Raw genomic sequence first — 1,153,433 nt, forward strand, 5'->3', positions numbered from 1 at the left:
GCTCCCGATCACCTATTGAGTGCGTTGGGTCAATGACAGGTCAGCTATTCGGACAAGTCGGACAATCTAACTAGCTAAGCCTACCCTAGTTATACTATTTTTCAGGTCAGTGTACCACCCCCAAATGTTGCAAATGTGTGAATCCCACAATTCTATTGGACTAAGAACGAGGAGTAGCCATCACACCATTTTCTTCTGAGGCAACTTGTCAATCATGTATTCAAATTATTCCCTCTCATAACGTTATCTACCCATGTACTTTTATTCCGCCCGGAAGTGGAATGTAACAATAAAAATAATCAACATTTTGTTCAATTCAGCTTCAGCTTCCTCTAGCAAGGCAAGGAGTTCACTCTTCTCTGCCCTTCATGTCTGATTGGCTTAAGTTCAAGGCTAAAGCTTCAGTGGCTTCAAGACCTTTGTCGCACAGGCACAGTTTCTCCAAAGATGGAGTTTAGCAAAGTATTTAGGCCCATAATTCGTTACATGTAAAAATAGAAAAGAAACAGTTTTAGAGACACAGAATAAAATGAATGCACTGTATACTACTCCTTTCTACTCTATTCCCATTATATTATTTAAACTATTGCATTAAATATTAAGCAAAAACTAACAGCTTAGCAAAGCAGTGATGCAAGCACATAATAGCCATCTTAGTTCTATTGCGCAGAAGCAAACGTTTTCCCACCAAGCATGTCACGTGAGCATGACAGACGCATGCGCATTAGAAAATCCGACGTAGCAGCAGCCATTTTAGTGCAAGCGGATTATCGTTAGTAAAAGCACATTGTCAAGCTTCCCCTAGATGCCTAATATGTCGTGTAATGCAATATTAATAAGACAATACATATTAGTTAGTACAATATTATTTTCGAGAGGGTTGAGTACAAGCAAGTCACTTTGCATGTGATACCTTGCTCCATTGATAGTATCACAAAATATGTGTCATTATACCATGTGACTTGCCTTTTCTTGCTGCATAATATAGTTAACCTTACCTAACAATGTGGTTCTTCCCTGCTGCATAATTCCAGTGACCATGACCATGGTCAGTGATTGTTGCAGTAGATGCTTGTGTAGTGAATGGCTGTTGATGATTTGTGCTTAGAGTAGTGGTGGGTCACTGCCATTTTAGTGGGTGTGGGTCAGTAATATGTGACAGAGCATGAAGGGACATGAGGGGGACTGGTTCTAGTAACACTTATGGAAGGAGGATGTGTTTGTGTGTATGTAACTGAGTGAATAGCTTTGGGTAAACCCCAGGAGCAGTGGTGAGTCAAAGCAGTTTGAGTTGGTGTGAGGATAGTATTCAATGTCTGAATGTAAGTTTAGCTTTGGATGACTGATGGTGTTGGTGCTGCCTGTCTCTTGGTCTGGTAAGTAGCAGTAGATGAGGATGGTGGTTTAGTGGAAATGTGAGTGGAAGTAATTGAGCAGAGTTAAGCATAACATAAGTATTTGAAAGTGCACGTTTCCCTCAAGGGTATATTGCCACTGAACAACCAATGCCTCTTGTTACTCAACTCAATGGTACCCATTTAATCGACCTCAGAAGAATAAAAGGCTGAGTGAACCCACCGGGGTCTGAACCTGTGACCATGAGGTTGAACACAGGAACCTATAGTGGACACGTTAGTCCATTAGGTCAACTGACCCGGCTGGTTGTAATCTAAAGTGTGAATTGTAGTTTGTTGTACGTGATAGGGGAGCTGTTGTTAAATGACTGAGTGCTCAGCTATTGGTGAGTGCTTTTAAGAAGAATGGATGTCAAGACTGAGTATAAGGACCAGAGAGTGTCACTCTGGGGAAAACCGGTCCTGGGTTGCTTGTGTTCTAGGTCAGGTGTTAGAATGAAAATGTCTTAGCTGTGTTGCTTATATATTGTTTTGCACAAGTTAGGATTTGCAGCACCATTTTATGTTTGGCCGCCATTTTAAGCCATGATCGAAACTAATGTCTTTCTGTCTCTGCTTGAAGCAGCTTTGATAGTTTTTGTTTCTCCAAGGTTAGGCCCTGCTGTACTAATAAATGCACTGTTCTTTTTAGCGCATACCTTTCCCACTAGATAGAGGCCTGCTCCCATTAGTCCAGCGGTGGGCACAGGCAGCATGACCTTGGTATAGAGATAGTGTGTGCCCGGACTCAGGATCGAAACGTGTCCTTCTGTACCTCCTTTGTGTAGCTGCCTCCACCTGGAAATTTCGTGTTTGGGCGTGCCTTCATTGGTTCTGAATCGTACATAATGTATGACCATGTTTGCTGATGTCAATCCCTTTGCAGGAATGCACAGAGACTGGGCCGACTGAGCTCCGCTCGAGTGTATCTGAATAAACATACTTGGTTTTATTTTCTACTGTCCGACCAACCCTTCATTTGTATGAAAGGCTGAGAGGTGGTCGCGAGTGACCCGGGTGGCCCTAATCGGGTTACTTCCTTTAGTTGGTGCCAGAATAGTGACTTCATCGGGTGAGTGGCCCATCCCCCCCTGAGGACGGGTGAGGAGGATGAGGCCCCCATCAGGTTGGATGGACGGACCAGGGATCCCTGCACGAGAGAGTTCCTGAACCCTTAGATCTGACTGTTTGGTCTGAAGGGTCGCAGTAGAAAATACATTTGTTAGACCTGTGTGCACCACGTGAGTTTGTTTTGGCTCTTTGTGAATATGGTACCATTTTGGTTTGTGTTTGGCACCGTCTGAGGACCGATTTTGTTACAAAGCATTTGCGAACACTTTGCCAGGCAACATAACGAATTTGTCTCACTTTTGAAAATGCCTGGAATCAGCCAATTCTTGGTTTCCTGTTGTTGTTGTTGCTCTGCAGATGCTTGATTGGAAGAAAGTCAGCCAGCATCTCCAGAAGGCACTCCGAACTTTGATATGTATGTGAAGCATGGCCTTGGCCCTATTATGTTTAGTACGCTATGGCACAAATATACGACAAACAAGGCAGGGTTGCAGTGGAACATTGACAGGCACTTTTGATGAACAAAAAATTGGATTTTTACAGGAGAAGTTGTTTACAAGAAGAAGTAGGCAGTCTATGTTTGATTCTCTTCGATCGTGGCAAAAGGAGGCTAAAAGGATGGGAATGAAAGAAGAGAAAGCGGCCCAGAAGGGGAGAATGCAAACATTTACTCAGAAAGCTGTAGCACATGATAGAGAGAAACAAAAGATAGGGATTGAACATGAAGATAGGAGTTTCTGATTGAATATTGATAAATATTATGTGACCCAAGAAGAAAATGATACGTTTGTGGAACAATTGTAGGATACTCGACCCCCACCCCCATATGCCCCGCAGAGGATATATCCCGCTCTTCCCTTACAGGCCCAGCTACCTGGTTCTTCTGTTTCAGCTGTTTCTGCTTCTGTTACTGGCCACAGCACCTCCTGTCCTTTCTTTGTCCTCGCCCTCTGTGGCAACCATGACTGTTAGTACTCCTGCCACACCCATTGCTTTGGCGTCTCTTTTGCCAGCTCGTATACCTGTGACACAGCCAACAGTGATGTTAGTGCCTGCTACTCTGTTGGTACTCCCACTGTGTTCTTCCATCCCCGACATTACAGAGTAGTGGGACACCAGTACGTGGATTTAAGGATAGAAACTGGATAAAGTTTAAAGAGCAAATTGGTGCGTATGTGCGATCGCTGATGGGAGATGCAGAGAAAAAGGTAGTGGCAAATCAAGCTGCTCACTGGGCCCAAAATCCCATTTATGGTGTGGAAGATGTGTGGAGTGTGATGAAAGATTGTGACCCTTTTTTACAACAACATGTCCTTAAGCAGATGCCCGCTACTTTGATCGGTCTTTCAGTGATGCAGAACAGCAGATTCTATATGATATTAAGGATCATATATGTGTTACTGATATGGCTCCTGGTCAAGTTTTTGGTAATGTTGTAACGTTTGTTGCTTATTGGGGTAGACTGCTTGAGAAGAGCCCCACCCCATATCTCAGTTTCCAATGCAGGAGGTTCATCTTATCTATCAATCTGAAATACCAGAGATAAGGGATCAGCAAAATGCTGTTACTAGACCAGGGGCAGCAGCCTGTTTCCAAGAACAATGGGTTTTTACTGCATGGAAAAGGAGTGAAGTCTTGTCTCTTAAGACTCAGTTCTTTGATCCTAGGAAGAATCCAACTGCTTATTTTAAAGAATTGAATCTTTCAACAGTGATGCACACACATGATCATGCTGCGGACTTGGGTGGTACCTGGGATCAAATTATGGTATGGGATCAGGAATGGAAGCCAGGTGATAAGCCTAGACTAGAGATACTTGCTTTGCCCTGCCGTATCATTACATTTATGCATTCTCTTATCCCTCCGATGAAAGTTGATTGGTACAAGTTAAAGGCTTGTCGTCAGAAGAAAGAGGAGAGTGTATCTGATTTTTTCACTCGGTTTGAAGATGTGTTTCTAAATTATAGTGGACAGGATTTGTCGATCGAAGATGGTGTTCGATTGTTTGATAATGGATGTGTTTCCAATTTTCTTCCTGAGATTGCAACCCGATTGCAGGCTTCTGGGAGCACCTCGTCCACATCTTCTCCTTCTGTTATTTTGAATATGGTGCAGTATTATGAACACAGGGAACACAGGGAAAATGAGGATAAGAAGAGGATGGAGAAGAAGCACAATGATTTGAAGACAAAAGTGTTGTCACAGCAGGCTTCTAGGGTGAATGGTAGACGAGGTGGTGGTTTGACCCAACAGCTTTCCACATACTAGAAGGCCACAGAATACCACGCCTTTAGGGCCAAATCAGTGTGCGTATTGTAAAGAGGAGGGACACTGACGTAGTGAGTGTCCTGTGCTTTTGGAGAATATGGCGGTCCTGAGAGGATGAAGTTCTTGTGGACGGGGTCGTGGAGCTGTTGGTCAGGACAGAGCTCAGAATGCTTCCCACTTTACTTCCCTACAAAGCACACAGCCTACCCAAAAACACAAAATAGTATAAAAAATCTAAGATTTTATGATATATAAAATACACACAAACATTACACTAAACATAATTAACAAAAAATATATGTGTATGTGTAAAATATATGTAATTTAATGCATTGCAAAATACACAAAAATTGTATAGAAAAATAAATATTTATAAAATAGAATCTATTTAACCTTGAAATGTAAGAATTATAATGCCAATTTATAAAATATGATAAGAACATTACCCAAACTATCACTCTATAAGTCCAACAAACGACCAACAAATACAAAAATTAATTATTCAATCAAAAAAATATAATTCTTTAAATATATTATAACCCAAAATATAAATGTTCCTAAAAATATAATTAAAAATAAATAACATAAAAATTGAGAACTACTCAAATATTACAAATAAATAGGTATTATATACAACCGTAGTCAATAAAATATATTAAATATAAAAAATATGTTGATATTCATACCTGCAATAATATGTTCATAATATATTACTGTCATCACAATATTTTTTTTAACAATATTAGTGTACCTGCCTGCCTTTTTCCTCTTTTTGATTCAAAGCTTCTTAGGAGCACTCTGTTAACTTCAACTCTCACCAATGGCTTTGTGTTCAGTACTTGTACGGATTAAAAAAAAAAAGGTTGGCTGCCTCCCTCCTGGAGGACCCTTTGTGCTGGCCTCCCCGGGCCCAGCTATGCCCCCTAAACCTTAGAGGACCTTTTGCGGCTTCTAGCACCTTGTGAGCGCTTTATTCAGATTCTTCCCAGAAGAGGAATTCATGGGTTTGGCAGCGCTGTCCCCAGCGGTTGCCCACCCCGCAATTGCGTGTCTCTGAGCGGGAGCCCACCCCACTTTATGTTTTCTTAAAATGGCGGGTGGCCACCCTGCCATAATCTGAAGCGCAATCCCACCCCGGGTTTTGTTGTAGGGAATCACCGCTGCATCCCGGGGGCACCAAAAGAGGACGTCAGGCACATCTGCCTATCCTGGGGCAGGGCCTGAATCCGGAATGGAAGCAACGGCCGGAAGACCCAGGCGGGAGCCCACCCCATGCTGGGACGTGCACAGAGGAAGTCCCGGGTGAGAAGGGTATTGCGGCGTCCGCTCAAGCAGGACTACTGAGTGCCGGTGGGAGCCCTGCATGTGCCTAGAGAAGTCTCAGGTCCCAAGAGGGGGCCCGGGTGAAGGGAGGAGAAGGAGCAAGAGAGGCATCCCTGGAGGTTGGCGCAGGCCTGCGCGGGGCTCCCGTGAGTGAGGGAGAGCCCTGCAGGCGCCAGCAAGGAAGAAGAGCCTGGAGAGCCCTGCCTTCGCCCCAGCAGGAGAGCGGGTGAAGTAGGCAGAAGTGCTGGTGCCGCACCAGTCCCTGCCAAGAGCCTGTGAGTTGAGACGGCTAGGGGGGAGGTGAAATTGAGGCACAGCAGGTGCCGATCTGCTGAGAGGCCGCGCATGACATTGAGCCACTCCAACGCTTGGGGGTATTTTGGTTTAGTTAGTTCAGGGGAGAGGGGCTAGGTCCGATATTGTTGGTTCCTGTCAGGGCACATTTCCGGTGCCCAGAGCCTGCAGGAGTCACCCACAGAGAGCCCAATAAGTGGGGCTCAATTGTGCACAGGTCGGGGGTGTGTCAGGGCACATTGCCGGTGCCAGCCCCCGGTGGTAGTGCGTAGGGCACTGTGAGTGCCCAAGCTGATTTCCCAGCTGCACTGCCTGTCTGCGTCAGTTTTTCTTTTGTTGTTTTATTCTCTGCGCATTTATTGCACAAGTTATTCAATTTATTTTACTGCTGGTTCAAGATTTGCCAAAAACTGAACTATCTAAATATTTTTTTGAATATAACTCATTAGAAATGATACTTTTTAAATAAAATCCCTTGTTGGCACACTTTACCTGATAATGTTGGAATCGCCCAAGCCTCCAAGGGTATATTGAGTTGTCCCACTCTACCATTTCTGCCTGTCAGTCAGCAGTTGCAACAGTGGGCATGTTTTGTTTGAGAGAGTGCCAGTGGAGGACTCAGGGCACAGGAGTCCCCATGCCTACAGTTTTCCACAGCTGCCCCGCAATTAGTGGGCAGCTGCAATGTTTAGGCCAGTGCCTGCGCTTTTCTTATGCTGCATTGACAGCCGGCCCTGACATTGGGACATAAGGCATTCAAGCCCTTTGAGAAGGCCAGTTGGCCTGGTGGCAGTTTGGTGACATTGGTAGAGCGGCAGGCTCTACCGAACTGCGTAATGTGTCTATTACTAGGAATGTTGCCAAAAGAATGATTATGTCCCATTGTGATTTATGCACCCTGTGTTTATGCCCAGCTTTCAGGCCTACTATGTTTGCCTAATAGGTTCAGGCAAGATGAATGTTACCAGTCATGACTGGTTGTTTTACTGGAATGTGTTGTGACATATGTCCAGTGTTTACGCATAATGTGGTGTTGCATAATGTAGCTATGGTGATGTCTATGACATAATGCGTTTTAGTTCTAGGATGTTTATGCATTTTGTGTGTATGCTGGTAAGGCCTATTGTGTAATGTGTTTATGCTAATAAGGTTTGGGCCTAATGCGCTTTATGCTTGATGTAATAATGCTGAGGTCATTATGGTACCAGTAGTTACTGGTGGTGTTTCATGTTTGAATTTACTTACCTGTTCTGATGGTTCTGACCGTGGCCCGATTGGCCTGGTCCTGTATATATAATCCCCTATGAATATTGCCCATGCCAGTTGGCACAGTGTACATGTGTGATTGTGTTTCTAATGTGTTTATGACAATACAAAGGCTATTCTTTTGTACAACCTTGTGTGGAGTTTCTTTTGTGGTGTGCCTAGTTTGTTGCTGCTGTGTGTGTGTTGCGCAAATGCTTTACACAATGCCTCTGGGATAAGCCTGACTGCTCATGCCAAGCTACCAAGGGGGTGAGCGAGCAGGGGCTATCTTCAGCATGTAACTCCCTTTCCCTGACTAGAGTGGTGGTTTCTGCTTGGCTTTGGTGCAAGCCTTGGCCAACCAGAAATCCCATTTCTAACAGTTTCCCTTCACATTTCAAAAATGTATTGGTTGATATGATCTGCAGTTTTGTAAGATTTCTCTTCTTTATCAAAGATGTTGTGGCTAGTCTGAGATACTCTACCATTTCCCCCTTTTGCCCTAACTTCATTGTACATAATGAGCAAATGGCCTGTTAGTTTGCTTGCTAATCTCTTGCACACTTCAGTCTATAGGCCATGTGCCTTGTAACTTAACATGCACAATACAGTTTCTACTATTTCTTCCTTCATCATCTTTTTTTTCGAAGGTGTCCTTTTCTTCTAGATGTATTAGTGGGACTTCTCATAAAGATAGGTCTTCCCCTTCTTGTGGAATTCAAGAAGTGAGGAAGATGCTCTTATGAAAGTGTCATACAGTGCCTTGAAAGTGCGGGTAAGGAGTTTGAATTGTGCAAGTTTATGTATAGGGAGCTAGAGGAGCTCCTCCAGGTAACGTGACGTTGGTGCAGGGTAGGGGGTTGAGAGTGATTCTGTCCACCATGGTCTGAATGGTCTTCAGCCTTCTGGAGAGCTTTTGTTGATTCCAGGATTGAGTGTGTTCCTGTAGTCCAGCTTGATTGTGGTGAGGACATTATGAAGGTTGACCTGGTACTGACTGGGAGATATTTGAAAACTATTCTTTAAAATCCTTAGGGTACAGAAGCAAGAAGTGGTGATGGTGTTGACTTCGTGGTCATGCCGAGTTTGCTGTTGATGACCATCCCAAGGGTCTTTTTATGGATGGGTGTCGGTCCTAACTCTGTTGGACAGAAGGGGGAGTCCCACCGTGAAGTGCTCTTCCCAAAGATCATGATTTCGGTCTTGTCGGTGTTCGGCCTCGGGCAGTTAGTCTTCATCCAGTTGGAGATTTCAGCTGTGCAAGCATTGAACTTTGATCCAGGTACAGGTAGTCTCGTTAGAGAGAGAGAGAGAGAGAGAGAGAGAGAGAGAGAGAGAGAGAGAGAGAGAGAAGGAGTTGTATGTGGAAGCAGGATGTGCGTATAGTGTTGACTTGTGCAGTTATGTCCAGTTAACTGCTGATGAAGATGAGGTTCCTGGTGTGGGTTTGAGTCCAGGTTCAGCTGACTATCAGTTGGAGTCCCATGGTGAGGTGTTGCTGCTGAAGATCACTACTTCTGTCTTGTCGGGGTTGAGCTTGAGGCATTTGGCTTTCATACAGTTAGCAACTTTGGTCATGCAGGCTGTGAACTTGGTTCTTGTGTTGGGAGTCTTGTCTGACAGAGATTATGAGTTGCGTGTTGTCGGAGTAGGAGAGGATGTGTGCATGGCTGACATTGGCCAGAGGGATCATATAAGCATTGAAGAGGGTCGGGCTGAGCAATGAACCTTAAGTCACCCTACAGATGTGTTTGTGGCCTTCTGAGGAGTAAGATGCCAGGCTCATAGCTTGAATTCTTTCCATTAAGAAGAAACAAACCCATCAGAATGAGTGTTGTTGGATTCAAATGTCACTTGGGCATTAGATGAGGATGTGGTGGGAGATTGTGTCATATGCTTTAGGTAGGTCCAGGAGGATGAAGGTTGCTGTGTCATCTCGATGTGTAGTCATGCAGATTGTCTGGTCCAATGCAAGTTAAGGTGCAGTAAATGGCTGGGATTTTATTGCTGAAGAATTGAGATTGTTAGAGAGGTCCTGTAACGGGTGTGATCAAATAGTAGGCATCCACTGGTGAGGTGAAATCCTTTACAATGGTGAGTATTTCTTTACTTCTGTTTGCACTAGCATCAATGCAGTCTTCCACAGCGGCACACATGGTGCCCGGAATCATTTGGTGGTACGGTTTCATGGCAGATTTGAACTGCTCCTGTCTGCATTATCCTGGCTCATTCTGCCTTTGTACTCCAGTTGTTTCCAGTGGCATTTCTCAGTTTTGAGATCTTCAGTGCACCAAATGGCCTGGGATATGAAACCTTGTTGCATTGGTGTGTTTGAGTGGGGCCAGGGAGTCGGTGCTAGAGTTGACCCAATTGCTCTTGATGGCTTTAGGGAGGCTGTTGCTGTGCTCAGATGAGTGACTGTTGAGAGTTGTGTTCTAGTCCTTGTCAGTGATGATGATCCAGTTTCATCAAGCTGATCTGTCTGTGGTGCATTAGTGTTCAACCCGGACAAAGATACTGAACTCGATGAGGGTATGATGTAGTCTGTCCGGGATAAAGGCATGGCCTCATCAATGTGGATGTTGTTGAAGGTGGTGAAAATAGGCTCAATGAGATGTCTGGAGATATGGGCTGGTCTATTTATTCATTAGTTGAGGCTTAGGCTTCCAAGGTCTTGGATGGGTGCTTTTGAGTTGGGGTTAGTGTGGGCTTTCAAGTAGAAGTTCAGTTCTCTGTGTAGGATGCAATTTCTATCATCGAAGGTGAGTGGTGTGTCAAATTCTGTCATGATGTCTGTGAAGCTGGTGGGCAGTCCCTGTGGTCTGCAGTAGAGAGTGCTGTTTAGAATGACGTTGGTTGTGGGGTGGAGCTTGAACAACAGCTGTTGGAGGATGATCTGTCCATGAAGGTGGTGCATCTGATGATGTTCTTGTGGATGATGGCGAATCAGCCTCTGAGCCCAGTACCCAAATCAAGTTCAATGCCTGCATGACTGAAAACGTCCACTGGATATAGGCCAACTATTTTAAGTTTGTATTGCCTGTTGATTTTGTTGCCGGGGTATGGGTGTGGCTGGAATGATGTCATGTGCTGATGAGCTGTTCAGCTCGGTTTCAATGAAGAAAAGTAAGTTGAGGAGCAGCCATGCACCAGGTCCCAGAACTCTGTGGCATGTTTGGTGAGTGAATTTTTGTTGAGGAGTATGCATGTGTATGTGGTCGTAGGATTATGTGAGTGTGAGAGTGTGGTGTTCAGTGCTGTCGGTGCCGGTGTGGTGAGTGTTGGGTGTGGGTAAGTGCATGAAAACTTGCAGGAAGTGCAAGAGAACACCCCCTCAGTGTTGTGTGGTACAGCAGGGCAGCAGTTTAGGGTGAGGCTGCTTTGGTTGAAGGTAGAGAGGGTCACAGCGGGGTAATGCAAGAGGAGGTGGCCCAAGGTTCCTTGTGCTGGGCACAGTCCAGGCACAGAAGGGCTGGCGCACCTTCTGTTCATCCATGCTACAGCCACAATTAGGTAGGCCAGAGGAGAAGGGACGAAAGATGTGACTACCTGTGAAGATGGGTGTTGGAAATTAGTCTTCTTGCTTGGCTTCTTCTTTTAAAGACAGTAATGGTAGGAAAGCAGAGTTTGATGGGAAAATCCAATTATGTAACTTTATTTGCAGATAAATGCTAGAAAATCCAGTGATGTTACTCCCTGTGTATATGGATGATAGAAAAAAATTAAAAACTCAGTTAATTTTTTTTAAAGAGTTTTTATTGAGCAGGTATAATCTGAATCTTATAATATAAAATAAGTAACATTCATACCATAAGTTGGAATGAATATACATTTAACATGCTTAAATCACGAAAAGTGCTTGTGCTTTGTGCTCGCACAATACAAATAGCTAACTATGGTGCATCAACCTTGTACCATAGAACAATAATAAAAAAGTGCTAGTGCATGAGTTTCCTTAACCTGGGCCGAACAATGTATACAACTCTGATCATAAATCAATTCTGCTACCTCAATCAGAGTGGGAAATGAAGTACTTAAACGAGTTCAGAGTGTAAATAAACAAAAAACAATAACACCTTTTTTCACTGATTTATGGAAGCCAAGGAGAAAGTGCTGATGCTTTTGTGCTTGTTATGGTCTTCTGTACCCTCTTGAAAAAGTCAGAAGTTTTAAGCCTATTTATAAACAAGGAGGTCTAAAATTCTGAACTGAAAAAAATGAACTTTCTGGGCATGCATAGAAAATTTGAGGCCAATATCCCCTGTCTTCCTTACTGAGAGAAACATTTTATGAAAAGCTTCGGGCGTGTAATATACCATCCAACAAGACATAAATGACATCATTTTATAGTTTGCTGCCCTTCGAGATGTATGCCCCAGCTCAACGATTAGCCACCAGTCTCCCTCCTACAGCCTGCACTGCATCCTATCAAAAACGTTTTCCCTGAAATCAGCAGTCCATTCCTGAGACGGATGATTACAAAACAACCTAAACCAATTACCAATGCCTTATGTCTTTAGGCTTACTCCTGGCAAAAGCACGCCAGGCCAAAATGTCCTCTAGAATTGCTTGCTGTGTGTAAGTAGTAAAGACATGAATAATCTACACCTAGTTCAAAAAATCGGACTACACTGCTCCTCACACCGCAATAACATCTAATTCCATGTAATATAATTACCCTTCACTACAAAATTATTCAGCTCCTTAAATCCTTTAGAGTTCCATAATCCTATCACTGCACAGAGTCAATTTAACGCAAAAAAATTACACTCCCACAGTTTAAGATAACTTTAACCAGCTGCCACGTGGCATGCTTTAACAAGCATTGGCATAGCCAATAGGTCTCGCATTTGGGAACTTGTAAGTGTTTAGCCAGCGATATGGATTTACCTATGTCTTTAAGCTGTGCTGTACAGAAGTCTGCAGCATGCTGAAAAGTTATAGTAAAGAAGTGTCAGAAGCATTTTTCTTACCTTAGATATGACAAAAAAACATTATGTACAACTGAACAACCATATTAAAAAAGTAATAAAGCTAATGTCGTGAGTGTCTCTCGTCCTTTCAAAGCTGGTAATTTGTATCTGCGTGTCCCAATGATTGCTTGTGGTTTTTTTGTTTGTTATGGGGGATGTAAATAACAGGAGGGTGAAGGTCAGTCAGTCAGTCAGTTAGTGAGAGTGAGTCAGTCAGTGAGAGTGAGAGAGTCAGTCAGTCAGTGAGAGTAAGAGAGTCAGTCAGTGAGAGTGAATGAGAGTGAGAGAGTGAGTCAGTTAGTCAGTGAGTGAAAGAGAGTAAGTCAGTGAGATAGTCAGTCAGTGGGAGGGAGTGAGTCAGTCAGTCAGTCAGTCAGTCAGTGAGAGTGAAAGAGTCTGTCAGTGTGAATCTGTCAGTAAAAGTCTGTCAGTGATGGTGAGTCTGTCAGTCAGTGAGAGAGAGTGAGAGAGAGTGGGAGAGTCTGTGAGGGAGAGTCTGTCAGTGAGAGAATGAGAGTGAGTCTGTCAGTGAGAGTGAGAGAGTGAGCCTGTCAGTCAGTGAGTGAGAGTGAGTCTGTCAGTGAGAGCGAGTGAGTGAGTCAGTCAATCAGTGAGAGTGAGAGAGTCAGTCAGTCAGTGAGAGTAAGAGAGTTAGTCAGTGAGAGTCAGTCAGTGAGAGTGAATGGGAGTGAGAGAGTGAGTCAGTTAGTCAGTGAGTGAAAGAGAGTAATTCAGTGAGATAGTCAGTCAGTGAGAGTGAGTGAGTGAGTCAGTCAGTGAGAGTGAGTCAGTCAGTCAGGGACAGAGAATCTGTCAGTCAGTGAGAGAGAGTTACAGAGAGTGGGAGCATCTGCCAGGGAGAGTCTGACAGTGAGAGAGTCTGTCAGTGAGAGAATGAGAGTGAGTCTGTCAGTGAGAGAGAAAGAGTGAGTCTGTCAGTCAGTGAGTGAGAGTGAGTCTGTCATTCAGTGAAAGTGAGTCAGTCAGTCAGTGAGAGTGAGTAAGCCAGTGAGAGTGAGTTATTCAGTCAGTGAGATAGAGTGAGCCAGTCAGTTAGTGAGAGTGAGTCTGTTAGTCAGTGAATGAGGGTGAGTCTGTCAGTCAGTGATAGCGAGTCTGTCAGCCAGTGAGAGTGATTGAGTTAGTCAGTGAGAGTGAGTCAGTCAGTCACTGAGAGTGAGTGAGTCAGTCAGTGAGAGTGAGCCTGTCATTCAGTCAGTGAGAGAGAGTGGGAGAGTCTGTCAGTGAGAGTCTGTCAGTCAGTGAGAGTGAGCGAGTCAGTGAGAGTGAGTCAGTCAGTGGGAGTGAGTCAGTCAGTCAGTGAGAATGAGTCAGTCAGTCAGTGAGAGTGAGTCAGTCAGTCATTGAGAGTGAGTCAGTCAGTGAGAGTGAGTGAGTCAGTCAGTAAGAGTGAGTGAGTCTGTCAGTATGTGAGAGAGAATGGGAAAGTCCGTGAGTGAGAAAGAGTAGGAGAGTCAGTCAGTCAGTGAGAGAGAGTGAGTCAGTCAGTCAATGAGAGTGAAAGAGTCTGTCAGTGTGAATCTGTCAGTAAAAGTCTGTCAGTGAGAGTCAGTCAGTCAGTCAGTGAGAGAGAGTGGGAGAGTCAGTCAGTGAGTGAGAGTGGGGAGTCAGTCAGTCAGACAGTGAGAGCGAGAGAGTCTGTCAATGAGAGTGAGTCAGTCAGTGTGAGAGAGTGGGTGCGTCAGTCAGTGAGAGAGAGTGGAAGAGTTAGTCAGTCGGTGAGAGAGAGTGGGAGAGTCAGTCAGTAAGTGAGGGACAGTGAGTCTGTCAGTGAAAGTCTGTCAGTGAGAGTGAGTGAGTCAGTCAGTGAGAGAGAGTGGGAGAGTCAGTCAGTCAGACAGTGTGGGAGAGTCATTCAGTGAGAGAGAGTGGAAGAGTTAGTCAGTCAGTGAGAGAGGGTGGGAGAGTCTGTCAATGAGAGTCTGCCAATGAGAGTGAGTCAGTCAGTGAGAGAGAGTGGGTGCGTCAGTCAGTGAGAGAGAGTGGAAGAGTTAGACAGTCAGTGGGAGAGAGTGAGGCTGTCAGTGAAAGTCTGTCAGTGAGAGTGAGTCAGTCAGTCAGTCAGTGAGAGAGAGTGGGAGAGTCAGTCAGTGAGAGAGAGTGGGAGAGTCAGTCAGTGAGAGAGAGTGGAAGAGTTAGTCAGTCAGTGAGAGAGAGTGGGAGAGTCTGTCAGTGAGAGTCTGTCAGTAAGAGTCTGTCAGTGAGAGTGAGTCAGTGTGAGTGAGTCAGTGAGAGTGAGTTTCAGAGAGAGTCAGAGAGAGTGAGTCAGAGAGAGTCTGCAGGTGAGAGTGAGTCAGTGAGAGTCTTCAGTGAGAGTCTGTCTGTGAGAGTAAGTCAGTCAGTGAGAGAGACTGTCAGTAAGGCAGTCAGTGAGAGAGTCTGTCAATGAGAGTCTGGCAGTGAGAGCGAGTCAGTTAGTCAGTGAGAGAGAGTGGGAGAGTGAGTCAGTGAGAGGCAGTGAGAGTCTGTCAGTGAGAGAGAGTCAGTGAGAGCCTGTCATTGAAAGAAAGTGAGGCAGCCAGTCAGTGAGAGAGTGAGTCAGTGAGAGTGAGTGGGAGAGTCAGTCAGTGAGAGAGTGAAAGAGTATGTGAGTGAGAATCTGTCAGTGAGAGTCTGTCAGTGAGAGTCTGTCAGTTAGAGAGACTCAGTGAGAGAGAGTCAGTGAGAGAGAGTCAGTGAGGGAGAGTCAGTAGTGAGAGAGAGTCAGAGGTAAGAGAGAGTCAGTGGTGGGAGAGAGTCAGTAGTGAAAGAGAGATAGTAGTGAGAGTGAGTCAGTGAGAGTGAGTCAGTGAGAGTGAGCCAGCGAGAGTGAGTGAGTGAGAGTGAGTCAGTGAGAGTCTGTCAGTGAGAGTCTGTCATTGAGAGTCTGTCAGTGAGAGTGAGTTAGTCAGTGAGAGAGACTGGCAGTAAAAGCCAGGCAGTGAGAGAGTGAGTCTGTCAGTGAGAGTCTGTCAGTGAAGTGAGTGAGAGAGTCTGTCAGTGAGAATTTGTCAGTGAGAGTGAGTGAGTGAGTCCGTCATTGAGAGAGAGTGGGAGAGTGAGTCAGTGAGAGTGAGTCATTGAGGGAGTCAGTAAGAATCTGTCAGTGAGAGAGAGTCAGTGAGAGCCTGTCATTGAGAGAGAGTGAGTCAGTCAGTCAGTGAGAGAGTGAGTCAATGAGAGTGAGTCAGTGAGAGTGAGTAGGAGAGTCAGTCAGTGAGAGAGTGGGTGAGTTTGTCAGTGAGAGTCTGTCAGTTGTGGTAAATAAAGTATTACCCTGTCATAATTTCTATAAATAAACAAAGGGTCATGCATTAAATGAGAGGCAGAGTCCGTGGTGTCCGATTCAAAAGGGCTTTATTTCAATAACTCGAGTTAGGGGAGAATCGGTTCCATCACTACTAAAGTTCAGGAAGGGTCTTCTAAACTTTATTCACAGAGTACAATATTTATACATTCAATCTCGTACATAGGGAGGAGCGCTCCAGGCAGAGCAAGAGAAAGAGAGATAAGAGCATGTAGGCGTGCATGAGGGCGTTCACTTGAGGAGTCATAGGTGAGTCATAGGTGGGTGGATACATGGAGGGGGGTTGCATGGCCAGCTGGAACTTTGCCCTACTTGTGTGCGCAACTTGATCATGACGTGTAATTGATGTGTAATTGACGTGTAACTGGGGGGAGCTGACTTTCGGTCTGGTAGGGAGGCCTTCAGTGTCAGGGCGACCAGTACGTCTGGTATTATCTGATATCTTAAGTCCGGGGATGTATTATCTGAAGCAAAGGTCGCTCATCACCAAGAGCCAGTGTGGGCATATATTTCTTCGTTCATTGCGTGGGGGCCGTGGGCTTTCTACGGATGCGAGCTCTGCAAATCACTTAAACGGAGACAGATAAGCTAGGCCCTATCTCTGCAGACGGGTTCTGTTTACCTTCTTCACCAGGCAGGAATGTGATTCTGTAGAGCAAGCAGATAACTGTTGTGCAAAATACTGTCTTGGCACCCCGTGCTGGGCCTCTCTCGGCTGAGCCAAAAGTATGCGAGGTCAGGGATACGTAGCTGCAGCTCTCAGAGTGTCTGGAGCCATGAAACCCTAATTCGGAGACTGGCTCAGGCTGAGCCACAAAATGGGTTCATCTTGATTTTAAAAGTGCACAATGCAAACACATGGGCAACATGGGCCTCAGTGCAGAATTAACGTTTCTTTCATAAAAGACTTGGTGACTGACATAAATGCAGAGGCCTCATTATTCAGGCCACAAAGGGAAAATGCATGGGTGACATGCACATACACATTTATGTTGGGGTACACGCAGGGGACACATTGGCCATGTAAAATTTCTTTTTCCTCATTCCCTCCTTGTCCCCTACTGTACCCTTCAGGTCACATCTATTCTCATGAGACCGTATATTTGTTCATACAGCATCATTTGTTCATCTTTGATCCTTTGTATACGTGGATGTGGAACACAGGCAGTCGCACACAGGCCGCAAATGGCCGGGCCTCACTGCAGACAGAGACAGCAGCCGAATATCATAAGCAGTATCATTCCTATGAACGACAACACTTTCCATCCACATGCCGATATTACACCCCAGAGCCAACTGGACCAAGTCCATGTGCCTGGGTCTTGATGTATATCGTGAGCAATCTTGTGGAGCCTTGTTATTGCTGCGTACACAGATGGCGCGTTATTTGGAATGAAAACGCAGCAACTGGAGCCGATCACTCTACAAGCCCCGCCCCTATCTGCCAGGATGACGTCAAGAACAAGGCGGTTCTGAAGAACAACCAGTCGCATGGCAGACTGCTCCTGGGTCAAGTTCGCCAGGGCAGATGAAGTCTCATTCACAACTGCTTCCAGAGTCCTTGTTAACCTACGTATGAGTTTACTGTTTTGGACGGGACCTATAAAAAAAAAAGAATCCTTTGTTGAAATCTGTATATTGCTCCCAGGCTGTCTCAGTGTGATCAATCTCGGAGGAATCGGTCTCTCTCCTGTGTCTAACATGCTCTAGTCGTGAATCTCGATGATAATGGGATGGGGCCAGAAAGACGGGTGGCAGCAGGAACGCTATATAGCATGTTCCACCCCAGTCTAAGGGCAGATGTACATAGGCTGTCTGACCGCAAATGAAATAGGTATGGCGAGATGTTTTGAAAGAAGACTTTCCTTTATCAATAAACTCGATGACAGCATTACATTCGCTGTGTCCCATATGTACTGATCCTTTCTTTCTAACGCACAAATCACCCTTCACTGGTAGGACTGAAATAGTCGTTGGACCCATATTTTGCATGGGCTGAACATTCAGCATTATAAAGCTGAGGGAAGCATTTCCTTGCTCGTACTCTTCATTTTCTAGATCGGTCCCCTTCCTTTGGGGGAGTCCGTCTTCATCTGGAAAACATGCCTCATTCATTACTTTATTCAAGTTTCCCCATATCCAGTCACCCTGGTAAACTGTGAACTTTCTGTCTAGTGATGACATTAAGGCAAACCATGCTCCGCACGAACCATTGTGGGAGAACGGAAAAGGGACGAGGGGCAGAACTCCCTTCGTCTTTTGATAAGGTGGCAGTCGGCCACATACCCAGCAATCTGTTGCATTGCTGGTCTGATGAGAACGGTGCAACATCCGAATAAAACTATTGTTGCGCAGGGCTAGTCGATATGACAGTTCATGGGGTGGCAGATCACTAAATGTATGCTCTACGGTGTCATTAATGGAAGAATGATAATGTGAGGCAATAGGAGGAAAGAAAACATGTAGTAATAAGCTGGTACATATTATAGTGATGCACAGAAGAGACAGAAAAATCAGAGTTACTATACATCTACTACGTAATATCTTGCAGCATTTCTCTTTCATTTTGCTCTTTTTACTATTATGGTCCGCGATCCTATACATGTCAGAAATCTTGTTTAACCGATTCACCACCTAGTGGACTTAAACAATTAAACGTTGTCTGGCTTTCTAGATCGTAATTTGGACCTGTACTCTTGCTGTGGAGTCTTTTCTAGCAAAGGGGGCTCAAAATCTGTAATGTCTTTAGTCTTTACCAAAGCTCCAGAGTCTCCAAAGTACTTTTTGCAGTGATGGGCATGGAGCCATCCTTTTCTCCCTTCGACCTTGATGGCTGTCCTCGTGGTCAGTAACACTAATTTCAGCGTCTTCCAACGCGGCTCAAGGGGGCTTGATCGATCAAAGTTCCTGACGAGAACAAAATCGCCTGGTGCTATGGCGTGCTCCTTGACCTGGGTGTTGTCAGGGAAGGCGGCGGCAACCTGTGAACAACAAGAGAGTAGTGCAGACATCAAGGAAGCCAGGTAATCTGTCAGCATGTTACTGTCAACATCAGTTATTTTCTTAGGCATAGGCGTACCCCACATATTCAGCGGTCTACCGAAAACCACTTCATATGGTGATAGGCCTGTTCTGGAATGGGCTACCATACGCATGTAAAAGAGGGCGACCGGTAAGGCTACCATCCAATCCACGCCTTTTTCTGCACAGATCTTTGCTAGTTTCGTCTTTATTGTCTGATTATGTCTTTCTACAAGGCCTGCTGCTTCAGGGTGTCGCACACAATGGAACTTCCAGTTATATCCTAACAGAAGTGACACTTGTTTCATTAATTCAGAAGAAAAAGGCTGACCATTGTCTGAGTAAACGACACGGGCAGTCCGTATCTAGGGAAGAATTTGCGCACCAATTGCCTGGCGGTTGTCACAGCAGTATAATCTGGGACTGGATACGCTTCTGTCCATCTAGTCAGTGCACACACAACTACCAAGACATACTTGTAACCTCTACATCTGTCCATCTGGATATAATCCATCTGGAGGACCTCAAAAGGGTGGTCAGGAGGATGAAATCCGCCTTGTTCCACCGGGATGCCTTTACCTGGATTGAACTGGCAACAGATCATACATGTTCGTACTTTCTGTTTCGCTGCTGCACGCAGGTGCTTGTTAAACCAGATATTCTGTAAGCTGTCTAACATTGCCTTCTCTCCCAAGTGTGCTGGACTATGTGCTGTGTTTATGATCACTTGTACCATGGAATCTGGAAGAAACCATGTTGCTTTGCCCTTAGTCATCCAACCTTGGTCAGTCTGGACCCCTCCTTGTTCAGTCCATTTCTTTATTTCATCTGAAGTGGCATGTGTCTGTATGTCTAGTACATCTCGAGAAGGATCCCTGACTGTCATACTTTTTGTCAGTAATGGTACCTCTGTCTTTGTCGTATCTGTTGGTGTTTGGGCTGTAAGTTTAGCAGTTCGGTCTGCCAGGTCATTACCCTGGGAAATGGTGTCTGTAGCTTTAGTGTGTGCTTTGCATTTCAGGATAGCTATAGCTGCAGGTAAATGTATTGTTTCTAACAGGGCCTGAATAAGCGGGCCGTGCTGAATCTTGGCCCCATGAGAGGTCAAGAAACCTCTCTCCCTCCATAATACTCCAAAATCATGAACTACGCCAAAAGCATATTGTGAATCTGTATAAATGTTTACTTTCAAGTGTTTAGCTCTTATGCAGGCTTGTGTCAGAGCGATGAGCTCTGCTGCTTGTGCTGACAGTGTGTCTATTCTTTGTGTCTCTATGACTTCAGTAGCAGTGGTCACGGCATATGCTGCCACTAATTCTCCTGCACTCGTTCTCATGCATGATCCATCTACATAGAGTGTTAGGTCAGGATCTGGAAGTGCTACATCTGTCAGGTCTTGTCTTGGTTTCGTCACTATATTCATTATTTCCACACAGTCATGTGGTGCGGTGTCTACTGTACTTGAGGGCAAAAGTGTAGCAGGGTTAAGTATATTACATCGTCTGATCTCTATGTGTGGTTGAAATAATGTCAGTTCATATCCTGTCAGTCTCGCTACAGTCAAGTGTTGTGTCTGTGTCCTGTTCAAGAGAACTTCCACTGCATGCGGTACCTGCACTGTCAGGGGGTGTCCCAGCACTATCGAGTCACTTTGTCTTATGGCTAGGGCTGTTGCTGCAACTGATTTCAGGCACGCAGGCAGAGCCTGGGCCACTGGGTCTAGTGTACTAGAAAAATAAGCACAAGGCTTGTGCTTTCCTGCTTGATCTTGTGTGAGGACAGATAATGCTGTCCCATCCTGTTCAGTTACGAAAAGCATAAAGGGTTTGCTGTAACTAGGAGTCGCTAAGACTGGCGCTTGACATAATGCTCTTTTTAATTCTTCAAATGCCAAGGTGTGTTCCTGTGTCCAAGGGAGGAGAGTCGAAGACGCTGCCTCCTGTGTTATCAACTGTATGAGCGGTTTGGCTAGATAGGCATACTGGGGAATCCACTGCCTGCAGTATGAAGTGAGGCCAATGAAGGCCCGCACTTCCTTTTGTGTCTTGGGCTGTGAAAGGTTCGAAATTAACTGAATATGTTCCTGTGTCAGCTGTCTACCCCTCTTGGACAGCAAGTGTCCAAGGTACACCACTTGCTGTGCACAGAATTGTAACTTTGAAGGAGACACTTTGTGCCCCTTGTCTGCCAGAAAGTGTAAAACTGTAAGTGATGCCTCTTCACATTCTGTTTCTGAACGTGCTGTAATTAGGATGTCATCTACGTACTGGAGCAGTGCAGTGTCGGTAGGCATATTAATACTGTCCAGCTGTCTTTTTAACGCTTGACTGTAAATGCTAGGACTCTCTGTAAAACCTTGGGGTGCTCTCGTGAATTTAAAGCTGCGTCCATTTAAACTGAATCCGAAGAGATATTGGCTATCTGGATGGATTGGAACGCTAAAGAAGGCATTCTTCAAGTCGATGACTGTAAAGAACGTTGCCTCAGAATCAATAGCAGTCAGTAATGAAGAAATGTCTGGGACCACTGGGTATTGTGGGACTACGCATTTATTCAATTCTCGAAGGTCAACAACTAGTCTGTAAACTGGTGGTGCATTAGGGTCTGATCGTTTAAGGATAGGAATGACAGGTGAGTTACATACATTCGAGTCAGTCTCCACCACCACCCCTTGTGCAATGAGTTTGTCAATAATTTTCAATAAGGCCTCTTCGGCTTCAGGTGGTAACTTGTACTGTCGTATACGTGGTAGTACTACTCCTGCTTTGAGAGTGACATGGTGTGGTGTTATGTTCATGTAACCTACGTCAGTCGGACCTTGTGCCCATAGGTGCTGTGGTACATTCTGGAGTCTGTGGTCAAAATCTGTTAACACATAATGTCCCTTAAAATCACGTAAGAACAATCGCACTCCCTCTGGAGAACAACAGATAACTGCTCCTAGTTCTTTTAATGTCTTTATACCAAGTAAGTTTTCTGGACATGATTTAGTAAGTAGCAAGTCTGTGGTACGTGACAGTGGACCAACCCCGAGGGAGACTGGTTTCGATACTTCATTAACAATAGGCTTTCTTGAAAATCCCAGGGAAACATTCTGTGAGCCCGAAAGAGGTGCCCCTGGAAACTCGTCATGGCTGATGGTAGTTCTGCTCGCCCCTGTGTCAATCAGAAACTTTCTGTCTTGTCCCAGTACATGACTATGTACATACAGACCCTCTTGATCTACAGGAATCTCAATAGGGGCAAGCCAACTTCCCTCTCAAGGCTGTTTCATGAGAATGATTGATATTCTGGATAATCTGACTGCGTGTATTGATACATTTGTGGTGTGGCATGAACAGGCGGTGGTGGGGGTGGAAATGTCGCTATTGTCTGTTGTGTGCTCTGTTGGGTGCTATTTTGCCTAGGAGTGTGTGGTCGTTCTTTTGTCTTGCCTGTAGCTATATTGTGTTTCAGGACAGCACATTCCTTTACATAGTGACCTGGTTGTTTGCAATAATTACAGTTCCCCTTGACAGGTATCGTGCCATTTTTGTTCGTATTTGCCGGTACCGTTTGTGCAACCAACACCTTCATTTTTGTCCCTTTCATGCGTCTCTTTTCCTGATCCTGCTCTTCTCTAATCCTGTTCTGGTGATATTGTAGCATTTGTAACATTTGTGAAGGGCTGTTTGCTTGCCAAGTACTCTCAACCTTCAGCACTCTATTCTTGATCTGGGGTAGGGAATTTTCTACTAATTTGCTCACGAAAAGATGTGGATATGATTCGCTACTGGGCTTAAGGCCAATATTAATAGTAAAGCATTTCTCGAATCTAGAATAGAAATTGCTTGTGTCCTCTTCTTGTTTTTGTTTACAGGCTGAAATAGCATCCCAGTCTTCCTTTTTAGTAATCAATAGTCTCGGCAAAACCTGTATTAGGAGTTCAGGTAGTTCTTTAGCTTTGTCCTCAAGACCAACCCCCGGGAGCCTGGCTTTATCCTCTGTTTCCAACTCTGCCCAACTTAACTTTTTCTCTCCCACCTCCCAGTCTTTTTCCTTAAGCTTTTCATAAATACCTGCAGGCAACAGTACTTTCAATAGTTTCAGAATGTCAGCGTACGTGTAATCTCCGATGCGGAGAATGTCTTTTAATTCTCGGTGAAACCCCCCCCCGGGTCTTTATCATGGCAGGGCAACATCTTTTTCATTTCCAGTATTTCTAATTTCGTCAAGGGGGTGTAAACATACACTCGTTGAAGCTCACCGTTTGCATTTTTGACGGGATGTACCTCTCGTAGGGGGTTCTGTCTGTCTACGTATAGGTGCTTTCTGTCGTGGTGTGGGGCGGGAAGCATTCATGTGGTCAGAAAATTTAAGTACTTATGTCGTTGATCCAGGATGACATTAATTAAATCAGTACCCAGGCCTGTCCATCTGTCTAGAAGTATGTCGTCCAGTAATTTATACAATGGACTGGGATCGGAATATTGATTCTCATACAACGTTATCAAATGTTGGACCATGTAAATACCGGCCAAACGCTGTTCGTTCGGCGACAGGCTCAAGAAAGTCTGGGCCACTATATCATTGTTATATATATTGGAATTGGACACCCACTGGGTGGCTGACCGGGCCAACTCCATTTCGCGTGGGGTGTGAGATCGCTCGCTCTCTATCCGTCGTTTCAGTGCTTTTTCAGTAGCTTGGAATAGATTTTCAAGAAAAGATCTTTCTTTTATAGCCGGCCCCTGTTTACGGTAGTCGAGGCACTTGGGCCTGTCAAACCGTCGTGCATTGCCTACATAATTTATCTTGTCCTTCGCCTCATCTACCTCTTCCGTTGATGACTCACCCTTCTCATCAGACTCTACTTTGTGTGTTGCTAATATTTCCTTTCGTATTTTCTTCATCATGCTATCTGTCTGTCCCTGTTTATCATGCCGACCGGCATCTATGTTGTCACTCCATTCTATCAAACCAGGCTTTACATCCCCGTCTCCTTCGTCTTGTTCCCTGATCAGGCAGTTAATAATAAAACGGAGAATGTGATTTTTGACCCCCACCTTTCTGTGTTCCATGGCTTGTTCTATACTCTCGGGTCCCTCCCCCGTCCTAATGAAATGGTATATTTTATCTAGGTGGTCTTTCATGTCTGTTAGTGTGTCCAAATAGTCGACGGCCTGTCTTAGTCTTAGTGAAATCACGAGCATTGAGCCCTTTCCTGGTTCTGGATCATATATACAGTGAGGGATTGCTACATCTACAGTAGGCCTTGGCCCCCCTCCCCCTACGGCCCCTGGCCCTACGTCGTCTTTCACGAGCTGCTGGAGCTGATCCGCTGGTGGGGGCGGAGGGAAATCTGCGTTTGCGTAGTCCGGTGGGGACCCTTCTAGATAGGAGGAAATAAACGCCTCAGATGCTGTTGGCTTTATTCTACGTACTCTATATGGTACAGGTGGTGGCGTTCGCGACCTACGGGGTGTTTCGGAGGGGTTCACTCTAGCTAGTTCTTCTGAGAGGACGGAATAAATACCAGCAACGACGGCATTTCTTTCTCTATCAGTCTGTTCTGCTTTAACCCGTTCCCCCTCCTCCCGCAGTTCTTTTTCTTTGGCTTTTTCCACTGCTTGTTTACTTCTCTCTGATTGGTGGAATTCTTTCTCTGTTCTCCTATGTGCTTCTTTGCGCCATAACTCAATGGCATCTTTCTGAGAGGGTCTTGATTTCTTTTTCCATAGCGCTTCTTCTACTCTCATAAAGCATTCAGAATCCCATGTTCCTGAGGCAGGCCATCTGTACTTCTCCTCTAAATCCTTTGTGTAATCTACCCATAAGTCTAAAAACAATATGGCATCTAGCCCGTGCTTATTATACATATAATGACCAGGTGTGTCTCTAGGCGGGATGTTAACTGACTCTTCTAGTATTCCTTTCCTGGTCCCTATCTGACGTAATTTCGAAAACAGTGGCATGTTGAAACCAACACAATGAAAACACAAAAAGCAGGGGGAAAGCAGGAAAACACAATACACACAAAAATAGTCTGACTGAAACAATCATTAACACTAAAACACTAAAACACTAAAACAGATACAGTTTAACTCTATGTACTTGAAAACAGTTAACTTTATGCACTGGAATACAGCACAACCATACCGGTCTCGTAAAGAGACACGTCTTTACCGTGCCCACCGAAATGGACCCGTCTTTACCGTGTTCGTGTGAACGGACACGTCTTTACCGAGTTCAAATAAAGGAACCCGTCTTGAACTTTATGCGTTCCCAATAGTGGTACTCACCGGGAAGCAGAACTTGAAGGCCTCGGAACCTTGATACTGCGCATGCGCCGCGGAACAGGTGGACCTTCGGAAACCTCGGACCTTGGTCTCTCACGGGTTGGGCTCTGGTTGGGATGATCCGTGATCCTCACCGCCTCGTGTGGATGCCTGGTCGCAGTCCGTCTCCTCCGTGGGCCTGAGGGAGTAAGCGGGAAGTCCCGCTGGCATGCACTTTGAAGTCCGTCACGGCTGTAGAAGGGGGCAAGGGCTGGACCTACATCTCCGGCGCGTGGGGAAGGGGATTTGTACCTATTCGGGCGCCAGATTTATGTGGTAAATAAAGTATTACCCTGTCATAATTTCTATAAATAAACAAAGGGTCATGCATTAAATGAGAGGCAGAGTCCGTGGTGTCCGATTCAAAAGGGCTTTATTTCAATAACTCGAGTTAGGGGAGAATCGGTTCCATCACCACTAAGGTTCAGGAAGGGTCTTCTAAACTTTATTCACAGAGTACAATATTTATACATTCAATCTCGTACATAGGGAGGAGCGCTCAGGCAGAGCAAGAGAAAGAGAGATAAGAGCATGTAGGCGTGCATGAGGGCGTTCACTTGAGGAGTCATAGGTGAGTCATAGGTGGGTGGATACATGGAGGGGGGTTGCATGGCCAGCTGGAACTTTGCCCTACTTGTGTGCGCAACTTGATCATGACGTGTAATTGACGTGTAACTGGGGGGAGCTGACTTTCGGTCTGGTAGGGAGGCCTTCAGTGTCAGGGCGACCAGTACGTCTGGTATTATCTGATATCTTAAGTCCGGGGATGTTTTATCTGAAGCAAAGGTCGCTCATCACCAAGAGCCAGTGTGGGCATATATTTTTTCGTTCATTGCGTGGGGGCCGTGGGCTTTCTATGGATGCGAGCTCTGCAAATCACTTAAACGGAGACAGAAAAGCTAGGCCCTATCTCTGCAGACGGGTTCTGTTTCCCTTCTTCACCAGGCAGGAATGTGATTCTGTAGAGCAAGCAGATAACTGTTGTGCAAAATACTGTCTTGGCACCCCGTGCTGGGCCTCTCTCGGCTGAGCCAAAAGTATGCGAGGTCAGGGATACGTAGCTGCAGCTCTCAGAGTGTCTGGAGCCATGAAACCCTAATTCGGAGACTGGCTCAGGCTGAGCCACAAAATGGGTTTATCTCGATTTTAAAAGTGCACAATGCAAACACATGGGCAACATGGGCCTCAGTGCAGAATTAACGTTTCTTTCATTAAAGACTTGGTGACGGACATAAATGCAGAGGCCTCATTATTCAGGCCACAAAGGGAAAATGCATGGGTGACATGCACATACACATTTATGTTGGGGTACACGCAGGGGACACATTGGCCATGTAAAATTTCTTTTTCCTCACAGTGAGAGTCTGTTAGTGAGAGAGAGTCAGTGAGAGAGAGTCAGTGAGAGAGAGTAGCGAGAGAGAGTCAGTAGTGAGAGAGTCACTGGTGAGAGAGAGTCAGTTTTGAGAGAGAGTCAGTAGTGAAAGAGATTTAGTAGTGAGAGTGAGTCAGTGAGAGTGAGTCAGCAAGAGTTAGTCAGCAAGAGTGAGTCAGTGAGAGTGAGTCAGTGAGAGTGAGTCAGTGAGAGTGTCAGTGAAAGCGAGTCAGTGAGATTCTGTCAATGTAAGAGTCAATGAGAGTCTGTCAGTGAGAGAGTCAGTGAGAGTCTGTCAGTGGGAGAGGGTGAGTCAGTCAGTCAGTGAGAGAGTGAGTCAGTGAGAGTAAGTCAGTGAGAGTGAGCAAGTGATAGTCTATCAGTGAGAATGAGTCAGTGACAGTCTGTCAGTGCGAATGAGTAAGTCAGTCAGTGAGAGAGAGAGAGCGGGAGAATCTGTCAGTGAGAGTCAGTCTGTTAGTGAGAGTCAGTTAGACTCTGTCAGTGAGAATGAGTCAGTCAGTCTTTCAGTGAGAGTGAGTCAGTCAATCAGTGAGAGAGATTGGGAGAGTCTGTCAGTGAGAGAGTAAGAGAGCCTGTCAGTGAGTAAGTCTGTCAGTTAGCGTCTGTCAGTGACAGTCTGTTTGTCAGTGAGAGTCTGCCAGTGAGAGTCTGTCAGTGAGAGTGAGTCAGTCACTGAGAGAGAGTCTGTCAGTGAGAGATTCTGTCAGTGAGAGTCTGTCAGCGAGAGTCTGTCAGTGAGAGTGAGTCTGTCAGTCAGAGTCTGTCAGTGAGAGATTGAGAGTGAGTCTGTCAGTGAGAGTGAGAGAGTGAGTCTGTCAGTCAGTGAAAGTGAGTCTGTCAGTTAGTGAGAGTGAGTCTGTCTTTCAGTGAGAGTGAGTGAGTCTGCCATTCAGTGAGAGTGAGTCTGTCAGTCAGGTTTTCAGGTTTTTAACGTCTTTATTTCGATGATAAAATCATAAAAGACAAAGTTTAAAACATTTTAGGGCATTTTAACCACTAGACAATTGATTGGGAAAACAATAACCATATTGTCCTATTGCATTTCAATTACACTGGAATCACAGCTAAAAATAATTATTAAACATCCAAGAATTGCAAAGACAAAGATAAACCTGGCCTTAGAAAAGCTAAAATGTACAAATTACAATTTAGAGAATTAATAAGGTCATACACAATACAGCTGATGTGAGTTCCTTCTGGCCCTTATTGCCCACGCCCAGCCTAAACATTTAGCCAAGCATACCACAAATACTTCTGAGGTATTAGTTTTTAGGACCCAGATCGCCTCAGAAGACCTTCTATATGAGAGGCGCTGAAACAGGGGTTTTATCCATTTAGTGCGAGGCTCTGAATATAGTGGGCAGGCAAACAGGAGATGACCCTCGGTTTCCTTTTGGCCTGGGTACCAACAACAGGAGCTTGTTGTTCCTTTGACCCAAGATGATGTAAAGGAATTCAGCGGCAGGGCACCTACTCGAAACTGATGATAAAGCTTCTTGTCCAGTGGTCTGGTGATGGTATCCCAATAAGTCTCGCAGGAGGGGTCCAGCTTGAAGCTTAGGAATCTTCCCGTAAGACTACCAGAACTGGAAGCAGTTACCAAGGACTGGCGAACCGAGGCCCAATATAATTCCTTGAATTCCTTTTTTGATGGAAAGGTCTTAGTACCAGGAGAAGCCCACAGGTGTTCTAATCCCATATCTTGTAATCTCTTTTTTACAGAGTGAAGATAAGGGATTCTTCCAGAGCCCCCCATCGACCTCACTTCTGCTAACTCCTTTGCAAAAAGAGTAAGATCCGGGGAAGTCCACAAATGCCTCCAGAGAGCCACTACTCTAAATCTTGCCATATCGTTAATTGGAAAGCAACCCAGATCTTGGCAAAGAGGTATCGATGGAGAGGATTGAGGTAACCCTACCAAGTTCCGAAGGAATTTACACTGGGTTTTGTAGAGACTCGAGAGATCCATGAATCCCCAAAGGTCAGCGCCGTAGAGTATGGCAGCATTTATTTTAGTATCATAAATTTTCAAAGCAGGGATAACCCGTTTTGTTATGGATCTCTTCTGCTCTCGCAAAAGACAGCCGGTGAGTTGGGCAAATTTTAGCTGTTGAGCAGCGATTTGCTCTTTCCATAGCAAGCGGCGGTCCAAAGTGACCCCTAAGTAGGTCATGGTTTCAACTTGTTCCAGGTTGACCCCACTCATAGTTACATTGCTACGGACAAAGTTATTCCTAGTTAAAACCATGAACTTGGTTTTCCCCACGTTTACCTGGAGTCTGTCAGTCAGTGAGAGTGAGTGAGTCTGTCAGTCAGTGAGAGTGAGCCTGTCAGTCAGTGAGAGTGAGTTAGTCAGTCAGTCAGTGAGAGTGAGCCTATCAGTCAGTGAGAGTGAGCCTGTCATTCAGTCAGTGAGAGAGAGTGGGAGAGTCTGTCAATGAGAGTCGGTCCATCAGTGAGAGTGAGTCTGTGAGTCAGTAAGAGTGAGTGAGTGAGTCAGTCAGTGAGAGTGAGTCAGTCAGTCGGTGAGAGAGAGTGAGTGAGTCAGTGAGAGTGAGTGAGTCTGTCAGTCAGTCAGTGAGAGAGAGAGTGAGAGTCTGTCATCAGTGAGAGTAAGTCAGTCAGTGAGAGTGAGTGAGTCAGTCAGTGAGTGTGATTCAGTAAGTGAGAGTGAGTGAGTCTGGTAGTGAGTGAGAGAGAGTGAGTGAGTCAGTCAGTCAGTGAGAGTGATTCTGTCAGTCAGTGAGTGAGTGAGAGAGTGAGAGTCTGTCAGTCAGTGAGAGTGAGTGAGTGAGTCAATCAGTGAGAGTGAGTCAGTCAGTAAGAGTGAGTCAGTCAGTCAGTGGGAGAGGGTGAGTCAGTCAATGAGAGAGAGTGATTCAGTCAGTGAGAGAGTGGAAAAGTCTGTCAGTGAAAGTCTGTCAGTGAGAGTGAGTCTGTCAGTCAGAGAGAGAGAGTGAGAGAGTGTGGGAGAGTCTGTCATTAAGAGTCTGTCAGTGAGAGTCTGTCAGTGAGAGAAAGTCTGTCAGTCAGTGAGAGAGAGTGGGAGAGTCTTATAGGGAGAGTCTGTCAGTGAGAGAGTCTGTCAGTGAGAGTGAGTCTGCCAGTGAGAGTGAAAGAGTGAGTCTGTCAGTCAGTGAGAGTGAGTGAGTCTGTAATTCAGTGAGAGTAAGTCAGTCAGTCAGTCAGGGTGAGTCAGTCAGTCAGTGAGAGTGAGTTAGTCAGTCAGTGAGAGAGAGTGAGCCATTCAGTCAGTGAGAGTGAGTCTGTCAGTCAGTGAGAGTGAGTCTGTCAGCCAGTCAGTGAGAGAGTGGGAGAGTCTATCAGTGAGCATTTGACAGTCAGTAAATGAAGGTGAGTCTGTCAGTCAGTGAGAGTGAGTGAGTCTGTTAGTGAGATAGTCTGTCAGTGAGAGAGTGTGAGTGAGTCTGTCAGTGAGAGTGAGTCTGTCAATGAGGGCGAGAGAGTCTGTCAGTCAGTGAGAGTGAGTCTGTCAGTCAGTGAGAGTGATTGAGTCAGTCAGTGAGAGTGAGTGAGTCAGTCAGTGAGAGTTAGTGAGTCAGTCATTGAGATGAGCCTGTCAGTCAGTCAGTGGGAGAGTGGGAGAGTCTCTCAGTGAGAGTATGTCAGTCTTTGAGAGTGGGCGAGTCAGTGAGAGTAAGTGAGTCAGTGAGAGTGAGTGAGTCAGTCAGAGATAGTGAGTCAGTCAGTAAGGAGAGTGAGTCAGTCAGTCAGTGAGAGAGAGTGAGTCAGTCAGTGAGAGTGAGTGAGTCAGTCAGTGAGAGAGTGAGTCAGTCAGTGAGAGAGTGGGAGAGTCTGTCAGTGAGAGTGAGTCTGTCAGTGAGAGTCGGCTAGTCAGTGAGAGTGAGTCAGTGAGAGTGAGTGAGTTAGTGAGAGAGAGTGAGTCAGTCAGTCAGTGAGAGTGAGTTTCTCAGTCAGTCAGTGAGTGAGAGAGTGAGAGTCTGTCAGTCAGTGAGACTGGGAGAGTCAGTGAGAGTGAGTGAGTCAATGAGAGTGAGTGAATCAGTGAGAGAGAGTGAGTCAGTCAGTCAGTGAGAGTGAATTTGTCAGTCAGTCAGTGAGTGAGAGAGTGAGAGTGCGTCAGAGAGAGTATGTCAGTGAGAGTCTGTCAGTGACAGTGTCTATCAGTTAGAGTCTGTCAGTCAGTGAGAGTGGGTGAGTCAGTGAGAGTGAGTGAGTCAGTGAGAGTGAGTGAGTCAGTGAGAGAGATTGAGTCAGTCAGTCAGTGAGAGTGAGTGAGTCAGTCAGTCAGTGAGAGAGAGAGTGGGAGAGTCAGTCAGTTAGTGTGTGAGCCTGTCAGTGAGAGAGAGTGGGAGAGTCAGTCAGTGAGAGAGTCATTCAGTCAGTGAGAGTGATTCAGAGAGAGTATTTCAGTGAGAGTCTGTCAGTGACAGTGAGTGAGTTTGTCAGTCAGTGAGGAAGAGTGGGAGTGTCAGTCAGTGAGGAAGAGTGGGAGAGTCAGTCAGTGAGACAGAGTGGGAGAGTCAGTCAGTGACAGAGTGTGGGGAGTGAGTGAGTCAGTCAGTGAGAGTGATAGAGTCTGTCAGTGAGAGCCTGTCAATGAGAGTGAGTCAGTCAGTGAGAGAGAGTGGGTGCATCAGTCAGTGAGAGAGTGAGTAAGTCTGTCAGTTAGAGTCTGTCAGTGAGAGTCTGTCAGTGAGAGTGAGTCAGTCAGTGAGATAGTGTCTGTCAGTGAGAGATTCTGTCAGTGAGAGTCTGTCAGTGAGAGTCTGTCAGTGAGAGTGTGTCTGTCAGTCAGAGTCTGTCAGTGAGAGAGTCTGTCAGTGAGAGAGTCTTTCAGTGAGAGAATGAGAGTGAGTCTGTCAGTGAGAGTGAGAGAGTGAGTCTGTCAGTCAGTGAAAGTGAGTCTGTCAGTTAGTGAAAGTGAGTCTGTCAGTCAGTGAGAGTGATTGAGTCAGTCAGTGAGAGTGAGTGAGTCAGTCAGTGAGAGTGAACCAGTCAGTGAGAGTGAGTCAGTCAGTCAGTCAGTGAGACAGAGTCTGTCAGTTAGAGTCTGTCAGTCAGTGAGAGTGGGCAAGTCAGTGAGAGTTAGTGAGTCAGTGAAAGTGAGTCAGTGAGAGAGAGTGAGTCAGTCAGTCAGTAAGTGAGAGTGAGTCTGTCAGTTGGCAGTGACTGAGAGAGAGAGAGAGTCTGTCAGTCAGTGAGAGTGAGTCAGTCAGTGAGAGTGAGCGAGTCAATCAGTGAGAGTGAGAGAGAGAGAGAGAGAGAGAGAGAGAGAGAGAGAGAGAGAGAGAGAGAGAGAGAGAGTCTGTCAGTGAGAGAGAGTGATTCAGTCAGTGAGAGAGTTGAAGTCTGTCAGTGAGAGAGAGTGGGAGAGTATGTCAGTGAGAGAGAGTCTGTCAGTCAGTGAGGGAGAGTGAGTGAGTCAGTGAGAGAGAGTGGGAGAGTCAGTCAGTGAGAGTCTGTCAGTGACAGTGAGTGAGTGAGTAAGTCAATGAGAGAGTAGGAGAGTCAGTCAGTGAAAGAGTCTGTCAGTGAGAGTGAGTCAGTCAGTGAGAATCTGTCAGTGAGAGTGTGAGTGAGTCAGTCAGTCAGTCAGTGAGAGAGACAGTCAGTGAGAGGCTGTCAGTGGGAGTCTGTCAGTGAGAGTGAGTCAGTGAGAGTGAGTCAGCGAGAGTGAGTCAGTCAGTGAGACTGAGTGAGTGAGTCAGTCAGTGAGAGTGAGTCAGTCAGTCGGTCAGTGAGAGTGAGTGGGAGAGTCTTTCAGTGAGTGAGAGAGAGTGGGAGAGTCTGTCAGTGAGAGTAAGCGAGTCAGTGAGAGAGACAGTGGGAGAGTCAGTCAGTAAGAGAGCGGGTGTAGTGTAGTTCCTATTTCCCTTATAGGCTCTGCGATTGGAATAATATACACTATAGTTTTGGCATAGGACTGAGGTAAGTATGCCTCTATTGAGTACATTAATCTTAATTACTTTGTGTGCCAGCTAACTCAGAGGTCACTAGAAACTTCTCGAATGAACAAGAAGGGATTAGTTTCTGACAACCTCATAAACATGACAACTTTGATTCCCTAAGAATCAGAACAGTCTTAGAATAGTGCAAACAATAGATAACAGTTTCACTCAGTCAATCGTGCATGCTTCATTTCTACAGAGTTACACAGAAATAACAGACGGGCATTTCAATAAAAGGATTTATTGAACAGTCTTATTTCTTGTGCAAGAGATATGAGCTGTTACGATCATAAGACAGTATGCCAGATATAAAATGTACAGTGTGAGCAGTAAGAAGAAATAATACTGTAATAGGATTGTCTTTTAGCTATTCATATACATACACATAAATAACACAGGCTAAACAGTGAATACTCATCTGCTGCTTCTAAATAGTTCTACCCCAGTGTACCTAACCTAAGTGTAGTACAAGGTAAGAAGTAGGTGCTGTTTTCTATAGTATGGTAAGCTATAGTTTGTATGCCAAGACTCCCTCTAGGGTCTAGTCTGCTCCATACCTTAGAATGAGAGAGGTTGGAATCTCTTTCCGGATCTCAAACTCCAACACCCCACTAAGGAAGTCAGAAACACTGGAAGCTGGATTCACTGCATCTGATCAGTGCGTCAGGTGGGGGCTTGAATTCCTTACGAACTTGCTGTAGCGAGCCATGTAGCTGAGCCGTGCAAGTATGCTGTGTGTCGAGCCATGCAAGTATGCCGCCGTGACTTGCCATGGCAAGTGAAGGTATATTTATACCTGGATGGTACTAAGGAATGCTAGCATTGATGTAACGTTGGGCAGAGGAAGACAACCTTAGAGTATAGCGGTTCATGCATAATAAATGAGTTCTTGGAGGAATCAATAATCCAAGCAGGGAATGTCCCAATGGCTTAAGGGTCTAGTTTCTAAGAACTGGTTGTGACATGGATGGATGGATGTAGGTGACCATGCCGGTATTTGGATTGCATGGGCAATGCCTAAATGAGGACTGGGATTCTATGCCTAAATAAGGGCAATGCAAATTGTGCCTATACAAGGACATGATTTAGGAAACCTATGTACGGGTATCTACATCGACACACAACAGGGGAGAGTCACTGAGAGTCTGTCAGTGAGAGTGAGTCACCTAGTCAGTGAAAGTGAGGCAGTCAGTGAGTCGGAGTGAGTGAGTCAGTCAGTGAGCGAGAGTGAGTCAGTCAGTCAGACAGTGAGAGAGAGTGGGAGAGTAAGTTAGTGAGAGATTAGGAGAGTCCGTCAGTGAGAGTCTGTCAGTGAGAGTGAGTCAGTGAGAGTCTGTCAGTGAGAGTGAGTGAGTGAGTCAGTCTGTCAGTGAGAGTCTGTCAGTGAGAGTGAGTGAGTCAGTCAGTCAGTGACAGAGAGTGGGAGAGTCAGTTTGATAGAGTGGGAGAGTCAGTCAGTGAGAGTCTATCAGTGAGAGTGAGTGAGTGAGTCAGTCAGTCAGCTAGAGAGAGAGTGGGAGAGTCAGTTAGTGAGAGAGTGGGAGAGTCAGTCAGTGAGTGTCTGTCAGTGAGAGTGAGTCAGTGAGAGTCTGTCAGTGAGAGTGAGTGAGTCAATCTGTCAGTGAGAGTCTGTCAGTGAGAGAGAGTGCGTGAGAGTGGGAGAGTCTGTCAGTGAGAGTAAAAGAGTCAATGTGAGTGAGAGATTCAGTGAGTCAGTGAGAGTGAGTGAGTCAGTGTGAGTGAGAGTCAGTGTGAGTGAGAGTGTCAGTGTGAGTGAGAGTGTCAGTGTCAGTGAGAGCGTGAGAGAGTGAGAGTCTGTGAGAGTGTCAGTGAGAGTGTGAGAGAGTGAGAGTCTGTGAGAGTGTCAGTGAAAGTGTTATAGTTAGTGAGAGTGAGTCAGCCATTAATGCAAGGCTTTTGCAGTTGGGGTGAGTACTCTACAGCTCAACTTTTATTGTGACAATGGTTTGAATATAAAACCTGTATATGTTTGCAGAGTTTAACAATTTGTAGCTATTCGTAATGCTCTGAGTATACTACATTATTATATGCAAATAAATACATGGAGAACAAATAAAAGAAACAATTATAGTGAAGACTTGAATACACGTATTCTGAAAACCTGTGTTTTCCCATCTTTCAAAAGAGCACAAGCAGCAGCTGATTTAAGGCACTTGTGCTTGTGCTGGCATCCGCCTTGCGTGAGCCGCAATGTGGATGCCAGCCCAAGCATGAGTGGGTGATTCAAACAAAGCAGAGCGAAGGCTGAAGGACCTTCTATGCTACGCATGCGCGCTGCGTAGGCGAGACCTAAAAAGGACATTAATTTTGCAACACTTCTCCTGAATAAACTTGTAACGAGTTTTCTTGGTCATTTTGCAATTTTAATGAAAGCGGAGAGATTTTTTTGCAGATTCTTGGACCATCTTTTTCAACAAGAAAACCCCATTTACCTCTTTGCCATCAATCACACCATAATATCTAGCAATGCTGCCTGGTAATATGTTTGAAAATTAGGGAGTGCTAGACCCCTTGGGTCTTATCAAGTTGCAGAATTGAATACTTCACTCTAGGGGACTTCTTCCATACAGTGCTTCTCACAAGAGCGTCCAATTCCCAAAAATAAGAAGTACTCATTTTTTACAGGCACCTTATTGAAAAGAAAAGGAAACAGGGTAAAATGGACATCTTGATAAGAGAACCCCTCCCTATCAGAGTTAATGGCAGAACCAACCATCTTTCAAATAGTGATTGAGCTTTTATTAACATAGTCATATAGCTTATTTGAAATAGCTGATCATAGCTTTTTGCCACAAATATTCCCAGATACCGAATAGGTCGCTGTGAGCTAGCCTGTTGCTGCAGAGACAAGGGAGATCCCCCACTGAAACGCTAAATCGAAGCAGCTCTGTTTTGCTTTCCTTAATCTTATACCCCCCAATATTTGTAAATGCTTGTAATCCAATTGAATACCGCTTGTATATTTACATTTTCCGATTTTAAATTTAGAATAATATCAACTGCAAATAGCTTCATTTTGGGCAAGCCTGCAATGTGCGGATGAATTCCCTTAATATTGTGAATCTTTAAAGTTAGTGGCTTGAGGAAAAGAGCACATAAAATAGAAGAAGATGGAGCAACCCTCTCTTAATTATGAGCGAGCCTCTGATTTTGGAATTGATTACTATTTTGGCCTGAGCCCATTGATATAATTTCCTAATCCATGTTATAAATTGAATGGGGAGCCCAAACCAACTCACACTATAGAACAATGGATACAAAATTATCTAAATCAAATGCCTTCTCGCCATCCATCATTAATATTGCTGCTGCGATTCAATTGTGCGAAAAATAGTTGACTGCCTTGATTACAAAATGTGTATTTGATGCCATTAGTCTGTTTTCAACAAATCCGCATATCTATTAACAATTGAGCAGCAGGGTTAATCTGAGCAGCCCAGACCTTAGTCAGCAGTTTATAATCTGCACTAAGCAACCATATTGGGCAGTTTAAGCTGGCATTCGTTGGGCATTTTTTTCTTCAAAAGACAAACTATTGTAGAGTATTTAAAAGTGGAAGGGGTCTCCTCTCCCTACATTATACCATGAAATATATCTACTAATAAGGACACTAATTCCTTTGCAAATCCTCATTAAATTCTGAGTGAAAGCCATCGTTCCCACCTGCCTTTGCATTTGGCATATTCTGAAGTGCTTCTTCAACCTCAGAGACTGTTATCTTTGCCAAAATTGCAATCTGAGTGGTTCTGGACAACTGGGGTAGATAAATAGAGCTATAATTTTGTTCAATATCAGAAACTGCAACTGGATAATTTCGCATATATTCTACTTTAGTGCTGCAAAAAATACCTGGGCAATTTTAGAGGCTCAGTTATGTTGGAATAGAACTAGTTTGAGAAGGGTGATGAGTGTGAGTGCTAATTTAGTTACGCAAACTTAGTGATGTATAATTTGAGGGTGGTATCTTGTAATGCCAATGGAATTTTAAATTGTTGTAAATATGGGGGTACTAAAATGGCTGATTATGTGGTGTGATTGATTCACTCACGCAGTTACATAATATTGCTATGGGAACATTTGGATATATTATTGATGGGGGGTGTTTAACTATATCCAGAACCTCTCCCTACACACGTCCAATCAAGTGAAAAAACAACTTAAACTTAAAACAAAGAAAATCTTCATTTACCACCGTGGTTCGTGAAAATAGAAGAAGGGCTATCAATATGCTGAAAAGGTGAAATGTGATTATATCGGCCGTCCTTTGTCTATTCCCATGCCCGCTAGAAATAACAGCAGGACGAATCTGCTGGTTTCTCTTCTCAGAGGGAGGCCAGGACAGGGCAGAAAGTGCAAAGAGCAGTAAGTCCCTGTGATGCATACCTGAACAAATACATCACTGGCCTTCTTTTTTATAAGTAATTCAGACTATCAGTTCTTTAAACCCCCACTCATGCCCTATAGACATTTTGCTGGAGTCTTTTTAATCAGTCCACGCTACCCTATCTTGTTGTTCAGCCACAGTTCTCCAATTTTACTTGCTTAAATATGCGCATAAATGTATATAAGTGAAGTCTGATCGAAAGCAAATCTTCTATCTTTCATCAGTAACACAAACTGCCTTATTTTCACCAGTCCACCAATGGCGATGGAGCTTAACTCATTGAATTTGGCTGGTGCTCAGCCAGAGCACCCTTATCTAACTGGTTTCTGAGAGCTCGCTGTTAGGAAAACAACCATATCAGTAGTCCTCGGTTCATTAAATAGAAAATATTATATTTTCGAAAGTTTAAGGAGGAGGAAAGTTAATTTACAGCTTAGATAAATGTTGAATGTGGGGTAAAGTATTTCAATTTGGGATGACTTTCTGTACTCTCGAACAAGGTCGACTACTGCAGGCTTTTCATGTCCAGATAAATAGTTTTACAATTACCTCAGTGTGTAATTTATTAAGGCTTCGACATCATGAAGGCTGTGCATTTATTTCTCAATTCTAACACTCAAACGTAAATGTATTCATGTGAACGCACAGGCATTTTACCCCGAGTGAGGTGGTCCTATTCAATCATTTCTGTCATGGACCAAACAGTCCCTAAAGCACGCACGCACAGCTACATAATGTACCATTTGACACAAACCAGTTTTCTACAGAAAGGCAGCGAGTGTTGTGCTTTTTTTGATTCATATGATGAAATAGTTTATGCGTCGTACTTATTTATTTTTATTGTTCTCATCATAATCCTATCACTGCACGGGGAAAATTGAACCCCAAAAAATAACACTCCTACAGTTTAAGATAACTATATCCAGCGGCCACGTGGCATCCATTCTGCAACACTTCTCCTGAATAAATTTGTAACGAGTTTTCTTGGTCAATTTTGCAATTTTAATGAAAGCTGAGATATTTTTTGCCCATCCTTGGACCATCTTTTTCAACCAGAAAACCTCAAACACATCTTTGCCATTAATCAATCAATCATGCTATAATATCCAATAATGCTCCCTGGTAATATGTTTGAAAATTGGGTAGTGCTGACCCCCTTGGTTCTTATCAAGTTGCAGAATTGAATACTTTACTCTAGGGGACTTCTTCCATACAGTGCTTCTCACAAGAGAGTCCAATTCCTGAAAATAAGAAGTACTCATTTTTTATAGGCACCTTATTGAAAAGAAAAAGAAATAGGGTAAAATGGACATCTTGATAAGAGAAACTCTACCTATCAGAGTTTATGGAAGAACCAACCATCTTTCAAATAGTGATTGAGGTTTTCTTAACATAGTCATATAGTTTAATTGAAATGGCTGATCATAGCTTTTTGCCACAAATATTCCAGATACCGAATAAATCGCTGTGACCTAGCCTGTTACTGGACAGACAAGGGAGATCCCCCACTGAAACGCAAAATAGAAGCAGCTAGTAAGAGAAAACAAACAGACAAACTTAACCAACAAGTCTCCTTTAGAAAATACTAATTCGTTGGTGTGAATTGATTTTAATGATAAGTTCAAAACAAAAAAGGGAGAAGCGGTAATAGTAGCCATTAAAAAAGGATATATTTAGTTATCACCAGTTTAGGGTATGTGGGGAGAAACTGTAAAAAACCAAGTGAATAAATCAAGTAAAACAAGAATTGGCAAATCCAATACTTCTGGCTGTTTATTAGAGAAAAAATGGTTTAGTAATAATTGGGCTTTGTGTGTGTTGCCCACAGATCCCCAAGAAAGAAAATCCCATAATTAAGCAACATATGGATTCCAATAATATGTGGGTTTGGATAGAGTCTCTTTAATGAACAGTCTGCATTGGCCCTAAAAAGGAGTGTTGTGGAAAGAAATTACAAGTTTAAGTGAGGGTATACACAGAATAATATTGCATGATAGATGCTTTTAGCAAAAGGCTGCATTTCATTAGTCCAGCCAAGCACTGGCAAAACAAGGAAAACATATGAAAGCCATTCACCCAAGGGGATGAACCAAAGCCCCCTCTCACTCCATACTGATTATTGTACTTTTGTGAAAAAGAAGATACATAACATGAGATATCAGACAACTAAAGCTTCCAGTACCAGACATAGAAAGTATTACAAGCAATCCAGTGCAAATAGGCTTTTTTATGGAAGTGCGTTAGTTCCAGGTTACACTTTTGTTTTTTAAACTACATCCTCTTCTCAGAGCAGTGTCACAAACTCAGCAGTTAATATTGAATAATTTCCATGTTTTCAGAAGATATTAAAAAGTGAAATTGGACCAATATTGTTGAAATTGTATCTCTATAGCTGTAGTTTCCCCAAAAAAGCCCTACACTTCAACTTTAAAAGAAAGATACATTTCCTTGGATTTATTTTGTGTACTAGGTTTTTGTAAAGTGCACTGCACACCCAGTGAGTATCTAGTGCTAAAACAATGCAGAACCATTAAACAATTTACAAAAGGGGGTGGTGATGAACAGAGTGTCTGAATTGAGCAGACCACTCTTACCCAGTCCAAAGATCAGGGCTTGATCCATCACCGTTATTTATCTCACTGCCCCATCCCAGCTCAGAACCTGGCTATATGCAAATCAGTCTGTCCCTGGCCCAGTGCATCATGGGAACAGGGCAGACTAAACTACCAAGCCAATTCTTTACCAGAAAGGAGACAAGCTACCGGGGACCGGTTTCTGGCATTTCAGCCTCTTCGGCCCGGCTTGCTTGAATCCTGATGGAGCAGTGAGAAAGGGACTCATGTCTGAGTATACCCTGCCACACCTATAGTGGCCAAAATCGATTTACAAAAGGGGGTGGTGATGAACAGAGTGTCTGAATTGAGCAGACCACTCTTACCCAGTCCAAAGATCAGGGCTTGATCCATCACCGTTATTTATCTCACTGCCCCATCCCAGCTCAGAACCTGGCTATATGCAAATCAGTCTGTCCCTGGCCCAGTGCATCATGGGAACAGGGCAGACTAAACTACCAAGCCAATTCTTTACCAGAAAGGAGACAAGCTACCGGGGACCGGTTTCTGGCATTTCAGCCTCTTCGGCCCGGCTTGCTTGAATCCTGATGGAGCAGTGAGAAAGGGACTCATGTCTGAGTATACCCTGCCACACCTATAGTGGCCAACATCGATTTACAAAAGGGGGTGGTGATGAACAGAGTGTCTGAATTGAGCAGACCACTCTTACCCAGTCCAAAGATCAGGGCTTGATCCATCACCGTTATTTATCTCACTGCCCCATCCCAGCTCAGAACCTGGCTATATGCAAATCAGTCTGTCCCTGGCCCAGTGCATCATGGGAACAGGGCAGACTAAACTACCAAGCCAATTCTTTACCAGAAAGGAGACAAGCTACCGGGGACCGGTTTCTGGCATTTCAGCCTCTTCGGCCCGGCTTGCTTGAATCCTGATGGAGCAGTGAGAAAGGGACTCATGTCTGAGTATACCCTGCCACACCTATAGTGGCCAAAATCGATTTACAAAAGGGGGTGGTGATGAACAGAGTGTCTGAATTGAGCAGACCACTCTTACCCAGTCCAAAGATCAGGGCTTGATCCATCACCGTTATTTATCTCACTGCCCCATCCCAGCTCAGAACCTGGCTATATGCAAATCAGTCTGTCCCTGGCCCAGTGCATCATGGGAACAGGGCAGACTAAACTACCAAGCCAATTCTTTACCAGAAAGGAGACAAGCTACCGGGGACCGGTTTCTGGCATTTCAGCCTCTTCGGCCCGGCTTGCTTGAATCCTGATGGAGCAGTGAGAAAGGGACTCATGTCTGAGTATACCCTGCCACACCTATAGTGGCCAAAATCGATTTACAAAAGGGGGTGGTGATGAACAGAGTGTCTGAATTGAGCAGACCACTCTTACCCAGTCCAAAGATCAGGGCTTGATCCATCACCGTTATTTATCTCACTGCCCCATCCCAGCTCAGAACCTGGCTATATGCAAATCAGTCTGTCCCTGGCCCAGTGCATCATGGGAACCATTAAACATGCACTGACAAAACCAATAAATGTCACCTATGCAAGAGCTATTGGCTTTGCCAATGTATTCTAGCTTAGTTGTACAAAAGCATGGCTAAAAGTTAGGGAAAAAAGCACTATGAAGAGGCCAATGCTGTGCAGGAGGAGCAGTGATCTATTGTGGGAGGGGTGCATAAAAAAAACAACAATGCAGGGGGGAGATGGGATAGTGGAGCAAGCAACAATGTGGAAGGGGGATGGAGAAAGGGGATGCAAGTAAAAGGAAAAAAGTACCTTTGAAAGCAGCAAGCAGTGGAAGAGCACTGGGCAAGGGAAGCTGTACTGAGCCAAGCTCCAGTAGAGGGCCAAATACGCAAAGAGGGAGCAAATCTGGCACTCGCTGACAAAGAGAAGCCAAGAAATGAGAGTGATGATTAAGCAAACCATAGGCAAGGAGCTGGTTGACTCTAAGCCCCCACATACAAAAAAAAGGTCTTGCAAGCAACAGCTGTCCCAGGTGAGACCTAAAGAATAGGCCGTGGGGTGGCAGGAAGGGAGCAAAGTGGCAAAGATGAGAAAGTGCCCACCAAACATACCGAAGGGTATAAAACCAACCAACAGTGCCCCAAAAACATTTAGGAGTATCAAGGTGAAGACAGGGGAGTGCTTAAAGAGGTGGTGCGAATGTGTCCTGCCTGAGGGGAAACAGCCTTTACCATGCAGGATTTACCACACAGGGTCTTTCCCACCCAGTTTTTACCATGCAGGTATGTACCATTGAGGTAAGTATGTGTAACTTTACCATTTGTACCTGTACCTTTATCACCCAGTACTATACCTCACAGGTGAGTATTTTTTTTTTAATAACATTCTTTTTAGGGTTTAGGACTTGGTAGAGGTACAGGGAGGTAAGAGTGATTTTAGGTTTCAGGAATGGCTAGCAGTAAGTGGAGGTAAGAGTGAATTTTGAGGTTATGGCTTGTAAAGGAAGGGTGTAAGGGTGACAAGAGTTAGGGGTATTTAGAAGTAACACGAGGTAAGGGTAATTTTACTAGTCTAGGGTGGGGAAAGGTAATGGGTGATTTTAAATTGTAGTGTTTGGTGGAAGTAAATGGAGTTAAGGGTGATTTTAGGATTGTGAGATGGGTAGAGATTAAAAGAGCTCAGGGAGATGTGTGCGATTCAGGGACAGGAAGTAGTAAAGGGAGGTCAGGTTGAGTTTTGAGTTCAGGGGTGGGTAGAGGTAAAGGGAGGTAAGCTTGATTTTTGGGTTCAGGCGTGGGTAGAGGAAAACAGAGGTGATTTCGATTTTATGATTTGGGATGGGTATGGGTAAAGGAAGGTAAGGGTGATAAAAATGTCAGGGTGTTTATTGGTAATTGGAGGTAAGGGTGATTTTAGGGTCCTGAAAGGAAGAGGTAACAGGAGGTGAAGGTGATAATGGTAACAATAGAGTTTCGGTAAGTAGAGATAGAGGGAGATAAGGGTGCTTTTAGGGTTTGGATGGCTAGGAGTATAGGGAGGTAAGGGTGATTAGGATTCTGGGGTAGGTAGAGCTAATGGGAGGGAAGAGTGATTTTATGGTTTGGGTGGGTGGAGGTAAAGGGAGGTAAGGTTGAATTTAAAGTTTGGGGTGGGTAAAAGTAAAGTAAGGCAAGGGCAATTTTAGAATTTGTGTAGGTAGAGTCAAATGGAAGTAACAGTAAATTTAGGGTTCAGTGAATAGTTGAAGTATAGGCAGTTAAGAGGTATTTTAAGGTTGAGGAGTGGCTAGAGGTAAATGTAAATGTTAATGTACAGGAATTTATATAGCGCAAATCACCGAGCGGTTTCTAAGCGCTTGCTTAGGGAACCCGTCCTGGTATTCCCCTGTGAGATAACCCCGGCAGGGTATCCGCAAGGTGAAAGCCAGGCATCCCGCCGCGAGGGGCTGTTGTGGAGATTAAGCAAGCTATTGCCCAGAGTCGCAGAGTGTGAACCTGTGAATCGAGTAGGCACCGGAGCGAGAATTGTTGAGTCCATGGACATTTTAGGACTCAAGACCCCGCCGAGCCGGGAATTGAACCCTAGTCCCGGGCTGACCTCTGCTTTCAGGTCTGCCTCCTCTAACCAGTGAGCCGCACTTCTCCACAAGTAAAAGGAGACGAGGTTGGTTTTAGGATTCAAGGCTAGTCAGATGTAAAGGGGGTAAGGGTGATTATATGTTTTGATGGTGGGTAGAGTTAAAAGGGGGTAAGCCCTGATTTAAAGTTCAGGGTAAGTAGGAGTAAAGAGAGGTAAGGTTGATTTTAGGTTTCAGAGGTGGGAGAGTTAAAGGAAGGCAAGGGGGAATTTAAATTTCATGGGTGGGTAGGGGTAAAAGGAGGGAAGAGTGAATTTAGGGTTCAGCGGTGGGTAGACGTAAAGAGAGGTAAGAGTGATTGTAGAATTCAGGCATGGATAGATGTAGCAGGAGGTAAGGGTGACTTAAGGGTTTTGCGGTATGTGAAGGTAAAGGGAGGTAAGGGATATTTTAAGGTTATGGGATGGGGAGGTAATGGGAGGGAAGGGGAATTGTAGGGTTTAGGATGGGTAGAGGTAACGGGAAGTAAGAGTTATTTTAGAGTTTGGGAGTTGGTAGAGGTAAAGAGAGGGAAGGTTGATTTAAGGATTCATGGGTCGTCAGAAGTAATGGGAGATAACTTTGTTTTTAGGGATCCAGAGTGGGTGGATGGGAAGGGAAGTAAAGGTGATTTTAAGGTGAGGGAGTTGGTAAAAGTAAAGGGAGGTAAGGGTGAATTGAGTGTTTGAGTGGGTAGAGGTAAAGGGAGGTTAGAGTGATTGTAAGGCTCTGGGATTGGTAAAGATAAAGCAAGGGAAGGGCGAATTTTGGTTTTGGAATGGGTAGGGCTAATGGAAGGTAAGATTGATTTTAGAGTTCAGGGGTGTGTAGGGGTAAATTAAAGGGAGGTTAGGGTAATCTTAGGGTTTAGTGGTAAGTGGAAGTAAAGGGAGGTAAGGGTGATTTTAGTGTTCATGGGTGAGCAGGGGGTAAAGGGAGGTAAGGGTGAATTTAGAGTTTAGTGTTGAGTGGAAGTAATGGGAGGTACAGGTGATTTTAGGGATCAGCCAAGGTTAGCGGTATAGGGAGGTGAGGATGATTTTAGGGATTATGTAGTGGGCAGATTTAAAGGGCGTAACAGTGATAATAAGGCTCAGGGGTATGTAGAGATAAAGAGAGGTAATGGTAAAGTTTTGTGTTTAGTGGTTGGTAGAGATAAAAGGAGGTAAGGGTGATTTACGGTTCATGATAGGTAAAGTTAAAGGGAGTTATTTAAAGGATCAGAGGTGAGTAGATAATGGTGAGAGGGGGACCTAATGGCGATTGTGGTGTTCAGGTGTGAGTACAAGTAAAGGTAGGTAAGTGTGATTTTAGGGTATGGTGTGAATAGAGGTAATGGAAGCTAAGAGTGATATTAGATGCCTGGATTGATAGAGGTAAAGGGAGCTAAGGGTAATTTGTGTGTTTAGGGATGGATTGAGGTAAAGAGAGGTAAGGGTGAAACATAAAACTTTTGAATACACTTTGGGCATGATTACGATGTTGGGTGGACTCATGTCTGCCAACACCGTTGTGGCCTCAGGACTGACCAACCTCCGGGCAGCAGTCCCGACACACCAAGTACAACGCGACCGCACATGATGTTGTCGCATACTGGCATTTCTCTATGCGACTTGTGCTGTAGTTGTAAACCGGTCGTAGCACAAACTCCCATAGAGAAATAGGGGCCTTTGTAAATCGGTGCCTGCCACACAGTGCTGGTATTTACTGGGGGCAACATAGGTGACCCCAAGCCCCCAACCAGAGGGCCAGGGGAAAGGGGGCCCTGCTAAGGGCCCCCAAAGGCACTTTCCAACAGCATATTCATGTCCAAAAGACTGAAGTAGATTTGCTCTCCAAAAGTGGCATCATAATCCTGAAGGCGGAAACAGCTTCCTCACAGCATTATGCGGCCTTTCCGACTGGCCGAAGTGCTCCTCAAGCCAATCAGAGGCCTGTAGTTGCCTTGGCCTGTGCACCTCAGATCAGTGGCGTGATCTTCCTGAGTCCGATGTGCCAATTCCCTGCTCAAGCCTAGGGCGCCAACAGGCCTGGAGGGCACCCCACCACTGCTGATGGCCTCAGTCTATCGCATGGCTCATCAATGCTGCCAGATTGCGGGCCAGTCACTCCTGAGCCTGACAGGCTCACATCTGCCATTTTGTGGTGCGTGGCCACGCCACTCTTGTCCATGCTTATTGTGTCAGATTTATATGAGGCAGAAAACACTATAGATCATAAATGTATTTTTGGTGTTTTACCAGTCACCTGTGTTTCACCTTCGGCCATTGAGTGGGTTTCATAGGTTAGGACTGAGATCCATTACTTTTGCCCAAGTTCACGTCATGTCACGAGTATTGCAGTGTGTAGATCTTCAGACCAGAATTTGTTGTCAAGCTAGCCACTGATGCAAAACTAGAGGTGAATGGTGATTTTGTGTAAGCAATGATGCATTTAAAAGCATGCTGGAAAAGTATTAGTGGTGAAGCTGGGTAACGTTTAAATACAATATTAGAGGAGTACTGGAAATCCTTGGTCTTTGAGTATTTATCTATGTAGGATCTACTTTTGAATATATGTTTGCCCAACACATCCCATGGATCTGTGAGCTTTCTGGCCATTTCATTCTTGCAGGTAGAGCTTCATTCCTGCTTTCTCCCTTTGTGACTGCTTTTGCATCGTTCTCTCCCTCCTCCTTTTCCTTCTCAGGGGTTTGTCTCTCTATTGCTCTGGGACAAAGTCTGACGAGGAAAACTAAGTGCTGGTTCCCAAAAATGAGTGTTGTGGGCCCCACCTGCAAACACTGGCTCAGATTAAGCAGTGCCTAGGTTAACCTGGGTTTCTTTCTGCCTGTTGTGTGAGGAGGTGCTTGTGGTGACAAGAGTCGACATAGAAGGCTATATCGTGTGCAACACAATCCTTGTTGAAACAATTGAGCGAGCACTTACCATTACACTTTAAGTAATTCCAAGGACATTTAAATTATAGATCAGGTAGAAGAGTTCAGAAAACATGAATTGCTTTATGTTGGAAGAAAGAGGTGCATTTTCACAGAAACTTTGAAATAACCTGGAGGCAACCTCTGTCTTGACGTTATTTCACTGAAAAAAGCCAGCTGTCTGCTTAGCAAAGGTTGTTGGCAAGTGTGGTACACAAGAGCATCAATGTGACCTGAACGGTTGTTTTTCTGCTTGAACTATCTGGCAGGCATTGCAGTCCAAAAATATAACATGAACATGAAAGTATAACACCAGTCCACAGCAATTATTCTGCAGTTCCTGCTTTCAATCGGTTAATAAAAAAATAAAAAATAAACATCCTTCAAATGCTTTGGCCATTATTCTGTTTTCAAAAGAAAAATATTTTCAGAGCTGTACACATAACCCGAAATGGTACTGGGAAGTTACTTAGGCAATTTCAAGTTAAACCAGCCTTCAACCTAATAATGAAGAATTCATTCCTAAATGCTGCTGCAGCGTTCATTTCCTGAAAGATGACACTTATCGCAGCATCACTGTAGTGTTGGTGTTTGAGCCTATCAGTGTCTTATGCTTTTGTGGTAGTGACTGCGATGGTGGTGGCACTAAAGATTTTTCAGAACCCACCATTCAGGAATGGAAGTTAATTCAGATCCACTAAGGCCTGAATTATAAGTGTAGCTTCAATTGAGTGCACCTGATAAATAATGATACCCAGGGTACGTTATTTATTTGGTGTGATGAATAGCACCTATTACAAGTTTGTGGGAGATAAAATGCACATTTCTGTGTTTCAGGCACCATAATCTGCATTGGGTAAATAGTGTAGACAATTCTCCTGTTACATTTTGGCGCATTTAACGAAGCCTGAGGTATTTAATGCATCCGATGATTATGGGATGTGTTAAATTCCTTTTAACTTGAAATTCCAATCCGTGAGTAAACATGGATCTACGCACGGATGGAATTAAAAGATCCACTCGTAATCAGGACCTAAGAGTCACTTTTTGGTATGGTTGGTTTGAATGGTCAAGAGAACCCAAGATTGGTGGAACCTGCTGTGACACAATGATGTATCTAATAGTTGGAAGCCAACTTTTATCTGAGCCATAACACCTTCTTACTGTTTAACTGTACACAGTAGGGTTCACGTTTATTCATTTTCCAAACATTACAGCATCCAAATCAAATTTTCTGCACTGCAGTGCACACGCGGGAATACACAGTGCACTGCAAATACCTGATAAGACTGGCTTGCACTGACGCTCATACAAGACTGCCTTGCAAAGCTGAGATTGAGCCAGCGGTGTAGCTAGACCTACTGCCACCCGAGGTTGACCCAACGTTTGCCGCCCGGTGCAGGTAAGAATGGGAGGGCAGGGGCCCCCCGGATGACTTGTTCCGGGAAGGGGGCTGACGGATGACTTGTTCTGGGGGGGCGGGGGGGATGGTGGTAGTCGATAGACACAACTTGCTCACTTCAAGTGCCCTTAAAAACAGTGCCCCCCGGTGAGGACCACCTCGACCCCATACCTACACCACTGATGTGAGCTGTCTAGTATAAGATTTGTATAAAAAATGTCGAGTTACAGAACAAATTCCGATAAATAGGCAAACTCAGATGTTTTCCACACACTGAAATGTGTGCTGGTCACAGTTGCATGCATGCAATGCATCATTTATTTGGATTAATAACGAAAATTTCCCTTGTTGGCTTCAGATTCCAGTAGGCAGTCTCATTTGACTCAAAGCACATTCTAGCTGTCTTAGGAGATGGGGCTTTCTCATCAAAACATATTTCTGTTTGTGCTCGTCTGCCCCAGTAGCTCCCCTTTGATCCCCAGGACGTAAAGCGATGTCAACAGTGGAAAGCTGCATTTGAGCTGAGAAAAGGGTACTCTTCCAACACAAAGTCCCTTTTGCGCTGGATGAGTGCTCTAAACAGCTTTGCAACATGGCATATATTGCTTGGCGATTCGTCATGTTGCTTACTGATAGCTAGCATGTGGTAAATCGCATTACTGTGCATCATCTTAAGGCTGTTTGCGCCTGCGTAAAGCCTTAGTCAATAGGATCTTAAATCTACCAACCAAGCTTAAGTCCAAATTCTTTTTTAATTCCTAAGTTAATTATTTCCAATACTCTATTACCTCAACCTTTATAGAGAATCATTGTATGCTTACAAATTTAAAGTAATTTCAGGTGCTCTTTTGACATTGATATGATTGACTGGAAAAAATAACGATTGTTAACTTAAGAATCATGAAATGGAAACTATTCTTATGTTCCACATTGCTGTCTCTTCAATGTGTCACAAATATTGCATTTCATTTTATTTGAGATTCAAAGTGAATTCAATTATTTTTAGATATTATGGATGAACGCATCAGAGAGGATACTAATCTCCGATTACCTGCATTTGGATTTCACTGAATGGCGGGTGGGTATTTTTTGAGATGTCACACGTACAAGCTCAATTAAAACAGGGAAAAGTCATGCAAAGGCACACTGAAAATTGGGATTAGCCTGGACTGTTGCTCCCAAGGGTTCTCTTCATAGATTTTGCTACCCCTGAGCCCTATCTATTGACAGTTGGCAGAAAATAATAATCATTATCTCATTCACTCTCATTCTCAATGTCTTCGCTCTGACAGGATTATTCGAGTTTCTTGGAGAACGTGCTGTCAACGCCGGTGCTGCATGACGTACTGCTATGCTACCGTGGCCTCCTAGACACGCAGGATTACATTCAGTGCTCTATGAGCACCTTGAGGTTTGCAATGCTCACTTAAAACCAACCAGAGAGGATGCTTGTTCTGGGTTCCTATCCCCCATTGGTCATGTCAGCTGCCTGTATCGCAAGCAGGGGGAATGAAAACGGTCCACCAAAGCAAGATGGGCTAATTACCTGTGCAAAAACTCGAGAAATTTGAGACTCTTGCTATGCTGCAACAAAACAGCGGATAGGAGGTCATGAAACATACTCAGGCCAGGCTGTGCTCCAAACTCTGTTATCTGCTCTGAGAAATTGGTTTATTGTTTGAGGGGGTGTTAACCCTTCCCAAGACGTAACTACAATCCTTTTCAGGGTGAACCAAAAAAGTCACTAAATTAAGCTGTGCTTTACCCTCTGGTAGCTTGGCACAAAAGCACTCAGGCTTACCTTAGAGGCAATACGTAAAGTATATATGTAGCACTCATACAGTAATAAAGTGAAAACACCACACCAGAAAAATTCCACCTCAATTTTGAAAAGTAAAGTAAATCCTAATAAGGAAATTGATAACAGAGCGACTAAAATCCAATCAGTAGAACTTGCGATACGTGATTACAAATTGTTGGGAAAACATAGCACCAAAATTTGTCCCTCTAGGCAATGCACCTGGTTGTACTTGGACTGAGATGAAAGGTCCTAGTCGCACACCATCACGTTGCTTCGGTTCCGATGGGGTTGCTGATCAGGAGCTGCGAGGTGCTGCGTCTAGTTGTGTCATGCTGTGTTGTTCCTGATGAGGCTACCTATCAGGAACTGTGAGGTGCTGCAATGCGAGGTCCTGTGCTTAGATGCTTCGCCCGCATCTGTTCCGGTGAGGCCATCTATCAGGAGCTGAGAGGTGCTGCAATGTGAGGTCCTGCATCTTGCTGTGTCGAGTTGTGTTGCGCTGTGTTGTTCTGAGACAACCCACAGTTGGGCCAAAAAGAGTACTCTGATGCCAGCCAAGGGTCTAGGACCTGGAGGTCACCTTTTGAGGATTAATTCTCACTCCAGCAGAGGCCACTGCCCGGACACAGACAGGTTCATTTGAGTCTGTGCATCTGGACATATGTAGAGCAGGAGTCTGGCATTTGGTTTGTTCCAGTAGCACAGAACAGGAGGCCAGTCAGCTGGCCCTTGGACTCATTCACTCTAGTGGTTTTGGGTTCAAGGAGATGGTCCAGTCTTCCTTCTGCAGGCAGCAGGCCAGCAGAGGAGCCCTTCTTCTGAGTCTTCGACAGGTCCGAAAGTGATCTGAAGAGTTGGTCTGAGGGTTGAACATTTATACCTGGTGGCAGCTTTGAATTGGGAGAAATTTCGAGACTTCACCTAACATCCGGTTCAGAAATGTCCATGCTTCCTCTGCCCTGGATTCAAAGGGTTGAGGTTCTTCGATTTTGGATTTTGTCCCGTATCTAGCCGCCATTTTGTGTCCTGTCGCCATATTGTGTTGCACAACAACAACAAGTGAGGAGGGTCTGAGGGCAAGTTTACCGACCAGCCAGATATACGCCCCTAACACAATCTATCACAACAATAAATATCTGGGGGTCAAAAATAGAGAAGAAAGTTTGACAGTAAGAACCACTATACCAGACAGTAACAGTGAGAGATAATAGTTGCAGAGTGGTCGAGTCGAGACTCAAGGGTACCAGGAGGGAAATATTGTTCCCATCAGAAGCCACACTGTACCGCCCTTATTATCATCATATGGGATCTCCTTACCCAGGAGGCAAGACGGCCGGTAAACATTACCGTGACCGAGATGTAATATGAGGTATGAGAGCAGAACAGAGAAGTGTGGTAGTGGCTAATGGAAAAAGCAGTGTATAGTGATTTGGAGTGAAAAAAGTGAAGGGTACTAAAATTAGGTGAATGGGTGGTAAAAAGAATTTTAATAATAACCCCCAAACCCTAAGGTTAAAAGGCAGGTGTGGGTGCAGGTTTTAAATAATAACCGCACTTGTTAGTGGTCGACATGTTTCAGCATATTGTAAGATGTTCTTAATGCATTCCTCAGGACCTATATATAGTACACTACTGCTTTCGAAAAAATGAATTAAAAGGTGTCACCTGAAAATCCAGGCGTGCTCAACCGTATACTGTCAATGAAATGGTAAGGGATCCAACATGTAAAACAAAACAACAAACAGACAAACAAATAACACAAAGCACGTTATTATTTGTATTCATAGTGACATTGCAATATGTTCAATCATACCTGATCGTTATTTCGGGTATGCACTCACCCTTACGTGTAGGCTGAGGAGCTTCACCCCACCTGGCTGCAGCGCAGGTAAAAGGAGCACCGCTCTGTGAGAAATCACATAACGTTTAATCGAGCGGTTAGTGATAAGACACTAACCCATTTGAGTAGCAAAATATACTTTGAGATGGCAGGTTATCTGAGCCATTTATAACCAGGCTGGGCGTAGGCGCCGTATTCTGTCATAACTCAGGAGCAATGACCACACAGAGGGGATAGGTAGAGCAAAAGGGCCGTTCCACGTCAGTTAAAGTCGGGAGACACTGACGGAAATCGCTTCATATTTAAGTCGCGGAATAGCATCTAACAGCGTGTCAGTTACAGAAAACGCACACAGGAAAAACCGCTACGTATTGTAAAGCAGCGTACAGAGTGGAGAAAAGCGCTGCATATGCTCGATGTCAGGCTGGCCTCTGGCGGCAAATACGAGCAGGGCGAGGCAGCCGAATGTTACGCATAATGCGTTGCATCATGCATTCACTCACCTAACCGTCGGCGTCTCCAGGCAGTCTTCAGTACTGCTCGGGGGGGCGCCGACCGCCGAGTGAGCTAGTGTTTTGTGTGTTTCACGGACCCAGCGCGTTGACGAACAGTCACGTGACAGTGAGACTGCTGGGAGTTGTAGTCCACTCCGAGTAATGACTCTATAAGATGAAATATTATGGTTCTGCCACAGTCTAATGTAGGTCCTATGTGATGTACCAAGATGCGCAGTGGTTTGTAAATGATTGTTAGTAGTACATTACTTGAATAAGGCCAAAACGACATAAATCTTGTGAAGTGTGCACATATGCGCAGTAGATTGTAAATGGATGTTAAATTACAGACGACAGTTAATACTGATGATAATATGAATGCGCTCTGCCAGGGGATTATGATGCGCTATTAGTACTGGCATTTCTTGAAGGGAAGCAACCTGGTTTGATAAGTGCCCTGATGTGCGATGAATTACCAGTAACTGTTAGTGAAGTGTGCACATGTGCGCAGTGGATGTTAAATTACAGACAACTGTTAATGCTGATGTTAATGTTAATGCGCTCTTCAAAGGGATTATGATGCGCTATTAATACTGGCATATCTTAAAGGGAAGTAACCTGCTGTTAGTAGGCAGTGGAGACAGATTTCTAATGGGTATATGTTTTCTTATACAGTGCAAAGGTATCAATAGGAGGAAACATGATGATTACGACCAGTCAGAGGGACATCCAGGGTATGGGTTCGTTAAGGCCCTCCTTGTCACTGTTGATGCGGTATACCCATTTCTGTTCTATCTTGAACAAGAACCTGCTTATATCTGAGCATGAGTCTGGAATGTGCGGTTGTTCAAGGACTGTCCAGTAAAAATCTTCGGGACCGTGGCCCTTCTCCAGGAAATGTGCGGTCAGTCTGGTTGCTTGCTTGCGGCAACGCACAGTGCTTTTGTGTTCCTGGATACGTGTGCGTACCTTTCTAGTAGTCATACCGACATACCGTAATTCACAAGGACATTTGATCAGATATATCAGGTTACTGCTGTTGCAATTAGTAAACTTGTTCTGTGTCCATGGGCGATTAGTGCCGATGTCAACTTCTGTGGATTTATTAGTCTGAGGGCAGACAGAACAATTGCCACATGGGTGGTGACCAACCACAGCTGGTAAATCCCACAGGGTGCCCACTTGTCTCTCTTCTTTACTGCGTGGGCGTGTGTGAACCAGTTGATCCTTCAAGTTGGGTCCTCTTTTGTATGCAAACATGGGCTGGGGAATATTGTCACCTCCAGTTTTTAGGATGGACCAGTGTTTCTTTATAATTTTCTGCAACTGGTTGGATCGGCTGTTGAAGGTATTTACAAAGGCAATCCGATCTGATTTTTCTTTCGGAGGGTTGATTGCAAGAAGGGCATCCCTATGGTTGTTAGAGGCCCTCTTTTTAGATCTGCGAATGATTTTCTTAGGGTATCGTTTCTCCTTTAGTTGTTCCTCCACAACTAAAGGAGAAACGATACCCTAAGAAAACCAGTTGCACGCCCACGCAGTAAAGAAGAGAGACAAGTGGGCACCCTGTGGGATTTACCAGCTGTGGTTGGTCACCACCCATGTGGCAATTGTTCTGTCTGCCCTCAGACTAATAAATCCACAGAAGTTGACATCGGCACTAATCGCCCATGGACACAGAACAAGTTTACTAATTGCAACAGCAGTAACCTGATATATCTGATCAAATGTCCTTGTGAATTACGGTATGTCGGTATGACTACTAGAAAGGTACGCACACGTATCCAGGAACACAAAAGCACTGTGCGTTGCCGCAAGCAAGCAACCAGACTGACCGCACATTTCCTGGAGAAGGGCCACGGTCCCGAAGATTTTTACTGGACAGTCCTTGAACAACCGCACATTCCAGACTCATGCGCAGATATAAGCAGGTTCTTGTTCAAGATAGAACAGAAATGGGTATACCGCATCAACAGTGACAAGGAGGGCCTTAACGAACCCATACCCTGGATGTCCCTCTGACTGGTCGTAATCATCATGTTTCCTCCTATTGATACCTTTGCACTGTATAAGAAAACATATACCCATTAGAAATCTGTCTCCACTGCCTACTAACAGCAGGTTACTTCCCTTTAAGATATGCCAGTATTAATAGCGCATCATAATCCCTTTGAAGAGCGCATTAACATTAACATCAGCATTAACAGTTGTCTGTAATTTAACATCCACTGCGCACATGTGCACACTTCACTAACAGTTACTGGTAATTCATCGCACATCAGGGCACTTATCAAACCAGGTTGCTTCCCTTCAAGAAATGCCAGTACTAATAGCGCATCATAATCCCCTGGCAGAGCGCATTCATATTATCATCAGTATTAACTGTCGTCTGTAATTTAACATCCATTTACAATCTACTGCGCATATGTGCACACTTCACAAGATTTATGTCGTTTTGGCCTTATTCAAGTAATGTACTACTAACAATCATTTACAAACCACTGCGCATCTTGGTACATCACATAGGACCTACATTAGACTGTGGCAGAACCATAATATTTCATCTTATAGAGTCATTACTCGGAGTGGACTACAACTCCCAGCAGTCTCACTGTCACGTGACTGTTCGTCAACGCGCTGGGTCCGTGAAACACACAAAACACTAGCTCACTCGGCGGTCGGCGCCCCCCCGAGCAGTACTGAAGACTGCCTGGAGACGCCGACGGTTAGGTGAGTGAATGCATGATGCAACGCATTATGCGTAACATTCGGCTGCCTCGCCCTGCTCGTATTTGCCGCCAGAGGCCAGCCTGACATCGAGCATATGCAGCGCTTTTCTCCACTCTGTACGCTGCTTTACAATACGTAGCGGTTTTTCCTGTGTGCGTTTTCTGTAACTGACACGCTGTTAGATGCTATTCCGCGACTTAAATATGAAGCGATTTCCGTCAGTGTCTCCCGACTTTAACTGACGTGGAACGGCCCTTTTGCTCTACCTATCCCCTCTGTGTGGTCATTGCTCCTGAGTTATGACAGAATACGGCGCCTACGCCCAGCCTGGTTATAAATGGCTCAGATAACCTGCCATCTCAAAGTATATTTTGCTACTCAAATGGGTTAGTGTCTTATCACTAACCGCTCGATTAAACGTTATGTGATTTCTCACAGAGCGGTGCTCCTTTTACCTGCGCTGCAGCCAGGTGGGGTGAAGCTCCTCAGCCTACACGTAAGGGTGAGTGCATACCCGAAATAACGATCAGGTATGATTGAACATATTGCAATGTCACTATGAATACAAATAATAACGTGCTTTGTGTTATTTGTTTGTCTGTTTGTTGTTTTGTTTTACATGTTGGATCCCTTACCATTTCATTGACAGTATACGGTTGAGCACGCCTGGATTTTCAGGTGACACCTTTTAATTCATTTTTTCGAAAGCAGTAGTGTACTATATATAGGTCCTGAGGAATGCATTAAGAACATCTTACAATATGCTGAAACATGTCGACCACTAACAAGTGCGGTTATTATTTAAAACCTGCACCCACACCTGCCTTTTAACCTTAGGGTTTGGGGGTTATTATTAAAATTCTTTTTACCACCCATTCACCTAATTTTAGTACCCTTCACTTTTTTCACTCCAAATCACTATACACTGCTTTTTTCATTAGCCACTACCACACTTCTCTGTTCTGCTCTCATACCTCATATTACATCTCGGTCACGGTAATGTTTACCGGCCGTCTTGCCTCCTGGGTAAGGAGATCCCATATGATGATAATAAGGGCGGTACAGTGTGGCTTCTGATGGGAACAATATTTCCCTCCTGGTACCCTTGAGTCTCGACTCGACCACTCTGCAACTATTATCTCTCACTGTTACTGTCTGGTATAGTGGTTCTTACTGTCAAACTTTCTTCTCTATTTTTGACCCCCAGATATTTATTGTTGTGATAGAGTGCCATATTGTGTTGCCCTTACTCAGGCAGCACGGCGAACAATGTGCTTTTGCTTTACCAGCTGCTACGTGTCCTTTCAGTTAAAAAGTAACTTCATTGCCCTTGTCTATTAAACCTGATGTCAGGGTCTGGCTGAGTTCGTTAATCCATGTCCGGCTGAATTGATCCCAGTCTCGGCCGACTATTTGCCCTCTCCTATTCTTTCCTTATACTATCTTATCCGACTGGCCTTCGCTATTCTCTCCTTGTATACTCCTATTACACAACCATCCTTTGAGGCACACAATTGCGTCCTGCCACCTTCAAGAGGGGATTGTGGACGCCATCACTGATTAATTTGTTGGGAGGGGTAGCACACGGGGTCTGAGAGAGGGGCGTATTTGAGACACCTGATAGCTTGTTTTTCAACTTTTCCTATTGGTCTGTTTTGTATGTGTAAAGAGTGAGATACTGTAAATATGTTCCTATAAAAGACTGTGCACCACGGATTGAAGTGGCAGTCTCCTTAGAATCCACCTCGACGGCTGCTGATGACTGCTGCCCTGACTATCGCCCTGCCTTGGACCCTCTGGTGATGATTGGTATCGCGAGACGTTAGACGGACCTCTGTTGGCATGAGAACACCATTTAGTTAAGTATTCGTGGGTAGCGCCCACTTCTTGTTTTTGATTTTTGTTATTCGTCTATTGCAATAGCCGAAGTCGAGGTGTGAGTACCTTTGTACTGTGTTCTTTGCTTTCAGTCCTTGAAGTTAGTAAACGGGTCAGTGTGCTTAAAATGCCTTGTCTGAGCGGATTTAGGAAATGTTGTTGTTTTTGTTGTACTAAGGATTCCCGGCTTGAGGATTCATGTCCGATTCCTCCGGTTGGAACTCCTACTTATGAGCTCTATTCCAAACATGGTGTTGGTCCCATTGCCTTAAAGAGGCATGGATCCGATACACGAAGAAAGATGGTGTTTTGCGGTGGCCACAAAATGGTAGCTTTGAGCCTGACATATTAGATCATTTGGAAGCAATTCTGTTCAAAAGAAAAGCCGGGCCGGCAATGTTTGACTCTTTCCGCCTTTGGCGTAAGGAAGCCAAACAGAGAGAAATTAAACAAGCAAAAAGAGATCGGAAAATGAAAGCTATGACGGTTATACAGGCTGCCCAGCAATTTAAAGACGATGAGACTGATTGTGCGATTGAGGTCTCAGATAGACAGCATCGGATGGTAATTGATAGGTACTATCCTGTGTTACTCCCACAGCGCAAAGATCTTGATGAAGATCCTTTAATGTCCCATTTGTTGAAAGAACCTCCGCCTTATGCGCCAGGTGCTAATGCACCTGTATTATTACCACCTGTGCAGCAACCTGTTGTTCAGCCAGGAGCTCCGGCTTCCACGCAATTGCCTCTTCCCGTATTGCCGCCTGCACCTCCTTTGCCACCAACTTCTGTACCTCAGTCTCCTTCGCCGTCTGTTTCTCTTGTAACGACTAGTCCTTCTCTTACTTTGCTTAATACTGCATCTCCAGTTTTACTCCCTACTTCTTCTCCGCTTCGTAATCGGTTAGTTGATACTGTCTCTGGTCTTTTCTCCCCCCTCTTTGGGCCATTTAATAGGACTTCTGCTTTTTCCGAAGGCAATCCCGTAGCCAAATTCCAGATTCTGAGGAACGAGTTGTATTTGACTCTCTCGCTCATAAATGGATGATGAATGGTCCACTGTATAGTGTACCCAATATATTGAGTACCTTTCTTCAGTGGAATGCGCCTACGCAGAGATACGTTTTTAATGTCATGTGTGACACACTTGTTAAAGGATGGGAGGATATGGAGTTGGATCTAACTCCTCAGGGTCTATTGGATATACAGGACAAATTTGATAAAGGACTCATTGTGGGTCCTGACGTTGAGGGTGCTATAAAGACACTTGTTACTTTTAGGTCCTTATATTCTTCCCAGACTATTCCTGAACCTGATCCTGCAGTTAGACAGAGGACGAAGAATTATCCTATGAGAGAAGTTCCTCCAGTATGGAGGGAAGCAGTTCCGCAAGCGGGCGCTGTTCTAGGTGTCCCTGCTCATTTTCAGCGTATATGGGTACATGTCCCTTGGAAACGAGCTGAAGTTTTAGCACTTAAGCAGTCTTTGCCGGACCCTCGTAAAAATCCTGCTGGTTACTATAAAGAGCTGTCCCAGACTGTTGATGCATGTATTATGAATTTGGCTGATATTGATATGCTGATGGGTAATGTAGTTCCACAAGCATTATGGGCTCGGATTCGTAGAGAGGATCATGACCAAGCTTTAGGTGGTAGTTGGGCAGATATATCTGCCGCAGATGCAGCACAAGTAGGTGGTGGTAAGCCAGATGATTTGATTACACGGTTGCCTGGTAGGATCATTACTTTAATGAAGACGATGATGCCTGCCTTACGTGTTAACTGGGATAAGTTAGATGCGTGTAAGCAGAAGAAAGATGAGAGTGTCTCTTATTTCTTTACTCGGTTTGAGGAGACATTTATCAATCATAGTGGTCAGGATTTAAGTACTCAAGGCGGACAGCGATTATTTGTGGATACATTTGTATTTAATCTGCTTCCTGAACTGTCCCATAAGTTGAAAGATTCGGAAAGCTCTTGGGCTGTTTCTTCGTCTGCCCAAATATTGCCACTGCTCAGTATTATGAGAATAGGGACAAAGAAGAAAAAGATAAGGCTGAGAAGAAGACTAAGGATTTAAAGACAAAGGTTCTTCTTCAGCAGGCTTATCCTCCTCGTTTTGGACAGCGTCAGTTTCAGCAACCTACTCAGCCTCAGAGGTTGCTACAGAAACCTGAGCCTTTTGTTCCGCGACCTTTGCTTGGTCCTAATCAGTGTGCCTATTGTAAAGAAGAAGCCCATTTTAAGAATAGCTGTCTGGTTTTATTTCAGCGTAATGGTGGATTTCAAGGGCCGCGAGGCCGTGGTGGTTTTCAATTGGCACCTAGGGGTAGAGGGCGAGGTGCGTTGCCTCAAGGACAGCGTTCCTTTCCCCTCAGAACTCTTTGAATTATTTTGATCAGCAGAATATTCAGTCTGCACAATATTACAATGATGATTATTGTGTTGAAGGTGAGGTTCAGGATTTTCATTCTAGTTAGGACAGCCATGGACAAAGTAAGGGAGTCGTATCAGTTCAAGTGGATCAGAATGGGCCTTATGTTGAGGTAGTTGCCTTGGGTGTTGCAGAGCCATTTCTTTTGGATACTGGTGCAATGAGAAGTTCTATGATTCATTCAAAACTCCCTGGGGCACCTTTGTCTGTCTTAACGAACGTTTCTGTAGGATTTTCTGACGCCCCAGTTGCTAACCTAGTTTCTTGTCCTTTGCCTCTTTCGATTGGTCCTTACGATTTGGAAGCTCCACTTATTTTAACGACTGGTTGCGGAGAGAATTTGTTGGGTTTGGATCTGTTGAAACGTCATCATGCATCGTTGTATTGTTCCCCCTCTGGTGCGCGTCTTACCTTGGGTGAGAAATTGGTTTCTCCTATATATCTATCGAAAGATAGCTTTCCGCCTGAGTTGCAATCTCTTCCTGCTTCACTTTGGGCTACAGGTCTGAACGATTTTAGTTTGTTGCAGATTCCTCCTTATGTGGTTACTATTAAGCCTGATGTTAAATTGCCACGTATTCCACAGTATAAGATTTCTAATGATGGTGAACGAGCTTTGATGGCTATTATCTATGACTTGGTTCAGAAGGGTGTGGTCGAAGAAACGAGAGGCAATGTTTGTAACAGTCCTGTTCTCCCCGTTCTTAAACGCAGCGATCCTTCTCAACCTCCTGTGTATCGCTTTGTGATTGAACTTCGGGAGGTCAGCAAGATTGTTGTTCCCCAGTTTCCTGTTGTCCCAGATATCACTGCTTTGCTTACTATGATACCCGCCTCAGCGGCATGGTTTTCTGTTATCGATGTAAAACTGCTTTCTTTAGTATTCCTATTGCTGAGGAAAGTAGAAATATTTTTGGCTTCTCTCTCGGAGGCTGAAGTTTTTGGTTCAAGCGTGCTCCTCAAGGTTATTGTGGAAGTCCCTCCATTTACAGTCAGGCTTTGAAATCTGAGCTGGATGCTTTCATTCTGCCTCCAGGTGCCACTTTGATTCAATTTTTTGACAATTTACTGATTGCTCCTGATTCAGAGGATATTTGTAAGGATGTGACGGTGTCTTTGCTGCGTTATTTGTCTGACCTTATAAAGTTTCCCCTTCTAAGTTGCAATATTGCCGCCAAGAGGTTACCTACTTAGGTCATCTCTTGTCGAAGGAGGGAAGACGCTTGACCCCAGAACTAATTCAAGCGATTGCACAAATGTCTGAGCCAACCACACAGAGAGAGGTACGTGCCTTTCTGGGAATTACCTCATATTGTAGACAATGGATTCCGAATTTCTCTTTGTTAGCTAAACCTTTGCTGATGCTTACGTTGAAAGATACGCCACAACCTCTCCCTTGGACTGACGAATGCCAAAAGAGTTTTTCTGATTTACGTACTGCTTTGTGTTCTGCACCTGTGTTAGGTACTCTAGATTACAGTAAGCCTTTCACACTCCACGTTCATGAAAGAGAAGGTTGTGTGTTGTCAGTTTTAACGCAACAATTTGGAGACAAACAACGGCCATGTGCCTATTTTTCGGCTACGTTGGATCCAGTAGCCAAGGCATTGCCTAGTTGTCTCAGAGCTACAGCAGCGGCAGCGATTTCTATTCGTTAATCTGCTGGATTGGTATTGGACAACACCCTTGTTGTTATGGTACCACATGCAGTAGATACTCTTTTGAATAGGACAAAAACACAACATATCACGAGTGCTCGTTTGTCTGGATATGAGCTGACGCTCTTGGCTAGCCATATACACATCAAGCGGTGTAATACTTTGAATCCAGCAACGTTGTTGCCCATTCCGGATGAGAAAGGCATTCAAGAACAGCATGATTGTTTTCTCCGAACAGAGGAGGAAATGAAAGGCAGAATAGATCTAAAGACACACCACTTGTGGATCCAGATGGGATCCTATAGGTATATGGATCTTGCTTCAAGCTTCCAAAACCCGAGACGACTGCAGCTTACGCTGTTACTTCTTTACATACAGTAGTAGAGACAGCGCACATTGCACAGAATTCAGCCCAAGCAGCTGAATTAATTGCTTTGACGAGAGCATGTGTGTTGGCAAAAGGAAAGAGAGTGAACCTCTACACTGATAGCCAATATGCTTTTGGTGTGGCTCATAGTTTCGGTCGCTTGTGGAAGGAAAGAGGATTCTTTACTTCCCATGGGACTAAAATACAGCATGGTCAGTTGGTGACTGACCTTCTCGAATCACTTACTTTGCCAACACAAATAGCAATAATCAAGTGTAGTGCTCATAAAAAGATTACTGATGATGAGGGTCGTGGGAATGCTTTTGCATATGAAGTAGCAAAGGAGACAGCAAGAGATGTTACAAGTCGTATGTATGTTGCGGGCCTTGCAAGATGGGTCAGAGAAGGAGGAATGTGTGAGGACACAATAGAAAGTGTGAGAATGATTCAAGAAGAGGCTACTGAGAAAGAACTGAGTAAGTGGAGAGAAAGTACGGGAATGTTGGACGCGACTGGGTGTTGGATGGAATTGTCAGAACATCAATGATGACTGTTACCAGACGCCTGTGTACTACCTGTAGTTACTATGGCGCATGGTTCAGCCCACATTAGTGCAAAAGGCATATGCAAGGTTCTGGCTCCAGTATGGCAGAATGAAGGAATTCCTAAATGTGCAGAAAACATGGTGAAGCATTGCATTGTTTGTTTAATGCATAATCCAGGAAAGGGAACCCCAACTCAAGCAGGGCATTTTGCTCCCCCTACGTATCCTTTCGAGGTATTACACATCGATTATATTCATATGGATCGTTATAATAACCTCAAGTATGTTCTGGTGGTGGTCTGTGCCTTTTCCAGATGGATAGAGGCCTACCCCTAAAGGACAATACTGCTTTGTCTACTGCTAAAGTTCTTTTGAAGGATTTTTTCCCGAGGTTTGGTTTGCCGCGCATTGTCTGGCCTGACAATGGGAGTGAATTTGTAGGACAAATTATGCAGAAAGTGTGTATAGGTCTCGGTATTAAACAGAAATTCCATGCGGCAAACCACCCTCAGTCAGCAGGATTGGTAGAGTGTTATAATGGCACTCTCAAGCTTAAATTGGCAAAAATTCAGGCTAGCACAGGTTTCGCTTGGCCAGATGCCTTGCCATTAGCACTTCTGTCTACGAGAACTCCTGTGCATTCTCGTTTAGGTCTGAGTCCCTATGAGGTCATTTTTTGACGCCCAGCAAATGTCTGGGGAGTCCCTCGACCTAAAAAGTATTCTGATATTCCATACCCAATGCTGATTGACTGTTTGTATGACCTCACCACTAAATTACGTGTTCTTCATCAACAGGTTCAAAACGCTTTGCCAGAGGCCTCCGCAGACCCAGGTCATTCCATCCAACCTGGCGACTGGGTCTGCGTGAAAAACTTTCAGCGGAAAAAGAATTTGGAACCTCGTTGGGGCCCACCGCGACAAGTGCTGTTGACGACACGTACGGCAGTGAAAGTTGTTGGAAAAAAGAACTGGCTCCATGGTGTGCACTGTAAGAGGGTACGTTTGCCTTTAGCTTTTGACCAATGGATTCGTGAGGGCATAGGTGATAACAAAAGTGAAAAAGTACCTAGATTTGTACCGTTTAGTAGTGCACGCCTGGAACAAACGAACTCTGAGAAAGAAGACGACGACGTGTTACAGGAGGCCATCCCAACACACCTGCGTTTGAACACAGCGAATCCAGAAGCCTTGTTTAAGGACCAGACGATCCCTAATAAGATTCGATATAATTTACGACCAAGAATGATCAAAGACAATTGAACTTTTCTTTTTTTCTCGATTTTTCTGATTATACTTTTTTGAAAGACATTAATGTTTTTTTTCCACTATCCATCAAGTTGCAGGGTCACGGTAGGAGTCTTAAGCTGTGACCTGAGTAGTGACATAGGTCTGCAGGACTTGCAGTGTCATAGGACGGCTAACAACCACAGCTAAGTGATCTAGGAAGATTATCGTGAGCAACGCTTCAGAGTAATGGATATTAAAGTGGAAATTAATGATCAGACTGTAAACATGAAAAGTAGATTTAAGAAATTGATGGTTAGTCCATGTGGAATAACCTTATGTATTTTAATATGTTTATGTATTTCATTAGGCTGTGTAAGTTGGGTTGTTTATATTAGACACCAAGCACCTGTTCCAACATCTGCCTCTTTATCTTTTCCTACTACTGACTCCCCACACCGGTTTTATACACTTTCAGAACATGAACAGATTAGGCGAACCGAATATTTCAACAATTCGTTTATTCAGTTATTGCATCAACATCAACTGTTGATGAATACTACTTATTGTTGGGTTTGTGGGCTCATGCCTCATAATTCAGAGAGAGGTATGCCGTATTTAGTCTTTCCATTCTCCTATGAAGGTTCTGCCTGGGCTTATTTGGCTATGTTCTCTAACATTTATCAGAATCAGCTACGGTATCCTCCTGGTAGTCCATATGGTGGTGGAGCAGACTTCAGTCACAGTTCCTTGATTAAGGGAATAGTGACTATGGCTAAAATTGCTCAGATTAACAAGATTCCCATAGATGAGAAAGGAGCATATGATGGATGGAATATAACACGATATGTTACTAGCCTCACAGAGAAGGCTAAACAAAGAAGCTCTCCGCCAATTTGGACTGTACCTCATCAAGGTAATTTCTGTTTACAAATTAATGGCCAGAATGTTAAAAATCAACAGGACAAGAGTGTCTGTTCTCATACTTATGTTTATACACCGCAGATTCCCTCACAGCTAGTGCCATCACAAGGCACATATTTTATCTGTCTCCACAGAGCCTATACATGGCTTCCTACTTATTTCTCAGGAACTTGTTATGTGGCTTTTCTTCTTCCCCCAACGTATACTGCTCCTTCAGGTCATTTCAGGAAAAGACATGGCAGGGGAGTTATTGATCAGAAAGATACAGCAGGACAGGCGGGAGGTGACTTCATTAAAGGGTTGCTTCCTGTCTGGGGCAACCAATGGCCAATAGCAGAGACATCAGACAATTGGTTTGTGTTGTTGAGGCTACCATAAATGAAACTTCTGGAGCCTTGAGTAATCTGACAGCCGAACTTCAGGCAGATCGTCTTATGACGTTGCAAAATCGGATGGTTTTAGACATTATCCTTGCAGATCGTGGAGGAGTCTGTAAATTGATCGAGTCTAGTTGCTGTGTTTACATTCCTGATAATACCCCTACAGTATACCAAGCTATCTCCAAGCTCCATATCATCCTTGAGTCTATAAACCAGGACTCGGGAGATTGGTCTGTGATGGGATGGTTTTGGGGACTACTGTCCACATGGGGATGGAAGATACTAACTTTCCTTGGAATGATCTTGGCCATCATTTTCTCTTGTTGTCTTTGTGTACAGTGCAGACCTGCAATATGTGGTCTTTGTGCCACTATGTGTGTCCCGAAGCCCGCGTCACAGAAAACAGAGGATATTAGAATGATGCTACAGCAACAGCTCGATGACCTCATGGCCATTGACATTGACTCAGATTGACTTGAGTCCCTGGTGTTTTTTGCCTGAGTAATGGCAAAAGGAGGGTCTGATGTTCTTCGATTTTGGATTTCGTCCTGTATCTAGCCGCCATTTTGGGTCTTGTCGCCATTTTGTGTTGCCCTCACTCAGGCAGCACGGCGAACAATGTGCTTTTGCTTTTCCAGCTCCTACGTGTCCTTTCAGTTAAAAAGTAACTTCATTGCCCTTGTCTATGAAACCGATGTCAGGGTCTGGCTGAGTTTGTTAATCCAATGTCTGGCTCAATTGATCCATATCTCGGCCGACTATTTGCCCTCTCCTATTCTTTCCTTATACTATCTTATCCGACTGGCCTTCGCTATTCTCTCCTTGTATACTCCTATTACACAACCATCCTTTGAGGCACACAATTGCGTCCTGCCACCTGCAAGAGGGGATTGTGGACGCCATCACTGATTAATTTGTTGGGAGGGGTAGCTCACAGGATCTGAGAGAGGGGCGTATTTGAGACACCTGATAGCTTGTTTTTCAACTTTTCCTATTGTTTTTCAACTTTTCCTCTTGGTCTGTTTTGTATGTGTAAAGAGTGAGATGCTGTAAATATGTTCCTATAAAAGACTGTGGGCCACGGATTGAAGTGGCAGTCTCCTTAGAATCCACCTTGAGTGTAACTTCTAGGACAACCGTGCTTAGCTGCAGCTAATAAACCTGGCTTCCACGCTCAACGGAGTGTCTTGTGTCTCTGTTTTTTACAAGGCAGGTAAACTGGGGGATTTAAGGCGTGCCCTGCGCCGCCCGGCCCATAAGGCCCGATTCTCCAGGTTCTGCGGTGACAATAGACTAGTGTAAAGTCCTTTGAGATTGTCCTGAGAAAGCGCCTTTGAAGTGCAAGTGTGGTAGGTAACAGCCCCACCCCCACCATCAGATCAGGATGGCTAATCTTGCCAACAGCCAGTTTCCCTATTGTACCGCTGTCTGGGAGTAATGTACAAAGACCAACTGCCAACTACACCTAGTCATTTGACCCAGGATACAGGCTGCAAGCCCCAAACGGTAATTAGGACCCGAAAATTTTTGCTTTCTAAAGGGACGCTTTCAGAATTGTGATTCAAAATTCGACTTCACCAACAAAGAGGGTTTTAAATACAACTAATTTGAAACCAAACTTGATATTCCTACCAGCTACCAACTAAAAGTTGTCAGTCATTAAATGTAATAATGTAACCAAATGTTATCCTGTGGGAAGACGTAGTCCTGCAGTAGAGGGAAATTAATTTAAGAGTTTTTAACTATCAGGACATGTAAGACTTAAATTCACCTCTCCTACAATTCACCATTCCCTAGGAGACTTAAGGGCCTACCTTTGGGTGGCCCATATGTATTAAAAAGGAAGGTTTAGGCCTAGCAAATGGGTTATTTTGTCATGGCGAAATGACAGTTCAAAACTGCACTATAGGCTTTGGTAGCATATTTGAGACATGTTTTAAAAGGTTACTGTAGTGGGTGGGACAATGAGTGCTTCAGGCTCAATAGCAGCATTTAATTTACAGGCCAGGGGGTACATGGAGACACACCTTACTAGGGACTTACTGGTAAACTAAATTTGCTGATAAGTTGTAACTCAGTTGTAACATGTTTTACGGAGAGAGCACAAGCACTTTAGCACTGGTTAGAATTGGTAAGGTGAACATTCAGCAAAACAGGAGGGGTGAAGACAAAACATTTGGGGGACTACTACCCTATGGTGTCAGGTGCAACATGTGCTATAGGTCATGGCTCTCCCTTCTGAGATCTACATTGTTTTTCTTTTTAATTCTTTTTTATTAAACCTTTGTTATTTACCATACAATATATCCATTAAACAGAAGTGTTCTAAAATCCCAGGGTAATATACCAGTTTAATATAGATTCCTCCATTATATCCCAATATGCAGTTTCATACAACAGCATTTACCAATTTGTATCACTATCTACAACTATTATCATACTCTTCTTGTCCCTTCATCCCAGACCCGCCTCCTGCCTGTCCAAATCCTCTGTATTCCATCCAATTACTCCATATTTTCTCCCACTTCCAGGGGTAGCCTTTGCTCTCACAAAGCTCTTTTTATAGCTGTGCTGCACCTGTCCAGGCTGGACTTCCATTGCCCTATCTTTGGTGGGAGGTCTGCACTAGGCCTGGCCGGTAAATTCCGTTCCACTTGCGGAATTTGTGGAATTTGGGTCATTTTGCTTTCCGCGGAGAACGCAGAATTGCCCAAAATTCTGTGTTCCACGGCTTGGCGAAATTTTTCGCTTGTTCGCGTTTTCAAAATGTGTGTTCACGAGGTATTTCTCCCCGAGCACGCAAACACCGATCAGGAACAGGAAAAAAGCATTGCGAACAAGCAATTCCGCGTGTTCGCGGAATTTCTGCGTGTTCGCAGAGATTTTTTACAGTTTCACGGAACTTTGCATAGCGCGACTACACAAATTCCACCCACCCCTAGTCTGCACCCCATGCCCTGGCTATGTTCCTTTTTACCACTATTGACACCATCGATAACCATATATGTTGATACTTTTGCCAATTTTGCTCTCCTGGTATGCATAGGATATGCCATTTGGGCTCTAGAGGTATAGTTTGTCATAATACTTCCAACATGAATCGTGTCACCCCTACCAATATTTCTGTATGAGCGGGCAACCTCAAATAATATGAAGAAGGTGCCACTGTCTTTGCAACCTCTCAAACACTGATCGGAAGGGCTATATTCTTTCTTATGCATGACTGTTCTGGAGTAATAGAATCTGCAAGATTCTAAGCTGGACATGCCGAAATTTGGCTCTAATCTCTACCTCTCAGGGGATTTACATTGCTTCTATCCAATCATCATCCTCTAACAACCTAATATCCCCCTCCCATGCTGCCCTTAGGGCTCAGGCAAGTTATTTATTATATTCCTGTATATTACAGAGGTGGCCTTATCATTAATTGGGTCCTGTAGTAGCCGACCCTCCAATGAGGAATACTCTTGCAGTTAGTCCCCCTCTCGAATATATCAAATTTCAATTTCAAAGAATCCTTATTTCGGTAAAATTTTTACCATAAAAGGCGTTTAAAACATACAATTTAAAAACAATTGTTATATCAAAAAATATACAATATAAAATCAGACGCTAGCACAGTCCCATATTACACTGCCGTGTCTTTGATACAATAGGGTCAGCTGCCTTCCCTAAGACATTTCCTTCTAACACTCCAGATGGCACCCAGGTATTTGGCCACTGCAAACACAATATAATCAGTCACATTGGTTTTCAGGACTCTCAGAGCAATCAGGCACTCCACAAATCCCAAATTTTTGCATAGAGGGACTATCCATTGTTTGCGAATCTCTCGGTAAGTGGGACAGAAAAAGAAAATGTGAAGTTCAGATTCGTTGGAGGTTCTACATGCTGGGCAGGTACTGGTTGCATCTTTGCTCCATTTACTTGTAAGCGATCGAATAGGGAGCGACCCATGTCTCCACTGCAGGTATAGTTTCGTGAGCAAGGGAGGATGCACTTTGTCTAGGGTTGGTTCAAAGTAATAAGTGTCCTTGAAAGATGTAAAGGAATCTGTCAGTGAACCAGGTTTTGATTGGTTGAAAAGTGCCAGTAATTTCCTGTTGTGGTATGCCTTGGCTAGTTCCTTTTTTAGGGATAAGTTGGCAGGTAGCCAAAGGATCAGACCACATCTTAGAAAGTCCCAAACCCTCCAGTTCTAGTTTAATGTGTTTGAGCCATTTGATTTTTCCAGCATCCGGCATGGCAAGCACCTCCTGTAGTCCCTGTCTGTAGCTAGCCAGTTCTGGGGTTGCCCACAGTCTACGCCAGAAAGCCAGCGGGCGGAAGGCCAATTCTTCGTCTAGCGGACGCAGCCCCAGGTCCAACCTGAGGGGGACTAAGGGTGTACTAGGGGGGAGTCCTACTAGCCTTCGGATGAATTTATTCTCCTCTTTCAGGAGGTCTGATGTGCCTACATGACCCCAGAGTTCAGATCCATACATGGCAGCCCCCCTTGCCTGTGTTTTGTAAATCTGCATCGGTGGACCAATGGGCCTAACTGAAGATTTATTGTTCGCCAGAAGGTTCATGATACCCCCCGAGTATTGGGTCAGTTTGAGGAGAGCTTTCTCCTGGTGCGTCTTCCAGGATAGTTTGTCGTTCAGCATGACACCCAGATATTCAAAGGTTTTCACCCTCTCAATCATGTTTTGTCCTATTCCGGGGCAGGAGTGGAATTTCGGTGGGGGATTGAAGACCATGAACTTAGTTTTTAGAGTGTTAATTTCTAAACCATGGCCCTCACAGAAGTCCGCAAAGCCATCAAGGACACGTTAAATTCCCGTTGCGGACTTTGATAGCAGCAGGGTGTCATCGGCGAACATAATGGCTGGCACCCTTTCAGCAGCCAATTTGGGAGCGTCAGAGTTGGTGACCCCATCCAGATGAGAGATTACCCCGTTGACATAGAGGCAAAACAGGGTTGGTGCAAGCACACAACCCTGTCTTACCCCCCGGCCAACGGGGAACCTCTTAGACAATACCCCGATCCTGCCACATCTCACCTGAGCAAAATTAGCGCTGTGAAGGTGCACTATCATTTTCAACAGACCCCCAGGGACGCCCAATTTTGCTAGCACCTCCCACAGCTTGTTCCGGGGGACCAGGTCAAACGCCGCCCTCAGGTCCACGAATACAGTATAGAGGCTGCCACCCTCCAGCTGCACCGTTTTCCAATAGATGAGGACAAGTCGGAAGACCTGGTCTATGGTTGAAACCTTCTCCCTGAACCCTGCTTGAAAGGGACTCAGGATATTACAATCCCTTGTCCACTCGAGCAGGTGGTTCAGCAGCAGCTTGGCAAAAAGTTTTTGTGACAATCAGGCTTATTGGCCTGTAGTTAGCCGGTAGCAGAGGTGATCCCTTTTTGAAGATAGGGACTATCTCTGCCCCCGGCCATGTCGAGAGGATTGGCATGCCATTCAGGATTGAGTTGAACAGCACCCTGAGATATGGAGCCCAGATCTTGGGTTCATGTTTATAGAGGTCGCCTGGCAACCTATCAAGGCCCGGCGCCTTTCCAGCAGCCAAGGCCGTGATAGCCATGGTGACCTCCTCCACACTGAAATCGTCCATGGGTGCTGCGCTTTCAGTGGGTAAGTGCAACGCATCTTCGGGGTGGATCATTGAAGGGTCACTAGTATGTGTTTTGTATACATTTTTAAAATGTTCCCCCCAGACAAAGGGTGCTATGTTTGCCTCTACTGCTGCAACTGGTTCAGCTGAGCCATGCTTAACGATTTGCCAAAAAGTCCGGGCATCTCGAGATGCAAGTGCAGCTGACATTTTGGTCCAGTTTCCCTCATCCCAATCTACTTTGGCAGCACGGAGGACTGATTTGTAAGCTAATCGTTTTACCTTGATTTCACTTGGAGTATCTCGTGCTTTGAGTGAATCCAATAATGCGGCTTTCGCTCTCCTACAGGAGGCGTTGAACCAGGTGACTCTTTTCTGCTTGGGCTTCTTTAGCCTGGCCACCGGATTCAATACTTCTGCGAGGTTGGTACATAGCTCCAAGTGAATTATACCTAGCTCATTCAGTTGTGCATTCTTACTGGGGGAGGGATTAATTGCCTCGAGGTTTCCTGAGGAAGGGGATTTTAAATCATTGGCTGGTTGATGCGTACAGCGCACAACCTTTTCTAGGGCGGGAACAACTAGCGCGTACAGTCTTTCAATGTTAGCTGGATTTTCCAGCAATTTCGCCCATTTGATTCTGCGTCTATTGCTGGATAGTGCTAGGTCCACTTGATGTGCAGGATTTTCATCTACTGCGGCTGTATGTGACCCCTGAACCTCAAATCTTAGTGAGAGTAGATTATGGTCACTGTCGGATCTGGAGATTACTCCAAAATCCTTCACTTTGTCCCAGTCCCTGACTGAGACCATGATATAGTCAATACGTGACTCATGACCGGGTCTATTAAAAGTATATTTTGGCGGGATGTCCCCTTTTATTCGACCGTTGCAAGCCCTCAGCGAGTGACTGAGCGTGAGGGACATTATTTGAGTGGCGAGTGGAGTCCAGGCCTTTACAAATGGGCCGGTCAGGGTGGGGAGGTTCCAGAGTTCATCCTCTTCGCTAGTTATGCCTGCCAGGTGGTCCAGGAGAGGTTCGAATTGGTGGTTGAAATCACCACCTATGATAATTGGGGAACAGAGGGTGATTGAGTCAAGGAACATAGCTAGATCCTCGACTGTTCCTGAGGTGGCTGCTACCCCCACAGGTCTTGAGTATATATTAATCAGTGTTACTTTACCTCCATGTGGCCATTCCAGAGATACACACTGGAAGTCCAAAGAATTGGTTTCCAAGTGTGTAGCCCTGCAGCCCAGGTGTGCACCAACCCAGATTAGAAGGCCCCCTGATGGTCGGCCCTTTCCGCCCCATTTTGCCTGAATCTCAAAAGTGGCGTAACCCGGACGGGGATGTTTTTCCCTGGCCCATGTCTCTTGAAATAGGCATATATCGTACCCTTCAATGAGTTCCCCCCATTCGAGTGAATCTACTTTATTAGCTAACCCGGCGACATTCCAGGAGAGTATGGAAATTACTCCTGGAGCCTCCGATGTGTCAGTGGAAGCTGATGGCAGAAAACACTCATGTGGGGTAACTTCGTCTTGTTGGGTAGGGAGGGATATGTCTGATTGGACTAGATTTAATTTTGGGCAAGCCTCAATAGAAGGGCTGTCCCGGTCACTACACTCTGATTTGTAGGTTTCAATTTTAAAGGACTTAGGTGCTGCGATGGAGTGCCTACCTACCCCTTCAATGTGGTTATAATCCTCCAACTGATTTTGAGGTGAGGGAGAGACTGGTCGGCCCGTATGTAATTTTAGTGTGATGGGAGCTGGTCGTCCCATAGGATGGATTGGGCGACTTATTGAGACGGGTGCTGAGGCTGGGATGGTAGGCGTATGTGGGCGTCAGTCCACATCCTCAAGGCACCCGTATCTATTAAAAGTCGGTGCCCCGTTCCAATCACCATGCGTGCCAGACCAGTGGTTGGGTAGCCCTCCCCAGCCACCCTTCCTCTCCGGGATCCGTCTCCAGTTCCCTCCCAGGTTCGAATAAGAGGGGGGTGGGTAAAAATAGGTGAGGGGTCTGGATGCTATTGGTGAATATGTACTGTTGTAGTTCCAAGAGTGTATGACCTGTGCAGTGTTGGGGTCCTCAAAAGAGACGATCACACAGTCGCCGCTAATGGACTTGTGTGTGGTGCCTACCCTTGGAACCCTGCGCACCATGAGGATTTTACTCCTTAGATGGTTGGGTATTGGCCTATTGACATTGAACCAGTGGATTACTTTGTTCTTTAATGAAGCAAAGTCTTCCTGCTGGTTGAAAGTCAACTCTGTGACCCCTGTCAATACTACTACATAGGGTCTTACCTCTGGTGGGAGGTCAACATAGCCCCTGTGGCGAGTATTGTTGGTATTAACTCTCTGGGTTGAAGGATAGTTATGATTATGACCAGTGTGCCTCGGGTTAGACTGATCTATCACAGGTGGTGCAAGTTGGCCTACCGGAACTGATGGAGTTAGTGGTGGGTTATCAACCACCGATTGATTGGTGACCATCATCGCCCTGTTAGTAGAGATGTGTGTGTTGGCCTTGTGCCGAGGTTTTGGGATCGGTTTGGCCTTTGGGATAGCAGTGGTGGTGGCCGCTGCGGGTGTTATAACAGCAGGAAGTGAGATAGCATTACTAGTTCCCGGGGGCTTGACCTTTGGAGCAGCCAGCGGCATAGCAGCAGCTGGAGTTATAGCATCGTGTAGTACTGTAGTGGTAGCTGTTCCTTGCGGACAAGTTGTTTTTTTGTTCTGCATACTGATGGTTGCTAAATTCAGGATGCTTTTTTCTGTTTCCAGGAGCTGGGTTTCAATGTGTGAAAGTCTCACTTCAAGGGGGGTAAGCAGCTTTTTGAGTGTTTCCCAGGCAATTGTTAAAAACTCAACATCCTTCCCTTTTATAGTGCAAAGTGGAACGCCAGTAGTTTCACTTTCTATTATAAGATTATCATTTTCGTGTGTAACTACCGGTTGTAAAGAGATAGGTTCTGGTCTTGATTCAGGGGAGTGTGTAGTGGTCGCTGAGAGGGGATTTAGGGTTGCCTGGAATGGTGCCTTGGTGTATAGCTGGGCCTTCGCTATCTTGGCTTTTTTCCTTGTATATGCCGAGGTGTTTTTACGCTTCCTTTTGTTATGTGGTCCTTTTTGTGGGGTAGCAGAATTCCCTCTCCTTGATGGCGTAGATTTGCGAGTTAGCGCCGTTACCAACGGACCCTCCTCAGCCTCCTTCTCCTGCACAGGGGGATCACTCAGCGAGGATTTTGGGGAGTTGAAGGGTATTGATATAGACTCCCCCTGGGATGTAGGTGTGATGGCTGTTTGTGACTGATGAACATCTACATGCGTAACAATCAGGGTAGGTCCTGGTGGGCGATCAGGTGTTTTAGCCCAAGCAATGGGCCCAAGGGAGGATTTTTTGGCTGCAGCTAGCTCCTGAGACAGTCTCCTTGCTGCGTCTAGTTCAATAGACACTCTATGCTGCATTTTGGCGATCTCCGTGTCAATGGCTGTGTGGGTCCTGGTGATAAAATCGTCTAAAGTGCTGTTTTTCAGTTTGGTCTTAGCCGCTTTGTCTCTGTACTCATGGGTTGACATGATGCTTAGTCAGAATGAGTAGAAAAAAGGGGACCGATGTTAGAGAGCGGTAGGACCAAAAGATGTGGCCCAGTCCAGTCTCTACCAGCCTCTAACGGCCTCAAACGGCCAGGTCTTTGCCCGGTCTTCGCCCCGAGCTGCGTCCCGCGCTGCGGGAAGTTGTGGCTATGATATAGGGGGTGTGGTGGGCGGGGGGCGGGCCAGCAGGGAGAGCGGACCGGAAGCTGTCCGTCGGTCTTGCAGGGACTGCTGGATGTTGGAGTCCCCGCACGCTCGCAGCCCCGCTGGTGCCTCTCACCCGATGCCGCCTTGGTCTTTACTCCGTCGGTGGTGGTGCCCAGAGATCCACAGAACGATGCGGCACCCGCGGAGCGGGTGCGGCGAGGTGTGGGCGGGATTGCAAGAGGGAATGCTGCTGTGCCTCTGCGTTTGCCGGTAGGACCTCCGAGAAATAAACAAACAGGTAGCCCACTAGCAGAAGGGGAGGAACGGTTTAAAAGTCCTTCGTTGGGCGGGCCAGCAGGGAGAGCGGACCGGAAGCTGTCCGTCGGTCTTGCAGGGACTCCTGGATGTTGGAGTCCCCGCACGCTCGCAGCCCCGCTGGTGCCTCTCACCCGATGCCGCCTTGGTCTTTACTCCGTCGGTGGTGGTGCCCAGAGATCCACAGAACGATGCGGCACCCGCGGAGCGGGTGCGGCGAGGTGTGAGCGGGATTGCAAGAGGGAATGCTGCTGTGCCTCTGCGTTTGCTGGTAGGACCTCCGAGAAAGAGACAAACAGGTAGCCCACTAGCAGAAGGGGAGGAACGGTTTAAAAGTCCTTCGTTGGGCGGGGGCGGGCCAGCAGGGAGAGCGGACCGGAAGCTGTCCGTCGGTCTTGCAGGGACTCCTGGATGTTGTAGTCCCCGCACGCTCGCAGCCCCGCTGGTGCCTCTCACCCGATGCCGCCTTGGTCTTTACTCTGTCGGTGGTGGTGCCCAGAGATCCACAGAACGATGCGGCACCCGCGGAGCGGGTGCGGCGAGGTGTGGGCGGGATTGCAAGAGGGAATGCTGCTGTGCCTCTGCGTTTGCCGGTAGGACCTCTCCCGGCACAGTATTTTCCTTTTTCTCGTTGGCTTCTGACGAACTTCTTTTCTTAGTAGCCGGGCCAAAGAAAGAATGAATAGTTTTCTGACCAATCATTATCCCTATTGTTCTTTTAATATCTATCTACACAGTGCATGCTCTAGTTGCGTGTATCTCTATAGTTCTGAGTCTGCTAATTGATATTCTCTCTGCATGCCTTCAAGTGTGATTATTTGCAGACCCCTCCATACGTCTACCAAGTGAGTGATGTCCAACAGTCTCCATTTACTAAACCTGTGCAGCTCGCCTACCTCTTGTAGCATATCACTGTCCCATAGGGGGGTATAGTGTGTTAATTTATTATGCCAGCCTAGGTAACTAGTGGCCTCTCACCATACGTGTATCACAACCTGTGTATCTATGGACATTCGTGTTCAGGTATGGTTCCGGTATATTGCTCTCTGTCCCATTGCTAGGTTATCTACTTTATATGCTGTTTCATTTTTATCTGCATACAACCAGTCATTGATTATTACCAACTACAAGGCTCAATAATAATTTTTAATATCTGGAATTGCCAGGCCTCCTTCATACACACTTCTTTGGAGTTTTACTAACGCAATTCTAGAGCCCCCTTGTTAGAATTTGGCAATGTATGTACTTACATGGACTGATTTTTACGTTATGTTATGTTATGTTATGTTAGCATTTAGAAGGCTATGATTAGTAAAAACCTCTAGGCCTAAAATGTACCCCATTGAGCCACCTTTATAATACAAGCTTAGGTTAGCATTCGCTGCTCCATATTGTATTTTGTGGGCCATGTAAGGTGGTGACTTATTTGAGCTCCTCCATATGTATTTCTTGCCTACGCAAAAGACTGTTCAGCAATTTTTTCCCTCTTGTATTCAAGGTTGAATTTAATATCACTAATGAATAGGTCATTCTGCCTCTGCATACCTATCGTTCTTCGTAGCTCTGTTTCATGTTAGGAGGAGCCAGGATCCGCAAGGCAGCCTTGAGATAGTGATATCGTGTACCCACTGTGCAGGTGGTAACCCATCCTTCTGAGTCTTTTTTGTCCATGTACTGCTCAAGTCGGTAATTTTCCATTGGGGGCGTGGTTGGGGGTTGTCAGAAGAATGAATATGAGTTACCTAGTGTTGGGGAACCAGTCCCCTCAACAGTCATCTCCGGGTGCTGATCAGATTGGGCTCTGCTGCAGTCTTTTATTATTAAAAGATTGTTTGTATTCTATGCTGTCTGACTGACTCATCACTTGTTTGGAAGGGTAAGAGGTGGTCGTAAGTGACCCGGGACGCCCTAATAGGGTCCCTTCCTTCAGTTGGTGCCTGAACAGGGACTCCCCCATCGGGTGGCCTATCCTCACCCGTAATCGGGTGTAAGGAGGATGGGGTTCCATCCGGTCGGATGGGCGGATCAGGTACCCTGCACGATGGAGTTTTGACCTCGCAGCTGCCTGCCTGTCTGATCGTGCGGCTCCTCGTCTAGCCGTCCCCCGGGCTGGGGTCCTGAGAAGGCAAAACCCTTGGATTTGACCATTAGGTTCGAAGAGTCAGCAGAGAAGAATAACTTTGCTTGACCTGTGTGCACCAGGTGAGTTTATTTAGTCTTGTGATAAGCATGGCACCATTTTGAATTCTTAGATTCTAGTTTCTTTGAACGTGGGGGGTTTGCGGACCCTTGAGGTACAGAGTGTTTGCAAATGCTCTGCCAGGCCACTTGGAAATTCGGTCTACTCTTGAAAAAGGCCTGGGGCGAAGCCTGTCTTCTTGTCTTGGTATAGTCTTTGAACTGTTTGGTGCAGTCTGCAGACTGCCTGGTGCGGTTTTCGGACCATCTTGGTTTGTGTTGTTCAGTATGATATCTGTTCAGTGTGAAAGGTGAACATGTCTTATATTAAGATGACTTGTTTGAGTTAATTGGGGTGCATTGGATGTCGGTGTTGTTCTACCAAGGCTCGATTAGAGAAAAGGGAGCCAGTGTCTCCAGAAGGTACCCCAAATTTCGACGTATATGTCAAGTATGGTATTGGCCCTATTATGTGTAAAGGGGTTCTTCTGTCAAAGAAGCACACTTAAAGAGAGGGTGCTGGAATCTTCTTTATTCAATACAGCAAATAGCACAGTCCCGACACATTAGCCAGCTTCAGAGTTCTCAGTATAACTGCCGGACCCCGAACCATCAGTTGGAACTCCCAGTGCATTCCACCCTCACATTCCAGCAACCATTCCGGTAGTCATAGGAATGACAGCTCAACACATCTTCCCCCTTAAAGCAACAAATCAAATGATACATGACCTCTGCTACTACCAAACCTAAATCAACGATAAAATAGGTGAGAATACAAAATAAGGAAAACTTAGCGAAAACAAAAGAGAAAAATAAAGAAACTTATTGTAAAATATAGTCTTTTAAGTAATAAGGAGCACATATTCTTCACCTGCTTTCCCTTGGCACAATAGCTACACCACAAGGAGTTGAACCGCCTGGAGCAGCAGCTGCACCATCACAGACTCTTCCTTCCCTTTCCAACAAGCAAGGGTCAGTTTGTGCATGCTCAGATAAGGAATAATTATAATTTTGACTGTCTTGAAAAATCATAGCATCACCACTACCAGTATTGTGAGCTAACATTTCATGTGATTGACTGGCAAGAGGAAAATCAGGTAAAAGACAAACTAAAAGAACCATGTTTCTCAAAAGAGGCTTGAAGATCAGAACCTACATGCAAGTTGTTCTTCACCAACACCACATTCCTTTTGCTCCACCACTTACCATTCTCCACCAAAACTGCATATTTAGAAATTCTAACAATGTGTTTCATGGGAAAAATGTAGAATTATGGCTTTGGATTCTGGCTGGTCTTTTCACCTTGACAAAATCTCTGAAATTGGACATCTTTCACTTTCTTGTTTGTGTCATAGTTTTGCTTCATTTGTACTTGGGCCTTTTCCACAGTATTGCGCACTTGATTAAACCAGGATTCTTGTTAGAACACTTAGTTTGTTCCAAAACCCAGTAGGGACTAAGTTTGGAAGAACCATAACATCCTTTTAATAGCACAAAACGAGGAATGCCAGTCACGCAGTGTGGAGTACTGTGGTAACTCCACAATCTCTGCAAGACAGCTTCGTTAACAGAACCCCCCTGAATAGAAGCCTACTGAATTGTCTCCTTTAACATCCTGTTCACCCTCTCCACCATGCCATTGTCTTGGGAACTATAAAGGGCCTCAGTTAAATGTTTGACTCACATGGTTCTTAGGAAATTTTGCATAGAATGGGACTTAAATTGAACCCCATTGTCTGAGACAAAAACTTTGGGGACCCCTTCTCGTCGAAGCAAATCACTGAACATTTGAACCACAGCTGTGGTAGAAGGATCAGACAAAAATCTACCCTCCACCCATTTAGAAAAATATTCAACTGTTCCTAAAGCATATTTCATGTTGGCTCTGAGATTGTACATGGGACCAATAAAATCTATCCACAGTTTTTTGCAAGGGCTATTGGGAAAAGTGACTGATAAAGAGTAGTGTTACGTACTTTCATGGATTTGTCAGCCATGGAGCAGCTAGAGCAATGTCCCACAAAACTTTCCACTTCAACATCGATCCCTGGCCTCCAATAGTAGAGTCGCAGACGTTTTTTAGTGCCAGTCATGCCAAGGTGGCCGTGGTGGGCAAAATTAATCAATCTTAACGTGAGCACCCCTGGAGGAATCAATAAACTCCCTCTCATGAGAAAATTAATTATTTTAAATAGTAAGATCATCTTTTACCTTATGAAAAAGGCGTAAACCTTCATTTAAATTTCTCCCATCAGGCCACACTTTGGAGATGAAGCCCTTAATCAATTCTTGTGATTCATCACTTTTTGAGCAATCCATCCATTCTGAATTACTTATGGCTCCTTCCAGACAACCAAGCCATCAACCAAACCAACAACACATTTAAGGTTACCATCAATGGATGAGTTGGAGTATACTTTGTGTAGAGGACACCTTTATAGAAAGTCAGCACAAACATTTTTCCCTCCAGGAATCAACTTAATGATAAATTTAAATTCGAACATCCTGGAGAGAAGTCTTACCAGTCTAGGACTGACCTTGTCGTGATCATTTTTTGACAACTGGAGAACAAGAGGCTTATGATCGGTGTTAGATCTGGGGGTCTCTAGTTGGCAATGGTCATCACCTTTGTCCAAATAGGGACCCTTACTTCTAACTCAGGATAAGGGTATTACACTCCTTAATAACCCCTCCTCTCCCCCTCAGTAGCTTGGCACGAGCATACAGGTTTATCTCAGAGGCAATGTGTTAAGCATTTGTGAATAAACACAGTGATACAGTGAAAAAACTACAGGTGGACACAACACAGGTTTTATAAAAATGAGTATTCTTTATATAGACTTAAACACAAGTACCACAAATGACAAAAATCCACAATACTACACTTAAGATTACTTAAAAGATGATTAAAGTCTCTTAGTTGAAGTTGTTGGTAAATGCAACAAAGTTCTCAACAAAGTATCTGGATGCGTAATGCAAAGTGAACAAAAGGCTGGCTAAAGGGGAGATGCGTCGGTTCAAAGCCTGGGGGAACGGTTGCGTCCTGCCTCAATGCTTGCGCAGAGTAGGGGACTTGTTGTGAGCCTTACCGGTGGGGAGGTGATGCGTAGATTCTCGGCATGCTGGCCCGTTGCGGTGCGCAAGATGGCGCCTTGATGCAATGTGACGATCCGTTTGCAATGCGAGAAGATGGCGCCCTTGATGCGGCGATGCGATGACGCCCTGGCAGCCTTGCGATGACTCTGTACTTTGGAGCCGCGACAGGACCTGTGACACGCTACTCCGGTGATGCGGTGGCGACTCTCTCTATGGTGTCACGCTTCTCCAGTGATGCGACAGCTGGCAGCTTCGATGAACACATGCTTGCAGGGAGATGTAACAAAGGCTCGCTTCTCCGGCGATGATTTCAGATGTGGCGATGATTTCAGCTGCGGCGGCGACATGCTTCTTCTCGATAAGTCGCGCTTCCAGCTCCCAGCGGCACGCAAGTGACTGGAGTCAGAATTCCCAGCAAGGAAATTCAGGAGGGAGCTGGAGGTGGAGTCTATTGTCCCTGAGACTTCAGCAGGAGGCAAACACAGTTCAAGCCCTTGGAGAATATTCTGTAGATAAAAGTCCTTACAAATTCCTTCTCCTTTGCCTTGGCAATGAAGCATCCTCTGCAGGTCAGCCAAGCAAAGAGCACACTGGCAGAGGGGCAGTCCAAACTCCTGCAGCTTCCTTGGTTCTTCTCCTTGGCAGAAAAGTTTCTTGTTCCAGAAGTGATCTAATTTCTTGGGATCAGGGTTCCAATATTTATACCCCAAAATCCTTTGTTCTCTGAAGGCAGAGAGGCCTCTGCCTAGTTCTAACCAGTTCCTGAGCACTTTGTTGGCATGACTCTTCTTCCTTTCACTGTGCAGGGCAGGGACATCAACCACCCCACAGGAGGTGGAGCCAGCACAGGGGAGGGAAGATACAGTTCTGGAGCACTTTGTGGACATGATTCCTCCTCTCCTTTCACAGTGCAGGGCAGAGACATCAGACAAGCCACAGGAGGTGGAGCCAGCATTGTAGAGGGAGGGCCCAGCGCTATTCAGGTCCCAGGTGTAACTCCTTCCTCCCATCTAGATGCAGATCTCTCTATTCACCACTGCGCTGCCCCAGCTTGTCTCCTGGAATTCCCCAGCCCTGTCACACACATGCCCAGACAAGGAATACACAACCCAGCAGAGGCAGGCTCAAATGGTTAGGCAAGCAAATACCTGCTTTCTAAAAAGTGGTATTTGTAAAAACAGAATATTAAAATAAACTTAACTAAAACATGTACTTCATCATTCTGAGTTCAGGCACACTAAATTCAAATTTCTACCTGGTTCCCTGAGTCAGTTAGGATCATAAGAATGTAATAATCTAATTGCCCATTCTAGCCTATGAGAACAGATAGCCTTCAATAGTGAACAACAAAAATGGCGGTAATTCACTATTAAAACATGCTACACACATCAGAGTGTAACCTTATACTTACAATGCACCCTGCCCTTGGGCCTACCATAGGGGTGTCTAATATGAAGCAAAGGGAACGTTTAGGGACTGGCAAGTGGGTGCACTTGGCCAAGTCGACATGGCATTGCTAGACTGCACACAGGCCTTGCAATGGCAGGCCTGAGACACACTTTACAAGCTGCTTCTGTGGGTGGCACAACCAGTGCAGCAAGCCCACCAGCAGCATTTGATTTACAAGCCCTGGACACACATGGTGTACTGTACTAGGGGCTTCCTGAAGGGGGTGGATCTGCACACCTGTATACAATTAAATAGGTTGTCTTTTTAACACCTTTGGAAGTTTTAGCTTATTTTTTATGTCTTTTTTCACCTCTACACCATGTGACTTACAGGGTGAACAGAGGTCTTTCTTTGTTGCATCCATAACATAAAGTCCGTTTTTTGTTTCACTGTTTCTCCTTTACAAACCAGCGAGTTCCTCACCACGTGACCAGATGGGCGGACTCGCGTCTTGTGCTGGAATCAGGGTGTCGGCGTTGGCGGCTACAGGTCGGTGAACGGACTTTCGTCCGACATGTATAACGTAGTTAGAGATGGTTGTACTTCGTGGCTCTCATCTAATATACTTGTGGTACCTACATCGTTGCAGATCTGTTCTTATTTAGCTTTTCACAGCGGCCTGACATTTTGGCAGTGTAGGCGGTAAGCACACATGATATTGCAGTTCACGGTGGGTTTCTTTAAATCCCACACTTTAGGTTAACCGATTCTTGCCCGTTTACTTTTAGGGTACTGGACTGGTATGAAAACTAGTGCTAGAAGCCAATTTGGAAAATACGACTTGGGCGCACTTCAGTTACAGTATGAGCACTTTTTAATCGAGCATGCAGCTTTTTAATCAGAATTTTGTCTTTGCCTTTTTGGTTTAAGTCTCTATCCACATCACTTGCTCTATTCCATTTGGGACACTTTTAAATTTGCATGATACTCACAGAACTTTGCTTGGTCTCTCACTATCTTGATAGTGAATTACACATTTTTCCTCACATGGATGTATTATTACTCACAACAAGTGGCAGGTTTCTTTACTTAAGGGGCTCTTTCTCAGTGGCACTCCCTAGTTTTTTCCTTGAATATTGTAATACCCATGTGAGAGTTGGATACAGTCTCTCTTTGTTGCTGTTTTATAGATCCCGTAGAATCTGCACTACAGGGCGTCGACATTTCAAGGATTTTGTACCTTCACCTTCATATCATTAATCCCCTGACGAAGGGTTCACCTTGAAACCCGAAATGCTTTGGGATTCTGGACATTAATTTTGTTTAATTATACATATGAGATTCTTTTTATTAGTGCGTACAGTATGCGATTTGAGAATATGACTATTTAATATTTTCAGCCATTCGCGTATACACAATATACATATGCAAAGTAATGTACCTTCATGTTACATGTTTTTGATGAATATGCTAACTATTGTAAATAAATGTGATTTGTTTATGCAGACGAACTAGAGACTTAACGTATGCTTTGAACTTTTAAAGGCCCAGGGCCCAGCAGTTGTGCCTCTAGCAGTCCAGGGTTTTCCTTGGGCTCATATTTACATATCTGTACTAGGGGCTGACAGATAAATCAAATAACCCAATCATGGAATCCAATCAGTATATCAATTTAACATGGGTAGCACTTGCACTGGGGCACTGATTAGCAGTGGCACATTGCCCAAAGCATAAATCCAGAAAAAGCATATCAAAACAGAGGAGGCAATCCGTTAAAAATGGAAGGGAGACTCACGCCAATGATGTCAGGTCTAACAATCGGTGACTAGAACAAACTTTCCGCCCCATAGGAATGTTTCAAAGTGTTGTTGGCCCAAACACAGGCCAAAGCCTCTCTTTCAATGGTGCTGTAGTGGTGTTCCATCTAATAATAATAATAATAATAATACTGGATTTTATATAGCGCGAACAGCTACCTCACAAGGAGGTGTCCCGGCGCTGATAGAACACAAATGAACCTGGGAAAGATATCTGGAGGCGAACCCCACTGGACGTTCTGAACCCTCAATTAACTGTGTGAGGACAGCACCTAACCCAACACCACTGGCAACTACTGTGACAATGGATTGGATATCATCTCTGAAGGGGTGTAGGGCAGGAGATTCCACAATGAGATTTTTTAGATTGCTGAAAGCTGAAGATTCAGCCTCTTCCCAAGCAAACTATTCACCCTACCTAAGGAGTTTCCTTAGTTTGGAGGGCAAAACTGTCAATAAACTGTGAATAGTATTCGCATAATTTGAGAAAAGACTGAAGCTGATCTTTATTCTCAGGAGGAGGGCTGTCAATAATTGCCTTGACAAGGTCAGACTTAGGCTTAATGCCACATTCAGAAATGTGGTGACCTAAGTAGTCGATATTTCTAACCAAGAATTTGCACTTTTCTTTTTTTACAGTAAAACCATTTGATTCTAGAATTTGTAGCGCACCAATTTTTTGAAAATATAAGAATTTTGTCCTGATAGGCAAGAAAATGTTTACATTCTCCAAATAACTTAAACATTAATTTCTGAAAGACAGAAGTGGTTAATGCCAGGCCGAACGGCATTCTTAAAAATCTGAAAGCACCAAAAGGGGAGTTAAACGCAGTAAGGAAGTGTAAATCTTCAGCAAGCTCCACCTGATGGTAGGCAGATCTTAAATCAAGACAGGACAAGACTTTAGCATCTCCCAGATGAGCTAGCATTTCTAGGATTTTCAGTAAAGGGAAACAATCAACTAAAATGTTCTTATTCAGAGATCTCAAGTCAATGCAAAGCCTAATATCATTTGTGCCCTTCTTCTTCGCAACGACGATCAGAGAAATCCACTGCGATGAATCAATTGGTTCTATAACCTTATCAGTGCATAAATTGTCCAAATGCGGCTTCAACTGGTCTCTGATACACAGTGGGACATTCATAACTCTATGGATAATAGGTACAGCATCACTTTTTTAAATGATTTTATGCTCAAAACCATGCACTAGAACTATTTGTCATTGTATAAGGCATTGTAGCGCCTGGTCTCAACACCATCCCAAATTTCTCTTGATCTTTCCACCCTAGGGTGTTGAAGCCTTTGTTCCCCGCTTACAGTTTGGTAAAGATTACTCTGCCTTTAAATTTGATATTGTTAGAGAAAAAATGCAACCTGTCAATCTTGTGACCACCAAAGGCAATGGTGCGAATATCCAGTGGAGATAATTGGAGAGAGTTCCAATGTTTCTAGAATAACTCATCAGTAACAAAGGTAACAGGGGAGCAGAGTCACCTGAATATCCACATCACCAATAGTGACATTGCACAGAGGTCCACAATCATTTGCATCAGAGTCAATGGAAAGCACAATCCTGGTAAAACTTTTGATGGCACAAATGTCAGGATTAGGGGAATCTTCCACATTTTCGATGGTGGCAATCTTGTGAGGATTTTTGCACATGCGAGAAAAATAACTGATCTTCTTGCATGGACAGGGTTTGCCTAGGGCTGGGCAATTTTTAGCATTTGCTAAATGTGTGACGGAGCCACATCTGTAACAAACACTTTGCTTTACATGCACTTGTGTTTTATTATTAGTAGCTTTGGGCTTGGTGCCAATAGCGTTGACAGTTTGGCTACAGAATCAGCTTTAACCTTGTTCAATTCTTTTTGTGCTACAACTGATCTCTTGATGCCTCTAGCTATTTCAAGAGTTTCTTTAAAGAAGGATTTCTACAGCAGAGCAACCTTTCTTGAAGTTTTTTGTTAAAACAGTTAATATTTAGCTGGTCTCTTAAGTAGGAATCAATGTTGCCATCAAATTCATAAGTGGCAATTAAAACTCTCAATCCAGCTAGAAATGTGTAAATAGGTTTAAAATCGTATTAGCATCTGGTGTAGAACATGTATCTCTCAACTACCACACTGGTGTCATCCTTAAAATGGTTAGAAAGTCTGCTTACCGCTTCCTTATAGACATCCCAATCGGTTTCATCAGGTTGATTATCTACTGGCGAGTGGACAAAAATGCGGTGACCTTCTCATCCCAAATTATTGTAAAAAAGAGCCAATTTTCTGACCGGCTCAAATTTTGAACCATCCAAGGCTATTATGTACCTGGCAAAGCCTTTAAACCATTGCTTCCATTTTGTCTTGAGTACTCTGGGTTCTGGTAAGAAATGTGGATGACAGGCTACATTTTTCATAGTAAATTAATAAAACAGGCAAAATGGACACTTTAAATTCAGCAAGTTCTTCAAAACGGGTATGTAGTTAGCAAAGTGGTGTACACATCACTGTGTAAATGATGAGACAGTAATGACTCGTAAGCTTGAATTATTAAAGAGTGCACGTAAGAAGGCAAAGAGGTGTGCGCGTCACAGAGTACAATAAAATTGGTGCACGGTCAGCTGGAGACTTGAAATATGTAGCAGTAGATTAATGTAGACAAAAACAATTCCCAACTGGTATCATGTAGAGACAGTTTCAATTGTCCACACAGCCTGAATCATATGACGCATCCCGCGCTTAAAGCTCCCACAAGGAATAATTGTTCTTCCAAGTGACTGTAACTTGTGTTGTGGAGTTTTACCTGATGTATATACTTTGTTTAATGCGTCGTCTATGCTGTTTTTAAAGCACTTGCACACTCACCTCACTAAACTGTATATAGCACCTTGCACCAAGTGCCACCGGGTTGTTATAAGATCTGATCTTTACAGTGCTGTTCCTAACTGTAATTTCATATGAAAGAAAAATTTGTTTTCTTGGTGAATAATACCACTTTTTCCTGAATCATTTGACTCCTTGTTTCTGTTCTTTGTAATGCCCATGGCATACACAATTGAAACTGTCTCTACATGATACCAGTTGGGAATTGTTTTTGTCTACATGATACACCCATCCCAACGTGGTATATGGGTTTTCTCCTGTCATTCCTATAACAAGCAGTAGATTAATGACACTTGTAAACTTGAATTATTAAAGGGCGCACGTAATAAAGGCAAACAGGTGTGTGCATCATCGGGTAGAAAGAAAATGAGTGTGCTCGCAGCTGGGGACTTGAAAAACTGACTTCAAAGGGTGTGCAGGTCACGGCGCTGCAAATACGAGTAGCGTTGGTGACTGACAAGATGGGCGTACGAAAGTTCACATTGCGTGACCCTGACATGGATGTACAGGATGACGTGAGAGAAAGCTACTGCCAGGCAAGAATGAAGCAGTGAGGAGATTCTTGTGAAGATTCTAAGCTCTAGAGTACGTGCCAGGTAGGGCTATGCGCTTGCGACATGACGGTTGAAGATTAATAGTAAATAGAGCCCAGATAAGGTCGATTAAAAAAATAAATAGTTTGGCATACAACCTGCTGCAAGGTGTGCACTGGCTTGAAAAGGTGGGCGCTTCACTCAAGTCAGAGTACATTCTTCTGTAGTCACGCAGGAAGTGACCGGGACGTGCTGTGAACGGTGCTGCAGGAATCCTGATCGTCGCCAAATGTAGAGGGGTTCTTCTGTCAAAGAAGCACACTTAAAGAGAGGATGCCAGAGTCTACTCTATTCAATACAGAAACCAGCACAGTCCTGACACTTCAGCCAGCTTCAAAGGTCTCTGCATAACTGCAGGACCCCGAACCATCAGTTGGAACTTCCAGTGCATTCCACCCACACATTCCAGCAACCATTCCGGTAGTCATAGGAATGACAACACAACATTATGTTTAGCACGCTGTCATAAATATACAAGGGACAATGCTGACTTTCAGTGACCAATTACGGGTACATTTGATGAACAAAAATTGAATTTCCTGCTGACAAATTATTTGCTAAAAGAGGTAGACAGTCGATGTTTGACAATCTCCAGGTGTGCTGAAGGAAGCAAAACAGTGACGTATGAGGTCAGAGAAGGAGGCAGATGGTGACGCAGAAAGCCATGGCTTATGATAGAGAGAAAATAGAGAAGGTTATAGAATGTGCAGATAGGAACTTCCGTTTACAGAGTGATAAATGTGATGTTGCTCGAGACGAAGGTGATGTCTTTGTGGAAGAACTATTAAATATCCGACCCCGCCTCCTTATGCCCGTCAGAGGGTGCATATCAGCCTCCAGACCCTGCACTTGCTACTGCTGGTCTTCCTGTTTCTGGTTCGACTGCTCCGGCTCCGGCCCGCCTTCTTCCTCTTTGTCTGTGTCAACTGCCAGTACGGAAACCACAAGCTCTCCTGTTCGTTCTGATGCTCCTACACCTGTTGTCTCCCCTTCTCTCACGCCTTCTTCACAATCATTGTTAACGCTGCCACCCGCTTCTTCATCTGTTCTATCTCCTTCAAGTGTGTCGACTCCGGTGCTGTTGAGTGTTGGGACGCCTGTGCATGGAGAGTTTGAGGGAAATTGGGCACAGAGCGAAAACGGATGGTAAGAGCATTGATGAGATCCAATATTGGGAAAGAGGAGAAAAAAATGGTGGCTGACCAGGCTGCGCCGTTGGCCCGGAATCCGATTTACAGTGTGGAAGATGGGTGGAGTGTGATTATTATTATTATTATTATTTAAGAAGCTTTTAAAGCGCGCAGCTACCCCCGACGGGGGTGTCCTGGCGCTGAGAGTACAAGTTATTCACGGGAAAGGGGCTGCCAGGTTCATGTCCATCCTAACCTGAAGCTACAGAGGGCCACAGGCTCGCTTAATCAGAGATTGGTGAACAGCCAGGTTTTAAGTTTACGTCGGAAGACTTTCTCTGACTCAATGAACCTAAGGTCCAGAGGAAGGCTGTTCCAGTACTTGGCCGCAGTCACTCCGAACGTTCTGCCGCCACTCCTGGCGAGTGTAAATCTGGGTGCCACCAATAGACGAAGGCTGTTAGATCTCAGATGTCTGGCTGATGCAGATAATTGGAGTCTTTTACTCAGGTAAGCCGGACCAATTCCATGTAAAGCCCGAAAGGCAAGGATCAAGATTTTGAATTGAATGCGACGGGCGATGGGGAGCCAGTGTAGGTCGTTCCGGTATGCTGTGACCGAGTTGCGGGTAGGGATGTTTCCAATAAGTCTAGCTGCTGCATTCTGAACAATTTGCAATCGGTCAATGAGATAGAGGGGGCACCGGCGTACAGGCTGTTGGCATAGTCCAAGTGTGCCGTAATGAGAGCATGGACAATCGTTTTGCGGGACGTCTGGGGGAGATAGGGAAAGATCTTCCTGATCATGCGCAGCTTTCCAAAGCAGGCCGCGGTAACTTTGTTGACCTGAGCTTTGCAGGACATGGCGTTGTCGAAAAGGAAGCCGAGATTGCGGGCCAACTGTACAGGACTGGGAGGGGGGTTCAAAACAGTAGGCCACCACAAGGTGGCGGGGGGGCTGATTTCTGGCTAAAAAAAAGCACCTCCGTTTTGTCCGTATTCAGGGCCAGATGATTAGAAGCCATCCATGCGCAGATGTTGCCAAGGCAGTTGCGAAAGTTGGAAAAATGGGAGTCAGAGGGGTCTCTAAAGGAAAAGACAAGCTGAGTATCATCAGCATAAGAGACCACCCTGACCCCCCAGGACTCAACTACCCTGGCAAGCGGGCCTAGGTACACGTTAAACAAAAGAGGGCTCAAGGCCGAGCCCTGAGGCACACCGCACAGAAGGGGTTTATCCTCTGATTCAAAGGGACGAAGAAGTACCCTTTGGGATCTCCCTGAGAGGAAAGATTTAATCCATGCCAGGGCCGTGCCACCAATCCCCAACTGCTGTAGGCGAGTCACAAGTATGTCGTGTGACACTGTATCGAATGCAGCGGACAGGTCGAGGAGGACCAGCATGGCATCCTCGCCCCTGTCCACTGACTCCCGGATTGTCTCAGATACCTCCAGCAGCGCAGTCTCAGTGCTGTATCCGGTTCTAAATCCGGACTGGGAATCGTGCAACAACTGGTTAGATTCTAGGTATAGGGCCAATTGTTTCTGGACCACTTTCTCTAGGATCTTGGCAGGTTTAGGCAGAAGAGATATAGGGCAATAATTACTGAGTTGGGAGGGATCCGCATCTGATTTCTTTAAAATGGGGAGCAGCCTAGCTTGTTTCCAAACTGAAGGGAACTGACCAAGGGCCAAGGAAGAGTTCCAAATGGAAAGGAGAGGGTTAATTAAAACCGGGGCAAGATTACCCATCACTTTGGCAGGGACAGGGTCTAATGGAGATCCTGACTTAACCTGGTTTAGTTGTTTCATGGCTGTATCTGGCGTGAGCTCATCAAAAAAATTAAATGAGCATTGCTGGGGGTGTGATTCTTCTAACCAGAGACTAGAAGGTGCGGAATCAAAGGAGGAAGATAGCTTAATAATTTTCCTGAAAGAAATCAGAAAGTCCATTACAAAGGGCTTGAGTAGGGCAGTTCTGGGACTTCAAGGCAGGTGGATTCACAAAATCCTTCACAATTGTGAAGAGAGTTTTGGAAGAGTTCTCTGCCAGTTTAATGAGTTGTGAGAAGTAAGCTCTCATCGTGGAACGTTTAAGTTTTTGATATTTATTCAAGGCCATCTTATAGGCTGATTTGGTAGTAGGGTCATAGGACTGGCGCCATTTACGTTCCAGCTGTTTGCACCTACTCTTTTCTTCTCGCAGCATGGGGGAAAACCAAGGAGCAGACGGACGAGATCTAGAGGAAGTGATAGGAGCTAGTGGAGAAATGGTAGCTAGTGCAGAGGTAAGGGCAGAGTTATATCTCACAACTTCCTCATTAAGATCTTCCGTTGAATTAAACTGATAGAGGAAACAAGGGTCAATGGTATCACAGGTAACTTTGGACCATTTACGACCATTTTCTCTGTTGATAGAGGAGGGAAGGGGAAGGGAGGGGATAGTGATTTCAAAAGGGAGAAGAAAGTGGTCTGACCATGTGAGGGGTAGGGAAGGAAGGGAGGTTATGCCGGGGTGATTCGTGAAAATAAGATCAAGGGTATGTCCTGCTTTGTGGGTAGGGCCCTTAATTAATTGGGACAGAGTTAATCCTTGTAAGGTTTCGAGAAGAAAGGATGCTTGTGCACAGGAGGGGTTATCGACATGTAAGTTGAAATCTCCCAGCGCCGTAAAATAAGAGTGTTTGAGAGAGAGATCAGCAATAGAGTGCTGTAGAGTGTTAAGAGATGAAGTAGTGGCTGTGGGGGGGTTGTAGACCAGGATGCCGGCAAATATAGTAGTGGCTGAATCCGTAATCGTGAAATGCATGGCTTCAATAAGCCCAAGGTTAGGTATTTTTTTAATACTCAGGTTGAGATGAGATTTCAAGATAACAGCAAGGCCCCCTCCAGATTTAGAATTGACTCGATTGATACCCAGCAATCGATAGCCAGGGGGAGTGGCCAAGTGTATGTCCGGTTTGGAAGAGTCTTTAAGCCAAGTTTCCATAAGGAATAATATATCCCACTTTTGAGTATCCAACGATAGCCAAATATCAGAGGTATGCGCAGGCAAAGATCGACAATTAATTAAGGCGGCCTTTAATTTAGAGGGGGACTGTGGTTTAATGACTTTCTGAATGGGAGGGTCCCGATTTCGCTTGACGGAAATGGCGAGTTTGCACAGAGAACAAGTGTAAGTAGACTTCTCAAGGCCTAGGGGGTTGCAACAGGCAACGGGGGTACAGACGCCTTGTCTTAATAGATTAAGCTGACTGCTGGTCCAGATGAATATTGGGGGACGAGAGGCAAGGGGACCGGCTCTAGGCGCGGGCCCGGCCGGACGGGCGCAGACGGGCTTGCCTTAGGCGCTCCATCGGCACGCCCGCTGCGCGGGCCCGCTGCGCGGGCGGGATGTCTCCTTATTTTACCATTTCCGGAGGAGGGTGGGAGGCGTCCAGGAGCTGGAGCGCTACCCCTGCCTCCCCCCAAGATGGCGGTTTCAAGTTCTCCCAGCTGGCGTGAGCTCTGTGCTCGGCTGCGCCGGGGGAGAGAGAGCAGTGTCAAGGACCCCTAGGACGAAGAAATCTCGTCGGGTCTGGCAATTAGGCAAGTTCCGATTTTAAAAGCGTATTGGTTAAAATATATACAAGTATTAAAATTCACTCGTATTCAAGTCTGCAAACAAGTTTTAAATCACATTGCATACAGATTTATAAAAGCACACGCAATAATGCCTCCAAATACTAGTAGTAAGGGAAAGAAGGAGATGCCCCCGGCTTCCGCCTCAGGGGTGAAAACAAGTAATCTGGCACAAGTAGTAACACCACTTCTTAAGTAGTGAGGGAGGGCGGGAGGCGTCCAGGAGCTGGAGCGCTACCCTGCCTCCCCCACAGATGGCGGTTTCGCGTTCTCCCAGCCGGCGTGAGCACTGTGCTCGGCTGCGCCGGGGGAGAGAGAGCAGTGTCAAGGACCCCTAGGACGAAGAAATCTCGTCGGGTCTGGCAATTAGGCAAGTTCCGATTTTAAAAGCGTATCGGTGAAAATATATACAAGTATTAAAATTCACTCGTATTCAAGTCTGCAAACAAGTTTTAAATCACATTGCATACAGATTTATAAAAGCACACGCAATAATGCCTCCAAATACTAGTAGTAAGGGAAAGAAGGAGATGCCCCCGGCTTCCGCCTCAGGGGTGAAAACAAGTAGTGTGATGAAAGATTATAAGCCATTTGCGCAGCAGCATTCTCTTAAACATATGTCGGCAATGCTAATAGGATTGTAGGAACAGTGTTTCAATGGTGTAGCACCACAGATCATATATGATATTCTGGATTGGGTGTACGTTTCTGATTTGACCCCCAATGACTTCTTTAGTAATGTTGCAACCTTAATTGGTTATCATAGTGGGTTGCATCAGAAGACCCCAACTTTGGGTGCGCAGTTCCCTTTGAGGGAGGTGCATCCCATTTATCCTCCCAGAACAGCGTAATGCAGTGAACGTTGTGATTCAGCAAAGGGTGGAAGCTTATTTCCAGGAAAAGTGGGTATACACTCCTTGGAAGAGGAGTGAGGTGCTATCCCTAAAGAGCCAGTCGCCACATCCTAGGAGGAATCTAACTGCGTATCATAAGGAATTGACGGAGGCGGCTTCCTCTACGGTAATGATATTAGCTGATCTTGAGTTGTTTTCGGATTATTGGTATCAGTGGATATCTGGAGACAGGTGCCTAAGCAGGATCATGCTGTGGAGTTAGGATGGACATGGAACGAGATAAGGGCGTGGGATAAGGACCTCAAGCCAGGCGAGAAGCCGAGGGGAGAAATATTAGCTTTACCAGGTTGTATCATTACTTATATGCATTCCCTTATCCCATCTAGACCAGTAGATTGGGATAAGTAAATGGCATGTCATCAAAAGAAGGATGAAAGTGTGTCTGATTTTGTTTACCAGGTTTGAAGGCATATTCTTGGACTTTAGTGGCCAAGATTTGTCAGTGGAGGGTGGTTTCCAGTTGTTTGTTAATAGATTTGTCACAAACCTGCTTCACAAGATCGCGACTTGGTTACAAGCTTCAGAGCACATGAACAATTTCCTCTCCATCTGCAATATTGAGTACGCACAATATTATGAGCACAGAGATAATAAGGAGAAGGAGAAGGTGGAGAAAAAAACTTAGGACCTAAAAACGAAAGTGTTGCTGCAGCAAGCGAGAAGGAGCAATGGCAGGGGGAGAGGAGGTTTGAATCGGTCCAGCAGTTGCTTCGGTCAAATAGGAACAGCACTGCGGGTACACCTGTTGGACCGAACCAATGTGCGTATTGTAAAAAGGAGGGTATTGGCGAAGTGAGTGTCCGGAATTGTTGCACAAGGTTGCCGCCCCACGAGGTTGGGGTTAGAGAGGACGTGGTTGTGATGGAAGCAGCTGTGATGAAACGCAGAGGGTGGATTTGTCATTGGGTCATCAGAATAAGAATCATTTTGATGATGTTCAAGGAGGACAATATTACCATGATGATTATGAGATGGATGAGGTGACAGGAATGTCCTATAGCTAGGATTGCCAAGGACAGGGTGAGGGACCAGTTTCAGTGCCTGTGGATCATATGTCACCTTGGACATATATAGCACGGACAAGACATTCCTAATTGATTCGGTGCTGTGAATAGCTCTGTTTCTCATTCGCTGGTCCCAGGGGGAAGCTATGTCTGGCCAACATAATGTTTTGGTCGGTTTCTCAGGGGTACCGGTTGTGAGCCCCATTTCCAAGCCCCTTGCCTTAACTATTGGCCCTTTTATGGTTAACTCCCGATTCTTACTGGCAACACATTGTGGGGAGAATCTGATGGGATTAGATTTGTTGAAGAATCTATATGTGACAATATTCTGTTTGCCAGATGGTGTTTATATGACGATTGACCCGGAGGTGGTTGGTACAAAACAGTGTTTTACTAAAGATACCCTCCTTCCTGCCGAGTTCAAAGAGGTTGTGGAACAGTGAAGGTTTTGGATCCTACATCTGCCCAGCCCGGATCTCAACAACATGGAAAACAGAAGAGGTTGGCTGGACAGGAAAATTAACAAGAAAGTTCTACAGACACGCAGTCAATATGTACCACGTGACCACTGGATTTATATTCCAAACAAATTTATTTTCTTTTTTACTGAGATTATCAAAGTTTCAACAACACGGGCACAAACAAAAAACCATCACAACAGTGAGTTCATGTATACAGTATCTACAAATATACAAATTTACAAATGTACAGTACTTACAACAACGAGTCAAACGAAGCAAATAATAGCACACCAAAGAACAGTAAAACATACAGTGATCCAAATAAATTGCAGTTATATACAGTGCAAAATTAGTGCATGAAACAGAAGGGAGAACCAGTCCTTAGAACTATGAAACCAAGGTACAGGCGGGATAGATGGAACGGAGTGCCTGCCTGTCTACCAAAACCTGTGGTCAAATATTTATGTGGGGTTGCACTGCTAGGGTCCAAAATAATAAGGTGAATTATATCCTAGCGGCACCCTTTGAGATAGCCACAGGGTGGGAGTGTCGACGCGTTTCGAACCTAGATGTTGTAGGTTCTCTTCAGGACAGGGACTGGGGACGGTAAATCTGTAAAGATATACGGAGTTGGTGTCAGAATTGTATATCATAGTACTATAACGGTCTACTCTGACTCCAAAAGAAAGAAAAATGATTACCTGCGCCGGGGCACAGAAGTTGCCGTAGTGTGGGTAAATCTCAATGAGCAGTCAATTCTGAAAGAACATACAAAGAAGTACTCAGCACGATGACAAACTGGGGTGTCTGGGATGTTTAGAGCCACAATAGAATAGCGCAAGGCCTTAGAGAATGTGAATCATACCTGTAATTCACACAGTGATGGACTGAAGACGTGATGCCCGCCAAGCGGTGCACACTCGGGGTGGTGAACGGCTCACATTTTGCAGCTCAGGTGTTGTTGGCTGAGTGAGTAACCACAAGAGAAGGATTCCCTAAGTTAGCAAAAATACCGAGTGTTAGGACCAAGTTTGACCAACCAGTCATAGGCATGGAGCAAGGGAAAAAAAATTCCTACCTGAATTCAAAATAGCGATAAAGGGGGCGCCTGGTCACTGAACCAAATTCAAACCGGCAGGCGGTATCGATTTAACCGGAGCCCGCTACAAAAGGAATGGAAACGATTAAGTATAGATCTCGTGGTCTGATAGCCGGCAAAGCTAACAGCACAGAAGAAGGCAAACAGTTTGCGCGAGACACTTACTCGTGTGGAAGGAATCAATCAGTCGTTTCCAAAAGAAGTTCAGTCAAAGGATAAGGCGCGGCGCCTTAAAGGAGTATTTAAAACAACCGGGTCATGAGGCTGGTGGGTGTGTCCAATGGGGGACTACTATGGAATGCTGGTAGATGTAGTTTGAATATACCACGCTCACAGTGAAACAAGGTAACACAATTCCACAATTGCCACAGTCTGAAAACATCTAACATTTTCCATAAGGGTCAGAATTCATCATGATCAGCGCAACAAACCACCAGTAAGAAAATACGGTCTCATTTATAGTCACACAATCTCGACAATAACATTGCTGCTTGTATAGATGATTCATCACAATAGCACATCGTGAGCGTATTTACAACACCAGTCTAAAGCCTAGAAATGGCACATATTCACAGGTTATAAACAAGACTCTATAATCCCATGGCCAGTTTGATCATTGTGTCGGAAAATGACTGTTAGAAACCAAACAGCAGTTTGGAATTAGTGAAAAAAGAAGAAACAAAACAGTAAAGGAGTGCAGCACAGCCAAGCTCAACAGCATATATCGAGAAAAGTTCATAAACTGGCAGTTTCGGACATTTTGATTCAGACCGGAGTTGGATGTGTCGAATTTTAGTATGAGGTACGCCTCTTTTTGGGAGAGGCGAAGATCAGGGTCACCACTGCCACCCCTGATAACAGCTAGAACAGTCCATCTTATGTCATGACAGGAGTGTTTTTGTTGCAGGAAATGAGAGACCAGGGGTGCTGTCATATTTTTGTTGTTAATTCTTGAGCGATGTTGGATAATTCTTTGGCGGACCTCCTGCGTGGTTTTGCAGATGTACAGCTTCTTGCACGGGCATTGTATGGCATACACATTATACTTTGTCTTGCAGTTCGTGTGTTCATTGTGACGCCAAAACTTGTTACCATCCGTGAATAGTGAGCCTTCTATTGTGAGGTCGCAGACGGAACATGTCCCGCATTTGCGGTGCCCTTTGACTGGATTTGCTCCGAAAATTGTACATTGAGAGTCCCTTTTTGGAGGTGGTCTGGTAGATGTAATCATTTCACCAATACTCCTGTTCTTTTTGAGAGCAAAGAGAGGGGCACCTATGTCTGGAAGGATTTCCTGCACCAAATGCCAACTTCTTCTGATGATTTTTTGGAGTTGGTTGGTGTGGGGGCCAAAGGTGGATACACATACCATCCTCTCAGTCGCTGGTCTGGGTCTCTTCTCAAGGAGATGTTCCCTGGGTGTCCATCTCGCTCTCTTCATAGAGTGCTTCAAGAGTTTTTGAGGGTAACCTCTTTCTTGTAGCTTGGAGGTCAGTCCTTGTCCGTGCAACTCAAACTGCTGGATGGTAGAGCAGTTTCGTCTCACCCGGAGGTATTGACCATAAGGGAGGTTATCCCTTAAACTCCGCGGGTGGTAGCTCTTATAATGCAGGGCATTATTCTTGTTCGTTTTTTTCTGATATAGTGAACATGACAGCATATCGTCTCTGACTGATATTTCGACGTCCAGGAATGGAAGAGATCTTTCATGATAGCTCAAGCTGAACTTTATGTCCGGGCTCCTATCATTCAACCATACATGGAATTCTTCCAGTTGTGTCGACGTTCCGTTCCACACACACCACACGTCATCTATATATCGGAGCCATTGTCCAATATAGCCTCTGTAGGGGTTGTTATTCAGAACATATTTCTCCTCAAATTGGCCCATATACAAGATGGCCATTTCGGGGGCAAATGGACAGCCCATTGCAGAGCCTTTGATTTGTAAGAACATCTCGTCCTCAAAGGTGAAAAAGTTCTTCTTTAGAGCCACAGTTGCAAAGGAGATTATAAGTTCGGTGGGAACCCTGTGTGGACGTGGTTGATTGTCCAAGTAAAGTTCCATGACATCCAGGCCATCTTGCTGGGGAATCTGTGTGTATAAAGATGACACATCCATAGAAGCTAGCAGTTGACAGGAAGCATCGAACGGCAGACCTTCGACCTTGTTTATAAAATCCATGGTGTCCCTCAGGTAGGATGGCACCTGAACCACAAGGGGTTTCAAAAATACGTCCACGAATTTAGAAATAGGTTCAAAAACAGAGTCGTAACCGGACACGATTGGACGTCCTGGAGGTATTTTGGGGTCTTTATGTACTTTAGGGAGGAAGTACAGATGCGGGGTCCGTGGGTGTTGCTTGACGAGATATTCCGATTCTTTTGGTCCAAGTATCCCTGCCTCCTTGGCAGCGTTGACAAGTCTTCTTACTTCATCCTGAATCTGGGCAGTTGGATCATGGGTGATACGGCGGTACCACTCCTGATTGTACACATGATTCTGCCCCTCAGTGCGATATAAGTCTTTGGACCAGAGGACTACCGCGCCCCCTTTGTCAGCTTGCCTGATGACAGCTTCCTGTTGAGTCTTAAGTTCTTGAATGGCTTCTCTGTGTTTTTTCGTGATGTTTCTGGGAACGAAGGGACGTTTCTTCTCCAACATATTCAAAGATGACATTACTGAGCGTTCAAAGGCTAAGATATTTTTGGAGACGTTGTGGTTAGGGGGACAGAAGGAGGATTTATTCCTCAAGCCTGAGGCCTCGGTAGAAACTTGTTCGGTCGCGTCCTTGAAAAACCATCTCAAACGAACCTTTCGGAAGAATTCCATGACTTCCAGTTTGATTTTAGTGAAATCCATGGCGACCCCAGGTACAAAAGAAAGGCCCATTTCCAGAACTTCTTGCTCAGCTCTTGACAAGATCTTTTCAGAGATGTTAATAATGGCAGATGGTTTCACGAGTTGTAGTGTTTCTTGCGTGTGGTCATCTCCCATTGGGGTTTGAATCTCGTCCGCTTCTGCTGTTGGCCCTGGCCTAAAAAAGGCCTCTTGGGAGTGTTTCTGTTCTGCTGGTTTCTGTTCGAGGTGCCCTCTCCTGCATCGGAGTCCTCCATTGATTCAGAAGAGGATGTCTCCGAGAATGTAGTGAATCTTCTCTTTGATCTCCCCTGGTTGGAATTCAGGTACCTAATGGAATCAGATCTACTGTAGAATTCATCTTTCAAGTAGGGATACACAGTCTCGATGTTAAAGTTTTTCTGATCTTTCTCAAACTTTGAGGTCTTGAAATTAATGGTGTTGTCTCTAAATGTGACCAGTTCCTTTTCGATCTTTTCTAAAAGGGCCTTTGCCTTAGTTTCAGTGTGGTTGTCTCTGATGGCTTGGAGTTGTTCTTCAATTTCCTCCTCCTCTTTTTTAAGAATTCGCTGGGAAGTTTCCACTGTGTGTACCATCAAATCCCTACTGCATTTGGTACTGATGAAGCTGAACCCTTTACGGTAGACTGGGTCGTCGGTGAAAATGACAGGGACGTTCTTGATCTGGAGGCCCCAAGGGATTGTTCCAGCTCTAAGGTTGGCAAGTAAGAAATGGCCATGGAGCTCCGTTCGGACATGTTTTTTCCGAAGTCTGGTCAGTTTTTCTGCGTAATTGAGCTGTTTGGCTGTGCTGCTAAGTTTAACAGAAGAAAAAAGAGTAGAGTCAGAGAGGAGTTTTTTAATATGATCCTCACTGAACGACAGCGTATCCTGTTCGGCCATGTTAAATTTGCAGGAAGGCGAACCCTCCTGTAATCAATTAATGTACTGGATCGACCACAAAATTTTATGTCGAAATGGAAGAAGAACCTTGCGAGCGAACGCCCGCTCTACCAGACTGTGGAACAGTGAAGGTTTTGGATCCTACATCTGCCCAGCCCGGATCTCAACAACATGGAAAACAGAACAGGTTGGCTGGACAGGAAAATTAACAAGAAAGTTCTACAGACACGCAGTCAATATGTACCACGTGACCACTGGATTTATATTCCAAACAAATGTATTTTCTTTTTTACTGAGATTATCAAAGTTTCAAAAACACGGGCACAAACAAAAAACCATCACAACAGTGAGTTCATGTATACAGTATCTACAAATATACAAATTTACAAATGTACAGTACTTACAACAACGAGTCAAACAAAGCAAATAATAGCACACCAAAGAACAGTAAAACATACAGTGATCCAAATAAATTGCAGTTATATACAGTGCAAAATTAGTGCATGAAACAGAAGGGAGAACCAGTCCTTAGAACTATGAAACCAAGGTACAGGCGGGATAGATAGAAAGGAGTGCCTGCCTGTCTACCAAAACCTGTGGTCAAATATTTACGTGGGGTTGCACTGCTAGGGTCCAAAATAATAAGGTGAATTATATCCTAGCGGCACCCTTTGAGATAGCCACAGGGTGAGAGTGTTGACGCGTTTCGAACCTAGATGTTGTAGGTTCTCTTCAGGACAGGGACTGGGGACGGTAAATCTGTAAAGATATACGGAGTTGGTGTCAGAATTGTATATCATAGTACTATAACGGTCTACTCTGACTCCAAAAGAAAGAAAAATGATTACCTGCACAGGGGCACAGAAGTTGCCGTAGTGTGGGTAAATCTCAATGAGCAGTCAATACAAACATACAAAGAAGTACTCAGCACGATGACAAACCGGGGTGTCTGGGATGTTTAGAGCCACAATAGAATAGCGCAAGGCCTTAGAGAATGTGAATCATACCTGTAATTCACACAGTGATGGACTGAAGACGTGATGCCCGCCAAGCGGTGCACACTCGGGGTGGTGAACGGCTCACATTTTGCAGCGCAGGTGTTGTTGGCTGAGTGAGTAACCACAAGAGAAGGATTCCCAAAGTTAGCAAAAATACCGAGTGTTAGGACCAAGTTTGACCAACCAGTCTTCGCCTCTCCCAAAACGACTCGTTGTTGTAAGTACTGTACATTTGTAAATTTGTATATTTGTAGATACTGTATACATGAACTCACTGTTGTGAGAGTTCAAAGAGGTGCCATGTACTTTATGGGTAGCCTTTCCTGTTTTCAGTTTCTATTTTTGTTAAATTCTGGTGGGGTTTTTTCAAGTGATTTCAATACCTTTAAAAAACGGTGGTTATCAGTGGTTACACATTTTGGCGCCATTAAAAGCAACAGAAACAGTGTTTTTTTTAGGGTTATGGAACCTTTTCTATTATTATTGCTTGCATTCTACACTGAAAGGCTTTCAATGCTTTTGCATTTGACTCGTGAGGGACATCTAGTAACGACCAGTGGAACTGCAGCTTGATGTAAGAATAATTTCAATGACTTTGCATTTGACTCGTGAGGGACATCTAGTAACAACTAGTTGAACTGCAACTCTTTGTAGAATTATTTTGATATTAGATACTATAATATTCACTGTCCACTACTAATCTCATCCCATAATGTTTTGCATGGCCTTTGGTTGCGATTGTTTTATTGCCAATACCTGTGCTTGGGGTGGTCCTAAGAGGATGGGACCACCACCCAAGTTCAACACAGTGTGCTTTTTGTTTTCAAGGCATCTGCTTGGTTCTCCCCCTAGGTTAGGGAGGATCCCAAAATCATCACCTCTCTCACTGCTTACTAATATTTCAGTTTCACTTTTTGTGAAAGTACTGTATGCTTTTTAGCATATAAAGATAAAGATAAAGATAGGGATACCTATTGTATCATAACTGGCACTGTGCAAGATGCCATTTGCAGTTAATGCACAGTGCAGACAAGTACACAGTGCCATCAGCTACGCACTACGCAACTTTGGGTACTACGTGTAGTTCAAAGTATATTACGTACAGCTACGTGTAGTGCTACTACGCAAACTACACCCAGGGTTAGAGAATATATCATTGGTGACAGCGAAGGCACTCCTGAAGGAGTTCTTCCCGCAGTTTGGTTTGCCACACTTGATCTCGAGTGACAACAGAAGTCACTTCAATTCAAAGGTCATCCATCTGGTGTGTGATGGCCTACACATTAAATAAAAATTCCATGCAGCAAATCACCCCCAGTCAGCAGGTTTGGTTGAGAAGTACAATAGAACTTTCAAACTGAAATTAGCAAAAATAAAGGAAAGCACAGGTTTGCAGTGGCCAGATGTTCTACCCTTAGCTTTGTTAAGAATACTACACCAGTGCACATCCAAAATAGTCACTTTTATCCCTTGTGCAATTTAGCACTTTTTTGTCCATCAATATTCTTTATCGGAATCGACTTCCAGTTGCCATATGATGTTGGTAATTCAAATTTTATTTCTTAAGTAACAATGATCCACAGCCAACGCGCGTTTGGCCCGATTCGGGCTTCCTCAAGGCTTTTGGTTGGCGTATTACACACAATTCGTTTTGTAAATGCCGCTTGTTTTATCAGATCCAATGTTTCCCAAAATAATGTTCCGCTACTATGCAGTTCCAATTGTATCACAAGTATGAGACGTCTGTATGTTGATCTTCCACCATACAATGATTTAGGAAGCCATGATAAGTTCCATCGATCCATAAAGTTTTCAGAGGTCCGTTCTGCGTGCCATCACTGTACTCCCTCGGAAATAAAATTTGAATTACCAACATCATATGGTTCCTGGAAGTCGATTCCGATAAAGAATATTGATGGAAAAAAAAGTGCTAAATTGTACAAGGGATAAAAGTGACTAATTTGGATGTGCACTGGTGTAGTATTCTTTGTATCATGACTTACTGCCTCAATTCGGTTTGGGCAGGAGGTCTTTGTGGATGCCCCAGGTGGATGCGCATCAAACACCAAGTTGCATTCTACATTGAATGTGTTGACCTTGAAATTGGGACTGAAGCTAATTTGACTAAGAGAACATATATTGATGTGCAGGTCATCATAGAAAATCCACCATTCCTTGTATTTTGTACCCTTAGCTTTGTTATCCACCAGAGCAACGGCACATTCTAAGACAGGGTTGTCCCCCTACGAGGTGGTTTTTGGTGGCCCCACAAATGTATGGGGCGTTCCATCCTCCAACGTTTCTCCAAGATAGAATATCCCGTGCTTGTGGTTTACCTTTATGAGTTAACTAAAGACTTATGTTCTATCCATCAACAGGTCCAGGAGACACTACGGCCAGTACCAGGGGGGCCTGGGCATCAGCTGCAGCCTGGTGTTTATGTCCTAGTACATAACTTACATAGGAAGAGTTGTCTGGAGCCTCTCTGTGAAGGACTTTTTCAGGTCCTTCTCACCACCCATATGACATTGAAAGTCGAAGGAAGGAAGCACTGGATTCATGCCTTGCACACCTGCAGGATCCCCCTCCCGCTACCCTACGACTGTTGGGTGCACAAAGGCATAGGAGACAATTAAACTGAACACGTGCCCCATTTTGCTCCCTTCTCTGATTCCCAAGGGAGTTGGGCTCAGACGGAACAGGATAGCAACACCATTTTTCAGGAAGCTATACCTTCAGAGATCACAGCTTCCCAAGAGCAACCGTTGATCAGCTCTCCAACAGCTGGGTCTCAGTTTCCTTCTGCCCCTGAGTTTCAGATTATTTTCCGCGACAATACTGTGCCTGGAATAGCTCAATACAATTTGTGTTCCCGACGGAAAGACAGTGCACCGAAGGGAAAGTCAGAAGAATAGGCATGGACTTCATGGATGAAGAACAAGGTGCAGGTGACCTGTCTAGGGTATCGGTGATAGCAATAGGGTCAGAAGAAGATTGGTGCACTGCCCTAGACACTGGACAGGATTAGTTGAGGGTGCTCTCCCTGGAGGGAGGGTGCCCTATCCTGAAAGAAGAGGACACATTTTTCAGCAAGGGCTGTGATCGTGCAGCTCCACCGACTAGTGCGCATCATAGATGAACAATAGGAGTCTACCAGTGAGTCTCTGATGGACACTGGGTGACTTGTGCTATATTATTGTTGGCTCCAGTATACGGATTTTCTCTGGCAGTTGCAAATTATTGAAAATGTATCACTTTGGTGGTCCCGTTATAGAAGAACAGCCCTTAGCAGTCCTCTGGTAGAGTCGAGCAGTCCTGGTTGGTCTAGTTAGTCCACTAAGAGTAGGATAGTAGCAGTAGTATTCGTTTTTGTAGTTTTAATAACAGTATTTGGGGTGGTGTGGTACTTGGAAGAAAGGCATCCTGTCACACTCTGCTGGGAACAACTCCCGTCCCTCCTGAACATATCTTTGTTACTTTGGCTCCTCACAAAGAGAGGCACAGACAGACGTATGTGGATAAAGTTTTCCTTCAGGTGCTCCATCATGCACATCAGACGTCCAATGTTACCGATTGCTGGGTGTGTGGGTTACTCCCTTCTGTTATGCATAAAAATGATTTATTGGTGTCCTTACCCATGTCATATTTATGTAGCTGTGAGTCATGGTTCCAGTTTCTTTTGATAGTGTAAATCCATTACCATATCGATGCTATGAATATTACCCAATCTGACTATGAGACAGTGTTGGAATATATAGTAGAATACCAAGAATTTACCCCGGGAGAAGGAGGGGAACAGGGTACTTTACATCCTGATGCCTGCGTGGATAATCATGAACGTAAGAAAAATGCCTCTTAGCTCCAGAACGAGACGTTAGATTTTCAGGAATTCAATGTCACTGAGTACTTTAAGTCTTTCCATTCACATAATATTACCAAAGACAGAGCAATGCCAGGGCCGGTAGTAAATACTACAGCCAATTTCTGTGTTTAGGGTTTTGGAAACGTCCCAGTATGGAAAAGCAATTGCAATTATCCATACCATTTGAATACAACTAGTAGTCCACCCTTACTCCTGCCCCATAATGTATACTTTGTCTGTGGGTCCCAAGCATATATATGGCTTGCAAGGGGCTGGTCTGGTATATCTTATGTGTCTTTGCTGTTGCCACCAGTATATATTGTACCATCCAATTATCACAAAGACCATAGGCTACGGCGGAGGGATGTACACTTACCCCAGGTGAACAGAGTCATCCATACTGAAGATATAGCTCAAACAGATACTACCTTCCAATAATTCACTGATGCAATGAAGGGTATTCTGCAATTTCGGGGTCCCATGTACAACAGTTGTTGTATCTGCTGCCTCACTAGAGTAGTGGAAGGGGTTATTAACACCACTGCAGGAATTCTGACCAACATTACAGCCGAGCTTCAGGCTACCAGGCTTATTGCTCTTCAAAACCGGATGGTGCTAGATGTCATACTTGCCGATAGGGGTGGGGCCTGCCACGTCATTAGCAGTAGTTGTTGTGTGTACATACCAGACCACGTCCTGAATGTTTACGCAGCCATACAGAAATGACACAGGCTGGCTTCTAATATTCACCAAGAAAATGGGACCTGGTCTTTATCAGGGTGGTTCTGGGATTTGATTTCACTCCTACACCCAAAATAGGGGAACATAATGCTAAAGTCACGAATATGATGATGCAGGGTGTCCACAATTTAATGAATATCGAAGAAGGCATTTTTGAATTTTGAATATGTTTCGCAGTTACATGATTACTTAGTTCTATTAGTGAATGAGCAAATGCAAATTATCATAATGCTTTCCTGCTTAGAATTGTAAAGACCCTTATCTGATATAACTAATAAAGTTAACCTTCTAATGCTAAAAGGAGGGTCTGTTAGAATTTGGCAATTTATGTACTTACATGGACATATTTACGTATGTTATGTTAGCATTTAGAAGGCTATGATTAGCAATAACCGCTAGGCTTAAAATGTACCCCAACGAGCCAACCTTTATAATACAAGCTTAGGTTAGCATTTGCGGCTACATATTGTATTTTGTAGGCCATGTGAGGTGATGACTTATTCAAGCTTCTCCATTTGTATTTCTTGCCTCAGTAAAAGACTGTGTTCAGCTATTTTTCCCTCTTGTATTCAAGCCCGAATTTCGACTCACTAATAAATAGCCATTCTGCCTCTGCATGCCTATCCTTCTTCGTAACTCTGTTCCCACATTAGGAGGAGCCAGGCTCCGCAAGGTAACCTTGAGATAGCGATAGTGTGTACCCACGGCGCAGGTGGTAGCCCATCCTTCTGTGTCTTCTTTGTTCATGTACGGCTCAAGCCAGTAACTTTCCATTGGGGCATGGTAGGGGGTTGTCAGAAGAATTAATATGCATTACCATGTGTTGGGGAACCAGTTCCCTGGAAAGTCATCTCCAGATGCTGATCAGATTGAGATCCGCTACAGTGTATTTTATCAACAAATGATTGTTTGTATTCTCTGCTGTCTGACCGACTCTTCACTTGTTTGAAAAGCTAGGAGGCGGTTGTAAGTGACCTGGGTGGTCTTAATCGGGTCACTTCCTTCACCCTCCATCCCATAGGAGCTTCCGAATTTCACTGTCTACGTCCTTAAAGAATCTGTCTGATATCTTATATGGGGTATTTTGTAGGACATACAACATTCGTAGTAGTGTCATCGTGAAGAGCACCGCTCTTCCCATCAGAGAGATTGGTAGGCTCCTCCAAAGTGCCAAATCCCTTTTTAGACGTTGTAGTTGCGTTGTCAAGTTGCTCTCAAGGAACTCTGTCTCTGTCCACGTAAAGGTTATTCTGAGGTATTTACATTTATCTTTGGTTTGGAGCTTTATTTCCCGAAGCGGAGGAGGTTGCACTCCCTCTGTCTATCCAAAGAGGAGAGATTTGTCTCAATTAATGTGATACCCGGAATAGTTGCTGAATAGCTGGAATATCTGCAGCAGCCTGCTCATTGTAGATTGGGGTTTGTGGCATACAGTAGGACATCGTCTGCATATAATGATATGCGTTCCTCCAAGTTCCCATCACCCTCTATACCTGTCACCACAGGATCCCCCCGTACCCAAGCCACAAATGGCTCCAGTGCCAGAGCAAACAGCATAGGGGACAGAGGACATCCCTGTCTTGTACCCTTATGCAGAGCAAAGGAGCGGGAGGTCGAGCCATTCGCTCGCAGTGAGTTCATATAGAGTAGCTTGACCCATGCTTGATATTAGGGACACAATCTGAACCTCTCGAGTACCACCAGCAAGTATTGCCATTCTATATAGTCGAATTCCATCTGTGCATCTAATGATTGCAGTGTTGTCTCCTCTCCTGCATGTGAGCCCGTCAAGTGCATTACCCCATATAGATGACTTAGATTCAGTCTGGTGCTACTGTATGGTATGCATCTCGTTTGATCTGGATGAACTAGGGATGTCACTACTACCCCAAGGCGGTTCACCAGAACCTTGGCCAAGATTTTTGCCTCCAGGTTCTATAGAGAGGTCGGCCTATAGGAGCTACATTCCTCCTGTGGTTTACTCGCCTTGGTAATTACTACAATACTGGCCATTCTTTGATCCTCCAGTAGATATGCCTGTTCCCTTGCTGGCCTATACATATTCAACAGATGCGGCGCTATCATGCCAACAGTTCCCTTGTGGAGTTCAATCAGGAGGCCATTCGATCCCGGGGCCTTCCCTGCTTGTAGATCCTTTATGGCCCACATAATTCTTTCAACTGTAAGGTTCTTCTCTAGTTCATCCCTTTTCTTGTTTGTCAGTACTGGGAGTTGTATTTCCGATAGCAGTTCATTGTAACCTTCTCAGTCCTGCTGGGGTTGGAAGTATTTATTTCTTCATAGTAATCTACAAAAGCCTTCACTATCCCCTCCCCCGTTACCTGCTGTATCCCCCTAGAATCCCATGCTTCAACTACCCAATTTCTCTATCTCTTTTTTTCAGCCATACTATCATTTTATTGGACGTCACCCACATTATACAAGCGTCTCTGTGACATGAGTGATAAGGATCTGGCGGAGTTGTCGGCCAGATCCTTCATCTTCTGCTGCTTAATTGCGATGCAATGTGCAATTGGAGGATCTAACTCCAGTGCCTGCTCTTCGAGTTGCATTATTTCCTTCTCTAAGGTATCCCATTGGATCATTTGTTTCTTTTTGCCTGAAACCAGGGCCTGTATATATTGATGAATCACTGTTTTAAACGCTTCTCAGAAGGTGCATGGAGAGTCCACCGTTCCTTCATTTTCTTGGAAGTAGTGATCTGTTGCCTCCCTAATTTGGTTGAATAGCATTTTATCTTTACAAACCCATGTACCAATCTGGGAGGCAGCACTGTCATTTTCAGTGGACCCCTCAATATCACATTCATTGGTGAAAGTCCTGATATGCCCCTTGCTTTTAGTGCTGTAAAGCGGTAAAACTCATTACTTTCTACATGTGTCAGAATGTGGTCCAGCTGGGAATAGCAACCATGCACCACTGAGTAAAAATAATATTTTCTTACTTTGGGGTTATGTAAATGCCATAGATTGATCAGATCCATGGCCTCAACAAATGCCTTCAGTAGCTCAATCACCCTGTCCCTTTTTTACCCTGTCCACTCCTGGATCCATAGTTGAGTTCAAGTCCCCCCTAACACTAGGATCCCCAATGAGAGGCCCACCAGTAGAGCCCTAAATACAGGTAATGTAGCTGCCTGGAGGGTTGGTGATACATAAGTCGAGACTATGTTCAGGACTCTTCCCTCCTACTTCCCAGAGATTGCAACATATCTCCCCAAAGGGTATTGACACGATTTCACGGGTAGAGCATTCCTTGTTAGTACCCCTACCCTTCTCGAGCCTATAAGTTTGTAGCCATGTCTATCCGGTGCTTTATATCTATTGCCTTTCAGGGGTGTTTCTTGTAGTAACACAATGTCAGGTTTGTGTCTCTGTAGGTACTGTAGCACCACTGTATGCTTGATACAATTCCCCAAACCATTCACGTTCCAGGATAAAACTTTCAGACCAACACTTCCTTTCTAAACCCCTGACTCTGTGTATTTAAATTAGTAACTTCTGATTGAGGAACAACCATACTCTGATTAGCCCATTGTTCGCCTTTGTCCTTAGCTCCCACCTAGTCATCTGAGTAATCGCTGCTCTAGCACTTGCATTGTCTTGTACTGGATATATTGATTGTTCTGCAACCTGACATTTCTTTACCAAACCATTAACAATTCCCATATAGTGGGAGAAACATTGAAATTCCCAACCTAGAAAAATCCCATTCCCTGCTACCCTGCTAGGAAGGTTGAAAACCAGCCACCTTCCCAAAATGCAGAGCTACTGTTGCCCCTGTAACTTTGTTAACTAATTACGTATAGGCAAGTGCTGGTTAATACAGTGTACCATCATCGCTCACCTCTTCACCTAGTGCATTAAATCTTTTACTAATCCTGTCGACCACATGCAGGACATTTGGTTCCTAATTCCCACCTCCCCTTGTTAGTGTCAAAAGGATATAACCTGAGTGTCCAAAAGGAGCCAGCAATCTCACTGTCCACTCATGCTGTCTTTCACTGTTCACAGCTTATAGTTTCAGTCTTCCAGGTCAACAAGCCACCCTTCATTTGGTGGTGTGCCCCTCTCTTGCCCCTTGCATTTTGTTGTTCCTTTGATGTCCCCTGTCATTTGTCTTTTGAGGTGCTTCGACCCACTGTACTCCAGCCTTCTAGCCATTCCCAGGCCTCTTCCTGTGTATTGAAGTGCTAGGTTTTCCCCTCTGCCATAACTCTTCTACGGGTATAACATCATATGTTTGATCTTCTTGTGACGTAGTTCTCTCCTGACCACTTCGAAAGTTCATCGCTGTCTTTGTACTTGCAGCGTGAAGTCTGGAAAGAACCTGATGACTGTGTTCTCATAATGAAGGTATCCATGGGATTGTGCTGCTTGTAGTATTGCGTCTCTGTCACAGTAATTTAAGATACAAGCTATAATTGTTCTCAGGGGGCTTTGGGTTTTGGTCTGGGGATCGGGGCTCTGGGTGCACGTTCTATTGTGAACTAGTTTCAGAGCCACTTCGGTTTGAGTATTAGGACCTCTAGGAAAAAGTTCACACTCAGCCCTTTTACCCCTTCCGGGCTCCCAAACACTCTTTCGTCATTCCTATAAGCTCTTCTTTCTTGGTCCTCCAGTCTTGTAGCCAAAGATTCTTGATGTTTCGTGCGAGTTTGCACTTACTCTTCTAGCCTTTTCATGATTGCTTGCAACTGTTTTCAGTGCAACCTCATTTTCAGTTGCAGCTACCTTTTCCGATATTTTTTGGAAGTCTGTTAATAGCTTATTTATGTTCTGAGTCACTGCATCAATTTTAGGTTTGAGTGTTCCTTTTAGATTAATAATTGCTGCCAATATGGCACTGACATGGGTTTTGCGGGTTCTGCTGTCTGTTGTTCTTGGGTCCCCATTGCCTGTCTGGAGACATTTTATTAGATTGCGCTCCAGATTGCCCTTTAGGCCTCATCCATGAGCCTTGTGCCCTTTGTATTAAACTACGTCTATTTTGCAGGCGTAGTTCACAGCGGAGAATGCACAGGGTCTCCCTCGCCTCTTCTGACTTTGACTTGAACAACTACCTTGAACATTTGCTGTCGCCGGTGCACCCCCAGGACTTTTGCGCGTTAGGCGGGAAAAGCCCCTACTTAGACTGGCGACTATGCTCTCAGGTCTTGCCTCTTGGAGTGTGCCCTATATAGGATTTCAGTCCCATTCTTTCAACCTAGCGCTACTCCTCTTTTTCTGGACTTGTTATTCTATTCGCTGATCAGAGTGGGCACCGAGGCGAGAGAATTATCGAGTCCGTTGACCCTGGTCCAGAAACCTGCCGCGCCGGGAATTGAACCCTGGTCCCGGGCCGTCCTCTGCTCTCGGGTCTGCCGCCTCTAACCAGTGAGCCACACTAGTATCAGTGGATATATGGAGGCAGGTGCATACGCAGTACCATGTGGTGGATTTTGGGGGGCACTTGGAATGAGATTAGGGCATGGGATCAGGAACGGAAACCTAGTGAGAAGCCTAAGGCTGAAGTACTGGTTTTTAGAGTCATATCATTACTTACATGCATTCTCTAATTCTGCCCAGACAAGTAGATTGGGATAAGTTAACGGCATGTCGTCAGAAGAAAGATTAAAGTGTGTCAGATGTTTTCACTCGGTTTGAAGGGGTGTTTCTGGATTACAGAGGACAGGCTTTTGTCGGTGGAAGGCGGTGTCCGGTTGTTTGTTAACAGATTTGTTACAAACCTGCTTCCTGAGATCGCAAATCGGTTTCAGGCTTTTGAGAGCACCTGGACTACCTCCTCCCCTTCCGTGATATTGAGTATGGCTTAGTATTATGAGCATAGGGAAAATGAGGAGAAGGAGATTGTAAAGGAGAAGAATAAGGAGTTTTTAATGCAACATGCAGCAAGGGGGTCCAGAGGACGTGGCACTGGTCCGGCTTAATGGTCGCTTGGCACAGGCAGAGGTGGTGGTTCGATGGGGCCAAAGCAGTGTGCGTATTGTAGGAAGAAGGGGCACTGGCAGAGTGAGTGTCTGGACTTGTTGCAGAAGGTCGCAGCCCCGAGAGGTCAGGGTGCAGGTGGAAGTGGTCGTGGTGAGAGTGGTCGTGATGAGGTTCAGGGTGGGGCATCCTCGGGGGGGTCACTTTGAAAAGAACTATTTTGATGACCCCCGGGAAAGGCAGTACTATCACGACGATTATGATCTGGACGAGGCGTCAGGGATGTCCTATAACTAGGATAGCCAAGGACAGGGTGAGGGACCTGTTCAAATACCTTTAGATCAGTGTGGTCCTTATGCCACAGTGGATTTTGCACGGTTCGGCCAAGAGGTTTCTGGTAAATACAGGTGCAATGAATAGCTCTGTTTCATGTTCACTTGTCCTGGGCAACGGGAGATACGGACGTGGTGTTGTTGCGGATACCACCAGTCTATATTATGATTAAAGATAATGCTGTGTTACCTCGTATTCCACAGTACAGAATACCACAGGAAGGGGAACAGGCATTGTTGCAGATTATACAGGATTTGGTCAAATCAGGTGTAGTTGAGGAGAGAGTTGCGAATGTCTGTAATAGCCCTATTCTCCCTGTCCTTAAAAAGACAGCATTGGATTCTCCCAATGCTCAACATGATGTCTATCGATTTGTGATTGATTTATGGGAGGTTAACAAAATAGTGGTCCCTCAGTTTCCGGTGGTGCCTGACATTACTGTCCTTTTAACAATGATTCCTTCTACAGCCATATTCTTTTCTGTGTTTGACCTGAAAAATGTTTTCTTTAGCATCCCCATCCACCTGGATAGCCGGCATCTTATTGGTTTTAAATTGGCCGGCAGGGAGATTCCAATTCTGTTGAGCTCCTCAGGGGTATACTGAGAGTCCTAGTCAAGCCCTGAAAGGTCAGTTGGATTTCCTCTCTCTTCCCTCAGGTAACATAGTATTACAATATGTGTATGACCTTTTGGTAGCCTCCAATACTGAAGAGGATTGCAAAGACGCCACAGTCAAATTGTTGCTACATTTAGCACAGCCATAAAGTGTCCCTTTTAATGCTCCAAAATTGTCGACAGGAGGTCACCTATTTAGGTCACCTGCTGTTGAAGGAGGGAAGGAGGCTAACACCAGAACGAGTTGATGCCATTGTTAAGATGCCCGTCCCCAAGACTCAGAGGGATGTGCGTGCCTTCATAGGCATCACCTGGTATTGTCGGCATTGCATACCTGGTTATTCTCTACTAACAAAGCCGCTGTTGCAGCTAACCACTAAAGACATGAATGAAGCTTTCAGTCCCTAACAGGTTGGGTACGCCGACTTTGCAAAGCGTGCCCCAAACCGCTTGCTATCGCCTACAAGCTGTCGGTAACTGCTGTTAGCGACAGCTTGCTAATAGGGCAATAACATTATCGCTACTTAGCAAGCGGCGATAATCACATATAGCCCGCCTTGGTAATATGCCACTTAGTCTGTCGAGCTATGGGAAGAAGCTTTCCACTGGTGGAGACAATGGGGCTCCAGACCAGACCAGAACAGAAAGCTTACATTAAGCAAATCTCTAAATGAGGCAGGCTTTACCGAGAGTTTGGCGTATAGGGTTAGAACAACATAACCATTATGGGCTTTCAAATAATTATTTTTTATCTGAGCCAAAAACAAAATTAAATAGAGCAGTTATAAGAAAGAAAAAAATCGCCATGTTTATTATACCTTGAGTAGGCAAAGAGGTGCGGCACAAAAGACAGTATGGAAACGCTGAAATGCAGAGGAGTTGCTCGTGTGGTGTAATTTTTAAGGCATCCTTTTTTTGGAGTGCTCTTAAACCCTGAGGATAAAAGGTCCTATGCTGCTGACTTCTTTAAGCAACAGTTGTTTATGGTGGGGAATTAACATGATATCAAGCGGCTAGAGGCTCCCTGCTGGAGTAAGGAAACATAGTTAACTCAAAGGATGCAGCCAAATGTACGTCATTTAGAAGGAACATATAACTTATATTATGAGACATTTAAGAATCTTCATGTTCTTGTCAGCGAGGCTATTATCAGCTACACAATTCTTTTTCAATCTGAAGACATATTTCTGATCTTGTCTGGTAGGTTTTTGGCAATTTTGTATTCCTTGACAAACAACAGGTTGGAGGCTGTTACTTTGCTGTTACACGAAATGTCCATGGAGTTAAAATCTGATTGTCCAAATGCCCAGCTGCCAGCACACGATTACACAATGTCTTTTTTCCCAGGCTGAGGAAAGAACACGTTTTCCATGCAGTAAAGTAGCAAGTTTTCGCAAAGCAAATATGTTTGTATTTGCTTAAATCGTACTATTCGTAAGTATTCCACAGTCTAAACGTTGTGGCTATTGGCTTGCAACAACGTAAAAATAAACCCTAGAATTGCAAAGGGGCCTCCGATGAATGCTATCACAATACATCTCAAAACCCAAGGTGAAATCGCCAGACAAAGCAACATTATAGAATGCCTGTTGTGAATTTAGCAATGGGGAACTGGGTAAGTAAAACTGTATATTCTCCACACTGGATGACCCCTTCAATAGAACATTATGGGGGAAAGTGGGGGCAGGCGGAAAGACCACCACTAAGCAGCCGTCCATATGCAATCCTGTGCAGCAGTCTGCTGGCTCGATATATTGGCCGGAGGGGCAGCTTGCTATCCCTGCTTGGAGGGCCCTGGTCTGTTCGACGCCATTTGAGCTGACGGAGGAGAAGCTGTGCAACTGTGGTCCGTGGATGGACACTGTATTGTGATGACTGGGTCTCGGAGGAGCTCCTGAGGGAGAGATGTGAAGCCCTACGGTATTGTCGCTCCATCTAGTCCTTCTGCCTTCCATGCATGCTTCAGACGAAGGTATGTGTAGCATCCAGCTACTAAATAATTACAGACGCTGCTTAGTATTTTACTGGAACTTTATTCCATACATCTAGTGTCGACCCTGTCCCTACTCTAACTGCCCTCATCCTGTCCCGTCTCCTCCTCTTCCCCTCAGCCCACCTAGCTCCGCCCACCCCAGCTACTAGACCGTCAACTGTATTACATCTCCCCCTTTCTTAATAAAACAAAACAGACAACCAATGCTTCAGTCCATCTCTACAATGAGTCTCTTTGGTGGCTGAATATCACGACGTGGTCGCAAAGACATGGTCCCAGTAGACACACTTGGTGAGGGCCCATCCTGCTGACCTTTGTTTTCCATGTGACCATGATCAGGTTCTTCAAGTGCAGGATTGCTGATCGGGTTCGTCACCGGCCCGTTCATGTCTTGAGGACACCTCTTGAAGTGAGAAACATTTCTGGTAATTCGACGGTGTTCAGATTCCGCAGTCAGCATGGTGCCCTTCTGTTGAGTCACCAGCAGTGGCTCATCATGAAATCGACAATCAGTCTTTTTCTGCTGCTCCTGCTTGACGAGGACATGATCTCCTTCATGCAGGATGGCGATCTTGCTCTCCTTTTGGCATCGGCGTATGCCTTCATTTTGTCTTTGTTGTGTCTGTCAGTCACGGCCATCTCCTGGTGATTGTGACTTGGCAGTACCTCTTGCAGGGCTCCTTCCCATGTCGGGATGCGATTTCTCATTGTTTGCCCTAGCATGAGGGTCGCAGGGCATTGCCCGGTAGTTGAGTGAGGAGTCGTCCTGTAAGCCCTGAGAACTTCATTCAGAGCGGCCTGCAGCTCCCTCTTCTCAGCCGTCGCTTGCTGGAAGGTCCTTTTGATCGTAGCCATAAACCTTTCAACGGTGCCATTGGCTTGTGGCCAGAGTGGTGTGACTTTTCTGTGCTTGAAGTCCATGTGCTTTGCAAATGCACAAAATTCGTGTCCATTAAATGGGGGCCCATTGTCCGTTTTAACCTCTCTGGGAACACCCCAGGTTGTGAATACCTTGTCGAGCACCTTGAGTGTGCAGGAGGCACTGGTGGACGATATTATTTGTGCGATAGGAAATCTGGAGTATTCGTCGATTATAGCAACCACATACTTCCCAGACTGTAGCGGTCCATAAAAGTCCATGGCAAGTTCTTGCCACACTCCGCTGGGCAGGGTGGTCATTTGTAGTGGTGACGGAGGATTACTTTTGCTGGTCAACTGACAGAGATGACAGTCTTTCAATGTATCTTCTACCATTTGGTCAAGAGAAGGGAACCAGACACGTTCTCTTAACGCTCGCTTGGTGGATACTACTCCTCTGTGGCCTTCATGGGCCAGATTGACAACTCCTTGCCGTAGCTGACTAGGAATGGCGAGTCGATGATCTCTTAGAATGACTCCATCAGTGGTGACCGACAGTTCATCGCAGATGTGCCGGAATGCTTGTATCTCTTTCCGGATTGTGGGGTCTGTGTCCACTTCCTGCGGGTTATATCTCCATCTGTTAGTTTGGATCCGGTGGAGTACCATTTGCAGGATGGTGTCTTGGGCGGTGACCTCCCGGATGACATCCATGGGAATGGCAGGTGGCAAAGCCTGGTCAGCCACGAAGTGGATATACTCCTCAGCGATCGATGGTTTGGATTCTGAAGACGGCTGAGGGTGGCGGGACATGTAGTCAGCTGGGTTCCCCGCCTTCCCCGGTTTGTGAACAATCATGAATGTGTACTCCTGAAGCCTGAGACCCCACCTCTCAATTCTCGGAGGCATCTTGGATTTCGGGATGCCATAGATGGTGACTAGCGCTTGATGATCCGTGATCAGGGTAAAATGTTTGCCATATATGAAGACATGAAAGCGTTCGCATGCCCACACCACAGCAAGACTCTCCTTCTCTGGCTGCGAGTACTTCTTCTCAGGATTAGACAGGCTGCGGCTGGCATAGGCAACAATCTGCCTTTGGTCAGAGTCATTATCATATTGAGCCAAGACAGCCCCTAATCCAACGGGGCTGGCGTCGACTGTGATCTCAGTCTTCCGTTGAGGGTTGAAGTATGAGAGGCTGTCAGCCAACTCTACAGAACGCTTGATGTCTTTGAACGCCCGCTCACACTCAGGGGTCCAGTCGAATGGTTGGCCAAGCTTAGTAAGAATCCAAAGGGGGTGACTGATGGTCGCATAGTCACAGATGTAGCGGGCGCAGTAGCTGGCCATCCCTAGGAAGGACCTCAAGTCATTGTCATCCTTGCGGGCTCTTGGTGTTATTCAGAGTCGCAATCTTGTCCGGGTCAGGCTTCATGCCCTCATCTGAGAAAATATGGCCAAAGAATTTCAAAGTGGCCTGGTGAAACTCACATTTTTCTTTGTTCAGCATCAAATTCGCATCCAACAGGGCATGGCAAACGCGATCCAGAGCGATGTCATGCTCACGATCATCAGATCTGTAGACTAGGATGTCGTCGCTGTAGTTTAAGGTGTTGGGGATGTGCTGAATGATTTGACGGATTGCCTCCTGAAAGATCTCTGCGGTGGAGGAGACACCAAAGCTCAGTCGTTTGTACCTAAAGAGTCCTAGGTGAGTAGCAAACGTGGTGATGTAGCGAGATTTGGTGTCTAATTATAGCTGGTGATAACCTTTGTTCAGGTCCAGCTTTGAGAAGACCCTAGCGCCATTCAGTGCAGCGATCATATCGCTCAGGTGCGGTCCAGGGTGTCGCTCCCTTTCAATTGCGGTGTTGGGTAGGTGCATGTCAACGCACAGTCTCACCTTGTTGGGAGTCCCTTTTTTAGGCACGATGACCACCGGCGATACCCAAGGGGTCGGGCCATCCGTGCGCTCAATGATGTCTGCAGCTAGGAGTTCCTGAAGTTCGTCCTCGACGGCACTTTGAAGATGGAACGGAACCCGTCGTGGGTGCTGCGCAACGGGTTTGATCTGTTCATTAATGTGTAGCCGAATTTGACACCCCTTCAGCTTGCCTAGGCCTTGAAATAATTTGGGAACCTTGCTGACACAGTCCTGATTGTCGTTGACTTTGAATAGGATTTCCACCAGACAAAGACTTTCTGCGGTGGGGAGGCTGAGTAGGCAGTCGGCTTCAGGTCCTTTGATAACATGTATGACCGCCTGTATGGTGATGTCGTCATGGGTAAGCGTTGTGTGGAATTTACCCAGACAAGGGAGTGGCTTCTTGGACATCCATGTAAAGACGCGGACTGGTGCAAAAGTCAGTGGTGGTTTCGGGACCATTTTCTCGTGTTCTGTAACTGGAATATAGTTCAGCGAGGCCCCGCTGTCCATTACAAATTTGGTGTTGTGATTCCCCACTCTGATGTCAAGACATGGATACTTTTTTAGCTGATCAGGATCCGCAATCATGTTCAAGGATTCCACAGTGTAAGTCGAGTCTTTGGAGGATGATGATCTCGAGCCCCGAGATGGGGATCTGCGTTCCCATCGTGACCTGCGTGACTCTCGGCTGGAATGGGATGAGCTTGGCGAACGCATGGACTCTCCTTGAACGGCTCGAATGTGATGTTTTTTTTGTGTCAGAGCGGGACGATCTCGTCGTTTCACTGCGCCGTTCCTTGTGATAGTCCCCACACATTGCTTCGAAGTGGTTCGATTGCCCACATTTCCTGCATCGCTGGCCCATAGCTGGACAGGAGTCTATATGAGGATAGTCATATCCACACCGATAACATCGATTGGTCCTTTCCGGCTTTCGGTCCCTTCGCCCTGGTTCTCTTCTCCGGTACTCCGGGCGTCGTTGGTGCGATGACGGTCTGGGTCTCCATTGCTTCTCCTGCGAATACTTCCTTCTGCTGCGAGGCTGTTCTTGAACACGGTGTGCTTTCTCGTGACTGACGCTGTGTCCTGTTTCAATGGTGGCGGCGTGTTCCTCCGCTTGGTCGTATATACGAGTCATTTCTTCAATCTCCTCCAATTCGTGGGGTTTCCTCAGCAATCGCCTCCTGAGTGTCTCTGAGTGGCAGCCGGCTATGATTTGCGATTAGATGGCAGCGTCAGGCGAGTAATTTTCAAATTCACAATGTCTCGACAGCCGTCGCAACCGGGTGATGAATGCACTTATTGCTTCCTCTTTTGGTTGACGCACTTGATGAAACGCATGGCGCTCATAATCCACGTTTCTCTTGTGGAGGAATTTCTTATTTAGTGCCTCGCGCACTTTGTCATAGGTTCCAGTATCTGCAGGCGAGAGGTCCTTCATGATTTTGCTTACTTCCCGGCCTGCTAGGTTGCGGAGGGCAATTAGCTTTTCTTTATCTTCAGTCACTTTGGATCCCTCAATATAATCTTTGAAGTCTTCTAACCATTCTTTCCACTTGGGGCCCATGCTCCCTCCCGTGGTCACGGTCAGAGGTTCCGCAGCTCGCAGGTGTGATCCTCCTGTGACAGAGGGTTTCCGCTGTGGTGAGTTGTCGGGGTCACCATTGTGTCGTTGTTTCCCTTTTACCCTTTTGTTTGCTCTTGTTTCTTTATTTGTTCTTACCAATGCTTGTTTATTTACTCTTGACAATGCTTGTTTATTTCTGCTCACCAATGCTTGTTTATTTCTTCTTGCCAATGCTTGTTTATGTACTCTAGACAATGCTTGTTTATTTCTATTCGCCAGTGCTTGTTTATTTGCTTTAACCAATGCTTGTTGATCTCTTCTTGCCAATGCTTGTTTGCTTGCTCTAGTCAATGCTTGTTTCTCTATGCCTGACTTCAAGATGGCCGCTCTATGACAATCAAGGGTTCTGTCCTGAAAAGCGCCTGACTTCAAGATGGCTGCCGTCACTGCAGGCACACAAGGCTTTCCCTCCTGGCTCACTCGGTCCTCTTTCACTCTGGACTCACCGGCTGGCAGCTCCAGAGGGCAGCACACGTCAGGAGGACCTGCTTCTCCCCAACTGCGGCTACTATCAGGTGAGGTTGGGGTGAGCTCCCGCCTTATCTTGCTGATTCCCGCGCTTCCTTTTGCGACAGCGTGCCAAAGCTCACGCATCAGGCGTGAGGTCTTCCAACATCGACGGGCAATCAAGCCCGGACTTCCAGGCGCTTGGCGGCGCTTGTCAGCGGATCCTCGGGGACGACGTCCTCCACGCTGGGGTCACTTCTCCCTCGCTCTGGGGTGCACGGCAGGGTCGGAGTGGGCTCCCGACTTCTGCGTCTTCAGCACTCACCCCGGGCACACGCTTCTGGTGCGGGTCGCTCTTCAGCACGATCGGCTTCTTTTCTTGCGAGCGATTTAGCGCTCGTTCTGGCAGCCCCTTCCCAGCTCCCTCACGGTCCCTAGATCGACAGGGTCACCTGCTGCTGGCCTCTTCTCATCAGGCAGCAGCTCAGCTTCACTCGGCAGCGTTCGTCCCAACGTTGCCTGGGACAGGGTGTTGTGCAAGCAGTGGGTTTGGTGATCCCACCCTCGTCGCCAGTTGTAGCATCCAGCTACTAAATAATTACAGACACTGCTTAGTATTTTACTGGAACTTTATTCCATACATCTAGTGTCGACCCTATCCCTACTCTAACTGCCCTCATCCTGTCCCGTCTCCTCCTCTTCCCCTCAGCCCACCTAGCTCCGCCCACCCCAGCTACTAGACCGTCAACTGTATTACAGTATGCGTAAGCTTGGGTGTCCTGGAGCTGATATCTGACCTGAAGCGAGCGAAAAGAGGCCAACACCCCCTTTTCTAAGACATCCCCCACTCTAGAAATATCAATTAAGTCCCATTGCTTTAACCCCGCAGCTTCTAATTCTCCGACAATCTATTCAGACCCTCCAGGATATCTCGATTTCGCGGTTTGCCGCGAAATCGGCACTTTTTTAAAAATGCTGCGATTTTTACAAAAGTGCCCGCGAAATCGGCACTTTTGTAGAAATCGCGTGGCATTTTTACAAAAGCCGCTATATGGGTGGTCTGATTAGAGCTTCACACGTGCGTGAAATAAGTTGTGAAAGGAAAAGCAGCAGCCGTGGGGGACTCCAATCTGAGAGTCGAGTCTGCCGTGAGTACTCCTGGTGCGCATAAATTAAAGCATTGGGCCCGGGAGGCGGCAGGAGCCTGAAAGGCATCGGAAAACAGTGACTGACACTCACTCTCAGCAGCTCTGATAGCCGTGCTGCAGTTGTGCGGCCTCGGGACCCATGCTGCTCATCACCGCCGGACCGGGGACGCTCTCGTAGATAGGGAGACACCTGCGCAGTCACTGAAAAGTAAGTACATTGGCCCCACACTGACACCAGGCAGCCTGCGGCCACTGCTTAATTTTAAATGTACACTGTAAACTTCAGTCACATAGCGCCTGCACCACGGAGCGCACCACCATTGCAGATCTGCATCGATAATTTCAGACACCCTAACTAGTTAAAATCTGCATGTATGTCTGCCCTGTCCGCTTATTATTGAGGTATCGGCAAGTTCTGATTCATCATGATTTCAAATACATAAATCTGCACTGTCAGCAAGCCGCAGCGGGGCTCCTCTGCCTCGGCCGCGTGACCCTTGCTTTTTCTCACAGTTAGGGAGAGTAGCGAGGCCTTCCGGAATATATTTAACACAGTCCTTAAATTCAGAGTAAATGGCAATGGGGGGCCTTGCTGCACCTGTCACGTGCCGAAATATCTGTACAGGAGTAAGGACAGACATTGGTAATCCTGAGGCTTGACTGGTGATGCAGCCACGCTCCGAGTCAGTGAGTATGTCAGCTGTCCTGACTAGTACTATTATCGTAATTTATTAACAGACTGAGGCAGCTGAGATCCATACTGGGGCCTCTCAGGACAGGAAAGAAATATTCCTTCCTAGTTGTAGATTTGCTGTGAAACTGCAGCAGCTCATAATTGTGAAGCAAACGCTCGAGGGAAACAAAGTGTCTACATTGTAAATAAACTAAATATACATAGCTTCATGTTGTTAAATAAGTAAAAAAACTAAGATATCTGTGTTTGTTGTAGGAAAAATGACCACATAAAATGCCGCAAAATTGCCGCTAAATTTCCATATTTGTGCCGCTAAATTTCCATTTTTGTGCCGCTAAATTTACTAATCCATGCCGCTATATCCTGGGGGGTCTGTCTATTACCCTCCCATAGGGGTGTCTCTCTCGTTGTTTTTTGGTTTCATTGCATCTTTCGTTCAGCACCTTTCCACGCCTCTATCATTCTCTGGGCTGCTTGCAACAAGTGGCTATCTTTCTTGCCCCATAGAGATAATGCAAGTGCGTGTGCTCCCTAAATTGCAATCTCTCCAGCCTGTATGTCGGATGGTCCCCAGGTGCATGAGTCCATTCATTAATTACAATAAGATGGGATGCTGTATAGTATGCCCTAATGTTTGGTAGGGCCAAACCCCTGGTGTATGAGTTCCTCTGGAGTGTTTGTAGTGCAATGCGTGGATGGGCCCCATCCCACAAAAGTAAACGCAGTTCGTTGTCTACGTTTTTAAACATCGTTTCGGGTATTTTGCTGTAGGTGTTTTGCAGCATGTAAAGCAACTGGGGAAGTGTGAACATTTTATACATGGCTGCCCTACCTATAATTGTCATTGGAAGCCTTTTCCACCGCTTGATATCCTCCTGAAAGTTGGAGAAAACCTGCTGGAAGTTGCGAGCAAGGCCCGCTGCCATATCTGTGGTTATATATAGATCCAGATATGTAGAGCTTTCCGTTGACCATCTCAAGCAGCTGGGTTAGGCCTGTGGCTCCACCACTCCCCCACTGGATACAGGGTGGATTTACACCAGTTGATCCTATACCCAGCCTGGCGCACATATTACTCAAAAATCTGTAGCATCTGGGGGAGTGTCTCTTTCGGGTTTGTCACGTACAGTAGAATATCATCTGCATACAGTGATAAGCGTTCTTCGTCCAGTAGACGGGCTTCATCAACAAACCCTCCCAGTCTCAGGACAGCTCTGATGACACAGGCCAGGGGATCAAGTATAAGGGCAAATAGTAAGGGGGAAAGGGGGCATCCCTGCCTAGTCCCTTTCTGGATCTGCCAGGTGCTCGAGAAGGCGCCATTTACCCGAACTCTGGCTTCTGGATCCAGGTACAATTGGGACACCCTGTCCCTAAACCCCGGGTCAATGGACAGTGTCAAACGCCTTTTCACCATCCAGTGGCAGGAGCAGGTGGGCCTCTTCTTGATCTCAGACAATGTCCATCCATTTAGCCACTCTTCTTAGGTTATATCATGTGGCTTGTTTCGGCATAAAGCTGGTTTGGCCACCATGCATCAGGGAGGGGATGACCGTCAGGAGACGTGCCGCAAGGATAGTAGCCAAAATTTTGGTTTCTATATTTAACAATGATATGGGACAGTAGGACCCACACTCTGCTGGGGGCTTCCTCACCCTGGATATCACCACCACCGTTGCCATTCTGAGATCCGGTGAGAGCATTCCACTATCTTTCGAAGCCTGAAACATTTTGAGTAAGTGTGGAGTGAGTAGGGCACTGTCCGCCTTGAAAAATCCCCCCCGGGAGTCCATTCGGGCCTATGGTTTTCCCATTTTTGTAAGGTGGCCAATGGCCTCAACAACCTCGGCCAGGGTATTATTTTCCTCTGATCTATCCCTGTCGGTTTGCGTAAGACCCGGGAGTTCAATCCCTTCAAGGTATTGGGTTATATGGGCTTCACTTGTGGTGCGTAGAGTGCTGAGTAATACCGGGCAAAAGTCCCTGCAATGTCTTGGGGTGTGGTATGAGTCTGGCCGTGTTCCCTAATGGATATAACCCATCTTGACTCCTGTTCCATCCTGCCCAGCCAGGCCACCAGTTTACATGCTCTATGTCCCGTCTCATATAATCTATGCTGAACTGCGAGTTGGTGTGCCTGTGCCTCCCCAGTGAGCAGCGGTTGGTATTCCCTTCTGGAAACGTCAAATTGGCGGAGGGTATGCTCAGTCGGTGTGGACGGGCTACTATTTTCAAGGACCACTAGCCTGCGCTCCAGCTCCAGAATCTCTTGGGTTTCCCGCCTTCTCTTGTGGGCAATATTATTATGGGCCTGATCCCACAACACTGCCTTAAAGGCCTCCCACAGAGTAACAGCTGACTGTACCCAGCCGATGTTTCCTTTAAAATAAAGCTCAGTTTCCACCTCCAGATCTTTGGCCATCGCTTCATCTTTCAGTGTCCAGGCATTTAATCTCCACGAAATACCCTGACCTCCCCTGCGGGTTCCCACCCGCATGTGTAATGGTGAGTGGTCCGAAATGCCCCATGTCCGATATTCCACCTTTTCTATTTGTTCAACCTCTCCAGCTGGGGCGAAGAGGTAGTCCAACCGTGAAAACACCCTATGGGGCCCAAACACATATTAGTATGGGCGTACTGAGGGATGATGGTGCCTCCAAAGGTCCATTATCCCAATGGCCGCCTGAAACTGTGCCAGGGCAGTAACCTCGTGTGACCCGGCTTGGGTCACTGTGTGATCCACAGAGGAGTCACTTACATCATTAAAGTCACCCCCAATAATGTGTGTAGCCGGGCCAGACTGCAATAGGAGTTCCGCCAATTTATCAAACGTACATTGTTGAAGACGTCGGGAGCATAGACACTAATGAGTACCCAGGTGTTGTGATTCCAGGAGCCCGAGACTGCTACATATGTACTATCCGGGTCCTCCCATCGTCGGGTAACATGGAAGGGGGGTGACTTCCTGACCAGAATCCCCGCTCCCCGCGAACCTCGGGTAAGGCCCACATGTGCCAGGGTTGTATAGATCCCTCTAGATACAAATGAACAGTGGGGGCCCACAAGGTGTGTCTCCTGCACAAATATTACATCTGGTTTGAGCCTTTTAAGGTAATTGGAGACCAACCCCCATTTAATCTTCTTTCCCAGCCCATTGACGTTCCACGTCAAGATAGTGTAACCACAAACTGCCACTGTGAAAGGAGAATCAAAATGTCCCAGTTTTTCCCCGGGTTCCCCACAACACTAAAATAGTGCCTTTTCATTACAGTGTCAATATCCCCACCAGCACATTGCCAAGTCACGTCAATGTCAGCATTCATGCAAAAATTCAAAACAGAACTAACCTCCCCCACCCCTACGAACACGTATTTCAAAACAATTAACAGATTCCATTGTATCCCCCTCCCCACACTCTGCAAGTACCCCCACCACTCCCAATTTCGTCAACTTGACAACAATGGTGCAGGTAAACCACTCCCCCTTCCCTGCCCGCGCGACTACTGCACACTACAAGAATGACACTTTACTGTTTACTTCCCTCTCTCACAGTAAAGGCAAACTCACTACAGTAACTACAACCCACTGTATACTTTCCTTTATCGTGGCTAGAATCCCAAAAGTTCACCAAGCCTCAGGAGTCCCCGACCGGTCACCTTCAGCCATTGAATCTGTTCCAAAAGGGGATATTCACTGTCTATGTTCATGGAGTCTTGCCTCTTTGACTGGTCCGAGTCTACATTTACCGTCACTTTCTGGGACGCGCGGGACCCAGAGTCTAGAGCAGTGTCCTCGTCTGTGTCCGACACCGTGATTATCTGCTCCCTCAGCCTCAGGGACTGTGCCGACGTAGCCCCAAAGGGGATCCAATGTTTCAACACTCTTCGACGCCGCCTTTCCGTAGTTCTTTCCCAACTAGGGCTTGGTTGCTTGTCCACAGACAGGGCCGCCGCAGGCGGCGACTCACGGCGCAATCTGGGCATTTCTACAGCACAGGACCATGCCTCCTCCGGCGTCTGGAAGAACTGCCTGATCCTTTGAAAGATTACTTTAAATTTGGCTGGGAATAACAGCATATATTGGATGACAAGGGCACGAAGTTTCAATTTTACTGGGTCAAAGGTGCATCGCAGCTTCTGAACATTCTGTGAATAGTCCGGAAATACCATCACCCTGGTGTTTTTGTATTTAATCTCGCCCTTCCTCAGCAGCTTCCTGAACATGAGATCCCTGTCCTGAAAGTTCAAGAACCGGGCTATCTGCGGTCTTGGGGGACCCCCCAGCTGCAGCCGCGTTCCCGGCATTCTATGAGCTCTTTCTATAACAAAGCATGAGGAAAATTGCGTCTCTGGGAGGGCATCCTTAAGAAATGTTAGAAGCAAGTGGCCAGGGTCTGAGAGCTTCGCATTTTCCGGAAAACCTATCAAACACAGGTTGTTTCTTCCGGCCCAATTTTCAGCATCATTCACATGCCTAGCCACTTCCATTACAGTTGCCGTAAGTCCCGCTACATCCTTACTTGTGGATCGCGAGGTGTTCTCCAGGCCTGCTACGCACTGCTCCACCTCGGTGACCCATTCAGAAAACTTTCACAGATCTTGGCACAAAAAGGAAACCTCTGTCCGGACCTCCACAATTTTATCTTCCAGGCTTTCATGGGATGCATGGATCACCTGTACTAATGCATCGGTGTCTGGGCGGGTGGCCATGCCACCCTCCGCCCCAGCGGGGGTCAACAGTATCTTAGCAAATCGGTCCAGTTTTCCTTGCTTGGAAGCCTTGGGATCTTTATCTTTCGCCATCTTACCCCCACATTCATCTCAGTACTCACTACCACTACCGGGCACTCAGATCACGACGATCCCCAGGGCTGGGGCACCTACAGCCTTGACAGGGTACACTTGTCGTCATGGGAGACCAGCCAATAGGAAACAGAGCATGCATCTCCGCACGAGTGGCACCATTTCTGTTTTACCAGCTAGCTATCTTGTCTTGACCACACTCTTGGTCGGAGGGTTCTTGCACACACTGCATCCCCTTCAACTCCACACAGGGTCCGTCTTAGATCACCTCTCTGCCATTAAGGTGCTTTTACAGGGTTCCAGTAGGTCTCTGTCTCTGCTCCTGGGTGTCTCCCACATCTCTCTCTACAAGTCCACCTTCTTCCCAGGGCCACAAATACAAGCAAATATTCTGTGGACCCTAGCATGTGGCCAATGACCGGGCGTGCAATTGTCACCAGCTCTGTGTTGTCTCACACCTCGCAACCATACAGCTTAGCAAATCGGCACTCTTGTGTCCCCACAGCAAAGGCAGCTTCTTGGTGGCATATGGTGATGGAGGGACAGCAGCGAGAGCCCCCTTGTGCAGCACTTTGCCAGAGCATAGAAAAGAAGGGGAGCAAATTCCATACCCTGGGCGCACCTCCAACCCAATTGGGCAGTGTAGGCTCCGTAATTCCACCTTGAGCGGGCAAGCCAAACGTCCAGGGCCGCTCCGCATCACCCCGTCTGCTTCAGCCTTCCCTGGTCGCACTCCAACACAGGAGATGGAGCCAGTACCACCTCTGCTGACTCACCCACCTCGCCATCTCACTCAGGCTGTGCAGGATCTCCCCTCCCACAGATGTACTCTTTAAAGCAGTCTTAGGGGACCATCCGGCCCTTCCATTTCTTGGAAATCAGGGTCTGCTGCACCACCAAAACACAGGCACTCCCTCGGGCCTACACAAATCCCAGATTCTATGTCGGAACGGGGCAAGTCTAGGAAGAGGCCGTGGCGCCTCAATCCTCTCCCGTCCCAGTGCACAGCAGCCCCCTCAGGGAGAGCACAGCCACTCGGGTGCTCCGCTTCACTCCCTGCGCCCTTGCCACCATTTTTTAGTGACTACTCGTCGGCCCACACGCCAATAAAGTCTCATCTACCAGCCACCGGTCCATATCAGCCTTAAACTTGGCACTCCAGCGCACATCCACGTCTTCCGCTCCCCAATGGTGTGTTTCTGTATGCGAAGAGGAACAGGATAATTACAGGATTTCGTCCAGGGCCAGCAGAGCTCGCTCTGAACGCAGCTACCCGGCCATGTTGCTGGTCACGCCCCCTGCCTGCTGTACTTTCATCCCAAGGAATGACATGGGCAAGGGAAAATTGACATTTGGCATCCAAGCACTGTATAATCTACAGTGAGGCATGCATGAAGAAGGAGGTGGCCCAAAGCAGGAGTAGTTTTCAAATTGGTTCTTCTGGATCCCACGATGGATCTCAGATTTTGCAAATCACTGTTGACAGTTGTTATTGTGTTCCTGCTGGTTTACAGGGGTGTGCAGTTGGGGATCACCTGCTGTAAAAACACAGTCCTCAAGTTAGGTAGAATGCAAATAACTAGAAAGGTTGCCGTAGTCAAATGCGAGTAATTTGTTCAGCAGGAGCCTAATAAAGCAGGTTGCATGCAATCACTAGGTACATAGTTTTTTACCACACAGTTCGGACAGTGGACCACTCCTATTGTCTCAAAGCACCAACCCACATATCACCAACAAATATATGTAAGATTTTCAGTCAGATAGTGTGCAGTTCTCAAATGCTCCCTGTCCTGAAAGCATATCCCAAAACTTTGGAAAGAAAGTCAATGTTTATTAAAATTGAAAAAGCACCGCTTCGGAAATAAGTCTCCACCATACATGGAAAATAAATCGTTGAACTGTCCAGTTATAGAGACGCTGAACCGTAATTGCAAAAGTTCAAAGTTCTTTTTAATAATCCATTTTTAGAAACCATCCAACGCGTTTCGTTCTGTCAAGCAGAACTTCTTCAGGGCTGTAAGTCATAAAAGGAAAACATACAAAGACGATATAAGTGCGACAAAAACACAACATGTTCACATACATTAATAAATGAATAAGAAGAATCAAACCAAAAAAGTGCCCACATTAAACATACTTATATCTAAAAGTGCAGCATTTACAGATACATAAAAGCATGATTTAACATTTTGTTCCTAGTTTGAATGCTGCATATTCAATTTTTTATATTTCATTTATGTACCCTAATTGTCAACCAATCATTATGACAATGTTATTATGAAGAGTACATTTGAGCTAATCTAATTTTTGCTGACAGTATTCTATTGACGATAGTTAAATTTCATTTCGCAATCACATGAATCAGCGTCATTTTGTATTACAAACATCCAAAATACCATCTGTAGGAAACATCCTGCGCATAATATATTTACAAAGAGGCCCAAAGTAACCTCAGATAGTATAATATCAAAAGACAATTGATCAACCATAGAGATTGTTGATATTAGGGTGATAAAAAGAGGAGATCCTATTCAAGCAATTATCAATGTTTGCAATGTAGCCACATTAAACAAATGATTTGTAAGTTGTCACTGTGGCACAATATTCAGAACACTCTCCAATTGTAAATTTGCATATCCCATGGAATAGACCCTACTCCTGGCTGTTTAATCCCTCAGTTGTCACATCTGGTTCGACTTGCAGTAACCTGACATTTCATTCCCCTACTATATATTTTACAACATAATCACTCCTGTATCATTATATCTCTACCATTTAGAATATTTGAGGATCAACATACGATTTCATGATATATAGACCAACTGTATTGTTAATATATCGCTTATAAGGTAAAATAATTATATAAATATATCTGGTTCCTACCAAAAACAATGTCCCCAAGCGTTTATATTTTCAAAGCCAGATCGTCATTTCAAATTGTGTCCATTTCCTCTAATCGAATGGTCCTGCTAGGGTGAGCTCAGGCTCTTGTGTATTTCCAGTTGTACAAGTGAGACTCTCACTTATTTATTAAGTATACAACACCATATTTGCCTAAGATAGTGGAGGGAATAGAATATGAGGGAGATTTTAGTCCTCAAATATGAATGCCCGGGAACATGCACGTATTAGAGTGTAGTTATCAAATATACACCCACTTACAGGGTGCCTCTATTTGCATGTTGCATCAACATAGGTTTTACCTACCTTATTAATGTGGCGTATACACGTGGTACAGTCCAGTGGTCCCACCTCTTATTCTTTTATCAAGACCCAATGCGAAGTCACCTTAAGGTAGTTACCTAGGAAGATATATTTAAATTTAAACGTGTACAATAACCATAAAGTATATGTTCCTTGTTGGTACATATAACTATCAATACGTGGAAATTTAAATGTCCGCCGCTATTATTGAAAAGAGTATGTACGAACTAATCTCGAGAGACCCACCCATACTTTTTAGCCCCGTCGGGTAACCCATGTGTATGAATAAGGGTCAAGGTGGAGACAATATTAGCAAAAGCACAATCGGAAAGACAACTAATAAAGTCTCCGTTCCTGCTGATAATTAATCTCTTGAGCCCGTGCTTGTCGGGGTCGGTCCCGTCATCCCCGAATAAAATGTATGCAAAATAGACGCAAACGACCCACCCGTGCTTGTTAAACCCGTCCGGTAATCCATGTATGCATATCACGGTCAAGGTGGAGATATTATTAACAGAACACAGTCGGAACAATAGTGTCTCAGGTCCTACCGATAGTGAATCTCTTATGCCCGTACCTGTCGGGGTCGATCCTGTAATCCCCAAATAGCGTCTCCGAGTCCAAACGCGGTATCCTTTCGGAAGGTTGAAGGAGGGGTCAACCCGCCAAAGAGTTTAAATGTGGCCACTCGTGGGTCACATGGAGCGGAAATTATTCCGCAAGTTGTTTACCCCTACTAGCGGGTTGAACATGGCCGCCATCTTAGCCTAGTCAGTCAAGGCAACAACTGAATATACCAAACGATAGGGTACGGTATATTAAGAATATTTGTGTGGGGATCATACATAGTATTGAGAGCGATCTTGTTAACCGAAATAAGAGATCCAAAGAGACTGTATATGGCTATAATTGTTGGTTTCATCAAAAACAAGTGTTTAGTTTAGGGAGCATTAGCTATAATTACACATAATGTAAACAAACACAACCCAGATCCTATTTCGATTCCTTGTTCAATTGCGTAAAAGATACAGCATATATACAAAAAATAACTCAAACCCTATGAGTATATATGTCATATAAAGGTATAAAATTGAAGTACTTACTCCATTTTATCATTGGGTGGACTCAGTGGGATGTATTTGTATATTTTGTATATTTTCAGAGGGAAACATGCTCAATGTGTTGGCATTATTGGTGGAAGTTCCGCTAGGCATTAGAAAAACTTGATTGTTATATTTGTATTATATCGAACCAGAAATTGTGACAACTGAATTGTAACAATCAAAACAGTCAGATAGCATGATGGTTATTTAGGGCAAGATCAGACAACAACAAAACATTCAATATGGATGATCCTAATCATTATGTCATCCCAAAGAAAACAGCAACATCCTGCATGTACACTCGAGAAGGCACCGTGTATCCACTGATCATATAAGTAAGTCACAAAAATGAGTTATATAGAGGGGGGTTTTTACAGGGGGGGGAAAAGTTACAAAAACCCACTGAGTATGTGCATATAACTTCAGACCAGGAGTAACTGTGTATAACATTCACAGTATATCACCCCAAAATGAAACACTGGTTCATTGTAAATAGTAGTGCATTTCATCTTCAGTGTTATGTCCTCTTTCCACACACCTCAAGCGACATATCCAAGCTGCCTCCCTTTTTCTTAAAGTGAGTTCGCGATCTCCACCCCTCGGATGTAGGGTTACGTGATCAATGCCCTGGAACCATATTGTCTTATTATCTTTGTGGTGTTCTTGCATGTGGTATGTCATTGGATATTTTAAATCATAGTTTTTCATAGCACGTACATGTTCTTGGATTCTTAATTTTAATGGTCGCACAGTGCTACCAACATATATCTTATCACATCCACAACCGATCACATAGATTGCGTAGCTAGTATTGCAGTTTATATAGTGCCTTATCTCGTATTCATGGTCAGTATTGTATTTACATTTCTTGGATTTGTTCTTACCCAAAGGGCAAATATTGTATCCCCCACACGTGTAAAAACCTTTGGGTTTTGTGGGTATCCATGTTACTGTCCTCTTGGTTGTGGGATAACTCGGACACAGAACATTGCGTAAAGTTTTGCCTCTCCTAAACGTAATTTTAGGAGTGTCACTGATTTCCTCTTTCAGATTTGGTACCTCCCTCAATAGCTTCCAATGTCTCCTCAGCACCTTGAAAACCTCAGTGCTGTTTTGTGTGTATTGAGGATAATCTGTTTGTTGTTCTTAGCTTTCTTGATCAAAGTATTTTTACGGGTGACAGCCAATATTCTTTTTTCAGCCTTGTTCAAGACTTTTGCATTGTAACCCCTATTGGTAAATCTGGTTTTAGTATCCTGTAAAGTTTCTTTGAAATTGTTTTCAGTACTACAGTTCCATCTGATGCGCACCATCTCTCCGTAGGGTATATTGTTGATGGTGGAACTGGGGTGCGCACTCGATGCGTGCAGTATACTATTGCACGATGTACTTTTACGGTATAGGTTACTCTGTATTGTGTTGTTCTCGACATAAAAGAGTATATCCAAAAACTCGATCTGAGTATTGCTTGATTTTATTGTCAATTATACATTATAGGGGTTGTCGTTCAGGTAGGTGAAGTAATCCATCAATTGTGCACTGCTTCCTTTCCACAGCATGATGATATCGTCAATATACCTCCCCCAGAAAATGATCATATCTATCCGGGGGGAGGCATATCTACCCCAAGCGTGTTCTCTTTCCCACCACCCCATAAAGAGCCCCGCGTATGAAGGAGCAAATTTGCTCCCCATCGCGGTACCCCTTATTTGGTGGTACCAGGTGTCCTTGTGTAGGAAGAAATTTCTCGATAGTATCAATTCGGTATTTCAATGAGCATCTCATTTTGATCCACGTGGTCTGCTGTTCTTAGTGACAAAAACGATGAAAGTGCTCTAATACCAAAATGTTGTGGTATGCAGGTATATAAACCCGTCACATCCAGTGTGACAAACATGAGATCAGCAGACCATTGTAGACCGTCAAATTTGTTAAATATGTCTCCTGAGTCTTGGATATAAGAAGGTAAGTTAACCACCAAGGGTTGTAAAAACCCATCCACATATTGGGAAAGTCGTTCAGTCGGTTAATCCCCGATATGATGGGGCGTCCAGGTGGGAAGGAGCCCCCCTTGTGTATTTTGGGGAGCAGATAGATGCATGGTGCCATGGGATGTGCTACCTTAAGATATCGATATTCTTCTTCAGAAAGAAGACCAACTTCACCCCAATCTTGTATTCGATTATTGATATGGGTGACAAGGGAGGGAATGGGGTTGTCATCCAATTTTTTATAGCAAGTTGTGTCACCTAGTTGTCTTTTGATCTCGTTGTCATAATCAACAGTATTCATGACAACCACATTCCCTCCCTTGTCAGCTTCTGTTATTGTAATGCTGTTGTCTTTAGCCAATCCGTCAAGAGCCAGTCTTTCTTTCTTGGTCATATTCTGTTGTTTACGTATGTATCTATTAGGGGAGTCAATTATTCTACAGAAATTCTGTGATACTCTTTCGTTAAACAAATCAATGTTTTTGTGTGTGTTTACAGGAATATATTTGGAACGAGATTTGAGACCGCTACTAATTGTTATATCTTCCTCAATATTGAGGTCAGAGCGTATTTCCTGTAATGAAGGATTGTCACCGGTTTCAATAGACAACAGTAATTGTGCATTCTGTAAGTCAGAAATAGTAGTAGCACAAGAGGGTACAGTAGGTAAATTATCAATATGAGACCTAGGATTGTCTTGGAAGTGATCTTTTATTTTCAGAAGTCGTACAAATTTAAATAAATCTATCATCAATAAAGTTGGATCCCCAACTTGTGATGGGCAAAAACTTAAACCTTTTTTTAAGATGTTAGTTTCCACATCGGTAAGTTTGCGGTCTGATATGTTTACAATCGTCAGGGCGTTATCAACTGAGGTAGTGGGGTCATTGTTGGCACTTATGATTTCTAAAGGTGCCATACTGTCTAAGTTTTCTTGGATCTGGTGTCCATTTGGTGTACTGTTTCCCCTCTTGGTTGTACTGTTTTTCCACCCCTTGCCCCCGCTCCTGGTTTTGGGTCTAGGTTGGTATTTGGTATCTTTTTCCCTTGTCGAATGCGTTCCATCTCCAATACAAAATTACGTTTTGGAGAGATTGCCTGGCATGCCCAACCATCCTTAGAGGATGAACTATCCAGGGAGGAGATTGAGCTGCTACTGGCACTAATAGATTCCTCTCTGGCTCGTTTACGATCTCCCCCTGGTTTGAGATTGTCGAATTTATGAGCAAAGGTATAGATGCGCCCTGTCTTGTAATCATTATCGTCGCGCTTAATCTTACGTAATTTTTTGTCACGTAAATAGATTTGGTAACGACCTATCACCTCGTCAAAGATTTCATAATTCTTTTTAATACTGTCTTTCAAGCTAGATTCGTCTATTTCACGTTCCAAATCCACAATTTCCTGTTTCAAAGTTGCAACTTTTTTCTCAGAATGGCGGATCAATATCTTCATCATGGTATGGGAAGCCTGTTTCAGATTCTCTTCCCAATCTCTGAGGGCATCGTCATCTAAATCCTCAAAGGTTGGGAAGATTAAAATCCGCAAACCCCAAGGAATCTTTTGATACATAGGTACATAGTTATCTTTACTACCTGATTTACTCCCCTCTTCCACTTTAATCCAACAGAATTCCCTTGGGGTCGAAATCTATTTGTAGTGAAAAGATGCAATACAAAGAAAGAGATAATCCAGGCTCTACTCATTCTTGTGCAAATCAAAAGTGTATTGCAACTTACCTACCCTTAAAGTCCAAAATGAAAAATAAAAATATAGCTCCCAAAATAATGTTCTTGCTACATATGATACTACTACTACTACTAATAATAATAATATTAATACAATCTTTATTCGGCAAAACATACCGCCATAAAAGATAAAATACATTAAAAACGATTTACAGCGTCATGATAAAAGGACTAATTTATTTTGTCATCACTATGAGGGTAACAACACATTATACACTCCCTTGCTGGGTCTCTAAATTATGCCTTAGTCTCAATGCTTACTGGTATTACCCAGTATCTAATTAAAACATTTAACACTTTGCAGAGCACTCCCCTCTAGCTTAATCGTTCAGAGATTTCCTGGATCTCACCATTGCTCCTAAAAAATGTGTTACCACAAATAAAGTGTGTTCAGTCTGCAAAAGTTGCATGTGCAAATGTATAATTCGAGCCTGTCTAAAACCCATGGCTTTTAAATATGGATAGAGATACAATTGCAAGGGATGTGTAAAATATTTACATAAAAATACAAACTGTAAAATATGGAAACCTATTGTTCCAGCCACAGGGTCCTCTTTCATTAGTTCACGCTACAAATCCGATAGCGACAGCCACTAAATGATTGAACATATTAAATCTAAAACGTGTGATTAAAAAACGATCATAAGCAGTAGTTAAAATGGGTAAATAATGTTTAATTCCTTGCACTGATTTCACTGAAGCATGCGCTCTCACTATCGGTTTTAACAATTCCTTGTCTTTTCGCTCCATACTGGCCTTGTTAAAAAAACAGATCATTGATTAATTTGTTGTCACCTCTCTTCACTGAACTACAATTTGTAAACAGGTCCGATCTTCCAAGGTTACACATTGTGTCTTTGATATATCTCAGCCATGGTATTCTAAGCGCATGCCCCAATGAGAGGCAATCCCAAATGTTCAGCCAACAGTGAAGGGGTTTAACGGCTACTAGATCCTCCACATGCCTAACCCCAGGTTCTGCATGGACTAAATAGGCGGGGGTACTTGGGGAACGTTTAATAAATGACTCAGATATTTTTTATGTGTCGTCTGAAGGTCCCACATACCCTTATAGACCTCTTTAGAAACACAAATTGAACTGTAGAATTTTAAAATCACCTTGGGTGACCATGTGCCTATTCTTTGTGCAAAGCTAACAATAACTTCATTTGTTACTCCCTAGCACACGTATGGTATTTTAAACAGTTAAATACAGGTGTTTTCACATTTCACTTCATACAGCAATCAAAATAAATTTCTAGATCCTTTTGTTCAGGGTTTTGTCGTTGTTTAATGAAGGAGACGTCACAGCCAACACGTGTTTCGTCGTACTGGGGAATGTAACCCCCGACTTTTTCAAGGCTGTTTAAAGAAAATGGTAATGTTGTAGCACATTACTACTGAATACAACATTTGTTCAGATTTCAAAAACAAAATTACATATCTGTTAAGATAAAGCGGTGGTGCATTAATCCAATTGCATCTTTATACGCGTATTAATATTCAGTCTTGTTCATTACCGCATTTTGTGCCTTCTTAGTGGTATTGTTAAGGATTCGTGAACAGTATGGTGTTTCTTAACATCATCTAAAGAAAGTATGAGCCCATTAGGAGGTATGGAGAGACCGGTGAGGGTGTAATTATCATTATCTAGGGGGTGACATGCAAACTCTTATCATTGTGATTCTTTATGTGTAAATTATAGTGGGTTCATGCTTATATAAGAACCATGCCTTTTAATACCTATTCTTCGTTGCTGTAGTTCATTCTGTGAGGGGGAATATTGAAGCAGTGTATAAACGTGAAATCGTCCTGCTTGGAACAGTTTAATTTACAAAGGCAATATTTTTATTATTGGACTCGTAATTCTACTTACGTTGATTGAGGTGATACTTCCAACCCTCAATGGGGTTCTGGTATGGCTATCGTTGTTTTTTTTTTTTTTGTTTTGTTTTTTTTATTGTTCCAGCTTCTTTGATGTGAATACCATATAGTGGTTCACTCTCTGCAAGCTGTAAATAATGTCAAACTTTAGTTGTTTGCATTTGGACATTTCTGTATTCTTGAAAATACAGGTTATAAATTAAGATGTGTTGCCTTCCATGCGTTTTTATTGCATACTTTTGCAGGCGCTATCAGCTCTGCTAAATATACGGATATATACTGTATATCAAGTCTCTTGGTTACCCTTATGTCATGCTCTTGTTGGAGCTCTCACGTTTATGGCAAGATGAAAGGCAACGCTTCTCTCGAAAAGTGCTCCCCGTTGTTTGCCCCAAATGTGCTTGTTTAAAAATGGCATTGATTCGCCTGATTATTTCAAAGTGCTCCCCTCGCATCTAACCCCGTGTTTTCGCTTGTTTATTGTTAAATGACCTGCTAGGGTCAGCCTCCTTTTACTTCCGTAAATATAACCGCGTTCGTAACTGCCCCCTCCGTTTCACACTTAAACGTGTGCTCGCCCTCTAAGTTTCCGGGTCTTAGCTTTTCGTCAGGTTCCTCGCGGGGATTATAATACGTCCCTTCTGCTTCGCGTAAGAGGCAGTGTTGAATGCTACGGACTGGCGCCATATATTTGAAGAGGAAGTGCTGCCCTGTAAGTGGCAGACGTCATTTCCAGAATGGCCCCGCCCCCTAGCCCAATCCCGGTTTACTGATTTAGAGTGTAAACCCGGCCGCCATTTTAGAGTGTCTGTTACACGGTATATAGAGACACTTGTTAGTGAATAGATCCAGTATTAACCTAGTAATGATATATTTCTTATTGCGTTATTAACTATAATTACGTTTATGGTTATTTAGATGCTTACTTCCGGTAATACATGTATCATATATGTATTCCAACTGAATCTTCGTGCCTCTCTTTCAGTAATTTAAATATATATTGTCCTCATTGGGAAGTTGTTTATTCCCATGTACGTTGTGCTTACAGTCCTTATTATTTTATTTCCTAGTCGCTTCAGTTCATATTATATTCATTTGTGAAACCCCGTGATATACATGTGAGGACTTCCAATTGGTGGCGGTTATGACCTATCCTTCTGTGTTTCCCATCGTGGTTGTGAGCTATGTGGTTGCCACAGTTAATTTCTAAATTTTGTATTGGCCAGTCACTAGTAATATCGAATTCTCCATCTCAAATGGGCTCAGAACAGTTGTTTATGCCATTAAGTGGCCCTCTAGACGCTCAGTGATACAGATAAATCATCAACTTATATTTTCTTAATTAAACCACAAAGTTTTCATTACAGGAATACAATGTTTGTCATTAGTACTGATTCATCCACATTAAATATTCCTCATTCCATGCAACTCTTTTTCTCAGTAATTCTTTTGTTTTCGCTAATATGCATTATATCTAGTCATGTTTATGTGCCTAAAAAATAATGTAGCTCCTGGTCAATGTTAAGACCCAGTTCTACACTTTTCAGAGTCATTATCCAGATAGCCTCTCTTCTCCGCAGGGCTAGTTCCCTATTACCCCCTCTCGGATGAATGGGTACATGTTCTATCCCAAAGTACAGGAATGAGTGACTCGATGTTTGTGCCGGGCATATTGAAATATGTGCTGCCACTGGGTAGCGCATATCACCTTGTTTAACCGCCCTAACATGTTCGTTTATTCTGTCTTTTAGCATCCTTTTAGTGCTACCTACATATCTTTTGCCGCATTTGCAATCTAGGGCATAAACCACAAATTTGCTGCAACAATTGATAGTCGTCAGTATTTGGTATTCTTCATTGTGTGGTCCCTTGAATCCCTTCCTCTTTTTGTAGGCCCATTTACATGCTGCGCACATACCACAGCCTTTTGACTTCTTCATGTACGCCACCTTCTCTTCTTTAAGGGTGTTCCAATTTATTTTGGCATCAAATAAAACCCTGAGGTATTTAAATTCTGGGATTTTAGCTATGCTATGGGTGCCTGCCTTGTAAAAAGTATTACTCTTCCCACGACATCCCATTTCCATCACAAACGACTTTGCATAATTAGGAGACTAATCCAGACTCTTTATGAAGGAGACAAAACCATCAATTTAAATTTGCAATGCTTTAGGGGTTTGTGCTATAAGGAATGGTATTGATCTTGTGCCTATTCTCGGTGTATCAGCGTGCAGGGATATCATGGCACATTACAACCCATTAATATATAACACAAATAAAAAAGGGGCAAGAATACAGCATTTACGCACCCCTCTTGAACATTTAAAACTGTTCGTAAGGTCGCCCTCTTGGGTGAAACGTACCGCGGCTGTGGTGTGGGCATATAAGGATATCTGGGCATTTATAATTGGACGTTCAATTCCTAAATCATCTAACAGAGCCCATAGTTTGCTTCCGTTCACCCTGACAAAAGCTGCAGTGAGATCCATAAAACCTAAGTAAATTGATCCCGCTTTAGCAATTGTGCATTTAGCTGTCACCAGGCAAATGTTCAGACACTGGTCCACTGTGGATCTGCCTGCTCGGAAACCATATTGGGCCTCCAAAATTACTTTTTTTCTGTCTACCCATTTCACTAACCTGTTGGTATGACACACCCCATGACTTTAACTGTTGAGTCAATCAATGAAATGGGTCTATAACAATTAGGATTGTCTCTGTCCCCCTTCTTGTAAATAGGGATGATAATGGCTGCTGACCAAGATTTTGGGATTGTCGATGACACTGCAGCATTCAAGACCCTTGTTAAAATAGGGGTCCACCCCTCGATATTACTTCTGTGCAGGTTAGGGGGGATCCCACCTGGACCCGGCGCCCTGCTATTAGATAGTCCCTCTATGCCTACAATTACCTCATTTAACTGAAATTCGATACACGAATCACATGGGAGGACCACCCATGCATTATTAAAGTGAGATTCCTCCGGTTCAGCGAAGCAAATTCTGTTAATAACACTACGGGATTTCTCTTTCAGTGCTGCATTAAGGTACCTCAGAGCATATGAGCATGCCCTGTCAGACCACCTTGGGCTATCTGAAAGGGAAAGGACTGCAGGGATGGTTAAAAGAATCCTCACTGACTTTGCTATGATATCAAAAGATCTTAATTCATTCCTCGTCTAATGGGGCAATGTCTAGGCACTTTAGTATCTCCAGTTGGCTCTCTGCAAACACAGATAAATAAAAAACATTACTGTCAACCAGTGACCATCGCAGGCACCTCCCTTGCTCAGTTGAGTCCACAAACCCATAACCAAAGGGTTATGATCACTAAAAGGGCTTGCTATAGTCCTACAAGACGTAATACTATGTGTCAGTGCTGTAGACACAAAAATGAAATCAATGATGGATGCACAGCCTCTCACTTTATAGGTAGGTGGATCAAGATTAGAAAGAGGTATTACGGCCACTGGGAGTGTAAACATTAGATCGTAATTATTTGAGAGAGTGCTTAATACCTGACACTCTCCTGAGTGTTCCATAAGCCATTCATCTTCTTTCCTACATGACAAAATAACCCCACTATTTTGCCCAATCTTTGGACTTAAACAACAATTAAAATCCCCCAGTCCTAGTGATAGGTCGTCTTCCTGCAGTTGATATAGGAGCCCCGCTAGCTCCTTCACGCTTGAAGCACTCGAGTTCTTATTTTTAGCATTATAAAAATGAATTATTGTAAGTCTTTTCATTCTGCCTACTACAAGTTTAATTCCTAGCTGTACTATCGAATTCCAGGTTAGTTGAGGCACTGACCCGCACAGCTCAAAGGCAATAAATATAATTAGTCCACCCTTCACTCGCATCTGTCTCGAGCCTTCCCCTGGGAGGAAGAATGACTTATATCCCTCCCAAAAATATATATTTCCACCTCCTTAAACAAATGATCTTATACTCACATATTGTTTGCATCCATTTTTCGTCCTCAAATGTTGCACCCAGCCCTGCCACATTCCAGGTGATCAGATTAATCTTGTTCCCTCCCTGGGAACTGGATAGCCCAACCGATATTATCTTATCGCCTATGAGTCCTCTTTGATCATTCTGATAGTAATGACTTGAGGGGAGGTCTTCACTCTCTCTTTGCCTTTCCCCTTCTCTCTTTGCTGTTCCCATTCTCTCTTTACTCTTCCCCTTGATACATATAGTCAATAGCTGATAATGCATATTCAGAAGAAGTAATTAAAAAAAGCAAAAATGATGCAGGCTAATATAATGTTTCCTTAATTTTGCAGGAAACCATTCACAGACTACTATACTCAGGTGCAAGCCCTTAACAAACAACAAAACGAATGCAGTTGCCCATTAGAAAAATGCCAAGGAAACTTCGGTCAGATAAGTTTTAGTTTTTTTGTTTTGCCTGAATATTAAATCCTTCAGAGATATATTTCAGCATAGGCGCGTTACCACCATCAGAAGAGTCTTTGATTCTTTTGCAATTCTCCATTCTTTTTCCACAGAACGAACAGATATGGGGATGATCAGGAGCGAGGCATTAACAAGCAGCCCTAGAGGAGGGCCCCCATGCAATTCCAGGAGAGCTCCAGGAGGCGAGAAGAGCCACACCTGATGACCGCTGCTGGAAATTCATGAAGGTATGAGGAAGGTCTGCAAGGAAGACATGCCCAACATGAAGATGTAAGTTGAACCTAGAAGTGAAGGAGACACTTGTGAAACTAAAACCCCAAGCACTTCTTCCTTGTTCTCGGGTTGCTTTATGCCTGCGTTGCTCCACCCCCACTGCAGTTCGCTTTGGCTGCGGACCATTCTCGACACTTACCCATGAGTTAAATAGTGTAGTTGAAGAATCAACTAGAGGGGGGAATGTTAATATGGATGTTGATTCATTGTTGACAAAAATGAACTATCATCCTTATTAATAAAATACCCCATCCCGAACTGCACATCTACTTCGACACACAAGTATGTTGTCAGGCAGGCCCTGCTACCTAGGCCCAGGACCACTGATTGATGGGCCACAGGTAGGAGGGTGCATAGCTTGCAGGCAAGCACAAGGGCAGGACACTCTTGACCAATCCCACAGATAGGCGCTGTGCCATATCACAATGGTCAGGAGAATTGCCCCCAGTAAAACAAATATATCCTGAGGGGGTATGCGTTCTTCGGAAAAAAAAAACTAAAGTAAGATGCCACATGGTTTAGGAACACAAAGCCAATCAGGACCTATTTCTCGTAGTGATCACTTGCTCCACACGCTTAACATCTGGACACATTTACCATTGGCCACACTGTGTCCACCCAAAGTTGAGACCCACCTGTAGTAATGTTGGCCCATTACTCTATCACTTTAAGGCAGCAACCAACATTCCTCACCATAAATGAGATTCTGGCTGCATTTATGGCTTCATGTAAAAATTATATAAAAGACTCACGTGAACCCAATGTAAATTGAGACAGTCCTCAGACCTTGTGCCTGTAACTGTTCTCCCGGATGAATTGTTTAATTAAACAAAACTGTTCTTTTTTTCCCCAAACTCCTCGTCTTCTGCTTTAACTAAGGAATTGGGACACTAGCAACAACTTGAAAGGTGGAGACTGCCAATGTAACCTGAAAGGGAGGACCTTGAGGTGGAAGAATTTTCAGGGAACATCAAATGCAGTTTAGTGACTCTTAATGGCAAGTAACATTATTTGCTAGCACCCCTTCATCAAATAGAGCACACTGCTGTTGTGGTATGTGTGATTTGTTCTAACAGTTCATCTGCACAAGTTGTAGAGCATACATTAAAGACAGAGATGCTGCAGACTTATGACAAGTTGATGTAAAGCCTGAGGAATAATCTCGCTTTTCGGGAAATGACCATGAGTGAACATAATTCGCTCTGGGAGGGTTCCGTGACATTCACCTGTAACATTTTACATTGTGCTGCACTGCTTCAAGTAATCTACACTGACATAAACATACTTTGCCATTTGGGTGGGTCCCTATTCAAAGTTAAAAAAGGACAATCATCCCTGGTTTGTCCAAGCAGCTACTTCATAAATGGCATAGAGGGACTAAATGGTGTTTTTCAATGTTTTGTAGAGAGTGTTTTTTCCAACAGTGCCCTGCTATTTGCGGGGTTTCACTGTGCAAAAATCTCTTTCATTTTTTTCTGTGAGCTTATTAAGTAAGTGGGAAAAGATGTACTACTTCCTTTCATATGTATTTTTGCATTACTTGAAAGTTGTCAACCACTTGTTTTCATACTCTATTTAGATGCTGCAGCAAACTCCTAGATTGAATTTCTATTGAAGATTTAATGTGGTCACCTTATGTATGTTTGTCTGGTGATCTGAAGTCTATGTAGCTTTTAGTAATACGTAATAGATGGTGCTAGATTGTTTCTGAATATGGGCTAGGATTTCCAAATAGATGTTGGACAGTTGGTGAGAATATTAATTCTTGAGGGACTTCCTGTTGAAGAATTAATGTGGTTGAGAAGAAGTTATTCATTTTAATGTTTTGCCTTTGTTTATCTTGGAAAAATGACACCCATTTGAGGATAAATCATGTATTCCTAACTTGTACCTCAGAGTTCTCAGGACTGTGTTATCGTTCACAGTGCCGGGGCAGTGGTGTGCTGTAATTTTCACCGCTGAAGCCTCGCCACGCCAACTCTTTCCCTCCCTTGCCTGAGGTGGGCCCCTGCACACGAAGACAAGCTGCACACACCCACCTTATCTTCCCTCATCCCCCTCTGTTGACGAGGTCACAAAGACGAGCTGCATGCACCCACCTTATCTTCCCTCATCCCTCTCTGTTGACTAGAACAACATGTGCGGAGAATCGATCTGTGGCTCCATGTGCGTCATAAGAAATGACCTCCAGCTGATTGCATTATCTGGACATTGCAGAGGCTCCCGAGTACTCTGCCTTACAGCCTTGCGAGACCATCCCAGGTTGATTGCATTATCTGGAAAATGTCAGAAGCCCCTAAGTCATCTGCCTTGCAGCCTTGGCCCACCACAGCCCAAGACAGAGTGGCGCCTCAAACCTGATAAGGAGAACTCCACATCCTATAAAGACTGCTGCATGCTCTGGAGAAACAGACAGCGTCCGTAGACTCACCTAGGTGACTCTGGGACTCTGTCCAATAACTCGAGTTATACTCTGTATATTAAAATATCTTGTTTCTCTCCTCACTCTAGAGTCTGCCTCCCTTCTTTGGTAAGAGAAACTCCTGTGGACCCGTAGATTTTAGGTGAAGCCCTCCACCGCTGAGGTCCCTTTGAAACCCAGTTCTACAGCAGCTGATAAGTCCCATAGTGTGAGAAGACAGAGATTTCCTTCATCAAAGAAGTGCATGGCATATTCTGCTATGTTTAGGGCTGTTGTCTTAATGTGGCTTTTTTTTCTGAAACCAGATTGAAAGTCATCTAGTAGCTTGTTCTCATCTCGGATAAGATTTATTCACATTTTTATAGGACTTTGGCAAGGAATGGTAGATTATGCACCAGACAAAAGTTATTGGGATTTTCGGTGTCTGTTCCTTGACGCTTTTAGGAGTGAACTGACTTGAACTACTGTCAAATAGTCCTGACCTACACCCTGGGCTAGAGAGGTGTTTATGAGGTTTAACTAGGATGGGTTAACATCCTGGCTGATGTTGTTTTGGATGGCAGGAGGGATAGGATCAATGTCATGGAAGGACGGCTTGGTCCTGGTGATCATTTTAGTAAGTTTAACACATAATATTTCTCCAATGGTAGACCAACCTGATCTATATTTCTGGCTTAGAGTTTGATGTGTTTTATAACTTGGCTTGATTTATGAACCATTTGATGTTTTTTTCTTTTGTCTTTAAAGAAGTTGGATGCCTTCTCCGATTGTTAATATACTTCAGTAAATTTTATACGTGTAGGTTGTGTGTATTTGTTTTTAACAATGTTGCACAGTTTCCTTGTATGGTTTCTCCCCTTGTTAGTTTCCGTTCTGAGGAAAGAGTTTTGCGCACATTGTTCTTCTTGTATCAGTTTCTTTCACTGTGAAGCATCGTGCTCTTAGGTGGGTAATTATATCTTCACTTTTTTCCAAGGTTTGTAGGAGTTTTGTTTCTTCATGCAGGTTTCTTGCACCTTATAGCTGAGTTCTCTGTTTTTGTCAATACGTTTTGTGGTGCTTTCTAATGGAGCATCGCAGATATCATTTTTGCATTGTCTTTTTTTTTACATCATTGACTTCATGAAAAATAGAGATTTGTTTGTGAGTACCCAGTTTCTTGTAGAAATTGTTTTTATGTCACCGCATCCTAGGTTTTCCATGTAATGTTTTGGGTATAAGTGGCTGAATATGTTTGGAGCATTTTGTGTCATACAGAGCACAGAATACTAGGGAGTTGACTAGGGGCTGACCAGTCAACTGGTCTTATCTTGTCAATCACTATATTTTCTTTGTTTATGATAAGGAAATATAGAATGCACCCTTTATAGTGGATGGGGCTTGTACAATATTGCTCACGTTTGTTTTCCAAAACACTTTCTGTTTTAAGTTCAATTACCTGACCCATGAAGTTATTGTTGTTTCCTGGGGAGTGGTAGGTGAGATGAAAGTTCAGAGTTTCTTTGTTCTGTTATCTCTACTTCAATATTAAGATATTTGAAGTTAGTAGACTGATAGGCTAATGTGCATCTGTGTTTAATGTGATTTCATTGCAATGCCACCTGCAGTTTTGCAAGTTCTGTTTAAGAGGGTGATGTCATATCTTTGAGAGAGTAGCTTTTCAAAGGATGTTTGAAATGCTTTTGCCAGTTATTTCCTGTCACAAAGATCATGTCAGAATTGTGTTATTATTATGTCTGATATCCAGGTTATATTTTGCAGTAGATCTGCAGTTGTGCAGAAGGCATGTTAAGGAGTAGTTCTGTGTGGCTTGCTCTTTGCATTTACTTTCTTTCTATTTCTCATAGATTATCTTTGATGTATGCATTTTATGTAAGGTTCTATTTCGATCTTTATCTAGATATTATAACCAGGATGTGGGAGCTTTTTTAGTTGGATTTATTAGAAGTCACTGGCTCATAATCATACAGTAGGACCTACCGCACTTTTCCTGATATTGAGGAAGTAGGATCTCCTCATGCATGGTATTAAGCATAATGGTTCTAATAGTCAAAAAAGTTGAAAGGTTATTGTGCTAGTGTATAATGTTGAGATTATGATATCTAGTGTCATTAAGAATTTGGACAAGTATTACCAGATGTCTGAGATCAGCGAGGATAATATTTTAGTTAGGGTATATATTTTGGCTTTTATGAGGTTGCTATCCCATTTGAAACTTGACTAATAAAGAACAATGGCGGGTGTGAAATGAAGCTGTATAGATAATTGCTGGTCCCTTGGGATCTTGTGCTGGTCAGGGATTGTCAGAGCTGTGAATGCGATGCACCTGAGATTCTGCCTCAGATGGCTTTGTGAGTGTGTGTCTATCTATCTATCTATCTAACTATCTCTCTCTCTCTCTATCTCTCTCTCTCGCTCTCTCTCTATATATATATATATTCATTGAAAAAAACATAGGTTTCAGGGGTGTTATAGTTAGCTGGACATTTCACTCATACAAAACCATTGAAATTTCTCTGTTATAGTTAGTTATACTAACTGTAACTATCGCGCCTGCAATCCACTGGTGATGATGTCACATATTACATCATTCATGACATGGTCAGTCTAATCACTGATGACATCACTGATGGAATCTCAAATGACATCACTGATGACATCACTGAAGACATCATCCACGTGACACGTCACGCCACGTGGCTGCCGCCATGACCACGTGCCTCCTCGATACAGGCCAACTCAGTGCCACAGCACAGCCTGAATGTAAAAATGTAAAATGTAAATTGATACTTGTCTAGCGCACTACTCACCCGCAAGGGTCTCAAGGCGCTTGTATGAATACCGCTGTGGAACCCATACTGGCTTTCCCTGTGAGGCGTCCACTCCTGGGCACCCCCAAGGTGGAGGCCAGGCATCCTTAGCATTGTGGGGGCCGTTGTGGAGATTAAGCAAGCTTTTGCCCAGAGTTGCAGAGTGGGACTCCATGATTGGAATAGGCACCGAGGCGAGAATTATCAGGTCCGTGGAATTTTGAGCCCAAGACCCGCCGAGGCGGGGAATTGAACCCTGGTCCCGGGCTAGACCTCTGCATCAGGATCTGCCGCTCTAACCATTGAGCCACACTTCTCCACTACCTCCGATCTACACTGCGGACAGCAGGGTTCACAACTTGAATTCAGCTTTGGATCTACACTGTGCACAGCATTGAAGTTATCCTTGATTTATGTAAGGCAGAGACAATTCTACTCCATGTCCTCAGACTTTCTTAAAATAAGTGATAACAATTCTTCATCGATGTCTGTGCTGACTACTGCCTTTGATCTACAGTGCGGTCAATAGAGTTTACAACTTGATACCAGTGGCGCATCAGCACTGCAGACAACATTGAATTCAGTCTGGATTTATTTAAGGCAGAGACAATTGTACTGTGTCTTCAGATTTTGTAAAAGGATGTGACAAAAAGCATTAGTCTATAACTGTGCTGACTACTGCCTTCGATCTACACTGCGAACAGCAGGGTTCACAACTTGAATTCAGCTTTGCATCTACACTACGGACAGCATTGAAGTTAGCCTTGATTTATGTAAGGCAGAAACAATTTTGTTAAATGATGTGACAAAAAACATTCCTCAATGTCTGTACTGAGTACTGCCTTCAAATGTACACTGCGATCAACAGAGTTCACCACTTTATACCAGTTCATGCAGTCCCGTATGCAACAGTCAATGTATGGAGTACATTATAGATAATGCAGTGCAGCCTAAGATCTACACTGCGGACAGCAGGGTTCACAACTTGAATTTAGCTTTGCATCTACACTATGGACAGTAGGAAATTCAGCCTTAATTCATTTAAGGCAGGGACAATTGTACTGTTTGTGTTCTGATTGACCACATACGTATATATATATTATCTGTCCTTCATGTGCCAAAAACTGCAATTTAAACCTTTCACAGCCCTGTATTAATACAGCTACAACACTCCACTAAATGTACAACAAACATTCATATTCGCAGAAATGCGTCATGCCCGCCTTCTTTTATGTGTGCATCTATGGTTGAATATAGGGTCAGTGATACCCCATACCTTCCATGTTAGCCATATTGTCGGACTTTACCGACATAATGACACATTTGAGTTTGAGTTTTAGTTGGGATTTATAAAGCGTGTAGCTACCCTAGGGCATCCCCGTGCTGGCTTGACCTCAGTTCCAGAGGGGAGGGTAGAGAGTTACAGGCTTATGGGAATAGCCAAGTTTTTACTTGTCTCCGAAAGGCCAGGTGGTTGTGTTCTCTCCGCATGGCGAGTGGGAGGGCGTTCCATAGTTTTGGGTCATTGTAAGAGAACAAGTGTCCCCCGGATCGGGATTTTTTTATGCTCGGAACGCTGGTGAGGGAGAGGGAGTCTGATCTTAGATGTTTATTGGAATGGTGGGGTTTGAAGAGGGGTCTCAGAATCGGGGGTCCCCTGCCTTGCATTATTTTGTGCGAGATGCATAAGGTCTTAAAGGTAATCCTTTCTTTTACCGGGAGCCAGTGTAGACTTTTAAGCGCTGATTTAGCCGAGCATCTCGATTTAGTTTCGGTTAGGAGTCTGGCAGCCGCGTTCTGGGCGCATTGTAGTCTGTGAGTGACTGATGCTGGTGCCCCCAGGTACAGGACGTTACCGTAGTCCTGATGGCAGCACTACAACACGGACACCCAAATCAGTAGATTTTTCATATATCTCACGACGAAAACATGCCCATAGATTGGGTGTCATTGTTCACAGCCTTGTGCAGTACTGGCATACGTCAGTCCAGCCCACTCCGCTTCCGCTTCCAGGAAAACATAACAACGGTACGTACATGGTCCAGATTTTCCATTGTAGTGATTTCTTACTTCCAGGTCTAGTTGTCAGAACGGCACACACACACTCCCTCATGGCTGGTATTAACCCATACCACACCCACCCAGCACATACATCACTACACACGTGACCCTACCAATAAAAAAGATGGGGCACATGTGCTCTATGCCATTTTAGAGTTGCTCCCATCGCAAGCGCTGTGATGGCCCGTCCTCGTAGTTCGGACGCCTCATGTAGGCCCGAACCATTGAGCAGGGGGTCCCACCACTACGTGCGTGGTCTCTTTGGTCACTGAGTCAGTGGTACCGCAAGGATTGACCGGGTGAACAACCTGCGATGAAGATAGGTGCACAAGTATGTTCTTTCCATAGTGATATCAAGACTCAGCACCAAATCTGAGACATTATGGTGGCCCAGCAGGACTGCATGATGTAGAACTAAACCCTGTCCACGAAAAGGTGAGCAGTGAGGCCTGGGTGTGCAGCGGAGGGAGTGGATGGGGTGTAGCAGACTGGATACAAAAAGGCGACGCAGAGATTTAGGCGTACGCAGTCGTATATACCGTATCTTATTGCATATGTAGCAGGAACGTTTTTATAATTGGTCAAATGTCCGTTGCTTGTCATGATCGAAACCACGGGTATCACTGCGCACCAATTGCTTTCACAACCAGATAAAAAACATTACTACTATAGTAATTGTACACAAATCGAGGCCTATTAAAAAAGTTGGAACTGTACAAATAGTTGTTTTTTAAATGCGGGAGGGAAGGTGTGTGAAAGGGCGATGTAATTCTACTCCACATTAAGATAGTAACAATTACCAATCATAACATCTTTCTTTTACTATCTTTCAGATGTAAAGCTTCAGGGTGCATTATGTCCCGGCACGTGGTGAAAGACACACCAGTGACAGAAAGGTGAGCTGAGAATATTCTTTTAAGTAACTCTTTAACTTCCTCTCTCCTTTGACGGAGAAATGACGCACAATGTTTAATTCCTTTTTATCTTACAGGTTGTGTTTCACAAATTGGCGTCCCCCCAACACCTCCAAAGCTCAACGTTCGAGGATTCTGCGATGATGCGTGGCCATCGTAACAACATCTGAGAAGGCTGCTTCGACATGTGTTGCACCCTCTTTGAATCATGCCAATGGCACAAGGTGAGCAAAGAAGCTTTTTTCCGAAGCAACCAGAAGTCACCTGTGGGTGGAGAGAGTGGGTAGTGTGCAGCAGCTTGACTATGTAGGAATGTACAATTACCTCCGGGCAGTGAGAATAGATAGGTTGCAACAGTCTGAGGGGCAGATTTACAAGCCCCTTGTGTCACTTTTGCATCACTTTTAAAATGGGGAAAGTGATGTAAAAGTGGCGCAAGGAGCTTGTAAATCTGCCCCCGAGTGCGCAAGAAAAGGCACTCACCTCCGGACTCTGGGAGTCAATGGGGTGCAACAGTCTGGGTATGCAGTAATGAGAACTCACCACTATGCAGTGGGAGTGAATGGGGTATAGTACTTTGGGAGAAAAAGAGCGCACAGACACCTTGCAGTGGAAGTTGAGGAAATACAGTATCCTGAGTGTGCAAAGACATAAAGCAGAAATATACTTGTGCAGTTGTATGTACTCTGCTATTACTATTTCTATACTATCTTTCAGATCACTAAACTTGAGGGTGCACTATGAACCGACACATGATTGGACACACAACAGAGGCAAAAAGGTGAGCTACGAAGATTTTCTCCAGTATTACCTCTACCTCTCCTGCCCCATCTATTACTTTCTCGCTCTCACACTTTTAATTCGTTTTTTCTCTCTTTCTCTCTCTCTCACTCCCTCTCACATTGTTTCTCTTTCTCTTTTAAAGTGATGGACGCTGCTGCCCACTCTGCCAATAAAAACATCAAGGCTGAATTTAATACAGCCTGCAGTGTAAACCAAAGCAGAGTTCAAGTTGTGAACTCTGTTCGCCACAGTGTTCACACAAGGTAAGCAGAGCGGCCTAGGTACACAATGCATCCGATTAAATGCGTTCGAAATAAACAATTTTGTCCTGCATAATGACATGATCTCTCACCTAATTCTGTCTCATCTCTGAATCATTTTAAAGACCTGTTGGTCCATACTGTAAACTGACGCAGTAGGCACTAAGACAGAACACTGTGTAGCAGATTTACAAGCCCCTTGTGCCACTTTTGCGTCACTTTTCCCATGATAAAAGTGATGCAATAGGGACGCATGGTACTAGAAATCGGCCCCTATGTGCATTACGAGCAAAAGAAGTACACAACTTTTTGAATTCTGATCGATCACAATTACACAGTGTTGCTTCACGATTCACAATGCACTTCACTAAATACTTCGTGGCTATTTAAATGGGAGACGGGATTGTCGACATTACAAAACTTAGGGGCACATTTACAAGAACGGCATTAAATTTGTTGCCCCTTTAACGGCTGCAAAGTACAACTAAAACGGCGATAATGGACTTCAAAATCCTTTGTCATCTAACTGGAAGATTTTTTCAACATTGCTGCTATGCAAGAGTGAGAGCCGAGGCTCTCGCCCTGCCATCGCAAACTTGGGGGCATATTATCAAGGACAGCATTAACATGCTCTGGTGTAAACCTGGGCTTCTATTGGAATACTCACGAATTCTCAAAAGACTAATATTAAGCCATTATGGCCGCTTTAACGGCACTTTAATAACGCTAAAGTGACGATAAGTTTAACGCTGTCCTTGTAAATATGCCCCCAATATCGCGAGAAATACAGCAATAATTTATGTTTGCAAGTGAAAAGCTTATTAATATAAGACTGTGGACTCAACATATCAATCCACCTCGCATATTAAACATGCTTAAGTCTACTTCAGAACAAATGAATCCCACATAAATCGCAAATAGCGAGAGTTTTCCTATTGGTCCTCAAATCCAGGGCCGCCCTGTAAATACAGCTCTATTGTCATACCTCCCTTTTCCTTTTTATATTCTCATAGAAACACCTACCCTGACCCTGAGAACACCTACATTGCAACTCATTGGAGATTCGAGGCGAGCCCTTAGCAAACCGGCTGCTAAAATGCCTTAATGCATCTTAGCGTCACCTAGTAAATAGGGTGATATATTTTTCACTGCATTTTGGGCTTTTTTTTAAAAATTGCGGCGAAATGGCACTTGTTAATATGCCCTCAAGCTTGCTATGACACAGCGGGAACCTCGACTCCTGCCCTGCCATAGCAAGCGCGGTACAAAAGGGGGTGGTGATGGACGGGCATTTGAATCAATCAAACACTCACACCCAGTCAAAAGATCTGGGTTTGATCCATCACCATTCTTTAGCCAACTTTGCCACCCCAGTTCAGACATGGCTATATGCAAATCAGTCTGACCCTGTGCCTCATGGGAACAGTCCAACCTGAACTGCCAAGCCATGTCTTCCCTGGACCGGAAACAAGCTTCCGAGGACCGGTTTCTGGCATTCCAGCCGTCTTCAGCCCGGCTTGCTTGAATCCAGTGGCAAAGTGAGCAAGGGACTCACGTCTGAGTATACCCTGCCACACTTATGGCGGCCAAAACCGGTACAAAAGGGGGTGGTGATGGACGGAGCATTTGAATCAATCAAACACTCACACCCAGTCAAAAGATCTGGGTTTGATCCATCACCATTCTTTAGCCCACTCTGCCACCCCAGTTCAGACATGGCTATATGCAAATCAGTCTGACCCTGTGCCTCATGGGAACAGTCCAGCCCGAACTGCCAAGCCATGTCTTCCCTGGACCGGAAACAAGCTTCCGAGGACCGGTTCCTTTTGACTACCGACATCGAGAAAGGCTGTGTGCCGAAACGCGAGGGCGTCTGTCTTTTGTCTGATTAATAAAGCGAACCTTGGAGATTGGAATTCCTGTGAGTGTGGGTGATTCTTTGCGACGTGGAGAATTCGAGCAGAATATATATATATATATATATATATATATATATATATATATATATATATATATATATATATATATATATATATATATATATCTAACACACTTTTTCTGATTTGTGATCACTAAAATAATAAATGTATGAAACAATTCTTTTCCACTTTCATTATTACTAAAGCTGTACATCAAGTATCGTTTTTATTATGGATGTTTTAGCATTTAACAATTTGATTTCAATTACGACTTCTGAGAGGCCTAAAACCATCCCGATCCAGCTAGCCTTTAAAAGGCTTCAGCAACCCTCCCTGCACACCACCATTTTTTTCTTCGGGATGGCCACCAAGGTGTTATCCTTGCCTGAAGGCATGGATTTCACCTGAGCAATTTTGAAGTGCTGTGCAGCATGGAGTGGGAGTGGGAAGGTGTGTACAGCAGGAAGAAAGGGATGGTTAGTGCAGGTGATGCTTTTCCATTGTAAAGGAATTCCTGCTGGCATCATATTACAGGGTTTTCTGTCTTTGCACTTGTATCAAATACAAGTTGAATCCAGGATATATTTGACCCTCAGCTACGCATCAAGACCTTCCGGAGGGGCTGGATGCCAGGATAACAGAGCTGCTGATCAGACTGACTCCAGAGGACAATCAAAAGGCAGGCAGCAAGTTTCAAAAAGCCTGTGTTTCTGCTCTGCAAGGGCACCTTTTTCAGGGATGGTTATGGGACCAGCTGAAAAGGTGAGGATTATATCTTTGCGGCAGGGGCATAAATACCAAGTTTGGTCTTTTTTGCAGAATGCATAGCCTGCCATTTGGCCTCTGTCTTTTAAAGGACAGCAAATGTAACATTATATCACCAAATTGTAAGTGCATTATTATTACTGATGCAGCCTCTGAATTCCACCATGGTTATTTTGGGGGTGCTGTTATGCTATTTAGCTGCTATTTAGCTGACTGTTTTGTCAGGAGTCTACTACTCCATGAGACCGTGTTAACGTAGGGGCCTCTCGCGCTTCCTTGCTGCGAGTCTAAGAGGAGAATCCCTCTTCGCTGCCCCTTACGCCGGCTCCGTTGGTTGACTCCTGACAAAACAGTCAGCTAAATAGCGGTTATCCAGTAGGTACATTGTATTACCTGCACTATTAATTTTCACTTTTTAGTATAGAACATTCTAAAAAAGTAGAGAAACGTGAGTAAGGTGGGGATTTGTGTACCCCAGTCCGGAAGAAGGTGTTTTTACACCGAAACATGTTGACACACACATAGGAGGTGGCGTACATAGGTCACGCCTATAACTCCTCTCTCACCCCTTTTATTAGTACCAGCCCGGGGGCCAAATAAAGTTTTTTGTTACCCCACGAGCCAGGCACTTTTTAAACTCCACTCACTATCAAACCCCACCACAGCACTCACATAATATTCCCTCACTCACACCACACATAGCCACCATAAGTGCTCCCACGCAACCGTCGGTCGCAGCACGCCGCATCCCGTAGAGGGGTGCGAGGACCCCAATGATGAAGCATGACACCAAGGGGCCTGTTGGTGTGGGAGGGGTACCAAAAACAACCAGTGAGATCCCAACCATCGTAGGGACACTCCCCTTCCCCTTCCTAATGGATTATCTTTGTTTATAAAACTCATATTGATATTCATATCCCCTCATAAAATCAGAGGAAGTTCGACCTTCAGCCAATCAAAGAGTGCAGGGTCATCCAGCACTGAGCCATATACTGAGCATAGGGTAAACATTTTGTTTTCAAAGCCACACTGTAGAATTACCCATCTTCCCATTCTATCTACGGATGACCGCATAAATCTACCTAGTCCTTTCCGAGCCAGTATAGCCACCCCTTTTGTCTGAGTTTCTTGTGTTGTGCTGGCAATAAGTGGATAGCCATCAATCTCTAAAACCCCTTTCGTACACCCTTCAATATGTGTCTCTTGAAGACATAAAATGTCTGCCTTCAATTATTGAACGTCATAGCTAACTCTCTGAGGAGCATTCAGACCACATATGTTAATGGATGCAATCCTAAGTTTCCTTATTACACAATGGGTTATAGTTCCAACACATATACCAATAACAGTGCAGTGCAAAAGGTACCAAACTAGAACACCGGGTATTTGTCACCGTGTGAGAATTCCTCCCTACCTCCCTATGGTTTATAGCATCCCCCCACCCCCCTCATGACCCCCTACATAAAGGCAAGAAAGGACCCAGGAACCTTGTGATGCCTCCTGCATGTGTTGTGGCCCCTAGCCGCTCCCTGCCAAAAAGCGACATCCCGAACGTAGAGAGAGAAAAAAAAAGAGAATATCAAAGAAAATGTTTCAATTGCATTTGCTATCCTGCTGCTATAGCATTTTTCCTAGAAAGTTCAGTTAAAAACTCCTGAGCTTGTATCTCCGACGTAAATATTCTTGTTGTGCCATTACAATCAACCTTAAGTCTAGTGGGATTCTGCAAAAAAACTTCACAGCCCCGTTTCTGGAATGGAGTGATAAGCAGGCGAAGTCTCTATCTCCTCTTCACCATTGCATGACAGAAGTCAGGTCAGACAAAGAAGGAATGACCCTCCCCCACCCTCTGTGAATTGGGTCTGGCTTTCTCAAAGATGTATTGAGGGTAAAGGAAATTGCCAAAGAATATTAAAATGGCCCTTGGTTTCTCATCTTGCCCAGTCCTGTTTTTAAGCATCAAAGGGAAATGGTGCACCCTTTGCACCTCAGTCTCCCAGTTCCAGTGAACCAATTTGGGGAAGTCTTCCTTAAGTAATCTCAGCACAAACCCATGAATATCATCCCCTTCCACCTTTTCTGCAATCCCAAGTAGTCAGAGGTTGTTAGGGCGCTATCTGTTTTCGAAGTCCTTCAGCTTCCAGAGAACATCCGTCATCCTGCTTTCATTGATCGCTGCATATTGTCCAGAAGTCTCTGCGCCAGACTCAAGCTGCACAATTCTTTCTTCCAAAGCAGTAGTACGTTCAGATATTTCCGTGCATGCTCTGTTAACTTTCTGCACTGCTCCTAGACGTTTTTTGGTTGCCAAGTGTGCCCTCTTATGATCATGGCATGCCTCAGTTTGCATCTGCTTAAGAATTGAGCATATTAACTCCATAGATGGAGGTGATGATTGAGTTTCAGCGCTGTCTCTGACTTTTGCTGAACGCTCTGAGGTTTCCACTTGACCTCTAATCTCATCCTCGAATTCCTTCTCAATTTGGGTGGCAGAGTAGTCCCACTTGATCTGGCTTGATTGGCTAAAGTCCGAAGTGAAGCCCTTGTCTTTATCTGACCCTTTTAAAATCTTTTTCTTGGTACGAACAGGTGCACACTTTTGAGTGTCGAATTTCGTAGGAGAGCTGCCACTGTCCCCTCCAGTCCAGTTGCCTCCTGTTCCATCCTTCCCACTATCAGAGAACTCGGATTACTCTGTCAAAGAATAATATTTATCACGATCTGGAGTAGCTAAGAGTTTGTCATCACCTTGCACGGCAGCCAGGCGATCCCCCCTAGTGGTCTGTACAAGCGTGGGTTCTCCTGTAGTTTGTATGATATTATCATTGCCTGTAGCTTCTTGTTGTGCAGTTCCCCCCCTTCTTGGCAACCCCTCATCTAAGGCTGATATCGTGTTTCTAAGAGTTTGTGAGGGTGACAAGGCAGATCTAATGGTCGATTTATCCAGTTCTGCACCCTCTGGTGCACCCTCTCCTGTATAATGGCGACTAACATTGGGCTGCCCTCCTTTAGGGGACACCTTACTAGAGTTGTTTAAATTTAATTTTAGCTGAAAGGGGATCTTTACCTTTCTAGTTTTTTTTTCTCCCCCAGAGCATTTGCAGAGCCTCGACCAGCAAACATTCCGGGAACAGTCTGCTGCTTTGGTCTGGTTCCTGTTTCATTATGCCGCTGAGTCCCATCGGGTCCCTCGTTCCTGGCGCCATCCTTGCTCTGTTCCCCGGGTTGCAGATCGCCCTTATTTAGGTACATGATCAGGCCTTTCTCCTATGAAGTCATGCGCCGAGTTGGGGATACTCCTCCGGCCCCAGCGAGAGTGGCGATGCCTTTCTGCCCTGGTTTCCCTTTCGCCGGCATGCTGCGCAGATCGCTTAGGTCGCTGCTTCACCTAGATTCCATGGCTACAATGTAGCACATTGCTTTCGCCTCTTCAATCCTAGGGAGTCCTCCCATAGTTACAAAGTATTGGCAAGCACCCTTCATCTGCCAAAGCAGACTTCCACTGACGCCAACCCCGCCGAGAGAAGCGCCTTCAAAGCAGAAGCCGCCAGGGCACCGATCAGCTGTAGCCTCATCAGTTATTCATCCACCAGTAGACTATAAATCCAAATTTTAAGTAGATTAGATAGATTAGATAGCATATAAATAGCATTCTAGTGTGTTAGATAGATGCCCTTTCTCCTCATTTCATTGAGTTCTGGTCAGCTCATCAGGGAGCGGCTTTCCACAATGCTCACACAGCAGCCCTCTTGCCCCGCATTGTATGTCTGCCCCCTCAACCGTATATTGTATCCCTAAACAACCATTGTTCTGCTCATCTCTAAATTAGATGAGCAGCGCCACCATGTGGTAGGCTGTTCTAAGTATGGTGTTGACAAATAGGTGTGGGTGCGAGCACCGCAAACCAATTAAGTGCCGTGCTGAGCATCTGGAAGTTCCGGCTCAAATTAAGCACTGCCGAAATCCCAAGTCAGGTCCTCCCTGGACTGGAAACAAGCATTGTAGGACTGGTTTCGGGGTTTCAACCCTCATCAGCCAGTATAGCTTGACTCCAGTGACATGGAAAGCAGGGGACCCACATCCAATGTTCCCTCTAATTATTTTCCACTGTGTGCGGCAGAGTAAGGTCTCTGTGCGCTGCAGCAAAGGCTATGTGCGCCAAAAACCTGACCGTGCGTGTAGACTAGGGCTTTGAGTGGGATAAAAAAACTACGGGGTCTCTCAAAGGGGCATAACCAATGCAACTAAGGGCATGGCTTAAAAGCAGTTAGGCTAAAAATATGTGCATTGCATAGTGTACCACCCGACTGATATTATGCCGGGTCTGTCCGTATCACTGCATTCAAATGGACAGCACGACATGCCTTAGTAAACTTTGCTTGCGAGATCCCCCTGTGTATTGTATGCCAGTCAGTCAGGATATCTTTATTCGATTTATTACAAGTCATACCAAGAAACATAAACAATAAACAGTAAAACATAACATAGGATACATATGCCCATACATACATAGCCCAGCATTTTCATAAAAGTCATTAAAACTACAGATAAAAGTTAAATACTATACAAATGTTAAGACTATACAAGTTCATTCATAAAAGGTACTAAGGCGAGTTTAGACCGACAGCTTTTGCCCTAGCTGCGGCAACTAAGAAATTCGCGATGCAAAAGGTAGTGCGGGGATTTGACAAAAGCTGTAAATAAAGCAAGGCTGGACGAACCTGAGTGAAGCCCGCTTCTTTCAGGACAGGGAGTAGGTATTTTTTCCTCTGCTCCTGAAAAAAGCTACAAAACATGACGAAATGCAGTGTGTCCTGCACCGAGAAGTCGTCACATCTACAGGGTGGGGCTTCATCTGGCTTCTGCCATCCCTTATATGAACCAAGATGATAGTGTATCAGGTTAAACCTGAACTTGGTTAGCAGAAACCTATGGTAGGGAACGGTTACAAAAATAAGATAAGGTGCAATTGAAGGGGCGCTAACCAAAAGGTTATGAGACCTAACTGATGGCTTCAATAATTCTGCATCCTCACGATGCGCTTCCTTCCTGTACATAAATGCCTTTTTTATGTGACCTATATCTTCCACCCTGATTTTATCTGGGCATAGAAAGAGCTCAAGGCGGCCCAGGTCGGTAAAAGATTTAATTAGGTATGCCATCCATGGGATACTACTATGTTTATCTAACGATAAAACATCCTTCAGGATTGTATGGTTTAGTGGGAGGTCTTCGTTTAGCCATAATTTCCACCATAGAATCAGGGGTGCTAAACTCAGTAGGTCTGACAGATATGGTAGGCCCACCTCTTGATGGATTGAGTAGGTTGGGGTAGACTGAGGGACAGATAAAAGGGATCTAATAAATCTGTTTTCCGCTGTCTGGATAGGGTCAAGGTTAGCGTAGCCCCACAAAGGCGAACCGTAAAGTGCAATAGCCACTGGCTTGCTCTTATAGATCTTTAAAAGAGCTTCCATGGGCCGGGCTCCCAGCTTGCCAGCAAAACCAAGGATCGCTGAGGAGGATCTAACTACCGCCAACTTTTTGGCTCTTAACTGTGGTCCCCATGTTCCCTTTTGATCAAATAAAACACCCAAATAAGGGAATGTCGTTACCATTGAGACGGGGACCCCACTACAAAAGAAAGATTTGTGCCTTTTTTTGGTGCACTCGCGCCCCATTACCATAGTGTGTGATTTTGATACATTCACCTTCAAGTCCAAATTATTCATAAAGATGCCAAAAGCGTCCAAAAGAGTCTGGAGGCCAACACCAGTTCGAGCAATCAGCACGGCGTCGTCAGCGTACAGGAGTGCCGGAATTTGCACATCCCCTGCACGTGGGACGTCCGCGTTCAGGCCGCGCAAATGTGCCCCCAAGCCGTTAATATAGATGGTAAAAAGCGTGGGGGCTAGGATGCAGCCTTGGGGTACCCCCTTTAAGGATTTAAATAATGGGGTGCATCTGCCATTGTTTGACACTCGGACTGCTGCGAAGAGCTCCTGATGCATAGTGGCCATGAACGAGACCAAAGCTTCTTCGATGCCCAGCTCCAGCAGGATCACCCACAATTTTGATCTATTAACGAGATCGAACGCCGATGAAAGGTCCATAAAGGCGAGAAACACAGACCCCTCCTTGGCAACAGTATACTTGGAAATAAGGAGATGCAAGTTAGTACATTGTTCAATGGTACCCTTTCTCTCTCTAAAACCGTATTGCAAGTCAGATAGGCCTCCACGGTCCTCGATGTTCTCCCTCAATCTGGCTAACAGAACTCTACCCAATATTTTTATAGTCGAATCCAGTAGGGATATGGGCCTGTAGAAAGCGGGGTCGTCCCTGCGCCCTTTGTTTTTGAAGATGGGGACGATCGTGGATATGGCCCATGTGGCAGGCGCCGGGTTGCCGTTCACTGCGTTAAACAAATTTGCCATAACCTCGGCCCATAGCTTGGGAGAGAACATGAAGAAGTCGGCCGGGACCCCATCCGGACCAGGTGCCTTGTGTTTGGTGGTTGCCAGGAGTGTTTTTTCAACTTCTTGCGAGTTGAAGATGATGGGGTGTACGTTTTTACTAGTCATCTGAACCCTTTTACTGCCTTCGTCATCATCTCCCCCATATACATTTTTGAAAAAGGACAGCCATGTTTCATCAGTGATCACACAGTCCATGGGTGCGTTGTTATCTTCCGCAAATAGCGGTTGCCTTAAGATCTCCCAAAATCTCCTACTGTCCTTTAGTACAGCCGCGGAAAGGAGATTATCCCAGGTTTCGCGTTTGATTGCGTCTTTGCGGTTTTTTGTGGCCGCTTTATAGATCTTCCTTTTTCTAGAGATTTCAACTCTATCCCTGGGTACAAATTTTAGTGCCGCTAGCAGTTCTCTGTGTGCTTTCGAGCATTCATGATCAAACCAGCGCTTGTGACCTTGTACTCCCGGGGTGGTTTTAACCAGGAGATCCTTAGAGACTTGGGCACAGATTGCCTCATATGCTGCGACTATGGTGTGCCCTTGTGTATCCGGGTTTCTACAAAGCTCAACTTGAACTTTAATTTTGGGGAAGCATTTATTATAGAAATTGTCCGGTATCACTTTAGCCCACTTCACTCGTCTGTTTTGATCAGCGGTCCTCAAAGGATGTGCCACTTTCTCCGTTGCTGGGGGTGCCCCCATGTAGGCACCCCAGGCCACTTCAAGAAGGACTGGGTTGTGATCGCTGAAGTGAGTGGGTACGGTGCAATAGGCCATAGTCCAGCTTAGAATTCCCCGAGTTACGAAAATATAATCGATCACTGTACCATGTAGGGTGCCGGTGAAAGTTGGAGTTCTCAGGGCACAGTCGGGTTCAATTAAATCAAAGTTGGCCAGGAGTTCCTCAAGCTCCTGCCCCTCTGCAGAATGTTCGAAATGAGGGCCCTGTATGGCTGCGTCCTCCGCATCCTTTGCATCACTACCCTTGCAGGCTAATTCACACAGATGAATATTAAAATCGCCTAATAAAATTAACTCATAAGCAAAATTTTTATCCTGAAGTACTGTATTTAAAATGGTATCTAGGCTTGCGATATTACGACCATTATAATCGCTATTCCTAGAATTATAAAAGTTTACATATAGTGACTTACAGTCTTTGCTGGTCACCCTCTCGATCATTAAAATGTTATCTGAATCAGAGCTGATCTGCCTATAGCTGCCTTTTAGAGTCAGTGAGAACAAGATCGCCAAGCCCCCCTTGGCTCTGCCCGCTCTACTAGGGACTGCGGGTTTAGTAAAACTAATGTACCCATCCCACCAAAGGTTATACGCCGTATCCCAGGTTTCTTGCAAGGCGATAATATGATACTTAGAAATAAAACTTAGCCATGCATGATCCTGGCGTTTGGCGTTTAAACCCGCCACATTCCAACTCATTATCTTACAGTGGTCAGTGGATGGTCTTGAGTCTACTATCGCATTCTCATCTGCGCTTTCAGCTATTGGATGTTGCAATACCTGACCGCCACCTGTAACTGATGAGTCGAACGCCTCCTCCCGTTCTTGGGCTGCTTCTGGTTCGAGTCAGTCGCAGGAATTTAAGTCTGACAAGGGAGCGAATCTGTTGCCAGTGCCAAAACCCCACTCAAAAGGGGTGGCTGCCTGGGCCTGTCCAAATGGAGCTAGGTTCCACAGAGGTTGTGGGGTTATTGGATGTACCGGAAACTGATCGTTTCCCAACCATTGTGTAGGCCTAAAACCCCTGGTGTTGTAGTCAAAGCCCCTTATACTAGAGCCCCAAACATTCCCTCTTGGCTCTTGTCCCAGAGGTGGCCTGATGTTTAGGTCATTTGGGCGATAGGTAGGCATGGGCGGAAAATCCGTTCCGCTCGCGGATTTTGCGGATTTTCGGGAAATCCGCAATCCGCGAGATTTGCGAATTTCCTGAAAAATCCGCAAATCCGCGAGCAGCGGATTTTGCTCGCACTGCTCGCACTGTTCGCGTGAGTTCGCGCCCCGCGAATAAGTGCGAAATTGCAGAAATACGATCTAAGCAAAACTGAAAGTAACTACTTACCAGGTTCAAAAGTTCAGGCACATCATTAGTAGCCATTTCCTGTAGTGCTTCCTGAGGGGCCCCTCCAGAGTTCAGTTGCCAGTTGCAACTATTATGTGACCCTGCTCTGAACCTCAGAATAGTTACACATATGCCACAAAGGTCCTGAATTACAGCTAAGGGAGACAAGCAGGAGCCAGGCTGGAAGTTAAAATCCATTAATCAGCCCCTAATTCATTATTGTCAGTTGGGGCAGGGCAGGTGTTGTAACTAATTTTGCAACAATGAAAGCACTTAGCAAGTGCAAAAGATCACTAATCAGGGCGCACTAAGGAAGCAGGTGCCAGCTAAAAAAATATTCTGTGACACATTAATCAGCCCCAAATTAATTCAGGTCACTTGAGGCAGGGAAGGTGTGCTTTGCTTTGCCAAAAATAATGTACACTGGACAACCAGAGGGTGTGGTGATGAAACAGAGGGTGGCATGGGTGGGCCAGAGGGTGGCATGAGTAGTCAGAGAGTGGCAGTGGTGACAGAGAGTGGCAGTGATGAAGAAGAGTGTCCCAAACAGGTTGGACACGTAGAAACAACAAGTTCGCAAAACTTGCGACCCGACAGGTAAGTTCGCAAATTGCAAAATTGTAAAAACCCTCGCGAACTGGCAGAAACACGGGCGAACACAAAAAAAAAAAAAATCCGCAAATTCGCGGGAATTCGCGGATTTTGCGGATTGCGAGTTTGCAAATCCGCAAATTCGCGGATTGCCAATCCGCAAAATCCGCTCATGCTTAGCGATAGGGTCTACCTGGCTCCCTATAAGCTATTGGTTGAGACCAATCATTATGGTGACGAAGTCTAGGGCCCCCATCCCATCTGTCAGCATTGGTAGATCTTTTGTAGGTAGGAAGTTTAGGTAAGGTGGTAAACCTATTTTTGTCAAAAAAGAACTTGAGGGTGAGAGGAATTATGGAGCCACTTCGTCGTTGGGGCGGGAAAATGTTGTTTAAAATGTCTGGGAGGACCTCGGCATTGGCAAAGTTTAAGATGACACAATCCCCTTGAAACTTTTTGGGCTTGCTACCGATCCATGGGACCCTCCTTGACATAACAATATACCCTGCCAGCTTATCAAAGCCCTGTTCTGTCATAAACATGTTATTGGTTAGCCAATGTAACGCTTTGTCTTTTAGGTCCTGGTTGGACTCTGCTTTGCCTTGCGTTAAGACTGGGACGTTGGCCAACACCAGGACAACCGGCGAGGCTTCCAAGATAAATTGGGCAGAAATGTCCACTTGGTGTGCTTCCGCTATAGCGGCAGATGTACTAATGCTAGGGACTACAGTATCTGCAACCTGGCCCCCTGCGGGTAATGGTGGTAGTGAGGGTGATGGGGGCGGGAGTGACGGCCCTTGCTGTATGGGTTGCGAGCTACTCTCATTAGGGGTGGCTTCTACGTTTGTGGGTATTAAGTTTGTGACGAGGGAAGATAAATTTTCAACCTCGTCTGCCAGCTTACTATGTACCGCACCCAACTTTTTTACCTCAGATGTTAATTTGTCCAATTTCCCTATCATGGGTTTAATTATGGTCCTGATTTTAATATCAATCATATCTTGGATTCTGTTAAAGAGGTCCTCGTCGATTGTACTTCTTGGCTCAATGTCAGTGACAGGATCGAGCTGTTTCCTTGCTCGAGTCGGGGGTGGTGTAGCGGCCTTCTTCCTGCTAAGATGTTTGCCCCCGCGTTTCGCTGTAGATTTCCGACAAGCTCTGACAGCCCTTGTGGCAATTTGCGGAGAGTGAAGAACTACTTCCGTGGCATCTGTCTGCTGATTTAGATCATTGGTGGTGTTATCTGATAAGTCGATCAGATCTTGTCTATCTGATTGGAGGTCAGAGTCAGCTTTATCCTCGGAATCCGGATCTTGAGAAATCAGAATTTCTGGAGTCCCTGGGGGATTATCTGGCAGTAGTTCAGATGACTCAGAACTTAGGGCGCTTATCGATGGACTTACTGACGGCAAAATGGGTGATTGACTCAACCCAAGAGATTGCCTGCGCTTATTATTGATATCGTTAACTACTTGCACAAGATATGAGTCTAAGGTGTTCACAGACTCAGCTGGGGCAGGGACCCGTTTTTTCCCCATACTTAGGATAATATCAGAGGAAGAAGCAGAAACCCTGACGTCAAGACGAGCCGAGTAGGTTGTACTGCTGGAAATGATGGAGCGATAACGATAATGTGGCAGTAATGCAATGTAAAAACCAGAAAGTCACAAAGGGTACAGTACCTTAGTTTGCAGCAAATAAGTGTAATGGGGATGGCCTAGCCTGGCCTTTTCGTGCCTCTGAGGGCCACAGAGGGCCCGCCCTTTGCCCGGGCTTCGCCCCGGGCGTCCCGCTCGCGTCCCGCGACGCTGAGGGCTTCCACCTATGTAGCGCCCCTCCCGGCGCTTTTGCGGCGTCGGGGAACGCGCCGCCGCTATGCCCGATGGGAAGTGTAGTCCCTAGGCGGCGGCGCGACTGGTGGCAGGATTCCGGTGACTGTGGCTGGCTGAACGAACCGCTGCTCCACTTCTGTGGAGCTCTCCGAGCGCTTTCCTCACTCTGCGCTACCAGGTAGGGCTCTGCTCCTTTTGGCAACTGTAATTGCGCCTCACACTTAGGGTTAGTTAAATAAAAAAAAAAAACATCATTTTGAATATTTTACGAGAGTGAGAGTGAGGCAGGTGTGGGATAATGGCTTGCTGTGTGTTGAACTCAATCACGGTCCGAGCCCTGATCTTGCCACTGTAAACAGGACTGCACTGTGTATTGTTTTATTTCCCAGCATTGTTAGCTTCCCTGGTGCCTCTGGCTTCAGGGTTTCAAAGCATCCCCCCTGCCTTGCAACAATCTAATTTGGGTCTGGTAGTGACAAGGCATGGTTTCAACAGTCTCATTGTATGGGAGGAAAACAAAAAAGAGCACGTTTCTTTTGCTGTGTTCGTGCCACCTAACACTGACGGTGAGGAGTAGAGCTTTTTTTTTAAGAGAAATGATACAAAAATATCTTCGATAGAAATTATGTGTCCTTGGGCATTCTTATCTCTTGTTCGATGATGCCACGTGTTCTCTCTGAAAAAAAGGTGGTCGCCTTCTCGCTGTTAAATAGTAACCACGTCGACTTGTTTTTCAGGAAGTGGGGGACACACCTTCAATTTTTACTGGAGGAATTCTTTTCCCATTCAGCGTAAACCCTGTTCGATACACTTTCACACCATTGAGGATTGCCAGTAGCGCCATGAAGCTGCAGACATGTTTGAAATTTCGGTGCTGATAATAAATTATGGGGTCATGGTGGCGAGAGCTGCTGATTGAAAATCTATGTGGATGATTGATCTACTCAGTAGCTATTACGAACTTCAAACACCTACACAACGTTACACAACACATCTGTTCCTAATCTTTTTCTCTCTTCACGCTGTTTGAGCAGCAGTTCTGGTGACAAACTCTAGTCCGGCTGGTGATGTACCTTATAGAAACATGGGCAGAAATAGTTTTGGCTCAAGTAGTTAATTTGTTGCTTTTATGGAGGTGAGATAAGAAGGCAAGTGGATGGACGTAGCCTGTCAAGCTGTATACAGTTTGCAACAGGTTGTCCTCACTGTGTGAGAAACAAAAAGGAGTCTGCTTCTTTTGTTAGGTTTTGACTGAAACTGCCTCTGATTATTATAAATAGACACCTGTTTCTAACATCTAGGAATATATTTCGTACTTCTATCACGGAGCAAATTAAAGCTTTTACCTTGATGCTGTCTTTTGTTCGAGCGCGGCTGGGGGCTGATTGTGACTCGCCCATCCCATTTGCATAGATTAAAAACATGCCAACATGAATGGCCAAAACCGTACTCCGTCCGATCAAGGCAAGGCTCCAGTCCACCATAAAAAGAGCGCCCAATTGAGCAAGCAGTGCTTATTTTGTACAAAAAAAGTGCCAGGGCCCTCATCGGGAGGCAACTGAATGCTTATGACACCTAAAGCCCCCGCCAGCCCTGCCCATGACAGTTTGACTGTCTTTTGTTAGAGCGCAGATGGGGGCTGATTGTGACTGAATGGCCAGGGTGAAAATATTTATGTTAATTGCAGCGCATGACGGTGCTGCAATTAACACATATTTCCACAAAGGCCCATAAACAGACTGCAGCCGCTTCCCATTAAGGAACAAATGTAGCAAGAGCCACTTGTTATGGAACTCGGCCCCGAAATCAGGAAATTAGCATTTTTCGCGCCACTCGCCTTTTAAAAGCGGTGGTGCGAACACTCTCCCGTGATGTGTGCACGCTTCAATAGGGACACTGCGCGCTGGGGGTCACTAAGGTGGGGAACACTGCCGACATCTGAGCAAATGCAAAAAGAAGCGTTGATGGACAGAATGCAGAGCAATGTCATGAATTCACCTCAGTACAGAGATCTGTGCCGAAATCCATTGTGTTTTTTGCTTACTTGGCTGTCATTCCAGTTTGAACCCAGCCATATGCAAATCAGTCTTGAACCTGTGCCTCATGGGAACCGTCCAGCCCAAACTGCCAAGCCAGGTCCTGGACTGGAAACAAACGCCAAGGACTGGTTTCGGGGTTTCACCTTTCATCAGACAGGATAGCTTTCCTCCAGTGGCATGGAGAGCACAGGACCCACGTCTGGGTATACCCACCTCACTCAGGGTGACAAATGCAAAAAGAACCCAGATATCTTTACCAGGGGTGAATGTTTTGATTTGTTCTGCATTCCGCCCATCAATTGTCTGTCTGTTGCTCCCTCACCCTAAGTGCGCCGGGTATGCCCAGTCGTGGGTCCCGTGCTCACTGTGGCACTGGATTCAAGCTACCCAGGATGATTAGGGGTGAAAGGTCCTAGGATTCTTGTGTCTGGTCCAGGGTGGACCTCGCTTGGCAGTTCAGTCTGGACTGTTCCCATGAGGCACAGGGTCAACACTGATTTGCATATGGCTAGGTCTAAACTGGGGAGTTGTGGTGAGCAAAATAATTATGGAGTTACCCCAGACCTCTTGACTAGGGGTAAATGTTTTTATTTTTGCTGCATTCCCCATCAATTCTGTGTCTTTTGCTTACTCTCTCTAAGTGCACCTGGTATGCCCAGACATGGGTCCCGGGCCTACCGTGCCACTGGATTCCAGCTGTCCTGGCTGATGAGGGGTGAAACCCTGAAACCAGTCCTAGGATGCTTGTTTGTGGTCCAGGGAGGACCTGGCTTGGCAGTTCGGGCCTGACTGTTCCCTTGAGGTACAGGGTCAAGACTGATTTGCATATGGCCAGTTCTAAACTGGGGTGGCATGGTGAGCAAAAGAAAGATGGATTGGATGGATGAACTCAGATCTCTTGACTGGGGGTGAATTCTTTTATTTGTTCTGCATTCGGCCCATCAATTGTGTGTATTTTTCTCAGAATGTTTAGGGCATTTTCTATTCATGCACTAGTACCTTTCTTTGCACTTTGTAGGCATTATTGGATCCGTTTAACTCATATACAGACACAATTGCAGTAAAAAGGGTCATGGTTTCCATGGTGCAACAGGTGCAGTGACACCAGGGCCCAAATCTCTAGGAACCCCTCGAAACATCAAATCTTGCAATAATTAACTACTAAACAGACTGTCACAAGTGCAGCTACCTTACAGGCATCAGGGTCATGATTGAATGGTACAGTAGGTGCAGTAGTAGCTGGGTCCGAAGTTGTCATAAATCCTCTAACACATAAAATGGCTATATTTTACTATCTAACAGGCAGTCACAATTGCAGTTTGTTTTCTTGTAGGCACTAGGAGTATTATTTGAATGGTACAGCAGGTGCAGTGGCTCTGAGCCCAAAATGCCTGACACTCTCAAAGCCATTTGTCTTGCAGGGCTTGCTGACTGCAATGTTGAATTTCCTCCTGTAGTTATCCTCCACCCCATTTGACATGGCCCCATGCCATGCTTTCCTGGGGATGATTTCCGACCACATGATGGTGGTGCCAAAGGACCTTGGCATCTCCGTCAGCCTTAGCTGGATGTCATGGAGGAGTTCCTTCCTCCCAAGCTGTGTGCAGTTGTTGCCCCCCAGGTGTATCATCAGGACATCTGGGTACCTGATGGCTGTTGTCTGCCGTTTGGCCAAGTTTGATGATACCTTCTCCCATCTCATCCCTGGGGAGCCGCACCATCTAATGTTTGTGGCTTCTGGCAGCCCCACCTGTGTGCTGGCAACATGAGTCCACCATGCCTGCATTGCGTTTGATTTATAATTTATAGAGCACATGAAAGCCATTGGGAATCTTGGCGCTAACATTTACAAATGTCCTGAATTGAAACCGCAGGTGCATGAATAAGTGCCCGATCACCCAAACTATTCTAGGCTGGCCCTTGCAAAGGCAACAAGAGCAATTGACAATTAGCTTGTGGTGTGACCCCTGTTGGTCACAATAGTTGAGGCGTCACATATGTTTTGTACGCATTGAAGCACAAGCTGTCCACTGCTTTGATGTCAGCCTCTGGCATCCTGTGTTGTGCAGCTGTTGTTGCTGCCCCTATGTTTAATGTGTTGGACCCAAATGAAGCAGATGGTAGGCCTGCCCACCCTACGGATTTGGAAGTGACCAGCAAGAATAGAAATTTTCTCAACAGGTCCCCCCTGCTCTCATGCCTGAAGAGTGGGCCTTGCAGCAGGTCCTGCTACCATGTAGTTGTACAAGTTTAACTGGGCAGTATTTGCAATGCAGCTGTACCTGTGATCCCTTGCCTTGCTGATCTGTTTACAATTTTCTTAGTAGCAGCTCCATCTTTGACGTTCCTGGCTTGACATCCAATGCATGCAGGCATACTTTGCCTGCATCCTTTCTTGATGGGGCCACATGCTCACTCACTATGAATGGTTAAAAAAGGCTGCAGTGAATTCTGTTTTAAACATGGTAATCTTGAGAGAGTGTACTGATACCCCCTCAAGTGAGTGCATTAGCTGGATCAGCTTCATGAAATATAAGGGTTGTTTTGTATCCTGTCTCTTCCCTTCAAGGCACTTCCAGCCTTCCATTGCTGCTCTGATATAATGTAGGGCCATTTGGCTCCTCTCCTGTGCTTAGTTTTAAGATTTGGGCCACTGCTGCAAAGTGGGCCTATGCCCAAGATTTTGATTTCTTCTGTATGTTTGCCCACTCAATGAAACATTCCATGGCTCTAGCCATGGCTCTGGGGTCCCCAACCTCTGGAGCCCTGTCACCTGCCTCATTCTCGTAGACGTTATCATCCAGTAATCTGGATATTACCCCACAGAGTCCAACTGCATCTTGAGGAACACCAGCTTTGTGGTCTGTCCTCCACTATTGTATCCTTTACAGAGCATGCCTCTGGGCTGATCCCACAGTTTACAGAAGCTCCCTATGGAAAAGACAGGTACTGCATGAGTCTTTTGTGGTCCACCTCTTTTTTGGGTACCAGTATCAGGGGGCGAAATGACCAACCCCTTGGGGTATGGAGGGGACAGTGAGTCCTCTATTCACCCCAGGTCCTTCTCCTTTCTTTATCATTTGCTGGACTATTTCTGGGTGCTTCAGCATGGATTTTAGATTCCTCACTATGTCTGTGGAGATGGACCCCTCAAATGGAATTTTAAAACCCTCCTTAAAACCTTTCACCGGTAGGGCGGCATCCTTTCGATTGTTGTACCAATTGGCTACTCTCTAGAGCTGGTGTGGGTTAATGGTGGACCTGGCTATCTGGAAATGTCCACATAACATACGGTCCCCCCACTGTTCTTGCCCATGCTAGTACTTCACTTTCTTTCTTGGCACTGTGTCCTTCATTGGTCTATTCTCTCCCTCTTATCTCGCTCCTGTCCTCCCTCTCCCTCTCCTCTTCTCCTTCTCTCAACGTCCTCCCTTTCCCTCTACACTCCCCCTCTCCCTCCCTCTCTCCCCCTCTCTCTCCTCTTCCTCTCTCTTTCCCCTCTCCCTTTAGATCCCTCTCCTCTCACCTTCTCCTCTTTCTCTCTCTCCTCTCCCCTCTCTCCCCCTTTCCCCGTTGGTTCCGTATTTGTCCGAATTATAATTGCTAACCAAATAACAGCTTAGATTTTCAGCGACTCATTGATCCAATCCGTAGATGGAGCTCAAATTAACAATGTCCGAAAAGCTGTGCTGCTGAGAACACCAACCAGCCAACGACAGAGCAAAACACTATGACGTTGACTTTTTATTCCTCGCAGCTTTCAGTCATTTAAACTTTCATCACTATTTTGTAACAACTTTTCTGACCAATCTTGTTTGCCTAAATATTCTTCTTTTCTTTAAAGAAATGTTGATTCTGCAATTACTCAAAATTCTAAAACTGCGAAAATTCACACCAATTAATGCAGCTTTACCATTAATCAATCATCAACTTTTGTCCCTATAGTTAATGCTGGAAGTGATGGTACTTCACTCTCCACATCAACTGACCTTTTTGCAAACCAAGATGACTATCCTGGGATCTGTCAACTTTTATGATCCTGAAATCAACTTCTTCGCAACATCAATTTCTTAAAAACTCTCTCGTATTATTCAATGTATCTGCAAAGCGAGCATACTCACACTACTCTCACAACCACAACATGTTTCCCCTATTGATATTAATTAACAAAAAAGGGGGGGAGAAGGAGGGATAGAAGACTAGGTCGCCCTCTACTTTTGGGGTGAATCCCCAAACCCGGTCCTAGGATGCTTGATTCTGGTCCTGGGAGGACCTGGCTTTGCAGTTCGGGCTGGACTGTTCCCATGAGGCACAGGGTCAAGACTGATTTGCATATGGGCAGGTCTAAACTGAGGTGACATGGTGAGTAAAAGAATGTTGGATTTAACTCAGATCTCTTGACTGGGGGTGAATGCTTTGATTTGTCTGCATTCCGTCCATCAATTGTGTGTCTTCTGCTTTGTCGATTTACGATCAGCATTCGACTTAGTGACCAATGCTACACTTTGGCAGTCACTTATTGACATGAAATTGCCACAACATTTTTGTCTCTGGTCGTTCACCTTGATGTAGGGGATTTCACCCGAATAAGGTCAGGGAACCAGGCTGAGATGACAGAAAAGATCAACGTGGACAAAGGTGCCCACCAGGGGTGTGTGCTGGACCCTACCTTATGTTTGCTTTATATCAATGACATTGTGCCCTTTTAAACCCAAATGGATTCCGATGCACCCATGTTGGCTCATTTAAAAAACGTCAATTCATTTGTTTGCTGTTGATCTCCAAGACCCCCAGCGGTCTCCAAAAGCTTTTCTTATACTTTGAAGAGCTCTGTGCTGCTAGGGGATTGGAGTACAACACAGATAAGACAAAGCTAATGACGTTTAACGCTAATAATTCTTACAGAAGTTGTTTATCTCTCGGGTGGGATTTATTAGAAACTGTTCAAAGATTCACCTATATGGGTATCACTTTTAGCTGTAACATGGCATGGAAGACGCATCTCATCAAAGCAGCTTAGAAACTTCAGCAAATAACGGAGCAATTCAAAAAGAATATAAATACTCTCATTCTATACCTATTCGGCCTGCATTCCAAATATTTGAAGCCAGGGCTCTAGGGTCAGCCTTACATGGGGCCGAATTATTGGGCCATTCCAATTTTGCACCATTAACTACTGCCGAAAACATGTTCTTATGGAATTTGGCTTATTTTCCTCCTAGTACACCCCTGCTCCCTCTCTTTAGGGACCTGCACCTATGAAATCTCTTAGACAAGGCCAGACTCCGTCCATTATTATATTGGAGGGGGCTATGGTCTACTTCAGAACTTCTGTACTATACCACAGCCCTTGAGGATGTCATTATTCCCTGGCTTAAACACATCAAACTGTCATTAGTATTCATTGGGGACCCAAACTTTGGACCAAAAACCCACAATTTCTTTTCCTTCCAAAACTATCCTAAAAAAGTCATACTGGTCAGCATTCAAGCAAAATTAGCAGCAAGAACAGACCTCTTAGCTCTTCCCTTGAGCACTCCAACAGTTCCAGTGCTCTTGGACTTGGGCTGCAAAAGCATCAAAGACCAGGCCCTTTACTTCAAGTTCAGAGTTGGCACTTTTCCGCTAAGAGCAACTGTATCAAAGTGGAAGTCCTATGCTCATTTATCCCCCTTTTGCGCTTGTTGTCCAACCAGGCCTGAGACGGTGGCACATGTACTCTTTGAGTGCCCAGACTATATCCATCCAAGGAGATACTGGTTGAAACCCCTCTTCAAACGCCTGGGAACACGCATGCGTTCGGTGGCTCTCCGAATTTTATTGACTGATACCTCTCCACTTATAGTTTGTGGTGTTTCCAAATTTTTAAAACGTTCTTGGTTGATTCGTTGCAATAGATTGACTATATCGATTTAATTCTTTTTTAGCTAATTTATCTCAGGGGGTTCCCTAAAATTTTACCTTTTTAAAATGTATGACATACCTGTACTTTTTCTAAATGTTGTTTTTTAACGTATGTTATGCTTGTAAGATATCTTTGCATATCGAATAAAGCTTTCAACCAACCAACAAATTAGCAGCAAGAACAGATCTGCCCTCCCTAACACAATCATTTGTAGGCATCAAACCCCAGAATAGCTATGAGTCTTCTTGGGATCTTGTGATTGTGTCCTGCGACAGGAAATCATATTTCCAATTTAGAGTGGGTACTTTGCCTTTAAGAGCTTTCACAAAGAACTGGTGGGATGAAGTAACTGATATTTGTCCTGCTTCTCAGTCGCAGGTTGAGAGTGTCACATAGGTCCTCTTCATTTGTCCTGCTTATGCCCGTATGCCAAGCTCTGGCTGGCTCCCATCTGCACAAGAAAAAGTCACCGAAACCATTCATTGGCCCTTCGTATTTTCAGGTCTGACTGCTCCCCACCATACACTACACCTCTTGCTAAATTTGTAGATGCCATGTGGATTTTGGGTTGGAAATTCTTATTTTCTGTTTAGCAATTATTAACTTATTTTAAAGATGCAATTGTGCTTTTATTCTTATTTATTGACAATTGGATGCTTTTTAACTGGGAAGTTTTATGTAAAGACACATGTACCGACTTTTAGCATTGTATTTTATCTATATTATCATGATGCTTGTACTGTTTTTTTATGGCCCTGTTGGCCGAAATAAAGTTATTCAAGGATATCCAGAGGGTAGTGTTTGTGTGAAAACTATGGGAATGCGGTACATCGCCTCACCGAGGCAGTAGATCACTGGATTCACCTGCCCCTCTCCCTCTGCGGCGGCATAGCCATCATGGAGATGGTGGTCCTGCCTCGATTTCTGTTTTTGTTTGCGAATGTTCCAAAACTGGTGCGATCTGTTGGACTTTGCCTCCTTGCTGGTGCTCGTGGCGCGGGCTGGTAGACAGGCTCGTGTGCCATGGCATATGCTAGCTCTCCTCTATGTAATAGGCGGGCTTAATGCCCCAGATCTCAAAGCTTATTACAGGGCGGCACAATGTATGCTCGCCTATTACTGGCTTAAGGCACTGCCGGATTTACCACATCTTTGGCTGGAACATAACGCGGCATCCCCTCTGTTGCTTCCCCGCTGTTTGGTTAATAGACCGGCGCTCCGTTTCCATAGACCTCTAGGCACTATACAAAAACTCTGGAAGAGATTGGCGGAAATACAAGGTAGGACTCTGCTTTACTACCCACGACTCCCTCTAGAAGTGTGGGAGTGTTTTCCGCAGAGACAGGAAAGGGTGGAGTAGCAGTACTACAAAGGCTCGGAATACAGTATATGGGCAATGTTTTGGAAAATAGGGTACTTCGGGACTGGGTTCAGATTAGTGCACAGTGAAACACACCAAGAAGTACTTGCACAATAATTTTTTTTCCGGGCGCGTCATAAGATGCAGATCTTTAATGGATAATACACTGGCGGAATCATCGGAGCTGCTCTGTAGTTCGTACTATTTATTTGAATGGTCGCTATGGCTTAAGTCAGAGTTATTCAATCTGTGGGGCGCGCCCCCCTGGGGGGGGCGTGACCTCATCCCAGGGGGGGCGCGCACCTCTCTGTAAAATCCTACCTTTGTTTAACTTGTACTGCGCTACGATCGCAAGAGGTCACCCAGTTCAAATGGGGCTTTTTGATAGGAGACCTCCGGAGCAGCAGCAGCTAATCAGCCGGTAGGAACGTCACCACTGACGTTCCACCAATGATGGGACAGCAGCAGACTGCAGAGATTGCAGGAACTGCCGCGAAATTCGCCTGCTTAAAGTTCCTGCATTCCACTGCTTGCTGCCTTTTCTTCTTTGTTCCTGAGTTTTTCCGTCGCCTGGCTATGAAGGGCTTTGCTGAAATAAAATGTACATCCGATAAGAAGGCTTTTTAGAAGGTGGTGGGGGCGGGTTGGGGAGGAATTGGCTGCGGGTTCGTCTGTAATGGAGGGTTGAATAGAGGGTTTGAGGGAGAGTGAGGGAGGGGTAATTGATGGGGCAGGACGTACTCATTCTTTTTTAATTCCACGAGCTAACCGTTTTAAAGCAGTCTGATCTTCTTCCAGGTCCTATTACTTAGACTAGCAAAGTAACACAGTAAAACTTCAGAACATGGGAGCACAACCAAAGCAATCACGGCACTGAATGTACACCCATAAGTAATTTCAAACACCATATATGTGTAACTGATACACAGCTGCCAGGGTTTCAGATTGCCATGTGTGACATTTGAATAATTTCAGTGTTATTATGAGTGACATTTCAATGAGTGAGAGCGACACTTTCTAGCGAGCAAAATGAGGCAATGAAGACAAGGGAAACACATAAACATCAGAAATTACAACTATTTGCGCAACACAAATCTCTACTACAACTTAATGCAGACAGGGTAGAAAGGCACAGGGAACCCACACCAAAGCGTAGGGGCACATACATGGGGCATAAAGGTATGGATTAATTGCCACTGACAATTATAAACACAGGGCAGAAAGATAGAAACTGGAATTCAGAGAAACCAAAAACGGTGTGAAATGCTTAAAAAATGAATTTGACCTTGTGTAATGTAACTTGTGTTTATATCACATGCACAAAGACTCAATGCAAATGCACTGCTATAATTAAAGGCAGTGTTTACCTTCAAAGACCTACGGCATTTCAGTAGCGGCTTCGACTTCAGCTCTCACTCATGTGCTCACTTCAAGCTCGGCATGCAAGACACCGTTTAGTGTAGTGTTCACACAACATATTTCCTTCTCATTTGTCCCGTGTTCAGCGACGCATACAACGTCAAGGCGCAACAACAAAGAGCGTAAAACTGGAGGCTTTCAGATACACAGGATATATGAGCATCAAGTGCTCTGGATTACCAGGACTTTTTAACGGCGCGTACAGTGTGTTCTACTTATGCAGGCAATACATAACTCCAAAATCTGTGTAACTATTTTAAAGATATTGAAATACGCCTTTCTCGGCGCAAACACTATCTGGTGTGCATATTTTTCTGAATTTAGCTGTAGACCTTATCTTTTGCCCAAGTTGAATAATTATTTGAATGACCTCTGACTTTTCATGCAATATGCCAGTGTGTGTTGTCTACAGTCTGAAGTGAAGTCTGTGTGGCTGCGAGGGAGTACGGGTGTCGGGGGTTGTGATGTATGCATGGAATTTGAAGGAAGCCAGGCAAGGCAAGCCATAGCACATTTTGAACTTTATGTCCGATCATTTTAATTTATGCCCATGACTTCAAGGCTAGGCACAAACTTACTTGCTTGAATTTACTTGGTGATGGCCCGCCTGAGGCCGGCAACAGCAGCTGCAGTTCCTCATACGCGCTGGCCAGATGCCTGGTTTGTTCTCTCTGTGCCGGCCGCCCACATCATGCTCGCTCGGGCCGGCTCTGCTGCAGTCAGGGGTCATGGTGCTCGCTCTGAGGCCTCGAAGGACCTACCAGAGTCACTCAGGTCGATGCTCTGCCCGTCCCGCCGGTCCAACGCCGCCGGGTTAATTATAATAAATTATTGCTTCGCCCCCCTGCGCAGGCAGCCGGCAGCAGCGCATGCCATTCAGACTCAGATGCCTTGCGGTCTGACCGACACACAACACAACTCCAGTCGAGTCCGACCCAGGCCCTGGTGCTTCTCCCACCTCACTTCCTGTTACAGGACCACATCCGACCGCCCCCACGGCACCACAGTGGCACCTGCTGTGGGCAGGCCCCACCCGGTTCTCTAGGCAGCACCTTGGCAGATTGTAACATTGTAGCACGCACTAGTGAGCGCATGATCTTTAACTGTTTAGTGCTACTTAGCCTGGCAAGTGCATGGTACACAGGTGTCAGAGGCGTTGTTTCAGCGCTGTCAGCAGAGTGCCAGTCTGTGGCAAAAATGCGTGACAATGCATTTCAGTGCGGTGATGTGGAAACACCACACTGAAATGTGTTAACATCACGCCGGATGCGTGATACTTGGCAGGACTGCTGATATACATTCCGGTATATTGCCTTTGCATAGTAACCTGCAATGAGACACAAGCTCTTATTGGGTTGAACATTATTTGCCGGATATGGCCCGGGATATGCGGGTGGCGGTCGAATATGTAGTGTTCCAGAGTCCAATAATTTCTGTCGGTGGTGGGGGGGCCCGACATCTAAAAAAAATTGCTGGGAGGGCTCAACCTACAAAAGTTTGAAGACCTCTGGCTTAAGTGATGATTCTAGGTGCCCGTGCTGCTGGCTTGGCGCACATAAATAACATGGTACTGCCCGGACGTGCAGCTTTTCTGCCTCTCAATATGCAAGGTTCTGGTGGAGATCATAGGGGAGACAGTGACTTGCACACAACTGGTGGACTTTCGGGGTTAAAACTGAGAAGTAAGCATGGGCGGAAAATCCGTTCCGCTCGCGGATTTTGCGGATTTTCGGGAAATTCGCAATCCGCGAGATTCGCGAATCTCCCGCAAAATCCGCAAATCCGCGAGCAGCGGATTTTGCTCGCACTGCTCGCACTGTTCGCGTGAGTTCGCGCCCCGCGAATAAGTGCAAAATTGCAGAAATACGATTTTAGCAAAACTGAAAGTAACTACTTACCAGGTTCAAAAGTTCAGGCTCATCATTAGTAGCCATTTCCTGTAGTGCTTCCTGAGGGGCCCCTCCAGAGTTCAGTTGCCAGTTGAAACTATTATGTGACCCTGCTCTGAACCTCAGAATAGTTACACATATGCCACAAAGGTCCTGAATTACAGCTAAGGGAGACAAGCAGGAGCCAGGCTGGAAGTTAAAATCCATTAATCAGCCCCTAATTCATTATTGTCAGTTGGGGCAGGGCAGGTGTTGTAACTAATTTTGCAACAATGAAAGCACTTAGCAAGTGCAAAAGATCACTAATCAGGGCGCACTAAGGAAGCAGGTGCCAGCTAAAAAAATATTCTGTGACACATTAATCAGCCCCAAATTAATTCAGGTCACTTGAGGCAGGGAAGGTGTGCTTTGCTTTGCCGAAAATAATGTACACTGGACAACCAGAGGGTGTGGTGATGAAACAGAGGGTGGCATGGGTGGGCCAGAGGGTGGCATGAGTAGTCAGAGAGTGGCAGTGGTGACAGAGAGTGGCAGTGATGAAGAAGAGTGTCCCAAACAGGCTGGACACGTAGAAACAACAAGTTCGCAAAACTTGCGACCCGACAGGTAAGTTCGCAAATTGCGAAATTGTAAAAACCCTCGCGAACTGGCAGAAACACGGGCGAACACAAAAAAAAAAAAATCCGCAAATTTGCGGGAATTCGCGGATTTTGCGGATTGCGAATCCGCAAATCCGCAAAATTCGCGGATTGCCAATCCGCAAAATCCGCTCATGCTTACTGAGAAGTCCCAAAGACTTGCCAGGGATTTATGGCGTTGGGTCTCTTATTTCCACTGCATAGAATTGCAAAGCAATGATGAAGGGCCCCCTTCCCACAATGAAGGAATGGCATACCAATGTGGCATATTGTAATTCCCAGTCAGATGCTTATCATGACCTCATGCCACCCTGTAGCCACCCGAGAGATATTCTGGGCCCATACCAGACATACCTAGCACTTGTGAGGAATTATGCTGATGGGGAAGGGGGGTTTAGAGGCGTTGTATAAGTGGTCCAACACTGCAGCATCACTTCCTTGATTGTCGGATGCTGGTTGTCCTGGCTACTGTGTCCAAAGGGTGGTACCTTGATGGACGTGGATCCTTCTTTCATATGATGAGTGTCAATATATGCAATAACTCCCAGTGGTGACTGCGGAGACAGTATGCTTATCTGTGATGGCAATTTGCTGTTACATGCACACCACTATCCCGCATATTTGATCTGTATCTAAGCCTTGCTTGCCATGTACCTGTAACAATGCTATATTTGTTTCATGCAATCTGTCTGTGCCAGCAGTATCATACTTTGTTGCCAAAATGTTAACTTTAACAAAATGAAAATAAAGATAAGAAAATTAAAACAACTATATTATTAAAATTACTGATGTCCCGTTGTAAATGACATGATATGCAAAAATAAGGTTGCTAAACCACTGATTGTTACTCATTGACCTCACTGTAATTTTGTAGCTCAGTAAGGCTGGAGTACCATCACTTGTTGTTAGGTGTCCATGGTGCATCTCTCTAGAGAGGACAAAGTCTATCGGACCATTGACATGACCATTAATACACGTCGATGATATGCTAATGTAATAAAGTTATTACACGTAGAAAAACTGTTGCACAGCTAAAATATTATCTTCATAATTAATATCATATTTACCAATGGTAGGGTTGTTGTGGTATAAGTTCATATTATTTAACGTAAGACTTCAAATCCTAGGAACCAAAAGGAATTTATACTTTATTAATAACTTGTAGAGATCTTGCCACTCAAAGCATTTGACAGCACATACTAGCAATATGGAAGCACCATCTAGGCATTTAATCCACGCTCGGACAATAAGGCAGCATTTACCTACACATGATGCCATATAGACCTCTTAATTCGCTAATCGTCTACAAGGCCATGCAGCAAATGTCTTTGTATTGTATTATAATTGCATTTATATAGCGCTTACTACCCCTGACGAGGCATCAATGCGCTTTTTCGGTGATTAAGTATGCTACTCCGGGACCAATAGAGGATTAGTTTTGAATTAGTATAGTGAAACATGCAAGTGCTTTTAAGTGGTGGATAGGTTAGTCAGTTATTTGGATTTGGAAGGATAGCAGAAGGATAGAAGAGGAAAAAAGATATCTTTTTATATAGTGCTTGTTACACCTGATGGGGTGTTGAAGCACGCTACTCAGGAAACCCATAAGGGATTAGTGGTGAATTAGTATGGTGAAATATGAAAGTAATTTGAGTGGTGGATATTAGTCAGTTATTTGGAGTGAGGATAGCGGGGGATAGAAGGAAAGAAAGGTTTGCATTCATATAGCACCTCTTACCCCTGAAGGGTGTTGAAGTGCTTTTCTGGAGAGTAGCACACTACTCCGGAACCCATACAGGATTAGTGTTGAAAATTATCATAGTGAAATATGAAGTCATTTTAGTGGTGGATATGTTATTCAGTTATTTGGATAGAGAAGTGTAGGTGGCGGGATAGAAGAGGGAAAGAGGTTTGTATTTATATAGCGCTTCCTAACCTGAATGGGTTTTGAAGTGCTTTTTTGGAGAGTAGCATGCTAGTCTGGAACCCATAAGGATTAGGGTGAATTAGAAACCAATACCTAGTTCAAGGCCAGCATTCACCCCGCAGCCCTGCCGGTCTCCAGACTACAGCTCTGTACCAGGGTTCGAGTCAGCTGCCCGTCCCTGTGCCACTGCTCAACCCCCTGCAGCTCGTCCGTTTTCTGCAGTTTCTGTCACTCGTGTGCCACTCGTGTGCTCCTCGGTTTGTCTTTGTTTTTCGCTTGCTTTATTTTCACGCACTATTCTCATTCACTGTTGTTGTGCCTTACTGCCTTGTTTTCCCACTGCTGTTGCCCCTGCGGCCTCACCCCCGATCCTGCCCGCTCCCGCCCCCTACCCCTGCTCCTGCCTCACTCCCCTTCATTTGGCACCACTGGTGCACCTATGGCAAGCCTGTCTGCGCCCGTCCGTGCCATTCCACGGACGCCCGCGCCTGTACCACGCCCAGCGCCAGACCCCCTGGACCTCACAAGCGAAACATCACCCGGCGCTGCTACGACGCTAACACCCTCCACGCACTCAATGCCGGCTGACCCTCCACCTGCTTCCAGGCCAACCCGAAGCTCACCCACAGACCCTTCACCTGCCCTAACTGCAGCTACACCAGCCAGTGCACACTGGCATGTCCTGCCGGTACCACCAGGGCAGGCCACAACAATCTCAGATGCATACTACTCAACACCCACTCAGTCCACAAGCACGCCGTCGAACTCTGGGACCTTCTCGATTCATACTCCCCGGATGTCGCCTTCCTGATGGAGACCTGGATGAACGCTTCCTCATCACCAGACATAGCCATAGCCATCCGGACAGCTACAAGAGCACCCACAGGGACCGAAACAGAAAACCAGGATGAGGAATCACCATCGTCCACAGGAACACCATCAGAATTTCGACCAACATCGAAGCCTCCATCAGCATGGCCGAATACCTACACTTTCAGATCCACGTAGATCACACCACCCTCAGACGAACTCTTCTCTACAGACCCCAGGGACCCCAACCACAGTTCAGCAACTCCATCGCCAACCTTATCAGCGTGCACGCCCTCCCCTCTACAGACTACATCCTCCTCGGAGACCTGAATTTTCATCCTTGTGAACTCTAACAACAGCACCTCCACAACCCACAACTCTGATCGACAACCTCAGACTCAAACAGCTCATCTTAAAAGCCACCCACTCCGCCAGACACACGCTTGACCCCATCATCTCTGCCAGCAAACACGTCACCTTCAGCCACACAACCGAACTCCACTGGACCGACCACCACTGCATCCACTTCTCCTTCAAGAAACACACAGCGCACAACCAATTACAAAAAATCCCACACCGCAGCTGGAACAAATTTCTTGAAGTCTAGCTCCTCACCACCTTCGCCTGAGACCCTCCACCGAGCCCTATGACACCAACGCAGAGGCCCACAACCTCAGACAATGGATCGACGACTGCACCAACACCCTCGCACAAAACCTGACACCAGACGCCAGACACCAAAACCAGACAACTATGCAGCCCTCAAGAATGCCAGACGCAAGCACCACCAACTCATCAGATCTACAGAAAGGACCTCCTTTAAGGAACGCATCAACAACAATGCACACAACAGCAAAGAGCTCTTCAGTATCGTGAAAGAACTCTCCATCCCAAGCTCTGGATCCAGCGACATCCCGCCCTCACAAGAACTCTGCGACTCTCTGGCCACCTTCTTCCACCGCAAGATCCCAGACATCCACAACAGCTTTGACACTCAGACACCGACGACAGACGCCAACACCCCTGACCCAACGCCCACCAAACACATTGACCTCCTGATCTCCTGGAACCATGTCAATGATGAAGACACAGTCAAAATCATAAACACGATCCACTCCGCCTCACCTTCCGATCCCTGCCCCACCACATCTTCAACAAAGTGAGCTCCATCATCGCACCTCAACTCCGAAAGATCATCAACAGCTCCTTCGAGACTGCCACCTTCCCGGAGAGCTGGAAACACGCGAGAGCAACACCCTACTCAAGAAACCCAAGGCAGACACAAAGGACCTCAAGAACTTTGGACCCATTTCCCTGCTCTCATTCCTGGCGAAAGTCATTAAGAAGACCGCCAACAGACAACTGTTCCAATTCCTGGAGGAGAACAACACCCTGGACTCATTCCAATCTGGCTTCCGAAGCAATCACAGCACCGAAACCAGCCTCATTGCCGCCACCGATGACATCAGAACCCTGCTGGACAGTGGCAAAACCATGGCCATCATCCTTCTGGACCTCTCGGCCGCCTTCAACACCATCTGCCACCAAACCCTGAAAACACACCTCCACGAAGCAGGGTTCCGAGGCAAAACCCTGGACTGGATCACCTCCTTCCTCACCGGCAGAACACAGAGAGTCCCCCTCCCCCATTTCGATCCGAAGCCACCACGATCACCTGCGGAGTACCCCAAGGATCATCCCTCAGCCCGACACTTTTCAACATCTACATGCCACCGCTCACTGACATTGTCCGAGCACACCACCTCAACATCCTCTCGTATGCCGACAACACCCAGCTTATCCTTTCCCTCACCAAATACCTGGCCACCTCCAAATCCAACCTCCGCGAAGGTATGAAGGCCGTCGCTGATTGGATGAAGACCAGCCCTCTGAAACTGAACTGTGACAAAACAGAAGTCCTCATACATGGCTCCACCCCCTCTGCATGAGATGACCCCTGGTTCGGAAGCCCCCCAACACCCACTGACCACGCACGCAACCTGGGGTTCATCCTGGACTCAACGGTCTCCATAACCCAGCAAGTCAATGCCGTCTCCTCCTACTTCAACACCCTCCGCATGCTCCGCAAGATCTACAAATGGATCCCCACTGAAACCAAAAGAATGGTCACCCAAACCCTCGTCAGCAGCAGGCTGGACTACAGCAATGACCTCTACGCGGGGACCATGGCCAAACTCCAGAAACGACTTGAACGCATATAAAACACCGCCACGGCCACATCACCGCCCACCTGAGTGACCTGCACTGGCTCCCGGTCAAGAAGAGGATCACCTTCAAGCTCCTCATAGACACTCACAAAGCACTCCACAACGCCAGACCAGTATACCTTAAAGATCGAATCACCTTCTACACCCCAAGCCGCCAGCTCCACTCTCCTGACCTCGGCACCGTCCCACGCTTCCACCGAATGACCACCAGTGGCAGATCATTCTCCCACCTCGCCACCAAGACATGGAACACTCTCCCCATCCAACTGCGTCAGACCCAGTACCTGCAGACCTTCAGAAGACTTCTCAAGACCTGGCTTTTCGATCAGTAGCTGCCACATCCCCTCCCCCTAGTGCCTTGAGACCCTCACGAGTGAGTAGCGCCCTTTACAAATGGATTGATTGATTGATTGAGTATGTTGAAACATGAAAGTAATTTGAGTACTGGATATGTTAGTCAGTTATTTGGATTGAGAAGGGTTTGTGAGGGTTCGAAATGGGAAAAAGGTTTGCATTTATATAGCGCGTGTAACCCTGATGGGGTGTTGAAACGCTTTATTGGCGAGTAGCATGCTACCCTGGAACCCATAAAGGATTAGTGGTGAATTACTATAGTGGAATATGGAATTTGAGAAGTGAACATGTTAGTCTGTTATTTTAATTGAAAGATAATGCAGGGCTAGAAGAGTGAAGGATTTGGATTTTTATTTTCTGAGGGTATAGCACTAGGGGGGGGGCTTTTGGATGAGTAAAAAGGGGTTTTGGTGGGGAAAGAGTCAGAGGGAAGTGTTTAGAAAGGTTTGATTTGGGGGCTCAGTATAGAAAAAGACGTGTCAGATGATGCAAGGAGGGGTAGAGTAGGAGAGCGTCTAGAAAGGGTTATTTTGGGGATCATAATAGTGGTATGTGGTATGGGATAAATGAGGAAGTGGATGTAGAGGATATATTGATAGATGTATGGGGTGAGAGATAGGGTAGTGCATTAGAAAGAGTAGTAGTAAGAAGATTGAGATGAGTCAAAAAGTTGGGCTAGAAGACATATTGAGAGAAATATAGGCTGAGAATTAGGGTAGTACATTGAAATGTAAAATTAGAAGAAAGTGATAAATATATAGATCCATAAGTTTATTGAAAGGATGTAGATGCATAAAGGAGGTAGGTATATGTAGATTAAAGATATTGATAGAGGTACAGGATGAGACTCCACGCAAGGGGACACAAATACTTGCTTGCCAAAGTTTGCGGGAAAAACCTTTTCCATGCGAGGGTTGGTGGAGTTTTGCTAGAACTCCACGTCCCAAGTGGAACATGGAGTGGGAAAAACCAGCTGAGTGGAATTTTCACTCACCCCTAGTCTCCACCTTATACTCCTCCTGGCTTTCCCTCACATACAGGCAGATGTTCTATGTGGCTTTCCCATATCCTGTATACTGCTGCACGAAAACTGTCAACTGACCATATGACACTTTAATGCATAAATTGCAGCAGGCTTTAGGCATTCACCCTGTTGAAGAACATTCCCATCCTATTTTGTAATTTTTTTTAGAGTTTTACATAGCGCGAACTAGACCCGAAGATATCGGGTATCAGCACCAGTTTCATTGCACAAGAACATATTCATTGTTGTTAGGCACGGGGAGATTACGTGATTTGATCAGAATCACAGGATGTTGAGCGTTGTTGCCGGGACTCAAACCCAGTTCCCCAGCTTCGAAGTTGACCGCTCTAGCCATAAGGCTGCATCTTATGTCATTGAGGAATGGTCTAACTCGAGCAGACACCATCTTGGTGGGGCAGTGCATACTTCTTGTTTCAAGTAAAGTCACACACCTTAACAGCCCCATCGGCTAGGAGAGCAAGCAGGCGGACAGTGAGATCCTACGAGAAGGACCACGGAAATAGGCTCACCTGAAACACATTTCTCGAGTCTATTGACCATGAGTAATATTCCGTTATTTGAATATGAGGTATTGAATTAACCAAAAATCCAATTTTAATCCATTGACTTTTATATCAGATTGATGAAAATTATTTGAACATATGGATAGTTTTTATCATTTTTATTGAAAATGTTTTACCTGCTTTTTGTATGATTTTAAGTAATCAAACAAATAAAATGTAATAACATTAAAGAATATGAGGTATTGTAAGAAATGTTCGTATTTTGGCCATTTACGCTTTCTATTGCTACAAACAGGTTAAGGCTGACAGTGACTATTGATCAGTGCATACCCATTAACAATAAGTGCATTTTCACATGGTTATTAATTACTGCATTTACTCCCATGTGCTTAGTTGAATTTGACTCCTTTGGGGATCAAAGGTGATTATGGAAGGTCATCAAAAGGTATTTTCACCAGCTAGCCCACACCACCTCCCTTGAGTAGGTCTTAGACTGCTCTGCTCCGATAACTTGAGAGAGTCAAGCTCTGCAATGGAGTGTTTAGTTCAGAGTAGAAGGCAAAATGTGGACCCATTACTTGAGCAGGCCACACAACTAATGGCCAATTCACTTATATAATTCAAGGAGAAAACTCTGAGGAATTCTCATCACCACCCTGTTCTTCTCGAAAACTGAGGTTCTCGCACAAAGCCTGACTTTCACTCACTATGGAAGTGGACTTATGTCTTCTAAGAGAGCAGTTTTCCAAGATAAATGCTGTAGTGTAGTTGTGACTATTTGCTCCAAGGTTGGACGCAGTAATCCAGAAGGAACAATTTTCATTTCCCATAGTGGGGAAAGCGATCTAGGAGAAGGGAATTGATGTTAATGACCTCTAAAACTTCTCAATATCTTAAAGAGGATTTGGAAGATTTCCTATACAGAGTGATTAAAGCAAGGTGTCCCTTTATGGACGTAAATCATACTCCATAACTTGCTAGATGAAGAATAGAAGAACGCACCAATTCTTGGCATCTGAAGGTAACTGTTTGAACATACCAGATGCAGAATCTCTTCCACTTGAAATCCTATGATGGAAGTACGTTTTGCCTCATGTCAAAATTAAGGGGCATATCAACAAGGGCCGGCGATAATTATCGCTAAGCGCACTTAGCGCTAGGATAATTATCGCCGGCCAACTCTGAATTTTATCACGGAGATTGTGTGGTATCAGCAATGCTTATCTCCAAAGCGATAAAATGCAGAGTGCAAGCTGCCAACTGTGCGATTATAGCTGGAAATCCAGCGATAATCGCACAACTTTTGGCGATAGCTTGCTGATAGGACTACACATACTTAGCCATGATATCCATCTTCCTTAGGATATCATGACTAAGACAGTTTCAAAGCAGGCGTAAGGAAAGTAGCGATAACAGAGGTCATCGCTACTTTTCTTGTCGCTATGCTTCTTTGCGTGAGGCTTGATCATAGGAGAAATGTCGCTTAGCGACATTTCTCCTATTATCCTGCGGAGGAACGCCCACTTTGCATCTCATTAGAGATGAAAAGCTGGGCGTTAAGAGAAAGGGTGAAGAAGCATGGATTCACGGATATGCATGTCCTTGCTAATAGGGCGTTAAAATTATCGCCGCTTTTCATCCGAAAACGGACACTAAAGTGGCGATAATTTTAACTCCGGCCCTTGCTGATATGCCCCTTAGTCTTGTGGCAGGTTTACGTATCCAGATTGTAAGAAGTCAGTAGCCAGACTGTTAAACTCAGTGAAGGAAGACAAGGGTGCAGGATATGGAGCCAGTCTGTAGGGCAGTTACCATAGTGAACTCTTGTAAAGATGCAGGAAATCTGTGTATGCAAGTCTCGCTTGTACATCTAACACAATCGTCTCCCTTTTAGTAATGTTTACATTTCGTCCCCTTGTGCCGCTCTCTTTTTCTATAACAGATAACACTCTCAAAGGGTAACATCGCAGTGGGGATAATTCATGGAAGACCGATACATCTTACAAGTTGACTGGAGAGGGGTAGAGTTATTCAACTGTTGGCTTTCTCGGTTCGGACTTTCATCATTCTTTATTCAATAAAATGTGTACTACTTATAGGCGTAAATTTAAAATTACGTGTTTTCATGGCTGACAGATACCTGTGAATGGCCTGTAGTAGCGTGAAATAGTCAGCCACGCCTGGATTACTATTTGAATAGTCAACAGACTATTCGTGTAATGGTGACTGCTATAGGAATGGTAATTAGTTGACCTTTCACCCTTTGTCCATCAAATATTAAATAGTCCAGCGGATGAATACACCTGCTTTGAAGATCTTTGTGAATACCACATGTCACACGTTTACATCTGTGCTAGAAAAAGGCATCCTTTACGTTTTCTGAGGCGGGTAAAGTGTACTACATATTTAGGTGATATTAAAAGATTGTGAACTTGGAAACCAGTCTCCAATTAATTATGTATACTTCACAAGCCATGAACTTGAATTTAATGATGTCTTTTACGCATATAGAAGCCATCAGAGACCTGTTTCACTTTCCAACTCGTTTTATAGTGAAATCCTCAGGCACAAACAATCGAGTGCACTTGTCAAACTGAACGTCTGGTCATTTACGTGTACCTCTAAACTGGTTATCTCCCCAAACCATGGTGGTTCTCATTTCATCAGTAACAGTACGGATGGACCTTTAGACCATCATCCATATAGCTCTACGGATCCTAGAAAGTGTAGAAAATGGCTGGTCCTTCTTTTTAACCTTCAAGATAGCTTTGAGCAAGAGATCCAAATGGCAATGTTTTGTTCGGCAATGTACATGAAGTAGACCAGGTTTCTGTCATGGTTCTCCTGAGGGCTGTAATGTTGTTGTCAGCTAGTAGTGGAAAGGCCAGCCTGGTATAGGGCCAAAAGATCATGTGTAAATTTCGACTGACAAAAGTATTGTGTCCTAAATATCATTTACAAATCATTGCCTATTTGGTGTTAAAAATAGAAAATCTACACCCATGAGAGTCACATTTTTGTGTACAATATTAATGTCAGTTATTATTTTTCTTAATGATCTTTTGACATACAATTGCACGCCTGCTGCCATTTTAGGTATTTTTATTGTTCCCCTATACCTATCAACCTTTGTTGTTGTGTATTTGAAGCAACCTTCTGCCATCAACACCTATTTCAGTCTTACACTTCAGCAAATACGCTGAGAACACCCATTTATAGTCTCAGGGACTGGTATCTCTTGGTCTTCTTCCCAGTTGGTTTGGAGTGTATCTAGAGGCAGAAGCACCCCGACCCCTCCCATATTGTTTTGGATAAGGCTCCCACTGCTCCGTAGGTCCTTGAGGCTGTCGCAAAATAATGGCTTGCCTTGTGGGATTGTGGTTCTTCCACGCCCATTTTCCAGTGCCTGCAAAATGGTGTTGTCACTGCTCCATGCAGTAGGAAGTGGCCCTGTGGTAGGTCAAACTCAGTTCTAAATTCCTCAAAGGGGAGCAACTCCCCTTCACGGAAGAGATTGCCTACTTTTTTTGTCCCAGCAGTTCCTCACTGTGTCAGTCTTCCTTAGTTTCCACTGTGTGGTAGCATGTTAAACATTGTTATGAGGAGGTCAGGCAAATAAAGGAGTGTCCGCCTTGTGTTTTGGAGGTAGTCGGTCCACCACCTGCACATTATCTTACATTCCCTTGTGTCTTCTTCTGCATGTTGCTGCCCTGTTTGCAACAGTACTTCCAGCAACCTGCCCATTCTGGGGATGAATGGTCCTAATGCTCTCTCCTGGTTCTGTCTAACTGCCACCCACTGCGTAAGCCACTGCAGTTGTGCAGCCAGATAATAAGCTTGAGTTTCCGATACTGCCAGTCCCCCATCAGTGACCGGTCGCTGTAGTGTGGTGAGCGTCACCCATCTGCTTCCAGCCCCCCATATAAACTTAGTGGTCAGGGAATCTAGTTCCCGAAATATCACTCTGACTATCCACGGGGGCAGCACTGTAAAATAGTACAACAGGCATGGGAGCACCGCCATCGTAAGCAGCCAAACCTGCCAGCCATGGAGACTGGAAGTGCTTTCCAGACCTCCATATTCGTTCTCAATGCTGTGATAGACAGACTCACGTTCCCCTCTAGGAGGTCAGCCTGATCGTGAAAAATTCAGACACCCTAATACTGAAAGCAGTGAAGTTCCCAGTGCAATTTGGTGTAGGTCTCTTGGGGGGAGGGGTGGGGTTGGGTGGTGGTGTGGGGGGGTCATGGCTTGCTTCTGTTGGGAAGAGGTTGGATTTTTGCTGATTGACCTCGAATCCAGACAGAGCTCCAAACTCTGCTAGCACATGCCTGGCCCAACTCAGGTCTTCCACCGTGCCCCTTAAGAAGAGCAGTACATCATCTGCATAGAGGGCTATGCAGTGATGACAGTTGCCAACCCTGATCCCCTGTTACCAATGGCCCTCCTTGGCTGTACAGACAACTAGTCCATCACTAGTGCAAACAGTAAAGGAAAAAGGGGCCACCCGTGTCTTGTTCCTCATCCAATAGCGTAACTTTCAGAGACGGTCTGCCCTGTACGAACTCTTCCTGTGTGGTCTGTGTATAATAATCTGGTCCACTACAATAACTCCTGTCCCAGTTACAACAGCTCCATCACTCCATATAAATATGGCCACTGTAAACTGTCAAATTTCTTTTCTATGTCAACACTGAATATCGTCACTTGGTTGCGGTCATATGTACCGACTGCCAAGATTGTCAGTAAATGGCATATGTTCAAAGCTGTGTTGCATCCCAGGATAAATCACGCTTGGTCATGGTGCACTAATTTAGGCATATACTACAGAAGCCTGTTTGATAAAATTATACCTAGGAGCTTGTCGTTGGTATGAAGGATTGACAGCTGCCTAAAGGCCCTGCAGTCATTTGCCGGTTTACCTACATTTCACAAAGGGATCATGAGTGTTTCCTTCATGGATGTGGGGAGACTCTCAAGTCACCTTATATAGCTCCTCCAGTTTTGAGGCTAGTACGGCCTGATATTTGTCATAGAATTCCAATTGGAGTCCTTCAGACCCAGGAGGCAAGATGGTGCCTGAGCGGCAGTAGCCCGGCAGAGCTCCACCGGTCTGGCCCTAACTACTCATAACTAAACGGCTTCAAACTGCACTGCGTCACAGTAACTGCCCCGAGGGAGTCGGGGACAAACAATACCTGCTAGATGATTTCTTCCATAACTGTATGACTGCCATTCTGACTTCGGGATCGGCATGGCTCGCAAAAGACATCACATTCGACGGCTGTGTCACTGACAGCTGCATCCCGAGTGGAGAATCCGGCGGTTCTAGCATCCTCGCTTCCCGCAGTCCTGCGGCTGCTCTCTACAACATGCTACACTACGCTATCGACGATCTGGAGACTCCTGATGACAGCACTGGGCACAGTACAACGAGGAAACCACCACTTCAAGACTCAACGGTGGATATTTTGTTTCCTGGTATTCAGCAAACAGGAGCAAGTAAGGATGTCGGGGCGAGGGGGGAAAATATTGAAAGCGAAAAGTAATCAAACATTGGCCCCTGTAAATAAACCCACACAGCTTAACAGACCGGAAAGTCTACAGAGACGCCCTGAAACACAGGGGCTGAAAAATAAAGAGCAAAATGAGCAGACGACAGTGGAAGATAAGGAAAAGCAAAGTAAAAAGTTACAATCTAACCCCAAAAAACCTTTGGACAGAGCACTCAATTCACAACCGCTAATTTCCAACATGTTCAGCCCGGTACAGATGGGGAGACATGGTAACAGATCTGTAGAAGGGGCGGCAATTGGAGACCAGTCAGAAGTGTCGGTTCCAATGCCACTCTTAACAGATGGAGGGGTAACTCAAAACTCTACTACTTCTTCACCAGTGATCCTTATCACATCAGCAGTACACGCCATCCTACCTTCTACAATCGCAGACACGGGCAGTAAGCTAGCAAATAAGGCCGGAACTATATAGCTGAAAGATGCTCCCTTGGCTGCTCTGCCTCCCCCGGACTCAGGAGCTTCAGGGTCGGAACCGAATGCAACAAATAATCAGCTAGAAAATGCCGAAACCACAGAACCCCCCGACATCCTGCAAAGACCTTACCCAATCACAGATTAATCTGAAATGTATGAAACTGGTATATCAACATCAAGTGATGGGGAAGATAATGGAAGAAAGCATGAATGGGGTGACAACACTGACTCCGAGACCCTATGGTAAATGGCTGCACAAAAAAAGAAGCTAGAAAAGAAAAGGAAAAAGAGACATAATGGTCATAAAACTGGGGAACCCATGGATCAAGGTAGCAACCCCAAGCTCAGATCGGATTACTTATCCTCCCAATTCATGACACCATCAGACTGCACTGTACGGTCAGGTCACAACCTCTCTGCGACTACAAACCCGAGCGGGAGCTCCAGAAACATGGAAGAATCTACCCTTGTGGAAGTTTTACAGTCGATCAAGAGCTTCCAAGAAGAAGTCAAGCAGGACAATCGGAAAAGCCGACAGGCTACACAAAAATTGCAAGGCGCTATCAGAAAAGTGGGCCGAACATGCACCCAAATTGCAGACAGAATGTCATCTGTAGAAGTTCGAACTGAGAACCTAGAGAAAGATGTCTCCTCATTGAAAGTACAGGGAGATGCGCATGATGCGATAGTTAATGACTTTATGGGGAAGATCGAGGAACAGGAGAACAGAATGCAACGCAACAACTTACGCATTCTCTGGATCCCCGAGGGTCTGGAAGGGAATCACCCCAAGGCGTACATAGTATCAATCTTTAAAGACGCATTTCCTGAGAAGCAATCCTGGGACTGGGATAAGGAAGTACAACGTGCCCACCAATTTCCTTTGTCACTTTCTAAATGACCCACTTCTCAAGACCAATACCCTGTGCAATTTTTGTGTATTTTGGAAACTTTCTTTTACGGCAACGCTCTTTGACATAGCCAGACTGTTAGATTTGGGGGTCTCTAGTTGGCACAGTTAGGTACTTGTGACAAATAAGGACCCTTGCCTTTAGTCAGGATAAAGGGATTACACTCCTAAAATAACCCCTGCTCACCCCCTTGGTAGCTTGGCACGAGAAGACAGGCTTTATCTCAGAGGTGTTGTGTTAAGCATTTGTGACCAGATACAGTTACCCAGTGACAACACTACAAATGGACACCACACAGGTTTTATATAAAAAATAAGTATACTTTATAAAGAGTTACCACAAGACTATAAACGACAAAAATACACAATACTTGTTACTTTAAGATTTGAATTTGAATTTAAAAATATTTATATAGCGCTCTTTTACCACGCGGTTTCTTGGCGCTTTTGGACTGCGAGGAGTGACAGGAGCAGAGAGGGATCAGGCCTTGTAGGCTTGGGAAAAGAGCAGAGTTTTGAGACCCTTCCGAAACTTAGTGTAGGAGGATGTCATCCGGAGTTCCGTCGAAAGGGAATTCCAGAATGCAGGAGCGAGAACTGCAAATTTAGTTCCTCCGGCCTTTTTCTTTCGGAAACGGGGGGTAGTTAGCAGGGCCTGGTTGGTAGATCGAAGCTCTCTGCCAGGTATATAAGGTTTGATGGCGGAGCAGATAAACTCCGGGGCGGTGCCCATTTTGGCCTGGAAGGTGGTACAGCCAAGTTTAAACAAGGCTCGCTCTTTTACCGGCAGCCAGTGCAATGCCTGCATTAAGGGGGTAACCCGATGGAATTTGGGCAGACCGTGGATCAGGCGGGCTGCCTGATTCTGCACTAGCTGCAAACGGTGAATGGCGTAGGCTGGAGCGCCATTGTAAATGATGTTGCCGTAATCAAGGCGCGAGAGCACCATGGCCATCACTATGATTTTTAACGCAGGCAGAGAGAAGAAGCGAGAAATCTTCCTGATAGTTCTCAGGGAAAAAAAACAAAAAGAAACAACTGAGGTGATCTGTGGGTGAACAGAAAGTGAAGAATGGAGAAATATACCAAGGGCTTTGACCTTGGGAACTGGGAGCGGGGGGGCACCGAGTGAAGAGGGCCAGTAGGAGGGGGACCAGGGACTGCAACCACCTCCAGTCAAGACTAACTCAGTCTTGTCTGGATTGAGTTTGAGGTGGTTGCAGTTCATCCAGTCCTGGATGAACAACATGACGGACTGGACATTCTGGGAGGAGGAAGAGGAGTGGGAAAGATTAAAAATTAGCTGGAGGTCATCGGCGTAATTAAACACCGTGACCTCGAGCTGCTGTAACATAAAAATGAGAGGGTAAATGTATAAATTAAAAAGAAGAGGGGAAAGTGAGGAACCTTGGGGGACTCCGCATACAACCTTGCGAGGGGCAGCGGTGAAGCCAGCTAGGTGAACCGCCTGAGCCCTGTCGCTCAGGAAGGACTCAAGCCAGGCGAGGGCCAGGCCCTCGGTGCCCGCCGCGTTGACACGGGTGAGAAGGATGGAATGGTCCACCGTGTCGAAAGCGGCGGACAGATCTAAAAGGATGAGGGCCTGCGGACAATTGGTGTCAATGCCCTCGCGTAGGCTGTCCATCACTGAGGTCACCACCCTCTCAGTGGAGTGGAGCGGGCGAAAGCCGGCCTGCCTGGAGGAAAGGCAGTGGTTGGTCTCCACATAGGTGCTCAGGGTACTGGTCACGTGGGTTTCAGAAGGGAGATGGGACGGTAATTGGAAGGGGAAGAAGGGTCAGCACCGGGTTTTTTTAGAATGGGAATGATAGCCGCGAATTTGTGGGCAGTAGGGACCGCTCCGTTGCTGAGCGAGTCATTCAAAAGTGTGAGGGAAGGGGTGGGGCAGTTTAGGAAGATTTCTCTTAGGATGTGAGCGGGGGCAAAGTCAAGGGGAGAGCCTGACTTTACCTTTTGAAGCAGAGGGAAGAGCGTGGCCTTGGTTAAGGGAGGAATGGAAGTGAGTTTGGACGTGACAACGGGCGGGGAAGGGTTGGTAAATGTGGAGGAAGGGAGAGGGATATTGGCTTTGATCTTTGCGACCTTGTCAATGAAGAAGTCATTGAGTGAGTCGCAAAGCGGTTGGGAGGGGGGAATTGAAGCCGGTATATTAAGATGGTATATTAAGCTTAGTTCAGTTCAGGTCTTAGATGCAACACTTTGCGTCAATGTAACTTAGGTTGCGTTGCGCTTCCACGACAAGCAATGTCGCAGCGAGGGAAATGCGGCTAAGTTCAGGTGCAAAGAAATAAAGATGTGAAGATCTTCCAGATGCAGCAAGCATCTCGGGGGTGCGAGAAGTTCTCGGTTCAATGCGTGTACTGCAGCGGCGAAACCCAGATGATGCGACAGCAGCAGCTCGAGCGGCGACACTCTACTCCCACGATACGTAAAGCTACCGCTCGATGCGCCAACTACAGCGGCGACATCCACGATGCTATGGCAGCAACCCAGGCGGCAGCGCGCTTCTCAGGGATGCGAGATGCTCTTCTTTGATGCGGTGCAGTGTGACAATTCCAGCGGCGACACCCTCCTTTGGAGTTGCGACAACAGGCACAGCGACACGCTCCAACCTTGTTGCGAGATTCTTCTCTTGATGCTGTGCAATACGACAGCTACAGCGGTGACACCCTCCCCTGGAGTTGCGACGGCAGCAGCAGTGATGGCGACACGCTTCCTCTTCGTTGCAGTACGCTTCTTTCCGATGTGGTGCAGTGCGACAGTCCAGCGGCGACACCCTTCTTCGGAGTTGCGACGGCAGGCACAGCGACGGCGACACACATCTTCTTGTTGAGTCGTGCTTCCAGCTCCTTGTGACACGCAGTTCCTCAGAAGGCCCAAAACAGCAGCAGGCACTTCCACAAGTACTCTGGGGAGCTGGGGGAGAAGTCTGTTGTCCCTGAGACTTCAGCAGGAGGCAAGCTCTTTTCCAAGCCCTTGGAGATCCTTCACAAGTTGAAAGTAAAGTACACAAAATTCCTTTCTCCTTCCTTTGGCAGTAAGGCAATCGCTGCAGGCCAATCCCCCAAGCAGCACTTCAGCTTGGGAATAGTCTCTCCTCAGTTTCTTCAGGTTCCTCTCCTCAGGAAAGGTTTCTTCTTGTAGTCCAAAAGTGATCTAATTTCATGAGATCAGGGTCCCAATATTTATACCCCCAAATCCTTTGTACTCTGAGGGGAGAGGGACCTTTGCCCATTCTAAACCAGTTCTGAAGCACTCTGTTTACCAGACTTCGCCTTCCCTTTCACAGTGCAGGGCAGGCACATCAGACGTCCCACAGGAGGTGGAGCCAGCATTGTGGAAAGCAATTACAGTCCTGGAGAACTTTGTTTACAGGACTCCTTCTCTTCTTTCAGTGTGCAGGGCAGAGACATCAGCCACTCCCCAGGAGGTGGAGCCAGCATTGTGGAAGGCAGGCACAGCCCTATTCAAGGTTCTGGTGCAACTCCTCCCTCCCATCTAGATGCAGATCTCTCTATTCACCACTGGGCTGACTCATCCTGTCTCTTGGAATTCCCAAGCCCTGTCACTCACAAAATCAGACAAAGGAATACACAACCTAGCAGAGGCAGGCTTGAAAGGTTAGACAAGCAAATACCTACTTTCTAAAAGTGGTATTTGCAAACACAGATTGTTAAAATCAACTTCATTAAAATATGTATTTTATCATTCTGAGTTCAGGCATACTGAACTCGGATTTCTACCATGTTCTCTGAGACAGTTAGGATTATAAAATGTAATAACTCTAACAGCCCATTCTGGCCTATAGAGAATAGTTAGCCTTGCAATAGCGAAAAACTAAAATGGCTGTAATTCACTATTAGGATATGTCACGCACACCAGGGCTTGTACTACCTTATACTTACAATGCACCCTGCCCTTGGGCCTACTATAGGGGTGACTGATATGAAGAAAAGAGAAGGTTTAGGGACCGGCAAGTGGGTGCACTTGCCCAGTCAGCATGACAGTACCATACTGCACACAGGCTCTGCAATGGCAGACTGTAGACATATTTTACAAGGCTGCTTCTGTGGGTGGCACAACCAGTGCTGCAAGCCCACCAGCAGCATTTAGATTTACATGCCCTGGGCACACTCAGTACACTAGACTAGGGTCTGACAAGCAAACCAAATAACCATACATGGAAACACTGATTAATACATCAATTTACAACAGGGAGCACGTGCACTGTGGCACTGAATAGCAGTGCACAGTGCCCAATGCATCTAATACCAGCAAAAATACATGAGGCAATAGCAAAAATGGAAGAGAGACCTATACCAATGGTGCCAGGTCTAACACAGACCTACAAGCAAAAAGGAATATTATTGCATCACCTTTTTCACCAGGCCAGACTTCGCCCATGCCACAGTTGAGGGTCGGTAGAGGTTGAGACAATTATTTACACCATTTCAGCAAATCGGAGCTACTGAATACCTACAGAATCCGGCACGTTTAAAAATCATCTTTAATGGGGTTACTCGCAGCTTCACTTCTGAAATTCAAGCTCAAGCATATTTGCTGGAAATTACAGGTACAAGCAGAGACAGATCCAAAGTTTGAACTGCTATGGACTCAATACTTAATGTTTAGTTTCTATGAAGTTTCAAACTGGGGATAGCACAGTATGAGTAGATATAGATAAAGTGTGCAGTTTAGGGCACGGGCTGGACCGGAGAGGAGATTCGGGACTCCGCCTTCTCAGGTGTCCACATCCTGGTTCATGCTGAACCAGGCAGGCCTCAGTGATAGGTGGCGGGGGGGTCTCAGGGGGGAGGGGGAAGGGGGAAGGGGGAAAGGGTTGACTCCAAGAGCATCTGCTCCAGTTGTGGGTTTGTCTTTAATTTCCCTTTTTCTTTATGTTGTTATGTGGTCAGGAGACACTATTATGTCTTGTCCTGGGTCTTATCAAATGGGTTAAACTTTAGGTAATGAAATGAGTAAATTACGCATAGCTACATGAAATATATGTGGCTTGAATGATCCGAAGAAGCGTTGAAATACCGCTGTAGCCCTTAGATTACTTAAAGCTGATATCCTATGCCTACAGGAGACACAGATAGACAGGACACAGACTCCCCTTTTAGGCACACTTGGATTTACAGTAATAGGAGCTATATCACAGAGTGTCAGGACATGGGGGCTGCAATATTATCTGCCAAAGGCTCACTTTAATTCCCACGTACATCAGTAGATCAGAACGAGAGGTGGGTTATTACCAAATGTCGTAGAGAGAATGGTGACATAATTATGATATGCAAGGTGTATGGCAGTATTGTTGACAATCCTGCAATCTTTGATTATTTAAACAACAAATTGGCCGAGTGGTCTTTACCTATCATCATCTGCGGTGATTTTAGTATAAATATACCAGCTAGTTAAAGTATATCCTCAAACAACTATAGGAATTATACAGGTAGGAAAGCCATGGTCTTTAATGCCTTGAGGACCTTAATTCAGGAACAGGAAATATTGGATGTCTGTTTTTGAAAATCTCACAATTTGCACCGGGCTATGTGCATGTTTTTAGACCTCATAAAGATGCATATTTTTATCTAATTTAATTGAACTGACACTTTAGCTTCTGATTCAACTTTCTTTTTATTAAATTCTTTTTTTCTTTTTCATTTATATTATTTTTTTTTCATTAAATGTGGAATCACTTCCTTCTTTTTATAACATATATATACAATGAAATAATTTATATACAAATGTTTAAATTACTTATACAAGTTCCACCAATTTATTAAGGAAAATCTTGGCAGTACCAAGATAGAAGTGGTCTGGGATGCACTCAAAGCCGCAATAAGGGGAGAAACAATGAGCTTTATGCTAACTCTTGATAGGGAAAATTGCCAATTATTGGATTTCTTACAGACGCAATTGGCAGCTGCAGAAGAAAGCTTAATGACTGTATACAGAGATGGTGAGGATCCTACAGAAGCACTGGCTAAAATAATTTCAGCTAAATCATCAGTTATGGAAATAATAGCCAAAAAGGCAGCAGATAGATTGGAGACTTGGAGAAAAGCTGCGTGCGAGTGTAGTGAACAAGTCGGACACCATCACAAAAAGCCACAAAAATACTATTACAGCAGTGAAAGATACCACCCAGGCCATAATCATAGACCCAGAAGGTATACGTAATGTGTTTTTAACTTATTAGCAAAATCTATATCAAGAAACAATCAAATCTCACTCAAACACTATTATGACTTATCTCAACCGATTTCAAACAGAACAACTATCTTCAGACGATCAGGCCCAACTTGAGGAGCCCACTTAATGGGTTGATGCTCTGCTGTGTATTAACAGTTTCCCTAATGGCAAAGCAACTGGCTTAGATAGTATAGAATTCTATGAAAAAAAATTGTACAGAAATAAGAGAAGCCATTTTTCCCTTGTTTGTACATGTTTTCAAGGGGGGAAGACCACCTGAAACATGGTCGAATGGAAAAATTATTGTATTTCTGAAAAAACATAAATCAGCACTAGACCCCGCTTCTTATCGTCCAATTACATTAATAAATGAGAATAGTAAAATCTGCTCCAAAATATTAGCGACCAGATTAGTAGGGGTAATTCATAAAATGATATCCCCTGGGGAACATGGGTTCATCCCTGGACGTGGTACCATGGATCCCATAAAAATAACCATCTCACTTTTTGATGCAGCACAAATCTCCGGAGATCCAATGGCACTCATTTTACTTGATGCTGTGAAAGCCTTCGACAGTGTTTCCTGGCCGTTTCTTTGGGAGTCTCTGTCGAGGGCTGGGATAGACCAACATTTCATACAGGCATTTAAGATGCTGTATTTTCAACGAACCGCGAAATTATTTATAAATGGTACACTTACTAACACTTTTAAAATAACTTGAGGCACACGACAGGGATGCCCTAGCTCACATCTAGAATTTGCCATAAATATCGACCCCTTTTTATGCGCTTTGGAGCGCAATCAAAGGATCAGGCCGATAACCACTCAACCCTGGGAAACAAAAGTATTTGCATGTGCCGACGATATAGCTCTTGTAACATCCAACCCGATAGAGTCTATGTTAGAGGTAGAGCGAGAGGCGATGAGATTCGGCCTTTTGCCATGATATTCCCTAAATAGAACCAAAACCCAGATTATTTGCAATAATGTCAACATGGGTGACGACATGAGACAGGTCGGAAACACCGCATATTTGGGGGTAGACTTCACCGCCAATATTGAAAAGCTAGTCGATGCAAATATCGACCCCATGACTGATAAAATAAAAACAGAATTGAGGCGATTGCATAATCTGCATCTTCCAATCATCGGGAGATGTAATATATTCAAAATGCTTTTTTTCCCTAAGATCCTCTATCCTATAAGAGCTATTCCACTAGAATTTAACTCCAAATGTTTAAAAAAATATCGAAGATATATTTTCCCGGTTCATTTGGTCTTATGGGAAACCTAGAAGTGCATCCCTATCCTTTCCATACCAAAGGATAGGGGTGGTTTGGCTCTTCCAAACATTAAACTTTACTATTGGGCAACTACTCTTTTACACAATCACATCCTTTTTTCCGATAAACCACTAGACGACTCCCCTAGTTACACTTCCACACCTATAGAACTAATAATGGGTAATCAGGCCTGGGGATGGGTCTGGAGAATCTTGAATGATTTTCATTACAAAAAAGTACGATATAAGACGCTGGCCGCATGATATAAAACCTTGCAAGCAGTCCGGAAGATGCTAGGATTGGGCAGTCTGAACATTTATACCCCGATCAATAATAACTTTAATCTGCCCGGAATCTTTAAAGACCCTACAATTAGGAGATGGATAGACAAAGGCCTATCCAAGGTTGGAGATTGTTATTCTCTCTCTGATATAATCTCCTTTGAAAACCTTAAGACACAATATGAATTAGATTGGAAAGATTTTTTTTAAGTATTTACAAATACATGATTTTTTTAAGCAAGAAATGTGGAGGGCCAATAGGATTCATAAATAACTCTTGACAGAATAATCAATCAATTGGAATGGTATATAATTCGCTTAACTCCTTGATGACTAATGACATGGAACAGCGGCCTAGCAAATTGAAAGCGGAAATCGATATTTCAGAGGGATTATTTCAACATTCCACTGCATTAGCACGGAAACTTGTAATAGCAGCACAACTTCAGGTGTAGTATTAAAACTGGTTTGAAAAAATGTGCATGAGATTATAGTACAGAAATGTACAGATTTAAGTTAACGCCTTTTTCCTCCTTTATTTTCCGCTATAAGCTCATTAGCTTTAAAGACATGTAACGTTACGAATATTGAATCTGTAACTATATAATTTATTCATTTCCCTTAATTGAACATGCTAATTCATAATGTTGTTTTGTAAACATTGAAATTCATGCACCAATAAAAAAAATATTTTTTTAAATGGAGTCCGTCGGACCCTAAAGCCTAGCTTTTAGCTAAACCCTTTACTGCAGCACTGATTTCCTCCACTCTGACGTCTGCACCCAGGTCCTGGGCCACCTCTCTTGTTAGGGTAGTAAATAGTAGGTGCACCAAGTAATCCCCCAACAACCTGTTGTTGTGGTCTATAGTTCTTGTATATAATTGATTGTAAAATCTAAGGAAGTGTTGGTTGATCTCAGTTTGTCCGTATAGCGTGGTCACCTCACCCACCTGGATTTCTACTACCACTGAGCATCTTTTCAATGGATTAGCGAACCACGCCAACAGTGTGCCTGTGTGGTCCCTCCTTGTGTGAGCCTTGACCATGTAGTTTCTATAGTGGAAACACCGGTGGAGCTCTATTTTGGCTCACCACTTGTTCCTTCCACTTCAGTCACTGCTGGTGGAGCTCTCTGACCTGGTCTGCATGTCTCCACCTCCCTCATGGTCAGTTCAGTAGCCTGGGTTTCCTGCAACAGGGTGCTTCTGATGCCCATCGACTCAACCAAACAATTACCCCTTATCCCTAGTTTGAAAACGCCCCCACTCCAATAATGGAGAGAAGGCTGTACCTGGTAATGGGGATTGTCTAGTGATTCAGGTTTAAGTTTTCATTTAAGTATACCGGATTTTGGGTGTTCCCACTTCTTAGGTCGGATGAAGAAGCACATGTTTGTGATTGGATATGGTGCAGGAGAGGTATTCTACCTCATGGGTTAGTGTGTGGACATCTGGAGTGCATAGGAAGGTGTCTAATCATATATGCAGTTCATGCAGGCTCTAAAAGAAGGAATAGTCATGTCTGTGGGTCAGTCCGGTGCCAAGTGTCTATCGGTCCCCATCTAGCTTGCCTTTGCCAAAAAAACAGAGCCGTGCAGGTTATTGGGGACTCTAGCAAAGGTGAATATGAACGGTCTCCCAGTCTTTGCATTCACCTCCCATTATTGTTGAGTGGAGAAGGAACAGAGCTAAGGGCCCTAATAAGTTAGTCAGAAAAGTTCCCTGGTCAGTATTTGGTGTGTATATGTTGACAATGGTGATAGCGTATTTCTCTAGTTTGCCAGTCCCCACCATATACCAGCCTTCTGAGTCTTCCAAATCCCTGTGTAGTGGAAAGGCACTCTGGCCTGAATCCAGATGAGAGTACCGTGCACAAAGCCCAAAAAAGTGGTCAAATAAGCTTGGCACCTCCAACGCTTCTATAATACTGCCCCCTCTTCAGTTGTTAAATGTATCTGTCTCGGAGTGCTATATGAATGCATCGTCGGTTTAGGAATGAGAAGGCCTTATATCCATTTGTCATTGTGTGCATCCCCCTAAGATTCCAGGAGAGGAATATGTACATCATGGGGGGCCACCATTGTTGCATTCTACAAATTCATGCAAACCTCAACCTCTCTGGGGTAACCCTCATAGCCATCCACAGTACCCTCAACAACTCAGCTCATTTGAAAGCATTCCAACAGGCGCAACTCAGTGTCTAGCATACATTCAACTCCCAACAAACACCCCAACTTCCACACCACAGGACGAACAGGCAATGACCCCCCCCCCATTCAAGCTCTCAAACTTCACTCAACCAGCTGCAGGAGCACCTGCGTGTAACACTAATGGGGGTGCCACAGCCAAGTTCACCCATCTGACCAGTTCTACAGAGCATAGTGGCCATGGTTCATGGAAGAAATATACATGTCCTCATTTCCGTCAGCAAGTCTCAGCTCTCAGGACCTCCCCCATCGCCATGGTATAGTATTGTCTGTCATGCATCTTAAATAATTTCATCTGATGTTCCTGGTGTGACTACTGGCAGGCGGGCATTGAAGTCCACCGACGACAGGGAGCTATGGTCATAGTTTGATTCTCAAGTCTCTAAGCCCTCTTCAGTAAATAATGGCCATGTTCTTTTGCCACTCAGAGTGGCCACTGCCATCTCTCTTTCCCACACCCCCAGACCTCCTTCGTTGTGACGACTACTGTGTTGTGGCACCTAGGACTTCACCGTGATCGAGACCTGCGAGGTTGGCCATCTGGGCTTGTTGACTAGGGTCTTGGTAAGGGTGTTGTTCTAACCAGTTCCACACCTCTCAGTGGGATTTGAGAAAAACGTGAGCCCTCTTCAGTTGACACTCAAAGTTTGGCTGGGAAAAGCATTGCTTATTGTATGCCCTGCTGCTGGAGCACTTTCTTTGCCTCTAGAAAGGATGATTTTATTTTATTCACGTCTCTTGAACAGTCTGGAAAATATCCTGACCAAACTATTTTCAGCCACAGTAGTCTCTTTGATTCTTGCTGGTTGTGACATATTGTCTCTGTCTTTATAGAAGACTAGGTGAGCTATCAAAGGTCGAGGCAGACTAGACCCTGGGACCATAGGACGTGCTCGGACTCTGTACTCATTCCAGAGCAAAGACAGAGCAGGGGCCCTCCTGGGCTATCTCTTCACTGAGTCATTTTTCCAAGTATGTTATCATACAGACACTCTAGGAGCCCTATGATTAGAATATTGTGTGGCATGAGCAATTTTCAGCGTCCTCCACTCGCAGTTCCAGCGTTCTAACCTTGACCTCTAGTGCAGGAACCCCCTCAGTTGCAGTGACCCGTTCTGCTAGGAGTGATGGTCATCCCTTAGAATCCCCAATTCCATCACTAGGTGATCAAGTTTGGACTCCAGGGCTTCTCAAGAGGCCATTATGGCATGCATGATGTCCTGCAGAGTGGGTCCTGATGGCGGTCTCAGGTGATTACTTTTATCCCCATCTTCTCGCCTAGTACTTGAAGTGCCATCCATCTCCAGGGTGTCAGTGTCCAGCTCTTTCTTTCGGACCAATTTTCACATCGTCAGTGAGAGGGGTAGGTAGCCCTCTTTGAGTTCTGGAAGGGGCAGATGAGCTCTGCAAGGCATCACCACTCCCTCAGGGTGGCGTGAGTAGGCAGCAGGAGCTATCAGTCTTAGTATGGTGCTCAAGCGTGCCTCAGTAGTAGGTCTGAAGGGGTACAGCTGTCTTGGGGTCTCTCTAGTGGCCCCATCAACCCACTGCTCCGCTGTCATCCATGTTTGGTTGTGGAAAAAGTTTAGTGAGAAAACATTTAAATCTCTGGCCCAAACTACACTGATGACTTGAATTCTGAGAGTTGGAACAGCAACACAATGAATTTACACTCTGGTGTTACCTTGAGCAAAGGTCCTAAACCCCCTTTCTGAAGAGGAAGGAGTAATAGGAAGGCATTAACTACAATACCCGTCCCATGTAATGCCTTCCTGAATTCAAGTTTCTTACAATAAGAAGATGTCATACATGTTGGTAAATGTTATGCATCTCTCAACAAACCCCAGTTTTGAGGGTTGGCCAGCTATGTTGCAGCAGTAGATTAACTGTGGAATGTTCAATAGTGTGGGTACGTTTCATTGACCCTACCTTAATAGGATCATTGCCATGGGCCAAATGTGTACTGCAAAGGATTGAGCTGTGTTAGGGTGTGTTCAGTGAAATACTCGGCTAGTCATCCTCCCACACTTGTCAGTCCAGATTATTCAAATTGGATGATGGAGTAAAATGGTTACAGATGGCAAGGGGACTGGGTAAAATATAAATGTCTTGGAACCTTTTTACCTGTAACTGGGGCAGAGATGGAAACTTGAAGGTGGCTTTGGAAAATGCTACAGAAAAATCCAAGCTGCAGTACATAAACTTTACCTCCCATTAGGTTAAAAGAACCGTCATGAGAGAGGATTTCCCATGCCAGCCTAGGGGATTTAAAGTTGATCAATGTACAGTCTCCCTTTTATTTTTAATAAGAGGTCCAAACCATGCCACTCTCCTAGCAAATAAGATATATCAAAGTCTACAATATTAATATTGGAGTTTCTTATGAGCCAGTGGCGCACTTTATTCTTAAGATGAAATATTGATTCAACTTTATCCGGGGACAGGATGGGTGCATTTGTAAGTCTCACCACATTGGGATAGGCATCTGGTAGAAATGCAAATGGGACAAGGGGCAAGGCAGATCATGAGATCCTATGCCACTCAGTGCACCCCCAGGCCGATCTCCCATGTGGGCAATGTGGGCCTTCCTTGGGTGCAGGTATGTGTGGGTAGGTGTCAGAGGGCTTCACCGTTTCATGAAATAAAGTCGGGGCAGCTGATGGCTGAGACAGAGACCAACAAGGGAGGAGCCAATCGATAAAGGACATGGGTCTGCCAACACCCAGTCAGTTGGATAGACAGCTGAGAAAAGAACAGAGGGAACAATATGCAGACATAAAGCCCCAGCCCCCTGAGGGTCTGTGTTACTACATGGTGGGACATCACCTACATTTTGAATTAGCACCTCAATATGGCCTAAGCATTCAATTAAAGGATTTATAAAAGACTCATAAACGCATTTTAGTTTCACAAATATAGAGTCATGTTCCCCTCCCATACCCGTAGTCATCACAGGCAAGTCCCTGCTAATGACTTCAGTGCAATTACTGGATTTTAACATTATGATTGTTGAGTGGAGCAGAAGAACTCAGTGTCCTCAACCCTCTTTTCTTGTGTTCCAACTAGGGACCAATGTCACTCCTGGATGGTGAATCCAGCTCTGTAGTCATATACACACTGTTTGGTTAAGTATACAAACTCAATGACACCTCGCCCTGTGAGGCTTGCTCCAGCTTCCCCTGATGTGGTTGGTAGCTATGTGCTGCTATTCAAGGACAAGTGTCTCTCTGTGAGGTTTGTTTCTTAGAATATTACTCCCACTGATATAGTCAAGAATGTATCCACAGTGGAGCCTCTAGCTTCTGTAGTTGATTGGGATTGAGTAGACCAATTTTCACCTTTCCCTAGCCTGCTTTGCTGCTTTGTCAAGTAGCACTAAAAGATGCATCACATAAGTCTTCAAGGGTCCTGCCCAGTTCTTCTGGTGTTGCAGATAAGCTCACAATGAACAAAAAAAGGATCACTTACCGCCTCCCTCAACCTCCGATACTGAAACTGCTGCAACCACCACTGAATTGAATGGGACATCTAAACATAATGGAGCTATGCAATCAAGTTCTAGATAAGTGTACTCCGCTACCAGAGTTCTGCACTCAGGTTAAGCTGATTCAGGTGACTGAACTGTCAAAGAGCAAGGTTCTAAGCAGGAAAAGGTGAAAACACTGAGGACAAAACCAATCCAGCACAGTCTAATGCAGGCCAATCTCCACTGTTGATAAATGACACAGACCATTTTACCTTGTTTAATAGCCTGATGCTTGAGACAGGTGAACAAATGAACAGAGTATCCCAGGTGAGCAGGTATACAAGGGTCTCACTGTCTCATGGCAAGTATGCAGATGGCAGCGTGTGGCTGAACACAGGCTGTGGTGCGGCTCAGGTAAGCGGGGAGCGGGGAAGAGCCATCAGAAAAGCAATAAGTAACTCCGGATGAACTGGAGGAAGGATCAGGCTGCACAAGACCATGCAATGTGAGGGAGGAGTCCAGCCAGTCAATAGTAAAAGGGTAAAAATGCTGCATTTTAGCAACATAACCTCTATCATAGAAGTACTGATGGAGAGACAATTACATGGCAACAATTATTAGATGTGGGGTCTATGACCTGCCATTTTATTGTTTGAGTCCTCAAGTGTTTGTTGGCAGTTCATGGTAATAACGACATCCACATTTGTCTGATGTGTGCAATGTGAAAAAAGAAATTGAACTCCTTCAGGACTACTCCACAGAACCTGCGAAGCTTCTCCAAGCCGCGGATTAATGAGCCATGAAGAAATCCAGTTGGATTAAGGGACATGCATTGCTCTGATCCATAGCGGTATGCACATCTTCTCAAGTGAGGATGGTTCCCATTCCACACCTTGGACTAAAGCCATAAAGTAAATCGGGGTTTAGATTGAAATCATAGAGTTATCACTGCTATCCCAAATATCTTTGTTGACTGAAATGGCCTGAGATCGGCTGATAGACTGCCCTATTTCCAAGGTCAGCATTGGACTCTTTCCATAATGGCTTATTGAATTTAGATTGAGATATTGAGAGGCTTGTGAGATGCATTAGAAAGCTTTGTTAAGACAGGGGTGAGAATGTTCAGCCCATCTTGATGGTGTTTGGATTTCCATTCTCGGGTGGTGCTGAAGAAGGTTTTGGCTGCTTGAATGTTGTAGCAATTACATCTTCAAGGTGGCTGCAAACTCATTGATTCATAAGGGTGTTGCAGTCTTTCAGAAACATCGAAATTATAGAGAAATCTGTCAGAGAAATGTTATTTTGAAAAGTGGCAAAAGCACCCGTGTCATCTTGGTTATCACACAGAGGGCACTGTTTTAACACACCATTACCCCTGTTGCCCTCCCTTTATTATCTCACCCCTGCTGACACACGCCAACAAACCATCATCAGTGTGAGGCAGCTAAAATGGCGGGGATTTAGGTGGGCCAGGGGAGGTCTGGAGATATTTGTATTCAGGGGCCAGTCGCTGCTCTGCCAGGGCATGACCTGTGAATGGGGACCCTGCTGCCTCATTTAATTTGCTAGCATCAGCAAGGGCATCACATCTCTCTCTACCCAGAGCACTATCTTAACAAAGGCTAGCTCTGCCTACAGGAAATATGAGTAGAAAACGGGGAAAGGAAAGAGAGTACCCAGGAGTGCTTGTTGATTTTTCTGTGTTGCCAGGAGTATCTGGCATGAACCGGTATCTGGTAGATGTCATGATCTCTGGTGGTAGATGGAGGACGTTCTATAAAAGTGACATATAAATCAACAGGCACATCTATATGATTGCTAAGTAAGAGCTGGTGAGAAGGAGAAAGATACACGTCCAGGTTGAGTAGCTTAATCTGATTCAGTGTGGTGTTGGCTGTTATGAGACGAGATATCGACCAGGATGCTGGCTGTGGTCCCAAGATGCCAAGGAGCTGACACCTCCAGTACAGCAGATGATAAGCAGAGAAATGAAGAACATATAGACATGTTGGGTAGCAGCTCCAAAGGAGGGGATGAGGTAACCGAAGGGAACTGCTAAATATTAAGGCCAATGCCAATCATATATATATATATATATATTTTTTTATAATTGCTACATTGTTGTGCTGATTCAATCTTTTGACTGGCAACTGAGAAAACATTTTAGGTTTGTATTTCAGATTCTGCTACAACATGCTCTTTTAGATTCGTTGTTGGCCAGTTACAAGATGGTTTGTTTTAACCCAGGAGCAAAAACTAATTAAATCACATACTTGTGTATAATGATGGTTCAAGAATGGTTTACTTTTGTGAGTGAAACAATTGATGCATGCCTAAACCTTTTCCAATTAACCTTATATTTACCATTCGAAAATATCTTAAAATCATTATCTACATATGTTTTTATAGTGAACAGGAAATGTTCATTAATTTACACATCTTGTCGTCCTGACCTCTGTCCATCAGGTACCTGTATCCTCATGTGTTTCTGAGATATTCTGTTTATCTTATGCACTGTGGTGACTAGTTTCACTTTACAAATACACGCAACAAAATATATAAGAAGCACGGTTTAAGATACTCTCTGAAATCTGAATTATATATGTATATATTACCTTATGGGTAGGTATTTATATTTAGGCCCTAGTTTCTAAAGGAAAAGCATTTTTATGTTTTGCTAATAACTTTGGCGCCGTTTGACGAATCATCACAAAATGTTCAAAACTAGGTTGCCACTCACTTCACCTGCTCCACGGAAAGTGATGCGGTGATTCGTCAAGTAGAGGCCAAGAAAAAGAGGGGTCACAACACACGTTTTCCCCATAAGTATTTTAGACACGACTACAGCCCGAACCGCTAAACGGAATTACACCAAATTTGTCAGAAAACTAGATCTTGGCTCCAGAAAGATCTCTTTTTGTTATTTGATGTGAATCCATTCAGTAGTTGTGGAGTTAATAAAGAAAAAAGATTTATGAATATCTGAAGACATGGAGGTTCTGCGGATGTGACAGATCTCACGGTGAGATCTGATTTGCGGCCAACACTTCAAACATGGAGTGTTGACAGTCTTCTTGGGGTACAGGACTTAGTCAGAGTTCAAGAAAAAGATAAAAAATCCCACAAGGGGGCAGGATTACCTTGGTCCCCCCTAGGCCTGGTGGCAGGTGCCCATTTTTTTATTTTTTTTATTTGCTGTGTATGTGCAGAGAACCGCTGATCTGCAGCAAATTTGAAAAATAAGCAAATGCGGTTACCTGAGCTGTTTTTTATGGCTCCCCAGGTGGACCAGGTCCTGAGGGTTTTTTAAATAATATTATTGGAAAGGGGGCGCAAAAGGCTCCTGATTTCAGCTCTGAGGACCCCATCCCCAGGGTTTGGCCAATATTGATAAGGGGAGGCGGCATGCGTCCCCACTCCTGGTACAATTATAGCCAGGGTAATTCCCCAGGGCCCTGCCAATGATAAAAAGGGGCGGCGCACAGCCCCCCTCCCAGGGTCAACTTTGGCCCCAGGGACCCCAACCCTGCGGCCATTAAAATCAATTCGGAGTGGGCATGTATCCCCCCTCTAAGACCAATTTCATCCCCAAGGGCCCGGACAAAGTAGAAAAATAGAAAGGGGTGCCAAGCGGCCTCCGTCCCCAGGTTTATTTTGCTTCAGGGACCCAAACCTCCATGGCCCGGCCAAAATTTGAAAAGGGAGGGAGCACCGCGGCCCTTCTTCCAGAGGCATTAATGGCCTTGGGGACCCCAACCATCAGGGCTGGCTCCTGCTATGTCCCAAGGTGCCCATCACCAGGACATAGCAGTTTCCCTTCCCACACTGGCCCTGCCAGTTAAACCGGTTGGAAAATTGCCCCCGCCCACATGGAGCTGCAATTTTAGCTACTCTCCGCAGGCAGGAGCAATGCCGTCTTCTGAATGCGAGAAGCAGGCTGGTGCTGCAGGGCCTTGGGCCACCCACCCTTTATTGGATGGAGTTCCTAGGGGAGATGGGGTCTCCATGGCTTAAATCGGTCAGGGGGGGGGGGCTGCATGCCCTCTCCCCCTTTAAAATTGTCCTGGCCCGGGTGATGGAGTCCCCGGGTCTAAATTGGCCCATGAAGGGGGCTACATACCCACTCCCCCTTCACAATTTGCCTGGCCCCAGGAGAAGGAGACCAAGGTATGTATGTATGTATGTATGTATGTATATATATATATATATATATATATATATATATATATATATATATATATATATATATATATATATATATATATGATTTACTTTTTTAGCGACAAAGAATGCAAAACGTCTTTATTAGTAACTCCACTTTCTAAATAAAACTGTTGTTCCACTCGGAAGCCTATCCCCGGAGACGGAAATAATGCACAGCAACGTCAGTGAAGGCATGTTGTAGGCTTCGCTTCAGTATGATTCGGCATTGCATAAAAACATGTTCAGCCTAATCAACCGTTATGAAAACAGTAACCATTTAACGATAAACATCTCGTTCCAACCACCGCTCCTGAGCATGGATTGATTGCCCTATTTCCCAACAGCGTTTAGGGATTAAATATGCAAATTTTCACATCCTGAATCCGAGTTGAACAACTTGCTAGAGGTAATGACGGTTCCACTCAATGCTACACATTTAAGCATTTTACTAGGTGGACATATGTTTCCAATATTCACATAAAACAAATCATACTGCGCTGCCTAAATATTAAGCTGTTTTAACTCGCACAACATACACAGAACTGATTTTGTGTCTCCTGTTCTGCGGTTTGGAACTTGAAAAACAAATCTTGCATTTTAAGAAAAGGTTTGAAAATAAATTTGTCTTGTGAAGCAATGTATTGAATCAATTCATTTACACTGAGTTCAAAGACTGCAACAACTTCATTACCTACCTAACCACAGGCCTAACTGATGGAGTACCTCTGTGGTTCACAGACAGAATTGACCTCTTCAGAAAAAAACATTAAAACTACCAAAATGGCTCTACGAAGTGATCATCCATGACGAAATATAGGCAGAGCCCAAACACATAATTTCCTGTAATAATATCAAGGCAAAATACATGAATGTATCAATTTCCCTCTTGCCCTCAACCAGGGAGGGATTGTAGGGAAGGGTGAAGTGTGGCAAGGGAAACTATGACTCAAAGTATTCAAGATTACCTGTAAGTAACCAAGTTATCAACCCAAACACTGTAAAACCAGCACACCCATGGACAATAACGTTTTGGCAACCAAGAATGGATGTGTTTTGTATCGGATTGATGCCTCTGCATAAAAAAATGGAAATAGTGCGGGCAAAGGCTTCTTGCCTGCCTTAAAACTTCAAGCATGTGAAGTGCAAAAGGCTTGTTACTAGGTGGTGTACTTGTGCCATTGAACTAATCCAGCACAAACTCACATTTATCTGCAGTTTGCCAGTACTACATTTTCAGCCAGTGCTGTTCTAATGTCACCCGAATTGGAGTGGTGCACATTAAGAATAATGCCTCTGCTGTCCTAGACACTCCCAGCCACCTCTGTCTCCATGAAGTCCCCTCAGTTGGTTCATTTCTGCTTCTTTCACCTTTCAGCCACTGATTCGATCTTGCTAGGCATTTTCCACCAGGGAATCCAAAATATTGAAAAGTCAAATATCAGTTGTAAATACTGAGACATATGATCTTTCTCTTGTCTATTCAATGTTTTAAAAGTTACACTCCTGGCCAAACCCTTCAGTTAAGAAAAGAAACATCAATAGTGTACATGTTCTCACTAAGCAAGTTTAGCATATTTACTTTCTGGTGCCATCAATGGACAGCAGGGGTGCAATGCCGGATGCTGTCACTAGGCGGCATTTTGCGTGATTCAAAGGGTGCACTACAAAAGGCAGCTACTGCCTGGAATTCTGCTGTCAATGAATCACAAAGATGCTATAACAGAGGCCCCTAACAGATTGAGTTCTGGCTGGCTAATTGACTGAGGGGCGGACACATTATCAAGAAAGGCGATAAAATCATCGTCGCTTTATCGGCAGAAAACTGCCACTAAAACAGCGATAATGGGCTTGATAATATGCTCTATGGAATTCCAATTGAAGCCCATGTTAGATGTGAAGGACATCTAACATGAGCTTCAATTGGAATACCATAGAGCATATTATCAAGCCCATTGTCGCCGTTTTAGCTGCAGTTTTCTGCCGCTAAAGCGGCAATAATTTTATCATCTGTCTTGATAATATGCCGCTGAATTTTAAAGGTGCAGTGCCATATGACATTTCTAGGTGACATTTTGCAGCCTGGAATCATGGGGCAATTGCAGAGGTGGCAACCACGTTTGCTACTAGTTGACGTGCTGCAGCCCGCCACCATTTCTCGGTTATTATATAACAGAACAATGCTTAACTGGTATGATTTAACATGACATTATTGCAGAAGCTTGGCAGTTTGCAGTATTTTGTTTCCTGTATATATTGTGCACAGCTCTTCTTGGTCCTGGCAGTGCCTTGTAAATTTCTGGGCTTTTGGGTAGCATATGTGGTCACATAGGTGAGCATTTAGTAGAGTTTTTTGCATACCATTTTTCACCTAACAAGATTTTCTATTTTGGTGGCTATCACTTAAGGCCCAATGTACAATTTTCTTTTGTCGCCCCAAAGCCTGTGATTTGCAAAATCACAAAAAATAGTGGTTTGTACAAATATTTCTCTATGAGTTGGGTAAGTCTTTCCTAATTGGAAAGTAAATTTTTTGAAAACTTCAGAAATGCAAATAGGAAGAAGGTGTCAAAGAGGCATTCTCCTCCCACTTGCGAGTTACAGAGGGAGGTATAAAAACTCTGGGGCATATTATCAAGAAATGGTGTTTAAATTATCGCTCCTTTAGCGGCAGGAAACTGCTGCTAAAGTGGTGATAATGGGCTTGATAATATGCCCTTATGAATTCCCATAGAAACCCATGTTCTGGTGTGAACATGGGCTTCTATTGGAATTCTCAAGAGCATATTATCAAGCCCATTATTGCCGCTTTAGTGGCAGTTTCCTGCTGCTAAAGCGGTACCAATTTTAACGCTGGTCTTGATAATATGGCCCTTTGTGACTGAAATTGTGGTCGGGAGCCATTTATCAGTTACTGAGCCCCAACTTGGTGTGTAAACTGGCAAAGAGAAAGCTACTTCTGTGGGACAGCTTTACCTTTGGAAATTATGTTGGGTGGCTTTGGATGAAGCAGAGAGTAGTTCAGAGGACCACTGCAGCTCCCCACAATATCTTCCTTGGATGTCAACATTTTGTTAAAAGCAACTCTGGTCCCTTCAAGCCATGTGGGCTGCTTTTTTTTTAAAAAAAATGTTGACATTCTGGGAATGAGAATGCAGGTTATGGCGTCATTTGTAGTCAATCACAGAGGGACACAAAATGTGACCTGCTCCATTAACAATAATGAGGCAGGCGGTTTAGCGACGCACTACGAATATACATTTTGTGATTCGACTGATTTGTAGATCATTCACATGCCAACATGAAGTGCAATTTACAAAACTGTTGCTGTGCAATTTGCTAGTTTGTGAATTGCCCTTAGTACATCAGGGCCAGCATCGTTCTATAAACTCATGTTTCATTTTTGACATATTGAGTATCGAAGGCTGTTTCATCTTCAATGAGAACAATATTGGATTGCTTGCAGATCTGTATTACTCGGCTATCTAGGTCTAAATTTGCTCATTAGACTTAACAGAGTAAAAAAAAAAAAAACAATGCCGACCCAACTTGAGAATCCCTGTTAGAGAACATAGCTTTAACATTAAAGAGGAAAAAGAGTTAAGGAGACATGTGTAAAGGAGGGCAAGGTATGGAAGGGTCTAGGAGGAGAAATGCGGGTCCATAATGGAGCTTAAAGAAAAAAGTTATAATTGAGAAGGATGAAGAATGGCAAATAAACTAATTTCAAAAATAGATGAAGGTGGGGAGTTGGTCAGTGTCCTTCCAACAAACAAGGACTTTTGGAAGAAGGAGAAAGAATAAATGGAACGGGAAGAAAATGGAAAATGCCATCCATATTGAACATTTTGAATGGGTAATTGGTTACTGAGAGCTAACATTCTGTACAATATTTTTTCTATAAAATCACATATAACCATAAACTAAACTTCACACTCACCCACTTATCCTACCATACAATCGAACTTGTCAATCAACCAAGAAACACTTTTACTTAGAAAATACCAAATCTTATTGGCTTTGCCAATTTTTGTTACACAGTATGTCAGGTGAGTGGTGCCTTCTGCGATGTGGTGTGGTGGTTTGGGACAGAAAACTTGCCAGTTGCAACCCATTCCCTTGCGTTTTAACCAGCCTTGAACCCACCATGGTCATAGTAACTATCACAGAAGCAGGATTTATTTACTGAAACAAATTAAAAATTGGTTAGCTATGCCATAAAAGAGTTTGATAAGAGAGAGGTATATCCTAGCTCTAAACCAGGAGAATAGGGTGTCGCTTATTGCATTTTTTCTCCTTCTTTTTGATTGTTTTCCTTGCAGGTTTGTAGCATGGACCCTATTTCCACTTGCCTGACTCCAAGGACTCTCAACTCATTTTCGGATTAGTGCTACCCCAATAGTCCATCTTGTGGTTATATGATATGGGACTTGTTGTTTTACTTGCAGGTGTCTTGCTTATCAACCTGTTGTGCAGTGGCGGCCGCCACAAAGGTGGTGGGGTGAGTAGAAGGATCACAAGAGGGGTCACGTGGCAGATAAGGGTTACTAATAAAATATTAATTTAAAAAAATAACTTACCTGAAGTCGATGGCCACCTCGCCTTCCACTTCGCACTTCTTGTTCTCTTCCAGGCAGCCTCTGTATCAGACTTCCATCCAATCCCTGCGCTGCTCTCCCAGGAGACCAGAGCAGGGATTGGTCTGAGCGGACTAAAAAGACGCTCCGCTCAGGTCAGGGAGTCTGTGGAGTTTCTCCATACCGGCTGCATTGGGCAGCTGAGCTGGAGAAACCTAAGTGGGCATGTGTGCTTTGGTTGGCCTGAGAAGGCTGGCCAAAATACATATGCACACATAGCACTCCTCCAGGCAAAGGTTGCGAGGCTAAAGGCCTCTTCCCTGTTTAAGCCCCAGTACTTTCCCTAGCATTCGCTCCCTAAATCTCTGCCGCTTGCTCTCCTTCCCTTATCTATAATCTGAAAGAATGAATGACACTGGTCAGTTGCACTGCTATCCTTTGTTTAACATCGTAGCACCTCTGCTGAAGCGTCTGTGCATATATGTAGCTTGCACCACCAATGCTACTGACTAAATCCAATGAACCCCATACTGATGTGGTTGTGGTTCAGGCCAACGTATTGATTTGTCTGTGAGTTGGTTTTCCACCCATCATTGGTGGTGCATCTTCTGAGGTATCTTAAATACCTTTTTTCTTGTATTTTCATTGACTGCACCTCCACTTCTTCTGGGAGGCACATCGTAGATTGGTTGGTACTCCATAAACCCCCTACTAAAGTGGTTGTGGTTGCACCTCAAAGCTTCTGAGTGGTACATCTTTGACACACCGATGAGGTGTCTGTAAATACCCTCGGACTGTACAAGAACATGATGAGATTCTGAAAGAGATTCTGACTAAATTGAGTAATCCAGGTATTGTAGCCAAGAGAAAGAAATGTGTTTTTTTCTAACGATTCTGAGTACTTTGGACATGTTATACCTCAGGTGGGGGTAGAATGACAACCACGTTTAGTTGATACCATTGTTTAAGCACCCACTTCCACAGACAGGGATAAAGTAGCATCGGATGTATGACGGTACCACGCGTACTTTTACAACGCGTACCGTTACCACGCTACTTTTACCACGCAAGTCGTTACAACGACTTGCGTGGAGGGGCGCTGGATAGTAAGTTATTTAATTTACTATTCCAACTCCAGTCCCTGTGGACTCTAGGGAAAGGAGTTGGATAGTAAATTAAAGTATTTACTATCCTGGAGCGCCCCCAGCGCATTTCGTTGTAACGACCTGCGTGGTAAAAGTAGCGTGGTAACGGTACCGCGTTGTAAAAAATGCGTGGTAACCGTTGTATACCGGTGTATTTGCTGTTGATGTAGTGTTCACTTCTTTGTACTGAAGGCAATGTAGAATGGGTATGCCACTATGTCTCTCCTTGTTGAATGTTTGACTAACCCCATTTATCGAGGAGAGCCGTTCATGGAATCTTCTGAGGTTACCATAGACTCATCTACCAGCTCGACCCAGGAGCAAGGTTTAGTTTGAGTCAGGTCACTACATTTGTGCTTCCCTTGACCTCGCTGTTCTGATGGTGCGAGTCCTTCACAGCATATGCCTCTTTCTTTCATTCTCAGATGAATGAGTTCCTTTTTTCATAGATTTTATTTGCTGGTTAGGTACTCCTGGTCAGGTATTTCTACGAAGTTGCCAATCCTACACAACATAGACCTGGTATTTATGACCAAGGAGGAGATTGCGCCCTTTGCCATTACATCCCTCCTTACTTTGGCCTGTGCCGTTTTTTTAATTTCTCTATTGCAATAATAAGTAAACTTCTGATGTACAGTCTGTTAAAATTCTTAAAAATTAGAGAAACCTTAATTATGGTGTCCATGTATGCCTCCTTGATCTTCCATCGTCTGTTGCCAAACTTGACTATGACTTGAATAGCAAGAGTCCTGCATGCTGCTGTCCTGGTTAAAGAGAAACTGAAGGATAAATTACATTTGTCAAGTTCCATAGCTTTGCTCCGATTTGGCATTGCTCAAAATGTTATGTTATCCAGATTTGTAGAGCGTACTACTACCTGGTAAGGTATGCCTGTACTGAGCAGGTGTGAGACTAGACGCACAGAGGGCCTAGTGGTACTACTCAAAATGCCAGGTCTTCAGATTCTACTGGAATTCAAGAAGTAAGGAGGAGGCTCTTAGGTATAGTGGTAGGCCGACCCAAGCTTTAAGAGCGATGTAAGAGAAGGTTCGACCTTCGGATCTGGTTTTCCGTATCTGTGGGATTTTTACAAATGGCGGTCAGGGTGAGCGGAGTTGTGTAGAAGGTTTGTGAAAGCAGATGCAATTGTTATGGTATTCTGGGACAGTGTTATGTAGTGATTTGAATGTGTGGGCGAGGAGTTTGAATTGTGCTCATCTGCAAGTGGAAAGTCAGTGGTGCTCCTTCAGGTGTGGTGTGGGAGGTTGAGAGCGATTCTGGCCACTGAGTTTTGAATGGTCTGCATCCTTCTGGTGAGTTGTTTGTTGAACCCAGCATAGAAGGTGTTCTCAAAGACCAGCTTGCTTGTGACCAGGGAGTGCATGACGGTTTTCCGTGTACTGATTGGAAGCCACTTGAAAATTTTCCTCAGCATCTTCAGTGTATGGAAGCATGAGGCGTTGACAACATTGTCTTGGGTGGTCAAGTTAAGTTTGCTGTCAATGATGATCCCGAGATTTTTGGTGTGCGTGTGGGGTGTGTATCAGTCCTAGCTCTGTTGGGTACCAGGTGGAGTCCCACAAATATGTACACTTCCCGAAGATCATGATTGCAGTCCTGTTGGTGTTTAACATTAGACAGTCGGTCTTCATCCAATCGACAATTTCAGTCATGCAAGCATTAGGCTTGAACCAGGTACTGTACGTCTAGCTCCTGAGGGAGAGAATTAGTTGCATGTCATTGTTGTTGGAGAGGATGCTGTTATCATGAGAGCGGATGATGCTAGCTAGAGGGATCAAGTATGCATTGAAGAGGGTTGAGCTCAGGTAGGATCCTTTTGGAACTCCTCAGATGAGGTCATGGGCGTGCGAAGTGTATGGTGCCAGGCTGACTGACTGGGTCCTTCCAGTCAGGAAGGAGCAGATCCATAAGGGTGCAGGTCCTTGTATTTGTGTACATGCACACGTTGGATGAAGATGGGGTGCAAGACTGTGTCAAATGCTGCAAAGAGGGCCAGGAGTCATGCGGATCTCATTCATGGCAGTGATGATGGCAATTTCCGTGCTGTGGTTGAGTCTGAAACCAGACTGAATGGTGTTGAGGAGTTGGTGGTTATAGAGGTAATTGGTGACGTGTGTGTTGATTATTTCTAAGGCTTTAGCCAGGAATGGTATCAAAGAGATCCGTCTGTAGTTTGTGAGCATTGAAGGGCTTGGGGTTTCTTCAGCAATGGGAGGACATACATGTTTACAAGCATCTGAGAAAATCGTGTAAGAGGTGGAGGCATTCAGAATCAGTGTGAGCATGGCGCTGCTTGGTTGCAGCCCTATGAATTAGGAGTGGGGGGCAGGGGTCCAAAGGGGCCGGTGAGTGGGTAGACTTCATGGTATTGGTGGTTTCTTTGGGGGTATTGATAGCCCATATGGTTAGCATTAGTCCTTTCAATAATATTAGTAGGGTTTGGCAAGGTAGGTTGGGTCTGGTTACTGTTTGAAGTTGCTTTAAAGGGAGTGAATTTTGTTACTGAAGAATTGAGAGAAATTGTTGCAGAGGTCCTGCAAGGGGTGAATGGATTGGGGGCTGCCAATTGTGAGGTACAATCTTTCACAATGGAAAATATGTCATTACTTCTGCTGCTGTTGGCATTGATGCAGTCCTCCAGAGCAGAACGTCTGGTAGTTCAGGTCATTTGACAGCTGCTTCTTAGTGCAAATTTGAACATGCTCCTGTCTGCATTTTCCTGACTCATTCTCCATTTGGCCTGCAGTTGTTTGTAGTTGTGTTTCATCAGTTACAGTTCCTCCATGTACCAGCTGGCCTGAGGTTTGGATCTTGTTGTATTGCTGTGTTTGAGGGGGGTCAGGGTGCAGGAGGTGATACAATTGTTGAAATTCTTGATGGCTTTGGGGAGGCTGCTGATGTGTTTGGGTCAGTGTATGTTGAAAGATGTGTTGCAGTCCTTGTCATTGATGCTGTTCAAGTGTTGGTGGTCTGGCATGGTGGTGGTATGTGTGCGTGGGACCAGCACAAGGATGCGGAACTTGATGAAAGTGTGGTCTATCCAGTGATCTGGTGAGGGCAGGTCGACTTTGGTGAAAATATGGTCCTGGAGGTGTTGCTTGGTATTGGTTGGTCCCTTTACATGTTGGGTGAGGCCCAAGATTCCAAAGTCTTTAATGATGTCAGGTGCAGATGCATGGCTCAGCCAGGTTTCAGTGAGGAAATGTAGGTCAGAGGCATTGCTTTGTAGCTGGCCCCGGATCTCTGTGGCATGTTTGGTGAGTGAGTGGGTGTTGAGGAGCATGCATGCTACGCTGAAGTGCTGTGTAAGTTGTTGAAGGACTGTGATTGCGAGAGAGTGGGGTATTGGGGACTGTAAGTGTGGTGAGTATTGGATGTGGGTAAGTATGCATCAATGATGTGGTAGCTGTTACGTGGGTCTTGGGATGGTCGAGGAGTGATGTCACTTCTGGTGCAGATAGATGATGGGAAATCCAGTGATGTCACTACCTGTGCTGATGGATGATGAGAACCCCACTGATGTCACTTCATGTACAGATGGATGTTAAGATATCTAATGATGTCACTTCCTCTGCAGATAAATGACGGACATGACTCCTCTTGCTAAGCTTCTTCTATGAAAGGCAGTTTTGGTTAGAACCCAGTGATGCCACTTGGAACTGAAGTCATCGGATGCAGCCAGAGATTGTTTCATGATCTTGATGCCTGTTACATTTTGTAAACCAAATGTAGAGGGTATTTAGAGTGAATTCCTTATTTACTAACCATCATTCTGGCACTTTTTGCAGACAAGAATTAAAAAGATATATTTTCAATCGTCTAGGTTTCTGAAGTTTCCAAGTGACCTGGTATGGAACTGTCAGATTTTTTACACAATATGGTGCCATGCATTATACAGCAGATGGCTTGCTCCTGTTTGCAACTGTTTTCTTTAATTATGGACCTGATTTTAAGTTGAGCACTTCACTTGGCCCATGATCTATATGGTTTCTGAAATCCACTGTAAGTCTTGTGTGCTCTACCTTGGTCTTTTAGTGAACATCTCATTCACTTTTGGAGTAGCTCACATTGCCTTGAAGAATCAACAACTGCCTCACAATGTGTAAACAAGTTCTCCTTGAATTCTAAAAATATTTCCCATCACAATGCTGCCTTCAACAGTTAAACAGATGGATAGCATTGTTATCTCTCAATTTCATGACCAGTTTGAGCGCTTACATTTCCTGAGCAATTTTTGAACTTGCTCCTATCCCCACTGTGCCACAGAATCAGGTAACATTTCTGTGCTGTGTGAACTCATGTTGGTGGATGACAGCAGTGAGTACTCCATCCTACCTTTTATGATGACTTTTAAGATCATTTACTATAAGTTCTGTGTAGGACACCTATAGAAAATTGGAGTTTTCTTTTCAGTGCCGGCCTGATTCCACTTAATTTTGAAAGCTTGCGAATAACCTATTTCACTTCAATTCATCACCTCTTTGTTTTTATACTATTGATAATGAAGTCCTCCAGAGGCCAGCCAGTCAAAAAAGTTTTATTCAATTTAGAATAAATCATAAAAGCACATGCTAGAAATATTCTTCATAAAACATATTAAAAATACTTATAAAAAAAAGTGACAGAATACATCACAGAAAATATTAAAAAATAAATAACTGCACCCCCATTGGTTCAATACAACTTTAGGTATCTATTGTAAATCAGCAATATTTAAAAAATGTTAAACGGGCCATACAAAATACACCTACCCTCCCTAATCCATATTTCTTTCTTAGTGCAATTGATCCTCTGATAACATTTAAAACTGCACAACAAATTTCCATTGAGTCCAAAGAAGAAAGAAGCCTATAAATTTCTGTAAAAGTACAGGGCCCAAGAGTCTTCAGTATTGGGAGTAAACATCTGTCTCTTACTGACTTAAATAAAGGCCAAAAGAGAGTAAAGTGCAAAGTGTTGTATTTTGTCAAGTTATCACATGGACAAACATTATTAGACCAACTACATTGCTGTCGAAAAGCCACCAAAAAGTGCACCAGACACGATTAAAATCTAGATTAAGAATTCATCAGATAAGCAAGATAAAAATGATGTGGATTAGTCAAAACTGTTATATCTAAATCACTCAAAGGTTTCTGCCAATTCAATACCTGTGAGTGAAATAGATTAGCCCTATTTACAAAAGCAGTTCTAATGACAGTTTTTGCTTTATGGGGCATATTTGTGGGATTATTAAAACATTCCATTAAACCTAGTTTCTGGAATGTACTCTTAAGATAATTAAACCATGGAATGGCTGAAACATTGGTGAGAGAAAGACAATCCAGTAGGGCAGATCTAGTGAATTCCAGGTCAGATTTATTCCAGATCTTAGCCCTTAACAATAGGGGAGCAAGACCAACTCAGTTCTCCAATAACTCAATATCCAGTTCAAAGTGACAGAAAAGAGTTGATACACTTTTAGGCACCATCAGAAGTGCTCCGGTAAGTTTTGCTCAATCATCTGGAGCTTAGAACAATGCTGTGTACCCAGACTCCTGACCCATTGGAGGCGATCGAAAGACACTTCGCTCTTCATAAAGAGTCAGCCACTCTTTCACCTACTTCTGACCCAATTGAGCTGCAAATCTAAAAGTGAATCCAGTATTCTCGAGGTTTGCAGAGCTCTTAGGGTAAGTAAGGAGTCACAAGAAAGCTGAGAGTTAAACACAATTCTCAGATAGGAAAAGCTATCAACTTTCTTAGTCTAATTCCCCTAGACCACAAACATTTTTGACTTTGTTCTTTTGGGGCTACAGACGATAACATGCAATTTTTTATAATTTACTTTAAGATCAAGGGATCAATCTTGAGAAATTTGAGATTTTTCCCCAAGTATGCCTTCTACCCATTAATATATATAAAAAAGGGGCCAGGATATATACCTGGCAGACTCCTTCCATCGAGAAAATATGCCTGGACTTCTTCCCATTTCTACTATGGCGAATCTTAACTATAGTATTGGAATGGAGCCTACGTAATAAAATGACCAGAAGTGCCTCTACTTCCATGTCTCCCATAATGGTCCGCCATCTGTCACAATCGAGACAATCAAACGATCTCTCCCAGTGATGACAGGCTCTGTGACGACACTCGCAGCAATGTTAGTCTTCCCGCACCGGTCTGGTGCATCCCGCAAACGAAGGATGTGACGGCTCTGACAGCGGCAACAGGCGCTGCGATGATCTCGGCCTTCGTAGCGGCGGGAATTTCCTCGCACTGTCGGGGATGCTGTCCGCAGGAAGCGATGCGATAACTTTTCTGTAGCAAAGTCTTTAAATCTTGGTTTCCAGCTTCCCAGCACAGATACAACTTCTAGATGCACCACACATGGGCCACGCACTCTAGGAAGGGCAGAACTCTCTCGGTAGAGCTCAGGGGAAGCTGGGGGTGAAGTCCTTTTGTTCCTGGGACTTCAAAACAGGGAGCCAGCTCTTATCAGGCCCCTGGAGATTCCTTAAAGCAAGGGGACACAGCACAAAGCAAAGTCCTTCCCCTCTCCTTGGCAGCAAAGTAACAGCAGGGCAATCCAGCAGAGCCACAGCTGGACAATCTTCCTTCTTCAGTTTCAGCTTTCTCCTTGGCAGAGGTTCCTTCTTGATTCCAGAATGATCTAATTTTCTGTTGTCAGGGGTCCTGTACTTATACCCCTAAAAGTCTTTGTTCTCTTTGTGCAAGTGGGCCATGAGCCCGGTCTGAACCAGTTCTGGGTGTTTCTTGAGCACTTTATTTTCCTGGCTTCTCCTTTCCTTTCAGAGTGAGGGGCAGGGTCATCAGCCGCCCAGCAGGAGGTGGAGCCAATTGTGGAAGGCAGGCACAGCCCTATTCAGGCCCAGGTGCTATCTCCTCCCACCACTTAAGTTGCAAATGCAGTCATTCAGCCTAGGGCTGTCTCAGCCAGCCTCCTGGGGAATCCCCAGCCCCTGCCACTCTCAAACCAGACAGTCAATACACAAACACGCCAAGGCACACAGAAAGGTCAGACAAGAGAACAGCAACTTTCTAAAAGTGCTATTCTGAAACATAGGATTTAAAAACAACCTTTCCTAAAGGATGTGTTATGAAATTCTGAGTTCAGGGATACCAGACTTTTATGTCCTATCTTGTTCGTATGGGAAGGTATGCTGGTAGCCACTGTAGCCAGCATCCCCCATGTTAGCCTATGGAGCAAGATAGCCTTACAACAATGAAAAACGAAAATGGCTGTAATTCACTACCAGAGCATGTCACACCTGCACAAGTACAGGCTCTACCTTTCACATACACTGCACCCTGCCCAAGGGGGTACCTTGGGCCTTCCATAGGGGTGACCAATGTGCACAAAAAGGGAAGAGTTAGGCCTGGTCAGTGGGGACACTGACAAGAAGGACATGGCAGTTCACAGACTGCACACAGGCACTGCGGTGGCAGGCCTGAGACACCATTTTGGGGCTACTCATGTGGGTGGCACAATCACTAGTAGCATTTGTCATCACCAGCCCTGGCACACCCAGTGCACTTTACTAGGGACTTCTTGGTGATACAAATGTGCCAATCATGTATATCCAATCACAATAACAATTTACACAGAGAGCATATGCACTTTAGCACTGATCAGCAGTGGTAAAGTGTGCAGAGTCCTATTGCCAACAGCCACGGATCAGGAAAAATAAGGGAGGAAGAAGTAAAAAGTTTGGGGATGACCCTGTAAGAAGGGCCAGTTCCAACAGTCCACTTACCCGATTATAAAGATGTCTTGGATGTATCTATTATACAAGATGAGCTTCTGTGTCCAGCTGGTTTCAGATAGAATGTGTTCAGTTTCAAACTTTGACATGAAAAGGTTTGCGTAACTAGGGGCCCCCAAAAGGGCCATGGAGGTACCATTGGCTTGTAGATAAAATCTCTGCTTCCACTGAAAGTAACTGTGATTTAGACGGAAATTTAGCAATTTAAGTAAAAATACCCTGTTTGCTTGAATCTCATCCTCTCTAAGGAGTGACCATTCAATAGCTTCTATTCCTTCAGCATGTGGGATGGAAGTGTAAAGGGCTACTACATCCATAGTGCATAGCCATACTTGTTGAGAAGTCATGAGATGGATTTTGGAAAGAAGTTTCAACAGATGGTTGGTATCCTAAAGGTACGATGGACTTGCCTGCACCAATGGTTGTAGGAAAAAATCCAAATACTGTCCAAGAGAATCATGTGTAAACCCGCAACCTGAGGCAATCAGTCTGAACAGAGGATCCACTAGACTTTTATGGTTTTTAGGTAACATGTACAATGTTGGATGCCTGGAGTATTCTCTGTATACTTATTTTTTGTATTCCATGTAAGCTTGTGGCTTATCTAAATGTCTCGGGTTACATTTGCTCTAATATGTTGTATTGATTTTTTATCACCTAGCAGTTGTTGTTTATGTGTTTTTCATTTCTGGTATACATAGATGCCAGGTGTTCATTAGCTACAGTACTGGTGCTTCTTTTGCCACTCCGCATTTGTTTGTCTACCTATGTTTAGATATTAGTCTTGTTCTACCGTCCAACACTGAGCATATCAATAATTTCACTCTCATCTGAATCGGGCACTCGCCATCACATCACTTCTAGTTTGGACCGCAATCGTTTTAGCTGTTATATTATGTATTTTCACAGTTACACACTTTGCGGATTGCATGTATTGGGTGTTTTTCTTGCTATGAGTCACAGTTGGAGTGTGGATTCCGAGTTAGTAGCTGCCATTTGCACAATGTGGAATTTTGACTCTAGTGGACTGGATCTAGTTTTTAAATCCTTTTTTACGCATGTTCTCACTTTGTATCTAACTTTATTCTTTATTCACTGTGGCAAATGCAGGACAGCTGCAGGGAGAGCCCGTTGGCTGCTCCTTTTCTCACAAGTCCTTTCTCGCTTCCCACACCTCTTATGTTTTTTTAGCCGCCATCAAAACTTGATGCACCCTTTCAGTGTTTGTTTGTCACGCCATGTGGTAGATGCCTCATCCACGGTGAGTGTGTACGATTTTATAGAGTTTGCTGCTAGACTCGTAACGCACCGCGAGTGGCTTTTTTCTTATGTATGTCACATTTTTGGTTCCAGTTACACCATATCGCACTTATTCACCCAGTACTTTTGCTAGGGATTGAATAGTTAGTAAGGACTATCTTTACTTTGGGATCCTTACTCCTTTGGTGACAAAGTATTCTTCGTTATTTAAATGCACTCATTTTGTCCCTAGTCGAGAGACCTTTTTTTAGATGGACGGCAATATCCATGGGGTCTGGAGAACCTGGAACTCTGCTTAGGTAATCAGTTTACATAGCTCATGTGAATCATTTACTTTATACAAGCATGTTTAGTACTCACCTGTTCATATAGGTTTTGGGGCACCGGGAGAACTTATATATGGGCATCCTCATGTGGACTTATCCTGTCTATTCACTACTGATGGTTGGTCAAAAGTCTTTTATGGCTCTTTTTTTCATTCTTCAGTGGTGGTCAGGAGGAAGCATAAGGGTCTGCTTATTAGCTTGTGATTCTTCCTATTTATACACACATGTGGATGGACCGGTATGTCAAAGGTGTTTCGGACATTTTGGTGCAACCATAAAGATGTATGGGGAATTTACACATATGCATTATGTCTTGAGCTTCATATTTAAGGTCTTCACCTAAAGTCAGATAACACTCGTTAAAAAATTTAGACACCCGATAGTTTTTCATTTATAGATGCCCCAGACGAAGGGCTTCTGTGATAGCCTGAAAGGCATTGGTATGTACCTTTCAGCCAGTCTTAAGGACTTCAAGACCGGCTTTCAAGTGTTAACTACTTTATCTTGAATCATGTTTTTGAATTAAATTTACTTGACTCGCATTGTGGCTTTGAGTAGTGGATTACACATGCCATTTCTTTCTGTATTGTCATGTTTGTTTAATGGTTTGATTACTTGTTAAAGTTTATCTGTCATTGTTAAGATTTGTTTATCCCTCGCGAGGGCCACAGTAGTGCACACTGTGTCTGGAGCATTAGATCAAGATATTTCCTTAATTTTCACACGGGGGATAGGGTGGTTCCCTCTTACAGACTGCACACTAAGCTTGACAAATTAGTAGATGCTAGTTGAAGCTCTTTTACATTTAGTTTACACAGGGGGTACAACACAATGACTTGTTCATTCTACTTTTAGATAGTTGGCCATTTTTTTCCCTTAGCCATTTGGTGCCTGCAGCCGGTTGCTGTTCACATGGCTGGGTGTAGTTGGAAGTTTGGCTTTGTGTATTTCTCCAAAATAGCTGCCCACAATGGGAGCTTAGGTGTGATTGAGTGGGCCATCAAGGACAGGATGGGAAAGAAGAGCACGGCCCTGCCTTGCTTACGTCTAAAAAGGCCATGTTCTGCCCCCCAAAAAAGGGCTGCATACCCCCTGTGGTTAGTCTGGAGCCATGGCAGTGAAGGCAAGGCATCTGGGCACTTAAAAGCATCTCCTCACCTCAAACGTAGAACTGTGTATAAAACTAGGACCTCGGACACCACTATTTGAATAATCTTCTGGACCTGCAGACACCTAGGAAGAAGGACTGCTGTGCTGTGGAAGGACTGTCACTCCGCTGGCCTGGACTCTGCTGGACTCCTGTTTTGCTGATCTGCTGCCTTCTGCCCTCCTGCCTGAGTGAAAAGGATTGGACCCGCATCCCTTGAACCCAGAAACCAGAGAGACTCCAAGGGCTAGCTGGCTGGCCCCCTAATCTGCAGCCTCAGAGAATTAACAGGCTTTCAACCACCTGCACATGGACTCTGCGATCTGTGAGTCTATCCTCCCAAATGGTTTTACCCTAGTCCTGGAGCCTTGGAAGTAGGCTTAAGGTGCTTACCAGTGGAACCAATGCACCCTCTCTGCTGAGCGATGCATCCCCAAGCAGAATCGACACATCTATAAGCAGAACTGACACATCTCCTCAGCTGAGTGGTGTATCTCTGAGCGTCACCCATGCATAAGCATGGGCGAATTGTGCGAATCTCGCGTTCGCAAATTTTGCGGATTTGCGAACTCGCAATCCGCAAAATCCGCGAATTCTCGCGAATTTGTGGATTTTTTTTTGTGTTCGCGCGGGTTTCTGCCAGTTCGCGAGGGTTTTGTACAATTTCGCAAACGCGAACTTACCTGTCGGGTCGCAAGTTTTGCGAACTTGTTGTTTCTACGTGTCCAGCCTGTTTGGGACACTCTTCTTCATCACTGCCACTCTCTGTCACCACTGCCACTCTCTGACTACTCGTGCCACCCTCTGGCCCACCCATGCCACCCTCTGTTTCATCACAGCACCCTCTGGTTGTCCAGTGTACATTATTGTGGCAAAGCAAAGCACACCTTCCCTGCCTCAAGTGACCTGAATTAATTTGGGGCTGATTAATGTGTCACAGAATATTTTTTTAGCTGGCACCTGCTTCCTTAGTGCTTCCTGATTAGTGATCTTTTGCACTTGCTAAGTGCTTTCATTGTTGCAAAATTAGTTACAACACCTGCCCTGCCCCAACTGACAATAATGAATTAGGGGCTGATTAATGTGTCACTGGATTTGAACTTCCAGCCTGGCTCCTGCTTGTCTGCCTTAGCTGTAATTCAGGACCTTTGTGTAACTATTCTGAGGGTCAGAGCAGGGTCACATAATAGTTGCAAGTAGGCAACTGAACTCTGGAGGGGCCCCTCAGGAAGCACTACAGGAAATGGCTACTAATGATGAGCTTGAACTTTTTAACCTGGTAAGTAGTTTCAGTTTTGCTAAGATCGTATTTCTGCAATTTAGCGCTTATTCGCGGGGCGCGAAGTTGAACTGGGAAGCTGCGAACTCACGCGAACAGTGCGAGCAAGCCATAAAATCCGCTGCTCGCGGATTTGCGGATTTTGCGGGAAATTCGCGAATCTCGCGGATTGCGAATTTACCGAAAATCCGCAAAATCCGCGAGCGTAACGGATTTTCCGCCCATGCTTACCCATGCATAGCTGCTGCTGCGCGGATTGGACCCATCATGAAAGACTACCATTGCTGCTGCAACCCACATCTTGGGACTGCTGCATCGCCTTCGGAACAGCACTGCAAAGTGCTTTTCCCAGCGCGGATCCTTGTATCTCTAGTTGACTGCAACATCAATGACGACACAAAACTCTGCATCACAGCTTCACCGCACATCAGAACCAACTCTTCACCTCGACTGCACATTACATCCCGACACTGGACTTCGCATCGCAAGCCCCTTCGCTGGAATCCTCAACTGAACACGACCTCACACTGCAGCCTCGCTGAATCGCAGAACCAACACATTGCCTCGGCTGTGCATCACATTTACATGGATCCACGCAATGCTCCACAAAAAGGATTTCAGGTACTCTGTTCAGCAGGCATAACTGGGTCCCTGTACTCCATTGCAGTTATTCTGAACTTGTAACTTTGTCCCAGTATGGCTCAACTGGTTACCCCTAATAGTGCCTTGTGCTTTTTGGCGCTATTTTCCACCATAAACTTTCAAATTCAATATCTCCGGTTCTACTATTTGGAAATTTGTTGTTTGTTCTTCTTTGATTGGTTACATTCAGATCTATTTCTTGAACCTGGTGTGGGATCTTTTTGTGTAGTGTTTTCACTGTTTTACTGTTTGAAGTGTTGTACAAATACTTTACCCATTGCCTCCAAGTTAAGCCCCACTGCTCTGTGCCAAGGTTCAAGGGAGTGAGCACAGGGTGATTTGGGTTTGTGTGTGCCTTACCCTGACTAGGATTGTGGCTGCTGCTTCACCAGGGCTCACACCCCAGTCAACCAACAGCCACATTTCTAAGAAAGCCAATCTCATTTCTGGTGTAGATTAGACATAGTGATAATTCTTGACTTCATGACTGGTCTGTCTCTTTTTCTTGGACTTAGCACCTTGATATCTTGCAGTACCGTATCTTCTGAGATATAGAGGACATAGCGGGAATGTATGTTTTCAGTAGGTTTGGTGGGCATATGTATAATACAAATAGAGATGCACCTCAACACTTAGTTTAAGACGAAAGACTTTCCATTCCAGTTCCAAGATTTTTCCAATTGTTCACTTTATTTCTTTTAAAAGCTGCACATCACACAGTTACAGCAAGGGTGTGATGTTCAGCTTTTAAAAGAAATAAGGTGAATAATTGGAAAACCTTTGAACTTGAGTGAAAGGAACTTTTTTCATCTAACCTAAGTGTTGTGGTGCATCTCTACTTGTATTATACTGTTTTTTTTACCAAAAGGTTGCATCTGGCAGCAGGTGTATATAGTGAATGCACGCTGATCAAAACAATTCAGTGATTCGTATTGACTTTTCTGGGACAGGGCATAGGTGCGGTTACCAATGATCCACTGCCACCCTTTGAGTTGTAAGGTTTGGTGGGCATGCAGGCCCCCCAAATGTTCTAAGCTAGAACCCAATAGCCAACCTGTTGCTTCAAGGAGTCCCAGAGTTTATCATGGAATACCACCACTCAGGATGATGCTCCCGTCTCTTTCTTTGGACGTGGCAGCTGACGTGAAGATTTCTTCACACCTTATGGCTTTCTAAATCTGGTATAGAGAGGTCCAGAATACGTTATAAGACCTGGAGAGGAGCACAGAGCATGGCCTAATAATGAGAACAGAGCTTCTGTTTATGCATTGGGTCTATCATATACAGCGGGGATGGCAGCATACTGTGTTATGGAAAGATAAGCCTACTGGGTTCTCTCATGTAAAGGTTTGCTGTTGTGCTAAACTCAGAACCCTGCTCTGGCATTCTGTGTGCATATCAAGTGGATGAGTGCAGTGAGTGTGTAGAACCTGTATGGTGGTAGGGCTCTGTGTCTTGAATGAGTTTGAGCATTGGGGCCATTGGGATTACATTTTTGTGCCCTGATTTAGCATGGCACAAGATGGAGGTTCAGGACAGTTTTCCCAGACAGTGTATTCCTGTGGCTGGTTGCTGGTGACCCAAACACTGAATTAGGCAGTGATGGAGACAGTTCTCTCTTTACAAATTCTTTGAGGGTTTTGTTAGCAAAGGATGCTAATTAGATTTTTCTGAGCACTATTATTTGGTAGATTATAGAGGTCTGGGATGGAATTGCAGTTTTTGTTTTTCAATTTTAAGAAGTTTTATGTGAAGGCCTGCCCTTTTAGCTATCTCCTACTGTTGTTTCTAGAAGGCTGATGATGGCAAAGTACAGCTCGCTATACTCCTGTTTTGGATATTGCTGCTCACAGTCAACCCCATTTCAAAGGCTGGGTGTGAGGAGCAACCTGAAATAAGTGAAAGAAAATCAACCACAAGTTGGCTCTGAAGCCTTAGAGAATGGATCTACATCTTCTGTCTGAAAAATGTACAAACAATTGGGATCTAAACCACCCCACATTGTTCCAGTCCTAAGTTTTTCTCGATCAAGGAATGGAGTGGTCTATAGAGCAGATCTGATGTCTACCTGACTTCCAATCTCAAAGAAGTGAGGAGACAGTACCTGAGGCCTTCTATTTTTCCTGGAGGAGCTAAAGGTCTGTCTGAAGTTCCCAGAAGCTTGCTTGCTTTCTGAGAAAGAGAAGGAGTGTGCCTGGTTTTGCAAGAGGGCAGACTGTTCAAGAGGAGAATCCATCCATGTTCCCAGCATGTGTAGCTCCCAGAGAAGGAGGACTATTTCAGAAAGAAAAGCCAGGAGGAGCCTTTGCTGTGAAGTAGCCCCCCTGATCTCTTTGCCTTGTTCATGTGGTGCTGCTGCCAATGTGAGAGTGTAGCCATGTTCCTGCCAAAGTGATCAAAGCCTTGATCTGCATCAGCAACTGCTGAATGTCCACCACAAGGACTACTCAGCCTGGAGGCTGCAACTGATGATTAAGAACCCCTATTTGCAACCAGACAGGAATGTTGGAGCTGCAGAGAATGAGGGCTGCAAATCAAATCTGTCACTCCAATTTCATCGCACACACACTCTATTGAGATGAGGCTGCCACTGAAGTCCCCGCAAGACAGGAGCTGCCGCTGTGAAGGTGAGAGTGCAGGCAGCATTCATCACATTGGTTCAACTGAAACGATATGTGGGACTTAGCCTGCTCCTAAGACAAGAGACTAGCACCCACAGACATATCAGCTTGAGACTTTTACCAGAGGGTAAACGACATTTGAAATGAGTAGCACATTTGACCTTTGAGAGTATTTGATGCAATCTGCACCTATGCTTGGGTGATGCCTAAGATGTAGTGTATTGAGGACTGTTGTCATAGTATTCAGAACCTAGTAGCGAGACAGAGCACCAGAAGAGGAGGGTGTAGCCACTTTCTGATAAATATTTTACTACAACCCATTATTACATAAACTTCACACTGTGATGTATTTAGTTCTGTTTTGAGATTAAAAGGTTTTCTTTAACATGAAAGCTAATCAATGGGCTTGACAATAACTTATTGTTCCTGTTGGTTAACTTTTGAGTTCTGAGTACTTATCTCCAAACTGCGTCCCTGAGAAGCCTTTCACTGCTCTTTATCTCTACCTTGAAAGTTAAGTGCAGAAAGAGCTGTACTTAGCCCAGTGTTCAGAGCAATAGTTTGATGAACCAAGGACATGATTATCAAATGACCTAAACTAACACAGTTGGGAGCCAGTAGCGACAGTACTCTAATTCCTCGGCGTTAGAGGAGGGCCACAATGTTTCTTTTGGCTCTGAATGTTTTGCTGAGTTAGTCTTCAGACTCTGAGCTTGCTTCTGGTAACAGAGTGATGTGTCAGGCCCCATCCTTGTTGCCTAAAAGGAATGGCAGTTTGGAACCCTGCTGTAAAGCCAACAGCTGCAAAGGCGTCATGACTCCATAGAAGAGCTGGCAAGGTTTGGATTCTCTGAGAAGACGAATATAGGGGATAGGCAGAAAGCGAATGCTATGATCGCAGAGACTGTGGAAGTCTGTTTCTGGGAGGGAGGGGCTACAATGTAGGAGTCGATCTTCTAGCTCAGACAGAGATGTACAGCCAATCAGAGTTACAGTAGGACTGTATCCTAGGTATTTTAAGCAACCCAGTGGCAGTTGCAAGTTGGCTAGCTACTTAGTTGAATGGGTCCTAATTACTTAATTTGATCACCGTTTTTACATTGCTCAGCAACTTTGATTTGACCTAACCATTTCCCCCTTAGTGTGACTTTTTATGCCTTTACAGACCAACCATACGATTTATACCTTTTTTAAGATGCTTGATTCAGTCACCACTGCCAGTGCCTCTTGGTGCTCCTGAGCTCACTGACGGTTGCTGGTTATTTCCTGCAACGCCTTCAGAGCAACTGGATTGCTATGCAACTGGTATGCTGGCAACACTGTTATAAAGGCTGTACCAGTGGTGTGCATAAGTTCTTTAAAACTTCCAATGGAGAGAGTACAAATCTGCGCTGTAAAACAAATGTTTGTGAGACGCAACATCTTCTCCCTATTTCCATATTCCCAATTAAAAATAAGTAGTATGGGGATTTCTGTTTCTTCTGGTAATGCTCTTACTAGGTGGAGAGGGGTAGACAAGCATTGGAACTCCCTCCTCCCATATGTTTCCAAACAGGGTGTGACAACAGGCTGTTGAGTGGTAGCATTGGAGTAGGATGGTGACATGCTCATACCTAGGCATCACTTAATTCCTGTGGTGCTCATTTTCTCTATCCCAACAATGCAGGTTATCAGAGTCTCCTACTGCGGATGCGCCTAGTAGATCTTCCTTGTACAGGGTGCAAGCATAGGTACCTCAGCTTAGCATTTCCTCTCTCCTACATTGCACGTGGAATTGTGCTGAACAACTGACTTGGTGCCTGCACAATCATCTAATACTGCAGATATGGGAGATCTCACTCTTGCAATGGGAGAATGTCTTCTCCATGTTAATACAATCTCTGGTCTTTCTGCAGTCTGTGCACAGTGTGATAGCATGGAATCTGCAACCAGTATCCACAAAGAGATGCATTTGGTTAACTGGGGCAGCACTGTGTTAGGTTTAGGGTTCTACCACACCTTTAAAAAGTTATATCCATGAACCTATACGTTGCAGTGAGAAGGCGGATGGTTATGTGGTCAGCATCAATGAGAGAGATACAGCACAAGGGCCTAGATTGACATAGAACACTTTTGTGTCTAAGGAAGGAGAAAGGAAAATACAGAAACCACCATATTTAGGCAAGACAAGGAGCCATGCAAGCATACCAACAGGTTTAGTTGTGCAACAGTTCACTCACATCCTCCACCTTTATGATGATGTAGATGATTGTTATCTGGATAGAATTAGCTAGAGGGCTGCAGACAATTTTTACTCCTGGACAATCTCACTTTGTATTGTTTTCCTATGACCGTGGCATCATCAGCTAGGCCTTTCTCTTATTAAGCAGTACTTGTAGGCTCTAGTTCTTTCTTGGGCTGGTCACCAGCTTTTTCTTCCAGGTAAAACATAAAAGAGGGCTTCTCCAATGTTACAGGCTAAGGTTCAGCCGTGTAGACAACAGCAGCCTTCAAAGTTCCAATCCTACTAAAAAGCTCCTCCAGGCTAGTGTTACAGATTTTCTTCTGAAGGCCAAACAAATGCATAGCTTTGGAGTTCCTATTTTTATCCTCTTCAAGAGGCACTTGTGAGAACACATGGCTAATTAGAAGGTGTGATGTTGATCCAACGTTAATTTCTACCCAACCAGTGTATGGTGCATCTTAGGTATAGGAAGGAAAAAAGGTTTCATTAAATGGTCAAAGAGCATATAGTTTGAAGAGACAAAGTGTTGATTTCACAAGTGGGGTGGCTCTTTTTCCACATCTTTCCATTCTCGTTCCATCTTGTGGTGTCATAATTGTGTCCTTGCAGAGGATGTTCACTTTACAGACTGTAAACAATATAGGGCCTAATTCACAAAGGTAACCATACACTTGTGTGTAAGTTTATGTTTGTTTTCGTAGTCACAATTTTTATGTGTGAAGTTCTCCGTTCCCTGTAGAATCTCTGCAGTTATAAACTTACTATTAACTCTGTGTTTGTGAATACCAAAACAAATGTAAACTTACACAAAAGTGTAATTTCACCTTTGTGAATGTGGCCCATGATGATCACATAGAGCATACATGCCTTGTTAAGCAGGAATTTTTCATAAGAGGGCCAATAGGTCCACTCCTAGCAGGCAAGTGAGAAGGCCTTGCCCTTGCACTATTGATTCATCTGTCATCAATGATGACTCTCCTATAGCCTTGTGAGAGATAATAGTCACTCTACACTAAGAGTGAGAGTATAATCTGGCTCTATGCTTGAAGAGCAAAACAAAATAATGTAGCACTTGCAGTGAAAGTAAGCTGTTCATTATACTTTGTGAACAGCCACAGGGTAGGCCAGAAAAGCAATTTTGACTTGGGAGAGTCAATTTTCAGTGCAGTTAGATTACTTTAGGCCCTCAAGCAAGCATACCCCTCCCAGATCAGACTTTCAGGAGATACTCAGTTCCAAGAGATTCTGTTTTAGATGATTGGAAAACCTTCCCAAATGTCCATTAAGATTGGGATTTCTAGCCTATTAACTGATGCGCTTTAGTGGAGTGATTTAGGATACAAGCCACAAAATATTCAGACTTCAGCTCAACCAAATGGAGTGTTACCTTCTTGTGCTTGTACAAGAGAGACAGAAAGAACATTGCCCACTCACCCTGAGTAGTGTGTTTGAGAAACTTAAGTATACATATATTGCTTTTATTTCCATGACAATGGTTGGGTAGGGCCTAACACTTTCCTTAGCAACACTGTTCCAGAAGATGGAAAGCCGTGGTTTTGGTTTCTAGGACCACACTCAGTTCGCGAAGGTCCTTTATGTCCCCACTTGACTATGTTGTCTTATGTCGCTCCTTGATGGAGCTGATCTATCCATCAGTGTTGAAGAGAGAGGAGGGAATACCTCCATAACCTCTGTCTACCTGTCCAGAAATTCAGGAAAGTATTCACAGAAACCCCAAAAGGCCATGATCCTATAGCTGCATTTTACCTCTTACCAGCTGCCCTTAACAAAGAGCACAACTAGAAAAATACCTTGAGAATAATGGTCTCTCCACCAAAACACTTTGACTATGGAGGCTCACTTCAAAGTTGTACCTGGTTGGTATGCTTCCAACCTATTCAGTCAATTAGCACTCATCAGGATATCTTCTTCACAAAGGCTCATCATTGAGGAACTGCTTGTCCTGTACATTCAGAGGTCCAGTGACAGTTTCTCTTTCCAGTAGTCAGGTGGACCAACTAGACAACTTAGATATTCCATAGTGCAAGGGTTTGAGAACTTATCATACTATTCCAACCTCTTTCCAAATTCTGGGTAGTAGCATTCTCTCTAAGGAGAAACGTCAGGTTTCGCTAAGACTGTCTGGCGAGGTGCCGCGACGAAGATACTCGGTAGGCTTATCATGGCCCTGACGGAACCTATATTTGATGTGATGTCCCTGACTGATTAGATTGAAATCTCTAAGGTGCTTACTTTTCATGGAGGGAGAAACCTCAAATATTTTTTGTGACCCCTGTTTTACTATTAACGATATCACTTATCGACATTACCGGACCCCACTGCCCACCCATACCACAGACATACTCTTCGGGGTGATTCAATATAACTTGGCGTGGGCTCTGGCTATCATATTGAGTATTGGTTACAGAGTGACTATTGACAGACATATACTGTTGACAAATAAAGGGTCACCATTTTTCTGCACCTTCCGTTTTGGTTGCTTCCGTTGATCCGCACACAGGGAACTGTATTTGACTTTTTTGTTCCGGTGAATTTTCCGTGTGTGATTCTTGTACATCAACGGATTTCCCAATATTAACTTGACTAAAAAAGAACATTCCAAGATTATCTCTGCCTTGAGGAAGTCTCGTTTGAGACGAGATACGTGTCGGCAAGTTGGGCAAGTTGTGCTGGAAAGTCCTTTTAAGAATTCAATAAAGACTTCGAAGATTTCTCTGTTTCTTGGATCCTTCTTGTCATCATATGATATAACGTCCATGGACAATTTTCTTACTGTGCTAAGGGGTGATATTTAGACACTCATACATATGTATACACTAAAGACTTACATTTTTTTTGCTACAGGAGTGCTGGCCGAGCCCTTATTTCTCTGTTTCATACTATTCCAACCTGTTAGAACTGGGGCTCTCTAGTTGGCTGAGACAGTTACCTTGGTCCCAATGGGGACCCTTGCTTCTAGTCAGGGAAAGGAGGGACACCCTTTTTGATAACCCCTGCTCACCCCCTGGTAGCTTGGAAAGAGAAGCCAGGCTTACCTTCAAAGCAATGTGTAAAGTATTTGCAACCACACTCCCAGTGGTACAGTGTTAACACCACAAATGGACACCACACTGAAAATAGCAGTATCATTATCAAGAAGAAAAATACGGTAAGAGCAAACGATAAATATCCATCATATGCGTATTCTTAATATTTCATTTTGGCGGTTATTAGGCCAACAAACACTTGTAGGTTATTGCGGTATTAATGAGCAGTTCATGATGTTAAAATGCAGTCCTAATGCAATGCTATGCAGTTCGTAATGCAGTTCGTAATGTAAGAATAATGCAATCCTCAATGCAAGTAATCAGTCAGTTCATAATGCAAGAATAATTTAATCCTCAATGCACGATATCAGGCAGTTCGTAATGCAAGAATAATGCAATCCTTCGATGCACATAATCAGGCAGTTCGTAATGCAAGAAAAATGCAATCCTCAATGCACATAATCTGGCATTTCGTCATGCAGGAATAAGAAAATCCCTAATGCAAGTAATAAGGCAGTTCGTAATGCAGGAGTAATACCAGGCCAATTTGCACGATTAACGCAGGCACCACTAGGCCCCAACCACAGACAACAGTCCTGAAGTTCCGAGGGTGGCCCCGGTCCTGCTGGGCAGGTCCAGGCCGCTCAAGGACCCTGCTCATCTAAAGCGATGCAGCAGGAGAGAGACAGGAGCACTCTTGTACTACTCCTGCACGCCTACCCAGGCCACACACGCTTGCGGTTCTTGACCGGAGTCTACCTGGGGGATGCGCTGCCTCGCTTACTCTCTCTCCCAGCTCGTCGGGGTCCTGCTGGGTGCTCCCGATGACAACGCAGCTCAGATGCAAGGCGACGCTGTAACCGGACAGGTTACAGCGCTGCCTTCTACGTTGCTGACGATCTTGGGCAGATTCCTCTTGTGAACAACGATCACGATTACCGTACAACTTCCTTAGCTTTACGAAATCCTTCTACATGTTGCGGGTGGGGCCGGCGGCGGCGATCTTGATCCGCAGTCTCCGTTACGATGATGCTCAGGCCACAAACAGCTACACAGCAGCGCAGACGATGATTCACGCTGCAGGGGTACTGCACTCATTGGGCATTTTCCAACCAGCACCACAGACCCCACAGCAGTCTCACGCTGCACACGCACAAAGCGTTGCTGAGACTCGGTTGGGTTTCGGGCCACACAGTCCTGGGGCAATGCTTACGAATGCCTCAGGCTGCAAAAAGCACATGCACACATCGTAGGTAAGACACACTTGGAAACTTTGATGTTCCTGAGTTTCCACAACAGGGAGCCAGCTCTCCTCGGGCCCTTGGAGACAAGTTACTTCGGGACACAGCATGTAGCAAGGTCCTTTCAAGCAGGGGGACACAGCACACAGCAAAGTCCCTTAGCCTCTCCTTAGTTAAATCAGCAAACTGTAGGCCACCCCAGAACACACAGCAAGGGTCAGTCCTTCTCTTCAGTCTCTTCAGCTGTTCTTCCTAGGAAGAGGTTCATCTTGACCACAAAGTTGTTTCAATCCTTTTCAGTCTTGATCAGTCCAATGTTCAGGGGTTTCTGCTCTCATAGCTATAGCCCTAAATGTCTTTGAAGTCTTTGTGTTCAGGGGGCACTGACCCCTGTCCAAACCAGTTCTGGGTGTCTCTCTGCCAGTGACACCTTCTTCCTTTGATAGTGGGGGTCTGGTTCCTCGATCACTCAGCAGGAGGTGGAGCCATTCTTTTATGGCAGTAGCCAGGACTCTTCACATCCAGGGGGCTACTCCTCCCCCTACACTCCAGGTGCAGGTCAGACTGTGGCTGTCTCACCTACTCCTCCCCTGGGTCAAGTCATTTCCCAGATCCTATCATATTCACATCCAGTCAATCCACAACCAGGCAGAGACACACAGAATTGTTAGAACAAAAAACCAGCCAGTTTTAAAAGTGTGGTTTCTAAACACACAATTCAAAAACCACCTTCACAAAAATATGTGTTTTTAAATTGTGAGTTCAGGCACAAGTCAAGTCAAGTCAAGTCAATAAATTTATATAGTTCGCTACATACCCAGAGGGTCTCAAGGCGCTGGAAGAAGGGTGGGGAATTACTTGTCAAATATCCACGTTTTAAGTTGTTTTCTGAATGCTAGGTGGTTCTGAGTAAGGCGAAGGTGAGTGGGAAGTGAGTTCCAGGTTTTAGCTGCCAGGTAGGAGAAGGATCTACCTCCCATGGTGGTTTTGTTGATGCGAGGTACAGTGGCAAGGGCTTGGTTGGAGGATCGTAACTGGCGGGAGGGGGTGTAGAAGGACGGATGTACCATGTTACAACGCATACCATTACAACTACCTACTGTTACAACGCGACCATTACAACGCATACCATTACAACGCATAGCGCTTTGAGGTGCTGGATAGTGGTAAGTATAATTTACTATTCTAACTCCAGTCCCCGTGGACCCTAGGGAAGGTGTTGGATAGTAAATTATACTTATTCCCTATCCTAGAGCACCCCCCAGCGCAATGCGTTGTAATGGTATGCGTTGTAAAAGTCGCGTTGTAACAGTATTGCGTTGTAACAAATGCGTTGTAACAGGTGTATACCGTAGAAGGACAGTCGTGTGTTGAGGCATTCGGGTCCGATTTCGTAGAGTGCTTTGTGTGCGTGGGTTAGGAGCCGGAAAGTGATCCTCTTATTGATGGGGAGCCAGTGGAGGTTTTTCAGGTGACCAGAGATGTGTTCTTTACGCGGGATGTCTAATATGAGCCTGGCTGAAGCGTTCTGGATGCGTTGGAGTTTTTTCTGGAGTTTTGCGGTGGTACCGGCGTAGAGGGTGTTTCCGTAGTCCAGTCGGCTCGTGACCAGAGCATGGGTGACTGTTTTTCTAGTTTCAGTGGGGATCCAGCGAAATGTTTTTTTGAGCATGCGAAGAATGTTGAAGCAAGATGAAGCAACGGCGTTGACTTGTCTGTTCATCGAGAGTGAGAAATCCAGGATGACGCCAAGGTTCCTTGCGTGGTCCGTCGGGATGGGCGCTTTTCCAAGGGCCTCTGGCCACCAAGAGTCATCCCAGGCGGAGGGGGAGGTGCCTAGGATGAGGACTTCTGTTTTGTCTGAGTTCAGTTTCAGACGGCTGTGCTTCATCCATTCGGCTACTTCTTTCATTCCTTCATGCAGGTTGGTTTTGGCAGTGTTAGGGTCTCTGGTGAGTGATAGGATCAGTTGAGTGTCGTCGGCGTAGGAGATGATGTTGAGGTTGTGTTGGCGTGCGATGACCGCGAGGGGGCTCATGTATACGTTGAAGAGGGTGGGGCTGAGTGAAGATCCTTGTGGTACGCCGCAGATGACTTCAGTGGCCTCTGACTTGAATGGTGGAAGGCGGACTCTCTAGGTTCTTCCGGTGAGGAACGAGGTGATCCATTCCAGTGCTTTTCCTTGGATTCCGACGTTTCTGAGGCGTTGTAAAAGGGTGCTATGACAGACCGTGTCGAAGGCTGCGGAGAGGTCGAGGAGGATGAGGGCGACTGTGTCTCCATTGTCCAGTAGAGTTCGAATGTCGTCTGTTGCTGCGATGAGGGCAGTTTCAGTGCTGTGCTTGGCTCGGAAGCCGGCTTGTGAGGAGTCGAGGGATTTGTTGGTTTCGAGGAATGCGGCGAGCTGGTTGTTGACCGCTTTCTCAATGACTTTGGCCGGGAATGGAAGGAGTGAGATAATGCGGTAGTTTTTGAGTTCGGTGGGGTCAGCTGTGGGTTTCTTCAGGAGGGCGCTGAGTTCGGCATTTTTCCAGCTTTCCGGGAAGGTTGCGGAGTTGAGGGAGCAGTTGATGACGTCTCGGAGGTGTGGTGCTATAATGGAGTCTGCTTTGTTAAAGATAAGGTGAGGGCATGGGTCTGTGGGGGATCCTGAGTGGATAGAGTTCATCAGACGGATGTTGTCCTCAGTGGAGATTGGCTTCCAGTCGTTGAGGAGGTTCAGGGGGGGTGGGGGTCCTGCAAGGGGTTGGGTGGGTTGGTCTTCGGGTCGGTTGTCGAAGCTGTTGTGGATGTCTGCAATCTTGTTGTGGAAGAATGAGGCTAGGGAGTCGCAGAGGGCTTGAGAGGGGGTGATGTCGTTGGAGTTGGCTGAGGGGTTGGTAAATTCCTTGACGATGTTGAATAATTCCTTGCTGTTGTGGGCGTTGTTATCTAGTCGGTCCTTGAAAGCGGCTTTCTTGGCATTCCGGATCAGTTGGTGGTGTATGCGGGTGGCGTTTTTGAAGGCGTCCTTGGTGCTGGTGGTTGGGTCTTTTTTCCAGGCCTTCTCAAGGGAGCGACAGAGTTTCTTGGATTTCTTAAGATCATCGTTGAACCAGGAGGCCTTCTTGCTGCCTAGTTTGATTTGTCGTTTTTTCAGTGGTGCTAGGATGTCGGCGCTGTTGGATAACCATAGTGTGAGGTTGGTGGTGGCTTGGTCGGGGTTTGAGGAGTGGGCTGGGGGTTTTGAAGAAGCGATGAGGAGATCTGGTCGATGGTGATTTTGTTCCAGTTTCTTTGCAGAGTGGGTTGGGGGTGGTTGAAGGATGTGGGCTTGTTGTAGGTAAAGTGAACGCAGCTGTGGTCAGTCCAAAGGAGAGCTGTGGTGTGGTTGAAGGAGAAAAGTTTGCTGGAGGTGAAGATAGGGTCGAGTGTGTGACCTGCGATGTGGGTGGGGGTAGTGACAAGTTGTTTAAGCCCGAGGTTGGCGAGGTTGTCCAAAAGGGTGGTGGTGTTGCGGTCGTTGTTCTTTTCAAGGTGAAAGTTGAGGTCTCCCAAAAGGAAGTAATCCTCGGAGGGGAGGGCGTGTGGAGTGATGAAGTCCGTGATGTCTTCACTAAATTGTGCGCCGGTACGGTCCTTGCGAATGATCTTATAGCCTTCCGGGATGGCAATGGTGATGTCTGGGGCTGATGTGGCGTTCATCCATGTTTCTGTTAGGAAGGCGACGTCCGGAGAGATGGTGTCTAGTAGATTCCAAAGGTCGATGGCGTGCCTGTGGACCGAGCGGGTGTTGAGCAGGATGCATTGCAACACTCTGGCACTCCCCATCTCGATCCCGCAACACTCACCTGTTTAAAGGCTAACAACATCTATCCTCGCCACCTAAGGCAGGAGAACTTCTATACTACATCTCAAAGCTCTAACTCCACGAACTCTACCCCAAGCCCAAAGGCCTTGACCCTTCACTGTCTATACCTTAACACCAGATCTTTGGTAAAACACCAACTAGACATCTTTTTATTACTTACATCAGATAGACTAGATCTGCTATTTATCTCAGAAACCTGGCTCCCGGCGGACTCCTTACCGGATATTCTTACTGCTCTACCGGCAGCAACAAATAGAGAACCAGGAAAACCTGGGGGAGGCGTCGCTGCCATCATTCATAAAGACCATAAGTTTTCCACTCTACCCTCCTTGGACCTCCCTGACACAGAAAATCTTGTAATTAAATCCGACACGGACAAAGGGACCATGGTGCTGGTATTGATTTATCGCCCACCCAAAACGATACCTTCATTTCCAGTCTAGCTGTCAACTATGACAAAGTCATGCTGATTGGTGATCTAAATTATTGGTACAATGACTTGGAAGCAGGTCCCCAGGCCACAGAACTCTTTGAGCTTCTCTCCCAAATGAACTTCTCTCAATCAGTCCTGACCCCCACCCACGAAAAGGGACCCATTTTGGACCATATCTGGTCTCGCAATGTCCCACTATCTTCCCCATGGACAATGCCTTGCATATGGTCGGATCACCACCTACTGCACTTCTCCATCACTTTTCACGGCCATTCTAAGACTCCTGTTTCTGCCGGGGGGCTAGTAAGGAAATGGAGCTCACTAAATAAACAAGATTTCCTGTCTACTCTGGCCAACTCTCTCCCAGCATCTTCCCCAGATATTAACCTCATGGACAAAGATCTCAGTGAATGGCTCCTGGCTGCCAGCAACGTTCCTTTAACCAAGTTTTCACTTGCTCGCCGCATGGATGCCCATAGATGGTTTACCGCAGACCTAAAAAATCTAAAATTAGAACTGGGTCAATTGGAGAGAAAATGGAGACACAGGTACTCTGTTGAAGACAGATTATCTTATACATCTGCCTGCAGGAAGTATAAAAACTCCATTCTATCGGCTAAGGCAGCCTTCTTCTCCGAAAAAATCTCAAACGCCCAAAACAAATCCAGAGAAATCTTTAGGGTCGTAAACGACCTATGTAATGATGTCAGAACCTCCCCTTCTCAAGTTCCCACTCAAATGATGTGCAATCAGCTTAATGACTTCTTTAAGGATAAGATTGCCATTATAAAAGACAGTATTCAGTCCAGCTCGATCAATGAGGAAATAATGGACATCTGCAGAAATCCCTACGAACTTGAGGCTATCCCTCCTATAGACCAATCGAGGCTAGCAGAGTTGATGAACCGCGTAAAGTCCGGGTCTCCCAACGACCCCTGTCCCCCGCACATACTAAAGGAAGTTTATTCAACACTCCCCGAGGAATACTTTCCCTCCTGAACGAGTCTTTATCACAGGGAATAGTCCCCAGTTCGTTCAAAAACGCCACGCTGGTCCCACTAATCAAAAAACCTGGTGCCGACCCTTCCAACCTTTCGAACTACCGACCCATATCCCTTCTCTCTTTCGGTGCGAAGATTCTTGAAGCGCATGTGGCTAGCTGTATCTCTAGTTTGATAGAGGCATCTGACTACCTGGAGCCCAACCAAGCTGGCTTTTGCCAGGCGCACTCTACCGAGACGGTGATTCTAGCGGTCCTGGACACAATGAGGTCTAATGCCGATAAGGGCTTACATCAGGCCTTGGTGCTCCTGGACTTATCGGCAGCGTTCGACACGGTGGATCACACTATCTTATTACACCGTGTCGAACAGGCCGGCCTGCAAGGCGCGGCCCTCGGATGGGTCAAGTCCTTTCTGAACGACCGATCCCAAGCAGTTAAGCTTGAGAATTTCACGACTCCCGAACTCTCCACCACCTGCGGCGTCCCACAGGGATCGTCATTGTCCCCCCTCCTGTTCAATCTTTACCTCAAACCGCTGATGCACTCTCTAAAAAACAGGAAGGTCACAATATACAACTATGCGGACGACCTGCAGCTCATATTCCCTCTAAACTCGACAGACTCCGTTGAGGAATTTCAGGCCACCATGTTGCACATTCAAGGGTGGATGGAGTTGAACCATCTAAAACTCAACCCTGGGAAGACCGAGCTGATACTCCCGGGGAAAAGTGCAACCAGCTGGGGCCCTCATTTTTGGCCGCCATCAATGGGATCTCCCCTGTCTCCCTCTCCATCGGTAAAAAGTCTTGGGATCACCCTCCACACCGATCTCTCACTGAAAAGTCAGGTGGGAACTGTGATCTCTTCATGCTTCTTCCAGCTTCGGAAGTGAAGAAAATTGCTCATCTGCTCTCGCACTCGGCCCTCATTCAGGTGGTAATCTCCTTGGTCCTCTCCCGTTTGGATTTTTCCAATTCCATTTATCTAGGCCTTCCCTTGGCTCTTTCTAATCGCCTGCAGATTGTGCAAAATCAGGCGGCCAGACTAATATTTAAACGCAACGGCAGGAGTTCGGCGAAACCACTGCTAGCCACTCTTCATTGGCTACCTATAGCCCAACGGGTAACCTTCAAGGTAGGCTGTCTGGCCTTTAAGGCTCTTCATGGGAAAAGCCCCAAGTTCATTAACCATCTCATAAACAAATATGAACCAACTCGTAATCTCCGCTCTGTCAACCTGTCCCTCCTTACCTTGCCACTCATCAAAAAGAAACGTCTCGGCGGATGTCGATTTGCCTACCTGGCCCCAAAGATCTGGAACTCGCTTCCCTTGTCACTTCGGAGTTGCACTAATCTAATGGAATTCAGGGGCGCACTGAAGACCTGGTTGTTCAAGCAAGAGCACGATTAGGACACTGTATACCATCTTTTCTTTCCTCTAGCGCCATGAGACCTCTGGATGCCCGTGCGCTTTACAAATCCCGAATAACATAACATAACATAACTGCACCCTGCCCAGGGGGGTACCTTGGGCCTACTCTAGGGGTGTCTGATGTGCATGAAAAAGAGAAGGGTAAGGCCTGGCAAGAGGGTGCACTTGTCAGGACAACCTGGCAGTTAGCAAACTGCAAACAGGCACTGCAGTGGCAGGCCTGAGTTCTCTCTTTAGGGCTACTTGAGTGTGTGGCACAATTAGTGCTGCAGGCTCATGAGTAGCATTTGCATTACCAGCCCTGGCACACATAGTGCACTTTACTAGGGACTTTACTAGAAAGGCAAACATACCAATTACGCACAACCAATTACCATAACACTTTATACAGGGAGCACTTGCACTTTGACACTGATCAGCAGTGGCAAAGTGCCCAAAGCATCTAAGCCAGTTAAACCCAATCCATCACAGCATCAAAAATAGAGGCGGGAGAGGCAAAAGCAGGGGAAACCACACCAAGAAATGCCAGGTCTAACTCAACCCTCCTGCAAAGTTGGCAGCTTGAAGACACTTTGATGGCTGTACATCTCATAGGGGTTTCTACATGTATGTATGTAAATGTAAATGTATTGGCATTTATATACGCACTACTTACCCGTAGGGTCCCAAGGCGCTTCGACCGCTGCGAAACCCTTCCTGGCTTCCCTGAGAGATGGTCCCTTAATGGGTATCTCCAGGGTGAGACCAGGCATCCCCGGCGGTCTGGTGGGGCCGTTAGTGAAGATGAGGCAAGCTAATGCCCAAAGTTGCCGAGTGTGATCGCTGATCAGAGTGGGCACCTCTCTGAACTCTATGTTCTAGACACCCAACCCCCTATCCATCTTATCCCTCTCTGTGTGATTCCTGTGAGGCAGTACTACAGACTAAGCCTGTATTCTGTTTTAATACTTCTGTTGAGCAACTGCCATACAAGGTTCATGAGAAAGGCACACCATGCTCCTTGTGGGACATCTAGATAGTGTCTAGCAAGCTCAAATCCATAGGCTCCTTTCAGAGGAGAAAGTCTGTTTTAAGATCTCCCTACACACCCACCTGGATCACCTCTTCATTGCCCTTATTCTTACTGTACTAGGGCTGGTAAATCCACCTCCAGAATCCCTGAGTACAATCTGACAGTAATTATCCTCTCAGACTTCCTTCAAAATGGAGTTCTTATCACCATCAGGATACAGCTCAAGGCCCAGCTTCCTAATATCCAGCATTGTCAATTTCTTAATTGGGGCCCTGGTGGATCAGTTTCCTATGTGGAAATTGTTACGGGAGTCATGGAATCCAACTTAGAAGTATTTCTTCCTGTGGCCCTTCTGATTAGCACAAACACATATTTGTGTACTCTACATTCATGGTCCTGTTCAAAGGACCAATTACTCTATGGCAGTTCTAGTTATTGACAAACTTGATGACTTGGATTTTTCCCATTCTTCTGAAACTTCTTCTCCAGGCCTAGTGTAATCTGTGGTGATCCCTTCTCCTCATGACCTACTCTGTTTGACACACATCTCATTGAAGGTGTTACTAACTGCTTGACTACAGTGATCTGTGAGTCTAAAACATGCTACTACACCCTTCTTTGCAGTTTTTCAAAGGTTCCTTCAATAGAAAAGCTCAAACATTCTGAGATACGTATCACACATCATTGCCTGTGTATTTTCTGCAAAATGTTTCCGAACAGCATGCATTTCTCTTTACCATGATACACAACTAAATTATTCAGCAGTTTTTAATATTTCAGATATTAGGTAGAGTAAATCTGATCCTGTTGATGTACCAGATTACCACACAGGCCCACTCTTTCCCTCAAACAACATTACGAAATCCTGTGGTCTATAGTAGTAGTTAAATAGTGTGGAAAACCACTACTGACTGGTTTACATAATAAAACGGTGAAATGTGAAACAGAACCAGTAACTAAGCCCAACAGAACTAACTGGGGGCATTTCCCTTTTTAGGACGAAATTCCTCACTCACCATAGGTGACATGCTTCATTATTTGGGATTCTCCTCCCAGTGGAAAAACCTAGTTCTTCTGGGGGCTACAACTTCCTCCCTGGGAGGGAGGAGCTCAGGGATTTTTTGTATGTTTTGATAGGATATCCTATATCCACAAATGAAGAGCTAAAAGTCTGAGTGAGGGCGCAGTGCAAAAGAAACCAAAACTGTGAGGAAGGTGAAATTAAAACTAGCTCAAGGGCGCCAAACAAGACCTTTATTAGGAGACACTCTTCGCTAGGGTTAAAAATACAGTGCACCAGCGGTATGGATTTGAATCGCGATGGTGAAGTGAGACAAATCGGTCAACATGTTTCATCCATGTAGTCTATAGGTAGACTAGGCTTTCATCAGGACCTATGATGCTACTGCTAAAGTGATGTGCGTGATACAACTCAAAACGATACAGGGACAAGAATTTCCTTAGTGTGCCTGTTTCATACCAAACATTAACTACAATCAAACAAAGAGACCAAAATCAGTTCAATGATCGTTAGCATGTCAAAGAATACTGGATCTGTGTCACATAAAAAGCAAATAGATAACTCACCGTTACTACTAGGTAAGTCACCTCACCTCTACCTGGTGACAGCTCAGGAAGGGAGCACGGCTCTGAAAAAACGGGTTCAGACAATTAGAAGAGACAACATGTCTTATCCAACTCAGAGAGGAGTATGACAAACATGTCAATAACCCTGATAAGCATGTGTACAAGGAGCTAATCTAGAAAGGGGGAGACTAAGGAGGGATAATACACAGAATTAACCAGGTACTAAACCCAATGCTGACTGGTCAGATTATTCAATTGAAAAAAGACCAGAAGAATGAGTTATAGCCCTTAACAACATCATGTATTAAAAACTAGGAATAACACATAATATATCCTGTGAAGGTGAATAAGACCGATCATAAACATAACATGAGTCGCTGTGTAGTGAAAAGTGACTCACATAATCTTTCAAATATTTTAGCCTTAAGGGCGCATGTAAATAATGTTAGTACCACACATAGTTGAAAGCATGGTACTCCATACACGACCCTGATGTTATGAAAGTCTTGGGGCACAACCAACATCATAGAAGAAGCTGGCATCAACCTAGCCATGAAAAGCTAAAAGCGGAGGCCACTCTTTCCCTCACCATCACTCACTTTCATTGGGGCTTCACAGCCATTGTTTTTTCCTCCTCTGTCAACCTCCTCAAGTCACCTTAAAGTTCAAACACACTCAGAATTGCACGATCATCCAAAGTGGGCTCTTTAATTAGGATCTATAGTTGGATCACTACACATTCTAATTTAGTGGACTGCAATCATGGATCTTTGGGCAGCCGATAGACTCACTATTTCCCTATAATGTCTGAAAGAAGCAGTTGTGTGTTACTTTATTCTGCACCATTAAACATAGACATCTACATTGTTATAGGTCATAGAGAGATGATTCAAAGAGTTCTCGAATCAAGGCTATGAATGGCAGACAACTGCTTAAACTCAAAGGCCTAAAGTGAAAGTGAAAACTAGTTCATCTCTTTGGGCTACAGGAAAGATAGTAAGGGCTCCAATAAAATGAGGCAGTTCATAGGACAGTGTAGCTCTCCAACAAGCACTGTCCATCAAGAGACAAAACATATCTTAGACTATAATGTATTTCAGATTATCTCAAGTCAGTCACAGCCAGATGATGACAGAACCTCATGCATCCTTGATAGAAACTCCCCCTCATTTCCTTAGCCATGCCTAGGTCTTGTGTTTGGGTTAAGGTATATTATTCCCTCTATTGTGTGGCAAAACATCACGTCCTCAAGACATCCTACAGCAACAGTTATTCTTCGGTGTACTTGATTTAGCTTCAGCCTAGAGGATAATAGCAACCTCTAAAGCTCTTGTTCTATTCAAATCGCTCTCCCATTTACTGATGCAGATTCCCTTCCAAAGCCAAAGTCTGGAAGAATACAAGGAAGTGGATGTGCATCGATCTTACCCTCCCAGATTAGCTGAAGGGATTTCAGGGGAGAAGCTATACACGGGCCTGGTTACAAATGCATTTTAGTGTGCATGAAGTATAACTCCCTTGTGACTCTTGTACACATTCTTATGTGTCTTTGTGAAAAGTCCCCCAAGAAATCTAAAATGGGAATGATATGGTAATATTCAGGGAATATTCATATATAATAACTACAAATATAAAGGTATTTGCCCTCTTTACACTTTTACCAATAGGGAGCTGGGGATATCAGTTCCAATTAACAAATGCATTCAAGAGTAGGTAAAACTGAAATCCTCTAGTCTCTTCAATGTTTTTGTAAATTGGCCCCATAGAGTTTGCGCACACACAAAGGGCAACTTGAAGGGAAACTCCATCTTGTGCTGAAATCATCTTTTTCCTCAAAATGTAACACACAAAAGAAGCAAATGTCATATGTCACATGCCACATCTCAAATCATACATGTAGTAGCAAGTGAAGGGGCCCATGTAATGTTTCCTAAGAGTATAGGTCAAAGGTACTGTCCAACTGCATTAATGATTTGCATCCACCAACCATCATTCTTAGCATGGCTACGAAATAGTAGCCACCACCCACTGTGAATGGGGGTACATGTTGTGTGTTCATGCATTACAGCTCTACTTTACTGGAGGAATCAAGTCATGGAGCTCTATCAGTAGATATGAAGAAATTGAGTTCAATGGGAAAAAATGCCAGAGCAACCTGAAAAGAAAATGCCAGTGCAGTGTGACAACCGTTGTCAGTAAAACACATCCCAAGTAATAGCTGTGCTGTCCAGGATACTTTTTTGCTCAAATCTTATCTGCCAAAGGAGTGCCACCCAGCGGTGGATGCCACATAGAAAAAGTAGTGAGGCACGGGTACAGGGGAGAGCGTGGGAGGGGGAGCACGGGGGAGTGAGTTTAAGAATAATAATAAAAAATCTTTCAAGTTAAACGTCCCTGCTGCCGGCTGCCTCGTGCCTCTATGTTAGTTCTTCCTTGTCCCAGCAGACACGGGGACTACGTCAGACTCCCTGTCCAATCCCCATGCTGCTTGAGAGCAGTGCAGGGATTGGCCTGAATGGGCTAAAAAGATGTGCAATACAGCCAGGTTAGAGAAACCTAAGTAAGCATGTGTGTTTGGCCGTCCTGAGACGGGCACTTAGCACTCCTCCTCCCCCCTCCCATGCCCCAGGCCCCGCCCCTCCCTGCACACACTGGCTGAGCCAGCTCCATAAAAATAAAACAATAATGAAATATAGGTTTCTTTTTTAGCTGCTGACTCTGAGCCACTAGTGCGATGCTCCTCCGCCATATTGGGGAGCCGCCCCTGGTGACGCCTTAGTCCAAATCAAGCAGGTAACCCCTGAATTAAGATGACAGCATTGTGAGTCTCAATCTCGTGTCCTGTGATTTACTTTTGACAAAGACTACACCTCTCGCTGATAACTGCAGGAGAACTCACTTGAGAGTGGTTTGTTGGCTGGTGATTTGGATCACTAGCTGCAAAGGATTGTATGCAGCCAGTCTTTCAACTAGGACTGTCTTTTGACTAATTGCCTGGTTACGAGCTTAGGAGACGGTTTACTCCATCACACATGATGAATATGCCATCCACTTTATTATAAGAGAGCATTACAAGTGCATAATATCCTACGGTACTTGTAATTAGGCCAACGAGAATTCTGTCATGTTGTTTTGGAGTAACCCTTCTGCCAAACTTTAAATCAGACCCTAGGTAGGGGCAGCTGAAATCCCCTAACCCAGCAAGAGGTTTGGAGTCCTTGTGTCATGGCTCATGCATGCCACTCACTTACCTGCCCCCCCCAATCTTATAAATTACTTCACATGTGGCGCATCAGGCCATTCTGCTCGTACTCAAGTAAAGAGGGCTCAACCATGCCCAGTGGAACTGTTTGCAAAAAGTTCACTCTGGATTTTTCAACTTGTCCTGTCCTTCATGGATCCTGTCACATGCAATCCCCTCATTTTCCTGTCCAATCACATTAATAATTCATGCATACTGGAAGTCCCACCGAATTCCTTTTGTTTAGCGCGTTCACAGTTAAGTAGGCCTGGGTGAAATTTCTGTCATGCCTTGTGTATTTTGGTATTTTATGGTATCCTTGTTTCACAAAATTCCAAAATTAAGGCATTCATGTCATGTTACATAATTACATGAAGTTTGCATCAAATGTTTAGCATGAGCGCACAAGAACAAAGTAAACAACCAGAATATGAGGGGTTGCTATTTGCAAAGCTTGTGGTTTTCCAGCTATTTTTTGGCACAAAATACGTTCTTGTGCAGAAAATGGACTCAAAGGCACATTTGGGATAAATTATAGCTCCAACTGTTAGTTTTGCGTAAACATGTGTAATTTTGCACAATGTTTTCAAAATTTCGCACAATTATGCAAAAGCAATTTACACAAATTTTGCACACATCTGGAATTAACCTGATGAAGCAAGGATTCGCACATTTAGCGACTTGCTTGTATTCATGAATTTGAATTTAAAATTTCTTATAGAGCGCTCATATACCTGCGGTTTCTTGGCGCTATTACTGACCGGATCCTAGTTAAAAAGCTAGGGGAACAGGAGAGTTGTTATTCGAAAGATTTCGTGAATAGATAGGTCTTAAGTTGTTTACGGAATTGTGGGTAAAGAGTGATGGTGCGGAGTTCAAGGGGAAGAGAGTTCCAGAGGGTAGGGGCGAGGGTGGCAAATTTCGAGCCTCCCCACTTCTTTCTCCGATAGCGTGGGATGGTGAGGAGGGACTGGGAGGACGAACGAAGTTCCCTGGTGGGGACATAGGAAACAATCTCGGAGGAGATGAATTCAGGTGCGAGTCCGTGTCGGGCCCGGAAGGTGATGGAAGCAAGCTTGAATTCAATTCTGGCTCGCACAGGGAGCCAGTGAAGTGATTTCAGGAGCGGGGTAGAGTGGTGAAATTTGGGGAGTTTAAAAACCAGGCGGGCCGCCTGGTTTTGGATCTGTTGCAGGCGACGCAGACTGTAGGCGGGGATGCCGGCATACAGGGCGTTGCCGTAGTCCAGGCGGGATACCACCATGGCCAGGATGATGAGCTTTAGAGCAGAGAAAGTGAAGAAACGGGACACCCTACGAATAGTGCGCAGTGAAAGAAAGGAAGAAGATACCACAGAGCTAACCTGGGAGTGAAGGGTGAGTTGAGAATTAAGTTTTATGCCAAGTGTTTTAACTGAGGAAGCGGGAGTAGGAGGAGGGCCAAGAGAGGGGGGCCAGAAAAGAGGGGACCAGGGGCTGGATGTACCACCTGTCAACACCAACTCGGTTTTGTCAGGGTTGAGTTTAAGGTGGTTGTGGTTCATCCAGTCCCTGATGTGAAGCATAACAGATTGAAAGTTTAGAATAGAGGAAGGAGAGGACAGATTGAAGACAAGCTGGAGGTCGTCCGCATAGTTAAATACGCCGACCTCCATCTGTTGAAGAGAGAAGATTAGGGGAGCAATGTACAGGTTAAACAGGAGAGGAGAAAGGGAGGAACCTTGGGGAACCCCGCACTGAACTTTCCGGACGTCCGCCGTGAAGTCACCCAGTCGAACAGCCTGGGTGCGGTCGCTCAGGAAGGAGGACAACCAGACCAGGGCGGTCCCCCCGATCCCCGCCGCTCCGATACGGGAGAGAAGGATGGTATGATCCACCGTATCGAAGGCGGCTGAGAGATCGAGGAGCACAAGGGCCTGGTGCTGATTGGTGTCCATGCCCTCCCTGAGGGTGTCCAGGACCGACAGGACAACGGACTCCGTAGAGTGTGCGGGGCGGAAACCGGCTTGACGGGGGGCAAGAGCACCATGATTCTCCACAAAGGAGCTCAGAGCGCAGGTGACATGGCGCTCGAGCACCTTGGCCAAGAATGGTAGGAGGGAGATAGGACGGAAATTGGCGGGGACAGAAGGATCTGCCCCGGGTTTTTTTAAAATGGGCACAATTACCGCGGATTTCAAGGGTTTAGGGACGATGCCTTGGGCGAGAGAGCTGTTAAGAAGATGAAGGGGAGGGTCAGGACAGGAAACAAAAATATGGCGGAGAATGTGAGCGGGACAAGGGTCAAGAGGAGAGCCGGATTTGACCAGGGGAACCAAGGTGATCAGGCTCTCCCGAGTGATAGGGGGAAGTGAGGAAAGCTCGCCCTTAGGGGGGGGGCATTGGGGGTCGACAAAAGAGGAGGAGGGTGGCGGGATGTTAGCCTTGATGGTGATGATTTTGTCAATGAAATAGTTATTGAGGGAAGAACAGAGTGCTTCGGAGGGGGCCGGCTTAAGAGTAGTTCTGTCCGAGAACGCTAGGTTGTGGATGATGGTGAATATCTCCTTGGACTGATTTTCCGCGGCTAAGATTTTGGAGGAGAAGTAAGATGTTTTTGCCTCCAAGATGTCTTTTTTATACTGGCCCAGGATGTTAGTGTAGACCAGTTTCAGGGTGGGGCAGTAATTCCTTCGAATAACCTCGAATAACTTTAACTATGTAATCAATCTGTTTTGTGTTACTAATATTGCACATTTTACACTACACGGGGTGTCCCAGAGACGCTTGCATATGTGTTTATTAATCATAATACGCTTGCCATCTAAAATGGTCGCTGCTACGCTGCTCTGCGAATGCGTCGGTCATACCCATGTGATGTGACGCACTCGCAGTTCTGGTGGGAATTTGTTGCTCATGCGTAATACAGCTAAAGATGGCTGCTTTATGTTCTCACATGTTCTGAGCTTGCATTGCCGCTTTTGCAAAGCCGTTTGGTCTGCACTTACCCTAATGCAATAGTTATTATAAAGTAAGGAATATAGTATAGCAATTTCATGGTATAGAGTGTAATCTTTTATTCTGTGTTTCTAAATTGTTTTCGCTTGCTTTTCATGTATCGTATTCTTTGGGCCTGGAAGGTGCTTATAACTCCATCTTTGAAGCTCGTATGGTACAGGTCATGTGATGGTGGAAAAGAAAGCCATGCAGCAGTGGAACCCAGCCGGCTGGCAGCCTCGCCCAAGAAGCTCCTGGGAACCGGCCTGTAACCCAGCAGGACGAAGCTGAACTGTACCTAAAATTGCTACATTTGTAATAAACTGCTGTGTACTCTATTGTTCTCTGTAAAACATATGCCTTGGGAAACTAGAATGTAAGGGGAGGGTACGAAAATTGAATATTAAGCCTGAGAAAGTCTAAAATTTAGGTGGTGTGATGACTTAACCTCCTCCTTTGTCCAATCAGAATTTGGGGATCCTTACACTTGCAACATTGGGGGGGTGGTACACTGACCCAAAAAACAGTATAACTAGCCTAGGTTTAGCTAGAGAAATTGTCCGACTTGTCCGAATAGCTGACCTGTCACTGACCCAACGCACTCTATAGGTGACTGATACAGAGAGCTGTGGAGCACTCTGTCCGTATTTTCCACAGACCCAGTCGGGGTTTTGGGGAACCTTAAATGCTGGCGAAGCACTTTGTTGGGAGATTTGAGAACCCAATCAGGGTTAATGACAGATTCCTTGCAGAGAGGGAGTAGCGCAGGCGTTGCAACTGAAGCTGCGGGTGTTGGTCGTACCCTTTGGTGAACCCAGTCCTGATCCGAAACCTGGGGTTATCCTGTCCTGACTGTCCATGAGCTGTACCTGCTCGCCTACTGGCAACCTAAGTCCTTGAGGGTCTTTTCCTGTCTTTCCATACTAACCCGTGGCCAGGGTTGGTCTTCATTCTATCCTAGGTAAATATAAGACTGTGTGGGTGTTTGTTTATCTAAACTTTCTTTCCTCTCATCTCGAATAAAGCATAATTGCATACGTTCCTTTTTATCCTTCTTCTTTATAAATGAGATTTTCATGTATCATTTGTCTATTAGCATGTCACACTTTTTCCTACCTTCAGTCAAATACTAAATTGTTTTGCATCTATCGTTTGTTCCAACTTACCCTCCCTATAGAGAATAAGCACATCTGGATATATTAAATTGCATAAGTTTCATTTCCTTTGAACCTTTAGTGAATTTCGGAAGTCTACTTTGATTAGCTTGTTCCCTTTCTTTACCCACCTTTAGTGAAGTTTTGAAAGTCTGTTGATCCAAAATAGCATGTTCCTTATTTTCTCATTCCAGTAATTTCCAATTTCTAAATGATTCTTACCCTCATTCATAGTTATACGATATTTCTAATTCTAGTTATAGACAGTTTTGTCTGTGTTAACCTTTGGCTCATGGCATATGATGAAATGATGATTAGATAACGGTTTTCAAAACTTCCTGAGTTTGTGGTTATTATAAAGAGTACAAACATATTTGAAATTGTATATTGTATTGTGTTGTCTACTTACTCCACAGCTAGCTCCTTGATCCATTGTGATCTTAGGTACCTGTGACAAGGATTGGTAAGTCAGGTACACGGGAATAAACAGAACGGAACTGATTTGCTGGTAGTAGTGTGTGGGTTACCTGATTAAAGGGTAAATGAAAATATTATTTTTCATGGGCCCAAGTGTGCATATTTGGTAACCAAGTTAGTCGGGTCACCTGCGCGCTCTATCAGTAATGTTCTGGTAGCAGTAGAATGGTTAAGAACTAGTTAAGATAGGTAGATAGGTTACTTGCTGATAGCTGTGTAAATTATAATTGCTGCTAAAAAAATTTTTTTGCTGCTAAATATATCGATCGATCGAATGAAAAATTGCTTTGAAATGTTATGAAATGTTTTGAAATAATTTTTGATGAAATGCTGCTATAATTGATTCACGTATTAACACAACTCGTTAATGATTGTTATATGTTTGTCTGGAGTCCCCGGGGGCAGAATAGAGGGTGGTGAGGAGAATCCACCTCGAAGAGAGGTCACTTACGACGAGGAAAATTAGTGCATGGTTAGGCAGAACTGGAAGCGCTAATTAGGGTTTTCTGTATGAATAGTTGAGTAAATGATAGCAACGAGTTCGCTAATGAAACTTCAATTGTGATATAAATTAGTAAGGGTCACATGGAAGGAGTAGTAAGTTCGTCGGAGCTTGAGTGATAGCAAAAGAGTTCACGAGTGAAACTTTAGACTTAGTACATATCCCGAAAAAAGTGGATGAGTCAAAGAAGTAGCAGGTTCTCTAATGCTTGTGTGAAGGGTAGGCAGAAGGGATCTATCCGCAGTATATGAAAAGTAGACAGAAGAGGTTTACTTGCAGTGAAACAAATCTTTCCTTTCTAGACACTCGAGTACAGTGGCGAATGTTATACATTGTAAATTAAATAAAGCACTTGCACTATAAGAAAGATAGAGAGTGTCCGTTACCTTGTGAAGGAGGGAGTCAGTCGCAGAGCTGCGCTGATGTCACTCTGTGCCGAGCTGGTATTGGTTGTAACAGCGGGTGTGTAACAGAGCTGGTATTGTAAAGGAGGGGTGAGCGCAGGAGCCTGAGAACGGATCTCATGGAAAGGCCGCGCTCCCATTGGTTGAAACTATTTACATTCACAGTGTTGATTGGTTGTCGAAAATTGATGAAAGACGCGCTAGCATTGGAAGAATATAGTAAACAGAAGTACGTATTTTTACACAATTTAAGGCTTTGTGAAATATATGTGGTATGCAACTCATCCTGATACTCGACCTGATCCTAGATACCTAGGGTTTGCGAAAGATCAGTGGAAAGGTCGTAGACTAGACGGAATGTACGGAGGCAAGAGAAAAATGACTCTGGTAGACAAAGTCAAGAATTATTTTAAGAGAGATAAGCCAATCAGAACTAGAGAAGGAGTTATTATTCCACCACCAAACACTCCAGCATCATTTATGATGTTTGATAGAGGGTATCATTCTTGTGTATGGTTGGAAAATTGGGTGGAATACACTAAAGATGACGGAATTTTAGCATTTCTCTTAAAGGTACTTTAATGGTAGGATTTTGTTTAATTTGAGGACTCGAATGAATGATTTGCATCCCAGACCCAGACTAACGCAATATGAGGCCCTAGAAGAATGGGAAATAGAGGCTTTTGAGCGAGACAGACCCAGAATGGACAAAGGATTAGCAACATTTTACCCAAAGGCACAGAGGGAGACTCAAGAGAAAAGAATGAAACAGTGGAGACAGAATATGATGGCAGAAGGACTGTTTCCAGTATTAACTGTAGACGAACCCGTGAGAGGTAAAAGGACAGAGAAAACTAGACACGTGTGCCCACATGCATCAAACTCCCGTTTTGCGTTTCCAAATTTGCGATTTTTACCGAATCGCAAATAAGGAATCACAAAACGGGATGCATTATTGAATTCGCATAATATTTGCGATTCGGTAAAAATCGCAATTTTTACAGAATCGCAAATATTATGAGAATTCAAATTTGCGATTTCGCAATTCCCATTGATTCCTATGGGCCAAAAGGCCCATAGGAATCAATGTTAATTGCGAATTCGCAAATTGGAATTCGCAAATGTTGATGCATTCCATGGGAGCAGGGGGGGTCCAAAGGACCCCCCCCCCCTGCACCCCTGAAATGTATTTCAAAATGGATGTTTCACACACACGTGTGTCTGTAACATGACAGTGTTTAAAATGCAAATTAGAGCATTTTAAACATTTTTCGCAAATTACCACGAGGTTCTACCTCGTGGTAATTTGCACTTGCAATCTTCAAGATCGCAATTTTGAAAAAAATGATGCATTGCATTTAAGGAATCGCAAAATTGTGATTCCTTAAATGCAATCGCATTTTAGAAAATCGCAAAATTAGCGATTTTCAACTAAAACCAATGATGCATCTCAAAAAGCATTTTTGGAATCGCAAACGGCCGATTTTAAGGAATCGCACCGTTTGCGACTCCAAAAATGCTTGATGCATGTGGGCATTATTGAATACTGGTGATTCTGAGGATGAATACCTGGAGGATTTATTAATGAAAAATCCACCACTATATAATGAGGAACCTAGGTCCCTGAGTACGAAAAATCCATTCTTTAGGCCTCCCTGTAATGAGGGATCAAGCACGTCCGAAATGACTGATCCATATTATAGGCCTTCTTGTAATGAGGGACCAAGTATGGCAAATCCAAGTGCACCAAATCTTTACCCTCCTTTGATCCCACAGATTGTGCATGAAACTACCATGGAAAAGGTATTACAGGAACGAGAAAAAGAGGCTTTGATTAAACAGAGAACTGAACTTATCCAGAAAATTTCCCAGTTAAATACAAGTCCTGAGGCTTTGACAATTCCAGTAACTATTGGCCCAGTTGTTCCTCTTTACGGAGATAAACAGGCTAGTCCAAAGAACCCAGTTATTACTCCAGCTGTAGTGCAGCCAAGAAAAGAGCCCTTAATAGTTGATGATCAGGCAAGTGAATGCAAATCTGTAATTTCCCTGATGGATTTACCCATAAGGGAACCAGAAGGCAATTCACAGAGAAAGAACACTTATGTTAGTGCAAGAGAAGTCCAGATTGAGTCCTCGTCTGGTACTAGAAGTGCCACAGTAGTGACTCCTGAAGAAATAGATCGATGGACCCGAGAATTAGAGAAAATAAATCCTCAGCCAAAACCCTTAGATATTTAAAAACTAAGAATAGAATTGGAAGAACTGATGGCTGGGAATGAGGGACTGGACAGGCTGAACACCTTTAGTGAGGAAGAATTACTGTTCATTTGCAGGAGTATTAACCGAAACACCAGAGTGTTCCATGAGAAAATAATGGACACAGCAGCTAGCATGAGAATAGACGTTAGCAGATCCAAAGTATTGCAAAAACCCTACTGAGCAGAATTTTCTGACAAAGATTTAGAAAACATGAAGGTGTCAGGGAAAAAGGTGGAAATAAGAGAATTGCTGAACCTGTTACAGAAATGGGGAGACTTTGCAAAATGGAAAGCCAGGTGGGCAAAGAAAAAGGAAGACAGTAGATCTAGACAAGTGACTTCTGAATATGTCCTAAAAGAAGCTGACAAAGCAGAAACATTTGATCCTATGAGAGAAGTGGCAGGTGGAGGATATCTACATGTTCCATGGTCCAGACAGGATATTGTGTCATTTACAAATGATTTCCCAAAATTATGAGAGAAACCTGTAGAATGGTACAGACAAGTTGAGAGATTTGTTAAAGTTCAAAAATGCCTTCTAAAAGATCTAGATGGGTTCTTTGACATTGTAGTTCGCGTAGATTTGTGGACAGAATGTAAAATTGCTGTTGATTGGCCAAGTGAAGAATATGCCAGAGACCAAAAGACAGGAGCTCCTTCAGGGGAAGTGATGAGGAAGTATGACCAGGTAATATTGTACCTGAAAGGAAAGGTGCCTGCAAAGGAGACAGATTGGACTCGAATAGATAGAACTACCCAGAATCTAGATGAAACTGTGCATTCATATTTTGAACGACTGTTACAAGTGTTCAAAACGTACAGGTGGCTAGATAGCATTGAGATGAAGGACATGACTCATTTCAGTTATCGATTTGTTTTGGGATTAAGACCTGAAATCTCACAATGGATTAAAGATAATAAAATCTGCTCGAAGCAAAACCAATTGATGAGGTCCTGAAATATGCCAAATACTGCGAAGATGAGCTAGAAAATAAGAAAAAGGAATTAAAAGAAAAAGTCATGTGGGCACAAGTAAAATTAGCAGAGCACCAAGAACAGCAGTTAAAAAAATTAATAAATACTAAGAATCAGAACCCTGGGGGTGGAGGAAAACCAAGAGTAAAAATGAGTCGAGAAGAGGCCAGGAAGAAATTCCCATGCCATGGGTGCGGAAAGATGGGGCACTGGAGGGACGAGTGTAAAGCTGTGCAGAACGATAACGTGCAAATTAATGATTTAAATTCGCAGGCGCAGAATGAGGGACCACGGAAGACACAGCAACAGGTAAAACAGAATCAGTTACCTCGTGCACCTAGGCCGAACTATAGGAGCAAAGCACAACAGAGGGAGGAAGCAGAGGTTTGGGAAGGAAAGGAGGATAGAAATGCAGCAACTTCGCAATTTTTGTTGAATGATACATTCCTCTGTGACGAACCTTTCTGACGGTGCCTGAGGGGGGAGGACGAGGAGTGCGTGCTTGGCGCCTCCTTGCCGGTAGGCCAGTCAGGGCCATACATTGAAGGAAAGGTTGAAGGAAATAACGTCACCTTTTTGTTGGACACGGGTGCTACCCGTTCTACTGTGAGAACAGCAGACGTTCCAAACCTACCCCTCTCGGGAGAAGCGATCCAAGTAGTGGGCGTTTCTAATCAATTAATTAGTACCCCAGTGACAGAGCCCATGGAAATTAAAATAGGGAATTTCAAAGAAATGCATAGATTTGTTGTTTGTGATTCAAGTCCTGTGAACTATTAGGATGAGATTTGCTGTGCAAAATGAACTGCACCATCTTTTGCACAACAAAAGGCGTTGAAATTCAGACTAAATCAGTATAAAATCAGTGCCGAAGTGAAAGCAGGAGTTTCTATTGAAATAAAAAGGTTGTTGGAAGCAGGTATCATACAAGAGGTAATGAGCAGTCCTTGTAATTCGCCCATAATTGGAATCAAGAAACCAAGTGGTAAGTACAGGGTAGTGCAGGACCTGCACAAGGTAAATAAATTTGTTGTTCCTTGCTGTCCTATTGTGCCAAACCCTGCAGTGATCTTGTACCAAATACCATGGAATGCTGGATGGTTCACTGTCATCGATCTGTGCCATGCATTCTTTTCAATTCCATTGCACCCAAACAGCAAATTTCTTTTCTCACATGAATTCGACAGTCATGTTTACGTCTGGAATCGTGTCCCTCAGGGTTACACGGAAAGTCCTTCGATTTTCAATCAAATTCTGAAAAAATGCCTTGAATCCTTGGTATTGCCTAGAGAATCAGTCCTGGTGCAATACATAGACGACCTCTTGGTGGCGTCAAAAAGCAGGAAAGACTGTGTTGTTGATACCATTGCCTTCATGAACCATTTAGGTGAAGGGGGACATAAAGTGTCACCAGACAAACTACAGTTCTGTACCTCTTCAGTGAAACATCTGGAGCACCAGATAGAGAAGGGTATCAGGAAAGTTACTACAGAAAGAATTAGGACAATTCGAAACATGCATCTACCAAATACCCAGAAAGAAATCAGAATGTTTCTTGGAGTTGTAGGATACTGTAGGCACTGGATTGTGGGATTTGCAGTCTTAGCAAGACCATTGATAAAAATGACAAAGAATAGAGCAAAAGACTCAGTTGAGTGGGATGATGAAAGCATGACAGCTTTTGTAAAATTGCGAGATTGTCTGTGTACAGCTCCTGCATTGGGAATGCCTGATTACATAAAAGAGATTGCATTGTTCTGTGACACACGAGACAATTGTGCACTTTCAATCTTGACTCAAAGTCATGGTTTAACCAGACGACCTGTAGCGTATTTTTTAGCTACTTTGGATCCAGTGGCTGCTGGATTACCTGGATGTCTGAAAGCAGTAGCTGCAACTTGCATGAGTCTTGAACAAAGTGAGTCTATCATTATGGCACATCCTGTAACTGTGTATGTTCCACATGCAGTTGTAATTTTGTTGACCAGAACGAAAACTCAGTACCTCACAACTAGTCGGCTGACAAAGTATGAAAGAATTCTTGTAGGTGCAATGTAACCATTACTCGATGTAATATCTTGAATCCAGCCACTCTCCTACCAAGCTCAATCACAGCAGGAGTGAAGGGAGAAGTTGAGCATGACTGCCTTGACCTGACTGAGTTCAGCACAAAACCACGCCCTGACATAAGAACAGTACCCTTGAATGATGAAGACTATGAGCTGTTTGTAGATGGCTCAGGCATGAGACATGAGATTGGAGGCTTTAAGCGCTGCCTATGCGGTGTGCACTTTAGGAGGTCCAGTAGTAGCATCCTATTTGTATGGAGTAAAGTCTGCACAAGTAGCCAAATTGGTTGCATTGGCAAAAGCCTGTAAATTTGGGAAAAACATGAAAATACCCATATACACTGATAGCCAGTATGGTTATGGGGTTGTACGTGACTTCGGCCAATTGTGGCTGCAAAGAGAGTTCCTGACTTCTTTAGGTACTCCTATCAGAAATGGAAATTTTGTGCAAGGATTACTGGAAGCAATCCAGTTACCAAAAGCATTGGCAGTGGTCAAGTGTGCTGCTCACAAATCTGGCGATGACAAAGTGACAGCAGGTAATCGATATGCTGACCAACTGGCCCAACATTGTGTGAAATACAAAATATCAATAAATACTATTTGGGGGTAAGCGGAAACAGCTGCCAACTTATGGTGTTTGAAGACATAAAAACATGGGAGGAACTGAGAGATTTACAGGATGCAGCAGAACCAAAAGAAAAAGAAAGGTGGAGAAAATTTGCTTGCCGCAGGAAGAATGAGGATGGTGTTATTGTTTACCTTGATGATACGCCTGTGTTGTCAGACTGCATGCTTGCTCCTATGGCTAGATTGATACATGGAGATACCCATATAGGAAGAGATGCAATGATCCGTGTTTTTAAACAGACATGGTTCAATTTAAAATTCAGAAACATAGCAGAGGCACTCAGCCAAAGGTGTTTGATATGTCAACAATTTAATCCCGGAAAGAAAACAGTACTTTTACCAGGTACAATTGGAAAAACAGAAGGCCTTTTCATAAGCTTGCAAATTGATTTTATTCAGTTACCACCCTGTCGAGGAATGAAGTACGTCCTCCTCATTGTCTGCCTATTTTCAAAATGGGTAGAAGCTTATCCTGCACGCAGAAACGACAGCATCACTGTAGCCAAATTGTTACTGAGGGAAGTGATACCTAGGTACTGTTTTCCAGTCACAATTGAATCAGACAGAGGTGGGCATTTTCAGAACGAGATAATAGGACAAATCTGTGAAGCATTCAAAATCACGCAAAAACTGCACTGTGCATATCGCCCAGAGGCTTCTGGAGTGGTAGAACAACTGAATGGCACAATCAAATCAAAATTGGGAAAAATGTGTGAGTCAACTAGAATGGAAAGGGGCGACCAATCGGTCCCCCCGAACGTATGGTGGAGTACCACGATCCCCCCGGGAAGCCATCTTGGGCGGGAGGCGGGTCTCGGCTGGTATGCCCGAAGCGGCGTAGCCGGGGCGCGCCTTTTTCCCGCCCTAGAGTGGGCTGGCCTAGACACCAACGCGGCCGGCCACGCCCTCGGAGGCAGGCGGGGGCGGGTTCACGCCCACCCTGAAGACGGATAAAAGGAGCGGAAGCCAAGAAAGCATCCTCTTGTTCCTGTGCTCTGAAGCTGCACCTCCCCGCTGCACGTGAGCTCGAGACGGAACGAAGAGCAATTTTGAGCGTTGTAATCTCTCTTTTTGTCTTATAGATATCCCGTCTGAGAATGCCCAAGAAGGTCGGAAAGCGGGTCGGTACCGAGGAGATGCTCCGCATACTCATGAAGGAGATAGCCGATCTGAAGAGAAAGGTGGAGGCTAAGGACGGGGAGGGAGGACCGAAACGGCCTTTACAAGGAACAATCCCCGGTGGAAAGAGCAAGAGGCCCAGAAGGGGAGCACTTGGGGGGGAGACCCCGGTTCCCGAAGCGCCACGAGAGGAGCCAACCCCGGCGCCAAAGGAGGGGAATCCAATCCCTGTGGTAGTCACCCCTGCGAACAGGGAGGATATGCCCCCCGAATTAGCGGCGCAATTGGCAGCGTGGTTGGGAAACGATAGCGAGGGCGCCACGGCTGACGACGCCCGGGCAGTGATGAGGCAACTGCGGGAATCTAGGGAGGCTGCGAAGACTCCATCTCCTGTTCCCCCGCAGGTCCCGGCGGTGGGGAGTACAGCGGGCCCAAGTTCGGCGACAAGCGGGGGGTCTACTTCAGGTAAGCGGCCATTGCCGATTGCGGGGGGGACTCTGCACCTTCTCGAAAGGAGAAGATTGCCCAGCACGTCCCACTAGAAGTCAAGGAATTGATTTGGGCGGATAAATATGTTAACATGTTTTCATTGCTTACCGACCATTACGAGATCGAGCATATAAGGCGTTTGGCGCGCAAAAATGGCCGCCTTTAAGGTGGACGAGACCATTGGTACTTGGGGCAGAGCATGGGGAATTTTTACTTCCATCATGGGGGAGCGCAGACCTGAGTTGTTGACCGAGTTACCCATTTATCAGTCACGTATTATGGAGTATTCTGTGGCATATGGGGGCAATCAGTGGTTCTGCTATGATAATCTGTTTAGAAAAGCCAAAGAACACAACCCGTTGTTGTCTTGGGATTGTTACGACTCTGTGTCTTGGCAAAAAATGGAGAGTACAGGGATGTTGAAGGTACCATTAGGGGGGAGTAACGGGGGGGAGTCCTCCCGCCAAAACTCTGGGACGCCCTTTCGGACGGGTACAGGTAACGAGTTCCACACGAAGCCGAATGGCAACACAGGTAAAAGGGGGATCTGTTGGAATTTTAACAGGGGCAAATGTACCAGGCCCCAGGGGTCATGCAAATTTAGACATGAGTGTGGGGGGTGCGGGCAGCCATCCCATCCTGAGTCCATGTGCAGAGCCAAAACGGGTGATAACGGTGGTAAGGGAGGCGCCAAACAGGTCTAATATAGTCCGAGGGGCGCCTTTACCGACTCCGATTGATACCATGGCGATGATTCCTTGGCTCAGCGAATACCCAGATCATGCCTCCGCTGGGGTGTTACGGAACGGGTTTTCATATGGTTTCCGCATCCCAGTGGGGGATTTTCAGGGGGTACCGGACTGTAAGAATCAATTGTCGGTCTTACAGCACACGGCAGTGGTGCAGGTGAAGATTGGGAAAGAGGTGGCTCGAGGTCGTGTCGCCGGTCCATTCGATTTGCCACCAGTTGCTAATTTTGTGTGTTCTCCTCTAGGGGTGGTTCCCAAGAAGGACCCGGGTGAGTTTCGGCTGATACATAATTTGTCAGCCCCACATGGTCTTTCCGTGAATGACGCGATAGACCCGGAAGTATGTTCGGTGCGGTACGCATCTTACGATGAGGCCGTAGCCATGTTGAATCGCCTGGGGCCCGGGACGCTGATGGCCAAATCGGACATCGAGTCAGCGTTCCGGTTGCTCCCGGTACACCCAGACGATCAGCGTCTCCTTGGTTTTCAGTTTCAGGGTCGCTATTACATGGATAAATGTATGCCAATGGGATGCTCGATTTCATGTGCTTATTTTGAGAAATTCAGTTGTTTTCTGCAGTGGGTTTTCACAAGAAAGACAGGTTTTCAACATGTTATGCACTATCTCGATGACTTTTTGTTTCTGGGGGCAGCCAGGGATTCTGAGTGTGGACAGGCCTTACATGAATTTTGTGTCCTAATGAATCAATTCGGTGTGCCATTGGCGCCAGGTAAGACGGTGGGTCCCTCGACCTTGATTGAGTTTCTGGGGATCGAGCTCGACTCGGTGGAGGGTTGTTTTCGTTTACCTAAAGAAAAAGTGTTAAAATTCAGGTTATCCCTTGAGACATGTATTCGTGCAACGAAAGTGAACTTGCATCAATTGCAACAGGTGGTTGGTCAGTTGAATTTTGCCCTAAGAGTAATGCCGATGGCACGCCCCTTTTCCCGCTCGATTGCACAGTCCATGGTCGGCTTGAGGGAAGGACATCACCGTACGAGACTCTCGGCAGAGGTTCGCCAGGACATGCGCATTTGGATTGCATTCCTGGTGGATTTCAATGGTCGAATTGTCTGGAATAAACCGGCAGTGTCTTCCGAGGAGCTGGGGCTGTGGACAGACTCGGCGGGGAGTGTGGGTTTTGGCGCCATATTGGGTACACAATGGTCGGCTCAAAGATGGCCGTCATGGTGGCATGAGTGCGGGTTGACGAGTAACATTGCTTTTCTCGAACTATTCCCTATTCTGGTAGCCTTGAAAACATGGCCAGAAGGGTTTAGGGATCACTCTGTGGTGTTCTGGTCGGATAACATGACCGTGGTTGAGTGTATCAATAGTCAGGCAGCACGTTGCAAATTGATTCTGAGGCTGCTCAAAGAAATTGTGTTGCTGTGCATGCAACTGAATGTACTGTTTAGGGCGCGACACGTGCCGGGGGTAATGAACCAAGCGGCTGATGCGCTCTCTCGTTTCCGTATGCAGGCCTTCTGGGGTTTTCTGCCCACAGCGGACCCGGTGGCGGCACCCTTTCCCGAAGCTCTCTGGTCTCTCGGTGCCCCGAACTACAAGACCTCGTGGGAGAGAGTTTAGCACCCCGGACGAGGAAGGCATATGAAGGGGCGTTCCGTTCCTATTGGGCCTTTTTGGGTAGTGCCGGGAGGGAGCTTTGGGGTCTGGAAGAATGTGTAGTGAGATTCCTGCTCTCTTTACGTCACGCAGGCAAGTCAGTAGCTACGGCCCAGAGGCATCGGGCCGCCATTTCCTTCATGGCAAGGGCTCATGGGATCCAGGACCCGACAGCGTCTTTCGTTGTGCAAAAAGCGCTACGTGGGTGGCAACGCCTTGAGGGTCGCAGAGTAGACGATAGGCACCCGATAGGTCTGGATAGGTTGGCCCTGTTATTATCCGTGCTACCGGTAACATGTTCATCCCAGTACGAAGCAGTGTTGTTCCGAGCCGCATTTGCATTAGCATTCCATGGGGCTATGCGGGTAAGCGAATTAGCGGCAAGGAACAAGCAGGATACGATGGGGGGACTGTGCCGGGAACACATTCAGGTCAGGGAGGAGACAATGACGGTCTCGTTTGTCAGGTCCAAATCCGATCAGGATGCGATCGGGGACTGCGTAATCATCCAGAGGATCCCCGGGTCTGCCATGTGCCCTGTGGGGTGCGTAGAGGAATATTTAGCACAGAGGGTGGCAGCATGGGGGGGGACCTTGTTAAGACACGCTGACGCCACCCCACTGACGAGGTTTCAGTTTCAGCGGGTGCTTGCGATGTCGATTTCTGCCGCGGGCTTGAACCCCGGCGACTTTGGGACCCATTCCTTTCGGATAGGGGCTGCCACAGAAGCTACAGCCAGGGGTCTGAACGTTGAACAAGTAAAACGTGTGGGGCGTTGGTCCTCGAACTGTTATAAGAGGTATGTGCGGTTGCACATGTTGTGAAGCTGTTATGATGTACTCACGCTTCTTGTTTTTGTTTGGTTTTCAGTTGCGCAAGCCTACGAGGCGGGGCGGACTGTCCAGTCGACCCGACACCAGGGGGCCAGCGGTCAGACATTGCCGGCTGTGAAAAAGGAGGTGTGGGTCGTGGGCCACTCATACGTGAGGCGTGCCGCGGACGTATTCAAAGCAGGTGACATGATTCACGTGGCTGGGGAATACGGGTACAGTGTGTCCTTCTACGGAAGGGGCGGGCTCTGTATTGACCAGTTTCGCTCATTTTTCGAGGGTTTGTTAGGGCGGACAAGGTCACCGCCGTCTGTAGTCATAGTACATCTTGGGGGCAATGATTTGGTGACCACTGGTAGACGACTTCTTCTTGAGGCGATGCTTTCCACGGTAAGTTGGTTGGCGAGAAGAGTTCCAGGGTGCACAATTGCATGGTCCCATATGATCCCACGGAAAGTGTGGCGGGGGGCTATTTCTGTTTCTGCGCTGAATCATTCAGTAAGGAAAATTAATAATAAAATGAGTAGATTGTTTCGTTCAAGTACACTGCATTCTGTTTCGCATGGTTGTATTAAAGGGGACAGTATGTATCTGGGGGACGGGGTTCATTTGTCCCGGGTGGGGAACAAATTACTCATAGGAGACTTCATAGCATGGTTAAGGAGTTTACAGCATGACCTTTAGGTAGGAGTGTTGTGGGGGGTCCGGATAGCCGGTCAACTATCCGGCCTGTGGCGGTAAGGTCATGATCGGTGAGCAGTAATTGGAAGATCCCTATGAGGGGGCGTCACCCATTACGGATGGGAGCGCGCGGGGGAGGTGGCCAATTGGCCCCTCAACGGGGAGGCGGTCCTGTCTAAGGAGAGGCCGCCGGAAGGAAAGGAAAGGTGGTCAAGGCCCCTTCCTGGATAGGAGGGGCTACGGCCCCTCCTGGGTAATTTCCCGGGGCCAGGACATCTGCGACGGCAGATGGGTAAGTTGTGTGGGGTGCGGGAGGGGGTTTACGCTACCTTTTAGACACCTCACACGAGCCCTCGAACGACCGTTAAATGGCGTCGAGTTTATTGGGGCCCCCGTCAAGTACAAAGGGAAATTGGTAGATGCACTTGAGGTACGTCCCGGTGCGGTCGCCCCTCTCACAAGTGAGGGGGGTATTTCTGGTTTAGGGATCTGACACCGGTTACGACCTTGCCGTTGGCCCTTAACGTTAGGATGTACAATTTCAAGTCAAATGTTTGTAGGATGTTAGATCGGCTAGGAGAAACTTTGTATTAGAGATCTGTTAAGGTTAGCCAACATCGTAATGTGGAAATGAAATTGTACATTATATGAAACTGTTATTTTAATGTTTTCTTTTGTTTCATATTTTAATAAATACGGCCGGGAAGGGTGACTCCCTTACCGCCTTCCAAAAGTTCAAGAACTGTTTCCGGTTTCCCAATTCTTGGGGATTGTGTTGAGAGGGGGTGGCGGGTATCTCGGCCATATGGAAAGGGGCGACCAATCGGTCCCCCCGAACGTATGGTGGAGTACCACGATCCCCCCGGGAAGCCATCTTGGGCGGGAGGCGGGTCTCGGCTGGTATGCCCGAAGCGGCGTAGCCGGGGCGCGCCTTTTTCCCGCCCTAGAGTGGGCTGGCCTAGACACCAACGCGGCCGGCCACGCCCTCGGAGGCAGGCGGGGGCGGGTTCACGCCCACCCTGAAGACGGATAAAAGGAGCGGAAGCCAAGAAAGCATCCTCTTGTTCCTGTGCTCTGAAGCTGCACCTCCCCGCTGCACGTGAGCTCGAGACGGAACGAAGAGCAATTTTGACCCACCCACCAGCCCCTGAGGACAGCAATTCGTGGGAAATACAGTTGATATAGTATCTTTGGTTTTATCTGTTTTCTTACAGGTTGTGATGATCGTCGTGAAATTTCTTAACGATGCAATAAAGATTGGTTATTTTCAGTATGTTTTGCAAATAAAGTAATTTTGAACAAGGATTGATCAGCATTTTCGCCTAATAATAAATGTTGTTTTGCTTTGTAAATCTTAGTAACTTAGGTAGAACTGTCGTATTTATTTTGGTCGGGCGGTAAGGTCATGATCGGTGAGCAGTAATTGGAAGATCCCTATGAGGGGGCGTCACCCATTACGGATGGGAGCGCGCGGGGGAGGTGGCCAATTGGCCCCTCAACGGGGAGGCGGTCCTTTCTAAGGAGAGGCCGCCGGAAGGAAAGGAAAGGTGGTCAAGGCCCCTTCCTGGATAGGAGGGGCTACGGCCCCTCCTGGGTAATTTACCGGGGCCAGGACATCTGCGACGGCAGATGGGTAAGTTGTGTGGGGTGCGGGAGGGGGTTTACGCTACCTTTTAGACACCTCACACGAGCCCTCGAACTACCGTTAAATGGCGTCGAGTTTATTGGGGCCCCCGTCAAGTACAAAGGGAAATTGGTAGATGCACTTGAGGTACGTCCTGGTGCGGTCGCCCCTCTCACAAGTGAGGGGGGTATTTCTGGTTTAGGGATCTGACACCGGTTACGACCTTGCCGTTGGCCCTTAACGTTAGGATGTACAATTTCAAGTCAAATGTTTGTAGGATGTTAGATCGGCTAGGAGAACCTTTGTATTAGAGATCTGTTAAGGTTAGCCAACATCGTAATGTGGAAATGAAATTGTACATTATATGAAACTGTTATTTTAATGTTTTCTTTTGTTTCATATTTTAATAAATACGGCCGGGAAGGGTGACTCCCTTCCCGCCTTCCAAAAGTTCAAGAACTGTTTCCGGTTTCCCAATTCTTGGGGATTGTGTTGAGAGGGGGTGGCGGGTATCTCGGCCATATGGAGTGGATAGATGCCTTGCCCCTTGTCTTGATGGGACTTAGAAGTATTCCAGACCGGAAGACAGGTTTGAGTCCTCACGAGATACTGATGGGAAGAACAATGCAGCAAGCATGGGTGCCAGGACACAAACTGATAAACATATCTGATGATTTGGTGCTAGAGTACTGCAAGCAACTGGGTGACCAAGTGCGTTCTATCTCTCACCAGATTGGAGAAGACGCCGTTGCCAGACCAGCAACTCCAGCCCATGACTTGAACCCTGCTGATTGGGTTGTAATTAAGAAACATACTCGGAAGAGCTGCCTTACACCGAAGAGGGGAAAACGAAGACAGGTGATTCTCGTTACCACAACAGCGGTGAAGTGTGCAGGTGTGCCCAGGTGGATCCATGCCAGCCATACAAAGAAAGTGACAGAAGACGAAGAAAAAACTGAGGCTGAAGGTTGTGCAACTGAGGGGGTCTCCTGAAGATGGTCCTGAAGTAGCTGAAGAAGAACAACCGAGCTCCAGTCAAGATGATTGGGTCCCAGTAATCGACCTGACACTTGACCCAATAAGAACCAGAAGACAAACCTACTTAGATAGAGAGTTGGATAGTGAGGACAAGACAGGAATAGAAGGAGATAATCAGATCATCAAAATCCATATCAAATCTGATGACGAGGAAGGTCATGTAGGGACAGAACAAGTTATCGACATACCTCCAAAAACTCCTGAGCCTGGAAAGGGACAGATAGAAATTAGAGCAGAAGTTCAAGCAGAAGAAAGTCAAAGGTTTGAAGTGCTTGAACAGGATCAGATAGAAATAGATAAATGTGTTCAGGAAGAAGAAATTGAAACAAAACAAAGCCAATTCCAGAATATATCTGAACAAGGCCAGCTTAGTGACCAGGCAGAAGAAACTGATATAAGACCTGGAACTAGTCAGACAGAAAGGGAAGAAGAAGACACTGAAACAGATGTGCCACAACTGAACGAAAATAAAAGAACATTTGGAGAAAGCCAAATTACAGTGCCAGTTAAAAGATTCAAGAAAAAGGACAGAGAACCAAGATTTGTCAAAAGACTGAGACTGAGACTAAAAACTTTAGACGAAAAACTTGAGCAGGTAAATCAAGACTCCAGTGAAACTGACCAGTCTGGAGCCAAGCCTAAGAGAAGAAGTGCCCGAATAAAAAGACTAAACAACAAGTATCAGAGTCCTGAATGGACTTATCTGGTGCTCGAAGAAATTGGAAATCTTGAAACAAGTGACAAGAGTGATGAAGAATTGATTGCTGAGCAGACTGATGAAGAAGTGCAACCAACCTGAAAATTGCCCTGTGTAAGCAACCTGTGTAAAGTTACAAAGAGGGGTTGAAGCTTCTTTTAAGCCAAAATGTCTGATTCCACTGTGAATGGAAGGCCGAGGCGAAATTGTTGTAAAACATGCTGCAAAGTATGTTTATGTAGCATAGCATTAGTACTGATATTATGGATAGGACTAACCATAACTATTCCTTACATGATGAGTAAAGATACCAATTTGTACCCTACTAAACCAGTGACTGAGGACACAGAAAAGCCGCAAACGAAAGACACACCACAAAGAGTAGATACACTAGAGAGAGCAGTTAGCCTTAGACAAACTAGAATGGACTTAGATGCATCAGATGAGGAAGGACTACATTATCACAGAATAAAGAACATAACTCATTTAAATGTATTCGCAAACGTGTTAGTACATTACGTAGAAGCAATGGTATTAGAAGACAGTTACGTCTGTATGAAGCTACCTACTTCAGTAGCTGAAGGTGTGACCTATCATCATTTACCACAAACATATGGAATTTCCTGTAGTATTTTAGCTAGTTTATTCTATAAAAGAGGACCGTTACAGTACTATTATTCTAACTCAGATGTGATATTTTCTGAACTTCCTATACGTGGAAACCTGAATCCTATACATACTAAGAGTGATGTAACACGTTATATGGGAGAATACTTTCTAACAATAGGTACAATAGATTTAGGTGAAGCACATTGAGATAAGTTAACATGTTCGTTACAAGAACAAGAGAAAATGTTTCTAAATAGGCAGAGAAAAGAAGAGAAAGTTTCCAAAGAAAAGCAAATGTTAAAAGACAGAAAACTCCTAAGTGGGTTGAAAACATAGGGAGCACCTCAAATGGTGGAGCTAATCCTGCGTTGTTGTTGGATTTTGAAAAGAAAGGGAAACTTTGTCTTCACAGAGAAAAGACTAGTTGTTATAATAACATATTCATTGGTTCCAGTGAATGCGAACACAATTACAAGGTAATTGGAGGTTAGGGTTTCAAAAATGGGTCAGAACCTGTGTTTCCCGGAATTTATTATATATGTGGAAACAAGGCCTGTTTCAAATTGCCAGATCACTGGTAAGGAAGCTGCTATTTTGGAATTGTCTTCCCAAAAATATACCAGGTGAATGAAGTCACTGGAAGCAATGAAAACACTAATGGAATAGTGCGTAGTAAAAGAGAAAGTGTAGGAGAAATATTAGGTTATATATTTAGTGCATTGATACCTGCAGTGGGAGTAACTCTGAATACACACAGAATTTGCAAATTGTCTACAGTGGTAGATGGGTTATCAACTGACACTGCTGCAGGTTTCCTGCTGGTCAATACCGAAATGGTTGCGATCAGATCTATGGTTTTACAAAATCGACTTGCTCTTGACACTTTATTGGCAAAAGAGGGCGGAGTCTGTAGAATGTTGAAAGCACAACATTGTTGCACTTACATTCCTGACAAAAGTGTTGAAATTAAGAAATATGTGAGAAACATAACTAATTTGGAAAAAGAGCTCAAACCACTGGAGGTTGATAGTGCCTGGAAGAGACTAACTGATGGTCTCTCCTTGGTAGGTAATTGGTTTTCTAACTTAGGTAAAAGTCTTTTGAGTAAAATACTGATGCCAATAGCGGGAATAGGCTTATTCGTGCTCATCATAATAATTTGCTGCAAATGTCGAAATCACAAAAAGAAGTATGCTGTGAATAAGAGAGGAATGAAACGAAATGGTGATGAACTTGAATTAGAAGAGCTGAATAATCAGATATATAAAAGGGTGAAAAACTCTCACCCTAATAAAGATGCAGAGAAAAGGCTGAATTAAAAGTTTGAAGAAATTGAATTGGGTGAAATGTGAAAAGTTGGCATCTGGTTCCACTAATAGTGATGATAGTAAATATCATCAAAGAGGGGATTGATGGAGCAAGGATTCGCACATTTAGCGACTTGCTTGTATTCATGAACCTCGAATAACTTTAACTATGTAATCAATCTGTTTTGTGTTACTAATAATGCACATTTTAAACTACACTGGGTGTCCCAGAGACGCTTGCATATGTGTTTATCTATACTACTATTATAAAGGAAGAGCTTTGAACCTTTGAGACGGGTAAACTCGGGAACCACAGCGCCAATCCACACACCCGATACATCGTTGTAATCGTCAGGGTGTGCAGATGGACATAGGCTATATAAAGTAAAAAAATATACGTTATTTAAAAAATTTAGCGGGAAAAAAAAAGTAGTCCCGTGGTAGAAGCGCCGGCCGCGACCTGCGTGCTGACGTGAGGAGCGGAGTCCAGGAGCGCGAGGAGGAGCAGCAGACATGGCGCGGGGAGGAGCAGCGGACAAGCGGGGAGGAGCGGTGAGGAGCGACGGACAGGCGGTGAGGTGCAGCGGACAGGCGGGGAGGAGCGGTGGAGGAGCGGCGGCTGAGGTAAGGCTCCGGGGGACCCACAGACAATGTCGGGGCAGGCGGGGGCCGGGGCGGGTGGGGGCCCTGAACACTCATGGCAGGGGGCGGGCGGGTGCCGGGGCGGGCGGGGGCCCTGAATACTCATTTCGGGACGGGCTGCTATGTCGGGGCGGGTGGGGGTCAGGGAAGCCTGATTGCTCCCGGACAAGGCCGGGGCGGGCTGCTAGTTAATCTTAAAACGCTTGCCATCTAAAATGGTTGCTGCTCCGCGGGAATTTAGTCTGCGCACGCGTCGGTCATACCCATGTGATGTGACGCACTCACAGTTCTGGTGGGAATTTGTTGCTCATGCCCAATACAGCTAAAGATGGCTGCTTTATGTTCTCACATGCTCTGAGCTTGCATTGCCGCTTTTGCAAAGCCGTTTCTTCTGCACTTACCCTAATTCAATAGTTATAATAAAGTAAGGGGTATAGTATAGCCATTTCATGGTATACAGTGTAATCTTTTATTCTGTGTTTCTAAATTGTTTTTGCTTGCTTTTCATGTATCATATTCTTTGGGCCTGGGAGGTGCTTACTGCTCCATCTTTGAAGCTCGTATGGTACAAGTCACGTGATGGGGGAAAAGAAAGCAATGCAGCAGTGGAACCCAGCCAGCTGGCAGCCTCGCCCAAGAAGCTCCGGGGAACCGACCTGTAACCCAGCAGGACAAAGCTGAACTGTCCCTAAAATGTCTACATTTGTAATAAACTGCTGTGTACTCTATTGTTCTCTATAAAACATATGCCATGGGAAACTAGAATGTAAGGGGAGGGTACGAAAATTGAATATTAAGCCTGAGAAAGTCTAAAATCTAGGTGGTGTGATGACTTAACCTCCTCCTTTGTCCAATCAGAATTTGGGGATCCTTACACTTACAACATTGGGGGGTGGTACACTGACCCAAAAAACAGTATAACTAGCCTAGGTTTAGCTAGAGAAATTGTCCGACTTGTCCGAATAGCTGACCTGTCACTGACCCAACACACTCTATAGGTGACTGATACAGAGAGCTGCGGAGCACTCTGTCCGTATTTTCCACAGACCCAGTCGGGGTTTTGGGGAACTTTAAGTGCTGGCGAAGCACTTTGTTGGGAGATTCGAGAACCCAATCGGGGTTAATGACAGATTCCTTGCAGAGAGGGAGTAGCGCAGGAGTTGCAACCGAAGCTGCGGGTGTTGGTCGTACCCTTTGGAGAACCCAGTCCTGATCCGAATCCTGGGGTTATCCTGTCCTGACTGTCCATGAGCTGTACCTGGTCGCCTACTGGCAACCTAAGTCCTTGAGGGTCTTTTCCTGTCTTTCCAAACTGACCCGTGGCCAGGGTTGGTCTGCATTGTATTCTGGGTAAATATAAGTATGTGTGGGTGTTTGTTTATCTAAACTTTCTTTCCTCTCATCTCGAATAAAGCATAATTGCATACGTTCCTTTTTCCTTCTTCTTTATAAATTAGATTTTCATGTAGTGCAGATGACACGCAACTTTTGTTTACGTGGCCGGATGCGAATACTAATACTGAGGTCGTTCGTTCGTGTCTTTCTGCTGTGTTTAACTGGTTGGCAGCAGCACAGCTGAAGTGCAACGAAGATAAAACTGAAATCTTGATGTATGGTCAGTTTCCATCTAATTTCAGAGAAACTCTGTGGCCTTCTGATTTTCCCCAGCCAAACTCCGTTAATATTCCTGCTAAGAACTTGGGAGTCTGGTTTGGAGAAGATCTGCGATTTGAAGCACACATAAAGAGACTTGCTGGGATGTGCTTCGGATCCTTAAAAGCCATGAGAAAGATCTTTCCTTATTTACCATCTTCAGCAAGAGAGTCAGTTGCGAGGGCCCTTATTCTATCTCGGCTCGATTATGCCAACTCTCTGCTGTGTGGAGCTCCGGCTTTTTTAATTGCAAGGCTTCAGATTATCCAGAATGCGACTGCTCGCTTGCTGTGCAATGTGCCGTGTAGAGAAAGTGTTCGGATTCACATGAAGGAACTACACTGGCTGCCAGTAGCACAGAGGATAACTTTTAAAATTCTTACCATAGCTTTTAAAGCAGTTCATGATCTTGGCCCTTCCTACCTGAGGAAAAGATTTAACCGTTATGTCCCTACTCGGGCATTACGCTCAGCTGACTGCAACTTCTTGAGAGTGCCCCGATTTCAGCGGGTACGTTTGGGAGGCCAGTCGCTTGCTGTCACCGCGGCTAGGACTTGGAATACTCTCCCCCACTCCCTGAGATTAATTGAAAATTTTGTATCATTTAAGAAGGCACTTAAAACATATCTCTTCAGAACTGCTTATTAGCTTATATAAAAAACTGGAAATAAAAAAAGAAACATGAACTTCAACCTTTTTTCTTTTGGTCACCTGCTTGTTTTTCTCTTCACGCGCCAGGACACTCTGGTAGTAACTGAGCGCGCTATAAAACAGCTAAATAAATGTATCATTTGTCTATTAGCATGTTCCACTTTTTCCTACCTTTAGTCAAATACTAAATTTTTTGCATCTATAGTTTGTTCCATTCTTACCCTCCCTATAGAGAATAAGCGCATCTGGATAAATCAAATTGCATAAGATTCATTTCCTTTGAACCGTTAGTGAATTTCGAAAGTCTACTGTGATTAGCTTGTTCCCTTTCTTTACCCGCCTTTAGTGAAGTTGTGAAAGTCTGTTGATCCAAAATAGCATGTTCCTTATTTTCTCATTCCAGTAATTTCCGATTTCTAAATGATTCTTACCCTCATTCATAGTTATACAATATTTCTAATTCTAGTTATAGACAGTTTGGTCTGTGTTAAACTTTGGCTCATGGCATATGATGATAATGATGATAAGATAAAGGTTTTCGAAACTTCCTGAGTTTGTGGTTATTATAAAGAGTACAAACATATTTGAAATTGTATATTGTATTGTGTTGTCTACTCACTCCACAGCTAGCTCCTTGATCCAATGTGATCTTAGGTATCTGTGACAAGGATTGGTAAGTCAGGTACACTGGAATAAACAGAACGGAACTGAATTGCTGGTAGTAGTGTGTGGGTTACCTGATTAAAGTGTAAATGAAAATATTATTTTTCATGGGCCCAAGTGTGCAATTTTGGTAACCAAGTTAGTCGGGTGACCTGCGCGCTCTTATCAAACCCGCCTTCACTACATTGTGTACGTACTCCTTTATGCCACTTATAGGGCAGCCAGAAGTCTCTTTATTGTTATTCAAAATCGATTTATTACCATTGAACATTGGTGGATCAATTTAGCTGACCAGCAGAAGAAGTGGCCGTGCCTGTAACTCCTTCACAAACTCCCCTCCACCCCTAAACCCCCCTGCAAGGCAACATCATAAAGGCCATGAATTTCAGAGCTCTCATAAATCTTAAAAACTATTTTGAGCAACACGGCACACTTGTATCTAGTGGTAAACATTTGTATGATGTTTTATTGTTTGCATAATTTAAAGATACATCTTTAAAATAATTACATTATACATATAGCATTACGTTATTGTTTGATTTTCATTTTTTAACTAAACATACAGTAAGAAGCAGTGCTAAGTAACCTAGACTTTATATACAAATTGCCCCCCAACTGAGTTAAACACTGGAACATATTATAGTGCATGTTAATGGAAGCTTGTTAGTTAATTGGGATCTGGCAGTGTGTTTGTATTCCTTGGCAGATCTGTAATATGTCTGGAATGATGTATGGCTATTGATGGGTGACTTCAAAAATAATTACATCTTAAGAAAGAGCAATAGCAGGTAATACAAAATGATTGTTATTTTTAAGGGCAATGTGGAATATGATGCAGCCTGCCCTTTGGTATAGATAGTTCAATAGAAAACACACATTCGTTATGTAGGACAATGATAACGTATATTTCACAATAGTATACAATAAATATTGTTTGAAGTAACTTTCTATACATACAAAGAAGCCAGTGGCTATTTTCTCAAACTACTTTAAAAGATAATATCAACATCAAATATTACTTGTCAAAGTTTTTTTATTACATTGAAACAAAATAGAAAAAACACTTTAATAAATTATGCTGAGCTCTATGCAAGGAAACGGATGGTGTAAAATGTTTTAGCAGAAGGATGCATGAAATAGCCATGTTTTCTTGTTCATTTTATGGTGCGTTTCTGTAGTCCTCTGCTGACTACAAGTTGGCCTCACTGTGCTGTTGGTTTCAGGTACCATCCAGCTCCAGGTGCCACGGTTTATGTGCCACATTGAAATCTTGTTTTTTCTTTTGAGTAGGATGATCAGTAGTGTGGGTGCGGTTAATTCAAATGGCCTATAGTAATCAATATCAGATCAAGGTGACAAATATGGCTTTTCAAATAGTATGAATTGCTTTCATAAAAGTGGCCATCCAACTTAAAGGAGTCGTGGCATGGGATGGGTCTCCAATCGCCGTGTTCTCACCTCTCTCACCTCAGTGGGTCTGCCTCGTTCCATATGATACTGAAGAGAATCCTACTACCACCAAGGTAACGCCCTGTAGGATATTCTGTACTGGTAAATTATGTAAAATTGGTACCAAGAGGATATAAGGAAGCGTCACTTTGGCTGTGGTGTTGAGTACGGGATGTGCGGATTCTATAAAGGTTGCATTTTCATAGCTAGATCCACAAAACGATTCTACAATGAGCAAATATATTACATCAGAGAAAGCCCCGAAAATCTAAAAAAATATATATTAAATCATTTGCTTCAAATGCTTCACTTGTTTTAGAAATGTATTTAATCTGTTCTGGGATGTACATAAAATGCTTTTACATGGTATGAAGGCTAAGAACACTTCACTCTGTCCAACTATTACTTAAAAATAGTGATGACTTGTTTTGGTCATTGTAATGCAGAAAAGAGTCAAAATGTAGGATCCTCTAAAAACTGATTCCTATGAATTTGGAGAAATGGATGTTTTAAAAAAAAAAGATTCATTCATCCCTCATATGTAAGAATCGAATTAGACTATACAGCCAAACCAACATCAAAATAGCAACTGGGCATGTCCAGCTTTTAGGACCTGATTTACCTTTTAAAGGGATATCAACGCAAATGCTAATGAAGTTACATTTTAACAACTGGATCAAGGTAAGGTTTGAAGTTGGGGATTTTCTGAAATTACTTTTGGAAGGTAAGTAATTTACGGGGTTGACTGATCAGAGTTATAGATTAGAATTGTTCGGTGTGTCATTATACCTGCTCGTTGTACCATTTGATGCCCTTTGCAAAATATCTGGGTTTGGAGTATAAGACAAAACCTAAAATTCTGAGCATCTAAACCTGCCTCACTTAAATGCCAGTGCGCGGCTGTCCTTTTCCACTGGCTGGGATAAATACAGACAGACGTCGAAAATTGGAGAAAGTACAAAGTAAAAAAACGTGTTACAAGAATCCTGGTGACAGCACAAATGACAGTTTAAGACAATTATAAACTACATCTAAAGATGATTCATGGGTTTACTGTTTACAATTGGAAGACACTGGCCCAACTGTAGCTTTACTAAGCCTCAGAGGTTTATGAGTTGTGTTGTTATTTGCAATTTATATAGACTCTATTCGTGGGTGTGGATAAACATAGTAGGATCCTTGTTGATATTTGTGGTCCCAGAGTGCACTGGGTTTGCCTGATCTCATCCGGTAATACCGCCATTTGCTGGTTGCCAGGATCCAGTAATAACAATAGGGGAAGTGTGAGGTAGCTGCGACCCGGAGTTGGTACCAAAGGGGAATTCTATGGAACGTTTACATTGGAAATCACCAATGTTCTTTCAGTCATGTAACACTCTGAAAGTCTGTGGTGCACCCATCTTTATGACATGGTGTACTTTTCAATGTAACCACTGTATGCTGAATGACCAGGTCATTAGACAGTGGTGACTATCATACAAGCAGTGTTTCTTGATCCGCGCAAAGGGCAGAACACTGATTACAGGAACAGCGTCGTAAAAAGAAGGGTACATATTTTTTGACATATCAGGAGATTTATAATGTAACATCAGCCCTCGCCATGTTTGCGCATGGTCTAAGCGTTGGTTTTAGTTTAGTTTAGTGGGTTGAACTGATGGGTTGAGGGTGCAAAGAGTTCTGATCAGATCTCAATTGGCTGAAATGCTTTTCTGATTTCTGCGAAATATTTTATGAACATTATTAGTAGAGTTAATTTGAAATAAGGCTGTGTTCATTGACACCACAATAATAAAAATTCCAGTCAAGGTTTCAGGATATCCACATTGAATATGTATAGGGAAAATTTACATATAATAACATGTTATTGATTTATTTTATTTATGGTTAGTCATTCTGAAAACCCTGATGTTTTTTTTATATTTGGATGCTAAGTAAGTCCAGTTCCATTTCAAAATGTGGCTATACCTATCAACAACTATCACAAACGTAATGCAATTCATATTTAAATGCAGGAGTTTAAAGGTTATATTTCACCCATAAATATCACACAGGACAGTGCTTGCTCATCATGCAGACAGATTTAGCATTATTGTAGAATTCTTGAGAGAGTTTCCTTTCTACAAAAGTAGTACTATTTGGTAAATTTATGTATAGAGAGTATGCATGCAACGTTCTCTATGTACCCCTCCATATCCAATATTACCCTTAAGGGGAAATGCTATACAGTCTGATAAAACTATAAATAAATTAGGGATGCGTGTGTTTCTTCTGTGAATGTTATATGAATAGGAATCCACTTGCTTTCAATGAATATAAATCCACCAATTCTATTATTCTGAGCAAGGCAAAACTCATTGCAACCTTTTGACAGATAGTGCATTAATAATAATAATAATAATAGTAGCATTTCTAGAGCGCATGGTTACACTGGGCCAGTGTGTCCCCGCGCTAAGGTACCAGCTTAACTCAGCAACAACAGGGGACGACCTACAGCTAAAATGATACAACAGGGAACAAATGGGTCTTCAGTCCTTTCCGAAAAATAAACTCGGAGCACTCCAACCGGAGACTCTGAGGAAGTGTGTTCCACAGCTGTGCGGCTAGATAGCGAAAGGAGCGCCCACCCATCCTTGCTCTCTTGATGATGGGAACGCACACCTTTCCCACCCCACTAGATCTTAAATATCTGGTCGGTGCATAGGGAATTAAAAAATCATGCAAGTACGAGGACCCCTTCCTTTGTATAATTCTGTGGCTAACACACAGGGCCTTAAACTGTAGTCTCTCCCTAATCGGGAGCCAGTGTAGGGAGGCCAGAGCCCTTTTTGCCGAGGCTCCCTTTGGAACCATAAGAACCAGTCTTGCTGCTGCATTCTGGATGCGCTGCAGTCTCTACATGCATTTGGCAGTTGCACCCAGATACAGAAGGTTGCCATAATCCAGGCGAGAGGTTACTAGAGCAGGCACCATAGTCTTCCTCGATGCTGTGGGAAAAGCGTCCAAGGTTTTCCGTAGACCCCGTAGAATTCCAAAACAGGCGCCTGCCACCCGTCTGGAATGGTAGTCAAAAGAAAGCTTGTTTTCCGCCTATACCCTAAGGTCCTAGCTTGTTCACAAGGCGTGGGGGTAGGACCCAGGGTCTGGGGCCACCATGCCGGCGACCACACTGATGGGGCCTTCCCTATCACCAGCAACTCAGTCTTGCTGCCATTCAATTTCAGGCAGTTATTTGCCATCCACACAGTCAGTTCTTGAAGGCAGGACACAAAATTGAAGGCAGCCCCAACCTGTGCTTGGGTGAGGGAGACCACCAGTTGGGTGTCAGCGGCATAGGACAGGTCTTTAATCCCAAATTTATCCGAGATTTTGGCCAAGAGGGCGACATAAAGATTAAACGACGTCGGGCTCAGGGTAGAGCCCTGAGGCACCGCCTGTGTCAGCTTGATGTCTCTGGAGTAAGGAACTCCCTGCGCGACTTGAAAACTGCGCTCAGACAGAAAGGATTCCATCCACTTCAGGGCACTGCCTGCAACACCTGCTCTCTTGAGGTCTTGCAGCAGGGTATGATAGGCCTCAGTGTCGAAAGCGGCACTTAAGTCTAAAAGAATTAAGGCCGACGTCTGCCCTTCGTCCACATATTTGCAAATGGTCTCAATCTAAAACAATAGGGCGGATTCGATGGAATGGAGGGCCCGGAAGCCTTACTGAGTTGGCTGGAGAAGCTTATTTTTACAAGTATGTGCCGTAAGTTGTAAATTAGCTACCTTCCTTGCAACATTAGCAAAATAGGGAAGCAAGGAGATAGGTCGCAAATGGTCAAGCTGATCCATAATATTGTGAGATTTCTTTTGGAGTGGGAGAACAACTACCTGCTTCCATTTTTTTGGGACCACTCCTGAGCTAAAAGAACGCTCTAAAAGGTGTCTCATAAATGGGTCGAGTATCTCAATACTCCCTCTAAGCACCTTAGGGGTAGGGGTAACAGGATCCCTAGGTGAGCCCGATTTAATACTGGTGGCAATCTGTTTAAAAGTGTCCGGAGGGGGGTCAGAAAATTCATAAAGACACTGTATTTCCAGAACATCAGCAGATTACACCTCAACCCTGTCACCATCATGATTTAAAGAAATGCTCCTCCAACAACTAGAGCTCTGACCGTACCGGCCAGAAGTACCTGGCTCTGTCTTCCCCGCCCTCTGTGCAACGGTAGTAACACCGCATCGGACCGAGGCGGGAAGACCAGCAATCAAGCACAGGTCTCCGCAATAGGTAAGAAGAAATTTAAAGTAGCCCAGTGTCACAATATTAAAAAGGTTGCTGCCTTATCTTATTGGGGACCCTGCCATTGTCCTTCTGTCCGCTGAGGACCTAATGTATTTAACTCACTTTTGGGTACATACATGCTTGGACAATGGTAGCTTTAAATATGCATTTACTGTCTGGTGTGCATAACAACAAGCATAATGCTCAATGAAAGCATTGCTTCAGAGAGTTCCATTATCAACCAATATGGGCTGGTGTGATGGTTGGGTTTGGCTCAACAAAATTATACTTCAGATTCTGCACATCAGTGGACCTCATCACCAAGGGACAGGATGTACGGGGCAGAAAATGAGTCACTGGAAATAAGCTAGTCCTCTTTGGCGAAGCTTTTAATTGATGGGGATTACTGATCGGACTTTTCAAAAAGGTGATATTCATTGGTTGACTGTTGGAGATTTCCCGGAACAATACCTATTGCCTTCAGCATGTTCCTGTGAGACTGTAAGGATGAAAAGTGCTTTCCTCCCAGAACATTCACTAAACCAATGATGCCATTTACATCTGAGGCTGGTTCTATTTCGCTTTTTCTGACAAAGAATCAGATATTTATATGCCATTCCTTCTCTCATACAGCAGTTCAAATGCATCGTATTCAGCATAATAACTTCAGGGACATATGTGTTCTATTGTTTACCTTATCGAATGTGGAACCTGCATACTGGGCCTTATTCTGATTGTTTGCACTTGTGCAAAAACAGTGCTTTTTTACCTTTTTTGCTGGGTCTGTAACATTGAATGGGAAAAAAAAAGATTTTGCTCCCGTACATATCATAGGGCAATTGTTTGCACTAAAACTGCAACGAAAGAAGTGGATTTCAAAACTATAGGGAGCAGACATATTATAATTTATTTTAAATGAGGAATAGAACTTTTGCCCAATACATCATGATATTTCATATTTAAAACAATTATTGGCAAAGTCAGTTGTAATGACGGCGGCTGCTAGACTAATGGCTTGCTAATATATATACATATATATATATATATATACGCTCCCACAGTCCTTCCGAAATGCGGTAAGCACATTATTATTATTTCTTGCGTTCCGCGAAATAATAATGAGCCCATCCAGGGCTATATAATATATGAATTATCATTAATTCTATGCATCCTTTGAGTATAGTGATGTAATTAAAAGAACATGATTGAATACATTCACTCGATTACGGTTTTGAATGTTCACTGCATTGACATGTTCTAAGATGGGGGACTTTGTTGATTATTATGTCCCTTCTTTGTGTTCATGACACTTATGACGTAGACAGCTTTAACAATATATAAAAATGGCCGCTGTGCGTTATGTGGTGCAATAGAGAAAGGCTAAGTGCCGAAACGCGTCTTGCTGGTGCCTGCAGGTTTCAATAAAATACTGGAAACCTCCCCCTTGTGAGTGCTTTCTTCTTTCTTGGCGGTTGTGCTTACCGCATTTCGGAAGGACTTTGGGAGCGTATATTGGATAGCGGGTACACCCCTGCCTTGACAGCACCCGCTCGTGAGTGCAACCGGCTGGTGGGTCTTGGAGCGGTGGATATATATATATATATATATATATATATATATATATATATATATATATATATATATATATATATATAGAGAGAGAGAGAGAGAGAGAAAGAGAGAGGGCTACGGCTGAAACTAGTAGGCCATTTTCACGTTGGTGCTATGAAATAAGATAAATTAATAAAATTCATGACTTGAGGAATTACCTTTTTGGTGGTGCCGTGTCCTTCTGTGTGCAAGTGGAGGCTGTGTGGTAGTGCCCCGACTGCAGCGGAAAGGATTTATTTGAAGTATATTTATATATATATGAATATTACCTACTGGCGGTCGCCAGTAGGTAGTTATAGTTAGGATTTTTTTCAATGCAAAATCTCAAAATTCTATTGTGAATAACTTTGGCGTCAGTTCCTGAAAATTTCCTCAAATTTGCCTCGCGGAGCTCCGGTCCTTCCCTGAAAGTTTGGGGGGGATTCGTCAAGCAGGGGCCGAGATAAAAGGGGGGTCCCAAAATGTGTTTTCCCCATGTTAATTTCCATAGGGCGGTCAAACTCACTTTTAGCCCGAACGTCTGAATGGATTTGCACCAAACTTGGCAAAATTGTAGGGACTGGTAGCCCGATGTGCCTTTGCTATGTCTCAAGATATGTGCTCCAGTGGTTTTTACGAAAATTAACTTTGAAAAATATATATTGGGCTATATATATATATATATATATATATATATATATATATATATATATATATATATATATATATATATTCACTGAAAAAACCATAGGTTTCCCACCAGTTATAGTTAGGAATTAGCATTTAAAAAACCTATTAAATTCACTGAAAAAGCCATATGTTTCCATCGGTGTATTTAATAGGTCAGTGATGTCATTTGAGATGTCATCAGTGATGTCATGAGTGATGTCACTGACCATGTCATGAGTGATGTAATATGTGACGTCATCAGCAGTGCATTGCACGCGCAAGTTATAGTGAGTCCAACTAACTATAACGTAGGAATTTTAATGGTTTTATGCGAGTAAAATTTCCACCTAACTATAACTGGTGTGAAACCTATGGTTTTTTCAGTGAATATATATATAAACATATTTATATATATGAATATATATATATATATATATATATATATATATATATATATATATATATATATATATATATATATATATATATATGTGTGTGTATATATATGTATATATTAGTTTTCAAATAAATATTTGAAAAGCAATGTAAACACATACTGGAAAAGCCAACAGGTCTCACCTTTTTGGACGTATTGGTTTTGAGAATGCTGTTTGCTGATGCTTTGCAGCATTGTACAAAAAGGAAAGGAGAAAATTAGGACCAATGACGTGGCTGGTGCTTCCGCAATTGCTGCATCAATTTGTAGGTGTGTGCATGCATGATGGTGTATGCATAGGCATGCATTGTCAATCAAGTGCAAACATTGTCACTATGCATGCACATGCCTTTGGAAAGTATTGTGGTGGAGTGAGCTAAAGAATGATGATGGATTAAAGCCAGATCAGTTGACTGGGGGCGAGTGCATACAATGGTCAACACTCCGTTCATCATCCCCCTTGGTTTTTGCTTTGTTCGCCATAAGTTGGCTGGGTATGCCCAGACGCCGGTCCCTTGCTCACTTTGCCACTGGATTAAAGATAGACTGGCTGATGAGGGCTGTGAGCCCAAAACCAGTCCCAGGATGCTTGTTTCCAGTCCAGGGAAAAGATGGCTTGGCAGTTCGGCCTGGACTGTTCCATGAGGCACAGGGTCAGACAGATTTGCATATGGCTATGTCTGAACTGGGGTGGCGGAGTGAGCTAAAGAATGATGATGGATTAAACCCTGATCAGTTGACTCGGGTGAGTTCTTGCAATGTTCAACACTACGTCCATCATCCTTTTGGTATGCTTAGGAAAGTATTGTGGCCCATTTAAAAAAAAAAAATTAACTAATTCAAAAGAGCTTTTTAAGGAGAAGAGTGGACAGTAGAAATGTTCTTCCAGGCACCCCAAAAGAAATTAAATATACGTAAAAAAACAGGACTGTCGGGTGGGTGGGTAAAGGAGGATTTGATGGGGGTGCAAGTTGGAAGAAGCAATGAGGAGCGTGCGGGCAGGCAGGTGATAAAAAATAAATAAAGCTTAGTGGAATGAGACTGGCAAAAGCAGCAGAAGAGAGACAGAGCAACCCAGAGCACTGGGCAGATATCTAACAGGTGAGAAGCACATGAGGGAGAGAGGTGGAGGCACTCTCATGGCACGCTAAGCCATAAAGAAAAGAGTAAGTCTCGAAGAGTGAACGGCGGAAGGAAACAAGTTAGCAAATCAAAAGTATGGTAAAGAGGCTATGTTTTGAGAGCGAGACAAGCACAAGAAGAGGATAGCGAGCCACTGAATTAGAATCAAGCAAATGAAGCTGCCAATAAAGTTAACCAATGAAAAGCAATGGACGGGCTGTAAACCTACTTAATGTAAGTTCTTGGTAAGCCCATGATATGTGTTTGGCAACCAGTCAACTTATGCTTTCTAGTAGGTGAAATCTAAAAATTGGCTGTCCATAAATGCAAATGTATGTGTATGCAAAGTAGCAGTCCATGAATATGTTTCTCGGAAATTCTATACAGAGACAGTAAAAAATGGCTTACCGTATATCTACATATGAGTGTACGCAGAGACAGACATCTTTGAATAATGTTTCACAAAAACATTAAAATATGGTCACACTGTTGTGCTTTCCTGCACGTGCCCAGGTAGGGTTTTAAATGGATTGGAGGACTGTTCACAAAATTGAAGATGCAAGCAGCGTGGTGGTCGGAAGCGGTGCATTACAAAAGGAGTCAAGGGCTTGGTATCAGTGTATTGAAAGCTGCATGGCTCTAGAAAAGTTGTAAAATAAGATTGCAAAAATATAAAATAACAAAACTTTGTTGTAAAAAGCACACAGAAGCCTGCAACTCCACTACACTGAAGGATATTAATGTATAGATGATTATGTTATTTTTCTGCAGGATGCAATTGCTCAGACAGAAAGGAACCAATGGATGAAGTAGGTTGACCCACTGCCCTATGCAGGGGTGGGTGGCAGCAAAATGTGAATGACACTATATTGGACGAATGGCTAAAGAGGTCTGTATGAAAGCCCTAATAATAAAGTATATTAAATACAGTTTAGTAAAATCAAAAAGTCTAGGCTTTCGTCAGACCTAAATATGAGGAAAAACTATTTTACAATATTTGTATTGCTTGGTAAATAAAAAACAGTGAAATAAATTGTGGCTGAAACATAGCGCCCATCTTAAATGGTTGAAAACTAAAGAAAACATCTTTTTATGTACACACAGCAAAAATAGTGTGAAATCACATTGCCATGTTTGCCTATGTACAACTTCACCACACTTCATATTACACAAGCAGTAATAATGGACAACATTTATTGGCCCTTTTTTTTTTTGGGACCAGTGCAAACTTTCTGTAAATCGGCCCTTTCAGACTTTTACTGCCTGCCTCCTTTACAACATTCTAAGATAACCAGCACAGCAACTATTCTGCCTAATTCCTCATCTGTCATAATTCACTGCATTAGTGCTATTCCACAAAGACCAAATCATCAGCCTGCCTCTTCCTATCACAGCTTTCCAGAATTGAGAAAAATATTGTAAGATGAAAATGTATAGGAAGAGTAGCCTTATCTAATACACATAGACTTCCTACATGAGGTTATCTTTTTCAACTCTCTACTTATCAGTTAGCTGTAACAGTAAATATATTTGCAAGCCTGTGCTCAAATCAGATCATGATAATGTCAAATGCCATTTATGCAACCAAGAAGAAGGAATACTTTTGTGGCCAATTACATTTATCTCTCTTCTGCAGCAGTGCTTAGTTTGTAAAAACATAAGTGCCTGAGCTCTAGTCTGCAGACCACTTCCACTTGCACTGTCCATTACCGCTGTCAATTACAGTGACAGCATAACTAATAAGTCACATTCCTACAAGTATGACCATTCTGACAATTTCAGGACCCCGAATTTAAAAGAGTGGCATTGGCAGCAGGTATTAGTCATTTTTAATGTACATTGAGTTATTGAACAATAGTTGTTGTGCTCATCTCTGAATTCGAAAAACAGCACCATCATGTGGGAGGCTGTCATAGGTACTGGTGCTGACAATTAAGTGCCAGTGCTGAGCACCAGAAAACCCCAGCTCAAATTAAGCACCGCTCTGCAGCGTTTTGCTAGGCAAGTGCACTCTGTCCTGTGCTGCACTTATTTGCATTTGTGCATCACACTGTCTCGGAGCAGCAGAATATGGGCTGGCTACCAAGACATTGCAGGTGGGCAACCCATTGAACGCTTCATGGGGGTGATGCTCTACCTGAGGTAGCGTCCACGGAATGCAGCCCTTATGCCCCCCTATGTAGGTTGTAGACTGTGCTACAGCACAGGCAATAGTCTAACAGTGATTTACACCCATATGAAAAGATGGCATCGGCACCCACTTTCATACAACTAACAATTAAAGACAAATTGTGCTCTTGTGTTTATTTGGACGCTAACTTCTGTTTTCACCTTTTAACAGGGGCTTAACTTTTGGGACCATGAGCCCCTTCTGTCTCCTCAACCCTCACCTCTTCTTTTTCCAGGGACTGCAATTTCTATACCAACTCGGAATGATCTACATTTTGTGCTCGGAAGGGGAGGTGAAGATTTTTCATTTACATTATGGTGGACACACTGCAGACGTTGCCTTTTTTTACATAGGATACCTTAATATTCAAGTTGGAGCATTCTTTCTCACCACACATACTGCCAACCCATGAGTGATGACACCCACCTTTACAGAAGAGGCATAGACTTGGTCAGCCTCGAAAACATGAGTAGTGCTGACTGCAGAGCCTTTTATTTAGCACATCTATGTCCAATCCTAAACCCATTGAAGGTCAAAGTTTTTGACATTCTAAAAAAAATGCAATGGTCAATTAACTAATGTCAAGAAGATTGGCCAGTCACCTTCCAATTCTACTGCCTCCCTGTGTGAAATGCATTTCCAACTACGACTAGCTTCCCTCTAGGTGGACTTCCTCTGAGCATCTCCGCACCCTCAGATTCCACCAATATGAACCGAGAGTACTTCTCAACTGATACACTCAGTCATCAAGTTGTGAGTGAATCAGCACAAACAGTCAATAATATGTTTCAGAGTGAGTGGGGTAAAAGTAGAGTATATACCTCAAACTCAAAGGGGCAGATTTACGAGCCCCTTGCGCCTCTTTTACGCCACCATTGCCTCACTTTTGTGATGCAGCGGCGGCGCAAATGATGCACCATGGTGCGGGGTATTTACAAGTGACTCATCTGGGAGATGCCTCATGTTGTTAAACCCTGCGCCATAAGGAGGCGTTCCGGCCCAGGGGGGGGGCGTTCCTGCGCAGGAACGCCTCCTAAAAGTGGCTGAGTGAAATCTACAAGATTTCACTCAGTCACTTTTAGGCCAATGCTGCGTCAAAACCCTGTGCCTGCTTGAAGCAAGCGTAAGGCTTGATGCAGCATTGGACAGATAGGGCACCCCGAGCCTTGCTGGAGCTGCGTCGTGCTTGCGACGCAACTCCAGCACTGCGTTTGCCCCATTGTGCGCCGCATTGTAAATGAGGTGCACCATGGGTGGCGGAGCTGCGGCTCACAATAACTGGCGCATCCCTGGGGATGCGCCAGTTATTGTAAATCTGCCCCATAGTGTCGAGTTAGATGAGGTTCATTTTAGTAAAATATTTAGGGCTGTTTTACTACCAAATCAAAGCATGAGCATAGGGAACCCATTCCCTGGCCCAGCAGTTCCATGGAAGGGAAAATTACTCTATAATTTAAGAAGTAATTGGATATATTTGTCTCACTGTAATACCTAAGGGGAATGGTATTCCACAGGCATTGCTTTTCTTTATTTACGTTTTGTGCATTTTTTGAATCTCTGTTGGATGAAAAGTATGCCTTTGTGGTTAACAATCGACTTTGTTTAGGCAAATATATTCTTTCAACAGACTGTTTCACTTAAATACCACTTCCCAGTTGCATTGTACGCCTTTCCTGAAAAGGTTTTCATTATTTAACGTGTGTTTCATGGCTCATTTTTTCTCCCCAGTGGGATTCATCTGTATTTTCGTTCAGTGCGAGGAATGTTAATCTTTTCACACATGCATTGCTGGCTTCCTTTTTACCTGCAATGTCCTGTGGGTTCCCATCATTGGAAGTATTGTGTTTCCAAACATAACAAACTTTTTTGCGAGTGATACTGATTGCATAGAAAAATACACCTTTAGAATAATTAATTGCAATTCCCAGTTGTTATCCATTTCCCATTATTTTGACCTATACTTTCTCAAACTGCACTTTTCACATCACTGATAGAGTGAGTTAGTTTTGAAATTGCTAGTGCACCAAATTCATAACATGACAAGAATATAAAAATTTTCCTGTGGTGCCAACCTCTATTCTCACCAAGTGTGGCCCTGCACGGCTTGATAAATCTAGAGTAGCGCAAGGCAGCGCAAGTCGCAGCCTTGCGCTACTCTGCGGCAGGAAGACATTCCATGGGTGGAGCCTGGGTATTCACATACACCCACACATGGATTTTGGCGCATTCCCAGATTAACAATTAGTGGTAGACCCTTGAAGGCATTAAAATGCTGCACCTCCCCAGGTGAGGCGTAATGAGGAGACATATCTTTATTTCTCCCTGTGCAGCAAACGTAGAAAGAGGAAAATGTCTCTCAAGATTTCTTTTTTTCAAGATGGTGTCCCTATCTGCATCAAAAGAATCCTGCCTACAACGCAGGCAGCCTTGCAATTTGATGAACGGGTTCCTGTGTGGGGCTAGGCAGCCAAAGGTATGCCATTATCAGGAAAGGAGTGGAATGTGCTGTATATTAGTAAACATGGAGCATTTCTACCCTTTCACAATGTGTAGCGCAGCAGGTAGCGTGCTGAGTAGAGCTGTACAAAAGAATTACATATCTGACACCGAGTGGGGTTTTGCAACTTGTTTATATATTGGGGAAGTTTACGAGAAGCTATGTGCACAAACAACACAATTTTGGTCTTTTTATTCTCCCGGCTTTTGCAAGTGAAAAGCTGGTGGTGTCAGCAAGCTCAAAATACAAACCAGTACAAATTGCGCTAAACTTTTCTTGTCAGTAGTGGAAAAAAAGGGGCTTAAATACTCCCTGTGAGCATTTTTACACTGTCATCAGGGCATATATGACAGTTTCATGTCACAACTACAGTCTTTTTATACTCGTGAATAAATTATAAATTTCAGAAGCACACTTTAGGGATTGTTTATCTCACCCTACATATACTTAGCCTTCATCTCATGTGGTACTTCACAGACAACTGAATTAATTAGTAAATCATATTTATCATACGTTAAGGTGAATCAAGTAACATGAAAGGCTTACTTTGCAGATCTTCAACCTCATTATCCAGTATTTGAATGTCAAACTTTCGGTCCCCATATACCAAAAGACTGGTCCAAAAAAGTAGATGCAAACCCCACACTGACATTTTGAGACCTGTCTCTTATTTTTCTATGCAGCTTTAGTACTAATAGGTTGCATTACAGACTCTCTAGTGTCAGAGGGTTGCAGAATGACACGCCAAATGAACATCAGTTTGACACTTCGCTAATTGTGATCTCCAGTGATTTGCTTCAAACACAGGGATGGTGGTATGCATGGAAAAGCAGACCACACTCCCTGTGTTTATATACCCAAATTGGCAAATTGTTTCTTTAAGTTGAGCCTGGTCAGCACATGAGCTGCTCTGCGAGGCATGCTTTATTGAGTTATGGCATAGAAGCCACGCCCATTTCCCGTCCATCGTTTCAATTGGCTACTGTTACTGTCCTTGCCAAATCGTTGCTTTAAAATTTGTGAATAGGCTTACAAGTCCCTCCCTGGTACCGCCTTGTCTGCATTTGTAACCTCCCATAACAACTGGACTTTTTACTTGTGTTTGTTTGTTTGTGAGTTTTGTAGAGCGCATAGCTGCCCTGGGGCATCCCAGCGCTACGCAGCAGAAGTGAGCATGATCCGGAGATTCAGCCTGGGAATAGTCAAATCCTTATCTTTTTTTCTCAAGGCCATCTCATATGAAGGGATTATTAGCTCTGTGGGCATGGAGTTCCGAGGTTTTGGTACTAAATGCGTGAACGATCTTCCTCCCCATCTGGATCGCCTATTCCTAGTGGCCTAGAGGTTTTGGCCAGGTGATCTGAAGAGGATCTAAGGGCTCTTTCTCGTGTATATGGTGTAATCAGGGCCCTTAGTAAAGTTGGCCCTTTTTCATTTAGGGCCCTGTATGTGATGCACAGTAATTTAAACTTGATCCAGGCCTGCACTGGCAGCCAGTGGAGTGTTTTCAGAGCCTTTTCCGCTGATTCATGTCTTGGTGTGTTTCTGAGTAGTCTGACTGTCGCATTGTGTACCACCTGTAATCTATTTAGCACGTATTTGGGTGCCCCCAAGAAGAGAGAGTTTATGTAGTCCAGGTGCAAGACCACCAAAGCCTGTATCACAGGATTCCCTTCAATGTTTCTGTGACAAGCAGTAAGGCAGACTCGGTGCTGTGTGTTGGTCTGAAGCCCATTTGGATCTGGTGTAGTATCTCATTCTCCTCTAAGAACTGGGACAGCGTGTGATTAACATATTTTTCAGCCATCTTTCCTAAGATGGATAAGAGTGACATGGGGCAAAAATTCTCCAAGTCTTTTGAGTCTGAGTGTGGCTTTTTGAGGAGAGGACGGACTATGGCATGTTTCCAGGATTTCGGCACTTTCCCTTGTCTGAGGGATAGAGTGAGTAACTTTGTGACGGTTGTCAGGATGGTGTCTCCTCCCTGTAACAGAATGTGGGTGGTGGAAGGGCTCTAAAGGGGACCCTGAGTTGATGCCTTGTAAGATGTTGGTCGTGGTGTCTGTATTTATTGCTGGAAAGACCTTTAGCATGGGTCTCGCTGTAAAATCCGTAACTGCCTTATTGCCTTGAGGGTCTGGGCTACACTCATTCTCAGTAATAACAAAAGGGTAGCACGGAGTCAGAAAGAAACTAAGTAAAACCCTAATGGTGCCTCAGAGGAACAACAAACATAAACTACTAATATTTAGAAAGAAAACAACAATGGGACCACTCAGCTCTTTAGGAGAAAATTCCCATCAGTCACTATTCGATACCGCCCTTCATCATCTGGGAGTTATCACCATCAGAGACCAAAGGTACTCTCAGTGGACTGGTCAGATGTTAAGACCTAATCTCACCTGTGTAAAACTATGATGAGGGGGGAAAAAACTCAAAGAAAAGTAGTGTGGTGACTGAAAGCAGTGCCAGAACTAGTGAGGTGCAGTGTGCAGGGGTGAAAATGTGAAATGTAAAATTAGGTAGGGAAGTGAAAAAAGATTATTTATTAGAGAATCACTTCGCTCCTAAAAATAAAAACACAAGTGCGTGGGTGGTCTAAACAAATAACAACAGATGGAAAAAAGAGGTCGACATGTTTCTGCAGACTAACAAGATCAATGTAGTATCCAGCTGCTTCTTCAGGACCAAGAACGCTACTGCTTAAAAGACATACAAAAAAACATACATCATAGGAAGACAACAGATATCACCTGCGATCCAGTGATTCTATCTTTCTCCTTGCTTGGATGTTAATTGCCATGACAGGTTGACCAAGAGGCACACAACAAGGGAAAAACAAAGTGCAGAAAACAAATTATTATGGATAGAGTGCTGTGTTGAAAACCGTATATAACGTCATGACGCGCGCCCAGACGCGCGGCTCCATGGGAGTTGAAGTTTGGTATAGCGCGAGAGGAAAATTAATGCACGATGTCTTTAAAAATGCTCATGGACCGTTATTCATGTTCATGGACCGAAATTAATGCCAGAACATACAAGTCCAGAGTCACTTAGATCACAAGAAAGGCAGCAGGGATAAAAAAGAGAGAGATAATGTGCACACTGTCCAATGTATTGTTCAGAGACCTCTATTGTGCCAAGCCCATCTCTGAATGCTCGAATTGCTTACAGGCTCAAATGGAGCTTACAGGCTCATGGAGCCGCACGTCTGGGCGCGCGTCATGACGTCACACGTCCGCGCCCCGCGACGGAAGGAGGAAGCGGAGACTTAAGGAAGGGTCGGACGCCTCGTCGGTACCTCCCACGACAGCCCAGAGGGACGCCCGGGGTACCGACGGAGAGGTAGGCGTAACCGATCCTTCCTATGGGCCGTTTTGACTTGCCGCTTGCTACCGCCACAAACAGGGTAGCCGTCCCAATACTTAACCGTTCCTTTCTATGGGCCGCTTTCACTTGCCGCTTGCTACCGCCATGAACAGGGTAGGCGTCCCAATACCAATTGCCATAATTGCCTTCTTACATGCTGCCTGTTGCTCACTGTTACTTAATTCCTTGCATTGCAGACAAGGAAGATTAGGTCAGCGCTTTATTTGTGGCACGATGATACTAATCAAGGCCTGTTAAGCTGCCCTCTATAGTTCACAGTATGTTGTGTGATCTTGAGTTAGTGTTGGAACATCGAGACACTTCGTTTTTACTGAGCTCTCTTTCTCATATATGTTTTCTCGCTACTTTTCAGAGCGGTGCCCCGTTTTACCTGCGCTGTATGCCAGGTGAGGTGGGATTTTCTCTCCTGCCTAATTGGTGAGTGAGCTATCATGAGTATATAACCATGTGTTGTCAGGTCATGTTGGTACACTTTGGGTCCTTTCCTGACATATGACAGTGAATTGTGTTAGTTATGTACGGTTTTCAACACAGCACTCTGTCCATAATAATTTGTTTACTGCACTTTGTTTTTCCCTTGTTGTGTGCCTCTTGGTCAACCTGTCATGGCAATTAGCATCCAAGCCAGGAGAAAGATAGAATCACTGGATCACAGGTGATATCTGTTGTCTTCCTATGATGTATGTTTTTTTGTATGTCTTTTAAGCAGTAGCGTTCTTGGTCCTGAAGAAGCAGCTGGATACTACATTGATCTTGTTAGTCTGCAGAAACATGTCGACCTCTTTTTTCCATCTGTGGTTATTTGTTTAGACCACCCACGCACTCGTGTTTTTATTTTTAGGAGCGAAGTGATTCTCTAATAAATAATCCTTTTTCACTTCCCTACCTAATTTTACATTTCACATTTTCACCCCTGCACACTGCACCTCACTAGTTCTAGCACTGCTTTCAGTCACCACACTACTTTTCTTTGATTTTTTCCCCCCCTCATCATAGTTTTACACAGGTGAGATTAGGTCTTAACATCTGACCAGTCCACTGAGAGTACCTTTGGTCTCTGATGGTGATAACTCCCAGATGATGAAGGGCGGTATCGAATAGTGACTGATGGGAATTTTCTCCTAAAGAGCTGAGTGGTCCCATTGTTGTTTTCTTTCTAAATATTAGTAGTTTATGTTTGTTGTTCCTCTGAGGCACCATTAGGGTTTTACTTAGTTTCTTTCTGACTCCGTGCTACCCTTTTGTTATTACTGTTCTAAGGGACAGTAGCATTTTGGGGTCATTAAACTGTCCCTGAAGACCCTCCCCCCGTGTTTCTCTTTGTTACACTCATTCTCAGTCATGGAGTTTTAGATGTTTTCAACCATATTTTTAAATAAGGCTTCCAGTTCGTTGCAGCTCTCCTTATAGGTGGATTGTGGAGAAGCATCAGGTTCTATTGATGTGAGGGATTTCACCACCTTAAAGTTCACTGGAAGAGTTAGTGGCTGTCTTCATTTTTTCCTGAACATATCTTGCTTGGGCTGTCTTGATCTCATTATGGTAGTGTTTGATCTCTTTCTTGTATTGTCCTTTTAAGGTAATATCATATGATTTCTGCCAGGTTCTTTAGTTTTTTTCAGGCTCTTTTTAAAGAAGCCAAATCGTTGTTAAACCAATTTGGTTTCCTTTGTGACTGGTTTGTTTCTGTCCTGTCTTTTTTGCCACAGTGCTCTGCCGCTTTCATGAGCCATTCGTCCCAGATTGAGTCTGCAACCTCTACCTCCCCAGTCATTTCCAAGGTAGGTCTCTTTAGGGATTCTTTCAATTTTTTGGGGATGATTCTCGTCCATTTCCTACCCAATTTGGGTGCAATGTGTCCTGTTTTCTGAGGGTGCGTGTTGGTCAGCGATAGGAGATTTAGAAATGGTCTGACCATGGCACTGGTGTAGGGGAGGTTGTTTTTAATTTAGGGTCGTTGGTGAATATTGCGTCTAAAATATGCCCTTTTTCATCTGTTGCTGTCTGCACCTTCTGGCTCAGCTGCATGGCTTCCATGTTTTGGATAAATCTATGGGTGGTAGGGTCATTGTTTTTATCTAGGTGGAGGTTAAAATCACCTAGAATGGTTGTTGCATTTTTGGAAATGATACTCTCTGCTATGAGGTCTGGAAGGTTTTCAAGGAAGGTTTTGCAGGGCTCTGGTGGACCATAAATGAGTATCCCTGAGAAGGTTTGGGTGGGTGATAGCCTAATGCTGAACAACATAGTCTCACAGTTTAGGGGGGGTTCCGTGTAACAGTACAGCTGTGTGTGTCTTTATATATGATAGCTATTTCTCATCTGCTTTTTCCCACTCTGTCCTATCTGTTTATATTGTATCCTGATGGAAGGGCCATTAGAAGGTCGGGCGTAGATCATTCTTTGAGCCATGTCTCAGTTATGAATAAGGCGTCCAATTGTTCTACCTCAATTAAATATCTAATCTTAATTTTATGTGCTGCGATGGACTAGTAGTTTATTAGTCCTGTTTTCCATTTTGCTTTTTCCTTTGTGTCCATCAGGAGCCCCTCTGAGTAGTCACTTTCCTCCCTCACTGACCATTTGCATGGGTGCATATGATTTTAATGCCTATCAGGTTTTGCGGTGTAATTGAGTGCCTACATAGTGGGCTGGGAGCTGGTCTCAACTCCTTCAAGTCTTGCGTGTCATATCTTATTGCTCCCTGGGTATCTGGCTTGTGACAGGCAGGGTTTGTGGCCCCTGGCCCCAGCCGGAAGCGGATGGGCGCAGAAGGGCTTGCCTTAGGCGCCACAACGGCACTCCTGCTGCACATGTCCGCTGTGCATCCGCACCTGCATCAGATTAAGTAGGCAGCCTGTCCATACAGCTCAAGTGCTACCTGTTCCCCGTCCTTCGCCGGAAGTGCCAGACTGGAAGTGGGAACATGAGATGTGCTCTCTGCCCTCAGCGCAAACAGCACAGCAGCAACGGCAGACTGGAGCATGGAGCACGAGAATCCTGTATAATGAAGTAGGTATTCACAAGTTTACAGATGTCAGGTTTGAAAATGTCAGTTTAAGAATGCTAAATATGGTTGCTAAAATTAGTTAAAATTCACCTTTGCAGAGGGCTATTGTGCTGAGACACCGGCAGACTCTGCTACTGTCCACTGCGCGTCCGCACCTGCATCAGATTAAGTAGGCAGCCTGTCGACACAGCTAGAACGCTACCTGCTCTCCGTCACCGCTGAAAGTGCCAGACCGGAAGTGGGAACGTGGGAACTTACTTTCTGCCCTCGACGCAAACAGCACAACTGCTGCGGCAGACCGGAGTAGGGAGCATGAGAATCCTGTATAATGAAGTAGGTATTCACAAGTTTACAGATGTCAGGTTTGAAAATGTCAGTTTAAGAATGCTAAAATTGGTGTAGGCACATGGACTGAGTTATGTAGTCAGTAAGCACTATTTTCTTTAATGATCTAACCCCTATTCCACCCTGTGGTGTCCGGAGACACGGGGGCAAGGGATGCCTAGGCCGCAGAGTGGGGCCTAACTATAACCATTAAAGAAACACGCACACACTGTCTGATAGTTAGGGCCACAGACCACAAGCGGTCTTCCGGCCGTTTATTTATACCCAGGGGCTACCCCGCCCCTGAGGCGTATGCGTGCGTGTGTGCGTACGTGTGCGGGCCGGGTGGCTCCGTTACTACATCCCTCCAAACTTACAGATCAATAGTCCCGGCCATGAATTGCCTTTAATCAGTTCATAGTCCATGCATAGTCTTTTAGCCTTTGGCTGGGAGTTGGATTAGGCCGCAGGTGGTATCTTTGGCTTCGACGACTTTCCAGACCTTCCAACTCCGCTGGTCGCTCAGGACGATGTTGAGTGTCACTCGAGGTGTTTTCGGGACTGATGGTGTGGCCCGGCTCGAGTCTTGGTGGAGTCGGTCCTTCCTCTTCTCGTGGGGCCGTGGGTGACTCCTCCTGCACCGGCTCCTGGTCCCCGTCCTCAGCACCCTCAGATGCAGAGTCGGCATTTCCACTTTCACGAGAGACACGCTTGAACCACGACACGTTCCTGGTCACGGCTCGCGTGCCTCTGGATGCGGATACCATGGTGCCGTGTACATTCACGATCTCCCACACTTCCGGTTCAAATGCTGGGTCGTATTTTGAATGTCTGTGTCTGTTCTTGAGGACCACTTTGTCGCCAACTACCAATGACCTGGTCTGGGCCCTTCTGGCCCGGCTGGCTTTGTCGTTCGTGCGCTTCCGTCGTTCTTGAGTGGCTTCCTGGTTCATCTCTGGAGGACACCATGCAGGTGTAGCTGGCACGCAGTCTCTTGGTACCTTCTTGAACACCAGATGTGCCGGGCGCAGTGTGTGGTCGAGTGGGGCGTTTGTCGGTATGCGCTGAGGAACTGTGACAGGCACTCTTCTGCGTCCTCCTTTCTTTCCACTCCAATTTGCAGCGCGCGGTTTAGGGTCCTCATAAACCTCTCGACTTCCCCGTTTGCCTGGGGCCACTGCGGAGTGATCTTTCTGTGGTGGATGCCCCTGGCGGCTAGGTATGCCTGGAAATCCCTTCCCTGAAAGGGAGGGCCATTGTCTGATCTCATCTCTACTGGCAGGCCCACCATGGCGAACACTTTCTCCAGGGCTTTCTTCACGTGAGTGAACGCTGTGGAGGGTACGACTTCCACGATGGGAAAACGGGAGTAGGAGTCAATTAAGACGAGGGTATGCCGCCCATCCGGGAAAGATCCGAAGTCCACACTAACTTTTGACCATGGCTCCCGACAGGGGTCCTCGGTGATCACAGGGTGGGGAGCTGGTTCTCGGCCTGTGATGGTGCACGAGTGACAGTTGCCAACTTCTTTCTCTACCGCTGCGTCCATGCCGGGGAACCATACTTTGCTGCGCAGGCGTCCTTTGGTCTTTGACACGCCTTGGTGCCCTTGGTGGGTGAGACGCACGACCTCCTACTGTAGCCTTGCAGGTATCACGATCGCCGTCCCTCGGAGGATCACTCCATGGGGTCCGACACTCAGTTCACTTTGAGCCCTCCAAAGTTGTTGTCTTGCCAGCTGTTCCTGAGGTGTAAGGGCGCTGACTCCATCCAGGAAGTGCTTCCAGCTCCTATTGGACAGTGTGGCTTTCACTTTGAGGAGACACTCGTCCTCATCTGTGGCTTTTCCAATATCTTCCAGTGTCAGGGCTGCCGGGCAGGCTTCTCGAGAGATCATCTGCACGTACTCCTCGACGTCTTCCACGTCGCCCGTTGCTTGAGCCGCATCGGCGGTGCCGGGGTGCCTTGATAGGAAATCCGCGGGATTGTCGGCTCCAGGCCGGTAGAGGACTTAGAAACGGTATGTTTGGAGTTGGCTGGCCCATCTATCGATCCTGGGTGGAGCAAGCCTGGCTGTTCCAGCAAATAGAGGCACGAGGGGTTTGTGATCGGATACTACTTTGAACTCGTGTCCATATAGGTAGAGGTGAAAGGGCTGGCAGGCCCATTTGATGGCCAGCGCTTCACGTTCGATTTGGGCATACCGCATTTCCGTCGCAGTCAGCGCTCTGCTAGCGTATGCTGTCGGTACCCACTCGTGTGCTTCAGTCTCTTGCATAAGGACAGCCCCCAGACCAACGGAGCTTGCGTCCACGACTACTTCCGTGCGCCGGTGTGGTCTGAAGTAGGCCATGACCTTGTCGTCGATTAGAACAGCCTTGATTGCCAAGAAGGCTTCGTCTTCCTTGGCGGTCCACGCCCACGGTTGGCCCGACTTGGTGAGGGCACGTAGTGGCTCAGAGAGGGACGCCAATCCAGGGATGAACCGGCCACAATAAGTGGCCATCCCCAGGAAGCTTCTGACCTCAGTGGCTGACGTGGGTTTGGGAGCGGTTCGGATGGCTTCCGCTTTCTTCGGATCGACCTGAAGTCCCTCCCTGGAAAAGATGTAGCCGAAGAAATCCACGGATTCCTTGTAGAAGGAGCACTTGTCCTTGTGGAGGGTGAGGCCGTGATCGGCGAGGCGTTGTAATGTGGCTCGGAGGTGGACGTGGTGTTCTTCCAAGGTTTTGGAGAAGACAAGGATGTCATCGCTCAGGTTTATGACTCCTGATAAACCTGAGAGTGTCTCCCTGGTGGCGTTTTGGAAGACTTCGGCAGCCGACGACACCCCGAAGCTCAGCCGTTTATATCTCCGGAGCCCGACATGGGTGGAGAACGTCGTGATGTTGCGACTGTCCGGGTGAAGCTCAAGCTGGTGATATCCGGCGTTGAGGTCTAGTTTAGAGAACCAGCGAGCGCCGTTGAGGTCCGCTACGATGTCGTCCATAGTTGGCGTCAGGTACCTTTCTCTTTTCACTGCTTTGTTTGGAAGACGCATGTCCACACACAGGCGTATAGCGCCTGGCTGTTTCGGCTTTGGGGCGATTACCAGCGGCGACACCCAAGGTGTTGGGCCCGACACCTTTTCGATTACCCCCAACTCCTCGAGTTTGCGCAGTTCTTCCTCCACTTGCGGCCGCAGGTGGAACGGTACTCGTCGGTGTCTGAGGGCAGTGGGTCGGATCGTTGGGTCCACATGTAGCTTGAACGTTTTTCCTTTTAGGCAGCCGAGTCCTTTGAACAGGGTCGGGAAGTCCCGCAGCATTGCTTCCGCGTGCAGGTCATGCACTTGTCGCGCGAAGAATACTAATTGCAAATCTTCAGCCGTGTGGCAGCTCAGAAGCGTGCCACGCCTGCCTCCGGTAACATGGAACTTGGTCTTGACTTGTTGATCATTACAAGCGGCTGTCACCTCGATCACTCCTCTCAGGGGAAGTGGGTCGTCGCTATCGTAGGTGTAGATTCTGGCGTTTGAAGGTGACAGTGGTGGGCGGGGTGACAGTAGTTCGTATTGTGTGCTGTCCATCACATTCACCGACGCCCCGGTGTCAATGAGTGCCTGCACGGGAGAGCCGGCAATGGAGATTTCGCACATCGGGGGTGGTCTTCTTCTGGAGCCTTCTCTCCCTACGAAGGAGACGAAGAAGACGTCATCGTCATTGTCATCAATGCGGAATGCCGATCTGGAGGCATCGCTGCACGGGCCCGGATCATCCAGAGAGAGTTGCCGCACAGCCTGTGCAGGGCTTTTCCCGCTCGAACTGAGGCGACGGTTGCCGCTACTGCGGCACACTTTCGCGAAGTGGTTCATTTTTCCGCAGTTGGAGCAGACTTTCCCTCTCGCAAAGCATTTTCCTCCAGCAGGATGTTCCATACCGCAGTTCCCACAGGAATTCCGGGAAGAAGCTTGTGAGGTCCCCCTCTGGGGTTGCGGCCGGCGCCTAATGGCGTCCACGTGTTCTTCCTTGATATGAGGGATCTTTATGGGCTCGCCGGGTCGGTCGAGAGCAGCCTGCATCTCATCAGCTCTGGCATTAGAGAGCTCATGCGAGCGCGCAAGGACGAGGATTTCATCCAGGGAGATCCGTGGCTGCCGAAGGATGAGGCGTCTGAGTTGCACTGACCGGCACCCTTGGATTTGTTGCGCTCGAATCTCTAGGCGCTGGTCCGGGAGTTCGCAGGCCAGAGCTAGCTTCCGTAGTCGGGCATAGAAAGAGTCAATGGGTTCCGTCTCGCCCTGCCGGGCCTGGCGCAGCTTAAACCACTCGTAGTCAGGGTTCACCCTGGGGTCGAAGTATAGGTTCAATGCTCGTACCGCGGCGTCGTAGTCCTGGTCGCCACCCCGATCCGGTAGCGTCTCGAAGAGTTCATATAGTTCATCACCACCATAGCACATGAGTAAGGAGCGTTTGACCTTGTTATCAGTCTCACGGACGCCGACAAAGTAGTGCTCCAACCTCCCGATCCACAGGCGCCATCTTGCCGCGGCCGTGGGGGGATCCGCAAGTTCGCTAAACGGAGGAAGCGGTGCCGCGAGGCCATGCCCAGGGGGGGTCGGCGCAGCGGCCGCTGCAGCGCCAGGAGCGGGACCCGCACCTGGGGGCGGCACCGGGGCCGGAGGACCAGTTGGAGCAGGTGGCTGGTTCTGTGCAGGAGTTGCAGCCGTGGCACCGCCATCAGCCTGCAGCAGGCTCATGGTTGCAGAGGCGGGAGCACGTGGAAGAGCACGTAGAGCAAGGCCAGGACAGGCCTGGATGAGCAGGCGCGGTGAGGAGCAGGTCCCACGTGACAGAAAGGGCAGCGCCGGGTATCCAGTCCGTGTGAAATAGATAGGTGCAGGCCCCAAAGGATCAGGATAGCCAGGGGGCGTGGTTCCGGTGACTGAGGCAGCAAACGTGGCCTTAGGTGCGCAGGGATCGCAGTTAGAATGAGGGCCGAACACACCCCCCGAGTGAAGAATGCCGTCCGCCCGATGCGTGAGGAAACGCAGGGCTCTTCACACCGGTCGGCAGCCTGATGCGTGAGCTGAGTCAGGGCTTACGGGAACCGGTGCAGTGTGCGCATGCGCGAGCCTGGAGCTACCAGCGCAGCCGCTGAGGACTGGGCGCGAGGGCCGAAGATTACCCCCCGAAGCGCCGGCGGCAGACGGAGGAGCGCACACCGGGGCAGCAGGTGACTGCACGCCGTGCAGGAGTGTGGGCGCAGGCGTGAGCGCTGGCGGGCCGCTGGAGAGCGGGCAGAGCAGCGGGCCGTAGGCCGCGGCCTCGGAGAGGCGCGAGCTCACCTGGTGCACCACGGCCTGGTGCAGTTCACACGTGGCGGCACCAACGCCGGGGCTCGTCTGAGCAGGGCCCGGGCGTACACGTGGGCACAGGATGACCGGCACCGCTGCGTGGCGAGGCGCGGGTGACAGAGACCGCCTCGTCGCCAGTGTGGTGTCCGGAGACACGGGGGCAAGGGATGCCTAGGCCGCAGAGTGGGGCCTAACTATAACCATTAAAGAAACACGCACACACTGTCTGATAGTTAGGGCCAAAGACCACGAGCGGTCTTCCGGCCGTTTATTTATACCCAGGGGCTACCCCGCCCCTGAGGCGTATGCGTGCATGTGTGCGTACGTGTGCGGGCCGGGTGGCTCCGTTACTACACACCCAAGACATAAGAGCATGTTGCACGCTTTTAATATTATGAGAAATGTCATATTTTTAAATGCAGGGCATGCCATAGTGGTGGCCGTGCCTTTAGTTTATTTGTTAATTCACTTATTGGTTCTTGTTTTCAAGCACCCGATGCTGCGCTTTCACGTTAATGGAGACCACAGCCCTTTCTTTAGATGAGCCGTGTCTAAAGAAAGGTCAGCAGCAACTATTAAAGGGAAACCGCTGCATGGGGCGCTTTTACAAAAAAAAAAGCATTTGTTTCTCAACCTGACAAACGGATTTTTGGGTAAAAGCGCCCCATACTTCGCTTTCCCTTTAATAGTGGCTGCAGAACTTTCTATAAACACGGCTCGGCTAAAGAAAGTAGCGTGGCCTCTATTAATGCGAAAACATGGCATGGGACGTTTGTAAACAACAAGCATTTGCAATGCAATAGGTCTAGCCTTTCCGAAACTTTGACCTTTTGGTATAGTATATGACAATGCCTTTTATCATTGCAGGTTTATTAAATGCATAAATTAACTGCATTGTAATTTCCAATGCCAATAGCTAAAAAATCTGACAATTGCGAGACCTATTGCATTGCAAATGCTTACTTTTTAAGCAGCTGCTTAAACAAACATTCTTGCTGAGTCCATCAGGAGCAGCCATTGATCCCATGTGTCACTGCCTGATACCTCTAATGTCACCCACAGGAGTCACAAAGTTGAAGGTCTCTCAAGGAGATACGTTTCCATTTGCGAATCAGTTAACATCTCATTTGGGGGTGTAAGTAAATGTTTAATGGTTTGCGACCCGAATTGCAGTCACAAACAAGTGATACATACCACAGTGGCTAGCAATTAATAGACGACTTCCCTTTCACGCCTCCAACTATTTGTGAATTGGAATAGATCACAAACCCATTTTGCTAGTCAGAAAGGTCTTCCCAAATTTCAAAAATTATTATTAAAGGGAAGAAAAGTACCTTTTTCCTGTTCCAAACCCTTTGGTTTTGTGAATCGCTAGGTTTGGAATGTAAACATGGCTATGTACATTTGAACCCTTTCCTGTTATGTGATTCTATTTCAGGGGGCAAATATCAAAAGGCTGTCATCACTGTTTTGCAACCATCATTCCTAAGGGCACAACTCAGGATCCTCCTTGGTGTCCAGTTTCTTTCCTTTACAGTTTAAAAAAGTCTCTTTCACGAGCTTAGTTCAGAGCAGAGCTCTGTTTCGCTCCTCGAACTAGATTATAGAAACAGCCTGAATGGTCGTAGTTTTGCATTATCTGGTAATTTCTTGTGAGGTGGTATTCAGGTTCGGGGAATCGAAGTGTGTGCTATTGTGTTTAATTTCCTTTTGCAGCATCAAAATCAATGTTTGTGGTTGGTCTATTGCTCACCCAGACAATATTTTGGAGGTTTGCTAAATAGTTAAGTAGGACCCTACAGTTGAGACAATCTGGTCTTCTGAGTCCTGAGTCATTTTGATGGAAAAAATAGCTACCTCTGAGTTGCTCGCCTGTGTGCAGCCCAGTTTATTAATTTAGAAAGTTTTTGCCTGGTTGAATTACTATACATATAAAACAATTGAAATTATACAACACTAATCATATTAGTAGCTGTCAATGTGTTTCATTGAACATAAGTATCTCTAAGTACAGACAAGTTGGGAGACCCCTGCATTAGCCTCTTTCTGTGTAACAAGATCATGCAGTAGTGCACTACAACGAATGTACAGTGTCGTATTGTATAGCAGGCCCTCTACTCAATTTACTTAGGTAATCCACACAACTGTTCCCTGTAGAGTAGCTTAAGGGTATCTGGAATTTTCCCTTTTCCCTAAATATATTGCCTTCCCATCCTACTTAATACAGGTAGGATTCTGTCAGGATTTGGTGGGTGTAGACCTAAAAAAACTGTTGGGGCCTCATTCATGGGTGGTCCTTGTCTTAAGCTATAAAGCAAAGTTATGGATAATGTCATTTTTAGGTAACAGCTGCCCTGTACCTATAATCTGTTTTTCTTGTTTGGAAGATTGTGACAAGAGTGCGGGAGTGGGTGTGTGCATATGCATGCGTGTGGGTGTGTGTGTGTGTGTGTACAAGCCGATTTTAAATCTTAGTATCCAGTCTGAGTGGATCCTATTGTTCCACCTCCACACGGCAGTGTCTGTGCTTTTTTTACTAGGCTTTGGCGTTTGGTTCTGAGAGAGAGTAGAAGGGAAGATGTGGGGCAAACAAGAAGTACTTACATGTCAGTTCTCCTGAAGAGACTTTACCTTCAGAGAAATAACCCAGGTTAGTTCCTTCTTTGAAGAACATACTGGGGCCTCCCTCATGGGTAACATGAGAGTGATCTACGGCAGTGTACAGTAACTGGTTGTACTGTTTTCCCTACAATAAAAACTTTACACGGCATAGCCCTTTGCCTTATAAAAAAGGGCTCAGGAAGCCTAAATTGAGCCAAGGGATTAGAAGTATTAAGTATGTGAAGTTTATTAATATGACCTTAAGAGGCATCATCAAAACCTGTTCGCTCTTGTGGCAACCTTGTGATGAGGGAGCTGGTTCAGGGTTCTGGGTGTTTTAGTGACAAGTTGGCATGTTATTACAGGCCCGTTGTGGTAAAATATTATCAGAGCCAAAGTCTATGACTATGGAGGCATGGGATAATGCAAACTATTATAGCAGTTTCATAATGCACTGAGATCTATATACACCTTATGAAATGAGTGAGTTGCCCTGGCATTCGGAGTTGCAATCACACGAAAAGCAATTATGCCATTGAGTCTAAATTTATATAACAAGTTGTAACCCTACTCTACCATTACCATTACCAGCTACAGTTATATGTTTGTATGCCTAGTGCATAGAAAGGGGTTGGTTAGTGCTTAGACAAACAGCATACACTCACTAAATCACAAAGGTAGGATATTTTTGTTCCCACCAGTGCACACTAATTGTGAACGGTTGGCAGTGTCAAGGAGATCTAGAAAATGGATAGGGCAACAAATGATGCAAGAGTACAAGCACACAGTACACCCAAATATTTTAGTTTACTATCTCAAATTTGGTTTTAGTCAGTACCGTACACATTTCTAGGCATGGAGGAGTAGAGGACAAACTGATCTCACTGAGACGGTATTTTAATTATGCATCCCTTGATGATGTCAATTAATTTGACATTTATAGTTCACAGAGTTCACAGCAGAAACCTCTCCCAGTCTGCCAATAGGTTGTGATATTAGATTGACTGCCAAAGATTGATAAAGTATTTGAATAAAAAGTGTATTTCATGCTCTAGATTAAATCCGAATATACTCTTCCACTCCGGTCCTACTCTCAGATGTAGGGTCCTAAACTATTTACCACTTGTCCAGTTGGCAATTCGAAAATGCAATGCTGGTTCCCATATTTAAATGTTAATGTACAGCTGGTGGAGCACTAACAATTTCTTTATTTGTTTATTTATTTATTTATAGTTTTGTAAAGCGCACAGCTACCCCTAAGGGTTTCCCGACGCTTAGCATGATGGATGAAACAGAAGAACTATCTACTTGGAACAGCCATCAAATCAAGGAGAGGGGTACTGCCTTGGGGGGTTTGGGAAGCGGATTCCACAATTTCGAACCAAGCACTGAATAGGTTAATGGTCATTTTCTGACTGAAAAGTGTTGCTATGAAGGTGCACAGAAACAGAGCGGACTACCTCGACGGTAATCGTTTTACCATACTGTTATTATCCATCTTTTCAGGCAAACTGTCAGGCACCTTGCAGCAATAATCACCCTTGGTATTACCACCATATTTATGAGCAATTTCTCTATAAAGACATATTTTGGTGAACTAGATTGCAGTGGGGTTGTCAGTGTCCTTTATCATCATGATTGTTCATCCAAAATTGTGAGTCACAATAAAGTTTTGCATCCATTTTTCAGTTTATAAGACATTAACAATTTCCCTTGAAAACCATAAATTTTACTTCCTTCAGGTAGATTTAATATTTTTTCTCTCATGAATGGAATCATAAAAAGCATGGTCACATAGCAAGAGAAGGAATGATTTGACAAATATATACATTGAGAGACAGAATTCAGAGGCTGACAAGGTACGGTCTTATTAAGCAAGCCCTGGCGTAAAGTCATATCTAAAAACTACATCATGCGTGTTCACTAAATACTCTCTTCATTGCACATGAAACATTGCTGCAAACCATATGTTTATGATCTCTATGCTTTTGTGTTGTATCACAAACATATTGTACCACCCAAGGGAGACCTTCATATTCATATTTAGTCTTCGGCTAGAAAAGAATTGGCTCAGGTCGATGGTCTCCTCAAGGCCACCAGAAAACATGTTGTGCTGAGCAGTAGTTGTCCTGTCCAAATGTGTCTTCATTGTCCTAGATCATAAGAAGTGGACCTCCATATTGAAGTTGCACGTTTTTTGGCACCATTTCTCTGTGTGTCATTGCCTCCAGTGACATAAATTGGAAAAGGAGGACTTTAGGGGACGGAATCCTGCATACTGAATCCAACAAATTGTAAATTATTACATCAAAAGAGGCAACTTGATTGGCTGATAATTTTCTCCCACACAGTGGAAACTTGAGCAGTGGTTCCAACAGCCTATCAATTTGCCCACATATTGTCCAAAGTCTTCCAATTTCTGCTACTTCTATTATTCCAGGCTCATATTCAATTCTATGATTTTTTTAACAGCAGTACAGGGCATGATTGCTTTGAGGCAGAGGTGCACCCGGCCATGAGGCCTAAAAAGAATAAAATAACATGTGTGGCATAGGTCCACAAGGTCAAGTTTCAATTTTAGCCAGCTGGGTGGGAAAACATTTGCATCTGCCTTTAGCAATCATTACATTTTTTGTGACCACATACTGGTTATCAAGAGCAAATAATACTTTCAGGTAAATGTGTCCTACCCCTTTATATTAAAACACTTTGCAATGGCTTGAATCACAAAGATGCCTCAAGATGTCAAAGGCTGGTGAAGGCCAGATGGTTGGCACAACATGATGGAAGGATAGGCATTAGATGGGAAACAGTAAACACATTCATTTATCAATTTTCAGAGCTGTTGATTGTTCTACAAATCCATTAATTTTCCTCACAGTTTGTCTGAGTGACTGAGGTTGACGGACATGCATCTGCACTGCTTGACTTTCTGGATTTTTTTAAGACGGAAGGGCGGTTCCAGCCCAGGGCACTCCAGCTCCACGGTCAATGAGGTGAATTTCTGTGGCTTACAGAAAGCACAGGACTGGAAGGATTCCTCGTCCCTCTTCACGTGCCGGGGGATGTAGAAGGAATTGCACTGGCCGTAGCAGAAGCGATTGATGATGGTGCGGCTCAGACAGCCTTCTTCACTAACGGTCTGCCTCAGGGGCTGAGTTTTGCACCAGTCGCTCTTCAGGTACTTTCTCTCGGTGACCACAAGGGCCTCTTGACTGGAGGCCAGCACCTCTTTGATCTGGTGCTGCTGATGCAGCCTCCGCTCAGAGTTGTTGGTGCTGTCTTTATAAGGTGAAGGAATGGCTCCAGGCGGTCGATTTTTCCTAGCTTCGGCTATTTTTATTACTAGCGCTAGCAAATGTAGTGATAGCAGAAATTTCCAGTACATTCTGTAAAAATTAAGAACAGAATAGATTAATGCAATTTAGGGGCATACATATATCAGTTTCTGTGCATTCATAATGACGTTATTTATTGATATATAGAGCAAAATGTATTGGTTAACGAAATATATAATTTCCTCCCCTGAATTCTGTAGCACACATAGATAGATGAAAAAGCCAGGGTAGGTTCCTTATTTAGGGCAGAGGGGCGTTGCCCCACCTTCCCTTTTCAGCGATATATGCATTACCATAAAACAACATTGATTTACCACAACATTGTGCTGTTTTCAAGTCAGGCATCGTGGCAGGGCATGGCCAATCCGGCTAATTTGCAGACAGTAGGTATTATGTCAAGGGCACACGTCAGGTTGGACAGGTCTCTTTCTCAGACCAGCCTCAAATGCACACTTTTTGCTTCTTGAACCCACCCTGAAAAAGAGCCAGGGAAACACAGACCAGCTCCCCCAGTCTCCTTGGGAGGCTGGGTTCCTCTGCTCACATTGGTCCTCGCATTGCCCTCATGCCTTTTGGAACCAAAAACAGCACTAAAGAAATGTACTGATTTGTTCTGTTTATGACAGTTTAGGCTTGCCTCTTTCCTCTAACCCGTGGTCCAAATGCAGCGTGGGGTGGGAGTACTACTGGCCAATCACAACCTTACAGTGATTGGACATGTTTCTGTACTTGTGTAGTCATGTGCACAGCGTGCACGGATGGAGCTTTAGAAGAGGGCAATAGTTTTTGTGATGTCCTCTCCAGCACAGTATGTGTGCCCTTCCAGGCCCTGGTGAGTGGTGTTACGTTTCAAAGTAGAAATGTTTTGAGAATTTAGCATCAGACAGATATATGATTCGAGTACAAGTCTGTATCGATTGGAAATCACCATGTTTTCAAATTCGATAGAATCCCATTAGTAAAACATTAACTTCATTTTATGGGTTAAGCTCATTTTATTGTTACTTCCACTTTGATAACTTCCCTGAGACTTGTCATACCTATTGCGTACAGTTTCTCGTGTTAGCAGTAGTGGACTTCCCTAACACTCACTACTCACCGCCCTCCTCAATATTTAAAAGGACCTAGGGACCCCATCCCTTGGTGCCAAATCCAATAAAAAAGGAGGCTGGCCATGCTGTCCCCTCCCTGAGTCTCTTGAGTCCTGGAGACCGCACCTCAGGGATACAATCTAAGGGTTTAGAGGTGTGCAGCCCCTGTACCTAATCCCTGCTAGGCCCCAGGGATCCCATCTATGGGAGCAAATACAACAAAAAATGGAGGGGGGGCAACCTGCCCCCTCCCTGAGCCCTAATAGGCCTATGTGACCCCCATCCCCTAGTTACATATATTATATAAAAGAGGGGGTGGCCACACAGACCCCCTTCCCAAGTTTTGTTAATCCCCAGGAATTTCGACCCTGCCCCCTTTTCTTTTCTTTGGCAAGGCCGTTTGTGGCAAGGCATTGACAATATAATGGGGCATTGGCCGCAGGGCCTGGCTGCAGGCTAAGCGGAGCCTGGCTGCAGACTAGGCTCTGCAACAAACTCCACCAAACATTGGCTGAAGTCTATACATGGCACATGGTTGGGTGTCTATAGAGGGTGGGCTGTAGTCAGGCCCTGTGTCTAATCCCTGCTGCGCACAGCCGATGATTGTGCGTGGGGCGGGGTTAGGTACATATAGGGAGTAGGCCTGCAGCCAACCCCTGCTGTGCATCACCAAAGTCGATTTACAAAAGGGGGTGGTGATGAACAGAGTGTCTGAATTGAGCAGACCACTCTTACCCAGTCCAAAGATCAGGGCTTGATCCATCACCGTTATTTATCTCACTGCCCCATCCCAGCTCAGAACCTGGCTATATGCAAATCAGTCTGTCCCTGGCCCAGTGCATCATGGGAACAGGGCAGACTAAACTACCAAGCCAATTCTTTACCAGAAAGGAGACAAGCTACCGGGGACCGGTTTCTGGCATTTCAGCCTCTTCGGCCCGGCTTGCTTGAATCCTGATGGAGCAGTGAGAAAGGGACTCATGTCTGAGTATACCCTGCCACACCTATAGTGGCCAAAATCGATTTACAAAAGGGGGTGGTGATGAACAGAGTGTCTGAATTGAGCAGACCACTCTTACCCAGTCCAAAGATCAGGGCTTGATCCATCACCGTTATTTATCTCACTGCCCCATCCCAGCTCAGAACCTGGCTATATGCAAATCAGTCTGTCCCTGGCCCAGTGCATCATGGGAACAGGGCAGACTAAACTACCAAGCCAATTCTTTACCAGAAAGGAGACAAGCTACCGGGGACCGGTTTCTGGCATTTCAGCCTCTTCGGCCCGGCTTGCTTGAATCCTGATGGAGCAGTGAGAAAGGGACTCATGTCTGAGTATACCCTGCCACACCTATAGTGGCCAAAATCGATTTACAAAAGGGGGTGGTGATGAACAGAGTGTCTGAATTGAGCAGACCACTCTTACCCAGTCCAAAGATCAGGGCTTGATCCATCACCGTTATTTATCTCACTGCCCCATCCCAGCTCAGAACCTGGCTATATGCAAATCAGTCTGTCCCTGGCCCAGTGCATCATGGGAACAGGGCAGACTAAACTACCAAGCCAATTCTTTACCAGAAAGGAGACAAGCTACCGGGGACCGGTTTCTGGCATTTCAGCCTCTTCGGCCCGGCTTGCTTGAATCCTGATGGAGCAGTGAGAAAGGGACTCATGTCTGAGTATACCCTGCCACACCTATAGTGGCCAAAATCGATTTACAAAAGGGGGTGGTGATGAACAGAGTGTCTGAATTGAGCAGACCACTCTTACCCAGTCCAAAGATCAGGGCTTGATCCATCACCGTTATTTATCTCACTGCCCCATCCCAGCTCAGAACCTGGCTATATGCAAATCAGTCTGTCCCTGGCCCAGTGCATCATGGGAACAGGGCAGACTAAACTACCAAGCCAATTCTTTACCAGAAAGGAGACAAGCTACCGGGGACCGGTTTCTGGCATTTCAGCCTCTTCGGCCCGGCTTGCTTGAATCCTGATGGAGCAGTGAGAAAGGGACTCATGTCTGAGTATACCCTGCCACACCTATAGTGGCCAAAATCGATTTACAAAAGGGGGTGGTGATGAACAGAGTGTCTGAATTGAGCAGACCACTCTTACCCAGTCCAAAGATCAGGGCTTGATCCATCACCGTTATTTATCTCACTGCCCCATCCCAGCTCAGAACCTGGCTATATGCAAATCAGTCTGTCCCTGGCCCAGTGCATCATGGGAACAGGGCAGACTAAACTACCAAGCCAATTCTTTACCAGAAAGGAGACAAGCTACCGGGGACCGGTTTCTGGCATTTCAGCCTCTTCGGCCCGGCTTGCTTGAATCCTGATGGAGCAGTGAGAAAGGGACTGAAATGCCAGAAACCGGTCCCCGGTAGCTTGTTTCCTTCCCAGTGTAAGAATTGGCTTTTGTAGTTTGGTTTGCCCTGTTCCCATCATGCACTGGGACAGGAACAGACTAATTTGCATACAGCCAGGTTCTGAAACTGGGATGGTGCAGTGAGCTAAAAAACGGTGTTGGATCTAGCCCTGATCTCTTGACTGGGTGAGAGTATTCTGTTTAATTCAGAGACTCTGTCCCTCACCACCCCTTGTTGTAAATATTTTTGTCCACCCTAAGCGTGGAAGGGTATGCTCAGATGTGAGTCCCTTGCTCATTGCACCATCAGGATTCAAGCAAGCCGGGCCGAAGAGGCTGAAATGCCAGAAACCGGTCCCCGGTAGCTTGTTTCCTTCCCAGTGTAAGAATTGGCTTTTGTAGTTTGGTTTGCCCTGTTCCCATCATGCACTGGGACAGGAACAGACTAATTTGCATACAGCCAGGTTCTGAAACTGGGATGGTGCAGTGAGCTAAAAAACGGTGTTGGATCTAGCCCTGATCTCTTGACTGGGTGAGAGTATTCTGTTTAATTCAGAGACTCTGTCCCTCACCACCCCTTGTTGTAAATATGTGCATCACCAAAGGCCATTCGTGGTATGGGGTTCACTACTTATAAGGGGTAAGCAGACCCTGCGACTCACCCCCAAGCATATGGCCAAATGCTGTTCGTGGGCGGGGCTCTGTGATTAAAGGGAGCAGGCCGAAGGGCCTGGCGACCATGTGTGACGGCGGTTGGATTAATGTAAAGTAATTAGAATTACTTAACATTTAGAAAAACTATAGAAATTCACACAAAAAACAAAGGTTACAGGTATGTTATAGTTTGGCAATAGTATTTTGAAAAAATAGAAGTACACTTAAAAAACAAAAGTTACATGGACGCTGTAGTTAAGTTCTGAATTTACTCACAGACAACCATAGAAATTCAACAGTACAGTTATGGTTCGCTGCAGTTAACTATAACTCATGCCACCTCACCGGGTGCTGACTTTGGGGGGCGGGGGTGCAGTGCTTTTAAGTACAATTTGGTTTTAAAGCACCTGCTACCACGTTCATTGCCTCCAGCAATTTTCAGGCAACCGTAAAAAGGTCAAGATAATAGATTGAGGGACCTGCTGCAGAGAGATTGGAGTTTTGTCAGTGGTCATTTTGACTCATCATAAAGTAGCGCAGGAGGTTAAAATGCCTGATGCGAAGCACCTGTACCATGCAGATCACAAAGTTTCTACCATGTAAATAGGTAAGTATGGTACTTCTTCTATCAGAGAGCCCCCTTTGAACATGCAGTTTATAAGTTTAAATTGTAATATAGAACAGTGAGCTATTAACTATTATCAAGGAGCTGCATGCAAATTGCAAGGAATATAAAAGAGCATTATGATTTTTCCCCAAGTCTTTCATTATACTAATGTTGCAAAAAGCATTCACTTTGGCAATTATCATTAGTAAAACTAACTCCCAACCATGGTGGTAGGTTTTAAATTCTGCGTTTGAGCTTCTCCAGACCAAGCAATCTATCAGTAGGGATTACTTGTGACTCCTACACTACACCTTATAGTGCTCGTAGAGATATATATATATATATACATATATACATATATACATATATATATATATATATATATATATATATATATATATATATATATATATATATATATATATATATATATATATATATATATGTATCCAAGCTCAACTCCTTTTCAACTTCAACAAAAAGAAAGGCAGCACTCCCGGGATTTCAGCACAGATGAGTTTTTATTTTCTAGACAGACGTGTTTCGGGAAAACTCCCTTCCTCGGTGTCAAACATTCACGCTCTGCGTGGCGCCATTTTTAAACAAGTATCTGGACCAAAAAGTCAAACACAAACGAGGGACAACCATACATCATTTCATGCTGGAAGCGCCATTTGTAAGTGTAGAATGTTTACAGTTTACACATTTACTGACAACAACAAGTTACCTAGTTGTCTATCACTGTATCATGTCATATAGCCGTGGATCGGCAATCGCGACCCAGCCGGGTCGCAAACTTACTCCTGTGCAATATTTACAAAATAGAAAACAGCCAACAGTGCTTTGGGGACAAATTGCGCTAAACATTGATTTAGCGCCATGCGAAATATTTTTAAGGGTTACTAACATTCTCCCAGAATGAGATGTTTCATTGTACATAATAACAATTGAAAGACTCATTAGTACTAGAAATCAAGCCGTGGATCGGCTATTGCAACCCAGCAGGGGTTGCTAAGTCCCCTACGTTGCAACTGTGATCCTCACTACGATGATTATAAATCGAAATTAAAATGTGCACAGGAATGCTTTCAAAGATTGGTCCAGAACCTGAGTGAACATTTGTAAATGAAATGAACCGCATCCCAAAGGTGGAGATATGAGAACACTCAAACTGTACTCGACCATAAAACGGACATAAATGCTTATCTCATAGCATATCTTTACAGATTATTCAAATACAAACCATCAAAATATAAAATGCACAACGATGATTATTGCATAAATGGTATAGCTATACACACTCAAATTTCTTAAGATACATTTACTGCCTAACTCAAAATGTGTTCATTTAACCCAGATGTATCGACATTTCCTCACTGCTATTGAGGCCTTCAGGGGCCTTCGACTGTAGGTCTACTATGTATCGGGATTCCAGTCTCCTAAGCTTCAGTAATTTGTCACCTCCCCTGGTACTTTCAGGGACATGATCCAGACAAAAATACTGGAGCTGATTCCTGTCGCTTTTATGTTTGATTGCAAAATGACGAGCGACTGGATAAGAGAAATCCTTGCTCGCAATCGCTCTCATATGCTCGAGGATTCTCAACTTTACTGGATTGATCGTGCTCCCTATGTAACTAAGTTTACATGGACAGCGTAAGCAGTATACAGCATAGCTGGTATGGCAGGACATAAACTTATTAATTCTTCTGCCACCCTTGCAACCCTTCACTTCGTAGGACAATACCCGTTTGCTGTATGCACAGGCTTTGCATCTTCCACAAGGGAAGAACCCTTTAGCTTCCTTAATTGACCCAGTTTTCTTAGCTATAGGATCAAGATGACTATTTACTAGTTGGTCACGAAGGGATCTGGCTTTTTTGAAGGTATTCTGGGGTGACTGGGGAATATCCTTGCCAATAATGTTGTCTGTCTTAAGGACATGCCAGTGTTTCTTCATTAGGAGTCTTAGTTTGTATGAATCACATGAGTATGTAGTTATGAGGCGAAACCTCCCTTCCTCCAAGTTTGTTTTTACTTTATTTTCGTTCCGTTTATTTCTTTGTAGATAGGAATCGTGGTCCCACTCTTCCCAAGTTCAGTGGCGGCGGTGCACTCGCATAAATTTATCACTGCTCCGAACCACACCAACAGCGAGTCACTCTTCAAAAGCGGGTGCTGCAGCGCGGTGGTGTACAGCGTAACACATCCAAGCTCAACTCCTTTTCAACTTCAACGAAAAGAAAGGCAGCACTCCCGGGATTTCAGCACAGATGAGTTTTTATTTTCTAGACAGACGCGTTTTGGGAAAACTCCCTTCCTCGGTGTCAAACATTCACGCTCTGCGTGGCGCCATTTTTAAACAAGTATCTGGACCAAAAAGTCAAACACAAACGAGGGACAACCATACATCATTTCATGCTGGAAGCTTCATTTGTAAGTGTAGAATGTTTACAGTTTACACATTTACTGACAACAACAAGTTACCTAGTTGTCTATCACTGTATCATGTCATATAGCCGTGGATCGGCAATCGCGACCCAGCCGGGTCGCAAACTTACTCCTGTGCAATATTTACAAAATAGAAAACAGCCAACAGTGCTTTGGGGACAAATTGCGCTAAACATTGATTTAGCGCCATGCGAAATATTTTTAAGTGTTACTAACATTCTCCCAGAATGAGATGTTTCATTGTACATAATAACAATTGAAAGACTCATTAGTACTCACTGGCCAAATAAGCTCTGTGTCAGCTAATTACCTTGACTTAAAAGTGGAGGTATATGAGGGAAAGGTCAAAACAGCACTCTACAGGAAACCCACCGCGGGTAACAGCACGCTACATGCGTCAAGTAGTCATCCCCATAGTTTAGTCAGAAGTATCCCCTATGGGGAATTTTTGAGACTCAGACGCAATTGTTCATTCGACTCTGATTTCAAGGAAGCTATCATGGAAAGTACTGACAGATTTTTAGCGAGAGGCTATAAGAAGAGCCTTTTGGACAATGCACTCCGACGTGTTCAACAACTACCGAGGAAGTCCTTGTTCAACAAAAATAAAGTAAAAACAAACTTGGAGGAAGGGAGGTTTCGCCTCATAACTACATACTCATGTGATTCATACAAACTAAGACTCCTAATGAAGAAACACTGGCATGTCCTTAAGACAGACAACATTATTGGCAAGGATATTCCCCAGTCACCCCAGATTACCTTCGAAAAAGCCAGATCCCTTCGTGACCAACTAGTAAATAGTCATCTTGATCTTATAGCTAAGAAAACTGTGTCAATTAAGGAAGCTAAAGGGTTCTTCCCTTGTGGAAGATGCAAAGCCTGTGCATACAGCAAACGGGTATTGTCCTACGAAGTGAAGGGTTGCAAGGGTGGCAGAAGAATTAATAAGTTTATGTCCTGCCATACCAGCTATGCTGTATACTGCTTACGCTGTCCATGTAAACTTAGTTACATAGGGAGCACGATCAATCCAGTAAAGTTGAGAATCCTCGTGCATATGAGAGCGATTGCGAGCAAGGATTTCTCTTATCCAGTCGCTCGTCATTTTGCAATCAAACATAAAAGCGACAGGAATCAGCTCCAGAATTTTTGTCTTGATCATGTCCCTGAAAGTACCAGGGGAGGTGACAAATTACTGAAGCTTAGGAGACTGGAATCCCGATACATAGTAGACCTACAGTCGAAGGCCCCTGAAGGCCTCAATAGCAGTGAGGAAATGTCGATACATCTGGGTTAAATGAACACATTTTGAGTTAGGCAGTAAATGTATCTTAAGAAATTTGAGTGTGTATAGCTATACCATTTATGCAATGATCATTGTTGTGCATTTTATATTTTGATGGTTTGTATTTGAATAATCTGTAAAGATATGCTATGAGATAAGCATTTATGTCCGTTTTATGGTCGAGTACAGTTTGAGTGTTCTCATATCTCCACCTTTGGGATGCGGTTCATTTCATTTACAAATTTTCACTCAGGTTCTGGACCAATCTTTGAAAGCATTCCTGTGCACATTTTAATTGTGATTTACAATCATCGTAGTGAGGATCACAGTTGCAACGTAGGGGACTTAGCAACCCCTGCTGGGTTGCAATAGCCAATCCACGGCTTGATTTCTAGTACTAATGAGTCTTTCAATTGTTATTATGTACAATGAAACATCTCATTCCGGGAGAATGTTAGTAACCCTTAAAAATATTTTGCATGGCTCTAAATCAATGTTTAGCGCAATTTGTCCCCAAAGCACTTTTGGCTGTTTTCTATTTTGTAAATATTGCACAGGAGTAAGTTTGCGACCCGGCTGGGTCGCGATTGCCGATCCACGGCTATATGACATGATACAGTGATAGACAACTAGGTAACTTGTTGTTGTCAGTAAATGTGTAAACTGTAAACATTCTACACTTACAAATGGCGCTTCCAGCATGAAATGATGTATGGTTGTCCCTCGTTTGTGTTTGACTTTTTGGTCCAGATACTTGTTTAAAAATGGCGCCACGCAGAGATTGAATGTTTGACACCGAGGAAGGGAGTTTTCCCGAAACGAGTCTGTCTAGAAAATAAAAACTCATCTGTGCTGAAATCCCGGGAGTGCTGCCTTTCTTTTCGTTGAAGTTGAAAAGGAGTTCAGCTTGGATGTGTTACGCGGTACACCACCGCGCTGCAGCACCCGCTTTGGAAGAGTGACTCACTGTTGGTGTGGTTCGGAGCAGTGATATATATATATATATATATATATATATATATATATATATATATATACATATATATATATATATATATATATATATATATATATATATATATATATATATATATATATATATATATATATATATATATATATATATATATATATATATATATATATCAAAGTACTTCCTCAAGCTCTTAAAGTTCTCTTCACTATCATTATCATAGGTTACCTCCTTCATTAGATCTATCAAATAGCGGTCTCCTAAGGACCCATGCCCCCTGTTGATTACAATTCAAGTTGCTGAAACAGTGGCAGAGTGCCTAACACTTCCAACTCCATGCTAGAAACAGGAGTTTTTCCCTCAATATGGAAAGAAGCTTCCATACTGCCCTTGTTAAAAAGGTCTAATCTGAATCCTAGTGAGCCTAATAATTATTGACCAATCTCCTGCTTTTCTTTTCCAGCTAAGGTAATACAAAACCATTAATTATAATGGGTTGTCCCTGTGACCCTCAGAACCTGGGTTCCAAGTGTATATTTGCAACAATGGTTCTGTTGGGAAGAGAAATTGCTTTGATTGTCCTTATGACAGGAGATATTTGCAGTATTGCTTCAAAATTACAAATATCCAATTAAAAACTAAGCGAACTTAATCACATGTAAGCCAATTGTTTGTTTTTGTCTTAGGAAGCTTTTTGTTTAGGACAACCTTCTAAGTGTATGTATATCAGTGTCATCTGTACAACTAATGATTTATAAAATAATGAAATATATAGGATTAAATCCAAAATATGGTGTGTTCGCTTAGTTTTTAATTGGATATTAGTAATTTTGAAGCAACACTGCAAATATCTCCTGTCATAAGGACAATCAAACCAAGAAGGTAATAGAAAAGGCCATTATTCTAAAGATAATCCAATTCCTGTCAGACCATCAGCTGCTTGACTCCACCCAATTGGGATTTAGAAGCCGTAATAGTACTGAAACCGTCTTAATCAGAATAGCTGAGGAGATCAGGTCTATAGTTGATAGAGGCCGGAACACGGAGCTAATACTCCTCGATTTGTGGGCAGCCTTTGACACAGTCGACACAAGGTCTTGGTCAAGCATCTCTGGGCTGTTGGGATCCAGGACTTGGCACTTAAACTTCAAGAAATTGTTTTTTTTTGGGACATCTCAAATGGTAGCCCTGGACCCATTTGTGTCCTTTTACCCTTCCATGCGGGGGCCCTACGTTATTTAACATTTACGTTAAGCCATTGCCTGACTTATTAGAACATTTGAACTTAATCTTACATATTATGCAGACAACACCCAAATTGTGGTGAATCTGTCTGCTTCAAACCCCCAAGCTGTCTCCATCTTCCATGACTGCATATCTGTATGAAATTGGATGACCTTGAACTGCTTAAAACTAAACTCTGTAAAAACCAAGGTCATCATGTTTGCAAACTCCCCTCTACTTTACTTTACTTTCATTACATTTATATAGCGCGCAGCTACCCGGAGGTTTCCCGGCGCTAGAGAACACGGTAGGTCAGGATGAAAGGTAAAGCCCAAAAGGAGTAGAAGGACTACTGATTAAAAAGCCAGGTTTTTAAGTCTTTGCGAAATTTAAGATAGTGTTGTTCAGTACATAAGTGAGTTGGAAGGGAGTTCCAGAGAGAAGGGGCCAAATAGGCAAAGGAGCGTCCTCCCATTCTGGTTGGAATTTGTGTTGATTTGAGGATCGAAGAAGGAGTGGGGGACGATAGTGGTGCACCAAGGCCTTTAGATAGTGGGGAGCTATGCCGGAGTTGATTTTATGCATCTAGCATAAGGCTTTAAATTTGGCTCGACTGTCAATTCGCAGCCAGTGGAGGTCACGTAGTGAGGCTGAGATGGGAGTCCTATTGGGTAAATTGCAGACCAATCTGGCAGCAGAGTTCTGTACTACCTGCAGTCTGTGCAGTACCTCCTTGCTTGCCCCTAAATAAAGTACATTACTGTAATCCAATCTGGATGCTACAAGGGCTTGGATGACAGTTTTTTGGGTAGAATAAAGGAAACATCCAGAGAATTTTCCTAAGCTATTTAAGAATTGCAAAGCAGGTGGAGGCCACTCTGACCACTTGTTGCTTCATCGTCAAATGGTCATCAATAATGACGTCTATATTGCGGGCTGATTGGGATGGGAGAGGAGGAGAACCCATTTGTGAAGGCCAGTGGTGGGGTCCCCAGAGGGTTTTATTATTACCGAAAAGAAGGAGTTCGGATTTTTCACCATTAAGTTTTAATTTTTGGGCATGCATCCAGTCAGCAATGTTTATTAGTCCAGGACTGAGTGCTGATGTATTAGAAGTGTCTTTAGAGGAAAGTGAAAAGATAAGCTGAGTGTCATCTGCATACGAGTATATAGTTAGCCCTGCTTGGTCAGCTATTGTAGCTAGAGGGCTGACGTATATACTAAAGAGCAATGGGCTCAGTATGGAGCCCTGAGGGACATCATACTGGGAAGTATGAGTTTTGGAATGAGTGGTAGAGGAGAAGACTGGAAAGGTCCTGTTGGATAGGAAGCTGGATAGACACTTGAGTGCTAGGCCAGTGATACCACAGGATTGGAGAGTATTTAGGAGAGCAGCATCAGAAACAGTGTCGAACGCGGCACTTAGATCCAACAAAATAAGTGCCACGGTTTCTCCTTTGTCGACCTGTTGACAAATGTTTTCGGTGACACCCAACAGTGTTGATTCCGTAGAGAAGCCTCCCATGAAACCAGATTGGGACGCATGAAGGATATTATGTGTCTCCGCGAAACTAGTAAGTTGGAGGTTGATATGTTTGTCCAGAATTTTGGAAAAAAGTAAAAGAAGGGAGATGGGTCGAAAGTTACATAGGACCTCAGGATCAGAGTTAGCTTTTTTCAGCAGAGGCACGATCATGGCATGCTTCCAAGCTGCAGGGACCAGTGCTTCACATAAAGAGGTATTACGTTGTTCCATGATTAAATTAAGTATGGGGTGGTCGAGTTTTTGAAGGACCGAGGGAGGAAGAGTATCCTTGGGGGACCCAAATTTGATACTGGTAAGAATATCACGGAAGGAGGAGATGTCAAGTGGAGTCCATTTGTCTAAACAGGTGTAGCTGTTAGCTTGAATGAGTTCCTGAGAGAGACTTTGTTTTGAGAAATTATCAGATTGTGAATTTATTAAAGTAGATGTCTGGTTATCAAAATCAGCGTAGATGTTATCAATTTTATCAACAAAGAATTCTGCTAAAACATTGCATTGCTTAGAATCCAGGCATGGGGATTTAGGTTGACAGGTGGCACCCGAAAATTCCTTGACAACTTTAAAAAGTGCTTTCGGGCAGTTTTGTGCACGTAAAACCGTTAGATTGGCATGCTCTGCCCGAGCAGTATTACACATTGAATGATATTTGCTTAGGGCTGATTTATATAGTAATTTTGTTCTTGAATCGTAGTTTTTGTGCCAGCGTCTTTTTAAGTTTTTTCTAGTTTGTGTTTTTCAGAAACCAGGGGGCTGGGGGTGGTGGTGGTTATATTGCTTGTTGGTTGGGGGTAGACATGTGTCAATAGATGAGGTAAGCCATTGATGAAGGACCGTGTCATGATCTAAATTATTAATGGAGTCAACCGCCATATTGTTTTCTAGAAAAAGGTTACATTTGTTTATATCTAGATCTTTCCAGTTTCTGCCCTTCTTAAACCTAGAGGGGAGGAAGGGGTTCTTGGAATTTTGCTCATGTTTAATTTGGAATTCAACTAAGAAATGATCGGACCAGAGGATTGGGATGGCAGGTTAAGGTTTACATGAGATAATGGTAAGGATGGAGAAGATAGGGTCAAGTAAGTTTCCTGCTTTATGAGTGGTCCTGAGTAATGTTCCCTTCCCTATGGATGCCATTCTGATAGCCAAAATAATTGGGCTACCTTCCCTCGCTGGTGTGTAAAGCCAAAAATCTTAGAGCGATTGAGGATAATATGTTGACTTTTGGATTACATGTCAATGTGGTCACATCCTCAAAGTTTCATTATTTGAGGATGCTTAAAAAGGTATTTCCTTTTATTCTAGACAACACCCATAAAACTTTTCCCACAGCTCTCATAATTTCCAAACTTGACAACTGCAATACATTACATCTTAACATGCAGCAGCAACACCTCAATACGCTCCAGGTTCTGCAGAATGCAGCAGCAAGATTGCTTACCGGAGTCCCTAAACATCAACTTGTCACACAAGCTATTAAAAATCTCCATTGGCCGTCTGTTAGACAGTACACCAAATGTAAAGCTCTCTGCCTCTCCATGGAGTTATCGCCAAGGTCCTCAAACAAGATTTTAAATTATATACTCCAGGAGGAAGCTGGAGGTACATGGGTACTGGGAAAGTAGTTGTCATTAGATTCAAACTATCAAATTGGGGAGGAAGAGGCTTTGTAAACTTCACTACTAAAGAATGGAGCATTATCCCCTTTTTTATCAAGTCACTTACGGATTTCTTTCTGTTCAGAAAGAACCTAAATACACAGTCCTTCTTTCTTCACGGCAACTCAAATCCTGACCGATTAGGTCAATTTAAATCCTGCTTTAGTTCAGAAAGAACCTAAAAACTTGTCTCTTCCCTATCATAGTGCTTTTTGTCCTGCTGCCACTGTGCAGTGCCTTGACACCTTTGGGTAATTGTATGCGCTTGATAAATTATTATAATATATATGTATATATAAAATGACTGTGTTGAATAATGCAAGATTGCTGCTATCCCACCAGAGTCCTGGTGTAACTTCCCTGGCTCAAGAGGAACTTTGTGTGCATATATATTTGGATACATGTGTTTGTGTAATTTTACTGATGAAGGCCACAACACTAGACCTAAAAAACCAAAGATAATTAACACAGCCTTATAAGTTATTTAACACAATTAGGAACTACACAGATACTTTTTGATATCAGCTCCAGGTAGTCTCCAGTAATACAGTGAAAGTTTGAAGACGACCTCTTATGCCAAATATATAGATGAAACAGCAATTCCTCAAATTGTCTTCCTCACATACCTTTTTTACATTGTTTCACATTTAACAATGTGCTCTAAAGAAGTGGCAAGGCATTTGCAATAAGAAAACAATAAAATACAATGATAATACTGTCACATTATATATAAACCGTCTAAATGAATTATAATACATAGTTTTTGTGTTGCTTTTCATACCTTTTTGACTTCTGTGGACCCCCAGTGAATCATTATTGGAATTTGAGGACCTAACCGAGCCATTATTGGAAGCTGAGAACTCCCAGTCTAACCATTTTCTATGATTTGAACTTCAAAACAATACATAAAAAGAAATATACACCATACAAATGGTCAAATATTTATATAGTTTACTTTATTCACAATTGAATATAGAAAAAAGAATCACATTTAAAAAAAATCTTTTTAATTTTAACTATCATAAGTACTCCAAAGTCCACAAAATGTTTGCTGTGCATTATATATTCTCTTTAGTTCGCCCATTTTCTGTAACAGTCAAGTGTGACAAGGGAGCAGAAGCCATATCATTGAAAGGCCCTGCTATACTCCTGGTGATTTTAGGAGAAGCTGAGGCCTGCATTGGTCAGAATTTCATAGATCGCATGGAGAAGACAGTGTTCTATTTCTCAGTTATACATGCCAAGATTAGAAATGACTGATAAACTGATATGACCGAAGATAGGACAGTAGGCATACTGACTTGGAATGTTAATGTTCTTAGGGTTGTTAGCAATAACTTATGATTGGAGAGGTGTGGGGCACTTTTGCCCAGTGGTAGTGAAAGAATCTTAGGAGACGGTCATGGGTGTGGTGGTGCCACAAATAATTGTCATACCGGGCGCCAACGGATGCCAACAGTCCTGCCTCCACTGATGCCTAATCATGGGCCTAAATCTCTGCCTGTTTGCAATTCCTTAACTATAAATAAGGAAATATAAGGGTGGATGCAGCGCTTGCACAATTACACATCTGTCAAACATCGCAAATGAAATCACATAAATAGAGCCTAAACTTGGGACTCACCCTCTACTCCTTGAGCTGTAAGACAACGTGACGTCAGACACCAGCTACAGCCACTAGGGTCAAGACCACTCTACACAAGAGAAGTGGACCTTCACTGAGAAAAACTGAAATTGTGGTGATCAATGCAGTGGAGCACTTAAAGGAACTGGATGGTCTGGCTTCCACTCTCTGAGGCCAATATAGAATGTGGATATCCGCATATATTCCACACATGAACTTGAAACACAGCCTGCCCCCATCATGTACCATTTCAGCAATGTCCATGTCCGGTGTACAGCTGCGGCCTCTGCAGTTAGGACCGATAGAGTGGTGGGCCGGCTGGGAATATTTCCATAGACGATGATGAGGGAAATTTAAATAAATAATTGATTTTGCCTTGTCATCATCTGTCAAAATCCTCCCCCACCCGGCCCCGCCTCACCACAACTCTTACCTGCACAGGCTATGGCTGCTGTTGTATTGCTACAAGTAGGCAACTGCTGCAAGCACCAACCCCTACCCGTTGCAGGATCCCACTCCGGGCCAGTACCACAATCCACTCCTGTCAGGCATGCTTTACTTCTACAGATCTCACAACAATAGAAGTTGGGCAATGTCCAGCTTACATTGTCACAAATCACATCTGTCAAAAATGAACCTAGTTTGCATATACCAAGACAACATCCTCACCACATAAGGAAAGTTTGAGTGCATTGACCTAATGTGTGTAAATTCTTAGAATGTAATTGTCACCTTTGCAAGTCCTGCATTTTAGCCCTCTGCATTCTGTCACCACTCACTGTATTTTAACATGGACTAGCTTACGACACTAGACTAACAACAGAGCCTGGTAAATCAACAATTTTCTTAATCTATAATAGTCTATGCATTTCACTCTCTGTTCATGTTTGAGGGCAATACATCATTTTGGTGGCATATCCTCCTACATTGCAGAGGATCGGGAAGGTACTGGTACTATCCAGGATGACAATCACTGGCTACTTTATAGCCAATCAGAAGATTCCCTCACTGGGCAAGTACCCAGGGACAAGAAAATGCACCTTGAATGCTAGTGTCTGCTAAACAGACTTACCCCTGCTCATCTGGTTCAAGAGTTAGCCTATTCAGTTTTTTAAAATCAGACATAAAATAGTAAACCAGTTGTGAAAGGTTTTGCACATAATAGTAAATAGTGATGTTTAGAAGTCTCAGACTGCTGGACTTGTTGTCCACATATAATTTAGGTATGGCCAAGCGGGTTTGCTCTGTAGCCATATGTAAAACTTGAACAGGCTATCTATGCGGTGGAGGATAGCAAGCAAGATCTTGATCAGCAGCATGGCCAGTACATAATTGCAGCGTGGCCCACCACCATTTTAATTGCTTGAACCCAGCCACACAGCGATAGATGCAATGCACTCCAATTCTCAGACTCCTTCTGTATTTGCTCAAGTAGTGGCAACATATTGGCCTGAACCATGGCATGAACAGAGGCGCAGATCCAAATGGCCAGGTACATTTGAGTGGGTTTCAAGCTAAAGCTTAGGAAGGATAAGGAAGTCTCTCTTTTACCCAGAAAAAAGTTGAGAATTCATCCAGGACCAATATTGAACCTTGTGCCAAAGGCTCAGGGGAAGAATAAGCAGAATATCATCTACGTAAAGCATTATTTTAAGTTGGCCAGTTGCTGTGGGGATGCCTCGTATATGATCAGATTGATGAATTGTGATGGGCAAAGCCGAACGCCACCAGAAAGAGTAAATAGAAAAGAGGCAGCCCTGTCTCATTTCATGGTGAATGAGTATGTTGAGGGAAGGAGTAAGCACATGGGTAACCAGCTTCCTACTTGCCTGTGGCCTCCAGTTCCTGCTTGTTCCAGCCTGATCCAGTGACACTGCGGCTACCTGGGTTTCCCGCTCACCGTTCTTCCCACCAACAGAAGTCCCACCCACCCCTGGACCTACTTAATACAGGCTGCAGCGTAGCCACATAGCTGAGGTGCACAGAGGATGCGCTTAAGGCAAGCCTGTCTATTACCATCAGAACCTAGACCGCTCCCAGCTCCATGACCCCTAACCCACTCAGATACACCATTGATGAGTTCTACACCCTGGACACTGCAACAAACATGGCTAAAATGCTGACTTATGCTCCATGGTAAGGCCTCCCTCCCGCAACCACTGCCACTTCACAGCACACCCACCAGCCCAGTGATCAGTCCAACCTTGAACACACCACAGACACCACCAAAACATAAACACCAACTTGAATGCACCCTTCTCAACACATTCTCACTGTGAAAACACACCCCGAGATTTGGGGCTTCATTTCTACTGTCACATCCATCGTCCTCTTCCTCACTGAGACCAGACTCAATCCCACTTTCCACACCTGACAGTGCTGCCGCAATACCCGAAGGATACAAGATCACCGAGAGTGACTGCATCATCAGGCCTGATGGAGGGGATCCTCATCATACACAAAGAATCCATAGTCTGCACCACTACAAATGACATCAACCCTGCCATAGAACATCTTAACGTTCGACTCCAAACATATAGCAAAACCAACATACGAAGCACCTTCGACAACCTTCCTCTAGGACCATGTCTAGCCTTCTGAAACTTCATTGCCAACTTCATCACCCTCCTCGCCAGAGTCTCCAACAACTAGATTTTCCTTGGCGACCTCAACTTCCATCTCGATGACCACAATGACATCAACACTACCAGCCTCCTTGACAGCATGAACAAAAGTGGACTTACCCAACTAGTCTATGACCCCACGCACACCGCAGGCGGCCATATGCTTGACCCCATCTTCACCTTCAGAGACTGCATCAAGTACAGCCACAGCATGGAGCTCACCTGGAATGGCCACTCCATCTTCCACTTCAACATCACCAGCTCACAGACCTCTGTCCCCAGTCTCACCAATGCCCCCACCGCAGATGGAGCAAAGTCTTAAAAGACACATGGATCAATGTCCGCAACACCATTACCCCAGCCCCCCCCCCACCACCCCCTCCCAACAAACTAGCCCAGAACGTCAGAAACTTTGGTACAATAGCTGGTGCACTGAAGACCTCGGAAACACTAAACACTGTAAATGATGGCACACCAGCACGGATATGACCGACATGGCTGTCCTCAAGATATCCCTCAAACTCTACCACAGACAGTTGAGAGAATCCAATAAAAAGGCCTTAGCCTCAAGCATCAAATCAACCTCTAATAACAGCAAAGAACTCTTCAATATTGTCAAAGAATTCTTCTGCCAAGACAAGATCTCCAACATCTACAGAAACGTCAAACCCCAGTCCTAGGTCACCAACCTCTTCAAACAACACAACAACCCCGCTACCACCACAGACATCTGACTAACAGAATAGACCCAACTCACCCCACAGGACACCACCTCCGTCATTCGCTTGGTTCATCCTGGGACCCCAACTGACCCATGGCCTCACCAGATCTTCAATCTAGGTAAAGCTAGAACCGGCCACATACTCACCACCTTGTTCAACATCTCGATTGCCATGGCGGCCTTCCCCGAGGACTGGAAACAAGCAGAAGTTAATGCCCTACTAATGAAACCGCAGACGGACCCCCGTGAACTCAACAGCTATCAACCGATCTCTCTGCTCCCGTTCCTAGCCAAAGTATTAGAAAAAAACACCAACCAACAACTCTACTCACATCTGCAACAGAACCTCTTACTTGACTCCTCCCAATCCGAATACCGCAGCAACCACAGCACAGATACAGCCCTCATCCTGGCCACCAACGATATTCAAGTCCTACTCGACTGAGGAGGGACTGCAGCTCCGATCCTAAAAGACCTCTCTGCAGCCTTCAATACTGTCTCCCACCACATACCCATCACAAGGCTGAACAACATAGGCATCCAAGGAGCCGCTCTTAGATGGATAGCCTCTTTCTTCACCAGGAGAATGTCAAAAGGACTCCTGGCCCCCTTCACGTCTGAACCCAAGGAAGTCATCTATAGAGTACACCAAAGATCTTCCTCAGCCCTGCCCTCTTCAACACTTATATAACACCTCTGACCAGCATAAAAAAATCCCACAGCTTCAACATCTAACAACACACAACCCATCTACCTCTCCGAAGATAACACCAAGACCAACTTCCACATCTGCATGACAGACGTTGCCAACAGGGTGATGGACAACTGCCTGAAGCTCATCTTGGACAAGAAAGGGGTACTGATTTTTGGAAAGAAACGCTCCCCATGGGATGCATCCTGGTGGCCCTCAGAACTCAGACCTACCCCTACTCCCACTGACCATGCTAGGATCCTAGGCATCATTCTGGACAACAAGCCCTCATCTCCAGCTAACTGGACTACGGATAGCTCTCTATGCAGGGATCGAAGCTCACCTCCTCCGACGACTACAGACCATACACAAGGTCACAACCAGACTGGTCTTGGATCTCCCTAGATGAACCCACATCAGCCCCTGGCTTCCTGTACAAATAAGATGTCAGTTCAAACTCCTGACCATTTCCTCCAAGGCCCTACATAACTCCAGGCCTGCCTACTTGAACCACTGCCTGAACTTCCATCAGCCCACCAGACACGTCAGCTTTGCATCCCTTTCTCTAACCCTCCCCCCTGCATCCGACATAGCAGATGCGGAGGTCGCTCCTTCTCCTACCTGGCAGAAAAGACATGGAACGAGCTACCCTTTCATCTACGGGCCTCCCCATCACTTTCAGAGTTTCAAAAGTGCCTAAAGACCTGGCTTTTTGGCTATGCAACTGGACTCATCTAGTGCCTGGATACCCACACCAGTGACAAGATGCACTCTACAAATCTACTGATTGATTGGATGCATAAATGAACCCCATTGCTGACCAGAGTGGTCGACGAAGAAACATAAACTCAGAAGACCATTGTGAGGAAAGTCTGCCCAATCTCCATGCAGATCATGGTACGAAAGATGTGGCCCCACTCCACATATCTCATGTTTTTTCTGCATTGAGTGAGAGAGTCACCCTCTTGTCGGTCATGGATCTGGAGAGCCAAATTAGGTCAAGCAGTGTGAGCAAGTGGTTCTGAGATGATCGACCGAGAACAAAGCCCACCTGTGATTTATGTACCAAATAGGGAAGTGCCCCTATTAGCCTGTTGTTCATCACTTTCAAAAAGATGTTCACATCAGAATTGATCAATGAGATTGGGCGGTAGTTTGTACATTGCAGGTGATCTTTGCCAGGTTTCTGCAGCAATGTATATAAGTATGCAGAAATTCTAGGTTAAGGGCACCCTTGTTCTGCACTTCCTGGAACAGTTTCCCAAGCAAAGGAATTGAGTGTTCCGCTGGGATTTTTTGAGGCCATGCCTTTGATTGCATCTGAAATGTCAGTGTTTTTAATAGTGCTACTGAGCCATTCACGAAGGGCAGCTGGAAGGACCAGTAAGGGTAGACAGTCTATAAACAGATCTTCTGCCTCTGAAGTAGAGGGGCCATCGAGGTATAGAAGTGAATATTGTGCCAATGGAATTCTTCAATTATATCTCTAGGATGAATTAATACATTACCAGAGCCTCTTACTATGTGGGTATAGTAGTTTGGCCTGCCACTGTTGAGGTTGCCTGGCTAAGAGCTGTCCAGCCTTTTCGCCATATTCATAATGTCAGTGTTGAAGTTGGCAAAGTGCCTTTGCCGCTGCTTGTGATTAAAGGACTTTAAAGATGTACTTATTCAAAGTCAGTACCTGAAAATGGGCAGAAGTCAGAAGTTGTGTATAATGAATGTCTGCCTCTTGAACCTCCCTCTCCAGCTGCCATTGCAAAGTTGCTGTCTTGCACTGAGTCTCTGCCTGCATCTTCATCAGGACCCTCCGGATATAAGCTTTGCCTATGGTCTAGAAAGTTTGCTGGGAGGTAACCAAATATTAGCTCATTGCGCTGTGCTACTGAAGGAGTGCCCACAGTTCCCTTATTCGTCCAGTGGTACATAATACTAGATGTTCATCCACCAGAAGCGATAGAGCAAAGAATATAGTTGTAAATCCACTGACTGTGAAATTGCAGCATGGTGGGAGTTCATGCTCTCACCAATCGTGCAGTCCAGGTTCTGGGGCAACAGCTGGTCATTCTCTAGGAAGTAGTCGATATGTGATTCTGAGCCATGGGGGCAAGAAAGATTTGTATAGTCTTTGAAGATGAAGATGCCAGGGATTGAGTTTCGTATGGTCCGACATGAGATCAATGAGGGGGCATCTATCAAAAATGTGCCAAGATCCGGAGCATAGGATTGGTCCTAGACAGGATCAAGGGTCATGTTCATGTCACCCCCCAGAATCACTGGTGCGGAGCTGGCATTTAGCAGCCCTCTGTAGAGCCGGGCATAGAAGGACATTTTCGCTGTGGTAGGGGCATAGATTGAGCTCACTCTACTAAGATGATGATGATGACTGGAAAATGTGGCAAGGAAAAAGAAATCATGTGGGTCTTCTCAGGAATGGACAACTTGGACAGGCATTTTTTTATGAATCAAAATAGCAACGCCAGATTTCCTTTAGGAGGCTGTTGGGGCAGCCGAGGCATTTGTTTCTGGGGTGGTTATAGACACTGAGAGGACTTGCCCCACCCAGTCTCTTTGCAATTTAGAGGATTCTGTAGGACACAAATTAGTCTCTTGTAGAAGTACAATATCTGATTTTAAATTTCAAAAGGGGGTGGGGTCGCACCCACTCACTCACCAGCCGGATCGCCCCTAAGGACTATGGTCAGTGTAGTTTAGTATTCCGCGATGTATCCTTCTTCGCCATCCCTGGACACGTGTTTCGGGGTATTTACCCCTCATCAGCAGGGAATAGGCCATCTTCTTATCTTCTGGGGTTGCCGGTGGCTGTCAAATATTGCCAGGTCTAGTACCACACAGGCGCGCAGGTGCGGGGTCCCAGGCTCGTCAGCCCAACAGCTCGAGGGAGCTTTAAACATTTCAAAAGGGGGTGGGGTCGCACACCACTCACTCACCAGCGGGATCGCCCCTAAGGACTATGGTCAGTGTAGTTTAGTATTCCGCGATGTATCCTTCTTCGCCATCCCTGGACACGTGTTTCGGGGTATTTACCCCTCATCAGCAGGGAATAGGCCATCTTCTTATCTTCTGGGGTTGCCGGTGGCTGCCAAATATTGCCAGGTCAAGTACCACACAGGCGCGCAGGTGCGGGGTCCCAGGCTCGTCAGCCCAACAGCTCGAGGGAGCTTTAAACATTTCAAAAGGGGGTGGGGTCGCACACCACTCACTCACCAGCGGGATCGCCCCTAAGGACTATGGTCAGTGTAGTTTAGTATTCCGCGTCAGCCCAACAGCTCCGCCGGTGTGTGAGTAGTGTGCGACCCCACCCCCTTTCTGATTTTAAATTGTTCGTCTAAAGGTGAGGCACGAGACGAGGAAGAAAGGGCTCCAGAAAGTAGCTTAAATTATCCATGTCCTCCTATTTTGGAACACTACAAATCCATTTATTGTTCTGTTTGCTTCTGTCTTCAAGAGCTGTTAACCATTGCTGCAGGAGTAGAAAGTCCAAGTCCTAGTCTGGGTCTGCCAACTGCCATGGTGTTAGGTTGGTGAAAGAAGTTCAGTGTTACCTTAGAGGATATTGAGGGTAGATACCTCAGAGTGCAGGTATTTATTCTCCACCATCACTTTCTAGGATGATCACTCGAGCAACCATAGATTAGACTTAACATCTCAAAGCTCCTTCATTGGAGCCTCAAAGGAGGCTGACTCCTTGTTTAACCAGGAGTGTTCAAGGTTAAATAGACAATGTAGAGCGGTGTTTAGCTTTCTGAAGTAACTTGGCGACCGGCATATACATTTCTCAATAGCTAGCTAGCTAAGTGGAGAAGTGTGGCTCAATGGTTAGAACGGCAGACCTTGATGCAGAGCGCTGGCCAGGGACCAGGGTTCGATTCCTGCCTCGGTGGGATCGGGCTTAAATTCCTCTGACCGGATATTCTCGCCTCAGTGCCGAATCTAAGCATGGGCCCCACGCTGCAACTCTGGGCAAGAGCTTGCTTAGTCTCCACAACGGCCCCCGATACACAAGGGATGCCTGATTTCACCATGGGAGGCCCAGGAGTGGACACCTCACAAGGAAAAGCCAGGAGGGGTTCCCTTGTGGTAGGAGTACAAGCGCCGGGATGCTTATGGGTTACTGTTCGCGCTATACAAATACAAGAGATTTACATTTACTTATGGGCTTGCATGAGGAAAAGGAAATGTACTTCTTAGTCATTTTTAAGTACAAAAGAGATGGGCTTGTGAGCAAAGGGACATTGTAGAGTGGTATTTTATTGCATGGTAGGGGTAGGTTTGGGTAAGAGGTTCTAGGTATCTGATTTGAAAGGCATTGTTGTGATGAGAGCAAGGGGCAGCCTGACACTTTCGAGAAGGACACCTGCTCTAGTAAGAATGTGCTCTAATGCATTTTCTTTTCTTTTTTAAAATCCCTACGCAGGTTAAGGGCTGACCTTACATTCGTGATGCGCATCAGCGTCATATTTTTAAGCAGTCCTGGGCATCTAGGCCAGAAGCCCTGAGTTCCTGGAACTGCCTCTCAACAACTTTCGGAGTCTGCAAGCAGCCCCCTTTCCCAACTCTTCGCCTGTGACACGTTACAAAAGGGTGTTGCTTGCAGCCTGTGAAGGATTGAGGGTATGTGATTCAAGGTCTCAGAACCATGAGACTGAGAGCTCGAGTCACATCCATGCTGTAAACAGATACACTGCGCATGCCTTAGCGGGCGTAGAGTGTCTGTTCCAAGCACGTATTTGCATCAGAGGCCCCCTTGGCACTCGCATGCTTCCTCTCCTGTACGGGAACCGCTGCAGCACACCCTGTTGCAGGACGTCGTGCGTGTTCCAGCGCAGGATTTGCCAGGTAAGTGGTACTAGGAGACAGAGGATTTCCATGATGCCTGTCGGCTTGTGGGTTGTTTTTATTGTTTTTAAAACAATAAAAGTAAACCAAATAACAGCAGAGCACTCATCCTGAAGTCACGTTTATAAAAGTGCTAGCTTTGTATGCTTTGTATGCTCTTAACATGCAAGAGCGTTTCTCTTTAGTGCATCAGTTTATATCACTATATCGAGAGGCATTATTTCAACTGTGAATAAATGCCTCTCAATATAGTGATGTCACTGGAAAAGCTAGGTCTTCACACAGCTAGTGTCACTCTGCAGAAGGGGTTTGCCTGCAAGTATTTAGACAGAATCAGAGGTTGAAGGCCTGGCCCTGATTGCTAAACTCAGTGAACACAAATGTAGGTTGCGCATCTTGGTAGTTGACCTCCATGCATATATGTATATATATATATATATATGTGAAAAATAAAATATGTTAGAAAAACAGGAATTAATTGAAAAAAAACAAAAGTTAGAGTAAATTTACAGCCCGGTGACAAAGTTACACAAGCACTTACATCTCAAGAATAATGCGTAATCATGAAATTACTCCGGTTAATCTGGCATAATTTAAATTTAGCCGATGCCTAGTTACAACTCAAGAGTGAGATAAACTACCAGTTAGTGATTCATTTTACATTTTACATTATCCAATAATCTACATTTGTACACACACAAAGGACATGCTGTAAAGGAGCATATTATTGTCAGTTTCTTTTGGCCCGAATTGATGGATCAGTTTATTGCTTTCCATGAATGCGTGCAGCTAACTCCTGCTGCACTCAGACTGATTGTATGCACTCCACCTGCATTGTTTTCTGCCTTTCATTTTTTTTTCAAGTACCACTGTACTCTTTTTTTTCTTCTTTTTTTTCTTTTTATTTTGTCCTCATTAGCCACTTAGTCGTTCCAGGGATACTCTAGCTGCAGGAAGACAATCGCTTCTGTGCCATCACGAAACCGGAAATTGGTTTCATGACCTCCCACAGTGGAACTGATGTCTTAGTGAGGAAGAGCCCCGCACGAGCTATATCCATTCGAGCCCATTGTCGGCCGATAGTCTAGTAGCGTTATGGCGTGGGGTGCCTCCCATTGGACATGGAAACTTAGGCTTAATCACTGTACTCTTGCAGTCTACATACTTCAAGCTTCTGTTCCAGAGCACCACAGTGCAGTGCAACCTTCTTTGGGGAAGGTTGCATGGTATGGCCGTACGATGAGGTGGAAGTTTGTACAGAGGGAGTACCGCACTGCTACATGGAAGGGCCCTCTTGGTTTAGGGGGATCCCACCAGGTCCTTCCCACAAATACCTGAGTGTCAGGAAGTTTCTACCCCGGCCCCTTATGCGCTATTTGAAAAGCTTTTTCAGGACACGGGGAAAAGTCTTTAAGTCTTGTAATGGCCTTTGCAATCTTCTCTTCAGCTGCTGTGGTTAGTCAATCAGACTACAAGGCACCATGGTACGGTTTAGGGTACTGAAGTACTCTTTTGGCTGATGGGAGAATTTTTTTTACTTTTCGGTACTCGGGGCTCTCGCTGTACATATCCGTCCAAATAGGAGTAACTTTTCCAGGAGATAAATACCTTCATGACCAAAACTGTCTGCCAGATTTTCTGTAATTCTCTTCAACCATTTTGTCTGTAATGGACTGCAAAGCTTCCTTTAAGAACTAACCTGGAAAATCAAGTTTTAGGACCCCTTTTTGGCATACACTTGATGGACCAGCATGAAACCTTCCACGAAGGAGCGCATGAGAGTGAATGTTTTTTGCGAAGAATTGTGCACATTCATGAAAACATATCAAGGTTATTAAAGAAAGAAAAAATGCCTTTCCTGTGGAAAGAAAAACCTAACGATAACTACACCAGAGCTAGAGTCAGCAATGTATTATTATATGAGCAGTATATTGTGATTGTAACATGTGCTAATGCAACTAATTGATGGATTAAGTCAATGACCTGGCTTTTGTTTTTATATGCTTCCTTTACATTGAAGCTCTTTTGCAAATTTTGAATAACTTCTCTGAGTGATTACATGAATGAGCAACAAGAAGCTGAGTGTCAAACAAAAATCAAGAATGCCCAAAGCCAAGGCTGGACTGGCTGTACCGTGCATCTGACATTTACCCGGGAGGCTGGAAGGGTAGGGACCAATTTTATAGCAGTGCAGCAGCTTTAAGAGCACTGCAGAGTTCCTTGTATATTCAAAAGTTTTCAGGCAACAATAAAAATTGCAAGATACCTCTGGTGATTAATGCACCTTCTGGAGAGAGATTGGACTTTTGTCTAGTGCCAATTTTGACTTCTCTAAGTGCTGCTCACCGCGGGATATTGGACCTTTGCTGCTCCTTTGTCCGGGACCAACGGAGCTTGCTGTGGGTGAGGAAGTGCGTGGGCAGGGCTGCGAGCTGCGGGACTACCTCTCCCAGGAGGCCTCGCCAGACCCAATCACCATCAGCTGGGCCGCTCTCCCTGCCTGCCTGACATGCCCCCCACCACCTGGATTTAATTCTTGGCGTCCTTACTGCTCCTTGGGATGCTGTTCTGACCTGTGTGTTGGAGGAGACTTGAGACGCTGCCCTTTTCGCTGCTCCAGCGCAGCACCTCGCGGAACCCGCTTCGCGGGTCCCGCTTCGAGTGCTGTTCACCGCGGGATATTGGACCTTTGCTGCTACTTTGTCCGGGACCAATGGAGCTTGCTGTGGGTGAGGAAGTGCGTGGGCAGGGCTGCGAGCTGCGGGACTACCTCTCCCAGGAGGCCTCGCCAGACCCAATCACCATCAGCTGGGCCGCTCTCCCTGCCTGCCTGACACGCCCCCTACTAACGGGAGTAACTATAAAAATACCTCGCGTCCCCCGCTGCGCGGGAGCGCGCGGGAGAGCGCTGGGAGAAGCCCGGGACAAGGGCGGGGCCGTCTGTGGCTGTCAGGGGCTGAAGGAGGCCGGGCTGGGCCGACTCTCTTTCGCCTGCACTTCTTTTTTTGTTCGTGGACCTTGATATAGGTATTGGACATGCCATCACCGGCTATGGAGGGAACACCAGCGAAGTTGGGAGGAGTTAGAAATGGGACTCTGTATGACTATTTTACACGGGCACAGGGTGATGGGGATAAAGAAACCTCCTTGGCGGAGCGCAGGGCGGAGCGCCGCCGCTCTATTGAGAATATGAAAAATAGGCCTCTTAGTGATATCATTCCTTATCCTATCTCTCAAGAGGGAGGCTCCTTTAACATTATCCAGGATCTATTATCCCAAGAAGGGGTCCCTCTCCTATTGCGGGACGGTATTCCTAACCTTTCCTTATCCACTGAGCAGACTTCTGATGTCATCCCCCCCCCAGTCTCAGCAGTATGGCTGTTGACTTAGTCACTCAAACGCCCCCAGTAGCTAAAATAAGGAAAACTAAGCCGAAGCAAATAGTTGTGGCAGAGGTGCATGGCCCGCCACCAAACAAGCGTAGAAGGAAGTTGAGGGGAGGGCAGGGCAAGGCCAAAATCCCCCATTCCGACTTCGGAAAAGCACCTAAGCTCCCTTCCATTTCTGATGGGTTAATACTGGATGTGCATAATGCTGCTCCTGTTAAAGGTACTAATATCATTGATCCTGTTAGCGTCCCAGGGGATAATCCACGTAATATATCACCCCCCGTTACCTCTATGGGGAATATAGAATTTTTGCTTAGATCACTGCTTCTGCCCATCAGTGAGAGCTTGAAGAAAGTGGAGATCAGACTCACTATCTTGGAGGCAACTATAAGTACAGACCCCTTGAGTCTAATCCCCCTCCTAAATGTCCCCCTAACACTCAAAACCTTTCAGTTAATGCGGGACCTCCCTTGGTTATTGCTGCTGCCCCCCCTTCCGCAACCACTCATGGCCAACTTAGCTCCAACACCACTTAGCCAACCTAATATTCCATCTCTACAACCAGTAGGCCCAGTTCCCCCTGTGACTACCTTTGGGGCTATACCAAATGATAGCATTGCTCCCCTACTCCCTGAGAAGCCTGCCCCCAGACTGCGGAGACCCGACTTGCCGCCTGAGGCTAATAGCTTTACGGTGGTTATGGCGGGTGCTCCTCCTCTTGAAGTGGGCGAAGGTGAGAACTTCCACTCACTTAAAAGAAAAATTATCAAATGGTTGAACTGGAACAGACCCCTTCCGGCCCATCTCATCAATGAAATTATCATGGTGAGAAGGGTACCTTGGCTGGGGAAAAATAGAAAATCAATAATAGGGGACTGTATCATGGTGAGTTTTCGAGATCCTAGGACAGTTTCACACATATGTGCTGGGTCAAACAGATCTCCTGACTCTACCATACAGACTTTGCCAGTGTCCTTTTTCTTCCCCCCTACCCGTATGCATCATGATTTATCACAAGGCAATTGGACAAGGGTTGAACGGAGATCTAGATACCGGGGGTATGCTGCACGTCCGGTTTACCGACCTCCGGAGACACCTTTTTATGACTACAACCGATTTAATTGTCTCAATGGACTGGACGGGGTTGATTGACTACCCTCAGCCCTTGATTCAAACCCGGTCACTTTTGACAATGGACTTGGTGTATCATCTGATTCAAACCTAGTCACTTCTGACAATGGTATTGGTGTAACATCTGGCATCAGTTCTCCTCTTATTCCCACTCTTGTAATCCCCCCCACTGCTGCCCCGGCATATCCATCCTCCCAGGGAATGGGAACCATTATTATTAATAACCCAGTTGTAGATATGGGCCAATGCTTAGCAGTGAATTCACTAAACAGGGAAACTGTTAGCATAATGTTCTGGAATGTGGCAGGGCTCAAGTCCAAATCATCGAATCCCATCTGGTTAAAAACAATAGAAGAGATTGGGATTCTCTGTCTACAGGAAACTTGGACCTTAGAACCCCTCCATCTTCCAGGCTATGAAACACTGTTTACATCTGCAGTAGAGGTTCACCACGGTAGGGCTAAAGGGGGACTAACGATGTTTGTATCTAACACCTTAAATTGCAAGAAGATCCACTTTTCTGCCTACAACCCATATTACCAGCTAGTGCGGATTGATGCAAGCAAGGAACTGTGTCTTTTAATTATACATTTTTATATTAATATCCCTCCTGCTGACCTGGAACCGACTCTTAAGATGCTAGGTAATGATCTAGGTAAAGAAACAGATAAAAATGCTAGGGATGTTTGGGGGGTGATTTTAACTGTACCATATGTAAAAGAAGCCAGAAAGGAGTATGTGGGCTTATGTTGGACCCAGATACTGACTTAACACACTTTAAACATTCCATCTGTGGAGACCTATTAAATGAGATTCTTCACTCTGAAGATCTAGGGTACGCAAATGAAATTGGCCAAACAGAGCTCCCCTTTGTCCCTACGTTTAATGGCAGGGGTGTTTTGTCTATAATAGATTTTGTAATAACTTCCGTTACGCACAGACATATGGTCAAAAGGTGTTGGACCCTTGATGCCCCTCTTAGCGATCACTACCCGATAATTATGGAGATTATAAATCCCTTTCAGGCAGTGGCTATAGAGGGGAGATCCGTGCAGAACATCTCCGATATTAGTATGGCAAAACAAAATGGATACGCATTAAAGTGGGACAGGGTGGTCCCAAGTGATTTTCTGCGCAACCTGGTAACCGAATGTTTGCCTAGCTTCTTGACCATTCTGGATGAAAATGTGACTAGTCAGGAGATCCTTAAACAGTTTGAGGTTATTGCTTCTCAGATTAAGGGTAACCTCTGGGTGGTTTCTAAATCAAGTAAGGAAAAGACGAGAAAATGGTTTAACCACACGTGTACAAAGGCCCACTCTGAGCTTAAGAGAGCTTTACATGCTGTCCCCCGTAATCCTTTAATGGTTAGGGTGGCGCGGAATTCTTATCAGAATGCATTGAAAAGAAGGAAGTTGGCAATTAAAACTGAAGCCTGGGAGAAGCTCTGTGAGGCCTCATTGAGTAAGGATGTCTGTGCTTTTTGGAAAGCAGTAAATGCCCCCTTCTTTGATTCAGGAAAAGCACGTATTGAAATTGCCATTACTGAGGACTCTTGGGTGGGCCATTATTCCAGCCTGTATAGTACCTCCACCGATGAGCAGATTCCTCCGGTGCAATTACCAATACTTGATCAGGGGGAAATGAGAACGAATGTTTTGGAATTAAAATGTACCCTAGAAGAAATAACTGAGAGCCTCAAGGCAACACGGGGCGGCAAAGCCCCAGGTCCAGATGGCATACCTCCAGACCTGTTTAAAAATAATATTGACCTGTGGGGCCCACTCTTAGTGCAACTTTTTAATGCATCCTTAAAGATGAGCCTACTCCCATCATGGTTTATGTCTGTTATTGTTCCAATTTTTAAAAAAGGGGACAGGCAAAACCCTATGTGCTGTCGCCCCATCTCCTTATTGGACAGCACTGTAAAGATATTAGGAAGAGTAATACTAGGTAGGCTACAAAAATGGTCGGAAGACAACTCTATAATCAGTGACCTTCAATACGGGTTTCAAAAGGGGCAGGGGACAGTAGATCAGGGCCTAAACGTATTTATCCTCCAGCAGAAATATACCAAGGCACGAAGTGAGCCCATTTACTTCACCTTCGTTGACTTGACGTCAGCGTTTGACTGTGTCTCACACAGCAAATTATGGGACATTATGGAATCTCTTGGTGTAGAAGGAAATATAATTGCCTTTCTTAAGGACTTGTATTCAGGTGCCATCGCAACAGTGCGTTATGGCAAAAAAGGTGAATGCACTAGATCTTTTGATATTGGACGTGGGGTACGCCAGGGTTGCGTTTTAGCACCTTTCCTATTTCTGGTATATATAAATGGAATAGAGAACGCTCTAGTGGAAACAGCTTGTGATATGCCTAGGGTAGCTAAAAGACCAATTCCTGCGTTACTATATGCAGATGATGCGGTCTTAATGGCTCGTACCCCGGTGGCTCTGCAATGTCTTGTAACATCTTTTAATGCATTCATGACTAATCTGGATTTGAAAATCAACTGCTCCAAGACATTCTCTATGAACTGTGGCCCTGGAGCTAGCAGAAGAAGGAGGCGGATGTTTATTAATGCAACCCCCATAGACTATACTGCCACCTTTTCTTACCTTGGTATTCTATTTCACGAAGCAGGGAACTGGACAGAAGCGATAAAAGTAAGGAAAGCCCTGTTCTGCAAATCTATCACTGCCCTTAAGAATTTCGCAAAAAAGATGGGGAAAAAACCAACTGTAGAACTTTTAAAAATTTACAATGCCACCTGTGTCTCTATCGCGGTCTATGGTGCTGGATTGTGGGGGTATGAAAATGCCAAATCTATACAAGTGGCCGAAAACAAATTTCTGAGACACATCTTAGCTGTACCTGAGAGTGCCTCTAGTTACATTTGTCATACAGAATTGGGCCAATGTTATATTGAAGACATTATCAGAATCCAACCAATACTGCTGTGGCATAGGGCCTGGACTAGTGATGGATGTGTATTGAACCGTGCTATCCTAACTGATGGACTAAGTTTGGATTATGCTGGGAGGATAAGGTGGTTCATATACATTAGGGACTTCCTTGGAGGTATTGGCTGTATGGGCTATTATGACAATCCCTTGTCCATGTGTAACATCACGCGAAAGGCACTAAAAAGAAAGTGTATGAAACACCTGGAAGAACGTAGGATGACAGTGGAACATGAGAAGAAAACTGTCTTAGCCCATCTATCTGTATCAACACAAGGAAAAATCCAACCATACTTAACCCTTTCCTTGACAGAAATTTTGCGGTTCATTTTGACCCGATTTAGGTTAGGCATCCTCTTTAGGGCCCTAAGCTTCCCCGCAATGAATTGTTGGTCCTGCGATCTCACCAAATGCCCATGTGATGACCAATCGGAACAGTCTGACATCCATTTAACTTTTTTCTGTAAATATTATACGTTACCCAGGAAAAGATTGTTTATTCCAATTCTAAGGGAAATGGGCATGAGACGTTGTAGGGTTGCCTTCCTGGAACTCCAGAAATTAAATGTTATTTTTAATGTTGCCTGTATCTCGGAATTTTTTAGCAATGTTTTTAGATTACGTAAATCAATTTGCACTTAAATTTAATTCATGTTTAACTTGTATATTTCTACCTGTTTGTATGATGTATTGAGTATGACACTGTATTATTATGAACAGTTTTTTTTATGTACTTTTATGGTTATTATTCTTTTAACCGAATAAAGTCAAATTGAATTGAATTGAATTGACTCCTCTAAGGTAGCGCAGAGGGTTAATGTGCCTGCTGCAAAGGGTGTGTACTATACAGATCACAGAACAGTATTTTATGTACATAGCTCAATGGTTTCATTATCCTAACTTTGCTAAAAAAGGTTTAGGTAGAAATAAATTATTATTTGTATAGTCACCCCTAAGCACTGTGTTACGTACTGAATCCTGAGTTTGTGCTTCTTCAAACCAAGGACTCTTGAAAAATGCCTACCAGTATGGATTACCTGTGAATCCACCTTGCAGTCCCCTTAATCTTATGTAACTTTTTCTATTCACTAATTTATATACCCTACAATGGTATGAGAGGTGCTATAAAACAAATCAAATACATGTAAAAGAAGAGTTACGGAGAGATGAGAGGCACTGTTGGAGGGTTATAGTGATGGAATAATTGAATGCTGTATCCTGGTGTACTATAATTTAAAACTAAGACAATTGAATACATAATGAAAAATGTATTATTGAATGTACCATTTTCCCCACATGTAGTGGCCAGGTTTTCTCGCTGTGCTTGCTCATTATGCATTGTATGGGGGCTTGTTAGAAATGGGATCTCTGGTTGGCTAAGGCTTGCGCCAAAGCCAGGCAGAGACCACCACTCTAGTCAGGGCTGGGGAGTTACACGCCAAAGATAACCCCTGCTCACCCCCTTGGTAGCTTGGCACGAGAAGTCAGACTTATCCCGGAGGCCATGTGTAAAGCATTTGCGCACGCACACAGCAACAACATCCCAGGACCACTACAAAAGGAACTCCACACAAGGTTATATCAAAAATAGCCTTTGTATTCTCAAAACACTTTAGAATAGTAAACATATAACATACACTGTGCCAACTGGTACGGGCAATATTCACAAGGGATTATATACACATGACAGGACCACATGGACCACTGTCAGGACCATCACAAAGCGAACTTGGTAAAAGTAAAACAGATCATAATCGTACAGCTAGTAAACACTGGTAATCCCTATACTTAGCATCAGCGTGTAACATACACTACATTATGCACAGTCTAACATCAGGCAGGAATTACATTCTGCGCCAACCTCACCAGCATAAACACATTATGCAATCATCTCTCAAGTCTAAAACCATCAGACCCTAACTTCCTAAGCATAACTCACATTAAGGGCGTACATCACACAGTGAAACATAATCTCACTAGCATAAACCATGAGTTGCAAAACAACCTGCTAATCATAAACCGTTTTTAGAGGTATCAAACAGGGTGCGTAAAGCATACTAAATGCATTACATTTCCTAGCACCACAACACATTAGCACATTAATCACATTAGGGCCTGGTGCCCTATGAATCTAACCGTCCCCCTGGCCAACTGGCCATCCAAAAAGGGGGCTCAAATGACTTCTGTCCACAAAGTCAGGGCTGCTTCCTATGCAGCAAAAGTCAAGGGTGCGCCACTGAGCAAACCTAAATGTGCCAGCTGCCCACTACTTGCTGACAGGTACATATACAGTAGGGGTCATGCCCAAATTACCCTCCTACACCTGAGCAAAAACCATCAACGATGTGGAGTCAAAAGAAAAACGGTATAAAGGGATCAATCAACAGCATTTATTTTCTACCAGAGTACAGTTAATTGCCCTGCTTGTACCAATTCTTATTTGTGGCAACTTAATTTCCACTATTACAACTTGTGACCATGTCAGGTGACGGGGCAAAAACACAATATGATCACAACAACCTGATACATATATCAATTTCATATATACACAATATACACTTCATTACAAAAACATTTAAATCACACTCATATCTATACTACTATTATAAAGGAGGAACTTTGAACCTTTGAGGCGGGTAAACTCGGGAACCACAGTGCCAATCCACACGCCCGATACATCGTTTTAATCGTCGGGGTGTGCAGATGGACATGGGCTATATAAATGTAATAAATATACGTTATTTAAAAAATTTACAGAAAAAAAAGTAGTCCCTTGGAAGAAGCGCCGCCCGCGAGGTGCGTGCCCGACGTGTGGAGCGCGGGGAGTACCGGCGTCCAGGAGCGCGAGGAGGACCAGCGGACATGGCGCGGGGAGGAGCGGTGAGGAGCGGCGGACAGGCGGTGAGGAGCGGCGGACAGGTGGGGAGGAGCAGTGAGTGGCGGATGAGGTAGGTTATTTATTTATTTATTTAGGAGCAGTGAGCGGCGGAAAAATGGAGCAAAAATGAAAATTGTGAGCAAGAGGGAGCAAACGGAGCATTACAAAAGTGAGCCAAACGGTGCATTACAGGAGGAAAAAGTTACGTGTGCAGGTTACAAATGCGTACATCGTGAGCAAGAGGAAGCAAACGGAGCATTACAAAAGTGAGCCAAACGGTAGATTACAGGAGGAAAAAGTTACGTGTGCAGGTTACAAAAGCGTACATCGTGAGCAAGAGGAAGCAAATGGAGCATTACAAAAGTGAGCCAAACGGTACATTACAGGAGGAAAAAGTTACGTGTGCAGGTTACAAAAGCATAGAAAGTAAACATAGAGTTATAGGAGGAAAAAGTGAAGTGTGCAGGTAGCAAGAGGAAGCAAACGGAGCATTAAAAAAGTAAGCCAAACAGTGCATTACAGGAGGAAAAAGTTACGTGTGCAGGATACAAAAGCGTACAAAGTAAACATAGAGGTATAATACTGCAATATATGGAGGAAGGCTCCGTGGGACCCACGGACAAAGTCGGGGCGGGCGGGGGCCCTGAAGCCTAATTGCTCCCAGACACGTCGGGACGGGCTGCTAGTATATAATACACTACATATATACAACATATATAAAAAAACATACAAATATCATGAACAAAAAAATCAATAAGTGGTTCCCCTTGTGAGAGCAAAACAATCAGAGTGTACACTCTTAATTCAGCGTAGTACACTGTAAGGTGGTCCCTATTGCGCCTGAGGAATAACACCTCAAAACTGTTAAAATGGTGCTTTCCTTCATTCACACGACACCAAATGATGGGACTCCTTTGCAAATGTCGACACAGGCGTGGTCGCGTTTCAGCCAGAAATTCCTATTGGCTTCCTCAGGACAGGGGGATCAATATCTCTGAATAGAAAAAGATCTCTCTTATACAAAACGGCTGGCAGGGACCAATCCCACTGCCACCTTGCTCAAATGGCCAATAGGCCCCTAAGGAGCTGTATTCCACCCGTGCAGTGCAACGTCAATAATCCACTTAGAATAATCTTGCAAAAATATATATCCAGAAACTCAATTCCTGAAAAAACGGGGTCCCCGTCACGGACACCAGGTCTCGATACGATCTAACTTCTACTTTCCGAACAGCAAGTCAGTACTTGCTGGGCAGCTGAGAACCATAAAATGAGGGCCTAAACGATGCAGCTGGCACTAATTGCTGCACAGCTGTAAATATTGGTGAAGGCCTGGCACCTCTGTGCCACTTCTGTCCCTCTCAGGGACTCTCTCAAATAACTGTGCACAAGTGTTGCAGCTGCCTGCGCTCTCGCAGGGCAGCTGGGATCAGTTAAAATGCAGGCACCACTTTGCCTCTGCACTCAATGTGCACAGGGAAAAGACTGGGCCCCTCTGGACCCCCTATTAGCAATGATTTCAGCAACATTGGAGCGGCCCGCTCACCTGGCGGACCGCTCAGATTCTGGGCCCAGCACAGGAAAAAGCCTGTGTCCCTCTGGGCCCTCTATAAAATAATGGGGCCATCAATGGAGCCACCAGGGCTCTGAAAACAATTTGTGCCCCCCTAAGCGCTGCAGCGGCCCGCAACTTCGGCGCCGCTGTGAAGGTCACCTCCACACTGGGGCACTAAAAAAGGGGTCATGGGCCCCTCTGGCACTAAACAATAGAAGCATGGGCCCCTCTGGGCCCTCTACACCCCGCCCCCCTCGAGCCCTCACTCACAGACTATGGGGGCAGGGTTGCTCTCTTGCTGGCACAGGGAATCTGCGGGGCATATGCAGGCTCTCGGCGCGCCTCCCTGCTCCTCTGCACAGTCCAGCACGGGGTGAGCTCTCGCCTGGATTCTCTTTTGCATGCTGCCTCCTCTCTTCACCCGGGCCCCCTCCTGGGACCTGGGGCTCTTTGGGCCATTTGCGGCACTCTCCCACACAGGAGCCCCGCGTAACGTCACCGGACTTCCTCTTCGGTGTGCGACGGCTCCGCCCCCGTCCCAGGGAAGGCTTGTCTGACTTCCGGGTCATGCTGGGCATGGCCCGGGGGTGGAACTTCTTTATCGGCTCGTGCCGCATTGGTGAAACGCAGGGTGGGCCCCTGCCTCCGTCATAGAATTTAAAAACACCATGAGGGGTAGGCCTCCTCTGAATTGGAATACCAAGCAGGGTGGGCTCCTGCCATTAAAATATCTAAAATAGGTGACCATGCGGGGTGGGGTCCCGCCTCTCTCCCCTCCAGCAGAGGGAGTCCCTAAGTCAGGATTCCCTCAGGAAAGCTTGCAGCGCCGCGCTGCAGAGCCCTTGTGCTCCTCTTTTCCAGGGGGGAAATCAGATTAAGCATTGCTCTCCCAGAGCGCCAAAGGATGCAGCAGTCCTCGCCCAGGGGAGAACGGGTCCTGGAGCATCAAGGGGGCCAGCACCCAGGAGGCAGCCCCCATGGTGGTCCCTCCTGGGCTCCACCAGCAGCAAGCCTCCCTCTGTCAGGATTCAAAAGCAGAACATTTTCATGGGGTCACAGCCCCTTCTTTTTATACAGTATTTTCCTTTGTCTAAAAGGTGCAGGGTCTGGGTGAACCAGATACAACTGGTTCAGGGGAGCTCCTGAGCACTTTGTTTTGCTCAGCTCATCTCTTCTATTCACAGGACAGGCTAGGGACATCAGACGCACAACAGAAGGTGGAGCCATCATTGTGGAGGGAAGGCACAGCTCTATTCAGGTCCCAGGTGCAACTCCTCCCTCCCATCTACATGCAGATCTCCCTATTCACCACCGAGCAGACCCATCCTGGCTCCTGGAGCCATCCACACCAGCCAGCCCCTGTCAATCACAAGCCAGACATGCAATTCACATCCGGCAGGCAGACACACTGCACACAGAAATACCACTTCTAAAAGTGGCACTTCTCCACTAGTCACAAAAAATCTGCGCACACCATTGCACAGCATTTATTCTCAAGAGTTCGCACATACAAAACTCGCCCCTGCATCCTCTCATACCAGGAACTTCCAGGGACACACATCTCCCCCATGCATTCATATGGGAGGGCAGGCAGTCTCACCACACATACACTGAGAGCGCACGCACTTTACACTGGGCCACAGTGTTAAAGTGCGCAGAGGCCTAAAATCACCAACACCAGGTTACAGAAAAAGACTATGAGAACACAAAATGTTTTTGGTGAACCTGCCCAAAGGGCCGAGTCCAACAGGGCTGGTCTGACAAAATTTGTCAGGATTGCTTTGGATACCTAGCCCTGCATTGGCCAAGCATGGTGATACACTTCGTGGCTCACTCTTCACAGCTTGAGTAGATATACTCTGCTGCCTCTCTCTGCAGGAGTGCTCCATGTGGACCTCGAAGCTTGGTTCCTCTGGGAAAAGATTTATTGAGATCTGATGATCCTTTATTTGAAATGCTATCAGATGGATGAACCAAGTTACTTTTCTGTGATTGTTCTTGGCAGAGTCATGAGTGGAGGTGACCTAACTAGCCCACCTTTGACCCTGCTGTCTGGTTCAGCTGGGCAGAGGCCTGCTCCATGGTTTATTGGGATGGGGGAGGGTTGCTCCAGTTTCCTGACAAGTACTGATGAAGGGAGTACTATGCCCTCACTTACTAAGCATACAAGGAATGTGTATTATCTTATGTTTTTTATATTTTGGGGATTACCTATTTTGTTATGTGCTAATCTTATTTACGGGTCAAGTCTATAACCTGTCTCCGAACTTGCAGCAGACAGGGAACAATGCCCTAACAACGAAATAACCCCTGGAGAAGTCTTTAAAGCCATCAAGAATTTAAAAAAGGGGAATGCCCCAGGCCCTGATGGCATCCCATCGAGATTTATAAAGCTCTAGCGGAGGAAATAGCTCCAGAGTTGAACTTGCTGTTGAATCATATCTATATAAACAATAACACTATTCCTGACACATGGAATGATGCCAAAATCACCGTAATCCTAAAACCAAATAACAACCCCAAAGCATGTGAATCTTTTAGGCCAATCTCATTACTTAACAATGATTACAAGTTATTCACAAATATCCTGGCAAAAAGACTGGGTGGAGTTATAGGCAAGCAAATCAGCACTTCTCAAATAGGGTTCATGACAGGGAGACTCTTACACAAGCTGGTTCACGACCTGGTCTGTGCGACTGATTTAGCCACTGCTCAACAACATCCATTAGCCATAGTAATGGTCAATGCCGCTAAGGCATTTGATCGGGTAATCTGGCCCTTCTTATATGAAGTTCTTAAGCTCAATGGGGTGGGCAAAAATTTCTTACAAACAATTACAAATACATACAGATCTTCAAAAGCAAGAATTCTGGTTAACGGCACACTAACACCTGTGATGGAGATAGGCAGAGGCACCCGTCAAAGCTGCCTCCTTTCACCACTACTGTTCAATCTATACATTGAATCATTGGCAATAAAAATTAGAAGGGAACAGCACATCTCACTGTTTCAATATCAAGGTGGGCTAAGAAAGAGGTTCTGTATGCTGATGACCTAATGATAATTACACAAGATCTCGTAGGCGCTTATCCCATCATTATGGACATTTTAGCAGACTTTGGGAAAGTGTCTGGTTATTTAATAAATAAAGGGAAAACCGAGATAATGGCATGGAACACCTAGTTAGATCCAACACTGAAAAAGCTAGAGAAGCATGAGATTAGGTACCTATGGCACAGATCAATTGGGCAAAAATCACTAAAGAAACCAGCAAGCTCCTAAAACTTTGGCCACACCTTCCCCTTTTGATCATAGACAGAACCAACTTAATTAAAATAAATCTACTCCCCAAATGTACTTTTCTGTTTAATGCGCTTCCTCTTCATTTTGAGGCCAAATGGATGAGAAAGGTACAGAGTGAGCTAAGTAGTTTTATTTTGAACAATAAAGCTATTACAATTTCTTGGATGAAGCTGCGGAAAAAGAAAATTGATGGTGGAGTGAACTTGCCAGACCTCCAGATATACTGCTGGGTCTTCCAAGTAAAACATTTTAAAGTTTTATTATCGGATAACTATCAACTGGAGACGTCCTGTTACGGAGCCCTAACGGAAGGCGTGGCAGACCGCGGATCTGGGTTTCTTTTCAAATTTGGGCATCCCAAATATTTTAAAAAGGTGCGACTCAGGGTCTTGATTACAGCATGCAGAGAATGGATACAGGTCAGAAGACTTCTTGGAATATCCTACTATTGCCATTTGGCTCCATTCTGGAAATCCTTGGGAAATCCAGCATGCTTAGTGGACTCACTGGCAACACCACTTATTCAGGCCGGGATAGTGAAATGGGGTCAACTGCTTGGGGACAAGAACATTATTTCTTGGGATCAACTCGCTCAGGAAACAAACAATACGCTCTCAAGGTTTAAAATATTTACAACTGACAAGCTGAGCTCGTGAACAACCAGATGCCGGCAAGGTTGGGTAAAATAAATCTGTGACATTAATGTACAAAAAAAAGGATCTCAACCTGGTACTGGATGCTGATACAAGCAGAAGATGGCCCCAACACTCTACCAGAAGAAAGATGGAAGAGAAATCTCCCTGCAGCTGATATACCATCCTTGTCGCAAGTATGTATGGCTACTCTATGGTCCTTTGTCGGATTTGCCCCATTAAGAAATAACCTTTTGTTTACCTCTTATAGGGTATATTGGTCTCTCTTGAAGTTGTCTAAAATTGGAGAAGAGAATAAGCATTGCCCGAAGTGCGACAAATGCGGACTGAAGTATATAAAGAATTAGTATATTCACAATATAGCAAAGAAATTTACACATATCTGACAGAACCAATTGTTCCTATTAAATTTGATACCCAGGTTCTGAGGGTCACTGGGATATCACATTATCTTTAATGGCAAAGTGCGACAACGACAAAGCAGATGACATTCACATGTTCTGGCAAAGCTCGGAAATTCAACCCTTTTGGCAAGAAGTGGATAAGATACTGACCCTCTTATTGAAAGGAAGAATCGAGGTAAGCGTATTACTTATTGTCTTTGGGGTTATAGAAGACAATGATCTTGTGGGGAGAGCTAGGAAATTCCAAGAACAACTTTTACTCACTTTGATAACTATTGCGCGCAGGAAATTTGTATTAAGTGGGTTTCACGATTACTTCCAACCTGCGCTGAATGCTTAACAACAGCTGATCGTATTGGTAAACTTGATTGTTTAAGTGAATCACTAAATCGAATTAAAAATTGGGAGCAACTAGTTGCATACATATTGGAATTTGCACACATATAGTTTTTGGCAAAAATCGGTCCAATGACTTATCTTCTACATTTCTTGGAGATACATTGAGAACTGGCTAAAGGAGACTTGGGGATAAATGTACGAAACATTTATTATTTGCGAAACATTTTTGCGTTCACAAACTGCCCAAAACTGTAGATCTGGCCATTTGCAGCTGCAAAAATGCTTTTTGTGATGCGCAAAGCCCCATTTATGATTTGATAACTTGTTACTGAATCGCAATTTGGGGTTTGTGATTCAGTATTTGTAAGGGACGTGTTGAGGGTGAGATATTACATGAAATATCCATATCTATTAGAAATAGTAAATCGGATAAGGACTAAAAATCATTTGTGCAAAGTTGAACTGAATCAATAGTATTGCAATCCTAGAGGTACTGCTAAGTAGGAAGGTTTATTCTGCAAATATTTTAAAAAATAATTTTGCTGCAGCATGAATTCCCTCTATAAGTTAAAGAAGGATTTTAACCCCAGATCATCAAGCAGATCGGCTAAGTACCTGATCCCGGCCTGGTGCCAGGTGGCGAAGTACAAAGCTGTAACGCATTCAGGTAGTTGAGGGTTGTCCATTAATAAAGTGTGCATGTACATTGCCAGGATTTTTAAGAACTTTCTAATATCTGCCCAGACCTTAGGTAAAGCTTTAATAGTTTTTAATCTAACTTTCTTGAAACATTTCTCGTTGTTGAACTCGCCGCTGATGGTGCAAGGATTATTATTCATTCAACTTAACGCAATTAGCAATACTTGCCCAGTTGTACAGTCGCCATTAGGGAGGCGTCCAGCCACCTCTCATTATGGAGAGTTTTAGAAATGTGACTGCCCTTTGTTTTTTAGGTCTCGCTTAAGGCATTGCTTTAGCAATGCTTGTTGGCGAGATCTTATGTAGGGGCTTTAAAAAATGCTCCCAACGTGTTTTCTAGGCGGATTGCCTACAGTGCAGAGTGCGAGCGCGTGCACATAGCACACCATTGGTCAGCTTGTGAGCCTCTGCAGCAGACTTCAAAGGAATCCGCTCCCCTGCCCACGCCACGCAATGCAGTGCGCTTGTTTTATTTCCTTGCCCGGGCCCGTCACTTATTTGTATGTGGCTATAAATGAACAGCTCAGCTGGCGCTGGTCATGTTTTATTTTTTTTAGCTGACAGCATGGGTGAATCTCCTAATGAGGCCCACCTTCTCTTTAAGCAGACCCTAACATCCATACTAGAGCTTACAGTGAATCGATTACCACTGCAACTGCCATTCCGTCATCCATATACTTGAGTAATTTCTTTGCAAACGTCTCCATCCTTCTGCTTTGTGGCCATCCGTTTTAATTGATGGACACTAAACCACGCTGCAAACAACTGGAGCTTGAATGGCACTGCCCTATGCAACTTAGTGCAAATCCTTTTATCATCAAGCCCTATATGAATACAAGAAAGTGCTTGATATCTCTTTTATTAACATTTATAGCACCCATATTCAAATTTCCCCCAACAAAGCCAAAGTTTTTACTATTGTATGCCGCTACCCTCGCTTACATTGGTATACAATCTTCGCCCAGTTTACAAGAGATATGTAATAATCTTTTTTAAATATTTTTTATGACAACGTTTGAGAAATCCTCCATTTTATCGAAGTTTCCACTTGTTGATACTAGTTCTATATCTCACCCATCTTATTCTATGCTCACTAAATCCACCTTCCTTAATGTCAGTTCACTTTAATTGAAGGCCATTTTTAATAAAATTCTTTCTTTTTTTTCTCACACAACCCCCCACACACAGACACACCCCACACCCAACCCCACACACACACCCCACACCCCACACACACACACACCCACACTATCTAGCTATCTATCTATCTATTTATTTTATTTTATTTTTGACATTTATAAAGCGCGAACAAATACCCGCAGGCGTCTCGGCGCTAAACAATTCACATACTTCAAGTAAGTGTTAAAAAACTGGTAAAGGAATTGATGAATGTTATTGGTCAAACAGCCATGTCTTTAGCTGTTTGCGGAACTGAAGAAGTGAAGGGCTCAGCCTGATGTTTTGAGGCAGAGTGTTCCATAATTTGGGTGCTGCCACTAAAAAGCTGATTCAGAAAAGGGGGTGGTGATGAACAGAGTGTCTGAATTAAGCAGACCACTCTTACCCAGTCCAAAGATCAGGGCTTGATCCATCACCGTTTTTTAGCTCACTGCACCATCCCAGCTCAGAACTTGGCTATATGCAAATTAGTCTGACCCTGGCCCAGTGCATCATGGGATCAGGGCAGACCAAACTACCAAGCCAATTCTTATACTGGGAAGGAAACAAGCTACCGGGGACCGGTTTCTGGCATTTCAGCCGTCTTCGGCCCGGCTTGCTTGAATGCTGATGGTGCAATGAGCTAGGGACTCACATCTGAGTATACCCTTCCACGCTTATGGTGGACAAAAATGATTCAGAAAAGGGGGTGGTGATGAACAGAGTGTCTGAATTAAGCAGACCACTCTTACCCAGTCCAAAGATCAGGGCTTGATCCATCACCGTTTTTTAGCTCACTGCACCATCCCAGCTCAGAACTTGGCTATATGCAAATTAGTCTGACCCTGGCCCAGTGCATCATGGGATCAGGGCAGACCAAACTACCAAGCCAATTCTTATACTGGGAAGGAAACAAGCTACCGGGGACCGGTTTCTGGCATTTCTGCCGTCTTCGGCCCGGCTTGCTTGAATCCTGATGGTGCAATGAACTAGGGACTCACATCTGAGTATACCCTTCCACGCTTATGGTGGACAAAAATGATTCAGAAAAGGGGGTGGTGATGAACAGAGTGTCTGAATTAAGCAGACACTAAAAAGCGGCGGTCACCCCAAGACACTGTTTTGGATCGTGGGATCACTAACTGGTTTAGGGTGGTAGAACGAAGCTGTCTACAAGGTGTGTAGGGTTTCAGTTGGTCCTTCAGAAAGTGAGGTCCTTGATTGTTGAGTGCCTTATACACTATACAAAGTGATTTAAACTTAATTCTGTTCCGAATCGTCAGCCAGTGGTATTCCTTAATAGTTTCAGATATGGCCTCGAATTTGGGCTTTCCAGAGAGCAGGCGTGCTGCGGCGTTCTGGATTGACAGTAACTTCATCGTGACCCTGACCTGGGCATTAAGGAATAGGCCGTTACAATAATCGAGGGACGATAGAACTAAGGAGCTGACCAAAGTTTTGGTCGCTGCCTCTGGGAGGAAGAACTGATTTTCTAATCATTCTAAGCTTGTAGTGGGCTGTGGTTGCTACTTTATTTGCGTGATCCATAAAATTGAGACCATCGCCAAAAGTAACTCCCAAATTCCTAACCTTAGCTGTCGGCGTGGGAGGTGTTCCGAAGGCTGGTGGCCACCAGCATGATGACCAAGCTGGTGAGAGGAGTCCAAAAATAACTACCTCCATTTTTTCTGAGTGCAGCTTGAGGCAATTTGTTGCCATCCAATCTCCGATTTCCAGCATTCCATTTTGGAGGCCTTGTGCCACCTTTCCTCTGTCACCTTTGATGGCCAGTACCAATTGCGTGTCGTCCGCATAGGAGGTTAGGCTCAGCCCATGTGCTTTGATAACATTAGCAAGGTCCGACACATAGATGTTAAATAGTGTCGGCCTGAGGGATGAGCCTTGGGGAACCCCACATGGCAGCAAGAGTTGTGCAGATTGGTAAGGTCCCAAGGTGACGGCTTGTGTTCTGTCAGCCAAAAAGGATGCAAGCAGGTCTCTGGCAGAGTGACAGATGCCCAGCTTTCCGACACGGTCGACCAAGATCTTATGGTCGACTGTGTCGAAAGCTGCAGATAGATCAAGCAGTACTAGAATTGCTGTCCCGCCTTGGTCCCGAATTGCTCTGACGTCGTCTGCGGCTTTAATCAGGGCTGTTTCTGTCCCGTAATATTTCCGGAAGCAAAATTGTGTGTCGTCCAGCAATCGGTGTTTCTCAATGTATTCCGATAGTTGAGAATTCATGGCCTTTTCGGCCACTTTAGCTAAAAAAGGGAGACTAGCAATAGGCCTGTAGTTTTTTAATTTGTTTTTGTCAAGGCTTGGTTTCTTTAGTAGGGGTTTCAATAAGGTATTTTTTAGTGAGTTAGGATATGTCCCGGATAGCAGTATGGAATTACAGACTTGTGTAAGCACTGGAATGATGGAGTCCATCACTGGTGGGTGGACTGAAAAAGGACAGGGATCAAGAGCGGATCCTGTTTTAATTGTTGAGACAACAGTCCTTATGTAATCACTTGTAAGTGCTTGAAAGCCGGTGAAAACAGTTGTCGGAGGTATATTGGGGGAGGTAGCGTTTACCGTGAATGGTTTGGAGGTAAAGGCTTGGTATATGTCATCCACCTTAGTAAAAAAGAATTTAGCCAAGGCGTCGCACATTGCTTGTGATGGGGGAGGAGTAAGATCGGGGGCTTTGCCTGACAGTGTCTTAGTGATCTCATATAATTGCTTGCTTGAGTTTTTGGCTTTGTAGATTTGTTCAAAATAAAATAGTTTTTTCGCCTTTACGATCATTGCTTTATAAAGCGCAAATGATTCTTTATAGCATGTCTTACTTGCCATATCATAAGTTTTCCTCCAGAGCCTTTCCTTATTCCTGTTACTTTGTTTTTGGAATTTTAATTCATCGGTGTACCATGGCACGGTCGGTTTGGATCGGTTCCTGGATAGGGATTTGATGGGGACTGAAAGATTGGTGGCATGGCCAAGCCAATTCTGGAATTGTTGTGTTGCCACGCTAGGGTCGGTGGACACCAGTGGACGGGTACAGTCCAACTGTGTTTCCAAATCGGAGTGATTTATGTTCTTCCAGTCTTTGAATGAACCTAGGTCGGTTGAGGTTGCTTTCATACTTGAAAGGGTAGGGTATTAATTGTAAGTTTACTAAGTATAGCATGATGATCAGTCCACGGCATCGGTAAAATATAGCATATGTGCAGACCTTCAACATTAGAGAATATAGCATATAAGGTGTGCCCCGCCGAGTGAGTAGCAGAGGCAACTAGTTGTCTTAGCCCCAATGTTTCCATGTCTGCAATAAGGGTGGAGGTGTCACTGTGATTAACTTGTTGTAAGTGAAAATTCAAGTCGCCTAGGACTGTGAATGACTTTTCTGTGGCTAGTGATTCCATTATGGTACTTATGTTGGCAAGGAAACCAGTCCTCGTTCCGGGGGGACGGTATAACAGTATCCCCTTGAAGTTAAAAAGAGCGGTGAGCTTAATTCCAAACTGCAATGCTTCACATGAGGTGGATGGGATAGGTGCAGTTCTAACTGTGAACCGTTCTCTGGCTATAATAGCCAAGCCACCTCCTCTCTTTCGTACTCTATCCTGATGGTAGGCTTTGTATCCATTTGGTACTGCGATTGCTAGATCTGGCTCCAAAGAGTCGTCAATCCACGTTTCAGTGACAAAAAGAATGTCTACTTTGTAATCAGTGATAAAATCCGCTATTTCCTGACTTTGCTTGGATAGTGAACGCGCATTAATAAGAGCCATAACAATAGTGTCGTCTTTGGAATTAATGTGTTGGTTGGTATAAGCAGAGAAAGTATTTATGGGTATAGAGCTGTTACAGTGTGGGCAGAACGTGGTGAGTTCCTGTGATGCAAGTTTGAGACAGCTAGGGGCAAGCGATGGTCGAAGGTCCATTAAGGACGTATGTGAGTAAACCAAGTTATGGTCAGCCTGCGGCTGGCCAGGGGTTGGGGCCCTAGGTCCGGTGCGGACGGGCGCACACGGGCTTGCCTTTGGCGCGCCGCCGGCGCGCCCGCTACACCCGCCCGCTGCGCGGACGGGTTGGTCTGGTGTTCTTTTACATATGCGAGTGGAAAAGGAGGAGGGTGGGAGGGGTCCAACCACTACAACCGCAACCCTTACCTCCTCAAGATGGCGGCTGAGGTGGGTCGAGTGAAGTGTCAGCGCCTGGGTAACGGCAGCGCTGTGTGCAGGAAGAGCCTGTGATCAGCCTCGGAGCGAGGCTAGTCTCGCGCCGAGGTAAGGGTTTATTTTAAAAGAGAGCACTTTAAAATATGTACAGTTTTCTAAAATACACTATTTGCATTCAATAACGTCCAATCAATTGCACAAAGAGTAGAGCAGAGATCCCCCGGCTTCTGCCTCAGGGGAGAAGTTTGGAATTATTTCGAAGAGTGGCTCCACACCCTTAAGTAATCTGGGAGGGCGGGAGGGGTCCAACCACTACAACCGCAACCCTTACCTCCTCAAGATGGCGGCTGAGGTGGGTGGAGTCAAGTGTCAGCGCCTGGGTGACGGCAGCGCTGTGTGCAGGAAGAGCCTGTGATCAGCCTCGGAGCGACGCTAGTCTCGCGCTAAGGTAAGGGTTTATTTTAAAAGAGAACACTTTAAAATATGTACAGTTTTCTAAAATACGCTATTTGCATTCAATAACGTCCAATCAATTGCACAAAGAGTAGAGCAGAGATCCTCCGGCTTCCGCCTCAGGGGAGAAGTCTATCTATCTATCTATCTATCTATCTATCTATCTATCTATCTATCTATCTATCTATCTATCTATCTATCTATCTATCTATCTATCTATCTATCGCCCTCACTCTATCTATCTATCGCCCTCACTCTATCTATCTATCGCCCTCACTCTATCTATCTATCGCATCATCACTGCATCACTCAGCACCACCACAGCATCACTGAACGCCAAAGCATCACTCATCGCCACCACATCACTCAGCACCACCACAGCATCAATCTGTGCAACCATTCAACAACAACTGGTTCAAATATGTTCTCTCAATGTTTCAAGCTTTATTACAAATGTCACAAAAAGATGTTAATATTTCACTTCTGTTCTGGGATTTTCATCACAATAAAATACACTGAACATTATCTTCACAAAAGTTATTTACAAAAGTTCAAGCTATTGCCATTATAAATTACAATAACTTTTATTTAAGTATTAATTATTTAAAAAAATTAAAAGCCATTGTTATTTGTAATAGCAATACATCTAAGTCACGTGAATTCAACACATATTGCATTACAAATGCTATAGGTGTCACATTTGCGAAAGTTATATATTGGCATTGAAAATGACAAAGCTATTAATTTAGCTATTTTCAAAACCAACACATAAATAAAAACTGTGTCATGTACAATACCAATAGCTCAAACTTCCTAATGCGAGACCTATTGCATTGCAAATGCTTGTTTCCCATTCTAGATGAATGTAGCTACCATAGAGTCTAGCTGTTTGAAATGTGTACTGGGGATGTAGAGATGTGGTGCATGGAAAAAATAAAACCTTATCAATACGATATTTAGTTTAACTAAATGTATACACTTAATTTAGGCAATGAATAGCTAATGAAATCCAGAAGAGTTTCATACATTAGGAATAGTGATTTCTAGAGTGCTGGGGCAAGATGGATGCTGACTGATTGCAGCGAGTAGTCGCAGTTCTTTCTCCCTCCTCCCAAGTTGAAATTATCCCACAGGAGTGCTGGAATGCTCGAGGTCCCCTACCTGATCAACGTTTGGATTACGGCCTGGATCCGGGAGTTTGCCTCATTCCGGTGGTTGTCACGGATTAAGGCAGTTTCTTCAACGGTGGCAGCGGCAGCGGTTTGAAAGCAGCAATAGAATGGCACCTAGGGAGCCTAAACAGCCAAAGGATCTCGAGGGTCAGCAAAAGCTGCACACAAATGCTAGTAGCAAGGAAGCAGCAAGTAGGCAGCATCAGCCCCAAACCTGCGCACCTCAATGCAGCCACGGAGAGGTATTGCGCAAAAAACGGATGAACCGCGAGGCAATGGGGGCGGTGGACCCGGTCTGGGCACCGCTGGGAAGGATGCGAATGGAGCCATCAGAAAGTCAGCATCCGTAAGGGGCGGCTCGGAGGCGAGTAAAGCTAAAGACCCCAAGGATCTCGTATTGCGGCGACCTACCCTGAAAGAATCTTTCTCCGGGAGGGCGCCGGAGGGACCAGCGGCTGACAAGGAAGCTGGTCAGTCAGAGGACGTTGGAAGTGCAGTTGCTGGGCGGAAGCAGGGCCGCAGACAATCCCCGGTGAGATGCAAGACGCCGCAGCTGTCTCGGAGGAGGCTACAGAGGATATCCAGGATGTTCAGGACACACAATGGATTGGGAAAGGCAAGTCTCCCGCAGTTTTGATTGAAAACAGCGCGAATCATAATAGTAATGCTTCGCTCGAGCAGGTCCCAGGAGTGGCTGTTGGGGGCGCAGAAAACTTGCCATGCCGTACCCAGATAAGGGCTGGGAAAAATCCCCCTGGGGATGCAGTGATGGTTGGAAAGGAAGAGGCCATAGGACAGGCTCATGGGCTAGCACAAGACAGGGGGATTACCGGCACCCCTTCACTTAATGATGATTCAGATTCCTTCTTATCGAGCAAGGGAAGCTTGGCTAGCAGCTCAGACTGATTCTGTAGTGAGTTCATCAGTTCAAAAAGCACCGGAGACTCACAACGGTTTTCAGCAGAAAAAAAGATCAAAGTCAAAGCCCCCCTGCAGTCCTTCAGATGATGCCCCAAACAGGAAACTATGCTGGGATTATTCGGCGACCTCACATCTATATCAGGAGGGTATGGAAGATGATTCTCAGCCGGTTCACGACAATGTAGGCAGCCCGCCTCAAGCCACCTCACTGGATCTGCTATATACTACCTTGAAGCATATGCAGGGCGAAGCCAGATTAAAGAGTCGAAGAGCCAAATTAGCGGGGAAAAAAAATTCTGAGTTCCATGAGAAAGATGAACAAACTGTATGAAGAGATGGCAGACAGGGTTGCTCAGGTTGAGGAGCAAACAGGGAAGCTAGAAGATGATGTCATTTAAGGAGAAGATGGCGGAGGACGTTCAATGGAAATTGGAGATCTTCGAAAACCCCCAAAGACGAAATAACATAAGACTTTTGGAGGTGGCGGAAGGAGTTGAAGGGCAGGATGTCAGGTAATTTGTAATCAACTTGTTTAAGGGGGCATTCCCTTACTTGATATCCTTGGGGTGGGAGAGCGAAGTTCAGAGAGCACACCGCTTCCCACTTACTCAAAAAAGGACATATGGACATATGGGGCATCTCAGGCTGTCAAACCTCGGGCAATTCTTGTCTATGTTGGCAACTTTCTTTTAAGACAGGAGATTGTGGAGAAGGCAAAGCCAGAGGCTAGGGGCAAGTTTGAGGGGGTCACTTTCTTTGCCCGCCCAGATTTCTGCCATGCTACGGTAGAAAGAAGGTGGAGGCTTAGGCAACTGATTGCGCCCCTCCAGAACCTAGGACACAAGGCGTATCTGCTGTACCCATCAAGGCTTAAGATCATTGTTAAAGGGCATGTTAGAATCTTCTCCTCAGAGATTAAGGCTTAACAGTATCTCACAGAATTAAAAGAGCAGAAGGGAGGGTAGGGGAGGGGGTCCCTTTATTTCTAGTGTTTTGCTTTTTTTTGGGAGGAACTGTGTGTGATTTGGGTTTCAAAGGGAGGTAGGTGTGAGAGGAGGGAGAGTTGTGGCATCTGCAATCTAAGCTGTCACACATAGGTCACGAGTGACCTATTTGCCTGTAGGGGGTGTGGGGGGCTGGGGGTAGTTTTAATGGTGGACAGAGGGGGGTGGGGGTGGGACGGGGGTCTGCATGGTATAGCATAGAACTAAGTTCAAGATGGTTGAACAGTCACAGGAGGTGGATGAGTAAAAGAAGGAAATGTTCAGTATACAAGATAAGGAAGCTACGAAGTGATATGCTGGTTACTTGGATGGCACAGATATATGACGTATTTAATAACGTTTGCGGGTTGAATGACCACAAGAAAAGACAACGTGTGGCGGCTGCCTTGAGATTAATGCGCGTGGATTTAGTTTGTCTCAAGAGACATATGTGAAGGGGACAAGGAGATATTTAATGGAACAGATGGGATTTACTCTACTTGCATATTCAAAACAGGGGACTACGACCAATGGGGAAGATGGGTGTTGTTGGAATGTAGAATAAATAACCAAGTAGTTACTATAGGTTCGGTTTAAGTATTAACCTAGGACGACCCGGAAGTTTTTAAATTTTTAGATTATGAATTGGCTTCTTGACCAGAGCTGATTATTTTGGGCAGTGATTTCAATATAAATGGGGTAGGGGTCTGGGTATAGAGCCAGGGCAGTGTTATGGTGGCCGTAAAAAAAAACATGCCAAGCGATACTTAATCTAGCACACCATAAATCCTTACAAGAGACATGGGCATGGCTGAACCCATTAGATACTGGAATCACATATTATTCTGCTCCCCACAAGGTTTGTGTGAGATTGGATTACTTTTTATTTCAAACTCGTTAGTATCAAAAAGTCAGATAGTGAAGTATCCTCACATGGTCTCTGATCATAATCCTCTGGTTTTAACATTAAAATTGTTAGGTGGGGATAGGAGGGCTCAAACATGGACTTTTGAAAAAAAGCTGCTCTTGGACAATGGATACCTTAAACATATGAATAATTGGATACCAGGTTTTTGGGAGATAAGTTGTGGGAGTACTTCTTCAGGAGTTAGTTGGGTTGCTTTTAAAGTGGCTATTCGAGGCGAAGCATTAAGTTTTAGTTGGCACAGACAAAAACAGGAGGAAATAAGAGTTAACAGGTTGGTCAAAGCAGTGTCGGAGGCAGAGGAGGAGTTGACTACAGCAATTCAAACTGATGTTTCGCCTGAGCGGGCACTGTTAAAAATTCTGGGTACTAAAGCGGAGCTAAATGAGGGTTTTGCTATTAAGGCAGCTTCCACTTATTTAGCAAAAAAGGAGCAGTGTTATGAACTGTGTGAGAGAGTCGGACATATCCTCGCTGTTCGTACAAGACACATATCGACTTTGGGTGAGATTAAAGAAATATCTGACAGTAATGGTGGTACAGTTGTCGATGCTGAGGGGATTAAGGAGATATTTAGTCGGTTCTATGCTAAACTCTGTAGCGAGGGCCAGCCCGGGGACCCCACAGATGCTCAACGGTATCTCGGGGATATCTCCGCTTCTCAGCTCTCTGATGGGGACAGGGAGGGGCTGGATGCACCTCTTAACCTAGAGGAATTCACTGTGGCACTTAATAGTCTCCCTTCGGGCAAAGCTGTGGGGCCGGACCAGATCCCTATAGAATGTTATAAAACATTCCAAGCTGTAATACGCCGGGATCTGGTTGAGACAATTCTGCAGGCCCAGCTAGGGAATTTGATGCCAAAGTCCTGGGCAGGTGCTCATATTGTGGTGATCCCTAAAAAAGGGAAGTCACCTTTGGAACCGGGGTCATATAGACCAATTACCCTGATGAATTCAGATGTTAAGATTTTCTCTAAGGCAATGGCTGGCAGGTTGGGTAAGGCTATAGGACAACTGGTTAGCCCTACCCAGCATGGTTTCATCCCTGGGAGGAGTACTACACATCACGTACAAAAGTTTATTACCCTGTTTGATACCATGGAAGTCTCAGGAGACCCCATGGCAGTAATGTTGCTGGATGCTGAAGATGCATTTCTATGGACAGCCCTAACGTGGGATGGCAATGGGAAAGGTTTTATTAGGGCAATACAGGCGCTTTACCAATCCCCTACAGCTTGCCTTAGAATTAACGGAGGGTATACTTCGGCAGCGCAGATTAGAAGGGGCACTCGAAAAGGGTGCCCATGCTCACTGTTGTATGTCACCTGTGTGCTTCCCAGCACACAGGTTTCTTAGAATTTAGAATGCTTTACCTAGCTTCCCTGTTGGAAGTTCCATGTTGGTCAGTTGATGCTGGGCTGCGCTTGTTGCCAGTCCTTGTGGATGTCAAGCTGTTCCTCTAAGAAGATTAAACCTCAACTTGAACCTACAAATCTTTGTCTACCTCGTCTCTTCACAACACATTGGCGACGTTGGGAGCATTGTTCCATGAAACTGGATCTATAGAGGATACAGCGCTCACTTCGTATCTTTTCAAAAGTAAGGTACTTTATATTTACTTTACTTGTGCCTTGATAGCACCAGCGGCTGTTTTTCCTTTATTACCGTGCCTTGATTGCCCCGGCGGCTGGTCTCTAATTTCCTTATTTCACTTGCGTATGAATTTTAGCGCTTTAACGCTACAGTGGCTGTTAATTTAAAACTGTGCTTCTGATTGCACCTGCGGCAGATCGTTAGATCGTTAAGCTATCCTAGCGTGATATATTTTTTTTTAATTAACTTCCATCGTTACCCACGATTAATTGTACCTAAGCATTTCTCTGCATCAACGGTCAGTTTCTCTTACCGTGTGCCCTCGAGAATCTGCTCGTGACTTGCTCCTTATTTCGAACGCGGCATTGCAGCAACACTCTCTTCATTATCGAAGTGCATTCTGGGTACGCTGAGGATTCTGGGTCTGACATCATCGCGTTTCCTTACGTTACGGCCATTTTGGATTGGGAAATCATCACGAATTCCCGATTTTTTTTTTTTCTGTTCTCAACGATCTTTGAAGTACAATTCATTTACAGGATCTTCACAGCATTTCACAGCGATGCACACGCTTTGTGTGTATTCTTGATAATAACATTTTATAAAATTTTCTTTTCTTTTATTTTTTTTTCATTTCATTGATTTTTTCAAATTATTTTACAATGTCAAATATTATGGTACCACCTCATTTCTTACCTATTGCTGGTGATCCTAAAATGGATTGGGATTTGTGGTATCCCATGTTTCTTGCTTACGTAAGTGTTCTCGAAGAAGATGGTTGTTCTTCCAAAAGGAAATTAGATCTTTTACGTTTATCTTTAGGTGGTCAAGGCATCAAAGAGTTGTCGGATCTTCCTCCATTGGAAGATTCTGATACTGCATCTGAAGTGTTTGAGACTGCTATTAAACAACTCACCATTAGATTTGGAAAGAAGGTTAATACTGTCATGGAGCGTTTTAAGTTCTATTCTAGAGCTCAAAAAGATAACGAATCTATTGAAAATTATATTTCTGCCTTACGTGCTCTAGCTGGATCGTGTGCTTTTGACACTATTAACTATGAACAGGTTCTTCGTGATCAAATAATGATGAAGACCAAAAGCAAGAAAATCCAAGAAAGATTATGGTTAGGTACTGAGACTTCACTTAAGGCTGTTGTAAATATAGCAAAAGGTATTGAGCAATCTGAAAAGTTCGTTACTGAAATAGGAGGTCAAAGTCAAAGTTTTTCTGTTTAAAATACAAGAATCTATACCTGAGGTTTCACTTGTGAAAACTCAACCAGTTCAGAAGAAAATGTTTCCTTCTACTTTCAAAAAAGATGCTTCTATAAAAGAAAATAAGTTTAACAATAGACGTACATTTATAATATGCTATAGATGTGGTAGTTTTGAACATGTGGGGAATTTTAAGAGTTGTCCTGCTCTCAACAAACTCTATGTTAAATGTAAAAAATCAGGACACTTTGGGAAAATGTGTCGTTCGTCTCAAAAAGTAAACTGTATTTCTTTTGATGATGAAGAATTTGTTGAAGAATTCAGCGAGTTCAACTGCATTTCATGTATTTCTTCTGATGATTGTAAAAGTTTTCCTTCTAGCATTTTTAACATTGATGGCAATGAGATTTCCATGTTAGTAGACTCTTGTGCATGGTATTCTATTATTAGCTTGGATCTGTTTGAAGATTTATGGCCTAATAGAGAGTTTTTTAACCCTGATATCAGACCTGGCAGTTATACTGGACACAAAATAGAATTAATGGGTTTCTTTTTGGCCAAGGTATCTTTCAAAGACAGGTCCACAAATGCTAAAATCTACATTGCTCGTAAAGGTGAATCCATCTTGGGTTGGCCCCACCAAAAAGAGATGGGAATCAAACTGGATCCTAATGCTTCACCCCCAGTTTATATTGATCCTAATTTTTCACCGCCAGTGTTAGCTGTAATTTCCAGTAATAATGAATTTGTTGACAATATTAAGAATATTTTCCCTAATGTGTTTGAAGAAAAATTGGGTCAGTATACCCATTTCAAACACAAAATTATTCCTAAAGACAATGCAGTACCTGTTAGGCATAAGGTTAGAAATGTTCCCTTAGCCTATCGCGATAAATTGAAAGATATTCTCAACGATTTAGTTAAAACTAATATCATTGAACCCATTGAGTCTTCTCCTTGGGTTTCCCCCATTGTTCTTTCCCTTAAATCCAATGGCGAACTCCGCTTATGTGTGGACCTTCGCAGCTTAAATAAGGAAATTTGGACTGACATGCACCCCTTACCTAAAATTAATGAACTTATTTCCACCCTTTCTGGCGCATGTGTGTTTTCCACTTTAGATCTTGCTAGCGCATATCATCAGGTTGTATTACATGAGGAATCCAAGAACTTGACTGCCTTTGTTACACCTGAGGGTATGTTTCGCTATTTACGCATGCCTTTCGGTCTTGCGAGTGCTGCATCTGTCTTTCAACGTCTGATGAAAGAAATGTTGGAAGGTTGTAAGGGTGCTATCGCATTTCAAGACGACATCCTTGTATTCGGCAATGATGAACTACAACACGATGAGAACCTGAAAGCTGTTTTAGGAAATATTCAATCGAAAGGGTTAACACTCAAATTCTCAAAGTGTAAGTTTAGGCAACCGAAAGTTCAATATTTAGGTCATGAAATCTCCAAAGAAGGCATTAAACCTAAGTTTGATCATATTGCCAGTATTTCCAAAGCTCCTGCTCCTATCAATAAGGACCAATTGTTTTCCTTTCTTGGTTTAACTGAATATTTTAGCAAATTTGTTAAGAACTATGCTTCTAAAGTGTCTTCTCTTCGTATTTTATTGAAAAAAAATGCAAAATTTTCCTGGGGTAATGAGCAACAATTGCAATTTGATGACTTAAAGAAGGAAATTTGTTCTGCTCCTTTTCTTAAACCATTCATTGTGGGTAAGGAATGCATTGTTGCTGTTGACGCAAGCAACACTGGTTTAGGAGCTGTTCTTCTCCAGAGAGATGTTGGTGAAGAGTGTATTGTTTCGTACGCTTCTAGAACATTGAAGGGTGCTGAGTATAATTACACAACTATTGAAAAAGAATTGTTGGCATGTACTTGGGCTGCTCAGCATTTTAGGAAGTTCTTATGGGGTACCAAATTTGTTCTCAGAACTGACCACAAACCCCTTGTTAATATGCTAGCTGCGGGTGGTGGTAGGATTTTAACAGCTCACTTGGCCAGATTAGCTGCCAAGCTACAAGAGTATCAATGTACTGTCGAGTATATTCCTGGCAGACTTAATGTGCATGCTGACTGCATGTCTAGGTTGGCTTTGCCTCATCTGGATAATGAACCCTCTGAAGAATGTGATGTAGCTTACACCATGAAAGATATCAATATGAATGATTTGAGTGCTATTTCAGAGGATGTTTGGGTAAAAGCCATGTTGGAAGATGACACTCTCTGTCTCGTGGATACTTATCTTAAGTGTGGATAGCCTGAGGAAAGGAAACTTTCGGGTGATTTCAGTTCTTTCTTTAAGGTCAGTGACGAACTTATGTGTTTTCACAATATTGTCTCCAGAGGTGACAAGAATATTCCTCCTTTTTCGGTCAGGGAAAATTTGATTAGCATTGCTCATGAAGGCCACATGGGTATGTGTACAACTAAGAGGCGTTTGCGCGAGTACTATTGGTGGCCCTCAATCGACTTGTTGTTGACAGATGGGTTAGGAACTGTCCCTGTTGTTCTAATAGTGATAAGTCTGTTAAACCTCTTTCCACTTGTGTCACTCCTATTGAGTATTCTGAGGGTCCTTGGAGTAGATTAGGGATTGACATTATTGGCCCTTTGAATTTGCATGGCTGTAGGGAAGTTTATGGTTTGGTCTTAATTGACTATTTCTCGAAATGGCCAGAGGTAAAAATTGTTGATAAGATTACTTCTAGTCAAGTCATTGATTTTCTGAGTAACATCTTTAGTCGTGAGGATCTTCCTTCTGAGATTATTTCTGACAATGGCACACAGTTTACAAGCAGGGAGATTGAAGTGTTTTTTAGAGAACATGGGATTACTCATAAGAGGGTCTCGAATTATAATCCCCAGGCCAATGGTCAAACTGAGCGTTTTAACAGAGTGGTCAAGGAGTCAATTCAGTTAGCTATCAAGAACAATTTGGATTGGAGGAAAGCTCTACGTGCTACCTTACTTACCTATCGGATTTCTCCTAATTCTGTAACTGGTTGTTCTCCTTTTGAATTATTGAGGGGTCGCAAAGCCGGTTCGAAATTGTTGCCCTGTTGGTTGAAACCTAATAAGTCTGTTGTTTCTGGTCCTGATCTTACGAAGGTGAGAGAACGTGTGAAGACTTATCAGGAAAAAATGGGCAGATGTTCGAACAAGAAGGTCTCTAGCTTCAAGGTTAGAATTGGTGATTTGGTTTGTGTGAAACTTGGAAATTCTTTCTCTAAAGGCTGGGCTAAGTGGTCGGATCCTGTCAAAGTAACCAAAGTTTTCAGTAAAGCTGTACGTGTTGAAGGGGGTAAGATCTGGAATTTTAGACGGGTATCTATTGTTAGATCTGACAAATCATTCCTTAACTCTAGGAGAATTCCTTCCCATTTGTGTGATGTTGATGATGATCAGAACTTTTGGATAATTTTTCTTCTTTGCAAGATTCTCAAAATGTTTTGCCTAATGATTCTCTTTATTCTAATGAACCTTTAACCACCACTCTTGATTCACCGAATTTTGACAATTCTGATGGTGTTTCAGAAGTCTTAGGTCATCGTGGTGATGTTGGTGACAATTCCGTTGTTCAAGATAACTCTGTCCAGGGTTCTTCTGATTGTGTAATTAGGAGAAGTTCACGTGTTTCTCATCCACCTGTAAGAATGAAAGATTATGCTTGTTCTTAGTTTTTTTTGTGTTTGTTTTTTTATTCAATGGGGGGAGGTGTGTTGTATGCCACCTGTGTGCTTCCCAGTACACAGGTTTCCTAGAATTTAGAATGCTTTACCTATCTTCCCTGTTGGAAGTTCCATGTTGGTCAGTTGGTGCTGTGCTGCGCTTGTTGCCAGTCCTTGTGGATGTCAAGCTGTTCCTCTAAGATTAAACCTCAACTTGAACCTACAAACCTTTGTCTACCTCGTCTCTTCACAACACTCACCCTTACTTTTTGCGGTATATATTGACCCATTGATTCGTAAGCTGGAAGAAAACGACAATCTCATTGATTTTTGAAGGCAAATGGTTTGTGGCAATTGAGCATCTTATTAATAGATTTATTTGGTCACAATGCAAGACCTGGAGAGCCCTTCGGTTTATGTCTCTTCCCAGGGACAGGGGAGGATGGGCGGTCCCTGACTTTAAGTTGTACTATTGGGCAGCAGCCTTCGAATATATGTCTGGGTTGATGGGGGGGTGATACCTTAGACCCGCAGGCTGAAATAGGCCCAACAAACATGTATACAATTCTTATTGGTGAGAATGCAGAAAACTGTTTTTTGAAATATTCTGACCCCAGTTATTTTAAAAGAACTAGGTTTAAGACACTTATGGCAGAGTATAAAATCTGGATTGCATTCTGTAAAAAACTGGGTTTGGGTAGGTTTAATGCCTATACCAGGTTAGATAAGAACCCTTACCTCCTGGCAGAGATATTTGCAGATTCTGTTATGATTGAATGGGGGCGACGGGGGATACGTAAAGTGGGTGAATGTAATGGGTGCCGACGGAGTTCTTCAGTCTGCGGATATTCAGGAGAGGTATGACGTGTGTAGTAAAGTTTTTACAAGTCACAAGCTACTTAATAAATAGCAGGGATGCTCTGCCGGAATTGGGAGAAATAGGATTTTGGATATAATAGAGGGGGGTGCATAGTGCTCCATTAGAAGGTTCTATTTAGAGCTATCTAGTCTTAAAAGTGATGATTTGGAAAAATATGGAAGAAAATGGGCAGACAATCTCCAGGTGTATCAGAACTGTTTTCAGGATTCATTAGATATGGGGCAAACTATACTCTGTTCGGCATCATTACAGGCTCAGCACTACAAAACAATCTACTCTCTATACCATACACCTGTCAGGATAGCTCAGTGGGGGGGGGGGTCACAGGAACTAACTGTTGTCGGTGTAATAGTAATGAAGCAGATATTATACACGTTGCTACATACCCTCACTTACAATCACTGCACAGAGCAATCAAATCCTTTTTGGGTAAAACTTTAGGAAAAAATGTTGCCCTTACGCCAGCATGGAGTATTCTTTGGGTAGAAGGCGACAGCGAGCAAGGTAGACTGCATTACTTCCTCTTCATGGCTATGGCAGTTTTAAGAATGTGTGTGGCATCTGCATGGCTGGATAAAGCTGCCCCAACTTTCCATCAATGGTTAGCTAGATTGTGTAATTGTAATTGTAGTCACACTTATTGAGCGCAGCTGTCACCCAAAGGGTATCCTTGAATCTTGGTCTATAATCTGGAGAAAGGGATTTATGATAGGAAAGGAAGGAAAGGTAGAAAGCTTGAGAAGCGCATATGGGAACTTATTACGAGGTGGAGGGAGAATGTTTGAAAATGAAAATGAATTTTCTTAGAAATATTATTTTACTTTATGCATTTTTGGGGGTTTTTTGTTGTCGTATATCATGACTTATGATTGTTTTTTGAGTTTGTACACCTTGAATAAGTGACTGTGCTATATGTAAAACCATCTGATTTATTGTTTGGAAACAGGTAAAAACGTAATCAAAATATTTTTTAAAAAAAAGAAAAGGAATAGTGATTTCCTAATTGTGATTTTCAAAAAATGGCAATTAGGCTAACACTATTCATATTTTCATACACCTGGCCCATAGTCTTACGTGGGGACTGGAGCTGGGCTCATCCGTCCTTCTTGTGTGACTCGGTCATACGTGAGGAAATAGGGCAACATACAGAGGAGTATTTTATCCTTAATGAAGGGGGAGTTCTCAACTAGCTGAGACACCCTTGAGGCAGATTTACAGCTGTAGTGGCTGAGCACCTCCATAAAATGGAGATACAGAAACTAGAACAAAAGATCTAGGTCTTGGAGCTGAAAAGGAATAGTGAACCATCTTTCCACCTGGCACATACACTAGCTGCAGGGGTCAACTTAGACAGAATTACTCTAATAAAGCTAAGCTGGTAATCCTTCATCTTAAAAAGCGGGCCTACGGAGAGTGATATATGGTAGGCACACATTTAGTGAGAATGCTGTGTGGTAAACTGGAGAGGAAATACATTAAAGCCCTTCATAATGCACGGGGAAGGAGTAGTGACAGATGACAAAGAGAAGGTGAGGGAATTCTGATATTTTTACTTGGGCCTATATTCGGAGGAATCCCTTCCCCTCACAAAACAAGTGAGCTTGATAGTTAAAGTATAGCTTCCCAAATTAACAAGGAAGCGGAAGGAGGAACTAGAACAACCTACTCAGATGGAATAAGTCTTGAAGGCTATTGAGTAACTTAAGCTAAACAAGGATCCAGACCCGATGGCTATACTGCACATTTTTATAGAATGTTTGTGCCAAGCTGGCCCCCAAGCTCACTTCCCGGTTTAATTTCTGTGGGAGTCATGGAGCCATAACAGTATCAAGGGGGGAAGCAATTATCATGGTCATGCCAAATGCAGTGAAGGACCTATTACTTAGTACTCCATATTTCCCAATATGTTTGCGGAACATTGACGCTAAGCTACACACAAAAATGTAGGCCATTAGTTCAAATGTAGTTCTCCCCCTCTTTGGTTTATCAGTATCAGAGTGGATTGGTGCATTGATGTCAGGCTCATGACATCAGGTCTGCCATTCAAAAGGTCGAAAAGGCTTTATTAAAAAAGACCAGCTGTATTGTTGTCTCTGACCATGAAAAAAGCATTTGACAGGGTCGATAGGTCTTACCAGTGTCTTGTCCTTCAAAGAATGGGATTGGGCCAACAGTTCTTAGAAATGGTCTTCTCCAACTATGCTCACCCAACAGCCAAGGTGGCATTGAGTGGTCTTACTTCACAGGAGTTCATGTTGAGCAGAGATATCTAGCAGGCGAGTGCGATTTTGCCCCTTGTTTTTGCCCTTTTTATTGAACCACTTGCATTCCTAATCAGGCCGTTGAATTCAGTGACTGGGATTACTTTCAGAGTGCATGAGTACAAGATCTATTTGCACCCTAATTATGTACTACTTACTTTAGGGGCACCGCAATCCTTCCTTCCAGCTGTTATGACCCATCTCCAGACCTTTCAGTCAAGGCCAAGTTATAAAAATAACTCTGACAAATCAGAGGCTCTGAGCTCGACTGTCAGAAAGGAAGATGAGAATGAACTAAGCTGCATGTTCCCATATAGTTGGGTCCCAAAATCTGGGGATTCGCATTACTAAAACTGTCAGGTAGCTGTTCAACGTTAATCACCTAAGATGAAGAAACAATTAGGCTTAGAGATGTGGAAAAACGTTTTTATCTCCAGGACAATTAAATTGTACATTCTTCTGGGCCTCCTATATGTGTTTCAGGCCCTCTATGTGTGGTTGGAGGCGTGATATTAAAACCAAGTAAAGCAATGCCTGTGCAGTCCATAATGGGGAAGACATGGCTTGGCAGTTCGCGCTGGACTGTTCCCATGAGGCACAGGGTCAGGACTGATTTGCATATGGCCATGTCTGAACTGGGGTTGCTTGGTGAGCAAAATAATGATGGATTAAACCCAGATCTGTGACTGGGGGTGAATGATTTGCCATTGTGCAAAATTCCGTCCATCACCTTGTGTGTTTTGCTGTTCACCCTATGTAGGAACAGTATGCCAAGACGTAGGTCCCTTGCTCACTAAGCCACTGGAGTCAAGCTATCCTGGCTGAAGACAGTTGATAGCCAGAAACCGGCCCTAGGATACTTGATTCCAGTCCAGGGAAGACATGGCTTGGCAGTTCGGGCTGGACTGTTCCCATGAGGCACAGTGCCAAGACTGATTTGCATATGGCCATGTCTGAACTGGGGTGGCTTGGTGAGCAAAATAACGATGGATTAAACCAAAATCTGTGACTGGGGGTGAATGCTTTGCAATTGTACAACATTCCGTCCATCACCTTGCGTGTTTTTCTGTTCACCCTATGTGGGAAAGGTATGCCTAGACGTGGGTCCCTTGCTCACTAAGCCACTGGAGTCAAGCTATCCTGGCTGAAGACGGCTGATAGCCAGAAACCGGTCCTAGGATGCTTGATTCCGGTCCAAGGAAGTCATGGCTTGGCAGTTCGGGCTGGACTGTTCCCATGAGGCACAGTGTCAAGATTGACTTGCATATGGCCATGTCTGAACTGGGGTGACTTGATGAGCAAAATAACGATGGATTAAACCCAGATCTGTGACTGGGGGTGAATGATTTGCCATTGTGCAACATTCCGTCCATCACCTTGTGTGTTTTGCTGTTCACCCTATGTAGGAACAGTATGCCAAGACGTAGGTCCCTTGCTCACTAAGCCACTGGAGTCAAGCTATCCTGGCTGAAGACAGTTGATAGCCAGAAACCGGCCCTAGGATACTTGATTCCAGTCCAGGGAAGACATGGCTTGGCAGTTCGGGCTGGACTGTTCCCATGAGGCACAGTGCCAAGACTGATTTGCATATGGCCATGTCTGAACTGGGGTGGCTTTGTGAGCAAAATAACGATGGATTAAACCAAAATCTGTGACTGGGGGTGAATGCTTTGCAATTGTACAACATTCCGTCCATCACCTTGCGTGTTTTTCTGTTCACCCTATGTGGGAAAGGTATGCCTAGACGTGGGTCCCTTGCTCACTAAGCCACTGGAGTCAAGCTATCCTGGCTGAAGACGGCTGATAGCCAGAAACCGGTCCTAGGATGCTTGATTCCGGTCCAAGGAAGTCATGGCTTGGCAGTTCGGGCTGGACTGTTCCCATGAGGCACAGTGTCAAGATTGACTTGCATATGGCCATGTCTGAACTGGGGTGACTTGATGAGCAAAATAACGATGGATTAAACCCAGATCTGTGACTGGGGGTGAATGATTTGCCATTGTGCAACATTCCGTCCATCACCTTGTGTGTTTTGCTGTTCACCCTATGTAGGAACAGTATGCCAAGACGTAGGTCCCTTGCTCACTAAGCCACTGGAGTCAAGCTATCCTGGCTGAAGACAGTTGATAGCCAGAAACCGGCCCTAGGATACTTGATTCCAGTCCAGGGAAGACATGGCTTGGCAGTTCGGGCTGGACTGTTCCCATGAGGCACAGGGTCAAGACTGATTTGCATACGGCCATGTCTGAACTGGGGTGGCTTGGTGAGCAAAATAACGATGGATTAAACTCAGATCTGTGACTGGGGGTGAATGCTTTGCCATTGTGCAACATTCCGTCCATCACCTTGCGTTTTTTGCTGTTCACACTATGTGGGAAGGGTATGCCCAGACGTGGGTCCCTTGCTCACTAAGCCACTGGAGTCAAGCTATCCTGGCTGAAGACAGCTGATAGCCAGAAACCGGTCCTAGGATGCTTGATTTCGGTCCAGGGAAGACATGGCTTGGCAATTCGGGCTGGACTGTTCCCATGAGGCACAGTGTCAAGACTGATTTGCTTATGGCCATGTCTGAACTGGGGTGGCTTGGTGAGCAAAATAACGATGGATTAAACCCAGATCTGTGACTGGGGGTGAATGCTTTGCTATTGTGCAACATTCCGTCCATCACCTTGTGTGTTTTGCCATAATGGTGAATTAAGCACGTTTGGTACCAGGGAACTTATTTGTTTAGGTCAATTGGGAGGATTGGAAAAAAGTTAGTAGTAATGCACACAGATTAAACTAAATATATTGCTCAAAGTTTATAAATTCTTAGAAGTCTTAACGAACTTCATGCGCATACAGTGAGCATGGCTCCACCCTAGCCTCACATGTAAATACTACAAAAAACTAGAACGAATGTTCTAGACGCTGTGTGTGCGCCTATGCCCAAAGGATGCAATGTTTATTAATGTGAACTGGTTTAATACCAATGTATATAAGACTTCGATGAATACAAAATATTATTTCATAGAAACTTCTCAAATGAATAAAGAACAAACAGGATTTTCGTTTTGAGTTCTGTATTTCGGTAATTCTGGATGTTTTTCACAAATGTTGTGGTGCCACGTACATGACGTCCAGTAACAAATTAACAAACTGAAACTTTCATGTTTTCTTTAGAGAGCAGACGTCTTTCTTACAGGAGTTTTATGTTGAGGGTTAAGCATAATTCTTCGATACACACATGTGTATTCTTACATACACATCCAAAGCAGCATTTAGTAATCAGCCATTATCAGTATATCCAACAGGGACCCACTACAAGCTAAGTCCTTATCCCACAATACTGAACCATTAACTGGTGATCGAGTAGCCCTATAAGCATCCAATATGTACCTTTTTAGTTAATTATGTTTTGTAATTTTGCTATTTTCCATTTTTGTATTCATCCGGTTGTGAAACGTTGTAACAGAGTGGTGATATTTGCTTCATTGTTGGTTTTCTTCCACAATTGCCATCTTTATTGTGATTAATTCTGGGCTCATGTTATATCATTGTCACACATGTTATCTTCCTTTGTTAGGATTCACAACGAATGAAATACGTTTTAAGCATGTCCTGAGAGGTATTTTGTCCCCTATATTGCATCAAAAAGCATAGTAATGGACGTATTGTTATTGGGTTATTTTGCCAGTGAGTTATTTTACTGATAGCAGAAGACCTCACAGATTGATGAGGTTAATTGATTCCAAACAAAAACTGTGTTGTATGAGTTCACCAACAGATAATTATTATATCACATATCACACCTGTTAGTTAATAAACCATATCCTTAAATTTCCTATGCCATACTTAGCTCCTAAACAGGCTTATACCAATGTCATATTGTCCGTATTGTTTATATGCACCCACAGATTACTGTCCATGATAGAATCATTAGGAGAACAACTTTTCATTGTTCCATTCTCAACAGTCTTTTTTCACTACCTATTGCATGAGCACATGTGTCTGCGTATAAGGGGAGCTTTTTCTTACTAACAATCACAGATGCTCGTTTGATTTTACCAGTATGAACTGGTCATGAAGGGAGGATTTTGCTACCTAGACGGCAAGCGTCACTATAGAATCTCTTTGAATGCATCTCTGAAAGCGTTTTTCATGACATCTGAGGTGGCGAACAGTGTGTATATTTATCACATACGCACTCTTCTCTTTAGGAACAACTCGGACCATCCCACTGTAAACCCGTAGGGAAGATTTACAAGCCCCTTGCACCTCTTTTACACCGCTGTTGAATCACTTTTGTGACGCAGCAGCGGCGCAAAAGAGGCGCCATGCTGCAGGGTATTTACAACGTGACGCATCTGGGAGATGCGTCACGTTGTAAAACCCTGTACCAGAAGTAGGCGTTCAGGCGCAGGGGGGGGCGTTCCGGCGCAGGAACACCTCCTAAAAGTGGCTGAGTGAAATCTACAAGATTTCACTCAGTCACTTTCAAGCCCTTGCTGCATCAAAACCCTTCGCCTGCTTGAAGCAGGCATAAGGATTGATGCAGCATTTAAAAGATAGGGCACCCTGGAGCCTTGCTGGAGCTGCTTCGCGCTTGAGACACAACTCCAGCAATGCGCCACCTTTACGGCACAGATGCCTCACTCATCTGTCCGTTTTTGCCCCATGGTGCGCCGCATTATAAATGAGGTGCATCCATGGTGGCTGAGCCCTGGCACACAATAACTTGTGCAACCCTGCTGATATGCATGGATGTTCCAGTTACTGTAAATATGCCCCATAGTGCGCTGGTGATTTTTTCTACCAGGTGTCTTCGGTAAGCGTTGCAGCACAGGGACTTTCACATTCACCTCCTAATTCTCATTTGGTTATGGTTACCGATATACAATGAGTGTCTCTATATATAATTTCAAACTTTGGTCTTTTTTTAAACGGACATACACATACTACTTTGATCATAGTCCAATGTCTTTGATTCAGAGGTTAGAGCTTGTTGTAGTTGTGCACAGTCATATATTATTATTTTTATATATAGCACATGCACTTTTGCCACCATGTGAAATCTCAAACACAGAGGGCATATTACCAAGCAATAGCCATAATTATCGCTATTGCTTGGTTAGAGACAAAAATTTACCGCAAAGCTGTGGCGATTTTTATCGCAGAAAAACCTTGGTATTACCAAGGTTTATCGCAAATGCGATAAAAATCTGCCGCAATGCATGAATATCGCTGAAAAACCTTAGGAGCAGTGCTGGAGATAGATCAGAGAGGACCCTTTGTAGAAGCTGATGTAGCCGGACACCCCACTACCTTTCTGGTAGATACGGGCGCTACTCGTTCTACTGTACGATCTGCAGTGGTTCCTAACTTGCCCCTTTCCGGGCAAACTATCCAGGTTGTAGGGGTCGCAAATAGAAGAATGACAAACCCACTGACTGAGCCAGTCCCAGTGAAGATAGGAAATTTTTGGGACAATCACCAGTTCGTGGTGGGCGACTCAAGTCCTGTGTGTTTACTGGGAAGGGATTTGTTGTGTAAGCTAAATTGCACCATCTATTGTACACCTAAGGGAGTGGAGCTGGAAACGAATGATGATGATGCTGCCTTTAAGGTTGCAAACACACGTGTGTGTATAGAACTGTATCCTGCACTAAGAGAGACAGACAGTCAGACAGGAAGTTTGGGACTTTACAGGAGAAGAGATTTGATTGGTCAAAGGTGTGGAGCCAGTTAAGATACAAGTAAGACCTAATGCAGAATTTCCAAGAACACCCCAGTACAAGCTGACTCCAGAAACAATTGCAGGAATAAAACCTGTGATTGAGTCAATGATTAGACAGGGAATTCTGAAGGAAATAATAGGCAGTCCATGTAACTCTCCGATTATGGGTGTGCAGAAGCCTAGCGGAAAGTTCAGGATTGTGCAGGAATTACGAAAGATAAACGACATAGTTGTTCCATGTTGTCCAGTGGTACCAAATCCATCAGTGATAATGTTTCAGATTCCAGCCCAGGCTGAGTGGTTCACAGTGATTGACTTGTGCCAGGCTTTCTTCTCAATACCACTACATGAGGAGAGCCAATTTCTTTTCGCTTTTAGGCTGGAAAACCGCATGCTAACGTGGTGTCGTATCCCTCAGGGGTATACAGAGAGTCCATTGATCTTTAATCAATTATTGAAAAGAAATCTTGAAAGCCTAGTACTGCCCCAGAACTCGGTTCTTGTACAGTACATAGACGACCTCCTTGTTGCGGCAGAAACCGAAGATGCCTGTAGAATAGACACCATTGCTTTGCGGAACATCTGGCAGAAAATGGTCACAAGGTATCTCCCAGCAAGCTACAATACTGTCTCCCAGAAGTACAGTATTTGGGACACAGAAAAGAGAAGGGAATAAGGAAGGTGTCTCCTGACAGAATAGAGGCAATAATGAAAATGATGGTGCCCTCAACGCAGAGAGAGGTCAGGATGTTCTTGGGGATGGTTGGTTACTGTCGCCAGTGGATTGCTAATTTCTCCCTGAAGGCGAAGCCCTTGCAGAAACTGACGCTCAAGGACGTGAGTGATCCGGTACCATGGGACACAGACTGCATGATGGCTTTCCTTGAGTTGAGAGAGGACTTATGTCGTGCTCCGGCTCTGGGAATGCCTGATTACACCAAATTGTTTTCATTGTTCTGCTGCGAGCGAGAAGGTTGCGCGTTAGCAGTTTTGACCCAAGATCACGGAGGTGTCCGTAGACCAGTTGCTTATTTCTTGGCTACTTTAGACCCAGTAGCCGCAGCGTTGCCCGGATGTCTCAAATCCGTTGCCGCAACAGGTGTCAGCATTGAGAGGTGTGAGAGTATTGTGATGGGACATCCTTTGGTGGTACACGTTCCACATTCAGTAGAACTGTTAATGACCAGGACCAAAACACAGCACCTGACTAACAACAGGCTCACACGCTACGAGCAGGTTATACTTGCTGCGGAGAATGTGACCCTAAAGAGGTGCTCGGTTTTGAACCCTGCCACGTTGATGCCCTTGCCAAATGTTTTAGATGATGATTGTGAAGACCATGACTGCCTTGAAGTGACTGAACTGTGCACCAAACCTAGACCAGACATTGTTGATGAGCCATTAGAAGACCCTGATGAAATTTTCTTTGTAGACGGCTCATGTATAAGAGACAGTGCTGGACAGTTAAGAGCGGCCTTTGCCGTTTGCACGATACATGGGATAATTGAGGCTGCCTGCTTAGAAGGAGTACACTCCGCTCAGGTGGCTGAGATAGTCGCGCTGACGCGTGCCTATTTGGCAGCCAACAAAATTCGAGTCACCATATACACCGACAGCCGATACGGGTTTGGTGTGGTTCATGACTTCGGTCAGTTGTGGTCTCGAAGGGGTTACACGACATCATCAGGTTCCCCTATCAGGAATGGAGAATTTGTCAGGTTACTGCTGGAAGCTCTGCAGGGACCAGCAGAAATTGCTGTGGTGAAATGTACAGCACATAGCAAGGGTGCTGATTTTGTGTCCCTGGGAAATCGCTATGCCGATGAAGTTGCACGTTACTGTGCCGAACAAGCTTACTCGTTCACTGATCAAGTTATTGAGGGAATCCATAGAGGGACCGAGCTAAACATGATACTTGAAGTGGCAGATACTTGGGATGAATTGAGGAAGATGCAGGAGCAAGCGTCTGACTTTGAGAAAAGAGTATGGGTGACCTCTGGATGTACTAAAGGGGATCTGGACTTGTGGATTTCAGCTGATGGGAGAGCTGTGTTGCCAAATGAGTTAGTGAGCCCGATGGCTCAACAGATACATGGGCCGGTGCATTTGGGAAGAGATGCAATGATACGAGTGTTTAGGCAGACCTGGTATAATCCCAAGTTCAGAACGGCTGCGGAAGTGGTGTGTCAGAGGTGTGTTACGTGTCAGCAAATGAATGTTGGGAAAAGGACACCAGTCAAGTTAAGTCATGTGGGGAGGTCTGGAGGGCCTTTCAACAGAATGCAACTGGATTTTATTGAGATGCCGAAGTGTAATAGCCTCAGGTATGTCTTGGTGATTGTGTGTGTGTTTTCCAGATGGGTTGAGGCATACCCAACTCGTAGGTGCGCTATCCTCACTGTAGCCAAATTATTGTTGAGGGAATTAGTGCCTAGATTCGGGGTCCCGACCTCTTTGGAATCAGACAGAGGGACTCATTTTAACAGTGAAGTTGTGAAAATGCTCTGCTCTGCACTGAACATTGACCAGAGACTTCATTGTAGCTATCGGCCAGAGGCTTCTGGCATAGTGGAACAAATAAATGGAACCCTCAAAGCTCGAATGGCGAAAGTATGCTCATCCACGTCCCTGAAATGGCCAGATGCTTTACCATTGGTGTTAATGAGCATGTGTAGTACACCCAACAGGAGGACAGGACTCTCACCTCATGAGGTGTTGATGGGAAGAGCTATGAGATTGCCGTCCGTCCCTTCAACAGCCTTGCTAAATATCACAGATGATCTGATTCTTGACTACTGCAAGGGACTATCTGACGTCATCCATTCTGTGTCCCTTCAGGTGCAGACTGCTGAAATCCCGACTTCTAGAGACCTTTGTGACGACCTATGTCCCGGAGATTGGGTTCTAGTACGGAAGCACGTGAGGAAGAGCTGCTTGGACGTCCGCTGGCGAGGGCCGTTCCAAGTCATCCTGGTGACGAACACTGCTGTGAAGTGCGGTGGACTACCGAACTGGATACATGCCTCTCACACCCGAAGAGTCCCAGCGCCCCTGGAAGAAACAGCTCCTCTCGTTGAAGGAAATCCAGCTGTGGGGGAAGATTCACTAGAGGGGACAAGTCAAGCTGTGGGGGCGCCTGAAGAGACTGGTAACTCATCTGACCGAGCTGAGGGAGATCACAACGGCAGTGACACAGAATCCGCCTCAGAAGAGGAAGGCTGCTGTGAAGGTGATCTCGATCCTGGAAGAGCTGAAGGCAGTGATGAGCAAGTTGTGCCGACGAGAAGCAGAGGAGTGAACAGCACAGAGGCAAGTTCGCCTGAAAGACGGAAAAGGCTGAATGTGAGGCTTACCTCTGAAAGAGATCTTGCACCTGTATATGAAGAATCAGACCTGGAAAGGGAAAACAGAGAGTCAGAGGAAAAAGCTCCGCGGAGATCAAGCAGGGTGAGAGTACCTTGTCGAAGATACGCCACTCCGGAGTGGACCTACCCTTTGACAAATGCCAGGTTTACTGAGATCCGGGAGGGTGAGATCAGTGCTTGTGACCGATACGACTCCTAATGTTAAGTTGGAAGTGATACTGTTGGTACCTGGACTGGAAATCGAAGATCTACTGACAATCACTGTTCCTAATCCCCCTCTCCTAAGCAAGATAAATGTCTTGATCCTAAATAGACTAGTTTTTCCTACATTTGGCCCTGAAATACCTGCCTATGAATCAATAGTCCTTCACATGGAACTCTTGGATTACGTACTCTGTGCACTTGGAGAAAATCTTATCATTGATGCGCAGTAAAGACTTTTTAAATAGCTGCTAAAGTTACTTAGAGCCGAGTGGAAGAAGAAGAAATTTAGGGACATCCCTTAGAGGATGGAGAAGGGTTCGGGTAACCTAAATACAAAATGGAAGATGAAGATCTGAAAGGGAATCTCTGCTTCTAGGTGTGGTTCGAGAAATTCATAAAGCCAAGCAAGAGACTTTGTGTTGCTGAGACTTTGTGTTGCTGCTAGAATCGAATCATACTGTCTGAGACCATGGAGGCTGGGAACCCGACTCGTAGGGCAAAATGTATTATAGGTACACTTATAGGGGTAGTGATTTTCTTTATATTTTTAGTAGTTTTAGTTTCTTATTTAGCACCACAAGGGCAGGAAGCGGGGGTCGAGGGAACACCTACACCTACCACTCCTAGCCAGAAAGAGGTAAACATAGGAGCCGAGAAAGCTTTGCTAGCAGAAGAAAGCCGTAGATTACATGCTGATTTGTCCAAAGGAAACTTTGGGAAGAATGCGTATGCTAAGTTGTTGTATGAGTACATTGATGCGATGGATGCGAAAGATTGTTATGTGTGTATGCAATTGCCAGCTTCAGTAGACGAGGGTATTAGATACCATCATCTGCCATTGGCGTATGGAATTTCATGTAGTTTGCTGCTTAGCATATTTTATGGGCGGACTCATTTTGAATATTTCTTTTCAAATTATGATGCTGTGTTACCAGAAGTCCCAAATTACAAGCATCTGAACAAATGGGATTATTATAAATCGGAGGATAGACTTAGGTACTTTTTCATTCCAACACGAGCAATAGACACCTCATACGCACACCAACACAACTTGACCTGCTCATTGACAGAGGTAGAGAAGAAGTTCGTGGAGCAGGTTGAAGATAGATATCAAAAACAAAAGCAGTTACAGACGTCAGGTCAGGGCAAAGTAGATTGGACGGATGAGGAGCTTGGACATAAGTCAAAGGGAAGCTATGGTCTGATAGCATTGGATGTGGTGCAGAAGGGGAAGTTGTGTTTGCATAGGCCAAAGACGTACTACGAAAATGTGTATGCGGGCGAGACAACTTGTGAACACACTTTCACGTTAGAATATTACACCAAGGATTTCCTGAAGAGCGTGGTGCAAGTGATCCCTACGGTGTACTTTGTCTGTGGGAAAAATGCATACGTGAGGTTGCCGGATAAGTGGTATGGGACATGTTACCTGGCGATTATTTTGCCTAAGATATATCACACTGAGGATTTTGCTCCGGTGGAGGGGGGAAAATTAACAAGGGTAAAGAGAGGAGAAAGTGCTGGTGCAATAGTGGGAGATGTGTTTGGAGCTGCGATACCAATGTTGGGAGTGATTTTAAACGATGTAGAGATACGGAGATTAGCAACAGTGGTGGATGAGCTATCAATGAGTACGGCAAAGTCACTGGTGTTGATCCATGGCGAGATGTTGTCGATAAGGGAGATGGTTCTACAGAACCGTCTTGCCTTAGACGTTCTTTTAGCGAAAGAGGGCGGAGTCTGTAAACTTTTAAATGTTCAGGAATGTTGCACGTATATTCCAGACAATTCCAAGGATCTGAAGAAATATATACGCAACATTACTGCAATTCACTATGAAATTAGCGATTTGACGCAAGAGAATACATGGGAAAAGGTTGGCAAGGGATTTGGAAGTGTTGGAAATTGGTTTGCAATCCTGGGAAGGAGTTTTCTTGGATACGTACTGGAACCCCTTATCATCATAGTGTCAAGCGTGATTGGATTGTGGGGTTTGCTGAGAGTGTACAAATGGTATAGGTCAAATAGACTGGCAAGATCGATGAGGGTACAAGAGCAGAGAATGGAGAATTTGCAGGACAATCAATATCGAAGTCTAAGGGCATTAGAAATGCTCAGGCGAGGGAACGTTGCAACAAGTGCTGTGTAGCTCAGTCCCTACCCTAAGGAATGTGGGGTGGAAGTGATGACACAGGTCATCAAAGGGGGGACTGAGAGAGCGCAAAACTGTGTTAGAAATTTTAGGGGTGCACCATATTCACGAGTAATCAGCACCCGCATATATAGAGGATTATAATCATGTTGAATATGACACAGAACTATGAACCCATGTACCAGAATTTACAGAGCTGTAACAGAGCTGTAACGTAAAGTGCTTTGAAAATAATAATGTCATGTTAACTTAGAAATGTGTTTGTAGTGTAATACTAAATCAGTTAAAGGATGCTCGAATTGGTAGCTTGTCTCCTTTCTGGTAAAGAATTGGCTTGGTAGTTTAGTCTGCCCTGTTCCCATGATGCACTGGGCCAGGGACAGACTGATTTGCATATAGCCAGGTTCTGAGCTGGGATGGGGCAGTGAGATAAATAACGGTGATGGATCAAGCCCTGATCTTTGGACTGGGTAAGAGTGGTCTGCTCAATTCAGACACTCTGTTCATCACCACCCCCTTTTGTAAATCGAATAGGCATTGAGACATTTAAATGAATGTTTAGAAATTCATTATTGTATCCATGTAAACGACATAGAAGTGTTTAGTTAGAGAATGTGTTCTTTTTGCTATAATGATGTAGGCCTAATGAACGAAAATGTTAGGGGGTGATATCCTGAAACGTGCAGAGGCCCCGGTGGGGAGAGAGGATTGTGTAGGCCGAACTAGGAATGTTTCTGTTAACATTAAATCATGGAAATGTCTTTCCTAGAGGGTTGCTTTAGAAAATTAATTGCAAGTAGCATGGATCTGTGAACCGATTTATGTGTGTTCCTTTGCAGGTGCAAGGTTAACTAGAGATAGTAGAGAAGGGCCCATTGTGTATGAGCGTTAGGATGGTAGTCCCAGACATGGAGGAGTGGCTGCGGAATTTAGGGAAGCAACTTCAAGAGGAGAAGACTCTGGGACCCAAGGACGTTTTTCAACGAACAAAGATGAAGATGTCGTAATGAATTTTTGTTTGAAAGTTAATACCTCAGAGAGGGGCGTACCTCAGGGCGTGTCGCCCATATTGTGGGGTTTGTATTAGGGACAGCACCCCGGTAGGAGAGCAGAGCAGATGCGCACAAGGGCGAAGAAAGATGCTGAGTAGGCAGAGAGCTTTTCCATGCGAGATGGGTTCCTAAGCTAAGTCCGAACAGAGTGAGTGTGCTTCTTTGGAAGACACCACTGCTGACACCTTGGTTAGGAGGGAACTTGCTAAGTAGGGATGTCACTTAGTATAGAGTAGGGACAGATTAATCTGGATGTATTTCTTCTTTTCTTCGATGCCTACCAAGACCCAGATTATAGCGATTCTGGCTAGTCTAGTGGTCTTGGAAATTATACTTGCGTTGTTTCTTAGTCGACTGAGACTTTTCCGTAGGATCACGTTTGTATTAGTGCCTGTGTATCTTCTGAATCTCTTACTGAGGTGTTTATATACACAATTGCTTTTGGCTTTATAATAAATCTTTAAACTTGACTTTTTGTCATTGGTTCTTCGGGGAGAATAATGGCAACAGTTTGAATTGATACTACGATGTTGAAAAGATTGCCTTCTACACTTTACGACAGGTAAAAAGGTCTAGTCGACCTGTGGCGGGATTCTAGAAATACCATTCTGATTCTAGAGTAAAAATACCACCATTCCAGTACCTTTTCTCGGGGGAAAACAAAGGCTGTCTTTCGGTGAGATGTACTACAACTTGCTCCGTAGAAGTAGGCAGGCCCATGTTCCCCAGCAACTGTCCTCGTAGGAGTAGTGATGCAGGTGAGTCAAGACGATGCATGCCAACAGGCCGCGAGTCGCGTTTGGAGTGTCTGGCAGGGGCGATGCGGCGTCTCATGTAGACTGGCACAGCATGGAACGCTCGATCTTGCGGTCGCACTGAAAGTGTGTCCCTTGTCACTGCGGCATCAGTGGTAAAAGCAGGGTGCCCATTTTGTTGACAAGATAGGTTGAAGAGTCGATCATGTGCTGATCATTGTCACACGTACAGCGGCCAGACTCATGAGCTTTAGAGTCCTATGGCTGTGGTAAACTGATGAAATCTTTGATGGCCCTGACATTTTGAAAAAGGGGGGACAGTCAGCAAGCCCTTGGAGTGCACTTAGAGCTTCAGCAAAGCAAAAAGGAGCAAGCAGAGCCAGACTGGGAACCGAAATGGGCCCTGGCAAACTGCTCAGCCGGCCCCCCCGGGTGGAGGTGGGGGGTGCTTATGGAAAGCACCACTCCTATCTCACTGCTGCAACTTCTGGTATGGGGGGCCAATATTGCAGCTAGCTGCAAAACCAGCTCCTGGTAACAAAAACAGCCCCCCAGGGGTCGAAACTGGCCTCCACCCTGGCAGCCCACCAGGAAAACGCCAGTGCCTGCTGTGGCTGGACTAGCCATGTCAGTAGGCCTGAACACCAAAATGGGTTGCAGTGTGGCAGTTTATCCTGCAGCACAACAAACAGCAAGCAGCAGGCCAGCACAGCAAAGCAGTTAGCAAAGTGCCAGTCCCTCCTGGCAGAAAAGCGGTTCTTCTTGGCAGAAATCAGTCCTTCTGGCAATGTGCAGATATAAAGCCAGCGATGTCTAGTTACAGGTCCTAAAAGTGTCTGACTAAATGGGGCCAGAGACCCAGTACTTATACCCAAAAGTATCTCTGATGTGTGTGTGTTTGTGTGTGGGGGGGTGACTTCAAAGGAACTCTTTGAAGTGCACTAGTCCCCTTTTAGCCCAGTCCTGTCTGCTATCCTAGCTATTAGGGTAGGGAGGAATCAGCCCTTTTTTCACTTGAAGAGTTACCTCCTTCCCTTTCTTCTGCCCAGGATGGCCCATCAATATGCAGATGAAACCAGATGCAGCCAGGTGTCCTGTGCTGTGGCTGTCTAGTGGGAATGCACAAAGCTGTCACCCAGCCCAGTCCATACATGTATTGGAGATAGGCTGTCAGGCACACAAAGCAGTAAGTGCAGAGAATATCCACTTTATAAAAGTGGCTTTTCTAAAATAGTAAAGTTAAATCCAACCTCACCAGTAAATAGGATTTATCAATACAATTACAAACATTTAAAACATCAAAAAGCTACTCCTCTCGGATCAGGGATTACAGCTTAGAAGATCATTAAGGAATTCCCAATGCTACCCTATGAGAGGGGTAGACCTCACAGTAGTGAAAAATTAAATAGGTTGTTTGTCACTATCAGGACATGCAAACCATACAAGTAAACATCCCACCTTTTACTTTTATAGCACCTTGCCCTTTCAGCTACCTAGGCCCTACTTTAGGCTTGATTGATATGTAATAAAAGGGGAGTTTGGGACTTGGCAAGCAGTTTAAAATGCCAAGTTGCAGTGGCAGAAAACTGTGCACACAATTCCCACAATGACCGGCCAGAGACCGGTTTGAAAGACTCTGGGTGGCACAATCAGTACTGCAGCCCGCGAGTAGCATTTAGTTTTCAGGCCCTGGGTATATGGTATAGCTATTTATAAGGAACTCCCTCCCGTCCCCTTTTACACCAACTTCACTGGCTGCCAGTAAAGCAGCGTGTTAAATTTAAAATATGCTGTATGATACATGGATGCCTGTTCGGTACTGGCCCCAAATATCTAAAGGAAAAATTTGTTCCATACACCCCCGGACGCACTCTGCGCTCCAGCAACCATCAACTGTTACAGGTCCCAAAAGTCAGAAGAGCCAGACAGGGTGGTCGAGCTCTATCATACAAAGGACCTGTCCTTTGGAACTCCCTGCCCCCTGTGCTGAAACAGATCAACAGCCTTGAATCTTTCAGAAAAAATCTAAAAACATATCTCTTCACACTGCCTTAGACTAACTCTCCTTACTTACAGCCAAAAGTTAATAGTGACCATACAATGGAAGCACAAGCACAGAGATATCCCTTCGGGAATTGAATCAGGCGCTCTACAAGCACATAAATAAATAAGGAACTCACCAGTAAATTAAATATGTCAATCAGGTGTACACCAATCATGACTATGTTTAGGGGAGAAACATATGCTCTTTAGCACTGGTTAGCAGTGGTAAAGTGCTCGGACTCCTATGGCCAACTAAAAGAGAATCAGCAAAACAGGAGGTAAAAGGCATAAAATCTGTGGAAACACCACTCTAAGGATGCGAAGTCTAACAATCAATGAATATAAGTTACAGAAAAAACAGAAATGCAAAGAAACTTCTCGTATTAATCCACTTCTTGCTCAGCTAAATGTGTTCACCATTTTGCTACGGAGGCCTTTTCAGTTCTTGCTTTTCTGCTCACATTCTTAGTAATCTATTCATTTAGGGTGGTATTGTATTATTCCAGCTTTGAGAAGAGCCTGGATTGCTCCATTGATTAAAACATAATTCTGTGATTCTAAAACATTTAGTAGCTATTCATTGAATGGTAATAATCCACCCCAATTTAGGAACATGGAAAAGGTTACAACATTCCAGCTGAAAAGTTCTTGAAGTAACACTCGATCCTGGATAATCAACGTCTAGCATCAGGACAAATAGATGACTTGATCCAGGTGTAGAGCTGCCAGGTAAAGTTATATCTGTGGAAGCACTGAATCTGACTATCCAGCGGTCTGAGACTGTTCTACAGGATGCACAAAATGCCCTATGCGTTGGACAATGGTCAGGATGTTTTGCTGATCGCTTTGTCCCTTTAGAGTGATCGGGGAATATATCAGAAATGCCTGGGTCTGCTTAAGAGTGGTTTACATCTTTACAAGGCTACTTGAGTTGATTTACCTTATAGGGGTTTATATCGGATTGTTCTTTTGTGACTTGAAGTTTAAAGGCATGGTAGTGGTTAAGTCTATCACCATAGAAGTTGAGTACATATTTGCAGTGCCCCGTCAGCTGATTTTATTTGGCAGTGTGACTTTTCATACATTACTGGATAGCACTCAGTTCATCTTCAAGCTCCCAGGTGACCTGCCTGTTAACATGCTCTATTTACATTGCCTGGTCCAAGATTTCCACATCTAAGTCAAGGGTATGTGGCTCACCAAATTGGTGCATATGAAAGCTCTTGCTCTGTGCCATTCATCAGAAAGAGATCACATCTTAAGATCAGTATCATCCATCTCTTTTTAGCCATTAGTTTGATATATCTAATTTAACCCCTTTGCTGCGGCCGCGATTTTACCGCTGTGCAATAAACAAAAGAACAGGGCGGGGCTGTGACGAACCCCAGCCGTCATCAGCACACGCCCACCGCGGGGCGTGACGACTGGGGTTCGTCACCAGCATGGGAGGGGTTAAGCAAAGTAAAACAAAGCTCTCGGTGTCCACTTGGATTCTTCACTAGAGAATCCTCGTCAGTTCTATGGAATTTGTGTGAAGATGTTTCAAAGGATTCAGCCTTTGCCCTAGGAAATTATTTTTTATTTTTGGTCGGGCAAGCATTGGCGCAAAACTGCTCGTTCAACACTCTGCGTGTGTGGTCATCACGTCTTCTGCATTGATTACAGATGATACTGATTAAGAGGAGATGTAGTCTACCGGAATTGAAGTGTCTTTGGGGGATGTTTCTTGGGATAGAGATATTCAATTTAAGCCCTGGTAGTTGGATAGAATCTGGGAAATCGGGCCTGTGGGTTGTTGGTGAAGTTTCACATATGTTCTACACCTAGGCAATTCACAGTTCATAAAACTGTTCACCCACTTTCATCCACCATTTCCTGATCCAGTTTGCCCTGAGGTGAGACACCCTGAAGCCAGACATGCCAGATGGACATGCTGAACCCTCCCAAGAGGGTTGCCAGCAGGGAGAGTAGCATATGTGACATTCTGGGAAGATGTGGCCATGAAGAATGCATCTTGCATGTAGGCTAACCATCCAGAAACACTTTGTGAGGGTAAGCAAACAGAAGGAAAACGGCTGACTGGAAATCTTTGTGATGAGGCTCTTAGAAGAGGCAGATTCCTTAGCCCCTGAGTCCTACGAACTTACTGCCCAGAGCGGCCCCTCACGGTAGCAGTAACAATTTCCAGCTGCCTTACATTTTGTTTTGAAACTACTACTATCTATGCTTTTTACATGGCCAGTTGTAGTTCAAAAAAATGGTGAGTTGTGAATTGTTGCACACCCCAAGATAAGACCAGTTCAGGGCTGGTCGGTTTTCGATGATAAATGCTACCATTGGTATAATTATTTATTGTAAATGGAGTTTGTAAGTAATTAATTTACCACTGGTGGTATTTTTAACACTGATGGTGATTGAAGGGTGCTGCAGTGCTGGTTCAGCCAAGTGATCTTTGTGGGCACATGGTATGTTCATCCTTTAGAATTGGAGCCATTCAACAACAAATGGTAGATTTCTCATTTATCGCCTATAGTAAGTACCATGGCCATTCTTTACTGGAATTAGGCAGACACGTCTATAAAATGGTGATTTTATCACCTTTTTCGCCATTTCATTTATACTGCTTATGTCAGGATTCTTTGAAGCCATTGTACTAAAATTGCTTTCATACATTTGACTGACTAATTTAATTAGATGCAGGAGGGACCAATATACTCGCCAGAGAAAAAAAAGTTAAAAAAAAAAAAATGTTGTTTAAAACAAGACACATATTTCAACCAGGCAAAAGGTGCGTTTGGCAGGGGCACATTTAAGCACACCAAAGGTTGTATAACAATTCACTAGATTCCAGTACATCATAAAGTAAAATGCAACATAACAGGTATGCTTAATCAATGCGTTTATGAGACACCCTCCGTCCAAGTAAGATTACTTAGCGTATGTTCGCTCATCATTTAGGCTTGTCCAACATGTTTCAGGATCTCTCTGCTCAATTCGTAGACCCTGATGAACCTAAAAACTGGGGAATTCTGCGTTATATCCTTGGTTGTAAATCTTAAAAAACTTCTAATTTATTTAAAAATAAAAGTTAACCACCACTGGTTCAGGGTGTCGATTAAAAGTTTCCTCTTTTAGGAGTAATCAGATATTTTTCCTTACTTCGTTTGGAAATGACAGATGTTGACTTAAAATATTCACTACTTTAATGTATATTTAAGAGGCTAATTACATTGCATTAAGTTCATATATCAGCACAGAATACACCTTTTTCTGGACGCTGGTGAATTAAACTTGTGCAAATCTTCAAAGTCAGCCCAAAAATTCCTAATATTCCTGTATCCAGCCTTTTGAGCTATTGTACAAAGAGCCGACCACAGTCTGGAGTTTCCATCAGCCAAGCCTTTGCAATGTACTAAGAAGTGTTCAGGCTGTGCTAGAAAACACTTTCCATTTGGGCTTCAGGTTGGCTTCATTGCCTGTAATGAAATGATCTTATTCAATGTTCAGTGATCACTCCTTGAACGGAAGCATACTTCCTACAATTATGAATAGATTTTATTGATAAAATTTATCCTCCACCCTATGCTTCTGTCGCCGATTTCTTTGAACAATGATATGTGCCTCAAACATTGTGGGCATTGGTTATGATGTATCCAAGCCTTTGTGGTAGCTCGCTAAACAGGCTTGAGGCAACCTTCCAGTTGCCCAACCAGTTGTTGAAATACGCGGAAGTAGACATAATAAAACAGCTGTGTAATGTGACCTCTCATTTTCTAAAAAGAACTTCTAGATGGGCCCAGTGATTTCACATTATAGAGGATCAGTATCTTCTAAATGTGGATTGCGCCATTGTTCAAAATGTGTTTGTATCGAGGTTTAGATGCTTGCTCTGTGTTCGTCACTAACAGATTCAATTCCAACATACGGACATATGCTTCTCTGTGGTCGAGTGGTACATTCACATTCTGCTTGTTGGCTGAATGGCCATTGTGGCAACCAAAAAATGTCTGGCTCCTCCATAACAGTAACCCTGGGCGTAGTTGGTGTAGTAGCGTTACGCGTAGCTACGCGAAGTGCACTTCGCACTACGCAAGCTACGCGAACTGCGTAGTGAACTGTGCAAAATGCTGTTCGCACTGATTGCACAGTGAAAGATGCTTGTCCTCACTGTGCAATCATTGCAAACCGCATCTTGCACAGTGCTGGGAGGTTTCTTTTCCACGCTCGCAATTGGCAACTTGATGTTGCTGAATACGAACGAGGAAAAAGTCTCAACAGGATGTTATTTTGCTCGCTTGCGCGGTCGCCAACTTGACATTGAGGGCCGCGAACAAGCAAAAAATGCCCACCACGCGCTTTTTCACTGTGCTACTTGCAATTTGCGTAGCGCGTAGTTGCGCAAACTTCGCACACGCAGTGTAGTCCTACGCCCAGGGTTACTTAATTGGTGATTCAACTGTAGCCTCATCTTTTGACGTCAGTGATAGTTATTGCTTCATTAGTTGACCCAATATTCTTTATTTCCTAAAGGCAGCAAATTGTTACAAAAATGGATGACTCCCACATGCAGCAAAATAGGACAGCACTGTAATGTGAAATGTATTTGTGGGAGTGGCAGCAGTACTTGCATTATTGTTGAATGCCGGATTGGCTGCTCATAATTCTATCTTGCTTTGGGAGTTTGTTGCTGCACAGCAAAATGCTAATGATTCTGAAGGATAAATAGAGAGCTTGGCAGGGTGGAAGTTTGTCAATTTATGTCAAGTCTCCTGCTCCGCCAAACTTTGAAAAATATGGGCGAAACAATAACTTATGTGTTAGGTGTGTGTAAGCCTGAAAAACCTTTGAGGTGATAGACCCACATAATTTCAAATGGAGAGTTTATTCTGTTGAACTAATCATTACTCCAGGTAATGGTTGAAAATATTAGGGGTGGGTGGAAACTGGCTGAGTTTCATCCATGGAATTCCATGGAGTTACATAGAAACTCTATGAGATTATGCACAGTTCTGCAAGCGGGACCGGAAATGGATATATCATAAAGATTTTTAGCGCCGGGAGCTTGTTCTCTGCTTCAAAATCAGTGTGACAGGCACCACACGGCATGCCAGAGGGGGCCTCTTTCTTTAATGTCGCTTAACCACATGGCTGCTAGGCGTTTTCCCGTCCTGCGCTGAAAAAACAAAATCACAATAATTCATGACGAGCTGGCCTTGTCATCCGCGCACGGCAGGTAAGCGCCATGACGAGCCCAGCTCGTCATTAGCTTCGAAGGGGTTAAGTAGATTTTCTACTGATGTGGCAGCTTTCTCACCGCAAATGGTCACGATCACATGTATTTAGAAAATCTCACCGGATGCCTGTCTAGCACCCAGAAATCATGCTAGGGGGTGCCAATTCTTGCTTGCTCTCACACTCTCCAACGTAACATTGGCGAGCCTCGTGTGAGAAGAAACTCCGCAATGTGCCTCTGTCAGACTTTTGCCAGAACTCCGCTATTACAAGCATAATAAGGAGTGGACAAAACTCAGAGAACTCTACCGGCAGAGCGGAATTTATCGCTTACCCCAAGGAAATATTTGAATATTTTGTCAAAGGCATATAAACTGCTTATAATGCCAACAATATTGCAGAAGCCGTTAGGACTAGATGTTCATATGCTTGGCCTGCGAGGAATCGGTGTGCAGCATGAAATAATCATGACAACATGGGGTTTAACTGACTGTTGAGCAGGGGCAAAGATTCATACATAACAAATGTTCTCTGGTGTGGTGTAACGTTGTTACAAGAAAATGGTGTAGCAATTTACTAATGAAATAAAAGGAAGAATATGACCCAAAGAGACCTGAATCAGAAAGCCAAACGTGAGATATCATATAATGATTTGCATAGCCAATGATGGAGGCAGAAGTGTGAGGTAAGATAGCCATAAAAAGGGAGATAGATAATAAAAGCCTGTGATAAAAAGATGGAGCATTGTGAAAAATCCATGAAGATAGAAGATGCAAAAAATGGTTAGATGCCATAAAAAGAGTTACTGGTTTGATGGTGGTGATTTAAGCTGGGACATAAAACGTTGCAGACTGACTTTTTCTATAGTTCATTAGAAATTTCCGGCCCCCAGCTCTGTTCACTGAAGCCTCTAGCATATGTCTGCGAACCCTATCTTTATTCAAGGTTTTCTGGTGTATGTCTGTAAAACCTAACTCTATGAGTTTGGAGCATATCCAGAATGTAATCCTGCTTTGGAGAAAGATTTCACCTTTTTATTTTTGTTTCTTCTTCACATGGAAAGTAACTTGGGAGATGAGTTGGCCTAATAGCTAGGGTGGTCAATCTCGAATCCGGGGAACCGGGTTCAAGTCTCGGCAATGATGCTAATCATCCTGTGATTCTGGGCAAATCACTCAATCTCCCCATGCCTATCAAAAATTAATGTGTCCTCATGTAACGCAACTGGTGCTATGTAAAGCGTTCTGATACCCCATACCGGGTCAAGATCACGCTATAAAAAACTCAGTGAAAATAAAAGGCATGTCTTCTCCAGACACTATTTAAAAAAGGGGTGTCCTTCACTTTTCTGTACCACCAGGCGTAATTTCAGAAGAACTAAAAAAGTACAATTGATGGACAGAATTCAGAACAATGTCGTATATTCACACCAGTTCAGAGATCTTGGACAAAATCCATCTTTTTTTGCTCCCCATGCCATTCCAGTTTGAACCCAGCCATATGCAAATCAGTCTTGACCCGGCACCTAATGGGAGCAGTCCGGTCCAAACTGCCAAGCTAGGTCCTCCCTGGACTGGAAACAAGTATCTTAGGACTGGTTTGGGGTTTCTTCCCTCATCAGCCAGGATAGCTTGACTCCAGTGGTATGGAGAGAACGGGACCCACGTCTGGGCGTACCCGTCCCACTCAGGGTGACAAATGCAAAAACCACAATTGATGGACAGAATGCAGAACAATGTCATACATTCACCCCGTACAGAAACCTGGGCCTAAATCCATTGTTTTTTTTGCTCACCATACCCTTCCAGTTTGAACCCAGCCATATACAAATCAGTCTTGATCCTGCACCCAATGGGAACAGTCCACCCAGAAGTGCCAAGCCTGGTCTTCCTTGGACTGGACACAAGCATCCTAGGACCGGTTTTGGGGTTTCACCCCTCATCAGCCAGGATAGCTTGACTCCAGTGGCATGGAGAGCCCGGGACCCACGTCTGGGGATACCCGTCCCACTCGGGGTGACAAATGCAAAAAGAACAATTAATGGGCAGAATGCAGAACAATGCCATACATTCACTCCAGTACAGAGACCTGGGCCTAAATCCATCGTTTTTTTACTCACCATGCTATTCCGGTTTGAACCCAGCCATATTGAAATCAGTCTTTACCCTGCACCCAATGGGATCAGTCCAGACCGAACTACCAATCCAGGTCCCCTCTGGACTGGAAACAAGCATCCTAGGACCGGGTTTGGGGTTTCAACCCTCATCAGCCAGGATAGCTTGACTCCAGTGGCATGGAGAGCAAGGGACCCACGTCTGGGCATATCCGTCCCACTCGGGGTGACAAATGCAAAAAGAACAAATGTTTCTTTTGCATACATTGCCCTAAGTGGTGTGGGTATGCCCAGACGTGGGTCCCGTGCTCACTACACCACTCGGGTCAAGCTAGCCTGGCTGATGAAGGGTGATGCCCTGAAACCAGTCCCAGGAAGCTTGTTTACGGTCCCAGGAGGGCCTGGTTTTGCAGTTCGGTGTGGTCTGTTCCTATAAGGAACAGGGTCAATACTGATTGCATATGGCTGGGCCCAAACTGGGGTGGTGTGGTGAGCAAATGAATGATGGATTAAACCCAGATCCTTGTGTCTGGGGGTGAATGTTTGCATTGTCCAGCATTCCGTCCATTAATTGTTTGTTTTGCTTATGTCGCCCTAAGTGGGTCCCATGCTCACTACACCACTGGATTCAAGCTAGCCTGGCTGATGTTATGTCATGTGATCGGAACTTGTATAGCGCATGGCTACCACAGCAACGGGGCATCCCAGCGCTAGCGAATAGACAGCAATGGTGGAAGGTGGAAGGCTAGGTGGAAGGACAGCCCGAAAATGCCTATAGAGTAGTGCGCCACGGGGCAGAAACGCACCACGCAGGCGTCCCGGCTAGATGAAGGAAAAGATCACCATTCCTAAGTCAGGGCAAGGGAGTTACACACCAAGATAACCCCTGCTCACCCTCTAGGTAACGTGACGCGAGCAGCAAGGCTAATCTCGGAGGCGATGTGTAAAGCGTTTGCACGCGCACCCAGCAACAACATCCAAGGCCTACTACAAAGGAAACTCCACACAAGGTTATATAAAAATAGCCTTTGTATTATAGTAAAACACATTAGATAAAAACACACACTTTACAATGTGCCAACAGGCACAGGCAGAATTTACAGGGGATTATGTACAGGACAGGGCCACATGGACCACTGTCAGGGATATGCACTTTTAGAACTAGCACTTGTTGTAATTAGCACTTTGTAGGTATAATAATACTTGTAGGTATAACACTAGCACATAGAACATATAATGACTGTAGCACCAAAATAGTACATGTAGCACACAACCAGTATTTACTGGTAAAGGTAAGTACCTCCTACGCCACCCTAACCAACATAGGAAAATCACGCAGGGACCTAGGACCTTACTAGCAGGACCTATAGAAGGAAAAACAATCCCCTAAGCATATAACACATAGCAAAGGGAAAGAAGCAAAACACATGATGCATAAAAACATTCAGAGGTGCAGGTAGAACAATTGCGCAGAAATCACATTGGCAAGTAAATCACAAATTGCGCAAGGTGCACATAGGCACAACACTAGAACTGTCCCTAGGCCAACTGGCCTCTCAAGGGCTCAAATGCACTTAGTCCAAAGTGTAAGGCAGGCTGCGCAGGCAGCCAAGAACAAACCTAAACGTGGCAACTGCCCACTACGTGCTGGGCAGCTGAAGACACTGATGGGGCCAACGTTGGAACCTCGTGGGCGAAAGAACAACACTTGGGCCAAAGCACTTGTGTCCCCCAAGAGCCTCGTGGCTCTAAACAAACAGAAGGCCCTCAAGAGTCTCAGGCTCTAAAACAACTGTGGGGGGCGAGTGGGTGCGGCCCGCTGACTGCTGGGGCCACTCTACCACACAAGGAGCATGCACAATGCCCCCACGAGCCTTGCAGGCTCTAAATCAGCAATGCCCCTGATTATGGAGAAGTCCCTCTCGGGGGACTCAGAAATAAATGCAAATGCCCACGGAGCCCTCTCAGGGCTCTACACAAGAATGCCCCACTCGTTGGAGCCTCTCTTAGGCTCGAATTACAAATGCACGCTTGAGCAGCCCGCTGCCTCTCGGGGCCGCTCTATCGCCACAGGAATGCCCCCGGGAGCCTCTTGAGAGCCTCGCAGGCTCGCAACTAGAACACTGCCCCACTGCAACTCGAGCTCCACTCACCGGGACTCCTGCGGTGGTGTCTCTGCGGGCCGGCCAGTCGTGGGGCTCTCCCTGACTCCGGACGTTGCTTCCTCGATTGCGGCTCCTTCGCGGATGGGACACAAGCCCTGGACCAATCCGTGCGCGGCTCTAGACGAGCCCCTCCTGACGCAGCAGCTCTTGGCCAAACGGAGCGCGGGTCACCGGGATGAGCCCGCCGCATCCAACCAATGCCGGCGCGGCTTTTCCGGAAAGCTTCTCTCGCCGGTTCTTTGTCCCGGGCAGGCGGCGGTAGTTCGCGGAACGGGTGATTTCAACACGGGATGGGCTCCCGTGAGATAACTACAACACCAAAACGGCAATAAAGGAAATAGTGGCACGGCCCCTGGCGGGGTGGGCACCTGCCAGGGGCTTAACTTGGCAATTTAAGTGGGGAAAATGCCAGGTGGCACCGGTTACGAACAGAAAGCGCTCCCAAGGCGCTAGGTGGAGAATCACAGCGCTCCCAAGCGCCAGTGGTAAAATAAAGCACTCCCAATCGCTATAAGTGACATTAGGCGCTTCCAGGCGCTATCAGAAAGGTAGAGCTCCAGCAAAGTTCTGGAGGCAGGCAGGGGGGCAAGGCTGGGCCCAGAGCCAGCTCACTGGGCCTCCAGGCAGGGTGGCAGTCCAAGTGGTGGTCCTCCTGGCGCCCAGCAGCAGCAGCAGCCCCCCTCTGATAGGATACTGGAAGAGAACAACTTGTAAGGGGACACAACCCCTTCTTAGACTGTAAAGTCCTTTGTCTTTGCTCAGGGTGAGGGGAAAAACCAGTTGCAGCTGGTTTGTGAGCACTCTTGATGTGCTCAGCCCCTCACTCTAGTCACTGGCAGGGCTAAGGTCATTAAACGCACCACAGGGGGTGGAGCCAGCATTGTGTGGGGAAAGCCCATCCCTATTCAGGACCCAGGTGCACCCCTCCCTCACATCACTCATGCTAATCTCTCCACTCACCACCGGGCAGACCCATCCAGACTCCTGGAGCCAGGCTCATAGCCAGCTCCAGCCAATCACACGCCAGCACACTCACTGCACACACACACCAAATTCTAGAAGCGTCACTTCCACACTAGACACATACACGCAGCATACATCATTGCGCAGCATTCAATCTCACGAGTTCGCACATACCAAACTCGAGCCTGCACTCCCCACACATCAGGGATTAACATGGACATACACATTCCCCATGCATTCCTATGGGTGGCCACTCACTACACGCACGCACTCTACTCTGGGACACAGGGAAAAAGTGCGCAGAGACCAAAAATCACTAACACAGATCACATACTAAAAGCAAAACGTTTAGGGGTGAACCTGCCAGAAGGGCTATGTCCAACATGAATGAAGTAGTATAATACAGCACCAAAGAGCTCCAAAACGAAAGAATCCTGCCTTTGTGACAATTACCATTCAACAAGTGCAATAAGTATGTAAATGAGATGACAATGGGGGTGAGAGGAGATATGAAACTGCAAACCTTTAGGCCAATGGTATTGTATTTCGCGAGATCCTTTGAAACTGGAATATAATTTCTGTGCTACCGTCAATGCACCAAGAAAGAAAACTATCTACTGCCGCTTCATTTTTGATCCAGTGGTCTTGTACTTGGTTGGAGGAGCTGACATCTTATTGTTGCAGGAGTTATCACACGCTTCTTGACACTTTCAGGTCCCATAGGGACACTATTTGCACCCACTGTGGAATATGGCATGAGTAAGTGTAAGTATGCAGTACGCATAGATTTGCAGCCACAATGCAAGTTGCCCATTATTTGCTGCGGAATACCGTGGGCATGTGTCTCTGATTCCAGACACTATCGCTGCACCAAATTATTGGTATTCCAAATTGTTTCATTCGGGAATGAAGACCAACACACAAGGGCCCAGATGCATGAAGCTGAAAACCGCTCGCAAAGGGGCAGATTCTCAGAATCTGCCCCTTTGCGATCTGTATTTTTGCATTTGGGATGCATCATCCCAAATGCAAAAATCGCAAATTGAGAATTCGCTAAATTGCAATTACTTGCATTTAAGGAATGTCAAATTGAGATTTCTTAAATGCAATGCATTAAAGTTTAAAAAATAGCGATTTCGCTAATAGGGCTCGCAAATTACCATGAAGTACAACTGCATGGTAATTTGCAAAAACTTTGAAAAATGCACTAAAGTGCATTTTTCAAAGTTTCATGTTGCGCACACACATGCCCCAAGGGCATGTGTGTGCGTAACATATGTGCACAGATCAATTTCAGGGGTGCAACAGGGTGTCCTTTGGACACCCCTGCACCCTTGAAATCGCATTCTCATTTTGCGATTCGCTAATTGCGATTCGCAAATTGAGAATGTCTTCCCTTGATTCCTATGGGCCTCTAGGCCCATAGGAATGAATGGGGAGGTATTCCTTAATTGCAACTCGCAATTTGCGAATCGCAATTAAGGAATTTTAAGAAATCGCTATTTTTAAAGTGATTTCTTCAGCCATAACATTTTGCTATTCCTTATTAGCGATTCCTTATTTTTCGCTAATAAGGAATCGCAAAATGGATGCTTGATGCATCTGGGGGCATGTCTTTTTCTGCATGAAATATCCCCTTCCAGGTTGAATATTACACAATTTTTCAGTGCCATTTACCGCCTACTTTGAGCAGGTGATAAATGCTGAAGGGGTTGCTTTGGGTTAAGTACCAAGTAGTGATGGCTGGGGTTTAGTTTAGGAGCTAACATTGGGCAGAGCCCTACTGAGGGGAGCATTGTCTTTCCTTCCATAGTGCTGCAGGATCCAGGCAAGGGCCAGGCTGTGCCTAAGCCCTATCTGCATTTTTAGTAGATACTAATCCTCCTTCCGTGATACCTGGCTTGGTGTTTATGAATACAGGATGGCCAGATCTGATATGTGAGGATTTATTAATCCCAAATCTAGAAACACTGATCCACAAAGATTTGCTTGAAGTGGTATCCTCCGGACACTGATCTGGTGGACTCCTAATGAGGCCCACAGCACACTGTTCATTTTGCTGCATTTGGAAATACAAGTTGTGGCAGTGTATGAAATTGGATTATTATTTGGGGTGGGTTACTACTGACCTCAAGGAACAATCAAAACCTTTGTCAAAGTGAGCCCTCAAAGTCACTAAATTAATCTAAGCTCAACACCATGGTAACTATGACACAGAGCAGACAGACGTAACATAGGTCAATGTGTAAATTATTTATGCAGTACCAAAACAGTAATAAATTTGAAAGACAAAACAATAAAAATCCCAAACCAATTTAGAAAAATAGAGTAAAATGTAATTTAAAAAGATGATGGTGGAACCGGAGATATGAATTTTTTACAGTTTTAAATAAGAATAGTGCTGTTAGACCTGGCATCCTTGGCCTGGTTTTCCCCTGTATTTTTGCCTCTGCCTCCTGTGTCTTTGCTGTGTGTTGGACTCTGTTTTTGCTGGTCTGGATGCTTTGGGCACTTAGCCCCTGCTAATTAGTGCCAAAATGCAAGTGCCCCTTCTGTAAATTGTGACTATGGATTAGTATTTCCATGATTGGCTTGTTTGACTTACTACTAAGTCCCTAGTACAGTGTACTGTGTGTGCCTGGGGCCTCTACGTCAAATGCTGCTAGTGGGCCTGCAGCACTGATTGTGCCACCCACACAAACAGCTTTGCAAAAGATTCTCAGGCCGCCATTGCAGTGTATGTGCGTGGTCTGGTACTTCCATGTCGACCGGGCAAGTGCCCTAACCTTCCCTTTTCTTACATGGGTGTCACCCCTAATGTAGCCACAAGGTACCCCTGTGGGCAGGGTTCAGTGTATGCAAAAGGTAGGACATGTTCTGATATGCGTAACATGTCCTGATAGTGAACTACAGTAAATTTCGTTTTTCGCTATTGAAAAGCTATCTGTCCCATAAGATAGAATGGGAGTTTATTCATAATATCTTAAAAATAGAACTTCCCATTGGGACAAGATAGGAAGTTAACGTTTACTAAGCCTGAACTCAGAATATAAAGATACATCTTTTACGGCCAGATTCATCAAGCTTAATTGCGCTTGCAAAGGGCCAGATTCTGAGAATCTGGCCCTTTGCGAGTGTAATTTTTGCATTTGGGATTCATCATCCCAAATGCAAAATTCGCTATTAAAGAATTCGCACATTTGCGAGGAATGCATTTAAGGAATCTCTATTTGAGATTCCTTAAATGCAATTCATGAACCATTTTAAAATTGCGAAATCGCAATTTTGGGCCGCTATTTACCGCGAGGTCAAACTTCATAGTAAATAGCGAAAACTTAGAAAAATGCATTTAAATGCATTTTTCTAAATTGCATATTACACACACACAAGTCCTTTGGACATGTGTGTGTGCAACACCAATGTAGATTACATATCCTTTGGACACCCCTGGCACCCTTGAAATCGCTTCCTTATTTGCGATTAGCTAATTGCTAGTCACAAATAAGGAATGACTCCCCATTCATTCCTATGGGCCTTTAAGCCCATAGGAATGAATGGGGAGTTATTCCTTATTTGCGATTAGCAATTAGCTCATCGCAAATAAGGAATCAGTGGGAATCGCAATTTCTATTGCGATTCCTACATGAATCCCGTTTTGCGAGTCTGTAATAGTGATTCCTTAATAATCGCTATTACTGACTCGCCAAAACGGGACTTTGATGAATCTCGCTGATAGTAAGGATGATTTTTACATTCTGTGTTTGAAAATACCACTTTTAGAAAGTAGGTATGTTCTTGCTTAGCTATCCTGTGTGCCTCTGCTGGTTTGTGTATTGATTGTCTGGCTTTGGAGTGACAGGGGCTGGGGATGTGCATTCACTGAAGAGAGCCACTGGGGGGTTTGAGGTGTGTCCTACCTTTCTTGGATGATTCAGGGCTAGGCTGAATAGACCTGGGCTGCATTTAGAGTAGGGGGAGGAGATTTCCTTCCACCTGAATAGGCCTGGTCTGCCTTACACAATGCTGTCACCACCTCCTGCCGGGATGCTTCACCAGTAAGAAACCAAAGCACCACCTCCCCTTCAGTAAGGAACCCTTGCATCATCTCCCCTGGAGTAAGTAACGGAAGCATTACCTTCCCTGCACATAAGAAACGAAGGCATCAACTTCCCTGCTGCTGTTTTTGTTTATGACTTTGAAGCATTCAAGGTACAGTGCGTTGAAAGTGTTGCATCTATAGTTTGCTATGGACAGAACTGTTTTCACCTTCTAAGAAGTACATTTTAATTACTGTATTGTGGATTTTTTTCATTTTGCTCTTTTTTGTTTCAAAGATTACATATTTTTCTAAACTGGTGTGGTTTTCATTTGTAGTGTTTTCACTGTATTACTGAATGTGTGCACAAATGCTTCACAGACTGCCTCGGGGATAAGCCTGTCTGCTCTTGCCAAGCTACCAAGGGGGTGAGCAGGTATTATTTTAGAGTTGTATCCCCCTTACTGACTAGGAAGCAGGGTCCCTACTTGAACAAAGGTGCAAACCATTGCCAACTAGAGACCCCCATTTCTAACAAGCGTCAAGAAGCATATAGTGCCAATGGGAGTCAATGGTCATGGTAGACCGAAACCAAGGCGCAATTTGGTGCTGACTGCAATGGATTGGTTACACCAACCTAGTTCGTCTGGTCAAAGTTTTTACCTTCTGAGTTTAGTCCTTTAAGTCCCATTGCACCACAGAAGTACAGTTCTAATTCCCCCAGGATTTCAGGGGAAGCCCGCAGAGACTCATTGTGTGTCACGCGAGGCCAAACAGCAGGGTCCAGTAGTGGGAGGAACAGTTATAGGAAAAGACCTCTTGTATATTGTTGTTAATAGGAGGTCAGCCTTATGACCCTTGAAGTCCACTTCTTTTTACAGGGTCTATCAGGGCTCTTCTTAGGCAGCAGATAGAAAGGTCATTTCTCTTCTGATATTCTTCAGGGCCGAGAGTTTTCTGGAGTGGGTGCCTGGAGGTGTCACGTAATGCCTAGCATGAGATAGTGGGTGGTAAAGACTCCTGGGCACACCCTAACCAATGCAGTAAAAGTTCTTAGGGCAAACCTACCTACTTTGGGGCTTTTCACAATGGAAAAAATCTTCGGCCACAGTAAACATGGCCTCTAAGGGCAGGTTGTGCGTGGAGAGGTTAATGTGGTAACCCTGGCAGAAACATGATGGTCCACCTGACTCTAAATAGAGTGGGTAGACCGTCAGTTTGTCAGACGGGATACTCTGTCACATTTTAGACTGCATTGAAGCCCAAAGTTCCTGAGGTAGCAATGATTTACAAATGAAGCATGGCTATTATAACTCAATAAAAAATCATCACACAGTATAAAATGGTAGAGAGGTGTGCATACCCAAAATACAGCTTTGCAGTGTTTGAGTTGAGTTGGTGATTGTAGATGATGTCTATCGGAACTCTGTTTTGATGACAAGTACTTATGTTTGCTCAACACCCTTTGATCCAGAGGAAAAGAGAGAAAAAAGCACTACGAAGAAGAAGTGGGAATAAATAGATGGAAAAAGCGTGACAAAGGGAGAAGGCAGGTTTAAAGAAAACCTTCAAGGGGCAGATAAAAAGGCACAGGGGTGTCGGTGGTAGATTAAAGAGGCATGAAATGGGATGAAGACTGCACAGTCTTTGCATTTAGTACACCAACATTCAATGGCGCTAGCCACGGGTTCTAAGCACAAGTTTGGGCCTTGGCACTTATTATTTCACAATTTAAACACCTACCATGTACAAGTAGGTTTTATTATCATATCAGGGTTCAGATCAATTTAACTTGGTGCACATTTTATTGAACAGGAACCCTATTCACCAAGATACTACTGGTACTTCCAATGAAACTATACAAGAATCTTGTTGGCTTGCTGTGTAACCTTTAGTTCTATATTTGGGCCAAGAGCGTCACATCACACACAGCCCACAACTGGTGGTGTGAGAGCTGGTGATCTGGATATGGAATTTGCTTTGGCATTCAATATATACAGTTATTAAGTTGAAACTGACCTATGTCCTTAACCTTTACCCTAAACAAAGACTGAAAAGTGGTTTCGTGACAAACAGTAGTATTAAACGTTTCATCCTGGCCACTCCTATGCCCAAATTCCTGTTCTGTAAGCAAAAAGCCTGTTCCTCCCGTTTTATAGGCAGTGCACTTTGTAGCATCTCCTGTCACGTTGTAACAGATTGCTTCAATTTGCTCTCTGTGATTGGAAAACCTTTCCAGTTTCTTAAAAAATATTTTATAGTATAAATAGCAATTCCACTCAGTGATTGGAACGTGAGGCCGAGTGCCAGTGGTTGCTGAGGTGCCGCCATGCGATGGCTGGACATGTTTATTCTGTGCGGTTACTATGCCTTGTAATCCGTGCTGGCAGCGGTCCCTCCCCCCCTCCCCTCCCACTGAACCCAAAAGCATAAATATACATCTGAAGGCCAGTATCGTGTTGACTTTTTTTCAACAATGAAAAGGGAAACCAGAAATATCCTTTTGTACACGTCCCAAACCACAGGAGCCTGGCTAATGATGTACTCTCCCACACAGCAAATTTATAATCTTCTGTTAATTAGCATACTCTGTTGGGACTGGGCAAGGGAACGCAATACATTGCAAGCTATCTCTTTCCTAGGATCACAGATTTAAAAGCCACCTGGCCATCGTGTGTGCGGGGGAGAGGGGGCGCCCAAGGGTGGCTGGGACTGTCCTCTTTCAAAGCAATAAAAGAAATGGTGATAGTTTTATTATTTTTTCGGTCTTCCTCAAACAAATTTTCAGTTGTTTTGACTGCTTCAGCAGCAGCCAGCAACTCCATGAGGGCTCGTGCCTGAGCCAGACCACAAAACATCCCACATACGGCGCTGGAAATGTTTGCAGACGGCTTGCGTGTGAGCCGAGAGGATCTCTCTGCGGTTACATGGCTACCATTTTAAGAGTCTGCGATGATCACAACTGAAACAGCAATATCACTTTCGCATGGCAGTTGGGTGCTGCTCATGGGCCAGCGAATTCTTCTTTCCGAACTTCCTGCTTATGACAAAGCAGAATTCAGGCTCTCGCTTTGCCATTTTCTCTTCCCACGGTGTTTGTATGGATATAAAAATAGGTAAATATATCAAAAAGCAGTCAAATAATGCGATAGTTGCCACAGCTTTCTCAAAAGGCTTGGATTCTTCAAATGTTTTCCTCTGGGTACTTTTTTCATTTGGAGCAGGCATACAGAATTAGCACTCAAACTCACCCGAATCCCCCAAATACCAGTGGGATTTTCTGCATTCAGAACAACCCAAGATCAAACCTTACTGTTCATGTCCAGCCGCCCAGGTAGGGGAGAACCATCACTGATCTGCCGAACCTGTAGTCACAAGGCTATAGGCCCCTGGACTCTCTCTACAGTGTAGACAACCTCTTGCTAGTGACAGCATTTCAGAGCTTGGAGTTGCAGTAGCTGCACACATGGGAAAGTCCTTCTGACTTCCCAGTATAAATTAAATGCCAACGTTTGTGGCAGGCAGGGGTCCACCTGTGGTCTTTTTTGTGTTTTTAAATGTGTGCTTGAAAATGATATTTACGTGATTTTTGCAATATTCATCAAAATCACAAGCACATGTGCATGTTAAATGCTTTGTGAATGATGGTGGTAAATGTCAATAGGGTAATCTCAGTTACCCACACAACATGTTTTTTTTGGCATGGCAAAGGAAAGTAGAACGGTGGATGCTGCTCACAGATGGCAACTGATTTCTTTGCTATTCCGTTGATTCTAGAACGTTCTATGCAAAGCATAAGAGCAAGCCCCTGTATGCTGCACCTGCCCATCTTCAAAAAGGGGAAGGGTATTTCATTGCATTCCGAAAAAGTGATTTTACCAGAAAAAACTGATGAGAAAAACCTGCTCCAACCTTGCTCTTTGGACTTTCAGGCTTTAATGGTGTGCCTTCTTTTGATGGCATTCCAAGGAGATAATGAGAAAGGCAGAGCAAAGTCATGGGCAGGACAAATAATTTGATAAACTAAGGCCTCAAAAGTGTAACTGTTCTCTATATGTTTAACAAGAGCAGCCCCTAGACCCATGAGAACCTAGGCAATTAATCATTCTAGAGGAAACAATTGTTCCCACTGGTATAGGGTAAGGACTGTTAGACCTGGCTTCTATAGTGAGTTTTTCCCTGTCTTTTTTCTTCTGACCTCCTGTTTTTTTCACTGTGTGCTGCATTTCATTTTTGATGGTTTTAGAAGTCTGCACAATTTACCTATGCTCATCAGTGCTAAAGTGCCGGTGCTCCCTGTGTAAATCGTGACTATTATTGGTTATCATTGGAGCTGCATTGTAACATCTTACAAGTGTAACTTTCAATCGGAAGAGCTAGAGATTTGGAGTTTGGGCTCCCTGAGATCCGAATTTAATAACACATATTTTAGTAAAGGTGGTTTGTAAATTGTGGTTTTCAAAATGCTACTTTAAGAAAGTGGGCATTTTCTTGCTTTACCATTCTGTGCCTCTGCCTACCAGTGGAATCAATGTCAGGTTTACTGACAACATGAAACAATGGGGTGACCCAGTTATGTGCAGAACCCGGGGATTAGTACATTAAGTAAACAGTGGTTCTGCCACCAAAAATGCTTAGAAAGCAAAAGTAATTTTTGGTATCCCTCTATTAAGATGAAGATTTCAATTAATGATAGACATAGGAGCAAGTCCAAACTAAAGTAACTCTACCAATAACTACTCATACGATTCTGAATATGTTTAGGATTTTTATGAAAGAATCATAAAAATTAAACAAAGAAACAGGGCATTGATATACACACAGATTATAGTGTACAGCTACACTTATTAACGAATAAGAGATGTGAAGTGAAAACAAAAATGTGTTTACATATATATATATCACAACACAATTCGAACATAACCACTAAGCACATATCACAAAAATACATTTAAACACAGAGTGAGATACATGAAAATTGTTATTCAACACAACCAGGAATTAATCCTCTCATTCTCTATTGGTCTAGTTGATCAATGACACTTGTAAGTATGATTTGACGTTTCAACCCGCGGGGATTAGTGTGATTGTGAGACCATCAGCTCAGGGTCTTCCTCAGGACTAAATAAAATGTCTTTGTGTTGCTTTTAGATAGGGTTCCAACTGGATACCAAAGTAATAAATAATATATACAGCATGGCAGCTTGTATATAGGAGGAGGGCATTCACCTTGATTCAAAAAGATTTCCTCTTGTCAGGTGTTGGAGGTTTTGGAGTGAGTGGCACAGCATGCTTTCATAAATCTCTGGCGTCATGCGCTCGGGATCATCAGTTATTTCCAAAAGATAACTTGTAAGCAATGTCTGTAGGGGCAGTCTGCCTCCATAAAGCTTTTCCATGAAGGTAACAATACTTAATGATGCCTGAAGGCCTGCAGCATTCAATGCTGTCAAATATACTTGGGAAAGCTGCCTCTCACTTTAGACAGTCACACAAAGGGAATTGAGGTGTGCCCTGCATATCCTGATTGCCCATCACCAGACTGATGGGCCTTCTTGAACTGGAGTGGTGGGAGGAGCTGTCACCTGAACCTGAATAGAGCTGTGCCTCACCCCTCAATGCCTTGTCCACCCCACTGGAGTGTGTCTGGAGCCAAGGTCAGGCAGGTCAGTGCCGGTCGCTCCTCACGCCCCATCGCTGCCGCTGCCCTCCGGAGATAAGTTCTGAGGCTGCATTCATTTGGTATTGTTGCTGCATTGATTTGATTTTATCGTCCTCCGTGCCCATACTGTACTGTTGTGTTGTGAGGCTGCATTCGTTTGGTATTGCTGCTGCACTTATTTTATTTCATCGTCCTCCGTGCCCCTGCTGATACTGTTGTGCCTGCTTTATTATTGTGCTCAATTTAGTTTTGTGTACATCCTCACGCCCCATCGCTGCCGCTGCCCTCCGGAGATAAGTTCTGAGGCTGCATTCATTTTGTATTGTTGCTGCATTGATTTTATTTTATCGTCCTCCGTGCCCCTGCTGTACTGTTGTGTTGTGAGGCTGCATTCATTTGGTATTGCTGCTGCACTGATTTTATTTCATCGTCCTCCATGCCCCTGCTGATACTGTTGTGCCTGCTTTATTATTGTGCTTAATTTAGTTTTGTGTACATCGCGATCCCCGCCACTGCTCCCCGCGGCCCCACCCCCGCTCCCTCCAGCATCACCGATCCCCTCCCCACTTGCCACCCCGCACCCGCTTCCAGGCTGCTCCTCCCTCGCTCCGCCCCCCCACTTTCCACTTATGACAAATGAACTTACGTGCAGCGTTCACGCGCAGCGGACGCGCCCCATGCGCGCCGATGGCGCGCCAAAGGTAAGCCCGTCTACTCCCGTCCGCGCCTGGACCGCGTCCAGCGCCAGACCCCCTGGCCCACCCAGAGACCATCACACCCGCCGAACTTACGACGCCGCAACCCTCACTGCACTCAACACCGGACTTCTTATCGACTGTCACCGAGCCGCCCCAGGAAGTACCCATGGACCCTTCACTTGCCATTCCTGCAAGTTCTGCTGCATCAGGACCCACGCTGCAATCACAAACACCAAACTGAACTCCAACAACAACCACCTGAAGTGCATCCTGCTCAACACCCGCTCGGTCCACAGACACACCATTGAACTATGGAACCTACTCGACACCACAGCGCCGGACGGCGCCTTTCTCACGGAAACCTGCATGAACGCCTCATCAGCACCCGACATCGCCATAGCCATCCCGGACGGATACAAGATCATTCGAAGAGACCGCATCAACAAAACAGGAGGAGGCATCGCCATTATCCACAAGAACACCATCCGCATCTCGACCAAATCTGACGACACCCCCATAGCCACCGAACACCTCCATTTCAAATCCAAACCGACTCCAAGACCACACTCCGAGGCACCCTCATATACAGACCCCCAGGACCCCGCACACAATTCAGCGAAGACTTCGCTGACTTTGTCAGCCCACTCGCCCTCCCCTCTGAGGACTACATTCTCCTTGGGGACCTCAACTTCCACCAGGAAAACAACAACACCACCACCCTGCTGGACAACCTCGCCAATCTTGGACTCAGACAACTGGTGAACACCCCCACCCACTACGCCGGTCACACGCTTGACCCAATCTTCTCCTCCAGCAAGCACATCACCTTTAATTACGTCGCAGGACTCCACTGGACAGACCACAGCTGCGTCCACTTTAGCTTCAGAAAGACCACGACCCACCACCACCCGCAAGGAATTCCCCGCCGAAACTGGAACAAAACTACCACCGACCAGCTCACCACATCTCTGAACCAAAAACCCCTTGCCACATCAACGGACCCAAATCAAGCAGCCATCAATCTCGCAAAGTGGATCACCCACTGCGCTGATGAACTAGCACTCTTGAAAAACCATCCCAACAAGACAGGAAGCAAAAAAGCCTCCTGGTTCAACGACGACCTCAAAAACTCCAAAAAGAACTGCCGCACCCTTGAGAAATCCTGGCGAAGAAACCCCACCGCAGACAACATGACTGCCCTCAAGAACGCCACCCGCAAACACCACCAGCTAATCCGCACCACCAAGAAATCAGCGTTCAAGGATCGACTAGACATAAACGCTCATAACAGCAAGGAAATCTTTAGCATTGTCAAAGAGCTCACCAATCCCAACGCCGGCAACAACAACATCACTCCCTCTCAAGAACTCAGCAACTCTCTAGCCTCGTTCTTCCACAGCAAGATAGCAGACATACACAACAGCTTCGGAGACCAGTCCACTCTCCCCACCACCGAACCGAAGCCCCCCATCAACACCCTCCACGCCTGGACCCCGATCAGCACTGAAGACACCATCCGCATGATGAACTCTATCCACTCCGGATCTCCAACCGACCCATGTCCCCATTACATCTTCAACAAGGCCGACTCCGTCATCGCACCCCAACTTCCGGACATCATCAACTGCTCATTTGACACCGCTACCTTCCCGGAAAGCGGGAAACATGCCGAACTCAGCGCCCTCCTGAAGAAACCTACAGCAGACCCCACCGAACTTAAAACCTACCGCCCCATCTCACTAACAGTCAGCTCGCCGCCTTCCTTGAATCAAACAATTCCCTCGACCCCTCACAATCCGGCTTCCCAGCCAACCACAGCACCGAGACCGCCCGCATCGCAGCCACAGATGACATCCGGACCCTGCTCGACAACGGAGAAACAGCGGCCCTCATCCTCCTGGACCTCTCCGCAGCGTTCGACACGGTCTGCCACCGCATCCTTGTACAACGCCTCAGGGACGTCGGGATACAGAATAAGGCATTAGCTTGGATCATCTTGTTCCTCACCAGAAGAACACAGCGAGTCCGCCTCCCCCCTTTCAGATCAGAGGCCACCGAAGTCATATGCGGCGTTCCACAAGGATCATCGCTCAGCCCCACCCTCTTTAACATCTACATGTGCCCCCTCGCATCCATCGCACTCCAACACAACCTCAACATCATCTCCTACGCAGACGACACCCAGCTGATCCTCTCCCTCTCCAAAGACCCAACCACCGCCAAAACCAACCTACACGAAGGGATGAAAGACGTAGCCGAATGGATGAAGAATAGCCGCCTAAAACTGAACTCTGACAAGACGGAAGTCCTCATCCTAGGCACTAAGCATGGGCGGAAAATCCGTTCCGCTCGCGGATTTTGCGGATTTTCAGTAAATTCGCAATCCGCAAATTCGCACGCAGCGGATATTTTTTTCTTGGTGATACAATTTTGCGGCGTGCGGTGTAAGTTCGCAATTGCAAACATGTAGGTGCGGCGGGCAGCAACAATCTTGCACTCGCGAAATTACAAAAATTGCAATTCTGCACAAGAAATCTACTAGCAAGCAGCATAGACCTTCTGAAAATGATGATTTTTATCAGAATAACTCCTCAGGTTGACATTTGCCTGCACTTTTTTGGATTTGAGGCCTTTTGATTTTCTTTGGATAACTTTTGGATTAGAAATCAACTTTCTCATATAAGCTTGTTTGGGGCATTACAGTTGCCGTAATGCTGTTCCGCAGAAAAACGAGTTTTGCAAAAGTGAAAGCATTCAGCAGGTTCAAAAGTTCAAACTCATTATTAGTTACCATTCCCTGTAGTGCTTCCTGTCAAGGGCCCCTCCAGAGTTCAGTTGCTAGTTGCAACAATTGTATGACCCTGCTCTGACCCTCACAGCATGCTCATAGAATAGCTACAAGTAGGCCACAAAGGTCCTGGAAAAAAAAATTGCACTGCAACAGAAAGCAAATTACAGATAAGGAAGCAGGTGCCAGACTGGAATTTTAAAACAGTGACACATTAATAAATCAACCCCAAATTAATTCATGTCAGTTGAAGCAGGCAGGTGTGCTTGCTTTTCCCCCCCATAATCTACAGTGATGATGAACCAGAGGGTGGCATTGATGTACCCGAGGGTGGCATGGGTGAAACAGAGGGTGGCAGGGGTGAAACAGAGGGTGCTGGGAACCTGTGATGATGAACCAGACGTAGAAACAACATAATCGCGACCGTTACGAGCCGACATGTAAGTTCGCAATTGCGAACTGGTACAAAACCCTCGCAAACTGGCAGAAATCCTTGCGAACTGGCAGAAATCCTTGCGAACACAAAAAAAAATCCGCAAATTCGCGAGAATTCTCGGATTTTGCGGATTGCGAGTTCGCAAATTCCCAAAATTCGCGAACGCCAGATTCGCAAAATTCGCCCATGCATACTAGGCACATCTCCCTCTGCCTGGGACGACTCATGGTGGCCCCCGGCACTAGGCAACGCACCAAAACCAACGGACCATGCTCGCAACTTGGGATTCATCCTAGACTCCTCCCTCTCGATGACCAGACAAATCAACGCCGTCTCCTCATCATGCTTCAACATCCTACGCATGCTCCGAAAGATCTTCCGATGGATCCCCACCGAAACAAGGAAGACAGTCAACCAAGCACTCGTCACCAGCCGTTTGGACTACGGAAATACCCTTTTATGCCGGAACCACAACCAAATTGCAGAAAAGACTTCAACGTATTCAGAACGCCTCCGCTAGACTCATCCTAGACGTACCCCGCCACAACCATATATCCGGTCACCTGAGAGACCTGCACTGGCTCCCCGTCAACAAAAGAATCACGTTCCGTTTCCTCACCCACGCACACAAGGGACTCCACGACCTAGGTCCCAGATACCTCAACACTCGCCTGACCTTCTACACCCCCACCCGCCATCTTCGATCGTCCAACTAAGCCCTCGCCACGATTCCAGGCATCCGGATAGCCACCATGGGAGGAAGATCCTTCTCCTACCTGGCGGCCAAGACCTGGAACTCCCTCCCCACCTACCTCCGTCTCACACAGAACCACCTCTCCTTCAGAAAGCAACTCAAAACCTGGCTGTTCGATCAGTAGTGATCTCATCCCCCTTAAGCGCCTTGAGACCCTCCGGGTGAGTAGCGCGCTATACAAATGTTTGACTTGACTTGACTTGACAATGACAATCCTTTGAAGAAGGTCTACTTCAAAGGCCAAAAGGGGTAAAAGTATTGGACCTAAAACCCCAGACATTTGAACACTTCTGGACCAAGAGGATCCTCTGCAAAGGAGAAGAGCGGAAGAGCTGTGAGGAGGAGTACTGCCACTTTGCTGTGTGTTGCTCTGCTGGATTGTCCTACATATGCTACTTCTGCTTTGGAGAAGAAAAGGACTGAACATTGATGTGTATCCTGCCTGTGAAGTTTCTCCAAGTGCTTGTGTGTGCTTTCCTTCTCTTAAAAAATCTCACGATCATCAAAGACTTCATCTGCAGCTTTCCTGAACTCCACTGCTGGGAGTCTGACCTGCCAAGTGGTGCCAATGCCAGTTCTGGCCCCTGGAGGTGTTTTCTTCTACAAAAAGCTGCAGAATCCTGCAAATTCAGCGTTTCTCCCTTCCAGGACCTGTTTTTCCGACCCAGCACTGCCGTGCAGGAGAAGTTTCCAAGCACTGTCGCCGGGCAGCCGAAGAAATCGACGGAGTGCCTGCCAGTGGCCTGATGATCCACCACAGCATGAGTTTAGCACAATTCTCGCCAAAGTCGGAGGCCACTGCACTGACTCTAATGCAGGCCCTGCTGTGCGACTGAGGATATCAATATATCGTGGACCGAGGCTGAAGAGATCGATGCAGGTCCTTTTTGCCATCGCTGCATCGACCTCCAGAGTGTCTGGATTTCCATGCATCACACCTGTGCACCAGGTGTAAATCGACACTGTGCTTCAGTAAGTCACTGAGGCCACTTGTCAATGGAATCAACGCATTATCTACCCATGCAGTAAGAAAACGATGCATCACCTCCCCTGCGTAGCAGTAAGGAACCAACACATCACCTCCCCTGGGGCAAGGAACTGACACATCACCTTCTCTGGGTGTAAGGAACTGATGCATCGATTTGCTTTCTGGTGCTTCACCTCCCCGCCCCTGTTTTTGGATTGTAATGTTGATAGATTGCAGATAATTTGCACAAAAAGTGACCCATCCATAATTTTATATCGACTGAATTGTTTTTAACCTTTTTAAAGTGATATCTTGATATATGTATGTTGGATTTTTGTCATTTTGGTCTTATTTTGATTAGATATATTTTGTCTATTTTTCTAATGTCCATGTTCTGGTGTTTTCATTGTGTTACTGTGTGTTTATGTTCAAATACTTTAAACATTGGCTCTGAGATCATCCTGACTGCTTATACCAAGCTACCAAGGGGGTGAGCAAGGGTTATCTTAGCTGTGTACTCCACCCTCCCTGACTAGAAGGAAGAGTCCCTACTTGGACTTGGTGAAACTACTCCCAACTAGAGACCCCCATTTCTAGCGACTATTAATTGTAAATGGACAGTGAAATCACTCTCTACATTCAATGCATATACAGAAAATGTAAAAAAATGAGACATACAGGCAAGACATATGCTAAGAAGAAATCTTTTTTATATTTAACAAAATGTATCAAATAAAAGCTGTTCTTCAAAAACGTCAAAGAACGCCATGGGTCCCCAGTGCAAAATAACCACAAGCCAATAGTGAAAATCAAAATTGCCAAAATCGTGAATTTTTGTGTTTTTTCTCAAAAAAGCAACTTTAACCCCTTAAGCGCTGCAGTCGGCCAACGGTCGTCGCGAGCACTACCTTGCCAGTGCTGCGCACGACCGTTGGCCGACGGGCCAGCGCTCATTATTCGAACGTTCAGCACTGGTTGCTGAGCGTTCGACGCAGCTAAGAGGTTATACAGTATGTACAGGTGTTTGTTTGTTGTTTTGTAGTCAACAACATTTTGACCCTCAACTGGGTAAAGGTGTCTCATCAGGGCAATTATGATATGTCATGGATAATAAATATATTAGATATTTGTAGTGCAATGGTCATATGTTGCAACAAGTATTCTAATGGGAAGGAAATTACCAAAGTGGAAAAACATCTATAAAAAGTGGTATGTCGGTTCTGAAAGTGTGTACGTGAAGAATAAAGCCCAATATGGCACTATAATGGCACTACTCACTTAGGGTTTACACCTATGAGGATGTAATAGTAACGACAATGGTTTAAAATTGGTCAGAGAGGTATTTAATGCAAGGTAAAATCATAAACAATGTATACTTGCCAAATGTGCTCACCCTGAGAGGAAGACAGATGTAGAACTGGATGGGTATTACAAAAGCCGGGCAGGGCAGAATATATTCAAGCAGTTTGTTTTATCACCTCACAATGAATAATGACATTGATGCTAATGTGCTTAGGTTTGAAATATACACATAAAACATGGACATATATAATTCAAAATGGGTTGTTGGACTTGGTCCTCTTTGTTTTTGTTGGCATTATGACTCTGTGCACTTTACCACTGCTAACCAGTGCTAAACTGTCTGTGCTTGCTCCCTAAAATATAGTATAATTGTCTTACACCTGACCAGCATATTTAATTTATCTATAGTTCCCTAGTATATGGCACTATATGTACTCCCTTGTAAATAAAATGCTGTTAGTGGGCTGCAGCACTCATTGTGCTATTCTCTTAAGTAGCACTTGAAAACATGTCACAAGCCTGTCCAGTGGCGGATGGCAGGGAACGGTAACAGGGGTAAAAATATTTAAGAAAGCAAATAAAACACTTACCACTTTGCACTGTGGTTGCCTATGTCTCTTCTCTGTTGTTGCGAAGAGTCCAAAAGCACACAGGCTCCTCCAAGCCAATCACAACGCTGCAATGCAGTGTTGTGTTTGGTATGAGTGTCGTGGTTCGGTGCTCAGACTAGGACAGAAGCCTGTGCATGTTCCCCACCCAGGCTGTATTGCAGCTTGGGTGAGGAACATGCACAGTGCGCATAATAATTTGGCCGGCCCCAGACGGTCGGCAAAGCAGTCATGCACACTTAGTGTGCACAGTCCACTCCTCCTCTCTGAGCCACTAGCCCCACACTGCCCCAACCCAGCCCCATGGAATCAAAAAATAAAATGATAACCATGTTATTATTATTTTATTTTTCCCTTTTCCACTACTCTATGAGCAGTGGGGCGACGTTTTTCTACCTTTGCAGAGGAGTCGCCCCTGGGCCAGTCATTTCAGCATGTATTGCAGTTTTTAAAACTGCCATTTCAACCTGGCAGAGTAACCTTTTGTCAAGCCTAAACCTTCTTTTTTAATACATATGAGTCGCCCCTCTAGAATGCCCTTAAAGCTCATTGGGAATGGTGCATTGTATATGAAAAGTAGGACATGTGTATATAGGTTTTGCATGTTCTGATACTGCAAAACTGTAGTAAATAACTCCAGTCAAGTTGAGGTATTCCAAGAAGTATTTATTGAGATGTTAAGATGTTAAGTAATCAGGAATAAGTCCAGAACAAGACCCACCAGGAGCAGCCAGCAGGCAGCTCAGGCCCATCATAAATGTGTTTCTTTCAACCTCCACCCAACATTCCATGATGAATCACAGTGCAGAGGCATTCCAGAGGCATTCCACTAGAAAGCATGAAGTGGATAAAGGCATGCATAGAAATATGCCATAAGTAGAATATAACATACCTCCTTTTCTTCGATAACAAAACAGAGAACATAGGAACATAGAACATGAAAGAAAGAAAAAGCGAACCGATCATTACGAGCTGACACACCCACTGGCCAGACAGATCTGAAAGGAAGGAATGAACAGCAAGCAGCATAGAAACTACAGAGAAGAAATGAACGAAAATAGATCAGACACATTCCCACTCTGTAAACACAAGACAAAGCAAAATGCGAAAGAACATGAGATTAGAGGAGTGAGAGAGAAAAGCAGAAGGACAAAAATAGGAACTATTCTGCCCTTTGTTCCCAACGAATACATAAACGTGGAACAGACAGGTAGCAAGACTGGAACACAAGAAAAATAAGAACCTTCATTCTCCTCTACAGAAAATAACGAGAAAGAGAATAAAAAAGAACAACCCAACAATCACTCCAGACACACCCACAGCTAAAGAGAGTATGAAAAGGTGAAACATTGAGTATATGATGGAAATACCAAACAGAAGCAGAGGAAAGAACAAATAAGGATCTTTCATACCACCCTGTTAAACAACATTAATAAACAAGTTGAATAGATATTGAAAGATTTGGAAAAGAACCTCATATAAACAACCTGTAGAAATTATTAATTAATAATGTTAAAACATTGAAAGGCAGCAATAGAAATCACAACCTCAAAACATTGAGATGGAGAATCCTCCATGTCGACAACTTCTGAAGGTCAAACATTGAAATATTGAGAGGCAGCAATAGAAATTGAAAACCTTAAAAGTCACACATTGAAAACATTAGAAAATCCCTTGAACGTGACTATTTGAAAAACGTGAGTACGTCAAAAAGTACCACAATGTAATCACAATGATGGGAACACAACTGGACTGGATGCAGATTTGATGCACATTTGAAAAAAACACATGTTCGTATGCACAAACACAGATAAAAGTGAACTTGAAACCATGCACACATCTCTCTAAAAGTAAACCTTGCAATCCTTGTAGGCAATCAGCATACATTGAAATAGAATAATGTTGCACCAATTGAAAATATTTTAAAAAAAACAGCACAATATAAACTTTTGAAAATGTGCACCCTCGAAAATGCGACCCCTGATGGATTGCAACATTTGGGTAATAGAACACTCAGAAGAAAGTACTAAAGTACAGTATAAATCCTGTTGATGTACATTGAAGCAACAAAGTGTACAAAACAGAAAACCTGGATTATACAAGTACATCGATGAATTGAAAAATCTTCGAGCATTACTGCTCAAATTACCCTAAAAGAAACATTAAACCAGTACTTCTACCTCGATATCGTTGGTAGGTGAACCACAAGTACCCCAAAAAAAATAAAAAATAACCACTACATATACGAAAGAACTGTCACATCCAAATGCGATCTATAAAAAACGAGTCACTGAATGTTTTAACGCTCACCGGAGCTCCTCCAAGGCATCCGATGCAGTATTGCACATGAATCAATTGTTGTTATTCCAAAACAATCTTCACATATACCCATTACAAAAAAAAACTTGTATCACCAAAACAAACATGAAGAAATGCAGATAATCATGAGAGGATGGCACCAACATGCGAGTGACGTGGACAATCTGCGAGAGACCCTTTTTTGAACATGACCCATGGTTGGCAGGAAAACAAACGACGGTGGTGCCTGGACGCACGCACAATAACGCAGTGCCGGATGGCTAATGGCATCGCTGTGCTGTAAAATCACTGACGAAAAGAGTTAACAATGTCATAATGTCCAGAGAGAAGACCGAGAAACAGCGCGTGAGCACCACTTGAAAACGGTAAGGCTTGCGCTGTTGTAAGGGAAAACTGAGGAAATGACGGTTTACATTTTCGATATGGCGCAGATAGAATATGTCACAAAGTTCCCCTAAACAAAAAACCAAAACACTCTCGTTGGCAGTTTTTACCAGTTTCAGTCACGAAACACAAAAAGACCAAAATAGATGTACCTTTTGAACATCAGCTCTGCTGCTTGAATGAGTCGTAGCTTGGGAGACTCCCCGACAGGAGGGAAATAATCCAGGCAGTGGTTTGAATAAATAGTGAAACTCTCCCAGTCTGAAAGCATAACACAAAGTACTGACACCTCCCAGGGCACAAAAGGAAGCATGGAGAGCGTCAGGCTTACCTTCATGAAAGTAGAGCAATTGAAAACGCTCTTTCACCAGGCAGTTTGTAAAAGTAATGCCAGACTCACAGCAGAAAACGCAGACACTTGCAGGCAGGTTTGAGTTGCAGGCATAGGCAATGTAGGTAGGCTCACCCTGTTTTTTGTAGATTCAGTAGGTAAACATCATGGTTGAGGAGTGGCTTCTTACCCTCATAGTAACCATCGCTGAAGACAGGGGTTGTGGAGTGTCTTGAACCAAGTGTGCTGTAGTTTCCTTATGGAGATGGACGAAATGTTCACCAGATACCACTCTGATAGTCCATAAGCGTTTGTTGAGGCAGGAACCTTGCTAGTAGAGACTTTGTGAACATAGTGGTTTGACTCTTGAATGATGCATGAAAGTTAAGATGACTTGGTTGTTAAGACAGCATACAAAACTAGTGTAGATCAGAGCACACTTCTTTACCAGACAGTGCAAAGGCATAGCGTCAGAAAGGAAACAGCCAGTTACCTTAATTGATGAAGTGTTGTTGTTGTGAAATCCAATTTTGAGACTTGAGAAGAGGAATCTGGCACTAAGAAGTTGGGGGCGACTGGTGAAATGGTCACCGGTGGGTCTCGGTGCCAGAATTAGTATTTGAAGTTTGATGGAGTATTTGAAGTTTGATGGAGCATTCCACTAGAAAGCATGAAGTGGATAAAGGCATGCATAGAAATATGCAATAAGTAGAATATAACAAAAACTCATAAATTTGTTTTCATTGCATTGGATTATCTTATTACATTAATAGGTTCCAACATTTGATTTGGAGCAGATAATTGCAATTTAAAATCATCTTTCATGGTAAAGTTGGATTTTAAGTCACAATTCTGGCAATGCCATTTTAAAAAGTTGTCATGTTCTTGCCCTAAGCATTTGGTTCCTGCTTTAGTGTCCTGGGTCATATGACTATGAATCTGTTGGGCTTTGGGTATTCCTCCCGGACAGGGAAAACAAGCATTGGCATAGCAAATAGGTCTCGCCTTTGGGACCTTATAAGTGTTTAGCCATGCAACAGTTGATGTTGTTGCACCAAGGATATTGTGCTGGATAACTAAACCCTTATAAGGTCCCAAAGGCGAGACCTATTGGCTATGCCAATGCTTGTTTTTATGGGCGGCAGTAACCTGGGGGTATTGAATGGTTTGTTACAAGGGCATCTGGTAACGGAATTGTTTGTTCTGGGGTACCAAAATAAAAGTGTGTTATATGTGTAGGGGGGGATACCCAGCGATGTAGGTATGCTTGATGGGGCATGGCGATGGAAGTATGTTGTATGGTTGCCACTCCACGATGAAAGCGCTATGGGGCACTCAGATACAGAAGTGTGTTATGGGTGGCACATTTTGGGGCACTGACTTATGGGTGTGCAATTATTATGGGTCATTGCGTTATGGATACTTAGCAAAGAGGGTATATTTTATGGAGCAGCGTTGATGAAAGAGTGTTCTGATGGACATTCCGCCTTTGAATAGTATGCCACTGTTACACTCAACAGAACAAGTCGGTATTAAGGTACTTAACAAAGCTGGTATGAATGATGGGATGTTGAGTAAAGGAAAAGTTTTATGGGTGTAACTTTGGAACTCTTATGTTATGAGACACTCAGTTATGGAAGAGTGGCTGGTGCAGACAGGGACTAAAGTATGGATGTTAGAGCATGCAGTGGCAGAATTGTGTAGACATCACAGATGGAAGCGTGGATTGAGTTCACTATGATAAAATTGTGCATTGAGGAAACCTCGTACATGGAGTGGTGGACTGTGATAGAAGTGTGCATGTGTAAAACAATTTGGGGTCTGTCCCTCATTGGTGCATCTGTCTAGGGTTCATCCTCAGCAATAAAAGGTTCATTCATAGTGACCAGTGTTTTGGAAAGCGTGTGAGATATTACAATACACTGGTGTGGTGCTCTGGCCTCCTGCCCAGGTAAAGAAGTCAAATGTGTACATCTGAACCAGGAAGTCGTGTTGCACGGAACATGTATGTTGGCAGGCTAACACAGCTCCTTAGCTTTTCGTATTGTGGAGTGGTGCAAAAATGTTGGCGAATGAAGTGGGAGAAAGGGTAACGCGATAGAACCCAGTGGAAGGTAGGGCTAGGAAAAAGACAATGCTTGCAGCGCTACTCAGCGTGAACACAAACAGCCTATGTGCAATATAAACGCACCATATGAAATGCGGCCTCAGTTACAAACATCTCGTCTGACTGCCTACAAATAGCCTAAGGCGAGGTAGGAGTGGGAGGGGTGTCTGCGGTGAAACTAAGAAAAGTCTGCCCTGGAGCCATCCCACAACCTTATCTGTTGTCTGTTGTTATAACAAGTCTGAAATCTGCAGACTAGGGACATGTGTTCACCAGTAAAAAGGAGGAGGGCGGTAAACAAGCAACGAAAGCTGTCCAGTATCCTGTTACTAATGACTTTACAGCTTTCGTTGCTTGTTTTCCGCCCCCCTCCTTTGGGATGTCTTTACAGCCACATTTCTGCTGGTGATAAGGTTCCAGGAAGTAATGCCGATGTAGAGCAAGACAGATGAAGAGACGTGTGGGCGCAGTTTTGTTACTTTATACCGCGATGAAACTACCCGTATAATTAGTAAAGTTTTCTTAAACTGACTTGTTGCTGCATTTGTAAAGTTATCGAATGCGCTAAATACCTTCAAACATTTACGCATGAGTCAGAATACATCGACAAAATTGTACTCAGGCCCTTAGACTATTAGATGACTGTATACAAACGTGTCCAAACGTACTATAGTCCATATATAACTAAGGTGGCTCATTGAATTAAATCATCGCTGATGACATTTGCCCTGACTTGCATGTGGCATGTATGAATAACGGAAGGGCTAGCCACGCCCGCTGTGGGCCACCCACCCTAGATGGCCCACAGCAAGAAACCCTTGCTGTGCCAGCACCCACCCTGGATGGCCTGCAGCGAGACACACCCGCTGTGGGAGCACCGACCCCAAATAGCCTGCAGCGAGATACTCCCGCTGCGCGTGCACTCACCCGGATCGCCTGCAGCGAGACACTTCCACTGCACGTGCACCCACCCCGGATGGCCTGCAGTGAGACAACCCTATGGTGCAACTGCCCACCCTGGATGGCCTGCAGCGAGTCACCCCTGCTGTGCGAGCACCCACCGCGGATGGCCTGCAGTGAGACACCCCCGCAGCACTAGCACCCACCCCCGGATGGCCCGCAGCGAGGCACCCCCGCTGTGCAAGCACCCACCCCAGATGGCCTGAGGAGAGGAGAGGAGAGGAGAGGAGAGCACAAGGAGACAGCATGGAAAGAAGACAGGGTTGGGGAGATGGAAAGGGGTGGATAATGAGCACAGTAGAGGTGGAGAGTAGCATAGAGAGGAAGTGGATGGAAAGTAAATACATTATGACAGGAATAGAAATAGGCACCTGGAAGAGGGGTATCAGAGAGATGCTGGGGTGCGAGAGAGGAGACATGGGAAGCAGGAGAGAGGCTGTGGAGAGTGAGGTAGGATGGTATCCCGCCATCTAAGCGCAGCATGACTATACTCCCTCCACCAATCGGTAAATACATGCAAAGTAACACCTTGAAGCCCACCCAGGCTTCCATCCTGAGCTCCCGGGCACATGGCACAAAGCATGCGGGGGCCTCGGCCGTTGCATCATAGCAGAGAGGACACAGGGCTCCGGCAGTGGCATCCTAGCAGAGGGCCCGGGCATATGCAAAGGCATCCTAGCAGAGGGCCCCGGCACGTGGCAGTGCATCCTAGCAGAGGGCACCGGCCTCCAAACAAGGGAAATCGGGGTGAAAGATGTAGCTTATCATTCTAGTGAGCAGAGTAATAACAACAGAGACAGTGGCCATTACTGTAAACAAACAACTGAATTTTTATTTCCTACACTTAATAGTCACAGAAAGAAAGAACATTTATTTTTGTCCCTCGGAAATCGTTTTACTCTCCGCTGTAAGCCTTATTAAAAGGTTGGAGAGTAATAGAGAGGGGAGAGGAGAGCAAAGGTAGCGAAGGAGGGGAAGGCAAAAAAGGAGTTAGATAAGGCGTAACGGCCAGAGCTGCTGACTGAGTCCTTGTGTAATGCAATTGGTCCTCGTGTAAAGCCCTCCAATGCCTCCCGGTAGAGTTTGTGCTACATAAAACTGCAAGAAAAGATGGAGAGGGGTGAGAGTGACGTGGGAGATCGGGGAAGAGGGGTTAGGATGGTATTGGGTGGAGAGAAGAGGAGAAAGGCGAGAAGTGTGACAGGAACATGGGTGGGGAGAGAAAAAAGAAAGAGAAGATATGAAAGAAGGCGATGGAGAGAGGAAAGTGGCTACCACTGAGATGGAAAAGAGGGAAAGGAGTGAGGGTGGTGAGGCTGAGGGAGAAGAGAGATGGCGTGGAGAGGCCACAGGCGGGAGGTTAGGGAGGAGAGGGAGAGAAGGAGAGAAGTGGTACAGAGAGGCTGCAGGTGGTCAATATGTGCACAAGTTAATTGAAACACTCTTTATTTAGGGCTTCATAGTGATGTAAATCGCGCTTTTTGGAAACAATCTATCCTCTAAATAAAATCAGTAAACTCCCTTGCCTCAGTGTGTTATGCCATGATTCACAGAGGCGGTCAGAGAAAGTGACTCACTGAGCAGACAGAGCTGCGGCTGAAGAGACATAGGGAGGTCTATGAACAGCGTTTACCTTGAGGGAGCGAGCAGCGCCAGGCGAGATAATTGCAAACAGATGGCTCCTGCAAGGTAAACGCTATACATGCACATTTACTGATTGAGTGCTGTACATGCATGAGTTTCCAAAAAAGTATGGAGCGATTGCAAGAGGTCACTCCAAAGCAGCGCCTACGTGCTGGTATGGCGAGACCTAAAAATAGGGACAAGTTGTTGACAGGATGGTCCATCCTACCAGGATGGTTGAGGGTGGAGCTGTTCCCTGTCTCGCTTCCATTTCAAAGGGCTTGCTTACAACAAACACAAAGGAATCCAACACCAGTCATTTGTTAGCCTAGACATCTTGGAGCTTCAGAAGGAGATGGGAAAAACTTTCCAGAACCAGTTGTGGGGTTGCCAGGATGTCCCCCCACTTCAAAGGCTGACACCAGATACAAATATTGGGCCCTAAGAGCAATTCTTCAGTACACTCCTGGACTTGTCAAATACTTCAGAAGGACTGCCTTGGACCCCCAGAAGACTGCCCTGCTGCTTGATGTCTGCCTTGTACCTCAGAGGACTGCCCTGCAGCAGCAACTACTGTTTGGAGGGACATAGGAGCAATGGTATCCAGCTTCTTGGAGCCCTCTTTGGCTACAGCCTGCAGCTTTCTACTGCTAAAGTTTTTGACTTCCAAAAAGTTGTCTAAGTCCAAAGGTATAAATTGTCACAAGGCTTGACGGCAACAGCCGCCCAGACGATGACTACCTACTTGGCTTGGAAATGCAGCTTCTTTCACTCAGAGCATTTTTACACCATAGCCGACAGCTTCACCGAGACCTAATCCAGTGCTCGTCAGAGATGACAAATCCTCTTCGAAAACAGCCTGCTGCCTTACCCCACTGAACTCTATCTTCTCCTGGACTTTTCTTCAAAACTTCTTCTAAGTTTGAAGGTAAGCCAAGAGCAGGCCCAACCTACCTCATGTATCTGACCCACACTCCATTACAGTCAGCCTTCACTTCTGACCCTGCTGCAGTCACGTGTGACCAGATACCCTTGGTTGGTGCTTTGATGTTTTTAGCACTAGATTTCAATAAAAACTTTAAAAATTCATAACTCGGGTTCTGCTAATTGCATTTTATTCAGTCTGGTGTCATTTTATTCATAACTTTTTTCTCAGTGTCTCTAAATTGGTGTGAAGTTGTTCTTGTGCTGTGTTTTCAGTTTATTACTGCTTGTGTCCTGCTTAAATTCTTCATGCATTGCCTCTAAATTAAGACTAACTGCTTTTGTGCCACGCTCCCAGTGGGTTTATTTATTTTATTTATTTTTACACTTATAGAGCGCACTGATACCGGTCGGCGTCCTGGCGCTAAAGTGATAGTTCCAGAGAAGCGAAAGTCTAGGTACTTATTGGGAGAAAAGCCATGTTTTTAGATCCTTCCTGAATGCCAGGAGATTTGTATTAAGTTTGAGGGAGAGAGGGAGGGAGTTCCACGCCTTCGCAGCTCCCCTGACAAAGCTCCTTCCACCCCAGCGAGCCCTCTTGATTCGGGTGGTTTTAACCAGCCCCAGACTGGCCGACCTCAGTTGTCTACCTGGTCTATACCACTGAAAAAGATCTTGAAGGAACACTGGGCCAAGGCCATGCAGTGCCTTAAAGACAATACAAAGGGCCTTGAACCTAATTCGTTTCCGTACCGGAAGCCAGTGCAGTTTATCCAACTCCTTAGCGACTGAGGAAAACTTGGGCAAACCCCCAATCAAGCGTGCAGCCGCATTTTGTAAAACTTGAAGCTTGTTGAGCACTCCCTGTTGTGCCTCGAGAAACAGACTATTACAATAGTCAATGCGTGATAGAACGAGGGCAGTCACCACCGTCTTTCTACAGCCTTCAGGAAGGTACGGTAGAACCTTTCTGATAATTCTCAGAATGTAATGTACTGAGGAACTCAGCGCATTGACTTGGGGTTTGAAGGTGAGAAGGTTATCAATAACGACCCCCAAATTCTTCACCTTTGTAACAGGGATGGGAGGGCCCCCCATATCAGTGGGCCACCAGTTAGGGCTCCAAAGATTAGTACTTGGGCCAAAAATGATCACCTCAGTCTTAGATGAGTTCAGTTTTAAACAGCTTTTTGCCATCCAAGAGCTGACTGCCGACATGCAATCCTGAAACCTGCCTGCCACCTCCCTCTCAGTCCCCGGGAGCACCGAGACCACAATCTGGGTGTCATCGGTGTATGATGTTAACTCAAACCCGAAGGATCTGATTACAGGGGCAAGAGCGGCTACGTAGATGTTGAATAAAGTGGGGCTTAGGGAGGATCCCTGCGGGACCCCCCCCGGGAGCTCGAAAGGTCTTGATTCATATTCCCCCATGGCCACCACTTGTACCCGCTCAGTTAAAAAGGCCTCCAGGAGCTTGAGTGCTTGGCCGCGAACCCCGCAGCCCTCCAACCGATCAAGTAACAATGCATGGTGGACGGTATCGAAGGCTGCTGACAGGTCTAAAAGAATCAGCACTGCCTGGCCCCCTTCGTCAAGCACCTTCCGGATCTCCTCTGTGGACTTAATCAGAGCCGTCTCAGTGCTGTGACCCTCTCTAAAACCATGTTGTGCTGAGTCTAGACCTTTAGAATTGCCCAGGAAAGAACAGAGTTGGGAGTTCATAATTTTCTCAACCAATTTCGCAGGCAGTGGCAACCTGGATATTGGCCTATAGCTGTTGGGGTCCGCAATATCAAGGGAGGGTTTTTTGAGGAGCGGGCTGATTGAGGCCCGTTTCCAGATCGTAGGGAAATTGCCTTTTTCAAACATTAAGTTGAAAATCCCTGCCAGTTGGTTCGCAATAGGGCAAACCGCCAGTTTAGCAATAGAAGTGGGGCAAGGATCGTAAGGTGAACCAGATTTGGTGGCTAGCAACAGTTTTGCTACTTCCTCTGCCTCCACGGTTAAGCAAAGGTTAATGTAGTGGCTTTTATGGTTCATTTTGACAAGAATTGTGGTTGTTGCCTGAGTAGGGCTTCCAGTCCCTCAACCAATAACCCAATTATTTACAGGGGGATACCCGGAATACTAAATAAATGAAGTTTATAACACCTCTTCAAACGTTTGTTGACTGTATCTTTCGATTTGTCTTAATACATCACTCAGCTGCTCTTTGGGTATGTTTGTGCTACACAAATACCACAAACATACCTACAGACAGACATAGATAGTTTACATTATGGGTATTAAGTACATTTGTCTAAACCATCATCACAAATCATTATTTAGGATTTCAGAACTACCCAAAATTGGTGAAGTTCAAATCAATGATTGGTTAAAAAGTCCACAATTGCTGCAAAGAAAAAACATTTGCACAGTGTACATCTAGCAGGAGAAATCTTGCTATATCCAAAAATGTCTTTGCTAGGCAATTCTCCTGCAAATATGTTTTTGGTGGTATTTCACCTGCCACTTTATTTGTAAAATGTTCACATACTTTGTAAGTCCACAATATACGAATGTTGCACACCTCTATCAGTGGAATTGAAATTTTGCACAGTCCTAAAATAAATAAGCCTTGAGGAAAAGTTTGTTATCCGACATAACTCATCGATTTCAGGAATATAAGGCTAGTGAAGGTAAAATGCTAAAAGATTCTGAAAAGTGCATCAAATGGCATGTGTTGGACCCGGCCCTTTTGGCAGGTTCACCCCGAGACATTTAGCTTTTTCCTAGCCTGTTTCTGTGACCTGGTGTTAGTGATTTTAGGCCTCTGTGCACTTTTTCCCTGTGGTACAGTGTAAAGTGTGTGAGCTCTCTGTGTATGTGTGGTAAGTGACCTGCCCTTCCATAGGAATGAATGGGGAATATGTATGCCCATGGTAGTTCCTGATGTGTGGGGAGTGCAGGGTCGAGTTTGGTATGTGCGAACTCGTGAGATTGAATGCTGCGTCATGGTATATGCGGCATGATTGTGTCTAGTGTAGAAGTGCCACTTTTAGAAGTTGGCATATTTGTGTAATTTGTGTCTGGCGTGTGATTGGCTGAGGCTGGCTGGTGAGCCTGGCTCCAAGAGTCTGGGAGGGTCTGCCCCGGTGGTGAATGGAGTGTTTAGCATGCTGATGTGAGGGGAGGAGTGAGCCTGGGCCTGCTTGTGGATTGACCGTCTGGTTTGAGGGTCCTGAATGAGGCTGGGTTTTCCCCACACAATGCTGGCTCCACCCCCTGGGGTGCGTCTGATGTCCCTAGCCAGGTCAGTGAAAGGAATTCCCTATAACCAGTTCTAGCTGCTTCTCACACTGCCTGCACCCTTTAGACAAAGGATTTTGGGTATAAAAAGGGTGCTGTGACACTCTAAAAATGTTCTTGTTTCTGACTTGAATCCTACCAGGGGCGTGCTGCTGCTTGGTTATTCCCAGGGGAATCCCTGGGCCCTGCCCAGCCCCTGGAAATCTGATGGACTTGTCCTGGACCCCTGAAGGACTGTTGGGGCACTAGTGCATGAGGGGCGCTTTACTTGTACTTGTACTGGACTGGTGACCTTTGGTTGCCTATAGCGCTGGGAGTGCTTTATTTTCCCCTATTAGCGCTTGGGAGCGCTTTTGTTTTACTTCTAGCGCTTGAGGGCGCTTTTCCTGGACCTTCAGCGCTGGGGAGCGCTGTGAATTGCCTTCAGCGCTTGGGAGCGCTTTATTTGCCTGATTACGCTTTTCTCTGCTGCTGCCCGGGGCCTACAATCATCAGAGCCCTTGGCCGGGGATCGCGGAGAGAGACTGAAGCATCTGCGCTCCCATTGGCGGAGAGCGATGAGCCCCCTCAGTGACGCCGCGCTGGGATTGGCCCCAGCCCCGCCCAGTCATCGGCAGAGCCGCGCAGCGATTGGCTGAGGCGTCAGCGTCGTCGGAGGCTCGTCCCGGGAGCCGCACTGCCATTGGCTGGCTCCAGGGGGTCTGTAGAGGCCGCCATGAGGGAGCCCGGCCGAAGAATGAGCCTGGAGCCACAAGGGCTCCGCCTTCCGAAGTCCCGGTCCCGAGATGGGGGACCGGGTGAAGCATGGTGCAACCCCCGCCTCGGAGAAGCAGCTGGTGAGTGACACTGCCGGGGGGAAGGCGGGGGAGGAGAGAGCACCAAGAGGAGCCCAGGGAGAGTCCCGGTGGGTGCGAGGAGCGCGCCCGCATTAGTTCTTGAGAGGCCCCCGCCTGATAGGGGGCCGCTCGCCAAAGGTGCCACATTTGGATCTTGGGAGCCTGCGAGGCTCCGGGGGCATTTGCAATTTAGAGCCCAGAGAGGCTCCTGAGCATGTTTGGCATTTTGAGTCCCCAGCGAGGGACTCCAGCAGCTAAGGAGCATTCCTTTTGAGCCCACGAGAAGCTCCAGTGATGGGGGCCATTTCTAGTTAGAGGTGGCGCCGGGGCACATTGCCGGTGCCCGCCCCCTCCTGCCTGCGAGGGATTTGTTCAGAGCCTGTGTGGCTCCAACGTTGGGCATGTGTTATGCCAGAGCCTGTGTGGCTCCAACGTGTGCAGAGTGTTTTCAGAGCCTGTGTGGCTACAGCAGTGGGCGCAGTTCGCGCCTAAGGGTCAGTGAGGACCCTGTCGCAGTTTTGACTCACAGCTGCCCAGCAATTAGTGGGCAGCTGCACCGTTTAGGTCTTGTGGTGTTCCCAGGTGCCCAGCAAGTAGTGGGCACCTGCAACGTTTAGGTTTTGCGCCAGTGGCGCACCCCTGACTGGCGCTGCATGGCAGCGCGCCCTGACATTCTGGACACAGGGCTCTTTTAGTCCCTTTTATTAGATGGGGCTGGTATGTGATTTTATTTAGGCGCAATGTAATTATCTATGTGATGGTAATTGCCTAATGAGTTTTTGCGCTATTGAGTTAGGTTCTGGCACCTCTGAATGTTTTAATGCATCATGTGTCTTCCTTGATTTTACACCTCTGAATGTGTTGGTTTATGCATCATGTGTTTTTCCTTCCTTACACCTCTGAATGTTTTAGGCATCATGTGTTTTTCTCTGGTACCTCTGAATGTGATTGATGCATCATGTGCCATGTTATTACACCGCTGAATGTATGTTTTATGCATCATGTGTTTTTCCTTCCCTACACCTCTGAATGTTGGTTTTGCATCATGTGTAATGTGTTCTTACCTATACCCCTAAATGTATTTTATTATTAGGTGGTGGTGTTTTGCCGAGTATAGTTATACTAGAGAGGTTATGTGTCCATGAGTGATCTAGGCCTATGGTTATTAGTATTGCGTAGTGTGCATCTACCTTTACCAGTAATTACTGGTTGTGATTTATAACTGTTATTTTGTGCTATACTTATTCTAATTTCTACTAAGTGCTGATTCTGACAGTGGCCCATGTGGCCCTGTCCTGTAAATAATCCCTTGTGAATATTGCCCGTGCCAGTTGGCACAATGTACATGAATGATACTATCTGATGTGTGTTTACAATACAGAAGTTATTTTTGTAATAACCTTGTGTGGAGTTCCTTTTGTGGTGTGCCTAGTATGTTGTTGCTGTTGTGTGCTGGCGCAAATGCTTTACACATTGCCTCCGAGTTTAGCCTTACTGCTCGTGCCAAGCTACCAGGGGGTGAGCAGGGGTTATCTTGGCGTGTGACTCCCTTGCCCTGACTAGAATGGTGGTTTCTGCCTAGCTTTGGCGTCAGCCTTAGCCAACCAGAAATAGCCAGTTCTAACAGTATGTGAGCACCAAAAATGAAACATCTTATACCATCCAACCAAGGATTTCTTTAAGAGATAGAGTGATGGATAATGATGACAAATATGTGATGTCAAAGCAAACACAAGGAGATATCGCCATCTGTTTCCTTTATGAGTCTAGAGTAATTCTAGCTGGGTATTTTGTGTGTCAAAATATTCTGGGCTTTAATATCATCCAATAGTAATAAAAATATATCCCAAATTATAAACAAAGTATGTTTATGTGGGTGAGTATAGATTTACTATTCTTAACTTCATATTCACACACATTCATAATATATATGGTGTCAAGGAATATTTATATGGTGTTTAGAATAATACATTTTAGCTTACCTATATAAACTTATCTTGACAATATTTTGGCTATCATATTTTTGCAGGAGTATATTAAATCCACGATATTCTGGCACCATATTCCCGAGTATCATCAGTATACATTAAGAGGCCAATTATGATGAGTGTCGGAAAGTCTTCAACCTCAGTTCGGAGGCTTCTGAACACTCAACATCAGTTTAACTTCCGACCGCCTAATTACAATTTAGACAGTCGGAATTGAAACTGACTGGCCATTCCATCTGGCTTCCGATGGGCTCAAGGAGCCAGTCGGAGGCCTGCCCGTAAACCCAATGGATGGCGTTTCCACCATTGAGATTAGGATGCTCGGTTTCCCACAGGCTTTTATGCTGGGCTTTCCAACATGGAAAGCCTGTTAGTAAGCGAGTTCTGGGGCCCCTGGCCGGGCCCCATTCTCCTTGTGGTCTCCGGTTGGGAGCCGAGAGGGCACCGATGCTGGCCCCCTTTTGATCCCTGCAGCATAAGCAGGGACCTTGAGCTGCCTGCCACGAGGTGAAGGATGAGCACAGTGTATCATTTCTCAATGGCAGATTGTGCTATGGCCGGTTTACGGCCGTAGCCCAAGCTCCCATTGAGAAATGGGAGTATGTGACTTTACCGTGTGTGGTCGCATTCCAATTCAGCGGTTAGCACCGCAACCGGATGTCAGTGAGACCCATATCCGCGATGGTGTTGGGCGGACGAAAGTACACACGACATCTTAATAAGGCCCTTTGGGTCACATGCATCAAAGTTTCATTTTGCGATTACCAAATAGCGATTTTGTTTTAGAAATCGCTTTTTGGTAATCGCAAAATGCAGTGCAGCTAAACAGAGAGCAAATAGTGATTCTCTATTGAGATTCCTTAAGAATCGCAAACGCAATTAGGGAATCGCTATTTGCAATTGCGACTCTATTTTTTCCTATGAGGCTCAAGGCCCATAGGTGAGAATGGTCTTGCATTGCATAAATTGTGATTACCTTATTGGTAATCATCAATTAGGTAATGCAAAGGCAAAGGCAAGGGTGCCCGGGAGGCCTAAGGCCCCCCTGAGGTGCCCCTAACAAAAAAAGATGAACATGTTATGCACACACATGCCCTAATGGCATGTATGTGCCACATGGCACTTTGAAAAATGCAGATTTGTGCATTTTTCAAAGTATGCACATGGTAACATCAACTTGAAGTTAAAATTAATTAGCATTTCATGAACGCACAGTTCGCATTTAGGAAAGGCTTCTTGCATGTGCATTAGGGAATCGTAAATTGCGATTCCCTATTTGCATTTGCAATTTAGGGAATCTCCAAACATTGTGATTACCTAAATTGCGCATAAACAATCTTTTAGCATTAGGAAAGGCCATTTTGTGATCTCAAACGGACGATTTTTGCGAACCGCACTGTTTGCGATCGCAAAATAGCTTGCATATGCCCCTTTGTGTGCAAACTGAAAGCTCTTAATAATTTCAGCCAGGATGCACAAGAACACATTAATGAAAGAAGGAGCTAGAACGGAAACAAAGAAATTCCACTATTCATAGTTTGGCTTTGCAAAAAGAATAGGACATCTTCACTTTTTGTGATCAATGTTTAAGGAAGGGCTTATCCATGATGCCGCCAGGTCTGAGATTTAGACCCAGTCACTTGACATGTTCAGGAGAATGTTGTGATGAACTGTGGCACTAATAAAAATAGGGAAGTCTACCAGACAGGTTGTGAAAAGACGACTTGTGGGCATTCTGAAAACTTCCCTGGGAATGCATTCTGCTCATTGCCTACAATTAGCTCTGCGGGTTATAACTCGCTCTTTCTGGCTTTCTATTTGCTGGCTTTTTTGTTTTAGGCTGTCCAGCATATCTTAGTCACTCCAATGGAATAAAACTTATTCATCACGGCTCCTGGTGTTCTTCCACAAGTCCTCGATGTCTGTAAATAAGCCTTTAAACTTTGTTCTTGTCTTGTAACATGTGCTGTGCATTCAAAGACAGAGGTAAAATGTCAGGCTCTGCCTTCCAAGGAAGCTTGGTGTTTACTTTTGTTTCTCCTACTTCAAATTTAGAGGATGTATCTGACAATCTTATCAGGTACTGGGAAAGAAAAGTCTGCAAATAAACTGTGCAAAGAGTTCCGAATATATCGGAAATACGGACGCACAAATGAATCACTTTTTTTGTAATTCGAAAGTGTGGTGGAAACAAATATTTGAATATGATCATTTCCACACATTATCGTTTGTGCTCTGTATAGTTTTGTTTGTAAAATTGTATGTGCAAATGCAATCGTCATTTCATTTGAAAATATTTTGTCTAAAATTGCAGTGCGCTATTACACCATGCATACTCCACACTATTCCACTACCCTCAACATCACTCCACTCTACAATACTTTACTCCACTCTATGCCCATCCACTCCAAGCCACTCAACTCCACTTTACAACTCTCCACTCTATAACACTCTACTATATGACACTCCACTCCACAACCCCCCACGTCAGTCAACTCTACAACACTCTGCTCCATGACATTCCATGCTGATTGACTCCACTCTATGTCACTCTACTCCATTCTGACACTTTACTCCACTCTATGCTACACCACTCCCCTCTATGGCACTTTACTTCACTCTGTGCTACACCATTCCACTCTATGACACTTTTCTCCTCTCTGTGCCCCTCGCCTCTGACACTCTATTTTACTCCACTCTATTTTACCCTATACTCCTCCACTCTATGCCATTCTATGCCCCTTGATGCCACTCCACCTTATGATGCTCTACTCCACTCTGCAACACCCTACTACATAATACTCGACTTTATTCCACTGTGCACTCCTTCACTCTACGCCCACCACTGTACTTCACGTCATTCCACTCAACGACACTCCTCTCTACAACACTCTACTCTATTCTTCGCTACTCCATCCTGCCTCATTCCCCTCTATTCCACTCCACTCTAGGGAACTCTTCTCTATGCCAATGACTTTTAGACATCCAAAACAGCAGCCATGCTGGAGTAGCAGTGGCTTTGTCGTTGCTTGTTTCTCTTTATCTTTCATACAAGGCAGCAGTCCTTCTTATTTTAAATTGTGTTATTTCCATCTTTTCCTGTTCCGTGTTCCTTCTTGAGACCAACTGAAATAATCTTAGACTGCTTTATGATAACTTTCATTCTTCCTCTTGCATATCTTCTTTGTAGGTTTGATGCTTTCACTCCAAATTGATAAAGTCATTTTACATTTTGTTTTAGTTTAATTACTGATATTATATCTATACTCAAAAAGCATGGCCACTCTTATTTTTAAAAGACAACAAGTACCTAGAAGGAAGTGATATCAATATGACAATGCAAAATACCAAGTTAATTTCCTTCATTCGGTTTCCTTACACTGTTTTTACCTTTCGGTCTAAGACTATCGTTTCCAGTGTATAATATTCAGACTAAGGTGAGTTTATGAAGTTGTGCTGTGAGAAGAAGACATAATGTAAGAAAGAACATTTCTCAATCACTCGGTAGACAGAGTTGAAAAATGCATGAAGGCTTTTGAGTTTGGCTTCACTCACGTTTTAAAACTACCAAAAATATTATTTTCTTTTAACTGCTACCACCAGCAATATGAAGATCAAATACGCTGGAGCTCATTCCTGTGTCCACATATGCCAAGACTAAATGTAAGAAATACATGTTAGTGACCTGACAGTTAATGCAAATGGAACTCAATTACAGTGTAGGTGCTTATTGTGAAACTATGGACTGTATCTGGTCTTCCTAGATTTATACTGTGCATTCCTTATATAAGAAGAATAGGCTCATCTACAAGTCATCATCATCGGCTTCTCCAAGTTTTCTTCAATTTGAATCTTATTAGAAAAATGCCAATGCAACGCAACTGTGATTTTGAAATGCTTTTCAAAGGGTCCTGAATCAGATTAATTTGTATAGATGTTGTTGCTCCGAAACAATCACTGGCTAAAACTTAAAGGGCAGAATTTTTTCTCACATTAATATAAAAAATTGAATGTTTTTTAAGAACACATTTGCACCAGTTCCATTAGCAATGCTTTATCTATGCTATGGATCAGTCGACCTGGCTCTGGCCTCTATCCCACGCATCTACAAGACCAGAACGAGAGGAAAATCCTTCTCCTACCTCGCAGCCAAGGACTGAAGCGACCTCACCCATCACCTACGGAAGTCCCCACACTGCCCCAGTTCAGGAAGGACGTTAAGACCTGTCTCTTCAGGTGACCACAGCACCCAAAGGAGTCACCACCCAGCGCCTTGAGACGCTATGGGGAGCATAGTTGTGCTTCACCAACCCTGATTGATTGATGCTTCTAATATTGGTGTTAATCAATTGACCACTTCCTGTTTTCTTGGGTATTGTTGCAGGGACAAGAATTTAAGGCAATTTGACAAATGGTACTGTACGGTACTATAGAGAAACGGTGATGAGCGATCAATGTTGTAGTGATGAGAATAATGCTAACTATGATGCCTCCAATTACTGCTGCAGTTGTCAGATCAAGTTGTGAGCAAACTTAGAAATAAGAACATCAATCCAAACAAAATTATTATAAATGGCTTGCTAATGCAACTCAAACTTAACCTATACACCACATTTATAGAGAAAAACACATAATTCTAAAAAAGAGATGTCTGGTGTTGATCCTTCAGTCTCGGATTCGCAGATTTTCGGAATAACCATTAATGATTGGATTTGTTGTATGTGTCTTTATCTCATTTCGATAACCTGCAAATTAGGCCTGGGCAGTGAACTCCACTCCGTTTGCTGAGTTTTCCGCACTCCATTGAGCTCGCGGAGTGCAGAAAACTCTTTGCGTAGTGCAGCGCAGTTTTTTCCCTGCTCGCGATCGCAAACTGTGAATTAGAATTTCTACCCGAGCGGCAGGAAGACCAGCACGAACGGCAGTTTGCACTGTAACCCGCCACTATTGGAACTCCAATGAGGTTTTTTTGTAACTTCGCAGAGTTCCACGTAGCAAAACTCTGCAAACTACACCCAAGCCTGCTAAAAATCTGGAATTGATCCTGTCTTTATGGACCAGATTTAAACACCCAAGCTTCAGTATCTGCTATTGGAAACATTTAAAATGTATACTTTAGTGTTATAAGGGTAGAGTATCTTTCTGTCACAGGTATCAACTAGCGGGGTGACAGGTGATAATTCTCATCTGAACTACTAAACCTTTGGTAAACTTGTCAAAATAACACCAGAATCATTCAAGATGAATGCATAGTTCCTGTTATTTACCGTTAACACATTTGAATAGACGTTAATTACTTTCAGGCAATTTACAACACACTGGTGTACCCTGTGTGACTGATAGCAGTAGGGAGCAGCTCTACGACTCTGTGCACAGGTAACTAAAGCAGTTCTTAGTTTTAAAGATGAATCGTGCACTAGAAAATTATATTTCATGACATTATCTTCATCAGTCTCCAGCTTTTAGTTAAAAACAATTAACCCCATACTAAGCCACAAACAAAAAGTACTTGTGAAGTAATAGATTAAGTTATTACATGACTCAAATTTAAATCCAAGAATACTGAGGCTTTGTCCCCTCAAACGATATGCGAAAAGCAAACATCTCTCAAATGTGTTCAACAATCACGGACAACTTTAGCCCAGTTGTTGGTTTGATGTAGCAGAAGTGCTTTGAGAGGAGTAAAGGCAGTGTGGTGGCTATTTGTACACAATAGTGTCACCATAATTTGTAAATCTGGGGACAAACACCTGCCGCGGCGTGTAGCAGAAAAGAAACATTCCACCACACAGGCACTCAAGATAACCATTTATTGAGTGTTCAGGTATTTAGTCCTACTTCAAAGACACAATAAAAAGTGAACCTAGCAAGAATGTAATGAACCTCTGTTCAAGGAGTGTAAACCTAAAGATACAATTCACAATCTTTTTAAGGAGGCTGATATTTTGGGGAGAAATATGTGAAGTTTTTCTTATTTTACTGGGAGGCATTACTTCCTAAAATGAAAGAGTGGGGGGCAGTTCTGGTGTCACTGGGTATGTTGCTTCTGAATCTGGATCCATAGACCGAGAAGGCCTGTGTTCTGCTTTTTCATTTTTTTGAACTCATTTGTTTTCATTCGATCATATCCAGCATTCTGCAAACCATTATCTGTCCAAGGTGAATAATATTCCAGCCTGATAAGAAGGTGTGCTCTTTATTATGGTCTTGTTTGTGATACTGGAGGTCTTAAAGATTAGGTGGGTGTGGAGCAAGAGCCAATGTTGCCCCTTCAAAGTTGTTGTTGATTTTCGTCTGCCATTTGATGACTCGTCATGTACTATGACTTTCAGGCGTACCAATCTGGTGTCAAGGAGTTAAAACAAGGCCTTAAAAGTCCTTCTGCAGTTGTTTCATGAAAAATATATACGTTTTAACATTTATCGAGTTTCAAAGTCAAAACGAAAATGGCTTTACATTTCTTAAAAGTTACCTCATTGAAAGTGGCACACCAATTTTCAGTTCCTTTTTCAGCGTCAACCAGCAAGCACAAGGAATTAGTACCAGTTTTAGCCCTCATTCCGAGTGGTCCGACTGGAAACGCAATTATTACTTTACTTTTTAGAAGCCGATACCACAGAAATTGGCATTTTAAAACTGTGAGGATTATTGCCGTTCCACGTTGTTCCCATTAAAATGCAGATAACTTGCGGATTTTGGTCCTTTGCGCACTAAAATATACATCTAACCTTATTTACCATTGGTTTCCCTCCCATTAAATTTGGCCTATTTCAACTGCCGAAATTTACCTGAGGAAAATTAAGAGGCATGTGATAACTACTACAAAATGTGTAATTCTGACTCCTGGGAGAATAGTAGTTTGGAATGGGAACGGAAAAGTATGAGGCACTCGTAATGAGGGCCTTCGTGTGGAAAAACGGCACCAGGGAGTAGACACAGGAAACGAGAGAAACTTAGAGGACTATGGGCAGGTCCATAAATGGGATATGCACAATACTTCACAAATGTATAAAGAGCGCTGGACACACCTTTTGCAAGCGAAGTTATTGCACAGAAGCTGAATTACAAAATGAAGGCGGACTAGAAAACAGCAATGAAATTAATCTGCTACATTTTACTTGACTTTTCAAAAAAATAAGTAAATGGCATCGATAAAAGCTAAACGATATGGGTGATTTACATTTAATGTAGGCGTGAAGTGTGTTGACAGTGAGTGCATAGCGATGAAAAAAAACATGATTATATGCTTAGGTTGTGTGGGCATACTAGCATTTCTGGATTTAATTAACGTTAAACCGAAATTAGGATTGTTTTTGAAAACCTGACAGAAAGAATCTGTGGAAATCAATTAGGAAATACTTGTCAGCAATAAAGGAGTACTTGCCTCTCCTTTGTGACCTGGCTGCACCAGCCAGTGCCCTCTCTGCCAGCTTCTGGCATCAACGTGCAAGTTGAACTCCTGTGTGTCGTCCCGGATGAACCCTTTCATCTAGTTCGCGGGTTCTGTGACGCAGCACTTTTCTCAGCCTCTTATCGCACCTCACAACACATTCCCAAACCTCCTTTGGCACCACGCTCCTCGTTAGCAACACCTGTGCACATCGCGCGCAGTTCTGCTCTGCCTTTCCCTCCGGGAAATTATCTGTCGCTGGCCCGTTTAAAACGGACCCTCGTACGTAATGGAAACGCATCTAGCGGCTAAACTACCGCCACTTGTTATTTTCTTATACCTCATATTCTAAATGTGTTTTATTTAACACACATTCTTTAGCATATGTAGCATATGTAAAAACAGAAATTTGCCGTTTAGAACAGATCGACCAAAAAATTCGGATTTGGATGTAGACGGTTCCAAGTCTTGGTTTATTGTAACACGGTCGATGTATATAATTCAGTCTCAACTGAGAGCACACGTCACACGCCTCTATGTACGGTCCATCTCGATGAGTGTTTCTGCTGTAATAATAACCTTCTTTGTAAACACTAAAGCCTGTGGCTGTGGGCTATGTGGGGTCCCTGTCCAGATGAAACAGAGTTACTGAAATACAAAATTGATGCATTATAATTGTCCAATTAGCGGGTGGAGATGTGTAACACAGAGTTAAGGGAAACAGTCTATTTTGCACAATTTTTGTGGCCTGCATAAAAAAATAATCAAATGAATTTTGCTGAAAAGCAGTCTTACAGCAATATTTTTTTCTGAGCAAAAGTGGTGTACATTTATGTTAAAGCTCATACATTCCTACAAGAGCAGATTAACCAACACCCATACTCAGACTAACTTAAGGTCAAACTCAGACTAACATGCACTCAAAACTCAGACTAACATACACTCACACTCTGACTAAAATGCACTCAAACTCAGACTACCATGCAATCATACTCTGACTAGCAGGCACTCAAATTCAGACTAACATGCACTCAAACTCAACTAACATGCACTTAAACTCAACTAACATGCATTCAAACTCAGAATAACATGCCCTCAAACTCAGATTAACATGCACTCAAACTCACACTAACATAAACCCAAAATCAGACTAGAAGGCACTCAAACTCAGATTAACATACACTCAAACTCAGACTAACATACACTCAAAATCAGACTAGCAGAAACTCAAATTCAGACCAATATGTACTCAAACTCAGGGGAGAGGAGTTGGCCTAATGGCTAGGGCGGTCAACCTCGAATCTGGGGAACTGGGTTTGAGTCTCGGCAATGACGCTGAACATCCTGGGATTCTGGGCAAATCCTTAATCTCTCCGTGCCTAACAAAAATGAATATGTCCTCATGTAATGCAACTGGTGCTATGCAAAGCGTTCTGATACCCGATTCGGGTCGAGTTTGGGCATAATAAAACTCTAATTTTTAAAAAAAAAAGACTATAACATACACTCATACTCAGAGTAACATGCACTCAACTCAGACTAACATACACTCAAACATAACAAAGTCTCCTGGCTCCAAACCTTCTTTGGCATATCTCAGCAGAGGCCGACTTGGGAAACAAAAGCAGCCCGGTCAAAAATGGTCCAAATAGCAAAGCTCCCCTGGTTTCCTCACACCATATCTCTCTTTTCATCCATATATTCTCACTATTTCTCTTCTCTGTCTGCTTCCTCTCTAATATCTTTATCGCTACCTTCCACATCTCTCCCAGTCTTTCTCTCAGAGCCTGCCCCTGCTAGTAACCTTGGGAAGTTGGCCAAGTGACAGAGGCACTAGAGGCACTCTGAACTTTTACAACCAGCGTTCAAGAGCTCCGCCTGGGAAATGCCCCACGGAAATAATGGCTGTCTGGCCCTGCACACCAGACCCATCTGAATGTTTACACTTTAAGAAAAATGCTTGATCAATATTAACCTTGGAGTTGATATTTGAAGGTACTGTTTTAGGGAGGATTGAAACATATACTTACACAAAAAGCAATGCAATGAAATAGCCAAGAGTGTCACATGTACATTATCAGAATGAGCTGCATTGATACTGTTATATTGATAAAAAGATAAGAGTGTATCTGGTCAAATAATTGGAATGACTGTTCAAGAATTATTGATGCTTTCCATTCTTAACATCCAAGGGCCTTTAGCAAATAGCAAATAGGACCATAGTTCAATGCAAAAAAAGACAACATATTGATACTGAACTCACTGACTCTTCAGCAGACCCCTCATCAATCAATAATCTCTATCATCAGTCGAGACATTCCCGCCATTAAGGGTGAAACCTATGGCAATGGTGCTGGCAAGCAGTATCACCACTGACCCACTGAGTAATTCCTTCCCATGATGCCCATCTCTAACTAGAATATTAGCATCAGCAAACATATGAAGCCAAGCACTGCCTTTTAACAAACCTATATGATCTACCACCCTATGTTAAACAGTGGCAGATGATTTTACGTCAGTTCAGCCCCCTTGGTCTCACAGGCTATTTATTCACTGTCTTTTACTAAACACAGAAACCCAAGAAAGTCACTTGGGAATTAAGTTGCCAGTTTCATGTTCAGAACTTCAATTTACAGTTAGTCCTTCACAGAAGGACACTCTTATTTCACAACAATTTCGAGTAGTTCATCACAATTATGCCGATTTTAACATATTTTAAAATGGTCATGTTCATTTCCACTGCATGATATAACATATTACAAAATGCCCCTTTAGTACCACACTACAGCCACCAGCCCTTCCTCGGCAGAGAGTGGCATCAAAGACGAAAAGTGGAGCACTCGTGGAAGGTACTGAATGACGTTCCTATACAAAGGGCATATGTGTTTTTCAAAACAAATCCCTTTCAAAGCACTTTCAGCCATATCCACTAGTATGTAAAGAAGTTGAAATGTTATTTAAAAAGTTTCTTTTGTGCTGAGCCACCTTTTTGGACAAAGACCTTTTGGCCACTGCCGTCCATGCCTTACAAAGGAACCCAAACATCTTTGGCATTCACATTCATCTGTCCAAAAAATCTAGAGCTGGCCATTTCATACAGCAAGTACCATTTTTTCCTTATTCCGCATAGCAAGTATACTACCTCCAAGGACTCAATGTCAATCCCCAGGATTATAACAATTTAAGTAACTTTGAGGTAAATAGATTGATTTTATTATTCTGCAGCTCCAAACATTCTCTTACAGTTCTGCTTAGTAAACTGTACCCGGCCATCAAAATTAGAAATCATTTGGCTGCATCCATTTTACATATAACCCACTGTACAATTTTCTAAACAATAAGGTTGGCAGAATTATTTCCTCATACATCATTTACAGGCTGAAATATTTCCTGAAAGCAAAAAAAATATCCATTGCAAGTAACTAGGCCATTATACAGTTTTATTATGTGTGCTTTTCAAGAGAGGTTTTTAGAGGACGCCACACTTAATTTAAACTGATATAATTAATTTGTTTTCATAAGCCTAAATAAAATGAACCTCTTTCTACTTTGATTTTAATATAATGACCTTCTTTTTAAGATGTAATTTGAGAAAACGTGGAAGGCAGTGGAAATGCTTGTAACATTTGCAGGTCATTCTGTAATGGATTCAGTACCTTTAGACTATTGTAATAGCGTAACATTGTGTTATTCTGAATTTAATATTATTGGCCCAGTCTCCTATACAGGAGAAATATCAAGGGCGTATCCAGGGATCTTTGCTTGAGTCTTTACTGGTCCAGATTTTTCTTATGACTCCGCCTCTCACTCATTGTTGAATATGAACTCACTCCTTCAAACACTGTTTTATTACAATGTACACACCCACCTCTCCTGCTTGAACCAAAACATTGTCTATGCTACTTGATCATTGTACAGACAATATCAATGAAGGATATGCATAACACAGTCCTCTTCAATATATACTGATTTTGCATTGATCCATACAATCATAAACAATTACCATAAAGTTGATTGTTGTGCTTGGAATGCAGATTGCTCCACTGGAAGAATTTCATTCACATTTATTTAATCCTGAAGGCAGTCCAAATTGGCCTTCTGTAAATATTGTTAGCCAGATCAAAAATAAAAGAAGACTACTCCACGTTCTATATAAAAGCAGGTAGAATGATGATTCCTTCTTAGGATCAGGGACATTATGTGTAATCTAAATATGCTAAGAATACAGGAAAGAAGATATCAGCTCTGTAGTTCAGCTTACTTAGCAGTATTACAACTGGGTGCCCCACACAGTCTTAGTTAGGCATCTGACTGCTCTGTAATGGTGTGCATAATAACGTGATTACTGGAAGGTATTGACATGTGTTGACTCTCTATATCCCTGCTGCCCTCTTTCTCATTCCCCACCGCATCCAAGTGTACCTCAGTACAATGTCACTGGTGGACAGCTTTGTATAGAGGTATATTGCGTTGTATAACTTGTAGTCTAACATGTTCTAAGATGGCGCCAGTAGGTATTTATAGTTAGGACCTAGTTACCATAGGAAAATGGCAACATTCTATTCCCAATATCTTTGGCGCCTATTGACGAATCTTCGCGAAATTTTCAAAAAAAATTCTTTGTTGATATCAGCTCCTATGTTGAAAGTTTGGGAGTTGTTTGTCAAAGGGGGCCGAGAAAAAAGGGGGGTCCCAAAACATGTTTTCTCCAGGTTAATTTCCATAGGAAAATTTAGACAAGGCTACAGGTCGAACGGGTGAACGGAATTATCACAAATTTGGCAGGGAGAAGGGTCTTGGTCTAGAAAGCATGCTTTTGTTTATTTGGTGTAAATCAGTTTAGTAGTTTTTGAGAAATATCAAATATTTACAGATATCGATATTTGGGAATTCTGTCATCTGATTTTCTAAGGCGTTACAAGCAGGAGCTTGCTGCTTATTGTCAGTCAGTCAGTCAATTTTCTTTATTCGATTATTTAAAATCATAAAAGAGCAAGCATTTTACATAACATGGTTACAATACATTTCATTGAAGCACAAAACAGTTTAACAAATCTAAAACATTCAATCAATATTATAAAAACAGATAGGCTGCAATGCAACATACATAAATATCTAAAAAAGCTAAAAAAGAAGGGTTTATTGAGCACAATTCATTTAGGAAATGAGGAAGAGAGGAAATTCATTTGTCAAGGATAAAGTGCCTGTGCCTTGTGCGGTGCTTATTTTGACGTGCACCTGCAACCAGAAAACTAGCCACTGAGAAAGCTACATGTACATTGGGGAGGAGCTGCAAGAACAACAGGGCTGGTTTAACCTGGATGAAGCCCTGATGGCGTAAAATAGGGAGCAGATAACTTTTCCTAAACTCAGTGTAATGTCCGCAGAACATAATAAAGTGCATCGTGTCCTGTGTCGAGAAGTGATCACAGTCGCAGGGATCGGCATCCTCGGGTCGCGACCAAGATTTGAAGTTACCCAGTACAAAATGAATTAGATCAAAGCGGAATCTCGTTAAGAGAAAGCGATGATAGGAATTTGTAGTAAAAAGGAGATAAGGTTCCATTCCTGGAGCTAAGGAGAGCGTGCAATGTTTCCTCACCATAATCTTTTTTAGCTCTACTTCTTCCCTTTCCATGGCGTATAAATTTGTCAGGGTGTTTTTGACTGATTTTATATCGCCATAAGTTATCCCCTCTGGAGAAGAGAAGAGCTCCGGACGACCTGCCAGGGTAAGCTGCATTTTAACGTATCTCAACCAGGGAATGTAGAGGGCTCTATCCAGGGCTAAACAATCTTTTAAGATGGTATGATTTAAAGTGAGCTCCTGATTGAGCCATGTTTTTATCCAGCCAATCACTGGGGCTAGTTTTAATAAGTCTGAGATATAGCCCACACCTAGCTCTGTATGTATTGCAAAGGTCGAAGTTGATTGGGGGACAGAGAGCAAGGATCTCAAAAATTTATTCTCTACAATCTGTATTTTAGCTGGGCTGGTATATCCCCAGATTACCGAGCCATACTGGGCAACTGACAAACACTTGGAGTTATAAACTTTATTGATGCTTTCCATGGGGCGGGCACCCAGCTTTTTGGCAAAACCCAGCAGCCCTGCGGCCGCTCTAGCGACAGCGCTGCTTTTGACCAAAAGCTGAGGGCCCCAAGTACCCCTATCGTCGAAAGTGACTCCTAGGTATGGGAAGGAGGAAACTCTCTTAACCTCCTTTCCTGCGCAGGAAAAAGTTAGTAACTTTCTTTTCCTTCCTGCGGGTCCAGCGATCATTACGTGTGATTTGTCTGTGTTAATTTTCATGTCCAAAGATGACATAAAAGTCCCGAAGGATGCAAGAAGTTTATTTAGCGCAACTCCGGAGCGTGCCAGAAGAACAGCGTCATCCGCGTACAGGAGTACAGGAATCTTAGTCTCCCCTGCACGCGGAATATCGCTGTGGGCTGTTATCATTACTGCCTCTAGGTCATTGATATATAAAGTGAAGAGGAGGGGAGCAAGTATGCACCCTTGCCTAACCCCCCTCTCCGACTTAAAGTGACAAGTGCATCTACCTTCCCGAGTAACTCTGACTGAAGTCAAAAGGTCCTTGTGTAGCTCGGCCAGGTATTCGACCAGGGGGGGGTCGAGACCCATGGCCAAAAGGATCCGCCACAGCTTTGCCCTGTTGACCAGGTCAAAAGCCGATGACAGATCCATAAAGGCCATGTATAGAGATCCCTCCCTGCCGACTACATACTTATTTAAAATTAATTCTAAATTTAGGCACTGATCTAACGTTCCTCTCTTGGATCTAAAACCATATTGTGCATTAGATAAGATACCCCTACTTTCTAAAATAAGGGTCAGTCTTGATAATAGGACTCTGCCCATAATTTTTACACTCGAGTCAATAAGAGAAATTGGCCTATAGCAAGCCGGGTCTGTCCTCTGACCCTTCTTAAAAATTGGCACTATAGTTGAGTTTGCCCAGCTAGAGGGGAAAATAAATTCCCGTGTTGCATTAAAAACATTGGTTAAAATTTTCGAACTAAAATCAGGGGCACTCTTGAAAAAGTCTGCCGGAACCCCATCTGGACCTGGTGCCTTTTTACAGAGTGTATCGTTGATAGCTTTTTTCACCTCTTCCTGAGTAAAAGGAGAGATGGGATTTGGCGTTAGGGAAAGAGGAAATACCCGTTCTATGCTCGTGTCATTGTGACGATAAATATTACTAAAATGTGTCACCCATTGCTCGTCTGGGATGGTACAATCCGCTCTTTGATGATCTAACCCTACAAAGTACGGGTGATTTATTACTGCCCAAAATTTAGCACTATCTTTCTGTGTCTCAGGCAGTAACAGGTTATTCCAAGCTTCATCTTTTATCTCGGATTTCCTCTTTCTAATAGCCAAATTATATTTTTTCCTTAGAGATGCTACCAATACTCTGTTTCTAGGTTTGTTTTTTAAGGCTTTAAGTAGAATTGAATGAGCCTTAGAACAGTTTGGATCGAACCATTTGGGGCCCATTGTCTTATTGCATTTAACCTTCACAGTCAGATCTAGATTGACTTGTTGACAAATAGTGCTAAAGGCCTCAACCAGAATAGTGCTAGAATTTTTGTTGTCTAGACATATGGCAACTTCACCTTCTACCTTGGCCAGTGTATCTTGTAAGAAGGTTATAGGGGTAACTTTGTCCCATTTAAGCCTTCGATTTTGGTCTCTCAGCGCAAGGTCTGTTGCACAAAAATTATCAGACGTTCTATTACCCAAAGCTCCCTGTGCTAAAACCTCTAAAATCACAGGATTGTGATCGCTAAAAACAGAGATTAAAACTTTGCAAACAAATACATCAGATAAAAGTCTAAGAGATACAAAAATATAATCAATGATTGTGCCTCGGTCCTTGCCCTCATAAGTCGGTAACCGTGAGTCATTTGAGCAAGTATAAAATTCATAGAGGTTGAAGGTAGCCAAAAACAGTTCCAGAGCCTCGCCACTAGGCGTGTGTTCAAAATGCGGCGTGGAAGAATATAAAAAAGATTCCTCTGTTTCTCTTTGGCAACCCGCCTGGCAAGGATGAATATTAAAATCTCCCATGAGGATCACCTCGTACCCATAAGAACTATTTGTATCGTAAGTCGATAGGAGGTCCTCTAGGGATGCTAAATGCTCGGTAGGAAATTGACTGGCTGGGGAATTATAAAAATTGATGAGTAAAATAGGATGGGAGTTTGATGAGCTCAATTCCACCATTAAACAATTTTTAGTGTTAGACTTAATATGCCTCGCTTTTCCTTTTACATCAAGTGAAATATATAAAGCCAACCCACCCCTTGCTCTTCCTGCTTTACTGGGGTCTGCAGGTACATAAAAAAGTGAATAACCATCTATAGGCAGACACACTGATGTTTCCCAAGTTTCCTGGAATGCAAGGATATCATAGTTTCTAATTAGGTCCAGCCAGTTCTTATCTTTAAATTTAGCTCTAAGCCCAGCGATGTTCCAGCTCATAATTCTTCGAACCTCAGCACTTACTGAAGAATGAGCCAAAGGGCCAGGAGCTGGCTGTAAACCTTCTGAGTTATTTTCTTCTCCGGCTGGCAAAAGTCAATCATTTTGGTCCATGAATGAAAGAGGCGCAAAACGATTAAAAAGTTCAAGTGGCTGAATGACAGGGTTAAACGTTGGAGGTTGATGACGGTGAACTGAGGCGTTGTTCCTTAGGTCTTGCCCCCATCTAAAGTGAGACTCCCAGTTGGTATCCCACCCTGGGGCGGGAGTCCTTGGAAAAGAGACATTCTGCTGCTCTCCATAAAAAAATTTCAAAGTAAGTGGAACCACAGTGCCTCTTCTTCGTTGGGGAGGAAAAATATTTGTAAGAATATTGGGAAGAACGTCTGGGTTAGAGAAGCTCACTGCCACACAATCCCCTTTAAATTTTTTTGGCCGGTTTCCCAGCCAAGGAACCCTGGTTGCAGATTTAATCACACTTGCAAGATGGTGTTTCCCACCTGGTGCTAGTCGCATATTGGTAGTTAACCAGTGTAGGGCTTTGCTGCAGAGTGAAGTTGAAGTTTCAGCTATGCCCCCTTCTAAAGGGGGTACGTTTGCGAGGACCAAAACCACGGGTGTGGCCTCAACAATAAATTGCAAGGGGTCCGTGGGATGAGTTTGAGGTTGCACTTGTATTTGCGCGGGAGGAATGTTAAGCGAAGGAGTTGGGTCTGATGTGGAGCATGCTGGTATGGAGCCCTCAAATGCTACTGATAGTGTTTGTTGCGTTGGATTTGGCCCAAGCAGTTCCATTTCATCTCCAACATCCGTATTACTTACAGCTTCAGCTCCTCTAGGATTATTATCCAGATTAGTAATTAGCGTAGTACATTTCTCAATACCACTTGCAACTGTATTTTGAAGTGCGCCCAACTTCTTGACCTCTGCTTGCAGTTTATCGATCTTGGATATGAGAGGTTTGACAATAATATTGATTTTCATCTCAATGAGATCAGCGATTTTATCAAGGAGGGCTTCCTCGGAGGAACAAAAAGGGTGTTCCTCAACAAGAGTCATTTGTTTATGCTTTGGAGTGGTAGCCCTCTTCCGCTTAGTCCCTGAGCGTAAACCCCCCCGCTTGGAAGGATTCTTTGTGCATTGACGTTTAGGTCTACCAGCGTGTCCTATAAGGGATTGATCTAGGACGGAGACCTGTGATTGTGTATCCTGCTCTGGGTCTTGATCAATGTCAGTGTCTATGATAACATCGGTAGGCAAACCTTCAAGAGCCGGAATTGCATTCTCCGGTGATCCCGGTATAACTTGGGGTGTAAAATCAGCTGTAGAGTCTACAGTATGAATGTCCTGAGTTAATGTACCATCGAGCAGGATTGAAGCGGATGTAGGTGGTGATGGGCATAGCAAGTCAGGTGATAGGCTCAGCCCCAATGACTCCCTCCTTTGCATGTTTATTTTCTGTACAGTCTGGACCATGTAGTTGTTTATCTTATTTTGTTGCACTGCTACAGGTTTTTTAGACATTGCTCAGACTGTATAATATATGTACGTGACTTACTTGAGGGACAAACGATGTCTTCACACTTGCAGAGTTTCTGGCCCTGCCCCTGCCTCCTCCTGCCGATGAGGGCCGTAGAGGGCCCGCCCTTTGCCCGGGCTTAGCCCCGGGCGCTCCCGCGCGCGACTCGCGGGGGCGAGGGGCGTTCCGTTCTTTCAAGCGCCTCCGGGCGCTCGTGCGGCGTCACTTCCGCCGCCGGGGCACCTGGGTGTTGTGGTCTGGATGGTCGGTGGAGCGCTATGGATGTCAGCGCTGCTATCGCTGGCCGTTTCCCTCACGGCGTCCTTCAGGTGCTGGAGCGCTGGTAAGGCAAGCTGTGTGCTGTCCTAGCTGGCCGTTCACCTCACGGCTTTTGGAAGTGTCCCACAGGAGCTCCGGGCGCTCCGTTCTTTCAAGCGCCTCCGGGCGCTCGTGCGGCGTCACTTCCGCCGCCGGGGCACCTGGGTGTTGTGGTCTGGATGGTCGGTGGAGCGCTATGGATGTCAGCGCTGCTATCGCTGGCCGTTTCCCTCACGGCGTCCTTCAGGTGCTGGAGCGCTGGTAAGGCGAGCTGTGTGCTGACCTAGCTGGCCGTTCACCTCACGGCTTATTGTCTGTGATGGTGTTGCAGCTAGGAAGTGTTAGCTGCCTTTTTGTGAATCGGTTGAAGCGAGTAAGGGGAAGAAAAGGGCAAAACAAGTAGGAAAGAAGGGTAGGAGCACTGTAAGCTTTGTGGGGGAATGCGAAGCGAAGTAGTCACTGTTACCGGACTGAAAGTGCAGTGTTGCTCAGAGTGCCATCGTGCTCATATGATATGGTGCTACACTCGGGTATGAAAACGAGAGTCTAAACCGTGAGGTTATTGCAGTAAAGTAATGTGGTCTGGTGTTTGTAGCATACATGTGCAAGTAGTGTTAGTAGGCGTTTTTACGTACAGGGAGTGGGAAAAGAACTACTGACTGCTACTGTGTGTTAATAGTATACCGGAAGCGGGAAGCAAAGTATCTACGCCTACCGGTGTGAAGACTTGGGGATGAAACTGAGGTGATTGCTGTAAAAGGAATGGCTCTGGGTGCTGTAGTATACATGTGCAAGTAGTGTTAGAAGGCGTTTATACCATACAGGGAGTGGGAAGCGAATTACTGTCCGGTACCGTACGTTTATACTATACCGGAAGTGGAAAGCGAAGTACTCACGCCTAGCAGTGTGAAGACTCGGGGATCAAACCGAGCTGATTGCTGTAAAGTGATGGGCTCTGGGCACTGTAGGATACTAGCCGCTGTAGTATAAGTGTGTAAGTAGTGTTAGTATGAGTTTATAGTATATAGGTAGTGGGAAGCGAACTACTCACCCCTACTGGTGTGAAGACTCAGGGATTAAAAAGTGAACCCAAATTGTGAGCTCATTGCTGTAAAATAATGTGCTCTGGGAGCTGTAGTATACCTGTGTAAGTAGTGTTAGTTCGCGTCTATACACTATAGGAAGTGGGAAGCGAAATACTTACCCCTACCGGTCTCAAGACTCATGGATGAAACCATGAGCTCATTGCTGTAAAGTCATGTGCTCTGTGAAGTATTCCAATGTAAGTCATAGTAGAATGTTAGCATGTAATTCTACTAGAATCTAAGTATGTGATGTTAGAATGTAGGGCTGCCATGAGGGGAACCTAGCGGAGTTTGTATACGTTGCTGGAGAAGAGGGTTGCTTTGCTGTCTGCTCTTGTTGGTGGCTGTTTCAGGTGTCTTGTTTTTCTGTAATAAATCTACTTATTGGATCCACTGTTGTCTGCCTCTTCACTACATAAATTTGGCAACGAGCAGGAGAAGGTTAAAAGAAAGCACCCCTCACAAATATTTCAAAATTGCGTGCATTGTGCTGAAGACCCGTTTTCTTTATGTAGCTGTTTCTAGTCAGGCCAGGGTCGTCGGCTCATTGAACTATGTCATCCGACTTCTGGTAGGATTTATATTTTTAGATTTTGTGCTTCCTCTGCTTCTTCACTACATTCTGGTCGCTGTACTACATATGTGTAAGCAGTGTTAGTATGCGTTTATACTAACAATGCATCATGATCCTCGGGAGGGCCACCTGTCAGGTGGAGCTCATACAATGTAACGGGGTGTGCATTCACGGGACATTTGTGTTTGCTATTAGAAGGCTGGTGCATGGCTTCCACCCTGTGATAGCAAATCCTTCTTTGACTACTTGAAGCAAGAGGTGGAAAACCTTGTATTGCTTTAATAAAGGGGATGTGGGTGGTAAAAATGAGAGAAAAAAGAAACAAAAACCAAAGAAAAGCAGGGTTTCACCCGTTCATTTAAATGAGGCCCCTGGTGGGTAATGTTCAGTGGCCAATCCAATTATTACATTGCGGGGTCTCTGTAGGACTGGGAATCCTAATGTCACATGTAAATTAGGCGCAAAGTGGCACAGAGGCGTTTTGCAGCCTAGGGGACCGCCATCTTCCTCGGTATTGTTTACTAATTGTTCAGGGGGTATGAGGCCAACTGAAGTCCGGGGATCGCCAAATTCTGGGACTTTATTCAAATATGCAGGGTGGGCCTCAGCAGTCCCTGAAGCCTCGGTGGTCCTACTTATGGTGTTATAAAGTGATACACTCGTAGAACTCTTGCAGTTGTAGAATTACCCAGGATTAATTTGACTAATAGTCAGTTAGATTATTTTTGGTAGGTGCCCTGTAATATTAGAAAGGTTTTGCCCTTAAAATCTCCTATAAACAGATGATTTTCACGAAAAATAATAGACAAGTGTTGTCAGAAAAAGAAGACCTATACAATCAGTTATTTATTTGAAAAAAAGTAACCTTTATTAAAACACAAATAAATAGAAACGTAAATTTAATAGAACAAACAGTATAATATAAAAAACGTGGGTTGGACTCCAGACAAAAATGAAACATAGGTATGTGTGCTATGTGGAAGAGGTAAAGAAAGGTAGTCCGAATGAAACGATGATAGTGAGAATGGAAGGGAGGGGGAGTGGGTGGAAGGGAGAAGGGGAGGGAGAGTCAAAAGAAGAGGAGGAGGAGACAGAGCATAGGCCTACTGCACCCAGCCCTTAGTGTTTACCCTCCCGTCACCTGTTTGTCTAGGACGCTGGGGTCCGCGAGAAACACATGAGGCCAGATACTAGGGGCTATATTATCAATGAACGGCGATAACATAATCGCTGCTTTAGCGGCAGGAAACTGCCGCTAAAGTGGCGATAATGGGTTGATAATATGCCCTTGCGAATTACCATAAAAGCCCAGGTTCTGGTGTGATCCTGGGCTTCTATAGGAATTCACAAGAGCATATTATCAAGCCCATTACCGCCGCTTTAGCGGCAGTTTCCTGCTGCTAAAGCAGCGATAATGTTATTGCCGTTCTTTGGTAATATAGTCCTACATTATTAGCTACGGGAACATCGCTTACATGCACCTGTGCACCCAGAGTGCTGCACCCCAGCCCCTTCCCCCGCACTGTGCTCAATTGTTGGTCTTGCACACCAAGGCTTCACTGTTCACCTACCACCAACAGTGTGTAGCATGACGTGTTGGTGCAAGCTCAGAGTACAGGGTAGGTTTGTACTGTAGGAGACCAGGTCTCCGGTCGGGGCGGTGTCTTGATACCACGATGGAAGGTGTCAGAATGCTCAGGGCATCATTGCGGGGTCAGCTCCTGCTCCGCCCATCTTGAGCCAATCCGTTGAATGTCTGAAAAGGGAGAAATAATGTAATGGTGGAAACGTCTGAAGGTAAATGAAGGTTTATTTCAAGCTTGATAGAAAACAGGAGTTGAATGCATCCTTTGTTTTTGAAGTAAGATCTACCAACTGTTAGTGGTAATCGTGGTTCAAAGAGGAGATGGAGTGCTCGAGAGTTTACAAGGTTAAATAATAATACGTTATATGAAGGTTCAGATAGAAAGGAACAGAGCGCATGCTAGAAGCATAATGTGCACGTGTAATTCAGTGGCAGAAGGCTGTGTGCATGTACACTTAGCAACGAGCTCACTACAGTGCCCTAAAAGCCAATGCCACATGTCTGTAGGGCAGCGCTGGCTGCTGGCTTAGGCCTACAGTATAGCACAGCAGGTCCTTAAAATGAGACAGAGATGTTACTGAATGAGGTCAGAGATCACATCATTACGCAGGGCAACATCGCTTATTCGCACGTGCACACTCAGGCTGATGCACCCACCCCTCCCGCAGCAAAGCGCTCAACAGGTGTATGTAGGGGAGTGCTACCCGCTGGCTCAGGCCTACAGTTTGGTCCAGCAGATCTTTAAAATGAGACAGAGATGAGACTGAATCAGGTCAGAGATCACATCATTACGCACAGCAACATCGTTTGTTCGCACCTGCGACGCCAGGGTGATGCACCCCACCCATCCTGCAACACCGTGCTTAATTGGAGGCCCTGTGCACCCAAGCCGCTCGGCTTACCTGCTGTCATTGTTGTGTGAGCAAACACTACGGGCAGCAGTGCTCACAATTCAGCTGGAGTGATGATTGAAGGATGGTGTACACCTCATGGATCCCTTTCGTAGACGACGGGCAGTATGGCTCACAATTTAGAGCCCGTGTTGGTTGCCCGGATGGTGTAAACCTCATGGATCCCTTTTTTAAAATTTGTATTGCAATATGCATGGGGGATGCGGCCATATCACCCGAGACAGTGTGGAAGAAACGGGAAGTGCGTCATCATGGTTATCCTATTCATACGTACCCAAAGTGGGCTGGACTGGCCAGGCCAACGTAGGGGTGTGAATAATTATTCTGGGGACCTGTGTGTCGTTCAGTTCCTGTCTGGCCAGCAAATGTACTTATGTGTGTTTCTTTTGCAGTTTTGACCACGCAGAGTGTGCAATTGACATTAGTGTAGCATGTGTCAGGAGGGCGGAAACTATAGTTAATGAGATGGTGTTTGAAAAGATTGAATGGTGAACATTACATGTCGTGAAGGTTGTGGATATGCGCAGACACGCATGTCAATGGTGTGCGGTATTACTGAAAGTGTTGCTATCGCCAAGCGTACACATGTGAATGTGGTTGAATGGAGGGAGGATAATCAGTGAGGCTACGTCATACACACTGATAACACTCATTAGAGTCAAGGAGTACATGTCAAATGTGAATCTGAAAGTCTCACATATAACACATTAGTATATTGGCAAAGCCTGTCAACAGAGCGTACAGCAAAAGAAATCTACACATTGCTGTTTACTGTTTGTCACATATGATCTAGGATGTGCACTCTGCCCGTGGCTCCTGATACTTCTTAGAGCCACGAATACCCAGGCCGAAAGGGAGCACAATAATGTGCACACACACACAACAGGGGCATCGTGTAACACATATTTGTTTTTTAATATAAAGTTTGAATATATTTATCATAATATAAGTTTATTACAGTTAGAAATATATAAATGTTTGAAATATTTTAGATTATTGCTTGCTTTCATATACTGTTTAAAGTTATTTAGATATACTTTTGAGACAAAAACAATGAGGGAATGGCATACCTGGCGTGACACCGTACATCTGTGATGTACCACAGGGCATGGTAGCGTGTACTTGCCGCATACGCAATGCGCAGCGGGCACAAACCTATACGTACATAATGTAACGCGGGGCTTGGTATTGTGTACCCGTTGGATACCAAAGTAGCAGCTGGGTTGACTTCATGTGTATATGATGTTACACGGGATGCAATGCCACGAAGTCATCGGATATGAAATGCGCATCATTTACGAACTTAGCATTATGGCGGATAGGATTTGCTTGGTGATGGAACTTAGTACACTACCGGTATGGGAGTGCAGTTTTCTCCGAAAAAAAAAGATATACATACTTTTAGGGGGAAGATATAAAACATTACAAAAATTTCTAAGTTAAAAAAAATGAAGTATAATTGAGTTGCAAAATATTAAAAAAATATTTGAAACAATATAGGTTTTAGAAACATTAAAATATGAAATTAACATTTAAAAAACCTAAGAAATTCATTGAAAAAACCATAGGTTTTAGGCACGTTATAGTTAGGAATTAACATTTAAAAAACCTTAGAAATTCCCAAAAAAGCATAGGTTTCAGGGACGTTATAGTTAGTTGAACATTTGACTCATATAAAACCAGAGAATTTCGTCTGTTATAGTTAGTTGAGCTAACTATAACATGCGCGCCTGGAATGCACTGCTGATGATGTCACATATTACATCACTCATGACATGGTCAGTGACATCACTCATGACATCACTGATAATATCTCAAATTACATCACTGATGACATCACTCATGATATCATGCACGTGACAATCTGATGCACATACTTATGCTCTAATGTAAACTTTGATACACCCATTCTAAAGTGCTGACTACTATTTTTGAAACCATACTCAGAAGAATGCCATGTACTACATAGCACTCACTATTTCCTAGGTCTACACACATCCAGTCACTTATACTTGTAGTTACTCATCAATACAGGACTATAATATGCACTCATACATCTATACATACAGTCACACTACGCTACTCATCCATAGAGTTACTCACACACCTCGTCAGTCATGCAAAAAATCAATCACATACCCATTTATTCATGTATACAGTTACACACACCATCTTCATTATTTTTAGACATACCACATCACTTATTTATACATATACTAACACATATTTACTGTCTTATACAATCACTGATACAAGCAGACACTTATTTATACACCCACTCTTAAAATAACTTACTCTCATGTATAGTCATAATATACTCCAACACTCACATCTACTGCCTTAAAACAGGTGTAGTTACTCACAGATATACCACTGAGACATTTATTCACTCACCAACACACCCATAGGCACACTAACTCACCCATACAGTCCTTTAAAGATGCACTTTTTAATCCATAAAACCATTGAATCACCCACTCAGTCATCTTTGCACAGACTCATACACTCCCCCCCCACGCACCCACTCAAACAGACACTCAGGGACCCATTGAGATACTCAGACTACAAATCAATAACCGAGATAGACACTCATGTAGCTATTCAGTAATCCATGGAGTTGCTTACACACCAACAGAGAGACTAATACAGACTTTTACACAGTTTAGTCACTAACCCATGCATTCAGTAAGACCCGTTCATTCACTCACTTAAACAGTCAGTCACACATACAAAATAATTCCTTTAGGCACTTGTAAATGCATTCATTCTTCGATACACCTTGGCATATATATTTAAAACATATTTTACCTTTACAGAAACACACATTCACTGGATGATGTCATGCGTGATGTCATTTTAGATGTCATCAGTGATGTCACTGACCATGTCATGAGTGATGTAATATGTGACGTCATCAGCAGTGCATTGCGGGAGCAGGAGTTATAGTTAGCTGAACTAACTATAAGGGGGGAATTTCAATGTTTTTGTATGAGTGAAATGTCCAGCTAACTATAACATGTGTGAAACCTATGGTTTTTTTTCAGTGAACTTGCAAGGATTTTTAAATGCGAATTCCTAACTATAACGTGTGTGAAACCTATGGTTTTTTCAGTGAATTTCTAAGGTTTTTTAAATGCTAATTCCTAACTATAACTTGGCTGAAACCTATGTTTTTTTCAGTGAATTTCTAAGGTTTTTTAAATGATAATTCCTAACTATAACGTGGCTGAAACCTATGTTTTTTTCAGTGAATTTCTAAGGTTTTTTAAATGCTAATTCCTAACTATAATGTGGCTGAAACCTATGGTTTTTTCAGTGAATTTCAAAGGTTTTATTTTTTAAATGTATTAATTGTTATATTTTTTATACTGATTTACTACATTATTTCAAATTATTTATTTTTAGATATTTTATTTTTTAAATTACTTTACATATTTTGTATATAGATTAAAAAATAAATGTTTTTAAAAATATTGAAATTGTAATTTTTTAAAAATATTTTCTTAATTCATATATATTTCATATCGCAGGCAATGATATTCTATGGAAGGAAATTCAAGTTACTGTAAGTACGAATAGAATTACTTTTCAGGATCAGTAGTGGGCTGAAAGATGCAGCAATAAGGTCTCTCCTGATAACAGGTAAGTAAATCAGAATTCGTAGTTCAGCTGACTTTTGAGGAATTTTTTAAACTTCCAAGTGAAACCAGTCAATGTTAGCCTATAGAAGGAAATTCAAGTTACAGTAACTACAATTAAAATTACTTTTCAGGATCAGTAGTGGGCTGAAAAATGCAGCATTGAGATCTCTCCTGATAACAGGTGAGTACATTTGAATTCCTAGTTCAGCTGATTTTTGAGGAAATTTTAAAGTTCCAAAACTCCACACTTAGAAAAATTTCCAAGTGAAACCAGTCAATGTTAGCCTATGGAAGGAAATTCTAGTAACAATTACTACGATTAGAATTACTTTTCAGGATCAGTAGTGGGGTGAAATATGCAGCACTGAGGTCCCTCCTGATAACAGGTGAGTAAATCAGAATTCATAGTTCGGCAGATTTTTGAGGAACTTTTTAAACTTAAAAAAATCCACACTTAGAATTTTTTTTAAGTGAAACTAATCAATGTTAGCCTATGGAAGGAAATTCAAGTTACTGTAACTACGATTAGAATTACTTTTCAGAGTTCAGTAGTGGGCTGAAAGATGCAGCACTGAGGTCTCTCCTGATAATAGGTGAGTAAATCAGAATTCGTAGTTCGGTTGATTTTTGAGGAACTTTTTAAACTTCAAAAACTCCACACTTAAAATTTCCAAGAGAAACCAGTCAATGGTAGCCTAAGGAAGGAAATTCAAGTTACTGTAACTACGATTAGAATTACTTTTCAGGTTCAGTAGTGGGCTTAAAGATGCAGCACTGAGGTCTCTCCAGATAACAGGTGAACAAATCAGAATTCGAAGTTCAGCTGATTTTTGAGGAATTTTTTAAAGTTCCAAAACTCCACACTTAGAAAAATTTCCAAGTGAAACATGTCAATGTTAGCCTATGGAAGGAAATTCAAGTTACTGTAACTACGATTAAAATTACTTTTCAGGATCAGTAGTGGGCTGAAAGATGCAGCACTGAGGTCTCTCTTGATAACAGGTGAGTAAATCGGAATTCGTATTTTTGAGAAATGTTTTAAAGTTCCAAAACTCCACACTTAGAAAAATGTCCAAGTGAAACCAGTCAATGTTAGCCTATGGAAGGAAATTCAAGTTACTGTAACTACGATTAGAATCTGTTTTCAGGATCAGTAGTGGGCTGAAAGATGCAGCACTGAGGTCTCTCCTCATAACAGGTGAGTAAATTGCAATTTCTTAGTTTGACTGATTTTAGAGGAATTTTTTAAACTTCCAAAACTCCACACTAGAAGAATTTCCAAGTGAAACCAGTCAATGTTAGCCTACGGAAGGAAATTCAAGTTACTCTAACTACGATTAAAATTACTTTTCAGGATCACTAGTGGGCTGAAAGATGCAGCACTGAGGTCTCTCTTGATAACAGGTGAGTAAATCGGAATTCGTATTTTTGAGAAATGTTTTAAAGTTCCAAAACTACACACTTAGAAAAATGTCCAAGTGAAACCAGTCAATGTTAGCCTATGGAAGGAAATTCAAGTTACTGTAACTACGATTAGAATCTGTTTTCAGGATCAGTAGTGGGCTGAAAGATGCAGCACTGAGGTCTCTCCTGATAACAGGTGAGTAAATTGCAATTTCTTAGTTTGACTGATTTTAGAGGAATTTTTTAAACTTCCAAAACTCCACACTAGAAGAATTTCCAAGTGAAACCAGTCAATGTTAGCCTATGGAAGGAAATTCAAGTTACTGTAACTACGATTAGAATTACTTTTCAGGATCAGTAGTGAGCTTAAAGATGCAAAACTGAGGTCTCTCTTGATAACAGGTGAGTAAATCAGAATTCATAGTTTGGCTGATTTTCGAAAAATGTTTTAAAGTTCCAAAACTCCACATTTAGAAAAATTTCCGAGTGAAACCAGTCAATGTTAGCCTATGGAAGGAAATTCAAGTTACTGTAACTAAGATTAGAATCTTTTTTCAGGATCAGTAGTGGGCTGAAAGATGCAGCACTGAGGTCGCTCCTGATAACAGGTGAGTAATTCGCAATTCGTAGTTTGGCTGATCTTACAGAAATTTTTTAAACTTCCAAAATTCCACACTTAAAAAAATTTCCATGTGAAACCAGTCAATGTTTGTCTATGGAACGAAATTCAAGTTACTGTAAGTATAGTTACATTTACTTTTCAGGGTCAGTCCTGGGCTCAAAGATGCCGCACTGACGTCTCTCGTGATAACAGGTGAGTAAATCGGAATTCGTACTTCGGCTGATTTTAGAGGAATATTTCGCACAATATTGAAGGAAGGAGGCAGGGCCTGAGGAGACATGTGTGCAAACACGCTCTGTGGGGCGTTTTAGGTTGGGGAACATACTCCTCTTCAATCATGAGGTCACCTGTGAGCCAACTAGCCCATCAGGTAACTCCAGTTTGCGCCAGGGAGCTGCGTTGCAGAGAGGTGTTCAGAGGACACGCCCCCTTTTTACAACACTCTGCAAAGCAGCTCCGTGGCACTTACTAGAGGTACCCGTCGGACTAGTTGGCCCCTAGGGGACCTCTGGATTGAGGAGGAATATTTTCCCCAACCTAAAACGCGCCACAGGGCGTGTTTGCACACATGTCACCTCAAGCCCCGCCCCCTACCCTCACCACTGTGCAAACATGCGCCGTAACATGTTTGAAGTATGGGGATTAAGTCTCCTTGCATACTGGGTGTCCCTGGGGGCCAACTAAAGCACCAGGAACCTCCAATATGGGCCAGGGGGCTGCATTGCAGAGAGGTGTAAAAAGGGGCATGGCCTCATTACACCTCTCTGCAATGCAGCCCCCTGGTGCGTTTGCAGAGGGGGAACTAATTCTCCTTGCATGCTGGAGGTCGCTGGGGGCCAACTAGCCCACCAGGAACCTCCAGTATGCGCCAGGGGGCTGCGTTGCAGAGAGGTGTAATGAGGCCACGTCCCTTTTTACACCTCTCTGCAACACAGCCCCCTGGCGCGTTTGCAGAGGGGGAACTAATTCCCCTTGCATACTAGGGGTCGCTGGGGGCCAACTAGCCCACCAGGAACCTCCAGTGTGCGCCAAGGGGCTGCGTTGCAGAGAGGTGTAAAGAGGCCACGTCCCTTTTTACACCTCTCTGCAACGCAGCCCCCTGGCGCATTTTCAGAGTGGGAACTAATTCCCCTAGCATACTGGGGGTCCCTGGGGGCCAACTAGCCCACCAGGAACCTCCAGTATGCGCCAGGGGGCTGCATTGCAGAGTGGTGTAAAAAGGGGCATGGCCTCAATACACCTCTCTGCAAGGGAGCCCCCTGGCCCATACTGGAGGATCATGGTGGGCAAGTTGGCCCCCAGGGACCCCCAGTATGCAAGTGGAAGTACTTCCACCTCTGCAAACGCGCCAGGGGGTGCGTTTGCAGAGAGGTACAGGGAGGGGTGTGGCCTCCTCCCGATCCCGTTAAAAAAAAAATACTTTAAGAAGGGGGGCTGTGTAGCCCCCCCTTCTTTTTCTTTTTTTTTGGCCCTGGGTACCCCATCCCTCAGGGCCTGCCCCAAATTCTTTTTTTTTTAACAGGGAAGGGGGCCGCATGGCCCCCCTCCTACGGCCAATTCCGGCCACGGGGACCTCATCCCCGGGGGCATGGCCAACTTTTCTTTTTTTTTTACGTGGAGGGGCCCCCCTCCTATGCCCCCTTAAGTCCCCGGGATCTTTCTTTCTTTTTTTTTAATGTAATTTTTTTTGGGAGGGGGGCCGCGTGGCCCCCCCCCCCCCTGGGCCACTTCTGGCCCTGGGGACCCCATCCCCTAGGGCCTGTCCCTCTTCGTTAGGGGCCGTGGGGGGGTCCCTAAGCCCCCCACAGTCCCTGCCAGCTCCCCGCATCCTGCGGGAGCTGGCATTGCTTTTCTGAATGGGGAGCAGCTAACAAGCTTCTCCCCATGCAGAAAAGCAATCTGCTTTGATTTTTAAAAGCAAGAGCAGGTTTCCTGCTCTCTCTTTCAAAAATCAAAGCAGTTTGCTGTGGTAGGGTGGGAGCCGCAAGGCTCCGCCCTACCACAGCAAACAGCAGTGTCCCGGGGATAGGCACCCCAAGACACTGCAGGAGCCGGCCCTGCGGTGTGGCGGTCCCCAGGGCCATCAAGGGCTTCAGGATGGGGGCGGCGCGGCCTCCCCCCAACATCTACAAAGCCATGGGGGGTCATGGTCCCCGGGGCTGGGGGGTCCCCCCTATTTTACATATTAGTACCCCGGGAAGGTGGCGGTCCCCGGGGCGTGTGGGTGGCTTGAGCCCCCCCATCACTAATATCAAAGCCCGGGGGGTGGCGGTCCCTGGGACTGCGGGGGGGGCTGTATGCCCCCGCTATCATAATAATTTACAGCGGGGGTGGCGGTCCCCGGGGCAGTGTGGGGGGGATTGGGAGCCCCCCACACTTTTTTTCTCTTTTTGCCCCCGGGGGCTAATTTTAAAAAAAGCAGACCTGTTTTTTTTTGTGGAGTTTGCGTACGTACGCAGACCCCTCAATTTTGAGAAAAAATTAAACATTTTTTGGGGCCTTGGGGGTCCTTGAGCAGGCCTAGGGGGTCAGGGTGTTTCTACCCTGCCCCCTTTTTGCATTTTCCACGTTTGTTTCTCTGCTTTCTTGTGTCTCAGTTCTACCGAGGCACAAGATGGCTGACAACACTTCCTGGCTTGGAGAGTTGACAGCCAATTAGCATTCAGCTCGTGCTCGGGAAGGTACAGAGTACAGTAAGCTTACGGTAAGCTCCTATGGATATACTTATGATTTTACTTATGATTTTCTCAAGAACTACTGAACGAATTTACACCATCTAACAAAAAGCGTGATCTGCGAACTGAACTCTACCTTTTTGCCAAATTTTGAGTAATTCCGTTCACCCGTTCGGGCTGTAGCCCTGGCTAAAGGTCCTATGGAAAATTGCATGGGAAAAACATGTTTTGGGACCCCCCCTTTTTCTTGGCCCCCGCTTCACAAATCACCCCCAAACTTTCAGGGAAGGAGCGGAGCGGAGCAGGCCATTTTCTTAGAGAAAATCGCGAAGATTTGTCCACTGGCGCCAAAGTTATTCTAAATAGAATGTTGCGGCTTCCCTATGGAAAGTAGGTCCAAACTATAACTACCTACTGGCGACCGCCGGTAGGTACTATATATATATATATATATATATATATATATATATATATATATATATGCCACAAACTTCGCAAAGCAGCTTCTTCACCGCAAAAGATGAGCATAGACCCAGATCCCAGGCTTTGGTGCAAATTTATTTATTTAAGCCCACCACCAGCTGCCATGACCCGTTTCGGCAGATCCGTGCCTTGATCACATGACAACATTGTTATGTTTAGCCTCCTTGTGACAGTGCACACATTAAATCTTCAACATGGAAAAAATACTTTTGCAATACATGCCTAAATGCATAAATGCTTTCATGTACCTGGCTTAAATATCTTCATAAACACACCATAATGCTATGTATAAATACATTTACAATCATAAAATGGTAGTTTAAACAATTGTAGTCTCAATGATTTTCTTGTCACTACCATCCAGGTACCTAGTGTTTGATGATTTTAACAATTTCTGGCTCAAATGCACCGTTCATTTAAAATACAAAAGTTATTCTGACCATGCCTTAAAAAAAGAAAATTGAAGGTAACACTTGTGGAACTCTATGTAAAACATATTAAAAAAAAAGTTTTTCAAGTGCAAAAATTGCCCATTGCATAGCTCCCAAGCTATGCTTATCAGTGTGTTGATTATAACAAAATGGGAAGTGCTATAAACTCTACTAGAATGCATCATTCCCACCCTGGCTTAAAAAAATATAGTCCAGTCCAAACTATGGGGCTCATTAGGATTGCGGTTAATCCGCATCCTCCGGGCCGACGGAAGCCACCGCCGGCCCGAAGGATGCGGATTAACCGCTGCAGACAGAAAAAAGACCCCCCGCCAGATTAGGATGGCTAGGGGATCTTTTTTCCGTCCGCCGCGGTCGCCTTACAACCGCGGCGGAAAAGCTCTAACATGGCTGGCGGTGTCTATCAGACACTGCCAGCCTTATTAGGACGGAGGCGGTCCTATGCCTTTCCAAGGCAGCATTTCCGCAGTGGAAAGGCATGCAGACTTTTCTTTGGGGGCCCTTTGTGGGCCCCCAGGTGTGAAGGGGGGTGGGGGGTGCACATGAGGGGTACGTATGGTACCCCGCTGGCTTTGCGTGCACGAAGCTGCAGGCACAGCAAGGAAAACATGGTTTATTTAACATTGCGGCATGTGCTGCTTCAAGCAGCACCCGCCGCAATGTTAAATATACAGGATGTGACCGCCAGGGTGGCCGTCACATCCTAATCTGCACAGAGGGACCGCCGCTGCCACTGCGGACGGTCCCTTCTACTCTGGGGTGGCGGACGGACGCAGGCCCATCCGCCATCCTAATAGGCCCCTTAGTTTTTATTTATTGTAACTTTTCTGGCCTGGGATATGTGCAAAAGACAGCATGTGCAAAATAGAAAACATTTCATGTATTTTTAAGTCAATGAAGGTTTCATTAGAATAGAAATATGACAAATGGTTCCCACAATTATAAATATATTTTCTCTTAAATATGTAAATACTGAATTAAAAAATACATGTAAAAACATTTTATAAATATAATCCATTTTGTCCTTAAACCTTTATAAAACCTAAAAATTAATAGAAAAAAAGTATTTACATTGTTACTCATTCCTTATTTCATGATTATTGAAGTGCAAGACAAGGGATATAAAGTGCTATTATATCATACATGTTCTCACTAGAGATACATTTTTCTCAGTAGAATAATTGATCTTCTTCAGTTGCCAGATACAAATGGAAAGGTACTATTATTCAAGATATGTGTATAGGTCTTCACTCATATTGAGCCCATTTGGTTGCTTTGTATACAGCTGCAAGATGCAGGGAGTTTCCAAACGTTTTAGTTTCCCTTCCCTATCTCCTCCTCTTCTTTGTATAGGAACAGTATCAATTACATAATACTTTAGATGTTTCAAATTCCCATCATGGTGTTCTTTGAAGTGGCGTGCTACTGGATAATTCGGGTCGTTGTTGGTTATTGCCCTAACGTGTTGTAACACCCCTTTGTGTGCTACCAATTTTGTGCTTCCAACGTACGCTAAATTACAGCTACATTCCTACACATATACCACCAATTCACTTCTACAACTAAGATGGTATTTGATTGTTTGTGGCTTGTCAATGAAGGCAGTCAAGTATGTTGGTCTATTGCTCCCATACGTGCAGGGCTTACAACTGGAACATTTGTAAAACCCCTTTCTTGCGATAAGCCACCCTGCTTCCTTCTTATATTCTGGACTGCTTTTAACCAAAATGTTAGCCGTTATTACCGATTTCCTATAGGTTATCAATGGAAATCTGGGGAGAGAGCTGCCTATTATGGGGTCGTCCTTGACTATGTGCCAATTGCGCAGAATAATTTTACGTAATTCCTTTTGTTGTCAGGATGAGTCTAGCTGGTTCCAATGGAGCAGATGAGTCTGTATTTTTATTATTTGCTGACTGATCCTTATCTCGTAACAGTTCCTCCCTGGCAACTGCCCTGGAATTCCAAATGGCTGTATCTACAGTTTTGGCACTATATCCTCGCTCTAAGAAATTTGACTTACTGTCAGATTATTGTTTTTCAGATCAGCATTGCTACTGCAAATCCTCCGGAGTCTAAGCATCTCCCCATAGGGGATGCTATGGATTAAGTGAGGAGGATGCGCACTTGTTGCATGTAGCAAAGTATTGTCAGCTGAATCTTTTTGAAATAGAGAGGTGGTAATGTTGTTGTTACTTATTGTGACCCTGACATCTAAAAATGAGACACTGTGGTTACTTATACAGGACGTAAAGTTCAGATTGACATTTTTTACATTGATACAATCAATAAATTCCTCTGCTTCCCTTACTGTTCAATTCCAAACGATAATCAGGTCATCAATATATCTTAACCATGACGCAACCTTATCCTTATAGACACAATTATATTGCTTTCTGAGAACCAGCTCCTCCCAACTGCCCATAAACATACAGGCATAACTGGGGGAGAAGCTGGCCCCCATCGTAACTCCCTGTACCAGCTGAAATATTTGATTTTTAAACAGAAAGTAATTGTTTTCTAGACAGAAAGCCAACATGCACATTAACATTCTATTGTGTTGAGTGAATTCTATGGGTCTCCTAGATAAAAAGTGTTCCAGTGCCTTTAAACCGTCACAGTGTCTTATACACGTGTACAAAGAAGATACATCCATGGTGATTAGATGGTAACCCGCTTACCATTCTACATTTCTAATTTTGCGTGTGAAGTCACCAGTGTCTTGGATGAATGACTCCAACCCTTTCCTGTAAGAAAAAGTCTATGTATTTAGACAAATTTTCTAATGGCCCATCACAGGCTGATATGATTGGCCTGCCTGGTGACCTTTCCATGTTCTTGTGTATCTTTGGTATGAAGTAAATGACGGGGTTTTCGGATAATCTTTTTAAAAAAATTTAATTCCTCCAAACTTAGAAGACCCAGACGTTTCCATGCCAACAATTTCATATGCAGTTGGTCCTGCATGATTTTGTACTTGAGGGGAGAGCTTTTGTGATAACATTCAATGTTATTCAACTTGCTGTAAGCTTCTGTCATATAATCACAGAGCGGCCATAGTACAATGTTCCCCCCTTTGTCTGAGTTTTTGATCACTACATTACTTTCCTTCGTGGGTTTATCCATTAGTTGTCCATGGTTTCTTTCATGATTAGTACATTTCCTTTTTTCCTGATTGGTTGTTACGTTGAGCTTCTTTACCTGTGCCACTACCAACTCATTGAAAACATCTTTTGAATCTTTTTCCGTGATTGGCGTAAATCTTTTACTTGTTCCTGAAGGGGGGTATCTGGTTTCTTACATCTCATTGCTGATAGCTCTTGGGTGGATATTCTAGGAAAGCCTTCCCTCTGAGTTCCCTGGTCATCCAGAATATTCGAGTATTGCGATAGCTGTGTCAAATTGATCAAAGATTGTAAATCTGATAGTAGCCCATAGTCTCCCGCTGTCAGATTTGGAGTACCCATCCTGTCTGATGTTTGCCCCAATTCACCATGCGTTTGTGACTGACTTTATGAAAAGTCTGGAGTTTTAGCTTTTCAATAAATTGAAAGACATCTGCCCTAATCTGAGTGTAATCAAAGTTTGATTGTGGGCAGTATGTGAGTCCTAGAGAGAGAAGTTGTTCTTCTGCCGCGGTCAGGTCTATTTTTGTCAAATTGATGATTGTGTGGGCATTATGTTGGCTAGATGGGGGTATTGCTGCTACTTTATTTGTTTGCTTCTCCATGTCCCCCGACCCCAACCTCCACGCTTGCTCCCTGTGTTTTTTTGCTGCTCTCCTTCTGTTTTTTGCCGGTTGGCTTCTAGGACCTAGTGTTTCTCCCCTGCTTCTTCCTATATATTCAAGCTCTTCATATATATATATATATATATACATGGATCACAGTACTCCTAACTATTTGTAATGAGAGTATTGCTAATCACCAAGGAGTTCTATGGCCATAAAACTCCGAGGTGACTTGCAATATCCCCAGTGATTACTTCTGGAGGTATTTAATTCTTCATTTCATTTCATTTCAATCTTTATTCGGTTTAAAAAACCTTGTAAGATACAGTACATTTGATAATACATTATTTCACAATAAAAAAGAAATTTTGTTTGAGTACATAAAAAATAGCAGGAAATAAAACTATCGACACACTTCCTTTGCATATAATACATAGAATTCAATTCATTTCCCAGAATGTCCACTTGGGGGTAACTTGGTCCTAGTCGGCCCCTCTAATGTACAAGAACACTGAATAAATATACAGAATAAAACAATAAATTAAACATCTATTTTTGTTAAAAATATACACCAGAACAGTAAAGCAAGCAGCACTTTAGCAGCTAACAGTTGACACAGTAACATGGTAAACTAGCCTATTTCCTTAAGTTTTTTGGTCTTTCATCTTCCTAATCAGAGCTACGCATAAGAGGAAACGGCTCAGGCTAAACACAATCGGTTGGGCAGTGTCTCCCTTAAAAATTCTGAGCCCAACCTGAATTTGTCGGAGGCCTAGCTTTTTACAGATTGGCTTTATCCATTTTTTCCTGGCTTTAAGGTATGCTGGGCATATAAATAAAACATGGGACACATCCTCTTTCAACCCCATCTCGCAAAACTCACATATAACGGAGCCAGCGGCCCCAGCCAGCCCCTTATTACAGTTCCAGCTAGTTGTCCTTTCTTTTAATTGCAAAATACCATACCGGAACTTTAAGTATAGGCTTTTGGCCAATGGAGGGTAAATTTCGTCCATAAGGGGCTCTAATTGCATGGTCACTTTTAATTCAAAGAATTTCGAGGTTAGGGTCCCTGTTCTGGGGTTTGATAACACTGAGTCTCTAATATAATCCCAGTACCTTTGTTTCAAGATCCTTTTTGAGCTATTTGTAAGAGAATCAGGGTCAAACCAAAAATCACTTAACCCTAATTTTTCAAACCATTTTTTGACGTACTCTAACCATGGCAGATGCGTGGTATTCCTTATAGCCAGTATCTCTTTCAATGCTTCTCTATAATCAGTCAGCTCCTCAGTGGACCATAAACGGACCCAATAGAGCAGCGGACGAAGAGAAGCATATTCATCTGTACGTCGAAAGTTAAGGTCCCATAATACGGGTGTCAGTGGTGTTGACCCAGGTATCCCTAGAAGTTGCCTAATAACGGAATTCTCCCTCACTCGGAAAGTATCCTTTAGAGCATAAGACCAAAGATCCGCGCCATAAAGTGAAGATGATTGCACTTTGTACTTAAATAGTTCAATGGCCGGTGAAACTGCTTTAAAATGGCTATTCTTATGCCTCTTTAAAATCGGACACTGATTTTGAGTTAGCCTTAATTTTGAGTTCTCCAATTGTGTTTTCCATGTGACGTTGCTGTCTAAAATGATACCCAGGTATTTAAAATTGGGGACTTCTTCAATGGGTTCGTTATTCATCTTAAAAACTTTACTAAAACCTTTATGAGGGTTGATTGTCATAACTTTTGTTTTTGAGGAATTAATTTCTAGTTCCGTGTCATGACAATACAAACTAAATTTATTTAAAAGGTTTTGAAGCCCCCTGGGTGTCTGAGAGATTAAAATGGTGTCGTCTGCAAACAACAATGCCGGAACGGCTTGCCCACTCAATTTGGGAGAGTCATGCTCGCAGCCCAAAAGAGTGTCGGGGATGTCATTGACGTATAAAGAGAATAAGGTAGGTGCCATCACACACCCTTGCCTTACCCCTTTCGCTATTTTTATCTTCTCACTGACTTCTCCGTTTGGTCCCCATCTAACTTGTGCATAATTATTCTCATGAAGTCTAATTAAAATTTGAAGGATGTTTCCGGGAACGCCCATCTTGTTTAATGTCTTCCATAGGGCTACCCTTGGAACCATATCAAAAGCTGCCTTCAAATCAACAAAAGCCACGTATATATGGGAGCTTCTTATAATCGTATATTTCCAGACTAAACATAAAAATCTAAAAACCTGGTCTACAGTGCTTATCTTTGATCTAAAACCTGCCTGGTATTTTGTATAGATAGAGTGCTCTTCAATCCAAGTGGAAAGCCGGCTAAGGACTTGACGGGCAAAAGTTTTTTGCAACACGTCAATTAAGCTGATAGGCCGATAATGCGAGGGATTTGACCTATCACCCTTCTTGAACAGAGTTACAATCTCCGCCCCCTTCCAGGTTTCTGGGACAGGAGCTCCTCTAGCAATATCATTAGATAGTAAATTGATATAAGGAGCCCAAATATAGTTTTCGTGCTTCCAAAGATCGCCTGGTATTCTGTCAGGACCTGGTGCTTTCCCTGGCTTCACTGCCGTGATTGCTAGAATTGTTTCTGTCAAGGAGAAGACAAGAGGTGTATTATTCGTAGCCAAAGGAGGCTGCAAGCTGTCCCAACCTTCAATCTCGCCAGAACTTTCACAAGCATATAACAAGGTGAAATGCTTGACCCAAATTTCCTCCTCTAGGAATTTATCTTTGCATTCAGTCACCCCCCTAGTGCCTCTAGCGATGAGGCTCCAAAAGGAGGTCTGGTCTTTACACTTACATGCGTCCAGCAAAACTGACCAAACCCTTTCGTCCCACTCTTTTTTGGCCATTAATAGGGTTCTTTTGTACTGAGCTCTCTTAATTCTCACAATGTCCGCTGAATCCCCCCTGACCGCTGTAATTAGGTCTGCTTTCGCTCTCCGGCATTCCTGGTTATACCAGGTGATCTCTGTATGTTTACTCTTTAGCGCGTTGTGTGATCTTTTTACCGCCCTGGTTAGGATCTCGCCAAGCTGGTCAATTAAATGATCATGAGATTCTATCAGACAAGAATTTTGGGTGACAGTACTATTTCCTAAGAGAGGGGACATGTGCCTCACAAATACATTATAGATTTGACTAATGATTGCTGTGTTACCTAAAACCACTGGCCACTTCAGGGATCTACGGTTGTTTGCCACTAGAGGGTCCTGTGGCAAGGAAACAGTACTTTTAGCACTTTTCTCAAGGGTTTTAAAGATCTGAGTCTGGACAGATAAAATCAATGGATAGTGGTCACTTTCCGTACGGTCATCCACCATTAGGTCAATGATCATGGGCCATGAATTCAGAGAAACTAAAAAATAATCTAAATGACTGGGATTCGCCCCTCTGGTAAATGTTGGTTTACTGGGGCAGTCTGAGGGCAACCGCCCATTACAAGCACGCAGACCTAACTCGAGAGTCAAGTTCAATAGTTGTAGGGCACTCACTGTACAAGGTGCTTTATAATTTGTGTCAACCAAGGGGATATTGTTGACGCTGTCCTCGTCCTTGTGAATGTCTCCTAGGCCTATTATAGGTTCAAAACCTCTGTTGAAGTCACCACCTATAATCATTGTTGCATTTTGATCAAACCCCGCCACAATATTACTGAAGTGGGTTACAACTGGCGATTCTTTACACGATCGGTGTGGTCTGCTGTAGATATTGATCACGTAAGTGCTACAACCCTTAGTGTTTTTTAACTCAAGTAATAGAAGGTCGGGATTATTTGTATCAATTTGCTTAAAAGACAGGCCGCCTGTGATTTTCACCCATATTGTTAGGCCACCAGAAGGTCTTCCCCTATTTGTGTTAACTGCGGGGATAAAAAAGGATCTATAGTCAACCTTGAAATAATTCTCGAGCCCCCAGGTTTCCTGGAACATGATTAAATCCCCACTAGCCAGATAATCATGCCAGGCCGGATCTGAGAGGTTTTTTTCAAACCTGCAATGTTCCAACAGATTATTTTTGCTGTTTCTAAAACACCTGGTTTCCCTGTTACCTGCTGATGTATAATAGACCCATTTACATCTAAATGTGGTGTTTGTGCCATTGTGTCAACATAGTGCAGTGGCTGTTGGAAATTTTTAACAGGTGCGATCTGCTTTGGTACAACTTCAGGATGCAAACCAGGATGTGTGTATTCTGTACCACATGACATTGCCAAAGCCCCTCCATCGAGTCAATCGCAATCAGCTAGACCAGCTAGGGCTCCGAACCTATTTGAGGTGCTAACTCCCCAATTATAAGATGGGGCCCCAAGACCCCAACCATTTGCTGGTACATTCCATCTAGGTGCAGGGGTGATAGGATATGCTGGATTCTCATGAGCAGCTGGCCATCCTCCGTTATGGTTACCATTGCCTATGGGTGCAGGGGTAATGGGATATAGTAAATTCTGCTGCACACCTGGCCATCCTCCGTTGTAGTTGCCATTACCTAAGGCCCCATAATTGTTAGCAGATGTACTCAGCCCTCGTCTGCCCATTAAATTCCAATTTTGCCCTGGAGTAGTGAAACAGGGAATGTTATGTTGGTTAACTTGCCATGGGCCAGCCCTATTTTTAGAGGCATAGTTCGTGTCAAACATTGCAGGTCCCCCACCCCATCCATTGTTTCTCGCTAACCAAGCTGGCTTCAAGGACTTATGATTGTTGGCTTTTTGTGACTCATTGTAAAAAAATTCTAATGTGAGGGGAATTATAGAGCTACTTCTTCTTTGTGGTGGAAGGATATTGGATAGAATATCGGGAAGAGTAGCTGGATTCGAAAAATGTAATACCACACAGTTGCCCTTCCATTTTTTTTTCTTATTTCCTATCCAACCAACCCTCCTTGCCATTTTAATTTCGTCAGCCAACTGCTGTTTACCCCCCTGTGCTATCCGCATATTATTTGACAGCCAGTATAGTGCCTTACTTGTTAATGACGATTTTGACTCGGTTTGACCCGGTGATAGGGTTGGTGTATTAGCTAGAACTAACACCAATGGCGATGCTTCAACTACAAATAGTGTTGAGTCTTCTTCAGAGCTAGGGGGCACTGTAACATGTGGTGGATCAGTTAATTGAGCAATTGGGGCTTCTAGTGGCAAATCATTGATATTTGGGCCAGTTTGCGGGCATTCCGGAAGAGTTGGCCCTAGTGGGGTAACATCTGATGTTGACCAGATTCGTTATCTTCCTTTGGACAATCGTGGCCCTTGTTAACATTACTTAAAACATTTCCTATCACACCTGCTAATACATTTTGTGTACCTCCCAATTTCTTTATGTCCGCAGAAAGTTTATCGATCTTGCTAATAAGTGGTTTGATAAATGTCTGAATTTTTATTTCCAACAGCTCTGCTATTCTAGACATTAGTTCCTCATTCAATATTCCACTTGAATTATCCTCCTCATGATTCTGGCGAGTGTTTTTTGCCTTTGGTGGTGACGTAACCTTATTTTTTCCAGAGCGTGGCCCCCCACGTTTGGTTTGTAATCTACGACAGGCTCTAACTGCCCTTGTGGCCTGCTTTCCAGATGGTTTGTTCTCCACTTCTTCTTTTTCTTCGACCACAATGACAGCATGTGCATCTAAATCATTGTCCACATGTGGCTCAGTATCCGCCACATTTGCTGCACTGGTATTGATACTGACATTTACTGGGGAGTTTGTTTCATGAGCATCATTATTAAAGTCTAATAGCAGAGACTCATTCGTTTGTGAGGAAGCGGGTGGGCTCATGGAAGGGAAAGTAGGTGACTGACTCAGTCCCAACAACTGTCTGCGCTCACTGTTTATCTTGTTGACTACTTGAACAAGGTAGTTATCCATGGTGTTATTTGGTGTTTCAGATGCTATGTGATTATTTCTTTTAGGCATAATTATATAAAAGGGTGTGATAGTCTTGTACCCAAAACTCAATAAAATGACAAAGTATAACTCTCAAGGTTAAAAACAAAGTCTTACTTCAGCGCCTTATACAGGTGTCCAGCGAACGTATTTCTTGCTTCGTAGTGGTGTTGTATCTATTATAAACTTCTCACTAAAGGCCCACTCCTCTTTCCAAGCTCCTGGGCGATTCGGTGGCAGCTATACAGACTACTTACCGACCCCCGTCTGGTAACTAGGACTTAGGAGGCGGTCAGCCAAAAACAACAACAATCCCACTGTCAGTGAGCTGGCTGGAACTGATTTCTGAAGCTCAATAATGACGTTTTAGAGGGGTGGCCTAGCCTGGCCTACTCGTGCCGATGAGGGCCGTAGAGGGCCCGCCCTTTGCCCGGGCTTCGCCCGGCTGCGTCCGCGAGGTGGAGGGAGTGCCGGTAATTTATGCGCCTCCGGGCACGGTGGTGATGGTCAGTGGGCGGGACTGGCCCGCAAGGACTCCTGGTGCGTGTAGTCCCCCCTGCTCTGCAGCCGCTCGTAGATGAGATACGCGGCGGTGGGGGGGGACTATCAGCTGACAGACAAAGGTGTCCCGGGTCTACAGGCAGCACAAATATGGTCCCAAATCCAAGGAAAGGCCGTTACTTTCAAAGTGTCTCAAAGCGTCTCGCACTTTGCTCCGGGAGCGCCGGTAATTTATGCGCCTCCGGGCGCAGTGGTGATGGTCAGTGGGAGGGACTGGCCCGCAAGGACTCCTGGTGCATGTAGTCCCCCCTGCTCTGCAGCCGCTCGTAGATGAGATGCGCGGCGGTGGGGGGGACTATCAGCTGACGGACAAAGGTGTCCCGGGTCTACAGGCAGCACAAATATGGTCCCAAATCCAAGGAAAGGCCGTTACTTTCAAAGTGTCTCGAAGCGTCTCCCAAGTAATTGTTTTCTAGACAGAAAGCCAACATGCACATTAACATTCTATTGTGTTGAGTGAACTCTATGGGTCTCCTAGATAAAAAGTGTTCCAGTGCCTTTAAACCGTCACAGTTTCTTATACACGTGTACAAAGAAGATACATCCATGGTGATTAGATGGTAACCCGCTTACCATTCTACATTTCTAATTTTGCGTGTGAAGTCACCAGTGTCTTGGATGAATGACTCCAACCCTTTCCTGTAAGAAAAAGTCTATGTATTTAGACACATTTTCTAATGGCCCATCACAGGCTGATATGATTGGCCTGCCTGGTGACCTTTCCATGTTCTTGTGTATCTTCGGTATGAAGTAAATGACGGGGTTTTCGGATAATCTTTTTAAAAAAATTTAATTCCTCCAAACTTAGAAGACCCAGACGTTTCCATGCCAACAATTTCATATGCAGTTGGTCCTGCATGATTTTGTACTTGAGGGGAGAGCTTTTGTGATAACATTCAATGTTATTCAACTTGCTGTAAGCTTCTGTCATATAATCACAGAGCGGCCATAGTACAATGTTCCCCCCTTTGTCTGAGTTTTTGATCACTACATTACTTTCCTTCGTGGGTTTATCCATTAGTTGTCCATGGTTTCTTTCATGATTAGTACATTTCCTTTTTTCCTGATTGGTTGTCACGTTGAGCTTCTTTACCTGTGCCACTACCAACTCATTGAAAACATCTTTTGAATCTTTTTCCGTGATTGGCGTAAATCTTTTACTTGTTCCTGAAGGGGGGTATCTGGTTTCTTACATCTCATTGCTGATAGCTCTTGGGTGGATATTCTAGGAAAGCCTTCCCTCTGAGTTCCCTGGTCATCCAGATTATTCGAGTATTGCGATAGCTGTGTCAAATTGATCAAAGATTGTAAATCTGATAGTAGGGAACAAAAGAGGTCGCTGTACTGTTCCTATGGGAAGTGTGGGAAGTGTTTAGCTGGCATGACCACAGATGTTAGAGTAACATCCTGGGGCATCCATTTTGTTGGATATAATGGCCTCACACACCCCGAAGGATGTCATGCTTCATCATCGGCAGTTGCTCCTCGTCGGGGAGGCGGTGCAATCCTCGACGGGCTCACCTCAAAGAGGGGCTCTTTGGCGGAGATCTTTTTCCAACTGCCTTATGGTGAGGTGGGGGTGTGTGGACCGAGCTAGGTGTGGTGGTGTGCGGGGTATTAAAATGTAGCAAGGGGTACCGGAATTCAATTTATTCTGGGGGTCCCCTGGCTGCAGTTAAAAAGAGGGGTTAGGCTCACTAAGAGTCAACAGGTTAGGTCAGGTGACCCTAGATGAGGCTAAAGGTGATGAGGGTCGACATGTTTCACGCTGTGGGTCTAGTCACCCGCGATTCATCAGGACCGTATAAATGTGCAGTGTCAAACATGCTAGTGTCATGTATGTCTTATGTTACCTCTGTGGGTACTCCTATGCCTGGACATAAGGGAGAGAAAACAGGAAAAACATTAAATGCTGCTGTGCATGTCAGTAATTCCAGTCAATGCCAGAGTGTTTAAATAGTAAAGCATGCTTTTAGAGTTGAGGAAGCATGCCTTGCAACAAAGTCTGTGTACAGAGTGCCCAGTGAGAAGCACACAAAACTGTTGAGCCTGTGAGGAGGTTGGTGGTGAAATGTGGGCTAAAAGCAACAAGTTGAAACCAGTTTTTTAGAAGAGACTTAAAAAATTAATTAATTAACCGCAGTTTCTGAGGATTTGGCTACTCCTGTTTTATAAAAAACGAGCAAGTATGTTATTCGCAACACCATATGTAAATACATGCATCTAAACCAAAACAAACACACACTGTGTCCCAAAAGTGTAAATAAATGGGAAAACACGTATGTCCCACTCACCTAAAGGTTGAGGACTACATGCCACATGAGGGGTCGGCGGGACACTGCGGTTAATTAATTAATTAATTTTTTAAGTCTCTTCTAAAAAACTGGTTTCAACTTGTTGCTTTTAGCCCACATTTCACCACCAACCTCCTCACAGGCTCAACAGTTTTGTGTGCTTCTCACTGGGCACTCTGTACACAGACCTTGTTGCAAGGCATGCTTCCTCAACTCTAAAAGCATGCTTTACTATTTAAACACTCTGGCATTGACTGGAATTACTGACATGCACAGCAGCATTTAATGTTTTTCCTGTTTTCTCTCCCTTATGTCCAGGCATAGGAGTACCCACAGAGGTAACATAAGACATACATGACACTAGCATGTTTGACACTGCACATTTATACGGTCCTGATGAATCGCGGGTGACTAGACCCACAGCGTGAAACATGTCGACCCTCATCACCTTTAGCCTCATCTAGGGTCACCTGACCTAACCTGTTGACTCTTAGTGAGCCTAACCCCTCTTTTTAACTGCAGCCAGGGGACCCCCAGAATAAATTGAATTCCGGTACCCCTTGCTACATTTTAATACCCCGCACACCACCACACCTAGCTCGGTCCACACACCCCCACCTCACCATAAGGCAGTTGGAAAAAGATCTCCGCCAAAGAGCCCCTCTTTGAGGTGAGCCCGTCGAGGATTGCACCGCCTCCCCGACGAGGAGCAACTGCCGATGATGAAGCATGACATCCTTCGGGGTGTGTGAGGCCATTATATCCAACAAAATGGATGCCCCAGGATGTTACTCTAACATCTGTGGTCATGCCAGCTAAACACTTCCCACACTTCCCATAGGAACAGTACAGCGACCTCTTTTGTTTCCTTAGTGCAAAACACGGACACAAGCTGCAACTGGACCTTCCACCCACCCCCATGGGTGGTTAACCGTGTCCGTTGATCGATTGATCACCTTCTCTAAACTCCCTTCCTTTGATACAGATCTGAGCACGGTTTCGACCGTGGGAGCACTTTCTTGGCGGGTAAACTTGCTGTTATCCCCCATTTTCCGACTGCATCCGATTGATGTGAGTCATACAGGTTTCATAGCCAACTATTGGCCTTGGAATTGAACCATCCCCTTTGGGAATTCTCCTACAACTCTTCTTTTTTCTTCTTAGCACTACCCACCCTTAGTGGAGAACTCCAACCCACCGAGACCGGTCCCCCTTGACCTTACCACTATGGAGGGTCAAGGACTGAGTTTTGGCGAGGAGGAGGCCGCAGCAATTATGAGGACACCATCTCTCTTTGGCATTGATAATGAACCTGCAACAGGGAGCAACACCACTGAGTGGCAGTCCCTGTCGGACTTAAAAAGGGAATGGATAAGGATAACGATCCATGGTACTATGATGGCCCAGTACTTCAAGGCCAAAATAGCACCGAATGGGTTGATCGTCAAGAACTTCCCCAGAATCTTCTGGGAGGATGGCCAATTTAAAGTGGAGTGGTCACAAATCTCATGGAAGTGTACCCATGATCTTTTGATTCTCATTGTAAATACGGCGAAAAGACTAGCAGATGCTCTTCTGGTTAAGATCCAGGCAGCTGAGGCCGCCCTTAAAAGCGCGGTACAAAATCCAGGCTTTAAAACCAAATTGGCCGAAATCAATAAGGAGATGGCTGAGCACAAAGAATACCTCCTGAACCAGAAGATAGCCAAGCTGCAAAAGGATATTAAAAAATTCTCCAAAGAGAAAGTCTATCCATACCTCAAGGAAGACTATGTCCCTATGGGCACCAACTATAATTCTGATTCCAGCACGAATTCTTCCAGAAGGGGTTCTAACAGTGGCTCCGACAGCAGTGGGGATAATACTCCCGCTCAGATGCCCCCGAGGGCAAAAAGAGGAAGAGGACGTGGACAAAACACTTTTAACGGTTACCCTAATCAGGGACAACCGGTCGGTGCCCCATTCTGGCAGTACCCCCAATTTCCCCCCTTTCAGCCACCGTATGGTCCACAATATCCTCCATTCTACCCTCCATCAAACCCTACACACCCGCCTTTTTTAGGCAGAGGCTGGGGCAGAGGGCGCGGGCGAAAGAGAGGGAACGCACCGGAAAAAAGAGTGCAATGGGAGGACACACGCCCACAAGGGATGGACACACGGAGTACGAGCCGGTCAGGACCGCAGTAAGTCTTGTGGTTAATCTTTCTGACCGTCTCCTCACACATAGCGAGGAAAATGTCCTACAAAAAGGTCTGGGATTTGTTCCCACACCGAGGATTGACTCATTCGAACAGACTAGAGAATTGAAATCCTTTTTCAGAAAAATCAGATTGAAAACCTTCTTTGAAGGAAGGCCGTACGAGCCCAATATTGACTCTGGGCTACGTAACCCGTCTACTTTTACACCACATAATGGCTTGGTGCCAAATGAGGTACTTACTTTTGAACAAGCTGTTCTCAAGGATATCTCAAAACTGAACTCGAAAAACGGGTACTGCAACATATCAAGAAATGAGATGGCAACACTGAAATCGCTGGCGGAGGACCCGCTCATAACCATCAAACAGGCAGACAAAGGCGGTGCCACAGTGTTGATGAATACCAAAGATTACGAATTGGAATGCACCAGGCAACTGAGTGACAATAGGTACTACACCCCTATTGCCAGTGACCCCACCACGCGCTTACAAACTATGATCACCAGCTTGGTCACGAGCGCAGAGTGTGAAGAATGGATCACCAAGCAGGAGGCTGAATTCCTGGTTAAAAAAGACCCAAGGGTACCATACTTTTATATCTTACCAAAGATACATAAAGCCACCAGACCAGTACCAGGAAGACCCATTGTGTCAGGGATTGACTCAGTCTTGGAGCCCCTGTCGCAATTTTGCGATCATTTTCTCCAACCACTTGTTAAAAGCATTCCCTCCTACGTCCAGGACACCACAGACGTACTACGCATACTGGCGAATATTGAGAACACGGGGGAGATTGATCTCCTTATCACCCTAGATGTGGAGGCCCTCTACACTAACATTCCACAGAGGGCCACCCTAGAGGTGATTGAGGAAAGACTTGGTCTTGAAGTGTGGAACTCCAATACGCCACAGACCTTTATAATGGAGTGTGCCACCCTAGCTCTTACTGAGAATTACTTTGAGTTCAGAGGCAAATACTACCATCAGACCCAGGGGACATCTATGGGCAGCACCTTTGCCCCTTCGGTGGCCTGTCTGTACATGGCGAAATTCGAATGGCAACATATACACCATGAGACCAATCCTTTCAAGGATAACATCAAGTTGTGGAAGCGCTTCATTGATGACATTTTGATCCTGTGGAAAGGCCCACCTATGTCACATGAAGCCTTCCTGCTTTGGGTCAACTCTCTAAATCCCCATCTACACTTCACAATGAGCTCCTCACCTAAGGAGATCGCCTTTCTAGATCTAACTGTAAGACTAGAAGATGGGAACATCAGCACCACCATGTACCGCAAGCCCACTGACCGTAACAGTCTCCTACATTTTAAGAGTCACCACCCAAGGGCCTTGCGTACCAATCTGCCCTTTGGGCAATTCCTAAGAATCAGACGCAACTGCAGTAAGATATCTGACTACAAAAAGGAATCCGAAATCCTATCAAGGAATCTACTGGACAGGGGCTACCCCAGATGTGATGTACTAAAAGCCAGAAAGCGTGCTAGAAACAACAACAGGGAAGCACTTCTAGAGAGACGAGAAAGACCCCCGACTGAGAGTCAACCTATCACATGTGTAACAACATACACCCCCCTGTCCACTGAAATCAGGGGTACCATCAGGCGCCACTGGGGGATCCTCAACACAGGAGAGTTGACAATAGAAGAACCAAGGTTCGCCTTCAAGAGGTCCAAAAACTTGAAGGATATCCTTATCAGTACTAGACCTAGGAACACCAAGAAGGATACCCAACAAACACTTTGGCACCTACCCCCAGTCACGGGCCACTTTCCTTGCGGAATGTGTGGCGTTTGTAAATACACCATGACACTAAAAACGATCCAACTCTCGGATAACTTTAAATGGGAGATCAGACACCACACAAATTGCAATACATCTCATTGCATCTATATGCTCAAGTGCCCTTGCGATTTACTCTACATTGGGATGACATCCCGTCCAGTGAAAACAAGAATTATTGAACACCGGAGCAACTTTCGTTGCAAAAAAACTCATACCAAAATGTGCAAACATTTTGTGGACCAAAACCATGATGAAGACTCCATGAAATGGGTGGTACTTGAAGCCAGCCCGAACTGCCCAAGTGATGCCCTGTTCCGAAAGGAGCAACGATGGATCCATCGCTTGTCCACAGATAAACAAGGCCTCAACGAGGATATCCCATGGCATTCGCTGTAGGACACCAGGGTCCTTGTCCGTTCCCTCCTACACACCACTCGCCCTACACACAGGCGATATTATTGTGAATCTTCCAGCCGTGTCATTTCAACATTAGTCCCTGTTGCCAATAATCCACTAGAGGCAATGCAACGCCATACACCAAATAACATGCCCCACGTGCTATGTTCAGCACCCTATGTGTGCATACTCACCACTACGTAGAATTCCACAATGGACTTACAACCACACTGTTTTATACATGCCCGAGGCGCACTCTACTCCCAAGATACAAGATGGCCTACGCAATACACTTCCCAACTAGGCTACTTAACAGTACAATAGTAGTTTTTTTGCAAAAACCATAAGCACACATGTGACTAAGGTTACGTGATTTGGTAAAATATATGGGGGATGTTTTATCCCTTAAGTATGTACTCTATAGGCACGACCTAAATCCATCATGCCACCAACATTACGGGATACGTAATTAAGTACCGCTCCAATATGGCCGCCACATTATACCCCTTAACCACGTGACCTACTAAGGAGGCGGAGACACGTCGGAACACGCCGACCTGTCATACGCGCTTTAAATTACCCCCGGCCGCCGAGCTCACTCATCTACTCGAGCTCGGCGGAGAAGGGTAGGTCGATCTGCGCGGATACAGGATGATTGAGGTGAGTCTCAATAGACAGGGGTTCTGCCAAGGGTAACACTTAGGAAGTCCTGCGCTCCTTGGAGACACATTTTCTAAGCCTAAACCAATCCTCAATCCCTGGCGCCATGTTACTTTATTTCCTCAGCATAAACCTTGGGCTCTCCCTGATGTCTAAATCCCGCCGACCCCTCATGTGGCATGTAGTCCTCAACCTTTAGGAGTAGCCAAATCCTCAGAAACTGCGGTTAATTAATTAATTTTTTAAGTCTCTTCTAAAAAACTGGTTTCAACTTGTTGCTTTTAGCCCACATTTCACCACCAACCTCCTCACAGGCTCAACAGTTTTGTGTGCTTCTCACTGGGCACTCTGTACACAGACTTTGTTGCAAGGCATGCTTCCTCAACTCTAAAAGCATGCTTTACTATTTAAACACTCTGGCATTGACTGGAATTACTGACATGCACAGCAGCATTTAATGTTTTTCCTGTTTTCTCTCCCTTATGTCCAGGCATAGGAGTACCCACAGAGGTAACATAAGACATACATGACACTAGCATGTTTGACACTGCACATTTATACGGTCCTGATGAATCGCGGGTGACTAGACCCACAGCGTGAAACATGTCGACCCTCATCACCTTTAGCCTCATCTAGGGTCACCTGACCTAACCTGTTGACTCTTAGTGAGCCTAACCCCTCTTTTTAACTGCAGCCAGGGGACCCCCAGAATAAATTGAATTCCGGTACCCCTTGCTACATTTTAATACCCCGCACACCACCACACCTAGCTCGGTCCACACACCCCCACCTCACCATAAGGCAGTTGGAAAAAGATCTCCGCCAAAGAGCCCCTCTTTGAGGTGAGCCCGTCGAGGATTGCACCGCCTCCCCGACGAGGAGCAACTGCCGATGATGAAGCATGACATCCTTCGGGGTGTGTGAGGCCATTATATCCAACAAAATGGATGCCCCAGGATGTTACTCTAACATCTGTGGTCATGCCAGCTAAACACTTCCCACACTTCCCATAGGAACAGTACAGCGACCTCTTTTGTTCCCTACTATCAGATTTACAATCTTTGATCAATTTGACACAGCTATCGCAATACTCGAATAATCTGGATGACCAGGGAACTCAGAGGGAAGGCTTTCCTAGAATATCCACCCAAGAGCTATCAGCAATGAGATGTAAGAAACCAGATACCCCCCTTCAGGAACAAGTAAAAGATTTACGCCAATCACGGAAAAAGATTCAAAAGATGTTTTCAATGAGTTGGTAGTGGCACAGGTAAAGAAGCTCAACGTGACAACCAATCAGGAAAAAAGGAAATGTACTAATCATGAAAGAAACCATGGACAACTAATGGATAAACCCACGAAGGAAAGTAATGTAGTGATCAAAAACTCAGACAAAGGGGGGAACATTGTACTATGGCCGCTCTGTGATTATATGACAGAAGCTTACAGCAAGTTGAATAACATTGAATGTTATCACAAAAGCTCTCCCCTCAAGTACAAAATCATGCAGGACCAACTGCATATGAAATTGTTGGCATGGAAACGTCTGGGTCTTCTAAGTTTGGAGGAATTAAATTTTTTTAAAAAGATTATCCGAAAACCCCGTCATTTACTTCATACCGAAGATACACAAGAACATGGAAAGGTCACCAGGCAGGCCAATCATATCAGCCTGTGATGGGCCATTAGAAAATGTGTCTAAATACATAGACTTTTTCTTACAGGAAAGGGTTGGAGTCATTCATCCAAGACACTGGTGACTTCACACGCAAAATTAGAAATGTAGAATGGTAAGCGGGTTACCATCTAATCACCATGGATGTATCTTCTTTGTACACGTGTATAAGAAACTGTGACGGTTTAAAGGCACTGGAACACTTTTTATCTAGGAGACCCATAGAGTTCACTCAACACAATAGAATGTTAATGTGCATGTTGGCTTTCTGTCTAGAAAACAATTACTTGGGGAGACGCTTCGAGACACTTTGAAAGTAACGGCCTTTCCTTGGATTTGGGACCATATTTGTGCTGCCTGTAGACCCGGGACACCTTTGTCCGTCAGCTGATAGTCCCCCCCACCGCCGCGCATCTCATCTACGAGCGGCTGCAGAGCAGGGGGGACTACATGCACCAGGAGTCCTTGCGGGCCAGTCCCTCCCACTGACCATCACCACTGCGCCCGGAGGCGCATAAATTACCGGCGCTCCCGGAGCAAAGTGCGAGACGCTTTGAGACACTTTGAAAGTAACGGCCTTTCCTTGGATTTGGGACCATATTTGTGCTGCCTGTAGACCCGGGACACCTTTGTCTGTCAGCTGATAGTCCCCCCCCACCGCCGCGTATCTCATCTACGAGCGGCTGCAGAGCAGGGGGGACTACACGCACCAGGAGTCCTTGCGGGCCAGTCCCGCCCACTGACCATCACCACCGTGCCCGGAGGCGCATAAATTACCGGCACTCCCTCCACCTCGCGGACGCAGCCGGGCGAAGCCCGGGCAAAGGGCGGGCCCTCTACGGCCCTCATCGGCACGAGTAGGCCAGGCTAGGCCACCCCTCTAAAACGTCATTATTGAGCTTCAGAAATCAGTTCCAGCCAGCTCACTGACAGTGGGATTGTTGTTGTTTTTGGCTGACCGCCTCCTAAGTCCTAGTTACCAGACGGGGGTCGGTAAGTAGTCTGTATAGCTGCCACCGAATCGCCCAGGAGCTTGGAAAGAGGAGTGGGCCTTTAGTGAGAAGTTTATAATAGATACAACACCACTACGAAGCAAGAAATACGTTCGCTGGACACCTGTATAAGGCGCTGAAGTAAGACTTTGTTTTTAACCTTGAGAGTTATACTTTGTCATTTTATTGAGTTTTGGGTACAAGACTATCACACCCTTTTATATAATTATGCCTAAAAGAAATAATCACATAGCATCTGAAACACCAAATAACACCATGGATAACTACCTTGTTCAAGTAGTCAACAAGATAAACAGTGAGCGCAGACAGTTGTTGGGACTGAGTCAGTCACCTACTTTCCCTTCCATGAGCCCACCCGCTTCCTCACAAACGAATGAGTCTCTGCTATTAGACTTTAATAATGATGCTCATGAAACAAACTCCCCAGTAAATGTCAGTATCAATACCAGTGCAGCAAATGTGGCGGATACTGAGCCACATGTGGACAATGATTTAGATGCACATGCTGTCATTGTGGTCGAAGAAAAAGAAGAAGTGGAGAACAAACCATCTGGAAAGCAGGCCACAAGGGCAGTTAGAGCCTGTCGTAGATTACAAACCAAACGTGGGGGGCCACGCTCTGGAAAAAATAAGGTTACGTCACCACCAAAGGCAAAAAACACTCGCCAGAATCATGAGGAGGATAATTCAAGTGGAATATTGAATGAGGAACTAATGTCTAGAATAGCAGAGCTGTTGGAAATAAAAATTCAGACATTTATCAAACCACTTATTAGCAAGATCGATAAACTTTCTGCGGACATAAAGAAATTGGGAGGTACACAAAATGTATTAGCAGGTGTGATAGGAAATGTTTTAAGTAATGTTAACAAGGGCCACGATTGTCCAAAGGAAGATAACGAATCTGGTCAACATCAGATGTTACCCCACTAGGGCCAACTCTTCCGGAATGCCCGCAAACTGGCCCAAATATCAATGATTTGCCACTAGAAGCCCCAATTGCTCAATTAACTGATCCACCACATGTTACAGTGCCCCCTAGCTCTGAAGAAGACTCAACACTATTTGTAGTTGAAGCATCGCCATTGGTGTTAGTTCTAGCTAATACACCAACCCTATCACCGGGTCAAACCGAGTCAAAATCGTCATTAACAAGTAAGGCACTATACTGGCTGTCAAATAATATGCGGATAGCACAGGGGGGTAATTAATTAACCGCAGTTTCTGAGGATTTGGCTACTCCTGTTTTATAAAAAACGAGCAAGTATGTTATTCGCAACACCATATGTAAATACATGCATCTAAACCAAAACAAACACACACTGTGTCCCAAAAGTGTAAATAAATGGGAAAACACGTATGTCCCACTCACCTAAAGGTTGAGGACTACATGCCACATGAGGGGTCGGCGGGACACTGCGGTTAATTAATTAATTAATTTTTTAAGTCTCTTCTAAAAAACTGGTTTCAACTTGTTGCTTTTAGCCCACATTTCACCACCAACCTCCTCACAGGCTCAACAGTTTTGTGTGCTTCTCACTGGGCACTCTGTACACAGACCTTGTTGCAAGGCATGCTTCCTCAACTCTAAAAGCATGCTTTACTATTTAAACACTCTGGCATTGACTGGAATTACTGACATGCACAGCAGCATTTAATGTTTTTCCTGTTTTCTCTCCCTTATGTCCAGGCATAGGAGTACCCACAGAGGTAACATAAGACATACATGACACTAGCATGTTTGACACTGCACATTTATACGGTCCTGATGAATCGCGGGTGACTAGACCCACAGCGTGAAACATGTCGACCCTCATCACCTTTAGCCTCATCTAGGGTCACCTGACCTAACCTGTTGACTCTTAGTGAGCCTAACCCCTCTTTTTAACTGCAGCCAGGGGACCCCCAGAATAAATTGAATTCCGGTACCCCTTGCTACATTTTAATACCCCGCACACCACCACACCTAGCTCGGTCCACACACCCCCACCTCACCATAAGGCAGTTGGAAAAAGATCTCCGCCAAAGAGCCCCTCTTTGAGGTGAGCCCGTCGAGGATTGCACCGCCTCCCCGACGAGGAGCAACTGCCGATGATGAAGCATGACATCCTTCGGGGTGTGTGAGGCCATTATATCCAACAAAATGGATGCCCCAGGATGTTACTCTAACATCTGTGGTCATGCCAGCTAAACACTTCCCACACTTCCCATAGGAACAGTACAGCGACCTCTTTTGTTTCCTTAGTGCAAAACACGGACACAAGCTGCAACTGGACCTTCCACCCACCCCCATGGGTGGTTAACCGTGTCCGTTGATCGATTGATCACCTTCTCTAAACTCCCTTCCTTTGATACAAATCTGATAGTAGCCCATAGTCTCCCGCTGTCAGATTTGGAGTACCCATCCTGTCTGATGTTTGCCCCAATTCACCATGCGTTTGTGACTGACTTTATGAAACGTCTGGAGTTTTAGCTTTTCAATAAATTGAAAGACATCTGCCCTAATCTGAGTGTAATCAAAGTTTGATTGTGGGCAGTATGTGAGTCCTAGAGAGAGAAGTTGTTCTTCTGCCGCGGCCAGGTCTATTTTTGTCAAATTGATGATTGTGTGGGCATTATGTTGGCTAGATGGGGGTATTGCCGCTACTTTATTTGTTTGCTTCTCCATGTCCCCCGACCCAAACCTCCACGCTTGCTCCCTGTGTTTTTTTGCTGCTCTCCTTCTGTTTTTTGCCGGTTGGCTTCTAGGACCTAGGGTTTCTCCCCTGCTTCTTCCTATATATTCAAGCTCTTCATATATATATATATATATATATATACATGGATCACAGTACTCCTAACTATTTGTAATGAGAGTATTGCTAATCACCAAGGAGTTCTATGGCCATAAAACTCCGAGGTGACTTGCAATATCCCCACTGATTACTTCTGGAGGTATTTAATTCTTCATAATTCATTATCCTTACTATGATATGGCTTAATGAGAACTTTTCAAAATCAAATATTCCAATTTCCACATTCACACCTATGAGATACAATAATACTATTATGTTCTCAGAACATCATTTAAAATATGAACTGTATTTTCCAACAAAATGTTACAGTGGAATCACAGGTAATGAGGATTCTGGCTGTAGGTTTCTGCAGAACTTCTAAAGAGATTAGAAAGCAAGCAATCTTTTGGTGGTGGAAAGTGTTTAACACCTTGGCTGCTAGAGCAATTCCCGCTGGGTGCTGAAATATTCAGATCCTCCTTCTTCATGACGAGCTCAGCTCGTCGTCTTCAGCACATGACCAGTGTACTGCATGACGAGCTGAGCTCGTCATGAGCATCGAAGGGGTTAAGCAAAACTGTCTCTAATAACTTGTAAATCAATGTTCATGTGGAAAAAACAGTCAAGCGACAAATGGAGGGCAGTTTACTAATATGGCCATGCAATTGGGCAACAGAGGTTTGCTCACACGCAACTATGCAATTTATTAAGTCGGATACATTTCAGGGTATTATTTTTTCCAACAAGCATCCACATGGAAGACTTCTTTTGTGAGCCTGAAGTGGATTCACAGAGGATAATTTGCAATATGTTTAGTAGGATCAATTTCAAAAATATGTCTGGCTCACATTTTTCAAACAGGGTATGTGCTATTCCCAGCAGGTACAGGGCTAGGTGCAAAGGGAACTGGGCAGGGTTTGAGACTTGATTTGTGCCCACTGTCTGTTGGGAACATCCACAACTAATGACAAGTCTGGGCACAGATCATGGCTGAAAGCTAAGCTATGTGTAAAATACTCACTCAATATAAGTACAAGTTGTAGTCAGTGAGGACTTGAAGAACTATATCACCACACAAACATCTACATTCAAGAGATGTAATGGTTAACTAGTGACATCACAATCTATGCTATTCTATTCTATTCATCAGTTTTAGCAAAGCACAGACACCAGGCTTCCCATCGCTGTAAGTTCAGAGTTTAGGTACAAGATATGTGAAGGAGAGACCCCCACTTCTAGTTTTCTTAACTCTGGGGACAACCAAAAGACCAAGACTGTTGAACCTGAGAGCTCTAACGGTCCTATGGGAGGTGATCAGCTGATGGAGGACATTGGGTCATCTCTGTCTTGCTCGATGTGTCATACATAGTGCCTTGAATTTGTTCTACAGCTTATGGGCAGCCAATGGAGAGTTTTGAGTGCTGCACATGCTGACTGAGTTTTTGGGAATAATTTGATGGGCTGGCATGGTGCAGTTAATTGCCATTGTTAAGGTGGGGAAGTATCACTCCTTGAATTGTGATATTTCTTGACTACAACAGGAGCCATTTCAAAGTTTTTCTTGAGGCTCTTAGGAGGCTGAAACAGCTGCCTGCCACCTTCTTTACTTGGGATGCCAGGGGTAGATACTTATCCAGGGTAATCTCCAGGCTCTTCGCTTCCACCCTGGGGGATGGACGTTCTCATAGGGAGAGAGGCTAGTTAATTTGGTCTCAGAATGTTGTGTTATTCCCAACTACCATAACCTCTGTTTTCTCCCCATTTAATTTTAAGCAGCCAGCTGCCATCCATTTGGACACCTATTCTAGGCAGTTATTCAGTCTCATAGATATGTTGTCCATATCAGCAGATGGCAAGGCAATTATCTGTGTATTGTACGTATACGATGCCATCGAAAAAACAAATGAGATGATTTTTGATAAGGGGCGGACATACACATTAAAAATGTGTGAGGCTATTCTATGTTCTAAACACAAATTAAAAAAGCCCTCAAAAAGTTGAAGAGATGTTATGGTTCGAAGTAACAAAGCCCCAGTGAGAATCTCAACGTATAATTAAGTATGCAACACTCACACCTCTCCTAAAAACTCTTCATGAACTGAAACATGGCATTATTAATGATATGGGATCACAAATTGCATTACTGTAGCTAAAAAGATACACTACCACTGACAGCTAGCATACCGGTTTATGGATATAGTATAGAAAATAGTTTGGAATACAATGAAAGTCACCCAAAACAAAATGTAGATTCATCAACTGCTAATGACCTCCTACATTCTGATATCTATTTAACACCCATGCAAATTAGTATAAGTGTGCTTTAAATCATAAAAACAAATAAATTTGGTAACTCGCACATACGTTTCTTAGTTATAGGCGGAGAGGGGGGTGGAAGAAGGAATATGTTGAGAGACACAGAAACTGTAATTGCAAATTTTAGTTTATCAGAAAAAAATTGAAGGACATAGACAGGAGAAAGAGGGCAAGATAATGAGCTATTGCCTAAACTTTGAAGGTAATTTTATTAATGATAGTCTGATGTGCATGAACAGTTCGTTTAGATACAGCACAGCTTGTAATACACCCATTTTCAGTTGTCTTTTAAAGATCAACAGAGCGTTATGGATCCTCAGTTTAATAAGGAAAGAATTCCAGAAATAGTTTGCTTTGCCAGAACAGAACTGTCGGAAAGTTTGGAATGTTCTGAATTATGGTATTATTAGAAGTATTGATTCATTACTTTTGGAGAATCAGATGACTCCGGATATGGGCAGTACATGGTCAGTTCTAGTCAAGCTTGGTGAGTCAGAATTGTACGCTTTGGAAATATCTTTCATTACAATTGTGCATCCTCCACAACCTAATACATTGTGACTCCAGTCTGTGCTAAATAAATACTCACTGGTTCCAAGTAAAAAGTGAGTATGTTGGAAGAAAGAATTGAGTCAATGAGATATCCTCACAACACAGAAGAATGGTTTAGGTTATGGGTGCTAATGTTCACAATTTGTTTGCGCTGTTTCCAGAATGTGTAAAATCAACTAAAGACTTGTTTTCTGCTGCCAGTTCCCACTGAGTTAAGGGCCTTTTGATGTTCAACTGTGGTGAATGCTGCCAACAGATCAAGTAAGATTAAAAGACATTCTTCACATTCATCCAAAACCTGGAGGAAAACATCAATACTTTTTTTTAAATGTTCTTTTATATGCTTTAACCACTAAGGAAGTCAAATGTACTGAGAAAGGTCACTAGAATATAAGGAAGTTGATAACTGAAAATAAATATGTCTGGAGTGTCTTGTTTAACTATATTGAAGACCAAGCATTACTTGGTTAGATTATTTGGGTACAAATTCGCTTCCTGTAAGATTGGAGAGATTTTTCCAGTTTTCATGTTGTTTGGGAACCTTCCTTGACTCAGGGATCCATTAATCAGTCAATTCTAGGATATAACTTTAATGAAACTGTCTGGAGGTGTGTATGTGTAACAGTAAGTTGGACAGAAGTGTTTCAAAATTTGGTTGAGTTCTTGTGAAGTTTAGATGTAGAGAGTATAAGAGATTAATATTTGGAATTATTTTATTTTTAATGGTTTCTACGAAGAATGTAAGGAATTTATTGCATGTTTCTTGTAAATGAGTGAAGGGACCACCTCTGACTGTTGTAATGTTCTTAATAATACATTTAAGTAGGGATCTCATAGGGTTTATTGAAGTAGAACTTTGATATTGAATATAGTTAGCATTAGAGCACTGAATTGCCTCATTATACTTCCTTCTATCTGCTTTTAGTTTAGATTTATTTACAGAGTGATTTAGTGGTTTCCATTTCCTTTATAGATTTCATTCAATTCCTCTTAGTTTGGGTAGTGTGTCATTAAACCGGGGTTTCCAGGTTTTATTATGGGTCACTTTTGTCTGAGATGGGATGTTATGTTAACAAGATCATCAATAGCATACTGGTAATCTGTCTATAAGTCGTTCACATTCACAATAAGTCTCAGGTTTGTTAGTTTCTGATGATTATCTATTATGGTCTCTGTGATGCTTGTGAAAGGAAAGGTCCAATTCGTTTCTTTACTCTTTTGGATAAGGTATTTTTAATTAGTTGTGGTGATGTAAAATGGGATACCAAATGTACTGATCGGCCTATTGAGCCTCTGCTAGAGGCATACATTTGATAGTTTAAATAATATCACAGTTAAGTCCAGGATGCAGCCTTCATTGTGTGCTGGGGTTGCAGAGACTTGTGCCAGATTATGAATATGCCTGGGTGTAATTTAAATTACGCCAATATAATTCACGTTGTCTGGGGACTTTTACATTACACTTGTTACAGAAATGTCCCCAAATTGTTCCATTATCCACATCTCATAAATACACCGCTATTCATGGACAACGAAAACTACCAGAATGTGATGAAAAGCTGCAGTACCTATGTCAGTCAACAGACATTCCCTAGAAAAATGGTGCCAACAGTTATGCTCATAAACAACTGATTTCCCCAAGGATATTAAATGCAATTGTAAGGTTGTAGTTCCACTGACACATTATGTAAAAATTATGAAGTTCAACTGACATCCAACAAATGTACTTAGAAATGTTTATTAGAGAAGAAAGGTGTCTTCTATGGTCATACTCTATTGATGGCACCAAAATAAGTTCATAGCAATTGGCATTTTTGCTCTGATGTGAAACAGATGACATCAGAGTAAGTGCCTAGATGCTAAAAGCTACAGCACTGTAGTCACCACAGTCAGCTCAGAAATGTTATCACAAATATTGTACAGGGAATTGCACATTTTCACATAACAGATGTACCCATCTTGGTTACATGAGGAAGAAAGCTTGAAGAAACACTGTTATCATGTAAAAGTCAAGAAATAGATTACAGAGGAAAGGTCTCTGGTACCGTAAATGTTCTCACATATACTAAATGTTGATATAATGGCGCAGTATCACAGTTGACAACTCTATGCCCTTGCAGAGATTCAACAGAGAAGAAAGACTACTATGTACATACATTTACTGAAAAACCTTAATTGAAAAATATTGTTAGGGGACCTTAAGGTTGATTTTTAAGATTAGTTAATCAGTATCAGAGAAAGAAAAATATAGTTGAAATGCACAAAACACACACAGAAACAATGCTCCAAGATAAAGAAGAAGGGGTTTCTCAAGCCACAGTCATCCATTTTACAGGTTGGCAAAACATTGCAAGGTGCGAAGCTAATAGTGTGAAAAAAGACTACTGTAATACCTCTTCCTTTCAATGTGAAATGATTGGTGCTTTTGGTAAGGGGCACAGGATGTACAGAGGCTGCTAGGCATTCACCTCCTGAGTTTCACTATACCATCCACCTCACAAGGCAATTTCCCACCTCCTGAGCCCGCTTGCCTACAACTCATATTCCACTTGCTTAACTGAAACGTTTCATCCCCCACACTACTGCCTTTGAAGAGCACCTAGGACCTGAATATGTAAAGGCTCTGCTTAACTAGTTTGTACGTACAAATTATTCACACAAGGAAATACATTTTTCCCTTGAAAAATCCCCTTTCCCTACAAACTATCAATGATTTTGGATTCCTTCAGTTTACCACCTTGTCTAACGATTTACTCTTGCTTTAAAGAGGAATAGAATTCCTATTATATCAATGGTGAAAGGGGGCATGCAAAAGTCATTGTGTACTGATATGCTTGAAATCTTTGGCAGGTATTCCCCAAAACCTTTTCTCTTCATACCTGTTTTGCTGAATTTGTTTTTGTTGGCTTTAGGACTCTGCATATTTTATCACTGCTTACCAGTGGTAAAGTGTATGTGCTTGTTTCTTCAAACATGATAACATTGGCTTACACCTAATTGGCACATTTAATTTACTTGTAAGACCCCAGCAAATGGCACTACATGTGCCCAAGGCCTGTACATTAAATTCTACTAGTGGACCTGCAGCACTCATTTTCCCACCCACTGAAGTATCCTAATAACACATCTCAGGCCTGTTACTGGAGCCTGTTGGGTTAGAAACCTGACAAAATACATGTTTTGCCAGACCGGAGCCTCCCGGTCTAATACATGTAAGTCACCCTTAAGGTAGGCCCAAAATTCTTATGGGACAGGGTGTATTTAAAAATGTGCACATGTAGGTTTATGATCTACATGTCCTGGTAGTGAAAACATGCTAAAGTCATTTTTCACTACTGTAAGGCCTATCTCTCCTATTGACTAAGATGGGGGATACTATGCATCTAAAAATATAACCTTTTGACTGGGAGCAGATAGAGATACGCTCTCTAGACTCAAATCAATTTCAATTTGAAATCCTCTTTAATGGTGAAGTCAGACTTTAAGTTACAATTCTAAAATGACACTTTTGGAATCTAGGCATTTTTTTGTCCTAACCACTCTTGCCTTCTGCCAGTATCCTTGGTCACATGACTGTGAATGGTTCTGCTGTTGTGATTAGCGTATTCCTTCCAGACAGTGACATAAAAGGGAATTTGTGTGAACAGGTTGGTCCATCCTTCCAGTATGGATGGGTGCAGAGCTGTACATTTCAAAGGGCTTTGCCTCCTGCACACACAAAGGAAACTGACACCAGTCTTTTGTCACCTCAAACTTCATGGAGCCTTTGCATGGGAAGGGAAGAACTCTCCCGAACGAGATGTAAGGGTAGTATAGGGGATTGCTTACTTCAAACCTGGCTCCAGGCTTACATATTGGACTTTGGGAGCCACTCTTCAGCTCCCTGCTTGACATGGGGACATTACAAAAGAAGGACTGCCTCGTTTCCCAGAGACCTGCCCTGCTGCTTGAAGCCTGACTTGTTTCCCAGAGGACTGCCCTGCTGCTTGAGGCTGCCTTGACCCCCAGAGGACTGCCCTGCTACTTGTAGCACGCCCTGCTCTCTGAGAAGGAATACTGGGCCCGCTCTTTTCATCTCAGTCTACCTGAGTGACTTCAAGGGTCTGTTGGCAGACTTCATGTCTTTGCTATGAGAACACAACAAGCTCCAAACGCCACCTTGCAACTTTCCAGCTGGCCTGTTGCAACTAGATGTGCGTGACCTGCAAATGGACTGGCTTAGGCCCTACTGGCCTTTACTAGAATGAGTCCTTGGTCCCGAAGAGGTGCCACCCCATGTCTCGGACCCTTGGATGGCATCTGAAAACACTCCATAACCGCAAACAACCCATTCACTCACAGGCTCTGCCACCGCTGACGGCCACCAATGCAAAGCTCTGGTGAACCCAACTCTTTTAACTACAGCGACCAGTACAGCAACAACAGCCCACTGTGACCGTCAAGATGAAGCTTCAGCAACAACCGTCTGCAACGGCTGACCAGATCTTCGTACCACAACGATGATCATCTATAACACCAAGCCTGCTCTTCATGCTACAGCGACAACCCTCTGCAATGCTTTTCCTGCTTCTCACGGCCTCCACCACTGTCAATGGAATTCTTATTCCCAGAATTTGAGAAGGTAACGTTTTCATTGTAACTAACCTGGTCCCTGTATCTGGCGCGTGCTTCACCTCGGTTGGTCTGAACTTGTGACATTCCCCTCGTATAACATGACCAGACGACCATGAGTGTCACTTTGTGTTTTTGCAAAGAAAACAACACATGGACAGAATGCAGAACGATGATATACATTCACCCCAGTTTAGAGATCTGGGTTTAAAGCCATTGTTGTTTTCTCCCCATCCCATTCCAGTTTGAACCCAGCCATATGCAAAGCAGTCTTGACTCTGCACCCAATGGGAACAGTCCAGCCCAAACAGCCAGGCCAGGGCCTCCCTGGACTGGACACAAGCATCCTAGGACTGGTTTCGAGGTTTCACCCCTCATCAGCCAGGATGGCTTGTCTCCAGTGGCATTGAGAGCACAGGACCCATGTCTGGGCTTACCAGTCCCACTAGGGGTGACAAATGCAGAAAGAACAACTGATGGTCAGAATGCATAACAATGTCATACATCCACCCCAGTACAGAGATCTGGGCCTGAATCCATATTTTTTTGCTCCGCATGCCATTCCAGTTTAAACTGAGCCATGCGCAAATCAATCTTGACCCTGCGCTCAATGGAAACAGTCCATCCCGACCTGCCAGGCCAGGTCCTCCCTGGACTGGAAACAAGCATCCTAGGATTGGTTTTAGGATTTCAGCCCTTATATGCCAGGGTAGCTTGACTCCAGAGGCATGGAGAGCACGAGACCCACATTTGGGCATATCCGTCCCAGTCGGGGTAACAAATGCAAAAAGAAAAACTGACGCACAGAATGCAGAACAATGTCATACATTCACCCCAGGACAGAGATCTGGGCCTAAAGCCATCTTTTTTTTGCGTCCCATGCCATTCCAGTTTAAACCCAGCCATAGGCAAATCAGTCTTGACCCTTCGCCAAATGGGAACAGTCCGCCTGAACTGCCAAGCCAGGTCCTCCCTGAACTAGGAACAAGCATCCTAGGATTGGCTTGGGGATTTCACTCCTTATCAGCCAGGATAGCTTGACTCCAGTGGCATGGAGAGCACAGGACCCACATTTGGGCATATCCGTCCCACTCAAGGTGACAAATGCAAAAAGAACAACTGACGCACAGAATGCAGAACAATGTCATACATTCACCCCAATACAGAGATCTGGGTCTAAATCCTTCGTTGTTTTGCTACCCATGCCATTCCAGTTTGAACCCAGCCATATGAAAATCAGTCTTGACTCTGCACCCAATGGTAACAGTTCAGCCCGAGCTGCCTGGCCAGGTCCTTCCTGGACTGGAAACAAGCATCCTAGGACAGGGTTCGGGGTTTCACCCCTCATCAGCCCGGATAGCTTGACATATATGAGAAAATTAACTTGTGAGTGCACATTAACATTTTGTAAAATCACACGTTTATTTCTCATTTGCAAATCAGGACATAAGTGCATATTTGGCACTGAAATTCTTCTCTAAAAGTTAAGTATCAGGTAGAGCTTTTTAAAATGTTGGAGCAGAGTAATCTTGGCTCCACCCTTTCATGTTTGACCAGACTACATATAATCACATTGCAAAGACATTATGCGTACTCTGGAAAAACCTTTATAAATGTGATATTTCAAAGTGGTGGGAGATCCAGTCTCTCTAACGATATCTGGATGTAAGCCGCGTACAGAGGGGATTACGAATACTCATAGCTCCCACATATGAGAATCCTTACCTGGAAATGTTAGAAGAGTGGGCGGCTAAAAGGGCTGATTCATCCAAGAGAATGTAAGCAATATTAATTAAGTATGCCATCATTGATCAATAAGCTCTCCTCAAGGAAATAGAGAACTTAAAGGAGCAACTGAGTACAATGAGTGACAGGAAGGCAATCAAAGAATTTGAGGAAGAGATGCAAGGGTGACTGCAGAAGTATGAACAGACCATAAAAGAAAGGAAAGCAACACAATTTAGGAGAGATACATTGGATTATTAAAGACGGCAAATCTTCGATTTCTCCGGTAGATTTGACAATATATGACATAAAAAAAATGTAACAAGCAAGTAAGCCAACAAGAGACATGAACTCAGGAGATGTGTCCAGTTCAGACCTGAGTTCCGAAGTGGAAATGATAATGAGGAGGTGAGACACGCAGCTCTAGTACCATTAGTGGAGGATGAATTGCGTTTTTTGCGTTGGGATCGGAATATAAACCTCGCACCCCTAACGGATCATGGCAGGAATCCTTGAGGGGGACGAAGGGGAAGAGGAAAAATAGAAGATTAGGCAGAAAAGGAAAAAACTGTTAATGGGGCCGAAGAAGAAGTAATGATAGAAGACAGCATCGTGAACATTATCAATTTAACAGACATGGAGTTGAACAAGGAAGAAGCCAGAATTCTATCTTTGGGACTTTCGTTTTGTATTCCAACGGAGTTTGATTATGTACAGATAAGAATAAAGTGTTTTTAATTTATTAGAAAACGGCAATTAAAAAACTTTTTTGATAATAGAAATATTGAATAATAAAGTGGTTTACAAGGCCAAGAGGAAAGTGGTAATTTAGATATTGCAAACTTAAATGTACTGTGGGACATAAATATTTTATCAAGAGGGGACTAGCTAGAGCCCTGAGATGACTGGCTTATGCTGGGACAGACCCTATGTGTATTTGGAAGGCAAAATACTCCATTTAGGCCTAAATACATTTTTCTCCATGTAAGGCACAGGGATTCGATAGATATGTTTTCTGAAGCAGTGGTTCAAAGTCTTAATAAATTGCAATCTAGGAGTCAGACCACCAAGAAGCTGTATGAGAAGAACACACAGATACAAAACAAACAGCGTATGCAAAAATACACCAAAGAAAAGATATTGTGGTGAGACAAGCAGATAAGGGTGACATTATTGTGCTGTGGCCTCTTGCCACAACTGGATGCTATTGACTGTCATGAGAGGATAGCCAGGAGTAAAACTTTGAGGATTAAGACTGAATATCATAATGAACTGTCTAGATGGATGTAATTGGGCCTTTTAACTCAGAATTAATTCATTTATTTCAAATAAACAAGCCTGTGCTTCCTGTTTTGTACTTGATAACTAGGGTGCACAAAAATCTAACCAAACCTCCAGGACGATGTATAATTTCAGCAATCTGCAGCCTTTTTAAGAATACATCTAAGTTTGTTGAATTTTTTCTTCAGGAGTCAGTTAAGAGCTTGCCATCATATAATAAGGACACAGGGAACCTTTTATTTAAAATGAATTATATCAATTGGGAGAATGATTATATTTTAATGACTTTGGATGTGCATCACTATACACAAGCATCACCCATGAGAATGGTATGAGAGTAGTGAAACATTTTTTAAAGCTCCAGGCCCCTTGCCCTATACAGGCTTACGGAAATTATTTTAGGAATGATTCACTAGTGCTTCAACAATAAAATATTTTTATTTGGCGCCGATCTTTTCTGCTAATTGAGAGGAACTGCAATGGGCACCTCCTTCACCTTTGCATATGGGCTGGTGGGATGAGCTACTACATGTTCAGAAGAACTACTAGAGAATATTGTGTTGTGGTCATGATTTATTGATCACTTGTTCATTATCTAGTAAGGATAATTGAGTTTGACTGTGGAATTTGTGAAGAAAATTAACAACAGTGCACTCAATTTGCACTTTACCTCACACATAAGCCAGGGATCAGTAGAGTTTTTGGATCTTACTATTTACACCGAGCAACGTTTTTAGGAAGAGCACAGCAGGAAATACAATTTTACATGCCCGGAGTTTTGACCCTAACAATCTCCCATATGCTGAGTACTTACGTATGCAAAGAAATTGTAGTGAAAGAACACAGAGAATGCAAGATTCTCAACATGGAATTACAATATGAAATACAATATGAAAGTGCTAAGAGAAGCCAGAATTAAACCAAATTGGAAAGAGAGGGACACGTTGCTTTGTACAGATAATGTGAGGGGTGATACCAAACTAGAACTGATTCTTCACTAGATTTAATACTCAATAAGGTGAAGTGAGGCAAATATTCCAGCGAAATTGCAACTGCCATGCAGTGACCCAGTCATTGGGCAAAAGATAAGCAAGAAACCCTTAAAGAAATTTCGGAGGGCAAGGTTGATGAAGGATGGCCTTGTAGTAAGCAGATCGGAGATTAGGGTGGGTGGAACTAGGCTAATGGGCAGAGGAGGTTTCACTAAATGCCACAGATGTAAAGCTTGTAACTATGCAATTAATATCAAACATACCATTGACAGATCAGACATGGACAATCCAACAATCCTTGAATTGCAAGAGTGATCATGTTGTATATGTTTTTAGATGCAGCTGTCAGAAACTGTATATAGGCAACACTATCCTGAGTGTTCATCTAAGACTACTGCAACACATTAGCGCAATTGTGAACTAGGACCCCACCTTTCCAGTGGCAAGACAGTTTGGGCTGATACATAGTAGCAACTTGGATAATTTGTAATATTTTGTCATAGATCAGGTTCCCATTCGTATCAGATGGGGAAACAGGGAGCGCTATTTGAGACAGTTAGAGTCAAAGCATATTTTAAGGATAAATACAAAGGTTCCTGTGAGTCTCAATATTGAAGAGGGCCTTCATGTTCACCTATAATTTAGTTTTTCCAGGTATTGAACTCAGTCTAATCTGTAAAATATTTTGAAGGGAGAAATAAAAGGATTGGTTTCAACTTTGAGCACAGGACTCTTCTTTTTCTAAAAAAATTTTTTAATAACAATTAGCAGACAAAAAACACCAGGTGACAGCGAACAGTTACATAGTTGTCAGATATATAAGTCCATACATCAAACAATACATACAGGATGATGATCAATGGATCACAGGGATTCCTGCGCCTCCTCTTCTGCCAAATTGGTCAGGGGCGTACAAATGTTTCCACGGTGGTGATTCCAGTCTGCCCAAATCTTACCCCACTTTTGGGGACAACCTCTAGAGGCCTAGACTGATCTCTCCCTAAACATACACCAATCCATGTCTTCCGACCATTTCCCGACCCAGGGTGGCTGTCCCGCTCCACACAGCTGGGCAATGTTGCGCTTGGCGACCATACATGCCAACGTTACCCACTGCCACCTGTACGCACACAGATCTGTGGGTTCCCAAACATTTCAAATACATCTACAAGCCTCTGACCGTATCTCCACCCCCAGGAGCTCTCGCAGTTTATCATGGATCTCTACCCAATAAACCTGTACCTCCCTACAGTGCCACAAAATATGCATAAATGGGCCAGGTTCTCCACATCCCCTGTGACACTCCCCATTCTCTTACCTACCCATTAAGACCAGACGGGGCCCGTGACATATGATCTGTGAAGAATCTTTAGCTGCACTAATCTGAGCCTCATCTGTATTGCCACTACTCGTGGAGAGGAGACCTCCTCCTGCCAATCCTCGTCGTCTTACTCAATTCCATCTGCACTCCACTGAGTCCTAAGTAGTACTAGCGGGTCTTCCGTATTGGTAAGGAGTGTTTTATATATTAGGGAGATGGTCTTCTCCGGGAGAAGACCATCCAACACTCGGTCTTCAAGGGGAGAAGCATACGGGAGTAGCGTACCACTGGGGATATGTGTGAGTAATGCGGGTCTGACCTGAAGATAGCGGAAGTATTCCCTATCGTGAAGGTGATATTGCTGCTTAAGGGAATCAAACGTTTGAATTGTATCTTTCCCCCAGACGTCTTTAATCTGTCTAATCCCGATAATTTCCCACTTGTCGAACCCCTTAGATTTCCAAAGGCTTCCTAATTGCTCCAAACTCAATATTGGGGTGACGAGTGATAATCTCCCCTCCCACTTAAGGTGTTTATTGGCTGCCTGTCACACATGCACAGCGTGTGCCATAGGACCCACAAGGGGAAACCGTCCCAATCTAGCATACAATGCACTGGTAACGTCGCCCCCTGGCACTTGTCCATTGCATAGGGTCTGAGAAGGGGGTTTTAGTCAGGTTCGAGAAAAGGGCGCACAGCTAAGTATTAGAGCAATACTTTATGGCGATTCTTAGTAAGCTATGAGGTGCAAGAAGGTTGAGGGGATAAGCCCTATAACCCCTCCATGTAGTGTCAGCCTAGGCTAACACTGTGTACAGTAACTAACACAAAACCTATGCACACTCTGATAAGTAAACAATGATGTCAGTGTAGACATATGAGACAAATGGAGACAAAGCATTTCATTTACAAACAAATTAATTGTTTTCTTGGAATCGGTTGTTAGAAAAGGTGTCTTTAATGTTCAAGAGAACCAGCCGACACGTGTTTCGTCGTGTGTGAGACAGTCTTCTCGCGACTCCTCAGGGCTAAAGATACTTGAAGTGTCGTTGGGAGAGTCGCTCCGTCGTTTATACTTCCGACCCGACAGGGCCCTGAACTGTTGGCCTATTTTGGCGGCGGTTGGAGAATTTTAACAATTTCGAATGTATGCTTCCATGGAGTATGGGCGATGTAGTCAATTCAGAGAGTGTTCAAAATGAGCTGCCTTTGGACTTCAGACGGGTGCATCTGAGTACCAGCGCTCCGTTCCGTGTGCCGAGTGTGGTCACCACGGCACACGGAATGGAGCGCTGGTACTCCGATGCACCCGCCTCCGTGGAGGCATTAATTCAAATTTTTTTAAATTCTCCAACAGCCGCCATAATAGGCAAACAGTCCAGGGACATGATTTACTGCCGCCAAGTGGGAGGCCCAGTAATATTTCCGCAGGTCCGGTAACCCTATTCCCCCATCATACCAGGGGAGGGTGAGCTTGGAAAAGGCTATGCAGGGCCTACCATCCCAAAGAAGCTGTCTCTGGAAAGCTTCTATTTCCTTGAAGTAAGCAACAGGCACGGGCTCCATAGCATTCTGGAGCGTGTATAAAAATCGGGGAAGGTCCATCATCTTGAAAAGGACTGCTCTACCCAAAAGAGACAGCGGAAGTGCCCGACAACGCATCACGCCTATTTTAAGTCGGGCCATAGGGGGACCCAGATTGTTATCGTATCGTAAGTTTGGGTCAAGTGTGACGTAGATACCAAGATATCGAAACCCCAACGGTTCGACTTATATCGGGCAGTTTCCCGTGACCACCGGCGGGTCACCTCCAAGGACAAAGAGCACCGACTTACACCAGTTAATTGCAAATCCCGAGTACCTCCCAAATATGGCAAGCACATCCAGGAAACATATCAGGCAGCCCCTAGGATTTGTGAGATAGAGTAGGATATCGTCAGCGTACAACAAAATGTTGTCCTCCCAGTCTAAAGTCCATCGTAATCCTCGGATCGACCTGTCCTATTGAACCCACGCCTCGAGCGGCTCCAGGGCTAAAGCAAACAAGAGCGGAGATAAGGGACATCCCTGCCTCGTGCCTCTGCCGAGGAGAAAGTCAGCGGACTTACGGTTATTTACCACTACTCTGTCTAGGGGGTCAGTATACAATAGACGCACCCAACTAACGAACTCTGGTCCAAAGCCCATTTTACCCAAGACTGCAAACAGGTAGGGCCACTCAACCCTGTCAAATGCCATAGTGGCATCAAGTGACACCAGCACCGCTGGCTCCTGGATAGTCGACCCTACCCAGAACCCTGTGTAACCTACGTAGGTTAAGAGAAGTATTTATGTGCGGCATAAAGACGGACTGGTCCGGATGTACCAGGGTAGTGATTACCTTGACAAGTCTTGACGCCAGCAATTTCGCTAGGACTTTAGGCTCAGCATTTAGCAACGAGATGGGCCGATAGGATGAACAAAGTGTCCTGGGCTTACCCGCCTTGTCGATAACCACTATATTTGCCACCCGCTGGTCATAGGGGAGCTGACCCTTCTCCTTACTCTCCATAAACAGGGACCGCACAAAGGGGGCCAGTTTGTTAGCACTCAATTTATAAAGTTCTATGGGAATTCTGTTCAGGCCAGTGGCTTTCCCGGAGTGAACCCCTCTAATGACCTGTGTCACTTCGTCATTGGTGAATGGTGAGTCCAAGTATTCCCGATTGTCATTCGATAGAGTGGGCATCTGGATGTCTTTGATCATTTCGACATTTTCTGCCGCTGAATACTTCCCAGCGGTAGTGTATACCCCTCTATAATATTCTTAGAACTCGTCTGTCACTGCTTGCAAGTCCCTTATCATACTGGAGTTTCCCCCCTGTAGCTCCTGCACTAGCCGTGGCGCCAACTCCCCTTTCTCAAGCCATGCTATCAATTTACCGGCCTTGTCTCTGTGTTCATAAATCCGGCTCTGCGTCTCATGGTTTTTTGCTCTGGCCTTGTCCCGAGCAAGTCTCCTATATTCATTCTGGCACAGCTTTAATCGGTGCACATCCTCTGGGGCTGCTGTCCGAGACACCTCCTTCTCCAGCCTCATCACCTCCTCCTCTACCCTATCCAATTCAGCCCACCGCTTCTTCTTGTGCCCAGCGACCAGAGTTTTGAAAGCTTCCCACAGAGACTGTGCCGAGTCCACTGTGCCATTATTTTCTAGGAAGTACCTGTCCGTACTTTTAGTGATTTCTCTCATTGTGGCCGGGTCTTTCAGGACCCACGGGTTGATCGGGGCGACTCTACCAACATCTGTTTGACCAGCCTCCACCCGGAGCCAGATCGGGGAGTGATTGGAGATTCCTCTCCCCAGGTGTTGCACCTCACACATCGCAGTGGCATGGGCCGCTGGTAACAGCATGTAATCTATTCTGGACAGGCTGTGATGTGCGACCGACACATGGGTGTAATGTACATCGTTTGGATTCCCTATCCTCCACCCGTCGACAAGCCCCGTCATTTCTAAGAAGTCAAGGAGCCATCTATGTGCACGTCTCAATGTTCGCGCCGGGTGTCTATCTAGTTCCCCATCTACCACTGCATTGAAGTCCCCCCCCCATCACCAGGAAACCCAGCGGCAAAGAGAGAAAAATAGTGCTTAGATCACGGAAAGTGTCCGTCTGAAGACCAGGAGAAACATAGACAGACATGAAAGTAACCAATTTTCCCTCCCATTGCCCCGAAATCCCGAGGTAGCGGCCTCACCGGTCCGACCATGTGGCTTGAATGCAGAGGGGGAAGGAGTTTCTGACTAAAATGCCAACTCCCCTAGATTCCGAGGTGAACCCAGAATGTGCAACCAGTTTTTAACCTCCTCTGTGCAGGGCCATACATTAATTTCCAATAAGATGGGTCTCCTGAAGTAATACTACATCTGGGGAGTGTCTTCTAATTAATTGATTCACCATACCCCTCTTAAGTTTGTCCCTGAGGCCGTTCACATTCCAGCTGAGCACAGCCATCCCCTATCCCTGTCTAACACATGGCATTGAAACGGTATGGATAAAATACAAGCATAGTTCTGTCACCTGATGCGAAACAAAAAAGGAAAAATAAAAGAAACAAATTCAAGCAAGTCAAAAAGCCCCCAGACTCACAAGGCTTTCAGCCCCTACCCCCGCCCTGCTCACGGCTTCCGCACATCCCCAACTAGAAGTGTGCCTGTCGCCCCAAACCAACTAACAGCTAACTAAACTAGAAAATAGGAGGAGATCTGGGCCCCTACCCCACAAGAGCACAGGACACTTTAGATATTTAAATGTGAACTAAGAGAGCAGTTAAAGGGTATGGACAGAAGGCACATTGCACTATTATATGAAGTTTGCACTTGGCTCCTTTTTGAAGATAGGACATTGATATATTCATTTCAGTTGAGATATATTTATTTACAGTTGACAACTGATAAATATAACAATGTTTTTCTGCAGATTGCACTTTATTGCACAATAATTTGATATTTGCATTTTATTTGGGTGTATATGTTTACATTTTGTACAGGCACTTTATTTGTGTGTTTATGTAAGCTTTCAAAATTAGGCAGAAAAACTGCAGTTCTGTGAACAAAAGGTGTAATACCTGTATGTGCAATAGAACTTCATGAGGGGTGTTGCCTTTTATCCAATTGGTGAAAAAAGCTGTTGTTTTTAAACACTTTGAATTTTATGAAGAAAGAGCACTGGCTCATTATGAGAAGAAGCCTGTATTTATTTCCTATGAGCATGGGTTTAATGCTTGAAGGTTTTTATTGGTACTGTGCACTGTGTGGTAAAATTAAATTACCTATACTTAATTTATGCGGTAAAGTTCAATAAGAATAACTCATAAAAATAAGAGGCAAAATCCGTGATAATTGAGGTTTTCAAAAGGGGTTTTATTCCTTAAAAAGGAATTGGGTATTTGGCTCGAGCCAAGGTGGCATACCATTCCGTCACCACGTAGGTTCGGGAAGGGACTGACAGACAATACTTCATTAACAATCATTCATATATATAGTCAATGCATTACAGTAATGTCATATTGCAGAAGGCGTAACAGCTGAGAGGAGAGATAAGAATACACATACGTAATAAAAAAAGGCGTTACAATAGGTGTGCATGAAGGCGTGAACTAGAAATGTCATTAGAAACGTCATTAACATGATGTCACAAGTAGGTGGATCCATCTGAGAATCCTGCAGTGTCAGCAGAAATACATGGCAGAGATGCGCGCGCAGCAGCATGACGTGTGATTTACGTGTAACTGGAGGGTGAAGGGGGACTTGACATTTAGCCCTACATGTGGAGACAGAAGTCTGGGATGTCAGATCAACCTAATCCCAAACTGTATCTAATATCTTATGTTTAAGGAACTGTATTATCTGGAAGGAAAGGTCTCTCGGGCAGAGGCTATTCTATACTAACTGGGAGTGCGTGTATAAGCGTCTATGTGTCTGCATGAGATGCGAGGGGGGCATGGGCCTACCATGGTAACAGGAGCTATGAATTACTTGCACGGAGACAGTGAGGCCGGGCCCTTCGCTCTGCAGCTGGAAGGATGTTTACTTGAACTACGAGACAGGAATGTATTTTCGAGGAGCGGAGCAGATAATTCGAAGGCTGAATACAGTCTTGGCAGGCAACAGGCTGAGCCAAGCGCTGTTAGCCGCACAGGGAGTAAGGCAGAGGTCACGGGTACAGATGCAGGCCCAGGCCGAGGCATTCAGAGTCAGAAGGCAGGAAAAGGCTTGATGGCAGAATTCAGGGCCTACTTTGCCAGGGCTGAAAAACGTGTAAAGTATACCACACAAAGACGTTGGCAAGGCATACTTAGGAACGGAATATTCGACCCATTCATGGTGGGTCTGAAAGAGGACATGTTAACGTTGGACGCAAATGTATTTGCGTCTTCATAGCTGGAAGTGGAGGGAACATACATGTACTTGTAGCGCGTACACGGAGTCGTTGGGGTCTAAGATAGGGGACACAATTGATCATAGAATTTATATTTCCTCATTCCCTCCTTGTCCCCTACGGACCCTTCATGATATATCGATCCTCATAAATCGATCGATCTGTTCACGTAACATCATTTGCTCTTCTTTCTTCTTATGGCGTTTTGAATGAGAATTTGAATGAGGAATACATTATGTGGCGCACAAGCCGCAAATAGCTGGTCCACATTGTAAACACAGACAGCAACTGAATACTATGAGAAGGGCAATGCCTAGGAAGGATAGAATCTTCCATCCCCAAGCGGTCAACGTAGTCCAGAACCACCCAGACCAAGTCCAGGTGCCTGGATTTTGATGTATTAAACTTGCAATCTTATGAAGACGTGTTATAGCTTTATATACTGTTGGCGCGTTTTCTGAGATGAAAACACAGCAACTCGACCCGATGACCTTACAGGCTCCGCCCCTATCTGCTAGGATGACGTCAATGACAAGACGATTTTGAAGAACAACAACCCGCATAGCAGACTGTTCCTCTGTTAAGTTGCCTAGAGCAGAAGTAGTTTCATTCACTACTGCTTCGAGTGTTCTAGTTAATTTGCGTATCAGTTTACTATTAAAGACAGCACCTAAGTAGGGGAAGAAACCTTTATTGAAGTCTGTGTATTGCTCCCATGCCGTTTCAGTGTAATCGACAATCGGGAGATCTCTTCGAAGTCTATTGTTCACTAGATTGGTATTTCTGTGATAATCAGGAGGAGCTAGGAAAACAGGTGGCAGAAGGAATGCGATGTAACAGGTACCATCCCAATCTAAAGGTAAGCGTATGTATGCTATATGACCACACACAAAGTAGGAGTGTCGCGTAGCTCTGAATGTAGACTTGCCTTGATCATTGAATTCGACTATGGTAGTACATTTACTATGACCTAGGTGTACAGAACCATTCTTTCTGATACATAATTCACCTTTGACTGGTAATACTGACATAGCAGGTAATACTGGTGCAGCTTCGGATTCAACAGTTAGAATCAGGAGGTTAATTGTATAGTTACCTAATCCATATACTTCGTTTTCTAGATCAGTTCCTGTCCTAGTGGGAAGTCCCTTCTTGTCAGGGTAACAGGCTTTAAGCAGAACTAAGTTCAGGTTTACCCAAACCCAATTCCCGTCATAGACCACAGTATCAGAATCTAAGGAATTAATCATTCTAAACCACGCACCACATGAGCCGTTGTGAGTGAACGGGTACGAAAAGAGGGGCAGAACTCCTTTGTATTTCTGGTAGGGAGGGAGTCGGCCACATATCCAACAGTTTGTAGCGTTATTAGTCTGATGGGAGTGATGTAACATACTAATGAATGTGTTGTTGCGCAGCGCAAGTCTGTAGGACAATTCGTGTGGAGGTAATTCGCTAAAAGAATGTTCAGCAGTGACATTGTAAGCAGATTGTGCACGCTTGAAAATAGGGTAATATATATGTAGTAATATACTGGCAGCAATAATCAGAAGGCTTAGAAAAAACATGATCAATAATGTCACTAAACAGTGACTACGAAGTGATTTACAATATGCACGTTTCTTGAGTTGTCTCTGTCTATCTCTCTCTCTATCTCGGTCTAGGGGATACATGTCAGAAACTAATTTAACCGATTCACCTAGGGGAGGACTTAAACAATTAAACTGTCTGACTTGCTAGACCGTAATTTGAGTCTATATTCTTCGGAGGCGGTTTTCTCAACCAGGGGGAGTTTTGAATCAGTCTGTGGAGGAGGGCAGGGCTTAGAGTCCAAGTCCGAAGGGAGTCCGTGAAACTTTTTAATGTGGCTCGAGTGCAGCCACCCTTTTCTGCCCTCCACTTTAACGGCGGTCCTCGTCGTCAGAAGAACCAACTTCGGGGTTTGCCAGCGGGGCTCCAACGGACTTCTCCGGTCGAAGTTACGAACGAAGACAAAGTCGCCAGGGACCACTTCATGGGGCTTCACCTCAGTGTTGACGGGAAAGGCTGCAGCTACCTGTGAACGACAAGATTGTAGTGCAGACATCAAGGAGGCAAGGTAATCTGTCAGCATAATACAGTCAACATCTGTGATTTTACGAGGTATAGGCGTCCCCCACATATTTGGTGGCCTACCAAAGACCACTTCATACGGGGCAACTGGCAAAGCGACTATCCAGTCAACGCCTTTCTCTCTGCATATTTTTGAAAGTCGGATTTTCAGAGTCTGATTATGGCGCTCCACGAGACCTGCTGCCTCGGGATGCCGGACACAGTGGAACTTCCACTGATAGCCTAACAAGAGTGTAATATGTTTCACAAGCTCGGATGAGAATGGCTGACCGTTATCTGAGTATACGATACGGGGCAAACCATACCGTGGGAAGAATTCGCGAACCAGCTGCTTGGCAGTGGTCGGAGCAGTGTAATCTGGGACTGGATATGCTTCTGTCCATCGGGAAAGTGCACATACGACTACGAGGACATACTTGAATCCTCGACAGCGTTCCATCTGGATATAATCCATCTGGAGGACTTCAAAAGGGTGATCGGGAGGCTGAAATCCACCTTGCTCTACGGGAATGCTTTTACCTGGATTGAACTGACAACAAATCATGCAAGTACGCACTTTTTGTTTGGCTGCTGCTCGTAAGTTTTTATTGAACCATATGTGTTGAATACTGTCTAGCATGGCCTTTTCTCCTAGGTGTGCTGGACTATGTACTGTGTTAATGATGACTTGAACCATGGAGTCGGGAAGAAACCATGTAGATTTTCCCTTCGTCATCCATCCTTGATCTGTTTGGATCCCTCCTAGTTCAGTCCACTTCTTTATTTCGTCTGGTGTGGTATGTGTCTGTATGTCAATTACATCATGTGCGGGATCCCTGACTGTCATGCAGTGTGTCGATGTCGGAACTATTGTCTTTGTCAAGTCAGTTACATGAATTCGATTCTGAGCAGTTTGCTTAGCTGTTCGGTCTGCCAGGTCGTTACCCTGGGAGATAATATCGGTGACCTTTGTATGTGCCTTACACTTCATAATAGATATCGCAGTAGGTAGATGTATTGCATCTAACAGGGCTTGAATGAGGGGACCGTGTTGGATGTTGGCACTGTGAGAAGTTAAGTAACCTCTCTCTCGCCAAAGGACTCCAAAGTCGTGAACGACTCCGAATGCATAACGTGAATCAGTGTATATGTTAACTCTCTTATTCTTGGCTTGAATACAGGCTTGTGTCAGAGCGATGAGCTCTGCTGCTTGAGCTGACAGGGTGTCGATACAATTGGTTTCTATAACTTCGGTGTCTGTCGTGACTGCGTAGGCGGCCACTAATTCACCTGTACCGGTTCTCATGCATGAACCATCCACGTAAAGTGTCAGATCTGGATTTGGTAATGGAACATCTGTCAAGTCTTGTCTGGGTTTCGTCGTAATAGTAATAACTTCAATACAATCATGTTTCAATGGATCTACACCACTTAATGGCAAAAGTGTGGCAGGATTTAATGTGCTACAGCGTCTGATTTCTATGTGTGGTTGAAACAATGTCAATTCATAACCTGTCAGTCTTGCTATGGTCAAGTGTTGGGTCTGTGTACGATTTAAAAGAACTTCCACGGAATGTGGAACTTGTACTGTCAGTTGATGTCCTAATACTATGGAATCGCTTTGTCTGATTGCTAAAGCTGTCGCTGCAACTGATTTCAAGCACGCAGGCAGAGCCTGGGCTACTGGGTCTAATGTGCTAGAAAAGTAAGCACACGGTTTGTGTGAACCTGCTTGTTCCTGAGTGAGGACTGACAAGGCAGTACCTTCACGTTCCGTAACAAAAAGTGTAAAAGGCTTACTGTAACATGGTGTTGCTAAAACAGGTGCTTGACATAAGGCTTTCTTTAAGTCTTAAAAAGCTTGTGTATGTTCCTGAGTCCAAAGGAGGACAGTCGATGTCGCTGCCTCCTGCGTTGTCAACTGAATGAGTGGTTTTGCTAGAAATGCATATTGGGGAATCCATTGTCTGCAGTACGAAGTGAGGCCTATAAAAGCCCGCACCTCCTTTTGTGTCTTTGGCGGTGACATGTTTACAATTAACTGGATGCGGTCAGGAGTGAGCTGTCTCCCCACTTTGGACAGCAAGTGACCCAGGTACACAACTTGCTGAACACAGAATTGCAGCTTCGAAGGGGATACCTTGTGCCCCTTGTCAGCCAGAAAATTTAAAACCGTCAGTGATGCTTTTTCACATTCGGGTTCGCTTCGGGCGGTGATCAGCAGATCATCGACATACTGAAGCAGAGCGGTGTTAACAGGCATGTGGATACTGTCAAGTTGTCTTTTCAGTGCTTGGCTATAGATGCTGGGGCTTTCTGTGAATCCTTGAGGTGCGCGTGCAAATTTGAAACTTCGTCCATTTAAACTGAATCCGAACAAGTATTGGCTTTCCGGATCGATTGGGACGCTAAAGAAGGCGTTCTTGAGTTCAATTACAGTAAAGAACGTCGCTTCTGAATCAATGGCTGTCAGTAATGAAGAGATATCTGGAACCACAGGATACTGTGGTACAATACATTTATTCAATTCGCGCAGATCAATAACTAATCGATAAACAGGTGGTGCTTTTGGATCGGTACGTTTAAGAACTGGAATGATAGGAGAATTACATACATTGGAGTCGGTTTCCACAACCACTCCCTGTGCAATGAGCTCGTCAATGATTTTCAGTAAAGCCACTACAGCATCTGGGGGTAACTTGTATTGTCGAATTCGTGGTAATACCACTCCTGCTTTGAGTGTGACTCGATATGGTGTAATGTGCATACAACCTACATCAGTGGGGCCTTGCGCCCACAAATGTGCAGGGACATTCTGTAACCGGTGATCCATGTCTCTTAATACATAGTGACCTTTAAAATCTCGTAAGAATAATCGTACTCCTTCCGGAGAACAGCAAATTATAGCTCCTAGAGCTTTCAGTGTCTTTATACCTAGCAAGTTTTCTGGGCATGATTTTGTAAGCAATAAATCGGTAGTCCGTGTCAAAGGACCAACTGCAAGAGGAAGAGGTTGTGATACTTCATTAATAATAGGCTTTCCTGAAAATCCAAGGGAAACATTCTGTGAGCCTGAGAGGGGTGCCCCTGGAACCTCATCGTGACTTATCGTGGTCCTGCTTGCCCCTGTATCAATGAGAAACTTTCTGTCTTTCCCTAATACTTGACTGTGTACATAAGGACCTTCTTGATCTACAGGAACCTCAATAAGAGGCAAGCCAACCTCCCTCTCTAGGCTGTTTCATGTGTATCGCTGATAATCGGGGTAGTCATTTTGTGCATACTGGTACATCTGTTGTGTCGTGTTCTGTGTTGCGGTAATGGGCTGTTGCTGCGGCACTGCTACGGTCTGTTGTGAAGCTGGCATAGGCGGAATATGTTGTATATTCTGGGGTACTTGTTGTTGGGCCTGATCTTGTCTGGGTGGACGCGGTCTCTCCTTGGTCTTACCCGTGGAGATGTTGTGTTTCAGAACTGCACAATCGTTTATATAATGACCTGGCTGTTTCCAATAGTTACATGTCCCTTTAACAGGAGCCGTCGAATTACTGGGCTGGGTCGCACCCTTTTTGTGACCGTCTGCAGGAACCGACTGGGCAACTAACATTTTCATTTTCGTGTCTTTCATACGTCTTTGTTCGTGTTCTTGTTCTTCTCTGATTCTATTCTGGTGATACTGTAACATTTGTAACATTTGTGAAGGGGTGTTAGCTTGCCAAGTACTTTCGACTTTCAGTACTCTGTTCTTTACCTGGGGCAGGGAATTCTCGACCAATTTTGTTACAAAAAGATGTGGATATGACTCGCTACTTGCTTTCAGGCCGCTGTTAATACCAAAACATTTTTCAAATCGGGTATAAAAATCACTAGTGTCTTCCTCGGGTTTCTGTTTGCAGGCTGAGATTGCACCCCAGTCTTCCTTTTTCGTACTTAATAAACGTGGCAACACTTGTACTAACAATCCCGGTAACGCTTTAACTTTGTCCCCAAGCCCTAGGCCTGGGACTCGAGTATTTTCCTCGTTTTCTAATGCAGCCCACTCAATTTTTGCATTTCCTACTTCCCATTCTTTTTCTTTGAGTTTCTCGTAAATGCCGGCAGGCAGTAGTACTTTCAATATTTTCATAAGGTCAGGATAAGTGTAATCACCCATGAGTAACATGTCATTTATTTAATGGTGAAAACCTGCGGGATCTTTGTCATGGCTAGGTACTAGTTTTTTCATTTCCAATAATTCTATTTTAGTTATGGGTGTGTACACAAACACACATCTAAGCGTATTATCAGCATTCTGAACCGGGTGTACTTCTCGTAACGGATTCTGTCTGTCTATGTAATACATTTTTCTTTCCATGGAGTGGGCTGAATCAGATTGTGGACCCAGGAAGGCACTATATCTGTGTCGATGTTCTAGAATCACTTTAATTAGATCGGTACCTAGACCTCTCCACTTATTCATGAGCAGTTCTGCTAATATATCAGGCAGGGGACCTGGATCAGAGCGTTGGCTTCTATACAATAAGAGCAGGTGTTGTATCATGTATGTACCAGCTAAACGCTGTTCACTTGGTGTCATATTCAAAAATGTGCTAACGCATCATCACTATATTTCTCAGGATTGTCAGCCCATTGTGCTGCTGACCTAGCTAATTCTTGTTCATCCATAGAATCGAGCACATGGTACCCCATTCGTTCTCGGAGTCTGTTGTCAGTGGCTTGGAATAAGTGTTCAGGAGTTCTCGGATTACACATGGCTTCTTGAAAAATTATTTTACTTTCTGGACGTACTGGACGCATTGAATTATTAAAAGGTCTTCCTTTACCTACATACGCTATCATTTCTCTAACTGGTAATTGTGCTTGTCCTGTCGCCGTTTCTGGTTGGTCCTCCTCCCCTGAGGATTCAAACTTGTCTGATTCTATTTCTGGTTCTGACTGTCTTTTTTCATGTATTTTTATTACTACGCCTCTGATTCTTTGATACATGTTTTTTATACAATTCTGTTTATCGTGGTTCCCGTCTGCTATATTCTGACCCCATCTATGAAGTGCTTTCATTTCCTCCGGGTCTACGCCTGGCCTATCTTGTTCTCTTATTAGGCAGTTTATAAAAAACCGTAATATCTTAGCTTGAGTGTCAACTTTCTGGTGCGCCATGGCCTGGCCAATACTTTCAGGGCCTTCCCCTGTTTGAACAAAGTGATATATTCTGTCTAGATGATCAATCATTCCGGGTAGTGTCAATAAAAAGTTGGTGACCCGTCTTAGTCGCACTGATGCGAGTATTAATCTTTCATCATTTCTACCGGGTACTGGATCATATCTACAATCCCCGAGGCGTTCTTTTATTATATCAAAATCGGCTGCTTGAGGTGTACGTTGCAATGCTAAATCCCTATAAGTCCACCTATGTGTTTGTGGCGGTGTCTGGAAACCTGTCTGGAAACCTGTCGCCCCTCCGGACGCGCCTCCTGAGGCGCCGGCTCCGAAGGGATTTGTTGGGTGCAGAGTAGGAAGATTAGTTACAGGAAGAGGTGGAAGAACGGCTGGAAGACCAGGGGGAACATTCGGGACGGGAGGAACGGGAGGAGGAGTAGCTTGTCGCGGAAGTGGGGGCAGATTATCTCGGGGTGGAGCGCCGCCAGGAGGAGGTGTGCGTGGCGGTGCGGTATTGACATATTCGGGGGCTACATCGTCTAGATAGGAAGAAAGGAAAATGTCCTTTGCGGTCTTGTGATGCACTTTAGTCGGGAGCATTGGAGGTGGTAGATCTTTTGGTACTTCCGGGGTGGCCTTAGGTAAACCTTCAGTTAAAAGAGGATACATACCATTCATAAGCGTGTTTCGTTGTCTATCTACTTGTTCTATTTTTACTCGGATACCTTCCTCAACTAATACATTTTCTCGGGCCTTGTCTGAATCCTCTTTCCTTTTCTCTTCTTTTCTGTATGCTTTTTCTGTGCGCCTATGCGATTCTTTACGCCATAATTCAATGGCATCTTTCTGTGACTGTCTGGCTTTCTTTTTCCATAATGCTTCTTCTACTCTCATGATGCAATCTGCATCCCATGTCCCAGCCGCGGGCCATCTCTGATTCTCTGCTAGATCCTTGGTGTAGTCCACCCATAAATCGAGATATAAAACGGCATCTAGGCCATGTTTGTGGTACATAAAGTACCCTGGAGTGTCCCTAGGTGGAATGGGAACGGCTTCCTCGAGTATCCCTTTTCTAGTTTTTATTTGTCTTAATTTAGAGAATAACGGCATCTTAAAATCAGGCTACTTGATCCTTACTCAGATACGAACACACTGAACACAATAATCACAATAATGAAGATCGAACAATCACTCATACCACGACATTTTAAAACACATTAAAACATTTTAAAACGAACAACAATGATTAGAATAAAACTAGCTAACTGCATGATACTAGATGTACTGCTAAACAGTACAGATACACTGCTAAACAGTGCAGACAGGATATACTGCTAAACAGTACAGATACACTGCTAAACAGTGCAGACCAGGTCTGTGTACCCAAACCCGTCTTGACCGGCACAAACTAATGCGCACGTCTAGATGCGTCCCCAGCAACGGTACTCACCGGGAAGCACAGAAACGGAAGGCCTCGGAAACTCTGGACTGGACTAGACCGGACTGGATTCGGACTGGACTCGTGACGCAGATACTTCGGAACTTCGGAACCTGGTGGGCCTCCGTATACCTCGGATCTTGCTCTCTCAGCTAGGCTCTGGTCGGGATCCTCCGCACTCCTTACCGCCTCGTCTGGGTGTTGATCGCAGCCTCAGTCACCTCCGTTGGCCTGAGGGAGATACAGGAAATCCTGCGGGTACGCGTAGTTGTCCGTCCGGCTGTGGCAGGGGGCCAGGCCTGCAACGCACCTCCGGCGCGTAAGGTGGGGGAGGGATCCCTGTTCGGGCGCCAATTATGTGGTAAAATTAAATTACCTATACTTAATTTATGCGGTAAAGTTCAATAAGAATAACTCATAAAAATAAGAGGCAAAATCCGTGATAATTGAGGTTTTCAAAAGGGGTTTTATTCCTTAAAAAGGAATTGGGTATTTGGCTCGAGCCAAGGTGGCATACCATTCCGTCACCACGTAGGTTCGGGAAGGGACTGACAGACAATACTTTATTAACAATCATTCATATATATAGTCAATGCATTACAGTAATGTCATATTGCAGAAGGCGTAACAGCTGAGAGGAGAGATAAGAATACACATACGTAATAAAACAAGGCGTTACAATAGGTGTGCATGAAGGCGTGAACTAGAAACGTCATTAGAAACGTCATTAACATGATGTCACAAGTAGGTGGATCCATCTGAGAATCCTGCAGTGTCAGCAGAAATACATGGCAGAGATGCGCGCGCAGCAGCATGACGTGTGATTTACGTGTAACTGGAGGGTGAAGGGGGACTTGACATTTAGCCCTACATGTGGAGACAGAAGTCTGGGATGTCAGATCAACCTAATCCCAAACTGTATCTAATATCTTATGTTTAAGGAACTGTATTATCTGGAAGGAAAGGTCTCTCGGGCAGAGGCTATTCTATACTAACTGGGAGTGCGTGTATAAGCGTCTATGTGTCTGCATGAGATGCGAGGGGGGCATGGGCCTACCATTGTAACAGGAGCTATGAATTACTTGCACGGAGACAGTGAGGCCGGGCCCTTCGCTCTGCAGCTGGAAGGATGTTTACTTGAACTACGAGACAGGAATGTATTTTCGAGGAGCGGAGCAGATAATTCGAAGGCTGAATACAGTCTGGGCAGGCAACAGGCTGAGCCAAGCGCCGTTAGCCGCACAGGGAGTAAGGCAGAGGTCACGGGTACAGATGCAGGCCCAGGCCGAGGCATTCAGAGTCAGAAGGCAGGAAAAGGCTCGATGGCAGAATTCAGGGCCTACTTTGCCAGGGCTGAAAAACGTGTAAAGTATACCACACAAAGACATTGGCAAGGCATACTTAGGAACGGAATATTCGACCCATTCATGGTGGGTCTGAAAGAGGACATGTTAACGATGGACGCAAATGTATTTGCGTCTTCATAGCTGGAAGTGGAGGGAACATACATGTACTTGTAGCGCGTACACGGAGTCGTTGGGGTCTAAGATAGGGGACACAATTGATCATAGAATTTATATTTCCTCAACTGTCAAAATTATGATCTAACGAAAGGTACCAGCACTTAGATTAATCTTGGGAGTACATGTATACATTCTAACCTTTTTATAACAATAGGTTACTGCAATATTTGTGCAAATTCATTGCTTAGTGTTTTCCAATTTCAATGTTCCTTTGCTACTCACCAATGTCAAAAGTTCACAATAGGTATGTTTGGTTTAAGCACGTATTTGGTAGTTACAAATTTTACTTTGAAACGAAGTCAGTAGACATAACATTATTGTCATTATAAGTTCAGATTTAGTGAGTAATTAAGCTCATAGTTTTGATGACAGTGCAATTTCACCGTGTGTATTTTATGATGAACATCATTGCTGACGATGTTCAGTAAACATTGAAAAACTTTATTGTTTGTAAGAATGTAAACAATATTGTGCAGTCACTTTAAGAGTTGCAATAGTATTTAATGCACAAAATAGTGTCGGACATTGTTGTGAGAAAGACCGAGGAGACAGTCGAAATGCGTCACCCCAAGCCACAATAAATTGAAGGAGAGAACCTGAGTGTGTTGGAACCGGTTTATTTACTTGGGAACGGGTTTGCTGTGTCATGTATAAATATGTATATATAAATATATATATATATATTTTTCTTTTTACACATGGCCTCATCTTCTCGTGTGATGTAATGTTTTTAATGTGCTGTGGTGCACTAACAGAACAGAAAGTGCATTCACTGTGTAATCTTGCCATTTATATTAATGTTTTCCTTGCAATAACATCGAATTGCAGTTCTCATATATACATCTGCATTTGTGTGGTTTGAATAATGTTGTTAACTCATATAGAAACAGGTATTCATTTGAATAGTACTCCACATCTATATTAGAACCACATATTTAGATTTAGATTTCTTCATGTTTACCCTTTCATATGGACGCTTGCATTGTAAGCAATGTTTTTCTATCCTCTGCAGGTGCAGTTGGGTGATCTTATGAATACAAAAAGGCAAATTATGCAACTTAGACAGTGAGGCTCGAAAAGAGTATCTTATGGCAAGGATGAGAAGCCTTAATGTCAGGGAGGACTACTTTTTGTATGAAGTTGTGAGACAGGTGCAATCCAAGGACTTTCTGATGCTCAGGCCAAGGGAAAGGAGTTTCAAGTGAAGTTGTCAAGTTTTACAGAGTGAAGATGGAAAATAATGAGACATGTGATAGGAGGTTCTCAAACGTTCTTCTGGGGGGTTTCATTTGAGATAACACTTTAGCTAGATTCAGATTCCCCTTAGACTTTGAGAAGTACAGACCTATTTGCAACATCTCTGTTGTATGGCTTCATGGTATACAATATTTCTTTCCTTTAATGAAACACTACATAGGTCCTGCTATGCTGACACCTTTCTCCTTTAATGTATCTAATTAAGGTTTCCTCATCTAGTATTATTTAGAGTAGATTTAGATTTGGAGAGTTAGATCTTCCTCATGTATATCAGGCAAGAGGACTGCAAACTGTGTGCTGATCTTTTTTAAATGTTCTGCATTGTAATCACAACATTTGTTGTATGTTTTATGTTGCTAAGGTTTAACTTCATTCTTCATTTTAGCCTGCCTGCAGTAATCCTGTATTGTTACAGTAAAATCTTGAGTCTTGTGCATATCAGTTTGGCTTTGAATTTGTAATAAACCCACACTTAATCCCATTTTCTGACTCCAAGTTTAACTATGTGGCCAAATGGGTTACACTGTAATTGTTAAATTGTAGTTGATCCTAACTCCTTTTTATTTTCTCATGCACCTAGTAAAGGTCCACTGCAGGCAGCAAGTAAAGGGACCCAAATACTATGCATTAGCAATGTCATACAAAACACAAAGAACATTGTTTCTTCAAGGTTTTCAACAAACCCATTAACAGTGAGGTCTATCATGCAGCAGTGGCTTTCTTCAGCACAAAAATGTATATCAGTAAAGGTTCAGACAATCCCTATATACAACCATAGTTTAATCACCTTGATACTAGATCACCCCAGAGAAATTCCATTACCACTTCTTCCCACTCCACCACTATTCTATTAGTACCTCTGCCCGCTCTGTAATATCCTTCCCAACAGTCCCCCAATAACCATCCACTGTAAGCTATTGCTCGTGATGCAGTGTCTCCATTCTCCCACTCTCCACTCCCGCACTATTGACTGCAAATCCTCCAGTTGGCTTTGTAACTAGGTTTGGTCTGCCTATTTTGTATTGTCTGCATTTATTTATATAGCTCCTTAAACTTCATCACTTGGGCACTGGAGCTCTTTACTAAACAGGGTGGGTCAAAGGGGTGATCGCCAGTCTTTGTAATTCAAGGAAGTTCAGAATAGAGGAATTTCCATCCTGGCCGTACACCCAGAAAAGTTGGGTTTATCATGAGTTCTTCCAGAAGGGGAATTCAGATTTTGAGCACTTAGCATGAAAAGGCCTGATAGAAAGTCTTTGTCTTTTTAGTTTGTCAGATTTCTAGTCACATACACAGATCCTTACTAATAAAAATGTACTCATATTTGCCAAAATAGATTAAAAATCTGAATTCCCATATACATGTTTAGGAATATATCACAACATAATCCTAGTTGTGCAAAATAAGCACATAATAATTTGTTTTAAAGTAGGAGTATGCACTCTTTGCCTTCTGACTCTCATTCCATACCACGAGGGTCTCAATCTCTACCTCAGTACATTCATCCATTGTATCTTGTCATTCCCTGAATTACCTATTAGCTCATGTAGCTTATGGGTCTCATCTCACTGTCCTAACAATTACCACCTGTCTGAGAGAATGAGCACATGTCATGTTGCAGCCATCATGTATGTAATAGCATTCACATTGGGGCCTACAGCACTAACCATGCAGCATCGGCAGTTGATTGTGTCTTCTTGTTCTTACCTCTTTAATGTCACTCACTCCATGCTGCATTTTATTCGACACCCATCATTAGCACTTTCCCCATTTCTAAAAGCAGTCATCACACATCTCTCTACACTTACTGAGCCCTCTTACAAAAAAAACTGTATCTGCTGGCATTCTCCTCATGCTGAATTATGCATTATGCTTGTTTTAGGGTACTTTCTTTAGGAATAATGTCACTTAGTCCATGCATCATGCCAATCAACACACATTTCAAACCGCACAGGTCATTACGGAGACTTTAAGGAGTCCTGAAACTTTCATCTAGAAATCATTGAATTCTAGTGTGTTATTCACAGAAATGTCTCCACATTTGAAGGCATTAGAGCTAAGCGGCATGGCAGACATTTTAAGCAATATGGCACTCAAGAAACCTGGGACATGTTAAATGATAAGCCCATATATTATGTTCAGTAATATGCACCCTCAACAAAAGTTTATACTGAAATATGAAGAATAATCAACAGAACTGTTGACTCCACAAATATCCATTTGGGATCTTTAATCCTGGCCAAATCCACCACAATCAATTTTACGACAAAAGCCTCATGAAGTCTCTTTGAGTCTGAGGAAGAATCATTTTGTTTAACTGAGTCATCAGTAATTATGTACTTACAATTTCAAGGCAACAAAACTTATCTTAGTTTTGGGATGATTAAATAATGACAATAATAATAACTTCTTTTCATATAGAACTCAGGCCATACCTAAACACTGTAAATAACAGATGCTACAATTACCCAATTCATGGTACTGAATTTGCTGACCCCAGAAAGATGGGAGACTCAGTGGCTTTGCCTGGATTCAGATGCATTACCTGCAGAACACAACACTTACCAAGAGCAAGCATTTAACTCATGGAGCAACCCATTTAGAGATACACACGGAACACAGAAAATAGTATTGACATTTAGTTAGTAGCTACTAGAGTCAGATGAGTGAACTTTCAAACGCAGACACTAAGAAAGCATAATTTGTTCCCTGTTCTGACAGTGTGCAGGGTTCTATCCTCATAAAGCAGAACTGTTCACAGATAGCACCAGGCCTGGCACTTCATCATCCTGGCTTGCTGATGGAGAGTGGAAATCATCCAAGATGTCTCCCATAAAATCTAAAAATGGGAACATTCTTACAGCCCGACAGGAAATTAATTATGCAGCTGCCAACTTTTATGTAGTCTTCTAATCATAGACCAGCACTGCATCCCCAGAGCCAAATTATGAAATTCTTGGTGGTTGCCGGGTCTGGTGGCTCAGTGGACTAATGCGTCTACTCCAGGGGCCTGTGTTCGACCTCATGGTCACAGGTTCAAATCCCGGCGGGTCCACTCAGCCTTTCATCCAACTGAGGTCGATAAAATGAGTACCATTGAGTTGGGTAACAACAAACATCTGCTATTCAGCGCCAAGATACCCGTAGTGGTGAACGTGCGCTTTACAAATACACATGTTATGTTATGTTATGTTGCCATTCTATCATGATATCCTCAGGCGGACAAAGGCTTCCAACAAATAGAACAGCCATACGACAAATGAATGAGTTGCCCTTAATTCTCTTGATAGAGGTACTCCAGGAGTAAGTAGAATAACTACTGAGTTAGTAAACATAATTGTATACATTTTTTAACAGGTGTACAGAAATTTTACAGCAAAGCCTTTCTTTACTCCTTGTTTCCACAGCCTACGAGTCTCAGACATCTGGATCCAGATCACAAAACATTTTTAGTGGCACTATCACATGTACTTGGTGCTAAGTTAAGGCAGGACTTGGTGTAGACACCTTTTATCACATTATTATGAAAGCAGATTCGCCGAGGTGTTAATGTGTGAAAAGAATATATGTGCATAATTGTGATGCATTTTGTTTTGGTGGGTTGAGTGTTGTTTTTGGTGCTTGGTGCTGCATAATTCATTTGTTTTGTTGTACTGTAACAGTTGTGTTCTGGTTTGACTGTTTTGCTATTCACTACGGTGTTGGTTTTTTTTGCGCTATGTTATGTTGTTGTGTAAAGGTCTGTTGTGCTCTGTAGTTACTTTACATATATTAACAAATGCTGCTACATTTCCAGCCCAAAGCAACACATTTCTTTAAAGTTGCAGTGACACATTAACCACTGCCTAATACGGTAAAATACTCCTGCTGCTTTTCTTCAACTATTTAACACCCTAGTCATGCCAAAGCTATGGCAGACCTGGAGCAGGACCACACACATTTTTGACTGGTGCTATTTTATGTTCTCATTGGTAAGTAAGGTAGTGTTTAGTGCAAACACCTTTTGCACCAGAAACTGAAAGCAAATTAGTGAGGTGGTAATGTGTGACATATGTGTGCATATTTGTTGTGCTACATTTTGCTATGGTGATGATGCGTTTTGTGTTGATGCTGCTGTACATTTGTGATACATTATTGCACTGTACTGATTTTACATTCCACTATGATTGTTGTTTGCATTCTTTTTTGATTGTTTTGTTGTATTTTACTCTCCTGTTTTAGTTGTGTTCTTATTTTGCTTTGTATTGTGCTTTGTTTTGTTTACTATGAAGAGGTCAAGAACTGCTGAAACATTTTCTTCAAAAAACATCACATTTCTTTGAAGTTCCAATGACAAGCAACAAGTTACCTTTGTTGAATGTGATAGAATCCAGCTGTTCTAGCTCTTTAACCATTTCAGAAACCAATCAGCCCAACACTGTGGGAGTATCAGTGTCTTAAGTTTGCTCTTTTCAAGTGGTCACTTCGCTACAGCTCTTGTTCTCTCAAAGCGCAACAAGAACAGTTGGTAGTGTGTGTAATTACTGGGTACGATCTCATCAGAGCATTAATGATTCCAAGATTGTTCACAAATATCCCTGCTTATTTGGGAAAGACAAAGACTTTGGGCCAGATGTATCAAAGGATTTTGCCCATTCAGTGTCTATGGGGAAATGTGTTGATACATATGGCCCTTTGAATCTTACCCGGGAGAAAGTGCATTAAATTCAGTGGAAAAATATAAGGACAACTAGCAGTGTTTGTAGTAACCTTATCTACCAGTATTTTAAAGGTATTGTTCTTGTGCGTAAGGATTTTGAATATCTGATAAACATAGTATAAAAAAACAATACTGTTTACTGACTTAGCTATTCAGTTTACTATAAATATATGTAATTCAAATAAAATTGTATTGGTAAAACAGGACTACACAAGGGTCTTTGTTGTCGTCGTTTCTTTTCCCCATTATTTTAGAAATTATGGGGCCCACTGCAAAATGTTGTAAAAGGCCCCTGAGTGTCTTTCATATTTCACAGCTACTTATAGATCTTGGACAGAAAAGTGGCCCACTGAACAGTGGGGGTTTGGGGGGGTGCGGGGCACTGTGCTGCTGGGACTACAGGGGCATGCGTTCCAGTCCTAGGCTGTGCTTGATTTGTAAATAAGATATTTCTTTGGAGTCTGCCACCACTTTGCCGAACACCACAACTCCTTCGGTTTTATTCCATCTAATGCTCCTTTCTGCTACCACCCTATATTTCCTGTCTTTTTTCTCCCTCTTGCGGGTTCTTTTCCATCCATGCTTTCTTTCTCCTTTTCTCATTGGTTTCTTATCTTTCTATTCCTCCTTCTTTCTGGCATTTTTGCATTTCTCTCTCTAGTTCTGGGTCAAAGCCTGACAATGAAACACAAGTGTTGCCTTGCTGCTGTACAACAACTCAACAGTTCTGACAATATTGATTCATAACATCAAAGAAAGGGTAATTATCGTAGACACTTGGTGCAATTTATCCCAACTTTGGTGACCGATGATTAGTTCTGTCTCCAGTGTAAGTAAAATGGTAACTCATCCCCTTATGCAATCAAGTATACTAGCACCATGACTGAAATTACGAGGCTGGCTCAGCCAATCATAATGTTTACATTGCTGGTATTTACTACTTTGATTGCCTGTATTTTAAGTTCAGTGAGAGGTGTGAAACAATGACATAGCGCAGTCATTGTTGGCCTCTTAATGTCACTGTGCAAGATGAGATAATTCGGAAGGGTGCTACATGTAATTGGCTATATTTCTTTTCTTTTTTTCCCCCCAGGTGTTTTATATAGCGTGAACTTGATGCTAATGTATCACAGCACTTTACATGAGCACCAGTTGTGTTACACATGGACACATTCATTTTTGTTAGGCACAGGAGATTAAGTGATTTGCCCAGAATCACAAAATGTTGAGCGTCATTACAGGGACTCAAACCCGGTTCCCCAGATTTGAGAACGACCGCCCTAGCAGTTAGACTACTACTCCTCCCCTAATAATAATAGCTGCTAATGGCTCTTGTCGTGAATATGCACTCTTAATTTTTCTCACGCCCATAATTGCAGGTCATGCAATTAACATTACTGGGTGGTAAGTTAACTTCTATTACTACCTTGAGATGTGGACAATAAAGGTTAATAAATAGTACACTTATCACATCATTTTATATTCTCTTTCTTTTGGTCTCAGGTAAACTTTGCATTATTGTGCCTTTTTCTTGCACCAGTCCATTTATTTTTTTTGTACTCACACTGCCTTAATTTCATAAAGCCTTTTTGGGTCCGAAATTAGCATTGTACAATCGCAAGTTTGATGTTGGCAATGATAATGAGGAATTTGGCTATTAGTCACAGGACAACCTGTAGACAATATTTGGTAGATTCTTGCATTCAAAGTTACAGCACAGTCTATTGCGTGAGACTGTTTTTCTGGACACTCAAGATGAGCTGTTAGACATTGGGATGATGGCCTAACACTTGACTATGTTTCCTTAGATGGCTAAGTAACAAAGGTGGACCACCATGTTCTCCTGAAATGACTGTGCTTTCTAATTGCTCTGTTGGAATCCAGTCTCCAGAAGATCTTCTCCCTTCATCAAAGAAGGAAACTAAAATTGAAATTAGGGATTTTCTTATCCAGGTTTGTTCCTTCTGTATTTGAGCTCATTGTACATCCGCTTTATCTGCTGCATCAAGAAATTTCTTACTTGGGCCCACTGGACCTTTTATCTGCAACCAGGACGTTGTGTTCCACTCCTATACCAACTGCACTCAATGACCCTCCATAAGGCGATTTTTTATCACATTTTTCACATTTACTGGCACTGAGAAGGCCTGATTCACAAAGATTTTGTTTTGACTTACACCTCTAATACGTCTGAATTCCAGAAGTAAACTATTAGTAAATCAAGGACTACAAGAGTGAATTTGACATTCTCATAGCAAAATGTTTGTAATTTAGGTCCAATGTCTTAACAGAATTCAGGCTTCTGTGGTTAAAAGCATATGAAAGAAATGTTGGTGGTTATCTCCTTGATTAAAAAAGGCTACTCTGTTGCAATTTGTTTTATGGTGGTTACTTCTATTGGTAATCTCAGGAATCTTTGATGCATCCCTTGAAATAATTAAAAGACCATGGGAAGTCATGCCAGCTGCAGTAACATATATCTATTTGGGTGTCCATTTCCTTCCTAGACTAGGTGAGGTGTCTTTGTTCTGGCCTGTTGGTAACCATTCAACACTTGGCCACAATATGAACTGTTTCAAACAATTTCTATATTTCCTTGTGAGTCACAATAATGGGCTACACCCTCCTAACATTGCTTTTTTTAAGCTGCCATAATGTAATTTTGTCAACATCAATAAACATTGGAAGCCACAATACTTCTTTAGCAAATTGTGAATGGCCAGCCACTCTGCACTTTATAGGCTATATGCCAGGAACCTTAACCTGCAGATCATTTGAAATTTCTAATTTCATTCTACTCATTTTACAAAAATAATCTCTTCTGTGCTCTCAGCCAACTCCATAGTGTTATCTTGTACTTTAGCACACTTTCATGCAGACATAATTATCTGAGCTGCTGTGTTATCTTAACCTGGTCCCATAAAGTCTAGGGTTAGGATGAGAAATAGATGTTTGTGAAAACGTTCTAATCTCTAATTACTCAAGCGAAACTGACTGGGGCATGGCTTATGTGTGTAGGCACACTATGCAGTTAAAGGAGGTTCTACATAACAACGCTGAAGCAAAGAATACCATGCTGGCGGATTAAACAATATGAAATAAGTAAGAATGAAAGTTTCTGACTACCTTGCATCTGTCACTCCTGTGGCATTGTTTCTTTTGTCCCTGAGGTTCCCCTGCATTTTACCATTTTTCGTCAACGTGAGGGTTGCCTAGTCCCAAGTGTAAGCCCAAACTGCAAATCTATTACTGCCATAGGTTATGAGAAATCCTAAACTAGTTTCTTCAACTTATAGTCTCAAGGGCGTACTCCTTAGTGAGCTCTTGGTTTCTGGAAATATTTCTGTAGTCCTGAGGGTGACGTAGCTGCACATAGTAATGATGCCTGATGGCCTGCCCATTCACAATGGGCTTTGGTAAAACGGGCAACTTTTTTTTTCTAAATCAATGGCAATGTTTGGAAACATTATCTAGAGTGCCTTTTCAGTAGTGATGTTAAGCATTGAAACAAGCACTTACAGAACACTGATCAAGATCACCTTCTGTGCTCCGACTGCTAGGGTTACCTTTTGATGAATCTGAAGGTCTTTTTTTACATCTCACCTCCTAGACACTGTACTACCCTGTTGTGATATGCATTGTTAGTTTCCAGTAGGCTTAGTACTCACCTGCTGCTTGCCATTGGTTGGCTTTATTGTCACTCGCATTCACGTACTTCTTATTCATTAGCTTGTGTGAGCTTCCTGTCTTTATCCATCCCCTGAAGCATGACCACATTACTTGTCTCCTCCAACTGCTCATTCTTCAGGTGCTACTTATTTCCTTTTGTTTAAGCATTCATAAGAGTTTATGCATTTGTTAGCTGTCTTCCTTGTGCGTTTCCCCCCACTGTTGGACTCTGTGATGTTCTATCTCGCCCAAGTGATTATCCCCACTCCCCTCTCTGAAGCACTCACCGTTGTGTGCTGCTCCTCTGCATTGCTTTCTCACCTGTGCTCCTCTCCCAAAGCTTCATATTTCTCTCTCACCCATTTTCTTTTCCTCTCCATTCTCCATGTTGTTCATTCTCTCTTGTCATTAGTTTGCTTCCTTCTGCACACCCTTTTGTGTCTCTTTCACCACTCCTGCCCCCTATTGCTTACCCCCGCCCGCTGGTTTGTTATTTTGACCCCTACTCTCCTGGGGTAGCCCCCATTCTGTCCTCCATGATTCCGTACACCACCCTCTATATTGGTTCTGTCCACTCAAGCTCCTCATTGCTGCCTCTCGCATGTCTTTTCTCCCTCATTTTGCTTGTGCCCACCTTGCTTCATTCTCACAACTAATAGCAAGCAACTCTTAGCCCAGGGGCTGCATACTCACGGATTGATAAAGAAGAACACATTCCTTTCAAGTTCTTTGAAATTGATTCACTTTAAGGATGCCCTTTGAGAGGAGGAACCTAGAGCAGTGTGAACCATGGCAGCAGAGCACGTACAACGCCCTGAGTTCCATCTCCAGCTTTGCACTAATTTTTATCTACCATCCCTGTCACTTGACTACCAGACAAGCTGAGAATATTTGGTTCTGCTTTGCCAGGGAGCAAATGACCTGCACAATTTTGGATCAACTTTACCAGGGATAAAATAATGCAGGTCTACATCCAAAGGTACACATTGCTACCAAGAGCCCTGGGTGCTACAGTCATGTTATGGGAATGTCACAATGGAGGAGGTCAAGCCTCTGCTTTATTTCACACAAGTGCACACCTACCCCCTCTGACACATAACACCAGCAGTCCTCTACAGCCCACCAGAGACACAGCAGATTGTGTGCTGCAGAGAAGCAAAGCAGTCACTCTTTTTTTCTGCTCCAGAAGTTTTAGATTGGACTCCTAGGGCGCCACCATTTTACAAAATCACAGTTGGTAGAATAAGCATTGGAAAACCACATAGCTCCGCCTTTTATAGCCGAGATCGCTAGGCTTTGCCTAAACATAGTATGGCCATTTGCAATACAAAATTGCACTAAAGCAAAGAGAGTTTAAATATGCGAACAAATTCAAAGTCTTTACTTACAAAAAATATGCAATGTATATATAGTAATATATTGCTAAAACCATTGGCAGAGCCAATAGGTTCCAAAGGCAAAACCAATCTGTTTACCAATGCTTTTTCTGAATAGTGAGTTAAAATGGAGAAAGGCTGCTACCCACTATGAAACAAAAGTGTCAGCCATCCGTTCCTTTTCCTCATCCTCACTCCTTTGTATCTAGAGCTGGTTCGAAAGAAACCAAAAAGGGGTTCCACCAACTTGGAGAATGTACCTCCATTGTGTTATATAGGGAGGGACATTGCATCCTGAGAGAATTTGCTGGGCCAGATCTAATAAGCATTCCCTCTGAGGAAGACAAATCTCTCCCAAACCTGATGGCTTTGACTTCTGACCTCAGATAATGCAGATGTACTGATTGGTAGTGAGCTATTTCTCAACAATGAAGGAAAAAGTGTATACTCTGAAGTGCCCTCCTGCAATAGTTCATCATATCATAATACTTTGTTCGATATGTTCATATCATAAAAGTACAAACATTTAGACATTTCCAGACAAATAAGTGTTGCTTAAAAATATTCTAACTTATTCTTTCCATATAAACCTTTCCAGACAAAAATTGTTGCTTTATAATATTAAGGCAAGATCTAGTTTTTAATTCCATTTAGCAGCCTTGAGCGTATAAACCAATCACTGGCAAGAAACCTTGTGACCCCAAATACCATATACAGAGATGAAGTGTCTGTTAAGAGGATACATAGGGCAATCCTAAAATCTCTAACGCCCAGCTCCCTGCATACTGGTTTTAGCCACCTTGATCTTGGCCTCTTGTATGCCTTGCAAGCAAACAGGAAGTGGGGTAGGGATTCCTTTACATATGGACATCCTGGGCAGGTGAAGCACTGGTCCCTCAATCTTTTCCACCCCTCTATAAAATTGTTGAGAGGAAGTGTACCTTATCTCATTTGCAGATAGAGGGATCGATCTCTCGGGACTTGAATAAAGTCTAAGAAGGTCCCTAGCTTTCTAGTGGGTTTGTGTTCTAGAAATTTGATGGTAAGTACCCCTGCTTAGTATTCTTTAGATCCTCAGACTGTACCCATTCCCAATAGATTTTTTTGACAATTTGCTTGTGGGGGTGGAGGGGGTGGGGGACTGGAAATCCCAATATTCGCCCATCACCAGGCTCATAATCAGCTGCCTTAGTTTATTAAGCCACTGTATCCTGTTTGAATTATTCAAGGCAATTAGTTCATCCAAGACCTTGGCATCATTTTCCAGTTCTGGTGTTCTTCTCAGGCGCACCCAGAATAGCAAGGGGCGAAGGTGAATTATGTCAGCAATTGGGCGTTTACCTGTATCATTAAAAAGGGGTTTCAAGGGTGTTGAATGAGGGAGGGAAACTAAGTCCCTAACAAACTTATTCTCTGTTCTTGTCAGGTCCTTGATGCATTCACAGCCCCATAATTCAGAACCATACACCGCTGAGGCCAGCGCCTTGCCTTCATAGACAGCTAAAGCCGGAGCTATAGGCCTACTAACTGTCATACGCTGATTCCTCAAAATTGCTCCAGAGGTTCTTTTGAGGTTTAGTAGCATCTTGGCCACGTGGGAGTCCCATTTCATTCTGTTATTAGTCCTTACTCCCAAGTAGTCAAATTCCTCCACCACCTCTAACGGGGACTCATTAAGGGTTATATATACTCTCGTCGCTTTATTTTGGAAAGATAACACAATTACCTTGGTTTTGGTGGTGTTTACAGTTAGCCCCAGCTCATCACAAAACAGGCTAAATCTATCCAGCAGTTTCTGGAGACCCGTGCAATAGAATATTTCGAGCAACAGAGATAAGAGGCAATCCTCCTTTAAGGATTCCTAGTGTGAAGCTACATCATATCCATTTCTCCAAGATAAGGACTAAGTATGGAGCTGAGGCTCTGCTGCCTTGGCCTGCTACTAACCCTACCTGCCTTCAACTACCAGTTGCATAAGGAGTAAAGAGGCCCAGAGAACGAGCACCAAGAAGCCCTCTCTACTCCTCACCTAAGACGGAAGGAGGGTTCCTAAGCTTTAAACTGCAAGAACAGGCTATTGCTAGAAAGAATCTGACTGGCCAAAACACTCCCTCTCTAAGTAATTGTTTGCTTGTTTTGTTAACACTTGTTAGGTTGCCACTTGCCCTTTCTCAGTACCTTTTATTCATCATATGGAAAAGAGTGAGCACAGCTCCATCACACACTCACAGGACTGGGTAGCTGTAGAAGTGTCTTTTCGCCACCCTGGGAATGCTATAAAACTGCCTTGCCGAGCAAAGGACCATCACGCACCTGGCATATACACTCAGATGGCATGTACACTTGCCTTTTCTAAATGTTTGAGGACGGCCCTTGAGTGTTTCCTTTATGCCTACAGCCTACATCCCAATTACCTCTGGTGATCTCCTTCAGAATCAAGATCTATACCTTGAAAATGTGGACCATAGACCCACCCTCACTTGCACCTATGAGTCATGAGCTATTGAGTTTTCAAGGAATTGAAAACCCCAACCCTAAATGGGGAGACATAGTGATCCTTCCCAGGCCCCATAACTTTTAAATCTTAACCTTGGGAGACTTGAATTTACCACTCTAAATTTCTGTTTTCTTTCCCTATAGGCTGCATTATTTTATGTTTGCTATATTTTCCTAGTGATCTCAGTCTGCTAGTGATTGGAAGCACCACATTTGTATGTTCTGTTTTGGCAAGGTAATTGCATTCGCTTGTGTTTTAAAAAGTTATGTTTCACAAAAAGTAGATAATGTGTGTAACTTGCGTGCCCAGTGTCGCAAACATCTGTATTGACGCATCTGATTTGTATTGTGTGGGTCCCACTTTTACGGTGCATATATTGATCTATTATTAAAATGTTTTTTTTCCAAACATAACAGTTCTGGCTAGACAATCTATCTTTATTGCAGCTGCGACAATTGTGTTATATTCCATCTAATCTCAATCTTCACACCACCTCCTTCAAGCTAGAATTTACCTACTTAAGCAGGCTACCACAGATCATAATGGAGGCTTGTGCTAGCCATCTTTCCTCTGCAGCGAGAGTACTTTGTGTACTAATTAGTGTTAAACACCTGATATCTCACCTTTGATATTGTTAGATTGCCCCTGCGACTGCAGGAATTGTAGCAAAAGCATGACAACAGGTCTCTCTGGCTTTTTTAACATCAACTTAAATAATGCGCATAAAATGTTACATGAACTTCCTTTGATGACTCGGTTCAACAACTCATTATAAAGCACTTTTCTGCATTGTGCAGCACTGCATTGCTTAAAGCAATGTATTTAAAGACAGTACATCCATCAGGAGTATCAATCAATAAATCAATCAAAGCACGCCACTCACCTGTGAGAGTCTCAAGGCGCTAGGGGGTGGAGTATAAAGCGGTTAACATAGGTGAAGCGTCAATAACACAACACAAGCATAAATCTGGTCCTCACGCGTGACATCAAAATGGTCTGCACACAGGACATGACAATCACATTATTCTATCCATGACACTCCCACTAAGTAGCAAACTACCCCTCCGCCAAACTCTTCAGCTCCTGATCAGGTTGATAAGTACTATATATGTTCAATTATTATATAATTGTGTTTTTGTTGTTACATTTTGACTTAAAGAACTTGGTGTCTCTCTTTTTTCGTCATTGGAAACTTCATTTGCACTTTATGAGGTATTAGGGTATATTGTGACTACTGTAGGACAAGCTAGATGCTGAGCTCCAGTGCGAAGATTGGAGAGATCAATGTGATGCCACACTCTTCCTTCCTTATAGCACAGCATGCTGACAAGAAGCATCAGCTATGTATCAGAGCATGAAGTGTTCAGCTCGAATCTCCAACGAGCCAAATGGTCTGTAGTCAGAGGCCAAAAAAGCTGCCACCTTGGAAGTCAATCAGAGCTGGTTAGGTGTTAATGACAATGCAGCCAGTTTCTCTACTGCTCGCTTATCTCTCCCATCCTCTTCCCCGCCATTTGAGGATCATTACACTTTGACTAGGCTGCAAACTCTTCTTCTCATTCTTTAAAGGCCTTCACAGATACATTCTTCAAATCAACACATTTGAAGACCTTCGTTTTGGAGACCAGACCTATCCTCACCACATTTGCTGAAATCCCTTGTCATGGAGAACCACATCTTCCAACACTTCCAGCTCCTCTTTTTCTTCATGTAACAGCAGGATAACCCTCAACTGACATCTTCACCACGTTGGTCTCCTCTGACGTCTGAGGGTTGGTTATTGGATGGACACCAGGAAGATGGTCAAGGCTTTATCACTATACTGGATGGGAGCAGAGGTCCTTGTACTAATGGAACCTTGGTAGAGGGAGGGATTTTCAGTCTAAGAATCAGCCTAAGAATGTCCATTTTTAACACCTTTGCTGCTAATGGAATTCCCCTCCTGTGCTGCACATCATTGAAATGGGTGTGGTCGTGACGGAACCATTCCGTCATCAGCATAGCCCAACCGTGACTGATGACGGAATCGTTCTGTCACAAGCATCGAAGGGGTTAATGGTGTCTTATCATCCTCAGCACCAGTGATTGATGTCCGCTCATTATGCAAAGACATTACATGGTATGTTAGGAGCAATGGTGATGATAAATCAAAATCAAATTGCTCAGGTAAATATATTAGAGAGAATAGCCCCACAGTTGATAAAACAATTGTATCGCCGACTCCGAGACTACAAGTGAAAAATCCACCCAAAGGGGTTGGAAAAGGGTCAAAGGTTCTAAATATGGTAAAAGAACTGTACCATTGCTTATGGACGAAATTAAAAATAGTCTTTCTTCACTGATTAAAAATGTGTGAGTTGCAGTTTGTATTTCATAAAAACATTCTAGGTGCTAAATGACAGAGAAAAGGCCCTTGTTAAGTAGCTATTGCTAGCTTTAGAATTAATCTTAAACAACATTTCGTTCACCTCAGCATAATCTTGTGTAATTTCCAGCATTTCATGTTACGATTGTTACATACATCCCCAAGATTATATATTATGCCATGTCGTATAATAGAGATACAAATCCTTTTGTAGCAATATAGGGACACGACAAACAGAACGTTTGTTTTTCACAAGAAATGCGACTTGGCATCCAATATGGACGCTAGGGCACATTTCATGTTAAATATTAGCACAAAATGCCAGACAGCATTTCACCTAATGTGATGTAATGTTTTGGGCATTTCAAGTGACTCCTGGAAAGGAAACGCCATGATTTTTGTTCCAGTCTAAAAAACAAAGATCACTGAGGCAGACAGATTGGTAGGCCAATTCAGTAATATTTTTAAGGAGCAGAGCTTTTTCAAGAGGCGAGTAAGGGGCAAAAGTTAAAAAGTATATAGAAAGTTTAAACGCTCTTGTAATTTAAGCAGTGAAGCACTGGACAATGTGATACATATTATTGGACTTCATGACAAAAATTGTATGGTCGATTTTGGGGGTTGCAGACTCATTCTTCAGATGGCTCTATTACACTGGGGCATTTTACCAAATCAACTACTATGCATCTTTTATTGATAGGTATGACCAGGACCACTGGAATTAGGCGATTGTGCGGGAGTGGCGTTTTTCGCATAATTATAGATTTGCCATGTAATAGTTCTTCTGCTGCATAATCAGAAGATTTTAACATAAAAATTGTTTCTAGCTCAAACGATCCAAAGGTTACTAAAAACCCAGCTCACATGTTGCTACGCAGTGAAAGGCCCTTTGGAAAAGTTGACTGGTTACCTTTCTGTTGTTTTTTTGCTATATTTGGGTGTTACACTGGTACTAATGAGATGCAACCAATGCCCAGACAGTGTTCCCAAGAGTAAACAAAAATGTAAAGATAATGAAGTAATATTATCACAAAATGTGGCGCATTACACCATATAATTAGTTTTTCCTTGCCGCATAATTTACTCAACCCTACCACAAAAAATGTAACGGTCCCCACCGTATAATTCCAGGCGCCCCAGTGGCCAACATTTAGAGTATCAATTTACTTCCCATTGTACATGCTTGTTTGTACAGTTCTACATCGTATTAAATGTGGGCCATTGCTTTAATGTGGGTATGCAGTTTGTTTACCTATGCATGTGGAATGTGGAGAGGCAGTTTGTTTACCGTATGCATGTGAAACGGGTGTCCCACACGCAGCTTTTTTCCACAAAACATAAAGTCAACCCAAACGGTGATATGAGCAGAAATCCAATTTCTACGCATAATCACATCTTGTTCTCAGCTTTAAATGATGCCAGTACACATGTATAGCGGAAACCTCGGGTCGCATGATTGTAGTGTAAATAACTTTTCTGCATTCTGCATAGAAAACGTGACAGGAGACTGACTTCCCCTCTGACAAATTAGTCGAACACCAAATTTCAATGCAAAAAGTAAATTCAATAGGATAATGTCAAGATATTGATGGTTTAATTTTTGTAAAGAATGCAAATGTACACTTTTATGTTTCCCATTAACTTTAACTGTAGGTTCCATTACATGTTCTTGTTTTTTAGGTCTCGCTAAAGCTGGCGCATGCGCTGGTCGGGCGAGACATTTAGTGAGTGGCTTTTAATAGTGCCACCAGAGGCTTTTGCCCGCCACCAGCTTGCGGGCGTGAGTGGGCGCGCAGCCGTCCGCTTTCAGCGCCTGATCACAATCAGTTTCACTTTTGTGTGCACACAGCTCCCGCTCCTTCCCCTCCCCCACCACAGATTGCCTCTTGTTGCCCCTCGCACGCTCGCGGCCAATGCTTGTTTATCACAGTACTTTGCAAACTGATACTAGCAGGCCAATGGTATACAGAAATCAAAAGCCACAAATAGTTGTGGCTAAAAAGCTGGCAGCATTTAACAGGGTCGTTGAACCTGATGTTGTTAAGTCATTTGACGTGACAGTTACTTAGGCACACTGGGTCACACCGAGCTCGCAGGTGTCCCGTTCTTATGTGTAAGGAGTTAATTTCTGTGCATTCTGCGATCTCTGGTCCTGTTCACAACTAAAACATCAGAACTAGTCTCAAAAAGGTAAAGAAAAAATCAGATCTGGCTAAGCTACTCACAGATGAATCTAAGAACATTAAGAGGTCTGGACACACACAAGCCTTTCCATCTCAAAACAAACCCTCAACCTTACCGCCCTCCCGACATCAACTATTACAAATCCCCTCCCGCTGAAAGAAACCAACAGATTAGCAAGTCCCTAGATCTGAGGACTACTTTGGTCAACCCGATCGCACCTAACATCGAACCAGCACCCATCATAACAGCTCCATCTCACCAAGTCACCCCCGCCCATAGCTCCGGTCTTAGCTCGCCGCTGGTGTTTCTCCAGTAGTCCAAATATATTTCGGATACTGTGCAATCACAGTGCGCCTAGCCTTCAATGAACATGAAGGAGGCACCAACAGGTCCAGCTAAAGCCGAAAAGGCTGAGAAAAGAAGCCAAATGTATGAAACGACAGCAGGTTCGTGCCAGTTTAACTTTTACAGCAGTAAGGTAATGAGTTTGGAGCTTTATATTTATGTTTAAAGTGATCCTGAGAGTCATGATTGCATGCCTCATACATGAAACGTTATCGCAAGCAGTTGATCATAAAACACATGCCAAGGTCTCCAATCTTGTATAGTCTATACTTTGAACTGAGTCGCCTCCAGGGCCCTATTACACATAGGGCACATTTACCCTTTTAGTGCCCCAGCACATTTTAAACAAGCTTTGGCATAGCCAATAGGTCTCACTTTTTAGACCCTACAACAATTTAGGTATGCAGCAGAATATCCTTGGGTGCAACAACACCAACTGTTACATGGCTAAACACTTATAAGGTCCCAAATGCGAGACCTATTTGCTATGCCAATGCTTGTTTCTGATATCTTGTAGCTACGGATAACAAAATTCTGCATTAAGTTACATTGAGTTTTGAACTATTTTCAAAATTAAAAGAAATTGCAACGTGAACAAACATTGGAAAGTTTGGCTTTGTTTTTTTTTAACTATATTTGATTGAAATGTTGTAATATTACACTGTGCTAAGGGTGGTGAGGACACGTGTGAGTGCCTGTACTAGACTGATCGGGACCAGGGCCAGAAATGCTGCCCAATTTCATACACCCACACACCAACAATACACCACTCACATCGACAACCAGAGTGAAACACTCACAGCACATGTACTATACTCATTTACTACGAACTAACCCTATACTAAATTCTATGTCCCAGCACCCTCGACAAAACCACACAAACCACACCTACACACCCTTCTATCCATGCTACCATACATTTCCACCACCACCTACAAACAGTATTCATCTCTATCCAATACCACTTGCCAATCCACTCATGACTAACACAACCCAAGTACACACCAGCATGAACTATATCCCAATCAGACACACATTCCCTGCTCTAATTACTCCTAACAGACCCCTTTTTGTCACTAACAAACCTATACTCAGCCTTCCATCATTTCTCCAACCAACACCCTCCTCTTCTTTCGACCACAATTAGACAACCACACAACATTTACACTCCAAGGCACCACACATATTACCTCCTAGCAAATAAGTCTAAGACAAACACTCACAAATCTACTTCAACCCCTCTTACAACCAACATACACTCTACTCACAAACACATCACCAACCCCTCTACTTTACAACTTTAATTCACAAACAATACTATACTGACAAATCCATCTATAAAACAAATAACTCAGCATCTCCTTTCACTCCTCCTTAAAAACAAAAAATATCACACACACCAGCACAATAAAATCCCTCAAGCACAACTCATAATACCTACAATCACAAACTACAAACATTCACCCACGTTTGAATTTACACAAATGAACAAACCCCAATACGAAGCTTTCGCTCTTCCAACACACCCAACACAGATGCAGCATCACAGAAACTCTCTTTCAACTGCCTCTCATCCATTGGACAATTTAGACCCTTACTATATGATCCACATGCTACACCGCCACCCCTAACTCATACACCTTCTCCCCTAAACAGACGCAAACAAAATAAGCAACATGCCACACCTCATAACTTCACTACTCCATGTCTACTGAACAACAAGGTTACACCCAAAAACAACACAGCACACCAACTCAGGCTCAAACACCATCTCCTACACATGCAGACCCTGCTGAATGCCTTCCTAACCTGCTGGACAAAGTACACAACACAGAAAAGCTACACAATTGTTATCCTCATATCCTAAAATTAACACTAAGATGCAAGCACACAAATCACTGCTCACGCCTCAACAAAACAAATTCACACTATCTTCAAAGCGCATTCTCTAAACTGTTGACTAATAAATGCTTGATCACTCTCTAAGAACAAACATCACATTAATGACCTCAAAGACGCAAAGCCAGACATACTGTTCGTAACTGAATCATGGTTGGAAGATGATATGGCTCCAGTCCTGCATGACACCATTCCTCTAGGCTATCAAACGATCACCCAAAATCGTAGAGACAAAAAAGAAGGTGGTCTAACTGTTGTGTTCAGGCAAACATTATATATCACCAAGGTGGACAACATCTCCATAAAAGATTGTGAGGCCCTTATCACCAGATGCAATCCTACACCGTCTTCCGCCTGTAACTTCCTGCTACTTTACAGGCCTCCACCTAGCAAGTAAAAATTCCCAGATGCACTTCTAGACACGGTTTCAAACCTGATAACTCTACCATCCAACCTATGCCTTCTGGGTGAACTCAATATTTGGTTTGACAAACCAAATATGCCCTATCCAAAAGCAATCATAGCTAGCCTAGAAGCAAATGCAAAAATCCACATACATCACTGGACACATCCTAGATGTCATTTTTACTAATACAGAACTAGTTACCTTTCAAATGATGACTCATGACACATGGTCAGACCACAATTTGCTTGCCTTCCAACATAAAACAACACTAAGCGACTGAAATGGGGCTCTCTAGTTAGCAGAGGTAGTACCTTTGTCCAAATAGCGACCTTGCTTCTAGTCAGGGTAAGGGGGATACACTCGTTAGATAACCTCTGCTCACCCCCTCTGTAGCATGGCAAGAGCATAAAAACATTATCCCAAAGGCAATATGTAAAGTATTTGTACCAACACTCACAGTAACACAGTGAAAACACCACAAATGGACACCAAACCAGATTAGAAAAAATAAAGTATCTTTATCTAAACTAAACGAGACCAAAATGACAAAAATCCAACATACACAGTTAAAAATATGACTTTCAAAAGGTTTCAAGAACTTGTACCATGGAAAACTATGGATGGGTGACTTTTCACCAAAGTACGTGTATATGTGTCAATGTTTCAAAGCCAAACAGCTGCGGCGGCGGAAAACAAAGAGATGAGACACTCCTGAGACCTTGGGGGGGGGGGGTGATGCGAGAATACCACTGTATGAAGAGGAAATTTTGCGTCAAATCTGCTTTGAAAGGAAAGCGCTGCGTTGATTCTTCATGACGGTTCTGGTCCATGGGTGATGCGTCGGAAGAACTTGCCACACAGGTCGTTGCGTGGAAATCTAGGGATGTGTTGGAGACCATTGAGGCAGAGTCGAGCGGCTCTGCTTTGGTCCTCTTCAGCTGTGATCCCTCGATACATCAATTCTTGGAGCAGCGAGAGGCGCTGCAACGGTTTTCGCAGCGACACAGCGATGTGTGGAAATTTTTCCCACGCCATGGAGATGCATCAAGAAAACAGCCGCAAGAAGAGAGATGCGTTGATTTCTGTATCTCGATTGCTAGTTGTATTCGTCCCTAGCCGTGCTTCCATAGGGAAAGTATCATAAATGTTAGTCACTTTATCTGTGAAGAATTCTGCCACTTTGTTGCAGCTCTCAATGGAGGCTACTGCATCATGGTTTGTGTTTTTGCGTGCTTTAAGAGACTTCAGAATGGAGAATATTTCTTTCGAGGAATTACTGGTCCTTTACATTTTTTTCTGTGCAGAAATCACACCGTGTTTTCTTAATTAGTGCATGATATTTTTTTAATTCCTTTTTATATTTCTCTTTGGCCTTACTACCATAGTCTTTGCGCCATGCTTTTTTGTGCTGCTTGCATTCTTTTTTTTGCTTTCAACAGTATCTCATTAAACTATGGTGCCGATGCTTTATGTCTCTTTGATATCTGTGTGTTCCATGGTGCTATCTCATCTAAAGCCTTCTTTATCCATGTTTCAAGTTGGCTATTGGCTAAGTTTACATCATTGTCAAGTGTAATATTGTTTTTCATTAGTGCCTGGGTAAATGTATTGGGATTCCATTTATTCCATTTCCTGTTTGTGACTTTCTGTGTCGTTTTCTCCATTCTCTGTCAATTAGAGGGCACAGGAAAAGAGACTAGGAAGCGGTCTGACCACGGAATTGGTCATGGCGTTTCCCCCTCCGTCTCCATAAAATTAGAGACGATTGAATCTATGATATGTCCTCCTTGGTGTGTTGATGTTTCTACTTTTAGCTCTAAGTTCAACTACTGCCCCATCTCCCTTCTCCCAGGGATTGCCAAAATTGCGAAAAAATATGTCAACCACAGTCTCTCAAACTTTCTGGAATCCCTTAGCTTGCTTCACCCCTCCGAGACAGGATTCCGCCCAGGACAAAGCAAGGAAACTGTCCTGCTATCAGTGGTAGAAGAAAGCAGAAAAATCCTGGACTTAGGAGGGTCGGCAGCCATCATACTCCTTGACCTGAGTGCAGCATTCCATACGGTGAATCATCACGTCCTGATTCACTGTCTCAGAAACATAGGAGTTGCAGCAACTGCACTGCAGTGGCTGCGCTTCTTTCTGGAAGGACGTTCCTTCCAGAATTATGAAGGAAACATGAGCTCCAAACCCCTGCCTTTGTTGTGTGGTGTCCCACAGGGCTCATCGCTGAGCCCAACCCTTTTTATTGTATATATGACCCCTCTGGCAACAATCATAGCGCCTTTCCAGGATTCATATGGTGACCTACGCAGACGACACTCAATTGGTCGCAGCACTGAACCAAGCTACACAACATCCTGAGGCCCTGAATACATGCCTAACTGAAGTCTCTAAGTGGATGGGCGTGTCCCATCTGAAGCTCAATGGTGAAAAGACTGAGATCATGATCATGATCATGATCGTGGACACCCCCCTAAATGAGACACTAGGGACCATGTGGCCAGCATGCATGTGCCCAGCCCCGGCCCCCAAGACCAAAATAAAGAGTCTAGGCATCTGTTTAGACCAGAACCTGACATTCAAGGTGGAAGCTAGGAAGACGGTTGCGACATGCTTTGGCCTGCTTAGAATGGGCAGAAAAGTGCTTCCTCTTCTCCCCCAAGTCAAGAAACTCCTAGTCCAATCACTGATACTCTCAAGGATAGACAACGGAAATGCACTTTACCTAGGGGCCCCGATTGCAGTAATCACTAAACTGCAAACCGTCCAAAACTGCGCAGCAAGACTACTGTTGCGAATGTCAAAGTGCCTTTCAGCTAAACCAGCTTTTCGCTCCCTTCGCTGGCTGTCAGTGAAATAAAGAGTTAGCTTTAAAGCCCTCTGCATCGTCCATAAGTCCTTGCAGAGGAAGGGGCCACCATTAATTTCGGCCATTATCCGCCCTTATAAAGCATTTAGGAAACTCCGCTCGGACGAACTTCACTTAGTTGAAAGACCAAGAAATAAGAGGGCCAGAAGCAGTGGCCGACGTTTTTCCCTTAACACAGCAAAACTCTGGAACGTACTGCCGCTCCATCCCCGCCGGGAACCCTGCCTCCTTGTTTTCCGAAACCAACTGAAAACATTTGTGTTTCCCAAATCTCTCAGTCTCTGATTACCATTCATGCCTAGTGCTGGGAGGCCTATGGGTAAACATGCGTCCCTTTCATTTCATTCATTTAATTAGGTCCTTGAATATGGATTCTGCTTCCCGGTTCTGCTCATCGTCAAAATGCATGTTCAAATCGCCTAGGATAAGGAACTTTTTGTGCCTAAGTGCTGGGTGAACTACTTTTTCCTCCAGACTTGCCATGAATTGAGCTACTGGTCCTGGTGGGCGGTATATTAGGAAGCCCTCTACGGTATTATCTTCTGTCGCTGACAGTGTAAATAAGAATGCCTCACAATTTTCTAAATTTGCCTCCTTAATGTTGCACTTCATTGTGGATTTATAGATTATTGCAATTCCGCCGCCTACTTGACCCTCTTGATCCTGCCTTACTATCATATAGTCATTTGGGAGCGCATCTAGGACATCTGGGGTAGCTCTCTCTCTAAGCCAGGTCTTCAGTCAAAAATAGAGCGTCAAGTGATTTTTTCCTCAATAGGTCATGGATAATAATAATAATCCACATTTGTAAAGCGCAAACCATCACCCGTTACGGTCTCTAGGCGCTGGGGGCCATCGGGAAGATTAAGCAAGCTATTGCCCAGAGTCACATGGTGCTGGGCTAATCTGCTGCCGGCCCCGGGGATCGAACCGTGATCCCCAGATTCCGGAGTCAGTCACCAGGGCCGCAGCACTACACCTGTCCCTCTCATATTTGTGTTTAGTCAATGACCTACAGTTTATTAAAGCCATTCACAATTTGCCCCCATCATTCTAGACTGTTGTTGTGAGTGTTAAAGTCTTATCACAATGACCGCATTTTGGTATCTTGTGCTTTAAGTTAATCCTATGTTTACAAGGTTCCGCGATACGCTGTGATAGTTTAAATAGCTCCTCTGCTGTGTAAGTAAACCTATTTTGGGACTTCAAACTGACAGGGTTCTGGACCCTGGGCTCCATCTGGCGCGGAAGTGTGCAGACGGGCTTGCATTTGGCGCACTGGCTGCACGCCCACTGCGCACGTCCACTGCACGTCCGTGACAGGGCTCTCATTATGTAGCGTCCCTCCTCCTGACAACTAGCCCGCCAACCTCCCTAAAATTAGGGTCGTGTGGCATCTGACCATGCAAAAGCCTCACCTACACCCTGCAACACTCAGTGGCATAGCCAGTAATATGTATTACTTTTACTGATTTATTACTTTTCTTCTCATTCAGCATATTCAATGTAGTATCCTATTTTTCACTCTATATTGCTCTCAATATATACTCTTCCTCAACTCTCTGACTCATCTTAAACCTCTTTCTACTACTCTTTCCAATGCACTACCCCATTTCTCAATCTATACCTCTATCAATATATCCATTGCCCCACTATCTCATTCTTGCCACACTCCATACTATTAGTGAAGTAGTGTGGCTCACTGGTTAGAGGCGGCAGACCCGAGAGCAGAGGACGGCCCGGGACCAGGGATCGATTCCCGGCGCGGCAGGTTTCTGGACCAGGGTCAGCGGACTCGATAATTCTCTCGCCTCGGGCATTAGCTTGCCTCATCTTCACTAACGGCCCCACCAGACCGCCGGGGATGCCTGGTCTCACCCTGGAGATACCCATTAAGGGACCATCTCGCAGGGAAGCCAGGAAGGGTTTCGCAGCAGTCGAAGCGCCTTGGGACCCTCCGGATAAGTAGTGCGCTATATAAATGCCTATACATTACATTACTATGATCCCCCAAATAAACCTTTCGAGACTCTTCCCTACTCCGCCCCTCCTTGCATCATCTCATACCTCTTTTTACTATCCTGATCTCCCAAACCAAACCTTTCTAATCCCTGCCTCTGCCTCTTCCACCTCCCTTTTACTCATCCCCCCTCCAGCTTCCTCTTACTGCTATGAGCTCCACAAAAACACCCCCAAAAATGTAATCCTTCCCTACTATCCCTCCACTATCCTTTTCAATCCAAATAACAGACTAACATGTCCACCACTCAAATACATTTCTTTTTTCACTAAATGCTCATTCACCACTAATCCTATATGGGTTCCAGAGTAGCATGCTAATCACCGAAAAAGCACTTCAACACTTCCTCAGGGTTAGCAAGCGCTATATAAATGTAAACCTTTTGACCTCTTCTGCCCCTTCACTATCATTCTCAATCCAAATAACTGACTACCACATCCACCACTCAAATTACTTTCATATTTTCACAATACTAATTCTCCACTAATCCTTAATGGTTTCCGGAGTAGCGTGCTACTCACCGAAAAAGCGCTTTGACACCTCGTTAGGAGTAGTAAGCACTATATAAGTGCAATTACAATACAATACAATACTTGTACCGGGTTTAAGGTTAGGCAAATAGTGGACTGATACGTTTAGCCGTGCAATCAGCAAATAGGATGCAAGCCTGTTGAGGCATCAAGTAGTGAGTCTCCTCGGTTAGTCCACCATGGCAGCCCTAGTACAGCAGTGCTAAGTGAGTATCACATGGCATAGGTGAAAAACATAAACTATCAATTCAAAAAAAGTGAACACAGTGTACAGGTGTGCATGACTGATTTGCTAGACCGAGTCTAAGTAAACTGTTTAAAGTTAATAGTGTTAACACACGAATGTGCATGTACAACCCAGGGTCTACAGTTACAGTCAGAGAATGAACTCCCAGTGCTCTAGGGAAGGGGCAGATCTGGCCTAGCATACAGTTTAATTTGCATGTAGGCAGAGTAAATATCAAAGGTGGGAGAAGGGGAGATTGAGGCTCTCAGAAATAACGTGTGGTGTGGTAAAAGGGCTCCAGGTAGTTAAATAGCGCTGTGCATACAAAATATAATAAATGCTCCATAAAAGTGGATGAAAACAGTATTGGGCCCTGGGACAATGATAAGAAAAACACAAGAGGAGCAACAGGAGCAGTATGCTACAGCCAATAGAAATGGAGGAAAAATAAGTGACAAGCACGCAAACCAATAAAAAGGTTGGGCAGGATGTAAGACCCTTTAAAGATTTCTATTAAGAGCAAAACATTAGGCGAAACCTAAAAAAAAATACATTTATTTTAAAATTGAAAAAGGTTACATAAAATATTTACAATAACCTAATAATTATTTTGAATTTATATATTGTTTTAACACTTAATTATATTTATATATGTGTAAGAAATTTAAATAAATTAGTTAATTTTAGAATTATTTGTTGTGGGTGGTCATGAAAGTGCCACCCTCCATTATTTTCTGTGAGAGGTGTTGTATTTCCAGTGGTTGGTATTGTGTGGTTCTGGATTTATTCTAGTTTTGAGCTGGAGTACATTTACTGTTTTGGATCTTTTGGGGATATAATAACTTTAGAAGTGCAGTTTGTGAATAGCAATGGCCTTACTCTTTTATGGCCGTCTGCAAGTAGCAGCTTCCTAAACTCTCATTTGTGCTCTTTTAACCCCTTCGCTGTAGGGGTTAATCGCCCGCTGTGCTGGGGGAGGGGGCGAACACAGCGCCCCCATGCTCATGACGAGCTGAGCTCGTCATGAGCTCCGGCGCTCCTGTGCTCATGACGAGCTCAGCTGAGCTCGTCACAGGTGTATTGCCTCCCGTGGAACAATTACATGTGCTTTCTATTTATATTTGCGAAGTAGGCACTGAAAATAGAGCTTTACTTGACTGTTTCTTTTTGTACCGTCTGCGACATCAAACTAATGAGCTGGCACTCCTAATCATAAGACTGGAAGTTTGTTGCAGATCAGTACATGATTTATTTTAATCACCCTTGATCCGTGATTAATGCCACAATAGCAATAGATTAATTTATATCTGAAACCCTACGCCCCGTCAATAACATGCTGATTTATTTCAAGTGTCTGGGAAGGCACCCTGCATTCAGACAACTCACTCCTCATTCTCACCCTTCACGCACACCTTGCACTCACAGTGCATAGTTATCGATTTCCCGCATTTGCCACATAATCCATTATCTACTGCATAATTTGTAGATTAAAAAAAACTTGTTTCTAGTTCAAACTAAAAATACAGCAACATGTGTTATCTTGCAGTAAAAGGCCCTTTCTAAATGTTGACTGGTCACCTTTCTGTTGCTTATTGCTATATGTGGGTGTTAATGTGGTACTAATGAGGGGTAATAAAAGCCAGGACAGTGCTAACAAGTGTTAACAAGTGTAAATATAGCAAAATAATGCAGTAATGCTATCACAAAATATGCAGCTTTATGAATGATAATTCGCCTTTGCTTGCTGCAGAATTTAGTCAACCTTGCTGCATAATTTAGCCTTTTCCTGCCGCACAATTCCAATGGCCCTGTTTATAGTGCTATGTGGTCCCAGCCTGTGGCAGAAAGCACTGTGAATATGTAAGTCATTATTTTAAAACAGTATCTACTTGTTCTAAGTCGGGCTGCTGCAAAATTATACAGTGAATGAGATAAAACAAGTTCTTACAAAATATACTTTTTAGTAATAAGTAATCAAACTCTATCTAATGCAGACATTTTTGTAAGTGTCTACACAATTCCAAATCTCAGCTGATAACACCCTTACATTACATCTCAAAAAGAATAGATTGTTGCCACCTTGAAGCTTTATTCAGAGCCACTGGAATTATTCAGCAGAAGAGGACAAGATTATGCGTCAGGTTTGACTAAACTATGCAGCAAGAAAGGTAAATTATTCAGCACATTTTGTGTTTAGCTTTCGTTCATTATTTTGTCACTTTAACTCAAGGTAACGCTGTCAATGGAAATATTTCACCTCATTAGTAACAGTTTAACACCCAAATACAGCAGTAAGAAACTACAAGATTACCAGTCAATCTTCGCGAAGGGCCATCCACTGCTCCAGAACACCAGCCGCAACGAATTCTGTTGCGCGCACTGCATCAAATTTGGTGATGCAGTGCACGCAACAATTTTTTTTACTTATTTATATGTTTACTTACCTGTTAATCTCTGTGATCTATACATTACTACCCCCCACTCTGCCCCTCCCAGGAACTCCTACTACCGACCGCGGCTGCAGAACACTTTGTCACGCTTTAAGGAGCTTTTGTTCTGTTTGAGCTACAATCAAGTTTTTGTTGTTGAAATCTTCATGTTATATAGCAAATGCAGTAAACGGATAATTATGTGGAAAACGCTGATGCTGCAGAAGCTCATATTTCCAGTGGCCCTGGCTTTAAGTGACACAATAAATTAATGGCTGGTAAGAAGGCTGTTTTTTCTTGTTAACTTTCTGCACTACCACCACACCCTTCTATTTCAGGCAGAGGCATCTCAAATTCAGGGGCATTATGAAAGCTGGTAGAAGGCCAGCAGGGTTGCATTCAGATACAGAGCCCTAATCCTCTCGATCCCTGGGGCCTCACAGCAATGGTCTAGAAGACGGAGGAAAGAAGCGAGATCTATAGATATTGTCATAGAAAAGGCCCAGACTAGGGAGCACTGTATGGGGACTGATTTTTGTGTTTACAAATGGCCACAGATAGCTTCTTCAAAGAGATACCCCAAAGAAAGGGACACTATAAGTGTTTTTTTTAAAAAGGGACATTCACTTGTGAAGCTGGTACTGCTGCCAAGTGTGTAAGTGGTCACTGCTGGTTATCATTAAGGAAGCAGATACAGCAGGACTAGGGCCCAAGTATTAGGACTGAGGTGATGATCCTTCATGGTGGGGAACATGTGAAAGATGCAGAGGAGATAGCCTGCTACTCAGGACTGCAGTTATCCTTAGTGCAGCAGGTATAGGTGCATTGGGGTCAAAGAGTGGGAGGGCCTCACAACACCCCAATTATGGGGAGCAGTTTGTTTGTGATAATATCTGTTTTTGTTTGATGCATTTGCTGTTCTAAAAGTCTCATATTTAGTGCAGTTCATAAGCTACAAAAAATGTATTCCTGAAATCATCTCATAAGCCCCGCTCCCTGCATGCAGCCATGTACCTCCCACTCCCCCACTCCTTGCCATAATGTTTTAGAGGGGGGCCCGAACTCAAAACATTTTGCTTAGTGGGGCTCAGCATGAAAAAGTGTGGAGACCTCTGCCCTATGCTGACTGTGCGATTTCCATTGACTCCTATAGTGGAAATGTCTATTTAAACTATACCTTTTAAGGTGAGGCAGTCTTCTAACTCCCTGACTTTGGAGAGTAAACCTTTGTTGGTTTGTCTCATGCTTTGGTATCAAAATGATTTGCCTTGACTTCATATAATTTCCATTGCTGCTTTTGATCGAGAGAGAGCCTTATGCTATTTCCGATGCAAACTGATTACCTATTACTTTTCTGTTCTGCAATGCTCTTGAAATTTTCTTAATAAACCTTCATGTTTTACATTTGTTCTTCAATCCAGATAGTTTATTTATGAAATGTTATTTGATCTTTTGTATTGGGGTGCAATTTAGGGACATATTGCCTCATCTGGTTTTGAGGATTAGCACCATCCCCGATCCTGAGCTTGCACTTGATCTCTCTATCCCGTCTATTATCTGAGATTGTGTCAACATCATCTTGGCCATTAATTGAGTGTTTGAATCTGTTACATACATATAAAGCAGGGTAATAAACTCCGTTTTTCAATAATACCACAGCGATAATTGTCCACCCTAAAACCATTGGGATTTGTATTCCTGAGGTGAAAATATACCCTATCAACGAATGCCCTTTGGAGTTGGGAATCACAGGGAAAACTAGTTTTATAGCAACAATTTCCAGAGATAATTCCCAATGACCATGCTGTTTTCAGGGCTCTTTCACTAGGATATATCTGGAAAATATATCCTTCTAGTATCCAGAGTGTGTGGTAATGTCACAAGTCTATTTACAGAACTGCTCAGACTTTTGATTCAGCTGGTTATTTCCAATACCGGTAAAATTGGGAATTGTTCCTTACTTAGAATGAGGATGGGAATTTGCATAAAATGGGCCTTTGTCTACAGTGCCACAGTGGGCAAAAAATGATGGGTTGGAATGCTACCCCGAGCGACTTCCAGTGGTTACATTATTTGCACGTTTTTCTCCCATCTGTTGCATGTACTATGTAATTCCTTAAGGGGTCAGGGGTATGCCCAGATGTATATATCTTGCGCTCTGCACCACAGGATCCAAAATATACATCACTGACGAGGCTAATAAGGCAGAAACCGATTGGGTTTGCTTGTGGTCCCTTAAACAGGGGGCTTTGTCTGGCAGGTTAGGATAGGCTGGACCCATGAAGAGCAAAATCAGTACTGATTTGCATACGACGGGTCTTCCCTAGTCATTTTTGTGTGTATAAGGTCCCCAGATGCCTCATACTACATATTTTTCCATAAACTATAAATTTGACTCATGAAATGACTCATGAAATGCCATACAGCAACAGGCAGAAGGACCTGAAATACCTAACACTGTTGAAAAGGCAGCCCTGCATTAAAATTGCAAATGCCTGGAACATAAATGTGTCAAGAACATTGCATTTATTAAATGTGACATTCATTTACGATTTTAAATTAGGATGTCTCCAATGTAATCATTTCCATTTTGGACCTACAGATTATGTTTACATATTTTAATCATTTGCCGTTCCTCCTGTGAAATCCACTACCTATTAGGTTTGTCCAGCAAATTCTTTTAGAGTGGCACCCTGGGAGGAAGGTGATTATTTCCTGTGCACAACCTTCAACTCATACAAATAGGAAAGATGTCATAATTTGCCACTCACAAATTTTTTTTAAAGATCTCTTTGTGAGGCATACACAACACAGATTTACGCAGGTAAGCGGAGGAAGAACGGAAAGTGTATTGGATTTAAGTAACAAGCAATGGCAAAGCCAGTAGCTCTGTGGCAACATATATAAACACTAGCTGACAACACCTTTATGACTACCATTTACAAATGTTGTTTATCACATTAAAGGCATGAACTATTGGCCAATAGCCTGTTTTGAGAGGGTAATCCTGCTGGTGGTGCCATAGTCCATTCCATGTGTGTTTTAAAGAATTGTTAACAACATGCTTTACAGACAGATGTATTGTCAAGCCAGATCTCAACATTTGATCTTCACAGCTGTTATGAATATTTACACCAGCAATCCCAAGTATAATTAATGAATGCATTCTTTTACAATCAAATGTTTTTAACTACAGGTTTTATAGATGTTTTAAGGTTTCTTGGTGTTTACTATTGAGAAAAGGCTGAAAAGAAGATTTAAATTCTTACCTTCTTTCAATAAACTGCTTCTAACCTGCAGAACAGATACTGTCAATATAGAGTAGGGCCCCGATTCCAAGTGAGACACAAAATTGGAGTCCCGGGGCAAACTCCTCTTCTCGCTGGGATTGGAATCATAAGTTGTGTGGTAACGATAGCACGCCCTCAAGTTTCCCCTTTATGACTTTCTTCAGGTCAAACCTGTCAAAATTTACAAGTTGAAAAGATGTGTTCAGAATTTGGTGCTGAAAGTGCCACATTTTATACATTATTACCCGTGTTCACGAAGTAAATTCGAAATTGGAGCTATTTAGTACACCAAGTACATGCTGCACCACATAGTTTCCTGGGTGCAATAAATATCTCAACCTCATCCGGTTCTCTCACAATCAGGGCTTGTATAGAAACAGTACATTTAAGCTGCAGAGAAGCTATTTGGGAAGAGGGCAGCATGTTATAGCAGTGCTTTACACATGATGGTCTCAATTGTCAAAAACATTTACACATATTTGTTCAAGTTGCCTAAGCAAATGGATCGACTTACAAGTGCAAATTCAGTTACACAATTTACAATATGGTGAATTTGAATTTGGAAACAAATTTAGTCAAACATATTATTATCTCAGTATTATGTGATATCATTAAAAGATTTCTTTTGCTTTCATGGGTGGAAAGTGAATGTTACAAAATGAGGATGCCCTAGAAAGTCGGTTCACACCAATAAACATTTTCTCGCTCTAGTCCAACCCTGGAAACAGTCAAAGATTTGCTTCTGACATGGCCAGAACGAAATCAATTTCCTGTGTGGGAATGGGAAGAAACCCCTCTCACATCAGTTTGGAAAAGGGGCATGGAAGTACTTTCTCCACACTCAAATCATTTCCCTATGGACTAAAACTAGAAAGGAAAGATAGCAAGTACGTTTGCACTCACTCATAACTTAGTGCACAAGAAAATATACACAACCATACTTGTTCCTGAGGAAACAAAATTCATAAACGTATTACAGTGGCGACCAAGGAAATACTAGGACTGTAACAGCTTCCCATGAGTAGTCCTGAAAAACTTTGAAAATTCCAGATATTCATAAATCTTTTGCCAAAATTAGGTGCAAATTTAGGAGTGTTCCTTTTCCAATGTCTTTGGTATTTGGGTTAACTGTTCACAGAGGTTTTGCTGTCACAAACTCTTATAGCATACATGCTTAAAAACTTACGGGAATATTACCAATGTTTAGCGATAATTATCGCTAATGATGCTTATCAACAAATTTTTTAACGCTAATCATCGCCGGAAATTATCGCAGAGATAACTTGCTATTAGCAAGGTTTATCTCAGAAGTGATAAAAATCCTCACGCTAACTGCCAATTGAGAGATTATCGCTGGAAAACCAACAATAATCTCTCGAAGTTTGGCGTTAGCTTGATGATAGGGGGGGTCACAAACTTAGTCATGATATCCACCTTCCAAAGGATATCATGGCTAAGTCAGGAAAATACCAGGTGTAAAAAAAGCAGTGCTAACCGCGGTTAGCGCTCCTTTTTTAATCACTAACAGGGTTAGCGAAATCCTTGATAATAGGAGAAATGTCGTTTAACAACATTTTTCCTATTATTTTTCTCTGGAACGCCCCCTTTGCATCTCATTAGAGATGCAAGGGGAAGCGTGGAGAAAAAGGGTGCTAACATGCAAATTTGCGTGTTAGCACCCTGTTGCTGATAGGGAGATAATTTTATCTCTGCTTTCTTGGCTTTTAAAGCCAAAAAAGTGGAGCTAAATCCCTTGATAATATATACCCCTTAATTCCAAGAGTATGCCATCAAGGCCGGACTGGCCGTAGCGAGCACCAGGAGTTTCTCAGGTGGTACATCTGGATGGGGGCTGGTTTTGGATGGGGGGAGGAATTTTTGTTACCGGGGCAGTTTTACAACATAGCTGGAATATCGGGCCCGGTAACAGCAGCAGTGGTGAGAGAGGAGTGATGCCTCCAACTAGCACCCTCCAGTTCCCAACCCCCGGGGCCGGCCGAGTTGTTTGCCAGGGCTGGTTTTGGTTCCCAGTCCGGCCGTGTATGCCATGCGTACTTTAACAATAAGCCGCATTGCCTGACGATGAAATCTTTGTGAATCTGGCCCTAAGAGTGTATTTGTTTATTCCTGGTGGGAGAACTGCATATGATTATGCGTTCATGAGGAATGTTCTATTCAAATCAGAGGCTGAAACTGAGTACTATGGGACCTAATGCAGTAACAAAATCTTAACTATGCTCGGTCAGAAATTTCGATTATGACTGAGTAATCAGAGTAATTTCAGAAACTCTGCATTAGTCTTTGATGCACAATTACTGATATTTACGGAATTGCTACTACTCCCTTAGATATGAGTAATTTGAGGAGAAAAATCCTACAGCGTGAGCACGTTTATTGAGTGCCTCTCAATCTCACTATGCATGTTCTATTCCATTTAGCGCTATTTGTTAGTACAAAATGAAGCCTCACCTTAATTTTGGGCACAAGAGTGCTTTATTTCACTAAGAAATAGCACTAAATGCAGGATTACTCTTCTCGCATAATTCAAGCATGATTTTGTGGAATTCTTAGGTAATTTTGTGTGTTTACGCTCACAGAATTAAACAAGTTGTACCCCCTGTTACCCTTAATCCCTAGTGATGTAGTAAAAACAGTTATAATCTGCCCCCTCCCACGCCCCAGGTGCCACTGCACCTGCTGCATCATTGATAGCTATGCCCTAGAGTGCAATGTAGAGTAGTATGACGTACTGTGGAGGCACTGTGTTCTTTTTTGAAAAATTTGCAACAGCCTCAGTATTATGTATCCTGCTACTCCTGGGAATGTAGCTGTAAAGCAATGTGAACTTCAGAAGTGAAGAAGAGAGAAATGGAGCACTGGATGAGGCATTCAAGTACCTTTAGGAGAAATGTGCAACTTCAATGCAATGATGCTCTTACAACTGGAATTTAAAGTTGTATGAAATGATTTGTCGGTAGTGTCTACATAATTATTTTCCAAACATTTTTCAAAACGATGTTCAACCAGATTACTTATAGTAAACAACTCCCAAAATGCCACTACAATCCAGAGACCAATAGTACACAAAGAATTAACCAAATAAACTGTCAGTGGAACCGCCCACAACAAATAGAGCATTTATCAAAAACATATATCAATAACTCCAACACAATAGCACCCAAATAACCAAAACAAGTTCAGAAAACAATGTCCTAAAAGGCAAATTTAAGTCGAATTCAGACAATATCAGTGCTTAAAATATTGGGGCCTCATTACGATGTCGGTTGGAGTTGTTTCCGATCGGCATCACCACTGATGCCGAACCGACCAAACTACGGTTGGCAGTCCTGGTACTGCTATTAGGATGCAACTGCACATGGTGCGGATGTAGTCTTCCATTATACAATGGAAGCTTGTAAGGTGGTCTGAAACTGCCCGCAGCACAGGCTTCCATTGTACAATGGGAGTTTTCGCACATTCGTGTACCGTGTGCCAAGCAACCACACAGTGCAGGAATGTGAAGCCCAGGGGCTTAACCGGAGGGCCAGGGGGAAAGGGGCCCTGCTATTGGCCCCCAAAGTCATTCTCCAACAGGCTTTCCATGTCGGAAAAGCCATCATGGAAAGGCTATCGGAAACAAACATCATATTCCTTATGGCGAAACACCATCCTTAACAGATTATGAGCCTTTTCTATCTAGCCGACCAGTTCCTAGTGTCCATCGGAGGCCAGTCGGTTTCCCCTGCCGGTTTACACTCCACCCACTGACATTGCAAATCGTCTGTCAGAATGTAAACCTTCCATGTTGGTAGGTAAACCTACAACCAGTGGTTGGAGGCTTTCTGACCGACATTGAAATAAGGCCCTTGTTATTATGTAACCAAAAGTAATAGAAAGGGGGGAACTCAAATGTGAATGTATCCGTATCCCCCTCGTCTCTCAAAATCACACAATGTAATAGAAAGGGGGAGCTCAAATGTGAATGTATCCGTATCCCCCTCGTCTCTCAAAATCACACAAACCTTCTTGTCTGTACTACTAGTATCTATGGCACTGCCAAAGTATTTGCTGAATGGTTCGGGCATCTATTAGGCATGTGCTTAGATCATTCATGGGCGAAGCTATAATTAGCACTTTACACAGATGGTGTTGCCTTCCAACAGATCAGTTTAGGACCATTTATATGCCTGATACTCTCTGTTGCCCGCCTGGTTCTATGTTACTAAATCGAAAACCAACACATCAGTGGGCACTAAACTCAGTGCCGTCTTAACGCATGGGTACGCTGGGATGTTGCACTGGGGCCCCATGAGCATAGGAGCCCCAAGTAGGCCAGAATGTAACACAAATTTTCCGTTAAACATTTTAATTCATGTGAGTGATTGTGTAGGCAGGGCCCAGTGCAGTGCTTAGACCCGGAGTCTATAATGCTGTTGACAGCCCTAATACACTGCAATTATTACAACAGGGGTTCTTACATCATCTTAGGGGATAAGGGGTGAGTAGCATGATTCTCCCCTCTCTTTTATTTACTGACTCAAGTTATGCTCATCCTTTTTTAAGTTAATCAACTCTTCCTGTTAAGTGGCCTAAAATTACATTTTTTTTTTTTTTTTAATATTTTATTAGAGCATGTTCGAGAAATACAAGGTCAAACAAATGTTGAATTTCATATATTAGTAAGCAAAAGAAACAGAAAAGAAAAAAAAATGACCTCTAAGATTTTCATAATATAGAATTAGCATAAGATACACGTAAAATGTGGCAGTCGTATAATCAAATAAAATTTTTCCATTCTCAGAGTTTTTATAATCATGCTTCCCATGGTAAGTTTGCGAAAATAACTGATAATTTTAGTCCCTCTGTCGCTCATACCACCTAGCGACTGATGACCAAACCAACTCCCCATATATTCTAGATTTTTTCCCTCTAGCTTTGTAGATGGCCGTTTCCTGTTTATATATAGCTAGTAGCCTATTAAGCCATTCCTGAAATACTGGGGCCCCAGAATCCTTCCAATGAGTTGCTAAAATAATTCTATATATGACAGTGCCTATATAAGTTGTATAGATTTCTGGGTTATTGAGTTCTAAAGAACTATCATAGCCAAGTAGGAACAGAGTTGATGAAGTTTTGATTTCGTGACCGAATATCTCTGTCCAAAATTTTATGATGCTTTCCTTAATTGGATCTAACTTAGGGCACTCACAAAACATATGTAACAGGTTTGCAGGGCTAAGTGCACATCTCGGGCATTTATCATGTTCAATCTTACCCCAGGAAAATAATTTAGATGGTGTGTGATATAAATTGTAAACTGTTTTATAGATCTGAGCTTTAAGATTGCTGGCTAGTATAGCTTTGGCAGAGAGCTGCAGAATCATGTCAATGTCAACATTTGGATTATTGAGTTTATTCGCCCAGCTGGTTTCTATTTTTTCTATGTCATCTGGGTGATTATTCAAAAGGATCTCATATATGTTGCTAATTCTGGTTGACTTTTTTTGCATCAAGTCTATGAATGGTATCGTTTTTAGTTCTATGTTTGTAAGATATTGTTTTAGTGATGTATATATTTGAATGAATTTCAAATATTCAGAAGGGTATACTTGATATTTAACGATCAATTCATCAAATGTTATTCTTCCATCTTGGTTTAAAAAGTCCCCAATGGTTACTATACCTAGATTCTCCCATCGTTTGGTTATATTATCATTGAGGTATTACTGAGCTGTGCCATAGGGGTGTATATTTCGAATATTTGGGAATTTGAAGCATTTTAATACTGCAGATCCAAGTTTTAAAAGCATCAGTTATAATTTTAAATGTTATCTTTTTGAAATATGACGGCTCAATTTGTTTTAGTAATAATCCTCTAGCAGTGCTTCCTAGTGTTATTTCATATATAGAGGGTATATCATGTGGTGGTCTGTTTTGATCATTACATCTGGTTGTTGTTAGAAAAGTCATTTGTTGTAGTATAGCTGCCCACATATAGTAAGTTATATTTGGTATCGCTAGACCTCCTCTCAAATTTGATAATGTTAATTTAGGTAATGCTCTTCTTATCTTCCCATAGCTCCAAATAAATGATGATATAATTTGATTTATATTTTTGATGGTAGCGTTATCACATAAAATAGGGATTGCCCGAAAGAGGTAAAGTATCTTTGGGAAGATTGTCATTTTGATGTAATTGCTCCTACCAATTATAGAAAGATGTAAATTATTTACTCTGAGTAAATCAGCTTTTATTTTTGTGATTAGAGGATCATAGTTTAAAATGTTAATATCGTGAGTATTAGACGAGATGTTAACTCCTAGATATTTGGCACTTCTAACTCTAAATTGGCTTATGTATACTGTATTATCAGTGCATACTACCATTGTTTTGTCTTGGTTTAGTGAGTACCCTGAGTAGAGGCCGAATGTTTTAGTAATTGCTTCTATTTCGGCTAAGGCCTCCGTGGGATTGGTTGTTAAGACCGCAACATCATCGGCGTATGCAAGAACTTTAGTATTATAGATGCCGGTTTTTATGGGTGTTATCGCTGGCGAAGTTAGTAGTTTAATAATTAATGGGTTAATGTACAGTGCGAATAGAAGTGGGGAGCACGGACACCCTTGTCGCGTACCTCTCTGGATTTTAATATTTTCAGATTCGCAGCCCCCTGTCAGAATTCTTGCCCTTGGATCTACATAAAGGGCTTTAATTGATTTTATGAATCCCGGGCCGATGTTATTGAAGGCTAGTATTTCCCAGAGAAATTGCCATGAGACCCGATCAAAAGCCTTTTCGGCGTCCAGAAGGACTAGCGACATCTGACCTTTCTCTACTTTCATTATATCAAACAAGGCTATAACTCTACGTGTATGGTCGGTAGTACTTTTGCCTGGTATAAACCCATGTTGCCAGGGAGATACCAGTTTTTCAATAATTTTACCCAAGCGATTGGCGAATATTTTGGCGTATGTTTTAGAGTCTGAGTTAATCAGTGAGATCGGTCTATATGAGGTTGTTAATTCCGGGGGTTTATCCTTCTTCTTGAAAACAGCAATATTTGTTTGTTTCCAAGATTCCGGGGGGATTCCATGCCATTGAACACCCAAAAACAAATCGTGGAGAAATGGGATTATTACTTTGCCTAGTATTTTATATAAGTCTAGGGGTATCTTGTTGGGCCCTGCTGCTTTACCTGCAGCTAATTCCGATATTGCCAGCTCTACTTCTATACGTGTAATTTCTTTGTCTAGTTCTTTCTTTGTGTCATTATCAATAATCTTTGGAGCAAAGATGGCGGCGTCAGGCTAGACGCTGTTAGCAGCCACCTACCAGAGCTGCGGGGTATGCTGCTACACTAACCTGGAAATGGAACATGAGAACGCCGAGGTACTTTTCTTCAGAAGGGAATTAAAACGTATTCACACGGAATAATAAAAAGATGCTGTGCCTGGATTCTGCCTCACGGATGACAACGGAGGGAGACTGCTCGAGGAACGTACCCGCAGAACGCCCGATCCCAGCGAAGGCGACGCTCTCCCTCTTCACCTCGGTAATCGGCTACTCGGTTCTGCGGCTGCTAGCCGGCAGCCGCCCTGCAGCAGAAGATCACTGGGCTTCACGGCGGCGGAACTCCGCGGACTCCGCCGGACCTTCACGCTTGACTTCAGAAGCTGAGAGTCATTCTACGAAGCACTCCGCTAATTCCGCCGATTTCACCAACACACTGTGTTCACACTGCCTACAGGGGACAATGGCCCCGAAAAACGCAGCGGCCGTTGCCTCTGCAGCTGCCAAGACAAGGGCAGCACGGCATGCAATACGAGACCAAGAAGCTGGGGTTAGACGAGGTACTACTCGGGGTGAGCAGCATGAATGCACTGAAACAGTATTTGATAGAACACCCACTCGAAGAACCGTCTCAAGCAAAACTCTGGCTGTCCCTTTATCTACAAAGCCTGCAACAGTGATTACTATGTTGCAACGTGCAGCCGGCCAGAAACAAGTGCCAAAATCACTCCAACTGCAACAAAACAATCAAGCTCAGCTCTCCCCCGTATCCACTGAAGATGGGATTAGCTTAGTAGCTGAAAAGGCTGTGGAAGGCAATGGCAAGAAGAACCCGGAAAATACAGCTGGAAGCAGCCTCGAGGAGACAGACGAGGCGAACTTAACAAAGATAAGCAATGAGCAACAAGCATCAGACCCGGCTGGGCTGCTTGAACAAACTGAAGGGCTTACAACTGACTTATTAACTAACGGATCTGTACCTGTATTAATGAAGGTAAGCCAGACACTTCATATTATACCTGCTTCTCTTGATGTACCAGCTCTAAATAATCAGGGGGCTGGCAACACTGCTAGTGAATTGGTAGAGATTACTAACCCCCTGGTGAGTCGAATAAGCACGCCTGTTCCAACTCCCGTCATTGTGGTTGATACTGTGGATGATGGGGATGATCAAAATCATATCAATAACTCCGAGACTGCTGGGCTATCCAAAGATTCCACTTTACCTGACAACGATAATAATATCAATAACAAAGAAATCACTAATGACCCTCAGCAGAATGTAGAAGGGGCTGTTCACAGGGTGAGAGAGCCTGTAGAGGAAGCTGCAGAGGCCATAGAGTCGGTAGAGGCTGCAAAACGTCTAGCAACCCAAGAAATAACATTAAATGACGATGTGATGGAAAATGTTGATCACCCAGCAGACTCTAATGCGGTATTGGAAGCTGATAGAGATATAACTGATTTTTTCTCCTTCTCAGAAGACATTAGTTGGTCCGAGGATACTGATGAACTTGAGGAATTAGATGAAGGTGAAAATGATATAGACACTAACATAAGCTCAGAATCAGACCATAACCCTCCAAAAGAACGACGCGAAAGAAGAAGAACTATACTTAAAAAGAAGAAAGCTGCACATCACGGAGCTAATGAGCTGTCCTGGGACTACACTCCAACTGCTCTGACCCTTAATCACCCTCAGATCCCGGCCACAAAAGCACTATTTCCAGCTGCAGAACAGACAGAGTCTTCAGAAGCTACTCTGACACAAGTGATGGAAACAGTTTTACAGGCCATAGCTTCGCATCGGGAGGAGACATCCAAAGACAGTCGTAAAGCTCGAGCTGGTCTACAGAAGGTCCAGACCGTGATTCGCAAGCTCTCAAAGACAATGGGTGCTTTTACTGAAAGACTAAATGACATCGAAGATCGGATTGTCATAAATGAAACAGAAGCGGCTGCTGCAAATGAACGTATTGAAGCAAATGAAACACAGCTTCAGGATATCCGGTGGAAGCTTGAAGATTACGAAAATCGTCTCCGTAGAAACAACTTACGCGTTCTGGGGATACCGGAGAAAATGGAGGGTGAAGACTGTCGCTCTTTCATCATTCAACTATTTCGTGATACCCTTCCTGAACTTAGCACATGGGATTGGAGCTATGAAGTGCAGCGAGCTCATAGGATTCCTATATCCATAAAAGCGACAACCACCACAAGCAAATATCCACGAGCAATTCTCGTATATTTTGGGAACTTCTTGTTGCGACAAGCCATATCAGAGAAGGCTACACCTGATAAGCACCGGATCAAAGATGGCATATCCTATTTTGTACGCCCTGATTTCTGTCAATGGACAGTTGAAAGAAGATGGCGTCTCAGACAACTTATTAAGCCCTTCCAGGAGAAAAATGCTGTGGTATATTTGAACAATGCAGCGAAACTAAAAATAATTTACAAGGGTCAAACTAACTTTTTTACATCCGAGATCAAGGCCAAAGAGTATCTTGAGAGCCTATGAAAGATCATAGAAAGCATAACTGGACAATGATATGGGGATATTATTCGAGTCATGTGATTTTTTCCTTGACTCAGTTGGCTCTATTATTTGCTTAAGATATTTGTTTAAGATATATCTATACTAATTTCTACGGAGCTATATTTACTCATCTATACCACATTTTCACTATTTCTTTCTCTATTTCTCTTATTCTTATATCGCTTTAGAATAAGTCACTGATTGCATGCCTCGTTAGCTCTGGTGGGAATATGCTAATCCATCATCACAGACTCTTATGGAGTCTTTTTGCTCTTTTTGGGAGGTCAGGGGAGGGGGAGGGGGGAAAGGACAGTGGGGGGACAGGGTGGGAACCAGGAGGTGCTGGGTGAGAGGGGGGGGGAGGGGAGGGAGGGGGAAAACACAAAATGAGCAAGGTCGTAAATACTAAAGGAACTAAGTCAGATAAGCACCACGTAAAGCATAAAATAAACAAATGGGAAAGCTGAACATTGGCAGCTGGAATGTGGCAGGACTCAACGACAGAGGAAAGAGAGCTCAATTATCGCAATTAGCCTCCCACAGTTCCTGGGATATTATTTGTTTACAAGAAACTCACATTCCAATAGGAGAGATTAGTCAGCTAAAAATACCAGGCTATAACTTATTAGCTACAACAAAACAAACCACAAAAACTAGAGGGGTTTCAATATTAGCAAAAACAAGATTAGGTCCCCCAATACGGAAAAAAGCCGATAATCATGGAAGATGGGTCATTGTTCAGTTAGCTCTGGGCATAACCATCTGCTCTGTCTATGGGCCAAATATTGACGACCCTACACTATACATAGAACTTGAATCAGAACTAGCATTGTGGCCAAGAACTTTAATTCTTTGTGGAGATTTTAATTTAACATTTAGTCAATCTCAGTCTTATCAGGGTCATTATAAGTACTCTGGCCGGAAGCCAAAGATATACAGAGCAGTGGTAAACTTAATTCAGAGTCACAATCTTCTGGATATATGGACTATAAAAAATAGTAGAGACCCAGGATACACTTATTTCTCGTACCCTCACAAAAAGTATGTACGTATTGATTATATCTTTGCAACTGCTGATGTTGCTCAGAATTCTCTCGCCTTTAAAGAACCCAAGACAATATATGATCACAACGCTATTTATGCTTTAGTAGAAATACCGGGATTCAATAGAGAATACCCACAATGGACATTTGACCGTAAGTTATTGGCTAATCAGGTATATATAGAACATATAACACAATGGACAAAAGAATTCTTTGAATTAAATCAATATAGTGCATCACGGAATAGTTTATGGGACAGCTTTAAGGCGGCATTAAGGGGAGAGACTGCCACTTATGTCGCTAGCCAGAAAAAAGAACGACAAAAAACTCACGCACAAATTCTTAATAGACTAACACAATTAGAACTTACCCATGCCAATCAACTACGTTACGGAGAACAGGCTGAGGACACGTTAAGAAGGATGTTAATACTCAAGGCAGAGATAAACAATGAATTAACCCAAAAAGCAGCAGAAATTTATCAAACCAATCGAAATAAAATTTACGAAACGGGGGAGAAAATAGGAAAACACCTTGCCTTAAAGACTCGACAAACTCAATCTCGTAACACCATTCAAAGTATTGAGTTTAATGGACATAAATATACCACTCAAAAAGAGATAGCCAATTGCTTTCAAGAATATTATCAAACATTATATCAAAACGAAGATAAACACTCGACTGATGAAACTAGAGGGTTTTTAACCAACTGGCTCAGTGATACTAACATGGCACAGATTATTGATAATGACTAAAATTACATTTTGAATGTGCGGATCCTTTATTGAATTTAACTCAGACTTCATATGACTGAATATGATTGAATTGCCAGGAATTGGTATTTTTCTAATCATTTCAAACAATTTCCCATCAATCACAGCAAAACATTCAGAAGAGAATTTCAGATCTTGTAGCCATGGCTTTGTTCTTACCATGATCCAATCTGTCTGTCACTCTCTTTCACATTCTTGCAGTTTTAGAGGCTATCTCCTGCAAGACAATTTTGTAGGCGAATTAGTCAAGCCCACAAAAATATTTTGTGGTCCAGTTAGGGGATAAGAAGTGAAATCAGATTATTAACTTGAACCTTGCCCAATGCGTGTCTTATAGAACTAATTATCCTCTTTAGTCTTCTCCATCTTTGGATTGCATCGATCCTGCATGCTGTAGATCTTTCTCCCTCCTTTAGCTACTACAATTATTGAGGCAGTTGTATGCATGTCAATTTGGAAGATGGCAACTGCAATGACAGTCATCATTTGGGCTTTAGGATGCCCAGGGGTACTAACTTTAACCTGCTTCTAGGGCTGGAAAGCCTGCAACTGTCTGTCAGATGTGTTTGTCATCATCAACCACTCCCTTTTGTTTTACTATCTCTAATGGATCACTGTGGACAAGCTCATTCTTTTGGTGTTTTTGATACTTCATTGTCATCCTACTTTCTCCTGCATGCCATGAATGTTGAGTTTAGTGGCGGCTCTTTATAAATCCTGTGTATTCCCTAACCACTGTTACAGCTATGTTGAGCCTTTGTCTTCGCATCAAGTAGCATGCACTTAGGTTCGAAATGTATGCTTACAACACTTAAATCCTGACCAAGATTTGAGGGCTCTAGGTGCATCAGCCTCTTAGATATCTCCAACTGTTTTGGCAGCTATTTGTTTAAACTCCATTCTAAAAGCCTTGAGTGATACTAGTGGGACTGATAGGGGATTTCCTGAGCTCTACCTCATTGATCCACTGAAAGAGTTATTTTCCCCCTTCCAGTAAAGTCTTTACACAGTTTTAAATCTGAGTGTTGCTTTACCTTACAGAGATGTCTTACAATTACCCCTTTTGTTTCTTCCAGCTCAATTCACCTAGGAATATTCTCCTCTGCCGATCATCTGACAACATGATGTGTCCTTCGTACCAATCATCAATATCCTCGCAGAATTTATACTGTACTGTAGCAATGGCCTTATCAAAAGGTGTCTATAGGGTCTGCAATCATGTTTACAGATTATTCAAAAGTAGGTGCTGTCTGATCCCATTTGGCGGGCCACAGGTAGACATGGCTATTAGACCACAACCATGATGGGGAGGGCCATTTCCCTCTGGTGTATTGGGATCAGTCCTACCATGGATCTGCAAATTGTGCTAAGTACACCCTCTGTACTCTTGACTCCATGGGTAAAGAGGAAAATATATCAAAGGCTTCTCAGGGAGGTAGTATGGGGCAGAGACTAAGAACTCAAACATTCAAACAACAGGCACAATATTTAACTTTCTAATCCACTGCTTGTCTTATTTAAACGGTAGGGCTTTAATGTTGCAGAAAACCACAATACTACACACATTAATGGTGTTTCAGCTGCAGAGTTGAGCATTCAAGCTCCCTACCATCTACAGCTTACCTATTCCAACTCTGCAGGTGCCCCAGTTTCTTCAGTGATGTAGTATAAATAAATAGCCATAGGTGCGACGTTACTAAACAAGTACCATGTAGGGTAACTTGTAGGTTACATCATTCAATTCTTGAGCAAAAGTAGTTTCCGCTGGCAAGTGTTAACTTCAAACTAGCAGGCTTATCTTTGTGTAATCAAGACACAGTCTTTCAGTCTTTCAATGCCAGGGCCCATACTACCTGTTTCAGTAGTAAAGTGGCTTGGTGCAGAGCAGGATTGAATATATGTTTAGGCTACATCATCAGCGTCTTCATCTGTGGTGCAGAGAGTGGATTGTGGCTTCACTCCTTGTTTGGCCACTGGAAAAAGCATTGCAAGACTGGTTTGCTGATCCCGTTGTCCCCACCGCTTTATGCCTTAGTGGCTGAGCATCTTGCATGCGCCCTAAGAAAATACCACTGCCACAGGGGGATTAGATTGCCTAAATATATCCTTTTTGTGTCAGCATATGCGGGTGAAATGTTTTTGTATGTCAGAGATACGGGGACTAAGTTGTCCTCGATCCTAGATGAGGTGGAATGATACAGGGAATTGTCTGGACTCAAATCAATTGGGCTAAATCAACAATTTATCCTCTATCCCTAGCGATGGTACCCATCGTCTAGACTACCCCCATCGGTGAACCTCAGACCCGATCCGTTATCTAGGAATACTGGTACACACGGACTCGGAGCTGGTTCTTAGTGAAAACTATGGCAAAGCAATTAGGAGCCTATAGGAAACCGTAGATGGGTGGATCGCCGTCCCTTGTCCTTATTGGGACGCATATCCCTTATGAAGATGGTGGTGCTCCCTAGATTTATTTTTTTTAAATATCCCAATCTTGCTCCTTGGGCACATGTTTAAGATAATTCGCTCTCTGTTAGTGAGACTGGCTCGGGCAGGAAAACAGCCACATGTCAAATGGGACATTCTCACACAACCATACTCTATGGGAGGACTGGGGGCTCCAGATTTAGAGCTATATTACAGAGTGGCACAGGGTTCCCATGCTTTTCACTGGATTCACAATGAAATGCGCCCTCCACAAATGGTGATCGAAAAGGTGGCGGCACACCCAATCCGCTTCTGCTATTGCTCTTTCATGCTCCCTTCAGGATGACTTACATTCTTGACTCTGTCAACTCTGTAGTGCATGCCTGGCAGAATCTATTGAAGAGACAGGAGGGCACGGTCCTGTACTCCCCCTGACTCAGATTGAGTGGTGTCACTGGCTGCTATGTGGTGAAAGTGGATATATGATGTTACAACGCGCACTTTTAGCACGCATACCATTACAACGGATTTATTACAACGCAAGTCATTTTACAACGCATACCTTTACAACGCAAAACACTACAACGCAGATACTATTACAATGCATACCATTACAACGTAAGTATAGGTAAGTATATAATAATAATAAATAATTTTAAAATATAATGTAAATATGTATTAATGTATTATTTAATTTAAATATTTGTTATATATTTAATAATTAAAATTATTAATTAAATTAATTTTAATTTTATTATTTGTAAAAATAGGTTAAAAATACCCCTGTACCCCAAAACCCAAACCCAGCCCTAAAACCTAAAAATACCCCTGTACCCCAAAACCCAAACCCAGCCCTAAAACCTAAAAATACCCCTGTACCCCAAAACCTAAACCCAGCCCTAAAACCTAAAAATACCCCTGTACCCCAAAACCCAAACCCAGCCCTAAAACCTAAAAATACCCCTGTACCCCAAAACCCAAACCCAGCCCTAAAACCTAAAAATACCCCTGTACCCCAAAACCCAAACCCAACCCTAAAACCTAAAAATACCCCTGTACCCCAAAACCCAAACCCAGCCCTAAAACCTAAAAATACCCCTGTACCCCAAAACCCAAACCCAACCCTAAAACCAAAAAATACCCCTGTACCCCAAAACCCAAACCCAACCCTAAAACCTAAAAACACCCCTGTACCCCAAAACCCAAACCCAGCCCTAAAACCTAAAAATACCCCTGTACCCCAAAACCCAAACCCAACCCTAAAACCTAAAAATACCCCTGTACCCCAAAACCCAATGTTTATAAAAAAAGATAAACTTACCAATAATTAAACTTACGATGTAATGGTATGCGTTGTAATAGTATGTGCGTTGTAGTGTAATGCGATGTAATGGTATGCGTTGTAAAATGACATGCGTTGTAATAGTATCCGTTGTAATGGTATGCGTTGTAAAAAATCCGTGGTAACAGTTACATACCGGTGAAAGTGGATGGGGCAGGCCCTTGCGACACTTGATATTACCAAGATAGGGGAACTGTTTTCTGAGGGCCAAGCCCTCGGATGGGCTGAGGTCGATATTGAGAGGCACAAATATACGCCACTAGCGCGTTTCCACTTTCACAGGTAGAGGCATGCTCTGCTTGGGTTGCTGGGTGAGGACATGTTGGAAGCGCTCTCTCACCTTTTGCGTTCCACTTTCTATTGTCTACGATATAACGCAGGACTATAGAAAAAATCCACTACACTAAAGCTAGATTGGAATGGCAGACTGATTTGGAGGTGGCACTTGATGACACTTGTTGTTGCGAGGTCACACAGCAAGTATCCCTGAATGGTAGGCATCGCCTGATCCATTTAAATTCCTCAAAAGAGTTTATTGTACACCGGAGAGGTTGTTTTGATATGGCCTTCGTGATTCTGCAGATTGTGAGTGTTGTGGACCTGAATCAGTTATGTTTTTACATATTGCCTGAATATGCCAAATGATAGTGAAGTATTAGGAATAGATCTTTCAAATACTGAATTAAATCACTGGTCTTTCAATTCCATTGGACCCACTACAGGCATTACTATGGTACACTGGGAAGTTGCAGAAAGAGATGCGAAAACGAATAGATATGGGGCTGTTGCTTGCCAAACGCAGGATTGCAATGCGCTGGGCAAGTGGACCGGTGCAGTAAGTTACTGATTGGTACAAAGATATGAGGTAACACACAATCTGAATTGTATAATGACTTGTTGCCTCCCCAAAGCCACCCCAAGAGCTTTTGGGGTCTCTACCAGCAGTACTTAGCTGGCAAAGAAACAGGAGAGGCTGAATATCAAGGCCTGGCTTAAGTTTGACAAATTGTAGGCTGGCTTGCAAGATATCAGGGGGCATTTTCTACCTGATGAATCCATGTGTGATGTAATGCTAATGATGGTTAATGCTATGCGGGGGGGTGGGCAGGGAGTTGTGGGCCTTTGGCTGGTAATACTGATGTACCCCAGAGGAATTGCTATATACTTGTGTCATATGAGGCGAGATTGCTTTGTAATAATTCACCATGAATGTACACTGTGCATTGTAATTGAGCCACTGTAATTATATGCTTTTTTTCTTTTCAATAAAAAACGTTAATACGTTTTTTAAAAAGCTGATGCTCGTCTTCTGCAGTTGCAGCCTATGGTAGGGGGAGGGAAGGGCATCCACTACAACAGTGAGATTCATATGGCAGTGGTGTGCCATATGTCTAGGCAGCAGCAGCATGGTTCTCTTTGGATCATTGAGTAGGGGTGCTGGATGGCAGGCTGTTGTTCTGGCTTGCTGTTACTTCACACAGTTCCGTGGTTGACCCTTCACAATCAGTTGAGAATCAGTTGCACTGCCAATGTCAGCCAGTTCTTCTAAGTGCTCTTTATGCTGAGAAAATCGCTGGGCATCTCCTCCTAAACAGTTTCTTCTCTTGCAGTGCATATCACTCTCCTTCCTCTCTGAGCAGGGCGACAGACTTGTAGACTCCAGGCAAAATCATACCTTCTCAAAGTAGCTCGATGGAAGATACCCCACCTAAATATACATATCATGGAGTGAAGGCACGATTAAGACTTGATTGTATGGTACTTTCTCTACCCTTGATACCATTTCTCCCACAATTCTCCATTGAATACACCACTAGGAGTGACCATTCTTATCAACACACTTACTTCAACCTAAACCGACCTAAAAATCAGGTCAATCCAGCAATGTAAGGAAATATCTACTCAATTGGTCTAAAGCGCCTTAAATGGACAAATAAAACTTTACAGGAGCTAAAAAACACAATAAAATAATAAATAACAGCAAGCAGGAATGAGAATCCAAATAAAATACAAGCATGGACAAACCTCACTTCAAAATAGACATTAATAATGTTGGGAAAACCAAAACAAGTAACAAGAAATAAAAACTGAAAGGAACTAACGAAAGAAGTTCAAATCCTGAAACCTGAAGTAAAGAAAGCCATTAGGAAATTAAAAGCAGCGGATCCTGATCTAACAGCATGGGAATCTGCACGTCCGCTGAGGAAAGAATACAAAGAAAAGTTAAGGGAACTTAAAAGAAAAGGAAATGAGAGATAATGGTCAAAATTACTGTTTAGTGCTAGACAAACTAACTCTAGCGCCTTCTGGGAAATAATAAATAACCTGAATAGACCAGTGAATGCCTTCACCTCAAATGTACAAGAGCAAGATTGGGCCAATTTTCTAACAAGAAGATTCACGAAGATTACAACTTCCTAACAACTGTTTCTGAAGCATCGGGATGGTTCTGAACAACAAGATCAAGTGATGGCAACAAGAAATCCAACAAAAAATCCAGAGAATTCCAGCTTCCAAAAGAAGGTATTTATAGTTTAACAGAAAAAATTGATTTGTTATCTTATTCAGCTGAGGAAATAATTAACATGATACGGAAAGGCAGAAGAGATGGTGCACAAGGGCCCAATGGTAATCCTCAAGCAATTTTCAAACATGACCCAACTTTCTGGAGCAAAGATCTTGCCACACTACATAAAGACATTGAGCAATTAAATCATGTTCCACCCAGTCGGCAAGGCACAATTCTCACACCAATCTTTAAAGTTGGAGATAGAACAATCCAGTCAAATTACAGGTTAATCACTGTATTAGATGTAGAAGCAAAGTACTATGCCTCTCTGATATTGGCAGACCTGATCGACTGTTCAGACAAGTTTAGCTTGATTCCGATCAATCAGGAGGGTTTTAGAAAAGTATCCGAACAATCAATAATATTCTAACCCTTTCACTAATAGCAGACAAATGCAAGCGGAAGAAACAACAACGGTATCTTTGCTTTATAGACCTGAAGGTAGCATTCGATAGTGTGGAATGTCACCACCTGTGAAAAAAACTGCAAATTTGGAACATCCCTGATAGAATATTAAGAGGTGTACTACTATTTTACTCACAAACATGGATAAGAATAAAGTTGAGCGATGGCACTAGATTATCACAAAAGCTGAATACAAACAAAGGCTTAAAGCAAGGATGCATGTTGGCGCTGCACCATTTCAACTAATTTATATCTGACTTGACAAAACTGCTGGATAGGATCAACTCTTATCCACTGCAATTGGGGAAGTTATTGTTATCACATCTTTCATATGCAGACACTGTGGTGTTAATGAGCCTAAATAAGGTTGGTCTCCGAAGGTCAATAACGGAATTGTTGGAATATATATCAACTAGCAAACTAGAAATCAATCTACTAAAAAGGAAAAACAATGCTTCTTAGTAATCGTCCAAGTACTAAGCAGAATGTCTTGCTTGATGGCAAACCACTAGTGGAAGTAACCAGTTAAAAATACTTGGGGTTTTACATGGATAACAGACTAAACCATCAAGAGGAGAAGAATTATATATCATAGAGAACTAGTGCATTAGTATTTGCCTTAAGGACCCTGGCAAAATATCTGAAGGGCCCATCCTATGAACCATTGCTGTCTGTGATAGCAGCAAAAATGCTGCCAACAATAAAGTATGGCAGCATTGCCTTACACAGTAAAGATTCTGCCCTTCTGAACAATCTGTTGGTTACAACCTATAAAAAGGTCTTTCAGATCTACCGATCAGCATCACCATCCCAAGTGTGACTTGAATTTGGGCTTATAAATGAAACATTATGTAGAATGTACACCACAATAAAGCTTTGGTATTGGCAGAAACAGAATACAGTGTGTTCCTTACTCAATAAGGTCTTATGTACAGAACTTGAAAACGATAAAAAATCAGCACATAATATCTCCAAAAAGCATTAACAACTACATTGCTATGGAACAATAGCCTCCCTTTTTCAACCGTTGAGCAAGTCATACACAAAACAGCAAAACTCCATTCCTTGGTACTGGATAAAAATACCATCGGCCATAGATCGTATGCCTGGATGGTGATAAAAAATTATAAGACCCTTGCACCAGCACCTTATTTAAGCATTACTTTTTCTGTACATCTAAAAAGACAGTTGATGGGCCTATGCTTTGGAGTATTACCGTCAATTTTGGACCAGCCAAGCTGGGTTCATAAAAGACCAACAATATACCGACTTTGCAGCAACAAAAAAGAGGACCTTATTCATTTAATCTATATATGCCCCAAACTTTACACAGCATGAGTCACTTTATTAAGAAAAGCCTTATTCACCAGAGGAATAAGGTCCTGAAGAGCGGCTATAACGCAAGGGTTAGATCTGTCAGATCCTCAAATGAACTGCAAACTGATAAAAAATTCTCAACCGTCATGATCAGGCATGGAAAAAACAAAATTCAACAGGAGCATCAACCATATCCTTTAAAATGATTTGGTGTTACATTATGGGTTTTAATGTACGGATAAACATAAAATAAATATGCAATTAAATACGGCATTTCATTTTGTAGGCCAGAGGTTTCATGTTTTATAGAGAATAAATGATCATTTAATTTATTCAATCGTTATGAAATCCTATTCTACCATGAATTTTGGCATAAAGTAAAAATGGTGCTATTGAACTCGGAAACCAAATCCTGTCGAACAAGTTATTTAGATTATTATGAACCAAGACTGAAGCTTTACTTGACCTCTGTTTAAGATGATATTAGATTTTACTATCTATGATTAGGGCCATTACTGGATGCCTCTCTAACATGAGGATCAGGGGGGTATTTTGAAGAACATGAAAACGTTCTGAATTATTAAGAGATTTTATTTTACAGGTAAGGAACTCTATTGGATGTACAAGAATATTAATAATTGTAACTACTGAGGGTGTATACCCAGAAACGTGTAATTTTGTTTTAAAAGCATGAAGATATTTTATTGTACTTGTTTTTAACTATGCGAAAAAAGTTAAGGTTTTTTTAATTAACTAAACAATAAACTTTCATTAATTAACATTTATTTTACCAACCTCTGAAGATTGAAAGGTTGAGTGAACTCACCAGTATTGGAACCTGTGGCCATAAAGTTTCTTGAGTAGATGCATTAGTTCACTGAATCACCAGCCTCAGCAAAGATTAGGCTTCCCTTCTTTTGGCGACCCTTTAATATTGACATATTCCATGCATGGCTTATATCTAGGTGCTCTGACTGGTGCGCAAATATGTCCATAGGAAAAACCCTGCAAATAGTCCATGACAAACATGTTTCCTATAAGCTCTCTTGTGTTTGAAGGTCACCCTTGCTCTGTATACTCCATGTCCTCATGCACCACACACATTGTAAAGGAGGCTTTGCAGGGTCTTCATTTAATTTCATGTGCTTTTTCAAAAAACAATGACAACATCGCTGTGCTTATCACATTAGGAAGCTCAATACAATATCGCTGATCTTTATAGCGATCTGTTCTTTGCTATCTTTCTCTAGTTCAGAAGCACAATTTTAGCCATTTTGGAGTAATGACAAATCAACAAAGAGGTACTCAACAAATAATAAATGTATAAACACATTCTTCTGGGTAACCAAAAAATCTAAAATCAAAGTCAATCCAGCACTTTGTTGTGCCATATTCATAAAAACAATAATGTGGCTCAAATCCTCGATTACAAGGTTCATTCTTAACTGTCACCCCCTTGCAAACCCCTGTTTTCAATGGTGTCACAAAAATAAATCAGTCCGAATCTCAGCCGCCTCCTTCATGATCAAAGAAAAATGGTGGGCAGAGTTCGTGCTGTTGAGACCGCCATAGCAGACCTGTCCCCTGCCACAAAATGAACATTCAGCCATGATCCATGATATGTTTGATCAGATCCGTACCTTGGAGCCAGAGTCGAAAATCAGAAGGGCAGTGCATGCTATAATAATATTTGAGTTGTTAGCCTTCCCAAACACATTGAGGGGCATTTGAGGATCTCTTTTATTGAGGACTGGTTACAGAATGTGGTAGCTCCAGAGGGTTTATCCATATTTTAAACACTGGAGCTGGCTCACAGGGTGCAGGCTTGGCCTCCTGCACTGGGCATGCCACCCAGCCATGTGGTGGCCCAGCTCCTTTATTTTTGAGGCTGAGACTGAGACTATGTCAAGTGGAAATGACCAGAGTCTTTATTTTCAAAGATTTCACAGCAGGTGTCCAAAAGCTTAGAGCTTCTTTTCTTATTGACAAGAAAGATTGTGAGAACTTGCTATCCCCAATGCAATACTATTCCCGGCCAAACTTGTAGGTCAGCAAAATTGCAAATCATTATTTTTCAACACTCCGCAGGCTCGATGCCTAAAAAAATGCTCGGGTCGGCTGATCCACAAGATGACCTTCCTGCACCACAATGATGCAAACATTACTCAAGGAGGCAGTGAACAATAAGGCCATGTCAACAGCAGGCCCGAGCGGGCAGGGACTGGGCTCTAGCTGAGGTGGCTCTGATGGGGTGCTCCAGAGGGGACTGTAAAAGTGTGGCCACCTCTGGTTACAATGAAAGAATTTCTCCTTGTTATTCCACTCCTACGCCTCAACAGGGGAAGCATACAATTCTGATTCATTACCAAGTTTACAATTCCTCGTAAATATGGGAATGCTTTAGATTCCATGGGTATTGAGTGGGAACGCTCAGTGTTCTGATGAAAGGGGCACATATTTTTAAGGCAATTAAAAGCAATGTAAACTGGCTTTGCATAGCCTTGTAAATATGATGTGGCACATTGCGCCACTGAAGCATCAAGAAAGTGCTGATGGCGCAAAAGTGCCACTAGGGCCTCATAAATGAGGCCCGAAATGTTTGAAGAAAAGGATTTTCTAAATACTGGAACATGCGTATTTTCGTTTGTAAAGCACTGAAATCTGAATATTGTTCCCCATTGCAATGACTCATAATAGGTGGGATTAATGACACCAGTTTCAAACCCCAATATATAAGCATTTAACAGGTGCTATAAACAGCACCTGTTCCTAGGGGTGGTCTCGGTCCCTGTTCGGTGAGACCTTGTGACTAATGCTACCAGCCACAAACACTACACAGAAACGTACGCATACACAGTGAGTAATTGCTCAACCCGGTACGTGGGTGAATGAGGCACACCCCCAGCATCAATTTATGAAATGTCCCATTTTCTCCTCTCCAACCTTTCCGTCCTTCTAATCTCCCTCAGGCTTATAGCTTCAAATGCAGTAGAGACTGCTGACAGTGCTGCTAAAACATATTGCATATAGGTGTTAATACTCACAGGACAAAAACATATGTGATTATGATAGGAAATTAAAGAAAACCAAGATCAAAAAACAATGATACCACTCTTTAGCGTTCAAAACTATCTTGTTACACTTTCTAACCCAGTAAACAAATATAGAAGAACAAAGGAATGTAGGTTAAAGTTTGCTGATGAAATATGGAAGCTTTTTTGCAGCTGTAGGTAAAATGTGCCGTTCTGTCATGGCAATACGTTTTACAGTAATTGAACACTGAAAGAGGTAATTACAAATTACCCAACGGAGCCTTTCTATCATTCATTGGTTTTCCAAACGGATTCTAATGTATTCATTATGTTACTATATTTATTGTAATACATAAGCTCAAAACATGAAGGCAGGATAGTAAAAGTGGAGAAGAAAAGACCATTAACAAACTCAACATCCAACCGATCAACAAAAGAGCCTCTTGAAGTGCTTTCTGAAAGGCAGAGAGATGACTCCGGTCTGATCACTATAGAGAGGTGATTCCATAATTTACAGCCCAATACATAAAAAATCCTATTAACCCGAGATTTGCCCTTCACCTGAGGCACAATTCCAGTCAGGTTGATTGATACAAATTAAGGGGCCGATTAGGATGGCGGTGAATCCGCATCCTCCGGGCCGGCGGAAGCCACCGCCTGCCTGGAGGATGCAGATTCACCGCCGCGGACATTTGAAACACCCACCGCCACATTAGGATGGCGGTGGGATCAGCGGCGGACGGTAATTCCGTCCGCCGCTGATCCGCAGTGTATGCAGGCAAATATGGTGGCGGTGTCTGCAAGACACCGCCAGCCATATTAGGATGCAGGCTGAAACATGCTTTTCCATGGCGGCTTTTCCGCCGTGGAAAAGCATGTGGTCTTTTGTATTTGGGGGCCCATTGATGGCACCCAGGGTGTTGGGGGTGCACTTGGGGGTACCTTTGGTACCCCCCTGCATTTACATGCACAAAGCGGCAGCCTGCCGCTTTGTGCATGTAAATGCATAGCATGCATTTTTAACCTTGCGGCGGGTGCTGCTTCAAGCAGCACCCGCCGCAAGGTTAAAGATACAGGGTGTGACCGCCAGGGTGGCAGTCACATCCTAATTGGTATGGAGGGACCGCCGCTGCCCCTGCGAATGGTCCCTCCACCTCGGGGGTGGCAGACGGACGCAGGTCCGTCCGCCATCCTAATAGGCCTCTAAGTGTGTAAGCCAGATAAGGAGGCCCTAAAATAGAAAGGCATTTGAAAACCCAAAACCCAAGTAAAACTTGAAAAATAGATATAGGAATGCTAAAGACAGTACTGCAATATGTGCTTTAGAGGTTTTTGAGGATTAAGTGTAGTCTAGCAGCAAAATTGCATAATTCAGGACCAGAAGACCTTGGTTTCAATTCCAGCTTCACCACCTCATCATATTATGTGATTCTGGGCAAAACTCTGTATGTTCCTGATTCCCATTGTGCTTGTCTGACAAGTATTGGGAGCGTTTAAAAACGGTCAATGTGCAGGGCTCACTATATATGCTGGTAATAAGTTGACTCAACCACCACTGTGAAATAACAAACTCAGAGTTACATCTCAGGTTGTGCCCAAGAGGCCCTCTTATGACAAAGTAATCTGCACTTCATTCATTACGTTAAGAGCAGCATAAACTGTTCCTTCCTATCGGCGCCCGTATTTAAATTCGGATAATTCGATTTTTATCTGTTGCTCTTGTGTTTTAAGCACTTTTTTCTTTCACGTGTTTCATGTATTTTAATTCTCGAATTGTAATCATTTTTTTTATCCAAATAAGTCAAAAGACTATGTTGATATGCACTTTAATAGACCTAAAGGTCTAAATAAAAGAAATATATTATTATTATATAAGAAAATGTATTAATTGCTATTGACCAAATACGATTTTAAAAAAAGAATTCGGTGTCTCAGAGGTGCCTGGAAGACATTTGCACTGAACCACTGCAGATGTAAGGGTTATCACATTTGACCTGCACTGAATGCATAGGTTTCCTTTTGTTATTCTTGAAGGGAATACCTGTTTGGTGCAACTTTTCTTTTTGCCTTTGCACACAGCAAACGCACTTTGCCCGATACAAATGAGGTACAATTGTACTGTGGTGGCTGTACCTCAGCAGAGGCTAGTCACGGTCTGAATCTCACTTCATCCAGTCTCCCTAATTACCAATTTTGTATGCCCCTCCCCCAGCTTGTCCACATTGTTTCCTTCCCTCACCTTGAGGAATCAATGCCTGTGTTGTAGGTCTGCATATATGTCCCAACTCTGAGCCATGGGTCACGTGAGGTCAGTGACGCAGTTGCATTCTATACAATTATTGTGGCTCCCCAGGCAAACTATGGAGGGCCCCTGAGTCTCCCACATCTCACAGACATTCATTGGCCTTGGGTTTAATGGGGGCTCTTGAAAGGGTGGAGCCACTCTGAAAGGATGAGGGCCCCCCTTGTGCTACAAGGGCATCAGCAGTCTGTGCTAACCTCCTGCAAGGACCCTAAAATTCATGATAAACATCAAGCCCACTGTGGATCCTGCGTAAGGTTCAGCGATCATGCATCTTTAGCAGTGATACCTTTGCCAGTTTCCGCAGAAGGCCAGACCTTGTTGGACAGCACTTTGTCGCATCACTTTAGCATTCTCTTTGTCTTCCTCTAAATGACAGTTGCATGATACGCGTAAAGTGGTTCCAGATATCTCAAAGCGTTCATACTGCCAATGCGACCATGCGAGATGGTGTTGCTTACACTGGCCATTAAAGGCGCACTTACAGCCCCTCAAGCCATGGCAGTTACTGATTGTTTTGTGATGTGTTTTTCCATAAATCATTAATGGATGGAGGTTGCCAAAGGGAGCACTTATCTTTCCGTGGAGTTACTACTGTTTTATATCAGACATGTTATGTGATATGTTCTACATAGCAAAGCCAAAATACATAGGGCCCTATTACAAGTGCCCTGTTCATCTAGGTGCAAGTACAAAAGTCGTCTTACTTTCATTCCAGGAGACAGATCCCAAAACATTTTTGGCTTGTTTACATGTACTTGGTGCAGTGGTAAGTAATACAGTGCTTGGAGTGTACAATTTTAAAAAGTACTATGAAAGCAGATTTTGTGGATATGGTGATATGTGACAAGAATATTGGTACTGAAATAAAAAGCACAACAACATCTCATAATATTACACCTCATGAGGGACACTATACCACAAGAAACACAACACCAATTAAACAAAAGCGTAAAAGTAAATGTGCAATGCAATACATTGTGAAAAGAAAACAACAGAATACCAGCACAAAACACACCTCAACAATGCATAATACATCAGTGCAGTACAGCATAACAACACAGAACACCAACACAATAAAAAAACACAAGAATACACCAACACAAAGCAACACAACAGCACATATTTACTATTGTGCCGTTTTCTGTTTTGTTGTATTTTGCTATCTGTTGTTGTAGTGCGTTTTCTGTTCTGGTGTTTTGTGGCACATTAATATGATGGGTTTTGGGGTACAAGAGTATTTGGTAGAATGGGCCATCCAAGTCAGAATTAGGGGGGGTAGAGATGTATACAGCACTACTTGAACTTCAAAGTCACTGCCTCTGCGCACACACATAGAACTTCACACTAGCCTAAGGGGGTGAGAACACATATCAAACAATAATTACAACCCTTGTCATGGTGAACCACAAAAGTGACGAAATAAATCAGTGTTTAACCCTCTGGTAGTTTGGTACATCAAAGCCAGGTTTAACTTAAAAGCAATGCGTAAAATATGTATGCAGTACTCGTACAGTAATAAAGTGAAAACCCAACAGAGGAAAAATTCCAAACTTATTTGGAAACATAGAGTACATTTTAATAAATAAATGTACACCTACATCCAGAAGTCCCAATAAGTAGGATTGGAGATGTTTTGTCACACTATGCTGTGTCAAAGTCAAAACTGAAGGTTGACCACAATAGATCATGGGTTGAAAACAGAGACCACATTTGTCCCATGGAAATTTTACCTTCCTTAAAAAATTTTGGGGAGAAAAAGTGGTTGTCGATGAGTCATTGATGGTCAAGGTGCAAGCTGAATATGAAGCAGGGCAGATTTAGAAACTTTTTTGTAAGAAAAGTGGACGTCAATGAGTTGTTGGCGGGGCAAGGTGTAAGCTGAATCCAAAGCAGGACTCGATGTCCGGAGGGGGTGCTGAAAGCGTGGTCTCAGTGCGGTCATTGACAAAGGCGGGAAAGCCCAGAGTGGGCAAAGTCTGAAGTCTATGCCCAGGAAGGCCTCGACAGGTTGCTGCTCGGCATAGGACCCAATTAAGCCTTCTATGTTTAGACTTAAAAACATTTCTGGAAGTCAGATCTCCTTAAGTGGGGCAGAAGCTTCAATGGCGATCCCAGTCTCCATTGGTCATCCAGTTAGAAAGTTGGCAAAACGTTTTTAAGTGGCAGTGTTTGCAGTGTGGACAGGAGGACCACACTAAAACCATTTAGGGTACTCTACCTATGGATTAGCACTTGGGGTTAGGAATCACACCAAGTGATTCCATCAGTAGAGCCCAAGGCAGGTCTTGTTGGTACTAGTCCACTAAGCAGTTGTAGGGAGCAATTCCTCTCAAAGCTATTTGTTTCCCTGTAGCTTAAATAGGAGTTCAGCCAACTAACCCTTGGAGTCTCTGCTTGGGTCCTGGGTTCAAGGCAAGCAGGCCCAGTCTACCTTCAGGTTCTTCAGACAGAAGAACAGTCCTTCTTCTATTTCCCCACAGCTCCAGGAGAGTTCTGAGAAGAGGTCTGTGAGGTTACTTTTATGACCAGTGCCAGACTGTACATGGCTGGCAAGTCTTTGTCCGCCCCTAAACCAGTTCTGGTCAGTTCCTCTACCCCCATGGGGTTTGGCGCCAACCTGACTAAAGAAAAAAAAGGTGGGACAAGCCTAGATGTGAGCTACATCTTCCAGTGACAAGGTAGGCATCATTCACAGCTCAGGAAGAGGCTGGGCACTGCTCCCCATTAATCCTGTCAAGGACTGAGGCCGCTCTCCACTCAATCAAACAAAACAAAAAAAAATAACTTTATTTGGTTTAAAGGATAGAAAACCATAAAAGATTACATATCTCATAAAAAGAAACAGGACGTATCTAAATGCTAGACATTCTAAGCGACAATCCCATTGTATACATATTAAAATATTTAACTGCTGTATATAAAAATTATTGAAAGACACAGTGTTAATATTACAATGTGGATGGACCATCCAATTAATAAAAGAAGATACCAGCATTACAGATGAATTAATTAACTGGTTAAAAAGACCATATGGCCACAGCACTGTATTACACAGAAAGAAAAAACAGGTGGCATTCAAAAGTTAATTTTCCATACATTTTCTATATTTCAATGAGCATTTCAAAAAACCAACCACAAAAAGGATGCATTCAGGTTTTAACATTTGTGAAAAATAAAGGGCGGGCGCCCTTTGGTAAAATTTCGTTTTTTTAAAAGTGATTTTGAAAAGAACCTCCGGGGAGCATCATAAAAGCTACAAAAGAACATAAAGTGCAGCAAGTCCTGTGGAGACTCCCCGTCGCAGCCACAGGAAGCTAGCACTTGTCCTCTGTGGCGCCCCATAGAAATAGCAAGTAAAAAATGGAAATAATCCATTTTTAACCTGGTCAATAAGAACCGCTCATAGTTCGACAGAGGCATTAAGAGATAAGGCTCAGTGCCCGGAATAGTTTTTAGCATCACGAATTTCGGCACGCTAGTTTTTGAAAATTCTAACCCATCTCTGTTTGCTTTTTTGAGCATGATAAAAGATTCCTTTACAAATACCACGTCTTTTGCAGTTATAAAGGCAGGTCTTAAAAACAAGTCTGGGCGCCCCAGGTCACTAAAACAACCCTTTTATGTATTTAAGCCATGGGATATCAAGCATATGGTCCAGACTCATTACTTCCTTTAATATCTCATGATTAAGGCTTAAGTCTTTATTTAGCCAACAATTGAGCCAAAAGATCAATGGTCGTATAGCCAGAGTATCAGAAATAAATGCAGTCCCAGTCTCTTTGTGTATTATTAAATTAGAAGTACCTTTGGAAACCCCCAGCAGTTGTTTTAGGAAAATATTCTCAGCCACCTGATTTCCCTCCGAGGCTACGTATCCCCATAGTTTGCTTCCATAGGCGGCAGTTGGTACACTTTTTGCTTGATACATTTTCAGTAATGCCGCAATTGGGCGCTTGACCATCTTTGTGGCAAAATTGAGAAGAGATGCCTTTACTCTTTTCACTTCCCCCTTCCTTCTCCTAACCAGGGCGCTTCAGTCCAAACGATCATCCATTAGGACGCCCAAGTAAGAGAAGGTTGGGGTTAAGGGCACCTTCTCTGCATTCACTATTCACCTAAAGAGATATTGCTTCTTAGGGCATGTCCCAACTTGCATTACAAATGATTTTGAGTTATTCATGGCCAAATCTCGGTCTGCCATGAAGCTGCAAAAGGTATCCAACAAGGTTTGCAGGCTTCTAGGGGTACGGGCTAGGAAAACCGCGTCGTCTGCATAGAGCACAACGGGCAGACCCCTTGGCCTAACATACGGAAAATCAGCACCTGTTTCTGACAAAATCCTATCCAAGTCGTTGATATAAAGGTTAAAAAGAAACGGGGCAAGGATGCACCCCTGCCTTACACTCCTTTCAATGCTGAAATCCCTGGAAACCCCAAGGTCCTGAGCAAACATAATATTTTTCCTTGTATCACAATTCAGATCCCTCAGGAAGTCCACCAGATTGTCTTCCACCCCCATGGCCCTCATGGATTGACACATTCTCCCCCGATTGACACAGTCAAAATCAGAGGAGAGATCCATGAAGGCCATGTAGATTGTCCCTTTTCGGACAACCGTGTACTTCCCGAGGATCAGGTAAAGGTTGAGACATTGGGCTATAGTAGAGTGTCCTGGTCGTAACCCATATTGAATGTCAGAGATGATCTTATTATCTTCCGCCCAGGTAGCCAGTCTATTCAATAGAACCCCTCCCACAACCTTAACTACGGAGTTAATAAGGGAAATCGGCCTATAGTTTAGTGTACTATTGCGATCACCTTTTTTAAACACTGGTACAATAGTGGATAAGCCCCAAGGCTTTAAGCAGCCGGCCTTAGCGCCGCATTAGCCACACCCTGCATTACCGGGGCCCAAAGTGATGGATTTGATTTAAATAGGTCCGGCGGGATACCGTCCGGACCTGGCGCCTTGTTGCATGTCAAACCAGCAATGCCTTTCTCCACTTTACTCTGGGAGAATACAACCAGGGCATTATTTTCAGTGCTGGCTTGTGGTCGAACTAGAGGTGAATCGCTCTTAAAAATACGGCTAAAATGCAAGACCCAATCCTCTTCCAGTATATTAGTACCAAGACCTTCATCCATAACCCTTTCAAAAAGAAGTCTAGTGATAATGCACCAAAATGTAGCACTACTATATAAAGTGCTTGGGTCTACCAATTCAAACCAGGTTGCTTTTTTCAGTTCAGCCTTACGGCTTGCTAGTGTCTTTTTATAGTTACGTCGAAGGGCAAGAACCCGGGGTAAATTCCTCGGGTTAGCTTTCAGTGCATCCTTCAATACTCTGCTTTAGAGCATGCAGAATTAAACCTTTTAGGATCGCTCGATGTTGTTTTTCGTGCTGGGACAGAAAGCAAAGGACGTCTGCTGCTGAAGAGCTAAGAGACACACAGAATCCAAATTCTGCAGTGCAAGACTCATGGGCCTTTTCGTAGAAGAGGTTTGGCATCACCTGGGACCATTTAAGGTGACGCCTACCATCTTTCAGTTTAAACAGACCCAGCACTACCTCCAGGGCCCTCCTGTTCAATATACCACCCCCCAACTGCACACTCACTGGGTTGTGGTCACTGAATTAACTCTCCATAATTTTAAAACCCTGAAGGATAGTCTGTAGACTGACAGACATCAGAATATGATCAATAAAAAATCCTCCACTACGCCCTTTAAAGGACGGCACAAGCTGTTTACTAGATGGAGCGGCAAAAGACATAGAAGAGAACAGATCATATTCATTAAGCAGGTCATTGAGTACATTTCCTTGCACTGAGTGCTCAAAGTGGAGACCTCGTGTCCTGGCACATCCCATATCACCCATCCTAGTTGTTTCGGGATCACCACACGGTGGACATTAAAGTCTCCCACTATCATAAGGCTATGAGAGGCATAAGCACAATGCTGCTTAAGAAGCCCATTCAGCAATGTTAACTGACAGACCCCTGTCTGTTCAATGCATTATAAAAGTTGATTAAACACACACTAGCGTTTCCATGCTTTAATAGGATAGCTTGGAAGTCACTTTGAGCGAATGGGAGGACCTTAATCCTGCATTTCAATGCTAGAGATGTAAAGATAACTAGGCCACCCCTTGCCTGGACTCACGGATGTATGACATAATATTGAAAGACAAAATATAGAAATACAAAAATATCGAAGAAAAATATCGACAGCAAAAATATCGAAGTCGTATCTACATAAAGGTAAGTACAAAAATATTGGAAAAAAATATTGTAGTACAAAAATATCGAAGTAAAAATATCTTTATGGATTACAAAATTGACACTACTAAGCCGAACGCTCATCAAAGGATGCACAAAACTAGATCGTCCATACTAGATATATGTCGGACACATAATATTAAAGATGCTTGGAGATACTTGCACCCATCAGTGCCTGGCTTTACATACTATTCTGCACCCCACAAGACGTGCACTAGAATAGATCTGGCTTTAATCAGTGATAAATTATTACAGGCCGGCTCTATGATTCTTACTCCTCGGATAACATCTGATCACAATGCACTTATAATAACATTTGATACACGAAGCATGTGGACACCACCCAGGCCTTTTTCTTTTCCAAGACACTTACTTTCAGACTCTAACTTTCTGACGCAACTCAAAACTCATCTCACTGAATTTATAACCATTAATAGAAACTCAGCTGGGTGCTGCATGGTATGGGACTCTTGTAAGGCAAGTATCAGAGGGTTCACTCAAGCCTATGTTTTTAGGCAAAACGCAGAACAGAAGCAACATAAGCTCACATTACTAGATAGTATAACCAAACTGGAAGACTCACTCGTCAAAGCACTTCAGCATAATCCCGCAGCAGCTATGGAAATCAACCTAAAACTTAACACATTGAAAACGAATATCAAAACCAACTTTATTAGGAAAAACAGTGCTAGGATCCACAAATTTAAAATAGCTCAATATGAGGGTGGAGACAAAATCGGTAAAGTCCTAGCCTATAAAGTAGCAGAAGACAGAGCAGATACTATAATTTCTAAAATCCGAGGACAAGGGAACAAAATATGTAATCAGCCACAAGACATACTTAATCAATTCGCTGAATATTACCAAAACTTATACACCCCAGAAAATCCCGCCGATACAGAATCAATCGAGAAATATGTTGAAGAACATCCAATGAATACAGGGAACCTTTTAGGCTTGGGTGTACTCTCTAATGCCATATCACTGAATGAACTACAACAGGCAATCAACTCGTTACCAACAGGGAAAGCGGCAGGAGAGGACACATTACCTCTAGAACTATATAAAATTTGTGGCCTAGAATTAGAACAGTTATTATTGGAAGTAATACAATCGATCGGACCAAACGGTGTGGCTCCTAAATCCTGGAACAGGACAACAATAATCTTTTTTTTAAAGAAAGGGAAACCTAAGGAAGAGAGAGGGTCATATCGACCCATCTCTCTGATAAATACTGACGCAAAAATATTCGCTAAAATCATGGCAAATAGATTAGCTCCATTTATGCCCAAAATCGTCAACCCACAACAGCACGGCTTTATTTCTGGGCGAGATACAACAGCGCACGTTAACATGGCAATCACAGCGTTTGACATCACGGAGGTTAAATCCATTCCACTCGGCATGATATTACTAGACGCCGAAAAGGCTTTTGACCGAGTGGGGTGGACTTATCTCTGGTGTTCACTTTCCAAAATGGGACTCGGGGGAAACTTTTTGAAGGGTATAAAGGCACTTTATGACAAACCCACTGCTTGCATCAGCTACGGGGGCTTGACCTCATCAGAATTCCCTATTGTGCGTGGAACCCGGCAAGGTTGTCCTCTCTCTCCTCTTTTATTTGCCCTCTCACTTGAACCTTTCTTACTTACCCTCCACTTTCAAAATTTGATTATCCCATTTAGTTTCAGCTCACAGGAGTTGAAAATGACAGCTTACGCTGACGACATTGCCGTATATACTACGGACATTCCCAAAGCACTAAAAGGAATTTACCTCGAGGCTGAGAAATTCGGGAAGGTGTCAGGCTACAAACTTAACACTCAGAAGACGCAAGTCTTGTCGAATTATTCCCTAATTGTCCCTATACCCGAGATTTGCACAGAGGCCACATATCTAGGGGTTAAATTAACAGGTGGACTACAAAACATTAATAATATAAACTATAATGACTTGACTAAAAAAAACAGCCTTATTTTGAAAAAATGGAACAAACTGCCTTTAAATATGATTAGTAGAATCAACCTTATTAAAATGAAAGTCTTACCAAAATTTGTATACTTATTTCGCTCCATTCCGCTGGCACTAAATAATAAATTTTTCCAACATCTAGATGGGCTACTGAGCAGCTTTATATGGGGCTACCAAAGGGCCAGAAGGCCATTAAAAATAATGAAAAACAACTTAAACAAAGGAGGACTGAATGTCCCAGATTTCAAACTATATTTTTGGTCCTCATTCTTTATTCGCATACGCTCACTACTACATGGAGACAGAACTCTTTTTTTTCACTCTTTTATGCTGAAACAAGATTCCCTGCTTTTCCTGTTCAGAATCAATGATCCGAACTACTACAAAAGGGTAAAATTCAAGACCGCAAGAGATATCGTTAGGATCTGGAATAATATACTAAAATTCTGCAAAACAAATTTCTATCATCCAAAACTTCCTCTGTGGGGTAACCCAGGTCTTCCCTCTATCTTTACAGATCCTATCACTAACAGCTGGTCATCTTTTGGGATTAAGACTTTGGAGGATCTATACGGCTCGCAGGGGTTTTTAGAATTTAATACACTTAAGCAGTTATATGACCTACCGGAAACCTCAAGGTTTAAATACATGCAGATTCATGACTATTTGATCAATAATAAAAAGATACAAAATATTTCTGACTGCGATATCTGGACATGCCTATATTCAAAGAAGAATAAATCAGTTATTAGCGAATCTTATAAAATACTCAGTCTCTTTAGAACTGACGATAGTGATAAACTGGCGGCAAAATGGAGTACCCAGTTAAACCTAAATATTACTCCTAACCAGATAGAGCATTCTCTTACCAATATAAATAATCTTGTACGATCATCTAGCCTCCGGCTACAACAATACAGAACGACATGCATGTTATATTATACACCGGAAAGAATCACCAAATGGTCCTCTAACCCCTCTTTTAGTAGTCACACTAAATGCCCCAAGTGCTCGCTGGAAGCAGCTAATTTAGCTCATATTTTGTACTCCTGCCCCAAACTTAAGAACTTTTGGGGCGATATACTGAGCGTATTGAGATTAAAAAATATTTTGTATCCCAACATTACGGCTGCTTCGGTCCTACTAGACCTTAACACCTCTTTATTCTCACATTCATCTCTAATTACCATACTTCTTTCATGCGCTAAACTTAGGGGCCGATCAGGATTGCGGTTTTTCCGCATCCTCGGGACCGGCGGAGGCCACCGCCGGCCCCGAGGATGCGGAAAAACCGCAGCGGACTGACCAAGGACCCACCGCCACATTAGGATGGCTGGTGGGTCCTGGTTTCCGTCCGCAGCTTTTCCGCCGCGGTTGGCTTACAACCGCGGCGGAAAAGCTCTAATATGGTGAAGGTGTCTCTCAGACACCGTCCACCATATTAGGATGGGCAGTGAATTATGCTTTTCCGCGGCGCGTTTCCCGCCGTGGAAAAGCATACGGAACTTCACTGCGGGGGCCCGTTGCGGGCCCCCTAGGTGAAGGGGGGGGTGGGGGGTGCACATGGGGGGTACCTATGGTACCCCCCTGCATTTGCATGCAGAAAGCGGCAGGCACCGCACGGTGCCTGCCTCTTTCTGCATGCAAAAGCAATGCGTGCTTTTTTAACATTGCCGTGGGTGCAGCTTGAAGCTGCACCCGCCGCAATGTTAAAAATAGAGGATGTGACCGCCAGGGTGGCGGTCACATCCTAATTGCACAGGAGGGAACTCCGCATGCCATGCGGAGGTTCCCTCCTGCTCTGGGGTCGCGGACGGACGCAAGTCCGTCCGCGATCCTGATCGGCCCCTTACTCTGGCTAGGGCTTGGATAGACCCAGAACCACCGACGGTTTGGAAGTGGTGGAGTTTAGTAACAGAAATATACACCATGGAGCTAGCGTTAGCAAATTTCAGGGGAACACGTTCATTGATTAAGTTTAATAGAATTTGGGGTACTTTTCTAGATTAAAAACTTTACATTGTTATAATTTTGTATGATTCTTAAGCCTCCTTTGTTTAATTTTACAAAGGGAATTTATTTACTGTGTTTAATTTCATAATTACTTTGTCTCTTGTAATAATAATTTACTGGCTTTTAATATGTACTTTTTTTCTTTTTGTTTTATGTACTTGTCTATGAACTTTTGTTGTCTTTCGCTTTATTTTTGTCTTCCTGCACATTAAAGAATAAAAAAATTAAAAAAAAAAAGTAAAACTATCTTTTTTTTAAATGTATTAATAATAATGTAAAAATAATTAAAAAATACATATAATTAAAAAAATTATACATATAAACATTAAAACATATTTGAAAAATAATAACTAATACATATACATTTAAAATAAATTAAAAACTCTACATATAAATTAATATATATACCTACTCCACATATTGCATCAGTAGGGAAAGCGTTAGATAGCGTAGGGGAAACAATTACTATTCCCACTCCAGTGAGTGCAACAGTAGGGAAAGCGTTGGATAGCGTAGGGGTAGAAATTACTATTCCCACTCCAGAGGGTGCAATAGTAGGGAAAGCGCAGGATAGCGTAGGGGTTATATTAACATACTTATCATTTACATATTTTTTTATACAAAATAAAAGATGTAATATTTTATTTACAAAAATATATTACTAAATACCAAATATTTATAATTAATATTTACTTAAATAACAAAAAATTACTTACCACACTACTCCCCCTTTAACACACAACACACTACACATACAAAAAAAACCAATTACTCTAAATATCAATTAATCAATTAATAACAATTATTATTAATACATTAATGTAATTATAAATGAACTAATTGACAAATATTAATGACTCATTAATAATTATTGATCAATTAATAATTAATTAACAAGAAATTCCTTTACAATAAGAATAAACAATATTTATTAATACATTTTTCATAATTATTGTTATAAAATTATTTTAAAAAACGAATTACCAATTAATTAATTAACAATTAATTAATAATAAATACCAATAAATAAATACAATCTCTTTAATTATTTTAATTGAAATATTTCACACCCTTTTCCCCTATAAACGCACAACCCACTACACATAAATAAATCACATACTAATTTTAATTATCATTTAATCACTTAAAAATAATTAATTACCAAATAATTATTAACGAACAATAACAAAAAATAAAAAATATTAATACATTAACTCTTATTAATTTACGTAACTACATATGAATAATTAATGACCAATTACTTATTAATTAACAATTAATTATTAATCATTACTATTAACAAAATCATAATAATTAATTAATTATAATTAAATTACTTCCCACCCTATTCCCCTATAAACCCACTCTGATACTAAAATGCAAAATGTAAACAAAATTACTAATTTCGAAACATGCATTAAAAAACATGTTTAACAAAATATAAAATACATAATAAAATACATAACAATCAACAAAATTTTGATATTAGTAACATCGATATATTTGATATCGATATTACTAACTTCGATACTAAAACCATCAATATTACTTACCTTAAAGTCGATATTCTGTCCATCTATATTATTGCACATCGATATTCTGTACCATCGAAATTAAAACATCGATATTACTGTATGTCAATATTTTAATTTCGATATTTTGGCTACTCACCGGACTGACTATATGTCTCCGCCCTGCCATTGACTAATTCTGGCACTCCTGTCAACAAAGCAACATAGGGTACAGACTCAGGAGGTAGATAAATATGTGGCAACAAAGTCTTTTGATGATCAGTAAAGCATTGTGGGCCCATCCGGCCTGCCTGCTGCTTTTTCGCAATCACCCCTTTCGCCATTTGTTGATTGTCACTCTTTCCTTGGGGGCTGTGTTTGTTTCCATGTATTTTGACTCCAGCCATAGTACCGGGCCCGACTACTATGTTCCTGTCCAAGTTGCCTGGGATTGGGTCCAAGGCAATCACATGGGATGATGGAATAATGCTCGGACTGTGCCCCAGACCATTCCTCGGGATGACTTTAGCCTTGAGGCACTTTGGAGAAATGTTCTTGATATAAGAGGAGTTTGTTTTAGATAGCTGTTCTAGTTTCTTCAGGCTATCCTCAATAGACAGCAGTTTTCATATACAGGCTTTATAGAGGCTGATATGAGCTCGCCTAATGTCCTCCAAAATCCGGCTTCAGTCGAGGGCAAAGAATCATCTTGTAAAACCACAGGAAGGGTATTTGGAAGCGAGTCATTCATACCTGGTTGCCCTAGGCTTAAAAGAACCACTTCCGCATTTACCGCAAATACCGGGTTAGCCGTGTTGTTGGAGTCCGGCTTCTTGGATTTTTTTCCCTTCTGCTCTACCCCCCTTCCTTCTTTTTAGAGGGTGCTCCCGATGGGGTTTTTGCTGTGATTGGGCGCACTTTTGAAAAGGCCCCTGAAGAAGCACGGGTAGCTACTCAACAATTCACATTATACTGGTCTTGCAACAAAACCTGGGGAGGTCGAACACAAATTTGGCCAGAGGCCATGGAGTAAACAGCTACAGGGTTGTGCGGCACCGGGCTACAAGCCAGCACCAGGTCCCCAGGGAGGAACGTTTAGCAAATGCCGGGTCCTAGGAAAGTCGCGCTCAGTGATTGCTATTTCCTTTTCCAGAACTGAAGTAGCCCTGGTAATGAACTGATCTAAGGTCCCGGCTATATATCCTTATCCTTCCGTTGCTGCTTTTCTTGTCTTCCCTTCCCGGCCAGCCATTTTGCCCACTGGTAACTCTTAAGGAAACAGAGGGATTGTACCTAGTTTTACGTTTAAAATGAGATCAGAAACCAGGAGAATTACCTTTGTGATCAAGATGTTAGGGGGGGCCCGGCCCGTCCTCTTCAGTCCTCTAACGGACCACGAAGCAGGAGTGGCGAGCAGCTTTATCTCCCCCTGGTGAATGCAGGCACAGGAGAGGGCCGTTAGACATGCTGGCTCCTGGTACTGCAAGTCCACAAAGAAATCCTTGGCAGGGTTTAGCTGCCACGCTGCGGCAGGAGCAGGAGTTAGTATTGCGATTGGATGGATTATGCAAATAGTGGTTTGGTGGGGGTAGGAAGAGGGTGGAATAAAAGGGTGTGCTTTCCTTTCCTTTCCTTTTTTCTTGCCCACAGTTATTTTCCAGCGGTCCTCTGCCAACTATAATTAGCAGCTGCGGTCAAAAAGAGAAATGTTTTGCGGCTCCACGCCGCACCGAGAAATGTTTGGCGGCTGCAGCCGTGGTCAAGACCGTTTGAAGGCTGCAGACGGAAGGAAAATTCCCAGCGGCTCCGGCCGCATAGAGAAATGTTTGGCCGCTCCTCGCCGCGCCGAGAAGTGCCTGGCGGCTCCGGCCATGCCCAGAACCGCTCCAGTGGCTCCGGCCACAAAGAGAACTGCCCAGCGGCTCCCAGCCACGCCAAGAATCGTTTGGCGACTCTGACCATGGTCAAAGCTGTCCAGCAGCTCCGGACGCGAGGAAAACGCCCAGCAGCTCTGGCTGTAAAGAGAAAGGTATGGCAGCTCTGGCCGCCCCCAAAGCTACTTGGCGGGTCCGGAGAGTAGCAATGAGTCCTCGATCTGTGTTTGGTGGTGTCAGTCCCCTCGCAATCCCCCTGTTGTTTCTGCACTCCAACTTGGCAGTCACTCTTCTCAACGCAGATCCCACTGCACCAATCAAGCCCAGCCCACTCTTAAGGCCCTTTGTCCACTAACTGGAAGCAATACACATCTCACCACAGGGGAGCCATCTGAGCACAAGTGACACCAGACTCAGGTAGAAAGGTCCCTTTTTTGCTTAGGCAGGCCATTCAGTTGGACTTTAACTCACTATTAAAATGTGCCTTGAACCATGTTACTTGCTGCTAACAAACTTAAATGAATGGCTGTACTTTGTTGCAGTGTTACTCAGTGTTTATCTACGGAACAGTCAGCCTTGTCACAGTGAAATACTACTTTGCAGGTTTTTTACTGCCTGGACAGGTAAAACATTAAACACATATGTCCTGCTTTTACAATATTATGCAGCTTGCCCTGTGGAAATTTCGTGCCTGCCTTAAGGGTATTAAAAGGGAAGTTTTGAGCCTGGCAAAAGGTTTAAGCCTGGAAAAACGTTTATTTTGTCAGGGCAACATAATGATTTAAAACTGCCCATCTAGGCTGCAGGGGCAGGCATTGAGGCATGTCTTATAATGCCTCTTTAGTCGGTGGCGCAATGCATGCTGCAGCTCACTAGTAGCATTTAATTTACAGGCCCTGGGTACATGCAGTATGATGTACTAGGGACATATACGTTCATTAAATGTGCCAATTAGCAATATGCCAAATTTACAGTGTTTAAAAGGGAAGCACAAACACTTGTAAAGTGCACAGAGTTCGATGTACTGCAAAAAATGGGTTCAGCAAAAGAAGGCAAAAATCCTAGATGACCCTGCAGAAGGGCTAATTTCAAACAGACTATTTTTCCCAAAAAATATATAACGACCTGCAAGATTGTGCACTGCTTTTCTTGTAGTATTTATTTTATGCAGATTTTCAAGCTGGCTTTTTTGTATTGGTGAAGCTTGCAATGTTTTAAAGAAATATATTATAAAGGTGGTGGGAGCAAAGACCCACCGCTGTTTTTATTACCCAAGAAAAGATGGGCAAAAGCATATGGGTCATGCTATTTTTTTATTCCTAAAGTGTATAGGTTAACCTTAATGCATACCCGTTTGATGTAAAGTGACAATTAAGGGGTGGTAGTAGAATTCAAAATAAGTGAAGTCAGCATGTTTACATTTTATTTTTATGATTATGTCTATAACATTTAAATTAAAGTTTGGCATTCAAGCATTCTACTCTTACCTAATACCATAAAAAGATTACCTGTTCCTTTTTTAATTCCAATTATTGCTAAAAGTCAAACAAATCCCAGTATGAAAGCAATGTATCAATACTGCCTGATTTTCAGCAGCAGCACAAAGACTTCAATAATAGTTTAATGTGCGAGAAAGGAAGTAACTGCTTCTGAAAGCTAACACTTAGGACCGGTTTAAGATATTGGCCTGATCGGTCCCACCGCTGCTTTTTCCCTAGTCATCCTATCTGCCTACTTGGCAGTCCGCTTGCCCTATTTGGATGTTAGTAGATCCAAAGACAAAAGCCCACGCGGTCCCGCCGTCAACTCAAGGAAATCTCGACCGTGTCAACGCCGGAATAAGCTAAAGGGGCTGTCAGAGAGAGGACCGCCTGTTTCCGTCAAGGAGCCAATCACCATTGACTACCCGCCAACGCAACTGTGGCAGGGAATCCTTCACACCTGAGTTAATATAATACAATGCATATAAAGCAGAAACTCACCTTCCCACTTCCTGTACTGCCATGAACCCGATCCTACATGTCCTGGGATGCTGGCTGACCACGATGTAAATCAATACCATTTTGCCAGAACCAAAGGTAACCTCACTCGTTACTTGTTACCCTTTCACTTGGCTGTCCACATTTTTTTAGGACTTGTGCATTTTTAAAGTACTCATACAAGCAAAAGGCAATCAAAGTGAAATGCACATGTCTCTAATGTTAACATTTATAAAATATAAAGTAACACACCTGTATAATCACATTGTGTCAATACATTTTGTGCTTGCTGCCTTCTAAAGAAAGGACACTCGCACAATTAAGCTTATCAATCAAAAGTAAAAAAATAATCATACAGGTGTGTGTAAAGGCAATAAGAACATTGTCCTAATAAAAGCACATGCATTGCACTTCATTGACAGAGTAGTATTCGCCAGTGGTGTCATGTAGTTCCTAGGAATGCCCAGGAACTGCACTATTTGGATGACCTAAACTGAGGGCTTGGTGTCCCAACCACTTCCGGACACCCCCACAGGATATGTCAGCCATTAGACCAGCTAACCGTACAGTGCCACTACCCCCCCCCCCCTCACCGCCGTATCTTAAAAGTGGTGTAGGTAGTTTTTTGCAACCATTGAACATGACAACCCAGATACCTCAGGGATCGTGGAAAACAGTACAGTACTTTTCGCTCAGTCACTCGTGCTCACTTATTCTCAGTAAATGCACCCAGGATGCCGATGAGGACATTTCAATAAGTATGTATCGGTCCAGCTTAAAACATATTTGCTGCTACAATCAGGAGACAGAAGCATATGTAAGAGATTCCTAGTACCAATATAGTAAATAGTAGATACATTTCTACCATGGTGCTAATAAGATAAACATAAGCATTTCAGATAAAAACAGTAGCACTTGCATATTCTTAAAATGCGCGCCCTAAGTATTTTGATAAATGTACCTAGCCTAGATCTGTAGTTGTAGCATGTATATGCATATATGTATGAATGTAGCCGAGACACCCCTAGGGATAAGCCTTTCCCCTCACCTGATGGTTGAGAATGAAGGACCCTGCCTCTGTTTCAAGGATGACACTCCGCAAGGAATGTCTGACCACTGCGTGTTGAAGATTCAGCATGCAGGACCCTGTGTCAGCTTGGAAGGAATTCTCCTCTAATTTGCAGGGGGAAATTAGGGTCTTATATACTACAGTGGTCATTCCAGGGTTTCTTCTGGAATCGGTATATTTTGAAAACAATCATAAATGTATTGAAAACAATCATAAATGTTTTCCTAAACAAATGCAATCATGCACAGCGGGAGGTTGGCCGAGGATGAAAAAAAGTGTAACCCTTAAACAGAACAATTATGCCATGCCTGAGGACAGGTTTATGTACGTCAGGTACAGGGATTACAATAGGATACTAAGAGCCGGGTGTCGAAGAAACAGGAGCGAGCTACGTGGAAAAAGGTCACCTGTTCAGGATCATTAATGTTGTGTGGATGGGACAATGTCTGTAAAATGGGAGATACATGACAGGACTATCCTAAAGGACATGACAGCAGTGGTGTACCATGACCGCAGTGGGAAACACTCTGTCGACACGGACGGCGAGTCAGCCTGCATGCATCTAAATATGGCAGCTGAAAGACCGTCCACCCAGCGGAGTACTCGGCACTGCCACCACAGATAGACAGTGGTATACCACCAACATTTAAATCTGGCCCTTAGACAGAGGTAGTGCATAATTAGGAACAGAACAGCAAGAAGGATTGGAAAAACTAAAGAGACCCTCCTTTTGAGTTGCCCAGAGTGCAATTTATGCCTTTTCAACTTGCTAGATGTTTTAATATTTGGAATTACAGTGTTTGCAAATATTAGACAATGCAATTCCAAACCCAGTGATCTAAGGTCTGAAGTCATCAGACCCAGAAGCGTGTGCTGTGTTGTACTGTGAATAGTTGCTGTGCTGGCCTCACATGCCCTTCTCCTGACAAGCAGAAAACTATGCATCTCCTACCATCATTTAATCCTGCCCAACTTCATGTGCTGTGCTGCAGTGGGAATTGGTCCGAGCGGGCTGGAAACATGCTTCACTCAGACCAGGGGGTCTGTGGGGTTTCTCCAACATGGCTCTTCAATCCAGCCAGATGCAGCCAGGCTGGAGAAACCTAAGTGAGCAGGTGTGTCTTGGGCGGCCTGAGAAGGGCGGCCAAACACATACCTGCACTTAGGGAGTTAACGCAGCACTTCTTTTCCCCCTCCTATGCTTTGGCCCCACCTCCCACTACAGTACTGGCTCAGAGCCAGTAAATGCAAAGTAAAATGATGCTAGAACGTAGTTTTATGTTTCATTTGCTGGCTCTAAGTCAGTTAGTGGGGTGACGCTCCTCCGCCAGTGTGGAGGAACCGCTGCTGCAGGGCTATAAAGGAAATGCATTTCATCATAGCATTACAAGTACCCCAACAATAACCGAAGAGGAAAAGTACAGATGAAACGTCAACAGAAGCCGGTACATGGCTAATAACTCAAAGGAGTAGAGCATATTACTAATTTAGGCTGTTGAGTTTCTCATTCAGTGCTTCTAAGCCTACTGTATGCTTTTCAATAGAGACACCAGTGCATGCCAGATCACAGTTTGCTGCAGTAAATAAATGTACCACGATAATTGCTTCCAAATCCCCAAACAAATGCTGCAGGTCATGCTGAGATGTGTGAGCCTGTGGTATAGAATTGTTTCTTGTATGACTGCTACACAACATTGAAAATGATATATGTACCACCTATGCACATGTTACTTATAGAGGCACAATGCAGTAATAGAGATGATGCATTGCAAGAAAGTATGCTATTGTAACATCAGTAACATAGTGCCTCACACAAACAATAACACACAAATAGCATATTATGCAAAACAGATACAGTCCCCATATTTGCAGCAACACAATTATGACTTACCCTTAACTATGACTTCCTTGAACATCGGGTAAGTAAAGCAACATACAGGTTGAACGCTGATAAATATAAACCCAGGTAATTTAGTTTTAAACCACTGATGTAATCATGAAAATTGCAAGAGCTATTGATATGTGAGACAAATGTTCAACTTTCATTAAAATGACGCAAACAAGTGGCCTCTAGATAACCAAATTATTAGTTAGGATTTTGTCAGTTTGCCTTGCATGTGTACATCTCTACCTTTCTATACCTGTTTCAAATCTAAGATGGAGCATTTGTCTGTGGAATGACCTCAATGGTAGTAATAGGGCAACTGGCCAAGCCTAATGGGCAAAGAATATTACCATGTAGTGAACAAGGGAAGACTGCTTTTATCTCCTCCCTCATCACAAACCTCATGGTCATGGGATGCAATACTATCTCAACTACTTAGCAAGGTATTTGAAGGGCGGTACACAAAGAAATCCAGGAATGTTGGAGCCCCATAAGTACATTATAGAGTGCCACTCAGTCAGGTTGAGTACAGGTAGGTTGAAGGTAGGTTGAACAACACAGGCCTCTAGAAATTTGTGGTGGAAAAAGTTGCAGATGGTGAGGAGCATATGCGGCTTTAGTGTATGTCCATATGTTTTGAACATCTTTATACTGCACAGTGCAGCTCCGAATGAGGACCGATGTTTTGCATGAGTGTTTGGAGTGCCTCTGTCTAACCATACCTGTGTGTTGTTCCTGTTTATGACTCCGCTAAATCCATCAATGACTTGGCTTTCAATTACCAGAACAAACACAAGATGTTTGTCAGTAGCTTTGCTTGTGTATGTGACACTTACATGAACTTCCGCAACATCAGGTGAATGGCAGTGTTTCCATAGCAGTTTTATATATCTGATATCGTATTACAGAACTGATTGCACATTATCAATGTGGTGAGTGATCATACACAAGCAAATTTCTTTTTTACAAGGATAATCTTTTCAAGGGTTTTGTTGGTGCTACTGAACTGGTTGTAAACACGTGATAACTATGTACTGCAATCTTGACTGGCTGGAACAAAAGCGTGTCTGTGGGAATACCATCATTATGATGATTTCCAAAATGAATAATGTCTACCTGTAAGCCTATTGAAATCAGGTGGATGAAACATTATTTTTGAGAAAAGTCAAAGCAGCGTAAAACTTTCTCTACAAAAAATATTAATATTGCAATACCTTAATACTAACTCAAGGGTCAAGGTAGTCTTTCGTCTATGTCTATTATGGCCCTTTAGTTGCAAAACAACAAGCAGGAATAAAGAAGAAGACACAAATGTAAGAAGGGAAAAGGGAGAGGGTGTAGAGGTTAGGGGGAAATGAAGGTGAGGTGGATGGAATGGTTAGAAGATAAGAAAAAAGAAAGGGGAAAACAGGGTAGAACCAAGGGAAATTAAGGAGAGAAATGAGGAAAACAAAGGGGGAGAAGGGAGACTGACCCACTGAAAGAAACAGAGGGTTGAGCATGGAAAGACACAAAAGAAACTACAATTCTGCATGATTGAATTTCAGCTGTTTGGTTTCATCAACCTGATGAAAGCAATTCTAAAAGAAAATGGTTTGATTGAATACATTTGCTAGAACGAGTTTCTTCATGTTTGATTATCATCAAATCTAAGTACAACCGTCATTGGTATGATCAAAAAAGCATTGTTTGCTTCAATCAAAGTAGCTAAAAGTTTGTCACAATATTTTCTTTCTTCGATCCCAAGACATGATATGGCGAATGGTACTGGATCTTTGGTGCTGTCATGCATGTAAACAGTGAGAACAATGCTCCATGAGTATGCAAGCCCTTGTGCATAATGTGCGTGAGATACCCAATAGCATTTTGTGCATGTTATGACATTGCCCTTTCTTTGTGAAGCCATGACGTATGATTTCAGAGTGTGGTACTAAACTATTTAGCGCATTGATAACCATGAAAAAAGTACGTCTTTCTGGCATCTTTGCATTTTGTAATCATAATATGCAATATGCAATAGTGCAATTCTGGACATCACTCATTCTACTGTGAGGAAAAAACACATCAATCTTTGAGATCCTAAAGTTTTAAAAGAAGTGTAGAGCTTATCCCCCTACCATTATGAGTGGCATCATATAAAATCCCTAACTTCTATATGGTGGCTTGTTGCCCACCGCCTGTTGCCCACTTAGAACCAAACATCCATGCTGTGTTTGATGAACCATATGTGGGTAGATATGGATCTAATCAAGACTTTCCAACAATGTGATACCAGAAATGCCACAATTGTTCAGGTATAGCATGCATGGATTAAGTGTTGGCAAAGACGTCTCTGGCAATACAACATAAAGAACCCTGATTTGTGTTTCAAGATATGAGATGAATCCATGCCACTATGGCCACTGTTTTCAGGCAACTTTGTCTTTCGACAAATCATTGCAATCTAGAACTGTAACCTCGTTGGTTTAAATAAGGCAAAACAATACCACAACTGCATTGGGTAAGTAGACAGAAGAATAAGACCCTTATTTATAAATCTTAGGTTGCAAGTGTGGATCTCCATATGTGTAGGTGCAAATCTTCTAAGCGATAGAATTTACTGTTTACCTGTGTAGGTTTACTACCAGATGTAAAATTTATAAGCCTTCACACCTTCAAATGAGGGAGTGGAGATTTCCATTATTGAATTTACAACTGAAAACGTACTATTAGTAACATTACAGGGGCATAGGTTGACCTATAAAAAATTTACGGAATATTATAGAAAATTAATTTTAAATTGAAAAATGTAAAGATTATTTATGTATTAAATAAAAATATTAAAATAAATTTCCCTAACTCCTGTTCACCTACACTACTATAGTAATAAGGGACGGCACATTAGTACTAAAATGTAACAAATTATTCCAGATATTATTTAAATTAAACATTTTATTTTTATTTAAATTATTGTTTATGAAATTAAATTAAATATGAATTTTCCCACCCTTAACCCTTACAGGATCATTTGTTCTGAATGTGTCACAATCTTGAATGTAAGTCATGTGTTATTTCATTAGTTATTAATTTGAATAAAAATAATAAATTGCAATATACTTCTTTAGAATATTATGTATATTAAAAATTAACATTTCAAGGTTTTATTTGTTTTAGAATATTTGATTTGTAACTTGCAATAATTTAAATAAAGTTTTATTTAAAATGGTATTTAATTTCATTTCATATATATTGTTTTCCCCAATGTGTTAGTATTATGGCTCGCCTCCATTGTTTGCTAAGGAGTGTTTTGTAATGCAAGTGGATGGCTATGTTTTTTTTGCTTGATTTACTCGAAGGCTTGGTTGGAATGCATTTGAACCTGTTTTGTCAACATTACTTGTGGTACATTTCAATATGTATTTTGCAAATTGCTTTGTACTAGCATGTCCTCCCCAAATCCTACCTTGCATTTCCAAAATAAAACCCATTTTGTAGTAATTATTCCTCATTTTTAAAACACTTCCCCTTGACCCTTCCACATTTACTAATAAATCCTATACCTTTGTGTGTGAAAATCTATGCCAAAGGGGTGGAGCTCGCTGTACACAAAACATAGAAGAGTCAGTGACTAAGATCTCTGGCTTGAGGATTGTGAATTGCCTTTTGTTGTATGTAAAGGAAAAAAACTTTTTGAAAGGGACTGGAAGAGTGGGATATGGTAAGCCTTCACACAGTTGTATGTAACGTAACTTTAGTGAAAAGACAGTGCTAAATTCACACTTTTTTTTTACATTTGTGGAGAGTCCTCTCAGAGACACATACATCGGAGGAAATTGATGGGTGAAATTTGTATCACCAAGAACGATATAATCTGTCCCTGACAATTTGTTAAGGATATCTATTGAGATTGTATCTCTCTTGTGTATGAGCGTGAGTATGAATGGGATAGCTTGATGAGTGAGTAAACTGTAGATGTTGAATATAGGGTTATCTGTGTATTCTTTGTAGTATTTCTAGTGTATTTTGATTTTTGGAGTTGAAACGCTGACCATTTTGCCTCCAACACAGCCACAGATGAAGACTTTGATATGACTTGAAACACTGTGAATTTAACACTCTGTCCAAGTATTTATATATTGTTCAAGTGTTGACATTCAGGGGTCGATTAGGATGGCGGACGAGTAGGAGGGACCGTCCGCATGGGCAGCGGCGGTCCCTCCATGGCAATTAGGATGTGACCGCCACCCTGGCGGTCACATCCTGTATGTTTTACATTGCGGCGGGTGCTGCTTGAAGCAGCACCCGCCGCAATGTAAAAAATGAAAGCAGTGCATTTGCATGCACAAAGCGGGAGGCACCGCGCGGTGCGTGCCACTTCGTGCACGCAAAGGCAGGGGGTACCATAGGTACCCCCCATGTGCACCCCCCACGCAACCTTCACCCAGGGGGCCCACAACGGGCCCCCAAAGTGAATGTCCATATGCTTTTCCACGGCGGAAAAGCAGCCGCGGAAAAGCATTACTTTCCCTACATCCTAATATGGCTGGCGGTGTCTGATAGACACCGCCAGCCATGTTAGTGCTTTTCCGCCGTGGTCGCCTTCCGACCGCGGCGGAAAAGTGGAGGACAGATTGTGAGACCCACCAGCCATCCTAATTTGGCGGTGGGTCTTTCAGGCCTCCTCGGCGGATTCCCTGCATACTCCGGGCCGGCGGTGGCTTCCGCCGGCCCGGAGTATGCGGGGAATCCGCCATCATAATGACCCCCTAAATGCCTTTAGTAATGCAGCAGTGTTGTATACCAATATGTTGGAGGCATTTTGGAACATGTCAGTCTATTTGTTAGTCCATTTGTTTAATTGTCATATATATGTAAGGTAATAATGAACTCTTCAGATCGACAATTAAGAGTTATAATACAAAAAAGTATAAAATATATTTTTTTACAAAAAGAATTCATAATAAAAAATGTATTTTTGAACTTATGTCATTGCATGTTATTGTCACCGGGTTGGTTGCTAAGAATGAGCCCTAAGAGGCCATAGTGTAAAGCAATATAGGTCAGTTCAGAGGTTTCTCTCTCTATTATTGTTGTTTCCCCCTCTTCTTGGACCTAAAAGTAACTAGGGGGTACCTCTCTTCCTTATTGACTGCTTACCCCAGCAGTCCACCATCCCTGTGAAGGCAGGAATCCTAGTGGGTCACAATTTGTGACCTACCTCATTAAAATATTGATGAGGTCAGTTGAATTGTTATTCTGTATTTTGTGAGCTGACCTACTATTACACAGGTTGTTTTACCTTTTTTTTATTTATTGCAAGAAGAGCATCATCATTTTACATACATATAGAAAAACATCAAGAAATACATTTTCACTTTGGAGTTAAAACAGAGAAACACAGTACATCGTTTCTGGATATTTAAATCATACCACAGATACCGATACAAATACAAATTAAGCTGGTCACCTCAAGTAGTTTCGAACACATCAAACAAATACTCCCCATATTTTTTCTCTTCCTTTCAGTGCCTTGGGACCTCTTAAATTTGCTAGTGCTAGCTCCATTGTATATATTTCATTAATGAGATCCACCACTCCATAATACGGGGTGATTCATTAGATATCCAAGACCTAGCTATGACTAGTCTGGCACAAGCAAATACTATAGTTATCAAATCATTATTACTGCTGGTGGTGTCCTGGATATCCAGCAATACTAAATGAGCTGAAAGTGGTGGAGATATTATTTGTTTACTATTTAAAACATCCATTATTCCCTTCCAGAACAGGGTAAGTTTCGGGCACTGATAGAGCATATGCTTGATGCCTGCAGCTTCCAAATTACATTTCGGACATTTAGTTCGCTCACTAGAAACATTTCCTAATAGCCATCGGGAAATTCTTTGAGGTGTGTAGTAAATTTGACTGACAGTTCTATAAAATTGCAATCTTAGGTTAGAGGATTGAACTACGTGATTAATTTGTCGAAGTGATGTTGAGATCTGATTCGGGCTGATATTGATTCCTAATCTGTTAGACCATTTATCCGCCATTTTCCCACAGTCACCTATCCTACCTAAGCTTAAACACCCCTAACTGTCACTTATGAGTGATTTAGTTCGTCCAGTATAGAGGCATTTTAAAGTGTCTGAATGATCAACTCTCAAAATTTTCATTTTATTGACTAAAAAGTCCCTAATATGGATGTATTTAAAATACATGCCTTTATTCAGTTTATATAAAAGCTTTAATGTGGGGAAGCTTAGGAAACCGTCTGAACCATATAAGTACCCTAAGGTATTTATGCCATATCCTGTCCACAAAAGCCCTACTCCGTCGGAGAATATACCTGGCATTCCTGGGTTTCCCCAAAGTTGAAGCTCAGCATTAAAAAAAGAAATCTTATCTAAGATCATAATTTGGTCCCAAATTTTTTTGATGTGTCTAGCGTTCTTAAATGTGACTCTTTTCAAATAATTTGAATCATGCACACAAAACAAAAATTGGTTGCTATCTGATCCTAACATAAATTGATGGAAGAATAGGGGATTTTCATTTTTCAGACGACTACGTACACAACGATTTTTTTTTGCAAAAAAGTATAATTTAAAATCCGGAAAGTTTAAACCACCTTTTTCAATTGGTAACTTCAAGAGCGCAATAGATCAACTGGATTTTCTATATCCCCATATGAAGCTACTACAGATGCCCTCTAATTTGAAAAAAAAAGATTATTAAGTTGCAGTGGGATAGATCTAAATAGATACAAAAATTTAGGTACAATCTTCATTTTTATTAAATTTATGCGCCCTACCAAACTGAGTGGTATCTTATGCCAATTTTTTAGAGATGTGGTTATATCCTTAAGCAGTGGCTCATAATTCAATGGTATTATTTTATCTACCTCAGCCGCTAACCTTATTCCTAAATAAATAGCGCTTAGACAAAGTCCTGGTATCGGTTGAGCGAGTTTGTAATTAACGATAACTTGAGTTTTGCTCACGTTTAGTTTGTATCCGGACACTTCTCCAAATGTTATTGCTTCTTCAAATATCTCCAGAATAGCCTTAACTAAATCTGTGGTAAATACAGCTATGTAATCCACAAAAGCGGTTATTTTTAGACTCTTTCCACCATGTTGAACAGGGATAATGTTATCCTGAGCCACCAGCACATTTAAAAACGGCTCCAGGGATAGGGCAAATAGCAGGGGAGACAGCGGGCAGCCCTGCCTAGTTCCCCTCTTAATTGGAAAGTTCGCCGAGTTGATTCCCGCATAACTTACTATCGCCATTGGGTGTTCATATAGGGAACGGACCCATCCCAGATATTGGCCCTGTATACCAAAAGCGCTCAGTACCGCCCACAAGTATTCCCACCCCACTCGGTCAAATGCTTTTTCTGCATAACCATTCAGAGTGGGGTGAGAGTAGTTGAAGCTACGTCGAATGCGGTGATGGCAGTATTAATGTGGGTAGTGGTGTCTCTCCCTATCACAAACCCATGTTGCTGGCTATTAACTAGTTCGGGCATAATAGGGACTAAACGATTTGCCAACAATTTTGCAAAGACTTTTGCGTCCGTATTAATCAGTGAAATGGGCCTGTATGACCCGTGTTATTCTGGAGGTTTGCCTTTTTTTCGAAAAACACTATTTTTGCGGTTTTCCAGGATAGGGGAGCGCTTCCTGTTTCCCCAATAAAGTCTATTACTAGTTGTAGGAACGGGAGAAGTTCCTTATGACATATCTTATAGAGCTCTATGGGTAAACAATCTTCACCCGCAGGCTTGCCTGAGGGTAATGCTTGTATAGCAATTTTTATTTCCGTAGCTGTAATTTTAGAACTAAGATGTTTAATAGCTTTGTTATCTTGTTGTGTAGGCATATAGTTCTCAAAGTAATGTATAATATTTTCTAAAGGGGGTGTGTTTTCTGGGGTATATAAATTACAATCATATTTCGCAAACTGGTCTAGGATCTGATCTGGTTTATTATATTTAATTGAATCTGAGCCTTTTATTAATTTAATTGTTGTTTTCGCTTTCTTGTCTGCTACTTTATAAGCGAGCACCTTACCAATTCTATCCCCTCCTTCATATTGTGTCAGGTTGTATTTATGAATTTTGGCACTATATTTCTTCCTGAGTATCTTTTTCAATGCTGACTGTAAAGTTACTAGTTCAATTCTTAATTCTTCAGCATTTTACTTCCCCTGTATGAGGGCCTCTGCCAGCTCTTGCTCAGCTAGTAAAATGCTAGCGGTGGTTGATTTAATTTCCCTCCGATTTTCTGCATTCTTTCTTAAAATATATTGTTGGGCGAAATCCCTTATGCTACATTTACAAGCATCCCATACAAAGTTGACCATTGAAGAATTAATGTTGAATGCTATGAATTCTCTTATATGTTCTTTTATATTCGATATAAACATAGCATCTATGAATAAATATCTAGGGAAAGTAAACTGTCGGGGTATTTGTTTCTTATCAAGGATATTAAATTCTAGCAATATAGGATTGTGATCTGATGAGACTCTTGGGCAAAGTTCTATATTACAATTCTCCAGAATATTATCTGTTGCCCACACCATATCTATTCTGGAGCATACTTTATGGGGTGCCGAATAATACGTAAACCCTGCTATGGTAGGATGTTTGGTACGTCAAACATCTTTCAAGGTATGCAACCTACTCAGTTCCACAATTGCTGCCCTAACTTTACACATCCTTGTTGTAGTCCCTTTTCCTGTAGAATCAATCTTGTTTTCATAACACAATTAAAATCCCCCATTATCAACAGTTCGCCCTCCCATTCCAATAACTCTATGTTTAACTATTCATACAGCTTAGGTTCATCGATATTAGGCCCATAGACCAAACAAAATACATAACACTTATGTTCTAGTTGCACCTGGGCAATTGCCCACCTCCCCCTTGTATCAGCTGCAGACATAGGTTGCTTTGCAAAATACTTTTCGGCTCACTAAAAGATGGTGCGCAAAGTGTGACCACTTTTAGCCAATCCAATGCACGTATATCTGGCCTGTAGTGCAGTAAAGATTAAGAGCGATTACACAAATCAACACTTCCTATCTAGATTCAGGACAAAACATTCTGGGTTAGAGAGGGGAAATAACTTAACTATCCTTAGTTTCCATACTGCAGCAGCTGCAATATTTTTGCATGGTCTAAACCAGGGGTCTCCAAACCGGTCCTGGAGGGCCGGATCCTTGCCAGATTTTTAAAATAACTACATGCATCTCAATGGGGATATCCCAAAAATCTGGCATGGATCCGGCCCTCCAGGAATGGTTTGGAGACCCCTGGTCTAAACCATGAGTCTCCAATGTTGGTCTGTGAGGGCAGGGCACATGCCTTATGTTCCGGACAAATACTGATCATACACAAGATTTTCCTTACGCTTCATTTAAGTTCAATGAAGTGCTTAATTTGTGCAAGTGGTTATAGGGGATGGACACCTGTACTATTTTTTGGTGTCAAGGGTCGGTACTACATATGGCACACTTTTAACAGGGTATGCCAGGTTCAGACCAAGGCAGTGCACCTTATTACAATAGATGTGTTGTTTCCAGTGCAGACATGAATTTGCACCTGTGCTGGGAAGAGCTCATTAAAGAAAGGTGGACAAGCTGTTTGGACCTGCTGGTTTTCTTGTCACTGTGCAGGTGTGAGCCTGGTCTGAGTTGTAAAGGGAGGCAGAGGTCCCCTTACAGGTGGGTACAGTGAGTGACTGCAACCATCCTCAAAGGGCAGCAGTGGTAGACGGTACTTCTAGGAGGGAGGGGGCCGGCTGGGACACACACATACACATACACACTCATTCACACCCATGCATTCACACACAGGCGCACACACACAACCATTTACAACACTCATTACCAAATATTCAACCATACACACACGCACCAAACATTAATTTAAAAAAAATCACACTTAACAGCAGCTCGGCCTCAGAGGTGTGAGGAGGTTGGGACTGCACCTTCCCTTCCCTCATTGGTTGACCTTAGGACAGCTATTGAGGGTTGGCACATTCCCAAGCCTTGGAGGTCCCAGGAGGGTTGGGACCGGTCAGCCAATGAGTGAAGGCAGTAGTCCCAACCTCGTCTCAGAGTGGGATGGGGTTGGTGAGACAGCTGGCCCCACCCCACTCTGTGATGAAGTGTCCCTTTTAGATTTGGGGGTCTCTAGTTGGCACAGTAGGTACTTGTGACAAATAGGGATCCTTGCCTCTAGTCAGGATATGGGGATTACACTCCTAAATAACCCCTGCTCACCCCCTTGGTAGGTTGGCACGAGCAGACAGGCTTATCTCAGAGGTAGTGTGTAAAGCATTGTAACCCAGTGACAACACTACAGATGGACACCCCACAAGGTTTATATAAAAAATAAGTGTACTTTATATAGATTTACCACAAGACCATAAACAACAAAAATACACAATACTGTTACTTTAAGATGATAGTTTTAACTTAGTTCAGTTCAGTTCTTAAGATGCGACACTTTGCGTCAATGTACCTTACGATACGTTGCGCTTCCACGACAAGCAATGTCGCAGCGAGAGAAATGCGGCAACGTTCTGGTGCAAAGAAATAAAGACGTCAAGATCTTCCAGATGCGACAAGCTTCTCCGTGGATGCGAGGAGTTTTCGGTTCGATGCATGGACTGCAGCGGTGACACCCTTATTCAGCGATGCGACGGCAACAGCTTCAGCGGCGACACTTTTCTCCCAAGTTTGCGTGAAGCTTCTGCACGATGCAACAACTACAGCGGCAACATCCTTGTTCAGAAATGCGACTAGAGCAGCTCCGACGGCGGCACACTTCTCGGGGGATGTGAGGCGCTTTCCTTGATGCAGTGCAGTGCAACAGTTCCAGAGGCGACACCCTTGTTCAGAAGTGCGACGGCAGCAACAGCGTCAGCGACACGCTTCTTCCTTGTTGCGAGACTCTTCTCACAATGCGGTGGAAAATGATTCTCTCAATGCGGTGCAGTGCGACAACTCCAGCGGCGACACCCTTGTTCAGAAGTGCGACGGCAGCAGCAGCAACACGCTTCATCTTCGTTGCATTGAGCTTCCAGCTCCTTGCGACACGCAGTCCCACAGAAGGCCCAAAACAGCAGCAGGCACTTCCAAAGAACTCTGGGGAGCTGGGGGTTGAGGTCTGTTGTCCCTGGAACTTCAGCAGGAGGCAAGCTATTTTCCAAGCCATCGGAGATCATTCAAAAGTTGAAAGCAAAGTACACAAAGTTCCTTTCTCCTCTGTTTGGCAGTAAGGCGACCACTGCAGGCCAATCTCCTAAGCAGCACTTCAGCTTAGGAATAGTCTCGCCTCAGTTTCTTCAGGTTCCTCTCCTCAGCAGAGGTTTCTTCTTGTTTGTCAAAAAGTGATCTAATTTCACGGGATCAGGGCCCTAATATTTATACCCCAAAATCCTTTGTTCTCTGAGGGGAGAGGGGCCTTTGCCCAGCCAAACCAGTTCTGAAGCACTCTGTTTACCAGACTTCTCCTTTCCTTTCACAGTGCAGGGCAGAAGCATCAGACGACCCACAGGAGGTGGAGCCAGAATTCTGGAAGGCAAGCACAGTCCTGGAGAACTTTGTTGACAGGGTTCCTTCTCTTCTTTCAGTGTGCAGGGCAGAGACATCAGCCGCACCTCAGGAGGTGGAGCCAGCATTGTGGATGGCAGGCACAGCCCTATTCAAGGTTCAGGTGCAACTCCTCCCTCCGATATAGATGCAAATCTCTCTATTCACCACTGGGCTGACTCATCCTGTCTCTTGGAATCCCCCAGCCCTGTCATTCACAAACTCCAGACATGGAATACACAACCTAGCAGAGGCAGGCTTGAAAGGTTAGGCAAGAAAATACATACTTTCTAAAAGTGGTATTTTCAAACACAGAATGTTAAAACCAACTTTACTAAAATATGTATTTTATAATTCTGAGTTCAGGCATACTAAACTCGAATTTCTACCATGTTCTCTGAATCAGTTAGGATTATAAGAATGCAATAATCTAACTGTCTATTCTGGCCTATGGAGAACAGGAAGCCTTGCAATAGTGAAAAATGAAAATGGCTGTAAGTCCCTATGAGGACATGCCACACATACCAGGGCATGTCCTACCTTTTACTTACAATGCACCCTGCCCTTGGGCCTACTATAGGGGTAACTGATATGAAGATAAGGGAATGTTTAGGGACTGGCAAGTGGGTGCACTTGCCCAGTCAGCATGGCAGTACCAGACTGCACACAGGCTCTGCAATGGCAGACCTTAGACACATTTTACAAGGCTGCTTCTGTGAGTGGCACAACCAGTGCTGCAAGCCCACCAGCAGCATTTGGATTTACATGCCCTGGGCACACTCAGTGTACTGTACTAGGGTCTGACAAGCAAACAAAATAGCAAAACATGGAACCACTGATTAATACATCAATTTACAATAGGGAGCACTTGCACTGTGGCACTGGACAGCAGTGGCACAGTGCCTAAAACATCTAACACCAGCAAAAATACATGAAGCAACAGCAAACATGGAAGGGAGACCCACTCCTATGGTGCCAGGTCTAACAGTCACTGATTGACAAATGACCCTGGGCGCTTCAGGGCTTAAAACAGTAGCACCCACGTGCGAGGCAATGAGTGATGCTACTCCTCGTCACCAAGGTGGAGGGCATCAAGTACCTTTGCTGAGCTGAGGCGGTCACGATAACAGGAGCTGTAAGATCCTGAGTCCAGCAGTTCAGCTCAGGCAGACAGAAGCCTGTGCACTTAGGGCTTTTCTAGCTCCTGGCTGCCTGACCTGAAAATGAAGAGTATCTGTCAGGCCGACCTTTGCTTGGTCTGATAGACACTGTTCTTGAGCGGCAAACGGTGGGGGAGCATGGCCCCTCAGCCCCAATGGACTGGCCGCGGCTAGGGAGAATAATGAGAGCGGGCCTCTGGGACCACTTTTCTCCACTTTCATCAGATGCCCTGGGGGAGACTGTGCATCATCTTTATGTAACACACAGCCATACAGCTCCTGTGTCTTTGCATTGCAACTTAAATATGGGATTAGCACATAGGAAATGAATGCCCTCATTTTTATGGCCCCACCCTCATACAAACAAGGGCGTGCCCCTCTGAGATAGAGCCAGAGCACACTTAGTGCTAGCATAATGCATATCACAGAAGGGGCGACACAAGTGGCTGAAATCCTTTCTGTAATACCAACATTGTCTAGAGGTGCAAATGTGGGTACACAAGTCCGCTGTCCCACCAGAGCACTTTCTAGAAAATAGCCCAAGCATTTACTTTTCACCATTAGACTTTGAATGTGGCCATCCCTAAAATGTGGCATGGATCTGCTCCCATGAGCCAACATTGGACATCCTAATCTAAGCGGTAAAATAAAATACTGTAGTAGCAGAAACTACTCTTCCAATACTACATCAGTAGTAAATAAAGATTAGAATAAAATCTAGAAACAGGCATATAATCAATTTCAGGTTTCAGTCATTGAGGGATGAGCAACATAGCTATTTATGTGGTGGAAAATGTAAGGGTTTGCTTGATCAGTATTGTTAGAATAGGAGTCTCCCTGGTAAGAAGTTACTTGGTGTTATTCAACACTTTTCTGTCCATTCACATATTAAAACTAATGTTACATATTCAATTTGAATCCCGAAGGTATTGTTTCAAGATTTTAACCAAATATCTGTTTTATGATGTGCAAATCTGTTTCTGTGAGACATCAGTGCATTAATGCACGCATATTGCATAACATGTTGTCATAAATATTGAAAAGCAGGAAATAGTGATGGCTCGCTAACTAACTCCAAATGTGAACCTTGTCGTCGGGCAGACTTGTCCTCACGTCATGGGGATTGGAATAACATATGTTCCTGGAAAATGGGTTCAGCCCTGATCGGACTCCTATGTTTATTCCTACTCTCCATCTGCAGCCATTTCTGATGCTCAGGACAGTCAATGGCCGCTGATTGGCCCAAAATCAACCTCTTCACTGATTACAGAATGTCTTTCTAAATATGTCTAGATTTGTCAATGCAGAAGTGGGAGTTAACTTTACATACTTTGTCCCGCAATGAATTTGGACCTCAATGGAGACGGACTTCTGGGTGGTTTTTAAAAATAGTACTTTCAATTGCGAGATCACTTTCAAGGTAAACCTCTTGTCTCCCATTTCCTTGGAATATATAGAATTTTGAGTTAGGGCCTGATTCCGAGATGGTCATTAATGTGTGCAGTATGTAGCACATGCAGTAAATGCCTCCTGTTAGAAGCTTTTAGCTTTAAATTAACGCATAACAAAGGCCAGCTTTAGTACTGGTGGCCCGCAGTGCGAAAAAATTTGTTGGCACTCCCCCTTACCCCATGACCACCTCGCCACTGATTCCATCACTACCACTATTTTACTGTGTCCCCTAAGTCTCTAAAACAACTGTCTATTAGATTAATTTAGTTTTATAGCACAATTCTTACCAGTCAGTGTAAGGTGTTACAGTACTTTACATCACGCATACATTGCACGGAGGCAACCATAGGTGTGTAAAGCAGTGTATAGGAAATGTTACATAAGACAGAGGGCCACAAGGTGTAGGAGTCACATCATCCATACTGGTAGGCAGTATAGTCAAAGAGTCCTTGGTCTGGAAAAGCACACATTCAGAATTTTAAATGTAACACCATTGTTAGGTGTTTTCTTTAATAATAAGAATTGATTTCTACCCAAATTAACCCTTTTTACAATATTAGGATAAGCAAAGACTGGTCAAAAAACATGTAGCTGGAACATATACCTTGCAGTTTGCATGCAGCTCTTTAAGGACAGTTAACATCTCACTGCTCTATATTAGGATTTTAACTTTTAAACTGCAAGTAACAAAAGGATCTCTGACCATTGACCTACTTATAGTATATGCACTGTGTGATCTGAATGGGACATGCTCCTTGCAGCAGGCATATTAACCCTCTGCGCTATGATGAGTCAAAACTTCCCCTAGCAGACAAGCTACCATCTCTCTACAGGAAGAACATTCATCTCTGGATGTATCTTGACATGTCTTTTCATGCTCGACAATTGCTGGTACAAGAAGTGTGGCAGCAGGTGCTTTTGAAACATTAAACATGGTGCCTCCACCCCAAGTCAGCACCGGTGCGGTTGCACCGATCACACCGCCGTAGAGCCGGCCCTGAGCATAACATATAGAATTAGTATATAATGCACAGAGTTCTGCATGCATTCTTACCTATTTTCAGGCCTTTATCCCTTATAAATCTGTCCAAAATTTGAAAGGGTGCTATCTCACAACTTGGAACTCCAATACTTGATCATATATCTCTTTGCACAAATATTGATTATAGCATCCGGCTCAAAATTGGGACTTCAACTGCCAACTTCAGCACTGTGGAAGAGCTTAGGGCAGAGTTTCTTAACCTCTGGTTCGAAGACCCTGGCGGTCCGTGGGGCCTACTCAGGGGTTCTACGACTATGTTACTATATGTTATAATATTCTAACAAATACATGAAAATGAATAAAGTATAGTCAAATAAAGAAGCAAAATTGAAAATGTGAAAACTTTTTTAATATATAAGCGTTTGCTTGGTGCATGCTTGTTTTTGTATTTTTATGTACTGTTTTGAAGTTCAGATCATAGGAATTGCTTAGGCTGGGGATCCCAATCTCCAATAATGATTCAGTGGGGGTCCCTGGATTCCAGTAATTATTCAGTGAATGTCCTTGGGTGTCATAAGGTTAAGAACAAATAGTTTCTTACCTGTCGGTGTATTTTTTCAGCTTGAAGATCTTTCTGTATTCACTATGCTGTGCATATTCCGCAATCTGGTGGCAGGGTCCGGAATCATAGTCTTTTTTTTTTTGTAGCCCAGGTGGGCGTCGACGTCCCTCCATTTGGTGTACCTTCCGTGATGTCGGCATGATTCCTGCGGAAGCTCCCACCCTTGGGCGCCATCTTCGGATTCTTTTTTCTCTTTTGTGTTCTCGTAGCGAATCCATGGCTATGTTTGTTAATCCTTTTTCCAACGTAATTCTTTTCACGTATCTTGTAAGCTTCAACTTGCTTTCTATTCCATGTGTTTCCACCTTCTTCTCCAGCCTCATCTTTCTGGCAGAGGCGGGTGAGTTTGCTAGTGAATCCAGAACGATCTTCAAGCTGCAAAACTACACCAACAGGTAAGAAATTGTTCGTTTTGCAGCGTGAATCTTTCTGGATTCACTATGCTGTGCATAGATTTTGTAGCGGTTTTGTTACTTTTGTGGCGGCTGGGTGGAAGATGAGCTTTGGTTATTGAATATATGTTGAAGCACTCTTTGTCCTACTTGTGCTTCCTTGTTCATCTGTACATCCACGCAATAGTGCTTAGTGAACGTGTGCACTGAAGCCCATGTTGCCGCCAGGCATATGTCCTGAATTGGTGTGTTGGCCAGAAAGGCAATTGTTGCTCCTTTCTTCCTGGTCGAGTGGGCCTGTGCACCTCCTGTTATCTTATCTTATCTTAAGTGCAATTTATAGAGCGCGCTGACACCAAAGGCTTCCTGGCGCTTTAAGACAGAGTGAGTGAAGGAGAAAGCGTGAGTGGCATCGTTTTAACCAAGGGGAGGGAAGAGGTGAGTTTTTAGTGATTTCCTGAAATTCAGGAGAGAAGGGGTGGATTTGATGGAGAGAGGGAGCAGATTCCAAAGCCCGGGAGCAAGGTGGGAGAAGCGGCGACCACCGAATTTCTTGGTTTTAGCTTTGGGGGTGACTAGTAGATGACGGTGAGCTGATCGGAGGTTGCGCGTTGGACGATGAGGAGTAATTAAGGATTTGAGAAACGCGGGACCGGAACAGTGGAGGGCATTGAATGTGAGGCAGGCCACCTTGAAAGCTGCCCTTTGGCCTATTGGTAGCCAGTGCAGTCTGTGAAGTAAAGGTTTGGCCGATTGCCATCTGGGGGTTTTGTGAATGAGTCGGGCCGTTTGGTTCTGAACTACCTGAAGGCGGTGTAGCAGAGATTGTGGGAGACCGTAGTAAAGGGAGTTGGAGAAGTCCAAACGGGAAAGCACAAGTGAGATGACAACTTGGGTAAGTGCGGTGAGCGGAAGTAGGTGGCGAACTTTGCGAATCTTCCAGAGCTGGTACATACAAGATGAGATTACCGCACCCACTTGGGCTTTGAGGGACAGTTCGGTTTCGATAATCACTCCCAGACTCTTCACTGATTTGACCGGGATTGGGGGGGGCGAGCTCCGAGGGCCAGAACTGCGGGCCCCAATGAGCATGGCTGAGTCCAGGAAGAAGGAGCTCGGTTTTCCCGGGGTTTAGCTTCAGTTGGTTCTGGTTCATCCAATGTTGGATGTGGATCATAACTGCGTGAAATGTTTTGATGGCATGGGGTGAGTTGAGCGGGAGGACAATCTGTAAATCGTTGGCGTAGTTGTAGACAATGATGTCCCATTTCTGGAGAGAGTGAATCAAGGGCCGGAGGTATAGGTTGAACAGGAGCGGTGAGAGGGAGGAGCCCTGGGGGACTCCGCAGGTCGTGGGGTTTTTTTTTGCAGTGTAGGGGCCCAGGCGGACCGCCTGTGTTCTACCAGTCAGGAAGGACTCGACCCACTTAAGAGCAGAACCCTGGATGCCTGCCTGTCCGACATGGTGGAGAAGGATGTTGTGGTCCACCGTGTCGAAAGCGGCCGACAGGTCCAGGAGTACGAGGGCTTGGGGAGACCCCGCATCCGCATTGCTCCTGAGTGTGTCCAGGACTGCCAAGATGACGGCCTCAGTAGAGTGGGCAGGCCTGAAGCCGGCTTGATTGGGCTCAAGGTGACAAGAGGATTATATAAAATTTGACAGACATCGGGTGACGTGGGCCTCCATTAATTTTGAAAAGTAGGGAAGGAGGGAGAAGGGGCGATAATTCGACGGTTCTGCGGGGTCGGCGCCAGGTTTCTTGAGGAGGGGCACAAGGATGGACTCCTTGAGAGAGCTAGGGACGATGCCACTGCTGAGTGAGCCATTCAGCAGGGGTAGAATACAATCGGGTAGATTGAGGCAGATACTCCGCAAGACAATGGCGGACAGCTGTCGTTAGGAGAGCCAGATTTCACGCGAGTGGCGAGTTCCGCTAATGAGATAGGGTTCAGTGCGGGGAAAGTAGAGAGGGTAGAGGGATTGTCAGAAGAAGTGTCCGATGGGTATGGCTGGGGTAGGGGAGGTACAGAGTTTTTGATTTTTGCAATCTTTTCCACAAAAAAGAGGTTGAGGCTGTCACATGCCTCTTGAGTAGGGGTCTGGGCTGGGAGTGTTCTGTCGTCAGTGGTAAGTTCATTCATGACTTTGAACACCTCCTTTGATTTGTTGACTGCTGACGAGATCCTGTTGGAGAAGTGTTCCGTTTTGGCTAGGGTAATGGCAGTTTTGTATTCTCTGCGCGCAGTCATGTAAGACTGCCTGGCTGAGTTGGAATAATTGCGTCTCCAGATACGTTCCAGCTGGCGCGTTTTTAATTTGTGTTGCTTAAGGTCATCAGAGAACCACCTGTGGGAGTTGTGATGCCTAGTGGGGGGGGATTTGATCAAGGGGGCAAAGAGGTCGCTGGCCGACTTCAGCCAGGATCCGATGTAGTGTTCTATTCCTTCGATGTTACCAGAGGGGTTGAAGACTGGACGGGTGTCGGCCAGGGTTGTGAGAAAGCCCTGGGAGTCAAATGTACTCCATTTTCGTGAGGAGCCGCCAGCCATCAGAGGAGCAGGAGTCCGGCCGACGACAGTGATGGTAGTGTCTACTAAGTAGTGGTCTGACCAGACACAGGGAGATATAGCTGGCTGGGACAGAGCCAGATTGCAGGTCCAGATCTGGTCCAGGATGTGGCCCTTAGTGTGGGTGGGTTGGGTGACCTGTTGGTTGAGGTTCAGACTGCTAAGAGTCTCAAAGAGCTCTATAGCATGGGGACCGGCGTTAGTGTCATTGAACCAATAGTTTAGGTCGCCGAAGAGGGCGAAACTGGAGTGCTGCGTTAGTAGATTAGACAGTTGTTCGCTCAAGATGGTAGAAAAGGATGGCATAGGATGTGGAGGCCGGTATAAAAGAAGGAAGGTGAGGGCACCGGTGCCAGTTTCCATGATAATAAGTAGATTATCCACTTCAGGAAGTGGGAGGGAAAGAGAGGAGATAGAGTTCAGGTGCTTGGATATGATGGCTGCCACCCCACCTCCAGGCCGGTCACCGGGGCGATCGGCATGGAGAATGTAGTAGTCAGGGGGGAGGGCCGCCAAAATATCTGGGAGGGACTCTGACGTTAACCATGTTTCCGTGAGCAGGAGTATGTCGGGCTGTTGTCAGTCAACAGAATGAAAATATCTTCATAGTGCTTTACTAGAGAGCGGGTGTTCAAATATGACGCCCTGGACGGGTTGACTGGAGGTGTGTGTCCGCATGGAGGATGTAGAGCGGGGCGCGTAAGGCCGGCTGTGTGTATACGGCGGTTGGTATTAGGAGACAGCGGGGGGCAAGATGCTGTAGCTCTTTGAGAGATTGAGACGAGTATGAGATGAGATAGCCAGCGTGGCGTGCCCTAGTGCCCGGCCTGGCGCGGACGGGGGCAGACGGGCTTACCTTTGGCGCGCCTTCGGTGTGCAGACGGCACGCCCGCTGCGCTTGTCCGCTGCGCGTCCGAAAGATGCACATTATTTATAGGTGTGGAGGGGCGGCGTCGGGGGCATGCCCTCAGAAAGGGGCGTGGCCTCCGTCCTAGCCGAGATGCCCCGCTTGCTTGTGGCAGAATTGTATCGTTTGTGCGATCCATCGAGCGATGGTGTTTGTAGTCACTGGTCTAACCAGGGAACTGTTTGCGAAGGACACGAAGAACTGTTTTGTCTTCCTGTGTTCCTTCGTCCTTTCAATGTAATGCATTACTGCCCTTCTTGCGTCTAGAGTTTGGGGCGCCCTCTCAGCGCTTGTCGTGGGCTTCTGGAAGTAGCTAGGAATTTGAATACTCTGATTCATGTGGAACCTTGACACCACCGTTTGGCATGAAGTGCGGGTCTGTTCTCATCACGACCCTGTCACTGTGTATCTGGATGTAGGGTTCTTGCAGTGTCAGTGCCTGCAGCTCGCTCACCCTGCGTAGCGAGGTGATCGCTACCAGAAAGGCCGCCTTCATTGTCAGCATTTGCAGTGATGCCTTGTGGATGGGTTCGAAAGGTGCTTTCATGAGCTCTGTCAGCACCACATTCAGGTTCCATACCGGCTGCGACATCCTTTTTGGTGGCGCTATTCTCTTTGCCCCTTCCAGGAATCTTTTTACTACCTGCGATGTGAAGAAGCTTCTCCCAGTCTCTCCCCTTGTGTATGCCACAGTTGCTGCCAGGTTTACCCTCAGCGAGGATGAGCTTAGTTTGGCTTTCAGTAGGTGCGTGAGGTATCTTAGCACCGTTGATTCCTTAGTCAGCTTCCTCTGCAGCTTTTTCTTGCTGCACCATTGAGTGAATCTTTTCCATTTTGCCCCATAGCATTTGCATGTGCTGGGCCTCCTTGCCTCTTGTAACACCCACTCTCTGGGAGCTTTAGGTGTGCGAACTCTAAGTCCTTAGGAGCCAAGCCGCTAGGCTGAGGCCCTCTGGCTCTGGGTGTAGAATTTCTCCGTTCTGCATGGAGAGTAGGTCCTTTCTTTTTGCGAACTTGTGGGGTGGACCCTGCGTCATCTCCATAATCTGTGAATACCAGGTCTACCTGGCCCATTGAGGTGTCACCAGGATCAGTGTCATGTTGCTTATCCTGCACTTGTTGAGCACCCTGTGGATCAATGGTATCGGGGGGAAAAGTGTAGGCAAATGTTTTTGACCAGCTGTTCCATAGGGCATTCCCCTGGGATTGTTCCTCTGGTTGTCTGGATGCAAAGTACTGGTATTTTGCATTCTGGCGTGTTGCAAACAGGTCTATTGTTGGGGTGCCCCATCTCCTGAATTGTCTCTCTGTTTCCTGATTGTTGAGTTTCCACTTGTGGGATGCTGAAGTCTGCCTGCTGAGCCAATCTGCCTCCACATTGTTCTTCCCTGGCAGGTGTATGGCCAGCAGGCCTATTTTGAGTGGTATTGCCCATCTCCATATTTCTTGCGCTAGGCTGGACAGAGGGAATGACTGAGTCCCTCCCTGCTTGTTGATGTAGAACATTGTTGTCGTGTTGTCCGTTTGTATCAACACCTTCTGTTTGTACAGCTGTTTCTGGAAGGCCTTCAGGGCGAGTAACACTGTCTTCAGTTCCAGGTAATTGATGTGTCTGACCGCATCCGCTGGTGCACACAGACCCCTCACTCTGAACCTGTTCCTGTGTGCGCCCCATCCCTTCTGGGATGCGTCTGTGATGATGGTCACTGTTGGGTTTGGTGGAGTTAGAGGCTTCCCTATTGTAATGTTCTCCTTGGTCCCCCACCTCATCTCTTCCTGCACTTTGTGCGTTACAACCACTAGATCCTCCCAACTTCCTGTAGCTTGTGACCATTGTTGTTGCAGTCATTCTTGGAGTGGCCTCATGTGTAGGCGTACATTGGAGACCAGGTGTATGCATGAACCATCATCCCCATGATCTTGCCCGCTGTCCTCACTGTCAGAGCTTGCCCCTTCTGGTAGTGGCGTGTCTCCCTTAGTAGGCTGAGTGTCCTCTTTTCGCTGGGTAACCCCCTGCACTGAATTGTGTTGATCTGAGCCCCCAGGAAGATCTTCACCTGCTCCATTGATGATTTTCGTCAGTGTATGGAGAATCCCAGGTCCAGCAGCATTTTTGTGACTCGCTGTGCATGTTCCTCGCATGTTTTGCGAGAGTTCGCCTTTATCAGCCAATCGTCGAGGTAGGGGTACATGTGGATCCCCTCTCTTCGCAGATGTGCGGCCACTGCTGCGAGGCATTTTGTGAACACCCTTGGAGCGGACTTTAGACCGAATGCCAGCGTTGTGAATTGGTAGTGATCCTGGTTTACTGTGAATCTTAGCATGTGCTTGTGCTGCCTGTTCACTGGTATGTGCAGGTATGCATCTTTGAGGTCCACGGTGGACATGAAATCCCCGTCTCTTATTTGTGGGATGACCTCCTGTAGGGACGTCATCTTGAATTTTTGAGTCTTTATATGTTTGTTTAGGATGCGTAGGTCCAGGATGGGTCTTAGGCTTTCGTCCACTTTTGGTACCAGGAAGTAGTTTAAGTACACTCCCCTGTTCCTTTCTCTGAATGGGACCGGTTCGATGGATTCCTTCCGGAGGAGTTCCTGAGCTTCTTCTCGGAGCAGCGTTAGCTCCCTTCCCGAGTGCTCTTTTTTCTTTGGTCTTCTGCTTGGCTGCCTCTTTTCCAACTCTATGCAGTATCCGAACTGTATGATGTTGAGTATCCACTTGTCTGTGGTTATTTTTCTCCATTCCTGGAGGAAAAATCTTAGTCTGCCGCCCACTGGTGTTACATGTTCTTTTGTGTCTTGTCCGTGTAACCCTCTCCCCTTTGCTTTTTTGTGCTCTTCCCTCGGAGGGCTTGAGTGGGGGAGCACATCCTTCCGTGCGAAGTCACTTAGAGGGGGGTTGCTCAATGCCTCTCCATCTCTGGCCTCGGCCGTTTACTCTCCCGCGAAAGGTCTGGCCCCTGTTCTGGTAGCGCCAGGTCTGCTTCTGCTGGCCCTGCAGGCCCTGATTGTCACCCTGGTGACCTTGGTGGAACGCCTGGTGCGATGTTTCCGTCTGGTTACCACCTCTTAAATTTGGCCTCCTTGCCAGAGTGCCTCTTCTCATCCCTATGAATTGCAGGGCCCCCATGGACCTTGCTGTCTCGTTATCCTTCTTCAGTTGGGTGAGCTTCTCATCAACCGGGGCACCGAACAGCGATTCTCCGTTAAATAGAGTGTTCAGGATGTTGTTCTGAACCTGTGTCTTGAAGCCTAAGATCTTGAGCCAGGCTTGCCTTCTCTCTGTGATCCCTATAACCATCAGTCTGCTGGAGCTTTCTGCTCCGTCCAAAGCTGTCTTCAGGCACAAGTTTGCGATGTTTTTTCCCTCTTCCACGAGGTGTGTGGCTCTCTGTTGGAATTGCTCTGGGAGGTGTTTGAGCAATTGCCCCACCTCATCCCAATGTTGATATTGGTGCCTGTTCAGGAGGGCATTAGAGTATGCCATCCGCCAGTGCATTGGAAAGTTTCTTTCGATTTTTCTGCCTGTCAGGTCCATCCTCCTGCTCTTCTTGTCAAGTGATGGCCCAGATATTGTCGGGACGTTGGCCCTTCTCCTTGCCATTGCAGCGATAATTGAGTCTGCTGTGACGGACCCTTTGATGAAGGGAGGGTCCTGGGAGGAGAACTTGTACTTCTTCTCCGTCCTTGGCGTGACGGATCTGCAAGTCGCTGGGTCCTTGAACGATTACTTCCCTTGGTCCATGACACTCTTCAGCATGTGCAGAAACTGGCTTCTTGTCTGCGTGGGGAGCAAGGTTTCCAGCAAGAAATCTGCTTTAGGCTTTTCTTCCTCCAATTTAACCCCATAAGCTGCTGCTGCCTTCTTGATGACCTCATTGTAAGCCCCAATGTCATCTGGCCGTGAAGGCCTCGAGGGGTATGTCTCCACAGCTTCCTCCGGGTTTTCGGCATCGATGTCCTGCCAGTCCAGGTCTTGAGCCGTCGAGGATCCCGAGTCATAGCTCGAACACTGATCCCCATATTCCCCCTCTGTGTAATAGAGGTCTTCCTCTTCTCTCTGCTCCAAGGGCTCCGGAGTTTTCAGCGGCTCTTCGGCGTCGAACTCCTCATGCTCCTCTACCTCGGCGACGGCCGTCGCGGGCTTCGAGGGGATCCTGTAGCTTCTCATCTTTTCTTCGAAGTCTTTCTTCCTCTGGAGGATGTTCTCCATCTCGGCCTCGAGCCTTCTTTTCTTCCTCTCCATCTGCGCGGCATGCTCAGCGTCGAGTGTTTCGCCGCCCTCTTCGACGGCGTCGTCGACGTCAAAGTGGTTTTCGGCTCCTTCTCTCTCGAAGTCGAGGTTCCTCTTTCAGGGACCTGCTTCGACGACCTTGGCTTTTGGCCGGTCTTCGCCGTCTGGGAGTCCTTTTCGAAGGATCCGCTGGGCTGTTTTTCGGAGGATTCAGCTTCGGTCGTCGAGGTTTTCGGCGCCAGTGCTCCCTTCGAGGCTCTAGACTCTGATCGAGGCCCTGTCGAGGATTTCGGGGTGGTAGACTCTAGTACCTTGTCTGATGTTTTCTTATCGGTCTCTGCGACCGTGGAGACATCTGGACCTTCGACGATGTTGTCCTCGTCGCTGGTGGAGAGGCCCAGTTCATACAGCGACGGTGCCTGGCCCTTGCCCTGCATCGTGTGGTGAGCTATCCTCTGCTTCTCTCGAATTCTGAGTGTCTTCAGTGTGAAGACGGAGCTGGCGTTGCAGTCCTTGATCCTATGGTCGACTGGCAGACAGAGGCTACAGACCGGTTGCTGGTCCTTCTGCACGTACTTGTGGTGGCAGTTACCGCATAATTTAAAGGGTGTATTGTCCATTACTTCATGCGACGATCCAGACCCAACGGCGGAAAAAAGAATCTGAAGATGGCGCCCAAGGGTGGGAGCTTCCGCAGGAAGCATGCCAACGTCACGGAAGGCACACCAAATGGTGGGACGTCGACGCCCACCTGGGCTACAGAAAAAAAAAAAAAAGAGAAAAAAGAATATGATTCCGGAGCCAACCACCAGATTGCGGAATATGCACAGCATAGTGAATCCAGAAAGATTCACGCTGCAAAACTGCTGGTCTAGGATTTATCATTTATTTCTAGTCAGACTCATAAACATACTCTCTTAAGACATATTTAGGTATAAATGTTATGTAGGTATAAATGCGGCAGGTCTTCTTAAAAATATTAATCAAAAAGTGGACCCTGTAAATTCACTAAGTCACACTACTCATGTATTTATTCATGTTTTAATTTAAACATGTAGTTCTGACCAACCCAGAACAGTACCTCCTAGTGAAAGATAACCAGCCATGAATCACATGAAAGATAAGTAAAGATGGAAAAATGCCAGTGGCAGTGTTACTAATCTTCTAGGAAGAAAAGTGTTCACTGGCAGTGAGGTTGATACCAGGTTTGAAAGTAATGAGAAAACAAATGTGTTTTCAAGAGATATCTGAAGGAAGGAAGGTTTGGTGGAGATATATGCATTTACTGTCGTTGTTTCAAGGTATACATGCAGTGATATCTGTATTATCTTATGAGTTAGCAATGACGGAACCCTTTTGACTCCATAGAACTCTGACATAAGCGTTTGGATGTGGCGAATAGAGTTCATATTTAGAATTTTGAGTTTGGAGTTAAACGCAGAGGAATAAAGTCATGTAATACCAAGCTCCAATGTGTGGCATTTTCCTTTATGAGTACCCAGGCTAGGTAGGCCGCTACACCTGGTGACCAGGAAGGATTAGCAACCTGAAAATCAACAGTGCTCTCCCAGGGAGTTTTACATGGTTCCGCAAACTGCTTGTGTATGCCACATGTGCCTCACTTGAAGTGAAGAGCAACATTTGGCATATGTGGGGTCAAAGTGACACTCCAGTCAGTGTGAAGCTGTTGAAGATAATGAAAGCCTCACAGAGAAATGTACTCATTGTTGGCCAGAAACCCAACAGTAAGGCTGTGAAAGAGCTACTGCACTCTTACCCAATACTGAACTGTGAATCATACGGAACAATAACATTGAAAGGCAGTGACAACCAGGTACAGGGAAGCACTAAAGACATTGTTGGACTTAGCCCTTTTTGCAGGGTCATCCCTGAACTTTTTGCCTTCCTCCTGTATTTTGTCTGACCTGTTTTTGTTGGTTTTATGACTCTGGGCACTTTACCACTGCCGATCAGTGCTAAAGTGCATATGCTCTCCCTATTGTAAATTGATGTATGGATTAGTGACTCCATGCTTGGCTTATTTGATTTACTGTCAGACCCTAGTACAGTGCACTGCGGGTGCCCAAGATTGGTAAATCAAATGCTGCTGGTGGGCTTGTAGCACTGGTTGTGCCACTCACAGAAGCAGCCTGTAAAAGTGTATCTCAGGTCTGCCATGTTGACTGGGCAAGTGCACCCACTTGCCAGTCCCTAAACCTTCAGTTTTCTGCATATTAGTCACCTGTATGGTAAGCCCAAGGGCAGGGTGCATTGTAGGTAAAAGGTAGGCCTAAGCCCTGATGAGTGTGACATGTCCTAATAGTGAATTACAGCCATTTTCGTTTTTCACTATTACAAGGCTACCTATTCCCATAGGCCAGAATGGTCAGTTTGATTATTACATCTTATAATCCTAACTGACTCAGGGAACTAGGTAGAAATTCGAGTTTAGTATGCCTGAACTCAGAATGATAAAATACATATTTTAGTGAAGTTGGTTTTAACATTCTGTGTTTGAAAATACCACTTTTAGAAAGTAGGTAATTTCGTGTCAAACTATCCAAGCCTGCCTCTGCTAGGTTGTGTATTCCTTGTCTGGAGTTTGAGTGGCTGGGGGTTTCCAGGGGACAGGGTGAGTCTGGCACAGTGCTGAATAGAGAAATCTGCCTCTAGATGGGTGGCAGGAGTTGCACCTGGTACCTGAATAGGGCTGTGCGTTCCCTCCACAATGCGGGCTCCACCTCCTGTGGTGCGTCTGATGTCTCTGCCCTGCTCTGTGAAAGGAAAGAAGGAGTCATCTAAACAAAGTGCTCCAGGACTGACCAGAACTGGTTTGGACTAGGCAAAGGCCTCTCTGCCTTCAGAGAACAAAGAGAAACTGTGTATAAAAGAGGGGACCCAGACCCCAGATCACTTTTGGGAAACAAGAAGAAACCTTTGTTGAGGAGAGGAACCAGAGAGACTGAGGAGAGACTATCCCTAAGCTGAAGTGCTGCTTGGGGGATTGGCCTGCAGTGGTTGCCTGACTGCCAAAGAAAGAGAGAGAAACTTTGTGTGTACTTTCATCAACTTGTAAGGTCTTCCAAGGGCTTGAGAAAAGAGCTTGCCTTCTGCTGAAGTCTGAGGGACAACAGACTTCACCCACCAGCTCCCCAGGAGTTCTTTGGAAGTGCCTGCAGTTGTGTTGGGCTCTCTGAGGAACTGTGTGTCGCAAGGAGCTGGAAGCGCGACTCATGAGCAAGAAGCGTAAAGACGAACTGCTGCTGTCACTTCACAACGCGAAAGCGCCTCGCATCGCCAGACAAGAGGATCGACAATGCGGCTGCATCACCGGGAAGCATGTTGCAGGGCCTGTCACTGCCCATAAGAACCATTAAGTAATCGCAGGGCCACTGCAGGGCCTCGCTTCGCCAGAGAAGAGGATCGACATTGCATAAGACGCCGCCGCATCACCGGGAAGCGTGTTGCAGGGCCTGTCGCGGCACGCATCGTCATCAAAGCACCTCGCATCGCCAGAGAAGAGTTTCGACGTCGCATCAGATGCCGCCGTATCACCGGGAAGCCTGTCGCAGGACCTGTCGCGGTCCGCATCGTGTTGCACCAAGAAGAAGACGCCATCTTTGTTTCTTTGCACCGGATCTTCATCGCATCACGACGTTGTGGGCCACATCACCTCGGAAGCGCAGTAAGAAACCGATGCATCACCTCCCCTCGTAGAGAAGAACCAACGTATTCTGGCAAATCGAAGAAGTTCAACAATGCCAAATTTCCATTATGCAAGATATATTTTCAGCCAGGAATGACAGAAAGCTGGTGAAACAATCAACAAATTTGTTGAGAGACTTGATGCGCTTATCAAACACTGTAAGTTCAATTAATTCAATGGTGTAGAAGCTATACATTTCTGAGTTATCAATGTTTGTCTGTCAGATTCATTCAGGCGCCAAATGCTGAGAGAAACCCTAAGTCTGGAGTGAGCTCTCATGGCTACCAGAGCTGAGGAACATTCTGATTGACAAGCTGCTGACATGGAGGTTAAGGTGCCCAGATTAAGTCAGTCATGAACATGAAAAGTAAGCAAAAACACAAAGCTGAAAGACACAATGTGATGTCCCCAAAGAAAAAGAAGCTGTGCTTTAGATGTGGATGTTTCTTTCCACATGAACGTAAATGTCCCACCATTAGGCAACTATGCAAAGGCTGTGGAAAGGAGAACCATTTTGTAACAGTTTGCAAGGTGAAGAAAAAGCTAAGTGCGTCATGACGAGAAAACAAAATGGACGCCCGAATGTTCCAGAGGTGACATTCTGCGCAGTCCCACAAGGCCAAACGGCAACATCAGTTCAGGCAAATCAATACTAAAGTAAGTCAATCGCTGTCTAAATCTTTGTCCAAGAGTACTTCAGTTTCATCGTCAAGTGACAGTGAGGAAGACGGATGTGCAATGTCAATGTTTACCTCAGTAGAACATGCTCATGTCAAACTGGCTGCATGCAAAGAAGAGTACAAGTTAAAAAAAAGTTGATGAGTCAATCACAAAAGTCACTCAAACTTTGTCCGAATATTACACTAAAAGTTAATGGTGGCTCCATACCTTTCATTATGGACAATGGTGCATTGATAAACATTTTGCCTGAGGAGAAATGCAATCTCCATTACCCCGTCTAACACCATTGAAGACTAAAGTGTATACATGGGCTGCATCAACACCCTTAAAGAGTCAAGGTTCATTCATAGCAACCATGAGACACCAAAAGACAAAAGTACAATCACCCATTCAGGGACTTCAACATACTGTGCCAAGTGCCTGTTTAATCAGTGTCAATACTGCTACTGATCTGTGAACTACAGCATGAATGCTCATCACTAAATAGTAAGTTAGTTCCCATCGTTGTTTCATGAATTACGAAAATGTAACACCATGAAACTGCAACTACATATAAAGGAGGAGTGGGTGTTCCCATGCATTCAGCCCTGCTTTTTGCAGCATTTCCAGATTTACCAAGAGAGGTAAACCAGGGAATGTGTCAAAAATGTACGCCTTACCAATAGAGGCACCAGAGCAGTGAGAGAGCAGTAATGCGCTATATGTTAGTGATTATGGCACATTCCCGTCCATTCCATTTGATGCAGCACAACAAGTTGTCTTGCTGTATTGCACTGTGTCAAAAAATAATAATTCTGAATATTGTATTTTTCTAAACACAAATTCCGTCAGAATTCATATGCAGTATATGTGCAGTGAAGCCAATTTGGGTGCAAACTCCTGTTTGGTGCACCAGCTGGGATTACTGGGGCCCTATAATGAGGACCTTACCTTCCTCATGGTTGAAATGGAGGGGGGTTCTGTGGGGAACAATATGCCCATACATTTTTGATTTTAGAAAAACAATTCCTTTACTTTTTTTTTAAATGACAACTTTCCTGGGATGGTTAATTTTGAAGTTGTAAGGCAGAGGATATCCTGTGCTGTGAAACCGAGGAAGGATTCTATGGTATAAATATTATATCATGCTCTGACAGCAGTTAGCTCATCCTCTCCCTATCCTCAAACCCCACTAACATCAAAACCAATTTCCACAGGTGCATGACCAGTATAGCCAGCTGGATGGAAAACAAATGCCTCAAACTCAACACTGACAAAACAGAGGTACTCCTCTGCGGGAGCAACACCTCCCCAAGGGACGACTCCTTGTGGCCAGCAGAACTGAGACGCTCGCCCGCTGCCATATACCATGCAAAAAAACCTCAGCATCATACTTGACAACAAGCTCACCATGAAGAAGCAGATAAACGATGTCTCCTCAGCCTGCTTCCTCACCCTCTGCAGGCTCCGGAATATAGTCAAATGGCTTCCAATCAACACTACATGCACCGTCACCCAAGCCCTCATGACCAGCCGCCTGGACTATAGAAACTCCCTCTACATGGGCATCACCTCACAATTACTGAGTAGACAGCAAACCATCAAAAAGGTGCCAGCCAGGCTCATACTCGACCTCCCAAGAAGCAGCCCACTTCACCCCCCACCTCAGAGCACTCCACTAGCTCCCCATTCAATAAAGGTGCCAGTTGAAACTGCTGACCCACGCCTACAAGGCCCTGCACAACGAAGGACGAGCCTACCTTAACCACAAACTGAACTTCCACCAACCCAGCAGAAAACTACGCTCTGCCTGCCTCTCCTGCGCCCACAAGCCCCACTTCCACAAAAGCAGAAGTGGTGGCCATACCTTCTCCTACCTGGATGACAACACCCGGAATGGCCTCCACCTCTGGACCGCATCCACCCTACAGTAGTTCAGAGATGGCCTAAAAACCTGGATGTTTGACTGACAACTCTCAGCAGCAGCCCCACTCAGCACCTGGATACCCTCATAGGTGATAAGCAGCGCTCTACAAGTCGTTGATTCATTAAGGACCAGATAGCTAAACAAGCCTTCTTGCCAGGTTGCCTGCTGCCTGAAAGAAATGTAAATGTGCGCAACTGGTCAATTTGCAAATGCAAATGATGCCTGAAAGCCAGTATTGGCAACAATTGATGGAATCATTTCCCACTGATTAACTTGACTTGTATTTAATGTTCATTTAAACTGTGAGTTATTTTTTATGTAGTTAACCGGACGGTGAAACGCGAAACACTCACCCACCCCGCCCCCCTTGTTCGCAGCATCACAGTTCCCATACTTTTTTTAAGCGCTTCACCATCTAAGTGCCATGCACTGTCGGTTCTAGCGTCCTCTTTGAGTGCTCATGAAAATAAAAATAGGGTTTGATCGTTCATGGTGATAAATATTTATTATTGCCTACCCTACCTCTCTCCTTCACCTTTTTTCTTTGTTTATTCGTTTGGATGAGCTCCCGGTAGCTCTCCATACCCGCCTACTTCCCACGACCTTCAGTACTTTTATTGTGATTGCTGTACAGTTTATTATTGTTCTTATTTACAGGTTCGCTCACCTGCATATATGTCAAGCGCTCTGATACCCTTTGGGTCATGTTTGTGCTATACAAAACTCTAAAAACATAAATATCAGTGTTTAATGCGCTACACGTTTTAAATGCATGTTACAGTGGCATGTAGAGTAGCTGAAAAGCAGGAGTCGCAAACATAAGTTAATACGTCATCCCATTTGCAATTGGCATTTACATAGTTCCATGTTGAATGTTCGGGTAATTGCTGCCAGATACTGTTCCGATCGCCTGCTCTGAAGGAGCGTCAATCGTGTAAAAACGGTGTAAAGCGATAAAATTGTGATCCCGGCCTATTTCACTTTTAAGTAAAATGAGTTTCCTGTACGCATCAAGATGTGAATAAGAAAGTAAAATGTGCATTTATATATGGTGTGGGCAGGCGGGGGGAGGAGGCAGGGTGCTTTGAACATTGAAATGAAGATCAGCGGGGTTCCTGGTCAGTGGGAGATGTTGCCAGATGGAATTGCAGCACGGATAAAAAGGTTAGGAAGAACTCTGCTGGAGGGGCCTGGCGAAATAACGGAGGAGACTGTCTGGTGACCGGAGACTGGGCCAGTGCGAGCCACCACCAAGCAAGGATAGGAAAAACAGGAAAAGAGTTCAGAGTCACCTCGCCGCTGCCTACATTGGCCATAGTTTGCAGCTCTACCATTTGCAACACACCCCATATTACCTGGATTTATTGCATGCCTTTTTCACATATACAGGACACAGGGTCAAGGCTAAACAAAATAACACGATGTCGTGTTTATTATTGCATATGAAAGTTTCGCCCGCTCTAGTAACAGCTATTTAATTTCGAGGCACAAGGTGGCTTCTGCTTCAGAAGTAGATTGCCCTGGCATCCTAGGGCTAGCACATGCAAAGAGAGAGTGCATGGGATTACAGTTCACGCTATGCTAATGCATTGTCAGGGCAAGTTGAGTGTACAGAGGGGTCTCTTTCAGGTAAACACATGGGGCCGCCTGATATATCTGGGCCACGTTCCAAAGGAAGACATCAGCTGCGAAAATACCAATACAAACATATTATAATAACATGAAAATAAATGCTACAAAAGACAGGATAAACATACCATTACTAGCACAGTGTGAGCACCTGGTATAGGGAAAATGTATAATGTGAATTCTCCCAGCCTGCCTTTAGTTGAAACTGTACGCTCTGACCTCTCTCGGTCGTGGGTAAGAGGCATCCCCGGGGAGCCGGGTCACTTTTCGACTGAACCCTACTCCTAAAGCAGTGCCTCCCCACCTATTTGCCAGGGTATGACTCTGCTTCAAGTCAAGGGTAAGACTCTGCTTCTTATTATGCACGTCTCTCCCTCATGTCGGACTTCGTTACAGCCTGCTAGCTCACACTCAGTTATCTTTTTGAATGTACTGGTCTGTAATGCTTATGTAAAGCGCCCTGATACCCCTCAGGCTCAGCTTTGTGCTATATAAGATTGCAAATAAATAAATAAAGGGCTGAACACTCTAACTCCGACATTTGGCATTCCACATCATTCTTTTTGCCATTTGTTAGGTCTGCTGGTGTTGTCAGATGTGCAGTAGTGCTTTCCACATGTTTCTGAGGTTTCCTTCCCATTCCGGCGCATGCTTCGATGCCTGATGCACCACGTGGCTCCTTTCACCTTATGAGTGTGTTCCTAAGCCCCAGCATGCCTGACGCCCCTTAGTGAAGGAGGGGGGAGCAGCTTTCCCCAGGTTCATCCTGTGGTCAAATGGCCTTTATCTGACCACCTCTCAACCTTCCATCACCAAAGAGGTCTAAGGGAGGAGTGCATTACAGCCACGTTGGAGGTTTGAGGGTTAGGGTCAGAGTGAATGGGTAGTCAGCCAGTCCTAGTTTGGGAATCTGCTAGCTACTTATCAGGCTGATGTATTGCTGATCACTCGGCGATGAAGCAAGTTCTGGTGGCAGTCGACCACGCTCTTTTTTGAGAATGCCACCTATTATCCAGAACCAAACTTTGACCCAAAGCAAGGTGGAGAAAGGCAGAAAGATGCAGGCGAAAGATAGGAAAACATTGATAAATAGAGTAAGTAGGGAAGTAGAAGAGCCTGTAAGGGTGAGATTAAGAGACCATATTCACAGGGAGCTGGAAGTAAGAGTGTGATTGAGAGACAAGATGTGTAAGGTTGTTAAGAAAAACTTTTTTCCCCACTCCCACACTTATCTTTCACAATTAGTGCTCGTTGTAGCTGGCATACCTCTTCTAGCTACTACTAGATTCTGTTACAATGACACACTTAAAAATTGCTCCATTTTATTTCGGAGCACTGTGCATGTACATTGTTTCATATTACCCATAGTTAAGTTACAGATCCCTTGTCCCTGATGTCAGGGAGGTAGGTGCTAGTTTAATTTCCTGCTCAGCCTTTCAGGGTCCATATAATGATGCCAATTTCTATACAGCGCCATCAAATAAGGGGTCCTGGCGCTTATTTTTGGCATCTTCAGTGCATATGTTAACTTAAAAAATCTCAAAATTGAGGCATATTTTACTGTCAGCAGAGCTCAGAAACACAGGGTGGCAATTGCTGCTCTGTGTTTCTGCGCTCTGGTCTGAGGCAATCTATGCTCACCATTTTCGACTTGCTCTGCCTCAAGTTCATGCATCAACTTAGAGAAATTCTGAGTTGTTTGAAAGAACTTTAGAAGCCTCAGACTCATAAGATCGATTCTCTGTTCTGTGCTGAGCCAGTACATCAGATCATGCTATAGCGCCTGGAGTTATAGGTCAAATTGAAAACTGAAGAGGACTGTTCTGGCCTTTTTAGGTTTCGCCTGTCGAAAGCTGCGCACCGCGCAGATTTTCGGCGCAGGCGAAATCTAATGTTTACAGTATGTGAGTGTTGTCCCGCCCTCTCTTTCCATTGGCTAGCTCCATAAATGGAGGCTAGCCATTGGAAGAGAGATCTGCTTGTCATTCTGCGAGCAGATTCGTGGGCGTTCCTGCGATTTTTAGGCTTTCCGCCACGTCATGCGGCGGTGGGCGGATGTCATTTTTTTTCTCCTGCTCGATCTCCCTGTGAGGACGTAGACCCGACCCACTCCCTACTCCGAGCAGGGGTGGGCTGCGCTATTTCACTTTGTAAGCGGCATATTTTCTTTTTTTTTCTTATCCCGTTCCCGCCCCCCCTCCCGCTGTCCGTGTGCCCGTTAACCCACCCCCCTCCCGCTGTCCGTGTGCCCGTTCTCGCCCCCTCCTCCCTCCCGCTGTCCGTGTGCCCGTGCTTCTTGTTAGGACTTGTGCCCTGGTTACTTTCTAAAAAATTTAAATAACGCGCCTGCCGCCATTTTAAAACAACTGTGGGTCACAGCTCCTACCTGTCCGACTGGAAGCTGGGATCATTACTTATTTCGTTGTCATGTATTCAACCGAAACTCTTCAGTTATTGACCGCGCGTTATTCAAGGAACAAAATGGTTTTGAATCTTTTGCTGCGAGCGGTCCTTTTGGTGTGCATAATTCAGCCCTAAAATGGCCACCTTTTCTATTACGTGTTTTTCTGCGGGGCGGGCATTGTAATTTGCATCGCTTCACCATTACCCAGCCCGCGTACATGCCCGTGCATCTGTAGAAGATAGACTATGCTCGTGTTTTGAGACGGGCATCTTAATTTAGAAAAAAAGACAGTTTGTGAAACCATTACCGCTATAAAAGGCTAACCTGTCGGTATAAAACCTAGTCGTTACATTGGGAAAAAGCATAATAAAGTATGTATGACGAAATGATTTACTGCGCGATGCATTATTATTTTTTTTTTTTTGCATTATTTTTTTAATGAATACAGTATGTAGAATATTTATTTACAGTCACATAAATGAACGTATAGTCATAAGAAAGCTTACTTTTCATATATCGATACAGCAAATGTGGTGAGAAAATAAAACATTAGTAAGATGCCATTTTAACAGAGTTCTTTTGCTTATCTGTCCTTTTTCCATGTTCATGCTAAATTAAAGATACTCCCCTTCTCGCGAGAAGCTGTCTCTGACGACACCCACTGCAGCCCTACGCACCGGTTCTTTCCAACGGCGCAGACGGAGCAGCCTGTTTGCTGTGGAAGCCTTTGTGAGATCAAGGGGCACTTAAGAATGGAAGACATGGACCGGGATGAGGCGCAGGAACCCGTTGAAGCACAGGGGGCCCAGGAAGAGGGGCCCCAGCAGGAGCACGGGAGCGAGGAGGTCAACAACTGTGACGACCAACGGGCGGAGGAGAACGGCGATTCCAATGGAGTTCAAGCGTAAGGCCTACCTATTGTCTTTGAGATTGCCGGGCAGGCTGTGTTGGGTAGCCGCTAGGATATCGGGGATAAGATAGTAGTACGAGTAAAAATAGATCCCACATTAGCGGCTTATTTGCCCTAAAGACGGTTATGTAAGAGTAGTAGGCCGTGAAAAACGTGTTGTCGAATTTTAGGCCATGGTAGGGAATGAAGGGCTCCCTTGTGGGTGGTGACCGTAGTCCGGTAGGGGCTTTTACGGTCAACGCTATTCGGTTGATGCAGGGAGGGGAAACATCCGCACGTTTGTAACACTGGAAATGCCGTATTTTTAAGGTAAGCTGTGATGACGTGTCCTGCTGGTTTGTAAATCTCGTAGACCTGTATCACGCGTAATATTAGTCTAGTCAATTCGTTACAGCTGTGAGGCGTTTGACTATATGGTAGTACTTTTGAACCCGATGGACAAACTTTGTGCCGTTGTGCATTATGCGCTGGTTATTGCAATACTACTTCCGGGGTTTGTTATAATGGCGGTCCACAAAGGTTCTTCAACACGACAAACTTCACGTATATCGGCTTCTTTAATTTTATGACGACTATCAATTTGAGTATTCGCAGTATGTTTCACAGGTTGACGGAACAGTTATTCTAATGGCATATCTATAAACCTAGATCAACGAGGTTATAGCACTTGTGTCTGATCTTATAGTTTTGAGGGCATATATTTAGTTGGTAGTTTAATGTGAGACTAGTCTTCCTTTTTAGGTGCTCCGAAGCCACCCGTGCGTCATTTAATGCTATGTCAAATTAAATGTAGTTATTAACCTGTTGCTAATGTCTGCCCGTGTCTCCTTCAGTGACTCCACCTTTTCTCTGCCTCCTTCTCACGAAAGGCAGCGAAGCCCCCAACAGTGCCCACCTAGCCTCATGTGCGCCACACGTGCCTGATGGGGCGCTTTAGCAATACTTTCCCCCAACGGTATCCTCTCTTTCTCTCCTTCAGGTTAATCATTCCTCTCCTCGCAAATTATCCTCCCTCTCCGCCTCCACCTTTCTTCCCTGTTCCTTCCCTCTCACACCCCGTTTCCACCTGCACTGCTTTTATTCCCCCTCTCTCTAACGTTTTCTCTCTTCTGTCTGTCTTGGTCAGACCCTCTTTCTGATTGTTTCTGTATCCCTTTCACTCGCTGCCACCCCTCTGCTACACTCTTCTTCCCCCATTCACTCCTCCACCCCTGTCTCTGCCTTTCTAACTTTCTCCTTTCTCCCTCTTTTACTTTCCTCATCTCCTCTGTATAAACTCTGTGCCTCTTCCAGTCTTTCTCTTAACCCTCTCTTTCTCTAGCTCCTCTCTTCGTTTAGTCTCTCTCGCCCGCCCCCTTTCTTGTTCTTCTTGGTTAAGCAGTTGATGAGTGCATTTTTTGTTCCAGCTGTTACCTTATTGTAATGCTCTCCTAGTGCACTTTGTGTTTTTGTTTTGCTTGTGCTTCTCCCCATCACCCTCTACGTTGTACTCTTGTATTCTAATTGCAAGACCTATTGACCTTGCCAAAAATTGACTTATTTGGAACCGCACTGCCTTTTTAGCTGGCTGCATTGTATACCGTAGACAAGAAGCTTCAAATAATCCAAATTTGTGAAGGAAATAGTGCAAGCTTGACAAAGAATACAGATGTCCGAATAATTGTTGATAAATATTTAACTACTCGAGAGCAGTCCCTTCACCCCCGACTCTCCCATCTAAGATTAGACCATATATCGAGTATTGTGTGCCAATTGGACCAACTTTCCAACTACCCTTTTTCAGAGGCAGGAGAATAACCTTTCTGTGCTCTGTCAAGAGGGGGCAGTCCATATTAATTCCATGAAAGTGACTCCACCCTTCTCTCCGAACCCTACCTAATTCTTCTGTGCCTTTCAATACCAGACCAGGCACCAATGCTTTTCAAGATATGTAAAAAAAAATGGCTCGATTTCAACATTATATACACATCTGGCCTTTTAATTTAAATCGAACATTACATGTGTGTAGACTGCGACGTCATACAATATAGTAAGCATATATACTATTAGCATGTGTGTGTGTGGGGCTCTGTGTGTGTGTGTGGGGCTCTGTGTGTGTGTGTGTGGGGGGCTCTGTGTGTGTGTGTGTGGGGCTCTGTGTGTGTGTGTGTGGGGCTCTCTGTGTGTGTGTGGGGGGCTCTCTGTGTGTGTGTGTGGGTCTCTGTGTGTGTGTGTGGGGGGGGGGCTCTCTGTGTTTGTGTGGGGGGCTCTGTGTGTGTGAGTGTGGGTCTCTCTCTCTCTGTGTGTGGGGCTCTCTGTGTGTGTGGGGGGGCTCTCTGTGTGTGTGTGGGGCTCTGTGTGTGTCTGTGGGGGGGGGGCTTTCTGTGTGTGTGTGTGTGTGTGGGGCTCTGTGTGTGTGTTGGCCTGTGTGTGTGTGTGTGTGGCCCTCTGTGTGTGGGGCTCTCTGTGTGTGTGTGGGGGGGGGGGCTCTGTGTGTGTGTGGGGGGCTTTCTTTGCATGTGTGTGTGGGGCTCTGTGTGTGTGTGGGGGGGGCTCTGTGTGTATGGGGGGACTCTGTGTGTGTGTGGGGGGCTCTCTCTGTGTGTGGGGCTCTGTGTGTGTGTGTGGGGGGGGCTCTCTGTGTGTGTGTGGGGGGGCTCTGTGTGTGTGTTGGGGGGGGCTCTGTGTGTGTGTGGGGGGCTCTCTGTGTGTGTGGGGGGCCTCCCTGTGTGTGTGGGGGGGCTCTTTGTGTGTGTGTGGGGGGCTCTCTGTGTGTGTGGGGGGCTCTGTGTGTGTGTGTGTGGGGGGGGGGCTCTCTGCGTGTGTGTGGGGGGCTCTGTGTGTGTGTGTGGCTGTGTGTGTGTGTGTGGCTCTCTGTGCATGTGTGTGGGGGGGCTCTCTGTGCGTGTGTGTGGGGGGCTCTGTGTGTGTGTGGGGGGGCACTCTGTGTGTGTGTGTGTCGGGGGCGCTGTGTGTGAGGGGGGCTCTGTGTGTGTGTGTGTGGGGGCTCTGTGTGTGTGGGGGGGGGCTCTCTGTGTGCGTGTGAGGGGCTCTGTGTGTGTGTGTGTGAGGGGCTCTCTCTGTGTGTGGGGGGCTCTCTGTGTGTGTGGGGGGCTCTGTGTGTGTGTGGGGGGGGGCTCTCTGTTTGTGTGGGGGGCTCTCTGTGTGTGTGTTGGGGGCTCTCTGTGTGTGTGTTGGGGGCTCTCTGTGTGTGTGTGGGGGGCTCTATGTGTGTGTGTGTGTGTGTGTGCAGAGTCTCTGTGTGTGTGTGCATGGCTCTGTGTGTGTGTGTGTGTGTGTGTGTGTGTGGGGCTCTCTGTGCATGTGTGTGGGGGGCTCTGTGTGTGTGTGTGTGGGGAGGATCTGTGTGTGTGGGGGCACTGTGTGTGTGTGGCTCTGTGTGGAGGAGCTCTGTGTGTGTGAGTCTCTGTGTGTGTCAGTCTGTGTGTGTGTGGGTGCAAATGCAATAGGTCTCGCACTTGCGAGTGATTAAGCTATTGGCATTGTAAATGACAATGCCATTTATTTATCTGTTTTCAAAACCAACACATAAATACAAATTTTGTCATTTACAATGCCAATAGCTTTAACTTTGGCAAAAGCAAAACCGTTGCGTTGTAAATGCTTGTTTGTATTTTATCTTTGGTTTGCAATCACACAGCTAGGAGAAGAGACACCATCTCCTGTGACATGAGAAGTAATGTCAAGAAACACACCTTAAATGCCAAGGATTGGCAATTGTGCCTTTTTTTAATGACAATTTTAAACGTTGGTGTGTTATTAAAAATGATGGCCAAAAGGCACAGTGGCCAAATACTAAATGTAGTAAAAAAAAACATACACACACACTTACTTTTAATAAGTACATTAGTCAGATTAGTTGAAACTACGGGGTTTAAAATCAGAAACAGTGTGATGGAGGCTTTCACCAAATGAACCCCCTGCTTGTAGTCATCCAATCCTAATATGATTGAAAGCACAATAGTCACTCCTGCTCCGTCTCCTCTTTTTCCTCTGCTTTGACTCACATGGTGACATTATCTCCTGCTTTTTCTAAAGACAATCTCAGATAGCCTCTCAGCCCTGGGGCACTGGAGATCCCTCCACTTCCTTAAGTTCAACTCCTATAAAACAAGTTTTTTGGTCCTCCTCTACTCCTGTGACCATGCCCATCCCTATTGCTTTTCCCCCAGATGCTCTGGCACATTCCTCTTTGGGAACCATGGTGGTGAATTTGACATCTGCATGTAATCTAAATCTTTCTTCACCTGCTACTAAGTTTATTTTATTTACCATTAGGAAAATTCATCCATCCCACCAGTGCCAGACTGTAAAGTCCCTCGTCAACACTCTGGACATGAGTACGTTGGACGTATGTAACAGCCCCAATTGGAATTCCCGCAGTTTTCATCACTACCATTTTCAAGTAATCCACTTCGGTTGTATGGGATTTCATAGAAAAACAATTTCATGGAATGCTAATTCTGAGAAACCATATCACTTAAAGTGTTCAATGGAAATTTGCAAAACGAATGGCACTTACCATTTCATAGAAACCAATTCATAGAATGTCTTATTTTTTAAATTGGCTTTTATTTGCTTATTTTTAAGATGTAAATGCGTTGGCTGCAGTTCTTTAAGAAACAGTTTGGTTGGAGACATCTATTTCAATGCTTTACTAGAGGGAATAATATTTCTGGTTTATATCTTTTACAGTGCTAAACAAATACTTCAGATGGTTTTAATTCACCCACCACCTCTAAATAACATCCACCCCCTGACCCCTCACTATCCTTAAACACAATCTGTCCCTGCACCCTAAAAATCACTCACCACTCCAACACTACACCATCACTGACTTCCAAACTACACCCAAGCAGGCACACTAAAATAAATGTCTTGCTTTAAATTACACCCATCCCTGAACCCTAAAACTTCTCACTACCCTAAACTCCACCCATTCCTAAACCCTAAAAAACCTTTCTATCACTAAACCCCACCCATACCTGATCCCTAAAAAAACCCTCACCACCCCTAAACACCAACCATTGATGACCCATAACAAGCCCTCAAACCCCCTAAAGTCCACTCATCCCTGAACCCTAAAAAACATTTCTACATCTAAAGTCCACTCATCAGTGAACTTTAAAAACCTCTCAACACCACAATACATAACCCATACCAAAACCCCCAAAACCCTCCCCACCTCTGAACTCCACCCAAGTTTAATGTCATTTTGTATTTTTCCCTGAAAATATTTATTTAATTTTCTAATATTTGCATCTGTTTAAAAATCTCTTACCCTAAAATTGTTTTCCGTGATTTGATTTCCTCCATTGTGCTTTCTCAGTTTTCACTTTCACAATAATTCTCATGCACTAATCCACTTCACCACAAGAACACTATTCATTCATCTGAGATGCTCCCACGCGCCACTGTATTGACACCAATCTGCTTTGCTGTCATCCAAGCACTGAAAAAATATCTGTAGTGTGCTGTAATTCTTGGAGTGAGTTTACAGAGTGGCTAAGGGCTATTTTTTGTCACTTTCTCACTCACTGCCAGGTTGCCAATGGGCTGAAACTTTATGGTTTCTCTACTGCTTGAACACCTGCTGGCTAATTTGGGTAACCTACAACAGAGAGATGAATTAAGTTTCTTAGAGCCTCATTTACAGTGTTGTGGAAGCCCATGGGCCTGCCATGTCAGTGTCGACTACGACTCCTGGTTATTGGTTTCTGACAGCAGAGGTAGCTGAGCATCTTCTGTTGAAAACCAATACTTCCTTCAATTCTAGTTGGAGCAGGGAAATCACATGCTTGGTAAGGTGGTAGTTATGCTAATTTATGGCAGTACTTCCCCTCAGACGAGCTTTAAAATTGGAGACAAAAACATAGCCATAATGTATTCTTCAGTAGAAGTAGTCTGGGGTCTAAAGTTCAGGGGGTTGATCATTGTATTGACTCTGCAGTCTGCAGAAGAGCCTTTTCATTCTATTTTAGGCTAAGTACTTTTGCTTCATATTTGCTTTTAATCTAATGGATAACAATATTGTTCTGTGTGCATTCTAAATATTTTTTCAAACTGGAGTATGTATTAGTGTACTTGTGTGCTTATTTTGTTTTATTTGCGATATGTGCTGCAGCATTAATGCGTATTTGTACAGCCGGTATGATTGATTTTTGGAGATATTTTCAAACTGAAATGCCATCCTTGAATAGAATTGATGAGATGTCACTTGCAAAGGGTGAGAGCAAATAAATGTCATTAACATGTGTGATAAATATTGGAAACTTTGGAATCAAAAAATATATTTGCTTGTGTGTGATGGGAGGATAGACTATCCTCAATCATTCCTCCCATCACCCTTTGTGTTTTGATGTAACACCCTAAGAAGTCAAGGATATGTCCAGATCTGAGGCCCAGATGCATCAAAGTCCGTTTTTGCGATTCCTTATTTGCGATTTTTAGGGAATCGCAAATAAGGAATCGCAATACGGGATGCATGATTGAAATTGAAGAAAATTTGCGATTCGGTAAAATTCGCAATTTTTACCGAATCGCAAATATTATGCAAAGGGCCCATAGGAATCAATGGGAATTGCGAAATCGCAAATTGGAATTTGAAAAATGTTAATGCATTCCATGGGTGCAGGGGGGGACCCCCCTGCACCCCTGAAATGTATTTTGAAGTGCATGTTTCACTCACACATGTCCTAAGGACATGTGTGTCTGTAACATGACAGTGTTTAAAAATGCATCTTTGGGCATTTTGACACATTTTCGCAAATTACCACGAGGTTCAACCTCGTGGTAATTTGCACCCCCTAATTGCGAATTCGCAATTTTAAAAATAATCACACATTGCTTTTAAGGAATCGCAAATTTGCGATTCCTTAAAAGCAATCGAAATTTTTGGAATTCGCTAAAAATAGCGATTTTCCAAAAATGCTTGATGCATCCCAGAAACCTATTTAGTAATCGCAAACGGCTGAATTTTGCGATTCGCACCGTTTGCACTTCCTAAATAGGTTGATGCATCTGGGCCCTAGTTCCTTGCTCTCTGCGCCACAAGAACTAAGTTATACCTCACTGAAGAGGCCTAATAAGGCCGACAACTCTCTGGGGTTACGTCTTGCCTCTTCGTATCAGGCCTTGCCTGGCAGTTTCAGATGGACTATTCCCATTAGGAACAGGTTTGGAAGAGTAAAGGCGGGCCTCTGTCTAAAATGGCACAGTAGGGAGAAAACCAATGGGTTGGAATGCTGCCCTGAACAATTGTCACTGGTTAGACTATCAGCAAGCATTCCTCCCTTCACCGTTTGTGTGTTTGACAGAAGTAGCCATGCGGCTCGCTGTCCCACAGGATCGAAGTTATAACTCACTGAAGAGGCTTCATAAGGCTGAAACCGGCTTGGTGTTTATTGTCCTTTCAGGAAGCGGATTCGGCTGGCATTTTGGGGCGGACTTTTCCCATGAGGAACACAGTTAGTACTGATTTGCACAAAGTGGGTGTCTGCCTAGAGTGGCAGAGAGGGTGAAAAACAATAGTTTGGAATACTACCCAGAGTGATTATCAGTGTTTAAAATTGTTTACAGGCATGACTCTCATCACTTTTTTTATGTGTTTGGTAAATATTTGATACCAATTGCTTAGACAACATGCCAATGGAGTGCAGCAGCAGAATCAGAATGACCGAAGAGGAAAGTAACTTTGGCACAATTGGAAGGCACCAATATTTATGAGGTTGGTTGATAATGTCCAGGTAAAGGCATCCTATATGCATATCTTCCCCATCTCTGAGAAAGGAGACCTGCTTTGTCTTGATATTTCTGTGAATATGTTAATCAACCCTGTTAGATCCACAGAGAATGCTGTCATCAACTCTTTGCCCTTCAATGTTCAGGCTGCAAAAGTTGGCTCCCAGAGGCTACAGCGATGATCCTTCTGCAGTGTTTCAATGCAGGCTAAGGCTGAAGAGACTTGTCTGTTTCAAAGAACCTTGACAAGTTTTCAACAAAAATGCCTACATTTTTTAACTTTAGCAAATGTCAAAGTTGCCAGGCTTTTGATGGTCTAAGATCTCTTATAACTGATGTACCCAGGCCTAACTTCTGATCTCAAGGACAGTTTTGGCTCACACAAGATTTGGAAGCCCTTGACATAGACTGAATGTAATCTAACACATACGTCTACACAAGCATTAATACTTTGATTGTAGAACTACACGTTCCTGGTAGACATTGGAGCATTTTATAACAAACAACGTACAATCTAACAATATATTGTACTTGTTTGTTGAGCACTAAACAGTGTTGGTTTCAAGTTCCAAGCGCTTTTCTGCTAACAGACAATCTGCAGATCAAAATTAGTATTTTGTGCTTGTAAATCATGGTGATTGTTTGAATACGTCATCAGGGGCTTTAAAAAGAGTTGCCAAAGGGGAGTTTTCTGATTGGTGTGATCTGGTGTGAATGCACGTTGCTAGAGCCCCATGTGTGTCTCCTCTTTCTAGTAGAATCACATCTGCCCAGCAGAGGGGCATCTTGTAGTTGGTAAAGCCTTTTCTGGGCATTTGATTTTTTTCAGATCATAACAAACATTCTTTAAAAAGTTATGTTGAAGCACAGTTTTAATGAGGTCAGATTGGCATTCTTCTGAGAGTCTTGGAAAAAGTACTGAGACATGAAGAAGGACTTACAGCATAAACCAGCATCTTTTAGATTACCATCACATTGGACAAACAATTTGATCTCAATCCTAAAATGTACACCATTTTAAACATTTGGAAGTACTGTCACCATGCAGATGGCAGGGGAAATTTTGACAACGCTACACAGCTGTGTGCCCAAGTGACAGAAATGCATGCGTCACCCCCGTACCGTCTTCCACAGTCACTGATCAGTGTGATACTAAGTGAGTGTCTCACAGTGCTATCGACATGCACAGTAAAGCAGTTGTGATTGAAGTGTCTTAGGTCAAAAAGTACTGAAGTTAATTCAAAAGGGAAACCTACATTTTATTATTTATTTTCCATCCTCTCTATTTCCAATGTGTGTGAACAGTATATAGTATCAAAAAAACAAGCGAATGAATGTCAACATTGAGTGAGCTGGATGGGCACGCAGACATTTTCTGGGCTACCATATTACCAAACGGTGAATGCCTTTTACAGCTGGTGCTGATGAGCTGGTGCATGGAGAAGATTCATTGAACTGTAGTTGTCCATCTTTACTGCAACTTTAAAGATTTTACTTTACTGCAAATAAGACTCGCTCTGAAAGACTCCATTTAAATTGATGGATGAACCACTGCTCAAGGAAGCCAGCCACAGTTATAAAACAAGGAAGTTTGCCATTCCAGAATACATTGTTTTAAACTTCAAGGGTAAGATGCTCCAAGTTCTGTAAATAATAATACATCCGTTTTAATAGCAAAACATGTCTAAGTGGTATAGCAATGTTTTATGAAGAGAGGCCTATGATACAGGTCCAAAAATTGATCATGGCATGAACACAAGATGCAGATCGTCCTGCAGATCTCTGTGACTAAAAGATGGTGTAATTTATTACACCCCTAGGCCCAACACTGAACACACACTGTGATCCAAGGGGCTACACTGCAAAAAGAACACTCAAAGCACATTTTGCCCATTCACGTGTGCAGAATGCAATATTTTTCCCTGTGTGTTCAATCACAGATGCAGAACAAAGAGTTTGTGACTCGGGCCCTGTTTCTCTGGAAGAGGTGCAGAAGATAATGCTTCTGAAGGAGTGAACCATTCTCCAATCTGGGAGAATGGGAGAGATTGGGAATATCTTTTGTGTTGGAGGAACGAGACTAAGGGCCTGAATTAAAGTTTGGCAGGCAGGTTATATCATCACAAACGTGACGGATATCCTGTCCATCTTATTAGAAGTGCATTATATCTAGGGCTCCCGGTTCTATGGTATTTTTTGTTGTTGACATTTACGTCTGTATTTATCTCTATTTATTTTTGGCACGGTATCTCTATTTGTACATACTTATTATGGGTTTTGTGAAAAGAAATAAAGCTGAAACTGGTATATTTTCACATTTATTTAACTAATAAATATTTAGTCACGCTTCAGTGCCTGCCAGGTTTCAGTGACATGAACACCCACAGAAGATAAATCAATGCACTTATATAAAAATATGCACATTTCAGTACCAGCCTAGTGCATATCTACTGTTGTTTAAGCCTCTTTACTAAAATTATTTTCTTTAACCCCCTTACCTCTCAATCCACACAGTAATTGGCCTGACAGTCATGGCAAAGTGTATTAAGGATCACTCAAAAAGTACCCAATTTCTGTTTTTATAGACATTTAAAAAATAAATACAGACAAATATGCAAATGGTTTTCTGTCTGTATTTATCTTTAAAAATCAGTAAAAACGGAAAACAGGGAGCCTTAATTCTAGCTGATGGCACTTGTAATAAGGCAAACAGCATATGCGTCATGTTTGTTACAGAATAACCCATCTGCCAACCTATAAATTAGACCCCAAGTTTATTTTGATGGAAGACAGGAATGAGTGTGATGCATGTGCCTCAGGAGGGACATGTCCAGCTGGCCACGAGTTAAAAAAAAATGATGACTGATGGTAGTCAGGGATACACAGCTAACACATGACAAGTTGTTCAAGTGATCAGCATGTAGTGTAATTTCCCTATTGGGATGATTAGTTTCAGTAGCGGCCGGTGGTGGGAGTGCTGCCGGGCGCCGACGTGGGGAGGGGCAGGGTGGGGGGTAGTAAACTATTGATTACAGCCGCATTTGCGATGCAGCGTGCATACTTACTTACCTCTAATCGGCTGTAATCCATAGTTTACTATCCCCCACCCTGCCCCTCCTCCTCTCCACGTCAGCTCCCGGCAGCACTCCCACCTTGACCGCTACTGATTAGTTTGAAATATACTGTACTCTTGTGTTTTAATCGCTCACACATGTACATGAACCAGTCACATCATGATAGTACTATCCAGAAAAAATTGTAATACATTTACCAGTAAGGAGTCTGGCTCACTCCTTAAATTCAGGAGTAGTACATGAGTAAGTCACAGCAACATCTTAGTGATTCAGGCCCATAACATATTTCTGTTATATTTCTTTAGCATTGAACTCAACCACGATATCACTTATATGAAAATTGAGCGCCTCTTTGGCTACTGTAAGAGGTGGCCACATATTAAATCACACCCGACAGTGTGTATTCTTTGCATAGATTCTTAACATGTAGGTGAAAACGCCTGTCTAAACAGTTTTGGCTGAAAAATGTTCCATTATAAACCTTTTTTCTCCCAAACAAAAGTAGGTTTTCACTCTGATTTTTGTATCCACAAAACCTACATTGGGAGTTTCTCAACTTCACAGGACTCACACAACTTTGGGAAATACCTACCATTTTTCAGACTTACAAGCTTCTGGTTATGAAGTAATTCAAAACTCAATCTGTCATAGAGGGAATGGCCACACTAGCAAAAAGAGCACACAAATGTAAGACGCTCAGCAATAACAAAACTATTTGTCTTCAAAACGACTTCACTACTGGTTACCCAGCTTTTTTCAAGCTGCAGTTTTTTAAATATCGGCTGGGGCTATTACCAGTTAAGTATTACATGGCACCCTGGTTGCGTGGAAATCTCCCTGTCACCTGCAGTGTCTGTGGGAGTGGTAAGGAAGAACTGTTGTACCTAATCTGTTCCTGCAACGCTGTTCACAAAGAAATGAAACAACTATCAACTAAGGCACTCAATCAAAGGGGAATTCGAACAAGAAGGCATGCTATTTTAGCCTGTTTCGACCCAGGGGACCACCAGCTAAACTGTAGTTTTGTCGAATTTTGGTTAATGGTGGAGCAAATATTACATCACAACGCTATTTGTTCAGCACAGCAGATTCAAACAGCAACTTGAATGGTTACATCATCTTTAAGGAACAATATGCCCTTCCACCAAGGAAACATGGGGCAGATGCTGGCTTATGAAACTTTTAACCTGATTTTCCCGGTGATAACCCAAGAGTTGTAAATCGCCTGAATCCAAAGTCTAAAAACATAAACTGTTTTCATTCTCCATGTGACATTTATGTTATAACATCTAACATGCTATAATGAAGCTTCTTCTTTACTAAAGCACTGACCTCCAGTGTCTTTCTTCATTATTCAATACTTTTACATTGGAATGAAAAGACTTTAATTTAAAATGTATTAATTTTATGCACATTATGTATCCTTATATTCATATCCTGTCTAATTTTCATTGTAATGGTTTTAAGTAACTTAGTAATTATTCAATAAACTTAAACATAAACTAATTTGGGAGGGGGTCGCTCTTTAGCTCGAAAAAATGGCAAACTTAGTTAAACCTGGCAAGGAAATTGTCTGGAATTCTCACACTGTATGAAACATTCCACTTACACTCATACGAGAAAAAAGGTTCAGAAGTCACTGAGCGAGCTTCAAAAAAGCACATTTTCATACCTGAAGCAATATGTAATTATTTACATATGCCTATTACCCCTCCTGGGGGGGATATATGATGGAACCACATATGCATTTACCTCACATGCATTTACCACAGGGCCTTTACCATGCAATGCCTTCAGCACGCATTGCCTTTACCAAGCAAATCTTTACCACGCATATGCCTTTACCACGCATGCCTGTACAATGAAAATGTAAGTATATCGCAGGTAAGGGAACCCCCTATCCAAACAACCCCTCTGAACTGAAAGAGAGCCTGCACTCAAAGACTGCAGATGTTCACTCCTTTATTGCATCAGGCAGCACAGAACAGGATCTAAAAACATCAAATATTAAAGAAATGAGACACCTTTTGGATACTCAGCAGCCTTTATCAGTCTTTCATATCACCATGTTTGTTTGCTCCATATAAACTGGCTCTACATTATATATGAAAGAAATGCTTTAACATTACCCGATAACCATAGTCAATAATTCAATAAACATTTATAACTATTATGTGTATGATGTCTTATGCAGTTCAAAACTCCTTATATTAGTCATGTCAAAACCACACTTAGGTGAATACATCCAACATTCCTAAGCTGCCAAACTCGAAATTGCACTGCAATTAATGTTAGTTCTCCAAGTCCATGCCTATAGCACGGGGCATCTCAGTTTTTCTTGTTCTCCAGAGAATTCAAACGAGTGTTTCAAGTGAAATAACAGACATTTGCTTCCAATATATTGATCATATTTAAATATCCTGCACTTTCAATGTTGCATAGTTACAATGTCATAATGATCATTCTAAGTTTAATAGATGCCAAAAATAGATTCTGGTAAAATAGCTTTTATAGGTGAGGCAGCATATGTTTAAGATTCATATATCAAGCGCTTTACAATCTGCCAAGGGATTGAAGAGTCCACAGTCCTCACTGCTCGGCCGATGACAATGTGGTATCCTGACATTGGAACAATTCCACGAGTAAGGCATGCTCATCACAGAGCAGTAAAAGTCCCCCCAGAAGAGTACCTCAACTCTTAGCGCCAAAACTTCCACCCTGCCTCAGACCCCCTTCATTTCCAGTCTCCTCTGTGTAGCGCGCTTGCTGGCCTTGAATCATCAACCAGGAAAAGCAACCTTTATATATATATATATTCTCCAGCAAACTGCTCCTGCTGACAACCCCTCGTCTTTTCCTGGGGTGGCTCGATCCGGCGGAGCAATCGGCAACAATATCCATATACCAACGGCTTTCCAAAACGAGCACTCAGTCGTCGATAGTACAAAACCACAATCCACGGACAGGTCCAACAAAGTTGAATTTATTGCTCCATAAATCAACGTTGATTTATGGAGCAATAAATTCAACTTTGTTGGACCTGTCCGTGGATTGTGGTTTTGTACTATCGACGCCTGAGTGCTCGTTTAGGAACGCCGTTGGTATATGGATATATACGCATTTGCAGTGATAATGAGGAATGTAAACTGGCACAGAGAAGTTGTAAAGAGAGGTTCCTTCAAAGGGGATATAAACCTGCGATTATAGAGAAAGCTATCAACAAAACTGAGTCTCTGAGTCGTGAGAGTGTCTTATCCCCCCAAAATCCCTGTCATGGCCAGTGGTGCCAGCAAAAAGGTGAGAGTTATTGTGACCTATAACAAACAACAGGCGGCCATCAGAAAAATACTTAGAAGGCATTGGGATTTGCTGTTGAAGGACCCCGTCATAGGCAATGACTTGCTTAGGGACAACCCTACCCCTCAAATAACTTTTCGTAAAGCTAGATCCATGGGAATCAGTTTGGATAAATGCAATCCAGAAATCAGACCCCCGTCCAGCTGGCTTTCCAAACAAAAGGGTTTTTTCAAATGTTTTCATTGTAAAGCCTGCAAACATGCCAAAAATGTGAAGGAGTATAGTACTCCGTTTTTGTCTCAACCGGTTAAAATCAAGCGACGTATCACGTGCAAAACTGAATACGTTGTTTACGTGTTGGAATGCCCCTGCGCATTGCGTTACATTGGCAGTACTAAGCTACCCGTGCACATGAGGATCCTGCAACACCTCAGGGCCATCAATAACAAGGATCAAACATATCCGGTAGCACCGCATTTTGAAGCTAAGCATGATAGTGATAATACTCTGCTTCAGTACTTTGCCATTGACTGTATACCTCCATCGCGCAAGCGTGGCAACAGGGACAGTGCCCTGAGGGTGTTGGAGACCAGGTACATCTTGGAACTTAATTCCAAAGTCCCAAATGGTCTCAACACCACGGAGGACTTATACACTTGCATATAAAACCAGTCTTACTGTCCTTGTAATAACTGAAAGCATTATTTTGGCCAGCTTTACATTACTTAAGAAATTTGAAAAACTGTTTGGATATTTTTACTGTTATGGCATGGTTCAAAATCTCCATTTATTTAAGTATAATATGCCTCTTTGCATGTCTCTCTATACATACATCTACGCTAGAATATGTATTTAAGCATTGTCTTTTTTTAATTCACGCAACACACTGATGGTTATCTATAGTAATCGAATGGAGTACTTTGGTTTTGATTTCATTCGGATTTTTTCACTGATTCACGGTTATGTTATCACACAATTTCTCGCCTATACATTTCAGGCAGCTGATAATATCGATCTTTCTATTCTAGGATCCTTTTGCCTTACTTTTGTTGAAGTTCTCGCCCACTTGGGCTGTATTAATGTAAACAGCATATTACAGACTGCGTAGGGAATCACGTATAACGTATGACCAGTGATTCTGTTATATATTATGACCATGTGAGCAGTGTTCCTTATATTATTTTGGAGCCTGACACTCAAAATGTCTTTATTTATTGAGAGATGTATATATATATATTTTTTATTGAGATGTATATATATATTTTTTTATTCAATATGAAGGTGTACATTTATGAAATAATCTGTAAATATGTAGGATTTTAATTGTACATTCTATTGGATTTTTTATGTATTCCATTAGCAGTCTGGTCCATATATTTTGTACGTTGCATAGTCTGTTTTTCAGTTTCATTTTGCAATGTTACAGCTGTTTACAATTATGTGCTACCTGTCACTTTAAATTTGGCATGGGTCCGCGAGTAACGCGTCATGTGATCAAGGTCCAGGTCGGACCGAAACGCGTCTGGCGGCATACTGATGCGGGGCGAAAAAACTTTAAATAAATAAGAAACGCACGAAAAAATGGGTCCGCGTTTGTCTATCTGAGTCCGTGGTTGGTGATTGGATTCTGGAAGGATAGAGTACTGGAATATATATATATATATATATATATATATATATATATATATATATATATATATATATATATATATATATATATATATATATATATATATATATATATATATAAAAACAGGGGTGCCATTAGCTCGGAGGCGCAACTCGAAGAACAATGCAGAACCCCAGTGTTTGCAAGAGGGTCCTTTATTTCCTTATTAAAAACCGGCATGCTCTTTTCAAAATTTGCCAGAGGTCCTACGCGTTTCGAGGCTCCTGCCTCTTGCTCACGGACCGTTGTGATTGCTGGCAGCCTCTTCCTTGCAAGTCACGTTGTTAAATGCTCATTACCTGCCCCCAGGTGGGCTGGCTCCGGTGTACAGACTGCAGGCATGCTGGGACTTGTAGGATCCCATTTGCAGAGAGGAGGCCCCCAGGCAATCCTATTCTTTATCGTAATAGTTCTACCCTCCAGTGGGTGCTTTGAAAAGGAAAGCCAGTTTTTGTATTTACACGGACATTGTTTTCCCGCACATCGAGACTCCAGTGTCTCGCAGCAGTCCACATTCTTACGTGGCGGTGCACACTCCACGACCTTGGCCGGCCGTAAAACATGAAAACAGGGGTGCCATTAGCTCGGAGGCGCAACTCGAAGAACAATGCAGAACCCCACTGTTTGCAAGAGGGTCCTTTATTTCCTTATTAAAAACCGGCATGCTCTTTTCAAAGTTTGTCAGAGGTCCTACGCGTTTCGAGGCTCCTGCCTCTTGCTCACGGACCGTTGTGATTGCTGGCAGCCTCTTCCTTGCAAGTCACGTTGTTAAATGCTCATTACCTGCCCCCAGGTGGGCAGGCTCCGGTGTTCAGACTGCAATACAAGAACTGGCTTTCCTTTTTCAAATGGCATTTTCTATGGGACCTTTAGAAACGGCTACAGCCCGAACGGCTGAACGGAATTACACCAAACTTGGCACAATGGTAGGGACAGGTATGCAGTAGTGCGTTTTCTATATTTGGTGAAAATCCCTCCAGTAGTTGTTGAGAAAATTGATTTGAGAAAATTATATATCTATATGCGCTCAACATTCTATTGGGAATAACTTTGGTGCTGATTGAGGAATCTCTGTGTAATTTTCCAGAATTTTGGCCCGCTCCGGTCTGCTCCTTCCCTTAAAGTTTCGGGGGGATTTGTCAAGCGGGGGCCGAAAGGGGGTCCCAAAACGTGTTTTCCCCATGTTGATTTCCATAGGGACCTTTAGACACGGCTACAGCCCGAACAGCTGAATGGAATTACACCAAACTTGGCAAAATGGTAGGGCCTGGTATGCAGATGTGCCTTTTCTATTTTTGGTGAAAATCCCTCCAGTAGTTCTTGAGAAAATTGAATTTGAAAATTTTCAAATGGCATTTTCTATGGGACCTTTGGACACGGCTACAGCCCGAACGGCTGAACGGAATTACACCAAACTTGGCAAAATGGTAGGGACAGGTATGCAGTAGTGCCTTTTGTATATTTTCTATATTTGGTGAAAATTCCTCCTGTAGTTCTTGAGAAAATTGAATTTGAGCAAACTATAAATCTATATCCGCTCACCGTACGCACACCGTACGCGTACGTGTGCGTACCCTTACGTGCGAGAGCGAGTTTCTGATTGGCTGGCAGTCGACTGTCAACATTCCAAACTGTCCAAACCAGGAAGTGTTTGGCCACCATCTTGTTTTTCAGGAGAACTGAGGCACAAGAGAGCCCAAAACAAGAGTGGAAAACACGAAAAGGGGGCAGGGTAGAGACCCCCCAACCCTCTAGCCCTTCCCAGGGGGTACCAAAAGGACCCCAAGGGCAAAAAAAAACAATTCAAAAAAATTGCGGGGTACGCGCACGGTACGCGTACCGTACGCGTACGGTGCACGTACACTGCGATTTTTTTGAACAAGGACCCAAGCTACCCGATGGCCACACACTTTGCCAAATATCATCAGAACAATCCCGCCCTATTAAAATACTCAGGGATCAAGTTGAGCAAAATCTCGGAAAGAGGCGGTGATCAAACTGTACAACTAAGACGACTTGAATCGAGAATGATATTAAGTATGGGAACTGAGGTGCCGTTTGGGCACAATCTGGATGCCGAACTACATGTACATCTGTAGATAGAAATTGATGTAATATGAACTATGGGATTGAATTCTTCACTAGAGAGTTTTGATGATTAATGTACATAATGTATATGATGATTTATGTAAAAAAAGATGTGTAGGATATTGGATACAGCACATACCGGAAACCAAACCTTAGCTAAATTAACCCCACTTCTTCTAAATACAGGATATAATCAGGGAAGGTAAATAACAACACAATAGAGTGCGTAGGAGGAATTAAGGGATATGGAACTGTTTGATATAGTACTTCACAGATATCATGTTTATACACATCCCCGAAATCAAGCATAATTGGCCATACAATCCAGAATTAATTGAATATGTACATAATTGTAAATAGAAGATCTCAATATCGGTTATAATTTGGAATGTTGTATATATACCTATGAAAATTTGATTTGGCTAAAGCACTGGAAATATTGGAAACAATGGGTTAGAAATCAACTATCCCTGATAAGAGAATGTTACTTTACTGGAAAGAGTGAAAATGCTATAAGTTTAAGTTTAAAACTCTACTGTATGATTTACACTGTATATAGTAAAGGGTGGGAAAATGAGTATCATGATTAGATAATCATATCATTGTAAATACTTTATTTTGGTTTGGAAAGGTTTGTTTTAATATGAGTACTTCACGATAATTGAAAAACATAAAATGGCCACGAGCATGAGCTGGCCAAAAATGTATTGTGCAGGGTTGAAGGTCTAGATGACCATGGAAAGGGAAGAGGGTATTTACACATAGCACTATATTTAAATCAGGTCTAGACCCAAGGACTCTATGGTCTAGTTGAAGGCGAGGAGCTGAAACGCGTAGACCGTCCACTTTTTGATGCACTTTTGCTTTGCACATGGTGTGTAAATAAATCAAGTGAGAAATTACCTGTTGCTGTGCCGTGTCTTCATCTACGGGAATCGTGGGGAGAAGAAGCTGAAGCAATATATATATATATATATATATAGCTACACGTTTTCTGCATCCATACGGTTACCAGAAAAAAGAAAAGGCTGGCACACTGGTATCCGTTTTCAAGAATTTAATCACCAGGACCCCCCTCACCCCTTACCGACGCGTTTCGCCTTGGCAGGCTTCGTCAGTGTAACGTTAGTGTCAAATTAGAACCACCATTTTAAAGTCATTGGTTAATTACAAATTCAGTTGATATCAAAGAGGGACATTATTTCCACAATGTTATGTGCGCCATCTTGTAACGTGCAAATACCAAAAGTACCCTGACTTCAACAAAGGTAACGTGAAAGTGCTTAGTGCTCATTTAAAAACAGTTAACGTTATTTTGCATTTTATATTTTTCATCATTTACATATTCACAGTGAAAAAATAATAAGCAATCAAATAAAGCATTTACATTCGCTCTTTGAGTTAAAAAATAAATAAATATATATATATATATATATATATATATATATATATATATATATATATATGTATATATATATATATATTCACTGAAAAAAACGTAGGTTTCAAGCCTCAAGATGGCTGCTCAGGTCGTCCCAGAAGGATAATAACATATATAACCATTATCCGCTAATAGAATTAGCATTTACAAAACCTTTGAAATTTTTTGAAAAATAATATAGGTTTCACGCCTGATATAGTTAGGAATTAGCATTTAAAAAACCTTGCAAATTAACTGAAACACTGGGTGTATCAAAGGTGATATTAGAGTGTGAGGAGGTGCATCTTATTATCACATCAATAATAACATCAGTGATGTAATCAGTGATGTCGAATGCGATGTCATCAGTGATGTCATTTGAGATGTCATCAGTGATGTCATCAGTGATGTCACTGACCATGTCATGAATGATGTAATATGTGACATCATCAGCAGTGGACTGCGGGTGCGCGAAATATAGTTAGTACAACTAACTATATAGGAGCAATTTTACTGGTTTTTTAAATGCTAATTCCTAACTATATAAGGCCTGAAACCTATGGTTTTTTAAGGGAATTTGCAAGGTTTTTAAAATGCTAATTCCTAACTATATAAGGCCTAAAACCTATGGTTTTTTAAGTGAATTTGCAAGGTTTTTTACATGCTAATTCCTAACTATATGAGGCTTGAAACCTACGTTTTTTCAGTGAATATATATATATATATATATATATATATATATATATAGTGTGTAAGTGTCTCAGTAGGTCTGTGAGTGGGTGAATGAGTGTTTGTTTGTATATATATATATGTGTGTGTGTGTGTGTGTGTGAGTTGGAGTGTGAGTGAATATATGGGTGTGTACATGGCTGTGTAAGTGGGTGTAGGAAGGCCTGAATGGATCTGTGAGTGGGTGCATGAGTGTCTGAGTGGGTCTCTGAGTAGATGCATGAGTGTCTTAGTGGGTCTGTGACTAGATGAGGAAGTGTCTGAGTGGGACTGTGAGTGGGTGCATGAGTATCTGAGTTTGTGAGTTGGTGTGTGAGTCTCTCACCGGGTCTGTGACTGAGTGCATGAGTGTCTTTGTGGGTCTTTGAGTGGATGGATAAGTATCTGAGTGGGTGAGTGAGGTGGTATGTGAATGTCGGAGTGGGTCTTTCTTTGAGTGGTTGTGTGAATTTCTGAGTTGGTCTGTGAGTGGGTTAGTGAGTGTCTGAGTGGGTCAGTCAGTGGGTGCATGAGTCTCTGAGTAGATCTGAGAGTGGGTGTGTCTGAGTGGACCTGTGAGTGGGTGAGTGTCTGAGTGGGTATGTGAGTCTGTGAGTGGGTCTGTGAGAAGGTACATGGGTGTGTGAGTGGGTGTATGAGTCTCTGAGTGTGTTTGTGAGTGTGTAAGTGTCTCAGTAGGTCTGTGAGTGGGTGAATGAGTGTTTGGTGGATGGATCTGTGAGTAGGTGCATGACCGTCTGAGTGGGTCAGTCAGTGGGTGAATGAGTCTTTGAGGGGGTCTGTGAGTAGGACACTTCGCTTCGCGGCTGAGCAGCAGCGAAGGAGGACGGTGGCAGTGTCCCTCTGACCTGTTTAGCGGTACGGCCGTGCAAGGCTCCTCTTACTTCTATTTTATGTAACTGTCGGAACATTTTAAACCTGTGCACATTGACTCTTTATTTTACTTAGCTATTTCAAGGGGGGCTGCGCTAGTGTACTTACTTTGGTTGCAAAGGCCTGGGCTCAGTGCATTGTCCGTTCCGCCCGATCCGACAAGGTAGCTAGTACCGTTGCGAGGAGGGCGGGGAAGGGAGAGCCAGGCACTTCCGCTTCACAGTGGTTAGCGCTCTAGTTGCAGGGCGAGACCAGGTATTTAGGTCACATGCCCCAGCGGCCACGCAGCAGACGCGCGCAGGGGGCGTGCCACCAGTATGCTGAAGACGCACCAAAGGCAACCCCGTCTGCGGCCGACTGGGGCTAGGGGCTAAAACCCCTGCCAGTTTCTATTCAGGAAAACAGTATAGCTTCCAACAGCTATATGCACCCTGCCCGATGATGGGAGAAGATTGTAAACACAGTATGAAGGTGGGAAGCAATAGTAGGACGTGCAGCTACTGTTCATTTGCTGTTAGCCCTCAGTTGAAGCCCAGGGACCATGGCCAGACATTGAATCTCTCATTGATTAACTGCAGAACTTTGAGGAAGCGCCGAATAGAAATACATGACCACCTGCTAGATGGTCAGGTGGACGTGCCTGTCCTCACAGAAACGTGGTTAAATGAGGATTCGGCCCCAGAAATTCTCAAGGCCCTCCCCAACGGCTATGGGATCACCAGGGTAGATAGACCCACCGGGAGGGGAGGGGGATTGCAATAATTTATATTCCATACTGTGCACCTTGGAGTCTGTGGATATCACGGACAGTGAAGCTGGGTTCTTCTCTGTTTCAGCATTCAACAATTATATCATAAAGGGGCTTTGGTTTATAGACCCCCAGGAACATCCACTCGGTTTGCCCCTAGTTTGATTGAGTGCTTAATCCAACCAGCACTCAGGTATGAGAAATTACTGCTACTGGGGGACTTGAATCTTCACTTAGATGATGCCTCTAATGCTGGGGCTCAAGAGATCTGTCAGGAATTAGCAGCATTACAGATGACATTAAAATCTGAGCTCCCCACTCACCACCTGGGCCACCTACTTGATCAGATTTTTGCGAACTGGGAGGCCCTAGAAATAGAATCCCTGTTCCCGGTTATATGGTCAGACCATTTTATGATCTCCTTTAAGGTGAAGATGTCTGCAGTAAAAGCACAGGAGAAGATGGAAACTAAGGAAAAACGTAGGAGGTGGGCCGGCTTCTCGTTAGAGAACTTCAACAAGGCCCTCGTACAGGGTGGGCCTCTGGGCGGTCTGGAGATTGAGTCGGCCTGCGAGGCCTTATACAGACGCATTACTGAGGCACTCGATAGTAATGCACCCTGGTCTGTAAAGGGGACAGGAAGACAAATACATTCTCCTCATGGTTTGGGGATGAACTAAGAAAGGAAAAGGCCGCAAGTAAGCGTCTCGAGAGACGGAGAACAGGCTTCTCGGCCATTGGCAGGAGTGAATACAAAGCCAGGTTCAAGGCCTTTCATGCCCTAATCAGAAAGACACAGGTCTCCTACTACAAGGGGAGGATAGAGAAAGCGGAGAACTCAGTCAAGGAGTTGTTCACTGTTTTTAAAGAAATATCCTCCTTGTCCAACATCGCTGCACCCTTGGTAGGATCTGTGGAGTCCTGCAATTGGGTGGCAGACTTCTTTGCAGAGAAGGTGGAGAAGATTTACTCCACCTTTCCTGCTGCAGCTAGGGAGGGGTGCATGGTCAATGATGCATCTAGTAACATAATGAGGAAAGAATGTCTTGATGCATTCAGCGTTCCCTCTCAGGCTACCTTAAACAAGATAGCTGCTAATATTAAGTCTGGTTCTCCCAAAGACCCTGCATCACCCAAGGTGCTTGGAGGTAGTATTGAGACCCTCGAGCCTTACATTAGACACCTGTTAGAGCTTTCCTTTAGCACAGGTATGGTTCTGACAAAATGGAAGGAGGCTGTGGTTCTCCCTTTGAAAATGAAGCCTAATGTCAGCATGGAGCAATTGGACAATCTGTGTCCTATCTCGCTTCTACCCTACTTAGCAAAGATCACAGAGAAGGTAGTTAACAACCAACTAAAGGCCTATATTAGCATACATAGTCTTCTCCACCCCACCCAATCAGGTTTTCATGCGTCCTACTCGACCGATTCGTGAAAAAGAGACAGGTGGCGGCCTTAATACTACTAGATTTAAGTGCCGCATTTGACACTGTAGCTCATCACACGCTGCAACAGTGTCTTAGAAAGAAAGGGGTGGCTGGGAAGGCCTTGGAATAGCTGGAATCCTTTTTGCAAGACTGCCGCTTTGAGGTAGCACAGGGACCCCATCGGTCAAAAAACATCAAGCTGAGACAAGGGGTGCCACAGGGGTCCACCCTCAGTCTGACCCTATTCAATCTCTATGTCTCGCCGGTGGCCGAGATTATGGAAACATTTGGGGTTAAAGCTTGTCCTATGTGGACGACACTCATCTGGTTGTGCCTCTGACACAACCAGATGAGAATGCAGCAAGTAACTTTACAACATGTCTGCAGGATTTGGCGTCTTGGATGGCCAATAACTGCTTCAAATTGAATGGAAATAAAACAGAGGTGATGATCATAGGGAAAGCTCCATCAGTGTGGACATCGGCTTGGAGGCCACAGACGCGGGGTCCTATAACCACGCCTAGTGAACAGGTTAGGAATTTAGGGGTGTGGCTGGATACCAAGCTCTCATTTAAGCACCACACAAGACGAGTATCAGGCACATGTTTTGGAATCCTGCAGGGACTCAGGAAGTCTTTGGATTGCTACCTACCACAGCCAGTAAAACCACGGTCCACGCCTTGGTGACATCAAGGCTGGACTATGGAAATATCCTTTATCTGGGAGCTAATGCCAAATGTATCCAGAGGCTGCAACGTATACAGAGCGCATCAGCTCGCCTGGTTTTGATGTTGCCTAAGAGAGCCCCTTCTGGGAGGGCCCTGGGCACTTTGCACTGGCTACCGATTAAGGTACGAATCCTGTTCAAAGCTCTCTGTGTCAGCGGCTCGATCATACAGGGGAAGGGGCCCACCTACCTTACAACCTTCTAACCCTGTATACCCCCACCTGTCAATTAAGATCCAGCAGGTGGGGCAGGTTAGTGTTCCTACCATCAGGAGAGCAAGGATGGGAGGTCTCTCCTTTTGGTTTTTGGCGGCACAGTAGTGCAACAAACTTCTGTGGAGGCTCCGGCTGGAGGCTTCGGAGGTGGTGTTCCGTAAGGAGTTTTTCCCATAGACTAGACCACTGCTGCCTTTATCCTTTGAGGGGAAGTAATTCCTGTAATCTTTGTGGGTGCTGCTAGGTTTGTATCATAGCGTGGGGACACACTAGCCTAGTGTAACCAGGTGCTTCATAAACTTTAAAAAAAGGTGCATGGGTGTGTGAGTGGATCTATGAGTGAGCGCATGAGTGTATGAGTGGGTCTGTCAGTGGGTGCATGGTAAAAAAGTAGTGGGGCACACCGGTGCAAGTCCTAATGCCGGCTCCCTCTCGGACAGCCCTCGTATCCAGTTTGCCTGCAGTCCGCTACCCTCTGTTGCCTTCAGTTTTGTGCCTTCTATGCTCGTTTTCTGCGTGTTTTCATGACTCTTCTCTGCTCACTCCAGCCCTCGATTTTGCCTCTTTCTGCTGTTTCTGCACGTTATTTTGCCTCTTTCTGCTTGACCTTTAGTCTCCCTCTTATTGCTCATTTCCGACCTCTATTTTCGCCCTTCTGCTCATTCCTGACCTTTATTTTGCCTCTTTCTGCTAATTTCTGACCTTTATTCTGCCTCTTGTTGCTCGTTTTCACCTATATTCTGTCTCTTCCTGGTCTTTATTTTGCCTCTTTCTGCTTGTTGCTGACCTTATTTTCCCTCTTTCTGCTTGGTGCTGACCTTTATTTTGTCTCTTGTTGCTGGTTTCTGACCTCTATTTTGCCCCTTTCTGCTTGTTTTTGTCCCTTATTCTACCTCTTTCTGTTTGTTTTCCCCCTTTAGCATTGCTCCTTCTGCTCATTGATGATCTTTATTCTGCCTCTTTCTGCCTTTTTCTGGCCTCTATTCTACCTCTTTCCACTTGTTTCTGACCTTTATTTTGCTCTTTCTGCTTGTTGCTGACCTTTATTCTGCCTCTTAAAGTTACATCAGAAAAGTGGTTCGGAGTGCAGTGAAGCTGGGCAGGCTTAAGCCACGTATCTATGTGGAAAAAGATCATGGGAAGCGTGATTTCCTCGTGGATTAAGTCACTGCCTTGGATGGAGTGCTGGAGGAAGCCGCTGAGTATGTGGCTGAGCCTACTTCTGTCCCTGCCTTTTAATCAGCATCCTTCCGTCTACGGGTAGGGGTCCTTGACAGAGGCAGGCCTTGGGACCCAGCCCTAGCAGGAGAGCTCATAGCCTGATTCTTCTCCCAATGCACACAGGCTGGGAATTGGGGAAGGCAGGAGTGAAGGGGAGTCTGCTGCTGGGTCCCCAGGGGCTGTCCAGGAGGACAGAGATGTCGTTGACCTCTCCCTTTTCCCTCCTCTCCAGGGCGTCAGGGACCCTGCCCATGCCTTCCTGCTGAAGCTCTGAGGAGAGCCAATCTGCATTCTTTGCTCTGCTGTGGGATGAGAAGAGCGAGGCTTGGAGAGAAACAAGTGCGAGGAGCACCAGCTGAAGGAGCCATGGGTGAGGACTGGAAGATGCAGAACTAGTGGGCAGCGCACATGGTTTCTGCACACCAGGACCTAGGAGCAAACATACGCTGAAATTGGAGGACCACAGACTCTTTCACAGCTCATCCACGACTTAGGGGACAGTGCGCACTGAACCTGGGGGACTACACACTCTGCCACAGCGCATCCCACAACTATTTATTTTATTTTTTATATAGAGCTGGCTAGACCCATAGGTATCAGAGTGCTTTACATGAGGATCAGCAAGTTAAAGATTACATAATTATTTCAGTTAAAGATTCCAAATATAGACATAAGATAAAGATAGAGGGAAGGAAACATAGGTGATGGCTGAGGGGGTGACCTCTAGCCAGACTCCTCTATAGCTGCATAGGACAGCTCCACCGGGCATCAGCCAAGGTTGTTCGGACTCCGCAGTGAGAACAGACAGTAGCAAAACATGAGATTACACGATAACATAGGTTATTTTTGAGTTACATAGCAAAGACCGAAACGGCTTATGTGGACAGCTCCTTTTCCCAATTAGCGACTCTGCCCTAATTTACCCCTAGGGATATTTAACTGGACACTAGTTATTAGGTCTGCTTGATCTACTCTATCTTGTTACAAAATGGCCTTTACCATCATATGATAGGTGCACCATATGAAGAATTATATATGTACATATATTTCCTAATAGGCTACCTGAAATTGTCCCATGACTTTTGACATGCTTATGGTAATTTATATTTAGTATCAATGTTATGATTAACCTACGGGATTTTAATAAGTCGTGTTTTGATTCATCATAAATTGTTCCGTCTCCTTTGTGGTCTTTACCATCATGTGATAGGTACACCACATTGTTTATGTAATGTACAGCATCAACTAATCAATCCAATGGTCGATATTCCCAGAATACATTTTTTTGTCGGGACGAAACCAAAGTGTAACACAACAGTATTTTATCACCTGGTTGTATTACAATGATCCTTTTTAACGTTCTGATCATTATACAACTTTTTGAACATCATCGTCGTTTATTAATCGGCCCATTGCTCCCCAGTAACTATTTCACTACCCGTAGTCTGTTTACGATTTCTACACGCAATTTTGGGGTCACGTGACTCGGTTGCCCTAGTTACTGCTCCAAAAGGAGGCTCCGATCGCCATTGCCAGATGCGAGCTGATGAGAATCACAGATCTATTCTGCCTCCGTTGATCTTTTTACTGATACGACCTATGTGGCATTTTAGCGCTCACGCTGGGGGTTTTACAATATGTGGCCCTGTTATTTCTCCTCAGATGGTGCCTAATTGCCGTATTTCTCGACACTACAAATGAACCGGGACTGACACAGTTAAAGTCTACCTTCGGGTGAGCGCTTTCCATAAACCTGATGTTACGAACTCGGTATTGCTCCCTATTTTGATCCATTAAATCTAGTCTTTCCTCCTCAGACTCTCTGTCCCGACCTTGTGCCCGGATTTGCTTTCACCGTGAACGCCCATCCTTAATGTGAGTCAATGTCTCCTTCCTATACATTATTTAACTGTTCATATCTGCTATCCATATCTATTGAGTATCGCAATTAATGATATGTCCGTTCCTTTAATCTTAGACCTGAGGGCCTTTCATCCCCGGCATAGCATGTAAGTGCTTTCTCAGTTAGTCTCCATAAAATGATGTAATTTAATGCTAGTTTTTATCCTTCAATATTTTCAAAATTCTCTAAATCCTAGGATTCGAAGTTAACACCACAAGATGTATCACACCTTTTCTACTTTCAATTTGAAGACGAGCAACAATTAATTTGGTATGCTTTGTCTATAATAGTGTGCTATATAGTTGCTTATGCTGTGACTCATTGCAAGGGGTGAAATTAAATTCAATTACTTATTGATGTGTATTAAATAGGTTGCCTGCCCCTACCCCGTCCTGATGAAGACCCCGAAGCAAGGGTACAACTAACTCCTGCGACAATTAGAGGGTCGAAACGTCGACAACTGTCTTTTGTTTATCAGCTTCACCCCATTATTTATAACATTAATGTGTTATGTGGAGTATGATTTTGATTAAGTGATGTATTGAACCTATGGTCTTTTGTTGGCTTATATCTAAATTGACATACAAGTGCGGTTGCGCCATTTGGTTGTTTTTTACTGTCACTATTCCCTATTCACACCATCCTCACTTTATCACTTCCCTTACCCCCTGGGGCACTTTACAGCCTATGAATATTCATTTAAAGATATGATATTTAACATACACCTACATTGTGAATAAATACAGTGCAGGCCTATCTAATGTTTCTCCATTTTTATTAATTTGTGTGAATTGATTGTTATTTGCTGGAACCCCTTTCTCTCAGTACTGTTACTACCCAGGTCCCAGTGACTATGGTTGGGTGAACCCTTTTGCTATACCTTACATGAGGATCAGCAAGTTAAAGATTACATAACTATTTCAGTTACAGATTCCAAGTATGACATAAGAGAAAGATAGAGGGAAGGAAACATAATGGGGAGGCAATGAAAACAATGTCAGATGTCTGGCTGGGTAGGTAAGAGCCGAGGAGGTGAACTAGTGCCAAACTCCTCTATAGCTGCAAAGGACAGCTCCACCGGGCATCGACCAAGGTTGTTCGGACTCCGCGCTGACAACAGATAGACGAAAAACACGATAACGTAAGTTATTTTCACGTTACATAGTAAAGACAAAATGTCTTATAAGGATTGGAAGGTAGAGGGGGGAAGGTAAACAGGGGGAAAAGGAATGTAGATAGCGTCAGGCATACCAGAGGGGGAAAGGGACTTCAGGGGAAACAAGCAGTCAAAGTGAAAGATAGACAAGACTGTGAAGCACCGTTGAGAACAATGTCCAATGTCCGGCTGGGTAGGTGATGGCCGAGGGGGTGAACTCTAGCCAGACTCCTCTATAGCTGCATAGGACAGCTCCACCGGGCATCAGCCAAGGTTGTTCGGACTCCGCAGTGAGAACAGACAGTAGCAAAACATGAGATTACACAATAACATAGGTTATTTTCGAGTTACATTCAAAGACCGAAACGGCTTATGTGGAATGGAAGGTAGAGGGGTAAAGATAAACAGGGGTAAAGGAATGCAGATAGAGTCAGGCAGACCAGAGGGGGGAAGGGACTTCTGGGGAAACAAGCAGTCAAAGTGAAAGCTAGACAAGACCGTGAAGCACCATTAAAAACAATGACCGATGTCTGGCTGGGTTCAGTGACTAAATATCGAGGGACATAATATAGAATGCCCAAAATATTGACTCCAAAATATCGAAGTACAGAATATAGAATCCCTATCAACAAACAGGTAAGTACAAAAATATTGAATCCAAAATATAGATTGTTAAAATATAGTTAACTAAAATATCAAATATTTATAAACGTATTAAAATTATATAACAGTAATTATTAAAAAAAATAATTAAATAAAACATACTTAAAATAATGTAAAAAAGCTAAAAATGTAAAAATAATGAATGTAATGTAAAAAAAAGTAAAGATTTTGTTGGATAGTGAGAGGGTAAAAATTACTATTCCCACTCCAGTGAGTGCAACAGTAGGGAAAACGTTGGATAGCGTAGGGGTAAAAATTACTATTCCTACTTCAAAGAGTGCAGCAGTACGGAAAGCTTTGGAAGGCAGGAGGGTAAAAATTACTATTCCCACTCCAGTGAGTGCAACAGTAGGGAAAGCGTTGGATAGCGGGAGGATAAAAAATACTATTCCCACTCCAGTGAGTGCAACAGTAGGAAAAATGACTATTCCCACTACAAAGAGTGCAACAGTAGGGAACGCGTTGGATAGCGGGAGGGTAAAAATGACTATTCCCACTCCAGTGAGTGCAACAGTAGGGAAAGCGTTGGATAGCATAAAGGGTAAAAAATACTATTCCCACTCCAGTGAGTGCAACAGTAGGGATAGCGTTGGACAGCGGGAGGGTAAAAATTACTATTCCCACTCCAGAGAGTGTAACAGTAGGCAAAGCGTTGGATAGCATAGGGGTAAAAATTACTATTCCCACTCCTGAGAGTGCAACAGTAGGGAAAGTAATGATTTAATATTAAAATAAGGTTATAATATTTATCAATACTAATAAAAAATTAATAAAAAATAATTACCAATTAATAAAAATGAATTACCAATTAATAAAAATGAATTACCAATTAATAATTAATTATCAATTAATTATCAATATATATAAATAAAAATAAATATTGACTTTATTACAATTAAAATACTTCCCACCCTATTCCCCTAAAAACCCACAACCAGCTCCAAATAATAAAAATACAATAATCAAAATGATCAATGAATCAATTAATAAAAATGAATTACCAATTAATAAAAATTAATTACCAAATAATAAAAATTAATTACCAATTCATATTTAATTATCAATTAATTAATTAGCAATACATATAAAAAAATGAATATTTAATTTACTATAAATAAATTACTTTCCACCCTATTCCCCTATAAACCCACAACCTGCTACGGAATTAAATTACGCAAAAATGTTATTACATAACATTCATTACTTTAAAAAAATATATATACATTACAAAAATAATACATAATTTTAACACATGCACTCTCATACATAAAACTAAAAAAAATTGATATTATGGAAATCGATATTTTAAATTCAATATTATGAAAATCGATATTTCCTACTCCAATTTCGATAGTCTGATTAACTATATTTTGGTGATTCAATATTCTGTCCTATCTATATATTGGAGTCGATATTCTGGCCTGTCTATATTTTGGATTCCATATTTTCGTCATTCACCGTCCGGCTGGTTAGGTGACGGCCGAGGGGTTGAACCTTGGCCAGACCCCTAAATAGCTGCATAGGACAGCTCCACCGGGTAACGGCCAATGGTACTCAAGATCAGTGGTAATTACAAACAGATTTGGTTTTTCACCCATGGGGCATCATCATAATTCAATCGAAGGCATCGGTCCCGGTGTAATTGGGAAACACCCTTCGCTTTGTCCTCCCGCTAGCCTAAGTCTGTAGATTGTGGGTCAACCCATTGTTCTTGCCTCCAGGCCTCTAGTCTCTAGATCTAGGATCAAGGTCAGTACATGGGGGGGCCCCACCCCGTCTCCAGGCTGGAAGCGCCCGTGCCAGAAATAGTCTGTGTGTCCAAGTCAGGCCACCGAGCTATTGCGCCCTCAGGAGTTCCATACTTGGGCACAACACCATTTATGCCTCTTTTTTCAGTGGCATAAGGGCTGTGTTGTAGGCCTTCCTTTGTGTAGGCTGATGCTGAGTAGTGGTTGTCAGACGTGAGCAGAGTCAATGGTGGTCTTGCCAAGTTCAGCCTGAGGCACCCATCTTAGGGTCAGGCGTGTGGTATAGCTTTGTTTGTGGCCGCGCGATATGCATCAGCTTGTGGCAGCGCGTAGTGCATCAGCCTTTTCACCTTGCACTTATGGATGAGATGCTTCAGATTTATGGCTTTCTATGTCTGTCCCCCAGACTAGTAGCCAGTGTATTTATTTGTTACCCTATAGTGAGTAAGACCTCCACCTGGACGCAATCTTGACTTCCAGCCTTCCACCCAGCTTAGGACTCATATGCTCCCGGTGCAGTGTTGCTTAGAGCAGGGAGTCCGCTCCACCTCATTTACCCGGTCCCGCTCACCTTCTTAGCACGTTGAGTCAGGCGAGGCGCCACAACATCGTGAAGCTCTGCTCTGGAGCCGTGCGCCCCCTCAGCCGGGTGTGCACTGCATCGCAGGGGGGAGCCTCTAGGCGGACTCACCATTATCCTTGTACCGGGCCCGCTGCTCGGATTCCTTCCCCTCCACCTAGTCTCAGCGATGATCACAGCATTCAGATTAGGTTTATGTGGCTCAGGTTTGTGGTATTACATTTTTCCTCTAGGACATTGCCGGGTACTAGCTAGTCTGTGGGTGTGAGCATTGTGCAGCTCTATGGGACAGCACAAGCCATCTCTGCACACCTGGACCTACGGGACAGTGCAGATTGTCTTGGCACACTTAGGCCCTCAGGGACAACCGATGACGTCCCTACACAGGCCGACCCGGTCACCCCTGGGGGTCCACTAGGGTCTGTGGGTTGGCCACATCTAGGCACTCTCAGGATTCTTGCTGCGAGGTCTGTTGGTTGGTCTTTCTGTACAAGCCCAGGATGCTCTAAGCTGGACTCATTGTGCCCTGGCTGTTGCTGATCCTGGAAGGCCTGGGAGCTCTGAACATTGACGTATGAGCCAAACGTGCACAAGTGCAGTTTGTGCATGCATATTTTATTGCTGCCCACATGCATGTCCTCTAGGGGGTGAGGGTCAGGTTGGGGGTTAAAGGACTGACAACAACGGAATTTCTGGTAATAAGAGACACATGTTATACATTGAAGGATTGGTGCTATATACGCCAAGTCTGGCTGAAAATTTACTGGCATGTCTCCATGAATCACACTGAAAAACAGATATTAACAAACATTTTGCATGTGTCTGAAACCCACACAGTCTGTGTGACCTCTGACTTTTAGGATTGAATACAATGCGCTGTTGGTTAGATATCTTTTAACGAGAAAGAGTTGAAATTACTGTGTTTTGGAGTTTATTTACTTCATACACCAGGATTGTGTATGATATTTCCCCTTTATCACATTCAACATGTTTCAAGGAGATATTTCCATCAATAAGAAGAGACAGAGAGTCTTAATTGGATGTTGGATGCATTTCATAAACAGGTTTAGCAAAACCGTGCTAGAGAACCTCTAAGAGTGTTTCGTTCAAACATTGTACTGGCAATTAATGCGCACCGGGACGGGTACAGACACACACGCGCGCGCACAGACACAAAATGGCACACAGGCACGTACACAGATACACACAGCACACTCTGTAAATGATTGAAAATACAAAGCTACAAGCAGGAAGAATACTGCCCCCACACTTCAGAAGCCCAGGCTCCTGAATTAATGGACCCCATGTGTATACCAATTGTCCAAGGCTCTAGATGGATCTGTGAACCGATATGAGTATATACAGACAGAACCTCAAAGCAGGAATAACTGGGTATTGTAGTGAGCTTTTTTCATGCATTGTATTTTACCTTGTACCCTTGTGTGTCATAATTGCATGCTGCCTTCTCTTCTCTGGAAAAGGGTGAAGTGCTTTGGAGGGAACTGCTTTGCATGTGTCAGGACATTGAGAACATGAAAAGTCCTCTCAGAATGTCTCAGTCTCAGAGTTGTCATCCCCCTCGTGAGACATGCCTCTCAGCCCAGTGTTTGGATGTTATGAGTGAGTGGAGACGCTAGTACAGAGGAAACCACAAACCACCCTTTCTGGGCACAGAAACAAGCATGCAAAATGAATTCACTACTGGTATAAATTCTGCAAGCGCTGGCAGACAAGCGAAGACACAGGGAAATAAACTATGCCGAAGACTACATGAAGGCAGACCAGGGGGAGCTGGGAGACACAATGTAGCCCCTATTTATTTATGTATTTATTTATTTATGGACAATATTAATAACGCTCTGGGTATGTTTGTTCTTTCGCTTCAGAGCACTAGGAGTCGTAGTATACTAGTCCGGTGTGATTAGTAGATGGTGTGTGAATGTTATTCCTAGAGCTCAGCCAATGGGGCAGGGTGGCTGTCTAATCTCAATGATATATCAAGTGTGTGAGTGTGTGAGTGTGTGACCATCTGCACGCGGTGACCACTGATGTCCAGTTCTAGACAGACCTTATCAGGCTGGCAAGGGCTTCTTCCTCTGCGGCGACTGCATGACCAGGGGACCCCCGGCACACTGCAGGGCACAACTACCGCACAACCACAGTGGCCCAGAGGCCACACCTCCACTTAGAGCACAGAAGATCCAGGTTCTATTCGCAGCTTGCACACTTCCAAACAAATGCTATTTACACAGATTGGAGCACAGATATTCTTGTGGCTGTTGTTGGTCTTTAAAACCAAGACACAGGGGGCTGATCACAGCTTTACCACTTTTCCAGACGTCTTGTGATATTTGACAAAACAGTATTGAGCCGTTTGCCTTGTATGCCTCATCTTGAAGCACTTGAAACAGATAATGAAATTAAATGAAATACCAGTATTTGTAAAGTGCACAGCTACCTTCTAAGTGGTGTCCCGGTGCTGGGGGCCCATCGGAAAATTAAGCAAGCTATTGCCCAGAGTCACATGGTGCTGGGCTAACCTGCCACTGGCACTGGGGATCGAAATGTGAACCCTGGCCGCTGAGCCACACCTCTGGACAATAATCTGGCCATTCTTTTGAGTGTGGGTGCAGTATATGGTAAATGTGATACAAAAGGGGATGATGGACAGGATGCTTGTTTCCGGTCCAGGGAAGACATGGCTTGGCAGTTCGGGCTGGATTGTTCCCATGAGGCACAGGGTAAGACTGATTTGCATATGGCCATGTCTGAGCTGGAGTGAGCTAAATAATGGTGATGGATTAAACCCAGATCAGTTGACTGGGGGTGAGTGTTTGATTTGCTCAAACGCTCCGTCCATCATCCCCTTTTATATTGCTTTGTTCGCCCTAAGTTGGCAGGGTATGCTCAGACGTGAGTCCCTTGCTCACTTGGCCACTGGATTCAAGATAGCCTGGCTGATGAGGATTATGAATCCGAAACGGGTACCAGGATACTTGTTTCCGGTCCAGGGAAGACATGGCTTGGCAGTTCGGGCTGGACTGTTCCCATGTGGCACAAGGGTCAGACTGATTTGCATATGGCCATGTCTGAACTGGGGTGGCTGAGTGACCTAAAGGATGGTGATGGATTAAACCCAGATCAGTTGACTGGGGGTGAGTGTTTGATTTGCTCAAATGCTCCGTCCATCATCCCCTTTTGTATTGTTTATGGTAAATGTTCCACAAACAGTAACCAACCCCTCACTTGCATTCAGAAAACGCCTGGAGCAGGACCTAGACTTGGGGTGAATCTGATCAGGGTCTAGACTTGGGGTGACCCCATCTCAGCTCAGCAGCCCTTAAAGCGGGTACCCCTGGGGAGTAACCACTGCATTTGCAGTGTCAAGCGAGCACAAGACCCACATCTGAGCACCCTGTGGCAGCGCAATTAAAGCTCTGGGCCTTATTTATGAAGGCCTTGCGCCACCGGTGCGTCACCTTTTCCCATGTTAAAAGTGACGCACCGGTGGCACAAGGCCTTCATAAATGAGACCCTCTGTTTTTATGGGTCTGCCTCCGCTGAGGCCCAGACAGAGCCTGAGCCTGGGGCCATTTATCATATCACTTGTCCGTCTTCGAGGTCACAATAGTGAGCCGTGGGCCTGGTCGTCCCCAGCCCATCTTGTTTGGAGCCCTGGCAGAGGCTAAGGCTGAGGCCTCCTTTCCTCCTCCAATGTCACTTCCTCAGAGGCCTAGATAGTGAAGTAAACCTACTGGACCAACATGGGCCTCTACGTCCACATCGCACCTCCTCTGGAGCCCAGACAGAGCCTGAGCTGAAGACCTTCCTGTATTCCTAAGTGTTACTGCCTCAGTGGGTGAAGTAACCCTACTGGACTGGCATGGGCCTCTACCTCTATAGGCCCGGGGAGGTGGTAGTCCCCATGGCATATTTAAGCCCTTGTAAGGGGACCCTGTGCACCCCCTCTATTTTTTTATTAAGCCCCATGTGCTCCTGGGACCTGGTCCATACAGGGGCTACAATTAAAACAGGCACTTGTTTATTTATATTTTTGCTGTGAATTAGCAAATATTGCAAAGTCACAGCAATGTTTCTTTTCAAATACTTTTTCTGCACTACTGGGGGCCCTCTGGGACCCCAAGACCACAGTTTAGGGGTCATTGTATTCCTACCCTGACCCCTTTCCTTTTTTCACTTATTTTGGGACTCTGCAGAAGCTGAATCCCAAGATGGCTGTCAACACATTTACATAACCATGTTTCAGCTCACGTCCCCGATAATGCCATCACCAAATTTCTGGCACTCACATCTGCCATATCGTCTTTATCTGTGGACATCTCCGAAGTGGAACATGACAGGTCAAGCAACGAAAATGAGACAAGAAAATAGACAGCGAAGAAGAACTAGGCAGATAAATCCTTTTCAAGGAAAGACTGGCACGAACTACGTTGGGTGGGAGATAAGCGGCTACTTTCACAAACAGGTACAATAGCCGTCCTTCTTGACAAGGCATCAGAACTGTTAAAAATGGTGCAAAGATTTACACATTTTCGAAAGATTTACATGCGTTTGAACAAAGTTGCTGAAGCGAAATGTTAATTGAGTGAAATTGAAAATTTCAAAGCTTTGGGTCAGCGGCATAAATAGTCATACATATATTGAAAGTTTAGGGTTGGTACAACAAGTTTGCCGGTCAGTTTATACAGCTAGTTGTGCTGTGCTACCCACTTTAAAGAATATTTTTCTGATTGTTAAGTGGCAAAAGTCGGCGTACTTTGTGCTTCATTGGATATTGTTTAACCGCATGCGCGGTAGCGGGTTTTCCCGCTGCGCGCTGAAAATTCGAAAATCGTGCGTTACGTTGGAGTTCTGGACTTTTTGGTTCCGTCCAGAGGTGTCAGGGATAACACCCGAAGACCCCGGAGTTCTACCTGTCTCGGTGCACAAATAAACAGAAACACGGGCTTCTCGATGGTGGCGTCAAAGACCAAAGGTTTATTACTGCAGGGACACAGAAGTCACAGAAACTACGCACGGGCAGTATCTAGGAGCCTGTTCGATTTGTACAAGAAGGGTTGCTCCTTATATACTAAATATTGGCCTTCAGGCAAATTCTTTACATGCTGGTACATTCCCAAACCTTTGTGTCCTAAACAATAAATATTTGGCGTTGCACAGGAATCGTCGATAATATCTGATGTCAAACATTACGAAGAGGGGTTCCCACTATTCCATCACAATCCCATGTCAACATTTCATTCAAGAGCCGGACCGCCTCATCGTAAATTTCGTTACCTCCCCCTAATAAAGGTCCAGAAAGAAAGAAACAGGGCCAGGTGTAGAAGATAGAAAGACAGGATAAGAGATGTTTGTGGGTTGTAAATGGGCAAGGCTACCAGCTTCGGCCGCCTAATCATGATCAGGCCAACGAACACGAGAACCAGTATAGCAGGACTGGCCTCAGGCAGAGGAGGCAGCCTTTGTCGAGTCATGCAGCCACAGCGTGTTCTGTTCTAAGGTGCACGTGTCACTAGAGAGGTGAATCTCCGGCTAAGCCTACGTGTCCTTAATCGAAATGGAGAAATCAGAGGTCATTGCGTGTCCATTGTCTATGTGAGGGCAAGAAACACAAAATGGCTGCCATGATCTAAGATGGATGCCATGGGTAGATTAGAAATGTGTTTGTAACAGAAGTGCTCTTGCTCGTAGCACAGCGAAAACACCAGGATATGCTAAATGGACCATTTGCGGTTCACTGATACCGAAATTATGTATTTACGACAATGTTGAAAACACGGGTTCAAATCGTCACGGAACCTCAACGTAACAAAGCCAGCTCGTCATGCGCGCAGCGCAGGTAACGCCCATGATGAACTGGCTTTGTCACCAGTATTGAAGGGGTTAAGAGCTCGACGCTGCGCGAAGACAAAAAGCTTCAGGAACTGCGTTAGCGGCAGCACAAGCAGGATCATGCTACCCATGGAAGCTGCAGGATCACCGGTGATCTCTCCCCTGGAAATTTTCATTTGAATGGTAAAGTCCTTATGTAAGAAAAGATAACTGAACAGTTAAATCAGTGTATCATATGTATGCCAATAGACCTCATTCAGGCGGGAAACTCAAATGAAGTCAAACAAGCGTGAGGGATTGTGGCGCGGCCCCGTGAGGGGGGGAATGAAAAAAAACACAGCCCGCGCTCTGTTAAATGACTGTAATGAAGCAGACTCGTGCTTGTGGCGGCGTATGCCTTGCGTGAGTGAGCAACAGCCAATTAGCCTGCGCATTGCTGCTCGATCCCGCAAGGTGGATGCCACCACATGCAGGAGTGTGTGCTTCCAAAAAGAACAGAGCGACGGCTAAAAGTCCTCCTATGCAGCGCGTGCGTGATGCGTAGGCGAGACCTAAAAAGCACAATTTGCATAACCAAATCTACCTTTCTGCCAAATTACATGTAATTCCGTCTAGCGGTTCAGGCTGTAGACGTGTTCAAGGGTCCTATGGAAATAACATTTTAAAACACACTTTTTTTGAGCCGCCTATTTGTTAGCCCTCACTTGATGGGTTACCCTGAAACTTTCCACTTTCAACAGGACTTAATATGATACTTTTTTTGGGAAACTTTTTTGAAGATTTGTATATATGTATATATATATTACCTACTGGTAACTTCACCATCCACTCATATACCCATACAGCCAGTAACACATGAAGTCACTTACTATACAGGCACTCGCATATGCACTCACTCACCCATACAGACACTGACTCACCCATCCACTCATCCACACAGGCACTTAGACACCCGCTCACTCACCTACCCTTACACTTAAACACACACTCACACTTCATACTGCTACTCACACACCCACATACAAACCCATACAACTACTCATACATGCATGCACAAAACCAAACAACCACTCACACACCCGCTCATACACCTACACCACCACTCACACACACATAACCACTCACATACCCACTCATGCCCACATGACAACCCAACAACCACTCATACATCCATACAATCCCATACACCCAGTCACACATCCATATAACAACTCAAACACCAACTTACAAACCCATACAACAACTCACACACCCACAACTACTTACATATCCATAAAAACACATACCCACCCACATACAGTCACACACACAACAATTTACAAAACTACTTGCACACTCATATAACCACTCACACACCCACATACCTACTGAGAAATCCACTCACTCACCCATACACCACTTATACACCAACCCACACACAAATACAGGCATACAGTGATATCGACAGTCACACAGATACTCAGATCACATATGTTAGCAATGGGAACACTCATTGCTAGTACTTTGACGTCATTTGACAAATCCTCATGAAATTTTCAAATTTGGTATGACACTCAGTCCTCCTGCTGTCTTGAAAGTTGCATGGTGATCTATCAAGCGGTGGCCAGGAAAAAGGGTGATCTTAAAACACCTTTTTCCCATATTAATTCCCAAAAAGATTTTAGACGAAACTAAAGTCCGAACTGCTCAACGGAAGTACACCACATTTGGCAGAAAGATAGCTGTTGGTCCAGAAAGTTACCTTGTTGTAAATTGGCAGAAATCCGTTCAGTTGTTTTAGAATAACTGAGGAAAATCCCAACTTGTATATATAGGGATGTAGCTCCTCTGAGAATCCAAAAGTCCTTGTGCTCAAATCTGACTGGCTGCCACACAATTCAAACCAATAAGTGTTGGCAGACATCTTGGCTCTCAGCTTCAGCTGAATCCCAACAGAACAAGTACAAAACTGAGAAGGGGCAGGGTAGGAATACCCTGAACCCCTAGGTGTCTTGGGGGGTATTGTATTGGTGAGTAAGTGGGTGTATCAGTTGCTGTATGGGTGCCCTTATGGGTGGGTAAGTGGATGTGTAATGACAGTATGGGTGAGTGGCTGTGTGTCGGAATAGCTATATGAGTGAGTGACTGGATGTGCCAGTGACCGTGTCATGAGTGTAAAGTCATAAGAAGTGCATTGCGGGGGTGTAAGTTCTAGTTAGCTCAGGTAATTATAACTACTAAATGTCACTGGTTTTGCATGAGGGAAATATGAGCCTATCTATAAAGTCCCAATTTCTAATATTTTTTTATTGTATTTCCTAATGATAGTGTCCCTGTAACCTTCATATTTTTAAGTGAGTTTATAAGTATTATCAAATTATATTTCCTAACTATAAGTCCCTGTAATCTTTGTTTTTTTAAGTAAATTTCTATTGTTTTTTTAACCAGTAATTGTGTTTGCAAAGTGGTGCAGAAAGGGGGCAGGGCTTCCGACCAGCTCTTAGGAATCTCACTGTATGGGACGTACTGGAAGTTGCAGGAGGGCCCTCAGCATCCAACAGGATTTCATCTCTCAACCAGTAGTGCACCAGGAGGGGCATTTGCAGAGTGGCAAAGAAAGGAGGATTGGCCTCCGCAACCCTCTCAGCTATCCCACTGTGTGGGACTTACTGGAGGTAACAGGAGGGGTAGTGGGCCACCAACAATATTTAGCAGCCATTGGGACTTTGTCCCCCAACCAGCAGTGCACCAGGAGTGCGTTTGTAGAGTGGTGGAGAAAGGGAGTGTGGGGCGTCCAAAGTGGTCTCAGAAATCACACTGTGTCGAACTTACTGGAGGTTATATATATATATATATATATATTCAAAAGCAAATGTCCCAAGATGAGAGGAGCACTCCAAGCTGGTGCCGGCGGCAAGGTTCGGGACGCCCTTGCAAGGTACTTTTCAGCAAAACTGTCTCAATAAAGAAACACGCCACACACTGCTCCGTTTCTGAAGTATTTTGGTTTATTTTCTGTAGGTTCCCCACCTGTTTATGCCATATATATATATATGGCATAAACACGTCTCAGCAATCCTGATTAAATGACGAGGCGAACCCAAATTTGGTGCGTGTTATTTTATTTTGCTCAACACCACCACACCACCATTACGCGTTTCGGCCGACCACGGCCTTGATCACATGACATCGAATAGGGGCGTTTGTGCTCTATTTAAAGTGCTAATGCGAAAAAAAAGGTTCATTGCATGTAAATAACATAAACAAAATACTGTTAGAGTTCATGAGAGCTTAAATGCAAACAAGCGCAAACCTGTCATTAACAGAATTAATTCTCATGAGAAGAAAAGCATTACTGTATGAATACAGTGGTAAATAATGGCGGTCATATAAATACATAAATATATAAATAATTCATTATGAATATAAATAGAATAAGTATAAATATGAGCTTAAATATAAGTATAAATACAGTTATAAAAATAGCAGCAATGATGAGAATAAAAAATATTCCTATATTGATTCATGTTAAAATCAATGTTGCTCCACCATTATAAAATTGTTTAAATCACAGTTTACCTGCTTATGGTTTACTTCAAATAGGGAAGTGACCAATAATCTATCCCTTCGTTTGACAGGCCTATGTGCAAAATTACGCGATGAATTGACATAAAAGAATGAAAGTGCTACCAGGTGTAAAATTATAAAAATGTGCATTTAAAAAAACAATACTTGTTCATGGAAAGATGTTATAAGAGTAGAAACAGGCTATATGTGCATTTACAGTTCTCAATAAATATGGAAAGTTCAGCTTTACAGGTAAGTATGGCAGTCTTCGCCCGCGTTGATACCATTAGGAGTCTTAGTGTCAAGTAAAATAATGTGTCTAGTTTCCAACCTACGCAACATTGTTTCACGGTCTCCACCCCTCCTTTGAGGGGGTACCGTGTCAATAACAAAGTACTTTAATTCAGAGGGATTTTTGCCATGTGCTTCTTCGAAGTGACGTGCCACGGGGTAAGTGATATCACCATTAGGTATTGCCCTAAGGTGCTGTAGAATACGTTTGTAAACGTGCGGTCTAGTGCTGCCCACATAGCGCAGACCACACGGGCATTCAAGAACATAAACAGCATATTCAGTACGGCATGTAAGTTGACATTTAATGGTGGTAGGCTTGTCACTAAATGGAGTTGTATATTCCTTTTTGTTAATTCCACTTTTACAGGCTTTACAAGAGGCTCATTTTCGGAACCCCCTACTCGAATCTAGCCATGTTCCTGATTTTTTAATCTCAGGGCTACTCGAGACTAAACAATCACCCATAGTTCTGGCATGTTTGTAGGTGATGTTAGGACTATCCCTGACTTGACCACCTAACACAGGATCACTGGAAATCAGTGTCCAGTTACGTTTGATTATGTTTCTTATAACAGCGTGTTGGTTGTTAAAAATTAGGATAAGTCTAGTCTCGGTGTTGGCATTAGGAGGAGATATAGTTCTTTTTTCAGACATACTAGACAATAGCGATGCTCTGTCTTTGGAATTGGCTCTAGTGATGGCTTTTTCTATGCATTCCTCTGTGTACCCTCTTTTCAAGAATCTGGATTTGCAAGCTAATTGTGCTGACCTGCAATCACTTTCTGCACTACATATCCTTCTTATTCGGAGCATTTCCCCATAGGGGATGCTCCTGATGAGATGTGCAGGGTGGTGGCTACCTGCATGCAGGATACTATTTCCGGCAGTGGGTTTTCTGTATAGTTTAGTCATAAGTTTATCACCACTTGGGTAAATCTCTACATCTAGAAAACACACACTGGTATCACTTATCTGTGCAGTGAATTGTAGATTCAAGTCGTTAACATTCAGCTGTGAAATGAAAGTATTGGCATCATTTAGTGACCCGTCCCAAATTATGAAAAGGTCATCAATATATCTTAACCACCTTACAACTTCAGTTTTCATGATGGCAGTGAAGTATGGCATGAGGACCTGCTCCTCCCAGTAACCCATATGCAGACAGGCATAACTGGGAGAAAAGCAGGCCCCCATTGCCACACCCCTCACCTGTTAGTCAAGTCAAGTCATAAAATTTATATAGCGCACTACATACCCAGAGGGTTTCAAGGCGCTTAGGAAGGGGGGGAGGATTATTTGTCAAAAATCCACGTTTTAAGCTGCTTTCTGAACGCTAGGTGATTCTGGGTGAGTCGAAGGTAAGCGGGGAGTGAGTTCCATGTTTTGGCAGCCAGATATGAGAAGGATCTGCCTCCCATGGTGGTCTTGTTGATGCGAGGTACAGTGGCGAAGGCTTGGCTGGAAGAGCGCAGTTGGCGGGAGGGGGTGTAGAAGGACAGTCGAGAGTTGAGGCAGTCTGGTCCGATGTCGTATAGTGATTTGTGTGCGTGGGTAAGCAGTCGGAAAGTAATCCTCTTATTGACGGGTAGCCAGTGGAGGTCTTTAAGGTGACCAGAGATGTGTTCGTAGCGTGGGATGTCTAATATGAGCCTGGCTGAGGCGTTTTGGATTCGTTGTAGTTTCTTCTGGAGTTTAGCGGTGGTACCTGCGTATAGGGTGTTTCCGTAGTCCAGTCGGCTCGTGACTAGAGCGTGGGTGACTGTTTTCCTTGTTTCGGTGGGGATCCAGCGAAATGTTTTTCTCAGCATGCGAAGAGTGTTAAAGCAGGAAGAGGATACGGCGCTGACTTGTCTGTTCATTGAGAGTGAAGAATCCAGGATGACGCCAAGGTTCCGTGCGTGGTCTGTCGGGATGGGTGCATTTCCGAGGGCTTCCGGCCACCAGGAGTCGTCCCATGCAGAGGGGGATTTACCTAAGATGAGGACTTCTGTTTTGTCTGAGTTCAGTTTCAGACGGCTTTGTTTCATCCATTCGGCGACTTCTTTCATTCCTTCGTGTAGGTTAGTCTTGGCGGTGCTGGGGTCATTGGTGAGAGAAAGGATCAGTTGAGTGTCATCCGCATAAGAGATGATGTTGAGGTTGTGTTGGCGTGCGATGGCCGCGAGGGGGCTCATGTATACGTTGAAGAGGGTGGGACTGAGTGAGGATCCTTGTGGTACGCCGCAGATGATTTCAGAGGCCTCGGATTTGAATGGTGGGAGGCGGACTCTCTGTGTTCTTCCGGGGAGGAAGGAGGTGATCCATTCCATTGCCTTTCCTTGGATTCCGATGTTTCTGAGGCGTTGTAAAAGGGTGCTGTGGCAGACTGTGTCGAAGGCTGCAGAGAGGTCGAGGAGGATGAGGGCGACTGTGTCTCCATTGTCCAGTAGAGTTCGAATGTCGTCTGTTGCTGCGATGAGGGCGGTCTCAGTGCTGTGTTTTGCTCGGAAGCCGGACTGTGAGGAGTCGAGGGATTTGTTGGCTTCGAGGAAAGCGGCGAGCTGGTTGTTGACAGCTTTCTCGATGACTTTGGCCGGGAATGGAAGGAGCGAGATGGGGCGGTAGTTTTTGAGTTCGGTGGGGTCTGCTGTTGGTTTTTTCAGAAGGGCGGTGAGTTCAGCGTGTTTCCAGTCTTCTGGGAAGGTAGCGGAGTTGAAGGAGCAGTTGATGACGTCTCGGAGGTGCGGAGCTATGACGGAGTCTGCTTTGTTGAAGATGTGGTGAGGGCATGGGTCTGTGGGGGATCCAGAGTGGATGGAGTTCATCAGGCGGATGGTGTCCTCAGTGGAGATTGGGTTCCAGGCGTTAAGGGTGTTAACGGGGGGAAGATGGTCAGCTGATGGTAGGGTGGGTTGGCTTCCGGGTTGGATGTCAAAGCTGTTGTGGATGTCAGCAATCTTGTTGTGGAAAAAAGAAGCTAGGGAGTCGCAGAGGGTTTGAGAGGGGGTGACGTCGTTGGAGTTGGCCGAGGGGTTGGAAAATTCCTTGACGATGTTGAAAAGTTCCTTGCTGTTGTGGGCCTTGTTGTCAAGTCGATCCTTGAATGCTGTTTTCTTGGCTTTTCGGATCAGTTGGTGGTGAGTACGGATGGCGCTTTTGAAGGCGTCCTTGTTGCTGGTGGATGGGTCTTTTTTCCAGGCCTTTTCAAGGGAGCGGCACAGTTTCTTGGACTTCTTGAGGTCATCGTTGAACCATGAGGCCTTCTTGATGTCAAGTTTGTGTTGACGTTTTTTCAGTGGTGCTAAGGAGTCGGCGGTGTTGGATAACCAAAGGGTGAGGTTGGAGGCGGCTTCGTTGGCGTTAGAAAAGGGGGCTGGGGAGGTTTGAAGGAGCGATGTGGAGATCTGCTCCGTGGTGATTTTGTTCCAGTTTCTTTGTAGAGTTGGTTGGAGGTGGATGATGGGTTTCGGCTTGTTGTAGGTGAAGTGAACGCAGCTGTGGTCAGTCCAGAGGAGATCCGTAGTGTGGCTGAAGGAGACATGATTGCTGGAGGTGAAGATGGGGTCGAGTGTGTGACCTGCGATGTGGGTGGGGGAAGTGACCAGTTGTTTAAGTTCGAGGTTGGCTAGGTTGTCCAAGAGGGCGGCGGTGTTGCGGTCGTTGATCTTTTCAAGGTGGAAGTTGAGGTCTCCCAGAAGGATGTAGTCTTTGGAGGGGAGCGCGTGTGGGGTGATGAAGTCCGTGATGTCTTCACTGAATTTTGCGCGGGGTCCTGGTGGTCTGTAGAGGAGGGTGCCTCTGAGTGTGGTCTTGGGGTCGATGTGGATCTGGAAGTGAAGGTGTTCGGAGTTAGCGAGGTTGGCGTCAGAGCTGGTTGAGATGCGGATAGATTTCTTATGGACGATAGCGATTCCACCTCCTGTATGGTCGGTGCGGTCCTTGCGTGTGATCTTATAGTCGTCAGGGATAGCGATGGCGATGTCCGGGGCGGAGGAAGCGTTCATCCATGTTTCCGTTAGGAAGGCGACGTCCGGAGAGATGGTGTCTAGTAGGTTCCAAAGGTCAATGGCGTGCCTGTGGACTGAGCGGGTGTTGAGAAGGATGCATTCTAGGTGGTTGGGGTCGGGAATCTTTGTTGTGGTCGTAGCTGAGATGTTGTCGGTGCCGCTAAATTTGCAGGAGAGGCAGGAGAACGGTCCATGGGTGCGTCCAGGAGCGGCTTGGACGCAGTTGGGGGCGCGACCGGGGTTAAGGGCTAGGAGCGTGGCGGCATCGTAAGTAACGCGGGGGGGCTGGGCAGCGCGAGGGGCAGGGGGTCTGGCGCTGGGCGCGGTCCAGGCGTGGACGGGCGTAGACGGGCTTACCTTTGGCGCACCTTCGGCGTGTCCGAAGCGCGTGGACGCTGCGCGTGGGACCATTGGCCATAAATGGATGGTGGAGGGGGCGGAGCGTGGGAGGGTCAGCAGCTGGGAGGCGGTGGCGGGAGGAGGGGCGGCAACAACAACAACAGCAACGCAAAATGGAGGGTCAAAGGCGAGAGCCTTACACGCAGTGGCAGCTGAATAAAGTTTAGATGCAAAGTAACTGCCTCAGCGATGTCGCGTTAACAATTAAATAAGAGCGACAGTGCGGCGCTGATAAAATGATTCAGAAACACAGAGCAGCACAATTAATTCAATAATTAAGTTAAGTTAATCTCAGCAGTGCAGCGCTATGAGGCGATCGTGTAGCGCTGTACAATGAAGGTTATGTGAGACAATGCAGCGCTAGGAGGTTAAACGATACCAGGCTGGAGCGTGGGGGAGCAACCGTGCTGAAGGAGGGACCTGTTGGAACAATTGTTTACCAAACAAGAAAAAGTTATTCTCTAGACACATAGTAATCATGGAAATGAGCATCCGAGTATGTTCAGTTAAACAACTTGGTCTCAAGTCTAGGATATGTTTGATAGCTCTTAACCCATCCCTATGAAAAATACTTGTATACAGAGAGGTTACATCAAGTGAGATTAAGAGATAACTTTTTTTCCATTCAACATCCTTTATCTTGTTTAGGAAGTCTCCTGTATCGAGTACAAAATAGGGAAGGGCTCTAACAAATTCCTGCAAAAAGAAGTCAACGTATTTGCTCACGTTTTCTAGGATACTGTTACATGCAGAAATGATGAGCCGCCCAGGTGGAAGTACACTGTTTTTATGAATTTTTGGAATAAAATACACAACAGGTGTTACTGGATTTTCTTTCTTCATCAATTTGTATTCATCCACGGTGATAATTCCTGTACTACGCCATGCCATTAATTTGGAATAAATGTCACTTTTGGCCTGTTGGACCTGATTGGCATCTGTGTGCCTATAGCATGCTCGATCGTTCAACTGTTCAAGTGCAACTTCCGTGTACATTTTAAGGGGCCAAAGAACAACGTTCCCTCCTTCATCGGATTGTCGAATTACTATATTGGGATTGTCTTGCAATTTTTTCATAAGTTGGTGGTATTCCAGATCCCGATAATAATGTTTCTTAGAAAAGAGTACCCCGTTTCAGAAACAGTGATTTCAATTCCTGGGATACTTTATCATGAAAGAGGTCAACGTTGTCTTTCAACATCAGGGGGCAAAATTTTGACTTAGGTTTGAAGGTGGTTGTAGCTGATGTGATATTAGTGCTTGCAACCTGACTCAATAGCGGTAAATCAGAGTCATTACCAATTTCAATCATTTCCTGCAAAAGGACAGACTCATCAGAGGTAGAAGTTTCAAGTTGGATAGACTGCATATTTCCATTAATCGGTTTTGTCCTTTTGCGCAAGCTGTGAAACTTGCGTAATTTCAGCTTGCGGACATACTTGTACAGATCAATTTTAGTACCTGCAAAGTCAAAATTTGTTTTCGCGCTGTAGAATTAACCCCAAGGAAAGGATGGACATTTCTTTGGGTGACAGTTGAATGTCAGTGAGATTCACCACTGTTTGCGATTCTTCAGATCCCTGAATTATCGCCGATTCCACTGTTTGCGTTGTTTCTTTGGCTTGCTTGTTACTCCTGGGGCGCCTGTTGCACCTCCTCCTGGCTGCCCGCTTTGTGGTGGCGTTCTGTTTGCGTTGGCACCCTGAGCACCTGACCGGAGGGTCTCTCTGCGATCTTGCTGGACTACCTCCATTTCTTGTGCTGGGGTGAACTTGCGAAACCCCTCTCTGCGGGTTTTTGTTTGCTCATTATCAGTATCACTATCTACATTGGAGCTACCATCAGATATTGATGCTATTTCGTTGGCCGCTACTTGTGGTACTGTTGCTGTCTGGGGGGCATTAGTAACCAGTGTGGTTTGTGAGGATTTCTTAATGCGATCATATTTTCTGGCGAATGTAAAAATCTGCCCATGCTCATAGTCAAGGCGATCTCTCTGAAATTTATACGCTTTACGTTGCTTGATTATATCTTCCTCTCTCTTTAGCCGGGCAATCATGTCATCACAATATTTGGATATTGCTGGTGTTTTAGGCAATTTATCAATCTCATCGTTTAATCTGCCGATTTCCACCAATAGCTTAGCCCTATCAGTCTCAGCATATTGTATCAAAATGCCCATTAGCTTTTTTGAAGACTCCAGGTTACATTCAGCCCAATCTGCGAGCATGTGAGGGTCAGGGTTTTCATATGAAGGAGCAAGCATAATTCTTAACCCACGAGGAACCCTGCCAACTTCCAAATATCCTGTTAGTGAGCAATGTTCCCACCATTTCGATTTTTCTGCCTTGCTGGCTTTTTCCAGCGCCTTAAATAAATCATTAATATTGCCATGCTCATCAGGTGTTGAGGTTGCTGTTGTACTGGCAACCTGCTCCCCAGCCGGGGAGTCCGTAAACATACTTTTAGCCGCTTCCACTCGCCCCTGCATCGTGTCGGCGGACATGGTGTCTAGATGTGAGTGTAATATTTAAACAGTCTGTGTAACACCGTTTCTCCGTTTAAAAAAGCAATGTCTTTGTATCGGACGAAAAACAGGCGATACACTGCACTCTCCACACGGGACTTACTTAGGAGCGCCGTTCAGCAAACAGATACTCGCCGAAGCCTTCTGTGTCCTCAATCAGCTGAATGCCGGTCTCAGACCCGGAACAGCTCCTGCGCACTTCCCTGCAGCTACGTCCGAAGCTTCCTCTGTCCCGGGGCAATCAGGTCACTCCTTCCAGAGTCTATGGAAACGATCCCAGCCGGAATCAAAAGCTTCTTGCCTGAGAGCCCAAGGGTGGAGGGGTTCACCAAATCCGGGGAAGCAATCCCGAAGGTATTTTTGACAAAAACACGTCTCAGCAATCCTGCTTAAATGACGAGGCGAACCCAAATTTGGTGCGTGTTATTTTATTTTGCTCAACACCACCATACAACCATTACGCGTTTCGGCCGACCACGGCCTTGATCACATGACATCGAATAGGGGCGTTTTGTGCTCTATTTAAAGTGCTAATGCGAAAAAAAAGGTTCATTGCATGTAAATAACATAAACAAAATACTGTTAGTGTTCATGACAGCTTAAATGCAAACAAGCGCAAACCTTTCATTAACAGAATTAATTCTCATGAGAAGAAAAGCATTACTGTATGAATACAGTGGTAAATAATGGCGGTGCTGGTCCTCCTTGACCTATCCGCAGCATTTGACACCATCTCCCATGACATACTACTTACTCGCTTGCAAGAGGTAGGTGTCAGCGGAATTCCCCTCGCCTGGGTTAAATCTTTCCTTACTGAGAGATTTCAACAGGTGGCTCCGTCCTTTCTACCAAGGAACGATTGATTTGGGGAGTTCCACAAGGTTCTGCCCTCAGCCCGCTCCTATTCAATGTGTATCTAAAACCACTGGCAAAAGTGGTAGAATCCTGGGGCGTCAGAGTAATTTTTTATTCGGAAGACACCCAGCTAGTGTTCTCCTTCAAGGACCACTCCGAAAATTCATTCCACTACTTTCGCCACTGCATGATGAATATCGCCACCTGGATGTCTTCTAACAATTTAAAACTTAATACAGATAAGACGAAAGTCCTATTTTTTAACCAGAAATCTCCCACTTCTCCCATTCTTTGGTGGCCGACTGAACTTAATCCTCCTCTGGTACCAGTCCAAGCTGCCCGTAACTTAGGCTTCCAATTTCATACTGCCCTCTCCTGCAAGACTCAAATTAACAAAGTCACCACATCCTGCTTCGGAAAGCTCCGTATAATAAAAAAAATCATCCCTTATCTGCCACTAGACTTCCGCTAGACAGTGGTCCATGCCCTCATCACCGCTCATTTGGACTACGCAAATAGTCTATATGTCGGAGCCCCGGCGTATCTCATAAATCAACTACAGACAGTCCAGAACGCAGCTGCCAGGTTGATTTGCAACATCCCCTATCGTCACTCCATCTCACCTCATTTGATCAAACTTCATTGGCTCCCAGTGAGATTACGCATTCAATTTAAAGCCTTAACCCTGGCTTTTAGAGCTCTTAATGATCGAGGGCCTACCTACCTGCGACGAAGAATGAAGTTCTCACAAGCACCCCGAAACCTCAGATCTAACCATTTCCGCCTTATGATCTGCCCCCGTTTTCGCCTTGCAAGAACGGGAGGAAGGACCTTTGCAGTGGCCACCTCCAGACTGTGGAACCTCCTTCCCTTAGAACTAAGATTCCTGACTTCAGAGCCTCTATTCCAAAAAAAAACTCAAGACCTGGCTCTTTTCCCTCATCTAATCTACCCTCTCCCTCCTGCATCCCTCTGAACCTTTCGAGATACTGTCTTCAGCGCCGAGACACCTCCGTCGGAGGTAGCTGTGCGCTCTACAAACTACTAAATAAAATAAATAAATAATCCAAGCTACAGAACTTCAACCACAATATATTCCAGCCTTGGGTAGAGAGGAATCTTCTTCCCTGAGAGCTATGATGTACTGAGGTGAAAGGCAAAGATCCCTGGAAAACACAATTCAGATCCACCTGCTTTCATCCAAGACCATAACCATTGGAACATGGAACATGAGGTTCATGTATAAAACTGGTATGACAGCCCAAGTGTCATCGGAGATAAAAAAAAATACAACTTTGCCCTGCTTGGCATCAGCAAGACGAGATGGACACAGTCCGGACATTAAAGACTGGCTCGAGGACGAATGCTGCTGTATTATGGACACAAGGAAGAGAAAGCCCAGCATACTCTGATTGGATGGGAAACCCACTAACAAAGAACATCTTTGTGACCTTCTGCACAAAGAAAAAGAGGATCAAGATGAATGTTATCCAGTTCTATGGAACTATAAATGAGAGCAAAGATAAGGAAAAAGAATAGTTTTTTAACAGATACCAGATCATCTTATAGAAATACCTAGAGAGAGACATCACCATACCAATTAGGGCCCTCAATGCCAAGATTGGAAGCGACAATGTTGAGAATGAAGAAGTGATTGGCAACCATGACTTTGCCAACATGAACAAGAAGAATGCATAAGGCAACATGGGTGTCACCAGACCATTCAACAGAAAATCATATCAACCATGTTGACATTGCTAAGAGGTTCCGAAGGTCACTGCAGGATGTGAAAGTGATGAGAGGAGTAAATGTGGCATCGGTCGATCACCCTATTGTGGTCAGCTAAAGCTAAAGGGGAAACAAGCTGGTCTGGAACCAACAAACCAATACAAGCAATATAACACCACCCTCCTCAAAGATGCACATAAACGGAGTGAATAGTCAGTCACCCTCAATAACAAGTTTCAAGTCCTGCAAGAACTATAGGATGATAGAGACCCAGTAGAAAGTCAGAGGGAGAAGATCAAAGAAACCATGACATCAACCTGCCATGAGGTATTCGGTCACAAGAAACACCAGCATAAGGAATGGATCTACACTAAGACTCCCTGCAAAATACAAGAGAAAGAAAATGAAAGCTGCAGCAAACACAATCCGAACAAGAGCAGAAAAAGCAAAAGTTCAAGGCGAATACACCAAAAGCAACAAGGCAGCAAAGAGAAGCTTAAGAGCAGACAAGCAAAGATTCATCGATGTTCTTGCCACAGAAGCCCAGGAAGCAGCAAGCCATGGACACTTGAAGCAATATGTATTGCTGCAAATAACTATTTTCAAAAATTATCTTTTGATTTGAACAAAATCTGATTAACCTCTCATTGTCACATCTATTGTGGTACTGTTAACCCATTTTCTAAGTGAGACCATTAATGTTATTTAGTCTGCATTAGGTAGTCTGTAAAGAGGCAACATGGGGACCATGCGACCTCAGTATCCCAGTTAACATAAAATCATCTGTGAAACACTGAGCATGATATTCTTACAGGATTTTTATTCTAACTTTTTGCCTCTGGATATCATGCTGAGGCATGCAACGGCTATCTGCTATATCTTTCATTTCAAAGAAGACGAAAATGAAAAGGGCATCATTACCTGGAGAATTCATAAATTATAGGGGGCAATAAAGATAGACCTGGACCACACACCATCAGCTTTGGAATGTGCCCCTGCACTATGGCATACATTCACCAGCCATCTCAGTAGTCATGTGATGGTAGTGCCAGAACACAAAATGATGGGACCTACGTTCAGAATCGGATGAGGAGTCATAGTCTCCCATTTCTCACATATATTCATCAGCTTTGGGCAGAGTGGCTGGGGCTTCCCTGCATCGCTGGTGCTGCAGGGACTTATGTTACACCAAAATAACAAATACTAAATTGGTAGAACCAGTGTTAGGAATTTTTAAAGCCTAAAATAGTGCCTCAAAGATAAAAGCAACAACCGGAGAAAATACAAAAGTTATGGCCATCTGTGATGAAGCGTGGTTTGGACACATGAAGTGGATTGGGCCTGGTCTCTGCTTACCTTTGGACTTAAAAGAATTTTCAGAGAAAAATTGCTAAAAATAAAAGTTTAGCAGTGCAAGGCAGCCTGCAATGTCTGAGGGGAGGCATTGGGGGGCCGCTAGATGAAGTTGCGGTGAAGATTTGTACGTTCAAATTTAGTCTCTTTTTTGGAAGCTGAAAATCCTCATCCGGACAAAGTTGCAGGCTACAGTCAACGAGGACTCCATGAGATTGGATACCCGTTCTGTGAGGAGCCACTGTACAGGATTTAATGCTGCGGAGAAGAACAAAGCAGGAGCTAGTGCGAAGTCAGGCTGACGGGTGATGCGTCTTGGGCAGATCAGCAAGCAGGTAGGGTCAAGTCTCCTCTCAGTTCCCAAGCACTTTTTGGAAGACAATTTTCTAAGTCCAAAGATTTGGATCTGGTCTTTCAGGACACTTTTAGCAACATTAACAAGGGTCCAAGACTGGAGAGGCACAACTTGCAGGGTCAGGACTCACTTTGGCTGGGTGCGAGAGTGGGTTCAAGATGGTTGGAGCCTTTTCTGTCCGCTGAGTTTCTGGTCAGTAAACCAGCCATTTAGCCCATGGACTCACTCTGGAGGTAGTGGGTTCAAGTACAAAAAAAGTCTCAATAAACCAGGCAGTCCTCTTAGGGCACAGGACAGGCTTAAGGCAAAAGGGGCGTCGTGTTGGTGCAGCAGGGAACTCCTCTGAAGAACACAGCAGGCAATAGGCAGCAAAACAGTCCTCTGAGAGTCCTTCTGTAGGTCCTGAGTTAAACTGAAGTCTCCTATTTTTATACCTTATGCCAGCTTTTAAATGGAAGAAACATCTAGAGTTTTCCCCACACAGAAGTGTCTGAAACTTCCTGCCTCCCTGCCCTGGTCCCAGTCTGTCTGGGGGCACAATAGGCTAGGATTAATTTATTTGTGTGTGAGATGAGGCAGGGAATTTGAAGTGCAAGTAGAGTTCGATGGCCTGTCCTGCCAACACCCAGTTGTGCTATTGTTTGGCTGTCTAGGAGGATCACAAAAGGCCAATAAATGTAGACATGTGACCAAGGAAACAAGGTGCAAGCACCAAAGAGTTAGGACAAAAAATGCAAAGTTTTTTAAAGTGGCATTTTCAGAATTATGACTTAAAATCTAACTTTACCATTAAAGAGAATTTCAAATTACAATTCCTTAGACACCAAACATGATATTTCTAACTGCTCCCAACAAAAAATTCTCACTTATTAAATGTAATAAGGTAACCCAATATTATCCTAAGGGAAATGTAGGTCGCACAGTAGTGAAAAATAAATTTGGGAGGTTTTTACTACCAGGACATGTAAAAAGTAAAAGCACATATACAACGTACCCTACCCTATCGACTGTTTAGCAGCTACCTTAGGAGTAGCATGAAATAAAAAGGGAGTCTTATTTCTGGCAAGGTGTTTATTTTGTCAAGTTGTATTGGCAGTTTAAAACTACTCACAGATTGCAGGTGCTTGGTTGGGACATGTTTTAAGGAACTACTTAAGTGGGTGGCAAAATACGTGCTGCAGCACCTGAAGTAGCATTTAATTAACCAGCCTTGGGTTTCAGCGCCGGGACACCTCCTTGTGAGGTAGCTGTTCGCGCTATACAAGCATCAGTATTATTAATATTATTATTATATTGTATACCACTTTACTAGGGACTTATAAGTAAATCAAATATGTAATTCAGGTGTAGGCCAGTTTTGCTATGTTTGAGAGAGAAAGCATAAGCACTTTAGCACTCGTTAGCAGTGGTAAATTGCATAGAGTCCTAAAACCAACAAAAATTTATACAACAAAACAGGAGGGGAGAGGGCAGAAAAAGCTTGTGTGGAAGACCGCCCTACGGCTGACATGTCTAACTGCTGGTCTGCCTTGTGTACTAATGTATGTCATTGTCATACCTGGGTGAGAATGAATGTTGCTATTTGACACTTGCATCAGTAACCATATTGTGAAAAATTGCATCTTTGCAAAAATTGGTTTGCGCAACACAGTTTACACAGGTGCAGCCGTGTTTCAGTGATCCATCTTCTTGAGTGCAGGTAAAATACCATTCCATTAATACATCAATTAGTGCACATTTTATGAAGTTGCTTCTAACTAATAATATGTTTAAAAAGAAGCAAGACAGGGTTGTTCACCCCATTCTCTGGTAGGAAGAATGGCATACAATATGAACTAACAGATGAAAAGTGTAATCTGAGCAACTGTGCTACTTTGAAAAAAAGGCAGGTGCGCAAAGTGATTATGAATATAAATCAAATATTAGAAATATGGCTAAAACTTCGAACAGAGGGGAGTAAAACAATTTTTGCACAGTTGAAGGTTATTCGTGATACGCCGCGGTACAAAAGGAGGTGGTGATGGACAGAGCATCTGACCCAATCAAACACTCACACCCAGTCAACAGATCTGGGTTTAATCCATCACCGTTCTTTAGCCCAGTCTGCCACCCCAGTTCAGACATATGCACAGGGTCAGACTGATTTGCATATGGCCATGTCTGAACCTTTTTGTACCGCTTTGTTCGCCATAAGTTGGCAGGGTATGCTCAGACGTGAGTCCCTTGCTCACTTTGCCACTGGATACAAGCAAGCCGGGATGAAGACGGCTGAAATGCCAAAAACCGGTCCTCGGAAGCTTGTTTCCGGTCCAGGGAAGGCATGGCTTGGTAGTTCGGGCTGGACTGTTCCCATGAGGCACAGGGTCAGACTGATTTGCATATGGCCATGTCTGAACTGGGGTGGCAGAGTGGGCTAAAGAACAGTGATGGATTAAACCCAAATCTGTTGACTGGGTGTGAGTGTTTGATTGGTTCAGATGCTCTTTCCATCACCACCCCCTTTTGTACCGCTTTATTCGTGATACGCCACCACAAGCTGTGTCTGATGCCAAATATAACCAAGTGGTTGTTTGACAAAGAAACAACCACTAAAGAAATGTCAATATCTGCAGTGCATGGGCCTGTTGCGCCACCTGAACAAGATACAGCAAGAAACAGTAAGTGCAGCAAACAGCACAGCGCAAAGACGCAGAATCATATCACATAGCACTGGAAGTGCTAACTTAAACACGGCCTCTCCCACAGTGTTTGGCTGACTAGATTCTCAAATAGTGGAAGAGCTCAAGCAGCAGTAATTTTAAAGGTATACTCTTCTTTTAGCTGGAAATGTAACAGCAGCTGTTGACGTTACTAAAGTAAACGGAAAAACATAACACAAAATCATGACACAAATCAACATAACAACTCACAAAAAGCAAAGCAGGAGGCACTACACAACGACTATCAAAACAGAACGCAATGCAACATCCACAGTTGAACATGACAACAAATGTTTATATTACAGTACATGAACAGAAAAGCACTAAAAATAAAACTGCACATCAACCCCACAACAATATGCCAAGCAAAAACTATGCACAAAAGCTCGTCACCTCCACAAGCCTGCTTTCATAACACGTTAGTAAAAGTAGTCTGCACCAATCACTGCCTTACTTAGCATGAGGGGCAAAGGTAAGACTTGCCCATAGGCAATCTGGCAGTTCTTAAAGGTCAGGGTGTGCGAGCCAGTTTCTAGTCTATTTTATGGTCTGGTGGGTACTGTCTTTGCAGTTGATTTCCCTGATATTGTCACAAACATTGGCTACAGCAAGTTCAAATGCATGCGGTCTCTCATACTTAGCAAAACAACTATACAGTGTGTCTGTACAAGTTGAAAACCGACCCAATTTGCAAATGTGGGCCAGTTTTTATAGCTATGTGAATCGCTAATGCGAGCCACTTTTATTTTAGGGGGAGGGCACATTTTTTCTCAGTGCCACCCTGTCGGACATAAAATGGCACCAGTCAAAATATTTTGTGATCCAAAGACCAACACACACGCTGTAGACGCCGCTTTCTCTTTCTGTGATGTGCTTGTCTACAGTGCGCGCGGTAGGTAACTGGCTAATTAAGCGCTATCGCACATGCACAGCAGGCGCCATTTCTAAATTACAAACTACCACACACCTCCCTTCGGCTACTGCTCACATGATCATGGTAGGCCACTAGTACTCTTTTAATTACTTGTCAATTTCTTCCCGAAATGTATTTTGCTCCAGAGCCTTTATCGTCCATGAGAAGACCCATTGAGTAAAAAGATTTCCTTTTGATGTCTGAGCCTTGCCTGTCTTGGAGCAAAATATATTAGGATAGCGGTCTGCACGTGCCTAACAGCTGTGTGCAGTCTGCCCGGCTGTGGGAGGTTTTATTATGCTGTCTCCATTCTCCCTGTTTTCAGTAATTGCTGTCAGATACAGCCTGATTCATGTAGCTAAATTGCACTCGCAAAGGGCTATCAGCCTGATTCATGTAGCTAAATTGCACTCGCAAAGGGCCAGATTCTCAGAATCTGGCTCTTTGCGAGCGCAATTTTTGCATTTGGTATTCATGATACCAAATGCAAAAATCGCTATTTAAGAATTCGCATATTTGCGTGGAATGGCATTTAAGGAATCTCTAATAGAGATTCCTTAAATGCTATTCATGACACACAACAAAATAGCGATATTGGACATTTGGGGCCGCTATTTACCGACAGGTCAGACCTGTCGGTAAATAGCAAAAACTCAGAAAAATGCTTTTAAAAGCATTTTTCAAAGTTGCATGTAGCACACACACATGTCCTTTGGACATGTGTGTGCGCAACACCTGTCCCAAAGTGCATTTTAGGGGTGCTACAGGGCGTCCTTTGGACACCCCTGTCACCCTTAAAATCGCTATCTCAGTTGCGAGTAGCAAATTGCTACTCGCAAATCCCCATTCATTCCAATGGGCCTCTTGGCCCATAGGAATGAATGGGGAGTATTTGCGAGTAGCAAATTGCTACTCGCAAATAAAGAACATGTAGGAATCGCTATTTAAGTAGCAATTCCTACATGAATGCCGTTTTGCGTGTCCTCAATAGCGAATCGCTATGATTCGCTATTAGGGACACGCAAAATGGCCCGTACATGAATCAGGCTGCAGATTCTCAGAATCTGGCTCTTTGCGAGCGCAATTTTTGCATTTGGTATTCATGATACCAAATGCAAAAATCGCTATTTAAGAATTCGCATATTTGCGTGGAATGGCATTTAAGGAATCTCTAATAGAGATTCCTTAAATGCTATTCATGACACACAACAAAATAGCGATATTGGACATTTGGGGCCGCTATTTACCGACAGGTCAGACCTGTCGGTAAATAGCAAAAACTCAGAAAAATGCTTTTAAAAGCATTTTTCAAAGTTGCATGTAGCACACACACATGTCCTTTGGACATGTGTGTGCGCAACACCTGTCCCAAAGTGCATTTTAGGGGTGCTACAGGGCGTCCTTTGGACACCCCTGTCACCCTTAAAATCGCTATCTCAGTTGCGAGTAGCAAATTGCTACTCGCAAATCCCCATTCATTCCAATGGGCCTCTTGGCCCATAGGAATGAATGGGGAGTATTTGCGAGTAGCAAATTGCTACTCGCAAATAAAGAACATGTAGGAATCGCTATTTAAGTAGCAATTCCTACATGAATGCCGTTTTGCGTGTCCTCAATAGCGAATCGCTATGATTCGCTATTAGGGACACGCAAAATGGCCCGTACATGAATCAGGCTGTTAGTCTTTTCTGTTGAGCAAACTACAGCGGTGTGCGATTTCGCAAATTACTCATCCACAAATAATGCTGAGTCATCGGTTATGGAGGGCATATGTCTAGTCGATGGTTCTCAAAAAATGTTAACTGATTAGCCCAAAGAGTTTCCTCCTTTCAGTTTTGAGGCGTTCTGAAAGGAAAAGAGGTGAAGTAAAACGAATCATCTACTTTGCAGGGCTCCTCTCACTCCTCGTAGTGAGGAAGTGACTTGCCATGCCAGATTTTATCCTCATAGCTCCTCGTCCCTAACAATCGTTTTGTGAAGTTTGACCCTACCCAGCAGTGGCATAGCAAGGTTGCCATTGATCCTACTGCAAGCAAGGAAGATGCCCCCTCGGCCATCCTAGTAGCGCCCAGTCCCACTTCAATCCCGACATTTATCTCCCTTCTCACTTGCAACAGGAAGCAATTAGTTGTGTTGTACCAATAATATAAGCAAAATGAATAAATATTCTGAAAAATAAGCATCTTACTTGGTCACATCAATATATAGAACTATAAACCTCATCATAATTCAACACAACTCTCAGTTATTTAACCTGGTATTTATTTGTAAGGTGCAAGGCACCAGTAGCAAGCATTTTATATTTTAATGTGCAGTTTAAAATAAGCAAATAACTAATTTAAAGACGTTTAGCAACACACTGTTTGGATAATGGTCTTGCACAGCTCCACTGGGTAGTCATATTGTCAGGCTACCAGGCGTAGTTTTTAGGTTTGATGCCAAAACAATACCCATTAAACATAATTTTTGTTCTGGTAATCAATTTTAAATTTCACTCACTCTCACGCACTGCACCTCATCAGCAACCAATTGAGAATAACCCCTGGATGGAGATAACAATTGGTATCCACAACTATACCGTCATATGATGGTCAGGGTGTTGTTTGGATCCACAATCTAATCTCATATGAAGACACTCCGCCACTTGGGTGGTCTGATGAGAATTTCTCAGCCTCTGATTATTCTCCTTGGTTAGCTCTTAGTCTCATAGTTTGCCTACAACTCTGTTTCAGGATACACCAGTCTGTTTCATGACCCAGATATTCCTTTCTGTAGTACATAGGCCCAAATATTAGGCCTTTGGAATATCGGGGTCGGTAAATATAGGCCTTTTTGACCCTCTTTTCACTGTGTTTTTGGGGTTTAAAAATCATATACAAAATCCAGTTAGTGTAAAACCCAAACCCAGCCCTGAACCCTAAAAATACCCCTGTACCCCATAACCCAAACCTAGCCCTGAACCCTAAAAATACCCCTGTACCCCATAACCCAAACCCAGCCCTGAACCCTAAAAATACCCCTGTACCCCATAACCCAAACCCAGCCCTGAACCCTAAACATACCCCTGTACCCCATAACCCAAACCTAGCCCTGAACCCTAAAAATACCCCTGTACCCCTTAACCGAAACCCAGGCCTGAACCCTAAAAATACCCCATAACCCAAACCTAGCCTGAACCCTAATAATACCCCTGTACCCCATAACCCAAAACTATATATATAAAATTACTTAAATTAATTTATTTTTAATATTTTTTTTAATTAATTAAAAACATTTTGGTAATTATAAAAATGGTTTAAAAAAATTATATACTTACCTATACTTACGTTGTAATGGCATGCGTTGTAATAGCATCTGCTATGTAATGTCATGCATTGTAAAGGCATTCGTTGTAAAGGATCCTGCGTTGTAATGGTGTGCGTTCAAAAAGTATGCGTTGTAAAAGTTGCGTTGAAACGGTTGTATACCAATAAAATCTACAGACACTGATGGTTTTTAGTTACACCAATTAACTTTGTCATAAAAAAATTTAATTCTATCTTGTTTTAAGCTAAAGATAGAAAAGCAGTTTTAAAACACTGTAGACTTTGCCAATGTGCAAAGCTGCTACAGCCTCTAATGATAGCATGACATGCAGCCAATGGTTCCCCTACAAATATCAAGTGGGACTGGATAAAATCAGACCATTATACAGCTGGACACTTCTGTAACAAGAAAATGTAACGGGTGTCATGACCAATTTTAGATTAACTGGTAGAAACACATGTTGCAAAGTTCTGGGCTACAGTAGGTAACACTTTAAATCCCAATATAAGAGTTCAGCAGGGCAAGTGTCTGCCATACAGATCTGTGTGTTTACCCTAGATATTAGCTTGTGAGGTAATTCATCTACTTAAGAGCTCTGTGTGATTGTGTGGTTGAGAGTCAGATTAATTCAGCCGCAGCAAATATTTGTGCATAGCCTGAAGGCTGCATATTTTAATGTCAATGTACTACGTAAATGGATTTATGTGCAGGGGTGCCAGATTGTCTGGCTCCAAGATGGCTACACTCCTGTGAAGCTTCTGGTGCCAGGGATGCCATCCATTCCAATCCTGGCAACACCAGATTTGGTTTCACAATCATTGCACAGGCATAGGGTCAGGATATCCTGAGGAGTCTCAGGTCTCCAAAAAGAATGATTCTAACTGGACATAGCTGCCCATACTGACAGCTGATCTTGGGGCCATTCAATATTGTGGCTCCAGATTCGCTGTGAGCAGCACGGTGCTCAGGCATGGGGGTGGCTGCTAGGCTACAGTCTATCCCATACAGATATGCGCAGTGGACGCCAGTGGTGAGCACTTGGACAAAGGAGGCTGGATGCCCTGGGATGCCATTGTTTTAACATGTGGCATCCCACCTGTTGTGGGGAGAAGGCGGTCATAAACATATCAGTGCACATCGACACACTACATTGGAGCGATGATGGTCCTCATTTTAACACCTCCTAGGTGAACACTCGGTGAGGGACTAACGGGGCCCTGCATGAGCTCCCTTGGGTCTTGAGCGCACCGAGTGGGTAGGCGTGCATAGTTCCATATCCAGAAGAATGCAGCATGGTGGGTAGGGGGTGAACCATAACCCTATTTGGGACCTACACTGCTGCATAACACAGTAGTAGTATCTTGCCTGCTTTAAGTCATGCCATTTTGCGTGGAACACCATACCATCATAAGCAGATTTTGGGGATCTGAGGTAAAAACTGCCTGGGTAGTGCGACCTTAGAGTGTGCAATCATCCTCTTTACTTTGATAAATCTCTGATTTGCTCTACTGGTCCTATCACATCCTGGGGAGCAGACTCCAGTTTGCGATCTCTGAGCAGGAGATTTGGGGATCACAGCTTGATGGCCTGGCTGGGGCTTGACGCAACGCAGCTCCTGAAGTGCCTATAGTGCTATTGAATATTGGAGTAGATGGTCTTCATCATGGCAGGCTGAGTACTGGTGTAGAACTGGTCATGTGAACAGGGGCCTACATAGCACTGCTATAAATGGGAATCTTGTTATCTTGAGCTTTGTTCATTGCTGTTCTCTGGCCCTCTTGCCACCTGAAACATGACCATCTTTATGTCTCCTGATCCCATGGCTGTTTGTACAGGGGGTCTTGATGGGGAAAAATTACCCCAAACAAGCCAATCTTGTGTTTGAACCTAGATGCACCATGAGCGCTGCATCATAAGAGAGAGCTGAGGCTTCACAGAAGCCACCGACTAGAGCTGAATGCCCTGAGGTAAAAACACTGCTCTATATGCAAAAGAGTTTAACATTTATTGATCACAAACTTTACTCACTCACTTCCAGAGTGGATCAAATCACAATGACACACAACAAACAGGAAAAGAGACTCTCTACTTTTACTCTAACGGATAACACTGCATGAGCCAACAAGAAACGTTTTGACTTGGAAAGGTCCCAAACATTATCAAGGCAAATGAAGGATGCCAGGTCAAAGCACAATCATCTGCAGCTGGTCAACATATCAGAGTGTACAAATGCAGGTCACCTGATGGACAATATTGAGCCCATTATTAAGTCATTGTTTGAGGTGGACATTTTCTCCCCTTTGTTTGCACTGAAGCAGGCCAATTGTACACTGGGACCTCGATACACACATGGGGAGGCTCCCAGCCCCATGCTGATCTAACTTTTCAACTATAGGGATTGGGAAACCGCCCTCAGAATGTCATGTGGGGAACAACCACCTTCATATGAGGGTAACAACATCTCTGTCTTTTCGGAGTTTACCTTGGCTACCTACGAGGCGTTCCGATAAATATTTGCCCCTTAAATTCAAGTTACAACAAGCTGGTATATAGAATGGAATGCTCTCCCTGGCATGCCAAAATACTACCAATTGTAAGAGAATGGATAACAGGTTGAAGGGGTGAAACTCTACTCAAGCAGCACCACTGTCCTGGTCAGGGTGAAGTCACAAGCAAACCCCAATTTAACCTGCGCTAAGCCCTCTAGCAACTTGGCATAGAGCAGTGAAGCTGAACTTAGAGAAATGCGTACTATATTTATGCAGCACTTCAAACAGTAATAATCTGAAAACACAGCACAAGCAAGATTCCACAGAAAATTAGACAGAGTATTGTTTTTAAATAAAACAAGACCAAAAAAAAACATACATTTAGTATAACCGGAAATATACAAGTTTAAAGATGTCAGTGAAAATAACGCCAAAAAGCACAAAGCACCAACTTTGTCCAGGACAACTTTACAAGGTCAGACCAACCGTGATGGAGCTCGGGCAGCTAAAGGGACCCATTTAGGCATGCAGAACAAGAATACCTTAAACCCTGTTGACAGAGCATTGTTAGGTCCAGCGTTTAGGATGCATAACACAGCCGATGCAAGGTTTTGGCCAGAGATGCATTGTACAGCGTAGTTTCCGGGGAGGTGCAAAGCTGCGATGCAAGGTCCCATGTCGTAAATTAGGAGGCCGTCAACAAAGGAACTTGAAACATTAAGTACTGTATCGAGGATGCCGCGCGCACCAGATGATTCCCTAGAAGCTACAGGGCTTGCAATGTGGAGTCCTACGTTGTCAACGAGGAAGCCATCAACAATGGAGTTGCGATGCGAGGGCCTGCATCAGGCAAGCATCGCGCAGTGGTGATACCAATGAGGCTGTGGCCTGCAACAGTGATGCGAAGTCCTTGTGACAGGAAGCCCCCGCAGCAGAAACGATGTGTCGGTTCTGTTCCGGGTAAGCCTAGGGCTGCAAAGGAAATGTGTTGGTTCTGATGAATTGACATATTGGCCAGCAGAGTACCTTAAGATCCACTTCCAGAAGTCCAGGACTGAAGTGGCACCACTTGGCAGGGTAGGACTCACAGCGGTAGAGTCCAGGTGCTGGTTACAGGAGATTAGTCCTTGGAGTCACTCCAGTGGTCCTGGGTACAGGTTGCAGGTCCAGTCTTTTTTCACCCAGGGAAGAGGGCAGCAGGGCAGCAGTCAAGTAGAGTAGCAGTCTTCTCAGCAGCACTGCTGTCTTTCTTCTTGTCAGAGACTTCCACAGTACAGTTCCAGAAGTGTACTGAAGAGTTGGTCTCTGGGGTCCATTATTTGTACTTGGTGCCTCCTTTGAAGTGGGAGAAGCTTCCAGAGAATTCCCTTTGAAGGGCACAGGTTTCCTGCCTCCCTTGCCCTAACCATAGGTGGTATGCAGCACTTTGTGTGAAAGCAGGACACAGCCTATTCAGGTATAAGTGGGGCTATGCCCAGCTCTGCCCCCCATCCTGCCAGTGATGGCCCATCCAGGCACACCTAATCTCGCTATTGTTTTTCTGGGATATATATACACACACATATTACCCACTGGCGGTCGCCAGTAGGTAGTTATAGTTAGGACCTATTTTCCATAGGCAATACGCAACATTCTATTTGGAATAACTTTGGCGATGGTTTATGAATCTTTGCGAAATTTTCAAAACGAATGGCTAGCTCTGTTTCGCTCCTTCCCTGAAAGTTTCGGGGTGATTCATGAAGCGCGGGCTGAGAAAAAAGAGGGGTCCCAAAACGTGTTTTCCCCATGCAATTTTCCATGGGACCTTTAGCCACAGCTACAGCCCGAACTGCTGAACAAAATTACACCAAATTTGGCAGAGATGTATTCCTCAGTTCAGACCAGTGCCTTTTGCTTAAATGCTGTCAATCTGTTCAGTAGTTCCTGAGAAAATTACAGTTAAAAGCATATATATATATATATATATATATATATATATCTATGGGCGCGGTGGATCCGCAGACAATGAGCGCACCGTGAGTGTATCAAAAGCGCACCATTCCGATCACGCACTGAATGCTAATTGGCTGTCAAGTGGATGTTAATATTCGAAACCAGGAACTATTGGCAGCCATTTTGTGCTTCAGTAGAAGCAAGGCTGAAGAAGTCATTGGAACAAGTGTGTAAAACATAGAAAGGGGGCAGGGTAGAAATAGTTTGACCCTCTAGACCTGCTTAGGGGCCCCAGAAGGAACCCAAGGGCCCACTCATTTTTTGTGTGGCGTAGAGTACGTGGACTCTGCCGTAAAATAAATAAATACATAAAATGGAGCTTTTTTCATTATTAGCCCCCGGGGGGGCCAAATCCCAGGGACAAAATTATTAAATTTAATGGGGGGGCCCTGAGGTCTACAAAACAAATTCCCCGGGGACCACCACTCCCGGGTCTTTATGTATTGTGGGAGGAGGGTTGCCTGGCCCCCCTCCTGGAGCACTCGAGGGCCTGTCATCCCCCGGGGCTAAAATAAAATGGTTGGGGGGCTCAAAGGTCCCCAAAGCCCCTGGGTTTTATGTATTGTGGGAGGGTCGGCTTCTGCAGTGTCCCGGAGTGCCCATCCCGCTCTCCCATAGCAAGGAAATCTCTTCTGTCTTTTAAAATCTAAACCAGATTGCTTTTCCACATGGGGAGCTGCATGTTAGTAGCTCCCCATGTGGAAAAGCAATGCTGGCTCCCAAACCCGTAGAAGTTTTGGACAAAAAGGTGCTGGAGAGGAGCACCCTACAGATTATGAGTCGTGCATCCAGCGCGTGCACATCAGGGTGCCGCACTGAGCGCCGCGCTGGGTGGGCGACTTCCAATTTTACCGTAAAAAATAGCCCCTATCAGTAATTTCTAACATCCCTGGGGGCTTACATAAAATGCTGGGGACCGTGGGGGGAGCCAACATGCACCCAGGGTCCCAGCCGGCTCCCCGTGACCTTCGGGAACTGGCATTGCTTTTCCACATGAGGAGATGCTAACTTGCTTGTGGAAAAGCAATCTGGTTTGGATTTTAAAAGTGGAACAGATTTCACTGCTCTGTCTTTCAAAATGCAAACCAAGTTTCCTATGAGAGGGCAGGAGCCACAAGACTCCTGCCCTCTCATAGCAAACAGCAGTGTCCCGGGGGTAGGCACCCCGGGACACTGCAGGAGCCGGCCCTGGGGGTGGAGGTCCACAGGGCCCTTGAGGGCTCTAGGCGGAGGGCCATGCAGCCTCACTCACACAATACACAAAGCCCTGGGAGTGGTGGTTCCCGGGGCTTGAGGAGGGTCATTGAGACCCTTCCACTTCTAATTTTGCAGGGGTGGGGCCTTGGAACCCACCCCAACCATTTATTTTATAGCCCCGGGGGTGGCTCTCACTGTTGCATGGCAAACAGCAATGTTGAGAAATTCTTCCGGTAAGATAACAAAGGATTTTGAAGTCCATTTTCGGCGTTTTTGCTGTAGTTTGCAGCTGTTAAAGTGGCGACAATTTAAACTCCGTCTTCATAAATATTCAGATTTACAAGTTCATTGTATTACTATTGCATCACTTTTAAGATGGGAAAAGTGACGCAAAAGTGACGCAAGGGGGTTGTAAATCTAGTACACTGTGTTCTGTTTTACTTTGCTTTCCTTTCTGTCATGTAGAGGATCCTGGGTAAATATAAGGGTTTCTGTAAAGCCAGTACCTTTCAACCCTACCCCCAAACTGGTTACTGCCTGTTACCATAGTAACAGTTCATGGAACACTTAAGTGAGCACAGAGGTTAGAAGTTCACCACACTATGTTGCTAATTGAAACAGTTACTGTGCTGGAGTTTTAAACGTTTTCTATAGGAACCGTTAGTCCGTAGCTATAGACTCTGGTAAAGAGCTGGTAAAGAGTAAGCCTCAGTATTATACTTGTAGTTATAAATACCATTTCTATTTTTAAATGTTTTCTAACTGTATTATCACACTAAATAATAGTGAAATGTTGTCAGAAAAAGAAGACGTATATACTTTTTTAATTAACTTTTATTGAAACAACAATAAATAACTGGAAACGTAACTTAAAGATAACAATATAATGAATACCTAGAAACATAACTTTAACAAAACTACTTAATAAACAAAATGTGATATGGACTCCAATAGAAGTAGTGTAGGTAATCTGCAAAAGAAAAATGAAAATAAGTGTTCAAAATTAGATTGATGTGACTAAATGAGGTCAAACATTACAATTTAAGGTATTACTTGGCAATATTTTATAATTTGCACGTCAGCAGTGTGCTTGATACATTCCACCTCTCTTATAGGCCCCCGTTCAAGAGGTGTCTGTACGGAAGTTCCTACTGCGTCAGATTTACAGTATGGACCAACAGGTCTTTGAAATGATTCAGAGATGTGATAGAATTAGGTGAGAGATCAAGTCATTATGCAGGTACAATATTCTTTGGGGCTTATTTACAAGCCGCTTGCGCCACTTTTGCATTTGTTTTCTCATGTTAAAAGTGATGAAAAAGTGGTGCAAGGGGCTTGTAAATAAGCCCCTTTATTTCTAACACATTTAATCGGAGGCATGGTGTATCGAGGGCGCTCTGCTTACCTTGTGTAAACACTGTGACCAACAGAGTTCACAACTTGAACTCAGCTTTGGTTCTACACTGGAGAGTAATAAATTCAACCTTGATTTTTATATCGGCAGAGTGGACAGCACAGTCCATAACTTCAAAAGAGAAAGAGAAACAATGTGAGAGAGAGTGAGAGAGAGAAAGAGAGAAAAAATGACATTAAAAGTGTGAGAGAGAGAGAAAGTTATAGATGGAGCAGTTAATACTGGAGAAAATCTTTGTATCTCACCTTTTGCCTTTGTTGTGTGTCCAAGCATGTGCTGGTTCATAGTGCACCCTTGAGTGATCCGAAAGATAGTATATAGAGTTAGTAATAGCATAGTACATACAACTGCACAAGTATATGTTTGCTTTATTTATTTGTACACTAAGGATAATGTATTTCATCAACTTTCACTGTAAGGAGGTGTCTGTGCGCTGGTTTTCTTCCGAAGTACTATATCCCATGCACTCCCACTGCATAGCGGTGAGTTCTCAATATTGCGTACCTAGACTGTTGCATCCCTTTGACTCGCAGAGTCCGGAGGTGAGTGCTTTTTCTTGTAAACTCAGAAGCAGATTACAAGCTCCTTGCGCCACTTTTCCCATGTTAAAAGTGAAACAAAAGTGGCGCAAGTGGCTTGTAAATCTGCCCCTCAGACTGTTGTAACCTATCTATTCTCACAGCTCGGAGGTAATTGTATATTCCTACGCAATGAAGCTGCTGCACACTACCCACTCTCTCTGTCCACAGATGACTTGTTGTTGTTTCGGAAACAAGCTTCTTTGCTCACCTTGTGGCATTGGCGTGATTCAAAGAGGGTGCACCACATGTCGAAGCAGCCTTCTCAGACGTTGTTGCGATGGCCATGCGTCATCGCAGAATGCACAAACGTAGAGCTTTGGAGGTGTTTGGGGAGGGAATTGACGCCAATTTGTGAAATACAACCTGTAAGATGAAAAGGAAGTTAACATTGTGTGTCATTTCTTCATCAAAGTGGAGAGGAAGTGAGAGAGTGACTGCAAAGAATATTCATAGCTCCCCTTCTGCCACCGGTGTGTTTTTCACCACGTGCCGGGACATAATACACCCTGAAGCTCTACATCTAAAAGATAGTTAAAGAAAGATGTTATGATTGGTATTTGTTACTATCTTAATGTGGAGTAGAATTGCATTGCATTTTCAGACACCTTCCCTCCTCCCGCATTTAAAAACAACTATTTGTACAGTTCTAACTTGTTTCATAGGCTTTGATTTTTGAAAAATTACTATAGTAGTAATGGTTTTCTGTGGTTGTGAAAGCATGTGGTGCGAAGTGAAGCACATGGTTTCAATCATCACGAGCGTCGGACATTTTTCCGATTATAAAAACGTTCCTGCTATTGGAAAAAATATATATAAATACAATAAGATACGGTATATAGAAGTGCGTATGCCTAAATCGCTGCGTCGCCTTTTTGTATCCAGTCTGCTGCACACCATGAACTCCCTCCGCTGCGCACCTAGGCCTCATTGCTCACCTTTTCGTGGATAGGACACCTTCTACATCATGCAGTTCCGTTCTGCCACAAAGAAGTCTGACATATGGTGCAGAGTCTTGATATTGCTATGGATATGGACATACTCGTGCTCCCATCATCATCGCAGGTTCATCATCATCACCCGCTCAGTCCTTGCGGTACCACTAACTCAGTGACCAAAGAGGCCATGCACGTAGTAGTGGGCCCTTGTACTCGGTGGTTTTGGCCTACATGAGGTGTCCGAACCACTAGGATGGGCCATCACAGCGATTGGGATGGGAGCAACTCTAAAATGACATAGAGCACTTGCGCCCCGTCTTTGTTATTGGTAGGGTCACGTGTGTAGTGACGCATGTGCTGGATGGATGTGGTGTGGGTGTATACCAGCCATGACGGAGTGTGTGTGTGCCATTCTGACAACTAGACCTGGAAGTAAGAAATCACTTCAATGGAAATCTGGACAATGTTGCGTTTTTGTTTTTTCCTGGAAGCGTAAGCGAAGTGGGCTGGACTGACGTATGGCAGTGCTGCGTGAGGCTCTGAACCATGATTATGGCGCTATGGACGTAGTTTCGTTGTAAGCTATATGAAAAATCAAGTGATTTGGGTGCCCGATTTGTAGTGCTGACGTCACCCGGGTCTTAAACGCAAATGTATCATTATGTCTGTAAATTTCCACGACATGGCCAATATGAAAGGTACGGGGTATCACTGACTCTATATTCATTTATAGTTGCACACCTAAAAGATGGTGGACGTGACACATTTCTGTGATTATGAATGTTTGTTGTACATTCAGTGGAGCGTTGTATCTGTAGTTATACAGGGCTGTGAAAGGTTTAGGTTGCAGTTTTTGGCACATGAAGGGCAGCTGATATATATACGTCTGTGGTCATTCAGGTACACTGTCGAACTTGGTGCTGTAAATCAGTGTTCGAGGCTTGGAGTTGCATCCACATCCTGTTATTGTAGACTAATGAGGTCATCTACACGTGCCTGAAAATGTACTGTAAATACAGTGCTCATGTTAATTGCTGATATAGATTTGGGTTGATTTTGTGCTATATAAACATGCTAAATAGTCCTCACTTACTGTCAGAGGTAAGATGGTTAAATACGCTTTTTAAAGCACAATATAATTTGGTAGAGTGCAGAAGCAGCATTTTAGAAACATAATAAATACACAGACACAGATAGATAGTTGAAGTGGGTATGGGCATATGCGCTTGACACCATTTTATTACGTTGCTGTTGGTAACAAGTAGAATAGTAATCATGATATCATACACAGATTTTCAATCGTAAACAGTTTATGACTTATGCTGTACTAAAGTAGGAGCACTATATGTGAAATAATACACAGAAGATTCTATCGTAAAGTGTTTCTGAGTTGTGGTACACTGAGGTGGTGGCGGTTTATGTAGAGCCTGCGATGATGCGTGGTTCAAGCAGAACGAACTGGTAAGTATGTCTTTTGGCAACTGAAATTTGCCTTAATAAGGCCACGTGGCGATTACTTATGGTGTACTGAGTTAGTGGTACGTGTGGTGCTCAGCGTGTGCTCATCCTGCGATTATGCATGGTTTGAGTGGTCTATACTCAAAATATTGAATGTTGCATACTGGTCTGCATGTATTTTGAGGTTAAAAAAACCTATCATCAATGGTTATCAACTGCTCTGCAAACTATGTCTACTGATTGCGCTCCATACAAAATTAAATGATTGCATCACACGCAGTGCATTTTAACTTTCTCAAAATGGGGACGTATGTCTGGTTGCGATGTTGATGGTGATATCCCAGAGATACTTGGTATTGCCGGTGGTGCAGGTACATTTTGGCACTGTATTCTACTTTCTTTTTATAAATATTGTTCACAGGATGTAGGGATTAAAGGTGCTTGTGCATACTAGCAGTGCCACAGGAATATTTTTTGTCTGTGTCTTAAATAAATCAAGGCTAAATTCCTTACTGCCTGTAGTGTAGATCCAAAGCTGAAGTCGAGTTGTGAATCCTAATGTTCGCAGTGTACATCAAAGCAACTATTCAGCACAGTTATATAAGAATGCATTGTTTTCACTTTCAACAAAATCTGAATACATACAATATAATTGCCTCTGCATTAAATACATCAAGGCTAAATTCCCTACTGTCTATAGTATAGATGAAAATCTGAATTGAAGTTCTAAACCCTGTTGTCCGCAGTGTAGATCTTAGGGTGGACTGCATTATCTGTAATCATGATTGAAGTGGAAGATAGAACATTTATGCAGCGTAAATTATATTAGTATTGAGTTAGTGGTATTTGAAACAACAAGGTTCTGTGGAGCCTGCGATGATTCGCGGTCCGGGCAAGCCGTAATGATACTAATGTTTTTTGTCTTGTAAATTCTGCCTTAGTAAGGCAACGTGATAATGATTTTTGGTGCACTGAGTTACTAGTACCTTTGGCACTTAGCATGTACGTATCCTGCGATGATGCGTGGTCAGAGGGGGTACAGTAATTGGACTAATGTGTTTTGTCGAATGAATTTTGAATAATTTCCATTTAAAAGGGATAGGATGTCTCACTGTGACATAAAACTGTTCACTCTTTTTTGCGATAATGCGTAGTGCAGGGGGGCTGAACTGGGAGCAATGTTTTTTGCCTAGTGAATTCTGCCTTAATAAGGTTACAGCGAGATGACTTGTGGTGCAGTGAGTTAGTAGTACCGAAAGAACTCAGCGCGTGCGTACCCTGCAATGATTCGAGGTTCGGGGGGGTAGCAGTGGTATAATATCTCTTGTCTGCTGGAATGCGTCATGTACAATCTTCTTTCTACCTGAATGGTGAGCCCTCACAATGTAGATCAAAGGCAGTAGTTATCACTGACATCAAGAAATACTTTATGTCGTATCTTTTAACAAATTCTGAGAACATAAAGTACAATTAATTCTACCTTAAAAAAAACAAGGCTACATTTCACGTTGTTCATAGTATAGATTGAAAGCTGAATTAAAAATGTGAATTCTGCTGTCAGTACTATAGATCGAAGGCAGAAATATCCACAAATGATTTTTGTCACTTATTTTAACAAAAACAGAACACATACAGTACAATTGTCTCTGCATTAAATAAATAAGGGTTGAATTCCCTACTGTCCGTAGTATACATGCAAAGTTGACTTTAAGTTGTGAACCCTGCTGTCTGCAGTGTAAAGTGAAGGCTTTAGTTGACACAGACATCGAGGAATGCTTTTTGTGTCACATACTTTATCAAAATCTGAGGACACAGTACAATTGTCTTTGCCTTAAAGTTATGGAGACTGAATTCAATGTTCTCTGTAGTGCTAATGCGCCACTGGTAAACTCTGTTGATCGCAGTGTACATTTGAAAACAGTACTCAGTACAATCATTGAGGTATGTTTTTTGTGGCATCCTTTAACAAAATTGTCTCTGCCATACATATATCAGGGATAACTTGAATGCTGTCCGTAGTGTAGATCAAAAGCTGAATTCAAATTGTGAACCCTGCTGTTCGCAATATAGATCTTAGGTTGCACTGCATTATCTGTAATGTACTCCATACATTGACTGTTGCATACAAGACTTATGAACTGGTATCAAGTGGTGAACTCTGTTGATCGTAGTGTACATTTGAAGGCAGTACTCAGTACAGTCATTGAGGATTTTTTTGTTGCATCATTTAACAAAATTTTCTCTGCCTTATATAAATCAAGGCTAACTTGAATGCTGTCTGTAGTGTAGATGGACAGCTGAATTCACATTGTGAACCCTGTTGTACGCAGTGTGGATTGACGGCAGTAGTTGACACAGACATCGAGGAATGTTTTTTGTCACTTATTTAAACAAAATCTGAACACATATAGTAAAATTGTCTCTGCATTAAATAAATCAAGGCTGAATTTCTTACTGTTGATAGTTTAACAAAATATGAGGTTGATACTGAATTCAATGTTGTCTGTAGTGCTTCTGCAGCACTGGTATCAAGTTGTAAACTCTACTGACCACACTGTAGATCGCATGCAGATGTCTTTTAGTCTCCTCAGTTCCTCTCTTGCGAAGTCTCCCTGATGTTTTGTCTGAAGATGTCTTCTCATACTTGCTGTTCCACAAGAGTATTTTTTTGTAGGGTCACCCCTGCACAGCACTGCCTTGCAGACTTTGAACGTGACTTTGGTGGCATTAACCTTCTTCTGCATCGGAGTAAAAAGTAAAAAAGTTCCAGACAATTGATGTATAGTTCTCTGGAGGGGGAGGTCCAGACACAAATTCTTCATTTCCAGAGTGTTCTGAATTAAAAGAGGCTTCATTAGTAGCTATTTCTCCAACTTTGCTGAGAAACAGGTGTGCAAAATTGAAAAAGAGCAGATCTTGCTAGTAGATGTCTTCTCCTCAGAAAGGTCTAACAAGAGTGATTAAAATGGGTGGGGTACTTCAATACTTACAATAGGAAGTGTAATGAACCAATCAAATCTCTTTTTTTCTGGTCACATGGTGTCTGAGCATGGTACTCACACGCAGGTGGCACCTAACTCGCACCGATCGCGACTTCGCAAAATTGAAATTAAAAGAAATGAAACTTTATTGAAAGTTAAAGAATATTATTTTACAATTAGCTCAGATAATGTCTTATTTTAATATTTATATTAAATACATATATATATATATATATAGGTTTGTGAACATTAAAAAATTCTACGGAAGTCCTGCACCTACCCCGTCCCTTGCCTATGCCATCATGCGGAAACGCGTGACTGTCACGTCATGTAATACGTACATCTCGCGTATGCGCCACGAGTCGTGTACCAGTCGCATAGCGTCCGCGTTCGGAAAGTTGTACTCGTCGCACACCGTATGCGATCCCTACACTTAAATCCTAAAATGACGGATATGTTCCACGCAATGAATGAGAAGGGTGCGCTTTGGGTGCACGACTCTCAAACAAAAAAATAAAAATATAAGTATAGTTAAAAGAATACACAATAATAAAAAAATATATATTTATTTAAAAATATATATTTTTAAAAAATATGTGTAGAGTAATTTAAAAAAATATATCTAAAAATAAGTAGATTAAAAAAAATTACTTAAAGAATATAAAAAAATAAAACAAGAAATATATTTAAACATTATAACCTTTGAAATTCATTGAAAAAACCATGGTTTCAGACATGTTATAGTTAGGAATTAGCATTTAAAAACCCTTGAAATTTACTGAAAAAAACATAGGTTTGAGGCCTGTTATAGTTAGGGATTATCATTTAAAAAAACATAGAAATTCACAGAAAAAAACATAGGTTTCAGGTGTGTTATAGGACGTTTTACTCATACAAAACCATTGAAATTTCTTTGTTATAGTTAGTTGTACTAACTGTAACTCGCGCACCCGCAATCCACTGGTGATGATGTCACATATTACATCATTCATGACATGGTCAGTGAAATCACTGATGACATCACTGATGACATCTCAAATGACATCACCGATGACATCATCCACTTGAAAGTCAGATACACCTCATCATACATTACTATAATCTTTCATCACTCACTGTAAAATACAGAGTACCATATTTGAATCCATTGGCACAGCAATACAAGTATCTAAAAACCTACCTAGTGATTCCTAGATCTACACACACATCTAATCACTTACCGATAGATTCAGTCATGCATGTTGTCAATGATCAATAGAACACTATCAAATATACTTATACACTTATATTGACATTACACACTAGCACACATCCTATTTAGTTATGCAGTTATCCTACTCACTTTTGCAAACAATGTATCCTATTTACATTTACTCAGCTACACACTTATACAAAAAGCACTTCATTTATTCGGTTGTATGACTAAACAACTACTGCCTAAACCACGACTGCCATAACCACGAAGGCTAAACAACGAGCATTGCTAAACCACTACTATTTAAACAACTACTTCCTGAAGCACGAATATTCTTTACATTTCTCTTTACCAAATGACGTCACTATGTACTTTTAAATAATCATGTTTTTTACGATTTATTCATACTACTAATGTAATAATAATTACTTTTTTTATATTTATTTTAAAGTGAGGAATCTTTAAAATATCGTACTTTCTAAAATAAAGACATAACTTTCAATACCGGACGAACAGGAAAAAATCAATTAGTTACGCAAGGAGACACGAATATATCAGTCCATCATCTCTTTTTACGAAGCTGGCTGCATTGATCACTAAAATGGTGGCATAACAAACTCTAAAGTTAGTGTTATCAATCCCAGCATGCAAAGTTCACAGCCTATATGTGCACCTTCTTCCAACGTCACTCCTGGCTTTTAACGCACCAGAACTTTGAATGCTGGCATTTTTTGGCACTACCAAAACCGCTAAAAGAAAACTACATGTCCCATAATGCAGTGAGCTGTTTCCTAAGAAGGACACGGATGGCCACAGAAATGTATTCCTAGCAGTGATGGATGGCCTGGGAACATCAAGGACTTGGGTATGACACGAGGACAAAGGAAGTCCAGGCACTCTGGATCCCTCGACTCAGTCTGATTGCATCATCACTGTGTTTTGTCACCGTCTCCATCCATACTCATAAATACTCTTGACTATGTTATCCATATCACTTAGCGACCGACTAGTATTGCTGTGGGCCTTATAAATATATTTACTCATTCACTTGCAAATAAATCTAAAGTTTTCACCTGGGAGGTGAATGAATGCATACAAGTATTAAGCCCAAAGTACACACACAGGCATTTTAGCCCTAATGAAGTCACAGGAAGTGGAAAATAGAAGAAAGGTGAAAAGGAGTACTTATTAAGCAAGCATTAGCACTGCCAATGCGTCACTGATGTCTGTAGACCCAATAATTCATCAGACACACTCTGACCTTCTGACACAAGACTAATCAGTATCAATATCCTACGGAGATGAGTGACGTGATGAATCAGCTTCATTGGGAACATTGCTCTGCTTGCCCTGGGCAGGATGGTGGGTGAAACTGCCCGGAAGTAGAATGCATTTCTTGCATTGCGGAGAAAAACATAACATCTGAAATATTCACAGCAGAGTAATTAACTTAAATCCAGCATAAAGCAGAAAAAACATAAAAAATTAGCCGCTTACGTGTTAATGTAAGCCTTTCAGTGTCCTTGTGTCTTTTCCCAAAAGTAGGATGCACTTTTTACATTGCGGAGACTGTACTGCGGAGATGAGTGACGTGACGGTCTTCGTCGTTGATGAAAGTCGTGGTTTAGGACTTCGTTGTTTGAGATTCGTCGTGGTACTGACTTCGTTGTTAAGGTAAGTCTTTGTACCAAATTCGTTGTTTAGGATGTTTCCCCATTTATTCATATAAATAGTAACCCATACTTAGTGTGTTTTGAAATCACTATGACAAGTATGCAATTATCCATACAGTCACTCATGCAATCAATGAGTTTTATGTACACTTATTTATATACAACAACTGTCACATACACTGCCTTTTATTTTTCTACTTTGTTGGACATGTACCATCGAGGTATATATGTGCTCATTACCACACCCATAAATATATTCACTCATTTAAACAACTATTATAACACGTAGTCTTAATGTCATATAGCTACTATATTAACAACTCACGTATCTGTGGGCAGCCACAGACCTCCCACCGAAACACACACACATTCACTCTCCCATAAAAATAGTCAGTTAACTAATCAATAACTAATATAGACTTTCGTGTAGCTAGTACCCAACTGGTGCAGCAGTTTACACAACAACTGACAAAGTGATGCAGATATTCACACATTTTAGTCACTATCCAATATATTTAGTGAGACACTATAAATGACTCAAGTAAACAATCAATTACACTGCTACTAAACCCTGTAACCAGATATTTATATATCTACTCATTCTTCAATACAGATTGTATATACATATAATACATTTTTAAATAATGAACCAAACCACATTCACTGGATGATGTCATCAGTGATGTCATCAGTGATGTCATTTGAGATGTCATCAGTGATGTCACTGACCATGTCATGAATGATGTAATATGTGACATCATCACCAGTGGATTGCGGGCGCGAGAGTTAGAGTTAGTACAACTAACTATAACGAAAAAATTTCAATGGTTTTGTATGAGTGAAACGTCTAGCTAATTATACCACCCCTGAAACCTATGTTTTTTTCAGTAAATATATATATATATATATATATATATATATATATATATATATATATATATATATATATATAAACACAAAAAGCGGCATGTTCCTGCCACTTTCTTCGGCGGGCTCTCGACTGGGTCGCCGACCCATAAGTATTCAGTCACCTCCTAATTATATTTCTTTTCATAGAAAACCAGAGTCGAAGCCCAAATAGTGCGCAAAAAAGGGTTTATTAGGCACAAGGAAAATTACCCTACGCGTTTCGAAGTCAGCCGACTTCTTGCTCACGGGTGGAGATCTCATCCATTGCCATTCCTTTTACAGTGATACTGACATATTTTTCTGTGCATGTGATCAAACAACATAAACAACATACTGAGAGCGTTACATTGTTGCTCAGTATGAACCTCGTGGTTGTAAGTAAATTGCAGTTATTAACACAGCGTTTTTACACATGTTAAAGCCACATGTTTTATAAGTATTATAACCATGTGTTTTATAGATCACAATTTATCAAATTTGTCCATTATTAGTCCTTGAATGCTACATTGTGCATATATTGTCTCCCATCTATTCTGGGATGGACTTTGTTTACAATAGTTCTTCAGTATTGCCCAAGTGGGCGTAGTGTTATTTCAGGGATTGACCTTATTTACAATGCTCCAGTAGGTTTAAGCCTAAATCTATTTTTGTACCACTGATTGTGAATAGTTTTATTGACAGTTTTGAAACAGGTATGGTCCAAGAATGTAGACGAATAGAAAGGCAAAGACCAAAACAAAATTTGAATTTGACAAAAAAGCAGTTTTTGGCTATCAAGGAGATGGAAGGATGGTCAGATGTGACTATAAAAAACAGTGACAAAGGGGGAAATATAGTGGTTTGGCCATAGGAAATGTATCTGAAGGAAGGGCTTAAACAACTTGGAGATGAAGAGAACTATGTTAAGGCAACTATGCATGAATATAATACATCTAAACAAGAATATTTTGATAACTTGACCAACTGGAAAGCAAGAGGTACATTAGAAGACGATGTGTGTGTGTGTGTGCATAGCCATTCAACAGTTATAGTTAGGGTTGCCAGAGATAGGAATTTCATGGATTTTTTACCATTATTAACTGTGTGCCTGCTTGACAAATTTCCACTAATCCTATTCCTTTTTCTACTGTAGCAGACAATACATAGTTTTGAGGGGACTGGTAAAGGGGGTGTAAAGAAAAAAGGTGTGGTCCCAAAATGCATTTGCTCACCAGTGCATTTTCCATGGACTTTGTTCTCACCAGTAGCAGCCAAATACTTAGGAATGTAGATTATGGTGTGCAAATGACTCTTTTAGGAGCTACATGTAAAGAGGTTAATTTTTTTTTAAGTTATAAGAAATTTAAACTGAGTGATATATGTTCCTCTAGATTTGCCAAATGTCTGGGTATTGCCCGAAACTACCGAAGTACAGAGCGATGACAAGGCATTATGTGATTGACTAATGACTGCCTTATAACAAAATCTAAAGGCAGACATGTCGTTTTCAGTATACTTTTCTGAGTTCTGCATTATGCACTTAGATACAGCTAAGTTTTAGGTTTTATTTTTTTTCCATACCTAATAATACTTGGCAATAGGTAGAGAAAATTACTTATACTTTTCTATATATGTTTTATTATATGTATGGAGTATGTACAGTGTACTATGCTTTACAAATATAGTGTACTACAGTGTATTTTCAATTTTTGACATATTTAATTCTTTACAAAAGTCTACAGAGTACCATGGTAATACCTATAAATTACTGTGCTTCTTACAAAAAATATAAATACATTTCTTTACCCATTACCACTTTATTACAGTAGTAATAGGCAGGGAACATCAAAAAAACCTACTACTTACCTATATCTGAGCCCTAAACCGAAATGCAAAGCGCAGAACGCAGCAAAAGTGTGCTATAAATGACATGACTGCCTCTTACATTTTGTAAAGACAGTCATTAGCTACTAAGATACTGCCTTCTCATTGAGATGTATTGGGGTAAACTGTGAAATTACCACTGTATATACTGCAGCATGATATATTACTAAGGGGGTCATTATGATGCCGGATGGACCGCCACCACCAGACGTGCGGTGGCGATCCGTCCACAATCAAACGTGGATTGTCACCCACCAGAATAGATGGTGGGCGGAGCCACACTGTGACCGTGGAGGATGCAATAACCATCCACCACGCAACTGCAACAGGCAATCGGACCGATTGCATGGTGGAGCAGTCACCGCCCACCATATTATGATGGAGGCTGTGATCAAGCCTTTTCATGAGGGCGAAACCATCATGAAAAGGATGGTGGAGATTCTTTTCGGGCGCCGTTGGGGGCCCCCAATGTGTTGGGGGGAGGTGTATGTGCACTGAGGTGTACCCTGGTACCCCCTACATTTCAGTGCACCAAGTGGCAGGCACCGTGTGGTGCCTGCCACCTAGTGCACTGAAATGCACAACATGCTCTTTTAAAATCCCAGCGGGTGCTGCTGTCAGCAGCACCCACCGCAATGTTGAAATGCACGATGCGACTGCCATGGTGGCGGTCGCATCTTAATTTGGTGTGTGGAACCGCTGCATGTATTGTGGACGGTCCCGGTCACCACCACGAGGGGGGACGGACTCCACTTCACCCGCCATCGTAAACGGCCCCTAAGTATTTTACACTCTTTTAACTTTGATACTACTTAAACTATACCACAAAAAACTAACATTATAATCTTTATTCATGCTACATTACATCTGCAGCCTTTCCCACACTTTCACTCCTCATATGTTTCAAGTACCTCAATCGACTCTATGCCACTCCACTCTATGCTAGTCACTCTACATCACTCTATTGCCACTTCACTCTGCGTCACTTAACTATACGCCACTTCACTCTACGCTAATCTACAGTATACCACTCCACTCTAAACCACTCTACTTTACACCACTCCACTGCATGCTATTCCACTCTATTCCACTCCATTTGACGACACTCTACTCTATGCCAATCCACTATAAGCATTTCCAATTACAATCCACATCAAGTGGTACCCCTAGGAAGATGTAATGAGGAACTTTCTTAATTTCTTCATCCCCAAGTATAAATGTCCTTGTTTTAGACTTTTATGGTCCACATTACTTTATGAATTATTTCGATTGATTAACCTTTAGTCCCAAATCATTCATATAAACATTAAAGGAATCAAGCAACATTTGTAAGCTGTTAGCTGTCCTGGCTGTCAGGACAGCGTCGTCTGCATATAGTAGTACAGGGATTCAGCAGGAGTTAGTGCTCGGAGTTTCATGACCAACTGTACATAATTGTTCCCCTAACCCATTAATATATAATAAGAAAATAAATGGGGCCAGAACACACCCCTGCCTGACCCCCATATCAGAGGGGAATTCTTCTGTTAGATCCCCTTACTATTATACCGTACTGAGGCTGATGTATATTCGTGGAGCCTACTAAACAAGGTAATAATTGCTCCATTGATCCCTAACTGTGCCATTTTGGACCACAATTTAGGATGGTCCACTGTATCGAAGGCACATGTTAAGTCCATAAAGGCTAAGGGGCAGATTTACAAGCCCCTTGCGCCCCTTTTATGCCGCTGTTGCGTCACTTTTGTGACGCAGCGGCGGCGCAAAAGAAGCGTCATGGTGTGGGGTACTTACAACCTGACGCATATGGGAGATGCGTCACGTTGTAAAGCCCTGCGCCTGCACAGGGGGGGGGCATTCCGGCGCGGGAACGCCTCCTGAAAGTGGCAGAGTGAAATCTACAAGATTTCACTCAGTCACTTTGGGGCCCAAGCTGCGTCAAAACATTGCGCCTGCTTGAAGCAGGCATAAGGATTGACGCAGCAGCAACAAGATAGTGCCCCCCCCAGAGCCTTTCTGGAGCTGCGACGCAACTCCAGTAATGCGCCGCTTTTACGGCACAGTTGCGTCATGCATCTGTGCCTTTTTTTGCCCATTGGTGCGCCGCATTGTAAATGTGGCGCATCAATGGTGGCGGAGGCATGGCGCAGAATAAGTGGCGCATCCCTGCTGATATGCATGGATGCGCCCTTATTGTAAATCTGCTCCAACGTGTCCACAACCCTTCTGTGCCTTTGGATATTTTTGAACAATTAGTGTCTGCTCCATGGTTCCAAGTCCTGGCCGAAACCCAAACTGATAGATCGAGAGCGCTTGAGACTCCAGCGCCCATGCTCCTAATTTTGCCATAATAAACCTGCATACGATTTTAACTGAGCCATCCAGCAAGGAAATCGGGCGGTAACAATGAGGTTGACTTTTACCCCCCATTTTTAAAATTGGGACTGCCATATCCTAACTAAGGGTCCCACTATGGCAGATTTTAAAACGTTGGTTGTTAATGGGGCCCAAACATCAGGTAGATTTTTATACAGATCACTTGGAATTCTATCTGGTCCTGAGGCTTTCTCTGGACGGCTATTCTCTAGTGCTAGGAGTTCATCACTTACCTCACCTGAGTTACTCAAGGCCTGGGCTGCTGTTATGTCAAAGGGAGATTTGGGGACAGAAACCGTATTTACTAGCTGAGGGTTACGAGAAAATATTTTTGAAAAGTGTTCTTCCCATTCTTTAGCTAATACTGTGGTATCTAGTATTGGTTTTTCATCACCAAGCATGGAATTTGAATTTACAACCTCCCAGAAAGCATGTGAGTCTTTAAGTATGGGGCAGTTTTTAAATCTTCCTAGGCCTTGTTTTTCACATATAATTTTCTTTTCCTAATTACGTCTTCATAGCCTTTCCTAGCTTTTGCTATTTCATCTTTATTCCTCTGGATCTTTTTCAAAGCAAGTCTTAGTGTCCTATGGGCTTCTGAACAGGCACTATTAAACCATCTTGGCGTATCAGATGTTCTGATGCCACATTTAGTTACTTTATTTGCCATAAAGCCATTAAGGGTTGTAAAAGCCAGTATGACGTTCTCTGGGGTAGCAGAAAAAAAGTGGACTATCTCAATTTGTACCCAGATTTTTTGCCATAAAATCTCTGTGGAAGGCTGCCTTGTCGATTTTCTCCCCATTTACGATTCACACTATTATTTTTACTATATCCCGCCCTGTGTTGTAATTTCTTGTCCCTCTTATTTTTCAGTGCTAAGTTTAGAGTCAATATAAGCAGATTGTGGTCGCTTATACAGGAGGCCATTACCACACATCCTTTAAGAAACTCTGATAGAGCTTCACTGATTAAAATATAGTCGATAATTGAGTTAGATGTAGCATCCATATATGTTGGGATCTGTTATAAGATGGTCATGCTCAGATCTTGAGTAAATATCAGGTTCTTAACAAAACAACTCTTTTTTACAGATGATCACACTAAGTTCATTAGCAGGGATACAGAAATGGAAAACCAAGAGACTGGGCCCAGCTCAACTGCCTCCAGATGCTGATGGGCGCAGACGGGCGTGCCCTTGAGCCGGGCACGCCCCGTGCTGCTGGAGACCAGCTTCAGTTTTAAAGGGGAGTGAGTCCCCTCCCTCTCATAGGAGCACAGGTGCTAGCTGCGGGACCGATTCCCACCCCAGCAAAGGACTGCAGATTTGGCCATTAATAATGTAATTTCAGAAGTCATCAGTGATGTCATCAATGATATCATAAAACATGTTGAGTGATGTAATATGCAAGTTCATAAGAAAGTACATGGTAAGTCATAGTGAATTCAGTTAACTATACCTGGCGAATTTCAGTGTTTTTCTTAGTTTAAAATGGCATTTATTTTCAATATACTTTTTTCAAAGAGTTGTACACTGTTTTCAGTCAGCTAATTTGCCCACTTCCAATTACAATATTTGGTGCCATGATTAACCAGCATAGTTTCAGTGCTGACTTTTGTTAGATATTTATTGGCAGAGCAGCTAGATCTACTAGGATCATTGTAATGCTGATCAAGTCCATATGGCTGCTAATACACAATGTGGACATTGTTTGTAAGTATCCTCATTTCATCTTTTAAATCACCCACAGTTACCAAGATCAAATAAATTCAAGAGAACAGCAACATCAGGACTCAGGATTGTGAGGCCAATTTGTTGGGACAGTAGAGCACTTCCATGCCATGTCTTCAAAGAAAGACAGAAAGGAAAATTGTTAACACCAGTCCTGCTAAACCATGGCTTTAATAATAGTCAATAGACAATACAAATGTTGTCTGGTCGACTTTGTTGCTGGATTCCCGAAAATTTATGAGAAGCTTCTTATTCTTGTTTCAGCATTTTGGAAGTATACATTGCTAGAGCACTTTTTGAATTGGCAAGAAAGTGAAATAGCATTAGCTCAAGATTACAGGGCATTCCAAGGGTTTATTGGGTGTTTGCAAAGTAGCAAAACATGTAGTGAACATTGAATGGAAATCTTTGCAAACTTCGCAAAGTTGTGAAGTAATTCTCTTCATGAATCGCATTCACAAATCCACATTTACACAAAACGGGACAGAGAAGAAAAAATTGAGAAAGTGATGAGATGGAAAGGAAAAACAAAAGGAGGGAAAAAAAGCCAAAGGCAAGAAAAAAAGAGATTGGGAGAGAGAGAGAGGACAGCAACAGAGAAAGAGAGTGAAAGTTCCAGTTTTGCATATGGATGTGGACAGCCAGAATATGTTGTACTGGTTTGTGAATTTTGAGACACTTGTCTCTTGCCACAGAAGGATTGGCAGTCGCTGGGCAAATGCATATAAACTAAATTGGGTTATTAGTTAAATGGGGTGATGACCCACATTAAGTATTAAACACAATCTTTGTCAGGGTGTCCCACTAAAGTCACTAAATTAACCTGAGCTCAACCCAGATAGTTGTAGCATAGAGGAGACAAGCTTAACTTACAGGCAATATGTAAAGAATTTATGCAGCATGTTAGAAATGGGGTTCTCCAGCTGGAAGGGTTTGCACCTTTGTCCAAGTAGGGACCCTTCTTCCTAGTCAGGGTAAGGGAGATAGACTCCTAAATAACCCCTGCTCACCCCCTTGTTAGCTTAGCACAAGCAGTCAGGCTTATCTTAGAGGTAGTGTGTAAAGTATTTGCACATAACCAACAGTAACAAAGTGAAGACACTACAAAAGGACTACACACCAGATTAGAAAAATATCCAATATTTTTATATATCCAAAGCAAGAACAAAAATGATAAAAAGATTCACCATACAGTTCTCAGAAATCTTCAGTGATCAAAATAGACTTGAAATACAGTTCCTTGAAGTTGATAGCTCTGTCTGGGGCTATCACGGCATTGTGAACACCCAAATCCAAACAGTTCTGGCTGACCGTGGCATCACGGGCCAGCTACAGTGTCTGGAAGATCCGCAAAATAGAACCCTTAAGAAATGTAGGGTGGCCGCGAACTCTTAATGAGCTCCATAAGGCTGGAGTCTGCAGGCGTTGGTTCCGGAGGATGGTGTAGGAGTTGTCAGGCCCATTACTTCACACGCATTGGAGATCGAACTCCTCGCAGTTGAAGTCGGGAGCACCGAGCATCAGCAGCCGTCGGGCTGTGGTGCGAAGTGCAGTGGTGCAGCATATGGTGGCCCCAGGTCACATTGCAGGCAGCAGCACAGTGACGGTCGTCCAGCAGTATCGGTGAAACCAGGGCTGCAGTTCGCATTGATGTGGTGCTCGTCGCGGTACTGGCAGGTTACGTGCAGGCAGCAGCGTCATTGTTGCTGAAGCACTGTCGTCGGCTGACAAACTAGAGTTGATGGTGCCGGCGTCGGTAGGCGAAGGCTGCGGTATGGGATGAGGACGGTGCGTCATGCAACTTATGAGCAGTGCCTCGAACCACGGTGCAATCGGCGGCATCGATGTTGGTGTGGAGCAGAAGGGATAACAAGGTGAGTGCGTGAAGCTTGGGGGTGCAGAGTGCGGTGCTCACAGGTCACAGTGCAAGCAGCTTCTCGGTGGCAGTGTCAGGTGGCATCGTCAGTGAGACCAGGGTTGTGATGCAGCGTGCAGAGGTGCCCTCTGCGGTGCCTTCAGGACATGGAGTCGGCAGCAGCCCCATAGAGGGCATCGGGTTGCTTTTTCTTCTGTTGCAGCAAAAAACACAAAGTCCCCAGTGCTGATGGCAGAAGAAGTTTAAGTCTTTGCTGTTCCTGAGACTTCTTGAAGTGGGGCAAGCTCTACTCCAAGCCCTTGAAGAAACTCATTAAAGAAGTTGTAGAAAGTTCAGTTCAGTCCTTTCAGTACCCGAGACAGAAGCAGCCACTGCAGGCCAACACAGCAAACCACACAGCAAAATGTTAGTCTCTCCTCACAGCTTCTCCAGCTCTTCTTCTTGGTAGTCTTCTTCGTTCCAAAATAATTCTAAAGTTCTGGGGTCTGGGCCCCAATATTTACACTCCAAATTCCTTTGTCCTCTCAGGCAGACAGTGTCTGTGCTTAGTCCAAATCAGTTTGGCCCTCTCTGGCCCAGCAGGAGGTGGAGACAGCTTTGTCTACAGCAGACCAGGCCCATTTAGGTGCAATGAAATTTCCTCCTCAGTGGTGGTTTCTGGGAGTGGGCGGTGGGGCTTCCAATTAAATGCTATATCGTCGTCGCTACCAGTAATTTCAAAAAGCAATTACTACAGTGAGTGATGCCTTTTAAACTGACCTTGGGCTGCCAAGTCCGTTCTGCAAAACGGATGTCAGGCAGTTTTAAGTTAGACACCTGCGCACTACACACGCCGGTGTCTATTGGCACCAGTAATAGTTAAGCAGTTTGGGCTGACATGCTGCCAGCCCGATTCTGCAATAACTGGGATCTACTGAAATCCCCCAAAAATTACATTTTGAAAATGGCACTTTCTAAAGCAGCCCCGGGCATGTACAGGATCAGCCCTGTACTCCTGGGGCTGCCTGTCCATCATCAGCTGCCTAACCACTCCTCCCTTTCCCATGTCGTCACAGTATGACGGCCTGGAAAGGGAGGGGTTGCGACATTACCAAGTTGGCTGGCCTCTCTTACGTGCTCTGAAGAGTTACACAGCGCATGCTTCTGCACCTCGTGTGTATTCTGTTTAGAGCATTATTTCCAGCGCCAGCAGATAGGTCCTGAAAGGTAACTTTTATTAGCTGCAGCAGCTGGGCCTCGTGGAAGCGCCACCGTGGACTGTTGAAGTGCACCGGACGAGAAGACTCCCGAGGGTGAGTGTTGTTTTATTTACTACCTGTAGTGTCTGGTTCACTTTATCTCTCATCCTTTCTTTTTTTCTTTCCATCCTGCACTAACCTTGTCCTGTCTGTCGCTCACTCCTTTCCCGCTGTTTTCTCTCCCTTTCCTCTCTAGTAGCAGCAGCAGAGACAATCACTGCGGGTTGTTGAATTCCAATAGTTTGGATTAAATACTTCAAACTGTCATTAAGTGAGTTTCCTGTTCTGTGAAACAAACGCAAGGCAGACAGACAGCTGAGCTAATCACAATCAAGCCTTCCTCCCAGGGTACCTGCTGGCCTGCAAGAAATTCAAAGTGCACTACAAAGAGTTAGCTTGCAATTGTAAAGGCTAATCTGTGAGTAAAGTGTTGCTGGGAGCTCTGGTATTGGCATTAATTGATAGAATCAGTCTAAGGTTTGTGGCAAGTATTTATTGGTTTTGAGCATTGGTGCAAAGAGTTAACAACTGAGCTGTAAAGTGAGTGTGTGCTTTTAATTGTAATGTTATATATATATAGCCCTTACTACCCCTGACCAGGTATTGAAGGGACAGTTATGTTAAAAAATGCATTAAGTACAGTCTTGGCATTACTAAAAGCTCTACTTTGGAAGCACATTTTTATCCTAAAACATTTTGCAGCAATCTATGTTACTGTATGTAATGCAAGTTTAAATAATGGCTTGCATATTCACAGTGTTTTCTGTCACAGACTGTGACATCGTACCATTAAAAATACAGAAGCCAATATTCCCCACTGCACCATCCAAGATTTAATTCTGTGGCTCTCTGGCTGCACACAGACATCTCTGTAGTGGATTAGCGAATAGACTTTCATAATGTACTATAGTGCGTTTGCCATTGAGTACCAACGTTTAAATGTATTTTTCACTTAAACCCTTGTGTGCTCAGGACGGCCCAAGGCCGTCCTACATAACGGTGGGCATGTGCTCAGGACGGCCGAGAGCCGTCCGAACGCCGCCAATTCCCCAGCGCGTTGCAAATTCCCTGCTTGTGCGGAAGAATTAATTAATGTGCTGAGTTCGGACGGCCCCCGGCCGTCCTCAGCACACGCCTACCATGACGTAGGACGGCCGGAGACTATCTTGAGCATGCATGGGGTCACGCCCCCGAATTAAATCCCCACGACGCAGCAGAATTCGTGCTGCAGGGAAGGGGTTAAGTTCCATTTATTTTATATGTAGCGATCTGATGGTGAAACTTACAGAATATTATGTTTCTTAGCCACACCTTTTGTAGAACTGATATTCTAAACTCACATATTTAAATGTACTTTCATAAGTCATAATAAAAAAAATGGAGTTTTGGTGAAATAAAATATTTTCCTAAGGTCACAAAATATAAGTGGGGTAGCTGTGATTTAGCAATATTGTATGGTTTCACTTTGTACAAATCAGCCACTCAATGGGTATCTATTTGTCTTTCATTATAGTAAGGCTTTGTTCTTAATCTCATTGTGCAGTTTTTATATAGTGCAAAATCGTCCTGAAATAGTTTAGTCCTTTCATGAGCACCAATTACATTACTCAACATCACATTCATTTTTTATAGGAAGATGTGAGATTAAATGATTTACTTAGAATCGCAGGATATTCACACTGAGAATTAAACCTGGTTCCCTGCTTCCAAAGTCTCCAGCCCTGGCCGTTACACCACATCCTGGGTAGATGGAGGGTGGCAGGATGAAGCCAGTATAAGAACTCCAATTTTTGTTGTCAGCTTATCACAGAAATATTGCTGAAAATTGTACCAGAAAACACCAATTTTCAAAATGTTCCTCGTTGGGGAGGAAGCCCAGAACCCTCCCCCAATAAACACCAGCTTAGCTGGCACTGCAATTCAATTAATGGATTTATGCCCGCAACTTTCAAATTTCACCAGCCGCCATTGCGCCTCCCACTACTCTAAATACAAACTGGGCCTATTCAGGTGCTAGTGGAAACTCCTCCCACTACTCTGAATGCAGCCCAGGTCTAATTAGCCCAGCCTTGACTCATTAAGACACTCTGGAGCCACTGCACAGCCCCACACACTGTCACTCCAAAGCCAGACGGTCAATACACATCCTAGCAGAGGCACAGAGGATGGCTCAGCAAGAAAATACCTACTTTCTAAAAGTGGTATTTTCAAACACAGAATGTAAAAATCACCTTTACTAAAAGATGCATATTTAGATTCTGAGTTCAGGCATACTAAACTTTACTTTCCTATCTGGTCCCAATGGGAAGTTATATTTATAAGATGTTAGAAATAAACTCTCATGCTTTCCTCTGGGCCAGATAGCCTTTTAATAGTGAAAATGAAATGCACTGTAATTCACCACCATGACATGTCACACACATCAGAGCATGTCCTACCTTTCACATACACTGCACCCTGCCACAGGGGAACCTTGGGCCTACCTTAGGGGAGACTCACATGTATGATGAGGGACGGTTAGGACCTGGCAAGAGGGTACCTGTCAAGTGGGTACACTTGCCATGTCAACATGGCAGTACCAGACTGCAGACAGGCTCTGCAATAGCAGACCTGAGTTACCTTTGAAGGGCTGCTTGTGGAGGTGACACATCCAGTGCTGCAAGCCCACTAGCAGCATTTGATTTACAGGCCTGGGCACACTCAGTGCACTTACTAGGGGCTTACCAGAAAAATGTTTATGCCAATCATGGAAACACCAACCCATAATAAAATTCACACAGAGAGCATATGCACTTTATCACTGAATAGCAGTGGTAAAGTGCCCACAGTCCTAAAACCAAGAACAGCAGGTCAGGAAAACATAGGAGGAAGAAACAAAAAGTTTGGGGATAACCCTGCAAAAAGGGCCATTTCCAACACAGCACCAAAACAGTAATGAACTCAAAGCAAAACACAAGTAAAATCCCAAACCAATTTAGAACAAAGAGTAAAGTTTAATAAAAATGCCTTACACCAAAAATAACAACACAGCAATAAGGGGAATCAGAGTTGGGATTTTTTAAAGTTTTAAATAAAAATAGTGACAAAAAAAGCATTAAGCTCCAGCCATGGTCAAATGGTCACAGTAGACTGGGTCTTAGGCGTGATTTAACACCAATCACAATCGAGTGCCACCAAGATATAGAAAGCAGGTTCGACCCGGTTGCAACTTGAACCTCGGACATAGTCTCAAAAATGGTAGTATGAACTCTTCAGCAGTGGATAGTAGCAGGCCTTAGCAGAGGTAAACTTAATGAGATACTGTCAGAAGAGGCCCCGGTGAAGCCATTGCTTTTTGGCAGGAATGCCCAGAATGGGAGAAAATAAATAAATTGTGCACTTGAACAAGATCCCTCCTCTACTGTATACTTTTGGCATCTACGCCTGTCATGATTTCTTTACTTGCACTTCAGGAACATCACCTGGGGGTCAGGACTCAATCCAGCAGAGGCCAACTGCAGGGTATGTCCAGATGGAACTGATCAGCAAGCCAGTTGCAGGAAAGAACTCTTGTACCTTGTTGTGGCCATGTAGCTTGAAAAGGAGGTCAGTCATATGACCCTTGGAGTCCACTTCTTTGTTCTTGCTGCAAGAGAGAGCAGGTACTCTAGGGCTCTTCTCAGGTCTCCGACAGCAGGTTTCATCCTCTTCCGAGCTTCCTAAAATCCAGAAGTGTTCGGAGAAGGGAACTGGTGTTGTTACATTTATGCATGGCACCAGGTTGGGGGGGGGGGTCCTGGGTCCTTCCTAACCATTGGAGTGGAAGCATTTAACTTACAGGTCTTGATTAAATTTGCAGCATATACTAGGGACTTATATGTAAATTAAATATGCCAATTGAGGTTATGCCAATTCAACCATGTTTAAATCCGGAGCACATGCACTTTACTATTGGTTAGCAGGAGTACATTTCACAGAGTTCTACTGCCAGCAAAACAGATAGGACAGAAATACTGGGGTACACATGCAAAAGCTTATCATTTTCTATAGGCTGTAGCTGATCAGATGAACTATAAGTGAATGAAGCAAGCTATGATGGGACGGTTTGGGCTAAAGTAAAACCAGTACCTTCAGAGATTCAAAGAAAACAAGAGATCGGAAGAAGTTATGTTTGGATCATGATTCATGTAGTATTTTGTGATTGAAATGACCAGGCAAGAGTGATGAAGGCCAAGGATTTCTATGCTGTTAACCAGTTGATGGTGAAAGAGCTACTTATAGAGGAGTGCTCTACACCATTAATGCAATACCTGTCTGAATTGACAGAAAAGGATTGAAATACGTTTGCAGTGTTAACTGAATAGTGGTTAGCTAAGAGGATTAACAGAGAGCTAGAACAGCACGGATGTAAGCCTAGGAGACAAAATCTCAAAAGACTAGCTCCAAAGCAGGAGGTAAGGGTCAGGCCAATTCCCAAAGATTCATGTCAAGAGAGGACAAAGGCAGAAAGGAAACTGAATTCCTACTCAGGAACAAAAGAATAAGGAAGACGGAAGGTACCGCTAAAACTTGTAGTGATCGTTTCTTATAGGTGTCACAAGGAGGCACAGTTCAGTAGGTAATATCAGGTGAAAGACGATGTATCAGCTATACCCGGTACAAAAGGAGGTGGTGATGGACGGAGCATCTGAATCAATCAAACACTCACACCCAGTCAAAAGATCTGGGTTGAATCCATCACCGTTCTTTAGCCCACTCTGCCACCCCAGTTCAGACATGGCTATATGCAAATCAGTCTGACCCTGTGCCTCAAGGGAACAGTCCAGCCCAAACTGCCATGCCATGTCTTCCCTGGACCGGAAACAAGCTTCCGAGGACCGGTTTCTGGCATTCCTGCCGTCTTCAGCCCGGCTTGCTTGAATCCAGTGGCAAAGTGAGCAAGGGACTCACGTCTGAGTATACCCTGCCACACTTATGGCGGCCAAAAGCGGTACAAGAGGGGGTGGTGATGGACGGAGCATCTGAATCAATCAAACACTCAAACCCAGTCCAAAGATCTGGGTTGAATCCATCACCGTTCTTTAGCCCACTCTGCCACCCCAGTTCAGACATGGCTATATGCAAATCAGTCTGACCCTGTGCCTCATGGGAACAGTCCAGCCCGAACTGCCAAGCCATGTCTTCCCTGGACCGGAAACAAGCTTCCGAGGACCGGTTTCTGGTATTCCAGCCGTCTTCAGCCCGGCTTGCTTGAATCCAGTGGCAAAGTGAGCAAGGGACTCACGTCTGAGTATACCCTGCCACACTTATGGCGGGCAAAAGCAGTACAAAAAGGGGTGGTGATGGACGGAGCATCTGAATCAATCAAACACTCACACCCAGTCAAAAGATCTGGGTTGAATCCACCGTTCTTTAGCCCACTCTGCCACTCCAGTTCAGACATGGCTATATGCAAATCAGTCTGACCCTGTGCCTCATGGGAACAGTCCAGCCCGAACTGCCAAGCCATGTCTTCCCTGGACCGGAAACAAGCTTCCGAGGACCGGTTTCTGGTATTCCAGCCGTCTTCAGCCCGGCTTGCTTGAATCCAGTGGCAAAGTGAGCAAGGGACTCACGTCTGAGTATACCCTGCCACACTTATGGCGGGCAAAAGCAGTACAAAAAGGGGTGGTGATGGACGGAGCATCTGAATCAATCAAACACTCACACCCAGTCAAAAGATCTGGGTTGAATCCACCGTTCTTTAGCCCACTCTGCCACCCCAGTTCAGACATGGCTATATGCAAATCAGTCTGACCCTGTGCCTCACGGGAAAAGTCCAGCCCGAACTGCCTAGCCATGTCTTCCCTGGACCGGAAACAAGCTTCCGAGGACCGGTTTCTGAAATTCCAGCCGTCTTCAGCCCGGCTTGCTTGAATCCAGTGGCAAAGTGAGCAAGGGACTCACGTCTGAGTATACCCTGCCACACTTATGGCAGCCAAAAGCGGTAAAAAAGGGGGTGGTGATGGACGGAGCATCTGAATCAATCAAACACTCACACCCAGTCAAAAGATCTGGGTTGAATCCATCACCGTTCTTTAGCCCACTCTGCCACCCCAGGTCAGACATGGCTATATGCAAATCAGTCTGACCCTGTGCCTCATGGGAACAGTCCAGCCCGAACTGCCAAGCCATGTCTTCCCTGGACCGGAAACAAGCTTCCGAGGACCGGTTTCTGGCATTCCAGCCGTCTTCAGCCCGGCTTGCTTGAATCCAGTGGCAAAGTGAGCAAGGGACTCACGTCTGAGTATACCCTGCCACACTTATGGCAGCCAAAAGCGGTACAAAAGGGGGTGGTGATGGACGGAGCATTTGAATCAATCAAATACCCACACCCAGCCAAAAGATCCGGGTTGAATCCATCACCGTTCTTTAGCCCACTCTGCCACCCCAGTTCAGACATGGCTATATGCAAATCAGTCTGACCTTGTGCCTCATGGGAACAGTCCAGCCCGAACTACCAAGCCATGTCTTCCCTGGACCGGAAACAAGCTTCAGAGGACCGGTTTCTGGCATTCCAGCCATCTTCAGCCCGGCTTGCTTGAATCCAGTGGCAAAGTGAGCAAGGGACTCACGTCTGATTATACCCTGCCACACTTATGGCGGCCAAAAGCGGTACAAAAGGGGGTGGTGATAGACGGAGCATCTGAATCAATCAAACACTCACACCCAGTCAAAAGATCTGGGTTGATTCCATCACCGTTCTTTAGCCCACTCTGCCACCCCAGTTCAGACATGGCTATATGCAATCAGTCTGACACTGTGCCTCATGGGAACAGTCTAGCCGGAACTGCCAAGCCATGTCTTCCCTGGACCGGAAACAACCTCCGAGGACCGGTTTCCGGCATTCCAGCCGTCTTCAGCCCGGCTTGCTAGAATTCAGTGGCAAAGTGAGCAAGGGACTCACGTCTGAGTATACCCTGCCACACTTATGGCGGCCAAAAGCGGTACAAAAGGGGGTGGTGATGGACGGAGCATCTGAATCAATCAAACACTCACACCCAGTCAAAAGATCTGGGTTGAATCCATCACTGTTCTTTAGCCCACTCTGCCACCCCAGTTCAGACATGGCTGTATGCAAATCAGTCTGACCCTGTGCCTCATGGGAACAGTCCAGCCCGAACTGCCAAGCCAAGTCTTCCCTGGACCGGAAACAAGCTTCCGAGGACCGGTTTCTGGCATTCCAGCCGTCTTCAGCCCGGCTTGCTTGAATCCAGTGGCAAAGTGAGCAATGGACTCACATCTGAGTATACCCTGCCACACTTATGGCGGCCAAAAGCTATACCCTTCACAGCGAGTATATTAAATATGGGTGAGGTGACCTGAGTGGGCCCTGTGGCACTCCACCAGTATCAATGGCAGTATGTGAAAAATACCCAGATTATCTAAAACACATCCATACAAATACCATGTAATTTGCAGTGGAAACAGTTATTAATGGTAGGAAGGTATTATCCTGAGAAAAATAGGTGCCCACAGTACTATGATTGAGATGAAAAACTTCACACATGAGGAGATTCTCCCTGGGGCCAATGGCACAAACTTGGTTGCCAGTGAATACCAGATCATAGGCTGCATGAAATCTCAAGATGACCCGGGGCTACTTTAGATTTAAAAAGACCAGAACAGGGTAGTAGAATTAAAGGGTAAACTATGAAAAGATACAGCTGTCAGTGCATATTGTCCCTGTTCTAGAGGGAGAGGAGCATGAGGCACCAGATGTTAGAGTCTGGGCCACTGACAGAGCTGCAGGGTTTTTTAGCTGCTGAAGGACCTGACCATGACACAGTTTAAGTGTCCCACACCTGTTGGACTTCAGGAAGAATTCTAGGTGGCGGTGAATAAGAGTGTGGTATGAATGTATTATACTGGATGAGGTGGTGGACTGCTATATACTTAGTCTGTGGTATCAAGAAGCTAGTGATTTCCCTAGTGCTCTGAAACCACCTTCTGTCACTGGACTGAAGTGCTTTAGCAGGTCACCTGGACACGAAAAGACTCAGGATGGGTTGTCTCTTTGCTCTATAGCCCAGGGGTGTGTCAAGAATTTGGGCCTGATTCACAAAGGTAAACTTACACTTTTGTGTAGGTTTACAATTGTTTGGTATTCACAGATGCATTTACGAGTAGTATCTTCATAAGTGTGGAGTCTGCGCAAATAAAAATACTGGTCCTTTATGTGCAGAGACTCTGCACTCATAAAGATACTACTCGTAAATCTATTTGTGATTAGCAATCATAAACTTAAACAAAAGTGTATGTTTACCTTTGTGAATCAGACCCTCAAAGAGGATCTAATTGAGTGGTAAATCAAGTTGCAAGACCAATACACAATTAGTGCCATTACCAGTAACAGAGTTCCTTTGGAGTAGATGGGCATTGAAATTGATAGCCCTCTTGACCCTCCCCAGCATCTTTAAACAAGTATATCTTGGTTATGGTGGATCATACCATCAAGTATTCAGAGGCGGTACATCTGAGGAGAATGGCCCCTCAGTAGCAGATAAGGCAGTCCCAGGGATCTTTTCAAGGGTTGAATTACCTAAGTATGTCATTTCTGATCAGAAACAAACTTTATCTCCTCCTGTCCTGTATGAAAATGATGTGGGAGTAAGCTGGTGAGATGTACCATTTCTCAAATACCACCAGTAGACAATGGATTGCTGCAAATGTTGAAAAAGACCTGTATGAGTATAATGAAAAATTTGTCAGAGAACCTCAGGAGGAAGTGGGATCATCTGCCATGCTTCTTATTTGCCTACATAGAAATTCCACAGAAAGAACGTAGGTTCAGTCCTAGCAAACTTCTGTTGCATGACCCACTCACCTTAGTCAAAAGAAGGTGGGGAGGAACCTCAGAGTCACCCTAGAACAGGATGTAAGGGCACTACCAGAGTAGGTGGGTACCTTAATGTCTCAAATATGGGTTTCATAAAGATTAATGAAAAATTCTAAAACTGGGATGCAGGAATAATGGTTATCCCTATGATCCCAATAATGACTTTGCTTTTTAATATCCCTCTAGAATACTTTATTAACAAATCTTTAGGATCATCTTTAGGGATTTTTATCTCCCACATTGGATTCCCACTAAAAACATAGGTACATTCTCCTTCAAAACAATCACTCCTTAGTAAATTAAGGAGCCCATCAGCTCCCCTAAGAATGCCAGTTGGTAAACCCAAGGATGTTGCTTACATTTTTTAGAAATATTTATAAATCTTTATGAAATCTACACAAGACATTAGGGCACCCACTTATTAGGGCACCCACTTACTCAAGCACATCCCTGGCCATACCATTAAGTCCTGTTTGCCTAATTTTGATTATGCATGACCTAGGTGAATCTTATAAAGCTGTGATTGCACTGTACCAAATTGTGACTTAGTGCCAGATCTTTTTTGCACCAGAATACAGTGAAGTATACTGATCAATTGTAAAGTTCTGTTTTAGTGTGAACTCCAGACCTTTGCACTAATATTCTGTGTGTGTTGAGTGAGTGTACTTACAGTGGATGTGAGCCACAGATGTGATAGTAAGGCTTTGAGAATGGTGAGAGTCAGAGTAATTGGAGCAGTGAAATCCATTTTGGATAGATCCTTTTCCTCTGCTTCTGTGTGGCTGCTTGCGTGTACCTGCTACTTCGCCTCTCGTCTCATCTTGCGGCAGTTTCGGTTTTGGAGTCGCCGGCGTGGTGGTGGTATCCGCCTTCACCCTACTGCTTTGAGACAAGAAGAAGTGGGTATTTGCGGCCTGAAGAGACCCGAGATCCGAGGAGAGAGAGTCACGAAGTGAACGCACTGCAGTAAAGCGCGAGCCTAGCGGGCAGCGTGGGAGGTGGGGGCGGTATCTAGCGAGACAAACTGTAGTGGTCCGCAGTGGCAGCAAGGGGAGAGAGCCCCCACACAGCCGAAAAATCAGCAGAAAAGCGGCGTAAGCAAGTACAGGGCACTGGGCAGACCCTCTAAGGAGGCTGCTAGGACTGAAGCGGCGAGGGGAGAGCCATACCTTCGAAGATAGCATGGAAACACAAAAGCCACATTAAAGCAAAGGTGGTGATTTCCCTAATAGTTGTGGACTCAGCCCGGAGACAATTTTCTGCTTGGAAGTAGTGAGTTCCTAAGAGTGAAGTGGGGGAGGAAAGCGGGAGCCCACAGAACAGAGGTAAGTGAAAAGATGTATTTTTTTCTCCCTAATAATTGTATTAAGTGTATTGGACATAGGGGTCTGTAATGCCCCTAGAAACTGTGGAATACTAAAAGAAAGTGAAGGAGAATTCTGCCTTATAATTTTGTTCCTGTGGTAACTAGGCGTGGAGGGGAATGAAAAATGGCCCTGGGGAAAAATAAACCACGCAAAGCCCCGAGGAACTTTAAGAAAACAGGAAATAAAAGTCAAGGGGCGGAAGACCTAATAGAATTACCAAAAGACTTGAATAACGTAATAAGTGTTATGGCAACACCTACTGGAAACAAAACACCTGTGTTGAGGTCTACCCCGCCTTCATGTACAATCCAACAGAAGGTGCTGGTGCCCTCTAAGACAGCAGGTGTAAAAGGCGGGTTGGCAGTTTCAAAATCTATTAAAGACTTTCTGGGCAAGCACTTCAAAGGGAAAGAGACACCTGAAAGGGTTATGAATGTGGTGGAGTCTCCACAAATTACAGAGGACCTGGCAATAAATGCGGAAACTCTGAATGAGACAAACTATGATATTGCCAAGATCCCAATGGAACCACACCTGTCTTCCTCTCCTCGGTTATTCCAGTCTTTAATTATTCAGGACATTGAAGTAGAGGTGAAGGAAGAAGAAAGTGATTTATTGAGTGTAATCCAGAGTGAAACCCAGAGAAAACCCCTGCGGGAAGAAGACTCTGTCAAAGGGGAACTAAGCCCCAATGTGAAAGAAAGACCGTTAAATGTCAATGCTGTCCATACGGATATGTGACAGGCTCCTCGAGTTTATCAATGCTCAAGGTTATGTTGATGCTCCAGAAAACCTTGCAGGGCATTCTAGAGGTGCCAGTTTTTATATAATTAAATCTTAAAGTCACAAAGTAACCAGTTTAAGAACATAATTGGGGAGCTGACACAGATTAAAAGCCAAATGCCTTCTTTAGTAAGACCTGTAGTGATTAATGTGGACGAGGGGGAAGAAGTGACAAGGGTGAATAGACCCAAAGAGGAGGATCCACCAGTATATATTTCCCGATGCCCCATGATTATAAAAAGGTATGGCGAAAGGAGGTGTTTCCCGAGGAGGAGGAAGGGGAAAAGGGCATGCATAAGTCAGGTAGCTAAACAACAGGTAAAGGGGAAGGAGGTAACCCCCGACCTAAGGCCCAAAGACAAGGTAGGGCTGCCAGAAACAAAAAAGCTAACTTTTGCGGACATAGGAGCAAGCTCCCATAGACTTGAGGAACAAAGTAGGTGGGAATCAGGGAAAAACCTGGAAAAGAGCGTGAAACTCCCCCAGTGGAAGTACCTAGGGGGAAAGGAGGAGGAGTGGACCCGAAAGCGGGACGGAGACATCTATAGGGGCAGGGCCAAGTAACCTGACCCCGGGGAAAGTCTGTAGGAGTAAGAATAGGATTAGTGAAGAATACATAAAGAAACTAAGCGCAGTCCAGATATCAGTTGAGTTAGAAAATCTACCAACAGGGGAGGATATATCCTGGTTTGAGGATATAATAAAGCAAATTGTAGAATGTCTGAGGATAAAAATCAAACGGGGAAACCAGAGTTCAGCAAGTAAAAAGCCAAATCAAATCCAAATAATAAACAATGGTTTGACGAGGAGTGCCGGAAAGTAAAGGCCGCTATTAGGCAATACGAAAGACGCCTTAGGCGTAGATACAACGATTTATTATCATTAGAACTTAAGAAGCTGAGAATAAATTTTAAGGCAACTATTAGAGAAAAAAAAGATCTTTTAAAGAAAAATGCTGGATAAACTTACTAGAGGCAATAGAAGAAAAAATGTCAAAGGCTTTTGGAAAATGATACAGGAATGTACAGGGAAAGGGTAGGGACTATGCAATTCTCAGTTCCAGAGGATAAATGGGTAACCTATCTTGAGGAAATCTATGGCAAATGGCCAAGGGGGGGGATACCATCAACCAATTGGCCAAGAGTCAGAGAAGAAGTTATAGGGCAGTTCTCCCGAGGCCATATTAAGACCATAATAGCTGGTTTAAATTTAACACGGGCTGCTGGCCCAGATAATCTACCTGCAGTCATTATACAAACCAATCCAGAGTGGTGGGCGGAATTCCTTTCAAAGATGTCTTCGAGAATCTTAAATACAGGAATTATGCCTGATACTTGGAAAGGGGCAATTATAAGACCGATACATAAAAAAGGCAATGTAACTTCCCCTAAAAATTATCGCCTAATAAATCTTCTGGATATTGGGGAAAAAGTACTCTCCAAAGTTATCCAAGGCTACTGAAAGATTGGGCAGAAGATAACGTGATAGTACCCCCCGAACAGGGTGGATTTAAAGAAGGGCATTCAACGGTGGACCACTGCTTTGCTCTCTGAGTGGTCGAGCGGAAGTCGACAGAGCAGAGGGGTAATCTTTTTTGCTGCTCTGTGGACTTTTGCACGGCATTCAACCTTGTGGGCAGGGAGCAGCTGTGGTCAAAATACACGATGACCTGCCAGCCCTTATACAGGCCTTGCATTCAGAAACCTGGGCCCAGGTAATATTGAATGAGGAGGGAGGATTGTCTGGGAGGATCCAGATTGGAAATGGCCTGAGGCAGGGGTGCGTACAAGCCCCCCTGATTTTCTTTTTGTTTATCACAGACCTACCAATGAAATTAGGAGAGGCGAGAGGTTCTAGCCCAAAATTAGGAGGTAACCATATATCTTGCCTGCTATATGCGGATGACCTGGGGATTATGGACCAGACAAAGATAGGTCTTTAGAGACAATTAAACGTGGTTAATGAATACTGCTTAAATAAAAAACTAGTAGTGAACATGGAGAAGACCAAAACATTATGTTTCGGTAAAAGCAAGACTAGGTTTCCTTGGTGCCTTGGTGCCTCGGCACTGCGGGATGCTGACCCCTCACCAATGCTGGCGACAAGGTTAGCATTCCGCCCTTCTAGAGGGACACGACATGTACGTAACTGTGAACCCCGGTTAAAGTTAACTGAAGCCTCAGCTCCACAAAATGGATGCTGCCACCACAGACACGAGTCTGACCTCCTGCTGCTGGGAGTCCTTCCAGCGAGGAGGGGTTGGACAAAGGGTTTCCTGTCCGGGGCGGTGTTCGCACCATCCCAGACAGGGTTTTGTGTATCCTGGGTAGGCAGGGCTTTACAAGAAGGTGACTCCGGAGTGGCACCCGGTGCTCACTACGCATCTGCCGGTTAGAACCAGTTCCAGGGGCGCGCAGCCCCTGACCTGGGGAAAGTCCGGCAGGGGAGAGGGGTGTAACTACCCCCCTTCCTGGTCCCACCCCTAGGGCAGGACCTAGTCATGTACCCACCCCTTTCTTTAGGATAAAGGCCGGGGCGGGGACCCTTCCAAATTAGATCATCTGTGAATCAAGAATACTTTCTACGAAAGGAACTCTCGACTCTTCTCAAGATTTCTCCCTTGTGGCTAAGGAGTAGTCACCCTGCATCCGCAGGCACCATCTAAGAACTCTGCGGTTTGCTGCAAGTCCTTCCTCAGGAATCCGACTGCCCAGCTCGACGAGAACCGGCTTCCCGGGCACCTCTGACCTCTACCCATATCGTCAGCTCAGCTGAGATCCGTGGGTGCGATGAGATCTCGAGGGACCGGCCATCATCAAGACCTGCACGATTTCTTAACCAGCACGATCACCGAAGGGATCCTCTGGTGAGTGCTCTGGGGTCCGAGAAGCCCTGACCCTGAGCAGCTCCAGCACCGAAGCTCAGCCTCCCTGCATCCCACGATCTGCGTGGGGCCCTTCTGCTTTCCGCTGCTCAGCACGTTGTCTGATCACTAGCCGCTGGCTTGTGACCTTCTTGACGACACTCGACAACTAACGCTGCTGGTCTGGTTGCTCCAGACTGGCCTTTGCTCCCTTCTACGAGAGGAGCACCCCGGACCCTCCTGGTCCACTCAAGATGCCATTTTAGGCCCACCACGTGGCCCTGAAATTTGCCAAGGCTTGTTGCCCCAATCCTGGGCCCAGCGACGCCGACAGCATCAACCTTTGTGGGACAGCTCGCACCTCCATCCTGGTCGCCGACAACGCCTCCTGGTCCGTGAGACTGCAGAGCCTAGCGTCGCCCACTCACCTAGTCGAGGTGACGATCATCCGGTGCCCTCCTGGTACCCTCTGACTACTGGCTAGTAGTACGAACTTGGTCCCCCCTGCTTTCAGGTGTCATCCATCCCTGATCCAGGCTTGGATCTCTACGAACTATCTACACTGGTCGCCGGCCAGCAACTCCTTCCTTCCGGCTCCTGGCTCGTCAGCGAAGACTCCCGACGTCTGTAAAGACTTGTGCAGCCGCAGCCCTTGGGGCTAGGTAACTTCGGCATTTCGGTGCCCGCATAGCCTCCTTACTTAAGGGTCCCGAGTCCCTCGCTTCCGACTTGCCTTATCGGGTCCGCCCGAGACCACTAAACTTTCCGTGCCCTCGGGCACTTGTATTGATTGTGCACTTGAAGTATTTTCTTAAGAGTTTCGTTGTGTGCTTAGTACCCTGTCCTCATAAAGAGTACAGGGCTGTTGTGATTCTAATAAATACACTGTTTATTTTCATAACACTTGTGTGGTGTCCTTTCACTTGGGGTTCAAGGGGTATGTGATGGTATAACAGCTGGCTTAACACGCCCTCTAGAGTTTAGCCCGAAGACTGCTCATATCCACGCTACTAGGATAGCTGGTCTAAGGTTGACTTACAACCAATCACCGTAAGGGTCGTTTGGACCAATGCATAGTGGTCGCTAGACTAGTGAACACTGCATATCGGGCCAACTTCTCACATTGGTGGCAGCGGTGGGATTTGAGCTTGCTGTTGTTTTACCACGCGTATCCTAAGAATATCTTGTGAAAGATCGCATAAGTACTCCAGGTACATATAACTTAGCTTAGAATATTCTGAGTTCTACTGAACCAGCTGTTGTAGCTCCTCAAGGCTTAGCACACCTTGGCTACAACTCTTAGCAAGGGATCAGTAGGTAAACATATAGTGTAGGTAGGTGCATCACTTACACCACACTAGAAGCAGCATGTCCGACAAAGGAGGAAACTCTGAGTCTCCCCTTGTGTCAGTCGACCCTCCACAGGTCATGTCCAGATATGCTGCACTTAGCTTCCAAGAGATGCGACAGCTCTGTACATCTCGGAAGCTAAAACAGGGTGCAAACCCTACAACTCCGTTTCTGATTGGTCTCTTGGAGACTTATGATGCTAGGAGGGCGGGTAACACCGACCCTTCTCATCCAGAAGGGAGTATGCCCCCCCTCGAGGGAACCGCAGGTGACCCTGACCTTATCCATCTCTCCGCAGAAGGTGAAGAGGAGGATGAGGATCCACAGACATCTGAGGACGAGGCAGACAAAGGTCCAGTAGTAGTTAGCCAGCTAACTAAGGACAACTTAAGCCGGCACGAGAGTGGTACTAGGAGACCCCTGGGGCCCCTCTCGGGCCAGCTTAACATTGGGAGTGGACGAGTTAGGTCTCTGTCGAGAGGTTCTAACAGATCCATTCGAACCAATGGCTCTCGAGGCTCTGCTCGAAGAGGGATGACATCCGCTCAGAGGAGAGTCTACGAAGCTAAGGAGCGGGAAGTCAATCTGCGGATCGAAAGGGAAGAACTTGCCCTAGCCAAAGAAAGACTCGCCTTCGCTAGAGAGCAAGAATTGAGTGGGACAAATCCCACTGGTGGCAGCATTCCCCCACGGGAAAACAGGAGATTAGACACTAGGCACCTGAGTAAGATAGTGCCCCCCTTTAAGCAAGGGGACGACATCCACAAATGGATTACTGCTTTGGAGCGGGCCTGCACTGTACAGTGCGTCCCCCAGAGTCAGTGGGCAGCTATCTTGTGGCTCTCCTTTGAAGGTAAAGGTAGAGATAAGCTCCTCACTACTAGAGTCGAGGATGCTAACAATTACCAGGTCCTGAAGAGCAACTGATTGATCGGTTCGGCCTAACCACTGAGCAGTACAGGTTGCTGTTCAGGGATACCCAGAAAACTCAGTCTCAGGACTGGTCTGATTTCGTTGATTGTGCCACTAAGGCTTTGGAGGGCTGGTTGCTGGGCAGTAAGGTTACTGATTACACAGGATTGTATAATTTGATCAAGCGAGAACAGATTTTAAACAATTGTCAGAACCAGTTGTTGCATCAGCACCTTGTCGACTCGGATCTGACCTCTCCCCAAGAATTGGGAAAGAAGGCAGACAGATGGGTTAGAACAAGGGTTAAGCAAAACCAGGGCCAGAACCAGGGTGGTCAGAAGAAAGCAGACCAGATTCGAAAGGGGAACAAAATGACCAGAAGTCTTCGACAGGTCCCCAACAACCCAAAGAGGGGGGGGGTCAGGCTTCCCAGAAAAAGAAGAATCAAGAAGGCCAATCGAAAAGGTGGTGCCAATACTGTAAAAGTAAAACTCACTGGTTTAGTGAGTGCACCAAGAAAGGAGGGCAGACTCCTGCTACTGCAGCCCCTAAGGCACCTGTGCCCCCTAGTACAGCCAGCAGTAGTAGTGCGCCTCCCAAGGGACTAGTTGGGTTAACCTTGGGTTCTGAGGGGTGTGACAACTTAGTTGGTACACTCATTCAGGCTGTCCTTGTCTGTACGGGGGATGTGGATATATCCCCTGATGTCAGTCCCAATACTTTGGGCAAATACCGACAGACGCCTTTGATCAATGGAAGAATGGCTCAGGCCTATAGGGACACTTGTGCCAGTGTCACCATGGTGACGCCTAACTTTGTGGACCCTGGACAGATCATGCCAGGTACAGATTTCCTGGTGACCAATGCCAGCAACGTCACTACCAGTCATAGTATGGCGATTGTTGCTTTCTCCTGGGGAGGGGTAAATGGCCAGAAAAAGGTTGTTGTTAGTTCAGACCTCCCAGTGGATTGTTTGTTGGGCAATGATTTGGAGTCATCGCAATGGTCAGAAGTGGAGCACCGGACTCACATGGAGATGTTAGGCTTGCCAGCACATGTGCTTGCTGTGACTAGGTCACAGGTCAGACGATGCCCCACTGAACAGGTGCTGGATCCTGGAACAACAGACCAGACACCTCCCAAGAAGAAGAGCAGTCGGGTTAAGGCAGCGCCTTCCCCCTTGCCCCAGGTTGAGGATCAAGTCTCAGAGGAGGCTGACCTCCAGGAATTGCGGGAAACTGAACCTAAAGAACTCGAACTTGATCAAGTTGAGTTTCTGGGCTCAGGGGGACCCACACGAGAAGACCTGGGGAAGGACCAGTTAGACACCCCTCAGACAGCAGGCTGCTGCTGAGGCTGCTGGGAACGCCACAGGTACCCACAAGGTATACTGGGAGGATGGACTCCTGTACACTGAGGCAAGAGACCCCAAGCCTGGCACGACCAGGAGGCTGGTTATCCCCTTGTCTCAGCGTGGTTTCCTTCTTACCTTGGCCCACGAGATTCCCTTAGCAGGACACTTAGGCCAGACGAAGACGTGGGACAGGCTTGTCTCGCACTTTCACTGGCCTCACATGAACGAAGATACCAAGGAGTTTTGTCGCTCCTGTGTCACTTGCCAAGCCAGTGGTAAGTCAGGTGGCACGACAAAGGCCCCCCTTATACCAATGCCTGTGGTGGGGGTGCCCTTTGAACGTGTGGGGATTGACATTGTCGGTCCAATGGAACCCCCAACAGCATCAGGGCACAAGTTTATACTGGTGGTAGTGGATCATGCCACCAGGTATCCTGAAGCTATTCCCCTTAGGACCACTACAGCACCTGTTGTGGCAAGAGCCCTAGTTGGAGTATTCTCCAGAGTGGGCTTCCCTAAGGAGGTCGTCTCTGACAGAGGTGCAAACTTCATGTCGAGCTACTTGACTGCTATGTGGAAGGAGTGTGGTGTCAACTACAAGTTCACTGCACCCTATCATCCACAATGCAATGGGCTTGTTGAGCGGTTCAACAGGACCCTAAAAGGGATGATTCATGGACTACCTGAAAAGCTCCGGCGTAGATGGGACGTCCTGATTCCCTGCCTTTTATTCGCTTATAGAGAAGTCCCACAGAAGGGGGTTGGCTACAGCCCTTTTGAACTTTTGTACGGACATGCTGTAAGAGGACCCCTGTGTTTGGTGAAGGAAGGATGGGAGAGACCTCTCAAAAAGCCTGCAACCAGCATAGTGGACTATGTCCTTGGTCTCCGCTCGCGGATGGCTGAGTACATGGAGAAGGCATCTGAAAACCTTAAGGCCAGCCAAGAACTACAAAAAGCTTGGCATGACCAAAAGGCTGTCCTGACTGTTTACCAGCCTGGACAGAAGGTGTGGGTGTTGGAGCCGGTGGCCCCAGCAGCACTCAAAGACAAATGGTCTGGGCCCTACACCATCCTGGAGAAAAAGGGAGAGGTCACCTACCTGGTGGACCTGGGAACTCCCCGGAGCCCCCACAGGGTGCTTCATGTCAACAGGCTCAAGGCATATGTCGACAGGAAGGACATGAGCTTGCTCATGGCCATCGATGAGGGACAGGAGGAAGAGAGTGACCCTCTCCCAGACCTGCTCACTCAGAATCCTGACGATGGATCGGTAGACGGTGTTGTCTTTTGTGGCAGCCTCTCCGAACATCAACAGGAGGATTGTAAACAGGTTCTTCAATCCTTCCGGCATATGTTCTCTCTAACACCCAGCCAGACTGATTGGTGTACCCATGAGGTTGACACTGGTGACAGCTTGCCCGTCAAGAGTAAAATCTACAGGCAGCCCGATCACGTTAGAGACTGCATCAAAACTGAAGTGCAGAAAATGTTGGAGTTGGGAGTCATTGAACCCTCGGATAGCCCCTGGGCTAGTCCCGTAGTTCTAGTGCCGAAGCCTCACACCCCGGGTGGTAAGAAAGAGATGAGGTTCTGCGTAGACTACAGGGGTCTCAATGCAGTCACTAAGACTGACGCCCACCCAATACCGAGGGCAGACGAGCTTATAGATAGATTGGCTTCTGCCAACTACTTAAGTACGTTTGACCTGACAGCTGGGTATTGGCAAATCAGGTTAGCTGAGGACGCCAAGCCTAAGACAGCATTTTCTACCCCTGGTGGGCATTATCAATTTGTGGTAATGCCCTTTGGCTTGAAAAATGCACCTGCCACCTTCCAACGGTTGGTGAATCACGTTCTCACTGGGCTGGATGACTTCTGTGCGGCGTATCTGGACGATATTGCTGTCTTTAGTTCCACCTGGGAGGATCACCTGGTCCACCTGCGGAAAGTGTTAGAGGCTCTGCAAGCAGCAGGTGTCACTATCAAGGCTACCAAGTGCCAGATAGGGCAGACACAGGTTGTATACTTGGGCCACCTTGTCGGTGGGGGCCAAGTTCAACCACTGGAGAGCAAAATACAGTCAATCAGGGACTGGGCTCTTCCAACCACCCAGACTCAGGTTCGAGCTTTCTTGGGCCTGACTGGTTACTACCGAAAGTATGTCAGAAATTACGGATCGATTGTGACTCCGCTTAATGAACTGACAAGTAAGAAAATGCCAAAAAAGGTTCAGTGGACAGCGAGCTGTCAAAAAGCATTCGATGACCTAAAACAGGCCATGTGCACGGCACCTATCCTCAAGAGTCCAGACTACTCCAAACCATTCATTGTCCAAACAGATGCTTCTGAATTGGGTGTGGGAGCTGTTCTATCTCAACTGAATTTTGATGGTAATGACCAGCCCATTGCTTTTATAAGCAGACGGCTGACCCCCAGAGAGAAAAATTGGTCAGCTATCGAGAGGGAGGCCTTTGCTGTGGTTTGGGCCCTGAAGAAACTGAGGCCATACTTGTTTGGCACTCATTTCAAGATTCAGACCGACCATAAGCCCCTCTTATGGCTAAATCAGATGAAGGGTGAAAACCCCAAACTGCTTAGGTGGTCCATTTCCCTACAGGGGATGGACTTCACAGTGGAGCATAGACCTGGCACTGATCATGGCAATGCAGATGGGCTTTCCAGGTATTTCCACTTAGAAGAAGAAGACTCACTTGGTCAAGGTTAGTTTATTGTCCCAACGTTTGGGGGGGGGGGGGGGGGGTCATGTAGGAGAGTAGGGTCTGCAATCCTATGATCACCCAGATTTTTTGCTTTTGTTTCACTGGTTTACGACTTTCTCGGGCTGTGGGCCTGCCAATCAGACCCACGGCCTAGCTGTTCTCTCGCTAAATTGATGTGTGTACCTTAGGTGCATTACCCAATTGGAACTGGGCCACCTTGTCAGACCCTCTAACTCAGGGCATCGGTGTACCCAGGGCCTACCAGGGGCTGAAGCATGTATTATGCCACCCCCGGATGGCCATCTAAATCTGACACAACTGGCTGCGCGACAGCTGGGGCGACGTGGCGTACTCGGCCGTTGCTTTAGGTATAGTATCCCTATATCTAACCCTAAAATGGACACCCGAGTTCCTATCAGTCACTCCTATGGCAGGCCTTGACAATCCTGAAGGCAGAGTGCGTGGAATCGTGTGAATTGGGCTCTGGCACGAGCCGAGCCCAGTTGCAGCTTGCGTAACCAAGATCCAATGGCTGTTCCATGATAACGCCTACCATATTAGTAACTTCGGTATCGCGTTATCGAGACATGTCAAATAAGGTGTCATACGAATCGGGATGCTGACCCCTCACCAATGCTGGCGACGAGGTTAGCATTCCGCCCTTCTAGAGGTACACGACATGTACGTAACTGTGAACCCCGGCTAAAGTTAACTGAAGCCTCAGCTCCACAAAATGGATGCTGCCACCACAGACACGAGTCTGACCTCCTGCTGCTGGGAGTCCTTCCAGCGAGGAGGGCTTGGACAAAGGGTTTCCTGTCCGGGCCGGTGTTCGCACCATCCCAGACAGGGTTTTGTGTATCCTGGGTAGGCGGGGCTTTACAAGAAGGTGACTGCGGAGTGGCACCCCGGTGCTCACTACGCATCTGCCGGTTAGAACCAGTTCCAGGGGCGCGCAGCCCCTGACCTGGGGAAAGTCCGGCAGGGGAGAGGGGTGTAACTACCCCCCTTCCTGGTCCCACCCCTAGGGCAGGACCTAGTTATGTACCCACCACTTTCTTTAGGATAAAGGCCGGAGCGGGGGCCCTTCCAAATTAGATCATCTTTGAATCAAGAATACTTTCTACGAAAGGAACTCTCGACTCTTCTCAAGATTTCTCCCTTGTGGCTAAGGAGTAGTCACCCTGCATCCGCAGGCACCATCTAAGAACTCTGCGGTTAGCTGCAAGTCCTTCCTCAGGAATCCGACTGCCCAGCTCGACGAGAACCGGCTTCCCTGGCACCTCTGCACTCTACCAACATCGTCAGCTCAGCTGAGATCCGTGGGTGCGACGAGACCTCGAGGGACCGGCCATCATCAAGACCTGCACGATTTCTTAACCAGCACGATCACCGAAGGGATCCTCTGGTGAGTGCTCTGGGGTCCGAGAAGCCCCGACCCTGAGCAGCTCCAGCACCGAAGCTCAGCCTCCCTGCATCTCACGATCTGCGTGGGGCCCTTCTGCTTTCCGCTGCTCAGCACGTTGTCTGATCACTAGCCGCTGGCTTGTGACCTTCTTGACGACACTCGACAACCAACGCTGCTGGTCTGGTTGCTCCAGACTGGCCTTTGCTCCCTTCTACGAGAGGAGCACCCCGGACCCTCCTGGTCCACTCAAGACGCCTTTTTAGGCCCACCACGTGGCCCTAAAATTTGCCAAGGCTTGTTGCCCCAATCCTGGGCCCAGCGACGCCGACAGCATCAACCTTCGTGGGACAGCTCGCACCTCCATCCTGGTCGCCGACAACCCCTCCTGGTCCGTGAGACTGCAGAGCCTAGCGTCGCCCACTCACCTAGTCGAGGTGACGATCATCCGGTGCCCTCCTGGTACCCTCTGACTACTGGCTAGTAGTACGAACTTGGTCCTCCCTGCTTTCAGGTGTCATCCATCCCTGATCCAGGCTTGGATCTCTGCGAACTATCTACACTGGTCGCCGGCCAGCAACTCCTTCCTTTCGGCTCCTGGCTCGTCAGCGAAGACTCCCGACGTCTGTAAAGACTTGTGCAGCCGCAGCCCTTGGGGCTAGGTAACTTCGGCATTTCGGTGCCCGCATAGCCTCCTTACTTAAGGGTCCCGAGTCCCTCGCTTCCGACTTGCCTTATCGGGTCCGCCCGAGACCACTAAACTTTCCGTCCCCTCGGGCACTTGTATTGATTGTGCACTTGAAGTATTTTCTTAAGAGTTTCGTTGTGTGCTTAGTACCCTGTCCTCATAAAGAGTACAGGGCTGTTGTGATTCTAATAAATACACTGTTTATTTTCATAACACTTGTGTGGTGTCCTTTCACTTGGGGTTCAAGGGGTATGTGATGGTATAACAGCTGGCTTAACACGCCCTCTAGAGTTTAGCCCGAAGACTGCTCGTATCCACGCTACTAGGATAGCTGGTCTAAGGTTGACTTACAACCAATCACCATAAGAGTCGTTTGGACCGATGCATAGTGGTCGCTAGAATAGTGAACACTGCATATCGGGCCAACTTCTCACACCTGGGAATATGGTTTACGAGCAACCTGAAATGGTCTACAAATCTGGAGGCTTTAAAAATGAGAGCATTGGCTTCTGTGAAGGGTCTAAAAAGATTTAACAGCGTTTATGGTGAAATGTCAGATGGGCCGCTAATAAAGGTCTACTCTGCAATGGTTCCTGCACAATTTCTATATCGGGCAGAGGTACTTCTTCTAAGTGGGAAAACAGGTTGGGATAAAGAGGAGGGCAATATCCTGAAAATCTTGTTCTCGTTGCCAAAAGCATCAATGGTACAAGCAGCAAGATCAGAGCTGGGACTCACTTCTTGGGCAGTAACTACCAGCATGGCCATAATACGTTTCTGGCAGCGCCTAGGGTCAGGGGAGTTTCAAAAAATCTCCCAGTGGTGCAGAGGTGAAATTGCCATTAGTGAGCTGTCCTGGGCAAAAGAAACAAGAGCCTCTTTGAAAAAAGTGTACGGAAGGCTGGGTCTAAAGTTATGCCCGCAGCTAGGACATGCAATAATAGGTAAAAAGGAACTAAAGTCTCAGGGAGCCGACAGGTTCCGTACAGGTGATCGTGAGTATCTCTTGCGGAAAACGTCAGTGGCCCATATGATACAGGTGTGGGAATTAGAAGTTCAACAGTATCCCTATTTAGTCAGGTTACCAAACTACCATCTAAGACGTGAGGTACTAAAAGTGAGACTGGGAATAAACCCCTGCTATGTAAATAATAGGGTTAAAAATCTCATGATAAATAGTGATGGTAAATGTACTTGTATGTTAGGTACCCACTGTGATATTGTACATATTTTATTAGACTGTAGATGGTTTTAGATATACGAAAAGAGATTTTATGCCCGATATTTAAAAAACATAGGATTGTGAATAAGATGCAAGCTGCTAATCTTCTAGTGGAACTGAACAAGTTAGATGTAGCCTGTGCTTTGGGGAAATTTATGAGCAAAATTAGGTAGTTTCTCCAGAGTAATAGGTGCAGCAGTTCACCCAGTATAAAATGAGAGTGTATTTTTAAAGGTAAATAGTGATGTATCGTATTTTGGAAGGATTGTGTATATATGGTTGAAACCATTGTGATTTTAATAATTTTAGGAAGAAGTCTGACTGGCCCTTAAAGGAGCTGGGCTACCCTTAGTGCAATGATTATGAGCTGCTTCAGTTTGTTAATAATATATTATGTCATGTGTTTTGATAAAGGTTTATAACATGTAAAGTGTATACTTTTATGGTTGTAACAAACCAAATAAAGTTGTATTGACTGACTGACTGACTCAGCCCCTAGTTTAGCATGGAGCAAGATAGAGCTCAGTACAGCTTCCCCAGACATGGAAAGATATTATTACACTCAAGTGACTGGGTGATGGGGAGACCCAACCAATAAAGTGTGGGAGGATGGATTATTTGTTTCGGAGAGCTGCCATTTGTTAGATGGTAAAGGTGAGAGGTGGGACTGCAGCTTCTTTTGTTTACAGTGGGAGCGTTTCAAGGCAGACCTTCATTTTCTGTTTGTCCCTAACTACTGTTTCAGGAAGGCTGAGGATAGCCAGGTACAGCAATCCTTCTCCTCATTATACTCTTGTTGTTTTGGATAGACCTGCTTTGATACAGCCTCATAAATACCTCCTATGAAAGCCATCATGTGGTACAAAGGCTGTGTCTGCGATACAGCCAATAAATGATAATAGAAAGATAACTATTCTAAACCTCCTTCGTAAATACTAACTTTTACAGTTGCTCCACAACCCCAGTCCTGAAAATAAGTATAAAAGAGGTAGTTAAATCACCCAACTTTGTTCAAGTTCAAAGTTTGCATTTACCAAGAAAGGGAGTGCTCAGCAGAGTGCTTGAAGGAGTGGTATGTGATGAGGGTTGATGTCTGCATCACAGCAAGTCTCTCTGAGGAGAGGGGATATCACCTGAGTCTGTAGGTTTCTAAAGAAGCTGTGGCTCTGCTTAGTACTTAGACCCCTGTCTGCATTCTCAGAGCAGGAAAAAGAGTGCCTGACCTTGCTGTAGTACAGAATTCCAGGAGGATAACCTCCTGTTCAACCACTACATGGAGCCCCTAATCAATATCCTCATATGCTCCCACATCTCCTACAATATGTATGCTGACAACGGCCAATTCTACATGAGAATAACTTCCCCCTACGTCATCCACATCATCAATAACACCCTAACAATAACACAATGGCTAACTCGCAATCACCTCAATCTCAATGCCCTTAAAACCGAATTCTTACTGATCGCACCACCCACTACCACCTCTAGTGTCAAAGTCTGGCTCCCAATTCCCTCTTCCTTGAACTGCACCCTTAACATTGTCAACTCCGCCAAATCCCTAGGTATTGCCTCAGACAAAGGCCTCCCTATGCAACAACATATCAGTGCCATCACTGGAGGGGCTAACCATCTGCTGCATATCCTTAGGAAACTAAAACCTTTGGTCTCCGTGCCTGACCTCACAACTGCGACTCATGCACCTGTGCTGTCGAAAGGGGACTACAGTAGCGTTACCATTGTGGGCTTCCAGAAAGCTTCACTGCTCCTCTGAAGGCAACACTTAATGCAGCAGCTAGGCTCCTCACAGGATCTAAAAAAAGTAATTACATCACCGCTGACCTTCGAGCTCTGAATAGGCCACCATCGAGGCCAGGATGCACTTCAAAATTGCTTGCATGACTCATATAGTACTGCGTCACAGTACCCCTTTTTAGGTTTCGACCTGGCGATCTGCGCAAGCAGTTCGCGCAGGCGAAAACTTTTGTCAGAGTAGTATGGCTGTGGTCTCGCCCGTCTCTTTCATTGGCTAGCTCCATAAATGGAGGTTAGCCATTGGAAGAGACATCTGTCTGTCATTCACGGAGCAGATTCGTGGGCGTTCCCGAGATTTTTTCCCTCTTCGCCCGTCATGATTTTGTCATGAAGTTGTGAGTGTGTACTTTTTTTTTTCTTTTCACCGATGTTTTTCTTCATTGATGACCTCGTCCCTGTCCTGCGTGGTTGTATCCTGACCACCTTCTCGCCGTCTGTCCCCCCTCCCGTTCTCCTTGGCTTTGGTCCCCCCCTTCGCAGATCACTACAGTCGACACTTGTTTACAAATCTGGTCAAAATGGCGAAGGGGCGGCTGCAAGGTCCGTGCATAGCAGGTAGTCCCGATGTCGAGGTCAGGAAACCCCAGGTAAGTCGGCCCGGCTTCGGGCAGGAGGGGCCGAGCTTGGAGGTACAGGCAGAGGGCAGGGCTGTAGTGTGTGTGTGTGTAGGGTTGTATGCCGCTGTAAGGACGCAACTCAAAGGGAGGGCTTCGGGCTGGCAGTCTGGGGTGTGCAGGTTCATGTTTGGCGGCTCTGAACCCCCCTCATAGCGCTTCCGGGATCCTTCACTGGCAGCTGCTGTTACTAGATGGAAGAGTAAGTGAAGGGGTAGCGAGCCGTCCTCCGGCATAATCCGATAGTGTAGCTCTCTCCCTTGGAGGGGTGCCCGCAGCTGGTCTGACGGGCATAGCTGCAAAACAGGCTTGCACTGCGAGCCCAATCACAGCGTTAACTGGCTGTGTGTGCGCTACGTGCCAGGCACTCAAGCTGTCGACGATCAGAGGGAAAGGCTGGCACAGGTCTTGATGAGGGGTGCCCGGACCCCGCGCCTCTGCCCAGGGCGGCATGGCCTGCGGCCATCAGATTCTAGCAGCCTCTGTATGTTGTAATTTTCTTTAATAAAACTCATGCTTTGCATCCCCTTCCCGGCGATGCCCTGCAGTGTGTCACCTCAGGCGCTCTGTGCCCTCACTCCGACCCTACTACTTTAGCACTCTCTAGTCTATTTCTCCTCCTACCCTCTCTCTCTATTCCTCACATATCTCTGTGATGCTTTTCATCTCCCCTTCTCTCGCCTGCATCCGCTTCTTTCCTGAACCCATCACGTTTCTCTGCCCTTTCTCTTGAAAATATGATTGTTTGTGCTGCGTCTAGCGCACAGACGCCCCTTATGTGGCCACGGCTGGCGCTGTGTCAGGAATAAGATAACATACATGTTTGTAGGTGGTCGCAGGGAGAGCAGCTCGAAGGTTCAAGGCCGTCCTGTGCCGGGCATCAGGCGTTCCCGGGGGGCCTGGAAGGGTGGGTGGTGCGCTTGTTACTGGGGGTGGTTTTGTAGCACTGCAGCAGGTTTTAAAGCGCCGCAGAGTTCCTCGTACATTCAACAGTTTCCAGGCAACAAGAAAAGTGTCAAGATAACTCCGTGATGAATGTTCCTGCTGGAGCGAGCAGAGTTTTGTCTCCTGGCAGCGTTGACTCCTCTAAGGTAGCACAGAGGGTTAATACCCCTGCTGCTAAGAGCCTGTACAATACAGACCACAGATCAGTATTTGATGTGCACAGCTCAGTGGGTCACTGCTGTTGTCACAGAGGTCCTTTTGTTACTGTGCAGTACTTGTGTTATAATCGTAATATTGGTTACAAAAGTTGTTTTTTTCCCCCAGTGTTTTTATTATCCTAATTTTGATAAAAGGGTTTACTTGAGTAAAATGTATTCTTGTTAGTTTGTGTGTGAATGAATGCATGTATATACCTGGATTTGTATAGTGCTGCTAATCGGACTAGAGGGTATCCAGGCTCTGTCCATAGGCACGAGGGGATTAAATGATTTGCCCAGAATCACAGGAAGTTGCGCCAAAAAGCCGAGACTCGAACCTGGATCACCCGTCTCCGAAGTCAGCAGCTCTGGCCGCTAGCCGCACCCTCTCCTGGTAAAGGCCACCCTAACCGCTCTGTTTCATTCTGAATGCTGAGGTTGTGATTTCCCCAGAACAATCAGCAATGCCTGCCAGTCTGCATGGCAGGGGAGTCCTGTCCCCTTTGTCTTATTAACCTTTTCTATGGACTGATTTACACACGTTTGCATCATTGTCTCTGTTGTTTGTGATGTAAAGTGCCTCGACACGATACGCTGTCATGAAAGGCGCTATAATACAAATGAAATTCATGTGAGAGGGCTTATGGAGTGATGAGGGGCACTGTTAGAGGGTGACAGGGAGGGAGTCCCAACAAGGATTGTTGTATCCTGGTGCACTGTAAAGTATTACTATGCTTTAAAATCAAATACAATTGAATATTTAATGAAGAATGTGTAGTAGAATAAATCATTTTTGCCATTATTTGCCCCAATTTTTTGGGGGGGAGGTGGGGGTGGCAGAGCACCCTAAAACCCTTTGTAGTGGTCCGACTCGCTCGCTATGCACCATTTATAGGCTGGTCTAACAACATTTGCCAGGGCTACTTTGGGTTCCCAGTCCGGCCCATGTCATCATGCTCGCCGGGGAGGGGGGGTGGTGGGGCATGAAGAGGGGCATCACTGTCTGTCAGACTTTTATTTCGTGATGGGAGCTTTTTGGTTTCTTCGCAGCGCTATGAGATTTGTGGCTGTGGGTTCTCTGGTGTACAGAGGCTGCCAATGCATGTCTGGAAGGAGGTACATGTGTACTTTGGGGTTCTCTGTGCATGTCTTCCTTATTCGGGGGGAGGGGGGCATGGAAATGACAGGCCGTAAACCCCGTATAAGGACCCATATTCTCATCCGTATCCGAGCTGTCTCCACCCTGCTAGGGTCCAGAAAGAGAAACTGATGACGCAACTCTTCCGCAAACATTCTACCTCCCAGGTGGAGCCTTGCCCCTCCCTTCTCTGGGTGTCTCAATGTAGTGCCCACGAAGCCCTACCTCAAGGTGCGCGCTCCTGGTTCTGCGCTCCACTGCTCTCTAGCGCAGTCCGTGCTCTACAGATACACTCCATCAACTAACAAATTCTGCGGCTTACACTACTTTTTATCACTTTTAGACTGACATGCAGTAAGGGCGTGGGCCCATGGGTCTATTTTACATTTAAAAAATAGAGAATTCTAAGAAATCGCTTTAGGAAATACAAAATGGAATGTACTAAAATTGCGATTTCCTAATAGTGATACCCACAGAGTCGCAATCACTGTTAGGAAATCGCTATTTTGGAAATTCAATTGATTATATGGGCCTTAAACCTCATTTTTTTTTAAGAGGTGCAGTTAAGTACACCATTGTGGGAAACAGTCTTTACAACACTTTTTTTTACAACACAGGACATTTACCACGCATTTTTTATCACAAATGTATTTGCAATGTATATACCTTTATCACGCATATAAGGTAAAGATAAATGTGTGTGTGTGTGAAAATATATATTTATATCTCTCTCCAATTAAGGTTTAGAGAGGGGTAGGGGTCTTGTGTGGTACGGGTATTTCTAGGGTTAGGTAAGGGTAGGTTTAGGGGTGGGTAAGTGTATTCGGCAGAGGTATAGAGAGGTAATGGTATTTTTATGGGTCTTCGGTGGTGCAGGTATTTTTAGGGGTGAGTAAGGGTCTTGTGGCATAAGGTTTTTTTCTGGATGGGTAAGGGTGTTGGGTAGAAGTGTAGGGAGGTAATGGTATTTTTAGGGTTTAGGGGTGGGTAGGGGTATTGGGTGGTAAGGGAGTTTTTAGGGTTCAGTGGTGGGTGGGGGTCTTGGGTAGGAAAGGTGTTTTTTGGGGTTTAGGGGTTAGTAAGGGCATTGGATATTATGGGTAGGGGTATAGGGAGGTAATGGTATATTTAGGGTTGGATAGGGGTATTAGGCGGTATGGGAATTTTCGGATTTAGGGGTGGGTATGGGTATCAGGTTGTGAAAGGACTGGGCTCTGTGTGTTGGGGCTCTGTGTGTGTTGGGGCTCTGTCTGTGTGGCTAGATTTTTTTTTAGGTGGCTGTGTGTGGGTGGCTCTGTGTGTGTGTGTGGCTCTGTGTGTGTGTGCGTGTGGATGCAAATGCAATAGGTCTCGCATTTTCGAGAGATTAAGCTATTGGCATTGTAAATGACAATGCCATTTATTTATCCGTTTTCAAAACCAACACATAAATACAAAATTTGTCACTTACAATGCCAATAGCTCTAACTTTTACAAAGGCGAAACCGTTGCATTGTAAATGCTTGTTACCTGTCCCAGAAGCTGAGCCTTTCAGGTGGAAAGAGACCCTCCAGAAGTATGAGCTCCTTACTTCTCAAGCCACTTAAATTCAATAAAAAGAAAACCTACAACTGATCCTTCTCTGGTATGTCTCCAAATATTTAGAACTCTGTCCTTTCTGAGATGCAACCCATCCACAACCCGCTTCAAGAAAGAAGTAAAACAAATTCTATCTAATAAATTCCTCTCTTACTGAGGACTTGGCCGTGGCCTATTCCCTGTCCAGACCCGAACCTCCTTTTGTCCGTTACCTCTTGTCACTCCGTAACATGCCTGTGTTCTGGGCATATGTTACACTACCACCCTCACGTAAATCTATGCATCACAACCGTGGGAACAACTGAGCATCTGCTCTCCCCACCCGCGCTCCTCCCTTCCACACTACCTCAGAACCTTTGTGTACACTGTCTATCGTATTCTTCTTTGATTTATTGTCACTATGTATTTTTATTGACACTTTATGTAACTCAGGTACTTGCTGCTTTTCTGTTTATATATCCCACTGTATTTAATTTGCTCTTTGTTACCGTTACTATATATTTTTATCTACTCTCTATGTACCTTATGTGTTTGCTGTTGTGCTTACTCTGTAAAGCACTAAGTTGTCATTAACGTAAGTGCTAAGATGCCATGTTTGTTCCCTACCTCAGTGGAAAACTATGCATTTACTCTCCCCTCTCTCACATCTCTCTACCTCACCTGAGAACTGTTGCATTTGCATGTCCTATGGTCTATCGTATTCTTTGTTTTTATAATTTTGCTACGGATTTTTGTTTACGCATCATGTAACTCAGATACTTGTTGCTATTTTGTTTACATATTACATTGCATACCGTTTGCTCCTTTTGACTGTTTCTATATATTTTTATCTACTCTCTAGGTACCAAATGTTACTGTTTGTTGTGCTCACTCTGTAACACGCTGTGATACCTTAGGGTCATTCTCGTACTATACAAAACTTTAATTAATTAATTAATTATTTAGTTAATTAATTAATTAAATAAATACTTATTTCCAGAATGTGAAACACTCAGAGGTGGCTAGACATCAGAATATCATTGTGTTTTCTAGCAGTTCCCCACCGGACCACAACTGATGAAGATGAGCACCCACTTGCCTTGGCTTTGGGGCCACAATTAATAAAGATGAGCACAAGGACTGCTGTTTCCAAAGAAGAGCACGCCCACCTGCACTGGCCCAGAGGCCACAAACTTTGAAAACGTGTGCCCACTGACCAGTACTCCATCTCCACTGCTCTATCCACTATCAACAGGGTCCCTAGCTACCCCATAATTTTCACTGACCCGCAAATCCATTGAATATGTAACACAGTGCTGAGCTTGCATGAACTGAGAAACTCTGTCTGATTCAATTACTGCATGGTTAAACTTACTGCTTGATAGCTAACCTTTGTCAATTCAAACTCTGTGAAGATCAATATCATTAAACTGACCCAAAAAAAATATCCATTTTAACTAATCAAGAGTGATCCAAACTTGTGTCTAATCAATGCTTTTACTTGTTTCTGTATCTAAATTACCATAGACATTGGTGACTTCCCAGTTTTGGGGGGAGGTCAATGTTTCTGTACTTAGCACCAAGAAACCGCTCGGTGTACATCTGCTTAGTAATACTTTTTAACATAATAGAGGTTGCAATTCTCTAATTGAATCATCCTTGGAGTTGTAGTATTTTATTTTTCTGTGAGATTAAAGTATCTTCGTTTAACCAAAGATAAACAATGGGCTGGACTATATGCTATTTTGACTGTTGGTTAACTATTTAGTTTTAACCTGTTACTAAAACAATACTTCTTTTAGAGGTCCTTACAACTGTGAGAGTCAAGTGTGTAATGGGTGTAACTAGTCCAATTTGTATAGCCGCAGTACAGCTGCACACCAGGATAGCAGTCACAAATTACATCAGGCATCACAGATGCAGCCCAGTGGTCCCTCTTTGCCCTTTGCCACTCTTGCCCCAAATAGGATCTGACAGGTGCTCTCTTTTTGACAATCACTCTGTTGCATGCTCTCTGTGCTCCCTAGTTCTTTGGTGGGAACAGGGCAAACCAAACTACCAAGCCAATTCTTATACTGGGAAGGAAACAAGCTTACGGGGACCGGTTTCTGGCATTTCAGCCGTCTTCGGCCCGGCTTGCTTGAATCCTGATGGTGCAATGAGCAAGGGACTCACATCTGAGTATACCCTTCCACGCTTATGGTGGACAAAAACGAATCAGAAAAGGGGGGTGGTGATGAACAGAGTGTCTGAATTAAGCAGACCACTCTTACCCAGTCCAAAGATCAGGGCTTGATCCATCACCGTTTTTTAGCTCACTGCACCATCCCAGCTCAGAACCTGGCTACATGCAAATTAGTATGTTCCTGTCCCAGTGCATGATGGGAACAGGTCTGCTTAATTCAGACACTCTGTTCATCACCACCCCCTTTTCTGAATCGCCATTTAACTTAAGACAGTTGGTGGACATCCAGGTAGCCAGTTCCTGCATGCAGGCCCTGAATCTGTCCACCGCAAGACCGGGCGCGCGCGAAAGGGAGATGACCAACTGCGTGTCATCGGCATAGGACACTATGTGCAGACCATGGCTTTCAGCGATAGGCGCCCACGGGAAGACATAGAGATTAAATAGGGTTGGGCTCAGGGACGAGCCCTGAGGCACGCCCTGGCCCAAACCGATCTCCCTAGAATAACAGTCTCCCTGGCGAACCTGAAAGCCTCTCCCTGTCAGGAAGGACTGGATCCATTCGAGTGCAGCTCCTGATATCCCACCACCATTCAGACACTGTAGCAAGGTGGTGTGAGCTACAGTGTCGAAAGCTGCACTCAGGTCCAGTAGGATGAGAGCCATGGCCTGACCCTCATCCACCCCCTGACGTAAGGTCTCCACAGCCATCAAAAGCGCTGATTCAGTTTAGTGGCGGGGACGGAAACCAAACTGGGTCTCATGCAGGAGGGCAGCCTCTTCCACGAAATCCATCAGTTGTGTGTTTACCGTTTTTTCCGCCACTTTGGCCAGATAGGGCAAAAGGGAGATTGGCCAGAGGTTCTCCAACTTTTCGAAGATGATGTTAGGCTTCTTCTGAAGAGGTAGCACCACCGCCTGTTTCCAATCTCTGGGCACGGTCTTAGTCCTGAATGACACGTCCAACAGATATCTAATGTACGGTTCCAGCACTGGCAAGCTGTCAGCTAGCCGTTTAGTCGTGGTGGGGTCCCAAGGGGAACCTGACTTGACAGACCTACAGATCTTCAAGAGGGTCTCCGGGGACGGGGTGACAAAGTTGGTCAGAATGTGTCTATCCCCCCATTCCCTCAGGGTTTCCACAAACTCCGACCCTGCGGTGGGATGGCTAGGGAAGGCCGAGTAAATTTTCACTACTTTCTCGGCAAAGAAGTCCGCGATCCTATTACAGGATTCCTCTGAACAATCATCTGGGGCAGTGGAGGGCATCCCGCCTGAGAGAGTTTTATAAAGCAAAAACAGTTCCTTCATGGAATTCCCAGCTTCCTTAATCCTAGTGGCATAGTATGCCGCTTTGGACTTCCTAATTAGCCCATGATAGGCTTGCCTCTCAATTAGGTAAATCTCCTTAGCATCTGCGGCGAAAGCCTCTCGCCACTGCCCAATCACTCTTCTGCAATTCCTCAGCATTCCCTTGCCACACAAACATTTTTTAAAGGTTCAATATTGATAGCCTTAAATTGTCCCACATAATGTCCATTCTACCCCAAACCGCCTAGTTCTTTCGTAAGACTAACGTGTCCAAAATGAGTTTTTTTTCAGTTGAGTTGCATCCAAAAGGATTTTGACATTGTAGTCAAGTTTATATAATATGTTATCCTATAGGGTAAATCTGTAATGTTTATGTTATGCGAAGCACATCACATCCTCATATATCACCCCTCGATTTGCCAGCTAGAACTTAATATCCAGTGCAAGTGCCCCAAGACAAAGTGACAGAAGGTACGCTGTGAACAGGTGGGTGGAGCATGGATAGCCAACTGAAGGGCAGATCGAGCAAACACAGATGTTTGTGGGCAAATACGAAAACAAATGCATTTTCAAGGAGTGCTCTTTTTCAATATTCAAAGGCTATGGCAGATTCTAAATTTTTTGCATACATAGTATGATTTTTTTCTTTTTACAATAAAGTGTTGGCGCCCAAATCACAAGCTATCATTTAAGTGCCCTTGTATAACCTATTCCTATACATGCCACTCAATTTGTAGATGCAGATGCCTCTAAATGTTTTTATAAAAAGTAAGACTTGAAAATATATGACATTGATAACGAAATGGCAACATTAATTCCAGTGACGTAATTTTTATGTTCCTATGTTGTTGGTTGAAAATTCACTGAGACCATTTTAAATGAGATGGATAGTTAATCACTGATCATTTTTCCTGGGTCAACTAGTACACTGATTCTCTTGACTTCTATGGACCCCCACTTAATCATAACTGGAATCCGTGGGCCCCCACTGAATAATATTTGGAATCCGGCGACTCCAGTGCATCATTACTGGAGGTGGGGCTATTAAAACAACACATAAGTGATATCATATTTTATGTCATTTACAAACAAGTATACATAAGTAATACATTTAATGGGAAGGTTAGAGCTTTTCTAAATTGAATGAAGGCAACCCATCGCTCAATCTGAGATGATCAATTTAGGCCTGTATTTATAAAAAAAATCAATCAAAGCAACACAGCAAGCCACCTAGCTGTGCTGCACTTCGTGAAAGGGAACGGGCAAGAATGCGTTGTAATTACCATTATATAGCACGTTTCTTTGCTTTTCTGGATATGGCGCACTTTTGCCTACCCAGCGCCAATGCAGACACCCCTTGCATCATGTTACAAGTGTGCCTGCGTTGCAGCCAGGATTGTTTTTGTGCAGGAAAAGGTACCTGCCTGCACAAAAACAATCTTTAGAGGCATTTCTTCTTTCTATGTGGGCTCCAGAACACAGCACATTCAGAAAGAGGAAACAACAAGGAGAAATCAAGATATTTCTCCTTTGGGGGGAAGTGTACAATTCTGATAACATTACATGTGTTTCTAAAGCGTACATTCACCCAAGAGATTCTTGAATAATAGATGTTTATTGTTACCTAATGGTACTCATTTTATTATTAACCTCAGAAGGATGAAAGGCTGAGTGGACTCAACAGAGTTTGAATCTGTGACCATGAGGCCAAAGTTAGGCCTCTACTGTGGGCACATTAGTCTACTAAGCCACCAGATGATTCAGCCGATGCATTACCAGGTCTACCAGTGTTGGTAAATTTGGGAATGTGTTAGAATCCATGGGTGAATGCGTGGTAACACCCACACTCCACCCATGGAATGCCTACATACCACAGAGTAACACATGGCAGCGATGTGCACTGCCTTGCGTTTCTCCTGATTTATCAAGAACTCAGGGCCATGCAAGGTGGCCTTGTGTGGCTTAATAATTCCTTTTTTGGTGCCCCCTTTCATGACACAAGGACAACGCAAAACCTTGCTAAAGATGGGCCCCAATTTTTATCCTCCAGTGTAAATTTCTTCGCATTTACAGAATGTTCTCAAATTTCTAATTTTCAGTATTGCTTGTTTATTTATATACACGTTATTCATATGTTAGTATTATTTAATTTTTTAAAAATTCATGGCCTCCTGAGTAGGCAGACGGGGTAGGTGGCAAAATATCAGGCATGGATACTGGGTTGGCACTCATCTCGCTATTGCATTGAATTTGCTGAGATTTCAATGGCAGTCATGGTATCTTATGTCCTAGATCATCAAAACACTCAGGACCATTCACTGCATTCGATAACCAACTGCGTATGAGGAAGTTGGCACAGTAGATCTCTGTGCCTGGCTGGCATACAGCTGAAGATGACCTACAACTCTTACTTTATAGTTGATGTATGCTCCTGCCTCTCTGCCAAGAAAGACACGTTCCCATTCCCAAGTTCTTAGTGGTCCTCAATGTGGCCGCATGACTCCTCATTATCTCATATGTCACAGAGTAAGTGGCAGTGCCTGTTTGGCTTGAGCTGTGAGTGTGTGCGACACCTTAACAAAGGGGAAAGTGTCTGAATGGCCTTTATTCTGATTGTGTGTGAGATCTTGACACAGAAAGGTGGAGGGGTTTTGGAACAGAGTACACCTTCAGTCAGAGACCAGTACAAAGGTCACCCGCGACTGGGGGAGGTGGTGGCGCAAGCTCTTGGAGAAGCCAATCTTGGGACCATGCTGTGGTCGATTATGAGTTCTTTTCTTCCAAAATATAGTTTAGAGTCAACCAATGTAGTAGGTATTTGGAGAACTTTAAAGGATGCTACACTGGCTTTATTATCAAGTCTGTTAGAGATCCGGAATAGCACAGTCTTTTTAGGCAAAATGGTGATAATGCTAATCTGAGCATTGAGTCAAGCTTTCTGAATAATGGTGAAAAACTGAGAAGGCATGGAAGATTTCTGTGTGGCCACAAAAGCAAGTGAAGGTAATGTTGATGGTTTTGCTTTAGCTTTAAAGAATTTGGATCAACATAATTCTCCATTTGCATTAATGTATCCAAATTCAATTTCTTTCAACTCAAGCAGCTTAAGCCTGAAAGTATTAAGGAATATGTTGCTGCTTTGCAATTACTGGTCAGACTTTGCAAGTTTGCACGGTTACATGATGATTTAATCCATTCCCAAGTTATTATGCATACCAATGCACAAAGTATCCACGAAAAACTATGGATAAATGATGATGTGGATCTCAAGGGAATTGTAACCATTGTTTTAAAGGGGAAATTGCCAGAGACATGTGTTTAAGTGGCACATCAACATGGAAATAGAGCCTCTGAGGATTCTGTGAATAAAACTTCAGTGCCAAAAAATGGCAAGAGTCTAAAAAGATTTAAAAAACAATCTACAGCAAAAAAAGTCTTCCGTTACCTAATATAGGCATGGCAAAACTCAGCATTCAGCTAATTATCCTACTTGTCCTGGAAGAAAAGTCAAATGTTTAGAGTGTGGCATAGTTGGACATTTTGCTAGAGTTTGTAGGAAGTAGACTACAAAATGCACAGTCGTATATATCACAGATGTTGATAATGCACATTATTCTAGTTATGCAGGAGAGATAAAAGTTTTGCAATTAACATCACTAGCAAGGAATCCAAAAACCTGTTTGCTGGGTGAAGTTTGAGGGTCCTCCTTTATAAGTTGCTGCAGACTTGGGTTCGCCTTTAACAATTATATCAAAAAGCATTTGGGAAAGTGAATTAGTAGGGTGAAATAGGTAGACATCTTAATCCGCCTGACATCAACCCCAAATGTTATATTGAGAAATCTATTGGTATGATTAGTTACAGACAACTATTTTTCTAATTCAAGGGAAGGAGAGCTTTATGTAAATTATATGTAGCTCAAAAGTGCCCTTCTGTTTTGAAATGGAAGGATCAGCATTCATTGAGCATTGTGCTTGATCCTAGCAGTACAGAACAAGTACAATTGGTCAGCAGAAGTAAGAAGACTAAAGCACAGTTGATGACAGAGTTTCCCACTGCTTTGAAAAGAAAGTTGGTAAACTGAAGGATTCTCACACAAAATTGTTCTTAAATCAAGTGCTTTACCGAAAATTTATAACGCTCCCAATAGTCCCTTGATTGTTAAAGATGAAGTGAAATTAAAACTAAAAAATAAGTTAGATGCTAGGATCATAGAACTTGTTGAGTCTTCCGAGTGAATTTCATTATTGGTTGTAACCAGACAAGCCAATGGTAAAAAATGGCTTGTGTGTTGATCCTAGAAATCTTATTAACAGTATTGTGCTGGATTAATTTCCCTTGCCCTGGACAGATGAAATGCATTCACTCACCAGACATGCAAAGTGGATTTCTATGATTGACCTAGCCTCAGAATATCACCAAATTACTCTTCATCGTGACAGCAAAACATTAAATGCTTTCATCACTCCTTTTGGGTGTTAGCAGTTTTGAGACATGCCTTTCAGGCTTGCTTCATTGGCTGTTGCTTTTTACCGGCTTATGAATGAGTTATTTGGTGATATGTCAGGTGTAGTGTGCTTTCAAGACAATATCTTGATTATGGGAAAGAACAAGAAGGAAAATGACATTCCAAGTTTAAATTTACAGAACAAAAATGTTCGTACCTGGTGCATGTATATTGTGAAAATGATGTCTGTATTAGCCAAAACTTGTTGATGCCTTTTAGAACGCCCAGGCATCACAGTCCAAAGATGATGTTAGATCATTCCTTAGCATGGCTTAATATTAATAAGCCAAATTTGCACCGACTTTTTCAAGTAAAACATTTTATTGAAGAGAATTTCTAAAGAATAAATCAAGATTTAATTGGTCTGATGATCATCAGGAGTGCTTCCAAATTATCAAGGGATCCATTTAATATGTGATATGATTCCACAGCACCTACTTTTATCATAACCAATGCCAGTGGTAAGGGGCTTGGTGCAGTTTTGACTCAATTGGATGATTCTGGTAGGGAAAAGGTTGTAACATTTACATCAAGATCTCTCTCATCTTGTGAGGAACATTACTAGGTCATTGAGAGGAGACACTCGAGTATGTTTGGGCTATTGAACACTTTTTGTAAGGTGAAATAAATTCACTATTCACCATCATCATAAACCTCTCACTAAGTTATTGCTCTCTGCTTCACCTAGGATAACTAGACTTTCTATTTACCTGCAAGATTTTCTCCATGAGATGCAATGTGTACCTGTTGCTAAGAATGTTACTGCAGATATCTTGAGCAGGCTGTCTATTCATTTCGTCAAAATAGATGACAAAGGGCGGAATGAATTAAATATTGTTTTCTTGTTGCACCTTAATGAATGTGAAAATGCTAGTTCAGAGAAAAATGGAAGTTAGTCCAAAATTCTCTGATGAACTCTTGTTGAAAGCCAAAGAGTACTTGCGCAATGGGCGGAGGCCTGAGTGTGAAATGCATTATAGTTTGTGAAGAGTTTGGGAAGTCAGTAACAAAAATAAATATTCTGTGCCAATTCTTTTGAGAGGTAATAGCTATTTCCCCTTTAAATTTGAGAAGAAAATGTATTGTAGTATTTCACCAAGGGCATTTAGGTATTGTTGAAACTAAAACAAGGATCAAAAGATTATACTGGTGGCCATGAATTGTTATTAAGATTGAACATTCAGACGAGGACTGTATTGACTGTGAAAGGTCTGACAAATTCCAGAAAATGTAAAATCCCCCTTCGTGACCTAATGAATGCCCAAGTTTAGCCTGGGATAGTTTTGCTTTAGATCTTATGGGACTTGTTTTAGGGATGATGGATCTTGAAAGTGTATTATTGTTTTCGGGGATTTATTTTTTAAATGGGTTGTATTGAGATGTGCGGACAAAATAAACACACAAACTGGAATCAAATTTGTGTTTGATGTTTTATCTAAGTGAGGCTATCCGCCTTCTTTATTGGCTGACAATGGGGTTTAGTTTAAGTCACAGAAGATGTGTGAATGTGTGCACTGTTTTGAAATTAAACACAGATTTACCTAATTGTACCATCCCATTTGTAAATGGTGCTATGGAAAGGATGAACCATAACATATTAGCTACCTTACGGCTAGCTAATGCATCTAGGAAAGATTCATTTTTTGCATGACAAAAGATGTTATGGTCTTATGAATCCACTAAATTGGATTCTGTGGGTTTAAGTCCTTTTGTGAGTATGAAGGGATACATCCCATATACAACAAACAATTCTGGTTGGATGAAGAGGAGTTGCATGGTGGATTAAATGTGGATGATGAGAGACGCTCCATTGAGATGGCACAGGGAAAATATTAACAAGCATTATGATTCTTGACCTGGAGTTAAAGATACAGAGGATAAAGTTAAGCAATGGGTGCATGTCAAATTTGGGGAAACAAGTACACAAAAGTGAGTGTTCAGCAGACTTAAGAAAATTGTCAAAGTGCTAAAGAAAGGTTGTACTAGATGATGGCAGTGCACAGCATATGAGTAGCATTTTGGTTGTCAAAAAAAGGACTCAGGATATGTAAACCTTAAACACTATTGTTGGTGGCTTATTGATGATGAATCCAATGTGAGTAGTAATGACGATGTACATGTTGTGGCTACTCATACATTGGTTTCTTCAAGTAGCTCTCAATAGGTTAGTAATGTGAATTCTAGGGTTGATACATTACAGTATAATTTGGAACCAGGTAATGAAACTAATCAACCTTTGTCTTCTCATAAACTAAGTATCAGGACATTTGGAAGAGCTGTGAAACCACCTGTAAAGTTCAATGATTACATTATATATGGGTAATACTGTTGTGTTGTCATAAACTGTACATGTAAGTGTAATTCTTTATTATTGCTATTTGTACCAACATTTTCTCTCTGTTTCTTATTTTTCTCTATCCATTCATATTTCTTGTTAAAAAAGTAGAGGTGGTTGTGTGTAATGTGCCCTGTGCCTAATTTGTGCCTTAGAACAGTTTGATGTGGGGTTTGAACAGGGGATTCTAGAAGTTGGGGAGAGTGAAGGAGACCCAGGCCAAGTACATGCGTATCGGAGACTGCTCCTCATTACTTGTGGGTGTCTGTGTAATAAACTGCTTCTTCCCACATGTGTCTGTAGGTCGTAATTACAGGAGACCTAAGGTAGAGGAGGTAGGAGAGAGTATGGAGGGTGTGGGGGACTACAGTGAGGATTCAGGGAAGTAGAGGAACAAGGAATTGGTTCAGCTTAAACCTGGACAAAGAACATGCCAAGATGTAGTTTCAGCATGCAACTGGACTTTGAAAGCTATAAACTGGGGGTTACAGAAGAACCAGAATTGCGAAGTAAATTCTGAACAGCTGACGTGTGAGTCTGGTTATGTACTGAAGGATGGTTGTTTTCCTTTTAAATATACGTATTTCATCAATGTTACGTGCTCAAATTATCAACTTGCTTTGTATTAACCACCGACCTGTCTAAGTTACTGTCTACCTTTACTTATGAAATATTTCTGTTCAAAATGTTGCAGTCACCAAATACATAAATTAAATTAAAAAAATAAACAACATGGTTTGAATCCAAATAGGCATTTATGATTAATGAATAATTATGACAAATCTGAGCATGCGGTAAGGATCATTGATTGAAGTGGCAAACATGAACATCTGCCATGGATTACTGACCTATGAGAAAACTCTGAAGATGCATTAAGGTTTAATGAGTAATGGTGCAAAACTGGGAATGTACTCAAAGTTTCTGAATAACGTTGCAAATCAGGGCCTATGTTTAAGGTTTCTGAATGATAAAGCAAATATCATTAACACTTAGGGCCTGTTTATGAGGTCCCTTGCGCCATCGGAATGTCACTTTTTGTGATGTTCCTGGCGCATAACCCTGCGTGATATTTATCAGGCAGCACTAAGCCATTTTTTTGGCTTAATGCTGCCTGATAATTGTCAGTCCCTTTAACGCAGTGTTCTGTGTTAACCACTTCGACTCTGATGACGAGCTCAGCTCGTCATGAGGTTTACCTGTCATGCGCTCATGACGAGCTGAGCTCGTCATGAACCGCGGGATTTTGCATTTTTTAGCGCACAGCGGGAAAATGCGCTGCAGCGATGCAGTTAAAGGAGCGTGCAATGGGTGTTGCTGGGTGCGTTCCCAGTAACATCCATGGCCTTTTGACACTGCCCTAGATTTACGAGAAATCGTAAATCTGAGACAGTGCCAAAAGCTTATGCCTTCCCAGGGGAGGCGTATGGGAGGCGCAACGGGGAGAAATATCTTTATTTCTCCTCGTTATAAGGTCAAGCAATTTATTGCTCGAAACCTACTACATGTGACCAAACTCTCTTGAACAAGCCGGATTTCCTACAATGCATGTTGTGTACTAGAGCGAAAAGCTTCCCCAGGCGTGCGCTTGGCCTCACTCAAACCCCATTTGCCTGTTCCCCCTCCCCCGCCTCCCTCGCCTTGCACCAGACTCCCCCGCCGTGCTCGTTCCCTCCCACTGGCAGCCTGCGGCCACTGATCACAGTAAAGGCTTTGATCTATCTTACACCCCTCTCCCACTCCCTCCTCCCACTTGCTCCCACTGACCATGTAAAGGGGACAACACTGGAACAATGGCTGCCTTGCCAGGAATGGCCTTCTGTCGACCCCTTCTTACATCCTCCAGACAGGGCTGAGGCAGCTTCTTCCTGCAGTTTGTTCTTAGGTCCATGCACACCACAACTTCGCCTTGCTTTGTTGTATTTTTGCATTGTTAATGTTCACATTTGTTCGCAATTCGCCATGTGCCTTTCGTTTCTGTCTCGCTCTCTCCTAGCCCTTCACTGTCTTGGCTCCTCTACTCTTCCTCTATTTCTGTCTAACTCTCTCCTGCCCCTTCACTGACTTGGCCTCTCCACTCTTCCTCTATTTATGTCACACTCTCTCCTGCCCCTTCACTGTCTTGGCCTCTCCACTCTTCCTCTATTTCTGTCTCACTCTCTCCTGCCCCTTCACTGTCTTGGCCTCTCCGCTCTTCCTCAGTTTCCGCCTCACTCTCTCCTGCCCCTTCACTGTCTTGGCCTCTCCTCTCTTCCTCTATTTCTGTCTCGCTCTCTCCTACCCCTTTACTGTCTTGGCTCCTCTACTCTTCCTCTATTTCTGTCTCACTCTCTCCTGCCCCTTCACTGTCTTGGCCTCTCCACTCTTCCTCTATTTATGTCACACTCTCTCCTGCCCCTTCACTGTCTTGGCCTCTCCCCTCTTCCTCAGTTTCCGCCTCACTCTCTCCTGCCCCTTCACTGTCTTGGCCTCCACACTCTTCCTCTGTTTCCATCTCACTCTCTCATGCCCCATCACTGTCTTGGCCTCTCCACTCTTCCTCAGTTTCCGTCTCACTCTCTCCTGCCCCTTCACTGTCTTGACCTCTCCACTCTTCTTCTATTTCTGTCTCTCTCTCTCTCCTGCCCCTTCAAAGTCTTGGCCTCTCCACTCTTCCTCTATTTCTGTCTCACTCTCTCCTGCCCCTTCCCTGTCTTGGCCTCTCCACTCTTCCTCAGTTTCCGTCTCACTCTCTCCTGCCCCTTCACTGTCTTGGCCTCTCCACTCTTCCTCTATTTCCGTCTCACTCTTTCCTGCCCCTTCACTGTCTTGGCCTCTCCACTCTTCCTCTATTTCTGTCTTACTCTCTCCTGCCCCTTCACTGTCTTGCTTCTGTTTATTGTATTTGCAAACATCTAATATCTTGGTCTATTCCTTTTCAATAATCAGACGTTTTTGTTCATTAGGTGTTTATGTTTTTGATGGGTTTATTCATAGGCACTATCTATCTATCTATCTATCTATCTATCTATCTATCTATCTATCTATCTATCTATCTATCTATCTATCTATCTATCTATCTATCTATCGCCCTCACTCTATCTATCTATCGCCCTCACTCTATCTATCGCCCTCACTCTATCTTTCTATCGCCCTCACTCTATCTATCGCCCTCACACCATCTATCTATCGCCCTCACTCTATCTTTCTATCGCCCTCACTCTATCTATCTATCGCACTCACTCTATCTATCGCACTCACTCAGCACCACCACTCAGGGGCACCACAGCATCAATCTGTGCAACTATTCAACAACAACGAGTTCAAATATGTTCTCAATGTCTCAAACTTTATTAGAAATGTCACAAAAAGATGTTAATATTTCACTTCTGTTCTTGTTTTTGAGTGATTCTAAATGCTGTCAGTCATGGCTGCCAAGCGTACAGCTGTGCGGATTGACAGGCAAGGGTGTTAAAAAATGAAAGGAATTTTAGTAAAGTTGCTTAAACAGCAGTAGTTATGCACAAGGTTGTTACTGATATGCATATGTTTTCATATAAGTGCATTGATTTATCATCTTTGGGTTTTCATATCATTGAAATCTCTGAGGCATTTAATCATGAGTGAACATTAATTGGTTAAATACATGTGGAAATATACTAGTTTCAGCTCCATTTTTTAACTTAACTCCAAATAAATATGGATAAATACAGATAACACTAGCAAAAAATAAATATGGATAAATACAGACGGAAAAGTACAAAAATAAATACCATATAACCGGGAGCCCTACACATAACTACACTGCACTCAATGCAACATACACTGCAAATACAACTCAGTGCCACATAATTACATGCCACATAATTACACTGCACTCAATGCAACATACACTCCAAATATCAATCAGTGCCACATAATTACACGCCACATAATTACACTCTATTGAATACAACACACTCTACTGAATTAGTGGAAGTGTGGCTCAAATGGTTAGAGCGGCAGACCCTGATGCAGAGGTCTGGTCTGGGACCAGGGTTCAATACCCGCCTCGTTGTGTCTTTGGCTCAATTTCCTCAGACCTGAAAATTCTTGCCTCAGTGCCTATTCTAATCATGGGTTCCACTCTGCAACTGTGGGCAATAGCTTGCTTAATCTCCACAACTGCCCCAACAGCGCTGGGATGCCTGGCTTCACCTTGGGGGTGCACAGGAGTGGACATTCCCCAGGGAAATACCAGGAAGGGTTCCTAAGCGATATACGGACAGCGCTGGGACACCTCTGTTGGAGGTAGCTGTGCGCTTTAGAAATGGCATTTACATTTACAACACACTCCAGACAATACCACTCAGTTCCACATAATTATATGCTACATATTTACACTGCGCTCAAATGAAACACTTCAAATACCACTCAGTGCCATATAATTACATACCACATAATTACACTGCACTCAAAGGTGGTACTAAGGAGGCACTAATAAGCCAATTGACCAATGAAAAGCCACCATTTACAAAGGACAGGGACAGGAAGCAATTAAAAAGATGGGGGGAAAGTCGGCATAACTTAATGCCCTATCCTGAATAAAGCATGTCTCGAAGAGAAAGCACACGCCCTGCCTAGGCCAGACCTAAAAAACGGTATTGTGCACATTTTTCTTTCTTTGCTATACCCCTTTACACTGTGTACCATTTTTAATTACAATGCTTTTGCCCAGTTATAAAATGAAGAAATAATGAAGATATACCTTTGGAAGGAATGGCGAGAGTGAGAATTTCATTCAAAAACAGACACACAGTGGGTAAGGTTTATATAACCAAACGGGTCAAGTTTGTTGGGGAGGAAACATCAGAATGAATTAGGTATTACCCTGGACCCCAAAAATCGTGAGCAAGTCTTACTTATTGAACCCCCAGTGGTTGGTGCTAATCTCACTAAAGAATTTACCGATGTTTTTAATGAAAAATTGGGTTTGTTAAAAAACTACATGCATAAAATTGTTCTAAAAGATGGAGCGGTCCCAGTGGTACATAAAACACGATCCATTCCCCTTCTCATGAGAGAACCCTTGAGACTGGAACTAGAAAAGCTTGTCAACCAAGGTGTCATTCAAGAAATAGAAAGTTCAGCATGGTTGGCACCATTGTTCCCTCTAATTTTGTTCTACTGTGTGTGGCAGTGGAGGGTCCCTGTTCGAGGCAACCATGGCTATGTGCGCCAGGAACCCGACCGCGTGCGAGTGCAGCGTCAAATGTCACTCCATTACTGCTACTCTCAGACAGCCCCTTTTGTTACTTGCAGTTTATATCCTAATATAGAACAGTGAGCTATTAACTATCAAATAGCTGCATTTCCGTTCACTGCAATAGCAGAAACCCTCTGACAGACCACCCAAGCGGAAGAGTAACATAGCTTTTGATTGTAAGAACTTAAGGGTGTTTTTGAACAGTAAATAAAACAATTCAGCCTAAAATGTAAAAATCAGCATCAAGAGGAATAACCTTCATTCATGTTTTACTTGCAGATACGTTTAAACAAAACACAGCACAAAGAACAGTAGGGAGGCCTATTCAATGGAGTTCCTCAAATACTAAATTAGATGCCTAAATAACAGCCAAATACCAGCCAACCACTATACGTCTCAAAGTGACCAGCTAGAATTCAAGTCCTGCATGTTAGACCACATACCTCCTGCTATGCTGTAGGTATCATGAGGAAGAGGGGGTGCAGCTTGCACAATACACACTCCAGCCTCGCAGAGTGTGAGAAGTTGGCCTGGTATATGATGACCACTATTCTAGTGGCCGCCTTGCACCTGTCCAAACGACCCTTATTGATGGTAGGTTATAAAGTCAACCTTATAGAAAGCTATCCTAGTGGTAGCTGTGGAGAGCAGCCTTCAGGCTAAGACTTGGAGACAAGTTTTACCAAATATAATCTCTTCAATGATCAAATGAAAGCCCACCACACAAGGTATATATCAAATAAATATGTATTCTAAACACAACCCCTCTGTACTCTTTAAGAGGTCAGAAGTAAAAGTACAATACAAGGAACTTAATTAGCATACGATAAGTTGCACAGTATACGTTATGCCTCACAAACCATACACTACAATAGTGGTATAAGAACCACATGAGAGTTAGAAAGCAGGCCTAGGGCCTGTGGAATCACTGGGGCTGCCTAGAACCAAAAAAGGTTAGCATGTAGGAGGCCCACGGAAAACGCATGCAGTGTCGAAACACAGGGTTAACATTGACTTTCTACGGAGCATGAACAAGTTACAAAGTTACAGTTTAAGGGTACTTCTAGGTGAACTATGATGGAACCCTTTTAGACTAGGAAACTTCGAGATTCAAGACCCACAGGAGCACCGGAGTACTTGTGTTACCTCACCCAGGGAAGCCGTGTGCATAGGTGCCGTTTGGTGTCGGGTTTCGTCGTCGATTCCAATGGAGAGCTGCGAAGAAGTGCTGCAGGCGACCAGAGGAAATGTGTCCAGGTGGATCCAAGGATGGATCGGAGAAGTGAAGCACCTGAAGGCAGAGGAGACAGAGTCTGGGCCACTAGCCAGTGACCAGGATGGCGACAGGAATATGCCAGCCGATGTCGGGTGATTTCAGGTGAGAAGGTGAAGCTTGTCTCTTCAGCCACAAGGACCAGGAGGCATTGACGACAACCAGGAGCTGGATTCAAGCTGTCCCACATAAGATCTAGTTGTCTGCAGTGTCAGTATCCGGATTGGACTCAACAAGCCTTGGCAAAACGCAATCCACGCAAGATGTCAAGATGGGCTTCGGTGCAGACCAGCAAGGTCTGAGGAACTCCCCTTTTGAAGAGGAATTGGATCAAGCCTATAACAATCAGAAAATTTGAAGAAAGTGAAGATTGGTCTTTGTGGGGGCTTCCTAGCCAACAGACTAGGAACCGCAAAGACGCATCAAGCTGAAATGCACAAATTGGACCCACAGGACTCTCGTGGAGTGTGGGCCTCTGAGCTTTGGTGCAAAAGGGGCTCGGGGCTGGGGCTTCAAGCACCTCAATGCACAACTTTGGGATACCTCAGGAAGGAGTTGCAGGTTGCAAAATGCAGAATGTCCAGGAGTTCGGGTCCCACGTCTCTCGTGTATGCCACAGGTCTCAGCTTTACTGGGAGCGCAGGTCAGTGTCAGAGATGTCTGGAAGTCCCTGTCCTGTGTCGCAGATTCTTTGGGATCCAGCTGGAGCCTCAAAAATGCAGACCCGCAAAGATGCAGTTGGTGCCTGTTTGAACAGGGTGGTCACTCCTTGACCACAAGGGAGATATCTAATTTTCTTCCGTCTTCCAGTCGATATGGAATGTCGAAGGTCCAAGATATATATTGCAAAGTTTCGTCAAGGGTAATCTAAAGTCCTAGGGACTGGAGTTCTATACTTATAGTAAGTTTAGGGATTGGACTTACTCTAAGGTCCCTTCTCTGGGTGGACGGGGGGATGGTTACACCCCGTCCCCTTTGTCCAGTTTCGCACCAGAGCTGGGGCTGAGTGCCCCAGCAACCGGTTTGAACTGGGAAATGCATGGAGCACCTTGTGTGTCCCAGGCAGTGTCTGAAAAGCATTCACTGAATGCAACCATCTCTGCCCATAAAAAAACTAAAGTCTGTCTGGGGAGTTGCTAGCACCTCCCTGGACAGAAAACCTATTGTCCAGGCCTCTCCTGCCGGAGTTTCGTCCAGCAGCAGGAGGGCAGACTCGTGTCTTTGGCAGCAGCATCCATTTTGTGATGCTGGGGCTCTGTTTAACTTTAACCGGGTTTAACAGTAACTTAATGTCTTCTACCTCTAGAAGGGTGGAATGCTACCCCTGCCACCAGAATTTTTGGGGGCAGTATTCCAAAGTGTTTTACATCTTACACAACATGTTTTGATAAAGCCAAACTAAAGTAAGCATTAACCGCGAGGATTATAATGCACTTAAGAGTACATAGTATAGCTATATCATAGAACAGCTATAAGGATATGGTTCCAAAAGCTGCAGAGGGGCTCAGCTCATGCTAGGGCACCCTCTCACACAAAACCAAGCACTCTGCCTCCAGGAATGTCAAGGCCTGCCATAGGAGTGACTTATAAGTTACTATGTGTTATAGATAAGGTAGATATGGAAATACTATATCTAAGTAAGGGGTGATTGAACCACCTTACCTGGGCTGTAAGTACAGACCTGTGGTGTCAGTTTGGAAGGCTAACCAGGGGTGGCACACATGCTGCAGCCCCTGGTAGGCCTAGGGTGCACCTATGCCCTGGGTACCTAGGGTACAGGTGCTGACAAGATTGACCCAGTAACCAATCTGTTATGTACCTAAAGTACATGGAGTCCATTTTATAGAGAAAGCAGATAGAATGGGGCCCTAAATAGCAGGGTCCCAGTCCAACTAACCAGCAAAACACCAGGCAAAAAGTGGAGGTAACCATATAGTCAGATGTCCACCTTCCTACACAGAGTAACTACATTTAATACAGTTAGTGGGAGTGCGTGTGCCAGACTATGGGTGTGCATGCCTAAATGTGTGTGACTGGCGCATTTCCAGTATAAAGCCGGCATAATGTTGATAATTCTTTGCAAGTTAAGGGAATCCATGGTATGATGGTGCCTACCATTTGAAGAAAACTAGCTCAAGCATAATGGTGGTAGCTTCAGGCATCTATGGCATGATGATGCTTAACCCTGGGATAATGCCACCCCCCTCAGTATGTTGTGGGCATCCATGACTTGCAAGGCCTGGACATGCAAGGCTAAATCCAGCACTGGCAGCAGGAAATGGGAGTCTTTACCTACGCTCAAACGTGTTTTTGAGTGTCTTCATCTACGTTTACACTTTGCTAACATACATAAAATAGTTAGGAATATTTGCCCTGCGCTGTTCAACCTTGCACCAGTTAAAATATCTTAAAGTTTCTCCTTACTCAAATAGGTGTTTTTTTATATTTATGTTTCTCTCGTCTTTATTGCTTAAATTTACTCCTGGGAAAGTGTCACTCATAGTCGTTGAATGTCACTCAAATTACACTGAAGTTATGAAAATATCAAACATAAGCAATCCGAACCCTTGGTAGGTATGATGTTTACTAACTAAAGAACACTTGCACAAGTTTAAAAATACAGTGTGTACCTTCAAAAGTACACAGTGTGTTTTTAAACTTTCTCGATTCTTGTTTGTAAAGTGCTGTGTGGGGAAGATTGTGGACTTTTAAGTATTCACGTAAATCACAGCCACTTCATGAGCTGTGAGTTACATGGTTTAAGTATTTATGTTAATCTACCCTGCCAGATTATTTTAGCCTTTGCTGCCTCTGGTGCCTCAAAAGTAGGTGTTTTAAGGCATGTATCACAAACTTCATCACATAGTTTCATTTTAACTTTCACCATATTCAGTCTCGACTGAATAGCTGGGGCATAGTTCACTAGTAATATGGAAGTTGCACAGCTGGATTTGAAGATATTCACTGCATCCGCTATACTCAAATTCTCGCTGGCTTTAGGAAGAATGCAACGATGCATGGCTGATCTCTACCTCAGATTCAATTCCTAACACATTTTACCCATTCTCTCCGCATTCACCAACGTTTTTCGATGGTCATGGTTGGCTTTCCCTCTGTGCTTATGACATTGTTTGGATGAATTTAACACTGGATGGGGGCTACAATGGGAATGTACTACAGACTCGACACCGTTCGGGCCTAGTACCCCTCACAGTGACCATCCACACACCTCCCTGCCTGTCCTCATTTGTTCACTTCCTGTGGGTACTGGTGCCCTCTGTGCTCAATGGCAAGACACAATGGTTTGTTACCCTGACAGCACATTACCAGTGACACAAATATTTCAGGTTAGATCCCAGACATGAACCAGGTGGTAGATGTAAATGTGATGCTGCTACCTTCTTGCACTTCAATAAAAAAAAAAAACTTTCCCACTCAAGCTCGGTTTTGTTTTCAGTTGGGGAGTAGCACCTTAGGTGAGAAATATACCTACATACTATGTTCTGTTTGAGAGGTTGGCTTTCTGTATAGTTGGTTAGGCCACTACGGGTACTATTTTTTCAGTCAATGATGCAGCTTCACTCAGTGTGCAATGTTCAGGAGATAGGAAGGAAAAGTAGTAGGTTTGTAAAGCGCAGAGCAGCTTTAAAAACCAAGCGTGTACTTTCTGAAAGTACACGCTGGGTTTTTAAACTTGCTCTACTCTTTTGCTTGTAAATTGCGGTGCAGGGAAGATTTTGGGCTTTTGTTTAAGTATTCATGTTAATCACAGCTCGTGAAGGGGCTGTGATTAGCATGAATACTTAAAGAAAAGCCCACAATCTGCCCAGCAAGTTCCAACAGCCGCAATCCCCCAAGCCCCAAAGCCAACCTTACCTGCACCCCAGAGTCCCGACTCTTCCACTGGCACAACGTATGCAGGAAGTGATTGATTTGCGCGCCACTTGCTTTTTCAAAGCAGCGGCCTGACCATTTCGTGAGATGTCCTGTGTGTGTGCGCGCTGCACATACGGCAGTGCACGCTCACCTTAAGAGAGGTGCGCACGCGCGTACGTTAGTGGGAACAGTGGTTGGCACCCATAGTATTAACACCAAGGACGGTGGGCAGAATATTAGGCTATGTGTGGGCTTGAGGGACTTAAATGCCAACATCTTAGTAGACAGACATCCTTTCCCGAGGATTCATGAGATGCTGAGCACTATACAAGGGGCAAGATTTTTCAGTGTTCTCCACCTTTCCTCGGCCTATTATCAGATTAAGCTCCACCCTGAGTCTCAACCTTTGACGGAATTCACCGCCCCATTTGGCAACTACAAGATCTTGAGGATGCCATTTGGGTTGGCGTCTGCCGCCTCAGCTTTTCAACGAGCAATGCAACACGTCCTAAAAGATTGCCCAAAGAGTATGTGTTTTCAGGACGATATTTTGATTTATGGTTCAAGTGAAATGGAACACAATTCTAATGCTGGTTTGGTTCTCAAGAAACTAAGAGAAGTAAAGTTCACTACTAAAGAAAGCAAATGTAAACTAGGTGTAACTTCAGCTGACTATCTAGGGCACACAATCTCGGAGGAGGGCATAAAACCTAAAATTGACCTTGTTGAAGCAGTGAGAAGAGCACCTACTCCAACCTGTAAAGAGGAAATTCTGTCTCTTTTAGGTTTGGCAGAATATGTGGCAAAGTATATTAAAAAATTTGAGCTGCTCTCGCAACCCATCAGAGATCTCATAAAAAAGGACTCCACATTCGTTTGGGGCAAAGATCAAGAGGAAGCGTTAGAGAGCATAAAGGATGCTATCATTTCAGATCCATTCATTGGCATCTTCAATGCAGATAAAGACACTATCATATCCACAGATGCCAGAAGAAGAGGCTTTGGAGCCACTCTATCACAAAGGATTGACAACAAAGTGAAAGTAGTGGCCTTCGCCTCCAGAACTCTGACAGGGGCTGAATCCAATTATTCTACAGTAGAGAAGGAGGCGTTGGCTATTTTTGGGCAATAAAACATTTCAGATTCTATGTATGGGGTTTACCATTCGAAGTATGCACAAATGACAAACCCTTATTGTCTTTGTTCACTAAAAAGGACATGGAAAACATGACCCCCCGCATTGCAAAATGGGTGCTGGACCTTCAAGGCTTCAATTTTAAATTGGTTTATATTCTAGGACAACAGAACAAGGTAGCTGATATTTTATCCAGGGCACCAGTTGAGAGGGAATATGTAGAAGCCACAGGCAACGAAGCTGTTCTAGAGGTAACGCTTCCAGCTGTAACAAAAGACCAATGGGACTCCCACATGGAGCATGATGATATCATCAACAAAATAAAATCATATGTAATCAAAGGTTGGCCCAACAAATGCAAAGACCTTCCTGGGGACATATAACCATATTGGAACGTAAGAGATGATTTGTCAATTGAGGGGAGGTTTCTTCTCAAGTCAGGGAAGATAGTTCCGCCGGAAGAGCTAAGAAACCAAATAATTGAGCTTACACACGAAGGGCATTTGGGGTGGAGTCTCAGCAAAGCAAGGTTAAGATCTGAATATTGGTTTCCTGGAATAGATCAGTTAATGGAAGAAAAGGTGCGAGATTGTAATGCATGTAGCATAAGTGATAAGTCTAGAAGAATTAGGCACACACCTCTCATACCAGTTGAGATCCCCAAGATTCCATGGGACAAGCTGGGTATTGACATTACAGGCCTTATACATGCTAGGGGACCTCAGGAATGGTACCTCTTAGTGCTCATTGACTATTACTCAACCTGGATCACGTACAAATTTGTGAACAGCATCAACACGAAATCCCTAATTGTGTTCTTAAGTGATGTGTTTTCAAAGGAGGGCATTCCCTCCACCATAGTCACGGATAATGGGGTTCAGTTGGTGTCGGAGGAAATGAAGGAGTTTCCAAGGGACATGTCCATTGCCCACATACGCACACCATTGTATTGTCCAAAGGCAAATGGGAAAGTAGAGAGAGCAAATTGTATGTTAAAAAGAGTGCATTCAACTGGCTGTCAAGTCAGGCAAGCCTATGGAGTCAGCTATTAGAGAAATGCTATGGTCATATCATACTACACCTAATCTTACCGCAGGTCATACTCCCTTTGAATTGTTGAGGGGGAGGAAGGCGGGCTCTAAGTTGTCCCTCAACTGACTGAGCGTGAAGGATGAGGTTGTGGTCAATCCGGAAGAGTTCTGTAAGAGGGTGGAATCCAGACAAAAGAAATACAAAGAGTGGTATGACAAGAAATGGGGTACAAAGGACAGGTCTCTCAGACAGGGGCAATGAGTTTATATCAGGAAACCCTATGGGATAAGTTGCAAAGGTGACAAATATTATGCACAAGAAAGATACCAGAAGTCTGAATTCACTGGTGTACTTGATTGGAACCTATAAAGTATCCCTTCTAGAAGACAAAACCAAAAGGTTAATGTACAAGAAAGACATTAGCAAGGCGTTAATGTAGAGAAAAACAGGAGAACAAGATACATAATACTAGACTAGAAAATGTACCCATCAGCCCACTCAATAGTGGAACTTCGTCATCTGGGTTTTGTGATTGAAATAGTGGTGTCCAGTATGCCCTTCCTCGGGAAAAACCCGAGGCTAGCAGATCATGGACCCCATGGTTGAACCCTCAACCAAAGAAGATGACCGAGTATAGGCTAGAGGGGCAAAGTTGCAGTGCTCAAAATTTGTGAAAAAAGGAAAGGAAAAAGAAACATAATCCAAGTGTTTAAAAATACCTATCTTGATGTCAAAAGAAAACTTTATTGGGTCTGTCCATCAAGGTGGTATGGTTAAAAGCAGAGTGATAATAGCATGCAAGGAATTGCTATTCACCACGAGTTCCTTTTTTCACAAATTTTGAGCACTGCAACTTTGCCCCTCTAGCCTATACTCGGTCATCTTCTTTGGTTGAGGGTTCAACCATGGGGTCCATGATCTGATAGGTTTCAAAAGAGAGGGTACCCCACTTTCACCAGGGAACAGGGTAAGAGGACAGCAAGTCAAAGGAAAATCCCTGGAGTGCACTAATGAACCTCACAAACCCGTGTAAGCATGCATTTACAAAACCACGGGGAAGGAACTGTAGTCCACTGTATTCTAGGGAATGTATAATAATTTCCACAAAGAAATAAAATCGTTCACAATCTAATTTTATTAAAAAAACCATATATATGAGTAATTAAGATACAAGACAATTAAAATCAAAGAGAATTCCTTGAGAAATCATAAACACTTAAAACCAATACTTTTCAGACACAATTAAAAAATACACAAAACCAATAGAGACATGTGTGTAACATTTCAGCAGTTCATAGACAATAAACATGGAACAAAAAATACACCATAAAGAACCCCTAGTATCGCTATGGCTCCTGGATATCTCTGCCACTTTATATCAATAGGTCCACAGGCCTAGGTAGTTTTAGCTTCTGTAAACATTAGTAACAATATTGCATGTCCATCCAGTGTTTACCGGGCCCTGATTGGATTCTCTATAACAGAAAACATGCGTCGACGCGTTTCGGTGCAGTACATTTGATTCTGTGGCACCTTCTTCAGGACTTCTTTTGTTGGGGTTTAGATATATAGGAAGAAAGGTACGCAGTCATTTATCGTACAGGATACTGACCGTTCTACATTCAGTATATTATAATTATCCGTCTCCTAAGTGGATACTTGTTGATTTCCCTCTATGGCTTATGCAGTTCAGATTTCAGTCATGCATGTACATGCCTATTTCCTGACTCCTAGATACTTGCTCAAAGATGTCACTATTTATTATATCTAGTACAGTATTCAAGCATGCACAAATCCACTTATCGGGTGACTTATTGTTGTTCATGCTGTATATGCATTTAGTACATTATATTGCTCAATTTCACAGTGTTTTTGTTCACATATACCATCATGTTCCCTCCGAGTCTATTTCAATGTGGAAACTACTGAGGCATGGGGTGGTGGCCCACTTTGGTGAAGGTAAGGTGTCTAAATCAATGATCTCACCCTAGTAGTACTAAATAAGGTTCATTCTCACCCCCACTTTCTGTGGAAGACGATCCAGAATGGGGTCTGCGTAGCGTTGCACTATGATTCTGCAAACTTTTGTGACTACGACCTGGTGAACAATATCAGAATGTTAGCGGACATCCTTATTGGTGCATGGTTTTAAAGTTACAGCTTAGACCTGCATTGGTGAGCAAATGTTTTATTTTCTGGTTACCTCTCTCCTTGTACAGGAGCTCCTTGTATTGGGATGTCTTTCTTTCGCCTTTTCGATCTATTGGACAATTTTGATTGTGTATCTATGTGGACAAAGCACATGATATTTGCTTTAACTCTACCCCTCTTTCTACATAAAATCTAGTAGTGGATTTATATCTATTGAGTATCTTACCTTATAGCATTTTAAAACTCTCCTTGAACGGGCATAGGGTAACTCGATTCTTCCCCAGAACTGGATATGTTCTATTCAAGTGAAATAAGTACAAAAATATATACTTTAGTACTTGCCCTGTGGAGGTATTAAACTGTTCATTAGGTACTGTTAAAGACAGGGTTAGTTCGCTGTCTATATTCTATCCCTCTATGTTTCTATGTTTATATATGGCTTTTAAATTTATTGAATAAGAGCCCATATATTTCTTTAGCACAGATACCTTTTAACTCTATACACATATGTGTCATTTGCTATGTTAGGTACTATCCTGCATAATGCATCACTCCCCCATGTGATTGGTATGAAGTTACCTCCCTATTTTAAATGGTATAAGGGATGCTGGAAAATATAGACACTACGTCCGTCATAAGCTGAGTTCCTCCCCGCTTTCTAACTTATTAGCCTCTGATGAACCATGAGCTGGTTGTCTATCGCCTTAACTCTGGACCTCACTCTCTTGGATCGCTATGTCCCATAGTCTGTTTTATCAAAATGCAAACAGGTAACGTTCGCTCTGGCAAGTTCCCCGTGGTCTACGTTGTCTCTTACCTTCGTCTCGACGGAGCTGCGTCTCTGCCTCGTTCACACACTCTCTAGAGTGTTGAATGAATATGCCTCTACTTATATGTATTGCTGGGCTGTTTAATTGGTTACACCAGGCTAATCAGTGGATGTCTAAGGGGCATATCGTGGGGGAATATAGGCGCCATCTTGGAACGGTGCATATATATCTTTGTTTACATCGAGTTCGATCTTTTCTGTTTCCTGCCGATCTTTAAGCGTCATTAGTTGTGATATTCCACTTGTTATTTTATCGAAGACCCCCAAAGACCCAATATTGGAAATCTTCCTCAATTTTTTTATTTTGAAAAAACATAATTGACTTGCTGTTCATTCAGTCGGTATTGAGGCGGTGTGTCACGGGTAGCCTTGGCGCCATCTTGGGACAGTGTAAATACAACATCGTATTCATCAAATACGGTATTATCTTCATCATATGGGCATTTAACACTAATTATGCCTGATCCTTCATGCGTATGACAGAAACCTTAATGTGAATTATTTTTTAAGGGTTGTCACGCGTTTTTTGTTATAGCGGTATGCTATTGCTTGTTCTATATATGTGGTAGATGTCTTAGGCACTTAATAGCAATGCATATCGTTTATTTTCAAACTGTGTATATTCGGGGCACATCATTGTTTATTGTTGTTTTTGTCTTGAGCGTCTTCTAACTTGATCTTTGATTTTACAGCTTTTTAGATGGAACACCTCTGTTCATACAGGTGCCTATCCTCTTATATCTTGTATAAGTGAGGCATTTAAGAGTTGTCTAGTGGATATGTGCTGCCTATGTTGGGTCGGGATTGGGGTCATAAGGTTATTCGGTTCCTATGGGGGGCATCCCAGATGCCCTATTCCTAAAGTCTCACTGTCCCTGTATTTGTTATATTTTATCTTAGTATCCAGGACACAGTGGTATATTTGCAGTTCGAGTTTTCAAAGCAAGCATGAGCTTTTGTTGGATCTTTATCCAGTTTATCTGATTAGATTAGAGCCTCCCACTCTTCCCTTGAGTTGAGGCCCCTCCTGATCGTATTAAATTTGACCATGTACCACTGTTCCTGTTGTTTTCGCCTAGATGTACTATCGCCTGACCTAGTTAGTTCTTTTATTCTTTCTAGGATGACCCATCTCAGGTCTTTTACAGTGTGTCCTTGTTCTTTCCAGTGGGATACTAGTGGGGCGTTTTCTTTGTTGTTTTTAATGGCAGATTTGTGTTCCCCTATCCTAAGCCTGACTTCCCGGACAGTTTCTCCTATATATGCCTGGTCACAAGGACACAGGATCATGTATATAACATTCTTTGTTCTGCAGTTGTTTAGGGTGGTAATATCATGTGTGGCTCCATTATGCTCCACCTTCTTGGTTACCACACATAATTCACAAATGCAGCAATTTCCGCATTTATTATTTCCTACTGCTTTGCGTCCTCTAAGGGTGGTTTGGGTCTCTGTCATGTCCTCCCTATATGTGTGCACCAAGTTTGATCTCAGATTTTTATTTTTCCTGTATGCGTATAGTGGACGCTCAAGGGTGGTTACATCTGGGCCGTTGTTCAGAATTTTCCAATTATGGTTGATGATATTTTTGACCTGATTTGCTATGACTGAGTGTTGGCTTACCATTACTATTTTGTCCTGTGTCTTCTTTTTCCCTTCCTTCTTTATTAGGCACTCCCTGTCGTAGTAACGAGCTCTTTTGAGGGAGTGATCAATTAATTTTTTGGGGTAACCACGATCTTTGAATTTCTTTTTCATTTCACCTGCATGTTTATGAAAGTCCTCTAGATCCGTACAGTTTCTCCTCAAACGTAGGAACTCCCCAAAGGGTATCGAGTCTTTCTGGCTTTTAGGGTGGTAACTATTAGGGAAGAATCGAGTTACCCTATGCCCGTTCAAGGAGAGTTTTAAAATGCTATAAGGTAAGATACTCAATAGATATAAATCCACTACTAGATTTTATTTAGAAAGAGGGGTAGAGTTAAAGCAAATATCATGTGCTTTGTCCACATAGATACACAATCAAAATTGTCCAATAGATCGAAAAGACGAAAGAAAGACATCCCAATACAAGGAGCTCCTGTACAAGGAGAGAGGTAACCAGAAAATAAAACATTTGCTCACCAATGCAGGTCTAAGCTGTAACTTTAAAACCATGTCCGCTAACATTCTGATATTGTTCACCAGGTCGTAGTCACAAAAGTTTGCAGAATCATAGTGCAACGCTACGCAGACCCCATTCTGGATCGTCTTCCACAGAAAGTGGGGGTGAGAATGAACCTTATTTAGTACTACTAGGGTGAGATCATTGATTTAGACACCTTACCTTCACCAAAGTGGGCCACCACCCCATGCCTCAGTAGTTTCCACATTGAAATAGACTCGGAGGGAACATGATGGTATATGTGAACAAAAACACTGTGAAATTGAGCAATATAATGTACTAAATGCATATACAGCATGAACAACAATAAGTCACCCGATAAGTGGATTTGTGCATGCTTGAATACTGTACTAGATATAATAAATAGTGACATCTTTGAGCAAGTATCTAGGAGTCAGGAAATAGGCATGTACATGCATGACTGAAATCCGAACTGCATAAGCCATAGAGGGAAATCAACTAGTATCCACTTAGGAGATGGATAATTATAATATACTGAATGTAGAACGGTCAGTATCCTGTACGATAAATGACTCCGTACCTTTCTTCCTATATATCTACAGAAAAGGTGCAAATAACCGCTCTTGGAAACCCCAACAAAAGAAGTCCTGAAGAAGGTGCCACAGAATCAAATGTACTGCACCGAAACGCGTCGACGCATGTTTTCTGTTATAGAGAATCCAATCAGGGCCCGGTAAACACTGGATGGACATGCAATATTGTTACTAATGTTTACAGAAGCTAAAACTACATAGGCCTGTGGATCTATTGATATAAAGTGGCAGAGATATCCAGGAGCCATAGCGATACTAGGGGTTCTTTATGGTGTATTTTTTGTTCCATGTTTATTGTCTATGAACTGCTGAAATGTTACACACATGTCTCTATTGGTTTTGTGTATTTTTTAATTGTGTCTGAAAAGTATTGGTTTTAAGTGTTTATGATTTCTCAAGGAATTCTCTTTGATTTTAATTGTCTTGTATCTTAATTGCTCAGATATATGTTTTTTTTAATAAAATTAGATTGTGAACGATTTTATTTCTTTGTGGAAATTATTATACATTCCCTAGAATACAGTGGACTACAGGTCCTTCCCCGTGGTTTTGTAAATGCATGCTTACACGGGTTTGTGAGGTTCATTAGTGCACTCCAGGGATTTCCCTTTGACTTGCTGTCCATGATCTGATAGCCTCGGGTTTTTCCCGAGGAAGGGCATACTGGACACCACTATTTCAATCACAAAACCCAGATGACGAAGTTCCACTATTGAGTGGGCTGATGGGTACATTTTCTAGTCTAGTATTATGTATCTTGTTCTCCTGTTTTTCTCTACATTAACGCCTTGCTAATGTCTTTCTTGTACATTAACCTTTTGGTTTTGTCTTCTAGAAGGGATACTTTATAGGTTCCAATCAAGTACACCAGTGAATTCAGACTTCTGGTATCTTTTGTGTGTTTCATTGTCTAGTTGGGGGACAAGGGACCAGTAGGTCTATAAAAACAATTTCCCCTGAGGCCCTCCACTACTTTTTGTGTTTACTCGACAAATATTATGCTCCAGAGAAAATAAGAGAGGTTAAAATTAATGTTGTCATTCTGGAAGATGGCAAAATGTGGAGCATGGATCGCATTGCCACAGGCCAGAATGAGGTGGGACACAGTGTGACCAGGGTGCCCCTCTCTCAGGGTACCCGGTCGGATGAGGTTCATGTGAGAAGAGGGACAAAATTAAAAAAATCCCCGGGCTGGCACAAAGATTACAGAATGATGTGATTATATTTACCGCAAGAGTAACATCTTATGTCTTCTGGTCTTCTGCACAAGACCATGGTTAAAATGTGTTTTGTGTTTTGCCTCCCCCTCCCCCTTCTCACTCCCTGCGGATCTCCTCTTTCTGCCCGGCTTTCCTGCTTCATTCATTCTTTCTCTTCCTTCCCTCTCGTATCCTCTTCTGCATTTCTCTCCCTCCTCTCTCACCTCTCCCTTTCCTCTTCTCCTTCTCCTCCTTTACTTTTCTTCAGGGAGGAAGATACGTTATATTCTTCCCCCATGGTACTCTTTTCTCTCACCCCTCCTCCCGTCCCCCTTTGGTACATTCTCAAAATCTTCAGATGAAGGCAGCTTTGGAATGCTGACAAGCTGCGCTTCTCAGAGCGTCACTGGCACCAGCAAGCTGAGGGTGCAGATTTATATTACCCAATAAAGAACTTTCAACTTACCTTCTGCGTGGGCCATTACTTCACATATATAGGGGGCAGCAAAGATATTTCTTGGTCATGGAATATGGCAAATATCTTTTTTTCTTAAAGAATGTTAAGCCCCCAGAGGAGCATGACTCGCACCACCCTATATCTCTCATCAATGGCGACACAAAACTTTTTGGCAGAATTTTAGCATTCTGGCTGGCACCTTTGGTGTTAGGGTTGGTTACAACTCTGCAGAATGGATTTATTCTGGGGCGAGATACCACTGCTCATGTCAATACCACAATAGTTGAACGTGATGTTGCAAAGAAATCTGGGCTCAACATAGATATGATTCTGTTAGACACGGAAAAGCCATTCAAGCATTTCATATGGGAATGCCTCTGGGCAACACTGACGGCTTTTGGCATGAGTGGTCGATTCTGAAAATGGATTCAGGCTTTGTGTAAGAACCCCAGTGCTCAGTTGGCCTACTCAGGGTTACTATCTACTCCTTTACAGATATTTTGGGGCACCCGGCAGGGGTGCCCACTCTACGCTCTATTATTTGCATTATATATTGAGCCTTATTTGCATTCACTGTACTTCAATGCACACATTCAATCTGTTGTATCAGGGCCATGTGAATTAAAAATCCCTGCTTTTGCTGATGAAGTGGCAGTTTACTCCTTGAACCCTTTAGCTGTGTTAGATTCTATTAAAGACAAGGCTAATACATTTGGTACCTTTTCTGGATCTAAGTTGAACACTAGTAAAACGTTCTGCCTGCAGGATAATTTCCTAGTGCCTGCGTATCCACTGTGTACTTATGTTGTAATTGGCCCGGCCGCATTAGCGATTAGCTGAACCTACACGTTGTCCTCCTTAACTTGGCTATATATGAAAACGCCATTTTCTAATGTTGCAGCGGCCATCTTAGATCATGAGCGGCCTCGTGGCTGGCGTGCCCTTTAGTCCGTTGTCCGTTCCGCTGACCACTTCTATCTGCCCAGCAACAGGCTATTTTTAGTACTGGTCAAGCCGCACATGCGCAGTTCCCACTGACCCGTAAACCTTCTGGAATGTGCACCAAACTGGCCAGCAGAGTTGTGCCCCTCCAATGAGCTGGCAGTATTCCGAAACATGACCATATATGTCCTTAAAATGTGTATTAACTCGTGCCGCCTATCTTTTATTGCCCCAAAACTGTATATAAACGGGGTCACACCGGTGTTCGGTGTGATACCTCTTGCATTACCGAAGGGTGCTGTTTGAGTGTACCACCACCCCATGGGGTCTTAATAAATTTGTTCTTTGCCTTTTACAGTTTCCGTGCCAACAGTTCTTGAGTGTAAGTGGGTTATCTCTGGAGTGTGTAGGCCTTGGGAACCCCGAATTACTTCAATTGGCGACCACGAAGGGACTCATCGGCGACTCGGATGCCCGAAGGAAAGGTTGTGACGAAGGCTTGGAAACTCGCCATGGACGCGCGCTGCCACGAGTGACCCGAGTCTTGGCTGCCACGGTGTTTTTTCCTTTCCTTCCGATCTGACCTTCCAGGTGGCGCCGGTCTCCGACTGAGTTTCCGAAGTGTCTGCATCGCTGAGAAAGTGCCGTTTGGCTGATTTGGCTTACAAGACCTTGGCAGTTGGAATCTGGACATTTGGGAATTTGGGTAAGCTTTGTGATTGGTAAGGTAGTCTTCGGACGCTTACTGAGGTCCTATGATTTGTGTTCGGTAAGGTAGTTTTCGGATGCTTACTGAAATTCTGTGATTTGTGATCGGCAAGGCAGTCCTTGGACGCTTGCCGAAGTCCTACGATCTACGTCTTTGATTTGAGTTAGCTAACATTGTGAATTTGTGATCTTTGAACTTATATGTGTAGTGCACTTCACATAGGCAGGCATGTAGAGATGTTTCTCTAACTTTGTTTTTTTCCCCTGAGCGGCACACTTGTGTGAAGAACTGTAAGTGCCATTTTGTGTGGTGTCACGTTTTCGTGATACTTTTTGAACATGCCTGTTTTCAGCACACTCCGAGGAATGTGTTGTCTTGGAGAAGGTACCTCAATTAGATTAGCAGAAGCACAGCCGGCTCCCCCAGAGGGAACACCAAATAGGGACATGTATATAAAATTTGGCCTTCCCCCTATTATGTATAGTAAATTATGGCATAAGTACACCAAGGCCGATCCTGAATTGCAATGGCCTCTACACGGGTCGTTTGATTTAAGTAAAATACAATTTGTAGAGCAATGTTTGTTTCAACGCAGGTCTAGACAAAATATGTTTGATTGTGTGCGAATGTGGGAGAAAGCGACGCGTGAGCGAATGAAGCGTGAAGTTGCCTTGGCGGACAAAGAGCAGCGTAAGGCTGCTCGGGATAAGGCTTTACAGCTTGAGGAAAAGGAGGCTCAGGAGAAGAAAGAAAGGGAGGAACGGGAACGTAAATTGCAAACGACTGGTCAATTTCCTATTCGCCGACCACTTTATCCTGTCCTTAATAATGAAATTGATGATTTTTCTTTGTTAGAACGGTCACCGCCTCCGTATGTTTCGCCGACGGCTCCGGATGAGGATTCAGGGGACGACGGACGGGATAAGTCGGACAAGAAGGGTATATCCGCTCTCAGGTTCACTGCGGAGAGGTCCGCTCACCTACGCAGTTGGGCTCGTAAAGTGAATAAGCGTAGTATTACTCAGGAGCAATTGCTAACAGAAAAGAAAGGGTGGTCGGATCTTGAATTGATGTACTTTTTGTCTAGTCTGGCGGATGAAGTTGTAGGCGCATATCGTGACCTTTCTGATACGTTTGAGCCCAAAGCATTGTCAGTGTATCGTGAAAATTTGACTAAAGGTGATTTTGATCTTTCAGATGTTGATGACCTGTTTGCGCAATTGATCAAGCTGCGGGATGAGACAATCCGATTGAGGGAGGAACGGAAAAAGAGCCAAAAGGAGGCCGAATTGGAGACAAATGGGCAGGCCAAAGAGTGTTCTCTCCGTGGTTCAGATAAGAGTTTTGCATTGCATGTTATGCCTATGCGTGAAGCCGCACCTTTGTATGTTCCACCAAAAGGGGAAGGTACGGATGATGATAAATTGTCGAAGGATGCGAAAGGGTATTTTTTGTATAATTGGGTATATACGCCGTGGAATAGAGCAGATGTCATGGCATTAAAAAATTCTCTACCTGATCTTCGGAAGAATCCGGCGGCATTTTATGAGGGGGTGGAGGGGGCTATATCATCTTGTGTGATGACTCTTGTGGATATAGATTTGTTTTTTGGGCTAATATTACCACCTGATATGTGGAGGCAGATTCGTAAAAATAATGACGAAACGATATTGGGGGGAACATGGAAGGAAATAAATGCTGCAGATTTAGATAGAGAACCAGCCTGTAAGCCTTGCCAGTTAATTCTAGATCTGCCGGCGGCTATCTTGAATAAATTAAAAACGCTTGTTCCCTCCAAAAAGATTGATTGGACTATGCTAACATCGTGCAAGCAGAAACCCGATGAAACGGTTTCAGATTTCTTTACACGCTTCGAGGAAGCATTTCATGATTACAGTGGTCAATCTTTGACAGACGATACGGGCCGGCATTTGTTTGTAGATAAGTATGTAGCTAATCTCCTACCAGAGATTGCAAAACGATTGAAGTCGAGTGAAAGTTCCTGGGCCACGGCGACCCCTGCGTCCTTGTTAACTATGGCTCAGTATTATGAGCGACAGGAAGTGGAGGCTAAAGAAAGTGTAGAGAAGAAGGCGAAGGAATTGAAAACGAAGGTGATGTTGGCGCAAGTTCGGGGAACACAGGGTAGAGGGAATGATAGAGGTAGACGAGGTGGAGGAAACGCATCGTATGGTCGTACGGATATTGCGGAGGATCAGTGTGCTTATTGTAAGGAGTTTGGGCATTGGGCCGAAGATTGTCCGGTACTTCGTGAACAGCGTAGTCAGCGTGGTCGAGGAAGTGGAAGGTCGAGAGGAGGTTATACTGGAGCGAGGGGTGGCGGAGGTGATCGTAGACAGGTTGAGGAGAGGGGCCGTGGCCAGGATGAACGAAATACGTTTGATAGACGGAACCAATATCAGATTTCGGAAGGAGAGAATGTGGAACATCAGGATTATGTGCATGCATAGGATTGCGTAGGATGGGGTAAGGAATCAGTTGAAGTGCCGGTAGATCAGCAAGGTCCATATGTAACAGCGGGCATTCTGGGTTCTACTGATCAGTTTCTAGTTGACACAGGAGCTACTCGTAGCGCTTTGTCGAAAAACTTGGTTCCGAGGGCTCCCCTGTCCGGCGAAATGATTACGTGTGTAGGGTTTGATGGCACACCCTCCCCCAGCCCATTGTCCAAGCCCCTTGCACTATGCATAGACAAATACTTTAGTTTTGGCCAATTTTTGTTATCACCCCATACCCCAGATAATATCCTGGGCATTGATTTGCTTAAATATTTTCGAGCGACAATACGTTGCGCTCCAGAGGGAGTGCGGGTTATCCTGAATGACAATTACCCTGACCCTGACAGATTTTATGCTATTTTAGACAATCCAGCTTTGGCCTCTCTACCGCATACGTTGTGGGCGACCTCAGATACGGATGTGGGAGAGATGCGTATTCCACCAATACACATTACTGTTAAGGAGGGGGCCCCTCTACCACGAGTGCCACAGTATAAGATTTCGAGAGAAGGTGAAATTGCATTAATACATATTGTTCAGGATTTGATTTCTGCAGGGGTTGTGGAGGAGGTCCCTTATAATGTTTGTAACAGTCCTATTCTTCCGATTCTTAAGAGAGACACTGATGGCAAGATTTATCGATTTATTATCGATTTGCGAGAGATCAACAAAATTGTCATTCCCCAATACCCGGTGGTGTCTGATATTACGACCTTGCTTACCTTGGTTCCACCGACAGCCACCACCTTTAGTGTTATTGACTTAAAGAATGCGTTCTTTTCCATCCCTGTTCATCCTGATAGCAGATATCTGTTTGGTTTTACGCTCAATAATAAATCGTATAGATTTTGTCGTGTTCCCCAAGGATATACTGAAAGTCCTAGCATCTACAGCCAGGCTTTGAAAAGGCAGCTAGATTCGTTTAAATTGCAGTCTGGCGTTGTGCTCATCCAGTACGTGGATGACCTTCTGCTTGCCGCTGACTCTTATGCACAATGTGAACAGAGCACACTTGCGTTGCTTTCCTTTTTGGCACAAAACAATCACAAGGTTTCTAAGAAAAAGCTTCAATACTGTAGACCACAGGTGACCTACCTCGGTCATCTGTTGTCTAAGGAGGGGCGTGCATTAACATCTGATCGAATTCAAGCAATTTTAGACACACCAGTCCCCCGCACGCAGAGAGATGTACGTGCCTTTATAGGGTTGACGTCCTTTTGTAGGCAATGGATCATGGGTTTTTCGCATATCATAAAACCTTTGCTAGCATTACTGTCCAAAGCCACACCAATGCCTCTTGAGTGGACAGATGAATGTCAGAAAGCTTTTGAGCAGTTGAGGCAGGCCCTTTGTTCCGCACCCGTGTTAGGTACACCAGACTATACGAAACTTTTCGCATTGTACGTGCATGAGAATGATGGGTGCGCGTTGTCAGTGTTAGTGCAATTACACGGGGATAAGCAGAGACCATGTGCATACTTCTCTGCCATTTTGGACCCTGTAGCGCGAGGGTTGCCCGGGTGTTTTCGAGCGGTAGCAGCAACTGCAGTAGCCATACGACAGAGTGAGGGAATAGTGTTATCACATAAATTGTTGGTGCTAGTTCCTCACGCAGTAGATGCCCTGTTAAACCAAACCAAGACCCAATATCTTACGAGTGCGCGGCTAACAGGATACGAGCTGACACTCTTGGCGCCACATATTACATTGAAAAGATGCGCTACTTTGAACCCTGCCACTTTATTGCCCTATCCGGCCGAGGAGGGTCAGGAAGAAAAACATCACGACTGTGTTTTCCTGACCGAGGAACAGACAAAGGGTCGTGTCGACTTACAGGATGTGCCACTTCCAGATGTGGATGGGGAGCTGTGGGTTGATGGATCGTGTCTAAGGCTGCCAGATGGTACGACTTCCGCAGCATATGCGATCACAACACTTAAGACAGTGGTAGAAACAGCTAGGATACCACAAAAGTCGGCTCAGGCAGCAGAGCTGATAGCTTTAACAAGAGCCTGCGAATTAAGTGCTGGATTATGTGTGAACATATACACGGACAGCCGGTATGCCTTTGGAGTGGCCCATGACTTCGGGCTACTCTGGAGGGAACGTGGGTTTCTGACATCACACGGAGAGCACATTATGCACGGATAGCTAGTGCGTGATCTCCTAAATGCATTGCTTGGCCCTAAGAAAGTAGCGATAGTGAAGTGCAGTGCCCATAAAAAGATTACGGATAAAGTGGGTCAAGGGAATGCCTTTGCAGACAGCATAGCCAGACAAACGGCTATGTCCCGAACTAGCTCCCCCATGTATGTGGTACAATCACAGGCTGAGCGATGGAATGATGCTAGAGCAGAAATATTGGATATTCAAAAATCAGCTACTGAATCTGAACTTGCGGCTTGGGCAGCAGACGGGGTACTAGATGATGAGGGTTGTTGGAGGAGTAAAGACATGGAGAAGTGGAAGTTGCCTGCGGCTTACTTACAGGCGATGGTCCAGATGACACATGGACTGGCTCATGTCGGAGCTCTGGCAATCACTCGGCTTTTAACACGAGTTTGGGAACATCCCGAGATTGCTAATACTGCAACGAGAGTAGTACAGACCTGCCTGGTGTGTTTGCAACACAATCCTGGAAAGGGGACCCATACTCCGAAAGGAGGTTTCGTTCCACCTTCGGCACCATTTGAAGTGCTTCAAATGGACTACATCCAACTCGCGCGCTGCAATAACCTGAAGTACGTCCTAGTGGTGGTGTGTGCTTTTAGCAAATGGGTTGAGGCCTACCCCACGAAAGACAACACGGCTTTGACGACAGCTAAGGTGTTGCTTAAGGAATTCTTTCCTCGCTTTGGAGTTTGCAAATTTTTGTGGAGCGATAATGGGCCCCATTTTGTTGGAAAGATTGTGGAATATGTACTGAAGGGGTTAGGGATTCAGCAGAAGTTCCACGCTGTATTCCACCCTCAGTCAGCAGGTTTGGTCGAGCGGTACAATGCTACGTTGAAGCTCAAGCTGGCCAAAATTGTAGCGTCTACATCGTTGAAGTGGTCAGATGCTTTGCCGCTGGCACTGCTTTCTCTTAGATCAGTACCCCACTCACGAACCGGCCTTACGCCTTATGAGGTGGTGTTTGGCCGCCCTATGAATATTTGGGGGGTGCCCAAGTCGCGATTAATACATGATGTACCTTGTGTTATGATGAATGATTATCTGGCACGATTAACAAATGATTTGCTCTCTATTCACCAACAGGTTCGAGAAGCGCTCCCTGACAACTCTACTGGAGAGGGCCATGATCTCCGCCCTGGTGACCACGTGATGATTCGCTCGTTTGAGAGAGCAAGCAGTCTGGAGCCCAGGTGGAAGGGCCCCGAGCAGGTCCTCCTTGCGACCCGCACCACAGTACGAGTGACCAACAGAAAGCGGTGGGTGCATTCGACACATTGTCGCCGTGTCTCCCCGGACCTGGTGACTCCTGCTGTGTTGACTGATAATAAGGAGATCTTGGAAAAAGAAAAGAGCCCAGCTGTGACGTCACCCGAAGTTGAGGGAGCCTTCCCGGACCAATCTGCTACCGGAAGAGAGCGTTACAACCTGCGCCCACGATAAGAAGATTTTTGATTTGTTTTTTTTTAATGACTGGTTGGTTACCGCTCCAGGTTTGTGAAACGGAAACCGGGAATTCCAAGGGGGGGGGATCAGTTCTGCCAGAGTAGCGACACCCGTCTTGGCCCGGAGAAGAAAACAACGGCTACCTCGGAGTTCAGCACCGTATTTTTTCCTTTTTAGGTATACACGTACGTGTATCTGAGACTTTGGTGAACAATTTGTGAACAATTTGTGCTATTTGAGACTTTCCACGAACATTCTTGAACTATGGCATCAACGGCATCCCGTGATAAGAAAATATTGGGTGCCTTTTTCTTTGTTTTGACCATTGTGGTGATAGCTGTTATAGCCTGGGTAGTTGAGCTTGTGGTGCCTGTACGTGAACATTTGCTGCCAACTACCCCGGCTCCGTCTGAACATTTTCATTTTACACTGCCCTTTCATGAAGAGCGACATCGCCAAACGTACCTAAATAACAGCTTCATTCAGATTCTTCACCACACACATAACATGACCAATACCTCAAATTGCTGGGTATGTGGGATGTTGCCAGGGCACCAGAAGAGAGGGGGCACTCCACTTATTCCACTCCCGTTTTCGCATAATGGGTCATGCAACGCTTGGTACAACCTCCTTTTTACTATGAGATGGCCAACCAAAGGGGGGGTGCTTTTCCGTTTGAATAAAGTATGTTTCCACGATAAGGATGGGTTTCCCCGGGCTGAGGGCACTCGTTTCGAATGGGAGGAGTACAGGCCTGACAATGTGTCTGCCCCACGTGTATACAGCAACCAGAGGAACATCAATGTCTCTAGTGCCCATGTTATAAATGTCATTGCTACAAAAGCCGATTTATGTATCAGGAACAAGGGTTCGATTGCAGTGGGGAAAAGCGAATGCAATACTACTCTCACGTTTGATAGCCCGAATGGTATTTCATTTGTTGCATCACGAAACACATATTTTATCTGTGGAACGAAGGGCTACCATCAGCTTCCATTGGGGTGGTTGGGCACGTGCTATGTATCGTTTGTGTTACCTCCCGTATTCATTGCCCCTCCGATGTATCACAATGATTATACTTTGTATCATGATTTCGTTCTGAATAGGGTTAAACGAACTGTTGTCCTGGAGGACATTGACCAAACGGACACTGCATTACAACAATATGTGGACTTTAATCTGGGACTATTCTCCTTTGTGGGGGCTGCACTGAACAGCCGGAAAATCAGACGACTGACACGTGTTGTCGAGGCTGTTGCAAATGACACTGCCATTGCCCTGGGGAATATTACCGAGGAACTACAGATCTCCAGGATTGTCACCCTCCAAAATAGAATGGTATTGGATGTTGTTTTGGCTGATCGTGGGGGGGCCTGTAGAATTATCGGAAGCAGCTGTTGTGTATACATTCCGGACAATTCCCCATCTGTGTATGATGCCATTTCCAAACTTCATAAAATTGCAGCTGAGATTCACCCGGACAATGGAACTTGGACACTTTCGGGATGGTTCTGGTCCATGCTTGCAACTTGGGGCTGGAAATTGTTGACGATTCTCTGTATACTTGTAGGAGCCATGTTTTTTATATGCCTATGTATTCAATGTGGCCCAGCTTTATGTTCAATGTGTTTATCAGCTTGTATACCATCAAGACGAGCTCTTGCCCATGACAAAATGATGCTTCACAAGGAGGTAACACAAATAATGTTAATAGACATTGAGGACGAACATCCTGACTATGTTCACTATGAGGTAGATTCAGCTAACCGCTAAAAGGGTCGTCTGTTGTAATTGGCCCGGCCGCATTAGCGATTAGCTGAACCTACACGTTGTCCTCCTTAACTTGGCTATATATGAAAACGCCATTTTCTAATGTTGCAGCGGCCATCTTAGATCATGAGCGGCCTCGTGGCTGGCGTGCCCTTTAGTCCGTTGTCCGTTCCGCTGACCACTTCTATCTGCCCAGCAACAGGCTATTTTTAGTACTGGTCAAGCCGCACATGCGCAGTTCCCACTGACCCATAAACCTTCTGGAATGTGCACCAAACTGGCCAGCAGAGTTGTGCCCCTCCAATGAGCTGGCAGTATTCCGAAACATGACCATATATGTCCTTAAAATGTGTATTAACTCGTGCCGCCTATCTTTTATTGCCCCAAAACTGTATATAAACGGGGTCACACCGGTGTTCGGTGTGATACCTCTTGCATTACCGAAGGGTGCTGTTTGAGTGTACCACCACCCCATGGGGTCTTAATAAATTTGTTCTTTGCCTTTTACAGTTTCCGTGCCAACAGTTCTTGAGTGTAAGTGGGTTATCTCTGGAGTGTGTAGGCCTTGGGAACCCCGAATTACTTCAATTAGGGATTCAGATGTCTCCACAGGTGGCGCAAGTAGTGAAGTAAAATTATGAGCCCCTATTGCAGTCTGTTAAAAAGAAATTAAAAGACTGGAACCAGTTACCTATTAATATTGTAGAGAGGAGTAATATTATCAAGATGAATATGCTACCAACATTTTTCTTTCTCTTTTATGCAATACCGCTACATTTTCCAAATTCCTTTTTTAAACAATTAGAGGGTGCCATTAGTAGTTTTATGGGGCTAAAGGCAGGCACAAAGTGCAATACAGTTTATGAACTTTCCATATAATCAGGGAGGGTTTCAACTACTTGATTTCAAGTTGTATTTTTGAGCTGCATTTGTTGGACCCCTTCTCAACTTGCTGACAGTGGATCATGTAGATTTTAATGCTTCTTATTCTTGTTTTGCTCTTAGCCCAGACATCAGAATGTTTTTAGACAGATTAAAAGATCCTAACTATTTTAAAGAGTTAGTTTCAAGACTATTAGAGATATAGTCTATGTATGTTGTGAAATTTCATTGAAATACTCTTTACCCTTAATGCATTCAAATTAGCCCCTGTAGGATAATCCGATGCTCCCGGATATATTTCATGACTCAATTTGTAGGACCTGGTCTAGCTATGGGATTGAGCGACTGGGACATCTATAATATATCAATGATGTTCGAACATTTTAAGGCCTGCAAAGCTCCTATGAACTCCCCCATTGGCTATTCTTTAAATACTTACAAATTATGGATTACTTTTTTCTGTGCCATGTGTTAAAGGCACTCGTGAGTTATGATTTAATGGTACTTATCCACAATGCATCGAAGACGTCGCTAATAAGTTTTATCTATCTGAGTCTTTGCTAATACATGATTAATGATAGCTCTAAATTTGCTTTGAAGTGGAGAAATCTTTTATCTGGAGATAATGTCCCTGTGGAAATTTTTGCCACATGAGGGATGTTAAAAGGCTCAGTACATTTCTCAAACTTAAGGCTACAACAATTTAAATGTTGTATATGTTATACTATACCCCTCACAGATTAACTAAGTGGGTTAGGAATGATAATGGTGATAAGACTAAATTCCCTAAATGTGGGTTGGTGGCTGCAAATTTGCTACATATGTTTGTTTCTTGCCCAAAATTTGGAGCGTTCTGGGAAGAGGTGAATCAGTTTATCGGAATATGTCTTGGATTTGATGTACAGCTTATTCATCAGGAAATTATGCTTGGGTATAGATCTGAAACAGACCTAGGATAAAAATGATTCTTAACCATCACTATTGTTTTGGCCAGGCTGTGCGTAGCTAGGGCATGGATCTCACCTCTGCCTCCTAGGACAGTAGAGTGGTGGGCAATTATGAGGCAAACCTATGAGAGGGACTTTGCACTAGCCAAGAATAGGGGAATGTGGTCTATCAAGGACTTTGAATGCATATGGACTATGTTTAGTTGTGATCTATATGCTGACATGATTTGAATTTTGTTTATAATTTGAATAAGTTCATTTGTATAATTCCATTATATGTGTCCTTAATATATTGTATTTTTCTGTAAATATAAAATGTTTGCTATTTGCCATCCTGAATATTTCAAAGGTATGTGTTTGTTATCTCCTGCCCAAATTATCTGACCTATCAGTGATTCGAATTAAGATGCTCAAGGATCATGTTTAACATCATATACTAGTAAAAATAATTTAAAAGAAAAATAATAATAAGGTAACAAGTCACACCATATTGTACAAGGCAGGGCACAAGTCGGGGGTGCATTCAAGTAGATGGTGTTCACCCATTATTTTTAGAGGGAGGCCACCGCCCACCCTGCCATGAAGTTGCGCCCCACTGAAATATGCTGAACTCGTCTTTTTCAGATCCCGGGCATATTTAGCAGCACTTACAAATTGTTTGCCTTTGTTCTGAGTAGCAAGTTCCGAGCACCAAGGTGTATGCAGCAAAGGGGCTTTCTTGTTTTAAATTCCAACCAGGCACATATCAAAAACCATTTATTAAGGGGCTACCAGGCATCCTTTTGTTCAAGTACACTGGCTGGGAGCTATCTGGAGCCTCATCTCTAAATGCAAACTTAAGGTAGAGGAAATAAAGGCACACAGCTTGTTGTTACTTCACAAGTATACTTGCAAGGCATGGCTTTGCCTTTGTTCAGTCCCTGTATATAAGAGATATGCATGCATTCCATTGCTGGGTGACAGAGTACTTTACTTCACACGCACACATTAGATATTGGCAATAAATCAAATGTGTGTAAATCAATGTACAGGATGCGTTAAATAAGACAGGAAGGGTTACGAGGTGTAGGATGTGCATGTTCTTCATTGTTCACTGTGCTATATTCCAAGAGTTACAATTTATGAACTGCAAGTAGCAAAATGCTTCTGTGTTAAAAGAAGTAACCCACTTTCCTAGCTACATAAAATAAATATCTGCAATCTGCTTGTTATATGATGTGCATTGCAGGAGACATTAGCCCTCAATGCTACTTTGATTCAAAACTGGGGCTGGACAAAACACAGATCTCTCCAGCAAATGGGATAACCTCCAGAGGTTTTTTCCCATTATTGTTATTCTGTGAGATTTAATGGGCACACAAAGTTTTCTGCAGCAGGTTCCTGATCCCCATAAAATATTTAAAAATGCAGACTTTGCAACCAATTAAGCAGGACAGATTTACTGCCACATTTCTCCTTGATGCCAATGTCTTTGTGGCAGAGTTTTAAAAAAAATAATGTAAATGTTGACACTCAGATTCTAAGTGTGGTTGAATTCCTTTTTTTTTGGTAAAACCCCAATGCTAAATCTCATTTGTAAAATCTCTTGAGGTACTCAAGATAGACCTGCTAAACATATGTGTGAGGTGTTAAGATTTGATGGCAGCTCGTGTGATGTCACCTCCTGTTAGGTTTGGGTTCTAATGTCACTTCCTGTGATGTTACTTACTGTGATGTTACACACCATGATGTCACTTGTATACTGCCTAACTTGGTTAATCCCCCACTTTTTATTTTACGACTTGTGCCCTGCGTACAAGGTGACTTACAAATGTAATAAATGCATGATACCGAAGTAACCAAAAATTGTTTTATTGTAATTTTTCATGATAAATTGCTTGTCCACCTGTTATGCATCAAAATGTGATTTTAAGAGGTACGTCCTGTTTAACAAATACCTGTGTAGGTACAAGATTTGGCATCCAGCCCAAAGCTGGCGACTTTGGAATTCGGAAACAAGATTCAAGGTTCGGGTCGGCTCAGCATCCTGTGATACTGAGCAAATCAGGAACTTTTCATGCCTAAAAAAAATCTGAATGTGATCTTGTTTAACAGAAGTGGTGCTCAAGCAAAATGCTCCATTACCTTCAGGTCGAGTTCGCGCTATATAAAACTGCAACAACACCAACAAAGTAAAGTTCAAAGTTTACTTACAGCCTACAGGCTAAGTTACTGGGAAGTCAATCGCGCTATGTATACATATCCCATTTGTGATGGCTAAACTAGGGGGCACTGCAGCTGTTCAAGGTGCATTCTCACAGGCGATTCCAAATGGAAACCTGGAAATGACTTCCTGATAAAATAAAATCAACCGGGGATACTACACCTCTGCACTCACGCAGGCGGAGCACAGAAGCTTATATACAACACTCAAAGCCATTCTATAATTTTGTTGTTCGCATTTTTAGGACAAAATTTCATAGTATGGCTTTGTATGTTCCTAAGTGCGAAATACGAGAAGCTTAGACAGAAGGGCTTAAGTTTGTTATCAGGTCCGGCTCATGTATGGCTCACCTTTGAAGTAGATTTCCTCTCCCGGGGGTCTGCTAAACAAACACAGGTTGTGTAGTGGGGGCTTCCTAAACAAATACAGGCTGTGTACGGACGGCTGCTTAGGGGGTTTGATTACGGGGGTGCCAAGTCATATGAAAGCCTTCTTCTCAGGCTTGGCCTGTGCGTGACATTCTTTGTTCACGTGATGTGGGCGGTGTGTGAAATACAGAATGTCACACCTCAGAAGGAGCTGTGAAACCCGAGCAAGGCGTTGAGTGAATGGAAGGCAGCATTCTTTGGCGACAGCATCATCTCCTGAGTGAAAGAGTCCTTAAAGGCCGCCATTCTGTCAGGCCTGAGTGTAACTCATGGGTCGTCGCCATCATGCGACTTGCTGAAGTAATTTACTGTGAAAGGACTAGCTCTGGGCGGGATACATTCCATTCATGTACAACACACATCCATTCCATACACGGCTGGGTTTTCAGTCAGCAGCACTAAGCATGCTTCGAGGACTTGGGAGTTTCACTTTCCGCTTTATTTGTAGGGGCCTACAAGTCCCATCAAGCTTAGGGGCCCATGCACCGGCCCGTTTGCAACAGGTTAAATGCTATTAAAATGCTATTTACGATGCATCAAGCAATCACAAAACAGGTAATTGCAATTTTTAAGATTACCTATTTTGTGAATACAGTTAGGGAATCGCAAATTGCGATTTCCTAATTGTGATGCATTCGCAAAATGTGTTTTTGCAATTTGGAATCTCAAATTACCATCAACTTCGAGTTGATGGGAATTGGTGATTCCTTTGAAAAATGCCCAAAAATGAATTTTCCAAAGTGCAATTTGGTAAGGGCATGCGTGTGCATCACATGTGCATACATACATTTGTTGGGGGTGCATCAGGGTGGCCTTTCGGCGCCTTGCACCCTTGAAATTGCATGCGCAATTTGCAATTACCTATTTGGTAATCGCAAATTGCAAATGCTGTCCCATTCATTCCTATGGGCCTCTAGGTCAACTTGAATGAATGAGAAGGCATTTCTTAATTGCGAATCGCAATTAAGGAATGTGTATGAATCGCTAATATTTTAGCGAAACCTACATGCATAAGAAATTGGGATTCATTAATAGCGATTCCTTAAGAATCGCTATTAAGGAATTGCTATTCCTTAGCTTGATGCATGTGGCCCTTAGTTATAATTTTGAGAAGCCGAGACTGACTAAAAGCCAACTTTATGGAATAGGGCCCACTGGCAGCTCTGCCAGCATACATTTGAGAAACACAGAGTGCATTAATAAAGAAATGTAGTGAAATACTGGTATAGGAAATATAGTTAAAATAGAAGTGGTTTGTTTACTTGCAATGCTGATTTGATTATATTGTGAACCTTCTTTGATGACACTTAATGTAATACATTTTGAAATTGTTTTATGAGATTTTATTGGTGAAAAGATTATTTGTATGAATTTTAATAAAAGGATAGATATTTTTGCAATAAACAGGTCTCATTGCATGGTAGGCAGTATGAAAGAGTGTTGATTAAATATATGTGGGAAGCGTTTGATGATTAATATGTAAAGGATATACAAGAGGGGCATTTTCTTATTAGTTGCCCTAACCATGTCCCTTTTGTCTGAAGGGTTGCTCTCTCATTTGAGGTATGAAACCGTACCAGGACTAACCTGTGGTTGAGGCCAGTCAGTCACCAAGCGATTTCCCTTATGGCCTATTTTTAAGGTGACCACGTTTTCTGAAGCAAAATCCAGGACGGCCACAGGCATAGAAGTAGGACTAACTGTTTATTCCCAGCATCGACAATGAAGGTGCACAATACAGCACCCACCAACACAGCAGAGGGACTCGACTGCCACACGCAACAACCTATTTAAAAATACTTCATATACAAAAGACCAGCATTTTAGGTGCTATGCATTTCTTTCCATATAACAAAGAGAAGGAGAGCAAAGATTTCAAGTTGTTTAACGTGACACATGCAATGCGGCTGTCCACGGCCCCCGCAGGGGGCTACCTCAAAGGGCGGCCCCCTTAGATCCATTTGGGCAATTCCCCACCCCCACTCACTACTACGGGACGCCAGGAGGATTCCCCTTACATGGCGCGCCAGACAGGTCATGTCGGTGCACCGTGGGGTGGGGAGGGTATTTCCATTTTGGGTCCTCTTTGTTGCCTGGCACGCCGTCTCCCAACCCAACCGCGTACATGGCATGGGACAGGAAGGCGTACTGCAGAGGAGGTAGTAATGTTTTCTTTGTCGTTGCAGGAGGAGTTACAGGGCGATCTGGAAGCAGCTTGGATACAGAAGGATACCTCTGCAAGAGCACAAAAGGGGTGCCAAAGCCAAATCCCAGGAGCCTCACAGGAGGGTCCTGGAACAATGACATCAGCGCCCCGTTAGTCCTTCGGGCGGTTGTGGGCCTGAACATCCGGGGGCTTGCCTTGCTACGCTCCACCCTGAAAGGGGCGTGAGTAATAAGGGACCAATGTTCCACGTGATCCAGTAAGGGGATCACCCCTATAAGGGTGGCGCTGATTGGGTTTTCCACACTGCTTGGCTCATCAGACGGGCAGGGCAGCATAGGCTGGTACAGCAGCCTGCCCTTGGATCACCTGTAAGATAACCCACCGTATTTGCATACTTTTGTATGGAATAAACATGCAGCAATATATTCTCCAAACAAAAGTTGTGTTGTGTATTCATTTCATGCATGCCTATTCTCCTGTGGTGTGGGTGGGGTCTTGTGCCTATAATGAAACTATGCATAACCCACTTTGTTCTGCATTCTGGGATCTGAGATCCTGTATTTATAATGGTACAAGGATACTGGTACCAGAAGGTAAAACATGGGAAAAGGAATGTACACGCCTTAATGTGTATTTCCAATAGGAATACAAAAAAATGCAGAGCCACTTTGTGCCAACCTCTGAATTCTAGATGAAAACATTCAGTCTCCCATGCATTGTGATGAGACACAGGGCATGCTTGGCCGATGGTTTTCCTGGAACACTGAATCACCCTTCTTTAAAACCTGCTGTGCTGCACCAGTGAGGTGAGGTAGCACAGCCGGTGACTGTTTAAAGAATTCAGCCCAATCCCTAAGGAGAAGCATGGACTAACCGGTTATTAATAGGTGATCTCATCTGGGCCTTTCTAAAAAAAAACAGGAGATGTATTTATTCACAGTAAAAATATCAAGGTGCCTGGACAGACTTTGAAAACCAGAGACTGTCCGGTCAAATCCAGGACGTCTGGTCACCCTACCTAGTCTACAATGTCCATGTTCCAGAGCTCTGCAAGAGCGCGCTTGGCCCATTAGTATACAACCAGGCCCACCTAAAACATGAGTGGTCCTTTCATAAGTTATGACCCTGCGTACTTTGCCCTGTCAGTAAAAAACAGCCCTGTACTATAAATGCGTACAGGGTGCGGCAAAATGACAAATTATTTCTAAATATACTACAGTTAAAAGTATACAAAATAGGCAGACTTGAGGCAAGACAGGCAAGGAGCAACATAGAGTGAAATATACGAGAACAAACTCAAGAAAAATACAGTGCTAAATAAATTAATATAAATAGTGATTACAGTGAAAGTGAATGGGTGACAAATTTCCACACAATGACAGTTGCCACAGAGTTACCACAGTGGAAGCAAGCCTTGTTGCTCAATTCAATGCAATTTTAAGGTTATTTTTTTAGCATACATATAATCCTCGCTCCTAAAATCGGCGCTAGGGCGCTAAAACATTGTTCGCATTGTTAGATCAGCATTTCACATAATAAAGTGAAAATGTGTTCATTTTATTTTGACATTTCATGTAATTTCCATGACTATTGTTAACTCAAACACTCACATTTACCTTTCACAATCGTTATAAATGCTTCTGTTCGATAAGGTAAACATTGTTCTATGCAAAAGAACTAGAAACAAGCATTTGCAATGCAATAGGTCTTGCATTATTAAAGTTTGAGCTATTGGCATTGCTAAATAATGCAACACCAATAGCTCAAACTTTAATAATGCGAGACCTATTGCATTGCAAATGCTTGTTTAATATTTGTTTTCGAATTCCCAACATGAATCCGGCTGGGGAGGGTATGACTTCAGCGTGCTGACCTCTGCCATAGCACCTTGGATGGAGATGGGCGTAGTAATGGGCAGTTGATGAAGGTGCTAGCTAGAGCCCAGATCCCCTCCTCCCCCGTGCCTATTACCGCAGTCCCCTCAGAAGGGTGGTCGGCAGCGTGCACACACACACTCTCACTCACTCACATCATTAGGCGGAGCCCGCACTGCCGGCCCATGAGCCGGGGAAGGTGGTGTTGTGCGCCTCCAACCCTACCTGCTGTGCACTAATCCTGCGGGAATCACCCCCAAAAAATATTTCCAAGCATGGACGGCTGCGTAAAGGACCAGCGGAAGCTTCTTTTTTTTTACAAAAATAACATGTGTGGTGGAGGAGGGGGTGGGATGGGTCAGCTCTGGGGCCGTCCCCTTCACCAGGGCACACCAGGCATCGCCGCTCGTGGATACAACGGGAAGGTAAAAACACTTCTGCGACGTGACATCAAAACACCGGAGGCTTCGCGGCGCGCGCTCACTTAACCCTGATCAACTGGTTTCTGGAAAAACAATATTTCTTTCAAGATTTTTTACACGTAAATAAAGTGACAAAAAACAGATTTTAATATCTTTGTCAAAGGGTGATATCAGCAGCTCTGTTCCCAGCCGCGCCGGAGCAGAATCTTTGTCGATTCTTGTTGCCGTTGTGTTGACGCAGGATTCGCGCGGTGCATGTTGTATGAGGCTGCAGACGGGCTTTCGGGACAGCATGGGCTTTCTTACCCTCACTCACGGAAGGGACTTTACACCGAGTGTTATAACTACAAGGCGCACAGTGTGTCTCGCGGTTTACCTTCCAAAACAACAAAACCCACTACTGGATGCGTTCATGTGCATTTATAAATATATATGTATGTTTATGCACATACAAACAAAGGCAGAAAGAATGAATAACAAGCAATTACGATGCAATGGTTTCGCCTTTGGAAAAGTTAGAGCTATTGGCATTGTAAATGACAAAATTTGTATTTATGTGTTGGTTTTGAAAACAGATAAATAAATGGCATTGTCATTTACATTGCCATTAGCTTAATCTCTCGCAAATGTGAGACCTATTGTACCCTACGGACGAGCTCAGCAGACAGCAATTACTACCACACACACACACCCAGAGCCACACACACACACACACACACACACCCAGAGCCACACACACACACACACACACACACACACAGAGCCACGCACACACCCAGAGCTCCACACACACACACACACACACACACACACACACACACACACACACACACACACACACACGCACACACCCAGAGCCATATATATATATATATATATAAAGTAATTATCCAAATGTGGGCAATACAAGCACCTACGCTCAACAAGTGCTTTATCAAAGGGCTGGTTGGTGGTTGACCGTTTTGCATGAAGCACAAGAAATGTGCTTTATGGCTCACAGGCACTCATAAATGTCCTCTGAAGGGAAGACAGGCGCAAAGTTTCCTGGGAAGTAATGGAAGAGGAAAGGAAGAGAGGAAATGGCAGGATGAAGATTGAAGCGAGGGAAGGAAGAAAGGGTCAGGGAAGAATAAAAAGAGGAGACGTGAATAGAGAAAGAATGAGGGTGAACACAGTGGTATAAACTTGGAACACAGCTAAGTATGGTGGCCAGATTTTGAGAAGCAAAAACTGGGACGCAATTACCAATACCATATTCCATATTCAGAACAACAGCTGCACTGTGTCAAAGGTAAAATCGCATGTATTGTCATTACTCTGCCATAAATATTTTCTTGTATGCATGTTCAATAAACACATGAGAAGGTGCGGCGTCGACAGAGTGTGAGATGAGGTGGGGGAGGGGTGGGCTGCAGTATAGTGGGCAAAGGAGAGAGCGGGTGGGGGAGAGGCACTGGGCGGCAGGCGGGGGGAGGAGGGGGCGAGAGTGTGGGGTATAGTGGGCAATTGAAGACAATAACACAGCAATGTTAAGAGTGGGGTGGCATAGCGAGCACTGAAGCAGGGCTGCGACTGAAGCGAAATAAAAATGGCTTGTCACTACATGCAACATGAATATCGACAGCAGGAAGGGGCTTCAAAAGATGGGAGGGGGGGCGCGAATATCCTTGGATTGCTTTCCCAGGAGGGTGGGGGCAGACGAGGTGCAGGGGGGGAGATAGGCGGGCAGCTGCAGGGGGTTAAGCGCTGTCGGGTCATCGCGGAGCTGCACATGGTGCTTCAATGCTGGCTTCGGCCTTATGCTAGGGGGGTGCAGGGGGGGGCTCGCAAGTGAGCGTGACAAAAGTTTCCTAAAGAGTGAACGAAGGAGGCGGGCACCAATTTGGTCGGAGGGGTGGGATCTGGGGGAGGAATGTAGCTGCGGCAGGTAGCGGGAGAAGGAGGTTACGGGATGGCTGGTATTGCAAATAGAATAGGAAGTCCTCTTACGGTGCGCCAAGACAATGAAAGTTTTCGCTCCACAGAGGCTAACACCATTGTTTTCTAAATACGCTATGTGTGGCTCCATATTCAAAATGACCTTCGTTATACGGGCCCAGCAATTTACTTTTGGTCTAGGACAAAAAATACATACACTATGCATTGGTGGGCGGTCGACGGTCTGGTGGATGGGGACGGGCTGTGGTCTTGGGGGTGTACGGGGCATCATTAGCGGCGTAAAAAAAATACTGCGGGGAAAGAGCGGCTCGGGAGATGGCTGGTAATGCAGGAGGTTTGGGGCTGTTGAAGGCTGTCGGGTGAGAGCATTTGGAGTCCGAAGGACGGGAAAGGCGGGCGGTGGTCGCTTGTAAGCACCACTGGGCACGGAGGTGCCGACTGAGTCCTTGGTTAGGGGCGTGTGTATGCTTTTGGTGCGGAGGGGGAGCCCGTCGCGTGTGGGTGGTCACGGAGACCACGCAGGGCGTGCGGCAGCTAGGCAAGACGCAGGCCACACTCCAGCACACTATGCTGTGGTCGGGTCTTCTTTCATCTCGGCAATCCCCCTCCCCTCATATGCGGGTATGCAGTTTGTGCGATGGGTGGAAGGGGTTGCGGGACACAATGTTGGAGACCCCACGGGGAGTATGGGTGCCACATGACAGGCCTTCAAGTCGACACTTAAAAAGCAGGGGCGGACCGCGCGGGTGACGCCAGGGGTTGTATTTTGCTCTGTATGTATGGTTGCGGTTCCTATGGTGAAGGGCCCGGTCACCTCTCCCCTAGCCGACCAGAGGCAAGCATCTACTCGGATTGTTAATAGTAATAGCCAGCACGGACGTCGCGAGGGGGTGGGGACCGCGCGGGTAGCGCCATTGGTTTGGTGGTAAAGTGGCCCTGGGGAGGGCACAGTGCGAGGAGAGCAAGGGGGAGAGAGAGAAAATGGCACCAAGGGGAGTGGGAAGTTACGGGGGATGGGGCACCAACACGAGCAGCAAGGAATTCACAGCGTGGGGGTTTAGGACACGGGAAAGGCGGGCGTCCGAGTAAAGGAAGGGGTAAGATAAAGAGGCAGGGAGGGTCGCCTAGGGGGCGGACTGGCGATTTGGGTCAGTGCGGGGTGGGCGGGGGCTGCTTCACCAGGTATGCCAGGGAGTTGTGGAATCCTCCTCCTCCATCCCTCCCCTCCCCTCCGCCCTGTAAGTGAAAGATGGAGGCAAGGGTCAACACAACAGGGCTGAGGCTCTGGGCATCTACGGAGTCAACAATGTATACACGGAGAATGACGGCACTGGGGGAAGGGGGGGCGATGTCTAAAGGGGGGGTGGGGGCCTGGCAGAGTGAGGAGAGAATGCCTATTCAGGTCTCAAAAATGGGACGTCGGGCGGGATGGGTCAGGGCTGCCTGGGTACTTAACAGATCTTAGCGAAGGGGGGGATAAGCGTAGAGCGGCCGACGTGGTTCCGAGGCTACTGTGCACAAGAGCAGTGGTTGAGGGAAGGGACGGGTCGGGAGTTGGAGGGGCGTCAGGCACGGGCCTTTCATCCTTCTAGGGCCGATTGGAATGGGGGTTTACTGGCGCGGGTGCTGGGGGGACAACGCGGGGGGTTGGGCGCTGTCGGGAAAGGGGATTGCAATAGAGGTTGTGGGGATGGCCGAGGGCGGGGCGGCGGTGCCGCACAGACAAGGGCCCTCGGGGAGGCACTGGTGGGATCGTGGCTAGGCGATCTTACTTATTTATGTATGTTAGTTAGGCGGGGCAGATTCGAATATTCCCATTGATCTAAATGTGGTCCTGTCACTACTCGAAGCAGCTGTTAACAACACGAAATCATTTGTGACGGCATCCAGGCGCTATGTTCAGATGCAAGAGGCGCTGGCCAGCCACAGAGGAATGCGCTAACAGTGACCTCCATTAGCACCCGGCGCCCAACTTCAGAAGAATTCTCCCCAAACACATTCTTTTCACTCCTACAGACTCTATATAGATTACACTGTCGAGGTTTAAACATAAGAAGGATGTCTCGAAAATGGTGGCGGGGCAGTGCGAGGTGACCTGGGTTGAGGCGCTCGGATAGAACTGTAGGCTCGGGTCGATAAAGTGTTTCATCAGACTCGAGTGGACGAGGCCAGAAAACGAACTGCAGGGGGTGATGCAGGATAGAGGAGTAGATAGTATTATTAAACGACAACAGTTCGGTATTAAGCTCTGAACTCCAAACACGGTAACAGTACGGACACAGCCCAGAGATCTCGAACAGCCGATAGTGGATGTGCTGTAGGGCAGGGGGGCCTTCGAAAAGGACCCTGGAAATAAGCTGACGGGAGCTGCAGGACTGCCAAGGGTCCGGCAGTGATGGAGGGCGGTTGCTGTTGGGCTGCATACACTTCTAATGGGGGGGTGGTCTCAGCAATGAAAGAGTGGGGGCTCCTATCGAGCAGCGGGTACCAGGGGCTCGGTTTTATGTTATTTGAACAGAAGGATAGCAGCGGACAACGGAGACACGGGGGAGTGGCATTGAGGGGGTTGCGCCATTGGGAAAGAGGGGCTAGTGCAAAGCCAAAATAAAAGCAGGACCCTCATCCAAGCAGGCAATGCAGCGGAACAGGAAAACTTGGATGGCAAACCGCGGGGTGCTGACCGGGCGAAGAGGCTCATTGCACGAGGACGGTTTGGAAAGCATTTGACCTCCACGAGGAACCCTCACATTCACCCCCTCTGGCCAGAACCATTGGGCGGGCTGGCTGGCTGTTTGATCGGGTAAGAAAGGAAAGCACCAAGATCTGCCATGGAGAGGGGGTGCCCAGAAACAGCGTAGAGGCTATTTAGAGCGCTACAAGTTAAGGGGATGTCTAGTGGGCGCTCCAGGGTCCTCTGAGGGAGACGGGGCGCTTTAGCTGCTCTCGCCAGGGCGGGAGGAAAATGAATAGCCGGGACAACGCACCTGCCTGGAGAGATCACACCGCACCTGTCACCGTTGCCACAGCGCACCTGGCCTCCAGGCACTGGCAGCGGTGTGTACAAACAAACATTCACCGGCACCCCGTCCACGCCGTCCGCTGCGGCCCAGTGCCCCCTGACCCAGACGCACCATTGCACACATCTGCCCAGTCTAGAGATGAATAATCCCCCCATCATCCATGGCTATTCTTTCAAATATAGATTGTATCTGTGTTTTAGCAAATACAACGCGCAGAGCAACGAGAAGTCGACGGGCCCCAGCGCCATCTTGGGCGGAATGACAAAAACACGCCTTGCAGAAAGAAAAAAAAGCAACCGCCCACCGCCGCAATGACGGCAACAAAGGGGCCGGATGGGAAAAAAATCTCAGGAACGCCCACCAGTCGCCTCGCAGAATGACAGATGCCTCTGTTTTCCAATGGCTAGCCTCCATTTATGGAGCTAGCCAATGGGAAACAGAGGCGGGACAAACATCCATACTGTAACTCAAAAGATTTCGCTCTGCGCGAAAGTCTGCTACGCAGCTTTCGGCGAGGCGAAAAGAGGAACTAAAACAGTAAAAAAAAAGAGAATAAAAAAAAACAAGAAAGAAACAGGTTTAAATAAACTAGGGAATTAATAAAAATGCAAAAAGAAAGAGAGGATAAGACAAAGGAAATAATAGAAAGAAATAAGCTAAACAAAAAATAGATTGAAGGTAGGAAATACGCAAAGAAAGATGAGCAGAAAGAACCAACAAGAAGTAATAAAAATGGAAAGATAGAAAAAACATTAAGAAACAAGGGGAAAACGAATGGAGAGAAGTGGGACGTGGATGATCAAGGGAACGGAGGAGGAAGAACTCAAGCTCTGAAAGAGGCTCACCTCATTCATAAATGGTATGAGTACTTCTGCTAAGAGGTGTAAATACGCTCAAACAAGCCTAGAAGGGCTTTTCTGGTGCCCGGTGGCGCTCGGAACCGTGCATCAGGGGCGCCTGTTATGATGTCACCCTGTGTCCATCTGCTGGTGTGGTGGGGTGAACAGCCGGTTCTCCTGAACTGTACCGGGAAGCAGAGAGGACGTGTTCCGGCCCATGCAAGGGACGATGCGGCTCGTGCACTCACACCTTGCTTCACAGCGCTATGCACGGGCACAAGGCTCATGACTGCACCCACTGGGTGTGCACAGCAGGGCTTTGTAGTCAAGGAGAAGGACACTCACTATGTTGTGTACAGCAATACATTGCAGTTGTTAAGAAGCAGTGAACATCTGTGTGTGTACATTGTTTTCAAGCCAAGCCCAGCACACTATTGAGAGTGCAACAAAATGCCTTTTTCATTTGTAAGAAGCAGCACATCGTGTGTGCCTCTGTGTGTGCGTGTACATCAAAGCTTTTAAGGGTTTTTGAGCAGCACACACTATGTGTGTCCATGAGTGTGTCTATGCATGTGCATCTGCGTGCGTGTGCAGGGTATTGTATTTGTTAGATAGAAGCACTTAATGGCGTTTGTACAATTCTTTCGCATTATGGCGCAAACACTATTGTGTGTACAACCATATCGTTTCAATTGTTAAGAAGCACATCATGTGTGCGCCGCTGTTCATCTGCGTGTACAATAAACAGTGGGTAATGAGCAGCACAGCCTGTGTGTATCTATGTGGGCGGCTCTGTCTCTGTGCGCATGCAAGGCATTGCAGTCCTTATCGAACATCATGTCCTTGGTCTGTTGACAACAGGGCCTTGTTGTGAAGAACCAGCACTCCCGGGGTGTGTTGACAGCAGTTGTTTGCAAATGTTGTTAAGGAATATCACTCCCGGGTGCACCCAATGCTGTGCAGTTTTCAGGGAGCCCCACACAGCGGTGTATGTACGGCACTTTGCTGCTGCAAAGGAACAGCACACACCGGATGTGCACAAGGGTTATCACTGGTGTGTGCCCAGCAAATCCTTCAATGTGTTAAAGAGAGACACACCCTCGGTGTGTGTGCTGCAAGACTGTAGTTGCATGGAGCATCTTACACAGTATGTGTACAAGACTCTATTTGTGAAGGCTCAGGACACACTTGTGTGCACAACAACAAGTTGCAGTTGGGAATGCACAGGCACCCTCTGTGTGCTTACACACTGCTCTGACGTTGTGGAGGAGCAACCTAGCACTCGTTAGCGTGCAGTACACACTTGTGTGCGCATCGACACCCCAGCACAAAGACACACTTGTTATCCAGCTTCGAGAAAGACGCAACCGCCCTGTTCCCAAAGCGATGCCTTCCCTGATGGCCCGGCATATGTGCCGGGTTTATTTACCTCCTGTAACACTGTGATATATGGAATAATAACACATTCAAACATATTTTCATAAACAATTCCGGAGTGTGCGTGAATACATGGCACATCATGGGCCCAGCCTTGCTGAAATGTCTACTTTTGTTGTGTTGTGCTTAATTAAACCCAGACACTGATAGGCTTTTACTACAAGAAAAAAAAAACAAGGCAAACACAATCTCTGATACGTAACAGACAAATAGAAATGAAGGATCTGCATGGTAATGAGTGACACAGGTCCGCGGTGCTCCCTCCTCCGCGGTGAGCGCCGCGACGAGGCTGGGGCAGAGCAGACAATTCCATCAGGGCGCCTTGTTAGCCACTTTAGTCTGTTAAGGCCCGGTTGCCGTAGCATCGCGAGCAAAACACGACGCAGATTGGCACGAAAAAAGCATGTCGCCAATTGCACTGTCACAGCAGGCAGGTTCGCTTGGCTTAAAGGTAGCCCACTGCAAGTTTTCTTTCCCAGTTTGCACCCCCCGATGTTTAATAATATCCATTTACCGGCTCTAAGATTGATCTGGTGCAGCGTCGGAAAAAACACTGTGGCTGCTGCGCCGGGGCTTGGTCTGTGCAGGGGACTCCTTCCAACGGCTGGGCATTAACGGGGGCTAGGGACCGCTGCATGCGGCGGGGGCCACCGGCTTTCATAGGAGAGGGGGTGCCCCCATGGGCTGCGCTGCAGCATCGGAGAAGCAGAGAGGGTGGGGGCTCCAGTGCCGGGACAAGCCCCCCCCACCTAGGGTGGGTGTAGGCGAGGGACAGGCACCCGGCCACGAGACCCGCCCCCCTAATGCCAGGGCAGGATGGGTCAGTGAGGGGTCTTTAGCTGGGATATGCACCCTGTCCTCGCCAGGGCCCAGTAAGAGGGCAGGGGGGCGAGTGGTCCATGACTGCCACATGCTCTCTGAGCACTGGTACCCTGCCCCTCCCAAAGCTAGCCTCTGAGGATAGACAGGAGATGCGTCCAAAGTCGAGACATGAAAACCTCTCCGTGGCTGGCACATGCTCCCAAGGGTGTAGTGAAGTTCCCGCTATCCCAGATTAAGCAGGCGGTGCTGTTGTGGCAGATGAATTGCTTTATGGCCCTTCTTATCTTTCATATCTGGCTCGCAACTCATCTCAAGTCAGAAATAGAAACTAATAAATGCTGCATTAATACACAACACAGCTATGAGGCAAGAATGAAAGGATGCAAAAAAAGTCTAAAAGGGTGACAGAAAGAAAGCAAAAATGTTAAAATGACAAAAAAATAAGTTAAAAGGCAAATTGAATGTGAACGCAAAGATAACAAAGAATACAAATAATGAAGGACAGAAAGAAAACAAGCACAGTTTGCCGATTTCTTGTCTTTATGGGGCCATGTGTTTGAAACACATGGCCTCATAAAGATAAGGAAGCTTTTACGATGGGAGGAAGTCAGACGAGCCCGTCCAAGTGGGCCTTCTGACAAAGAGAGAAGTCAATGTCAGAGAAACCTCTTTCCCAATGGCTGGCCACCGTTTAGTATAAACGGAGACGCCGGCCAATGGGAAAGAGGGGCAGGGCTTAAAGCCCGATACCGAAGCTCCTCTAAATCATAAAATCTCGCCAGCGAGACTGCGCATGTGGGCAGCCCACGCCAGCCTAGACCTAAAAACCAAGTTGCGTTATGTTTTTCATCAACCAAACAGAACTCAAATAGGAATGGAAAGACGGGAGAACATTACAGCATTCATAATTTGATATTATTATATAAGTAGGGAGAGGATGTGACCTAACGGCTAGGGCTTTGGACCTCAAATCTGGGGAACCGGGTTCAAGTCTCGACAACGAAGCTCAACATTCTGTGATTCTGGGCAAATCACCAAATCTTCCCAAGGCTAACAAAAATGAATGTGTCCTTGTGTAAAGCAACTGGTGCTCATGTGAAGTGTTCTGATACACAATACCTTCGGGTCAAGTTCAGGCTTTATAAAACTCCCGGAAAAAAAAGTTGCATAAAAAATACCTAATGTAGACTATTACTTATCACCCATTGTCCACATTGTTAAGTCCTTGAGTACTATTAAAGGTCTTATTACGAAGAACATGCTAATTCTGATGACGCTGGTAATAGGATTTACCAACCACAATAGAATTATGATTTTTCCCTTAATTCCACTGATCCATCATATTTCAACTGGACACTTGGGGGCAGATTTACAATAACTGGTGCATCCCCAGGGATGTGCCAGTTATTTTGTGCCACAGCTCCGCCACCCATGGTGCGCCACATTTACAATGCGGCGCACCATGGGGCAAAAATGGCACAGATGCGTGACGCATCTGTGCCGTAAAGGCGGCGCATTGCTGGAGTTGCGTCGCAAGCGCGACGCAGCTCCAGCAATGCTCTGGGGGGCCCTATCTGTCCAATGCTGCGTCAAGCCTTACGCCTGCTTCAAGCAGGCGCAGGGTTTTGACGCAGCATTGGCCTAAAACCGTGAAATCTTGTAGATTTCACGCAGTCACTTTTGCGAGGCGCACCTGCCCCGGAACGCCCACCCTGCGCCGGAACGCCCACATGTGGCGCAGGGCTTTACAATGTGACGCATCTGCCTAGATGCGTCACGTTGTAAATGGGTCGCTGGGATGCGCCACGTTTACGCCGCCGTTGCGTGATGCAACGGCGGCTTAAACGTGGCGCAAGTCCGACATAAATCTGCCCCTTGAACGTTAGAAGCCTGACTGACCCGCTCTGTAAGAAAAAGAGTCAAGGGGGTCTTCTTTTTCCTTTCTGGTAACTGCTCTCCGGAACCAGCACCCTCACCAATTAAGAAACACTGCGAAAGAGACTGCTTTCAGGAAATTGTTAAAAACACACCAAATCAGTGACTAATGATTTCTATTCCTGATTTGCTGTGTTTAGCGCCAGGACTCTCTTGAGTCGCTGTGCGCTCTAAAAGTGCCCTCATTTATTCATTTACTATGTCCAGGTAAAATTGTTTTAGAAATAGGGAATAACTATTGGATTGTGGTGTAGTATCCGAAATTCATTTAATAATTCTCCGTTAGGTTCCACCTTGAAATAAAGGCAAATACCTCCCTTGAACTATCGATAACTATGATATTGGAAACTCCAAGGAGAGGCTCTATCCTATCACTTTTTGGCCCATTCCTGAAAGGCTTCAATTTGTTGCAGCATAACGTTCACCAATTTCTGCAGTACAAAGCAGTGTAATTCAGACTAAATAAAACATGTCTGTAAGGAAATGCCTCTTTTTGCATGATTACCTTCAAAGATTTGGACAGATGCTGAAGGTTTTTTGACTCTCAGAGTGCACTAAGGCAAGATAACCGGACTTCAGTGCCAGTGTTCTAACTCTTCAAAAAGTTGGACTGGATACTCCCATTTGGCATGTGAACTTGTTATAAGTCCCTAGTATATGGTACCAGGACTATCCATAGCATGTAATTCAAAGTGTCCGCCCAGGGCTGCAGCACTCACTGTGCCACCCTGTGTGAGACAAAGCACAACATGTCTCCCAGCTGGCCACTACAGATTGGAAGAGGAGTTTTAAAACTGCTAATTCGACGTTGCTATTTAAAAGTCTGGCAAAGCCCAAACTTCCCTTAATTATATCTGTAAATCAACCCTAAGAAAGGCCTATCAAGCCCTAAGACAGGGTGTTGTGTATTATTAAGTAGGACATATATTTTCTTATATCCTAACAACAAAAACCCCAAACCCCCAAATTGTCGTTTTTACCGTGAAAAAGCTAGTATCCCTGTAGGAAACTGGGTTGAGACACAAGGAAACCCGAAATCAACCTGAGCTCATTCCTCTGGTAGCTTGGGCCAAAACCAGTCAGTCTTAACTTAAAGGCAATCTGTAAAGTATTTATGCAGCACCTCAAACAATAATAAAGTGAAAACACAACATCAATTAATAAAAAAAGAAATTCATTTAATAAATTATTTGAGCTCACAATGGCAACAATCCAATCAGTAGACCCAGAGATATGCAATTTTAAAGATTTCATTGAATATCGCGTCAAAAAGCACCCAGCGGCATTCCCAGCCAAGCCTTAAACTCCTCTTAGAATAAAAATGTCTTAGCTGTGTTGTTTATATATTGTTTTATATATTTTTCTGCATAAGTTAGCATTTTGCAGCACTATTTTATGTTTGGATGCCATTTTCAGCCATGATCAAAACTAATTTCTCTCTGTCTCTGTTAAAAGCAGCTTATGTAATTTTTGCTTCTCCTAGGTTGGATCTTGCTGTACTAATGCATACACTGTTCTTATTAGCGCATACCCTTCCCACTAGATACAGGCCTGCTCCCACTAGTCCAGTGATGGACACAGGCAGAACGACCCTGGCATAGAGATAGTTAGCGCCCGGTCTCAGGATCAAAACTTATCCTTCTGTACCTCCTCTGTGTAGCTGCCGCCATCTGGAAATTTCCAGTCTGGGTGTGCCTTCATTGGTTCTGAATCATACATAATGTATGACCATGTTTTCTGATGTCAGTCCCTCTGCAGCAATCCTTAGAGACGGGGCAGACTGGGCTCCGCTCAAGCGTACCTGAATAAATACTTGGTTTGCATTCTCTTCTGTCTGACCGACTCTTCATTTGTATGGAAGGCTGAGAGGTGGTCATGAGTGACCAGAGTGGCCCTAATCAGGTGACTTCCTTCAGTTGGCACCTGAACAGGGACTCCATCGGGTGACCCATACCCTCCCACTGACGGGTGGGGAGGTCGGGCCATCGTCGGGTCGGACGGACAGATCGGGGATCCCTGTATAAGGAGAATTGTTTGCTCGCAGCTGCCCCTTCTGTCCCACCAGGCGGTGCCTTGCCCAGAGGTCATCCCGACTGGGGTCCTCAACGGCGAACCCTTGGATCTGAACGTTTGGCCTGAAGAGTCGGCAGTGGAGAATAAATGTCTTTGACCTGTGTGCACCAGGTGAGTTTGTTTTGGTTCTTTGTGGATATGGTACCATTTTGGTTTGTATTTGACACGGTCTGAGGATTGATATTGGTACAAAGTGTTTGTGGACACTTTGCCAGGCAACATAACGAATTTGGCCAACTTTGAAAATGCCTGGATAGGTTTTTGGTTTCTAGTTGTCATTGCTCTACAGATGCTCAATTGGAAGAAATTCAGCCGGCACCTCCAGAAGGCATTCTGAGCTTTGATATATATGTGAAGCATGACCTTGGCCCTATTATGTTTCGTACGCTATGGCACAAATATGCAAGGGACAATACCGAGTTGCAGTGGCCGTTGATGGGCACTTTTGATGAACAAAAAATTGGGTTTTAACAGGAGAAGTTGTTTGCAAAAAGAAGTAGACAGTTTTTGATTGATTCTCTTTGAATGTGAGAAAGAGGTCAGGAAGGGGAGCATGCAAACATTGACTCAGAAAGCTGTAGCACATGATAGAGAGAAACATGAGATAGGAATTGAACGTAAAGATAGGAGGTTTCGATTGAATATTGATAAATCTCATGTGACCCAAGAAGAAAATGATACATTTGTGAAACAATTGTTAGATATTCGACCACTGCCCCGTATGCCCTGCAGAGGATATATCCCGCTCTTCCCTCACAGACACAGCTACCCAGTTCTTCTGTCTCTGCTGTTACTGTTGATCGGACTGCCTTGGCAAATGCACCTCCTGTCCTCTCTTTGCCCTCGCCGTCTGTGGCAACTATGACTGTTAGTACTCCTGCAACACCTATCGCTTCGGCGTCCCTTTCGCCAGCTCTTACACCTGAAATGCGGCCAGCAGCAACATTAGTGCCTGCTACCTCCGTTTCTACCCCCGCTGTGTTCTTCCATTCCCTGGCATTACTGAGTAGTGGGACACCAGTACATGGATTTGAGGATAGAGAATGGACGAAATTTAAGGAACATATGGTGCGGACGTTAGTCCGATCTGATGTGGGAGATAAGCAGACAAGGGTAGTAGCTAAACAGGATGTCCAGTGGGCTTGGAATCCCATTTATGGTGCGGAAGATGTGTGGAGTGTGATGAAAGATTATGAGCCTTTTGTACAACAGCATGCCCTTATGCATATGTCTGCTACTTTGATCAGTCTTTGGATCCAGTGCTTCAATTATGCAGCACTGCAAATTCTATATGATATTAAGGATCATGTATATGCTACTGATATGGCGCCTGGCCAGGTTTTTGGTAATGCTGCGACATTGGTTGCTTATCGGGGTAGACTGCTTGAGAAGAGTCACACTCCAGTATCCCAGTTTCCGATGCGGGAGGTTCAACCTATCTATCATCCTGAAATACCAGAGCTAATGGATCAGCATAATGTTGTTACTAGACCAGAGGCAGTGGCCTGTTTCCAGGAACAATGGGTTTATACTCCATGGAAAAGGAGTGAAGTCTTGTCTCTTAAGACTCAGTTACCTGATCCTAGGAAGAATCCAACTGCTTATCATAAAGAACTGATTAAAGCTGTCTCTTCTACAGTGATGACACTTACTGATATTGAAATGTTTTTTGGCTTACTAGTTCCGGTTGATATGTGGAGACAAGTACATTCACAGGAACATGCTGTGGAATTGGGTGGTGAATGGGACCAAATTAGGGTATGGGATCAGGAACGCAAGCCAAGTGATAAGCCTAGAGTGGAGATTCTTGCTTTGCCCGGCTGTATCATTACATCTATGCATTCCCTTATCCCATCATCAGAAGAAAGTTGAGAGTGTGTTTAATCTTTTCACTCGGTTTGAGGGGGTGTTTCTAGATTATACTGGACAGGATTTGTCAATCGAAGGTGGTGTGCGACTGTTTGTTAATAGTTTTGTTTCCAATTTGCTTCCCGAGATTGCGGCGAGATTGCAGGCTTCCGATAGCACCTGGTTTACATCTTCCCCTTCTCTTATTTTGAATATGGCACAGTATTATGAACACAAGAAAAATGGGGATAAGGAGAGGACAGAGAAGAAGCATAAGTATTTGAAGGCAATGGTGCTGTTGCAGCAGGCTTCTAGGGGGAATGGTAGAGGACGTGTTGGTTTGACCCAACAGCTTCAACGCACTAGTATGCCTGCAAATACAATGCATTTAGGGCCGAATCAGTGTGCGTTTTTGTAAAGAGGAGGGACACTGGTGTAGCAAATGTCCAGTGCTTTTGCAGAAGGTGGCGGTCCCGAGAAGGCAAGGTTCTCGTGGACAAGCTTGTGGTGCTGGTGGCTAGAACAGGGCTCAGAATGCTGTGGCTCGCAGGGTCGTTCTGATCAGAATTATTTTGATGACCCCCGGGAGGACAGTATTATCATGATAATTATGATACGGCTGGGGTGACAGGGCTAGCTTACAGCTAGGACAGCCAGGGACAGAGTGAGGGACAAGTTCTGATATCTTTAGATCAACGTGGTCTGTATGTTAGTACGGATGTGCATGGTTCGGCTAAGGAGTTTTTGGTGGATACAAGTGCGATAAACAGTTCTATTTCTTGTTCCTTGGTCCCTGAGGCGGCTCTGTCTGGCCATATTAATGTTTACGGTAGGTTTTTCTGGTGTACTGGTTGTGAGCCCCATTTCAAAACATCTTGAGTTGACTATTGGTCCTTTCACTGTGGATTCACCGTTCCAGTTGATGTCTAATTGTGGAGAAAATTTGATGGGTTTGGACTTGTTGAAAAAATTGCATGCCCCGATTTACTGCTCTCCGGCGGGTGTTTACATGACAATGGGTCCGGATGTTGTGCGCGCTATGCAGTGTCTGTCCAAAGATTGGTCTCTTCCTGCGGAGTTTAAAGATGTACCGCCCACCCTTTTGGCAATAGGTGACACAGATGTGGGATTGTTACCGATACCGGCAATTTTGATCCGAGTTAAAGACAATGCTATTTTACCTCGCATCCCTCAGTATAAAATACTGCAGGCAGGTGAATGAGCTTTATAGCAAAATATTCAGGACTTGATTGATAAGGGAGTATTTGAGGGGAGGACTGCTAATGTTTGTAATAGCCCTATTCTTCCCCATTCTCAAAAGGACACCTTCAGGTTTCTCTGATGATCATGCAGAGATGTATCGCTTTGTGATTGACTTGCGGGAAGTTAATAAAATAGTGATTCCCCAGTTTCTGGTGGTACCTGACATGAAGACTCTTTTGACAATGATTCCTTCTTCTGCTACATACTTTTCTGTCATTGACTTGAAAAATGCGTTCTTCTGTATTCCGGTTCATCCTGACAGCAGGTATCTGTTTGGGTTCACCCTAGACGGTATAAGCTTTAGATTCTGTCACGCTCTTCAAGGCTATACAGATAGTCTGAGTATCTATAGTTAGGCATTGAAAGGTCAGCTGGATTCCTTGTCACTCCCTACAGGTAATCTATCGCTTCGGTATGTCAATGACTTGCTCCTCGCCTCGGATACAGAACAAGGTCGCAGAGACAGTACGGTTAAATTGTTGTTACATTTAGTTCAACATGGCCTTGAAGTATCCCTTTCCAAATTTCAGTATTGTCAACAGGAGGTCAACTACTTAGGTCACCTACTGTCGAAAGAGGGTAGGAGATTGACCCCTGAGTGCATCAGTACCATTGTTAAAATGCCCATTCCGCAAACTCAGAATGATGTATGCACTTTCATAGGTATCACTTTCTATTGCAGGCAGTGGGTACCTAGCTATTTGCTGTTAATCAAACCCCTGCTTGCTTTTACACTAAAACATGTGCATGAACCCCTGCCTTGGACGCCTGAATGCCAGCAGTCTTTTAAGCAATTGAAAACTGTGCTTTGTTCGTCTCCAGTACTCAGCATCCCTGATCTCATGACAAAGCCACTCCAGAGTCCCAGGCGGAAAAGATGAACTCCAAGAGTCAGCTGGCTGACTCCCTGTTCCTGCACTGGGACCATAAAAGCTGAAGGAACCTGTTCTACGGAGTCAGTAGCAACATTAATCAAATCGCTTGTGATTGCCAATGTGCAGCCAAGAAGACCACTCCTCGGTGTTCAAAAGTTGCACCGAGTCTGGCGGACTACAGGAGAATCCTCAGAATGTAGATTGGACTTGAGACTGGGAGCAGTAGCCCAGTTGGTACGGGGCTTCTGCTGAACCAAAGAGGACTTTGAGGGACATCGACCATAGTGTCCAAAGTCACACCACCTGGACCATGTACCATGAAATAACCCCTGGAAGACCTTCATCGACCGCACAGCACAACAGCATCCTTAGTATCCTGTGTACTCAACATCAGGACTGCTCCATTGACGTCTATGGAGGTCCTTGCATAAAGTGCGACACTGTCCTGGGAACTGCTTTGGTGATCAGGTAACAGTTCTAATACTCCTTATAGGCCCCCATGACCTTCTTCTTGTTGGAATTGGTTGCCCAGAACGAGCCTGAGTAGCCAAACACAACTTTTTAAAAGGTTGATAAAGCTTTTCAAATTTTACTGCTATCAATGCTTTGCGCTTTGGACTAAAAGGATGAAATTCACATTTCACTTAAAATCTATATTTCCGGAACCTTCTAGTGAATTTTGCCCATTTTGGAGTCTAAAAAATCAAATAAATATAACCTATCATTATAAATTAGTGTCAGATTTCTTTAGAGTTATGTAACTTTCTTATTTTGTCGTTTGGTGCATCTAAATGCTTTAAACTAGTTCCTTTGTTTTTCCTTGCTGCTCAAACAACAGCTACCCAGGGTTGAGCTAGAGGTTTTTACAAAGAAGGTTTTGTGAGCATGTTACATGGTGAGGTCGTACAACCACACTATATAACAAACTACAATCTTTGCAACCTCATTCTTTAACATTTCTTAGCTTTTCTACAGATATCTCTGAAATGCAAAACAAAAAATCTCCCCGTTCCACCGCAGCTTGTGCTGTTTGTTGTGGAGGGAGTGGACTAGCGCGGTACAGAGGGAGTCCTTCACCCTCACTTCCGGGGGCCATCTTGGAGAGCTGACGGTCTAGTGGTTGCACTAGGACCATCAGGAGCCTCCTATTTAGGGCGAGCATTTCCTGCCGCACCAAAGCTAAGCATTTACCCGCACTGAAACTCTGTTATGCTGAAGCGCTGCTGAAGCAGTTTGAGCACGCTAGCACGCCATTGATTTTACTTGTTACATTTTCATTTTTAAAATCGTCGTTTGTACTGTCGTAGATGAAAACTATTTGCACAGTATTATTTTAAAAATTGTTGGCACATTAGCAAAGTTACCTTTTTGTGTGCAGAATACCGCTCATCTCCCCGTTCCACCGCAGCTTGTGCTGTTTGTTGTGGAGGGAGTGGACTAGCGCGGTACAGAGGGAGTCCTTCACCCTCACTTCCGGGGGCCATCTTGGAGAGCTGACGGTCTAGTGGTTGCACTAGGACCATCAGGAGCCTCCTATTTAAAGCTCACATGGGGCTGACGCGCAGCGGACGCGCGCAGCGGGCGCACCGATGGCGCGCCGGAGGTGCACCAGAGGTAAGCCCGTCTGTGCCCGTCCGTGCCGCGGCCGGGACTAGGGACACTCCCCTTAGCCATTCCTATCACGCTGTACACTATTCTAGGGACATGCTATACTCACTGCAGACCCAGGATAGTTGCTGTCAAAATACACTGCTAGCTGACACCTGGAGGGGACCCATATGTTGTAAACTCTGTAAAGTTGAGCTAAGCCCGGAGATACATGCCATTACACCCAACGGCTCAAAACCTTTCCGGGGTGGACTCATTAACGCCAGGTCTATGGGTAAAAATGGAGCGCATGTACATGACCTAATTGTTGAGAATGATCTGGACTGTTTGTTCGTCACAGAGACGTGGCTTAAAGCCTGGTCTACCCCTGATGTTGTCCTAGCTCTACCGCAAGGGTATCATATCCAGCGATTGGATAGACAAATACAACGCGGGGGGGATTGCCATCATCCACTGCGACTCGATCAAATGTACTACATTTGAACTTCCAGATATCAAGGAGGCGGAAAGTCTAGGTTTCAATCTCCATATACTTAAGACCACGACTTTCACTCTGTCTGGAGTACTGATATACCGACCTCCTGGTCAACAGAAAAACTTTCTAGATAGTTTAGCTGAGGTAATTAGCAACCTTACCCTCAAATTTGCCAATTTTACTGTTTTAGGCGATTTAAATCTCCACCTTGATTATGACTCTGACACTAATGCATCTTGCTTTAAAGATCTAATAGACGTACTTGGGCTGACCCTACTAACACGGGACCCTACGCATAAGGCAGGACATTTATTGGACTGCGTTTGCACTAATCTGTCATCTATACAGGTCAAATCACCCTGCCCCCTAACCTGGACAGACCACATGTTCATACCTTTTGACCTCACAATGGAGAGGAAGGGGATCAGAAAGGATCTCCCTAGGGCTAACGCCAGTATGAAGCATGACTGGAAGAAAATAAGTAAGGATCCAGATCTGCAGCAGAGAGCTGCAGCTCTCAAACCCATTCCCACGGGTGTCACGGAAGTAGATAATAAAAATTTCAACCACTGGATTAAGGAAATTTGTGGCCCCCCCGAGGCCACAAAACCCAGTAAACTACACCAGAACAAAAAATCGGCACCCTGGTTCTCGCTCTCCATAAAAGAGAAACATGCAGAGGTTAAAAGATTGGAGAGGAAATGGCGCCGCCTCTATAAGGAAGAGGATCTCAGCCACTATAAAGAATCTAGGAAGCAGTACCATGCACAGATTAAAACTGCTAAAAAGGAATACTACTTAAAAGCAATTGATTCTTCAAATAATAATCAGAAAGAGATTTTTAAAGTAGTTAACGATTTTATGAAACCAAGGTTCCTCCAATCAGAGATCCCTCCCTCTCACCCTATGCAACTCCATTGCAGAATTTTTTGAGCAGAAAATATTAAACCTTACTAAAGATTTTTCTGAACAGCCCACTTCCAAGGCAATAGAAGACCTAGAAACTGCCCCGGGAATAGCAAAATTCTGTGATTTCCGACCTATCAGCCCAGAAGACTCACGCCAATTGATCATGTCTACTAAATCTGGATCCCCTTTTGATCCTTGCCCCCCAATGCTGATACAGGCCTTAGTTGATACAGTCAACCCCATCATAAACAACATCATAAACTCATCTCTGTCTTCTGCTGAGGTCCCATCGGAATGGAAACTGGCGGCAGTAAAACCGCTGCAAAAAAAACCCCTGCCAGACCCCTCAACACTTTCCAACCTCCGCCCAATCTCCCTGCTCCCGCTGCTTTTTAAAATGACTGAAACTGTGGCGACCAAACAGCTGACTAAGTTCCTAGAGGATGAGCACATCCTGCACCCTAATCAATCAGGGTTTAGGGCCTCACACTCCACCGAGTCTGCCCTCATTTACACCGTGGAGACACTGAAGACCGCCATGGATCAAGGGAAGAAGGCAGTTCTTGTCTTACTTGATCTATCGGCGGCCTTCGATACGGTGTCCCACTCAATATTGATCAGTCGTCTGGTAGCGGCGGGTATAGCGGGCACTGTGTTGAACTGGTTGAAGAATTTCCTTGACCATCGTAGACAGGTCACAGTGTTGGGAGAACACTGCTCTGAGGAGAAAGTCACACAAACAGGGGTACCGCAGGGCTCTAGTTTGAGCCCGGTACTGTTCAACTTATATATGACCCCCTTGATTGAGCTCATTTCGTCCTTTAACATCTGTACCATATCATACGCTGACGATACTCAGCTCATTCTAGTCCTAGATAGGGAAATTGGAAAAGCAGAGGAAAATCTAAAACACTGCCTCACCGCAACCTTTATCTGGATGCGTGAGAACCATCTAAAATGTAACACCGGGAAGACCGAAATTATACCTTTTGGCCCCCAAAACCCCTTTTCCCCTAGCCTATGGTGGCCATCAGATGCGGAATCCCCTCCGGATACCATCGCAACGGCCCGAAATCTAGGGATTAAGTTTGATAGTGCCCTATCTTTTAAACAGCAGGCTGGGGCAGTGGCAGGGTCTTGCTTTCACATCATCAGAGGACTCAGAAAGTTTTTTGATTTCCTTCCTCTGACAGCCAGGAAGACGGTGACAGTAGCACTCGTAACTTCTCGCTTGGACTACTGCAACAGCTTATATGCAGGACTCAATCGCTCTGTCCTGCATAAGTTGCAGATGGTCCAAAATGCTGCTGCCCGCCTGGTGTTAAAATGGCCGAGGAGGTCATCTGCCTCGGCTGCTCTCAAGGCCCTACACTGGCTACCCATTCACAAGCGCATACTGTTTAAGATCTTGGTGATTACTTTCAGAGCTTTCCACCAAAAAGGACCCAAATACCTTCTCCCCTGGTTCAAACGGTATGTACCAACACGCTCCCTCAGATCGGCAAGCCTGAATCTGTTACAGATTCCTAAATTCAGACTCGCAACAAGAGGAGGAAAATCCCTCGCAACACTGGGCGCAAAAGCCTGGAATAAACTCCCAACCAATCTGCGCCTGATCTCTGTGGAGAATAATTTCCGTAAGGCCCTAAAAACCTGGATTTTCAACCTGTCAGACACGGTCTGTATGACTCTGGTTTAGACACAGTTGTGTTTCAGTATAGAAGAGACAGATGTGCGATTTTGACTGTGGCCGGCCTCCCACCTCAGGTTACGGGCTTAAAGCGCCAGGATGCTCCTTGGAGTGACAGCCGCGCTATAAAAGTGCATATTTACATTACATTACAAATAGATGTGCCTCATAGATATTCAAAGAGATTTACCTTCTTATACTAGGTAAACTTAATTTACAATCACCAACCCCTTATGCATTTGCTTATTTCTGGGGGAAATGTTGTGAGCTCAGTCACAAGGTTAGGTCTTGACTCTTGCAAAATTTGCATCGGAATCCTTTACTTACCTAGCAGTACTTTTTGATGAGAGGGGTTCCTGGGTACCTCAACAGAAAGTAAAAGTAAATGTGATGGCAAGGTCAACAGCCGCTGTGAATGGTTTGCGCAGCGACTGGGGGCTAAACCAATGGACGCAATGCTCAATATTCATAGGTCAAGCCATTGCATCATATGGCTCGGCCATTTGGGGATATAAGTCAATGGAGGGGATACAGACAGTTGAAAATAAATGTCTATGAACCCTCCTGTCTGTACCTCAATCCACGCCTACTTTTTTTAATTTACCAGGAATTAGGTGTTGGATATGTGGCTGACAGGTTGAGGCTGGCTCCGGTGCTATTCTGGCTTAAAACCTGGCTTAACCCCCAATAAACACTGAGCCATAAGATAATTAGGGATTGTGTCACCCTGGACCGAGCTAACAAAATTCCATGGCTAAACTATGTTAAGAATACTCTAACTAAACATGGACGTCCAGACCTATTCGATTTTCCGGATAAAGCAAGAAAAGATGATTTAGCATGGGTAAAAATACACTTACTGGATTGGATGAAGGTAGAGCGGGAGGAGATCGAATTAACCCTTTAAGTGATAATGACGGAACCGCTCCGTCATCAGCTACGGGTGAGCTGTGCTGATGACGGAGCGGCGCGAATTTCGCGCCTGCGCTGACGTTCTATTGAGCGGGGCGGGCCATGACGGAACCGCTCCGTCACAAGCACAGGTCAACCGACGCTGGTGACGGAGCGGTTCCGTCACCAGCATGCGGCCGCCGCGCGGCCGCCCCGCCCCCTTAGCACTGCGGCGGAATAGCCGCCGCAGTGAAGGGGTTAAAGAAACCGACAGTTAAAGTCCATTTTTTGTTAAAAACCACCCCTGAGATTGAACCTTACCCAAGAATTGTCACAAAGCCGTTCCATCACCTGCTTTTAAACAGATTTTGTTTTAACCTAATACACTTTTTTTCTGGGTAATATGCAAGGCTGGAGTAGGACGTGTTATTCAGGTCCTTGTACCTGTGATAGTTTTTCAATACAGGATACAATGCATTTTATTATGATTTGTGACCACTATAGCACTAGATCGGCAGGAGGTTCCTAGTCCCAATTTTAAAAGGGAAAGTTTTTATTCAGGTTAAACCCGCTTTACGGTATTTACACATGCTTAATAGTCCATGGGAGATTTTTACCATTGCAAGCTTTCTTGTCGCATCTGTGAGACTTAGGAAAATACGGTTCCTTATATTAGCATGAAAGTATTTGTAAAGTCCATGTTATTACTCTTTTAGTACTTGCCCTTTTATTACTAAATTATTTTATTGCAATGATGTAGTGTTTTAATGGATTCTAACCACAGCCAAGATTTTTATGCAACCTCATGAACTTTGTCTTATTCCCTCCCTTATTTTCTCAAATAGCCCTATTATTGATGATTCAGTTATGGTATTTTACTGTGTATTGTATGTGTTTTCTTGTGTACTGTATGTGTTTTACGTATTGTATTGTGATTTAATGTTTAGTAACCGAATAAAGTGGTTTTACTGAATGACTGGCATCGGAATTGAAGCAGCAGGATTAACGTTGCTCCTATTTATTTTCATCTTGCTAGAGAAACTGGCAGCCAGCCAACACCATGCACCAAAACAAGCAATTGTTGCCTGGGTGATCTCCAGCAGGCCCATTGCCTAGCCAGAAACATCTAAATAATCACCTGACTTTGGGTGAGAAGTGCCTTATTTGTGATGACATTGTGGTTGGGGTTGGTGTTCTCATGTTTGCCAGTAGCATTCAACATCATCAACCACCACCTCATACTCCAGTTTCTAATTCTGTGGCTGCAAAGATGTCTTGTCAGAGCATCAGCCTGTCTTTACTCCGTTAGCACAGAATCTCATTACTCCATGCATAAAAGTATTCCCAAGCACCTCCTGCGTACCTTTTCACATATCTAAATGTTTTGAACACTTTCAGGATTTTCTGCTGTGCAACTTAGGTTTGCTAGAAAGTATGGAGAGATATCTTTTGAAAAAAAGAGGTAGATGTGAATCTTTCGCCTAGCAAACCTTCCTATCGTTATGTACAGTACAAGCAAAGACAAAGTCATTATAAAAACTAACAAGCATTGGCAAAGCCAATATGTTTCACCTATGCGGGATCTATTTTTTTAAGACATATTGAACAGCAGGGTGGGGTGCTGTGCAGCACGGCTTAAAGTAAAGAAAAAAAACACTTTGATCTCTGGTGAAACCTAAAAACTGCATATGACACAAAAACTTGCCAAGAGTTATGGCTAAGTAAAAACTGCCTATCGCAAAGAAACTAATCTGCAAAGCAATTCCTAAGTCAACATTGCCTAGTGCAAAGAAAGGAACCTAGCAAAAACAATTTCTATGTCAAAACCAACTCTATGACAACCAAAATGTATGCTTGTTATATGTTATAAACCAGAATGTCTGCAGAATCACTTGGAAAGGTGGGGTACATAAGTAGTGCAAACACAAGTTGTATGTAACTAAATAAAAGCATTTCTATTTTGCTAGCAAAAAGTAAAAAAAAAAACTAGAGTGCAAATAGCAAAGGAAAAGCCAGTCCAGCTAGCCTCAGCATAATGGACTGATGTAAGTGGATGCATTTGTTGCATGTTTCAGTGACTTTACACAGGCAAACAGCTATCCAAATAGTTAGGCCTCCTTAGTGTGATTATAACTATGAATCTCTTGAGCCCTGGTTTGGATAAATACATTTTTTTAAACAAATGCAAATGCATAAACCATATTTACAGAGGGGCAGATTGTACTGCACCATTTGTTACCACTGTTGAAGGAGGTGATGGTCATCATGACCTACTCGAGGATTTAACTCTTGTGAAACATTGTCCCCCGCTACACCATGGAATTTGACTCCAATTACTCCCAATATTTTTTGATCCTTTCCCTTTAACATAGGGGTTCCACTCCACTGACCCTTTTCTAAGAATAGGTGTGTCTTACTCCAGGATGAAGTGTCAATTACTCATCAATTTCCATTAGAAAGGCTTGCTTACTCATGATTTGCTTGAGAAAGCATGTCTTACTTAGACATTGAAGCTACTCACAGAAAACGATTTGTGAATCAGGCTTAGATTTTCAAGTGTATCTCAGATCTAAAGCAGGAAGGGGCAAAATACAACTACTCATAGATGGACCTTAGGGAAATTAATCTGCAGCAATTTGTTTTGTTTGTCTGGACACAGGCAAGAATGGAATCAAGGGGCCCGATTCGCAGAACTAATCTGAGACAAAATCCTAAATTTACTACTTTTGGTATTCACAGAAGACACTTACTACTTTTGGTATTCCCAGAATGCACTTACTACTTTTGATTAAACTTACTATTTTTCACAGAAGTCCTAACTTTACTACTACTAAATGCCGTCTGTGAATACCAAAAGTAGTAAGTTTAACCAAAAGTAGTAAGTTTAACCAAAAGTAGTAAGTGCATTCAGTGAATACCAAAAGTAGTAAGTTTAGGATTTTGTCTCAGATTAGTACTGTGACTCGGGCCTAAGATAACTGCCATTCTACAGTGTTATTATGTAACTAGTGATATTAGAATTAGAATTAGAATGAAGAGGTATGGAAGGGGTCAATGTTTACAAATGTGGTTATTGACACATGATTGTTTTATATTGTATGGTGGATGTTGTGAGGTGCCTTTTGACCCCTAGTGAGGTCAGAAGGGTATTTTTGGGCCAGCAAGACTGCTGCTACTCAGTTTGTCATTTACTGTTGGTAGGATGTGTATTTTCAGTGGCGTAGTTTTGGGGGCGGCAGCCTCCCCCACTCCTACCTGCTGTCTCGGAGGTGACAATCGACCCCCCTCCACATTTCAGCCATTGCGGGCGGCAATTGCAGCCGAATCTTGCCAGCAATCCCCCGCTCTTCAATTGGGCCGCCTGGGGCAGCAAAAGCAGGGACCGCCACTTGCAGTCATTAGGCTCCCTATGCCAATGTGTATTTTGTAGTGTGGTTTATGAGAACTATTGTGGTATTGTGCATGAGGCTCAGAGTTGTGCTCTAAGTATGCCATGCCGACTACAGATTTGCTTATGTATGGTCTAAAGCACATAGGAGAAGTGGGACAAAGTCAATTAAGCACTCAACAAGTTGGAGTTGGATTAGAATGATCTGGATTATCACTGGGACACCTGCAGCTACAGAGATGAACTTTGCTACTGCTTTCTATGTTCTTCCAAAAAATCGTTAAGTAAACCATGTATATTGTGCAATGTTTTAATCTATGTTGCTCAATTGTGTTGACTAAGTCAGTTAGCGAGAGAGGACAGCGACCTTAAAACCAAATCACTAGCAACGTATCCCCTGCTCAGTTCTCTGACCAGATAATCAATCAGAGTGGGCTTTTAGCAGATACTTGAGTTTTAAAGCCGCTCTAAAAGTTGGAAGTATACAACCCAAAATTTAGGAGCCAGAATGAAAAATATCCTCTGTACTATTAATCATCCATAACACTGGGCTTTGCCTCAGTCAAAAGCTGCTTTCATTCATATGATATTATCTCAATTGGAAAATGGTTGGTTTATAATATAAACCCAGCAGTAACCAATCATTATCTATTTCCACAAGTCAAACTAACAAATTCAGACCCACCCCAGGACATTGTGGTATGGATTGGCAAATTCTGCGGCACGAAAGTGGTAACACACAATTGTGCTTTTCCTGCATTTTTGTGCCCCTGCGTTGACCCATATCTGGTTTGTTATGTGATGTTAAACTAACTTTTTTTTATCCCAAGATTTTTATTGAGATATTTTTATGAACAAAAGAGAACCAAACAGAGGCAACATCGAAATGTGGAATAGCCAGTTGAATGGAAAATAAGTAAGTAAGCAACATACTTTGGATCCGGTAAATATATATGGGTTCTATAAAAACAGGAGATACGCAAATGCATGCGCTCAGCCTCATAACACATTATAGGAAAACAAGTAAAGAAATTAACGATAGCAAGAAAGTGAAACAAAAAAAAGAGAGGAATTCCTGTGTCATTCCCCAACAGTGTGCTATTATATCAGCCAAGTACAAAAGAAGGTGTGATGAAAAATATAACACCTACACAGTACAGTACAGTATCACCTTTACAGTAACTACATTACAGCATAATTAATACATGTGCACACATAAATTAGGATACATATTTGGTACATATAGTGAAGCAAAAACGACTGGGGGGATGACGTGCTGTCTATGTCTGAGCACTGACACCGATCTATCCTATAGATTCATCAAGCATCCATTCTGCGATTCCTTATTAGCGAAAAATAAGGATTCGCTAATTAAGAATAGCAAAAGGCTATGCATGAAGAACTCGCTAAAAAAATAGCGATTTCTTAAAATTCCTTAATTGCGACTCGCAAATTGCGAGTCGCAATTAAGGAATACCTCCCCATTCATTCCTATGGGCATGAATGGGAAGACATTCTCAATTTGCGATTCTCAATTAGAGATTCGCAAATTGAGATTGCAATTTCAAGGGTGCCAGGGTGTCAAAAGTACACCCTGTTGCACCCCTGAAATCTGCATATGGGTACATCTTGCACAAACACATGCCCTAAGGGCATGTTTGTGTGTAAAATGGAACTTTGAAAAATGCACTTTAGTGCATTTTTCAAAGTTTTTGCAAATTACCATGAAGTTCAACTTCATGGGAATTTGCTCCCCCTATTAGCGAAATCGCTATTTTTTTTACTTTAATGCATTGTATTTAAGGAATCTCAATTTGAGATTCCTTAAATGCAATCGCAATTTAAGCAATCGCAATTTTGCGATTTTTGGATTTGGGATGATGTATCCCAAATGCAAAAATACCGGTCGCAAAGGGGCAGATTCTGAGAATCTGCCCGTTTGCGACCGTTTTTTAGCTTGATGCATCTATGCCTAAATCCCAACAGAGGTACTTCTACCTCCGGTATGGGATTATGGCGGTTTTGACATGACAAAATAGCTGTCCAGTAACTTTTGGAGCACATAATTACTCAGAGATGTCATGCCACTTGTTTTATCCCCCAGGAGCATTGAGGATCCAGTTAATCCACTTAACATTTCTAATTAATCACTTCCCATTTAGACACAGCTTCAGAGCAAATTGTACAGAAGAGGCCAGTGACAAAGTGGTGATGTTTGAGCCATTTGCATTTTAGCCAGCACCTTTTGGATTGGAAGAAAAGATGAAGCAATCATTAGTGAAGCAGGTGCAATGGAGGGAGAGACACATAGCATCCAATTTATCATTAATTTTTAATAGGTTTTCAGAGGCCAGGACTCAGTATTCTTGCTTGTATTAGTGTTCATGGGGCCCTCGCTTTCTACAGGCTGAACAGACTCCATAAAAGAAAGACCGAGAGACAAGCGCCACTCTATGTCACAGTTCTGCTATTGTTCCCATTTGTTGTCAAGCTCTCCCTTTTTATTTTAACTCTTTTTCTTGTTTCTGTGTGCCACCTGTATGAAATTGGGTTACGAGGGAGGGGGGCACTCCAAACAGTAATAAAGTGAAAACACAACACAAAAAATCCCACACCAACGTAGTAAAATCTAATAAATTATTTGAAAGCAAAACAATACAAATCCAATCAACAGAACAAAAGATGTGCAATTTTGAAGATTTAACAGTTCCTAAAAGAACAAAGCACCAGCTGTGGTTATCTGGTTGCCTCGGACCAGTACAAAGTCACAAGTTAAGACTGACCACCATGGAGCGTGGGCCCTATACAGAATGGTTAGGTCTGCTGAACAAAATACCTTAAATCCTGGTGTACAGAGAGTTGTGAGATCCCATGGCTAGGAAGCTTCACACAGCCGTGGTTCAGAGGATGTTGAGAGGCTGCAATGCTGAGTCCTTCATCATCATCGAGAATGCCATCAATGAGGAGCTTGCATTGCGAATGTCTGGCGAGGATGCATTGCACAGTGGCGGTTCCGAGGAGGCTGTGGGCTGCATTATGAGGTTCTGTTCCGGGGATGCATCGCACAGCAGAGATTTTCCTCACAGGACCACTGCTGGGCTGGCAGAGCACCTTCAGGCCCACTTCCAAGGGTTCAGGACTGGGGTGCCACCGTTGGGGAGCCTGAACTCACAGCAGAGTCCAGGTCCTGGGTTTAAAGTGGTTGAAGCCTTTTCATTCCCTGAAGCTTTGATCAGGGGGCCATCCAACTAGCACTTGGAGTCAGTCTGGTGGTCTTGGGTTCAAGATGCAGGTTCAGTCCTTTTTTCAGGAAGCAGGGCAGTAGGGAGGCAGAAAAATAGAGTAGCAGTCCTTCTTGCAGAGCTGCACAGTAGTCCTCCCGAGTCTTCCACAGGTCTAGGGGTGTGCTGAAGAATTGGGTCTGAGGGTCTAATATTTATACTTGGTGCCAGCTTGTCTGGGGACAAAAACGACTAGTGTCAAACTCTTCGTGAGGGTGCTCAGGGAAAGGCTTCATGATGTGCAAGTGTGGAAACTTGATAGCTCCCCCTCATCAAGTCTGAGAAAGCCCATCCTGCCAACATATATTCTCCCTTTGATTCACTATCTGGGAGCAATCCACAAAGATCAACTGTCTGCTACACCCAGACATTTGACACAGGATAGAGGCTGTTAGGTCAAGAAAATGCAAACTTTCTAAAAGTGTCTTTTCAGAATTGTGACTTAAAATCTGACTTTACCATTAAAGAGGATTTTAAATTAGAATTCTTTAGACACCAAACCCGAAATTCCTATCTGCTTCCAATTGAAAGCTATCACTTATTAAATATATTAAGTTAACCAATGTAATCCTAGGGGAGAGGAATGCCTTGCTGTAGTGAAAGAAAATGGCTGCAAGATAATTTCACTACCAGGACATATAAATGTTAACACCAATTTAGAAAAATAGAGTAACATTTAATAAACTATTTGAGACTAAAACGATAAAAATTCAATCAACAAAACCGGAGATAATCAATGTTAAGTTTTAACTGTCACTAAAAGCATAACGCACTAACTGTGATTATCTGGTTGCCCAGGACCAGAACAAAGTCTCAAGTTCATGCTGGCCCCCATGGACCAGGGGCCAAATACAGGGACCCAGTTAGGACTGCTGAACAAAATACCTTAAATCCTTGTTTGTTGAGCGTTGCAAGATCCCATGTCCAGTATGATTCACACAGTGGGGGTTTAAAGGAAGTTGCAGGGCTGCAAATGAGGAGTCCTGCACCATTGGCAAGAATGCTGTTGAACAGGGGCTTGCAATGTGAAGGCCCGTGTTGAGGATGTGTTGAACAGTGGCGGTTTCGAGGAGGCTGTCGAGGATGTGTTGAACAGTGGCGGTTTTGAGGTGGCTGTCTTACGAGTTTCTGCAGCGGAATGCATTGTGCACAGACATTTCTGCTCACAGAACCAAGCTTGGCTGGTAGAGCACCTTATGTCCCACTTTCATAGGCCCAGACTGAGGTGGTACCACATGGGGGTAGGACTTACAGCAAGTGGCATCCAGGTGTTGGGTTCAAGGTGGTTGGAGCCTTTTCTGTCCCTGAGACTTTGATCAGGAGGCCAATCATCTACCCCTTGGAGTCACTCTAGTGCTCCCGGCGTCAAGATGCAGATTTAGGCCTTCCCACTCAGGCAGCAGGGAAGCTGGGCAACAGAGTAGCAGTCCTTCTTGCAGTGCTGCACAGCAGTCTTTCTGAGTCTCAGCAAGTATCAGCAGTGGTGAAGTCTTGTTTCTGTATTTTGTGCATGTTAAGGACGTTTTTTCATCTACCTCCTCATGAGGCTCAAATCACAGTGGTTAGAGCTATGATTTTATCCAGATTGGACTACGCAAATGTCCTGTTAATGGGCCTCCTGGGATATTTGATCCAGAGGCTGCAGGTCATGCAGAATATGGCAGACCGCTTAATATATAAAATACAGAAATTCACCTCAGTGTCAAGTTTCCGGAATAAGCTTCACTGGCTGTCAGTCCATCAGCAGATTAAGCATAAAGCACTGTCCTAAACACACCAATCCTTGTACAATCGGGTACTCAAGTACCTCAATGACTGTGTCAAAACATGCTGTTCTGGGAGACTGCTGCGTTCCAGCTCAGCAGGAGTCATTGCAACACCCCGTTTTCAAAAACAGCAGATGGGTGGCTCTTCCTTCTTAGTCAAGGCGGCAAATATGTGGAACAACCTACCGGACTATCTCAGACAGATCCCTGAAGAAGGAAAATTCAAAAAGGAGCTGAAAAAAATTCTATTTAAACCCTAACAGAGAACAGGAGCACTGACTCTGTGGCCATTACTTTGCAGCATTCCTAAACGTGCCGGGGCACTCCTTGAGTAGCTGTGTGCTATAGAAATGCTCTATTGATTCAAATGCTCTATTCATTCATTCTTCCACAGGTCCAGAGGTATCCTAAAGAGTTACGTATTAGGGTCCAATATTTATACTTGGTGCCAGCTTCGAAGTAGGAGAAGGTACTGGAGGTTTCCAAACCAGAGGTGTTTGGAATATCCTGCCTCCCTGCCCTCACCCCAGCTTGTCTGGGGACACCAAAGACTAGTATCAAACCCTTTCTGAGTGTGCTCAGGCAGAGGCATTTTGATGTGCAAGTATGGTGGATGATAGCTTTGATACCCTTTAAAGTCAGAGACAGCTCATTCTGCCAAAACATGCTCTCTCTTTGTCTCAGTGTCTGGGAGCAATCCATAAAGATCAACAGACAGCTACACCTAGTAATGTGGCACAGGATACAGGCAGCAAATGGTTAGGACAAGAAAATGCTAACTTTCTAAAAGTGGAATTTTCAGCATTGTGACTTACAATCTGACTTTACCATTAAAAAGGATTTTACATTGCAATTCATAGACACCAAACTCAATATTCCTACCTGCTCTCAATTGAAAGCTATCATGTATTACATGTAATAAGTTAACCCAATGTTATCCTTTGGGAGAGGAATGCCGTACAGTAGAGAAAAATAAATTTAAGTTAAAAGTGCATGTTCAACTTTTTAAATGCACAGCACCCTGCCCTCTGGGGTGTTTAGGGACTACCCTGGGGGTCACTTATATGTATTAAAAAGGAAGGTTCAGGCCTGGACAATGGAATATTTTGCCCGGTCCAAATCGCAGTTTAAAACTGCACACGCAGGCAGCATGGCAGACATTAGGCATGTTTGAAGGACACTTAGGTGCGTGGCAAAATCAGTGCTGTAGGTTCACTGGTAGCATTTAGATTTACAGGCCCAGGGTAAATGTAGTACCACTTTACTAGAGACTTCCAAGTAAAGTAAATGTGCCAATTGCATTTAAGCCAATTCTACTGTGTTTTAAGAAGAGATCTTAAGTACTTTAACACTAGTTAGCATCAGCAAAATTGTGCAGAATCTTAAAAGCCAACAAAAATGGGTTGAGAAACAGGAGGGGGAAGACAAAAAAAGTTTGGGGATGACCCTACAAAACGGGCCAAGTTCAACACCACCCACCTTGCATCATTTACTTTCCTAAAATGTGAATATCGTTGCCACACTTGTTCTGCCTCTGTGTCCTTTAGTTTGGCCGGCCTTCCCATATTTCCTTTTTTTTATTGGTTCTGTTCAAAGCCACATATATAAAAAAAACATACAGAACCATTATATAATATCCAAACATCGTACAAACAAACAAACTTATGGTGCAAGTCAAAAATAATCAAAAACAAGAAAAAATAAGAAACAGAGAATAAGAGCAATATTAGTATCAAAGATACTATATAAGCAGCAGTACTACCATATTTACCCAAAAGGAAGGTAATTTTTAGGGATCTAAATGGTCTATCATTGCCTGCCAAATTTTATACCCCTTTTGGATTTTCCTAACTGATTTGATCCGATACAGATTAGATTCTAAATAAAAAACATTATAAAACTTTGCTCGCCACATTTCATATATAGGTGCTTCTGGCTTCAACCACATTGAGGATATATATACATAGGCGAGCTACCGCCATAGCCATAAATAGAACATATCTGTTTTTTTAATACCCCGGAAACAGATTGTTATCATAGGGAATGTTGTTTTTACGATATGTACAGTATATGGATCTAATATCGATGACACTGTAGTGATAGAATTTTTAAATGTAGAGTTGGCTTTATGGGGTACTCCATTATTTCAACTTGGTGATTTTAATATTCACGGGGAGTTGAATACCTGGGACTTGAGGTTTAGTGGATACCAAGGTAGGAAGCCCAAGGTATTTAAAGAACTACGGCAACTTCTACGTCAACATGGGTTGATGGATGGGTGGCCTTTGGCAAATCCGAGGGATCCAGGCTTTACTTTTTTTCTTCACCTCACAAGAAATTTGTGCGTCTAGATTATATTTTTGCACCTAGGCATTTGGCAGAAGGATCCCGAATGTCTGTAATGCCACGTATTACATCTGACCATGCTCCGATTGTTATAGACATGCCTTTGCTTAAAATCCAGCGTATACAAAGGTCTTTTACATTTAATAAGAAACTTCTTTCAGACAAAATCTATCTGCAGTAAGTTTTAGACTGGGCTCAGCAGTTTTTTGATCTTAATAGGGGCTCTAACTCCTACGAAATGGTATGGGACTGCTTTAAGGCAGGATTACGTGGTGAAACCTGTAGCTATGGCTGCAATCTTCAACAGGAAGGAAAAAATATAATGGCACAACTTTTGCAGGATTTAACAAATGCAGAACATGATCTAACACACAATATTAGTCTACACCGAGATAGTAGTGCCACACAAGATAACGTTGAAAAATGTAAGGCTAAGATTAACGGGGTGTGGAGCCAGGACATAGCACGCCAATATAAAAGTAATCGCGCTGAGAGATATGAATATGGGGAGTATGTGGGAAGATGTCTAGCTCAAAGAATGCGGGGGCGTCAGACAGCACAGCGCATAACCTCTATAGAAATTAATCAAGGTATTCTAATAGAGTCATCAGAAGGTATTCTTCAGGTATTTCATGATTATTATACAGATCTTTATACCCAAGATAATTTTTCTTCTGATTTAGTTGATCAGTATATAGATAACCTTGACTTAACTCAACTAGACTCTGTGCATAAGGAAGAGCTAGAGTTGCCAATTACAATGCAAGAACTCGAGATTGCCCTTAAAGAACTGGCTTTGGGGAAGGCTACTGGTCCCGATAAGCTCCCTTTAGAGATATACCATGTGCTGTTCCCTATTATTAAAGATGATATGTTGGCGACGTTTATAGATGCCCAAAATGGAAATTCCCCCCCATCGTGGGACGATGCAAGTATAATTGTATTTAAGAAAAAAGATAAGCCTTCGCATGTTCCTGGGTCATATCGCCTATTTCACTTATTAATGTTGATGCAAAACTATATTCTAAAATTCTTGCGAATCGGCTGATTCAAGTTGTACCGGCTCTTGTTTCTGAACAACAGCAAGGCTTCCTTCCAGGTCGTGGCACGATTAACCATATACATCGTGTTATTGCAACTCTAGATTATGCTACTGCAAATCGTATGAACGTTGGTTTGGTGTTTTTAGACGCTGAAAAAGCATTTGATCGCGTCGCATGGGCATTTTATGGGCGATCTTGGGAAAAATGGGGTTTGGACCGCGATTTATATATGCTTTACAAGTCATGTATAGACATCCCAGGGCCAAGATATGCTTGTCAGGCCAAGAATCAACAGCCGTTAACATCACTCGGGGCAAACGGCAGGGGTGCCCATGCTCACCATTACTATTTGCCATATACATAGAACCACGTTTAAAGACGCTGATGTCAGCCCGACATATACAATCCATGGTTTTACCCGGGGGTAATATATGCGTATTAGCCTACGCTGACGACGTCGCGGTCATAACATCTGATCCAGAATCTGCATTATGCGAAATTGAAAACCTGACTCACGAATTTGGTAATGTGTCAGGGTATAAACTTAATATCCAGAAAACACAGGTTATCTGCTCAGCAGGACTTTGCCCTAACGACAGTCGGGTTACCCCGGAGGCTAAATACCTGGGCATTAAAATTAGATTATCACTTCAAGAGTTAGTTATGGTGAACTGGTCAGATATATTGCAATCGGTCAGAAACCAACTTGAGAAAATTGAATGCTTACATTTGTCATTGGTTGGGAGACGCAACGTTTTGAAAATGTCCATTTTGCCAAAAGTTTTATATTATTTTCGGTCAATACCATTGGAGATACCTGTATTACAACTGAGGAAACTACAATCTATAGCTGATGGGGTTGGAAATCTGCACGAAGGGCGTCCAAATTTATGACACTACCAATTTACATACGTGATGGGGAGTTCCAAATTTTGCACTATATTATTTGGCGTGTCTTATACAAAATATTAAATATTTTGCAATTGGTGGAACTCCGCCTATATTTGAGAGCCCTGATATTTTTTCTCTTTTACTTGGCCCACAATCTCGACAAACGTTGCTTCGCTTTTTAGAACCTAGCTACTATAAAAGAACTAGATTTAAATTAGTATTGTCTGCCTTTAAAGGATGGCGGTCTATATGGAAGCTTATCTCCCTTGGACGTATGAATTTTTATACTCCCTGTAATTCTATAGAACTGTTTCCGCCAATATTTAGGGATCGCACCATGTGTACAGGGGGGGAAAAGGGCATGATAGCTATAGGTACTATGGTTAAGGATGGTACAATTGCTTAATTTCAGGAGTTAAAAGATATATATAGTCTCTCGCAACATGACTTTTTTAAAGTATTTGCAAATACGCGATTTTATTCTTTAACATCCAAACGCTCTACCGCTTTGTCATAATGACTTTATTGAAATACTTAAAAAAACATCACGTATAGGGACTCTATATAATCATTTGTTGAATATACAGCAGGACGATATGGGATTGCAGGAATCTAAATGGTGTATTAGATTGGGCACATTGGCAGTACCCTTTCAAGAGTCAATTTATACAGCTGCTAAAATTATCTTGTCTGCCAATTTATATTCACAGCATTACAAAACCTTATTTAATCTTTATCATACGCCATTTAAAATGTTGAAATGGGGTAATGCTAATAATGGAAAATGTTGTAGGTGTCAATGTGATCAGGCAGATATTGTACACATATTTTCAGACTGCCCAGTATTAAAACCTTTCTTTATATCTATAGAAATATTTCTAGCGTATATTACAAAGTGTGATGTGATAATCTCAAGAGAGATTATTATTTTTGGTTTGTCTAATGATAACAATCGGCCTTCCCTATTTCCAGTCCTTCAAACATCATTCTTCCTTACCCCTCACTTCCCCATCCATCTCTATTCCTGCTGACTTAATCCACCCAATCTATGATACATTTGCCAGAATATGGTCCCATCTTGTCTATTCTGAAGCAAGCCTCCGAGTGTTGGGTATGTCACATTCTGTGTGACAGGTGATCACAAGTCAAACATTGTAGGTCGAATATAGTCATTCAAAACATTAGCTAACAATTCCTCTTCATCCATATTAAAATATATCCTTAACACCATGGCTATGTAAAAGAAGAGAGGGGGCAGTCCAATACACTTCTAGCTCTATGGTGAGCAGACCCATTTTTAGGTTTCGCCTCCACAGCACATGTGCTGTGCTTGTGAAATCTCTTGTATTTATTATATCTTAAAAGGGGGCTCTTACCAGTTTCCATCACCAAATTACTGTGTGCATTCGATTTTGTGACGACATTTTTGTTTGTATCCTCCTCTGGCTGCCTGCATTTATGCTACTTCTACTAAAGCTGTTCACACTGTTTAAGCCCCATTCACTGTCAAGATAAAATCTCTTCCCACGGAAAAGGAAGACAGCTTCTAACAGTATGCTGGAATGCTTGTTTTTTATCTTAGTTGTGTAAAGCAGATTCTTTAGCCTTAGATTGTTTGTGACATTTACTATTCATACCTCTGTACCTTTCTTTGCACTTTGTAAGCATTATTGGATTGAGTTTTTCAACCTAATCTGTTTGGTTATTATAATCAAATTCTAAATGATGTAATAAATATTGTGTGTTAAAAAATAAAGTTAATATACAGGGGCTATGCTATATTTTACTATTAACAGGTAGCCACAAGTGCAGTTACCTTGCAGGCAACAGGGTCATGATTTGAAGGTGCTTCGGGTGTAGTAGCTCCAGGCCCAAAAATTCTCAGAACTCCTCTGAACACATAATATTGCCATATTAGACTACTAAGCAGGTAGTCACAATTGCAGTTATCTTGTAGTGCAAAGGGACTTGATTTAAATGGTGCAACAGGTGCAGTGGCACTGAGGTCAAAACCTCCATGGACCCCACAAACACCAGATTATTGCTAACATTTAAAACTAAACAGGCAATCACAAGTTCAGTTGCCTTACAGGTAACAGGGTCATGATTTCAATGGTGCAGCAGGTACAGTGACATCAGGACCAAAAGCTCCAGACACCCCACTAAACACCTAACATAACTATATTTTACTACTTAACAGGCAGTCACAAGTGCAGTTACCTTGCAGACAACACAGTCTTGATTTGAATGGTGCAGCAGGTGCAGTAGCACTGTGCCCAAACGGTGTCAGAACTCATATAAACACCCGATGTTGCTATATTTCACTACTATACAGGCAGACTTGGCTAAATGGTGTGCTGCTTTTCACAGTCCACCACTTGTCGTATATATATATATATATATATGTTCACTTCGAGCCTTTAGGTGGGTGGCAAGCAATGAAGACTATAATGGTGCTAGTATATCCCTATGATGAGGCAAACACTGTACTGGAGTTCACCCGTGCATTTATTAATTAATGCAGAAGAACGCCGGGAAACGCGTCCGGATAGCTCCGATATCAACGCTCAATGCCCGCACAAAATGGCGGCAGCGCTCCACATCACCATGCTCACGCGTAACGACTGGAGCGCGACACTACATATCTCCCTTCTTTATAACAACAACAACAAACATACAATGAGTCTCTGAGTCTCCAGGGCAAAAGTTACTTCACTTCACCCAGCTCATAGTCCTGGTATTTGGCAGGTCTCACTATGTTTCTTCCTGCACGTGTACACCTTACCGAGGTGGAGGTGAGGCCGTTCTCACTGTCTTCTGCCTTGTTTGCCTGTCTTCTTCCTGCTCCCATGGGACTTCCCACCTCAGGAATCTTGTCAGTCTTCAGCGGATGTTCCTCTGCGATGGGGTTGTCTTCCTCTTCATAAACGACTCCACTTCTTCTGCACCTAACTCTTTCCTCCCTTCGCTCGATAATAGACTGTCCGTAGGTGAACTTTGGTTCTCTTGTGTCCGGGACCCATCTTCTCGGGACCACTGTAGTATCTTGTTGCACTTTGCCATGCGATCCTGCGACCACACATTTCCGTCGCTCGGCAATGCCGCTCTGTCATACACTTCCTTTACTTGCATGGGCAAGCTATATTTGCTCTCTCCTTTTCTTCTCAACTGGGCCAGTTTGACTCATACCCACTCTCCTTTTTCCAACATGGTATCCTTCACATTTCGCCTCTTATTGTAGTGCCCAGTGTATATTCTCTGTGCTCTCTCTAGGTTGTGTTGAACCACTGCAGGTGACCATTTGCTCATGACCTTCTTCTCCTTCCACGCCAGATTATCCTTGGTGAACGGGTCACATCCTCTCAGAATTTGGAACTGACTGTCCAGTACTAACGGGTGTAATGCGGTAGGCCCACAGTATACTCCATACTTCCTTCTCCCAATCCTTGCCCATTGCTATGGCTGCCTGTATGGAGCCCATTATGACACGATTAAACCTTTCGGCTAGTCCATTGCCTGCTGGGTGGTACACCGAATTGGGTTTCACCTTGATTAGGCATGGGCGAATTTTGCAAATTCGCAATTCGCAAATTTGCGATCCGCAAAATTTGCGAATTTGCGAATTCGCAGATTTTGCGGATTTAGTCGGTAATGGCCGGGCAGGAAAACGGTGCACATCGTGTGAGGGGCAGGGCCAAACGGGCGAGGCTTATATGCGAGTTCAAATGCCTCTTGTGTGCATAAAAGGACAGGCACAGATCAGAGAAGCTCGTGGTCACAGGAACTGCACAGGGATTGAGCTCGTGAAAGTCAATTATGCAAAAGCCTCCATCAAGCATCGATAGATATGGGGAGAGCGCACACCTACCCAGCCTCGACAAAACACACATTTTTGGGGGTGCTGATTAACTTTTCCATCACACCAAAGAGCGCCGGGGTCCCTCGAGTGACCTGTCCATCAAGTGGGTAAAGGGCGCGAAGACGGTGCACACACCACTAGTGTGTGGGGAGGGGCCAAACGGACGGGGCTTATATGAGAGTTCACATGCCTCTTGTGTGTATAAAAGGACAGGCACGGATCATAGAAGCTCATGGTCACAGGAACTGCACAGGGATTGAGCTCATGAAAGTCAATTATGCAAAGGCCTCCATCAAGCATCGATAGATATGGGGAGAGCGCACACCTACCCAGCCTCGACAAAACACACATTTTTGGGGGTTTTGATTAACTTTGCCATCACACCAAAGAGCGCCGGGGTCCCTTGAGTGACCTGTCCATCAAGTGGGTAAAGGGCGCGAAGACGGTGCACACACCACTAGTGTGTGGGAGGGGCCTAACGGACGGGGCTTATATGCGAGTTCACATGCCTCTTGTGTGTATAAAAAGGACAGGCACGGATCATAGAAGCTCATGGTCACAGAAACTGCACAGGGATGGAGCTCATGAAAGTCAATTATGCAAAGGCCTCCATCAAGTATCGATAGATATGGGGAGAGCGCACACCTACCCAGCCTCGACAAAACACACATTTTTGGGGGTGCTGATTAACTTTGCCATCACACCAAAGAGCGCCGGGGTCCCTCGAGTGACCTGTCCACCAAGTGGGTAAAGGGCGGGATGACGATGCACACACCACTAGTGTGTGGGGAGGGGCCAAACGGACAGGGCTTATATGCGAGTTCACATGCCTATTGTGTGTATAAAAGGACAGGCACGGATCAGAGAAGCTCGTGGTCACAGGAACTGCACAGGGATTGAGCTCGTGAAAGTCAATTATGCAAAGGCCTCCACCAAGCATCGATAGATATGGGGAGAGCGCACACCTACCCAGCCTCGACAAAACACACATTTTTGGGGGTGCTGATTAACTTTGCCATCACACCAAAGAGCGCCGGGGTCCCTCGAGTGACCTGTCCATCAAGTGGGTAAAGGGTGCGAAGACGGTGCACACACCACTAGTGTGTGGGGAGGGGCCAAACGGACGGGGCTTATATGCGAGTTCACATGCCTCTTGTGTGTATAAAAGGACAGGCACGGATCAGAGAAGCTCGTGGTCACTGGAACTCCACAGGGATTGAGCTAGTGAAAGTCAATTATGCGAAGGCCTCCATCAAGCATCATAGCTAATTTTTGACAATAGATATGGGGAGAACCCACTCCTACCCAGCCTCGACAAAACACACATCATTCTAACTAACTATTTTAGGATGGCGCCGGCAAGCTGCCAGCGCCATCCTAAAATAGTTACTAAATTAGCTTCATAAGGAAGCACCTGCTTTATTTTATCTATTAGTGCTTCCTGTTGAAGCTAACTTAGTAACTATTTTAGGATGGCGCTGGCAGCTTGCCGGCGCCATCCTAAAATAGTTAAAAGTTCAACAGGCTTGAACTTTTGCCCCCGAAATCCGCCGCTCGCGGATCTCGTGGATTTTCTGTAAATTTGCGGGAGTTCGCGGAATCGCGGATTTACTGAAAATCCGCGAAATCCGCGAGCGGAACGAATTTTCCGCTCATGCCTAACCTTGATGGCATTCTGTGCCAAGTACTGATACCCCTTTTCCGATGTAAACTGAGGCCCATTATCACTCAGAATGGAGTGGGGTATGCCTTCTCTAAGGAAGGTGGCAGTGAGAAATCTAAGAACTGTTTCTGTGTCCAACTCCTCCTGCATGTCTATCTCTGGCCACTTTAAAAATCGATCAATGAGAACGCACACATACTTTGGGGTTCCCTGTGCATCCAGTACTGGCCCAAGAATGTCTATAGACAATTCCTCCCAAGGGTTAGCAGGGTTGTCAAACTTCCCCAACGACGGCTGTAGTAGGGTCTGAGATTTATCTGCTCTTTGGCACTGGTCACATTCACGTACTTGTCTCTCGATCTGGATGTCCAATGCCAACCACCAGTTCACCTGCTTGGTTCTCGACTTCGTCTTCACAATGCCTAAGTGCCCTTCATGCAACACCGCTAGCAAGTGTGGTATCAGTGATGCTGGAGGGACTACTTTGTCTCCTCTAAACACGAATGTCCCCTAGTCTCCAATGGACAATTCCTCCCGTACCCCAAAGAATTTTCTGAGTTCCGCCTTCAGATGTCTTTTCTCCGTCCATCCTTGCAGTAGGAAGCTTTTGATTTCCTTGATATCTTTATCGTTGTCATACGCCAGTTTCCATTCCTGACCGCTTATCACTCTCTCCGGGTCTTTCGCAAAAGCTACTCTGCCTTCATCTTCGTCAGCGTCAGTGGGTGCTTCCTCCATCGCCGAGGCTCGGTTGAGATAATCTTGCACCTTGTTTTTAGTTCCCGGGATGTACTCAACATCGTATCTGTAATCTAGCAACTTCAGCGTCATTTTGGTGATGCGGGGTGTAGCACTTGCATGACCATGGGACGTGAGTACTTTCACCAGGGGTTTATGGTCTGTCTTGAGTAGGAACCTCATGCCCCTTAAGGATTGGTGGAATTTCCCCATGGCCCACACTGCCGCCAGCATCTCTTTTTCTATTACACTAAATTTCTGTTCTGTCGGTGACAATGACCTGGACGCAAAGCTGGCGGTCGCCATCTCTCCATTCTTCCTTTCTTGCATGAGGACTGGCCCTAGTTCCTGTTCGCTCGCGTGAGCGGTCAATATGGATTGTCCTTGTGGATCATACCCTTGTGGAGGGACTGCTTTGCTGATGTCTTCCTTGAGTCTCTCAAATTCTCCTTGCGCCTCTCCTGTCCATTCAAAGGCTGTTTTGTCTCGTATGAACAGCCTCAGGTGGAGTGTCTTGGTGGCGAAATGCTGTACGAACTTACTGTAATTTTCGGCCATCCCTAAGAATGATCTCACTTTTCCCTTGTTCTTTGGTGTGAGTGCTTCACATATCACCTTGACATTAGCTTGTTTGGGTGTGATGCCTTGCTCACCTATCTCATGCCCTAGGTAGGTCACTGACTCCATTCCGAACCTGCACTTGTCCCGTTCCGCTGTCAGGCCATTTCTTTCCAGTACTTGCAGCACACTTGCCAGCTTCCTGTCATGGTCCATTTTATCTTTGCCCATCACCAAGATGTCATCTTGGAAATATTGTACTCCCTCTATGTCTCTAAATAGTTTGTGCATCAGTTTTTGGAGGACAGCCGCTGCTGACGCCAGGCCAAATGGCATCTGGCGGAACTGGGAACATCCGAAGCGCTTGGTAAAAGATGTCAGTTTTCGGCTCGTGTGAAGCAGGGCTATCTGGTGGTATGCAGACGTGAGATCAATGGTGGAGAACCACTTTATGCCCTTTGTTTTTGCTAGCATTTCCTTAATCCTCTGTAAAGGGAATTTCTCCACAATTATGCATTTGTTCAGGTCCCGTAAGTCCACACACAGGCGAACCTTGCCGTTGGATTTCGTCACCACCACCAACGGGGCCAGCCCTTCTGAACAATTTATCGGTTCAATGATCCTGTTGTCTTCCAATCTCTGCAGCTCTTGTTGCATCGCGTCTCTGATTGCTATGGGGATATCCCTCACCTTGTGAACCACGGGTGTGACGTTCTCATTAAGATCGATTCTGTGTGTGAATTTAGTTAGTCTCCCGACTTTTCCTCCAAACACCGTGGGGAACTCGCTTTTCATTTTGTTGTAGGGCCCCGGGGAGGAGCTCAAGAAGGTTCAGAAGGGCCAGTGCCTCCATGCTAGTGTATTTAGGGCTAATGCTCTTCCACAGTGTCACTCCTGGGTTATGCCCACAGGCTTTATGTTCATGATTCATGCCTAATCTGATGTGGTTTACGCCTAAGAAGACACATTATGTTTTAGGCCTAATGTTCTGCCCGAGGCTCCGCATTGATGAGATGCCCAATGTACCTATGTTGGTGCCCTTACATGGATGATTTGAATGCAGACCATGTTTTATACTTTGTGCCTAAGGTTGATGCCCAGATGTATTGATGTGTCCCTGGAAGGCCCCTATGCACATTGCTGGGGTATATATAATGTTTGTTTTGCTTACCTGGGAGGACCCTATATTAGGTCGGGTAAAATGTGTGCACTACTGATAATGGTTTATGCCCCAAGCCCCTATGTTTACGCCTAATGTTGCCTTCATGCTTCTACTATGGTTAGGCAGAATGTGTTTTTAGGCTCGTGGTTATGCCTAATGCTTTTCCCCTAAGGTTACACTGATGGATTTATGCAGAATAGACTTCTACCGGAACTAAGGTGACCTATGCCTATTTTTTTATGCATAGTGTGATGGTATGCCTAATGTTGCATTTTATGCCAATGCTAATATGATTATGCATTTTGCCTTTCTATGCCTAAACCTAATGTGATTTTTTTAGCTAAGGGGATGGTGCTGAGGTCCTTTATTCACCAGTAGGTACTGGCCATTACTACTGACGGTTGCACCTTTACTACTGATGCTCTTACATTTATCCTAATTGTGCTTGTGATGGTTCTGGCAGCAGCCCAATTGGCCCCGCCCTGTAAATAATTTTCCTGTAAAAGTGCTAACTGGAGCCACTTGACACAGTGTTATCTGTGACTGTGATTACGAGTCTAATGTGTTTTCTTAATACAAAAAGCTACTTTTACACAACCTGGTGTGGAGTCTTGTTTGTAGTGTGCCTCGTGTGTCGCTGGTGAGCATGTGCTGTGCAGATGCTATACACATTGCCTACGAGTTTAGCCTACCACCTCCGCACCACGCTACCCCATTTCTAACAAAATCAAATTTGTGATATTAGATTAACTTTTGATATAACCATTTTCTGATGTCATGCTTATATAGTCACAGTGTGATGCAGTTAAATTTTAAGGGTGCTTTTTCCAATGAAGAGTGAACTCTGCATTCTGTGACGAATCATACAGGGCTTTGTTAAAAAGTGGAAATTCCATTTGCTATTATTCCTGTGTTTGAAGCAAATTTCAAAATTTTTAGACAATCAAAGAGTATCTTATGAGAATCCCCAGGAAGTCTAAGACAGTCGTAGATTTCATGTGGTAGTCAATTACCTAAAATTTACCTATGCAGATGGTCCACTTGGTGGAAAACTCTCCATCAATTAATGTGACTGGAGAGTGCGTTTGGATATGTAAGTATTTATTTTTCACAGGGATTTTTCGTCTTGCAAAAATCAAGAGCACATTTAAATGCGTCTGTAGTGTTGGAAATTAATTGCAAGAGTATTTAAATAGCAACAAAAGTAAACTTTTGTATTAATTGACTATTCAAGGTGGCTTCTCAAAATTGCTCACATTCCCGCCCAAAATTTGTGAAAGCTGCTATCCCACCACACTGACCGAATGGCCACATTCAAATGTACAATTTCATTTTGTGCACTTTGCCTTTAGAGGTGACGATCCTGGAGGGGCTTGGCTCTGGTCCTAGCTCGAGGTCCTTTTGGAACCTCGAGCCCAAGACAACATGAACTTTCATGAGGGGGTAATGTGGCCTAGTGGCTACAGCTGCTGATCTTGTAACAAAGAGAACCTGTCTCAAATCCTGGGTTTAGCACAACATCCTATAGATCCTGGCAAGTCTGCCTGTGCGGAAAAAAATTAACATATAACAGGGAGTGTCTGTTGTGAAGTGCTCTCATGTCCTTGGGTAAAGTTTGCACTATGTAAAACTAGCAATTAAGGACAAAGCATTAACCTTTAAAGTAAGAAAGAGATATTCATTTAGTGGCTGAATTACATAGTTTGAAACTGGAAAATCTGGATTCAATCCCGGCTTCCCTGCTTGACCAAATTGTGTGATCCTAGGTAAATACTTTATTTCACCAAGTCATATTTATGTCCATTATCACATGCAAGAGCATCTTTAAATACCTGAGTTTAGAAAATGCGCTGTTCAAAAAACACTATTGTGGTATATAACCTAGAGCCTATAATGTTCCTCCATCTAATAATAATATAGCTACATACAGGGCACAGATGACTCCTGACTTGCCTCTTAGTTCAATAATAGGATTGCCATCCAGGTGGGGCAGGAATGTCTCTCAGTTCATGTTTAAAAACTCTCACTTTGAATACAACTTCTCAAATAATCTGATGTACTACGGTAAAATGCTTCCATGTGTTCAAGAAATACACGTTTTGTGTGTTGAAGACAAAGTAGTATCTTACAACAAGATCTTTGTTGCAGGACTTACATGCCTAATATTTTCAAGGTTTGGCTCCTGCACTGGCTCTTAATGTCAGAGCCGAACCTTGGCTCACTTCCAGCTTGGCTCTCTGTGTTACTCTGTTGACTCGTCCACCTCTATTGCATTCTGAACCTGTGTTTTTTGCATCTACAAGTTAAACTTACATGCACAAAATACTTTGAGAATTTGCTGCTTTTGGTTGGTTATAGTGCACCTGTTGCATTTTTCTATGTGTCAGAGGGAAATATGGGACAGTACATGTGTCAAACTAAGGGCCAGATGTATGTACCTAGTATTTTGCGATTCTAAAATAGGAATCGTTACCGAATCGCTATTTTGGAATGGAAAAATGCCATGTATGTAGGAATCGCATAATATTTTGCGATTCCTTATAGTGATTCAATAAATAGCGAATCCTAATTAGGTAATATGACGCAATTCATAACAATTACCAAATTGGCAATCGCAAATTAGCGAATTTAAAGCCAAGGGTGCCCGGGGGGCCTAAGGCCCCCTGAAGTACCCCCAAAATGTATGTAGTGCACATGCAAAGGGCACACATGCCCTAGGGGCTTGTGTGCACAACATTGCACTTTGAAAAATTCATTTATTTTGCATTTTTCAACATTCGCACATGGAGTTTCCTAAATGCACAGCTCGCATTTAGGAAAGGCTTCCTACATGTGCAATAGGGATTCGCAAATTGCGATTCCCTACTTGCATTTGCAATTTAGGTAATCACAAAAATCCCTATTAATTAATATGACTCCAATTATTCCAATTATCAAATTGGTAATCGCAAATTAGCGAATTAAAAGCCACGGGTGCAGGGGGGGCCTAAGGCCTCCCTAAGGTCCCCCCAAAATGTATATAGTGCACATGCAAAGGGCTCACATGCCCTCAAATTGCACTTTGAAAAATGCATTTATTTAGCATTTTTCATCTTTCACACGTTTCCTAAATGCACAGCTCGCATTTAGGAAAGACTTTGTACATGTGCACTCGCAATTTAGGCTTCCTACATGTGCATTCTCAATTTAGGCAATCGCAAAAAATTGTGATTACCTAAATTGCGAATGCCTAAGCTTTTCATACATACGGAAAGGCCTTTTTCCATTCACAAACGGGCCAATTCTGCGAATCAGCCCGTTTGCGAGCACAAAAAGGCTTAATACATCTGGCCCTCTACTTTTTTGTCAGAATTTCTCAAATTGTAACTCTTCTTTCGCCAAGTTTCAAAGCAACCACATTTAACCTACTTCAATGCCAGTACCTCGAATATATTTAATTGGCTCTGACATTATTTATTGTAGGAAATGAAAGTCCACTCTTGACTGAACTAGCATTTATTTAGCTAAACCTTCAAAAGGCGGAACTAAATTTGAGGATGTGCCCAGAAATGTAAAACTTCAAGTGAACTAAAGGATGACTGAGAGAAATTTCTGGCTTTTAATGGATCCTCTTTGTAGATGTAATCTGCATTAAAGAGGGGGTATATTATCAACGCTTCCATTTCGTATGGTGGAATAGTTTAATTTTGGTATTACTAAAAGCCATAGCAATAGAAATTTCAGGAAGTAAACCAAAAGCTGTGAGTTTGTGTCAGCAAACTTTGGAAAAAAGGATAACCAAAATCTGATAATATAAGATTAGGCCAAGCAACAGCCCCAATCCCTTGAAGGATGAACCACAAAAAGGTAGTTTGGCACAACAAGTTGTTTGGCTTAATTTAGTGAAAACGTGGCAAGTATTTTTGCAGCACACAAACATTGATGGAGTGCGGTTTGGTCACAGGAAGTGAATTGGACTGAGTTAGAACTTACCTTTGGACGTAGATACATTTCTGCAAAAAGAATTCTGAGAAGATAAAGTTCGGCAGGGCTGCAGGACTTGTTCAAGGAGGGAGCGTCATCATTGGCTAGCCTTGAGTCGAAGCCGGTGTAGATTTCTACATTTAGACTTAGTCTCTGAAATCAAAGTCGAATATATCCAGTGGGACGAGGCAGGGAGCTGTTGTTGAAGATAGTTCCTTGAGGTTGAATACCCATTTGTCGAAGGACCGCTGAAAACGATTTGCTGTTGCAGAAAATAATGTAGCAGGAGAAGCCGCAAAGTCAATCAGACTGGTGATGCACCACCGGCTGACAGGCGAGCAGGTCTGTCCAGATCTCATCTTGGTACTCAGAGAGGTTTTTACGAAAACATTTCTATGACCTCACTTTTGGATTTTGGATATCTGGACACCTTTGGTACCACTTCCAAGGGTCCAGGGCTGAAGGGCACCCCTTTGAGGGCCAGGACTCACTCAGGCTGGGCCCAGGTGTGGGTTCAAGATGGGGGAAGCCTTTTGTGTCCTAGTGGCTCTGAAGAGGAGGCCAGAAAACTAGCCATTGTGAATCACTCTGGAGGTCCTGGGACAGTTGAAGATCCCTTGTAGCCAGACAGCAGATATCAGAGCAGCAAGACAACATGGCATCAGTCCTTCAGATCAGCAGTCTACCAGAGTGGTAGTCTTTTCAGCAGCACAGCAGTCTTTCTTCTAGGGACAGTATCCAGAGGTCCAGAAGTGTAGTGTGTTGTTGGTGTCGGAACTCCACCTTTTATACACTGGAGCCCTCTTTCTGAGAGGTGGGAGAAGCTTCTAGATAGTGGCTTTGAAGTGGAATTTCTTGAATCCTGTGCCCTGGTGCTACGCTCGTGGCAGTGACAGTGTGAGGCTGTTAGGCCCTTTGTGTGAAAGCAGACCACAGGCTATTTAGCTGCAAGTGAAGCTGTGATCAGCTTCGGCCCCCTCCTCCCACCCTGCCAGCAGATGGCCCATTCAGGCACACCAAATTCCTCTATTGTGTGACTGTCTAGGAGGAATTCACAAAGTCTGTCAGTTACACCCAATCATGTGACAGAAGATAGGCTACACGCACAAAATGTAAACTTTCTCAAAGTGGCATTTTCAAAATTGCAATAGAAAATAGACCTTACCATTAATCCAGGTTCTCCTTACAATTCCAAAGACAACAAACATGATATAGGTACCAGCCCCTATTTGGAAATTACAGCTTGTTAAAGGTAGTAAGGATTCCCCAATATTGTGAAAAACAAATTTATGAGTTTTCCACTGCAACCTTTTAAATACAGAGCACCCTGCCCTCGGGGCTACCTAGGACCTTCCTTAGGGGTGACTTTTAGGTAATAAAAGGGGAGTTTAAGGCTTGGCAAGGGGTTTAAATGCCAAGTTGACATGGCAGTTTAAAACTACATTCAGGCTCCAAAGGCAGGCCTGGGACATGTTTTGAGAAGTTACTTAAGATGGTGGTACAATATGTCCTTCAGGCCTACTGATAGCATTTAATTTACCGGCCCTTTGTATATGGTATACAACTCTAAAAGAGACTTATAAGTTAATTAAATTTGTCAATTGGGTATAAGCTAATTTAACCATGTTTTAGGGAGAGAGGACAAGCATTGGTTACCAGTGGTAAAGTGCACAGAGTCTAGGGCTAACAAAAATTAATTCAGCAAACAGTGGATGGCACAAGGTAAGAGGTTAGGGGGTTGGCATCTCCGAGCATAATTATCAGGCACTGGGACAGTACAGGGTGAGCTTTTCTAAAAATGGGCATTTGCATCTGGTTGCAACTGGTTGCAAACATTAACGGAGAGAAAGCATGCAGATCAAGCAGATAATCTTCTCAAGTAGCAGCAAGAAAGCAGCGCCATCTGATGCGCCACATGGTGCCATTCGTGCCGCTTCTGCAGTGCAGAACAAGCTCCTAGTGCTAAAAATCAGTGCAAGCAGTGCATTTTACCGATTCGCCTGCTCATAGAACTCTACGAAATCTCACAGAGTTGTCATGTAACTCAATGGAATTCCATGGAGAAAAACTCAGCAAGTTCTGCTACCCCTAATTTGTACCTATGCTCAGCAAATATTTGTGTAAAAATGTAAAAATGTCTTTCCTGAATAAGCGCAAGGGAAGGCTGGATAGTTTTTTATGTTAATGTCACGGTCTACCCCTTGCGTACTAAACAGTATAAAAGGAGAGGTTCAGCTCCTCAAGAGTGGCAATTTCATTGATTATCAAAACAAAGAGGACTGAATTCCCGCTGGTCTTTAGTGAAAAACATGAATTACACATCTGCTCAACTGCAGACACACACAGCAGAATAGTGCATATTTAGATTTCATATGCTCAGCTGTCATGGACCTAGTGGTTTTTGTATTTTATAATTTCAGAGGTGTCTAGTGTTTTGCTTTGCTCAACTCTATTCTGTCTCACCCATTGTCAATGGACAAGCGTCAAGTCAGAGTCATATGATTAGCCCAAGCCAGGTTGAAGACTTGCTTGTCCTGAACATCTCTAATCGGGGGAGAGAGATGGAGACCTGTGGTCATGATTGCTGGGAAATTCAGATACAGAGGTTCTAATTCACAAAGTTTATGATGTGACTTACTGTTTTAGTACTCCTAAGTTGTTTGTACATTCCAGGAGTATTTCAAGAGTATTACTAGAGTAAGTCTTAACCACTTATAAGAAATTACTATACTTAGAAAAATTATGCAAAACAAGAACCCCTGGCCAGGGTACTGACACAAAATCTAGGTCCATAAAAACTGCAGAACTGAATTCACACACACCCATATTGTTTGTGTGGAAGGGTATCCAATATGAAAGTCATACAGTGGTGACTCCGCAGATAATGACAAACCTCACAGCTACACTTACATGGCTTAGGTATAGGGTTATATGGCAATGACGTCCCTTTTAGAAGACCCTGCATGAAACACACATTGGCGACATCTACCAACACAGTTTATAAATGATGAGGAAGCAGCCTTTACAGTGCAGGTATTACAACTCAATGCCTTTACCATGTATCCATCACCATGCAAGGCCTTTAACACTCATTGACCTCACCATTCATGATTTTGCCACACATATGCCTTTACAGAGACGTGGTAAGTATATATAAGGTAAGAGTGTGCATGTAACTAAGGTAGGGATGTTTTTAGGGTTTGGGGGTGGGTAAGGGAATAGGTCAAGAAGGGTGATTTTAGGGTTTATGGGTGGGTAAGGGTATAGGATTGTAAGTGTGTTTTTCGGGTGGCTAATGGAATAGGAGGGTAAGGGTGTTTTTAGGGTTTTGGGTGTGAGTAAGGGTGGGAAGGGTGGTTTTAGGATTTAGGGGTGGGTAAGAGAATCTGGTGGTAAGAGTGTTTTGGGGGTTTAGGGTTAAGTATGGAAATTGGCATCTTTTGTGTAATTGCCCTAGTTTTTTTTATGCTGACCTCCTGTTTTTTACTGTGTGCTGTATCTCGTTTTTGCTGGTTTTAGGACTCTGGCACTTTACCACTGATGGGCAGTGCTAAAGTGCAAGTGCTCCCTGTGTAAATTGTATTGGTGATTGGTTTATCCATGATTGGCATATTTTATTTACTAGTAAGTCCCTAGTAACGTGCACCAGGTGTGCCCAGGGCCTGTAAATCAAATGCTACTGGTGAGCCTGCAGCACTGATTGTGCCACCCACTCGAGTAGCCTTGCAAACATATCTTAGAACTGCCACTGCAGTGTCTGTGTGTGCAGTTTTAAACCGCCATTTCGATCTGGCAAGTGCACCCACTTGCCAGGCCCAAACGCTTCCTTTTATTCCATAGGAGTCACCCCTGAGTTAGGCCCAAGGCAACCTCATGGGCAGGGCACAGTGTATTTAAAAGGTAGTCCATGTACTTGTGTGTTTTACATGTCCTAATAGTGAAATACTGCTGTTCACTACTACAAGGGCTATCTCTCCCATAGAGTAATATGGGGATAAGCTTGAAATATCTTTAAGTGTAATTTCCTATTGGGAGCTGATAGAGTATGGGGTCTCTGAACTCACAATTTAAAAGTACATCTTTTGATGAAGTTGGTTTTTGAATTGCATGTTTGAAAATACTACTTTTAGAAGGCGACATTACAAAATAAAACGATGGTTGGAGTGTTGAAACGTTTCAAACATTTACCCCCAGTGACAGATCTGGGTTTAATCCATCATTATTTTCCTCACCATGTCACCCCAGTTTGGACTGGAATGAATATTTGATTTATTCAGTATTCAATCCATCATTTGTTGACACAGCACTTTTAAAAAGTGGGCATTTTCTTGTCTTGCTTCACCAATCTGTGTCTCTGCTAGTCAGTGGAATCCATGTCTGGGTTAGGATGATGGTTGGGCTATTGTACATTCACTCTAGACAGTCACACAAAGGAATTTGAGGTGTACCTGTAGTAGCAAGTCTGAAATACAAGGGATAATTAATGATAGGAAAGACAGACACAACCACAGAATTTGTCAGCTCAGAATATGGTATATTTATTAGCCACAACAAATACAATTTAACGTGCAACACGGTGACAGTCAGCATAGAAGCTAGAATGTCCAAAGATTTATTGAGTTTGGTATGTTTTATAGATTTAAACCACAAGACCACCCATATGACACGTAGCAAGAAGTATTATACGTAGTCTACAGTGCATCATGAAACCCACAGCCAATAGACAGATCTGTAACAAGATATCTCCTTGTAAGGTGTGATAGATTTGATGCATACATACTGTAGCTAACCATGTGATCAGAATGGGCAGTTTGGGGACAGTCAATCAAAATGCGAGCTGCCATGGCCTGATATATTTCCATACAAACTGCGACATAAGCAGGCGATGAGTAATATTGCGAAATCTTGTTATTTGTTAAAATAAGGTATTGTGCAAGCCGTGTGTCACGTACCTCGTCTGGGCGTGGAGAATTGCAAGGACAGCATTTCTCAGACGGTGAAAGTGCATACCATGATGGGCCATCACCATGCAAATGGGCCTTCCTGAGCTGGAGTGGTGGAAGGAGTTGTCTTGACACTTGAGTAGGCTGTGCCTGTCCTCACACGAAGCTGTCTCCACCCCCTTGTAGTATCTCTGGAGCCAGTTCAGGGAAAAGTAGAGTCTTGTGCACTACAATGACTTTCCTTTGATGTTTGCCTACCTCAAAGGTAGAAAGGGTATAAGTATTGGACCTCTAATACTATCAAATCTGAACACATCTGGACTTAGGGACCTTCTGCCAGATGAGCTGGATGCTGTAGGAGGGACTGCCAATCTGCCTGTTGCTTTGCTGTGCTGGCCTGTTGCTTGCTGCTTCTGTTGTGGAAGTGCAAGAGCTGGACTTTGCTTTCTGTATCCTGCTTCCAAGGTTCTCCAAGGGCTTGCCTCCAGTTAAGAAGTCTCAGGGCCAGCAAAGACTTCAGCTACCAGTGTCTGGGCTCGTCTGCTGAGAGCCCTGACTTGCCAAGTGCTGACAAATTGAGTTCCTGGACCCTTTTAAGTAGAATCTGGTGATCTGAAGAGAAAATCCAAGCATCGACTCGCAGCACCGCCATGTGGCTAAAGAATTGACACATTGCCTGCTCTGCGGCTGAAAAATCACTGCATCCTGAGTCCCGAGCACCATGTCACCGACGTCCATGGCACCTGCTCCCACTCTGATGCAGCCCTGTTTTTCCACTGGAGAATCAACGCATCATCTGCTTCATGGCTGTGAAATTGACGCTGCATCTGCATAGCTGCCACTGCATCAATGCGGCGCATTTGGATTTTTGACACATCGTCCCTGGAAGCCATTTCTCCATCGGCATTGCCCAGCAGTAAGGAACCAAGGCACATGTCCGGAGATTGACAGATCATCTCCCCTCCCACTGGGTAGTTATTAGGATTATGTTTCCATAGGAAATGACTAATTTGTGTTGCAAATAACTTTTGTGCTATTTGACGAATTCCCCGAACCTTTCCAAAACAGTGCTACTTTTTTGGCTAGTTTAAGTATGGAACGCTTCAGATTATCTATCGCATGGGGGCCGAGAAAAGGAGGGGGGCCCAAAACACATTTTCCACATTCATTGTGGGTCTCCGAAAGAAACAGACACAGCTACAGCCCAAACCACTGAACGGATTTACTCCAAATTTGAGAAGACTAGATCTTGGTCCAGTAAGAGTGATTTTGGTTTTTGGGTGTAAATTTGTCAAGTAGTTTTCAAAAAATTAAGATTCAATAACTTTGTATACATCACACTGCGGAGGACCCACAGAGCCGACAGATCTCATCCTTAGATCTGATTGGCTGCCAACACATCTACCAGGAATTGGTAGCAGTCATCTTAGAACTCAGGACCAAGTCCAAAGTCTGAAAAAACACACAAAACAGACATAGGAGGCAGGGTAGAGATACCCTGACCATCTAGGCCTGGAAGTAGGGTCCCATGTATTTGTTTTTTTTAAACATTTTGCCACAGATTTGCAAAGAATCAGCAAATTCGCAATATATATTTTTTCTAAAAGTCGGTCTCTTGCCCAAATAAACATCTCAGGTAAGCCGGGGTCCGGGGGATGCGCAGTGGATATTTTAATAGGAGGAGGGCGAGTGTCCCCTCTCCCCAAGCCTCCTAGAGGCCCTGGGGTCCTCATCCCCTGAAATCTTATTGAATGGGGGGAAGAATACATGGCCCCCTCCCCAAAACTCCATCCCCCGGGGCAGAAATGCTTAAAAAATTGAGGAAACAAAACAGATATTGTTCCAGCCCGGAGGGAGCAAGCAAAAAGCAGTTGCTCCCTCTGGACAGAAGCAATGTCAACTCCCACACCATTGAAGGGGGCCTGCTGCGGCTGCGGGGGCCAAGGGGGTCCCCTGGATCCTCTAATGTGTTGGTCGATGAGGGATCTGAGGGATGGGGTCCCTAGGGCCAAAATAGGCTTGGGGAGCTGGGTTACACAGCCCCCCTACCCTTTTAAAAAATGCACAGCATCAGGGGATGAGGTCCCCATGGCCTAACATGGCTCGAGAGGGGAGCTGCATGCCCCCTCTCCCTTTTTATCAAATTTGGCCCGAAGGTTGAGGAATCCAGGGTCCTAGAAGGTTCAGGGAACGGGACCACATGCCCCCCCCCCATTAAATTGTTTTTAGCCCCTAGGCCATCTGTGGAGAATTATTCAATAACACCTTTGTCTCGATGTTACATCATCATCAGCTGATCATAAATATCTCCAACTGTTGGGTATGTGGACTGATGCCGCATGCTATGACACAACCTGTTCCATTCTTTCCTTATCCTTTCTCCATCTCTGGGCCCTGTCTCGCATGGTGGATTTTGATGCTGGAGGCCTATACTGTCAATGGTACTGTCAATGGTACTGCCAATTCTGCCCTTGGAACATTTCGAAATGACTTCTGGCAAAACAGGTCTGGCAATACCAATACCCCTTTTTGCCGGACCAGTTCATCCACATTGCTATTACCACCGGATGAACTCGGTGAGATGGTGGTATTTAACTTAACTTCTCTACAAACATTTACCAAATTTCGCACCAAAAAGCTACTACCTGATATACGAAACACTCTGAAAGTTATAAATGTGCGGGCCGTGTCTGCATCCATGGCTTGGGAACTAAGAAAGTTGGTACTAGTATCTGTGACATCATTAAAACTTTGAACTCTATGTCTCCTCCAAAGTTGGTGGCGTCCCCCAACACTTACTTTATCTGTGGCACAGCAGCCTACAGTTGGCTCCCCCGTAACTGGTCTGGTACCTGCTATCTGGCCTTCCTCCTTCCACCTATGTAGTCTACACATGGAGATTACCACCTGTTGATAAAGGGCACTTTGCGCTGCTCACGTAGGGGTGTTATATCGGCTGAGGATACAGTAGGCCAGGAAGCCAGGGACTTCTTTAAGGGTTCCCCCAATTCTGGGGCCCAATGGCAAACAGTTGAGCTATACGAGGACTGACCGGGGTCCTTGAGGCCACCATCACAGAAACAGCTGGTGCCCTCTCCAACATTACTGCAGAGCTACTGGCAAATTGCCTTGTAACACTTCAAAATCGTATGGTCCTTAACATCATCCTCGCTGATCGTGGTGGTGTGTGCAAATTGATTGGCTCCAGCTGTTGTGTGTACACTCCTGATCACGCACCCACAGTATATGATGTCATCCAATGTCTGCATCACCTTTCCTCTGAAATTCATCAGGATGAAGGGAACTGGTCCCTCACAGGCTGGATCTGGGGCCCCCTTTCCCGATGGGGATGGAGGGTCCTCATCTTCCCTGCCTTGGGAGTGTCTGTCCTAGTCTCCTGCTGTTTGTGTATTCTGTGTCTGCCAATGCTCTGTGCAATGTGTGTTCAGGCTCGCAAGCCTCAACCTTCTAACATTCACGATACTAATATGAAGATGATGCTCCAACAAGAAACAGATGATCTTATGAATATCGACGTCTCTTAGAGTATTTGCCACTCAATGGCAAAAGGAGGGTCTGTGGAAAAGTGTCCTTCTTGTCGGCATCCATTTTGTGTCATGACTCCATTGTTTTTCCATTGCCATTTCATGTCAAACACTTCTGCATGACCCTCCTGGTCATTTCTGCTGATGTCTGTTGAAATTCTAGCTGTCACGACCACCCTGTCTTTCCTGCTCCTTGTGGTTGAGCCAACTTCGAAAAAGGGGAACCAAGAATTGGCCTCACCACCCTTGAACTAAACTCCTGCACACATCCATCCTGTTTCGCAAAACGTGGTCACGCCACTGTCCCAGAACGTGTTTCTTTCACATATCCTGTTGTTCAAGATCTCTCTGTTCCCTCGCGTACATATCCTGTTTTGCAAGACCTGTCCGTAATCTTTGTACCATCTGTTGCAGCCCCCGTCCTGCCTGAACAAAGAATGGTGTAACTGCAATTTTGACTCGGGGGCGCCAAAGCCCCCACCCAAACGGGTTTCTTAATGTGGGAAATGTGTATATAAGGCCTGTAAGCTGCAGAGTGAAGCATCAGCCTCCCCTGTCTTGTTTCAAATGTGTTGGGACTCTGTTCCATAGCCCGGGCTATTCGAATAAAACTTGGTTCCTCCTGCAGACGAAGGCTCCTGTGTCTCCTTTTACTAAATAAGGAGGGTATTGAGGACTTGGAGCCAATAAGTGGGCATAAACGGTTTTTCAGGGTGCACACTATGTGCATCCTTAGTCACAGATGCAACTAATTTTGAGTGTTAATTTCTTCATCCCAAAACAGGACACATTTTTAAAGTTAATTTCTTGAAAACAGTTGAATGAATTTAAATCAAATCTCTAAAAGCATGCTTTCTGAGAGAAAGTCTAATTTATTACTAATTGTGGTGTAATTTCTCGAAAAGTTTTTTTCTGTATTGGAGAGCAAAGTTTACTATGGGAATTAACTTAGAAAATCACACTATTGGGACCCAAACCCCTTTTTAGGTCTCGCCTGCACAGCACTTGTGCTGAGCTACTGAAATCTCTTGTATTTTATATATCTTAAAAGGGGGCTCTTATCAGTTCCCATAGCCGAATTACTGTGTTCATTTGCTTCTGTGTGGAACTTTTTAAAGTTAACTTCCCCTGGCTGCACGCATTCAGTGAAATGTTAAGATCTCATCCCATGAAAAGGCAGACAGCTTCTAAAAGTATGCTGGAATTCTTGCTTTGTATTACTTAGCTTTGTAAAGCAGATGCTTTAGCATTAGAATGTTTGTGGCATTTCCTACTCATGCATCAGTACCTTTCTTAGCACTTCGTACGCATTTTCAGATTGACTTTTCAACTTAATCTATTTGGTCATTATCATCAAAATCTAAAGGTTGTAATACACATTGCACATTACAATATAACGTTAATATACAAGAGCTATGGTATAGGTTACTAGGTATAGTTTACTAGTAAACAGGCAACCACAAGTGTAGTTAACTTGCAGTCAACAGAGTCATAATGCGAGTGGTGCAGCAGGTGCAGTAGCACCAGGCCCAAAAGTTGTCAGAAGGCTCTAAACACATTATTGCTATATTTGACTACTAAACAGGCAGTCACAATTGGAGTTACCTTGTGGTTTAAAGGGACTTGATCTGAATGGTGCAGCAGGTGCAGTTGCACCAGTGCCAAAAGCTTTAGGGACTCCACTAAACCCAGATTATTGCAAAAGTTTTAAACTATACAGGCAGTTAGAAGTGCAGTTAACTTGCAGATCATAGGGTCATGATTTCAATGATGCAGCAGGTGCAGTGACACCTGGACCAAAAGCTCTAGGCACCCAAATAAACCACTAATATTACTATATTTTACCACTAAACAGGCAGTCACAAGTGCAGTTATCTAGCAAGCGTTGGGTCATGATTTCAATAGTGCAGTAGGTGCAGTGGCACCAGGCCCAAAAGCTCCAGGCACCCCACTAAACACCGAATATTGCAATGTTTTACACAACTAAACAGGCAGTAGTCTTTCATGTACTAGGTTCCTGATTTGAAAGGTGCGGCAGGTACAGTGGCACCGGGTCCAAAAGTTGGCAGAACTCCTCTAAACACCTATTATTGCTATATTTTATTTCTAAACAGGCAGTCAAAAGTGCAGTTATCTTGCAGGCAACAGGGTCATTATTTGAATGGTGCATCAGACGCAGTGGCTCCAGGCCCAAAAGTTGTCAGAACTCCTCTAAACACCTAATATTGCTACATTTTACTACTAAGCAAGACAGTCATAATGGCATTTATATAGCAGGCAATAGGTTCATGATTTGAATGGTGCAGCAGGTGCAGTACCACCAGGACCAAAAGCCGTAGGTACCCCAAAAAAACACTTAAAATTGCTATATGTTACTATTAAACAGGCAGTCACAAAATAAGTTACCTTGCTTATAACAGGGTCATGATTTGAATGGTGCACCAGGTGCAGTGGCACAGGGCTCAAAAGTTGTCAGGACTGCTCTAAACACCAAATATTGCTATATTTTACTGATATACAGACAGTCACAATTGCAGTTATCTTGCAGGTATAAGGGGCTTGATTTGAATGGTGGAGCAGGTGCAATGGCACTGGTACCAAAAGCTCTAGGGACCCCACTCAATGCATGATAATTTTACTACTAAACAAGCAGTCCCAACTGCATTTATTTCGCAAGCACTAGGGCCATGATTTTAATGGTGCAGCAGGTGTAGTGGCACCAGTGCCAACAGTTGTTAAAACTCCTCTAAACACCAAATATATTTAACGACTACATAAGCAGTCACAAGTGCAGTTATCTTGCAGGCACTGATTTCAATGGTGCAGCAGGTGCTGTGACACTGGAGCCCAATGCTCTAGGAACCCCTCTAAGCACCAACCATTGCAATATTACTACTAAACAGGCAGTCAGAAGTGCAGTTACCTTTCAGAAAATAGTGTTAGGATTTGAATGGTGCAGTAGGTGCAGTGGCAACAGGGCCAAAATAACTCCTCTAAATACCAAATATGACTATATTTTACTACTAAACAGGCAGTCATAAATGCAGTTAGTTATCTTGCAGGCACAAGGGGTATGATTTGAATGGTACAGCAGGTGCGGTGGCACAGCACCCAAAATTTGTCAGAATTCCTCCAAACACATAATATTGCTATTACATAAATTAATACTATTAGTTCCCTCTTTCATTTCATTTTTTTTAAATGCTGTTATTACTTTCCCACACTATACCACTAGTAATAACACAACATATTGCCCTTTTCTACATAAACAAGTCATAACACTTTAACAGACATTTTGTAACTTATATTGCACAACTACTCAGCAAGCTACAACTTACAGCAAAAGACAGCGTATTATTAATCACATAGGCAAAACCTAATGCATTTACTAATGCTTGTTTTCTTGTCCCTTTACTTCCCTGCCTGATGGATCTGCACAAACCTTTGCATGAAAGAAATAAAGTATCTGAACTCTTTTTTGGAAGCTTTGTGTAGATTTGTCAAACATAGCCAAAATTATTAGCAAAACAAAAAACGCTCTTCCTATGGAAACACTGTCCTAACTATAGGTACCCAACTGGGATTTCCGACCAGAACAATGCATTTCCTATATATTAGTTTAACTTGTGTCTATTTTTCTTTTAAAGTGTATACATTGCATTTTATATACAGTCACCTGTACGGTGACAGAATGCAGAATGCCTCTACATTCACTTACTCCCCCTGCACTCAGGATCAGAGTTCCAATAATGTTTTAAGCACATAAACCAATAGGATTTTGTGACAATATGGCAGTACTGCATGCTTTCCCCCCTTCCAAGATGCAGACCTCTGAATATTGCAGTTTAACCCCAAACAAATTTAGGCTTGAAATACCAGGAAGAACAGGATATTTGAGCATTAACTGAAATTCATCTTCGGGTGCAAACTTTTGTTTGCAACTGAATCATTCAGGATTCCCACAGCTAATGGAACGAAGGCATTAGTGGAGACCACTGTCGAAACACCCACAGCTGTCAAGTTAGTGGTACTCCACTCAGTGTTCATAGTTTTCGGCACTCCAAGCTCCGCGGAACTCACAAAGTGCAGAAAACACTGCTTCGCGTAGTGCAGCAGAGTTTTTTCCCCGCTCACGAATGGTAAGTTCGCGAGCTGCCGCTAGGGTAGAATTTCTTCCCGAGCACCAGAAAGACCAGCGAGAACTGCACTTTGCACTGCACTCCGCCACTTGCGGAACACTGCTGAGTTTTGTTGGCACTTCGCAGAGTTCTGTGTAGCAAAACTCCACAAACTAAGCCCAGGCCTGGATATTCCACACATTCATTGTCACAAAAGCCCTGCTATTTTTCACGGAGAACTGAGGGCCATATTATCGAGAAAGGGCGATACATTATTGCCGCCTTTATCTGCAGGAAAGTGCCGCTAAAGCGGCGATAATGGGCTTGATAATATGTCCTTGTGAGTTCCCATAGAAGCCCAGATTAACCCCAGAACCTGGGCTTCTATGGAAATTCACAAGGGCATATTATCAAGCCCATTATCGCCGCTTTAGTGGCAGATTCCTACCGATAAAAGCAGCGATAATATATTGCCCTTGCTTGATAATATGGCCCTTAGTTTTAATCACCATTTGCTGTTCGTAATTTGAATTTTCTTTTCACTAGTTTTCCGATCAGATTTATTTTCCTTTCAGCTATTTTTCACATCATGTAGAGAAGCAAAACAAACAAAACTGCAAGAGCCTAGACACCTCTCTGACGGGAAGCAGCATTTAGGCACGGTGGAAAGGCTGGTGAGTTTACGAAGGAGTGGGTAGAAGCAGGAACTATTCGACAAGCTGCTCAAACTGAAGCAATTAGAGATTATATATACCACAAACATTGTACCTTGGTTACAGTGAGACATTTGCTCTATTAAGCAGTCTTGTTAAATGAGTGAGGTTGTGGGCTTCTCGGCGCGGAGATCAATCAATACACTCACTTAATGGGTACAGTAGATAAATGAAAATACATCTTCCCAGAGAAATATATAATCCTTCAAAATTAATGTGTGATAGATTAAGTATACATTTGTTTATCTATACTACTATTATAAAGAGAGAACACAGACCTTTTGGCAAGGTAAACTCTGGAACCACAGCGCCAATCCACACACCCAATACATTGTTGTAATCCTCAGGGTGTGCAGATGGACATAGGCTATAGAAAATAAAAAAAGGTACATTTTAAAAATATAACTTAAAAAAAAATAGTAGTGCCCTGAAGTAGCGCCGGCCGCGACGCTGACAGCCACTACGTAGCGCTGGCCCCAACGTATGTGATGACAATGAGGAGCAGTAAATAAAGACAGGGCAACCCAATAATCCCCAAGGAACTGGGTAAATATGCAATATAGAAAACGTACCTTGAGGAATTATTTCCACTGTTAATTAATATTTTTCACATGCCATCAATATGTGCATTCAATCAAATAAACATCGGAACCATGGTATCTATCATTTTGACGTAAATAATTAATTTACTCTCTTAATTTCTATGCAGGTAAGTACTTAATCAATAATAACTCAAAATCTCGGATGCGATCTATTTGTTCTGTTTTTACTCGGATTCCTTCAGTAACTAATTCGTTTTCTTGAGCTTTCTCTGATTCTTTAAGTCTGTCTTCTCTACGGAGTGCTCTTTCAGCACGTTTATGTGATTCCTTACGCCAAAATTCTATGGAATCTTTCTGAGATTGTCTGGCTTTCTTTTTCCGTAATGCCTCTTCTACCTTCATGATGCACTCGGCATCCCATGTTCCATTAGCTGGCCATCTGTGTCTTTCGTCTAGGTGCTTTGTATAATCGGTCCATAATTCTAGATACAATATGGCATCTATGCCATGCTTATTATACATAAAGTTACCTGGAGTGTCCCTAGGGGGGATAGGAATTTCTTCCTCTAACATCCCTTTCCTAGTTCCTATCTGCTTTAACTTGTTGAAAAACGGCATTGTGCCTACTTGATACTGAAATGCGCGATCCTTGATACTTAATTCTGAATATAACTAGTTATACAAGAAAACACAATAATGCACAAAAACGGTCACATTCATACCACAACATTAATCACATGAAAAGACATTAGAGACATAGATGACTACCCCCTATACCGGATGTACTGCTAAACAGTACAGATACACTGGTGTAACAGTGCAGAAATTCAGAAATTCGGAATACTAGATATACTGCTAAACAGTACAGATACACTGCCTAAAAACAGTGCAGACCGGACTTGTGTACCCAAACCCGTCTAGATACGTCCCAGCAATGGTACTCACCGGGAAGCACGGAAACGGAAGGCCTCGGAAAACTCGACTGGACTCGACTCGGAACTTCGGAAAACTTCGGGAAAACTTCGGAAAACTTCGGAAAACTTCGGAAACCTGGTGGGCCTCTTGACACCTCGGACCTGTTTTCTTTCGGCTAGGCTCTGGTCGGGATCCTCCGCACTCCTCACCGCCTCGTCTGGGCACTGATCGCAGTCTTCGTCACCTCCGTGGGTCAGAGGGAGATGCAGGAAATCCTGCCGGTACGCGTATGGTCCATCTAACTGATGGCAGGGGACAGAGCTTGCAATGCGCCAACCGGCGCGTGAGGTGGGGGAGGGGTCCCTGTTCGGGCGCCAAATGACGTAAATAATTAATTTACTCTCTTAATTTCTATGCAGGTAAGTACTTAATCAATAATAACTCAAAATCGGAAGAAAAAAGACAGAGTCCGTGGTGTTAGAGTTCTTAGGGGTTTTATTCCTTAAAAAGGAATGGTCATGGCCAGGATATCATGTTCTGACCACCACAGGGGTGTCAGAAGGGATAGAGCGCTACATTTTATTAACAGTACATAGCTTATATACTTATTTTACACCATTGGAAACAGTATAGAAGGCGTAACAGCTGAGAGAAGACAAGATAACAGTATACACGTGGTACAAGTGCGTAATCAAGAGGCGTGAACTAGAGGTGTGTGCTAGAAACGTCACTGCTAGGTGTCACAGAAGGGGTGGCAATAACAGAAATGTTGCAATGTCAGCAGAAATCGGAAGCTCGGATGCGCGCGCAGCTGCATGACGTGTGATTTGACGTGAAGCTGGAGGGTGCAGGGGACTTGACATTTACACTGACGGAAAGAGACAGAAGTCTGGCATGTCAGATCAACTTGTGCTTCTATCATATCTGATATCTGATGTTTAGGAACTAAGCTATCTGGGCGGAAAGGTCTCTAGGGCAGAAGCTATTCTATACTTGCTGTGAGTGCGTGTTTAAGCGCCTGAGTGTCTGTATGAGAAGCGTGGGGGCATGGGCCTTCCATGGGAGCATGGCAACCGAGGCTATGAATTACTTGAATTACTTGCATAGAGACAGGTCGGCCCTTTGGCCCTGCAGCTGGGGAAGGATGTTTACTGAAGCTAGCAGGCAGGAATGTATTTTCGGGGAGCGGAACAGATAACTCGAAGGTTATAGTCAATCTTGGCAGGCAGCAGGCTGAGCTGAGCGCGAGGGGCCGCGCTGAAAGTAAGTCAGAGTTCACGGGTACAGAGGCAGCCTGGGCAGAGGCCCTCGGAGTCAGAAGCCAGAAAAGAGGCTCGGTGGCAGAGATTCAGGGCCTACTCAGCCAGAGCTGAAAAACGTAGGAGTACACTACAAAAAGACATTGGCATAGCATACTTAGGAACGGACCATTCAACCCATTCATGGTGGGTCTGAAAGAGGACATGTTAACGTTGGACGCAAATGTATTTGCGTCTTCATAGCTGGTACAGGAGGGAAGTTACATGCACCTTAACTCGTACATGGAGACGGTGGGGTACGCGCTAGGGAACACATCTTGACCATAAAATTTATATTTCCTCAATTTTTCAGCTTAGGTGATTAAGGGGTCTAAAAGAAGGACCAATGTAGATCGTCTGCTAACCATTAAAGAAAACAGATGGATATGGATGTGCAGGACGATGGTTCTGGGACTTAACCAACACGTTGAATGGCACAATTTGGCAACCCTATGATTATGTTTCTTATATCATCAGTATACTGTAATCTATATTGTGGATGGTGGTTCTCTTAGACTGGTCCCGATTGTAAGGCCGACTTCTGAATCTATGGCTTGATTCATTTAGACGTCAGGTGCATTTGAACTGTATATATTTTAAACATTTTCACTAATACATTGGGCTGATAATAGTCGGTTACACTTTTTATACTTAGTATTGATGGTACTACAATAAGGTTTGTTGGATAGAGCAGGTACGAGAACCATTTAGAAATGGCCGCCTCATAGACTAAAGCGACGTCCCCTATCTGAGCATGCGCGGAGTCCGCGACTTTGATGTAGTCTCCTCCGTAAACATTGCGAGCTGGCTTTCGAAGAGAGACGGAGTAAATTGGAGTCCCGCTCTTTACACATTGTGGAAGTAAGTGCCAAGGGCGGGATACCGGGACAATGATGGTCTTACTAGGTATTTGCATGGACTTATGGAAGTTATCTTCCGTTTCTGCACTTTAGATTGGAACCACACCAATCGAACACGGTAGAAATACGAAAATTCACCGAGCCAGTCTGAAATGTTTCTATCTCTTTGAGGAGGTAAGCTGAACTGATGTCTTATATGGAGAGGAGTTTAGGCTGGACGGCTGTTGTAGTAATATGAAGGCATATGCTCAGTATGTATATATATACTTGTTTGTACAGGAACACATGGAAAGTGGATGGTCTATGGTTAAGACTTCCCTATTGGTCTATGAAGATTGAGGTTTCTCAACTTGAAACATAGTGAGTAATGTATTTTATGTGCAGTCACACTGGGTGTGGTGACGGTTAGTGTTAGCAGACAATCAATTATATTGGACATTAGGAACGGGGTCTAATATATTGTATATATTGTATATTTTGTAGATATTTTGAGCAACATACAGTCCTGAGGATGGTCTTGGTGGAAATCGCATTGTAAAGACCGAAACGTCGACGCCTATATACTGTTTGGTTACAAATAAGAACTATAACATTCATGTTTACAGACTATTGCATGAGCTGACTGAGGCTTCAGGAGCACGATATGTATATATGTATATAATACATACAGTACCAACAGTATAACACACTATCGGAAGGATATTGATTGTAATAGTGTGGTTTGTGTTGCCTTTTTCTATTTGTTGCAAATTATTCACTGTTTCTTATATAACATATGATATAAAGCTGAAAAATGATAGATACCATGGTTCCGATGTTTATTTGATTGAATGCACATATTGATGGCATGTGAAAAATATTAATTAACAGTGGAAATAATTCCTCAAGGTACGTTTTCTATATTGCATATTTACCCAGTTCCTTGGGGATTATTGGGTTGCCCTGTCTTTATTTACTGTATCGGCGCACACGACGTCTGCAAGGGCCATTTTTGAAAGTGGTTTGTCTATTGATTAGCATAAATTTGTCTGCTTACATGTTCACTTTTATATTTCACTTTTATATTTCACTTGTGTATTTTGTATATAGGTCACGATTGAATTGTGTATATAGTTTGACCTGTTTCTAAGCATATGCCGATGTATATAATCTTGTCTCTACTATAAGTATAAAAGACTATAGAAATACTATTGCATTTTTTAGTACCCAATACTACAATAGATTGTTATATAGGCAGGTGCTGCAAATGTCAGAACAAGAGACACTCACCTACAGTGATGAATATATAACAAAGGTAGCAAGTGGGCCGTCACTATTGGGACCTCAGACTATCACCACCACACATAATATACAACATACCACGCTTCGCAATAATTTGGAAAGATTGCGTAAGAAACTAATAAGAACAGAGTTGCATGCAAAATTTCTTACAGATTGCTTGAACAATAATATCATCCCGATAGGGTTACAAGTACGTAATATTCCGGCTATTTTCGTAGAGGATGAAGATTTCAAGACAGGTTTCAGTTATGTGTCCAATAAATGTTCACGTAGTTGGATGGTGCTAGGGATTGAAACAGCCCACAAACATATTGAAAAACTCAAGCAGGAAATAGCAGATTTAGAGAAACAAATCAGGGAGGATCAAACTGTGACTGATGCTGAGGAGTTTTTAAAAAAGTTAGAAACCCAGATAGCTGATTTTTTGAAGACCAATATATTGAAGAAAACTGACAAATTACAGAAAGATCTTAAATACTACTCAAAAGAACGTACATACCCTTATCTCAAAAAGGAGTTTTTTCAACAGGGTCAGGGACAAGCACAGTGGACTACTAAACACTTAACTTTTTCTGATACAGCATCCACAAGCTCAGACGATAGTGCACACAGGGGCAGTAGCTCAAACCAAGGATTTGGTAGAGGACAGGGTCGGGGTACTTTTTTACCGAGAGGCCAGGCCCCAGCACGAGGACGGACCCGGTCAACCCGGAGGGGTTGGTACAGAAACCAATATACACCAGGGTTCAGGCAAACGAGGAACAACTTTTACGAATGGTAGACGAAATGAATACAGAAAGTGATATTAGGATTTCAAACCCAACCTTAGAGGTGGTACCTATATTTAATTTATCTAAACATGAATTAAATAGGCAAGAATTAGAACTGTTGAGCTATGGACTATCATATGTACCTACTAATAGGAATGATCATTTCACAACTCTAATGGAAATCCAGAAATTCTTTCGCACTCTTCGTCTTAAACAGTTTTTCAACAAGACTCCAGCCAGTAGTCAATATAATGTTACAACACCTAACCAACGTAATGTTACAGGTCTCCGCTGTCCCTCGACATTTTACCCGGCAAACAACTTAATGCCGAAGGAACTTTTAACTTTTGAAAATGTAGTGTTGTTAGAAATAGACCAACTCTTCAAAGAAAAAAAGAAATATGTGAGATACAATTTCACGAAAGAACAACATGAGACACTGGTTACCCTGGCTAAACGTGAGGATATTTATATCAAACCCGCAGATAAAGGGGGCAGTATAATAGTGCAAGATAAGACTGAATATGACAAAGAGGCACTACGTCAACTTAATAATCCTCTTCACTATACCAAACTGAGGGGTGACCCTACAGAGAAGATCAGGAAGGACATATTAACTGTTACTAAGACAGGTCTTGATGGGTTATGGCTAAGTCAGAAAGAATACGAATACTTAAATAAGAATGATTTCACAATTCCGGCATTTTATATACTGCCGAAAATCCATAAAAACGAGCAAAACCCCCCGGTAGACCAATAGTCGCGGGATGTGGGTCAATTTTACAACCCTTGGCCGAGTATGTGGATTTCTTTATTAAGCCTTTCGTACCACTTACTCAATCATACACTAAAGACAGTATAAGTGTAATAAATGCTTTGGAAGGAATTTCCTTTGACCCTACGATCAACATTCTTGTTACGATGGATATTGAGAGTTTATACTCCAATATCCCACAGAGAGAAGCAGTGGACATACTTGAAAAAATCCTAAATACACAGACCCGCCCTATGCAAGTACCAGTAGACTTTGTCATTCAATGTGCTAAAATAGCTCTCGAGTGCAACTATTTTCTATTTAATGATGACTTTTATGGTCAAAGAAAAGGGGTGGCGATGGGAGCGATTTTCGCTCCCGATATAGCCAATCTGTATGTGGCAGATTTTGAGAATAAAAACATTCATAATAACAACCCATTTGGAACACACATTACTAAATACCTTAGGTATATAGATGATGTCTGTCTAGTTTGGGAAGGAAGTGAGGATCATCTATTAACATTTCACAGATGGTTAAATGAACAAAATGATAACCTAAAATTCACTATGGAATATAGTAATCAAAGTGTTAATTTTTTAGACTTGAACATCCTACATGATAATGGCAACTTGGTGATAAATTTGTATACGAAACCCACGTCACGTAACACTCTTTTAAAATATTCCAGCCACCATCCTAGGAACCTACGGGATAACCTCCCTTTTGGCCAGTTCTTAAGAATTAAACGTAACTGTACCAAAAGGGAGGATTATTTCAGGGAGGCTAAGATTTTACAACAAAAACTGGTGGCCAGACAATATCCAAACAGATTGGTAAAAAGAGCTCTCAAACGAGCATGGTATTATGACCGGACATCACTTTTGGATCAAAGCAAACAAAAAGAGGTACTAGACAATACCATAGCCTGTATTACCACCTTTGGAACTGAATCTAATGAAATTAAAAAGATTGTAACAAGAAACTGGCACCTGATACAGAAAAGTGAATTACAGCTGAAATGTCCATACTTTGCATTCAAGAGGGCTAGGAATCTACGTGACTTCCTGGTTAAAACATACAGAGAACCAAGGATAAATACCATACACAGCCAGTGGGGTTTGACACCTAGAGTGGGCCATTATCCGTGTGGACAATGTGTAGCCTGTGATACAACTGCGGTTACAAAATCATGTACACTTAACGGTAAAGAGTTTATGATGAGACATCATTCGAACTGCTTGACTAAGAACGTCATCTACTGTATACTATGTCCATGTGATTTAGCTTACATTGGGAAGACAACCCAAGAGGTGAAAAAAAGAATAACCCAGCACCAATCTAGGATTAGATGTAAAGTGTTGACAGCACCCATGGTAGAACACTATATTGAAAAGTCACATGGTCCACAGGACATGAAATGGTTTGTGCTAGAGGTGATTAAGGGGTCTAAAAGAAGGACCAATGTAGATCGTCTGCTAACCATTAAAGAAAACAGATGGATATGGATGTGCAGGACGATGGTTCTGGGACTTAACCAACACGTTGAATGGCACAATTTGGCAACCCTATGATTATGTTTCTTATATCATCAGTATACTGTAATCTATATTGTGGATGGTGGTTCTCTTAGACTGGTCCCGATTGTAAGGCCGACTTCTGAATCTATGGCTTGATTCATTTAGACGTCAGGTGCATTTGAACTGTATATATTTTAAACATTTTCACTAATACATTGGGCTGATAATAGTCGGTTACACTTTTTATACTTAGTATTGATGGTACTACAATAAGGTTTGTTGGATAGAGCAGGTACGAGAACCATTTAGAAATGGCCGCCTCATAGACTAAAGCGACGTCCCCTATCTGAGCATGCGCGGAGTCCGCGACTTTGATGTAGTCTCCTCCGTAAACATTGCGAGCTGGCTTTCGAAGAGAGACGGAGTAAATTGGAGTCCCGCTCTTTACACATTGTGGAAGTAAGTGCCAAGGGCGGGATACCGGGACAATGATGGTCTTACTAGGTATTTGCATGGACTTATGGAAGTTATCTTCCGTTTCTGCACTTTAGATTGGAACCACACCAATCGAACACGGTAGAAATACGAAAATTCACCGAGCCAGTCTGAAATGTTTCTATCTCTTTGAGGAGGTAAGCTGAACTGATGTCTTATATGGAGAGGAGTTTAGGCTGGACGGCTGTTGTAGTAATATGAAGGCATATGCTCAGTATGTATATATATACTTGTTTGTACAGGAACACATGGAAAGTGGATGGTCTATGGTTAAGACTTCCCTATTGGTCTATGAAGATTGAGGTTTCTCAACTTGAAACATAGTGAGTAATGTATTTTATGTGCAGTCACACTGGGTGTGGTGACGGTTAGTGTTAGCAGACAATCAATTATATTGGACATTAGGAACGGGGTCTAATATATTGTATATATTGTATATTTTGTAGATATTTTGAGCAACATACAGTCCTGAGGATGGTCTTGGTGGAAATCGCATTGTAAAGACCGAAACGTCGACGCCTATATACTGTTTGGTTACAAATAAGAACTATAACATTCATGTTTACAGACTAATGCATGAGCTGACTGAGGCTTCAGGAGCACGATATGTATATATGTATATAACACATACAGTACCAACAGTATAACACACTATCGGAAGGATATTGATTGTAATAGTGTGGTTTGTGTTGCCTTTTTCTATTTGTTGCAAATTATTCACTGTTTCTTATATAACATATGATATAAAGCTGAAAAATGATAGATACCATGGTTCCGATGTTTATTTGATTGAATGCACATATTGATGGCATGTGAAAAATATTAATTAACAGTGGAAATAATTCCTCAAGGTACGTTTTCTATATTGCATATTTACCCAGTTCCTTGGGGATTATTGGGTTGCCCTGTCTTTATTTACTGTATCGGCGCACACGACGTCTGCAAGGGCCATTTTTGAAAGTGGTTTGTCTATTGATTAGCATAAATTTGTCTGCTTACATGTTCACTTTTATATTTCACTTTTATATTTCACTTGTGTATTTTGTATATAGGTCACGATTGAATTGTGTATATAGTTTGACCTGTTTCTAAGCATATGCCGATGTATATAATCTTGTCTCTACTATAAGTATAAAAGACTATAGAAATACTATTGCATTTTTTAGTACCCAATACTACAATAGATTGTTATATAGGCAGGTGCTGCAAATGTCAGAACAAGAGACACTCACCTACAGTGATGAATATATAACAAAGGTAGCAAGTGGGCCGTCACTATTGGGACCTCAGACTATCACCACCACACATAATATACAACATACCACGCTTCGCAATAATTTGGAAAGATTGCGTAAGAAACTAATAAGAACAGAGTTGCATGCAAAATTTCTTACAGATTGCTTGAACAATAATATCATCCCGATAGGGTTACAAGTACGTAATATTCCGGCTATTTTCGTAGAGGATGAAGATTTCAAGACAGGTTTCAGTTATGTGTCCAATAAATGTTCACGTAGTTGGATGGTGCTAGGGATTGAAACAGCCCACAAACATATTGAAAAACTCAAGCAGGAAATAGCAGATTTAGAGAAACAAATCAGGGAGGATCAAACTGTGACTGATGCTGAGGAGTTTTTAAAAAAGTTAGAAACCCAGATAGCTGATTTTTTGAAGACCAATATATTGAAGAAAACTGACAAATTACAGAAAGATCTTAAATACTACTCAAAAGAACGTACATACCCTTATCTCAAAAAGGAGTTTTTTCAACAGGGTCAGGGACAAGCACAGTGGACTACTAAACACTTAACTTTTTCTGATACAGCATCCACAAGCTCAGACGATAGTGCACACAGGGGCAGTAGCTCAAACCAAGGATTTGGTAGAGGACAGGGTCGGGGTACTTTTTTACCGAGAGGCCAGGCCCCAGCACGAGGACGGACCCGGTCAACCCGGAGGGGTTGGTACAGAAACCAATATACACCAGGGTTCAGGCAAACGAGGAACAACTTTTACGAATGGTAGACGAAATGAATACAGAAAGTGATATTAGGATTTCAAACCCAACCTTAGAGGTGGTACCTATATTTAATTTATCTAAACATGAATTAAATAGGCAAGAATTAGAACTGTTGAGCTATGGACTATCATATGTACCTACTAATAGGAATGATCATTTCACAACTCTAATGGAAATCCAGAAATTCTTTCGCACTCTTCGTCTTAAACAGTTTTTCAACAAGACTCCAGCCAGTAGTCAATATAATGTTACAACACCTAACCAACGTAATGTTACAGGTCTCCGCTGTCCCTCGACATTTTACCCGGCAAACAACTTAATGCCGAAGGAACTTTTAACTTTTGAAAATGTAGTGTTGTTAGAAATAGACCAACTCTTCAAAGAAAAAAAGAAATATGTGAGATACAATTTCACGAAAGAACAACATGAGACACTGGTTACCCTGGCTAAACGTGAGGATATTTATATCAAACCCGCAGATAAAGGGGGCAGTATAATAGTGCAAGATAAGACTGAATATGACAAAGAGGCACTACGTCAACTTAATAATCCTCTTCACTATACCAAACTGAGGGGTGACCCTACAGAGAAGATCAGGAAGGACATATTAACTGTTACTAAGACAGGTCTTGATGGGTTATGGCTAAGTCAGAAAGAATACGAATACTTAAATAAGAATGATTTCACAATTCCGGCATTTTATATACTGCCGAAAATCCATAAAAACGAGCAAAACCCCCCGGTAGACCAATAGTCGCGGGATGTGGGTCAATTTTACAACCCTTGGCCGAGTATGTGGATTTCTTTATTAAGCCTTTCGTACCACTTACTCAATCATACACTAAAGACAGTATAAGTGTAATAAATGCTTTGGAAGGAATTTCCTTTGACCCTACGATCAACATTCTTGTTACGATGGATATTGAGAGTTTATACTCCAATATCCCACAGAGAGAAGCAGTGGACATACTTGAAAAAATCCTAAATACACAGACCCGCCCTATGCAAGTACCAGTAGACTTTGTCATTCAATGTGCTAAAATAGCTCTCGAGTGCAACTATTTTCTATTTAATGATGACTTTTATGGTCAAAGAAAAGGGGTGGCGATGGGAGCGATTTTCGCTCCCGATATAGCCAATCTGTATGTGGCAGATTTTGAGAATAAAAACATTCATAATAACAACCCATTTGGAACACACATTACTAAATACCTTAGGTATATAGATGATGTCTGTCTAGTTTGGGAAGGAAGTGAGGATCATCTATTAACATTTCACAGATGGTTAAATGAACAAAATGATAACCTAAAATTCACTATGGAATATAGTAATCAAAGTGTTAATTTTTTAGACTTGAACATCCTACATGATAATGGCAACTTGGTGGTAAATTTGTATACGAAACCCACGTCACGTAACACTCTTTTAAAATATTCCAGCCACCATCCTAGGAACCTACGGGATAACCTCCCTTTTGGCCAGTTCTTAAGAATTAAACGTAACTGTACCAAAAGGGAGGATTATTTCAGGGAGGCTAAGATTTTACAACAAAAACTGGTGGCCAGACAATATCCAAACAGATTGGTAAAAAGAGCTCTCAAACGAGCATGGTATTATGACCGGACATCACTTTTGGATCAAAGCAAACAAAAAGAGGTACTAGACAATACCATAGCCTGTATTACCACCTTTGGAACTGAATCTAATGAAATTAAAAAGATTGTAACAAGAAACTGGCACCTGATACAGAAAAGTGAATTACAGCTGAAATGTCCATACTTTGCATTCAAGAGGGCTAGGAATCTACGTGACTTCCTGGTTAAAACATACAGAGAACCAAGGATAAATACCATACACAGCCAGTGGGGTTTGACACCTAGAGTGGGCCATTATCCGTGTGGACAATGTGTAGCCTGTGATACAACTGCGGTTACAAAATCATGTACACTTAACGGTAAAGAGTTTATGATGAGACATCATTCGAACTGCTTGACTAAGAACGTCATCTACTGTATACTATGTCCATGTGATTTAGCTTACATTGGGAAGACAACCCAAGAGGTGAAAAAAAGAATAACCCAGCACCAATCTAGGATTAGATGTAAAGTGTTGACAGCACCCATGGTAGAACACTATATTGAAAAGTCACATGGTCCACAGGACATGAAATGGTTTGTGCTAGAGGTGATTAAGGGGTCTAAAAGAAGGACCAATGTAGATCGTCTGCTAACCATTAAAGAAAACAGATGGATATGGATGTGCAGGACGATGGTTCTGGGACTTAACCAACACGTTGAATGGCACAATTTGGCAACCCTATGATTATGTTTCTTATATCATCAGTATACTGTAATCTATATTGTGGATGGTGGTTCTCTTAGACTGGTCCCGATTGTAAGGCCGACTTCTGAATCTATGGCTTGATTCATTTAGACGTCAGGTGCATTTGAACTGTATATATTTTAAACATTTTCACTAATACATTGGGCTGATAATAGTCGGTTACACTTTTTATACTTAGTATTGATGGTACTACAATAAGGTTTGTTGGATAGAGCAGGTACGAGAACCATTTAGAAATGGCCGCCTCATAGACTAAAGCGACGTCCCCTATCTGAGCATGCGCGGAGTCCGCGACTTTGATGTAGTCTCCTCCGTAAACATTGCGAGCTGGCTTTCGAAGAGAGACGGAGTAAATTGGAGTCCCGCTCTTTACACATTGTGGAAGTAAGTGCCAAGGGCGGGATACCGGGACAATGATGGTCTTACTAGGTATTTGCATGGACTTATGGAAGTTATCTTCCGTTTCTGCACTTTAGATTGGAACCACACCAATCGAACACGGTAGAAATACGAAAATTCACCGAGCCAGTCTGAAATGTTTCTATCTCTTTGAGGAGGTAAGCTGAACTGATGTCTTATATGGAGAGGAGTTTAGGCTGGACGGCTGTTGTAGTAATATGAAGGCATATGCTCAGTATGTATATATATACTTGTTTGTACAGGAACACATGGAAAGTGGATGGTCTATGGTTAAGACTTCCCTATTGGTCTATGAAGATTGAGGTTTCTCAACTTGAAACATAGTGAGTAATGTATTTTATGTGCAGTCACACTGGGTGTGGTGACGGTTAGTGTTAGCAGACAATCAATTATATTGGACATTAGGAACGGGGTCTAATATATTGTATATATTGTATATTTTGTAGATATTTTGAGCAACATACAGTCCTGAGGATGGTCTTGGTGGAAATCGCATTGTAAAGACCGAAACGTCGACGCCTATATACTGTTTGGTTACAAATAAGAACTATAACATTCATGTTTACAGACTAATGCATGAGCTGACTGAGGCTTCAGGAGCACGATATGTATATATGTATATAACACATACAGTACCAACAGTATAACACACTATCGGAAGGATATTGATTGTAATAGTGTGGTTTGTGTTGCCTTTTTCTATTTGTTGCAAATTATTCACTGTTTCTTATATAACATATGATATAAAGCTGAAAAATGATAGATACCATGGTTCCGATGTTTATTTGACAATGAGGAGCGGCGGTGAAGTGAGGAGCTCGGGGAGGAGCGGCGGCTCAGGTAAGGCTCTGGGACACGGGACAGGAGGGAGCCGGTGCGGGAGGTTAGCCCGGAACAACTGCGGTAAGGCTCAGGGTCTGGGGGCAGCATTTCAGGCTTGCGTGCACTCTCCCCCCCCGGCCCCCGCCCACCACGACATTGTCCGGGACACAGACCATGTTGTGGCGGGCGGGGGCCGGGGCGGGAGTGCGTGCAAGCCTGAAATGCTGCCCCCAGCCCCTTCTGCCCCGAGCAACGCTGGCGCGGGCTGCTAGTAATTTATGAAGAGGATGAAGAATTCACAGGCTTAAATGTACGCTTCCACAAGTTAATGGTAAGAAATACTGTAAATTATCAAAATACATATAGAACAGGTCTGAATGTCTCATTGCGTTCTTTTATAGGTGATACAGTCATAAATAAACACCTTGAGGAAAGTGAGGCCTAGAGGGAACTGCTATCTTCAACGGCGTGATTACGGTTCCTTAGGAGGTTCTGGGTCGAACATTGAGTTCCTCAAATGGCCAAAATGTACTGGCAGGTTCTCAGCCATCTCTGCTTAGGTGATCGTCAGAACCACTGGAATTATAAAGCAAAGGGAGACCAAATCATGCGGCATGGTAAACTAACTGAATTATGCAGCACGAAATGTAAACTATGCGGCATGATAGGACCCATTCTGTGGCAGTATTATGTTTGTCATTGTAATGTATAAATACTATCTAAGCAAATGTTCCACCTCACAAAATAAACAAAATACCAAAGTAAACAAAATACGTATTTAATCAAATCTGCAAATTACGCAGCACGCGGTGTTTAATCTACCAAGTGCAGGACACAAGTCCTAAAAAAAGAAGTAGGGGACGCTGTCATCGGAAGTGACGTCACAACAAGAATTGACATCACGAAAGGTGGCTTGCACCATCGGGCTCATTGCCTCCCCTCGCTCAGCCCTAAGATGCGATTGCATCCGAGAAGTCAGTGCGTGAGCAGCGTGCTGTGAGCTCCGATCTCGTCCCAGAGAGGCCAAAGAGTGAAGTCCAGCTGTTTGGCAAGGGGGACGGCGTCCACCCGGTAAAATAAGTGGGGGGACGGCGTCCACCCACGTGGTACCCCGACTCGAGCCCTGAACAAGTGCAATAGAAGCGTAATTACACTAATAACGCAGTGGTCACAGAATCGTATAATTAAAGCCCTCTAGACGAATGATTAGGATAATGTGATATACCGCCACCATTGACAGCAAGTTTATTAATATTCCAGCCGTCATTGTGTCAGGAAAACCAGTCAATTAAAAGTGTTTATTTCGAGTTAAAGCAATAAAATGTGCAAACAATTCAATAAAATATGCACTTAACAAATGCTATCTCACCTTTCATGAAATAAAAATAATGTGTGAAAGCCTTGGGGTGTTAGTTTTCAAAAACTTAATCGTGATTTACCTTGTTGTGAAACAACAGCTTAAACCATTTTGAACAAACCTCCGCATACACTGGACAAATGAGCTAAAAATGCATTTCGTCCTCAACCTGGTCTGGTAAAGTATCTTAAAGTTGTGATCGTGAGCCAGAACTACTGCAATAATATGTAACATTGTTTAATGGAAGAATACTGAGTCTAAGTTTTAAATACAGAACTTTGGTACCCACAGGCTCCATTAATCCAGGAAGTACTTATATTTAGGTGCAGACTTCCTAGCAAGTACATCTTTAGTAAAAGTGCCATTGAATGGATTTGTGGCTATTGCCTCCCAAAAACAGCATTTATATGCACATTTAACCTCTTATACCAGGCTAGGATTAATCGACTCAGGAGAGGACCACAGCTCCAACATACTAACAGCCTTATTTACAAGATTTTGTCATAGGGCAACGCCGAAGGCCTTCCTGCTGCACTGCCCAATGGCAAAAGAAAAGGGCAGAAATACACTGTATCTATCAGATACGGTGCATTTCTGTCCTTTTCCCCGGCACCGGCGCACAATGGGCTGCCATGTGCCCACGCAGGCACCTTTGTGCCATGGTGCAGGGGTACCTGCATTGCAGGGATGATTGTTTTTGTGTAGGAAGGGAAATCTTCCTACACAAAATCAACCACAAGAGGATTTTTCCTCTTTGGCAGCATACATAGACAAGCATTTACAATGCAATGGTCTCTGCATTATTAAAGGTAGAGCTATTGGCATTGCTCATGACTTTTTTTTTTAATCATAAATAAATGGCATTGTCATTACATTGCCAATAGCTTAATCGTTTGCATATGCGAGACCTATTGCATTAGCACCAACACACAGAGTAAGTAGTAGAGTAGTAGAGTGAGTAGTTGATAGTGAGTAGGAGAGAGTTATTAGTAAAGAGAGTATTAGAGAGCGAGTAGTAAAAAGCGAAAGAGTGAGTATTATATAGTGAGAGAGTGAGGCAGGATATAACAGCCTGATTCATCATTCTCCCGTTTTGCGAGCCCCTAATAGCGATTCATAGCGAATCGCTATTAAGGACTCGCAAAACGGGATTCATGTAGAAATTGCATAAAGAAATGCGATTCCTACATATTCCTTATTTGCGATTAGCAAATTGCTAATCGCAAATAAGGAATAACTCGCCATTCATTCCTATGGGCCAAAAGGCCCATAGGAATGAATGGGGAGTATTCCTTATTTGCGATTAGCAATTTGCTAATCGCAAATAAGATAGCGATTTGAAGGGTGCCAGGGGTGTCCAAAGGACACCCTGTAGCACCCCTCAAATTACATTTTACACAGGTGTTGCACACACACATGTCCAAAGGACATGTGTGTGTGTAACATGCAACTCAGAAAAATGCATTTAAATGCATTTTTCTGAGTTTTCGCAATTTACCACGAGGTCTGACCTCGCGGTAAATTGCGGCCAGAAATTGCGAATTCGCAAAAAAAAATTGGATGATGAATTGCATTTAAGGAATCTCAAATAGAGATTCCTTAAATGTAATTCCTCGTTAAATTGCGAGATCGCAATTAGCGATTTTTGCATTTGGGATGCTGAATCCCAAATGCAAAAATCGCACTCGCAAAGGGCCAGATTCTCAGAATCTGGCCCCTTGCGAGCGCAATTTTGTTTGATGAATCGGGCGTCAAGTCCCTTGTAGGTTTATATTAAACACAATCGTTTTCTTAAGCACAGTGCAAGCGCTATACAGGTGAAACCTAAAATGTGGTGTTGTTGGTGGATGTGGTGTTGTTGGTGGATGTGGTGGTGGATGTGGTGGTGGGGGTGGATGTGTTGGTGGCGATGGATGTGGTGGTGGATGCGGTGGTGGATGTGGTGGTGGTTGTGGATGTGAATGTGGTGGTGGTGGATGTGGTGATGGTGGTGGATAAGGTGGTGGTGCTGGATGTAGTGGATGTGGTGGTGATGGTGGATGTGGTGGTGGATGTGGTGGTGGTGGATGTGGTAGGGGTGGTGCATGTGGTGGTGGATGCGGTGGTGGGTGTGGCGGTGGATGTGGTGGTGGAAGTGGTGGTGGTGGTTGATGTGGTGTTGGTGGTGGATGTGGTAGTGGAGGTGGTGGTGGTGGATGTGGTGGCGGATGTGGTGATGGATGCTGTGGTGGATGTGGTGGTGGTAGATGTGGTGGTGGAAGTGGTGGTGGGTGTGGTGGTGGATGTGGTGGTGGATGTGGTGGATGTGGTGGTGGATGTGGTGATGGATGTGGTGGGGGTGGTGCATGTGGTGGTGGGTGTGGTGGTGGTGTATGTGGTGGTGAATGTGGTGGATGTGGTGGTGGATGTGGTGGTGGATGCGGTGGTGGTGGATGTGGTGGTGGTGGATGTGGTGGAAGTGGTGGTGGATGTGGTGGATGTGGTGGTGGTGGTGGATGTGGTGGTGGATGCGGTGGTGGATGTGGTGGTGGATGCGGTGGTGGAAGTGGTGGTGGAGGATGTGGTGGATGTGGTGGTGGATGTGGTGGATTTGGTGGTGGATGTGGTGGATTTGGTGGTGGTGGATGTAGTGGATGTGGTGGTGGTGGATGTGGTGGATGTGGTGTTGTTGTTGGATGAGGTGGTGCCTACATTGTGTTGGCGAAATAAAGTTATTTTGACTGACTGACACAATTCTAGGATATCCCTCACGAGCCAACAGACACCTAATTTCATGTTACCCCATTCTAACCCTCCTTTAATCGTTTACACTCCACTGGTTTACCCTCTTAGCTGGATCTCCATCATCTATTCCATTAGACTCCAATCCCCTCCATAAAAGATTGCATAACCACTACCCTCGACTTGGCTTTCCCCTCATTTATCACAAGCCTGGTCCTTCCTCTAGACTTTATTACCAACCACATGGCACTCACAACTTGGCTTCACGTGCAGCTCAAACTTCTCTTGATCTCACCGTAACCCTGGCAATTCTTTCATTGGATTTCCAGCCCAAAATCTCACTCCGATTATATCACCAATTATGTTTAGTCTGCGCCCGTCTCCTCTCGCTCGGCGCTTTGCAGTGAATGCCCTCTGCCTGCATGTGAAGCTATCCGCGCACAGCTGCCTGGTGATGCATGCAGTGCTTGAGCCTGGACCGTGCCCCTCTGCTGGTAAAAGTCCCCCGGCTGCCGCCGAGTCGTGGGTGCCACAGCTGAGGGTGCAGGTGTGCGGCGATGGCCCACGGGCCAGGGCTCCCTGGCATTGTCTCCACTCCCAGCGATAGGACGGCGGAGCCCTGTGTTACTTCGGCCCGTTCCAGAAGGCGCTCCCCGCGGCCCCCGGAGCCCCATTGCCATGCCACAGGGCCCGCTCCCTGCCGGAGACCCTTCCCGCCCGCGGGCCGACGCTCCCGGCTTCGGAGCACGAGAGTGGACCGGGGTAAAGAGGCCCGGAGCCCGGGATTGCAGGCACGGGGGCGTCAGCCATCGGGGAGGGCAGAGATTCACAGCGGATTACAAGCCTCTGAGGACGGGCACGGGAAGGGGCTGAAGCTGGGCTTCTTTTCATGTGTGCATGGAAGCGTGTGTTTAACTGATTGTGTTTTAAAACTTTGATATCCCGATGGTAGGAAACACAAAAGTCCGCTCGGAGCAGGGAGCCAAGTGGGCCTCGCAAGCCTCTGAGGATGGGCACGGGAAGGGGCTAAAGCTGGGCGTTTTTTCATGTGTGCGTGGAAGCGTGTGTTTAACTGATTGTGTTTTAAAACGTTGATATCCCGATGGTAGGAAACACAATAGTCCGCTCGGAGCAGGGACCCGAGTGCGCCTCGCAAGCCTCTGAGAACGGGCACGAGAAGGGGCTAAAGCTGGGCTTCTTTTCATGTGTGCATGGAAGCGTGTGTTTAACTGATTGTGTTTTAAAACTTTTTTTAACCCGATGATAGGAAACACAATAGTCCGCTCGGAGCAGGGAGCCGAGTGCGCCTCGCAAGCCTCTGAGGACGGGCATGAGAAGGGGCGAAAGCTGGGCTTCTTTTCATGTGTGCATGGAAGCGTGTGTTTAACTGATTGTGTTTTAAAACTTTGATATACCGATGATAGGAAACACAATAGTCCGCTCGGAGCAGGGAGCCGAGTGCCCCTCGCAAGCCTCTGAGGACGGGCACGGGAAGGGGCTAAAGCTGGGCTTCTTTTCATGTGTGCATGGAAGCGTGTGTTTAACTGATTGTGTTTTAAAACTTTGATATCCCGATGGTAGGAAACACAAAAGTCCGCTCGGAGCAGGGAGCCGAGTGGGCCTCGCAAGCCTCTGAGGATGGGCACGGGAAGGGGCTAAAGCTGGGCGTTTTTTCATGTGTGCGTGGAAGCGTGTGTTTAACTGATTGTGTTTTAAAACGTTGATATCCCGATGGTAGGAAACACAATAGTCCGCTCGGAGCAGGGACCCGAGTGCGCCTCGCAAGCCTCTGAGAACGGGCACGAGAAGGGGCTAAAGCTGGGCTTCTTTTCATGTGTGCATGGAAGCGTGTGTTTAACTGATTGTGTTTTAAAACTTTGTTAACCCGATGATAGGAAACACAATAGTCCGCTCGGAGCAGGGAGCCGAGTGCGCCTCGCAAGCCTCTGAGGACGGGCATGAGAAGGGGCGAAAGCTGGGCTTCTTTTCATGTGTGCATGGAAGCGTGTGTTTAACTGATTGTGTTTTAAAACTTTGATATACCGATGATAGGAAACACAATAGTCCGCTCGGAGCAGGGAGCCGAGTGCCCCTCGCAAGCCTCTGAGGACGGGCACGGGAAGGGGCTAAAGCTGGGCTTCTTTTCATGTGTGCATGGAAGCGTGTGTTTAACTGATCGTGTTTTAAACTTTTATATCCCGATGGTAGGAAACACAATAGTCCGCTCGGAGCAGGGAGCCGAGTGCGCCTCGCAAGCCTCTGAGGACGGGCACGGGAAGGGGCTAAAGCTGGGCTTTTTTTCATGTGTGCGTGGAAGCGTGTGTTTAACTGATTGTGTTTTAAAACGTTTATATCCCGATGGTAGGAAACACAATAGCCCGCTCGGAGCAGGGACCCGAGTGCGCCTCGCAAGCCTCTGAGAACGGGCACGAGAAGGGGCTAAAGCTGGGCTTCTTTTCATGTGTGCATGGAAGCGTGTGTTTAACTGATTGTGTTTTAAAACTTTGTTAACCCGATGATAGGAAACACAATAGTCCGCTCGGAGCAGGGAGCCGAGTGCGCCTCGCAAGCCTCTGAGGACGGGCATGAGAAGGGGCGAAAGCTGGGCTTCTTTTCATGTGTGCATGGAAGCGTGTGTTTAACTGATTGTGTTTTAAAACTTTGATATACCGATGATAGGAAACACAATAGTCCGCTCGGAGCAGGGAGCCGAGTGCCCCTCGCAAGCCTCTGAGGACGGGCACGGGAAGGGGCTAAAGCTGGGCTTCTTTTCATGTGTGCATGGAAGCGTGTGTTTAACTGATCGTGTTTTAAACTTTTATATCCCGATGGTAGGAAACACAATAGTCCGCTCGGAGCAGGGAGCCGAGTGCGCCTCGCAAGCCTCTGAGGACGGGCACGGGAAGGGGCTGAGTTCCGGTTTCTCTTGCTGCTCCAGTTTCCACCTCTCGTCACGGCGTTTTCTGACCCTCTTAAACCCATGGTGCGCAGTCACCTTTTAAGAAAAAGACACCGACAGCGGGAGGTGGCGGGAAAAAAGACGGCGGCAACGAGGAGAGCAGCCTACCTCAACCTTACCAGCAGCAAAATGGCGGCCCGAGCTTCCGAATTTTTTCGGATTCGGGGGCGTGTTTTGCTGTTCTGAGTGACGGATGACGTCACTGTCTAAAGAACAGCAAAACTTACGCCCCCGAATCCGAAAAAGACGGGGCTAAATCGGAGTGACGGCTCTCTCCTCCAATGGCTGGCCTCCGTTTAGGAAGCCAGCCAATGGAGGAGAGACTGGGCAGGGAGTCGGGTTCTACAGCCCTACTAAGAAGCATTACTTCTCCTCCCGGAGACTGCGCAAGCGCAGCCTTCTCCGTCCTCGACCTAAGAAAGGAAAACAAGGAGAAACAAAGGTCCCTTGGAGAGGTGTACGTTTTTGGCACTGCCTCAGCGAATAAACCTAATGGGATCTTGGATCCTCCAATATTAGGAGCTTCATTTGCACAGGATTCAACAACCTCTACTACCTCATTTATATAGATTCAAAATAAAACAGGAGCTAAGGAAACCCCCTGCTGGATTCCTTTATTGACAAGGAATACTCCTGTAGTCTCTCCCGCAGGGCCCCAGGGTATTTTAGTGAGATTCCCCTCTTGAAGCCAAATCAAATTGCGCAAGAGACAAGGCAGAATGTCCTGCTCTAACATGGCGCACTATAGGAAATGCATTGGCACATTATGAAAGGCACAGAGTAAATCCACAAAGACCACATAAAGGGTCATTTTACTAGCACAATTTGTTTCAGTGCTAACAGATAAAATCTGAATGCCTGATCAATTCTCCAGTTTTTTTCCTAAACTCTGCTGGCACTGAGACAAAATCCTCTTATTCTCTGCCCAATTCGCTATCCTGGTCAGTAAGAGCAAGAAAAAAAATTGAGGAATTTCCAAAATGGCAGACTGTCTGGGCTTAACAGGTTCTAAAGACTAGACGCATGTCCTGTATTTAAAATTGAATGATAGTGCAAAATCCACAGGAGAATCTACCACTCCAATGTTCTCCACCATGAAGAAGCAAATTCTACTGGTGGATTCTCCTGCAGATTTAGCACCCCCTACAGAAACCTATAAGTATCCAACAATGAATAAGGGCCTGAATGTCTTTGGAGCAGTTGAAACCTTTATGGTTGGAGGCAGCTTCGCCTTTGAAGTCTTTTAACAGTTATATCATTTTAAAGTGACTTTTTTTTTTTTTTAAACCAAATTAACGATTTCGTGAGAAAAGAATTCTTCCCTTGGTGCTATAGTTCACAAAGTATGATTATTTTACCTTCGTGTTTCACACCGAAACGGGGAATACATTTGTTGCAGTACAAGGCTGTCAATTTCAAGACACTGCACGACCAATCCATTAACTGCTTTCCCGAATTCCAGGACCGTTAATCCTGTGAAGGGGGTGCACAGCACGCACGAAATCACGGTGTTTACATTTTAGAGTGTTTTATTGCCGCAACTTTAGGCAAAATGTTTTACTGTTCAGTTTCAAAATATGTAATTAGGGAAGGCAAACCTAAATATGTATTTTAAAGTAATGTTTTGAAATGCTCCACTACAGCAGCTAACCGCTTGCAGACCTTCAGCCACATGTTTATTGTATGAAATGGAGGAAAGGAAGCGCGGGCATTTTGTGTCTGGCAGAGCCTGCTTCTGTAGAGTACAAGAGCTATCCATTTTGCACCACTGTCGCTTACTGACAATGCACTGTCTAGTGCGGTAACACAAAATGAAGGCGCCCACCTACAGAATGTGACGAGTACCCCATATATCACTGATATTTATTGGCCTTGCGCTGAAGGGAGGGCCTGTGAAGGTTTTGGGGTCCCTTTAAGAGTTGGGTGCTCACATACTTCGCAGGGGCTCCAGCGGCCTGAATTACACCCCTGACACTACCACATTAAAAGAGTGCGACCTGACAGTGCCTCCACTTTAAAAGCATTACACATTATAAAATAGAGTCCGGTGTTCAGTGCTCACATTTAAAAAAAGAAGAAAAAAAAGCTGGGGCCAAAGTTTTTCTTAGGAGCCCAGCATCGGAGCTGCTAAATGACGATGCTGCTAACAACAAAAGCTACCTAAAGAACCAGTCCCGAGTGTATACACACTTCACACAGCAGGTGCCAGGCGTCGAGGTCGGACTTAACCTCTTCATCAATTTTTCACCAAAGAATCACCGCACTCCTCGAGTCTCACTTAATTGTTTTCAATTTAATCAGCACATTAACCACCAACACCACCACCTACGCGTTTCGACCAAGAAATGGTCCTGTTCACAGTTTTATATATCAAAGCACGCAATCCTTGCAGACAAACTGGCTACCTCCACCAGACGGGATGAGTGCGAGGAGTAAGTGCAAGTCTCGCTATTAATTTAAAAAGTGTTGTGTCTGCAGATTCAGGACACAACACTCGCACTCCAGGGATGATTTTCCCATCCTCCCCAAAAAAGCTTTCTTTTTGTTGAAAATCCCTCCCCTGAAGTGCTAGAGCTTTGTATCCTGAATCACATCCCCTTTAGAATATACATATATATTTTGGGGCACTTTGGTTGAAAAAAATAAAATACATATATATATATATATACTAGCAGCCCGTCCCGACGTTGTCCGGGTATGAATTGCTGCCGGCCAGTAGTATATTGTTTTGCAGGATTTCGTTTTGATAGCATTTCTTATCTGTGACAGGCCTGTGAAACGCTCCGATTCACATTGCACTGCTGATGCATTTAAGAGTGCGCGTTCAGTAGTGTGTGAACTCGAGTTTCCCTACTTTGTTTTTCCTTGCAATATTATATAGCGCGAACTCGACAACATGGCATGAGCACAATTTACATTACAGAAGAACACATTTATTTGTGGTAGGCACGGGGAGACAAAGCAATTTGCCTGGAATCACAGAATGTTGAGCTGATGCCAAGATTCGAACGTAGCTCCCCAGCTCTAATGTTCGCAATTCTAGAACTTGTGGCAGGAGGTGTGTCTAAAAGTGTATGTCGGTACTGGCCATCAATGAGAGAGACCTGTGCATTTTTCAAATGGGTGGTGAAAAAATATGAATATGTTGTTGGTTATGTGGGCCGCCGTGCCACCAATGTACTTACCGGGGGAGGGTAAACACCCAATATTCCGCAACTTTCTTTCCGCATACCATCAGTCCGCATACTTTCATTACGAAAGTACCATGACTCCGCAATGCCATTATAACGCATGGCATTACATTTTTTATGCTTTTACCACGCATACATTTACAACGAAATTCATTGTAGAAGCTTGAATGGTAAAAGCATGTTTTTTTTTATGTTTGGATAAGGTAAGTATGGATATAGGGGTATATGTGTTGGGGTACTGAGTTATATGGTTTGGGTATTTTAAGGGTTCAGATATAGTTTTGGGTTATGAGGTACAGAGGAAGTTTTAGGGTTTAGGGATATGTATGGGTTTTGGGGTACAGGGGTATTTTTAGGGTTCAGGGCTAGGTTTGGGGTTTGGGGTACAGGGTATTTTTAGGGTTCAGGGCTAGGTGTGAGTTTTGGGGTACAGGGGTATTTTAGGGTTCAGGGGTAGGTTTGGGTTTTGGGGTACAGGGTCATTTTTAGGGTTCAGGGCAAGGTTTGGGTTTTGGGTATAGGCCTGTGAAACGCTCCGATTCACATTGCAGTGCTGATGCACTTAAGAGTGCACGTTCAGTAGTGTGTGAACTCGAGTTTCCCTACTTTATTTTTCCTTGCAATATTATATAGCGCGAACTCAACAACATGGCATGAGCACAATTTACATTACAGAAGAACACATTCATTTGTGGTAGGCACGAGGAGACAAAGCGATTTACCTGGAATCACAGGATCTTGAGCTGATGCCAAGATTCGAACGTAGCTCCCCAGCTCTAATGTTGGCAATTCTAGAACTTGTGGCGGGAGGTGTGTCTAAAAGTGTATGTCGGTGCTGGCCATCAATGAGAGAGACCTGTGCATTTTTCAAATGGGTGGTGAAAAAATATGAGTATGTTGCCGGAGATGTGGGCCGCCGTGCCACCAATGTACTTACCGGGCTAGGGTAAACACCCAATATTCTGCAACTTTCTTTCCGCATACCATCACTCCGCATACTTTCATTACGAAAGTACCATGACTCCGCAATGCCATTATAACGCATGGCAGTGCATTTTATATGCTTTTACCACGCATGCATTTACAACGAAATTCATTGTAGATGCTTAAATGGTAAAAGCATGTTTTTTTTTAATGTTTGGATAAGGTAAGTATGGGTATAGGGGTATATGTTTTGGGGTACTGAGATATATGTATTGGGGTGTTTGGGTATTTTAAGGGTTCAGATATAGTTTTGGGTTATGAGGTACAGGGGTAGTTTTAGGGTTTAGGGATAGGTATGAGTTTTGGGGGACAGGGGTATTTTTAGGGTTCAAGGCTAGGTTTGGGTTTTGGGGTATAGGGGTATTTTTAGGGTTATGGGGTAGGTTTGGGTTTTGGGGTACAGGGGTAGTTTAAGGGTTCAGGGGTAGGTTTGGGTTTTGGGGTACAGTGGTATTTTTAGGGTTCAGGGCTAGGTTTGGGTTTTGGGGTACAGGAGCATTTTTAGGGTTCAGGGATAGGTTTGGGTTTTGAGGTACAGGGGTATTTATAGGGTTCAGGGCTAGGTTTGGGTTTTGGGGTACAGGGGTATTTTTAGGATTTAGGGATAGGTTTGGGTTTTGGGGTACAGAGTATATTTATAGGGTTTAGATGGGTTAGTGTTTAAGGGTGTTGTTGTATTTTAAGGAGTAAGGGTGGGTTATGATTATGGGGTGCAGGGGTATTTAAAGGGAGCAGGTTGGGATTAGGACACGATATGAGACATGGCATGAAGGGCGGAACGTACCGCACGCCCCCAGCGTTTGTCACGCCCCCAGCACACGCCCACAGCACAACGCAGACACGCCCACAAGGGACTACTTTGCTGGCACAGTTCTTTTACCTTTTAAATGTATATGGTGGGCGTCTGCATAGCCTATGTCCTTCTGCTGCAACTGCCCTTTCCAACGCTGTATTGGGTGTTGTGATTGGTGCTGTGGTTCCTGAGATTACCCGCCTCAACGTTTTGGGCTCTTTCTTTATTATATTAGTATGGATATATATATATATATATATATATATATATATATATATACCACTCCTATGTGCATTCACACACGGCAAGAGAAACGGACAACTTAATATAAGCTGGTTATGCCAATGCAGCGTTTATTTTTCAGTTTCAGTCAGTTATAGTAAGGTCTGCTTTTCCATGGATGCAGTATTTTTTGGTTTGCTATTAACTTTAATCCTGTCTGACCAATATTCTTAAAGCTTTCCCAACAAAATGTTCATGCACCTCCACTCTGTCCTAGAAGGTTTCAGGGTGATCTGTCAAGTGGCGGTCGAGAATTAAGGGGGACTCAAAACACAGAATCCCCTTGCATTTTCCATAAACTTTTTTTGACAAGGCTACAGAAAACAGAATTATACCGAACTTGGCAGAAAGCTAGATCTTAGTCCACACATTGTGCATTTTGTGATTTTATGTAATCCGTTCGGTAGTTTTAGAGATATTAGGGATAAAAAAATATATGGATATTTAGACAGTGGGGCTTGCAAGAGTCTCAAAGACTCTTGCAGGAGTCCCTATTTAAAAACAGAGCTTTCTGATTGCCCCTGGGAGATGTATTTCCCTTGGGCCATCTTGTTCCCACAAGAGTCAGACTCCCACAAGAGCAAGAACTCTGATTGCCAGGAACATGAGAAAAATGTTGCTGGCACTTTTTAAAAGATTCGTGGATATAGCCCCAATCCTGAACTTACAAAAAATACATATAAGGGTGCAGGGTGGTAATACCCTGACCGCCTAGGCCCCACAGGTGGGATCCAAAGAGACCCGCCAGGTGTCAAAATAAAAAAACTGGAAAAAATGCCACATCTCGTTGGATCGTAAACAAAAATTACAATACAAAATTGCAGCCAGGCCACATTTATTAGTTTATGCCCTGGATAGCCTATCCTCTAGGCTGTTTTATAAAGAGGAGGGTGGCACGTGGCCCCCTTCCCCAAGCTTCAAGAGGCACCGGGCAGCCAAACCCTGGGGCCAAAATTACTCACTGTGAGGAGGAGGGGTCAGCTTGTCCTCACTCCCTATGCCTGCAATGGCATGTGAAGCCCACCCCCAGTGCTTAAATTTGCTTACATATGAAGGGGGCAACAGGCCCCCCTCCCCAAGCCACAAAAGGCCCCAGGGCACCCATCCCCCGGGACCATTCCTTTAATGGAGTTGGCTGCCCTCACTGAGCTCACAATGGCCCCATCTCCTGGGCCAGCTCACAGGTTATGTCCTGAGGAACTCACACCGGGACATAGTGGTTTCCCTGTTCGCAAAGGCATGGACATGGCTGTGTTTGCTCTTGCTTGGCTAGAGCATTTTTAAATCTCCTGTCAAGTGGGAGCAAACATCAAGTCCTCTTGCAGCAGGCGGGATCTTCAAAAATGCTCCCGCCCGCTGGGAGCAGACTTCTGATTTGTTTCTCTGCAGGGAAACAGATCTAAATATTGCTCTTCCTGGAGGGAGCAGCATTATTAGCATTTCCGGCTCCCTCTGGAAGCAAGTAGTCGGCTGGGAGCGTGGGGCATCCTTCCTCTGCTCCCAAAGATAGAATTGTGGGTCCTCCTTAACATAGGGTCCCCGGGGCCAACATCAACTAAGGGGGGACAAGAGCCCCCCTTGCAGAATGGTGGCAGGCCCTGGGGGGGGGGTCCCCAGGACTGATATTGGCCCATGGAGAAGGCTGTGTGCCCAACCCCCCTCAATAGAAGGACAGGCCCAGAAGGATGGTGTCCCCAAGGCTGAAATTGGCCCAGGGAAGGGGGCCATGCATGCCCCCTCCTATTTATTTTAAAAAGTGGCACTGGGTGATGGGATCCCTAGGGCCTAACAAGGCTCGGGGAGGGGGGCACACAGCCCCCCTTCCCTTTATTTAAATAAGCACCTCTCAGGGGATGGGGTCACTGGAGTGGATAACCGCTCAGTAGGGGGGCCCCCTCCCCGTAAATACATGGCCCTGAGGATATGGGGTACCCAGAGCCTAAAGAGGCTGGGGGGTCCTTTTGGCCTTCTTCCCCTTTATTTTCAGAAATGGCAGAAAGGGATGGGATCCCCAGGACCTATCTAGGCTCGGGAAGGGTCCTGCATGAGACCCCTCCCCTTTAATAAAAAAACAAATGGCCCTGGAGGATGGGGTCCCCATGGCTAGGCCCAATGGCCAACACCCCACTGCAAAGGACTGAAGGGGGTTGCATTCATGTATGGTAATTAAGTATTACTTTACTTTTTAAAAAACTAAAAATTCACTGAAATCCCAAAGGTTAAAGTAACGTTATAGTTAGGTGAGATAAAAAGATCTTAGAAATTCACCAAAAAAACCCCTAAAGATTAAAGTAACGTTAATGTTAGAGGAATTTGTCAATGACAACAATAATGTTTTGAAATGAAAAATGAAAAAAACCCACAGGAATTCACTAGTTATGGCTAGCAGCAGTAACAATAACTTGCACCCCCACCATACACTGCTTATGACCTCACAAGTGACATCACTCATGACATGTTCTACATCATCATTCATGAGATCATAGGTGACATATCAAATGAAATCATTGATGAAATCACCGATGACATCATCCAAGCTTCTTTTGTACACATTGCTCTATATACGGATATACCATTAGAGCTATGAAAGTAAGTGCAAAATAGCTTAGAAAATATGAAGCGTTTTTACTGTTTGCATACATATTTGCAACATTAACCCTGTACTATACACTTCATGGGTAGCTGACTACATGTTAACTACTAACCACAGATGAAACTGCAACCTATCCTGCACATGGTGTTAAATCTGTATAAAACTGTTCAGTGACAACCATGTTCATGTCGATACTCAAGCCCTGTAACATAACTAATGCCCTACTATTTACAGTCTTTACCTGTATCAAACCCCCAGACAGTCACTCAACCTACATTGAGAAATGAAATGTATATGAGTAGAAAAGTGGGTACGGTTAAGCTGTTTACTCTATGGGGAGAGTTTACTCAATAACAGACTGTGTGCAGATAGTGAAACTCCCTTGAGCAATACACCACAGAGTATTAAAAGTAGCTACTAAGCACTCTGTACATTCAATGGAAAACGTGCCCAAAGAGTGATTGTTCACTTAAAATAACCAAGCTTTAACTACCTGCAACCATCATACTATGGTGAAAACTCTACAGAAAGCCCATCTTCTGAAGCTAAACATGCATATCTACATAGGTTAGTACCTGGTGCACACAGTCATCTATGTTAAGCCACAATTGTCATGCTGAGAAGATTCTGTCCAAATAACTGAAGGCTTTTTACAGTACTTCGTAGGTAGAAAGCAGGATCTTTGCTTGGCTAAAACCTTTTTCTGCAGTGCCAAAAGACTTGTGTGAAATACAATGAACACAAGTCAGCTGTCACCTTCACACAGAGATATGCTTTTATATAAAGATTTATGACGTGTTCAATATCTCTAAACACCTATGGTGAATTAGAGCACATGCATTTTGTAAACACTTATACCGATTAGCTGTACACAGGTGGTAGAAAATTTGATGGAAAGGTAATATAGTAGTTACCAGCCACTATGTAAAATCCAAACAAACTAGCATGTCATGAGTGATTTCATATGTGAGGTAAAAAGCAGTCCATGGCGGGGGCTCAGGTTACAGTTAGCGCTGGTAACTGTAACTGATCAATTTCTTCAGATGTTTTAGTTCAAAATGTTAATGTCACTGTCAAATTCACCTAACAATACCTCTACTTTAACCTTTGTTATTTGTCAGTGAATATATATATATATATATATATATATATATATACAGCAAAGCAATTCTCCGAATCGGGAGCCCCCGACCCTTCAAGGCGGCCTCACGTAAAATGGGCTCGGAGTGACCCATCAAGAAACACCATCAAGTGTAGCACAAAGAGTGAGGCCCAATGCTGGAAAAAGAGGTTTTTAATCAGGCAGTTAGCAGCGCAGCGTTCTTCCATATACTAACGTTTCGGCGTGAGCCTTGTTCACAGCTGGAAGTCATAATCATGATTAGCAAGTGCGTGTGTGCCTGCTTTTAAAGAAATATCGGTCACCTGACAATGCATAAAAATACAAGTCCCGCAATGCATTGCAAACACATACTCAGTCATTATTCTGAAAGTTCACAATCTTTCTTTTACCATCGATATGGATTCAATGTTCTTACGTGCAATAACATTGTCTTGGTGTGGGATTATTCCATCAGAGTTGTCAGGCCGATTAGCAGTCTCTGCAGTGTAAAACGATTTTCGTTTTGCTTGAAAAAGAAACCCCATAGTCCAGCAAGATCGTAGAAGGATGTGAACCCTCACGAATCCTTTCCACCACGCGGACATGTTTTGCTCCTTTAGCTTTCCTCTGTAGGTTTGGCGCGTGGGTGGGTCATGCTCCTCATTTAAAATACAGCAAAGCAATTCTCCGAATCTGGAGCCCCCGACCCTTCAAGGCGGCCTCACGTAAAATGGGCTCGGAGTGACCCATCAAGAAACACCATCAAGTGTAGCACAAAGAGTGAGGCCCAATGCTGGAAAAAGAGGTTTTTAATCAGGCAGTTAGCAGCGCAGCGTTCTTCCATATACTAACGTTTCGGCGTGAGCCTTGTTCACAGCTGGAAGTCATAATCATGATTAGCAAGTGCGTGTGTGCCTGCTTTTAAAGAAATATCGGTCACCTGACAATGCATAAAAATACAAGTCCCGCAATGCATTGCAAACACATACTCAGTCATTATTCTGAAAGTTCACAATCTTTCTTTTACCATCGATATGGATTCAATGTTCTTACGTGCAATAACATTGTCTTGGTGTGGGATTATTCCATCAGAGTTGTCAGGCCGATTAGCATATATATATATATATATATATATATATATATATATATATATATATATATATATATATATATATATATATATATATATATATATATATATATATATATATATATATATATATCTGACCTACGAAGAACAATACTCAAAAAAAGTCCACAAAAAGAAGGAAAAAAATCAATGCTTTAGCATTATTAAGGTCAAGGGTGGTTTAATGATGCAGTTTAAGGTTATGTTTAGAGGCTAGTTTTAGAGTGAAGTATGTTGTGAGGAATTAGGTGCAGTATATTTGTTGGGTTTAGCACTATGATTGGGGTACAGCCTAGAGATTTGGTAAGAAAATGGGTTGGGCTTATGTTGTCCTTACAGATAAAGCAAGGATTGGTGTAATGGAAGATGTAAGGGAATTTTTATGGTGAGGGTTGCAGTAGGAGATAGTCTCAGGATAAAGGTTTGAGGTTAGGTTAGGCTAGGATTCACCTGAGAGTAATGGAATATGTAAGGGTGGTGTAAGAAGATGGTGCTTGAGAAAGAGGGCACTGGCGATATCCCCTTTGAAAAGGCAGCAATTGTATGGTGTAAAAGAGAAAGAGCTAGGACTTGGGTTAAGCATGAATTACCTGGTAGAAATTAGGATAACGGTTCATGAAGGTCTAATGAGGTGGTGTAGCAATCAACAGTGCAACCCTTGCAGCGGCACCAGGGCCCTGGTCTCCGAAGGGCCCACTGCACTTTATAGTTGTTTCCTGAAACCAAATCAGGTAATGGATGCATTTACCCAACCTGCACTAGGACCGTCTAAGCCAGGGCTGAATAGACAGCCCTACCAGCCATTAAAGTAGGCTGCAGCAGATCAAGCAATCTCCAGTGTCCTTGTGGCCACGCCCACCCGTGATGCCACCCTTACTACGTGTCCATTGGCAACTGCCAAGTGCATTGAAAGATCTACAATTTTTTTTCCACTTTTTTTTATTTTCGTAGATATTGATGGTAGTTTCAGCTTTACAGCTACTATTATTGAATGTGCGCTTTTGAACTGCCATGTTTAAAATGCAATCCTCCATTTGCCTCATTAAAACAAGGAGGATCAAGTGTTTGGAACGTATTAAGATTCCAGTTTACATTTGGGGGGGTAAAAGAAACTCCGACTTCTGGAGGAAATGCTTAGTCTAAAGGTGAACCCACAGTAGAAATACCTTTAACCTGTGTTTATCTTCCCATCAGAAAACTCATGAAAACTGAACCTTTTTATAGGGGCTTTAACTAATTACAGACTACTCGTCACTCTCTCTTTTCTGCAATAAAGAATTTTGAAATAAAAAAAAAACAAATACAACAAGGAGGTGATTCAGGAATGGCATATCTAGGCGCATTCCAGGCATCAGGCTGAACTTTACACCCTCTGTATATTCAGAACGACGGAATGGTTATTTTCTACCTGCTCCTGCGCTCTAAAGTAACCCAGGTGGCGTGCAACGATAAAAAAAAGTGAAAAAGCAAATTAACAAAATTAATTGTCTACAACACGGAGATAGCGAGGAAAATAAAATCCTCCCACTGGATCCTTTTCCACGTTTAGTACTACCTTCAAAACTGGAAGTTAATATAATGCAGTGCTTGAGCTATGGAGATATTTCTATTCCCTCCCACCTCTAGTCTCTTGGCCTGAGTGAGGAACAATGTGCATTTACTCACTGAGGACTAATTTGATTCAGGATCCTGAGAACTAGTTGCAGAGGATTTTAGGAAATGAAAGATAATCAGTACAAAGAAAGGGTACAAATAGGTGTGTTTCCTTCTGTTATAGCAGACATTTCATAGTACTTTACCTGAGCAGTATACTCACTTGAGTATTTTAATGAAAAAGGAAAGAAAAGTAGGCTGGATCAGACAGATAAACACCTAATTGCCAAATACCCCATTATTTGAAATCGTAATGGAAAAACCGAAACAAAGAACTACATTATGAACGTTTCAATGTTTAGATATTGGTGCTTGTCTCAAGTAATGGTTGTCAAAGTCAGTTCTACAACACATTTTTCTTCACCTGGGATGTCCTCACAGTGCAGGTCACGATTAGACTAATGCTGTCCCTCTTAAACTACACAAGTGGCCTCTACATTGGGGGCTCTGAATACTATTCTGCAGGCTACTTTAAATCCAGAATGCATTTCCAGACAACTCCTGCACCGGAGCCCATGCAAGCACATCAACCGGCCCTCCAATCTCGGTTACCTGCAAGGTGTTTCTCTGATATGGCGCTACGCTTTGCTTACTCACTGAGCCGTGGTGCAGGACTAAGCCACTTTCAGTCTAAACTCTAAATCTACTGTTAAAAGGAGGTGTCCTTGATTCAGGATGTCTTTGCCACAAAAAAACGCTATTCAGAAAACCCTGCATCAGCAGATGTTCTTTACGGATATCTAAAATATGGAACTAAGGGCCATATTATCAAGAACGGCGTTAAAATTATCGCCGGTTTAGTGGCAGAAAACTGCTGCTAAAGCAGCGATAATGGGCTTGATAATATGTCCTGGAGAATTCCAATAGAAGCCCATGTTCACACCAGAACATGGACTTCTATTGGAATTCTCAAGGGCATATTATCAAGCCCATTATTCCTGTTTTAGCTGCAGTTTTAGTTTTCTGCCGCTAAACCTGCGATGATTTAGAACGCCGTTCTTGATAATATGCCCCTCAGCCCCTTCACGTATAAGCCTATTTATCAAGTATCTGTACGTCTGGAATAAAGTAAAAACCGAGGAGCTACAAGCCCTATTTACAACGTGACGCATCTAGGAGATGCGTCACGTTGTAAAGCCCTGCGCCATAAGGAGGCGTTCCTGCGCAGGGGGGGGGGCGTTCCTGCGTAGGAACGCCTCCTGAAAGTGGCTGAGTGAAATCTATGAGATTTCACTCAGTCACTGTCTGGCCAATGCTGCGTCAAAACCCTGCGCCTGCTTGAAGCAGGAGTAGGTCTTGGTGCAGCATTGTGTAGATGGGGCACCCCCGAGCCTTGCTGGAGCTGCGTCGCGCTTGCGACGCAACTCCAGCAATGCGCCACATTTCCTGCACAGATGCGTCACGCATCTGTGCCGTTTTTGCAACATGGTGCGCCGCATTATAAATGCGGCGCACCATGGGTGGCGGAGCTGTGGCGCACTGTGGCGCATGTTAACTGGTGCATCCTTCGGGATGCGCCAGTTAACATAAATCTGCCCCAATATGTGAAAAAGCGACGTATGGGCGGCGCAAGAGGCTTGTAAAGAAGTCCGCAGGTTCATCCACAATACATGATGAGGCTTATAAAATGGCAATGATACGTACATTCAATCATGATCTTATATCTCAATCGCTTTGCACAACAGCGTTGGGTATAGGCACTTCTTCTTATAAGCCAGTTTAGATAGGAGGTTAGATGATCTCAACCTCGCCCCCTCGCACTGAACATTCTACACATAGGTAACAACAATATAAACCGACACTCTTCCAAGCATGCGAAAACTATCAGCAGCCACGTTTTCTGCCATCAATAAAGCGCCTTCTGACTTTATTCAGGGATATGAAGCGCTATACGAAAGCCGAGACACAATATAATGCATTACTTAGCACACTGTTTTTACATTAAAAAAAAACACCCACGTTTTGCCTTTCTCCTAAATCGTATGCAACTGCTTTTGAATTATAGTTATCCTGACAGGAAAAATAAAATAAAAATTGAACATGTGGTGGAATATTAAAAGTGTGCAAAGTGTTTCCTATGTGCTACTTCTAGTTTAGCAACAGAGATGGTTAGGGAGTGCCTCATTGTTTAAAAAATGCCTTTGATCCATCTTTTGCATGGTGATGTAATGGTGAGCAGGGAAATCCAATCCTAGGACACGGAGTCCGCTGCCCGATAACTAAAGGGCGCAGAGCAGAGGGGGATAGGGAGGGGGTATGGCGAACTGCAGAAAAAAAAGCAGATCTAATCTGGAAGCGCCGTCTGGGGCACGAGCTCTCGACACTGACACTTTCACATATGGACTCAGCGGAGGAAGGGTTTCCGGCGGGGCGGGGCGGGGCGGAGACTTTAGAATTTAAAGACGGGGCGGCGAGAGTGCGAACGCAATGTGTGACATCACAGCGACAGCCAGCAGGCCGTTAATACGTCTCTAAAATCACTGGAGCGGGCGGCCTGGCTTCGATTCATGTTGATGTCGCATTAATATAACTTGTCAAAATGACGTTCCTATTTTATCACGCTTTCGTAGTCTTTTGGAAAAAGTTTGTTTAATGACAGAATATCGAGAAGGAAAATGTCGTATGACAGATTTCTTAAAAAAATATTGTGGATCAAAATATCAAGACTGTAAGTATAAAATAGACAAGTATAGATTTACTATTCTAAGCCTGCACGTGTAATGCCTTAACGATATACATATATATATAAATATATATATATATATATATATATATATATATATAGATATATATATATATATAGATATATATATATATATATTTGAGATACTTGTATATATTTGGAGGTAAGTATAGTAAAACTGCTCACCCAAAGAAACTATCCATTAAGATGTTTTTGTCCTCGATAGTTCTGCCACCACATTTCTGCCTTTGAAATTATGCCAAACACCATAATTCCATCAAGGAAAGTGTCAATCAACTAACACCCTTAGAGCAACATCTAGTCAGAAAACGATTTCGGAAGCATATTGTAGGGCAGAATGGTACACTGGGAGCGGACTTTGTGTCGTCCTATGAAATGGTGGTGCTGTGTTTTTTTTTTTTTTTTTGGGGGGGGGGGGGTCCCTGCTATACTCAAAAACCTTATCTATGAAACTAAATTAAAAACTTGCCTCCATGGGGCCCCTCACTGTGTCCTAATGTCATATGATGATTATGGCTCAATGAGCTAACTCTCCCTGCTGGTCTCTACGATGTTCTGAAAACTATGATTTCTAATCCTGGAAGGGCAAACTCAGCCTCCATCCTAGTGAGGTTGATAAATTGAGTACCAATGGATGATAGTAAGATTTGTCAAAAGAGTTCCTGGAAAAGTCTAAATTGTGGTATGAAGTACTATAATATTTTTTAAAAGGTTGTTGTCTATAAAAGGGATGGAAAAGTAAATTAAATCAGAAATCAATAGCCTCTGAGGAGTGATATCGTGTTTCATGCCAAAAGGTTTGAAAGTGACGACGGGCTTTCAGCTCAGTGCGAATGAATGTTTTAGAACTACAAGAGAGAATGAGATGGATGAGGAGCAGGTAACTAAAGGTCACTGGGATGGGACATAAACAAACGTTAGCAAAGCCAATATGTCTACCCCTATGCAAGTGCTAGTCTCATTGCCTATGTCTGTTCAACATGGCTAAAAGTCTTGTGGGTGGAAGGGGTTTTCAACACAGACAACAGGAGGAAGGGGGATTGGGAATGGCCAAACAAACAACAGGAGGTAGTGTGGGAGAAAATAGGATGGTAAAAAGAAGCGCTATGATGTGTCTAGTGCTGGCCATGTCATATTTCTTTTTAGGTCTCGACCTACAGTATTGCTTTAGCAAAGCATGTTTGTCGAGATTATAGTAAGGCTTTTCTTCTTCTGCCCTGCGTGTATCCATGCTCACCACCACCGCAGCAGCAGCGAGAAACCTGGCAGTGGCGGGAGCTTACCCTTTCATTTATGGGGTGAAGTTTCCTGGGGCTAATGGAAGTGCAGAGCACACGGAGTACACAAGCGTGATCTAAATGTGCTGTTAAATGAGTGACGGCAACTTCCTCTTTGTCCTGTATTTATGCTACACACAGTCAGTCGCCCGCTGCAGGGCCCTGTGTGCTACAGCATACACACATGCCTCACATTCTTGTTGTTATTTCTTTGCTGTGAATGTGTCGTGCTGAGCTATGGGACCTGCTCTCACTCTGCTTAGCCTATTCGCTCCACAAGGATATCTGTGTCTCGCCGTCCTTCAATGGCACCTCAGTCGTCATATTGGGCCCCAGGCAAATTACCAGTGCCTTTGTCCAAGGACTCGCGCTGCACGAAAGGTGCACGCTGAGTCCGTGATACATCTAAGTCACGTAAATACAACACATATTGCATTACAAATGCTATAGGTGTCACATTTGCGAAAGTTAAAACTATTGGCATTGTAAACGACAAAGCTATTAATTTCGCTATTTTAAAAACAAACACATAAATACAAAATTTGTCATTTACAATACCAATAGCTCAAACTTTCCTAATGCGAGACCTATTGCATTGCAAATGCTTGTTCATATGGTGAGTGGTGGGGGCAACATAGGCAACGGGAGAGTGGGGAGTGGGAGGGAAGAAGCACCATGCACAACAAGAGGGTGACGTGGGAGGGGAGGAAGCAACATAGATACCTCAAGAGGGAAGAAGCAACACAAATAGGGAGGGGTAGGAGGGAGAAGAAGCAACACAGACAACAGAGTGTTGGAAGAGGGGAAGAAGCAGCCGGGACAACCACGCCGACATGGTCATGAGCTTCATCCACCTTGGTAAGTGCCACTGGGCATAGCTTTTTGGTCACAGATGAAGTTGCCTGACATGACATGTCCTCCATTACTTGATGGGTATTCTGGCTGACAAGTGCCAAATGGATGTGAACTGTGCACCAAAAAAATCACAGTTGAGCTTTTAAAAGTGGCTGTACTGGACCTAGTCTCTGCAATGTATCTGTTTAGCCATCTACTGCACTTCCATGAAGAAGTCCTTTAGTACTTGGGAAGACTGGTACAAACAAGAGTTTGAATCCAGTCTCAGGTCTACTCAGGTATTCATCCTTCCGAGGTTGATAAGAGTACTAAAGTCATTGGGTAAAAAATACTGCACATACCTTAACTGTTTAAACCCGCTCCAGGTTCCGAAGTGCTGCTTAAACTAAAATGGAGTGAAGGACCTTGTATTTCTGGCTACATTTTGGAACTGGTTGTGGTGTCTTAATTATGTATAGCAATGTTAGTCCATGTGTTTTATTTAGTACATTTTTGGAGTGCTTTTATAGAGTGCCGACATCACCCGAAGGTACAGGAACACTTTATATTATCACTAGTTACTGCACAACGTATTGGCTTTCACAAAATTAAAACATCATAGCACTTTTACAGAGTTTTAATTATATTACAGAACAACTCACAAAGCTAAAATTTACAACAAAAAAGTTATTATTAATCACACAGGTGAGACCTAATGCATTTACCAATACTTGTTTAAACACTTGTTTTGTAATCACCTCAAAATTAGACAAATATTGCCACCATGTGGTGGACTGCCATAAGTACCTGTGTTTTGAATTTAGGGCCGGTATTGAGCATCAGTGAACACTGGTTCAAATTTAGCACTGATATTTATGTACAGAAAGCCAAATAATTAAATCAGGTGTGTTTTTTTATGGGGGGCGTGGCTACGCATCGCGGAAGATGGCGGCGTGATCCCGGAGCTCCGGAGCCGACCCATTCCACGAACCTCTTCTCGGCGGCGTCTGCAGCCGTCCAGCCTTCACAGATAGCGCAAATGAATCCTTAATGTGAGGTGAGCCTAGCGCCCTCACTATTTTGGAGATTTGCGGCTTTTTCGCGAACTTGCTCGTTCCGGTCGGGATTTCTGTCCCGACCGCCATTTTGTGCACAACGCGCCTCTTGCTGCCTGAAGTATTTTCTCCCACATGAATTGCCTGTGACTGTGCTGGGGCAACTCCTACATCTGTGGTGAGTCTTTTTATGGAGTGCACTATTGGGAATGCAGTTTTTCCTCTTTTATTGAGCCTGTGACTACGACTCGCTCTACAGCCGCCATTTTGTGATGATGCCTGCCTCATGCTTCAAAAATGTATGACGCACTCTTCATTTTCACTTTTTCCTTCAACTCAACTGCCATATAACAGTCAGGCTTGTTTCATTCTCTACGCTACTGAATGTTTTGTCTTTCTTTCTTCTTACTCTGGCTTGTGCAACATTTCAACAATGCCATCATATCCTCATTGATAATAACTGACTGCAATTAATTAGCCTGACTCTCTACTGACATCTCCTCTCGTGGTGAAGCAGGTTCATCGCTGTTGGTCACTCATAACTCTAACTCTTTTATGTGCTGAAGTGCTTTACCTTTATCATCGCTGCTCAATGCACTTATATGGGGAAACTCCGCAATTTGAAGCTCGCTGCGGGTATCAAGCTGCCTTCCGGATCAGATTCTGACTCCCCTCTTCCGGATATGGAGGGAGGCAAGTCGTCAAAACCTGACATTTCGCATAGCGCTATTCCTAAATCTCAGAATAGCGGAAAAGCACCTCTAGTTTCTGGTAAACGCCTCAAGAAAGATCCTCCTGCTCCTGAAAACGGCGCCTCTTCATCTACAATGGACATCATCTTGGAGGAAATTCGCGCTCTCAAGCCTTTCATGGAGGCTACCACTAAGAACATGCAAGCCATGCAGGATAAATGGTCTACTTTAGAATCCCGTGTTCTTATATTAGAACAATCTTCGGAATCCCTCCACACATCCTGCTCTCGCATCTCCTCACTGGAAACTGAGGTTCTTCTGCTTAAAAAACAGTCAGAGGATTTGGAAAAATAGAAATCGTAGGAACAACCTACGCCTTTACGGGCTTCCGGAACTTACAGAGGGGTCTAACCCCACTGCTTTCTTTCAGACTTTCCTTTCAAAGATTCTGGATACCCCAGCTCTAGCCTCCATCAACATCCAAAGAGCTCACCGCCTTGGTCCTCGAGTTTCCTCTAAGCCCAGGGGGGTCATCATGCTATTTCTTCAGTACACTGATCTCTTGCAGGTTCTTTCAGCTGCAAAACTCAAAAAGCAAATCATGTGGCAAAGTCACCGTCTGTATCTATCTCAGGATGTCTCCAAGACCACTGCAGACAGGCGGAAAAGATTTCTTGACTTACGTCCTCAGCTCAGAGCTCTCAACGCAAGATATGGTCTTCTTCACCTGTGTCTCTTCAAAGTTACCTACAAAGACAAAACCACCACTTATGAAGACCCTGCAGTTCTTCAAGAGTTTCTTCGTCAACAGAGCCCTGATGTCATGGACGTTTCCAGACCGCCCTGATTGAGCCTGCAGTTCCTTCTCATCTATTATCCTTAATGTTGTTGTTGTTATTCTCTGAATCTCTTATTCTTGTTGCGAGTTTTCCTCGCTAATTTGTCCTTCTTGTCCTGTGACCTGATTCATATTTCTCTGTTTCCCATGGTTTTGATCCTTTTCTTCTCTTCCATTTCCAGACACCACTCCTTCTCCTTCCTTTTTCCATCCGGTGTTTCCCCGATGTATGTGCGCTGCCTGTGGATCTGTGAACATTGTGGTCTGGCGTCCTCTCTTGGTGATGTCGCTGTCGTCTTTCTGATGCCTACTACCCCGTTTTCGTTTGCATTTCCCGTACCCGTAAGTATGTCTTTCAGTCGTTCGTTTTGGACTTGTACTGTCTTCTTGTTATCTATTGTTCCTGTCCCCTTTCTCCTTTTCTTTTTCTCTGCTTGCTCTCAGTCATTTTCCTCCATTTCTTTTCTTTCTTCTCCCATTTTCTATCTTCTTTCTATTCTCTGGTCTATCCTTACTCTTCTTTCTTCTATGTTTCACTACTCTTTTTGTAGCAGTTCTCTCTCTCTTTTCTCTGTGTCTTTTCCCTTTTTCTTTCTTCTCTCTTATTTTCTTCTCCTTATCATTGAATTTTCACTACTCTCAACTCTCTTAGCTTATTTTTTATGCATTAATAGGCATGTTGCTGCTAGTTGTTTTTCTCAATTGTTTCATTCCGTGTAACGACATGGAACGTTAAGGGATTGAATAATCCCATTAAAAGGCAAAGAGTTCTCTCACATTTGGCAAGACTTAAGACTGATGTTGCCCTCCTACAAGAGACGCATCTTGCTGAAGCAGAAGCTCTAAAGCTCAAACGTTGTTGGGTGGGTCATGTTATTTGTTCCCCTACGGCAACGAGAAAGAATGGTGTTGTAATTCTGTTACATAAAAAGTTAAATGTCTCCTCCATCGTTCATGAATGTGATGTTGATGGCTGTTGGGTTCTTGTTACATTACTTATTGACAACATTCCTCTCACTCTTTTCAACGTGTATGCCCCTACTGGAATTGACAGGTCTTTTTGGCCCTCTATTTCTTCTAAATTATCCTCCCTGTCTGGTGATTACATACTTCTTGGAGGAGATTGTAATCAAGTTAATGACCCTTTCCTTGACCGTCAGTCAAAAGTCAAATTTGTACCCTCTCGAAAGCACACTCAATTTGTGAATTCTTTTCAAAGTAATGCTTTAGTGGATATTTGGAGACTGTGTAATCCTGATGTTAGAGAATATAGTTTCTACTCCCCCCCTCATCAGTCCCAATCCCGCATTGACCATATTTTCCTTAGTAAATCTCTGTCCCAACATGCCATCCGCTCTGAAATTGGTTCCATTCTACTTTCCGACCATGCTCCAGTTTTTGTAGACATTTACTTAATCCCATTTTCTCCTCATTCAGGCAGATGGCAGTTCAATAATGCTTTACTTCTAGAACCCGCTTTTTGCACCGAATTTACTGCCTTTGCCAACAAATGTTTTCTTTTAAATCATACCCCCGATTCCTCTTTTGTTACAGTTTGGAACTCTTTTAAAGCAGCCTCTAGAGGTTTTATCATCAATTTTGTGGCCAAACGGAAGAAGCTTCGAGAAGCCAAATCGGCGAAAATTTTTGCTGATATTAAAGCTTTAGAACTTGCCTATTACGCATCAAAATCAGATTCTTCTCTTAAATCACTTATTGATGCTAAGATTTCATTTAACAAATATACAACCGATGCTGCTTCTAATAGCTTGCTAAAATGTAATTCCAGATATTATGGTGGTAAGAATAAGATGGGGAAGCTTCTGGCCAATTATTTAAAAATAAGGAAAGAGCGCACAAAGATAGAATCTATCAAGACCTCTTCTGGAGATTCTACATTTAAACATAAAGATATCCTTACAGAATTTGTCAAATTTTATGATAACCTTTACGCCCCTGAACAAATCCCCAAGACTGATGATCTCCTCTCTTACTTTCACTCTCTTTCCTCTCCTCCAATTTCCCACGTGGATTTCCATTCCTTAGAGCAAGATATTTCGATCGCTGAAATTTCCGATGCTGTCTCTAAACTACGTCATGGTAAATCTCCGGGTCCTGACGGTTTTACTATTGAATTTTATAGTCATTTTGCCTCTCTTCTTCTCCCCAAACTCCTCCTTTTATTTCAAACCTTCATTGGAGCCGGTTCCTCAGGTGGCTCATTTCAACAAGCTTTAATTTGTTTGATTCCCAAAGACGATAAGGATCATACCTTATGCAAAAATTACAGACCAATCTCCTTGGTCAACACTGATTATAAAATTCTAGCCAAGATCTTAGCATTACGCATGGATCCTCTTCTCCCAGATCTACTTGGTCCTGAACAGGCAGGTTTTGTCGAAGGACGCCTCTCCTCCGACAACTCACGTGTTTTACTCAATATACTCAGCAAGGCTTCCTCTCTACCTTTTCCCTTCGCAGCTATCTCTTTAGACGCAGAGAAAGCCTTCAATAGGATTGGATGGGATTTTATGTTTCAAGCTTTACGCTGGTTTGGTATTCCCTCCACATTCATTTCTTTGATTTCTTTACTTTATTCTGATCCTCAAGCTTCTATTTTTGTTAATGGGCTGTCTTCAGATTATTTTTCCTTACATAGAGGTGTTCGACAGGGGTGCCCCTTATCCCCTTTACTTTTTGTATTAGCATTAGAACCTTTTCTTACTAAAATCCTTCTAATTAGCAACATTTCTGGTTTTCATTTTGGCTCCCATCAGGTTAAGCTCTCAGTTTATGCTGATGATATTCTTTTTTATTGTTCCAATCCTGCTACCTCTATCCCCTCCTTCCTTCAGCAAGTCTCTTCCTTCTCTGCGGTTTCTGGTTATCGCTTAAGCGCTGATAAATGGGAAATCTTACCTTTAAACCCCCTCTGCCAGAAACATCTTTTTACTCAAACAGGTTTTTCATGGCAACCAACTAAAATTAAATATTTGGGAGTTTGGTTCGCCCCCCTTCTATCTGACACTCTTAAATTAAACTTTGATTACATCTCCAAAAAAATGGACACGGCTATTACACGCTGGCATCCACTTTTTCTGTCCTGGTGGGGCCGACTTCATTCTATAAAAATGATGTTATCCCCTCTTCTTCTTTATACTATTTCCATGCTCCCACTCCGCATTCCAATCTCTTTCTTCAAAAAGATTGACTCTTTACTATTGAAATTTCTTTGGAACGGTAAGCGTCCTCGGATAGCCCTTGCTTCTTTACGGAAGGATAAAGCTCATTCTGGAGTACGTTTTCCTGATTTTAGGGAATATCATCGAGCCTTTACCATGAAACAATCAATTCGCTGGCTATCTTCTGATCTTCCTCACTATCCTCCCGTCTGGTTAAATATGGAAACTTCCTTCATTTCTCCATTCACCTTTCGCGAATTTCTATCCTTTTCTTCTCCTCTAACTCGTCTTCGCACACCTGTTATTTCTCATTCTCGAAATCTCCTTTCACCATTCCTATCTTCATCTTATCCATCCCTCCTTTCCATTCACGAACAACCAATCTGGAACAACTCACTCCTCAAAATTCATAACCGCACTTTCTTTTGGAAATCTTGGTATTCTCGTGGAATATGTTGGATTTCCCAATTAATATCTCAAGGTACGCCTTTCTCCTTTCAGGAGCTCCAATCCCTTTACTCATTGCCTGCTTCTGCCCGAGCGCAACACGCTACCCTTTTACCTGTTTTGGTCTCCAATCTTCGCTCCTTGGCATCCTCCAATGATGTTCCTCTAGAACATAAATCCACTTCTATTTTACTAGAAGCTTCTCCTTCTGCATCCGCTTTGTATAATTCGTTCCACTTTGTTGATGATAGGCCTAAATCGCGCATCGAAATTGCTTGGGAATCTGATCTCTCTCAGACCTGGCCTGTACTTTTTTGGGAAAAAATTTGGACTAAACTTCATAAAACCTCTAGAGCTGCGAATACCACCCAAACTTTATATTTTATTTATAACAGAACCCTATTCACTCCACTAGTTTTATCCCGTTATTCACCAGATACCCCTTCTACTTGTTGGTCATGCCCCTGTTCCACTGCAGACCTTAAACATATGTTGTTTGAATGCCCTCCTACTTCCCAGTTCTGGCACCTAGTTTGGAAGCAAATACAGAAAATTTTTCAATTTCAAGTTCCCTTTTCCCCTACACAAATGTTTCTAGGCTCTCTCTCACCAGAACTCCCTCTTTCCCCTAGTCATTATCTTTTACTTGACCTCTTCATAGCTATAGCTTGTTTTTTATTTCAGGATTCACTTTTGTTCCAAAATCGTGATTTTACACTTTGAAGTTAAACCAATTGTCTTCTGTTTTTCACCTTTTAGTTCTGATAGTAGTCAAGCTGGACAGACGAAAATAAAAGCGGTAAAAGAAAATGGCGTCAACAGTGTTTTATATATTTTTCAAGATGTTACTATTTTCGATTTTGAACTTTAGCTATGAAAAAAGAAAACACCTATTCAGCTTCATTTTCAGATTCGGATGAATACTTAACCATCCGTTATTCAGGTGACTACTGAAAATTGTTGATTACTGTCCCCATACCACCATTTATTGATTTATTCGAGATTAATTGTGCCTCAAAGCACAGAGCTGGTGTTGGTGTCCTTTGGAAGATGCAGGTATGTTCAATTTCTCTGGTGCAAGCATTACAGGAATCTGGGCAACACAAAAATATGTCAGATTGAAACTTCAAGTTTTTTTTATAATGGATATTGACGCTGGCTTGGTACAGTTTCAATGAGGGTGAGAGAAATCTAAATAGGTGGGATCACACTTGGAATCTCCTCTTCCTACTAGATCAGAGTGCACCATGTTCCACGCTTGTGGTGAGAATGTTCAGGGGACTATGATTGGTCGAATGACAAAACACAAAATAAATTTTGAGAAGGCCCATTAGGTGATCCTTGAGCTGTACTCTCAAATTTCCCCTGGGAAGTAAAGGTTTAACAGTCCAATCGTACCTCCAAATTCTCAATTTCTGTTCACCAGTATCTGACAGGCGGTATATTACGATATGCCCAGCACCCCAAAGAAAAACTCACTTTTGTTAGTGAATTCTTCGATTAATCAGTCTTAGGTTTCCGAAAAAGACACATAAGTAAAGTATCTTGTGGTTTGTCATCTCTAAACCAACAAGCATTTGCAATGCAATAGGTCTCTCATTTGCGAGAGTTTAAGCTATCGGCATTGCAAATGACAAGGCCTTTTATTTGTCTGTTTTAAAAATTATTACATAAATAAAATGTATTGTCATTTACAATGCCAATAGCTTAAACTCTTGTAAATGCAAGAACTATATCATTCCAAAGAAGCGACTGCCATTGTTCCGGGCTGCTTGGGAAGTGAAAGCGCTCATGGCGTGCTGAATGTTGCAGGAAAGCATGTTGTACCTGCAGTAGGAGAAACTCTTTAAAGAAAATAGTGCTTAGTACCTAAATAAGACATGTTGTGTAACAACAGAAGTAAAAGACCCAGTCCTCATGGGAGGTTACAAATGAAGAAACAGCGGTACTAAGAGGGGATTAACAAGCCTATTAACGAATCAGAAGTCAGCATTTACAAAGGACAATGACACAAGACAATAAAAAGTATGGGCGGAGAGTGAATGGAGATTCAAGTTAATACTCAATTTCACAATGCCTCGCAGAGCTGCGCATGCGCTGCCCAGGCTCGACCTAAAAACGAGCCCTGGACAGCTAGGAGAACCATGGCCATCCCAGACCACTTCCTGCATATACTGGCAAAAATGTGCTTTAACATCCAAGTATGAGGAGTGTTCCTGAATTTTAACTGGTCTGGTTTATCTCTTAGATCTCTGGACAGATAGTTTTTCAAACTGCTACCACATGTGCCAATTAGAATGAACCCAGAATTTCACTTTCTTTAATTTCAGTGGCCAAATTGAGAAACTGAGGGGGCCTTGGTCGAGCATATGCCACACATCTGCAGAAAGTCCTCCTATGGTACAAAGATCTTTTGCACGTGGTGGCATTACGGAACATTGTTAAAACTTCAAACGTCAATCATGCTCCCACTATGAGCCAAGAAAGTTTCCCTTCTTTGGGCTGTGAAGTGCCCAATGGAAGCTCCTAGATAAGGCTCATACTGGCTGGTTCTGTATTCTATGTAATCTGGAACTACAAAGAGTTGACAAGCGCACTAATAAATCTAATGCAGCCCGACTATAAAATGGTAAGTTGGCTTGAACCTTAAAAAAATGCAAAATACATTGGAAATTAAGATATTTGTGCATGCTTCGGCCACTAAAAAGATCTGCCAACTCAGCAAAAGATCAGGATGGAAAGGATCCGATCAGAGATCCATTAAGCCTTGTAAATGTTTCTGATGGTGAGCACAGAGCATGAATGATGGTAAGTAGAGTCTACCATCATACTCTTGGCCCAAATGAGAGACCACCTATAAAGTATAAAGAAGTAGCTGTTCCACAGAGCAATCTCAAGGGCAAAACATCATGGCCTGTCTATACGTGAAATATGGCTATGCAACAGACATGCTACTCGTTGCATTACAGGAAAGTGCAGAGGCACAGCCATGGCTACAGCTCGTAACATGCACACTTAGTCATGTATCACGCACATGAAACCTTCAAGTTGTTTTCAAGCTACAGTAAGTATTGCATGATTCAAATGAGCTATTTGATACATCCGCCTCCCACACTTCAAATTTTGATTGTGTTATATATTCACTGAAAAAACCATAGGTTATATATATATTCACTGAAAAAACCATAGGTTTCACACCAGTTATAGTTAGCTGGAAATTTTACTGACATAAAACCATTGAAATTCCCACGTTATAGTTAGTTGGACTCACTATAACTTGCGCGCCTGCAATGCACTGCTGATGACGTCACATATTACATCACTCATGACATGGTCAGTGACATCACTCATGACATCACTGATGACACCATCCGGTGAATGTGTGTCTTTCTGTAAAATAAATATGTTTTATATATGTATTTGTAAAGGTCGATGGAAGAATACATTTTTAAATAAGTGTCTAAATGAATGTTTTAAAAAAAATTGATTGGGTAACTGGCTTATTAAGTGTATCTTAGTGAATACATATATTAGCGAGTAATGTTTAAATATTTAAATATATGTATCAGTGTTTCACTTTGTGTATAAATGGCTGCATGGGTTGGTGAGTAGCTACGTGTGTGTGTATGGGTTATTAGATGTTTTTTTAGTATCAGTTTGAGTGTCTGTATGGTTTGGTGGGGGTATTACTTAGCACATAGATGCATCAATGACTGACTCACTGTTTGTATGTGTTTTGAAGACAGAATATGTGCAGGACTGCATGGGTGGATGGGTGTGTATATGTGTGTGTTAGTGAGTGAATGACTGTCTCACTAGTGTCTTTATCAGTAACTACATATGTTTTAATCTAGTATATGTGAGTATTGATGTATATAAGTGGGTATATGTGAGAGTGAGAGATTGTAAAAGTTCCTGTTTAAATAAGTATGTGTTTCTATAAGTGATTGTTTAAGAGAGTAGGTATATGTAAGTTTCCTTAGAAGTATGCTGGTAGTGTGTGTTTAGTTGTATATGCAAAAAAATGGATGTTCAATAGTTTATTTGCATGTGTGAGTATGTGTGTGAGTAACTTTTGGATGACTGTCAGTGTGTAACAGGATGTATAGGTGTATCACTACATATGATGAGTGAGTATATGTATGAGTGACTATATAGAACTGTTGGTGAATGAGTGGAAGTGTATATAGATGGTGGAATTACTGAATTGGTTGATGTAACTGGTATGGGTATCTCCATTTTTTTGAAAATGTTAGTTTCTATTTTTGAATATGTGTTTCAAGGGTTACATTACACTGAAAGGAGGTCTGTCACTCGGTCACAAGGATGGTGTCATCAGTGATGTCATGAGTGATGTCACTGACCATGTCATGAGTGATGTAATATGTGACGTCATCAGCAGTGCATTGCAGGCGCGCAAGTTATAGTGAGTCCAACTAACTATAACGTGGGAATTTCAATGGTTTTATGTCAGTAAAATTTCCAGCTAACTATAACTGGTGTGAAACCTATGGTTTTTTCAGTGAATTTAATAGGTTTTTTAAATGCTAATTCCTAACTATAACTGGTGTGAAACCTATGGGTTTTTCAGTGAATTTCAAAGCTTTTTTAAATGCTAATTCCTAACTATAACTGGTGTGAAACCTATGGTTTTTTCAGTGAATTTCATAGGCTTTTTAAATGCTAATTCCTAACTATATATAGGGCCTCAAACCTATGTTTTTTTCAGTGAATTTCAAAGGTTTTTTAATAGCAAATTACAATAACTATGAAATGTAATATTTTATATAATGAATCCTATATTATATATTTATATAATACTATTTTCTTTATGTATATTGTTCATGGTTTTTATTTTATTTTTATTTTTTTGCCCTGGAGCGCTCCCGGTGCGCGTACCAGTGTGCGCACCAGAAAGCGCAGTCTTGCGGCGCGCCCCGGTGCGCGTACCGGTGAGCGTCCCGTTAGCGCTATTGCCGCGAATGAAAACATCATCGTGACTTATCGCGTAGCCGCGTCCGCGTGATACGCACGGCGTAAGCGCACCCGGAAGCACTCAAGCGCATACGATCACGCTACGTAAACGCCCTGGGGCGTGCCCCAGGGTGCGTAGCGTAAGCGCGTCTGGGCACGCCCCGGGGCGCATAGCGTAAGTGCGTCGGGTCATGTGACCTGAAAATAACACTTTTCATTGGTTCAGAACAGTTTTAGTTTCCAAATGATGAAAGCCCGGGTCATGTGACCTGAAAATAACACTTTTCATTGGTTCAGGACAGTTTTGTTTTCCAAATAATGAAAGCCCCCACCTTTTTTCCTTATTCTCACTTTGTCCTTTGACTGAGGAAGACCTGTTTGGAAATCTATTAGTACCAATTTGTACTGAAAAATGGCTACAGTAGAATGTGCAGCAGGAGCATCTCAGCCACCACCACCACAAGGATCACCACAACACCACAGTGGTGGAGATGAAGAAGAGGAGGAGGAGGAGGAGGAGGAGGAGGAGGAGGAGGAGGAGGAGGAGGAGGAGAGGAGGAGGTTCCTGCCTGAAGATACAACCCCATATAAGCCAAAGGAGCACATTATCTGGGAGTTTTTTTCAATCCCAAAGGACCTCAAGAAAGTAAATGCGCCAAAGGTTACTTGTTTAATCTGTGGCACTGTACTTTCCAGGGGGAACCCTAACAAAAAGTACTCTTTTGGCAATAACACCATGATTCGCCACATCCAACACCGGCACCCTAACAACTATGCTGCGGCAGAGGTCCGAGAAATGACCAGAAACCCACCCCAATCTTCTCCCAGCACCTCCCAAAGTAAGCAACCCACTCCATCGGGTCCAGAGACAAGGGAGATGGTCCCAAACATACAAACCCAGTTTGGACAATACAAAATCATTTGTATATTTTGTGGAAAAATGATTACCTATGGTGAGCAAAGCATTAAACTCATCAACCGTGCTGGTGACAACCACAATTGCCCAAAAAAACCTTAATTGTTTTCTGTTTTTTTTGCTCCAGTTGAGCCGTTTACAATTCCCTGTTTTTTGTTTGTCCCCATAAAAATAACAAAAAAATATAAAATTGTTCATAAAAGCCAAAAAAAGTACAAAATGTTCCAAAAAACAATAAAAAAATATAAAACAACAAAAAGAATAAAAACAGTTCTTTTTAGAACTACCTCCAATTTATAAAAAATGCTTAATTTTTTTAAAAATCTGTCATTCTTTTTTCCCCATGGTACGCTCCCCGGTTCGCTCCCCGGTGCGCGTACCGGGCGCTCCCCCCGCACAAATCGGAAAAAAAATATATTTTTTTTGCCCCGCGGGGCCCTTTCATGGCCCCCACATCAAACCTAGGGGGTCAGGGGGGTCTACCCTGCCCCCTTTTGGTCATTTCCCCCTTTGTTTTTGCCACCTCTTGTGTCTCGATCCTACCGCGACACAAGATGGCGGCCGCTCCGGACTGTTTGGAATGCTGACAGACACCCGAGAGCCAATCAGCTTTCCGCGTGCGAACTAGCGTAGCGCACTGGTGCGCGACCCGGTGCGCGTACCGGGGCGCGCTTATAGATATATATACTTTTTTGAACCTAAATTACTCAAAATCCACTGGAGCACATATCTCGAGACATAGCAAAGGCACATCGGGCTACCAGTCCCTACAATTTTGCCAAGTTTGGTGGAAACCCATTCAGCCGTTCGGGCTAAAAGTGAGTCCAACCGCCCTATGGAAATTAACATGGGAAAAACACGTTTTGGGACCCCCGTTTTATCTCGGTCCCCGCTCGACGAATCCCCCCCAAACTTTCAGGGAAGGAGCGGAGCCCCGCGAGGCAAATTTGAGGAAAATTTCAGGCAGATCCCTCAACCGGCGCCAAAGTTATTCCCAATAGAATGCTGCAGATTCCCTATACAAAATAATCCTAACTATAACTACCTACCTATATATATATTGTGTGTTTCCCAAAAGCCCACAAGCAATTTTGAGCGCACACGCTGCCTTTGAAAACAAAAGTTTTTATTTACTGGCAAACATTGGTGCTTGAATCCGGTGAAGCATTTCACGGCCAACGCGTTTTGAGGACCACCCCTTCTTCCTGGGCCTGCTTCTTAACTGTTAAACAGAGCATATATATATAATTGTTTTTTTTTCACTGTAAAAACCATAGGTTTCAGGGACATTATAATTAGAATTATCCTTTATAAAACCTTTGAAGTTCACTGAAAAAACCATAGGTTTCACAGACGTTTTAGTTAGAAATTAACATTTAAAAAACCTCTGAAATTTACTGAAAAAAACATAGGTTTCAGGGACATTAATAGTTAGAAATTAGCATTTAGAAAACCTTAGTAATTCACTGAAAAAAACACAGGTTTCAGGAACGTTATAGTTAGTTGGGCATTCCACTTGTACAAAACCAGAAAAATTCAGCCGTTATAGCTAATTGAGGTAACTATAACTCGTGCCCCTGCAATTCACTGCTGAAGGCGTCACATATTGCATCATTCATGACATGGTCAGAAACTTCACTGATGACATCACTGATTACATCACTGATGAAATCATCCAGTGACTATGTTTTTCTGTAAAGTTTAAATATGTTATATATATATAAATGCCAAGGTGTTTTTTAAGAATACGTGGGTGTGTGAGTGTCTGACTGGATGATTTAGTAGGTGCGTGACTGACTGTAGAAGTGAGTGATTACAAGTGTTTTACTGAATGCATGGGTTAGTGACTAAACTGTGTGAATGTCTGTATCAGTCTGTCAGTTGCTGTGTAAGCTGGTGCAGGGGTTGGTGAGTAGCTACATGAGTGTCTATATGGGTTATTGATTGGTTGCCTGAGTATCTTTATGGGTGCCTTAGTGTCTGTGTGGGTGGGTGGGGGCAGTTTGATTGTACATAGATGTGTGAGTGGGTGATTCACTGGGTGTATGGGTTCAAGACTGTATGTGCGAAGGGCTGTAGGGTTTGTTGGTGAGTAAATGGATGTCTCAATGGTACATGTGTGAGTAACTACATATGTAAAAGGCAGTACATGTGAGTGTTGGAGTATATAAATGACTATATGTGAGAGTGAGTGATTGTGAGAGTATATTTTAGTATCTGTATGAATAAGTGAGGTGGTGTGTGTATAACTGTATAGGTGAGTAAATGGGAGTGTGATTGATCCTTTGCATGGCTGACTGTGTGTGAGTAACTCTATGGATGGGTGTTGGTGTGTGAGTGTCTGTATAGGTGTATGAGAGCATATGATAGTGCTGTATTGATGGTGACTGCATGTATGAGTGACTGTATGGGTGAATGAGTGGATGTGTGTATAGACCTAGGAATTAGTGAGTGGGTATGTAGTGACTGGTATTGGTGTGTCTATGGTTTCGAAAATGGTAGTCTGTATTTTAGAGTGGGTGTATTAAAGGTTATAAAATTTGGTATGAGGAGGTGCATCAGATTATGACATGGATGATGTCATGAGTGATGTCATTTGAGATGTCATTGACCATGTCATGAATGATGTAATATGTGATGTAATCAGCAGTGTGGTTGTGAGTTATAATTAGCTCAACTAACTATAACGGCCAAATGTCTCTGGTTTTGTACGAGTGAAATGTCCAACTAACTACATTGTGCCTTAAACCTGTGTTTTTTTCAGTGAATTTCAAAGGTTTTTATAAATGATAACTTATAACTAGAACGTCCCTGAAACCTATGGTTTTTTCAGTGAGTTCCAAAGGATTTTTAAATGGTAATTTCTAACTATTCCTAATGAGGTAGGACGTGTGCAGAAAGAGAAAGAAATACGCAGAAAGAAGCAAGAGAAATGCAGAATGATGCTACAGAAGTCCAGAAAGACAAAGAAAGGTGCAGAAAGAAGTAAGAGATATGCAGAAAGAACCAACAGAAGTGCAGAAAGAGGCCTTGTTGCAAAGTCATCCTGTGCTCCAGACTTTTTGCTGACTGGTACTGGTGATAACTGACTCTGACTAACCATGCCCGGAGCCAGTGCTAAGCTGAAAGACACTTAGAATACAATGAAACACATATATACACTAGGGTACACTATGGGTATTGGTACCCCTGTGATTGGCATGACCTCCCATGTAAGGCCCTAGTACATAATCGGACAAGAAGATTGTATATATCTCTATGTCCCTAGCATATAATAGGGCATGGCAGTTTAGAGGCCAGCAGCCCTTTTCTGCTCTTGCATGTGTTCATTGCTTGGCCTGAGATCGACTTAAAAGTAGCCCTGTGTGGGCAGAAAGAAGCAAGAACAGTGCAGAAAGAAGAAGCAGAGGTGCCAAAAGAGGCAAGAGAGGTGCATAAAGACGCACAAGAGGCTCAGAATCAAGCAAGAGAAGCACAGAAAGAGGCAAGAGAATTGCTGAAAGAAGCAACAGAGGTGTAGAAAGAAGCAAGAGAAGTGCATAAAGAGGTAGAAGAGGAACACAAAGAAGCAAAAGACAAGAGCGGTACAGAAAGAACAATAGCAGTGCAGAAAGAACCAACAGAGGTGCAAAAAGAGGCAAGAAGGATACAGAAAGAGGTAGGAAATGTGCAGAAAGAGGGAATAGAGGTACATAAAGAGGCAGGAGGGGTACATAAAAAAGGAAGAGAAGTGCAGAAAGAGGCAAGAGAGTTGCTGAAATAAGCAACAGAGGTATAGAAAGAAGCAAGGAAGTGCAGAAAGAGGCAAGTGGTTTGCAGAAAGAGGCAGAAGGGGTACTGAAAGAAGGAAGAGAAGTACAGAAAGAGGCAAGAAAATTGCTGAAATAAGCAACAGAGGTATAGAAAGAAGCAATGAAGTGCAAAAAGAGGCAAGTGAGTTACAGAAAGAAGCAAGAGCAGTGCATTAAGAACCAACAGAGGTGCAAAAAGATACAAGAGGGGTGCAGCAAGAGGTAGCAGGGGTGCACAGAGCGGCACAAGAGATACAGAAAGAGGCAGGAGGGGTGCAGAAAGAAGGAAGAGAAGTGCAAAAAGAGGTAAGAGAATTGCTGAACGAATCAACAAAGGTATGGAAAGACATAGGAGGGGTACAGAAAAAGGCACGAGAGGTGCAGAAAGAAGCAAGAGCAGTGCAGAGAGAACTAATAGAGGTGCAAACAGAGAACTACAGAAAGAAGTAACAGATGTGCAGAAGGAGGCACAAGGAGTGCAGAAACAGGAAGAGAAGTGCAGAAAGAAGCAACAGAGGTGCTGAAAGAGGCACGAAGGATGCAGAAAGAGGCAAGAGAAATTCAGAAAGCAGCACCAGAGATACAAAAAGAGGCAAGAGTGGAGCAGAAAGAGGGAAGAGAGGTATAGAAAGAGGCAAGAGAGTTGTTATGTTAAAAACATTTATTAAGCGCACATACACCAACGGTTTCTTGATGCTCGGGTAAGGATCACGGCAGTGGCAGGGAGATTGCCTAATCAGTATATGCTTGAATGAACAACCAAGTCTTTAGCTGTTTCCTAAACTGAGTAAGGGAAGTTGAAGACCTAATCTGCGCTGGGAGAGAGTTCCAAAATTACGGCGCAAGGACAGAAAACCTTAGTGCGCCATACTTCATCCGTTTGGCTGAAGGAGTTTCCAACAGATTCAAATGGAAGGATCTAAGATTTCGAGAGCGAGTGTAACGATGCAAGCGGGCCAAAATAAAAGCCGGACTGTTGCAATGTAATGCTTTAAAAATGGTGCAACCCAGCTTAAAAGCACAGCGCTTACTTACTGGAAGCCAATGAAGGCTTTTCATTAATGGGCTAACATGATGCGATTTAGGCTGATGAAAGATCAGCCTGGCTGTCTGATTCTGAACTAGTTGGATGCGCCTCAGTTGGTAGGCCGGAATGCCAACATACAATGAATTGGCATAATCCAGGCGAGATATCACAAGGGCAAGAATGGTCACAATCATAGCTTCCTTGCTAAAGAATATTCTGATCTTCTTTATTGTACGCAGCTGAAAAAAACCAGCAGAGACTACTGAGCTGATCTGAGCCTTCACAGACAAATCATTACTGATAATGATCCCCAAACTCTTAGAAGAGGCAGCTGGCACAAGGGGTTACCGAGTTTAGGGGGCCAGAAGTTGGAATGCCAAGGATTAGCTGACCCACCTGTAAGAATCAACTCAGTTTTCTCTGGGTTCAGTTTCAACTGGTTGTTGTTCATCCAGTCACTTATAAAAACCACTGTGTCTTGAACATTGGACTCAGATGAGGCAGATGTGTTAACATTGAACACCAGCTGAAGATCGTCTGCGTAGTTAAATATTCCAACATTCATTTCCCGCAAGGAATGAATTAAGGGAAGAAGAAAGAGATTAATAAAAAAAGGAGTGGGGAAAGAGAGGCGCCCTGAGGAACCCACAGATAATATCTCTTTTGTTGAAAGAAAAATTGGCAAGGTGTACCACTTGGGACCGATTGCTCAGAAAGGAGGAAAGCCACTTCAGGGCCAGACCCTGAATTCCCGCATTGCTTGAGTTGCACAAAGAGGGAAGATGGGTGCAGAAAGAGGCAAGCGAAGTGCAGAAACAGGCAAGAGAAGTGCAGAAAGAGGCAAGAAAATTACTGAAAGAAGCAACAGAGATGTACAAAGAAGCAAGAAAGGTGCAGTAAGAGGCAAGTGAGATGCAGAAACAGGCAAGAAAGGTACAGAAAGAGGGAAGAGGAGTGCAGAAAGAGTCAAGAGAATGGAATAAAAAAGCAACAGAGGTGTATCAGGAGGCAAGAGACCTGTAGAAAGATGTATGAGAGTTGCAGAAATAGGCAAAATAGGTACAGAAAGAGGGAACAGGTAGGCAGACTGAGGCAAGAGAGGTGCAGAAAAAGGGAAGAGGGGTGCAGAAAAAGGCAAGTGGAATGCAGAAATTTGGAACAGAGGTACAGCAAGAAGCCAGAGCAGAGAGGCAAGTCAAGTACAGAATGAAGCAAAATAGGTGCAGAAAGATCCAACAGAGGTGCAAAAAAAGTCAAGAGAGGTACAGAAAGAGGCAGCAGGGGTGCATAAAGAAGGAAGAGAAGTGCAGAAAGCGGCAAGAGAATGGCAGAATGGAGCAACAAAGGTGTAGAAAGACGTAAGAGGGGTACAGAAAAAAGCAAGAGAGGTGCAGAAAGAAGCAAGAGCAGTGCAGAAAGAACCAACAGAGGTACAGAAAGAGGCACGAGAAGTGCAGAAAGAAGCAACAGAGGTGCTGAAAGAGGCACAAAGGGTGCAGAAAGAGGCAAGAGAAGTGTAGAAAGAAGTAACAGAGGTGCACCAGGAGGCAAGAGAACTGCAGAAAACAGCAAGAGAGTTGCAGAAACAGGCAAAAGGGGTACAGAAAGAGGGAACAGGTGGGCAGACTGAGGCAAGAAAGGTGTAAATAGAGGGAAGAGGGGTGTTGGAAGAGGCAAGAGAGTTGCACAAAGAGGGAAGACGGGTGCAGAAAGCAGCAAGAGAGGTTTCGAAACAGGCGAGAGAAGTGCAGAAAGAGGCAAGAGAATTGCTGAAAGAAGCAACCGAGATGTAGAAAGAAGCATAAAAAAGTACAGAAAGAGGCAAGTGAGATGCAGAAGCAGGCAAGAAAGGTACAGAAAGATGGAAGACGAGTACAGAAGGAGACAACAGGGGTGTAGAAAGAAGCAAGACAGGTGCAGAAAGAAGCAAGGAAAGAGCAGAATGAAGCAACAGGGGTGCAGAAAGAGGCAAGAGAAGTGAAGAAAGAAGCAACAGAGGTGCAAAAAGAGTCAAGAGAGGTACAGAAAGAGGCAGGAGGGGTGCATAAAGAAGGAAGAGAAGTGCAGAAAGTGGCAAGAGAATGGCAGAACGAAGCAACAAAGGTGTAGAAAGACTTAAGAGGGGTACAGAAAAAAGCAAGAGAGGTACAGAAAGAAGCAAGAGCAATGCAGAAAGAACCAACAGAGGTACAAAAAGAGGCAAGAGAAGTGCAGAAAGAAGCAACAGAGGTGCTGAAAGAGGCACAAAGGGTGCAGAAAGAGGCAGAGGAAGTGTAGAAAGAAGCAACAGAGGTGCACAGGGAGGCAAGAGAACTGCAGAAAACAGCAAGAGAGTTGCAGAAACAGGCTAAAGGGGTACAGAATGAGGGAACAGGTGGGCAGACTGAGGCAAGAGAGGTGTAAAAAGAGGGGAGAGGGCTGTTGGAAGAGGCAAGAGAGTTGCACAAAGAAGGAAGACGGCTGCAGAAAGCAGCAAGAGAGGTGCCGAAACAGGCAAGAGAAGTGCAGAAAGAGGCAAGAGAATTGCTGAAAGAAGCAACCGAGGGGTAGGAAGAAGCATGAAAAGTACAGAAAGAGGCAGGTGAGATGCAGAAACAGGCAAGAAAGGTGTAGAAAGAAGCAAGACAGGTGCAGAAAGAAGCATGGAAAGTGCAGAATGAAGCAACAGTGGTGCAGGAAGAGGCAAGGGGAGTGATGAAAGAAGCAACAGAGGTGTACAAGGAGGCAAGAGAACTGCAGAAAGCAGCAAGAGAGTTACAGAAACAGGCATCAGGGGTACAGAAAGAGGGAACAGGTGGGTAGACTGAGGCAAGAGAGGTGTAAAAAGAGGGAAGAGGGGTGCAGAAAAAGGCAAGAGAGATGCAGAAATTTGCAACAGAGGTACAGGAAGAAACCAAAGCAGTGCAGAAAGAACCAACAGAGGAGTAGAAAGAGGCAAGAGGGGTACAGAAAGAGGCAAGTGAAGTATGGAAGGAAGCAAAAGAGGTACAGAAAGAACCAACAGAGGAGTAGAAAGAGGCAAGGGGGGCACAGAAAGAGCCAGGAGGGGTGCAGACAGAGGAAGAGAACTGCACAAAGAAGCAACAGAGGTGCTGAAAGAGACACGAAGTGTGCAGAAAGAGACAAGACAGAGATGAAGAAAGAAGGACCAGATGTACAGAAAGAGGCAAGAGTGATGCAGAAAGAGGGAACAGAGGTATAGACAGACGCAAGAGAGTTGCACAAAGAGAGAAGAGGTGTACAGAAGCAGGCAAAAGGGGCGCAGAAAGAAGCAAGTGAAGTGAAGAGGCAAGAGAGCTGCAGAAAGAGGCAAGAGAGTTACAGAAAGAGGCAAGTGAAGTGCAGCAGGAGGCTAGAGAACTTCAGAAAGAGGCAAGTGAGGTGCAGAAAGAATCAAGATAAGTGCAGAAAGAAGTAACAGAAGTGTAGAAAGAGGGAAGAGGGGTAGAGAGAGAGGCAAGAGGGGTGCAAAAAGGAGCGAGACAGTTGCAGAAAGATACAAAAGAAGTGCAGAAAGAAGAAACAGAGATGCAGTAAGAGGCAAAAAGGGTGCAGAAAGACATGGGAAGAAAGGCAAGAGAGGCCCGGCTCTTCTTCTCCTCACAGGAATTGAAGTCTTTGTGCTGTGTTGATTCTCCCCCATCAGTGGGGTCCATTTTGCTGGCCGTCCTTTCCTTTATTTGGTTTGATTTCTTCACACAACAGCCTCTCTGTGAAGGATTGCACCGCCATTAAAGAAATAGGGATCTGCAAGGTTGGAACTGTGCCAAACCTATCTGCAGCACGAGAAATCTTACATTGGGAACCAGCCTGACTTTTTAAGGCCCACTGGAAGGTTTGAACAGAAACAATTTCATAACAATTTTTAAATAAAGATCTGTCAGCAAAACGGACCTCACTGATGGGGGAGAATCAGCACAGCACAAAGACTTCAATTCCTGTGAGGCATTGGAAATTACTCACCTGTGAATGCAAGGCCCCCTGGAGGGTTTAATTAACAAAAGGAATGCAAAGGGAGTGAGAGCGTGCTGTGTACCTCCATGGCTGACGGATGGTGTTTCCCCTATGAAGAAGAAGGAGGAGCTTCGAAACGCGTCAGGGATGTAATTATTGAAAAGCTGGAGCCGGTTTCAGAAATAAATGGTTTGTGAACCTTTCTCACGCGGGTGGCGTCCTTAAGCTTGAGGGCAACTTGGTTTGATATATATATATATATATATATATATATATATATATATATATATATATATATATATATATATATATATATATATATCGCCACACTGCGGCTCAGTTTCTGGCACTTGATGGCACTCTGTGACGGTCCAGGATGTGGAGACAACGGAGTCCAGCCGTTTGTTTTATTGACCTTGATCAAGGTCTGCTGACAGACTGAAACGATTTGGGCCGTTGAGCTTGTTCCACAAAATGCTGTTGCCTACAAAATAATAGGAATTGGATTGCAAATGTTACCCGTGAGTTCGTGTGGACCCTTTCTGGAAAGAAAACTTTGGATAAATATATATACATATATATATATACAGAATTTTTTTTGTATTTAACACCAAATATTTCAACAGGTAAGAGGTGTTGCCATGGGGGCCTGCTTCTCCCCCAGCTTTGCATGCTTACACATGGGGCTGTGGTAGGAGCGGGTCCTCATGGTTCAACACAGGGAGGCTATGAGAGAAAATGTTATCTTATACTTAAGGTACATAGATGATCTCTTTTTGATTCGGAGAGGATCAAAGAATAGTGTAGAAACCTTTGTGAAGGAGCTAAATACCAATGATTTCAATTTACATTTTACTTCTGAAATCAATAAGGACAGCATTTGTTTCTTGGATGTCGAGATATTTATTGAAAGGGGCAGCCTAGCTACCAGATTGCATAGGAAAGCAACTGCTGGAAATACTATCTTACATGCAGCAAGTCAACATCCATGCCACCTCATTCGCAGCATCCCTTATGGGGAGATGTTGCGACTGAGATGGACATGCAGCTTAGAAGTAGACTGTGATAAAGCCCAAGAAGAAAGCAAAAAACGTTTTTTGGAAAGGGGTTACTCAAGGGAAATAATTGATAAAGCTATTGCTCGTACTAAGTCAATTACGAGACAACAGGCATTAATCCCTAAGAGCAGTGTGGACGTTATTGAGGAAAAGACACAGATTCAATCCAGAGTCATTACTATGCACAACAGGCAACATGCTGAAATCAGAAAAATCTTCAGCAAAAATTGGAATTTGTGAAGGAAGACCCTGTAATAGGCAGTTTGGTGTCTAATAAGCCAAACTGACATTCAGGAGATCCCCTTCAATGGCCAATGCCCTAGTAAGTAACACACTTGACCCTATAATTTCTGGTACCTGGATGGCCTTAATCAAAGGGTTCAAGAAATGTATGACATGTAAGGCCTGTCAATTTGGCAGTAATACTACACAATACTTTAGTCCCTTCAGAGACAAGCCAGTACTCATCAACAAGCATCGTTAACATGCAAAATGGAGTATGTGGTCTTTGTGCTCCAATGCCCATGTGGGCTAAGATATGTGGGCAGCACCCGTCTGCGCGCCAACAAATGGATTTTGCAGAACATTAGGGCCATTTCGGGCAAAGATCAGGCTTATCCTGTGGCCCGTCACTTCGAGGTAAAACACGAAAGTGACCCGAAGTATCTCCAGTATTATTTATTAGATGCCATCTTACCGTTGAAACGTGGAGGAGACAGGGAAGAGAAAATTCGTCTCCTAGAGACACGTTACATATTGGAGCTAAACAGTAAGAGCCCAGGAGGATTAAATGCTAGTGAAGACTTAAACGCCTGTCTTTGAGCACTGATCTGTCACAAATTAATTAATTATGTAATATTAGGCCATCCCCTTGTCAAAGTGTCTGGAAGGCAGGGTAGAGGTAGACCATAAAGATGATTGGGATATAATCATGATATGTATAGTCCCCATAAAATTAGATGAGAATATGGATGGTCGATCATAATCTACGCTGCTATTCTTTTTTTGTTTTTCTAAAAGAAACTGTTGAAATGTATTTTAATGCACTTGCACTTATCACGAAAATGATGATTAACTACAGCACCCAGGTAGGGCAGATATATGAAGAATTAAGAGAATAATAAGGCTCAAAACAGATGTTTCATGCATTTTTTAATAGGCTCACTGGAGCCCAATATGACATAATGACGCAAGTAATTATTCATGTGGCGGTTTAGATTATTTATTGGTTGGGCTCATTTGAAATTAAGAAATGAGAAACTAGGAGTTTAATTATAATCCGGATAAAGGGTATATGACATATTTATATGGTTATTTATTGGTTATGTAAATAGGCTTGTATATATTGTGTATATATATGAATTTAACAATTTTTACAGAACGTCATATTTTATGTATTTATATATATATTAATTTTGGTACCCCATCCTAATTTATGGATTATAAAATCAAATTTTAGACACCATGTCTTTTATATCAGTAATACACATGCCGCAAAATACGGAAGTATGTCTTCACTTTTCATGCCTTAAAAACATCAGGTGTAGACTATGTACCTTTTCACTATATATGCCCTCCTCTATGTTGATGACACGTCATGTGATCAAGCCTTGTGTTGGAGGCGAAACGCGTCATGGCGGATTGCTGGCTTTATATTTCTGCACTAATAAAGCACTGAGGAAAAGCACGGATATTTGAGTGCACTCTTCGTTACTTTTTCGGTGATGGAAAATTGCAAGTAGCGAGTTTGGCTATATATATATATATATATATATATATATATATATATTACTATCACCTTTTTCCAATAAAACGCACTCTCAAAGTCTGGTACTGCAAAATAGGTAGCTATTTATTCGCTCGTTACATATTTTGACAAACATTTGTCTTGATCACACGTGTGATCAAGACAAATCTTTGTCGAAACGCGTAACGAGCTAATGAATAGCTACCTATTTTGCAGTACCAGACTTTGAGAGTGCGTTTTATTGCAAAAAGGTGATAGTAATCGAATTGCCGGTCTTGGACGTACCAACAGCTACGTGCCACCTAACTATGGGCTCGGTCCCTTTGCGTCCGAAGTGGAGAAAAAAAAATATATATATATATATATATATATATATATATATATATATATATATACATATATATATATATATATATATATATATATATATATATATATATATATATATTGATTACCAGTCCAACACCACACCAACTACGGAAGGCACTGACACCGTGAATTTTCAACTCAAGAAAAAAAGTTTTATTCCATAATGCTGCAAAAGACGCATTTCTGTGGACGCCTCCGCCTTGCACACTTCATCTGCACAAGGTGATGCTGGCATATTTTATGCATTCCAACACATCTCAACAACCCTATGGTGTGACTGGCTGTTCGTCACCATAGTAACCATGAGTCATGACACCTGATAGAGTGGACATAGAAGAGTTAAAAGCACTTATACGTGTGAATATTACATTCACAATTTTTGCATTATGAAACACTCCTTTCATTTTTCTATTTATCTATAAGGAGAAATCACATTGTTACATTGTATCAGCAGCCTAACCAACATTATAAGTAAGCCGATTTTTACAATTATGGCACATTGCAAAAACCACATTAACGTGCTTGTGTTCAAACGTGGGTAAAATTATATCAAGCTCTTAACCATACATAATTATAATTCATTAGAAATTGGGCACAGAGTTAAATTATTTGTCACACTTAATGACAATACATTAATAAAATACAGTGGTCATCATATATCATAATTATATGGTTATGGGTTTAGGGCTATGTCTAAATGCGAGCCGCTTCTTTGTAGAAAGCACTCATACACAAAGTTCCATGTGCCAAAGCAAATACATAGCACTGTTATAAGTTGAATGGAACTAAGCTTCAATCGTATCAGTTGAGCCCAATTATGAACGGGCCTCATCTCCAAGTGGAGTAAGGAAGTTGTCATTTAAAAAAACAATATAGGCATGGATACCTCGTTATCAACCCATTTAGATGTCTCTTTGTATCATTAGCTTGTCTTCAATGTATCTCTCTGTGCATCTAGATGGTATAATCTGTCCTGTCTTTTAAAGTGATAGTGTGTTGGATAACGTGTGCATAAAGGAATTTTAAGCTTAAGGAAATTATTTACATAAATGAAGTTGCAGATGTATTTAAGGAGTGGTTCTCAGTTAAGGAAAAGAACTGCGCTGGGCTATAGATGTACTGTTAACGCTTCATCCGAATTTAGTCCATTCGGGATCTTAGAATCTAGCTTATATATATAGGCAGTGCACTCATTGATTGAGCCCCCTGTTTATTTGAGGATGATGCTTGCGTTGCATTAAGTAGACTAAAATGGGAAGACAGTGAATTCCTAGTGCAGTGCTGTGAGAGTATTTATCAGTTTAAAAATTAGGGCAGGGAATGCGGTTTTCCGGGTCCAACTGTAATTTCCAGCCATAACAGGTTTTCAACCAACGACCGGTCTTTGCTAGTTTTATTTGGACAATAAAAAAGATTCTCACTTCTTAGATAGCTTCAAAGAGCAAATATGTGGATGATAGGTGTTGTGAAAATCCCAACCATCAGTCAACTTCTTCTCACCACCAGAAGAGGATTTCTTCAACCCAAAAAATAGTGAGAACACCCATTCAGAGAAAAAGGGAGGTTTGCTGCGCCCAACACTGTATTGTTGAGATGCTATATGACCTGTTACAAATGGGTTTTGCTGGATCCGGTTGAACCGGGCCAAGTGGCTTTAGGGCTCTGTTAAACTGATCTGGAGAAAATTCCAGCGAATTGAAGTTACATTCTGGGAGTGGTTCTTGGTGCATAACGATGCTTATCAAGTAGCGTTGGTATTCTTATCTTTCTAAAGATTCCATTGTTTTTTCACAGATTTAGTTCAATGTTTAAAAATGTATATTGCAGTAAAGCAAGTAGAAACTAAGTATAATTAGTCCATGTCAATTTCCCCCAGGTTAATATTTTGGTGTGTTTGTTTAACACTTGGATACACCTACGTTAGGAGGTTCATAAAACATACAAACGTCTATCTGTGGTTTTAATGTAGCAAAATAATATAAGTGGCGGAAGTGACATCACCTTGGGCGCCAAATGTAATTACAGGACGTGACAAACAAGTCTAACCCTAGTGAGGGCCACTGCACATTTTTCTAAACAATCTTCAATGAAAACTCAAGCAAGTGTTAGCCAGATTTGAAAGGAAATACAGAAAGCCTCTTTATGAGGCTAAGAGAAAGAGGATACAAAGAAAATACAATAGACAACTCTAAAGAAAAAAGTGACAAACTATCTAGACAAGACCTACTTAGGGTGAAACAAAAGGCAGCAGCTGACCTTAGTGATAGAAAAACGTTTACTCCTAGAATGATCACGGGTTACCGCAAACACCATAAAGACCTTCGCAGAATAATGCATAGACATTGGCCACTCATAAAAATGGACCCCACCATTGGACATGTGTGTGCCAAACAACCCCAGCTAACCTTTCGGAGAGCGATCTCCATGAGACAAGAATTGGTTAACTATGCACCCATCATAAACAAAAACCCGAACATGAATACGTCCTGGTTACAAGCCCAGAAAGGTTTCTTTAACTGTTCAAAGTGCAAAGCCTGCCTACATGGAGATAACACCAATATAGTCGAGTGCCCATTCAGGAAAACTCCTTACGCAATTAGAGAGCACTTTACCTGTAAGACTGACCACGCAGTCTATGTGCTCAGCTGTACCTGTAAGAAACTATATGTGGGTAGTACGATCCACCTGGTCCATGTCAGGATCTTGCAGCACTTGCGCGCCATCAGCAATGATGACCCTACATACCCCTTTGCTAGACATATCAATGCACATCACAATGGGAACAAGGAGGACTTCTTGTGCTATGTAATTGACAACGTGGCACCCAAAACAAAAGGGGGGAACAGACTACAAACACTCAGACGTTTAGAGTCAAAATACATCATTCAGTTAAACTCAGAGATACCCAATGGCCACAATTCTGATGAAGCCCTTAATGTACATCTGTAATCTGTGCATTTTCCAAAGACATAAATTATCCAGTAGCACTTCCTCGTGCCTAACTCCCTAGGCCCATTAAGCTGCGTAACATCTAGCTTCACCATCTTTAATATATTTTAACCCATAAGCACAATTCACAGCCACTTGTAAATATCCACTCACATTTTTTCAATGAACGACTTTGGAACTACTTTTAAGACAGGCCTTCCCGTGTTTGTCCATAGCGACTAAGATTTGCTTTTTGACACTTAGCACATAGCCTCCCTTCCATCCCACCCGTCTTGATCTCCATTTCACATATTACATTTACCTATGCTTGTTGGAAACATTACGTACTGTGAGATGTCATGTGGGGTTAATTATAGAAGCCGCAAGTATACACCAATGTTCATAACAGGCAACAAATGGCAGAACTTATACCTAGTTGTATACTGCCCACTTGGGCAACACAACGCACTAGCTATTCCATCATATGTTTTAGGGGTTACTTATCCCACCACGTATTGCACCATGCTAAAATTATCTTCCTATGCGTTCAGTTACAAAACGTCCTTTCAAACACAAATTTGTTGGTGCTTGTAATATTACTGCCTTATACCCGTTTTCAACAACTTTATTGCCACAGCGGCTTTCTGATGTTCCCACATTCGGCATATATGCCCTTAACTTCTCACTGATGCCCGCTTTTGTCTGTAACAAACACCCCCTTTCCCATACAATTACCGCGTAAACTGAATGTGCAGCGCCTTAGGAACCAGGATGGTTTTGTCTGCCCGTTAATTATTTTCCAAAATGTACAGACAAACATCCATGACGGGAAAAAGCCATTACTCACGTTTTTACCCGCCGCCGCATGCACGAGGCTGAAGTGGTGAACTGGTTGAGAAAGTTACAGAATAGGGAGGCTCAGATAGGATTTAAGGAAAGTGCAACCTTTCTTCTATGTCCATAACAACACATCTAAACATTGTACATCGTAAAGAATGTATTTACATTGTATAAATCTCTAACCTAAGAGGGGCCTAACACATATGAGGATTTACAGAACTACAAATGTAAAACTGCTCAATTTGCAATGAGTCATTAATGCTTTATTTTTACATTCTTTTACACAATTGTTTGAAATCCATGTATTTTTTCATCCTCCATGTCTATGATTTTGTCACATGTTAGTCCTGTCGTTTTTCACTGAATCAAAGGGTTTCTCTGTAACACTGTAAATATGTCTTACTCGGTTGGTGAAACCAGATGTAGTGAGCAAGGTGGACTTGTCCACCGAAACGCGTCTGGTCGTCTTTCTTGTTAATAAATACCTTTGATTACGAATCCCACGGAGTCGGTGCCTGCTTTCTGAAAGACTTTTGAACACAGGACTGGGTTCATACATATATATATATATATATATATAAAAACAATCTCATCTTTCTCTCGCCAGGAGCCCAATCCACGGATACCACGGCGCAGAAGAAGAGAGGAGACCCAAGTGCAGGTGAGCAGTGATTTATTCAGTCGTGTTGAAGGCGCACCTCAGCATAACGTTTCGGCCTTCACAGAGGCCTTGGTCACATGATATATATCTATATATATATTTATATATGGGCAGTGCACTCATTGATTGAACCCCCTGTTTATTTGAGGATGATGCTTGCGTTGCATTAAGTAGACTAAAATGGGAAGACAGTGCATTCCTAGTGCAGTGCTGTGAGAGTATTTATCAGTTTAAAAATTAGGGCAGGGAATGCGGTTTTCCGGGTCCAACTGTAATTTCCAGCCATAACACGTTTTCAACCAACGACCGGTCTTTGTTAGTTTTATATGGACAATAAAAAAAATCTCACTTCTTAGATAGCTTCAAAGAGCAAATATGAGGATGATAGGTGTTGTGAAAATCCCAACCATCAGTCAACTTCTTCTCACCACCAGAAGAGGATTTCTTCTCCCCAGAAAATAGTGAGAACACCCATTCAGAGAAAAAGAAAGGTTTGCTGCGCCCGACATTGCATTGTTGAGATGCTATACGACCTGTTATAAATGGGTATCGCTGGATCCGGTTCAACCCGGCCAAGTGGTGTTGGGGCTCTGTTAAACTGATCTGGAGAAAATTCCAGCGAAATTAAGTTACATTCTGGGACTGGTTCTTGGTGCATAACGATGCTTATCAAGTAGCGTTGGTATTCTTATCTTTCTGAAGATTCCATTGTTTTTTCACAGATTTAGTTTAATGTTTAAAAATGTATACTGCAGTAGAGCAAGTAGAAATTAAGTATAATTAGTCCATGTCAATTTCCCCCAGGTTAATATTTTGGTGTGTTTGTTTAACACTTGGATACACCTACGTTAGGAGGTTCATAAAACATACAAACATCTATCTGTGGTTTTAATGTAGCAAAATAATATAAGTGGCGGAAGTGACATCACCTTGGGTGCCAAATGTAATTATAGGACGTGGCAAACAAGTCTAACCCTAGTGAGGGCCACTGCACATTTTTTTAACAATCTTCAATGAAAACTCAAGCAAGTGTTAGCCTGCAAATAAACAGTGTGAGATAGCAAGCACTAAGAACCAGCTACTAAAAGTGGCAACAAGAAAAGGCACCCTTGCTGTAAAACTATCTGAAAACACAGGTCTCTCAAACCAATCCACAGAGGCTGTAAGCAGCAAAACGGAAAGCAACAGTTGCACCTAGCCACCCCTCAATGAAACTGTGTACGCCATACGTACAACATTTAAATGGAACAACAACTGAGAACCTCATTATGAGTGACCTCTAAATATGGATTTGGGTGGAACCTATCTGTCAGGACAGGTGTTCAGTTACCTTCAGGTCAATTTTGCGCTATATAAATCTCGCCCCCCAAAAAATTTCTGTATATGTAATTTGTAATTATTAATACCCCTCCTATCAGTATTATCAGTTATGGAATTACTACACCAAAATTTCAGAGGGTGACTTACCTTCACCACTCCCACTCTAGGTTACAGGATTACTTAAGGTCTCTTCAGTACCTACTCTCCTTTTATGGAGGGTCTTGAAGTAACAGTTCCGACCTTTTAGGTGGAGTGGTGTTCAATTTGCAGCTTTCATATTATAAGCAATGCAGTGTGTTGGACTTGGCCCTTCTGGCGGGTTCACCCCTAAACTTTTTGCTTTTTGAATGTGAATTGGTGGTAGTGATTTTTGGTTTCTGCGCACTTTCACTGTGTCCCAGTGGAAAGTGCTTGCTCACTCTGAGTGTGTGGAGTAAAGTTGGCCTGCCCACCCATAGGAATGCATGAGGAATGTCTGTGTCCCTGGTAGTTTCTGATGCGTGAGGTGTGCAGACTCGAATTTGGTATGTGCGGACTCGGGTGATTGAATGCTGCGCAATGATATGTGCGGTGTGTATGTGTCTAGTGTGGAAGTGCCACTTCTAGACGTGGGTATCCGAGTGCAGTGAGTGTGCTGGCACGTGATTGGCTGGAGCTGGCTGGTGAGCCTGGCTCCAGGAGTCTGGTTGGGTCTGCCCGGTGGTGAGTGTGGAGATTAGCATGCTGATGGCTGGGGAGGAGTGCACCTGGGTCCTGAATAGGGCTTAGCTTTCCCCACACAATGCTGGCTCCACCCCCTGTGGTGCAACAGATGATCCTAGCCCTGCCAGTGAATAGAGTGAGGGGCTGAGCACATCTAGGGTGCTCCAAAGGCAGCTGCGACTGGTTTCTCCCCACCCTGCACCCTGAGACAAAGGATTTTAATGTATAAAAAGGGGCTGTGTCCCCTTGCAAGTTGTTTTCTCCTTGATCCAATCTAGAGGGGGGCTGCTGTTGTGGCTGAGCGCCAGGAGGACCGCAACTAGGGATTGCCTTCCTGCCTGGAGGGCCCAGTGAGCTGGCTCTGGGCCCAGCCTTGCCCCCCCCACCTTCCTGAAGGACTTTTTGCTGGACTGGTGTTGCCCTAGCGCTGGGAGCGCTTTACTTTTACCTGATAGCGTTTGGGAGCGCTTTATTTTTACTTCTAGCGCTGGGAAGCGCTTTATTGCCTATAAGCGCTGGGGAGCGCTTTATCTCTCAGAGGCAGGAAGCCAGGCAAACAAAGGGAAGACGTCGGCGGGGCCTGGGCGGGATCCGGGTTCCCCGGAGGAAGGAAGCCCAGAAGCCGAGCGTCTAGCGTGGCCTGGGCCCGAGTGGAGAGCCCCGCGATGCCGAGAGGAGAGCTGCTGCCATACAAGGAAGCCGGTGAGTGTGAGAGCAGCTCAGAGAGGGTGGGCGTCGGGGCACATTGCTGGTGCCCGCCGCCCCTCCAGTGTGTAGAGCCCGTTGAGGCTCCAGGGCAGTTGGTTCTTTGTGGGTCCCCAGGGGAAGGACTCCAACGAAGCTCCGGTGACGTCGGGAGGCAGCGAAGGCTCCTGGGACATATTTTGGTCATTTTTAGCCCACGAAGGGCTCTGGGGGCATATTTTGTTGGTTAAGCCACCGAGAGGCATATTCTTGCTCAGAGCCCCCAGAGAGGGACTCCCCCATCCGGGCGGCAGTTCTTTGTGCTTCGAGCCTAGAGAGGCTGACGGCGCCACATTTGTTCGCAGAGCCACGGAGGCTCTAGGGGGCAGTTCTTAGTTTTAGAGCCCAGCGAGGCTCCAAAGGGCCCAGTCATTACTTGAGCCTGTGAGGCTCCCACAAGGCGGCAATTGTTGGTAAAGAGCCCCGAGAGGCTCAAGGCACCCCAGTGCTGAGCAGCCCGGAGAGGCTCAGGGGCATTCCATTTATTTAGAGCCCAGTGAGGCTCCTGAGGGCCCAGTCATTTGGGCAGAGCCTGCAAGGCTCCAGCGTTGGCCCCAGCATTGTCTCACACAGCTGCCCAGCACTTAGTGGACAGCTGCCACGTTTAGGCCCCTGACATTGGGACACAGGGCGTCCTAGCCCCAACAAGGCCAGAGGGCCTAGGGACAGCCACAGGTGGTGGCTCATGTGAGGTTTGTGCAATTGTGATCTTTCCCTGCATCTCTGAATGTGTTTTGATGCATCATGTGCCTTGTTCTTACACCACTGAATGTATGTTATGCATCATGTGTTTTCCTTCCCTACACCTCTGAATGTGTTATGATGCATCATGTGTAATGTGCTTATACCCCTACAGGTATTGTGATACTTAGGTGGTTGTTTTTCTCCTAGTACAGGTGGTGCTAGTGAGGCCCTGGTTCCCTGAGTGACCTGTTCCTATGGTGGTTAGGGTTGCGTAGGTGGTACTTACCTGTTACCAGTAGTTGCTGGTTGTGTGCTCTATTTTTATATTTTGTGCTACAGTAATTTTATGTTCTATGTTACAAGTGCTATTTCCAAACCTACAAGTGCCTATTCTTGACAGTGGTCCAGGTGGCCCTGTCTTGTACATATCCCCTGTAAATTCTGCCCATGCCTGTTGGCACATTGTAAAGTGTGTGTTTTTGTCTAATGTGTTTTGGTATAATACAAAGGCTATTTTTAGATATAACCTTGTGTGGAGTTTCCTTTGTGGTGGACCTTGAGTGTTGTTGCTGGGTGCGCGCGCAAACACTTAACCTACATAGCCGCCAAGATTAGCCTTGCTGCTCGCGTCACGTTACCTAGAGGGTGAGCAAGGCTTATCTCGGCGTGTAACTACCTTGCCCTGACTTGGGAATGGTGGTCTCTGACTGACTTTGGCGCAAGCCTCCGCCAGCCAGGGATTCCATTTCTAACACAGAGCCTGAGTGGTCTTACCAGAGACACATATTCACTATACTAATAGGAGTAACTTAACATAAATTTTGTGTAGTTGTGAACTTAGGTGCATTCAACTCTAGACTCTTCAAAAAGTCGTAAGAGTTGAGATGGGCTTCTTGGAGGTCAGGGGGATATTGTGGTTTATTGTCCCCTAAGACACTTTTTTATGTTCTGATTTAATTCAAAGCTTGGATTTAACACCTTGTGCTCATGTTTTTTGTGATCAATGATGATCAACAGATTATGCAAAACATTCTCATTTAGATTAATTGTATCCAAATATATCCCATGCAAATATCCTATCAAAGAGTTATTTATATGTCCTTTGTGGACTAGCACTGTTAATCTTCTTTCATCCTCACTTTGTTGGACATCTATTACTTTTCGTTTTCAATGTCAATATTTGTATATTGTTTCCAATTGTGTTAAGGGGTTAAAGGTTTTGTTCCACCTTATTTATCAGATTTACTCCACCCTTATCAACATACCTGGCACCAAACTTCAGCCAACCAAGCCCTCCAGATATGTCCCTAGCCGCCTTGTGCTCCTTCCAACTTTAGGTACTTTACCTTGTTTGATTAAAAATTCTACAATGGCCTATTTCTCTTCTCGAACTATGTTCAAATCAAGCTTAATGGATCATGTCTTCAACTTGGCTTTCATTGATTGGCTGTCCTATTATGAATTTAACACCTTCCAAATGCCTTGGAACATTCTTGTCAACCTAGATGGATTTGTGTACTGCGCTTTTATTTGTTACAAGCGTTTTGGATAAAGGCTTTATGCAACTTCGAATAGATATATCATTTAAAAAAACGTTTCTAGACTACAGAGATCCATCAGCAAGGTAAGTGATGTCAATATATGTGAAGGTTTTTCACAGATTAGGCCTCGCGCCTTTCCTGGATTTAAAATAAACAAGCCAAAACTGCCTCAACCAACGCTAAAAACATGTAGATCGTGAAAATAGATGTCCCGCACCTTGCAGTTCATCACGAGTTGCACAGCTGTATGTACGTAATATCCCAAATGATTCCCTTTCAACAAAATCTTTCCAACGTTTATCCATGTTTATTTCCATTATTTTATCCAAGTTTCATTGTCACGCCAGGGCCAAGAGATTCGTTAAAAGTTATGCGTATAATTGCTTCATGATTGCCCATCCAGTCCTAAACATGCGCAATGCTCTGAACCTTGAGTCCTCCACATTATACAAGAATTACGTCACACTAAATGCATTTCGGTAAAACCTTTGTCAGGGGTATCCATAATGTTAAAATATACATGTATGAATCACTTTATTAAAAAACAAGCGTTATAATTCACAAATATATTTAATGAGTATACCCAATATAACATTATGACTTAAACTAAGCCCATTACATCCCAACTCTTCTTAAATGCCCCATAAAACCCGTGCTGATCCTAATATGACCCTACAACATGACGAAAAATTATTGAAACCACCCTCTCATACTAAATCATCAAACAAATCCTCTGTGTGACTAGCAAAACGCGAACCTCCCCCCTGCTTCAACCCACCCATGTCACGTAACTTTACTCAATCCCGATGTTATCCTCTACATTAGCAATCTAGCTCCTCTTCCCCTAACAAAACACTGTCCACTCCTAACTCACTTCCATTCGTACCTGGTATAAAGTTGCCACGTAACGACCTCCATGTTAAACCTCCAATTATTAAAACAGGGTGTGCTTCAGTACTCTGCCTGCTAAAAACATATATGAACTCGTCATCACCTGGTGTGTTCAGTAGCATCTCAGGTGACCTGTATCTTGCCCATGCAAAAACATTTAAAGTGACAGATTATTATGAAAGCCGAACCCTGGCTAAAGACATAGAAGAACAAGGACCCAATGTGGCAACTCCAACACGCCCTTACAAAGCAAGGGCAACTCTGGAGGGGTAGCACATAAATACTGCTAGTTCTACAGCCAGATGACTCTACAGAAGGAACATGCAGCCTAGATTTTCCATCAACCTATCTGTTAATTGTTAGTTGTACCATGGAGGGGATGCCAGTTCGCCAATGACTCATAAATTATGATGGCTGGTGGTGCAGTACATGGGACTTTGAACATTAGCCTATCTATACAAGACGAAAATACAACGGAAATTCATCAATTTAAAGAAAATAATGACAGAGGCTACTAATTTCATCTAACGCCAAAAAACAGTTGTAAAAATCAAAAGCAATCAACTAGAATTTTCCAAACAGCAGTTCGATTTTGATCAAAGAGTGGGATCCGGTAGAAACTGGTGAACTGGAATTTCCACCAGGGTCAACGTCCTCCCTTTGTAGAATTTGGCACTACAGTACTATAAATCTGTTTGATGTAATTTGTTGTACCTATTCAGTCTCCTAGAATCAGACTCCTAGAACAGTGGACCCATAATGCGCTTCCAGGAATATCCTGAGAGACTTCTTTCAGTTGTTATGACTATGTCTTGGTTCTGGTGAGTCCGTTTCGAAGCAAATACGAAGCTACTTAAACTGAATAAGCCTGGCTAACGTTTTCTGCGTCACACCCCGTTACCAATGTGTATAAATCCTGTTCCAGTCTGGGATTCTGTAAGGCAAAGCGCAATATTTTCCAGAACGTTCTGGAAAGCATCCACGTCCAGTGAAATTGTGCACTCCCATCAAAGCATTATACCAGTTTATACATAAACAATGCGGGAGACTTAGGGAGATGGCATTTATGTGATAGCGGCTAAATTATCGATCGTGTCACGGGGGACCCGAATTCCAATCCCAGCATTCGCCCATGCTTGAGCCGTGTGATCTTCGGCAAAACACTTCACCTCAAGAGGTTCAGGTAACAAAAAGTAGAGGCGTCAGGCCGTCTACATCACAAACATGTGGTCAGAGATATCGCTTGAACGATATGTTACAGCTAAACAAGGTTTTCTTTTAGCGCCAAGAGATTACAAACTGTTTTCCAGCTCCTGTTCGTTTAACAGAAAATCACGATGGTTTTGGACCTGACCCTACGCAGGATTTCATAATCACACCAGCCATTATTTACCAAAGCAGAGGGGGTGCAAAGGTGCTTGCTCCGGGCAGGCACGCGCAGTCAGTGAGATGTCAGCAACGGAAAAAATATAAAAGAAAACAAACTTACAAGTTATCAAGGTGACAGAGGCCAACACTCTTTGACTCCCCTTCCAGAACATTGTATGCATACCATGGTAAAGGCAATGAACACTGCTTTAGCGGGCACCTCTGTGCTGGCAAGCTTCAGTACATTAAAACGATTCTCAAAACTGCAGTGCAATCACCGTCCATGGCGATGTGTTTAATGGCTTAACATTCGAGGGTCTGAGTGGGATATACATCAAGTTGCAGCTAAAAGTTAGGATAAACTTTTACAGATTTTTTTTCAGTTTTGCTACCAGCCAGCATGGCACTGGTGCTGCACAGCGCGAAACATTAGCTATCCAGAAATATAAAGCAAATGGAGACTTTTAGTAACATTAAACGGCTGAGTAAACAATGTTTAAAGTGAAGTGGAACGATAAATCATATTTCTTATTGACTATAGTTCCTTGGCTAAACACTTCGGCTCCTGGTGCCAACACAACCCGTAGTATTACAACTGTCAATTCTAGTTTGAAACAATATGCAACCAATATGTTTCTTTTATTTGTCCCACAAATACATTACAGCGGTTAGTAGTGCGATCTAAAGCGCTATATATAATAAAACCAGTTACAAAAAATAACTGGACAAGTACCTCGAAACAAGATTCACTGTACAGCTGCGTCCGAAAACACACCATTTAATAAACGTTCGATTAATCAAAATTCTCCTGCTTCATTATATTACTTTCGAATCAAAGCAATTCAATTAATTTTCCTGGCGCTTAAAATAGCAAATGACAGCTAAGCGCTAAGACGGTAGGCGCCATTCTCCTTATAGGTCCAAAAGATACCTAAATGGTGCACAGACCTGCAATTAGTTTCGAGTCCGCGCTGATGCTGCTGTGTCTCCCGGGTCCCTTTGCCCTGTCAGCGGTCTTGCGGCTTGTATTCCAATTAAGCGGTGAATGCGGTGCTGCGTGCGTCTTCTTCAGCCTGGCTGCTGCTGCGCGTGCCCCATAAGGTGAGCTAGTGACAGCTGGTTGTCTCGGCTCTGCCGTCAGTGCCCGGGCCTCTCTCCTTGGCTGGGCTGTGGAAGGGGCAGTACAAACTCCGCTCTGCCTCCTCGCAGCCTCTGCACCGATGGTATTACTACAGGCTGGGCTCGCTATTGGCTCTGATTACTAAAGCGATCACACCGAGCCCCCTCCTCCCTCCCTGCCTTACTTATTGCTCATTTCGCATCTAGCCCGCAGTCAGCCACACGCACTCCAGCCTCTTCAACAGTTTTCTCTATTCTTGCTCCCAGTCTTTGAATTTACAACTCCGTGGCTGGTGGGAGCACGTTCCAGCAGACTTCCAAGCCCTCTTGATTATGCAAGGAGCATGCTCCCGTTACAAGCCCCAAGGAGCCGCGCGCCCCGCCGGCTCGCTGGTGTCTGCAGCGGGCTGGGTTTATGAGCCCTGCTTTACGCAACGCGCCGCGCGCTCACACGCTGCATCAATGGTAGTAAAAGAAGCGAAAGTATGCAGATATGACTTCGCAGAGAGGCAGGATAACCACAGCCTTCTGCACCCAGATCCCGCGAACGCCGAAGCAAAGACAGGGCTGCCAAAGAGAATAAGCATTTGCAATGCAATAGGTCTCTCACATTTTTTTAGAGTTAGCTACTGGTTGATAAATGTTCAGCCACAGGCAACAGCGTAGGGTGAGCGGAGAGGGGAAGTGGACAGAAGATGGCATAGGGAAAGTAAAATACAAAATAAAACCACTTACCTTGCGCTTCCTGCATTGCCCAGTGCAAGGTAAGTGGTTTTATTCATTTTTTTTTCCCCCAACATTTTTTATTTTACTTTCCGTATATTGTTGTCTGTCCACTCCCCCACCCCGACCCCACCGCCTCTCTCCGTCCCGCCTCACCGCTCTAACCTTTGCCAGTTGTACCTGTCAATGACAATGTTTTTTACCTATGTGTTTTGGTTTGGTGTGTTAGTGGATGTATGAACAGAGATATAGCTGTAGAAAGGTCTAGAGGAGTAAGAATGGGGAATTACCACTGGGAACTATGGGGCTCATTATGATGGCATAACGATCGCCACCGCCAAGCTGGCGGTGGCGACCGTTACGCCATCTTAGCGAGAAATACCCCGCCATATTATGATGGTAGTGGGTATCGCGGCGGACGCAAAGTCCATCTGCCGCTTTCCCCCGGTCGGCAATCATTCCAATTGCTGGCGGTGCTGGGCCAGTAATATGGTGGCAGTGCCTAGCAGACACCGCCAGCCATATTATGATGTGAGTGGTATACAGATCCTTCCATGGCGATGATGCAGCCATGGAAGGGCTGGCGGGGATTGGCTTCCGGGGGGATTAGGATGTGCTTTACCCCCCTGCAGTTACCTGCACCAAGTGGCAGGCACCGCGTGGTGCCTGCCACGTGGTGCAGGGAAATGCTGTGCATGCCCTTTTACCACTGTGGACGGTGCTGCAGCCAGCATCATCGTCTGCAATGGTAAAAGGCCAGGATGCGCTTGCCAGTATGGCGGACGCATCTTAATTGGGCTGGTGGGACCGCCTCACGTCTGGCAGTCTGTCTCATCACCGTTATGGTGGCGGGTGGACTGATGTCTGCCCGCCATCATAATGAGCCCCAGAGACACAATTGCAGCACTGTCTAGGGGAAACAGCCTTTCCAACGCAGCTGTTTCCTCGCATGCCATTACATCGCAAGCGTTACAACACATGCAATGTAACAACGCGTAGCCATTACTACGTGTGTTTACATCGCATGCTCTTTTACAACGAATGCAATGTAATTGTGATCCACCTCATTGTGAGGAAACTGAGGCTCTTCCGTTTTCTCACAACGACGTACACCATGCACCGCCCCTCAGCCGAGGTGAGAGGAGGAGAGAGGAACCACAAGGAGAGAGAGGCAAGGGGGATTGGACCTGAGGTGGGGGTTACTTTTTTAGGGTTTAGGGTAGTGTTGGGGGGTCGTGCAGGGTAGTGTTTGAGTGCGATCACCGAACTGGGAGTCGAGGGAGGGTCGTGCTGGAGGTCGTGTTTTAGGGTTTAGGGTAGTGTCGTGGAGTGTGCGTGGTGCAGGGTAGTGTTTTAGGGTTTAGGATAGCGTTGAGGGTTCCTGCAGGGTAGTGTTTAAGTGTTGGGAGCAGACTGGAGGTCGTGGTAGGGTCGTGCTGGTGGCAGTGTTTTAGGGTTTAGGGTAGTGCTGTGGTGTGTGTGTAGTGAAGGGTGCTGATTTAGGGTTTATGATAGTGTCGGGGTCATGCAAGGTAGTGTTTAAGTGTAGGAAGCAGACTAGTGGTCGCGGGAGGGTCATGCTGGAGGTAGTGCTTTAGGGTTTAGGATAGTGTTGTTGTGTGTGTATAGTACAGGGTAGTGTTTTAGGGTTAAGGGTAGTGTTGGGGGGTCATACAGGGTCGTGCAGGATAGTGTTTAATTGTAGGGAGCAGACTGGGGGTCGGGGAGGGTCATGCTGGAGGTAGTGTTTTATGGTTTAGGGTAGTGCTGTGGTGTGTGTGTGGTGCAAGGCAGTGTTTTAGGGTTTAGGGTAGTGTCCGAGGTTGTGCAGGGTAGTGATTAAGTGTAGGGAGTGGACTGGGGTCGGGGGAGGGTTGTGCTGGAGATATTGTTTTAGGTTTAGGTTAGTATCGGGGGGTCGAAGTGTTAATGTAAGGAGAGGACTGGGGTCGGGAGAGGGTCGTGCAGGGGTACTAAATTAGGGTTTAGGGCAGGCCAGGGTAGTGTCACTTACCTTTCATACTTTGGGAGATACCCGGAAGCAACAGAGCCGCCTCAATTACACCTTGGGAGCACACCAACGAAACAGTGGAAACCCCAGCCCCACGTTCCTTGTAAATGAGCCCACAAACACACATAAAAAGGGACCTGGGAGATACCCGGCAGGAACAGAGCCGCATTAATTGCAGACCCTCCTTTCTCACCCTTATAGGAAAAGACATCGTCAACTCGACTACAAGAAAATAGGAAATTTCAACACTGAGAGAACTGAACTGCCCATAACGGACGGAGACCAATAAGGGTACGTGATAACATAGATCCAAACCGCACATAGCTGATTAAACCTCCCCAGTATACACACATACTGAAACGTACCATTACATCTTTCAGGTGTATCATGATGTCCTACAGACAAAGTAAACAGCCCTGAGAAAGACCGCACATGAAAAATTTTTTGGGTCCTAATACGAGAAGGTCAAAACGCGTTGGCAATGACTAGCGGCTTGGAGGACTTTATGCATTTAGATTCCCCCTCATGGGAACTAATAGCTAAAAGGATTAACTTCCTCGCAGAGCATAATTGTATAAAGTAAAATCCCCGACCCTATATAGGAATTGAGAAACAGATGTGACTGAGGGACAAAGAGGGTTTGGACCCCAGTCAGTCAACTTTGACAGTATAAGTAGGACAGAGTGGAGAAAAATAACGCTCTTTGATTTAATCAATGATCGACTATGTGTATAATGATTTAATTTGAAGTATATATGGTGTATAGTCAATGTATTGTGTACATAGATGTTGAATGTATATTTGTCTTAAATGGAATGTATGATTTGAAATAAGGAGAGCTGAACCAATAAGTTTCTTGAAATGAAGGTGAATACCAATATAAAAAAAGTTATAATGAATGCAGAAATCAAATGTTTAATAGCCCAAAGTCAATAAAAGGGACTATTGGGGCAAAAAGAAAGAGTGTCATCTATGGTGTCAGAGGTATTGTTGTTGTTAAAATAGTGTCCTGCTCTGAATCCTGACTGGTGAAGGCCCAGGAGTTGATATTTCTCAATATGTTTGCGGAGCTGCGAATGAACGCATTTTTCAAGCAATTTCGCAAGAGTCATGCTGCTGGTGAAAAGACGGAAGTTGTTAGGATCTGATAGGCCCGCATTCGGCTTCTTAGGAATGGGAGTAACTTGCCCAACTTTTAGGCCGTCCGGAATCTTTCCCTGTAAGGGGGATTCATGAATGATCTTGGACCAAAGAGGGAGAATGGCTGAGATTACGGGCCATATGTATCAACATTCCGTTTTGCGATTCCTAAATAGCGATTTTTAAGGAATCGCTATTTAGAAATCGCAAAATGGGATGTATGTACAAAATTGCTTCTTTTTAGCGATTCCTTAAAATTCCATAATTGCGATTAAGGAATAATTTCCCATTCTTTTCGTTGGGCCAGGAGGCCCATAGAAATGAAGGGCAAATTGCGAATCAAAATTTGCAAATCGCAAATTGTGAATATTTTCAAGGGTGCAGGGGTGTCTCAAGAACACCCTGCTGCACCCCTGAAAATGACATGTGTGCACATATGGCGCACATACATGCCCTAAGGGCATGTATGAGCGTCACATGGCACCTTTTGATTTAAAAAAAATGCTTTTTTAAAAGAATTCGCAACTTACCACCAACTAGAAGTTCCTTGAATGCAATCGTAAAATAAGGAATGGCAAATTTAGCGATTCCTTATTTTGCACCAAAAATGTTTCATACATACCATTTAGCGAAAATGGGTTCGCAAACACCGGAATTCTGCGAATCTCGGCGTTCGCGAACCCATTTTGCCTTCATACATATGGCCCCAAATCTTTATAGATCTTTGCGGGTAGAGGATCACCAAAGTAGTTGAAGGGTTTGATGAATTCCATGTTGTGAAGTATCTCAGTGCAGTCGTGTAGAATGAGGAGTTACCACTGGGACCAGAGAAGCGGCTAGCAGCACTGCCTAGAGGACTTAGAATGAGGAATTACTGACAGGACAAGAGAAGTGGCTAGCAGCACTGCCTAGAGGACTAAGAATGAGGAATTACCACTGGTACCAGAGAAGCATATGCAGCACTGTATAGAGGATTTAGAATGATGGTCTACCACTGGGACAAGAGAAGCAGCTGCAGTACTGTTTAGAGGACTAACAATGAGGAATTACCACATAGACCAGAGAAGCAGCTAACATCATTGTCTAGAAGACCACCTAAGGGGAATTACCATTGTGACCCGAGACACAGCTGTAGCACTACCTAGACTTAGAATGAGGAATTACCGATCGGACCAAAGTAGCAGCACTGTCTAGAGGACTTAAAATGAAGAATTACCACTGGGACCAGAGAAGTAGCTAGCAGCACTGCCTAGTGGACTTAGAATGATGAATTACTAATGGGACCAGAGAAGCAGCTGGTAGCACTGTCTAGAGTACTTAGAATGAGGAATTATTGACAGGACCAGAGAAGCAGCTAGCACCACTGCACAAAAAGGTACTATAATGAAGGGAGCAGCTGTGGGAGCCAGGACTTGTAACATCCAGCTATGGCAGGCGATGTGATCCAGATCCAGCATGAGGATGCAGAGGAACTGAAAAAGCTAGGACCCAGGATGGCCAGCAACAGAGACCAACATTATACAGGCCCAGGACCCAAAGCATGAAGAAATTTGTAGGAGGCAGATAGAGGCGGGGACCAGCAGCTGGCTGCTGACTTTATGCGGGTCTGGTGGCCAGAGACAATAGAGGCTTCCTCTGTCCCAGCATCTGTGATGTACTGAGCGCCCTGGACAGGATTAAGGATAGGGGAGCTTTGCAAACTGACAAAAAACATCAGCTGCAAGCTGCGATATAAAACTCCCCTCCACCTTCAACACATTTACACAGTCTTTTGGTAATAAACAGCTTGTCTGAGGCACGGACGCGCTTCACAACAAGGCATCAGAAAATGGGAACCACTGAGCAGGAAAGTAAGAAATCAGGTAGTGCGCAACACTAACCGATATGGCCTATCGTGAAATAATGCATGTAACAGGGGTAGTCTCCAGGGTGTGACCAAGCCAGCAAAAAAAAGGGACAAATATAAGTTATAAACCAAAAAAAACAAAGGATTTTGGAATAGTCAATCAAAAGCAAGGGGCGTTCTGAATGCCCATAAGCTGGATACTGCATGCCTTGAAGAGCAGAGCATGTGCACTCCCAGGCTCGATATAAAAACAATTCCCAGTAATAAACCATGGCTGGTTAAAATAACAGATTTAAGTTGTTTCCAGGGAAAGTGGAAATGTTAGAATCAACAAAAAAGCTGCTGAGAATGACTTCAGAAAAAATGCCCAAAATATGTGTTATTTCTGTGGTACCACTTTCACTGCCAGATGGGAGGAGATCAAGGAAGGATGTTTCTTAGGTGGAGAGGACTGAGTCTAAAATGTGGGAAATGCAGCAGGGGCACATGGACCCTCAGGCTCTGTTTCCTCCTTCTCGGGAGATCGGTTTTTGGGCAGAAACTCATCTCCTTTCTCTTGGGGCAGTTTATCTTCCGAGGAAGGGGAGTGAGCCTGTGGACTCCCTGAATCACTACTTCCCATCCTATGTGATCATGTGTCTTTGCCCCTGTCTATTTCTTTAGAATACAAAGAGATTTGCGTTCCAATTTTGAATGATTATGCAACTAGAGAGAATTCTCAGCTCCCTGCATTTTGCAGCCTGCTTCCTTCTCAAGGAGACTCAACGAACAATGCTTTTTCAATTCCATGGACTCAGGGACGCCATTATGCTTTCTCTCCTTTCCAGTTGATTCCTCAGGTGGATGTAAACATTCTGGACAATCAGGCAGAAGTCTTTCTGGGGGCACAGAGACCATGGTATCAGCTTCCCCTTCAGTTGTCCTTTTCTCCCCACTGGCAGCTTCCCCTCTTTTCTCCTCCTACTTCCCTTGGTCCCACTGCCAATCGGAAGAGGTTAAACCTGGAGGGTTGGCATTTGCAAGGCCTACTTTTATTTCTCTGGGTTGTTTAGTGACTGTTGCAGAGTCACAGAGTTCATCCAACAGAATACGAGACTGTCTACTCTTAGGTTAAACAGTAAACACTGGAAGAATGTTGAGGCTTGGTGTGCCTCAAGAAAATGTTCCCCTTATTCTTGGGATTCTCATCGGACTCTTGATTTCCTGTGGGACGGATTTCTTTTTGGGTTAGCAGTTTCAGGTTTGAGAAGTAAATGGACTGCTGTTCAAGCTCCTTGGGATTCAGACACTCTTTTGGCTGCACCCTTAACTTCCTGCCTTTTGAGGATTCTTTTTCTCAGGTGTCAGGTTATTCATTCTTCAGTTCCCACCTGGGGCTTTGCCTTAGTTCTTCGAACTCTCCAAAGAGAGCCATTTGAACCTCTACCCACAATGCATTTTAAATTTGTTTCTGCCAAGATAAGTTTTCTGTTAGCCATTTGCTCGGGAAGCAAAATTGCTGAGATTGGTTGTCAGCTGGCCTCTGCTCCCTTCAGGAGTCTCTTCCCTGACGAGATAGTTCTTCATCCCAATCCTTCTTTTCTTCCAAAGATTCAGCCAATTTTTCACTGTGCTTAGAACATTGTGCTACCTGTCCCTTTTCCTCATCATCAGTCTTCGGAGGAATGAGATTTGCAAATGTTAGATGTTCACATAACTTTATACATTGTGGCCCTGTTCAATGACAACCACTTTCTTCTCATCCATGCTAACACCCAACTGCTTAATTCCTCAGTGTCTTTGGCGTAGGTACATGGCAGGAGAGAAGACAATTTGTGTCATTGGCACAAAAGCTGTCACTCACGTTCCTACTCTCCAGAAGACCATGGGATGGTTGCCTATAGATGGTAAATCATACTGGGGTCAGGGTCCAGCGCTGGGGTACACCGAAAGGGAATAGGGGACGTGGCCGAGTTGGTCCTGGCACTTGTCCTGTGTAATTCAGTTGTGCAGAAAATCTTCAAACTAAACAAATTATCAAAGACCTAGAACACTCTGGATGGGTGATCCAATAAGACTTAATGAATAATGCCTAAAAGGTGGCAGATGGTTCCAACATCACAAAGGAGCAGCAGAACCTTTAAGCCACCAAAACAACTGTCATTTTACATCTAAAAAAGGGTGCTCAATCTTTCTCCCTAGCCAAAGCTCAGATATCTATTCTCCAACATTTAGTGGACTTCAAGATGCCTGGCCAGTTGTGCAATTAGCATCTTCCCTAAAATGGGACACTAGTATTCACCTAGTCACTGCCTAGATCTAAGTGGTTGAGATTGGACTTTTTCAGCAAGGGTTTTATGGTGTTTGGGTCTGGGACTAAGGAATTGCATTATCCAGAAAAAGGTTGGCTCATATTCCCAACAATGGAGGCTGACAACAAACCAAATAATTCCTTGTGAATAAAAGAGAGATATGACCTCCAGCAGAGTTTGTGGTATTCATTCCTTTTCTGATACCTTGCATCAATTTCAGCAGTTAAATCATAAATCGTAAATCATACGCTCTTATATAGCGCCTTATCACCGTAAGGTCTCAAGGCGCTTGCTTTGGGAACCCGTCCTGGTCTTTCCCTGCGAGATTACCCCTACTGGGCATCCCCAAGGTGAAGACCAGGCATCCCATCGCGGTGGGGCCGTAGTGGAGATTAAGCAAGCTATTGCCCAGAGTTGCAGAGTGTGAACCCCCGATTCGAGTAGGCACCGAGGCAAGAATTATCAAGTCCGTGGACATTATGAGCTCAAGACCCTGCCGCGTCGGGAATTGAACCCTGGTCCTGGGTCTGACCTCTGCATCAGGGTCTGCCTCCTCTAACCGGTGAGCCACACTTCTCCACTTATTGGCAAAAGTGAAATAGAAGGTTTGGGCCACACTGTCCCATCAATTCCTGCAAGCCCACCGACGCGACGCCCCGGCCGTCTCACAACATAGAAATATTTGTATGGTTGACCGTAAAACAAGGAATGTTTGCCTGAAGCTCATTATTTAGTATAAAGAGAGAAGACTGGTTCTGTAAAAACGAGCAGTCTCCTGAGAACATACACGCTGTTGTACTTCTAGGATACCTGTTACTGGTTGCTGCCAATAAAGACGGTCTTTGACTTCACCAAGAAGACTCTGTGTTTCTGTAGTCTGAAACAGGAAGGACTCAGAAGTTTTCAGGTGTTCTCCCTGGCACCGCCGGGTCCATAAAAACCCGGTACTTCAATTGGCGCCCAACATGGGACAGTATCAGCGGTACCGGTCCAAGCCAGAGGTTTGTGAGGAGCTTCGTGTGAAAATTCTGGAGGAAGGCCATCCACTTCATCGACCCCTGTATGTCGACGTGGTCCGAAAGTCTTTGCTGAGAGGTTCCCCGCGTCCCGACGGCTACGAAGGACTGAAGGACCGGGTTTTAGAACCCAGCGGCGTCAGGGAGAACGCCTGAAACCTCCGAGTTCCCCTGTCTTGGCAAACAGAGACACGGGATACTTCTTGATGACGTCAAAGACCAAAGTTTATTGGCTGCAACCAGAAACAGAGATCTACGAAGCACACACGGGTGGTTCGTCAGAGACTGCACAAATTCAATAAGCGGAGCATGGTCTTTTATGCCAAAAATCAAGCCTCAGGCAACATTTCAAATTAGCATTCGGTGCATACAAACTGACCAATGACAGTGTAACATTTTGAAAGTAGCGTATGACGACAAACTCAGACAATTCCATATTCCGTTGTCCAGCCCACCAGAAATGACCACGCACATTCCCAAGTCTCCTGTTCGATCAGGCCGGACAAACCCATCATAAAACTCTCGACCCAAATCAATGATTATGTTGTAAAGGAAAGGCAGAAACAGATTGGAAAGGAGATAGAAAGGTGGGAGCAGTGTACCATAAACTCGGGCACGTCCTGCTCTTTGATCTTTATCGGTCCAGCTGCTGAACAAGGAACTGCCTCAGCGAGGTCAGCCTCGGGCAAGGAGTCAGTTCGGCCAGGTCACCCAGAAGTCAGCTAAGGCATACGTGTCTCAAGGACTCGTTCGGCCACAGTCATTGGGCCTATGTTAGGGCACCCACACAAAATGGCTGCCGTATACAAAATGGAACCCGGAGGTTCAAACTAAATCCTCAATTACAGAGTGTTCTCCTATATCGATTCATACGAAAACACTCAGACACGCTACACTCGCCATTCGCGGTCTGCTGACACCAAAATCGTCTATTTCCGACGATCTTTAGTGAACGGGTGCGGAACCATCTAACCCAGTTCGTGAACCACGGAACCACAGACCCTCCTTTTGCCCTTACATAGGCGATAAACCCATACCCATGTTAATCTGAATCTGGATCTATATTCATCAGATCATCGATATGTTGCTGTAGCATCATCCTATTACTCAGTACCTCTTTCCGGACAGGTCTCCTTGTACACGAAGTAGCACAAAGGCCACAAATAGCAGGAGCACACTGTACACAGAGACAGAACATAAAAAGGATTGCTAAGACCATCCCAATGGGGTTGACAATCTTCCAACCCCAAGTGGATATCAATCCCCATAAGCATCCCATTAATGACCAATCCCCTTTGTCCAGATGGACAGTATCGGAGATCTTATGCAATTGGGAAATGGCCTGGAAGACTGAAGGAGCGTTGTCTGGAATGAAAACGCAGCAGCTCGATTGAATCAGCTTACAAACTCCACCTCGATCTGCTAAAATAACATCAAGGGCAACTCTATTTTGAAGTGTCATAAGTCTATCCGACTGGAGCTCAGCAGTCAGGTTACCAAGGGCACCGGCAGTTTCGACTATGGTGGACTCAACCACTCTCATCAACTGGCGAATATTCCTACTGTTAGCCATAGGTCCCCAGAACGGCAGAAAACCCTTAAAGAAATCTCCCAGTTCTTGTCCTGCAGTGTCTTCTTGACTAAAGACACCTCTAGAAACTCTCATCTTATGGTAATCTGCCGCAGCTGTAAAAGTGGGAGGTAACAGAAAGGAAACAAAACATGTGCCCGAAAAATCAGGGGGCAACCATGTATAAGCTTTGTCGTAGCAAACAAAGTAGGTACCCTTAGCAGCCAAAAACGCTGGGGAAGACTGAGACGAAAATACATAAGTCTCAGCGCAAACACTCTTCCCTAACTGAGCCTTCGGATTCTTACCATTGCCCTGCAGACAATAGTGGCCCTGATGGGGCACTATCCAAATCGGTGGAGAACTTTTCGCTCGCTGGTTAACACTCAGACTAACTCCATATCCGGTAACGTTCCAACCAATGTAAGCCAGTGTCTCATCTCTCGGAATAGTCTCATACGAGCTATTCCTCTGATCATGTCAACAATGCCTTTAACTATAGCGCTATTCTTTGGGTTGTCTTTTAATGAACGTTGGGGGTAGACACTATGGGCGTAGATAAACATCGTTCTATAAGCCCAGATTGAACCATTTAAACTAAAAGGTAATACTAAATAGGGAATACCCTTATCGGTTGTATGAGGCATCAAACCACAAATCCAACAGTTTGTCGTGTTCATCACTAACTGGTGTTGGTGCAGAAGTTGGATGAAGGAATTGTTAGCAAATTCCAATCGTCTGACTACCTCATGCTCAGGCAAAGGATGGAAAGAATGAGAAGAAATAGTAGGTGAAGGTGTAGGTTGCACAGTGGGATTAAACGTCATTTTAAAAGAAAATGTTACATAACCAGCTATAAATATCATAAAGCTCAATAGTAAAAATAGACATGGTATCAAAAAGCTTTTCTTCGATATTATTTTACATATTCGTTTTCTAAAAGTCAGTGTCTGTACAGGTCTCTCCAACTCAAAGAAATCCATCCTAAAATAAATGTGCTGCCCGCGGTGGTAGGTTGATTCTGCTGAGGAATGCCTCCGCTGACCCAGGAAGGCTGCCTTGGGCCGACAGAACCCTCGACCTAGTGTCTCAGGCTTGCACTCCAGAGACTGATGGCAACCGCGACCCTAGCAGCAAGAACCAGATGGCGGTTCAAGAAAAACAAAAATGAGTAGATCCTTGGTGGAGAGTTAACCTGCAAACAGAAAAATCATCAAACTTTATTAGTCTTTATTTATTTGTCCGTAACTCTCGGTCTCAGATTATAACGACTCTTTCCAGCTAATTCTTGATCAGCGAACAAAAGGTGAGGCTCTGTAGTGTCCAATCGATCTGCAGGAGGTACTGATTCTTGCAAAATCCCGTCGCTCGCTTTCTCTGAGTTTGTTCCAATCAGTCGAGCATCGCTGAACGGTATAAACCGTGGGACAACTTGTGTTCCAGAGTCTGCAAGTCCCTCCTGGACCCACAGATTGTATGGCAAGGGCAAAGGTGCCCTTTTGGTATGGGATCCGTGGATCCAGTTTCGCTTGCCTCGCTCTCGCACTCGGACCGCAGATCTTGTTGATAGGAGCACCTGATAGGGTCCCGTCCAACGGGGCTGTTCGTTCTTGGTCCGCTGGAAGTTACGCACAAACACCCACGATCCAGGTTCAATAGAATGGCCTGGATCCTCTGAAGCTTGTGGAAGGCTGTCATGCACCTGCTGACGTAAAACACTCATTTTAGTTGTCAATTCACGTAAGTAGTCAAGCAACACAGGATGCTCGAGGTCACTGAACCTCGTTAGTCTTGGTACGCACCAAATATTTGCCGGGCGACCAAACACAACCTCATACGGACTCAAACCCATTCGTGAATGCACAGTCATTCTTGTGGACAGAAGTGCTAATGGCAAGGCATCTGGCCATTGCAAACCAGTGCTCGCTTGGATTTTGGCCAATTTTAACTTAAGAGTGCCGTTATAGCACTCGACTAAACCAGCTGATTGGGGGTGATTTGCAGCGTGGAATTTCTGCCTAATTCCGAGACCCTCACACACTCTCTTCATAACTTGACCCACAAATTCACTCCCATTGTCACTCCAGAGAATTCTCGGCATTCCGAACCTCGGGAAAAATTCTTTTACCAAAACTTTCGCTGTGGACAAGGCAGTATTGTCCTTAAGGGGGTAAGCTTCTACCCATCTAGAAAAGGAGCAAACAACCACTAACACATATTTCAAGTTGTTGCATCTCTCCATATGGATGAAATCTAGCTGCAAAGCCTCGAAAGGATACGTAGGAGAAGCGAAATGACCAGCTGGTGTTGGAGTTCCCTTACCAGGATTATGCATCAAACACACCATACAGTTCTTGACCAGATTCTCCGCACATTTGGGAATCCTCACGTTCTGCCAAACCGGAGCCAACAACTTGCAAATCCCTTTCACGCTAATATGTGCCATTCCATGAGCCATTGTAACAACTGGAAGCACATACGCGTTAGGCAACAACCATCTCTGATGCTCTGACAAATCAGTCCAACAACCATTCGAATTCAATCGACCCTTACTTTCTCTCCATTCATTCAACTCTTTCTCTGTGGCTTCACCTTGAATGGATTTCACACTCTCAATCATATCTTCACACATACTCTTCCCTGGAACCCATCTCGCTGGACCCGCAACATACATTCGACTCATCACATTTCTTGCAGTTTCTTTCGCAACTTTATCCGCAAATGCATTACCACGACCAACATCGTCCGTAACCTTTTTATGGGCACTGCATTTCACAATCGCTACTTGCAATGGTAACGTAAGAGATTCGAGAAGTTCGTTCACCAATTGTCCATGCTGGATTTTCGTCCCATGCGAAGTCAAAAATCCACGTTCACGCCACAAACGTCCAAAGCTATGAACCACACCAAACGCATACTGACTATCCATGTACACATTCACTCATTTTCCTTTCGCCAACACACACGCTCTCGTACGTGCAATCAATTCCGCTGCTTGTGCTGAGTTATGTGGGATACGTGCAGCTTCAACAATCGTATGCAAAGTCGTCACAGCATATGCTGCAGCCGTATCACCATTCGGCAACTTAAAACACGAACCATAAACCCACAAGGCATCATCACAGTCAGGAAGAGGAGTATCCCTAAGTTCTACTCTCCCTTTCGTCTCTTCTTCATTTCTTAGAAAACAATCATGCTGTTCTTTACTATCATCATCTGTCTCAAGCGAAATCGGCAACAATGTGGCTGGGTTTAAGGTATTACACCTTTTGATGTGCACATGACTCGCTACCAGTGTAAGCTCATACCCTGACAACCGAGCACTAGTTAAGTGCTGTGTCTTGGTACCATTCAACAAGGTATCCACTGCATGTGGGACCATAACCACTAACGTGTTATCCATAACCAAACCAGCAGATTGTCAAATTGAAACAGCCGCTGCTGCTGTTGCTCTCAAGCAACTCGGCATCGCTCTAGCTACTGGATCTAAAGTCGACGAAAAGTACGCACATGGGCGCTGCTTATCGCCAAACTGCTGAGTCAAAACCGACAATGCACATCCCTCTCTCTCGTGGACATACAATGTGAAAGGCTTAGTGTAGTCGGGAGTACCGAACACAGAAGCCGAACACAAAGCATTGCGTAGTTCGGAAAAGCTCTTCTGACATTTGTCAGTCAAGTTTTTTTTCAAGTTTTATTTATTTATGATTTGGAATTCCAAGGAATTCCACATAAAATACAGAATAAAAAACAGCTTATACACAACATGTTAGTTAAGAATCATTCTCAGAGTTACACTTATTAGTACAAAGAAGTTAATATCAAAAACACCATTACAAAAAGAACGAAGAATTTTTTACCCACAATTTTCCTTACTTATATCGCAATTATTACTAATCTATAGTGTCACGATAAGGGGCATGATGTGGCATTAACCTTGATTTTAACAGAACAGGTACACTTATCACCAGAAAAAACAATTTCAAGAGTCCCAGAATGTCAATATTTGATTTGCTTTAGAGGAGACCATTAAAAAGAGAGAACCATGAATAATTTCCAACAGTACTTACTAAAGTACAAGCGCATCAAAAGAAAAGAAAGAGTGTTTAAAATACATCATAAAAAACATCAAACAGAATCAAACATCATTATTACAGGTACAGTAGAAGTAGTGTAGGCATGATTGGGATATTACTCTTACGGGTCTTTTAAAGTGTCTATAGTGCTTCGGAATAAGTCACCTTAAAAAGTACATTCCTTAGAGATCCCGAACTTCTTACAACCCATACCATTTTCAATAGACATTTAAAAATTCTTTAAAAAAACAAAATATTTTATAACACATTAATTCAGATGGAGGAAACATAAGGAAATTGCGAGCCTGTACTGCCGTAGAGATATTATACTGAAGAAAACCAAGCCTTAAGTATTTGCGACGGACAAAATGGAGTGCCGGACATATAATTAGAACATGATTAAGATCTTGTACACCACAATTACATAGATTACAAAATCTTTCAGTTTTGGGGATATCTTCCCAGGCACCTGTCACAATCCTTAGTGGAAGAATGTTCAGTCTCAATAAAAGAAGCACTCGACGTGCTCCATGATGCACATTCCAAAAAACGTATGGCTGAGGTTTTTTAACAATATAGATCCCTGAGATGCAATCAAGTCTTCCATTCATATTACATGATTGCTGATCTCTTTTGCATGAGATCATGTATATAGATTTTTTAATAACAACCTTTAAGGATGTCTTATCTAAACGGAGTACGTTTTCCAAGTCAAGTTCAAAAATATTTAACGATTTTAAAAAGTTCCTAAAAATTACACTTTTCTTTAACAAATTTTCAAAAATTTCCTTGTGCAATGCAGCCCTTAGTAAGTTCTCCTGCCCATTCACCAAAGCATTACACCACCGCAAGCAAGCTGCCATCGAGAGCACATATGTTGAAAGAAGACCGAATTCAAGTCTAAGTGCTGCAATGGGCGCAGAAGAATTTAAGTTACAAATTTGGCGCCAAATTTTACCTTCGACCTTCTCAAATATACCCCACTCCCTTTCCTCAATAGTTTCTATCGCATAATTTAATGTGGGCGGAATCTTTATTTTATATACCGCAATGGTATGAGAGAAATGTCTTTTTCCACATTGCAGATAAAGTCGATTAATACCAGCTGCTTGCGAAATGGCTTTACTTTTACAGTGCGCCAAATGTCTTTTAGCAGAGCACCTATTTGTAAAGATTTTTCCTAAGTACTGATAAAATTTTACAATTTCCATTCTCTCGTCTCCTATAAACCATTTCAAATTTGGTCTCACCTTACATCCACTATAACTAAAAATCATCACTTTGCTCTTTGAAATGTTTATTTTTTAAAATTGTTCTTTAGTGTACCTAATCAGTTCCGTCAATCGCCTCTAAAGTCCAATTGGAGTTAGATCCATTATTAAAGCATCGTCCGCATATAGCAGACTGCTTAACTTTAGATCACCTAATTGGTGATTCGTCAGTCCAAGGAATAGGATTCGGAGTATCTTTAACAGTAAGAGCTATCAAAGGCTTCGCTAGCAAGGAAAAATTGGGAATCCACTGTCTACAGTACGACGTGATACCCAAAAACGCACGTACTTCTCTCTGTGTCGTAGGAACACTCATTTTCGCAATAGCCTGAATTCTCTCTGGGGTCAATTTCCTTCCCTCCTTCGATAAGAGGTGACCTAGGTAGGTAACTTCTTGTTGACAGAATTGCAGTTTTGAGAGAGAAACTTTGTGATGACAATCAGATAAATAACGTCTTCTTTACAATACGCACACTGATTAGGGCCATACGGAAAACGTGTTGAGAAGTCTTGTTCCTTTGCGAGTTTCTCGAATACTGTTATTATTATTATTATTATGTTTCTTATATAGCACCAGAATCGACCCCCGAAGGGGTATCTCTGCGCTTGCCTTGGGAACCCGTCCTGGTTTTTCCCTGTGAGATAGCCCCTACAGGGCATCCCCAAGGTGAAAGCCAGGCATCCCGCCGCAGGGGGGCCGTTGTGGAGATTAAGCAAGCTTAATGCCCAGAGTTGCAGAGTGTGAACCCATGATTAGGTCAGGCACCGAAGCGAGAATTATCGAGTCCGTGGACATTTGAGATCAACACCCTGCCGCGTCGGGAATTGAACCCTGGTCCCGGGTCTGACCTCTGCTTCAGGGTCTGCCTGCTCTAACCAGTGAGCCACACTGAGGTTGCTGATAGTCACGCTGATTATTAACACAGGGTGGATAAGCTTGTTGTGGAAGAACTTTAGTCTTCCATTCCTTAGTCTTCTTATCCGCTTTCTCTAACTCATCCTTACGTCTATTCTCATAGTACTGAGCTGTAGCTAAAATCTGCGCTGATGTAGAAACAGGCCAAGCACTCTCAGAATCCTTCAATTTAGTGCATAACTCGGGAAGAAGATTGTGCACAAATTTGTCGACTAACAATCTCTGGCCACCCTCAGTAGCCATATCCTGCCCACTATGATCAACAAAAGTTTCTTCAAAACGCGTGAAAAAATCTGACACAGTCTCATCTTTTTTCTGCTTACATGCAGACAACTTGTCCCAATTAATACGTACTTCAGGCATTAAAGTCTTCATGAGAGTAATAATCCTACCAGGAAGTTCTGTAATAATATTTTCAGGCTTAGCACCTCCAACTTGTCTATCGTTTGCAGCGAGAAGATTAACCCACGAATCACCCAATTCATTATCATGATCCGTATGTCGAATGACATTCCAGATGGGCTGTGAAACAACATTCCCAAACAACATATCTATATCCGCCAAATTCATGACGCACAAACTCACAGTTTGCGTAAGCTCTTTATAATATCCCGCTGGATTTTTCCGCGGGTCAGGCAAAGTCTGTTTAAGCGCTAGAACTTCAGCACGCTTCCAAGGAACATGTACCCATACTCGCTGAAAGTGAGCAACAACAGGTGGATTAGCATTTGCATCAGCAGGTCTCCAAACCGGAGGAACCTCTCGCATCGGATACTGACGCGCTTTTCTCCCAACCGACGAATCGGGCTCAAACAGCCGTTCAGAAGAAGCATTATTTTGAAATGACAATAACGACGACACCGCTCTCTTGACGTCGAGGAGACTCACAATCGTTCCCTTCGCAAACTCAGAACGCAATCGAAACAACTCTTCAGGAGGTTTACCCACCTCGTCCATCCATTGGTCATGGAGGAACGCACACATGACCTCAAAAACATATCATTGCTTAGGTGCTTCCCATTGCCGGAAAACATCCATGATACCCTCAAGATCGTACTGAGACGTGTACGTAACACACCTACGTGCCATGTGATCCAAAACCACTCGTTCATCTGTATCAGGCAACTGACTACGCAACTGTCTACGCTCACTCACAGGAGACATACCCAACTGTCCCAACCAAGGAGTCAGAAAACCAGAAAAGGCAGCAGTCATCCGCTGTCTAGGAGAAGGAGTAGTCGGAAGAATAAAGGAAGACGGAACAGTAGTAGAAGAATCCAAAGTCGGAACTGAAGAAGTGTTAGGGACAGGTATAGGAGTAGCAGTCGTAGAAAAGGACAAAGTTGGCGGCCCCTGAGGAGGCTGCGCCAAAGGAACAGTAGCCAACGGAAGAGCTGGCTGTAAAGGAATCGCAGGAGGCAAAACAACCGGCAGTTGCACAGCCACCACTGGTGGCGGTGGTGCCGTAGCATTCTGCGCATAGGGTGGCAGTGAATTTAACAGATGCGACATTAAAGGATCTTTCACAAGATCTTTCTCGTCTTTCTGCTCTTTAGATGGCAGGACTGGGTAGCATATATCTACCGCTAACTTCCTCACTCTAAGCATCTGTTCACTTTCTTGTTCTTCTTCATTATCTCGGTACGCAATGGCAGCTTGCACCATTGACATACCTCGTTTCTCGCTTATTCTTTTTTGCTAATTTCATTTCTTTCTGTTTGGCTTCTTTGCGCCATATGCGGAAAGAGTCAAACATCGCCGGCCGGGCTTTCTTCTTGAACAACTTCACCTCGAAGTTATCTAGAATTTCAATTTCAAAACGACAGTAACGGGGCCACTGTAGGACATCATCATTCTTCGTATATTTTACCCAGATCTCATTATAACTAATAGGGCCCACACCATGTTTCACATATAAATCGTATGTAGGAGTTCCGATCGGAGGAACCGGACACGAATCCTCTAACCGGGAATCCCTCAATATACCACAACTAAACAAGTGTCTAAAACTGCTAAAACCAGGCATCTTGCTCACTAGTCTAGCTTCAAACAACAAGGGAAATCTTGAAACGATAGTCTCATGAACACACGAATCCCTTGGCTTTGGGGCCTGCAGGTACCAAATCAAAGCGATCCACTAAAGGATACCAAACAAACTAAGGACTAGGAGACGCTCCACTTATATTTAACTGAAATGTTGATGGCGTCACCAGAAGACCCGTCAATCGTCCCGCTCTACAAACGTCTACGGCTCCAAAACAGGGTGACAGTCAGGGCAGCAGTCCTTCGTAGCCGTCGGAAAGCGGGAAACCTCGCAGCAAAGACTTTCAGACCACGACGACATACAGGGGTCGATGAAGTCGCTGGCCTTCCTCCAGAATTTTCACACGAAGCTTCTCACGAACCTCTGGCTTGGACCGGTACCGCTGAAGTCGTCCGACGTTGGGCACCAAACTGAAGGACCGGGTTTTAGAACCCAGCGGCGTCAGGGAGAACGCCTGAAACCTTCGAGTTCCCCTGTCTTGGCAAACAGAGACACGGGATACTTCTTGATGACGTCAAAGACCAAAGTTTATTGGCTGCAACCAGGAACAGAGATCTACGAAGCACACACGGGTGGTTCGTCAGAGACTGCACAAATTCAATAAGCGGAGCATGGTCTTTTATGCCAAAAATCAAGTTTCAGGCAACATTTCAAATTAGCATTCGGTGCATACAAACTGACCAACAACAGTGTAACATTTTGAAAGTAGCGTATGACGACAAACTCAGACAATCCCATATTCCGTTGTCCAGCCCACCAGAAATGACCACGCACATTCCCAAGTCTCCTGTTCGATCAGGCCGGACAAACCCATCATAAAACTCTTGACCCAAATCAATGATTATGTCGTAAAGGAAAGGCAGAAACAGATTGGAAAGGAGATAGAAAGGTGGGAGCAGTGTACCATAAACTCGGGCACGTCCTGCTCTTTGATCTTTATCGGATCAGCTGCTGAACAAGGAAATGGCTCAGCGAGGTCGGCCTCGGGCAAGGAGTCAGTTTGGCCAGGTCACCCAGAAGTCAGCTAAGGCATACGTGTCTCAAGGACTCGTTCGGCCACAGTCATCGGGCCTATGTTAGGGCAACCACACAAAATGGCTGCCGTATACAAAATGGAACCCGTAGGTTTAAACTAAATCCTCAAATACAGAGTGTTCTCCTATATCGATTTATACGAAAACACTCAGACACGCTACACTCGCCATTTGCGGTCTGCTGACACCAAAATCGTCTATTTCCGACGATCTTTAGTGAACGGGTTCGGAACCATCGAACCCAGTTCGCGAACCACGGAACCACAGGACTACTGCCCTGACTATCGCCCTGTTTTGGACCCTTGATGATTGGTAGAGCGAAATGATAGACGAGTCTTCTGGTGACGTCATTGATACCTCAGTTAAGTATAAGTGGAGCGTCTCCCAGTCCTTAGTTTGGTTCTTAGTTTGGTATCCCTTTGGGACCGCTTTGATTTGGAACTTGCAAGTGCCAAAGCAGAAGGACTCGTGTATTCACGAGACTATCGTATTCGATAATCCTTTAAAGTTTGAAGCTAGACTAGAGAGCGAAGATGCCTGGTCTTAGCAGACTTGGGAATTTGTTTTGTCTTGGTTGTAATAGGGATTCCCGATTGGAGGACTCGTGTCCGGTTCCTCCGATTGGAACTCCAACATATGAACTCTATGTGAAACATGGCGTAGGCCCGATCACATATAATGAAGTCTGGATCCGATACACCAGAAAATACAGTGTTTTGAAATGGCCCCAATATGGTAGCTTGGACACAGAGATATTAGATGATCTAGAGGTAAAACTTTTTAAGAAGAAAGTCCGGCCGGCAATGTTTGACTCCTTTCGCCTGTGGCGCAAGGAAGCAAAAGAAAAAGAAATAAAACTAGCAAAGAAAAATAAACGAGGTATGTCAATGGTACAAACCGCTGTTGCATTTAGGGATAATGAGGAAGAACAAGAGAGCGAACAAATGCATAGAATTAGGAAATTAGCGGTAGATAAATGCTACCCAGTTTTGCCGCGTAAAGAACAAGAATTTAAAGGGAAAGTTGATTCAGATCCTTTAATGTCTCATTTACTGAGTTCACCACCTCCTTATGCGCAGAGTGCTACAGCACCTCAGCAGCTTTTGGTTGTGCAACACCCGATTGTTGGGCCGCAGGTTCTACAGCAACCACCAGCTCCTCTTCAGCTGGTCCCCACTCCTCCGGCGCAGCTCCCTCAAGGGCCGCCGCTTTTGCTACCTACTCCATCTGTGTTCCCTACGACTTCGCCTACTGCTCCGACTGTATATCCTAATACTCCCTCTACTACTGCCCTCACCTCTGCTTTACCTATGCATGTCCTTCCTGGTGTTTCTGTCCTCCCGTCAGCTTCTCCTTCTGTTCGGCAGAGAATGGCCAACACTGTTAGTGGCCTTTTCTCGCCTTTCTTTGGGTCGCCTAATACAACCCCTATCGCAGAACGAAGACAGTTGCGGAGCCAACTGCCCGACTATCAACAGAGAGAATTACTGAATAGGTTAGCGCGTAAATGGGTTGTTGATACTGCGAGGTATGATGTACAGTCTATCATGGAAGTTTTCCATCAATGGGAAGCGTCGAAGCAGAGATATGTTTTTGAACAAATGTGTGTATTTCTTTGTGAAGACTTGGAGGGAAACGATCCGGAACACAACCTGCCTGAATTGTGGCGTGTGCGGTTCGAGTTCTCGGAGGGCATGATCGTAGGCACTGACGTTGAGAGAGCGGTTGCAATACTGTTGTCGTATCGGAGTAAGGGGGGCACTTCCCGATCATCATCTGAGCATGACACACCCGGTAGGAAAAAGGCGCGACAGTATCCCATGATCCATCGGTTTGGAGGGAAGGGGATGCAAATGCCAATCCAGCCATTCCGCCGCATTTTCAGCGTGTATGGGTGCATGTTCCGTGGAAGAGATCTGAAGTTTTGGCTCTCAAACAGACATTACCTGACCCCCGTAAAAATCCTGCCGGATATTATAAGGAGTTATCACAGACTGTAAGCTCATGCATTATGAACTTAGCCGATATAGACATGTTGTTTGGAAACGTTGTTCCACAGCCTTTATAGGGAAAGATTCGTCATACGGATCACGATCAGGAGTTAGGTGATACTTTGGCTAATATTGCTACTATAGATAACAGACAAGTTGGTGGTGCTAAACCCGAGCCTTAAATATATGACCTCCCTGGTAGAATTATTACTTATATGAAAACTCTAATGCCCGAATTGCGCGTTAACTGGGACAAGTTGTCTGCGTGTAAGCAGAAGAAAGATGAGAGTGTCTGACTTTTTCACGCGATTTGAAGAGACGCTTGCAGATCATAGTGGTCAGGATATGGCTACGGAGGGTGGCCAGAGATTGTTCGTCGACAAATTTGTACATAATTTACTTCCTGAATTGTGCAATAAGTTGAAGGATTCTGAGAGTGCTTGGGCTGTTTCCACGTCAGCACAGATTTTAGCTACGGCCCAGTACTATGAAAACAGGCGTAAAGATGAGTTAGAGAAAGCGGATAAGAAGACTAAAGAATTGAAGACTAAGGTTCTTTTACAGCAAGCTTATCCACCACATACCTATAGTCAGCGCAATTATCAACAGCCTCAGCAATATTCGGGGAACTCGCAAAGAAATGAGGGGCATATTACCAACAACTAGCGATAATTTTTGTCTCTAACTTGTTTAGAGACGAAAATTATCGCCGCACATCGGCGATTTTTATCGCAGATAAACCTTGCTATTAGCAAGGTTTATCGCAAATGCGATAAAAAACGGCCGCAATGCATGAATATCGCTGAAAAGTCAGCGATATTCATGCATTATCGAGCTAATGCTCTTAGCCATGTTATCCACCTCCCATTGGATAACATGGCTAAGAACTGCTCAGGGCAGGTGTTAGCTTTTGGAGATATTCGCGCTTAGCGCGAATATCTCCAAACGTTGGTAATAGGAGATAGCGATGTTAGCGACTGTTTCCAGTCGCTAACATCTTGGCACGCCCACTTTGCATATCATTAGTGATAAATATCACTGAAATGCAAAGCGGGGCCCAAGATGGTCGCTATCTCCTATTAGCTGTCGCTAACTGGTGTTAGCGACAGCTTGGTAATAGGGAGATCATTTTATCTCCGCTTTCTTGGCTTTTAAAGCCAAAAAAGCGGAGATAAACCCCCTTGATAATATGCCCCTGAGTTTCCTCAACAACGTTCACAATATGGACCCAATCAGTGCGCGTATTGCAAGAAAGAGGGTCATTTTAAGAATAATTGTCCGGTTTTGTTACAACGCACGAACAGTGCTCCTGGTGCAAGAGGTCGAAGTGTTCAACAGGCTCCTAGGGGGAGGGGACGCGGTGCGTTCCCGCAAAACGTGCGATCTTTTCCGTCTCAGAATTCTATGAATAGTTTTGATCAGCAGAATAATACATCTGGTAGGACGGCTCAGTACTATGCTGATGACTACTACGCAGAAGAAGAAGATGTGAATAATAATGATTGCTAGGACAGCCAATGGACAAAGAGAGGGAGTGGTTTCAGTTCCAGTAGATCAGAGTGGACCCTCCATTGAGGTGATTACATCAGGTGTGTCAGAACCTTTTCTGTTGGATACTGGTGCTACAAAGAGTTCTATTATGCACTCGAAACTCCCTGGCGCACCTTTGTCTGGCGAAATGAATGTTTCAGTAGGGTTTTCTGGCGCCCCTGTTAGGAACTCGATTTCTAGTCCTATGTCTCTTTCTGTTGGACTTTGTGAACTCGAGGCACCCCTTATTCTGACGACGGGTTGTGGCGAAAACTTGTTAGGACTGGACCTATTGAAAAGATTGTATGCGACTTTGTACTGTTCTCCTTCGGGAGTACGACTTACACTAGGAAAGAAAGTGATTTCTCCGATGTATTTATCGAAAGACACGCTCCCGACAGAATTGTCTTGTCTCCCGGATGTTCTTTGGGCTAAAGGTCCTAACAATGTGGGTCTTTTGGAAATACCGCCATATGTTGTGACATTGAAAGCCAATGTTAGAATGCTGCGCATTTCCCAATACAAGATCTCTAACGAAGGTGAAAAGGCGTTGCTAGCGATCATTCATGATCTGATCGAAAGAGATATGATTGAAGAAACGAGAGGCAATGTTTGTAATAGCCCTGTCCTGCCTGTCTTGAAGCGTACTGATCCTTCCCAGCCACCTGTTTACAGGTTTGTGATCGATCTTAGAGAGGTGAATAAAGTTGTTGTGCCACCGTTTCCGGTTGTCCCTGATATCACTACTCTATTGACTATGATTCCAGCTTCCGACACTTGGTTTTCGGTGATTGACTTGAAGAATGCTTTCTTCAGCATCCCTATTGCCGAGGAGAGCAGAGACATTTTCGGCTTCAGTTTAGGAGGGCGAAGTTTCCGCTTCAAACGCGCTCCTCAAGGCTACTGTGAAAGTCCATCCATATACAGTCAAGCTTTAAAAATACAGCTTGACACGCTTGTTTTACCTAATGGCGCTACGCTTATCCAGTATGTAGACGATTTGTTAATCGCTGCAGATACTGAGGAGAATTGTAAAGAAGCCACCTTGTTGTTATTGCGTCATTTGTCTAAATTACATCACAAAGTGTCCCTATCGCAATTACAATATTGTCGACAAGAAGTGACCTACTTAGGTCACCTCTTATCGAAGGAGGGAAGGAAACTGACCCCAGAGAGAATTCAGGCAATTGCAGACTTGGGTGTACCAAAGACACAGAGAGAAGTGCGTGCTTTCTTGGGCCTTACATCATATTGTAGGCAATGGATACCGAATTTTTCCCTGTTAGCAAAACCTTTGGTGGCATTAACGTGTAAAGGTACACCGAATCCTATTCCCTGGTCTGAAGAGTGTCAGAAAAACTTTGCCGAATTACGTGATGCGTTGTGTTCGGCTCCTGTGTTGGGTAACCCCGACTACAGTAAGCCCTTTACACTATATGTCCATGAGAAAGAAGGATGCGCATTATCATTGTTGATACAGTCTTTTGTTGACAAACAGCGTCCATGCGCGTATTTTTCGGCGATTTTAGATACGGTAGCTAGGGCATTGCCGAGTTGCTTGAGAGCCACTGCGGCAGCAGCCATTTCCATTCGACAGTCTGCTGGGTTAGTGATGAATAACATGCTAATTGTAATGGTTCCGCATGCAGTAGACATTTTGTTAAACAGAACCAAGACACAGCACTTAACTAGTGCTCGATTGTCAGGTTATGAGTTAACCTTGTTAGCGAGCCATGTCCATATTAAAAGATGCAACACATTAAACCCAGCCACGTTGTTGCCAATTCCAGTTGAGACAGAGAATGCTGAAAAGCAGTACAACTGTTTCTTTAGGACAGAAGAAGAAACGAAAGGGAGAGTAGACTTGAGCGACACTCCTCTTACTGAATGTGATGGTACTTTGTGGGTCGATGGTTCGTGCTTTAAGCTTCCGAATGATGATACGACTGCGGCATATGCTGTCACGACTTTGCATACGATTGTCGAAGCTGCACAAATCCCACATAACACAGCACAAGCCGCAGAGTTGATTGCACTTACGAGAGCGTGCGTGTTGGCAAAAGGCAAACCAGTGAATGTGTACACTGACAGTCAGTATGCGTTTGGTGTGGCTCATAGTTTTGGACGTTTGTGGCGTGAACGTGGTTTCCTGACTTCGCATGGTGCTAAGATCCAGCATGGTCAGCTGGTGAATGAGCTCCTTGAATCACTGACCTTGCCGCTAGAAGTTGCGATTGTGAAGTGCAGTGCACACAAAAAGGTCACGGATGATGTCGGTCGTGGTAATGCATTTGCCGACGAAGTCGCGAAAGAAACTGCAAGAAATATGATGCGTCCAATGTATGTTGCAGGTCCTGCAAGATGGATTGGTGATGGTGGAATGTGTGAAGACACGATAGAGAGCGTAAAGTCGATTCAAGCTGAAGTTTCAGAGAAAGAGTTGAATGAATGGAAAGAAAGTAAAGGTAGGCTGGATGTGAATGGTTGTTGGGTCGAATTGTCAGAACATCAGCGATGGTTGTTACCCGATGAATATGTGCTTGCAGTAGTGACAATGGCCCATGGTATGGCTCACATCAGTGTGAAAGGGATTTGTAAGTTGTTAGCTCCGGTATGGCAAAATGTTGGCATACCCAAGTGTGCAGAGAATGTGGTCAACAATTGCATGGTGTGTTTGAAACACAATCCTGGTAGGGGAACCCCAACTCCAGCCGGTCATTTTGCGCCTTCAACGTATCCGTTCGAGGTTCTGCAGCTAGATTTCATCCACATGGAAAGGTGCAACAATTTGAAATACGTACTCGTTGTTGTTTGTGCCTTTTCAAGATGGGTAGAGGCATACCCCTTAAATGACAACACTGCCATGTCCACAGCTAAAGCCCTTGTCAAAGAGTTCTTCCCTAGGTTTGGAATGCCGAGAGAGGTCTGGAGTGATAACGGAAGTGAATTTGTGGGTCGAGTGATGAAGAGAGTATGTGAAGGGCTAGGCATTCATCAAAAGTTCCACGCTGCAAATCACCCCCAATCGGCTGGATTAGTAGAGTGCTATAATGGCACATTAAAACTGAAATTGGCCAAAATTCAAGCAAGCTCTGGTCTTAAATGGCCTGACGCCCTGCCTTTAGCACTCCTATCAACAAGAATGACTGCGCATTCGCGACTGGGACGTAGTCCGTACGAGATAGTGTTCGGCCGTCCGGCCAACATTTGGGGAGTGCCAAGGCCCACCAAGTTTAGCGAGGTAGAACACCCTGTACTGCTTGATTATTTGTACGAATTGACGACTAAATTGCGTGTCTTACACCAACAGGTACACAGCTCCTTCCCGCCAGCGTCTGACGACCTAGGCCACGCAATTGAACCTGGCACCTGGGTCCTGGTGCGCAACTTCCAGCGAACCAAGAACGAGCAGCCTCGCTGGTCTGGACCCTTCCAAGTGTTGCTGGCTACCCGCTCTGCAGTACGTGTCCACGGCAAAAAGCATTGGGTGCACGGCGCCCATTGTAAGAACTTCCTGAAAGAAACCATTATAATTTGAGACCGAGAGTCATGGACAAATAAAAGCAAAAATAGAGTTTTTTTAATGATTTTTAGTGGTTGCAGGTTAACCTCTTCACCGAGGATCTACTCATTTTTCCTTTTGAACCGCCATCCAGGTTCAGCTGCTAAAGCTGCGGTTGCTTAAAGTCTTCTGAGTGCAGCCTGAGACATAAGGTTGACGGTTCTGGTTGGTCTAAGAGAGTAGCCCTGGACTGAAGGAAGCATTCTTTAGCAGAATCAACCTACCACCGCGGGCAGCAATTAGAGAGGATGGATTTCCTTGAGTTGGAGAGATCTGCACGGACAATGACTTTCAGACAGAAATTATGTAAATTAACTACAACTAAACGTTTTTTAATATTATGTTTGTTTTTGCTGTTGAGCTTAACAACGTTCTTAATTGGTTATGTGACATTCTCTTTTTAAGTAACGTTTATGCCTACTGTGCAACCTGCACCTCCTCCTACTGCCTCCCCGTATTCCTTCCACCCTCTGCCTGAACACGAGTCCGCTAGGAGATCCGAATTTTTCAATATTTCCTTTGTTCAGCTCCTGCACCAACACCAGCTAGTAGTTAACACAACTAATTGTTGGGTGTGTGGTCTCATGCAACACACGACAGATAAGGGTATCCCGTACTTGGTCTTACCGTTCAGTTACAATGGTTCTTTGTGGGCATTTCAAACAATGTTCATATACGCCATCGAACCGTATCCCACACGTTCCACGAGAAGTAACCTGAGCAACAAAGCATTGGTAGTAGGGATAACGAACATGAGCAGGAACATTGATTCGTATACAAGGATTCCGAGAGATGAGCTGCAGGCTTATGATAGATGGAACATAACAGGGTATAGAGTCACTTTGAGTGAGAACCAGCGAGCAAAGAGATCCTCCCCAATTTGGACAGTACCCCATCAGGGTCGCCTGTGTCTGCAAGGTAATGGTAAAAATCCGAGAGCTCAGTTAGGGAGAAGTGTCTGCACTGAAACATATGTTTTCGCATCTCAGACTTCCCCTTCGTTCCTGGCAGCTAGGGACACCTATTTCATCTGCCATGATAGAGCCTATACATGGTTGCCCCCTGACTTCTCGGGCACATGTTTCGTTTCATTCCTGTTGCCTCCCACCTACACGGCCGCGGCAGATTACCATAAGACAAAGATAGTTAAAGGTGTCATGAATAAAGATGACACTGCCGGACAAGAACTTGGAGGTTTCTTAAAGGGTTTTCTGCCTTTTTGGGGGCCTATGGTGAACAGCAGGAACATAAGGCTATTGACAAGGGTGGTTGAATCCACTGTCATTAAAACAGCCGGTGCCCTTAGCAATTTGACTGCCGAGCTCCAGTCGGATCGCCTTGTGACCCTTCAAAACAGGGTCGCACTAGACGTCATACTTGCAGACCGTGGTGGTGTATGTAAAGTGATCCAATCGAGTTGCTGTATTTTTTCATCCCCGATAACGCTCCGACAGTATACCAGGCCATCTCCAAACTGCATAAGATCTCTGAATCCATTCACATGGATGAAGGAGACTGGTCCTTGATTGGGTGGTTCTGGGAACTGATATCTGCCTGGGGATGGAAGATTCTGATAGTCATTGGGATGGTCTTAGCCATCCTTTTCCTGTTCTGTCTGTGTGTACAGTGTGCTCCTGCAATCTGTGGCCTCTGTGCTACATCATGTGTAAGGAAACCTGTATCAAGAGACAAACTAAGTAATAGGATGATGTTACAGCAACATCTCAATGACTTCATGAATACAGACCTAGACTCAGATTAGCATGAGTATAGGTTATTGCCTATGTAAGGGCAAAAGGAGGGTCTGTGGTACTGAAAACTTTGGGCTCTGCTTGTCTGTGGTACCGAAGCTCTACACTTGTGTCATAAATATCATCGTATCATGACGATTTTGGTACTAGCAGACCGGAAATGGCTTAAATACTATACATAAGCATTTTCGTCATGATCGAGTGACAAAATCACCCTGAAATCGTAGTTTTCGTCTTGAACCCCCGGGTTCCATTTTGTGAGCGGCAGCCATTTTGTGATTGCCCTTACATAGTCAAATAACTAATGCCGAATTCGATCTGAAGGACACGTACACCTTTGCTGACTCTCTGTGACCTGGGCAGGCTGACTCCACTGCCCCAAGCCAAACCTGTTCAGGCAGTTCCCATCCCAGTGGCCGAATGAGATTAGTATCAAGGCACAACATGTCATAAACCATTCATCGCACACAAGCTATGCCTAATCTCACACACACCTGTCCCTGTTTCTTCTTTATGACCTGTTTTACGAGGAGGAGGTGCCCGTTTTTATTAGGGGTCCGTCGATATCTGATGAAAGTTCTGGACCTTGCCGGGTAATCTATCACGAACTGGACAAACTGAAATGTGGGCTTGTCATCATGACTTTGCTTTTTCTTTGTAGTAGAAATATTTGTATGGTTGACCGTAAAACAAGGAATGTTTGCCTGAAGCTAATTATTTAGTATAAAGAGAGAAGACTGGTTCTGTAAAAATGAGCAGTCTCCTGAGAACATACACGCTGTTGTACTTCTAGGATACCTGTTACTGGTTGCAGCCAATAAAGACGATCTTTGACTTCACCAAGAAGACTCTGTGTTTCTGTAGTCTGAAACAGGAAGGACTCAGAAGTTTTCAGGTGTTCTTCCTGGCACCGCCGGGTCCATAAAAACCCGGTACTTCACCTTCCTCACAGATATGCCTAGTACAATCCGTTTAACTCTGCCCCCCTGCCTCAGCCTTCGCCCCTTGATTCCCCCCCCCCTCCCCTGGTTGCTTCTCCCCTCATTAGGGTACTCTCTCCCATCTCCCTGTAGTCACATGACCTATGGTCTCAAACTCCCTCTTCCCACAACTGGTACCTAGTGCCCCCCCTCCTTTCCCCCGAGTACCACCCGCCGGTCTCACGCTGCGTCAGTTATGTGTGACCCCATGCCCTCAATCCGTATATTCGCCCACTATTGTATACATTCTATTGGCATGACTGCACTGTCGTACCACCTCCAACAGCGATTGATGTATTGTGAAGTTTTTTATTGCCACAAAAGTTAATAAAAATCATTTGAAAAAAAAGTGAAATAGAAGGTTTATCACTCATGTCCTCAGAATTAATGCTCTACTTCTTTTTTTGTACAGCAATTCTTTATTGGCATTTCAGTACAACAGTAAACAGTCAAAATAGAGAGTAAAAAATATCGAATGGAAATAATATCGAGTTTAAAAGATAGAATGGACAAAATATCGAATGGACAGAATATAGACATCAAAAATATCGTTTTTGAGGTAAGTAATGTAATATCGAATGTTAAAATAAAAATATAGAAAGTTAAAATATCGAAGTATATAATATAGGTTATTTAAATTATCGAATTTTTAATAATATCAAATTTTTTATCGTTTTTTTATGTTATTATATGTATGAAAAGTGTGTATTTATGTTATAATTTATTTTAATTAATGAATTTTGTTTTTTTAATTTTTGCATAATTTAATTCTGTAGTGGGTTGTGGGTTTATAGGGGAATAGGGTGGGAAGTAATTTAATTATAATTAATTAAATATGTAAATTTATTTATTGGTATTCATTTTTAATTAATTGTTAATTAATTTATATTTGGTAATTAATTAAATTTTAATTGGCAATTATTTTAATTAATTGATTAATTGCTAATTATGTTAATTTCACTAATTTATTTTCTGTAGCGGGTTGTGGGTTTATAGGGGAAATGGGTGGGAAGTAATTTATTTATAATTAATTAAATATGTAAAATTATTTATCGGTATTTATTTAGAATTCATTGTTAATTAATTTTTTATGGGTAATTAATACAATTTTAATTGCCAAATAAATTTATTTAATTGATTAATTGCTAATTATGTTAATTTTACTAATTTATTTTCTGTAGCGGGTTGTGGGTTTATAGGGGAATAGGGTGGGAAGTAATTTATTCATAATTAATAAAATAATTCAATTTATCTAATTGTATTTAATTTAAATTAATTGGTAATTAATTTGTACTTGTTAATAAATTATTTTGTTAATTTGTAATTAATTTGTATTATTAGGTAACTAATTGCCATAATTAATTTTAATTTGTAATTTTAATTGATTCATTATTATATTATATTAAATTGGTAATTACTTTAATTATTTTTTTATAGATATTAATTTATATTTTTTTAAATAATATATGAAGTATTTACTTTCCCTACTGTTGCATTCTCTGGAGTGGGAATAGTAATTTTTACCCCTACGCTATCCAACGCTTTCCCTACTGTTGCACTCTTTGGAGTGGGAATAGTAATTTTAACCCCTACGCTATCCAATGCTTTCCCTACTGTTGCACTCTTTGGAGTGGGAATAGTAATTTTAACCCCTACGTTATCCAACGCTTTCTCTACTGTTGCACTCACTGGAGTGGGAATAGTAATTTTTACCCCTACGCTATCCAACGCTTTCACTACAGTTGCACCCACTGGAGTGGGAATAGTAATTTTTACCTCTACGCTATCCAACGCTTTCCCTACTGTTTCACGCATTAGAGTGGGAATAGTAATTTTTACCCCTACGCTATCCAACGCTTTCCCTACTGTTGCACTCTTTGGAGTGGGAATAGTGATTTTTAACCCTATGCTATCCAACGCTTTCCCTACTGTTGCACTCTTTGGAGTGGGAATAGTAATTTGTACCCCTACGCTATCCAACGCTTTCCCTACTGTTGCACTCACTGGAGTGTGAATGATAATTTTTACCCCTACGCTATCCAACGCTTTCCCTACTGTTGCACTCTTTGGAGTGGGAATAGTAATTTTTACCCCTACGCTATCCAACGCTTTCCCTACTGTTGCACTCTTTGGAGTGGGAATAGTATTTTTTACCCCTACGCTATCCAATGCTTTCCCTACTGTTGCACTCTTTGGAGTGGGAATAGTAATTTTTACCGCTACGCTATCCAACGCTTTCCCTACTGTTGCACTCATTGGAGTGGGAATAGTAATTTTAACACTTTTGCTATGCTACGGTAATAATACTGTATATTTTTTAATAATAATATGTTAATATATATATATATATATACATATATATATATATATATGTTTTAACAAATAAAATTTTATTATTATTTTTCTATAACTTAAATTAATTATTTAATAATTTTAAGGTTATTTAAGTATTTTTAAGTATATTTTAGTTATTTATTTTTTATATTTTTATAATTTTACATTCATTTGAATAAATTCGATATTTTTATAAAGTACATATTTTTAAACAATATTTTTGATTCGATATTTTTTTACTTACCTATTTGTAGATAGGACTTCGATATTTTTGTAGTCGATATTTTGGAGTCGATATTTCAAATGCCTATATTTTTGTAGTCGATATTATGTCAGTGATCCCAGTACAACACAACATTCCAGCAAGGGATAAAAAATAATCCAAGAAATAACTTTCCACAGTATCAGAGATGGAGCAACGACATCCATCTCAGAGGGGACACCCTTATTTATTTATTTGCATAGTTTTATATTACGCTGGCTAGACGCGGAAGTATCAGCGCGCTTTACATGAGGATTAGCATGTTACAAAATTACGTCCGTTACAGGAGGCTATTTCAAGATAGGAAAAAACAGTGATACACAGTAACATGAGTTACTAGAGCATAGCTTAAACATATACACACATCCTATGGGGTATAGAAGGAAGAGGGGAAAAGTAAAATGGGGTTGGAATGAAGATCGGGTCAGGGAAGACTGGCAAGGGGGAAAGTAATTCAGAGGATCCAAAAAGACAAAGTGAAAGTCAAGCAAGCCTGCTGATTCGTTGGAAGGCAGGGGAGGAAGGAGACACGGCGAAGAGACTAAAGAAAGTCTGCCCAATGACCGGCTAGGTAGGTGACGGGTGAGGGGGAGATCCACAGGCAATCTCCTCTATAGCTACCTAGGTAGCTCCACTGGGCATCCGCCATCTTGCTCGGTCTCTGCGGTCAGTAGAATATTCACGGAACTCCTCAGAAGTTGCTGAGGCTGGTTTCAAATTCAATTGTGGGAATTGGAGAATCGAAGGACTGCAGTCCATAGAACCCCAGGTGTGTATAAAGGTTCAAGGATGGGGTAGATTCCAGGGGATTAGAGCCAATAAGGCAATGCCTAGCAAGGGAGCTTCCGACCGGAGCACCTCACCTGTCGGCCATCTTGCTGATTAGTTAGTAATGCAGCCGATTCACAAGCCCATGGATGCCCAAGCTTGGAGTGATATTCTACACAGAGGCCGCTAATATTCCTGCCTGATCTCTTTGGTCTTCGTCCGAGCACCCCCTCTTGATCTCCTTCCTGTACTGGTGGGTGAGCCAGATGGGTGTGGGAGTTGGGGGAAATGTGTGAGGTCTGATCAGTGTCCACTCTAGGTGCTGTTGCACTCATGACCTCTGTGCAGCATGGGCATCGCCCACCGTTACTCAGCTTTCCTGCTCACCTTAAACTGGAGTTTCCCCCCTCGAGGTATGGCCTCATCACCCTGCTCGGCTTGATTAATTCTGCCTGGATGCCATCTAAGGATCAGGTAGGCTTGGGCACTTTCTGCAGCCTATTCTACTGTGAATAGCCAGTTTCCAAAGGATTTCAATCACCCCGTTCCCTGCTGGTGCAACTCTCGGTGGGCCAGCCCCTGGTGCTCAGTGTGGTTTGAGAGGCTTTGCTTCATTGCTGCAGACCGGTGGAGTGAGATGGGGGGAATCAGTATACTGTAGGGCTGGGCGGGTGAACGTCCTCTGCCAGACAGATTCCTTCACCCCCGGCCCCCCCACTGCAGCGGTTGCATTCACTGGTACAGTCGCTCATGGGATGTGCCCAGCTTCTCCATGTGTCGACTTCCCGATTCACTGTGATCTGCGCTTCAATGACATCTAGTCACCATCTTGTTTTTGGGCCGGGTGGGTTAATGAGCTTGTGTACCCTCTCCGGGTCCACTGGCTGCACTTCAGGGCTCGCAGTGGGATGTCCCCGATTTTCCCTGCCTGGTGCACTTTCGGTGGGGCGACTAATCTCCCGGGGACTGCTGTTCTTGTTTCGGCACAGTGGCCCTCCGTGGATCGGCTACCACTCGTTGGCCATCTTGGGGCTTGCCCAAGTGGGAATCAAATAAATAAAATAAACAGTATAGGAGAAAGCAAACCACCCAAGTAGTCATAAACCCAGAACATCAATATGCAATTGTTATGTGCCCAAGTTAGACCCATAAGCAAGGCGGCTTAATTTCTTACATTGTCCTACCTTTCACAATAACATTCCAGCTGTGAACTTTTGTACATGTTTGCATGCACAACAATATTGGATTTGTTTCTCTGAAACTTCTTTGTTTATACATCTAGCTTTGCACATTATCACAATGCCTCGAACATCATGTAAGAAGCCCTTATTTGCACTATGTACAAATGTTGTTCTATCTTCCTCCACGGAGCGACAGGCTCTCTACATATCCATAACTTTACTAATCTATACGCACATCACTAGGCTGCTTTCTACTATAAATAAAGAGCATCCCAAAAGATTAGTAGAGGAGGCACATCAGCTGACACTGAGGGTCCCTGCATTCTGAGACTTCACCACAGCGGTCTGACCTCTCCGTGAGGGGGTGTCCAGTTGTTGAACAAGACAAGATCCTACATTCTCTGCCACTGGTAATGGGGTTGCATCATCCCTTGGGGTGATTATTGGCTTCACACACTCTAAGTATTATTTGAGTAGGGTTCACATAGTAGGAGTACGCCTGATTACTACATTGTTTATATGCTTGCATATCTACACTGTTTTAGCACCATGGTAGAGCTATATCTCCTATTTGCACTCTTGGTGCTTGTAATCACTTTCATCTGCTTCTGTTTACTGATTATTGCAGCACATGTATTTTAAACAAGAATAATGTTGGTTCAATAAATATATTGAAAACGTCCTAGTGTTTATTCCCGGATTATTTCTCTGAGCACAAGTAAGCACGAGTGACTGAGTGAAAGGGTCTAATCTGTTTCCACAAAAACTGAGGGGTCAGGGCTGTCATGTTCAGAGCAAGACCACTGACTCATTGTCAGTGAAATTGCTCTCCCACCCTCGCAGCTCCACCATTAAGTGAGGTGCCCCTGCCCCTGCACTCTTCAGTGTTGGTGATCGAGGCCCTCCTCCACCCGCAGGTTTCCCTGCGCCTCATCCCTGGTGGTCCAGTGGACCTCTGTCTCCTTTCTTTCTTTCTGCTCCTTCACTCGTTTTTCTCCCCTTTCTATCTTTCACCTTTCTGCACCTCTGCTCTTTTGCGCCTTATTTCTGCCCATTCTCCCCTTCTCTCCCTCTGCTCCTTCACTCGTTTTCACTCGTTTTTTTCCCCTTTCTATCTTTCACCTTTCTGCACCTCTGCTCTTTTGTGCCTTATTTCTGCCCATTTTCCCTTTCTCTCCCTCTGCTCCTTCACTCGTTTTCACTCGTTTTTTTACCCTTTCTATCTTTCACCTTTCTGCTCTTTTCTGCATCTCTGCTCTTTTGTGCCTTATTTCTGCGTATTTTCCCTATTTTCTTTATCCCTTCTTTCCTCCCTTTACCTTTCCCCGCCGCCGCTGCCACCGCAGCCCCCCCCCCCTAGCACGACCGGCCCAATCCAGCTCCCCTCCCCGCCTCCCAGCTGTCCAGCCCTCCCCAACCCCTACTTAATGGCGGCCACTGCGGGGACAGGCGAGCAAGACCACTGACTCATTGTCAGTGAAATTGCTCTCCCACCCTCGCAGCTCCACCATTAAGTGAGGTGCCCCTGCCCCTGCACTCTTCAGTGTTGGTGATCGAGGCCCTCCTCCACCCGCAGGTTTCCCTGCGCCTCATCCCTGGTGGTCCAGTGGACCTCTGTCTCCTTTCTTTCTTTCTGCTCCTTCACTCGTTTTTCTCCCCTTTCTATCTTTCACCTTTCTGCTCTTTTCTGCATCTCTGCTCTTTTGTGCCTTATTTCTGCTTATTTTCCCTTTTTTCTTTATCCCTTCTTTCCTCCCTTTACCTTTCCCCGCCGCTGCTGCCCCCACGGCCCCTCCCCCCCAGCACGACCGGCCCAATCCAGCTCCCCTCCCCGCCTCCCAGCTGTCCAGCCCTCCCCGACCCCTACTTAATGGCGGCCACTGCGGGGACAGGCGAGCAAGACCACTGACTCATTGTCAGTGAAATTGCTCTCCCACCCTCGCAGCTCCACCATTAAGTGAGGTGCCCCTGCCCTTGCACTCTTCAGTGTTGGTGATCGAGGCCCTCCTCCACCCGCAGGTTTCCCTGCGCCTCATCCCTGGTGGTCCAGTGGACCTCTGTCTCCTTTCTTTCTTTCTGCTCCTTCACTCGTTTTTCTCCCCTTTCTATCTTTCACCTTTCTGCACCTCTGCTCTTTTGCGCCTTATTTCTGCCCATTCTCCCTTTCTCTCCCTCTGCTCCTTCACTCGTTTTCACTCGTTTTTTTCCCCTTTTTATCTTTCACCTTTCTGCACCTCTGCTCTTTTGTGCCTTATTTCTGCCCATTTTCCCTTTCTCTCCCTCTGCTCCTTCACTCGTTTTCACTCGTTTTTTTACCCTTTCTATCTTTCACCTTTCTGCTCTTTTCTGCATCTCTGCTCTTTTGTGCCTTATTTCTGCTTATTTTCCCTTTTTTCTTTATCCCTTCTTTCCTCCCTTTACCTTTCCCCGCCGCTGCTGCCCCCGTGGCCCCTCCCCCCCAGCACGACCGGCCCAATCCAGCTCCCCTCCCCGCCTCCCAGCTGTCCAGCCCTCCCCGACCCCTACTTAATGGCGGCCACTGCGGGGACAGGCGAGCAAGACCACTGACTCATTGTCAGTGAAATTGCTCTCCCACCCTCGCAGCTCCACCATTAAGTAAGGTGCCCCTGCCCTTGCACTCTTCAGTGTTGGTGATCGAGGCCCTCCTCCACCCGCAGGTTTCCCTGCGCCTCATCCCTGGTGGTCCAGTGGACCTCTGTCTCCTTTCTTTCTTTCTGCTCCTTCACTCGTTTTTCTCCCCTTTCTATCTTTCACCTTTCTGCACCTCTGCTCTTTTGCGCCTTATTTCTGCCCATTCTCCCTTTCTCTCCCTCTGCTCCTTCACTCGTTTTCACTCGTTTTTTTCCCCTTTTTATCTTTCACCTTTCTGCACCTCTGCTCTTTTGTGCCTTATTTCTGCCCATTTTCCCTTTCTCTCCCTCTGCTCATTCACTCGTTTTCACTCGTTTTTTTACCCTTTCTATCTTTCACCTTTCTGCTCTTTTCTGCATCTCTGCTCTTTTGTGCCTTATTTCTGCTTATTTTCCCTTTTTTCTTTATCCCTTCTTTCCTCCCTTTACCTTTCCCCGCCGCTGCTGCCCCCGCGGCCCCTCCCCCGCCCAGCACGACCGGCCCAATCCAGCTCCCCTCCCCGCCTCCCAGCTGTCCAGCCCTCCCCGACCCCTACTTAATGGCGGCCACTGCGGGGACAGGCGAGCAAGACCACTGACTCATTGTCAGTGAAATTGCTCTCCCACCCTCGCAGCTCCACCATTAAGTGAGGTGCCCCTGCCCTTGCACTCTTCAGTGTTGGTGATCGAGGCCCTCCTCCACCCGCAGGTTTCCCTGCGCCTCATCCCTGGTGGTCCAGTGGACCTCTGTCTCCTTTCTTTCTTTCTGCTCCTTTACTCGTTTTTCTCCCCTTTCTATCTTTCACCTTTCTGCACCTCTGCTCTTTTGCGCCTTATTTCTGCCCATTCTCCCTTTCTCTCCCTCTGCTCCTTCACTCGTTTTCACTCGTTTTTTCCCTTTCTATCTTTCACCTTTCTGCACCTCTGCTCTTTTGTGCCTTATTTCTGCCCATTTTCTCTTTCTCTCCCTCTGCTCCTTCACTCGTTTTCACTCGTTTTTTTACCCTTTCTATCTTTCACCTTTCTGCTCTTTTCTGCATCTCTGCTCTTTTGTGCCTTATTTCTGCTTATTTTCCCTTTTTTCTTTATCCCTTCTTTCCTCCCTTTACCTTTCCCCGCCGCTGCTGCCTCCGCGGCCCCTCCCCCCCCAGCACGACCAGCCCAATCCAGCTCCCCTCCCCGCCTCCCAGCTGTCCAGCCCTCCCCGACCCCTACTTAATGGCGGCCACTGCGGGGACAGGCGAGCAAGACCACTGACTCATTGTCAGTGAAATTGCTCTCCCACCCTCGCAGCTCCACCATTAAGTGAGGTGCCCCTGCCCTTGCACTCTTCAGTGTTGGTGATCGAGGCCCTCCTCCACCCGCAGGTTTCCCTGCGCCTCATCCCTGGTGGTCCAGTGGACCTCTGTCTCCTTTCTTTCTTTCTGCTCCTTCACTCGTTTTTCTCCCCTTTCTATCTTTCACCTTTCTGCACCTCTGCTCTTTTGCGCCTTATTTCTGCCCATTCTCCCTTTCTCTCCCTCTGCTCCTTCACTCGTTTTCACTCGTTTTTTTCCCCTTTTTATCTTTCACCTTTCTGCGCCTCTGCTCTTTTGTGCCTTATTTCTGCCCATTTTCCCTTTCTCTCCCTCTGCTCCTTCACTCGTTTTCACTCGTTTTTTTACCCTTTCTATCTTTCACCTTTCTGCTCTTTTCTGCATCTCTGCTCTTTTGTGCCTTATTTCTGCTTATTTTCCCTTTTTTCTTTATCCCTTCTTTCCTCCCTTTACCTTTCCCCGCCGCTGCTGCCCCCGCGGCCCCTCCCCCCCCAGCACGACCGGCCCAATCCAGCTCCCCTCCCCGCCTCCCAGCTGTCCAGCCCTCCCCGACCCCTACTTAATGGCGGCCACTGCGGGGACAGGCGAGCAAGACCACTGACTCATTGTCAGTGAAATTGCTCTCCCACCCTCGCAGCTCCACCATTAAATGAGGTGCCCCTGCCCTTGCACTCTTCAGTGTTGGTGATCGAGGCCCTCCTCCACCCGCAGGTTTCCCTGCGCCTCATCCCTGGTGGTCCAGTGGACCTCTGTCTCCTTTCTTTCTTTCTGCTCCTTCACTCGTTTTTCTCCCCTTTCTATCTTTCACCTTTCTGCACCTCTGCTCTTTTGCGCCTTATTTCTGCCCATTCTCCCTTTCTCTCCCTCTGCTCCTTCACTCGTTTTCACTCGTTTTTCTCCCTTTCTATCTTTCACCTTTCTGCACCTCTGCTCTTTTGTGCCTTTTTTCTGCCCATTTTCCCTTTCTCTCCCTCTGCTCCTTCACTCGTTTTCACTCGTTTTTTTACCCTTTCTATCTTTCACCTTTCTGCTCTTTTCTGCATCTCTGCTCTTTTGTGCCTTATTTCTGCTTATTTTCCCGAAGGCGCGTCAAAGGCAAGCACGTCTGCGCCCGTCTGCGACCCGTCTGCAACCAGCACCAGGAACCCTGGACCTCCGCCCCGCCAACGCTACGACCCAGTAGCACTCCACGCACTCAACCCAGGCTGCAACAACAACTGCAAGCTAGCATTACGAGCCGACACCCATGGACCCTTCAGCTGTCACCGCTGCCGGCACACCTGCAGCACCGCCAAGAACACGGACCCAGCACAACCCGCCCACAAGAACACAACCGAACCGAAGACCCTGCAATGCATCCTCCTCAACGTCCGATCCCTCCACAAACACGCAACAGAAATCTGGGACCTCCTCGACAGCACCACCCCAGACGTAGCATCCTTCACCGAAACCTGGACCAACACCACCTCGGGACCGGACATCGCCATCGCCATCCCCCAAGGATACAAGATATCCAGGAAGGACCGCCCCATCCACCCAGGAGGAGGAATCGCCATCGTCCACAAATCCAGCCTCCGCCTGAGCACACTCCCTGACTAGTCCACAGAACTGATGGAACACCTTCACTTCAAGATACTGGCCAGCCCCACCGCCGCCCTCCGAGGAACCCTCATCTACCGACCCCCTGGACCCCGCGGACCCTTCGCCAACTCCATCACGGACATTATCTCCCCGCAGGCCATCGCATCCACCAACTACACCCTGCTGGGAGACCTCAACTTCCACCTCGACAATCAACTGGACCCCAACACCACATCCCTCCTGGACAACCTCCACAACATTGGACTCCGCCAGATCGTGACCGAGCCCACGCACTCAGCAGGACACACCCTCGACCCCCTCTTTACTACAGGAAACTCCATCACCTTCAGCCACACCACCAAACTCCCATGGACCGACCATCGTTGCGTCCACTTCACCTTCAGAACACCCACCATCCACAGACACCAGCACCTGCTTCCACAACGAAACTGGACCAAAATCACCGATGACCAGCTCACCTCCTCACTCAACAACTCCACCCCCACCATCGCGGAAAACGATGACCCCAACACCGCAGCCCGAACCCTGCATAGATGGATCTCAGACAGCACCAACACCATAGCCCCCCTCAAGAAAAACAATACCCGTGCCAAGAAAGCCAGATGGTTTACCACCGAACTTCAAGAGTCCAGGCGCACATGCCGCCGCCTTGAAAAGGCCTGGAGAAACACCAAATCCACAGAAGCCCACAACAACTTCAGAGCCGCCACCAACGCCCACCATCAACTCATCAGAGAAACGAGGAAAAAAGCGATTGAAGACAGAATCTCCACCCACGCACACAACAGCAAGGAACTCTTCAGCATCATCAAGGAGTTCGCCCAACCCACCAGCGAGTCTACCGACATCCCTCCCTCACAAGACCTCTGCGACAAACTCAGCATCTTTTTCCACCACAAAATCAAGAGCATCTACGACAACTTCGACGAAGACAACCAACACACTGAACCCTCACCAACCACCCCCGACACCCGGAAACCAGCGATTGATGACTGGACAGCCCTCACCACCGGAGACACACTGAAGACAATGAAGTCAATCCACTCAGGGGCCCCCACGGACCCCTGCCCCCACCACATCTTCAACAGAGCCGCCAACACAATCGCACCCATGCTCCGCCAAACCATCAACCGCTCCCTGGCGACCGCCTCGTTCCCCGACGACTGGAGACACGCCGAGGTCAACCCCCTCCTAAAGAAACCCTCAGCGGACCCCACCGACCTCAAAAACTACAGACCCATCTCCCTGCTCCCGTTCCCAGCGAAAGTCATCGAGAAAGCCATCAACAGCCAACTCGCCACATTCATTGAACAACACAACATCCTCGACTCCTCCCAATCCGGCTTCAGACAAAACCACAGTACGGAAACCGCCCTCCTCGCCGCAACAGACGACATCCGCACCTTACTGGACAAAGGAGAAACAGTAGCCCTCATCCTCCTCGACCTATCAGCGGCGTTCGACACAGTCTCCTACCGCACCCTAATACGCAGACTCTACGATGCAGGAATCCAGGACAAGGCCCTCGACTGGATCTGCTCCTTCCTCTCCAGCAGGACGCAGCGGGTCAGACTCCCCCCTTTCCTCTCGGACCCCACACCGATCACCTGCGGAGTCCCCCAGGGCTCCTCCCTCAGCCCGACGCTCTTCAACGTCTACATGGCTCCACTTGCCCCCATCATCAGAACCTACGGACTCAACATCGTGTCATATGCAGACGACACCCAACTCATCCTCTCCCTATCCAACGAGCCCAACACCGCCAGACGCAACTTTCGAGAAGGCATGGAAGCCGTCGCCAAATGGATGAAAAACAGCTGCCTTCAACTAAACACCAACAAAACAGAAGTACTCATCATGGGCCCAAACCCCGACGCCTGGAGCGACACCTGGTGGCCCACCGCCCTCGGAAACCCGCCAACCCCCACAGACCACGCACGCAACCTGGGAATCATCCTGGACTCCGAGCTCAAAATGGACCGCCAGATCAACTCTGTCTCATCTTCCTGCTTCCACACCCTCCGCCTCCTTCGTAAGACCTTCAAATGGATCCCCCTCGAAAACCGAAAGACAGTCACTCACGCCCTGGTCACCAGCAGACTCGACTACGGCAACGCACTCTACGCCGGAATAAACAAAAACCTCATCCGCAAGCTACAGAACATCCAGAACGCTGCCGCAAGACTGGTCCTCAACCTGCCAAAACACTGCCACATCTCCCAGCACCTGCGCACACTCCACTGGCTCCCCGTCGAGGCGAGAATCACCTTTAAGATGCTCACCCACGCACACAAGGCCCTCCACGGCACCGGACCAGCATACCTGAACAGCCGACTCAAATTCCACGCACCCCAAAGGACCCTACGATCAGCCCAGCTTTCCTACGCCGTGGTCCCCCGCACCAGAAAGACCAGATCGGGAGGCCGCTCCTTCTCCTTCCTCGCGGCCAAAGCATGGAACGCCCTTCCGCTCCACCTCAGACAGACAACATCGCTCCCCATCTTCGCAAGAAACCTCAAAACCTGGCTCTTCGACAGACCCCCTCCTTGATGGAATGGAACCTGCACCCCCCCACCCCCCCCCCCCACCCCTAGCACCTTGAGACCCTTACGGGTGAGTAGTCGCGCTTTAACAAACTCCTGATTGATTGATTGATTGATTGGTTGTCAAAAACCATTTGCCCCCTGGTAAGGTTTGGGGAGCTTAATGTGGCGCTATGAGCTAGATGGTCTCTAGGCCAACATTTCCTGCAGGGGTGCCCAGAATCAATCTAGGGACCGTACCTAAAGTTTATGTTGTCCAACAAACATGTAGGTCCTACAGATTAATAAGAACAACACACCATGGCGCCGCCAACATTGGTTGGATTCTTATTTAATGGTCTATCTGAGTAGTTTAGTTTTGCTTTTCTCAGTGACCCCTACTCACCTCCAAACCGGAGACATCCGTGGTGGAAAGTGAAATCTGCCTCAGCCGAGTAGGTATACCCTATGTATTCGCTGTAGGTTATTCAAGCTTATAGGATACATGTTTCCCACATTGTGTAACTCCTATCTACATAAATTAATTTACTAAAAAAGTCTTCTGTCTTCACACAATGTCTGTAAATGGAGGAGCCAGTGGAGAAGAAGTATTTGCTCTAAGTATTACAGATAAATGAAGACATGCAGTTGCAATTAAATTACTACATTAGAGCCTCCCGGCAACAGGTGGGGACATTACTTACATGGTCAAGGCAAACAAAACATTCAGAACTGAGGTATTATAATCTTGGGTTAAGTTCCCGGCTGCAGATGTATGCACACAATTGTTTCAAACTTACATTGAAGATGAAACACCAGAGGAATACTTTCCATATGTGGACATAAAAATTCCCTTAACGTACCAAGAACACATAAATTGGTTTAAAGGTGCACCCCCCATACCATAGAAAATGTGAGACTGGGTCCGCTCAGTAAAGGAGAGACATGGCCGGTCCTTGCTTCTTATTCACTGCATCTTAATCTTGATGTCTGATAGCAGGTGGCAGTTGTACCATGAAGAACCCTCAAAGCCACCACAAGAGCCAGAAGCCATGGGAGAGGAAGTTAGCCATAAGACCTTATCAATAAAGGTGCCGGCTAGGCCCTTCAGCTCCATGACAGGAAACAAGTAAGTCCATCCCATGCGGTCAAATGTCTTCTCAGCGTCCAAAGATATCAATAGTTTCTCATCAGGGTCATCCTTCTCTTGTCAAAGCAAGTGCGAAAGGAGTCAGAAGGAGGCTAATAAAGGACTTCTCTTGAATTAACCCTGTCTGTGAGGAATAGATAAGACAGTGGATAAATCTCTTGATGCGACGACCTAGTACTTTTGCAATGATTTTTATGTTCACATTGATCAAAGATTTTTGCCTGTAGTTGACACAAGAAAGTGGATCTCTTCCTGGGTTTGGTATGAGGGAGATTCTCGGCCAGTGGAATTCCGAAAAGTACTTTTGGGGGTCTGAAATTAACCTGTACAATTTTTCCAAGACAGGGATGGTGATGGCTTTCCTATCTTATAATCTACAATCGGCAGCCCATATACCCCTGTAAATTTAAGAGCGGGCATCCATTCATTCACCTGCACAATCTCTGTGCAAGTGATACCCCACCCAAAATCTCCCAATGTAGGAGCCTAAGAAGTGTAATCCGGTTTAGGAAGGTGTTACATGCTGTGTGTCGGGTGTGTCCAAGCCATATACAGGCTTTCATAGAATGCAGTAAACTCCTTCAGAATGTCATGTGGGTGATTCAGAAGACATCCCTAATCAATCCAAAGTGGGGGGTAGCCATGTCTGATTTGCCTTTTTGTAGTTGGTCTGTCTGGCTTTCTCCCTGCATTCGTAATGCCATTGTTTCAAGCGGAAAAAGGCAGATTCTGCCTGCAAGGTGTACAGGCCTTCACTACTGGCCAGAGCATGTGTGTGGAGGATACTGAGTCAATGTTTCCCTCCAGGTAAAGTTGAAGATAAGAACAGAGCCTCGCCTAATCCTCTGGTAGTGTATAGTGACCCACATTCATCGCCAGTGGGGAGCTGGTAGCCTAATTATGCCAAGATCTGAGTCGAGAATCAGATCATGCTCAGAAGTGCTATTAGGTAAGATGGAAGATGCTGTCAGAAGCTGAGCTAAGGATGCTGTCATGAGAAAATAATAGATCAGAGATCGAGTGCCACAAACACAGGATGTAAAAGTCCATTTCAGAGGTATACTTCAGGTGCCACGGTTGAACCAAGTCATGGTATGATATGATGTCCTGCAATGCCAATCCGTCATATGGAAGTGGGTGAGTGGAGGTTTTAGATCTGTCCAGGTGTGGGTCGGGCAAGAGAGTCCAATCTCCTCCAGTTAGAACTTTTACTGCCCAAAGAAATGTAGGAGTCTGTCCAAGTTAGCCATGAAGGTGATAAATGGACCTTTGTGAAAGATCACTGAGAGGTCCCATAACACAGGCCCCAGGCAATGCAGGCAAAGTGGAAAAAAATTAAAAAACATGCAAACAGAGACTGGCAGGAGGAAGTGTGGAGACAACAGGATGGAGGAAAGGAAAATCTCAAGAGGGACATATTAGGGCAGAAAAAGGAGTGGTGCAGCAGAAGTGAAAGGCTAGAAGGAGGAAGAGTCGGATGGTATCAGAAGGAGGCAAGTTGAAACAGAGGAATGAAGGCAGACGAACGGAGTCAGGAGGAAACAGTAGACACAGAGCAATGAAGTAGGTACAGCAGAGAGAAGGTGGGAGACCCTAGAGGAACCAGAAAGATTCAGGCCATGGTGTAGCCAGCGGAGACCTTGCGCCAGAAGCAGGAGAGGATGGAGAAGTAGAGGCGTGAATAGAAGAGTGGGAGACACCACTAATGGGTGCCTTATCTCCAACTATAACCCATTAGGTTTGTGGCCACTCAGGTGAGTCTGGATAATCACAGTAAGTGCCTGCCTTTTTCAACGTATGCACTATCTGGCTTGCTTGTATAAGCTTCACTTGGTTATGGGTGATGAATGTATTGGTCTTTCTCCATGATTAGTAGGACACTGCACAAAGATAATTGGGACTAATCGACTTGAAACAAGTATGAGGAATACTCGCATATGATAATGAGGAACGTCTAAGCGACTAGCTAAAGAATGAAAAATATAACTTGTCAAAAGAAGAGCTCTTGGAGGGTAAATAAACAGTTTAAATCTGGGCTCACATGTATTAGATATAACCTGATGGGCTTGCATGCACAGAATCTTTTCAAAGTCAGCATTTATGATTTCCAGGATTAGACAGGAAAGTAAAAACCAGCAAGAAAGATAGTGCAGTCAAAAGAAAGAACATCTAATTTGATAGGCTTTTTACTTACATGAGTTGTTTCCCTTTACCCTGAGGGATGCCAGTGAGGACCCTAAAGGAAAAAGAATGAAGAGAGAACAAGTGAAATTATACCCTGAGAAGGAAGGGAGAAGGAAAAATCTGCTAAAGACACAAGACTATGTTATGCATTTTCCTTGCTGACAATAAAGCCACTATTGGTAAAAACCTGCCAACCAAGCCTCCTAAGAATTATTTCCGCCCATCCCTCCACAAAGTGGTGTCAGAAGCAGGGTCAGGGGAAATGGAGACTTTTGTTGCAAAACTCTCAGATGGTCAGAAAAATTTGGAGAAAGCACTGGTAAAGTTTATGGTAACTTCACAAGAAAAAGAAGAGACATGTCAGAAAGCCATCCTGGTTCAATCGGAGCAATTAGATAAAGGAGCCCAGAATCAAGATATAGCAATAAGGAAACTTTCAGACGTGTTAGGACTACAAAGAGATCACCCAGCTCTACCCTCAATGGTATTACAAAGATATACTGGAGAAGACCCTGATTTTTTTTTCAGTAAGTTTGAAAGGATTGGACAAGCTGCTGCATGGCCTGCCGATCACTGGGGACAATATGTGGGACCCTTGTTAAAAGGAGAGTTACAAATGGCATACCAAGTTGTCAACCCAACCGTTGCCTCTGTATCGAGACATGTAGAAAAGCCCATTAGAAAGACTAGGAGTAGATTAAGAGACATATTGAATCTGCCAATGACAAATAAAAGAGAGATTTGGAGAAATCCATGAGGCTTTAGTTTACTTGGTAAACGATTTAACTAACTGATGGTTGCAAACTGAGACTGCTACTAAAGAGGAGATATTGGCGAATTATATGTAGAACTATTGTTTAACTTGCTGCATACTCCTATACGAAGAGAGGTGTTAGATTTGGGGGTCTTTAGTAAGCAGAGGTAGGTACCTTTGACCAAATAGGGAGCCTGGCGTCTAGTCAGGGTAAGGGGGTACACTCCCAAAATAAACCCTGGTCATCCCCTTGGTAGCTTGGCACGAACAGGCAGGCTTATCTCAGAGGCAGTGTGTAAAGCATTTGTAAACACATACAGTAATATAGTGACAACACTACAGATGGACACCACACAGGTTGTATATCAAAAATAAGTATTTTTATATAGACTTAAGACAAGACCACAAACGACAAAAATCCACAATACTGTACTTTAGAATGGTAGAAATAGCTTAGTTCTCTTTAGATGGTAAATGCAACACTTTATGTTCAATGTACCTTTGGATGCATAACGCTATACAACGAAAGAGTTGCAGGGAGGGTGATGCATCGGTTCCTTACACGCAAGAACGGTGATGCGTTGCGGACCTACTGCTGCGTAGGGGACAGTGATGCGTAATTTCTTCTCCGCCTGGGGAGGTGATGCGTATGTTTATTACTGCGCTTCCGGGCAATGCGACCCGCAAACACTGTGATGTGATGACGTTCCAATACAATGAAACAAAATGGTGTCTTTTCCTTGATGCGACAACGACGAGGCGATGCGTGCATGCATGCCCGACGGCCGTGCAGCGACTCAACAAATCTTCTGAGCCCTGACAGGCCCTGTGACATACTTCTCCATTGATGCGACGGTGTCTGCTGCAACTGCAACACTCTTCTCCGGTTATGCGAGGCGCTTCGGGGATGTGATGCGACTGCGACAGCGGCAGCGGAGACACCCTTCTTCAGTGATGCAACAACAGTGGCTGCGGCAGTTACACACTTCTCCAGGGATGCAATGGCGTCTGCTGCGACTGCAACACTCTTCTCTGGGGATGCGAGGCACTTCGCTGATGCGAGGCGACAGTGGCAGTGGCGACACCCTTCTTCAGTGATGTGACTACAGTGTCACGCTTCTTCTCCGTGAGTCGCGTTTCCAGCTCCCTGCGACACGCAGTCTCTGAGAAGGCCCAGCACAACAGTAGGCACTTCAAATTCACAGCAAGGGAATTCAGGGGAGCTGGTTGGTGAAATCCGTTATCCCTGAGACTTCAGCAGGAGGCAAGCTCAATTTCAAAGCCCTTGGAGATTCTTTACAAGTTGTTGAAAGTAGCACAACGTTCCTTTCTCCTTTCTTTGGCAGTCAGGGAAAACTGCAGGCCAATCCCCCAAACAGCACTCAGCTTAGGGATAGTCTTAGTGTCTGGCCCCCAATATTTATACTACTATTCTCTTTGTTCACTGAAGGCAGAGAGTGTCTGTACCTAGTCCAAACCAGTTCTGGTCAGTCCTGGAGCACTTTGTTTACAGGACTCCTTCTTTCCTTTGACAGTGTGGGCCAGAGACATCGGAAGCACCACCGGAGGTGGAGCCAGCATTGTGGAAGGCAAGCAGAGCCCTATTCAGACCCCTCCCCTCACTCTCTAAGCATATAGCTCTAATCAGCCCTGTGCTGTCTCCTGGAATCCCCCAGCCCCTGTCACTCAAACTCGAGACATGGAATACACAACCTAGCAGAGACAGGCTTGGATAGTTAGGCAAGAAAATACATACTTTCTAAAAGTGGTATTTTGAAACACAGAATGTTAAAACCAACTTCACTAAAAGATGCATTTTATCATTCTGAGTTTAGGCAGGTTATAATCAAACTGCCCATTCTGGCCTATTGGGAACAGGCAGCCTTGTAATAGTGAAAAACGAAAATGGCTGTAAGTCACTCACATTAGGGCATGTCCTACCTTTTATCTACAATGCACCCGGCCCTTGGGCCTACCATAGGGGGGGACTAATATGCAGAAAAGGGAAGGTTTAGAGGCTGGCAAGGAGGGACACTTGCCAGTCAACAGGGCAGTACCAGACTGCACACAGGCTCTGCAATGGCAGGCCTGAGACACACTTTACAGGCTGCTTCTGTGGTTGGCACAACCAGTGCTGCAAGCCCACCAGTCACATTTGATTTACAAGCCCTGGGCACAAGCAGTGCATTGTACTAGGGCATGACAAGTAAACCAAACCCGTCAATCATGCAGTCACTAATCCATACATCAATTTACAATAGGGAGAGATATGCACTTTAGCACTGATCAGCAGCAGTAAAGTGCAGAGAGTCATAAAATAGCCAACAACAGGTCAGGAAAAATAAAGGAGGAAGGCAAAGAGTTAAGGGATGACCTTGCAAAAAAAGCCAAGTCCAACAATAGGTGAAACAGCATAGCAGGCTGACTTAGGAATTCGCAGTGGAGATAGCAGTAGCTTATAATAGGGCTCATGAGAGTAGGGCGAAAGAGAAGAGGGCAACGTTAAGGGGTGAATGGCAAATCACTAAACACTGTCCAGACCTATATTAGCCAAAAAGCCAGAGGGGATAACATTATCCAGCAGTGGAAGTAGCTCAACTATCCCAAGACCCCTATGTTACAACTGTGTGGTTTGGGAACATATAGCCCACAAAAGGCAGTGCCAAAGGACATTGGAATGAAAAATATAGGCATGTGTGCTGTAAAACTAGATAAGGCTAATTTTGATTGCGCTATAAGAATCACTGGGAACCCTGTTATTGCTCTCCTAGATACTGGTTGTTGGCAATCGGTCATGAGACCCCAAGTATTATAAGGGTATCTCCCACAATTAAAGGGAACAGTGAAGATTCAATATGTACATTGATTTCAGCAGGAATATCCTTTAGTAAAGGTAGAGATACAAGATGCTACTGAGTTTCTAACTCTTTTGATGGTCGGGCTAGTTCTGCATTTTCCAGAGACTTTAATATTGGGAACAGATTACCCTTACCTTCAAAGGGGGATATTGGTTTGTGTTGGTGGACTGTGCCACCTGATATCCTGAGGCTATTCCCTTGAGGCAACTTAATACCTCCCAGATAGCGTGGGCTACGATTGAAATCTTCTGAAGGGTGGGCATCCAAAGAGAAATTTTAACAGATCAAGGAAGTCCCTTCACATCCAAATTAATGGCAGACATATGTAATCAATAGGAACAGCAGTATATAACCCTCAACTGAAGGCCTCAAGAGATTTTGATTTGATTTTTAGAGTGATTTAGAAAGTGCAGCTCATGCCTGGAGACGCCTTGGAGCAATTCCGCTCTTAAGTTTAGACAAAAACAATGGTAGGACCATTGTTCCCTCTAATTTTTTTATTCTGTGTGCAGCAGTATAAGATCTCTGTGCTCTTCAGCCAAGGCTATGTGAACCAAGTACAAATATCAGTGCAAATATCACTCAAACATTTGCTTAATAAAAGTGAAAAGACTGTATTTCTACACATACAGCACCACAAGAAGGGTCTTAAGGAAGGTTTGCGACATACAATAAACATTAAAAGGATACAGTATTCAAAAGCATATTCTCCATTAAAGTCTTTTAATGTAACAGTGTGTCCCTTACTATCACTTTTGTCAAATGTGAATGCTACATCCCTGAGAGGTGGCGTTGAAATAATTTAAGTACCACTATTTTTCCTTGTATAGCCCTACTAATTCCAATACGGGATGTCAAAGTGCTTTACATCAACACGTGCATATTACATGTACAATACATTATATACGTTTGTAAATTAATGCACAGGATGTGTAATGTAAAACTGGGGGATTGCGAGGTGTAGAAGTCCATATCCTCTTCCATAGCTCACTGTTCTATTATCCTCACAATGCGCTCAAACGTACTCATGATAGACCCGCTAAAAGTATATGTGAAGGCTTTAGATCTGATGTCACTTCCTGTAAAGTCATGGCTTGTGATGCCACTATCTATGACGTCAATTTCTGTGATGCCATGTGGGATGTCAATTCCTCTGATGCAATGTGTGATGTTGCTTGCCGTGAATTTTTTCACCTTGATGTCACTTGCATTCTTCCTAACCAGGTTACCCCCCACTTCTGTTTTTTTAGGACTTGTGCCCTGATTGTACTGAAATATTGAAAATGTCACACATAGCAATCTGAAACCTTGGCAGCTATGTATAGTCCATTTTCTGTTTGTGTGAAATGTCCCAGTTTTTGGCTTTAAAATTCTGGTCGCCCAATCTATCAACAAAAGGCACGCAGCAAGCGAAATATTTTGCCTCCACGTCTAGTAAGGCAATAAGCCGATAGTTGTTTGGATGCTTCTTGCTACCGTGTTTGTAGATCGGGCTGCTGACTGACCCGTGCCAAGGCTCAGGAAGAGTCTGGGTATGCCTTATATTGTTGAATACTGGTGCTAATGATGCACTCCAAAACTCCGCGTCTGATTTGTACAGCATAGGTGGTATGCCATTCGGCCCCCGGGGCTCAGGTGGGTCTCCCTCTTTTTATTTGCCATCTGATGTCTGCTGGGAAAATTTTCTTTGGCCCTAGCTCGACACCCTTCGCTGGGCTTTCTTCTATCTTTGATTTGTTAAGTTTAATTAAAGTAAGGATTAGGTGAGCTGTCTCTCTAGTGCTTACAGGCTGAGGCTAGAACAAACTAGGTGCTCATCGAGCCCGGCCAGAGAACTCTGCCTAGGAGCACCTAATACTAAATGCATAATGTGTTCGCGGATATCCTATGCAGGGCTTCTGAGCTACAGTACCGTAATAATGCCCGGCACCCACTGACTGCAGACAGATGCCTGATCGCGTGCAGCCTTCAAAGGAATTATTTACCAACACACACTAGGGTGCACTGCACCCATAAAGCACTGACTCGTGATTCACTTACTTCAACATCGAAGTTACGAGGGCATGCTCAGGCAAGACCCCAAATCATGAGAATTTGGGTTACCCTCGCGAGTCCTTGGTGATTGAATCCAGGCTGTGACGGAGTCCTGGCAGCCATGCTGCAAAGTCACTTTGTCTCCCTGACCCTCAGCAATTATTGAATTTGTGGTGCCGGGTTCAATCATGATTTTAAGCTTACTGCAACTGAGCAACGTGACGGCCAGCAGACAGTAAGTAAGTAAGTAAAAATTTTTATTGCACAATTATTTAAAACTAGCAGCCCGCCCCAGCGTTGCCTGGGGCAGAAGGGGGCTGGGGGCAGCATTTATAGATATATAGGGTCAAAATAGTTTGAATAAAAGGGAAATTATTGAGTCAACATTATTATCTGCCTGAAGACAACCATGTATTCCTTTAAGGGCTTCTATAAAAGTGCATCTATCTAAATCTAACTCGCACATCATAGCAGACCGTTTTCTAAGCGTCCATCAGATATGTGCCCGCCCAGATTACGTGCATCCTTCTGCTTACACTTTTCACGGTGTGTGAGTTTTGTGTCTCTTGTCCATCATTTCTAGGATCATTGTCGTTAACATGGCACTTGGTGTGGCTTGCCGTGATTTCGCATTTCCATTGGCACACATCGCTTTTATATTGGTTCAGCATTTAAATACAACCCCGACATTGCCCAGACCGCCTCCCGCCTCCCGCCTCGCCTTTGCCTTACCTGAGCCGCCGCTCTTCCCGCACTCCGGACTTCACCGCCACTCCTTGCTGCTCGTCACCGCTCCTCCCCGCCTGTCGTCATCACGCACGTTGCGAGCATTGCTGGGTCGCGGCCAGCGCTACGTCGCGGCCAGCGCTACATTTAGGGGACTACTTTGTTTTTAAAGTTTAATTTTTTAATTTACGTTTTTTTTTATTTTATGCAGCCTATGTCCATCTACACACCCTGAGGATTACAACAATGTATTGGGTGTGTGGATTGGCGCTGTGGTTTCCGAGTTTACCTTGCCAAAAGGTTTTTGTTCTCTCTTTATAATAGTAGTATAGATCATTGCAATATGCACATACAAAAATGACAGTTTAAGTAAAAAAATGTATTCAAGTCTGTTAAAAGAGACAGAATTGATGGGTAGGGTAAAGGGAAGGGAAAGCAGAAAAGCCAAGGGAATGTCACTTAGGGGGGTTAAAGTTCAAGCTTGATCGGATGGTAGAGTCAAGGAGTTAATTTCTGTGATGAATTTTACAAAGCGAGTCGCCAACTGAGGCGCGTCCCCCCTCATACATGCCTCGAGCGCTTCTTGACATGTCCTGATAACTAGAAGAAGCCAAATTGGTCTCAGCCAGAATATTCTTTGCGCCCGAAGGCGATGGCAAATGCACAGAATGTGGATTAGGCTTTCCTCTCCCTGGTTGCAGAAACAGCACTGAGAGGAGGCTTCTTTCTTGTATCCTTGGCCAAACTTGTATGCCTTCAATGGAATTAAGCCGAAACGAAATCTCATTAATTGATTTTTGATATACAGCTTCATTGCTGATGTGAGATAAGATGGTAGTGTTTTCGAGGCATATAGTTTGGCAGCCCAAGTGCCATCAAAAAGCTGAAGAACCTGTTGCGCATCCAATTGATTTGATAGGATTTTGGCTTGCTTGGTTAAAAGCTTCGATTTCGTTTCATTGGGCAAGGAAGAGGACCATATGTCCCCCGCTTCGAGGGATTTGAAGCAGAATGTCAGATATTTATTCCATGATATAGTTGGGTTGCTAAGCAGGAGCCATATGCAGCTCTTCAGTGTATGGGGGTTACCTTGTTTCGCTTTCAGACAGTATGAGACGTATCTTGCACCCATAATCCAGTGCATAGAGGATAAGGAAAATTCTTTCCACATTTGGGCATGGGAAGTCGAGTTTGGCATTCGAAAGACCAGGCGATAGCATGATGATTGTGCTCTATCTAGCCAGTTGTACATTTTGTCTTTAAAAATTATTGCACCAAAGGAGATTGTAGGAAGGAATTTTGCGTTGATCAATTTTATCAATGGGACAAAGTCCTGGGAATGCAGAGCGCTCTTTGTTCTCATGAAGGCCTCCTCTAGACTACGAGCCACTGCCTGCATCTCAGTTGTATGCACCGAGCATCTCCCTTTATGATCAATCCAGACCCCCAGATATTTATATGCAGTGACAGTCTCCAGTGGTTTCCCTTCTATAAACCACATGATCTTTTTTGCATTCGCGGGTGAAATTGCCATCGCTTTGGTTTTACTAACGTTTATCTCTAGCATATTATTGTTACAGTACTGGGCGAGGGAATTGAACAATCTTTGGAGGCCCACCTGGGTTGGATCTAGAAGAATGGTATCGTCTGCGTATTGCAGAATTTGGATTCTGCTTTGACCGATTCCTGGGGGGAAGGCTCTTGATCGGGACAATCATTCAGGTAGGTCGGTGAGGTACAGATTGAAAAGTTATGGTGCAAGAGTGCACCCTTGTTTTAGGCCTCTATTTGTATAAATTTTATTGGAGGTAGACCATTTCGATGTTACTCCGACTTTAACCTAGGTGTCCATGTGTAGGGCTATTAGTGCGTTTAGTAGCGCCCGTGGGATGCCCCATCTTTCCAGTTTTCCCACAATTTAGGCCGACTAACGCTGTTAAAGGCTTTACGGAAATCAATGAATCCCATGTACATTGATTTGCCTTTTGCAGCTAAGGTTGTTTCCATCAGGTAGGCTAAGGAAATCAAGTTATCCTCGATGTGGCAGCCTTTTCGGAAACCAGTTTGGCTGAAAGGGATTAGGTTTTTCGTTTCCACCCATTTTGTAAGTTCTTTTAAGAGTACACTTGCGTAGGCTTTCCCATCCACATCAAGTAGGGCTATCATCCGATAGTTATCGGGGTTGGAGCGCGAGCCTTTTTTATGGAAGGGTACAAGGAATGATCCTTACCAGGAGAGCGGGATGGTGTGTCCCAGTATTGCATCCTCGAAGAGAGGGGTCAGTATTGCGGCCCATTTTTGTACGGAGGCTTTGAGTACTTGTGTAGGGATACCGTTGGGCACCACCGGAGCGCATTTTCTTTATGACTCCTACTATTTCTTCTGTTGTTATCTTGATGGTGGAGGTTGTGCCATCCTCAGTGATTAGCGGATCGAGTATAAGTTGGGCACTGCTGTTGCTATTTGAAGTGTACGATGCTGTGTACAATATTTTAACGTAGTTCTCCCAATCAACGGGGGAGATATTAGCTGCAGTCGGTGGTTTAGTGGCTTTGGTTGCCTCATTTACCCAATTCCAAAATTTCCTTTTGTCCTTAGTTTTGATTATCTCAAAGACTGTCGCCCAACGGAGCTCTTCTTCCTGTCTTTTTAGGGCGAATCTGGCCTTTCTTTTCTGGCAGTTGATAGGTCACTCTTCAGGGATTTGTATTCGCTTTCGTTGTTCGCATGGGCTCGTTATTTAATTTACTCTTTGTGGAAATTATAAGTTGTTTTTGCTCTAACAAAGTAGTTGGGGCCGGAAGGTCCTTCGAAGGGCTAGTTGTTAGTTTTAATGCTAATTAGTCTCTGAATTCACTCAGTCTTGTTTCCCAGGAGAGTCCTGTCAAGTAATCAGTGCCATCCAGACGCTGTTTGGAGAAAAGATTGTAAACTTCCGCTTCTATTGCTTCACGATTCCATTTAGACCATCTCAGTTTTCTTACATTCTGAAGGTTTGATTCCCTTCCAATCAGGGGAATTATCGGGCGGTGTTGCTGCCTAAGGGCAAACTTGCATACTAGAATGTCGTGATCGCTGTCTAAAGATGGTATTATCGAGATCTGGCGCACCAGGTGGAAGGCAGTAAGAGATATCCATATATATTCTAAAGTACCCATACGGGATGTAGATAAATGGGTATATGCAGCTGGTTGATCAGAGGCTAACCTTCTGTTAAGAGTGCGCAGGCCGGATTGGTTTAGTTTTGTTGCTAATTTTGGCTTCCTTCCGTTGGTATTGGGACTTTATCTCCGGGTTTGCCCACTCTTCATTTACTGATGATATTTGAGAGGATTTGGTTGGGTCAATATCCATTAGGTTGGAGTTAAAGTCACCCGTTATCAGCCACAGATCATTTGGGAATAAAGCTCCAAGATTATTTATTATAGGACGCAGGTTGCTTAAAGTAGTCTCCCGACAAATTTTTACGGGATGTAGGTAGACACAGCCAAGGATGATTTTTTGCTTTATTTTTCCCTTAACATGGCTCTTGATCTCAATACTGAGGAAAATGTAGTCCCCTTCGCCGTTATAAAGTGTCTCTAATTTTGCAACCAATGTATTCTTTACGGTGATCAGCACGCCCCCAAATGCATGGCCACCTGCTGTGGATGGAATAGCAAAGGATTCGGCTACAGTGAAATCTTCCCAGAATGTATTCTCCAGGGCCCAGGTCTCTCGAATAGTAAAGATATTGTTTGACTTCCGGAGGTCCGTGGTTAATCAGCCTATTTTCTCTTTTGTTAGGCCCCGGATGTTCCAGGAGCAAATATTTAAGCAACAGGCTGTGTCATACTTTGATTCGTTTTCGTGCTGGGTTGTCTGTGCACTACCCTAAGGCCTTGGAAAGCCAGGACCAGTCTTGGGATTTGCTTGATTTGAATATGCATTTACGTGCACCACCTGCTGTTGTGGCTATTACTTGAAGCGGAGTATCAATCCAGGGTGCTGCTTTTGATTCCTGTCTGTGGCCGCGTAGCATTGGGGGTAGCTGTTGTTTGCTCTCTTCCAAATTTAAGTCGGAACTAATGTTGTTGGTCAATGGGGGTTCAGGTGTATTTTTTAGAAAGGTCGGATAGTTGATGGTGGTATAAAGGCTAGCTTGAATGCCCCATTCGCTCAGTTGCTTTACGTTCTTAGATAGTGTTGCAGCCAGTTTTGGGTTGAAAAAAGTTACCAAGGTTGACTCATTTTTCTGGCCCATAACAGGATCTATAAAAGCCACTGTTTCAATGTCCGCTGAGTTGACACTTTCTAAGCCTGGAAGATGCTGGCATAGCTTTAGAATATTTCCCCGGTTTAGGATATCCCATTGACCCTGGGATTCATATTCCGGGTATAGCAGTACTTTTTTGTGCTGTAACTGTGTGGGTCGAGACTGTTGGTTATTGGTATTGACTTTGTGCGGTTGTGCCCGGTTGGGGCTACATGTTAAACGCTCTGTTTGGGGCTTTTCATTGCCTAGGTGCTCTGGATTTTCTTGAATAGTTAGCTTTAGAATCGTGGAGCAGTTGCTTGTAGGCAAATTGCTCGCAACTAGTTCTTGGGTGGGGGATGTCTTGTTGTCGGATCCAGCATCCTCTAGTTTTTCGTCTATTCTTGGTAATACAATTTCTGTGATAGAAGTTCTTTTTGTTTGTCCTAGGTCTTTGATAGTAGATGTGCTTTTTCCGCTGGTGACGGCAGAAGGGCTTTTAATAGCAAATTTAATAGACTTGTCATTTTGAATGAAATGATTACGACAAGATTTTTTTAATATTACTGCTATTTTTAGATGTTTTATCCTCCTTTGGGTCTAATAATTTCTGCGTGAAATTTAGAGGTGATTTCGGATTTTCAGTGATATCTTTTCGCAAGTCAATTGATTTTTCTGGCTCCTCCGCCCGATTTGTAGGGAGGTCCCTCGTGTTTGTTCCAAGCCATTGCAGTAATACGTTGCTCTTTTTTTTTGCTTTGTTTTTACTTTCTTCAGTTTTTTCTTGTTCTTTCTGGACATCGAGGTTCCTTCCTTCAGAATTTGTTTGTCTCAATTAAAGGCATGGAGGAACTTATTGGGGTAGGTGGCTGATCAAGATGAATATTTATTGTAGCATTAAGTCGTTGTTGATCCAGTTTCAGGCTATTATAATTATCACTAGGGCTGACTGGGTTGTTGAGATTTAATTTTGGTGTTCGAGAAGTTTCTTGGGTTTGAAGTTGAGTCGGAGAACTTGTTATCTGCGAGATAGTTTGAGACTTTATCCTTAAATCTTCTATTAAAGTAGACATTATTTCGGGCAGTTGATCTGAGTGTGATTTGGATACGAGATTATATTTGCAGGCAGTTCCTGATTTAAATGTGCTGCTGAGGTGTAATTTTGGCCCGCATTATTTTGGGCTCTTCGTATCACTGCGTTTAGCTGTTCCAGTTTAGAGTCTATACCCATTATAGAGTCTGCTAATAGTTGAAGGATAGCTATCTGTGTCTCCAGTTTGTCGGCATGCATATGAGCAGCATTAGCCATGGAGTGCAAGGCTTGGTTGGTGGCTGCAAGAAGCATTTCAACTTTAGGCATTCCTGGGCTTGCTTGAGAAGACCTTTGTCTAAAATCTGCTGAGTCGAGATTTTTTCAGTGGTTTTTTTTCAGACAGCCACATTGACCAGGATTTGAAATTGCCGCAAAACGAGTAGCACTAGCAGCCTACCACAACAAAATCGGCAGCGGGAGGTGAGCACTAGCAGAACGTGATGCCAGTCCCCGTGGAGCCAGCCTGTATTAGACAACAGTGCTATTAGGCTTGTTGTATGCCTTTTGGTAATGGAGCGGGGCAAATTGTGTGCCTTTTTGAAACAATTGATGATGCAACGGAGTTGAGGAACGATGGCAGTGGCTGATCTATGAAAGATATGGTGCATGCATGGCTTCAAGGAGACTACGGATTGGATGCTCTTCATGGTCTTGAGAGTGTCATCTGTGGTGAGCGGGGTCCAGTTTATCAAAATCTGTTGGAGTGCGGCATGGTTGGGTGAAGTGGTTTTGGGGTTGATGGGAGGGTTTTAGGTGTCAAAGCTGTCATAGATCTGCCTGATCTTGTGGTGGAAGAAGGTGCTGAGTTTCCAAGGGATTCTTGGGAAAGTAAGTCGGAGAAGCAAGAAACCTTACTGTAGTATATATGCCAGTTGAAACCTGTTTTGTGGAGGTAAGAGAAAATGTGCAATAAAACCTAGATAAAGACCAAAAAATCACAAAAGATCAATTTGGCAAAAACTTGCAAAGAAGCAAACTTGAGTTTCAGCCGGGCAAATATGTTTTACTTTTACTCCGAACTTCAGAGAATAAAATGTTAAACAAATGGCAGGTGCCTTAAGGTAAAGGAGAAGGTAACCCAGTAACCTGTAAGCTCAAGGTCAACAGAACACGAAAAGAACACAAGTGACTCAAATCAATCTTCTTAAAAAAATGGGAAAAGCCCATACCAGATTTATTGACAGACTTTCTTAAGGAAGAAATGCAAGAACTTGGCTGTATAAATGGCGGGGTTCTTTTTCAATTTTCAGTACTGAATTTTGAGGTGCATGGGGCTCCTACTTCTTTCAACAGATGATGAATGCCCTAAAGAAACCACATAGAAAATATGTGGCAGCCTATATTTATGACAGTATGATATGGCCTGGGAAGAACATTTGTATCACCATTTGGCTGTTTTACAACCGTTGGACAAGGCAGGTTTGTAGATAAGTCCAAAAAAAGTAATTTAGCTTGTGATCAAGTGAAATACTAAGAGTATCACATTGGTAAGGGGGTTTTTCGACCTCAAGAGGAGAAAGTGACAGCCTTTTTGGAAGTTCCATTTCTAAAAACACAAACAGGTTTAAGAGCCATTTAAGGACCGGTTTTAAATTTCCAATGACTTATTCCTAGGTTTTGACATCGGGCCACTCCTTAACTTTATGTTAAGGAAAATGAAGGCAACAGATAAAGAGTTCAAACCCTTTCACCGATAGTCTTTTCAGCCTTTGAAAAATTGAAAGAATTATTTTCATCAGATCCTGCCCTCCAAGCTCCAGATTTGAAAAAAATTATAATTCTGCAAATAGATGATTCTGAGGTGTGTATTGCAGCTGTATTATCCAAAAAGATCAGAAGGAAAAAGAGAACACCCATGCTATACATTAGTTGTATGCTCTTTCCTAGAGAGCATAGCTACTCAGTAGTTGAAAGAGGACGTCTCACAATCTAAAGGTCAATCGAGAGGCTTCGGTATTATTTAGAGGGAGGAGAAATTGAGTTATATACAGACCATGCTCCACTCAAATGGATGGCAAGAAATAAGGGAAATAATGCTTGAGTTTTTGAGATGGTTCTTGGATTGCAACTCTTTAGATTTGTTACCTATCATTGAAGAGGTGAAGAAAAAAACAATGTAGACTCTTTGTCTAGATACCCTCAAAGTGTATTTCTTCATAGGAAGAATTGTAAGGTAGGGGAGCTGTGGAAGATTTGTATAGATAAGAGAGGTCCTGGGCAATGCGGGCACACAGGTAAAATGAAGAAAAAAAACATGTAAATAGCGAGTGGAAGGAGGAAGGGCGGAGACAACAGGATGAAGAAAAAGAAAACAACTAAAGATGTACTTATTGTGTCAGGAAGGGGGTGGAGCAACAGAAGCAAAGACTAGGAGGAGGAAGAGTCATGGAGGTGTTTTGAGGAGGAGAGTAAAAAAACGAAGGGGAAGGAAAGGAGTCAGGAGGAAGGAACAGACACAGAGGCATGAAGTCGGTACCCTGGAGACTAGATGGGAGACCACAGAGGAACTGGAGAGAGTCTGGCCACGGTGCCCCTATCAGAGTCCTAGCGCCAGAAGCAGGAGAGGACAGAGAAAGAGAGGCATGGACGGAAGAGTGGTGGATGCCACTGACGAGTGCCTTATCCCTCACCAGTATCTAGGAGGGATGTGGTTGCCCTGAAGAGTCTGGATAATCACAGTAACCACATGCCTTTAGGAAATCACGCACTATCTGTAATGCTTGCATAAACTTCGCTTGGTGATGGGTGATCGATGTACTGGTTGTCCTCCATGATTAGTGGGACACTGCCCAAAAAACTTTGGATGATCTGACTTGAAACAAGTAGGCAAATATTCACATTCAGCAATGAGCAAAGTGAAATTCTAAAGAATGAGGAATACAAATGGGGAACAATTAGAGGCCAGGGAAATAAAACACATAGTTTAAGGAACCAAAAGGCTTCCAATACAGTGTTCGCATCTGTAGACATATTTTCCCCTTACCTCCCCCCCACCTCCATCTGAACACCTGGTTATACCACATGTATCAGTTACAACCTGACAAGCTTGCATGTGAAGAATCTTTCCGTAGCCAGGCTTCATGATTCAAGGGTTAGAAAGGAAAGGGAAAACCAGCCAGAAAGATAGTGAAGTTAAAAGAAAGAACATTTAATTTGACATACTGTTTTACTTTCTTGGATTGTTTGTCTTAGCCCGGAGGAACGCCAGTGGCGACACCAGGGGGACCCTAACAGGAAAAGAACAAAGAGAGTTTGTGGAAGTATACCCTGGGAAGAAACTAAGAAAGTGAAAACTGACAAAGACACAAGACTATATTATACATTCGTCTTGCTGACAATCAAGCCATCATTAGTTAAAAACCAACCAACTAATCCTCCTACGCAATATTTCTGCCCCTCCCTCCAAAACCCTATGACCAGTGTTTCCAATAGGATTTGAAGTTACTTGAAGACATACCTGCCTTCACTCTTCTTCCAAGCGCATATGACTCAGGCTGTCAGGGATTTGTGGAGCATAAACTGCCACTTTACCCTTTCTATGGGCCATGGGTGTTTTAAGTTGCAGGGGAGCACTTGAGGCCTATTAGCATAGATCAAAAAGTCCAACCTATTTCTCCTAAGTATCTCATGATCCATCATCATCAGGTTGGTGTCCTGAATTAGAGCTAGGTCCGGGCTATGGGTGTGCAAGTAGGTGAAAATCCTTTTCCCTTTTATGAGAGGCCTTCACCTATTCTGGGAAGGATAGGAGGGAACAGGGGACAAGGAGGTATCAAAGGAATGTGATCTCCACGAACCCAAACTCCCAATCCAACATACAGCTGTAACATGGGGATGTGGAAAGCCCATCATCCACGAGCCCAGTGCCCGATTAATGAAGTAATGAAATGCGAAGCCTGGCCACGAGAAGCTAGAAAATTGGGTAAGGGACCAGGGAGCGGGAAAGTGAGGCAACCCAACACAATCTACAGAGCAAAGGACTAGTAAAAATTATTAGAAATCAGGTACCATGGCCATACACAAATTAAAAATGGTGAAGAGGGAGAAAAATGCAATAGGGCCAGACAAAAGGAAGCAAAGAAGGATCTGCCAGACAGATGTAGAAGAGGGAGGGAACATACAGGCATGTAAAAGTCACAGCTTGGGGGTGCAAAGTCTCAATACAGGTGATCATCTAAGATTTATTTGGGGATCTAGACTTATATCTTGGTTGTAGATGAGGCCGGGGTGTGTTCCTGTCCCTCCGATGATCATTTCTGAGTCACTTGTTCAAAGCGGCTCCCGGCAGAACTCTTTGTAGGAGGTCAGCTCTTCAGCATAGGTAAGCCCAGTAGAAGGTGCAATGCAAAATCCCACAGCAGAATGGAGAGGAAATGCTTCCAGGCCCCATCTTGGGATGCACTGTAATGGGACTACAGTGGGCAGTAAGAAGACTGAAACCTCTGCCCCCGGATGCGGCAAGGGGTGTAGATGGAGCCTGTCAATTGAGGCCCGGGCCTCTAAGGTGTGCCTAGACCATGCCACATTGCTAATGGCTGCTGGTGCTTCAGATGCAAATGAGGCAGCATATGTCGCCCTCCTTGATACAACGGGAGAGCCTCCTAATGCTGGCTGGCCATGGGCACCCCTCTCCTATCCCCTACTTCATAGTGAACAGAGGCTTGTGGACATTGGAGATTCAGATCGGGCCAGACGTGCCAGGGAGATTTAGTTAGATGCTTCCATGCTCACTGAGGCTTACCTCCACTCTACACTGCTCTGCTTCTTGCCTCTTTGAGCCAGTTTATCTAATTTTGAGGCCACTTTCTAGGAATAGTAGTCAGTCACACACGTGGTTGCCTGAGACCAAGTTCTAAGTTTAGCTACAATATCAATGAAGAATTGTTCCAGCAAACAGAACAGTGATACCCAGGCGCCGATTCCGATCCGGTAAAAAGCGCTCCGAATTGCTGTACGGAGCGTTTTTCCCCGTACGAATCGTACCAGAAGGCGTCCCCGTACGAATGTGCAAGTACGATCACAACTTAATGCGTCACTCCGTACGTAAAAAACGCCGTACGAATCGAAAGTCCGTACGATTGGCAGTCGGCCGACGCACGACGCTACGTCCGGACGTACATAAAACGCGTCTCCCGAACCACAAAGTACGATCCGTGTTTCACACACTCCGTACGGCTCTTTTTGTAAGAGAGCGCAAATCTACCGTAAAACCAGACTCCGGCACGACCCGCACCCCGGTACGCGACAAGCAGGACATGGACGCCATCGTCCGTGTAATCCCTATCCTGTACGCCCACCACCTCGTACTGAGGAACCGACGACGGCGCAGAAGGTGAGTACAACGAGGTTCTACATACCTGCACGTCTTGCTACACGCGCACATCTCCATTTCACGATTGTAATGTCTGCCCATGTTGCGCCACACACTCCCGCAATACACCAGTGCAATACGGAGACCGGCCGTACCTACGTCATCGGCCAGGGGGTAAGGTACTTCACCGCACTACACCAGCGCAATACGCCGCACCTACGTCATCGACCACGGGGTACGGCAGGTCACCGCACTACACCAGTGCAATACGGAGACCGGCCGTACCTACGTCATCGACCACGGGGTACGGTACGTCACCGCACTACACCAGTGCAATACGGAGACCGGCCGTACCTACGTCATCGGCCAGGGGCTAAGGTACGTCACCGCACTACAGCAGCGCAATACGCCGCACCTACGTCATCGACCACGGGATACGGCAGGTCACCGCACTACACCAGTGCAATACGGAGACCGGCCGTACCTACGTCATCGACCAGGGGGTACGGTACGTCACCGCACTACACCAGCGCAATACGCCGCACCTACGTCATCGAACACGGGGTACGGCAGGTCACCGCACAACACCATTGCAATACGGAGACCGGCCGTACCTACGTCATCGACCACGGGGTACGGTACGTCACCGCACTACACCTGTGCAATACGGAGACCGGCCATACCTACGTCATCGACCACGGGGTACGGTAGTCATCGACCACGGGGTACGGTACGTCACCGCACTACACCGCTGCAATTGACGTCTATCACATACGCCTGCAATGTGATTGTAAGTGTAAGTGGTGAGCACAACACCCCCCAGTGCCCAGCATCAGAGTGTGTGCCTAACACCCCCCCCAGTGCCCACCAGTGCCCCCCAGTGCCCAGCATCAGAGTGTGTGTGTGGCTAACACCCCCACCAGTGCCCCCCAGTGCCCAGCATCAGAGTGTGTCTGTGGCTAACACACCCCCAGTGCCCCCCAGTGCCCCCCAGTGCCCAGCATCAGAGTGTGTGTGTGGCTAACACCCCCTCCAGTGCCCCCCAGTGCCCCCCAGTGCCCAGCATCAGAGTGCGTGTGTGGCTAACACCCCCACCAGTGCCCCCCACCAGTGCCCCCTAGTGCCCAGCATCAGAGTGTGTGTGTGGCTAACACCCCCACCAGTGCCCCCCAGTGCCCACCAGTGCCCAGCATCAGAGTGTGTGTGTGGCTAACACCCCCACCAGTGCCCCCCAGTGCCCAGCATCAGAGTGTGTGTGTGGCTAACACCCCCACCAGTGCCCACCAGTGCCCAGCATCAGAGTGTTTGTGTGGCTAACACCCCCCCCAGTGCCCCCCAGTGCCCAGCATCAGAGTGTGTGTGTGGCTAACACCCCCCCCCCCAGTGCCCCCAGTGCCCCCCAGTGCCCAGCATCAGAGTGTGTGTGTGGCTAACACCCCCACCAGTGCCCCCAGTGCCCAGAATCAGAGTGTGTGTGTGGCTAACACCCCCCCAGTGCCCCGCAGTGCCCACCAGTGCCCAGCATCAGAGTGTGTGTGTGGCTAACACCCCCACCAGTGCCCCCAGTGCCCACCAGTGCCCAGCATCAGAGTGTGTGTGTGGCTAACACCCCCACCAGTGCCCCCCAGTGCCCAGCATCAGAGTGTGTGTGTGGCTAACACCCCCACCAGTGCCCCCCAGTGCCCCCCAGTGCCCAGCATTAGAGTGTGTGTGTGGCTAACACCCCCCAGTGCCCCCCAGTGCCCAGCATCAGAGTGTGTGTGTGGCTAACACCCCCACCAGTGCCCCCCAGTGCCCAGCATCAGAGTGTGTGTGTGGCTAACACCCCCACCAGTGCCCCCCAGTGCCCAGCATCAGAGTGTGTGTGTGGCTAACACCCCCCCAGTGCCCCCCAGTGCCCACCAGTGCCCAGCATCAGAGTGTGTGTGTGGCTAGCACCCCCACCAGTGCCCCCCAGTGCCCACCAGTGCCCAGCATCAGAGTGTGTGTGTGGCTAACACCCCCACCAGTGCCCCCCAGTGCCCCCCAGTGCCCAGCATCAGAGTGTGTGTGTGGCTAACACCCCCACCAGTGCCCCCCAGTGCCCAGCATCAGAGTGTGTGTGTGGCTAACCCCCCCCCCCCCAGTGCCCCCCAGTGCCCCCCAGTGCCCAGCATCAGAGTGTGTGTGTGGCTAACACCCCCCCAGTGCCCCCCAGTGCCCACCAGTGCCCAGCATCAGAGTGTGTGTGTGACTACCACCCCCCCAGTGCCCCCCAGTGCCCCCCAGTGCCCAGCATCAGAGTGTGTGTGTGGCTAACACCCCCCCAGTGCCCCCAGTGCCCCCCAGTGCCCAGCATCAGAGTGTGTGTGTGGCTAACACCCCCACCAGTGCCCCCAGTGCCCAGCATCAGAGTGTGTGTGTGGCTAACACCCCCCCCAGTGCCCCGCAGTGCCCACCAGTGCCCAGCATCAGAGTGTGTGTGTGGCTAACACCCCCACCAGTGCCCCCCAGTGCCCACCAGTGCCCAGCATCAGAGTGTGTGTGTGGCTAACACCCCCACCAGTGCCCCCCAGGGCCCAGCATCAGAGTGTGTGTGTGGCTAACACCCCCACCAGTGCCCCCCAGTGCCCCCCAGTGCCCAGCATCAGAGTGTGTGTGTGGCTAACACCCCCCCAGTGCCCCCCAGTGCCCCCCAGTGCCCAGCATCAGAGTGTGTGTGTGGCTAACACCCCCACCAGTGCCCCCCAGTGCCCAGCATCAGAGTGTGTGTGTGGCTAACACCCCCACCAGTGCCCCCCAGTGCCCAGCATCAGAGTGTGTGTGTGGCTAACACCCCCCCAGTGCCCTCCAGTGCCCACCAGTGCCCAGCATCAGAGTGTGTGTGTGGCTAGCACCCCCACCAGTGCCCCCCAGTGCCCACCAGTGCCCAGCATCAGAGTGTGTGTGTGGCTAACACCCCCACCAGTGCCCCCCAGTGCCCCCCAGTGCCCAGCATCAGAGTGTGTGTGTGGCTAACACCCCCACCAGTGCCCCCCAGTGCCCCCCAGTGCCCAGCATCAGAGTGTGTGTGTGGCTAACACCCCCCCAGTGCCCCCCAGTGCCCAGCATCAGAGTGTGTGTGTGGCTAACACCCCCACCAGTGCCCCCCAGTGCCCAGCATCAGAGTGTGTGTGTGGCTAACACCCCCACCAGTGCCCCCAGTGCCCAGCATCAGAGTGTGTGTGTGGCTAACACCCCCACCAGTGCCCCCCAGTGCCCCCCAGTGCCCAGCATCAGAGTGTGTGTGTGGCTAACACCCCCACCAGTGCCCCCCAGTGCCCAGCATCAGAGTGTGTGTGTGTGGCTAACACCCCCCCAGTGCCCCCCAGTGCCCCCCAGTGCCCAGCATCAGAGTGTGTGTGTGGCTAACACCCCCACCAGTGCCCCCCAGTGCCCAGCATCAGAGTGTGTGTGTGGCTAACCCCCCCCCCCCAGTGCCCCCCAGTGCCCCCCAGTGCCCAGCATCAGAGTGTGTGTGTGGCTAACACCCCCCCAGTGCCCCCCAGTGCCCACCAGTGCCCAGCATCAGAGTGTGTGTGTGACTACCACCCCCCCAGTGCCCCCCAGTGCCCCCCAGTGCCCAGCATCAGAGTGTGTGTGTGGCTAACACCCCCCCAGTGCCCCCAGTGCCCCCCAGTGCCCAGCATCAGAGTGTGTGTGTGGCTAACACCCCACCAGTGCCCCCAGTGCCCAGCATCAGAGTGTGTGTGTGGCTAACACCCCCCCCAGTGCCCCGCAGTGCCCACCAGTGCCCAGCATCAGAGTGTGTGTGTGGCTAACACCCCCACCAGTGCCCCCCAGTGCCCACCAGTGCCCAGCATCAGAGTGTGTGTGTGGCTAACACCCCCACCAGTGCCCCCCAGTGCCCAGCATCAGAGTGTGTGTGTGGCTAACACCCCCACCAGTGGCCCCCAGTGCCCCCCAGTGCCCAGCATCAGAGTGTGTGTGTGGCTAACACCCCCCCAGTGCCCCCCAGTGCCCCCCAGTGCCCAGCATCAGAGTGTGTGTGTGGCTAACACCCCCACCAGTGCCCCCCAGTGCCCAGCATCAGAGTGTGTGTGTGGCTAACACCCCCACCAGTGCCCCCCAGTGCCCAGCATCAGAGTGTGTGTGTGGCTAACACCCCCCCAGTGCCCTCCAGTGCCCACCAGTGCCCAGCATCAGAGTGTGTGTGTGGCTAGCACCCCCACCAGTGCCCCCCAGTGCCCACCAGTGCCCAGCATCAGAGTGTGTGTGTGGCTAACACCCCCACCAGTGCCCCCCAGTGCCCCCCAGTGCCCAGCATCAGAGTGTGTGTGTGGCTAACACCCCCACCAGTGCCCCCCAGTGCCCCCCAGTGCCCAGCATCAGAGTGTGTGTGTGGCTAACACCCCCCCAGTGCCCCCCAGTGCCCAGCATCAGAGTGTGTGTGTGGCTAACACCCCCACCAGTGTCCCCCAGTGCCCAGCATCAGAGTGTGTGTGTGGCTAACACCCCCACCAGTGCCCCCAGTGCCCAGCATCAGAGTGTGTGTGTGGCTAACACCCCCACCAGTGCCCCCCAGTGCCCCCCAGTGCCCAGCATCAGAGTGTGTGTGTGGCTAACACCCCCCCAGTGCCCCCACAGTGCCCAGCATCAGAGTGTGTGTGTGGCTAACACCCCCAGTGCCCAGCATCAGAGTGTGTGTGTGGCTAACTGTTAGACGGACCGGGAGGGTCGGCCGAGATTACGGGGAGAGGTCTCCAGGGAGAGCCGTCTCCAACGACTGTACAGATAAGTAACTTCCCCCCCACAGACGGACACCACACAAGATTGAAGGTTAACGAGACTTTATATGCACTTCTTAGGTTACGTTGATATAATACAAGGAGGTCTGGACTCAGGGGTCCCCTCGGTTCTGATCTCTGGTTGAGGAAAAGGGTAGCGGGACAGTCTTAGTTACCAATGAGTTCAATAGCTCTCAATCCTCGAGCTCGGCGTGGTTGCTGATCGGGCCGTGGAGGAGCCAAGCAGGTCCCGAGATGGATGAAGGGTGGTCGGCGGGCCGTGGAGAAGCCAAGCAGGTCCCGATATGGATGAAGGATGGTCGACGGGCCGTGGAGAAGCCAAGCAGGTCCCGATGCAGATGACAGTTACAACGGTCCGCGGCCTCGCCAGCAGATCCGGACGACGGTGAAGGATGAAGGTTACGACGGCTGTGGCAGCGCCAACAGGCAGGATGATGGTGCACAGGACAGAGCTACGGCAGCGCCAGTAGTCCGTCCAGGATGAGTTCTTCTTTCGTCTCTCGACTCCAAGATACAACTGCCTTCCTGTTCTGGAGCTGCCCCAGTTATAGGGCTGGCGTGCTTTGATGTCCGGACCCTCGCACTTGGAGGTCGGGAGGTCCGGGATGAGGGAGTCCAGACACCCAGCAGGGGGGTGGAGCCAGCGCCCGGGGAGGCGATGGGCGAGCGGCACTGGCCGGGGGAGAACCATCGACACCTCTTTCTCCCATTGACTGGCCAAGTAGCTCGCTCGCCTCCTGGGTGGAGGGTGGTGCCGGAATGTCTGAGGCCGGGCTAGGCCCAGGGTTGAGGTCGATCGGGGGCCAGGCGGCCTCGTGGCGAAGTGTCCAAGATGGCGGCCCGGGCTGGGCGCGTGGGTCGGCCGTGGATCGGACCCACGAGGTTATCATGCTCGAGGGCAGGTGTTCCTGAGGGGACGTAGGACGTGCAATGGTGGTGTGTGGTGCTTGTATGACTGGCTCGGGCTTGGTCGAGCCGGGGGAGAGCGGCCCGTCATGTGGCCTGTCCAACATGCGTCCCCCCCAGCTGAAGGCGGGGAGAGTTACCCATCCTCTTGGGGACTCTCTTCGTCGAGGCGGAAAAACCGGGACAGGCCATCCGCGTTGGCGTGGTCAGACCCAGGCCGGTGTTCAACGGTAAAGTCCATACCTTGCAAGGAGATGGACCAGCGTAGCAGTTTTGGGTTTTCCCCCCGCATATGCATCAACCACTGCAGGGGTCGGTGGTCAGTCTGCACCCGGAAGTGGGTGCCAAAAAGGTAGGGTCGGAGCTTCTTGAGGGCCCATACCACAGCGAAGGCTTCCCTCTCTATGGTGCTCCAGCGTTGCTCCCGTGGTAGGAGTCTCCGGCTGATGAAGGCCACCGGTTGATCAAGGCCTTCGGTGTTCACCTGGGACAGGACCGCCCCAATGCCCTGGTCGGAGGCATCCGTCTGGACGACGAACTCCCGGCTGTAGTCTGGGGCCTGGAGTACAGGAGCGGAACACATGGCGGCCTTTAGCTGTTCGAAGGCCGCTTGACACTCTGGGGTCCAGTTCACCTTCTTGGGCTGATTTTTCGACGTGAGTTCGGTGAGAGGCCCTACGATGGTACCATAGTCTTTCACGAACCTTCGGTAGTAGCCCGTGAGGCCCAGGAAGGCTCGCACCTCAGTTTGAGTGTTAGGGGGTTGCCAGTTCTGGATGGCGGCAATTTTCAGTTGAAGAGGGGCCACTAGACCGCTTCCCACTTGGTGTCCGAGGTAGGTCACTGACCCTTGTCCAATTTGACATTTGCTGGCCTTGATCGTGAGGCCAGCTCGCTGAAGGGCTTGCAACACTGCTTGGAGGTGGTGGAGGTGCTCGGTCCAGTGGTGGCTGTACACAGCGATGTCGTCCAGGTAGGCGGCGCTGAACTCTTCGAGCCCCGCCAGGACCTGATTGACGAGCCGTTGGAACGTCGCTGGGGCATTTTTCATGCCGAAGGGCATGACCGTGAAGTGATAGTGGCCATCGGGGGTGGAGAAGGCAGAACGTTCTTGTGCTCGGGGTGTGAGGCCGATCTGCCAATATCCTGCCGTTAGATCGAAGATGCTGAGGTAGCGGGCAGCGCCCATTCGGTCGACCAGTTCATCTGCCCGGGGGATGGGGTGTGCGTCCGTTCTGGTGACTTCATTCAGGCCCCGGTAGTCGACACAGAACCGGAGTTCGGGTGTGGTTCCGGGGGCGGCTGCTTTGGGGACCAGTACGACCGGGCTGGCCCATGGACTGTCGGAGGGCTCGATGACCCCGAGCGTGAGCATCTTAGTTACTTCCGCCTGGATGCAGGCCCGTACCCGATCAGGTACGCGGTAGGCCCGGTGGCGGATAGGAGGGCTGTCTCCGGTGTCCACATCGTGCACACACCAGGAAGTGACACCTGGGGTGAGGGAGAACAGGCTGGCAAACCGTGATAGGAGGGCTTGGCACTCTTGGCGTTGTTCCTGGGAGAGGGTCTCCAAGAGTCGGACCCCATCCACGGAGCCGTCTTGCTCCTGGGTCCGCAAGAGGTCAGGGAGAGGCTCGGAGTCGTCCTCAACCCCGTTGTCTGTGGCCATCAAGAGGCTGAGTTCTGTTCGTGCAAAGTGGGGTTTCAGTCTGTTGGTGTGGAGGACTCGGAGCGGATTCCGGGCGGACTCCATATCGATCAGATAGGTGGCGGGTCCCTTGCGCTCGATTACTTTGAAGGGTCCCGTCCATTTGTCTTGGAGAGCGCACGGTTCTGTGGGGGACATTACCCAGACCTGTTGCCCCGGCTCGAATTCAATAGATGAGGCGTTCTGGTCATACCATCTCTTCATGTCCTCTTGACTGGCCTCTAGGTTGGCTTTCGCTAGGTCTCTGAACCGCTGGGACTGGTTGCGGAGGGTGAGGAGGTACCGGAAGACATCTGGAGGACTCTTGGCCGGAGGCAACTCCCAGCCTTCTTTGATCAGGCTGAGTGGCCCCCGTACTGGGTGCCCATAGAGCAGCTCGAATGGGCTGAAGCCTAGGGACTTCTGTGGGACCTCCCGGTAGGCGAAGAGGAGGCACGGCAGTAGCACGTCCCACTGGCGACGGAGGGGTTCTTCCAATCCCCCGATCATCCCTTTTAGAGTGCGATTGAACCGCTCAACAAGTCCGTTTCCTTGGGGGTGATAGGGGGTCGTGAAGCGGTAGGTGACCCCACACTGTTGCCAGAGGGACTTCATGTATTTGGAAATAAAGTTCGTGCCTCTGTCACTGACGACTTCTCGGGGGAACCCCACACGGGAGAAGATCCCCATCAGGGCCCTGCCGACCACTGGGGCTGTGACGGTCCGGAGAGGAATAGCCTCAGGGTAGCGGGTGGCGTGGTCCACTAGTACTAGGATGAAGCGATGGCCTTGTCTTGTACGTGGGTCTAGGGGTCCCACAATGTCTATTCCGACCCTCTCAAATGGGGTCGTGACTACGGGAAAGGGTTGCAGGGGGGCCTTTAATTTGCGGCCGCTCTTCCCACTGGCTTGGCACGTGGGGCAAGATCGGCAATGCTGGTGCACATCGTTTCTCATTTTTGGCCAGAAGAAGTGGGTCACTAGGCGGCTGTAGGTTTTATCTTGTCCCAGGTGCCCTGCCAGGGGGACATCGTGGGCCAGATTTAGCAGGAAGTCTCTAAAGCGGAGTGGCACCACTAGTACTCGGTTGGCCCCCAGCTCGGCGATTCGTTGCTCGCTGTACAGTAGGTCATTGTCCCAGTAGACCCAATGAGTTCCGGAGGTATCCCCTGCGCTTTGGGCGAGCGCTTGTTGTCGGAGTCCCTCAAGGGAGGGACAGGTCTTCTGCTCCTGACGAAATTGTTCTTGTGTGGGCCCCCCTTCTTGAGCCCACTGGTCGAGATTAGCAAGGTCGGAAGGTTGAGCAGGTTCGAGGGGGATGCCCTGGTCGGGGGTCTCGGCGGGGGCGACCGGAGGCGGAGGCGCCGGCCATTCTGGTTCTTCCGGGTGATGGTTGGCACGGGCGGCCATAGACCGGGTGGTGACGCACGCCCAGTCTGGGACGCCCAACATCCCCAAGTGTTCTTTTCGCTCCACGGCTGCCCACGGGGAGCTTTCCAGGTCATTTCCGAGGAGGCAGTCCACGGGGGCGTCGTCTCGGACCGTTACTTTCAACATGCCGGAGACCCCTCCCCACTCAAAGGGGACGCAGGCCATCCGACACAGACTCTCCGAGTTGTCGGCTGATCGTACAGGGCAGAGAATGTTCGGTAGATATTGTTCTGGGGTCACCAGATGACAGCGGACGGCTGTCACACTGGCCCCGGTGTCTCGAAGGGCTTCGGCCCGTTGTCCATTGATGCTCACCCATTGGCTGTACTTCTGGGTGTTAGCGGGTAGGGGGACCCGCGGGACCATGTCTCTTCCCCCTAAGCACGCGAGAGTCATGGCGGCTGGCTCCCACCCTTGATACTCTTGCTCGTCTGTTTCTGGTTCCTCGGAGATCTGTTCTTCCCCTAGTGCCGCGGCGGCCACCTGGCGGGGTCTTGGGCTCGGATACTGCGGGCAGCTTGGGTCATTTGCATAGTGGCCTACTCGTTGGCATCGGTGACATGTAACATTGGCTCTGTATCCCGGTCGCGCCGGGGTGCTGCCCCGGTTGGCCGGGGGGGTGGTGCTGGTAGTGGGGGCGGCCGGAGTGTTGTCTCTTCCTCGTCCTTGGCCCCCTCCTCCTCCTCTGGATCGGTGGTGACCATTGTTGTTCCTGTTCTGCTCGTAGGACCCATTCCGGCCCACTCGGGTGATCTCCCACCGGTCAGCTTCGGCTGCGAGCTGCCGGGGATCGGTTAACTTGCTGTCGAGGAGGTGTTGGCGTAGTTCTATGAAGCAGTTGTTGGACAGATGCTCCCATACCATCAGATTGAACAACTGCTCGTAGGTCGTGACGTTGTTCCCTCTGATCCAGCCTTCGAAGGCTCGGCTGAAGTACGTTACATAGTCCACCCAAGTTGTACCTGGAATGCGTGTGCAGTCTCGGAACCTCTGACGGTACATCTCGGGCGTGAGGCCATAGCGAGTGAGGAGGGCCGCTTTCATATGGTCGTAGGAGGTCATCTGGTGGTCTGGGAGCTGTAACAGAGTATCGCGGCCCTCATTGAGGAATTTGCCCCATAGGCCGGCTCCCCAGTCGGCTCTATCGATCCGGTGCGCAGTCATCGCGATTTCATATGCCTTAAACCATTGCTGGATGTCGTCTTCTCGAAAATATTCTCGGACCACATCCTTGGGGATGTGCACTTTTTTGTCCGTGGTCCCGGGGGTGGACGGTCTGTCGGGCACCCCTAATTCTTTATTCTGTTTGCGCAGGTTGATCTCGGCTAGGTTCCGCTCGTGCTCGTACGTTAGTCTTTTTTCCTCGAGCTCCCTTTGCCTCTGTTTCTCCTCTCTTTCTTCTCGGAGGCGAAGGTGCTCTAAGTTTATTTTTTGCTCGGCCAATTTGAGTTCTATGTCCATCTTGAGTCGGGCCATTTCAAGTTCGTGTAGTCGGGCTTTTTCTCTTTCTTGGATCTCGTCTTGCGAGAGACCCGTTCTTTGCTCTTCAGGGGCCGTGTTGGTTTTTTTCGCGGTGCTTTGCTCCGGGGCTTCGACATCCCCGGTCTCTGCCCAAGATTCTAGGGCATGCTTAAAATCGTCCTTGGTACTTAGTCCGGTGGTAGCGATACCTAGTTCGATGCAGAACTGCTTTAGTTCACGATGGCTGTATTCCTCTAGCTTTTCCATTTGGAACTTCTCAGTTGATCCGCTCTCTTTAGTCGACATTGTTGTTCGTTGTGGGGTGAGCTACTCTCTGTACGTTATGCGGTGATTCGGATCGCGCCGCTGGCCACCAATGTTAGACGGACCGGGAGGGTCGGCCGAGATTACGGGGAGAGGTCTCCAGGGAGAGCCGTCTCCAACGACTGTACAGATAAGTAACTTCCCCCCCACAGACGGACACCACACAAGATTGAAGGTTAACGAGACTTTATATGCACTTCTTAGGTTACGTTGATATAATACAAGGAGGTCTGGACTCAGGGGTCCCCTCGGTTCTGATCTCTGGTTGAGGAAAAGGGTAGCGGGACAGTCTTAGTTACCAATGAGTTCAATAGCTCTCAATCCTCGAGCTCGGCGTGGTTGCTGATCGGGCCGTGGAGGAGCCAAGCAGGTCCCGAGATGGATGAAGGGTGGTCGGCGGGCCGTGGAGAAGCCAAGCAGGTCCCGATATGGATGAAGGATGGTCGACGGGCCGTGGAGAAGCCAAGCAGGTCCCGATGCAGATGACAGTTACAACGGTCCGCGGCCTCGCCAGCAGATCCGGACGACGGTGAAGGATGAAGGTTACGACGGCTGTGGCAGCGCCAACAGGCAGGATGATGGTGCACAGGACAGAGCTACGGCAGCGCCAGTAGTCCGTCCAGGATGAGTTCTTCTTTCGTCTCTCGACTCCAAGATACAACTGCCTTCCTGTTCTGGAGCTGCCCCAGTTATAGGGCTGGCGTGCTTTGATGTCCGGACCCTCGCACTTGGAGGTCGGGAGGTCCGGGATGAGGGAGTCCAGACACCCAGCAGGGGGGTGGAGCCAGCGCCCGGGGAGGCGATGGGCGAGCGGCACTGGCCGGGGGAGAACCATCGACACCTCTTTCTCCCATTGACTGGCCAAGTAGCTCGCTCGCCTCCTGGGTGGAGGGTGGTGCCGGAATGTCTGAGGCCGGGCTAGGCCCAGGGTTGAGGTCGATCGGGGGCCAGGCGGCCTCGTGGCGAAGTGTCCAAGATGGCGGCCCGGGCTGGGCGCGTGGGTCGGCCGTGGATCGGACCCACGAGGTTATCATGCTCGAGGGCAGGTGTTCCTGAGGGGACGTAGGACGTGCAATGGTGGTGTGTGGTGCTTGTATGACTGGCTCGGGCTTGGTCGAGCCGGGGGAGAGCGGCCCGTCATGTGGCCTGTCCAACACTAACACCCCCCCAGTGCCCTCCAGTGCCCACCAGTGCCCAGCATCAGAGTGTGTGTGTGGCTAACACCCCCACCAGTGCCCCCCAGTGCCCACCAGTGCCCAGCATCAGAGTGTGTGTGTGGCTAACACCCCCACCAGTGCCCCCCAGTGCCCAGCATCAGAGTGTGTGTGTGGCTAACACCCCCACCAGTGCCCACCAGTGCCCAGCATCAGAGTGTGTGTGTGGCTAACACCCCCCAGTGCCCCCCAGTGCCGAGCATCAGAGTGTGTGTGTGGCTAACACCCCCACCAGTGCCCCCCAGTGCCCAGCATCAGAGTGTGTGTGTGGCTAACAACCCCCCAGTGCCCCCCAGTGCCCCCCAGTGCCCAGCATCAGAGTGTGTGTGTGGCTAACACCCCCACCAGTGCCCCCAGTGCCCAGCATCAGTGTGTGTGTGTGGCTAACACCCCCCCCAGTGCCCCCCAGTGCCCCCCAGTGCCCAGCATCAGAGTGTGTGTGTGGCTAACACCCCCCCAGTGCCCCCAGTGCCCCCCAGTGCCCAGCATCAGAGTGTGTGTGTGGCTAACACCCCCACCAGTGCCCCCAGTGCCCAGCATCAGAGTGTGTGTGTGGCTAACACCCCCCCCAGTGCCCCGCAGTGCCCACCAGTGCCCAGCATCAGAGTGTGTGTGTGGCTAACACCCCCACCAGTGCCCCCCAGTGCCCACCAGTGCCCAGCATCAGAGTGTGTGTGTGGCTAACACCCCCACCAGTGCCCCCCAGTGCCCAGCATCAGAGTGTGTGTGTGGCTAACACCCCCACCAGTGCCCCCCAGTGCCCCCCAGTGCCCAGCATCAGAGTGTGTGTGTGGCTCACACCCCCCCAGTGCCCCCCAGTGCCCCCCAGTGCCCAGCATCAGAGTGTGTGTGTGGCTAACACCCCCACCAGTGCCCCCCAGTGCCCAGCATCAGAGTGTGTGTGTGGCTAACACCCCCACCAGTGCCCCCCAGTGCCCAGCATCAGAGTGTGTGTGTGGCTAACACCCCCCCAGTGCCCTCCAGTGCCCACCAGTGCCCAGCATCAGAGTGTGTGTGTGGCTAGCACCCCCACCAGTGCCCCCCAGTGCCCACCAGTGCCCAGCATCAGAGTGTGTGTGTGGCTAACACCCCCACCAGTGCCCCCCAGTGCCCCCCAGTGCCCAGCATCAGAGTGTGTGTGTGGCTAACACCCCCACCAGTGCCCCCCAGTGCCCCCCAGTGCCCAGCATCAGAGTGTGTGTGTGGCTAACACCCCCCCAGTGCCCCCCAGTGCCCAGCATCAGAGTGTGTGTGTGGCTAACACCCCCACCAGTGCCCCCCAGTGCCCAGCATCAGAGTGTGTGTGTGGCTAACACCCCCACCAGTGCCCCCAGTGCCCAGCATCAGAGTGTGTGTGTGGCTAACACCCCCACCAGTGCCCCCCAGTGCCCAGCATCAGAGTGTGTGTGTGGCTAACACCCCCACCAGTGCCCCCCAGTGCCCAGCATCAGAGTGTGTGTGTGGCTAACACCCCCCCAGTGCCCCCCAGTGCCCCCCAGTGCCCAGCATCAGAGTGTGTGTGTGGCTAACACCCCCCCAGTGCCCCCCAGTGCCCAGCATCAGAGTGTGTGTGTGGCTAACACCCCCACCAGTGCCCCCCAGTGCCCAGCATCAGAGTGTGTGTGTGGCTAACACCCCCCCCAGTGCCCTCCAGTGCCCACCAGTGCCCAGCATCAGAGTGTGTGTGTGGCTAACACCCCCACCAGTGCCCCCCAGTGCCCACCAGTGCCCAGCATCAGAGTGTGTGTGTGGCTAACACCCCCACCAGTGCCCCCCAGTGCCCAGCATCAGAGTGTGTGTGTGGCTAACACCCCCACCAGTGCCCACCAGTGCCCAGCATCAGAGTGTGTGTGTGGCTAACACCCCCCAGTGCCCCCCAGTGCCGAGCATCAGAGTGTGTGTGTGGCTAACACCCCCACCAGTGCCCCCCAGTGCCCAGCATCAGAGTGTGTGTGTGGCTAACAACCCCCCCAGTGCCCCCCAGTGCCCCCCAGTGCCCAGCATCAGAGTGTGTGTGTGGCTAACACCCCCACCAGTGCCCCCAGTGCCCAGCATCAGTGTGTGTGTGTGGCTAACACCCCCACCAGTGCCCCCCAGTGCCCCCAGTGCCCAGCATCAGAGTGTGTGTGTGGCTAACACCCCCACCAGTGCCCCCCAGTGCCCACCAGTGCCCAGCTGTTACATAACAACATACCATTGTGAACATCATTACCATCAGGAGATTGACACATGTTAACATACCTACATTTGAACATCACATCAGCTCCCAGGCACATAGCAGTCACAGACATTATCACACAAACTCTACTTCAGAAAATTAACATAAATGCTTTATTCAGCTGCTCCAAAAAAGAATAGCAAATAAGAGTCCTTGCTCATTAAAGGCCAATGGTCAGTCCAAAAAAGTCCGAGCAACAATATGTGCCTCCATGGGTGTGAGCACACAGTAACTTGCCTGCACATGGCGTTTAATCCGCAGTGGTAACTATGGGGGCATCATGTGTGGAATCCTCCGTCACCGCATGGACAGGAGAGGGAAGGGCAGGCGGAGTGGGTGCAGGTGTAGTGGATTCATCCACACTGGCTGGTGGAGCGACGAAAGTAGCTACGTAAACCTGGCTGCACACCTCAGCCAGTGTGGAAAAACTACCACCTGAACCCGGGGACACATTGGGGGTGGAGGTAGAGGGCTGTGAGTCTGTACTTCTGGGTGTGTGGATGCGTGTGTGCGTTGTGTCCCCTCTCCCTGTGGGTGTGCCTACATCCCCTTGAGATTGCGTGCGTTGAGCTTTGAGCTTTTTCTGACGTGTGGGTGTGCTGGGTGTGTGTGACCTGTGGCGTCTGCGTGTATGTTGTGTAGATATGGGAGAGGCAGAGGTGGATGGGTCTGAAGGATGGGGGGGAGACAGAGGCTGCTGGGAGTACATTGCTGCCATCAGTGTTGACTCTATGGCAGCCACACTCCGACGTAGGTCAGACATGGCCGACGACATGCCCTCCATGAACGACACCAACTGTGTAATCAGTTGTGTATGTCCATGGAGGACAGTCAGTATGGATGTCTGACCTACTGCAATCTGTCAGAGTAGGTCCACAGTCTCAGCACTGAGGGCAGCAGGGGACACAGGGGCAGGGGCTGCGGTGCCGGGACCAAAGGAGACATGGGTGCCAGCACGGACCCTAGGGACATTAACGACTGGGAGGGTGGAGATGGTACTGGAGGAGGGGACGGCAGCCAAAGATGATGGAGAGACCATTGTTGCAAATTCCCCCTCCTCCTGAGAGTCTGACTCGGAGTTGTCGGCATGGTAAGATGTGTCAGTCACATGTCGTCCGGCCAGCAGACTTTCATCACCCTCCGTGCCACTGCCTCCCTCCGACTCCTCAAAGCAGGTGGCACTGTCGGTGTGTCCCTCTTCGTGGTCCGCGCCTGTGTCCCGGACCACGGCAAGGAGAAGAATAATAACATATCAGTCACCTGTACACATCAGACATGTCAGCTACAATTCATTAGGCTTCATTTCTGAACATGGCATGCATCATGAGTCACAGGAGACTGAACACTGCACAATGATAAGTCTAGGTGTGGCCAATTGCGAGAGACACTACGCATAATGTATAGTAGGATACAAGCAACAGTGAATGGAAAAATCTATCATGAGCGACACAATGATGATTGACTGCCTGACAACAGGATAGCTGATGAAGCATCACAGCTCATTTACACACCCAGCCACCCAAACCCAGACCTGCACATGTTGAATTTCCTTAGACCTTCTGCCACATGGGAAAAGTCCTTCCAGAAGTGGCATGTGATGCCATCCTGGGACCTGAACCAAGTGTAACATCACCTCACACTGGCATCACAGCTGTTGACACCCCAGGCCTCATTGTGTGACTGACCGTCAATAGTAATTACAAAGAACATTTGACTTATGTGGCAACTATGCACACACGCACTGCCCAGTGTGAGTATGCATAAGCCCAAAATATTGCAATTGTACATTGTGCACCTGTAGCCAACACATGACTATTTGAAAGAGTACCATGGACAAAGGCCACTGAGGCTGACTCGTGCAGAAGACACATGTGTAGACTCAAGATCAGTGCCTACATATGTAGAACAGCAGACCCAGTGCACATGTGGTGCCACATGTAAGGTTCCAACAGGTGTCACAGACCCCCCCTCCAACATGATGATGTGCAAAGGAAGATGCATACATAGACATTGCACCATAGGAGTACATGTGAAAAACAAACATCATCCAAAGCGCAGGCCAAAAGTGGATTAGGGCAAGGCATGTAAAGAAGCAGCTGCAGAAATGGGGACATTCTGAGGCCAATGCATGGAGTGCCTGTCTGACCACAACACTCAAACTATGGGAGTGTAACCATGCCTTTGAGCACTGCAGGGAGCATGTGACACACATCACAACAAACAGACATAAACCTACCCACTACTTGCTGCTGTCCCTCCTGCAACTGCCTATGGAGGTCTGGGAACACCACTTCCAGGACCCGGAGCATGTTGGGGGTGAGGTGGCGGGTGCCGCCATGCCGGCGTGGAGCTTCCAGCTTTAGCTGTTCTCTGGCGATGCGGCGGCTCCAGCACCGGATGTCCTGCCACCTCTTTTTGATGTTCCGGAGCCTCCTGCGAGGCCCCCCTCGCTCCTGACAGCCCTGGCGATATCCAGCCAGATTTCACCCTTCTCATAGGCAGATACCTGTCACAAATGTAAAGTAAAACAGCATCAGTACACCTGGTCCATGTTCCAAACACACACATATGTGCACAAAAAACTTGATTATAACAGGGCATTGTAAGATAAACACATTAGCTGTTTTTGGGCACGAGTATGTGGCGTGTGAGCAAACACCACTGCATGACATGCCATTGAAAGGCCACAGATGACATGATGGGTGCTAAACACTCTCCCAGCATGGCATTCAGTGAGCAATGTATGCTACGTCTGGGTGCACTGCAGCACGTGACACGCTGTCACACACCCCACTGCAACAAATAAGCCTCTAGTAACAACACTGTACACCCTGGCACTCACTCCCAACAACATTGCATCTAGACACTATACATACACAGTGGCTATAATGTCACACACAAAACAGGTGCACACTCCAAGGTATTGCACCCATCACTCACCTGATCCTCTGGTCTCCCATACAGCTTGCTGTAGTGAGGCAGGAGGGCATCCAGCAGGGCCTTGTTCTCACCATCAGTGAATGCAGGTGCCCTCTCCATACTCAGCCAATCAGGGTCCAGAGGATTCAGAGACAGCAGCTGTGGTTACCACACCAATGTTGTGCAGGCAAGTGCCCTACCACAGCCACATGCGGCCTTATATCTGTGCTGCAGAGGGGCTGTGAGTCCAAGGAGTAGTGTCTGATAGGCCACCATAGTTAGCATCCTACGTTCCATCCAATCACTTCACACAGAAGGACATGACACACATATGCATGGTTTGAAAACTGAGCCTGAGCTGAACAACAACTTTTGCAACATTGTATACTTTTGCCCAACTGAATTTTCTCTAACACCTGTAGGAGGCTCAAAAAATTCAGTATCCATGCCAACCTGGTTGCATTTTGATCTGTCCACTGTTCCCCTAGATGTCCCCTATGTATTTAATCAAATACCCACACAAGTAAGGTGACATTGCCCTTGCTAATGCAACCCATTCCATGGTGTAACGAGGCGTACACACGCACGTACCATTGGGGTACGCTTTGCTCGCGTAGGGCTGAAAGGCAATAGGGAAACGAGGCGTACACACGCACGTACCATTGGGGTACGCTTTGCTCGCGTAGGGCTGAAAGGCAATAGGGAAACAAGGCGTACACACGCACGTACCATTGGGGTACACTTTGCTCACGTAGGGCTGAAAGGCAATAGGGAAACGAGGCGTACACACGCACGTACCATTGGGGTTTGCTTTGCTCGCGTAGGGCTGAAATGCAATAGGGAAACGAGGCGTACACACGCACGTACCATTGGGGTACGCTTTGCTCGCGTAGGGCTGAAATGCAATAGGGAAACGAGGCGTACACACGCACGTACCATTGGGGTACGCTTTGCTCGCGTAGGGCTGAAAGGCAATAGGGAAACGAGGCGTACACACGCACGTACCATTGGGGTACGCTTTGCTCGCGTAGGGCTGAAATACAATAGGGAAATGAGGCGTACACACGCACGTACCATTGGGGTACGCTTTGCTCGCGTAGGGCTGAAAGGCAAAAGGAAAACGAGGCGTACACACGCACGTACCATTGGGGTACGCTTTCCTCGCGTAGGGCTGAAATGCAATAGGGAAATGAGGCGTACACACGCACGTACCATCGGGGTACACTTTGCTCGCGTAGGGCTGAAAAGCAATAGGGAAACGAGGCGGATGTACAGTGCGTCAGACATGCTCCAGTGAACGTTTGTGTAGGCTGCGTTCCTGACCTCCTGCATGTCACCATTGGGAGAGTGACTCCAGGAAATCACATAGCAGGGATGTACTCTACCCTCATGTTGACAATGTGGATGCATACTTCAGCATGGCATCCTCACATCAGCATGCCCCAAGTGTGGCAGACATTGAAGAAGCACAGGGACTGTGACCTAGTGCCTCAGTTGATGTGTGAAGAGCTGGCAAGACTTGTCATTACTCCTTCAGCACATGTGCATCACATGCATACAACACTTCGCACCAGTGTAATGTCCACAACATATTGCGATGAACATGAACACTGGACTGCCACACCATTCAGTACAGGGAACTGGCACATGATGACAGCAACATGCCCACTGTGACAGAGGTGTAATAGATGCACAGCATGACCCTGAGTCACCACGTCATGTGTGTGCCATATGTGATATTGTGCCTGCTGTTTGCATATGAAATGTTCAGGACAGTATCATATTACTCACCTTAGAATATCCCCACGTGTCATCCTGGACATGCCAATTTCCGCTCAGTAGTACACTTGTGTGTCGGTAGGCATGTCCTGCGGCCCACCGTGTGTTGTTGGCGTTGTGTGTGCTGTGATGACGTTGTCTGGGTAGTCATACGTGACCTCAGCGTGCTCACGTCAGGTCCTCTGTATTAACAAGACCTGCGCTGGTCCCGTATAAGTGTAACCTAACTCATTTTTGAAACAAGATCATAGTACGATCACTTCTGACCGTTTCACTTGGATTGTCTGACTCAGGACGGTGCCAATAGGGATGTCCATTTCAAAGCCTGTGAGGATTGCAACCCTCTCATGTTGGTGACTGACCCTCACTGTCGGTGTCTCCACAGTGTTCACGTCAAGCAAGACAAGTAGAGCTGCTCCGACTGCTGGGACCAGACATATGAATGCAGGTGTGATTGGACACACATGCCGCTCAGATTCCAGCAGTTGTCCCTGCAGCACAATCGCTCATGGTCTGGACGTAGGAGGAGTGCCTGGGCGTGGGTGTTGAGACATCATTGCCCCTGGATTTGACATCAGTCCTCCAGGGCCAAGTCGTCAGGTAACCCATATATGTGAAAGAGATGTCATCACACTTCAAAATCTACACAATGCACGTGCAATGCTGCATGGGATTCAGGTGACACTGCCCACGCGGCTCTGTCAAATTTGCAGCCGTTGTAGCCTGCACCACGACCTGTGGTCCTCATGTCCATGATGTCCCTCACACCACCAAAGGCCTACGCGGCGGATTCTGGCCCAGCGGACCCGTCTGGGGGCACTTGCGCATCTGGTGATTTGGCCCTGACGCCATCACTCACTTCGTCCCTGACGCAGCTGGCGCATTTGTGCCAGAGCCGCTGTGACCGAAAGGATCTGAATGTTGATCATGGTCCTCGCTGGTTCACCTCACAACCTCACTGGCAACTGTCCCCCAGGTGCCAGCCTTTGGGGCGTTCTCGGGTGGTGGTGTCCCCGATACCACACCCTGTACGGCACTGGCGTGGGAACTGTGCGGCAGTATACCGCCATTAATGCTGCAGGGCGGGTTCAACTCCTATGAGTTGGCCTGAGCTCATGACAGGCCTGATTATCATGAAATGGGTGTCAATGAGTATTGGGAGGGTCTTGAAGACCCACTGACACATGAGTGTTGGTCCCAAGGTGACAGGACAGGTGGACTGGGGCATGCAAGTGGTCTGGACACCTAGCCAGACACTGGTGATGTCTCTACTCCAAACCTGTTAATGGATGATCGGCCAACGTACAGTGTAATGTTTATGTGTGCTGCCATAGCCTTGGCCAATCATTTCCCCGTTGCCGCGGTGAGGACCAACCTCCTCACTGAGGTCCTTCAAGTGCAGTCACGCTCCGCTGAGCGTCTGCAGGCCTATCCTGAGGAATGTACTGTATCTATATTGTTCTGCATGTACAGGCACGCAGCATGTTTGCCTGTAGATAGGCACGTTGTCAGACGACCACACCCCTCCCTGGCCCGGCCATGTGCCCTGTCCTCCCACCCCACCCCAGAGAGCATGGGCATCCTGCCTTTCAAATCACAGACCACATTCACCCTATCTCTGCTGTAGAGGGTATCCAAGAGGTCTGAGCAGTACGGACAGATGTCATCATCCTCCCTGACTCTGGGACTGAGGTCTTACAACATCACATGCCTCTTTGTCTGCTTCCCACACTGTCTGTGGGACATGGTTGTGTAACTGCTGGCAGAGTGTGCGTTGTAGGTACGGGCAATACTTGGCCAAGCACTTGTAGGATGCCAGTCAGCAACACCGTATTTCATCCAGTGATGGCTCAATATCCCCGACTCACATAGATGGCATCCAGGGAGGCAAATTTGACTGAAGATTGGTATGTATTCAAAGTCAGGACCATGCTACTTACTACTGTTCCATTATTATATTTTGTTACGAAAGGTAAGTAACCAGTACACAAATTTCTGTACATCTTCTGTAGGAGCATCCATATTGTGTCCTTGCCATGATTACAGGGTTTCTAATGTACGCACACCATGCCACTTGTGTTAATGAAGCGCTCATATGTGTGATGGCACCACAGACCATTTGTGACTAATCTAACATTAATGCAGTATGATGATGTACATGTAATAGTAAGGGATATATCACATCGCAACATGACTATGTCAGAACTGTGCAAATGATGCCACATGTGGTGTGTGTATTGCAGTAAGCTGTCTGGATGTGCAGACAACCTCCTACTGACATTCACATGCCGTGTGCCACTGAGATGATACATTGTCATGCTCAATAAGACCTTTCCATCAGATATTTTGTATGCATGTCATATCCATTCCACAGACCACAGGTCTTGTACTGTTCACGGAGGAGTGGCTGGGAGTTGGAACATGTTACAACAGTGTGTCTCCCACGCCACACTCACACTTGTCTAGATTTGTTGAAGCAGTGTTGCTTGTGCCATGTACATTGTTATTGTCTTAGTCAGACAGTTGAACACATTTCCTAATATTTGTGTATTGCAGGGCACCCCCTCTGGAACGGCCGTTACCTGACTTGGAAGCCATGAGGGAACGCAATTGCATCCGTCGTTATCGCTTCACCAGACAGATGATCAGGGACTTGACGGACAGACTGGAGGCTCACCTGCAACCACGACACAGGTATCCAATGGCGCTGACACCCAAGGTAAAGGTGATGGCAGCCCTCCATTTCTTTGCCACAGGTACGTTCCAATTTACCATAGCTGATGTGGGAGGGATGTCTCAGACCATGTTCAGCCGTGTATTGACAGATGTTTTGGCTGCGATGTTGCTGGGACGCATGCCACATGTTATTGGTGCAATTGATGGCCTGGTGCCACCACAGGCTCAGGAGCAAGCGTATCGCAACAGGAAACACTACCACTCAATAAATGCCCTGGTGGTGTGTCTTGCCAACATGATTATCTCACATGTGTCTGCACGTTTTCCAGGATCGTGCCACGATGCTTTCATCATGAGGCATAGCAGGGTGCCACAGATGATGCTGCAGCTGCACAACCACCGGGCATGTCTTGTTGGTGAGTATACTCTGTCAGCTATGTATGTCAGTATGTCACACCTTCTTCATCTGAATCATATTACACACTCAATTCCATGATGTGGATTTGCAGGAGACGCTGGATATCCCAACATGCCGTGGCTCATGACTCCACTACGCAACCCCAGGACAGCTGCAGACCAGCGGTACAACAATGCACATGGGAAGACCAGGCGGGTGATTGAGCGGACATTTGGAGTCCTGAAGAGCCGGTTCAGGTGCCTGGACAGGACAGGTGGAGCCCTCCAATACAGCCCACGCAAGGTGTGTGACATCTTCACTGTGTGCTGCATGCTTCACAACATGGAAGTGGAGAAGGCCGTGCCGTTCTACCTTGACCCTGATGAGCTGGAACATCCGCCCGTAGAGGATGAAGGCCTTGGCCAGGATACCAGTGATGAGGAGGTAGAAGATGATATCCGCAGTCACCTCATCCGCAACTTCTTCTCATAATGGTGAGTCATAGCTGGTTATATGTAATACATGTATTAGAGAGTTGCATGGGTAGCATGATGTGTAAGGTGCAGTTGTAATGCAACACACATACGTGCTATGTGTGTACTTGGAATGTACAGGTGTACTACAACAAGTGGATATTGTACTGGACATTGTCTGAATGACATTGTACAGAATTTGACCCCTTGTGTGCCACTCTCACCCACAGCTCACCCTGCCTGTTGTCCGTTTGGGTCATCGTGGTCACCCTGCTATTGCTGAAGATGATTGTAACGTCAGCCTAATCAACGGAGCATGCATGGACATGTGGAGAAGTCATTTTGGGTAAGGACTCAGACGAGGCTGTTTACTGTTGGTATGTGTTGAAACGTGTGGTACATGTTCAAGTGCATGTAGTGCGACCATGAAAACATGCAACAACAATATGTTACTCATTACATGTATGCCCACTCCCATGACAGGATAGTCACCCCATCTGACAGTCATCTGTTGTAGTTGTATACTCTGGTGGATGCATCAATGTGTGTAGACATTGCCACTGCGACATTGCATATACCATGGTTTGACATTGTGTCAGAGGTCTCAAACACGGACTCTGTGGGTGATTGCAGCATCACTGTGTGCATTTGAATGTGACTGGATCCTCGCCTCCACCTTGTGGGACAGTCCAGTTTGGTTGCCATTCCACCATGTCGTGTAGGTGTTGCCCACTGTATGTTCCACATCTCCTGAGAAATGTCCAGTGAATCTGTGGACATGGATGCATTGCCCCTTGTTGCCCTATTTCATGTCACTGTCATGTCGTTACCTCCGTGCAGGTTGAAATTACAGCTCCACCAGCCTTCACAGTGAGTAGCACTTCTGTTTTGAATCACATGATGCCATGTATGTTTTGCTTCAGACATGACAATGTTGGGATGATGCATATCTCAATTATTGTGTTGCACCAGTGGAGTGCGGTCATGCACATGATTCTCGAGTCCCGTGCAGCATTAATGTGCAATGGTAGGGTATCATATTCTGGTTTGGTTCTACTTCACTTCCAGTAGATATTTCTTCTAACAGCATCTCATGTTTAGCTTACTAATGCTATGTTGATAGCTCAAATGACTGGCTACAGAGTGCCTTCATTGCATGTAGGTCATTGGCTTCCTCATCATATGTGATTCTTACAGCTGTTGTGGGTGAAGTAAAATTTGCCTACATGGCCCTTATGGGTACACATGATCAAAAACAGATATTGCAGTCTGCGTAAGTAGCATTGCCAACTGTTGTCATTTGTTTGTGAGGTCCACCGCATCTGAGCCAGTGAATTTATTTTTACCAACATAGGTTACATTGCATGGTTGCTCACTTGTGAGCGTTTCACAATACTCTAATGGATCACAGACTGTCCTAGGTTTTATGTGTCCGTGTCATTGTATTGGATCTGATGTGATAGCATGATGACTAATGTAATGTTGTCTCCAGTCATTTTACTTCACAGGTGTGACTGGTACAGTGTATCACATGAGGTTTTTGTATTGGCAGCGACAATGGAATGTACTCCTAATGGTTATTTGCCTCTGTTTCAGGTCTCCCTCCCAGCAGTTCCCATCCTCTCCTTCCGTCGCCTGATCACCCTTTTGTGTCTGTCATTTGTACTCAGACCAAGGGGCTATTTGGAGGTGGAACCCTTTGAGCATCACACCACTCTGATGAAGGAAGGTACGGCCAGTCCTTGACAGGCTTATACCCAATGTTACTGCTGCATTACAGGTGACATCATTAATAGTGTCATTTTGAGTCCTTGCCAATGCACATGTATGTTTGACAGTGCTCCATGGGCTCACAATGTAATTAACTCATGTTGTGCATGACGTGTGTTTATTTTTAAGATTCTGCCGCCTTCATGTGAACGGACACGTCCTTCTAATGTGCATGTTTAGTATTTGGCATGTAGTATGCTTATGCTTGTTGTGTTGACGTGTCCAGCGGGCACATGCATGGTGCATGGGAAGGCTGTAATACTGTATTTTGTGTAAGGTTGATGGCTTTGTAGCAGCTGTTCAGCTTTCCACACCCTAGCTGTAGTCTACACCTGCTGACGCTGTGTGTCCTGTGCCCTACTTGTCTGTAAGGGCCCTGATACAGTGACTGTGATCTTTGGTCATTACTGTGCCATTTTATTTGCATTGACCCCAAGTGAGTCGGACACTCCTGCCGTCACATTCACATGTAACTCTGTGGCTTGCAAATGCCCTTGCGGTATGTGCCCATTTGGCAAGTTGTCACAGCCCTCCTGCCGTCATGTCTTCACTCATTGCTGCTGCATGCTCAGGCACGATGCAGCACACACGATCCAGGTACACAGACACACACAGGATGACCCTCCTTCCATCCTTTTGTAGAGCATGCTCCTGCCACCCTACACACAGACAACACCAGACAATCACCCTCCTGGTATCACAATGCTTCTGACTCAGCCACTGCAGCTTATGTGTCTGTGTGTGCAGCACATACTGGCACAACTATGCAGATTCACATGCCATTGGGTCTACGTACCACCAGGTCATGTGCCGTGTACAGCACACACACACCTTCCATAGGCAGAATATTGTACATTGTTACCTTGTCAACACCACAGCAGGGAAAATCATCTTGCTAACAGTCACGTGGCAGTACACAACCTGGTCACACCACTTCGACATAGCTGTCACAGTCAGTCAAGTTGCCACAGGGGACACACACCATGACCACGTCTCTTGGGTGTGGTGTGATTTACCCAGTCTGGTGTAGGTATGTGTCAGACGTGGGTAGTTGTTCTGTATGCGTTGCTCCCATTACAGGAGTCTAGTACTTGTAGCTACATAGGGGAAGGTCACCTAGTCAGGTGTGCTTGTGTAGAGAGCAACAACCCATTGCCCACAGTCTGTCCTGCCACCCTTGTCCTTTGCGCCATTCATGACATCCACAGTACTGCATCATGTTGATGATAGTTCACATAACCCTAGAACACAATTGTAGGTACTCCCTACGTGGACAACTAGTTTTGTCACAATGATCTGTACACCTCAATGTGACTCTCCTGGGCCTGGCTGTGATAGCAGTTTGGCATCCAAACCCCCCTCCAGCATCTACTATCCCACACAGTTGTGTCTTGCCATCCATGTATGTAGTTGTTAGTGATTTCTGAACGATGTGTGTCCTCACACGGAATCTGATCCAAGTGTGTGGATTGCTGCTGTTTGTTGCATACCCTTGCATTGTAAACATTTGCACACACATATCATTTTATGCTGTGGTTCAAAGATAAATCGACAAATGCGTATGTGGTTCAGTGTATTTATTTGGTGATCTTGTGCTGGAAAGGTGAATAGGTGCTGTACATAAAGGGGTGGAATCCAAAGTTCAGTGGTGGAGATGAGATGCCTTACAGTTACTCTCAACAGAGTCCAGGCCACAGTGCTTGGCATCATCGGGTAGACTGTGACCAGCAAGTCCATGTGGGAGAGTCGCATAGGGGATTCTGTTGCACCCAGGGGCAATATGCCAGGTCCTGTGTCCTGGGAGTCGTGCATGGGCCACTGCCCCTCAACGTCTTAGCCGTGGACGACCCACCTTCCTTGGGGGGCCCTCAGGTGCAGGCCTGGACGATGCATGGGAAGCTACGTCAGAGAGTTCCTCCTCCTCCGCCTCCCCCCTCCCTGCGGCCGGTGTCACACTTTGCCGTGATGTTGATGGCCGAGTGACACAGGGAGGGTGCTGCATGTTGGCAGCTATCAGACGTAGCGATTGGCTCATTTCCCGATGCACCGTCAAGAGCTGAGCCAGACTTTCCTCCACCCATCCATAATGTTGTTGTTGCCTGGCTATTTGCTCTGCCTGCTGTTCTTTCACCTGGTTGAGGACCTCCGCAAGCTGGCCTACCTCCCTGGTGTCCCGCCCGTATGCCTCCAGGATGTTGGTGAGTTCAGGCAAACCGGAACCTGCAGCTGGCTGGCCAGATTCCCGCCTCCGCCTTGCACCTCTGCCACCACCCTGACCCACATGTGCACCGCCTGCACTTGTGGGCACATCCGGTCTACGGGCCCCCCGAGTGCAGGCAGAGTGGAGGTTGTCAGCCACCTCAGGGGCGCCCGACAAAGGGTGTACCTCATCTTCAGACAGGCCCTCTGATGGATCATGTGCAAGGCTCTGACCTGTCTGCTGTGATGTGGTGGGAATGGTTCCGGTGTTTGGCAGAGATGTAGCTGGTACAGTTGCTGCAGGTGTTTGGGATCCAGAGGTGCCAGGTTGGTTGGGGTCATCCACAGTGCGTTGAGTGGCATGGCTGTCGGTGGGGTCTGTGTCCGGCTGAGCCTGGGACTGGGATCCTTCTCCCCCCTGGGGGGGGTGGGCTCCACACGTTGCCCTGTGTGAGGGAGAGAGAGAGACACTGTTAAGGCACCATCAAGTGACATATTGTTTATTTATCCATTATCTGTATCACTGTTCCACATGCTTTACATTGTTGTCATTGTTCAGTTGTGCCTGTAGTGGTAGTAAATTGACATGTACTCAGGGGTATTTTCATTCTTCCATTCTCTTGACAATGACTGACACAGCCATTGCTGTGTCTTGTATTGCCGGAACAACACATGTTAAGCATTGCTCAGGTTGACGCAACATCCAGGATATGGTGAAAATCCTTATGGCTGCGTCAAGCATGCACAGACTTTAGATGCAGCATGTTGAAGTAAGAGTCAGGGCATCATAAATTTGCATGACATCAACTACTTTGGATGTATTTTGCTGTTCCCTGATGGCCACACAATGCCAACACCCCTGGACCTGTACACACACTTATCGATCATGGCTTTTGAACGTGTCACTTCTCTAAGACACTTCATCTTGTCAATACCCATGTCCATGTTGTTACTTACGTGCATCCACATCAGTCATGAGATGGGGCACGTGCATTGTTTGGAAGGCACAATGGACTGGAGCTCCTGCAATGTGCATGTCTTACTTGTATGCATATTCATATGAGTGAGTGTTTAGTTGTGATACATGACAATTGTGACATTGTTCCACTCCTATGCTTGTCCCCAGGGGATGAGTTTCTGTAAGGGGTGTGTATGACAGGCCATGTCAGTAGTTTGCGTGTGATTTGCAGGCCTCCATCGTTAATAATTTGGCTGCCCCCTGATGTGGCATGCTGGCATATTTGTGATTTTGGGTTCATGCACAGGATGTGTGACCTTGTCCTGGTGTTTGTGTTTGCAGTGATCACATGAGAGACTTGTGGTGCCTACACCTGTGCCCATTGTGTACTACAGACCATTCCCAAATGTGTGTCCTGACAGTACATTGTCCACTGCAAATGGTGGGTGTGTTGCAGGCGATTAGTAGATGACTGCTGTCCCTGGACATTCATCTCTATGGTGTTTTGAAGGCCTGTGCAGTGCGTGGGTGCAACTGTCTGCGTGCCCAGGGGGCTGAGGTAAGGTGACTGAGGCAGGTAGACAGAGGGATGGAGGGAGACAGAGGGAGGGAGGGAGTGCAACAGGGGGAGGGGGCGACAGAGGGAGAGGGCAAAAGAGGAAGTGGGCGACAGTGGGAGTGGGAGAGAAAGGGTGACAGGGATGGAGCCAGGTTGTTTGTGCGTGCTTGCTTGCTACACTGCCTTACTGTGCCACAAAATGTTGCTTCTCTGGAATGTCGGGCCCCGGGGGAAGCAGCGTCGCAGACTAGTCTTCCCCCGGGGTCTTTTGCGCAGGGGATAGGCCAGGTAGGGGAAGGGGAGGAGTCAGGGGGTGGGTATTTAGTGGCGGGGGAGGAAGTGAACTTCCTCTTTCAGCGCCTGGCACCATCGGGAGGGAGGTCAAAAGGAGGTTAGTTTAGGGCTAGTTATTCTTGGAGTTACCGTAGTGTCAGGTTTGGGTAGGATTTCGTCCAGAGCAGTTTCACGGCACCTGTTTTTTTTTGGTACAAGCCTGTAGCATGGTATTTGGCGAGATGTGGGGGTAATCCGCAGTACAGGTCCGGGAGGCCTTGCTGTTGCTTGCGAGGGCCGGTCGGGAAGACCTTATCCAGCCGGGGGTTTTGGTCCAGGCCTGGGTGGGGTCCACCAGGGGCACGCGCGCTGCCTCGGCCGGGGTTAAAGCCGCGGTGGTGGCCTGGCAGGATGATGAGCAGGACGCTGCGGGCCCGGATTGACAAACGGAGGGGGGGGCGGAGTGCCCAAGGACCCGGCGCAAGGCGGGAAACGCAGGAGCCTGCCCCCGCGGGCCTTCCCTCTGCTCAAGTTTTTGCCTGGGGCCTCGGGGGCGGCCGTGAGGGCCGCGCTTCCGCCCCAAGGGCCTCTGCTGGTGCCGGCCGGCGCTACGCAGGGTGAGGGGCAGGCGGACAGCCTTTCTGGGCCTGCCCTGGAGCAGGCGGGAACACCAGGTGGGGGGGACCTGGGTTTTCTGGGCGGCCGGCTCTCAATGATCCTGGGGAGGATGTGCTTGGGGACGCCTTGCGAGAGTCAGAAGGGCTGGAAGAGGTGGCCCACATTGACCTGTCCACCGGCTCTAGGGCTGGCACGCCGACCATGGTGAGGCAGGTGGCGGTGGGGGAGCTGGTGGGCCGGAGTGGGACCCCCACTCTGGTTCCCATTGGCGGGCCTGGTTGGGTTCCTGGTTTTCCGCAGGTGGGTTTCTTCCCCCAGGGGGCTGTATATTTTCTGGCTACTGCCCGCACCCTCCCCCTCAGATCTGGGGTGCCGCTTCCTGGGAGGACAGGGCCCGGGGAGAGAGGATCTTGGAGCAGATTCAGGAGGTCAGGTGGGCCGAGGAGACACGGGCCAGGGTGGGGCCGTGTGTGGCCATGAGGTTGAGGGCCCTCCCACCCCGTCCACTGAGGAGGAAAGGGAAGCGGAGAGGGAGGAGGAGCCTAGGAGGGTCAGGGCCAGGAAGGCAGTGCAGGTCCAGCCCCCCAGGGGGGTATGGCAGGTGTAGGGATGGCCAGGACGGCTTTGAGGCCCGATGGTGCTGGGGCCCGCTCAGGTTTGAGCGACCTGAGGGGTGGGCGGGGATCCAAGCCGGCGGCTGTCGGCAGAGCCCGGGGGTGCCTTGCGGGGCGCAAGACGGCTCAAAGATGCAGGACAGAAGCAGTAGGGCAGTCCGCGGCGGCTGTCCCTCCACCGAGGGCCCAGGCACCTGCAACGCGTGGCGGATCTGGAGTGTGTGGGCGGGGAGGTGTGCAGAAAGGTGTGAAACGTGCGGTGAAGGAGGTGGACAGTGTGGGTGTGGATCTGGAACCGGTGCTTGAGTTGGATTATGGTGCCAAGAGTGATGAGCTGGAAGACTGGGAGGTGCGGGATGACTTGGTATGCGGAGGCGGCGCAGCGGACAACGGCGACCTTGGTGTGTTACAGGTCAAAACGGCGACGAAGACAAAGGCCGGATCGGTGGCAGTCCAGGTGACGGAGTCCAGAGGACGGCCCTGGGAGCGGATGTCGGCACTCACAGGTGAGGGTGCCTGGTGGGCAGCTTGGGAGGACGCCCCGCGGGGGGGGAAGGTCGGAAGAGGACTTGCAGGTCGGTGGGTGTGGGGGACGGTGCAGTGCGGGAGGCGGTGAGGCCATCGGGCGATCCACCCGGGGATGGTAAGGAGGTGGATGGTAAGTCGGTGACTTTGGGGTGCAGACGGACAAAGGGGATGGTAAGGATGAGAAGGGAGTGAAGGTGCCTGAGATGCTCCCATATATGGGGCTGGCGATGCCTCTGGGGTCGCATCTCTTGGAGAAACTCCAGGAGCGGATCTGGAAACATGAGTTTGTCGATGTCTTTAAGTTGCTCTATAGGGAGGTACAGGCTATGGAGGGGTCTGGAGAGGAGGAGTGTGAGCTGACGAGGTGCCCTAGGATGCCGGTGAGGATGGAGAATTGGACGTCAGCTTTCTTGATCTATGCCAGCGTTTATTGCCAGAGGTATTTGGACAGGGCGATTGCACTTTTTGAGTACATGGATATCATTCGCAAGGCACAGATGCAGTTCGGAGGTTTTTCTTGGTCAAGCTATGATGAGGAGTTTCAAGCAAGGGTTAGGGCGAATGCCGAGATGTGTTGGGGGGAGGTGGATCATGAGCTTTGGATGCAGTGGATGGCGTTGTCGCACTCCACGGCGTCCACTCACATGGCCAGCGGCCTACCGGTGGTGTGTTGGTCTTTTCCACCGCGTCCCGCCCAAGGCGGGGCGGGGGGTGGAACAGTGGCCAGCACCATTGTCTCTGGGCAGCAGTCCAAGCAGGGGGGTCATTCCACGGGGGCCTGTTGGAGTTACAATAGGGGGTATTGTTCCAGGTATCCCTGTACATTCAAGCACGAGTGCTAAAAGTGCGGCGGGAAGCATGCCCTTACGCAGTGCCTCGCGCTCGCCACCCCCTCGGAGCAATGGCGGAACGCCAGGGGGCAGGGCCAACCTGGACCGAAGGGCGCCTACACCGGTTAGGGTGGAGGCGATGGCCCCGTGGCTCTCGTGCCACCCGGATCAGGAGACTGCGGCGCGGCTCCTCTGAGCTTTCACTGAGGGCTTTAGGGTGGCCTACCAGGGTCCCAGGTAGCGCCGTTGGGCCGAGATTTTGAGATCTGCCAATGAATTGCCGGGGGTAGTGTCTGCTAAGTTGAGGAAGGAAGGGTGGCTGGGCCGTTTACTGACTGGCCGTTGCGGGACCTGATCATTTCCCCGTTGGGGGTGGTGCCGAAGAAGGAGGAAGGGGAGGTCAGGATGATTCACCATCTGTCATGGCCGGAGGGCCATTCGGTGAACGACTTTATAGCAGTGGAAGATTCGAGAGTGCTCTACGCGTCGGTGGACGATGCGATCCGCCTGGTGAGGGTGTGTGGGACCGGAGCGGAATTGGCGAAGTGTGACATCAAGTCTGCTTTCCGTTTACTGCCTATTCACCCGGCGGATTTTTTGCTCTTGGCCATGCAGTTTGGGGGGGCCATCTACGTGGACTAGGTTTGGCCCATGGGGTGCGCCATCTCCTGCGCTCTGTTTGAGCTCTTCAGCTATGTTCTGCCGTGGGTCTTGGTGCAGGTCAGTGGGTGTCGTGAAGTCACGCACTACTTGGATGATTTTCTCTTCCTGGGACGGGCGGAGACTGGGGAATGTGGCAGGGCCCTGTCGTGGTTCCAGGAGATGTCCTTGCATTTTGGGGTGCCTCTGGCGCCCGAGAAGACGGCTGGTCCCAGCTGTTGCCTCACCTTCCTGGGTATTGAACTGGATTTGGTGCGTTGTTTGGCGCACCTTCCAGCGGCCAAAGTGAGGGAGATTCTGGCATGTTTGGAGTGGGCTGTGGGGGAACGGCAGAATCCTTTGAGGGCAGTGCAGAAGCTTCTGGGTTTCCAGAACTTTGCATGTAGGGTGGTGCGGGCAGGGCGGACGTTCTGCAGGCGGCTTGGCATGGCCATGTCGGGGGCGGTGCTTCCACATCACAGGATCAGGATCTCCATGGGTGTGAGGACGGACTTGAGGACATGGGTTACCTTCTTGCAGGACTTCAACGGTGTGTTTTAGGACTTTGACGAGGAAGGGCCGGCTGGCAATGGCAAATTTACTCTGATGCGGCAGGGTCAACGGGGTTTGGTGTCTTGTGGGATGGCAGGTGGTGTGCGGAGAGCTGGCCGGCCTCCTGGATCAAACAGGGCAGGAGCATTGCCTTCTTGGGATTCTTCCCTTTGCTGGTGGCACTGGTGGTGTGGGGGGAGGAATTTCGACATGGGTCAGTGCTCTTCCACGTCAACAATATGACGATGGTGGAGCTGGTGAATCATCAGAGGGCAAGGGACCTGAGGGTGCTGCGACTGATGTGGAGGTTCATGTTGGCGTGTCTGCAGTTGAATGTGGTGTTTCGGGCTAAGCATGTCCCTGGGGCGAATAATGACATTGCGGATGCTTTGACTCGTTTGCAGTGGCAGCGGTTTTGACACCTGGCACCGGGAGCAGATACGTGCAAGACCGAGCTGGCGGACGGCATCTGGGCCTTGGGTGAGTGAGGATGATTGGGCTGGTGGAAGGATCACTGGCTGCGACCACAAGGAGGACTTATCGTTTAGCATGGTCTGAATTTAGTGCTTTCATGGGCTGGACGGTGGATGGGGTAGTGAGTGGGGAGTCAACTGTGGTACAGGGGCTGAGGAGTTACGTGTCGGCTTGCATGGATCGGGGTTTGACTGCAGCTACGATATCTGGAAAGTTGGCAGGGATATCGTTCTACTGTGTTTTGTTCCTGGGCTTTGACCCAACTAAGGATGTGATTGTGGCCAGAATGTTGCGGGGTTGGGGCAGGGAACGTGGGGTGGGTGGGGGTAGGCTGAGTGAGGCGGTGACGTTTGAGTTGTTGATCAGGCTGGTGGGGATGTTGGCAGAATGCTGTTATGACCTGGGTGAGGAGGGTCTTTTCCGCTTGTGCATGGTGTGGATGTATTTCGGGGCGTTCCGGGTGTCTGAGCTTTTGGGTATGAGAAGTGGGGCTGGGAGGTTGTTAGAGGAGGTTCGTGTGGATGAGGGGCGCTTGGGTATATGGCTGCGATGCTCCAAGACGGATCAATTGGGCAGAGGCAAGTGGGTGTGGTTGAACGAATCTGGCGTGGCGGTTTGCCCAGTGTTGGAATGGCGAACGTTCTTGGGGACGGGGGGGGTGCGTTGTGGTGAGATTTTTAGTCACGCATCTGGTGCGAGAGTGACGGCGGGCCAGTTGTTGGCCGTGTTGCTTCAGGCCTTGGGGCGTTTGGGCATGGATGAGGCTGGTTTTGGGACCCACTGTTTCCGTATTGGGGCTGCAACTGCGGCAGCAAGGTTGGGTTGGTCCTGGGATAGGATTGGGAGGATTGGGCGATGGAAGTTGCGCTGTTGTGAGAGGTATGTGAGGAAGTAGGATGGTCCCAGGCAGGATGTTGGTTGTTTTGGACTGTTTTTCTTGTTCTAACATCTTTTTCTTCGTAGGTTGCGTGGGTGGACCGGGCGGTAGGACAGTGACTTGGATTGTTGGGCACTCCTTCGTGCATTGGGCATCCAAATATGCGGAGCAGCAGGTTTACGGCCGTTACCTGGGACTGAAAGGACACTTGCACAAGGTACAATGGTGGGGCAGAAGTGGAATGCGATGGGGGGCACTACTGCCCTGGCTTGAAACAAGTGGTCCCACAGAGGGGATTGGCGGATTTGTTGATCATTCTTCGGGAGGAGAACGACCTGGTGCAACTGTCTGCATTGGCATTGTTACAACTCATGCAGCGGGACCTGGAGGTTTTGAAATCGAGGCTTGTGGGAACCTGCATTGCCTGGACGGAGTTGGTCCCCAGAAAAGTGTGGAGAGGGGCTGTGAAGCATGGAGCCATGGAGAAGGCTCGGAGGAGGCTCAATAGGGCTATGAGACTCTACTGTGCGGACAAGGACATTAAGGTAATTGAACATGGTGGGATACGACTGGAGGAGCCGTTAGTTTTCAGGGATGACGGGGTGCACTTGTCCCAGCTGGGCAATGCGTACTACATGATGTAGATGAGACATGTGGTGAGCAAGTTGTGGAATGAGGCTATCTGGTGTCGCAGGGAGTGAATGGTGTGTGTGTGGTGGATGGGCAGCCCTGAGGGGGGGGGGAGCAGTGAACCACCCTACAGGGGGTTCACAGGTTGGCAGGATTTTAAGGGACAAGGGGGTCAAGAGCGGGCACACCCATCCCTTGGGGGTGTGTTTTTGTAGGGCGGATAGAAGCGTGAATGGCACGACGCAAGGAGTGGGGCTGGATGACGAGTGATTGACGGGCAAGAATAAAGCATGGTTGGACCCTCTAGGGCTTGGTGATGAAGCGGGACGAGTGAAACGAATGAGGGGGCAGAGTAGGTGGGGGTTTGTTGTTATTATTATGTTGATGTTACTGTTATGTTCAGATTCACAGTTCTGGTCTAATGAAATGGCATTTTACGCTGACACTGCGTGGTCTGTTTATTGTGCAAGGTGTGTCCACCACATGAAATTGTTTGGCAACTGTAGTATACTATCTTGTGTGATACTTCCCTATCCCTGTGCATTGGGCATGGTGCTTGGGTGTGTCCCTGGGACATATGGGATGGGAGTAGCCTCCTACCCTCCACCTTCCACCCTTTGTGCCTCCCCCTTGCATCAAGCCCCATGTTGTTTAGTCATGCTGGGACTCATGGCCACCCACCCTATGCTGCTGGGCACTGTTGTAAGTCCACCCCTGTCACATGTTTTTCTTGTACACTCACCCGGCTCAACGGTTCCTGGTATTCCGTGTACTCCCACCGGTGCCAGCAGCTCCATGACTTTTTGCTCCCAGGGATGGTATACAGGAGGTCTGCGGGAACCACCACCTCCGGTGTGGTGTGCAGCGGCGTACTCCTGGTCCATCTTCCTCCTGACCATCCTCCGCAGATCGTACCACCTGTTCTGGCAATCCGCCCTGGTGCGCCTGATGGGTGCAACAGCATTTACCCGGTCTATGATCCTCTCCCACAGGCGAGTTTTTTCTTGCATGCTGGTCTGTCTGACCAATGTGCCAAACAGCTGTGGCTCGACTCTGATGATTTCATCGGTAAGGATCTCCATCTCCGGGTTGGTGAACTTTGGATTCTTGGGTGTGCCCATGGTGTGGTGTGTATGTGATTGAGGTGGTGATGGTGTGTATGGATGAGGGTGTGTGGTTGTGATTGTGAAGGGGGTGGTGTGGGTGTAGATGTGATAGGGTGTATGTGTGAAGGTATGTGTCTGCAATTGTTGGTGTGCTCTCAGTTTCTTTGCTATAATGGGTCTGTTGCAAAGGATGATGGGTTGTATGTGTGGAGCCTTTTATAGGTGAAGATGTGGGTGTGGCTTATTTTGAATTGGTTGGGTGTGTCATATATGGGGTGGTTGTCAGTGTAGAACTCTGTTTAGCTGTGACCAGTTCATTCTTACTCAATGGTGTGTACACAGGAGACATGTTTGGTGTTGTGGTGGTGTTTTGGGTTTTGGCGTTGTGTGCGTGCGGTACTTGTGCGTGCGATCGAGTTGTACGGGCCGTTGGCGGGTCGGGGGCTCGGGTACGCTTGTTGGGGGGGTGTGCGTGCGGTACTTGGGCGTGCGATCGAGTTGTACGGGCCGTTGGCGGGTCGGGGGCTCGGGTACGCTTGTGGGGGGGGTGCGTGCGGTACTTGGGCGTGCGATCGAGTTGTACGGGCCGTTGGCGGGTCGGAGGCTCGGGTACGCTTGTTGGGGGGGTGTGCGTGCGGTACTTGTGCGTGCGATCGAGTTGTTCGGGCCGTTGGCGGGTCGGGGGCTCGGGTACGCTTGTTGGGGGGGTGTGCGTGCGGGACTTGTGCGTGCGATCGAGTTGTACAGGCCGTTGGCGGGTCGGGGGGCTCGCGTACGCTTGTTGGGGGGTGTGCGTGCGGTACTTGTGCGTGCGATCGAGTTGTACGGGCCGTTGGCGGGTCGGGGGCTCGGGTACGCTTGTTGGGGGGTGTGCGTGCGGTACTTGTGCGTGAGATCGAGTTGTACGGGCCGTTGGCGGGTCGGGGGCTCGGGTACGCTTGTTGGGGGGGTGTGCGTGCGGTACTTGTGCGTGAGATCGAGTTGTACGGGCCGTTGGCGGGTCGGGGGCTCGGGTACGCTTGTTGGGGGGGTGTGCGTGCGGTACTTGTGCGTGAGATCGAGTTGTACGGGCCGTTGGCGGGTCGGGGGCTAGGGTAAGCTTGTTGGGGGGGTGTGCGTGCGGGACTTGTGCGTGCGATCGAGTTGTACGGGCCGTTGGCATGTCGGGGGGCTTGCGTACGCTTGTTGGGGGGTGTGCCTGTGGTACTTGTGCGTGCGATCGAGTTGCACGGGCCGTTGGTGGGTCGGGGGCTCGGGTACGCTTGTTGGGGGGTGTGCGTGCGGTACTTGTGCGTGAGATCTAGTTGTACGGGCCGTTGGCGGGTCGGGGGCTCGGGTACGCTTGTGGGGGGGGGTGCGTGCGGTACTTGGGCGTGCGATCGAGTTGTACGGGCCGTTGGCGGGTCGGGGGCTCGGGTACGCTTGTTGGGGGGGTGTGCGTGCGGTACTTGTGCGTGAGATCGAGTTGTACGGGCCGTTGGCGGGTCGAGGGCTCGGGTACGCTTGTTGGGGGGGTGTGCGTGCGGTACTTGTGCGTGAGATTGAGTTGTACGGGCCGTTGGCGGGTCGGGGGCTCGGGTACGCTTGTTGGGGGGGTGTGCGTGCGGTACTTGGGCGTGCGATCGAGTTGTACGGGCCGTTGGCGGGTCGGGGGCTCGGGTACGCTTGTTGGGGGGTGTGCGTGCGGGACTTGTGCGTGCGATCGAGTTGTACGGGCCATTGGCGGGTCGGGGGGCTCGCGTACGCTTGTTGGGGGGTGTGCATGTGGTACTTGTGCGTGCGATCGAGTTGTACGGGCCGTTGGCGGGTCGGGGGCTCGGGTACGCTTGTTGGGGGGTGTGCGTGCGGTACTTGTGCGTGAGATTGAGTTGTACGGGCCGTTGGCGGGTCGGGGGCTCGGGTACGCTTGTTGGGGGGGTGTGTGTGCGGTACTTGTGCGTGAGATCCAGTTGTACGGGCCGTTGGCGGGTCGGGGGCTTGGATACGCTTGTTGGGGAGGTGTGCGTGCGGTACTTGGGCGTGCGATCAAGTTGTACGGGCCGTTGGCGGGTCGGGGGCTCGGGTACGCTTGTTGGGGGGGGTGCGTGCGGTACTTGGGCGTGCGATCGAGTTGTACGGGCCGTTGGCGGGTCGGGGGCTCGGGTACGCTTGTTGGGGGGGTGTGCGTGCGGTACAAGGATCGTACTACGCAGGTCGGAAGGTTTTTTACGAATCGTACGGATTCAGCTACGAATACGAATCGTACGTGGGAATTATTTTACCGGATCGGAATCGAGCCCCGGGTGTCAATTGCATTGCATTGGGTGGTGAGTTATAATTTGCATGACAGGAGCTCAAGCTTTGGTTTCTGTAGTTCATAACCACAACTTAACTTACATTTTTGCAAATAATTTCTGAATTTCGAACAATATATTTCTTACCTATTTGTTACGTCCAATCTCAATTGCACAAGGCCAAGCCCTCGTGCATGAGGGTGGTTGTTTTCAGGCAACCAACTTGCCATGTTGCCCTAACTCTCTGCTGCACACATAGAGCCTAATTACAGTGTTAGGCGGACATTCATCCACCCGACAACGTCTGGTCGGCAGTCCCAGCACCGTAATTACAATGCGAGTGCACATGGTACAGGCATATGCTCCAATTTGTCTATGGAAGCTTGTGCTGCGACCTTAAACCGGTTGTAGCACAAGCTCCTATAGAAAAATGTGAGAATCTGTTCATCCCTGCACCACAAGGCAGACATCTCAGGGTGCCTACCACATGGTGTAGGGATTAACAGGAGGGCACTGTAGGTGCCTCCCCGGCCCTAATAGGAGGCAGCTGGGTGAAGGGGGCCCTGCTAGGGGCCCCCAATGTCGCTTTCTGACAGGTTTTCCAGAAAGCCCACAATGGGAAGCCTGTTGCAAACCAGCAATGTAATCCTTATGGAGGAAACCTGGTCCATAGGGATTACGGGCAGGCTTCCGAAAGGAAGCCAGCTAGAATGACTGGCCCATTTCACTTTCAACTGCCTGCATCGTAATGCGGGGGTCGAAACTGAAACTACGATGAGGTTCAAAAAGCCTCTGACCACAAGTCGAAGGCTTCCCGACTCTCCTCGTAATGAGGGCTTAATTGATTATAATGGGCTTGGTATATCAACTGGTGTTTAGACAAAACATTGAGTACAAAATATCTACTTACCAAAATATCTAGTAAATAGAATGGTGATATGCTAATATCACCAACAAAGAATTTAAAATATCAAAGTAATTAATATTGTTCACAAAAATATAGTTGGTTATAATTTCTTTTTTAAATTATTTTTATGTATTTTTGTATATATTTTAAATGCATATGATGCACATTTTTTGTATAATTATTATTTATGTTTTTAATATAGTTGTACATTTTTTTGTAGTTATTAAATTTAATGTAATCAATTTTTGTGAGTTTCAGTACTAGAGCAGGTTGTGGGTTTATAGGGGACAGGATGGGAAGTAATTTAATTATAATACCTTCAAGATTATTTTTTTAATTATTAATATTTATTTGATGATCAATTATGTTAATTGTGCAATTTTTTTATTTTATTTTAATGTGCAGGTTTTGGGGTCTAAAGGGGTACAGGATAGGATGTAATTTAATTTTAATCAACTAATAATTAGTTGTTAATTAATAGTAATTATTTGTTTGAGAATTAATTATGTTTAGTTGTCTAATTATATTTATTTATTTTAGGTATGGGTTGTGCAGGTTATATGGGTACAGAGTGGGAAGGAAACTAATATTTATATTTTTAATTTATAATCATTTCATTGATAATTAATGTTGGTAATTGTGCAAATAAATGTTTTTAATTAACATTTTAGGTACAGGTTTTGGGTCTTGTAGGGTAATATGGAGGGAAGTAACTAAGTTGACATTATATTTAAGCATGGGCGGAAAATCCGTTCCGCTCGCGGATTTTGCGGATTTTCGGGAAATCCGCATTCCGCGAGATTCGCAAATCTCCCGCAAAATCCGCAAATCCGCGAGCAGCGGATTTTGCTCGCACTGCTCGCACTGTTCGCGTGAGTTCGCGCCCCGCGAATAAGTGCAAAATTGCAGAAATACGCTCTTAGCAAAACTGAAAGTAACTACTTACCAGGTTCAAAAGTTCAGGCTCATCATTAGTAGCCATTTCCTGTAGTGCTTCCTGAGGGGCCCCTCCAGAGTTCAGTTGCCAGTTGAAACTATTATGTGACCCTGCTCTGAACCTCAGAATAGTTACACATATGCCACAAAGGTCCTGAATTACAGCTAAGGGAGACAAGCAGGAGCCAGGCTGGAAGTTAAAATCCATTAATCAGCCCCTAATTCATTATTGTCAGTTGGGGCAGGGCAGGTGTTGTAACTAATTTTGCAACAATGAAAGCACTTAGCAAGTGCAAAAGATCACTAATCAGGACGCACTAAGGAAGCAGGTGCCAGCTAAAAAAATATTCTGTGACACATTAATCAGCCCCAAATTAATTCAGGTCACTTGAGGCAGGGAAGGTGTGCTTTGCTTTGCCGAAAATAATGTACACTGGACAACCAGAGGGTGTGGTGATGAAACAGAGGGTGGCATGGGTGGGCCAGAGGGTGGCATGAGTAGTCAGAGAGTGGCAGTGGTGACAGAGAGTGGCAGTGATGAAGAAGAGTGTCCCAAACAGGCTGGACACGTAGAAACAACAAGTTCGCAAAACTTGCGACCCGACAGGTAAGTTCGCAAATTGCGAAATTGTAAAAACCCTCGCGAACTGGCAGAAACACGGGCGAACACAAAAAAAAAAAAATCCGCAAATTCACGGGAATTCGCGGATTTTGCGGATTGCGAATCCGCAAATCCGCAAAATTCGCGAACGCGAGATCCGCAAAATTCGCCCATGCTTAATTATATTAAGAAATATTTTTTGTTCATAAATTATTTATAAATAAAAATATTTATTTCCATGAAAAATATTTTTGAATTTTAATTATAATAATATTTCTAGGTATTTATATGTATTTACCATTATAATATGTATTTATGATATTTATTTTTTATATGAAGTATATTTCTATATATTTTAAACATATTTCTTTTATGTGTTTACTATGTTTTCGAAATTATTTTGTTGTGTTGAAGAGAATGTATTTGTTTCTGATGTTGCATTGACTGCAGTGAGTATACTAAAATGTACCTATCGTCAAATCAACACTTTTCCGACATTTACTCTTATTGAAGTGGGAATAGTAAATTTTACTACTCCACAATCCAACATTTTTCCTACTATTGTACTCAATGAGTGGGAATAGTACATTTTATCCTTCTGCAATACAACATTTTAACTACTGTTGAACTGAGTGGAGTAGGAATAGATAATTTTACATCTCTGCAAACCAACACTTTCTCTACTGTTTTATTGAGTGTAGTGGGACTTGTAAATATTACACTTCCTGAGTATGACACTTTGGCCATAATTTCTATGTCGGTTGGGGAACATCCCTGTTGTTTCGGAACCGACCGATCTCGGGTCAGCGGTCCGAAACTGCAATTATGATGCGACCACAAAAGATGTGGTTGCCGATTCCCATTTCCCTATGGGAGCTTGTACAGCAGTCCGAACCGAACACAGCACAAGCTCCCATAGAGAAATGGGAGTCACTGTATATCCATGCCCCTTGTAGCAGTCACACAGTGCAGGGATTTACAGGGTACACCATAAGTGCCCCCTGGATCCCCAACTGAAGGCCGCAGAAGCAGTGAGGCCCTGCTAGGGGCCCCCTAAGTTGCTTTTCGACACACATGGTAAGCCTGTGGGAAACTAATATAATAATCTCAACAGTGGAAACGATCACCATAAGGGTTTATGTTCCTTGAGCCCTATGGAAGCCAGCCAGATTGACCGTCTGGTTTCAATTCAGATCGCCGTAATTGTAATACGGTGGTAGGAATTCAAACCAAGGGTGTCAGTTGAAAAGCCTCCGACCTGTGGTCGGAGGCTTTCAGACTGACATCCAAATTAGGCCCTTTGTCTACCCTATTATAAATTGTAGTGCGAATAGTTTATGCATTTGTTTTACAATTTTGTAGTTTACTTTATATTGTTTATATTGATTTTAATATGTTTTTGGTTATTTAAAAGTATAATATTTATAAATATGGTATGATATTTTTTGCAAACTCAAAATGTTTTTTTTGTTTGACTTTTTAATTTGTAATTACAATGGTTTTTTAAAACAAATTATGTTATTGTATATATGTCTACATTTTTTTATATTATCACATTTCAAAACATTTTAAATTATAATATAAAATAAAAATATTAATTTAATAATATTATTATCTTATATTCGATATATGCAAATGTATATATATTTTATTATAAAAGTTTGTTTTAATTCTTAACAATAATTGTTATATTTTTCAAAACAATTATTAAATATATTTAATTTTTATTATAGCAGTATAAGTATTTAACTGAATTAATGTTTACTACTAACATTTGTACATCTAAAAATCGATATTTTAGACAACTATATTAGTGACAACAATATCGTTTTTCCTCAACATTTTTGTAATTTAAATTTATAGTATAGGAATACGATATTTTTGAAATGGATATTTTTTACTCAATACAATTGTATGAAGATATTTTGATAGTCGATATTTTGTCAGTGACCCATCTCAACTTTTGTGCTGATCATCAAACACCACCACAAACTATTTATACCCCATTATACATTTCCCCTTCCCTTTTTGGGTTTGTGTGACACATGTGATGGCTGCAAATTTCCTTTAGTTTTCAAACAATACTAAAGTTATTAGCAAATCAAAATTTTCTTGTCTCCCATTAATTTAGTGCCTCCTGGATGGGTCTGCACAAAATTGTTAACGCACAGTATGCTAAACATATAAATGTCTACCAATTGTTTTGTGGATTTGTCAATTGGAACTAAAGGCATTAGTTAATCTGTTTTGGAATTCCTTTTTAACTATGCGCCCTTTGATGAATCTGTATCAAACTCAACATACCAAAAGGAAGCAAAACATGACAAGTGTCTTCCAAATTGTATGCACATTAAATCAACAGCAACAAGAATAAGCTATGAACAAATCAACGATTGTTTGTTCCCCCCAACGTTACCCCTCTTTCAGGACTTCACAAAAGCTTAGATACATGTTCTTTGTTTAACTTAAGAATTGATTGGCACATTTCATGCAGATTCATAAAACAACACCAAAATTACAGAAAATGAAAGTTTGTTTGACCGGAAGTTTTAACCCCCCCAAATTTTTACTAGCCTTCCATCAATGATCGCCATGAAAATAAGCAGGGTAAGGTAAACATGTCCATTCTCATCCATATTTCATGAACATTCGTCAAAAGTGCTAAAGGTATAAGCAAATGAAGAAATCTTTTAAGCTATCTCTGTAACCTGAAGGTCATACACCACCCTCTTGTAACACTAATTTCTTGAAAACTGCCAATTGAGCTATGCAAAATGAAGAAGTGGCAAACCTCTGATAATGTATAAGCTTCTTGCTCAAGTATGCTGTAAGTTAGTTTTTAGTTTTCTTTTTTTTTGGTGTAGCATGAACTAAGGATTTCTATGAGTTATTTGTAACTCTTTTTTATTGAAGGTACACAGATATGTATGACATTTAATGTACCACAACATAGCCACTAATGCATTTCTAAATTAAGGTTTTGTACAGATTTGTCAAACTTCCCCGCAGTTGTATATAAATGGCACAAATCACCTTCTCTTTTTTTTTCCACCCCCCACCCCCCAAGACCAATAATATTCAAAAAGACTTATTACATTCATAAATCTGTGGTTAATAAATTAAAGTTCATTAGGACATATGCGGAGACAGCAGTTAAATCATGATAAATAGATAGTAATACGAGATAGTATATATATGACAGCCTATGTATGTCTCTGAATCCACTGCAGCAGCGGTGCCCAGATCTGCATACCCTTTCTTCTTTTATTAGATCCTTTATTTTTATAGATTGCGACCTCAATGCTGCAGGTCGCAAGTAGCCTAGCCCTCCATTGTTGGAAGGTAGGTGGATTGGGATCGAGCCAAGACGAAGCAATACAGAGTCGGAGGATTGCCATGCCCACAAAGATCAACCCCTGCATGTTTTCCTGCCGCTCGCAGTTTGCTACCCCCAACATAATTTCCTCGATTGAGACGTCCACTCTTATTTGGCACAATTCAGACAAGAATTCGGATATATCTTTGATCAGAATATTAAGCGTGTTACATGTTGCAAACATATGTATCATATCAGCCCCAGATAATGAACAACGTGGACACGTAGTACCCTTCCCTGTCGCCCATTTTGCAATTTTCTTAGGTGTATAATATAGGCAAAAGAATGTTTTATAGCATTGAGTTTTATTGACATTAGCGATGTTTGGGATAATTCATATGCGCGACGGGGAATAGTAGACTGTACTCCCAACTTGATCTGCCAGAAAGAATACTGTTTATTCATATCATCTGGAAACACTGAACTCAGGGACTCATATATTTCCCCAATCTGAGGTGTGTTGTTTTTACAGAGATTATCAATCAGTTGATTATTCTTGAAATTGCACCGCCCGCCAATTTGTTTTTGCTAAACAGTCTCTAACCTGCAGGTACTTAAAAAAATCCCTGTGGCTAATATTATATTCTACATGTAGATCTTCAAACATCTTGAAGCCCTCTGGCGCGTAAAAACAGCCCAACTGTACCACTCCAGCCGCGACCCATCTGTTAATACAGCTATCCAGAAAAATTTCCGGTAAATCATTATTAAGACTCATTGGAGTGTAGTATGAGTATCGCCCAAACCCCAAGAGCCTACGTACATTGCTCCACACTTTGTACACCACCGCAATAGTTTTGAACTTAACTTTCTTAAAATAGCTATCATTTACATGCCGCCAGAAGCAGCCAGTACATTCTTCCCCTAGTATAATTTCTTGCGGGGTCGGGATCGGTAGCCTGGTTTGATCGTGAGTGATCATTTTGACACAGTATTTTAGGACGGTGGCCCAATAATAAAGTTTAAAATTAGGCAGAGATAATCCTCCTCTCTCCTTTGGTAGCATTAGCCATTTAAGTGCCCGTCTGGGTTTCTTATATCCCCAGATAAAGCTAGAAAACATAGAGTCTATAGTTTTAAAAATATGGGGAGAAAACTCAAGACAAATAGTTCGAAAGAAATATAGAAAACGGGGCAAAAAAATCATCTTGATCACATTACAGCGACCACTAATAGTGAGATGTAAATTATTCAGTCGGATCAGCTCTTTCTTAGTACGTGATATCAGAGGGGTTATGTTGTTCACAACGATATTTTCAATTTTCGCATTTATTTTAACACCTAAATATACGGCCTCATCACAAATCACCTTCTCAATGTAAAGTTAGATCTAACCATTACTACACATGTGCTGTTGCAGATTATGTAATGTATGAATACATATTCACTGAAAGAAAATGTCTGAAGTGAAGCTATGTTTAGAGCACATATAGATTATTATAACTTCAATTGAACCACCACTCCCATTGGAAATTCACAAAAAAATCCCCAGTTAAAGTTATGGTTACAAAACAAAACATAATACTGAAATATGTTGATTAACGAAAGATAAACTAACCATAATTCATGCTCCTTCATGCACTGTTCTTTACTTCAAATGTGACATCACTGAAGACATTTTAAATGACATTATTGATGACTTCACTAATGACATCTCAGATGACATTGTTGGTGACATCACTAATGGCACCATCTAATGGTACTCAAAATTTACCAATCGTTTGTTCCCTAATTTGTTGACTATAAATTATGAAAATAAGTAAATTATTGATTAGAATGTTACCTTCTAATCATAATACCTTACTATATAGTCAATGCTAAAGCATGAATTTATTTAATGTACCTAAAACATGTACCTAAAACATCATATGATAATTTGATATCCACTAACACAGACACATTTTTCTCCTTCATATATTAATGCCCTTCATACGTTATGGCCCCTACAATTACATAAAAACTACCTTTATATTAAAAATCACACAGTATTATTTCTTTTTAAAGTTGTTGTAAAGACATTAACAAAGAAAATATATAGAGATGCACCCAGTATCTCTTTACCACGCATTAACCAATACAAATGAAAAATCAGATGAATAAATTAGACAATGGCTATAAAAATTGAAATACTCAGGGTCTTACTACAACGGCGATTGGAAAACTTCCTACCGCCATCGTCAGATTCAATTTATGATCGGCTCATTATGAATCAGCCGGTTGGAATTGAAACCCCATACTTCATCCCAAATGTAACCTCTGACCCCAAAACCCATACCCACCCTAAAACTTAAAAAACACCATTACTAACCTCACAATGCATTGGAATGGAATGCAATGTAAAGGCACCTGTGTTGTTGTAGTTGCGTTGTAAAGGCATTATGATGTAATGCCTTCGCTGTAACAGATGTCTCCCATGCCAAAGGCAAGCCATAGGTAATCCCGTCTGCGTCTGTCTGCTCCTGGACCGCGCTCATCACCAGGGCCTCTTCCTCTCATATAATCCACCTCTACAATGCCAGCACCCTCCTCGCAATCAACCCTGGACGCCACATCGCCTGCCAGGACCAAACTCTGCTCCGGACCAGACATCGCCATCACTGACGGCTACAAAATCACCCGCAAGGACCACCCTGACCATCCTGACCACGCACTCTAATGACCCAACGGTGAAAATGGAACACATTAACTTCCAGATCAGGACCAACCCCAACCCCTACCTCTGCAGGACCCTCATCTGCAGGTCCCCTGCACCCCAGGCTCTCCCATCTACGACGACATCCTACTCGGTGACTTCTAATTCCACCTGGACAACCCCAGTGACTAGAACACCACCTCTTCCTGGGGAAGCTCGCCAACATCAGACTCAAGCAGCTAGTTACTGCAGCAAGCCCCATAGCAGGACAAACGGTCGAGCACGTCTCCCCCGCCAGCAGGAACTTGAACTACAGCCACACCACTAGACTCTCCTGGACCGACCATCATTGTATACATCACGTATTCACCATGCCCACCATACACCACTGCCATCATTGCCTCCCGTCGCAGCTGCATCAAGGTCAGCAAAGAACTTCTCATTAACTCCCTCAGCTCCACCACTCCGCCAATGCTTACAGGCGATAGTACCGCAGAGCGCAACCGCCACCGATGGATCTGCAATTGCGCCGACACCCTGGCACACCTCAAGGAAAGACCAGGCAAAAATCTAGTAACATGTTGCACCATATTTGAAAAGTGAGGCATGTAGGCGTATGCGTGACCTTGTGAAGCCCTGTGCCACATCATACCTGCATTAGGTGTGATGTATGCAGGGTGTGCGTTCCCACGCGACAAGGCCTAATAGGAGTGTCACAGTGAAATCCATCAGATTTCACTGCAACAAGTGTAAGACAGCACTGCGTCAGTACCTTAGGGCTGCCTGATGGCAGGCGTAAAGGTGACGCTGTGCCACATGGATAGGCTGGCTCCATGCATTGATGGAGTTGCATCATGCTTGTGAAACAACTGCAGCAATGCATGACTTTAGTGCAGACAGATACATCAGGATTTAAGACATATCTGCTATTACTTGCGTCATGGAGCACTGTCTATTGAATACAGCGCATCCTTGGTGTCGCAAGAAGGGCGCAGTGAAAAGTGTTGCAACGCTGTTTTGTCACATCGCTGTAACACTTTTCATGACTGAGGCCCAAGAATGCTCACTAACTTATTGATTGCGTGCATTCCTGCCCTGTAGTTTTGTCAAAGGGCAGAGCAGCAACATTGCTTGCAGCGCTGTCCAGTACCAAAACCTGCTAATGCTATGTTATGTTATGGTCTTAAAAAACTTCCTCGAACTGCAGTTAGAGGTAGTTTTTTGGGTCCTCCTACCTTCAAGGATTTCTTGTACATATCCTGAAGTGGGGTTAGCAGGCATTTTTGCACGGGACTGCCTCTCTTACATGTCATTATCGCTAAGAGAAGTTGTGATCTTTTCTGTGAACGTTTGTACCGGAAAACTGCAGCTAACACAGGTTAGCGACAGCTTGTACCTATGGTGATTTAAATATTGGTGCAAATCTGTCAGAAAAGTGCAGCTAAGATAGTGTTAACTCCTTGTACATATTCCCCCCACTGTATTGTTCTGTGCTCTGCGCTGAATAGCGAATTGTTTGTGGAACTTCCAGTGAGTACTTCCTCAGAGACTATTGCCATGGATTCTAGATCTGGGTCACATCAGACACAACCAGTAGCAGAGCAAGCGGAATCTCTGGTGAGACAAAATTACGCACTATTTAAATATTCACAATGGGCTGATTCATTCCCTGCTCCTAAAAAATCAGACTGAGAACTGGTTAAAGAATTAAAAAAAAAACAGGTGCAAGGTAATATCTAAGATTAATAGGGAACTAAAGGATGCAGAGAGGGGTGACTAATTAGCAACTTTCCAAGCATAAAAGCAGAGTAGAGTCAGAAGATCATAATTTTTACTCTAATTAGGAGGATGCTATAGATGATAGTGGGGTATGCTGGATGCACAGGATGAAATGACAGGAAAAAATTGTAGTACCTTTGAGGTGGTATTCACTGTGTGGTTTTCATATGAACTTGGAATGGGAATTGCGTTTATGGCAGCAAAAAGCAGAGGTATTTAGAAAATATGTCAGGGTTATATAATATATGTCAGGGTCAATTGAGGTAATTTCATGTATTAAAAGAGGTTTATCTAAGAGGTGCAAGTTTTTGGCAGCAACTTGCTGGATAAAAATGTTAAAGCCAAGTGTGTTTTTTCGACAAGAGACGGATTTGAAGTCAAATTACCCTAGATTATTTGCTCCCCCCACTTCGTTTCACATGGCAACTTTTCATCAACAGGGGTGACTCTTCGGGTAGTAGCTATATTTTCCTTAAAAAGTTTGGTGACTGTTTGCATGGATTTAACTTTATATATTATTATGGCCTGATAGAGGACAAGATTTTTTTCTCAACAACAGATCTATATATTAATGATTGAATCTATAGGCTAAATCATTATGAGATGAGATTTTAATATTCTTCAGAAACCTTAATTGGATTTGTCTTGTAAAGTTAAAAAGCAATTGAAACCCAAATCATTGATGCTGATTGAGAGATTTAAGCTAGATTATGGCCCGTGAGACACTTGGTGGGTGGAAAATCCTGAAAATAGACAGTTTACCTGTTTTTAGAAGCAATTTAAATCAGTAGAATGGATTGACTTTTCTAGATTTCACAGTCTCTGGTCAGAATAGATTCAGCAGTTCTTGGAAACGGATCCTCACATCACTCGCTTGTTACCATCCATTTTGGGGTCAACCTGGCTAGGGTAAGAACTGGAAGGTGGAACCTCTATAGATGCTTTCTAATGAGGAGTGGGAAAACAAAAACTGTATTTATAGGAAATGCTTAGGATCAGTGCTAATTCCGCTCTCATAGAACTATTTGGGAAGCCTTCAAGTCTTGTTTCAGAGGTCAGGTGATTGATTGCATTTAAAGTGAAGAAATCTAAATTTAGCAATCTCAAAAATAAGAGATTGCAAGAGAAGGTACATAGGAAAATAAGGCTATTTTTTATTGCCCCAGTTGTATATTTTCATGCAAAACTTGAAACCAAAGTAGGCAAGAGCTGAGCGACTTCTTTTTGAAGGAAGAACTGCTAAATTAAAGGCCCGCCCTGTAGAAAGTGTACGAAGAAAGTAAACATATTGGATGGGTCCTACTTATTCCTCAAAAGGGAGATTGAACCTCCATGAAGTCATCCCTATTTCAGCTTAGGGTATGTGTCACATGTTGTGATTTGCGAATACTGCAAGTATGCCTGTCACAAAGTTTCACACCTGTGTGCAATTAAGTGCGAAGGTTCACCTATATTCCCACAAGTTTGCAGTGGGATGCAGTGTTTACTCACATGTGCAGCATGAGTCCTTATATTCAACTGGAATGAAGAACGCAACAAAAAGCATTGTCCCTGAGTATCACTATCATTGTATGTTTTTGCTGCCTCTTATCTTTCAATTCCTTGTTTGATTTTCATTTCAGGATTATTTAAATAGACAGACAAGTAGCATTTGTTTGATCAGCAGGAAGAAGAAATATAGATTTGGGAATTAAGTGTATACCTGCGCTATGTATAGTATGTTTGCAATACAGAGATCCATGGTCCCGTTCAAAGCCACAGACTCCTGATGGGGACATTGGCTAAAACATGGTGACCTGTTAGATGCAGGAACAATAATTTCTCCAAGGCATCACCTTAGTTTGAAACTTTTTTGCTGTCTCCTACATAGAATAAAGGTAGTCCCCACTAGGAGGTCTCCAAGATTTTGTACTCAGCAATTGCTGACTTCCATCATCCATCCTTCATCTTCAAATGCTTCCTGTGAGTTCTTGAGAAGAATGCCCACCATTAGAAGATTCTTTGGCGAGCAAGGGTGGCCGTGAAGGAAGCATGACAGCCAGAGGGTTTGTGAGGTCATACCTTTCAGTTTTTTGAATTGCCTCCAAACATTAGGTAGAAGCTCAGCAGCAGTGTGGTCCTACACCTATTACAAAAACAGACTGAGACTTTAGTTGCCAGGATTTGAAAAAAGTTCCCCAGTGGTGGCCGTAGTCGTCTTACATTGTCTCATTTACACATTGTGGCCTATATTATAAATGAGAGGATACAAATGTAGATAGCTCCATTTTCTTCACACTCCCAGATCCTCTGACAGTGGGGTGTTATAGATAGTATTATGGATGCTGTCATCAGTGATATTATCAAAGATGAGATTTTGGATGTCATCAGTGATGTCATTAATGATGTCATATAGGGCAAAGTGTACGACCATTCAGTTTAGCAAGTCGTAAATTGAACAGAATTGCGACTCGCAATTTGCGACTTGCTAAACTTAATGTACAACAGTGTCTCAGACACTGTTTGCGAAACGCAATAGGGTCACAAATTGCAGGCCTCATCAATATTCATGAGGCAAGCTCAATTTGCGACCCTATTGGGAATGGCTAGCAGTCACAGGGATGGTGGTCTGCTGGGGTCAGCAAACCACCATGTCTTTGAATGCTTTTTCAATAAAGCAAGTTTAAAAGAAAATGCAGCCTGTTTTCCTTTAAGGAAAACAGGCTGCATTTAAAATAGAAAAATGAAACTTTTTAGTTCAATTTTTTAAGGGCAGGCAGCGGTCCCTGGGTCCACTGCCTACTCTTAAAAAATACTTTTTAACCCATTCACAAAGGGGAAGATGTCCCCTGGGGACCCCTTTCCGTTTGTGAGTGGTTTACCACCTACTTGAAGTAGGTGGTAAACAGAGAGTTTTTATAATAGTACATTTGTGTACAAGTGGAGTGGTGTGGCTCACTGGTTAGAGGCGGCAGACCCGGGAGCAGAAGTCGGCCGGGACCAGGGTTCAATTCCCGACACGGCAGGGTCGTGGACTTTGGTCAGCGGACTCGATAATTCTCGCTTCGGTGCCTACTCTAATCAGGGGTCCCACTCGGCAACTCTGGGCATCAGCTTGCCTAATCTCCACAACGGCCCCTCCAACACTGGGGATGCTTGGCTCCACCTTGGGGACTCCCAGCAGGGACCATCCCACAGGGAAAGCCAGGACGGGTTCCCCAGCGTTACACAGCGCCAGGAAACCTCTGGGTAACAGTGCGCTTTACAAGCTCAAACATAATAAATAATAATAATAATAATAATACATTGGTGTTAAAGTTGCTATTAGGAAGGGATGCCCTTGGCACGCCCCTTCCTAATAGCGAGTAGCAAACGCTATTTTGCGAGTCAGTGGCTCACAAAATAGTGTTTGTACATACCACCACCATTTTTTGCAGTCGCAACCGGGTTGATTTCCTTATTGCGACTGCAAAAAACAGTTGTACATCTAGGCCTCAATGTCATCGGGTGTTGTCATGTATGAGGTCCTGAGCAGTGCTGGATAGGAGCGAATTAAGGATAGTTTATCAACCAAATTTCCGTGTTTTTTCCAGTTTACATGAGGGTTTCCATAAATGTGAGTGGTTTAAAAAAAATGTGGTTGCAATATTTTTTATATGTTCTAATCAGTCAGTCAGTCAAAAATGTTTATTCTGAAAATGTATCCATAAAACATACAATATTTAACATCACATTTGAATAAAAAGCCTTCATACAATAAATAATATTGTTAAAATTCAGCACACATACGTGCAGTGCAACATAAAATCTTATATCATAATTCTCCACAAGGCTTAATCCAATACAAGCTCCCCCACTCCAATCTTCCCCACTCCAAAACAATCTGTCCCTCTCCGATCTTCCCCACTCCAATCCAAAACAAACTGCCCCATTCCTATTTGTCCCACCCAAATCCTCCCCACCCCATACTACCACATTCAAAACCAAAACTATCTACCCCGCTCCAATCCAAAGCAATCCACCCAACTTCAAAATACCTCCACTCCAGTCCAAAATAATTGGCTTCACTACAGTCTTCCCACTCCAAAACAATCTGCCCCACCCTAATATAACCCACTCCAATCTTCCCCACTCTAGTCCAAAACGAACTGTCCCACTCGAATCCGTCCCACTGATAATTCGCCCCACTGATAATTTACCCCACTCCACTCCACCCAATCATCCCAATTCAACCCTTTCCAATTCAATCCAACACACAGCAATCCAATCCAGCTCAACCCAACGAATCCAATCTACCCCACTCCAATCCAATCCACCTCACCCCAATCCAAAGCCACCCAATTCCTCCCCAATACACCCCACTTCAATCCAATCACCCCACATCAGTCCAAAACAATTTGCCCCACTACAATCTGCCCCACTCAATACAAATCAATGTTCCCCACTCCAATGCAAAACATCCTCCCAACTTCAATTCAAAACAATCTACCCACTCCAATCCAAACTGAAACGCCCAAATCAAATCCAAAACAATCTTCCTCCCTCCAATCCAAAACAATGTGCCTCACTCCAATCTGCCCAACTCCAATCCACTCCAAACTGCCCCCCCACTCTAATCTGCTCCACTGCAATCAAAAATAATATGCCCTTCTCCAGTCTGCCTTACGCAACACAAAACACCCTGCCCTACTATAATCTGCCCCTCTCCAATCCACCCCACCCCCATCCAATCCACTCCACTCCTGTCCACCTCACCCCAATCTAATGCACCCCACCCCAATTCACCTCATTCAAATCCATCCAATCCCAACCCAGTTCACCCTATCCCAATCTGGTTCAGCCCAGCCCACTCCAATCCACTGCATTTCAATCTATTCCACTCAACTCACACAACTGCACGCCAATTCAATTATTCCACTTCAATCCACCCACTCCAGTCAACTCCACCTCACCCCACCCCAGTCCATTCAACCATACTCCAATCCACCACACTCCAAACTAATCTGCCCCATGTAGTACACCCACACCAATCCACCCCACTCCACTACAATCAGATCACCCCACTCAATTCTAATCCACCCACTCTACACCAATCCAATCGACCCTACTCCAGTTAAGTCCTCCCCACTCAATCCAATCCATCCAGCCCAACACACTCCAATCCACCCCATTCCACTAAAATCCAATCGGATCCAATCCACTCCAAGTCAGTCCATCCCCTCAAATCCAGTCCACTCCACCTATCACTCTAATTCAGCCCACTCCAAACAGCCATACTCTTATCCAATCCACCCACCACACCCCAATCCAATCCAACCCACCCCAATCCAATCCACCTTACCCCACCCCAAAACAATATAATCCACCCCAATCCAATCCATCCCAGCCCACCCCAATCCAGTCCACCCCATCCAGGTTGCCCCTCCAATCTAACCAACTTTACCCCAGTCCAATCCACCCAAATCTAATTTACCCACTAGCTCAATCCACTCCAACCCACTCCACCCTATTCAACCACACTCCACGCCACTCTACGACACTGCCCTCTAGGACACTCTCTGCCACTGAACTCTGCTCCCCTCTACTCAAATTTATGACCATCTACTCCCTTGACTCCACTCTACAGCACTTTACTCCTCCCACTCTACACGAGGACACTCTCCGCCACTAATTTCTAGCCATGCTGAACAGCCGCCACACTGGTGTGCAACATGGCAAAACCACATTGCCAAAGCCAATAGGCCTGGCATAGGAACGAGCATTTGGCTTTGCCAATGCTTGTTACACTTTTTATTCTTCAGCCTGAAGATGTCATGGCTGCTGTTGTGCCGAGATCTAATAGTAGTGGTGAGCTTGTCTGTAAGGTAAGCTTGTCTGTAAGGTAAGCAGCATGATTTGACTCTGACAAAATTCCCTGGGAAAAAAAAAAACGTTACAGGAAAATGTTAGTTAAAACATACCATTTTAAATGTACAAAGTCACTGAAATTCAACAGTTATATTTATCACAAATAATTATAACTCATGCCCTCAGGTAACACGATATATGTAAAAGAATGTTACCTTCATACTGGGAGGGAGTAGGCCATGCTGCTGTATCTGAGACATTATGAAGAGTGACATTATGATTCAACCACAGGTATATATGATTTTTTCCATCATGGGCTATTTCAGTCCTACTTATTACACACATATATGTACCTTGATGGATATATATATATATATATATCTTGAAGGTGTGTAGATGTGGAGTTAAGAATAGTGAATCGATAATACCTCTGTATGCACTTACCTTTCAATATTTTTGTCCCTCTACAATTTATCTATGATATGATGACATCACAATATTCCTTTGCTCGATATTCCACGGTATACCCGGAAAAAACAGCAGGTAGTCTTTCTCACCTTAGCTTCCTTTTTTGAGAAGTAGAAGCTAAACATACATCCCATTTTATCATGTTTATAAGCACTATTTGGGATTGGAATGTTCATATTGTAAAGTATACTCATACTAGCGGAGTATATTCAACATCCTTTATTGGCAACTCTGCATGGATATGATATTAACACAGCCATCTCCAAGTGGCTTCACCAACTGTCTCCCCCACGAATCCTCCGCCCGTACATTCTCATTCCACCCAGTGATGTGTAATTCATTCCAAACATGGAATGCTTCAACACCACACATCTTCCCCCTATATGAAATAATAAAAACAACATTACAACTATATACAAATATGAAAATTATAATTTAAATCTATGACAGCATATAATCTCTAAATCTGTGAGGAGTATGAATGACTCTTCCTAGTCTTCCCATTCTCTTAGAGTTTGTTCACAAGTTTCTTCATTTTGCTTATCAATTCCTACTTCAACTTCCACTTCATCCTCCACCTCATCCTCCCACAACCACTCGTCAAACATAGCTGTAGAAGTTTCTCTAACATCCTCCTCCTGTGCTTTTTTAATGTTTTTACGTTTGGCCAAACGACTCATATGCCATACTCTTCCATCACTCAGTCTCGCTGAATTTTTTAAACACTCCACCACCTTAAATGGTTTTGAAAATACACTTTCTCCTTTAGCTACCTTACCCACTTTCCTTGTTTTTACCCAATCTCCAACCACAAGTTCTTCCATCCATGTCATATTCTTTGTGTTGAAATTCTTTTTATACACCTGTTGTGCTTTTACTATATTGTCTCTCATAAAAGGCTCTCTACCTCTCATCAAAACAAATGGACTCAGACCAGTGAGAGATGGTGTTAGACGATAGCCCCACAACATTTTTTTAACTCAACTTCCCAATTCTTCTTGTTTTCACATGCAATTTGAATAGTTCCTTTAATAACACGATTAAATCGTTCCACTGCACTATTTCCCGAAGGATGATACACCGACGTCCTAGCATGAGCTATACCATTCCTTTTTTAAAATTCTTGAACTTTTAATGCTGTAAAATGTGTGCCATTATCACTCACAACTCTTTTTGGCAAACCTTCTCTCAAAAATGCACCATTTAAAAAACTAATTGCTGTCTCTGCATCAGCCTTCTCTACAATTTCCAGTTCAACCCATTAGCTAAAGTAGTCTATTAAAACTATAATAAACTTATTTTCTCTATTTTTGTTCTTTACTGGACCAACAAAGTCAATAGCAACTAAGTCCCAAACCATTTCTGGATATTGCAGAGGTGATAACTGAGGTTTCATTGTTCTTAAACTTTTATCCGAGTCTGCACACTCTCTGCATTCTCTCACAACGCTTTCCACCTCAATATCTACTCCTGGCCACCAATATGAACATTTCACTCTTTTCTTTGTCCTAACAATACCAACATGTCCTTCATGACACACATCTATTATCTTTTTCCTCAATCCTCTTGGTGGTATCATTTTTCCTCCTCTGTACACAAATCCTGAATCAACACTCAATTCACTCCTTACCTCCCAAAAACGTCTTTCCTCAGCCACATCAGGTTTCCTTTCTCCCCATCCTTCCAATACCTTCCTTTTTATTTTTTCCATCAATTCATCTTTTCCATATTCTAAGATCCATTCTTTCTTTTCAATAGACCTCACATATTCTTCCTCAACTATAGCAATTTGGTAATCATCCCACATATTCTTTGGTACTTCTTTTATTGGTAAAGGTATTCTACTTAAACAATCTGTAATTTTATCCTGAACACCTGGCACATATTTGATCCTGTAGTTGTAAGCTTGCAATCTCATTGAAAGCCTAGCTATTCTTGCTGATGCCCCCACCATTCCACTCGTAGTTAATAAATTCACCAATGGCTTATGATCAGTTCTTACATCAAATGCATTCCCTCATAAAAACGCTCTTAAATGTTCCATTCCCCACACACATTCAAGGGTTTCTCTTTCAATTACTGAGTACAATTCTTCGGTTGGTGTCAAACTTCTTGATGTAATACCAATAATCGCTTCTTTACCTCCACCTTCATTCTGTGTCAAAACGGCACCCAAACCTTTTCCGCTAGCATCCACAGTTAATACACTCCTTAAATCTGGATCGGATCTCTTGATAGGTGTTGCATTGCAAATTTCTCTCTTCAAAGTCTCAAAACTTTCCTTACTTTTTCCATTGCAGTCAAATTTAATCCTTTGTTTGAGTAATTGTCGTAAATCATATGACTTTTCTGCAACATTTTGAACAAATTTGGAGTAGTACTTCGCAGGACCTACGTAATTCATCTTTGTTCCTTGGTTCGGGCACTTCACTTACAGCTTCCAATAGTTCTTTTTTGGAGATATACCATCTATTCCAATATTGTGACCTAAATAAGCCATTTTTTGTTTAGCAAACTTGCATTTCCCATATTCAGCAGTTAGTTCTTTTTCTCTCAAAACATTGAACACTTACTTTAATCTTTGATCATGTATTTTCCTGTTTTCTCCCATTATCAAAATATTGTCTTGAAAATTTAGATTTTTCACAGCCTGCTGGGCAGAAAATCTGGATTTTGATAAAGACACGGAGGCTAAGATTATGCAATCTCCTTTATTTCTTAGCTCACAGCAGCAACAATGAAAGGATCTAGAACTTAAATGAACATTCCAGATAGGTATATAGTCCATGTGCACGTAGTGGTCTTCCTTCTTTGTGCAGCGAACAAGATAACTTTAACAAATAACTTAAAGAACATTGACCGAATAATAACAATTTAGAGAACTTGAAGCCATAGAACTCGAAGCCATCGCAGGGAGCTTCTGGTGTAATTAATCTGCAAAATAGAAATCACAAAAGGATAAGAAAAAACCCATCCCAGGGCGGGAGCAAAAGAGGTGGGATAATCTTAGCCTCTGTGTCTTTAACAAAATCCAGATTTTCTGCCCAGCAGGCTGTGAAAAAACTAAATTTTATGGCATGACATGGAGGCCAATATTATGCAAGTTCAAAGTGTGTTCAAAACGTTATCAATGACATTTGATAAGGCTTAAAGTAACATCTTTTGAAAATACATTCATTCGACCAATCTGCAGCCCTAAGGATATCCTGGAGGCCACCACCCAAAACAAAAGCTTTTGAAGCTAAAGCTCCTCTGAGAGAGTGAGCACCAAAAATTGAAACATCAATTCCAGCTTCTTTCATGACATCTTTAACTCATCTAGCCAAAGTGGGAGAGGAAACCGCTTTATGAGGATACCTGTGGGAGATGATTAGTTGATCTACAGAACCCCTCAGACCTAAAGTCCTTCTCTCATATTCCAGCAGGCACCGCACCACACACAAGATCTCATTCTGAGGGAAAAAAGGATAGAAAACAGAGGTTGACATAGTTTTAGTACGTCTTTTAATGAAAAAGCAAACTCCCTCAGGCTGAAAAGCCCTACTAGAGACATCTAGGGCCTTTACATCTGAAGTACGTCTGAAGTAGACAAGGCATAGTAAAACAGTTAATTTATAGGACAATTTTTTTAAAGAGAGAGAAAAGTTCTCACCCCAAGAAGTAACTAATCTGAGGACATCTCTCACGTCCCAGAGAGCAGAGTATTTTGGTAGAGGAGGGTTCAAAACGCGCATACTTCTCATAAGTTTTTTGGTCAGGAGATTCTGGCCTACCGAGGAACCATCTAGCAAACAGTGACCTGCAGCAATTGCCGATCTATATACGTTAACTGTCCGATAAGCCAGTCTCGAAAGCGAAGATTTCTGTCAAAAAGTTAAGAACATGAACTATATCAGCTGAAACTGGATCGTAACCCCATCGAAGGCACCAGCAAACCCATTTATGCCAAGCCAATCTATAGGCTTTTCTGGTACCATGGGCCCATGATTCTGACATGAGCCTGAAAGCGCCTTCCGAAAGTCCGGGGTTTTGCCACTGTCTCCTGAAATCTTCCAGGCCATCAGACAAAGGATGCCCTGAAGAACAAGAGGGTGACACTCTCCGTGAGGTCCTGTCAGTAATTCTTTGAAAGCGGGAATAAGGATTGTAAATCTACACTTATTTCCAGCAGGATGGGGAACCACATCTGAGATCTCCAAAGAGGAGTTATTACTACTAGGGATTCTCTGTTCCTCCGGAATTGAACGAGGAGGCGTGGAAGCATGGCAAAAGCTGGGGATGCATAAGGTCTCAGACCAAGCCAGTTCTGAAAAAAGCGTCTATTCCCAAGGCCAGAGGATCTGCCCTCCAGCTGAAAAATTTGGGCAGCTGAGTATTGAGACGGTACGCAAAGAGGTCTACTCCAAAGGGACCCAAGCAAGTTTGGATCGCAAGAAAAATGTCCCTGTCTAGTCTCCAGTTGCTCAAATCTACAAAGTTCCTGGAGAACCAGTCTGCTACCCCATTGTTCAACCTCTGAATATGTTCGGCAACGACCGAGATGCCCTTGTTGAGGCAGTAAGCCCAAAAGTTCTTGTCTAGGTCCGAGAGGCCCTTGGAGTGAGGGCCGCCCATTTTGTTCACGTATCTCACAGCGGATACGTTGTCCATGTAAGCATGACCGAGCATTCCATCAGATCTTTGGTAAAGCTCTGGATAGCAAAGGATCCCGCCAGACGTTCCAGGCAGTTGATATGCAGATCCTTCTCCTGTGGGGTCGAGAGTCCCCCGGTTGAGGAGTCGACGCACGTCGCGCCCAAACCCTCCAGGCTCGCATCCGAGTATATGACTATGTCTTCCAAAATCTCACTCATTATCCTCTGGAATACTGCTGCCGCAGAGGCTAGCCCAAATGGCATCCTGATATTTGGAAACATCGAAAAGGTGTTATAAAAGATGTTATCTTCCTGCTTTCCTTATGCAATTGAATCTGATGGTATGCTGACGATAAATCAACGCCAATAGTTCATTAATCCTTGGTAAAGGATATTTATCCACTTGAATCTGCTTGTTCACACCCCTTAAATCCACACACAACCTAATCTTACCATTAGATTTCCTTGCTACAACAATCGGAGACATCCACTCAGACGATTCAATCATTTCAATTATTCCAGATGTTTCTAACCTTACTAATTCCTTTTCCAATTCACTTCTTACAGCAAACGGAACATTCCTCACTTTATAATTTACAGCAACCGCATCTTCCTCCAATTTAATTTTATGTTTGAACCCTTTCAACATGCCAACTTTCCCTGAAAAAACATCTCCATTTCCATCTCTTTCATTTTCTTTCCTAAATCATCATCATCACTCAACACCATAACTTGTTCTTTTCCATTGGGATTTAATATTATATCTAAACTTGCCTATTCTCTCCATCCCAAAACACTTGGTCCATATTCAGCAACATACATTCTTCCTTTTGCCATCCTTCCTTTAAATTCAAATGTTACATCTCTGCACCCCACCATAGGAATGCTCTTACCAGTAAAACTCCTAGGATTGATATTGCTTACTTGAAGCTTTTCACCAATTTCTTTTACAGATTTTTCTTTCAACATATCCAAATTTACAATAGTATAAGGTGACCCTGAGTCAGCCACTAACACTAGTTTCACTCCTGCAACAACAATTTCACACTTCAGTTTACTTCTTCCCTTTCTCTTTACATGCAAAATGAAGTCTCTTATCATAAAAACATCATTATCATCCTCAGAATTTTCTTCTTGACTTCCTTTCTCTTCCACTTCTCTTGACACATATTTTATTCTTGTAGTTTTATCTTTCCTGTAGCAAACTCGAGCATAATGTCCAATTAATCCACACTCAGTACACTTTTGATCCCTTGCTCTACACGCTCTACTGTTAGCTAAATGAGTGTAGCTTCCACACCTGTAACATGCTAAACTAGCTTGACTTCCTCTTCTGTACTCATTCCTTGTTGGATAATTAATTTTCCTTTCTGTCTTTGTATCTTTGAACTTATCTTTTTTTTCCGAACTTACACTGCTAGTTTTTAACGTTTTCCTTACAATACACACTTCTTCTTTTTCCTTTTCTTTTTCTTCATCCAGAGCTGCTTTTGCGCACCTCACAGATACTTCTGCTTTTCTCACTACAGCAAGTACCTTGTTCAATGTTTCATCACCCATAGTCCACAACCTCTCTTTCACTCTTTTATTATTTGTCAACATTATGATTTGGTTCCTTATTAATTCTTCCTCTATTTGACCAAATCTGCATTTCTCCTCCATTTTCTTCAAAGCACTTAAATAATCATCTATTTTTTTCATTTTGTTCATGCTTTCTTATGAAAACCTTGTACCTATCAATTGCTACACATACTGTTGGAGCATAATACTTCTCTAAGTCATCTAACACATTTTCATAAACATCTATTTCATCTTCACTCCTTTCTTTCTTTTGCATTTGTTGATATTGTCTAATTCCTTCTGGTCCTAAGGAGTGTAATAATATTCCTTTCTTTATTTCTGGCGTCATCTCCTGGTTCTTTATAGTACACATATAGTTCATAAAATATACTTTCCATTATTGCCATTTAATTTTTGACTCCCCAGGTTTTGCCAAGAATGGAAATGGTGGTGTCAATGTAAATGTTTGCGCAGCACACTTTTTTCTGCCTTATGTTTAATTTCTCTCTATTTTCCTTTAATTGCAAACCATTTATTCTTTGCCAAAAGTCCCTTTTTTTAAAATCTTCCTCGCTTGTTTCCTTTTTTTTAAATTGGCTCAATAACATTTAAAACGCAATTTTTTATTTTTATTTGTTTAATTGTTCACAAATCTTTTCCTATTATCAGCACAATAGTAATTATTTCTTCCTTCCTTTGTTAATCCTTTTTAAATTCACTCACCATGCCTCATGATGTCAGCCTCTTCATTTCTTTCCTCCTCGATGCTCTTCCTTTCACGCGTTTGTTGTAAATCACAAACACTGTGTTTTCCCATTTAACAATAACTTAAAACTGCCCAATTCAATATGGCTGTATGCATGACGCTTCACGTTCGTTTCTGCGTGGTGCCGCTTTTGCCTAGCAACTCCCACCACATGAGATACTTTATCTTCTCGCGCTGGTCTCTAATGACGCTCTCAGTGCTCGCGCTGTCTTCCAATGACGCTCCTGCACGCGCAACTCCTCTTTCGGCTTACCACGCGCACAACATCTCCTCTCCCTTCGCACTTCAACACTCGTAAGTCTTCAATTAATATTCAATATTTCTCTTTTTTTCTCCTTTCGCTCATTTAGCCTTGCTCTCAGCTCACCTCAGTCCGTTTTATGAACTATCTTCACTCTTCACATTAATCTTCAACGCAGTTCTTTCACATAAAACAATTCTTCCGCTTCTGTGGGTACTTGCAGAGTTGCCCAACCTCTGTCGCCAATTTGTAAAGTATACTCATACTAGCGGAGTATATTCAACATCCTTTATTGGCAACTCTGCATGGATATAATATTAACACAGCCATCTACAAGTGGCTTCACCAACTGTCTCCCCCAAGAATCCTCCGCCCATACATTCTCATTCCACCCAGTGATGTGTAATGCATTCCAAACATGGAATGCTTCAACACCACACATATCTTTGCTATTCTAGATATTAAGTTGCAAGCGATATTGTGTCTATATAGAAAAAGATTAGTATGAAATATCATGCTTATTCTCATTCAACAACAAACATTTCCTTGCCACTTACTGAGGGAAGAAGAGTCAGGTTTTAAGAACAACTGGAGTAAATCATGGAAGACAAGCTTTTTCCCATGTATTGCTGCAGTAAAGATATCACTGATGTCATACCTTCTTCTCTTTCCATCTTTATATGTTATGTGATTGTTTCTTTTTTCCACTTCAAGGCGCATCTCCCTGAGAATTAACGTTTGCTTTGTACGAATGTCATCTTGTTACTTTTTACTCTATGTATTTGCTTCTCTTTATCTTTGCAATTTAAGTTGTCTTCAGATTTTTACCAGTTGAATGTTATTTCTTCCTGCGAAGCTCCCTCTAGTAGCTACCCAACAAGTGTAAGCCTTGGCTACCTCAGTGGTTACATGTTACAGAATAGGGAACCTTCTCGTGGCCAACCCACTACAAAGACCCTTATCAGAAGCCTGGAGGAGCAGGTGATATTTATTGCATGCCATAAAATTTGATTATGCAGGGGTTGGAATTTTATCAAGAGCGATTAACAACATCTATAAGGACATTTTCCACGCTAAACGGCAATCACAAGTATGTTTTGGGGCTTACTCTCTGCACCAAAGCCTGCTTGTTCCAGCATACACTGGCCATTTTTCGGCTGTTACATTTCAGTGTGCTTGACCTCTCCAAGTTGAGCAAGGGAAGGCCACTTTGTTGCATCCAGTAATTAGCAGGTATGATAAACTTTGCAAGATTTCTGCGAAAAGGTTTTTTTAGTGTTCAGAAGAATGGCGCACAACTTGTTACGGTATGGTCATAGTCAAGAGATTTAAGAAAGGAGATATTTTGGTTGGTGCCTCTTGGCCAGAGGAAAACCTTAACCTCTGTAATATAGGAAGGACAGAGACCTCCTTTTCTGGGAATTAGGCAAAAGTCCAGAGCACACAACAGTATAAATAGACTGGTTTGTCTAAACGGAATGATCGTAGGGATAGACCGGACAAAGTGTATAGTTTTCAAGGGTTTTTATTCACCACAGTGTTCCCGACCTGGGAATCACTGCGCACATAAATCAAGCCGACACGTGTTTCGTCACAACATATGGCTGTGATTCTTCAGGGCTAGAAAAAAGTAATCAAAATATAATTAAAATAGTAGGTCAAAAACCCGCAATGGAAAGTTACGTTATGTGGTAGAAGAGAACACCCGTGAGGTGGAAACCAACACAGAAGGGGTAGGGACATGGAAACAAAATTTGGGTTTATCCGTATTTGCTGTAATAAAAAGATAATGCTGTAACTACCTATAGTCAAGGATAGGACCAATGTGTGGTGACTTTCGGCGTAATCCATAGCAAAGTACATAAAAACAAACTCTAGATCTTCATAACATGGAGCAATTGTGGGGTGAGATAAAATATTTGAATAGGAGCATTGAATCTGACACATTGGTACATATGATCAGTTGACAAAGACATTCCTATTTACGTCATAATGTGTCAAATAAGCCATGAGTTAATCAAAAAAGAAGAAACTCTCAATTGGAGAAAAAGCTAATGATAATGCAGTATATGCAATGTGGGTTTCGGTTGGAGAGCTACATAAAGTTATTTGACTGTGCATGAGATTATACCTGTGGGAAAATACATACAGGAGACAAAGTAGTGCATGATTCATAAACATTCGAGAATTGTGTTGTCAAATCAACTGAGGTTTGAAAATGGAAACAAACTATGGTAATAATCTGCTTCAATTGTTACAATATATATTATTTAATACATATGGTGTAATGACATTTCTGGTAAATGGTTCTGAAATCTATCGATCAATAAAGAAGTCTAAACACATTAATGGGATTAACTTGAAAATATAGGCAGTAACCGTATTGATTGGCTGTAGTCAAGTGTGAAAGGTAAATGCTATATTGTTACCCAAATGTTACATGCAGTTAAGGTTTAAAGCACAGTTATAATTATTCAGAATGGAAGGTTCGGCTCGCAATGAATCCAGTATATGCATTTAGTACATTATCCCACAAGATCTGTCGAGAGGAGATTTACGGTTTTTAAAACATTTATCACGAAATTGAGCCCAAGCGCTCTCCTAAAACACACCACTACCGTGTTTCACGCGCTCAACACAAAAAGAACGCAACCGTGTCACCTAACATCGTTTCTTTGTTAACAAAATTAAGGAAAGAATTTTAAGGTACGGTAACCTAGTTAAGCCATATATATTTGGAGTGGGGCAGCTGTGAAAATAAGAGTGAAGAATTACACGGAAAATAAACGAGCTAGTTTGTTTAAGCACATAAAGCATTACCTGATATCAATGATCAGGAGCGTTGTCTATGGGCAGCAAAAAGGGTAGAGAAGAAAGGGGAAATTAGCATTTCCTTCAGTGCTTGGGAGAAGGACTTTTTATTACAAAAAACCCTAAAAATTAGGTAGTAGAACTCACTGGTGAACCGCTGATAATTCCAACCCGGTCCTAATCGGGTGGTATTAGAGTTTTCCAAAAGAGGTTACAAACCTCAGATCATCTTAAAAGCAGACAAAAGAATTAAGAACTTAAGCATAGAGTCAACTCTAATGCCAAAAGATCCTAGGTCGGATCAACAACAATCTGTAAGACTCATAACAGACTTCAACGAACTCAGTCCTGTGATACGCAAAAGTTTTAACAAGCCCTGGGGGATCCTAAGTGCTGACAGATCACTAACTACCATGATAGGAGCCCCTCCACAAATTACCTTTCGCAGGGGTCGAAACTTGAAGAATAGACTAAGTCCAACAGTGCCTAACAGCACAAGAACATGTGATTGGCTGACCCAAAAATCTAAAGGTTTTTTTAAATGTGGAATGTGCTCGATGTGCAGGTGGGCAAACCATGGAATCAAGTCTTTCTCTGATCATCGATCCAAACAATACAACATAAATAAAAATATAAATTGCGACACGAAATTTGCAGTATACATCATTGAATGCGCATGTAAAAGTAGATATGTAGGTAGTTCCATCAGGCCACTCAAGGAACGCATAAGAGAACACGCAAGGGCATATGCTACGAGAGATGCCAGATATCCCATGGCGATACATATGTCATCATGTCCTTCACAAGGAAATATCAAAACCTTTTCCTTCTATGGTATTGACGTTGTAGAAGCAACAGTGAGAGGTGGAAACAGAGAACTACGCCTAAGGAGGGAAGAAGCTCTCTGGATAATGCGTCTAGGCACTACCAAAACAGGCCAGAACACTGATGACGACTTACACTTCTTTCTGGGCCCGGACACCTGAGAGATCATGGCCACTGCATAATCTCATTGTTTTCCCTTTCTTTCTCTTTACCACGCCATACAATATTAGCACAATGATGGAGACATGATTCCTTCCCCGGACAGATATCATTGGCTGCTGTCACACAAAATGATGGAACTAGTAATCACTGACATTAGAAATGCTGACACATGTCGCAGAAAGATTGCAGATAACGCTTTTGTATAACTCCCAAAAATGTATTTTTTTGTTCATATGTTTGTCTGCTTATTTTCTTTTCATTTGTAAGGACCAGGGTTGTGTGGGAACTATGATTTCATAGAACCTAGCCCGCGCCCCCCCACAACCTCCCCTTGTCTGCCCCACTTTAATGGCGCCTTTGTGCACAATTTCCGCCTACTAAATAATTTCTTTCTAAAAAAATTCTTTTTCATTCTAATAAGCTCATTTGGTCTTATCAAGGACCTTTTTCCAATTTAGATTGTGAATGGAAAATACATCCATTTTTTCCGAATCTTCCTTACAGATACGCCCTCATGGCGATCTTAATTCTAGGCTTATTTAGTTGCATTGCAGCTGTGATAATTGGACATGCTATTTTATCCTTTTACCAAGCACGGGGTTAGTCTCCCTTCGTTTTGTAAGTAACTCTTCCCTGTAATCATTCTCTTAAAGTGAGAGTTCTAGCCCTTTTTGTCTCGCACTATTTCCTTTAAAAGGGGCCGGTCCGGCCACAGTCGGTGTTCCCGCATTCGGAAACCGATTGAGGTCGACGCAATAACTCCGACTTTTCCACGGGTAAGATTCAAAATCTCTTGAGAACATGGCGGCTAGCAGGCGTGGCTAGTCGGGAGATTCTCGAGCCTCGGGTGTCTGCACTGTGCTTTGCGGAGCGGAGCGGAGTATGAGCAGGGCAGCGAAACGGGGAAAAATGCTGCTCTAACCTTGCTGGTTTCTTCGGCACAAGCGGTGAATGCTGCAGCAACTCAGCAATACAGGACTCAACAAAACAACGCAGGCTGGCTGGAGGAGAGCGGAGATGAACGGAGGTGAGCGGGCGGAGCTGTAGTCCATGCTGCAGGGTGTTCTAACCGGCTCCGAGCTCCGAGCCTCTGACGACAGCGGGAGCAGTTTCCTTCGTGATGGTGCTTTGGCGTTAAACAACAAAACGACTCAGGCAGGCTGGCTGGCTGGCTGGCTGGCTGGCTGGGGAAAGTGGAAAACGAAGCTCGGGGAATAAGGTGCTTGCATAAGGTGCATTGCACTGTTTTTTTTTTCTTGTGCCTCCATAGCTTCCATAGCTTGCAGAGTAATGAAGGCGCTGGCAGCGAGAGTGACTTGGAAGACAGAGCAGGCTACTGAAAGCTACTGAAGGGGAACAGATTAGCTGATATTTGGTGTTTCCTTTGCCGTTTTCATCATTTTCTTCGTGTCAGAGCTAAAGAAAACAAACAGTCTGGAGAGGCTCACTTATACTGACACGGCAGGGGCCGTGACTCCTCTTCTGCAACGTTCTGCTCCCTGCATCTTAGAGGTAGGAACTTATGATGCCTCAAAACAGGGTTTAATACGTTGGTTCAAGGCTGCATACGAGCTTAAGAAGGGGAGAAGGGCTGGATATAGATATAGTTTCTACTACCCAGGGGGAAAAATTGAAACCATAAAGTGGAACTTAAAACCACCAAACCCACAATGCAACGGGCCGAGTGAGACTTTGAAGGATCTAGCTCTATTACCCTCAGACTTGCATATGTCAGAAAGGGAGACTCAAGGCTCCCAGGCTTCGGGATATACTTTTAGGAGCAAGGGGGGAAAGCAACCCAATTTAAAAGCTCCTCTAGACACTCCTCCTTCTGCTATATCAAAATCCAAGATAAAATCTTTAAAAAAAGCTGGGAAAAAAGGTGCTAAAGCTCAGAAAATATCTGAAAAAACGAAACCACCTCCGTCCTTGAAGGCGTATTTTAAAGCTGTGCCTTCAGTATTAGAACTTAAATTGTCGGAAGAGGCATTAGGTGGGGTAGATATAAGTAGCTTAGAAACTACTAACAAGTACCAAGTTTTGGAGGGGCTAGGGATGGACTTGGAGCTCGAGGAAGTCTCTGAGCCTGTAGAAACCCCTGTAGAAACCCCAAAACAAAATACCACACACAGTTCTCAGGATAAGGATTTCGAATCTAGAGAAGAAGTTCTAACACATATAATGAATTCTAACAGCGAGGACAGCTTATCGGCAGTCCCCACAAATGTCTCAAATGTCTCAGATATGGATCAGTCAGTGATACTAATGTTAAAAGCCTTGAGTCATGAGGTTAAAAGTGGTTTCGAAGTAACATTAATCAATCAGCAGGAGATTAAGGAGAAATTTGATGCTTTAGCTGCTAGAACTACTGAGTTAGAATCCTCAGTAGCAGAGCTAAAAAAGTCTGCCACTCAACATACTAAAAAGCTCGAGGATCTCAGACTGAAGGAGCAAGGACTCCAAGAAAAAATGGAGTCCTTAGAAAACGCACAAAGGCGAAATAACCTGCGCTTCTTAAAAGTTCCAGAAGGGGCAGAAGGGGGAAATATCAAAGCTTTTGTGGCCAGATTGATTAAACAAACAATAGACTTAGAGATATCTGAAGAAGAAATAATAAAAGATATCCAACAAGTTCACAGGGATCCATTCAGACAGAACCCAAACAAGAGCAGGCCTAGGAAGATCCTGGTACACTTTCTGACATACACTCTAAAAGAAGAGATCCTCAATAGGGCATTAAGAACCAGCGAGCTTTTGATAGACGGCTTTTCTTATCAGATCAGATCAGATGTGTCTTCCATCACAGCATCTAGACAGTGGGAGCTTGGTAAGCTGCTAGAACCTTTTAAACAACTTGGTGCTACCGCTCAGCTAAAATTTCCGGCATCACTGAAAGTGATGTATAAAAATAAAATGAAAGTCCTAAAAAGGTTGGATGAGGCAGAAGAATACCTGCAATTACTCACAGATGACAATTTAAGAGAGCAAGAAAATGAACAGTCAAGGCACTGAGAATTTTAGCTTATGCATCAATACCATTAAAAGTTAGCTATACACTTTCAATGCTGTCCATGTATATAGAGTAGACACCCGGGAGAAAAGAGTCTCAATGGCCCAAGTAGGCCAGAAAAAGGAGGGGGGTTCTCCAGGGGAGCACGGGAGGGTCAGGATGGGGGGGGGAAGGAGGGGAAGGCACTGGGTGGGGAGCATCCGGGGGGAAAAAAACCAAAAAAAATGTCCAAATCGCCACATTCAAAGTTTGATTTTAACCACATTTACTATGAAAAATAATGCAGGATAGGGTAACTCATTTATCATACCTTAAGATTCTTTCATGGAACGTTAATGGGTTACGGGTTAAGCATAGAAGAGAGAGAATTCTTCAGTACTTAAAAGACGCACCTGAAAATTTTTTTATTTTACAAGAGACCCATTCTACCGAACAAGAATTAAGAGATATTTTCAAGGGGAAAAAGTGGATCCAGCAGGTGATAACCACCTCGCAACCAACTACTACCAAAGGGGTGGCCATACTGATTAAATCTAATTCAGAGATAACTTTGTTACAATCTAAGTGTGATAAAAAGGGAAGGTGGGTTATAGCAAAAATAAAGCAACAAGCATTTAAGTTTACGATTGCGGGTTATTATGGTCCTAATCTGGATGACACCCTTCCTCTTAAAGACCTCTTTGTTGAACTTTTAGATTATGAGGATCCGGTGATTCTTGCTGGAGATTTTAACCTAGTACTTGATCCACATCTTGATAAATCTACCACTGTAAGGTTCGCACATAATTCCAGAACTAGAGCTGTTCTATCTAATGCGATTGCCCAGTTTGGATGGAAAGATATCTGGCGGCAAAAAAATGGTACAAAAAGAGAATTTACTTTCCACAATAAGAAACTTCGGAATAAGTCTAGATTAGATTTTTTTTTGATTGCGGAACACCTAGCTCAGCAAGTGGTGGAGATAAAACATCTTGGTGCCCACATCTCTGATCATTCAGCGGTCACTCTAACTTTAAAATTGTCAGGTCCACAGGTGGTTAAGAGATTCACAATAGACAGAAGTATTCTCTTGGAAGATGAAATAATAGATAAGTTACTCAAGGAATCTAACGAGTTCTTTACTTTCAACTTAGGTTCAGCTACACTCTCGGTTGTCTGGGACACATACAAAGCCTTTTTGAGAGGACGTTTATTAGCATTTCAGATCGCAAAACATTCAGCATACAAGGCACAAATTTCACAGATTGAAATAAGGATCAAAGCTCTTGAACAGGGTGCACTAGATTCCAGCCTGACTGATCAAGAGAATAATAAGAAAGATTTACTAACATGTAAGCTACAGTTGGAACAGTTATTAGATGAAAGGCTGAGGAAACGTTGGCAGGCTAGCTCATTAGCTCATTTTGAATATGGCGAGGCCAGCGGAAAACTTTTAGCCTGGAAAACAAAAAAAGAAATCAAGAAGAACTTTATTAAGGGAGTACAGTTATCAAACACGGGTGTGATTTCAGATAAATGTACAGATATTGATCAGGCTTTCTACCATCATTTTGATGAGGTATATAGAGAAGATCTCTTACCACAACAGCAATTAATACAGTCATGGCTAGATCAATATCAGGTTAAAGCTTTAGATGATCAGGCCTCTAACAGTCTTAATAGAGATATTAGCTCCATTGAAATAGCTTCGGCAATTGATTCCGCTAAAAAAAGCAAGGCTCCAGGCCCTGACGGGCTACCGTCCGAGATATATAAGGTGCTAGCACCTGTAATAACACCAGTTTTGAAACTGCTTTTTACCTCTATATATGAGGAAGGAGGTAAAATTCCGGTCTCTTGGAATGATGCCATAGTGGTCCTTATTTTAAAACCAATGAAGAGACCATCTCAGTGCGATTCATATAGGCCGATTTCCCTCCTTAACACGGACTATAAGCTAATGGCAAAAATATTAGCAGAGAGACTAAATGGGGTAGCAGGCCAAGTATTGCATCTAGACCAAAAGGGTTTTGTCAGAGGCCGCTCTATACAAGATCTTACACAAGCTTTGGTGGGTGCAATAGATGTTGCCTCTCAATTTAAAGTTCCACTAGCGGTTATTACATTAGACGCCGCAAAGGCTTTCGACCGCGTTAACTGGGCATTTCTAGTCAAAGTATTAGAAAAAGTTAATCTAGGGAGAAATTTTTGTAGGGCAATAGCAGCATTTTACCAGGCTCCGACAGCTAGATTACTAATAAATGGAAGCTTATCTTCTCCTATAAAAATTCAGAGAGGAACAAGACAGGGGTGTCCGCTTTCCCCCCTGCTCTTTGACCTATATATAGAATCGTTCGCAGAAAAGATCAGACAAGATCAAGATATTATACCCTTTGATCATTGATATCAGGTAATGCTTTATGTGCTTAAACAAACTAGCTCAATTATTTTCCGTGTAATTCTTCACTCTTATTTTCACAGCTGCCCCACTCCAATTATATATGGCTTAACTAGGTTACCGTACCTTAAAATGCTTTCCTTAATTTTGTTAACAAAGAAATAATGTTAGGTGACACGGTTGCGTTCTTTTTGTGTTGAGCGCGTGAAACACGGTAGTGGTGTGTTTTAGGAGAGCGCTTGGGCTCAATTTCGTAATAAATGTTTAAAAAAACGTAAATCTCCTCTCGACAGATCTTGTGGGATAACGTACTAAATACATATACTGGATTCATTGCGAGCCGAACCTTCCATGCCGAATAATTATAACTGTGCTTTAAACCTAAACTGCATGTAACATTTGGGTAAGAATATAGCATTTACCTTTCACACTTGACTACAGCCAATCAATACGGTTACTGCCTATATTTTCAAGTTAATCCCATTAATGTGTTTAGACTTCTTTATCGATCGATAGATTTCAGAACCATTTACCAGAAATGTCATTACACCATATGTATTAAATAATATAAATTGTAACAATTGAAGCAGATTATTACTATAGTTTGTTTCCATTTTCAACACAATTCTCGAATGTTTATGAATCATGCACTACTTTGTCTCCTGTATTTTCCCACAGGTATAATCTCATGCACAGTCAAATAACTTTATGTAGCTCTCCAGCCCAAACCCACATTGCATATACTGCATTATCATTAGATTTTTCTCCAATTGAGAGTTTCTTCTTTTTTGATTAACTCATGGCTTATTTGGCACATTATGACGTAAATAGGAATGTCTTTGTCAACTGATCATATGTACCAATGTCTCAGATTTGATGCTCCTATTCAAATATTTTATCTCACCCCACAATTGCACTATGTTATGAAGATCTAGAGTTTGTTTTTATGTACTTTGCTATGGATTACGCCGAAAGTCACCACACACTGGTCCTATCCTTGACTATAGGTAGTTACAGCATTATCTTTTTATTACAGCAAATACGGATAAACCCAAATTTTGTTTCCATGTCCCTACCCCTTCTGTGTTGGTTTCCACCTCACGGGTGTTCTCTTCCACCACATAACGTAACTTTCCATTGCGGGTTTTTGACCTACTATTTTAATTATATTTTGATTACTTTCTTCTAGCCCTGAAGAATCACAGCCATATGTTGTGACAAAACACGTGTCGGCTTGATTTATGTGCGCAGTGATTCCCAGGTCGGGAACACTGTGGTGAATAAAAACCCTTGAAAACTATACACTTTGTCCGGTCTATCCCTACGATCATTACGTTATGATAAACTTTGTATAACTTATAATTCCAACTCCTGCACAGGAATCCATCCAACCAATCATTATTTCATCCTTCCATTTATTCATCCACATTTTCATTCAGCCATCACTTCACATGAGGCATTCATTCAGACTTACTTCCTTTTCTCATTAATTTCACCCTGTGACTCTCCCTTCCTTCCATTCTATCTAAATTCCTTTTTTAACCATTCCTTGCTTTTATTTCAATCTTGCGTGCCTTCACCTATCCAGCCTATCATCCATGCATCCATTCATCCACCTATTCATCTTTCCATGCACCCATTCTTCTGTTCACCCATCCAATCTTTCAATTTTCCATTGAGCCACGCATCTAGCTACGCACCCACAGTTCCCATTTAGATGCCTTAACTCAGTCACCAATCCATTCATCCATCAATCCATTCACCCATCAATCTCTTCACTCATTCATTCATATTTTCACTCATCCATCCTCACCTTTCCATCCTTTTTTCTATATATTCTTATAGTCATACTGTCAACGTTTTATTCTTTGGTCCATCCATCCATCCATCCATCCATCCATCCATCCATCCATCCATCCATCCATCCATCCATCCATCCATCCATCCATCCATCCATCCATCCATCTATCCATCCATCCACTTACACATCCATGTATCGATCCATAATCCTTCTTTCCATCCATCCAATCATCCATCCTTTACCCTTCAAACCATCCTTTCTTTTTTGCATCCATCTATCCTATCTCTTTCTTATGCTCATTTTTCACGGTTCCACCCAGGTTTCCTTTCGGCCATCCACCCACCCATAAATGTATGTGTTCTTTCCCCCTTTCACATGTTACTTTGTGTTGGTGCTGTTGTGTTTTTCTGCTATCATATTACACCGTACTGTTATTATTCTATACTGAGATTGTTGTGTTGCATGCTGTTTTTTTGTACTTTGCCAAATTGATTTTGTGGTGTTTTGTGTTATGCTGCCGTATCATGGTTTGTTGTTCACTTTAGACATGAACGAATTCCGCTAGATTTGCAGCTAAAAGTATCAAATTCCTTTAGGTTTCCAATGGGAAAAACGAAAAAAAACATTTACCTTGGTCCAAGGTGAAAAAATACCACTTCTCAGGCGCTTCACCTGTATAAGACATCAGTGTGGCCAAAATTGCGACAGAACATGATTTCAGCACGTCTAGTGCTCACGTTATGTAAAATGGCCCCAACCCCTAACCCTTAAATGCATACTGAACACTACTTCTTCTAAAGCAGCCGGGATGGAAAATTAGGGGAACAAAAGAGAACATTCGAGTACAGGTAGCTTATGGGTACATGGTGGAAGACATCTTCCTTCAAAGCTAGAGCAACCAAGCGTCAGAGATGCTTTTATTACATATTACATCAAGGTTAGGTCAGTGAAAATACCTGCCTCAGTGCGATTGTTTCAGCATCCAAACATGTCAAGTGTTTTTGCAATGTACCTACACCTATCAGCAAGATGATACAGTATATACAGGCCTCATCATACATCATACCAATGCTTTCAAGTGGTAAAGAGGTATTCTGGTGATAACATTCACCACAAGCCATTAGTGAAATGTTATTTTGTCATCAAGCACTGAACATGACATATTGCAACCTTAATTATATGATTGCACGTGTATTGCGGCTTTAACTGGAATACATCTATAATTATATTAATGTCTCATCTTGCTGGACCTTCATTTCTTTTCATGAAATTCTGTGAATGATTAGAATAAAAAACACAAGCCTGCCATTTTCACTCGCCACCTAATGACCGCAAAAGATTTCTGTCACTCAGCGAAAGGAATTGGGCATATGTCAAAAGTGAAATAATGCGCGTGACTCAATTGCAGGAGTTAAGGGTGTGGCAGATATGGCGTGAATTATGAAAGCAAGGGCTGATACGTCACCTTGAAACCTTATATGACCTGTGTGTCGAATTGGAAATTGTTATCCTCTTGGTCTCTTTTGCATACTTAATACTTGTTAGCAAGGCAAATGTTTAGGATTTTGCCTTTGCAAAATCAGCAACTAACGATTTAAAATAAATGCTATTTTTTTTGTCCTTTTTGCCTTGTGCACCCTCGTCTACCCTTGACAGCGAGGGAGCTATAACAAGAGGCTTGGGGTAACTCCAGGGCACAAGTCCTAAAAAAAGAAGTGGGGGGACGTTGTCTAAGTAAGTGATGTCACGACAGGAAGTGACGTCACGAAAGGTGTCTTGCACCATCGGGCTCATTGCCTCCCCTCGCTCACCCCTTAGATGCGATTGCATCTGAGAAGTCAGCGCGTGAGTAGCGTGATGTGAGCTCCGATCTCGTCCCAGAGAGGCCAAAGAGTGAAATCCAGCTGTTTGGCTGGGGGAACGGCGTCCACCCGGTAAAATAAGTGGGTGGACGCCATCCACCCGCAAGGTACCCCGAATCAAGCCCTGGGTAAATCCACCCCATAGAGTTACCGCTACTGGGGGCATCAGTAGCGTCAGATGGGAGGAAAGTAGTTAGTAGTGATTACAAGTGAGACCCTGAGGGTCTGTTTTGAGATGAGATATTACCAATGGACTCAGTAGTTCCAGACCCGATTTCCCTTGTAAATCCTCATTTTTCCTGGTGTTTCACCTAGATACTCCACCTGCTTTGGTCAAAAGTAGCTGCTAGTTTTCATTATCAAAAGTGTAATGAACGTAACCCAGAAGTGTCTGTGCAAAATTGCAATGGCATTGGTGCAATGTTTGCTGTACTTGTCCACTTAATTGATATTAAAGATCTTTGGCGCAAATCAATGTACGTCTCATCAGCTCAGCTCAGCTCGAGTTTGGAATCAAGAAACACTCTTTGGTGAGAAAGAGATTTCAGGCCACATTAAGGGCCTGATTCAGATCTTTGTGGATGTGTTACTCTGTCACAACGGTGACAGACTACAATATAAATCACATAGGATATAAAGCGATTTATATTTCAGCGGATAGGATATCCGTCACTGTTCTGACTTAGTAACATGTCCACCAAGATCTAAATCAGTCCCTAAATCTCCAGCATGGCAATACCTAATCCACGCTCTGACATACCTATGAGCCATACAGCTCTGAGAAACTCTGACAGGTAACTTGGTCCTTCAAAGAGTGATCAATAGATCAGTCTACATACAGTTGCTCATTAAGACTCAGCCTCCCTAGCTTGCAGATAACATGGATGGATGACTCTGAACAATTACAATCTCCTGAAACTCCAGCCATACTTGAAGACTGGATTATCAATCCACTTGAAAGCAACATTACTTAAGTATAGGCTTCGCATGGATCACTGACATAATATTGACCACAACAATATTATGATACATAAATATTGTGTCAAAAATAAAGGTAAGTACAAAAATATGGAGAAAAAATTATCGGTCACCCTAATATTAATAAAAAAATCCATAATATATATTTTTATATATTTATACAATTTAACATATTATTTATTGTAAATTAAAGAAGTTTAAGTAATATTTCATACTATATCTAAATATAAACTTATATCAACATACACACATGTATATATATATGTGTGTCTATGTTTATATAAACATATATATAATATAACAGTGTTATTATTAAAAAACATATTTTACTTTAAATTAAGTTTTTTGTGTTTTTTTTATTTACTACCATAAAAAGCATATATATGTATATATATATATATATATATATACACACACACACACACACACACACACACACACACCCACCCACACACACACACACACACACACACACACACACACACATATATATATATTTAACATTTTGGAGGAGAAACTCAAAAATGAACAAAGCAATTGGTGGGAATTGAAATAGTTGCAGTGCTATATCGACGTCAATCGTATACCTAGAGGCTTGCGAATCTTAACGGCCCCCAGCAATGAGAACCCTAATCCTGATCTCATACGGGAATGGGCCAAAAGCAATTTAGAGTCGTCCTGATGTCTGGTATTGATTTTAATCAGGTACACAGATATAGATAGGGCGCTATTGCTGAATGAAGTATCTGCAAAATATGATGATCTGGAAACAAAGGGTGAGACTGAGGAGAAAACTAAACTGACCAATGAAATGAACATAAGACTGATAAAAAAAAGAAGAGGCGGAAATAATCGAAAGAAAAGCCTTTAAATTCCAGCGGGATCGCAATGATTATGAGCTTGGACAAATATTTACTTTTTCAAAGAAATATGATGCCCTACGTGGGCCACCGACAAACACACAAGCTAAGCCAAGCGTGGCAATAAGAAACAAAGATCAGACCGATTCAACTGTGTCAGACATGAGTTCTGTGGGAGGAAGCAAATCTGACTCTGAGCTTCGAGGCACAGATGCGCAGGGCCTGCAGGCAAGAACTCTCCTTGGGATCGCCAATGCCAAGTGAGACTTTAGAACTGTGGGAAACTGAGGGGCCGGGATATGACGAAATCCCCGAACAAGTCAATAGATCGGGAACAGTTATGTAGCCTGTGAAACCAAAGACACCCTTTAAGCCATCATCGAACGTTCAGTTCCCTTATGCCCCGTGACGCAATAGATATTTTCCACGAAAATGTCACCTTACAGCTCAAAGGTTTATAGAGGAGAAAATCCAAAGGGAAGAACAAATACGATAAACTAACACAGCAATATGAAGCATTGGTCGCAAGGCTGAGCAAAGACAAAGAGTTTATTGTCTGAGGAAGTTATAAGGAAGGCAATATTGTACTTTCAACACAAAAAAATTACGACATAGAAGCTTACCTTCAGCTTAACGTCAGAAAACATTATGAACGCAGTACACAGCAACCATGAAAGCTATACAGTAAGAATACTATCATAAATTGGTTAAGTGGAAGCAAGAAAATGTTGTCTGAGGATGAATTCAAATACTTGAAAATTGACAGTCCAGTAACTCCTCTGATCTACTTTATACCTAAAGTCCATAAAGACATGGAAAAGCCACCTGGCAGACCGATCATCTCTGCAAGGGGTGGGCTTTTGGAAAGAACATCAGTGTATATTGATTTGTTTTTGCAAGGGCATCTGAGAGCCTCAGAGTCTTATATTCAAGATACTAGGGACTTTTTGCTCAAAATACAAAAGGTCACATGGAGAGATGATTACTGGATGTTGGCTCTTGATGTGACAGCGCTGTATACGAGCATTTACACACTGATGGGTTAGCTGCTGTTAAGTACTATCTTGCTCGTCGCTCTCAACAATTCGAGGATCATAACATCATGTTGCAACAAATGCTTGAGTTCTGCCTAGACAATAACATTTTCATGTACAATAATCTTCTCTACCGCATATTGCCATTTGTGGCAATGGGGGCCAGTTTCTCTCCAAGCTATGCATGTCGGCATATGTGGGCTTGGGAGGAACTGATCCTCAAAGTCAACCATGGGGCAATTTTTAACACTAATGCGGTTGCTTGGTATAACTATATTGACGATTTGTTTGTAGTTTGGAGGGGTGGGAAGGAAAAATCGGAGGAGTTCATTTCTGTGATTAATGAGAATGCGTTCAATCTTAAATTTACTGTAACTATGAGTCAGTCTAGTACTACCTTTTTGGATACTGAGGTGTACATTAGCAATAATAAGCTTGAAACAAGATTGTTCAGAAAGATTACTGCAGCCAATACTATGTTGCATGCGGGCAGTGCGCATACTACACACTTGATAACCAGTATCCCTTACAGAGAGGTGCTCCGATTAAGAAGGGTGTGCAGCTGCGAATTAGATTTAAAGGTAGCCTAGAAAGCCAGCAAGAGCAGGTTTCTTGAAAGGGGCTATACTGAACAAGTCATTGATAGTGCCATAGCAAAATCTGTGCAAGTAAACAGACAAGAACTTCTCAATACCTACATTCCTATAGCTCTTCCTGAAACATCGATCAATATACCATTGTATGATAAATCGTCTGTTCATACTAGCCCGTTTAGAATTATAACAGGATTTAACAGACAACACACGGAATTGTACAAAATATAAATCGCAATTGGCCTACAATTCTGAGTGATCCTGTTATTGGTCCCACACTCCCTCGGAAAGCCTCCATCACTTTTAATCGGGCACCCTCTATGAAGGATAGATTGGTTAATACCAGCGCGGAAATCATCGAAAAAACCTCTTGGCTACAGACCAATAGTGTTTTTTTTAACTGTAAAACTTGCAAGTCATGTACTCATGGTATGAACATGAATGTTTTTTAAAGATGGTTTTAGTGACAAGGAACATCCTATAAACAAGGTACTTACTTGCAAGTCTGAATTTACTATGTATGTTCTTCAGTGCCCGTGCCAGCTAAGATACGTTGGAAGTACAAAACATGCGGTACACAAGTGCATCCTACAACATCTTCGGGCAATAGCAAATCAAGATAACACTTACCCTGTAGCCAGGCATTTTAAGGAATTCCACCATAGCGACAACAAAGGTCTCAAGTTTTATGTCATTGATGCGGTTAATGCCAGTAGACGAGAAACTTGAAACAAAATATATTTTACAGCTCGATACCAAACATCCAGGGGGGCTGAATATCACAGAGGATTTGCACACATGTTTATATTAAACTCAGGTTGGAAATGTTTACCATGAAATGCAGTGATTTTTATCTCAGTAGGCCAGTCCTGTACGGGGTCTTACCTGTTTGATAATTATTTATTGTTTTAAATTCATAACATGATAAGGGTGTTCATTAAGTCACCTCACTCTCTATGTTGATTTATGGTAGCCATCCGAAGAGCCCTCTATTTCAGCCGTTAGACTAAGCCCCGAAACCTGAACTTCCTAGTGATAGGAAACTGACAGTTGTAGATGGTTGAGAACGCTATCGACCCTTAATTTGTATACTATGTATGTCCATACTGAGTTTTGCATTGTATACTATGTATGTCCATACTGAGTTTTGCAAGCTGTATTTGCACTTATACCGACCAAAAGATGAAAGAGTTTACTGGATACTGGGAAACAAGTGTGATTTTTTTATGACATACTGTTTCACTATCACACCATATTTGCCATTAGGAGAGTGTGACTGGGCTCCCCCCCCATGTAATTGGTATTTCCCTGATTGTTAATAGCAAGGTTTTAATACTTGTTTTTATTCACAGCAGTCATATTCTCCTGAATATAACTGGGCACTTCACATTGGCACTTTCTTGCACATAAAACCAAAGGACAAAGCCCTGGGATTTTACCTTACGTCAGGCTGGAAGACAGGAGTGACCAACTAAACAGGGATTTATCCCAAGATTGACTTCAGTTGTACCAATCTGAATTATTGGCAACGCAGCGAGTATAGAATACTAATAAAATGATTCGCTTTTGGAAGTTGTAGACATATGGCAATATGGTGTTATATACAGTGCCTACAGAGGCGAGATTGGCACCGACAGATTATATAATGGCCCTATATGTTGGCTCGTGTTCACCGTATTTTTTGTCAAGGATTTACCCTTGGGTGAGATTGTGCCATAAACAGACATTACCAGTTATCAACTTTCTATTGAAGCACTGTTAAATTATTTGGATTTAGCCATGTATTTTTATAGCCTCTTTAGTAAACAATGTTCATTGCGATGTTTTGCACATATGTGCAACCTGCACAGGTATTGCGAATTTTGCACATTGTTCCAACTACAGTTAAGCACTGTCTGTTTGACAGTTGTAGACATATGGCAATATGGTGTTACAAACAGTGCCTGTAGAGCTGAGATTGGCACTGATAGATAACACAATGGCCCTATAGGTTGGCTCTTGTTCACCATATTTTTTGTTAAGGATTTAACCTCGGATTATATTGTGCCATGAACTGACATTATCAGTTATCAATTTTCCATTGAGGAACGGTTAAATTATTTGGATTTAGCCATGCATTTTCATAGCCTCCCACACAAACAATGTTTATTGTGATGTGTTGCACATATGCGCATTCTGCAAGTTTTGCACATTTTGCACATTGTTTCAATTATAGTTAGCACTGTCTAACTCATTGTGGATTTTATGAAATTTATACAGTTTTGCACGATTATTCCAACTGCCATAGTGTGTTTTAGTATGTTTTCTATTTTTATCCGACAAACAAATCACATGGTCGTTTTTTAAACAAGCACAGTCACTTTATAAACGGTGGTTCTATTGGTTCAGCTTGTCATGTGATCAAGGCTCGGAGGAGCCGAAACGTTATGGTGGCAAAACTGTGCGAAAACAAATGATTTGTACTGACTTACATGGTCCGTGTCTGTGAATGCTGAGGACTGGCGATGATATAGCTGCTACTGCTGATCTGCGGATTGCTTTATATATATATGTATATATATATATGTATATATTCACTGAAAAAACCATAGGTTATAGACCATATATAGTTAGGGATTAGCATTTACAAAACCTTATTTTACTCACACAAAACCATTGAAATTCGCATATATAGTTAGTTGCACTAACTAGATATCGCGCACCCGCAATCCACTGCTGATGATGTCACATATTACATCATTCATGACATGGTCAGTGACATCACTGATGACATCACTGATGACATCATCCAGTGACTGTAAGTTTCTGTAAAGTTAAAATATGTCTTACATATTGAGAAATGAGTGGATGTACAAGTGTCTGGGTGAAGGATTTAGTAGGTGCACGACTGACTATATGAGTGAGTGATTAAATGTGTCTTACTGAGTGCATGGGTTAGTGACTAAACTGTCTTAATTTGTGCATCATTATATCTGTTGTTCTGTAAACTGCTGCATGTGTTGATCAGTAGCTATATGAGTAACTATATGGGTTATTGATTGGTTGCCCAAGTATTTGTATGGGAGAGTGAGTGTCTGTGTGTGGGTGGCTGGGAGGTGTGTGACTCTGTGCATAGATGTGTGAACAGTTGATTCACTAGATGTATTGGTTCAAAACTGCATGTGGAAACAGCTGTATGGGTGGTTGACTGTGTGCATGAGTGTATTGGTGAGTGAATGGCTATCTCAGTGCTACATGTCAAAGTAAGTATATTTGTAAAACACAGTACATGTGAGAGTTGACATATATAAATTACTGTGTGTAAGGGCCAGTGAATGTGTGAGTGGCTGCATGGATCATTGAAAACTTGTATCAGTGATTGTATAAGAGAGTAAACATGTGTTAGAATATGTTTGAATAAGTAAGGTGTGTATAACTGTATAGTTGAGGAAATGGAGGTGTGATTGATTCTTTGCATGACTGACTAGGTGTATGAGTAACTCCATGGATGAGTGACAATCTGTGAGTGTCTGTTTACACTGAGTGTATCTAAGGTTATATTAGAGTCACACATTTGAAGAGGGGTGATTCTTTACAGTTGGGGCCATAAACTACATCCGCAGGGCTAGGTGATAGCCTGGGACCGGCCTGGACAATCGGACACAGAGGAAGAGGAGTGTCAGAGGGTGCGGTAGTGAATAGGGTGAAAGGGAGTTGTCGGGCGGGCACAGGGTGTGATTCTCAGGGAAGAGCAGTGCAGATGGGGGGAGGTTATTTTTTAACAATATATTTACTCGCAGTGACAAAATGGCGGTCAACACTTCCTGATTTCCTTCGAATCGAACGTTAACAGACGTCACGCAGCAAAAAAAATAAATCCGCTCACGCGCAGCCGCTGGAAGATATGTATCAACATATATGAGCATCCTCAGCCACCCTCAGAAAACATAGGGGGTCAGGATATGTCTCCCGTACCCCCAGAGGGTGCGGTAGTGAATAGGGTGAAAGGGAGGTGTCGGGCGGGCACAGGGTGTGATTCTCAGGGAAGAGCAGCGCAGATGGGGGGAGGTTTATGGCCCATGCATGAGAGAGAGAGCGGGGGTGACCAGTGCGTGGGGGAGATGCTTGCGAGGGTGGGGAGCCATGCTGAGGATTGGCGGCGTGCAGAGTGGGTCTGGTTAAGGCATCTAAAATGGCTGCCGTGCACGACAAAAGTGTGGCATTGAAAAAAAGGCAAGATGGCGCAGACAATGTTTATCAATACGGATTAATTTATAACAATTATTTTTAACAATATATTTACTCGCAGTGACAAAATGGCGGTCAACACTTCGTGATTTCCTTCGAATCATACGTTAACAGACGTCACGCAGCAAAAAAAAAAAATCCGCTCACGCGCAGCCGCTGGAAGACATGTATCAACATATATGAGCATCCTCAGCCACCCTCAGAAAACATAGGGGGTCAGGATACGTCTCCCGTACCCCCTTATACCCATTTCTCACATTGTTTTTCCTCCATCTTGTAATTTAATTAAAACGAAACACAAAATAGCGAATTCCTGTTTCACTACCGGTTCGCGACCCGGTTCGCGAACCGGGAAGCGCTTCTACCGCGAAAAATCAAATTTTTTTTATTTGCCCCACGGGACCCTTCAATAACCCCAACATCATTCCTAGGGGGTCAAGAGGAGTCTACCTTGCCCCCTTTCATTAAATTCCCCCTTCGTTTTTCTCCTCCTCTTGTCTCTCGATCCTACCGAGAGACAAGATGGCGGCCGTTCCGGACTGTTTAGAATGTTGACAGACACCGGAGAGCCAATCATCTTCGCTTCGCAAAGTTCCGTTACGCGAAAAGTTCGCGAACCGGAGCGCTACCCGGGACGCTGTCACAGATATATCTGTTTTTTAAAACGTAAATTTCTCAAAATCCACTTGAGCACATATATTGAGACCCAGCAAAGGCACATCGGGCTAACAGTCCCTACAATTTTGCCAAGTTTCGTGCAAATCCATTCAGCCGTTCGAGCTAAAAGTGAGGCCAACCGCCCTATGGAAAAATGAATGGGAAAAACGCGTTTTGGGACCCCCCTTTTTTCTCGGCCCCCCCTTGCCGAAACCCCCCCAAATTTTTAGGGGCTGTTCAGAAACAAAATATGCCATTTTCCTGAAAATTTCAGCCGATTCCGTCCACAAACGCCAAAGTTATTAGACATAGATTTTTCAAAAGTCCTAACTATATATACCTACTGGCGACCGCCAGTAGGTAATATATATATATATATATATATATATATATATTCCATAGGTTTCAGACATGTTATAGTTAGGAATTAGCATTCAAAAGCATTAGAAATTCACTGAAAAAAACATCGGTTTTAGGGGTGTTGAAGTTAGCTGGAGATTTCACTCATCTAAAACCATTGAAATTCCCCTGTTAAAGTTAGTTGTACTAACTACAGCTCGTGCGTCCGCAATCCACTGCGGATGATATCACATTTTATATCATTCATGACATGGTCAGTGACATCACTGATGACATCACTGATGGCATCTCAAATTACATCACTGAGAAACTTTTTCACATAGAATCACCAATGTTATCCTATGGGAGGAAATTCACTTATCAGGTAAGTAGTGTTAATGTTACTTTTTCTTACTCAGTGGTGGATCCTGGTTCCAGCACCGGTCAAAAGAATGCATTTAAGTCATACAGGCAATTTGTAAGGAATATTTTTAGTTTGTGAAAATAGACACTTAGAAACTTTTCTGGTGAAAACCACACAATGAATTCCTATGGTAGGAAATACAAGTTACTGGTAAGTAAGGTTAGAATTACTTTTCAGGATCAGTACTGGGCTCGAAGAAGCAGCACTGAGGTCACTCCTGATAACAGGTGAATAAATCGGAACTCGTAGTTCTGCTGATTTTATAGGAATTTTTTAAAGTTCAAAAACTCCACACTTAGAAGAATTTCCAAGTCATACCAGTCAATGTTCACCTATGGAAGGAAATTCAAGTAACTGGTAAGTACGGTTAGAATTACTTTTCATGACAGTACTGGGCTCAAAGATGCAGCACTAACGTCTCTCCTGATAACAGGTGAGTAAATCGGAATTCGTAGTTCAGCTAATTTTACAGGAATATTTGCACGTTTCAAAAATTCAACACTTAGAAACTTTTCTGATGAAAACCACACAATGAATTCCTATGGAAGGAAATTCAAGCTACTGGTAAGTACGCTTAGAATTACTTTTCAGGATCAGTGCTGGGCTAAAAGATGCAGCACTGGGTTCTCTTCTGATAACAGGTAAATACATTGGAATTCATAGTTCAGCTGATTTTAGAGGAATATTTGTAGTTTGACTGATTTTAGATGAATATTTGTTCGTTTCAAAAATTAACACTTAGAAACTTTTCTGCTGAAAACCACACAATGCATTTCTATAGAAGGAAATACAAGTTACTGTAAGTACGCTTAGAATTACTTTTTGGGGTTAGTGCTGGGCTAAAATATGCTGCACTGGGTTCTCTTCTGATAACAGGTGAGTAAATCGGAATTCGTAGTTCAGCTGATTTTAAAGGAATATTTGCACAATGGTGAAAGAAGGGGGCGGGGCCTGAGGTGACATGTGTGCAAACACCCCTGTGGCGCGTTTTAAGTTGCGGGATTAAGTGCCCTTGAATCCTGAGGTCCCCTGGGGGCCAACTAGCCCACCAGGTACCTCTAGTATGCGCCAGGGGGCTGCGTTGCAGAGAGGTGTTCAGAGGTCTCGCCCCTTTTTACAACACTCTGCAACGCAGCTCCGTGGCACTTACTAGTGGTACCTGGTGAGCTAGTTGGCCCCCAGGGACCCTCAGTATTGACAAGGAATTAATTCCCCAACTTAAACTGCGCCACAGGGTGTGTTTGCACACATGTGAACTCAGGCCCCGCCCCCTCCCTCACCACTTTGCATACATGCCCCATGGTGCGTTTTAAGTTGGGGGATTTAATCCCCTTAAATACTGAGGGTCCCTGGGGTGCAAATAGCCCACTAGCTACCTACAGTAAGCGCCACAGAGCTGCTTTGCAGAGAGGTGTAAAAAGGGGAGTGGCCTCAGAACACCTCCCCGGCACATACTGGAGGTACCTGGTGGGCTAGTTGGCCCCCAGGGACCCCCAGTATTCAAGGGGAATGTGTTCCCCCTCTGCAAACGTGCCAGGGGGCGCTTTGCAGGGTGGTGCATTAAGGGGGCGTGGCCTCTGGCTGCAATCCCTTTTTAAAATATTTTTTTTAAGAAGGGGGCTGTGTTGCCCCTCTTCGTTTTCTAATTTTTTGGGCCCTGGGGACCCCATCCCCCTGGGCCTGCCCCCAATTTTTTTAGTTTTTAATTAAAATATTTTGAAGGGGGCCCCATGGCCCCCCTCCTGAGTCCATAGTCTGCCCCGGGGACCCCATCCCCCAGGGCATGGGCCTTTTTTAAAATTTTATTAGGAGGGGTGCTGCCTTGCCCACCTCCTGTGGCCACTTTGGCCCTGGGGACCCCATCCCCCGAGGCCGGCCCTTTAAAAAAAAAAATCCTTTTGGGGAGGGGGGTTAGGTGGCCTCCCTCCCGGGCCACTAATAGCCCCGGGGATCCCATCCCCTGGGGCTGGGCTCACCGTTGGGAACCGTGGGGGGTCCCCAATCCTCCCACGGTACCGCCGGCTCCACGCCTCCCGCGGGAGACGGCATTGCTTTTCCATATGAGGAGCAGCTAACATGCTGTTCCCCATATGGAAAAGCAATCTGCTTTCCTATTTAGAAGAGAGAGCAGGTTGCCTGCTCTCTCTTCCAAATAGGAAAGCAGTTTGCAATGGCAGGGTGAGAGCCAAGAGGCTCCCGCCCAACCATTGCAAACCACAGTGTCCCAGGGGTGGGCACCCCGGGACACTGCAGGAACCGGACCTGGGGGGTGGCGGTCCCCAGGGCCATCAAGGGCTCCAGGAGTGGGGCGCGTGGCCCCCCCCACATTTTTGAGAAGACGCGGGGGTGGGGTCCCCGGGGCTGGAGACGCTTGAGAGCCCCCCACCCATTTCTTAGAAGAACCGGGGGTGGTGGTCCCCAGGGCTGCGGGGGGCCTGTGAGCCTCCGCATACTTTAAATTCGAGTCCTGGAAGGTGGCGTCCCCGGTGCTGGGGGGCCTGTGATCCCCCCACCCATTTCAAAGTAGCCCCAGAGGGTGGCATTCCCGAGGCTGCGGGGGGGACCCTGTGAGCCCCCGCATACATTAAATTTGAGCCCTGGGGCTGGGGGGGCCTAAGAGCCCCACAGCTAACATTTTAAAGCCCCAGGGGTGGCGTTCCCCGGGGCTGCGGGGGCCTGAGAGCCCCCAACCCATTTCGAAGAAGCCCCCGGGGTGGCAGTCCCCGGTGCTGCCGGGGGCCCCAAGAACCCCCGCATATATTAACTTAGAACCCCGGAGGTGGCAGTCCCAGGGGTAGTGTGAGGGGATTGGGAACCCCCACACTTTTTTTTTTAATAATGCCCCCGGGCTTTGGCCCTCAAGGGGCAAATTACAATATTTTGCACGGGAGACCTCGCTTCTTTTTTTTTTTTATCGCTAGGATACGCGGATCCTATGCGTATGCCCCTTTTCGCATTTTGCGACGTTTTTTCTTTGGATTCTTGTGCCTCGGTTCTACCGAGCCACAAGATGGCTGTCAACACTTCCTGATTTGGAGTGTTGACAGCCAATTAAAAGGCAGCCGGCGCACGGCAGGGCGCGTGCAGGCTGGGCTTAGGGTACGCGGACCCTCCGAGCCCATGATATATAAATTACTTTAACTGTCATTTTTTCAGGAACTACTGAATGGATTTACACCAAATAAGCAAAAGGCACGAGTCTGAACAAAGGACTACCTCTTTTCCAAATTTGGTGTAATTCCGCCCAGCAGTTCGGGCTGTAGTTGCATCTAAAGGTCCCATAGGAAATTGCATGGGGAAAACGTGTTTTGGGACCCCCTTTTTTTCTCGGCCCCCGCTTGACGAATCACCCCCAAACTTTCAGGATAGGAGCGGACTGGAGCTGGCCCAAACATTTGAAAATGTAGCTCAGATTTATCAATCGGCGCCAAAGTTATTCCAAATAGAATGTTGCAGATTTCTCGTGGGTAATAAGTCCTAACTATAACTATCTACTAATTACCTACTGGCAGACCAAGTTTCCACAGGAAGCGCATTTGTTTTCTTTGCTTATCACTTTGGCATCGTTTGAGGATTCTAATTGAAATTTTCCAAAGTAATTCTTTGTTCACATCAGCTCCTATGTTGAAAGTTTGAGGGTGATTTGTCAAGGGGGACCAAGATAAAAGGGGGGTCCCAACACCTGTTTTCTCCATGTTAATTTCCATAGGAAACTTTAGACAAGGCTACAGGTCGAATGGGTGAACGGAATTACCCCAAATTTGGCAGAAAGAAGAGTCTTGGTCAAGAAAGCATGCTTTTGTTTATTTGGTGTAAATCCGTTCAGTTCCGTTCAGAATTCTGGCATCTGATTGGCTGAGGAGTTACGAGCACAAGCTTGCTGCTTATTGGTTGCGAGCGCTGCGAGCGGTTGCAACTAGGAAGTGTTGGCAGCCATTTTGTGATTGTGTTGAAGCGAGTAAGGGGGTAAGGGAAAAAAAAGGGCGAAAAAAGTGGGAAAGAGGAGGGTAGGAGCACTGTAACCTCTGTGGGATGTTTAGGGTGTGCTATAGAGGGGGTGGGAAGTGTCTTATGCTGTGAAGTCATGCGACATGGCCACTGCATTACACCTGTGGAAGTAGTGTCAGCATGTGTTTATACCTACTGGGATGAACTACTGACCCGTACTGGTCTGAAAGTCCTGGGGTACAGAAAATATGTGAGGTATTGTCTAGAGTCTCATGGTGCTAAGCTGAGCTACGGCCGGACTCGAGGATGAAAGCGTGAGCCCAAACTGTGTGTCATATGCTGTGAAGTCATGTGCTCTGGCCGCTGTGCCACATCTGTCCAAGTAGTGTGAGCATGTAGTTATACCTACTCGGAGGAACTATTGTTTCGAACATTGTAACTTGTGTAAGGTGATTAGGGGGTGTTATAGAGGGAGTGCAAAGGTAAATTTGCGCGTATCAAATAAATTCGGTATTTGTGAAGTGCAAACTACTCACTCATAAGAGTCTGATGGCGCTGGGGGCGTAAGCTGAGCTGCTGCCGGAGTCAGGGTAAAGTCGCTGTACTACTGACCACTACCGGTCTGAAAGTGCCGGGTACAGAAATTAAGTGAGGTATTGCCTAGCGTGTCATGCTGCTAAATTGAGCTGCTGCTGTATTCGGGGATGAAACCGTGAGCCCAAACTGTGTGTGCTGTGCTGTGAAGTTATGTGCTCTGGGCGGTGTGCCACACCTGTCCAACTTGTATATGGTGCTTAGGTGGTATTGTACAGGGAGTGTGAAGGTAAATCAGTACTGTATTTGTAAAGCGCAGGGGTGAGTAGAGCCAGTGATAAAGCGAGAGCTCTGTGCTGCAAAGTCAGATGGTCTGGCCACTGCACCACAGCTGTGTGGAGAATGCATTTTGGCGAGGGTCCCGGAGTTACAGTAACCTGGCCCTAAAATTGCGTGCCTAAGTTGTAAGTTATAGGGTGGGTCTAAAAAGAGCCCTTGTGTTTATTAGTTGGAGCTACATATAAGTGCAATGCACAGATTCAAGTTAGTCAGGAAACTCGATATCCCTGATCTGTGAAGTGTACTCCATCACTTCTGTAGATATCAGCCATATCAAAACGTATGTTGTTGCTGTAGATGGACCCCATTTTGTGGTCTCTGAGGTATGCAGACATAGCTTTGTTGACTTTCTTCCTAGATTTTTCAATCTGAGGACAACATTGTTTTGACAATTTCCACTTCTGTCTTTGGCATATTTTGGAATATACAAAGACAGTTTGAGGCAAAAGTAACATCAATTGTCCAAAGGTGTCCTTCATAAGCATTTCCAACCCTAACCTAGTCAATGTGCCTAGGTCATTTCCACCACAGTGCACAATCATGAGGTCAGGGTGTTGGAGATGAAAAGCATTGTTTTTTAAAAGTAGGGTGCACATTTGTTTTGTGGAAAAGCATCTTTGTGATTGGTTAAGAAAAATCAGTTTGAACATGGAGTATATATTAAAGGATAACATTTGCTCAACTCAACCACACCTGCTACTTGTATTTGGAAGGTACTGTTCGAACTTAAATCATCGTGAACTTTTAACCTGCACATGGCGTTAATTGTTCGGGAAAATGTTCCAAAAAAATATCGTTAGGTTTAAAAAAATTGATGAACTTTTAACCTGAACATTTTGTAGAATGTTCTAGAAAGTGTGTTGATAGAATACGTTGCACTGCTGACTTCGATGTGTCATTGAATATGAAAAAAACTGTTTATATGGAAAATTAAAAAGAAACTAATAGAGAAATGTTTTGATACGTAAAAGAATCAAGGAACTATTCTAATTTGTTCTTTACATGTATTTCTGTGTGGAGGAACAAAATTATAGAAACAACAGCACCAGTAAGAGGAAGAAACAGAGAGTGGGAGGACGGGGGAAGATGGGCACAATGGCACACATCCACAATCAAGTACAGCACAAGTATAGACAAACAATGGCCAAAATGAAACACAGCAACAAGGAGCATAAGTCACACAACCCAGCAACATCACACCACTGAATGAGTATAGAAGTGAAAACCACGCTGCATTCATACAGGATGTGTACAAAGGCTGGTCTTGGGTGTTGTGGGATGTCTGCAACCGTGGTCATCATGGATGAGATGCCCAGCACGTGGCACATGGGGGGGTTCACTGTGTGTTATGTTGCCAAACAGCTGCTCCTCCCTTCCACGAGCCCCCACACTTTTGTACGGTGCGCTGTTGTAACTCGTACAGCACAGCATTGTAATGCCTATTTGGGCATGTCCTGCGGCATTCCAACTACACCATGAGAGTGCCGTTTGGTGGTGGTGCATGCCACTCTACAACATCGTCTGCTGCGTCCCTTGTGGCAGGCCACACCAAAACACAGAGACACACTTACTGCACTTCTTGCACATGGACATGTCCGAGACACCCCGTTTCCCTTGCCGGATAGATACACCCCTGCCCTGACCTGTGTACGCTAGACAGGCACACAACTGTTGGGCATACAGGAGGATGCGTGCATAGCTACATGTCCATGGTCATTGCCAACGCTGAGGTGACATGGTAAGGTCTGCTGAAGACAGCACACTGTGATGTTGCAGTGCCCGTGCCTATCATGCTAACACAATGACCACACGGACACACTTGCTCAGATGCTGATTTGGGGGCATTGGCGGTCCTTCTGTTGTTGCGATAAATCTTGTGGCCCTCATGGGTATCCCTGTATCATGCTCATTGACTCTATGGCACCTGTGGGTGTTCAGGTGTGGCTCTTGGCTGTATTTCCTTTCATGCTGCAGGTAGTCATCCTGCTTAACACCAGCAGAAAGCAGGTGTAAAATCCATGGTGGTAACGTGGGTTATCGCTAGAATTTCTTTCGCATTGCAGTTGTTGTGAAAGTTGTGATCTGATTTTTTCGTGAGCAGAACAATATACGAACTGGGTACTGTAGCCCATCAAGATCCAAAACCTGACGCACTATTCCTAATCAATATAAACACAATGAGATTTCTTCATTGATTTGTGTGTACACTGTAAGTGCAGACACTACCTCAGTGCAATTCAATACTGGATTTTAGTATTTAGAATACATCGCAAAGGTGCACCTTGTGTCTTTTTGCACAGGAACAGCTACTCTGCATTTCATTATCAGCACTTTAATGGAACTAAAGTTGAGCTAAATCTAACATAGTATTCAGAAGTGGGTGCAAACTACAGAGATCACCAGTATTCCTGTGAAAAAGTGCCCCAAAATGTAACACCATGGTGGATACCAGCAAATACCAGTAATAAGAACAAGAAAGAGTCACACAGTAGTTCTATAAACATATATAAACCATAAACTATTTTAAAATTTTATTTTTTAGGAATATATATATATATATAACTTTAGCGTCGGTTGAGGTATTTGCGTCTAATTTTCCAAAATTTAGGCCAGCTCCGCTCCGCTTCTTCCCTGGAAGTTTCTGGGGGATTCGTCATGCGGGGGCAGAGAAAAAAGGGGGGTCCAAAACGTGTTTTCCCCATGTTAATTTCCATAGGACGAATAGACAAGGCTACAGCCCGAACCGCTGAATGGAATTACACCAAACTTTGAAAAATTGTAGGGACTGGTATGCAGAAGTGCCTTTTCTATATTTGGTGAAAATTGCTCCAGTGGTTTTTATGAAAATTAACTTCAAAAACACATATATATCTGGGCGGAGCCTAACCACACATCTCATCGTGAGATCTTATTGGCTGTCAGCACTTCATCCAAGAAGTGTTGGCAGCCATCTTGGGACCAATATACATGATACCACCTCATTAAAAGCATTGTAGTTAATAGTTACATTATAAAACATTTGTTGATGGTACCATACTCATTTTAGGAATTGTGGTGTGTTCTAAGGTGATTTTACCTTGTGAAAAAGCCTTCTGCTGGGATATCATGAATCATGTTTGAAAGAAAACTATTATCTCATGCTTTTCCCACAGTGGTTTGGAAGGGGATCTAAAAGCTAAACTGAAAGCATATTTTCTATAAATTCACATTATCTTTCTCAGCCATGTGAGAATGAAGTCTGACATTTTCAGTAAAACATGTACATACAAGGACAGAGACTGTCAGTTGATTCATTTGTGTTCTACTGCAGCCTCCTAGAGTGTTCTGAAGAACAACTAGAGTGCTAACAGTCCTACTTATTACAAAGGTATGGCACACCTGAAGCGATCTTGATTGGAATAAAGTGGTAACTCTTAAAACATTTAATTTAAAAAGGAACAACATGAAGAGGTTCATTTTGCCATAGAAAGTATGATTAGTGCTTCAGAAAGAAAAAATAGGGCACATTTTGAGTGACTTCTCAAATCCTCTTCTATTTCATTAAAAAAATTCTGACATGCAGTCTCCCAAGATGGCCACCAGAGACAAAAGAGCCCAAATGTAGCCCAAATATCACCCAGATGTAGCCCAAGTATAGCCCAATGACAGAATGTCCCACAGTGTTCTAAAGAACAACTAGAGCGCTAACATTCTTACTTATGACAAAAGTATGGCACACCAGAAGCCACCTTCATTGGAATAAAGTGGTAACTCTTAAAACATTTAATTTAAAAAGGAACAAAATGAGGGGGTATATTTTGCCATAGAAAGTATGATTAGTGCTGCAGAAACAAAAATTAGGGCACATTTTGAGTGACTTCTCAAATCCTCTTCTATTTCATTAAACAATTCTGACATGCAGTCTCCCAAGATGGCCACCATAGACAAAAGAGCCCAAATGTTGCCCAAATATCACCCAGATGTAGCCCAAGTATAGCCCAATGACAGAATGTCCCAGAGTGTTCTAAAGAACAACTAGAGCGCTAACAGTCTTACTTATGTTGTAGTGCTTATATAGCGCACAATCACCCCAAGGGGTATCACAGAGCTGTACACATACCGCTCTGGAACCCCTCCTGGCCTTTCCATGTGAAGTGCCCACTCCTGGGCCCCCCAAGGTGAGGCCAGGCATCCTGGCACTGTTGGGGCCGTTGTGGAGATTAAGCAAGCTATTGCCCAGAGTTGCAGCGTGGGACCCATGATTAGAATAGCCACCGAGGCGAGAAATGTCAGGTCCGTGGAAATTTAGCCCAAGACCCGCCTGAGGCGGGAATTGAATCCTGGTCCGGGCCAGACCTCTGCATCAGGGTCTGCCGCTCTAACCATTGAGCCACACTTCTCCACTTATGACAAAAGTATGGCACACCAGAAGCCATCTTGATTGGAATGAAGTGGTAAGTCTGAAACCATTTAATTTAAAAAGGAACAAAATGAGGGGGCTCATTTTGCCATGGAAAGTATGATTAGTGCTTCAGAAAGAAAAATTTGGGCACATTTCGAGTGACTTCTCAAATCCTCTTCTATTTCATTAAAAAAATTCTGACATGCAGTCTGAAAGATGCACTTTGAACACCAGCAGCAGACTTCCCTGGTGAGCAGTAGCTTTACTACAGTGATCTAATGAGCAACTAGAGTGCTAACATTCAGAAATTATGGCAAATGTGTGACACATCTGAATGCCTTCTTAATGGAACCAAAGTAAACAAGCATTGAAAATGCAATAGATCTCGCCCTCGTTTAAGTTAAAGCCATTCTGTTTGTAATGAGGTGGCTTTTTAGCTTTGCTTTTATTAGTGTTTTTAAAACTTTCATGTAAATAACATGCATATGTATGCATATATGTATATTTATGCATGCATTTATATTTGTATTTATATAGATATGCAGATTATATATGTTTATATATATACACATACATATATATCCTTTCAAATTACACCGCAAATATAAAACAAACAATGTCAGCGAATCTCGATGAAGAGAGGGAGGCGGCAGCAGCAATATTATACGGTAATTTGCCCCGGGACGAGTCAAACAAGCAAGCGCCCATAACTGTTGCAAATTCAGCTAACCAAGACGTAAAACAATTATTGAGAACTCTGGAAAAGAAGTCCAAATCCGAAGTCACGAAATGGTGGGAACACAAGTCCCTGACTAAGTATGAGGAAGCAGAGAGGGTACCAAGGGGCCTGCGTATATTACTTGCCCCCAGTTTTGTGGACCCCAATCCCGCCATGCTCAATGAGTGGGGAGAGAGTAACCTCATTGCATCTATGAACTTAATTAAGATCCTAATCAGGTACGCATTACTTGACAGAACAACCCTGCTTAAAGAAATAAAAAAAATAAACGAAGAATTGGACAAACATGAGGAGGTGGATATTAAAGCATTGATTGAGAAAAGTCGCAAGGAAATCAGGGAAAGATTGAGGAAACATGAGGAGAAAATAAAGTTACGCAAAATAAATAAATTCGCACGAGATCTCGAAGATTATGAGACGGGTCGTATTTATACTTTTTCACGAAAATTCGACCAAGCCAGAAAACAGCGTCAGCTATTCAATCGAGCGAAAAATGCGCAACAGCCAAACGCAAGCAATGAGCAAGGGCTTTCAAATGTTTCAGATCCGGAAACTGTTTCCTTGTCAAGTTCGGGCAGTACAGCGGGATCAGTCGGAAGCCTAAACCAAGACAATGACACGCTTGCAGTTTTGGACCTAGGTGAGGAAATCGATTTTTTAGTCGAGGACCGCCTCAAGACTCTCCGACCAAGAACACACAACAATGGTGCAGGAAGCGGCGCAACACAAGGCGCAAAGCAAGGAGGAAACGTGCCAAATGAGCCGCAAAACAAAAGGAGGCCCTGGTACAACAAGAAAAACAACAAAAAACAGTAAACATGGCCAGCCCCATCACCAATCTATCAAACCTCACCCTAACAACAGCTGAACAACAGTTGTTGTCTCTGGGTTTGAACTACTGCCCGGAAAGCTCATTCAACTACACCGGGACAAGAGCGGATATGTTTCTTTTTATCAGGAAACTTAAACTCAAAAAAGTCTTCGCTATTAAGTCAAATTGTAAAGAAACAAATTGCAGGGAACATGATGATACTGCCAGTCAGTCTCCTTTGGCAGCAGCAAGTGATGCGAGAACTCTTTTAACCCTATGTGACCTGGGGTCTAGATCTTCCATCTCCAGTACTAATGAAGGCAATATTGTACCTAATACCCAAAATCAGCTTTGTGCTATTGATGTCACACAAAGGGGAGCAGGGGAAATTCCCATTAAAGTGAAGAGCAAGTTTGTCCCCGTCATGCCAAAAGACGCGATAGATACAAAGACAGAAACATGTCATTAAAAAAACTTTCAGTCAGTCCAGTATAACAAATTGATGGAAAAACTTAGCAAGAATCATCACATAGTAATCAACTCATCCGACAAAGGAGGGAACATTGTCCTTTGGCAAAAAAAAGAATATGTGACAGAGGCATTAAGACAATTGGGCGACAGCAACTGTTATGTTATGAGCAGTGGCTTGGATTACAAACGGGCCCGGGACACCTTGAAGCGAATGTTAATGTCTTATAAACGGGAAAACCTAATTTCATCTGAGGAGTGCGCATTTCTACATGTAGAGAACCCGGTGATGCCACACCTATATCTAATTCCAAAGGTACACAAAATGCAACACCCAACTCCTGGCAGACCGATCATCTCTGCAATAAAAAGTATGGGTGAGAATATTTCCCGTTAGATTGATTACTTCTTGCAAAATCATGTCCAAAGTCTTGCCAGTTACATCAAGGACACCGGGGACTTTTTGTCCAAGCTTGGCACAATACAATGGCAAACAAACTGGTGTATGATTACACTAGATATTGAATCATTATATACATGCATTGAACACTGTAAGGGTATTGAAGCCATCAAACATTATTTGGGACAAAAGTCTTGTGAATCCTATGGGCATAATCAAATGTTATGCGACCTGGTAAATTGGTGTCTGAACAATAACTTTTTTATGTACGGCAAAGACATATGGAAACAGATTAGAGGTGTTGCGATGGGATCCTGCTTCTCCCCCAGCTACGCGTGTTTACACGTGGGCTGGTGGGAGGAGCGGGATCTTGTCGCGACACCAGGTTACAGCAATGTTAAATATTGGATGAGATTCATCGATGGCGTCTTTTGTATATGGGAGGGTGACATCTCCAGTGCACATCAGTTTGTCGAAACTCTCAACACTAACACCAGTAATTTATTTTTTACATCCAATATAAGCAGACAATCGGCCCAATTTATAGATGTCCAAATTGACATCTTAGGGGCCAACATCATGACATCACTATATCGCAAACCCACTGCTGGCAATAGCATATTGCATGCCAGCAGTGGACACCCCCAACACGTGATTAAAAGCATACCGTTGGTGGAACTTTTGCGATTGAAACGAATCTGCAACAGCACTGAGAAATTTGATGAGGGTGCCACTGCAATGATGGAACGTCTGAGGGCTAAGGGCTATAGTGAGTTAACCCTTTCCAAGGCATTAACTAAAACTCAGGAAAGGTCTAGAGCATCTCTCCTTACACCTAAACCTCAGAAGTAGCAAACCATGATCAATCTCCCAGGCTTATCATCACCTATAGCCGGCAACAACGGCAAATAAAATCCATCATTATTAGGCATTGGCCCATTTTAAAAACAGATGGTGTGCTATGTTCGAGAGTCCCAGACAGACCTATTGTCACCTTCAAAAAAGCCTACAGCATGCACAGCAAATTAGTTAAACCAAGTCCAGAGCTGGTCAGTGGCAGTGACTGGCTCACCAGGAAGGGCTTTTATAAATGTAGTTCGTGCCGTGCATGCAAATTTGGGCAAAACATCACCCACTATGACAGTGCCTTTTCAGGCACTAAAATTGCAATTAAGGGCAACTTCAACTGCCGCACGGAGTTTGCTGTATATGTCCTGACGTGCACCTGCGGCTTGAGTTATGTGGGTAGCACGAGATCGCAGTTGCACGTAAGGATATTTCAGCATCTCCGGGCCATTGTAAACCATGACTCAGCCTACCCCGTGGCACGGCATTTTGACTCAACACACGCCAGGGACCTGGCGTGCTTGAGCTATTATGTCATCGATGCAGTGCCCCCTTTGAGATGGGGTGGTGACAGGGACAAACTACTTAGAAGGTTGGAGACCCAGTACATTATAGCGTTAGACAGTAAACAGCCATATGGACTCAACGCAACTGAGGAGGTACAAAACTATTTATAAATGCCTCCCTTGTTTGTCATCCTTAGATGCGTGGCTTTTGCGTATCAGTATGTACAAGTCTTGGCCCATCCATAATTGTATTTTGGACCTATGATGTAACCTATCTCCAAAATCAATAGCTCATTGAGCAAAACTTCAATACACACGGCAGTTGTATATTAATTTGAATACATCTGACTACACCTTCAATACCACGTGTGTACATGGATTTTTTACATCTCTCTTTTAAGATTGTATATAATGCGCAACAATATATATCTCTATCAGCTTTATTTTTTCACAAAATATTTTTCCGTTTTTCTTCACTCACAAGTATGCACATGTACAGAAGAGCACAAATAATTTGGTTTTTTTGTAATATAAATTGTACATAGGTCTTGATATTTATGATATGTATAAATTCATGAAATTTGAATTTTAAATAAATATCTTAGACATTAGCTCGTGGGTATTAGGATGTGAGTTGTCACACAAATGTTTATGTCACATGATTCAGTGGATTAGGGCCAGAATGTCAATTATCAATCTGATAGTTAGTCCACATCAACCAGCACTAGTCACTTTACATACCTTCAGGTATTTGCATTTAAGCAGTAAAGATACAGCACTAGTCACTTTTTCAGCTTTCTTTGGGTATCTGCATTCAAGCAGTTACGATATTTGTTGAGGACGTCTATGAGATTTGTGCAATGTTTTATGGGAGAAAACGAATATATTTTATTAATGTTATATTGTACATTTTTAAATTTTAAGACGAAATATACTTTATGAAAACTAAATTAATTTGTTTCACATATTGTATTGTTTTCCATGCTGTGTTGTAACCAATAATTACAATATGAAAAGTCGTCTGTTTTTCCCACTTACAAGTCAGCACCTGTTTCTATGTCTATGTTCACTGTCATGTGACGCACGTTAGGAAGTGTGGCCCATAGGAGGGGTCAGGGAAACTGAGCATTTAAAAATAACAGGCTGACTAATTAACCGGTGTGTGAACAAGAGTACACGGTACTCAAAACGCGTCGTCTGAAAGGTCTCTAATAAACTTAACATCTTGCCTGAAGTCGTGGGGTCCGTTTGAGGATTTGTCGTGCGTACATATATATAAATGCATATGCATATATATGCATATATATGTGTATATGTGTGCGTGTACAGAGAGGTAGAGAGGTAGAGGTGTAGAGGTAGAGAGGTAGAGGTAGAGAGGTTGAGACTAGTAGAGAGAGAAGTAAAGAGAGGTAGAGAGGTAGAGAGTAGAGAGTGAGTAATGGAGAGTAGATAGTGAGTAGTAGAGTGTAGTAGAGAACTGTAGAGAGATTAGCAGAGAGTGAGTAGTAGAGAGTAGTAGAGTGAATAGTAGAGTGAGTAGTAGAGAGTAGTAGAGAGTGAGTAGTAGAGAGTAGTAGAGAGTAAGTAGTAGAGTGAGTAGTAGAGAGCAGTAGAGAGTGAGTAGTAGAGAGTAGTAAAGAGTGAGTAGTAGAGAGTAGAGAGTGAGTAGTAGAGAGTGAGTAGTAGAGAGAAGTAGAGAGTGAGTAGCAGAGAGAGAGAATAGTAGAGAGTAGTGGAGAGTGAGTAGTAGAGTGAGTAGTATAGAGTAGTAGAGAGAGAGTAGTAGAGAGTGAGTAGTAGAGAGTAGTAGAGAGTGAGTAGTAAAATGAGTAGTAGAGAGTGAGTCGTAGAGAGTAGTAGAGAGAGAGTAGTAGTGAGTGAGTAGTAGAGAGTAGTAGAGAGTGAGAAGTAGAGAGTGAGTAGTAGAGAGTAGTAGAGAGTGAGTAGTAAAGAGTGAGTAGTAGAGAGAGAGTAGTAGAGAGTGAGTAGTAGAGAGTTGTAGATAGTGAGTAGTAGGGAGTGAGTAGTAGAGAGAGAGTAGTAGAGAGTAGTAGAGTAGTAGAGAATGAGTAGTAGAGAGTGAGTATTAGAGAGTAGTGGAGTAGTAGAGAGCAAGTAGTAGAGAGTAGTGGAGAATATTCCAAAGTTTGGCACAGCACCACTTGCACAATAAGTCCAATCAAATCATATCACTTAAAGTCCTTATTGAAGCGCTGAATCTTGGTGTATATTAAAATGCTTTTATTTTACTTAAGTTTATGTACCACAGCCAGCCAACGCATTTCGTTCTGTACAACAGAACTTCTTCAGGGCGGTCTTATTTCCTTCAAGTTATGTCGGTATCCTGTTGTCATATAACTAGATATTTCTTCCAAATGTTAGATGAGACGTAAGTACATTCTTATTCAAAGTGACTAGGTATCATATTTTACCCACACAATTCGGGCAGACTTGAGTAATTTATAGCATCCTCAAAGTCAGTCTTTCAAAAATTCCAAAGTATAGGACATGATAATCCAAATCCAAATGTTTCTCAAGAAAAGTCATTTTCAAACGTTTGGAATATCGGCGTTTGGGTAGATACGACCCAGGACCCCCAGTATGCAAGGGGAATTAGTCCCCCCTCTGCAAACGCGCCAGTGGCCTGCGTTGCAGAGAGGTGTAAAAAGGGGCATAGCCTCATTACACCTCTGTGCAATGCAGCCCCCTGGCGCATACTGGAGGTTCCAGGTGGGCTTGTTGGCCCCCAGGGACCCCCAGTATGCAAGGGGAATTAGTTCCCCCTCTTCAAACATGCACGGGTTGCAGAGAGGTGTAAAAAAGGGTGTGGCCTCATTACACCTCCCTGCAATGCAGTCCCCTGGCGCATACTGGAGATTCCTGGTGGGATTTTAGGTCTTATATAGTTGGGAATTAGCATTAAAAAAACCTTTGAAATTCACTGAAAAAAACATAGGTTTCAGGTCTTATGTAGTTAGGAATTAGCATTTAAAAACCTTGCAAATTCACTGAAAAAAACCATAGGTTTCAGGCCCTATATAGTTAGGAATTAGCATTTAAAAAACCTTTAAAATTCACTCAAAAAATTATATGTTTTAGGGGTGTGATAGTTAGCTGGACATTTCACTCATACAAAACCATTGACATATATGAAATTCACTGAACAAACCATAGGTTTCACACCAGTTATAGTTACCTGGAAATTTTAGTGACATAAAACCATTGAAATTCCCACGTTATAGTCAGTTGGACTCACTATAACTTGCGCGCCTGCAATTCACTGCTAATGACATGGTCAGTGACATCACTGATGACATTACTGATGACACCATCCTTGTGACAGAGTGAGAGACCTCCTTTCAGTGTAATGTAACCCTTGAAACACATATTCATAAATTGAAACTAACATTTTCAAAAAAATGGAGTGAGTCCAACTAACTATAACGTGGGAATTTCAATGGTTTTATGTCAACCACAAATGCCCCAAAAAACCCTAATTTTTTCTTATTTTTTTTTTTGCTCCAGTTGAGTCATTTTCAATTCCCTGTTTTTTCAGTTCTCCCCATGAAAATAACAAAAATAAATATAAAATAGTTCATAAAAGCCAAAAAAAGTACAAAATGTTCCAAAAACACTAAAAAAATATAACACAACAAAAAGAAGAAAAAAAACAGTACTTTTTAGAACTACCTCCAATTTATAAAAAAAGGCTACATTTTTTAAAAACTCTGTCATTCTTCTTTCCCCATGGGCCGCTCCCCGGTCCGCTCCCGGGTGCGCTTACCGGGCGCTCCACCCTTGCAAATCAAAAAATACATTATTTTGCACCGCGGGGCCCTTTTATAGCCCCCACATCAAACCTACGGGGTCAGGGGGGTCTACCCTGCCCCCTTATGGTCATTTCCACCTTTTTTTTCCCACCTCTTGTGTCTCTATCCTACCGAGACACAAGATGGCGGCAGGTCTGGACTGTTTCGAATGTTTACAGACACCCGAGAGCCAATCAGCTTTCCGTGCGCACCTCGCGTGTCGCGCTCGCTGCGCTCCCCGGTGCGCATACCGGGGCGCGGCCATAGATATATATATTTTTTTTAACCTAAATTACTCAAAATCCACTGGAGCACATATCTTGAGACATAGCAAAGGCACATTGGACTACCAGTCCCTACAATTTTGCCAAGTTTGGTGGAAATCCATTCAGCCGTTCGGGCTAAAAGTGAGTTCGACCGCCCTATGGAAATTAACATGGAGAAAACACGTTTTGGGACCCCCCTTTTATCTCGGCCCCCGCTTGACGAATCCCCCCCAAACCTTTAAGGAAGGACCGGAGCTTCGCGAGGCAAATTTGAGGAAATTTTCAGGCATATTCGTCAACCGACGCCAAAGTTATTCACAATAGAATTTTGAGATTTTGCATTGAAAAAAATCCTAACTATAACTACCTACTGGCGACCGCCAGTATGTAATATATATATATATATATATATATATATATATATACATATATATATATATATATATATATATAACGCTCCAATTCCCCTTGATAGTTACAAAAGGACAAACAGCACTCGGAAGGCAATACTGTCGATCACGCTGATTTTATTTCCGCGGAAGGGGCACACACAGACGCGTTTCAGCGTGCTGCCTTCGTCAGTGTGTGTTACACCGAATATCATGTCGACATGTTTTTAAAGCCGCAAACATTATTTCGGACATCGACATAGACAAGGGACTTTCGCCACAACAGTGAAAGGGCGCGCCATCTTTCAGTGATTTCAATGTCATTCATTCAACTCATTATTTTGCGTTAAATGAAAGCAAGCCCAAAGATGGGCATTTACCCTAATAAAGTCGTGGTACAGATGATATACATGAGTCCATAAAATGAACAAAGATCAAGCCGTGGATCGACTAATGTACCTTGTCATACAAGTCAGTACTGTCCATCATATTATAAAACTTCACATTTTGTATCATGCATTGAGAAGTTACTTATAAATTAAATAGAGTTTAAATGCGGCTAAATGCAATAGGTATAGCAGCGGATAGAAAATGGCATGAAGACTAAGCATTGTAAGTGAGCACAGTTAAATAATCACCCTGCATTCAATCAATGTCTCAGGTTTTGGCAGTAACATTAAACAATCTTACTTAGCAATTCATTTCATTCTAGGTTGCAAAATTAGAATAGTCAACTTAATTTCTCTGCCCTAGGAAGTTATTTCAAATACAGAGAATGAGACACACCCTATTGCAAACCAAATTTCATCATTTCGAAATGTCATCACGAGAAACAGAATAAATCATATAAATCTGTCTAAAGTTCCAATTCACCTGACAACTGTCAAATAATACGATGTTCCAATATTCAATATGTGGAACCATCACATGTGATAGTGGAATACCAGATCTTAGGAGATACATTACAATTCAGACAAGGTCTCATCACAGCATTATAGTCTGACAGTGTTCAAATTCGAATTCTCAAAACAGTGTGGAGGTTAGTGTGTCTCATTTCCCCAGATGAAATGCCATCTCTTCCCCACTGTTGAGGCCTTTCGGATGTTTCGTTGAAAGGTCTATAATGTATCTCGATTCCAACCTCCTCAGTCTCCTAAGGCGATCACCACCTCTCACATTGGGGGGCACAATATCAAGACCGAAATATTGGAGTTTGTTGCGGTCCTGTTTATGAGCCTTAGCGAAGTGGCAGGCCACTGGATAGGCCTGGTCCGCCTTGTCTATAGCTCTAAGGTGCTCAAGCATTCTCAACTTGAGCTCCTTAATAGTGCTCCCAATATAGCGAAGGCCACATGGGCACTGTAAGCAGTAGACGGCATATTGCGTGCTACAGGTGATACATTTGTTTATAGTCATTTTTCTCCCTGTATCTGCTATTACGTACGACAGGACCCGTTTACTGCCTGCGCACGCTTTGCAGCGGCCGCAGGGGAAAAAGCCTTTTTGATCCCTTAAGGTGTTAACTCTCTGGGGTAGTTTCTCAAAGTGGCTGGTCACTAACATATCGCCTACTGATCTAGCTTTGCTAAACGTAAGAAGTGGATGGATTGGTAGGTCTTCCTTAAGCACATTATCCGTCAGAAGAATGTGGCAGTTTTTATTTAGCATCACTCTTAGGTCTTTGGCCCCTGACGAGTATGGAGTTATCAATCTGAATTTCCCTTTGTTGTTACTTGCTTTCTCCGTGCGTCTACCCCGTATAGGGTTCGTCGTTAGGAGAGTGCGTCTTTCAAGTTTCCTTACTTTATTTAGTCTTTCTCATCAGTTTCTCACCGTATCCCCTGATCTTAAAGCGGGATACACACTCCGAGGCAGCCGCCTCGAAGTCAGACTCCCTGGAACAGTTTCTGCGAAGCCTAAGTAGTTCCCCGTACGGGATGCTGTTGATCAGTTGGGGAAGATGGCTGCTGCTAGCAAAGAGTGTAGAATTGCCAGCAGTCTCTTTTCTGAATAGGGAGGTATGGAGATGTCCTTCTTCTATTAATATTCTCAAGTCCAGGTAGTCCGCTGCCACCGGACTGACCGAGCCTGAGAAATGAAGATTGACATTATTTTTATTCAGCACATTTATGTATTCTTGTGCTGTATCGTATCCACCACTCCATACGATGAATAGGTCATCGATGTAACGATGCCAGCATATGACCTTCCCCTCTTGTTCCCCAACTTTGCAGCTTCTGGGCACTTGCTCCTCCCACCAGCCCACGAATAAATTCGCGTAGCTGGGGGCATATATATATTACCTACTGGCGGTCGCCAGTAGGTAGTAATAGTTAGGATTGGCTACCATAGGAAATTCCGAACATTCTATTGGGAATAACATTGGCGCCGATTGAGGGATCTGCCTGTAATTTTCCTTAAAATGGTCTCGCTGCGCTTCGCTCCTTCCCTGAAAGATTCGGGGGGATTCGTGAAGTGGGGGCTGAGAAAAAAGGGGGGTCCCAAAACGTGTTTTCTCCATGTTAATTTCCATAGGACGGTCTGACAAGTCTATGCCCGAACCGCTGAATGGAATTACGCCAAACTTGGCAAAATTGTAGGAACTGGTACGTAGATGTGCCTTTGCTATGTTTGGTGAAAATTGCTCCAGTGGTTTTTATGAAAATTAACTTAAAAAACACATATATATCTATAGGCGCGCTCCGAGCGCTCACTGGTGCGCGTACCGGTGAGCGCACCCGGCGCGCTACGGGTGTGCGCGAGCAGAAAGCTGATTGGCTGTCGGGTGTCTGTCAACATTCTAAACAGTCCGGAGAGTCCGCCATCTTGTGTCTCAGTAGAATCGAGACACAAGAGGTGAAAAAAGAAAGGGGGATATAATTAAAAGGGGGCAGAGTAGACACCCCCTGGCCCCCTAGGTTTTCTGAGGGGGGCCTAGAAGGACCCTGAAAGGCAAAAAAACTTTAGTTTTTTTAAAAGATATTCCCGGGGTAAGCGATGGGTGCGTTCCCAGGTGCGCGCTCCGGTATGCGCACCTTGAGCGCACCACGGGGAAAACAGAATTGTAAAATATGTAAAGAATACAGCTCTTTTTTGAGAATTGGAGGTAGTTCTGAAAATAACTTTTTTTTTCTTCTTTTTTCCTTCTTTAGAACAAAAACAAAAACAGGAAACAGGGAATGGAAACTGCTCAACAGGAGCAAAAAAAACAAAAAACAAATTTAGGGCTGGGAACGGCAGCGATGGTTCTCCAATGCTCGAACCATGAGCAGAACACTTTGTTCCCCATAGCAAAGTAGCTGATCACAGTCTCTGCATTTAAGAACGCCTTTGTTAAAAGCAGGCTGAATGTTAGGAATCAGCTCTTGCGATCGCCCCCTCACTGAAGTAGTTGCTCCTCCGGTTGAAGTAGAGGCCCCATCACTGGGAACCTCTTGTGCCAGAGCCCTGACACTCTCCCGGGCAAAATTCTGGGGGTGCCTCCTCTCCACATGGCGAATCATTGTGGAGTTTCCAAAAGAATATTTCTTGGTGGGGTAACCCCGTGACAGGACAGTGTGACAAATCCTGCACTCCACTTTTCGAGCATTTACTTTTTTCTGGTCATTAGGAATGGAAAAAAACTTCCGTATGAAGTGTTCTTTTACTTTTGGCTGAGGAACCTCTTCATCAAGAAATTCATTGGAGTCATCTTCACTGCTGGATGGTCTGGCAGCCATGGTAATCCAAGATATTATTCCAACAAAGATCCAACAGCAAAAAGGCAGGTCTTGCAGTCATAAAAGTGAAAGAAGAAGTGAAGGAAATGGGTGGGGATTTCATTCTTTGCAAAAAAAAATGTTAGCAACCAATGAAAAGAGTTATTTTAAGGTCACATGACTTGACGCGCTTACGCTGCGCGCACCGAAGCGCTTCCGGGGGCGATTATGCGGCGCGAATGTAGGCGCTTCCGGGGGCGCTTACGCGGTGCACCTAAGTGACATTTCGATAGCTTCACGGAAATGCAAAATCATTTTCATTTCGTAAATCAAAAATACTGCTTTTATAAGTATGGTACTAAATGTCTTGCGTTATTATTTACTTTTCATACTTTTTTTTAACGAACGCAGAAATAGCGCTCTTGGTGCGCTCTCGGGAGAGCTTACCGGTGCGCGCACCCTGAGCGCCCCAGGAAAAAATTATTACAAAAAAAATGGAAAAATATTATTTCAAAAATAAATTATTAATAATTAATACTTACACAAAACAGCAAATAAAAATAAAAAAATCGTAGGTTACAAACTCGATATAGAAAGGAATTAGCTTTTAAAAAACCTAAGAAATTCAGTGAAAAAACCAGAGGTTTCACAATCGTTATAGTTAGGAATTAGCATTTAAAAAACCATTGAAATTCACTGAAAAAACCATAGGTTTCACATTTGTTATAGTTAGGAATTAGCATTTAAAAAACCTTTGAAATTCACTGAAAAAAACATAGGTTTAACACTAGTTATAGTTAGCTGGACATTTTACTCATACAAAACCATTGAAATTCCCACGTTATAGTTAGTTGGACTCACTATAACTTGCGCGCCCGCAATCCACTGCTGATGATGTCATATATTACATGATTCATGACATGGTCAGTGACATCACTGATGACATCACTGATGACATCTCAAATGACATCACTGATGACATCAATGATGACATCATCTATGTGATAATATAATGCACCTCCTCACACTCTAATCTAATCTTTGATAAATACAGTGTTAAATACAAACTACCATTCCTGAAATTATTGACACACCAATACCAGTAACTACATACACACTCACTGATTTCTAAGTCTACACACACATCCACTCATTCACCCATACAATCAATCATATACAGTCACTCATTAATAGAACACTATCATATCCAGTCATATACCTATACAGACACTTATACACTGACACTCATTCACAGAGTTACTCAAACACCTAGTCAGTTATGCAGAGAATCAATCACACTCCCATTTCCTCAACTACAAAGTTATACACACTAAACCTTACTTATTCAAATATATAGTAACACATACTTACTCTCTTTTACAATTACTGAAACAAGTACACATTGAACCATACAGTCACTTATGCAATCACAGGCTCTCATGTATAGTCATTTATATATGGCAACTCTCACATGCACTGTGTTTTACATATGTACCTACTTTGACATGAAGCACTGAGATAGCCATTCACTCACCAACACATTCATGCAGCCAGTCAACCCCCCATACAGCTCTTTCCACATGCATCTTGAACCCATATACCAAGAGAATCAACTGCTCACATATAATAATAATCACTCACTCATACAGTCAGTCACGCACCTACTAAATCCTTCATCCAGACACTCATACATCCACTCATTCTTCAATATGTAAATTGTTAACTTTAACTTAATTGTATTTTTATTTTTCAGAAACACACAGACACTGGATGATGTCATTAGTGATGTCATCAGTGATGTCATTTGAGATGTCATCAGTGATGTCACTGACCATGTCATGAATGATGTAATATGTGACATCATCAGCAGTGGATTGCGGGCGCGCAAGTTATAGTGAGTCTAACTAGCTATAACGTGAGAATTTCAATGGTTTTGTATGAGTAAAATGTCCAGCTAACTATAACTAGTGTTAAACCAATGTTTTTTTCAGTGAATATATATATATATATATATATATATATATATATATATATATATATATATATATATATATATATATATATATATATATATGTATGTATATATATATATATATATATATATATATATTACCTACTGGCGGTCGCCAGTAGGTATATATAGTTAGGATTTTTTCTCAATGGGACTTTTGAAAATTCTATGTCTAATAACTTTGGCGTTTGTGGACAGAATCGTCTGAAATTTTCAGGAAAATGGCACATTTGGTTTCTGAGCAGCCCCTGAAAATTTGGGGGGGTTTCGTCAAGGGGGGCGAGAAAAAAGGGGGGTCCTAAAACGCGTTTTTCCCATTCATTTTTCCATAGGGCGGTTGGCCTCACTTTTAGCTCGAACGGCTGAATGGATTTGCACGAAACTTGGCAAAATTGTAGGGACTGTTAGCCCGATGTTCCTTTGCTGGGTCTCAATATATGTGCTCAAGTGGATTTTGAGAAATTAACGTTTTAAAAAACAGATATATCTGTGACAGCGTCCCGGGTAGCGCTCCGGTTCGCAAACTTTTCGCGTAACGGAACTTTGCGAAGCGAAGCTGATTGGCTCTCCGGTGTCTGTCAACATTCTAAACAGTCCGGAACGGCCGCCATCTTGTCTCTCGGTAGGATCGAGAGACAAGAGGAGGAGAAAAACGAAGGGGGAATTTAATGAAAGGGGGCAAGGTAGACCCCTCTTGACCCCCTAGGAATGATGTTGGGGTTATTAAAGGGTCCCATGGGGCAAATAATTTTTTTTTATTTTTCGCGGTAGAAGCGCTTCCCGGTTTGCGAACCGGTAGTGAAACCGGAATTCGCTATTTTGTGTTTCGTTTTAATTAAATTACAAGATGGAGGAAAAACAATGTGGGAAATGGGTATAAGGGGGTACGGGAGACGTATCTTGACCCCCTATGTTTTCTGAAGGTGGCTGAGGATGCTCATATATGTTGATACATGTCTTCCAGCGGCTGCGCGTGAGCGGATTTTTTTTTTTTGCTGCGTGACGTCTGTTAACGTTCGATTCGAAGGAAATCAGGAAGTGTTGACCGCCATTTTGTCACTGCGAGTAAATATATTGTTAAAAATAATTGTTATAAATTAATCCGTATTGATAAACATTGTCTGCGCCATCTTGCCTTTTTTTCAATGCCACACTTTTGTCGTGCACGGCAGCCATTTTAGATGCCTTGACCAGACCCACTCTCTGCGCGCCGCCGATCCTCAGCATGGCTCCCCACCCTCGCAAGCATCTCCCCCACGCACTGGTCACCCCCGCTCTCTCTCTCATGCATGTGCCATAAACCTCCCCCCATCTGCGCTGCTCTTCCCTGAGAATCACACCCTGTGCCCGCCCGACACCTCCCTTTCACCCTATTCACTACGGCACCCTCTGACACTCCTCTTCCTCTGTGTCCGATTGTCCAGGCCGGTCCCAGGCTATCACCTAGCCCTGCGGATGTAGTTTATGGCCCCAACTGTAAAGAATCACCCCTCTTCAAAGGAGTTACAGTAGATCAAGGCCCCCACCCCATGAGATCCGTCACACCACACGCGTTCCTACTATCTGATAACGATCCTGTATTGTGATTGGGGAGGGGATTCTCACTGTAAGGGTGTTTGGGACCGAGCCTGAAGCGGAAGATTCCAGGGATGCCTGTTTGTACATCAAAGTCTTCACAATTATGTGTCACATTAAAAATATATAGCACTCCAACAAAGTAGTAGGATTATAACACTTTAATAACTTATAAATATATACAACGCTCCAACAAAGTAAACACGTTAAAAAAAACATTTTAAACAACTATTTACATGGCAGCCTGCTGCAACATTCATCTCAAAGCAACAATGGGCTGCTTTGGTTTGTCTTTTAGTCGGCAAAATCCGTCGGCCTGTGAGGTGGCGTCAGTAGCGTTCCGTTGTGCGAATAGGCCGAAGAAAGCACAACGCGCCGAGATACGGACGGCACCCAGGTGGTGTCCAGTAAGTTGCCGCACTGGTCTGGCCATCCTACAATGCTGCGCCGAAAAACTGCGAACGGGCCTCTCCCGCCTCCCCAGGTGGAGGCACCTCATCTGCAGTGGGGTGCCCCTTAGCATTTCCCTCGCCGTCCAGCTGAGTTGCGCCCGCACTTGCTGCTACAGTAGGCCGAAGGCAGCACAACACGCCGAGATCCGGATGGCACCGAGATGGTGTCCAGCAAGTTGCCGCACTGGTGTGGCCATCCTACAATGCTGCGCCGAAAGACGGCGTGGGGTGCCCGGGGGGGGGAGGCGCCGCAAACGGGCCTCTCCCGCCTCCCCAGGTGGAGGCACCTCATCTGCAGTGGGGCGCCCCTTAGCGTTTCACTCGCCGTCCAGCTGAGTTCCGCCCGCTCTTGCGGCACAGTGCCTCACCCGCCATCCAGCTGAGTTCCGCCCGCTCTTGCGGCACAGTGCCTCACCCGCCATCCAGCTGAGTTGCGCCCGCTCTTGCGGCTACAGCGTCTCGCCCACCATCCAGTTGAGTTGTGCCCGCTCTTGCGGTGCAGCGATAGGCGGCTGCAACAGGACTCTCAAAATGGCGGTCGGCTCTTTGGATTTGGGCCTGGTCCACTAAAATGGCCCTGGGACACCTTGGAACTCGGACGCTTGCCTGCTAGCGCATGGGCCCCATTCCCGAAAGCGTCCCCTCTTTTGACTGATTGTTCTTGTTGCCTATCTCTTCTGTTGTCATTTAACGGAACCTTTTTGGACTGTCGAAAGGGGTTCTGGTCCGACCGCTGGTTGGTGGAGACATTTTGACTATATCCTGGACCTGCCCGGCCTCGCCCAAAATGGCGCCGGTATAAATGGGACTCGTAACTCCTTGTTGTGTACTGGTTGCCCAACCTTGATATCACAAGATACGTATGCAGTTTTGAAGCACATGGCGGGCGGGGACGAGTACTGATTGAACATTTGGACATCCCTATTGATATTAAGTTCTGATGTGTTATTGATTACTGTACTATTGAAAGTTCGAATTAACGTCACCCATGGTACTTGCCCGCAAATGTATATCTAGATAATTTTATTGTAACTGGCCCTGTCGTACTTTAATTATAAAATGTACTTCCACCGATTCCGCAACTGTTAGACACCTTAGTTCTTGCAACCTAATGTCCCGCCTGTTACGTTCTTCTACAGTGTAAATGTCCCCTCATCATATACGATTACAGTTTGCTCCGTGGCCGGCCCACGTGGTTATAGGCCCGTATTTGTATACTGACATTTTCACAATAAAGGTTTTTAAAACAAAATATGGTAGTAGTACCTAGATTGGTAAAGTTTTGAATAATAGCCACTGTTTTCGAATCAGTAAAAGGCAAGTGAAATAAAGCAGCCCGATTACATGACGGTTAAAAGGTATAATACGCAGGAAAGCAGTAAAGATAAATGGTCAAGGGCTGTTGTGTTTTCCACTCCTGCAACATAAAGTGATCGATAAGAATCCGATATTCAGCCTATCAGCGACTAAGACAGCAGGTCGAGCCTCTTTTGTTGAACGGCTCCCTCATGGGTTGAAGAAACGCCTTTTTCTCGAAATAGGAATATTTTACTTGCAGGACAGTTGTAAATTTCCCGGGAAAATACATTAGCCTGGAACATTGTTAGTGATAAACTGTAAATGCATCTGGGTCCTTTGCTTTACAAGTCAGAGTGAGAAAAAAAAGGTGGGGCTTTCATCATTTGGGAGAAAAAAATGTTCGAAACCAATGAAAAGTGTTGTTTTTAGGTCATATGACCAAGCCTTCCATCATTAGAAAAACAAAAGTAAAATGAACCAATGAAAAGTTTTATTAACAAGTCACATGACCTGTTATGCTTACGTTACGCGCTGCGCGCCGCGCCCTGGATCGCTTCCGGGAAGCTACGCCTCGCGCACCGGAGCACTTCCGGGTGCGCTAACGCGGCGCGTCATATGACGCATTACGCGACAACGCAGGTCCAGAATATAGTCAAAATGTCTCCACCAACCAGCGGTCGGAACTCAACCTCTTTCAGCAGTCCAAAAAGTTCTGTTAAATGACAACAGAAGGGACAGGCAACAAGAACCATCAGTCAAAGAGGGGAGGGCAAGTTCTTCTCTACCGGGTCACGTTGAGGCTCCACCGGAACTGATCGAATTGGTAGTCTACAGTGTTTCTGGATGTTTCAGACTGAAGCTGGCGTCAGCATGAGAGCACCATCTCGTGGCTACGTCGTGGCCATTCCGCGAGCAATCATGGCAGTCGCTCCGCACCAGAAGTCTACGGGAGTCGGGGGTCCCGGTGACTGTTGTAGAATCTTCAAGGCTGAGGGGACTCTTTTGGAAATGGGGCCCATGCCCTAGCAGTCAAGCGTCCGAGTTCCACGGTTGCCCAGAGCCATCCTTGCAGGCCAGGCCCAAGTCTGTGGAGCCGACCGCCATTTCGTGAGCTCCGTAGCAGCCGCCTGTCGCTGATTGGGTGCAATTCCGTTGGATGGCGGGTGAGACGTTGTAATAGCAAGAGCAGGCGCAATTCAGCTGGCCGAGCGAGGCACTGTGTCGCAAGAGCGGGCGCAAGTCAGCTGGTCGAGTGAAGCGCTGGGGTGTAGCTGAGAAACCTCCACCTGGGGAGGTGGGGGAGGCTCGTTCGCGCCGCCTCTCCCTTCTAGTGCACCCCACGCCGTTTCCTGGCGCAGGTATATGTGATGGTCGGACCAGGGCACCGCAGGACGTGTCTTCAGGTCAAACGGATTGTGGGACAAGGTGTGGAGCAGGCGCAATTATCTCGGGGGCCTCCGTCAAGCGGTTCAGGGAGGCACTGATGTCACTGACCATGTCATGAATGATGTAATATGTGACATCATCAGCAGTGGATTGCGGGTGCGCGATATATAGTTAGTGCAACTAACTATATATGCGAATTTCAATGGTTTTGTGTGAATAAAATAAGGTTTTGTAAATGTAATCCCTAACTACATATGGTCTATAACCTATGGCTTTTTCAGTGAATATATATATATCATGTGATCAAGGCCTCTGTGTAGGCCGAAACGTCATGCTGTGGTGTGCCGCTTCCTCGAGGCTACAATAAAGGATTATTGCTCACTGCACCTGAGGTCTCCTCTCTTCTTCCTGCGCAGCGGTTTCCAGCACTGGGCTCCGGGCGAGAGGCAGCAGGGATTGTTTCATATATATATATATATATATATATATATATATATATATATATATATATATATATATATATATATATATATATATATATATATATATATATAATAAACCAATAAACAAAATTTAACAAAAATAATAGAAAACAACAAGGTGGAAGACTCCTGTGGGGACCATGACTGTCGACGACAGAGCCTGAAAAATAAAGCACAAAATAAGGACGTGTGTAATGCGCATATCAAAGGACTGAGAGAGAGAAACAGAGAAGGAAAAATAAGCCAGAGAGAAAAAGAGAGGGAAGGAAAGAAAGGGAGTGAGAAAGGGAAAAGGGAGAGAGGGATAGAAGGAAAGGAATGAAGAGAGTGAGAGAGAGAGAATGAAGAGAGGGAAGTGAGAGAGAGATAGAGAGTGAGAGAGAGGGAGAGAGAGAGAGAGAAAGAGATAGAGAGAGAGAGAGAGACTGTCGACTCTCGGCAACCATGAGAAAATAATTTCCTGGAGTCTGCAGCAGTGGGTGGACTCCACATGACCGTCGAAACCCCGTAGATCTCAGACGTGTTGCTGAGTCCTGATCCTGAATGGCGAAGACCACATCAGCTTCTTCATGGATCTGAAAGATGTTGCTGAGTCCTGAATGGTGGACATCACATCAGCCTTTCCACTGCCCGGCAGATCTCACACATGTTGCTGAGTCCTGAGTCGTCAATGGCGGAGACCACCTCAGGGTTTGGTGCCGCTAGACCTGTGGAACTCAGGTCCGTGCCGCGTGGTGGTAGGCCCCTGATCGCCACATGAGTTTGGGGTGGCACTAACCCTATGCATTTGAAGTCTGCGCCAAGGCGATGTAGGCTGCTGACGGCCATCCAGCTGCGGGTGCATCTAACCTTCTGTGCAACTTTTCATGGACTCTTTATGGTTGAGACCCATGGAGCATTTGCCAGCTTGTCTGCACCGGCAATAAAGGATTTGATGTTGTCGATCTATTATATTTGCGAGGTCACATGGCCTATGACGCATGTGCCAGATGGGTGTGGTGTGTGTGCAAACCTGCCCTCAGGGAGTGGCCATGAGATGCTGAGAAGTAGACCACTGACCTGTACACCTACAGCGAGTACACCTGCGACAGGTAGCTATGTGTGGACAACGTTGGAACGTAATCGGAGTGGTGTGGCTTGGCATGGCGTACAACGGAACAGGGCAGGAATAGACACAGTGAGTTGAGCGCACAGGCCACAGCTGTCCCTCTGCGTGTCTGGGTGCGAACTGTTCATAACTCACACTACATAAGTATTGAAAAATCAATTTGTGATTCAGTCCGTCATCTGGCATCTGTCCGATGCATTTGTCAAAACATATCGGAGTTCTTTCTGTGAGAGATACCCCTTTGACGCTCCATCTCCCCACATTAGCAGGTAACGCACCCTCTTCCCACATTACCAACATACCCCCAACAACCTTCTTGGGCCTGGAAGTTTCCCTGTGCGGTTGGACAAAGAAGAATCTTAGTCATGAATAGATTTCATTACAAGACTGGAGGCTACCATTATGCATACAACTTTTAATGCAGTTCCAAGCATAGCCGCATATGTCACATATGTCACAAAGCAAAGTTCCAACTTAGAATACAAAGAACCAACAATAGCAAGTATCACTAGGCAATCAGCCTCTTTTAAATGCGGCTCCAAGCAAGATAAGTCACTTCTTTTTACCTCCTGATAAACCTTGTAATTTAGAGTTTGCTAAAATTATTAGCGCAATGATAATTGTTTTAACCTTCCACAAAGTTGGGGTCACTGCAATTCAGGACTCAGGACACAGTTACACATGTGGGATTGGTTTGTGTTAAATAGGGTTAGTGGTACTAGAAGCATTGAGACTGTATGAGCCTGTGGTGATGCTTGGTGTGGATGGGTCGCACGGGGAGAAATGTGTTTTGCCTACAGGACTGCGTCATGTGGAATCGGGACTGTATCTGATTTCTGAGGCCTGCTAACCATAGTGTAGGCCAGACCTTGCGATGAGGAAGGGCCCACAGCCATGTGCATACATTGGTGGCCCCCACTTGCCTGCGTAGTGCAGGTTCAGTGGAACCACTTGTCGTCAGCCTTCAATGTGTAAATACTTCTCACTAACCAAAGATAGTGAGGTGCTGTGGTTGGTGCCACTGACTTGGGGTCACTGCCATTCAGGACACAGTCACACATGTGGGATCCACTTGTGTTAAAGAGGGTTAGTGGCACCACGTGTTGCCGCCGTTCCATATGGAAATATGCCTCACTGATCGAAGGTAGTATGGTGCTGTGCTCGCTGCCACGGACTTGGGGTCACTGCCATTCAGGACTCAGGACACAGTTACATATGTGGGATTGGCTTCAGTTGAACAGAGTTAGTGACACCACGTGTCGCCTGTCTTGCATATCGAAATAAGCCTCACTGATCAAAGGGAGTCTGGTGGTGTGGTCGCTGCCATGGACTTGGGGTCACTGCTATTCAGGACTCAGAACACAGTTACACATGTGGGATCCGCTTGTGTTAAAGAGGGTTAATGGCACCACTTGTCTCCACCGTTGCATATGGAAATATGCTTCACTGATGGAAGGGAGTCTGCTGCTGTGGTTGTCTCATGGATTTGGGGTAACTGCCATTCAGGACTCAGGACACAGTTACACATGGGAGATCGGCTTGTGTTGAAGACTGTTAGTGGCACCATGTGTCGCCGTTCTTCCACAGTGTAGGTCAGAGGTAGCGGTGAGCAAGGGCCCACAGCCATGTGCATACGTTGGTGGCCCTACCGGCCTGCGTAGTACAGGTTCAGGGGCACCATGTGTTGCTGGCCTTCCATATGCAATTATCCTTCACTGATTGAAGGGAGTCTGGTGCTGTGGTCGCTGCCATGAAGTTGGGGTCACTGCCATTCAGGACTCAGGAACCAGTTACACATGTGGGATCGGCTTGTGTTGAACAGGGTTAGCTGGCACCACGTATCGCTGGTCTTCAAAAGTGTAGGCTGGAGGCAGCGGTCAGCAAAGGCTCACAGGCACGTGACGTTGACTTGAGCTGCACAGATTGGGAGCATTTGGTCTTCTTAACCCATTTTAGTCTCTTGCACAATTTGCATTGCTGCTAATCTTGAATTGTGAACCATGTAACCCCAGTATAGGACCCTGCGATGATACGTGGTCCCGGAGGGCCACACTGGGAGCAATGTCTTTTGTCTACTGAATTCTGCCTTAATAAGGTGACGTAGCAATGACTTGTGGTGCAGTGAATTAGTAGCACCTGAAGCACACAGCATGCGTGCACCCTGTAATTATATGTGGTCCAGATGGGTCACACTGGGAGCAATGTCTTTTGTCTAATGAATTCTGCCTTGATAAGGCCACGTGGCGATGACTTATGGCGCAGTGAGTTAGTAGCATCTGAAGCACTCAGCATGTGCGCAGCCTGCGATCATGCGTGGTCTGTGCAGCCCGCACAGGGAGCAACGTGTCTGGCATATTGGAGTGTGTCATCAGCAATCGCCACTGCATCTGAATAGTGAGCCCTGTTGTCCGCATTGTAGATTGAAGGCAGTAGTCTGTACAGACATAAGCCTTAGGTGCTGTGCGCTGGGTTCGCAGGGGGCTTGTGTGGAGGAGGCCCATGGTCATGGCAGCAACCACGTGCCAGGGTGAGGGCCGCAGCTCTGCAGACTCTTTGGTCTTCCCACAAGTGAACCACGTCCAGGGCCTGGCCTATTTATTCATACTCCTATGCTGGAGTGTCGTACATTGGACCAGCCCACTCCGCTTCTGTTTCCAGGGGGGACAACATAGCTACATGACCGAGATCTTCACCACTGCCTTAGGTAACATGGTTGCGTCCACTGTGCACTACACTACAAGTATCAATAGTATATCTCCACAGGGAAAGGTATGTGCTTTGCATAGTGAGGTCTGTGCAGCACATCAGCCTTACACTTGACATTATGTGCTTTATTATTGATGGGTGACTTGCCGTCTTCATATATAGTTGGTTGCCATATCGCCCAACATTCAGCTTTTGTGTGGCTGAGGGGACATGGCATTTTGGGAAGGTCCGTTGTCTTGTTTTGTGCTGCCTCTGTGATAGTAGCGGGGGTGGTCCGGGGCGGGGGTTCTGGTGTTGGTGGCACTGGGTGTTGTGGCCTTGTTGTGTGTCGGAGCTGCATGATCAGTAGGTCTATCACGTGCTGGTCTTTAGATGTGCGAAAAACAACAGGGGGCTGGCTCTAATCAGTAAGGCTGAGCCAAATAATTAACCAACAAAACAGAGATGCCCGCACTGTTATAGATAGTTCAAAAGACCAATAACCACCCAAATCCAGAACAACAGATCAAGAATGGGGATTGCTACTCAATAGCATTTTATTAAAAATATTTGCAAAAATTTATTTCAACATTTGATACATAGTACAAAAAAGATTTTTTACAAAAACACGTGGGACATTAAAGCTTTATCCAAGCATTCAACCATTCATTCAGAATTTCAGACATATGACAAACAACCATATCATGTATACAGGCTTGGGGGGAGAAGAAGAAATTAGAGGGACAATTAAAGGAACAGAGAAACCAAGGTCTACAAATATTTTCAAAAACAGTCAGAACGATTATTTATAAGTACATTCCTACAATTTCTAATGGATCAGTTAGGACTCATTATAATTAATATTGCACGGTAATGTACAACATTGAGCTCCGGGTTCAGCTAATTCGATGCCCAGATGCTCCAGTAGACCGGTTGGAATAGGGCCTACGCTTTTCGAATCCCACTGGAGTTGTTGGGGATTCTCTTCAGGGCCTAGTGATATCTGTAAAAAATAAAGAAAAAAGGGAGGAAATGGACAGAATATTAAGTTGGTAACCATATGATACAACAAAGAGCCACATCAAGTGTGATGCCAAGCAATACTAGCAACCAGTAGTTGTAACGGCTTTCAAATCCGGACGAAGGTTATTTTATATGCAAAGGGGATCCTTTAAAGGTGGAATCATATCCTATGGGTTTAAACAATAACAATGGACGGAGATAGCTCTTTAGTTTTTTTTCCGGGTTCATTCTACCAAAAAGTGGGTGACAGTGTATTTCGATACTCACCTTTCATTCACCGGGGCATGTCTCCGTTGTAATATTAGTCCCTGTATTATACCTATGCGCTGTGAAGTAGGCATATTTTAATTTTACAGAAACATACAGTCACTGGATGTTGTCATCAGTGATGTCATCAGTGATGTCATTTGAGATGTCATCAGTGATGTCATCAGTGATGTCACTGACCATGTCATGAATGATGTAATATGTGACATCATCAGCAGTGGATTGCGGGTGCGCGATATATAGTTATTGCAACTAACTATATATGCAAATTTCTATGGTTTTGTGCGAGTAAAATAAGGTTTTGTAAATGCTAATTCCTAACTATATATGGTCTATAACCTATGGTTTTTTCATTGAATTTTCAAGGTTTTGTAAATGCTAATTCCTAACTATATATGGTCTATAACCTATGGTTTTTTCAGTGAATTTCAATGGTTTTTTAATAGCAAATATCAAAAGCTGTCAAATGTCAAGTACGTGATAGGTAAAAACATTTTCGTGTTTATGCACGCTGATGTGCTTTGAACGCTGCCCCCCCCTCTCTTTTCTCTTAGTAGTACTCTCTCTTTGCAGATAGTGAAGGGTGGTTAACGCAGGCCTTTGCCCCCGTTGTAATCCGTCGTGCCTGCTTGTCTCTCCATTTGATTAATTGTTATCCAAGCATTTACTGTTTTAGAATTGATTCTCTTTGGTTCATTCTCTATTTACAAACAAGCACAGAGTCGCAATACTCTGTTTAGTCTTTGCAGATAGTGAACAATCGTGTAAAAAAACAAAAGTAATCCAGCAACATCAGTAGGCCACTAATGGGATCTCTTTTTAACCTCGCTAAAATAGAAACATTAGGAACAACCCTTCATGAGAAATACTAAACTAGTGAGATGAACTGAGCTCCACACCATGATGGCTGCAAGACAGCTCGGCTCCGCCACCCACCCTGCCCAAAATAACGATAAACTCTATGCAAATATTATAAATATATACAACACACCAGCAAAGTAACAGGGTAAAACATTTTATTAAATAACTATTTACATAACTATTTTATACTTTTTGTTGCCTGATCCGGCTAGCTCAATCGATCGAGCATGAAACTCATGCACTCTGATAGCAAGCGTTGCTGCTGATGCTATGCAGACAAAAACTGGTTTTCAGTTTGTACATTCTTCAAGATTTTTCCATCCAAGGCTGGTTGAGAGTTTGTAGAACGATGGCTTCAGATTTTCAACATACGGTGTGGTGGCGCGGACTGGGAGGGGGCGCTTGGCTCCTGCCCCCTCCCTAAGTCGTGTTGCCCTGGTGTGGCCTAAGATCGCCCCCGACATAGGCGGCCGGCTCCCGGAGTCCGGCGGAACTTTTTGCCTTTTGATGACTCTTCCATTCTGGACCTTATCCCACAATCCATTTGACCTGAAGACATGCTGTAGTGGGGCGCCCCTTAACCGTTTCAGTTGCCATTCCGCCCGCTTTTGCTACACTGTGCCTCTTCCGCCATTCAGCTGTTTACCGCCCGCTCTTGCGACTACAGCGTCTCGCTCACCATGTAGTTGAGTTGCTCCCGCTCTTGCGATGCAGCGATAGGCGGCTGCCACAGGACTCTCAAAATGGCGGCCGGCTCTTCAGATTTGGGCGTAGTCCACTAAAATGGCCCTGGGACACCTTGGAACTCGGACGCTTGTCTGCTAGGGCTTGGGCCCCATTCTCGAAAGCGTCCCCTCAGCCTTGAAGATTCTACAAAAGTCTTGGGGGCCCCCGACTCCCGCAGGCTTCTGGTGGGGAGCGGCTGCCATGATGGCTCGTGGAATGGCCACGACTGAGCTACGAGATGGTGGTGCTCTCATGCTGACGCCAGCTTCAGTCTGAAACATCCAGAAATACTGTAGACTACCAATTCGATCAGTTCCGGTAGCGCCCCAACGTGACCCGGTAGAGAAGAACTTGCCCTCCCCTCTTTGACTGATGGTTCTTGTTGCCTGTCCCTTCTGTTGTCATTTAACAGAACTTTTTAGACTGCTGAAAGGGGTTGTGTTCCGACCGCTGGTTGGTGGAGACATTTTGACTATATTCTGGACCTACGTTGTCGCGTAATGCGTTATATGACACGCCGCGTTAGCGCACCCGGAAGTGCTCCGGTGCGCGAAGCGCAGCTTCCCGGAAGCGAACCGGGGCGCGGCGCGCAGCGCGTAACGTAAGCATAACAGGTCATGTGACTTGTTAATAAAACTTTTCATTGGTTCATTTTACTTTTGTTATTCTAATGATGAAAGGCTTGGTCATATGACCTAAAAATTACGCTTTTTATTGCTTTCGAACATTATTTTTTCTTAAACATATATGTTATAATGTTCCAGGCTAATGTACTTTCCCGGAAAATTTACAACTGTCCTGCAAGTAAAATATATTCCTTTTTCGAGAATAAGGGCGTTTCTTCGTCCCATGACGGAGCCGTTGAGCAAAAGAGGCTCGGCCTGCTGTCTTAGTCGCCGATACGCCTGAATATCAGTTTCTTATCGATCACTTTATGTTGCAGGAGTAGAAAACACAACAGCCCATGACCATTTATCTTTACTGCGTTCCTGCGTATTATACCTTTTATCCGTCATGTAATTGGACTGCTTTATTTCACTTGCCTTTTACTGATTCGAAAACAGTGACTAAAATTAAAAACTTTACCAATGTAAATACTACTACCATGTTTTGTTTTAAAAACCTTTATTGTGAAAATGTCAGTATACAAATACGGGCCTATAACCATGTGGGCCGGCCACGGAGCAAACTGGAATCGTATATGATGAGGAGACATTTACACTGTAGAGGAACGTAACGAGCGGGCCATTAGGTTGCAAGAACTAAGGTGTCTAACAGTTGCGGAATCGGTGGACGTACATTTTGTAATTAAAATACGACAGGGCCACTTACAATAAAATTATCTAGATATACATTTGCGGGCAAGTACCATGGGTGACGTTAATTCGAACTTTCAATAGTACAGTAATCAATAACACATCAGAACTTAATATCAATAGGGATGTCGAAATATTCAATCAATTCTCGTCCCCGCCCGCCATGTGCTTCAAAACTGCATACGTATCTCGTGATATCAAGGTTGTGCAACCAGTACACAACAAGGAGTTACGAGTCCCATTTATACCCGCGCCATTTTGGGCGAGGCCGGGCAGGTCCAGGATATAGTCAAAATGTCTCCACCAACCATCGACTATGATGATGTTCATAAGCTCTATTTATTAGAGTAACACTCATCTGTCCACATGAAATTAATTTGCCACAATCTAAACATGTCATTTTAATCTTTCCAAAGTTCTTCTGAATATTTGGGACCGTTTTCCTTGCCTCTGATGCTGTCAGTGCCACTTCATTGGTGGATGTACTGGCAGGTCGGGGGTTGTCCACCATATCTCTCATTTGTGCAGCACTATAATTAATCGGTGCCACCTCTCCATATGACAATGCATGGTATAATTACCATAACCATATTTCGGCTCGTTTGCGCCGCCTCCCCCCTCCCCCTTCGGGCACCCCACGCCGACTTTCGGCGCAGCATTGTAGGATGGCCACACCAGTGCGGCAACTTGCTGGACACCACCTCGGTGCCAGCCGGATCTCAGCGCCTTGTGGTGTCTTCCATTCAGAAAATATTGTTGGCAGCATTTTGAAAGGAAAGATAAACAGCCGTTCTCCTAGTGAGTCTCACATTGTTACATTTAGGAAGAATGTTGAAGAGTAGTATGTTGAAAATCTGAAGCCATTGTTCTACAAACTCTCAACCAGCCTTGGATGGAAAAATCCTGAAGAATGTACAATCTGAAAACAAGTTTTTGTCTGTATAGCATCAGCAGCAACGCTTGAGTCAGCTTTGTGTGAAGCCGCCATTTTGATTCAATCAATTGCGTCCCCCTGCACACATTCAGGGACCTGGTCGTGTCTTCAGGTCAAACGGATTGTGGGACAAGATGCAGAAAGGAAAAGGATAAAAGTTCCGCCAGACCCCGGGAGCCGGCCGCCTATGTCATGGGCGATCTTTGGCCACACCAGGGCAATAGTGAAGCTGCAGCAGGTGCAAATAAGCTTCAGACAGTGTTACCAGCGCTGCTCAGAACTCTCAACTATGACACCACCTCGGTGCCATCCGGATCTTGGCGCCTTGTGCTGGTTCCGGCCTATTCACACATCGGTCCGCTACTGACACCACCTCACAGGCCAACGGGGCACCCCACGCCGACTTTCGGCGCAGCATTGTAGGATGGCCACACCAGTGCAGCAACTTGCTGGACACCACCTCGGTGCCATCCAGATCTCGGCGCGTTGTGCTGCCTTCGGCCTACTGTAGCCGCAAGTGCGGACGCAACTCAGCTGGATAGCGAGTGAAACACCAAGGGGCGCCCCACTGCAGCCGAGGAGCCTCCATCTTGGGGCTGACGCACAGCATCACATTGCTTTCCAATGCAGTCAGATCCTCAAACAGCCCCCACTAACTGACGCGACCTCACAGGCCAACGGGGCGCCCCACGCCGACTTTCGGCGCAGCATTGTAGGATGGCCACACCAGTGCGGCAACTTGCTGGACGCCACCTCGGTGCCATCCGGATCTTGGCGCGTTGTGCTGCCTTCGGCCTATTCGCACATCGGTCCGCTACTGACGCCGCCTCACGTGCCAACGGATTTTCTACGCTTTTTATAGCCCTATGCCGCATAACAGGTCATGTGACTTGTTTATAAAACTTTTCATTGGTTGATTTTACTTTTGGTTTCCTAATGATGGAAGGCTTGATCATATGACCTAAAAATAACACTTTTCATTGGATTAAAAAAAAAATTTTCCCAAACGATAAAAGCCCCACCTTGTTTCTGGATGTTTCAGACTGAAGCTGGCGTCAGCATGAAAGCACCACCATCTCCTGGCTCCGTCGTGGTCATTCCGCGAGCAATCATGGCAGCCGCTCCCCACCGGAAGCCTGCAGGAGTCGGGGGCCCCCAAGACTTTTGTAGAATCTTCAAGGCTCAGGGGACGCTTTCGAGAATGGGGTCCAAGACCTAGCAGACAAGTGTCCGAGTTCCAAGGTGTCCCAGGGCCATTTTAGTGGACCAGGCCCAAAAAGGAAAGAGCCTGCCGCCATTTTGAGAGTCCTGTAGCAGCCGCCTATCGCTGAACCGCAAGAGTGGGCGCAACTCAGCTGAATGGCAGATTTTGGCACAGTGTACCAAAAGCGGGTGGAATGGCAACTGAAACGGTAAAGGGGCGCCCCACTACAGCAGATGAGCCTCCACCTGGGGAGGCCCGTTCACGCCCCCTCCCCCCCCCCCCCCGGGGCGCCCCACCCCGTTTTTCGGAGCAGCATTGTTGGATACCAAAACCAGTGCGGCAACTTACTGGACATCACCTGGGTGCCATCCACATCTCAGCGCGTTCTGCTGCCTTGGGACTATTCGCACAACAGACCACTACTGACGAGGCCTCCCTCCCGCACCCCCCGGGACGCCCCACGCCGTTTTTCGGAGCTGCATTGTAGGATACCAAAAACCAGTGCGGCACCCAGGTAACATCACCTGGGTGCCGTCCAGAACTATGCACGTTGTGCTGCCTTGGGACTATTCGCACAAAACACAGCTACTGACCATTGTTGCTTCTTTTTTCAAAAAATTTTTTAAATGTATTTACTGTTTTTGTTGCGTTGTATATATTTATAAGTTATTAAAGTTTTATAATCCTACTACTTTGTTGGAGTGCTATATATTTTTAATGTGACACATAATTGTAAAAACTTTGATGTACAAAGAGGCATCCCTGGAATCTTCCGCTTCAGGCTCGGACCCACACACCCTCACAGTGAAAATCCCCTCCCCAAGCACAATACAGGATGGTTATCAGATAGTAGGAACGCGTGTGGTGTGACGGATCTCATCGGGTGGGGGCCTTGATCTACTGTAACTCCTTTGAAGAGGGGTGATTCTTTACAGCTGGGGCCATAAACTACATCTGCAGGGCTAGGTGATAGCCTGGGACCGGCCTGGACAATTGGACACAGAGGAAGAGGAGTGTCAGAGTGTGCGGTAGTGAATAGGGTGAAAGGGAGGTGTCGGGCGGGCACAGGGTGTGATTCTCAGAGAAGAACAGCGCAGATGGGAGGAGGTTTCTGGCCCATGCATGAGAGAGAGAGCGGGGGTGACCAGTGCGTGGGGGAGATGCTTGCGAGGGTGGGGAGCCATGCTGAGGATCGGCGGCGTGCAGAGAGTGGGTCTGGTCAAGGCATCTAAAATGGCTGCCGTGCTCAACAAAAGTGTGGCATTGCAAAAAAGGCAAGATGGCGCAGACAATGTTTATCAATAAGGATTAATTTATAACAATTATTTTAAAAAAAATATTTACTCGCAGTGACAAAATGGCGGTCAACAGTTCCTGATTTCCATCGAATCGAACGTTAACAGACGTCACGCAGCAACAAAAAAAAACGCTCACGCACAGCCGCTGGAAGACATGTATCAACATATATGAGCCTCCTCAGCCACCCTCAGAAAACATAGGGGGTCAGGATACGTCTCCCGTACCCCCTTATACCCTGTAATTTAATTAAACCGAAACACAAAATGGCGAATTCCCGTTTCGCTACCAGTTTGCGGCCCGGTTCGCGAACCGGGAAGCGCTTCTTCCGCAAAAAAATCAATATTTTTTTATTTGCCCCACGGGACCCTTAAATAACCCCAACATCATTCCTAAGGGGTCAAGAAGGGTCTACCTTGCCCCCTTTCATTAAATTCGCCCTTCGTTTTTCACCTCTTCTTCTCTCTCGATCCTACCGAGAGACAAGATGGCGGCCGCACCGGACTATTTAGAATGTTGACAGACACTGGAGAGCCAATCAGCATCGCTTCGCAAAGCTCCGTTACGCGAAAAGTACGCGATCTGGAGCGCTAACCAGGACGCTGTCACAGATATATAAATTTTTTAAAACGTTAATTTCTCAAAATCCACTGGAGCACATATATTGAGACCCAGCAAAGGCACATCGGGCTACCAGTCCCTACAATTTTGCCAAGTTTGGTGTAAATCCATTCAGCCGTTCGAGCTAAAAGTGAGGCCAAACACCCTATGGAAATTAACATGGGAAAAACGCGTTTTGGGACCCCCCTTTTTTCTCGGCCCCCCCTTAACGAAACCCCCCACGTTTTCAGGGGCTGCTCAGAAACAAAATGTGCCATTTTCCTGAAAATTTCAGCCGATTCCGTCCACAAACGCCAAAGTTATTAGACATAGAATTTTCAAAAGTCCCATAGAGAAAAAATCTATCGCCAGTAGGTAATATATATTTATATTTATATTTATATATATATATATATATATATAACCTACTGGCGGTCCCCAGTAACTAGTCATAGTTAGGACCTACCTTCCATAGGAAATCTACAACATTCTATTTGGAATAACTTTGGCGCTGGCGGACGAATCTTCCTGAATTTCTCCAAGAAAATGGCCGCTCGGTTCCACTCCTTCCCTGAAAGTTTGGGGGTGATTCGTCAAGCGGGGGCCAAGAAAAAAGGGGGGTCCCAAAACGTGTTTTCCCCATGCAATTTTCCATAGGGACCTTTAGCCAGGGCTACAGCCCGAACGGCTGAATGGAATTACACAAAATTTGGCAGAGAGGTAGAGTTCTGTTCGCAGAAATGTTTGCATAGGAAATCCACAATATTCTATTTGGAATAACTTTGGCGCTGGTGGACGAATCTTCCTGAATTTCTCCAAGAAAATGGCCGCTCGGTTCCGCTCCTTCCCTGAAAGTTTGGGGGTGATTCGTCAAGCGGGGGCCAAGAAAAAAGGGGGGTCCCAAAACGTGTTTTCCCCATGCAATTTTCCATAGGGACCTTTAGCCAGGGCTACAGCCCGAACGGCTGAACGGAATTACACAAAATTTGGCAGAGAGGTAGAGTTCTGTTCGCAGATTGTGCTTTTTGTTAAATGGTGTAAATCCGTTCAGTAGTTTCTGAGAAAATTACAAGTAAAATCATAGCAATATCTAGAGACGGAGTTCAGCACGCGTACTGAAATCTGTTCAATTACGAGCGTGAGCTGCATGCTGATTGGCTGTGAACCGTCTGTCAACACTCGAAACCAGGAAGTGTTGGCGGCCGTCTTGTGCCTCGCTAGAACCGAGTCACAAGAAAACAGTGAAACAAAGTTGAGAAATAAGGGAAGGGGGTAGGCTAGAGATATTATGACCCTCTAGGCTTGCTCACGGGATCGTATATTGATGTTTAGGCTCTATTTTTTATTTTTTAAAGAAAAACCGCGGCACACGCTTATGGAAATAGGTAGAATTAGGAGCTGGATGCTGATTGGTTGTCAATACTCCAAACCAGGAAATGTTGGCAGCCATCTTGTTTGTCGGGAGAGCAGAGTCACAAGAAAACAGTAAAAGAAAGTTGAGAAATAAGGAAAGGGGGCAGGGTAGAAACATTCTGACCCTATAGTCTTGGTCAGGGGGTGGTACATGTATCTTTTTATTAAAATAAAAAATGGCGGGGTACTCGTGCAGTACTTGTACGCGGTGGAAAAGGTGAAAAAAAAAGTAGAAGTTTGTTTTATTCATTAGGTCCCGGGGGGGGCAAATTACGGGGGCAATTTTTCTGCATAATGGGGGCTTGTAAGGTGCCCTGAGCACTGGGGAACGATACTTCTCTGGTTTTATTTTGAAGTATGGGGGGGGTTACGGTCCTACTCTTCGCAGTCTCGGTGAGAGGCACCCCTGTTGTGGGAAGTAATCGATGACACCAGAATAGATGAAAGATGTATTTATTATGAATGTAACAAGGGCCCACAGGGAGCCAGAAGATAAGGGTGCATTCTCAACAACCCCTCGGTTCTTTTTTTAAAAAAAAGAATTTTTTAGCTCTCTCTTTCTCTCTCCCCGTACACGTCGCTAGGAACGCTACATTTTTGGGGCAGTGATATGTAAAATGAACTTCCAGGTCCGGGTACCTGCATTGTCTGGAGTTTTTTATTACTGTTGGGAGGGTGGGCTTGATAATACGTCCTTGTAAATTGTCATAGAATGCTATGTTTTGGTGTTAACATGGGCTTCTATGGAAATAACAAGGTATTATTATCAAGTTCATTATCGCCGTTTTATCGGCAGTTTCCTGTCAATAAAACAGTGATAATTTTATCACCGGTCCTTGATAATATGCACCTAAGTTTACTGGTCAAAAAAAGAGAGCAATTGTCATATTATCAACAAAAGGCGATACAATATCGCTGTTTTTATTGGCAGGAAACTGTCGATAAAGCCGCGATAATGGGCTTGATAATATATCCTTGTGAATTGCCATAGAAGCTCATGTTGACACTAGAACTTGGGCTGGTATGGGAATTTACAAGGGCCTATTATCAAGTCCATTATCGGCGCTTTAGCGTCAGTTTTCTGCTGATAAAAGCGACGATTATGTATTGCCCTTTACTGATGATATGGCACTGATGGGCATATTATCAAGGACCGGTGTTAAAATTATTGTTGTTTTATGGGCAGGAAAGTGCTGATAAAATGGTGAAAATGGTCTTGATAATATGCCCTTGTTAATTTCCATAGAAGCCCATGTTCTGGTGTTAACATGGGCTTCTATGGGAATTAAGAAGGGCGTATTATCAAGCCTAGACGCGGTCCTTGGAGGGAGTTGTGGTGGGACAGGATGGGCGGGGGAGGGGCAGGTTTGGGGGTGATAAAGAACAGAATCTGGATGATTGCAGGCAAGTAAACAATTAAATTAATAAAAACGAATTTCTGGGTATATTATCAACAACATAAGGCGATACATTATTGCTGCTTTTATTGGCAGGAGACTGCCGATAAAGCGGCGATAATGGTCTTTATAATATGCCGTTGTGAATTGCTATAGCATCCCATGTTAATAGTAGAACCTGGGCTGCTATCGGAATTTACAAGGGCCTATTATGAAGCCCATTATCACCGCTTTATCGGCAGTTACTGGTGATAAAAGTGGCGGTAAGGGATCGCCTTTTGTTGACAATATGCCCCTTCATTTATATGATAGTATGTAAAACTTTCCTTTTTATTGTGTAGCAGTTGTACTCTCTACGCATGCGCAGCCTCGTTTCAAAGCTGACGTTTTTTTCTTTTTCTTCAAGTTCAACAAACAACGCTTTCTTTATTTCAGGTATTAAATTTGGCGCTTTGTTGTCCCGGGTCGTGTGTGTCATCCTCTGTTGTACTTTTGTAATATATCAATAATCGTATTTTATGTACATTTATTTGGAACGCAATGTCGAGGCGCCAAAAGTTGATGAGGTACTCGGTTGACCGCCATTTTAGTAGTTTTTCACTGTTGTTTTTATTATATCTGTTACTTTCACTTCATCGTCCTCCTATTTTCTTTGTAATCGACGAGATTTCGAGGCACAGACACCACAGTGTTTGTCCTTAAACTCTGTTGTTATCAGACTTGGTCACATGTATACCTAAAAACTAATTTGAAGGACGTAAGTCACAGCCATTACAACGCGTGTTCGTCAACACTATGGGGCATATTATAAAGCCTGGGCGATAAAATTATTGCCGCTTTATCGGCAGGAAACTGCCGATAAAGTGGCGATAATGGGCTTGGTAATATGCTCTATGGAATTTCAATCGAAGCTCATGTTAGATGTCCTTCACATTTAACATGAGCTTCTATTGGAATTCCATAGAGCATATTATCAAGCCCATTATCGCCACTTTATCTGCAGTTTCCTGCCAATAAAGCAGCAATAATTGTATCGCCCAGGCTTGATAATATGCCCCAAAGACTTATTAAGATTATCGCCGCTTTTATCGGGAGGAAAACTGCCAATAAAGTGGTGACAAAGGTCTTGATAATAGGCCCTTGTGAATTCCCATAAGAGCCCAAGTTAACACCAGAACCTGGGCTGCTATGGGAATTTCCAAGGCCCTATTATCAAGCGCATTATCACAGTTTTATCGCAATTTTTCCTGCAGATAAAAGCGGCGATAATGTATCGCCTTTTGTTGATAATATGCCACTTTGTTTTGTGCCTTGCACCGCATTTTGCTATGCAGGGTGCAGGATACGAAATTCACTTTATAAATTTAATTGTTTACTTACCTGCAATCATCCACATTCCGCTGTTTATAACCGCCCATCCTACCCCTCCCCCGAGCCACTTGCCTACCTCACTACAACTCGCTCCACGGGCCGCGACTCAGTCAGTTACTTGTACTTACCTTAAGGATAATAAATAAATTAAAAAGTATATATTATAAAATTGTCACCTGTGGAAGATACAAAAAACATAGTTACTAGATATATTTTACATCACAAAATAATTTGTAAAACATTTCAATTGCCTTTTATGTTGTTCTCAGAATATATTGAATTTCACTACAAACAGTGAGTTCAATAGTACTCATCACATAACAGCGGGCAAAAAAAAGACAATCCATAAGAATATCTTTAAAAAAACAGTCAACATTCTCAATAACAATATAAAAAATAGAAATAAAACATATCGTAAATGTTGTTTTCTAAGAGTAATTTCTTACGTAAATATAACATATCTCAAACAATCATAAAGTAACAATACTTTCTGATGAATTTTCTTACACTGTAAATAATGTTACTTAGAAATAGATGCTGACAAAATACACAGCAAAAAGTCCTTAATGGTTTTGCACACTTTTCCTTACGGCCAAATAGTATGTATCAAGTCCTTTGTTTGGAAGTTGTTCCATAGTAATCCTGAACGTCCGCCTCCCAGCCTTCCGATGCAAAACCTCTGACATCATCTATGGGTCCCCCAGGACTCATCCATCAGTCCGACGCTGTTCTACATCTACATGGCCACCCTATCACAAGTAGCCACCATCACAAGTTCAACAACATCTCCTACACAAAGAACAGCCAGCTCATTCTCTTCCTTACCAAGAAGCCACATACCACCAATAGCAACCTCCACGACACAATGAAGGACGTCACTAAGTACATAAAGAGCAGCACTGTAAACACAAACTGGCAGAAGATGAAGGTACTCATCCTCAGACCTACTCCATCAGCCTCAGACAACTCCTGTTACATTACCACAGTGTGAAGAGTACCAACACCTACCAACCATGTGCACAACATAGGATTCCCAACTTGAATCTCCCAGGGGCATGCTGCTGCTGGGGCCCAGGGGAAGGCCTGCCTCCCTGGGCCCTGCCCATCCCCTGGACTGCTGAGGTCCTGGACCGCTGAAGGACTTTGTTGCTGTCTGCTTGCCCTAGCGCCTGGGAGCACTGTCCCTTGACCCCTAGCGCTTGAGAGCGCTTTTCGTGCACACAGTGCTTGAGAGCGCTGTTTATCTCAGCTGGTGCCCACCCGGCATTTGCCCCAGTTTTGCGAGGGTTAATGGACCCCCAGCGAGTGCCTACCTCACTTTATTTCCTTATGGTCCTATTTACGAAGGAGCCTACTTCTCATCGTCCCCCCCCCCGAGTTCACCGCCGCTGGCCCGAACCCCTCGTGAGGTCTGCCCCGGGCCGTGCTGGGATTGGCTGCCGGCCCGGGATTCCCTCGTGATGTAATTACCCGGGCTGCGCCGTGATTGGCTGCCGGCCCGAGGAGATTGCCAGGTCCCGCCCATGCAGCAAGATGAAGCAGGGAGCGGCTGGAGCCTACTCCGCGCTCCTGCATTGCCCCAGAGAAGCTGCCGATCCCCCCCCCCCGCGGCTCCCAAGAGCGAGGGAGAGCCCTGGAGAGCGAGAGGAGGCTGCAACACCTGAGAGTCCCAAAAAGCCAGAGCTCTCCTGAAAAGCCGCCGGAGACACGACCCGGTGAGTGCAGAGAAGGAGAAGAGGGGCGTCGGGCACATTGCCGGTGCCCGCCCCTTCCTTCCAGCGAGTCCCTTGTTGTGCTAAGCGGCCTGTGGGGCCTCAAGCAATGCCGAGTCCCCCGAGAGGGACTCCGCCTACCCCTACCTTGAGTCACGAGCCCGAGAGGCTCCCCTGGGCCTCACATTGCTTCCGAGCCCATGAGAGGCTTTTTGCCCATTGTGCCCTTGTCGAGTCCCCAGAGGGAGGACTCCAACGAAGGCCCCCACATTGTTCTCGAGCCCTGAGAGGCTCCAACGTTGGCTGCATTTCTGAAGAGCCCACGAGGCTCAGGGGGGCATTCCAGTTGTTCAGAGCCAGAGGACTCCCACAGTTGGCGCAGCTTTGTTCCAGGGCCCCTATGTGATTTTAGAGCCTAGAGGGCTCCAACTCTTTGCACAGTGTTTGTTCCTGAGGGGCCAGTGAGGGCCCCAGTCGCTGATTTGCTACAGCTGCCCAGCAAGTAGTGGGCAGCTGCAACGTTTAGGTTTTTCCTTCCTAGGGACATGTTCTGGACTTAGGAGTGAGTCGCCCTCCTTCGTCCCTACCCTGGCCTTCCCCAGCTGAGCAGCACTTAGTGCCAGCTGCAGCGCTTAGGCCCTGTCTTGTCCCTCAGCTGCCCAGCAAGTAGTGGGCAGCTGCTATGTTTAGGTGTTGGCGCAGTGGCGCAACCTGTACTTTGATGTAAGTTCTGTGCTAATGTAATTTCTGCGAATTGTTCTTTGCTGCACCTCTGAATTTGTTTTGATGCATCATGTGCCTTGTTCCTACATCTCTGAATGTTTTTAGGCATCATGTGTTTTCCTTCCCCACACCTCTGAATGTGTTCTGATGCAACATGTGTAATGTGCCCATGCCCCTACTTGTATTGTGATACTTAGGTGGTTGTTCTTGCTAGTACAGGTGGTGCTAGTGAGGTCCTGGTTCCCTGCGTGACCTGTTCCTAAGGTGGTTAGGATTGCATAGGTGGTACTTACCAGTTACCAGTGGTTACTGGTTGTGTGCTTTATGTTCTATTTTGTGCTACAGTGATTTATACTCTATGTTCTAAGTGCTATTTCTAACAGTATTTCAAGTTCTAAAAGTGCTGATTCCTGACAGTGGTCCAGGTGGCCCTGTCTTGTACATATCCCTGTAAATTCTGCCCGTGCCTGTTGGCACATTGTAAAGTGTGTGTTCTTATCTAATGTGTTTTGGTATAATACAAAGGCTATTTTTATATATAACCTTGTGTGGAGTTTCCTTTGTGGTGGGCCTTGGGTGTTGTTGCTGGGTGCCCGCGCAAACACTTAACCTACATAGCCTCCAAGTTTAGCCTTGCTGCTCGTGCCACGTTACCTAGAGGGTGAGCAGGGGTTATCTTGGCGTGTAACTCCCTTGCCCTGACTTAGGAGCAGTGGTCTCTGACTGACTTTGGCGCAAGCCCTGGCCAGCCAGGGATTCCATTTCTAACATTCATCAATAAAAGACAACACAGTATCATCTGAGTCTGTTCCAAATTTGGGAGCATCTTTGATCCATAATAGCATATGTAGGTGAGGAGCACCTCTCGCTTGATACTCCTTTCTCCAAAAGAAATCCAGAACCTCTCCAAGAGGAGGATTTTTTTTATTGGTGATAAAAGACATCATAGCTTCGAATCTATGATTGAAATACCTGCATACATTAACGGGATCCAAAGAGCACAATTCTCCAGGTGTCTTGTATTCGATATTTGGTATATTTGGATGTGCCTCTCGAAGAAATTGAAGTAAATCATCCCAAGCATATTCAGCACAGCTTAGAGTAAGGAACCATGTAGGAGTTCCTAAGTTCCTTAGCATACATTTAAGTTCTCCATGACGACGGTACCAGTACTCATTAGTACCACGCTGACATGCCATCAGATTAATCAGCTGAGTTTCCAAAACATTATCTTTCTGCTGTACTTTATCCATAAATTTCTTTGCCGAAACATTTTGCAGATGTACACCTGTTTTCAATATGTGGTTTACTGCGTAAGAAAGTCCAGACAAATCACTCTCAAACAAAAGATGAAACAAATATGGAATACATTGTCGAAATCTTGCATCTTCTGCATATAATCTTGATGTCCGGTATTAAGATGCAGGAATCTGCTCAGGTCGTTCATCATATCGTCCTCCTTTTCCTGTAGGAAACAACTGAGGGAAACAACGACCTTCCAAGCTTTTTTCCCATACACTAATGGGACTTCCTTTTGCTTCTTTCATTTGAAATAACTCTATAACATTCCCCATCATTTATTTGGAATACAATGGATGAACACTGTAATGTTTGTAGATTTCTTCAGTTCTGGACACATCCACTTTTTCAATTTGTCCAGATGGCAAGTCAGTATCTTCTTGTACAGTTATTTCTTCTTCTCCCACATACACATTTTTGTAATATTGATTATTTTTTACCAGATACAACGTTGCCTTTGTCACTTTCCTAACATCCACTAATTCTTGCCAGATTTTCTTACTCTTAGTAGGAACGCTATTAACAAGAATAACTAAATGTTCATCCTCTACATTTTCTACACCAATAGTTTCAATATTTTTCTTTAAATCTAGAGGCAAATATACAACTCTTCCCTTTAATCCTCTTTGTAAATCAGAAGGAGGCAACATTCCTGTCTTAGGCTCCATACGAACAATAGCCTGAAATGGATGCACACATTGAATAAGAATAGACTCATAGGTATTTAAATTCATCAGTTCAGAAGGAATATTTACCAACTCAAGATTATTATGCAGAGATCTAGCCGGCATTTTGTTCTCTTCTAATTTGTTATAACAATATTTACAAATACGCTGATCAGAACCCAAATCAAAACAATTCTCTACCAACAAATAAGTTGCAAAATCCTTCCACTCATTATTATTTTCCTTTTCACTTTTTAAATACAGATCAACAGTCCTGGTTTGACTTTTATAATGAATTCGTCGACAACAGATACAAAAATAATTTGGCCTTTCACCTGAAATCACCTTAAACTGTATAATTTCTTGCTCAAAACTTTCTACACTGCACTGTCCTACATTCTCTTCCACATTTTGTTCTATTAATCTCTCACTTTCTGCACTGTCTTCCTGAGGACCAAAGTAAGTAATCTCAATTTTATCACAAACATTTGTTACATCTGATACAGATCCATGCAAAAGTGCACTGTCCAACTTTTTTAACATTAGTGCTGGACTTTTCGCGTAATACAATGTTCTGACTAATTTCCTCATCTGAGTATGATGAACTGCTAACATCCTGAAATGGTGGAAAACACTTTTACATACTTTTTAAGAAACACAAGGCAGAGAATGACCTTGCAAACCAGTATTTTCTCTCACTCTGCAAGGATCTAGTATTTGTAACATCCTAATCTTTTGTTTAACACTTTTCTTGGTATAATTACGTAAGAAATTGCATAAAAATCAATAGATTGTTGCCGCACACTGCAAATACTACTACAATTCCAAGTGTACACTGGAGCTTTAGGACGTCTTCCTAAAACTTCATCAGCTAACACCCCATCTGCATTTCTAGGAACAATTTTTTCTTTCTCAATAGGATAACCATTTCTAACCTCATAAGCACGACCACTGGCGTCAACTACATGCAACAAATCATTACTCTGAAGATAAATTTCTTCATTAAAAAAAGGCTCAGAACTTGAACTATGTTTCCATTCCCCCCAAAAAACTTCACAAAAATTACTTCTGTTAATTAGTCTTCTCCACTTACTTTTGGACTTCATTAAATGGATTCGCTTATCTAGTGATCTAACTCTATTGATTACTAAAATATAGGGGCATATTATCAAGCCTGTGCGCTAAAATTATCGCCGCTTTATCGGCCGAAAACGGCCGATAAAGCGGCGATAATGGGCTTGATAATATGCTCTATGGAATTCCAATCGAAGCACATGTTAGATGTGAAGACATCTAACATGGGCTTCGATTGGAATTCCATAGAGCATATTATCAAGCCCATAATCGCCGCTTTATCGGCCGTTTTCGGCCGATAAAGCGGCGATAATTTTAGCGCACAGGCTTGATAATATGCCCCATAGAGTTTTCTTTTTAATTCCAAAGCTTTCTCAACTACATTTTTTATAGCTTTCTTTTTCTTATAAAATACTGTTTTTTTCTTATACTCCTTAATTTCTTTCATTAAATTTGATACCAATCTATTATAAAACATTTTTTCCTAATTTCTATGAATTGCTTTTTTCTCCTTGTACTATACACAGTTTTGTCTGCAGTTGATTTTGCATTACTCTTTTCTTTATTAGTAGTTTTTTTTCTTTGATGATACACTAAAGACATTTTTCTGTTTCCGAACACTACTCTTAGTCTTTAGTATTTTCCTCAAAAAAGTGCTCCTGCTCTTACTAGGATTTTCTTTCTGTTTGTTAAGACATATCTCTTCATGTAAATCTTCTTGGTGAGTTCTGTTGAAATACACACTTTTCTTTCGTTGCTTTGTCTTTTGGTCCTTTGTTGGCATGATGCAGTATTTTTAGTATCGATAAACACAACCTGTAATAAAAAAATATATATAACATTACAAAAAAAAAAAATGAAATATTCTATTATATTACTTACAAGAACAGAGGGAGGAGTATGAGGACAAACCTCGGAGTATAAAAATAAGAGGACTTATAGCAAAAGAACAAGGAGTATGAAGCAAGGAAAATTTAATAAAAAATGAGAGTATAAATAGACACTGACAGTACAATATAACGGAATATAGCAACAGCCGCGACCCGTGGAGGGAGTTGCGATGGGGCAGGCAGGTAGGGCAGAGGAGGAGTAGGGTGAGGAGTGATAAAGAACGGAATCTGGAGGCATATTACCAACAAGTAGCGATATTTATCGCTAAATAGCGTTAGCAATGATTTTTTTTATTGCTGCCTATGGTTGGATATGTTAGCGGAGAAAATATGCTATTAGCAAAATGTTTCTCTATTGTGCTAAAATATCCAGCGATAGCAGCGAAATGCGTGAATATCGTTGAGAATACAGCAAAATTCACGCATTAGAGACAAAATGGTCTTAGCCATGTCATCTACCTCCCATTGGATAAAATGGCTAAGAACTGGTCTGGGCAGGTGTTAGTATTTGGAGATATTCGCGCTTAGCGCGAATATTCGCAATGCTACGCCTGCCTTGCTAATAGGCGATAGCAACGTTAGCGACTGCTTTCAGTCGCTAACTTGTTGGGTATGCCCACTTTGCACGTCATTAGCGATAAACATCGCTGACATGCAAAGCAGGTCCCAAACTGCTCGCTATCATCTAAAAGCTGTCTCTAACATCAGGTTGCTAATAGGGCGAATGAATTATCGCCACTTAGCGGCCAAAAACAGACGCTAAATCGGTGATAATTGGCTATCGCCCCCCTTGGTAATATGCCCCTTGGATCATTGCAGGTAAGTAAACAATTAAATTATTAAAATGAATTTCGGGACATATTATGAACAAAAGTCGATAGATTATTGTCGTTTTTATAGGCAGGAAAATACAGATAAACCGACGATAAAATGAGCTTGATAATATGCTCTTGAGAATTCCCATACCAGCCCAAGTTAACACTAGAACTTGGGCTTCTATAGCAATTTCCAAGAAGCTATTATTAAGCCCATTTTCGCTGTTTTATCGGCAGTTTCCCGTCCATAAAACGTTGATACTTTTAACACTGGTCCTTAATAATATGCCCGTCAGTGCCATATTATCAGTAAAGGGCGACACAATATCACCGCTTTTACTGGCAGGAAACTGCCACTAAAGCGGCAATAATGGTCTTGATAATATATCCTTGTGAGTTTTTTATAGAAGGCCAGGTTAACACCATAACCTGGGTTTCGATGGGAATTCATAAGGATATATTATCGAGAGCATTATCACTCTTTTACCGGTAGTTTCCTGTCGATAAAAGCTGCGATAATGTATCGTCCTTTATTGATAATATGGCCCATAATCCCTTAGTGTACAGAGGCCAAAATGATATTAAAGAAAAAAACATAACAGCATGCATTATAGCAAAACACATTTACTACTATAAAACGTTTAACAACGGATGAATATAGGAGCATATTATCAATGCAGGTGATAACATTATCAACACTTTATCTGCAGTTTCCTGCCGATACAGTGGCGATAATTGTATCGCCGAGTCTTGATAATATACCCCATAATTCGTTAATGTACAAAGATACACCGCACCGACGTACTGCCATACAACTTTTCAACTCACCATTCAAATTGAATTCTAGATTAACAAGAATATCACTCACACAGTGGATATTCTTCTACAAAATCTCTAGAGTACAGCACTTAGATACTCCTGAGGCGGAAAGCCGGGAGTTTAGGGATTTCTACTGCACGGAAAATACTTTTATATTGTAGCGCTTGTTGGGCATTTAATTTTATCTGTTTTTAACCTGCACTCACTAACCTCCAACAGGACTCCAGGTGGCTCCGCCGACTAGGCGCGGAGAACCGCACTTTCCCCCAAGCTGCTGACACACTCCACGCCCACCTGGTAGGCGGGGTGGTGGGGGTGGTGTACAGTCAGCTGACGCGATCGGCCCCATTACAAAAGCAGCATCTAACAACTGCTCGGCCACTTAGATACTCCTGAGGCGGAAAGCCGGGAGTTTGGGGATTTCTACTGCATGGAAAATACTTTTATATTGAAGCGCTTGTTGGGTATTTAATTTGATCTGTTTTTAACCTGCACTCACCAAACTCCAACAGGACTCCAGGTGGCTCCGCCGACTAGGCGCAGAGAACCGCACTTTCCCCCAAGCTGCTGACACACTCCACGCCCACCTGGTAGGCGGGCGGTGGGGGTGGTGTACAGTCAGCTGACGCGATCGGCCCCATTACAAAAGCAGACGGTGATGCCTCCGCCCAGTGGACACAAACAGCGGGCACACCTTGGGGACGCCGAAGGTGTGCCAAAGGTAAGCCCATCTGCGCCCGTCCGCGTCGGGCCGGGCAAGGGGCCGGGACCTTTATGCCATCTTTGTTAGTCTCAACCCCAGCTAGCAGACGGGTTTACTCTGCAATTGAACTCCGCGATATCGGGAGAACAACTGCTAGTTCACTGGGGACGCTGCTGAACTGCCCAAATAAGCTACCGATGCGATTAGAAGGCCCGGTGGCTTGTAGAGCATGTACCTTCCAGAGTGATAAATCTACCGGACTGCCAATTCTAGGACGCCCCTCATTGTCCACCATGAGAAAAGAAAACCTTACCTTCTTGCTTTGCAATGTTAGGTCCTTGGCAAAACATCAGTTCGAAATCTGGGATATGCTAAACTCCTATTCTCCTGAAATATGTTTCATGACGGAAACTTGGCTGACTCCCACTAACCACCCAACAATACATATCGCCATCCCAGAAAATTACAAGCTTATTCATTTGGATAGGATAGGACAAATGGGTGGGGGGATAGCCATTGCCTGCAAACAGTATATTAACATCTCTTGGTTGAACTCAATATTGGAGGAGGATTTGGAAATTGGTATTTTCAAAGTGATTTTTTCTGCGTCTGAGAGTTGGTCTGGTGCCCTAGTATATCGGCCGCCTGGACCTAAAACTGATTTTACAGACCGACTAGTAGACTTGATAGCCACCTATGTCTTGGCAGCAGAAAAGTTCCTGGTCTTAGGGGACTTTAATTTCCACGGGGAGTTGGGTTCCATATCAGATGTGAACAAACTCCTTACGGATATGGAACAACTTGGGCTTCCACAAAGGGTACAAGGCCTCACCCACAATGGGGGTCATACATTAGATTTAATTTGTACTAACATCAATGCTTTTAAGTATGACCCTCCGTGGCCCCTCATATGGACTGACCACTCCCTGATTAAGTTCACATATCCGCAGCCTGTGCAAGGGCTGAACTTCCGGGCTAGTGGTAGTCGCACAATGGTCCAGAGACCCTGGAATAAACTTACTCCCCAAGCTTTTGAGGCAGCTTTTCAGTCAACCCCGCAGTCAGACGAACAGGGTGTAGAAAAAATGTTGGCAGGGTTCAATGAAGGGATAAGGAAGACTCTGAATGTTATTATCCCCAGTAAATTAAAAGCCTGCTCCAACCGAAACCGCCCATCAGCTAAGTGGTTTACTCCTTAATTAAGCCAGGAAAAGTCTTTCTGTAAAAGATTAGAAAGACAGTGGAGGCGAAATAAAATGGCTCAGTCAAGACAACTTTTTAAAGCCGCCTTGATGACTTATCATCAAAACTTAAAGGCTGAGCAGTGCCTCTTTATCGCAAATCAAATTGAGTACTCAAACAACTCTACTAAAGCACTATTTGACATTGTAAAAGGCTTCGTCGAACCGGAGGTGTGTAAGCAACCCACCATCGAATCCACAGACCTGTGTAACTCATTGGCTGGATTCTTTCAGGAGAAAATTGAGAAAATCTATGCTAATTTTCCTCAAGAGAACCGGGCAGCTCCACCCGGCATATCACATCCACCCACTGCTCCGGCAAGGATCAACTGCTCGCTTGACAGTTTTAGACCCATCTCCTTAGTAGAGACCCAAAAGGCCTTGGAGTCCGCTAAATCGGGTTTACCGGTAGATCTCTGCCCCCCCTAAGATTATGGCACTTCTTTCCCACATTCTGGCCCACATGGTGCAAAAAAAATTCAATTGCTCTATTACGGAGGGGACTATTCCCTTGTCCTGGAAAGAAGCATTTGTCCGCCCCATTTTGAAAAAACCCATGGTAAACCCCTCGGAACTGGGTAATTATCGCCCAATATTCCTGCTCCCTCTCCTAGGAAAGATACTGGAAGCTCTGATCAACAAGCAGCTAACCTGCTATTTGGAGGCAAATGAGATTTTGGACCCCTCACAGTCCAGATTTCGGCGGGGGTATAGTATGGAAACGGCCCTCCTAGCAGTGACAGATTCTCTGAGAACAACTGTGGATGCGGGCGGATCAGCCATTCTGATCTTGCTTGAACTCTCCGCCGCCTTTGATACCATCTCTCATATAGGGCTGGCGGAGAGGCTAAGCTTCTTCGGCATTGGTGGTTGAGCCCTAAAATGGCGCCAACACTTTCTGACTGACCATTCACAAACGGTCATCATGGGGCCCCACCAAGCAGGAAAAACATCATTAGATAAAGGCGTCCCCCAGGGCTGCTGCCTTAGCCCCACCTTGTTTAACATCTATATGGCTCCGTTGGCTAAGGCAGTGGAGGTTCAAAGTCATTTCATATGAGGATGACACCCAGCTGCTATTTAACATTGGCCAAAACCTTGAAGCAGACAGGCTCCGTTTTGTCACAGGAATTATCGCAATATCAAGCTGGATGACTGTCAATCGTCTCCACTTAAACCCAGGCAAAACGGAAGTCTTGCTTCTGGGGAAAGCCACAGCAGTGTGGTCGGAAGACTGGTGGCCATTCCAACTAGGCCCCCCACCAGTGCCCAAACAGTGTGTTAACAACTTGGGCATCAAATTAAATCACACCCAATCTATGCAAGACCATGTAGCGTCAGTCTCTGGGTCCTGCTACTATAGGCTTAGGCTTCTACAAAAAATTCTACCTTTTGTTCCTATGGAACACCGCAAAACCTTGACCCAAGCCTTAGTCCTTAGTCGCATGGACTACGGGAACGCCTTATTGGCAGAGGTCGGAATTACCTCTTTAAAGAAATTGCAGGTGGTCCAGAACAAGGCAGCCAGGCTGGTCCTGAACACGCCAGCAGGCTCTTCGTCGCGCCCTCTATTGAGAAAACTACACTGGCTGCAGATAAAACAGAGAGCTTTTTTTAAAGTTTGCTGTCTGACGTTCTGTGCCCTTCAGGGACTGGGCCCCCTGTATCTCCAGAGGAAACTAATAAAATACACCCCTAGTCGATCTTTAAGATCAAGCACGCTGCAGCAGCTTCATGTGCCCCGTATTAGGCTTCAGAGGTCGGGGGTATGGCCTTTTCCTATCTTGCCCCGAAGTATTGGAACAGCCTTCCACTTTATCTACGAGAAATACCCTCCTATCTGATCTTTAGGAAACAGTTAAAGGCATTCTTGTTCTAGGCTTTTCTTTCCCCCCTGTGCTGCCCATCAACCCGGAGTACTCTGAGTAGAGCGCCGAGATGCCCCCTGGTGATTCGAGCGCTATATAAATGAGTATAACATAACATTTGCAGCACATCCGTCAAATTGAACATTTTCCCTCTCATTTTACGCATACATACATATAAATAACCAATTAAAATCCTGTTCACATTAATTCAAAAGAAAACACACATTTCTGTTGGTTTAACATTCCAAAGCTTTTAAACGAATAGAACTTTCAACCCTTCCCCCGTTCCAGAATCTGCCAGTTACCATAGAAACACTTCGGGGAACACCTAACTCAGCACACAGGGGAAAAGTTCATCATACATTGTTGCAAATTGAAACAGCAAGTGTGCTTGACTGGAGAATATACCAGCTTATCTTATGTAATGTTCTTTTTTATCACTTTCTTAACCAATAAAAATAAGGCTTTTAAAAAACAGAAACATGGAACCTAGTTTTTGATAAAATGTTGTCAAACGACCAATGATTTCTTTTGTTTCTTTGAAAACTGCATGTTGTCCACCATTTTAGAAAAATCATACTTTTGAAACTAGCATTTTATTTACAGACGCCATCAGAGTGCATCCAGACCTCTCTTCAAAATGCTTACAGTGTGGATTGTGGGACACAGCTATATTTTCTGGAGTCAAAGGTACGCACAACAGAAAAGAATTCACAAGGACCTAGGTTTACCAAATGTAGACATTAAATGGATTGGAAAGAGAGGATTAAAGTTGTACCAATTGATGCCATTGGTGAAATCCTTTATGCATCTCCAACACCCTGACCTCATAACTGTGGTGGCAATGACCTAGGCACTTTGACTGGGGTAGCTATGGAAATGCTCACGAAGGGCACCTTTGCCCAATTGATGACACTGTTCCCGAAAACTGTCTTTGCATATTCTAATATATACCAAAGGCAGAGATGGAAGCGGTCCAACCACTATTGTCCACAGTTTGAAAAAGCTAGGAAACATGTGAATAAATTGTTTTTGCCTTTCTCCGAGACTACCGAATGGGGTCCATTTACAACAATAATCTGCCTTTCAATATGCATGGCATCTATAGGAGAGATGGTGTACATTTTACAGATGAGGGGAACAGAGTGTTCCTCATAAACTTAAGACCCTGCATCGGTACTTACTTGTAGGTGCTAAAATCTCACAATAAACACAACAGCTCTTTTTAGAGGCACACAACATATAAACAAATACACTTCATAAATATCTCAAATTATTTTTGGTTTTCTTGCTTTCGTACGCTTACGTGACGACTTTCAACATTACAGCTGAACGTCGTCGGTACGCGTACAATAAGGGGCCGATTCCGATCCTGGAAAAAAAACGTCTGTACGATTTTTATCCGGAGCCATCGCCGTACGATTCGTACCCGTCTGTCAGAGTCAAGTAGTACGATCCGTATTCCGTCAATCCGTCCGAATCGTCGCGATCTGTACGTATTGCAAGGCTGAAACAGTGAACCGTACGACTCGTACACATAGCGTACGGGCCGACGAGTACGATCCGGACCGGGGTATCAGGATGCGAGTCGTACGGTCCACGTCAGGGAAGGTCGATTCGTACGGAAAAGCACACAATCACATACACACCGTACGACGCATACCCCCCTTGAGAAAAAACACTGTTTATGATGTGTGATCCCGTGACAGTATACCTGGACCCTCAATCAATGTGCAGGCTATCCTCAAGGAATCGAGAGTGAAGGACAAAACTAGAAAACAGATTAAAAAAATGATAGATACAGAGGAATAAGAGATGTGATCATGTTTGAGGGTGAAGTTTCAAGACACACAAAAAACATAGTAAAAGAGGAATTCTATAAGGAAAACTTACGAGCGAGGCTGTCACCAAAATTAAAAGCGGCGACCAGCGAAAACGGGTGAAAAGGAAAGCAAAACAAGTTTAATTCACTGGGAGGGGGGAGGAGAAATGCGAGACACGGCCTGGCGCCGTGAAAGTGAAAGTACCGCCGGCCGTGGGCAGTGAATAATTAGGGGAGGAGAAATCCCAGAGCCCGAGCGCACACTGGGGGAAGCTTCAGGGGAAGCAACATATGGCTGGCTTTGATGTGGTGATGCGAGGCAGGCAGGCAGGTGGATAGAAGCGCGTGCATGGGTCACAAGCACTTCTGGAAATCTGCATTTTTGAAAGCTTAGTTTAGCTCTTAGTTTGGCCCCAATAGTCTCGTCCTATTCATTCCTTGCGGAATGGAATAGGACGAGACCTAAACATTTTGGAAAGTGAACCGCCTCATACTCAGCAGATTTTGGATATTAATTTGAGTATAATTGAAGAACTAATTGTATCTGTCACAGGCAATGAGAGTGAAGAAGGAGAAATTAGTGCTGCAGACATGAATTGTGATTTTGAAGACGAAAGCTTTGATGGAGATTTTCTGAAAGTTGTAAATTATGTTGACATTTTAGTACAAATGAAATCAGAACCTGCTGACGAGGAAAATTATCTAAGTGAGATATCTGATGAAGTTGCATTGGAATGTCTGTTAAATTATGAGATGTTACAAGAATACATTTATTGTTGAAAAATAATAAAAGTTTGAGCACTATCTACTAATGTATTTATTGTACTAAAAGTGAAGCAGTTATAGATTCAGTTATATATTCTTTAAATGTTTGTATTGATTTAAAATATGCAAAGTAGGTTTGAGGGTATTGATTTCTTAAAATCTGTATGGAGTATACATGCAGTCTTGTATGCAGCTGCAAACTTGTGTTCTATGCTTTCAATTGCCCAGTCTGTAACCTTAGACTTCCTGCAAACACTGTGACACTGCTGTTTTAGTATTGTAGTGAGCCAGTCAGCAGTATGTTCTTTTTCATGGTACCGTGGTAAAACTGAAGCTGTACTAAATTTAGTGAAGAACTTTTTTTGCAGAAGTGTAAAGATCTAGTCAGTATTTAGATACTCATGGAATAAAATAGATCTTAGTGCAAAGGCTGTTTCAAAGGTTTATAGACTGTGCATGCACTGTTCTATGCACCAGCAAACTTATGTTTTATACGTTCAATTCCTCAATGTGTATCCTAATACTTCTAGCAAACATTCTCACACTACTGTTTCAATATTGTAGTGAGCCATTCAGCAGTATGTGTTTATCTGGATACTGTGGTACAAATGTGGTTGTTATAAATTCAAGCAGGTTCTTTCCTTGCAGTCTTGTAATCATCAACTCACTATCTAAGTACTCATGCATTAAAATAGGCTTTAGGGCATAGACTGCTTCAAATCTCCTATAACGATGTATGCAGTCTTCTATGTACTTGCAAATTTGTGTTTTATACGTTCAATTTACTAGTTTGTATTGTTACACTTCCAGCAAACACTCTGTCACTGTTGTTTTAGTTTTGTAGTGACTCATTCATCCGTACATAGTAATCCTATCACTACATTAAAACACTAATAGGCAGATATACAATAACTTGCATATCCCCAAGAATATGTCAGTTATTGTGCTACGTGACACCACCACCATGGATGAACTGTATATACAATGTGGTGTACCATGGGACAAAAATGGCACATATATGTGATGTATCTGTACTGTAAAGGTGGTGCATTGCTTGAGTTATGTTGCTAGTGCAACACATCTCCAGCAATGCCCTGGGGGCCCTATTCTCAGACTGCAGTGTCAATCCTTACACCTGCTTCAAGGTAGTATAGGGTTTTGACACAGCATGAGCCCAAAAGTGACAAAGTGAAATCTTGTAGATTTCAGTCAGCCACTTTTAGGAGGTGTTCCTGAGCCGGAACAGCCCTCCCCACTAAGTAGGAATGTCTCTTTCTGGTACCGCGATTTACAATGTGACGCACCTTCCAGATACGTGACATTCTAAATACCACATACCATGGCGCATCTTTTGCACCACTACTTCATCAGAAAAGTGATGCAACGGTGGTGTAAAAGAGGAACAAGGGTGTTGTAAATCTGCCTCTAACAAAGACTTACAAATTCACCCGGGCAGTTTCACTAGCATTGCATTCTTTATGAATTTACTTTTGTTATTATTTTACATAAAAAATATGAAATGTACCTTAAATAATAAAATATATATAAGTAATTATAATAAAAAAGTAGGACATTACTATAAAAAGAAAAAATATAATAATTAGTAGATTTTATAATTATAATTTACAAAACCTTAGAAATTCACTGAAAAAACCATAGGTTTCAGGCAAGTTATAGTTAGGAAATAGCATTTAAAAAAACCTTAGAAATTCGCTGAAAAACCATAGGATTCACGGACAGTTACAGTTAGGATTTAGCATTTAAAAAACCTTAGAAATTCACTGAAAAAAACATAGGTTTCAGGCATGTTATAGTTAGGACTTAGCATTTAAAAAACCTTATAAATGCACTGAAAAAACCATAGGTTTCACCTATGTTATAGTTAGCTTGGGGACCCCCCACGGTACATGCTGCTCCCCGTACAGAAAAGCAATCAGCTTTGATTTTTGAAAGAGAGAGCAGCTTTTCTGCTCTCTCTTTCAAAAATCAAAGCAGTTTGCTGTGGTGGGGTGGGAGTCGCGAAGTTCCCACCCTACCACAGCAAACAGCAGTGTCCCAGGGGTGGGCATCCCGGGACACTGCAGGAGCCGGCTCCCCTGGGAGGTGGCGGTCCCCAGGGCCATCAAGGGCTACAGGAGCGCGGCCCCCTCCTAACATGTACAAAGCCCAGGGGGTGGGGTTCCGCGGGGCTGTTGGAACTTGAGCCCCCCCACATAGGTTTTTTTTTTTAACGAAGCCCCAGGGGGTGGCAGTCCCCAGGGCTGCGTGGGGGGTGAGAGCCCCCGCATACTTACAGACAAAGTCCCGGGGGTGGTGGTCCCCGGGGCTGAGGGGGCCTTAGAGGCCCCCATCATTAATGTATTTGCCCCGGGGGGTGGCGGTCCCTGGGGCTGCGGGGGGGTTGGGTGCCCCCCACTAGCAAACTAACTTTGCCCTGGGGGTGGCTGTCCCCGGGGAAATGTGGGGGGGATTGGGGCCCCCCCACACTTTTTACAAAATATGCCCCCTGGATTTGGTCCCCCCGGGGGTTAATTTAAAAAAAATCACACCGGGTTTTTTTTTCACGGGGTATGTGTACGTACACGTACCACGCAATTTAAAAAAAAATTGGGGGTCCTTGGGGGTCCTTGTGGGACTAAGTGTGAGCGGGAAATCCGTTACGCTCGCGGATTTTGCGGATTTTTGGGAAATCCGCAATCCGCGAATTTTGCGGATTTCCCGCAAAATCTGCAAAAAAAATCCGCAAACGTAACGGGTTCAAAAGTTGAACCCCCACTCATGCAACTATTTTACAATGGCGCCAGCAAGCTGCCAGCGCCGTTGTAAAATAGTTACAAAGTTAGCTTGCACAGGAACCACTAGATAAAACGAAGCAGGTGCTGCTTTATTTTATCTAAGTGCTTCCTGTGCAAGCTAACTTTGTAACTATTTTACAACGGCGCTGGCAGCTTGCTGGCGCCATTGTAAAATAGTTACAGCTCACAGCTCACTCAAGGGACCCCTGCGCCCTTCGGGACGATTGCATAGTAACACACACATGGACGCTCAAACTAGTTGATGCTCAAATTCAGTGACTCATTCATTAGCCCAAAAACAATTGTGAGCGTCGTCGAGGCTGGACAGGTGTGCCTTCTTCCCAAATCTACCGTGGAAAATCAGCTGTGATGCTGGATAGGCTTTGCATCCTTGACTTTCACGAACGCAATACCCGTGCTGTTCCTGTGACCAGGAGCTTCTTTCTCTTCATCTGCTGAACTGATCTTTCTCTGACCTTTTATTCACACAAGACGAGGCACATACCCTACTGGGCACATTGTGTTCGCACGGGTTTCTGCAAGTTCGCGCGCGTTTTGTACAATTTCGCAATTTGTGAAATTGTACAAAACCCTCGCGAACTTGCAGAAACCCGTGCGAACATAAAAAAAAAAAATCCACAAATTGGCGGGAATTCGCGGATTTTGCGGATTGCGAGTTTGCAAATCCGCAAAATTCGCAAACGCGAGATTCGCAAAATTCGCCCATACTTATGTGGGACCCCCTGAGCAGGCCTAGGGGGTCAGGGTGTTTCTACCCCGCCCCCTTTGCATGTTTTCCACCTTTGTTTCCCTGCTTTCTTGTGCCTCAGTATACCGAGGCACAAGATGGCTGCCAACACTTTCTGGTTTAGAGTGTTGACAGACAGTTGACAGCCAATAAGCATTCAGCTCGTGCTCGGGAAGGTACAGAGTACAGTAAGCTTACAGTAAGCTTACCGTAACACCTCCAACATATATCTATGACTTTACTTTTGATTTTCTCAGGAAATACTGAACAGATTTACACCATTCAACAAAAAGCGTGATCTCCGAACAGAACTCTACCTTTTTGCCAAGTTTGGTGTAATTCCGTTCAGCTGTTCGGGCTGTAGCCTTGGCTAAAGGTCCTATGGGAAATTGCATGGTGAAAACACATGTTGGGACCCCCCTTTTTTCTCAGCCCCCACTTCACGAATCACCCCTAACCTTTCAGGGAAGGAGCGGAGCGGAGCAGGCCATTTTCTTGGAGAAAACCGTGAAGAACCATCCACCGGCGCCAAAGTTATTCCAAATAGAATGTTGCGGATTTCCTATGGAAACTAGGTTTTAACTATAACTACCTACCTGTTGACAAATCAAATACAAAACTTATATTTAATCACCAAATTAATTAAATAAAAAATAGACATTTATTATTTATTTTTTATGGTATAAAAAGAAATTACATATAGAAACAAATAATATAAAATTCAATACATAAACACATATTAATATTATATATAGTTAAACAATATTAAAAAAAGTATTGAAATCTCAGAATAATAGATATATTATTACCACTCCTTTTTATGCAACAGTACGGAAAGGTTTGGACTACAGGGCTAGTAAAATGTACTATTCCCACACTAATCTGTGCAACAGTAGGGATGCAGCGACAAGTGACAATACATTATTACTTAATAATTAATTAATCAATACATTATTGTTTTATTAAACAAAACAGCAATTATGTATGTAAGAATATATTAATTAATAATTAACTTCCAAGCCTATACCCCTCAATCACACCAACCCGCACCTAACAAATACCTTAAACATATAATTATTACAACATTTACATAATTATTAATCATTTAATAATTAATACATTGTTAAAAAAGTATTAGTTAATTAATTTCCTGCCTAATACCCCTAAAACCTAAGCAATTTGCTCCTAACAAATAACTTTAAAAGGATTGTCACACAATTTACATAATTAATAATAAATTCAATTATTAATAATACATTCATAATTAAGTGATTAATTAACTATACTTTTTTTAGCTTGCTATCCTACACCCCGACAAACCTACCAGCCCGCTATGACAATATAAATAACTAATATAATTAAATTAAACATTATAAATTACTGAACATTACAAACTATATTTAAACAATTATACAAACATTAATAACCCCAAAAATTGTTGTATCAACTTGCACACATAAAGATCTTTTACAACTATACTGTAGAAAACGATATTTACAATACATGATTGAAAACAATAATATTTACATAGAAAATAGATATTCTTCACAAAAATATTCCTGCATCATGATAATATTGTATCACGATATTTTTTCTCCAATATTATTTCATCTGAAATTTCCAACTCAATATTATGTCCAAACAATGGCTTGGCATACAATCCATGCTCTGCCCAGAGGCCGACCAGGAACACAGAGTGCAATTCACCACTCTGTTGGCTCTGCTGGGATGTAGAGGACATGATTCCTATTGTTTGTCTTTGCCCCAGTCTAACTCATGAGGGACGGCACCTACTCCGCCATGGCCTAAATCAATGGGGGATAAGAGCAAGGAGTAAAGGTATCCTTGCATGTTTTAGATTGGATGTATGGTGTTATGCTGCCAGCTGGTAATATTTATGATGCAAGCAGAGAGGATGTTAAAAGCCGGTGGTAAATCAGAAGGCTCAGTACCTCAACTCTGGCAGAATGAGCAATCCGCTGCAACTAATGATCTGTTTATGATGTCAGTGACCTTTCTCTGTAGTCACACCATGGAGCCTTAGGATTGTGTATTGACCTTCTAGCCTCCAACTACCTGCAAATCACAAGCTGAAGCCCAGAAGAAGCTCATTTGCTGCAGTCGCACCATGGAGTCCTAGGATTGTGCAAAGGGGCCTGTGGGTCTAAAATGCCCATGATTTTCAAGTCGAAGTGCCTGAAGAAGCATCTTTGCACTCCAAGCCTTCGTCGTCCAATGCAACTGTTGAACTGATCTTAAAAGGACTATCACTTGAATAAAGGCCATTATGGCGACAATATCATTTGCACTTTTCAAAGTGTGGAAATAAGCATGTGCAAGTGGCCATAGCACAATAGCTTATGAAGCTGCACTATTCTCACTGGGATGCTCCAGGACAAAAAAAGCCATTGCATTGCAGCCTGGCATGAAGTACTTTATAATACAACACTGCCAGTACCTATAAAATCTGATAATGGGCACCTATGAGCCATTAAGTCTGGTAATATTTTATTACTGTGGCCTAACACATAGCACTTTGGACCAGAATTGTACGCAGCAATTCAAACTGCAAATCTGGGTTCAATGTCACAACCATAGGCTATCTTTTTAACAATATTTAAAAGCAATGCGCTGTACATGCTCGATATGCCTTGTTTTTGTAATGATTTTAATTGATTTTATTCATATTAAACTGCTTAATTTAATTTTATTGAACTCAATGTCAGTCTGTTTACAGTTTTGTATTCAAAGTTTCCTTAAGATTTCCTCAGAGCTAAACCTTATGTGAGTCCTCTTGCAGAATGATACTTTCATTATTCTGGTTATACTAATTCCTAACAGATTAACTAATTACTTTTATCATTTTGTATCATATTTTTGAGTAAACCGAAGTTTGTTTATTAGCATTGAATTAAGTTTTACAAAGAGTCAGTAAGTCTTGCAAAGACTCAGAAGGTCCTAATTTTGTGGATCAAACCTCTTAACTAGTTAATTAAAGCATCAACATATTTTGGTAGAGAATGCGGGCGAGCAGGCTAATTAATTAAGCTGATTAACACTAAAAATGAAAATCTTTGATTGTCAGAATTTTGGAGAATATTGGAGGTTTTTAACAGTTGTTGCCAGAGTATCTGTGCCTGTCATCTAATGAGTGGATTTGGTGACTATTAATAGGGTTTTTGTGCATTATGAGAACTCCTACGTCGTGAGTCATGTGATACATATCCCTTTGAGGTAGCTGTTCGCGCTCTATAAAATGCTGTATTATTATTATTATTTATATTTGCGAGCAGCAAACAAAGGTATAACATATTGTAGTGTGATATATGTTGTTGCAATGAGTTGTTGGTTCATATTTTGTCAAAGAGATTTCATGATTTTCTGAGATTAATGTGAAGGTATTGTATTTAGGGACTGCATATATGGAGAACTGGAGATATAAACTTGTCTGCTGAATAAGGCCTATTGCCCACTTAATTATCAGTTGAAGTTTATAAAATCCCTAAAATTCTAACTGTGAATGAGTAGTAAATAGGAATTTTGGCATTTTCCAGATTAGGTTTCAATTGCTGGTCGAGAAACCCAGCTTACAGTGTACATAGATAGCATTGCAAGGCACTGTATCCCTCTCTGTTGGTGGCTTGATTCCCTTCCTGTAGGCTGACAAATGTTTGTTTGTTTTGATTTGTTGACATCGTGAATTATGTTTAAGTTTTTGTTTTGAAATTGTATTGTGTATGTATTGTGAAAGTTTGGTTCAACCAACAATGGGTGTGCTAATGGCAAAATCTAATTAATTGTTCTATGGTGGGAAAGTTCCTCATCCAGGGGGAAATGCTGCATATGAGATGCTGCTGAATCATAGTTTACATATGAGTCTGTGGCTTAAAGTATACCATAATGTTATTAAAGGTGATAAAAAGTTCCAATTTCCTGCACATTATGCTTTTGATATGAAGAAACATGAGTATTTGTGGTGTGTCATGTTTGATATAAGACCGGAATTGAGACCTGCACAGTTTGAAGTACTGAATGAATGGGATTCTGCAGCCAATGCAAAAATACATCAGAACACGTTAAAGGGTCAAGCTGGTAAGACTATGAATAATTGGTTGGAAGTAAGATTGCGTTTACTGAAAAAAGAGTGGTGTGAAAACATGTTAGAAACTGTTGGCATGTTTCTGATTGCTACTAACTCAAAAACAAAACAAAAGAGAGTAGACAGAAAACGAAAATAAAAAGAAAGATGATAAAAATAGTGAGACTACATGGGATTTGGAGGAAGTGGATGAATTTATAGATAACCATGAAGAAGCCATATAATGAGGGTCATGCAGAAGCATTAGAAGCTAGAATGAGTGAGTAGATGAAAAGGCTTTCTGAATCAATCTTGGAGGCTGCAAACTCATGTGAGAAAAAGGTTATGGAAATTAACACATTAAAACCAAAAGATGATTTAAAGCAAATTGTGCATTTGGACATTCATAAGGATAACATAAAAAAAATATATAAAATAATTTGTGTTTTTGAATTTAGAAGCAGGGAAGAGTGCTACTTGTGCATATGAAAAAATTCAGAGGTTGACTGGGGTATGTCAATTTGAAGAAAAAACGGAGTTATGAAACATAAAATGAATGTGAGTTACAAGGAAAGCATTACACCATTGAGAACAAATCTCTGAGAGATATTTGACTTGCGCAGAGACTGAGAGAAAGCAAAAAATAATTAAGCCGATTGTGCTCAAACGTCTGAGAAGGACTAAAAGTCAAAAAGAGTTGTAAGTGCTGGGGCTTCTGAAGGCAAAGTGACTGTTAAAAGAGAGACTCTTTTGGATGTTGCTGGAGAAGCAAAAAAAAAAAAGTATATGGCATTTATATAGCGCCTACTCCCCTGGCGAGAAACTGAGGGGCATATTACCAAGCAATAGCGATAATTATCGCTATTGCTTGGTTAGAGGGGTCTTGAGCTCAAACTTCCACGGACTCGATAATTCTCGCTTCGGTGCCTGCTCTAATCATGGGTTCTCACTATGCAACTCTGGGCATTAAGCTTGCTTAATCTCCACAACGGCCCCCCTGCGGCGGGATGCCTGGCTTTCACCTTGGGGATGCCCTGTAGGGGCTATCTCACAGGGAAAAGCCAGGACGGGTTCCCAATGCAAGCGGCGGGAAACCTCCGGGTAGCTGTGCGCTCAATAAATGCAATAATAATAATAATAATAATAATAATAATAGAGACAAAAATGTATCGCCGACCTGCGGAGATTTTTATCGCAGATAAACCTTGGTATTACCAAGGTTTATCGCAAATGCGATAAAAATCGGCCGCAATGCATGAATATCGCTGAAAAGTCAGCGATATTCATGCATTACTGAGCTAATGCTCTTAGGCATGTTATCCACCACCCATTGGATAACATAGCTAAGAACTGCTCAGGGCAGGTGTTAGCTTTTGGAGATATTCGATCTTAGCGCGAATATCTCCATCAGTTGGTAATAGGAGATAGCGATGTTCGCAACTGTTTCCAGTCGCTAACATCTTTGCACGCCCACTTTGCATGTCATTAATGATAAATATCACTGACATGCAAAGTGGGGCCCAACATGGTCGCTAGGTAATAGGGAGATAATTTTATGTCCACTTTCTTGGCTTTTAAAGCCAAAAAAGCAGAGATAAACCCCCTTGATAATATGCCCCAAAGTGACTGTTAAAAGCAAGACTCTTTTGGAAGTTGCTGGAGGAGCATATATGCATGTTCCATGAACATGACAGGATCTATGGACTTTTACAAAGTATTTTCTGAAGCTTAAGGCTAGATGTATGAACAGTTTGCGATTTGTTAAAAGGTCGCAATTGGGTTGACAATTTAAAAAATGTATACTCGGTATACATCAATGCATGTTTGAATTTTAGTCCACAAAACAGCAATGTGAATTGAATCTTATTGACTCACTATTTATGCAATTGGAATTAGCGATTACCTATTACCAATTATCATTCTGCATTTCTTATTTTTGAATGCACATTTCTTATTTTTGAATGCACTATCTGTAGGCAAATTGTGAAAAGTCACAAAAACTGTTTTTGTATTTGAAAATTACTATCAAGTGGAAGCAGATGGTGATCTGGAGTAAACAATAAAATGGCTGGAAATTGGGGGAGCTGGGAACCCTAATATTCAACACCATAAAATATTACTCAACTGTACCTCAATGGATTGATGTATTGGAGACAGTGTTGGACATGAATTTCATGAGGCAATGTGTCCCTGAGATAAAGTACACCCCCATAATATATCAAAACGACAGTCAGTTAAATGAGGGACTACTCAATAATTCAGTTATAGATCAGGAATACATCTTCAATAGTTAAAATAAATAAAATACTTTTTTTAAAACAAAATACCTTCATAATGAAAAAGTTAAACCATAATGTCCTCCATCAAAGAACAAAAAATACAAATTCTTGACGTTGCCAATTTACATTCAACTAAAATAATTACCTAAGTAAAAATAATTCAAATGAACCAATAGAAACACAAATAAAAAAATCTGTCCAATAACATACAACAACTAATTAAATGCTCACTATATAAAGAACTAAACTGAAAACTATTACACCTTCAACAAAATAATCAGGAAGGAGAAACTCTGTCAGATTTTCTACACCCTCAAAGACTCTTCTAAAATAAAGCCAACTACAAATAATAAAAAGCAAGTAAATAAACATTTCTAAAGAAACTGTTAATTTAAATGTAACTTACATTTTAATTACTTACTAAAAATACTAAATTATATGTTTTATCTCTTTAAATTTCCACAACAGATATAACTATAAAAAAATAAGAACATTTTCAACTTGCAAAAACAGCTAACTGCAAAAGTAAGTATATTTTACATTTTTTTATTTAATATAACTAAAACAGAACAAAACACCTAAAATGTCCTAACCTTCATAACAACTCCATTGAGACGTTTAAATCTTGTAAAAAAAGTTTATAAAATATATCTAAAACATAGAGAATGTAAACTTCATCCTAAAAAACGTCACCACCACATATAAATAACCAGACGAAGCAACGTAGAGGACAGTTGGACACTGTCCCAGTGTGGTCCCTGGGCATAACATGCAGGTAGACCCCAACTGAATAACCACGGTATCCTCGTCGTGTCTTTCACTGTCCAACGGTTACCACAGCAAGAAGCCTCCTTGTTACAATTGTTTTGTAACATGTTTAGCATTGATGATTTAGGATAATAGTGCAACGTAACGTGTAAATAAATAGGGTGTGCCGGATGAATTATCTATTCTGTGTCCAGGAGCACTCTGTGAATCTACAAGGCAAATGATTGCATTTCGTTTTTATGAGGCCAAGCCCTGAATGACATAGTCCATGCCTCTGACAGGGATTCCTTCTTCAAGCCCACGCCTCTTTCAGGTGTCATCCATTTTAAAACACTGCATAATCTCATGTTTGCACTAAACAGCATATGTCACTTGCATATCCAGAAAGCCTAATTGCTGGACGGCAATCGCTCTGGGCAGGGCTACTCTAAGAACCTCTACCTCCTAACCGCCCCTTGGCCATTTCAACGTTTGAAACAAACATGCCTTTTCAATTAGCCAGGGTGCAGTAGTCTACGTAATCACTACAAGAAAAACATTAGACAGAATGTGATTGTGTACCATCATTTAATCAAAAAGTGCATCCCCCACTACCAACCCTCACCAAACCCTAAAAGATGCATTAAGGACATCTTACTATACCCGCTCCCGTAATGAACGAAGATATTCAGGGTTAGCGTGAGTTGAGAGCAGTACTATGGTTCTTACAGTAAAATGCTCTTCACTACTGGACTGTAGTGCAGCCTATAAGCTACCATAAGCCTTAATGCACTGTGCTATTTTTAACTTCCCTTAAAACAGGCAGGATATTGTCTTACACGGTGAAGAGGTGCTGACGGGGAGAGCTCCGCCGTGAAATGGATAAAAAAAAAAGAAGCTCAAGAGTGGTGCGCACCCGCGCGCCACTGCAAGCATATGTCTTCAATTATCGCGGTGATGGCCGCGATAATTGAAGATATATTGCCTCTGGTGCGCGTAACATACACCAATAGGCCATAGGCGGAGCATCGCAACCGACTATGGCCTATTGCGTGCTCTGTTAAAAAACAGCACACACGCGAAGGCCAATGAAAATGGACCTTGTAAATAACATGCACGAACTGCTTGGAATTTCCAGGTACGTTTTCAAAACGCCGGGAAAAGGACTCTCGCTATGCGACACTGCTACGCAGTGTACGCTAAGCCCGAGCCGTAAAAAACATAGCATTCATTATACTTTACTTTCTTTCCACAGACCACTTTAAAAAGAACAGCAGAAACAAAAGAAGAAAACTTCTACATTCAACTTTAACTAAATACAGTTGGTAAGTATATAATACATGTCCATTTGCTATTATTCATGCATACTGTATAACATTGTTTAAGATAAACTTTTTTATAGAGATTTCCAACTTTTTTATAACTTGTAGAAAATGTTTATAAAAAAAAAGTAAAACATTAATCAAAAAATACTGTGTCCTACAAAAGGCTAGCACCACATATAAATTAACAACATAGACTAAAATATACTTTATTTTATTTTCACAGACCACTAAAAAAAAGAACAGCATTCACCGAACAAGGACAAATGTACATTCAAATTCAACTAAAAAATAGTTGGTAAGTATATACTAAAACTGTATATATTATTGCTCATGTAAAGGTATAATTATTTAGCTTTTCATATAATTTTATATACATAGATGTTGGTACTCCACAATGACTGAAGATGCCAAATTCATTACATCTCAGAAAGGGACATTTTTTTTGTGCTATATGGGGTACATTTATACCCAGGAAAAACAAACAGGGCCTAAAGTAACTGGAAATGTTCTAAGTATTACTCAAAATAATGTTCTGGGCGTGCAAAACCAGGTAAACAAGTGTAATACATACAAGTGAGCACAACCATCCACCAAATATCTGAGAAATAGAGGTTAGATCAACTCTAGAAAACATTAAAGAATTAAGTAGCACCTCAGAACTACCAACAAGTGTAATACTTAAAGAACTACTGCCTAGAGTACCTACAGAAGCAAGAGGGCAATTACCATAACTCATAATGAGGAACCTTTCATCTTCTATGACAACAACAAGAAAGATAATAGGATAATTATTTTTGCTACAGAAAACAATATAAAGAAATTAAAAGAAAGCCAAACATGGATGATGGATGGCACTTTTAGCATATGCCCTAAGCCATTCTATCAACGTTATACTATACATGTATTATATTGTATTGCGCTTTTGTAAAGCGCGTAGCTACCCGGAGGCATCCCAGCGCTAAGATAGAGTTACATTGGCATCTTTGAACCTGTGTGCAAGGAGCCCCGTTGGGCATTGGAAATCGAGTGGGGAGCTGCTGTGCAGGAGGACGGGACTGCGAGGCCCAGCAGGCTGTGCGTGTCCCATCGAGCACACCTGCCGCCTCTTCCCGTGACTCCACCCCCTCTATCCACAGTCAGCATAAGACCAGAAGTCATTACGCGTCAGCGGGACGCGTGTGCGGGACATCACCCAGGACAAAGCCCGGACTAAGGGCGGACCCTCTGAGACCCTCAGAGGCCCACAGAGACTGGACTGGGCCAGAATCCCTGGTCGATTACTGAACAGCCTAGGACTATTGTGTAAGTGCTTGGGGGGTACATTATATTACCAATCATTATGTCAATCGAAATACTAACCCCGGAGTTGCCTGGCCCTGAGAAGCCGGTGAGTTTGATAAATGGGAAATTAGATAATTACTTTAAGAAAACTCTCTTGGATTCTCCAACTACCCCCACCCTTGAAGAACTTCGGGCTGAGCGATGGCGGTCGGTTGAAAGCCTAAAGAATAGACCATTCCCGGTGTCACCAGTGTTAATTAGCTCTACGGGGGACGGAACTCTTACTGAAAATATCTGCACCCCCTCGCAGGACAGCATCCCTCTAATATTTAGAGAGGGAACACCTACGAGCGAATTTGAACCCGTAGGCACTACTAGTAAATTGTCAACCATTGTTACCACTCCCAGTACAACCAAATCTATTGTTATAACCAAAGCACAAATTACCCCTATCCCTAAACAAACAAAAGTAGTTAAAAGTAGGGCAAAAAAAGTCACGCCAGTTAAAATCTATGGCCCTCCTCCGACAAAAAGGCGTAAAAAATCTGACCTTCCAAAGAGGAAAATTAATCATGCAGACTTTGGCATTAAAAAGGACGACAGTACTAGGGGAGGACGGGTTAAAGTAACAGATAAAGGAAGGATAGTTATATCACCTACGCATCCATGTGTAACTCCCCTTACCGACCCTGTCATCTCCACCGCCGACAGCCCCCCCACGGTGGTGACGTTACAGGATCCTTCAAACAGGGCCTTGATCGATAGCATAGAGTCTATAATGAGGACCTATACTCTGGCTATCGTAGATAGACTTAGTAAATTAGAAGACAGACTTGGGAAGATAGAACATGAACTGGGAACCAAGATAGTGACTAATAAAGTGTTGCCTAATCCCCCTATACAAACCCCAATTTTACCCTCTTCATCAGGTATTTTTACTATAACTACTATACCTACCCCTGTTCAGACTACCATTCTGCCTCAATCCTCAAATAATATGAGTGGAAGTACATCAGGGAGTAACCCTGTTGGACCTAACAGTAAACCCACATTTTCCCTGGCTGTAACGTCTAATGGACAGCGGAATAATCTTGGTCAAGCCCCAGGGAATAAAAATAGAGAGAGAGGAAACGAGCGGCCGGCTCGAGGTAATTATAACAAGGGCCCCCTTCCAGAACTTCCACCAGAAGCTGTACCCTTTGTAGTAGTCCTTACTGGGGTACCAGAGCTGGAGAAGAACAAACGGGAGGGCTTTGCCCAGTTGAAAAATAAAATATCGCATTGGTTAAGTCTACACAGACCTATTGCAAATAATATCAATGGAGAAATTGTCCATGTCCGCCGCCTTCCTTGGCTGGGAGGAAGACCTAAAGATATTGAGGGAGACATAGTGGTCATTAATTTTAGAGATCAGAATGCCGTCCATTTTATACTTAACTGGCCGTCTGACCACGGAAGTAAATCTATTACCCCCCGTCCCCTAACATATTTTTATCCTCGCTCAGTGGTGTTCCCACCTAATCATCAATCACAGCGAGCCCCCCCGCCCCGTTATTGAGGCAAATGCTCTCAAACCCATATCGTCCACCTGTCTACAATAACGGCCCTATATTTAACGACAAGCAACCACCTATAGCTGTAGATCTGTATGGGTGGAATACTATAGGCCCAAGGTACAACTCCCTAACACACAGGATAATGGATCATCTCAAACCTTTTACACCCCTAGATACCACCAACAGGTTTGACGTGTTTAGTGGCCTGGAAAACTGTGACTGATGCCATCGAGCCACAGGGGAGGGGGATAAGGAATTCTGTGGAGACACAGGGGGAGACACGGGTGTAGGCACGGGGGAAAAAGGTCAACTGATATTAACCCACCCAATGGGTACAATGCTACTTGTAGCTCTGGGGGTAATACACGTAATTCTGGGCAGCTTCACTGTAACTCAGATACTCCTACCCCGGCCAATGGAAGTACAAGTCCGACCCGACTATCTGAAGACCCCGTGCCAGGGGAAGTAACCCACGTCCACACCTTACCCCCACCATCTATTGAGGCTGTTAGTCTAACAGAACGGGGATATAAGATGGCGAGTTGGAATATTGCTGGGTGGAATAACAAGATAGATCGTCTAGGATGGTTAGAATTTATAACCCAATTTGACATCTTGTGTCTCCAGGAGACTTGGGCGGCCGAAGATGTCTATCTTGATGGGTATGTTGCCTATAATTGCCATGCTCAGCCATCCAACATGGGGAGAGCCAGTGGTGGAATGGTGATATTGCTCTCTGTGAGGTTACCGGTTCGAGTAAAAATCCACCGGACCGTCGGTCTGCACTCTCAGTTGTTGTGGTTACAACACAGGAATGGGCGAAATGTTTTAGTTATAAACCACTACAACAATGTCTTTAACCACTCAAAAACAGATATGGTTGATGAACTTGAAGCGGAGGTGGAAAGTTTATATGGGCGCAGTGATGTGTCTTTTGATATTTTGTGGGGCGGAGATTTCAACATTCACATGTGCCCATTTGTTGGCAAAAGGGTGTGTGGGTATGGGGATGAGGTGGGGGAAGATCAGACCCATTTTTTACATTCGGTTTATGGGGAATCCCTAAACACTCTTATGCTTAAAATGGATTTATGCATTATGTTACCTGGCGTAGACAGTGAGGGCAATTCGGTACCGACCTTTATTGGTAGGAATTGTGCCACGGTTATCGACTACCTCATTGTCTCCTCCAGTATTACAGCTTTGTGTTCCTTACCCGTAATAGTAGACCCAGCCCTAAGCGATCATAACTGTCTAACAATGTATCTCTCCTTGTGGGGGGATAAAGTAAAGGCGTTACATGGTGCAGTGACAGATGTAGTTCCACATAGACCCAATGGCCCTAGAATTAAATGGGGTAGGCAAAATGAGGAACATTTACTATGTACCATTGTGTCTGCTTGTATAGATGAGGTGGAATGCTGTCTCGAACCCGAAAAGGATAATGCTGATATTCTAGCTAGTTTCGACATCATTAATAAAAACATTGCAGAAATCTTAACTGGAAGAAAACCAAAGGGCCCTAGGATTAACGGGGGATGGTTTAACAGGGAATGTACTAAATCCTTACAAAGACTCAAAGTTGCTCTTAAGGGTAAACCCAGAGATAAGGAAGCAGTTAAAACCCTCAGAAGGGAATACTCAATTCATCTGAGGGATAGGAAACAGGAACTAAGGGAAGAGGCCTGGAACAACCTGACTAAGGCAGTGGATCTTAAGGATACCAAGCTTTTCTGGTCCACTGTCAATAGTCCCTTCCTCCAAAATGAAGAAGTCCCGGTAATGTCTGCCCAGGTATCTGAGGAACAATGGGTGGCTCATTTTACTAGTATTTTTAACCCCGAAGGACTAGCTGTAGGGGGGGATAGGGAAACCCTGGCTTTTATCCCCATACCTCTTAATATCACAGTCTCTGAGGTGGATGCTGCCATCCGGGTCAGTAAGGGGGGAAAGGCGCCGGGCCCTGATGGGGTACCCGTTGACCTTTATAAAGCCGAGGTTTCCATATGGAGCCCATTGTTAACAAAGGTTTTTAATGCTGCTGCAATGATTGCGGCCCCACAGACTTGGGGGAATCAATCATTATCCCGGTGTATAAAAAAGGGGAGAGGGGTGAGGCAAAAAACTACCGCCCGATTTCTCTCCTCACTGCTTCCCTAAAAATTATGAGTAGGGTATTACTGAGTCGCCTGGAGGAATGGGTAGAAGATAAAGGGATCCTTGCGGATTCTCAGTACGGATTCCGCAAGGGGTTAGGCACTATAGAACAGTGCATTAATTTAGACCTTATTATATGCAAATATACATGGGCTAAACAAGGCTCGTTGTTTCTTTGCTTTGCCGACCTGACCAGTGCCTTTGACTTGGTTGACCATGGCCTTCTGTGGTCAACTTTGTTGGACATGGGTGCTCCACAGGATATTATCTATTTCTTGGCCCAACTTTATAGGAATCTGACGGCTAAGATAGAATACGGGCAATCGGGGGAGTGTACACCCAGTATTAAAGTAGGTTCTGGAATTAGGCAGGGATGCGTCCTTGCACCTCTTCTTTTCTCCCTTTTTATTAATGCAATCGAGTCGGAACTACGGACCATCAGTGCAGATGCACCGACTGCTGGCGGCCTTTCCATCCCAATATTGCTTTACGCGGATGACGCGGTTCTGCTCTCACAAACCCCTCTAGGGTTGCAAAAACTTATGAATAAATTTGCAGATTTTATTAATGGGAGAAAATTAAAAATTAATAATTCGAAAACTTTTATAATGCCCTGTGGGAAGAAAATTAAAAACTTAAGGCCCTTCACAGTTATGGACCAAACTATAAAAGTGGTGGACAAATTCTGTTATCTGGGTATCACTTTTAACAGTGGGGGGATGTGGACACCTGAAATGATTAATGTAAGAGCCAAAATGGCCAAGTGTTCTTTTGGCATATTTAGGTTTGCATCCAAGTTAGGCTCAAGACGGATACCAGACATGTTGTACCTATATCGCCATAAATGTGTTGCTCTGGCCCTATATGGCTCAGGAGTGTGGGGCCATTGTAATAACAACATGCTCCAGGTTGAGGAAAACAAATTTGTCAAAAAACTCCTGTGTTTACCATCTTCTGCCTCAACAAAGCTGATCCATCAGGAGGTTGGTCTAGAACATCTATCTGACTTGATCAGATTAAGACCCCTGTTAGTATGGAGATCTATATGGGCTAAGGAACAGACTGGTTTTACAAGAAAGATTATTTTAGATTGTCTTCACATGGACAAATGTTCCCGCATCCCCTGGCTTAACTATATTATCTGAACATTTAATGATGTTTTTAATCTCACGGTGCGTGATAACCCTTCTTGTGTTTTAGATATCCCGAAGAGTGAGATTAAACATGAATTTCTGAGGGTTAGCATGGTGAAGCGTAACACAGCTACTGCTCAGTTCTCCTCACATGTTTTTTACGACAGATACACTAAGGAAGAAATGGGGCTTTCAGGATACCTTAAATTGGTTACTATACGATCCCACCAATATGTATTGACAAGATTACGGATGGGGATTGTTCATTTGCTTGTTGCGTATCCTGTAATGAAGAGCTATACTACTGCCCCCTGTCCGTGTGATGGGACCACAAAGCAAAGTACGGAGCATTTTTTATTGTTATGCCCTCTTTATCTCCACCTTCGAAAAGTATATCTGAAACCGCTTTTCAAAAAATATAATGTATCCACTATTGTATCGCCATGGGGCTTTTATTTGAACTTAATTCACAGGACATCTGTTTTTTTACTGCTGTATATATTTTAAAATCGATAAGCTTGAGGAAAAGCACCCTTTTTTGATATGTGATTAACTTAAAACCTGCTGTACCCTCATGTTTTATTACTTATGTATGTATGTACTTTTATGATTATTAATCAATGATCGAATAAAGTTTTTGAATCGAATTGAATCGAGTTACACTCTGAGAGGGGTATGAGGAGTAGAACGGAAGATATTTGGGGAAGAGGTAGGTTTTCAGTGTCTTTCGGAAAAGAAGGTGGCCAGATTCTGCCCGAAGTTTCGGTGGGAGAGAGTTCCAATGTGAAGCCGCCTTTACCGAAAAGCAACGGCCTTCAGTACGTGTCTTCTTGAATCTGGGCACAGTGGCCAGATGTCTATTATCTGAGCGCAGAGTTCTATTGGGTTTATAGGGAGTGACTAGGCTACTCAGAATTGGAGGTCCTTTACCTTGCATGATTTTATGGGAGATACAAAGGGATTTAAAAAGGATTCTCTCTCGCACGGGGAGCCAATGGAGAGCCTCGAGAGCAGGTTTAGCAGACGACCTGAGGGGGGTACCCGTTAGGAGCCTGGCAGCGGCATTTTGGGTTTGTTGGAGCTTGTTGATTGTAGCTTCAGGGGCTCCCAGGAAGATGGCATTACTGAAGTCTAGTCTAGAAAGGACTAGACCTTGTATCAGTAATCTCCTAGAGAGAAATGGAAGGAGGGGAAGGACTTTGCGGGCAGACCGGAGTAAGCCGAAGCACGTGTCTGCTGTCTTTATAGCTTGTGTCTTGCATGAAAGGTCCTGATCGAGCTAGACCTCTAAGCTTTTGATTTCTTTTTTTTGGGGTACGTGGATCCCCAAGACAGGCCGGCCAGATGGAAAAAGGCATTGGGCCGATTTGTGGCCTAACATCATGATGTCTGTTTTGGACCCGTTTAGTTTGAGTGAGGAGTCACACATCCAGGCATGGATCTTTATCAGACACTGAGAGAAGTTGTCAGGACAATTGTCGAGCTGGGAGAGTGAGACGACCAGTTGGGTGTCGTCAGCGTAGCTTACTATTTTAAACCCGAAAGGGGCGACCACATCCTCCAGGGGGGCCATGTACACATTAAACAATGTGGGGCTCAAAGATGAGCCCTGCGGCACCCCACATTGGAGGGGTATTAGGGCAGATCGTGAATTGCCCTCCCAAACTTGAAAGGTGCGGTTGGAAAGATAGGATGTTAGCCAGGTCAGGGCAGACCCTCGTATTCTTGCTTCGGCCAGGCGCTGGATCAGGATACGGTGATTCACCGTATCAAAGGCCGCACTGAGGTCCAGGAGGATCACTGCCACTGATCCTCCTGCATCCTGAATGCGCCTAGCCTCCTCGATGATGGAGAGGAGGGCGGTGTCAGTACCCTGGCCTGGGCGGAATCCGGTTTGAGATTTACGCAACCTGTCATTGTCCTCCAGAAAGTGGGAAAGTTGGTGATTCACCACTTTTTCTGTGATCTTGCTGAGTCCAGGGAGAAGGGAGATGGGTCTGTAGTTAGCAAGCTCCAGGGGGTCAAGATGGGGTTTCTTAAGGAGAGCTTTAACAATGGCTCCTTTCCAGCTAGGTGGTAAAATGCCGTGGGAGAGAGAAAGGTTGATGAGCTCAGTAGCCGGGGTGACGATGGAAGAAGCTATCTGTTTCAAGAAGCGCATCGGACTGGGTCTCTGGGGGAGCCATTTTTGATGGTGGATAGGGTTTTTAGAAAAATTTCCTCGGAGACGGGGTTGAATGCGGAGAGCTGGGGGTCCGTGTCCAGGGGAAGATTCTCCTTAAACGCAGGGCTCTCCTGGTGGGGTAGGGTGGATAGAATATTATTAATTTTCTGATCAAAGTACGTGGCTAATTCGTTGCACTTGGACCCTAACTGGTCCTGGGGCGGAGGAGGGTCAGGGATCTTAAGGAGTTCTTTAACTATTTTATAGGTTTCTCTCGTGGAATTAGAGGCGTTTTTAATCCTGTCATCGTAGAATGTTATTTTAGCATTTCTGAGGGCGATTTTGTACGCTCTGATCGCTTTGCGATAGGAGTCTTTGCTGGCAGTGTCCCAGCCTCTTCTCCAAACACGCTCCAGCTTCTTACATCCTTTCCTGAGTATTCTGAGCTCGGGAGTGAGCCAGGGAGCAGAACCAGCTCTAATCTGCTTTTTCTCTAGGTTTTTTTTAGGAAGGACAACATCCAATGAGTTATTAAGCCAGTTTTTAAAGTTGGAGTCGGCAGCCATGGGCAATACCATAACACTTGCATTCCAATTATATATTGTTTGCTACCAAACAAACAAACTTCAACATACACAGAAATGTTAAAATAAAATAAAGGAAGAAACAACAGACTTCTTTCCCCAAAAAATAGTGATCGACTTTGAACAAGCCATGATAAAGTCCATCCTCAAAATATACCCTCGCACATCTATACAAGGATGTTACTTCCACTTCAACCAATGTCTGTGGAGACATTTACAAAAATCAACACAGAAATGTTAAAATAAAACAAAGGAAGAAACAACAGACTTCTTTCTCAAAAAAATAGTGTTCGACTTTGAACAAGCCATGATAAAGTCCATCCTCAAAATATACCCTCGCACATCTATACAAGGATGCTACTTCTACTTCAACCAATGTCTGTAGAGACATTTCCAAAAATGAACACTTAGGGCCTGATTGTAATGCGGGTTGGAAAGCCTCCCGACCTAATCGGTTTGGAAATAGTTTCCGACCCACTCTGATCGGGAGAGTCGAATCAACGGAGTACGATGCTTCCAGATGCTTCCAGATACGATTTGGTTGGACTCCCATTGACTTCAATGGGAGCATATGTTTCTAAACGCATCTTAATTGGGCCCTGGGTCGGGAAGACAAGTTCCTGATCCGATTTGGAAGGAGAAAATAAATGCCGTTAGGAGGCCTTCCTAACCGCATCAGAATCAGGCCCTAGTTGGGAAGGCTTTCCTTAAGGATTCTCTTAGGGACCTTGAAATATATCCTTGCAGGGTAGTTGTTGATTCTATTGTATTGGGAAGGCTTTCCTAACCACATCAGAATCAGGCCGATAGTGTTTAATATGCAACAAACATCACGTTTGCATACCAAATAAAACACCTAATAGCCCTGGCCCATGTGCCAGTCACAGATGTGGCTGAGCACTATAACATTTTAATAGAAAGTCCATTCTACAACCAAAACAAACAAAAATGATCTCCCATTTTAGATTATTTTGAAGACACCTGGGTGGGGAGACTACACAGATCAGGCCATAGACACCAACCTAAATTCCAAATTCCTCGGTGGAATGTATATCTACCAACACTAAACCAAGAAGCCAAATCAACAATGCAGTAGAGTATTGGCATAATGCCTTCCTAGCTTGAACTGGATGAACAATTCCCACTCTACACAAACTCTTAATGGCAATACAAAAAGAACAACGTTTTCAAGAATTGAGAATTGAACAATCTGTACTACAATTAAAATCTAAAGTATCTAGACAGACTGCTCAAATGTACCAATATTTACAACAACAAGTACAACTTAATCCTTCAACAAGAGGGCTAGAGTCCGTAAAAATGATTGCAAAAACTCTAATCTAAACCAAAAAACTATATTAATTAAAAAACAGCCCAAACAAATTTAAAATATACACAAATAGTTTTTCTTTAATGAAAGAAATTATTATTTTGTCTAATATATAATATATATTTTTTAAAATATATATAGACAAAATATTTACACAACAAAACAACAAGACAACAACAATATAAAAATAACATAATTTCCCTCCCACAATATAATATCAATAAAAACACTTACCTTTTCCATTGCTATAATACAAAAATCCAACTCTTCCAGGGGGCCTGTTTAAAGAGAGGTGGAGGGAGGGGACGTGACCTCCTCCCCATCCTGTTTTTAAAAAAAAAAAAACTTTTAAGAAGGGGGGCTGTGTAGCACCCCTTCTTTTTCTTTTTTTTGGGCCCTGGGGACCCCATCCCCCAGGGCCTGCCCCCAATTATTATTTCTTTTTAAATCGTGAGGGGGCCGCATGGCCCCCCTTCTGTGGCCAATTCTGGCCCCGGGGACCCCATCCCCCGGGGCATGGCCAACGTAATCTTTTTTCATTTTTCTGGAGGGGGGCTGCATAGCCCCCTCCTGTGCCCTCCTTAAGGCCCTGGGGACCCCATCCCCTAGGCTAGCCTTTTTTTGAATTATTATTATTTTTTTGGGGAGGGGGGCTGCGTGGCCCCCCCTCCCGGGCCACTTCTGGCCCCGCAGACCCCATCCCCCGGGGCCTGGCCCTCCTTGTTGGTGGCCGTGGGGGGGTCCCCAAGCCCCCCACGGTCCCTGCCGGATCCCCACATCCTGCGGGAGCCAGCATTGCTTTTCTGTATGGGGAGCAGCTAACATGCTGTTCCCCGTACAGAAAAGCAATTGGTTTTGATTTTTGAAAGACAGAGCAGCTTTCATGCTCTTGCTTTCAAAAACCAAAGCAGTTTGCTGTGGTAGGGTGAGAGCCGCGAAGCTCCCGCCCTGCCACAGCAAACAGCAGTGTCCCAGGGGTGGGCACCCCAGGACACTGCTGGAGCCGGCTCTGGGGGTGGCAGTCCCCAGGGCCATCAAGGGCTCCAGGAGCGTGGCCCTCTCCTAACATGTACAAAGCCCCGGGGGGTTGGGGTTCCACGGGGATGGGGGTCCATCACGGACACCCCTATTTGCATATTAGTGCCCCGGGGAGGTGGCGGTCCGTGGGGTGTGTGGGGTACCTTGAGCCCCCCACATAGGTTTTTTATTTAAAACAAAGCCGGTCCCTGGGGCTGCGGGGGGCTGAGAGCCCCCCGCATACTTACAGACAAAGCCCCAGGGGGTGGCGGTCCCTGGGGCTCAGAGGGCCTTAGAGTCCCCCATCATTAATGTATTTACCCCGGGGGGTGGCGGTCGCCGGGGCTGTGGGGGGGCATGTGCCCCCCCACTAGCATACTAACTTTGCCTCGGGGTGGCGGTCCCTGGGGCAGTGTGGGGGGGATTGGGGCCCCCCAAACTTTTAATAAAATATGCCCCCAGGATTTGGTCCCCCGGGGGTTAATTTAAATAAAATCACACCAGATGTTTTTTTTTTCATGGGGTACGTGTACATACACGTACCCCGCGATGTTTAAAAAATATATTTTTTGGGGGCCTTGGGGGGTCCTTGTGGGACCCCCTGAGCAGGCCTGGGGGGTCAGGGTGTTTCTACCCTGCCCCCTTCGAGTGTTTTCCACCTTTGTTTCCCTGCTTTCTTGTGCCTTAGTCTACCGAGGCACAAGACGGCTGCCAACATTTTCTGGTTTAGAGTGTTGACAGACAGTTGACAGCCAATTAGCATTCAGCTCATGCTCGGGAAGGTACAGAGTACAGTAAGCTAACAGTAAGCTTACCGTGACACCTTCAACATATATCTATGATTTTACTTTTGATTTTTTCAGGAAATACTGAACGGATTTACACCATTCAACAAAAAGCGTGATCTCCGAACAGAACTCTACCTTTTTGCCAAGTTTGGTGTAATTCCGTTCAGCCGTTCGGGCTGTAGCCTTGGCTAAAGGTCCTATGGGAAATTGCATTGTGAAAACATGTTTTGGGACCCCCCTTTTTTTTCTCAGCCCCCACTTCACGAATCACCCCCAAACTTTCAAGGAAGGAGCGGAGCGGAGCAGGCCATTTTCTTGGAGAAAATCGCGAAGAATCGTCCACCGGCGCCAAAGTTATTCCAAATAGAATGTTGCGGATTTCCTATGGAAACTAGGTTTTAACTATAACTGCCTACTGGCGACCGCCAGTAGGTAATATATATACAACTATATGAAACAAAAATGTTGACAAATCAAATACAAAACTTATATTTAATCACCAAATTAATTAGATAAAAAATAAAAAATAGACATTTATTATTTATTTTTTATGAGATAAAAAGAAATTACATATAGAAACAAATAATATAGCATTCAATACATAAACAAATAATAATATTGTGTATATTTAAACAATATTAAAAAAAGTATTGAAATCTCAGAATAATAGATATATTATTACCACTCCTTTTTATGCAACAGTACGTAAAGGTTTTAACTACAGGGCTAGTAAAATGTACTATTCCCACACTAATCTGTGCAACAGTAGGGATGCAGCGACAAGAGTGACAATACATTATTACTTAAGCATTAATTAATCAATTCATTATTGTTTGATTAACCAAACAGCAATTATGTATGTATGAATATATTAATTAATAATTAACTTCTAAGCCTATACCCCTCAATCATACTAACCCACACCTAACAAATAACTTACAAAAATAATGATTACAACATTTACATAACTATTAATCATTTCATAATTAATACATTGTTAATAAAGTATTAGTTAATTAATTTCCTGCCTAATACCCCTAAAACCTAAGCAATTTGCACCTAACAAATAACTTTAAAATGATTATCACACAATTTACATAATTAATAATAAATTCAAATATTTATAATACATTCCTAATTAAGTGATTAATTAACTATACTTTATTAGTTGCTACCCTACACCCGACAAACCTACCAGCCCTCTATGACAATATAAATAACTATTATAATTAAATTAAACATTATAAATTACTGAACATTACAAACTATATTTAAACAATTATACAAACATTATTAACCCCAAAAATTGTTGTATCAACTTACATCCATAAAGATCTTTTAAAACCATACTGTAGAAAACAATATTTACCTCAACATGATTGAAAACAATAATATTTACATAGAAAATAGATATTCTTGACAAAAATATTCCTGCATCATGTTAATATTGTATCACAATATTTTTCTCCAATATTATTTCATCTGAAATTTCCAACTCAATATTATGTCCAAACAATGGCTTAGCATACAATCCATGCTCTGCCCAGAGGCCGACCAGGAAAACAGAGTGCAATTCACCACGCTGTTAGCTCTGCGGGGATGTAAAGGACATGATTCATATTGTTAGTCTTTGCCCCAGACTGACTTACGTGGGAACGGCACCTACTCCGCCACGGCCTAAATCAATGAGGGATAAGAGCAAGGAGTAAAGGTATCCTTGCATGTTTTAGATCGGATGTATGGTGTTATGCTGCCAGCTGGTAAAATTTATGATGCAAGCAGAGAGGATGTTAAAAGCCGGTGGTGAATCAGAAGGCTCAGTACCCCAACTCTGGCAGAATGAGCAATCCGCTGCAACTAATGATCTGTTTATGATGTCAGTGACCTTTCTCTGTAGTCACACCATGGAGCCTTAGGATTGTGTATTGGCCATCTAGCCTCCAACTACCCGCAAATCACAAGCTGAAGGCCAGAAGAAGCTAATTTGCTGCAGTCGCACCATGGAGTCCTAGGATTGTGCAAAGGGGCCTGTGGGTCTGAAATGCTCATGATCTTCAAGGCGAAGTGCTTGAAGAAGCATCTTTGCACTCCAAGCCTTGGTCGTCCAATACAACTGTTGAACTGATCTTAAAAGGACTATCACTTGAATAAAGGCCATTATGGCGACAATAGCATTTGCACTTTTCGAAGTGTGGAAATATGCATGTGCAAGTGGCCGTAGCACATTAACTTATGAAGCTGCACTTATCTCACTGCGATGCTCCAGCACAAAAAAAGCCATTACATTGCAGCCTGGCATGAACTACTTTATAATACAACACTGCCAGTACCTATAAAATCTGATAATGGGCACCTCTGAGCCATTAAGTCTGGTAATATTTTATTACTGTTGCCTAGCACATAGCACTTTGGACCAGAATTGTGCCCCGCAATTCAAACTGCATAACTGGGTTCAATGTCACAAACATAGGCTATCTTTTTAACAATATTTAAAAGCAATGCGCTGTACAAGTTCGATATGCCTTGTTTATGTAATGATTTTAATTGATTTTATTCATATTAAACTACTTAATTTTATTTTATTTTATTGAACTCAATGTCAGTCTGTTTACAGATTTGTATTCAAAGTTTCCTTCGGGTTTCCTCAGAGCTAGACCTTATGTGAGTCCTCTTGCCTCTTGATACTTTGATTATTCTGGTTATACTAATTCCTAACAGATGAACTAATTACTTTTATCATTTTGTATCATATTTTTGAGTAAACAGAAGTTTGTTTATTAGACTTGAATTAAGTTTTACAAAGTCTCAGTAAGTCTTGTGAAGACTCAGACAGTCCTAATTTTGTGCATCAAACCTCTTAACTAGTTAATTAAAGCATCAACATAATTTGGTTGAAAATGCAGGCAAGCAGGCTAATTAATTATAATAATAATAATACAGATGCTTGTAGAGCGCGAACAGCTACCTCTGGGGAGGTGTCCCGGCGCTATCGAATCCTGCAGCAAAGAGCGAATAGTCAGGGGGAAGATCAGGATTATTGCGTGAAAAGCCAAGTTTTTAGGAGCTTCCTAAAGCTAGCTTCTGTCGTGGCGGATTGAATGGCAGGGGGCAGGGGGTTCCAAAGTTTCGCCGTGCCGACCGAGAAGGACCTGCCTCCAAGTCTAGCTTTCCTCACGCGCGGAACAGTTAGCTTGAGCAGGGAGTTTGAGCGCAGCTCTCGTTTTTGGTGGTAGCGGGGGAGTCGAAGTTTTTGATAATTGGGACACTTGCCTTTTAGCGCTCTGAAAGCCAGGGTAAGCACCTTGAACTTAATTCTGTTTGCCACTGGCAACCAATGCAGCTCGTGCAGATGCGGAGAGATGTGCTGCCTGAAAGGGACACGTTTTATCAATCTCGCAGCCGCATTCTGCACGATCTGTAAGCGTTGCACCGCATATTTGGGCAGACCAAGATAGAGGCCATTTGAATAGTCAAGTCGAGATGTGATTGTAGCGTGAACAACCGTTTTTCGACACTCGACTGGTAGCAGAGGCAGAAATTTCCGCAAATTTCTGAGTTTGTGCAGGCAGCCAGCGGTGAGCTGTTGTATATGCGGCAAGAAAGACAGATTCTCATCCCATCTTACTCCTAGATTTTTTGCATGAGTTCCGGGAGATGGGGCAGGGCCCATTTCCGTTGGCCACCACAGGTCCGGAGGAGGATGTTTGAGATTTCCAAAGAATAACACCTCCATTTTGCTCGCATTCATTTTGAGCTTATTAGTGTTCATCCATTTGGCCACGTCTCGAAGACAGCCCCTGATTTTGCTAAAAGCTGCCTCTGACGTGTCTGTATATGGGAAGACCAATTGAGTGTCGTCCGCATATGATATTGCCTTGACCCCCCATTTAGCAATCAAGGTGAAAAGCGGGGCCAAATAGACATTGAACAGCAGAGGGCTGAGTGCCGACCCCTGTGGGACGCCACACCAGAGGCCTTTAGGTCCAGAAGAGAAGGGGCCCAGGGCCACTTTCTGGGAGCGATCAGTGAGGTAGGAGTGTAGCCAGTTAAGTGCTTTGTCTCCAAGGCCAATGTTCTTAAGCCGAGTCAGCAGTCTGCTATGATCTACAGTATCAAAAGCAGCAGATAGATCCAGGAGCACCAGCATAGCTGATGCCCCTGAATCTAAAGACCACCTGATTGACTCGGCAAACTCAATGAGGGCCGTCTCGGTGCTAAAGCCGGCCCTAAAGCCAGACTGAGTTTCATGTAGGGCACCACTTTCTTCAATAAAGCTGTTTAGCTGCCGTTGGATCAGTTTTCCGAGCATTTTGCCGGGGGCTGCATTAAGAGAGATGGGTCGGAGATTGCTCAGATCATCCGGAGCGCCTTGGGGTTTTTTTTTCAGCGGAAGAAGAGTGGCCTGTTTCCAACAGTCCGGAAACGTGTCCGTTGCAATGGACGTGTTCCATATGTGTAAAAGGGGAACTGCGATTGCCTCCGACATTAATTTCCACAGTTTGGGTGGACATGGGTCATCAGGAGATCCAGATTTACATTTTTGTATTTCTTTTAAAGCCTCAGAGAGGGTGATAGGCTGAAATTGATTTAAGGGGGTAGTAGGTGGCTCGGAAACTCCCAACTCATCCATTAATGTCGGCTCGGGGTCCGTAAAAGTATCATACACTTTTAATATTTTGGTGTCAAAAAAGTCTGATATGGATTCACAGAGTATTACGGATGGGATAATATCCGTTTCGATGGCTCTGGGCTTGAAGAAAGATTGAACAATCTTAAAAACTTCTTTACTTGATTGTTCCACCTGTTGGATGGAGGTCTCAAAGAAGATTTTTTTGGCTTTTTTTATGGATAGATGTAAAGCATGGAGGGCTTTTTTATAGCTGGTTTTGGCTGAATCGCAATAATTTGCTCGCCAAAGGCGCTCCAGCTTTTTGCATTTACTTTTTTCGGCCATCAGTTCAGGGGAGAACCACGGAGCAGAGGGAGATTCTCTGCGTGACGTAGCGATACTAGCCGGAGCGATAGAGTCCACCACATTGCCAAGCTGATGAACACTAAAAATTAAAATCTTTGATTGTCAGAATGTTGGAGAATCTTGGAGGCTTTTATCAGTTGTTGCCAGAGTATCTGTGCCTGTCATCTAATGAGTGGATTTGGTGACTATTAATAGGGTTTTTGTGCAGTATGAGAATTCCTACGTCGTGAGTCATGTGATGCATATGTTATATTGATATGGTAATCATGTTTGTGTCATGTTATATTTGCGAGCAGCAAACAAAGGTATAACATATTGTAGTGTGATGTATGTTGTTGCAATGAGTTGTAGGTTCATATTTTGTCAAAGAGATATCATGATTTTCTGAGATTAATGTGAAGGTATTGTATTTAGGGAATGCATATATGGAGAACTGGAAATATAAACTTGTCTGCTGAATAAGGCCTGTTGCCCAGTTAATTATCAGTTGAAGTTTATAAAATCCCTAATATTCTAACTGTGAATGAGTAGTAAATAGGAATTTTGGCATTTTTCAGATAGGTTTCAATTGCCGGTCGAGAAACCCAGCTTACAGTGTACATAGATAGCATTGCAAGGCACTGTATCCCTCTCCGTGGGGGGCTTGATTCCCTTCCTGTAGGCTGACAAATGTTTGTTTGTTTTGATTTTTTGACATTGTGAATTATGTTTAAGTTTTTGTTTTGAAATTGTATTTTGTATGTATTGTGAAAGTTTGGTTGAACCAACAATGGGTGTGCTAATGGCAAATTGTAATAAATTGTTCTATGGTGGGAAAGTTCCTCATCCAGGGGGAAATGCTGCATATGAGATGCTGCTGAATCATAGTTTACATATGAGTCTGTGGCTTAAAGTATACCATAATGCTATTAAAGGTGATAAAAAGTTCCAATTTCCTGCACATTATGCTTTTGATATGAAGAAACATGAGTATTAGAGGTGTGTCATGTTTGATATAAGACCGGAATTGAGACCTGCACAGTTTGAAGCACTGAATTAATGGGATTCTGCAGCCGATGAAAAAATACATCAGAACATGTTAAAGGGTCAAGCTGGTAAGACTATGAATAATTGGTTGGAAGTAAGATTGCGTTTACTGAAAAAAGAGTGGTGTGAAAACATGTTAGAAACTGTTGGCATGTTTCTGATTGCTACTAACTCAAAAACAAAACAAAAAAGAGTAGACAGAAAACGAAAATAAAAAGAAAGATGATAAAAATAGTGAGACTACATGGGTTTGGAGGAAGTGGATGAATTTATAGATAACCATGAAGAAACCATATAATGAGGGTCAAAAAAGTTATCGAAATTAACACATTAAAACCAAAAGATGTGGATTTGAACATTCATAAGAATAACATAAAAAAATTATATAAAATAATTTGTGTTTTTGAATTTAGAAGCATGGAAGAGTGCTACTTGTGCATATAAAAAAATTCAGAGGTTGACTGGGGTATGTCAATTTGAAGAAAAAACAGATTTATGAAACATAAACAGAATGTGAGTTACAAGGAAAGCATTACACAATTGAGAACAAATCTCTGAGAGATGCTTGACTTGCGCAGAGACTGCGAGAAAGCGAAATACATTAAGCTGATTGTGCTAAAACGTCTGAGAAGGACTAAAAGTCAAAAAGAGTTGTAAGTGCTGGGGCTTCTGAAGGCAAAGTGACTGTTAAAAGAGAGACTCTTTTGGAAGTTGCTGGAGAAGCATATATGCATGTTCCATGAACATGACAGGATCTATGGACTTTTACAAAGTATTTTCTGAAGCTTAAGGCTAGATGTATGAACATTTTGCGATTTGTTAAAAGGTCGCAATTGGGTTGACAATTTAAAAAATGTACACTCAGTATGTATCAATGCATGTTTGAATTTTAGTCCACAAAACAGCAATGTGAATTGAATCTTATTGACTCACTATTTATGCAATTGGAATTAGCGATTACCTGTTACCAATTATCATTCTGCATTTCTTATTTTTTAATGCACATTACTTATTTTTGAATGCACTATCTGTAGGCAAATTGTGAAAAGTCACAAAAAATGTTTTTGTATTTGAAAATTACTATCAAGTGGAAGCAGATGGTGATCTGGAGTAAACAATAAAATGGCTGGAAATTGGGGGAGCAGGGAACCCTAATATTCAACACCATAAAATATTACTCAACTGTACCTCAATGGATTGATGTATTGGAGACAGTGTTGGACATGAATTTCATGAGGCAATGTGTCCCTGAGATAAAGTACTCCCCCATAACATATCAAAACGACAGTCATTTAAGTAAGGGACTACTCAATAATTCAGTTATAGATCAGGAATACATTTAAATGGACTTATTACAAACGTTGTTGTAAAAAATAATAAATAACTCACAGTCCCAATGATAAAATGAAAGAAAAATCAGACAGCATTCCCAGTAGCATCTGAAAAATTATAGGAAAATTCTAGCTCCCCCCCAAAAATAGGGGTTTGTAAATACAACTCTGCATATACAGTCATTAAACTCTGCAGATTTGTCATGGTGTGAGCACAAGCATCATCTCACAAAATCAGAGCACCACTTTATAAAACATCATATTGCCTTAGCAATTAGGCACTAGCCCACTACATGAATATTGATTGTGCCCACTCTATGCCAATATCATCCGAAGATGACAGAACAAACTAGTTACATGAAGACCATCAAACTATTCTGAATAATTAGGCTATAGTGAACTAGCAGAAGAACTTTTAAATGTTATATTTCTTTGTCAGTGTTGAAAGTTTTTTCATGGATAGCAAGCACAATGTCAATAGAATTAAACAAACAAGACCTTGCTTGACTGCATAATTCAAAAATAATGAACAGTGTACATGCAGGTGGAAGCATCCAATTTGAACAAGCTGGAGACACAGCCTAATTGAGTCTTAGTTACCGAATCACGGACAAAATATCGAAAATCAAAAAATCGACATACACAAATATTGAGTTCTAAATAAAAATATATCGATACCACAATATCGTAATGCAAATATATCGACTACACAAAAATGGCAAACACAAATATTGTAATCCAAAATATCGAAGGATATAAATAAACATAGTACATATCAAAAATATTGAAAAAAATATATAGACAGCAATATTATCGACAATAACAAAATATCGACAACTCTAAAATACATGAAAAGTAGTATTTTCCACACTATAATTCAAATAAATAACATATACACTCAAATCACAATAAAGTTATAAAAAAAACATAACTGACACAATTTATACAACATAAAAGCTACTACAGAAACAAAACATTTAAAACAAATACACTCAACATCTTCAATATTTAAAATAAATATAAAACCTTTTTTAAAACAAAATGCCTTCATAATGAAACAGTTAAACCATAATGTCCTTCATCAAAGAATGAAAAATACAAATTCTCGACGTTGCCAATTTACATTCAACTAAAATATTTACCTAAGTAAAAAAAATTCAAATGAACCAATAGAAACACAAATAAATAAATCTGACCAATAACATACAACAACTAATTAAATACTCACTATATAAAGAACTAAATTGAAAACTATTACACCTTCAACAAATAAATCAGGAAGGAGAAACTCTGCCAGATTTTTTACACCCTCAAAGACTCTTCTAAAATAAAGCAACTACAAATAACAAAAAGTAAGTAAATAAACATTTCTAAATAAACTGTTAATTTAAATGTAACCTACATTTTAATTACTGACTAGAAATACTAAATTATATGTTTTATCTCTTTATATTTCCACAACAGATATAACTATAAAAAATAAGAACATTTTCAACTTGCAAAAACAGCTAACTGCAAAAGTAAGTATACTTTACATGTTTTTTATTTAATATAACGAAAACAGAACAAAACACCTAAAATGTCCTAACCCTCATAACAACTCCATTCAGACTTTTAAATCTTGTAAAAAAAGTTTATAAAATATATCTAAAACATAGAGAATGTAAACGTCATCCTAAAAAACGCCACCACCACATATGAATAACCAGACGAAGCAACGTAGTGGACAGTTGGACACTGTCCCAGTGTTGTCCCTGGGCATAGGATGCAGGTAGACCCCAACTAAATAACCACGGTATCCTCATTGTGCCTTTCACTGTCCAATGGTTACCACAGCAAGAAGCCTCCTTGTTACAATTGTTTTGTAACATGTTTTAGCACTGATGATTTAGGATAATAGTGCAACGTAACGTGTAAATAAATAGCGTGTGCCGGCTGAATTATCTATTCTGTGTCCAGGAGCACTCTGTGAATCTACAAGGCAAATTATTGCATTTCATTTTATGAGGCCAAGCCCTGAATGACATAGTCCATGCCTCTGACAGGGATTCCTTCTTCAAGGCCACGCCTCTTTTAGAGCCCTCACCACCGGTGTCATCCATTTTGAAACACTGCATAATCTCATGTTTACACTAAACAGCATCTTTCACGTGCATATCCAGAAAGCCTAATTGCTGGACAGCAATCTCTCTTGGCAGGGCTACTCTAAGAACGTCTTCCTCCTAACCGCCCCTTAGCCATTTCAACGTTTGAAACAAACGTGCCTTTAGGGTGAAGTAGTCTACGTCATCACTACAAGTAAAACATTAGACAGAATGTGATTGTGTACCATTTAGTCACAAAGTGCACCCTCACTACCAACCCTCACCAAACCCTAAAAGATGAATTAAGGACATCTTACTATACCCCCTCCCGTAATGAATGAAGATATTCAGGGTTAGTGTGAGTTGAGAGCAGTACTATGGTTCTTACAGTAAAATGTTCTTCACTACTGGACTGTAGTGCAGCCTATATGCTCCCATAAGCCTTAATGCACTGTGCTATTTTTAACTTCCCTTAAAACAGGCAGGATATTGTCTTACACGGAGAAGAGGTGCTGATGGGGAGAGCTGCTCCGTGAAATGGATAATTAAAAAAAAGAAGCTCGAGAGTGGTGCGCGCGCGCGCGCCACTGCAAGCATATGTCTTCAATTATTGCGGTGATGGCCACGATAATTGAAGATATATGGCCTCTGGTGCGCGTAACAGACACCAATAGGCCATAGGCGGAGCTACGGGACCGACTATGGCCTATTGCGTGCTCTATTAAAAAACAGCACGCACGGGAAGGCCAATGAAAATGGACCTTGGAAATAACACGCACAAACTGCGTTGAATTTCCAGGTCCGTTTTCAAAACGCCGGGAAAAGGACTCTCGCTACGCGACACTGCTACGCAGTCTACGCTAGGCCCGAGCCGTAAAAAACATAGCATTAAATATACTTTACTTTCTTTCCACAGACCACTTCAAAAAGAACAGCAGCAACAAAAGAAGAAAACTTCTACATTCAACTTCAACTAAATACAGTTGGTTTGTATATAATAAATGTCCATTTGCAATTATCCATGCATACTGTATAACATTGTTTAAGATAAACTTTTTTATAGAGTTTTCCAACTATTTTATAACTTGTAGAAAATATTTATAAAAAAAAAGTAAAACATTTATCAAAAAATACTCTGTCCTACAAAAGGCCAACACCACATATAAATTAACAACATAGACTAAAATATACTTTATTTTATTTTCACAGACCACTAAAAAAAAGAACAGCATTCACCGAGCAAGGACAAATCTACATTCAAATTCAACTAAATAATAGTTGGTAAGTATATACTAAAACTGTATATACTATTACTCATGTAAAGTTATAAAATAGATTTTCATATAATTTTATACACATAGATTTTGGTACTCCACAATGACTGAAGATGCCAAATTCATTACATCTCAGAAAGGGACATTTTTGTTGTGCTATATGGGGTACGTGTATACCCAGGAAAAACAAACAGGGCTTAAAGTAAACTGGAAATGTTCTAAGTATTACTCAAACAAATGTTCTGGGCGTGCAACAACCAGGGAAACAAGTGTAATACATACAAGTGAGGCGTAATGACAGGTTTTTAAAAAAGTGTACTAAAAAAAAGGAAAAGCTTAAATATTCTCTAAATTTATTCGTTCTTTTTAACCATTCTTAATGTATTTACATGAATTATTGTATGTGCAAAATTGAATCTGTTGCTTTTATGATTTTATGTATTTTAAAATCGAATAAAGCTTTTTCATCATCATCAACCCAA

General features: G+C 44.2%; 1 protein-coding gene across 2 annotated transcripts; it reads right to left on the reverse strand.

Moving 5' to 3' along the window:
* Window positions 1–301,737: 301,737 nt before the first annotated feature.
* On the reverse strand, window positions 301,738–913,894 carry GREM2 (gremlin 2, DAN family BMP antagonist). Of its 2 annotated transcripts, XR_015296659.1 has the most exons (3): window positions 913,604–913,894; window positions 537,426–537,617; window positions 301,738–303,461 (listed from the first exon to the last, which is right to left on the reverse strand). XR_015296659.1 is itself a non-coding variant. In XM_086927477.1 (2 exons), exon 2 carries the CDS (start codon window positions 303,458–303,460, stop codon window positions 302,948–302,950), a length of 513 nt encoding a protein of 170 aa, XP_086783603.1. In that variant the 5' UTR covers window position 303,461; window positions 537,426–537,564; the 3' UTR covers window positions 301,738–302,947. The 2 variants fall into 2 exon arrangements, 1 of the variants encoding a protein (XP_086783603.1); XM_086927477.1 differs by lacking the exon at window positions 913,604–913,894 and having other exon boundaries at window positions 537,426–537,564.
* Window positions 913,895–1,153,433: the final 239,539 nt, after the last annotated feature.

The sequence above is a fragment of the Lissotriton vulgaris genome, chromosome 6 (assembly GCF_964263255.1).
Source record: "Lissotriton vulgaris chromosome 6, aLisVul1.2, whole genome shotgun sequence".
In the NCBI taxonomy this organism is placed as follows: domain Eukaryota; kingdom Metazoa; phylum Chordata; class Amphibia; order Caudata; family Salamandridae; genus Lissotriton; species Lissotriton vulgaris.

Coding starts and splice junctions, on each gene's coding strand:
- GREM2 (XM_086927477.1), bottom strand. CDS start 303,460: ATGTACTGGAAATTTCTGCTATCACTACATTTGCTAGCGCTAGTAATA.